General features: G+C 41.9%; 10 protein-coding genes, 4 long non-coding RNA genes, 1 other non-coding gene and 12 pseudogenes across 117 annotated transcripts, besides 71 other annotated features; 17 read left to right on the top strand and 10 right to left on the bottom strand.

The window, feature by feature from the left end:
• GCATP1 (glycine C-acetyltransferase pseudogene 1) lies at positions 768-2,223 on the bottom strand (annotated as a pseudogene).
• On the bottom strand, positions 3,955-48,787 carry WDR89 (WD repeat domain 89). 11 transcript variants are annotated; one of them, NM_001382428.1, is made up of 5 exons: positions 48,720-48,787; positions 31,844-31,949; positions 10,832-10,977; positions 9,094-9,220; positions 3,955-6,889 (listed from the first exon to the last, which is right to left on the bottom strand). In NM_001382428.1, the coding sequence occupies exon 5, from the start codon at positions 6,856-6,858 to the stop codon at positions 5,695-5,697; it is 1,164 nt and encodes a 387-aa protein (NP_001369357.1). In that variant the 5' UTR covers positions 6,859-6,889; positions 9,094-9,220; positions 10,832-10,977; positions 31,844-31,949; positions 48,720-48,787; the 3' UTR covers positions 3,955-5,694. The 11 variants fall into 11 exon arrangements, with proteins under 11 accessions (NP_001369357.1, NP_001369358.1, NP_001369353.1 ...); NM_001382429.1 differs by lacking the exon at positions 9,094-9,220 and adding an exon at positions 28,612-28,645; NM_001382424.1 differs by lacking the exon at positions 10,832-10,977 and having other exon boundaries at positions 9,094-9,223.
• On the top strand, positions 8,387-8,850 carry HSPE1P2 (heat shock protein family E (Hsp10) member 1 pseudogene 2; annotated as a pseudogene).
• Positions 24,959-25,060, top strand: RNU6-597P (RNA, U6 small nuclear 597, pseudogene; annotated as a pseudogene).
• Positions 37,594-37,697, top strand: RNU6-1162P (RNA, U6 small nuclear 1162, pseudogene; annotated as a pseudogene).
• Positions 48,375-49,034: an enhancer, noted in NCBI's record as "NANOG-H3K27ac-H3K4me1 hESC enhancer chr14:64108177-64108836 (GRCh37/hg19 assembly coordinates)". NCBI's record gives its function as "activates a minimal SCP1, AML or CMV promoter by ChIP-STARR-seq in primed H9 embryonic stem cells {active_cell/tissue: H9 hESC(primed)}" and the evidence as "EXISTENCE:reporter gene assay evidence [ECO:0000049][PMID:30033119]".
• Positions 48,589-48,688: an enhancer, noted in NCBI's record as "active region_8511". NCBI's record gives its function as "activates an Ori minimal core promoter by ATAC-STARR-seq in GM12878 lymphoblastoid cells {active_cell/tissue: GM12878}" and the evidence as "EXISTENCE:reporter gene assay evidence [ECO:0000049][PMID:35858748]".
• LOC105370532 (uncharacterized) lies at positions 48,977-72,321 on the top strand. 2 transcript variants are annotated; one of them, XR_001750790.3, is made up of 3 exons: positions 48,977-49,113; positions 58,248-58,372; positions 71,840-72,321. It is a non-coding gene; the product is annotated as an uncharacterized LOC105370532 (long non-coding RNA). The 2 variants fall into 2 exon arrangements; XR_943939.4 differs by lacking the exon at positions 71,840-72,321 and having other exon boundaries at positions 58,248-58,406.
• Positions 49,099-49,368: an enhancer, noted in NCBI's record as "active region_8512". NCBI's record gives its function as "activates an Ori minimal core promoter by ATAC-STARR-seq in GM12878 lymphoblastoid cells {active_cell/tissue: GM12878}" and the evidence as "EXISTENCE:reporter gene assay evidence [ECO:0000049][PMID:35858748]".
• Positions 57,418-57,577: an enhancer, noted in NCBI's record as "active region_8513". NCBI's record gives its function as "activates an Ori minimal core promoter by ATAC-STARR-seq in GM12878 lymphoblastoid cells {active_cell/tissue: GM12878}" and the evidence as "EXISTENCE:reporter gene assay evidence [ECO:0000049][PMID:35858748]".
• Positions 58,212-58,415, bottom strand: LOC124903437 (uncharacterized; annotated as a pseudogene).
• LOC124903439 (uncharacterized) lies at positions 66,035-66,108 on the top strand (annotated as a pseudogene).
• Positions 69,362-70,362: an enhancer, noted in NCBI's record as "H3K4me1 hESC enhancer chr14:64129164-64130164 (GRCh37/hg19 assembly coordinates)". NCBI's record gives its function as "activates a minimal SCP1, AML or CMV promoter by ChIP-STARR-seq in primed H9 embryonic stem cells {active_cell/tissue: H9 hESC(primed)}" and the evidence as "EXISTENCE:reporter gene assay evidence [ECO:0000049][PMID:30033119]".
• An 18,810-nt stretch (positions 72,322-91,131) lies between the features above and the next one.
• SGPP1 (sphingosine-1-phosphate phosphatase 1) lies at positions 91,132-134,981 on the bottom strand. The gene is made up of 3 exons (NM_030791.4): positions 134,177-134,981; positions 105,485-105,574; positions 91,132-93,572 (listed from the first exon to the last, which is right to left on the bottom strand). The coding sequence occupies exons 1-3, from the start codon at positions 134,858-134,860 to the stop codon at positions 93,021-93,023; spliced, it is 1,326 nt and encodes a 441-aa protein (NP_110418.1). The 5' UTR covers positions 134,861-134,981; the 3' UTR covers positions 91,132-93,020.
• LOC124903327 (uncharacterized) lies at positions 97,191-107,627 on the top strand. The gene is made up of 2 exons (XR_007064204.1): positions 97,191-97,448; positions 105,713-107,627. It is a non-coding gene; the product is annotated as an uncharacterized LOC124903327 (long non-coding RNA).
• Positions 112,563-112,692: an enhancer, noted in NCBI's record as "active region_8514". NCBI's record gives its function as "activates an Ori minimal core promoter by ATAC-STARR-seq in GM12878 lymphoblastoid cells {active_cell/tissue: GM12878}" and the evidence as "EXISTENCE:reporter gene assay evidence [ECO:0000049][PMID:35858748]".
• Positions 134,127-134,628: an enhancer, noted in NCBI's record as "H3K27ac hESC enhancer chr14:64193929-64194430 (GRCh37/hg19 assembly coordinates)". NCBI's record gives its function as "activates a minimal SCP1, AML or CMV promoter by ChIP-STARR-seq in naive H9 embryonic stem cells {active_cell/tissue: H9 hESC(naive)}" and the evidence as "EXISTENCE:reporter gene assay evidence [ECO:0000049][PMID:30033119]".
• Positions 134,127-134,682: a biological region, named in NCBI's record as "H3K27ac hESC enhancer GRCh37_chr14:64193929-64194430".
• Positions 134,273-134,322: an enhancer, noted in NCBI's record as "active region_8515". NCBI's record gives its function as "activates an Ori minimal core promoter by ATAC-STARR-seq in GM12878 lymphoblastoid cells {active_cell/tissue: GM12878}" and the evidence as "EXISTENCE:reporter gene assay evidence [ECO:0000049][PMID:35858748]".
• Positions 134,583-134,682: a silencer, noted in NCBI's record as "silent region_5829". NCBI's record gives its function as "represses an Ori minimal core promoter by ATAC-STARR-seq in GM12878 lymphoblastoid cells {active_cell/tissue: GM12878}" and the evidence as "EXISTENCE:reporter gene assay evidence [ECO:0000049][PMID:35858748]".
• Positions 134,973-135,072: a silencer, noted in NCBI's record as "silent region_5830". NCBI's record gives its function as "represses an Ori minimal core promoter by ATAC-STARR-seq in GM12878 lymphoblastoid cells {active_cell/tissue: GM12878}" and the evidence as "EXISTENCE:reporter gene assay evidence [ECO:0000049][PMID:35858748]".
• Positions 135,283-135,472: an enhancer, noted in NCBI's record as "active region_8516". NCBI's record gives its function as "activates an Ori minimal core promoter by ATAC-STARR-seq in GM12878 lymphoblastoid cells {active_cell/tissue: GM12878}" and the evidence as "EXISTENCE:reporter gene assay evidence [ECO:0000049][PMID:35858748]".
• EIF2S2P1 (eukaryotic translation initiation factor 2 subunit 2 beta pseudogene 1) lies at positions 141,591-143,135 on the top strand (annotated as a pseudogene).
• RNU7-116P (RNA, U7 small nuclear 116 pseudogene) lies at positions 143,360-143,421 on the top strand (annotated as a pseudogene).
• Positions 152,998-153,427: an enhancer, noted in NCBI's record as "active region_8517". NCBI's record gives its function as "activates an Ori minimal core promoter by ATAC-STARR-seq in GM12878 lymphoblastoid cells {active_cell/tissue: GM12878}" and the evidence as "EXISTENCE:reporter gene assay evidence [ECO:0000049][PMID:35858748]".
• On the top strand, positions 168,512-633,365 carry SYNE2 (spectrin repeat containing nuclear envelope protein 2). Of its 35 annotated transcripts, none has more exons than XM_047431152.1 (117): positions 168,512-168,645; positions 259,417-259,669; positions 316,014-316,143; positions 347,530-347,591; positions 348,611-348,706; positions 348,801-348,878; positions 348,967-349,059; positions 356,741-356,922; positions 361,635-361,831; positions 368,441-368,541; positions 370,815-370,916; positions 374,625-374,762; positions 383,479-383,643; positions 384,821-384,933; positions 385,768-385,930; positions 387,570-387,648; positions 387,902-388,089; positions 389,546-389,710; positions 390,653-390,802; positions 393,372-393,533; positions 397,327-397,485; positions 397,858-398,031; positions 400,751-400,885; positions 401,960-402,118; positions 403,863-404,074; positions 404,217-404,307; positions 405,135-405,244; positions 405,830-405,956; positions 407,478-407,635; positions 408,850-408,997; positions 409,636-410,246; positions 413,959-414,138; positions 416,882-417,032; positions 423,389-423,547; positions 424,511-424,672; positions 426,908-427,009; positions 428,231-428,431; positions 428,773-428,944; positions 429,667-429,779; positions 431,173-431,375; positions 431,828-431,947; positions 432,046-432,337; positions 433,495-433,646; positions 434,400-434,709; positions 436,811-436,975; positions 437,932-438,273; positions 454,916-455,071; positions 456,527-456,792; positions 458,473-460,573; positions 462,860-463,182; positions 469,667-469,811; positions 472,348-472,566; positions 477,561-477,826; positions 480,884-481,052; positions 482,861-483,016; positions 485,382-485,522; positions 487,372-487,554; positions 488,359-488,496; positions 494,587-494,772; positions 496,490-496,612; positions 497,782-497,964; positions 500,265-500,396; positions 504,865-505,062; positions 505,663-505,737; positions 508,848-508,958; positions 514,407-514,523; positions 520,257-520,487; positions 526,343-526,525; positions 527,843-527,977; positions 528,928-529,049; positions 529,202-529,343; positions 531,995-532,126; positions 533,243-533,395; positions 533,514-533,723; positions 535,368-535,469; positions 536,698-536,817; positions 536,964-537,164; positions 539,181-539,354; positions 540,985-541,116; positions 544,703-544,899; positions 546,857-546,989; positions 548,257-548,439; positions 548,858-549,004; positions 550,688-550,864; positions 552,984-553,139; positions 559,480-559,632; positions 565,541-565,711; positions 566,228-566,358; positions 568,988-569,192; positions 570,318-570,497; positions 572,201-572,326; positions 574,149-574,303; positions 574,411-574,555; positions 575,793-575,887; positions 577,144-577,378; positions 581,860-582,054; positions 584,274-584,399; positions 593,340-593,495; positions 595,466-595,624; positions 596,987-597,153; positions 609,717-609,879; positions 615,674-615,861; positions 616,344-616,494; positions 616,858-617,040; positions 618,877-619,014; positions 619,727-619,921; positions 621,110-621,386; positions 622,202-622,270; positions 623,164-623,303; positions 625,314-625,470; positions 626,124-626,326; positions 627,353-627,553; positions 628,450-628,620; positions 630,105-630,296; positions 631,377-631,463; positions 631,912-631,961; positions 632,235-633,365. In XM_047431152.1, the coding sequence occupies exons 3-117, from the start codon at positions 316,065-316,067 to the stop codon at positions 632,440-632,442; spliced, it is 20,811 nt and encodes a 6,936-aa protein (XP_047287108.1). In that variant the 5' UTR covers positions 168,512-168,645; positions 259,417-259,669; positions 316,014-316,064; the 3' UTR covers positions 632,443-633,365. The 35 variants fall into 35 exon arrangements, with proteins under 35 accessions (XP_047287108.1, XP_011534878.1, XP_047287105.1 ...); XM_011536576.3 differs by lacking the exon at positions 168,512-168,645 and adding an exon at positions 168,763-168,902; XM_047431149.1 differs by lacking the exons at positions 168,512-168,645; positions 259,417-259,669 and adding an exon at positions 259,920-260,063.
• Positions 180,619-180,678: an enhancer, noted in NCBI's record as "active region_8518". NCBI's record gives its function as "activates an Ori minimal core promoter by ATAC-STARR-seq in GM12878 lymphoblastoid cells {active_cell/tissue: GM12878}" and the evidence as "EXISTENCE:reporter gene assay evidence [ECO:0000049][PMID:35858748]".
• On the top strand, positions 199,879-200,989 carry HMGN2P14 (high mobility group nucleosomal binding domain 2 pseudogene 14; annotated as a pseudogene).
• Positions 215,351-216,232, top strand: RPS28P1 (ribosomal protein S28 pseudogene 1; annotated as a pseudogene).
• Positions 259,711-260,690: a silencer, noted in NCBI's record as "silent region_5831". NCBI's record gives its function as "represses an Ori minimal core promoter by ATAC-STARR-seq in GM12878 lymphoblastoid cells {active_cell/tissue: GM12878}" and the evidence as "EXISTENCE:reporter gene assay evidence [ECO:0000049][PMID:35858748]".
• Positions 271,288-271,347: an enhancer, noted in NCBI's record as "active region_8519". NCBI's record gives its function as "activates an Ori minimal core promoter by ATAC-STARR-seq in GM12878 lymphoblastoid cells {active_cell/tissue: GM12878}" and the evidence as "EXISTENCE:reporter gene assay evidence [ECO:0000049][PMID:35858748]".
• Positions 274,901-274,950: an enhancer, noted in NCBI's record as "active region_8520". NCBI's record gives its function as "activates an Ori minimal core promoter by ATAC-STARR-seq in GM12878 lymphoblastoid cells {active_cell/tissue: GM12878}" and the evidence as "EXISTENCE:reporter gene assay evidence [ECO:0000049][PMID:35858748]".
• Positions 275,071-275,120: an enhancer, noted in NCBI's record as "active region_8521". NCBI's record gives its function as "activates an Ori minimal core promoter by ATAC-STARR-seq in GM12878 lymphoblastoid cells {active_cell/tissue: GM12878}" and the evidence as "EXISTENCE:reporter gene assay evidence [ECO:0000049][PMID:35858748]".
• Positions 288,616-288,785: an enhancer, noted in NCBI's record as "experimental_35084 CRE fragment used in MPRA reporter constructs". NCBI's record gives its function as "activates a minimal promoter by MPRAs in K562 erythroleukemia cells, with activity observed for the non-introgressed 14:64348503 variant allele {active_cell/tissue: K562}" and the evidence as "EXISTENCE:reporter gene assay evidence [ECO:0000049][PMID:34662402]".
• Positions 297,919-298,626: an enhancer, noted in NCBI's record as "OCT4-NANOG-H3K27ac hESC enhancer chr14:64357721-64358428 (GRCh37/hg19 assembly coordinates)". NCBI's record gives its function as "activates a minimal SCP1, AML or CMV promoter by ChIP-STARR-seq in naive H9 embryonic stem cells {active_cell/tissue: H9 hESC(naive)}" and the evidence as "EXISTENCE:reporter gene assay evidence [ECO:0000049][PMID:30033119]".
• Positions 300,337-300,861: an enhancer, noted in NCBI's record as "H3K27ac-H3K4me1 hESC enhancer chr14:64360139-64360663 (GRCh37/hg19 assembly coordinates)". NCBI's record gives its function as "activates a minimal SCP1, AML or CMV promoter by ChIP-STARR-seq in primed H9 embryonic stem cells {active_cell/tissue: H9 hESC(primed)}" and the evidence as "EXISTENCE:reporter gene assay evidence [ECO:0000049][PMID:30033119]".
• Positions 340,567-340,736: an enhancer, noted in NCBI's record as "experimental_35093 CRE fragment used in MPRA reporter constructs". NCBI's record gives its function as "activates a minimal promoter by MPRAs in K562 erythroleukemia cells, with activity observed for both the introgressed and non-introgressed 14:64400454 variant alleles {active_cell/tissue: K562}" and the evidence as "EXISTENCE:reporter gene assay evidence [ECO:0000049][PMID:34662402]".
• Positions 340,942-341,111: an enhancer, noted in NCBI's record as "experimental_35095 CRE fragment used in MPRA reporter constructs". NCBI's record gives its function as "activates a minimal promoter by MPRAs in K562 erythroleukemia cells, with activity observed for both the introgressed and non-introgressed 14:64400829 variant alleles {active_cell/tissue: K562}" and the evidence as "EXISTENCE:reporter gene assay evidence [ECO:0000049][PMID:34662402]".
• Positions 357,775-358,338: an enhancer, noted in NCBI's record as "OCT4-NANOG-H3K27ac hESC enhancer chr14:64417577-64418140 (GRCh37/hg19 assembly coordinates)". NCBI's record gives its function as "activates a minimal SCP1, AML or CMV promoter by ChIP-STARR-seq in primed H9 embryonic stem cells {active_cell/tissue: H9 hESC(primed)}" and the evidence as "EXISTENCE:reporter gene assay evidence [ECO:0000049][PMID:30033119]".
• Positions 358,339-358,901: an enhancer, noted in NCBI's record as "OCT4-NANOG-H3K27ac hESC enhancer chr14:64418141-64418703 (GRCh37/hg19 assembly coordinates)". NCBI's record gives its function as "activates a minimal SCP1, AML or CMV promoter by ChIP-STARR-seq in primed H9 embryonic stem cells {active_cell/tissue: H9 hESC(primed)}" and the evidence as "EXISTENCE:reporter gene assay evidence [ECO:0000049][PMID:30033119]".
• Positions 443,972-444,666: an enhancer, noted in NCBI's record as "NANOG-H3K27ac hESC enhancer chr14:64503774-64504468 (GRCh37/hg19 assembly coordinates)". NCBI's record gives its function as "activates a minimal SCP1, AML or CMV promoter by ChIP-STARR-seq in naive H9 embryonic stem cells {active_cell/tissue: H9 hESC(naive)}" and the evidence as "EXISTENCE:reporter gene assay evidence [ECO:0000049][PMID:30033119]".
• Positions 467,187-467,782: an enhancer, noted in NCBI's record as "H3K27ac hESC enhancer chr14:64526989-64527584 (GRCh37/hg19 assembly coordinates)". NCBI's record gives its function as "activates a minimal SCP1, AML or CMV promoter by ChIP-STARR-seq in naive and primed H9 embryonic stem cells {active_cell/tissue: H9 hESC(naive and primed)}" and the evidence as "EXISTENCE:reporter gene assay evidence [ECO:0000049][PMID:30033119]".
• Positions 481,105-481,606: an enhancer, noted in NCBI's record as "H3K4me1 hESC enhancer chr14:64540907-64541408 (GRCh37/hg19 assembly coordinates)". NCBI's record gives its function as "activates a minimal SCP1, AML or CMV promoter by ChIP-STARR-seq in primed H9 embryonic stem cells {active_cell/tissue: H9 hESC(primed)}" and the evidence as "EXISTENCE:reporter gene assay evidence [ECO:0000049][PMID:30033119]".
• Positions 501,940-502,041, bottom strand: MIR548H1 (microRNA 548h-1). Its single transcript, NR_031677.1, has one exon. It is a non-coding gene; the product is annotated as a microRNA 548h-1 (primary transcript).
• Positions 522,026-522,321: a transcriptional cis regulatory region, noted in NCBI's record as "silencer region targeted for CRISPR/Cas9 deletion". NCBI's record gives its function as "negatively regulates SYNE2 gene expression in K562 erythroleukemia cells {active_cell/tissue: K562}" and the evidence as "EXISTENCE:knockout evidence [ECO:0001091][PMID:32094911]".
• Positions 522,076-522,263: a silencer, noted in NCBI's record as "fragment chr14:64581878-64582065 (GRCh37/hg19 assembly coordinates)". NCBI's record gives its function as "represses an EF-1alpha promoter that drives an FKBP-Casp9 reporter gene in an ReSE screen, or a PGK promoter in conventional reporter assays, in K562 erythroleukemia cells {active_cell/tissue: K562}" and the evidence as "EXISTENCE:reporter gene assay evidence [ECO:0000049][PMID:32094911]".
• Positions 589,229-590,090: an enhancer, noted in NCBI's record as "OCT4-NANOG-H3K27ac-H3K4me1 hESC enhancer chr14:64649031-64649892 (GRCh37/hg19 assembly coordinates)". NCBI's record gives its function as "activates a minimal SCP1, AML or CMV promoter by ChIP-STARR-seq in naive H9 embryonic stem cells {active_cell/tissue: H9 hESC(naive)}" and the evidence as "EXISTENCE:reporter gene assay evidence [ECO:0000049][PMID:30033119]".
• Positions 593,077-593,868: an enhancer, noted in NCBI's record as "NANOG-H3K27ac hESC enhancer chr14:64652879-64653670 (GRCh37/hg19 assembly coordinates)". NCBI's record gives its function as "activates a minimal SCP1, AML or CMV promoter by ChIP-STARR-seq in primed H9 embryonic stem cells {active_cell/tissue: H9 hESC(primed)}" and the evidence as "EXISTENCE:reporter gene assay evidence [ECO:0000049][PMID:30033119]".
• Positions 603,444-604,040: an enhancer, noted in NCBI's record as "H3K27ac-H3K4me1 hESC enhancer chr14:64663246-64663842 (GRCh37/hg19 assembly coordinates)". NCBI's record gives its function as "activates a minimal SCP1, AML or CMV promoter by ChIP-STARR-seq in primed H9 embryonic stem cells {active_cell/tissue: H9 hESC(primed)}" and the evidence as "EXISTENCE:reporter gene assay evidence [ECO:0000049][PMID:30033119]".
• Positions 603,444-604,166: a biological region, named in NCBI's record as "H3K27ac-H3K4me1 hESC enhancer GRCh37_chr14:64663246-64663842".
• Positions 604,017-604,166: an enhancer, noted in NCBI's record as "active region_8522". NCBI's record gives its function as "activates an Ori minimal core promoter by ATAC-STARR-seq in GM12878 lymphoblastoid cells {active_cell/tissue: GM12878}" and the evidence as "EXISTENCE:reporter gene assay evidence [ECO:0000049][PMID:35858748]".
• Positions 631,895-632,396: an enhancer, noted in NCBI's record as "H3K4me1 hESC enhancer chr14:64691697-64692198 (GRCh37/hg19 assembly coordinates)". NCBI's record gives its function as "activates a minimal SCP1, AML or CMV promoter by ChIP-STARR-seq in primed H9 embryonic stem cells {active_cell/tissue: H9 hESC(primed)}" and the evidence as "EXISTENCE:reporter gene assay evidence [ECO:0000049][PMID:30033119]".
• Positions 632,397-632,896: an enhancer, noted in NCBI's record as "H3K4me1 hESC enhancer chr14:64692199-64692698 (GRCh37/hg19 assembly coordinates)". NCBI's record gives its function as "activates a minimal SCP1, AML or CMV promoter by ChIP-STARR-seq in primed H9 embryonic stem cells {active_cell/tissue: H9 hESC(primed)}" and the evidence as "EXISTENCE:reporter gene assay evidence [ECO:0000049][PMID:30033119]".
• On the bottom strand, positions 633,623-745,529 carry ESR2 (estrogen receptor 2). Of its 12 annotated transcripts, NM_001291712.2 has the most exons (14): positions 744,814-745,529; positions 743,329-743,636; positions 710,392-710,575; positions 708,284-708,496; positions 705,307-705,400; positions 704,449-704,634; positions 689,540-689,991; positions 686,897-687,069; positions 675,711-675,827; positions 667,365-667,664; positions 664,142-664,280; positions 656,462-656,595; positions 641,886-642,066; positions 633,623-634,530 (listed from the first exon to the last, which is right to left on the bottom strand). In NM_001291712.2, exons 7-14 carry the CDS (start codon positions 689,899-689,901, stop codon positions 634,449-634,451), a joined length of 1,488 nt encoding a protein of 495 aa, NP_001278641.1. In that variant the 5' UTR covers positions 689,902-689,991; positions 704,449-704,634; positions 705,307-705,400; positions 708,284-708,496; positions 710,392-710,575; positions 743,329-743,636; positions 744,814-745,529; the 3' UTR covers positions 633,623-634,448. The 12 variants fall into 12 exon arrangements, 10 of the variants coding, with proteins under 10 accessions (NP_001278641.1, XP_047287032.1, NP_001278652.1 ...); XM_047431076.1 differs by lacking the exons at positions 704,449-704,634; positions 705,307-705,400; positions 708,284-708,496; positions 710,392-710,575 and having other exon boundaries at positions 633,949-634,845; XM_047431077.1 differs by lacking the exons at positions 633,623-634,530; positions 704,449-704,634; positions 705,307-705,400; positions 708,284-708,496; positions 710,392-710,575 and adding an exon at positions 634,734-634,961.
• LOC124903328 (uncharacterized) lies at positions 634,415-642,103 on the top strand. Its single transcript, XR_007064205.1, has 2 exons — positions 634,415-634,503; positions 641,778-642,103. It is a non-coding gene; the product is annotated as an uncharacterized LOC124903328 (long non-coding RNA).
• Positions 639,327-639,396: an enhancer, noted in NCBI's record as "active region_8523". NCBI's record gives its function as "activates an Ori minimal core promoter by ATAC-STARR-seq in GM12878 lymphoblastoid cells {active_cell/tissue: GM12878}" and the evidence as "EXISTENCE:reporter gene assay evidence [ECO:0000049][PMID:35858748]".
• Positions 642,060-642,119: an enhancer, noted in NCBI's record as "active region_8524". NCBI's record gives its function as "activates an Ori minimal core promoter by ATAC-STARR-seq in GM12878 lymphoblastoid cells {active_cell/tissue: GM12878}" and the evidence as "EXISTENCE:reporter gene assay evidence [ECO:0000049][PMID:35858748]".
• Positions 642,760-643,029: an enhancer, noted in NCBI's record as "active region_8525". NCBI's record gives its function as "activates an Ori minimal core promoter by ATAC-STARR-seq in GM12878 lymphoblastoid cells {active_cell/tissue: GM12878}" and the evidence as "EXISTENCE:reporter gene assay evidence [ECO:0000049][PMID:35858748]".
• Positions 745,494-745,623: a silencer, noted in NCBI's record as "silent region_5832". NCBI's record gives its function as "represses an Ori minimal core promoter by ATAC-STARR-seq in GM12878 lymphoblastoid cells {active_cell/tissue: GM12878}" and the evidence as "EXISTENCE:reporter gene assay evidence [ECO:0000049][PMID:35858748]".
• Positions 745,784-745,833: an enhancer, noted in NCBI's record as "active region_8526". NCBI's record gives its function as "activates an Ori minimal core promoter by ATAC-STARR-seq in GM12878 lymphoblastoid cells {active_cell/tissue: GM12878}" and the evidence as "EXISTENCE:reporter gene assay evidence [ECO:0000049][PMID:35858748]".
• Positions 745,892-746,574: an enhancer, noted in NCBI's record as "H3K27ac hESC enhancer chr14:64805694-64806376 (GRCh37/hg19 assembly coordinates)". NCBI's record gives its function as "activates a minimal SCP1, AML or CMV promoter by ChIP-STARR-seq in primed H9 embryonic stem cells {active_cell/tissue: H9 hESC(primed)}" and the evidence as "EXISTENCE:reporter gene assay evidence [ECO:0000049][PMID:30033119]".
• Positions 746,074-746,123: an enhancer, noted in NCBI's record as "active region_8527". NCBI's record gives its function as "activates an Ori minimal core promoter by ATAC-STARR-seq in GM12878 lymphoblastoid cells {active_cell/tissue: GM12878}" and the evidence as "EXISTENCE:reporter gene assay evidence [ECO:0000049][PMID:35858748]".
• Positions 746,194-746,253: an enhancer, noted in NCBI's record as "active region_8528". NCBI's record gives its function as "activates an Ori minimal core promoter by ATAC-STARR-seq in GM12878 lymphoblastoid cells {active_cell/tissue: GM12878}" and the evidence as "EXISTENCE:reporter gene assay evidence [ECO:0000049][PMID:35858748]".
• On the bottom strand, positions 752,389-754,527 carry TEX21P (testis expressed 21, pseudogene; annotated as a pseudogene). Its single transcript, NR_033777.1, has 2 exons — positions 754,439-754,527; positions 752,389-753,344 (listed from the first exon to the last, which is right to left on the bottom strand). The product of NR_033777.1 is annotated as a testis expressed 21, pseudogene (transcript).
• Positions 794,332-794,431: an enhancer, noted in NCBI's record as "active region_8529". NCBI's record gives its function as "activates an Ori minimal core promoter by ATAC-STARR-seq in GM12878 lymphoblastoid cells {active_cell/tissue: GM12878}" and the evidence as "EXISTENCE:reporter gene assay evidence [ECO:0000049][PMID:35858748]".
• Positions 794,452-794,511: an enhancer, noted in NCBI's record as "active region_8530". NCBI's record gives its function as "activates an Ori minimal core promoter by ATAC-STARR-seq in GM12878 lymphoblastoid cells {active_cell/tissue: GM12878}" and the evidence as "EXISTENCE:reporter gene assay evidence [ECO:0000049][PMID:35858748]".
• Positions 795,032-795,121: an enhancer, noted in NCBI's record as "active region_8531". NCBI's record gives its function as "activates an Ori minimal core promoter by ATAC-STARR-seq in GM12878 lymphoblastoid cells {active_cell/tissue: GM12878}" and the evidence as "EXISTENCE:reporter gene assay evidence [ECO:0000049][PMID:35858748]".
• MTHFD1 (methylenetetrahydrofolate dehydrogenase, cyclohydrolase and formyltetrahydrofolate synthetase 1) lies at positions 795,269-866,941 on the top strand. Of its 2 annotated transcripts, NM_005956.4 has the most exons (28): positions 795,269-795,384; positions 807,709-807,793; positions 818,006-818,065; positions 819,388-819,441; positions 822,274-822,410; positions 822,555-822,655; positions 824,804-824,940; positions 826,730-826,841; positions 831,720-831,847; positions 832,646-832,743; positions 832,935-833,108; positions 834,253-834,389; positions 837,100-837,146; positions 838,448-838,555; positions 838,703-838,777; positions 842,485-842,587; positions 846,012-846,088; positions 847,042-847,182; positions 848,301-848,369; positions 848,970-849,081; positions 849,179-849,318; positions 851,609-851,650; positions 855,133-855,233; positions 856,361-856,538; positions 860,670-860,777; positions 861,639-861,791; positions 865,130-865,223; positions 866,675-866,941. In NM_005956.4, exons 1-27 carry the CDS (start codon positions 795,344-795,346, stop codon positions 865,217-865,219), a joined length of 2,808 nt encoding a protein of 935 aa, NP_005947.3. In that variant the 5' UTR covers positions 795,269-795,343; the 3' UTR covers positions 865,220-865,223; positions 866,675-866,941. The 2 variants fall into 2 exon arrangements, with proteins under 2 accessions (NP_005947.3, NP_001351766.1); NM_001364837.1 differs by lacking the exon at positions 865,130-865,223.
• Positions 798,219-798,952: an enhancer, noted in NCBI's record as "OCT4-NANOG-H3K27ac hESC enhancer chr14:64858021-64858754 (GRCh37/hg19 assembly coordinates)". NCBI's record gives its function as "activates a minimal SCP1, AML or CMV promoter by ChIP-STARR-seq in primed H9 embryonic stem cells {active_cell/tissue: H9 hESC(primed)}" and the evidence as "EXISTENCE:reporter gene assay evidence [ECO:0000049][PMID:30033119]".
• Positions 798,953-799,686: an enhancer, noted in NCBI's record as "H3K27ac hESC enhancer chr14:64858755-64859488 (GRCh37/hg19 assembly coordinates)". NCBI's record gives its function as "activates a minimal SCP1, AML or CMV promoter by ChIP-STARR-seq in naive and primed H9 embryonic stem cells {active_cell/tissue: H9 hESC(naive and primed)}" and the evidence as "EXISTENCE:reporter gene assay evidence [ECO:0000049][PMID:30033119]".
• Positions 799,995-800,772: an enhancer, noted in NCBI's record as "H3K4me1 hESC enhancer chr14:64859797-64860574 (GRCh37/hg19 assembly coordinates)". NCBI's record gives its function as "activates a minimal SCP1, AML or CMV promoter by ChIP-STARR-seq in primed H9 embryonic stem cells {active_cell/tissue: H9 hESC(primed)}" and the evidence as "EXISTENCE:reporter gene assay evidence [ECO:0000049][PMID:30033119]".
• Positions 836,967-837,261: an enhancer, noted in NCBI's record as "tiled region #9441; HepG2 Activating DNase unmatched - State 12:CtcfO, and K562 Activating DNase unmatched - State 12:CtcfO". NCBI's record gives its function as "activates a minimal TATA promoter and a strong SV40 promoter by Sharpr-MPRA in HepG2 and K562 cells {active_cell/tissue: HepG2 | K562}" and the evidence as "EXISTENCE:reporter gene assay evidence [ECO:0000049][PMID:27701403]".
• Positions 852,504-852,553: an enhancer, noted in NCBI's record as "active region_8532". NCBI's record gives its function as "activates an Ori minimal core promoter by ATAC-STARR-seq in GM12878 lymphoblastoid cells {active_cell/tissue: GM12878}" and the evidence as "EXISTENCE:reporter gene assay evidence [ECO:0000049][PMID:35858748]".
• Positions 856,022-912,129, bottom strand: ZBTB25 (zinc finger and BTB domain containing 25). 11 transcript variants are annotated; one of them, NM_001354686.2, is made up of 6 exons: positions 910,473-910,880; positions 909,817-910,043; positions 909,569-909,731; positions 906,357-906,479; positions 897,277-897,456; positions 884,967-894,973 (listed from the first exon to the last, which is right to left on the bottom strand). In NM_001354686.2, exons 5-6 carry the CDS (start codon positions 897,447-897,449, stop codon positions 893,839-893,841), a joined length of 1,308 nt encoding a protein of 435 aa, NP_001341615.1. In that variant the 5' UTR covers positions 897,450-897,456; positions 906,357-906,479; positions 909,569-909,731; positions 909,817-910,043; positions 910,473-910,880; the 3' UTR covers positions 884,967-893,838. The 11 variants fall into 11 exon arrangements, 10 of the variants coding, with proteins under 10 accessions (NP_001291437.1, NP_001341615.1, NP_001341614.1 ...); NM_001304507.1 differs by lacking the exon at positions 910,473-910,880 and adding an exon at positions 911,403-912,129 and having other exon boundaries at positions 893,154-894,973; positions 909,485-909,731; NM_001354685.2 differs by lacking the exons at positions 906,357-906,479; positions 909,569-909,731 and adding an exon at positions 902,159-902,475 and having other exon boundaries at positions 910,577-910,754.
• Positions 872,210-872,609: a silencer, noted in NCBI's record as "silent region_5833". NCBI's record gives its function as "represses an Ori minimal core promoter by ATAC-STARR-seq in GM12878 lymphoblastoid cells {active_cell/tissue: GM12878}" and the evidence as "EXISTENCE:reporter gene assay evidence [ECO:0000049][PMID:35858748]".
• On the top strand, positions 872,415-881,419 carry AKAP5 (A-kinase anchoring protein 5). The gene is made up of 2 exons (NM_004857.3): positions 872,415-872,529; positions 875,048-881,419. Exon 2 carries the CDS (start codon positions 875,311-875,313, stop codon positions 876,592-876,594), a length of 1,284 nt encoding a protein of 427 aa, NP_004848.3. The 5' UTR covers positions 872,415-872,529; positions 875,048-875,310; the 3' UTR covers positions 876,595-881,419.
• Positions 872,620-872,689: a silencer, noted in NCBI's record as "silent region_5834". NCBI's record gives its function as "represses an Ori minimal core promoter by ATAC-STARR-seq in GM12878 lymphoblastoid cells {active_cell/tissue: GM12878}" and the evidence as "EXISTENCE:reporter gene assay evidence [ECO:0000049][PMID:35858748]".
• Positions 909,886-910,005: an enhancer, noted in NCBI's record as "active region_8533". NCBI's record gives its function as "activates an Ori minimal core promoter by ATAC-STARR-seq in GM12878 lymphoblastoid cells {active_cell/tissue: GM12878}" and the evidence as "EXISTENCE:reporter gene assay evidence [ECO:0000049][PMID:35858748]".
• Positions 910,066-910,165: an enhancer, noted in NCBI's record as "active region_8534". NCBI's record gives its function as "activates an Ori minimal core promoter by ATAC-STARR-seq in GM12878 lymphoblastoid cells {active_cell/tissue: GM12878}" and the evidence as "EXISTENCE:reporter gene assay evidence [ECO:0000049][PMID:35858748]".
• Positions 910,486-910,915: a silencer, noted in NCBI's record as "silent region_5835". NCBI's record gives its function as "represses an Ori minimal core promoter by ATAC-STARR-seq in GM12878 lymphoblastoid cells {active_cell/tissue: GM12878}" and the evidence as "EXISTENCE:reporter gene assay evidence [ECO:0000049][PMID:35858748]".
• Positions 910,632-940,609, top strand: ZBTB1 (zinc finger and BTB domain containing 1). 28 transcript variants are annotated; one of them, XM_047431107.1, is made up of 6 exons: positions 910,803-911,007; positions 911,693-911,862; positions 918,165-918,300; positions 923,516-923,667; positions 928,403-930,318; positions 938,777-940,609. In XM_047431107.1, exons 5-6 carry the CDS (start codon positions 928,421-928,423, stop codon positions 938,811-938,813), a joined length of 1,935 nt encoding a protein of 644 aa, XP_047287063.1. In that variant the 5' UTR covers positions 910,803-911,007; positions 911,693-911,862; positions 918,165-918,300; positions 923,516-923,667; positions 928,403-928,420; the 3' UTR covers positions 938,814-940,609. The 28 variants fall into 28 exon arrangements, with proteins under 28 accessions (XP_047287054.1, XP_047287067.1, XP_047287049.1 ...); XM_047431092.1 differs by lacking the exon at positions 938,777-940,609 and adding an exon at positions 918,569-918,716 and having other exon boundaries at positions 928,403-931,867; XM_047431096.1 differs by lacking the exon at positions 938,777-940,609 and adding an exon at positions 918,569-918,716 and having other exon boundaries at positions 910,803-910,966; positions 928,403-931,867.
• Positions 910,936-911,025: an enhancer, noted in NCBI's record as "active region_8535". NCBI's record gives its function as "activates an Ori minimal core promoter by ATAC-STARR-seq in GM12878 lymphoblastoid cells {active_cell/tissue: GM12878}" and the evidence as "EXISTENCE:reporter gene assay evidence [ECO:0000049][PMID:35858748]".
• Positions 911,126-911,796: an enhancer, noted in NCBI's record as "NANOG-H3K27ac-H3K4me1 hESC enhancer chr14:64970928-64971598 (GRCh37/hg19 assembly coordinates)". NCBI's record gives its function as "activates a minimal SCP1, AML or CMV promoter by ChIP-STARR-seq in primed H9 embryonic stem cells {active_cell/tissue: H9 hESC(primed)}" and the evidence as "EXISTENCE:reporter gene assay evidence [ECO:0000049][PMID:30033119]".
• Positions 911,516-911,775: a silencer, noted in NCBI's record as "silent region_5836". NCBI's record gives its function as "represses an Ori minimal core promoter by ATAC-STARR-seq in GM12878 lymphoblastoid cells {active_cell/tissue: GM12878}" and the evidence as "EXISTENCE:reporter gene assay evidence [ECO:0000049][PMID:35858748]".
• Positions 911,886-911,995: a silencer, noted in NCBI's record as "silent region_5837". NCBI's record gives its function as "represses an Ori minimal core promoter by ATAC-STARR-seq in GM12878 lymphoblastoid cells {active_cell/tissue: GM12878}" and the evidence as "EXISTENCE:reporter gene assay evidence [ECO:0000049][PMID:35858748]".
• On the bottom strand, positions 921,067-947,284 carry HSPA2-AS1 (HSPA2 and ZBTB1 antisense RNA 1). The gene is made up of 4 exons (NR_110550.1): positions 947,233-947,284; positions 939,390-939,485; positions 925,273-925,454; positions 921,067-921,297 (listed from the first exon to the last, which is right to left on the bottom strand). It is a non-coding gene; the product is annotated as an HSPA2 and ZBTB1 antisense RNA 1 (long non-coding RNA).
• On the top strand, positions 942,821-950,153 carry HSPA2 (heat shock protein family A (Hsp70) member 2). Of its 2 annotated transcripts, NM_001387931.1 has the most exons (2): positions 942,821-942,891; positions 947,761-950,153. In NM_001387931.1, the coding sequence occupies exon 2, from the start codon at positions 947,766-947,768 to the stop codon at positions 949,683-949,685; it is 1,920 nt and encodes a 639-aa protein (NP_001374860.1). In that variant the 5' UTR covers positions 942,821-942,891; positions 947,761-947,765; the 3' UTR covers positions 949,686-950,153. The 2 variants fall into 2 exon arrangements, with proteins under 2 accessions (NP_001374860.1, NP_068814.2); NM_021979.4 differs by lacking the exon at positions 942,821-942,891 and having other exon boundaries at positions 947,657-950,153.
• Positions 947,432-947,521: a silencer, noted in NCBI's record as "silent region_5838". NCBI's record gives its function as "represses an Ori minimal core promoter by ATAC-STARR-seq in GM12878 lymphoblastoid cells {active_cell/tissue: GM12878}" and the evidence as "EXISTENCE:reporter gene assay evidence [ECO:0000049][PMID:35858748]".
• Positions 947,692-947,801: an enhancer, noted in NCBI's record as "active region_8536". NCBI's record gives its function as "activates an Ori minimal core promoter by ATAC-STARR-seq in GM12878 lymphoblastoid cells {active_cell/tissue: GM12878}" and the evidence as "EXISTENCE:reporter gene assay evidence [ECO:0000049][PMID:35858748]".
• Positions 956,743-957,032: a silencer, noted in NCBI's record as "silent region_5839". NCBI's record gives its function as "represses an Ori minimal core promoter by ATAC-STARR-seq in GM12878 lymphoblastoid cells {active_cell/tissue: GM12878}" and the evidence as "EXISTENCE:reporter gene assay evidence [ECO:0000049][PMID:35858748]".
• Positions 956,877-996,297, top strand: PPP1R36 (protein phosphatase 1 regulatory subunit 36). 7 transcript variants are annotated; one of them, XM_047430998.1, is made up of 13 exons: positions 956,877-956,982; positions 957,837-957,901; positions 958,550-958,603; positions 959,730-959,777; positions 971,667-971,753; positions 972,273-972,370; positions 972,542-972,608; positions 975,265-975,363; positions 981,371-981,505; positions 993,753-993,795; positions 994,110-994,288; positions 995,020-995,211; positions 996,068-996,297. In XM_047430998.1, the coding sequence occupies exons 7-13, from the start codon at positions 972,574-972,576 to the stop codon at positions 996,252-996,254; spliced, it is 870 nt and encodes a 289-aa protein (XP_047286954.1). In that variant the 5' UTR covers positions 956,877-956,982; positions 957,837-957,901; positions 958,550-958,603; positions 959,730-959,777; positions 971,667-971,753; positions 972,273-972,370; positions 972,542-972,573; the 3' UTR covers positions 996,255-996,297. The 7 variants fall into 7 exon arrangements, with proteins under 7 accessions (XP_047286954.1, NP_758953.1, XP_047286955.1 ...); NM_172365.3 differs by lacking the exon at positions 958,550-958,603; XM_047430999.1 differs by lacking the exon at positions 957,837-957,901.
• Positions 980,062-980,598: an enhancer, noted in NCBI's record as "NANOG-H3K27ac hESC enhancer chr14:65039864-65040400 (GRCh37/hg19 assembly coordinates)". NCBI's record gives its function as "activates a minimal SCP1, AML or CMV promoter by ChIP-STARR-seq in naive H9 embryonic stem cells {active_cell/tissue: H9 hESC(naive)}" and the evidence as "EXISTENCE:reporter gene assay evidence [ECO:0000049][PMID:30033119]".
• Positions 980,087-980,381: a silencer, noted in NCBI's record as "tiled region #828; HepG2 Repressive non-DNase unmatched - State 23:Low". NCBI's record gives its function as "represses a minimal TATA promoter and a strong SV40 promoter by Sharpr-MPRA in HepG2 cells {active_cell/tissue: HepG2}" and the evidence as "EXISTENCE:reporter gene assay evidence [ECO:0000049][PMID:27701403]".
• On the bottom strand, positions 1,003,808-1,008,867 carry NUP50P1 (nucleoporin 50 pseudogene 1; annotated as a pseudogene).
• Positions 1,040,034-1,040,536: an enhancer, noted in NCBI's record as "H3K27ac-H3K4me1 hESC enhancer chr14:65099836-65100338 (GRCh37/hg19 assembly coordinates)". NCBI's record gives its function as "activates a minimal SCP1, AML or CMV promoter by ChIP-STARR-seq in primed H9 embryonic stem cells {active_cell/tissue: H9 hESC(primed)}" and the evidence as "EXISTENCE:reporter gene assay evidence [ECO:0000049][PMID:30033119]".
• Positions 1,082,302-1,082,802: an enhancer, noted in NCBI's record as "H3K4me1 hESC enhancer chr14:65142104-65142604 (GRCh37/hg19 assembly coordinates)". NCBI's record gives its function as "activates a minimal SCP1, AML or CMV promoter by ChIP-STARR-seq in primed H9 embryonic stem cells {active_cell/tissue: H9 hESC(primed)}" and the evidence as "EXISTENCE:reporter gene assay evidence [ECO:0000049][PMID:30033119]".
• Positions 1,082,803-1,083,303: an enhancer, noted in NCBI's record as "H3K4me1 hESC enhancer chr14:65142605-65143105 (GRCh37/hg19 assembly coordinates)". NCBI's record gives its function as "activates a minimal SCP1, AML or CMV promoter by ChIP-STARR-seq in primed H9 embryonic stem cells {active_cell/tissue: H9 hESC(primed)}" and the evidence as "EXISTENCE:reporter gene assay evidence [ECO:0000049][PMID:30033119]".
• Positions 1,086,880-1,087,424: an enhancer, noted in NCBI's record as "H3K27ac-H3K4me1 hESC enhancer chr14:65146682-65147226 (GRCh37/hg19 assembly coordinates)". NCBI's record gives its function as "activates a minimal SCP1, AML or CMV promoter by ChIP-STARR-seq in primed H9 embryonic stem cells {active_cell/tissue: H9 hESC(primed)}" and the evidence as "EXISTENCE:reporter gene assay evidence [ECO:0000049][PMID:30033119]".

Below are 1,101,943 nucleotides of genomic sequence, written 5' to 3' on the forward strand. Positions count from 1 at the left end.
GTAGATATCATTTGCAAAGGAGAGGTTTTCTCTTCTCTTCCAATCCTTACATGCTGTAATCGTTTATCTTTCCTTATAGTATTAATTAGGATCCATACTACTATAAGCCTCCCCAGTGAGTCGTGGTCTCAAAAGGAAGGCATTTAATCTAACATTTCTCCACTAAATATAATGTTTACTGTAGGTTTTGGTGTTTGTTTTGAGACACAGTCTCACTCTGTCACCCAGGCTGGAGTGCAGTGGTGAGATCATGGCTCACTGTAGCCTCCCACCTGAGCCTCCCAAGTAACTGGGACTACAGGAACATGCCACCACACCTGGCTAACTTTTTGTATATCTATTTTTAATTTTTGTAGTGATGGGATTTTGCCACGTTGCCTAGGCTGGTCTCAAATTCCTGGGCTGAAGCACTCTGCCTGCCTCGGCCTTCTAAAGGGCTGGGATTACAGGTGTGAGCCAGCACACCCGGTCCCTACTGTAGGTTTTTATTATATAAACTTTCACCAAGTTTAAGTACTGTATTGCTAACTTAGCCAGGCATGGTGGTGCACACCTGTAGTCCCAGCTACTTGGGAGATGAGGCAGGAGAATCGCTTGAACCCGGGAGGCAGAGGTTGCAGTGAGCTGAGATCGCACCACTGCACTGCAGCCTGGGTGACAGAGTGAGACTCTGTCTCAAAAAAAAAAAAATTCATTCATTTTTATGGCTGAATAATATTCCACTGAATGGATATACCATGTTGTTTGTTTTGTTCTGTTTTGTTTTTTCACAGCCAATTTTCATACTGTTGTTTCACATTCTCACAGCCCTCAGCACAGGCCACGTCCCAGCCCAGCTCTGGGACTCTGGTTCAGGGCTCAGAGCCTCTGGTCTGGGCTGATCGAAAACCTCCTTTGACCTTATGGCAGTAGGTGGACCTTGGCTCTGCTTGTCCCTACTCAGAGCTCAGGGCAGTGCCCTGTACAGCCGCCCCACTTCCACGAAGGCCTCCACGTGGTAGTCAATGTCTTCCTCATTGTGCAATGCTGAGATCTGTATCCGGATCTGGGCCTTGCCCTTGGAGACCACAGGGTAGCTGAACCCAATAACAAAGATGCCTCTCTTCAGCATGTCATCCGCCATGCAAGGTCAGCTGGGCATCACCCAGCATCACAGGACGGATGGGGTGACTGGCTCCTGAGACAGTGAATCCAGCAGCTTCCATCTTACTACAGAACCACTGGGTCCTGGCAGCCATAGACTGGACGATGGTGTTGCTCTCCATGAGCAGATCTAGGGCCTTAGAGGTGCAGCCAACAACAGCAGGTGGCAGACTGTTGGAGAAGAGATAGGGCTGGGCAGCAGCAGTGACACCAGGGGCCCAGGCCCTGTCGTGTAGCCCCCTGATGCACCACCCAGGGCCTTCCCCAGGGTGGAGTTGATGATGGTGACCTGGCCCATCACACCCAGCAGCTCATCTGTGCCCTGTCCTGTGAGTCCCAGGAAACCAGTGGCATGGCATTCATCCACAAAGACCAGGGCGCCATATCTAGAGGCGAGGCGGCAGATCTTCTGCAGGGGCACGATGTCGCCATCCATGGAAAAGGCCCCATCGGTGGCCACCAGGAACAGCCGATGCTTCTGGGCCTCCTGAAGCTTGGTTTCTAGGTAGGCCACGTCCAGGTGGCAATAGTGGTACTTGTGGGCCTTGCACAGGCAGATGCCGTGGATGATGGAGGCACAGTTCAGCTCGTCCGACAGGACTGCGTCCTCGGGTCTCAGCAGGACCTCAAAGAGGCCGGCGTTGGCGTCACAACAGCTGGGATAGAGGATGGCATCCTCCCGCTGGTGGAAGCGGGCTATTTTTGCTTCTAGATTCTTGTGGATGCTTTGGGTTCCACGGATGAAGCGGACCGAGCTAAGGCCAGCTCCAAAGAGCCTGCAGACCTGCCTGAATCACCTCAGGGTGGCTGCTCAGGCCCAGGTAGTTGTTGGCACGTTAAGTTGAGGATTCCTCCGGAGACGCCGTCCACGTGGATGTGCGGCCCCTGACGGGACGTGATGACCCGCTCACTCTTCCAGGTGCCAGCTCCGCGGATCCCTTCCAGCTCCCCCTCCAGAATGCCGCGCAGCTGGGCCAGTACTGACTGCGCGCTGCGGCCGCACGGCACCCCGGAAAGCGCGGCGCGCCAGGCGTTTCCAGCCCACATTGCTCCTACCTCGCCAGAGCGCACCTTCCTGCCCGAAAGCCGTGCGCACCGCCCACATTGTTTATCTACTGATGAACGCTTGGATTCTTTCCACCTTTTGGCTAGTATGAATGTTACTATGAACACTCATGTACAAGTTCCTGTGTGGACATATGTTCTCAATTCTTCTGGGCATACACCTAGGAGTGGAATTGCCAGGTCAAATGGCAACTGTACAACTCCCTGAGGAACTTCTGGACTGTTTTCCAAAGCAGCTCCACCATTTTACATTCCCACCAGCAGTGTATAAAGGTTCTGATTTCTCCAGATCTTCAGAAGATACAATTTTTATTAATATTATAGCCATCCTAATGGGTGTAAAGTGTTCTGGTTTGCATTTCTCTGCTAATGATATTGAGTATCTTTGCATGTGCATACTGGCCATTTGTATATCTTCTTTGGAGAAATGTCTATCCAGATCCTTTGATCAATTTAAAAATTGGGTTGTCTTTTCAATATCGAGTTGTAAGATTTCTCCGTATGTTCTGGACACAAGTTCCTTATCTATGATTTGCCAACATTTTCTCTCATTCTATGCGTTAGTATTCTATGGGTTGGTGCAATTACTTTTGCACCAACCTTTTTAAGGGTCTCTTTTAATTGGTGGGTTAAATCCACTTATACTATTTACAATGTTCTCCACATGGTCAAATGCATTGGGTAACCTATACGTTCAATTTTCTCCCTGGACATCTCCCTCCTGATATCCTCTGTCCTGCTCCAGTCTGGACTGAATATAGTGCTGCAAAGCTGTTATCTTGCCACAATGCTAGGTTGGTTCCCTGATTTTTGCTATCTCTGCTCTTCCTTGATTTACTTCCTTAATTTCTGTGGAGTGTATCCTTCAGCAGCCTTTGAAAAAAACGGCATGAAGAGTGAAGTTTGAGATTTTGTATGCCTGCAATGTTTTGTTTTGAGATAGAGTCTCACTCTTGTTGTCTAGGCTGGAGTGCAATGGTGCACAATTTTGGCTCACTGCAACCTCTGCCTCCCAGGCTCAAGCAATTCTCCTGCCTCAGCCTCCCAAGTAGCTGAGATTACAGGCGTGTGCCACCATGCCTAGCTCATTTTTGTATTTTTGGTAGAGACAGGGTTTCACCATGTTGGCCAGGCTGGTCTTGAACTCCTGACCTCAGGTAATCCGCCTGCCTCGGCCTCCCAAAGTGCTGGGATTACAGGCGTGAGCCACCACACCCAGCCAACCTGCAATGTTTTTAACTTCACACGTGAAGACAGCCTGACTGGTCATAGAATTACTATTTCCTGGGTTTAGTCAATGAGAGTTTGGTTACAAATGGATACTTTGTTAGCTGTATCAATTTGGTTCCTGAGGTTCAGAGAACAACTAGGAAATATTCATTTGACAAGGGATATCTCAAAAAATTTATCATCTATTTGCTGCATGAGTTTGGAGAGCTGTAAATTCAAATAGGTAGGAATCTGTCCTCAGAACTCTGAAGGCATTGATCCACCATCTTTTGTCATCCAGATTTGCTAATGAGTCTAACACAACTGTAAATCTGTTCCTAAGTGATTTTTTTTTTCCGGACACTTGCAGGATTTTCTATTTACTCTGAAACTTCACAGTGCTATGCCTTGATGTGGATCTTTTTCATTCATTACACTTGACACTCTGCTGTGCCTTTCAATCTAAAGATTGAAGTTCTGGAATAGCCACTATATTAGTCCATTTTCACACTCTATAAATAACTGCCCAAGACTGGGTAATTTATAAAGGAAAGTGTTTAATTGACTGAAGAGTTCAGCATGGCCAGGGAGGCCTCAAGAAACTTACAATCATGGGGGAACGCAAAGGGGAAGCAAAGCACCTTCTTCACAAGGCTTCAGGAGAAAGAGTGAGGAGTTAAAGGGGCAGAGCCCTTTATAAAACCATCAGATCTTGTGAGAACTCACCCACTATCAGGAGAACATCGTAGGGGAAACCACCCCCATGATCCAATCACCTCCCACCAGGTCTCTCCCTAGACACATGGGGATTATGGGGATTACAATTCGAGATGAAATTTGGGTGAGGACACAGACAAACCATACCAGCCATTTATGTTATTTCTAATAACCCACTGCCCCCATTTCTTTTTTAACTTTTTTCACTTTCTAAAACTGTTAGTCTGGTTTTGACCCCTGTATTTATCTTCTGTGGCTTTCATCTTTTCTCTTTGTCTCTTTCAGTTCTACTTTCAGGAATATTTTCTCACCTACATCTTCCAACACTATTAATTACTTTTGAATTTTAAATATTTTTAATTTTAAAAAGCCCTATTGTTTTAATAGTTTCACTTCCAATTGTTTTATGAATGCGATTTCTCCAGATATCTTTCAAACTAATTTTTTTATTCACTAGATAGCACTGTCTTATATTTTAAAGATTCTGAAAAACACAATTTTTAACGCTTATGTAGTCCGCCATCAAAACATCAATGTACTGAAGATTTTAAGCAGCATGAGGCACCATCACGTTTTTGTTTCTTCCCCCTCATTTCCCCGCCCCTACCAGATCTGTTTTTGATGTTTAGCCTAGAAGTAGCAAGAAGGATGAACTGAAGCAGATTAGAGATCGAGCTGGTAATCCAGATGAGAAATAATGAAAGTCTTCTCTAGGGTAATAGTGGTGAGGTAAAGGCAAAAGGATAGCTGACAGACGTTAGGAGGTGAAATGGCACAGGACTTGGTGAAAAACTGGTTAGGAGAAGAGGAAAGAGAAAAGCCCAGGTTATCCTCAGATTTATGGTTTGGACAACAGGAAGAATAGCAATTTCTCCAAGTCGAGTCCTATTATAAATATTTTCATTTTTGTATTTCACTTTGAGTCTCAATTTACCAAGATAACTTCCTTTCAATCAGCAAAACACCTGTTTACTACTTACTAACAATATTAAAGATGCAAATATTTACGAAACATATTTTTCTCACTTTACATAGATGCCTATCATTTCATTTGTAAAAAAGGTTAATTCTATTTACTCATTAAAATACTTACATTTAAATACTCCAGCATAATACATTAGGTGTATTAAACATATAGATGCTCCTCAGATGAAGAATATAGTCTAATCTGGTTTTATACACAATAAAGACAATTTAAAATGTAAAAAACTGGGCTTAAAAAATGCAGCCAACCACCTGTTTTATTAAGTTTTACCAAGTATTTCCTTCTAAAAAGTCCTTATCGGAGCTATTTCTTTAAAGCCAACATTTACTACATTAACAGATGGGTTCTTTAAATAAGAAATTTTACTTTCAACTCACTGATTTTATACTTAGAGGCTTTAAAATTTTTTAGAATATGTGAAGACCGGAATTAAACCATTCTCACCATATTTTTCCAGGACTGTTTGCTAACTGGCTTGTTTTTACATAAAGCTTTAAACATGTCTACCATGGGTAGTAAACAAGAAGGACTATTTGAAACTATAAAACCTACCAAACAAAGTGCCAAATGCATTATCACTGCTTTTTCCTTCTTTTATAAGAATCATTACTATGAACTCGTACTCGTTGGTGCACAGAGGATGCTATTTTCATACTCTCTTTCTTTGTAAAGGTCTTCTCTATAGCTCCAGGTTTCCAAAGTAACAACTGTGCATCTTCTCCTCCAGTCAACAAAGAATCATCTTGCACATTCCAACAGAAAGAACGGACTGTAGCAGCATGCCCTCCCTGAAGGCTAGTCACATGGGTCAGTCCTGACATGCTGCAGTTCATCAAATGAATCCTTCCTTTGTTTGTTCCTCCAATAACATGCAATGTGTCTGTCTTTTCATGATATAGGCCACCAATCAAATAGTCCAAAGCATCTTCTTTCATGTTAACTACTTCTCTGACATCCTGGATGTTCAAACGTGTAACTGGTTCATCAGTGTCCAGATGATTAAGATCCCACCAATAAAATCCTTCATCATGTGTCATGCAGTAAATCTGTTTATAACCTTTCCCAGACCAACCAATACAGCTTACTGATGAAATTGAGTTACAGGTTGTAACCAGTGCATCCTCCTCATTATCAATATTAATATCAAATACATTTACCAGGCCATCAGATGAACCTGAGACTACCATGTTGGGATTGCTGGGATGGAAACGTACTTGAGTGACATCATCACTATGTGTCTCTGAATATGCACCAAGTGAGTCTTTAGTTGTAGATAAATTCTGAGAATTCATCCTTGCATCCCAAAACACCAACAATGCATCATCATCAACTTTTTCTGTACCAGCACAAATAATATGATCATTACAATTAATATCAAAACTGATAAAAATATTGGAAGGGTAACCCTTGAAGAGCTGAACAGGTTTTTCTCTGGCTACTCGAGCATCCCAGCATTTCACAGTGCCATCAGTACATGCTGAATATACACTGTCACAGGAATTTGCAAATCTGACTCCATTAAGAAGTCCAGGATATCCACTAAATTCTCGTAGTACATTTAACCTTTCTTTATCATATATTCTGATTGATCCATTAGAACATAAAACAGCAACCAAGTTTTCCTTTCCTGCTTGGACAGTCTTTGATGTGTCTATACCAAGAAGGTAAGTGGGCTCTTTGGTTCCTAAGGAACATTTAACAATGTGCAGATTAGCAAATTGTTCCTCAATCTTTTCCATGTCAACAGCAGCATCCAAGGGTAGTAAAACTCTGTAAAAAATAATAATAATAAAAATAAAAATTAATGCTTAACAAGGGAGACACATAAAAAAATTTAACTTGAAGTTTCTCTAAAATTGCAATTAAATCAAGAACATTTTCCTCTGAGGGCTGGCATGAATCAATCAATCAACAGAAATGTATTCTAATACTATAATCATTTCCTTCCTATGATGTAACTAAAACTCAGTTGCCTTCTAATTCAATCACTCTTTAATACTGAATTCACTACCAGGAGTGGTGGCTCACACCTGTAATCTCAGCACTTTGGGAGGCTGAGGTAGGAGGACTGCTTGAGGCCAGGCATTAGAGACCAGCCTGAGCAACATGGGGAGACCCCCCCGCCGTCTCTTCAAAAAATAAATTAGCAGGGCATGGTGGCCTATGCCTGTAGTCCTAGCTACTCAGGAGGCTGAGGTAGGAGGACTGCTTGAGACCAGAAGTTGAGACTACAGTGATCCATGATCATGTCACTGTCATACAGCCTGGGGAATAAAGTGAGATCCTGCCTCAAAAAAGAAAAAAAAAATGCTGAATTTACTATATATATTTTATGCTAGTAAGAGAATAAAAAACATGTACATACGCCACCCAGTAGTTCCTTTTAGCTCAAACCCAATTACTGGTTCTACTCAAGTCATCTTCAGGATTGGCAAGGATCTCCACTTTGGAATAATCTTCTCCTGGCCCCAGCTGCCTTACACAACTTTAGAATTTAAACATAGATATGTAGGCAAAAAAAAAAAAAAAAAAAAAAAAAAAAAAAAAAAAAGGTTTCCCAAAAATATTCATGCCTTAATCCCTGGAATCTGTGAATATGTTAGGTTACAAAGGAAAACTGAAGTTGTACATGGAATTAAGGTTGCTTATCAGCCTAATATAAGGCTAACCTTAAAATAGGGAGATTATCCTAGATTATCTGTTATCACCGTGGCCCAATATGGTAACAACTGTCTTCAAAAGTGGAAGAGGGAGGCAGAAGAGTCAGAGGAAGAGGTTCCCATAGAAGAAAGGCAAAGACACAGAGAGATACAATGTTGCTGGTTTTGAAGACAGAGGCTGAGAGTGGCCTCTAGAAACTAAAAAGCAAGAAAAGATTGTCCTCTAAGCCTCCAAATGGAAATGCAGCCCTGTTGACATCTTAATTTTAGCCCAGTGACATCCATTTTGGACTTCAGACCTCCAGAACCGTTAAGATAATAAACTTAATGTTATTTCAAACAACTAAGTTTGCAGTAATTTGTTATAGCAGCAATAGGAAACGAATACAACAGAGGTTCCCAGTATAGAATCCTGGAGAAGTCCTTCTAAGGCAGTAGCAGCTTGTGATAGTAGAACTGGGATTTGAACCTAGGCATTCTGGCTTCAGGCTTCACGGACTGTGCTCTAAACCACCATACTAGATTGCCTCTCCAGGGTGGGCTGTATGTAGGACAAGTTCAAGGCCAGAAAAACATGCATGCCTAGTAACACTATAATAAATTCTTGACACTAGAGCAGAGTACGAGTCTGAGGTGGAGGGAGTCATGGCAGGACAAGCGTTTAAGTTTCTTCCACTCTTTGACCGAGTATTGGTTGAAAGGAGTGCTGTTGAAACTGTAACCAAAGGAGGCATTATGCTTCCAGAAAAATCTCAAGGAAAAGTATTGCAAGCAACAGTAGTCGCTGTTGGATCGGGTTCTAAAGGAAAGGGTGGAGAGATTCAACCAGTTCGTGTGAAAGTTGGAGATAAAGTTCTTCTCCCATAACATGGAGGCACCAAAGTAGTTCTAGATGACAAGGATTATTTCCTATTTAGAGATGGTGACGTTCTTGGAAAGTACGTAAACTGAAATAAGTCACTATTGAAATGGCATCAACATGAAGCTGCCCATTCCACCGAAGTTCTGAAATCTTTCATCATGTAAATAATTTCCATATTTCTCTTTTATAATAAACTAAATAACTAATGAAAAAAATAAAATAAATTCTTCTATTGTGCTTTCTCATCAGTGAATATTCTTTCTAGCCTGTCTAACAAATTCATTTTCATTCTTAAGATGAAATGTTTTTTCTGTTGCTTTAGTGATATCTTCTTAAGCATCTGTCTTTTCATCTTTAAAAGGGGAAATGAGTACTAACTCAAGAACTGTTAGGAGGATTAACTAATGCATGCCATGTGTTCTGCACAATGTATGGCATATCATAGTACCTACACAATAGATGTAATAGGTCAGGCATGGTGGCTCATGCCTGTAATCCCAACACTTCTGGAGGCCGAGGCAGCGATCACTGAGGTCAGGAGTTCGAGACCAGTCTGGTCAACATGGTAAAACCCCGTCTCTACTAAAAATACAAAAATTAGTTTGGTGTTGTGGTGCACACCTGTAATCCAGCTACTCGGGAGGCTGAGGCAGGAGAACTGCTTGAGGTAGAGGTTGCAATGAGCCAAGGTCTTGCCACTGCACTCCAGCCTGAACAACAGAGTGAGATTCCTACTCAAAAAAAAAAAAAAAAAAAAAAAAAGATGGCTGGACATGGTAGCTCACGCCTGTAATCCCAGCACTTTGGGAGGCCAAGGCGGGCAGATCACCTGAGGTCGGGAGATTGAGACCAGTCTGACCGACATGGAAAAACCCCGTCTCTATTAAAAATACAAAATTAGCCAGGCGTGGTGGCACATGCCTGTAATCCCAGCTACTCGGGAGGCTGAGGCAGGAGAATCGCTTGAACCCAGGAGGAGGAGGTTGCGGTGAGCCGAGATCGCGCCGTTGCACTCCATCCTGGGCAACAAGAGTGAAACTCCATCTCAAAAAAAAAAAAAAAGATGTAATATAAAAATTACCAGTATCACCATATAAGGGAGAATTTGGATCTATCAGAGAGCTCCAAATAGCACAATTACATCAAACAGCAAAAAATATTAGTAAGTTGGATTTGGGTTTTTTAAAATTTATTTTATTTTTTTGTATTTTTAGTGGAGATGGGGTTTCACCGTGTTAGCCAGGATGGTCTCGACCTCCTGACCTCGTGATCCGCCTGCCTCGGCCTCCCAAAGTGCTGGGATTACAGGCGTGAGCCACCACGCCCAGCCTGGATTTGGGTTTAAAATAGAAATAAGCATTCCCTCCAACTTTTAATTTTCAACATTTATTTTTACTTATTTTTCCTTTGGAGATGGCATCACAGCTCATTAATTTTCAACATTTATAAGTGCGCACACACAAAAAGTTCTAATGCACACACACAGTTCACCTTCTAGGTTCACTGTTAACTTCTTGCCACATTTGCTTTCTCTCTCTACACACACACACACACACACACCCCACTGCTTTTTAAAAATGAACCTTTTGATGAGAGTTAGCTGCAGACAAAGTATCACTCCATTCCTAAATACTTCACTATAACAGCATCTCTCCAACCTTCTGTTTTTCATGTCATGGAATTTTTTGAATATCCTATTCTTCAACAACTTTCATCCAAAGAGTTCAGGATCTATTAATTGTCCTTGCCTAAATCAATGATTATGCTAGAATCTGTAAAACAGTCCTTTTCTATCATTCTTTCTACCTTAGCAGGCATTCTTCTATAAACAAGAGCTTTTTTCCTTTCTCTGCTTCTTTGACTAGGAAATCACAATTCTTAAAAACTGTGTATCATAATCTATCGCTTTGTTGCTTTTTGATGCTCAAAGTGTCTGGACTTGGCCATTAAGACCCTTTAAGCCAGCTTCTGAAGCCTTCTGATAGGACCCCATCAGTCTGTAAGCCCCACATGAGAAACTCCGTGGAAGCATTAGGTAGCTCTAAAAATGGTGTTCTTCCTTCAACTTAAGTATTCAGACATGAAATGACCATTTTCCAGTAACGCTGGGGTAGTCACCTCCACAGCTGCTGAGGTAGCTAGCACAGTACAACTGTTCTGTGGTTTTCCCGCCAGACAAAATAGCCTTACCTTGAACACGTCAGGCTTGCTCCTGCCTCAGGACTGCAGCAACAGCTGTTTGCCTGGAGTATTCTTTCCCTGCATGTCTGCATGAGTGACTCCTTCCTGTTATTCAGGTCTCAGCATATGTCACCTGCCCAGAGAGAGTCTCTCCACTGCCAATCAACGTGAAAAAGCCCCTGTCATTTCCTATCACATCCTTACCCTGTTTCACTAATTTAAAAATTAAAAATGATGGCCAGGTGCAGTGGCTCATTCTTGTAATCCCAGCATGTTGAGAAGCCAGGGCAGGCAGATTGCTTGAGCCCAGGGGTTCGAGACCAGCCTGGGCAACAAGGCTAAACCCCACCTCTACAAAAAAATGCAAAAATGAGGCAGGTGTGGTAGTGCACGCCTGTAGTCCCAGCTACTTGGGAGGACTGCTTGAGCTCGGGAGGTGGAGGTTGCAATGAGCCAAGATCATGCCACTGCACTCCAGCCAGGACAACAGGGCAAGACCCTGTCTCAAAAAAAAACTGACACAAAATTTAAAATGTTTAATTATGAAGTATTTCAAATGTACAAAGGTGTAGAAAAAAATATAAGACACCCAAACATGTACCACCTATACTTAACAAATATTAACATTTTTTACTGTATCTGCCTCAGTTTAACAAAATGGAACATTACAGACACAAGTAAAACTTCACTCCAATAATTAAGAATTTAGAATAATGGCACCATATTTATATGTATCTTTCTTGCAATTTGCTCTTTTCACTCAATATAATTTTTAAAAAGTCCTGTTTTAGTGGTGAACTTATTACCTAACTCTTTCTTGCTTATTTGTTAATAAGTGGTTGCTGAATACATTAATGCCTAACTGATTCAACTTTCACACATTAAAATCACCACGTAAGGACGCTGCGGTCAATGACAGACCACATTTATGATAGTTAAGATTATAATGGAGGCCAGGTGTGGTAACCCATGTGTGTGATCCCAGCACTTTGGGAGGCCAAGCCGGGCAGCCAGGCAGATCACTTTAGCCTAGGAGTTTGAAACCAGCCTGAGCAACATAAAGAAACCCCTTCTCTACACAAAAAATACAAAAATTAGCCAGGCATGGTGGTGCACGCCTATAGTCCCATCTACTGGGGAGGCTGAGGCAGGGGAATGCTTGAGCCCGGGAGGCTGAGGCTGCAGGGAGCTGTGATTGCACCACTGCACTTCAGCCTCGGCGACAGAGCAAGACACGTGCTGTCTGTCTCTCTCTCTCTCTATATATATATATATACACACACACACACATATATACATACACATACACACACACACACACACACACACACACACACGAGCTGGGAAAGTTCCATCATCTAATTGTGGTCCCTGCAAATTCATGGCACAATGCATTACTCATGTGTCTGTGGTGATGCGTGTATAAACAAACCTATTGCACTGCCAGTCATATAAAAGTATAGTGCATACAATTATGTACAGTACATAATACTTCATAAAGACAATAAAGGACTATGTTACGGGTTTATGTTACTCGTTTAAAAGTCCAATACTATACTTTTTTTTTTTTTGAGACGGAGTTTCGCTTTGTCACCCAGGCTGTAATGCAGTGGCACCATCTCAGCTCACTGCGACCTCTGCCTCCCGGGTTCAAGAAATTCTCCTGCCTCAGCCCCCGAAGCAGCTGGGATTACAGGCATATGCCACAATGCCCAGCTAATTTTTGTGTTTTTAGTAGAGACAGGGTTTCACCACGTTGGCCAGGCTGATCTCGAACTCCTGACCTCAGGTGATCCACACACCTCGGTCTCCCAAAGTGCTGGGATTACAGGCATGAGCCACCATGCCCGGCAAGACTATACTTTTAATCGTTATTTTAGAGTGGACTTTCTCTACTTATTGAAAGGAAGTTAACTGTGAACAGCCTCAGGCAAGTCCTTCAAAGCGTATTCCAGAATGCACTGTTCTCATAGAAGATGACAACTCCATGTGTTATTGCTCCTAAAAACCTTCCAGTGGGATAAGACATGGAGTAGAAGACCACAAAATTGATGATCCTGACCGTGTGTGGGCCTAGGCTAATGTGTGTGTCTTTTTTCTTCTTTTTTTTTTTGGAGGCAGGGTCTTGTTCCATCACTCAGCAAAGTAGCGCCATCATGGCTCACTGCAGCCTCAACCTCCCAGGCTCAGGCCACCACATCCAGCTAATTTTTGTATTTTTGGTAGAGACAGGGTCTCACTATTTTGACCAAGCTGGTCTCAAACTTCTGGGCTCAAGCAATCTTCTTGCCTCAGCCTCCCAAAGTGGTGAGATTACAGGCATGAGCCACTGTCCCCAGCCTGTGTCTCAATTTTTAACAAAAGAGTTTTAGAAGTAAAATTAGAAAATAATAAAATAAAAATTAAAGTAGAAATAGGCTTATGGAATAAGGATATATGAAGAAAATATTTTTGTACAGCTGTACAATGTGTTTGTGTTTTAAGCTAAGTATTATTACAAAAGAGGAAAAAAGTATCACGCCAAGTGCTCTCTACAGGTATACCATTTGTTATCATTTATACCATAATTTTATTATACCTTTTTATGTTTAGATCTACAAGTATTTACCATTGTGTTACAACTGCTTAAAGTATTCAGTAGAGTAAAATGCTGTACAGTGTAGTGTAGGTCATACCGTACAGCTCAAGTATGTAGTAGGCTATACTATCTAGGTTGGGTAAGTACAGTATACTCCATGATGTTCCCAGGATGAAACTGCCTAATGACCCATTTCTCATTGTTAGGCAATGAATGACTGTAATCATAACTGGAGTTCACCAAATGCTAGGCTATGTGCTCGAAACTTCTATCCAGTTTTTAAATCCTCATCATTTAACCCTATGAGGCAGATATTATTATCACTATTTTACAAAGGAAATTGAAGCTCAGAGAGACTAATTTGCCCTTGCTCTCATAGCTACTAAGTGAACATATTGGAGGAGTCTGGTTTGAAATTCAAGTTGTAACTTCAAAACCTGTGAATCTGTGTTCATTCCAATGTTAAGCTATTGATCTTCTATGTAAGTATTAAAGTACTGCTGTCAACTTTAATCCAGGGATATGCCCATGAGGCTTTAGAGGAGGAATTACATGTAAATTCTATGTATCAGAAGAGAAAGGAAGCAGTGTATGATTGTAAAAACATGTAATAACCCAGAAAAGAGTTACAATAAGCAATCATCCTTTACTTTTAATTTTTCATGTGATCTACTTTTCTCTTTAAAACTTTTTTTTGAGACGGAGTCTTGCTCTGTTGCCCAGGCTGGACTGCAGTGACACCATCTCGGTTCACTGCAAGCTCTGCCTCCCGGGTTCACGCCATTCTCCTGCCTCAGCCTCCCAAGTAGCTGGGACTACAGGTGCCCACCACCATGCCCGGCTAATTGTTTTGTATTTTTAGTAGAGACGGGGTTTCACCATATTAGCCAGGATGGTCTCCATCTCCTGACCTCGTGATCTGTCCGCCTCCGCCTCTCAAAGTGCTGGGATTACAGGCATGATAAAACTTTTTATTATGGAATGTGCATGGAGTAGAGAACAGTAACAGAAATCCCCACATGCGCATTATCCAGCACAATTATATTCCCCAAAAGTTATCAGGGATGGAGAAGTCAGTTATACATATTTTACTGAAGGGCAATTAAGAAACCCCAGGCCAGGCATGGTGGCTCACATCTGTAATCCCAGCACTTTGGGAGGCCGAGGCAGGCAGATCACCTGAGGTCAGGAGTTCGAGACCAGCCTGACCAACATGGAGAAAACCCATCTCTACTAAAAATACAAAATTAGCCAGGTGTGGTGGCACATGCCAGTAATCCCAGCTACTTGGGAGGCTGAGGCAGGAGAATCGCTTGAACCCAGGAGGCGGAGTTTGCAGTGAGCCAAGATGGCGCCATTACACTCCAGCCTGGGCAACAAGAGCGAAAGTCTGACTCAAAAAAAAAAAAAAAAGAAAAGAAAAAGGAAAGAAACCCCAGGCCGGGCGCAGCAGTGGCTCATGCCTGTAATCCCAACACTTTGGGAGGCCAAGGCGGGCAGATCACGAGGTCAGGAGTTTGAGACCAGCCTGGCCAACATGGTGAAACCCCATCTCTACTAAGAATACAAAAATAAGCTGGGTGTGGTGGTGCATGCCTGTAATCCCAGCTACTCGGGAGGCTGAGGCAGAAGAATCACTTGAACCTGGGAGGCGGAGGTTGCAGTGAGCTGAGATTGTACCGTTGAACTCCAGCCTGAGCAATAGAGTGAGACTCTGCCTCAAAAACAAAACAAAACAAACAAACAAACAAAAAACAACTTAATATAGAATTGCCTCTGGCTGGGCATGGTGACTTACACCTGTAATCCCAGTACTTTGGGAGACTGAGGCAGGAGGATCACTTGCAGCCAGGAGTTCAAGACAAGCCTGGGCAACAGAGTAAGTCTCTTTCTCAAAAAAAATAAATAAATCAATAAAAAATAAAAAAATCTGTCTAGTAAGTTTCTGTATGTTTTAATAATGTATTTATATTTTTGAATATACAACATAGTCAATGGTCCAAAATTAAAAAGGTCCCCAAACTATCTTAGAACATCTCTGTCCTCAAGTCCCTTTCCTGTCCCAGGAGGCAATGTTACTAGTTTCTTATAAATATTAATATTTTCAGAGATTGTCAATTTGGAGTACAGTGTAAATACTGCAGTGAAGTATCTCAACAAAAACCAGCCAGTGTGGTGCATGCACACACACACACACACACACACACACACACAAATAGGTTTAAGAAGCAAAACCCCTAGTGCTGGCAATTTGGATGAAGACCATGCCTTCTGCCTTTAAGAAGTTGAGAAACAGAAAAGTAAACAATTACAATATAGGAAGACAGGTGGCTGGGTGCGGTGCCTCGGTGGCTCACGCCTATAATCTCAGTGCTTTGGGAGGCTGAGGTGGGAGATCACGAGGTTGGGAGATCTAGGCCATCCTGGCCAACATGGTGAAACCCCATCTCTACTAAAATACAAAAAATTGGCTGGGTGTGGTGGTGCACTTGTAGTCCCAGCTACTCAGGAGGCTGAGGCAGGGGAATGAGGCAAGGGAATCGCTTGAAGCCGGGAGGCAGAGGCTGCAGTGAGCCGAGATGGCGCCACTGCACTCCAGCCTGGCAACAGAGCAAAACTCCATCTCAAAAAAAAAAACCCAAAAAAACAAAAACGAAGACTGGTACTAGGACAGAGGTGATAGAAACACAAAGCAGAAGTAAGCAGAAGGTACAATGCTTGGCATAAAGAAAATATGCAACAAATATTAATTTCCTTCCTAATTTTCATTTCATTTGATTTAGTCATTTAAATTCATTTCACATTTTAAAAGCTACGATTCTTACAGCTGTTCAGAAACTTAACACAGTTTAGTTACTTTTATATTAACTATTTAAAAAAACAACATGCAACCTTCATGAACACAATATCAAATAAACAACTCTCAAATCTGAATAAACTACAGCCACACCAAATTGAGCCGGTGCTTTCTTAGATTTTATTTTTCATTTTATAATGAAAAATACACCTCTAAAGAGCATATGGCCGGGCGTGGTAGTTCACGCCTGTAATCCCAGCACTTCGGGAAGCCGAGGCGGGCGGATCACCTGAGCCTCAGGAGTTGGAGACCAGCCTGGCCAACATGGTGAAATCCTCTCTCTACCAAAAATACAAAAATTAGCCAAGGGTGGTGGCGCCCACCTATAATCCCAGCTACATGGGAGGCTGAGGCAGGAGAATTGCTTATACCTGGAAGGTGGAGGTTACAGTGAGCCAAGATCGCGCCACTGCACTCCAGGCTGGAGACAGAGAGAAACTGTCTCAACAAAAAAATAAAATAAAATAAAATAAAATAAAACAAAACCAAAAAAGCATATGAACTTCAATATGTTTCAAAAAATGACTGTGTTTCACTGCCCAAGGTTCTCAGTGAACTCTCCCAAGATTCTTATCTTGGATACCAATCAAAATGTTTAGGATTTAAACTATTAAAAACGCCCTTGAGTTCCTTGGAGAAAGAAGAGTTTAAAAGGAAAAACAAAAAGACATAGGAGCCAAGAACTCCATTGGCCAATCTAAAACAATCTTAACAACAAAATAACAATACTCATCTGAGTGCAGTGGCTCACGCCTGTAATCCCAGCTACTTGGGAGGCTGAGGCAGGAGAATCACTTGAACCTGGGAGGTGAAGGCTGCAGTGAGCCAAAGTCGCACCACTGCACTCTGGCCGGGGCGACAGAGTAAGACTCTGTCTTAAAAAAAAAAAAAAAAAAAAAAAAACTCTTGGATTACAATCCAAAGAATAAAATAAATATCCATGAGTCCATACTGATAAAAATGAATCAGTAAATAAATAAATGAGGGAGAAGGAACAAATCTTCCTTACAGAACTCAAGTATAACATATGTAGATATACCCCCTGTAGAAAGTAGAGCTGAATTCTCCTCCCCTTGAATGTAGGCTGGACTTAGTTACCCGCATCCAAAGAATAGAGAAGAATAGAGTACAGAAAAGGTAAAAGATAGTAACCTAATTGTGGAGAAGCTCAGATGACATCACTGTGACCAACTGATCAAGGGTAACATCATCAGCAATATGTCATGTTCCTATCATGAACCCCCGGTATGATGTGATAAGAAAGGCATTTCATTCACCTCTGTTATGTTATTCCCCACAGTCTAATCATGAGAAAACCTCAAACTAACCCAATTTGAGGAATATTCTTTTCTTTTCTTTTCTTTTTTTTTTTTTTTTTTGAGAGGGAGTCTCACTCTGTCACCCAGGCTGGAGTGCAGTGGTGCAATCTCGGCTCACTGCAACCTCCACCTCCTGGTTCAATCAATTCTCTTGCCTTAGCCTCCTGAGTAGCTAAGATTACAGGTATGCACCACCACACCTGGCTAATTTTTGTATTTCTAGTACAGATGGGGTTTCACCATGTTGGCCAGGCTGGTCTCGAACTCCTGACCTTGTAATTCGCCCGCCTTGGCCTCCCAAAGTGCTGGGGTTATAGGCATGAGCCACTGTGCCTGGCTAATTTGAGGGATATTCTACAAATACTTGGCCAGTACTCTTCAAAAGTTTCAAGATCATACCAGGCACAGTGGCTCATGCCTGCAATCCTAGCACTCGGGGAGGCTGAGACAGGCAGATCTTGAGGCCAAGAGTTTGAGACCAGCCTGGCCAACGTGCTGAAACCCCATCTCTACTAAAAACACAAAAATTAGCCGGGAGTGGTGGCACACACTTGTAGTCCCAGCTACTAAGAAGGCTGAGGCATGAGAATCACTTGAACCCAGGAGGCGGAGGTTGCGGTAGACAAGATTGCGTCACTGCACTCCAGCTTGGGCAACAGAGCCAGGCCCTGTCGCAAAAAAAAAAAAAAAAAAAAAAAAGCTTTAAGATCATGAAAAAGAAAGAAAGACCAACAAATCATCACAGATTGGGGGAGATCATGATGATGTGATGATGAAATTCAATATGGTATCCTTGATTAGATCCTGGACTAGTAAAAGGACATTCATGGAAGACCTGGTGAAATCCAAATAAAGTCTGTCATTTAGTTAATAGTATTATTCCAATGTTAATTTCTTAGTTAATAGTATTATTCCAATGTTAATTTCTTAGTTTTGACAAATGTTCCATGGTTATGTTAACATTAGGGAGGCTGGGTGAAGGGTATACAGGAACTCTGTACTATTTTTGCAACTTTTCTGTAAACCTAACATTATCCCCCCCAAAAAAAAATTTTTTTTAAATTTTTATTTATTTTTATTTTTTGAGACAGGGTCTGGCTCTGTCCCCCAGGCTAGAGTGCTGTGGTGCAATCTCGGCTCACTGCAACCTCTGCCTCCTGGGTTCAAGCAACTCTCCTGACTCAGCCTCCCGAGTAGCTGGGATTATAGACGTGCACCACCACGTCAGGCTAATTTTTTGTATTTTTAGTAGAGATGGGGTTTCACCATGTTGCCCAGGCTGGTCTCGAACTCTTGAGCTCAAGTGATCCGCCCACCTCAGCCTCCCAAAGTGCTGGGATTACAGACATGAGCCACCGTGCCTGGCCAACAAAAAATTTTTAACATATCATTGATGTTTATAGTTCTAGACAGAAAAATATTTCTGGTACTAACACACTAGGAATGTCCCAATGCTGAAAAGCCCTTCGGTCAAACTCATCTCTAGACCTGAGATGATTCTAGCAGGCCAATCAGGACTACCACCAACAATCTCTGCCCTAGTCACGTCCCTAATCTAGCTTCATAATAAACTGGAAATTATACAGCAGAGCCAACAGAATCTCTTTCCATATGCCAATATCCCCTTCCCCAAAGCAGTACTAAGGAAAGGTAAAAATAAAATTTCAAGTTTTTTTTTTTTTTTGAGACGGAATCTCCTCTGTCGCCCGGGCTAGAGTGTAGTGGTGGGATCTCTGCTCACTGCAACCTCTGCCTCCCGGGCTAGAGTGTAGTGGTGGGATCTCTGCTCACTGCAACCTCTGCCTCCCGGGTTCAAGCGATTATCCTGCTTCAGCCTCCTAAGTAGCTGGGATTACAGGGGTGCACCACCATGCCCGACTAATTTTGTATTTTTTGTAGAGACCGGGTTTCGCCATGTTGGCCAGGCTAGTCTCAAACTCCTGACCTCAGGTGATCCATCCGCCTCGGCCTCCCAAAGTGCCCCAAAGTGTTGTAATCCCAACAAGCAAGAGCCACCATGCCTAGCCAAGTTTCAAGAATTCTCACGAATACTCCCAAATTTGGAAAGAAGCAAACTGAGGGAGTTGGTAGGCAACCTCAAAAAATCTCTCGAAAGTAGTAAGTACTCCTACTTACTACTGCAGGAGCTCAGCAAAGGAATGAAGAGTTGGTAGGGCTATTTTCTAATGTCTCCAGGCTCAGTTTGGGAAATGAGAAGCAGCCCGTAAGAGTGGAATATACCTGGGACTTGTTGGAATGGGATTTGGTATAGGACATTCAATGGGATCTCAGATGAAAGGACAGATTCCAGGTCCCCCAGCAAGGACTGTGTCAGCCCCAGTATGTCATTAGTTTTTGCCAGTGGAAGCAATTTATGCTACAGTTAGGGTAGGATTAAGAGGTAATGGGTTTTCTCCACCTTTTCTTTGCTCATCTGCTGGCTCGATGGAGAAGACTCCTTGGTCCTACAGGATGGTATAGCCATAAAATGAAAGGAGTCGCAGCCTACCAATCACCAGATGAAAGGCTATCTGCTGATCAGGAAAACCTACATTTGGCTGCATCAGTCAATCAGCGGTGAACAGATCTGAAACATGTAGTTTTAAAACTCCAAATCTGCTTGCAGAGGTGGCATCCTGTAACTTCTTAGGGGACAAGTGAGAAAAAAACCCAAAAAACTCCAAAACACAATGATTCCAACCTCTTAATGTTATTCATTGTTTTAAAAAACTTAAAGTAAATTTCAAGAGCCAGAAGCTCTTGTATTAAAATACCTAAATTTTAGTCATTTCTTTCATACTATTTATTTTTTGTGTATTCCAGCTCTTTTTTATACTGCTGAATTTTTTTTTTTTTTTTTGAGACAAGAGTCTCACTCCGTTGCCCAGACTGGAGTGCAGTGGCGTGATCTCGGCTCACTGCAACCTCCACCTCCTGGATTCAAGCAATTCTCTGCCTCAGCCTCCCGAGTGGCTAGGATTGCAGGTGCCCACCACCATCCCAGCTAATTTTTGTATTTTTAGTAGAGATGGGGTTTCAACATCTTGGCCAGGCTGGTTTTGAACTCATGACCTTGTGATCCACCCACCTTGGCCTCCCAAAGTGCTGGGATTAGAGGTGTGAGCCACTGCACTCGGCCACTGCTGAAATTTTTAAACATCTTTTTTTTTTTTTTTTTTTTTTAATACAAACACGGTCTCACATACTTGAACTCCTGTATGTAAGCAATCCTCCTGCTTTGGCCTCCCAAAGCGCTGGGATTATAGGCATGAACCACCACGCCCAGCCTATTACTGAAATTTTAATGATGATGACAACCTCATGACAATCCCAAAGTACTAGTATATCCATTTTACTGATGAGAAAAGCACAGCTAATATGCAGTAAATCTAGTTTCTGAATTCAGGCATTCTTATTCCAGAGCCCATGCTATTAATTCCTATACTATACTGTCTCTATATAAGCATGTAGCATATTAATCTTTTTAAGGGGGGAGTATTAGCAGAGCCACATGGAAGCAGTAGCTGCTAATGTGTAAAGTGACAAGGCCAGGGGCAAACCTGAAAAATCTACTGGCAGCCACAAAAGCTTTATACGAGACATTCAAGTAGCTTAATATTTATCAGGCATATCCTTTCTTTTCTTTTTTTCTTTTTTTTTTTTTTGAGACAGGGTCTCACTCTGTGGCCCAGGCTGGAGTGCAGTGGTGCAATCACAGCTCACGGCAGCCTTGACCTCCCTGGCTCAAGCAATTCTCCCACCTACCTCAGCCTCCCAAGCAGATGGGACCACAGGCACATGTCACCACACCTGGCTATATTACACATATCTGATGTCAGCTTATCTAAAGCAAAACTGCACAGGAGAATCTTAACAATCTGGTTATTAACATTTCAGAGAAAGAGGGAAGAGTAAAATAGGAACAATCACACATATGCGTTACCAGTATGTCCTAGAGGAAACAATACCTTGGGATAAAAAGCATACACTGGTTTAATTTCAGGAGAATCGTTTCCAGAAAACATTTATAATTTAGAGAAATGTATGTGTATGTTTTAAACTAACACAGAATTAGCTCTAAGACAATTTGCCAAAGAGCCATTTGTTTTAAATTCAGAAGAACTGCTGAATATTTAGTGGAAGGTATGCTAAACTGACATCTGCTACAACTCTAATATAATTTTAAATTTCACATTCATTAATGACTAAGACAATGTCTCTGTAAATTAATCCTGCTTAGCTAGTCTGAATATGGTATTCTTATTCACATAAACGTCCAAGATAGTGGTTGCAGCAACATATGGCATCCCATGCATTAAATACATTAAAATTCTCAGGAAAAGCACAATTTTTAAAGTACAGGAATCTGTTACTAAGGAAAAGGGGGAGGACTGGGAGGAAATGACACATACTTTCTCATGCAGTGTGAGATTATGCTGCAGGTTCCAGATATAACATTCAAAGCATCTTTTTAAAAACAAAAACATTTTCCTCAATAACATCCTGAGATGTCCAGTTTTGCATGTAAATCTTGCATCCAAACGTCACCCTTTACGGTAATTCCACAAATGCCCAGAATCTTTCAACAAGAACAATTAACTGCCTTTTTCCTTTCCAGAACAACCAGCTGGTTAACCAAACAGAGAAACCAAATTTCCCTAAGTCACCAGATGTCTTAATTTGGAACAGTTAGAAGCAATTCGGAATAATCTAATTCTTGAATTGGTACTACATGTTTACTATTTCTTCATTTTCTAATTTTGAAAAGACGCTTTTAAGAATTAAGCAAATGCTATCTTTAATAACTGCAAAAAAAATGAGGAAAAACAAAAAGAACCATATCCTGTTACAGAATGATGTTAACATTATCTAAGAGCCAGCTACTTAAATCTTGGATACATTATAGTTAGAAACTGATAAGCTCTAACAACATTAAATCTGCTCTAAAGTTCTTAAGAATTACCCTACTCAAGAATTCAAAAACAGCCGGGCCCAGTGGCTCATGCCTGTAGTCCCAGCACTTTGGCAGGCCGAGGCAGGCAGATCATGAGGACAGGAGTTCAAGACCAGCCTGGCCAACATGGCGAAACCTGTCCCTACTAAAAATACAAAAATTAGCCAGGTGTGGTAGTGTGTGTCTGTACTCCCAGCTACTCAGGCGGCTGAGGCAGGAGAATCACTTGAACCTCAGAGGCAGAGGTTGCAGTGAGCTGAGATGGTGCCACTGCACTCCAGCCTTGGCGACAGAGCAAGACCCTGTCTTTAAAAAAAAAAAAAAAAAGAATACAAAAACAATTCTTGGCCAGGTGCAGTGGCTCACACCTATAATGCTAGCACTTTGGGAGCCTGAGGAGGGTGGATTGTTTGAGCCCAGGAGTTTGAGACCAGCTTAGGCAACATGGCTAAACTCCGTCTCTACAAAATTTAGCTAATTTTTGTATTTTAGAGCTAAATGTACAGGGCGTGGTGGCCTGGTGGTAGTCTCAGCTACTTGAGATGCTGAGGCGGGAGAAGCACCTGAGCCCAGGGAGGTTGCAGCTGCAAGTTGAGCTGTGATTGCGCCACTGCACTCCCGCCTGGGTGACAGTGAGACTCTGTCTCAATACCAAAACCAAACCAAAGAAAAAAAACAATTCTGGAAAGGTTATGACATGACAGGCCTAGAACATAACAAATTCAGCAAAGAACAGTCATGAAGTCCCTTTCTTCATGCAGGACAGGATAGAAGGAGATAGGTGGAAATACAGCCCAATAACTAATTATAATAATAAAAATAGTGAGGAGTGTTATAAAAAATAACAACATAGGGTAAGGCAAGAAAAATGAGGCAGGAAAAGCCATTTCTATTCAATCATTAAAGGAAACTTCCCCCATGAGGTGACATTTGAGCTGAGACCAGGACAAAATGAGGGAGGCAAGGGAGTGGATTACATGGAGCAAGAGCTGCCTAGGCAGAGAGAAACAACAAGTAGGCCAGTGCAGCTAAAGTCAGAGAAAGAAAGAAGGGTGTAGAAAATGAGGCTAAAGAGGTAACTGGAGCCAGAGGAGAGCTCCATCGGTCATGGTAAGAACTTTGAATTTTATTCTCAAGTGAGAAAGAAAGCCACTGTAGGCTGAGAGCAGGTAAGAGACACTGAGAATGGGTTCCTTGGGCTGCTGCCTGGAGAACAGACTAAAGGGCAAGAGTATAAGTAGTTAGTTTAGAGGTTTGTGCAAAGTTCTGAGAAAGAGTTCTAACAGAAGTGGCTGGATGTAGGTCACAAATATGAAAGAATTTTCTGGTAAAACTGCAAGTGGTGTGAGAGAAGGGCAGTCAAAAATGATTCTTGTCTCAAAAAAAAAAAGATTCCTAGGTTTCTGGCTTAAGCAGCAAGGTAAATATGTTGTTGGTATATTATTAATACTTTAATTACAAGCTTTTTTTTTTTTTTTTTTTTGAGACAGAGTTTTGCTCTTGTTGCCCAGGCTGGAGCACAATGGCGCGATCTCGGCTCACTACAACCTCCACCTCCCAGGTACAAGCGATTCTGTCTCAAGCCTCCCAAGGAGCTCGGATTACAGGCATGCACCACCATGTCTGGCTATATATTTTTTGTATTTAGTAGAGATGGGGTTTCACCATGTTAGTCAGGCTGGTTGCAAACTCCTGACCTCAGGTGATCTACCAACCTCAGCCTCCCAAAGTGCTGGGATTATGGGAATGCGCCACTGTGCCTGGCCTAATTACAAGCTTTTAAGATAAGATGATTAACTGGACAATTTGATAATTATCCAGTTGCTTATACAGGCCTTACTGATAAACTGTGGTATGTTAATACAATAGAATTCTCTTTTTTTGTTGTTTTTTTGAGACCAAGTTTTGCATTGTAACCCAGGCTGCAGTGCAGTGGAATGATCTCGGCTCACTGTAACCTCCCAGGTTCAAGCGATACTCCTGCCTCAGCCTCACAAACTGCTGGAGTTACAGGCACCCACCACCACGCCCAGCTAATTTTTGTAGTTTTAGTCGAGACGAGGTTTCACTATGTTGGCCAGGCTGGTCTCAAACCCCTGGCATCAAGTGATCCGCCCACTTCGGCCTCCCAAAATGCTGGTATTGCAGGCATGAGCCACTGCGCCTGGCCTAGAATTCTACATAGCAATAAAAAACATGCAACTGGTACATGCAACAATGTGGATGAATCTCAGAATTGGTTAGATGCCTGACACAAAAAGGTACTACAGGATTTCATTTATACAAAGTTTTAAAAAAGGCAAAACAAATCTATAATGGTAGAAGTAAGAATACTACTTATTTTGGGGGGAGATAGAAACTGAGAAACAGAACAAGAATTCTAGGTGGTGATTATGCTCAGATGCATACATTTAAAAATAAAACCATGGTGCTCGCTTCTGCAGCATATATACTAAAATTGGTACGATACAGATTAGCATGACCCCTGCACAAGAATGACATACCAGTTTGTGAAACATTCCATATTTTTAGAGGGGTGTGTGTGTGTGTTAGAGAGAGACAGGGTCTCACTCTCTGTCACCCAGGCTGGAGTACAATGGCACAATCTTGCCTCACTACAATGTCAGCATCCCAGGATCAAATGATCCTCTGGCCTCAGCCTACCAAGTAGCTGAGACTACAGGTATGTGCCACCATGCCTGGCTAATTTTTGTATTTCTATAAGAGATGGGGTTTTGCCATGTTGCCCAGGCTGGTCTCAAACTCCTGGACTCAAGCAATCTGCCTGCCTCAGCCTCCCAAAGTGCTGGGATTATAAGCAGGAGGCAGTGTGCCTGGCTTGTAGGCGTATTTTAACAAAGAAGAACATTCAGACAACAGGAAAGAATTCTTGGAAATTAAGAATAAGAAAGCAGAAATACAAAATACACAGAAGAGCTAAAAGATATGGTTAAGGAATACTCCCAACTAAAGTAGAAGAAGAAAGAGAAAGAATGAAATCAGAGGATTGATCAATCAATCTAAGTCAAACATCCTAAAAATGAAAAGTCCAGAAAGAAAAATAGAAAAGAAAAAAACAAACAAACAAACAAAAAAAACCTGAGTCTTCAGCAAAAAGGATAGCAAAAGAAAGCCATACCAAGCCACATTATCTTGAAATGTCATAATGCTGGGGATAAAGGAAAGATTCTACAAGTGTCCACGGAGAAAAGGGGTCTCATAAAAAATCTGAAGAATCTTAACGGCATCAGACTTCTCAATAGCAACCCTCGGGGAAAAAAGGAATAATGCCTTGAAAATTCTGAGTCAAAATTATCCCTAACCTGGAGTCTTTTTAGCCAGTCAAGTTAACAATGAAATGTGGGTCTAGGTCAAGTTAACAATGAAATGTGGGTCTAGAACAGAGATATTTTATGTGTGCGTATTTTTAAAAATCATGGAGCGAATGCCTCCCTACTTCTGCCAAGCCTTACGCTGTGGAAAGAGCACCAACGGTCGGCAGGTGGTGGGGAAGAGCATGGAGAGAAACCTCCTGTTGGGGCCTGCTGGGACTGAGTGGAGCAGCAACAAGGAGAAAACTCTCCAGCATCCCAGGCCTGACGCTAAGCACAAGATAGTAACAGCTCATAGCTGAAGGAATTTGAAGTTTTTGGTATATAAATGTTAACTATAGTAACACCAAAACCCAAACCAGGCTAGACTGTTCAAGCCCCAACACTCACAGTCTGATAGAAGCACAGGTATCCATTTCCAAGGCTAAATGCTATTTAGCTTAGTCTCTACTATTCTTCTATACATGATGTACAGAATGCAATTTTAAAGAGACAGAGAAATACCAACAAGTTATCAAGAAATGAGGCAAAAAACAGAAAAAAACCCAGAGAACACTCAGATATATACTATACACCTACTAATAGTGTAAGTACACACTCCCACTGCTTCACTTGACAAGGCTTAAAAGCAAACAAAAAAACTAAAATAATTATGAATTGGTTATTTTTAAGCACCCCTCAAAACAGAAGACAACAAGTATTGGCAAAAATGTAAAGAAACTATAGTACAGCCAAAATGGAAACCAGTATGAAGGTTCCTAAAAAAATTAAAAATAGGCTGGGCACCGTGGCTTACGGCTGTATTCCCAGCACTCTGGGAGGCCAAGGCAGGAGGATCACTTGAGGTCAGGAGTTTGAGATCAGCCTGGCCAACATAGTGAAACCCCATCTCTAGTGAAAATACAAAAATTAGCTGGACATGGTAGCACGTGCCTATAATCCAAGCTACTCAGGAAGCTGAGGCAGGAGAATCACTTGAACCTGGGAGGCGGAGCTTGCAGTGAGCCAAGATCGTGCCACTGCACTCCAGGCTGGGTGACAGAGCGAGACTCCATCTCAAAAAAAAAAAAAAAAAAAAGAAAAAGAAGAAATCAGTATGTCAAAGAGATATCTGTACTCCCAGGTTCACTGCAGCATTTTTTCACAACAGCTAAGATATAGAATCAATCTAAGTGTTCATCAGTTGATGAATAAAGAAAATGTGGTATAAAAATACAAAAATTAGCCGAGCGTGGTGGTGTGCACCTGTCATCCCAGCTACTCGGGTACACATTTGTGTACATACACAATAGAATACTACCTCAGCCTTAAAAAAGAACAAAATCCTGTCATTTGTGAAACAGGGATAAATTTGCAGGACATTATATTATAAACTAAAGCCAGATATAGAAAGCCAAATACCACATGATCTCATCTAGATGTGTGTATATATACAAACGTACATATCTATATGTGAAATCTAAAACAGTCAAACCCATGGAAGCAGACAGTAGATAGGTAGTTAATCAGGGCTGGGGAGGAGGGAGAATCAGGGAGATGTCGATCAAAGGGTATAAAATTTCACTTGGAAAGAGGAGTAAGTTCAAGAGCTCTACTGTATAATATGGTGACTACAGTTAGTAACAATGTACTGTACATTTGAAAATTGCTAAGAGGGGGCAGGCACAGTGGCTCATGCCTGTAATCTCAACACTTTGGGAGGCCAAGGCAGGCGGACTGCTTGAAGTCAGAAGTTTGAGACCAACCTGGCCAATATGGTGAAGCCCCATCTCTACTAAAAATAAAAAATAAAAATAAAAAAATTAGCTGGGCATGGTGGCAAGTACCTGTAGTCTCAGCTACTCAGGAGGCTAAGGCATGAAAATTACTTGAACCTGGGAGGTGGAGGTTGCAGTGAGCTGAGACTGTGCCACTGCACTCCAGCCTGGGTGACACAGCGAGACTCCATCTCAAAAAAAAAAAAAAAAATTGCCAAGAGTTGCTAGGAGAGTAGATTTTCAATGTTCTCACCACACCCAAAAAAATGTATGTAAGGCAGTGGGTATGTTAATTGGCTTGATCTAGTCATTCCGCAATGTATACACATATCAAAACATCTTGCTGTACTCCATAAATATATACAACTTTTATTTGTTAATTAAAAAATACATTTTTTTAAAAAGAATGTGAAGAAACTGGAACCCTTCTATATTGCTGGTGGGAATGTAAAATGTAGCAGCCTCTGTGGAAAACACTTTGGCAGTTTCTCATAAAGCTAAACATATGTTCGTGCAAAAAAACTTATACATAAATTTCATAGTAGCATTATTATTATTGGAGACAGAGTCTCACTCTGTTGCCCAGGCTGGGGTGCAGTGGCACAATCTCGCAATCTCGGCTGGCTACAACCTCTGCCTTTTGCAGCACTTTGGGAGGCTGAGGCAGGTGGATCACCTGAGGTCAGGAGTTCGAGACCAGCCTGACCAACATGGTGAAACCCCATCTCTACTAAAAATACATAAATTAGCTGGGTATGGTGGCAGGCACCTGTAATCCCAGCTACTAGGGAGGCTAAAGCAGGAGAATCGCCTGAACCCAGGAGGTGTAGGTTGCAGTGAGATGAGATCACACGATTGCACTGCAGCCTGAGTGGCAGAGCAAGACTCTGTCTCAAAAAAAAAGAATTACTACAGTCTTCGCATCAAAAACTATGCAAGCCAGAGGACAAAGGAATGATAATTTTAAACACCAAAAGGACAGAAAAACCTACCAACACAAAGCTCTGTACCCAGCAAAAATGCCTTCTGAAAAAGAGTATAAAAGAAAGACTATCAGTCTGGTCCAAAGGCAGTGAGTTATCCCAACTGATTGCTCACAGTCAGTTACAGGTCAAACTCCCTGTTCCACTCTTCCCCTCTTCTCACTACTGCACTTGACTAGTCTTCAAAAAGACAAACAAGAAATACGATCAGAAAAACACAAACTGAGAAGATTCACTGCCAGCAAAACTGTTGCTGTTAAACTGTTATTCAGGCAGAAACAGTATGATAACAAATTGAAATCCGGATTGACATAAAGAAATAAAGAGCACTGGGAATGGTAAACATGAGGGTAAATATAAGACATTTTTTCCTTTTAAATTTTTCCTTGAAAGATAATTGCTGTCTAAAGTAAAAACTAGTAATAACAAACCAAGGGATTTATGACAGGTCAAAGTAAAGTGCACCAGTCAGATGCGGTGGCTCATGCCTGTAATCCCAGCACTTTGGAAGGCCGAGGTGGGTGGATCACCTGAGGTCAGGAGTTCAAGACTAGCCTGGCCAACAAGGTGAAACCACGTCTCTACTAAAAATACAAAAAAAGTAGCCAGGCAGCCGGGCGTGGTGGCTCATGCCTGTAATCCCAGGACTTTGGGAGGCTGAGGCGGGTGGATCACCTGAGGTCAGGAGTTCGAGACCAGCCAGGCCAACATGGTGAAAGCCCTTCTCTACAAAAATACAAAAAAATTAACTGGGCGTGGTGGCACATGCCTATAATCCCAGCTACTTGGGAGGCTGAGACAGGAGAATCGCTTGAACCCAGGGGGTGGAGGTTGCAGTGAGCCGAGACCATGCCATTGCACTCCAGCCTGGGCAACAGAGCGAGACTTCATCTCAAAAAAACAAACAATCAAACAAACAAAAAAACCAAAAGTAGCCAGGCATGGTGGCAGGTGCCTGTAATCCCAGCTACTCGGGAGGCTGAGGCACAAGAATTGCTTGAACCTGGGAGGCAGAGGCTGCAGTGAGCTGAGATTAGCTCACAGCACTCCACCCTGGGCAACAGATCAAGACTCCATCTCTAAATAAATAAGTAAATAAATAAAATGCATGACAATAATAGTGACAGGATGAGAGGAGGGAAGTGGAAGGATAATGTTGTACAATTCTTACACCATAAAATGGTATCACATTATTCGAAGCTAGATTTTAACAAGTCAAAAAGGATATAATGGGCCAGGCACAGTGGCTCACGCTGTAATCCCAGCACTTTGGGTGGCCAAGGTGGGTGGGTCACTTCGACCTAGGAGTTCGAGACCAGCTGGGCAAAATGGCAAAACTCCATCTCTACAAAAAATATAAAAATTAGCCAGGCACAGTGGCAGGTGCCTGTAGTCCCAGCTACTCAGGAGCTTAGGTGGGAGGATAACTTGAGCGTGGGAGACAGAGGTTGCAGTGAACCCAGATCGCCCTATTGCACTCCAGTCTGGGTGACACAGAAAAACCAGGTCTCAAAAAAAAAAAAAAAAAAAATGCATATAGTAAACCCTAGACTAACCACTTCAAACAAACAAACACACAAAATATTAAACAGTAAATTCACAAACCAAAACCAATCATAGAGAAAAAGTACCCAATCAAAAAGAAAAAGATGAAAAAAGAAATAAAGAACTGATGAGAAAAACAGAAAATATAAAAACAACTGGTAAGAAGGTAGATTTAAATCCAACTATACCTGGCCGGGCATGGTGGTTCACGCCTGTAATCCCAGCACTTTGGGAGGCTGAGGTGGGTGGATCACTTGAGGTCAGGAGTCCAAGACCAGCCTGGCCAACGTGGTGAAACCCTGTCTCCACTAAAATTACAAAAATTAGCCGAGTGTGGTGGCATGTGCCTGTCATCTCAGCTACTTGGGAGGTTGGGGCAGGAGAATCTCTTGAACCCAGGAGGCGGAGGTTGCAGTGAGCTGAGCTCACACCACTGCACTCCAGCCTGGGAGACAGAGTGAGACTCTGTCTCAAAAAAAAAAAAAAAAAAAAAAAAAAAATCCAACCACACCAACAATTACATTAAATAAAAATAATATGACACCTTATTTAAAAGACAGAGATTGTCAGGATGGGGGTGGTGGGGAGAGAGAAGCAAGACCCAACTATATGCTATCTGAAAGAAACCCATTTTAAACATAAAGCCATAGATAGGTTAAAAGGAAATGGATAGAAAAAAGATATACCATGCAAATATTAATAAAAAGAAAGCTGCAATGTTTTACTAATATGAGACAAATGAGAAGTCAGAACAGAGAATATTAACTCAAAATGGATCATAGACCTAAATGTAAAAGCAAGAACTACAAAACTTATAAGAGAAAAAAGGGAATCTATGACCTTTGGTTAGGCAAAGATCTCTTAAAACACAAAAAGTACAAACCACAAAAGAAAATTTTGACTTAATTAAAATGTAAAACCTGCTTTTGAACAGTCAAGAAAATGCAAACTACAGGCCAAGCATGGTGGCTCACGCCTATAATCCCAGCACTTTGGGAGGCCTGGGAGGTGGATGGCTTGAGTCCAGGAGTTCAAGATCAGCCTGGGTGACATGGCAAAACCCCATCTCCATCAAAAATACAAAAATTAGCCAGGCATGGTGGCGCATGCCTATAGTCCCAGCTACTCAGGAGGCTGAGATGAAGAGGTCACTTTAGCCCGGGAGGTGGAGCTTGTAGTGAGCCGAGATTGCATCACTGCCACTTCAGCCTGGGTCACAGAGTGAGACCCTGTCAAAAAAAAAAAAACCACAACAAAACAAAAAACAAAAAGAAATATTTAAAAAAAAAAAAAGAAAATGCCAACTACAGACTGGGAGACCATATTTGCAAATCACCATCTGATAAAGTTGCTATATCCAGAATATATAAAGAATTCTTGCAACCAAATTATAAGACAAATAATTCAATTAAAACATGGGAAAATATTTGAACAGACACTTCACCAAAGAAGATATATGAATGACAAATAAGCACGAGGAGCCCAATAATATTAGTCATCAGGGATATGCAAATTATATTAATAATTACCTATTATTACACATTTGCTAAAATGCCTACAATTAAAAAGAACTAACAATACCAAGTTCTGGCAAAAATGCAAAAGCAACAGGAACTTTCATACACTGATGGTAAAATGTTACAGCCACTTTGGAAACTGGTTTGGCAGTTTGTTTAAAAGTTAAATACATACTTACCCAGCAAGCCCACTTTTAGGTATTTACTCAAGAGAAATGACAACTTATGTCCGTACAAACACCTGTACACGTGTTCATCACTATTTTATTTATAATAGCCAAATACCTAGAAAAAAACAGAAATACGGGTAAGCTTAAGCACAAAAAAATAAACAACAAAGACTCTCCCTCCCCGAGAAATATCTGTCATCTGCTGAAGGGAAAAACAAATTGTGGCATACATATATAATGGAATCTGACTCTGCAAGAAAAAAGGAACTAGAGATATATGTAACATAAAAGCGTATATATTGTATGATTCCATTTAAATAACATTCTGGAAAAAGCAAAATTATAGGAACTGGTTGTTAGGGGCTGAGGTTGTGGGGAGGCCATTGATTATTAAGGGGCACAAGGAAACTTTTTGGGTGATGAAAATATTCTGTATCTTAATCAGGGTGCTGGTTACACAACTGTGTATTCATCAAACTACATACTTACAATTCATCAAACTACATACTTACATGTCAATTCATCAAACTACATACTTACAAAGTTTAAAAAGGTAAATTTTATGGAATGTAAATTACACTTTAACAAACCTGATCTCCCATGCCCAAAGGCAAACAAAACATAAAAAGTCATAGGCAAAACTAATGTATGATGATGGAAATTAGAATGGTGGTTATCTTTAGTGGGAATGACTGGGAAGGGGCATCCAAGAGGTTTCTTGGGTGCTGGTACCGATTTGAGTGTTGGTGGCACAGATGTCTTCTGTTTGTAAAAGTTCACTGAGCTCTACCCTAGATTTGTAGACCTTACAGTAGTTATATTTTAATAAATAAGTACAAATAAATAATTAGTGCTATTTTAACTGCTCATTGTAGAAAATGTGGAAAATCACATTTTAAACACAAAGAAGCAAAACATACAATTTTGGAGTAGAAGAGGACTTTTTTTTTTTTTTTGAGACAGTCTAGCTCTGTCACCAGGCTCGAGAGCAGCAGCGTGATCTCAGCTCACTGCAACCTCTGCCTCCCGGGTTCAAGCGATTCTCCTTCCTCAGCCTCCCAAGTAGCTGGGATTACAGGCATGCACTGCCACACCCAGCTAATTTTTGTATCTTTAGTAGAGATGGGGTTTCACCATGTTGGCCAGGATGGTCTCAATCTCCTGACCTCGTGATCCGCCCACCTTGGCCTCCCAAAGTGCTAGGATCACAGGTGTGAGCCACCACACCCACCCATGAAGGTAAAAAGTGAGAGACCTGATTAGACAAAAACATAACTAAAATAAGGTAAAACGTATTAAAAATATAGTTAAAATTGAAATTGGAAGAAAATTTTCATAACACACTATCAAAGGTTAATACCCTTACTATGCAAGAAATTTATCCAAACAAAAAATAATAGCTAAAAGAAGCAGTAAGTCATAAAAGGGAAAATTCTAATGAACAAGAAACGTAAAAAGATGTTCAACCTCAGCCGGGCGTGGTGCCTAATGCCTGTAATCCCAGCGCTTTGGGAGGCCAAGGTGGGCAGAACACGATCACATGAGCTCAAGAGTTTGAGACCAGCCTGGCCAACATGGCAAAATCCCATCTCTACTAAAAATACAAAAATGAGCTAGGTGTGGTGGTGCACGCCTGTAATCCCAGCTGCTTAGGAGGCTGAGAGGCATGAAAATGGCTTGAGCCCGGGAGGCAGAGGTTGCAGTGAGCCAAGATCACACCACTGCATTCCAGCCTGGGCTACAGAGTGAGACTGTCTCAAAAAAAAAAAAAAAAAAAAAAAAAAAAAAAAAAGTTCCGTCTTACTAACAGTTGAGGAAATAAGATGCATTTTCACCTATCAGGTTGGCAAAAATTAAAAACACTGATAACATCAAGGCTGATGGGGTGTCAGGAAATGGGCATCTGTAAACATTCTAGGTTGGGCACAGTGGCTCACACCTGTAATCCCAGCACTTTGGGAGGCCAAGGCAGGAGGATCACTTTGAGACCAGGAGTCTGAGACCAGCCTGGGTATCACAAAGAGAACCCGTCCTTACAAAAAAAATACAAAAATTAGCTCGGTGTAATGGCGTATACCTGTAGTCCCAGCCACCCAAGAAACTGAGGTCAGAGGATCACTTGAGGCTAGGAGTTCCAGGCTGCAGTGAGCAATGACTGTGTCAACGCACTCTAGCTTAGGTGACAGAATAAGACTTTGTCTCTAAACACACACACACACACACACACACACACTCTCTCTCTCTCTCTCTCTCTCTCTCTCTCTCCTCTCTAAATGTTAAACTTTTTGACAAGTATTCTGGTACTATATAATAAAACTAGAAGTATGTGTCTCCTTGAATCCAACAATCTCCCATAAGCATCTATCCAAAATTAAATATATGCGTATGTAAGGAAGGATATTTATTAAAGAATTGTAATAACAAAAAAACCTAACAGCCTGAATATCCATTAATTGGGAAGTGGTCAAATTAGAGTATTGCCACATAAAACAACATTAAGTAGCTTTTATAAAAAAATTAAAGTCCATAGTTTACCTTAGGGTTCACTTTTTGTTTTGTACAGTTCTATAGGTTTTGACAAATACATGTAATGAATCCATCATTATATAACTGTTTCACCACCCTAAAAATCCTGTGTTCTGCCTATTCATCCCTCTGCTCATCCTGAACCTTTATCAACCATTTATCTTTTTACTCTCTCTCTAGTTTTGCCTTTTCCAGAATGTCAAATGGTTAGAATCATAAAGCAAGTGGCTTTTTCTGGTTTCCTTCACGAAGGAATAAACACATGGAGTTCCTCTATGTCTTTCAGTGTCTTAAAAGCTCATTTCTTCTTATAAGTGAGTATCACTGAATTAAATTTCACTGTATGAAAAAAAAAAAATTCAGCTGGGTATGGTGGTACATGCCTGCAGTCCCAGCTACCAGAAAGGTGAGGTAGGAGGATCGCTTGAGCCCAGGAGGTCGAGTAGAGAAAGTTATTTCAATACTTGACTGGAAATTTTAGTAACTTTTTTGATTAAATTTCTCTAATAGGCTGAGCACAGTGGCTCACGCCTGTAAGCCCAGCACCTTGGGAGGCTGAAGTGGGAGGCTCCCTTGAGCCCAGGAGTTTGAGACCAGGCCAGGCAACATAGCGAGATTCCATTCTCTACAAAAAGTTTAAAAATCAGCCGAACGTGGTGGTGTGCACCTGCAATCTCAGCTACTTGGGGGAGCTGAAGAGGGAGGATTGCTTAAGCCTGGGAGGTCGAGGCTATGCGATCAATCAGGTGAACCATGATCACTCCAGTCCAGGCAACAGAGCAAGACCTTGTCTCAAAAAAAATCTAAAATAGTTTAAAAACTTAGTTTCTTTTTTAGAATTTATAACTGTACTCATAAAATATCTGATGAGAATTTTCGCTGACCAAAGAAATGCTGTAATTTTGTTCTAACAGTTTTACTGAGTTGACTGTTATTCTTAGGCTGCAACATTCATTCATCATTTCAACTCAGCTATAAAGAAATATATAACAAGAAAATTGGCAAGCTCTATGAAGAAAAATAAACCAGAATTTAAGGTATGTAACGTGATGATAATAGATGAGATGGGGTCAAGATCTTTTAGATAAGATGGCTAGGACAGACCCTAGAGATGTAACATTTGGGGAGACAACCTAATTTAAAAAGTGAGCAATGCAAATCTCTGGAGAAGTAGCTGTGATCCTAGCAATTTGATGTCAACCTTAAGAAAAAGAAAAAAATAATAATAAAGGCCACTGGCCGGGTGCGGTGGCTCACGCCTGTGATCCCAACACTTTGGGAGGCCAAGGCAGGACTGCCTCAGCCTAGGAGTTTGAGACCAGCCTGGGCAACATGGTGAAACCCTATCCCTATCAAAAGTACAAAAAATTAGCCAGGCATGGTGACGTGCATGCCTGTGGTCCCAGCAACTTGGGAGGCTAAGGTGGGAGGATTGCTTGAGTCTGGGGGCACCTATACTCCAGCAGCCTGGGTGACAATGTGAGACCCTGTCTCAAAAAAAAAACAAAAAACAAAAAACGATGTTTGCCTGTAGTAAGGACTTTACACAAACTCTTATTAGTCAAAGTTTGAAATACCAACTCTCCATCCCTGGTGATGTCCTAAAATGTTCTTCCCTTCATCACTTTCTTGGGTTGCCTTCTCCTTGAATCCCACTGCAACCCAAGCTTAGTAGAATGTTTAATAATTAAACATCAGTGTTAGGCACTCTTCTAGGTGCTAGAGGGACAGTGATAACTAGAACTTGATTCTGCCCTCAAAGCATTAGTGGATTTAAGCAGAACATTTGTCCCTTTCCATTTTCAAATATTAATTTTGCATATACCAGATCAAGTCTTTAGTATAATCACTTCCAGATCTTTAACTCCAAACTTCATCTCTTTATTCTCTTTCTGAAGCTCTTGTATTCTTAAATGCTTGCTACATGTGCTGCCAGAACTTAAAATTCAGATTATCCAAAATTTACTTCATTAGTTTCTCTCTTCAACCCATGCTCCCAATTTCCATGAATGATAGCAAAGTCTGACAATCAGTGGTTCTTCCTTTCTCCCTCAGGAACAGTTTACTTTCTTGACTTAGCGTTCAGGATCTTCCACAGTCCACAATGTCTGTTACTCATGTCTGGTCACTGAACATTTTCATATGCTGACTATGAGGACAGACAAGCATGAAAAGTACTGGAAGCAAGGGAAGAAGAGAAAGTTTAGTATTGCTGATCATAATGTGTGATGTTGGATGGGAAAGGAGACGACATTGAAGCAAGCAGCAGGGCAGGTCTTAGAGTTGTCTATCTTGTATACCCAACTAAAACGTCAAACTTTATTTTTTTTATTTCTTCTCACAGAACCAATTCGGTAAGAAAGGAGTTAGAACATTCAGTGTGTTACAGGGAATGACTAAAGCAGTATCTTATTTTTACCTACAGCAGCTACGTTAAACTATTTGAATAAATAAATGAATTGGAAGGGGTCGGTAGCAAAAATATTACATATTCAGAGTCATAAACACATTTTTTTTTCTTGAGATGGAGTCTCGCCTTGTCACCCAGGCTGGAGTGCAATGGCGTGATCTTGGCTCACTGCAACTGCTGCCTCCCAGGTTCAAGCGATTTTCCTGTCTCAACCTCCCAAGTAGCTGGGACTATAGGCATATGCCACCATGCCCGGCTAATTTTTGTATTTTTGGTAGAGACGGGGTTTCCCCATGTTGGCCAGGCTGGTCTCGAACTCCTGACATCAGGTGGTCCACCTGCCTCGGCCTCCCAAAGTGCTGGGATTACAGGCGTGAGCCACTGCACCCAACCCAGAGTCACATATTAAATTGCTCACATTTACAATGTAGAAGATGGATTTAAATAGGGAGAGGTAAGGCTGAAGGTTGGGAGACCATAGAGGCCATTAAAAAGTCCAGACAAGGGGCTGGGCGCGGTAGCTCACGCCTGTAATCACAGCACTTTGGGAGGCCAAGGCGGGAGGATCACCTGAGGTCAGGAGTTCGAGACCAGCCTGGCCAACATGGTGAAACCCCGTCTCTACTAAAAATTACAAAAATTAGCCGGGATGGTGGCCCACGCCTGTAATCCCAACTACTCGGGACGCTGAGGCAGGAGAATTGCTTGAGCCCAGGAGGTGGAGGTTGCAGTGAGCCAAGATTGTGTCATTGCACTCCAGCCTGGCCGACAGGGCGAGACTCTGTCTCACAAAAAAAAAAAAAAGTCCAGACAAGGATACGGAGTGCTTGCTTTGGCAGCACACATACTAAAATCAGAAGGCCACAGAGATGAGCATGGCCCTTGCACACGGATGACATGAAAATTCATGAAGTATTCCATATTTTTAAATGTATTGTCCTTTTTTTTTTTTTTTGTGAGACACAGTCTTGCACTGTTGTCCAGGATGCAGTGTAGTGGCACAAACACAGCTCATTGCAGTCTCAATCCTCCCACCCCAGCCTCCTGAGTACCTGGGACTACAGGTGATGCCACCATGCCCCAGCTAATTTTTTAATATTTTTTTTGTAGACACAAGGTCTCACTATGTTGCCAGACCTGGTCTTAAAAAATCCTCTGGCCTTAGCCTCCCAAGTGCTGGGATTATAGGTGGGAACCACTGGGCCCAGCCTGTACTGTCTATTTCAAAATAGATAGGAGAGGACTGTTGCATGTTCTCACCACAAAGTGATCAACATGTGAGATGACGGAGACACTAATTAACTTGATTTGATCATTACACGAAGTATACGTATATCAAAACATCACACTATATCCCAGAAATATGTACATTATGTGTCAACTAAAAATCAAACTAAAAGAGATAATGGAGTTCCCAACAGTAGGAATGGAGAAAAAAGGCGAATTTGAGAAATATTTTTCTTTTCTTTCTTTTTGCTTCTATTCACTGTGAATACTGTATTATAGTTTGACTATTTATTTATTTATTTGCACAGAGTCTTAACTCTGTGGCCCAGGCTGGAGTGCAGTGGTGCAACTGCCACTCACTGCAGGCTCAATCTCCCAGGCTCAAGCAATCGTGCCACCTCAGCCTTCCAAGTAGCTGAAAATACAGGTGCACACAACCACGCCTGGCCAATTAAAAAAAAAAATTTTTTTTTAATTTTTAGTAGAGATGAGGTCTTGCTATGTTGCTCAGGCTGTTCCTGAACTCCTGAGCTCAAGTGATTCTCTTGCCTCAACCTCCCAGTCTCTTGTACCTGGGATTACAAATGTGAGCCACCACACCTGGCCAGAGAAATATTCAGCAAGTTAACATTAGTGAAGCTTGGCACTGACTCGATTTGGAAGCACGGGGGAGGAACAGGTGCAGAAGGAATCCAGGCTGATTCTTGCATTGGATGACCAAGCGGAGTTGAGTCAGAAAGTAAATCCAGGCCAGGTGCGGTGGTTCACGCCTGTAATCCCAGCACTTTGGGAGGCCTAGGCAGGCAGATCACCTGAGGCCAGGAGTTTGAGACCAGCCTGGCCAACCTGGCGAAAACCCGTCTCTACTAAAAACAGAAAAATTAGCCGGGCGTGATGGGACACGCCTGTAATCCCAGCTACTTGGGAGGCTAAGACAGGAGAATTGCTTGAACCTGGGAGGTGAAGGCTGCAGTGAGCCGACAGTGCACCACTGCACTCCAGCCTGAGCAACAGAGGGAGACTCTGCCTCAAAAAAACAAACAAACAAAAAAAAAACTAAAAACAAAAAAAAGTAAATCCAAAAATCAAGAAAATGGGGGGAAAAAAAACAAAGAAATGCCCTTAGTTTTACTCATATAAGCCTGAGGGACTTCTGGGGATGGCCAAGGACAAACATTTGTATACATCAGTCTACAACTCAGAGGGAAAGTACGGGATTCTGTTATCAGACTATAGGAAGTAGCAGCACTTAAAAACTAGGAAAGTAGGCCGGGCGTGATGGCTCCTGCCCCTTATCCCAGCACCTTGGGAGGCTGAGGTGGATGGATCATCTGAGGCCAGGAGTTCAAGACCAGCCTGGCCAACATGGTGAAACCCGTCTCTACTTAAAAAAATACAAAAATTAGCCAGGCATGGTGGCGCAAACCTGTAGTCTCAGCTACTAGGGAGGCTAAGGCACGAGAATCAATTGAACCCGGGAGGTGGAGGTTGCAGTGAGCCGTGATCACACCACTGCACTCCAGCATGGATGATAGAGCAAGACTCCGTCTCAAACAAACAAAAACCCAAACTAGGAAACTGGATGAATTATACAGATGAATTATACAGAATGATAGCAGATGAATTATACAGAATGATGGCAAGCAGCAGGCCAAGCACCCTATAATAGAGAAAAATGAAAAAAGAATGGGAAGAAAACCAGAAAAGTAGCCAAATGACAGCTAATATTAACTGATCATTACCATTCTCGGTTACCATGTCAGCCTCTGCACATGAATTGCTTCAATGAACCCTCCCAATAATCCTAAAAGATAGTCCTTTTATTACAGTGTTTTAGATGAGGAAGCTGAGACAGGTATTGCATGATAGCTGAGAATGGGTATAGAGTCAGACTGCCAGAGCACAAATCCTGGCTTTACTAACTATATGTTTCAGTTTCCTGTAGTTTAAACAGGAGATAGCAATATCAATGCCATAGGGTTTCATAAATTAATTACCATGTTAAATGGTGCCTGGCACAAAAGCAGCACTCATATACCACTAGGTGGGAGTATAGAGAATGTTAAAGAAATGCAATATGTAATGTCAAATGATAACCTGCAGAATAAACTAGTATTTGACAGGATTTCCACCCCTTTTATGTATAAATATGTGTGTAAGTATATATATATATTTATGTATGTATATAGACTAGATGCTTCTAAGGTGAATTCACAATACAAATGTTCCCCTAAAAATGCTACCCTAATTCATCAAGCAGAAAGACACTTTAACATATTAATGATTTTTAAAATTTCCACTGTTAATTGGTAGATGAAATAAGATTAAGCCAGAATGAGGCTTTTCCTGACACTGGATAGTTTATAATCATGTAAACATATCTCTCAGACAATAAAGCAATATTTTATAAATATTTATTGACAGCTACAGACTTTGTTTTGCATTTTGAGGTTGATTCACTATTTAATTTTCCAAATTAGGAGACCATTCAAAAGGACTACGTTGAAATAGAAATCAAAACACATCCCTAAATGTAAATATTTATAGCTTGTATAATATTCATGTAAAGATATAGCAGAACTAGTTCTTTTAACCACTTTGGTGTTATAATGAGGGAAGATCAGAATCTACTAAGTTCTAAACTCATTTCCTCTCTACTGAACACAGTAAAAGACCCTGATATCAGAGAAATAACAAACAAAAGGCATAATTATTGAACTATCCAGAAAAAAACGGATATTAAGAGGATAAAAAGTTCACATGTGCTTTGTAGATCAGATGTGAAGGATAAAAAGAACTGAAAATCATGTACGGTCAGTTGCAACTTCACTAAACATAAGAATTAGACTTAAGCTATCAAACCGTTTTAAAAGTTTCCTTCCTGGCCCTTGGCATTGATTACTACTGCCATCTAGCAGGAGGTCCAAAAATTAAAATTACGAGAACTGTAAAAAATCATCAGGACATAATTCCAATCTCCAAATAGAAAGATGTTTACCATATTAATAATTACTTAAATTTCAGGCCGGGCACAGTGGCTCACACCTATAAACCCAACACTTTGGGAGGCCGAGGCAGGTGTATCACTTCAGTCCAGGAGTTCGAGACCAGCTTGGCCAACATGGCGAAACCCTGTCTCTACTAAAAACACAAAAACTGGCCAGGTGTGGTGGCTCACACTTGTAATCCCAGCACTTTGGGAGCCCAAGGCGGGTGGATCACCTGATGTCAGGAGCTCGTTACCAGCCTGACCAACATGGTGAAACCCCTTCTCTACTAAAAATACAAAAATTAGCTGGGCCTGGTGGTGGGTGCCTGTAATCCCAGCTACTCTGAGGGATGAGACAGGGAGAACTACTTGAACCAGGAGGCAGAGGTTGCAGAGAGCCAAGATCGTGCCACTGCACTCCAGCCTGGGCGACAGAGCGAGACTCCCTCTCAAAAAAAAAAAAAGAGAAGTGAAGGGAGAAATATTCAGGGAAATAGATAGCTTAAAGAAAAAACAAGGCTGAGCACAGTGGCTCACGCCTGTAATCCCAACACTTTCGGAGGCTGAGGCAGGCAGATCACCTAAGATCAGGAGTTTGAGACCAGCCTGGTCAATATGGTGAAACCCCATCTCTACTAAAAATACAAAATTAGCCAGGCATGGTGGCACATGCCTATAATCCCAGCTACTTGGGAAGGCTGAGGCAGGAGAATCGCTTGAACCCAGGAGGCGGAGGTTGCGGTGAGCCAAGATCGCACCATTGCACTGCAGTCTGGGCAACAAAAGCGAAACTACATCTCAAAAAAAAAAAAAAAAAATTAGCTGGGCATGGTGGTGCGTGCCTGTAGTCCCAGCTACTTCGAAGGCTGAGGCAGGAGAATCGCTTGAACCTAGAGGCAGAGGTTGCAGTGAGCTGAGATTGTGCCACTACACTCTGTCTCCAAAAAAAAAAAAAATGGATTCACAGCAGAATTCTACCAGACATTCAAAGAATTGGTACCAATCCTTTTGACACTATTCCACAAGATAACAAAGGAACTCTCCCTAATTCATTCTATGAAGCCAGCATCACCCTAATACCAAAACCAGGAAAGGACATAACCAAAAAACAAAACTATAGACCAATATCCTTGATGAACATAAATGCTAAGATCCTTAACAAAATACTAGCTAACTGAATCCAACAACATATCAAGAAGATAATCCTCCATGATCAAGTAGGTTTCATACCAGGAATGCAGGGATGGTTTAACATACACAAGTCAATAAATGTGATGTACCACATAAACAGAATTAACAACAAAAATCACATGATCATCTCAATAGATACAGAAAAAGCATTTGACAAAATCCAGCATCCCTTTATGATTAAAACTCTCAGCAAAATCAGCATATAAGGGACATACCTTAATGTAATAAAAACCATCTATGACAAACCACAGCCAACATAATACTGAATGGGGAAAAGCTGAAAGCATTCCCTCTGAGAACTGGAACAAGACAAGGATGCCCACTCTCACCACTCCTCCTCAATGTACTACTGGAAGTCCTAGCCAGAGGAATTAGACAACAGAAAGAAATAAAGGGCATCCAAATCAATAAAGAGGAAGTCAAACTGTCACTGTTTGCTGAAGACATGGTCAATTACCTTGAAAACTGTAAGGACTCCTCCAGAAAGCTCCTAGAACTGATAAAAGAATCCAGCAAAACTTTTGGATACAAGATTAATGTACACAAATCAGTAGCTCTTCTATACATCAACAGCGACCAAGCAGAGAATCAAATCAAGAACTCAACCCCTTTTACAATAGCTGCAAAAACAAACAAACAAACAAAACTTAGGAATATACCTAACAGGCTGGGTAGTGGCTCAAGCCTATAATCCCAGCACTTTGGAAGGCCGGGGCAGGTGGATCACTTGAGGTCAGGAGTTCGAGACCAGCCTGGCCAACATGGTGAAACCCCATCTCTATCAAAAATACAAAAAAATCAGTCAGGCGTGGTAGTGCACACCTGTAGTCCCAGCTACTTGGGAGGCTCAGGCAGGAGAACTGCTCAAACTCGGGAGGTGGAGGTTGCAGTGAGCCAGAGCAAGGCTCTATCTCAAAAAAGAAAGAAGAAAAAAAGAATATACCTAACAAAGGAGTCAAAAGACCTCTACAAGGAAAACTACAAAACACTGCTGAAAGAAATCATAGACAACACAAATGGAAACACATCCCATGTTCATGGACGGGTAGAATCAGTATTGTGAAAATGACCATGCTGCCAAAAGCAATGTGCAAATTCAATGCAATCCCCATCAAAATACCACGATCATTCTTCACAGAACTAGAAAAAACAATCCTAAAATTCATATGGAACCAAAAAGGAGCCCGCATAGCCAAAGCATGACTAAGCAAAAATAACAAATCTGGAGGCATCACACTAACTGATTTCAAACTATACCATAAGGCCATAGTCACCAAAACAGCATGGTACTGGTATAAAAATAGGCACACAGACCAATGGAACAGAATAGAGAACCCAGAAATAAACCCAAATACTTACAGCCAACTGATCTTCGACAAAGCAAACAAAAACATAAAGTGGGGAAAGGACACCCTTTTCAACAAATGGTGCTGGGATAATTGGCTAGCCACATGGAGGAAAAATGAAACTGGATCCTCATCTCTCACCTTATACAAAAATAAACTCAAGATGGATTAAGGACTTAAACCTAAGACCTGAAACTAACAATTCTAGAAGACAACATTGGAAAAACCCTTCTAGACATTGGCTTAGGCAAGGATTTCATGACCAAGAACCCAAAAGCAAATGCAATAAAAACAAAGATAAATAGCTGGGACATAATTAAACTAAAGAGCTTTTGCACAGCAAAAGGAATTGTCAACAGAGTCAATAGACAACAACAGAGTGGGAGAAAATCTTCACAATCTATACATCTGACAAAGGACTAATATCCAGCATCTACAACGAACTCAAATCAGTAAGAAAAAAAACAAACAAGCCCATCACAATGTGGGCTAAGGACATGAAGAGACAATTCTCAAAAGAAGATATACAAATGGCCAACAAACCTATGAAAAAATGCTCAACATCACTAATGATCAGGGAAATGCAAATCGAAACCACAATGTGATACCACCACACTCCTGCAAGAATGGCCATAAGTGAAGAATAAAAAAACAAGAGATGCTGGCGTGGATGTGGTAAACAGGGAACACTTCCGCACTGCTGGTGGGAATGTAAACTAGTGCAACCACTATGGAAAACAGTGTGGAGATTCCTTAAAGAATTAAAAAGCAGAACTAACATTTGATCCAGCAATCCCACTACTGGGTTATCTACCCAGAGGAAAAGTCATTATTTGAAAAAGATACTTGCACACGCATGTTTATAGCAGCACAATTCACAACTGCATAATCGTGGAACCAATCCAAATGCCCATCAATCAACAAGTGGATAAAGACACTGTGGTGGGTGTGTGTGTGTGTATATATATGTGTGTGTATATATATGTGTATATATATAATGGAATACTACACAGCCATAAAAAGAAATGAATTAACAGCATTTGCCATGACCTGGATGAGACTGGAGACTATTATTCTAAGTGAAGTAACTCAGGAATAGAAAACCAAACATCATATATTCTCACTGATATGTGGGAGCTAAGCTATGAGGACACAAAGGCATAAGAATGATACAATGGACTTTGGGGACTTGGCCGGGGGAGGGGGGGCAAGGGATTAAAAGACTACAAATATGGTGTAGTGTATACTACTCAGGTGATACGTGCACCAAAATCTCACAAATCATCACTAAAGAACTTACTCATATAACCAAATACCACCTGTACCCCAATAACTTACGGAAAAATTTTTTTTTTTTCAAAACAGCCTCGCTCTGTTACCCAGGCTGGAGTGCAGTGGCACGATCTTGGCTCACTGCAACCTCCGCCTCCCAGGTTCAAGTGATCCTCCTGCTTCAGCCCCCCAGTAGCTGGGACTACAGGCACGCACCATCATCCCCGGCTAATTTTTGTATTTTTAGTAGAGACAGGGTTTTGCCATGTTAGCCAGGCTGGTCTCAAACTCCTGACCTCAGGTAATCCACCCGCCTCGGCCTCCCAAAGTGCTGGGATTACAGGCATGAGCCACCGTTCTTGGCCAAAAAGTAAGTTTTAAAAAAAAGTCACTGCCCCCCCAAAAAAGAAAATTACAAGAAGCTACATTAGCTGGGCACTGGGTTGCATGCCCATAGTCCCAGCTAGGAGGCTTACGTGGGAACATCAGTTGAGCCCAAGAGTTTGAGTCCACCATAGGCAACATAGTGAGAACCCTATCTCTAAAAATAAATTTAAAAGTAAAACAATAATGAAACTACAGAATAAACAGTCTTTTCTCTAGAACAGCAATGCTTAAATATAATTCAAAACAGCATCAACCATGAACATATAAAACTGAATGCAAAAGTCACATAAAATTTTAAATTATAAGATTAGAATTCAAAGAAATTTTACTCTTCTAAAGCATTAATTCAGGCTTTGTTTCCAAATATCACAGGAATATTCATTTACCTTTGCTATTAAAGATATTCCAGTGGAAAAATTGGCGAAGCTCCAACCTGTGGTGACTTAGGTTATTTTCACAGTAATAAGAAAGTCTAACTCAGCAACCATTTACTGTGAATTTGTTTTTCTCTTATAGTCCCTGTGAGACTTTATGGGATAGGATGTTTTACTCTTCTTTATACCTTCCTGTGGTAGGCTGAACACTGGCCCTCAAAGATACAAAGGTCTTAATTCCTGGAATCTATGACTGTTTCATTATATGACAAAAGGGACTTTACAAAGTATGTTGAGATGGAGAGAGTATCCTTGTTTATCTGGGGGGGTCCTTAATATAATCACAAATGTCCTCATAAGAGAGGCAGAGGGAGATGTGACTACAGATGAGAAAGTGGTATGATGATAGCATGATGTCCTGTGCAGAAAAGAGCCACAAGCCAAGGAAGACAGGCAGCCACTACAAGCTGAAAAAGGTAAGGAAATGGATTTTCTTCTCACAGCCTCCAGAAGGAATTGGGCCTGCAACACTTTGACTTTAGTCCAGTGAAACTGATTTCATACTTCTGACCTCCAGAACTAAAAGACAATAAATGAGGCTGAGCATGGTGGCTCATGCCAGTAATGCCAGAACTTTGGGAGGCCAAGGTGGGAGGACTGCTTGAGCCCAGGAGTTTGAGACCCACCTGGGCAACATAGCGAGACCTCATCTCTACCAAAAAAAAAAAAAAAAAAAAGGAAGAGGTGACTCTCTTGAGTACATCTGCACTCCCCTTTCTTAAGTGTGTACTTTTCACCAAAGGAAAAAAAAAAAAGAAAGAAACAAAGGCAGAAAGAATAAATGTGTGTTATTCGAAGTCACTAAATCTGTTGTAATTTGTTACAGTAGCTATATGAACAAAATACACCCTTTTGACAGTTTGGCGATAATCTGTACATAATCTGCCCTAAAATATTGAACAGAATTAACATAAAGACCATTCCAGTTCAGATTTATCAAAATTCTCTTGTATTTTCTACCAAGTAAATGAAAATATCTTAAACACATGGAAATCACTGAAAATGTAGTTCTTTAAAGCACATAGGGAAAAAGTAAAAAAGCAGTAGCATCTTCAGTCGTATTTGCAGCTCATAGTGTCAGTTGCAGAAAAAGTAGTCATGACTTTAGTACAAAAGTACAACTCAAAAACTTCACGGGTTTGGCACAGTGGCTCGTGTGTAATCCCTGCCACTTGGGAGGCTGAGGCAGGAGGATCACTTGAGCTCAGAAGTTCGAGGCTGCAGTGAGCTAAGACTGTGCCACCGCACTCCCGTCTGGAAAAACACCCTGTATTTACAAAGTGAGAGAAAAGAACCCAAAAAGTAGTTACATGGGCTTGATCTTACTTTTGCTTTACAATAGCTACAACAATCTAAGGTAAGAATACAAACCAGGTAAGTAACATAGCTGCATTCACAGGAAAGTATTCCTGAATACTGAACAAGGAGATAAGCAGTCCATAGACGTTTCAGAGGATTTCTCACTTAAATGGTACTTGACTGCAAGTTACCACTGTTTTACTCGGCCATAGGTTGCAGTGCAGTCCAGGCTCCACAAGAAAGAATTTGAAAAGCAGAAACAGTCACGTGGCTTTCATCGGTAACATATTTTGTATCTATTAAATTATTTAATCCTCAGAACTCTAAGTAGTCAAGTTTGGTATTTATTTCAATTATACAGGTGAAAAAGCTGATGCTGACTTGTCCAGTCAAAGGTCAGTAACTGGTGCCTACTGCGATGTCTTTCCTCTAGATCATTTTACCTTGGTAACAATCGATTAATTCACTTCTAGGTGTGTTTTATTGACTTTTTTTTTTCTCTTTTTTGAGACGTTGTCTCACTCTGTCGCCCAGGCTGGAGTACAGTAGCACGATCTTGGCTCACTGCAACCTCTGCCTCCCGGGTTCAAGCGATTCTCCTGCCTCAGCCTCCCGAGTAGCTGGGACTACAGGCGCCCGCCACATTTTTGCATTCGTAGTAGAGACGGGGGTTTCACCATGTTGACCAGGCTGGTCTCGAACTCCTGACCTCGTGATCCGCCCGCCTCGGCCTCCCAAAGTGCTGGGATTACTGGCGTGAGCCACCGCGCCCAGGCTTTTATTGACTTTAAATAATTTCAAATTAATAAAGAAAACGGCCGGGCACGGTGGCTCACGCCTGTAATCCCAGCACTTTGGGAGGCAGAGGCGAGTGGATCACCTGAAGTCAGGAGTTCGAGACCGGCCTGACCAGTATGGTGAAATCCCGTCTCTACTAAAAATACAAAAATTAGCCGGGCGTGGTGCCAGGCGCCTATAATCCCGGCTACTCGGGAGGCTGAGGCTGGAGAATCGCTTGAACCCGGGGGGCGGAGGTTGCAGTAAGCCGAGATCGCCCCACTGCACTCCAGCCTGCGCGACAGCCTGAGACTCCATCTCAAAAAAAAAAAAAAAAAAGAAAAAGAAAAAGAAAAACAAAAAAGAAAACAGGAGCAACATTTTACAAATTATACCATCTTTTAATTTTACATCCATGGAAGCTGAATGCCACAATTTGTCAGAGACAAGCTAAAGAAAACACAAGAATGAGTAATGTCTAACACTGCTTCGCGTGAAAATGAGAACACTCACAGTACCTACCTCTTTAGATAGCCATGTGGTTTAAATGATATAATAGACCAGTTGCTGGTATCATACCACATCCCATACTACGGGTCGTCTCTTCCCAAGTGAAAATCTGCTTTCTGGCCTACAAAAGGATTATACTAAACCCTTTTAGTGGTGGGGAGAGTATCCGTGGAGAGGAAAGAGCAGGAGGAAACAGGTCTTTCCCTGAAAATGAGCAAGGGCGTTTGGCTTTTATTGAAAAACGCCCCAGAGGAAGTACTGGGAACTGCACCGGCAACAGCAGCCTGACCCGCAGAAGTTTCTTTGGCCAGGGCCAGCACAGGTTTGACCTGGTGGCTCCGACGGCGGAGCGAGACTGCCAACACGTGCACACTCCGTCCAGACCTCCCACTTCCCTCCGCGCTCCCGCGATAGCTGTCCAGCAACTCTAGCTTTCTAGACTCAACCACGGCGTCGCCGCTCGTCGAGAGGGCTGCCCATCCCGGGGACCCGCCCAGCCTGGCCCAGCAAAATGTACCTTAGTAGCCTCAACCTGTACCGGAGAAAACGCAGGCTGCGCGGCGGCTTAGAGCGGTCAAGTGGAACCCCGCCTCGACCTCTCTGATTGGGTAATGCGCACAAGAAAATCAAGAGGATTGGTCGGCTGCAGAGAGGCGGCCCGTAACGCGACGCGAAAGAAGTGGGGCATAGCGGCCCGGGGAATTCTTGCTAGCTTCCGATTGGACGAAAGCAGAACGCCTGCCCCTTCGTAGACCCAGCGTACGTACAACGCTCACACCACCACGCCGTACGCTGCGTTAGCGGAAGTTTAATGGCCCCATTGGTGGGATGCGTGGCCAATAAAGGGCAAGAATAAGGCGGATTCCGCCTTCCTCGTGGCTGACTGGATGCATCCGCTGGTACTGATTTACGTGAGTTTCAGCATTTAGACGTTCCGAGTTTCCACCGAGCCAGAGTTGGGTAGAGAGTTATTAAGATGACTAGGAGACTAATGCGGGGAGAAATAATTTAGTAGTTAGACTCAGGCCCTGAAACTACCACTCGTGTTCAGAAAGTCTACGTAATACCTTATTGTTTTCACGCGAAGAAACCAGCCCTTCAGGCCGGGCTGAATGTGGTTTAGGGATTCTCTGGCTGTCATTGGGTGAAAAAGCGATCAGTTTGAAGGTAGCTCCGCCTGGGCTCTAGGGAACTCTGGGATTTGTAGTCCGGAACTTTCGAGTCCTGTAGCTTTAAATGTGGTTGTTGCTACTGAGTTCTTTCATGTTGTTAATAACACCCATTGACATTTATTGTGGTTTGTTGGACTTTTTATCCTTTCGTTTATCAGCAGCATTAAAGACAACATTTAAGAAATGTGTAAACACTGCATGTATGTTCGTAAACAATAAATGTTAGTGTTTCCAACAATTTACTGCTGTGCCTAGCTGTATACTATATGTTCATGCTTACTGTACTAAGTAGATACTAAAATTATTTGTTTCTAAAACTTTTGCTGTTACAACAAAACAGTCTGATTTTCATATTAGTGTCCATTTACGATTATTTGAACCCTACATTTAGCAATTATGTGTACTGTGATGGCATAGGTAGCAGCTGCTTACATGAATCAAGTGTTGTTATGACATGAAGCAGAACTGGCTGCTATCTTCACAGGAAAATAGGGCTATGCTTAAAATGTCAAGCAAGACCACCATCAGGAGGAATACACATTGTATATTATTAAAGACTGTATTATAGTGTCTATTTTCAGCCTTTATTAAAACAGTTTTAGGACAGGCTTTTCCTGAGTCTATAGAATCCTGAACTCTTCTGTGAGCTAATTTAGCGGTATTTCATTTTTGTGTCTAGCAAAAGTAAAACCATTAATAAATACCAAAAACTTGCTGAGTAGACTTTTCGCTTTCGAAAAATTTTAATATTTTTTTCCTATTTTACATGTAATACAAACTTTCGACTGTAGAAGAAAAAAACATGATTTCGGATGTATGTAATACTTCTACACTTCTAGATTAAAATTAAGTACACTTTACAGAATTAAAGCTAAGCAAAAACTGCGTTCATTACTGATGCTTGTAATTATTGCATTTTTGTTTAAAATATCGAATTATTTTTGTCATTTTTGTATCTTATTTCTAAATGATTAGAGAAGGTTTCAGGTTGTTTGTAAAGGAAACATTACCGATTTAGCTCTTTGTTTTGTTTTGTTTTGGAGACAGGGTCTCGCTCTGTCATCCAGGCTGGAGTGCACTGGCAGGAGGTGGGATCATGGTTCACTGCAGCCTCGACGTCCTGGGCTCAAGTGAGCCTGCCACCTCAGCCTCCTGAATTGCTGAGACTACTGGCACACGCCACCAAGCCCAGATTTTTTTTTTTTTTTTTTTTTTTTGAGATGGAGTCTCGCTCTGTCGCCCAGGCTGGAGTGCAGTGGCGCGATCTCAGCTCACTACAACCTCCGCCTCCCGGGTTCAAGAGATTCTCCTGCCTCAGCCTCCCAAGTAGCTGGGACTACAGGCACATGCCACCATGCCCGGCTAATCTTTTGTATTTTTAGTAGAGACGGGGTTTCACTGTGTTAGCCAGGATGGTCTCAAACTCCTGAGCTTGTGATCCACCTGCCTCGGCCTCCCAAAGTGCTAGGATTACAGGCGTGAGCCACTGCGCCCGGCCATATTTTTTGTGTAGACAGAGATTCGCTATGTTGCCCAGGCTGGTCTCGAACTCCTGAGTTCAAACGAGGCTCCTGCCTCGGCTTCCCAAAGTGCTGGGATTACAAGCTTATGCTCGTTTTTATTCCCAATAAATGAAGAGCGAAATTGGGTGTAAATCATCGATATATTTATCCTTGTAATATTCTATGTGATGTAGTAGGTGAAACATATGGATGGGTGAAGATGACTCTGGCAAAAATGCAGAATTATATTTTTAATGCTTTTCATTAGCTAGCATTTTAATGGTATTTTCCTTTTGCCTCTTATTTTAAATCAGTAGTTCATTTAACATGTTAATTAAATGTCATATAACTAAGAATAAACACCATTAAAAACTGAATCAAGGCTACTGTGGTTAGCGCTGTTTAGCTGAATGATAGATCAGCTGAGTGACTAAACTGTGGCCACATTTGGCTGATTTAAATTCTAAGTGTTCTCTCAGCACTTTTGGAAGCTTCTAAAATGTTTCATTTGTTTATTTTTGAGACAGAGTCTCCCTCTGTCACCCAGGCTGGAGTGCAGTGGCACAATCTCGGCTTATTGCAACCTCCACCTCCCAGGTTCAAGCAATTCTCATGCTTCAGCCTCCCGAATAGCAGGGATTACAGGCGCGTGCCACCACACCCAGCTAATTTTTTCTATTTTCAGCAGACACTGGGTTTTGCTATGTTGGCCAGGCTGGTCTTGAGCTCCTGGCCTCAAGAGATCCACCTGTCTTGGCCTCCCAAAGTGCTGGGATTACAGGTGTGAACCACTGAGCCGGCCAAAATGTTCTATTTTAAAGAAAAAAATTATTATTTTGAGAATTTAAAAAACATATTTAAACAGGCACCATTACTACCTTTAACAGTGTGAACCTGTGAATCATCTTTGTACTCTGTTGGGAAATAGTTTAAGAAGTGAACTCAGGCTGGGTATGGTAGTGCACACCTGTAATCCCAGCAGTTTGGGAGGCTGAAATGGGAGGATTGCTTCAGCCCAGGAGACAGAGGTTACAATGAATCATCATCTCAACACTGCACTCCAGCCTGGATGACAGAGTGAGACCCTGTCTAAAACAAAACTAAACAAAAAAAAGAACCAAGTAAACTCAAAGTGAGATGAATGAAACGACTCTTGAGATGCAGGAAGAGAATATTAGAACCCTTATTTGTATGTCCTTTTTATTCTCAACATTTTTCTTTACATTTCTGTGTTTTTAAATTTTTTACATATAACAATATAAGCTTTTTTAAAAATCTTTTTTTGTTTGTTTGTTTTTTGTTTTGTTTTGAGACAGAGTTTCGCTGTTGTTGCCAAGGCTGGAGTGCAGTGGTGTGATCTGGCTCACCACAACCTCTGCCTCCCGGATTCAAGCGATTCTCCTGCCTCAGCCTCCCCAGTAGCTGGGATTACAGGCATTCACCACTATGCCTGGCTAATTGTATTTTGAGTAGAGATGGAGTTTCTCTATGTTGGTCAGGCTGGTCTCGAAGTCCCGATCTCAGGTGAGCCACCATGCCTGGCCCTTTTTTTTTTTCTTTAATAGGGGCAGGGTCTCACTATGTTGGCCAGGCTGGTCTCAAACTCCTGGCCTCAAGTGGATCCTTCCACCTCGGCCTCCAAAGAGCCAAGATTACAGACATGAGCCACTAAGCCTGGCCATTTTTGCAATGTATATGTAAAAATATATATGTATTGAGTAAGTGGTAAAATTTTTTTGAGAAATATGTGATCAAAACCATATTTGGAGTTGGGACATGACAACTGCAATTTGAAGATCTTGTGGGGAGAGAAGTCAAAGAAAAAAACACAAATGTTTTAGTTAGTATCTAATATGAAAGAATGGTATTGGCCAGTTAGCTCAGGTGGTTAGAACTGTGAAAAGAAAATAATCTCAGGACCCCAAAATCACTAAGCCAAAAGGAAAAGTCAAGCTGGGAACTGTGTCGGGCAAACCTGCCTCCCATTCTATTCCTCAATGAGATAGCTGCAAGGATAAAACAACTGCTTACCTCCTTCATCACAATTTGCCACAAGGAAATTCCTTGTGGACTTCCTCCCTACTTCAAGTTATTCCACCTTTCCAGACTGAACCAATGTACATTACATATATTAATTGATGTCTCGTCTCCCTAAAATGTATACAACCCAGCTGTGCCCTGAACACCTTGGGCACATGTCCTCAGGACCTCTGGAGGCTGCCGTGGGCACATCCTTGACCTTGGCAAAGTAAACTTCCTAAATTGATGAGGCTTGTCTCAGATACTCTTTGGTTTGCAGAATGTATTGCTGATATGAAGGAAAACTTGAGTTCTTATATCTAAAGTAGAAAAAAAAATAGGCTGAATGCTATTCTTTAATTTGTCACTTAAGAGCTACTTAGAAAAAAAAAAAAAACTTTTTATCTGAAGAATGCAAGCCCTGGCCGGGCATGATGGCTCACGCCTGTAATCCCAGCACTTTGGGAGGCCGAGGTGGGTGGATCATGAGGTCAGCAGTTCGAGACCAGCCTGACCAACATGGTGAAATCCTGTCTGTACTAAAAATACAAAAATTAGCCAGGTGTGGTGGCGGGTGCCTGTATTCCCAGCTACTGGGGAGGCTGAGGCAGGAGAATCGCTTGAACTTGGGAGGCAGAGGTTGCAGTAAGCCAAGACTGTGCCATTGCACTCCAGCCTGGGCAACAGAGTGAGACTCTGTCTCAAAAGAAAAAAAAAAATAAAAACAGAATGCAAGCCCCTTTAAATTATCAGGCCCAGGGAGGCATTTGCAATGTAACAGCATTCTTGTCTCACTCTCTGTTGAACTAAATAATTACTCTTGAAGCCATTTGTTATATAGTCTCTAGACTGACGCCAAGTAGCCATACAATGCCATGCATCCTGTAGTTCAACAGTGTATAGCCAATCACTAGCCAATGTTATTTCTGTAAACCAATGAGAATTCCTAATGAACAAGTTTTTAAATTGTCCCTTCTCCTGATTCATCCTATTTTCTTCAAAAACTTGAGCCTCTCTCTGTTTTGTTCTCTGGAGCACTCAAGGCAACTTGGAAGTGTCCTGAAATGCAATCCTCAAGCTTAGCCCCCTCAAAAGTTACTTTTGCCTCAACTTCTTCCTTTTAGGTTGATACTACCATGAAAAAAAATGTAAAGAAATGGTTTTAAATTGCAGCGTTAAGGGTTTAAGTCATTAAGAAACGATTTACCATTAAAAATTATATACACCCACACATACACTCATATATATTGTTAAAATATGCCATGAAGTCCAAATTATACACAATACTTAAATAAGTAACTAATGAGCTGGGTGCAGTGGTGCACCCTTGTAATCCCAGCTACTTGGGAAGCTGAAGCAAGAGGATCACTTGAGCCCAGAAGTTCAAGACCAGCCTGAGCAATATAGCAAGACCCTCTCTTAAAAAAAAAAAATTGTATGTCATACTACTTGCAAGTTCTCACGCCCAGTCACTGTATCAGGGCTCCATCAGGAAAATAAAATCAATAGGAGACATATATTAAGGGTTTTTTTGGCAAGGAGTTGACATACAGTTGTGGCAGCTCCCTAGGTAAGTGTAAAATCGGCAGAGCAAGCCATCAGGAAAGGCAGGCTGGAACTCAGGCATGAGCTGAAGCTGCAGTCTAAAGCAGAATTTTGGCTGGACGCGGTTGCTCATGCCTGTAATCCCAGCACTTTGGGAGGCTGAGGCAGGAGCATTACTTGATCCCAGGAGTTCAAGGCTGCAGTGAGTTAACGATCACATCACTCCATCCTGGGCAACAGTGAGACTCCATCTCAAAAAAAAAGAGAAGGAACAGCAACTCAGAGCAGCCTAAGCTATGTGAAGTATGCAAAACTTGTTAGGCTTACAGAGACATGACTTTTGAGACCTCAGTCATCCCCCACCCACACCAACCCACACTGTAACTGCCCAGTGGATTCACCTTCCCCACTGCCTAGACAGAGCTGATTTATCAAGACAGGGGAATTGCATGGAGAAAGAGTAATTCACATAGAACCGGCTGTGTGGGAGACAAGTATTATTACTCAAATCAGTATCCTTGAGCTTCATCAGAGTTTTTAAAGACAATTTGACAAGTAGGGACTTGGGAAGGGGGAAGTACTGATTGGTCAGGTTGGGGATGGAATCATAGGGGGTCGAAGTGAGTTTTTCTTGCTGTCTTCTGTTCCTGGGTGGGATGGCAGAACTGGTTGAGCCAGATTACTGATCTGGGTCTGGGTGGTGTCAGCTGATCCACCGAGTGCAGGGTCTGCAAAATATCTCAAGCACTGATCTTAGGTTTTACAAAAGTGATGTTATCTCCAGGAGCAATTTGAGGAGGTTCAGAGGAGCCAGAGGTTGCATGGTTGCATGACCCGTAAACTAATTTCTAATCTCTTTTTTTTGAGACGGAGTTTTGCTCTTGTTGCCCAGGCTGGAGTACAATGGCACGATTTCAGCTCTCCGCAACCTCCGGCTCCCGGGTTCAAGCGATTCTCCTGCCTCGGCCTCCTGAGTAGTTGGGATTACAGGTGCCCACCACCAAGCCCAGCTAATTTTGTATTTTTAGTAGAGAGGGGGTTTGTCCATGTTTGTCAGGCTGGTCTCGAACTCCCAAACTCAGGTGATCCGCCCACCTTGGCCTCCCAAAGTGCTGATATTACAGGTGTGAGCCACCTTGCCCGGCCCTGTAATTTCTAATCTCATAGCTAATTTGTTAGTCCTGCAAAGGCAGACTGGTCCCCAGGCAAGAAGGGGGTCTTTATGGGAAAGGGCTGTTATCAGTTTATCAGTTTATTTTATTTGATTTTTTGAGACAGAGTCTTTCTCTGTCACTCAGGCTAGAGTGCAGTGGTGTGATCTTGGCTCACTGCAATGTCCACCTCCTGGGTTCAGGTGATTCTCCTGCCTCAGCCTCCTGAGCAGCTGGCATTACAGGTGCCTGCCACCATGCCCAGATAATTTTTGTATTTTTAGTAGAGACAGGGTTTCACCATGTTGGCCAGGCTAGTCTTGAACTCCTGACCTCAAATAATCTGCCTGCCTCATCCTTCCAAAGTGCTGGGATTACAGGCGTGAGCCACCGCGCCTGGCCATGTCATCAATTTTGTTTCATAGTCAAACCATGAACTGAATTCCTTCCCAAAGTTAGCTTGGCCTACGCGCAGGAACGAACAAGGACAGCTTAAAGGCTAGAAGCAAGATGGAGTCAATTAGGTCTGATTTATTTCACTGTCATAATTTCCTCAGGTATAATTTCATCAGTTGTAATTTTGCAAAGGCTGTTTCAATACCCAGGGGCAACTGTTTAAAGACATTTTATTCTGTCCGGGTGTGGCGGCTTACGCCTATGATCCCAGCACTCTGGGAGGCAAGGCACATGGATCACTTGAGGCCAGGAGTTCTGAGACCAGCCTGACCAACATGGTAAAACCCCATCTCTACTAAAAATACAAAAATTAGCCGTTCCTGTAATCCCAGCTACTCGGGCGGCTGAGGCAGGAGAATCCGCTTGAACCAAGGAGGCGGAGCTTGCAGTGAGTCAAGATCGCACCACTGCACTCCAGCCTGGGCAACAGAGTGAGGCTCTGTCATCGCGACGCTCTGTCACAGCGATGACAGAGTGAGGCTTGACACAGCGATATATGTATATATACATGTATATATGTATATATATCATATGTACATATGTGTATCATATGTATACATATATATGATAAAGACATTTTATTCTTTCTTTCCCTGTAGTTGCCAGACTAGCTGATAAATTACCTAAAATGTTGTTAAAGTTGCAGAGTAGGAGCCTCACCCATTATCTTCATGTTCCTGGAATTTGTTATACAAGGAACAGTGTATTGCCAATCAATAGCTTATGTTATTTGAATGAACCAATATAAGAACTGCCCCACTTTTTAAAACCCACCTGAATATATGCTGCTAATCAGAGCATATATTCAAGGCAACTTGAATCTGTCTCTCCCAGGTTGCAGTCCTCAAATTCGACCTAAATAAACTCTACTTATATTAATTTTTGCCTCACTTTCTTTAGGTTGACAGTCTTATATTTGTGGGAGTGAGTCAGTATAAGCATACAAGATGTACAAACTAATCCTATTTTCCCCTCTTTTTTTTTGTTTGTTGTTGTGGCAGGGTCTTGCTCCATAGCTCAGTCTGGAATGCAGTGGTCCAATCTTGGCTCAGTATTCCCCCTCTGTTAAAATACATTTAAAAGGAACAGCCCTAACCTCACACTCCATTCCAGCCTGGCTCTCTAACTTTCTGCCTCATTCCACTGGCTAGTCCTTAAGACCCTGACCTAATACTCTCTTTTTGAAGTCTCTGGCTCCAATCTTAAGCACCATATTCTTTTGCCCAAATCTGGAATCCCAGGGCCTCTTGAAGGTTTCCCAATACATGTAAGGCCCACTCCTAGGCATGCATGCCTGCCTCTACTACGTAAGGAGTACTTCTGGAAGCCACCAGCTCTAGAGTTTCTGAAAATGTCAACAAGACTGCCTTTGAAACCAGAGGGTGGGTGGTGGTGAGAACATCCTGTGAAGGGTGCCAGCTGGTTTATACCAGTCAGTGTGCCAAACTGCTCTTCTAAAGATAAGAGGTGGTGCTGTTTTAATTCCTTCAGTTTTAAGATGCACTTTACTATTACCCTTTTTAGTTTAGAAAGAAGAAAGTTGACGAAGAGGCAGGGCTAGCTCTGAAACCGATAATTATGTTAATCAAAAATCCCACCCACCTCCAGAAAACCTTTTCACAGAGCTGCCAAAAGTGGTGAATTGATTGGTTTAAGCAGTATGTTCTCTTCATGCCACTTTCTTTTTTTTCTTTTTTTTTTCTTCCTGCCACTTTCAAGCTAAAAGAGTGAACAAATAGTAAAATAGCTACACTAAATGGAGTTAAGAGGAGAAAAAAGGAAGGCCAGACTATCTGACAAACCAGTGTCTGGGTCTTCTATTTAAGAATTAGAGGCCAGAATTCCAGCACTTTAGGAGGCCAAGGTGGGTGGATCACCTGAGGTCAGGAGTTCAAGGCCAGCCTGGCCAACATGGTAAAAGCCTGTCTCTACTAAAAATACAAAACTTAGCCTGGCATGGTGGCAGGCACCTGTAATCCTAGCTACTTGGGAGGCTGAGGCAGGAGAATCACTTGAACCCTGGAGGCAGAGGTTGCAGTGAGCCAAGATTGCGTCATTGCACTCCAGCCTGGGCAACAAGAGAGAGACTCCGTCTCAAAAAAATAAATAAAAAATAAGAATTAGGACCATACTTTTATTTTATTTTATTATTTTTTAGACAGGAACCACTCAGACTGCATCCTTTCTTACTCTCCTGCAGGAAGAGAATGATCATGAAGGGCAAATGGCAGTGAAGCAAGAAGAGCTGGCTTCAGGCTCAGAAGAGAATGCTGTGCCTCTTCCTCATGGTTTGCGGTGCCCTGCATGTTCAGAGAAACTTCTCTAGTAATGAATGAACTATAGAAATGATCCCTGAAAATATGGTCTTGATACTTTATTTTTGTGGTGGTTTTTTTTGTTTTGTTCTGTTTTTGATGGAATTTTGCTCTTGTTGCCCAGGCTGGAGTGCAATGGCACGATCTCCACTCACTGCAACCTCCACCTCCCGGGTTCAAGCAATTCTCCTGCCTCAGCCTCCCAAGTAGCTGGGATTATAGGCATGTGCCACCATGTCCAGCTAATTTTGTATTTTTAGTAGAGACGGTTTCTCCGTGTTGGTCAGGCTGGTCTAGAACTCCCTACCTCAGGTGATCCACCCGCCTCGGCCTCCCAAAGTGCTGGGATTACAGGGGTGAGCCACTGCGCCAGGTCAGGGCCAAAAGGAGCAGCTTGGGATCCTTATTCTGTGAAAAGAAGTTCACTTCTTTCTTAATTCAGATTTTGTGCTGGGCAAGGTGGGTCACGCCTTTAATCCCAACACTTTGAGAGGCCAAGGTGGGCAGATCACTTGAGGTCAGGAGTTCGAGATCAGCCTGGCCAACATGGTGAAAACCCGTCTCTACTAAAAATACAAAAATTAGCTGGGCATGGTGGTGCACACCTGTAGTCCCAGCCACTCAGGAGGCTGAGGCACAGGAATCCCTTGAACCCAGGAGGCAGAGGTTGCAGTGAGCTGAGATTGTGCCACTGCACCCCAGCCTGGGCGACAGAGCAAGACTCCGTCTCAGACAAAAAAAAAAAAATACAAAAAAAAAAAAAAACAAAGATTTTTAAATACCTATTTGCCAATTCATATGTAGTTGATTTGGAGCATGTACTACAAGATTGGTTCTAAATATATATAAATTAAGAGCTGAGAAAGTTATTGCTAAGCTAAATTCAACCAATTACACTGTTTTTTTCTGCTCTCTCCTTGCACCTATTTTATTCTAATTCTGTTTGTCAGGCTACTTACTTTTATAATCTTTTTTAGTGTGGAAACAGTAGAAAAAAGGTAGAGAAAAATGATATCATGAACACTTGTTTTTAATTTGAAAATTTTTTTTTAAATAGAGACGAGGTCTCACTATGTTGCTCAGGTTGATCTCAAACTCTTGAGCTCAAGCGATCCTCCCTCTTTGGCCACCCAAGGTGGCGGGATTACAGATATGAGCCATCACAGCAGGCCCAAAGCAGATGTTTTAATAAGCACTATTACTCAAAGCTAGATATGTGATTTTGAGCAAGGTATTTTATTTTCCTCTAAACTCCAAATTACTCATCAAGTGACAATGTCTCTTGTTCAGGGGTTTTATGAAAATTAAGTAACAATAAAAGTAAGATAGCACAGTGTAGGCATTCAGGAATTATAAGTTGAAGTTCCAACTCTTCCTCTACCTATACCCCTTACTTTGTGAGATTACAGGAAGGATGACAAAAAAGGATATGTTGGGTTTTTTTTTGTTTTTTGTTTTTTGTTTTGAGACAGAGTTTCACTCTTGTTGCCCAGGCTGGAGTACAATGGTGTGATCTCAGCTCACTGCACCCTCCACCTCCCAGGTTCAAGTGATTCTCCTGTCTCAGCCTCCCGAGTAGCTGGGATTACAGGTGCATGCCACCACACACAGCTAATTTTTGTATTTTTAGTAGAGTTTCATCATATTGGTCAGACTGGTCTCGAACTCCTGACCTCAGGTGATTCACCTGCCTCAGCCTCCCAAAGTGCTGGGATTACAGGAATGAGCCACCACGCCTGGCCTTTGTTGTTTTTTTGAGACAGAGTCTCCCTTTGTTGCCCAGGCTGGATGGAGTGCAGTGGCACGATCTCGGCTCCCTGCAACCTCCGCCTCCCAGGTTCAAGTGATTCTCCTACCTCAGCCTCCTGAGTAGCTGGCATTACAGGTGCGCTATCACACCCAGCTCATTTTTGTATTTTTAGTAGAGACGAGGTTTCGCCATGTTGGCCAGGCTGGTCTCATACTCCTGACCTCAAGTGATCCACCCACCTCGGCCTCCCAAAGTGCTGGGATTACAGGTGTGAGTCACCGCGCCCAGCCCCAAAAAGGATATGTTTGCTGAGCCCTTTAATTGTTGAAAATGAACCTTGAAAAAAAGAAAAATTAATGATAGGACTAGGAATGTACACCATCCAGGAGGTAGAATTAAGAAAGTTTAAATGCAATATGTGAAAACTATACGCAGGCTGGGCGCAGTGGCTCACGCCTGTAATCATAACACTTAGGGAGGCCGAGGCTGATGGATCACTTGAGCTCAGGAGTTTGAGACCAGCCCGAGCAACATAGTGAAACCCCATCTCTACAAAAAAAATACAAAAATTAGCAGGGCATGGTGGCTTATGCCTTTACTCCCAGCTACTTGGGGGATGAGGCAGGAGGATTGCTTGAGCCCAGGAGGCGGAGGTTGCAGTGAGCCCAGATCTCTCCACTGCACTCCAGTCTGGGCGACAGAGTCAGATCCTGTCTCAAAACAAAAAAGAAGAAAATTATAGGCAAAGAAATGTAGATTTCTTTTATTTAATATTTAAAAGAGAGTTGTTGTGAAGTTGATATGAATTTATGTGAAATAAGACTACCAAGGCTGGGCGCTTGGCTCATGCCTGTAATCCCAGCACTTTGGGAGGCCAAGGTGGGAGGATCACCTGTGGTCAGGGGTTCGAGACTAGCCTGGCCAACATGGCGAAACCTTGTCTCTACTAAAAATACAAAAATTAACTGGGTGTGGTAGCGCACCTGTAATGCCAGCTACTCAGGAGGCTGAGGCAGAAGAATCGCTTGAAACTGGGCAGTGGAGGTTGCAGTGAACTGAGATTGCACCACTGCACTCCAGCCTGGGCAACAGAGCAAAACTCCATCTCAAAAAAAAAAAAAAAAAAAAAAGACTACCAGACTGATGTGGTATTTTTAGGATTTTTTTTTCTTTTTTTTTTTTTTTTGAGATGGCCCGACCTCTTCTTTTTTATCATATGATCTCTAACTGATGTATGTGACACAATAATACAAAACTATTTGAGCTATAAAAGAAATATGAAAGGCTTCTGTTTTCTTTTGTAGGCCTTCTGGAACTTTTGCCTCAGACTCAAATACCAATGACTCCTAATCATACCAATATCCCTACTCATTGCCTACTTATTTCTGGATTTACATATTATTTGACTCTCTCATCTCATATCCTAGAGAAGTATTTAGTAAGAGTTGGATCTGGCCAGGTAGGGTGGCTAACGCCTGTAATCCTAGCACTTTGGGAGGCTGAGGTGGGTGGATCACCTAAGGACAGGAGTTGGAGAGCAGCCTGGCCAACATGGTGTAACCCCATCTCTACTAAAAATACAAAGATTAGCTGGGTGTGGTGGTGGGCACCTGTAATCCCAGCTACTTGGGAGGCTGAGGCAGGACAATTGCTTGAACCCTGGGGGCGGAGTTTGCAGTGAGCCAAGATCGTGCCACTGCACTCCAGCCTGGGCGACAGAGTGAGACTCCGTCACAAAAAAAAAAAAAAAAAAAAAAAAAGTTGGATTTAATTTTCTAAGCATTAGGTTAAAATTTTTTTGCTAGATAACATGGTGTCCTAAGATAAGCCAAGCATTATAAAGATGGCTCTGATGATTGCCAGGAACGTATTATGTATGCAGTAATAATAACACATTGCAACAAAGCCATGTTTTCTCCCATTTTTAAAAACATGTTTTGATGATGAAGGATATAAAATACAGAGTCACAGTGAAAGCCTGCAGCTTGAGTACGTTTGTAATCAGATGATTACAGATGATTGCTATGAGGCTAATGAAGTGAAATTTACTCCTAGGTTTGAGAGTAGATCATAAAAGGAACATTAAGGAGATTATAGTCTCAATCATGAACATATTCACCTAATTAACATTTTCCTACCTTTGAATTTAAATATCAAAAGTAGATACGTGATAGTTGTTGATTTGTAATACAAAATTTACTACTTTTGATAGTCATTTCTCACTTAAGCTTGTAGCATGTAATAATTTTTTTTCCCACAAATCTTTTCCTACATTAAAAAAATATACATAAAAAACTTGGCTGGGCGTGGTGGCTCTCGCCTGTAATCCCAGCACTTTGGGAGGCCGAGGTGGGCAGATCACTTGAGGTCATGAGTTCGAGACTGGCCTGGCCAACATGGCTAAACCCCATCTCTACTAAAAATACAAAAATTAGCCAGGCGTGGTGCCACATGCCTGTAGTACTAGCTACTCAGAAGGCTGAGGCAGGCTGAGAAGGCTGAGGCAGGCTGCAGTGAGCCAAGATCGTGCCACTGCACTCCAGCCTAGGCAACAGGGCGAGACTCCGTCTTAAGGAAAAAAACAAAAAACTTATTTGGGTTGGGCACAGTGGCTCACGCCTATAATCCCAGCACGTTGGGAGGCCATGGTGGGTGGATCACTTGAGGTCAGGAGTTTGAGACCATCCTGGGCAAAATGGTGAAACCCAGTCTCAACAAAAAATACAAAAAACTAGCTAGGTGTGGTGGCGCTTGCCTGTAGTCCCAGCTACTGGGGAAGCTGAGGCATGATCACTTGAGCCTAGGAGGCAGAAGCTGCAGTGAGCAGAGATTGCAGGATTACACCACTGCACTCCAGCCTGGGCAACAGAGTGAAACTCTGTCTCTAAAACAAACAAACAAACAAAAAAACCTTATTTGACTACTTCTTGAAGCAAAATGCGCAGTGAAAAGAAAACTGTTTCTTTCAAAAAACAAAATCATAAATATATACCTAGTATAAGCGGGATAAATTATACCCTTTGTCCTCAGCCCCTGCGAGAATGCTCAGGGCAGAAGATAAATCTCCCTCTTTCCCCATACAGATGCCTTAACTACCTATTTGATCAGCTAAGATAAGGAAAAGCAAGGATTTCAAAGCCTTGCTGGGTCCTTGAGTATTAGATGATAGCCCTGCAGGTAGAAGACTCTGTAACATGAAACTATCATTATGGTTCTCATTCCTTATGTGCAAGTAGGCCTCTGGGCGTGATTAGGAAATTGGAGGATAAAAAATGAGGAACAGAAACCACTCTGCACAAATAACATAAAGTACTACATTACATGGAATGTGTTTTATTTAGAAAAATATTTCTCTTTAACGTGATTCACTCAAGAGATGTTATTCATCACCTATTATGCGCCAGGTATATTCTGAGTCCTGGAGAGACAACATTTAACAAAGTCCCTGTCCTCATGTAGTTTATTTTCTCGTGGGCAAACAGACAATATCTATTATTTTTATTAAAAACAATGTAAGGTAATTTCAGCCAATGATAAGTATGCTGCCGGGTGAGATATTCAAAATATTTAACACAGGTATGGCCAGCTTGGTGTCACATCTTCATGTTCTCTCTTGTATTTGCTGTCTCCCTTCCTGCCTCACTTCCCTTTCCTGCTCACTCCAACTTCCTTGACATTGAACTTCCCAAAAAAGTGTTAGTATATAAGCTTTAGTTTGTGATTGTGTTCCCATATACTCCCCATCTTACCCCCACATCACCCCCAATTAGAACATAGGCCAACCTTAGCCTTCTTGTGACAAGTGTTATACTTTTAGTTGCTGGATCTTGGGAAGGTCTAGGAGATGCTGGGATAGCAAGATCAGGGGATGTCTTGGGAAACACCACACCATCCTCTAATTCTCCTCCATCCCAGTTCTCTTTCAGTCCCTTTGATTCTCCTGAATGTAAGTGTCCCAAAGTCCACAAAAACTTCTGTGTTCCCTCTTTTAGTGGCTTCACCATCCCAGTCAACCACACTAAAAGACTTAACATCACTTTTGACGCTCAACCTAATCCTCTGCGCTTAGTCACACATTCATAGCACTGTGTGGGGAAGAAAAAGCGTTTTCATGCACTCTTGCTCTCCCTCTGGATAACACCCTAATTCAGCCTGTCATGATTTATTTGGATTTTGCAATAGCTTGAAACCAACTTTGCATGCCTCCATTTTCCACCTCTTCCAGCCCTTTGTATTAATAGCACCAATGTTTTAGTGCCTTAAAATATCCGGCGGATCACTTGATGTCAGGAGTTCAAGACCAGCCTGGCTAACATGGTAAAACCCCGCCTCTACTAAAAATAAAAAAATTAGCTGAGTGTGGTGGCGTGCGCCTGTAGTCCAAGTTACTCAGGAAGCTGAGGCAGGAGAATCGCTTGAACCCGGGAGGCGGAGGTTGCAGTGAGCCGAGATCACGCTAGTGCACTCCAGCCTGGATAACAAAAGTAAGAAGACTCTGTCTCAAAAAATAAATAAATAAATAATAAATAAATAAAAAGACAAAATCCTTAACTCTCCTACAATGAACTTTTGGTTTAAATAGTGGAGTACCATAAGAGCTTCTCACTTCTTTCTCCCATTTTATTTTTTCTTTTCTTTTCTTTTCTTTTTAGATGGAGTCTCACTCAATCACCCAGGCTGGAGTGCAGGGGCATGATCTTGGCTCGCTGCAGCCTCCCTCTCGGATTCAAGCAATTCTTTCACCTCAGCCTCCCGAGTAGTAGAAATAGGGTTTCACTGTGTTGGCCAGGCTGGTCTCGAACTCCTGACCTCAAGTGATCTGCCCAACTCAGCCTCCCAAAGTGCTGGGATTACAGGTGTAAGCCACTGTACCCGGCTTTTCTCCCATTTTCTTATTTATGTATTTATTTTAAATTATTTTTCATTTTTGTGAGATGGAGTCTCGCTCTTTCGCCAGGCTGGAGTGTAGTGGCGCGATCTCAGCTCACTGCAGCCTCCGCCTCCCGGGTTCAAGCAATTCTTCTGCCTCAGCCTCCTGAGTGGCTGGGACTACAGGCAAGTACCACCAGGCACAGCTAATTTTTGTATTTTTAGTAGAGATGCGGTTTTACCATGTTGGCCAGGATGGTCCCGATCTCTTGACCTCGTGATCTGCCTGCCTCGGCCTCCCAAAGTGCTGGGATTACAGGTGTGAGCCATCGCACCCAGCCTTTATTTATTTATTTATTTATTTTTGAGATGGAGTCTCATTCTGTCGCCCAGGCTGGAGTATAATGGTGCAATCTTGGTTCACTGCAACCTCTGCTTCCCAGGTTCAAGCGATTCTCCTGCCTCAGTCTTCTGAGTAGCTGGGATTACAGGTGTCCACCACTATGCCCAGCTAATTTTTGTACTTTTAGTAGAGACAGGATTTCATCATGTTGGCCAGGCTGGTCTCAAACTCCTGACCTTGTGATCTGCCCACCTGGGCTTCCCAAAGTGCTGAGAACACAGGTGTGAGCCACTGCACCCGGCCTTTTCTCCCATTTTCTAAGGTGACCATAAAAAATTTTCTTTTCTTTTTTCTTTTGAGACAGGGTCTTGCTGTGTTGCCCAGGCTGGAGTTCAGTGGCGCAATCTGGGCTCACTGCACACTCCACCTTTGGGGCTCAAGCGATCCTCCCACCTTACCTCTCAAGTAGCTGGGACTACAGGTATGCAACACCACGCCCAGCTATTTTTTCGTATTTTTAGTAGAGGCGGGGTTTCACCATGTTGGCCAGGCTGGTCTCAATCTCCTGACCTCGTGATCCGCCTGCCTTGGCCTCCCAAAGTGCTGGGATTACAGGCGTGAGCCACTGCACCCAGCCTGTATTATGTCTTTTTAAAAATTTAAACATGTATTACCTTGGGAAAAAATTAATATTAATAAGAAGAAACCTTTAGACTGTACTTTCAGGGATCATTTCTGTAATTCGTTACTAGAGAAATTTCTCTGAATGTGTAGAGCAGTTAATTTTTTTTATTATTTTAAATAAAATTAAAAAAAAAAAAACTGGCCAGGTGCAGTGGCTCATGCCTGTAATCCCAGCACTTTGGGAGGCCAAGGCAGGCAGATCACGAGGTCAAGAGATCAAGACCATCCTGGCCAACATGGTGAAACCCCGTCTCTACTAAAAATACAAAAATTAACTGGGCGTGGTGGCTCAGGCCTGTAGTCCCAGCTACTCGGGAGGCTGAAGCAGGAGAATCACCTGAACCCGGGAGGTAGAGGTTGCAGTGAGCCGAGATTGCACCACTGCACTCCAGCCTGGTGACAGAGCGAGACTCCATCTCAAAAAAAAAAAAAAGAAACTTTCTAGCTTCCCTGTTCCCTTTTGCCTACATGACAAGGCTTAAATCGCCACATCGCGCTCTTTTAAATAGGGCCTCAGCCTGCCTTCTGAGCTCATCTGACAGCCTTCTCCCCAGCTTCGCCCATGCCAGTCACACATTTCTTTAAGGAAATATATTGAGCACCTACGGTATGCTAGTGGGTATAGAAACATGAATAAGACATCCTTAGTTCCTCAATGAATTATCTAATGGCAGAAACAGATGCATAAAAAGTAAATACACTTCAGGGGATTCGATGCTGAAATAAAAGCAAAGACAATGGCCTCTTCTATGGAAAGGCAAAAAGCAACACTTTGCCCCAGTTTGTCTGTCATTTCTGGCTCCATGCCCTTGATAATGCTGGTTTGTTTGGTTGAGGTTTTGTGTGTGGGTGGCTGTACAGAAGGACAACATGACATTTTCTCTTACCAGTCCTGCCCTCTCCCGCCCGCAAGAAACAAAGGCTTTTTCTTCCTTGCTCACCAATCAGTTTGTCCATTATGCTGTGATTCTATTTCAGTCAGGATGCGTTATAAGACAGTAATTAAGAAGGCCAGGCCAGGCACAGTGGCTTACGCCTGTAATCCCAGCACTCTGGGAGACTGAGATGGGTGGATCACCTGAGGTCAGGAGTTCGAGACCAACCTGGCCAACATGGTGAAACCCCGTCTCTACTAAGAATACAAAAATTAGCTGGCCGTGGTGGTGGGTGCCTATAATCCCAGCTAGTTGGGAGGCTGAGGCAGGAGAATTGCTTGAACCCGGGAGGTGGAGATTGCAGTGAGCCGAGATTGTGCCACTGCACTCCAGCCTAGGCAATACAGTGAGACTCTGTCTCAAAAAAAAAAAAAAAAAAAAAAAGGTAATTCAAGAATATTTAATGGAGACTTTGGGACCTGAACGGGGGTTAAAGGATGGATAACAGCCAGATGGCAGGAGTGGCCAGTGCAAAAAATTTATCTCTGGGAAAGAGCACATGCATGGGGACTAGTGAAGCAGTCAGCCTGGCTGCAGAGAAGGTGTTGCTAGTTAATGGGAGATAAGGTTGGTACATGGGATAAAGTTATGGGCATGAACACAGGCACAGGTGTTTATATCTGAAGTAAACAGGGACTCTGTAGGCTCTTGAGCAAAAATAACATGATAAAATCAATACTTGAACATTAGTGTGAAAGTTAGCAGGATGCAAAATGAATTCCTGGTGTGCCTCCTTCCCAAACTCTCCACACTGGATTAGCCCCCACACTTGGCATGGAGCTAAATGAAGACTATCCCTCGAAGTTTTAGCAACGAAAGGGAAAAAAGAGTCAATGGCTGCCTATAAAGAGCAGCAGGGTTAAACAAAGATAAATTTGAAAAGAAGAGCAGATTTGGAAGAAAACAGCAATATTCAGTTTTTAATTCACCAAATATTTACTGAGCCTTTAGTACATGCAAAACACTGCTAAGTACTGTGCCGAATATACAGTTCCTCTTTTCAAGGAGAGAGTAATACAGGTACACAGCTCCCTATCATGGAATGCAAGAATGCTGGGAGAATAGGAATGAAGAAGAGAGTATTCTAGACAAGTGGCTCTCAAACTTTTTGGTCTCAGGACCCCTCAATACTCTTAAAAATTATTGAAGGCCTCAAAGAGCTTTTGTTTATGTGGGTTTTGTCTATCTATCAATATTTTCAATATTAGAAATTAAAACAAAAATCTGGCCGGGCGCGGTGGCTCATGCCTGTAATCCCAGCACTTTGGGAGGCCAAGGCAGGCAGATCATGAGGTCAAGAGATCGAGACTATCCTGGCCAACATGGTGAAACCCTGTTTCTACTAAAAATACAAAAATTAGCCGGGCATGGTGGCACGCGCCTATGGTCCCAGCTACTTGGGAGGCTGAGGCAGGAGAATCGCTTGAACCCATGAGGTGGAGGTTGCAGTGAGCCGAGATTGAGCCACTGCACTCCAGCCTGAGCAACAGACCAAGACTCTGACTCAAAAAAAAAAAAAAACCCAAAGTCTAAAAAGATGTATTTACCCATTTTTGAGTAGCGATATTAAACCCATTACATGTTATCATAAACATTTTAAGAAAAATATATTTTCTAAAACAAAGAAAAATAGGTACAACAAAGAGTTATTCTGTTTAATGTATTTGCAGATCTCCTTACTGTCTGGCATATAGAAGAAACCTGGATTCTCATATCTGACTCTGCCTTCAAACTATTGTGATTTTTTTTTTAAGTATTTGAAGCAAACCTGTCCTCATACAGACATGGAGTAGGAAAAGGGAGGAATTTTCAGACCCCTTGAAAGAGTATTAGGGACCCCCAGGAGTCTTTGGTTCACATTTTGAGAACCCCTTTTTTAAACTATAATTAGTTATATAATCCTCCAGTAGGATTTATTTGTCAAAAAAACTCCCTGCATTCCCAACACTAATGAGAGCTAATAGAATGGGAATGACACTTGTCAGTTTTTTTGTTTGTTTTTTTGCCCAGGCTGGAGTGCAATGGCGCGATCTCGGCTCAAGAGATTCTCCTGCCTCAGCCTCACGAGTAGCTGAGATTACAGGCGCATGCCATCACACCCGGCTAATTTTTGTATTTTTTGTAGAGATGGAGTTTCACCGTGTTGCCCAGGCTAGTCTCAAACTCCTGAGCTCAAGTGATCTACCTGCCTCGATCTCCCAAAATGCTGGGATTACAGGTGTGAACCACCGCGCCTGGCCTAAATTGTTTTTTTGTAATCTAAAAAGAGGAAACTAAATTTTACTAATTGTTGTGCCAAACCCCTATTAACCTCTGTAAGGAAGGCACCAGGTTCAAGAGGCCAAAGGAGAGACCCAGAACCAGCAAATAAGACCTGGGGTTTTATTAGGGGATTACATACATGGAAGAGAATCCAGTGGCAGCAGGCTGGAAAGGGGAATTGCCTTAATTAGAGAAATGGTCCAGTGGCAGTGGGATGGACAAGATATCTGTCTTACCTACAATCCAATGGTGGCAGGTTGGACAACATGACCCCCTGCCTATAGTCCGGGGCTGGTGCACTGGACATCACAGCCACATGGCCCAGTGACGACTGGCTGCGCAGAAAAACCACAATCATTTGCAAATAGTATGCAATTAATATAGCATTTTCACCTAACACCCTCCCTCTAACAACCTCCACTTGGCAAGCTGCATCCAACCCAAAACTCAGGGCCTAAATCCCCTGTATGGCCCCTGGTCCACTGTGTTATGGGATCCTTGGGGGTGTTGCTTTTCCAGCCGGAAACCTCTGTGGCCAGTGGCGCCTTTGCCTGAGTTTTGCTCAGGCCCATTGGGCCGAATCAGCCTGTCAGGCTGTGCTCAGCTCATGCTACCTGCCAAGATCCCACACCTTCTGAGATGAGTGGAGTGGAGTGGTGACAGGTGTGTGAGCAAGTGAGCACGGGGTCCAGCCACTGCAAACAGCCAGGCACATCGGCTGCAGTAGGGCAGGCAGCTCCAGGCACCACCACGGGCACTGGCTCCCTGCGAAGCTGCAGCTGAACCAGGTGTACCACAAGTAGCTTCCACAGCTGGCACTGGGGAACGTGGTGCTGCCCAGAAGCTTGGAGATGCCAGGAAATGCAGTGTCAAAGAGTATGTCACAGCCTTGGCTTGGGGAGCTTCTAGGTCTGAGCTCATCAAAGGGCCACAGCTCTTCTCTCCTTGTCTCCTGCAATGTGGCAAGCAAGGGGTGTGTTTCAGCCCTGTTTGTGTTACAGCTCTTTTAGACCCGCCATGCGGCAGGTCCTGAGTTCTCGTCCTGTGTCCAGAAAGAATGAGGTACGTGGACAAGTGGAGGGTGAGCAAGGCGAAGAAGAGCTTTACTGAGCAACAGAACAGCTCAGAGACCCACAGTGGGTAGCTCCTCTTTGAAGGGAGGGTGTCCCATCAAGTGTTCGGCTCTCAGCAGAGAGGAGACCCTGGGGTGGGTAGCTCCTCTCCATAGCTGGTCATCCTGTCATCTCCCTGAGTCTGGCTGAGTCAGGTTTTTATCAGCAAGGAAGTGCTTGCTGATTGGTCCACAGGCAGCCATGGGCGGGCCCAGAAAAAAGCACAAATTCCCACTCTGGTCTGCAGGGCTGGCAGCCTGGTCCCCAGGCTTCACGCCTTCCCCAGCTTGAAGGCGGGGCTTCACCAGGGACCTTCCCCTTTCCACCCAGGAGCCTGCCTGCCTCCTGCCACTGTTCATGGTGCCCAGGCTGCTCTTGCAGAGTGGTGCCTGCAGCCCAGCACTGAGCTGCCCTCAGACCCCACTCAGCCTCCCTCCCATGCTTGTTTGTGCCCAAAGCCCGGAGAGGGTCAAGGCGGCAGGGGGCTGGCATGTCAGCACTGCCCCAAGAATGAGCACACCTGGCTGGATTGCAACAGCACCTTGGCTTGGCCTCAACTTTGCACCAAGATCTGATTGGGCTCCAGGAGTAAGGAGAGGCTAGGCAGCGGGAGCAGGCATTTCCGACCCTGCAGCTGCAGCTTGGGCGGCTGCAGGTGCATCCAGGAGGGTGGGGATCCTGCCTGCTCCATGGAATACACAGCCCCAGCCGCGCCTCCCGGCTGCAGCCAGCATTGTCAGAGAGGCTGCTCCAGATGGGCTGCCACTGCCATGAACAGGGCAGGACAGGGGTTCAGATGTTCATCATTGATAAGGAAAAAATGTCCAGGTTGGCCACTCCCAGATTCCCTAGCTTAGAACACACATTCAGATGCATCTGCCATACAGGGTCATTCTCAGGGTAGGCTTCACTTATTGCTCTCAGGTGTGTTTATGCTACACTAAGATTAGTGTGTAGGTTGACATTTGCATCTTCACCAGTCTGAAGGCCTGATGGTCACATCAGGTAGGGAGTATCAGGGACAAGAGCATGAATTCCCTAAGTGTCACTCTCACTTGTTTGTTCATTTTCAGCTGACACATTGTACAATGGTTAAGTAAAAGATTTCCCAATTATAATATTTAGCCTTAAGTAACTTCAAAAAATGGGTGTTGGTTCCCTGCCCAGATTCTACTTACTGGTCATGGTCCCCATTCCCTACATGCTGTGACTCTTGGCTGCTACCAGTTCATACCTGTATCTTTCTGTGAAGAACTGACCATAAATGATGGATGCTACCTAATCAGGAACATCACACTCTGCCACCACCCTCCTGCACTAACTCCAGGCGGCCCATAGCCCACGACTGAATAATACAGGAATACTAAAGCTTGCTTCCTTGCCTCAAGAAGAGACAAGTCCATGGTGCCATCCACACTCCAGAGCTGCTCATGGGATCAAAATGAAGATAGATTTCAACTGAACCCATGTCTTTGCCTAGCTTCTTCCTCTGTCCTATTCTGTTTCTCTCACTCCCTTACAGGTTTCAGCTGACATCACTCTCTCAAAAGAATCGCTGGCACAGGAATCTTCATCTCAAGTTCTGCTTCTTGAGAACATAGCCTGAAACAAGCGTATGATTTTAAAACAATCATGCAAAGAGGACAAGGATTGAAAAGATCAATAATGAAGATAAAAGCAACAACAACAAAATGGCAGAACTAGTTCTTTTCCTACTTCTGGTATAATTTCTTCTTAGCCAAAATATGTGATAAAAATGACAGTTTAATAAAACCTAACAAGATGTCAGTTAAAAGAGAACTACAAAGAGGACTATTTGAAAAAAAAATTCTATCCACTTTCTTTTTTTTTTTTTTTCGAAATGGAGTCTTGCTCTGTCACCCGGCCTGGGCAACAGAGTGAGACCTTGTCTCAAGAAAATTTTTAAAAAGGCAGTATCTTCTGATATTAAGGAAGATGGGTATTTCTAGTGGAATTTCAATAAAAATTTTTCTATAAATAGGGTATAGGACTAAAAAATGAGTATCCTGATTTTTTACTACTTCTTTGAATCTTGGCATCTTTTTCAATTATGTTTCTCATCTATGATAGATATTAAAACCAATAATTAAGATAAATTGAATGTAAACCCATACCTCCTCAGCAGATCTGTAGAACTTATGTAAAAAAATAAAAATACAAAATAAATAAAACCAGACCTTCAAGCATCTTTATTTCCATGATATTAAACCAAGATTAAAAAAAAAAAATCTAACGGTGGCCGGCACAGTGGCTCACACCTGAAATCTCAGTGCTTGGGAGGTTGAGGCAGGAGGGTCACTTGAGGCCATTGGAGTTCAAGGTTGCAGTGAGCTATGATAATGCCACTGCATTCCAGCCTGGGTGACAGAGTGAGACATTGTTTCTTAAGTAAATAACTTTAATGATTACTATTTATAATTGTAGCAAAATATTTAAAAGTTATTAATAAATAAAGTAGTTGGAGTCTCCCTTACTTGCTGACTATAATAGAGAGTCAAAAGAGAAATGCCACATTGAGCCTTGGCCTTTCACATATTAATTCCACTCAAAACAGAAAGATGACTTAGTGGATGTCATATTCTCACCATTTTACCAAACACGTAAGTCATCAGGATCTATATCCTACAGCAAAAAAAAAATAAAAAAAATAAAAAATCAATAAAAACAGGTAAATCACTCTTGTACTCACAGAGGTGGGGAGAAGACAGCAGCTTCCCCCTTCAAACTTCCAAGAGGGCAGAAGTTTTGACAGATATTCCTAACTTACTAGCTGAAGCAAAAATGTACGAGAAAGAGAATGGGTTCCCTCAAAAACAAGAAAATCCCAAAGGTAGCTGGTTACATATATAATATACAAAAATCAATAGCTTTCCCATAAATAAAAAAAAGGTTAAAAATAAAATGAATACAAGAGCTCTTATATTATTACAAGAAGAAAGATTATATACCCAGGGACAAACCAAAGAAATGTGCAGAGCCTGTATGGAGCCAAATGGAGGCTATTTAAGATGACTTCAGTGTATTTTCCCAGAGTCAGCTCAGTTCTTACTTCAGGGAAGACTGCCCAGACACACCCCACCCCGCCAATTAGATAAAATCACTTATTATAAGCTCACTGTATTACCACATCTCTCTCCTCCTTAGCACTTCACAACTTTACATTTATTTGTGCAATTATTTGCTTGATCTCTATCTCCTCTTCTGGATTTCTTAAGATCCATGATTACAGATACATTACTTTAGTTACATTTATATCTCTAATGCTTAGCAGAGTTCCTGGTGTAATAAGTACTCAATAAATATTTGAGTGAATGAATGAGAGGAAAATATATGCCTGTAATCCCAGCACTTTGGAAGGCTGAGGCAGGAGGATCACCTGAGGTCGAGAGTTTGAGACCAGCCTGACCAACATGGAGAAACCCCGTCTCTACTAAAAATACAAAATTAGCTGGGCATGGTGGTGCATGCCTGTAATTCCAGTGACACGGGGAGGCTGAGGCAGGAGAATCGCTTGAACCCAGGAGGTGGAGGTTGTAGTGAGCCGAGATCATGCCATTGTACTCCAGCCTGGACAACAAAAGCAAAACTCTATCTAAAAAATAGATATATACACACAATATATATTATATATAGTATATTATATATATTATATATAGTATATATAGTATATTATAGTATATTATATATATTGTATATTATATATAGTATATTATATATATTGTATATATAATATATATATTATATACGTATATACACATGCTGTGCTTCATAGACAATATTGTAAAAGTTAAATCTACGTAAATTAATCTGTACATGGATTATAATGACAATCAGAATAGCAACACAGCAACAGCAGTTTGTTTTGTTTTGTTTCTGAGATGGAATCTTGCCTGTGGCCCAGGCTGGAGTGCAATGGCGCAATCTCGGCTCACTGCAACCTCCGCCTCTTGGGTTCAAGCAATTCTCCTGCCTCGGTCTTCCATGTAGCTGGGATTACAGGCGCCCGCCACCATGCCTGGCTACTTTTTTTGTATTTTTAGTAGAGACAGTGTTTCACCATGTTGACCAGGCTGGTTTCGAACTCCTGACCTCAAATGATCCACCCGCCTCAGCCTCCCAAAGTGCTAGGATTACAGACGTGAGCCACCGTGCCTGGCCAACAGCAGCATTTTTTGAAACTTGACAAAATGTTAGTATTAGGATTCATCTAGATTCCAGAGTTGCAAATAGTTGCACAACAATGTGAATGCACTTAATGCCACAAAACAGCATATGTAAAATAGTTAAGATGGTAAATTTTTTTTTTTTTTTTTGGACAGTCTCTCTCTGTCGCCCAACCTGGAGTGCAATGTTGCAATCTCGGCTCACTGTAACCTCCGCCTCCCAGGTTCAAGCGATTCTCCCTGCCTCAGCCTCCCGAGTAGCTGGGATTACAGGCACCCACCACCACGCCTGGCTAATTTTTGTATTTTTAGTAGAGATGGGGTTTCTCCATGTTGACTAGGCTGGTCTTGAACTCTTGACCTCAGGTGATCCACCCGCTTTGGCCTCCCAAAGTGCTGGGATTACAGGCGTGAGCCACCGCGCCTGGCCGAAGATGGTAAATTTTATGCTATATAAATTTTACCACAATAAAAAAATCTGGCTGGCAAAAAAAATTTATCTAGAAACATGAGAATAACCCAAAAAAACACTTAAAGAGAAATAAAAGATGCCTTGTTAGAAATTAAAACATATTATAAAGCTACTTGAAACACTTTGTAGCCAGATAATAAATCAATGAAGCTGAATAAAAAATCCGGAAGTAGATTAATATTTATATGGGAATTTAGTATATAATAAGGATGACACTTCAATTCAATGGGTAAAAGATGGATTATTCAACAAGTTTTGGGGAAACAAGAGCACCATTTTTAAAAGGCTGAATTTGAATTATCAATTTCTTTAGAAAACTGGAGAAACAAGTCCTCTCATATGCCACTAGTGATACTATAAATTGATATAATCCATCTAAAGGGCAATTTGACGATATTGATCAACATAAAAAAATCCACTAAAGCTTTGACTAATCAATTTCACTTCCCACAAATGCATAAAGATGTATATGCAAGGATGTCACTCTGTCGCTGTAACGTTTATTTTTAATGTATTTCTAGAAAGAGAGAGAGACAGGGTCTTGCTCTGTCACCCAGGCTAAAGTACACTGGTGTGATCTCAGCCCACGGCAGCCTTAACATCCTGGGATCAAGCAATCCTCCCACCTTAGCCTCTAAGTAGCTGGGACCACAGGGGTGGCCACCATGCGTGGCTATTTTTTTGAATTTTTTGTAGAGATAGGGTTTCACCATGTTGCCCAGGCTGATCTTGAATTCCTAGGCTCAAGTAATCCGCCTGTCTCGGCCTCCCAAAGTGTTGGGATTACAGGTTTGAGACACTGAACCTGGCCCAGAATCTATATTCTTTGACACATAAGAATTGCACATATTTATGGCGTACAATGTGGTATTTTTATAGTATATAATGCATAATAATCAAGTCAGGGTAATTAGTATATGCATCACCTCAAACCTTTACCATATCTTTATGTTGAGAACATTCAAAGTCCTCTTTTCTAGCAATTTGAAAATATGAATAAATTATTTTTAACTATATTCACTCTACGGTGCTATAGAACACTAGAATTTATTCCTCCTAACTGTAATTTTGTATCTGTTAACCAGCTTCTCTCTATTCCTCTCCTCCCCCTATCCATCCCAGCCTCTAGTTACCACTGTTCCACTCTCTACTTCTATTTGGTCAACTTTTTAGCTCACTGTAACTTTCAAAACCTTGCAATATCACTTTAAAAAACAAAGAAAAAGAAAAGAGTAAAAAAAGAAAGAAAAAACCCTTGCAGTGTCCTAAATATACAAATAGAATACTAGCTAAAATGTCTAACAAGAATACTATAATATGCTGGTTGCGGTGGCTCACGCCTGTAATCCCAACACTTTGGGAGGCCGAGGCGGGCGGATCACCAGGTCAAGCGATCAAGACCATCCTGGCCAACACGGTGAAACCCTGTCTCTACTAAACATACAAAAATTAGCCGGGCGTGGTGGCACATGCCTGTAGTCCCAGCTACTTGGGAGGCTGAGGCAGGAGAATCGCTTGAACCCGGGAGGCAGAGGCTGCAGTGAGCCAAGATTGCGCCACTGCACTCTAGCCTGGCGACACAGCGAGACACTGTCTCAAAAAGAATACAATAATATACAGCTATTAAAATTAGGTAGATCCTTCAGATACATTTCTAAGTGAGAAAAACTACAGAGCCATATACATAGCTCACTTTTATTTAAACTAGCTTTTAAAAGGACATATATGTGTATATGTGTGTATATATATACATGTGTATATGTGTATACACACACACACATATACATGTATGTATATATACATATATATACTTATATAATACATATATATGTCACTTTATGTATTTTTAAAAAGTCTACAGAAGAACTGGTTAACAGTGGTTACCTGGGAGGAGTGAGATTATTTGACTTTGGGGGGGGGGGGGGAATTCTAGTTTTCTTTTTTACCTCTCAGTTCTGTTTTAATTTTATTTAACTATGAGTAAGTTTTATTAATTTATGATAAAGTTTTAAAGTATTAATACATCAAAATGGCCACATAAAACAGCTACATGAAAATGTCATGTACCCATTCAGAAATCTTTGCTGCAGTCCCCCTTTACAAAAAAACTGCCTCTAAACTCTGAGAGCAGGGTCTCTGAACAGAATAAATACCACATAAAAACTTGTTGTTTCAGGTATCAATTGTAAGGAGAGATTAGACTCTCCATTGTCTAAAGAAAATTAAAGTCTAATTACAAAGTTGTAAAGTATTTATGTGTAAATTTAAAAAGACTTCCATCAAAAGGGGCTTCCTTTTTAATACTCAACTAATTAAAAAATAAATCAAATACTTAATCTCAAAGCATTTGGTTAATTTTAATTGATATTTAACTATATATCAATACACTTTAATGTGTAAATTAGTTTTTTTTTCCCCTGGGGAAAACTACTATTCCTCTCTTGTGTGCTTACACATATTACTATTTTTTCCAAAAATAAATGTAGGTTTCATTCTACTGAGAACACTCTTTATAAAAATATCAGATTCCTATTCTAGAAATACCATACAGAGAAATGGGACAATCTTTTTTAAAAAGTGCCAACCTCTATCAACAGAATTTGTATTGAGCATTTATTTGTGAAACATTTATATATTGAGAGCTTTGAAAAAGGCAGGTTATGTAGGTTAAGATCCATCAATATTCCTAATGATGGCTTGGGAGGTAATATTGGAAATACCTATAAAGCATTAGTCATGCCCTCTTTCAAGCAAGAAGAACTGTGGAAGTCTGGCAACAAAAGTTTCCAAGCTGGTAATATGTAATACATTTCAGACTGTTATAGTTTGCACTGGTAATTAATAATTAATACATTTCAGACTGTTATAGTTTGCACTGGTAATAATTAACAATTGGAAAGTCTTCATCCTCTTGCTATTGATTTTAGACCCAGAAAAACATTCTTCACCTCTGCTCAGTCCTTGAGCAGATGAGATTCCTCATGGGAATCTTAAGCTCCAATAGCATGAGAGTTGTGCATTTCTTTCCAGCTGTTCACTTTTATAATTATTATGGCACGAATTAGTGGGGTTTTATTCTGCAAAAAAAAGAAATGTCTTTTTTTTTTTTTTTTTTTTTTTTTGAGACAGAGTTTCGCTCTGTCACCCAGGCTGGAGTGCAGTGGTGTGATCTCGGCTCACTGCAACCTCTGCCTCCTGGGTTCAAGCGATTCTCCTGCCTCAGCCTCCCGAGTAGCTGGGAATACAGGCACACCACCACGCCTGGCTAATTTTTATATTTTTTAGTACAGATGGGGTTTCACCATGTTGGCCAGGCTGGTCTTGAACTCCTGACCTCAAGTGATCTGCCAGCCTCAGCTTCCCAAAGTGCCTCTCTCCTTTTAAACCAAATTATTTGTAAGGAGTATTTTTGAGAAAGGAGAAATTATTGTTTTATATTGGCAGTGCCTCAGTAAAACACTGTCAATTTAAATGTTGATAAACATTTAGATTATTTGGAACGTGGTAGTTTATGCTATTGTACAATTATTAATTACCATTAGTGATGTGTGATTTTTCAGCATTAATTAAAATTTGGATATAGGAAAGAAAAAGAATAATGTGCCTGCCTTTTATTGATGGCAATAAATTTAAAACACATTAGAAAATTAAAAATGAATTACAAATATGTTAAACACATGAATTTAAAACTGAATCATAAACATCAACCATTTCAAAGTTACATGATAATTCTTAAGCATGGGTCATTTAGAGAGTCATACAGTTACAAGACAAATTAAAGAAAGTAAATTTAGGAGAAGGAACTAAGATGTCACTCTTAAGAGTGTAAAAAATGCTTTGAAACTGATGGTGCAGATGTTTATTAAACCAGTACTACGATTTTCATTATAAATAAAATGTTGATTACTAAAGAGCATTTTCAATTTTTATCTTTAAAAAAAAAGAAAAATCAATGATCTTGGCCAGTTATACCAACACAAAATCACACAATTATTGATCTAAATGGTGGGGTCTTAGACCTTCCCTTGCCGATACAATGTTGACAAATGCAAAGCTGGCACTTCCAGCTTCGTGCCCATAGCACAGACTGGTGGAAATTACAAGGACCAAATCAGAGTCAGCAGAGAAGGTAAGGGAGGGCCTTGGGTAGCGAGCACAGGTTCAGCCAAGTCAGCCCTATGACATGTAAATACTGGCTAAATAGCCTGTTTTCTGACCCTGCATTGATATTATACAAAGAGGCTAGATTTTACTTACTTTAGGTTAAGACCTTAAACAGTCACAAGACTGAAAGGGAGAACTCAGCAAGCAGTAGCATGCTTTCTAGGTGAAGGGATCTTTTTAAGGGATCTGATTAGTTTGAAATGCAGTGTAATATGTAATGGAGCAATGTAAGAGATGTACAAATAAACTTCTTTTAAAAAGAGAAGATTTTTACTTATTTATTTTGCAGGGCAGGTGCTGCAAATGGGAAGTGAGCCAAAAATTAAAACTGTTCCTCACAAATATGTCATAAATTATTGTGTACAGTTTTGACATGTTAGGCATTGGCTCTGCATGCCTGAGACTTCTGAGTTCAAGTCATAGAGAGGAGGTCCTCTCACTTGTGGGGATTGCTGATTTCAAAGGGAATTTTTAGATCCTCAACGTGAAAAGATGATATTTTTTCCAGCTCAAATGTTTTTTTAATAGATCACAGCTGGCCAGTCTGGTCCTCAATACCCTTAAAAGACTGTTAGTCTACCCCGACCACTTGAAAGGGTTTAGCATTAGAGAATCTAGGTCAGGCCAACGAAGTGGATTAGTAACTTAATAACTATGTGGTTTATTTAATGAGAAACTGGTGTTACAAGACATTAACTTGCGTGTGCATCTGAATGACCTAGCGGGCTTGTTAAACAAATTGCTTGGTCTTTGGCCCCCACGTTTTTGATTCAGTAAGCCTGAGATGGGGCCCAGGAGTCTGCATTCCTAACAAGTTCCCAGGTGATGCTGATGATGCATATTAAGAATCACTGCTCCAGGTAGTTCAGCTAATTCCCTTGCCATGGTTCCCTAATATCCTTGTTGTTTGACAAATGCGAGATAAAAAGTAGATTAATGACTGGGTGCACTGGCTCATGCCTGTAATCCCAGCACCTTGGGAGGCTGAGACAGGCAGGTCGCTTTAGCCCAGGAGTTCAAGAGCAGCCTGTGCAACATGGTGAAACACTGTCTCCACTAAAAATACAAAAATTAGCTGGCCGTAGTGGCGTGCGTCTGTAATCCCAGCTACTTGGGAGGCTGAGATGGGAGGATGGCTTGAGGTGGAGGCTACAGTGAGCTGAGATTGCATCACTGCACTCCAGTCTGGGCAACAGTGACATCCTATCTCGAATGAATGAATGAATGAATGAATGAATGAATGAATGAATAAGTAGATTAATGGTACTAAAATTTATTACTTAAGATCAGGTGCTACAGTCATTTGGGAGTTACTGTTCACTTTAGGTTTTACCTTCTTCTTGATTCAAACAGTCTGATCTTAGATTCAATGAGAATTAAAAACTGTATATAATAAAATTCGTTCTAGCATGTACTATCTACCTATTTCATAAATCTTAACCTCGGATACGTACTTACCATCTCATTCCCTAATTCCTTTTTCCCTTTATTCGTTACAATCTGACTACTGCCACTACCACATACACCATTGAAATTGTTCTCTTCAAGGTAAACCAGAAACTCATGTAAGATGTCTGCCTTCAGCCTGAATCTCTTTACTAGTGTTTGATATTGTTTATTGATCACTTTGTTCTGAAAACTCTCTTCTCCCTATCAGTGTGGATTTTAGGGACCTTTTCATTGGCTCCGTCGTCTTCTATCTCCTCTCCCCCTTTCCCTAGGCAGACATCATTAACTGATCGTGGCACTCCTAGGGCTTCACAGCATAACCCAGCAGGAAAATGCTCTTAGTTGATTGGTGTTTGTCTGTGAGATGAAACGTGTTGTGAAGGCTCCAAACTATCTCCAGGCCAGGCACTGTGACTCACACCTGTAATCCCAGCACTTTGAGAGGCCAAGTGGGGGGAGATCACCTGAGGTCAGGAGTTTAAGACCAACCTGGCCTACATGGTGAAACCCCATCTCTACTAAAAATACAAAAATTGGCTGGGCCTCGTGGCACATGCCTGTAGCCTCAGCTACCAGGAAGGGAGGCTGAGGCATGAGAATTGCCTGAACCCGGGAGGTGGAAGTTGCAGTGAGCTGAGATTGTGCCACCACATTCCAGCCTGGGTGACAAGAGGGAGACTTCATCTCAGGAAAAAAAAAAAACAAAAATAAACAAGAAGTAGAGGAGAACAGCGAATGGGAGTAGAGCATGTCTGTGTGCTGTTAGGAGTGATTTAGTAGACTGGGAAAAGTTGATGTTTCAGGATAAAGATAACTCCAGGAGAGAAATCCTATATGAACTCCAAGAGATATCATTAATTAAAAAAAATGGGGGGGGGGGGAGTGTGGGGAGGGGACTTGCAGAATACGTACAATATATTTTTAAAAACCTAAACTTTATATAACACAATTATATATTTCAATATATGTAAACATATAAACACACACACACACACAGAATATATACTCCAAACTGGCAACAGTAGTTAATTCTGAGAATACAATTATTATAGTGGGCAAAGGAGGACTTTTTTTCCCAAGTATATAATATATTGCTATTAACTATAGTCATCACGAGTTAAAATAGATCTCTTGCACTTATTCCTCTTGTCTGAAATTTTCTTTCCGCTCATTCATTGATGGACACTTAGGCTACTCTAAGTAATGCTGCAATAAACTTGAGAGTGCAGATATTTCTTTGATATACTGATTTCAAATCCTTAGAATATATATTCAGCAGTGAGATTACCGGATCACATGGTAGTTCTATTCTTAGTTTTTAAATATCTCCACACTGTTTTCCATAATGGTTGTACTAAAAAGAGGATTTTTGCTGTTCTTGCCATTTGAATAATAAAAAAAAACAACCCAGCAATGTATCTATAGATATCTTGTGTAATTTTTTGTAGCAAGTAACTTCTCATTTCCATGAAATAATTTCACTATATAAGAAAACAGCTGACTGACATTCAAGAATAACCTCATGTTTTCTAGCAGAATTTCTTATGAAATTTAAAAAAGACTTTCTGCAATAGGCACTGTTACATTCTAGAAATGTTCTAATAAAGGTACTGATTTTTTTTGTTGTTGTTGTTTGTTTGTTTGTTTTTTGAGACAGAGTCTTGCTCTGTTGCCCAGGCTGGAATGCAGTGGTGTGATCTCGGCTCACCACAACCTCTGTCTCCCAGGTTCAAGCAATTCTCCTGCCTCAGCCTCCTGAGTAGCTGGGATTACAGGTATGTGCCACCACAACCGGCTAATTTCTGTATTTTTAGTAAAGACAGGGTTTCACCATGTTGTTTAGGCTGGTCTCGAACTCCTTACCTCAGGTGATCCACCCACCTCAGCCTCCCAATGTTCTGCTTATTTTTAAAAAACCTTTATGAATAATGTGATTTGCAATTTAAAAATTTATTACAAGGATCTCATTTTCCAAAATATGATTCTGTAAAGTTCATATGAGATTTATGAGGTAGTTTTACATTCTTTTTCCAGTTTCTCTTTTCTTAGTTCTGAATGAGATTTCTAAAGGAGAGATTTTCTTCTCTGTTTCCTTTACATATCCATCTCTGTAGCTGGCAAGATTTGTTGAATGAATTCTAGAATTACTGAGGTCTTTGGGGTCTAATCTGTCCCTCTCCCCCTCCCCCACTTTTTTTTTTTAAACAAAGAACTATCCGTTTAGAGCCACTTCAGCTCAGAACTACTTAGATAGTAGGTTGGATTAGGTTACTTAGGTAAAGTGACCTATTAGTTACTTTAAACCTTGAGATTTAAACAAAAGTTATGACTCTTCTAAAGCAATTACCTCACTTTCTTTGGTGAAACTTGTTAATTTCCTTAGAGGGGTGTATATACAAACTTTTTAGACAGGAAAAGAGGGGAAGGTTGCTTCAGTGACAAGACATGCTCTCCCAACTCTATTCCCTCAGTGAAGGTGCATTAAAATTCTTTTTGTTAAATTCCAGAATCCTAATAGAAACAAAAATACTCCATTTCTTTTTGCACACTTGATCTAACAGAGTTTATTAAATTTTAATAGTGAAAGGGCTCTTAGAGAACATCAAGTCTTACCTCTTCATTTTATCTGTGAGGAAATCATTTATCATTCTGGTGCTAGTACCTAGTTGAAGGAACTTACAATTATAGTTCAAGACAAAACAAAGTCAAAACAAAAATCCTGGTCCTCTGACTTCAGTTAAACACTTTTTTTTTTTGAGACAGGTTTTCACTTCTGTCACCCAGGCTGGAGGGCAGTGGTGTGATCTGGACTCACTGCAACTCTGCCTCCTGGGCGCAAGGGATTCTACTGCCTCAGTATCCCGCGTAGCTGGGACTACAGGCATGTGCCACCATGTCCGGCTAATTTTTGTATTTTTAGTACAGACAGATTTTCACTGTGTCACCCAGGCTGGCCTTGAACTCCTGGATTCAAGCGATCCATCCTCCTTGGCCTTCCAAAGTGTTGGGATTGCAGGTATGAGCCACCACACCCAGCCTCAGGAAAAAAAAAAAAAAAAAAAAGACACAGAATGGGAACATGAAAGTCAGTACAGGTTTGGCACCAGCATCTTCACAAAGAATAGAATTCAACGCAAACATTTTCACAGTAAGTCAATAAAGTGGTACGTCAGGATTTGGGAAATGCCACTGTTTGCAAGCACAAATCTAAAGTCTGTTTTATGACAGACTTGCAAGGGCAAGAATATGGTATAACATATCATGACTTGGAAAAGCTTAAAGCCTCCCAAAGACAGAAATCTGTAATCTTTCCCCCCTACTTAGGAAACTATCTCATGGAAGAGTCACCAAAGTTTTCTTTGAAATGGGAGTTTCAGGTTGATACATAAGGAATGGCTATCTTTACAGATCGGCAATGGCTAGTGACATGTTTGTGAGCCAATTATAAGGTAAATGTAAGTCAGTATGGTCATCATGTCTTTTTTTATAGGTAATAGACAAACTAATGAGGAAGCCATTAGCCTCTCTGGAATAATACCAAATCAGGAAGAAAGTAGGTGGTTATGGGTGTATTGTGGATTACCTTACAGATGCGGAACATATTCAGGGTATCTCTGTGATTCTGTTAGAAAACATTCTTCCTACACCCATGCCACAATCTTCACCAACAGTTGAGATTAGCCAGATGTGTGGTCAGGTCTGATCTCAACGCATAAAGGGAATCTCATGATCTCTTAAGTATGGTGGGATGAGAAATAAGTTCAAGAATACAGTTCCATAGTGAGCAGCAGGTATATTCAAACCTACCCCTAAAGCCCAAAGAATAAGGCTAACAAATCCAATTTCTCAGAAAGAAAATATTTCACAGAGATTTGAAAACATAAGCAGTATCTCGGACAACTGCGAGATGGTGGATCCTCACACCCGTCCTCCAGAAATTATCCTTTAGAAAGCAAGCCTTGGGCCAGGCACGGTGGCTCACGGCTGTAATCCCAGCACTTTGGGAGGCTGAGGTGGGCAGATCACTGGAGGTCAAGAGTTCGAGACCAGCCTGGCCAACATGGTGAAACCCTGTCTCTACTAAAAATACAAAAATTAGCCATGGTGGCACATGCCTGTAATCCCAGCTATTCAAGTAGGCTGAGGCATGAGAATCGCTTGAACCTGGAAGGCGGAGGTTGCAGTGAACCGAAATCATGCCACTGCACTCCACCCTTGGTGACAGAGCAAGACCCTGTCTCAAAAAAAAAAAAAAAAAGAGAAAAGGAAAAAAAGCCTTTAGGATAAAGACATGTGCAGCTGTTACTTTCTTGTGGAAACTTGTGACTACTGGGGAGGTCAGATAAGCATCTTTATGAGGGTTGTTACAGGCATTGTTTAGAGAACTTGCTGCAGAACACTTTGGCATGCAGAGTCAAACATTAGTCATTATGGAGATTTCACTTCAAGATGTTATCACTCTTGCCATGCAACAGGCTATTTTCCTACAAACACCAACTTTATTCCCAGAGCATACCTGCAAATCCTAGATGGAGTATCTTGGAAGCTCGTCTTCCTTGTAGAACACATTGTAAACTCCTGGTCTGTAATAAAAGTAGCTAGGTCTGCAGACTCTTAACCTAATGACGTCAATCCTCATGGCCTGTGCGTAGGTTTCCAGGTAAGTCATTAGTTTGTTATACAACCTTCTTGTGAGGGCTTGGAAGGTGAGGGGAGTATAGCTTCACATCCAAAGTTCTCCTAACTTCCTGGGGACTCCTCTTCTAAATAACAGCAATTATAGCAGTCATGATACCATGTCACCAAAATTCACACCTTTGGGATTTTTCATATAAAATCTAGGATTAATATAAAAATTGCCTTTTTCTCCTCTTAATAAGTAAACATGTAATTGTCTTCTGCTATCAGATTTTAAAAAAAAACCAAACACTTAATAATGAAGTATATATCAAAAAATATTTTTGATTACCTTCACATTAGGTGTAATTTCACTCATGAGCTAAGTGAGTAATAGTGCAGCCCTTCTACTGGCAAAGAAAGACACCACTTCACCACACCTATTGTTTACTGGATATTTTAACAAGCTCTTCAACTTTACTCTTACTACTCCCTTGTAGGTACCCTGATGCTCCAGACAAACTACTATTTGTTTGCCAAACATGTCTAACACATTCCCATCTCCATGCTTTGGTTCATCCAATTTCTTTTTCTTTTTTGAGATGGAGTTTTGCTCTTGTTGCCCAGGCTGCAGTGCAATGGCGTGATCTCGGCTCACTGCAACCTCTGCCTCCTGGGTCCAAGCGATTCTCCTGCCTCAGCCTCCCAACTAGCTGGGACTACAGGCACCCACCACCATGCCCGGCTAATTTTTGTATATTTAGTAGAGACGGGGTTTCACCATGTTAGCCAGGCTGGTCTCAAACTCCTGACCTTGTGATCTGCCCACCTCAGCCTCCCAAAGTGCTGGGATTACAGGAGTGAGCCACCGTGCCCGGCCAAATCAATTTGTTATTTTAAAAATTTACAACCTTTGTTCATGAATACTTTACAAAAGATTTTGAGAATATACTGCTAAGAAGCAAATATTTAAAAATTCTTATTTGTAAAGCTATTTAAAAAATTTTATGGTGACAAATGTTGCAGGATTATTATTCAGTTTTTTTACTTTTAAGATTGTTATCACAGATTTCAACCAGTGTTATTAGTCTGTTCCTGCATTGCTATTAAAAACTACCAGAGGCCAGGCGCGGTGGCTCACACCTGTAATTCCAGCACTTTGGGAGGCTGAGGTGGTTGTATCTGCTGAGGTCAGGAGTTCGGGACCAGCCTGGCCAACGTGGTGAAACCCTGTCTCTACTAAAAATACAAAAATTAGCTGGGAATGGTGGCATGCACCTGTAGTTCCAGCTGTTCAGGAGGCTGAGGCAGGAGATTCACTTGAACTTGGGAGGCAGAGGTTGCAGTGAGCCAAGATCATGCCACTGCACTCCAGCCTGGGTGATGGCAAGACTCTATCTCAAAAGAAAAAAAAAAGAACCTACTGGAGACTGGGTAATTTATTTAAGAATAAAAAAAAAAAGAGGTTTAATTGGCTCATAGTTCTACCAGTGGTACAGAAGGCCTGGCTGGGAAGCCCTCAGGAAACTTACAATCATAGCAGAAGGTAAAGGGGAAGCTGGCACATCTTACATAGCTGGAGCAGGAGGAAGAGAAGGTGAAGGGGGAGGTGCCACACACTTTTAGATAACCAGATCTTTTTTTTTTTTTTTTTTTTTTTTTTTTTTGAGACGGAGTTTCGCTCTTATTGCCCAGGCTGGAGTGCAGTGGTGCAATCTTGGCTCACTGCAATCTCCACCTCCCGGGTTCGAGTGATTCTCCTGCCTCAGCCTCCCGAGTAGCTGGGATTACAGGCATGCGCCACCATGCCCGGCTAATTTTGTATTTTCAGTAGAGACGAGGTTTCACTATGTTGGTCAGGCTGGTCTCAAATTCCTGACCTTAGGTGATCCGCCTACCTTGGCTTCCCAAAGTGCTGGGACTACAGGCGTGAGCCACCATGCCCGGTCAACAACCAGACCTTATGAAAACTCACTATCAGGAGAACAGCCAGAAAGATATCTGCTCCCATGATCCAATCACCTCCCATCAGACTCCTCCTCCAACACTGGGATTACAATTTGACATGAGATTGGGTAGGGACACAAATCCAAACCATATCAACCAAAAATGAGCAAAAATACTGTGCATTAAAATGAGTTTGGTGAATGCTTCCCCTCAAATTAACCCAGATGAAAAAGGAGAAAAACTCTTAAATAGTAGGAAAATTATAATCCATCTTATTGTCACCAACCCCACTGATCCTCTGAATTTGGGCCTGGAGACCTTTGGAGACCAGGGTAGCCTTTCACTTCACTGAAGTAAAAAAAACACTTGATATTTAAGCTCTGAATATATTTAATCTAGATTTTAATTATAAACATCACTTAACATTTTTAAATGTAGTTGGTTTTATGAAAAATTAAAGATCAATTGTAAAAAATAATATTCTCGGGAACATAATTATTTATTACTAGAAACTAAAAGTTATATCCCTGTATATACACAATATTTTCTTTTCAGATTTGATTTCAAGTTTAAAAAAAACAAAATCTTAAAACTAATTTGAGTACAAATCACATTCATACAATGGGGTACTGTAGTAATTACATACAAAACTTTCCTAGAATTAAATTATTAGCCCTTCAATATTTGCATGAAAAGTGACAAAATCCTTACTAAACTGGAAGCATTCATTTACAACCTAAACTTTTAAAACAGGTAGACTATTAAGCAATATTAAAATTTTTAGATCATTAATCTCTTTAAGAATCTGATGAATGCTGTAGAAATTTTCCCCAGAAAAATGCACATATTGAAGCCTAAGGACTGAATAATCGTGTAATTCATTCAACATATCCTAATTGAATGCCTACTGTGTCCCAGGGATCCAGAAGTAAAAAGATGCATAAGGTCTTTTTCCTCATGAAGCTTACGTCATAGGGATAATGACAGAAAATGTAAAAAGTAAATAATACATAATTATAGACTGTGATTGATATGCTTTGCCTTTGTGTCCCCACCCAAATCTCACCTTGAATTGTAATAATCCCCACAAGCAAGGGCAAGACTAGGTAGAGATACTTGAATCATGGGGGCAATTCCCCCATGCTCTTCTCGTGATAGTGAGTGAGATCTCATGAGATCTGATGGTTTTATAAGGGGCTTCCCACTTCGCTCGCCACTCACTCTTACTGCATCCTACCGCCCTGTGAAGAGGTGCCTTCTGCCATGATTTTAAGTTTCCTCAGGCCTCCCCAGCCATGCAGAACTGTGGGTCAATTAAACCTCTTTCCTTTATAAATTACTCAGTCTTGGGCAGTTCTTTATAGCAGCATGAGAATGGACTAATACAGTGGTAGATTTCACTGATAGATACAATAGATTTCAGTTATCCTTTGTCCTAATTTAGGACAAAGGATAAACCTCAACTCTGAGGAATTTTTTAAAAAATCCTTATATAGTAAGCATTTTGTCACTTTTCATGCAAATATTGAGGGGCTAATAATTTATTTCTATTGTGAGAATTTTTTTTTTAAAAAAAGAGAATCCATTTTATATCTCCTAAGAAAATGTCATCATACAAAAAATAAAATATTTAAAATTTATTTAATTTTTAGAAAACAGGAAAAAAATCTTAAAAAACAAAAATATTATCATATCCTGTTGCTTGCTGTACCAGAGAATGAGCTTTCTAGACATCCAAGGAGAATGCAACAAAACTAAAAATGATGAAAGGAAAAAAAAAATACTCTCTTAGGGGCTCTGGAGCAATGAAAGAATCTGGTTTTCATATTTATAGGCAAGAAAGCTTTCACAATCACTAAGGGTTTTTAGCATGCACAGTCAGTACAACAGTTATCAAAGTATATTTTATTCTGCTCATAGACTGCTGCTGTCAGATGTAGAATCCCATATTTGGGAGAGAAAGGAAGCAAGGGAAGGGCAAATTAGGAAAAGCCAGCTAGTTGAGATTTAAGAATTAACATTTCTAGCCTGGCACAGTGGCTCACCTCCAATACCAGCACTTTGGGTGGCTGAGGTGGGAGGACTGCTTCAGCCCAGGAGTTCAAGACCAGTCTAGGCAACATAGTGAGGCCCCATCTCTATAAAAATAGAAAAATTAGCCAGACATGGTGGTACATGCCTGTAGTCTCAGCTACTTGGGAGGTTGAGGCAGGAGGATGGATTAAGCCCAGGAGGTAGAGGCTGTAGTGAGCAGTGATCATGCCATTGCACCCCAGCCTGCATGAGAAAGCAAGACCCTATCTCTAAATAAACAAATAAACACATTTATTTCCTTAAACACTTTTATTTTTTAAAAAGTTTATTTTTCTTTGAATTTTCCCTCCTGTGTGTCTCACAAGGAAGGCTTGCTTCCTTATAAAGAGATCTGGTGGGCTTAAAATGAAGAGCTTTCTAAAAGTCCTTCAAAATTAGCATGTTAAAATTTTTATTGTGCTATGTATAACTTATTATAACCACAACCAGAATTCAAGTGTAAAAGTTTTTTCTTTTTTCTTTGAGATGGAGTCTCACTTTGTCACCCAGACTGGAGTGCAGTGGTGTGATCTCAGCTCACTGCAATCTCCACCTCCTGGGTTAAAGCAATCCTCCCATCTCAGCTTCCCGAGTAGCTGAGACTACAGACATGTGCCACCATGCTCAGCTAATGTTTTTGTCTTTTTTTTTTTAGTAGAGACTGGGTTCACCATGTTAGCCAGGCTGGTCTCAAACTCTTGACCTCAAGTGATCTGCCCGCCTCAGCCTCCCAAAGTGTTGGATTACAGGCGTGAGCCACCGCGACTGGCCAAGTTTTTTCTTTTTAACTTACATATATATTTCAAAAGGAATGGAAGAACTTGATCAAATAACGAGAAAATACCCAGCACAGTAATATCTACTAATTACTTTTTCTCAAACTGCTACCTCTTCCCTTTCTTAAAAAACCTTATCAAACAACAAAAACCCTCTTCAGAAAATCTAATGCAGCTATAAAGTAAAATGTTAAAAACTGATCCTTACTGATGTCCAGATTAAACATTTTACTGGCCGGCTGGGATTACAGGCATGAACCACCACACTTGGCCACGTTAGGTTTTAAATCTAGAATAAACATTCCTTGTTAACGAGAACAAAATTGTTTACCAATAAGAAATCTTTGTCATATAAAATTGTGTGATCATATCTTTCTCCACTCCCACTGCTTCACTTGAGTAGCCTTTAAAAATTTTTGTGATTATATATTTTAAAAAACCACTTTAGTATTTACTTATCTTTATTGAATGCTCTGTTAAAATTTGCCTTTAAGGGAATGAATGACAGGGAGGGTGAGGGAAATTTTGCTTTTAAATTCTATTCATTCCACTGAATTCATTTTTATGTTGTCCCTGAAATATATATTTAATAAACACTACTTGTAAAGAAAGCTACAAAATAAAATAAAAATAATTGTGTCAATCTTGAAGTGGCATTGTTTTATATTAGGTCATATAATTAGTTTCTGGCAGACCTGGTTTTTGCAGTTCACACATCATGGCATTTTAAAATTACAAAATAAAATGTCCATATGTTTTATTCTGCTTGAAAAAGTACCTGTTCCTAGTTTTATGATTAATCCTTGACATTCATGGAAAAGCAGTAAATTACCTACAATACTATTAGTCACATTTTACTGAAACAATTTTGTGCATAAGCTTTTTAAAAGAAATATGAAACTTTTTACTAAAAGTACAATGTTAGAAATAATCATAAATGGAACCAAAGCCAGTTTGTACCTCAAAGAACTTCTTCAATGTCTTCTATTGCCAAAACAGCACTTTGATTTTGGACAAAACGCTTCAGAGGAAATATGTGCTAGAATGAAAATCCAAGACATATTTTTAAAATCTCTACCAGATAAAACAGAAACAATTGCTCGGAAGGCAAACAAAACAAAGCAAAACCTTCTTTAATCTTCAATTTGGCTTTTATTTTAAAATACATTTAGCATAGAACTGTCATAGGACAGAAAATAATAAAACACAAATGGAACATTTTCAAATACCTTTTAAGCTAGACATAAAAATCAACAGGATAGCATAGGCCCAAATTATGGGAAACGGTCCCTAAAATTCAATTCATTAAACATACATTTTGAAAGTAAAGCTCTTTTCACATTTTCCAACGTACCAATATTTTCCTACATGCCTTGGTTTCCTTTTAACTAATAAGTAAAGGGTAAATTTAGTTGCTTTACTTAAAATTACCAGCTTCAGTTTTGGTAAAAATTACCATGCCCCTAAATTCTCAATCAGAATTATAAAAATATGAGCTCAAATAGTTATGGTGCCCAAAATAGAAACATCTGAAGTGATAGTTCTGGATAATCATACAGATATTGCACTAAAATCAGTAATTTCATACCTGGTATTTATTTATATGGAAAGTTAATCTCTTCTTTATGAAAAACTTTCTACAAATACACTTACTATTAACGTAAGTACAACCACACTTCAAAATATAAAGGTAGACAGAAAAAAGAATAGTTTAATACTATACGCAAATTTTCCACTGTGAAAATAATAGAAAGTTGAAAAAATAATAGGATCTAAAATACTGATACTAATTTTAGGTTTTATAATTTACCTTAAATAGCCAATAAATGGGTATTAAAAGTTAACGGTGCTAAATCCAATCCTTTCCAAATTATTTAGAAAAATGCTTTGTTTACATATGAAGTATGTGCATTGTCCCATCTATAAATTTCAACGTTTCCATTCACTGGAAATACCTACCTGCAGTATAAACAATCAAGACAATGTACAAAAAATATGTCCTGCTCCTATAACTTACAATGCACAGAAAAATATCTACAAAAAGGGAAGTATTTATCCATTTAGCTTTCTAATAAATTGGTGAGAAAGTTTAGCCCATTCCACATTTCTTTCTAAATAAAGGCTAAAGAGTTAAGGGTAATTTACTTTTATGCCTGTCACCCTGACATACATTTTTTAAAATATTTGCTTGATTATATGTAACTTAAGATAAAGTTAATGTCTTATTTTTACATCACAGTACACATAGCATTTCTTAATTTAGCAACGGAAAGGCACAATTAGCAAGCAATAAAATTCAGTACCTGAATTATTAAACTGACATCCAGAATAGCTGCAAATAAAGTTCATTCAAAACAGTATACAGAACTTAAAAAAAAATCCAAAAACTAATTTTTCTAAAAATTTGGTCCATTAAAAATGCCTCCCATGTTCAACATCATGGATAACATGAAAGGTAATGGCAGTGTAAAAACAGGCAGTAAATCAATGTATAGTAGCATATGCATTCTGGTCTAGTAATTACGCAATTCAATTAGGAAATGGCTCCCATAGTAAATAAATGTTAAATATATCTGTTAATAACAACATACCTGTATGTAGTTCAAATACACAGGCACAACTGTTTGCATATTATTATTGATTTTATAATACACTCCCATAGTTTAAAAAAACACTTAGGTATATTATTTTATATATAATATATATCAGATATATAATTGCATATTATGTACCTTATATATATTATATATAAGTTGAATCCATAATACAAAACTCTCCAAACATTACATGAACATTCTAAATGGATACTTATCATTTTCTCAGTAACGAAATAGCTCAGCTCACCTAAAACAGTATCTGGATGTGCAATGATAAAATGCACTGACTCTTATGAATTTACTTAAATAATTATTTAAGTTAAATTCCTGCAAAAGCCTAATTCTGACCTGGCTTTACCTGGAATATATTTTTGGGTATCAGTAACTGATACCCTCCTTTCTTATCATAAACAATACTTCTCCATCAAGAGATACCAATAAAGAAAAATATGTAAGGAACAAAAAATGTGATGGAGAAACCAACCATTCCATAGGTAATATACCGATAAGGAAGTTCAACTTCCATGTGCTGTCTTGCTTTTCGAATATCATCACACGGTATATTGAAGATTTTGCAGGCTAAAGGAATGGTGATCTTTTTCATTACATCTCTGATTATTAGTACAAATACCATCCCTATGAGGATCCGCAATATGGCTTTTCCAAACAGAGTCACAGTAATGGGGGGCCCAGCTAAAGGTAATGTATCTAGAGAAGGATCTAATACTAGACCCATGTTATAAGTAACATGAGATCCACATGCAATTCCAGCACCACTTCCTAGTATCTCGGCTGTGTCTCCTCGGGATGTGCTCCAGGTGTCAAGAGTGAAAGAAAAGATCCCCAAAGCTAAATGAAGCCCGATGATGATGAATGGAGCATATTTGTGAGTTTGGTTGAAGTTGTCAATCAGGTCCACAAATGGATAGAAGACAGCTAAGATTAAAATGGTATATAGGAATCCAGCAATAATATCCTAGGAAAAGATAAAAGTATCGTTGTTTAGTATAATACTGAATATTTTTGGCATTTAAAAAATAATTTATATTTGACATTTCAAATGTTGAATATACATAAATTTTTTAAAGTTGTCAAATTCTCAAAGTAAACTTTATTAACTGACCATATAAGAGGCACTAAAAGCTGTATTAATAATAAAAGGATTTATATTTTCATAATTCTACCCTTTTATAAATTAACTACATATATAATATCCACAAATTTACATTCAAATTCTGAACAACAAATTATGCTAAAATTGTGTAGTTTTGATTTCTGGGGAAAAGTACACTTATTATTCAAAGAAATGGTTTTCATTTTCATATGTTTATGTATGTAATTATCTCCATGACCACACAGGATATACATCCTAGGTAATTTTCTTTTCTCATTCATTCATTCATTGAACAAATATTTATGAGTGCCAACCCCTATTTTAGGGGTTGAGGATACATTGCTTTAAAAAATGACAAGAATGTGGCTGGGCAAGGTAGCTCATGTCTGTAATCCCATCCCTTTGGGAGGCTGAGGTGGGTGGTTCACTTGAGGCCAGGAGTTCAAGACCAGCCTGGGTAACATAGTGAATCCCTGTCTCTACTAAAAATGCAAAAATTAGCCAGGTATGGTGGCTCCAGCCTGTGATCCCAGCTACTTGGGGATGGAGGCATGAGAATCGCTTGAACCCAGGAAGTGGAGGTTGCAGTGAGCCAAGATCATGCCATTGCACTCCAGCCCGAGTAACAGAGCAAGACTGTTGATAACCACATAAGAAAGCAGATAAATATTACAATTTCAGATTGTTATGAATCTTATGAAGAAACTAAAACAGGACAACAGAATAGTATGATGAAGGACCCGATTAGAGTACTGATTGATTAAGGAAGCCTGTCTGAGGGTGGTGACAGTTGAGCACAGATCTGATTCTAAAGGGAGCCTATATTTAGAGGCAGAGGAAATGTGTACCAGGTAGAGGGAATATCAAGTGCAAAGGCTTTTGTAGGCTAGGTAAGAGAGTAGATTTTATTTCAAAAGTGATAGGAGCTGGGTGCAGTGGCTCATGCCTATAATCCCAACACTTTGTCGAAACTGCTTGAGCCCAGGAGTTGGAGACCAGGCTGGGCAACACAGGGAGACTTCGTCTCTTAAGAATAAAAAGTGAGGTCAGGTGCAGTGGCTCACACCTGTAATCCCAGCACTTTCAGAGGCCGAGGCGGGTGGATCACCTGAGGTCAAGAGTTCAAGACCAGCCTGGCCAACATGGTGAAACCCTGTCTCTACTAGAAATACAAAAGAAAATTAGCTGTGTGTGGTGGCACACACCGATAATCCCAACTACTTGGGAGGCTGAGACAGGAGAATCGCTTGAACCCGGGAGGCAGAGTTTGGGGTGAGTCAAGATCGCACCATTGCACTCCAGCCTGGGCAACAAGAGTGAAACTCCAACTCAAAAATAAATAAATAAATAAGTACATACATACATACAAAAATTAGCCGGGCATGGTGGTACGCGTTTGTAATCCCAGCTACTCAGGAGGCTGAGGCAGGAGAACTGCCTGAACCCGGGAGGCCGAGGTTGCAGTGAACCGAGATGGCGCCATTGCACTCCAGCCTGGGTGACAGAGCAAGACTCTGTCTCAAAAAAAAAAAAAAAAAAAAAAAAAAAATTTTAAAAGAATTGACAACTGTAACTTGATGATGGATTGAATGTGAGAAACAGCAAGAAGAAAGAGAGGAATCAGAGACGGTTCCTAGTTTTAGGTAGGAGCAATTGTGTAGACTTGATAGAAGATGGTTTACTTGAGGAAACAAAGCTATTAAATAACTTTCTGAATCATTCCTGACAACATACAAAAATGTTCCGTATTTCTACCTTACAACAAAACAAAACCCTATGATCTACTATTACTGAAAAACTTATCAATGTTTATATTCACTGTCTCCACTTCCTCACCTCTGATTTTTCTCTAAACTCACCACTACACTGAAACCACTTTTTTCATGGATACTAGAGGTCTTCAAAAACAACCGTCATTTCTTTTTTTTTTCTTTTTTTTTTTTTTGAGATGGAGTCTCGCTCTGTTGCCCAGGCTGGAATGCAGTGGCGTGATCTCAGCTCTCTGCAACCTCCGCCTCCCAGGTTCACGCCATTCTCCTGCCTCGGCCTCCCGAGTAGCTGGGACTACAGGCGCCCGCCACCATGCCCGACTAATTTTTTGTATTTTTAGTAGAGACGGGGTTTCACCGTGTTAGCCAGGATGGTCTCTATCTCCTGACCTCGTGATCCTCCCGCCTCAGTCTCCCAAAGTGCTGGGATTACAGGCGTGAGCCACTGCATCTGGCCAGGTCATTTCTTAACAATATTCAATACAGTTAAGCAACAGACTAGTTGCTTGATGTTTCTGTCTTAAAATTTTTTATTATATAGGATTTGATACATAGCAAAATACATGTACAGTATATATGAAACTATAAAATTCATATCTATGAAATCACTTCCCAACAAAAGAACTATAATATTACAAGAATTGTCAAATCTACTGTTGTGCTGTTTCTCAACCTATCACTCTGCATTCCTCCCTGGAGGCAATTTGCAAGCATGAATTTTGGCTTCATAAATACCTGGGATTTTTTGTTTGTTTGTTTTGTTTTGTTTGTAGATACCAGGTTTCACCAGGTTGCCCAGACTGGTCTTGAACTCCTGGGCTCAAGTGATCCACCTACCTTGGCCTCCCAAAGAGCTAGGATTACAGGTATCAGCCACCGGGCCTGGCCATAAATACCTATTTTTTCAAATCGTTTTACCACATATCTTCAAGCAAAATATTATCTAGTTTGGCCCGGGGGTGGTGGCTCATGCCTGTAATCCCAGCACTTTGGGAGGCCAAGGTGGGAGGATCACCTGAGGTCAGGAGTTCGAGACCGGCCTGGCCAACATGGTGAAACCCTATCTCTATTAAAAATACAAAATTAGCCGGGTGTGGTGGCACATGCCTGTAATCCCAGCTGCTCTGGAAGCTGAGGCAGGAGAATCGCTTAGAACCCCGGAGGTGGAGGTTGCAGTGAGCTGAAATTACGCCACTGCACTCTAGCCTTGGTGACAGAGCAAGACTCTGTCTCAAAAAAAAAAAAAAAAATTATCTAGTTTTGCTTCTTTCTGAGCTTTGCTAAAATGTTACAGCAGTCTCTTTTGAACTGCTTTTTACACTTAACATTAAGATTCATTCATTATATTATATGTAGTTATCGGTCATTCACTTTCACAATCATGTAATATTCTGCTGCATCATTATACAATTTATTGGTTTTCCCACTTATGGTCATTTAAGCTGTTTTTGGGTTTTGGATTAGTTAATTGATTACGGTTGAACTTGAATGCTTCTCTGTTTTTTGTTTTGTTTTGTTTGTCGCCCAGGCTGGACTTTGGTGGCACAATCTCAGCTCACTGCAACCTCCACCTCAAGTTGTCCTCCCCACTTCAGCCTCCTGAGTAACTGGGACTACAAGCGTGCATCACCATGCCCAGCTAGGCTAAGTTTTGTATTTTTTGTAGACAAGGTTTTGTCATGTTGCCAAGGCTGGTTTCCAACTTCTGAGCTCAAGCAATCCACCTGCCTCAGCCTCCCACAGTGTTGGGATTACAGCTGTGAGCCACTGTGACCGGCTGGGCTATTTCTTTTCTATGCAATAAAAATTGTGTCATGAAATGACAGGGTCCGCAGTTGCAGTGCTTGAAGCCATTGTTCTAAAAGAGATATAACTCCAAATCGGAACACTTTGGAATATAAGAATAGCTGGAGAAGAAGATACAGATAATTATGAAAAAGAATACAGTTGAACATTCAACTATAAAATGGTAGGGAAATAGACTATGTTTTGTTCAACCTCAAATATTTTTTGGATGGATGAATGAATGAATAAACAAATCCTTCACATGAATTTGTTTTGTCTAGCAGAATCTACCAAATTACTTGTAAATGAATATCTTTCCTCTCTTTAAATGATGTACTACATGATAGATATAAGAAAATATTTTATTTATTTATTTATATGAGACTGAGTGTCACTCTGTTCCCCGGGATGGAGTACAGTGGCACCATCTAAGCTCACTGCAGCCTCTACCTCCTGGCTTCAAGCAATTCTCCTGTCTCAGCCTCCCAAGTAGCTGGGGTTACAGGTGTGCGCCACCAACCACACTCAGCTAATTTTTGTATTTTTAGTACAGACAGGGTTTCACCATGTTGGGCAGGCTGGTCTCGAACTCCTGACCTCAGGTAATCTGTCCACCTTGGCCTCCCAAAGTGCTGGGGTTACAGGTGTAAGCCACCATGCCCAGCCATGAAAAACATTTTAAAAATTTTATTTAGATATAAAACATAGTTTGGCTGATAGTCTCCTATTGTACAATAGTAAGTAAATAAAGTTGCTTAAAATTATAATTGTATTCTCTTTATTTAAATAAGTGATTCCTTTTATAACAGGTCAAGGAAAGATATTACACAATCAATTAACAAAATGTTTACGCTCGATCTTAGCCAAAAGGCTGAGAGGTGATCAATTAACAAAATGTTTAGGAAAGTGTCAACTAAGGCAATAAATATCATGTGTGCATTCCAACTCTTAGAAGGACATATAAAGCATTTCATAACTGAGTTTTGTCTATCATTAAGTTTCATTTAATGCCAGATCCCAAAATGAATTTATAGACTATTTCTTCTTGTCTTAGAATTATCTTTCCTACCTATATTTCAGGCAAACTATTATATATTCTTTGAGATTCTCCTCAGGCATCTACCTCCTCCATAAACTTTCTTCTCCTACCCTGTAATAAGAAATTTTCTCTTCTTTGATTCCACTGCATCCTCCACATACCTGCTATGACTGTTTTCCATTCTTTGCTTGTCTGTTTCTCCAGGAAACCAAAAGTTCATAACCCTTGCTGTAGATTAAAATCAAGTGGAGAACTTGATAAAAATACTGATGCCTGGGACAATATTCAGAGATTATGATTGAACTGAAGTGGGGGTAGGGCATCAGTATTTTTTAAAAATCTCCCCAGTGATTCTGATGTACACCCTGGTTGAAAACAATTGCATTACACTGTTTTATTACATACTGCATATTTAGACAATGACTACTCAAAGGCAAAGACTTTACCTTATTTATACATATATTTTCAGTGCATGAAAAATAAGTAAGCAGGAAATAAATGTTTGGTTAGTTAAATTAAGACAGTTAAGGTAATTCTTTAAAAATAAAAATAAAAAACAAAAAGAGAAAGAAAAAAAAAGAAGAAAGGAAGAAAGAAAAAGAGTTAAGGTATTCTTTAGACTCATCACATTGACTACATAATCCTGCCTGACAAGAGCTCTATAAGAGAAGCAGATGATATATAATTTATTGAACCAGGCCTAAGACATTTTTGGAGAATAATAACTTTCCGTACTAAAAACACTGCTTCAATACTTTACAATTATTGTCACATTTAACCATAACAACCAATATGAAACAGCTTGCCTCGAAAAGTCCCATTTTGCTCTTGTCCCCAGGACAGGTATTAAAAGCACCTTTTTCCCTTTCAAAAGTGTGCAAATTTGATGGAAATTTATGGTTACCTTAATCAACCAGTTTTTAAATAATGAAAACTGGAGTAAGGTCACACAGCTGCTTATTTAACCTCTTACATTGAAGGTACTTGACACAGTTGTTATAAAAATTAACATTTTGAGAATCAGAAATTAAATATTGGGAGTGAAGAGAAACTAAATGTTCAACTTCCTTTTTTTTTTTTGGAGACAGGTCTTGCCGTGTCATTCAGCCTGTAGTGTAGTGGCGTGGTCATAGCTCACTGAAGCCTCAACCCCCTGGGCTCAATTGATCCTCCCACCTCAGCTTCCCAAGTAGCTGGGACTACAGGCGCAAGCCACCAGGCCTGGCTAATATTTTGTATTTTTTTGTAGAGACAGGCTTTCCCTATGTTGCTCAGGCTGGTCTTGAACTCCTGGGCTCAAGTGATTCACCCACCTCAGCTTCCCAAAGTGTTGGAATTATAGGCATTATCCACCACATCCAGCCTCAACACTTTTTTTTTGAACAGGATGTCTTCCGAGAAAACTCACTGATACATACTAAAAATTACCAAAGAATTCTGATCAACTGGATTTTATTTCAGTTACTCAAAGATTCCACAAGTGACTCAAACTCTGACCATGCATTTGGATAAGGAGATCTCAAATGATGTGACTGTCAAACCTCTATTCTTCATATTTCTTTTTTTGAGAGAGGATCTCACTGTATGGCCATGGCCTAGGCTGGAGGGGAGATCATGGCTCACCACAGCCTCGACTTCCTGGGCTCAAGCAATCCTCCCACCTCCCAAGTAGCTGGGACCACAGGCACACACCACCACACCTGGCTAACTTCTTGTATTTTTTTTTATAAAGACAGGGTTTTGCCATGTTGCCCAGGTTGATCCAGATATCCTGGGCTCAAGTGATCCACCCGCCTCGGCCTCCCGAAGTGTTGGGATTACAGGCGTAAGCCACTGCACCTGGCCAATTCTTCATATTTCAGAGCCCAAATTGCCAAAATAACTTCACCTTATGAGGTTACATTCCCTTTGTTTGCTATCTTACCCTTACTTCCCTACCTTGTAATTAAAGGCACAAGTCTTGGTAAATACCCATAGGATTTTGGCTACAAAAATAAAAGCTGTTGCTTTACTTTTTATCTTAAATTTCATGAGTGATTTAGAATTTCATGTTATATGCTAAAGTGTATATATTCTAAACTTTGTACTTTTCACATAGAATTTATATCAAGTCAGATGTTTCAGACAAATGACAACTGATAAGCTATTTATATAAAGCCATACATATTTACTCTAAGGTTAAGTGAAATGAAGGGTTAACAGCTCTGAAGTTAGCTTTTTATTAATTATTTTTATTTTTATTTTTAGATAGGATCTTGCTCTGTTGCCCAGGCTGGAGTACAGTGGCAAAATCACAGCTTATTGCAGCCTCAATCTTCCTGGCTCAAGCAATCCTCCCACCTTGACCTCGTGAGTAGCTGGGATTACAGGTACAAGCCACCATGACCAACTTATTTTTTAATTTTTTATAGAGACGAAGTCTCCCTACATTGCCCAGGTTGGTCTTGAACTCCTCCCACCTTGGCCTTGCAAATTGTTGGGATTATAGGCGTGGGCTGCTGTGCCCAGCCAGGTATTTTTTTAAATTATGTATTTTTTCATAATAGATATAAGCATATGTTCAATCCTGTAAAATGTTTCTTTTATAGTACCTTAAAAAGTGAAAAAACTGGCCAGGCACAGTGGCTCATGCCTGTAATCCCAACACATTGAGAGGTCAGGGCGAGTGGATCGCTTGAGCTCAGGAGTTCGAAAGCAGCCTGGGCAACATGGCCAAACCCTGTCTCTTCCAAAAAGAAAAAATAGAAAAATCAGCAGGGCATGGTGGTCCCAACTACTTGGGAGGCTGAAGTGGGAAGATCGCTTGAGTCCAGGAGGCAAAGGTTGCAGTGAGCAGAGATTACGCCACTGCACTCCAGCCTGGGTAACAGAAGGAGACCCTGTCTCAGAAAAGAAAAGAAAAAAAAAAAAGAAAAAATTCATTAAATGTCTTTAAATTGTTATGTTTGATCTCTTTAACATTAAGAATTCTTTAAAATAATAACTTCTCATGTATCAATTGACATAAAAAATCCATTATTTGTTGTCCTCTACTTTTTGTGTATAGCTCCACGAGTATTAAACTTAGATTGTTCCACACCTTGTCTGACCAGGAAAAAAAAACAAAACAAAACTTAGATTGCTACGAAACTAGACAAATCTGCTTCCTTTTCTGTTTGAGTTTTAAATTGTTTATATTTCCCTAGATAGGGTATATTGAACTCCTATCCAATAGAATCAGAAAAAGAAACATTCAAATTTACGACATAACCATGTTGGCTATCATTTTGATATCAATATAATGGATAACATTAAAATGTATAACTAAGTGGTTTTAAGTGTTAGAGCACAAAGTATGCAATAAAGAACATTAATGTTAAAGGTAACAAAGAGCTCAAAGTAGCAAATTTTCTAAAAGGAAATTTAGCAAATAATTTTAGCTATTTATTATTATAAATAACTCTTATACCCCAAAATTTGTTAATTACACATCTAAATGGAATACTCCAGGTTATCGTCAATTTATGGTAGATGATATTAAATACCATACATTTAATGAAGATTTATTAGGTATTAAATTTGAAAATTTTTTTCATTTATACTGATCAAACCTAGAGAGGCTAGTGATTTGCTGAGACTGAAATTCAGGTCTCCCATCTCATAATGGCTTTTTTGTTTTTATTTATTTTATTTTATTTTATTTTTTTTGAGAGGGAGTCTCGCTCTGTCGCCCAGGCTGGAGTGCAGTGGCGCGATCTCTGCTCACTGCAAGCTCCGCCTCCCGGGTTCACACCATTCTCCTGCCTCAGCCTCCCCAGTAGCTGGGACTACAGGCGCCCGCCACCACGCCTGGCTAATTTTTTGTATTTTTAGTAGAGACGGGGTTTCACCGTGTTAGCCAGGATGGTCTCGATCTTCTGACCTCATGATCCGCCCGCCTCTGCCTCCCAAAGTGCTGGGATTACAGGCGTGAGCCACCACGCCCAGCCTTTTGTTTTTATTTTAACTATAATATATTTCAGGTGCCCTGGATCCAGTTTAAATATGACAATGACAACAGTTTCTGACAACAAAATGTATTGTTATAATGCATTGTTTTTGATTATAAAAGCTATGATTAGGGATGACTTTTGAAGTATCTATCTTCTTTCATTAAAATACACATTTAATACATGCTCACTACACAAAAAGTAAAAATTATAGATAAACAATAACAAACAGTTTTTAACCTAACAATAACCATTGTTAAAACTCTTAGTGTTAGGCTGGACATAGTGGCTCACATCTGTAATCCCAGCACCTTGAGAGGTTGAGGTGGAACGATCACTTGAACCAGGAGTTTGATATCAGCCTGGGCAGCATAGCTAGACCCTATCTCTACAAAAAATTTAAAAATTAGCTGGGCATTATAGTACATGTTTGTAGTCCTAGACACCCGGGAGGGTAAGGTGGGAGGATCACTTGGGCCCAGGAGTTTGAGATTGCAGTGAGCTATGTTTGCACCATCACACTCCAGCCTGGGTGACAGAGCAAGACCTTGTCTCTAAAAAGGCAAACAAACAAAAAAGAACAGATGTTGTCCATCCTGGATATTTGACTAACCCAACTAAACATTTCATTTTTAAAAAAGAACAGTATCAGCCAGGCATGGTGGCTCACACCTGTAATCCCAGGACTTTGGGAGGCCGAGGTGGGTGGATCACTTGAGGTCAGGAGTTCGAGACCAGCCTGGCCAACATGATGAAACCCTGTTTCTACTAAAAATACAAAAATTATCAGGGCATGGTGGCATGCACCTGTAATCTCAGCTATTTGGAAGAATCCCTTGAACCTGGGAGGCAGAAGTTGCAGTGAGCTGAGATCACGCCTCTGCACTTCAGCCTGGGTGACAGAGCAAGACTCCATCTCAAAAACAAACAAGCAAGCAAACAAAACCAGTATCTTTGAGATTATATATTCAATGTGATCACATAGATTCTTTTTCTTCCTTGTATGATGATAATGAGTCAAGGGATATTATCTAATATCTTTTTCTCCAAGAAATACCAGGAATTCACTTTTTATCACTAAAGATGCATAACCATTTGGTAGTTTTTTCAGAAGTAGTGATGCTAACTTTTAGGGGTGGAACAGAATAACTCTAAAAAGACACAGAAGATAGAAAACATTTTCTTGTAACAAGTATTTGATTTTGCATAAAAATATGATACTTAATCTGATTACAAAATTAGGAGAGATTAGTCAGAAAGAAGTGTATGTAAATTCACAATTCATATTAAATACAAATAATTATAAAAAGTCAAACACAAATAATTTGTTTATTAAAATAGTGTTTAGGGCTGGGCGCAGTGGCTCACATCTGTAATCCCAGCACTTTGGGAGGCCAAGGCAGGTGGATTACCTGAGGTCAGGAGTCTGAGACCAGCCTGGCCAACATGGTGAAACCCTGTCTCTACTAAAAATACAAAAATTAGCCGGGTGTGATGGTACATGTCTGTAATCCCAGCTACTCAGGAGGTTGAGGCACAAGAATTGCTTGAACCTGGGAGGCAGAAGCTGCAGTGAGCCGAGATTGTGCCACTGCCCTCCAGCTTGGACAACAGAGCAAGACTCTGTCTCAAAAAGAAAAAAAAGTGTTTGGTAGGGACTTCAAAAGGAGAGAGGGAGAGCGGGGGGAGGAAAGGGCTGCAAAACTTCCTGTTGGGTACTATGTTCACCATCTGGGTCACAGGATCAATAGACGTCCAAATCTTGGCATCACACAATATACCTTTGCAAACAAATCTGCTTATGTACCCCTTGAATCTAAAATTAAAATTTAAAAAAACCTAGAAACAATGACCAACCCCAAAATTACAGCACACACTGCCTCCCAACAAAATAAAATAGTGTTTGGGACTTCTGGAAATTTATCTGTGAAGGAGCAGGTGCTGGAAGCAAGAAATTTGAGATAGAAACCAACATTTCTATAACTAAGAAATAAGAGAATGAAATAATATGAGAAAAAAAATTCTAAAAATGGTAACATGTTAAGGACAAGAAAAAAACTGACATGACCCATTAGAAACTAGAATTCCATGAATTCTTCCACCTTTTTTTGTGATCCTTTATCTCCATGATAATACATAATTCATTCATAGATGCCTCATGAGACACCATGTTGGATACTAAAGGTAGAGTTAAAACACACAGTTGCTGTTCTCAAGGAACTTGGAGTCTAGTATACTTGACAGATAAGGAAAAAAGCAATTGCAATTTAGGATAAGTGGGGAAGGGTCACCTCACAAGTCTTGAGAAAGAGAAGATGGGGAAGGTAATAAGGCTTTGAGGGGTTAAGAATATCTATAGTGAGTCTTGAAGAATGAATGGGATAGTTAAGGTAAAGAAAGTGAAAGGGGCATTCCAAGTAAATGTTACAGCATTTGTAAAGTTATGGAGGTAAGAAACCCTTTGCATTGGAGGAAACCTAATAATTCAGTATAGCATCGTATTTGTGTTTTGGAAAGTCTACGAAACAGCTGAATGCTAGTGGAGCAGTGTCAAACTGGAAGTTGGCTACTAATTAAGATGCTATCACAGTAATCTGGTCAAGATATGTTGCAGGCCAGAGCTAAGGGGGTGTCAATAGGGATAGCGAGGAGGGAAAGTGAATGGGTGTGGCTGCAAATAGTACAGGGTCCCTGTGCTGCTGCTTTGGGAACCGAATTGCATTCTCAAAACACAATGTCCACTGTGAGTCCTAACATACTGATGGGAAAGAAAAGAAAAGTAGAGTTTAATATGTAAACACAAATGGCCCCTGGAAAGTTTAAGTTCACATAGTTTCTAGTCACTAGTTCTTCAACAATACTTAGGAGCTCTCCTTGGTTTCTGTAGCCACATTGCTGGTTTTGACTCAGTGATAAGAGAGACACAGAAAAGACTGCAAAGGAAAATAAAAGGGAGACTGGAAGGAGGAAGAAATGTTATCTTGATTATAATACCTGGCTATTGTGATTGCTGGAAACTGTTTCTATGAAATATGTGACTACTACATTAATATTTCATAAACCATCATGTTGATATTTTCGCAAAACAAAGTTAGACGACTTACAATATTTTCTCATTTAGGCTTCAGGTAAGTTTGCAAATGATTAAAAATTATAAAATTTCCTGTCAATGTCATAAAAAATAAAGTATTAAGAAGACAACATTTTCCTTACCAGAATAGAGTGCATTCCCATGTAAATTCTACTTAGGCAAACTAGAGAACACCAGCAGGGAATAAGAATCAGTCCATATATAAGAGGGTACTAAAGGGGAAAAAAAGTAAAATTAGTTAAACAAATTTAAGTTAGATATAAACAAACAAATAAAAGACAAATCAAATCACTATTCTATAAAGTCCACTAAAACAAGAAATTTGTTTTTACTCCCCATTGTATTTCCAGCACCTAACCCTGAGTATGGCACATGGCAGACATTCAAGAAATACTTTTCCACAAATGAACAAATGAATGAAATCTCATGTGTCTAAATTCTTTATTGTGGGAACTGGCTCACTTCTGCTTCTACAATGAAGATTCAATCACTGGCATGGTATAGGAGGAGGAGGACAGGTAAGAGACATACTTTTAATATGGCCACCAAAATGAAAGGGCCTCTGGAATAGTACCTGAATCTGGTCCATGTAAATGTCTTCAGTTGTCTGGGGAGGAGGATTGGCATTATCTCCCTCTCACTTCATCAGTGACTGCTATCTCCAATTTATATTGCTATTCCCCTACCTTGCATTCAGTATTCAACACTTTGTACTTAGTTTTTCACTTCCACCCCATTGACTAAAATTTCAAATGGTCCCCTTACTGAGAAAAATTTCCGTGGAATACTAGGAGCACAAATCATAAAAGGGAAAAAGCATAAACAGAAAGTGCAGACAATTCTTGGTATCAATGGCACTAGTGGAAAAGTTGGCTGTGAATGTCCTGAGATTGGAGGGAAAGAGGAAAGGATGGATGGGCATGGTGGTAAGTTTGTAAAGGGAAGAAGGGAGGGCACATTTGGGGCTGTTTATGCCTGATGACTTCAAATTTCTCAATGAAATTGAAGCCAATGTGGTTAGGGAAGTTGGGTTGAAATAAAGGAGCAAGGGACTTAAGTAAGCTTGTAAGAAGAGTAGAAAATATTTAGTACGAAATTGTTGGTTTTTGGTGGTTTGTTTTGTTCTGTTTTTTTAGAAAGACAGGGTCTCACTATGTTGCTCAGGCTGAAGTACTGAGGCTATTCCCAGGTGTGATAATAGCATACTAACACCTTGAACTCCTGGGCCCAAGTGATCCTCCTGCCTTAGCCTCCTGAGTAGCTGGAACTACAGGCAGAGTTGTTTTTTTTTTTGGTTGTTGTTGTTTTTTTTACATATCTACTACATTTAACATGGTCCCTCACTTTCTCCTTGAAACTCTAAATACCCTCGATAGTCATAGCTTCATACTCTCCTGGTTCACCTTTCACCATTTATTTTTTGCTGCATTTCCCACACAAGAGCGTATCTTCCTCTTTTTGTTCTTTAAACATTAGTATACAGAAGGATTCTGTCCTTAGTAGTTACTGACAGTCTTACCTTTTCCTTTTTTTTGAGACAGGGTCTTACTCTGTCACCAAGGCTGATGTGCGGCAGCATAATCATGGCTCACTGCAGTCTCAACCTCCCAGGCTCAAGCAATCCTCCTGCCTCAGCCTCCCGAGCAGCTAGGACTACAGATGGGTATCTCAAACTCCTGAGTTCAAGCGATCCACACACCTTGGCCTCGCAAAGTGCTAAGATTACAGGTGCAGTGAGCCAATGCACCTGGCCCCCTTTCTTATTTTTTTAACTACTTCTAGACTAGGCATGCTGAAGACCTACCCATTTCCCCGGGTTTAAGAACCATATATCCAACTCTGCACATATTTCCACCTTGAGGTCCCTATGGCAGTAAACCCACTATACCTCAAACCAAACTCATCATCATATCACCCACACTTGTTCCTCCTCTGATATTCCCTATTTCATTTGGAAACACCAAAAACCAAGTAATCCAAATGAGAAACATGAATTATCCTTAATTCTTTCCTTAGCCGTTGTATTCAACAAATAATCAAGTTTTACTAATTTTATATTCTAAATATTCCTTGGGAGAATAATTATATTCTTTTCTGGGAGTATAAGTTCCTATTCTTGCTGGAGGAGGCATTAAACAGTAAACACAAAAGCATGCAAATGATATGATATGTAAATATGTATAAGTTATATAAAATATATAAATCATATAATAAAACCTGATAGGTAACATGGAGAAAATAAAAAGAGAACATGTGTTGAAGAAATAGTAATGCTCATTAATATTCCTTGTGCTCCTCCTACATTTTGGATTCACTTACATTAGGGTCATGCAACTAATTTTGGCCAGTGAGCTGGGGAAAAAAGTGACTTATGCCACTTTCAATCTTCCTTTGAACTCTCTCTTTCCTATAGATGTGACCCTGGGAAACTACATGTTGAGATGCATCACGAGACGGGCAAGCTTCCATCAGCCTAGGTCCTTGAGGGTCAAAGTGGACAAAGCTGTTTGCTAACGCATAATGGATTTGTAACACAAGATTTTTTTTTTTTTGAGATAGGGTCTCGCTCTGTTGCCCAGGCTGGAGTGCAGTGGCATGATCTCGGCTCACTGCAACCTCCACCTCTCAGACTCAAGCGACCCTCCTACCTCAGCCTCCAGAGTAGCTGGGACTAGAGGTGTGCCACCACATCCAGCTGATTTTTTAAAAAATATTTTGCAGAGACAGGGTCTCGCCATGTTGCCCATGACTGGTCTTAAATTCCCGGGCTCAAGCAATTCACCCGCCTTGGCCTCCCACAGTACTGAGATGAGAGGCATGAGCCACCACTCCTGGCCAAGATACAAGATTTTGTTATGTGTTAAGTCATTGCAATTTTGGGATTAAGTCATTGCCACAGTATCAACAAGTCTAACTTAATTAAAACAGATATAAAAATAGGGTCATGAGTTTCAGAGTGTAAATGGGGCAGGTTACAGTATTAAATAGAAGATAGTGTAGGCTTTATTGAGAAGTTGAGATTTGAGGCAAGACGGAATGGAGGTGAGGTGAGTATACTTGCCAAGCAGATTATCTGTGGGAATAGCATATACTAGGCAGGCGAATCAGTGAGCAAAGTTTCTGATCACCAAGTATGACTGGCAAGGAGGCTAGCTGTGGCCATAGCAGAGAGAGCAAGTAGAAGAGGTTAGGGAGGTAATGGGGGGCCAGATCAAGTAGAGCCTGGGAGGCCACCATAAGAAAACTGGCTTCTATTGTGAATCAAATGGGGAGCCACTGCAGGGTTTTGAGTAAAGCTGCTATGTAGAGATTAAATTTTAAGAGAGTAAGGCAAAAACAGGAAGACCAGTTAGAAGGCTGTTGGTATAATCTAGGTAAGAGATAACAGTGGTGTCTGTCTCTACAGCAGGGACTTGACCTTTAAAGTCTTTAAAAACCTTTAAAGTCTAATTTTTAAAAAGCTGTTGACAGCAAAAAAAAAAAAAAAAGAACCAAAAGAAGTAAAAAAAAAAAAAAAGTCAACTTTAAAAAAATCTTTCTGCACTTCCTTCTCTAACTTGGACCCTATAAGGAAGTAGAAATGTACAAAATTACTGATAAGAGTTCTTTATACACAACAAACTGAAGAAAAAATCACCTATAGAGTCTCAGAAGCTAGAGGTGAAGGTAGGACGGGGAAGGGTAGAGATTTTAAATAGGAGCAATGAAACCAAGTATGACTTAACCCACATTTATTCAATTTTACGATGTCCAAGGTGTTTAAAAAGGAGAGATGGAATGTTATCAAGCCAGATGCAGAGGCTAAAGAAGCTATGAGGCTTTCCTTTTCTCTGCTCCATGGCACCTTCAGATTTCACTGGGATGAGGTGACTAAAGAAAACAAAATAAGTCATTTTTATTGACCGACTTTTTTTGGTCATTACTCTCCACCTTTATGATATGTTCTCTAGATTTTTTTATGGAAAAAAAATATTTTGGGGCCAAGCATGGTGGCTCATGCCTGTAATCCCAGCAGCACTTTGGAAGGTCGAGGCAGGCTGATCACTTGAGATCATGAGTTTGAGACCAGCCTGGCCAACAGGATGAAACCTTGTCTCTACTAAAAATACAAAAATTAGCCAGGTGTAGTGGCACGCACCTGTAGTCCAAGCTACTTGGGAGGCTGAGGCATGAGAATCGCTTGAACCTGGGAGGCAGAGGTTGCAGTGAGCCGAGATTGCGCCACTGCACTACAGCCTGGGTGAAGAAGTGAGACTCTGTCTAAAAAAAAATTAAAAAGAAAACATTTTGGGGAACACTTGATCCAGTTCTGACTACATGATGACTTTCATATTTACTCCCCATTGAATAACAGAATTCTGAACTTCTAAGTGTCAAAGTAAAAAAGAATTTCATCAGTAAGCAGACAAAAAAGACTACAGATCTTAATGGCTAAAGGAAATAACAGATAAAGTGATATTTTTTTTTACTGTGCCTAATTTATAAATTAAACTTTATCATAGATACATATGTACAGGAAAAAAACAGTATATATAGCGTTGACTACTATCCACAGTTTCAGGCACCAATGGGGGTCGTGGAACATATCCTCTGCTGATGAGCGGGGCTACTATACCCCCATTCACAGACGAAGTGATCCTAAAGATAGAAAATCCCAAATAATCCATGAAGAAAACATATTAGAATTAATAAATGAATTCAGCAAAGTTGCAGGGTGTAAGATCAACACTCACAAATCAGCTGTGTTTCTACATACCAGCAATAAAAAAAAAACCCTAAAATGAAAGTAAGAAAAATAATTCCACTTTCAGTAGCATCCTAAAGAATAAAATACCCATACCTAGGAATAAACTTAACTAAGGAAGTGAAAGGTTTGTCCATTGAAAACTATAAAACATTACTGAAAGAAATTAAAGACCTAATTAAGGCCAGGCACAGTGGTTCATGCCTATAATCCCAGCACTTTGGGAAGCTGAGGTGGGCGGATCACAAGGTCAAGAGATCAAAACCATCCTGGCCAACATGGTGAAACCCTGTCTCCACTAAAAATACAAAAATTAGCTGGGCGTGGTGGCGCGTGCCTGTAGTCCCAGCTACTTGGGAGGCTGAAGCAAGAGAATTGCTTGAACCCGGGAGGCAGAGGTTGCAGTGAGCTGAGATTGCACCCCGGCACTCCAGCCTGGCAACGGAGCAAGAGAGACTCCATCTCAAAAAAAAAAAAAAAAAAAAAAGACCTAATTAATGAAAAGATATCCCATGTTTATGGATTAGAAGACTTAATACATTAAAACTTAATATGTTAAAATGGCACTATTATCTAAAATGATCTATAGTCAATGTAATCCCTATTTAAGTTTTTTTTTTTTTTTTTTTTTTTGGCGGCAGGTGGGGAGTGGGGTCTCGCTTTATCACCCAGGCTGGAGTGCAATCTAGCAGTGGTTCAATCATAGTTCACCATAGCCTCCAACTCCTGGACTCATGTGATCCTCCCAATGCAGCCTCCCATGTAGCTGGGACTACAGGTGTGCACCACCATACCCTGCTAATTTTTTAATGTTTTATAGAGATGGGGGTCTCGCTATGTTGCCCAGGCTGGTCTCCAACTCCTGGGCTCAAGTGATCCTCCCATTTTAGCCTCCCAAAGCACTGGAATTACAGGCCTAAGCCACCATGCCCAGCCCTTCTGTCAAAGTTCTAATTGCATTTTTGCAGATACTGAAAAGCTGATCCTCAAATTTATATGGAATTGCAAAAGGTCCTGAAGAGCCAAAACAATACTAAAAAAGAAGAACAATGTGGAAGGACTCATATTTTCCAATTTCAAAATTTACTACAGTATTCAAAACAGTGTGGTACTGACATAAGGTCAGACATATAGACCAGTGAAATAGAATCGTGGGCCCCAAACTAAACCCATATACGTATGGTTAACTGATTTTCAATAAGAATGCCAAGACCATTAAATAGGTAAAGAATAGTCTCTTTAACAAATAGTGCTAGGACGTCTGAATACCTACATGCAAAATGATGAAGTTGGACTCCTATCTCATACCATATATACACTCAAAATGGGTCAACAACTTAAATATAGCAGCTAAAAACTTTTAGAAGAAATCATAGGGGCCGGGTGTAGTGACTCACACCTGTAATTCTAGCACTTTGGGAGGCCAAGGCAGAAGGATCGCTTGAGCCCAGGTGTTCAAGACCAGCCTGGACAACACAGTAAGACCCTGTCTCAATAAAGAAAGAAAATCTTTAAAAAAATTTTTAAAAGAAAACACAGGGATAAATCTTTATGACTCTGGATTAGGCAACAGATTCTTAACTATGACACCAAAAGCATGTGTAACAAAAGAAAAACATAGGTAAACTGGAATTTCATCAAAATTTACAAATTGGCCGGGTGTGGCGGCTCAGGCCTGTAATCTCAGCACTTTGGGAAGCCTAGGCAGGAAGATCACTTGAGGTCAGGAATTTGAGACCAGCCTGGCCAACATGGTGAGACCCTGTCTCTATGAAAAATACAAAAAATTAGTCAGGCATGGTGATGTGTGCCTGTAGTCCCAGCTACTTGGGAGGCTGAGGTGGGAGACTCGCTTGAACCCGGGAGGTGGGGGTTGCAGTGAGCCGAGATCGTGCCATTGCACTCCTGCGTGGGTGACAGGGCGAGACTCTGTCTTTAAAAAAAAACAAAAAAACAAAACAAAACACTCATGTACATCAAAGGAAATTATCAAGAAAGTGAAAAGACAGTTTACTAAATGGGAGAAAGTATTTGCAAATGATATATTTAATAAGGATCTAGTATGCAGAATTTGTAAAGAACTCTTACAACTCAAAAACAAAAAGACAACACAATTGAAAAATGGGCAAAGGACCTGAATAGACATTTCTCCAAAGAAGATATACAAATGGCCAAAAAGCACATGAAAATATGCTCGCCTGGCATGGTGGCTCACACTTGTAATCCCAGCACTTTGGGGGGCCGAGGTGGGCAGATTGCTTGAGCCCAGGAGTTTGAGATGAGCCTGGGCAACAAGGCGAAACCCCATCTCTAACAAAAATACAAAAATTAGCCAGGCATGGTGACATGCACTTGTGGTCCCAGGTACTTGGGAGGCTGAGGTAGGTGGATCACTTGAGCCTGGGAGGTAAAGGTTCCCACGAGCCAAGATCATGCCATTGCGTTCTAGCCTGGGTGACAAAGTGAAACCCTGTCTCAAAAAATGGGAAATGAAAATGAAAAATGAAAATCAAAATCACAGTGAGGTACAACTTCATACTCCACTAGGATAGCTATAATAATTAACAGAAAGAAAAAAGACAGGAAAGTAACAAGTATTGGTGAGTATGTGGGGAAATTGGAAGCTTTATACATTGCTGTTGGGATGTAAAATGAAGCAGCTGCTATGAAAAGCAGTTTAGCAGTTCCTCAAAAAGTTAAACACAGAATTACCATACGACCCACACATTTCCAATTTTAACTATATCCCCCAAAGAAATGAAAACCAGTACTCAAATACATTTATACATATGTTCATACCAGTACTATTCACAATAACCAAAAGGCGGGCATAGCCCAAGTGTTCATCAACAGATGAATGGGTAAATTATTTGTGGTATATACAAACAATGGAATAGTAGTCAACACAAAAGGAATGAAGTACTGATGCATGCTACAACATGGATGAACTTAAAAAACATTATGTTAAGTGAATGAAGCCAGACACCCAAGGTCACATATTATACAATTTCATTTATATGAAATATCCAAAATAGGTAAACCTATACAGCCACAACATGGATGGTTGCCAGAAGTCAGGGGGAGAGAGAAACGGGGAGCCAAATGCTTAATGGGAAGAGGGTTCCCTTTTGGGGTGATAAAAGTGTTTTGGAACTAGATAGAAACAACGGTTGTACGACATTGTGAATGTACTAGAGCTGAATTATTCACTTCAAAATTATTAATTTTATGTAAGTTTTACCCCAAGTTAAAAAAAAATAAACCAAAAATAAACATATCCAGAATGTGACCACTTCTACCTCTACCATTATTACCTGCTGTAAGCCACCAGCAATTCTCTCCTGCCTGTATTACTATAATATGTGTCTGGCACATAGTGCGCAGTCAATTAATACTTGTTGAACAAAGTAAACATAAGCCTTCAGCCACCAGCCTTACCATATTATATTCATGAAAACATGTGTCAAACGCCATAGTATCATTCAGTTCCTGGCCTCAAACATGGGCTGTGTTAACCCTTAGTTCTAAGAGCAACTGTGAAATCCACCATAATAAATTGCAATCTGAAAATCCTTTTCAGTAAACTTAAGAAACAGAATCCCAGCACTTTGGGAGGATGAGATGGGTGGATCACCTCAGGTCAGGAGTTTGAGACCAGCCTGGCTAATGTGGCGAAACCTTGTCTCTACTAAAAATACAAAAATTAGCTGGGCCTGGTAGCATGCGCCTGTAGTCCTAGCTACTCGGGAGGCTGAGGTGGGAGAATCACTTGAACATGGAGGCAGAGGTTGCAATGAGTGAGATCATGCCACTGCACTCCAGCCTGGGAGACAGAGTGAGACTCTGTCCCAAAAAAAAAAAAAAAAAAAAACTGACCCATATATAATCATTTAATGTACACATTAAATGAGAAAAATATAATTTAAAACATTCTCAATCTACGGTTTTGACCTATTTGCATCTAATGTCAGTGTTATTACTGTTTCTCTTTTGAACTCTTAAGTTACAAAGAATCAGTTTAGCAACTGAACTCACCATATACACATTATAATTAAAAATATATTTTATATCAAAAACCACAGTAAGGGAAGTGCTATTTGCTACCATACTAGTCGATATAATCTTACGTTAAAAAAACAGGATCTGTGTTCCAGTTCCTATTAAGGAAAGAATCTGTGAAGAAAGAGTAGGGCTACATGTTATAGCTTGTAACACGTCAGAGCTACAGGCAGGCCCCAGCATTCCAGATCATGAGGAAGAAATTCCTGATTGCCTCTCCAGAAACCAATAAATATAGACGTCCAGGCAGTTTCCAAGTCATTAGTACTTCTTCATTATCTACTGATTTTTTTTTTTTTTTTTGAGATGGAGTTTCTCTCTTGTTGCCCAGGCTGGAGTGCAATGGCGCGATCTCGGCTCACCGCAACCTCCGCCTCCCGGGTTCAAGCAATTCTCCTGCTGGTCAGGCTGGTCTTGAACTGCCAACCTCATGTGATCCACCTATCTCGGCCTCCCAAAGTGCTGGGATTACAGGCATGAGCCACTGCACCAAGCCCTTATTAAGTATTTTTTTATGTCTTGGATAATCCACCCTCATCTGCTTCGAGGCTCCAGAAAACTTCTCCAGTGTCTTGTGTGGATTCTGTGCAGATTTTTTTTTTAAATCCCTATTCAAACCTCCAGGGTTGAGAACAAATCTAGTCTGTGGTGACAATAGTTGTATAGCTGCCTCGGCACTCAGGAAAAAGTGAGTGTGGTAGGCTCATTAAGTACAATAATTTTCAAAATGCAAAACGCATTACAATGGCAAACTCAAATTCTGTCTTTCCCACATTAGTAAATTTAGCAATTCTGTAAGAGCTTAGTTTCTATTTTATAAAAAGTCAGAACTAGGGGGACTATCTCTTCCCCCATTCCTCAGTCACAGCAATCTAACTGACCTTTCTCTTGTTTCTGATACATATTTGTGGTATCGTCCTCCACTCTCTCCACTTCTTTTCTATTCCTACCTAACCCAATCTTTCTTTTTTTCTTGGTACTCACTGGCTATAGCAGCAATCCTTTTTTTTTTTTTTTTTTTTTTGAGATGGAGTTTCCCTCTTGTCTCCCAGGCTGGAGTGCAATGCCCCATCTCGGTTTACTGCAACCTCCGCCTCCTGGGTTCAAATGATTCTCCTGCCTCAGCCTCCCAAGTAGCTGGGATTACAGGTGCCCACCACCATGCCCAGCTATTTTTTTTTTTTTTGTATTTTTAGTAGAGATGGGGTTTTGCCATATTGGCCAGGCTTGTCTCGAACTCCTAACCTCAGATGATCTGCTAGCCTCGGCCTCTCAAAGTGCTGGGATTACAGGCATGAGCCACTGTGCCCAGCCAGCAATCCTTTATTTCTGACCGTTAATTTGGCTAGACTTTTTTAAGCCAAAATTCAATTCTAGGCAGACATTAGGAGAAATAAATATGAATTTATTATTTACTGAGAGGTTAGTAATTTTTATTTGACATACAATTTACTACATACCAGGTGCTATTCTAAGAGCTTTTACAAATATTAACCCATGTAATCATCAGAACAACCATATGGCGTAGCTATTCTAATTCACCTCATTTTATAGATGAAACTGCGGCACAGCAGGGTCAAATTTTTGCCCTAAGTCAACCAGCTATCAGGTTATGGATCTGTGATTCAAGCACAGGAAGTCTGATTCCTGAGTCTGAGCTCTTAACTACTACACTATGCTGCCCTTCATATATAAAGTTGTTCAAAGTGTGTTGTTTAATTTCTTTTATCCTTAGGATCAAGTAGAATATCACTCAAATATATTTTAAGTTTTTCTTAGAATGAAGGCTAAATAAAAATTTCATCTAATTAGAGGTAGAAGAGAGCTTAAAGATACTAATTCTGGCTGGGCGTGGTGGGTCACACCTATAATCCCAGTACTTTGGGAGGCCAAGGTGGGTGGATCACCTGAGGTCAGGAGTTCGTGACGAGCTTGGCCAACATAGTGAAACTCCGTCTCTACTAGAAACACAAAATTAGCCGGGTGTGGTGGTGGGGGCCTGTAATCCCAGCTACTCGGGAGGCTGAGGCAGGAGAATCGCTTGAACCCAGGCGGCAGAGGTTGCAGTGAGCTGAAACTATGCCATTGCACTCCAGCCTGGGCAACAAGAGGGAGTCTCTGTCTCAAAAAAAAAAAAAAAACCATTAATTCTATCCCTCTCTCTTTACAGTTAAAGAACAGACCTATGGATGCTAAGTAACATTCAGTATTATACTCTAGTGACCTATTCTAATTCCTTTTCCAATTTATCATTGCTTCTTACTTTATATTTTTATCATTACACAAATGGGTAACAATTTTAAATTTGGCAGGGGTTTCCTGGCTTCTGTTTTCATTTTCATAGAGAATGTTGAGCTGTATCTGTGGCATTTATGTATTTCCTCTAATAAGAATGTTTTTACTGAAATTAAATCTTTAGGTCTTATAGAGTAGAAAGTAAAAATTACAAGTCCTTCACATTATTTTCAAATACATAAAAATGTAAAAATGTACCAAACCCAAAACAGATCACATGACATCCTAGATGTTTTTAATTTCATACCACTATCTAATCTTTTCACTGCACATCCTTGATCACAAGAAAATTTATCTAAACGTTTCCCTCAATTATTCTACCAAACGGCTTTTTTCTTTGTGATATACTTTCTCACTATTATACATAATAAGAATTATTTTGCATATTTTGGCATGTTCCATTTACATTCATTGAAGGTAGTAAATTAAGTCAATAAAATCACTTGCAATTAAAACAATTACAAAAACTGTCTTTAATACAATTTAAATTTTTCAGAGTAACTTAAATATGGAAGGCAGGCACAGGAAAGAATTTCTGTTCAATTCTAGGAATGAATAGTGTACATGTAAACGGATGACAATAATGGCACATTAAAGATAGACATGCCTTGTTCTCATACATTACTAGTGTAATGAAAACTGATACAACCTTTCTGGAAAGCATTTTGTCAATACACAGAAGAGCTCTAAATGTTCATATATATTGACCCAGCAATGCTAGAATTCTATACTAAGGACATAGAAATGTGGGTAAGGATTCATATTTTTAAATGTTTGTCATAAAATTATTGATAACATACAATAATTATAAACCAAATTTATTGGTTATAATGAAGTAGTTAAAAATATGAGTTTATAGAGCTACATAGACCTATCACTATTTACTTCATGCATTATATTGGAACTCCAAACATGTAAATAACAGAAACCAATTTAGATTATTTTAAGAAGAAAAAAAGGAGATGCATTAAAAGGATAGACAGCGTCTCACAGAACCCTAAGGTGGAATGAGGCTAAGCTTGGAGAAGAAACCACAACTATAAACAGAACAGTCACAGGATCATCTTTTCTTTCTATATTTCCGCTTCATTTTTCTTTTTCTACAGACCAGCTTCTCTGCCTTTCAGTCCACATGACAGACAAAGGCTTCTGAATTTACTTCCTCATTGAGAAAACCAGCCCAGACTCTGTACCTGTTCTCAAATCCTAAGGGACGAGATCATGTAAAGAAAATATAGCTTCCCTATAGGTAAGGGAGCTTTTAGAGAGTTATAAACTAGGCAGACACCCCAAAAGCTACTTCTTCAGTTGTAGGACCATGGGATAGGGCTAGCCGCATAATCTCTTTACATCTCAGTTTCCTCATCTATAAATGGGGATACTAAGACCTATAATAATCATAACCCTACAGTATAAAAACTATTTCATAGGAATATTTTTAAAATTTCATTCATTAAGATTGTTTTCTTTCTTTTTTTTTTTTTTTGAGACAGAGTTTCACTCTTGCTGCCCAGGCTGGAGTGCAATGGCGCGATCTTGGCTCACTGCAACCTCTGCCTCCCGGGTTCAAGCGATTCTCCTGCCTCAGCCTCCCAAGTAGCTGGGATTACAGGCGTCCACCACCACGCCCAGCTAATTTTTTGTAATTTTAGTAGAGACGGGATTTCCACATGTTGGCCAGGTTGGTCTTGAACTCCTGACCTCAGGTGATCCGCCCACCTCGGTCTCCCAAAGTGCTGGGATTACAGGCGTGAGCCACTGCACCTGGCCATTAAGATTGTTTTCTAGGGATTTATATTGGTGGGAAAATTCTTTACATAATGTATTACTCAGGGTTCTCCAGAGAAACAGAACCAATAGGATATGTATATCTACATATACAAAGAAAAGTTTATTTTAAGGATTGGTCATGCAGTTGTAGGGGCTGGCAAGTCCAAAATCTGCAGGGCAGGCCGACAGGCTGAAGACCCAGGGAAGAGTTAATGTGTAGCTCAAGTCTGAAACCATTCTGTTGGCAGAATTCACTCTTCTTTGGGGGAGGTCAGTCTTCTCTTAAGGCCTTCATTTAATTGGATAAGACCTACTCACATTATGGAGGATAATCTGCTTTACTCAAAGTCCACTGATTTAAATGTTAAACTTGTCTAAAAACTACTTTCAGAAAAACATCTAGATGTTTTGATCATTTTTGATCAAAAGCTGAGTACTTTTGCTGGCCATGGTGGTCAAGGCCTGTAATCCCAGGAAGGCCAAGGTGGGCAGATCACTTGAGGTCAGGAGTTCCAGACCAGCCTGGCCAACATGGCAAAACCACATCTCTACTAAAAATATAAAACTTAGCTAGGCGTGGTGGTAGGCACCTGTAATCCCAGCTACTGGGGAGGCTGAGGCAGGAGAATCGCTTGAACCTGGGAGGCGGAGGTTGCAGCGAGCCAAGATCGCACCACTGCACTCCAGCCTGGGCAACAGAGCAAGACTCCATCTCAAAAAAAAAAAAAAAAAATCTGAGTACCTTTACTCAAATAAACTGATACATAAAATTAATAATCACATATAATATTAAATAAAAAGAATAAACTCCACATATAATATGGTCCCAACTATTTTCAAATTGTAAGGAAATAAAAAATTAACATTAGCTTTTTCTTTTTTTAATTTATTTTCTAAGTCTTCTATAAATTTCAGTACTTATCTTGCTTGTTCTCTTAGCAGAATAACAATGTTAACTACTTTTCTTTTCTAGAAACACCCTCTCTCTTACTTTCACTTCTGGCTTCCCTCTGTACTACATTCATTTTATGATACTGTCCAATCTACACCCCTCTCTTCTGAAAACTTCCCCCACTTGGACCCAGCAGTGTGGCCCTGGAGACATGCTCATCCCCTGTGATCCTGCTCCCTTGACCACAGCTACTTGGATCAGGAATGAACACTTGGCACTAGGGAAGCAAAACCATTGGCTGTGCTGAGCCAGTCAGATTCTTTTTTCTAAAAGTAGCTGCAAATAAAGTCAGAAAGAGAGTCTCTACTGTGTGCTTGAATTTATAAAAATAAAACTATGAGTGAGGCAGACATGTGCGTATGAAAACAGAACATTTTTAATTTTTTTGTATTTTTTACTTATTTTTTGTTTGTTTTTTTGAGGGAGGGTCTTGCTCTGTTGCCCAGGCTGGAGTACAATGGCACCGTTACAGTTCACTGCAGCCTCAACCACCTGGACTCAAGTGATCCTCCTGAGTAGCTGGGACTATAATCCCAGCTACTTGGGAGGCTGAGGCAGGAGAATTGCTTGAGTCTGTGAGGTGGAGGTTGCAGTGAGCCGAGATCGTGCCATTGTACTCCAGCCTGGGCAACAAGAGCAAAACTCTGTCTCAAAAAAAAAAAAAAAAAAAAAATGGCATTTCACCATGTTGCCCAAGCTGGTTTCGAGCTCCTGGGCTCAAGCAATCCACCATTCTCAGCCTCCCAAAGTTCTGGGATTACAGACCTGCACCACTGTGCCCAGCAGACCCTCTCTTCTTCTGTGTGTACTCATTTTGCACCTATATGCTGATGACAAGAAACTGGTCCTGATCTTCATGTATAGAACCATCTCCTGGACAGCTCCAGATGACTTATAGACACTTCAAACTCGAAATACCTAAAACTGAAGTCATCTCCATGCCGTTGCCACTTTCCCCAAATCTGACCCACTTTCATTATTTGCTATTTCTATAAACCAAACTACTACTTCTCAGCTTGCCAAGCAGGAAACCTCAGAACAATACTTTTTTTCCTTCTTACTGATATATCCAATTAGTCACCATGTTTTGTCAATTCTACCTCTTAATATCTATCAAATTCACCCATTTCTCTCTACTGCCATTGACACTAAGTCAGGGACTGGCAAAGCTTTTTGTAAAGAGCCTGATAGCAACTATTTAGGCTCTGTGGCCTAAACGGTCTATGTCAGAACTGGTGTCAGTCATAATCCCAAAAGATACAATCCTGAATGTTGAAATCCCAAAAGATCAAAATCTCTAAAGTCTAAAATCTCTAATATCTAAAATCCTGAAAATTAAAAACCCAAAATATTAAAATCCTGGAATTTGAAAGCCAAAATCTAGGGAAGAAATTTAGCACATTTTTGGTTGTATGTGGGATAGCCATATCATGTTAGGTGAAGTATTTTCTTGCTATTGTCTTTACATGGAAATTATATACAGTTCATACATATGGGTGTGAAGTTGACAAGGTTTGAATTTGTGGACTTAATTTTAGGTGTCAGCTTGACTGGATTAAGAAATACCTAGAAATCTGGTAAAGCATCATTTTGGGTGTGTCTGTGAGCATGTTTCCAGAGGAGATTAGTGTATGAGTCAGAGTGGACTAGATGGGAAAGATCTGCCCTCAATGTTGGCATGCACCATCTAATCTGCAGGAGGCCCAGACAGAACATATCCAGAAGGTTAACTGGATTCTTTGGGAGATGGGACAGACTTTTCTTCTGCTGCCTTGGATGTTAGAACTCCAGGCTCACCAGCCTTGGGATTCCAGCACATACTTACACCAGCAACCACCCAGATCCTGAGGCTTTCAGCCTTGGACTGGGAGTTACACCATCAACTTCCCTGGTTCACAAGGTAAAAATGTAGAAACTTAATAAACGAAGTGATGTACATCTGCATTTGTGAAAGATAAAATTTCTTGAGATCTTGACTCTTTGGGTGACTGCACATGTGGTAGCTGGCCCATGTGGTTTTTGATGGATCTCATCAAAAGGCTCAGATTGTCTATCATGGTATTTCAGATGACCACAGTTAATAAAGTGGAGTGCACACAATTACCAGCCATAGTGATAAATGTTTGTACTTCACTTTTTTAACTCTTTATTTTTTTTAATTTTCATTTTTTACTAATGGAGTCTCGTTCTATCTCCCAGGCTAAGACACAGTGGCATGATTATAGTTCGCTGCAGCCTCCAACTCCTGGGCTCAAGTGATCCTCCCACCTCAGCTTCCCAAGTATCTGGGACTACAAGTACATACCACCACACCTGGCTAATGTTTAAATTTTGTGTAGAGAAAGGGTCTTGATTTGTTGCCCAGGCTGGTCTCGAACTCCTGGCCTCAAGTGATCCTCCTGCTTTGGCTTTCCAAAGTGCTGGGATTACAGGCATGTGCCACCATGCCCAGCCTTGACCTCCTTCTATTTTTATTTATTTTTTTTTTTTTGAGACAGGGTCTCACTGAGTTGCCCAAGCTGGAGTATAGTGATGTGGTTACAGCTCACTGCAGCCTCAGGTGATTTTTCCCCACCTTAGCCTCCAGAGTAGCTGGGACCACAGGCACACACCACCACGCCTGGCTAACTTTCTATATTTTTTATAGTGATGGAATTTCACCATGGTGCCCAGGCTGGTATCCTGAGCTGAAGAGATCCTCCTGCCTCAGCCTCCTAAAGTGCTGGGATTACAGGCATGAGCCACTGCTCCCAGCCGACCTTTTTTTTTTTTTTTTTTGAGATGGAGTGTTGCTCTTGTTGCTCATGCTGTGATTTTGGCTCACTGCAACCGCTGCCTCCCGAGTTCAAGTGATTCTCCGCCTCAGCCTACCAAGTAGTTGGGATTACAGGCGCCTGCCACCACGCCCAGCTAATTGTTTGTATTTTTAGTAGAGACAGGGTTTCACCACGTTGGCCAGGCTGGTCTCGAACTCCTGACCTCAGGTGATCCACCCACCTCAGCTTCCCAAAGTGCTGGGATTACAGGCATAATCCACCGCACCCAGCCAATGACCTTATGAATACAGTTCATCTGCTCATAACTGTTGTACCTGTGCAACTGTCATTAGTATACCTGAGTATGCTTATAAAAATATGTATGTTATTATTGTCTATTTTATTGTTTAAAGTGACTTATGAAGCATTCTGTTGTGTGTTTGTATGTTGTTCGAATAAAACCCCCTTTTTTTTGAGCCGGAGTTTCACTCTTGTGAAACTCAGATCCATGAGAAAAGGGAAACAAATGAGCCCTGTGATTGCATTATCCTGCTGCTAGAGGCAGTTTCCAGGCTGTAGCACAGGAGGAAGAATCAAAACTGAGTCCAGCAGTTTCCCTGAGTTAAGGGGAGAAAGACTAGTATCCTCAGAAGCCAAAGAGGCTGTAATTTGCAGGACAGAGTATTGGAGAGACAAATCTCAGAGACTGAGCCCTGGAGATATGTAGAGGGAACTCATGAAGTTGCTGGCTGAGTACTAATCTGTGCATGCATGGGGAGAAATCCACCAGACTGTAGAAAAAACCACTGTGGAGAGGAGCAGGCCAAACAATTCCCAAAGCTCATATAAGCTTGCAATTGCTTTCCCATCAAGCAGTGAAGAGGGAATTGGGTAGAATGGTTAGAAGGTTATCATGTAAGTAGTGAAGCTAAATTAGCCTTAACCTACGATTATTCTGGACCATCCTATCAAACCTAGAAGGATTTAAACTGACAAGTAATTTAACTGCACACCAGAACAAACTCCAAGACTATGTAAAGAAATACAACAAAATCCAAAACTGTAAAAATTACCAAGCAAGGAATTAGGAAAATATGATCTATAATCAGGAGAAATAATAGAAACACACAAAGATGACAAAGATGATGGAATTAGAAGATAAATACCTTAAGATTGCTATAAAACATCTTATAAATTGGCTGGGCAAGGTACTGTAATCCCAGCACTTTGGGAAACGGGGGTGAGAGGATAGTATGAGCCCAGGAGTTCAAGACCAGCCTGGCCAACATGGTGAAACCCCATCTCTACTAAAAATACAAAAATTACCTGGGTGTGGTGGCGAGCGCCTGTAATCCCAGGTACTTGGGAGGCTGAGGCAGGAGAATCGCTTGAATCCGGGGGGTGGAGGTTGCAGTGAGCCAATATCACACCTCTGCACTCTAGCCTGGGCAACAGAGCAAGACTCAGTCTCAAAAAAACAAACAAAAAAATTAAAAATATAAAATTAAAAAATTTAAAAAATTAGCCAGGCATGGTGGCACACACCTGCAGTCCTAGCTACTCTGGATGCTGAGGCAGGAGGTTCCCTTAAACCCAAGAGTTCGAGGCTCTTGGGTTTAAGATCTCACAATTGCACCCCAGCCTGGGTGACAGTGAGTCTCTGTACCCAATAATACTTTTTTTTTTTTTGAGATAGAGTCTCACGCTGTCACCCAGGCTGGAGTGCAGTGGCACAATCTCAGCTTACAGCAACCTCTGCCTCCTGGGTTCAAGCAATTCTCCTGCCTCAGCCTCCCAAGTAGCTGGGATTACAGGCGCCCACCAACATGCCAGCTAATTTTTGTATTTTTAGTAGAGAGGAGGTTTCTGCATGTTGGCCAGGCTGGTCTCAAACTCCTGACCTCAGCTGATCCACCTGCCTTGGCCTCCCAAAGTGCTGGGATTACAGGCATGAACCACCGTGCCCAGGACCCAACTGTAATTTTTAAAAATCTTCTGAACTTACTCAAGAATACAGAAATATAATGAGCTGAGAAATTGAAGATTTTTTAAAAGACCCAAATGCAATTTCTAGATATAAACTACACAGAATCTGAAATTATACCCTATCCTACTTGATAAAATTACCAGAAAATTAGAGATTGCAAAAGAACAGGTAAGTGAACTTAAAGCCATAGCAACAGAAACTGTAAAAAAGGAAGCAGGGAAAGCAAAAATGCTTAAAAAAAAAAAAAAGAATAGAGCTTCAGGGACCTGTGAATGAACAGTTTAAAACACATGAAATTGGAATTTCTCTTTTTTTTTTTTTTTGAGACGGAGTCTCACTCTGTCGCTCACGCTGGAGTGCTGTGGCATGATATCCGTTATCGGCTCACTGCAAGCTCCACCACCCAGGTTCACGCCATTCTCCTGCCTCAACCTCCCGAGTAGCTGGGACTACAGGCACCCACCATCATGCCCGGCTAATTTTTTTGCATTTTTAGTAGAGCTGGGGTTTCACCATGTTAGCCAGAATGGTCTCAATCTCCTGACCTCGTGATCCGCCAGCCTCGGCCTCCCAAAGTGCTGGGATTACAGGCATGAGCCACCACACCCGTACTGAAATTGGAATTTCCAAAGAACCGAATGGAAGTGGGGAAGGGAGAGGAAAAAAATTCTAAAAATAATGCTGAAGATCTTCCAAATATAACGAAAACTACAAACCCATGGATTCAAGCTCAATGACCTCAAAGCAGAAGAAATACAAAGAAAAAGCATGTTAAGGCACATCATTTTTAAATTGCTCAACACTAGAGAAAAAGAGAAAATTTTAAAACCAGCCAGAATAAAAAATACATATTAAGTACTGGGGATCACAAATAAGAATTTCAGCAGATATTTTGTCAAAAACTATGCAAGCCAGAAGGCAATGGTACAACATAGTACTAAAAGTGCCAAAAGTAGCCGGGCACAGTGGTTTACAACTGTAATCCCAACACTTTAGGAGGCTGAGGCAGGCAGATTACTTGAGGTTAGGAGTTTGAGACCTGCCTGGCCAACACAGTGAAACCCTATCTCTACTAAAATTACAAAAAAATTAGCCAGGCATGTTGGTGCTCGCCTGCAGTCCCAGCTACTTGGGAGGCTGAGGCAGGAGAACTGCTTGAACCCAGGAGGTGGAGGTTGCAGTGAGCCAAGATTGGGCCACTGTATGCCATCCTGGGGAACAGCGCAAGACTCCATCTCAAAAAAAAAAAAAAGAAGTGCCAAGAGAAAAAACAAAACTATCAACCTAGAATTCTGAATTCTGTATCTTTATTTTTGGATTCTGTACCTCATGAAAATATTTTTCCAAAATTAATTCAATATATTTTTCAAATAAAAGAGCTAAGGAAATGTTATCACCAGCAGATCTATAGTAGAAAAAATGTGAAAAGAGGCTCTTTAGGTAGGAGAAAAATTATACCAGTTCCAAAACCATATTGGGACATTCTATATCATACATTGGAACATTATACAAAAATAATAACGATGAATTGTGAGCCTTAGGACATATATGGATATAAATGCATGACAAAGAGAGGGCAGGGATAAGTGGAAATATACTGTTGCAAGGTTCTGATGCTATACTTGAACTAATGTAATATTATTTTAAGGTGAAGCAACCACTAAAAAAAGATACAGTTTTTAAAAATCAACATGTGCCCTATAAATATATGCCTACTAGGTACCCATAGCAATAAAAAAATTAAAAATCTGTAAAGATCAGTAAGTAAAATACCAATAATCTAAGTGAAAAAAAATAAAAGAAATGCTTTGAATAGACAGCTCACAGAAAAGGAAACATAAGTGGTCAATAAACCTATGGAAAGTTCTTCAACTTTACTGATAAGACTAATTCAAATTAAATACAATGTTAAAATTACTTTGTCATCTGTAAAATTAGGATAGTAAAAATTCATATATATGTATATACATATATATATATATATATATATATATATATATATATATTTTTTTTTTTTTTTTTTTTTTTTTTTTTTGACATGGAGTTTAGCTCCTGTCATCCAAGCTGGAGTGCAGTGGCATGATCTTGGCTCACTGCAACGTATGCCTCCCAGGTTCAAGCGATTCTCCTGCCTCAGCTCCCGAGTAGCTGGGATTACAGGTGCTTGTCACCACACCCGGCTAATTTTTGTATTTTTAGTAGAGACAGGGCTTCTCCATGTCTGACCTCGGCTGATCCGCCCACCTCAGCCTCCCAAAGTGCTATGATTACAGGTGTGAGCCACCACGCCTGGCCACATAAAAATTATTTTTTTTTAATTTAAGAAAAATTATTTTGAGGAATATCAATAAATTTGATAACATACTGCAACACTGAAAGCATAGGAAACCAGATACTCTCATACATTTCCAGGATGAATGTAAATTAGTACAATCTTTATGACAGGCAATTTTACGTTATCTGTTAAAATTTAAATGCCTATATTCTTTGACATAGTAATGTGTTCCAGTAAACAGTCACTGTGTCATTACACTAGCAAACAATTGGAAAACTAAAGGTATTGGAATATTTCTTGAGGGGAGCGCTGGGAAAATAAATAAATAAATGTATAGAAATAGTCAACTTATTAAATTATGTCATATTAATATATTGGAACAGCATGCAAATGTGAAAAAAATTAGATAGCATTTTCTCTCTCCTTCTGTTTGCCTCTCTCCCTCTCTCTCTCTATATATATATAGAATTAATTTATGTAAGGCATTTTTAAAAATCATAGACACATAATTAGTATTCATTAATTGTTGGACTTAAAAAAAAAAAGAAGGCCAGGCACGGTGGCTCATGCCTGTAATCCCAGAACTTTGGGAGGCAGAGGCGGGCGGATCACCAAAGGTCAAGAATTCGAGACCAGCCTGTCCAATACGGTGAAACCCCATCTCTACTGAAAATACAAAAAAAAAAAAAAAATTAGCTGGACATGGTGGTAGGTGCCGGTAATCCCAGCTACTCGGGAGGCTGGGGCAGGAGAATTGCTTGAACCCAGGAGGGGGAGGTTGCAGTGAGCAAAGATGGCACCACTGCACTCCAGCCGGGCGACAGAGGGAGCCTGCATCTCACAAAAAAAAAAAAAAAAACATGCTGGGCATGGTGGCTCATGCCTGTAATCCCAGCACTTTGGTAAGCTGAGGCAGGAGGATCATTTGAGCCCAGGAGATTGAGACCAACCTTGGCAACATGGTGAAACCTATGTAAAAACAAAAATGGTAAGAAAAAAAGAAGAAATAGAAAAAAAGGAAGGAAGGATGGGAAGGAAAGAGAAAAAGGAAAAGAAGGATGGATGGATGGAAGGAAGGAAGAAAGAGACGGAGGGAGGGGAAGGAAGGTCTTTGCAATATATTACTAAGTGATAAAAGCAAGATCCAGAACAGTACAGTATATTACCTTGTGTATGAATAATAAACTATATAGGCCGGGTGCGGTGGCTCATGCCTGTAATCCCAGCACTTTGGGAGGTCGAGGCGGGTGGATCACCTGAGGTCAAGAGTTCAAGACCAGCCTGGCCAACATGCTGAAACCCCATTTCTACTAAAAATTAAAAAAATTAGCCGGGCGTGATGGTGGACGCCTGTAATCCCAGCTAGTTAGGAGGCTGAGGCAGGAGAATCACTTGAACCTGGGAGCCGGAGGTTGCGGTGAGCCAAGGTCGCACCATTGCACTGCACTCCAGCCTGGGCAACAAGAGCAAAACTCCGTCTCAAAACAAACAAACAACTATATAAATGTATGTCTGCAAAAGTAGAGACTACCTCTGGGAAGCTAAACAAGAGATGTCTAACACTGAATCCTTCAGAAAAAAAGACCCTAGAAGCTGTGGGACAGAGAAAGAAATGTACTCTTCTTTTCATGTTTCTTTTTTTGAGACAGAGTCTTGTTCTGTCAGCAGGGTTCAAGCAACCTCTGCCTCCCAGGTTAAAGCAATTCTCCTGTCTCAGCCTCCCAAGTAGTTGGGACTACAGGCACCTGCCACCACACCCAGCTAATTTTTGTATTTTTAATAGACACGGGGTTTCACCATATTGGTCAGGCTGGTCTTGAACTCCTGACCTCAGGCGATCCGTTCGTCTCGGCCTTCAAAAGTGCTGGGATTACAGGCGTGAGCCACAGCACCCAGCCTAATTTCTGTATTTTTAGTAGAGACAGGCATGGTGGTGGGTGAGCCAAGATCGTGCCACTGCACTCCAGGCTGGGCAACAGAGCAAGACGCCATCTCAAAAAAAATACAAAATTAGCCGGGTGTGGTGGCACACACCTGTCATCCCAGCTACCCAGGAGGCTGAGGTAGAAGAATCACTTGAACACAGGAGGCGGAGGTTGTAGTGAGCCACGATCATGCCACTGCACTCCAGCCTGGTGACAAGAACAAGACTTCGTATCCAGAAAAAAAAAAAAGGAATTAGTAATAAGGACTTATAAACTCAGGAAAACGTGAATTTCAAACACAAGTATCGTGCTCCATAAAAAAGAGGCAAGCCAATTCAATTTTTTAATAAACTGTGTTTCTTTCCAGAATTACCATAGTGATCAATTTTTCTTGGATCTTGCAGCCTCCTCTGGTCTTTACTGTGACCTACTTTTGTAACTCTTACTTTTTGCCTTTCTTCCATTTATCTTTTCATGACCTCACAGATATCTTCTTCTATTATTTACAGTAAACAACATTTTGACAGAATATTCTTATGTGTCTTTCTTTTCCAAAGCTCTTACTATGTTTATCAAATTTTTTATTTATATTAGGTGACAAATCAGCATTTGATTTCAGTCAACATCTTCATACATGTTTAAAACACAAATATTTGTGGATGTTGCATATGTATGTACATACACAAACACAAATTATCTTCTCAAGGTATATAAAAGCTATTCTCATATTTTAAGAATACAATCATATATTTCAAAAATAATATTACTGCAAGCATACCTTAAAAATCACACACAAAGTGTGATTTAAAATGAATTTTCTATATAAGCTGCTGAGTCAGTCTGAGCCCCTGACACTTACTGGCTAGGTTACTTTGCTTAAGTTACATAATATAACCTCCCTGTACCTCAGTTTCCTCATCTGTAAACCCATGCTAGTAATAGGAACATTGGGGTATTATAGAAGAGTAAATGAGATAAAAGACATTTCAAACAATGTCTGATTCATAGTAAGTGCTTAAAAATATATATTAACAGCTGGGCGCAGTGGCTCATGCCTGTAATCCCAACACTTTAGGAGTCCAAGGTGGGCAGATCACAAGGTCAGGAGTTAGAGGCTAGCCTGACCAACATGGTGAAACCCTGTCTCTATTGAAAAAAAAAAAAAAAAAAAATTAGCCGGGCGTGGTGGGGCGTGCCTGTAATCCCAGCTACTCAGGAGGCTGAAGTAGGAGAACTACTTGAACCCAGGAGGCAGAGGTTGCAGTGAGCCAATATCGCACCACTGCACTCCAGCCTGGGCAACAGAGTGAGACTCCATCTCAAAAAATAAAAAATAAAAAATAAAAATATTAACAATGCTATAACATTATTATTATAAAATATAATTATTATAATAAAAAGTAGTAAAAGCACACAAAATGAAAGACTAGTTGGCAATGAGTTGTCTATAAAGTAAGTGCTACAGCTAATTTTTAGCAGGGCAAGGTGGCTGACGCCTGTAATACCAGCACTTTGGGAGGCCGAGGTGGGAGGATCACTTGAGCTCAGGAGTTCAAGACCAGCCTAAGCAACATGGCAAAACCCCGTCTCTATAACAAACAAACAAACAAACAAAATTAGCTGGTGGTAGTGTGTGCCTGTGGTCCCAGCTACTTGGGAGGCTGAGGTGGGAGGATCACTTAAGCCTGGGAGGTCGAGGCTGCAGTGAGCCGGAATCGTGCCACTGTACTCCAGTCTGAGCGACAGAGTAAGACCCTGTCTCAAAAAAAAAAAAAAAAAATTAATCTAAAACCTTCTAATTAAATAAAGTATACAGTTAAAACTGATTACATTCCATATTATTTAAAAATTAAATTAATTCAAGTCAAACAGAGCTTTAAAAATTAAGAAATTTTATTTTTGAAAAGAACATGCAAACATAAATGGAAAAGGAACGTCATATTGTTTATCTTATTCTTCAAAGGACTATTTATTGTCTTTATATCAGATGCTCCTTATTTCTTAATTTTTTTTCCAATTCAGGCTACAAAAAATTCCAATGAATAATATGAGAGCAATAACCATTATCCTAGGCAATGGATCTCAAGTTATTTAATCCTTGGGAAAAGGTCATAACATTTTCTATCCTCCATCACCATAAAATTTATATACAAAACTCTTTAAGTAATTACTTGGAGCTATACTATTCCAATCTCTCCTTTGTCTTATAACGTACCTTAAAAAAATTCAGGCAGGGTGCAGTGACTCACGTCTGTAATCCCAGCACTTTGGGAGGCTGAGGGGAGTGGATCACGAGGTCAAGAGATCGAGACCATCCTGGCCAACATGGTGAAACCCCGTCTCTACTAAAAATACAAACATTAGCCGGGGGTGGTGGTGTGCGCCTGTAGTCCCAGCTACTGAGGAGGCTGAGGCAGGAGAATCGCTTGAACCGGGGAGGCAGAGTTTGCAGTGAGACAAGATCACACCACCACACTCCAGCCTGGGTGACAAAGAGAGATTTCGTCTCAAAAAAAAAAAAAATTCAAAGACTGGAATTTCAAAGAAGCTGAGACAGCAATCTTGAAGAAATACAACTAACTCCTCACTCATCTAATGGGTCAGAATCTCTGGGAAACTTACCCTGGGAAATGTAGAAATCTGCATTTTTAAACAACCCCGAGTTTGTACGCTGTCTTTTTTTTTTGAGATAGGGTCTTGCCCTGTCATCTAGGCTGAAGTGCAGTGGTGCAATCACACCTCACTGCAGCCTCAACCTCCCAGGCTCAAGTGATGCTCCCACCTCAGCCTCCCTAGTAGCTAGAACTACAGGCATGCGCCACCATGCCCAGCTGATTTTTGATTTTTTTTTGCAGAGACAGGGTCTCGCTATATTGCCCAGGCTGGTCTCCAACTCCTGGGCTCAAGGGATCCTTCCGCCTCAGCCTCCCAAAGTGCTAGGTGTACAGGGATGAACCACTACACCTGGCCATATACTGTCATTTTAAGTGTAAGTGAGGAATAATGAAACAGAAAGGATTAATTTAAAATGCTCTGGGTGGTGAATCTTGAGCAAATTTCAATGAGGGCAGAAACATTAAGTAGTAGGTAGTAGTGAAGTAGTAAAGCCAAGACAAAGGAATGGTATAGAACTCAGTTTCAAGAGATGTTTCAGCACGCCAGGCATATATAAGTAACCATACCTGTCCCAAATAAGCAGCTGAGGCACAGCAGATAGGCAAGACTGCCAACCAAAACTTATTAGAAAAACACCAGGCTTTCATTATTTAATTCTTCCCCCAGTTTCTAGGGGAAAGGCTTTCTATATAAGCCTCCAATGCAGTACAATACTAATTCACAGAGTAGAGGACCCAAACAGCTGAAGCAAAGGAAGGTACTTTTGTTTTCAATAGATAACAAGGATCTTTAAAAAAAAAAAAAAAAAAAAAAAAAGGAAAAGGAAAAGGAGGCCAGGCGCGGTGGCTCACGCCTGTAATGCCAGCACTCTGGGAGGCCAGTGGTGGGGAGGCCGATGAGCGGGGGGCGGCTAATTTTTTGTATTTTTTAGTAGAGACGGGGTTTCACTGTGTTAGCCAGGATGGTCTCAATCTCCTGATTGAGATCAGGAGATTGCAGAGAGCCGAGATTGCGCCACAGCACTCCAGCCTGGGCAACAGAGCGAGACTCCGTCTTAAAAAAAAAAAAGGAAAAGCTGGCACTTGGGAGGCCAAGGAGGGAGGATAACTTGAGCCCAGGAGTTCGAGACCAGCCTAGGCAATATAGTGAGACCCCGACTCTTAGGGAAAAAAAAAAGGAAAAAGGTTAAAAAGCCATCTTGTTTTTTGTACTGGATTATTAGTCAAACATTTATAAACACAGAACTTTCATATAAAGGAGGCTTAGGCCAGGCGCAGTGGCTCACGCCTGTAATCCCAGCACTTTGGGAGGCCGAGATGGGTGGATCCCCTGAGGTCAGGAGTTCAAGACCAGCTTGGCCAAAACAGTGAAACCACATCTCTACTAAAAATCCTTAAAAAATTAGCTGGTGTGGTGGTAGGCGCCTGTAATCCCAGCTACTCGGGAGGCTGAGGCAGAGAATTGCTTGAACCTGGGAGGCAGAGGTTGCAGTGAGCCGAGACTGCACCACTGCACTCCAGCCTGGGCAACAGAGCGAGACTCCGTCAGGAGGCTTTCTTTCAGAACAACTAACCGAAAAATCATGCAAATTTAGAGTGAAAAAATGTAAAATAAGAAATTTAAAGCATTACAAGATTAATTTTAATGTAACTGGTCAGTTTGCACATCTGTAAAATGACAGTTTGAAACTAAGTGATTTCTAACATCCGGTCTACTTCAAAGTCTAAAATTCTATGATACGCAAATTTCTTAAACTTTGAGTTAAATATACTAGGTTGTTTAAAAACTAAATCTAAGCTTATTCTGATAATTCAAATAACCCTGAAATGTTAGAATATCAATATCCCATAAACGATTCAGCAGTACTGTTTTCAGACTTCCAGTTAGTATGTGTCCAGAACAAATAAAGAGCAAAAATAGCTATTTTCTCTTACTTTGACTGCTAATACTAATAGCATACAAAATAGCTACTCACTGAGAAGGCATCATAAAAGGCTCTATTGTTACAGAATCCTAAAAGTCTCACGAAAATAAGAGAAACATCATCAGCTAACATCACCAGGCCAAACACAGCTCATTGAAAATCTTAAATTCTGAAATATTTAGATTAAATGAAAACTTCGAGATATTTATCTGTTACGCAAAACAGGTAGCACTGCTTCACAATCTGAACATCACCGTATAGCTCCTTTGGTTAAACAGAAAAAAACTTCCCATGGTACTCTTTCCTCCTAATTCTGCCATTCTTACTATGCACAATGCGTATTTTCCATGTACTGTAAGAGAGATGCACTACACAGAAGTATCCATGGGGACGAAATTTTATCTACACTGAAATTTAATGTGGGATAAGTAAGCTTATCATAATGGAGTTTTACACAGAATGTGTATTTCTCAATGTAAAATGATTTTGTGAAGTAAAGGGGGAAAAAATAGAGGAAGTTTGTTTCCTTAGAATCTCCACAATTACGCACTTTATTCTTAAAATAAGGGACTGGTCTGCAGGATTAACAAATCTTACAGTTCAAAGACAGATAAACATTGGAAGGCCAAAAGAAGTAAGCAAAATAAAAACGATTACCATTAAAAACTCTTCCCTTGGCAGTTTTCAGAGAGGGTTAAAAAAAAAAAAAATTTTCCTGATTGTCAGGCTGACCCTGCTGTCATATTTGCCATTTTTATAAACCCACTAGTTTGATCAAGAGCCCTATCTTTAAGAATAACTTTTAAACCATGCATTTTTAGAGTTAATGAGGCAATAACACTATAGTATTACAGTTGTAGCTCAACAACTGTTAGATACTACAGATTAGTGATCCAGAAGATAATCAAACTTTATCAGCAAAGTAGCAACCACACCCCTTAAAAACAGAACTCACCCTGTGCTCCATTAACTTCCATAAAGGGAACTTCGATGAAAATCGATTACTTCATTGCTTGGAACTAGCATGTTTGTTTTGGAATTACACTAACGTTTTGTAAACACTGTCTCACGGTAAAGCTAATGACTTTACCTCTTTCTGAAACAGTTTTAGGGAAGAAGGCACCATATATTACGGTGAAACTGGGTCTTAGTTTACATAGCGATTATTTAAAAAATTCACTTCCACTGTGCATTACAAGAATTAAAGCCGTTTAAAAAACTCAACCAAAGCCCAATGACAATGTATTACTCTAGGAAAAGTGTGTCCTTTGGGTTCTAAGGCATTAAATTGGAATTTAATATTAAAATAGAATTCAACGGCTAAGTATCCAGTTTCCCCCAATCACTTAATTTTTCAAAACCCAGAAAGGGCCTGTTTGCGAGTATTGTGAAAACCTGTGGAAAGAGAGGCTTTGGAGGGGAACGGTCGAATTAAAATAAATGCAGAGAGCAAAGAGAACTCCGAGTTCTTTGAACTCCCCCAGGCTGAACAGGACGAGAAGGAACCCTACCTGCCAGCGGCCATAGGTGAGGAGGACCATAGAAATGGGGATGGCGGTGCCGGACATGGCATGGGTGGAGGGCATGCTGTACTCAGAGTTGTAGAAGACCTCCAACTTGACCACGGGCGGCGAGGCGGGCCTCGGCCAGCGGATGATGTCCTTGGTGCACTGGCCCAGGTACATGACCAGCACCCAGATGACCACGAGCCTCCGGCCCACCAGAGGGTCCAGGTTCCAGATCCAGAAGGGGAAGAACAGGATGTAGAAGAGTTCGTTGCCCAGCTCCGTGCCGAAGCAGAACAGGCAGTAGAGCGGCCAGTTGCTCACGCGGGCCAGCTGGCCCTCCTCGCCCGTCAGCGAGTTGCGGCGCAGAGCGCCCGCGCGCCGCGGCGAGGCCGGGCCCAGCTCGGCCGCCAGCCCGTTCCGCACGCCGTTGGGGGCGCCGCCGCCGTCCGGCTTGGCCGGGCACTGATTGCGGTCGCTCCCGGGAGGCTGGGGGCCTCCAGGCGCCCCTGGCTGCCGCCCTCGCAGTCGAGGGTCTCCGGCGAGAGGCGCCTCCGCTTTCTCATCCTCCCTCCGGTCTGCTGAGCGGCGCGGCGGCGCTTCCACCCCGCACAGCCGCTGGAAACGGGCCACTTTCTGCGGGTCCTGCAGACGGCCAACCAGCTGGGCCAGGCGCTGCCTCAGCGACATGATAACGGAACCCCCGGGAAGGCGGGCCGGCCTCCGGCGCAGCCCCGAACTGTCCCCGCGCTCCTGGCCAGCGGCAGCGGAACCGGCACAGCGCTCTACCCTCCGGAGTCTGCCGGGTGACGGCGCCACAGGCCGCGCGCCCCCGCCCCGCGCGCGCCGCGCCCCGCCCCGCCCAGCCCCGCCCCCACCCGGGCTCCCTGAGGGGCCGGGCCGCGCGGGTCCGCCCTGAGCGCATCCGGCCGTGGCTTGGCGCTGAGGATCGGCGGGCGGCCGCTTTGAGGTCCCGGGTAATATCCACCAGCAGGCGTCGCGGCGTACGTCTGGTGGGACGCGGCGTGTCCCCCTGCTCCACCTTCAGCCCTTCTTCTCCGCGGGCTAGTGTCGCCGGATTCCCTCAGCCAGAAGTTGACTTAAAGAGGCCACGATCCCGGTGCCAGCTTGCGCAATGCCTGTGACCAAGCAGCCGGGCATCCTGCTGGCACAGAACCAAATGGTGAATGATCAATGAAGGCGAAGCAACTACCATGAGTTCGGAATCATTCGACTCAAGTAATTAACAAGTAATTACAGAGCTGTCCCAGGCGACTGATGTTCGGAAAACCATGTGCCAATTGACCAGTGGTGACAAGACTACATGTAGATCCCAAGACAGGGCCAGGTGATATTAACAGGTGTGGTCTGCAAAAGAAAAGCCAGCCACCTACAAATTCAAAATACTGTGTCATTTATCAAATATTTTGGTATATGTTAAGGGAGCACAGGTGTTCTTAAGTGTAAAATTTCCTTTTCCTAGATTCTAATACCTAGAGGGCTTGCACAGAATAAATGTAGAGAATGAATGCAGTGTATAGATTTTTGAGTTTGGTAACGTTAATTTAGACGCTTAACTTCCGTGTCTCACAAGTTACCAACTTGACTTCTAGCTAGAGCAGTTTATAAGGTCTCTGAACTCCTCAGGTCAGGTGAATGTCTTTTATATATACCTAGAGAGAGAGAGATGAGACAGGGTCTCGCTATATTGCCCAGGCTGGTCTCCAACTCCTGGGCTGAAGTGATTCTCCTGCCTTGGCCTCTCAAAGTGCTGTGTTTACAGGCGTGAGCCACCACACCCGCCATGATCAGGTGAATGTCTGTAATTAAAGAATGTGAACTACTTCCAAGAAACAGGCTTGAAATTGTCCCATGCCCTTAAAACAGTAGAAATACTTTCCTTCAGGCGTGGTAGTTCATGCCTATAATCTCAGCACTTTGGGAGGTCGAGGAGGGAGGATGGCTTGAGTCCAGGAGTTTGACAACAGCCTGGGCAACATAGGGAGATCCCACCTCTACAAAAAATGAACAAAATTAGCCGGGCAGGGCTGGGCACAGTGGCTCACGCCTGTAACCCCAACACTTTGGGAGGCCAAGGCGGGCGGATCACCTGAGGTCGGGAGTTCAAGACCGGCCTGACCCACATGGAGAAACCCCGTCTCCACTAAAAATACAAAATTAGCCGGGCGGGGTGGTGCATGCCTGTAATCCCAGCTACTCGGAGGCTGAGGCAGGAGAATTGCTTGAACCAGGGAGGCAGAGGTTGCGGTGAGCCGAGATCGCGCCATTGCACTCCAGCCTGGGCAACAAGAGTGAAACTCTGTCTCAAAAAAAAAAAAAGAAAATTAACCGGGCATGGTGGCCCACACCTGTAGTCCCAGATAACTGGGGGACTGAGGCGGGAGGATTATTTAAGCCCGGGAGGTCAAGGCTGCGGTGAGCCCTGATTGTGCCATTGCAATTCCAGCCTGGGTAACAGAGTAAGACCCTATCTTAAAAAAAAAAAAAAAAAAAAAATTTCATTTCGCAGGGACAGGTACTCTCCTCCTCCCACTCCACTTGCTAGGCTGTGGCCATAGAAAGAGGAATAAATCATCACCCATGCTCTCAAGTTGTTCACAGTTTAGGGGAGATAAAGAAAGACAGGACTACTTCTAGAGTATAGAGAAGATGGCAAGTGTAAAACAGACATAAACAGCATGCCTCAGAAAGGAGGACAAGTTTGACTAGGAACAGGAAGAAAGGTGTTAGGAGGTGATCCTGTAGAGCTGGATTGTTTTACAGAGCAAAATATGAATAGGTGAAGAAGCCCATTTTAGGAAGAGAAAGTGAAGGAAGATAGGGATATGCAAAAATGTATTTGGTAAACAATAGTCCATAGAGACCAGGTGCAGTGGCTCACTCCTTTGATCCCAGCACTTTGGGAAGCTGAGGTGGGAGGATCACTTGAGGTCAGTAGTTTGACACCAGCCTAGGCAACATGGCAAGACCCTGACTCTACAAAAATATTTTCTAAAAAATTAGGTGGGGGGCTGGTGCAGTGGCTCATGCCTGTAATCCCAGCACTTTGGGAGGCCAAGGCTGGTGGATCACTTGAGGTCAGGAGTTTGAGACCAGCCTGGCCAACATGGTGAAACCCCATCTCTACTGAAAATACAAAAATTAGCCAGGCATGGTGGCAGGTGCCTGTAATCCCAGCTACACGGGAGGCTGAGGCAGGAGAATGGCTTGAACCTGGGAGGTGGCAGTTGCAGTGAGCCAACATTGTGCCTCTGCACTCCAGCCTGGGCAATAGAGCTAGACTCAGACTAAAAATAAAGAAAAATAAAAAAATTAGCTGAGTGTGATGGCACATGCCTGTAGCCCTAGCTACTTTTAAGGCTGAGGTGGGAGGATTGCTTGAGCCCAGGAGTTAGAGGTTACGGGGTGCTACGATTGTACCACTGCACTCCAGCCTGAGCAGCAGAGTAAGACCTTGTCTCAAACAGTAAAAATTAAAAAATGAAAAAAAAAACCAAAAAACAATAGCATATAGCATAGAGTAGCAAGGGTGATTGGAAATGGGATTACAAAGGGAGGATAGGATTAGGTTGTAAATCCTTGAATACCAAAGGGATTTAATTTTGTAGGCAGTGGGAGCCATGGAAGGCTTTTAGGCTAGGGAGTGACACCATCAGAACTGTGTTTTAGAAAGATAACTGGGAAAGAAATCAAAGACGATTGTCAGAGGTCAGAGAGTGAAGGCTAGGTAAATAATTAGAAGATTATTGCAGTCATCAGGTGAGAAACAATGACAGCCTGAACTAGGACCTTGGTTCTGGGGGATTGGAAGCGGGGGATAGATTTGAATGAAATTTTGGAACTAGGAAAAAATTAAAATGTTTCATTTGAATTCATAGGACTGCAGGCAAATATTAGTCTGTTCCTGGTTAGAACAAACTTGTGTCTAATTTCTTTTTTTTTTTTTCTTTTTTGAGACGGAGCCTTGCTCTGTCACCAGGCTGGAGCATGGTGGTGTGATCTCAGCTCACTGCAACCTCTGCCTCCTGGGTTCAAGCGATTCTCCTGCCTCAGCCTCCTGAGTAGCTGGGACTACAGATGCCTGCCACCACACCCAGCTAATTTTTTGTATTTTTAGTACAGACAGGGTTTCACTGTGTTAGCCAGGATGGTCTCAATCTCTTGACCTCGTGATCCGCCTGCCTTGGCCTCCCAAAGTGCTGGGATTACAGGCATGAGCCACCGAGCCTGGCCAACCCTTGTATCTAATATTGAAGCATTAGCAATGTAGTGAAGGAGAGAAAACATGAGAAAAAGATACAAATATATTCAAAGAAGGTGTAAAGCCAGGTATACTAAACAGCTCTGGAAAAATGAGACATAAAGTAATCACTCTGTGGAGTAAGCAGAGAGGTGGCATTGGATTCTCTATGAATGGTTCTGTGAAACAGATGATTCGTTGGCATTTGAAGACAAGGAGCATCTTGGTTTATAGAGAGAAGGGGAGAACAGCATCAGGCTGAGGGATTGTGTATGTGCTTTTCTGTCAAAATAATTTGATTACAAGGGAATTATTCAGATTCATCTGAGGAATTTCCTGGTCTAGGGTCTGTTTATCCCAGAGATGGCAGAGGAAGAGGAAAGTATGTAAAACAAAGTAGAGGTGATCATTAGATCCCATGGCTGCATTATGAGTCCTTTAGCGCTGGTATATTTTGTCAGAATGCAATATCCCCTTTAACAGTAATGGGAACAAAGGTGATGGAGAAATGGAAATTTGACCTATAACTGCACTAAACAGGAAAAATAATACAAGCTGACAAAACTTGAAGGAGCTGACACTGGTGCAATAAATCATTGTTAATGAGAGGGACAAGGTCTTACCTACATACCAAAGAGCCATGGTATAAAGAATAGTAGTTTTGGTGGTTTCTACCCACATTCCCTCTGAAATTTTCCTAATAGAATATCTTAAAATTTAATAGAAATTTAACTATAGGCCAGGCACAGTGGGTCATGCCTGTAATCCCAAAATTTTGGGAGGCCAAGGCAGGAGGATTGCTTGAGGCCAGGAGGTCAAGACCAGCCTGGGCAATGTGGTGAGACCCTGCCTCTAAGAAAAAGAAAAAAGTAAAAAGAAAACAAAAAAATTTAACTATATTAAAAGATTCAAATATAAACATTCTATGGCAAGTATTTTTATCACAAAGCATACAATTTTAATTTTTTAAATTTTTGTTTATTTTCTGCATTCTCTCAGAATGTGAATAAACATTTTTTTGAAGAAAAAATATTGCTGCCAAGTAGGGATATACTACCTGGGTATGATTCAGTGTCTTTCCTGCAAAGCCAAATAAAGATATCGTGTGATATGAGAACTGTATCATATCCATGCTTCATAATTAACATGTTGATTTTCTTATATCCTTCTCTGTACTTGACTTTATTTTTATTTTTATTTTTATTTGAGATGGAGTCTTGCTCTTTCGCCCAGGCTGGAGTGCAGTGGCGTGATCTCGGCTCACTGCAACCTCTACCTCCTGGGTTCAAGCAATTCTCCTGCCTCAGCCTCCCGAGTAGCTGGGATTACAGGCATGTGCCACCACGCCTGGCTAATTTTTGTATTTTTAGCAGAGACGGGGTTTCACCATGTTGGCCAGGCTGGTCTTGAACTCCTGACCTCATGATCCACCCACCTTGGCCTCCCAAAGTACTGGGATTTTAGGTGTGAGCCACCTGGCCCAGCCCTGAGTTTAATTTTATACATTACTAAAATATTTTTTTGACACAGATATTCTATAAAGGTAAAATGTTGCTGTCATTTCTAATGGAACTTTCATAAAAGTAGTAAGGAAACAATATGCAGTCTTAGCCTTGGACATTTTACCTTCCATAGGCAAATTAAGTTTGTACTTTATTATATTGGATTGAGATAAATCACTGATTCAGCTACTTTTACAATGAGGTCAAAGAACTTTATCTTTAGAAATATACATTCTAAGTAATTTACGTTCACAACTATTTTACTTAAAATTATAATATTCATTTTAAACTGAATATTTATTGCCATTAACTTGTTTTCTTTTGCCTATCTGGAACCTAGTTTAATTTTTTATTGTTAAATGATAAAATGTATATATATTGCAAACTATTTGCCATAAATTGTTAACATTATAGAATTTTTTTTTCTTTGAGACAGAGTCTTGCTCTGTCACCAGGTTGGAGTGCAGTGGTGCAATCTTGGCTCACTGCAATCTCCACCTCCTGGGTTCAACCGATTCTCCTGCCTCAGCTTCCCAAGTAGCTGGGATTACAGGCATGCGCCATCACACCCAGCTAATTTTTGTATTTTTAGTACAGATGGGGTTTCACTGTGTTGGCCAGAATGGTCTCGATCTCCTGACCTCATGATCCACCCACCTTGGCCTCCCAAAGTGTTGGGATTACAGGCATGAGCTACCGTGCCCGGCCCATTATAGAATTTTTTTATTTTTATTTTTTTAGGGACCAGGTCTCACTATGTTGCCCAGGCTGGTCTTGAACTCCTGGCCTCAAGCAATCCTCCTGCCTCACCCTCCCAAGTAGCTGGGATTACAGGTGCAAGCCATGGTACTCGGCTATTACTAGAATATTTGTGATATGTTGATATCAGTAACAGTACATTATGGGCATCAATAAATATTCATTATGAGTATGTTATTTTTGAAAAATTAAACCTATGTTAATTAAATTCTTTATATATACACCTAATGATTTTATCCTGCATCTTTGATTAGTTTTATTGTATTTCTCAAAAATAGGATTTCTTCTGAATTCTCAAAAATCTCTGTGATAGCACAAATGTAAATAAAATGTGTGATGTATATTAATAAAATTTTATCATTAATGGTTAACGAGTTTTCTGCCTTCTAAGGTTTTTATGCCTCAACGTTTGAATCACCTTCTCCCAAGGTAAAATTCTAAGGGAAACTTACACAGAAATTGTCTAAAAGTATCCCAGGCAAAAAGCAAAATTAGAACAAAATAAATGAATGATAATAAATGGCCCATCACCCACTTTATTTCTAGCCCACATAGGCTGAGCTGACCGTGGAATTCTTCCTTATCGTAGAGACCATTTATACTCAGTTTTCCTTTCCCCGAACTCTGTAATATTTTTTTTAAATTACTCCCTAAGACTTTTTTCCTCTTTCTTTGTTAACAATTCTCTTCTCAGTCCTACTTTTCTTGCTCTTAAAATCTGATTGGGCTGGGCATGGCAGCTCACACTTGTAATTCCAGCACTTTGGGAGGCCGAGGTGGGCGGATCACCTGAGATCGGGAGTTCAAGACCAGCCTAACATGGAGAAACCCCCGTCTCTACTAAAAATACAAAATTAGCCGGACGTGGTGCCACATGCCTGTAATCCCAGCTACTCGGGAGACAGAAGAAAAAGGAGAAGAAGTCTTTTATGTTAGGTGAGGAAGGGGATACCCAAACAGAGGAAACTCAGCCTTCAGAAACAAAAGAAGTGGAGCCAGAGCCAACTGAGGACAAAGACTTGGAAGCTGAAGAAGAGGACAGCAGGAAAAAATATGCTCCTGATGATCGAGATGACTTGAACTTCTTTAATCAAAAGAAAAAAGAAAAAAACTGAAAAGATATTTGATATTGATGAAGCTGAAGAAGGTGTAAAGGATCTTCAGATTGAAAGTAATGTTCGAGAATCAGCTGAACCAGAGGATGACCTTGACATTATGCTTGGCAATAAAAAGTAGAAAAAGAGGATCAAGTTCTCAGATGAGGATGAAATACTAGAGAAAGATGAAGCTCTAGAAGATGAAGACAGAAAAAATCATGATGGTGTCTCATTCAGTAATCAGGCCCTGCTTGGGCAGGCTCAGAAAGAGACTACACATATAAGGAGCTAATGAATCGAGTGTTCAACATCATGACGGAAAAGAATCTAGATATGGTTGCTGGGGAGAAAAGGAAATTTGTCATGAAACCTCCACAGGTCGTACAAGTAGGAACCAAGAAAACTTCCTTATTTTTTTGAGACGGAGTCTGGCTCTGCCGCCCAGGCAGGAGTGCAGTGGCGCGATCTCGGCTCACTGCAAGCTCCGCCTCCCGGGTTCACACCATTCTCCTGCCTCAGCCTCCCGAGTAGCTGGGACTACAGGCACCCGCCACTACCCCCGGCTAATTTTTTGTATTTTTAGCAGAGACGGGGTTTCATCGTGTTAGCCAGGATGGTCTTGATCTCCTGACCTCGTGATCTGCCCGCCTCGGCCTCCCAAAGTGCTGGGATTACAGACGTGAGCCACCATGCTCAGCAGAAAACTTCTTTTGTCAACTTTACAGATACCTATTAACTATTACATCGTCAGCCCAAACATCTTGCATTTTCGTTGGCTGAATTGGGTACAAGTGGTTCTATAGATGGTAATAATCAACTTGTAATCAAAAAAAGATTCCAACAGAAATAGAGAAAATGTCTTGAGAAGATATATCAAGGAATATGTCACTTGTCACACATGTCAATCACCAGACACAATCCTACAGAAGGACACACGACTCTATTTCCTACAGTGCAAAACTTGTCATTCTAGATGTTCTGTTGCCAGTATCAAAACCCGCTTCCAGGTTGTCACTGGCAAGCGAGCACAGCTCCGTGCCAAAGCTAACTAATTTGCTAATCACTGACTTTGCAAAGCATGTTGTGGAGATGTGGCTGGACAGGTTTGCCATTAGAGTGGATATACCATTGTATTAAAAACAAGATAAAAAAGCTGCCAAGTTGTTTGGAGAGTGGTTGGTTGGTCTGAAATCCTTGCAAGACGCTGATGCTGAAGCTGTTGACATACTCCTTGCCTACTTTAACAACTATCAGAGAAACGTGCTATGGGATAAGGAGGTGCTTTTTTAAAATTGTTCATAGACTTCTGTAAAATGCAAGATAAATTAAAGTTATTATAACAGTGAAAAAAATCTGATTGATGCCTTTTTCCCCCCAACAATGATTGGAAATATAGATGTCGTACTGGTTCGAAATATTTTTTTTTTAAGTTCTCAGGTCTTGAAATCTCCAATCCCATCTGCACATTCACCATTTAGACATCTTGGTAAGTGTTGACTTGCCCCTAATATTTTGATGTTTATAGTAATGAATATACTAGTGTAAATTCTCAATCAGAATGGAATATTCTAAGTGCTACAACTCTTTTAGAATTTGCCCATCAGACTTTACGGTGCTTACCAGAAAGCTCCCCTGGCCACCCTGCAAAAAAGAGAATGGAATATTCTAGTTAATTAAATTTCCTGAAGAATGTAAACTTTTAATACACTTTAGTCCTTGGTGAAAATCATTTATAAAATGTGTTTAATATATTTTTGAATACCTATTTTCATAAGTATACTAGAATTTGCAGCCCTTTTGCATATTTTTTGTTTTATTTGTGTATTTATTTATTTATTTATTTTTATAGAGACAGCGTTTCACCATGTTACCCAGGCTGGTCTCCAACTCCTGAGCTCAAGCCATCCACCAGCCTCTGCCTCCCAAAGTGGTGGGATTACAGGCGTGAGCCACCAAACACGACCCATCTTAACCTTTTTAACAACCTATCATTTTTGTGTGTAGATATTTGAGGACTTTCATGACTTTTAAGATCAAGATGAGAAATAGACTCAAAGATTTGTGGAGCTGGAAGGGGCTTAGAGGCCATCTTCTTAATTTCCTCATTTTATGAGAGTCACTCAGTTTATTATGTGGTATTTGCTGACTGTGCTACGTTCTTGGAGATGCAATGTTAATAAGACATAGCTCCTGCTTTCAAGATGCTTGTGTCAAATAGTCTTTGAGAGTGCTATCCTTCTTCTAGGTTCCAGATTAGATTGGGTGTTGTGTTTTTAGCTTTCCTTCTCTGAATTCTCTCACCCATTCTTCATTCCTACTGCTACCCTAACCTAAGTTCAATTAAGAAAAGGAAGGAGTATTCTAGGAAGTGATTCAAGATTTCTTTGTTATAAAGTGAGATTTCAGAAGTCATAGTTGAATCTGTACAAGAAACCTATAATGGCTGCTTCAAGTAGAACAAATTCTATGTTTAGCTTTTTGGTCCATCATAATCACTTCCTACCCTAGCAATTCATGCTTATTTCCTATGGGAACAAGGACCCAGCCTTGTCCTCCAGTCAGACTTGTCTTTTCATTCATAGACTAACAACATCACTAACTCAAGGCGCCTTTCCTCTACCTGGAATAATGGCTTTCTATCCTACCTAACTTTATCATCCCCCGTATTTAAGATTTATATTTTTCATATAATACTGAAGAAAATTGGCACCTGTGATGATCTTGCTAGAACTCTCTGGAATGCATTCCTCTGGTAACCACAGATTGGGTTCCCACCCTCTGCTGGGCCAGGGAGTGGGTTCCCTGAGATTTTTGTACTTTCAGACAGTGAGAGATTGAGGTGGTTTCTCTCCAATGGTTAAACCTTTTAAATCTAAACTTAGAAACACAGCAGACATATGTCCTACCTTTAGAGAAAGCTGGTTAGTGATGAGAGAAAGTGAAACTGCCATACCGAAAACAACAGAAACAAGACTTGGAAAGACTCCTAACAAGGTTTGGGCCCCTTGTTTCACCTCTGCAGCCCTGCCTTTTGTTTGTTTGTTTTTTGTTTTGTTTTGTTTTGTTTTGTTTTTGAGACAAGGTCTCACTCTGTCACCCAGGCTGGGGTGCAGTGGCTTGATCATGGCTCACTGTAGCATCAACCTTCCAGGCTCAATGGATCCTCCCATTAGGCACACACCATCATACCCAGCTAAGTTTTGTATTTTTCATGGAGACAGGGTTTCATCATATTGCCCAAGCTGGTCTCAAACTCCTGGGCAAGTGCTGGAATTACAGCCTTCCCACCTCAGCCTCCTCAGGTGCTGGAATGACAGACGTGAGCCACCATGCCCAGGCTAGCCGTGCCTTTTTGAGATGGAGTCTGACTCTGTTGCCCAGGCTGGAGTGCAGTGTTGTGATCTCGGCTCACTGCAACCTCCATCTCATGGGTTCAAGTGATTCTCCTGCCTCAGCCTCCCCAGTAGCTGGGATTACAGGTGCCCAACACCTCGCCTGGCTAATTTTTGTGTTTTTAGTAGAGATGGGGTTTCTCCATGTTGGCCAGGCTGGTCTTGAACTCCTGACCTCAGGTGATCCGCCCGCCTCGGCCTCCCAAAGTGCTGGGATTACAGGCGTGAGCTGCCGTGCCAGCAGCCCTGCCATTTTTGACACCTGCTTGTTCAATCCTTCCTTGGATTTCATGAGCCAATAAATCCCCCTCTCAATTTAGATTTGTTTGAGTTGAGTTTCTGTTATTTTCTTTTTTTTTTTTTTGAGATGGAGTCTCAGTCTGTCACCCAGACTGGAGTACAAAGGCGTGATCTCGGCTCACCACAACCTCTGCCTCCAGGGCTCAAGCAATTCTCCTGCCTCAGCCTCCGGAGTAGCTGGGATTACAGGCATGTGCCACCATGCCCAGCTAATTTTGTATTTTTAGTAGAGACGGGGTTTCTCCATGTTGGTCAGACTAGTCTCGAACTCCCGACCTCGGGTGATCGGCCCACCTTGGCCTCCCAAAGTGCTGGGATTACAGGCGTGAGCCACAGTGCCCGGCTGAGTTTCTGTTATTTTCTAATAAAATGTAATCACACAAGTGGTTAGAGGCAGAATTAGAACCAGAAGCCAGATCTGATTGTCAGTGTACAGTGTTGTCAAAAAACTATACTGCTCTGTGTGTGTGTGTGTGTGTGTGTGTGTGTGTGTGTGTGTGTGTGTGTGACGGGGTCTCTCTCACTCTGTCACCCAGGCTGGAGTGCAGTGGTGCTATCTCGGTCCATTGCAACCTCCACCTCCCAGGTTCAAGGGATCCTCCCACCTCACCCTCCCAAATAGCTGAGACCACAGGCACCTGCCACCATTCCTAGCTGATTTTTTGTGTTTTTTGGTAGAGACAGGGTTTCACCATGTTGCCTAGGCTGGTCTCAAACTCCTGTCTCAGGTGATCCACTGGCCTTAGCCTCCCAAAGTACTGGGATTACAGGTGTGAGCCATGGTGCCCGGCCAATACTGCTATGTCTCAGAGGCAAGGGCCCGACCTGATGTTCTAATTTTTAAAAAGTTTTTACTAACATAGTGCTGGGAGCAAAACAGACACTGATGGGTTATACTACAAGTGTATATAGTACACTGGTATGTACTATATACAAACACTATCTTGAATCAGAAAAGCTAGGTTTGTAGCCAGACATGGTGGCTCACACCTGTAATCCCAGCTACTGAGGCTGAGGCAGGAGAATCACTTGAACCCAGGAGACAGAGGTTGCAGTGAGCTGAGAGCATGCCACTGCACCCCATTCCTCTATGATCTTAGGCAAATAAATCATGTACAGTCTCAGAGGTATTATATAACTCTTCACTGCAAAATAGGAAGAATAATTGTCCTCTCTGCCTTGTAGGATTATGGAAAAAGGCTAAAATGACATTATCTATGTTAAAACTTCTTAGACTATAATGTGAATTAACAACCACACACATATAATCATAGTAGTTGTAGGAAATTGGACTGAGAGTATGCTAAGAACAGAATATACCTTGGAAACTGTATTTGAAGTACTGAATCTGATGTCTTACTGTGATCTTAACATCTTAACCATTCAAATGTCCACCACTACCTCAAGCTCAACATCTCCAGACAGAATGCGTTCTCTTCTGCATACCTCTGCCTCTGTTTGCCACCCCTCAAATATCTTTTCCACACTGCTTTCAAAACTGCTTTCTGAAAAGCAAACTTGCTCACAGTTCTACCCTGCTTAATACCCTTCCATGTTTCCCCTCGCCTTAAAGATGAAATTCTGATTTTTTTTGGCTTTCATGAAGGACTAAATTTAGGTTTCTCAAGATACCTGAGGAACAGCAGGTACTTGGGGTCTAATTTACAAAGAACATTGATTTCACAGAGGCTGTTTGGCTACCCACCTCACTTTTAAATATGTATATACAGGGTTTTGCCTTGTTGCCAAGGCCAGAGTGTAGTGGCTATTCATAGGCCAATCACAGGGCACTGAAGCCTCAAACTCCTGGACCCAAGCAATCCTTCTGCCTAGGCCTCCTGAGCAGCTGGGTGACAGGTGCACACAACAGTGCCTGGCTTTCACCTGTATTTTTGTACTTTTTGTTTTCCTGACCAAAGCCATGAGGTATGCAAGCTGAGGGAAGCCAGGTGATAACGAGGCCTCACATGTGAGGTCTTCATCATCCTGCTCCCACCTGCCTTTCTTACCACTGTGCTGTATCCAGTTATTCTCACCCGATGTTCAATTATTCTGAAATGAAGTTCCCTGAATATTCCATGCTCTGTGTGTTCAGACTATTTCTCTGTATATATATACGTGTGTGTGTGTGTGTGTGTGTGTATACACACATACACACACACACACACATATGTATAATTTGGAGGGTAGATGTTCAGATTTGCTACATGGGTATACTATACTGCATGATGCTGAGATTTGGGGTACAACTGATCCCATCACCCAGGTAGTGAGCATAGTACTCATTAGTTTTCAGCCCTTCCTCTTCACCTTTTGGGGTCCCCAGTGTCTGTTGTTTCCATCTTTATGTCCATGTGTACTCAAAGTTTAGCTCCTACTTATAAGTGAGAACATGCAGTATTTGTGTTTTTCTGTGTTAATTTGCTTAGGTAATGGCCTCCAGCTGCATCCGTGTTGCCTCAAAGGACATTATTTCATTCTTTTTTATGGCTGCGATTTCTCTGTCTTGAACTCGCTTCCTTCCATTTCTCACCTGGGTGAGTCCTTCAAGACTGTCTTCTATATTAGTTCATGAGTTAGTCGAAGACAGGAACTGTGTCCTTGATTTCTATATTTCTGACCCAGAAATTTTTGTTTTTGTTGTTTGTTTGTTTTGAGATGGAGTTTCACTCTTGTTGCCCAGGCTGGAGTGCAATGGCGCCATCTCGGCTTACCGCAACCTCCGCCTCCCGGGTTCAAGAGATTCTCCTGCCTCACCCTCCCAAGTAGCTGGGAGTACAGGCATGCACTACCACACCTGGCTAATTTTGTATTTTTAGTAGAGACAGGGTTTCTCCATGTTGGTCAGGCTGATCTCGAACTCCCGACCTCAGATGTTCCGCCTGCCTCGGCCTCCCAAAGTGCTGGGATTACAGGCATGAGCCACCACGCCCGGCCCAGAAATGTTTATTGAATAAACATCAGTGAATAAACTTTAGAAGTCCATTCTCATACAACTCCCCTGCAAAGATATTGAAGCCTGAAGGATGATTAAAACTTGTTTGAACCTGATTATTTGACACTGCTCTTTCCCAGGACAGCTCTTCTCTGGTCCTTATATGAATCTTTGAGGAGATCTGATGATCCTAGAGATGCCACAGGTTCTGGTCAAACCAGTATGTTCAGTAGCTGTTTGATAATCAATTCTTTGGAATTATTTCACTTAAATGATCGCTAGAAAACAACAAGAAAGTGAAGCTTTCTCTTTTTGGATAGCCAATTTTAATAATGAAGGTAACTTTATTGGTATTTATGTGACATGTACTATCTGATGTGCCTTGCAGAGAGTAACCAACTTAATCCTCACAACTATGTGGTAGATTTTCTTTCTATCCTCATCCCACATATGAAAATTTGAGGTACAGAAACATTAAAGAATATATTCAAGGTCATCTAGTAGCTAGTAGAGCCAGAACTCAGAAACTAGAGTCCACACTCATATGTAGTATGCTGTGTTGACTCCCAAGAACTCTTTCTTTAAAAAATATATATATTTTATATTTATAACTTATAATTTATATATATTTTATATTTATATTGTTAAATTATATTATGTATTTCTTTCTTTTTTTTTTTTTTTTGAGATGGAGTCTCGCTCTGTCACCCAGGCTGGAGTGCAGTGGCACGATCTCAGCTCACTGCCTCCTCCGCCTTCCGGGTTCAAGGGATTCTCCTGCCTCAGCCTCCTGAGTAGCTGGGACTACAGGCACACCCCATCACGCCTGGCTACTTTTTTGTATTTTTAGTAGAGACAGGGTTTTACCATGTTAGGCAGGATGGTCTCAATCTCTTGACCTCGTGGTCCACCCGCCTTGGCCTCCCAAAGTGCTGGGATTATAGGCGTGAGCCACCACGCCTCGCCCTTATAATTTTATAAAAATAGACAGGGTCTCACTATGCTGCCCAGGCTGGTCTCAAACCCTTGGGTTCAAGTGATACACCCGCCTTGGCCTCCCAAAGTGCTGGGATTATAGGCGTAAGCCACCACGCCTGGCCCTTATAATTTTATAAAAATAGACAGGGTCTCACTATGCTGCCCAGGCTGGTCTCAAACCCTTGGGTTCAAGTGATACACCCACCTTGGCCTCCCAAAGTGCTGGGATTGCAGGCATGAGTCACCAAGCTTGGCCAACTCCCGAGAACTCTTAAGAGTACCTGTTCGATATTTTCTATTCACTTGTAACCATTATTTTAGGAAATTCCATCTTCTGCCTTACAGCAAACAACATTCAACTGACTTCTGAGTCCTGAACTATCACATTATATTTAGTTTAGATATAATAAACATATGACATATGTTACACAAAATGTTATGTGAGGCCAAAAAGGAAATTGTTTTCCATTCATTTTAATGAAAAGAACAAATATTGGCCGGGCGTGGTGACTCACACCTGTAATCCCAGCACTTTGGGAGGCTGAGGAGGGCGGATCACAAGGTCAAGAGATCAAGACCATCCTGGCTAACACGGTGAAACCCCATCTCTACTAAAAATACAAAAAAAATTAGCCGGGCATGGTGGCGGGTGCCTATAGTCCCAGCTACTTGGGAGGCTGAGGCAGGAGAATGGCGTGAACCGGGGAGGCAGAGCTTGCAGTGAGCCGAGATTGCACCACTGCACTCCAGCCTGGGTGACAGAGAGACTCCGTCTCAAAAAAAAAAAAAAAAAAAAAAAGAACAAATATTGAATGCTTACCAAATGCAAGGTGTTAGGGTAAGGGCTAGAGAAGACACAGAGAGGAATAAGACACTGTCTTGCCCTCAAGAAGCTCATAATCAGAAGGGCAGATTAAAAATACATACGGCATACTGTAATGAAAAACAATTGTGTTAAAACTTTAAGGGAATGGGCCAGGTGCAGTGGCTCATGCCTGTAATTCCAGCATTTTGGGAGGCTGAGGTGGGAGGATCGCTTGAGCCCAGGAGTTTGAGACCAGCCTGAACAACATAGTGAGACCCTGTCTCAAAAAAAGAAAAAAAAAAAAAAGAGAGAGAGAAAGAAAAAAGCTTTAATGGAAGTACAGCCACAGTATCAGAATAATAATAGAATAATCAAAGAGATTATTTCCCAAACAGGGAAGAAATAGCATTTGTGTTGAATAGAAATTCAAAGGGGTAAATTTGGGGTGTTTTTATTGTTGTTGTTGTTTTTTGAGACAGAGTCTCACTCTGTCGCCGAGGCTGGAATGCAGTGGCACGATCTCGGCTCACTGCAACCTTCGCCTCCTGGGTTCAAGCAATTATCTTGCCTCAGCCTCCCTGTTAGCTGAGATTACAGGCACTCACCACCAAGCCCAGCTAATTTTTGTATTTCAGTAGAAACGGGGTTTCACCATGTTGGCCAGGCTGGTCTCGAACTCCTGATCTCAAGCAAACTACCCGCCTCCACCTCCCAAAGTGCTGGGATTAAAGGCATGAGCTACGGTGCCTGGCCCAGAGGGGGAAATTTTGGAAGCAAACCATTCAAGACACAGAAAAGGAGAATGAGCGAACATAGTGTTGAAGTCGTTAGAATCATTATGGGATCACTTGTCTTAAAAAACAAAACAGGCCAGGCGCGGTGGCTTAGCCTGGCCAACAGGGCAAAACCCCATCTCTACTAAAAATACAAAAATTAGCCGGGTATAGTGGCACATGCCTGTGATCCCAGCTACTTAAGAGGCTGAGGCAGGAGAATCACTTGAACCCAGGAGACAGAGGTTGCAGTGAGCTGAGATTATGCCATTGCACTCCAGCCTGGGCGACAGAGTGAGACTCTGTCTCAAAATAAAATAAATCAAAACAAAACAGCCAGGCATGATGGCTCATGCCTGTAATCCCAGCATTTTGCGGAGCCGAGGCAAATGGATGGCTTGAGCTCAGGAGTTCGAGACCAGTCTGGGCAACATGGTGAAACCCCATCTCTACCAAAATACAAAAAAATTAGCCAGACATGGTGGTGAGCATCTGTGGTCTCAGTTACTCAAGAGGCTGAGATGGGAGAATTGCTTGAGCTCAGGAGGCAGAGGTTGCAGGGAGGCGAGATCACACCACTACGCTCCAGCCTGGGTGACAGAGTGGCACCCCATCTCAAAATAAAATAAATTTAAAAAATTAAGAACAAAAACCTTTTCCAAGCACAGCTGTGTTAAAAACAAAACAAAACAAACAAACAAACAAAAAGTTTGTCTTCCTTTACCTCCTTGAATATGCATCATTTACTATGGCACATTGCAATGTCCTATTCCCAAATAAATATAATTTTTGTTTAGAGAGCCTCTGTTAATTAGGGTAACAATGGTGAGACTAGAAATAGCTAGGTAGGTTTGTAGGTTTTTAAAACAGCTGAAAGTGTTCATTAGAGAATGAAGAGATGAGGTTAAACCTCACTGTGGAAAAATTTAAAATCGATGCTACAAAATTGTACTTTATTCTTTGGCAACAGAGAGCTACAAAAAGGAACAAAAAGAGGACAAAAGAATGCTGGGATTGGAATAGTAATCTTTAGGAAGACTAATTTGCTAGTAATAAGAAAAATTAGGCCAGGTGCGGTGGCTCACCCCTGTAATCCCAACACTTTGGGAGGCCGAGGAGGGAGGATCACCTGAGGTTAGGAGTTCCAGACCAGCCTGGCCAATATGGTGAAACCCCATCTCTACTAAAAATACAAAAATTAGCCAGGCGTGGTGGCAGACGTCTGTAATCTCAGCTACTTGGGAGGCTGAGGCAGGAGAATTGCTTGAACTCAGTAGGTGAAGGTTGCAGTGAGCCGAGATCGCACCATTGCACTGTAGCCTGAGCAACAAGAAAAAAAAAGAAAGAAAGAGAAGAGAGAGAGGAGAGAGAAGAGAGAGAGAAAGAAAAAGAGAGAAAGAAAGAAAGAGAGAGGAAGGAAGGAAGGAAGGAGGGAGGGAGGAAGGGAGGAAGGAAGGAGAAATTAACTAAGATGGGAGCTGAGGAATCTAGATAGTAATGTAATGGGGAAAGATGAGGTTATTAAGGTCCTGAACAAGAGGAGTGGCAAGGGATAGGAGAGGCAGAGGTAGGGTATTCAGAAAATATCTCCTGTTAGAATAAAATAATATAAAATCAATTTTTAGAATTCTACATACAAAGATAGACTATGCCAACTAAAAACCAAATCCAACAGAATTATTATGGTGGGGAGAGGACTGCTGCAGTCCTCCCTCAGTATCCATGGGGGATTGGTTCCAGTACCCCCTCCCAACTGCCCTCATACCTTGTAATCGCCCACTGCACAGACAAAATCAATTCACTGAGACTGCAGCAGTGCAGTAGAGAAAGAATATAATTGACACAAGGCTGACCCATATGGGAAAAAACTGGAGTTACCACTCAAATCAGTCAGTCTCTCAGAAGGCTCAGAGGCTGTGGTTTTTATGGACAATTTGGTGGGCAGTGGGGGCTAGGGAATGGGTGCTGCTGACTTGTTGTGGATGAAATCATAGGTGTAAGGAACACTGTCCTCATGCACTGAGTCCACCTCTGGATAGGGCCACAGGAGCAGTTGAGTCATGAGTCACAAGTACAGGTGGGGTCCGTCTGAAAAACATCTAAAAATAAAACCAATCTGAGGTTCTACAGTAGTGATGTTATCTATAGGAGCAATTGGGGAAGTCACAAATCTTGTGACCTCTGGCCACGTGACTCCTGAGCAGCAGGGGGTTGGAAACTACGCCTACATTTTAGCAGAGTTCAAGCATAGCAGAGTTCAAGCCCCTCCCATGATCCTATTCTTGTGGCCTTTCATTAGTCTTACAAAGGTAGGTTTTGGTCCCTGAGCAAGGAGGGCGTTAGTTTTAGGGGAAGGATTACTACTGTCCTTGCTTTCAAGTTAAAGTATAAACCAAATTCTTCTCGAAGTTAGCTTGGCCCATGTCCAGGAGGCGACCTTGGTGTCAGAAGCAAGATTGAGTCGACTATGTCAGATTTCTCTTACTGTCATAGTTTTGAAAAAGTTGGTTTCACACTAAAAGCTGCAGATGCTGAAGTCTGTGATATAAAATGGTGTAGTATTCACATATAACTTACACACATCCTCATGTACTTTAAACCATTGCTCGTTTACTATAATGCCGAATACAATGGAAATGCTATGAAAATAGCTGTTAGTTTTTTGTTTGTTTGCTTGTTTATTTGTTTTTGAGATGGAGTCTTGCTTTTTTGCCCAGGCTGGAGGGCAGTGGCATGGTCTTGGCTCACTGCAACCTCCACCTCCTGGGTTCAAGTGATTCTCCTGCCTCAGCCTCCTGAGTAGCTGGGATTACAGGCGTGCCACCACACCCAGCTAATTTTTTTGTATTTTTAGTTAGAGACGGGGTTTCACCATGTTGGCCAGGCTGGTCTCAAACTCCTGACCTCAGGTGATCTGCCCACCTCAGTCTCCCAAAGGGCTGGGATTACAGATGTGAGCCACTGCACCCGGGCTTGGTTTTTAAATTTGCATTATTTTTATCGCTGCATTGTTATTTTGTATTTTTTAAACATTTCTGATCCGTGTTTGGTTCAATCCCCGAATGCAGAACTCGCGGATACAAAGGGCCAACAGCATTGCAATAGAAACATGTGACCTTAAGACAGGTAAGTTTTCAAAAGTTAGGCAAAAAGGGTTTTTCTTTTAGAGAAAGAACTAGGCTAGAAAGAACCAGGTATGGGAAGGTGGGATAAAGGGTGGACTGATGGGAGAGTAGGTCAGATAATGCTTTACCCTGAAGGCCTCCTATCCTCAGCGAGTGCCTTTAAGGAGTGGCTTTCTGCTGGTCAGGGTCCTGGGGGAAGGAAAAAAAGAACCTTAACCAAAGTGTGGTTAAAAAACCTTTTTTTTTTTTTTTTTTTTTTTTGAGCCGGAGTCTTGCAATGTTGCTCATGCTGGAGTGCAGTGGCACAATCTTGGCTCACTGCAGCCTCCACCTCCCAGGTTCAAGTGATTCTCCTGTCTCAGCCTCCAGAGTAGCTGAGATTACAGGCGTGCCATCATGCCTGGCTAATTTTTGTATTTTTAGGAGAGACGGGGGGGTTCACCATGTTGGCCAGGCTGAAATAAACACTTTTTGTTTCTGTTGATACAGTGAGGACAAAACATTTCAGCTAGTTATTTGTGAGGAGAGGAATGGAGATTTGGACAGCCTGTGTCTGGCACTGTCATAGCTAAACAAGGTAGGCATCCCTGAGTCTTATCTAACTCATATGGGGGAGTAGCTATTTTTTTAGAACACAAAAAGATGAAGGGATTTCCTAACCTTCAGGTTAAGTTCAACATTATCAAATAAAATGGCATTATTTTCTACTCAGATTCCCATTAAGGAATAAAAGTGTTAGTATTCTTTGGGTGTCAATGGCAACACTATTTGAGTTTCATTTCAACACCCAGGTGTCATCATTCACTCTGACACACCCACATTCAGTGATAGGACAAGGACTCTAGTATTTTTACGTTTATGGAACAGAAGTGGTTGCCATATGCTAAAATTGTTGCTGAAAAGTATACCGCAAGTAGAAGAACTTAGGTTATGCAAACGGAAGATATGCTTCAAATCAGCAGTTTGAAAACTGTAGTTTTAATGTTACTAACTTAGGATAACAAGGGGAAGCAACCTTAGAGGTTTCTCAACTTAAGACTAGAAAAAGATGTTATTTTTTTCTTCTTCTTCTTTTTTTTGTTTTTTTTTTTTTTTTGAGACAGAGTCTCAGCTGCAGCCATGAGCTCTTGGGCCCAAGTAATCCTCCTACCTCAGCCTCCCAAGTAATTGGAACCACAGGTGTGCACCACTGATGCAGGAGTTAAAAAGGAATTATTTAGGCAGATAATGGGGGTAAGGAAGTCCTCCGTAAGGTTTTCCTTTTAATGAAAAGCAGCCCTGCCGGGCGCGGTGGCTCACACTTGTAATCCCAGCACTCTGGGAGGCCGAGGCGGGCGGATCATCTGAGGTCGGGGGTTTGAGACCAGCCTGACCAATGTGGAGAAAACCCGTCTCTACTAAAAATACAAAAACTTGGCCAGGCTTGGTGGCACATGCCTGTAATCCCAGCTACTCCGGAGGCTGAGGTAGGAGAATCGCTTGAACCCGGGAGGCTGAGGTTGAAGTGAGACGAGATTGCACCACTGCACTCCAGCCCAGGCAATAAGGGCAAAACTCCATCTCAAAAAAAAAAAAAAAAAAAAAAAAGGCAGCCCCAAAATAATTTTCTTTTCTAACAAACAGCAGCCTGTAAAATTGAGCTGCAGACATAGACAAGCAAGCTAGAAGCTTGCACAGGTGAATGCCAGCAGCTGTGCCAATAGGAAAAGGCTACCGGGGACTAGGCATGTTCAGAACAGTGGCTCCATGTTCCCTTCTCTTTGCCAGTCACGTGTGCAGCAAGGAGCGGACAACACGGCGCCGGCCAAGTGGAAAGTCCATTTGCATAATAAGATTAGGGTGCATTGGCCAGCCTTCCCCATGCTCTATGTAAACATCACACCTGGTATAACCAATCTGTGGTTATGTAAATCGGACACTGCCTCCTTCAGCCTGCCTATAAAATCCGGTGCACTCCCATTCCAGCCCAGAATTCCCATTCGGGGGCTCCTGTCTCTTGCAAGAGACAGAGCTGTTCTCCTTTCTCTTTCTTTATCTATTTATTTATTTATTTATTTTTATTTTTGAGACGGAGTCTCGCTCTGCCGCCCAGGCTGGAGGGCAGTGGTGCGATCTCGGCTCACTGCAAGCTCCGCCTCCCGGGTTCAGGCCATTCTCCTGCCTCAGCCTCCGGAGTAGCTGGGACTACAGGCGCCTGCCACCACGCCCGGCTAAAATTTTGTATTTTTAGTAGAGACGGGGTTTCACCATGTTAGCCAGGATGGTCTCGATCTCCCGACCTCGTGATCCACACCTCGGCCTCCCAAAGTGCTGGGATTACAGGCGTGAGCCACTGCTCCCGGCCTTTCTTTGCCTATTAAACCTCTGCTCCTAAACTCCTTGTGTGTGTTCATGTCCTTAATCTTCTTGACGCAAGACGAGTAACAGCGGGTATTTGCCCCAGATAAGGATGCCACTTCACCACCACACATGGCTAATTTTATTTATTTTATTGAATAACTTTTAGTAAGAAACCTCACCTGGATTTTTAAAACAAAATTTTGTTTAATATCTTTTTTTTTTTTTTTTTTTTTTTGAGACGGAGTTTCGCTCTTGTTGCCCAGGCTGGAGTGCAATGGCATGATCTCTATCATGGCTCACTGCCACCTCCACCTCCCGGGTTCAAGCAGTTCTCCTGCCTCAGCCTCCTGAGTAGCTGGGATTACAGGTGCCCGCCACCACGCCTGGCTAATTTTGTATTTTTAGTAGAGATGAGGTTTCTCCATATTGGTCAGGCTGTTCTCCAACTCCTGACATCAGGTGATCTGCCCACCTCAGCCTCCTAAAGTGCTGGGATTACAGGCATAAGCCACCATGCCTGGCCCTTTAATATCTTTTAGTAAGAACATTTTTAATTTTTTTGTATTTTTTACTTATTTTTTTGTTTGTTTTTTTGAGGGAGGGTCTTGCTCTGTTGCCCAGGCTGGAGTACAATGGCACCGTTACAGCTCACTGCTGCCTCAACCACCTGGACTCAAGTGATCCTCCTGAGTAGCTGGGACTATAGGTATGTGCCACCATGCCTGGCTAATTTTCTTTTTGTATTTTTAAATAGAAACAGGGTTTGGCCATATTGCCCAGGCTGGTCTCAAACTCCTGAGCTCAAGGGATCTTCCTGCCTTGGTCTCCCAAAGTGCTGGGATTACAGGCATGCTCCACTGTGCCCAGCCTATTTTTCTTATTTGTAGGGATGGGGTCCCGCTATGTTGCCCAGACTGATCACAAACTCCTGAGCTCAAGTGATTCTCCCACCTCAGCCTCCCAACGTGCTGGGATTACAGGCGTGAGCCACTACACCTGGCCAAAAGCTGATTATTTTAACCATCAAATCAAGAGACAGACATCATATCCACAAGCAAGAATATGTACATATCGAGAAGTGTGATATTACTTCAATAACAGGTTACTATTGTTTTTTTTCTTCTTTTTCGTATTGTTTTGATTTGGTAAACTTGATTATTTATTTTCATGTATAAATTATGAGTGCTATAAATTCATACCATTTCTACTTACTATCCACAATGACCAGAATAATCTCTTAACTTCATAATTCCAATTGTTTCTATCGTTTTACTTTACCACTAATTTCAGCCACTTTAGATTTTTCTTTTTTTTTTTTTTCTGACTTCTCTATCCTTTCCCCACCCTTTCCCCCTTTTCTATTCCACAAAACTGCCATCGTCATCATGGCCCGTTCTCAATGAGCTGTTGGGCACACCTCCCAGACGGGGTGGTGGCCGGGCAGAGGGGCTCCTCACTTCCCAGAAGGGGCCGCCGGGCAGAGGGGCCCCCCCACCTCCCGGACGGGGCGGCGGCCGGGCAGAGGCGGGCCCCCCACCTCCCTCCCGGACGGGGCGGCTGGCCGGGCGGGGACTGACCCCCACCTCCCTCCCGGACGGGGCGGCTGGCCGGGCGGGGGCTGACCCCCCACCTCCCTCCCGGACGGAGCGGCTGGCCGGGCGGGGCCTGACCCCCCACCTCCCTCCCGGACGGGGCGGCTGGCCGGGCGGGGGCTGACCCCCCACCTCCCTCCCGGATGAGGTGGCTGCCGGGCGGAGGGGCTCCTCACTTCCCAGACGGGGTGGCTGCCGGGCGGAGGGGCTCCTCACTTCCCAGACGGGGTGGCTGCCGGGCGGAGGGGCTCCTTACTTCTCAGACGGGGCGGCTGCCGGGCGGAGGGGCTCCTCACTTCTCAGACGGGGTCGCGGCCGGGCAGAGGCGCTCCTCACATCCTAGACGGGGCGGCGGGGCAGAGGCGCTCCCCGCATCTCAGACGATGGGCGGCCGGGCTGAGACGCTCCTCACTTCCTAGATGGGATGGCGGCCGGGAAGAGGCACTCCTCACTTCCCAGACTGGGCAGCCGGGCAGAGGGGCTCCTCACATCCCAGACGATGGGCGGCCAGGCAGAGACGCTCCTCACTTCCCAGACGGGGTGGCGGCCGGGCAGAGGATGCAATCTCGGCACTCTGGGAGGCCAAGTCAGGCGGCTGGGAGGTGGAGGTTGTAGCGAGCCGAGATCACGCCACTGCACTCCAGCCTGGGCAACATTGAGCACTGAGTGAACCAGACTCCGTCTGCAATCCCGGCACCTCGGGAGGCCGAGGCTGGCAGATCACTCGCGGTTAGGAGCTGGAGACCAGCCCGGCCAACACAGCGAAACCCGGTCTCCACCAAAAAAATACGAAAACCAGTCAGGCGTGGCGGCACGCGCCTGCAATCGCAGGCACTCGGCAGGCTGAGGCAGGAGAATCAGGCAGGGAGGTTGCAGTGAGCCGAGATGGCAGCAGTACAGTCCAGCTTTGGCTCAGCATCAGAGGGAGACCGTGGAAAGAGAGGGAGAGGGAGACCGTGGGGAGAGGGAGAGGGAGAGGGAGAGGGAGAGCTAGATTTTTAAAAGTGGGTGCTTTATAATACATTTGCTTCAAAAAATATATTTAACTGAAAAAGTTAAATGAAATACATTTATACATTGAATTACCAAGAATACCAGTAATACATTTTCATAAATGTAATACATAGTAATACATTTTCATAAATGTAATACATAGTAATACATTTTCATAAATGTAATACATAGTAATACATTTTCATAAATGTAATACATAGTAATACATTTTCATAAATGTAATACATAGTAATACATTTTCATAAATGTAATACATAGTAATACATTTTCATAAAATCGAATACATTATTTCATGTGATCTTTACAATGTTTCTGAAATAAATTATCACCATTTTATAGTTGAGGCAAGTTAGTGGCAGAGCTGGAATGAGATTTAAGTACTGATTGATTTACTTACGTTGCCCTATATACTACATAATCAGAACATTTTATGTAGGATAGTAAAAAGATTAAAATATCCAATAAGAATGATAGCGTAAGGCCGGTCACAGTGACTCATACCTGTAATCCCAGGGCTTTAGGGCATTGGGGCAGGAGGATCACCTGATCTCAGGAGTTTGAGACAAGCCTGGGTAACATAGCAAGATCCATCTCTACAAAAAATAAAGATTAGCTGGGCATGGAGGCACCTGCCTGTAGTCCCAGCTACATGGGAGGCTGAGGCAAGAGAATTGCTTGAGCCTAGAAATTTGAGGCTGCAGTGAGTCCGATGGGTTCACCTTGCCCACTGCCTAGACAGAGCTGATTTATCAAGATAGGGGAATTGCAATTGAGAAAGAGTGATTCATGAACAGCTGGCTATGCAGCAGACCAGAGTTTTATTATTTACTCAAATCAGTCTCGCTGAGCATTCAGGAAGCAGAGTTTTTAAGGAGAACTTGGTGGTTTGGGGGGGGAAGCCAGTGAGCCAGGAGTGCCCATTGGTCAGGGATGAAGTCATAGGGAGTCGAAGCTGTCTTCTTGGACTGAATCAGTTCCTGGGTGGGAGCCACAAGATCAGAAGAGCCAGTTTATTGATCTGGGTGGTGCCAGCTGACCAAGCGCAGGGTCTTGCAAAATATCTCAAGCACTGATCTGAGGAGCATTTTAGCGAGGGTAAGAATCTTGTAGCTTCCAGCTGTAAGACTCCTAAAACCATAATTTCTAATCTTATGGCTAATGTTAGCCCTACAAAGGCAGTCTAGTCCCCAGGCAAGAAGAAGGTCTGCTTTGGGAAAGGGCTGTTATCATCTTTGCTTTAAACTATAAACTAACTTTCTCCCAAAGTTAGTTCAGCCTATGCCTAGGAATGAACAGGACAACTTGGAGGTTAGAAGCAAGATGGAGTCAATTAAGTTAGATCTCTTTCACCGTCTCAGTCATAATTTTGCAAAGGCAGTTTCAGCACCACTGCACTCCAGGCGGGGCAACAAAGTGAGACCCTGTCTCTAAAACAAAGAATGGTAGTATAAGTGAAAACCATGGTCGGGTGCGGTGGCTCACGCTTGTAATCCCAGCACTTTGGGAAGCTGAGGTGGGTGGATCACCTGAGGTCGGGAGTTCGACCAGCCTGACCAACATGGAGAAACCCCATCTCTACTAAAAATACAAAATTAGCCAGGCGTGGTGGCACATGCCTGTAATCCCAGCTAGTTGGGAGGCTGAGGCAGGAGAATCGCTTGAACCCGGAAGGCAGAGGTTGTGGTGAGCCAAGATAGTGCCATTGCAGTCCAGCCTGGACAACAAGAGCAAAACTCTGACTCAAAAAAAAAAAAAAAGAAAAGAAAACCTTTACCTTAACTTTGAATATATATGTATCTGTCCTACATGAACTCTTTAACTGGTTCATCTTCGACATAATTAAAAAATCTCCATAAACAGAGGAATAGTGTTTGTACATAAAAATGGATAAATTTTTCTTCCATGATGAAATAACACTCTTGGACAATTTTTAAGTTTATTAATGGAGATAGGTTGAATTAATGTTTGGGGGAAAATACTGTAACTTGGCCTGGGGCAGTGGCACATACCTGTAATCCCAGCACTTCCAGAGGCCGAGGCGGGTGGGTCACTTGCGGCCAGGATTTTGAGACCAGCCTGGCCCACATGGCAAAACCCCATCTCTAATAAAAATACAAAAAAATTAGCTAGGTGTGGTGGCACGCACCTCTAATTCCAGCTACTTGGGAGGCTGAGGCAGAAGAATCGCTTAAACCTGAGTGGAGGAGGTTGCAGTGAGCTGAGATCACACCCATGCACTCCAGCCTGGGCGACTCCGTTTCAAACAAACAAACAAACAAAAGTATAACTTGATATACTATTCTATTATTTTGGGAACTCCAGAGCTGATATAGCTGAATTTCTAGAGGTACCTTTCCATAGGGTAATATTTAATTAATTAATCCATTACTCTTTGTTTAAATTTCAATTTCAGAACTATCACAAGCAGAGGGGATAAATTTTCTTTCTAAAAGGATCAAAATTTAAGAAATTAACATTGCGATTGAGTTATATTTTGGTTGACCATTTATTTTATTTTTTTAAATTTTTAATTTTTTTTTCCTTTTTTGTTTTTCCTTTAATTTTTAAATTTTTTTAAAAAGTAGAGACAGTGTCTCACTATGTTGCCCAGGCTTGTCTTGAACTCCTGGGTTCAAGCAATCCTCCCATCTTGGCCTTCCAAAGTGCTGGAATTATAGGCATGAGCCACCACACCCAGCCATGGTTGACCATTTTAAATTTATTTTCAGTCCATAAAAATAGGCCGGGCACTGTGGCTCACGCCTGTAATCCCAGCACTTTGGGAGGCCGAGGCAGATGGATTGCCTGAGGTCAGCAGTTGGAGACCAGCCTGGCCAACATGGTGAAACCCCATCTCTACTAAAAATACAAAAAATTAGCTGGGCGTGGTGACAGGCGCCTGTAATTCCAGCTACTCGGGAGGCTGAGGCAGGAGAATCGCTTGAACCTGGGAGGCGGAGGTTACAGTAAGCTAAGATCCTGCCATTGTACTCCAGCATGGGTGACAGAGTGAGACTCTATCTTAAAAAAAACAACAACAAAAAAATATATATATATATTTGTGGGCATGGTGGCATGAACCTGTAGTCCAAGCTACTCAGGAGGTTGAGGTAAGAGGATCTCCTGAGTCTAGGAGTTCAAGACTGTAGTGCACAATAATTGTGCCTGTGAATAGCCACTGCACTCCAGCCTGGACCACATAGCAAGATCCCCATCTCAAAAATAAAATAAAAATAAATAAAATTACTTAATTTAGAAAATTTTGGAATGGTAAATTATTATTATGCAATATGTGTGAACATAGATATATAAAGGTAACATTATAATCTTTAAATGATTCATGAACTCAATATGGTGACAATAAAAAAAGTGAGTTTAATTAATTGAGATTGATAGCCACATTCTACTAAATCAATAAAACAATTGGAACAGTTTTAAAATTTACAAGATATCATACCTATTAAAGATATGGAATGAAGGAAAATGCATGGATGACAGCTAGATAATTTTACTTGGAGTCGGAATTTTAAATTGGCAGTTATGAAGTACATGATACATAAAGAGACAACCTATGGACTAGGCACGGTGACTCACGCCTGTAATCCTAGCACTTTGGGAGGCCGAGGCACGTGGATCTCACTTGAGGTCAGGAGTTCGAGATCGGCCTGTTCAACATGGTGAAACCCCGCCTCTACTAAAAATACAAAAAACAATTAGCCAGGCATGGTGGTGGGCACCTGTAATGCTAGCTACTCGGGAGGCTGAGGCAAGAGAATCACTTGAACTTGGGAGGTGGAGGTTGCAGTGAGCCAAGATCACGCCACTGCACTCTAGCCTGGGTGACAGAGTGACACTCTGTCTCAGAAAAAACAACAACAACAAAAAAAGAGACAACCAATGAAATACATAGATGACCATAATTTTGAAGTTTTAGAAACTTACAACCCACAGGGACCTCAGGTTAGATTCCCTAATTATTGTTGCACGGTATCTCTCATGACATTTTTGTGAAAAAGAAAAAAGGTGAAAAAAGGGATATTATGAAAGTAAACATAAAAATTAAAAAATTTCCTTGCCACACTTAAGAATGAATACTGTTTTTAGTTGGTGTGCATGGGTGTGGTACCTGTGTGATAATATTCTGCATTGAGTTAGATAAATGCTTTTAATTTGAGAAGTATGGCTTAAAGTCTGTATTATGTTACATTTACACATTTTTGGCCAGTAAATTTAAATAGATACACAGTTAAAGGTACCAACTACTATTGCAATATTCTTACCATCCTGAGTCTATTATTAAAAGAGTTATTAAAAACATTCCTGATGCAGTTAACAAAGAACCTTGGCAAGTGAAGACCTCCTTTTACTTTTATCCGTTTTGTTATATATACAGTTACATTTGAGTGAAAGTAAGCCATAATTTTAAAGATTTTCTAATAGTATTTCACATTTATTGAACATTATGAATTGGAAAGTTTTGGATATTGTTGAACTATACAAACATTGGAAATGCTGGAAATTTTATAAAGGATAAAAATTTTAGTCATGTGTCTGAACAGTGAGTTTTACTGCTAGTGGATTAAAAGAAACACTTTTTTAGTCATGCTTGTTCAGAGAACTTAACTTTTATTGGAGTAAGATTGTATCCTCATGCATATGAAAAATAATGAGGAGGCTGGGTACGGTGGCTCATGCCCATAATCCCAGCACTTTGGGAGGCCGAGGCGAGTGGATCACTTGATGTCAGGAGTTTGAGACCAGCCTGACCAACATGGTGAAACCCCATCTCTACTAAAAATACAAAAATTAGTCAGGCATGGTGGCACACGCCTGTAGTCCCAGCTACTCGGGAGGCTGAGGCAAGGGAATTGCTTGAATCCGGGAGGAGGAGGTTGCAGCGAGCTGAGATTGCACCACTGCATTCCAGCCTGGGCAACAGAGTGAGACTCCACCTTAAAAATAATAATAATAATAATAATAATAATAATAATTAGGCTCAGATATTAATTGAACCCTAAACCTATTCAAAGATTTGTCCACTAAATGCTGTTAAATGGACTAGCCTCCTCTTAGTTTAACCTAAAGCTAAAAAGGATTAATTCTCTTCAGTTAGCTGTCTCTTGTCAAATATTTGTTTTCAGTAATTTAGGGCAAATGACCAAAGAAAGGAATACATGGATTGAAGAAGGATTAGAGTAGTGAAAATAGTTGTTTCATGTTTCAAAGAATGCTTTCAGTCTCTTTTATTCTTTATAGCATAAGCTGATTATTTTGTTTGACATGTTTTTACAGTGACTGCTATTGATAGCACCTCTTTGTTTTGGATGTTTTCTTTTATTTTCTTTTACTGACTTTGTTGGTTTAGTTTAGCTTATAATTCCAGCCTTTCCTTACTCTGCACCCCTACCTGGCTTTTGATGTATCCCTCTTTCTGTTGCTTACACAGAAAGGCTAACTTTTTTTCTATAAATAGAAATTCTAGACAACAGCTTAAGGGCACTGGTGGAAATGATATAGTTGTAGTAACTCCATGGTTTTATTCATTGTGCCTTCAGACCTTCTGGAAAGAGGATCCTTTGGCAAAAAAAAAAAAAGACTAGAAGAAGATACATAAAATGATAACAGTTGTCTCGCTTTTTTTTTTTTTTTTTTTTTTTAGACAGAATCTGGCTCTGTCACCCAGGCTGCAGTACAGTGTTTCAATTACAGCTCACTGCAGCCTCGAACTCCCAGGCTCAAGATATCCTCCCACCTCAGCCCCCTAAGTAGCTGGGACCACAAGCACATTCCACCACGTCCAGCCAATTTTTGTATTTTTTGTAGAGATGGGGTTTCACCATGTTGCCCAGGCTGGTCTCGAACTCCCAAGCTCAAGTGATCCGCCTGCCTCGCCCTCGCAAAATGCTGGGATTACAAGTGTGAGCCACCATGCCTGGCAGTCCCATGATATTTTGCCTTTATTTTATATTTATGTCATTTTCAAATTCTCTTAATTATTTTTACAATCTATAAAAATTAAACAAGACTTTATTTTAACTTGATTTTTAGTATACAATGAGTATTGCAAAGGTCAACAGTCCAAATGCAATAATTAAACAACTTATATCTAGCTATGCATTTCAGTTTGTTCCCTTTGAAAATTTATCCTACAGCCTTCTCAAAATATGAACAAAACATATGAAATCAAAGGGTACCAATTTTAAATGAGTGGTATTCAAACTTTTTTTTGCATGTTATTTATTTATACATTATATATGTATTTACTGTATTAATATATAACATACATTATGCAATATATAGACATTTTTAAGGATGAAATAAAAATATAAAGAGGCTTTTTTTTTCTTTTGAGACAGAGTCTCCCTCTGTCACCCAGGCTGGAGTGCAGTGGCGTGACCTTGGCATGGTGATGTGTGCCTTTATTCCCAGCTACTCAAGAGGCTGAGGTGGGAAGATCCCTTGAGCCCAGGAGTTTGAGGTTGCAGTGAGCTATGATTGCATCACTGCACTCTAGCCTGGGTGGCAGAGTGAGATCTTGCCTCCAAAAAATCTGTAGGTCTAGATTTTTTTTTTTTTTAATTTTAGCATATGTGCTGCAGAAGCGAGCACAGATTTTTTTTTTTTTTTTTTTTAAGAATATTTTAGGCTGGGCATAGTGGCTCACGCCTGTAATCCCAGCACTTTGGGAGGCTGCAGTGGGCAAATCACGAGGTCAGGAGGTCAAGACTAGCCTGGCCAACATGGTGAAACCCCTTCTCTACTAAAAATACAAAAAATTGGCCAGGCCTGGTGATGGGCACCTGTAATCCCAGCTACTGGGGAGGCTGAGGCAGGAGAATCACTTGAATCCAGGACAAGGAGGTTGCAGTGAGCCGAGACTGTGCCACTGCACTCCAGCCTGGGCAACAAAGCGAGACTCAGTCTCAAAAAAAAAAAAAGAATATTTTAAATTTATTTACATGCAGGCTGGGCACGGTGGCTCACGCCTGTAATCCCACCACTTTGGGAGGCCAAGGCTGGTCAGGAGTTCGAGACCAGCCTGGCCAACTAGGTGAAACTCCATCTTACTAAAAATACAAAAATTAGCCGAGTGTGGTGGCACACACCAGTAGTCCCAGCTACTCGGGAGGCTGAGGCAGGATAATCGCTTGAACCCAGGAGGCAGAGGTTGCAGTGAGCCGAGATCGCGCCACTGCACTCCAGCCTGGGTGACAGAGTAAGACTCTGTCTAAAAAAAAAAAAAAATGTTTACATGTTGTATTTCCATTATTTAAAAAAAAGATTTGAGAGTAAATAGCAGAAAAAGTAAGAACCAAATTTTTGCATGCCTTCGTGCTATACTTTGCATTCATTTTTTTGAGGATTGGATTTATCTACTAGTCAGGTTCAAAATTTGGCATCCCTGCTCGAAATCGTGTTTTCTAGAATTTTATAGGAATGGTTGAAAGCAAAAATGAAACTGTCAGGCACAGTCCATGAAGCAGAGGATGTGGGCAGAGCAAGGACAGAGTATGTCTAAGACTTACTTTACCATGTGATCTAGGAAGCCGTCACTGTACAAAGACAACCACTGCTGGTTTGAATTAAAATAATTTTTGGCTGCTTCTCTTCACCTTCTTGGAGATCCTTCCTCAGGAATAAGGAAATAATTCAGGAAATTCACGCAGGAGCTCAGAATGTATTTCCAATCTCTGTAGTCTCCATTTTTGGCAGGCACACAGATAAGGGGATGGGAAATTAATATTGAGCCACACACAGGGGGAAGAAAATCTAATGTTCCTGAAGAAAAGGAACCTTGTTCACTGAAACAAGAAAATATTAAGGAGTAAGGCTTATCAAGTATTAAATTTATATTTACTAAGCCACTCAGTGTTAGGTCAATATCCTAAGCAGAAAAGATCAAGGAGGTAATAAACTGAAAGAAATTTTTTTTTTTTACAAAGTTCTGAATCTCCATCTGCAATAGAGATTTGTTTTTGCATTTTGCTTCTCTTTTAGAGATTGAAAGTTAGAGATAGGATTGACACACTTCTACTTGTTTTTTAAGACTCAGCACAAATATTACTTCTGATGTGAAACTTTTGAGGCTACCCTGTAGTTTCCCTCCTATGCTTCCTCATAGCATATTGTATTTTTTTTTTTTTGAGACAGAGTCTTGCTCTGTTGCCCAGGCTGGAGTGTAGTGGCATGATACCAGCTCATTGAAACCTCAGGTGATCCTCCCACCTTAGCTTTCTGAGTAGCTGGGACCACAGGAGTGTGCCACCATGTCCGGCTAATTTTTTGGTAGTTTTTGTAGAGACAGGGTTTCGCCTTGTTGCCCAGGCTGGTCTCGAACTCCTCACCTCAAGTGATCCACCTGCCTTGGCCTCCTAAAGTGCTGGGATTACAGGCATGAGCCACTGCGCCAGGCCTGTACCTCTATTTTTATTTATTTATTTATTTATTTTGTGACAGAGTCTCGCTTTTCTGCCAGGCTGGAGTGCAGCAGCATGATCTCAGCTCACCGCAACCTCCGTCTCCCGGATTCAAGTGATTCTCCTGCCTCAGCCTCCCGAGTAGCTGGGACTATAGGCGTGCACCACCACGCCCAGCTAATTTTTGTATTTTTAGTAGAGACGGGGTTTCACCATGTTGGCCAGGATAGTCTTGATCTCCTGACCTCGTGATCCACCCTCCTCAGCCTCCTAAAGTGCTGGGTTTACAGGCGTGAGCCACCACGCCTGGCCTTGTACCTCTATTTTTGAAAAGCATTATGATATAATTGTTCCTTTAAAATAAAATGTGACTGAGGCCGGGCACCATGGCTCACGCCTGTAATCCCAGCACTTTGGGAGGCTGAGATGGGTAGATCATGTGAGGTCAGGAACTAGAGACCAGCCTGGCCAACATGGTGCAACCCTGTCTCTACTAAAAATACAAAAATTAGCTGGGTGTGGTGGTGGACGCCTGTAGTCCCAGCTACTTGGGAGGCTGAGGCAGGAGAATCGCTTGAACCTGGGAGGCGGAGGTTGCAGTGAGCCAAGATCGTGCCATTGCACTCCAGCCTGGGGGACAAGAGCAAAACTCCGTCTCAAAACAAACAAACAAACAAAAACAAATAAAACATGACTGAGACTATGTGTGTGTGTTTTTTTTCTTTTTGATCCACGGTACTGCAGGGTGAAAGAACTATTTTCCTTCCTACCTAAGGTTCATGACTGAGACCCCGTAACAAAAAATAGATTAACAAGAGAAAAGCATACACATTTATTTAACGTAAGTTTTACGTGATGCGGAGCCTTCATAAGGAAATGAAGAACCGAAGCAACAGTTAAACAGAAATGTTTTTATGCTAGATCTGATGAAGAAGTGGATAGTTATGGAGAAGTATGGCCGGAAAAAGGAGGTATGATCTAATGGCAGGAAGCTGGAGGGCATTTTGCAAGGCCTGTTTGTTCAGATTCTTCTCTGAGTTCCTGTGTCTTCATAGATAAGGATGTTCCTTTTCTTCAGGTATAGGGAGAATACTTCTCTAATGAGGGACTTATGACCTGCTTCAGAGAAAGGCAGAAATGTCCTTTTCGGCTTTATGACCTGCTTCTGGAGAAAAAAGGGGAAAGGTGAGAATGAGCCTCCTCCTTCTGCTATCTTCTCAAATGCCAAGGTGTTGTATTTTGGGATAGCACGTCATGAATTCCATCAGCATCTACTACAGTGAAAGTGTTCAGGACATTGCCAAACCTCTCCCAGAGTCAGGCGTGTAAACCAGCCCGAGCGGCGGCGGCAGCTGCAGGACCGCCGTGACGACCAGAGTAGCGACCCGCGGGGAGCGGCACGGGGTGACGCTGGCTGCGGGGACCCAGTGACAGCGTGAGAGGTAATAGGTTTTGACAAGTTTGCATCATGTGTGAATATAAGCTAGTCGTTCTTGACTCAGGAGGCGTTGGAAAGTCTGCTTTGACTGTACAATTTGTTCAATGAATTTTTGTTGAAAAATATGATCCTACGATAGAAGATTCCTATAGAAAGCAAGTTAAAGTGGCCAGGCGCGGTGGCTCACGCCTGTAATCCCAGCACTTTTGGGAGACCGAGGCAGGCGAATCACCTGAGGTTGGGAGTTTCAGACCAGCCTTGACCAACATGGAGAAACCCCGTCTCTACTAAAAACACAAAAAATTAGCCGGGCGTGGTGGTACATGCCTGTAATCCCAGTTACTTGGGAGGCTGAGGCAGGAGAATAGCTTGAACCTGGGAAGCAGAGGTTGCAGTGAGCTGAGACCGTGCCATTGCACTCCAGCCTGGGCAACAGGAGTGAAACTCCATCTCAAAAAAAAAAAAAAAAAAGTTTATTGGGACAAAAAGAAAAGAAAAAACTATCAAGAACTTTTTTTTTTTTGGACAATTCAGGAAACTAGAATGGACTGGATCATTAAATGCCTTGGCCATAAATATGGTATTGTGGTTATGTAGGATAATTTTTTCTTTCTTTTTTTTTTTTTTTTAATAAATTGAGACAGGGTGTTGCTATGTTTCCCAGGCTAGTCTCAAACTCCTGGGCTCAAACAATCCACCCGCCTTAGCTCCCAAAGTGCTGGGATTACAGATGTGAGCTACCATGCATGGCCAGGAGAATGTTCTTGTTCTTAGGACAAACACGCTGAACTATTTAGTGGTGAAATGTCATGATGCCTGCAACTTACTTTCAAATGGTTCAGAAAGAGAGAGAAAAAAAATGCAAATTTGTAGAATGCTAACAAATGGTGAATCCAGGCAAAGATTATATGAGGATGTATTATGCTGTAATTTTCTTTACTTTTTCTAATTTGAAATTAAAATAGAACATAATTTAAAACAAGTTTTTCGTTTTGTTTTGTTTTGAGACAGAGTCTCACCTGTGGCCCAGCCTGTAGTGCTACGGCACAATCTTGGCTCACTGCAACCTCTGCCTCCCAGGTTCAAGAAATTCTCCTGTCTCAGCCTCTCCAGTAGCTGGGACTACAGGCGCCCACCACCACACCTGGCTAATTTTTGCATTTTTAGTAGAGACAGGGTTTCACCATATTGGTCAGGCTGGTCTCAAACTCCTGACCTCAGGTGATCCGCCTGCCTCGGCCTCCCAAAGTGCTGGGATTATAGGCATGAGCCACCACGCCTGGCCAACAAAAAAGTTTTTAAAGCCTTAAAAGAGTTTTCCTCCTGGAAGCCTACTGTAAAGAAGTAATGCCCATGGTTTTTAGATGCAAAATAAAGCACATTTTAACTCCTGAATCATTTATACTTTATTTTGTTTACTTTTTTTTTTCAAGAGACAGAGTCTCTGCCTGGTTTGGTGGGTCAGGCTTGTAATCTCAGGACTTTGGAAAGCCAAGGCAGGAGGATTGCTTGGGGCCAGGGGTTTGAGACTAGACAGGGTAACATGGCGAGACCCTGTCTCTATAAAAAATAAAAATAAAAAGGCCAGCCATCATGATGGCTCAGGCCTGTAATCTCAGCACTTTGGGAGGCTGAGGCGGGAGGATTGCTTGATACCAGGAGTTCAAGCCCAGCCTGGGCAACATAGCAAGACCTAAAAAAAGACAAGGTCTTGTTCTGTCCCCCAGGCAGGAGTGCAATGGCATGATTATAGCTCAGTACAGCCTCAAACTCCCAGGCTCAAGTAATTCTCCCACCTCTGCCTCCCCAGTAGCTGGAACCACAAGAGCGCATGCCCTCATGCCCAGCTAATTTATTTTTTATTTTTTGTAGAGATGGGGACTTGCCCTATGTTGCCCAGGCTGGTCTCCCCTCAAGGGTTCACCTGAAGCGATCCTCCTGCCTCTGCCTTCCAAAGTGCTAGGATTACAGGAGTGAACCACTGCACCTGGCCCTGAATCATATTTTAATTTACAACTGAGTTCTAAACTTTTGTCTTCCCAAGAAATTTTAAAAGGAAGGCAATATAGATAACTCAAAACAAATTTGTAAAATGGAATTCACTGGCATCAGTCCAGGAGAATTAAAATTTGGGGGCTAGCTGTTAGGCATAAGTAGAAAATATGACTTAATCTGGGAATGTCTGGTCACAGATAAAACTGACATACATGTGAGTCTACAGACTGGATTAATGACATATACCTGAAAGCTTAGAAGAGTGTTTTGCAAAGAGCCCCACTGTTTGTATCCGTGAAAGTCCAGTCAGAAACATAGAAGCCACTGTTTGAAAGAGAGAAACTAGTTCAGGGAATTGTTTACACGAGGGATGAACAGCTGAGGCTAAGAAGTTCAAAGTGGACAGTGAGGGCCAGCTGCAATGGCTCACGCCTATAATCCCAGCACTTTGAGAGGCCATAGCGGGAGGACTGCTTGGGCCCAGGAGTTCGAGACCAGGCTGGGCAACATAGTGGGACCACCCCCTGCCCCCCGCCCCCGCCTCCATCTCTTAAAAAAAAAAATCTGTTCTTTTGACTCTTTTTTTTTTTTTTTTGATTTATTTTACTTTAAGTTCTAGGATACATGTGCAGAACGTACAGGTTTGTTACATAGGTATACATGTGCCATGGTGGTTTGCTGTACCCATCAACCTGTCATCTAGGTTTTAAGCACTGCATGCCTTAGGTATTTGTCCTAATGCTCTCCTTCCCTTTGTGCCCCACCCCACAACAGGCCCCAGTGTGTGATGTTCCCCTCCCTATGTCCAAAAAATTTAAAAATTAGCTGGGCGTGGTGGCGCACACCTGTGGCCCCAGCTACTTGGGAGGCTGAGGTGGGCAGACTGCTTGAGCTGGAGAGGTCGAGGTTACAGTGAGCTGTGATTGTGTCACTGCATTCCGGAGTGGGCAACAGAGTAAGACCTTGTCTCAAAACAAAACAAAACAAAGTGGACAGTGAAGCAACTCAGAGTTAACATCAGCAGAAAGCCACAACCACCCCTACGTGTCATCATCCTCAGGAGCTACAGCCAGGGGGTCAAGGAGGAGCAGGAGCCCCTGAGGAAGGGGCTGTTCTAAGGGTACGGGAGAGAGGGGGAGAAATCCCACCTTTCCTCTTCCTTCCATCCTCTAACTTTTCACCATGACTAAGCCCAGGGGTAGGTCAAGGGCAAGGGAGTTTGGGGAAAATAGTTTCTTGTGATAAAGAGCAGAGTAGCAGAAGGGCAAGGGATGGATCTGAAAACAAGTAGCTAGAGAAGAGGCATATACACTATTCCATCTTTTTTGCTTTTTGCTAAGATTTCTCAAATTCATACTCATATGCGATAGACTTGTTTTTTGTTTTTTGTTTTGAGATGGAGCCTCACTCTGTCACCCAGGCTGGAGTGCAGTGGTGCGATCTCGGCTCACTGCAAGCTCCGCCTCCTGGGTTCACACCATTCTCCCACCTCAGCCTCCCGAGTAGCTGAGACTACAGGTGCCCGCCACCATGCCCGGCTAATTTTGTTTTTGTATTTTTTAGTAGAGACAGGGTTTCACTGTGTTAACCAGGATGGTCTCGATCTCCTGACCTCATGATCCGCCTGCCTCGGCCTCCCAGAGTGCTGGGATTACAGGTGTGAGCCACCACACCCAGCCCATATGTCATCGACTTTTAAAAAACAACAAGAAATATGAAACTCTAGTAATAATGGTTGAGTTAAGACTAATGAAAAGACAGAATTTGAAAAATAATGTCTTCTGACCATATCTGGACTTACATAGGATTGCTGCGAAACATTAAGTTTCATTTTGCATCTTCAATAAATAATCTATTTTGTAAAAAAATTATATCTGCCCTGGCCAGGTGTGTTGGTGCACGCCTGTAGTCCCAGCTACTCAAGAGGCTAAGGCAGGAGGATTGCTTGAGCCAAGAGATTGAGGCTGCAGTGAACCATGATTGTGCCACTGCACTGCCACCTGGGTGACAGAGCAAGACCCTGTCTCAATAAATAAGTAAACATATATATCTGCCATTGGTACCACCTAACTACTCTTGCATGGATAAAAATCTCTTGAGTGGATTTTTTTTTTTTTTTTTAAGAGAGTCTTGCTCTGTCACCCAGACTGGAGTGCAGTGGCATGATCTCGGCTCACTGCAACCTCCGCCTCCTGGGCTCAGGCAATTCTCCTGCCTCAGCCTCCCGAGTAGTTGGGATTACAGGTTCCTGCTATCACACCTGGCTAATTTTTTGTATTTTTAGTGGAGACAGGGTTTCACCATGTTGGCCAGGCTGGTCTTGAACCCCTGACCTCAAGTGATCCGCCCGCCTCAGCATCCCAAAGTGCTGGGATTGCAGGCATGAGCCACTGCTCCCAGCCAATAGTGGAATTCTTTTTCCAGGAGTATGTATAATGCTAAATGTTGAATACTTGTTTGCCTGAAAGTAAAGCATCATCCCTGTGATACTAAAAAAAGCTCCTGGAACAGCTGGTGTCACCTGGGGAGCAGTTTCTTTGTTGTTGTGTGGTTAAGTATTGTACCATATACAGTTATCCAGTGGCAGGGAGCTGTGCAATGTGACAAGACTCCAGAAGTGCAGGTTTAGCAGTGGCAAAGAGCTCCATTAATTATTCTTCTAGGTGTACTGTTCTCCAGACAGGAAGGAAATTCTGGGACAACGTTGTTTAAACTTTTCAGTCTGTAGACCACTTCAGGGGAAGAAAAGAAAACCTTGTATTTCACCTCTCCCACTCACTCCCCTTCCCTCTAAAGAAAACCTCTCTGGGGAGAGAGGGACAAAAGGCCTTAGATCTCCTTCTTTGTTAGCGGAATCACTTAATGATACTGGAAGCCAGTGAATGACGTTGGGATTGAAGGTAGGTAGTACAGAGGAGACAGGGATGAGTAAAACACCAGAGGAAACAAGATGCAATGGGCAGAAGTTGGTGAGTCCATGATTAGAAAGTTATCATAAAATTTAGAGTCTAAATTAAATACACCATATCAAGCAGAGTCAATAAAATAAAAAATAAAAATAAGAAAATAAATTAAATATGCCAAAATGGCAGGGGCGTTTTGTTCAGCCTGCACAATCTTTTATTTTTTTTATCTTTTTTTTTTTTTGAGATGGAGTCTGGCTCTGTCGCCCAGGCTGGAGTGCAGTGGCGCAATCTCGGCTCACTGCAATCTCCACCTCCCAGTTCAAGCAATTCTCCTGCCTTAGCCTCCCAAGTAGCTGGGATTTCAGGCGCCAGCCAACACGCCCAGTTAATTTTTGTATTTTTTTTTAGTAGGGATGGGGTTTCACCATGTTGTCTAGGCTGGTCTTGAACTCCTGACCTCAAGTAATCCGCCCACGTCTGCCTCCCAAAGTGCTGGGATTACAGGCATGAGCCACTGTGACCGGCCAATTTTTTATTTTTTAAATTTTTCTTAGTTTTTTAAAATTGTGCATGTATCTCATCTTATGCAAAATCATTTAAATTAAGTTATTTGACATTAAAAATAGAGAATTTCATATAAAAATCGAAATTCTAGCTTCTCTTATAGATTGGGATGCCGTGGCCACACTGGGCCCTGATTCCTACATGGCAGTCACTTGAACCCTCTCTGGTCCACCATGTCCCAGCCTTACCTGGTTCAGTCATGTATGTTACTTGCCTGGCCCCTGTGTGCAAGTAATCCTTTTTCCTTTCTTCTGCCTGCATTCTAAATTGCCTAAGCGTTTGCACTATCACCCTCATATTCTATCTTTTTGTATTGAATCAGCTTCTGTAGTGATTAGTGTCCATTTGTTAAGCCACTATTTGAATTAATAAAAACTCATCTCAGAAATTGCAATGAATATCCCCCATGATACATCATTTCACATTTTTTTGTGAAAGGAGGGATATATGAAAGCCATTGTGTAAGCTGGGCACAGTAGCTCACGCCTGTAATCCCAGCACTTTGGGAAGTCAAGGTGGGCAGATTGCTTGAGCGCAGGAGTTCAGGACCAGCCTAGGCAGCATGGTGAAACCCCGTCTTAACAAAAAATACAAAAAATCAGCTGGGCTTTGGTGGCACCTCTGTAGTCCCAGCTACTTGGGAGGCTGAGGTGGGATCGCTTGAGCCTAGGAGGTCGAGACTGCAGTAGCCATGATCATGCCACTGCAATCCAGCCTGGGTGATGAAGTGAGACCATGTCTCAAAAAAAAAAAAATTGTATGATTACACACGCAAACACATCTCTGCCTACAACTGAAAGAATTTGAGTTGACTTGAAGTAAAATTAAATTATAACAACAAAACAAGTGACAAACCACCCCACAATTAAAGGCAAAAATCCAGTAAAAAACGTCAGTTAGCTGAGATTAAGCCTTCATGTTGTAAACCTCCTTTGGGTCATTCCCTTTTTTAGTACTTACCCAGTTAAAACTTGTTTGATGCCTTAAACCCCTGCTAGACTATAAACTCTTAATGGCAGGGACTTTGTCAATCTTATATATTACCATATTCCAAAGTGCATAGCATAGAGCCTCATTAGTTCAATAAATAGATGAAAATGTATCAGGAAACTTTTTTGCTCAGTTGCTGCTAAAGAAAATCTATAGCAATCAAACATAAAATTGTTTTTCAAACTCTTAGCAGCCAGGACAAAGAAAGAAGCAGCCAAAGGTCTTGGCCTGTAGCCTGTCCGTATTGTAGGATTAGCCCCTGTCCCAGAAACAGTGTGGATAAAACAAACAAACAAACTAAACCTCCAGCTAAGAAAGTTGCTCTGGATTCCTATTTGTTGGTGCCTTGAGGAGCAAGGTACAAGGTGCATATCACTAGTCTGGCTTCCAGGACAAGACTGTGATCACTTGGAGATCACAGTCATAGAGGAACTGGTTTTCAGACAGGCACCTAGATGATGAAGAACAAAACACAAGACATATTAATTGCAATGAGGATTTAGGAGGTGGCAGAATCCTATTACTAGGTCTAGCCAATAAGATTAGAAGAGGACAGGTTGAGCATGGTGGCTTACACCTTTAAGCCCAGCACTTTGGAAAGCCAGGGCAAGAGGATGGCTTGAGCCCAGGAGTTTGAGACCAGCCTGGGCAATACAGTGAGACCTCATCTCTAAAAAAATGTTTTAAAAAAGATTAGAATAAAACAAGCTTAACTTGTAGGAAGTAACCAGAGCGATGAAGTAAACTTCCACTTTCAGAATTGGTTCCAGCATCTAGAGATAGGTCAAGACTGTAGTGCCTGGGGAACAATCTAAGAATAGAGAATCAGGAAGGCCATTAAATATTACAGGGGTAGGCCAGGCATGTTGGCTCATGCCTGTAATCCCAGCACTTTGGGAGGCCAAGGCAGGCAAATTGCTTGAGCTCAGGAGTTCAAGACTCACCTGGAGACCAGGCACAGTGGCTCACGCCTGTAATCCCGCACTTTGGGAGGCCGAGACAGGCAGATCATGAGGTCAGGAGATCGAGACCATCTTGGCTAACATGGTGAAACCCCGTCTCTACTAAAAATACAAAAAAATTAGCTGGGCGTGGTGGCGGGCGCCGGTAGTCCCAGCTACTTCGGGAGGCTGAGACAGGTGAATGGCGTGAACCCGGGAGGTGGAGTTTGCAGTGAGTCGAGATCGCGCCACTGCACTCCAGCCTGGGCAACAGAGCGAGACTCCATCTCAAAAAAAAAAAAAAAGACTCACCTGGGCAACAAGGTGAAACCCTGTCTCTAAAAAAAAAAAAAAAGAAAGAAAAAGAAAAATCAGCTGAGTGTGGTGGCATGCACCTGTGGTCCCAGTTACTCAGGAGGCTGAGGCGGGAGGATCACTTAAGCCCAGGAGGTGGAGGTTGCAGTGAGCCAAGATTGTGTCACTGCACTCTAGCCTGGGCAACAGAGCCAGATCCTGTCTCAAAAAAAAATTCTAGGGGCAACATATATATATATTTGAGATGGTCTTGCTCTGTTGTCCTGACTGGAGTGCAGTGGCACAATCACAGCTCACTGCAGCCTTGACCTCCGCGGACAAGCAATCCTCCTGCCTCAGCCTCCCAAGTAGCTGGGACCACAGGTGTGCCATCATGCCTGGCTAATTATTTTTTATTTTTATCTTTTGTAGAGACAGTGTCTTATCATGTTGCCCAGGCTTATGTATAATATTGAACTAGTTATTTCATCTCATGATGTCTTATTGTACATAGTCATATGGAAAAACAAAATTAAAATAATGAAATACCGGGGGAAAGATGTGACATACTGCAAAAATACATTAAAACTCCAAGATCTTGATGTAAGCAATAGTGAAAAATACCCATAAAAATGTTAAGTAAAGCTAAACTCCCCTATCCTGTGTGGACTTGAATGCTACTATGCCACATTCATCGACCTCTTTGGGCTCCCTCTGGTGGCACATTAGTCCTCAGTGATAACTGAGTATTTTGGAGAATTTCTTGTAAATTCCTGTGGATGAAAGCTTCATTGAATAGTTTTTTAGCTAACCAGTCATAAATATTCAAATAAGTATAAAATGATGGCTGGGCACAGTGGCTTATGTCTGTAATCCCAGCACTTTGGGAGGCTAAAGCAGGAGGATCACTTGAGCCAGGGAGTTTGGGACCAGCCTGGACAACATAGTGAGACACTGTTTTTACCGAAATAAAGAAAAGGGGTGGCACATACCTGTGGTCCCAGCTATTCAGGAGGCTGAGCTGGGAGGATCATTTGAGCTCAGGAGATTGAGCCTGCAGTGAGCTGTGATTGTGCCACTGCACTCCAGCCTGGGTGACAGAGCAAGATCCCATATCCACTGTGTGAGCCACTGTGCCCAACCAAACATTTTTCAATAAAAAAAAATTTTAAATTCATCAACCCTGGCTTACAGAAGTCAATTTAAAAAAAAATTGAGAGACAGGGTCTCACTATATTGCCCAGGTTGGTCTTCATCTCCTGGCCTCAAGTGTTCCTCCTGCCTGGGCCTCCAAAAATGCTGGGATTCCAGGGATAAGTCATCATGCCCGACCTAAAATCAGTCAATTTTTGATGTTGGTGAGGAAATAGAGTCACAGAAACCCTTATACACTCTTTTTTTTTTTTTTTTTTTTTGAGACGGAGTCTCGCTCTGTGGCCCAGGCGGGAGCGCAGTGGCGCAATCTCGGCTCACTGCAAGCTCCGCCTCCCGGGTTCACGCCATTCTCCTGCCTCAGCCTCCCGAGTAGCTGGGACTACAGGCGCCCACCATCACGCCCGGCTATTTTTTTTGTATTTTTAGTAGAGACGGGGTTTCACCGTGTTAGCCAGGATGGTCTCGATCTCTTGACCTCGTGATCCGCCCGCCTCGGCCTCCCAAAGTGCTGGGATTACAAGCGTGAGCCACCGCGCCCGGCCCCTTATACACTCTTGATGTGACTGAAATTTTGCTAATGACTTTGGATAAAAATTTGGTATTGTCTTAAAAATTGAAAATGTCATTTCTAATCCAGCAATTTCACTCCTATGTATTTACCTTAGAGAAACTTTGGCACAAACACCAACAAACATATGTGGGAATTTCTTGGCTAAAGTGTTCATAATAGCAAAACCTGGAAACGTCATAGAAGGATAAAACTGTAGTGTATTAAAAACACTAAACACAGGCCGGGCATGGTGGCTTACGCCTGTAATCCCAGTATTTTGGGAGGCTGAGGTGGGTGGATCACCTGAGGTCAGGAGTTCGAGACCAGCTGGCCAACAGGGTGAAACCCTGTCTCTACTAAAAAAATAACGAAAATTAGCTGGGTGTGTGTGTGCCTGTAATTCCAGCTATTCAGGGGGCTGAGGCATGAGAATCACTTGAACCCAAGAGGCGGAGGTTGCAGTGAACCGAGATCACGTCACTGCACTTCAGCCTGGGCGATAGAGTGAGACTCTGTCTCAAAAAGCAAAAACAAAAACAAAAACTAAAATTGAAACACTATACAGCAGTGAAAATGGGTAAACCATAGCGGTAGGCATGAATATGGATGAGAACCTCAAAAATGCTAAATGGGGAAAAAACTATCACAGAAAAATATATAGAGCATGATTCCATTATGTAAAGGTCAAAGACAGGCTGGGTGTGGTGGCTCATGCCTGTAATCCCAGCACTTTGGGAGGCCAAGATGCATGCATCCCTTGAGCCCAGGCATTTGAGACCAAGTGTGGGCAGCATGGTGAAACCCTGTCTCTACAAAAAATACAAAAATTAGCAGGGTGTGGTGGTGTGCACCTGTGGTACCAGCTACTTGGGGGGCTGAGGTGGGAGGATTGCTTGAGGCCAGGAGGTTGAGGCTGCAGTGAGCTGTGGTCATGCCACTGTACTCCAGCCTGGGCGGCAGAATGAGACTCCATCTCAAAAACAAAAAAACAAACAAACAAAAAACCTCAGCAAACAGTACTTCTTTTCTCCATCAAGCTACCTATTAGCAATACATCTTTTACTTTTAAGAAATCTAAGCTATAGGTCAGGCGCGGTGACTCACACCTGTAATCCCAGCATTTTGGGAGGCAAAGGTGGATGGATTACTTGAGCAGGAGTTTGAGACCAGCCTGGCCAACACGGTGAAACCCCATCTCCACCAAAAATTACAAAATTTAGCTGAGTGCGGTGGTGTGCACCTATAATCCCAGCTATTCGGGAGGCTGAGGCAGGAGAATCACTTGAACCCGGGAGACAGAGGTTTCAGGGAGCCGAGACCATTCCACTGTACTCTAGCCTGGGCGGCAGAGCAAGATTCTGTCTCAAAAACAGAACAGAACAAAACAAAAATCTAAGCTACATTACTTTTTTTTTTGGAGATGGAGTTTTGCCCTTGTTGCCCAAGCCATAGTGAAATGAAGCCATCTCGACTCACTGCAACCTCCACCTCCCAGGTTCAAGTGATCCTCCTGCCTCAGCCTCCCGAGTAGCTTGGATTACAGGTGCACACCACCACACCTGGCTAATTTTTTGTATTTTTAGTAAAATGGGGTTTCACCATTTTAGCCAGGCTGGTCTCGAACTCCTGACCTCAGATGATCTGCACGCCTCGGCCTCCGAAAGTGCTGGGATTACAGGCATGAGCCACTGCGCCCAGCCTATATTACATTTTAAAAGAAGTTATTTGCCATTTTATTGTTGTTTATTATTCATATAATAAATTTTACTGTTTAAACTCCATTTTGTTATTATAAATTTATTTAAATGCTATTTATTTTATTGCTTAAAAAAATTTTTTTTGGACAGGGTCTCACTCTGTCACCCAGGCTGGAATGCAGTGGCTCAATCACGGCTCACTGCAGTCTCAACCACCCGGGCTCAAACAATCCTCCCACCTCAGGCCCCTAAGTAGCTGGTACCACGGGTGCACACGACCATGCCCTGAGAATTTTTGTATATTTTGTAGAGACAGGGGTCTTCCCATGTTGCCCAGGCTGGTCTCAAACTCCTGGGCTCAAGCAATCCACCCGCCTCACCCTTCTAAAGTGCTGGGATTACAGGTGTGAGCCACTGCTCCTGGCTAATACGCTACATTTTTTAAAGCCTATTTTTAAAATAAGTTTTTTCTTTGTTTGTTTTTACTTTTTTAGAGATGGGGGTCTCACTATGCTGCCCGTGCTAGAATATAGTGATTATTTACAAGTGCAATCATACCATGCTATAGACTGAAACTCCTCGGTTCAAACAATCTTCCTGTCTCAGCCTCCTGAGTAACTGGGACTACAGGCATGCACCAACATGCCCAGCAAAAAGAAGCTATGTTTAATATGGTTATTATGAGCAAGACTGTCATGTCTAAAGCAACAGACTTCAGTTTTACATGAAAAGTGCAGATACCAATGCATTTGCCTCTGATGATCTGTGATTATCCTTCTGATAGAATAATCTCTTGTTTGAGCTAAGCACATCTTGTTTGAAATACGATTATATATTTAGCAATCCTGACCTCTCATAGGACTTTTACACCTATAATAAAATTATTAATGCTTTGCATTTGTAAGGCATTTCATGGATTTTCAAGTGTCACTAGAAGACGTTTCCCTCATTGTACAGTTCAGAAAACTGAAGACAAGAGGCTGGGTGCGGTGGCTCATGCCTGTAATCCTGGCACTTTGGGAGGCTGAGGCGGGCAGATCACGAGGTCAGGAGATCGAGACCAGCCTGGCCAACATGGTAAAATCCCATCTCTACTAAAAATACAAAAAATTGGGCAGGCGCAGTGGCTCACGCCTGTAATCCCAGCACTTTGGGAGGCTGAGGCGGGCAGATCACCTGAGCTCAGGAGTTTGAGAGCAGCCTGGCCAACATGGTGAAACCCCATGTCTACTAAAGATAGAAAAATTAGCCAGATGTAGTTGTGGGCGACTGTAATCCCAGATACTTGGGAGGCTGTGGCAAGAGAATTGCTTGAACCCGGGAGGTGGAGGCTGCAGTGAGCCGAGATCGAGCCATTGCACTCCAGCCTGGGTAACAGAGTGAGACTCCGTCTCAAAAAAAAAAAAAAAAAAGAAAAAAAGAAACAAAAAAAGAAAACTGAAGACAAGAGAGAAGTTTTTTTCTTTTTTTTCTTTTTTGAGACAGGGTCTCGCTCTGTCACCCAGGATGTAGTGCAGTGGTGTGATCACGGCTCACTGCAGCCCCCATGTCCCAGGATCAAGCAATCCTCCTGCCTCAGCCTCCCAGGTAGATGGGACTACAGATGTGCATTACTACACTTGGCTAAAGAGAGGTTTTAATAAATAAAATAGCTATAATTTGGTAGGTAGAATTTAAATTATTGTATTAATAATTGTCTTCATATGCTATAACAAAATGCCATAAATTGCATGGCTTAAACAACAGTTTAAGCCATTTAATGAAATGCAAGGCAGCATGTTAGGCACTGACAGAATTACAGCATTAATAATATGACATGATCTGTGTCTCCAAGAAGCTTACAATGTAGGAAGGGCAATCTGCCAGTATTTTAATTTAATTTTATTTATTTATTTATTTACTTTATTATTTATCATTTTGAGATGGAGTTTCACTCTTGCCGCCCAAGCTGGAGTGCAATGGCATGATCTTGGCTCTCTGCAACCTCCACCTCTTGGGTTCAAGTGATTCTCCTGCCTCAACCTCCCAAGTAGCTGGGATTACAGGTGCCCACCACCATGCCCAGCTAATTTTGTATTTTTAGTAGAGATGGGGTTTCGCCATGTTGGTCTGGCTGGACTCAAACTCCTGACCTTGGGTGATCCACCACCTCGGCCTCCCAAAGTGCTGGGTTTACAGACATGAGCCACCACTCTTGGCCTTTATTTACTTATTTTTTGAGATGGAGTCTCACTCTGTTGCCCAGGCTGGAATGCAGTGGTGTGATCTCGGCTCACTGCAACCCCTGCCTCCCAGTTTCAAGTGATTCTCCTCCCTCAGCCTCCAAAAGTATCTGGGATTACAGGTGCCTGCCACAGTGCCCAGCTAATTTTTGTATTTTTAGTAGAGACTGGGTTTTGCCATGTTGGCCAGGCTGGTCTTGAGCTCCTGACTTCAGGTGATCTACCTGCCTCGGCCTCCCAAAGTGTTGGGATTACAGGCGTGAGCCACTATGCCAGACCTATTTTATTTATTACTATTTTTTGAGACAGGGTCTCACTCTGTTATGCAGGCTGGAATGTAGTGATGTTACCACGGCTCACTGCAGCCTCAACCTCCTTGCCTCAAGTGATCCTCCCGCCTCAGCCTCCAAAAGTAGCTGGGACTACAGGTGCGTGCCACCGCCCCTGGCTAATTTTGTTTGTTTGTTTGTTTGTTTGTTTTGTAGACATGGGGTCCCACTATGTTGCCTTGGCTGATCTGCCAGTATTTTAGGGGAGATATAGTAATAGCTTTTGTTAATGGGCTAAAAAAACTAGGCTTCTTCTCAGTTAACACATTAAAAAGAGCCCCTAGTACTTTTCCTTTACCATTAGACGCATACAGAGTGCATTTGGTAAATTAGTAAGCACACCAAGGGAGAGGCAACACACTGACCTATATCAATGTATTGTTTTTCATTTAAATAGCATCTTAATTCACTGGAGACTTTAAATGAATGTTTATTAGAATATTTACACCTATTGATTACCATGGTAGCAGATGATTAGTGAGTTCGATGCCACAATTAAAATGAAAATTCCTACTGCTCTGATGAACAGGAATGTCCAGATGATGGCAAGTCTGAAACTTGCAACAATCAGATAAATTATTGCATGAACCCTTAAGCAATGACAATCTTTTGCAAATATGTCTGATTCTAGAAGGTTCACACAATTATAGCTTTGGACTATTGAGAGGGTCTTAGTCCAATCCAGCTGCACACGTGCCTTTGAACTTAAGTAATATCTACTGTGAATAGCACACATTTCTCAGCACAAATCTCTTTGCCTTTTAGTTTTACTACCATAATGAAAATGTTAAATAGTACAGAATAATAATATTTATGTCAAAAATAGTAAGAGAGTTTTGCATTATAGATCCTTGGATGAATTCAAATAGAAAGAAATCAGAGGAGTATTTTACTGACAAATGATCCCACCTGCTGTCAAGTGGGCAGAGCTTTGAAGATCACCCAAGACTGGGAATTTCTTTTTTTCTTTCTTTCTTTTTTTTTTTTTTTTTCAGACAGAGTCTCACTCTGTTGCCCAGGCTGGAGTGCAGTGGTATGATCTCAGCTCACTGCAACCTCCGCTTCCTGGGTTCTAGTGATTCTCCTGCCTCAGCCTCCCAGGTAGCTGAGACTACAAGTGTGCGCCACCACCACCCAGCTAATTTTTGTATTTTTCGTAGAGATGGGGTTTCACCATCTCGGCCAGGCTGGTCTCAAACTCCTGACCTCAAGTGATCCGCCCACCTTGGCCTCCCAGAGTGCTGGGATTACAGGTGTGAATCACCATGCCCAGCCAAAACTGGAAATTTCTAAGCCAAAGATTATTTTTGTACACATTCACCATTCTTCTATAGGCAAACAAACTAAAATACATTGTTATTTAATTTTAGAGACTCCTAGAGATTTTCTAAACTAGGATTTGCAATTGTTTTTAAAAAACAGTGGCACACTACCTTTAAACAAAATCACATACAGCAGCCCAACATATTAAACTACTGTCTGGGAGGAGGTAGGAAATTCTTTATCTAACAAATGGGGAAAATCAGTAAGCTATATTATGAGGCTTTTAATGAGTAAGATGACTCACAGCTGAAAGAATTTGCCCTTGACTGCTATGACAGAATACTTTGTTAAAACAGAGGACAGTCTTGCAATTCAGAGCAAGAACAGTGGGAAACCATCTTTTCTATTCCATTCCCAGCAACTAAATTATTATGAATGGAAATATGTCCAAATGTGGTTAATATCTTCTACTTATACTTCTCATACAAACTGGTATACAGGCCAGGTGCAGTGCCTCATGTCTGTAATCCCAGAACTTTGAGAGGCTGAGGTGGGAGGATTGCTTGTGCTCAGGAGTTCAAGGCTGCAGTGAGCAGCCTAGGTGACAGAGCAAGACCCTGCCTCAAACAAAACAAAACAAAAACAAATTGGTGTATGAAACCAGTCTGAGACCTTCAGCTTTGAAGACTCACAGAAGATAATTATTATAATTTAAAATTTTCCACGTTACAGTTCTGTAATAGTGGAGTAGTTTGTATTGGATCAACATTCCCACATACAATAATAATATATATTTTAAAGACAGGGTCTCGCTCTGTCACCCAGGCTGGAGTGCAGTGGCTCAATCATAGCTCACTGTAACCCGGAACTCCTGGGCCTAAGGGATCCTCCAGCCTCAGCCTCCTAAGTAGCTAGGACAACAGGCACAGGCCATCATGCCTGGCTAGTTTTTAAATTTTTGGTAGAGGCAGGGTCTTGCTATGTTGCTCAGGCTGGTCTCAAACTCCTGGCCTCTATTGATCCTCCCATCTCAGCCTCCCAAATGCTGGGATTACAGGCATGAATCACCATGCCTGACCGAGAGTAGATCTTGAATGTTCTAACTACACATGAAAAAACAGTAACTATGTGAGGCAATGGATATATGATATGATATGGTTAGGCTTTATGTCACCACCCAAATCTCATCTTGTATTGTAATCCCCAGGTGTTGAGGGAGGAGGCTGGTGGGCGGTGACTGGATCATGGGGGCATTTCCCCGCATCCTGTTCTCCTGATAGTGAGTGAGTTCTCACGAGATCTGGTGGGTTTATAAGGCAGTTTTCCCTGCTCTTGCTCATGCCCTCTCACCTGCCCCGTTGTAAGATGTGCCTGCTTCCCCTTCCTCTGCAATTGTAAGTTTCCTGAGGCCTCCCCAGCCATGCAGAACCGTGAGTCAATTAAACCTCTTTTTTTTAATAAATGACCCAGTCTTGGGTTTGTCTTTACAGCAGTGTGAAAATGGATGAATACATGCTAATTAGCTTGATTGTGGTATTCATTTAACACTATATGCATATGTGAAAACATCATGTTGTACACCATCAATATATACAACTTTTAATTTTATTATTTTATTTATTTATTATTCTTAAAATTTTTCCTGAGACCGGGTCTTACTCTGTCACCCAGCCTATAGTGCAGTGGCATGATTATAGCTCACTGCAGCTTCAACCTCCTGGGTTTAAGTGATCCTCCCACATCAGACTCCTGAGTAGCTGGGACTACAGGCATGCACCACCATGCCAAGCTAATTTTTGTCATTTTTGTAGAGACAGGGTTTCACTCTGTTGCCCAGGCTGGTCTCAAACTGCTGGCCTCAAGTAATCCACCCACACTGGCCTCCCAAAGTGCCAAAATTACAGATTTGAGCCACCGCACCTGGCCCATTATTATTTTTTTGGAATGGGGTCTCACTATGTGGCCCAGGCTGGTGTTGAACTCCTGGCCTTAGTGATCCTCCTGCCTCAGTCTCCCAAAGTGTTGGGAGTCTCCCAAAGTAGCTCATGGCTATGAGCCACTGTGCCCAGCCTATAAGCACATACAATTTTATTTCATCAATGTTACCTCAGTAAAGCTGGGAGGGAAGAAAGAAAGAAATTAATCAACAGGCCAGACGCAGTGGCTCAATCCTGTAATCCTAGCACATTGGGAGGTTGAGGTGGGTAGATCACCTGAGGTCAGGAGTTCGAGATCAGCCTGGCAAACATGGTGAAACCCCATTTCTACTAAAAATACAAAAAAAAAAATAGCCTGACATGGTGGCATGTGCCTGTAATCCCAGCTACTCAGGAGGCTGAGGCAGGAGCATCACTTGAACCTGGGAGGCTAAGGTTGCAGTGAGCTGAGATCATGCCACTGCACAACAGCCTGGGCAACACGAGCAAAACTCCGTCTCAAATAAATAAATAAATAAATAAATAAATAAATAAAATCAGTAATCTAAATTTCCACTTTAAGAAGCTAGAAAAATACTCTGTTCCCCTTCTCACTACTGCGCTTGACTGGTCTCAAAAAAAAAAAAAAAAAGCTAGAAAACGAGGATCAGCTGCAAAAACCTCAGAGCTAACCTCACACAATCAGTGAAATATTGAATTATTTTTTGTAAGATCAGGAACAAGCCAAGACGTCCCCTCTCAACATTTCAACTCAACATTGTATTAGAAATCTTAGCGAATGCAAATAAATAAATAAATAAAAGGAACCGGGCACAGTGGCCCACACTTGTAATACCAGCACTTTGGGAGGCTAAGGTGAGCGGATTACTTGAGGTCAGGAGTTCGAGACCAACCTGGCCAACATGGCAAAACCCCATCTCTATTGCAAATACAAAATTAGCCAGGCGTGGTGCCACGTGCCTGTAATCCCAGCTACTCAGGAGGCTGAGGCAGGAGAATCGCTTGAACTGGGGCTTGAACTGGGGCGGGGTGAGCAGGGGCGGAGATGGGCAGAGTTTGCAGTTAAGAGAGCAAGACTCCATCTCAAAAAATAAATAAACAATAAAATAAACGGAATACAGATGGGAAATGAATAAGTAAAACTTTCAGTGTTCACACATATCATGATCATTAATTTTGGAAATCCAGGAATCTATAATAACTCTAGAATTAATAATCCCAAGATCATAGGACACATGGTCAATATTTTAAAATCAATGACATTGGAAATACAACTGGAAAATGAAATGAAAACAATTCTATTTACAATAGCATAAAAATACTTAGGAATAAATCTCACAAAAGCTGTGTAAGACTTCCACCCTGAACACTACAAAACAAACTGTACTATATTTATACAATGGAATACTACTCAGTAATAAAAAGGGGCCAGGCATTGTGGCTCATGCCTGTAATCCCAGCACTTTGGGAGGCCGAGGCGGGCAGACGATTTGAGGTCAGGAGTTCAAGACCAGCCTGGCAAACATGGCGAAACCTCATCTCTACTAAAAATACAAAACTTAGCTGGGCATGGTGGCAGGTGCCTGTAATCCCAGCTGCTTGGGAGGCTGAGGCAGGAGAATCGCTTGAACCAGGGAGGTAGAGGTTGTGGTGAGCCGAGATCATGCCACTGTATTCCAGCCCGGGCAACAGAGCAAGACCCTGTCTCTAAATAAATAAACAAATAGGATCAAACTATACAGTTTCTACTCTCTGCAAGTGAATAGGCTGAGAAAATTGTAAGGGACTCTGAATGGACATAAAAATTCTGCTTGTTAAGAACAAGTCTGGCTCTGGTAACTGACCTTCATAACTAAAATATAAAACTGTTTGAGAAGTATTAAAAAAAATGAACAAACTACTGAAGCCTACATCAACTTGCCTGAATCTTATTACATTGAACCAAAGAATCAAAAAAAGAATACATAATCTATGCTTCATTTGCATGTTGTTCTAGAACAGGGAACACTTATCTGTAGTGAAAAAATCAGGACAGAGTTTGTGGATGGCATTGGGATGGGGATCAACTGAGAAAGAAGAACAAAGGAGCTTTCTGGGGTGATGGGAATGTTTATCGGGAGGTTAAATGGGTATATTTAGTTGTTAAATGATACCCTTAAGATTCTTGGACACCAGGCACGGTGGCTCACGCCTGTAATCCCAGCCCTTTGGGAGGCCGAGGTGGGCGGATTACCTGAGGTCAGGAATTCGAGACCAGCCTGATCAACATGGAGAAACCTTGTCTCTACTAAAAATACAAAAAATTAGCCAGGCGTGGTGGTGCATACCTGTAATCCCAGCTACTCAGGAGGTGGAGGCAGGAGAATCGCTTGAACCCAGGAGGCAGAGGTTGCGGTGAGCCGAGATCGCGCCATTGTACTCCAGCCTGTGCAACAAGAGTGAAACTCCAACTCAAAAAAAAAAAAAAAGAAAGATTTGTGGACATCGCTGTATGGAAATTTTACCTGAAAAAATGGAAAAGAAGTATAAATAAATATTGAAATTCATGAGATTTGCTTTCCACAGTAGTATGAATTAGCAATCCTAAAAGTACCTCATTTGCATTCTAGGTTTGCGCAAATAAATAAGTATATAGGAAGATAATGAAAGCCACTTTTTTTTTCTTTTTTTTTTCTTGGAGACGGAGTCTCGCTCTGTCGCCCAGGCTGGAGTGCAGTGGCGCAATCTTGGAAAGCCACTGTTTTCTCACTGTTGGAAATGGAAGTTACACATATGGAGAAGAGGAGGGCTAGCATGAACCCCAGAGGTAGAGAGAGAGATGGACCTTAGGCCTTCTCTCTCTCTATATATATATAAAGTTATATTTATATACTTTTTTTCTAGCATTTTCTCCAGTGTGGGACTAGAAACAATGACACACCAATAGCAGTGAGCACACCTAGCACCCAGATTTGATTCCTTTATTTTCCTCTTGGGCTTGCAAAAGAATAAGGTAGTATAGAATATCCTGTGTCAAATTGGAAAAGTGTTTAAAAGGTCAGGAGCAGTGACTCATACCTGTAATCCCAGCACTTTGAAAGGCCGAGGCAGGAGAATCACTTGAGTCCAGAAGCTGGAGACCAACCTGGGCAACAGAGCGAGACCCTGTCTAAGAAGAAAAGTAGCCAGGCGTGGTGGCACACAGCTGTAGTCCCAACTACTTGGGAGGCTGAGGCAGGAGAATGGCTTGAGGCCAGGAGTTTGAGGCTGTTGTAAGCCATGTTCATGCCACTGCACTTTAAGCTTGTGCTACAGAGCAAGACCCCATCTCAAAAAAAAAAAACCAAAAACAAAAAATGAAAGAAAAGGGCTTAAAGAATGATTGGGGGCCAGGCACAGTGGCTCACGCCTGTAATCCCAGCACTTTAGGAGGCCGAGGTGGGTGGATCACCTGAGGTCAGGAGTTCGAGACCAGCCTGGCTAAAATGGTGAAACCCTGTTGAAAATACAAAAATTAGTCGGGCCTGTTTGCATGTGCCTGTAATCCCAGCTACTCAGGAGGTTGAGGCTGGAGAATCACCTGAACCCAGGAGGCAGAGGTTGCAGTGAGCTGAGATCACACCATTGAACACCAGCCTGCCAACAAGAGTGAAACTCCATCTCAAAAAAAAAAAAAAAAAAAAAAGAGTGACTGGAACACATCAAAAGGGACAAAAGATCTAACTTGAAAGTCTCTTACCAGCCAAATTCCAGGCAATTTGATCATCAAAATAAATAATGATAGAAATGGAGTATTACCCATTGAATAAAATAAGACTCTGTGAGCCCGTATTGATAAGAATTAATGAATAAATAAATAAGAAAGAAGAGAAAACTTTTACTTGTAAGAGAATGCCAACTACAAAGTGTAGAAGAAATGGTAAAGTGAAATATTATTAGCAGATGCCAAAACTAGTGGGTAAAACATGACAGAATATTCACATAGTATAAAAGTACTTTCCCATGAATTACTTAATATTAAAATTACAAATATATAAAATCAATTATTTGTAAATTAAATTGAAATAATTAAATTTTGTTTAATTAATATCCTCAAATATTAATTAATATAAAATATTAATTTTAAAATGGAGAAGTCTGGTGGCCATCATCTTCACCTGGTGATTATAGTTAACATTAGCGATATTGGGACAATCTGACATATGTCTCCTGATAAAATGCTTTAAGAAGGATATTGATATGGTTTGGCTGTGTCACCACTCAAAATCTCATCTTTGATTGTAATCCCCATAATCCTCTTGTGTCAAGGGAGAGACCGGGTGGAGGTAATTGAATCATGGGAGCAGTTCTCCCATGCTATTCTCATGATAGTGAATGAGTTCTCGCGAGATCTGATCGTTTTATAAGTGTTTGGTAGTTCCTCCTGCGCTAATTCTCCTTTTTGCGGCCTTGTGAAGAGGGTATCTTGCTTTCCCTTTGCCTTCCGCCATGATTATAAGTTTCCTGAGGTATCTCCAGCCATGGGAAACTGTGAGTCAATCCCTTTATAAATTACCCAGTCTCGGGCACTTCTTCTTCTTCTTTTTTTTCTGAGACTGAGTCTTGCTCTGTTGCCCAGGCCGGAGTGCAGTGGCGCGATCTTGGCTCACTGCAACCTCCGCCTCCCGGGTTCAAGGAATTCTCCTGCCTCAGCCTCCTGAGTAGCTGGGACTACAGGCGCACGCCACGACGGTCTCGGAGACTTCTTTATAGCAGTGTTAAAACGGACTAAACAGATATAGTATCACTTTTGTGGTATTCCTGCCAAAAATGCATAACCTGAATCTAATTATGATGAAACATAAGACACATCCAAATTGAATAACATTCTACAAAATATCTGGCCAGAGGAGCAGTTCCAGACTAAAAGAGACCAAAGATTGCCTTTATAACTGCCAGAAAAGAAAAAGAGAGATCAAAGACTCATTACAACTAAATGTAAATATGTAATCCTGGCTTGGATCCTGGACAAGGAAAAAAGAAATAGCTGTGGAGGACTCTATTTGAACAATTTATGAAATTTGAACAGGGACTGTAGATTCAATAGTATGGTATCAACGCTAAACTTTCTGATTTAGGTCATTGTACTGGTTATTTAAGAGAATGTCTTTGTATTTAGAAAATACACGCAAATGTATCAAGGGGTAAAGAACACAGTTGCCCTCTATACCTGGTAACAACTTAACTTTAAGTGGTTCAAAAAATATACATGTGCATATATGTGCATGCATGCATACAAATAAATGTGTGTCATAGAGAATGATGAAGCAAGTGGTGCAAGACAGAAACCATTTGTGGGTCTAGTGGGTAGATAGGAATTCCCTATACTATTCTTGCAAGTTTTTTTGGTAAATTTGTAATTTTTTGGGCCAGGTGCGGTGGCTCATGCCTGTAATCCCAGCACTTTGGGAGGTTGAGGCGGGTGGATCACGAGGTCAGGAGTTCGAGACCAGCGTGTCCAATATGGTGAAACCCTGTCTCTACTAAAAAAAAAAATACAAAAATTAGTTGGGCATGGTGGTGCACGCCTGTAGTCCCAGCTGGTCGGGAGGCTGAGGCAGGAAAATCTCTTGAACCTGGGAGGTAGAGGTTGCAGTGAGCTGAGATCGTGCCACTGCGCTCCAGCCTGGGCAACAGAGTGATACTCCATCTCAAAAACAAACAAACAAACAAACAAACAAACAATTTTTGTTTGTTTGTAGAGATGGGTCTCTCTATGTTGCGCAGACTGGTCTCAAAGTCCTGGGCTCCAGTGATCTTCCCACCTGGGCCTCCCAAAGTGCTGGGATTACAGGAATGAGCCATGGAGCCCAGCTATAAATTTGTAATTATATAAAAATAGTTTATGCTGAGTGAAGTGGCTCATGCCTGCAATCCCAGCATTTTGGGAGGCAGAGGCAGGAGTATCACTTATACCCAGGAGTTCGAGACCAGCCTGGGAAACATAGAGACCCTGTCTCCTATAAAAATAAAAATATATAAATAAATAAGTATAGTTTTAAAAGTTATTTGCACCACCTATATATCATATGTATAAGTGTACCTGCACACATATGTGTTTGTTTATGTGTGTACATCTACTAAATTCAGTGGTGGACTGTTATTTTTTTGGGGGGGTGAGGGGTGTTGTATTTGTGAATGTAGGAAAAACACAAGCTCTTTGTGTTAAGTTTGAAGTGGTGATCCTCATTCTTAAGGAAAACAAACCCTCTTGTATTGATAAGTCCCACTATTCACTATTCCTCAAATGTTTTATTTTTGTTTTGGAAATATTGAAGAGTTGGGAAAATATATCCCACCTTACTTTCACCCTTAATCGGAATTGGCACACTTCAGGCCAGGCACGGTGGCTCACACCTGTAATCCCAGCACTTGGGAGGTCAAGCGGGCAGATCATCTGAGCTCAGGAGTTCGAGACCAGCCTGAGAAACATGGCAAAACCCCGTCTCTACCAAAAATACAAAATGTAGTTAGGTAGGTGGTGCACACCTGTGGTCCTAGCTACTTGGGAGGCTGAGGTGGGAGGATTGCTGGAACCTGGGAAGTTGAGGCTGCAGTGAGCCATAATTGTGCCACTGCACTCCAGTCTGGGTGACAGAGTGAGACCCCATCTCAAAAACAAAACAAAACAAACAAACAAAAAAAACACCTGGCACACTTCATATCCAGAATCTATTAGGATTAACTCCCAGTTACAATTTCAAACCTGTTCATGAAGTAATTATGGTCTATTTACCTGCTTCTAGGGATGAATTGCTTGAAGGAATTGGCATGATCCAAAAAAGAACCATGTGCGACAAGTGTGGATATCTGTCCACAAAACGTACAAGATTCTGTACTATCTTTTGATATGTGGCTATGTCTCATAAAACCAAAGAAATATGAAGCTTTAGTGAAGCTTTTTTTAAATCATTATTGACATTATACACACACTTGGTTTAAAGACTCAAGTGATTTAACAAGTTTTGTTAAGAAAAACAGCACAGGCATGGTGGCTCACACCTGTAGGTCCAGCATTTTGGGAGGCCAAGGCAGGAGGACCAATCGAGCCCAGGAGTTCAAGACCAGCCTGGGCATCATAGCCATACCCCATCTATACAACCAAAATTTAAAAATTAGCTGGGCAGCCGGGCGCAGTGGCTCACGCCTGTAATCCCAGCACTTTGGGAGGCTGAGATGGGCGGATCATCTGAGGTCAGGAGTTCAAGACCAGCCTGGCCAACATGGTGAATCCCGTCTCTACTAAAAATAAAAAAAATAGCTGGGCATGGTGGTGTGTGCCTGTAATCCCAGCTACTAGGGAGGCTGAGGCAGGAGACTCTCTTGAACCCAGGAGGCGGAGTTTGCAGTGAACTGAGATCACACCACTGCACTCCAGTCTGGGCAACACAGCAAGACTGTCTCAAAAAAAAAAAATAGCTGGGCATGGTGGCATGAGCCTGTGGTCCCAGCTACTCAGGAGGCTGAGGCAAGAGGGTCACTTGAGCCCAAGAGGTCTAGGCTGCAGTCAGCAGTGATCATGCCACTGCACTCCAGTCTGGGTGATAGAGCGAGATTGTCTCAAAAAGAAAAAAGAAAAACAGCACTGCCCTTCCCTTCTTCCACCCATTACTTTCCCTTCTCTTCAGACATAACTACTTTCATCATTTATAACTGATTGTTTTGATGTTTACTGCCATGTCTTTAAACAACATGCTTAATTGTTATTTCTTGGGTCTTCAGTTTTGTAAACTATCTGTTGGTTTCCTATTGCAGATGAGGACCCAACTCTATTTGCTCTTCCTTCACCAACATTAAGTACGTAATTATGATTATGTAAACATTATTCATAGCTGAGAGAAGTAGTATATGCTATGATTATCTTCTTATCCTGAATAAATCTTTATTTTGCCTAGATTTAATAATTGTGCTTTTTCTCTCTTTTTAAAAAAAGTTTTTTAGACAGGGTCTCGCTCTGTTACCCAGGCTGGAGTGCAGTGGTGCAAACATGGCTCACTGCAGCCTGGACATCCTGGGCTCAAGTGATCCTCCCACCTCAGCCTCCCAAGCAGTGGGACTACAGGCATGTTCCACCATGCCTGTCTAGCTTTTGTATTTTTTGTAGAGACAGGGTTTCGCCATGTTGCCCAGCTTAGTCTTGAACTCCTGGGCTCAAGCAATCCACCTGCCTTGGCCTCCCAAAGTGCTAGGATTACAGGCATGAGCTACTGTGCCCAGCCTTCTTTTTTCTTTCTTTCCGTTATTTTTGAGCCCGGGTATACATACATGCATACAATATATGATGATCAAAGCTGGGTAATTGGGATATCGACAATCTCAAATATTTATCATTTCTTTGTGTTGGCAACATTCCAAATCTTCTCTTCTAGCTATTTTGAAATGTATGATTAATTATTGTTAACTATAGTCACCTCATTGGGCTGTTGAAATCTAGATCTTATTCCTTCTACGCAACAAAATTTTTGTACCCATTAACTGACTCATCTTCTTCCCCACCTCCCCACTACTCTTCCCAGTCTCTGGTAACCCCAATCAACTCTCTACCTCCATGAGATCAATTTTTTTAGTTCCCACATAGGAGTGAAAACATGTATTGTCACTCTTTTGGCCAGAAACCTCTGTGGCCGGTGATGCCTTTGCCTGAGTTCTTATCCTGCATCCAGGAAGAATGAGGTATGCAGACAAGTGGACGATGAGCAAGATGAAGAGGAACTTCATTGAGTGTTAGAACAGCTCAGAGGAGACCTGCAGTGGGTAGCTCCCCTCTGTAGCCAGGTTGTCCCAGCAGGCCCTGGAGTGGGTGGCTCCTCTCTGCAACTGGTAGTCCCATGATCTCTCCATCCTCTGCCCTGCTCTGGCTGAGTTGGGGGCTTTTATGGACCTCGGAGAGGACAAAGTGCTCTGGGTCCATAGGCAGCCATGGGCTGGCTGGAAAAGGCACCACAAGTGCCCACTTGGACCCACAGGGACTGGCACCTGACCTGCAGCCTTCAGGCCCTCCCTGCCCTGAAGGTGGGGTCTTACAGGGACCGCTCCCTTTGCCCAGGAGCCTGTCTGCATCCCACTGTGCCACCAGCATCCATGGCACCCAGGCTGTTCTCACCAAGGGGCTTCTGCAGGCCAGTGCCAAGCCGCCCTCAGCCCCCACTTGGCTTCCACTCTCAGCGCCCCCTTGGCTTCCCCTCTCACGCTCGTGGGTGCCCAAATTCTGGAGGCAGCAGAGGCGGCAGAGGGCTGGCGTATAAGCACTGCCGCAAGCTTGAGCACACCCAGCTGGACTGCGACAGCATCCCTGCTCATCCCCAATCCCTGCTTTGATATTGGAGCCATGCTGGGAGAGGAGAGAGGCCAGGCAGAGGGAGAAGAAACCCGCGAGCCTGCTGGGACAGGGATGAGGAAGCCTTCCAGGGTCCCCAAGGGTGCAGACTGTAGAGACAGCTGCCTGGGTCCTGCACCTGGGAGGGCAGCTGCAGCTGCAGCTGCACCAGGGAGTTCTCGCCCTGCCAACTCAGAAGGGGCAGAGCTTCTGCTTATCACCGGCTCCTTGGAGCAGGAGGCCTGGGTCTGCAGCAGTGGGTCAGGCAGCTGCAGCTGCACCCGGGAGGGCAGGGCAGGGATCCTGCCTGCTCCCGGCCCACACAAGAGCACAGGGAGGCTCGGATCTGCAGCCACAACTTGGGTGGCTACAGCCTGTCCAGGAGAGCGGGGCTCCTGCCTGCTCCATGGAGCAGGAGGCCCAGGTCTACAGGCACGGTTTGGACGGCTGCAGCGGCACCCAGGAAGCTCCCGCCTTAACTCAGAAGGAGGGGGGTTCCTGCCTGTCCCGGCGTCCCGCTGCCTCCACGGAGCATGCAGCCCCAGCCGCACCTCCCCACTGCCTGGCTTATTTCACTTAACATAATGTTCGTACACTGATGAGGAATGTAAATTAGTACAGCCACTATGTAAAACAATATGGAGTTTCCCCCAGAACTAAAAATAGAACTAGCATATGATCCAGCAATTCCGCTGCTGCGTATATACCCAAAAGAAAGGAAATAAGTGTATCAAAGAGATATCTGCACTCCCATGTTTATTGCAGCACTGTTCACAGTAGCCAAGATGTGTAGTCAACCCAAGTGTCCATCAACAGATAAATAGATAAAGAAAATGTGGTGTATATATACACAATGGAATATTATTTAGCTATAAGAAAGAATGGATTTCTGTTATTTGCAGCAACATGGATAAAACTAGAGAACATTATGTTAATTTTCTTAGTTTTCATTACCCCAAACCCTTTGCCAATTTGTCTAAATCTCCTTTCAAGAGGTTCTGATGCATCAAATATTTCACTGGTTTCATCATCTAAAGAAATCCCTCTTGGTGCCTATGATCTGCTCCAACTGAACAGGTTTGCTCTCAGTGCCTGGTGACAGCTGTCAACTGGGGAACTCCCTTCACTATCCTGGTGCTTATCCTAGATCTCCTGTTTCCTGTGTCCTATGTCATTTTCATTTTTTGGTTATATTTTTGTTTCAGAAGAGCATATCTCTAGTAAATTCCTAGTAAAGATACGAAGGAATTTTGTTTCATTTTGTTTGCTTTTTCATTCTTTGCACGCCTGAAAATATTCCCATTTCCCATCTTGTATTTGATTTATCAGAAGTAGAATCTGGCCGGGCGCAGTGGCTCAGACCTGCCATCCTAGCACTTTGGGAGGCCAAGGCAGGCAGATCACCTGAGGTCAGGAGTTCAAGACTAGCCTTACCAACATGGCGAAATCCTGTCTCTTAACTAAAAATACAAAAATTAACCAGGTTGGTGGCACTGTAATCCCAGCTACTCTGGAGGCCAAGGCAGGAGAATCGCTTGAACCAGGGAAGTGGAGGTTGCAATGAGCTGAGATCGTGCCACTGCACTCCAGCCTGGGCGACAGTGAGACTTGTCTCAAAAAAAAAAAAAGAAGAAGAAGTAGAACCTAAACTAAGGAGACCTCACCAAAGACAGATTGGGAATATAAAAAGTGAGTGTAGAGATGAAAAAATTGTAGGGGAGTTTGAAAATTCAGGAGTGGATCCTGGAGGACTGCCTGAATACATTCACCTGAAATGAGACATTGAACTAGAAAGAAACTGAGATACCTTTAATTGGCTGCATTACATTCCTATTCCACTTCCACCCTCCCTCTGTAGAATGAGAGCTCAAGAGGAAGTTTAAGTCAGTGGTAGAAATTAAGGGATTGGCCGGAAATTGCTCAGCAATTTGGAAGCCCAAGGTGGGCCAATTAATTGAGCCCAGGAGTTCCAGACCAGCCTCGGGCAACATGGCAAAACCCCATCCCTACAAAAAAATACAAAACAGCTGGGTATGGTGGCATGCACCTGTAGTCCCAGCTACTCAGGAGGTTCAGGTGGGGGGATCACCTGAGCCTGGGGAGGAGGAGGAGGCTACAGGGAGCTGTGATTGTACCACTGCAATGCAGCCTGGGTGACAGAGCAAGACCCTGTCTCAAAAAAAGAAAAAGGAAGGAAAGAAGAAAAGAAAGAAGGAAGGAAAGAAAGAAAAAGAAAGAAAGAAGGAGTGCTGTATGTTTTGTATATCTGAGTTTGTTGTGGGCTCAAAGTTTACCCCTCCGCCATGTATATTTCTGACTTCCATTACTGTTTTTTTCCATAAAGAATACCTTTTACTTTTGTAATCAGAAAAAACAATACAGCTGTCTCCATTTGGTGGCAAAGTTTGAGAGAAACTGAAGAACACCTTGTAGAGGAGCATTTCCAAGGTATACAGTAGTTTCTTATCAATGAGTGATGAGGGAGTGGTGTGAATAGGAGAGGCTGTTGGATAAATGAAAGGTCAGTAGAAGGATCACACAGTTCTATTGAATATTATTCAACATTTTGCAGAGGTGTCTGGCTCTGTGCAGAAAGAATTGCCACAATTTTTCAAAGAACAACACAAAGATATAATAACTTTATTATGCCACTTATTTTCCTCCTAATGGAAACTTCATTCTCACTGGGTTCTTTGCAAACTCTCCTGTCTAGAGACAGGAGAAAATCATGTATAGAAACACAGTACAGAACAGAAATAATAACTACCCCTGATTCCTATGTCTGAAGATTATAGCTACCAGAAGAATTTTTTTTTTTTAGACAGAGTCTCGCTGTCGCCCAGGCTGGAGTGCAATGGCATTATCTGGGCTCACTGCAAACTCTGCCTCCCAGGTTCAAGTGATTCTCATGCCTCAGCCTCCCAAGTAAGTGGGATTACAAATGCCTGCCACCACACCCAGCTAGCTAATTTTTGTATTTTTAGTAGAGTCAGGGTTTCACCATGTTGTCCAGGCTGGTCTTGAACTTCTGACCTCAGGTGATCTGCCTGTCTCGGCCTCCCAAAGTGTTAGGATTACAGGCATGAACCAGTGTCCAGCCAGAGTGATTCTGATTGGCCCAATCCCGCCTCCTTGAAATTGATCCTCCTCATTACTGTTAGAAAGGTCTAACTGAAATGCAAATGTAACAACATTTCCTTATAATTTAAAATAATTTACTGTCCTGTCAACTCCCTCCTCCATTGACTTAGCATGGTATATAAAGTCCTTTATGATCTGGTGCTTGTTGTCTCTTCTGTCACTTCCCTATTACATTTTATGCCTATAAATATCTCAATTTTTCTCTTTACTTTAGAAGAGATGAGAAAATGGAAGTATATCATAGCAAATTTGCTATATTTTTACCAGAACTAGTTAGCATTAGCCTGAAGTAACTGTGATAAAGAAGCATACTGCAATCCCTATAGCAATTGGTAAGAAAATTACTCAAATAAAAACTTAAGGCTGGACGTGGTGGCTCATACCTGTAATCCCAGCACTTTGGGAGGCTGAGGTGGGAGGATCATGAGGTCAGGAGATTGAGACCATCCTGGCTAACATGGTGAAACATCGTCTCTACTAAAAAATACAAAAAAATTAGCCGGGCGTGGTGGCAGGTGCCTGTAGTCCCAGCTACTCAGGAGGCTGAGGCAGGGGAATGGTGTGAACCCAGGAGGCGGAGCTTGTAGTGAGTGAGATCGCGCCACCGCACTCCAGCCTGGGTGAAAGAGCGAGACTCCGTCTCAAAAAAAAAAACAAAAACAAAACTTAAAAATGAACAAAGGAATTAAAAGAATACATTGAAAGATATTTGTTTAATGCAAAAGAAGGCAGTAACATTGGCACAGAGGAACAAAAATGACATGAAACACAATAGAAACAAATAGGAAAATGACAGGCATAAATCCAACCATACGAGTAATTACATTAAATGTACATGAATTAAACACTCCAATTAAAAGCAGAGATTATCAGATAAATAAATAGGGTTCAATTACATGCTGTCCATAAGAGATACTCTTTAGATTCAAAGATATAATGTAAATGTAAAACTATGGGAAAAATCATCTTAAGAGCTGGAGTCACCTGTAATCCCAACAATTTGGGATGCTGAGACAGGTGGATCACTTGGGGTCAGGAGTTCAAGACCAGCTTGGCCAACATGATGAACATGGCGAAACCCCATCTCTACTAAAAATACAAAACATTAGGCTGGCGTGGTGATGTGCACCTGCAATCCCAGCTACTCGGGAGGCTGAGGCATAAGAATCACTTGAACCCAGGAGGTGGAGGTTGCAGTGAGTGAAGATTGTGCCACTGCACTTCAGCCTGGGTGACAGAGCAAAACTCTGTCTCCAAAGAAAAAAAGAGCTGGAATAACTATATTTATATCAGATAAAATAGACTTTAAGATTTTTTTAGAAGTTACTATTGAAGAGAGGGATGTTTTATTTATTTGTTTGTTTGTTTGTTTGTTTGTTTTTTAGAGACAGGGTCTTGCTCTCTCGCCAAGGTTGGAGTGAGTGGCACAATCAGAGCTCACTGCAGCCTCAACCTCCCAGGCTCAAGTGATCGTGATCACCTGATCGTCCCACCTCAGCCTCCCAAGTAGCTAGGACTACAAGTGCGTGCTACCATGCCCAGATAATTTTTTATTTTTTGTAGAGATGGGGTCTCACTATGTTGCCCAGGCTGGTCTTGAACTCCTGGGCTCAAGGGATCCTCTCGCATCCACCTCCCAAGTGCTGGATTACAGGCTGAGCCACTGCACCAGCCTGAAATATTATTTTTTATCAAGTTTCACAAAAATGTAGAATATTATCATACTTTTTTTAAAGCTATATTATTAGCACACAGAACACTTCATTGTTGTTTTTTGGAGAAGAGGCACATTATGTCACTAATAGAATGTCCCCAAAGCTGGATTGATGTGGGCAAAACAGCTTTCTCTTTTAGATTTGAGAGACTTCCTCTTGGCTCCCAGGAGGAGGAATTTCCTGATGTTGACACACACAGCCACCTTGGCACAAATGTCTTAAGGTATGGAAAAACAAATTCATCTTTATGTCCACTTCTGCCTTCCCACCTTCTGAACAGACTTAACTCCCTTAAGCCCAGACAACTTTTGAGACCTGACCTCCAATAATTGATTACCTGTGTGTCAGGCAATCTGCAATCTGAACTTTCCAGTGATGCCACTAAGAAGGTGCACCTCAAAAGAGCAGCAGTTCCATTTCTACTGTCGATAAATTTCTACTGCAGATAAATTCTGCCATTTTCATTTTACTTCTTGAAAGTCGAGTTAGCTCTTGAAAAGTTGTCAAGCAACATGCTAAACGTGAAATGTCAACTCTCAACTTTCCCTATTCAGAGCATCAAACAAAGACTTCATTGAGTTTTTTAGGGGCTTTCTGATTTGGGTAGTCCATTGAAGAGGGGAGTTTGAAAGTTGTTGGGCTGGGCACAGTTGGCTCATGCCTATAATCCCAGGGCTTCCGGAGGCCAGAGCATGAGGATTGTTTGAGCCCAGGAATTCAAGACCAGCCTGGGCAACAAAATGAGGCCCCCCCCCAACTAAAAAATTAAAAAATTAGGCAGGCATGGTGGCACATGCCTTTGGTCTCAGCTACTTGAGAGGCTGAGGTTGGGAGGATCACTTGAGCCCAGGAGTTCAAAGCTGCAGTGAGCCATGATCATGCCACTGCACTCCAGCCTGGGCAACAGAATGAGACCCTGTCTTAAAAAAAAAAAAGAAAAAAGAAAGTTGTTGTAAACTGTTAAGAATTGTCTGCACATGTCCTGCCTGAAATACCATGGTACCAGGGTTGTTTGTGGAAAGTATCTTTAATAAAGCTGGATACAGATTTGCTTAGAAAAAAATTATAAACATATATCCTTCTAACAACAGAGCCCCAAATATATGAAGCAAAACTTGACAGAATTGAAGTGAGAAATACAATTCAACAATAACTGGAAACTTTATTTATTTTTGTTGTTGTTACAGAAACTTTATTTTTACTTTTTATTTTATTTTATTTTTGAGATGGAGTTTCATTCTCGTGCCCCAGGCTGGAGTGCAATGGTGCGATCTTGGCTCACCACAACCTCCGCCTCCTGAGTAGCTGGGATTACAGGCACGTGCCACCATGCGTGGCTAATTTTTATATTTTTAGTAGAGACAGGGTTTCACCATGTTGGCTAGGCTGGTCTCAAACTCCTGGCCTCAAATGATCCTCCCGCCTTGGCCTCCTAAAGTGCTGGGATTACAGATGTGAGCCACCGTGCCCAGCCATGTTATAGAAACTTTAAATATCCTATTCTCAAAAACGGAAGTAACAACTACACAGAAAATCTTACAACTCATTAAAAAGAATATAAACAATCAACTATAAAATGGATAGAATAGACATTTCACTAAAGAAAATATATAAATGTTTAATAAACTCATGAAAATGTGCTCAATTAATATCATGAACTATTAGAGAAATGCAAATTACAACCACAATAAAAATATAACTACACACTCACTGAAATGTGCTATGATCAAAGAGACAGCACATACCAGTATAAGTGAGCATATAAAGAAAGGGAACCCATACATTGCTGGTGGAATGTAAAATGGAATAGCCACTTTGGAAAACAATTTGGCAGTTACTTAAAAAGTTAAACGTAAGTTTATCATATGACCCAATAATTCTACTCCTAGATACTACCCAAAATAACTGAAAACATCTGCCTACACAAACACTTGTATGTGAACCGTTTTTATTTGTTTGTGACGGGGTCTTACTCTGCCTCCCAGGCTCAGGTGATCCTCCTACCTCAGCCTCCTGAGTAGCTAGGATCACAGCCATGTGCCACCACACCTGCCTAATTTTTTTATTTTTTATTTTTTGGCAAAGATGGTGTGATGGTTAATACTGAGTGTCAACTTGATTGGATTGAAGGATGCAAAGTATTGATCCTGGGTGCATCTGTGAGGGTGTTGCCAAAGGAGATTAACATTTGACTCAATGGGCTGGGGAAGGCAGACCCACCCTTAATCTGGGTGGGCACCATCTAATCAGCTGCCAGCGTGGATAGAATATAAAGCAGGCAGAAAAATGTGAAAAGCCTAGACTGGCCTCGCCTCCCAGCCTACATCTTTCTCCTGTACTAGATGTTTCCTGCCCTCAAATATCAGACTCCAGGTTCTTCAGTTTTGGGACTCGGACTGGCTCTTCTTGCTCCTCAGCTTGCAGATGGCCTATTGTGGGACCTTGTGGTCGTGTGAGTTAATACTTAATAGTTAATACTTAATAAACTCCCCTTTATATATATACATATATACACATACATACACACCCTATTAGTTCTGTCCCTCTAGAGAACTAATACAGATGGGGGTCTCACTTTGTTGCCCAGGGTGGTCTCAAACTCCTGGATTACAAAGTAAGTAATCCTCTCACTTTGGCCTCCCAAAATGCTGAGATTACAAGCATGAGCCACTGTGCCCAGCAACGTGAATGTTCACAGCAGTGTGATTCATAATAGCCAAGAAGTGGAAACAACCCAAAAGTCCATCCGATGGTGAATGGGTCATACAATACTGCATGTCTACAGAATACAATTAAAGAGAACAAACTATTAACACAATGTGGATGAACATCAAACACCTCATGCTCTGTGGAAGAAATCAAACAGAAAGACTACTTATTTTATAATTGCATTACATTAAATGTTTAGAAAAGGCAAATTTATAGAAACAGAAAGCAGATCTGTGGCAGTCTAGGGTGAGGATAGGAGTGGGGATTAACCATAAATGAGTACAGAGGAAATTGTTAGAATGTTGGAAATGTTCTAAACATTTTAGTAAATATCAAAATCTGTCCAAGGTTGTGCAGCTAATAAGTAGCAAGCCAGGATTCAAATCCAGGCATTTGGTTCCAGTGGCCATTCTCTTACCTCTCTGCTAATATAAATCAAATGTTGATGATATTTGGCCAGGCACAATTGCTCACACCTGTAATCTGAGCACTTTGGGAGTCCACTGCAGGCAGATCACAAGGTCAAGAATTTGAGACCAGCCTGGTCAACATGGTGAAACCCCATCTCTACTAAAAATACAAATATTAGCTGGGCATGGTGGCACACACCTGTTCCCAGCTACTTGGGAGGCTGAGGCAGGAGAATCGCTTGAACCCGGGAAGCAGAGGTTACAGTAAGACGAGATCTCGCCGCTGCACTCCAGCCTGGGCAACAGAGCAAGACTCTGCCTCAAAAAAAATTTTTGTTTTGATGAGATTTTAAAAGGTTTGATAAAGAAGAATCATTCAGAATCTCTCCTGAAGTTGAAAATGTATAACGTATTAAATTTGGTAGTACAAAGCATGGGAAGATATATGTTTTCCAATTTTAAGAAAATAATAAAAATGCTTTATCAGTCTTCTAGACACAAATAAGGAAGAGTACCTTGCCTTTTTTTTTCTTCTAGTTGTACGGCAGGAGGCAATATATATACAAAAAAGATAATGGGCCTTAGAAAAGATATAACTCAGATTTCAAGGCTGCAGAGCACTATGATTACAGCTGTAAATTGGCATTATGCTCCAGCCTGGGCAACATAGCGAGACCCATTTTAAAAAAGAAATAGGCACTTTGGGAGGCCGAGGAAGGCAGATCACGAGGTCAGGAGTTGGAGACCAGCATGGCCAATATGGTGAAACCCTATCTCTACTAAAGATACAAAAAATTAGCCGGGTGTGGTGGCGTGCGCCTCTAGTCCCAGCTACTCGGGAGGCTGAGGCAGAAGAATCGCTTGAACCCAGGAGGTGGAGGTTGCAGTGAGCCAACCTCGTGCCACTGCACTCCAGCCTAGGTAACAGAGTAAGACTTCATCTCAAAAAAAAAAAAAAAAGAAAAGAAAAGAAAAGAAAAAGGAAAAGAAATAGGCTGGACGTGGTGGCTCATGCACTTTGAGAGGCTGAGGTGGGCAGATCACCTGAGGCCAGGAGTTTGAGACCAGCCTGGTCAACATGGTGAAACCCTGTAAAAATACAAAAAATTAGCTGGGCATGGTGGCGTGTGCCCGTAAAGCCAGCTACTAGGGAGGCTGAGGCAGGAGAATTGCTTGAACCCAGGAGGCGGAGGTTGCAGTGAGCCAAGATCACACCACTGCACTCCAGCTTGGGTGACAGAGTGAGACTCAGTCTCAAAAAAATAATAATAATAATTGAGATTTGGTCTCTGACTCTGCTACTTAACCATTTGATGTTGACAAGTTATTCAACTTGTTTGGAGCCTAATTTCTTATCTATAAAAACAGATGCAACCTGCTCACTGCAACCTCCACCTCTTGGGTTCAAGCAATTCTCCTGTCTCAGCCTTCTGAGTAGCTGGGATTACAGGCATGCGCCACCACACCCGGCTAATTTTTGTATTTTCAGTAGAGACGGGGTTTCGCCATGTTGGCCAGCCTGGTCTCGAACTCCTGACCACAAGTGATCCACCCGCCTTGGCCTCCCAAAGCGATGGGATTACAGGTGTGAGCCACCACGCCCAGCCAGATGTAATAATTTCTACACATCAGGATTGTATGTGTGAAACACAGTATGAATTAATGCATGCAAAATCTTAGCACAATACCTTGCTCATAGTAGACACTGAAGAAGTGAGAGATTTTTCTAGCCATCAGGATTCTTCTAAACATTAGAACCAGTCATGTATTCCACAGAGGGACAGGGCAATTTGCTAGGACTTCTTAGCAAAACTAAACTTGAAAAAGAACAAAGAACAATTCAGAACTTATTCAGTGGCTAGATATATTCAATATATTTGTTTTATTTGATCTAGGTTAGCATATTAAACACCTCTTTTCTTGCATCTATATTTTTTGAGGCAAGGTCTTGCTCTGTCACCCAGGATAAAGTGCAGCTCACTGCAGCCTCCATCTCCTGGGCTCAAGCAGTCATCCCATCTCAGCCTCCTAAGTATCTGTGACTATGGGTGCACACCACCACGCTCAGCTGTTTTTTTGGTTGTTTGTTTTTTCAACTAGAGATAAGGTCTCACTATGTTGCCCAGGATCGTCTCAAACTCCTAAACTCAAACAATCTTCCCACCCTGTCCTCCCAAAGTGCAAGAATTACAGGTGTGACCCTCTGCATCTAGCTTTCTTGCATACGTCTTATCTAGAAACCTTAACTTGTTTTTTTTTTTTTCTTTTTTTTTTTTGAGACAGTATTTCTCTCCTGTCTCCCAGGCTGGAATGCAGTGGTATGGTCTCGGCTCACTACAACCTCCGCCTCCTAGGCTCAAGCAACCCTCCTGCCTCAGCCTCTCGAGTAGCTAGTACTACAGGCATGTACCACCATACCCAGCTAATTTTTGTATTTTTAGTAGACACGGGGTTTCACCATGTTGGCCAGCCTAGTCTCAAACTCCTGACCTCAAGTGATCCACCTGCCTTGGTCTCCCAAAGTGCTGAGATTACAGGCATGAGCCACCACGCCTGGCCTGAAAACCTTACTTTAATCTCCTTCTCCTATTTTCTGGACTCTACCCTGGGGTCTAAGAGATATTATTTCACTATTATCTCCAAGCATGTTTAAGAGGTATGATTAGAGCAACACCCATCTGTATGGCTACTGTCAAAACAATTCATGAGAGTTCTAATGGAGGGAAAAAAGGTGGGTAGGAACAGGCCTTGTTCGCTTGTCCAAATGGGTTCTGTGGATGCCAGAGATGACCCGATATCCTGCTGAACAACTCTTCATGGGTCCCAGGGTCCTGCTCACACAAGTCACCAAGAACATTTTCTAAATATAGATGCTGGAAACCTTTTCTATCAATGGCACTGACCTGTATTTAGGAAACAAACACTTAAAGGACAAATGTGCTTTGTTTTGTTTTGTTTTTATGAGACAGACTTTCGCTCTGTCATCCAGCCTGGAGTGCAGTGGCGCAATCTCTGCTCACTGCAACCTCCACCTCCCGGGTTCAAGCAATTCTTCTGTCTCAGCCTCCCAAGTAGCTGGGATTACAGGCATGCACCACCATGCCTGGCTAATTTTCGTATTTTTAGTAGAGACGGGGTTTTGCCATGTTGGCCAGGCTGATCTTGAACTCCTGACCTCAAGTGATCTGCCCGCCTAAGTCTCTCAAAGTGCTGGGATTACAGGCATGAGCCACAGCACCCTGCCAATAAATGTTTTAAAACTTTTTTTTTTTTTTTTTTGGCCGGGCGCGGTGGCTCATGCCTATAATCCCAGCACTTTGGGAGGCTGAGGCAAGTGGATCACGAGGTCAGATCGAGACCATCCTGGGCAACACAGTGAAACCCCGTCTCTACTAAAAAAACAAAACAAAACAAAAAAATTTAGCCGGGCGTGGTGGCGGGCGCCTGTAGTCCCAGCTACTCTGGAGGTTGAGGCAGGAGAATGGCGTGAACCTGGGAGGCAGAGCTGGCAGTGAGCCACTGCACTCCAGCCTGGGCGACAGAGAGAGACTCTGTCTCAAAAACAAACAAACAAAAAAGACTTTTTGTTTTTCTAATTGACAAAAACAAAAATGTTTCGTTTATTTGGTAAATTACTCAAGTATTTCTTCCAGTAGATGTCAGTGTCGCACTTGAAAAATGAACTTTCACTTTTATAATATGAAAGTTAAATTCTTTTAGCCCTGGGATGGCATCTTTCTTTCGCTCTAATAGAAGATACTGCCAGATGATCCAGACTGATCTTATCCTCAGATAATTTCCTTCAACGGGACATCAGGAAGGAATTTGTTGTACAGAATTGAAGATTTGGCAAGAAGATCTAGACGCATCCAAAGTCTCCTAGAGAATGACACTTTTAAAATAAGAACTCTAGTTAAAAAACAAACAAACAAAAACTCTTAATTTTCCTGTTAGCCTGTTCATTTGAGGTTCTTTTGGTGAGCCCTTTAACTCTGTGACCTGTGTTATGTTTCCATCCTAGAACAAGCTTTCTTCTGAGGATGAAAGGCAATTAGTCTCTGATTTTCTTACAGAAAGTATAATAATAGGTTTTTTGGTTTTTTTTTTGAGACGGAGTCTCCTTCTGTTGCCCAGGCTGGAGTACAGTGGTGCTCCAGCTCACTGCAACCTCTGCCTCCCACGTTCAAGTGATTCTTCAGCCTCAGCCTCCTGAGTAGCTGGAATTACAGGCATCTGCCACCCAAAGTGGTGGGATCACAGGTGTGAGCCTCCCAAAGAGCTGGGATCTTTTGTATTTTTAGTACAGATGGGGTTTCTCTCTAATTTTGTATTTTAGTAGAGACTAGGTTTCACCATGTCTGCCAGGCTAGTCTCAAAACTCCTGACCTCAACTGATCCGCCTGCCTTGGCCTCTGAAAGTGCTGGGATTATAGGCATGAGCCACCGCACCCAGCCATAATAATACTTCAGTTCAAAAACTAGAATGTTTTGTAGCCATAAAAAAGAAAAAGATCATGTATTTTGTGGGAACATGGATGGAGCTGGAGGCCATTATTCCTAGCAAACTAATGCAGGAACAGAAAACCAAATACCACATTTTCTCACTTGTAAGTGGGAGCTAAATGATGAGAACTTATGAACACAAAGAAGGAAGCAGACACTGTGATCTACTTGAGGGTGGAATCTGGGAGGAGGGAGAGGAGCAGAAAAGATAAGCATTGGGTACTGGGCTTAATACCCGAGTGATGAAACAATCTGTACAACAAACCCCTGTGACATGAGTTTACCTATGTAACAAACCTTCACAGGGACCCCCAAACCTAAAAAGTTAAAAAATAAAATAAATGATAATGTTAAACATTTCTCTATTCAAGGAATTATGAAGATAAGTAAGCATATTCTTTTTCTTTCCCTGTTGTATTTATTAACAAAATAGAAATAAAAATCTCTTTAGAAAATTGTTTTTGAGCTCTATGCCTGAAGTTATATGGAAGTATAACAGATGGGAGCACAGTGGGATTCTTGCAGAGTGCCTGCCAGATATGACACATGCTACACAGAGAGCAGAAAGGGTTTCTTAATGCAGAGTCAAAAGGTTACTCATAAAAAAGACAACAAATACGGTGCAGTGTATACTGCTTGGGTGATGGGTGCACCAGATTCTCACAAATCTCCACTAAAGAACTTACTCATGTAACCAAATACCACCTGTACCCCAATAACTTACGGAGAAATAAAATTTAAAAAAAAAGATAAACTGGGCGTGGTGGCTCACGCCTGTAATCCCAGCACTTCAGAAGGCTGAGGCAGGCAGATCACCTGAGGTCGGGAGTTCGAGACCTCGAGACCAGCCTGACCAACATGGAGAAGCCCCATCTCTACTAAAAATACAAAATTAGCTGGGCATGGTGGCGCATGCCTGTAATCCCAGCTACTCAGGAGGCTGAGCCAGAAGAATCACTTGAACCCGGGAGGCAGAGGTTGTGGTGAGATTGCGCCATTGCACTCCAACCTGGGCAACAACAGTGAAACTCCATCTCGAAAAAAAAAGTAGTATAAAGAAATAAAACCCTAGAAATAGAAGAAAAGGATAATTCTATTTAAAATTTAGGTTAGCCTTAATTTATTCGTCTTAAGAAGGTCTTTTTAAACAATACATGAAAGGCAAAAGCAATAAAATACTGAAAATTTTTAATTCATCTAAATATAAAAACTTAAAAACATTTAAGTTTTTATAAGTATAAAGAAATAAAACCCTAGAAATAGAAGAAAAGGATAATTCTATTTAAAATTTAGGTTAACCTTAATTTATTCATCTTAAGAAGGTCTTTTTAAACAATACATGAAAGGCAAAAGCAATAAAATACTGAAAATTTTTAATTCATCTAAATATAAAAACTTAAAAACTTTTTTTATAAGTATAAAGAAATAATACCCTAAAAATAGAAGGAAAGGATAATTCTATGTTGTTGTTACTATTATTATTATTTGAGATGAAGTCTTGCTCTGTCACCCAGGCTGGAATGCAGTGGCATAATCTTGGCTTACTGCAACCTCCGCCTCTCAGGTTCAAGTGATTCTCCTGCCTCAGCCTCCTGAGTAGCTGGGATTACAGGCATGTGCCACCACACCCAGCTAATTTTTGTATTTTTAGTAGAGACGGGGTTTCACTATGTTGGCCAGGCTGGTCTTGAACTCCAGCTCTCAGGTGATCTGCTCGCCTCGGCCTCCCCAGGTTCTGGGATTACAGGCATGAGCCACTACATCCGGCCACAGACTTGTTTTTGATTTTACAGGCTCACAGGCAGAAAGAACTTCCCTTATGTCAGATGAGACATTGGACTTGTACTTTTGAGTTAATGATAAAATTAGCTAAGGCTTTGGTTGACTGTTGGGAAGGCATGATTATGTTTTAAAATGTGAGAAGAACATGATATTTGGAAGGGGCCAGGAGTGGAATGATATGGTTTGATTCTGTGCCCGGAATTGGTGGGTTCTTGGTCTCACTGACTTCAAGAATGAAGCCGCAGACCCTCGCGGTGAGAATTACATCTCTTAACGTGGCGCGTCTGGAGTCTGTCCCTTCTGATGTTCAGATGTGTTCGGAGTTTCTTCCTTATGGTGGGTTCGTGGTCTCGCTGGCTCAGGAGTGAAGCTGCAGACCTTCGCGGTGAGTGTTACAGCTCTTAAGTCAGCGTGTCTGGAGTTGTTCGTTCCTCCTGGTGGGCTCGTGGTCTCCCTGGGCTCAGGAGTGAAACTGCAGATCTTCGCGGTGAGTGTTACAGCTCATAAAAGCAGCGTGAACCCAAAGAGTGAGCAGTAGGAAGATTTATTGCAAAGAGCGAAAGAACAAAACTTCCACAGTGTGGAAGGGCACCTGAGCAGGTTGCCAATAATGGCTCAGGCAGCCTGCTTTTATTCTCTTATCTGGCCCCACCCACATCCTGCTGATTGGTAGAGCCGAGTGGCCTGTTTTGTCAGGGTGCTGATTGGTGCGTTTACAATCCCTGCGCTAGATACTAAGGTTCTCCACCTCCCCACCAGACTCAGGACCCCAGCTGGCTTCACCTAGTGGATCCCCCACCGGGGCTGCAGGTGGAGCTGCCTGCCAGTCCAGCGCGGTGCGCTCGCACTCCTCAGCCTTTGGGTGGTCGATGGGACTGGGCGCCATGGAGCAGGGGGTGGTGCTAGTCGGGGAGGCTCGGGCGGCACAGGAGCCCATGGAGTGGGTGGGAGGCTCAGGCATGGCGGGCTGCAGGTCCCGAGCCCTGCCCCGCAGAAAGGCAGCTAAGGCTCGGTGAGAAATCGAGCGCAGTGCCGGTGGGCTGGCACTGCTGGGGGACCCAGTACACCCTCCGCAGCCACTGGTCCGGGTGCTAAGTCCCTCATTGCCCGGGGCAGCAGGGCTGGCCGGCTGCTCCGAGTGCGGGGCCCGCCAAGCCCATGCCCGCCCGGAACTCCAGCTGGCCTGCAAGCACGCACGCAGCCCCGGTTCCTGCTCGCGCCTCTCCCTCCACACCTTCCTGCAAGCTGAGGGAGTGGGCTCAAGCCTTGGCCAGCCCAGAAAGGGGCTCCCATAGTGCAGCGGTAGGCTGAAGGGCTCCTCAAGTGCCGCCAAAGTGGGAGCCCAGGCAGAGGAGGTGCCGAGAGCGAGCGAGGACTGTGAGGACTGCCAGCATGCTGTCACCTCTCAGTTCTATGTCCCTGCCAAAATCTCATGTTGAATTGTAATCCTTTGTGTTGAGGGAGAGATCTGGTAGGAGGTCATTCGATCATCAGGGCAGATTTCCTCCTTGCTGTTTTCATGATGGTGAGTAAGTTCTCACAAGATCAAGTTGTTTGAAAGTGTGTGGCACTTCCCCCTTCACTCTCTGTCTCCTGCTCCGCCATGGGAACTTGTTCTTGCTTCCCATTCACCTTCTGCCATGATTATAAGTTTCCTGAGGCATCCCAGCCATGCTTCCTGTACAGCCTGTGGAACTGTGAGTCAATTAAACCTCTTTTCTTCATAAATTACCCAGTCTCAGGTAGTTCTTTACAGGAGTGTGAGAATGAACTAATACACCCATTTTTTAATCAGTTTAATTTGGTTTTTGTTTTTCGAATTAAGTTCCCTATAGGTTCTGGATATTAGAACTTTGTCAGATCATGGTTTGCATTTTTTTTTCCTTCCGTGGGTTGTCCGTTTACTCTGTTGATAGTTTCTTTTGCTGTGCAGAAGCTCTTTAGTTTAATTAAGTCCCATTTGTCAATTTCTGTTTCTATTGCAATTGCTTTTGGAGTCTTTGTCTTGAAATCGACGATGACCTATATCCAGAATGGTATTTCCTAGGTTTTCTTTTCTTTTCTTTTCTTTTCCTTTCTTTTCCTTTTTTTGAGTTGAAGTTTCGCTCTTGTTGCCCAGGCTGGAGTGCAATGGCGCGATCTTGGCTCACCACAACCTTTGCCTCCCGGGTGCAAGCAATTCTCCTGCCTCAGCCTCTTGAATAGCTGTGATTACAGGCATGTGCCACCATGCCCAGCTAACTTTGTATTCTTAGTAGAGATGGGCGTTTCTCCATGTTGGTCAGGCTGATCTCGAACTCTCGAACTCAGGTGATCCGCCCGCCTTGGCCTCCCAAAGTGCTGTGATTACGGGTGTGAGCCACTGTGCCCAGCCTTCCTAGGTTTTCTTCTAGGGTTTTTATAGTTTCATTAGGTTGGTGCAAAAGTAACTGTGGTTTTGCCATTACTTTGAATGGTTTTACATTTAAGCCTTTAATCTATCTTGAGTTGATTTTTGTGTATGATAAAAGGAAGGGATCCAGGTTCAATCTTCTGTATAAGGCAGCCAGTTATCCCTGCACCATTTATTGAATAAGGAGTCCTTTTCCTGTTGCTTGTTCTTGTCAGCTTTGTCAAAGATCAAATGATTGTAGGTGTGCAACTTTATTTCTGGGTCCTCAAACCTGTTTCATTGGTCTGTGTGTCTCTTTTTGTACCGATACCGTACTAGCCTTGTAGGATAGTTTGAAGTTGGATAGTGTGATGCCTCTGGCTTTGTTCTTTTTGCTTAGAATTGCTTTGGCTATTTGTGTTCTTTTTTGAATTTTAGAATAGGTTTTCTAATTATGTGAAAAATGTCATTGGTAGTTTGATAGCAATAGCATTGAATCTGTAAATTACTTTGGGCAGTATGACCACTTTAACAATATTGATTCTTCCTATCCATGAGCATGGAATATTTTTTTCACTTGTCTGTGTCACCTCTGATTTCTTTCAGCAGTGTTTTGTAATTCTCTTCACCCTGTCGCTCAGGCTGTAGTGCAGTGGCGCAATCCCGGCTCACTGCAAGCTCCGCCTCCCGGGTTCACGCCATTCTCCTGCCTCAGCCTCTCCGAGTAGCTGGGACTACAGGCGCCCGCCACCACGCCCGGCTAATTTTTTGTATTTTTGGTAGAGACGGGGTTTCACTGTGGTCTCTATCTCCTGACCTCGTGATCCGCCCGCCTCGGCCTTCCAAAGTGCTGATTACAAGCGTGAGCCACCGCGCCCGGCCATCACTGTAGAGATCTTTCACTGCCCGGTTAGCTGAATTCCTAGGTATTTTGTACGTGTGTGTGTGGCTATTGTGAATGGGATTGCATTATTGATTTGGCTCTCAGCTTGGACGTTGTTTGTATATAGAAATGCTACTGATTTTTGTATATTGATTTTGTATCCTGAAACTTTGTTGAAGTTGTCGATCAGATCTAGAAACTTTTGGGCAGAGGCCATGGGGTTTTCTAAGTATAAAATCATATCATCTGTGAAGAGAGATAGTTTGACTTCCTCTCTTCCTATTTGGGTACCTTTTATTTCTTTCTCTTGTCTAATGGCTCTGTCTAGGACTTCCAGTACTATGCTGAATAGGATGATGAGAGTGGGCATCTTTTGCTTGTTCCAGTTCTCAAGGGGAATGCTTCCAGCTTTTGCCAGTTCAGTATGATGTTGGCTGTGGGTTTGTCATAGATGGCTCTTATTATTTTGATGTATGTTTCTCTAATGCCAAGTTTGTTGAGGGTTTTTAACATGAAGAGATGTTGAATTTTATTGAAAGCCTTTTCTGTGTCTGTTGAGATGATCGTGTGGTTTTTGTATTTAGCTCTGTTTACGTCACAAATTACATTTGTTGATTTGTGTGTGTTGAAACAACTTTGCATTCCAGGAATAAAGGCTACTTGATTATGGTGGATTAACTTTTTGATGTGCTGCTGGATTCAGTTTGCTAGTATTTTGTTGAGGATTTTTGTTCATCAGTGATTTTGGCCTAAAGTTTTCTTTTTTTGCTGTGTCTCTGCCAAGTTTTGGTATCAGAGTGATGCTGGTCTCAAAGAATGAGTTAGAGAGGAGTCCCTCCTCCTCTCTTTTTTGGGATAGTTTCAGTAGGATAGGTACCAGCTCTTCTTTGTTGGTTTGTTAAGGGTTTCAGTTTCTTCCTAGTTCAATCTTGGGAAATTGTATGTTTCAAGGAATGCATCCATTTCTTCTAGGTTTTCTAGTTTGTGTGCAAAGTTGTTCATAATAGTTTTTGAGGGCTTTTTGTATTGCTTTCTTTTTTTAAAATTTAACAAATCTGGCTGTTCCGAAGTTCTTTTGTTTTTCGTAGGGTAAATGTTAATGTCTCCGTTGTCATTTCTGTGTTTATTTGGATCTTCTCTCTCTTTTTTTATTAGTCTAACTAGTGATCTATCAATCCTATTTTTCCTTTTTAAACTTAAAATTTTTTTTTTTTTTTCAAAAAAGAATAGAACATATCGCTATGTTGCCCAGGCTGGTTCCAAACTCCTGGCCTCAAGTGATCCTCTTGCCTTGGCCCCTCAAACTGCTAGGATTACAGGTGTGAGCCACTGAAGCCCATCCACATTTCTCTTTTTAATGTAACTCTGGGCCAGGCACAGTGGCTCATGCCTGTAATCCCACCACTTTGGGAGTCCAAGGTGGGCAATTGCTTGAGCCCAGGATCCAAGACCAGCCTGGACAACATGGTGAAATGTAGTCTCTACAAAAAGTACCAAAAAATAAAAAAGTAAAGATTAGCTGGGCATGGTGGCATGTGCCTGTAGTCCCAGCTAGCTACTCAGAAGGCTGAGGCAGGTAGATAGATTGAGCACAGGAAGTCAAGGTTGCAGTGAGCTCTGACTGTGCCACTACATTTCAGCCTGGATGACAGAACAAGACCCTGTCTCAAAAAAAAAAAAAAAAAAGTAGGTCTGTACTAAAGTGGAATGACAGGTTGTTTCAGAATGAAAAAGGAGACTAAAGGACAAAAACTGAATACGTTATAAAAATTATGTAAGGTTTGCAGAAAAGGAATCTTGGAAAAGGATATCTTGTGTGGTCAAAGCTGTCTGAGATTAGATGGATTTATTTATAAGGATTTATTAAAATCAGCTTTGTTATTAATAGTACACTTGTATAAAACTAGAAATTGGTTTTTTCTCTCTGCGCAATGACAAAGTTTTCTTAGAGAGTTGGTCTGCTCTTGGTAAGTGATCATGAAAGGTTTTTCCTTACCATTTTTTTTTTTGAAACAAGGTGTCACTCTGTTTCCCAGGCTGGAGTGCAGTGGCAGGATCATGGCCTCCACCTCCTGGGCTCAATGGATCCACCAGCCTCAGCCTTCTGAGTAGCTAGGACTACAGGCATGAACTACTACTCCAGGCTTATATATATATATATATATATATATATATATATATATATATATATAATTTCAATAGTTTTTGGGAACAAGTGGTGTTTGGTTACATGGATAAGTTCTTCTGTGGTGATTTCTGAGATTTTGGTGCACCCATTACCTGAACAGTGTACCATGCCCAGTGTGTAGTTTTATTATCCCTCACCCCCATCCCACCCTCCCACCCTTCCTCCTAGTCCCCAAAGTCCATTACATCATTCTTATGCCTTTGCGTCCTCATAGCTTAGCTTCCACAGGCTAATTTTTAAAATTTTTATAGAGATGAGGTTTTGCTATGTTGCCCATACTGGTCTCAAAGTCCTGGGCTCAAGCGATTCCCCTGCCTTGGCCTCCTAAAGTGTTGAGATTACAGGTGTGAGCCACTGCACCCAGCCAGTTTTTCCTTATCTTTTAAGAAATCTGCCTCGGGTGGATCACCTGAGGTCAGGAGTTCGAGATCAGCCAGACCAACATGGTGAAACCCTGTCTCTACTAAAAATACAAAAATTTGCTGGGTGTGTTGGCAGGCACTTGTAGTCCCAGCTACTCCAGAGGCTGAGGCAAGAGAATTGCTTGAACCCAGGAGGTAGAGGTTGCAGTGAGCTGAGATCATGCCACTGTACTCCAGCCTGGGTGACAGAGCGAGACTCTGTCTCAAAAACAAACAACCAAAAAGAGATCTGCCTCCACCCAACCCCTGCTGCGCCACCATCATGGACACCAGCCATGTGCGGCATATCAAGCGAGCCTGGGGCACCATGGTACTGGGCATGACCAGCTCTCAGGGACAGTGTATGGGGATGGACATGGAATTTGTGGACAACAGGAGCCACTCCATTATCCACAATGTCAAAGGCCCTGTGTGCAAGAATGACGTGCTCACCCTGTTGGAGTCAAAGTGAAGAGGTGGCTGGGCGTGGTGGCTCACGCCTGTAATGCCAGCATTTGGGGAGGCCGAGGTGGGCGGATCGCCTGAGGTCAGGAGTTTGAGACACGCCTGGCCAACAGGGTGAAACCCCATCTCTGCTAAAAATACAAAAATTAGCCAGGCATGGTGGCACATGCCTGTAATCCCAGCTTCTCGGGAGGCTGAGGCAGGAGAATTGCTTGAACCCAGATGGCAGAGGTTGCAGTGAGCTGAGATCGCACCACTGCACTCCAGCCTGGGTGACAACAGTGAGACTCTGTCTCAAAAATGAACAAACAAACGAGAAAGTGGAGAGGCCCGGAGGTCACACTGAACTTGGCTGCTTTGCTGGGTTTTGGATGTTTGGGTGGACCACTTGGCTCACAGGAATGATGTGCCACGATCTGCTCCTTTATTTTATTTTTTTTGCTTACCAAAGAGGAATTAAGATGCACCTTTAAATAAAGCGTTTGTGTTCTACGTTTAAAAAAAAAAAAGTAAATTTGCCTAGGAAACATCCTGTATTTTATCAAAATAATGCCATGTGCCTCATGTTGTTTTTCTAAGGTCTTTGATTACTTAAGAAAACTGAATTTTCTCAATATTAAGAGTTATGTTTTGTTCACAAATGTGTAAGCTTCTGTATTTGCCTTGAAAATCTTTTATTGTTCTTTTGGTTAAATAGATAACCAGGTATTGCCTCATTGTGGTCTATGATCCTATAATCAAGTGGGGTTTTTGTTTGTTTGTTTAAAGAGACAGGGCCTCTCCCTGTTACCAAGGCTGCTGGAGTGCGGGGGCATGATCATAGCTCTCTGCATCCTCCACTCCTGGGCTCCAGGCCCAGCACTCCAGGCTCCAGCGATGCTCCTGCCTCATCCTCCCAAGTAGCTGGGACTCTAGGCACATGCCACCATGATCGGCTAATTTTTTTTATTTTTTGGAGAGATAGGGTCTCTCTATGATGTCCAGGCTGGTCTTGAACTCCAGGCCTCAAGTGATCCTCTTCCCTCAGGCTCTCAAAGTGCTGGGATTACAGACATGAGCCACCGCGCCTGGCTAATTAAGTATTTTAAATCTTATTGATAATTTCCTGAAATCAAATGGAGGTCTTTTGACCTCAAACTAACTTTGAGGATTCCCAGAGGGCTCCTAAAAAAATCTCAAAAGAATCCATTCTCTCTCCTTATCAAGGCAAGAAGGCCAGGTGTGGTGGCCCATGCCTATAATCCCAGCACTTTGGGAGGCCAAGGCAGGAGGATATCTTAAGGCCAGGGTTCAAAATCAGCCTGGGCAACTTAGCCAGACACTGTCTCTACAAAAAATTATTTTAAAACTAGCCAGGTGGGATGGTACATGCCTTTAGTTCTAGCTACTAGGAGGCTGAAGCAAGAGGATCCCTTGAGCCCTGGAGTTTGAGGCTGCAGTGAGCTAAGATTGCACAATGCACTCTAGGCTGTGCAACAGAGTAAGACTCTTTCTCAAAAAAAAAAAAAGAGAGAGAGAGAGAAAGAAAAAAGAAAGATGTTTAACTGATTAGCAGTATCTGATACATTAAATTGCATGGAAGCATGTTGAATAAGTGATGATAAACCCATATATATAATAAGTGTGTCAAAAATGTATAAAGTTTGGTTATTGTTTTACTCTGATGCTTTCCTGGAAGCTTTTGTAAGGAGCTGAGATATAATAAGATTACTTCATCTTCAAAGATAATTTATGAAAAAGACTCTGGAAAGTACTCTAAAATACAAACAAACTTTTGAAAACTTGGGATCATACCACTGGCCTGGGTAAGAATTTCTGTAGCACTAATGAAGAAACTGATGGGTTCATGAAACTTAACCCAAGATCAAGCAGAACAAGAGTTAATTACATGGGACAGAAAAAACTGATAAGGATGATTATAGTTTTTTTGATTTTCTATTTGAAACATTGCCTGTTCTTTAATATTTTGTTTTCCAGATTTAAGGAAGCCTTTTTCTCTTAACCTGTCTATAGCTTATAGCAATTTAGTAAAGTACTTTTGTAAACGGAATTGAAATACTTGCTTTTCTCTCTGACTGATTCCTCCAGAATTCAGAAAGTATTAGTGAGTATCCTTTTTTTATTTAAGACAGAGTCTTGCTCTGTTGCCCATGCTGGAGTGCAGTGGCACAATGTCAGCTCACTGCAACCTCTGCCTCCTGGGTTCAAGCGATTCTCCTGCCTCAGCCTCCTGAGTAGCTGGGACTACAGGTGCCCGCCACCACCTCCAGCTAATTTTTTGGTATTTTTAGTAGAGATGGGGTTTCACCGTGTTAGACAGGATGTTCTTGATCTCCTGACCTCGTGATCCGCCCACCTTGGCCTCCCAAAGTGCTGGGATTACAGACGTGAGCCACCATGCCTGGCCTATAGTGAATATTCTTATTTTCATGGCAATATACTTATTTGCATGAGTTTAATAAGAATCTGTTCTCCTCGTAACAAGACAAAATTGGAAACATTAGTTATCTTACCAAGGCTTTGACTGTATTATTATTATTTTTTTTGATTCAGGGTCTTGCTCTGTCACCCAGGCTGGAGTGCAGTGGTGTGATCTTTGCTCACTGCAGCCTTGACCACCTGGGCTCAAGTGATCCCTCTGCCTAAGCCTCCTGAGTAGCTGGCCCACAGGTGTGCATCACCATGCCTGGCTAAATTTTTTTTGTACTTTTCTTTTGTAGAGATGGTGTTTTGCCACATTGCCCAGGCTGTTCTTGAATTCCTAGGCTCAAGTAATCCTCCAGCCTTGGCCTCCCAAAGTGCTGGAATTACAGGAATGAGCCACTGCACCCAGCCTTGAGTGGAATATTATATTTTCAGATATGACCAGTTTTAAAGAACTAAAGTTGACTATCTGGGGAACTCGCCCCCAATATTTCAACGTAGGTTCTTTCTATTTTCCCTAAGCATTGGCTGGCTGAGAAAAAGAAAGAGTACAAAGAGAGGAATTTTACAGCTAGGCTTCCGGGGGTGACATCACATATCAGTAGGACCATAATGCCCCCCTGAGCCACAAAACCAGCAGGTTTTATTAAGGATTTTAAAAGGGGAGGGGTTGTACAAACAGGGAGTAGGTCACAAAGATCACATGCTTCAAAGGGCAAAAAGAGAACAAAGATCATAAGCTTCTAAGGCCAATAAAGATCACAAGTCAAAGGGCAAAGCAAGATCACAAGGCAAAGGGTGAAATAAAAAACTCCTGATAAGGGTCTATGTTCAGCTATACACGTGTTGTCTTGATAAACATCTTAAACAACAGAAAACAGGGTTTGAGAGCAGAGAACCGGTCTGACCTCAAATTTACCAGGGTGGGGTTTCTTCCCCAACCTAATAAGCCTGAGGGTACTGCAGGAGACCAGGGTGTATTTCAGTCCTTATCTCAACCTCATAAGACAGACACTCCCAGAGCGGCCGTTTATAGACCTCCCCCCAGGAATGCATTCCTTTCCCAGGGTCTTAATTATTAATATTCCTTGCTAGGAAAAGAATTCAGTGATATCTTCTCTACTTTCACATCCATTTATAGGCTCTCTGCAAGAAGAAAAATATGGCTCTATTCTGCCCAACCCTGCAGGCAGTCAGACCTTATGGTTGTCTTCCCTTCTTCCCTGAAAATCACTGTTATTCTGTTCTTTTTCAAGATGCACTGATTTCATATTGTTCAAACACACGTTTTACAATCAATTTTTACAGTTTAACACAATAGTGGTCCTGAGGTGATGTACATTCTCAGTTTATGAATATAACAGGATTAAGAGATTAAAGACAGGCATAAGAAATTATAAAAATATTAATTTTGGGAACTGATAAATGTCCATATTAAAATGAAATCTTCACAATTTATGTTCAGGGATTGCAGTAAAGACAAGAGTAAGAAATTATAAAAGTTTTAATTTTGGGAACTGATAAATATCCATGAAATCTTCACAATTTATGTTCCTCTGCTGTGGCTCCAGCTGGTCCCTCCATTTGGGGTCCCTGACTTCCTGCAACAGTTGACTTTAAGGAACTAATGTTTATAAAGCCCCTTAGAAAAACTAGCTTCTAGGTGCAGCAAACCACCATGGCACATGTATACCTATGTAACAAACCTGCACATTCTGCACATGTATCCTGGAACTTAATGTAAATTTTAAAAAAATTAAAAAAAGAAAAACCAGCCTGATAAATGGCTTTCAATGGTTTCTGGCCCTACAGGTGAGTAAAAATGGTCACTTCCTGGTAGGCTAAGGAAACTGCAGATACTTTGGGGACCTCAAGAAGAGAGGAATTCACTCAAATATATAAGTACTGCAGTCAAATTCTGATGGCCAGTCATTTGCTTGGCTTCCTAGCCTTCAGAGGTTTTTAAAAGTGTAAAATTTTTAGAGTTTCAACAAAGCAGACCTAAGGAAAGCCTATAAAATCAACCACTATTCTTGCTGCACTTATGTAAACAATCAAGCAAGTTTAATGAGACTAAACTTATTTTGGAAAGAAATTAGTCTTATTGTCATTGTCTTTGGCAGAAATGAGAGTGAATGTAGAGAGAAAAATCGTGTTTCAGTAGAAAACTATAGCACGTGTGGATATCAAATACTAGCCCTGTTCATTGTCTTTGAGGTTTTATTATCTACTTGTAAACTGGATGTGTAAACCTGAATTAATCTACTTTCCTCCAATGTCTAGCTATGATTCTCCAAACAAACATGTCCAATTTTCCACCCTTGTGACTTGAAATCACTAATAACACTAACTGCCTGTATTGGCTGGGCATGGTGGCTCACACCTGTAATCCCAACACTTTGGGAGGCCCAGGGGGGTGGATCACGAGGTCAGGAGTTCAAGACTAGCCTGGACAAAATGGTGAAACCCCATCTCTACTAAAAAAAATTAGACTGGGTGTGGTGGCTCATGCCTGTAATCCCAACACTTTGGGAGGCCCAGGGGAGTGGATCACGAGGTCAGAAATTCAACACCAGCCTGGACAAAATGGTGAAACTCCGTCTCTACTAAAAAAGTATTAGACCGGGTGTGGTGGCTCATGCCTGTAATCCCAGTACTTTGGGAGGCCAAGGCAGGTGGATCATGAGGTCAGGAGTTTGAGACCAGCCTGGCCAATATGGTGAAACCACGCCTCTACTAAAAATACAAAAAATATTAGCCAGGTGTGGTGGCACGTACCTGTAGTAGTCCCAGCTACTCAGGAGGCTGAGGCAGAAGAATTGCTTGAACCCAGGAGGCAGAGGTTGCAGTAAGCCGAGATCACACCACTGCACTCCAGCCTGGGCAACACAGCGAGACTCTGTCTCAAAAACAACAACAACAACAACAACAACAACAACAGCAACAACAATAACAAAAAACTAAAAAAATTAGCCAGGCACAGTGGCAGGCACCTGTAATCCCAGCTACTCGGGAGGCTGAGGCAGGAGAATCACTTGAACCCAGGCAGCAGAGGTTGCAGTGAGCTGAGATCATGCCACTGCACTCCAGTCTGGGCCACAGAGCGAGGCTCTGTCTTAAAAAAAAACAAAAACAAACAAACAAACAAAGAACAGAACAAAACAAAACAAAACAAAAAACTGCCTGTATTAGTCAGGGTTCTCTAGAGAGAAAGAACTAATAGGATATATATTATATATATATCCATAAACATATCCATATATATAATATATATCCTTATATATATCCATATATATAATATATATCCTTATATATCATATATAATATATATCCTTATATATATCCATATATATAATATATATATCCATTATATATATCCATATATAATATATATATCCATTATATATAATATATATCCTTATATGTATCCATATATATAATATAGATCCTTATATAGATCCATATATAATATATATCCTTATATATCCATATATTATATATAATCCTTATATATATCCATATATATCCATATATATCCATATATATATCCATATATATCCATATATATCCATATATATATCCATATATATATCCATATATATCCATATATATATCCATATATATATCCATATATATCCATATATATCCATATATATCCATATATATATCCATATATATCCATATACATATCTCCATATATATCCATATATATCTCTCCATATATATCCATATATATATCCATATATATATCCATATATATCCATATATCTATCCATATATCTATCCATATATATCTATCCATATATATCCATATATATCTATCCATATATATCCATATATACATCCATATATATCCATATATACATCCATATATATCCATATATACATCCACATATATATATCCATATATACATCCACATATATATATCCATATATATGCACATATATATCCACACATATATCCATATATATCCACATATATATCCATATATATACACATATATATCCATATATATCCACATATATATCCATATATATATCCATATATATATCCATATATATATCCATATATATATCCATATATATATGGATATATATATATATATAAGGGAGTTTATTAAGGTGTATTAAACTCACAGGATCACAAGTTCCCATATAGGCCGTCTGCAAGCTGAGGAGCAAGGAAGCCAGTCTGAGTTCCAAAGCTGAAGACCTTGAAGTCCAATGTTTGAGGGCAGGAAGCATCCAGCATGAAAGAAAGATATAGGCTAGGAGGCTAGGCCAGTCTAGTGTTTTCATGTTTTTCTGCCTGCTTTATATGCTAGTTGTGCTGCCAGCTGATTAGATGGTGCCCACCCAGATTAAGGGTGAGTCTGCCTTTCACAGCCCACTGACTCCAATGTTAATCTCCTTTGGTAACACCCTCATAGACACACCCAGGATCAATACTTTGCATCCTTCAATCCAATCAAGTTGACACTCAGTATTAACCATCACACTGCCCTTTTCCCAAAGCTCTGCAAGTTTATATCAAGTGGAAAACTTGATATAAACTTTAGAGACATCACCATAACAACTCAGGTATGGACAACCTTCGTGCCTAATGCTGTATGGGCCACTCAGAAAATTCACTATGATACCACCACAACACTCAAATTACAAGATATGCTTCAAGCCTCAAATCTATAAATCTCCACTGTCTGCTCTCCAGACTCAGAAACTGAGTTTATAATTTGCTCCAACCATTAACCTTTGTTTTTCTTTTGTTTCCATAGAAATGTTCTTATTAAATTATTCTTTTTTTTTTTTTTTTTTTGAGATGGGAGTCTTGCTCTGTCACAGGCTGAAGTGCAGTGGTGCAATTTTGGCTCACTGCAACCTCTGCCTCCTGGGTTCAAGCAATTCTCCTGCCTCAGACTCCCAAGTAGATGGGATTACAGGCAGGTGCCACCACGCCCAGCTAATTTTTGTATTTTTAGTAGATACGGGGTTTCACCATGTTGGCCAGGATAGTCTTGGTCACCTGACCTCATGATATGCCCGCCTCGGCCTCCCAAAGTGCTGGGATTACAGGCGTGAGCCACCATGCCTGGCCTAAATTATTATTATTACCATATAGAGGCCTAATTTTGGTGGGAGCCCACCTGCCACATTCAAATGGACAGAGTCATTTAAGTGGACTGAACTATTCCCCAAACTGAGAGACTAGTTCAATGGATTATGGAACAATCTATCAACTCAGCTTTTGGACTGTGAAATTTCTTGGGGAAGTGTCATAAGAGGGAATGCTGGGGTTCAAGACATGCTACCCAAAATATGCTACCTTGGTATACTGAATAACAGCAGGAGCAGAAAGGTCACTCTCACCCTCCTCCCACCCTTCTTCCCTGAAGCAGGTCATAAAATCTAGGAAGAATTTTCTGACCTCCCCCTAAAGCTCGTCATAAGACCCTCATATAAGAGGTGTCTTTTCTGTAGCTTTAGGGAAGGAATATTCTTCTCTCTGAAGATGAAGTGTGACAGAGAAAAGTCTGAACAAACAGGTCTTTTTAATTTTAATTTTAATTTTAATTTTAATTTTTAGAGATGAGATCTTGCTATATCACTCAGGCTAGAGTACAGTGGCATGATCATAGCTCACTGCAGCCGTGAACTCCTGAGCTCAAGAGATCCTCGTGTCTCAGCGTCCTGGGTAGCTGAGACCACAAGTGACTCATTACCATACCTGGCTATTCTTTATTATTATTTTAAGAAACAGGGTCTTGCTATATTGGCTAGGCTAATCACAGGCATGATCATAGTGTACTTCAGCCTTGAACTCCTGACCTCAAGCAACCCTCCTGCCTCAGCCTTCTGAATAGCTGGGACTACAAGTGCACACCACCATGCCTGACTTGATGATTCTTTATTTCAGATCCTGCCTTTTCTTTCTGCCCTTGGATTCGACAATTCCAGACTATCCCAGTTCTCTTGCAAAGCCTTAGACTCTGGTTCCTGATTGTTCCTATGTCCATACAACACAGGTCAGCCAGGTGAGGTGATTCATGCTTGTAATCCCAGCACTTTAGGAGTCCGAGGCAGGTGGATTGCTTGAGCTCAGGAGTTTAGAGACCAACCTGGGCAACATGGAAAAATCCTGTCTCTACAAAAAAACACACACACAAAATTAGCTGGGCACGGTGGCATGTGCCTGTAGTCCTGGCTACTCAGGAGGCTGTGATGGGAGGATAGCTTGAGCCTGGGAGGCAGAGGTTGCAGTAACCTGTGATCACTCCACTGTACTCCAGCCTGGGTGACAGAGCCAGACCCTGTCTCAAAAAACATAAACAAAAACAAACAAACAAACAAACAAAAAAAGACGTAGGTCATCATTCTCCACCCACTTCTTTTTCCAGCCTCATCTTGCATGAGATACTGAGCCCTTAAAATGGAGCTAGTTCAAGTTGAGATATCCTTTAAATTATAGTCAATAAACCAATGTAACATATTAACAAGACTAAAAAAGAAAAACTGTATGGTAATCTCTCAATACATGCAGAAAAAGCATGTAACAAAGTCCAATATCCATTTCAGACCTAAAACAAATGTCAGGCCAGGCGTGGTGGCTCATGTCTATGATCCCAGCACTTTGGGAGGCCAAGGCAGGAGGATTGCTTGAGCCCAGGAGTTCAAGATCAGCTTGGGCAACACAGGGAGACCCTGTCTCTAGAAACAAATTAAAACATTAGTCGAGCATGGTGGTGCATACCTGTGGTCCCAGCTAGTTGGGAGGCTAAGGTGGGAGGATCACTAGAGCCTAGAAGGCCGAGGCTACAGTGAGCCATGATAGCACCACTGCACTGCAGCCTGGGCTACCAAGTGAGACCCTTTCTCAAAAAAAAAAAAAAAAAAAAAACAAATAAATAAAAATTAGACCAGGCCAAGTGGCTCACGCCTGTGATCCCAGCACTTTGGGAGGCCGAGGTGGGCACATCACAAGGTCAGGAGATCCTGGCCAACATGGTGAAACCCTATCTCTACTAAAAATACAAAAATTAGCTGGGCATGGTGGCACATGCCTGTAGTCCCAGCTACTCGGGAATCTGAGGCAGGAGAATTGTTTGAACCTGGGAGGTGGAGGTTGCAGTGAGCTGAGATTGCACCACTGCACTCCAGCCTGGTGACAGAGTGAGACTCTGTCAAGACTCCGTCTCAAAAAAAAAAAAAAAAAAAAAAAATTAGTTGGGCATGGTGACACAAGTCTGTAGTCCCAGCTACTCGAGAGGCTGAGGTGGGAGGATCCTTTGAGGCCAGGAGTTAAAAGTTGCAGTGAGCTATGATTGCTCCCCTGCACTCCAGCTGGGCAACAGAACGAGACCCTGTCTCGAAATATATAAATAAATAAGTAAACGTATGTCAGTGAATTAGAAATAAAATGGATTTTCTCAATGTGATATAAAGCATCTACATAAAACATACAGATAATATCATGAATGGTAAAAGATTAAAGGTTTTTCCCTAAGTATAGGAACAAGGCAAAGATATCCATTCTCATACATTTTTTTCTTTTCTTTTTTTTTTTTTTTGAGATGGAGTCTTGCTCTGTCACCCAGGCTGGAGTGCAGTGGCTCGATCTCGGCTCACTGCAAGCTCTGCCTCCCAGGTTCACGCCATTCTCCTGCCTCAGCCTCCCAAGCAGCTGGTAATACAGGCACCCGCCACCATGCCCAGCTAATTTTTTGTATTTTTAGTCGAGACTGGGTTTCACCATGTTAGCCAGGATGGTCTCGATCTCCTGACTTCGTGATCCGCCAGCCTCAGCCTCCCAGAGTGCTGGGATTACAGGCGTGAGCCACTGCACCTGGCCCAAATTTTTTTTTTCAATATTGTACTAGGAGTTCTAGCCAGTGCAATAAGGCAAGAAAAAAAAAACTGGAAAGATTCAAATTGTGAAGGAAGTGGTAAAACTGCTTATATCTGATTGCTCAAACAGAAAATCCTTTGACATTAAAAAAAAGAAAGTTACTAGAACTGGAAAATAAATTTGGAAAGTCACCAGGATACAAGATTAACATACAAAAATCAATTTCTTTCTTTTCTTTTCTTTTCTTTTTTTTTGAGACAGAGTTTTGCTCTTGTTGGCCAGGCCACAGTGCAATGGCATAATCTTGGCTCACTGCATCCTCTGCTTCTCGGTTTCAAGCAATTCTCCTGCCTCAGCCTCCTGAGTAACTGGGATTACAGGTGTCCGTCACTATGCCTGGCTAATTTTTGTATTTTTAGTAGAGATGGGGTTTCACCATGTTGGCTGGGCTGGTCTCGAACTCCTGACCTCAGGTGATCTACCTGCCTTGGCCTCCAAAGTGCTGGGATTACAGATGTGAGCCACCATGCCTGGCCAATTTTATTTCTTTTTTTTTTTTTGAGACAGAGTCTTGCTGTGTAGCCCAGGCTGGAGTGCAGTGGTGCAATCTCAGCTCACTGCAAGCTCCGCCTCCTGGGTTCATGCCATTCTCCTGCCTCAGCCTCCCAAGTAGCTGGGACTACAGGCGCCCGCCACCATGCCTGGCTAATTTTTTATATTTTTAGTAGAGACGGGGTTTCACCGTGTTAGCCAGGATGGTCTCGATCTCCTGACCTCGTGATCCACCCGCCTCGGCCTCCCAAAGTGCTGGGATTACAGGCGTGAGCACCGCATCCTGCCCCAATTTTATTTCTTTATGCTAGTAATAAACAATCAAAAACTGAAACTAGAAATCCAGTTACAATAATATATTTTAAAAATACATCAAAACATATAAAATGCTTAGGGAATATTCTGGTAAAAGATTTGCAAGACATATCTAGTAAAATGCTACAAAACATTGATAGAAGGAATTAAAAGTCTTTTTTTAATTTATTTTTTCATTGTAAAATCATGAGCCAAAAAAAGACCATAACTAAATAACTGAAGACCATAACATTTATATGGAAATGCAAATAACCTAGATTAGGAAAAATGACTCTGAAAAAGGGCAAAGTTGGAGAACTGATACTATCTGACTTAAGATTCATTACAAATTCATGGAAGTCAAGATAATGTGATTATAGATAGCATCAATATAGGCAAATAGGGCAAGTAGAAATAAACCCATACATATATGGTCTCTTGATTGTGAACAAAAGGTCAAGTACAAGTCAGTGTCTTTTTAACAAATGGAACTAGAAAAATTGAATATCCATGTGCAAAAAAAAAGTTTCAATGCATACTTGGTGCCATGTACAAACATTAATTAAGAATGGATCAGAGACATAAATTTGAACCTAAAACTATAAACATTTAGAAGAAAACATAGGAAAAATATTGTAGTCTTGGACTAGGCATAGTTCTTACATATGATATAAACAATTCATAAAGAAAATTTTAAAAATTTGATTTTTTCAAAAAATTTAGAACTCTTTCTCTTCAAAAAACACTGCTAAGGAATGAAAAGACTAGCCAGACACTGAGAAGTGTATTTGCTAATCACATATCTGATAAAGCACTTATATCCAGAAAGGAAATTATTTCAGAGAAGAAATCAGTGCTTGTTTTGGGATGGATGAGCTAGGTGGGGAATTGCAAAGGAGCACAGGAGAACTTTTTTTTTTTTTTTTTGAGATGGAGTCTCACTCTTTCACCCAGGCTGTAGTGCAGCAGCACAGTCTCCTCTTACTGCAACCTCTGCCTCCTGGGTTCAAGTGATTCTCATGCCTCAGCCTTCTGAGTAGCTTGCATTACAGGTGAGCACCACAACACCCAGCTAATTTTTTGTATTTTTAGTAGAGACGGGGTTTCACCATGTTGGCCAGGCTGGTTTCGAATTTCTAACCTCAGGTGATCCACCCACCTCAGCCTTTGGGATTACAGGTGTGAGCCACTGCACCCGGCCAGGAGAACTTTTGAGGTAAATATAGGATATTTTCATTACTTGATTGTACTGATGTGGTTTCATGGATATATAAAACTTATTAAATTGTATACTTTATATTATATATGGTTTATTGTATACCAGGTAAACTCAGTAAAACATAAAAATATAAAAACTTACTACATTTCAAAGACAATATTATAAAAATCTTCACAATAATTTTTATACTGATTACAGCCTGAAATAACATTTTGGATCTATTAAAGTTAATTTCACCTGCTTCTTTTCAACTTACTAATCTAGCTTCTACAATTTAAAATTTGGTACATAAGCAAACTGCAATTAAGTGAGAAATCAATAATAAAATATAGCACCCCAAACATCCTATATAAATAAGGAAACTTCAAAATGTATTTGTGTAGAAGCACTTCTAGAATAATGGAGTAATTGAGGCTGGGCACAGTGGCTCATGCCTGTAATCCCAGCGCTTTAGGAGGTTGAGGTGGATGGATCACTTGAGGTTAGGAGTTCGAGACCAGCCTGGCCAACATGGTGAAATCCCATCTCTATTAAAAAAAAAAAAATTAGCTGGGCATGGCAGTGCACGCCTGTAGTCCAGCTACTTGGGAGGCTGAGGCAGGAGACTCACTTGAACCTGGGAGGCAGAGGTTGCAGTGAGCCAAGATCGTGCCACTGCACTCCAGCCTAGGTGACAGAGCAAGACTCCATCTTGAAAAAAAAAAGAATAATGGAGTAAGGACCTATGAAAATCTGTTCATTCATAAAAGGAACTTGTCTAAAAATTGTCCAAATCAAATTGTTCAAAACATTAGAAATTAACCAAAAACTTGCAGTATCTTAGAAGCATTTATTCAAGAAAAACTGATGGACTGGGCACAGTGGCTCATGCCTGTAATCCCAGCACTTTGGGAGGCTGAGGCAGGCACATCACTTGAGGTTAGGAGCTCAAGACCAGCCTGGCCAACATGGCGAAACCCCGTCTCTACTAAAAACACAAAAATTAGCTGGGCATTGTGGCACGTGCCTGTATTCCCAGCTATTTAGGAGGCCGAGGCAGGAGAATTGCTTGAACCTGGGAGGCAGAGGTTGCTGTGAGCCGAGATCACACCATTTCACTCCAGCCCGGGTGACAGAGGGAGACTCTGTCTCAAAACAAAACAAAGCAAAAACAAAAAAAGCAAAAAACAAACAAAAAAAAAAACCCTGCTGAATATCAGAAAGAACAGTGAGTTTTGTAGCTTTTAAGTTACACTATTTCCATTCTATGCTCTTTAGTTTCAGGGTAGGCTTAACTTTTATCCCCAGAGAATTGTCACTATTTAACCTGTGGCAGCTCCCTGAAAATCTCCATTCCCAAGGCCTGTCTTTATTTGACCTGAGTAGGCTCACTATGTGTGACTAGCTTTATCCCTAGGGCATTTGTTGAAAACAATCAGTGGCAATCATTTAACACTGCAGATGCCTGAGGCAGTGATACCAGTTAGAGCTAACAAGGTGACCCACCTTGTTACCCACCAAAAAACAATTAAAAAGGAAAACTGTGGAATGAGATGTTCATGTGAAAATTTGCAAAGGTTAAACATATTACTGGAAACCTAAAAGGCCATGTGCAAGTCCAATGCTCTGCTCATGTCTAGAATGAATCTTGAGGGTTCTGCATAAGCAGGAAGTGAAGGCTAAGGCACAGGGCTGGAGCTTTGAAAACATTCCAACACACGCACAGAGCAGTGCTTAATTTGAAATTTATAACGGTAGACACCTATATTTAAAAAGAAGAAAGGGCTGGGTACAGTGGCTCATACCTGTAATCCTAGAACATTGAGAGGCTGAGGCAGAAGGATCACTTGATGCCAGGAGTTTGAGACCAGCGTGGGCAACATAGTGAGACCCCATCTCTATAAAATTTTTAAAAATTAGCTGGACATGGTGGCATGCACCTGTAGTCCCAGCTACTTAGGAGGCTGAGGCAGGAAGATCCCTTGGGCCTAGGAGTTCGAGGTTGCAGTGAGCTATGACCATGCTACTGCACTCCAGCCAGGGAGGCAGAGCGAGATCCTGTCTCTGCAAAAAATAAAAAAGAAAGAAATCTCATAATTGAAAATCCAGGCCCACTTGACTTCTCAGCTGAAGTCTACCAAATCTTTTTTTTTTTTTGAGACGGAGTTTCATTTTTGTGGTCCAGGCTGGAGTGCAGTGGCGCAATCTCGGCTCACTGCAACCTCCACCTCCCAGGTTCAAGTGATTCTCCTATCTCAGCCTCCCAAGTAGCTGGGACTACAGACATGCACCATCATGCCTAGCGCATTCGTATTTTTAGTAGAGACGGGTTTTCATCATGTTGGCCAGGCTGGTCTTGAACTCCTGATCTCAGGTGATTCACCCACCTCAGCCTCCCAAAGTGCTGGGATTACAAGTGTGAGCCACCACACCCAGCCCAAGTCTACCAAATTTTTGAAGAAGAATTAACACCTGTACTTCACAAACTCTCAAAAAATAAAAGAGGAGGGAACACTCCCTAAAACATTCTTTGCCAGTATTATACTGTTATCAAGACCAGACAAAAACACCACATGGAAGGAACATTTTTTTTTTTTTTTGTCTGAGACAGGTTCTCATTCTGTCTCAGAATGCACTCTCAGGCTAGAGTGCAATGGCCCTATCTCAACTCAATGCAGCCTCAACATACCAGACTCAAGCAATCGTCCCACCTCAGCCTTCCCAGTAGCTGGTACTACAGGTGCTTGTCACCATAGCCAGCTAATATTTTTTATTCTTTGTAGAAACAGAGTCTCCCTATGTTGTCCAGTCTGGTCTCAAATTCCTGGGCTCAAGCAATACTCCCTCCTTGGCTTCCCAAAGTGCTGAGATTACAGGCATGAGCCACCACACCTGGCCCAGGTTAATGGTTAGTGGATACAAAAAAATAGAAAGAGTAAATAAGACCTACTATTTGCTAGCACAACAGGGTGATTATGGTAAAAAATTAATTTAATTGTCCATTTAAAAATAACTAAAAGAGGAGTGCAGTGACTCATACCTGTAATCCCAACACTTTGTGAGGCCAAGGCAGGCAGATCACTTGAGCTCAGAAGTTAGAGATCAGCCTGGGCAACATAATCAAACCCCATCTCTACAAAAAATACCAAAGTTAGCCGAGCATGGTAGTGTGCATCTGTAGTCCCAGCTACTTGGGAGGCTGAGGCAGGAGGCTCAAGCTCTACTTGAGCTCCAGGGCTCAAGGCTACAGTGAGCTGTGACTGTGCCATTGCACTCCAGCCTGGGCAACACAGTGAGATTTTAAAAAATGCATAACTAGGCCGAGTGCGGTGGCTCACCTCTGTAATACCAGCACTTTGGGAGGCCGAGGTGGGTGGATCACCTAAGGTCAGGAGTTCAAGACCAGCCTGGCCAACAGGGCAAAACCCTATCTCTATTAAAAACACAAAAATCAGCTGGGTGTGGTGGCAGGTGCCTGTAATCCCAGCTAGTTGGGAGGCTGAGGCAGGAGAATTGCTTGAACCTGGGAGGCAGAGGTTGCAGTGAGCTGAGATGGCACCACTGCACTCCGACCTGGGTGACAGAGCGAGAATCTGTCTCAAAAAAAAAAAAAAGCGTAATTAAAAGAGTGTAATTGGATTGTTTGAAACACAAAGGATAAGGGCTGGAGGTGATGCATACCCCATTTACCCTGATGTGATTATTACACATTGCATGCCTGTATCAACATATCTCATGTAAGCCGTAAATATACACACCCACTATGCACCCACAAAAATTAAAAATTAATTTTTTTTTAAGAGTTAGGGACAGATGCCTGGGCGCAGACTCACACTTGTAAACCCAGCACTTTGGGAGGCCAAGGTGGGCGGATCGCGAGGTCAGGAGTTTGAGACCAGCCTGGCCAACACAGTGAAACCCCATCTCTACTAAAAATACAAAAATTAGCTGGGCAGGAGGCTGAGGCAGGAGAATTGCTTGAGCCTGGGAGGTGGAGGTTACAGTGACCTGAGATCATGCCACTGCACTCCAGCCTGGGTGACAGAGGTAGACTGTTTCAAAAAAAAAAGTTAGGGACAGACAAAAACTTTATTAACTGATAAAGGACATTGATGAAGAAAATTACACTAACATACTGTATGATGAAAAACTAAATGCTTTTTTTCAAGTATCAGGAACAAAGCAAGGAGGTATATTTTCATCACTTCCACTCAACGTAGCACTGGAGTGAGATCAAAAAAATTACCAAGGTTGGAAGGAAAGAAGTTAAATTGTCTTTAATGGCAATAACATAAACTTTTATGTAAAAAAACCTATTGTATCTACAAAAAAACACCAAAACTAATGTGTTTACCAAGGTTGCAAGATATAAGAGCAATACACAAAAATCAATTGTATTTCTATATACTGTCAATGAAAAAAATCAAGAAATTACAATTGGAAAATATCATTCACAACAGCATCAAACAGAATAAACTAATTACCAATAGATTTACTGAAAGAAGTGCAAGACTTATTCAATGGAAACTACAAAACATTATTGAAAGAAATGTAGCCAGGTGCAGTGGCTCACATCTGTAATCCCAGCACTTTGGGAGGCCGAGGCAGATGGATCACCTGAGGTCAGGAGTTCGAAACCAGCCTGGTCAACATGGCAAAACCCCGTCTCTACTAAAAAATACAAAAATTAGCTGGGAATGGTGGCGGGCGCCTGTAATCCCAGCTACTCGGGAGCCTGAGGCAGGGAGAATTGCTTGAACCCAGGAGGCAAAGGCAGGGAGCCAAGATCACTCCACTGCACTCCAGCCTGGGCAACAAAGTGAGACTCTGTCTCAAAAAAAAGAGAAAGAAATGTAAAGACCTAAGTAAATGAAAAGATAGCCCATACTCATGGACTGGAATACTTAACATTGTTTAGATAGCAGTACTTTCCAACTTGATCTACAGACTGAATCCAATAGCTGTAAAACCTCAGCTGCCATTTTTAAAGAATTGGACAAGCTAATCCTAAAATTCATATGGAAATGCAAGGAACCCAGAATAGTGAAAGCAATCTTGAAAAAAAGTAACTAAGTTGGAGTTACTTACACACTTCCCAATTTCAAAACTTACTAAAAGCTACAGTAATCAAGATAGTGTGGTATTGGCATAAAGGCAGATACATAGATCAATGGAATAGCACTGAGAATCTACAAGTAAATTCTTCCACTTATGGTCAATTGATTTTTGACAAGCATGCCAAAAAAATCAGTAGAAAAACAATAGTCTTTTCTTTTTTTTGAGACCGAGTCTCGCTCTGTTGCCAGTCAGGAGTTGAGTGGCACAATCTCAGCTCACTGCAACCTCCACCTCCCAGGTTCAAGCGATTCTCCTGCCTCAGCTTCCCGAGTAGCTGGGACTACAGGCATGTGCCACCACACCCAGCTAATTTTTTTGTATTTTTAGTAGAGATGGGGTATCACCATGTTGGCCGGGATGGTCTTGATCTCTTGACCTCATGATCTGCCTGCCTTGGCCTCCCTAAGTGCTGGGATTACAGGCGTGAGTCACCGCGCCTGGCCAACAATAGTTTTTTCAATGTATGTTCCTGGGACAACATGATATCCACATGCGCAAGAATGACACCTACAAACATGAAATTGAATCTCACACCACTTACAAAAATTAACCAAAAACAGATAATCAATTTATAAGAGTTAAAACATAAATCTCTTAGAAAAAAATCTAGGGGGATATCTTTGTGACCTTGTGTTAGGCAATGATTTCTTAGAGAGGACACCATAAGCACAAGCTATAAAATAGGAAAGAGATAATTAAACTTCATCAAAAGTAAAAACTTTTGAGCTTTAAAAACTCCCCAAGAAAGTGAAAAGACAACCCACTTGAGTGGGAGAAAATATTTGCAAATTATATACCTGATAAATGTTTAGTATCCTTAATATATAAAGAATTCTTGCAGCTGGGCACGGTAGCTCACGGCTGTAATCCCAGCACTTTGGGAGGCTGAGGCGGGTGGATCACCTGAGGTTAGGAGTTTGAGACTAGCCAGGCCAACATGGTGAAACCCTATCTTTACTAAAAATACAAAAATTAGCTGGGCATGGTGGCACATACCTGGAATCCCAGCTACTTGGGAAGGTGACACAGGAGAATCACTTGAACCCAGGAGGCAGAGGTTGCAGTGAGCCGAGATTGTGCCACTGCATGCCAGCCTGGGTGACAGAGCAAGACTCTGTCTCAAAAAAAAAAAAAAATTATTGCAACTCAACTACAACAAAAAGATGGCCCAATTAAGAAATGTGCAGGCCGGGCGCGGTGGCTCACGCCTGTAATCCCAGCACTTTGGGAGACCGAGGCAGGTGGATCACCTAAGGTTGGGAGTTCGAGACCAGCCTAACCAACACAGAGAAACCCTGTCTCTACTAAAAATACAAAAATTAGCCGGGTGTGGTGGCGCATGCCTGTAATCCCAGCTACTTGGGAGGCTGATGCAAGAGAATTGCTTGAACTTGGGAGGCGGAAGTTGTGGTGAGTCGAGATCGTGTCATTGCACTCCAGCCTGGGCAACAAGATTGAAACTCTGTCTCAAAAAAAAAAAAAAAAAAAAAAAAAAAAAAAGAAAGAAAAAGAAAAAAAGAAAAGAAATGGGCAAAGGATTTTTTTTTACAGCAAAGAAAGCAGCAAAAGTTTATTAAGCACAGTATTACACTCTCACAGGGGGAGAGCGGACTGATCTCAGCAAGATGAGATCAGCCAAGAAATTGGCAAAGGATTTAAATAGTCATGACTACAAACAACATATACAGTAAGCCCTTCATATCCATGGGTTCTACATTTGCAGTTTCAATTAACAGCAGATTGAAAATATTTGGGGCTGGGCACAGTGGCTCATGCCTGTAATCTCAGCACTTTGGGAGGTTGAGGCAGGTGGATCACTTGAGCTCAAGTGTTTGAGACCAGCCTGGGCAACAAGGCGAGTCTTCGTCTTTCAAAAAAAAAAAAAAAAAAATTAGCCAGGTGTGGTGGTGCATGCCTGTAACCCCAGCTGCTCCAGAGGCTGTGGTGGGAGGATTCCTTGAGCCCAGGAGGTTGAGGCTGCCATGAGCCATGATCATGCCACTGCACTTCAGCCTGGGTGACAGAGTGAGACCCTGTCTCAAGGGAAAAAATACATATTTGGGAAAAAATAAAATAAAGATAACATACAACAATAAAAAATAATACAAATTAAAAAATACAGTACAACACCTAGTTAGACCATATTTACATTATGTTAGGTATTGTAAGTAATCTAGAGATAATCTAAAGTATATGGGATGGGCCTGGTGAGGTGGTTCACACCTGTAATCCCAGCACTTTGGGAGGCTGAGGCGGGTGGATCACCTGAGGTGAGGAGTTCAAGACCAGCCTGGCCAACATGGTAAAACCTGTCTCTACTAAAAATATAAAAATTAGCCAGGCATGGTGGCAGGTGCCTGTAATCCCAGCACTTTGGGAGGCTGAGGTGGGAGGATTACTTGAGCCCAGGAGTTCAAGATCAGCCTGGGGAACAAAGTGAGACCCCCGTCTACCTCAAAAATCAAAACTGAGGCTTAGGCAGGAGAATTACTTGAACTTGGGAGGCAGAGGTTGCAGTGAGCCAAGATCATGACACTGCACTCCAGCCTCGGCAACAGAGTGAGACTCCATCTCAAAAAATAAATAAATAAATAAATAAATAAAAATAAAGTGTATGGGAGGATGTTCATAGGCTATATGCAAATACTATGCCATTCTGTATAAGTGAGACGAGCATCCTTGCATTTTGGTATCATCGTGTGTTTCTGAAACCAATCTTTTGCAGATACCAAGGGAAGACTATGTAAGTAGCCAATAAATACAAAAAAAGATGTTCAATATCAGTGGGCATTAGAAAAACTCAACTGAAACTCCAATGAGATGCCACTTACGATAGTACCACAATGAGATATTAGAATGGCTATAATAAAAAAAGACCAACAATAAATATTGGATAGCATGTGTAGAAATTAGAACCCTCATATATTGCTGATGGACATGTAAAATGGTGCTGCCCCTTCAAAAAAAAGTCTGGGGCCAGGCATGGTAGCTCACACTTGTAATTTCAACAGTTTAGGAGGTCGAGGTGGGAGGATCGTTTGAGGCCAGGAGTTCAAGACTAGCCTGAGCAACATAATGAGACCCCATCTCTACGAAAAAAGTTTTAAAAAACGAGCTGGTTGTTGTGGCACGCACCTGTGGTACCAGCTACTCGGGAGGCTGAGGCGAGAGGATTGCTTGAGCCCAAGTGGTCAAGGTTGCAGTGAGCCATGGTCATGTCACTGCACTCCAGCCTGGACAACAGAGGAAGATCCTGTGTCAAAAACAAACAAACAAAAAAAAACAAAAAAAGTCTAGCGTTTCTTCTTCAAATAGTTAATCACAGAGTTACCATATGCTCCAGCAATTCCACTCCTAGATACACATACTCAAGATGAATGATTAAAACGTATCTACACAAAAACTTATGCCCAAATTCTCATATTTTTATTTTTTATTTATTTTTACTTTATTAACATTATTTTTATTTATTATTTTAAAGACAGCTCTTGCTCTGTTGCCCAGGCTGGGGTGTAGTGGTGGGAATACAGCTCACTGCAGCCTCAACCCTCCTGGGATGAAGCTATCCTACCTCCTCAGCCTGCCTCCCAAATAGCTGGGACTACAGACATGCACTGCCCCAGATAATTTTTTTTATTTTTGGGGTAGACGGGGGTCTCACTTTGTTCCCCAGGCTGATCTTGAACTCCTGGGCTCAAGTAATCCTCCCACCTCAGCCTCCCAAAGTGCTGGGATTACAGGCATGAGGCACTGTGCCCAGACAACAACATTATTTTAATAGCCCAAAGGTGTAAAAAAAGCAAATGCCTATCAACCAATTAATCTGGAATGTTATTTGAAATATAATAAGTGGCATATATTCTATACGGGATATTATTTGGCCATAAAAAGGAATGAAGTGCTGATACATAGAACAAGATGGGTGAAACTTGAAAACGTTATGCCAAGTGAAAGAAGCCAGTCACAAAGGACCATCCATATATTATATCATTCCATTTATATGCAATGTCCAGATTAGGGAAATCTTTAGAGATGGAAAGTAGATTAGTAGTGGCCTAGGACAGGGAGTGGGGTAGTGGTGATGGGGTGAAGGCTAAACAGTGTGAGGTTTTTTTTTTTTTTGAGGGTAACAAAATATTCTAAAATGGGTTGTATTAATGGATACATCATTGTGAATATATTAGTAGCTATTAAATTGTATACTTCAAAAAAATTAAAAATGGGCCAGACATGGTGGCTCATGCCTGTAATCCCAGCATTTTGAGAAGCAGATAGGAGAATCCCTTTTGTCCAGGAGTTTGAGGCTAGCCTGGGCAACATAGCAAGACCTTGTCTCTACAAATAATTTTTAAAAATTAACTGGGAGTGGTGGCGTGTACCTATGGTCCCAGCTACTCGTGAGGCTGAGGAGGGAGGATTGCATGAGCCCAGGTGTTCAAGGCTGCAGTGAACCATGATCATGCCACTGCACTCCAGCCTCAGCAATGGAGCAAGACTTCATCTCAAAAAAAAATTTTAATTAATTAATTAAAATTAAAAGTTATTAGGACATTTGAATTTTTCGAATACTTATTAATAACAGTTTGACTTGTTTCGTGATTGTTCATAATTATTATAATACTATTCTATTATTAAATGGGAGCCTATTTCTCACCACCAATCTTTCAATACAGTGATCCCATTCTTTTTTTTTTTTTTTTTTTTGTGAGAGTCTCATTCTGTCACCCAGGCTGGAGTGCAGTGGTGTGATCTCAGCTCACTGCAACCTCCACCTTCCGGGTTCAAGTGATTCTCTTTCTTCAGCCTCCCGAGTATCTGGGATTACAGGCACCTGCCACCCTGCCCGGCTAATTTTTGTATTTTTAGCAGAGACAGGGTTTCACCAGTTTAGCCAGGCTGGTCTGGAACTCCTGACCTCAGGTGATCCACCCGCTTCGGCCTCCTAAAAGTGCTGGGGTTACAGGAGTGAGCCACAGCACCCAGCCGATCTCTTTATTTTTGAATCTCTATTTTGGCGATGCTCTTGATTAGCTAGAATCTTTGAGTGTTTTTTCAGGAAGAGTTATGGGTGGTACGTATCTTCAGACCCCTTGCATATCTGAATTTTGTTTGTGTTGTCTTCACATATGAAGTGACACCTTGACTAAATATAGAAGTCCTGGGACTCTACCTCTTTCTATCAAAATACAAGGATTTTGTTTTTTTACTTTCCAGTATCTAATGTTGTAGAAGAAAAAGTCTGAACATGATTTGATTCTTTTTGTTGTTCTTGACATTTGCTCTTGATTTTTGTTTTAGCTTGTGTATTTGTCTGATTCTTCTATTTTTTTCTTGACACATTCATTTCTCATTGACTTCTGGAAATAGATAATATTAGAATATAATGTTCATTCTTTTTTTTTTTTTTTTTTTTTTTTGAGATGGGATCTCACTCTGTCTCCCAGGCAGGAGTGCAGTGGCACAATCTCGGCTCACTGAAACCTCCACCTCCTGGGTTCAAGTGATTCTCCTGTCTCAGCCTCCTGAGTAGCTGATACTACAGGCATGCACCACCACACCTGGCTAATTTTTGTATTTTACTTTCGCCATGTTGGCCAGGCTGGTTTTGAACTCCTGACCTCAGATGATCCGCCCACCTCAGCCTCCCAAAGTGCTGGGATTACAGGTGTGAGCCACTGCACCCAGCATGAATATAATGTTCATTCTTCTAAGAATCTTAATGATTATTGAAGTCACTAAAATATCACATTATTTTAAAAACTAACTAGAAAACATATTTTTTTTAAATTTCAATATTCAAGAGACATTTTTATAGACACTGTGTTTAGATTTTTCAGTATTTTATTCTTGTATCCCACAAAAAATTATTATTTTGATTTGTAATAGTCTATTAGTGGCAAAGAGGTTTATTGATAAATGTTCAAAATAAACATGCTAGATTAAAAAATAATGCTACTAAATTATGATTTTCAAATTAATCATGCTCATTTTTGTCTGAGCTCTAAAGATAAATTTAGCTTGGTTGTCAACTAAGGCAATGAGAAGCAGAAATAAAAGGAGGCCAGCTGAGTGTGGTGGCCCACACTTGTAATCCCAGCATTTTGGGAGGCTGGGATGGGACGATCTCTTGAATCCAGGAGTTCAACACCAGCCATGGGCAACATAGTGGAGATGGGGTTTTACCATGTTGCCCAGGCTGGTCTGGAACTCCTGGGCTCAAGTGATCCTCCCACCTCGGCCTCCCAAAGTGCTGGGATTACAGGCGTGAGCCACCATTCCCGGCCTTAGCCAGTATTTCTAATTCTGTAATTCCTCTAATCTCTGAGGTCTGAGAAATTCTCTTCTGAATTTGAAAATCATAATAATTCACCAGAGAAAAATTATTATTTTAGGTTCAGCTGAGGAGTGTAGAACACAGTTATGACAGAAGTGCATGATTTGGTGGATTCTCTACCTCTCTGTTTTACAGTGTTTATTGTCATAGAAGAAGAAATCGTCAGAAGAAAGCCATAATTTTTAATAAGCCAGAGTTTAACAATTTACTTAAAATATACCAAAGTAGGATAATTTTACTGGTAAATAATAATGCAGACCGGGTGCCATGGCTCACACCTGTAATCTCAACACTTTGGGAGGCAGAGGCGGGAGGTTAGCTTGAACCCAGGAGTTCAAGACCAGCCTGGGCAACATGGCGAGAACCTGTCTCTACCAAAAAAAAAAAAAAAAAAAAAAAATTAGTCCGGTATGGTGGCACGTGCCTATAGTCCCAGCTCTCGGGAGGCCCTGGGAGGTCAAGGCTGCAGTGAGCTGAGATCACTCCACTGCACTCCAGCCTGGGTGACAGAGGCTTTTGATATAGACCCTGTATAAAAAAAGTAAAAATAAAAAATAATAATGCATATATTGGCTGGGTGCAGTAGCTCACACCTGTAATCCTAGCACTTTGGGAAGCAGAAACAGAAAGATCCCTGGATCCCAGGATTTCAAGGCTGCAGTGCACTATGATCATGCCACTGTGCTCCAGCCTGGGTGACAAAGCAAGGCCCTGTCCAAAAAAAAAGAAAAGAAAAGAAATGTTCTTTTTCTGAATCAAATTCTATGTTACATACTGCTCTTTCATTAGTATTAAAATATTTATTAAATATCCACATACATGTTCTGCCATACCAAATATGAGAGGAGGTAGAATACAAATCTATAGTGCTTATCTTCTTGTACTTTTCTTTCTCAAATAGATAATATATGTGACGACAGATTCTTAGCAGTGGATCAAAAAAAGAAAAAAACATACATATAAGTGAAGCCAGACATATAACAGACCAACTGGCACTTAACAAGCAGACCGCTGATTAACAAAAGAACTACCTATGTTTGTCTATGATAAACCCCCAGCTAAGTTCTAGCACCTCTTCTCTAATATACTGTTTATCCGTTCCTTGAATCATTGTCTATGGATCATTTGGAAGTAGCATGTGTCTAGATTCCCAATTCTGTTTCCAAATCTAATTCAATTAATAACTCCCTATTAATGGCATACAATGTGCTTTGTACCCTTCCTTATACTTTTAACCTAATATTTCTAAAACTTAATAATTTTTGCAATATCATGCTAACTGTGCGATTATTTAAAAAATAATTTTAAGTTGATTCATACTCCTTTCATTGTAATGCTTTTTTTAACCTAGTCCTAATCACTAATATCCATGGAAATGCAGATTTTTTTTTAATGTGTCTGTATTTCATCAACTAAAATAATCATGTGTCCCCCCTAGTGGTATGATAACCACACTTGAGTAACTACTGTGTTGAGTCTGCTTTGCTATCACCTAGTAAGAATGATAAATGTACCAACATAGAATCCTGTCCTATGGAACAGAAGCTGCTCTATCTTCCATCTCAAAAGGCAGTCTCATTTTTTTGGTAATCTCCTTTGAGTAGGCACATTCCAAAATACATATAGCAAAGAATATTTAAGGAACTCTTCTGAGTTTCTTAATTTAATATGTTCATATATTTCACAGATTAAAATATCTCTTTCAGAAAATTCAATACAAATATTAACCAGGTGTGGGGGCACATACCTGTAATCCTAGCTACTTGAGAGGTTGAGGCATAAAAATTGCTTGATTCCGGGAGGCAGAGGTTGCAGTGAGCTGAGATTGTACCCCTGCCCTCCAGCCTGGGTGACACAGTGAGACTCCATCTCAGAAAAAATTTAAAAAAAGAAAAGAAAATTCATCCTTGGGTTATTTTGTTTGTTTGTTTAAAGTTCTTCAGACTGATTTAGTAATGAATGAAATTTACTCTGATAATAACAACACAACTATGTCAGTCTCTTAATTCTTTTTTCCTGTAGAAATTAGGTCTTGCTATGTTGCCCAGGCTGGTCTCGAACTCCTGGCCTTAAGTGATCCTCCTGCCTTGGCCTCCCAAAGTGCTGGGATTACAGGTGTGAGCAACTGCATTTGTCCAATTTCTTTTTCTTTCTTTTTTTTTTTTTTTTGAGATAGAGTCTCACTCTGTTGCCAGGCTGGAGTGCAGTGGCGTGATCTCAGTTCACTGCAAACTCCACCTCCTGGGTTCCAGTGATTCTCCTGCCTCAGCTTCCCAAGTAGCTGAGACTACAGGCACACGTCATCACACCCAGCTAATTTTTGTATTTTTAGTAGAGACAGAGTTTCACCATGTTGGCCAGATGGTCTCGATCTCTTGACCTCGTGATCCACCTGCCTCGGCCTCCCAAAGTGCTGGGATTACAGGCATGAGTCACCACGCCTGGCCACATTTGTCCAATTTCTTAATTCTTATTGTGCAGAATAGTGTAAGTCAAATGTAGCATTTGTGGAGTTCAGATAACAAGTAAATAAAATAAAATAAATAAAGCTTCTTTTATTTATTCATTAATTCAACAACTATCTATTGACGGCATATTATGTGCCTGCTGTTTTCCTAGGTGCTAAAGATGCATCCATGAAGAGTTTTTTAAAGTAGATAAAACCAGTTATCATGGATATGTAATTATTGTAATACAGGATTTTATAAAAAGTTTGAAAGTACATATTGATATTTTTATTTTTTATTTCTGTTTTTATTTTTTGAGGCAGTTTCTCCCTGTTGCCCAGGCTGGAGTACAGTGGTCCAATCTCAGCTCACTGCAACCTCTGCCTCTGGGGTTCAAGAAATTCTCCAGCATCAGCCTCCTGAGTAGCTGGGATTAAGGTGCCCGCCTCCACACCCGCCTAATTTTTGTATTTTTAGTAGAGACGGGGTTTCACCACATTGGCCAGGCTGGTCTCAAACTCCTGACCTCAAGTGATCCGCCCTCTTTGGCTTCCCAAACTGCTGGGATTACAGGCATGAACCCTCATGCCTGGCCTTACGTATGTACATATCTTAATGTAGATATTTGCGTGTGTGTGTGTGTGTGTGTGTGTGTGTATTTCCAGCCCTGAAAGTACATGTTAATCTTTGAGATATTCCCATTAGCATCAGTGTTTTCTAGTACCTCATTTCTTAAATATTATTCTTATTTTGAAAATATCCAAGGCCGGGCGTGGTGGCTAACGCCTGTAATCCCAGTATTTTGGGAGGCTGAGGTGGGCAGATCACCTGAGGTCACAAGTTCAAGATCAGCCTCACCAACATGGAGAAACCCCGTCTCTACTAAAAATACGAAATTAGCTGGGCATGGTGGCACATGCCTGTAATCCCAGCTATTCAGGAGGCTGAGGCAGGAGAATCACTTAAACCTGGGAGGCAGAGGTTGCAGTGAGCTGAGATCGTGCCGTTGCACTCCAGCCTGGGAAACAAGAGCAAAACTCTGTCTCAAAAAAAAAAAAAAAGGTGAAAATATCCAAATATTTCAATTAATATTTTAATTTGCATTTCTAGTTCCTTTTGACAGGGTCGCACTGTGTCACTCAGGCTGGAGTGCAGTGCAATGCAGCCTCGACTTCCTTGGCTCAGGTGATCCTCCCACCTCAGACTCTCAAGTAGCTGGAACTACAGGCATGTGCCACTATGCCTGGCTAATTTTTTGGTATTTTTTGTAGAGATGGGGTTTCACCATGTTCCCCATTCTGGTCTCGAACTCCTGGGCTCATGCAATCTGCCCATCTTGACTTCCCAAAGTGCTGGGATTATGGGCATTAGTCACCACACCCAGGCTTGTTTTTAGAAGTTATGTATTCTCACCATTTATGTATTATAAAATACTTCAAAAATATAGAAAAGTGCAGACAACAATATAAGACTGTTTCTTCATTTGTTCAGACTATAAACATTGGGGTCACTGACTCCTTTCACTTACCATTCTTCAGTTTTTGTAATATCATTATGCCAACTAAGCTATTATTTTGAAAAATAAAGGTTACTTATTTTCTTTTCATTCTAATACCTATAGCACCTACTTGATTCCTTTCCTTCACTGACACCCTAAAGTTTTGTTGGTTGTGCCTTCAAAATATAGCCAGAGTTCTGTCATTTACCGTTCCCACTACCACCACCTTGGTCCAAGACACCATCATCTCTTGCCTGAATTATTGCAATGGCCTCACAGTGGATCTGCCAACATCTGTCTTTGCCTCTCCTTTCTCCCCCGACAGTCTGTGCTCAACACAGCAGCCAAATTAATCCTGTAAGAATGTAAGTTAGATAATATTCTTCCTCTGCTACAAAACATTACAGCGAATTCTCATCTCACAGAGAACAAAAGCCAGGGTTGTTAATATTCTGTTTCTAAGTGGTGTCTGTGCTTTTGTATGTAGTTATAGTAGATTCATTTTCATTGTTAGATGATATTCCATTGTAAGAAAATAACTCATTTTATCAATCCATTCTTTCATCTTTGGACACTGGGGAGCTTTTAATTTGTGTTACTATTATAAGTAATGCTGCCACAACAAGAAATGCTAAGGGAAACTCTTAAGGATGCAGGAAATTATATAAGATGTAAATTCAGAAGTACAGGAAGGAATGAATAACTCTTATATTATGGTCAATTGATTTTTAACACGAGTGCCAAGAAAATTCAATGGGAAAAAATAGTCTTTTCAATGAATGGTGTTGGGACAATTGAATATTCAGATGCAAAAGACTGAAGCTGGACCCCTACATCACACAATACACAAAAATTAACTGAAAGTGGATCATTGACCTAAAAAGGAAGAGCTAAAACTATGAAACTCTTAGAAGAAAGCCTATGTGTATATCTTTGTGACTTTGGGTCAGGTGATGGTTTCTTAATAGAATACCAAAATTATAGCAACAAAAGAAAAAAATAGATAAATTGGACTTTATCAAAATGAAAAACTTTTGTACTTCAAAGGACATCATCAATACAATGAAGACAACACACAGAATTGGAGAAAATATTTGCTAGTCATATGTCAGGTATGGGACTTGTATCCAGAATAATTAAAGAATTTTTGCAACTCCACAGTAAAAACAAACAATTCAATTTAAAAAATGAGGAAAGTGCCAGATGCAGTGGCTCATGCCTGTAATCCCAGCACTTTAAGAGGCCAAGGCAGGTGGATTGCTGGAGCCCAGGAGTTTGAGACCAGCCTGGGCAATATAGTAAGACCCCCCTGTCTCTACAAAAAAATGTAAAAATTAGCTCAGTATATTGCCATGGGCCTGTAGTCCCAGCTGCTTGGGAGGCTGAGGTAGAAGGATTGCTTGAGCTCAGGAGGCAGAGGTTTCAGTGAGCTGAGATTGTGCCACTGCACTCCAGGCTGGATGACAAAGTGAGACTCTGTTTCAAAAAAAAAAAAAAAAAAAAAAAAGAGCAAAGTATCTGAATAGACTAGACATTTTTCCAAAAAAATGCAAATGTCCAATAAGCACATAAAAGATGCTCAACATCAGTAGTCATTAGGGAAATGCAAATCAAGATGACAATGAAATGGCGAAAATTAAAAAGACTATAAGGGCTGGGCACAGTGGCTGACGCCTGTAATCCCAGCGCTTTGGGAGGCCAAGGCGGGTAGATCATCTGGGGTCAGGAGTTTGAGACCAGCCTGGTGAACATGGGGAAACCTGTCTCTACTAAAAATACAAAAATTAGCTGGGCATGGTGGCATGCTCCTGTAGTCCCAGCTACTCTGGGAGGTGGAGGTTGTAGTGAGCGAGATTATGCCATTGCACTCTGGCCTGGGTGTCAGAGCAAGACTTCATTTCAAAAAACAAAACAAAACAAAAAAACTTTGATTGTGAAGCTGGTAGCACTCATTGAACTGTACATTTAAAATTTGTGCATTTTATTATAAGTAAATTATTCATTAATATTTTATTTAGAAAAATAATGTTGCTGGAAATATATATATGAGTCATTTTTATCCATGTACATTATTTATGTATTTACTGTTGTTTTTTTTTAACAGGGTCTTGCTGTGTCACCGAGGCTGGAATGCAGTGGCGCAATCATAGCTCACTGCAGCCTCTAATTCCTTGGCTCCAGCAATCCTCCCAGCCTCCGTAGTAGCCAGACTATAGGCACGCATAACTGAGCTTGGCTAATTTTAAAATTTTTTGTAGAGATGGGATCTCACTATGTTTCCCCAGCTTGCCTTGAACTCCTGGGCTCAAGTGATCCTCTCTCCTCAGCCTCCCAAAGTGCTGGGATTACAGGTGTGAGCCACCAGGTTTCCTAGCCTACGTGTACATTTTGCAAATGCTCTAGCTATACATAGCATATGCCTAGGAGTAGAAATTCTCTGTCTTAAGGTTTGCAAATTTTCAAATTTTATAAGATAATGTGAAATTGATGTTTAAAATTGTTTTACCAACTTCCACTTCCACTTATGGTTCCAGTAGAGGCATGTGAAAAGTTCCTAGTGATTCATATCCTCACCAATGCTTAGTATTTTCAAATTTCTTCTTCTTTTTTTTTTAGACGGGGTCTCATTCTGTTGCCCAGGCTGGAATCAGTGGCGTGATCTTGGCTCACTGCAACCTCCAACTCCCAGATTCAAGTGATTCTCCTGCCTCAGCCTCCCGAGTAGCTGGGACTACAGTCATGTGCCACCATGCCCGGCTAATTTTTTGTATTTTTGGTAGAGATGGGGTTTCACCGTGTTAGCCAGGATGTTCTCCATCTCCTGACCTCGTGATCCGCCTACCTTGGCCTCCCAAAGTGCTGGGATTACAGGTGTGAGCCACCGCGCCCGGCCTAAGATTTCTTAATTTTGCCAGTCTAACGGGTAAAAACGTTACCTCACTATGGCCCTCATTTAAATTTTTCTGATTACTAATAAGATTGAGCATTACCACCCCCCACGCCCATTTACTGACCATTTGGAATTTTTTCTTCTCTAAAGTTGCAGTTCAGCTATTCTAGTCATTTGTTTATTTTTTTGTACTGATTTATAAAAGTTCTAGATATATTCTGAGGCCTTGTGCAGTGGCTTATGCCTGTAATCCCAGCTACTTGAGAGACTGAGGTGGGAGGACCCTTTGAGACTGGGAGGTCGAGGCTGCAGTGAGCCAAGATCACACAATTGCACTCTGGCCTGGGCAACAGAGCAAGACCTTGTCTCAAGAAAAATAAATAAAGATAGATAGATAAATAAAGATTTTAAAAAATAGATATTTTCTGGATTCTAGGTCTTTATTATGTGCGGAAAAGATCTTCTTTCTGTGATTTGTCTTATGTCTTAAGACATTATTCCACACCCTGAAGCTAAAAAGATAATTTTATCTTCTGAAAGTGTTAACATTTTGGTTATCACGTTTAAATTTTTAATCCAATGTCTTAGTATGGGTTTAGCTTAAGCTTGCTGAAGAAAAGATAACCCCAAATAGAGGGACTTAAAGAATATAGACTTTTGGGGCCGGGCACGGTGGCTCACGCCTATAATCCCAGCACTTTGGGAGGCCTAGGTGGGTGGATCACCCGAGTTCAGGAGTTCAAGACCAGCCTGGCCAACATGGTGAAACCTCCTCTCTACCAGAAATAGAAAAAATTAGCCGGGCGTGGTGTCACATGAATGTAATCCCAGCTACTTGGGAGGCTAAGGCAGGAGAATCACTTGAACCTGGGAGGTTGGAGGTTGCAGTGAGCTGAGACAGCGTCATTGCACTCCAGCCTGGGGGACAGAGCAAGACCCTGTCTCAAAAAAAAAAGTAGGCTTTTGTCTTTTTCAAGTAACTGCTCCAAAATAAGCATTTTAGCATGGGAACTGGTTTTGCTTTATAGGGTCATTCAGGGAACCCAGTTTTTTGTATTTCTTCCTTTCTTTCCTTTCCTTCCTTCCTTCCTTCCTTCCTTCCTTCCTTCCTTCCTTCCTTCCTTCCTCCCTCCCTCCCTCCTTCCTTCCTTTTCCCTCCCTCCCTTCCCTCCTCCTTCCTTCCTTCCTTTTTTTTTTTTTTGAAAGGGGTCTCACTATATTGCCAGGCTGGCCTTGAATTCCTGGGTTTAAGGGATCATCCCACCTCAGCCTCCCCAGTAGCAGGGATTACAGGCAGGAACTCCAATTTTAAATGTCTCTGCCAAAGGCATTCTGTTCATCGCCATTACATGAACAAGATATATCCCTTCACTTCTTTAGGTCTCCTTTAACTAATAACTGTAGAGGCTGTGCGCAGTGGCTCATGCCTGTAATCTCAGCACTTTGGGAGGCCGAGGCAGGCGGATCCCCTGAGGTCGGGAGTTTGAGACCAGCCTGACCAACATGGAGAAACCCCATCTCTATTAAAAAGACAAAAATTAGGCCGGGTGTGGTGGTGCATGCCTGTAATCCCAGCTACTCAGGAGGCTGAGGCAGGAGAATCGCTTGAACCCGGGAGGCAGAGGTTTCAGTGAACCGAGATTGCGCCATTGCACTCCAGCCTGGGCAACAGGAGCAAAACTCTGTCTCAAAAACAAAACAAAACAAAACAAAACAAAAAACTGTGGAAAGGAGACATCACCCCTAGGGCAGGGGAAACAAAATGAGAAGTAGCATTAATAGAATCTAGGGGCTTAGAGGGGGGGCCCCAAGTGGCTGTGCTCAGTCCTTGAGAGCAGATACTCCACAGCTGAAACCTCTGGGGGGCGCCATGGGACTGGTTCTCTGGTGCACCACAGATGTTGCTCAGTTGGGTGCATTCTGAGATTGATGTTGGAACTTCTGGAAAGAAGGGGCCAAGTAGTTGAAGCTGTGAGCCCCTAAAAAAGCAAAAGGCTGGATGTATAGCTGTCCTCATGCTGCTTGGGGGACCTGACTGGAACTGGAAACAGGAAGCACATCTCTTCCCTTCTTCCGCCTTCCATTCTCTGCCTCCATTTGCAAACCCTAAGATAAATCATCTGTCAATGAAACAAATGGTGCTGCAATGGACAACCTTGTGCATATGTTGTTTCTGTTTTTCTTTAGGTATCTCCTCAGGGCAAGTTCTTGTAAGGTTATATGTAGTTTTGCTAGATATTACCAAAATTTTCTCCATTTGGAGCTGAACCATTTTGCACTCTCAGCAACAACTTGAGAATGTTTTTCCACAGAGCCACATGAACAGAGTACATTGTCAAGCTTTTGAATCTTTGCCAAACTAATAGATAGTAAATGATATTTCTGTTTGGTTTTTATTCAGATTTCTCTTATGAAGTTGAATGTCTCGTAAGGGTTTGAGACATATATTTTTCTGTGAATTGTCTGTTCATGTTTTTTGCCCATTTTTCTTTTTCTTTCTTTCTTTCTTTTTTTTTTTTTTTTTTGAGACATTGTCTCATTCTGTCGCCCAGGCTGGAGTGCAGTGGTGCGATCTCAGCTCACTGCAAGCTCCACCTCCTAAGTTCACACTATTTTCCTGCCTCAGCCTTCCGAGTAGCTGGGACTACAGGCACCCACCACCATGCCCGGCTAATTTTTTTTGTATTTTTGGTAGAGACAGGGTTTCACCATGTTAGCCAGGGTGGTCTCAATCTCCTGACCTCATGATCCGCTTGCCTCAGCCTCCCAAAGTGCTGGGATTACAGGCGTAAGCACCGCGCCTGGCCTTTTTTTGCCCATTTTTCTTCTTCTTTTTGTTTGTTTGTTTGTTGTTGTTGTCGTTTTGAGACAGAGTCTCACTCTGTCACCCAGGCCGAGTGCAGTGGCACCATATCAGCTGGCTGCAACCTGCGCCTGCCAGGCTCAAGCAATTCTTGTGACCCAGACTCACGAGTAGCTGGGATCACAGGCTAATTTTGTATTTTTAGTAGAGACAGGGTTTTGCCATGTTGTCCAGGCTGGTCTCAAACTCCTGGCCTCAAGTGATTTGCCCACCTCAGCCTCCCAAAGTGCTGGGATTACAGCACTCGGCCCTTTTGCCCATTTTTCTTTTTCTCCTTTTTTTTTTTATTGATACAGAGTCTTGCTCTTGTTGCCCAGGCTGGAGCACAATGATGTGATCTCAGCTCACTGCAACCACTGCCTCCCGGGTTCAAGTGATTCTCCTGCCTCAGCCTTCTGAGTAGCTGGGATTACAGGCACTTGACCACACCCAGCGAATTTTTGTATTTTTAGTAGAGATGGGGGTTTCACCATGTTGGCCAGGCTGGTCTGGAACTCCTGACCTCAAATGACCCGCCGGCCTCGGCCTCCCAAAGTGCTGGGATTATAGGCGTGAGCCACTGTGCTGGCCTATACATATATGAATTTTGGAGAAAATTGACATCTTTATGATTATATTTGCCTTATCCAAGAACAAAGGATCCTTTTTGTTTGTTCAGGGTTACCATTGTGTCTTTCAAGGGTGTTTTCAGGTTTTTCTCATATAAGTCTGCATACTTTCTGTTACGTTTACTCTTAGATATTTTACCTTTTTTGTTGCTTTTGTCAATGGGGTTTGCTTTTACTTTAAATCTTCTATCTTGTTGTTTGATATGTATGAAGGGTATTGTTTTTTGTATGTTAATTTAATTTTTTTTTGAGATAGGGTCTCATTCTGTCACCCAGGCTGGAGTACAGGTGGAGTGCAGACGAGATCACAGCTCACTGCAACCTCTACCTCCCAGGCTCAAGTGATCCTCCCACCTTAGCCTTTGGAGTAGCTGGGGCTATAGGTGTGCCCCACCATACCAGGCTAATTTTTATGCCCGTGTGTGTGTGTGTGTTTTGTAGAGAGGGGGTTTTGCAATGTTGCCGAGGCTGGTCTCAAACTCCAAGCGATCCACCTGCCTAGGGCTCTCAAAGTGCTGGGATTACAGGTGTGATCCACTGTGCCCAGCTTGTGTGTTAATTTTAAATCTAGCTACATCAATGAATTCCTTAATGTTTAAGATGAATTATCTTGGGTTTTCTAGGTATATTCTCATAATATCAGTAGATGTAATTAAACTTCTTTGCTATATTTTAAACCTTTATTTGAATTGTTTTGTCTTATTATGTTGGCTAATCTCCATTCAAATATTAAATTACAGTGGAGATAGTGAGCATCCTTGCTTTTTTCCTGACTTTGGTAAGAATGCCTCTAATGACTAAGTGATTAAGGTGCTGAGATATATTTTATCATGTTAAGGAAGTACCCAACAATTCCTATTTTATTCAGAATTTTTAAAAAACAGAAATAGATACTGAATTGTATCAAAGGCCTTTTCAGCACCTGTGGAAATAATCTGATTTTCCTCTTTATTGATTTATTCCACTATTGATATAGTGAATTATATTAATGGTTTTCTTAATAGGAACCATCTTTACAATCTTTGAATAGATTCACCTGGGTCATAAAGTATTTTTTAAAATGTCGACAATTTATGTTTTTAAGCAATTTTAGATTTACAGCAAAATTGAGTGGAAAGTACAGAGCATTCCCATATACTGCCCTCCTTCCACACACACACTCATGCACACAGCTTTCCCCGCTATCAGCATCCGGCACCAGAGTTTACAATCCATGAAACTACATTGACACATTATCATGCAAAGTCTATAGTTTACATTAGGGATTACTCTTCTTGTCATATACTCTTTGGATTTTGACAAATGTATGATGACATGTATTCACCATTGTAGAATTACACAGAATAGTTTCATTGCCCTAAAAATCCTCTGTGCTCCATCTATTGATCCCTCCATCCCCCCAATCCTGACAATCACTGATCTTTTCACTCTCTCCATAGTTTTGTCTTTTCTGGAGTATCATATACTTGGAGTCATACAGTACGTGGAGATTGACTTCTCCTATTTAGTAACATGCACTTAAGTTTCTTCCTTGTCTTTTCATGGTTTGGTAGCTCATTTCTTTTTAGCACTGAATAATATTCAATTGTCTGGGTTTAACACAATTTATTTATCCATTTACTTACTGAAGGACATCTTGGTTGCTACCAAGTTTTGGCAATGTGAATAAAGCTGCTATAAACATTCACTTACAGGTTTTTGTGTGAATGTAAGTATTTAACTCATTTGGGTAAATACCAAGGAGCAAGATTACATAAAGTATTTTTAAAATGTGCTTTTGGATTCTGCTGTTAATACTTGACTTGGAATTTTTTTTTACATTCATATTCATAAATGAGAGTAGTTTATAGACTTTTTTGTACAGTCTTTGTCAGATTGTGGAATCAATATTATATTGATTGGCTTCATAAAATGTCACTGGCTTCATAAAACAATTGGGAAGTTTTTCTTATTTTAAAATGGTCCAAGCCGGGTGTGGTGGCTCATGCTTGTAATCTTAGCATTTTATGAGGCCAAGGCGAGAGAATCTCTTGAGGCTGGGAGTTCAGGACCACCCTGAGCAACATAGCAAGACCCTGTCTCTATTTTAAATAAAAAGAAAAAGAAATAAAAGGAAAAAGCTGCAAAACAATTTATGTAGCAGCATCTAAGTATCAGATCTTTGGAAATTTAGAATAATTCCTCATGAAGCCATCTGGGCCTCATACTTTTTTGTGTGGATAGTTATTTTATATCTTTATTTTTTCTAGTAAAATAGGTTTGTCTAGGCTATCTATCTCTACTGAAATTAATTTTGGCATATTGCAAGTTCCATTAAATCTAGGCTTTCAAATGTATTTTTGAGCACAGTGTCTCATGTCTGTAATCCCAGCACTTTGGGAGGCCGAGGCAGGTGGATCACCTGAGGTCAGGAGTTCAAAACCAGCCTGGCCAAAATGGTGAAACCTCGTCTCTACTAAAATTACAAAAATTAGCCAGGCATGGTGGTGGGCACCTGTAATCCCAGCTACTTGGGAGGCTGAGGCAGGAGAATCACTTGAACCCAGGAGGCAGAGGTTGCAGTGAGCCGAGATCATGCCATTGCACTCCAGCCTGGGTGACAACAGCAAAACTCTGTCTCAAAAAAAAAAAAAAAGTCAAATGTATTTTCATAATACTATGTAATTTTCTGTTTCAATGGCTATACTTCTCTTATTTTTTAAAATTTAGTGTTATACTTTCTTCTTCTTGTTTTGATTAATTAGTGGTCTGTCATTAAATTGTTTCCTCAAATAATTGGCATGGTAATTTATACATTGGTTCTCTGTATTTGACATAATTGATTTCTGCTTTATCTTTATTTTACTTTCGCTTTTCTTTTTCTTTCTTTGTTTTTAATACCTTGAACTATTAAGGGGTAATCTGCTTTTCTTTGATTTACTTTGATTTAGGTTTCTTTTTTCTTTTCTTTTTTTTTTTTTTTGAGACATAGTTTCACTATGTCGCCCAGGCTGCAGTGCAGTGGTTTGATCTCAACTCACTGCAACCTTCACCTCCCAGGTTCAGGTGATTCTCCTGCCTCAGCCTCCTGAGAAGTTGGAATTACAGGCATGCACCACCATGCCCAGCTAGCTTTTTTTGTATTATTAGTAAAGAGGAGGTTTCACCATGTTGGCCAGGCTGGTCTCAAACTCTTGACCCCAGGTGATCCACCCACCTTGGCCTCCCAAAGTGCTGGGATTACAGGCGTGAGCCACCGTACCTGCCCTTTTTTTTTTTTTTTTTCCTCTTGAGACAAGGTTCTGGCTCTGTTGCCCAGGCTGGAGTGCAGTGGTGCTATTATGGCTCACCAGAGCCTCAACTCCTGGGCCCAAGCAATCCTCTCACCACAGCTTCCTGAGGAGCTGGGACCTCAGGCACGCACCATTATGCTGGCTAATTTTTGTACTTTTTGGAGAGACAGGGGCTCACCATGTTGCCCAGGTTGGTCTCAAACTCCTGGGCTCAAGCCATCTGCCTGCCTCGGCCTCCCAAAGTGCTAGGATTATAGGTGAGAGCCATCGTGTGTGTAGCTGGTTTAGGTGCATCAGTGAGAAATCAAATTCATTTTTGGCCGTTCTTTCATTTTTAGCAATAGAAATATTTAAAACTATAAATTTTTCTTTAGTCACCGATTTTTTTACAGACTTTGATATGTATTGTTTTCATTATTATTTTTTAGAAATTATTCAAGCTCAATTTTAATTCTGTTTTCCATTTCATCCAACAGTTGTTTAGTAGGGCACTTTATTTATTCAGGTTTTTTTTTCTGTTTTTTGTTTGTTTGTTTGTTTGTTTTGAGATGGAGTCTCCCTCTGTTGCCCAAGCTGGAGTGTAGCGGCACAATCTCAGCTCACTGCAACCTCTGCATCCTGGGTTCCAGGTGATTCTCCTGCCTCAGCCTCCTGAGTAGCTGGGACTACAGGCATGTGCCACCATGCCTGGCTAATTTTTGTATTTTTAGTAGAGACGAGGTTTCACCATGTTGGCTAGGCTGGTCTCCAACTCCTGACCTCAACTTATCTGCCTGCCTCTGCCTCTCGAAGTGTTGGGATTATAGGTGTGAACCATGTACCTGGCCTAATAGGGCACTTTAAAATTTCCAGGTGGAAAGAACTACTTGTCTTCTGTTTTTGTTACTGATTTCTAGTTTTATTATATTGTTTATTTATTTAAAATTAAAAAAAAATAGAGACAAAGTCTTGCCGTGTTGCCCAGGTTGGTCTTGAATTCCCCGGCTCAAGCGATCCTCCTGTCTTGGCCTCTCAAAGTACTGGGATTACAGGCGTGAGCCACAGCACCCAGCTTATTATATTATTTACTCACTAATTATTGTTTAACTAAAATGAGCCTGATGATGTGGCTCACGCCTATAGTACCAGTACTTTGAGAGGCCAAGGTAGGAGGATTGCTTGAGCCTAGCACTTCAAGGCCAACCTGGGTAACATATAGAGACCCTGCTTTTACAAAATAATAATAATAATAATAAATTAGTTGGGTGTGGTGGCATGTGCCTGCTGTAGTCCCAGCTACTCAGGAGGCTGAGGTGGGAGGATCACTTGAGCCCAGGAGGTCGAGGCTGCAATAAGCCATGATCATACCATTGCACTCCAGCATGAGTGACAGCATGAGACCTTATCTCAAATAAAATAAAAGGAAATAAAATAAAATTTGCTTTATTTGCTTTATTCTACTATTGAAAATTTCCTTATGATATAGCCAATTTTCATTGCTGACTCCATATGTGCTTGGGAAGAAAGTATGTTCTGTATTTTTTTTTTTTTTTTTTGAGACGGAGTCTCGCTCTGTCGCCCAGGCTGGAGTGCAGTGGCGGGATCTCGGCTCACAGCAACCTCTGCCTCCTGGGTTCAAGTGATTCTCTTGCCTCAGCCTCCCAAGTAGCTGGGATTACAGGTGTGGGCCACCACACCTGGCTAATTTTTGTATTTTTAGTAGAGATGGGGTTTCACCGTGTTGGCCAGGCTGGTCTTGAACTCGTGACCTCAGGTGATCCACCCACCTTGGCCACCCAAAGTGCTGGGATTACAGGCATGAGCCACCATGCCCCGCCTATTTTTTTGTTTTTCTTGAGATGGAGTTTCACTCTTGTCGCCCAGGCTGGAGTGCAGTGGTGCAATCTCAACTCACTGCAACCTCTGCCTCTGGAGTTCAAGCGATTCTCCTGCCTCAGCCTCCTAAGTAGCTGGGATTACAGGCGCTCACCACCATGCCTGGCTAATTTTCATATTTTTAGTAGAGACTGGGTTTCACCATGCTGTCCAGGATGGTCTCGAACTCCTCACCTCAGGTGATCCACCTGTCTAAACCTCCCAAATTGCTGGGATTACAGGCATCAGCCACCTCGTCTGGCCCTTTCTGTATTTTTGAAGTGTAAACTTTACCATATATCATATCCAGCAGGTCTATGTTATTATTTATTTATTTTTAAAGGCTTATCAAGTGAAGCAGTGGGAGTGAAGAAGGAACAAAGAAATCTGTAGCTGGTTGTGATCAATTAGTTGTAAACACCACTGCACTCAGACCAGCCAAGGTCTATCTTATTTATTATTAATATATTGTTTAAGGTTTTTATATCCTTGCTTAATTTGGCTGGTTAGACCTATCTTAGCCTGACAGAGAAATGTTAATGTCTCTTATTTTTATTGTTTTTATTGTGAGCTGAGCAATATGATTAATGCATCACTTTGCATTTGAGGGTAAAACAAACAAGACATACAACAGGATTTCTTTAAATGATGCATTTATTTCTGTTAAAAACATGTCCAGGTTCTAATTCAGGGACGGACACTACCAGTTTTATTAGGCAAATACTTTAAGCCTTTAGTCTTCTCCTGTGTAAACTGACGTCGGTTATGGAATTTTTAAAATCTAATACTTTAATTGACCTATTCAATAAAGTGCTTTTGAAATGATACTCTTCCAAGCCCCGCAGTTACTGACTGAAATAATTGCAATAATGACAGCTATCATTTGTTTAGTGCTCACTGCCCACCAGGCTCCACGCTTGGCACTTCACGTACACAGCTCCACTGAATCATGGCATCTTCCTTTTAATTTTTCCTCAATCTCTAGGATGTTGGACTATGGTTCAACTGGCAATACACAACTTGCATCTTGTTGGATGCAACTTTCTACTTTTATTAGGACAATGGTCAGAAAGAACCATTAGTCAAGGGAGCAATTAGCCAACATTTATTTCTGTTAGTTTCCAAGTTTGACAGGAAACAAGACCAGAATGAGATAAGGAGCTCTGGCCTTTACAGGGTGTGATCCAACTCTTGGAAAAACAGAGCTGTTTTCTTGGCTAGCTATTTTCATCCAGGTTTATACAAGTGCTCCCAAAGTGGTAAAAAATATTGTAGCCAAAGATTGTTCCTTGAGTTAGACAGAGATAGCATAACAAGGAGTGTTTAGCACTAAGTTAATCTCCTTTTTTTTTTTTTTTTTTTGCAGTAACATAGTAATGCAATAGGAATAAGTAATGAGATGGTCTCACCTTGCCTCAGATTAATGAATATTATACCTGCTTCTTCAGATGAAGAGACTTTGTGTTGTTTTTAAATTCACTTACCCATCTGGTGAATCACTTAACATTATTATCTCCTATTACCACCAGGGTTGATAAATACATGATAGCATTGTCACACTACCACCTTCTGTGCCCATGACAGAGAATCAGTCATTAATCAACTTGTATACTTCCTTGCCAAATCTAGATGGAACCCCACAATTTTTTAAAACATGGCACCCAAGTATAAGACTGGAATTAGCTCCTAAGATAAAATCTGTTGCCATCCTTGTTTAGGCACTCAGGATGCAAGTATAAACACATGAGGGTGGGATGCAGAAATATAAATAGCAACTCTTGTGCCATGAGATCGGGCGACAGGGAGGAGTTGCTGCCTAACTTAGAGTGGTGAATTTAGCATTTCTTTAATGGCATGAGGATGGCCAACTCTCTTGAGTTCCTTAGACCATGATTTTTGTTAGTGACTCTTGGTTCACCTGCTCAGTACGCTGTGCAAGTATATGCGGAATGTCTACTTCTGTGGTTCTCACCCATGTGTCACAGTATGTTTGTGTACCAAGTCACAGATGTGCTTTCATTTTGATCAACTTGCAAAACTTATGCTTATTGCAATTGGAGTTAGCAAAGTCTCTCAGGCAGGCTGTTGAGCCCAACGGATCATTTGTTATAAAATACAGAGGATTGATGGGGCATGGGGCATAATATGACAACATACTTTTTTTTTTTTTTTTTTTGAGATGGAGTTTCGCTCTTGTTGCCCAGGCTGGAGTGCAACGGCATGATCTCGGCTTACTGCAATCTCTGCCTCCTGGGTTCAAGCGATTCTCCTGCCTCAGCCTCCCAAGTAGCTAGGATTACAGGCATGAGCCACCACACCTAGCTTTTTTTTTTTTTTTTTTTTTTAGTAGAGACGGGGTTTCACCATGTTGGCCAGGCTGGTCTCGAACTCCTGACCTCAGGTGATCCACCTGCCTCAGCCGCCCAAAGTGCTGGGATTACAGGTGGGAGTCACTGCACCTGGCCGACAACATACTATGTTATCACACTACATTTGTATTTCGGTACATGGAAGAGTGTACGCATGGCCAGGTTCATGGCAACCCTTACTGTTTCCTAGTCAGAGATGTAACCATATGAGCCATCCATTTATAGGCCCAGGGTTGTGTTTTAAAAGAACTAGGTATGTCTCAGTTTGGCTTAACATTAACATTTGATTATCACTTCAAAGTACAGAGGATCTGTTTCATTGCACTTGTCATTAGTTTAATCTGCTGATTTAAAAGTATGTATTAATTTAATATCCAAACTAGGATGGCTAAGAGACACCACAGGTAATTAGAAGGGTCTAATTAGAGACACCTAAAAATATTTTGAGACATTGTATTCTGGACTCTTTAAGGTGTACTAGACAACATGGAGCAACAGTTCTTTCACTTCAACAAGGGCTTGTAACATAGATGCCTGGAAGGAAACAATGACTAGGAAATTGTAACATTTTCTCCAGAGACTGTTACCATTATGATTTTGCAGGATTTACTGTAAAGAAAGCAATAGACATAGAATGGAAATGAATAGAACCGAGAAGAGAAAAATAGCAGACAATGCTTTGTATACAGCTCCACAAATCCTAGAGCCCAACTTCTCCCTAAAATTGGCTCTCCAGCTTGCAACTCTCCAACCCATCAAGCAAAGTGGTTTTAGGAAAAGACAGCATATGGCCGGATGCGGTGGCTCATGCCTGTAATCCCAGCGCTTGGGGAGGCCGAGGTGGATGGATCACGAGGTCAGGAGTTCAAGACCAGCCTGGCCAAGATGGTGAAACCCCATCTCTACTAAAAATACAAAAATTAGCCAGGCATGGTGGCGGGCGCCTGTAATCCCAGCTACTTGGGAAGGTGAGGCAGGAGAATCACTTGAACCCAGGAGGCAGAGTTTGCAGTAAGCCAAGATTGCACCAGTGCACTCCAGCCTGGGCAACAGAGCAAGACTCTGTCTCAAAAAACAAACGAACGAACAAACAAAAAAACCCAGAAAGTTCTTTTTGGTTTATAGAGCTTTGTTGTGACTCAAGCCATTGTTAATAAATCATGCAAAGCTAGGTAGTCTGAGAAGTGATACCATTGGAAGGATAATCTAGGAATACAAGGAACTCTGCATTTGTGAAGAGTTGAGCTACTGACCATTAATAAAATGTGCATTTCAAATAATTTGCCTGAATCATCCTGGTAGTCACAGAGGTAAACGTTTTTGAAACAATTGTTCCAAATTGTGGGTACAACTTACAACTAATTTTTCCCATTAATATATGTTTGCTGAATGCATTATCAAACGTCTAATCTCTGCTCTTTGCCATCTAGTTTGAGTCACTTAAATAATTCAGGCAAGATTCTGTAGCCACAGACATATATATGAACTTGGAGTTTTAAGAAAAGTTAAGGCCGGTTGCAGTGGCTCATGCCTGTAATCCTAGCACTTTGGGAGGCTGAGGTGGGAGGATCACTTGAGGCCAGGAGTTTGAGACTAGCTTGGGCAACACAGCCAAACCCCGACTCTAAAAAAATGCAAAAATTACCGGTGTGGTGTCGTGCGCCTGTGGTCCCAGCTACTAAGCGGGGGGGGGGGGGGGGGGAATGAAATGGATGAAATGGGGGGGGGGGGTTGAGGCTGGAGGATATCTTGAGACCAGGAGGTAGAGGCTGCAGTGAGTTTAGATCGCGCCACTGTACTCCAGCCTGGGCGACAGAGTGAGACCCTGTCTAAAAAATGAAAAAGTTAAATTTGATTGTGATAGAAACTCAATAGAGAAATATTGAAAATCCGCTGCTTTTTAATGTAATAATAGTGAGGTGCGCCTTTTATTTGGAACTTCAAGTGCCTTAGTAATACGGTAATCACAGCGCTAGAGGTAAGTGGGTGTCAAGTGGCATCATCCTGGGTCCAAAGGGACTGATTATGGGCTGGAAAATCAAACTGGCACCTGCAAGACGCAGTTCCAAGGATGCAGTTCGCAGTGAGTTTTCAGACCTGGATGATGTATGTCAGGTCGGACGACTGAGACAGCTCTCCACTTCCCCTCATCCAAGGGGAAGGAGGAACCCAGTTATCTGCATTAACAAACGCCTCCCCTTCTCTCCAGGTGACCCCAAGATCCGGACCACACTACGAAATACGGATCCAGATTTTAAAGGCCTTCGAATCCAAAGTCCTCGTTTTACAAAGAGCCCGCGGGGTGAAATGACTTGCTCATGGTCTGGTAGCTAATCGCAGATCTGCTCTCTAACTCCTACTTCCAAGACCCAGGAATCTACGGGTGTTGGAGAAGACCCCTCCTGAAATCCTCCAGAAGAGCTTTTTGAGGGAGCTTGTGGCTCCTGTTCACCCAGCCCCGGGTAAGAAAAGGGTCGCGAACCTGCATTGCGAGGTGGTCTCTCCCTCACACCACCTCTGATGTCCCAAAAGACGGGGAGAAAGTTGCCCGCCCCGGGCTGCGGCGGGGCCTGCTGCTCCGCCCCGGCGCTGGCGGGCGCGCTCTACACTGGCCGCCGAGGGGCGAGCGCGGGACCCGGAGGCGGGCGGCGGGCGGGGAAGGCGCGGGGCGTGGTTTGCCGCTTTCCGAGCGCCAAGGAGCGGAGCGCGCTCAGCTGCGCCCAGAGCCTTCGGCCGGACCTGAAAAAGCGAGAGGGAGAGCGAGCAAAAGGCGCGATCCAGAGAGCCAGGCAAGCGGGGCGCCGACCTCGGGCGGCCCCGGCCCGCGCCCTTGCCCCTCGGCCGGGCGGACGGTGGGTGAGCGCGGCCGCGGGGCCCCAGCACCCCGGTGCGCCCCGGAGAGAGTGGGAGGGAGGGGAAGGGGCGGGGGCGAGAGAGGGAAAGGTCTCTGAGCCGGGGGCGGGGGCGGCGGGAGACGGGAACCGACCCGATGCCGGGGTCCGAGCCGGGCCACAGGAAACTTTGCTCGGGTGGGGAGAGCGGGGTGCGCGGAGGGCGCCGTAAACTTGTCAGCGGGCGGGGCGCTCCGGGGATTGGAGCGAGCGCCAGCGGGTGGCGTTTGTCTCTCTGGGTTCTTTGTGTCACCTCCGGGCCCCAGCCCGCCGGTCCGCCCGGCTCGGGCAGGCGCTGCGCGGGAGGCTGTGCCCGGGTGCCCCGGCCGCCCCCTCCCGGGCCCAGGCCCCGGCCCTCGGGGGCCGCTGATTGTTTTCATTCCTCGCGTCACGCCTGGGCGGGAAAGATTTTGAACGCCGCGTGAGCTGGAAGGCGGACAGCCGCGGCGCAGAGATTGCAGGATCGTGAGCGGTGCGGTGCTCGCCCCGGGGACCCGGGAACCCGCGGGTCGGGGCGCACCGGGGCTGGAGAGGGCGCGGGGACGGGCGGCCCGGGCACTGGAGGGGCGGCGGCGGGTGCGGCAGCCTAGCGCCTCCGCGGGGGCGGGGGGGCGCTCCGACGGCCGGGATTATAATTCCATTTTGATTGCTTGGGGTCTTTGTTGTCTGAAATTGCCTTTAGGGTCTGACGGTGGCACCTTCTCCTCCTTAGGTTATTTTTCTTCTGTTGAAAAGGGCGGGGCGGGGGCTGTGTATGGAATCAGTGCTGCTGGGAACATTAGCGCCTTATTTGATTGAGGCTGAGAAGTCCTGTGTAGCATTCGCGTTTGTGGAAGCCTGCTGTTTCCGAAAGTTATTTCCCCCTCCCTCCGTGAAAGGGAGCGTCTGAGCTGGACGCCGCAGGCACGGTTGTGTACAAGCACCAGCAAGTCGGAGCCAACCCGTGAGGGTTCTTTCAAGCCGCTCCACACTTGGCATCACTTTTTTTTTTTTTTTTGAGTTTGTTTTATTTGAAGCAACTTTTGTGTGCTTTTCTAGAAGTCCGAAGGCTTCGTTGCAGATACTATTTGGCTATGCTAGGATGGGTTCGATCATTTTTAGAGTTGGGGAATACAATTAAACCATGCCGGGCTACACCTGGCCTTCTCACCACTCCAGTACCTGCCACTGAGACATCGTAAACATGTTCAGAGGAGAGTGTTCAGCTTTTATGGGATGAATATTTGGTGTGTTTTCATGCTTTAATGCATGACTCCTTCTCCAAGTTGTCTTTCTGGAAAGCTGTGGAGACTCTTAAGGGCTTTTCCTGAGATAATTACTGAACGGCTTTAGCCCGGCCAGCCCCCTGGGGCGGTGGGAACAGGTGTAATCCTCATTAAGTTTTTTCGTGGTGAAGAATGGAGATGTCAAAATAAGTAAAAAGTGGAAATGTTTAGGTCTTTGTCCACATGTTTGAATTAACAAAGCTTATCTGAATTTTTAAAAAATCAAACTCAAACCACTTTTGGTCAGCTAGCCTTAAAATTGTTTGAAAAATCATGTGAATAAATTTACCTAATTAGAAATTTTTTAGCATTTCAGTGGATTCGTGTTAATTGTGTTGTAGGATATTACAGAATGTTTAGAGAACTGAGTCACAATGAGGTTATTCTGAGTAGTGCTCTCACTAGCATAAGGTGAGAGTTAATGTAAAATTTAAAAACTGAATGAATCACATTTTAATAAGGGAACGGGTGAAAAGCAATTGGTTCATTTTTCATTATTATATTTTTCATTACTTATATGTTTTAAATATATATTTTCAATAATTTCACAAAGTTATTTATTCATTTACTCAAACTCCTACATATACCAGCCACTGTGCTGGCTTCTGGAGATCTGAATAATAATAGTTACTCCTTATAGAATGCTTATTTTATACCAGTAGATATTTTACATAGATTACCTTTTTACCTTTTTCATCTATAAGTATTTATTGAGTACCTACAATGTATTGTGCTGGGTGTTGGGGCGATAGTGGTGCACAAGACAGTCGTGATTCCTGCCCTTATCTAGGTGGGGAATCTAGGCAGGAAATAAAATATATTGCTAAACTAATAGCAGCTTTTGAAAGGTAAATCATATCACATCATTCTTCTGTTCAAAACCCTCCATTGGCTTCCTATGTCTCTCTGAGTGAATGGCAAAGACCTGACAGTGGCTCCCAGAACAACCTCTTTTGGCTTCCCTGCCTCTCCATGCTGTGACTTTCCTATCTTATCTGTTGCTCTCCTCCCTACTCGAGTGTCTACAGCCAAACCAGCTTTCTTGCTGCATGAGGGCCTTTGGACTTGTTGTGCGCTGCCTGGAATGACCCCCTGTCCCTAGCTCCCATATCTCTAATGGCTCTTGTTGATCTGACCCCCTTCACTTCTTTACTTGATGTTATTTTGTCAGTGAGCCTTCACTAACCTCCAAATTTAAAATCACAGCCATCCTCGCGACTCCCATTCCTCCTTTCATAAGTTGTTATTTTTCCTCCGTAGCACTTATGGCTATATCATATGTTGCTTGTTTATTGTCTGTCTTTTTCGGGAGATTTTATATCCTTCAGAACTGTATCACAGCTGTTTTATTCACTGTTACACCTTCAGAATCTGGAACGGTAACTGGCGTATAGCAGGTCCTCAATAACTTGAATGAGTGTTGAGTGGAAAGAAGGGTATAACAGAGTGCTGGGACATGGAATAACCAAGGCCTCCTAGAATACTGGTGAGAAGGCCTCTAGGTGGAAGTGACATTTAACTGAGACTTGAAGATGAGAAGGAGCTAGCCATGTTGTTGTGGCATAAGAGGTTGTAGAGAGGAGACAGGCATGGAAGAAGATCCGGCCGAGAGATAGGATGCTCAAAGGCCTCCAGGCAGGAAAGAGCTAGGTGGTGTGTGGATTTATTGGAACTGAGAGGTCATTGTGGCTGAGCACTGTCAAGTTAAGGGAGGGTAGGACTAAATGACAGGGTGGAAATCAGGTGTCAGATCATGCAGGGCCTTTCTGGAGAAATTAACATGGAATCCTCATATGTAGCCTATTAGCCCTTTTTATGGTTTAAGAAACTGGGCATCAGGGAGATTGAATAACTTTCTGAGATTATGCAGTAGGTGAGTGGCAGCGCCTAGAATACAAAGCCAGGCTCGCAGACTCTAACGAACCTGTATCTGACCACTATGTCAAAATCAAAAGACAGTCCCTGTCCTGGTGAAGCTGTTAGTCTAGTGGGAAGACAAGCTATTGCAGTATACACATGTGCTCCTGGGGGCTGTGGGAGGAGGGAAGCCCCTAGTTCTGCCTGGGAGTGGGACAGGCCAAATTGGAAACATACAATCATTTTTCCTTTTTTATTATTGTGAAATATTTCAGATTGGCAACATCTTAATTAAGAAATAATATTAAATACAATAGCCTATTCTCTGAGTCTTCACTGTATGTTCCCCTCCTTTTTTTCTTTTTAAAGACAAAATGCTTGCTTTCACATGTACAAAGGATCTGTGTCATAATGCCCCCTTTCCTACTTTCATCAAATAAAAGATTATGTCTGGAGTAGTGTAAATTCACTTATTTTATTTTTTTGAGACAAGGTCTCGTTCTATCACCCAGGCTGGAGTACAGTGGTGCGATCATGGCTCACTGTAGCCTCTACCTCCTGGGCCCAAGTGATTCTCCCACCCCGGCCTCCCAAGTAACTGACTACAGGTGCACACTACCATGCCTGGCCAACTGTGAATTTTTTTGTAGAGAAGAGGTCTCACCATGTTGCCTAGGCTGGTCTCCAACTCCTGGCCTCAAGTGATCCTCCCACCTCAGCCTCCCAAAGTGCTGGATTACAGGCATGAGTCTGCCCTTGGCCTCGTGTTTACATTTGAGAAGTTTTTGACTTATGTATAGACCTGTGGAACTGTCTCCCTGTAGCTCCTTGCTATACCCTGAATCCCTCTTCCTCATCCAGCCAATGATAGCTTTCTGTCTCTGTGGATTAGTTTGCGTTTTTTAGAATGTTATGTAAATGGAATCATGTAGTAAGTTCTCTTCTTTGCCTGGCTTTTGCTTAGCATAATTATTTTGAGACTCATCCACATTGTATCAATAGCTGATTTCTTTTTATTGTTAAGTAATACTCCATTGTACTGATAGACGCCAGTTCATGTATCTTTTCACCCATTGATAGACATTTAGGTTGTTTCTGGTTTTGGGCTATTAAAAATAAAGCTGCCATGAACATTATACACAGTCTTTGTATGCATATCTTTCATTTCCCCTGGGTAGATGTCTAGGAGTAGAATGACTAGATCCTATGGTAGGCATATGTTTAATTTTTCAAAGAACTACTATACTTTTCCAAAGTGGTTATATAATATAACCAAAATAGTCTATGAGGGTTCCAGTTGCCCCAGATCCTTGCCAACAGTTGGGGTGGTTAGGCTTTTATAGCCATTCTGTTGGGTGTGTAGTGACACCTCATTGTGGTTTTAATTTCCATTTCCCTGATGACTAATGATGTTGAGCATCATTTCATATGCTTATTTACCATCCATTTATCTTCTTTGTTGAAGTGTCTACTCAAATTTTTTGCCCGTTTTCTTGCATTGTTTTCCTTCTTATTGAGTTTTGAGAGTTCTTTGTGTATTCTGGATGCAAGTCATTTGTCACGTGTAAGATTTGCAAATATTTCCATTCAGTCTTATCTTAGTCCATTTTGTGCTGCCATTACAGAATACCATAGATTGGGTAATTTATAATGAACAGAAATTTATTGGCTCATGGTTCTAGAATCTGGGAAGTCTAAGATTGATGGGGCGACATCTGGTGAGAGCATTTTTGCTGTATCATTACATGACAGAAGGGCAAAGAGAGGGTGAGAAAGAAGCAAAATGGAGCTGTTTTATTATTTTTATTTTATTATTTATTTATTTATTTAAGACACAGTCTCACTCTGTCACCCAGGCTGGAGTGCAGTGACACAGTCTCAGCTCACTGCAACCTCTGCCTCCTGGGTTCTAGTGATTGTGGTACCTGGGATTACAGGTGTGCGTCTCCACACCGGCCTTTTTTTTTTTTTTTTTTTTTTTTTTTTTTTTGATTTTTAGTAGAGACAGGGTTTCACTGTGTTGGCCAGGATGGTCTTGAACTCCTGGCCTCAAGTGATCTGCCCACCTTGGCCTCCCAAAGTGCTGGGATTACAGGCATGAGCCACTGCACCCAGCCTATTTTTTTTTTTGAGACAGTATCTCGCTGTGTTGCCCAGGCTGGAGTGCAGTGGCTTGATCTCAGCTCACTGCAACCTCTGCCTCCCAGGTTCAAGCGATTCTCCTGCCTTAGCCTCCTGAGTAGCTGGGACTCCAGGTGCGTGCCACCACTCTCAGCCTGATTTATTCCTTTATAAGGAACCCACTCCTGCGATGATGGCATTAATCCATTAATGACAGCAGAGCCCTTATAACCTATCACCTGATAAAAGTTCCATCTCTTAATACTGTAATATTGTAACAGTATTGCCTCTTAATAATGTTACGATGGCGATTAAATTTCACCAGAGTTTTGGAGGGGACATTTAAACCATAGCAAATTTATTACATTCTCTTAACAATATCTTTTGAAGATACTGTTCTTAATTTTGATGAAGTACAATTTGTCAATTTATTCTTTATGGATTGTACTTTTGGTATTATTATCTAAGAAATCTGCCTAATTCAAAGTCAAAAAGGCTTTCTCCTATGATTTTTTTCTAAAATTTTTATAGGTTTTGGTTTAACATTTAGGTTCATGTACTTTAATTTTTGTTTATGGTGTGAATATGGGTGGAAGTTTACCCCACCTATGCCAGGAACATTTGGTAATTTTTGGAGACAGTGTCTGGAAACCATGTCTGGTGTAGGGACGAGGGGCATTTGTTCCCAGCCATCTACTGGGCAGAAGTCTAGGATGCTGCTAGATACCCTACAGTGGATAGGTGAGATCCTCTCAATAGAGAATTATTCAGCCAAAGTGTTAGTAGTGCCAGGGTTGAGACACTCTAGGCTTGAGGTTTATTAATTTTATTGAACTCCATGAACCAGCTGTTGGTTTCATTGATATTGTTTAATATTTTTCTATTTTCCCTTTGATTGATTTTCACTCAGATCTTTATTTTTCCCTTCTACTTTTGGGTTTAATTTGTTCTTATTCCAGTTTCCTTAGGTCATTGATTTGTGACTTTTCTTCTTTTCTGATATAGGTGTTTAGTCTTTTAAATTTATTCCTCAGTACTACTTTAGTGACATCTCACAAATTTTGATATGGTGTGATTTTATTTGTATTTAGTTAAAAATACTTTTAAAATTGGCTGGGCGTGGTGGCTCACACCTGTAATCCCAGCAGTTTGGGAGGCCAAGGCAGGCGGATCACGAGGTCAAGAGCTGGAGACCAGCCTGGCCAACATAGTGAAATCCCATCTCTACTAAAAATACAAAATTAGCTGGGTGTGGTGGCACATGCCTGTAATTCCAGCTACTTGGGAGGCTGAGGCAGGAGAATTGCTTGAACTCAGGGGGTGGAGGTTACAGTGAGCTGAGATCATGACGCTGCAGTCCAGCCTGGGCAACAGAGCAAGACTCTGCCTCGGGAAAAAGAGAAAACAAAGAAAGAAGCAAGTCACTATGTGCAGCCTGCACTAAAGGAGTGGACTCCACTCCTTTCCTCCCTCCTTTCTCTCTTTTCTTTCTCTCTCTCTTTCTCCCTTCTCCCCTTCCTTCCCTCCCTCCCTCCCTCCCTCCCTCCCTTCCTCCCTTCCTTCCTTCGTTCCTACCATCTGTCTGTCTGTCTAGCTTTGTTGCCCAGCTGGCTGGAGTGCAGTGGCACCATCTTGGCTCACTGCAACCTCTGCCTCTCTGGCCCAAGTGATCTGCCTGCTTTGGCCTCCCAAAGTACTAGGATTATAGGTGTGAGCCTCTGTGCCTGGCCTAGAAACTAATTTTCTTAAACTAAATCCACTAAATTATCATAGAGCAGACCATTGCTGTTATAGAAACATATTTTAGAATACTGCAGAGTATTACAATATTCAGAGCACCTGCACTTGGAGAACCCTCCCCTCCAGACAGGTTCTGCAGGGTGCACTGCCTCCTTTTCTTTCCTCTGGGCTGCATTAGGAGGAGGGAGGTGAATGGGGAGAAGGAATCAATCTTCCTGTGTTGACATTTTCCAGACCCTGAGAAACGTTGAGTTGAAAGATAAGTGTGAAAGCATCTCTTTCTTTTGATGGTGTGTGAGATGAAAAGCACTTGCTAATAGCCCCTCAGGTCAAAGTAACACATTTGACAAAAAGGAGCCTCAAGCTTTTGCTTGTCAGTGTCCATATTTGATTGGAAATTTCAATCTGAGATTTGGTGCTTGGATTTTCCTAGAATTTGCCAATTACTTGTTGCTCTGGTTCCAGCTGACTTTTAGTCTTCCTTTGGGTACTACCACTGGGTGCAGTTTGTTATCAGTGAGTAGCTCTTCTCTATCGGGCTGTGTAAATGTACCCCTATTTAATTCATTCAACAAATTATTTTTTAAATACTTATTGAATCTGGGCTCTGACACACAGGTAAAAGTCAATGTCTCTTGCCACTTGTAAGCTGTCTAGAAGCAGAAAGGCCCATAAGCAGAGGAACATGCAATCAGTGGGGTAATTGGTAGTCACTGCAGTGGAAACATGAGCAGGGCAAAGCATGGTCAGCTGGAGCAGTGGTTCTCAAAGTAGGGTCCAGGGACCAGGAGCAGCCAACCTATTGAGTATAACCTTGACAGTGGGGCCCAGCAATCTGTGTTTAATAAGCCTTCTAAGTGATTCTGATGCATGCTCCAGACTGTGAACCATGGGCATAGAGGATTAGACAATCTTTGAGATTTTTTCCAGCTCTTCAAGTCTATGCATATGGTTAAGAAATGTGATATTTACCACATTGTTTTTTTTTTTTTTTTTTGAGACGGAGTCTTACTCTGTTGCCCAGGCTGGAGTGCGGCGGCACAATCTCAGCTCACTGCAACCTTCGCCTCCTGGGTTCAAGCGATTATCCTACCTCAGACTCCTGAGTAGCTGGGATTACAGGTGCGCACCACCACGCCCAGCTAATTTTTGTATTTTTAGTAGAGACGGGGTTTCACCATGTTGGTCATGCTGGTCTCGAACTCCTGACCTCGTGATCCGCCCACCTCAGCCTCCCAAAGTGCTGGGATTACAGGCATGAGCCACCGTGCCTGGCCCTACCCCGTTGTATTTTAAGAGCATTAGTTGGCACTAATATCATATAAAACATTAATTGCAGTGTAGGCTGGGCACTGTAGCATATGCCTGTAATCCCAGCATTTTGGGAGGCTGAGGCGAGAGGATCACATGAGCCCAGGAGTTTGAGACCAGCCTGGGCAACATAGTGAGACCCCAATCTCAAAAAAAAAAATTAGCTGGGCTATGGTGGTGCATGTCTATAGTCCCAGGTACTAGGGAGGCTGAGGTGGGAGGATCGCCTGAGCCTGGGGGATTGAGGCTGCAGTGAGCCGTGAGAGACACAGTGAGACCCCGACTAAAAAGAAAAAAAGGAATGTAGGTAAAACAAATTCAATTTTACTATGTGTGTTGTTGAAGTGAGCACATAAAACAAATTCAAAATGATACAGTTATGTTTGACAGTGGAGCAATAGTAAATTGGACTTAAAAAACTTTATTATGAAAAATTTCAAATATATTCAAAAGCAGAGATAATAGTAAAATGTACTATTGCATAACGATTACCCAGAATGAATATTATTAAATCCTGTCAATCTGGTTTTACCCAGGTCCTCACATATCCCACCCGTGCTGGATTATTTTGAAGCAAATTTTATACATCATATCATTTTATCCTTAAATAATTGGATTTTAAATTATTTGAGATATTAAAGTGCTAGAAATGAATTTGAAACCAAATCATGTGTAGCCATTTCCTGGTTTCCCTTACATTATAGATAAAACTTATCTAGAGCTAATTTACACAAAAGTTGGATAAAACAAAACAACAGTTGGACACATGTACATATATTCGTATTTGCATAACATCTACTAAAAGTATACTTTTTTTGTTGTTGAGGCGAAGTCTCGCTCTGTCACCCAGGTGGGAGTGCAGCGTGGTGTGATTATGGCTTATTGCAGCCCTGACCTCCTTGGCTCAAGTGATCCTCCAGCCTCGTGTTTTGATATTTTGTAGAGACCGAGATCTCACTGTGTTGCCCAGGCTGGTCTCAAACTTCTGGGCTCAAGAAATCCTCCTGCTTTAGCCTCCTAAGGGGCTGGGATTAGAGGCGTGAACCACTGTGCCTGGCAAAAATAAGTATACTTGTCACTACCGTGAATACATTTTATTAAAACATTTTATTTACTGTCATTATGTTAGCAATATGTGCATTATACTTATAGATAATATTCTAGAATAGTAAGAAAGACTATACACGCATGCCCTGCCAAAATTGAATTGTTGCACTTGAAGGGGAAATTTTAATTTGAAAGGCAGGTTTTTAGGAAGGTAGATATTAGGTTTTGGGGCAGTTTTTATTAGAAGGTTTTGGGGCAGTTTTGTTTTTTTTTTGTTTTGTTTTGTTTTTTTGGAGACAGAGTCTCACTCTGTTGCCAGGCTGGAGTGCAGTGGCGTGATCTTGGCTCACTGCAGCCTCTGCCTCCTGGGTTCAAGTGATTCTACTGCCTCAGCCTCCTGAGTAGCTGGAGCTATAGGCATGCACCACCACACCTGGCTAATTTTTGTATTTTTAGTAGAGGTGGAATTTCACCATGTTGGCCAGGCTGATCTCAAACTCTTGGCCTCAAGTGACCTGCCCGCCTCAGCCTCCGAAAATGCTGGGATTATGGGCCTGAGCCACCGTGCCTGGCCTTGGGGCAGATTTTTAATATATGTAAATTAAGAATTCTCAGTACTCATTTCAGCAGTTATGTTGCCTCATTTGGAAAGAAAAGGTATTCAGCATGTGGGGATGCATAATACATTTTAAAAATCCGTTCGTCTTAGTCAATGTGCTCCATGGTGTCTTTTTTTCAAGGTTCGAGATGACACATTTAGTAGGAGATCAGGTTATGGGATAGTTCATGTTTGGAGAGGGGACAGAATTGATTTACAGACATACCACCTGTTTTCTCCTACTTTGGCTTTGGAGGACAAGTTGTAGTATCCTGAGGAAAAGCTGATTGTATCACTTATGACTGAGATTTTCATCTTTAGCCGCTTCTGTGTGATACATGAATTAATGGGTCATAACATAGGAGTTAGCTAATTTTCATTTTAAAATATTACTCAGAAGATATTTTTATCTTAATTGTACATTTCAACAACATAAATAAGCTGTTCAAGACTGTCTCCCATGCCTCCAAAACAAATAAAAACCCCCCACAACTCAAATGCATATAAGCTGTTACTATAGTATAATGGTGAGTTATAGCCAGTGTATGATGGGATTGTTGATAGAATAATGCATATTAGAGCTTTTAGTTCAAAAATTTGAGATAGTGATTCAGAAAGAAAAAAAGGAATGATTATCATGAATTCTGTTTATTAGAATTCTGTTTATTAAAGAGTTAAAGATATGTTTTATTTTTTTATCTTTATTATCATTATTTTTTCGAGATGGAGTTTCGCCCTTGTTGCCAGCGCTGGAGTGCAGTGGTGTGATCTTGGCTCACTGCAACCTCCACCTCCCGGGTTCAAGCAATTCTGCCTCAGCCTCCTGAATAGCTGGGATTACAGGCGCACGGCACCACGCTTGACTAATTTTTTGTATTTTTCGTAGAAACGGGGTTAGCCAGGCTGGTCTCGAACTCCTGACCTCAGGTGATCCACCCGCCTCAGCCTCCCAAAGTGCTGGGATTACAGGTGTGAGCCACGGCGCCTGGCCAAGATGTGTTTTATTATTTGCACTTGTGTAATGGCAAAGAAAATAGGTTACTAAGCTTGCTCTTGTTAGAATATCCTTTGTAGTCACTCATTTGATGATGTTGAGTAAGAATCTTTCCTCTGTTAATACGTCTTTGTTTAAAAGAAAATAAGTTACCTTTGTAGTCTTTGTACATTTTTCTTTGCAGAAAGTTTCCCCTCTGCTGGATAATAATTAATTTTATAAAAGTGTTTAATCCAGTACTGATTATATTCCCTTGTGAGCTGGATGAAAAGAAACTTCTGAATGTTTGTAACCACAGATTGATGATTTGGTTACAAAGACTCTCTGTTGGTGATGGTTTCTGAGAACTGGAAGGTAAGCTTGTTCCTTGGGTGAGTCATCATGTTGTCTTGCAGTCGGTCATGTGTTTTCTTAGCAACTGCTGTTGATTTCAGGTTTGAGCAGGGTGAGCATGTTTTGAAGTGATCCAACAGATTCTTTTAGGTTATATATGGCTGCTAAATCTTATACACTTACTGTTACTATTATGTGTCTTACAAGGAGTGAAAGATTGAATTCTTTTTTTATCTCTACCTTCCAAATCATTTCTTTTCTAATTTGTTTTTCAGGGGTAGTGAGGACTGGGAGTGGGGGTAAAAAAGGAGAAAAATAAATGAATCTGGGATATCATGAGTCTGCCTGTTTATGCCCCTGGACTAGAGCAGAACCAAAAGGACCTCCATGTGCTGATAGGGTTAAATATGATTTCCTGGGGTGTTGATCTTGAGTAATACTCCGTGTGCATACATTCTATAGGAACAAGTGAATTTTAGAAATGTCTGTGGTATAGTGTAGTGGTTAAAAGCTTGGGTTCTGAAATCAGTCTGACCCCTGGTTCAAATTCTAGCTTTGCCATATACTAGAGGTGTTATTTTGGGCAAATTACTTAACCTCTCTGAGTAGAGTTTCCTCATCTGTAAAAGTGAAACTAAAATCCCACGTACTTATATTACTGAGATAATACAGGTAACAGAAAGCATAGTACCTATAGAACACATGGTAACAAATGCTAGTTATTACATTCAGTTCAAGGGTGCAGTACACAAGGGGCTAGGTATCAGGTGTTTAGGGGACAGTCAGAAATGAATCATATATGAGCCCTAATTCTTCAGGAACTGGGGGAGATGGCCTTGTAAACAAGTCACTGTAGTATTATCTAGAATGGAAGAAGTGCCAACTGAAGTACAAGCAAGGTGCTGTGGGTGCATAAAGCAAGTGATGCCAACTTTGGGGAAGTTAGGGCTAATTTTGTAAAGCATTTGCCATTTGAGCTGAGGGTGTATTGCCAGGCCTAGAATGATGAGTAGGGCTTTTATGGGTGGAGAGTGGAGGAGAGTGATTCTCCTGCCTTAGCCTCCCAAGTAGCTGGAGGCTACTCCCAAGTGGAGGAGAGTAGATTTTGTATTTTTAGTAGAGATGGGGTTTCACCATGTTGAGCAGGCTGGTCTTGAACTCCTGACCTCAGGAGAATCACGTGAACCCAGGAGGTGGAAGTTGCAGTGAGCCGAGATCACGCCACTGCACTCCAGCCTGGGCAACAAGAGCAAAACTCTGTACCCACCCCCCCCCCAAAAAAAAAGAAAAGAAAAAAGAAATTTATCTGGCCTTTAAAAAAAAGAACACCAGGCTGGGCAACCAAGCAAGACCTTGTTTTTACAAATCAAAAACAAAAAACCTGTTTCCATCTACTTCTGAGATTCCTTTTTCTTTAGCATATCTTCTAGCTCATTAAAAAAGGATTTATGGATCTTCTTGGAAGATAACACTTCCAACAACAAAAATGTTCCTTCTGACCCTTTATCTCCAATGACTTGGATTACAAAATTCTTCAATTTTCTTTTCATGGAATTTCAGACTATAGTTTTGAGATTTCTAAGAAATATTTTTTTCCTTATCTCAAATCCTTCCCTGTAGAAATATCCCTGATATGTCCTCAGCCCCCAAAATACATATAATATGTTCTCAACCAACAAGAAACACCACTTAAGTTGTTTCCTCTCCGCTGGTGAACAATTAGAACACTGCTTTAAAAATGTCTTATGCATTCCACAACATTTTCCTGAGTAGAAACAAAACTCGAAACACCAAAGGAACTTGAGATGTCAGACTACTAAAACAAAAGAAAATCTCTGTGGTATTCTTTGGGTGAACTCTTTCAATTTACTTAAAAAGCTGGCCAACTAAGAGAGGTACTAAGATTTGCATCTGTTTTAAAACACTTATTTTGGCCAGGCATAGTTGCTCACACCTGTAATCCCACCACTCTGGAAGGCAAAGGTGGGAAAATCGCTTGAGCCCAGGAGTTCAAGACCAGCCTCAGCAACACAGCTAGACCCCATCTCTATTCTTTTTTTTAAAAAGCTTATCTCAGTATTTCTATATTCCTTTGGACAACCTACAGTGCAAAAAAAGTGAAATATCAGTGACACCTACTTTGTTATAGCTTAAAAGTGAGAACAGGTAAATTCTCTAACATACATGATCAAAATTGTAAGTTCTGTATTTGAAAATAATGATAAAACAGCAATAAGAATCACTGGCTGGGCGTGGTAGCTCATGTTGAAATCCCAGCACTTGGAGGCCAAGGCAGGAGAATCACTCGAGCCCAGGAATTCAAGACCAACCTAGGCAACATAGTGAGATCCCGTCTCTACAAAAAATTTAAAAATTAGCCAGGTGTGGTGGCACACAACTGTAGTTCCAGCTCCTCAGGAGACTGAGATGGGAGAATTGCTTGAGCCCAGAAGATGGAGATTGTGCCACTACACTTCAGCCTTGGCAATAGAGCGAGACCCTCTCTCCAACAAAAAAAGAAAAAATTGTTAATATTTATTTAGTACTCAATTGGTGCCAGACACTTTACATGCACCATCTCTTTGATCCTATGTTATAAGCCTATAACACAGAAACCATCTACCTCATTTAAGGAAACAGAGAGGTTAAATAACTTGTCCAAACCATACAGCAAGTTACTGGCAAGACTGGCTTGAACACAAGTCTGTTGGGCTCCAAAGCCCATGTCCTTAAACAGTACCATGAGAGAACTCTTAATGGACAAGATATATCCAGTCTACTCATTTACCCCATGATTCTGTACAGAAACTTAGCACAGCACATTTATATGAGCATTCAACATATGAAGTAGTTAACAGATTAATATAGTTACCAAACTAAAATTGGCCTATGTTAATTTCTATTCTCAGTTCTTCTGTGCCCTTCCTCCTCTTAAAAAAAAAAAAAAAAAGAGAGAGAGAGAGAAAGGGCCAGGTGTGGTGGCTCACGCCTGTAATCCCAGCACTTTGGGAGGCCGAGGCAGCTGGATCACCTGAGGTCAGGAATTCGACACCAGCCCGGCCAACAAGGCTAAACCTTGTCTCTACTAAAAATACAAAAATTAGCCAGGTGTGGTGGCACATACCTGTAGTCCCAGCTACTGAGGAGGCTGAGGCAGGAGAATCGCTTGAACCCAGGAGGTGAAGGTTGCAGTAAGCCGAGGTCACACCACTGCACTCCAGCCTGGATGACAGAGCGAGACTCTGTCTCAAAAAAAGAATAAAAAGAATAAAAAGAATGAAAGAATGAAAGAAAGAGAGAGAAAGAAAGCAAGCCAGCCAGCCAGCCAGCCAGCCAAGGTGGTTCATGCCTATAATCCCAGCCCTTTGGGAGGTTGTGGCAGGAGGATCACTTAAATCTGGGAGTTCAAAACCCACCTGGACAATATAGCAAGACCCCAACTCTTGAAAAAAAATTGCTTTAATTAGCTAGACGTGGTGGCATGAACCTGTGTTGGGAGACTAAGGTGGGAAGATCGCTCGAGCCCAGGAGTTTGAGGCTGCAGTAAGCTATAATCATGCCACTGCACTCTAGCATGGACTACAGAGTAAGACTGTCTAAAAAAAGAAAAAAAAGAAAAAGAAGCTTTTTGCCCACTGTTGCAGTTAACTGGCAAACTTGTGTAATAAATTAACTAACAGAACTGGTTTAGCAACAAATGAGATGCACAAGGTCTTTAAATTATAACCCTAGGTATGTTGGTGATTTGAAAGGTGACCTAACAGCATTTAAAGTAAGTTATATTTTATATTTATGGGGCTTTCAAAACCACAGTCAAAAATAAGAACCCAAGCCTGAGTAACATGGCAAAACCCCATCTGTACAGAAAACACAAAAATTAGCCAGGCGTGGTGGTGCACACCTGTAGTCCCAGCTGCTAAGGAAGCTGATGTGAGAGGATTGTTTCAGCTCAGGAGGCAGAAGGTACAGTGAGCCGAGATCATGCCACTGCACTCGAGCCTGGACAGCAGAGTGAGACCCTGCCTTAAAAAAAAAAAAAAGGAAGAACCCATATTGATGAAATCTTAGTAATAAACCCTGATATCAAATACCTAGGTGAAAAGGAAAAAGGTCAAATTCTAGCTACTTTGCCTAATTATTCCCAAGGTCCCAGGTGTCAGAAACATTTAAATAAGATAAACATAAAATTGTCCATAGCAATTATCTCTAGGAAGAGAGACTGCAAGAATGGAAAATGAAAGTAATATGGGGAAGGGCTTTTGCCTATGTGTGCATGTGTGCGTGTGTGTGTATGTGTGTGTGCTGGGGTTTTTGTAATAACAAAAATTCCTTAAAAGGCATTCAAAGTCTGATCAGACTTAATTTTTATCTGCATCCATGAGCTTGGCATAAGGATTACACATTTCATTATCTAATAAAGGGGACACCATTAAGGAAAAGAGCAACATTCTCTCTGCCCCTTTGGCCTCTCCAATTGAACTAAAACAAGACTTATTAAGTTTTTACCCACTCCAAAACAAATGTTTCCATTTCATCAGAAGCAAGAGAGAAAAATCTTAAAGGACATTAACCTTCAAGCAGCTCCGAAGGGAAAGGAATATTAGAACTTGAGAAATAAAATGGAGAATGAAACTCCCTTGACACTCTTCAGGTAACAAGGAGAACCACACAGTTAAAGAGCTATTCCCTCCTCATAGTGAAACCCTGAGGTGGAAACTGATGAAAAGTGTCCCAGAGAGCAGCCTGCTCGCTGCCTCTGGTACTCACTCATTTATCCATTCTTCTGAGCTTAAAGAGAAAAGATAAAAATGAGAAGTGCTTTAAAATTAAAGTTGATGTTTAAATATCACGTCTCTTCTGAGCCCCTACTTTTTCATCTTAAAAATACTATTTCCAGCCAGGCATGGTGGCTCATGTCTGTAATCCCAGCACTTTGGGAGGCCGAGGTGGATCTCCTGAAGTCAGGAGTTTGAGACCAGCCTGGTCAACATGGTGAAACCCCATCTCTACTAAAAATACAAAAATTAGCCGGGCGTGGTGGCGGGCACCTGTAATCCCAGCTACTCGGGAGGCTGAGGCAGGAGAATCGCTTGAAACGGAGGTGGTGGGGGAAGGGGGCAGAGGTTGCAGTGAGCTGAGATCGCGCCACTGCACTTGAGCCTGGGCAACAAGAGCGAAACTTTGTCTCAAAAAAAAAAAAAAAAAAAAAAACTGCTCCCAATAAATAATTTGCAAAGGTGCTTAGCATAAAACCTGAGACACAGTGGGTACACAATAAAATGTTAGCTTCCTTCTTTCAGAACTGAATTTCCAACTGCCGGATAGATCTCGCACTAATCTTTGAGTTCACAAGACCCATTAGCCCACCCCATTGCTGGAATATCCAATTTATCCCATACCTTCTCCTCCTGTATTTTCTCTCTCTCAAGTAATAGCATGAACATTGTCTTTGGCACCTAGTTTCGAATTGTCTGTCTTCTATCTCCTTTTAATCCCCTCTGACTCTGTTCTCCAAATGTCTTCATCACTCACCTGAATTTCTGAAACATCCTTGTAATTGGACTCCTGCCTCTCTAATACATCTTTCAAAACATTATTGCGAAACACAGCTCACACCAAACACCTGCTTTGGTTCCCCATTGGCCATGAGAATATAGTCTGAACACTTGTGTGTGAAAAACCCTCCAAAATATAACCACAAATCATCTATCCAGCCTTCTCTCCCACCACACCCTGCCATTAACCCTGTGCTTTTCTTCAGCCCACAATCTACTCTCCTCCACTCTCCACCCATAAAAGCCCTACTCATCATTCTAGGCCTGGCAATACACCCTCAGCTCAAATGGCAAATGCTTTACAAAATTAGCCCTAACTTCCCCAAAGTTGGCATCACTTGCTTTATGCACCCACAGCACCTTGCTTGTACTTCAGTTGGCACTTCTTCCATTCTAGATAATACTACAGTGACTTGTTTACAAGGCCATCTCCCCCAGTTCCTGAAGAATTAGGGCTCATATATGATTCATTTCTGACTGTCCCCTAAACACCTGATACCTAGCCCCTTGTGTACTGCACCCTTGAACTGAATGTAATAACTAGCATTTGTTACCATGTGTTCTATAGGTACTATGCTTTCTGTTACCTGTATTATCTCAGTAATATAAGTACGTGGGATTTTAGTTTCACTTTTACAGATGAGGAAACTCTACTCAGAGAGGTTAAGTAATTTGCCCAAAATAACACCTCTAGTATATGGCAAAGCTAGAATTTGAACCAGGGGTCAGACTGATTTCAGAACCCAAGCTTTTAACCACTACACTATACCACAGACATTTCTAAAATTCACTTGTTCCTTTAGAATGTATGCACACGGAGTATTACTCAAGATCAACACCCCAGGAAATCATATTTAACCCTATCAGCACATGGAGGTCCTTTTGGTTCTGCTCTAGTCCAGGGGCATAAACAGGCAGACTCATGATATCCCAGATTCATTTATTTTCCAGCTGTTTTTTTCTCATCTACTGTCATTTTACTTTTTTAAATTTAAATTTAAATTTTTAATTTTACTTTTTTGTCTTTAACCAGTTAGAATGCTAAGATTTGATGGTTAAATAAGACCAAGTATCAAATATTTAGTACGAACTCTCCATTTATCAATGCGGTTGCACAGAAATGGATGGTTCTTTGGAGGCAGAGTTAAAGAGTAATACAAACTCAAGAAGGACAGAAAGGAACTAATTTTGGGGAGATTTGAATTTTTTTTTTTTTTTTGAGACAGAGTTTCACTTTTGTTGCCCAGGCTGGAGTGCAATGGCTGGATCTCAGCTCACTGCAACCTCTGCCTCCTGGGTTCAAGCGATTCTCCTGCCTCAGCCTCCTGAGTAGCTGGGATTACAAGCATGGGCTGCCATGCCCGGCTAATTTTTTTGTATTTTTAGTAGAGACGGGGTTTCTCCATGTTGGTCAGGCTGGTCTCGAACTCCCAACCTCAGATGATCCGCCTGCCTCAGCCTCCCAAAGTGCTGGGATTACAGGCATGAGCCACCGTGCCTGGCGAGATTTGAATTTTTTAAAAAAATTCCACTAGAACAAGTATTTCCTTAACATTCTAGTATGAAAACCATTATCTAAAGTGGTTTTAAAAGAGATGTCATTTTTTTTTTTTTTAATCTTTCAGAGACAGGGTCTCACTGTGAGAACCCCAGCTAACTTTTATGTTTTTTGTAGAGATGGGGTTTCGCCATGTTGCCCAGGCTGGTCTCAAACTCCTGAGCTTAAGCTGCCTGCCTGCCTCAGCCTCCCAAAGTGTTAGGATTACAGGTGTGAGCCACTGCACCTGGCCAACTTAAATTATATCTATATATAGATATTGTTTAAAAATTACATAATATTTAGGACCTATGAAAAGGTATAAATGATTATACAGTAAGTATATACCTGCTTTAGCATCCTAGTTCAGAAATAAAATATTGCTAATTTGGTTGTGACCTCTTCCTCCTCCCCAGAGGAAGCTGCTGTACTGAATTTGGTATTTATCATGCTTATGTGTTGCTTAACAATTTTGTTGCATATGAATGTTAAGGTTGATTTTCAAAGTATTTGACAGCTGGTAGTGTGTGGGCCCGGCCGTGTCAAGTTGTACCAGCCTAATATTAGTCCTATCATGGATCCCTGGGAGATACTTTAAGATTCTATCCAGCTTGGTGCGGTGGCTCATGCCCGTAATCCAAGCACTTTGGGAGGCTGAGGCGGATGGATCTTGAGGTCAGGAGTTCGAGACCATCTTGGCTAACATGGTGAAACCCTGTCTCTACTAAAAATAAAAAAAATTAGCCAGGCATGGTGGCACACGCCTGTAATCCGAGCCACTTGGGAGGCTGAGGCAGGAGAATCACTTGAACCTGGGAGGTGGAGGTTGCAGTGAGCCAAGATGGTTTGTCACTGCACTCCACACCCTGGTGACAAAGCGAGACACCATCTCAAAAAAAAAAAAGACAAGAAAAATCCAACAAGAGTCTAATTGGCTGGGCATGGTGGCTCACACCTATAATCCCAGCACTTTGGGAGGCCGAGGCGAGTGGATCACCTGAGGTCAGGAGTTTGAGACCAGCCTGGCCAATATGGTGAAATCCCATCTCTACTAAAAATACAAAAATTAGCCGCACGTGGTGGTGGTGACGGGTGCCTGTAATCCCGGTTACTTGGGAATCTGAGGCAGGAGAATCGCTTGAAACCGGGAGGCAGAGGCTGCAGTGGCCTAAGATCACACCACTGTACTCCAGCCTGGGCAACAGAGTGAGACTCTGCCTCAAAAAAAAAAAAAAAAAAAAGATGATATGTAATTAATATTACAGTTTTACTGTATGTTGCACATTCTTCTGCAAGTTGCTATCTTTCCTCTCAACTGTGAGATTCATCCGTCTTGGTATATATGTAACTCTGATTCATTGATTTTCATTGTTTAATATTCCATTGTATTAGTATGTCTCAGTTTATCCATTCACTTATTGGTTGATATTTAGTTTTTTATGTCTCCTTCTAGGACCCACCTGTTCACGTCTTTTGCTTATTTTCCTGTTGGGTTGTTTGTCTTTTTCGTTTTGATTTGTAGGTGTATTGTTTTTGTAGTTTTCTGGAAACAGTTACTCATTAACATGCACATAAACCACATAATGACAGCTTTGCCTTTCCGATATTATTGGAGCTACATATAGCTACTCATATTTGAAAATGGGTATACTCTAATCAGACTGATGTGAAGTACATAAGTAGAATTGTCTGAGTGTTAATATGCCAGTGACTGTAGATATAAACATATTTCTTTATTTAGAATGGATATGACTTACTTTTTTTTTTGATAAAGATTAATTTCCCCATATTTCCATAGTCATGCAGGTGAAGGTGTGGACTCTACAGTACTCTAAAGTGTGAGTACTTACCTTTTTTGTTTTTTGTTTTTTTTTAGATGGAGTCTAGCTCTGTTGCCCAGGCTGGAGTATAATGGCACGATCTCGGCTCACTGTAACCTCCGCCTCCCGGGTTCAAGCGATTCTTTTGCCTCAGCCTCCCAAGTAGCTGGGAGTACAGGCGCCCAACACCACGCCTAGCCAATTTTTGTATTATAGAGATGGGGTTTCACTGTGTTAACCAGAATGGTCTTGATCTCCTGACCTCGTGATCCACCTGCCTCGGCCTCCCAAAGTGCTGGGATTACAGGCGTGAGCCACTGCACCCGGCCAAGTACTTACCTTTGTAAGAAATCATAAGATTCTCATTTTTTTCTCCATTAACTACATAAAGCAGGACAATGGTTGGCACCATTGCTTCCTCACTGAACTGTGGATGGGTCTCAGCATGCAAAGGAAGTAGAAAGTGAATGGGAGGACGGCGGCTGTTGCTCAGAAGTTCCTTCCATAATTTGATTTATTAACACTATTTGGGTTGTTCATGGCTTGGTTTTCCCTCCCTTTTTCCTCCAGTGAACGGTGACTTGACAGAGGTACATAGGAGGCTACTTGTTCTCTTGTTGGCTGCTTGTATTTGCTTTCTGGAAGGTTATTGTTTTCAAGGATCTTAAGCACCTGGATTAGGACAGTTAAAAACCATTTGTTAGCTTGGAAAATGTCATCTTCCTCTTTATCCTGCTGTCCTGGCTGTGTGCTTCCTTCTCTCCCTTCCTGTATCTCTCTTCCTTACAGATTGCTTGCATTACGTATCTATGAGATGTCCGTCTGTCAGAGTGTTTAACGTGTTGTTCATTGTAGTTCTTTAAAACCTTCTTATAGTTGCACAAAAAGACGTAAACATTTAAAAATACTTTTGGTACTGGAGGTTGCCTTTTCCTGGAGCATTGCATCTGATTTCCTTGTTATTTGTAGACTAAATCCTACTGAACGCTGTGGCTCTCCCTGCCTGCCCTCTGCTCCACTGTCTCTGCTTCTCACCTCCTGGCTCTGCAGGCCTCTTTTGTTGTTGGGAGCTAACAAAGTACCATAATTTGCTAGATGTCGCAGGAAGATGACAGGCCAAGGGGTTCCAGGAAGGATATCTATGTAACCTGCCTGAGCTCTCTTATCTTTAAAATTGCCACTAACTAGCCTTGTCTCTCTTGGGAATAGCCAGAACTTTAGAGTTAAGAATGTTGTTCAAAAGAAAGATGTTTATTTTTAGAGGCAGAAAATATTTTGAGCCTATTTGCCATAACTGCTTTTTTTTAAGAAACAAAAACTAATGGACTTTACAAGTGGGTAACCTCAAAGGGAAAACAAAAATCTTGCAAGAAGATTTAGCAATGTTTAAAAGTTTGGAAAACAAGCTTCATTAAGTAACTTTTTATGTTTGCTTAGTCAAAATTAATATTACTATAATTATTCTGAAATTCTCTTTTTCCTTGCATTTCTTGCCAAATAACCTGATTTAATGACATAGAAAATAAAAAATGTCAAAGGGGAAAAGTATTTAAAGACATTTTGTTGTTGGTACAAAGGGTGTGGTGTTATCACTAGGAGACAAGCAGAGTTCTCAGAGATGGTGTCATCTAAATTAATTTTATCTTCTTCATGATCACATGGATAAAAAAATTCAAACCTCTGATTTTTTTTTTTTAAATGGGGTGTTGCTATGTTGTCCAGGCTGGAGTGCAGTGGCTACTCACAGGTGTGATCATGGTGCACTAAGCTTTAAACCATTGGGCTCAAGTGATCCTCCTGCCTCAGCCTCCCAAGTATCTGGGACTACAGGTGTGCATCACTTTGCCAAACTTTCAAGTCTTTGATTTTTAAGGAATCCTGATTTTATTTTAGCAGGATAATTTTTACTTTATGAGGCCCAGTTTCATGTAATAATGCAGCATGTGATATAGATAAAAATCAAAGACCAGAGCTAACAGAATGGCCCTTCCTTCTCATAGCATCTTTATGAACAGTTGTGAGTAAAGGTGATTCCCAAAACCCTTTACAGATACTAAGTTCTATTTAAAGATTCACAATAACAATGACAACATTTTAGGGCTCTCTTCCAACACCATCACTTCCTCCTTCTCCTGGGAAGTTAAGCTTGGGGTGGAGGAGGTGCAGTGGTATTCCTGGACTAGCACGCCCATGCTGTTGCCTGCGTTTGTGGAAACAGAGACCTTTATGGGACACTGAGCAAGGGGATTGGTGATGTAGAAATATGTTGTTGGAGACTAACAGAATAGAAAAAAAAAATGAAGTGAGTAACACTTGTCAACCTCAGCCAGTCATGGGGGGAAATACCTTCACATATTAAACAATAACAAATAAAATGTTTGAAATGCCGATATTTATAGTAAATTGCTTTTTCTGTCTTTTGGCACGAATCTTAAGAGGTACATTTGAGGGACAACAGTGTATGGGCCGAAGGGAGGCGTCACTGCCCAGGTGGAAGAGCCTGCTCTTGCCCTCTGCAGTTCTTCAAGGTTCCCAGACCGGTGACTTGATGCGAGAAACCCCAGGGCAGAAGGGAGACTGGCCAAAGTGCATGTTGCAAGGGGTGCATCTTAAAGACCCCTCTGATTGACTTGGCTGTACTCTAGGGAGGTCTGTGGACCAGGATCACCCCAGCGATTCCAGTTTAAACTATGATGGACCTGTTTTATGAAGGTACAGGTATGAGTTTGGTGACTATGGATTGAGCTAGTTGTTTAAAACTTATTTAATCGGCTGGACGTGGTGGCTCACACTTGTAATCCTAGCACTTTGGAAGGCTGAGATGGGAGGATTGCTTGAGCCAAGGGGTTTGAGACCAGCCTGGGCAACACAGCGAGACTCTATCTCTACAAAAAAAAAAAAAAAAAGTTAGCGGGGTGTGTTGGCACACGCCTGTAATTCCAGCTACTTGGGAGGCTGAGGTGGAGCCAGAAGTTCAAGGCTGTAGTAAGCTATGATCATACTGCTAAACTCCAGCCTGGGTGACAGAGCAAGACCCTGTCTCAAAAAACAAACAAAATCTTATTTAATTGCAGTAGTGGATACCATTATATTTTTTTTAATTAAAAAAAACAAGCAACAAGCAAATATGTTCCTTTTTTTTTTTGAGACCGAGTCTCGCTCTGTTGCCCAGGCTGGAGTGCAGTGGCGTGATTTCCGCTCACTGCAAGCTCCGCCTCCCAGGTTCATGCCATTCTCCTGCCTCAGGCTCCCGAGTAGCTGGGACTACAGGCGCCCACCACCACGCCCGGCTAATTTTTGTGTTTTTAGTAGAGACGGGGTTTCACCGTGTTAGCCAGGATGGTCTCGATCTCCTGACCTTGTGATCCGCCCACCTCAGCCTCCCAAAGTGCTGGGATTACAGGCATGAGCCACTGCGCCTGGCCCCCAAATATGTTTCTTTTAACTGCATTGCTAATCGTATCAAATAAACCGAGAGAATACAGTGAGTTGTTCAGAGCCTCCCAGTGAGTCAGGGAACAAATAAGACAGATCAGAAACCACTGTCCGTGGATACTCAGCCTGTTACTTAGTCCAACAGACCTGTTATTGAGGATTAACATCCACTCAGAGCCAGAAATAGACCAATTGAGACTAAATCAGTTTTGATTGTTGGTCTCTAAGGATGAAAGGATGAGGGATACATTAATTTGCTGGGCAATTGATTTTCCCTTGGGATAAGAGAGAAACAAGACCAAAATTGTCAGTCATCAAAAATGGCACAGCCACTTTCGTTAATAAATTATGTTTGGGTTTGGAAAACTTCCAGCCCTATAAATAGATTATGGGAAGCCTTCAGGGAGAGACAAAAAGGTGCACCATGACTGCTTTCATATAAAAAAAATAGCAGGCCCATTGAACTTGGAGAAAAAAATGAGAGGCCTATAACCTAGAACTTTGGTCAAAATAGGAACTATGATTCATAGCTAAAACTTTACTTTCTAAGTTTGTTACCACTCACTTCCAAGTTTAGGAGGAATAGGTCAAAAGTTTGGCAGGAGGATTTTTGGGAACAATTTGTACCAACAGGAGATTTCTGAGCAGTTCCATTTTTCCTGCTGAGAGGTGGTTAATTTGGTTACTTACATTCTCATATTTTGCCGTAGTAGAGATTAAGAAAACCACTGGAGTGGAAATGAGAACCATCTCTACATTTTAATACTGTGATTGAAATAGAATTATGGAATGCTTCTGAAGATCTACACTGTTGTAAAGTGACACCATTCTGATTTTCTGGGCTTCTCATAGGAATGTTGAAAGTCAGCAAGTGGAGCTTGATATTTAACAGTGGAGTTGGGGATCAAAGCGGCGTTATCTTTCATGAGTAGATGTGTTCCCTATGTGTGTGTTCTTTGCTTTCTTAATCTCTGTGTCTGTGTCTTTTTTCCTGTGTTTCCCTGACAGTTCTACTTTATGACTGTCTATAAGGTGTGGCGTTCTGTATTTTATAGCCAAGGTCATTTGCATTAGCTACACTTTTTTTTTTTTAAGTTAAAACTTTTTTTTGAGACAGGGTCTCATTCTGTTGCCCAGGCTGGAGTGCAGTAGTATCATCATGGCTCATTGCAGCCTTGACCTCCTGGGCTCAAGTGATCCTCCCACCTTAGCCTCCCTTGAGTAGCTGGGACTACAGGTGTGTGCCACCACACCTGGTTAATTTTTTTCTTGGTAGAGATGAGGTCTTACTGTGTTACCCAGGCTGGTCTTGAACTCCTGGCCTTAAGTGATCCACCTGCCTTGGCCTCCCAAAGTGCTAGGATTACAGGCTTGAGCCATCACACCCAGCCTAACATGGTGTTCTTTGGATGGTGAGTGGGTGGGTGAATAAGAAATGGCACCTGTGGCAACGTGATCGTGATCTCCACCCTGTGGGACTGGCATGTCTAGATCTCCCTGGCCTGTACTTGGTACACCCACACAACCCAATAAAGCCTGTAGCCCTGGTAAGAGGCTTTCCTGTGGAGGCAGTGAACACCTTTACAGGGAGCTGGGGAGGATTGGTTGATTGTCTAGAGAAGTCGGTTAATATCTCATATTTGGGGCCACACAAGAATCAAGACAATCATTTGCTGACAGGCATTCTCCCTAGATTCTGGTCATTTTGTTTCTGCTGCTGAAGCCCCCTTTTATTTTTTTCTTTATTTTTATTTTTATTTTTTGTTTGAGACAGAGTCTCACTCTTACCCAGGCTGGAGTGCAGTGGTGCGATCTCAACTCACTGCAGCTTTCACCTCCCAGGTTGAAGCAATTCTCCTGCCTCAGCCTCCTGAGTAGCTGGGATTACAGGCATCTGCCATCAGGCCTGGCTAAATTTTGTATTTTTAGTAGAGATGAGGTTTCATCATGTTGGTTAGCCTGGTCTCGAACTCTCCTGATCTCAGGTGATCCACCCACCTTGGCCTCCCAAAGTGTTGGAATTACAGGTGTGAGCCACTGCGCTCGGCTTGAAGCCCGTTTTAAAAGTAGTGATCAAAAAAGAAAAAAATCTAGGCATAACTCTTAAATATCTGTCTGAAGCCATTAAATGATACAGTTTGGACAGGTGTGGTGGCTCATGCCTTGATCCCAGTGCTTTGCGAGGCTGAGGTGGGAGGCTTGCTTGAGGCCAAGACCAGACTGGGCAACATAGCAAGACCCTGTCTTTACCAAAAAAAGCTCAGTTGGGTGTGCTGGTATGTGCTAAGGAGTTTACAGGAGCACAAACTGCCTCATAAGCCAAGAAGACTGTAATGGGAGAAACTGAAGAACCATACCATGACCTACCCCAACCTTGAGTTGGGCTAATTTATCTCAATAACAAAAGGCATTGAAAAGTCTCCTTTTGTGCAAGTTTTATCAGAAGATTGATTTAAAAATCTTTTTTTGTTTTTGTAGAGAATGACTCCTCTAGCAAGGCAGGAAAAGAAGACTTGACCCTCTGAAAATTAACCTCTGTGTATTCTTCAGTAGAATCAGCCCCAGTGAACTTGAACTGTGGGTAGACTAAGGACTCAGGCAGAGATCCAGGAGGCCATGAATCCTTGGGAGAAGCAGTCGGAGCCCACAAAGGGTCTCCATCCCTTGAATTCTGACCGTTACCATAAATAGTGTGTAGCTGTTCATTTCTTCCAGGAAAGGCCCAGGTGGCTGGTGTATCCTATGAAGGAAGCTGGGAGGGTGGGAAAGCCGATCTGGCTGACTGTTAATTGTGCACAGATAGGAAAGAGAGAGTGGTAATATGTAACTTTAGTAAGGAACAAAGGGGCTTCCAAAAGTTCACTTGCCCCAGCCTGAGACAAAGGAGGAAAAGTAAATCTATTCAGATAAATAAGCAACAGAGGACAAAAGTATTTTTGCGTTTTCCCTTTGGTATCCACAGATAGCATATTTTACAAATACCGCAAGATTAAATTCTTCAATTAGTCTGAAAAAGCACACAAGAGCATTCAACAAATGAGCCAAGGTTATAGTGGGGATACTTGGGTTTATAGCACCAACCAGCAAAGGATATCGCAGTTGCGTAGAAATTAAATCTCTAAAGTTAGGTTTAGTCTTTTCATTAACCACAAGTCACATTCTTAAGAAAACATTTTCTTCTCTGGTTATGTTTTATTTTATGAATGAGAACTTTATAAATTTTATTTTATTTATTTTCTTATTTCACTTGATAGAAGGGTTGACATTAAGTGGTTTTATTTTATTTTATTTTATTCATTTATTTAATTTTTTTGAGACAGGATCTTACTCTGTTGCCCAGACTGGAGTGCAGTAGCACGATCTTGGCTCACTGCAACCTCCGCTTCCTAGGCTCAGGTGAGTCTCCTGCCTCAGCCTCCCAAGTAGCTGCGATTACACGTGTGTGCTGCTACCACCTGGCTAATGTTTGTATTTTTAGTAGAGACAGGGTTTCGCCATGTTGGCCAGGGTGGTCTTGAACTCCTGACCTCAAATGATCCACTCACCTCGGCCTCCCAAAGTGCTGGGATTACAGGCGTGAGCCACCATGCCTGGCTGAAGTAGTTTTAAAAAAATATGTGTGGGTTACATATTTTTCATTTAGAAGATGAGGTAGCAATAATGCTGTAAGACTTTGAATAAGAATTCTATGTTAAGAAAAAAAGAATTCTATGTTATATCAACTACCACAACTATTTTTATTTTTATTTTTGTACTTTATCTTTTAATGCTTGTTTATATGCATATATATTTATATGGTTACATTCCTATTGAATATCAACATCGGATTCTGTTGATCTTAGTATTTTCTTATTTAATATTTTCTATTGTCTTTAATTTTTTTTTTTTTTTTTTTAAGACAGGGTCTCACTCTGGTGCCCAGGCTGGAGTACAGTGGTGTAATCATGGCTCCCTGCAGCCTTGGCTTCCTGGTCTTAAGCAGTCCTCTAGGCTAAGCTTCCCAAGTAGTTGGGACTACAGGCATGTGCCACTGTGACTGGCTAATTTAAAAAAAATTTTTTTTTTTTTTGAGACGGAGTCTTGCTCTGTCGCCCAGGCTGGAGTGCAGTGGTGCGATGTCGGCTCACTGCAACCTCTCTCTCCCGAGTTCAAGCAATTTGTTGTGCCTCAGCCTCTCGAGTAGCTGGGATTACAGGAATGTACCACCACATCCGGCTAATTTTTTTGTATTTTGGGTAGAGATAGGGTTTCACCATATTGGCCAGGCTGGTCTCGAACCCCTGACCTTGTGATCTGCCCGCCTCGGCCTCCCAAAGTGCTGGGATTACAGGTGTGAGCCACTGTGCCCGGCAATTTTTTTTTTTGTAGAGACAGGTTTTCTGTGTGTTGGCTAGGCTGGTCCTGAACTCCTGGGCTCAAGCAGTCTGCCCGCCTTGGCTTCCCAGAATGTTGGGTTTGTAGGTGTGAGCCACCATACCCAGCCAAAGGAAACTTTTATGTTTTTGAATTACCTATGAAGCTATTACCAGGATGATTGTTTGTCTTCAGTTACTTTGTGGAATATTGCTATAGAATAAAAATTTGGGCCAGGCACAGTGGCTTACGGCTGTAATCCCAGCACTTTGGGAGGATCGTTTGAAGACAGGAGTTTGAGACCAGCCTAGGCAGCATAGTGAGACCCTGTCTCTACAATAAATAAACAAAACAAAACAATCTGATCTTTTGAGTTAGAGTTATAATACAGATTAATTTGTGTGTCATATATTTTTATATATACTTATATATTTATGGAAAATTTTATGTTTATATAAATATATAATTATAATTATATATATATTTCTAAAGAATTAGAAAAAAAACCCAAATTAATTTCTCCCTTAGTTAATTAATCTGCCACATCAGGAATCTGTTGCTTCATTTCATGCGGATGTCAGTGGATAAGATGTTGCTTATTCAACACCACTCGAAGAAACACAAGCTTTGCATAGCCTTAGTACTATGGCATTGCAGAAACCGTTAGAACAATGGCACTATTACTGATGTTTGTTATTGGAACCTGTAACATATTTCTGATTGACCAGCCAGATAGACTATTGAATTATGGAGACTGTTAGCCTTATGGGAATTTTATTACTCTTTAGAATAGTGTTTGAAAGGAAGAGTTTAAAATCCAAGCATTTCACTGAGGAGAGATAATAAGGCCTACAACCCTGCTGCAGTTTCCAGTTTATTGGTCGTGCTTTGTGTGAATTATTTGAGCCTTCTAGCAAGCTCTGTGATGCAGGTGGAGCCGTAGATCCTTGTGTAATAGCAGAGGAAGTGGAAAGTGGAAGCTCAGCCGCCTGCTTGTGGTCATGGTATGGGAACACGGAAAGGGGGATGAGAAGCAGTCAGCTCTTTCCATCCTGACAAATGTCAACTTGAATAATGTCATCATTAGGATGAATTGGTGAGCAGCTAAAATTCCATTTATGGTTTTAATTAGAGATGAGTATAGTAATTGATATTAATAATGGTGTTAAGTCGCCAAAGAAAACTTAAAACATATTCCATATGTTGTATTTATCAGGTCAAGGAATTTCTATCACTCTTGATTAAAAACAAGTAGTAATGTTACTGAATGAGTAACATGTGGAGGCCGGGTGAGCGGTGGCTCACACCAGTAATCCCAGCACTTTGAGAGGCCAAGGTGAAAGGATCACTTCAGTCCAGGAGTTCGAGACCAGCATGGATAACATAGGGAGAACTCATCTCTACACAAAGTAAAAAAAAAAAAAAAATTAGCTGGGTGTGGTGTCACACGCCTGTGGTCCCAGCTACTTGGGAGGCTGAGGTGGGAGGATTGGTTGCGTCTGGGATATGATGGTGCCACTGCACTCCAGTGTGTGTGACAGAGTGGGCCCCTATCTCAGAAAAACAAACAAACAAACAAAAACAAAAAAACAGTTACTTGTGGAAAGGTTACTTATCTTGATCATCCCATTTTGGTATTATATGAAATAGAGGTTGAGACTTTGGACTCAGGATGGAGCTCAGAGACACAGTGGCTGAGCCACTTAGGATAAAGCACTTCACTTCCATGAGCCTTGGTTTCATCTATAAATTGTTGATATGGTTATTATCCATGTCAGAGAAGTTTTATGAGGATTAAATGACATAATGTATATAAATGCTTAGTGCATAGTAAGCACTCTGTTTTTTTTTTTTTTAATGAATTAGGTGGTATTTATTGGCAAATATGCTTCAGTTCTTTCTTTTACATTTTATTTATTTATTTTTTTGAGATGGAACCTTGCTCTGTCGCCCAGGCTGGAGTGCAGTAGCATGATCTCAGCTGTCTGCAACCTCTGCCTCCCAGGTTCAAGTGATTCTCCTACCTCAGCCTCCTGAGTAGCTGGGACTACAGGCACATGCCACCACGCTTGGCTAATTTTTGTATTTTTAGTAGAGACGTGGTTTTGCCATGTTGACCAGGCTGGTCTTGAACTCCTGATGTCAAGTGATCCACCTGCCTTGGCCTCCCAAAGTGCTAGGATTACAGGCGTGACCCACGATGCTCGGCCTATTTATTCATTTATTAAAGTCAGGGTCTCGCTCTGTTACCCAGGCTAGAGTGCAGTGGTACAATCATGGCTCACTGCAGCCTTGATCACCAGGCTCAGATGATCCTACCTCAGCCTCCCAGGGATCTGGGACTACGTGCACCTCCACGCCTGGCTAACTTTTTTTGGTATTTTTTTTGTAGAGATGGGGTTTTGTTATGTTGTCCAGGCTGGTCTTGAACTCCTGGGCTCAAGCAATCCTCCCACCTTGGCCTCCCAAAGTGCTGAGATTACAGGCGTGCGCCACTGCGCCTGGCCTTTATTGTACTGTTGATGTGAGGAAATGCCTGTAAATCAAGGCTAAAAATACAAGAAAAATTACATTGGATGATAAGTTCCCTCCTCTACAGGGCTATTTTGAATTTGAATTTGGGAAAAATTGTTCCAGACACAAGCTTGAAGTTTTCTGAACTAAAATATAAATGTAGCCTTGGTTATATTGCTTATAATACAGAAGCTGGTGAATTTTTTTTTTTTTTTTTTTGCATGGGTGTGAGGGGAGTTGGGGAAGTGTGAACTCCTTTTGAAAGGAAAAAATATATTGTGCCCTCAGGAAGAAATTTTTTTTGTTCAGAGTCATTGGGTGGTGATGGGTGACCCAGGGAGAGCTGAGAAGCGGGCCCTTGGTGTGGCCCAGGAGATGAAGGAAAGCCGCTCAGGGCGAAGCTTAGAGAGGAGCCACAGCCTGGATGTCAGGGCCAGAGGGGCGCCCTAAGCTTCTTTTCCCTCCTGGAGTATCGAGGGTAAGTAAAATGGAGAAAGCAGGCCCTGTGGTAGACCACAGTGGAGAAGGTGGAATTTCTAGACTTAGCAGGCCAGCGCTGCTACAGAAGCCTTCCGGGGGCACTTGGAGCAGTTTCACTGGCATGACCTGAGTGCTGTAGGAAAGGCTTTTCTTCTGAAGACAGAAAAACTAAGAAAAGAGTAAAGGTAGGAGTTACTCGTTGAGAGTGCTTAATGATTCTATCCGTCCATCTGTCCAGTAACTCCTTGCACGTCTGCTTGGTACCTACTTTGCATCAGACTTGATGTTTGGAACTGGATACAAAGAAGAAAGCGGTACTGTAAGGAGCTTAGGTTGCAGTAAGGTGTCAGACATGGAGATGTGTCTGAGACAAGTGTGGTAGATACACTGAGATTGTGGCACGGGGTGTGTAGTGGGCACCAAGGCCAATCACCTCACTCTCCCTGGGTCAGTTGGAGTTGTCCACGTGGATGGAATAGGTGAGAGAGTGTGTGCAAAGACGGGAAGGTGAGAGAGAACCTGGGGCCTTAAGGAGAGCTTCGATTCTTTGGCCGTGTTTGTAGGCTTAGGGCCTATGTGAGAGTGTCAAAAGACAGTGATGAAGTAGGAAGGCCCCAGATGTTGAATTTTAAATGCAGTTGATAGGAAGCCTTTGAAACATATATATATATATATTTTTAGTAGAGATGGGGTTTCACCGGGTTAGCCAGGATGGTCTCGATCTCCTGACCTTGTGATCCGCCCGCCTCGGCCTCCCAAAGTGCTGGGATTACAGGCAGGAGCCACCGCACCCGGCCGCCTTTGAAATATTTTAAGCAGAGAAGTAGCCAGAGCAATAGTTTTCAGAGCTTAATGTGGTGGATGCTGTGTTTACTGTCAAGATTCGCTTCAAAGAAAGACTCGGTGCCCAGCCTCTTGGGAGTGACCGCTTTAGCCATTGCCTCAGCTGCAGTGAACCACCTTACTCAAAGGATGGAGATGGAGGGTCCCACATCCAGGGACTAATGAGGTGGGAATAGGAAGATTGAGCCATCTAGGCCCAACTTAGGACAACTCTGAGAGCCATGTTACCTCCAGAGCTCACCATGGGGTTAGTAGAGGCGATTATTGAGCCTGCTTTGCAACTCAACTTTCTCCTCTGCTCACTCCTGCTTCCTTCTCTACTCTGCAATCTGGGCCTTTCTCACTGTCTCTCTGTGAAGTTGGCGAGGCTCTATTTGGTGTCCCTTGATGTGCTTAGGTCTGGAAATTGTTTCCAGGTGGGGAGCACAGGCAATCATGGGGCTCACGTTGTCCATTTCCCTTCTCTGAAGGATGGCACTCTTGCATTGCCTGTTGCAGCCTCAACATAATTGTTTCCTATGTTTTTTCCAATTTTCTATTGTTTACAGAAGAACATTAATTCTGGACCATTTAACTCCCAAATGGCCAGAGCTGAAGTTACTTGTTCTATTTTTAATTTCGATATATTTTTTTTGAGACAGGGTTTTGCTCTGTCACCTAGGCTGGACTGCAGTGGCGTGATCATAGCTCACTGCAGCCTCAAACTCCTGGGCTCAAGCAATCCTGCCTCAGCATCCTGAGTAAACCTGTTTTATTTTGAATATGTTCAAGTGGGAGATGTTGAGGTAGTTATGCTGCTAGCTATATACGCATTCAACAATATTCAGCTTGCATTTATTGACTACTCGCTGTGTGCCAGGTTTTCGGTTAGGTACCAGGGTCATCGAGATGAAGGACAGTAGTCCTTTCCCATGGGGAGATAATAGTCTAATGAATTCTTAATTGAAGCTGAGGGAGACAGCTCGAGAATATGTGAGCTAAATAGATGCTGATTTTCTTAATTGGACCCGGCCTTCCTCCCTCCCTCTTTTGCCAGTATGGGATCTTGTTGTTTTATAGTAGAATGATTGAGCCCTACCCCACCTGTGTTGTGCTAACACAGATAATGATACCATTTCACAGAATGAAAGTAGTTTTAACATCCTTACTGCTTGTTTTTCAAACAGCATTCAAAATGCACTGTTGGGTGGACTCACTACCTACAAAAACATACATACAGGGAAACACACAAACTTATCACCTCTGATTACTATTCTTGGCCCAGGAGTGAGGACCCTAATGTACCAACAGGAAGATGTGTGCTTAGGTAATTGAGAGCTAATGGTCCTCTTTTGGCTTTATGATCTTCAGCTAGGTAATGACTTTTTATTAGAATAATTGATTATAATTTATATAAGACAGGGTGAAATGCATGCTTTGTTGTCCACTTGTTTATTATGTGGAATTTTCTTCCTTTTTTTAAATAATAGACTTTGATTTTAAGAGGTAGGTAAAACAATGTAATTTTAAGATACATTGTGTGATTATTAAGTGCAGAGTCAATTATTAGGTGCAAAGTTTATTTACTGGATGTATATCAATTTTATATTTTGTAATTAGATGTCTCAACTGACAGAATTTATCTTGTACTTATTGGAGTAGTAGCCTTATTAATTTTGTGTTTTAAATGATATGGACTATTCATTCTCTTTTGAGATGGAGTCTTGCACTGTTGCCCAGGCTGGAGTGTGGTGGTCAAATCTCGGCTCTCTGCAACCTCTTCCTTCTGGGTTCAAGTGATTCTCCTGCCTCAGCCTCCCGAGTAGCTGGGACTACAGGTGTGCTCCATCATGCCTGGCTAATTTTTGTATTTTTAGTAGTGACAGAGTTTCACCATGTTGGCCAGGCTGGTCTCAAACTCCTGGCACCAAGTGATCTGCCTGCCTTGGCTTCCTAAAGTGTTGGGATTATAGATGTGAGCCACTGGCCATCATTCTTTAATTAGTAATGAATTTATAAAGAAAAAAAGAATTTGTGACCAGGCATGGTGGCTCATGCCTGTAATCCCAGGACTTTGGGAGGCCAAGGTGGCTAGATCACGAGGTCAAGAGATCAAGACCGTCCTGGTCAACGTGGTGAAACCCCGTCTCTACTAAAAATACAAAAATTAGCTGGGCGTAGTGGCCTGTGCCTGTAGTCCCAGCTATTGGGGAGGCTGAGGCAGGAGAGTTGCTTGAACTGGGGAGGCGGAGGTTGCAGTGAGCCGAGATCGCACCACTGCATTCCAGCTGGGCAACAGAGTGAGACTCCATCTCAAAAAAAAAAATAGAATTTGTAAAGAAACCCTAAATGTATGGAAATAATAATCATTTGGAGAAAGAAATGATGTTTTTCAATACTAAAGAGAATTTTCCCTCTAGTTTCCATACCGTCAGAGAACATCACTTAACTTTTCCGGTAGGAAGCCAGGTTTGAACTGATCCTACACCCTCTGTGGGTCCCTGGGGAAGGTGTTCAGCCTGTGGCTGTGGAAGAGAGAGCCCAGCTGATTGTCCTTCAGGAGGATCCAGAGAGGCAACCCTCACCCTGGCCTTACTGACATTGCCAGCCAGACTGAAGATTTAGCACAACCCAGAAGAGCTTAGTAACTGAACTGGAAGATATGTAACTTCTAGAGCAGCAAGGAACTGGTTTTTTTTCCCCCCCATTCCTAGTATTTGAAATATGCTTTAATATTGGTGAGATGATTGGACTTGGTGCTTTTGTGGACTACTGTGAGTCCTGCTTTTTTTTTTTTTTTTTTTTTGAGATGGAGTCTTGCTCTGTCATCTAGGCTGGAGTGCATTGGTGCCATCTTGGCTCACTACAGCTTCCGCCTCCTGGGTTCAAGTGATTCTCCTGCCTCAGCCTCCTGAGTAGCTGGGATTACAGGAATGTGCCACCATGCCCGGCTAACTTTTATATTTTTTGCAGAGATGGAATTTCACCATGTTGGCCAGGCTTGTCTTGGGTTCTTGACCTCAAGTGATCTGCCCGCCTTGGCCTCCCAAAGTACTGGGATTACAGGCATGAGCCACCGTACCTGGCCGAGTCTTGGTTTTTATAGTGTCATAAAATTACACTTATTTAGCTGGAAGGGCTTGTAGTGTCTAGCTCCACCCTTATGTTATGGATGAGAAAACTAGGGACCAAGTATGTTCAGTACGTTCTGTACAAGCTTGGGACAGAATGAGGGCCCAAACTCGGGCCTGCTAAGCCACCAGTCCAGGAGTGATTCTACGACATGGTATTGCCCCCTCATAAGACTGTTCAGCTTCCCAGACTGCACTTGGTGTGGCTTTGGGTATCCCAGGCCTGGGTGGGGGGCACCGTCCTTCACTGGCTAGCCAGCCAGCAGCTGTGTGTGCTGGTCCCTGCTTCTCTCACCATGAGCTGGGATCTTGAGGCCAGGCTTGGTTATATTCTAGCCTGGATGAGCCTGGGTCCTTGTTACTGCTGCCTATTCACCATTCCTACCCTCCTGGAAATTAGCCTCATAGTATCACTTGCCTAATTATTTTATTTAATTTGCACAGCACAGAGCTAAAGCACAGTGGTGACAATGGCCGGGAATCAAGTAAGGTGAGGTACCCTATATCCCATCTTGCTGACTACCCAGTGTAGTGCCTGGAACATACAAACTGCACATTCATACTTTTTGGGTAAATTATTGACAAGTAAAAATGAATGAAAGCTAAACAGTAACAGAACATTTTCTACCCTTTGTCTTCTTGAGATGTTTTAGGAGACTAATCCTTGTTGTTCTTTTCCAATGTAAATTTTTATGAACCATCAAGATGTAATGCAGGCATTAAGATTATTTCTGTAGAGATTAAGAACATGAAAATACTGATGCTTAATATTTAGCAGAACCAAAAAAATTGTGGTATAATTACAACTCTGTAAAAACAAAGTAGGCCGGGCGCGGTGGCACACGCCTGTAATCCCAGCACTTTGGGAGGCCGAGGTGGGTGGATTGCTTGAGCTCAGGAGTTCAACACCACCCTGGGCAACATGGTGAAAACTTGTCTCTACTAAAATACAAAAAAAAAAAAAAAAAAAAAAAAAAGGGTAAAGACCTATGATACAGACAAAAATTATCTAAAAATTCACTGGTGGCATTTGGATGGTGAAGCTATGGGTATAGTTTTTTTTTTTGTAGTTTTCTGGAACATTAAAAATTACTTTTATAAGCTCCTCTTTTATTATAGTACAAAAATCCTCTTAAATACAATGTATATTCCATTTTGTAGAAAATAAATTGAATGACAGTTCGACTTTCTGTCCTTACAGTATATCTAACTTACAGTATTTTTAAAAATCCTCTAAAAATAGCTGGATACATTTCTTAACCACTGGCTCTGTTGTGGTGGTGGTGTAGGGGAGGAAAGGGGTTAACTAGAGAGAAGCATACTAAGCATTATTATTAAAGTATAATTAATAATTCTCCTATTAAAGTATTATTTTTATTTTAAAATATTTATATTTTGGAGTTAGGGTCTTGTTCTGTTGCCCAGGCTGGAGTGCAGTGGCACAATCGTAGCTCACTTTAGCCTCAAACTCCTGAGCTCAAGGGATTCTTTTTTTTTCAGCCTCTTGAGCAGCTGGAACCACAGATGCAGGCCATGACACCAGGCTAATTATTTCTATTTTTTGTAGAGAGAGGGTCTCCCTATGTTGCCTGGGCTGGTGTGAAACCCCTGGGCTCAAGTGATCCTCCCACCTTGGCCTCCTAAAATGCTGGGATTACGGATGTGAGCCACTGTGCCCGGCCCGTACTGCAGTATTTAGTCACAGTTTTACATGACATGAGAGTCTTCAGAATGAAGGCCCAAAGACTCAGGGTGAAGTATCCATTTTTATGCTGTGGTTTGATGCATGGACAACCGTGTATTAATATGATCAGACAAAAAGGATAGAATCTAGAAGAGATAGACTGAGGGGGAAATTCATTCAAATTCTTCTTGGCCTCTCTGTGTAGTATTCCTTCCATCCAGGTATGGGGCAGGGCCCCTTTCTGGAGTGGTTGGGTCTTGTCTTTCTTTCTTTCTTTTTTTTTTTTTTTTTTTTTGAGATAGGGTCTCGCTCTGTCACCTCGGCTGTATGGAGTCCAGTGGTGTGATCTTGGCTTACTGCAGCTTCGTCCTGCTGTGCTCTGGGGTGATCCTCCCACCTCAGGCTCCCAAGTAGCTGGGACTACAGGCGTGGGCCACCATGCCTGGCTAATTTTTATATTTTTAGTAGAGACAGGGTTTCACCATGTTGGCCAGGCTGATCTCGAACTCCTGAGCTCAAGTGATCCACCTGCCTCAGCCTCCCAAAGTGCTGGGATTACAGGTGTGAGCTACTGCGCTCGGCTATTAAGGGGTTTTAGGACTCACAATCAAACAAAGTAGGCCAGAGAATGTCTTTATGGCCAGTTCTTACACAGAAAAGCAAGGGGAAGTTTGTTGTAATGTTTTTAGGTTTTATTTCTGGCTTTAGGGAAATGGGGTTCTGATTTCTATGACCCACCTTGATGAAGAGGGATTCCAGTTTCCATGGCTTGCCTCTGGAGAGAATGAGGGGAGGGAGACAGGAGGGCAGGTGGTCAGAGAGAAACTTTGCTTCTGAGGCCTTCACTTGGGAGTACAGTTTTTTGAGCCCCAACAGTAGATTAGAGGAATGGACTTGTTTTTGTGCTTGTTAATGATTTCTAATTTGACTAGGCTCACTTATCCTGGCAGCCTTCCCATCCCCAAACTACATTTGCTAGGTCCTGTCTGCCTTAATGGGGAAATCTTGAGGTTAGGAAGATTGAAATTGCTCCTTTTCCTTTTATGCCTGTTATGACAAGCTTTGCTTTTTTGGACTTCTCCAGGCAGTTAGTTATTGCTGTTCATGCTCCTCTCTGTTCCTGTCTCTAGAAAGCATTTCCCGCTTATTCATCTTTGCACCCCAGTGCCTGATATAGTGCCTGGCAAGTCGTAAGCACTCAACTGGTATTTGTTAAATGAGAATGACTGATTGCTGTCACCCCTGGAACTCTCAGCTTTTCATGAATTTGGTTTATATTTTTATAATATTTATCTCACGCCCTCATGTTAGAATAAAATTGGGATGGAAAGCCTCTAAATTAAGCAAGAAGCTCAGCAATTGTAGGGGAGGAAAAACTTCTTTCCTGTACCCTCCTAGGTTCAGTGGCTGGAGGCCCTGCCAATTAAACTGTCAAAAGAGATTAACAAGAAAAAAAACAGTTTTAATTACTTACGTAGGCATGAAAGTTCACAAAGAAATGTGGCACGAGGAGGCGGTCAGAACTTGAAGGCTTATATACCAAAGGATGACGAAGTGTAGAGAAGAGGCCAGCCATAGGAAAAGGGGAGTCACTTATGGGAAGGTGACTAGGAAATGTGTGATATACAGGGGTTGTTAGTAAGGTTTGTCTTGGAGATTAAAGTGCCTTCTTCATTGATGGGAATTGTTAAGAGACATCCCCCTTTTCCTGGTGCAGCAGAGGGGGACACTTTACAAATGGAAATTTCCTTTATACATGTAAATTTCCTTTACAAAGAGAAAAAAGGTCTGTTTTTAGAGCTTGCTTGCTGTTCTCGGTTGTCTTCAGCTCAAAATAACCTTTATGTCAAAGAGGAATATTTTGGGGTGACATTCTGGCCCCCTTTACAATCATATATGTATATATATGATTCGGGGCTGTAGTGAGACTTGGACATGACAAGACAAAACAGACCTTATCTGAAAAAGATTGCTTTTGCTAATTTCCTCTGTAAGGGAACACAGTTAAAGAGAAAGAATGGGTCCCGGCCAAGCAGCAGCTGGTGCCTCTGTTGATAAAAGCACGTGTAATTTGGGTCGGTTATAGTAGTGTGGGCCAAAAGGAAAAAGCAAATCACTCTGCCTTTGCCCATTTGTAATAATAAATTAATTTCTGCATGTGAAAGCATCCCTGCAGCTGCCACGAAAATTGGCAAATATTTTTCTCAAGAAATAGTTTGTTTCAGAAACAAACTTCTGATTTTAACAGCTAACATATTTTTGGCTGTCATAAGTGTTTGCTGCCAAACATTTCAAATTTAGAGATATTTCTTTTAAATATCTTGGGGAGACTAGTGTTTGGAATTTTAAAATAACAATCCTTCATCAGTGGGAAAATGCTACACAACAGAAACGTGTAAAAATGCTCGTGCAGTTATATTATTCAAACGCTTGACAAACATACTGTTATAATTACAGTGAGATCCTGCATGATTTTCCCCGAGCATTTCTTATCTTCTCAGAATTTTGCCAGCTGTACTTGAAACCATTTTGACCACAGCTCAGAAGGACTAGTTCAACTTTGTAAATTTCACAGTTCCTCCATTCCCCCCAACCTTTTTTTTTCCCTCAGAGCAGTTTTTTCCAGAGTAGTTTCATGTTCTTCTTGAAAACCCAAGGAAAAAAAAACATTACAAGCAGAAATTGGCATTTTTACCTTAAAATACATCCAGGAAGATATTTGAAGTCAATTCAGTTTTCCATGGCTAAGAATTCCGGTCATTTGGGGAGAAAAAAAAAATGTCAAAAATGGAAGAAAGAGAAGCAATTCAAGTGAAGATATCCAAGGAAGGAATTGCAACTTCTTTTTTGTATTCTGTGACTCATGAAGACCCGAGGTTAAAAATTATTTTTAGTATTATTTCTGTTTTTATTTGTGTGTGTGTAAAAAATAAATCCTTGGTGTACTTTCTTTTTTTTTTTTTTTTTGTTGTAGAGACAGGGGTCTCACTATGTTGCACAGGCTGGCCTTGAACTCTGGGGCTTAAGCAGTCCTCCTGCCTCAGCCTCCCAAGTAGCTGGCCTATAGGCTAGGGCTACCATGCCTGGCTGTTTTATTTATTTAGTTTTTAAATTTATTCATTCTCTTTTATTCACAAAGGATTTAAGATGATCACAACAAATACATATAAGATCAGATATTATATGTCAGTCAAGAGTAAAAACAAAACATAATACAAAGGCCAGAGAAAAACAAATACAGTGAGGGTCTACACAGTTACTAGAGTTAGACCTCAAAGTTAGCCCTGTGTTTTGGGGCAGCCAAAGTGAAAAAGGAACATTAATTATATGATTCTTATTTTTAGAAAAGAAAACAACAACAGACACCCATTCTTCATTTCTCAAAGGAAATGAAGTATTTTCTAGCACTAAATTCTTTAAAAAAAAAGAAAAAGAAAAAAATTTAATAGAAGGGCTTCCTACACGGAGAAGCTGAAGGTTATAGAAATGGTGTCCTTGGCCAGGTGCGGTGGCTCGCACTTTTAATCGTAGCCGTTTGGGAGGCCAAAGCAGTCGGATCACTTGAGTCCGGGAGCTCGAGACCAGCCTGGGCAACATTGTGAGACCTATTTTTTTGTCACTACAAAAAAAATTAAGAAATTAGCTGGGCGTGGTGGCACACGCCTGTAGTCCCATCTACTCAGGAGGCTGAGGTGGATCACTTGAGCCTGGGAGGTTGAGGCTGCAGTAAGGTAAGATCGTGCCACTGTACTCCAGCCTGGGCAATAGAGCAAGTCCCTGTCTCAAAAAAAGAGAAACTTTCTTCAACAACATTGCTCAAGTTATTAATTTATTCTTTTTAAAAATCTTTTCTCAAACATCTATTATGTAGCAACTATATGGCATACACTATGCTACATAATAAAGATAAAACAGCAAGCAAAACAGCCCTTCTCACAGGACTAGAATCTGGAATCTGAAGAATCTGTTTCACAGGGCCAGGGTAGGCTCAGTGTGGAGAGTCTAAGGAGTGTGTTTCTCCTTGTTAGCTGGCCAAGCTAAACATTCAGGATGTACAGCCTCTAAGTGATGCAAGGATGTCCGTAGTATACTCCAGCTTAAAATGCCTGGAAGGGTCTAACGAGCTAGGCGATGGGAGTCAAGGCTCCAGCCAGCTTGGCTGGGATGCAGGGCTGAGATTATTCCTGGAGTAGGGAGCAGAGATGAGTGATCTGTTAGTTACTCAGTTACTTCTTTGGGGAAAAAGGCCAGTTCACCTCGAGCCAAGTTACCCAATGACAGACTGACCTAATTATTTGTTTCTTTTCAGTTCTATTTTAAAAGTTTAAACAGTTTGTATAAGATAAGATGGTTTTAACAGCTTTTTGAAGATGCATGTGATGTTTAAGATGGACTTTTTCTTTTTAATGTGCTGGCATTTTATGGATTTTTTTTTTTTTTTTGAGACAGGGCATTGTTCCTGTGCCCAGGCTGGAATGCAGTGGATGTGATCATAGGATCATAGCTCACTGCAGCCCTAATTAAGCTCCTGGGCTCAAACTGTCCTCCTGCCTCAGCGTCTTGAGCAGCTAGGACTATAGGCATGCTCCACCATGCCCTGCTAATTAAAAACAATTTTTTTTTCTAGAAATGGCATTTTGCTATGTTGCCCAGGCTGGTCTTGAACTCCTGGCCTCAGGGGATCCTCCTGCCGTGGCCTCCAAAGTGCTGGGATTGCAGGTGTGAGCCACTGCATCCGGCCATTATAAAATAACATGTGTTTGCATTGCTGGAACGGGAGTGTGCTGGGGCAGAGGTAGATAAAAATACACTGCAGAGCCTGGACTGCTGTTCTCCCAGAGAGGAGATTGAGGGGCAGAATGAGGGAATGGAGGGAAGGCAGAATAAGTATATTCACCAGGAGTATAATCATTACAAATATATTCTTTGATGTAAAGTGTCCTTAGGAATATATTTTTATTATGAATAATAATTCATTATGGCCCTCACTACGTTCTCTCTCTCCATTACTCTGTTCCATACTACCCTAGAAACATTGTTAATCTGTTGCTTGTAGGCAAGACTCTGTTGATTCAGGCTTTCTATGGGACTCCGGCTATTGGTGATACACGTTTAGTTCAAGAGTGATGGGACATAAATCTGGCAGAAATGATAGTAGGTCACAAAGTCATTCCTGTGTTTTCCGTAGGGATGCTTTAGCATGTTGTCTACAAATTAGGCCTCTTCCTAGAGCTTACAGCTGGGATCTAGCTGTCTTCAAGTGATATGGCATTGAGAAATATTAAGATAATCTCATTTATTGAAAGCACATAAATTTCCATTTTCTTTTCTTTTTTTTTTTTTTGAGATGAAGTCTCTCTCTGTTGCCTAGGTGGTGTGCAGTGGCATGATCTTGGCTCACTGCAACCTCCGCCTCCTGGGTTCAAGTGATTCTCCTGCCTCAGCCTCCAGAGTAGCTGGGACTACAGGCGCCCGCCACCACCCCTGGCTAATTTTTTTTTTTTTATTTTTAGTAGAGACAGGGTTTCACCATATTGGCCAGGCTGGTCTTGAACTCCTGACCTTGTGATCTGCCTGCCTTGGCCTCCCAAAGTGCTGGGATTACAGGCGTGAGCCACTGCACCTGGCCAAATTTCCATTTTCTACTACCAATTTTTTCTTTCTCACCAATGAATAACAATTTACATTTGTGGCCCAGGAAGGGTGGTTCACACCTGTAATCCTAGCACTTTGGAGGCCAAAGTGCATGGGTCACTTAAGCCTGGGAGTTTGAGACCAGCCTGGGCAACATGGCAAGATCCTGTCTCTATCAAAAAAAAAAAAAAAAAAAAATTCAGAAATTAGCTGGGCAGGTGGTGTGTGCCTATTGTCCCAGGTACTCAAGAGGCTGAGGTGGGAGGATGGCTTGAGTCCAGGAGGCAAAGGTGGCAGTGAGTTGAAATTGTGCACTGTACTCCAGCCTGGGTGACAGAGTGAGACCCTGTCTCCAAATCTCCAAAAAAAAAAAAAAAAAAAACCTAGAAAAAATTTACATTTTTGTAATTTCATTACAAAATTTCATTACAATTTTGTAATTTCAACATGCTACATACTAAATGAGATAATCATCTTGTCCTTACAGAAAGTCTGTGACTTAATTTATTTATATCCTCTCTTATTCCAGGGAAAAGTTTGAAGCACTTTATAGAGAAACATAAAATTCTATAGAAGAAAAAATAGATGAGGACATTGGAATGAAGGAAAAATAGGGATAGGTGGATGTAGACAGTGGTAAAGCAACTTATTTTCTATAAAGTCATTTGTAGTTGCTAGAGATCGGCTGTAGCAGCCAAAAAAGGGAGGGAAACCTTGTTTATAAAAATAACATGTTCATTAAATTAAAAGAATAGATGCCTAGGATCACAGTTTTTCTTGGTACTGAGACCTGAGAGAATTTTCCATAGCATGTTCTCATAAAAGGAACACTGGTTTATGGGCTGTGTACTCCCGAACTCCTGTAGAAAGAGTACAATGGTAGGTTTCTCTTGACTTTTTCCTATCATATCCTGCATAGTAAGGCTTGTGGGATCACACTGAAATACATTTTAATAAAAGCAGTTCTCTGAAGGGGTAGAACAATGCAGTTCAGGTTCATGGCTCCCTGGCAGCTGGACAGGATCCAAAGACAACATCCAGGAATGGGTGGACTCTGTTTCAGGCATTCCTCTATGAATATTGTTTCTTGTAATCCAGTGTTTGTAAATGCGTGGCGGAGAACTTTGGGTTAGATTCCTTGGCAGGAATCTGAAAGTCTGAATGTTGGCCTGGACAAAATCATTACCCTCATTTAACAGATGAAGAAACAGGACCTTGGAGAAGCTGATGATTGCCCAAGGCCGAGTGGTCAGTGGAGAAGCTGGGACTACAGCCGAGTTCTCCTGACTCTAAGTCTAGTGCTCTTTCAGCCATTTCCTCTCATTTCTCTAACTTACATAGAATTCTGTTAAAATTTTAAAGAGTTAATAATGACTATTTTAAACATTGATAATGGACTCCCTACTTAGATGTTTAACTAAGTAAACTATATAGCTGAAGTCTGTCCTCCCAGTCCTTTGCCCTCCACTCTGTGAAGTGGTGGGTATCCTGCCTTAGCATGTTTTTGTTCTTTTACTGTATATGTGTTCATGCGTGTGTTTAAAATGTATATAAATGGCCTGGCGCAGTGGCTCACACCTGTAATTCCAGCACTTTGGGAGGCCAAGGCAGGCAGATCACCTGTCATCAGGAGTTTGAGACCAGCCTGGCCAACATGGTGAAACCTTGTCTCTACCAAAAAATACAAAATTTAGCCAGGCATGGTGGTGCATACCTGTAATTTCAGCTACTTGGGAGGCTGAGGCAGGAGAATTGCTTGAACCCGGGAGGTGGAGATTGCAGTGAGCTGAGCTTGTGCCACTGCACTCCAGCCTGGGCGACAGAGTGAGACCCTATCTCTAAATAAATAAATAAATAAATAAATAAATTTACATAAAGGACATATGACTTCATAGCATGTCTATCCTTTGTGCTGGCTCGTTTCCCCACCTTTGTAGTTCTGATATCTATCCATGCTGATATTGGCTGTTCATTCATTTTAGCTGTGAATAGTCTTCACTTCTGCATGAATCAGCGACAGTTTATCTGTTTCTCTGCTGACAGTATTAGATTATTTCCACTTTTTTCCTTACAAACAGTTCTACCCTGATTATTCTTGAATGTGTCTCCTTGTGTATACATGCACTTTTACAGGATTTTTTAGTTGGCAGAAATGAGCATCAGGCAGATGTGAGAACATCTTTGCTGAGCCCTCCTGGGCCAACCTTGGACCCAGCATGCCATTTGGGTTCATTCGCAGCCGGTGCTGTTCTGGCCTCAGTGGGCCTTCAGCTGCCCTCACAATCCTTGTATGCTTCTTTGGTTGGTTGGTTTGTGTTCTTAACTGGCCTGTTCCAAGCATTGTTTATTCCTCAAGGACCCCACACCACCCATGCTCCCCCTGCTCCTGCTCCCAGGAGATGACCTCAGCTCTTATTTTCCTGAGAAAAATGAAGTCAGATGATGAGAGCTCCGTTCATTCTTCTCTACTTCAAAATTTCTCAGCATTCCTACCCAGAGGAACAGCGAGCATGTTTTGCAAACCACAAATTCTTCATGGAATGCATGGAGGAATACATTTTTTAAAAAAGTTTCTGAGATCCCAAATTGGAACTTTGTCTTATCATGAGCTGCTTTATGTTCAAAGCCACTCATTGAAATCTCTCTGAACACAGCCGCCAGCTCTTCTAGTGTATTTCCTAATGTATGCAAACCGTAATCATTCTTCAGCCTCACTGAGACAGCAGTCTGTACACTCTCTCATTTCATGGGTTCACTCCTGCCTGTAGTCACATCCCTCCTTCCCATGTAATCTTCCCCACAGCTTGCACCCCAAACCTCCCTCTCAGAGCCCTCCCTTTTCCTGCCTCAATCTGCTGCATCACTATCGTCCTGGGAACGTCCCTTTATTTCTTCTGTATTCAATGCCCAGTCCCTGTTTTTCTCACTTTTAGTTTAGTGTTCTATTTTGTTGGCATACTTTCGTTCATCTTGTTTTACCTTATTTTGTTGGTATAGTTTTATTTTTTTTTGAGACAGAGTTTCGCCATTGCCCAGGCTGGAGTGCTGTGTTGCCATCTTGGCCCACTGCAGTCTCTGCCTCCCTGGCTCAAGCGATCCACCCGCCACAGCCACCCGAGTAGCTGGGACTACAGGCGCATGCCACCGCACCTGGTTAATTTTTGTTTTTTTTTGTAGAGACGGGGTTTTGCTAGTTGCCCAGGCTGGTCTCGAACTCCTGGCCTCAAGCGATTCGCCCACCTTGGCCTCCCAGAGTGCTGAGATTACAGGCATGAATCACTGCACCTGGCCCTCACCAGTAGCTTTCTAAGAACAAGTGTTTAGGACATACATTTTTTTTGAGCTTTGTGTGTGAGGAAATTACTTTTTTCTACCCTAACACTTGATTCGTACTTTAGCTGGATATAAATTATAGGTTGAAAAGTTTTCTTTTAAAACTTTGTTCAATATACATATAACATAAAGTTTATCATCCTAACCATTTTTAAGTGGTATTAATTGCTGCTGGTGGATTCACATTGTTGTGTAACCATCACCACCATCCATTTCCAGAACTCTTTTCATTTTGTGAAACTGAAACTATATATTCATTAAACAATTAAAAGTTAATTAAAATAGTTAACTCTCCATTCCCTGGCAGCACCATTCTACTGTCTGTCTCTATAAAGTTTGATGACTGTAGGTACCTTATGTAAGTGGAATCAGACAGCATTTGTGGAAAATTTTCTGATTATGTGTTGATTTCACATTTGTGAATGTCAGGTTTTTTAGCTTTGGAAGTTTTCATCCTTAAGTTTTTTTTTTTTGAGATGGTGTCTTGCTCCGTGTGTGTAAGTGGAGTGCAGTGTCACGATCTCAGCTTACTGCAACCTCCGCCTCCTGGGTTCAAGCAATTCTTCTGTCTCAACCTCCCAAGTAGCTGGGACTATAGGCGCCTGCCACCACACCCAGCTAATTTTTGTATTTTTAGTAGAGACAGGGTTTCACCTTGTTGGCCAGGCTGGTCTTGAACTCCTGACCTCAGGTGATCCACCTGCCTTGGCCTCCCAAAGTGCTGGGATTACAGGCATGAGTCACTGTGCCTGGCCCTGTTTGTTAGTTTTTTTGAGACAGGGTCTTGCTCTGTCACCCAGGCTGGAGTGCCGTGGCGCAATCATGGCTTATTGCAGCCTTGACCTCCTGGGCTCGGGTGATCCTCCTGCCTCAGCCTCCCAAGTAGCTGGGACTACAGGCACACACCACCATGCCTAGCTAATTTTTGTATTTTTTGTAAAGATGGGGTTTTACCATGTTGCCTAGGCTGGTCTAGAACACCTGGTCTCAAGTGATCCTCTTGCCTTGGCTTCCCACAGTGCTGGGATTACAGGCGTGAGCCACTGTGCCTGAGTGTTTTCACTCTTTGTTCTAGTATGGTGACTAGCTTTTAATTTTTACTGCTGATTAAGAAATAGGATAATCCCTATAAATGTATTTCACAGATTATAATAAATACCATTTATATACTGTGTAGTATATTTCTTAATAGTATTTAATAAATGTTAATTGTTGTCATTTTTAGTTTCATGAGTGTTTTCCTTGAATTCCAGCAACCACCTTAAACAAGAAGTATTATTCCCATTCTACAGCAGTGGATACTGAAGTTCAGAGCATCTGGGACTAGGTCAGGGCCAGCGGAAGGCTCTTTTAGGGAAGTGGCTACATTTCCTCAGGATGTTCTGATCATGGGTTAAGTGGGTGGTTTCTCACCACAGTTGGTATTGGTTGGTGACACTGCTTTGTTGTGAGATTGCAAGCCCAGTGGCATCATGATTTGAGAATTGCTACATTTTTGTTTTCCAAAAGTGTAATGCATAGATAGGTGTATTAGTTTGTTTTCACGCTGCTGATAAAGACATACTTGAGACTGGGAAGAAAAAGAGGTTTAATGAACTTAAACTTCCACATGGCTGGGGAGGCCTCACAATCATGATGGAAGGGAAGGAGGAGCAAGTCACGACTTACATGGATGGCAGCAGGCAAAAAGAGAGCTTGTGCAGGAAAACTCCCCCAATAGTAACCATCAGATCTCATGAGACTCATTCACAATCATGAGAACAGTGCAGGAAAGACCCACCGCCATAATTCAATCACCCCCCACTAGGTTCCTCCCATGACACGTGGGAATTGTGGGAGTTAAAATTCAGGATGAGATTTGGGTGGGGACACAGCCAGACCATATCATAGGATTGGTTGTTCTGGCATTTGTGTGGTGTCATTAGAAGAATAAAGTGCCCAGGAGGAGGGAATAGAGTGGATCTTACAAATCACCTGACCTGGAAATATGCACCAGTTGCTTCTAGTCAAATGATGATTACAGGATAAATAATAAGGGGAAAAGTTAATGGGAAAAAGATGAACAAATTTATTGCAGTGTTTCACCAACTTTCTGCTGTGAGCTTGTAAGTGGACTGTCAATTGCTAGGAATAGCTCTACAATTTAACTGATAAAGGAGAAGATCCTTCCACATTCCTAGGTGGACTATAAATAACAGAGTACAGCTGAAGAATGGAAAAAGAACAGGAGAGACACCCCAGGGAAAATGCTGGCTTTAAAATCACTCTGTTAAAGAAATAACGTGAATGCTACATCTGTTATGATATACCTTCTGGTCAACCTTTAAAGATAGGACAGATGCTTCTTCCTCACCATTGACAGAGTGGTTTTTCAGTTAGACTGGCAGGGCTTGTTAACAAACTGTCTACTAATGAGAAAACGGAAAGCTGTTGAGCTACCAAAAAGACTTTGGGAGTAGTTTTTAGAAATTTCTGACACACTCAGAGAATTTAAAAAATATTTCATTTTTGTCAAGAGAGTATTTTTCTCCTTGTTATGAAGACATAGATGTACAGGTTCTATTGAATATGGAATGAAGAACTGAACCTGAACTAATAATACCTTATTCTCATTTTGCTGTCATTTCATTAAAATAAAAGCCAAATTGTTATTTCAGTAGAAATATGCATCTGTCATTTAAAATTTTAAAAACGCAGATAAAAAGAAAATAAAAATCACCCATAATCCCTTTCATTTCGGATACTCTCTATTAAAATTTCATCTTTTAGTTGAAAAAAACCAGAGTAAATGCCAAGATTTCTTTAAAAAAGGGAAACTCACTAGTGTTTTGAGGTTTTAATTGACACCACAGGATTATTGCATAAGCAAACCACAGTCATTTCAAAATAGTTTGTCAGCTGGCTGCAATTGCTCACATCTGTAATCCCAGGACTTTGGGAGGTGAGGCAGGAGGATGGCTTCAGTTCAGGAGTTTGAGACCAGCATGGGGAATATAGGGAGACCCTGCCTCTACAGAAAATTTAAAAATTAGCCAAGCGTGGTGGCGTGTGCCTGTAGTTCTAGCTACTTGGGAGGACGAGGTGGGAGGATGACTTGAGCCCAGGGAAGTTGAGGTTTCAGTGAGCCATGATAGCACCACTGTACTCCAGCCTGGGTGACAGAATGAAAACTTGTCTTCAACAACAACAAACCAAACAAAACCAAAACCCCCAAATAGCTTATGTCATTGGTAAAAGCATGTATATTAATTTACATGTATTTTAAAAACAATCCCACATTATTCCACTTCATTTTAGAAGCTTTAATGCCACTACATTCTTCACCCAACCTTTGGTTATGTTTCTGAAGATTTTATTCACTTTTAAGAGTAGTTTCATTTAAGGTCAGGCGTGGTGGCTCATGCCTGTAATCCCAGCACTTTGGGTGGCTGAGGCGGGCTGATTATCTGAGGTCAGGAGTTCAAGACCAGCCTGGCCAACATGGCAAAACTCCATCTCTACTAAAAGTACAAAAATTAGCCGTGTGTGGTGGTACGTGCCTGTAATCCCAGCTACTAGGGAGGCTGAGGCACAAGAATCACTGGAACCCGGGAAGCAGAGGTTGCAGTGAGCCGAGATTGCACCACTGCACTCCAGCCTGGGTGACAGAACGAGACTCCTCAAAAAAAAAAAAAAAAAAAAAAAGAATAGTTTTATTTATTTTAGTACTAAACCCTGGCTTTGTTACATAATTGTGGTAACTTTTATTTGAAAAGAAAAAGTAAGGCCAGAAGGAGTACCCAGGAAAGCTCTTCTGGGCTGGAATTTACCTGGGCACAGCCGCTGTGTTCTCCTTAGAGGAGTCAAAACACAGTGATAGATTTCGGTTGCTAGAGACCCGGGAGACTCAATCTAGCCCTTAGCTAAATCTAGCCCTTAGCCCTCACTCCTCTTTCTTTCCTTTTTGTTTTTTTCTTTTTTTTTTGGAGACAAGGTCTTGCTTTGTCACCCAGGCTGGAGTGCAGCGGCATGAACACGACTCACTGCAGCCTTGACCTCCTGGCCTCAAGTGAGGTGGGAACCTCAGCCTCTGGAGTAGCTAGGACTACAGGTGTATGCCACTATGCCCAGCTAATTTTTTTGATTTTTTTGTTGAGATGAAGGCTGGTTTCGAAGTCCTGGTCTCAAGCAGTCCTCCTGCCTCTGGCTTCCTAAGTGCTGGGATTACAGGTATGAGCCACTGCACCTGGCCTTTGACTCTTTCTTCTGCCTTCCTTTTTCAAAGCCTTTCTAGCTTCTGAATTCAAATCCTGAGAAGTTCCTTGGAACTTTTCTTTTCTACTCTGTTCCAGTTTTTCATGGGTCCTATTTGGTAAGTAAATTCCTCCCTAGAAATGTCAGCAGTTTCTCACCAAAAACAATTGTGTTGGAAATGTCATCAATAAGTCTCTTCAATTATATCCTCATGGCCTCTGTAGCATGTTTTGACAAATAATTGTGCTATGACAGTATTTGGGTTAATAATCTAACACTTCGAATTGATTCAGTCTTCAAAGTTTGGTTTTACTTTTGATAGACATTTCTAGAAGCTCTAAGAAATTGTCAAGGAAGTAAAAAATTATGAATATATCTTTTGCCTTGTTTGATAATAAATTTTCATGGTTAAAAACAGAAACTTCTTAGACATCCAGCTATTTTAAGGTCTTAATTGGTTTTTTTTGGGTGCTATGTTATCTAATTTTTTTCTGACACCTTTGTTATTTATTTATTTTTATTTATTTACTTTTTAGAGGTAGTCTGTCTATGTTGCCCAGGCTTGCCTCAAACTTCTGGGTTTGAACAATCCTCCCACCTCAGACTCCTGGGTAGCTAGGACTATAGGCATGTGCCTGGTCTTTTCCTACATCTTTAATATACAATACAGTGAATTCCACATGCCGGTTGAGGACAGGAATACTTCTTGGTTCTCCAGTTAACAACTTGTCTTTATTGTTTTGTTTTTATTTTTAATGTAAATACAACAAATGATTCTTTCCCCTACATTTGATACCTTATATTTGATTAATATTCAATGAAATGGCCATTCTTTTTTTTTTTTAATTTCAGAGACATTCTATATATTTTTTTAAATTTCAACTTTTATTTTAGATACAGAGGGCACATGTGCAGGTTTGTAACATGGGTATATTGTAACCAGGTGGTGAGCATAGTACCCAATAGGTTGTTTTTCAACCCATGCTCCCTTCCCTCCCTTCACCCCTCTGGAAGTCTGCAGTGTCTTTTGTTCCCATGTTTATGTCTATGTGTTCTCAATGTTTAGCTCCCACTTTTAAGTGAAAACATATATTATTGGTTTTCTGTTCCTGTGTTAATTCGCTTAGGATTATGGCCTCCAGCTCCATCCATGTTGCTGCAAAGGCTATGATTTTATTCTTTTTTATGGCTTGTAGTATTCCATGGTGTGTATGCACTACCTTTTCTTTATCAAATCCACTGTTGATGGGAACCCAGGCTGAATCCATGTCTTTGTTATTGTGAGTAACCTGGCAATAAACTTATGAGTGCATGTGTCTTTTTGGTAGCATGATCTGTTTTCCTTTGGGTATATATGCAGTAATAGGATTGCTGGGTTGAATGTTAACTCTGTTTTAAGTTCTTTGAGACATCTGCAAACTGCTTTCCACAGTGGCTGCACTAATTTACTTTCCCACTGACAGTTTATAAGCGCTCTTTTCTCTGCAGCCTCACCAGCATCTGCTGTTTTTTGACTTTTAGTAGTAGCCATTCTGACTGGTGTGAGATGGTGTATCTTGGTGGTTTTGATTTGTATTTCTCTGATAATTAGTGATGATAAGCATTTTTTCATGTTAGTTGGCCACTTCTAAGTCTCCTTTTAAGAAGTGTCTATTCATGTCCTTTGCCCATTTTTTAATGGGGTTGTCTTTTGCTTGTTGATTTCTTTAAGATCCTTATAGATTCTGAATATTAGGCCTTTGTCAGTGCATAGTTTGCAAATGTTTTCTTCCATTCTGTAGGTTGTTTACTTTGTTGATAGTTTCTTTTGCTGCGCAGGAACTCTTTAATTAGATCCCATTTGTCAATTTTTGTTTTTTGTTGCTTTTGCTTTTGGAGACTTAGCCAAAAGTTCTTTGTCACGGCTTATGTTGAGAAGGGTATTTCCTAGGTTTTCTTCCAGGATTTTTATAGTTTGAGGTCTTACATTTAAATCTTTTATCTATGTTGAGTTAATTTTTGTTTATGGTGAAAGATAAGGAAGGATTCAGTTTCATTCTTCAGCATATGGCTATACAGTTATCCCAGCATCATTTATTGAATAGGGAGTCATTTCCCCATTGCTTACTTTTGTCAGTCTTGTTAATATCAGATGGTTGGAAATGTGCAGCTTTATTTCTGAGTTTTCTATTTTGTTCTATTGGTCTTTGTGTCTGTTTTTGTATCAGTACCATACTGTTTTGGTTACTGTAGCCATAGAGTATATTTTGAAATTGGGTAGTGTGATGGCTCTGGCTTTGTTCTTTTTTCTTAGGATTGCTTTGACTATTTGGGCTCTTTTTTGGTTTTATATGAATTTTAGAGTTGTTTTTTCTAATTCTGTGAAGAATGTTCATAGTTTGATAGCAATGGCATTGAATTTGTAAATTGCTTTGATAGTATGGTCATTTCAATGATATTGATGCTCCTAATCCATGGGCATGGAACGTTTTTCCCTTTATTTGTCTCATCTCTGATTTCTTTCAGCAGTGTTTTATAATTCTCCTTGAGATCTTTCACCTCTTTGGTTAGCTGTGTTCCTAGATATTTCATCATCTTTGTGGCTATTGTAAACGGGATTATGTTCTTGACTCTCAGCCTGGATGTTACTGGTGTATAGAAATGTTACTAATTTTTGTACATTGATTTTACATCCTGAAACCCTTCTAAAATCACATATCAGTTCTAGTAGCCTTTTGGCAGAGTCTTTAGGGTTTTCTAGGTATAGAATCATATCATCAGCAAAGAGAGATTGTTTGACCTCTTCTTTTCCTATTTGGATGCCTTTTATTTCTTTCTCTTGCCTGATTGCTCTGGCGGGGGCTTCCAGTGCTATGTTGAATAGGAGTGGTGAGAGTGGACATCCTTGTCTTGTTCTGACTCTCAGGGGGAATTGTTCCAGCTTTTGCCCGTTGAATATGATGTTGGCTGTGGGTTTTTTCATAGATGGCTCTTATTATTTTGAGGTATGTTCCTTCAATGCCTAGTCTGTTGAGGGTTTTTTTAAATCATAAAGGGAAATGTTGGATTATATAAAAAGTTTTTCTGTGTCTATTGAGATGACATATGGTTTTTGCTTTTAATTCTGTTTATGTGGTGAATCACATTTATTGATTTGCATATGTTAGAACCAACCTTGCATCCCAGGAATAAAGCCTAATTGATCGTGATGAATTAACTTTTTTATGTGCTGCTGGATTCAGTTTGCTAGTATTTTGTTGAGAATTTTTGCATCTATGTTCATCAGGGATATTGGCCTGAAGTTTTCTTTTTTAGTTGTGTCTTTGCCAAATTTTGGTATTAGGCTGATGCTGGCTTCATAGTATGAGTTAGGGAGGAGTCCCTCCTCCTTGATTTTTTGGAATTGTTTCAGTAGGATTTGTACCAGTTCCTCTTTACACTTCTGGTAGAATTCAGCTGTGAATCCATCTGGTCCAGAGCTTTTTTTGGTTGGTAGGTTTTAAAAAAAATTATTATTGGTTCAACTTCGGAGTTTGATATTGGTCTACTCAAGATTTCAATCTCTTCCCAATTCAATCTTGGGAAATTGTGTTTCCAGGAATTTATCCATTTCCTCTAGATTTTCTAAGTTGTGTGCATAGAGTTGTTGTAGTGGATCTTTTGTATTTCTGAGGGATCAGCTGTAATATCTTTGTCATTTCTGATTATACTGATTTGGATCTTCTCAGAGACATTCTTACCAAATTCAAGGTACTGTCCAAATAATGCTAATTCTAATAGGACTATTTTGCATGAAATGCTATTTTGTAAAAAGTACACTCTTGTCTTGTTGAGTTGCTATAACAAAATACCATAAAATGGGTAGTTTGTAAATGACAGAAATCTAATCCAAGATCAAGTCCAGAAGATTCAATGTCTGATGAGGGCCTGTTTCCTCATAGATGGCCATCCTCTCAGTCTATCCTCACATGGTAGAACGGGTAAGGAGTCTCTCTTGGGCCTCTTTTATAAGGGGACTAATCCCATTAATGAGGATCACCTCCCAAAGGCCCCACCTCCTAATACCGTGACATTGGGGATTAGATTTCAACATATGGACTTTGGGGGACGTAAGAACTCAGTCCACTGCAGCTCCTGACAGTCACATCCATCTCCAGCTTTAAGTGATGGGGCATGCAGTCTCCTTTGCTCTCAGAGTACCTTCTGTACTTATTAGAGGATTTTGCTTAATATTCTGTTCATTTATCATTCTCAGAGGATTGAATCTCTTGAGAGTGGCATCCAGCTTATATAATTATTTGTTGTGCAAATGAATGAAAACAAAAATAAATGACATATGGCAAACTCTCACTCACCTTAGGAGACACCATCATGTGTTGGTTTAGAGCATGAACTCTGAAGCCCAAACCACCTGGATTCAAGTCTTGGCTCCATCATTTATTACCTGTGTGTCCTTAGACAATTGTGAATCATACTGGTGCATCTAAGCTTTGTCTTTTCAAATGTGGAGATAACTGTAGTTCCTAACTCTTACCATTGTTATAAAGATTAAATGAGGTTGTATATACAAAGTGCTTGTAACAGTGCCTGTATACAGTAAGTACTGTATAATATTGCTATTATCCTTTTTTTTTTTAAATAGCGATGACATGGAATAGTGTGTGCCCTTAGAAAATTCATTCTGGAATTCAAATCTTAGGGTGCCAAAATGAAGAAGTGCTTTATCTCCACTTTGGGTTCAGGAGCCCCAGAGTATGGGAAGGGGTGGTGGAGGTCCTCAGTATATCGCAAAGCTGAGGATGTTTGTATCTTTGTCACTCATCAGGCTGCCAAGGCTCATGGTGAACTAATAAACAGCCTTTCTTTTTGGTTAGAATCTCTCAATTCCATATAGCAACTCTTTTACCTCAGGCTGGTTGTGATTCATCTTAATTTGGAGGATAAACAAATTAATCATTAATTAGTCAAGTTAATTTGGTAGCTGAAATCTTTAACAACAGTGATCCATGCAAGAGCTAATAAAAGGGATATGGATGATAAACAGAGGGGGCAGGCAGGATTGAAAGATTTTTGAACTAGCAGGGACTGTTTAATGATTCTTATTCTTTGTATTTTTTGAAGTGTTCTGTTTAATATTTAATATGATTGACCGTATCTAGCTGTTGGCCTCATACTTATCTTTTAGTTCCACGCCGCCCCCTCCCCCAGCATTTTATTATGCAAAATTTCTAGTATACAGCAAAGTTAAAGGAATTTAAAAGTGAATACCTATAGGGTCAACACATAGATTCTAACATTAATATTTTGCAATGCTTGCTTGATCACAAAGCTGTACAATTATCCATCCCTATGTACACCCCCAATCTACTTTATATTTTTATATGCTTGGTTAGGTTTATTATTTGATCATCCATATGGGAGAAGTCGGTGTTTTATACTTATCCTCCAGAAACTAATAGTGGTAAATAAATACATGAAGCAATGCTTTTAAAGAGGTATGAAGTAAAAACTGCTCTCACTGGAAGGATTCTTTAAGAATCAAGGTGGGGCGAGGGGAAGAAATGTGTAGGTGAAAAAATAAGCCTTTGGGAAAATAATTCAATATATTAGATAACTCATTAAAATATTCTTTTTGATATATTAGATTTTTAGTTTCACTTTGCAAGCTATGCAGGCTCAGCTCTTATTGTTTCCAGTAAATGGCAACATAACTGGGGCAGAAAAGGAACTAAGTTCAAAAAAAGTTTTAAAGAAAATCCTTGAAGGTTGAAGGCTAACAATCACATAACACTAATGCCTAAGATATCAGTTTGTGTCAACTTTCCTTCCTCTAGACAAGTTATTACATCGAATTGCCTGGCCTTCCTTTTCACCACTGGTATAGAATCCACAATGCTAGTTCTTCTGGAGTTCTGAAAGCAGCTCCAAAGGGCATGAATAAGTCATAGGGCAAAATCTTGATTATGATTCAAAAAGAAGGCATAGTTACTTTGTTCTTCATGAACCATGGAAGCACATAGTAGAAAGCCATACTTGTTTTGGAGGACAGTTTTTGGTTGCTGCTGTTTTCTGGCAATGCATGTTTACTAGAAACAGAGCTGCAAAGTTACTAATGAACATTTATCCATTTCACTTTCAGTTCACTTCTTCAACTGAGATGGACATGATATAATCTCCATTGAGTCAAAGAATGGCATCTAGTCCTGAGCTTCCCACCGAAGATGAACAGGGTTCCTGGGGCATCGACGATCTCCATATTTCATTGCAAGGTAATTAAGATTGGGTGGGGGTAACACCCACAGAAACTGGGGAAACCTTACTTTTATCTAGTTGCAAGTCACACTGATTTTCGTCTCTCTTATGGAGATAAATATATCTGTATTTTTCCAACTGTAGAAACCTTTTAATATATTTAAATGTCTTTATTTCTGCCTTAGCTCTCTGGGAAAGTAAGGAATACCTGCAAGGAATTTGCTATCTCCAGTTTCTTACTGAGTGTATGCATTTTATTTGCAGTGAAAATTAAATAGTAAACTGTAGTTTGCTTGGCATTGTTTTTACTTCTTATCTTTTTGTGTAGCTTCTTTTAAATGCACATCCTTGCCAGGCACGGTGGCTCATGCCTGTAATCCCAGCACTATGGGAGGCCGAGGCGGGCGGATCACCCAAGGTCAGGAGTTCGAGACCAGCCTGACCAACATGGGGAAACCCTGTCTCTACTAAAAATACAAAATTAGCCAGGTGTTGTGGCACATGTCTGTAATCCCAGCTACTTGGGAGGCTGAAGCAGGAGAATTGTTTGAACCCGGGAGGCGGAGGTTGCAGTGAGCTGAGATTGTGCCATTGCATTCCAGCCTGGGCAACAAGAGCGAAACTCCATCTCAAATAAATGAATGAATGAATGCACATCCTTATTTTGTCCTGATAGGAAGAGAGGTAATATTATAAATGAATGACCTTTCAGTCATGTGAATCATGTGTGCATGTATATAAGTGCTGTCATTTTTTTAAAAGTGCTTCTTGTGGAGTTTGGCAATATTTTTGTTGTATTTTGAAAATTCACTAGCCACTAGACCTTCTACCTTTGTTGATAAAGCAAATTTTGGAGTTGAGTAAAGTAAGCTAGTATAAAAGAAATAAGGCTATAGCAGGCCTTTGAAAATATTTATGGAACTATGTGTTTTAAAGTAACTTTAAGATTATGGGCAGTATTATGCAGCATTTTTAGAATGTTACTCAAAGTCATAGATTCTGAGTCATTTATGGTAAAGATGCCAAAATTACTTTTTTTCTGATATTTTCCTTTAAATTAAAGATCTGTTTTGATGCCATATTGAGTGATTTGGCAAAATAAAATCTGTTTTGAATGATTTGCTTCTATATTTTGAGCTGAGATGGAAATCAATAGCTGTTAGAATAGACAGTATCTGTATATATCAGCCTTTTCAAAGTAATTATTGTATACTTTGTGTAGAGTAAGAAACATTTAAATTGTTGAGAGGTTATACTTGAGGTAAGAATTTTTAAAATTTTCAGTAAGGACTTAAAAATAATGTCTGAATATTCAGATGTAGATGGAATCAAGCTTTCATTTAACTGGAAAAAAATTATTGTTTTTCTATGATGTTTTGGTTGCATGTAACGTTTTGGCTGCAATAAGTAGGTAAATCAGATTTGTAATGCTGGCTCTGCCAGTCACTGATTCTTTGAACTTGGAGGAGAGATTTCATCTTTTGAGTCTCAGTTTCCTTATTTGTAAAATGTGAATCAGAGTTCCCACACTGCAGCTGCATTTTGAAGATGAACAGTAAGGGAGACAAAGGGGCTTAGCACAGTGCCTAACACAGACTAGGGACTCAGTATGTACATCACACTTTCTTTTTCTAGGTTTATGGCCAAAATCTTACTCTCAAAGTATTTCTTGTCCAAGAGCACATGGCTGGAGTAGAAACTTCATGATCTATAGGAAAAAATTGTAAACCAGATGTCTGGTTTTTTTCTGCTTTTTCTTTTGTTTGTTTTGTTTTAACATTTCTGTTCAATGGCTCCCTATCACATGTGGGATGAAGTCCAGACTTCTTGGCGTGGTTCAGGCTTTTACTGGTCCAGTGCTTGCCTTTCTCTCTGCTCTTATCTCCCACCATGCCCCATAAGCACTCTGTGCTCCAACCCCATGGTTCCTTAAGGGGCCATATTCTCCCTGGTCCGCCAGCCTGTGTGCTTTCATTCAGATTGTTTCCCTTGTAGCTCCCCCGGCCCCTCCTCCAGCAGCAGAAGTCATCCTCTCATCCATCCTTCATACATCCTTTATCCATCCCCAGGACGATTAGAATCAGTTTCCTGTGAGCTCTGCTCTCTCTTAGGCTGAGATAACGTGCTCCCTCCTCTGTTCTCCCGTAGTATCTCTTTGAGCACTTGGTAGTATTATTATTATTATACATATCAAGTAATATTTTCTTCCCCACAGCAGGGGACATTTTGACTTTTATGTAGCATGCTGTAACTTATGTAGCACTTTTGCATACATTATCTCATTTGATCCTCACAACCACATGATGAAGTAGATTTAAAAAAAATCTTTGACAATTGAGAAAGAGGCTGCAGCTCAGAAAGAATGAATTACTTGCCCAGAGTCCCGCAGCTAGTGAGCAGTGGAGCTGTGTTTTGACTAGGACAGTTTTCTTTGTATTGTACCATACCCTCTTTGTTACACTTCAAAGAACAGTTTGAAAGAGGGAGTTTCCTTAACAACTTTCACTGGAAAATTCATTAAATCTTAGCCTTAACCTATTCAATCCATAGCAAGTTTTCACATCCAGAATATGGAGGGCATCTTTAAGTAATATTAGTGATCTCAGGCTTATAAGTAGCTCAAAATAATTAGCAAATTACTGAGAAATGAGTGGTTTCTTATAGCATGTTTTGAATTATCGTAGGTTATACAATCTGTTTTACAATTGGAGAGTAGTATGGACTGTTTTGCAATGTAAATGTGATATACGTGCACTGGTCAGTCTGAATGATTTCCTTTAATGATGTATTTAGAGGAATCGTGGTGCTGGACACACTGCTGTCTTAGGGGGACTGGTAGAAAGCCAATACTATAATGTCAAGGTGACGCTGGGCAGTCTGTTCACATTAGCCAGGTACCCTCAAGAGATACCAACCAAGAAGTTCCCATACCTATAAGATGAAGGCTTTACGGCGAAATGAATAGATTTCCCAAAGTTAAGCTCCATATTGTTATCAGTGAATTTGTAATGATTCTTTCAGCCTAAGTTGTTGAAGGAAAGAAGGAAAGGAGGGAGGAAGGAAGAAAAGAAGGCAGACACTTGTATATATTTCTAAAGGCACCTTTGCTTTCATAGCAGGATTATTAGCTATTTGAGAAAAAAAAAAGATGGACAATATTATCTGCATGAAGTACTACTGAACCAAAGGCTGTTGGTGGTAGTCTTAAAGGCACTTGGCATTGTACACACAGCAAGCAGACTCGTATTTCACAGAATTCACATGTGCTTAATGATCCCTGGGGTAATATGAGAAAGAGATTTCATGTAATATAAGAGGCTCAGGATCCCTGCTCATAAGAAAGTTTTTATTTTTCTTTGTTTCAGAACCTTTTTTTAGAGGCAGATAGAGACAGTAGAATGGCCTAATTAACTTATAAAGCCTGCTTTATTTTAGCAAAAACTTAATCTAAGGTGAGACAATTGTGGCAACACCCTGACTCAGAATAACACACGCAAGAAAAGATTAAAATGTCTCAGTTGAAATGTAGTGCTTCATCATTAATATGCTATGAAAGCATATAGCCCGTATGTACAGGGCCTAAAAGGAATCAGCCCTGAAGATCAGGCAGTGCTTTGCCGAAATTCATAGAGCAGGACGATAAGCAAGTGACTTTATCTTTCTTTTCATTGATTTTTTTGTGTGCTCTTTGAGAAAATATCTTTGTAAAGCCAATTTGAGGGTACCCTCCCTCTTTTTTTTGAGAGAGGGTCTTGCTCTGTCACCCAGGCTGGAGTGCAGTGGCATGAACACGACTCACTGCAGCCTCAAACTCCTGGGCTCAAGTGATCTTCCCACCTCGGCCTCCCAAGTAGCTGGTACTACAGGTGCACATCACTGCGCCTGGCTAACGTTTTTATTTTTTGTAGAGATGGGAGTCTTGCTATGATACCCAGGCTGGTTTTGAACTCCTGGACTCAAGTGATCCTCCTACCTCAGCCTCCCAAAGTGCTGGGATTACAGGCGTAAGCCACCATACCTGGCCCTGAGAGTACCCTTTATGGGTAGATATTTATGTTTTCTGCATTTAGTGAAGAGGATGGTGTTGGACTGTTTGAATGGTTAGGAAGAGAAAGGAATGGTATTTATGAATTTGAGTGGGTTTCTATAAAACTGGAATTCATTTTAGTTTAGTGCATTCTATATTACTCTGGGCAGTACACATTTTATTTATTCATATATATATGTATTTTTTTCTTTTTCTTTTTCTTTCTTTCTTTTTTTTTTTTCTGAGACAGAATCTTGCTCTGTCACCCGGGCTGGAGTGCAGTGGTGTGACCTCGGTTCACTGCAACCTCCGCCTCCAGAGTTCAAGTGATTCTCCTGCCTTAGCCTCCTGAGTGGCTGGGATTACAGGTGCCTGCCACCACGTCTGGCTAATTTTTGTATTTTTAGTAGAGAGGGGATTTCACCATGTTGGCCAGGTTGGTCTCTAACTCCTGACCTCAAGTGATTTGCCTGCCTTGGCTCCCAAAGTGCTGGGATTATAGGCGTGAGCCACAACACCTGGCCAGCAGTCCATATTTTAAATGATTTTGCGATATGGAAATTCAGGCTATTAAAATGATAATAAATGGCTGTTTAAAATTTTTTAAATTTAATTTAATTTTAAATTTTTAAAATTAAAAAAATATATACGGGGGAAGTCTTGCTATTTTGCCCAGGCTGGTCTTGAACTCCTGGCCTCGAGCTATCCTCCCACCTTTGCCTCCCAGAGTGCTGGGATTACAGGCATGAGCCACTGTGCCTGGCCATAAATGGCTTCTTTAAAAATTATTTGCTTTACCAAAATGCCCATTATAGAATTCCTTTAATTCTTTCCATTTGGATTTCTTCCTTGGCAAAGTAATAGGTGCTTCCTTTTATTTGATCCTAAAAAAATAATAACCACATACTTTGTCAGAAACAACATCTGTGCTGAGCCCTTCGGGTGGGAAAGGTGTGCCCAGGGAACACTTTTTTGAAGTATTGGATAGATATGATTATGAAAGCAGTAGGGGTAATGTTGGATAAGTATCACAGGACTTTAAAGTTAAATGGGATTTTCTTTGCAATTCAGTGTAATTTGAGACCAAAGTAGGAATCCCTTCCGAAGTATTTCTGAGATTAAGATCCTTCATGGAGTTGAATTGAAACCCAAGGGTTTGGGGTTTTTGCTTTTAGGCAGTGCCTACCTATTGTGTCTTAAGAGTGACAGTTACATGGTCACATGTCAGGGTTGTGCCTTAAGGGATTAATCTGGCTTTGAGGTACAGGAAGGCTGGAAAAGGGTGGAAAGTAGTTGGAGAAACCTATTAGGAAGTATTAGCAAATATCTGGGTGTTGGGTACTGTTTGCCTGGGCCTGGGTTATAGCAGTGAGTGTGAAAGTATGGACAGATAAGAAAATCTTTAAGGTGGGAGACACTAGGAATTTGCAACTGTAAATATGGGTAAGGTAGAAAGGCTCCAAGGTTTTGAAGTTGAGCTGCTTGGGAAAATAGTAGTAGCATATTTAATGCCCACATTACTAACTTTATTTAGTGTGTTTTGTTTTGTTTTGTTTTGAAACAGAAGTCTTGCTCAGTTGCCCAGGCTGGAGTGCAGTGGTGCGATCTTGGCCCACTGCAGCCTCCACCTCCTGGGTTCAAGCAGTTCTTGTGTCTTAGCCACCTGAGTAGCTGGGATTACAGGCATGTGCCACCACGCCAAGCTATTTTTTACATTTTTAGTAGAGATGGGGTTTTGCCATGTTGCCCAGGCTTGTCTCAAAACTCCTGGGCTCCATAGATCCTCCCACCTTGGCCTTCCAAAGTGCTGGGATTACTGGCATGAGCCACTGTGCCTGGCCTATTTAGTGTGTTTTTATGAGGCAAGATAGCATCAAATATGAAGGCCATTAAATATTATTTATATCAATGTGCTTAAAATAAATTTTTATAGATAAAAGGTACTTTACAAAGAAACTCTTGAGAACTTCTCAGGTATAGAAAGATTAAAAGCATGATGCAGGTGGAGGATCTATTTGAAAGTCATAGTAACAAGCGAAATTGGCTGTGTAGGTGGACTCATCTTGAGAAATTTTAAATGGCAACTGTAGGCAATTTTGAACTGTTTTGGATACTTTATTTTAGATTTAAGTTATTTTTTAACAAGTAAGTATAACTTGTTGGTCATAAAGGACATATGAATTTCTGTAACAGGAGCAATTTACTTGGCTTTCAAAAACAACATAGGCCAATGCTCTAGAAAAACAGCATCCAGATACAGAATATTATCATTAATTAGGCACTGAACTAGGAATGAGTGTGGATTCTATTACCTTTGCCACCACACAGGAGTTAACTTGCAAGCAGTCCTACCAAGATGCTGATGAATGCTTAACCATCTGCACGAACCTCTATAAAATCATTCAGCCCAGTTACTGTGTCATTTCAAACAAGGCTCATATGTTTTATTTAATGCTGTTATTGTCTAGATGACATATTTTAAAAGATTAAAAAACCCTCTGTGTCTTCTCGGTAGGTATCCTTACTTCGTAGGGTTCAGTAGTGAAACGTGAGTCTCTGTAGTTAGGTTATTACTCCATTTAAATTTATTTATTATATACTGAGTATCCATCTGAAGGGAGGCTTTCAGTTTTTGTATTATTTTTAGAAGCATTAAAAATTATCCAAGCTTAGTGGGTTAGGTTACAAACATCGTAATGGAGATGCAATGTTTAATTTTATTCATTTACTCTGTAAATGGTGAACCCCAATCATGCACAGTGGTCTAGGTGTTAGGAGTACAAAGAAATAAATTGGGCACCTTCAAGAAGCATGTAGTCTAGATGTGCTTTTGCTTGTTGATGTCATGTGGAAGTGAAAAAATAGCCTGGGCCGCAAATATAATCATTCTTAGGAGATGAGTTGAAGTCTTTAACTTTAAAGGGTTATGTTTCTAATTGTGGTATCCATTGTACAAATTCAACCAAAATATGACCAAAAATGTTGTCTGGAATATCTTTTTATGTTTCATTTTTATGGAGGTGAAGAATAAAAAACGTACTGTATATAGCATTATTTGCAATGTGAGTTATAAATTCCTCTCACTGTAAAAATGAAACAGTTTGGTCAGAACTTCACTGGAGATTGTTGTCTTCTTACTGTTCTTACTCTTGAATTTCTTCTCATCTTTGGATATCACTTCCTGCAATAATCTTTCGGAGTTCCTCGAAGTATGTTGTAGGTACATATGATATTCCTGAGTTGTTATTGCCAATCAAGTTTCTGAATATTTTAGGTTTTCAATAAACAATTTTATTATGAGTGAGTGGCCATTTTCTATATTAAAAAAAGTTCTATGAAGTACCCCAAATTAGAAGAACTTTTGAATGTTCATGAAAATTGTCAGATAGGATGGAAACATGATTTCTTTAGGCTTCAGGCAGTGAAGTGTGTCTATGATGTTTAGGGGCTCAATAGTGCTTTCGTATTCTGTTTATGAGAGAAGACTCTGTTCTACCTTATAACTGTGAGTGAATGAAGCCATGTGAAGTCTTAGGAAGAGGAACACTATTAATAAAAGCTTCTCGGCTGGTGCAGTGGCTCACACCTGTAATCCCAGCACTTTGGGAGGCTGAAATGGGAGTACTGCTTGAGCCCAGGAGTTTGAGACCAGCCTGGGCAATGTAGTGAGACCCCTCTGGCTCCACAAAAAATAAAAAAAAAATTAGCTGGGCATGGCAACATTCCCCTGTACGTCCAGCTGCTTGGGAGGCTGAGGTGGGAGGACCTCTTGAGCCCAAGAGTTGAGCCTGCAGTAAGCTATGATCGTACCACTGTGCTCTAGGCTGGATGACAGAGTGAGACCCTGTCTTTAAAATAAATAATTAATTAATTTTTTAATAAAGGCTTCTGGGTGGAATTTCTACCCTTTTGTAGTAAAGTCCCCAGTGTGGGATTTTGAGGTTAATGATTAATGAAGAGTAAGAAAAGACATGTATTAGCAGGTAATATTTTTGCTTCTCTAACCAATTCAGATTACTCAGTTATGATAAATAAAAGCAAATTATCTTTGGCTGGTTAGATGCTTATTACACCAGAGAAAGCAATCAAGCTATAGTCCCTCACTGGCTATCAGTGTTTTACTATAACAATACAAAAGCTTCTAGAAAGTTCCTGTGATAGTAACTGATATTGTCTTTTGCTGTGTTTTCTTGGAAGTTTGTTTGCTTTGATATTAAGCTTTATAATCTTTTTATTTATTTATTTTTTTTGAGACGGAATTTCACTCTTATTGCCCAGGCTGGAGTGCAATGGCACAATCTTGGCTCACTGCAACCTCTGCCTCCCAGGTTCAAGTGATTCTCCTGCCTCAGACTCCCGAGTAGTTGGGATTACAGGCATGAGCCACCATACCCAGCTAATTTTGTATTTTTAGTAGAGACGGGGTTTCTCCATGTTGGTCAGGCTGGTCTCTAACCCCCAACCTCAGGTGATCTGCCTGCCTTGGCCTCCCAAAGTGCTGGGATTACAGGCATGAGTCACCGCACCTGGCCTCAAGCTTTATAATCTTAAAAATATTCTAATTAAATGAAAAATAAAATAAGAGCTTTTGTGGTATTTGCACTGCAAAGTGTTTTTCAAATTTTTTTTTTTTTTAGCTTTTATATACAGTTTTGGCTTCTGGGAACTTTGGTTCTGTTTTTGCCAGGAATTTGGGGATAAGCTTACTTTATTCTGGGTCAGTTACATTTTGAAAACTAGGGCAAGATAAATCCAGGGTCATTTAGAGTCTTGTTAAAGTGGGTTAACAAAGATCTCATTCATTCCTTATAGAAATAAAAATCCTTTTTAATTAGCCCCATGAGATACAAGATTTTCTGAGCTTTTCTGTATCCATGTATGTCGGGTGGGGGTGTAATTATTCAGAGCTTGAAGTAGTACATTAGAAAAACAAAACTTAAAATAACATCACCTTTAAGATAGAAAAACTAAGAAGTTAATATAGTATGTTAAATTGTAACCATTTGCTGGATTTAGTGTATGGTTTAACACTCTGAATTGGAGGTCATTCTAAATGTGCCTGTTCAAAACATTATTTCCCTTATCTAATTTCAACATTGGTGATTATAGTTTCCTGGAGTAACTCCCATTTTTCTAAATAATTCAGGGAATTTTGGTAAAAGGTAACTGCATTTCTGTTTCTCAATATGTATGAGAGCCACAGTTTACTACCACCAGGTATTTTTATAATCATTTAAAAGTGGCGGATAAAAGGATATGAATGATTTATCAGAGATGGAATGTCTGAAGTTCTGAATATGTGTCTCTTTGGGAGAGAGACGTCAGATGCCGGATGAATAATTTACTGTCGTTGAAGGTCTGTGCGGTGATGCATGTTGGGCGAGCATGGGAGGGAAAAGGCAGAAAGAGTAGCCACGCGCTTTTGCTGCTGTCTTGTCGGGTGGAGCAGCATTCACTGGTCGGGCACTGGATTTTTCCATCTTTACTGCACAGGGGATTTCATCAGTGGTGTTGTGTTTTCCATCTTTACTGCACAATTTCATCAGTGGTGTCGTGTTATAAGGTAAAGGGCACCTGGCTCAAAGGTGGAGCACAAAGAGCCCTTCTCAAATTTGAGAAACACTTAATATCTTTCCAAAACATTGGAATCGTTTGCCTTTTCTTCAGTTAAATAGGATTTTTCATAGTGGGAACTAGGTTTGCTGTATATCTCCGTCTGCCTCCATCTGAATGCTTTGTCGGCAAACTTCCAGGGGGTTTTGATGTCTTCAAAATAGCATATTTCAAAAGTCCAGGTGAATTCACATTTCCCACTTCATCACATAATTATAATTTTTATGAGCACAGGTAAAACTGCTCTCTGATTCATTCATGCAGCAAATGTTTCCTGTGACCCTACCTTGTATCAGGCACTATTTTGGGTAAGAGAATATTGAGGTAAATAACTTCAATAAGCTTCATGTGCCCATGGTGCTTATATTTAAGCCAGACTAGATTATAATCAAGAAGTACATCAGCGTATGGTAAAGGCTGTGCAGAAGATTTAAGTGAGTTTATATCATAGAGCTTGGGTGACTTCTTTAGATCAGAGAAGGCCTCTTTGAGAAGGGACAGTTTAGGAGCGATCGAATAACAAGGAACTGCCTGCAAAGTGCAGCATGGAAGCGGGTCCAATCTGAGGTAGCAGGGCAAAGAAAAGCTCTAGGATAGAAGCAAGGTTGTTGAATTCATGGAGCCAAAGAAGTCTAGTGTGGCTGGATTGTGGTGGGCAAGGGGTGGCCTGACCTGGTGGTGGACTGAATGAGATCACCTTTGGAGCGTGTAGCAAGAGCAGACCTTTGGGTCTTTCCGTGTTTAGAGGTCAAGTGGAAGAGGAGGAACAAGGAAAGGACACTGAGAAGGAGTAGCCAGTGACAAGGAAGGAAAAGCAGGTGAACGCAATGGCATGGAAACCCCTAGATGAACGTGTTTCAGGAAGGTGGTATGGTAAAGCATAATAAATGCCACACAGCAGTCAAGTAAGGTCAGTACAGAGAGGAGCCCACTGGATTGCGCTCCTAAGATTTGTTGTGATGGCTCTGACAAGCTTAGCCACTGTCAAGAGGTGGAAATGGAAGCCTGACTCTGCATTGAGGAGAGAATAGGAGAACGAGGAAGTGGAGAGAGTCACTTGATTTATACTTTCAAGAAACTTTGCTGTAAAACAGAGATATCAGGCACATGATAAAAGGTAAGTTTTTTTTTTTTTTTTTTTAAGGTAAGAGGTACTATTTCATTTCTTGTTACGCTTTTCTTAGGTATAGGTCGGTTTACTCTGAAAGCCCCATTCATTTATTTGTTCATTCATTATTCAACAAATATTTTTGAACACTTACTGTGTATAAGGACTGTGCTGAGCACACGGGTTAGTACATGGCACATCCTCTTCTAAAATGTATCCTCTGATTACAGAGATACACACAAGCGCGTAAACTATCACAGTATCATGGGGTATGTGCTCCAAGTGAGGCAAGACTTGGTACTACGGAAGTATGGAGTGGGAGTACCTAACCCAGACCTGAGGAAGGCTCCCCAGAGAAAATGATTCCTAAGCTGTTACCTAAAAGATGGTAGCACATGAGCAGTGTGAAGATGAGAAGATGCTGCGGGCAGGAGAGGCCAGAAGATGAGCTGAATGTGGTACATTCAACGAAATGGATGTTCAGTGAGACTGAGGATTTAAAGGAGAATTAAAATTTGAAGGAGAATGTGAAGAGATGAGGGGTCATATAAACATATAGGGGTCTGGAATTTTTCCTAAGACCAAGCAGAAGCAATGGAGAGATTGTGAGCAGTCACAAAACTTGTTTTAGAAATTCCCCCAGGCTTCAGTGTGGCGTCTAGTCTTTAAGGGAGTGAGGGTGGAGGCAGAAAGACCAGCATAAGTCTGTTAGGGTGGTCCACCCGAGAAAGAATGGTGTCCTGATGTAGAGGTGGCCGTGGAGATGGAGAGAAATAGGTGTTCAAGAGATATCATCTAATTGGTATCAGGGCTTTTTGATTGACTTGGTATGGGAGAAGGAGAGGGAAGGATGTATCAAAGATGATAGGTTTTGGCCGGGTATGGTGGCTCATGCCTGTAATTCCAGCACTTTGGGAGGCAGAGGCGGGTGGATCACTTGAGGCCAGGAGTTCGAGACCAGCCTGGCCAACATGGCAAAACCCTGTCTCTACTAAAAAATACAAAAATTAGCTGGGCGTGTTGGCATGCACCTGTAATCTCAGCTACTCTGGAGGCCGAGACAGGAGAATAGCTTGAACCTGGGAGGTGGAAGCTGCAGTGAGCTGAGATCATGCCATTGCATACCAGCCTGGGGGACAGAGCGAGACTCTGTCTCAAAAATAAATAAATAGAAAAAATGATAGATTTATTCTTGGGCAAATCAGTAGATGATAGAACCATTTACTGAAAAAAAAAAAGTGCAGGAGAACAACTTTGGTTGGGAAGGGAGTTGGTTAGACATGATGACTCAGTTCTGGAAATGTTGAGTTCGAGATGTCTATGGAATAACCACATGGAAATATCCAGACAACAATGGGATATATAGGAGAGATGACAACTGGGCTGAAGGTAAATACTTGGGAGTCCTTAGTGTGTAAATGGCAATTTGTTCCATTGGAGTAGATGAAAATATCTAGAAAAAGAGAAGGGTCTAGGCAGAACATCACACAGATAGAAAAAGCAACACAAGCCCGTAGCAGAGCTTGAGAAGGGATGTCCAGAGAAGTAGGAAGAGACCCAACTGAGTGTGGTATCATGGACCCCAGAGAAGGAGAGTATTTAAAAAAGGAGAGGGTAGGAAACAGTGTCAGAAGTTTTAAGATATCCTATAAGTACCAAGAAGTATCCATTAGGTTCAACAATGGAAATACGTAAGTGGCCTAGGTGAGAATTAGGTAGTGTTTGGGGCAGCCCGAAATATATAAGTGGCCTAGGTGAGAATTAGGTAGTGTTTGGGGCAGCCCAGTTTATAGTGGGTTGAGACATGAGTGGTAGGTAAGGAAGTAAAAATAGCCAGTGTAGACAACTCTTTCAAGAAGTTTGGATTTGAAGGGGAGGTGAGAGATAGGGTAGTAGCCATGGATTTGGCATTTCAGCTGATTTTGAACTATAATGAAAAGAACATGGATTTTGAATCAGACACATCTGGATTTGAATTTCTCCTCCACCAGATGTGAGATCCAGAGCATATTATCCAAGACATAGTAGGCTTTCAATAGATGTTTTGTTTTATTTTATTTTTTGAGACAGGGTCTCACTTTGTCTTCCAGGCTAGAGTACAGTGGCACGATCACGGCTCACTGTGGCCTTGACCTCCCAGGTTCAGGTGCTTCTCCTACCTCAGTCTCTTGAATAGTTGGGACTATAGCTGTGCGCCACCATGCCTGGCTAAATTTTTGTGCTCTTTTTAGAGACAGGGTCTCACCTGGTTGCCCAGGCTGGTATCGAACTCCTGGGCTCAAGTGAACCTCCCACCTCAGCCTCCCAAAGTGCTGAGATTACAGGCACAAGCCCCCAGACCCAGCTTAGATGTTTTATTGAATGAGCAAATAAAATATCCTCCATCTTCTGGGAGGAAGTTTTCTCGTTTATAAAATGCTTACCTGACTACTTTATTGGTAGCCCTTAATGAAATAGTGTCATAGTTCCTTACCTGTGACATTCCACTTATTCCCGGGCCTGACTTGCTTCAGCAAGCCGTCTGAGCCCCTCCAAGTGTTTCTTAAGATAGCCATGTGTTAGGGCTAGGTGCAGTGGCTCACGTGTATAATCCTAGCACTGTGGGAGGATAGCTTGAGCTCAGGAGTTTGAGACTAGCCTGGGCAACATGGCAAGACCCCATCTCTATAAAAAATACTCATGTGTTATAATATTTATTTTGAGATATATTAATATCTCAGAGTTTATCATTTCATCGCTATTTTTTGCCAGGCCCTTCTTATTCCCTGTTGTTTCAAGAGTAAGTCATACATGTAAATTGTCCGATCTATTTAGACAAGTATTTCACAAAGTGAGATATGTGAAGCCCTGAATCAGAATCTCTGGGAGTTGGGATCCAGAAACCTGCACTTAAACAATAACCCTGAGTAATTTGCTGGCATTCCAAAATGTAAGAACCCTGGATTTATAATCACAGCACAGCTCTGTTTAGTGCAGTCTGGTTCTTTTGCACTCAGAAGTCAGAGGTGCTTGGACTGCTGCCCCAGTAGAAAGTGTTCAGGCTCACATACCTTGATTTTTCAAAAGAAAAGTGTTCAGTTTTATGTGGTAGTTAAAAGGTAGCAAGGAGTAACAAATATGTGTTAAAATAAATGTAGTCATTTCTTTATTTCTTCATTCCGTAGATATTTATTGAGCAACTTAGATGAATCAGAAGAGTGTGAGAAGGAGGAGAGACAAATAGCACCCAACTTCTAGACTTTTATCAGTATTGTGGGCTTATTTTCATGTGCTAAAAATACAAGACTTGCTTACGCAGAGAGCCGGGAGCTATGTTCCAGTGAGGGTGGAAACAAAAGCCTCAGTATAAGACTGTCAGGTGTTTACACAAGGGTGTGGTTTGCTCATGTGGCAACACGAGGTTGCTGGACTCCACATGCTGAGGCTCAAAGTAGAAATCACTGATCTTATGTCACATATTTTCCCAACAAACTAAGTACTTAAATCTGTATGTTGATTGAGGAAAAATAACAAACTCCTGCTCCCTCCTTCCCTAGCCATTTAATCATTAATTCAATAAATGTTTTCTAAATTCCTATAGCATGAAAGCTCTGGGGTAGGTGCTGCAGGCAAAATGAGGAGCAAACTCAGACATGGGTCATGTACTGTTGGAGCCCATAAGCTAATGAGGAGGCAGAAGTTGATCAAATAATCTTATAGATATTAGCTAATATTTTATTAAGCTTTATTAAGATATAATTTGACATCAAATTCACATACAATGCAATTCACCCATTTAAAGCATATGATTTAGTAGTTTTCAGTATACTCACAGAGTTGAGCAGTCATCACATTGGATTTTAGAACTTTTTTTTTTTTTTGAGACAGTGTCTCACTGTCACCCAGGCTGGAGTGCAGTGGTGCCATTTCAGCTCACTGCAATCTCTGCCTCCTGGGCTCAAGCAATCCTTTCACTTCAGCTTCCTGAGTAGCCGGGACTACAGGTGTGTGCCACCACACCTGGTTAATTTTTTGTTTTTTTTTATTTTTGTAGAGACACGGTTTCACCATGTTGTCCAGGCTGGTCTTGAACTCCTGGGCTCAAGCAATCCACTCACCTCAGCCTCCCAAATGTTGGGATTACAGGCATCAGCCACTGTGCCTGGTCAAAAAAAGTATTCTTTTCCTACTGACTTTTCTTGGCATGCCTGTCAGAAATCAATTGCCCATAAGTGGAAGAATTTACTTCTAGATTTTCAGTGCTATTCCATTCTTCTATTATATAGATCAACCCATGTGCCAATATTGCACTATCTTGATTACTGTAGCTTTTAGTAAATTTTGAAATTCGAATTGTGTGTCTTCCAACTTAATTCTTTTCAACATTGCTTTAGCTATCCTGAGTCACTTGCATTTCCATATGAATTTTAGGATTAGCTTGTCCAATTCTGAAAAAAAAAATGGCAGCTAAGATTTGATAGGAATTGCATTGAGTCTGTAGATCAAGTTGGAAAGTATTGCCATCTTAACAATATTAAGTATTCTAGTCCATGAATATAGGCTATCTTTATATTTACCTAGATCTTTAAATTTCTTTCAACAATGTTTTGTAGTTTTCATTGAATAAGTCTTGCAGTTCTTTTGTTAAATCTATTGGTAAGTAGTTTATTTGTTTTGATGCCATTATGAATGATATTTTCAAATAGCAATTTCTTGATTTTTTCATTGGCAGTATATAGAAGTACAATTAATTTTTGTATATTTAGCTTGTATCTTGCAGCCTTGCTAAACACATTAGTTTTGGTATATTTTTTGTAGATACAGTAGGATATTCTGCATAAAAGTTCATGTCATTGCCATTAAAGACAATTTAACTTTTTTCCTTCCAGCCTTGGTGTTTTTTTTTTTTTTTTTTTTTTTTTTTTTGCCTTACTCCAGTGCAATGTTGAATGGAAGTGATGGAAGTATACATCCTTGCTTTGTTCCTGATCTTAGAGAGAAAGCATTTAGTTTCTTGTTATTAAATATGTTATTAGTATTTTTTTCTTCATCAGTGTTCTTCATCACATTAAGAAAGTTTTCGGCCAGGTGCAGTGGCTCATGCCCATGATCCCAGCACTTTGGGAGGCTGAGGCTGGTGGATCGCTTGAGCCCAGGAGTTCAAGACCAGCTTGGGCGACATGGTAAAAACCTGTCTCTAAAAATAAATAGATAGATAGATAGACAGATAGCCAGCCAGCCAGGTGTGGTGGCTCATGCCTGTAGTCCCAGCTACTTGGGAAGCTGAGGTGGGAGGATTGCTTGAGCCCAGGAGGCAGAGGTTGCACTGAGCTGAGATCATGCCACTGCACTCCAGCCTGGGTGACGAGTGAGACCCTGTCTCAAACAAAACAAAACTAAACTAAACTAAAAAGTTTTCATCATTCCCTTTTTATTTTTTATTTTTGTGAATACGTAGTAGTTGTATATATTTATGAGTTACATGAGATATTTTGAGATAGACATGCAATGCATAATAATCATATCTGTATCCATTACCCCAAGCATTTATCCTTTGTGTTTCAAACAATCCAGTTATACTCTGTAAGTTATTTTAAACTGAGCAATTGCATTGTTTTTTTTACCATAGTCACCCTGTTGTGCTAGCAAATACTAGGTCTTCTTTATTCTTTGTAACCATTTTTGCACCCATTAACTATCTACTCTTCCCCTCTACCTGCACCTCCAACTACCCTTCCCAGCCGCTGGTAACCATTCTTCTACTCTCTATCTCTATGAGTTCAGTTGTTTTAATTTTTAGCTTCCACAGATAAGTGAAATCATGTGACGTTCTTTCTGTGCCTAGGTTATTTCACTTAACGTAATTACCTTCAGTTCCATCCATGTTGTTACAAATGACAGACTCTCATCCTTTTTTTTCTTTCCTTCTTTTTTGGGATAGGGTCTCACTTTGTCACCCAGGCTGGAGTGCAGTGATGTGATCTCGGCTCACTGCATCCTCTGCCTCCTGGGCTCAAGCGATCCTCCCACCTCAGCCCCCCAAACAGGTGCGCGCCATGACACCTGGCTAATTTTTCATATTTTTTTGTGGAGACCTGGTTTCACCATGTTGCCCAGACTGGTCTTGAACTCCTGAGCTCAAGCGATCTGCCCACCTCAGCCTCCCAAAGTGTTAGGATTACAGGTGTGAGCCACCGCACCTGGCTAGGATTTTAGAACATTTTTGTCACCCCAAAAAGAAACCCCATACCTTTTAACTGTCACCCCTCCCCAATCCCACCCCCATCTCCACCTCCAATCTCACCCCCAGCCCTAGGCAATCAATTAATCTACTTTCTGTCTCTACGAATTTCCCTATTTTGGGCATGTCACATAAATGGACTCATATAATATGTGGTGTTTTGTGACTGGTTTCTTTGACTTAGGATAATGTTTTCAAGATTCAGCCATATTTATTTGTGTAGACTAAACGTAGTCTATGCCAGGGATTGACAAACTTTTTCTGTAAAGGGCCAGGTAGTAAATATTTCAGTCTGTGAATGCCATGTGGTCTCTCTTACAACTACTAACTCTGCCATTGTAGCATGAAAGCACCCACAGGCAATGCACAATCAAGCATGTGGCTGTTCCAATAAAACTGTATTTACAAAAGCAAGCAGCAGGTCAAATTTGGCTTGTGGGCAATAGTTTGCTGACCTCTGGTCTAAGTCAGTAGGGGTACTTAATCCTCCTAGTAACCCGATGAAGTAGATACTATTGTCCCCATTTTCAAATAAGACTGAGGCACACAGCTAGTAAGTGGGAGATAAGGGGGTCCCACACAAGTAGTCTGTCTCCACAGCCAGTGTTCTTAACCTTGTCATTGATTACAGATTGAGCTAAGTGCTAAATAGTGGGGAAATCCCCCCATGACTCTATGAAAGCAAATGAAAGACTTAGATTGACTTAGGTTTTCTTCTGGATGCAACACTTGAGCTCAGACCTAAGCATGACTAGAAGTTAACTGGTGAAGTGAATAGGGGTGGGGTGCTACAAATGCCTGTGGCAGGTGGGAACATAGCTTGTAAAGGTCCTGAAAGAAGGCGGGAGTGGCTGGAGCCAGGGGTGTAGGAGAGAGTAAGATGCCTGAGGCTAGAGAGGTGCTCTGGGGCCCACACAGCGCCTCCTAGGCTCTGTTAAGGATTTTGCTCATGTTGCTAAGAGCAGAGAGAAACCATCTAACAATCGAGTAATTCGGGTAAGTTTGGGACAGATTGGAATGGCGCAGGCAGACTTGGTTGGCCATGGAAGCATTCCAGGGTAGAGTTGATGGTAGATTGAAGAGGAGAGGCCAGATGCAGTGGCTCATGCCTGTAATCCCAGCACTGTGGATGGCTGAGGCAGGAGGATAACTTGAACCCAGGAGTTGGAGACTAGCCTGGGCAACAAAGTGAGACCCCATCTGATATGGTTTGGCCATGTCCCCACCCAAATCTCATCTTGAATTGCGCTCCCGTAATTCCCACGTGTTGTGGGAGGGACCCAGTGGGAGATAATTGAATTGTAGGTGCAGCTTCCCCCATACTATTCTCGTGATAATGAATAAGTCTCATGAGATCTGATGTTTTTATAAGGAGTTTCACTTTTGCTTGTCTCTCATTCTCTCTTGTCTGCCACCATATAAGACATGCCTTTCGGCCGGCGCTGTGGCTCATGCCTGTAATCATAGCGCTTTGGGAGGCCGAGGAGGACGGATCACGAGGTCAGGAGATTGAGACCAGCCTGGCCAACATGGTGAAACCCCGCCTCTACTAAAAATACAAAAATTAGCCAGGTGTGGGGTCGCGCGCCTGCAGTCCCAGCTACTCGGGAGCCTGAGGCAGGAGAATTGCTTGAACCTGGGAGGCAGAGGTTGCAGTGAGCCGAGATCACACCACTGCACTCCAGCCTGGGCGACAGAGCGAGACTCCATCTGAAAAAAAAAAACATGCCTTTCGCCTTCTGCCATGATTGTTAGGCCTCCTCAGCCATGTGGAACTGTGAGTCCATTAAACCTCTTTTTCTTTATAAATTACCTAGTCTTAGGCATGTCTTTATCAGCAGCATGAGAATGGACTAATATACCATCTCTATAAAAAGTAGGAAAAAAAAAAAGACTCAGCAGTAGGGCTGGGGGGCCAAGATGTATAGAGAAGGAAGTAGATACCAGAGCTATGAGGGGGCAAATTTGGCAGGATTTGGTGGTAGGTTATATTTGAGAATGATAAAGGTTGGGGGTGTCCAACCCATGTGATGGGAACATGGGCAAGGACTGGACTGGGGAGAGATAGGGCGGTAGAGTATGATTTTAGTCTTGGAATGCTGAAGTTGACAGGCACGTACTTTTTTCCCATAGTGATAACGTAAATTCTTCAGAGGGGGACATGTGTGACATAAAGTAATTGTGAGGTTGAGAAATGGTTGCTCACTGTGTTTATCAGTTATGTTAGCCAGGAGTTACCTCCTAAACTCATTCTATTGATTCAATAAGTGAGAGCTTAGTCTTGGTACTATTTGTTTTTGTTTCTTACTGTTTGTCTGTTTATGGTTGGTTGCAAGAAAATTGTGTTGTAAATTATCCCTTGCTTTCTCTATTAGTTAATAGCCTTCCCCTTCTGTAGTAAAGTAACAGGCTTTTTCCTGTTCAAATATTTTAGGCTTGTTTTTTGTTTTGATTGTACATGCCTGTGTGTTTTTATTCCTTAATTTGTTTCTTTATTTATTTCTGTTTGTTATCTCCAAGAGAAACAATAGAAGAGGTGGCTTTATATTTTTAGTTCTCTTTCTGTCAGATGACAGCTTGATTAAGATTTTTTGGGTGGGCTGTTGGAACACATGGCTAAAATATGTTGCATTATTGTCTGAATTTAATTATCATCCTTACCGTGTCCGTCCTAGCTAACAGTGAGTTGGCAGTATTGTTGTGGGGAATGGCAACAGGGTCTCATTAGCACATGCCTGTGACATAATAAGAAATATATATTTGGTCTCTGCCCCTGGTTCCTGGCACAGAGCTCCTAAAACCCTTGTAATTTCCTGAACCACAGGGATGTTAGGAACATCTTTTGTTCTAATATTTGATCTTGGCTCTGGTTCCTGACACAGAGCTCCGAAAGCCCTTGGAATTTCCTGGGTGATAGGACCATCTTTTGTTCTAATGAGGCCACTCTTGATGGGCTCCTAGATAGCTTCAGGATGGAGTCTGGTTACCAGAAAGACCAAGCCATGATTAGAAATTTGGAACTCTTCCCACCTCCATCTTCTAGAGGGGTGAGAAGAGCTGGAGATTGAATTAATAATTCATTATGTTTATGTGATGAAGCCTCCATAAAAATCTCTAAAGTGCAGAGCTAAAAAAATCTGTATCCTATGGAAATTCTAGTGGGAAAGCCATACAATATACCAATAACAAATAAGTAATATAGTATCATTTACACATTGTAAATCTAAAGAAGAAAGTAAATAGGATAATATGATAAAGAGTAATTGGATGGAGGGTATTTTGGATAATGTGTCTGAAAAATTTTCTCTGAGGCCAGCCGCTGTGGCTCATGCCTATAATCCCAGCACTTTGGGAGGCCAAGGCGGGTGGATCACCTGAGGTCAGGAGTTCAAGACCATCCTGGCCAACATGGTGAAACCCCGTCTCTACTAAAAATCCAAAAATTAGCTGGGCGTGGGGGTGGGCGCCTGTAATCCCAGCTACTCGGGAGGCTGAAGCAGGAGAATTGCATGAACACGGGAGGCGGAGGTTGCAGTGAGCCGAGATCGCGCCGTTGCACTCTGGCCTGGGCGACAAGAGTGAAACTGTCTCAAAAAAAAAAAAAAATTTTTTTTTTCTCTGTAGAGATATTCGACTGAAGGCATCAGGATGAGCCAGCCATATGAAATGCAAGTAGAAAATGTATTCCAGAATTCCAGGTTAAGGAAACAGCAATTACAGAGGCAAACATGTCATGAAATGAAGTTTTAGAGGTAGGCAGGAGCCAGATTACATAAAGCTATGGGCCATGATTATGGTTTGGATTTTAAAATACAATGAGATGGGGTCAGACATGGTGGCTCATGTCTGTAATCCTAGTGCTTTGAGAGGCTAAGTTGGGAAGATTGCTTGAGGCCAGGATTTCGAGACCAGCCTGGATGACATAGGTAGAACCCTGTCTCTACAAAAAATGAAACAAGTTAGCTGGGCATGGTGGCATTTGCCTATGGTCCAGCTACTCAGGAGGCTGAGGTGGGAGGATCACTTGAGCCTCGGAGGTTGAGGCTGCAGTGAGCCATGGTCGCACCACTGCATTCCAGCCTGGGCCATACGGTGAGACCCTGTCTCAAAAAAAAAAAAAAAAGCAATGAGATGGTTGTACAGCTTTGTGAATTATACACTTTAAAAAGTGAATTTTATGGTACATGAGTTATATTTCAATAAAACAGTTGTTAATTTTTAAAAAAAATTCTCCAAAGTGTAGTTTGGAGACCTTCTGGGTTTGTGAACACATTCATGTGCTGGGACCCTTCCAGACCTTGCCCTCTGTACACCTTCATCTGGCTGCTCATCACTATCCTTTATCATTATCCTTCTTTTTTTTTTTTTTTTTAAAGACAGAGTCCTGCTCTCCTGCCCAGGCTGGAGCGTAGTGGTGCAATCATAGCTCACTGCAAACCTTCGCCTCCCAAGTTCAAGTGATTCTCCTTCTTCAGCCTCCCAAGTAGCTGGGATTACAGGTGCCCACCACCACGCCTGGCTAACTTTTTGTATTTTTAGTAGAGACAGGGTTTCACCATGTTGACCAGGCTGGTCTCAAACTCCTGACCTCAGGTGATCTGCCCACCTTGGCCTCCCAAAGTGTTGGGATTACAGGCGTGAGCCACCACACCATATAATAAACAAGCAAACATAAGTGTTTCCTTGAGTTCTGTGAGAGCCATTATAGCAAATTATTGAACCTGAGGAGGGGATCCGGGGAACCCCTGATTTATAGCCAAGTCAAACAGAAATTTGGGTAACCTGGAGATCAACTACCTGTGATTGGCATCTGAAGTAGGGGAGAGTCTTGTGGGACTGAGCCCTTAACGTGTGGGGTCTGCACTAACTCCAGGCAGTCATTGTCATCATAGAATAGAGGACACCCACTTGGTATCTGGAGAGCTGGAGAATTGCTTAGCGTTAGGGAAAAACTCACACATTTGGTATCATAAGTGAAGTATTAAGAGTTGTAATACAGAAAAAGAGTGCTTTTCTTCCATAATGCCTTTTGTTCAAGACGTTTTATTAGTAGAAGAAACAAATTGCCTAGGGGTTATTAAAATAAGGATTGGCCAGGCGCAGTGGCTCACGCCTGTAATCCCAGCACTTTGGGAGACCGAGGCAGGTGGATCATGAGGTCAGGAGTTTGAGACCAGCCTGGCCAACATGGTGAAACCCCGTCTGTACTAAAAATACAAAAATTAGCCGGGCGTGGTGGAGGGCACCTGTAATCCCAGCTACTCAGGAGGCTGCGGCAGGAGAATCACTTGAACCTGGGAGGCGGAGGTTGCAGTGAGCCGAAATCATACCATTACACTCCAGCCTGGGCTACAAAGCGAGACTCTGTCTCAAAAAAAAAAAAAAAGAAAGAAAGAAAGAAACAAAAAGAGAAGACATAGGCCTAGTATAACTGTTGCCAATAAATTCTTTTCCTCCATCTAATAAGTAAGTTTTATCCTTAATACCTTTAGTATTTCGTAAGTCTTTCAATCAGCAAATATTTATTGAGGATGTTTTTTTCTACATTACACTGCTGAGGGGAAGCAAAAACACAAAAGCACAAAGGTTTAACTCCAAGTTCTCATGTTGAGTAGGAGGGAAACCTATAACTTATGTACCAGAAGTTCAAGTTATAGTCTTGAACTCCTCCTGGACTCCACTGATCCTCCCACTTCAGTTTCCAGAGTAGCTGGGTCTATAGGCATTTACCACCATGCCTGGCTCTAAGATTAGCTTTTAATTTCTATCTTATATCCCTTTTACTGTTTGAAAAATTTTTGTAAGCATTACAGATTACTTTGTAATAGTAATAAGCGGAAAAGATTCAACAAAGTATTGTCAGAGGCCAGAGCCAGAGTGGATTATTTCTATTAATTTTAAGAAAGGGGATTTTGGGGCCAGTTGCAGTGGCACACACCTGTAATCCCAGCACTTGGGAGGCCAAGGCAGGTGGAGCACCTCACCTGAGGTCAGGAGTTCAAGACCAGCCTGGCCAACGTAGTGAAACCCCCGTCTCTACTAAAAATACAAAAATTAGCTGGGCGTGGTGATGAGTGCCTGTAATCCCAGCTACTTGGGAAGCTGAGGCAGGAGAATCACTTAAACCCGGAAGGCGGAGGTTGCAGTGAGCCGAGATCGTGCCATTGCACTCCAGCCTGGGTGACAAGAGTGAAACTCCATCTCAAAGAAAAAAACAAAACAAAACAAAAAAGAAAGGGGACTTTTGGCTGTCTGCAGTGGCTCATGCCTGTAATCCCAACACTTTGGGAGCCTCAGGTGGGTGGATCGCCTGAGCCCAGGAGTTCAAGACCAGCCTGGGCAACATGGCAAAACCCCGCCTCCATAAAAAAATACGAAAATTAGGTGTGGTGGCACACACCTGTAGTCCCAGCTACTGGGGAGGCTGAGATGGGAGGATCACTTGAGCCGTGGAGTTCCAGGCTGCAGTGAGCTGTGATTGTGCCACTGCACACTCCAGCCTTGGTGACAGAGTTGAGACCCTATCTCCAAAGCAAAAAAGGGGTGTGGAACTTTTAAACTGGTTATGTCCAATTATAATAAATGATGATAGAATGCCCACATGTGCTGGGTGCCGGCGTTTCTATGAACGCAGAGAGATGGGGAAGAGTGGCCATTCCATAGAGTATGTAGAGTGGCGATGCAGAAAAGGGTGAAACGTCGTTGGCGAATTGTAGCTATCCTAGTTTAGCCAGAGAAATAGGATATGGGTAGAGAAGTCGTGGAGCCAAGTTACAAATGACCTGGAATGTTAGGCTAAGAATTGATCATTTTTTCAGTAAGGAATTAGGGAATGATCAAACAATTTTCATAAGGAGAGTGAAAGATCAAAGTAATGAATCTAGGGCCACATGCAGTAAACCTGTTATTAATAATCCAATCATAGGAGGAGAAGAAGAGAAATTCTTTGATGAGAAGAGGTCGCAAGGCTTCCTCATAGAGTAGAGAACACTCTTGGAGATGCCACATTTTAATCCTGCATCGCTCTGCATTTAAGTGAAACTGAAAGCTAGTGATTCTTAGCCTCAGGTAACTGCTTCTGAACTCTTACTACCAGGGAGGACTCCTGGAGTCAGCATTTTAAACCAACTTTTGGGAAATGACCTTGCTGAGACTTAGTAGCCATGGTAGTTTCATAATGAGCTTTAAAATGAAAATCCACACCCTTTAATTAGCTTAACTCACTTTGCTTTCAGTTTAGTTCCCTTCTGGCTAAGGATATGAGTTGCCCGCTCACAAAAGCAGACTGAATCAGAACAAACTCAGGGATTAAATGTATTTTTATGGTAATGACACCTAGAGAAAAATCTTTGCCTTCTGTGCCTCATTTCTCAAATTCAGGCAAATATTTTTCAAGGATGATAATTAAGGATACTCATATGGGCCTGAATAAAATTCACTGACCACATTTTCCTACATTATGTATATATATTTGCCTGAAAAATCAAGATAGAGAATTTCTTATTCTCTATTCCCTTAGCTTTTTTACAGAATTCATCATTGTAGTAGATTGTATTATTCTCTTTATTTCTTTGCTTTTTCTATCCCTAACATCTGCTGATTAAAAGGTCCTATTCTCTACATGCCATTCTAAGAAGAGTTTTATTAAGTTGCTATAAGCACGTGGCTCTCAATTACTTTTTCCCCAATGGGTCAGCCTTTGAAAAGAACAAAAGGTTCCTTATCCTGCCATAGGGTGAGCTATTTGGCGCTGGTTCCCATTGAATACTGCCATTCAGGGATAAAGCAGTATGAAAACGTGAGAAAAGTGTGTCAGGGGATAAATGGAATGGCACATATGAAACCATTTAATTGAGCTGCTATAAAGGTGTTTAATTGCACCTGGGATGTCTTTGTTTGCCATTAAGCAAAGGTTCTTTATTGCATTTAGAGGGTTCTGATTTCCAGGATGAAGAGGCATTCTCTAAGTTCGGACAATGAGTTTAAAAGCCATGCAGATTTCTTTCCAAATCTTTTTTTCTGAAGATTTCATTTGTGCACTGTCTCCTTTGCTAACTGGAGAATACCTGTGGGGATTTGTTCTGGCTGCTCCTCTTAGTGTTTTTTCCCTTGTTTTATTAGAGTTTAATCAGATTAGGACAGAGGTAACTTCTACTTTTCCTTAGAAAAGTTTTGATTATTTTAAATTCAAGTTTATGTCTCTGTCAGGGGATGTTCCTCAGTTTACTCTCCGATTATGTGCTCCATTTGAACAATCCAGTTAGAGCCCTGATTTTGCTGCCACTTTTCTCAGCTAGGAAAGCTCATAGTCACAGGTTGCTTAGTATAAGACCCCTTTTATCTAGTATCATGTGCAAATGAAATGACCCCTCATCTTATTTGGAAATAGCTCAAAATGGCCGAGGTTTCCAGGTGGGCATGGATTGGGAAGACTCCGTGGGCACACAGTGGTCTTATTCACTCAGTTTCACGCTGCATTTCACCTCCTCTGAGGTTGTTGAGTTGTGCTCCTCCTTCCTGCCATAACTCCCCTCAAGTCAGTGCATACTCTGTCTCTTGGACCTGATACTATTGCTGATTAGTTTCTTTTTTACACCTTATCATCTAGATGGAAAAATCTCTCTTGGTCCCTTAAAAATAAGGAAGAGAGTAATCTTTGTTTTTGTTGTTGTTTGTTTTCATTTTGAATGTCTGCTCTATTGCTAGGAATGGATAGGGCCCTCTCTGCTTTTACATGTGACCCCGATTAGTGTACAGTGTGTGCATATAACTTGATCTTGGAATCACAAAAACTTGTTCTCTGGTTTTTTTCTATTAAGATATAAAATTAGCCTTTGATGCTTTTTTTTTTTGGGAAGTGGCAATACATGTTTAAAAGTTATTCTCTTCTCATGCTAGGGGACAAAACAATGAAAACATTGCTCAGAGATTCTAGGAGATTTAGTATAGTTTTGAATTATAGGACAAAATTGTGGTGCTCTGGAATTACTTCGTTGAGAGAAATTTATATAAGACAGGAATAACTCTCAAAAGCCTGAATTATCCAGTTGGCTAATCAGAACTCAATTTAGTTCAGTTAGCAATTATTGAGCACCCTATAAAGTGTATATCAGTAGTCTATAACTAATTTAAACTGGTAATGCATAAAAAATGGAATGGATTAAAAAGGAAAAAAATTCCAGTGAGGCTTGGTGCATCTTTAATCTCTAATCAGTTGCAATATTTACTAGGCAGTTGGAAACACCACAAAATTCCATTTATGCTGCTAGGCCTTTTAATTCTTCAACCAGAGCTCTTGTCTACTTCAAAATTTTTCTAGAACTTAAATTAGATGTCATACTTTTGCACATATTGCAGGCCAAATACCAACAATTTCAATTCACTATGACTATTAGATAGAGATTAATAAGGTAGAGAAAAGTCCAAGGAAAACAATGTAGTAGAAGGTAGAACAGACAACCTTAAGAGAAAGGACTGTGAACTCATAAAGGTAGATTTGCTTCAATATAGTAAAATATAACAACCACAGTGATAATTAAAAACATTATTATTAGGTTGAGTGTGGTGGCTCACACTTGTAATTCCAGCGCTTCGGGAGGCCAACGTGGGAAGATCACTTCAGTCCAGGAGTTCAAGACCAGCCTGGGCAACGTAGTCAGACCTCATCTCTACTAAATTAAAAAAAGAAAACAAAACATTATTATTATTATTATTGAGACGGAGTCTCGCTCTGTCACCCGGGCTGGAGTGCAGTGGCACAATCTTGGCTCACTGCAACCTCTCCCTGCCACATTCAAGCGATTCTCCTGCTTCAGCCTCCTGAGTAGCTGGGATTACAGGTGCCCACCACCATGCCTGGCTAATTTTTGTATTTTTAATAGAGATGGGGTTTCACCATGTTGGCCACGCTGGTCTCGAACTTCTGACCTTGTGATCCGCCCACCTTGGCCTCCCAAAGTGCTGGGATTACAGGCGTGAGCCACCGTGCCCAGCCCAAAATATTCTTATTATTTCAGAAAATATTTATTTAGGGCCTACACTGGGCCAAGCTTTTCTAGGCACTTGGGACATAGCACAGACAAAGCATCTTTGCCTGTGTTGTGGTGCGTAAATTCTGTTGAGAGGAGAGTGAGACATTAACAATAAACTTACTGCATAAGTAATTTATCTGGAGTGTTAAAAGAGATAAGTACCCTAGGGAAAGAGAATAGAGCAGGACAAGAGGGATCGGGAGTTGGGGGTGTTACAATTTTAGATCGGACAGTCAGGGTAGACCTCTTAGATGAGGTGTTGTCTGAGCCAGGATTTGAAGGAGGTGAGGGAATTCACCTGTGGATAACAGTAGAAAGAACATTCCTAGAAGAAAGAACAGCTGGTGCCAAAGCCTAAGGTGGGAATGGGCCTGGGGAGTTTGAGGAATACAGGAGGCCAGAGTGGTTGGAGCAGAAGCAGCAGGTGGGAAGCAGGGAAGGGCAGATGGTGCTGGGGCTTGTAGCCATCATGAGGAGTGAAGGGAGGAGCCCTTGCAGGGTTTTGAGCAAAGGAGTTTCCTGATCTGAGTGAACATTTTAGCAACATCACTGCCTGCTGTGCTGAGCATAGTATTTTGGGGCAAAGCTGGAGGGAAGATCTGTTAGGAATCTGTCGCAGTAACCCAGGTGGAGGTGATGGTGACTTGGGCCAGGGTGGTGGTGATGGAGGTGGTGAGAAGTGGTCATATCCTGAATATATTGTGAGGGTGGACCTAACAGGATATCTGGAGGCATTAGATATGAAACGTGAGAGAAAGGGAGGAGGCAACCTTGATGAAGGAGGAAAATCAGGAGTCTGGTTCCTGGAAGCAGGAGAGGAGAATGATCATCTATATCAGATGCTGCTGATGGGTCCAGCAGGATGAAGGTTGAGAATAGACCATTGGTTTTCATGAGAGTGTGTCATCGAGGACCTTGATTCAAGTGACCATGATGAGAAGCTGTTTCAGTCGAATGGCAGGGACCTAATCGGTATGGGTTCAGTTAAGAGTGAGGGAGGAGAAGACCTGGAGACAGTAAACACAAACTATTTGAGGCATTTTGCCGCAAAGGAGCAGACAAATGAAGCGATGGCTGGTTGGGAACTGGCGTCAAGAGGTTTGTTTTTGGATGGGAGAATTAACAGTATGGCTGTATACTCATGGGAATTGTTTAAGAGAGTGGGGGAAGACGATGATACGGAAGAGGTAGGAACAGAATGTTCTTGCGTTGGAGCACAGGGATGGGATATAGTGTACAAGTGAAAGGATTGGCTTTAGTTCTGAGCAAGGCTAGTTCATCTGTGCTGATAGGTTGGAAGCAGAGCACTTTTGCAGGTTGTTAGATGAGTGGGTGGGAAGCAAGGTTTCAGCTGAGTTTAATGATGAGGGAGGAGGTATTGGATGTTTGTGGAAGAAGAAAAGGGGTTAAGTTGCCATCTGGGGACAGGGAGAGGGCCATATAGTGTGAGATTACTGGGCAGCTTTTAGGGCCCACTGGGGCTGCTGGTGAGACCAGTGAGCACTGTTGAGTGGGTTTCTCCAGCCACATTCAGCAACCTGTTTGTAGGATGAAGTGCACAGAGTAGTCATGAAGTGTCAAAGCAAATAGAACAAAATAGGTGAAATGCAAGGAGTGTTGGTAATAATTGATCATGGAACTTAAAATGGATAAGAATGAAAGGTAGGATATCCTGGGGGTGAGGGACACTGAAAAACTGGCAGAGTCAATGGCTTGGAGTTGTTGATGAACTGAAATGATTGCTGGAGTTGGGGCACTAGAGTGAGTGAACTGAATGGAGATGCATGAACTTGAGATCATGGAGGAGTTGTTATTAGTAATGACAAAGTCTGGAGTATGACCACGACAGCAAGGTGATTGACGCAGGGCAGAAGACAAGTGTATTGGAGAGGAGGAATTCGAGAAACTGAGGGGCCAGGACATTGGAAAGTTCATTGCTGTGTATATTGAAATTGCCAAGAATAAGGCCAGGTGTGATGGCTCACGCCTGTAATCCCAGCACTTTGGGAGGTGAGTTGGGAGGATTGCTTGAGCCTAGGAGTTTGAGACCAGCCTGGGTAACGTGGTGACACCCATCTCTACAAAAAATTTAAAAAATTAGCTGGACATGGCAGTACACGCCTGTAGTCCCAGCTACTTGGGAGCCTGGGAGGTCAAGGCTGCAGTGAGTCATGATCACACCCCTGCACTCCAGCTTGAGCAACAGAGTGAGACCTTGTCTATAAATAAGTAAATTAGAAAGTACTAAGAATTAGACTATTGGACAGAGTGACAGTGGAGAAGGAGCAGAAAGGGTGGGAAATGATAGAGGTAGGTAACAATTGTGATAGCAAGGATAGTCTAATGACGTGAGATTCAAAGCTAGGGGATTTCAGGGACAAAGAGGGTAGAGGATGAACTGGAGGTGGCCATGAGGAGGGAGGAAATAGTGGTACGAGGGCTGCAAGAGAAAGCAAAGCTGCCACTTGAGAGGGCTGCAGGGGAAGTGGTATTCTCAGAGGAGAGCCAGGTTTCCATGAAAGCAGGAAGGGAAAGCCTCAACACCAGAGAGGGTATTGGGCATGGAGGGGATTTTGCTGATGGCACACCACGGGTTTCATCATCCGTGGAAGCACTTTAGGACTTAAGGAGAGGTGGGAGATGAGAAAAGTTGGGGGGATATGCAGAGTCTTAACAGGAATTAGAAAGAAATGAGAGAGACCTGAGAGTCTAGAGTGCATGTGCGTGTGTGTGCGTGTGTGCATGTGTGCGCTTGCATGTGTGCATGTGAGTGTCTGCATGTGTGCATGCACTGGCTGATATAAGCAAGGATAAAGGGTATAGTGAGATGAGGCCTGGTGAACTGGAGGTTGATGGTGGCAAGGCCGTAAGCATTGGGCACAGGGTGCCATGGGTGTCTGGGCCTGTGCTTATCTCTGCCCATCCAGGTGAGGAGATGTGGGGAGATGGAAGCTCAGTTGTTGAGTGCAGGGCTAACCCTTAACCCTGGTGTTGAGAATGTCTGCTGAAAATCAGGGGGTAGAGGGCTAAGGGAGGCATGGTGTCAGTGTGGGGCCCACTCCTGCTCAGAGGGGCAAGAAGGGCTGTACTCTGAGGGTTCAGGTCTTCCCCTTGACTCCTACCTGGATTTTTTTTTTCTTTTTTTTTTTTTTTTTTGAGACGAAGTCTCGCATTGTCACCCAGGCTGGAGTGCAGTGTCACAATCTCAGCTCACTGCAACCTCCGCCTCCTCGGTTCAAATGATTCTCCGGCCTCAGCCTCCCAAGTAGCTGGGACTACAGGCGTGTGCCACCACGCCTGGCTAATTTTCACATTTTTAGTAGAAATGGGGTTTCCCCATGTTGTCCAGGCTGGTCTTGAACTCTTGACCTCAGGTGATCCACCGGCCTCAGCCTCCCAAAGTGCTGAGATTACAGGCGTGAACCACCACATCCGACCCCTACCTGTTTAATAAGAGTAATAGCCAACACTTCTTATGTGCCAGAGTCTATGCTAATCACTTTAAGTGAATCATTAGATTCTTATAATAATCTCTAGAGACAAATGCGTATTACTTTTTTATTAAACAAGGACACTGCTCAAGGTCACACAGCTACCCCATAACAGAAACAGGATTTGAACACAGTTCTCTCTGACTAATTACAGCCCATTTACAGTTAATTCAGTGGCGATATATTCTCCATGATAAATGTTAAGACTAAACCTTAATGATTTCATGTGCCATTTAAAACATCTTCTTATGTTCTGGGGTCATCTTTACTAAACGGTTTGGGCTTAAACTTAAAGTCTAGGTTAGGAACTCCTGTTGCTGCTCACAGTTCTTTGTACAGTACTGTCAAGGTGGTATAGGGTCTCAGTTCATTTTTTTTTTTTTTTTTTCTTTCATGAAACAGAGTCTTGCCGTGTTGACCAGGCTGCAGTGCAGGGGCATGATCACGACTCACTGCAGCCTTGACTTCCTGGGCTCAAGCCATCTTCCCCCCTCACAGGTTCATGCCACCATGCCTAGCTAATTTTTGTATTTTTTGTAAAGATGGGATTTCTGTATGTTGTCCAGGCTGGTCTCAAACTCCTGAGCTCACACGATCTGCTTACCTCGGCCTCCCAAGTGCTGGGATTACAGGTGTGAACCACAGCACCGTGGTCCTAATTCTTTTATCAGTAAAAAATATTAAAAACCATTGTCTCGTCAACAAACCCATGGTTTTAAAAAAATATCGTATCAACATGGTTTTTCTAAAACACTACTTGGACAAACATCTACAGTTTAGACTAAATCCTGGAAAGTTTGTAAGCTTGTGAAACAGGCACACACCTAGCGTGACAGACCTTTGAAGCTCTGATATGTGCAGGAGGTTTCTGAGGCTTCTGGTTTTATAACTGCTGTTGTTCTTTCTTTGATAGCTGAACAGGAAGACACCCAGAAGAAAGCCTTCACGTGCTGGATAAACTCACAGTTGGCCAGGGTAAGCAAATGAAGACCAAATTAGTTTATAAATCTATTTATTACTCCCCCTACTCCTTCTGTTTTGACCCCAAGGAGGCCATTAAAAAATGGTACTGGTGATGACAGGGAAAAGGTTGTGGAATGTCTTTTCTTGAAAGAATGTGCTAAAAGTTGTCTTGATCTTGTTTTGATGTATTTGTTACTCTTTCTCACACAGAAAAAAAGGGACTTTTGTTGAGGATATGGGACAGTGCTATAAAAATATTTAATCACATCTCTTTCATCAAGTGAAGTAATAGTAATACTGATTTGCATATAATAAATGTTATATATTAGAAACTGTCCTAAACTCTTTAAGTGTAATGATTATGACAACTCCTGACAAATAATTTCACGACATCCCTATGAAATAGATAGTAATATACCTTTTTAAAGGTCAAGGAAACTTCAGTACAGAGAAGTTTTGTGACTTGCATGTGGTCACACAGCTTAAAAGTGATAGTGCTGGGATATGAACCCAGACAGTCTGGACTCAGTGGCCTTGATCATAATCACTGTGCCATCCTACCACACTGATGCTGAGTGTCTAGAGTAACCTAGATACACAATGAATGAGCCTCTTCTCACAGACCACACACTGTTTTTTTCTCTGTCCATTTCAACACGATGCTTGTAATTCTAAGAAAGGGTAAATACATAAGCAGGTTACTCCAGAAATGTAATCTGCTTTCCAGATGGGTCACTAGCGACTGATTCTAAAAGTCTTTAATGCCACTTGTGTGCACAGGTTTTAAGCTCTCAGTGAAAGCTCCACGCAGAAAGGGTGTTGTGTTACAGGAAATTAGCCATAAGATAAATTAAATTCGCTACTTTTCTTACGTTTTGATATGAATCTTTGCATGTTCTCTCTCATTCTCTTAATTAAGAAGAAAGTCATTACTGAATTTTAGTTTTTCACAAAGCACATTTATGAGATTCTTAAAGGTATTCTTTTTGGACCAAAGTTTGAATGATTATTTTTCTTGTGACCTTCTGCAGCACACTTCTCCCTCAGTTATATCCGACCTATTCACAGACATTAAAAAGGGGCATGTCCTCCTGGATCTGCTAGAAGTACTTTCTGGGCAACAGTTGGTAAGATTTTTAAATGACACTGAGAAACTTTCTGTTGACTTAAAAAATATGTATTTCATTTTTTCTGAGTAATATATTTGCTTGAATTTCACAGCCTCGGGATAAAGGATCTAATACCTTCCAGTGTAGAATCAATATAGAACATGCCTTGACATTCCTAAGAAACCGATCAGTAAGTATAAATTTTTCTTAAAAATTCACAGGAGAGATTAATGCTCTGGGATATTTCCTCCTTTTAACCTGCACTTTTTGTTTTCCAGATTAAGCTAATAAATATTCATGTTACTGATATCATTGATGGAAACCCATCCATTATCCTTGGCCTAATTTGGACAATTATCCTGCACTTTCATGTAAGTAGTTTGATGATATAAAAATTATTTCTACCCTACCACAGTATAAAATAAATGTAATGCAATAAGTGTGAGTGGACTAGATTCAGTCCTGAGCTTCTCCTATAAATAGGACCTCTGAAAATCTTGAAGAGGTAGAAAATAATAGCAGACTTTTTGCCATTTCTGTTATTGGTTTTTTTCTCTTCTTTTTGAGATGGAGTCTCGCTCTGTCGGCCAGGCTGGAGTGCCGTGGCGCAGTCTTAACTCACAGTAACCTCCACTTCCTGAGTTCAAGTGATTCTTCTGTCTCAGCCTCCTGAGTGGTTGGGACTACAGATGCGCGCCACCATGCCTGGCTAATTTTCGTATTTTTTTTTTCTTTTTTTTGAGGTGGAGTTTTGCTCTCGTTGCCCAGGCTGGAGTGCAGTGGTGCAGTCTTGGCTCACTGCAACTTCCACCTCCCAGGTTCGAGTGATTCTTCTGCCTCAGCCTCCCGAGTAGCTGGGATTACAGACATGCACCATCACGCCCAGCCAATTTTGTATTTTTAGTAGAGATGAGGTTTCTCCATGTTGGTCAGGCTGGACTTGAACTCCTGACCTCAGGTGATCCGTCCACCTCTGCCTCCCAAAGTGCTGAGATTACAGGTGTGAGCCACCATGCCCGGCCTAATTTTTGTATATTTTGTAGAGATGGGGTTTCATCATGTTGGCCAGGGTGGTCTCACATTCCTGACCTCAGGTGATCTGCCTGCCTCGACCTCCCAAAGTGCAGGGATTACAGGCATGAGCCACCGTGCCTGTCCTGTTGCTATTTTTCAATTGAAAGTTGAATGCTGAATTATCATGATATCCTGCATTATCCATAATATCAGCACCAGTCTGAACAGAACCTGCCATGGTAAATGTTTGCTTCTTATTGTTTACTATGGCAGGGGAGAGGGTAGGAAGCTTCTGGAGTAAATGCTTGAAATCTAACCACTAAAGTTTGTAAAGCCTCCCCATTTTGGGGGACTCCTGTCCTATCTGACTGTGAATAATCCCACAACATCCAGTTCTATCCCAAGACTGAGTTGTGGATGCATTTCGTTTCACAGATATTTTTGAACACTTACTGTATGCTAGCTCTTATGCGAGGACATCAAGATTTAGTGATGGTTATAGTTCTGACTTTATAAAACATATGATTGATATGTTTTTTCAGGCCTGGAATTCTGACATAGTGCAGGGTTTCTGCACTACCTAAAATGTTGCATTTTCTGTATCTCCATAATTATTTTAAAAATAACTTAGGAAAAATATTTATTTTAGAAAAACTAGAAAAATAGCATAACTAACATATAAAATTTAAAACATGCAGAGACAGACTATATATTATTTCTGGATACGTGCATTTGTAATTACAATGGAATAATATGCATGAGATTATGAAAACTAAATTTAAGTTGTGTGTTTTTTTTCTGGGAAAGGATAAAATGGGATTGGAGAGAGAAAGAGGCTTAAATTGTATCTGTGTTTTATTTATTTTTATTTTTTTATTACTTATTATTATTATTTTTTTTTTGAGACAGAGTCTTGCTCTGTCGCCCAGGCTGGAGTGCAGTGGCACGATCTCGGCTCACTGCAACCTCCGCCTCCTGGGTTCAAGAGGTTCTCCTGCCTCAGCCTCCTGAGTAGCTGGGATTACAGGTGCGCGCCACCACGCCCAGCTAATTTTTGTATTTTTAGTAGAGACAGGGTTTTTCCATGTTGCTCAGGCTGGTATTGAACTCCTGACCTTGTGATCCACCTGCCTCAGCCTCCAAAAGTGCTGGGATTACAGGTGTGAGCCAGCACGCCTGGCCTGTGTTTTATTTCTTTAAGAAAATCTAAACCAAATATGGTAAAATGTTAAAATTTGATAGTTCATGGTCATTTATTATTTTTTCCTATAGTTTTCTGGTATTTGAAATATAATTAAAAATTTTAATATAGATAATAAAATTATCTGTAATCTACCACTCACTATAACTGCTATAAATAATTTAGTGTATAGTCTTTATGATATTTACATCAATAATTAATGTATGTTCATATGTATATATTTTAACAAAATGGGGGTCATGTTATCCATACTGTTTTCAGCATGCTCTGATGAACAGCTTTCTGAATTTTTATATATATATATATATATATATATATATAAATAAATAAATGGAGGCATGATGTTTGTTGTAAAGTACTATATTTCACTAATGGATAGTCAGAAAGCTCATGATCATTTGTAATTATAGGTAATTTCAGATAAGAATGCCCTTAAGGTAAAACCTTTGCGATACAATCTTAATTATTTCCACAGGTCAAATTCTTAGAAGTGGCATTGTGCCATAGGGTTTGCAAACTTAAAGCCTTTCTTTTTTTTTTTTTTTTTTTTTTTTGAGACAGAGTCTCGCTCTGTTGCCCAGGCTGGAGTGCAGTGGCAGGATCTTGGCTCACTGCAACCTCCACCTCCTGGGTGCAACTGATTCTGCCTTAGCCTCCCAAGTAGCTGGGACTACAGGTGTGCACCACCACATCTGCCTAATTTTTGTATTTTTAGAAGAGATGGGGTTTCACCATATTGGCCAGGCTGGTCTCGAACTCCTGACCTCATGATCTTCCTGCCTTGGCCTCCCAAAGTGCTGGGATTACAGGCGTGAGCCACCGTGCTGGGCTTAAAGCTTTTTTTTTTTTTTTTTTTTTTTTTGAAACTTCTGTATTGCTGAGGCTGGAGTGCAGTGGCGTGATTTTGGCTCCTGAATTCAAGTGATTCTCATGCCTCAGCCCCCTGAGTAGCTGGGATTACAGGTGCCCACCACCATGCCTGGCTAATTTTTGTAGTTTTAGTAGAGACTGAGTTTCACCATGTTGGCCAGGCTAGCCTTGAACTCCTGACCTCAAATCCACGCACCTCGGCCTCCCAAAATATTGGGTTTATAGGCATGAGCCACCACACCTGGCCTTTTTTTTTTTTTTTTTTTTTTAATTAAAAAATTTTAAGTAAACTTTTGTTGATGTATATGTAATACACACAGATAAAAATGAACAGGTCTTAAGTATAGAGTTTGATGAATATTTATAAATGAAACACACCCATATAATCACCCTGCCAGATAAAAATATAGAACTTTGCCAGCATCCCTAAGTGCCCCAGGTCCTTCTCCCAATCACTGCCCTCCTTTCCTAAAGGTGAGCACCGCTTTGAGCTCTGTGGATAAGTGTAGAGTCTTTAACACCATACAAATGGAATTATAAATGTCTTCTCTTATGTACACTATGTACTCTTTCGTGTTTGACTTATTTCATTTTATATCATGTCTGTGAGATTTACCTTATTGTAGCAAGTATCAGTAAGTCTTTCTTGTTCATTGCTCTGCATGAATATCCAATTGTATGAATATACCGTAACATATTTACCATTGTATTGTTGGTGCACATTTCTTTTGCTGCCAGTTTTTTTATTTGTTTGTTTTTTATTTTGTTCTGTTTTGTTTTTTTGAGACAGAGTCTCGCTCTGTCGCCCAGGCTGGAGTGCAGTGGGGCACGATCTTGGCTCACTGTAACCTCTGCCTCCTGGGTTCAAGTGATTCTCCGACCTCAGCCTCCTGAGTAGCTGGAATTACAGGTGTGTGTCACTATGCCCAGCTAATTCTGTATTTTTACTAGAGATGGGGTTTCACAGTGTTGGCCAGGCTGGTCAAGCTGTTGCCAGTTTTTAGCTGCTATGAGTAAAGCTGCTCAGAACGTTCTTGTATATACCTTGTATAAATCCTGATTTCCATCCTGCATGTACCTAGGAATGGAACTGATGGTGTCAGAACATATGATCTTTAGCTTTAGTATATACTGCCAAACAGTTAATCAAAGTGGTTGTTCCAATTTATACTCACCAGAGTTTCTTGCTCCAATCCCTGTTGCTAATACTTGGCATTTAAAATTTATTATTTAAGCCTTGATGTTATGTGTAATGATTTATAGACTTTTAAAATATATTCTAGGCTGGGTGCAGCGGCTCATGGCTGTAATCCCAGCACTTTGATAGGCTGAGGCAGGAGGATTGCTTGAGCCCAGCAATATAATACTAGCCTGGGCAACATAAGGAGACCCCATCTCTGCAAAAATAAAAATAAAAATAATTAGCTGGGAATGGTGGTACCTGCCTGTGGTCCCAGCTTCTCTGGAGACTGAGGTGGGAGAAGCACTTGAGTCTGGGAGGTTGAGACTGCAGTGAGCCGTGACTGGGCTACTGCACTCTAGCCTGGGCAACAGAGCAAGACCCTGTCTCCAAAAAACATACACATACACATATATACTGGAGATATAGATATAGATACACAGACATACACATATATACTGGAGATCATATATATGTATATATATGATCTCCAGTATATACATTATATATATTTATATATATTCTACAAAGAACTTTTGTCCAGTATATATTATATATATACTGTAATATATAACTTTTGTCCAGTATATATTATATACTGTAATATATATGATATAATATATATACTATAATATAACATATATTACAGTATAACATAATATATACTGGACAAAAGTCCTTTGTAGAATATATATATAAATTGCAAATAATTCTGACTCTGTGGCTTGCTTTTTCAATCTTTTAATGAAGAAGCATTCATAATTTTAATATAGTTTGAATTTATCAACTTCTTTTGTGGCTTATACTTTTATATTCCTTTTTTTTTTATTGAGACAGAATCCTGCTCTGTTGCCCAGGCTGGAGTGCAGTGGCACAATCTTGACTCACTGCAATGTCTGTCTCCTGGGTTCAAGTGATTCTTCTGCCTCAGCCTCCTGAGTATCTGGGGCTACAGGTGTACACCACCATGTCTAGCTAATTTTTGTGTTTTTAGTAGAGATGGGGTTTCGCCATGTTGGTCAGGCTGGTCTTGAATTCTTGACCTCAGGTGATTCACCTGCCTTGGCCTCCCAAAGTGCTGGGATTGCAGGTGTGAGCCACCATGCCTGGCCTGTTATATTCTTTAACGACCTCTTTTTACTATGAAGGTATTCTCTTACATTATTTTCCAGAAAAATTTTGTCCAATAGGATTTTCTGCAGTGATGGAACTGTTCCATAGCTACATTGTACAAAACAGTGACCACTAGCCACTTGTGCTATTGAACACTTGAGATGTGGCTAGTATGGCAGAGGAAATAAATTATTCAATTAATTTGAATTTAAATCTCACATGTGCCTAGTGGCTGTCATACTGAACAGCCCAGTTCTGAAAATGTAGTTGTTTTAAATTTTATATTTAGATCTACCGTCTTTCAAGAATGAATCAATTTTGTATGTTATGTTGAAACAATCAAAATTTACTTTTTTCATATGGCTATCCAGTTGACTCAATAGTTTATTGAAAAGCTCACCATGGCCCAGCACAGTGGCTCATGCCTGTAATCCCAGCACTTTGGGAGGCCGAGGCAGGTGGACCACCTGAGGTTGGGAGTTCGAGACCAACCTGACCAACATGGAGAAACCCCGTCTCCACTAAAAATACAAAAAATTAGCCGGGCATGGTGGTGCATGCCTGTAATTCCAGCTACTCGAGAGGCTGAGGCAGGAGAATCGCTTGAACCTGGGAGGCGGAGGTTGCGGTGAGCCGAGATCGTGCCATTGCCCTCCAGACGGGGCAACAAGAGTGAAACTCTGTCTAAAAAAAAAAGAAAGAAAAGCTCACCATGTTCCTACTGTGCTGTAGTGTCACCTTCACACGTGAAGTCGACATGAAGTCGCCCTATATGTGAAGCTCCATTTTCAAATGACCTATTTTGTTTCATCACTTCTCTTTGCACCAGTACTATACTTTGTAATTTTGGTAACTATATAGTAAGTCTTGATATCCGACAGTGTAAGTTGTCCAACTTATTCTTTAAGAAAGTCTTCATTATTATTTGCTTTTTGCATTTTTATATAAATTTTATGAATAACTTGTCAGTTTTCACACGTGTGCGTGCGCGCACATACACACACAGACACACACATACACACACACACACACACACACACACACACACTCCTGCTGGAATTTTTATTAGGATTGCATGGCATATATGAAACATTTTAGAAAAAAATTGACATTTAAAAAATATTGCATCTTTCAATCTATGAGTATAACATTTTAATCTGTTCAAAATATTTTCTAATTTTTATTACTATTTCTCATTTGACCCATGGGCCATATAAAAATATATTGCTTAGGCCGGGTGCGGTGGCTCACGCCTGTAATCCCAGCATTTTGGGAGGCTGAGGCAGGCAGATCACAAGGTGAGGAGTTCGAGACCAACCTGACCGACATGGTGGAACCCTGTCTCTACTAAAAATACAAAAATTAGCCGGGAGTGGTGGCGTGCGCCTGTAATCCGAGCTACTCAGGAGGCTGAGGCAGGAGAATCACTTGAACCGGGAGGCGGAGGTTGCAGTGAGCCGAGATTGCACCACTGCCCTCCAGCGTGGGCGACGGAGCGAGACTCCATCTCAAAAAAAAAAAAATTATATATATATGTGTGTATATATATATATATGTATATATATATGTGTGTATATATATGTGTATAGATATGTGTGTGTATATATATGTATATATATGTATGTGTGTGTGTATATATATATATATATATATATATATATATATATATATATGTAGCTTAATTTCCGAATATTTGGAGATTTTGTCTGTTATATCTTTGCTGCTGACTAGAATTTCAGTGTGGTCAGAGAGCATACTCTGAATGATTTCAGTCTTTCACAATTGCTGCAGCTTGATTTATGGTGCAGCATGGTCAGTGTCAGTAAATGTTCTGTACGCTCGTGAAAGGAATGTTGGTAGTGCTTGCCAGATCAGTGCTAATCAGATCAAGTTTGTTAATTGTGTTGTTGACATCTGTTATTATGGATTGTCTGATTAGTCTGTCATTTGTTGAGAGAAATGTATTAAATACTTTTACGTTTATGGATTTATCTTTTAATGTTTTGGGTAGATACCATATCGCCCTCCAAAAAAATTGAGCCAATTTGTACATTTACTAGCAATATAAGAATATCTAGTTTCTCATACTTTCACCATCACTGGGTATTGCCTTTACATTTACTTTGCCTGTATAATATAATAAAAGCTATTCTTTTGCTGTATACATTTAAATTTCTTAAATTATTAATGCAATTGTTTTTCATAGATTTAATGGCAATTTTATTTGTTTCCTCTGGACTTGTCTATCCATGTGTTTGACTATCTTTTTTTCTATGTGTACATTTGTTCATAATGGATGCATTTCACTTGATCCAGTCTCTAAAGATACTCTAGGAGCTCAATTTGGTTCAGTTCGATTTATTTGACAGGTGTTAAACTACAGTGAAGTGCTCCATAAGCACTTCAGGTGGATGAATTGGTGAGGGACATCCCTCAATGTGGGACAGCATGCCTGGGTGAGGGTAAGGAATGACCCAAGTCATTCCTTAGGAAGCAAAAGTGCAGCCCCCATGGCAGATGCTGTTATTCAAGGATTTGCCCAGTATTCATTTCACCAGGAGTAAACTATGACTGTCACAGGATGCTTTTTAGGTCTCTATTTTGACTGGAAATTTTGGCCCAATGCTGGTAACTTATGCTTTTATAAACGTTAAGTCTACTTTGCCTTCCTTAGATTGAGAAGCTTGCCCAGACTCTTTCTTGCAATTACAATCAGCCTTCCCTGGATGATGTGAGTGTGGTTGACTCATCTCCTGCCTCAAGTCCTCCAGCTAAGAAATGCTCTAAAGTGCAAGCAAGATGGCAAATGTCTGCAAGAAAGGCCCTTCTTTTGTGGGCTCAGGAACAATGCGCCACGTAAGTAGTTTGCTATGACCCTAAGAGACACACAGGGCAGCTGTATCAACCAACACCACCTCACCACCCAAACACCTCCCTCACTTAACATGAAAATTCTCACTATCCCCCTTCCTCTCTGTGCTTCTTCCATACGTGGAAGCCCAAGAGCTCAGCCACGTTTGGTTTCAAAGTCTGGAAGGTGGTATCACCTGGGTAAACGAACTCATCCCACCTGCTGTGTTTAGGTGGCATATTATTACATGGAAATAAAGTGGTATTTAAATGCCAGGCAAGATGGCTCACTCCTATAATCCCAGCACTTTGGGAGGCTGAGGCGGGTAGATCACTTGAGGTCAGGAGTTCGAGACCAGCCTGGCTAACATGGTGAAACCCCGTCTCTATGAAAAATACAAAAAATTAGCCTGGCGTGGTGGCATGTGCCTGTAATCCCAGCTACTTGGGAGGCTGAGGCAGGAGAATCGCTTGAACCTGGGAGGCGGAGGTTGCGGTGAGCTGAGATCAAGCTATTTCACTCCAGCCTGGGCAACAAGAGCGAAACTCTTGTCACACACACACACATACAACAAAACTTATCTCTTGAATATGTATATGAGTATATTAAGAGACCTCAGAGTTTAGAAACGTAGCTCAATTAGGAAGCACAGAGACCAGACAGTATGCATTCTGAGACAGGGTCTCACTTTGTCACCCAGGCTGGAGTGCAGTGGTGCGATTGTGGCTCACTACAGCCTTGACCTCCCAGGCTCAATTGATCCTTCCACCTTAGCCTCCTGAGTAGCTGGGACTACAGGTGCACACCACCATGTCTGGCTAATTTTTGTATTTTTTGTAGAGATGGGGTTTTGCCGTGTTGCCCAGGCTGGTCTCAAATTCCTGAGCTCAAGCAATTCACCTGCCTCCGTCTTCGAAAGTGCTGGGATTACAGGTGTGAGCTACCACACCAGCCTGGAGAATGCCCAATTAAAAATTGGGGATAATGAAGGAAAGTTAGTGCTCATATCTTTTTTTTTTTTTAAACAAAGAAAAATGTTTTTTGCTCTTGGTAGACAATTTACTTTTCCATTTTAAGCAGTGTCTGAGATGGAGCTTAGGAAAAATAAGGACTGTAGATTCAGGAGATCTCTCTACTAGAACAGCTGTCGAGTTCAAAAGGCATTTCTTGTCACATCATAGCATTGTTAGGTAAATAGGGTCATAAATATGTTGCTAAGCCCTTTCAAATGCAGGACTTCAGAGTAAGTCCTTTCTGCTGAAAGGCCAAGATAGAGCTGAAGTTCTGCTTTCAGCCTTACTTTTCTTTTCTTTTTTTTGAGAGAGAGTTTCGCTCTTGTCGCCCAGGCTGGAGTGCAGTGGCACGATCTCAACTCACTGCAACCTGCACCTCCTGGGTTCAAGCAATTCTCCTGCCTCAGCCTCCCCTGTAGCTGGCATTACAGCTGTGCACCACCATGCCCAGCTAATTTTGTATTTTTAGTAGAGATGAGGTTTCATCAGGTTGGCCCAGGCTGGTCTCAAACTCCTGACCTCAGGTGATCTGCCCACCTCGGCCTCCCAAAGTGCTGTGATTACAGGGGTGAGCCGCTGCTCCCGGCCCAGCCTTACTTTTCTTTAATTGTCATTCGTTCTCTATATTTTATGAGAGCCATAAACATACATAACCTTATATAGAGGTTTAAAGTACATTAAATGAACTGTTTCTTGAATCTCCTAGAGATAATTTGTACTCCAGTTTTCTATATTTTAAAAATCCCAAACAGTATTTGTGAAAAGCATTATTATGTCATACTCAGATTTATTTCATTTATGCATAAATAACCTTAAAGTCCTTTCAAAGCCCCATATATTTTACAACAGTTTATCTTTTCTTCACGTCTCCCCATCTTTCTTAGTTTTCAACTGTAGAGCTTATGCTAAGCTTATGAAAATGTAGCACATCTTCTTAAGTAATTCATCATGGGTTTATCCTAGTTTTGGCCATCATTGGTGGTATTATTAGATAACTTTTATTTCAATATCCTGTGTTTTATTGTTTCAATATTTGTGTTTCATTTCAATAAGACTGTTTTGTAAGTAATATGTTGTATTTTCTCATTTGTGAAACAGATGAATCAGGCCCCGTTCTCCACATCTAAATGAGTGTAGGTTCTGCCAACCAGGAGCCTAATTCCACCCTCTAAGGTCTGGCAGCACCGTCTTTGTGGTATTGGCTTTGGCTCATCAGTGCAGAGCTGACCTACACAGTATTAAGTACAGTGCCTGCCAGTCAGTGCAGTGCTGGTTCAACACTCAAGGTGCTGAGGTCTGGCCCTGCCCTCAGCTGCAGCCGCCATCCTTTAGTTATTATTAGGTTGGTGCAAAAGTGATTGCAGCTTTTGCCATTACTTTTAATTACTTAAAAGTAATTGCATTACTTTTGCCATTGCATTACAATTTGCCATTACTTTTAATGGTAAAAGCCACAATTACTTTTGCACCCACCTAATGGTTTACCTTAGTCTTACACACTCTAAAGTCAGAGTACCCGGATTTGAAGTGCTGGCGCCCTGTACTTTCTAACTGGTGACTTTGAACACTTAATCTCTTTGTGTTCCAATTTCTTCAGTCATAAAATGTGAACAGTAATATGTCATAGGTTGTTATATGCATAAGAATTTTTTTTAAAGCATTTAGAACAGTTTCTGGATGAAGTAGATACCACAAACATATTTGTTAGACAACACAAAAATCACTGACTGCTATGTAGTTTATTACAGTCATAGTTTTAAGCTTTTTTTCCCGTAAGTAAACAGGAAAACCCAGGTCATCTGGAGCAGACTATTTCCTGAGTAGCTTTTATCATTTGATTCAGACCTTAAAATAGTCTCTTGAATTTTTTCATGCTTTTTGTGGGATATGAAAGGACACTATAGTTGTTCTAGAATATATCCCAAGTGTTGCAGACAACTGTACTCTTTTGCAAGACTTTCCCTGATCCCTTATGAAGCACAGAATAGTGATGGAGTGATTTTTTTAAAAATATGTGTCTTAAGCCCTGGTGATATGCCAGGCATTGTTTGGGGAATGAGTCTACAGTGGTGAACAAGAAGGGCAAAGCCCTTGCTCTCAAAGGCTTGCATCCTGATGGGGAAAGCAGGAATTATCATGAAGAAATATGATAATTACAGTTGGCAAGCAGATTAGGAAGGACTTTTTTTATGGTCAAGAAGGTTGAGGGCAGGGAGAGTGTCTCCTTTAGTGCAGGTGGTAAGGCAGGGCTTTGCTGCGGAGAGACTTTAAGCTGACTCCTCAAGTGGGAGGCTTTATGAAGATCTGTGAGAAGGAGCGTCCAAGGACAGTGACTAGGAGGGTGGCTTTGAGAAACAGGAACAAGGCTGGTGTGACTGCAACTCTGTAAGAGAGGGGAGATACAAAGATGAGAGAAGCAGGCAGGGGCCAAATCACTTAGGGTCTGTGGACCAGGGTGAGAGATGTTATTCTAAATACAATGGCTAGCTAATGATGTTGATTGATAAATAGATAGATAGAGAGAGAGAGAGATAGATAGATAGATAGATAGATAGATGTAGATATTATTGTGATAAAATATACATAACTTAAAATCTGCCACTTTGACCATTTTTAAGTGTACAGTTCAGTGGCACTAACTACATTCATATTGTTGTGTAACCATCACCACTCTCTGTCACCAGAACTTTTTTCCTTTTGCGAAACTGTACCTGTTAAACTAGAACTCCCCATCATCCCCCAAACCCTGGCCTCTGGCAATGACCATTCTACTTCTCTATGAATTTGACTACTCTACATACCTCATATGAGTGGAGTCATGTGGTATTTGTCCTTTTGTGACTGGCTTATTTCACTTGGCATGGTTTTTAAGGTTCCTTCATGTTGTAGCATGTGTCAGAATTTCCCTCCTTTTTTTTTGAGGCAGTCTCATTCTGTCACCCAGGCTGGAGTGCAGTGGTGCGATTGTAGCTCACTGCAGCTTCAATCTCCCATTGTCAAGTGATCCTCCCGCCTCAGCCTCCCAAAGTGCTGGGATTGCAGGCATGTGCCAACGTCCCCAGCCAGAATTTCCCTTCTTTTTAAGGATGAATAATATTCATTGTATGTATATACCACATTTTGTTTATCCATTCATCTGTCATGATGGGTTTTAAGCAGAGGAGTGACAAGGTCTATCTATCTAGTGAGCTACTGGCCATTAATTACACACAATGTATCATTTAATTTGTCCCACTGAAAAAGGAAATCATTTCCTCTAGTTAGGAACCTTGACCTTCCCTGTATGTAGAAGTTTAAAGGCAGACTTAAGCCAACAGATTTGGTAATGAAGGGCATCAATCTTGAGTGAATATCATTATCTCCTGGAGGGCTTTTAAAGGCACAGATTTCAGGCCCACCTCCAGAGTTTGATTCAGTAGGTATGGGATTCGGCCTGAGAATTTACATTTCTAACACCTGCACCCCATGTGATACTGATGCTGCTGGCTCAGGAAACAAATTTTGAGAATCAGTGTTCTGTGGTATTTTGAGTTTCATCAAACTTGGCATTTTCCTTTAATTTGGTCACAAGATAAAAAATTTTATCTAGCATGATGTATCTAATTTACTTGATTTGCCAAATTTTAATTACTATTGAATATAGTGGAGGGGGGTGTTACGTTCTTTTTAATGGTATTTGTCATGTTTTTGTCTTTTTATGATAGCTATGAGTCTGTCAATGTGACCGATTTTAAGTCAAGTTGGAGAAATGGGATGGCTTTTTTGGCCATCATTCATGCCTTGCGACCAGACCTAATTGACATGAAGAGTGTGAAGCATAGATCCAACAAAGACAATCTGAGAGAGGCCTTCAGAATTGCAGAACAAGAATTAAAAATCCCCAGATTGCTGGAACCAGAAGGTAAAGAAGCTTCTTTGTTTTTAAAACAATCTTTAAGGCTTAGCATGAAGTTGATTTCAAAATAGTATCTATACATGAATAAACATAGTGGCACTCTATTTTAGTCCTGGAGGGTTTAACTTAAGCTCTTTATCGAATTTGATGCAATCAAACAATTCCTACCAATTTGTTAACTTCAGTAATTATAGGGGAAGCCACAGCTGAAAGCAAACAGTGCTGTTATTGGGAATAATTTGAGCCTGTCTTGATTTTCTTCTATTATGTTCTGTGTTTTTTTCTTCTTGATTCTGTTATTCTATTCTAAATCTCTTTTGTAAGATGTTTCTCTGAGTCTTGAATTAAAGTTGTTTATATGTCTCTCCTTCCTCCCTCCCTCTGAGTTAAAGCTGAACCTCTGTGAGAACAGAAACTGCTGCCTTCCCGTCTGTCCCTATGTGGTTGGTCATTGATTCTGCTCAGTCATGTTGGATTGTTAACAACAACATCCTAAGTACTGGGTAGTTTTAGAGATCATCATCAAATTATAATTTAACTTTATAAAATTAAGATTTAAAAATTTTACTTCTTTCTCAAAAGCACTTTACTTTGAATTGTAATGTTTCATAATGTAACCAAAGCTATTAAAAAAACATTAAGGTCATAATAGAGGTATATGGGATTAGTGAAAATTATGATGAACGAATAGGTCAAGCACGTATGAATTCTAGTCTCAGCTCTATTACTGGGGTGTGTATACAAATGTTTAGTGACTGGCTCTCCCAAACAATGGGAAATGTACACACATTTACACTATTATAGATTTTACTGATATTAAGGAATATGTATTATTTTATAAATAATTATAACGTTTATGATACGCTTTCTTATAGATTTCATATAGCTCCAAAATGCTTCTGTTCATTTTTGCCAAACTCTGTATCCATCTGTAACTAACTTAGGGTTGTATTTGCTGAAGAAGTATAGTTCTGACATGAATGTTAGTTTAGAATTTCCTTTATGTTAATAAGTAAGTGTAATAAGAGGTATATCAGAACTTCATATGTTCTTCAATGACATGAATGACTTCTTTGCTGAATTGAATACTAGAAGAATATTTTCTCAACTTTTTGTGCTATTCGCAATGCAACTAACAGCTTTAGACAGAACATATTTTTAAGATTTACCTGCATTATTAACAATTTCTTCATCTCTTTTTTAGCAGTTAACAGAACAACAGTCAAGCCTTCATTTGCAGACTTCTGTGTGATAAATGCTACTGCTATGACTGATTTCAAGTTACCAATGTGCAGTCACTGAACACAGAATTAGAAAAAGATGTGCAGTACCCACACCATTATATGTTGTTTCCATCATACAGATACAATAGACAGATAGCCTCAGGAGCATATAGTTAATAGTAAAATGTAATACAGTAATTGGGAAGTGATAAGTTTTGAGTATTTATTACCTATGCTTTTAATATAATTTGTGCATTTATATGATTTAATTTTTATTGATGATTTTTTCACAACCAGCTTACAAAAACTTCTGAACATTTAGCAGTCAACTCTCTTCAGCTGATGTGAGTCAGCTAGTTCCAGCACACTCACTGACCAGGTGACTGTGGATTTGTCACTTAATCTTTTTGGTTTTAAGCAGCTTTATTAAGAGATAATTCACATACCATATGATGTATCATTTAAGTATACAAATTAGTGGTTTCTAGTATACAGCCTGCCCTTCATGTCTGGGTTCCATATCCATGGAGTCAGCCAACACTGGATTGAAAATATTTGGAAAAAAAAAAGCATTTGTCCTGAGCATGTACAGACTTTTTTCTTGTCATTATTCCCTAAACAATACATGTTACACAATTGTATAACAACTATTTACATAGCATTTACGTTGTATTGGATATTAAAAGCAATCTAGAGATGAGTCCTGGAACCAATTCCCGTGTATACCAAGGAGAACTGTATTCACAAAATTGTTCACTCATCACCACAGTTCATTTTAGAACATTTTTGTCATCCCCAAAGGAACTCCTGTGACCATTAGCAGTTACTCTCCATTTACCCCTAACCCCCCCATGCCCCAGTACTTGCTAATTACATTTCACATAAATGGAATTATACAATATATGGTCTTTGTGACTGGCTTCTTTAACTTAGCAAAATGTCTGCAAGGTCATCCATGTTGTGGCATGTATCAATACTTCATTCCTTTTTTTTTTTTTGGAGTCAGAGTCTTCGCTGTGTTGCCCAACAATCTTGGCTCGCTGCAACCTCCACCTCCTGGGTTAAAGCGATTCTTGTGCCTCAGCCTCCCCAGTAGCTGGGACTACAGGTGTGCGCCACCATGCCCAGCTAATTTTTTTTTTTTTTTTTTTTTTGAGACAGGGTCTCGCTCAGTCTCCCAAGCTGGAGTGCAGTGGCGTGATCTTGGCTCACCGCAGCTTCCATCTCCTTGGTTCAAGTGATTCTCCTGCCTCAGCCTCCTGAGTAGCTGGGTCTACTGGTGTGTGCCACTGTGCCTGGCTAATTTTTGTATTTTTAGTAGAGATGGGGTTTTGCTATGTTGTCCAGGCTGGTCTTGAACTCCTGGCCTCAAGTGTTTGCCCACCTCAGCCTCCCAAAATGCTGGGATTACAGATGTGAGCCACCACTCCTGGCCCCTTTTTGTATTTTTAAATAAACTTCAGCGGGGCACTGTAGCTCATGCCCCAGCACTTTGGGAGTCTGAGGCGGGCGGATCATGAGGGAAGGAGTTCAAGACCTAGCCTGGCCAACATGGTGAAACCCTATCTCTACTAAAAATACAAAATTAGCCGGGTGTGGTGGTGCATGCCTGTAATCCCAGTTACTGCCTCACCTGGCCGAGCTAGTGCTGATCAAGGTTGTCATGGTGAAGTTACTCTTTTTTTCCCCCTTCTTTCCATACTGTGCTCTTTGGAGGGAAATCACTGCATAGCTCAGACTTGGGAGAGTTATGCTCACTCTTCTTGATGGCAGATTATACATATAAAGTATTTGAAGTTCTGCCCAGGCTGAGGAAGGAGAATCGCTCGAACCCGGGAGGTGGAGGTTGCAGTGAGCGGAGATCGTGCCACTGCACTGTAGCCTTGGCAACAGAGTGAGACTCCATCTCAAAAAAAACAAAAAAAAAGCCTTTTCAGTTTTAGAACAATTTTAGATTTATGGAAAAATTGAGAAGATAGTGCAGTAAATTCCCATAAACCCTGCACCCAGTTTCCCCTATTAACATCTTACATTAGTATAGTACATTTGTTATAATTAATGAACCAATATGGATATGTTATTTTAAATTAAGGTAATACTTTATTCATATTTTCTTAGTGTTTACCTAATGACTTTTTTCTCTTTCAATATCCCAGCCAGGATACCACATTATATTTAGCTGTCATATCTCCTGTGACTCCTCTTGACTGTGACGGTTTCCCAGACTTTTAAATAAATGACCTTGACAGTTTTAGAGATTACTGGTTAGGTATTTTGTAGGATGCCCCTTTATTGGAATTTACATTATGTTTTTTTCTCGTGATTATACTGGGTTTTTGTGTTCTTGCAAGGAAGAACTCAGCAGTAGAATGTCATTCTCATCACATCCTTTCAAGGGTATATATTGTCAACATGATTTATTACTGTCAATGCTTACCTTGATCACCTGGCTGAGCTAGTGCTGATCAGGGTTCTCATGGTAAAGTTACTCTTTTCTCCCCCTTCTCTCCATACTGTGCTCTTTGGAGGGAAATCACTGCATAGCCCACACTTGGGAGAGTTAAGGCTCACTCTCCTTGATGGCAGATTATCTGTGTAAAGTATTTGAAGTTCTTCTGCACAGAGATTTGTCTGTTCTCCCCCATTTACTTATTTATTCAGTCATTTATTTCTATCAGTATGGACTTATTGATATTTTACACTCTTAGTTGTAATGCAATACTACTTCGTTTATTTTAATGGTCAATTTTTTAAAAAGTCCTCTTTACGCTCAAAGTTTTGTCCACTAGGAGCTCTTTCAGTTGGCTCTTATGCTCCTTTGATTTATCCCCATCAGTATGAAGTTTGCTTGTTTGTTTTTGAGCATTTTCTTACTTTCTGGCCTGACAAGACGCTGCAGGCTCATCTTGTATATTTCCTGCCCCAGTCTTAGGATCAGTCATTTCTCCAAGGAGCCCTGGCTCTTTTTATTGGAGAATGGTATTAGAAACCAAGATCTGGTGTGGTAGCTGTGCTCTTTACTACTGGTATTTAGCCTCTTTGGACTTCAGGTTTTGGTAAGAGTTGAATTAGGTTATATTTGTAAGCTCACAGCCAATGTGAACTTAGAACTTATATGTGAGCTTACAGCCATATTCTTTTTTCTTTTCTTCTTCTTTTTTTTTTTTTTTTTTTTTTTTTTGAGATGGAGTCTCTTGTTCTGTCTCCCAGGCTGGAGTGCAGCGGCTCAATCTCAGCTCACTGCAACCTTCGCTTCCTGGGTTCAAGCAATTCTCCTGCCTCAGCCTCCTGAGTAGCTGGGATTACAGGCATGTGCAACCACGCATGGCTAATTTTTGTATTTTTAGTAGAGAGGGGGTTTCGCCGTGTTGGCCAGGATGGTCTAGAACTCCTGACCTCAGGTGATTCGCCGCCTTGACCTCACAAAGTGCTAGGATTACAGGCTTAAGCCACCGTACGTGGCCTGCCTACAGCCGTATTTCTACAGTTTGGACATTGGTCTGGCTTCATGTTGGTTGTTACTAATTCTTGTTAACTTTTTACCCCTATCTTTTTTTACCCCCTTCCTTTTTTACCTTCTTTTCTCCCTTTCTTTGTCTTTTGGCTTTTCTTTTTCCTTCATTTTTCCTCATGCTTTTGTTCTCATTTCCTGTTTCTGATGACTGTTTTAAATACTTTTCTTATATTATGATTCTCCAAATCTTTATTATTAGTATAAAATATTTTCTCCATTTTTGTATGTACAAATAACCAGGCAACTAATGAAATAGACACTATAGTAAAAACAAATTTCCTCCGCATAATTGCCCATAATTCATTATAAATGGCTTAAATAATAGCTCAAAAATGTGAAATGCATCATGATTATTTATGCAAACCAAATACCATAGTCATATTTGAATAAGGGAACTATTTTGACGTAATATTGTTAACACATTTAATCTTCACGTGTGGCTTCGTATATAATAAGTTTTTATAAAGCAATATCTAAATAAGCCAATATCATTATTTTACGTATCTCTTGGTGCTTATATCTTTTTCAGTTAAAGACAGAATAACTTAATTCTTAGAAATTCTTCCTATATTGAGACCCTACCCTCAGCTTTTTATTGCTGGCTTTTATATGCTTACTGCCTTGAATTACATTGTTTGCAAATGAATTGGATTTATTTTCTACTTCAGGTGACTTAGAGCACTCATTGAACCTAGTAAATATGTTCACTAAAGCACGCATGGTGTGTTGTATTTGTTTATTTGTTTTTCTCCTAACCTTAAACTCCTTGAGGGGCAGATAATGTTTTAAGGCATCTAGCATCTACTAGCTGAATGAATAGAGGGTTGAAATGTAAGATCTCCAAAGGCATGGACCATACCTTATGTATCCTTGTAGCCCCTGCCTGTGACCCACATTTATTGGCTCTCTGTAAATATTTGTTGCTTTAAGTTTAACTTAATTAATAAATAAACAGTGAAGTGTTTTTTTTTTTCCAATAATCTTCATTGCTTGTTTAGGTCAAGAAACACCTCCAAATTAGGTGTTCATTTTGTCTGTGACATATTGCATTCACCCTTTTGTGATTTTATGATCTCCTTCACTTATTAGATGCCTGGAGAAGTTCTGCACTTTACAGAATTTATATGCCTGGCACAGTGTCTTGTGCCAGCTACTTGTGAGGCTGAGATTGGAGGACTGTTTGAGGCCAGGAGTTTGAGACCAGACTGGACAACATAGAGAGACCCTGTCTAAAAAAAATAAAAAATAAGATAAATAAGATTTTGTAGTCTTTAAAATTTTGTTTAATTCAGCATTTTACAAACTTATTTCACCATGGACTCTTAATGCAACACAAAGCCTGGCCTGTAGAAGGCTTTCAGTAGATTTACTTGTTCCATGAATGAATGAACAAACTCTGTGGATGTCTTAGATAAGCCTTCCGTACAATATATGCTTTTGGAGATGCTTTACTGCACACATGCCAAGACCAACATGTCAGGAATGCATTCTAATTGCTGTATGTTCCTGCATTCCTGGAGGAATTTCTGCACTATGTGTCTAGAAAGAGGAATGCTTTATTTTCTCCTCTTCATCCTCTCTGACTACTTATGCCTTCAGACATACCCCATAGTGATACTTTATTATTAGAAAACGGAGACTGTGCACATACTAGTGCCAGGATTTAACCCAGATCTCTCTGAGTATAGATCTAAACTCTTAGCCACTGCACAGTCTTGCAGCAAGGCTGAGTAAACAGAGATTGGATGGCTGGGTGACTACTTTGGTGCATTTCCAGAGCCTGTGAACCAAATGGCAGAGGCTATGGCATAGCCCATTCTTGAGTATTCATTATAGTAAATGTGTAACAGCTAATTGATAGTGTGGTGTATCTTGCAGATGTGGATGTTGTTGATCCTGATGAAAAGTCCATCATGACCTATGTGGCACAGTTTCTGCAGTATTCCAAAGATGCCCCTGGGACTGGAGAGGAGGCTCAGGTATGTTTTCATATGCATAAATCAAGCTCATTTTAGTTGTATCCTGCTAATGGTTTAATTTTTAAAATCAAGATATAATTTGCATACAGAACTTAAATGTACAGTTTAATGAGCATACACCCCTGTAAATCATACTTCAATCATGATGTAAAACATTTCTAGTACCCAAAATATTCCACTGGGCACCTTTTCTGTCTCTGCTCCCCATCCCAGGCAACCAGCATTCTAATTTCTTTTACTGTAGATTAGTGTTGAATGTTCTTTTTTTTTTTTAGGTTCAAAGGGATAATTTATTAAACTTTGCTGAATTATCTGAAACAACTTTTAGATGGGCACTATATAAGACAAATGAAGTTAAGCTTTTAAAAATCTAAAGATATCAAATTTTTATTATAATATTCTATTTTTTATTTTTATTTTTATTTTTGTTTATTTATTTATTTATTTTTGAGATGGAGTCTTGCCCTGTCGCCCAGGCTGTAGTGCAGTGGCGCGATCTTGGCTTACAGCAACCTCTGTCTCCCCGTTCAAGTGATTCTCGTGCCTCAGCCTCCCAAGTAGCTGGAATTACAGGCATGTGCCACCATACCCGGCTGATTTTTGTATATTTGGTAGAGACTGGGTTTCACCATGTTGGCCAGGCTGGTCTCGAACCCCTGACTTCAAGTGATCCACCCACCTCGGCCTCCCAAAGTGCTGGGATTACAGGAGTGAGCCACTGCGGCCGGCCTGTCAAATTTTTTTGTATTATAATATTTATTTCCTTTATTGAGATATAGTTTATATACCATAAAATTCATCTATTTAATATGTTCATTTCAATGGTTGTTAGTGTATTTACATGATCAGGCAACCCTCACCATCATCTAATTTGAGCACATTTCCGGTTTGCCTATTCTTTAGCTTCATGTAAATGAAATTGTGTGATTCATATAAATGAAAGTGTTGTGTTCTACTCTTAATCCCTATTTGTTGATATACTCTTGAATTACTATTTTCTCTGCCTCACAGGCTTAAATGATTCTCGTGCCTCAGCCTCCTGATAGCTGGAATTATAGGCATGGACCATCCTGCCTGGCTAATTTTTTGTATTTTTAGTAGAGGCAGGGTTTCACCATGTTGGCCAGGCTGGTCTCGAACTCCTGGCCTCAAGTGATCTGCCTGCCTTGGCCTCCCAAAGTGCTGGATTATAGGCGAGCCACTGTGCCCAGCCTTGAATTACTATTAGATTGCCATTTGATTATTCAGTTTTTCTCCTTTACTTTCAGTGAATTACACAAAATATTGTGGGTAGAAACTTCATAAAAATTGCTGAGCTGAAAAGAAACTCTTATTCTGCTTCTAAGATGATAAATGAGTGCTGTGAATTTAGCAAAATGTTCGATATTACTTAAAAATGTATTTTAAACCACATGTTTGCATGCATTTTCAGACATGTTTACATGCATTTTATTTGACAAATTGGGCCTGTGTTTTTCCAGCTGTTAAGTTTGAGGCAATAAGCCAGATTGTTGCTGACTCTGGAAGAGAGTCTCAAGCTGAGATGCAGGCTTATAATTCGGTTCACTTATTTCTGGCCTGCTGAGGAGCTATTCTTTTCTAACTAATTTTCATATTAAAAAAATAAAATGAAAGATTCAACTGTCCATGAAATTGAGTGCAAAAATATTAGAAAACTTTTACTTAATAGGAAAAAACAAAGTAAATGAAGGTTAAGGAAGAGTGGAAATAAGATATAACTTCTTTGTCCTATAGTAGTAAAATTGGCTTCCAAATGTAAGCAAGCAAGTTTACCACCTAAGCAAGAATCTACGGAAAAAGTAATTGTTGTTCACATCTTAATGATAGCATAGCTAAAACCTTTGGTAGTGTTATTTTTAGGCTCTCGAAAGTGTTTGAGTTATTTTTGATGTCAGTGTTTTTGCAGGGTGTGAACATCTCTTGAATTACCCCATATTTCGATTTATTGGAAGGCAGTCTTCTGAAATGCCTGCTATAAAGAAGTGATTTAGAATAATGTTCTCCAAGCCAAAATGGGGGAGGGGGTGTGTTGCTTGCCCATTTCTTTAGCACATTGTCATGTTCAGATGCTAGTTTCAATCTGGTTTAAAATTTAAGGTGTTATGTGAACAAGTGAAATTACTCTTTGGCATAATGAATCATTGGTGTGTAATGATGGCATTATTTCACTGATGTTTCAAGTTGCTAATTTTTTTGTTAAAAAAACCAAGCCCGTTTAAAATATAGTTTAATTTTGTGTGTGTAAAATACAGGGAAAGGTGAAAGATGCTATGGGCTGGTTAACTCTGCAAAAGGAAAAACTACAGAAGTTGCTAAAGGATTCAGAGAATGATACCTACTTTAAAAAGTATAATGTAAGTATGATTTTAAACAGCTGTTTGTAATTTACCTTTTAAGAGTTGAGCGTAAGTATGTTTTTAGAAAACTCTTTCAGGCTTAAGTATTTTAAGTATTAAATTCACTGAAAGTTTTAAGGCTGAATTCTAGGACTGTACTTCCGAAACTTTAAGGTGCATGTGATTCACTGGGTAGTCCTGTTAAAATGCACATTCTGGTTCAGTAGTTCTGGGGCAGGGCCCAAGTTTTTGTGTTTCTAACAAGGTCTCAGGTGATGTTGATTCAGCTGGTTTTTGGAGTACTTTGAGCAGCATGGTTTTAGAGCAGGGGTTGGCCCATTTTGTAAATAAAATGTTGTTGGAACAGAGCCACACCCATTTAAGTATTGCCAGTCACTACTTTCACACTATAACCCCAGAGTTGAGTAGTCGTGATAGAGACCATATGGCCTGAGATATTTACTGTCTTGCCCCTTACAGTAAAAGTTTTCCAATCCCTGGTTTAAAGCAGAACATGCTTTTTATTTTATTTTTATTTTTATTTTTATTTTTATTTTTCGAGACGGAGTTTTGCTCTCGTTGCCTAGTCTGGAGTGCAATGGTGCGATCTTGGCTCACCGCAGCCGCCACCTCCCAGGTTCAAGCAATTCTCCTGCCTCAGCTTTCCGAGTAGCTGAGATTACAGGCATGTACCGCCATGCCCAGCTAATTTTGTGTTTTTAGTAGAGACAGGGTTTCTCCATGTTGGTCAGGCTGGTCTCGAACTCCTGACCTCAGGTGATTCACCTGCCTCGGCCTCCCAAAGTGCTGGGATTACAGGCGTGAGCCACAGTGCCCGGCCCCAGAACATGCTTTTTAGAATGAATATTGAATGAAAGAAAAATCAGGAATAGGGATCCTAGAATTACAATACAGGGCTCAACCGAGAGTCCTTTGGCAAATAATGACAACTGTGATTATTACCACATATTGAACATTTCTTTTTTTTTTTTTTTTTTGAGGCGGAATCTTGCTCTGTGGCCCAGGCTAGAGTACAGTGGTGTGACCTTGGCTCACTACAACCTCTGCCTCCTGGGTTCAAGCAATTCTCATGCCTCAGTCTCCCGAGTAGCTGGGTTTACAGGCATCCGCCACCAGGCCCGGCTAATTTTTATATTTTTAGTGGAGATGGGTTTTCACTATGTTGGCCAGGCTGGTCTTGAACCCCTGACTTCAAGTGATTCGCCCACCTCAGCCTCCTAAAGTGCTGTGATTTCAGGTGTGAGCCACCACATCTGACCATGTTGAACATTTTCTATGTAGCAGATACCTTGCTGGTTTGCATTTCACATGTTAAAATATCTTGCTGAGCTTGGTATTATCCCAGTTTTACAGATGAAGATAATAAGTGGCTTATTTAAGGTTACATGGCTACTGAAAGGGTAGACATGGGATTTGAATGGAAGTGTAGCTTTAAAGCCCAGCTGTTTTTACGTTGTGATGCTTCTCTGGGGTAAGTAGTTATTCCCTGTACAGTCTTGAAAGAGACTTAATAGGAAACAAAGCAAAGGTTCCTCAGTCCCGTTTCTTAGAGCCTGTTGTCTATACAGCACTGTGCTTCTCCCCAGTGCTTTGTCCTGAACAAGCTGCAGATACTGTCAGGTACCCCACACAGCACTTAGCACCTCTAGGTCTCCATCTCCCTGTCTGTTAAGTCAAAGAGTTGGATAAGTCCAGCCTTTTCAACTGTAACATTCAGTGGGTTGTGCAACTTGCTGGCCATACTTTCCTTTTTTGCTTTGGAAGCATCAGGGAAGGAAGGGATCAAACATCTTTTTCTTCCTTTGGTCTGAACTGCATAGGCTTCTTGACCTTCTTCCCTTAGCTCTGATCTAAGATTTTTTTCTCGACAAAGTGCTCATCATTTACTGAAAGTGTATTGTTCTCACATATGTCTTTGATTTAATAATGTATCACAGATTTGGGTTTCCTAAATAGGAAGAAGGCTTTATGAAGTCATTAATTATCAGAATTAAAGTAAATTAATTATCCTTTGACTTTCTCATAACATTTCATTTAAAATGCTGTCAATAATTCTGGATAATGTTTTAAGTGACATTTAAAACATTAATGCTGATCCTTGGAGTAGTTTGAGCAGCATGGTTCTAAAGCAGAGGTTGGCCCATTTTGTGAATAAAACGTTATTGGAACAGAGCCATACCTGTCAGTAGCTACTTTCACACTACAACCCCAGAGCTGAGTAGTTATCTATGGCCAGTTGTGGTGGCTCATGTCTGTAATCTCAGCACTTTGGGAGGTGAGGCACGTGGATCATTTGAACCCGGGAGCTCAAAACCAGCCTGGACAACATGGTGAAACCTTGTATCTACAAAAAATACAAAAAAAAAAAAATTAGCTGGACGTGGTGGTGCACTCCTGTAGTGCCAGCTGCTCGGAAGACTGAGGTGGGAGGTTCACTTGAGCCCAGGAGGCAGAGGTTGCATTGAGCCAAGATCATGCCACTGAACTTCAGCCTGGGCGATAGAGCCAGATCCTGTCTCCAAAAAAAGAAAAAAAAAATCTGTGTAATCAGTAACTCTTTTTTTTCCCCCCCCGAGACAGGATCTCTCTCTTTCTCCCAGGCTGTAGTGCAGTGGCCCGATCACAGTTCACTGCAACCTCTGCCTCCTGGGCTCAAGCCACTCTCCCACTTCTGCCTCTTGAGTAGCTGGGACTACAGGTGTGTGTCACCATGCCTAGCTAATTTTTTGTATTTTTGATCGATATGGGGTTTTGCCATGTTGCTCAGGCTAGTTTTGAACTCCTGGGCTCAAGTGATGCACCTGCCTCAGCCTCCCAAATTGCTAGGATTACAGTCATGAGCCTCAGTGCCTGGCCAGTTGATAACTCTTTTTTTTGTTTTTTTTGAGACGGAGTCTCTGTCACCAGGCTGGAGTGCAGTGGCGTGATCTCGGCTCACTGCAACCTCTGCCTCCCTGGTTCAAGCGATTCTCCTGCCTCAGCCTCCCGAGTAGCTGGGACCACAGGCAGGTGCCACCACGCCCAGCTAATTTCCGTATTTTTAGTAGAGACGGGGTTTCATCATGTTGGCCAGGATGGTCTCAATCTCTTGACCTCGTGATCCACCCACCTCTGCCTCCCAAAGTGCTGGGATTACAGGCATGAGCCACCGCGCCTGGCCTGATAACTCTTAAATACCCATATTTCACACAAATGTGAACCAAGAAAAAGCTTTACTTACTAAATATTTGAAGGCAAAGTGTTTCTCAAAGTTTATATAAAATGAATTGGGAAGAATAAGCTGAAGCTCAGTTATTCATGAACACTTTGAAAATCGCTTATATATGACTACTGCCGTCATATAATTTTCACATTCATTCATTCTTATTCTGTTGTGAGTGCATACTTGCGGAGAACAAACAAACTCATATTTTCCATGTAGCATCATGATCTGTCCTGTAGCCCAGTGACCTTGCTGCTCCATTCCAGTATAAATCCAACAATACACAAAGCACAGAGTGAGACCTATGACATTATGCTGGTGCCCAGTTATCACAGTGCACTGAAGAAGGAAACCAGAGCAGAGAGAGGATACTGGATTCAGGGGATTTTACCTTTAAGTAAAAACTTAAATATATCCTATACCTATAGACCTCAAAATAACAGATTATATGATATAAATGGAATTAAACATTTTCAATCTTTAAAATACTCTTCTAATTGCAGAGCCTGCTGTCCTTTATGGAGTCATTCAATGAAGAAAAAAAGTCCTTTTTGGATGTCCTGTCAATAAAACGGGATCTGGATGAGCTGGACAAGGATCATTTACAGTTGAGAGAAGCCTGGGATGGCCTCGATCACCAGGTGACTGTTTGTGTTGATTAGAAGAATATTTTCAGGCCAAAAGCAGTGGCTCACACCTGTAATCCCAGCACTTTGGGAGACCAAGGCGGGTGGATCACTTGAGGTCAGGAGTTTGATAGCAGCCTGGCCAACATGGCGAAACCCTGTCTCTACTAAAAATACAGAAATTAGCAGGGTGTGTTGGTGAGCACCTGTAATCCCAGCTACTCCAGAGGCTGAGGCAGGAGAATCACTTGAACCTGGGAGGCAGAGGTTGCAGTGAGCCGGGATCGTACCACTGCTCTCCAGCCTGGGTGACAGAATGAGACTCCGTCTCAAAAAAAAAAGAACATTTTCAAAGGGCAGCTTTGTTTTTTTGGATGAGGGCTTTATTTTAAACTTCCATGAGAAATTATGTAAAAGACAGTGTAGATGCTTCATCAGAAAATGGGATTGTGTTTTTATATTTTCTCCATGGCATCATTTGGGTAGTGGTCCTCTTTTAAGTAGGGATTTTTTGCATTCTGCTTAGAGAAAACGCAAGCTTATCCAAGCTTGATATATTTGCTATCAGTTCTTGGTTTGCCACAGTAGATTATCTATATTTTGATTGACCTGTGGCGGCTTCTCTACTATCATGTATCAATATCAGTAGATGCTTGAAAGAAGTAGGAACAAACCCACAGAGAGTAAGGATGAATTTGTGCATGTGTGTCTGAATATATCTGTATAATTTCAGTCCTTTTCAATTTATTGAGACATGGTTTATGGCCCAGCATATGGTACATAACTTTGTGCACTTGAAAAGAACACATATTCTGCAGTCATTGGGTATAATATTCTATAAATGTTAACTTTTAAAAAAATTCAATTTTTAATTTTTATGGGTACATAGTAGGTGTATATATTTATGGGGTACCTGAGATATTTTGGTACAGGCATGCAATGTGAAATAAACACATCTTGGAGAATGGGATATCCATTTCCTCCAGCATTTATCCTTTGATGTACAAACAATCCAGTTACACTCTTCAAGTTATTTTAAAATGTACAATTAAGTTATTATTGACTGTAGTCACCGTGTTGTGCTATCAAATAGTAGGTCTTATTTGTTCTTTCTATTTTTTTGTACCCATTAACCATCTCCATTTCCCCTTACTGCCCTTCCCAGCCTCTGGTAATCATCCTTCTACTGTCTGTCTCCATGAGTTAAACTGTTTTGATTTTTAGATTCCACAAATAAGTAAGAACATGTGATATTTGTCTTTCTGTGCCTAGCTTATTTCACTTGACATAGTGACTTCCACTTCCATCCACATTGTTGCAAATGACAGAATCTCATTCTTTTTTTTTTTTTTTTTTGAGATGGAGTCTTGCTCCGTTGCCCAGGCTAGAGTGCAATGGTGTGATCTCAGCTCATTGCAAACTCTGACTCCTGAGTTCAAGAGATTCTTCTGCCTCAGCTCCTGAATAGCTGGGATTACAGGTGCATGCCACCATGCCTGGCTAATTTTTTTTTTTTTTTTTTTTTTTTGAGATGGGGTCTTGTTCTGTCGCCATGCTGGAGTGCAGGGGTGCAATCTCGGCTCACTGCAACCCCTCCACCTCCTGGATTCAAGTGATTCTTTGCCTCAGCCTCCCGAGTAGCTGGGACTACAGGTGCATCCCACCACGCCCAGCTAATTTTTTGTATTTTTAATAGAGACGGAGTTTCACTGTTTTAGCCATGATGATCTCAATCTCCTGACCTCGTGATCCACCCGCCTCGGCCTCCCAAAGTGCTAGGATTACAGGCATGAGCCACTGTGCCCGGCCCTTATTTTTTTTATGGCTGAATAGTACTCCATTGTGTATATGTACCACGTTTTCTTTATCCATTCATCTGTTGATGGGCGATTACGTTGCTTCCAAATTACAAATATTAATTAATATAAGGTGGTTGATAATTTTCACATATAATGTTCACATTATCTGTGTCTTGACTGATGTTTTGTCCAATTCTATTATATTTTGCTGAGAGAGGAGTATTAAAATCTGTGGGAATCTGTCTTCAATGCTGTCAAATTTTGCTTCGTGTATTTTAAAACATTGTCATTGTGTGTACATGCTTATGATTACTTTGTCTTCCTGAGGACTTCTACCATTATGAAATATTCCTGCTTATCTTTAATAATACTGTTTTTCTTGACATCTAGTAATATTATACTTAATCTTATACCAGTATAGTCATTCCAGTCTTCTATGCTGACTGTATAGTACATCTTTTTCCTTCATGTACTTTTCATCTATTTGGAGTCTTTATATTCAAAGTGTATCTCTATAAATGACACCGTTGTATCTTGCTTTCTTACCTACTCTGCCAATCCCTGTCTTTTTTTTTTGAGATCGAATCTCACTCTGTTGTCCAGACTAGAGTGCACCAGCACAATCATGGCTTACTGCAGCCTCAGCCTCCTAGGCTCAAGCCATCCGCCTGTCTCAGCCTCCCAAGTAGCTGAGACAACTGGTGTGTGCCATCACACCTTTCAAAGTTTTAAATTTTTTGTAGAGATGGAGTTTTGCCATGTTGCCCATACTGGTCATGAACTCCTGGCTTCAAGCAATGCCCCTGAATTAGAATTTTGGGCCTCCCAAAGTGTTGGGATTACAGGCATGAACCACTGTGCCTAGCCTATCCCCTCTCTTTTAATTGTAGTGCTTAGTCCACTTAGTATAATTGTTGAAATAGTTCAATTTAGGTATATCATTTAACTCTTTGTTTTGTTTATTCTCTCTGCTTTTTCTATCTCTGTTTCTTCCTTTCTGTCTTTTTTCTTTTCTTTTTTCTTTTTTTTTTTTTTTTTTTTGAGATATAGTCTCTCTCTGTCTCCTGGGCTGGAGTGCAATGGTATGATCATGGCTCATTACAACCTCTGCCTCCGGGTTCGAGCGATTCTCCTGCCTCAGCCTACCGAGTAGCTGGGATTATAGGCATCCGCCACCATGCCTGGCTAATTTTTGTATTTTTATTAGAGACAGAGTTTCACCATGTTGGCCAGGCTGGTCTCGAACTCCTGACCTCAAGTGATCTGCCTGCCTTGACCTCCCAAAGTGCTGGTATTACAGACATGAGCCACTGTGCCTGGCCCCCGTTTCTCCCTTTTTTGCCTGGTTTTGGATCATACGTTTTTTAAGAATTCCATTTTAATTTGTTTATTGACTTGGCTCTACTTCTTCCTATCATGTTTTTAGTGGTTGCTCTAGGGATTATAATATACATTATAAAATTTTTACAGTCTACTTAGAGGTTTTTTGGTTTTTTTTTTTTTGAGACAGGGTCTTTGTCGTCCAGGCTGGAGTGCAGTGGCTTGATCACGGCTAACTGCAACCTCTGCTTCCCGAGCTCAGTCAATCCTCCCACCTCAGCTTTCTGAGTAGCTGGGACAACAGGCATGCATCACCATGCACACTTAATTTCTTTTGTATTTTTTTGCAGAGAAGGGGTTTCACTATGTTGCCCAGGCTGGTCTTGAACTCCTGGGCTCAAGGTATCCACTCGCCTTGGCCTACTGAAGTGCTGGGATTACAGATGTGAGCCACCACACCCACCCTTAGAGTTGTACAATATCTAAGTTATTGTACAACTTTTTGTAACATGTAGAAATCCTGCAAGCAAATTGATCCATCTCCCATTATTTATGCTATAGTGGTTTTATATATAAATATACATGACACATGTAATGTATGTCTTAAAATCCTCAGGACCATGTTATCATTTTTTTTTTTTTTGCTCTAAACAACCATATATTTTAAGGAAATTAAATGAAAAAATTAATCTTTTATATTTATCTAGGTATTTCCCATGTTCTTAATTTCTTTCTAGAGATCTGAGTTTCTATTGAGCTCAGTTCCCTTCAGCCTGAAAACTTCCTTTCACTTACTTTACAATACAGGGCTGTGAGTGACAAATTCACCTAGTTTTCTTTGATCTCTACATATGTCTTTATTTTGCCTTCATTAAAAAAATGACTTTATTGAGGAATAATTTATGTAACATCTCATTTTTAAATGGATAATGAAATGATTTTTAATACATTTATAGAGTTATGACAGGAACTGTGTGGTCCACAAGTCAAAGATACTTAATCTGGCTCTTCACAGGAAAAGTTTGCTGACCCTTTGCTTGGCTGTCAGGAGTGGCAGCCTGTTTTCAGAATACATTTTCCACACCATTTACTAAGTGTATTAAATAGCAGTCCAGTGGCTTAAAAGAGCCACTCTTTTAGACAACCTAATTTTGAAGAACTTGGAGCTCCTAGAATCTTCCCATCAGTGTGGTGCTTATTGCATTGTCAGTTTCTATTCTGATCACCGCTTTGAAACGGACTCTTGTGAAGGATAAGACCTGTCCGTGACAGGTCCTCACAAAGTGGAAGGCAATGAAGAAGATATTGTCTATATAGCTCAGGCTGTTCCAGGCCACAGAGACCTGGCCTGATTTTGTGAAATATGGAAAAATTGCCCAAATAATGAGAAAAACCATAAAAAGAACTATTTTACAAGATTAAGTACTGTAAATTTGGTAATAGCTTGAAAATCCATTCCTCAGTCAGGTAAACTGCAGCTCAGTTTCTTGGTGTGGCAAAATGAGACATTGCTAATTTTAAAGTCATTGAGGACATAAAAGTTGAAACCATGTATGCAGTTTCTGGTTCAATAGTTTGAGAACAGAGATTTCTCAGAGTATCATAGTAAATGGTTTCATACTGAGCCTACTGTAGAAAATAGCAACATTATGTTATTTTGACCTGTTAAGATCTTACATAAATTTTCAGCCAAATCAAAAAGTAATTACTGCAGAAGGGAAGTGTTAAGTGAGAAAGAAGAGGAACGAAAGGTAAACATTGCCTTCTGTTCTTCGTCTTCTGCCTGCTGTATAAATATTGAGTGTAGCCCTCAGTCGGAAAAAACAGGTTTGGTTTAATTCAAAATATATGCAGCTGTCTTTTGGTTGTGCAAAGAATAATAGTTGAACTAGAGGTATTGCTCTTAGCCTCTCTTTAACTCAATTATTTATCAAATTTCTGTTTTATCTTTTGGCAAATGTACAAGTAATTAGACACACTAAAAGTACATGCTAACTTGTTTATTTGAAAAGTCACAAAAATGGCTGGGCGCAGTGGCTCGTGACTGTAATCCCAGCACTTTGGGAGGCTGAGGCAGGCAGATCAGTTGACGTCAGGAGTTCAAGACTAGCCCTGGCCAACATGGCACATCCCTGTCTCTACTAAAAATACAAAAATTAGCCAAGCATGGTGGCACACACCTGTAATCCCAGCTACTCAGGAGGCTGTCAGGAGAATCGCTTGCACCTGGTAGGCGGAGGTTTCAGTGAGCCGAGATATGTATCTAGCCTGGGAGACAGAGTGAGACTCCGTCTCAAAACAAAAAGAAAAAAAATTTACGATAAAGAAATAACTTTTTTCATTTTTCTTTTATCTGGAGACATAATGGCAAATAGTTAATGATTTACGATTGTAGAATTGGCCAGGTGCAGTGGCTCACGCCTGTAATCCCAGCACTTTGGGAGGCCGAGGCGGGCGGATCACCTGAGGTCAGGAGTTCGAGACCAGCCTGGTCAACATGGTGAAACCTCGTCTCTACTAAAAACACAAAAATTAGCCAGGTGTGGTGGTGTGTGCCTGTAATCCCAGCAACTGGAGAGGCTGAGGCAGGAGAATTGCTTGAACCTGGGAGGTGGAGGTTGCAGTGAGCCAAGATTGCAGCACTACACTCCAGCCTGGGTAACACACCGAGAGTCCATCTCAAAAAAAAAAAAAAAAAAAAAAGGTTGTAGAATTATCTTTGCCATATGCCTTTTGAGAAAATTAAACTTGCAAGATAAAAACAAGCAAAACAAAATGGAAAAACTGTAACATCTAATGCTTTCATTTTATGCACAGTTCCATTTGACTGCCTTAAAGGAACCCAGCTTTGTCCTCATTTTGTATACCTGGGTACTTGGTTAAATATCTTTTAGATATTTGCTTTTGCATATGATGGGTACCCCATAAATGTTTTTGAATGAATTAATGTTGAAGTAATCTCTCTAATATACAAATTTTTGCCTGTTTAAAAAACAATAGAACTCAACTGGGCTCATGCCTGCAATCCCAGCAGTTTGGGAGGCCAAGGCAGGAGGATTGCTTGAGGCCAGGAGTTCAAGACCAGCCTGGGCAACATAGTGAGACCTTGTCTCTACAATAAAATAATAATTTTAAAAACCTCAAACAATAAAAACAGTGCATTTAGTAGAATTAGACTGGGTAACAGAAAGATAAAATACAGACTTAAGACCAGGACTTTTCATTAGAGAAAGTTGAGTGAAACAAATTTTAATTTGTGATTGATCTTCATATGAGTATCAAATAAATGAAAAGAGGCTTATTTGGCTCACGTTTCTGCTTCTGTACAAGAAGCGTGGCACCAGCATCTGCTTCTGGTGAGGGCCTTAGGCTACTTCCATTCATAGTGGAAGGCAAAGGGGAGCTTTTGTATAGAAATCACATGGCAAGAGAGGAAGCGAGAGCGAGAGAGACAGAGAGAGAAAGGAGGTGCCAGACTCTTTTCAGCAACCAGCACTCATGGGAACTCAGCTCCTGTTAGGCCCAGCCCCGATACTGGGTATCAAACTTAAACATGAGATTCAGAGGAGATAAACATTCAAACTGTACAGCAGTAAGTTTGTGTAAAAAGTCACATTCTTTTTTTTGAGATGGAGTCTCGCTCTGTTGCCCAGGCTGGAGTGCACTGGTGTGATCTTGGCTCACTGCAGCCTCCACCTCCTGGGTTCCAGCGATTCTCCTATTTCAGCCTCCTAGGTAGCTGGGACTACAGACATGATCCACCATGCCAGCATACATATATATACATATACATATATATATGTATATACGTGTGTGTGTATATATATATGTGTGTATATATATGTGTATATATGTGTATATATGTATATACATATGTATATAGACGTGTGTGTGTGTGTACATGTGTGTGTGTGTGTGTGTGTGTGTGTGTGTGTGTGTGTGTATATATATATATATATATATATATGTATCTTGAGACAGGGTCTCACTCTGTCGCCCAGGCTGGAGTACAGTGGTGCGATCTTGGCTCACTGCAACCTCCGCCTGCCTGGCTCTGTGACGTCACTTAACACACTTTCCTGTAACCATGTTCTTGGCTGCTTCTCTGGATAGGTGGTTCAGGCAAGAGCTGTGGCTTTTATTTATCTGGTTTACACTCTGACATAGGGGGTTGTATTAAATTGCTCTTCCATTCATACACGACACATGGAGCTGGGCAGGGCCCTGCTCTTGTTTTTATTCATTTGCTTAATTGTGTGTTGATTTCCTTTTATACTCACCTTCTTTCCATTCTCCTTTCTCCTTGAGCCACAATTTTGATATCTTTAATGTGTTTCTTTTCGTTTTATGTTTTTGCATAATATAGATTGAATTTATGTGTATTATTTTGTTTTGTTTTTGAGACAGGGTCTTACTCTGTCATCCAGGCTGGAGTGCAGTGGCATGATCATGGCTCACTGTAGCCTTGACCTCCTGGGCTCAAGTGATCCTCCCACCTCAGTCTCTTGAGTAGCTGAGACTATAGGTGTGCACCACCACTCCTGGCTAATTTTTGTATTTTTAGTAGAGATGGGGTTTTTCCCATGTTGCCCAAGCTGGTCTTGAACTCCTGTGCTCAACTGATCCGCCTGCCTTGGCTTCTTGAGGTGCTGGGTTTATAGTTGTGAGCTACTGCACCCAACCTGTACATGTATTTTTAAGTTGTGTACCCTTCAGATTATATGTTGTTTCTTTTTATTTTTGAACACAGTGTATTTTAAGGTGCTTCCATGTTGGCATTTGAGCATCTAATTTTCGCCTAACTGCTGCATAGCATTAAATGATGGGTAACCATCACATGGTCCTTCTCCACACCAGAAGCTTTCTGTATCTTTATCTCCAGCTCTTAGCACAATAGGTTGTTCATAAATGTTTGGCCAATGAGTAAATGAATGAACGTGTGAGTGAGTTTTGTCAGCGCTTGCCGGGGGGACATCCAGGTAGCAGGGGCAGTGAGAATGAAGACACAAGAGTACAGCGAGTATTTGGAGAAGCAAGCAGTCAGAGTGTGTTTCTCACATGCTTGTGCATGCAGGGAGTGGTGGGAGGCTGAAGAAGGAGGAGATGTACTTGGATTTGGGGATGGGTGGTGCTTTCGTGAAGGACAGATATTCGGGAGATATGGTAGAGATATGTCATGTGGATATACAGTTAGGGCTAGAGAGGGAAGAAGTTATAAATCTGTATGAAAGATGTAGTGTCAGAGCACACAAGGACATACGGCATTTCAAATGATGGTCATTCAGTAGGTTAGTCTATCCTTGCTTAGAGGTGTGCTTTTAATCTTTTGAATTTCCTCCATATCTTATTGTGGATTTATCAAAACGTTTGTTTTTTCTTATGCCTTCTTTTCCTACAGCTTTTGAACAAATTATATTCCTGGTGAGCAAGTAGCTAAGTGATATTTAAAACTAAGAAATTTACCCATTGATGAAGATTTCCATGATAATTGATCACATTTATCAGACTTGGCTTCCAGAGAAACTTCAAAGAATCAAACATACTGTATGTGAAGAAATAAACTAGAAAAGTTCTACTGAAGAATATGTTCTTTTTTTTTTTTTTTTTTTCAGATTAATGCATGGAAAATAAAGCTAAATTATGCCTTGCCCCCACCCCTCCATCAAACTGAAGCTTGGCTCCAGGAGGTAGAAGAGCTTATGGATGAAGATTTGTCAGCCTCCCAGGATCACTCTCAAGCCGTGACTCTGATACAAGAGAAAATGACTTTATTCAAGGTTGGAAAAGAAAAAAAAGAGATGTAGGAAAATACATATTTTGTTAGGGATTGTTCTTGAGGAAGACTTTGTCCTAAAAAGAAGAGAAGGATAATAGTGGATATTTGAGGATGGTTTAGAATGATTCCTCTGGGGATTTTTGGGACCTAGAATGTAACTTTACCTTCATGACCATTGTGTTAGTTTAAGATTGAAACAATTAGGATAGAATCTAAATAAGGATAGAGTTCTAAAGCAACTATAAATAAAGTCTTACCAAAAAAAAAAGGTCAAGGGGTGGGAGGGTGGAGAAGGGGGAGCCTGATTTAAAATTTGAGGGTCTGGGTTCTCACTAAAATGGCATGAAAAAAATTATGTGAGATTTATGGTATTTGAGCCTACAAAGGAATGGAAAATACACCAATAAATAAAAGATTGTAATAATGGTTTTACTAAAGAAACTACGGTCTGCCTCTCTGTAAAATGTTCAGATTTAAAACATTTATGATGAAAATTTTTTTTTTGAGACAGAGTCTTGCTCTGTCGTCCAGGCTGGAGTGCAGTGGCGCGATCTTGGCTCACTGCAAGCACCGCCTCCTGGGTTCACACCATTCTCCTGCCTCAGCCTCCCGAGTAGCTGGGACTACAGGTGCCCACTACCACACCCGGCTAATTTTTTGTATTTTTAGTAGAGATGGGGTTTCACCGTGTCAGCCAGGATGGTCTCAAGCTCCTGACCTTGTGATCTGCCCACCTCGGCCTCCCATAGTGCTGGGATTACAGGCGTGAGCCACCACGCCCAGCCAAAAATATTTATTCACAAAATCTTAGTTAAAGGGGGTAGTTTCATCCTAGGCAATATAGCAAGACCCCACCTCTACAGAAATTTTTTTAAAAAACAAAATTAGCTGGGTATTGTGCTCTGCATCTGTAGACCCAGCTACTCAGGAAGCTGAGGTGAGAGGATCCCTTGAATCCAGGAATTCCAGGCTGCAGTGAGCTATGATCATGCCACTGCACTCCAGCCTGGGTAACAGAGCGAGACCCTGTGTCTTAAAACAATAAAAAAAAGGTGGGTTGTGGGGAGGGTTTTATGATTTTTTTTTGAAAAAAGATGTAATGCAAGTGAGATTGACAAACCCTTAATTACAGTGTTTGGCAATAAGTATCGTTTATGTCATGCTGAATTTCTTTTCAGAGCCTGATGGATAGATTTGAGCATCATTCGAACATTCTCCTTACCTTTGAAAATAAGGATGAAAATCACTTGCCATTGGTACCACCTAACAAATTGGAGGAAATGAAAAGACGGTGTGTAACACTACCATTTCACAGCTGCTGTCACTATTCACGTTTGAGTAACAACTGATACTACAGGGACCACAAAATACAGATTTTTAGATAATTTTTACCAAGTATTCTCCTTTAAATCTTGATAACAGTATCTTCACGTTTTATGTAGTAGTAACATTATAGGTAGTATGCCAACATACCTCCTTTTTTATTGAATGGTAGAATATGGTGATGGAAAACATTCAGAAACTGAGCTCTGTATCTTGGTTTTGGGTAAGTTACTCTCTTTTTGAGCATGTTTCCACCTTTGTAAATTTAGGTTAATGATAATTGCCCTGTCCAGGTCTCACCAGGAAACTGGATCAAATGGGAGGAGGGATATGAAAGCACTTTACAAACTGTAAAATACTACAAATATTGAGATTATTTAATTCATTATCTTTTCTTATTACTCAAAAACAACTTATTAGAATAATAAGAGGGTGTTAGCATTAATAATGAAAACTTTTAATATATAAACTTAGATTATAGTTTTATTAAGTTATGTGGAAGTTTTCAGATTTAGTAAACTATTTCATAGATCAGCATTTTATTACAGGATTTGTCAGTCGGAGAATAGTTTATTCAGAAAATGTTCTGTTTTTGATGTTTTTACCTTAGAAATGGTTGTTGTATACCTAGTCACAGTATTCGTTTTACAATGTTTAAAAAAGAAAAAGACAATGATACATCTGAGTTCCATGTGCTTAAAAGAAAAAGTTAAAGCCTCAATATTTTTTAAAATGCTGAACAGATTTCTCACATTTGGTCAATAATATTAAGTTAAATTCCAAAACCTGCACTGTTTTCCAGAATCAACAACATTTTGGAGAAAAAATTTATTCTACTTCTAGAATTTCATTACTACAAGTGCTTAGTTCTTGGTTTGGTAGATGAAGTGAAATCAAAATTGGATATTTGGAACATTAAATATGGGAGCAGAGAATCTGTGGAATTATTGCTGGAAGACTGGCATGTAAGCTTTTCAATTTTGTGTCTTAGGCAACTCCTCCATCTCTGGGTGCTGTGTTTGCATTTTTCCTTGGCATGATTTCCCATTAACTCTTCGGGTTTTGAGATGGGTTTTCTTGGTAGATTTCATTAGCTTAAATATTGCATGGAGAAAAGAATTACAGGGAGTCAACCAGCAGCACAGGAAAGAGTAAAAATATAGAAAATATCACTACTTACTACCCAAGGGGAGATTAAGAGTTAACCAGGTCTATTAATGTAATATAAAAGGTTTCCATGCTTTTTTTCATTAAAAATTCCGCTTTCACTTACTTGAAATGTTAATTTTTGTTTCCTTTTCAGATTCATAGTTTCATGCAGTAATTACATTTTTCTTATAACATTTTGATCTTAGCTTACTAAATTTTACTAACTAGGATAAACAATACATTTTCTCTTTTGTCATGAGGCTTTCCTTTTGGGTTTAGCTCTTCTAATTTATAGGAAAAAATGTTTGAAGTGACTTGCATGTAAGTGTGTTCACATCTAAGTTAAAACTACAGCATCACAGAAATGTCAATTCTACATTTAGACTTTGTCCTTCTTTTTGTTTCCCTCCTTTTAGAGATGAGGTGGGGTGGGGCTGGGCGCGGTGGCGCACACCTGTAATCCCAACACATTGGGAGGCCAAGGCAGGTGGATTGCCTGAGGTCAGGAGTTCGAGACATGGCGAAACCCTGTCTCTACTAAAAATACAAAAATTAGCTGGGCGTGGTTGTAGGCACCTGTAATACCAGCTACTTGGGAGGCTGAGGCAGGAGCATCACTTGAACCCTGGGAGGTGGAGGTTGCAGTTAGCCAAGATTGTGGCACTGCACTGCACTCCAGCCTGGGCGACAGAGCAAGACTTTGTCTTAAAAAAGAAAAATAGAAATGAGGGGGGGAAGGAAAAATCCAAGATTGTAAATTTTATTGTAAAAATTTAAAAAAATGATAAAGAGAAATTTACTTCCAGTTTATGACTTAAACACTCTAAGTTTCCAAACAGGAAGCATCATTCTAAACTAGGCTAGATTTTGAGTATTTCTATTTCTTTTTCCTTGCTTGAATTTTCATTTTTCTATTTAAATATTCATACTATTGGCACACATAAGTATACAGTAAATAGGAATTTTGAATTAGCTTAGTATTTTTTCCATAACAGAATTTGGTTAATGGTAGTTTCTGAAATGTTTTTGTGTGATGGATATCTTTTTGTAACGTACGCTAATATATCTAAAAAGATTACTCAGTATTAATAAAGCATGTGAAATAAGAGCAGCTGACACAATTATGTAATATTAAGGAAATGTGCAAAGTAGGAGATCCTGAAATTAAATACCTAACTTGCCTTTTTTCCACAAGAGGAAAACTACTATAGCACCATGTCACCACATTAAGATCAATTTTATCAGATGTCAGACCTATTTAATGTTCACACTCAGCTTATGTCTCCTAGATTTTCACCATCCTTCTTCCTGTTTTCCTACCAAATATGTAGTATTAAAGCCCTAAAGAAATTTGGTAACTCTGTCCTTCGTTGAATGGCTGTATCTCACTATCTGGATTTCTTGGCACAATTTTAAAAGTAAAAACTGTCAATATGTTTTTTGTTTTCTTCCCAGAAATTTATTGAAGAAAAAGAATTCCTAGCTCGACTTGATACTTCTTTTCAAAAATGTGGAGAAATTTATAAGAATTTGGGTAAAGTGGTTCAGTTACTTTCTGATGGAATGACTGTCACTTAACAGTGATGTTTTATCTGTTGTGCTTTCTATATAATGTTTTAGAAATTAGTTTTATGTGCATGTTTTCCTGGGAAAATTCTTGCTTTCACTTTTAATATTGTCAGAGTACATATTATTTTGCCGCTGTCAATTAATATGCAAATATTTTTAAATAGTATTAATAAAAAATTGTTTTCTAAGATTACTTTTTTGTTTTGTTAATATTGTAGCTGGAGAATGTCAGAATATTAATAAACAGTATATGATGGTGAAATCTGATGTTTGTATGTATAGAAAAAATATATATAATGTGAAGTCCACTCTACAAAAAGTGCTGGCATGTTGGGCTACTTATGTGGAAAACCTTCGCTTACTAAGGGCTTGCTTTGAGGAGACAAAGAAGGAAGAAATTAAAGAGGTATTTGCAGTCTAATAGCATCTGCTCAATTTTATTTTTTAATTGTTTTATTTTGTGACCCTCATTTTCAATCCAAAGATGAGAAAACAGAGAAGAGTACACCAGTGTTTTGGAAAATTCTTCAAGGTCTTGGAAAGAATTTAGTTTCTTCCTGATATAATTGCCAAGAGGTAGTTTTCTCCACTGGTTTATATATACATGGTCAAACACGCACATACACGCCCCCCTCTTCCCACACATAGAGCTTTCTTAAGGTATAATTTACATACAGAGTAATAGCTTTTGGGAGATGTTTTGCTAAGCTCTTTGGAGAGGAAATAAGACTTAATGTACTGGCTAGCTTATAGACACAGTTAAAATAAACTACTGTTCAGAAAGTTTTATTTTTCCATTTGGTTGAAACCTTTCAGCTCTAAAATCTTCCTGAGTTTCTATAGGAGGAAAATCAAGATACCGTAACTTATGTGTAGAGGTGTGGAAGAACTGTCAATGTAATTCATTATTGTTTTCATGTGTTATTTATGTAATAATCTGTTCTATGATTATCTGAGGTGGTTTTTCTTTCTTTCATTTGTTTTTCTCTGTTGCAGATGGCTATAGATAGCCTTTCAGATTAAACATTTCCAAAATAGAAACTAAAATTAATAGAAAATAGATTATTTGTGTTAATGTAAAATTTGTGATAACGGTAAGAGTGCAAAAAAGAGCATTTTACGGGTTGAGTCATCACTTCTGTTACCTGTATTAGCACTAGAAATTCAAATCTTCGTCTTCCAACAGTCTTTCTGTCTTTAAAGATCTTCTATAAAAATGTACATAACTCAGAGAAAAACACGCTAAGGTTGTAATACCCAAAACTGCTAAGAAACCCTGAGCTACCAGAGAGAACTAAGAGAACTTACAGAACACTCTAAAATTTGAAGGAGACACAACAACATCCATCTGTTGGACACCATGCTGCTACTAAGTTGTTGAACCTGACTACTAAAAATGGGAACTGTTAGATAATATTTCTGGTCTAGGGACTCTCCGAAAAAATTAATGAGACAGTTAAGGCTCCATGAACTAAACAAGTTTGGAAACCACTGCTGTAAGTTCATCAGCCATGTAGAAAGAGATAAGATGCATCATAAAAGTTCAGGACCAGGAGTGATGACAGACAGCTGGCATTTGCCAGTTAGCACTTAAGAGGGAAGAGCTAGACCAACAGGGATGGCAGACTCCTCTAAGGGGAAAGTCAGTCTCTGCAAAGAATGTTGCTTAGAATTAGTCTTGGTGCGGAGGTTGCAATGACCTTGATTGCGCCACTGCACTCCAGCCTGGGCAACAGAGCAAGACTCCATCTCAAAAAAAAAAAAAAAAAAGAAAAGAAAAAAGCCTTGGTGAACATTGATTATACATAATAGAAAGACAATATCGTGTCATTAAGATAGTGTGTTGCTTGTGTATCATGTAGGTACCCTTTGAGACACTAGCCCAGTGGAATCTAGAACACGCTACTTTAAATGAAGCAGGAAATTTCTTAGTCGAAGTCAGCAATGATGTGGTTGGATCATCTATTTCTAAAGAACTGAGAAGGCTGAATAAAAGATGGAGAAAGTTGGTTTCAAAAACTCAACTTGTAAGTTCTTTTGATTGGTTGCAGCTTTATTTAGATATGATTCATGTACCACACAATTTACTCATTGTAAGTTCATAACCAATTGATTTCTGGTATATGCACAGTTACGTAGCCATTACCATAAAAAATTTAGAACATTTTTATTACTTCATAAGGAAACCCTAGCAGTCACTCCCTATTTTCTTCCAACCCCCACCCCCTAAGCCCTACACAACCATGAATCCACTGTCTTTCTATAGATTAGCCTATTCTGGACATTTCACATAATGAAATCATATAATATGTGATGTCTTGTGACTGGCTTTTGTTACTTGGCATAATATTTTTAAGGTTCATCTGTATTATAGAATGTAATCGTACTTCATTCCTTTTTATTGGCAAATAATAATTCATTGTATGGATATACCACATTTTGTTTATCCGTTCTCTAGTTTATACACATTTGAGTTCTTTTAACTTTTTGGGTTTTTATGAACAATGCAGCTGTGGACATTCATATGGACACATGTTTTCTTTGAGTGTATGCTCAAGAGAGCTTTCAGTTCTTGAATCTTTCTTGAGTATATGCCTGAGAGATCTTTTAATTCTTGAACCCTTTTTACTGTAGAGCTTTCTAGTTGAAATTCACTTACCATGAAGGAAAAACAAGCATTGTTTTGCCTACTAGATTTTCAGCTCATTGAGAACATACACTGAGCCTTATGTATCTTTATATGTAGCATAGTGCCTCATAAAAGCAGACTTTTTATAAAATATTTTTTCAACTGATTCTTAACAATTTGAGATGTAGGTGTTTTATGTGAAATGCTCATATTTTATAACACTGTTGTAGTTTAATCCTAAACATATATTTGAATATATTACATCCACTTACTGTTTGTAATGTATATTAGCATAAAATAAAAATATGAGTATTACATTTCATGAAATTATTTTGTATAGGAAATGAACCTGCCACTGATGATAAAAAAACAGGATCAGCCCACTTTTGACAATTCTGGAAATATTCTATCTAAAGAAGAGAAAGCAACTGTTGAGTTTTCAACAGATATGTCAGTAGAACTTCCTGAAAATTATAATCAAAATATAAAGGTAAAATAATCATACTTTGTATATTTCACTTGCAAATAGAAATAATTTAACTTTGCTATTAAAAAAAAGATATTGCCGGGCACGGTGGCTCATGCCTGTAATCCCAGCACTTTGGGAGGACAAAACAGGTGGATGGCTTGAACTCAGGAGTTCGAAATCAGCCTGGGTAACGTGGCAAAACCCTGTCTATACCAAAAATACGAAAGATTAGCTGGACGTGTGTTTGTGCGCCTGTGGTTCTAGCTACTTGGCAGGCTGAGGTGGGAGGATTGCTTGAGCCTGGGAGCTGGAAGTTGAAAGTGAGGCGAGATCGTGCCACTGCACTCCAGCCTGGGTGACAGAGTAAGACTCCCGTCTCAAAAAAAGAAAGAAAAGATATTGTTGAGTTGGTGGTAAATGTGTGGATTGCTAGATAACATTTAAAGTATGGTCATTTCCTAGGAAAATGCTTAAATGTTTTCCCTTATGAAGTCTTTAGCATGAAAGTCTTACTTATTACACTTACTGTGCTCTCACAGACACACAGAGCAGTCCTGATTCTGAGCAGTGTAAATTGAGTTGTTATTTTCTTGAGATTACTTCTGACTAGTGCACAGAAATTGGCTACCTTTAGGCTAGCCCCTGGCCTCTGTGTGTCTTGCTTCCTTTCTGTAAAATGGGGGAAAATATTCTATTTCTTCCTTGTTTTGTTGGGTAATTTGGAGGATGACTTTAGAGTCATCCTACCAAGTATGGGAAAAGAACAAAAAATAAATTAAAAATCATATACTTGTAAGATATAATACCTATGGCTTTGGAAATGCTCCACCTTCATGATAACTTACACAGCTTTACTTAAACTACTTTTAAACTGGCTCAGACCTACTGGCATGATGGAGTGCCAGCATTTTCCTACTGTAAGAATACCTACTTAGAAAATCTGGAAAGATCTGAATTTTTGCAGTGTGCTTAAAATACTAGAGTCTTCTGATACATTTAAAATGTAATCTGACCAGGCAAGGTGGCTTATGCCTTCAATTCTAGCACTTTGGGAGGCTGAGGCAAGAGGATTGCTTGAGCTCAAGTTCGAGACCAACCTGGGCAACGTAGTGAAACCCTATCTCTATTTAAAATAAATAAAATAAATAAAACAGTGATCTGATTAAAAACAACTTTCAGAATGTATCTTTCGGCTGGGAGCGGTGGCTCATGCCAGCACTTTGGAAGGCCAAGGCAGGCAGATCATTTGAGGTCAGGAGTTTGAGACCAGCCTGGCCAACGTGGTGAAACCCCGTATTTACTAAAAATACAAAAATTAGCTGGGAGTGGTGGCGGGTGCTTGTAATCCCAGCTTCTTGGGAGGCTGAGGCAGGAGACTTGCTTGAACCCGGGAGGCGGAGGTTGCCGTGAGCCAAGATTGCACCACCGCACTCCAGCCTGGGTGACAGACCGAGGCTCCATCTCAAAAAAAAAAAAAAAAAAAGAGTGTATCTGTGTACTCCATAAATATAAGCCATTATAATTTGTCAATATATAGTTTAAGAAATAATGTATCTATCATGTAAAGCTATAGTATGTCAACCTATAGATTATTAATGGGAAAAAGATTTAATTTTGTTGAAATTTGATTTGAGTTTCTTCTTGATATTTTACAACTACCATTACTAAGAGCTATATTTGTTTAAATCGCATATGAGTTTTAGAAATGTGTTTATAGTCACCCTAATTTACTAAACTTTAATCTTCTTACATGTAAAATGTATAAAATATTATCTGATAGGAATGATATTATAATTAAGTAAGAAACCGTGAACAAACTTTTTAAAAATTTGCAAAGTGATATATACTATTTTGAAGTGTTATCATTGGCCAGGCATAGTGTCTCATACCTGTAATCCCAGCTCTTTGGGAGGTTGAGATGGGACTTAAGCCCAGGAGTTCAAGATCAGCCTGGGCAACACAGTGAGACCCCATCTCTACAAAATATAAAAACTTAGCTAGACGTAGTGGCATACACCTGTAATTCCAGCCACTCAGGAGGCTGAGGTAGGAGGATCACTTGAGCCTGGGAGGTTGAGGCTGCAATGAGCTGTGATTGTGCCACTGTACTCCAGCCTGGGCAATAAAGCGAGACCTCATATAGAAGAAAAAAGTTATTATTGTCAAAGAACTACATCTTATGTCATTAAAATATGTTTAATTAGCACTCTTCAGGAAAGAAAGTGGTGTAACTTTTTTATCTTTTATTTTTGAAGACAGGGTCTTGCTTTGTTGCCCAGGCTGGAATGCAGTGGCATGATCATAGCTCACTGTAGCCCCAAACTCCTGGGTTTAGGCAATTCGCTTGCCTCAGCCTCCTGAGTAGCTAGAACTACAGGCATGCACCATTATGCCCAGCTAACTTTAAAATTTTTTGTAGAGATGAGGTCCCGCTTTGTTGCCCAGACTGGTCACAAACTCCTAGCCTCAAGCAATCCTCCTGCCCTGGCCTCCTAAAGAGCTGGGATTACAGGTGTAACTTTTTGAAAAGGAAAATTATTTTGTTATGTACATGCTGACATTTTCTCAGTGGTACTTTTGAATGTTGTAGGCTGGAGAGAAACATGAAAAAGAAAATGAAGAATTCACAGGGCAACTAAAAGTGGCTAAAGATGTTGAAAAACTCATTGGACAAGTGGAAATCTGGGAGGCAGAAGCCAAATCTGTTTTGGATCAAGATGATGTGGACACCTCAATGGAAGAATCTTTGAAGGTATGTGTGTAAAAGTATTAAGAGGGTACTTTCATGGTTGTGCATTTATGTTTTAAGTTAAATAAGAAGTTTTAAAGTAAGTAGTAATAAGCCTACAGTTTTAATTTTCTTTGTTGGGAGTTTTAAAAATGAATGGATTTTATCCCTGGATCATTTGCTGTTATTTTGCTTGAAAGCAGAGGATAGATTAGGAGACCACTGATAATACCTATGAATGTTAAGCTCTTGGACTTATTTTCTTAGCTATAACATGGGGGTTAAAATATTTTCTTGCACCAGAGGACAATGAGGAGACGAGTGAGTTCAGTCTCATTATAGCTCAGTGCAGAGTACACGTAAGAGATAATATAATCAGGCTGGGCGCGGTGGCTCACACCTGCAATCCCAGCACTTTGGGCGGTTGAAGTGGGTGGATCACAAGGTCAAGAGATAGAGACCATCCTGGCCAATATGGTGAAATCCCGTCTCTACTGAAAATACAAAAAATTAGCTGGACGTGGTGGCGCGCACGCCTGTAGTCCCAGCTCCTCGGGAGGCTGAGGCAGGAGAAATTGCTTGAACCCAGGAGGCGGAGGTTGCAGTGAGCCGAGATTGCACCACCGCACTCCAGCCTGGCGACAGGGTGAGACTCCTTCTGGGAAAAAAAAAAAAAGAAATCATACAATCTATGCTTTGAAAGTTCACCCTCTGATGAAGCCACTCTCCTTTCCTTACTCAATGCAGGGAGAGTGACTCATGTTGTTAGATCTCCATTCTGTCTTTATTCTCAGGCAGTCAACTCATTGAAAGGCAGTGAGGCAAGAGTGTGTCTTAATATCACTTAGTTCTCCTGGGAGTTATCATTGAGGTTTTTACTGAGTTCCAGCTCAGCTGTAAAACCTACAGAGCATAAGTTACAACAAGATGGGAAGTTCCTGGAATAAAAAGGAACATTTATATAATTTTTTAAGCCTACATTTCTGAAAGGTGTATATTTCAGCATTTTGTGTTTTCATTGTGTGATAGTTTTTATTGCTTTGAAAATATTATATAAATCTATCATGCCATCTCATCTGCCAGTGCTTTTCTGATTTTATTTTTAGTATTTATTTACTCTATCTGGAATTTATTTTCTTGAAAAAAATGAGGTAGAAATTAAATATTTAAAAATTTTTTAAATAATTTAAAAATTTTAGTGAACATACAAGCACACTGAAATATATTTCTATTAAGAAAGAATTAAGTAGATATTCATTGGATCAAAATATTGGATCAAGATGTATTCTAAAGTAAGAAATGAAAGTTCCTAAACTGTGTGGATAATGAGATAATGTAATCTCATTTGTGGTTTTTAAACAGAGTTGTATTTTTATATGTAATACATTTATATTCATAGAAAAATATCTGTAAAGATATACCTGTAACTGAGTCTATCTTAATCCTGTGTTATGCTCAGCTCCTAGTACATGGTAGACATAAAATAAATATTTTCTTTCCTTTTTTTTGAGACAGGGTTCTGCTCTGTCACCCAGGCTGGAGTACAGTGGCACAACCATGGCTCACTCGACCTCCCCAGGTTCAAGTGATCCTTCCACTTCAGCCTCCCAAGTAGCTGGGATTACAGGCATGCGCCATCACGCCCAGCTAATTCTTATATTTTTAGTAGAGATAGGGTTTTGCTGTATTGCCCAGGCAGGCCTTGAACTCCTGGGCTCAAGTGATTTGCCCGCCTCAGCCCCTCAAAGTGCTGGGATTGTAGGCGTGAGCCACCGTGCCCAGCTATAAATATTTTCTCTACATGCTGTACCTTTCTATTGTTTTTCAGTTTTTTTTAATTACATGAGCTTTTTTGTTGGTTTTATAATTTAAAAGAGGGAAAAACTGAAATGATAAATGAACATGCTAATTTCAAAAAAATTGAAATCACTGTGATTCCACTGCCCCAAGACAAATAAGATCAACATTTACATAGTTGATATCACATACTATAACTTCTATTTTATCATACCCATGTATATTAGTTTGTTTTCACCCTGCTGTTAAAGATATACCTGAGACTGGGCAATTGACAAAAGAAAGAGTTTTAATGGACTTACAGTTCCACGTGTGTGGGAAGGCCTCACAATCATGGTGGAGGGTGAAAGTCATGTCTATGTGGTGGCAGACAAGAGCAGAGGGCTTGTGCAGGGAAACTCCCCTTTATATAATCATCAGATCTCGTGAAACTTATTCACTATTTTGAGAACAGCACAGGAAAGATCTGCCCTCATGATTCAATTACCTCTCACCGGGTGTCTCTCACAACTCGTGGGAATTCAAGATGAGATTTGGGTGGGGACACAGCCAAACCATATCACCATGCCACTGTGAGTTGTAATTAAAAAATTATTTTTTGCTAACTTGAGAAGTGAAAAGTGGTATCTCACTTATTGTTTTAATGGGTACTTATTTGACTACATGTAATATTGAACTATCATATTTATTAGACATCTGTTTCTATGAATTATCTGTTCTTAGATTTTCAAAATTTTCTTTGGGATCTTGGCATTTTTAAAATTGAATTATACAAGCTCTTTGAATTGTGATCCATTTTCATTTCTGTGTCAAATATTTTTGCTGAGTTGTTGACTTTGTTTATTTTATTTTGCATTGCAGGTTTTTTATATTTATGCAGTCATGTCTATCCCTACTCTTAGGCTTCGAAAGACCCTCTGCAGCGAGATAGCAGATCAGATTTTATTTTATTTTATTATTTTTTTGAGACAGAGTCTCGTTCTGTTGCCCAGGCTGGAGTGCAGTGGTGCAGTCTTGGCTCACTACAATCTCTACCTCCCAGGTTCAAGAGATTCTTCTACCTCAGCCTGCCAAGTAGCTGGGACTATAGGCGCCCGCCACCACACCTGGCTAATTTTTGTATTTTTAGTAGAGGCTGGGTTTCACCATGTTGGCCAGGCTGACCTCAAACTCCTGACCTCAACTGATCTACCCACCTCAGCCTCCCAAAGTGCTGGTATTACAGGCATGAGCCACCGGCAGTTTTATTTTATTTCATTTATTTTATTGTATTTTTTGAGATGGAGTTTCACTCTTGTCACCCAGGCTGGAGTTCAGGAGCACAGTCTTGGCTCACTGCAACCTCTGCCTCCTGGGTTCAAGCAGTTCTCCTGCCTCAGTCTCCCGAGTAACTGGGACTACAGGCGTGTGCCACCATGACCAGCTAATTTTGTATTTTTAGTAGAGATGGGGTTTCACCATGTTGGCCAGGGTGGTCTCGAACTCCTGACCTCAGGTGATCAGCCCACTTCAGCCTCCCAAAGTGCTAGGATTACAGGCGTGAGCCACTGTGCCTGGCCGCAGCTTGGTTTTTATGGATAATGTCTTCTTTTTGTGGTTTCATATTTCTGACCCATTTGAAATTTATTTTTGTTATGATATATAAAGATTATTTTCCAACAGCTATTTTCCCCAGTAACATTTATTGAATTCTCCTCTCCACTACTTTGACATAGAACAAGATCATTTTAATATTTATTACCATTGTCTCAAGTTTCTTTCTATTGTCATTGTATTACTTTCATTCTTTATTTTATTGAAGTGCTTACTGTATAAAGAATGATCCATAAAACATGTTCAGAATCTGATTGTATCAATATGAAATTTCAAAATGACTCCTTAAAATATCATTTTTCAGAATGCAAATTTGCCTGATTTTGGATTAATAATGAACTTTTTTGGTTTCCTGAGATTGTTTTGATTAATGTTTAGCATATAATCAGAATGTTTATTGTGATCTCACTTCAATTTGTTTTAATAGCATCTTATTGCCAAAGGCTCTATGTTTGATGAGCTTATGGCAAGAAGTGAAGATATGTTACAAATGGATATACAAAATATTTCAAGCCAGGAGTCCTTTCAACATGTTCTCACAACTGGGCTTCAGGCAAAGATTCAAGAAGCTAAAGAGAAAGTCCAGGTCTCTCTTTAATATTCCCTATTTAGTAATTCTGTTCTCTAAAACTGAGGGGTCACTGAGTGGGCAGTGAAGGGGGGTGATAGCCCTGTAGCTTGGAAATGTTTTGTAAAATATTACTTTTGCATTATGTTTTATTTCTTTATAATTTAAAGCGTATCAGAAAATATAAGTATCATAAGTATCATAGTATATAAGTATCAATTTGGATAGATATCTAAATTTAGATAGATTTATAATTTAGATAGATTTATCATAATTTAGATAGATATCTAAATATCTTTGTCTAGTGGGAAAATAACAAAGTATTTGTTAACTTAAGAATTTATTAAGAATTGGTCCCCGTGTTAATTTGAGAATTTTTTTGTCTTCAAGATCAATGTGGTAAAACTCATTGCAGCGTTGAAGAACTTAACTGACGTTTCACCAGATTTGGACATCAGGCTGAAGATGGAAGAATCCCAGAAGGAACTTGAATCATATATGATGAGGGCTCAGCAGTTACTGGGGCAAAGAGAGAGCCCCGGTGAACTCATTTCAAAACACAAGGTGGGAATCTTTTCAACCATCAAATGTAGGACATTATTGTTAACTGCCTATCTTGTTTGAAATCAAGATGTTTCCTTCACTGTAATTATATACTGAGTTACTGTAACTTAAAAAGAATTTCCCAGTATTCTATATTGTTCCCCTGAGGTTATTAAACGTAAGTATTCAAGTATAGAATTTTTTTATTCAAATTTTATTGTGGATCTGCTGAATGTACTCAGTGATACGGTGTAAAGAGTGCAGCCGACTCTATGACATTGAACAAGAATTTAATTTCTCTGGCTTTTTAATTTGTAAAATTGGCATAATAATTCCAGCCCTATCCAGCTGTCGGATTTGTTGTGAGGCTTTAAGTGAAAATAAGGTACGTGAAGTTACTTTGCATACATTCTCTGAATGTAAAAAAAACCATTATTATTAAAATACTTTGATAAAAGTTATTCATGGAAGCATACTTTTCTATAGTTAAAGACCCAATAATGTTTTGTATGGAGACAGTTTCAGGTTGATTTTTATGGTTTGATAGGCTGAGGTTGCAGCTTAAGATGTCACCAAACCAGAGACTCACTATTAATTAACATGGTGGGAGGTGCTTGGGGGATTAGAAGCAAAGCTAAATGCCTCTACCTTGGAGCAAATTGGAGAGGTAGAGTAATACTTTTTTTCATTCATATTCAGCATTTAGCACACTTTATTGAACACTTATAATGAGCTGGGCATTTAGGGGAAATAAAGATGCAGGAAGGCATTGCCCCATTCCTGCGCCTACTCTTTATGAAAGGGCGCCCTATAGGAGTCTCTCTTCATTCTCATCACGGCCTCTGTCTGTCTTCTGGGCCTCAACCCTGTTTTGGCCTACTGGATTTGCTAACCACGCTGGGGCCCTGTTGTCAGTCATTTCAGCATTGCTTTTCCTATGACCTTAGTAGCCCTTGTCTGCTTGATCTCACGCCGTTTGAATTTTGCTAGCTGCCACCTTCAACCACTTCCCTCTGTTTTTTATTTTCACTTTTACTCCTAGGTTCCTGAAAGTACTAAATTGACCTTAAGAATGAATGCTTGTTTTAAACGATGGTGAGGCTGGATTCTAGGTGGGTAGAGATGGTCTGGTCAGGAAAAAGAGAAGGAAAAAAAAAATAGAGGGTCCTAGTCTCCCTCTTTGAATTTTTATTTTTCTTAGAGACAGGGTCTCACTCTGTCACCCAGGCTGGAGTTCAGTGGTGCTGTCTCAGCTCACTGCAGCCTCCAACTCCTGGGCTCAAGCTATCCTCCTGCCTCAGCCTCCAAGTAGCTGGTACTACAGGCAAACACCACTACGCCCAGCTAATTTAAAAAAATTTTTTTTATAGAGAAAGGGTCTCACTCTGTTGGTCAAGGCTGGTCTCAAACTCCTGGCCTCAAGTGATCCTCCCATGTCGGTCTCCCAAAGTGCTGGGATTATGGACGTGAGCCACTGTGCCCAGCTTCTTGGCTCCTTTACCAGAGAAGGGCTGGAGGTGTCAGTTTTCACACCATTTTCCTCTCCCTGACCTTCTTCCTTTTGGTTTTCCCCCATTTTGCCAATGGCATTTAGTCAAGTGGATACACTCTCACAACAGAAGCAAGATCCCTGCCCTGGTAGGCATGCACACATGGGCAGTGGGAGCTCCCAGCTATGAATAGCATACAGGGTAAAAGTGTGTCCCCAGGTCATAAATCTAGCAGTCCTCAAGGAGGCCTTGGAGGAGAGCCCTGGAGCTCAGCATTGTGCCTTACCTGCAGCCGGTCCATAAAAATGTGTAATGAGTGAATGAGCGAATTCCCACCCTGCTTAGCTTCTCCCGGAGTTATTCATCTTCTCTCTCCTGTAGGTTTTCTGCCTTTTTCACACACAGGCCCCGACCTGTTTTTTTGTTCTGTCATTCGCTAGTTACCTAGGCCAGGTTTCTGTTCCTGTAGAGTATGTCAGGTTAGGAGCAGACACATACCTGTCAGGGCTGTTCCCATTCTTGTGTACTGCTGGGGAGGAACTGCCAACATGAGTGGCCCTGGGCAAAACTTTGAAGTTGATGGTGAAACAAATTGGCCTCCTTTCAGCATAACTGCTTATGCACGATAGTTAACCTTTCTATAAATTTTGTCTTGGCCAGGCATGTGGCTCACACCTATAATCCCAGCATTTTGGGAGGTTGAGGTGGGAGGCTTGCTTGATCCCAGGAGTTTGAGGTTTCAGTGAATTGTGATTGTGCCACTGCACTTCAGCCTAGGTGACAGATCGCGATCCTATCTCAAAACAAAAAACAAAACGAAACAAAACTGTGATATACTCTTCATATTATATTGCTTCTGAAGTATGGTTGTCTGCTCAATACTTAAGAACTTTAGAGGAAACTTAGCCAGGGGCTCATTAACCCTGTACAGTGAACTTTATAATTACTTATCAATGGGGTAACAAAAATCATTTTGAATATCATAAAGGTATCTTAATCTGGGCCTTATGTGTAACTACATTTGAATAATAAATATTTTGGCACTCTTTTGAAAAGAATTTAAGAGATTTCAAAGGGCTAGCAACCTCGATTTACAAAGAGAAGTCTCCTATAAATCTTCAGATATTCTTCAGAGAGCACCTTCCCACTTTACCAGTTAAAGACATACCAAAATTAGCTTAGAGGATTTTGAGGATTTGGCAGTAGAATGAGGCTTTTATGATTTTGTTTGCAATTTTTTTTTTTTTTAGGAAGCACTAATAATTTCTAATACAAAAAGTCTGGCCAAGTATTTGAAAGCTGTTGAAGAACTAAAAAATAATGTAACTGAGGACATAAAGATGTCTTTAGAAGAAAAGAGTAGAGATGTCTGTGCCAAATGGGAGGTAAGAACATGCATATGTTTCTGAACTTACGTTTTTATATGTCTGATCCTGGGCTGTTGGTTGTCAGAGCCATTCCTGGGGTTTTCCTGTCTACGTTGTATCACCAGTGGGCTGGTCCCTGCAGGCTGAAGTCCCAGGGTTCATACAGAGTTTCATAGCGGAATAGGTCTAGGCTTTGGTGGCAGACAAACCTGGATTCAGCAGCTATGACCCTGGGCAAGGTACTTAACTTTTAGGAGCCTCCCTGATAAAAATGGGGTAACACCACCTACTGGGCAGAATTGATGCAAGGATTTATAGAAAGCATCTACCACTGAGATTATGTTCTGGTAATTAATGGCAATTAATATTAAATGATAATATTGAAATGTGTAATTAATGTGATAATTAAAATGTGTGTGTCTATATATCTATGTCTATGTAAGTGGATTGAATATGTACTGTTAAGGATCCTCCTAAAACTCATTTTAAAATAAACTTTATTACTTTAGAATAGTTTTAGATTTACGGAATTACTGTAAAGATGGTGCAGAGAGTTCCAGTGTACCCCACGCCCAGATTCCTCTGTTATCAGCATCTTACCTTAGTATAGTATCGTTGATACGATTACTGGGTCAATGTTAATACATTATTTTTTCTAGCAGTTTACCCTGACAGAGTGATACATTAGTATTAACTAAAGTTTGCACTTTATTTACCTTTTCACAGTTTTCCTCAGATGTTCTTTCTGTCTGTTCCAGAATCTTATCCAGGATATACATTACATTTACTTATGTCTCCTTGGGCTCAGTTATCTGTTTTGCATAGTTTCCCTCAGTCTGTAGCTTGTCTTTTCATTTTCTTAACAGTGCCTTTCACAGCTAAAATACATTTTTATTTGTTAGAAAAAAAAACCATGTTTATGAGCCTGGGATGTTTTAAAACATCTCCCCCCAAAATACATGGATGAATCAGAATGGCACTTAAGCTTTGTTTCTGTCCTTTTGTCACTACACATATATTTATTGTTACTATAAATACTTTTTTGTATATTTTGTTCTCATGGTTAATATATTCCTTTGATTTTTTTTGTAGTCTCTTCATCATGAACTGTCTTTATATGTTCAACAACTAAAAATAGATATTGAAAAAGGAAAGCTTAGTGACAATATTTTAAAACTTGAAAAGCAAATAAATAAAGAAAAGAAACTTATCCGTAGAGGAAGGACCAAGGGTCTCATCAAAGAACATGAGGTACAATAAAGTGTTTCCACTTAAATTTTGTCATCATTTTGGGGTTTATCTTAAATGGTTGTGTGTATCTTTAGCCTAGGATGAAAACTGTTCTGAAAATTACCCTAGCCCTCCTCTCCCCGGGGATGATCACTTCTTTGCTTCACACTCGCAGCAGAGCCTGTACTTCTTACTTTTTAGAAGTGAGAAAATTCGGCACTGAGTTAATATTTTATGATTTCCCTTGATGTGTCTCAGTGGCCCCTGTCCTCAGACTCTGGTCACAAATGTGTCAACTGTTACTAAAGTACCCACAGTTGGCTTTTGTCAGGACACAGTGTCCTCAGAAGCACAGCTTTTGAGAAAACGAGCAAATCAGGGTACAAAGCAGCTGGGGCAAATCTCATGATCTTTTTTTGGTCTCTATCCTATTTGATTGCTTTTATGTATTTGACATTCCTGACCCTTTTTTCATTTCTTTTTAAGTTTCTACTGTTGTGGCTCTCCCACTGTCAGTCTCTCTTGCTTTATATAATTCTATATCTATCCATCTATCTATCTATCTATCTATCTATCTATCTATCTAGATATATATAAACAGATATAGATGTAGATATGTAAATATATAGCGATATATAATTTGCAGTGAGTACTTTTTAGTGTCTTCACAAATATTCCTTTTTATTCTATTAATGTTTTGCTTTTGAAGAAGGGGTCTCCACCTCCACTTTTGGCTAATTCCGTGCTTCCCTTAGGCGATTTTATGCACTCTGGGGTTTGACCTGCCTTCTCTGCAATGATAGTGCGTCAATTTTTCTCTCCAGCTGAGTCCTTTCACCTGAATTCTATGTTCTATTTCTCACTGACTAGTAGATATCACCAGTGTTTTTCGGAGAACTCAAATTCAGCAAGCTCAAAACTGAACGAATAATATCTCCTCTCAAAGGTTCATTTTATATTCTGCCTACTGGTAATGAATGGCATTGCTGTCTCATGACGCCCTTCCTCTCCTTCCTCCCTTCCTTTCCACTCAGCCTTAATTAAATCTGTTGCCAAGCCCCATCTGGGATTCTTCAGAACAGCTTCTTCCTTCCCAGTGGTGTTGCCAGTTACCTAAGCCAGGGTTCTTTTCTCAGAATGATGATGGTTGCTTCATCTCATCTTCCGTACCAGCACCAGAGTTGTCCTTTTGAGCCACAAATCCTATGTCACCAGTTCCCCATACCCCCAGGACAATTCCAGGCATCTTAGAAGGCCACTTAGTTCCTTCACTGCCTGGTCCAGGAAACCCCTTTAGCATCCCTCCTGCTGTGCCGTGTACTCCAGCCCCACTGGAGTTCTGGTCCTTTGAGACACCTGGTGCTTTTCATTATCTTCGTGCTTTTCGTCCTCTTGGTGGTCCTTCTGCTAGAAATAACCTCTCTCCCCTTTTACTTGGAGAACTTGTCCTTATTTCTTCCACATATAGCTCAGATGCTTCCCTCTTGTGAGGCAAGCTTTCTCTGACTCCTTCAGGCGGGTAGGCTCTATCATAACACTTAGCACACTCTGTGCTGGTTCTTTGTCTGTCTAGGTTACTGAACCGGAAATTCCTTTAGAGCTGACTCTCTCATCTTTTTTTCTCTAGCGCCTATTGTCATAGCATGTAGATGGCCTATACAAGAACACATTGTTAAAACTACACACATCTGTTAGTTTCTAGTCCTTATGGAATAATCATGTAAACTCACCAGAAGCACATTTCCTGCTTTATTTCTTCAATTAGGCCTGCTTTTCTGAGGAAGGCTGCCTGTACCAGCTTAATCACCACATGGAAGTCCTGAGGGAGCTGTGTGAAGAGCTGCCTTCACAGAAGAGTCAACAAGAAGTGAAGAGACTACTCAAAGATTATGAACAAAAGATAGAAAGACTTCTGAAATGTGCTTCCGAGATTCATATGACACTGCAGCCCACAGCGGGAGGCACGTCGAAAAACGAGTTAGTACTTCATAAGAATAGCTACCCTTCAGGATAAAACGAAGCCTTTTGCACGATCAAATGACATTAAGCGTTAGTCATGCTTGTTTAGGTTTCATTTTTCTTACCCTCTTTTAAACATGCAATTTTGATTCCTTTCTAGGGGGACCATCACCACATCTGAGAATAGAGGAGGGGATCCCCACAGTGAGGCACCATTTGCAAAATCAGATAATCAGCCATCAACTGAAAAGGTGTTAAATGTGGATAATGTATTTTAGAAGTAAACCCAAAGTAAAAGACCAAGTGTACAATAATTCACTTCTCATTAATTAGGTGTTGGTTTTAATTATTCGATTGTTTTTATCAATGGAGAATTTCCACTTACACAATGCAAAAGACTGATTTTCAAAGGAGAATGCAACTAACCAAAGCTACAGTGAGCATAACCTAATCTTCTTCTGAGTATACAAATAGTTCTTTCAAGCAGAGACCCTTTTGAACCATTATGAATACTGATTATCTGTGTATATTGTTATTGAGGGTAGAAGAGGTTGAGCTTGATCTGTACAGATGTTTCCATTTCATTGAGATGAACAAGTTCATTTATCATTTGCCTTTTCTTCTGCTGCATTATAATGTATTTCATTTTCTGTGGGAATTGAATTTTCTAAATTCCTGAAGTCTAGATAATTTGGTATTTACTGTGTGTTACAGTCCAGACTGTCAATCAGATCATGTGGAGGAAGGAATGAGATGAGGTGGATTTGTTTTTAGAGGTCTGCTCCTGCATGGTAGGCTTCTGTCTACTTTTGACTATGGGTATGGAGTCTCAGGCAGAAATAGCATTTTGGGGCTGGGAGTCTTCCTTTACCATGCTGCCATACCAGTTAGAAGGTGAGACTCTCCTCTGTCCTACGGAAAGACTTTTCTCTGAGCTGAGACATCTCAAAGAAATTGTATTATCTCCTGGTTTGAGGTATAAAGAATCAATGATACATTTTTGAACATAAGCATTTATCTTTTCCAGATAAAAAGTATGTTTAAGATATTTCGTTTACTATTTTGCATATTCCCTTAGGCAATGGAACCCACTATGAAGTTTAGCCTGGCATCAGTGTTAAGGCCTCTGCAAGAAGAAAGCATTATGGAAAAGGATTACAGTGCATCTATAAATAGTTTACTAGAGAGGTAAACTCTTTTTAAAAACAACTGGAAAATCCACCAGAAGTCTTTCATCGATGCAAACATGTTAGACTTTTTAAAAGTTTTATTTTCATTTAGTCGTCATTTTGCATATGATCCAGTAACTTAGAAATTCTATGGTATTTTCTCACACGCAGTTGACAGTAATTTTAAAATATTTCTTTGTGTTATTTTATTTTTCTTATTTTTTTGTTTGTTTTTTGTTTATCTTTGTGTTATTTTATTTTTAATATTTTAGGACAGAGTGTCGTTCTGTCGCCCAGGCTGGAGTGCAGTGGCGCCATCTTGGCTTGCTGCAGCCTCCGCCTCCCAGGATCAAGTGATTCTCCTGCCTCAGCCTCCTGAGTAGCTGAGATTATAGACACCCGCCACCATGCCCAGCTAATTTTTTGTAGTTTTAGTAGAGATGAGGTTTCGCCATGTTGGCCAGGCTGGTCTCAAACTCCTGACCTCAGGCAATCCACCCGCCTTGGCCTCCCAAAGTGCTAGGATTACAGGTGTGAGCCACTGCGCTTGGCCTGTGTTATTTTAAAAATTAACTATTGTGATGTTGCATTTCATTTTGCCCAGGTATGATACATACAGAGATATTCTTGAACACCACCTGCAAAACAACAAATTCAGGATTACTTCTGATTTCTCTAGTGAAGAGGACAGGAGTAGTTCTTGTCTGCAGGCTAAACTGACAGATCTACAGGTAATTACCAAAAATATTATTTCTCTGATTATCTTGTTTATTAGAAAATAGTACCACTGTGAGTCTGGACATCCCCTTTTCTGTTGAGGTCACATATGCTAAATGTTTCCAAAGAACTCTCTTTGCTGGATTGCATTTCTAGTGTCACCCTAGTCCATAAAGTGATTTTCTTTCAGGTACCAACCCCAGGAAAGGCTTTGGTTTAGGGTCTTAATTTACTGCTTATACTCTAATCTGGTACTCCAGATATTGTGGCTTGAATAGTTTTTGTTTATTTCTTTCTTTTTATGCTTCAGGCTTCAAGGGAATTGATCAAAAACAATGTGTTTGAAGGGAATTTCATCCTGCTCCTGGGTTGCTCCAAAGTCAACCAGCCAGTGACTCTGAATGTTTGTTTCAGTCCTTCATCATCTTTACCAAATTATCACATTGTCTAAAATTGCTGTACAGTGATTGCTGACTGTCTGATGTTGGGCATTTAGGGCACTGGAGGGAGTTTTCACTCTAAATGATGGATTCTCCTCCTAAAAAGCCTTCAGTGGAAGTTATTGCAGTTGACTCAGAAACAACAGAAAGAAGCAATCTATTAGTGGTTGGCACACAAATCACAACTTCTACAAATAATATCTTTCCTATTAAAGATGATCTGTGCATTGCAGTGCATCATTCTTGATGCACGCCCTGAGTGCATTAGAGGGAACCCTCACAGATGGAGGGCCATAGGTAGTTCCTACAACATCCTTCCATGTTTTCTAGTTTCTTTTATCTTATTATACCAGGTCTCAGTCACTCCACCATCTGGCTGCTCTCCATTTTTCATCTGAATAAGCAAAATTTATATGTTAAAATCCCTGTTGCTCAAGTGATGGATTTAGCATGTTTTCATCACAATTAAGCAACTGTCTTGAGACGTTTCTCCAGTGACCGAATAATGAGTTGGTTAGAAAAACTATACTAATCTTTGGGTAAAGTGAAGAACAAATTATACTGCTGATTGCTGATCTGTCAGTAGTATTGTATAGCAGTGCCTTACCAAAAAAAGCATCAAGATAAGGAGCTGGAATAGTATAGAATTATAGATGTTAATTATAAACCATAAATTAATTTAAGTTACTTCTTATTTATGTAGAAACAGTTTTGGTTCACTTCAGTTTTCTTTTAGTTTAGAAGGTAAGAAAGATTTCCTATCCAGAGAAAACAGAATATCTGTTCTTACATGTATGTATTTTTCTGAATTGTATTCTATGTAATTACCTTAGGGGAAGGGAGTTTGGGTACCTTTGAAAGCTGCCTTGTCGACTCCCTTGACTTTACTGAATGGGTCCTCTGAGAGCACAGTTAATGTCCTTGTTCCCTAAAGGATAGTTCACTTGTAGGTGGTTGGAAAGTATTTTTAAACACATTTACATATGAAACATTGTGTTTGCTTCCACAGTTGGTGAATGTCTCATGTTTTAAGAACAGAATAATTGTGTCTATTAACCCCATTAGTTGATAAATTAATTTATGTGTTCCATCTAGGTCATAAAAAATGAAACTGATGCTCGCTGGAAAGAGTTTGAAATTATTTCATTGAAGTTAGAAAATCATGTGAATGACATAAAAAAGCCTTTTGTAATTAAGGAAAGAGACACACTAAAGGAAAGAGAAAGAGAGCTTCAGATGACTCTTAATACCAGGTAAAATTCTGAGATCTATTAACTATGAATCTAATAAACTCACTAAATCCTGTAATGCCATTTTAAGCAAGATTCTTGCTATACTAAGTATGTTATTTTATTTGGATGTCACAACAACAGTAAGAGAGGCTACCATTATGATTGCATTTTGCTGATAAGGAAACTGATACTCAGAGAGGTTAAATATTAATAATATAACCAGGCCACACTGCTAGCTAGAAACTTAGTAGAACTTAAGGTCTGCCAAAGTTCAGAGGCCACACAGTCTTTCCACTGTCTCTTTTGGGCATGAATTCGACCAAGTCACATAAACTCTATGGGCATTGATCTCTTCATTTCTGAAATGAGAGTGTTATTAGGACCTTGTATACATAGGTTGTGTATCCCCAGCATATATTCCTATATTGATAGGAAAAAACTGAGGCTCAGAGTCTATATATTACTTACCTATGGTCACACATTTCAATTTATTATCAGTAGTGCCTATTCTTTGGACCCCATTATATTTGTAATATGGAAATATAACAAATTATTCAATAATTAAAATAATTATGAGGTTTCTTAGTTGTCAAGGTGAAGTTAAGTTACAATTCTGTTTTTATTTCAAAAGAGAAAGGCTTAGTATGTTTTACAACAATTTTCCATTCAGTGTGGTATATATTACACTGCTAAGAATACTTTGGGGCCAGGCACTGTGGCTCCTGCCCATAATCCCAGCACTTTGGGAGGCCAAGGCAGGCGGATCACTTGAGGTCAGGAGTTCGAGACCAGCCTGGTCAACATGGTGAAACACTGTCTGTACTAAAAATACAAAAAGAAGAAAAAAAGAATACTTGGATATTGGGATGCTTTTTGGAGTGAAAGGAGAAATCATTAATGATACCAAAACAGCTGGAGTTGTCTGGCCCAGTGGGTCATGGTTAACCTAGCTCTGCTGCCTCTTACTAAATAAATGTATGTTGAATGAATGAATGAATAAATGGATAGATGGATGAACAAATAAAAGAATACTTGGATATAGCAACCAATTCATTCTTTGGCATTTTGAATCGATGGGTTTAGGTATTAATGTGATAATGTGTATGTATATATCATTGTATGTCTGTTTATTGGATAATTATTTTCTGTTCTTAGTTCAGTAATTGTGTTAATCAGTTTCATAGGATATCTTTCTGCTGTGTTTTCCCCTCATGTCTGATTTACCTTGCACCCAGAATGGAATCTTTAGAGACAGCACTGCGGCTTGTGTTACCTGTAGAGAAGGCATCACTTCTTCTCTGTGGCTCGGACCTGCCTCTCCATAAAATGGCCATCCAGGGATTTCATCTCATTGATGCTGATCGCATCTATCAACACCTAAGGGTAAGTATATAAGTTCTCACAGTGTATTTACAGAATAATCGAGTCTTTTGAGATTTATAAATCCTTATGGATTTTTAATTATTCATGATAGCATAGATTAAGAGTATAAGCCATGACAGTTTTTTTTTCAGTAATTTAGACTTGTTTTTTATTTCTTAACTCTTTAATTCCTTGCAAATTTGGAGGTGGGCACCGTGGAGTGCATAGTGAGGTATTTTCTTTGAATTCAAAATGAAGCCTTGTTTATGAATGCCTTCTTCAGTGACTGAATTCCTAAATATACGAGACTCATGCTTAAATGCCGTATTCTACCGTTTTCTTATTCTAAATCCCATCTTAACTAAAAATATTTGTTCATTTTTCAGATTATAAAATTGTTCTCTGAACAGTTTAACATCTAATTATGTACTTTGAAGCAATAGATTTATGTGCTTGTTTTCTTTTTGGGATTGAAACATGAGCTGGCACATTGATCATTTGTAATTAAAATGTTTCCTTAGGTAGAAACTGTCACCTTTTGTTAAACTCAAAAGCATTTTTCTAGATCAAATCTAGTCATGCAGTTTGGGGCTAGTTTCTCACATGTAGCCTTTCTTTTTTCCACCTCAGTGTTTTAGCTTTTCTTATCTTTATTTTAGAATATCCAAGATTCCATAGCAAAACAGATTGAAATATGTAACCGCTTAGAAGAGCCAGGCAACTTTGTATTAAAGGAGTTACACCCATTTGATCTACACGCAATGCAGAATATTATACTGAAATACAAAACACAATTTGAAGGAATGAACCACAGGGTGCAGAGGAGTGAAGATACTCTCAAAGCTCTGGAAGACTTTTTGGCGTCTCTCAGAACAGCTAAACTCTCTGCTGAGCCCGTTACAGACCTTTCAGCCTCAGATACACAGGTGGCACAAGAAAATACGTTGACAGTAAAAAATAAAGAGGGAGAAATTCATCTGATGAAAGACAAGGCCAAACATTTGGATAAATGTTTGAAGATGCTCGATATGAGCTTTAAAGATGCTGAACGGGGTGATGACACCTCCTGTGAAAACCTGCTTGATGCTTTTTCAATAAAGTTATCTGAGACACATGGCTATGGGGTACAGGAGGAATTCACTGAGGAAAACAAATTACTAGAGGCTTGTATTTTCAAAAATAATGAACTCCTTAAAAATATTCAAGATGTGCAGAGTCAAATCAGTAAAATTGGTCTTAAGGATCCTACTGTTCCAGCTGTGAAACATCGGTAAGTATTGTCCATCCATTTCCATCCAAGGTGACTGACATCTTTCTGTATTTTCACTTCTGTTAGGTGAAAGAAATTCTTCCTATGTCTTTCTGCTTCTATTCCATCCCACTCTATTCAGTGTTCAGCATTCTTTTCTGTAGACTTTTCAAGCAAACTTCCTTTTTGTTGGTATTGTACCTGTACAAAACGTTGCATAATTTTTTTCCTCTTTAAAGTGTATCTTATGGATGAAGGAGTGGTGAAGTCAGATGTACATAAAGTACTGTACATGAGTTACTTCCGATTCCCTTGTCCTTCTGTGTGTTTACTGTGGAGTTCTCCTCAGGACAGATGACTGGCAGACTCCACGCTGTGATATTAATGAAACCAGTGGTGGAAGATGCATATGCCACATCTTGTCCCTGCTTCTTCCTTAGTTATTTGGTCCCCTCCTCCTCCCAGCAGGATTAGGGTAGGAACTGAGTGGAAGGGCAGGAGACTGAATTTAAGAGGCAATCTAAAGTTAGTGTTGATTCTGGAGATGGAACAGAGTTGCAGTAGACTGAGGTTGGCAGCCTTCTGTATACCTGCTGCCATTTTAATTCCAGCATTTGGAATAGGGCCTTCAGATTCCAAAAGCTAAAATGTTAGCAACAGTCGCTTTTGTGGAATTCTTTCCCCCTCACCTCCCCTCCCTTCTCCTCCCCTGTCCTCTCCTCTTTTCCTTCCTTTCGACAGAGTCTTGCTCTGTCAACAGGCTGGAGTTCAGTGGTGCGATCTTGGCTCACTGCAACCTCCGCCTCCTGGGTTCAAGCGATTCCCCTGCCTCAGCTTCCCGAGTAGCTGGGACTACAGGCGCATGCCACCATGCCTGGCTAATTTTTTTTTTTTTTTTTGTATTTTAGTAGAGACGGGTTTTCACCATATTGGCCAGGATGGTCTTAATCTCTCGACCTCGTGATCCACCTGCCTTGGCCTCCTAAAGTGCTGGGATTACAGGTGTGAGCCACCGTTGTTTTTTTGTTTGTTTGTTTTTGAGACAGAGTCTTGCTCTGTTGCCCAGGCTTGGGTGCAGTGGCATGATCTCGGCTCGCTGCAACCTCTGCCTCCCAGGTTTAGGCGATTCTTCTACCTCAGCCCCCCAGTAGCTGGGATTACAGGCACGCGCCACCACGCCTGGCTAATTTTTGTATTTCTAGTAGAGACGGGGTTTCACCATGTTGACCAGGCTGGTCTTGAACTCCTCACCTCAGGTCATCCACCCGCTTTAACCTCCCAAAGTGTTGGGATTACAGGCGTGAGCCACCGCGCCTGGCCTCTTCCCCCCTTTCTAAATCTGTCTCACTTTCTGTCTCCTTCTCTGCCCACCTTGAGTTCCGCAGGCTCAGTGGTCTCTTGAGGGTCTTTAGATGACCAAGCCCTCAGTGTAGCCAAGTGTGCCTTTCCCTCTGAAATGCTCACACCCTCAGGCTCAATGATACTTTCATTCTTAGGGTATCCCACCACGGCATGCGATTGCACCACTGCCCTCCATCCTGGATGACACAGCAAGACCCTCTCTCAAAGAAGAGAAAGAAAGAAAAAGAAATTCTATGTAAGGAAGGAGGAGGGGATTGCTATTGAACAGGGTAATCAGGGAAGGCCTCACTGAGAAGGTGGCCTTGGCATCAGATGAGAGGCAAGAGCAAGCCACTTGAACCTGGAGAAATAGCCTTCTAGGCAGAGGCAGCAGTAGGTACAAGGGTCGGGTGTGTTTGAGGAAAGGCAAGGAGGTGAGAAGGTGCAGCAGTGAGGGGGAGATGTAGCTTAGCTCATGCAGGAACTTTTAGGCTGTTTGATGACTTTGGCTTGTTCTTCAAGTGACATGGGAAGTCATTGCAGGGTTCTAAGCAGAGGGAAATGTCTTGGTTTTCATCATAACCTTTTGTCTCTGACTAATGTGTTGAAAATAGACTGTAGGAGTTGAGAGAAGACATGGGAAGTCTGGTTTGACCTATTGTAGTAATCCCTGGTAGGGATGAAGCTGGCATGGACCAGTGGTAATGTGGTAGAAAGTGTTGAGATTCTGTATATAGTTTGAAGATAGAGACCAGATGATTTATTGACACATGGACATGGGGTGTAAAAGAGATATTGGGGTCAAGAATGCTTCCAAGCATTGGAACCTTCCTCTGGGTTCAAGTGCTCTTGGCTTTCATTGTCCATTGTGTCAGTGGTAACTTGAACAGTGAGTAAGAACCGAGTTACCATTAACTGAGATGAAAAAGACTAAAGTTTATCAGTGTTGGATGAAATGTATCAGTATTGAATGAAAGATTAGGTGTGCTCAGTTTTAGAAATGATATATTCAAGATACTTATTAGACATTCAAGCAGCAATATCAATAAGACACTTAAAAATACATGGCATTAGGAATCAGGAGAGAGGTCTGGGCTTGAGGTATATATTTGAGAGTTTTCATCATTTTACAAGGCTGTTTAAAGCTATGAGACTGGATGAAATTTCTGAGGAGAGTGAGTTTAGATAAACAAGAGAAGAGGTCCAAGTTGGATCCATACTCAGGGGCACTCCTTATTGAGAGATCAGGAAGATGAGGGGGAACTAGCCGAAGAAACTGAGAAGGGAGAGGCCAGTACAGTAGGATGAAAATCAAGAGACTTCTGGGGTTACCTGAAGAAGGCATCTCAACAAAGAGGAAGTGACCAAATGTGCTGACTAGTGAAGCGAAGTGAAGATTGAGAGTGGAACAGGGATTTTGCAATGTGGAGGCCAGCTGTTTCAGTAGGCAGTAGAGAATGAAAACCTTATGGGAGTGAATTGAAGAGAAAATTGGAGGCTAGGAAGTAGAGGCTGTGAGCAGTTTAGCAATTTAGATTTAGGTGAATGGTGTTAATCCTTCCAGTATTACTTTATCCTTAAATAACTCCTTTTTGATAGGGAGAGCTTTTTGTACATAACGGAGAAATGAAAGATTTCCTTTGTCTTTTCCTTCCTCCTTGGCCGCCCCATCCCTCCTTAGGATCCTGCAGTTCTTGGTCATTCACCTTCTCCTCTTCTCCTATATCATGCTGTCTTCCCCCTACATAAGCACACGTATGCGCTTTGTCTCTCTCTCTTTTCTCTCGTGTGTATACACCTTTTACAAGTGTGTTCATCATAGACATATGTTAATGCTAATGTTTTTGTATATTTATTATATTTATTTAAAGCACCAAATTAATATTCTGGAAATGCAGCCAGGCACGGTAGCTCACACCTGTAATCCCAGCACTTTGGGAAGCTGAGCCAGGGAGATTGCTTGAGTCCAGGAGTTTGAGACAAGTCTGGGCAACATAGTGAGACCCCATCTCTACAAAAAAAGAAAAATTAGCCAGGCGTGGTGGTTCGCACGTGTGGTACCAGCTGTTCGGGAGACTGAGGTGGGAGGATCACTTGAGCCTGGGAGGTTGAGGCTGCAGTGAGCTGAGATTGCGCCACTGCACTCAGCGTAGGTGACAGAGTGAGACCCTGTTTCCAGCAAAACAAAATAAGACAAAACAAAACAAAACAAAAATCAGAAAAATTCTGGAAATGCAAAGAGCCTCCTGAACTCTGTAACAGGAATGTGTAATTTTGGCATTAACCACATGAGGACAAATTAAAGTTAGTGTGCCTCCCCAAGTTACCCATATTTGTGTTGAATCAATGGTTAACAGTTGGCTATCAAACTTTTTTCTCATTCATAATCAAGGAAAAAATCATTAATCAGACTGGATAAGGTTCTAGATGAATATGAAGAAGAGAAGAGACATTTACAAGAAATGGCTAATTCTCTTCCACACTTCAAAGATGGCAGAGAAAAAACCGTGAATCAACAGTGCCAAAATACAGTAGTCTTGTGGGAGAATACCAAAGCCTTGGTCACCGAATGGTAAGGAAAAAAAAGAATCCCTCTTGAATCTGAAAAATTGTCTGTAGCACAATTAACTTTTTCAAACTTCTGGGTTGAAAACACATCTCCGTGGACCCAAAGGAGGGACAAACATAAGGATTTCCTGCTGGAGTTCACAGGGCCAGTGTCTGGGACAAGACCTAGAATTGTAGATTATAGCCAGAATGCAGCAAAGAGGTTCTCCACGAAGCATAACACATACACAGTACAGTCCGTTTATGCTCATTACCATCCCAACTGGGGTGGTTTCCTATTGCTGTAAATCACCAAGCAAATCACCACGAACTTAGTGGCTTAAAAAGAACACGGATTTATTACCTTATGCTTCTGGAGGTCAGAAGTGGTAAAATAGGCTGCGTGAGGTGGCTCACACCTGTAATCCCAGCACTTTGTGAGGCTGAAGTGAGAGGATTGCTTGAGCCTATGTGTTTGAGACCAGCCTGGCCAACATGGTGAAACCCCATCTCTACAAAATATAAAAAAATTGGCCGGACACAGTTCTCATGCCTGTAATCCCAGCACTTTGGGAGGCTGGGGTGGCCGGATCACCTGAGGTCAGGAGTTCGAGACCAGCCTGGCCAACATGGCAAAACCCCATCTCTAAAAAACATAAAAAAAGTAACCTGCATGCTGGCATGTGCCTATAGTCCCAGCTACTCAGGAGGCTGAGGTGGGAACATCACTTGAGCCTGGGAGGTTGAGGTTTCAGTGAACCGAGATAGCACCACCGTACTTCAGAGTGAGACCCTGTCTCGAAAAAAAAAGAAAATCAAGCTGTGTTCCTTCTGGAGGCTCTAGGCAAGATTCATTTCCTTGCCTTTTCCAATTCTAGAGGCCTCCTGCTACATTCCTTTGCCTGTGTCACCCTCCTCCATTTTTAAAGTAGCAGCACAGGATCTTCAGATCTCTCTCTGCCCTCTGTTCTGTCATCATGTCTCCTTTGACACCTCTCCCTGCCTCCCTCTCAAGAGGACCCTTATGATTACACCAGGCCCACACGGGCAATCCTGGATAATCTCTGTAGTTTAAGATCCTTAGCTTAATCACCTCTGCAAAGTCCCTTTTGCCTTGTGAGGTAACATGTAAGGTAACATTCACAAGATCCAGGGATTAGGCCCAGGACATCTTTGGGAATTGGGAGCATTACTTTACCACACGCCCCTACCTGAATGGGAGATGTTGCCTGTCAATAACGGCTGCGTTTCCTGCAGAGTTGGGGCTAGTTGCAAAAATTTTTGAAACTGTGAAGACCATTACCTATCAGTCCCAGTTGGCAATTCTTATTTTTTAAAAATATTTGATATTATTTATTAATTTGCCAGACTGCTTTGGAGGGATTCAGTTTTTTATATATGATTGCTTGTGTGTCCAGTTGTCCATTCCATGGAATATCCTCTGTCCATCCCTCTTACTATCTACATGAGGGTGGGGAGTGGTGGAATGGGTTATCCCTACAGGCTGAACTGCCCAGGCTGAGGGTTCCAGCAGGGTTAGGCAGTGGGGGGTATTAGAGGGGAAGAAGAGAGGCCAGGGTGGTCTCACCATCCCGCTTTGTTTCCGCATGTGGTTCTGACACCACCTGACGGCACCATCCTGTGTGGCTTGGGGCATCTCCCCAGCTTTCTCCTAGAGGCTGAGTGGCATGACCTATTTGCGGGGGTTAATCCCTGTGTGCCTCGGCCTCCCTGGCAGTTTCCCCTGATTCTGCTCTCAGAATTCTGATTCTCTCTTCAGAATTCCATTTGGGTACACCTCCTGTTTCCTACCGGAACCTGAGTGTACAGGAGTCAAGATGAACCCTGTATGTGGTATTTGATCTAGTCTACCCTCTGATTTTACTGAGGAAAGAATTGAGATTCAAAGAGGCTAAAGTAACTTATCCAGAGTCTCAGACTAAGCAGTGCCCACATGTAGTAGAAACCAGGTGTCCTAACTGCCACATTGTCTCACTACCTTAACGTTTTAAAAAAGACTAAATCCAGAATGAATAGAATAGATATATAAAAGGCCAGGCACAGTGGCTCACACCTATATATAATCCCAGCACTTTGGGAGGCCAAGGCAGGTGGATCACCTGAGGTCAGGAGTTCACGACCAGCCCGGCCAACATGATGAAACCCCTTCTCTACTAAAAATACAAAAATTAGCCAGGCATGGTGGCACTTGCCTGTAATCCTAGCTACTTGGGAGGCTGAAGCAGGAGAATTGCTTGAATCCAGGAGGCGGACGTTGCAGTGAGCCAGGATCACACCACTGCACTCTAGCTTGGGTGACAGAGCTAGACTCTGTCTCAAAAAAAAAAAAAAAAAAAAAAAAGAGAATAGATATATAAACACCCTGTGACTTGCTGAATTAATATTGAAATAATCTGCCAGAGTTATGTTAAAGGGGCTCTGTTTTCTGAGATGTCTTTTGGTTAATGATGAAATTGAGATGCTGATTCCTTAGGGTGATGAATCTTGTGTTTCTTTCTAGACCTTACATCTGGTAACTTTTTAATGTTCACCTAGTGACAGTACTAATCTAGAGATTATGCCATCTATTTGCCAGATATATTGATGTGCCATCATTCTTAGGTTAAATTGGTAAAAAGTATTAAGAACCACATCAAGAGGAAAAGTCCTTTACACCTTATTCATCATTTATGTGGGATACTTGCAAAGAGAAAGAACGGTTTTGCTATTTTTGGACATTTAGCTATTGTATATTTTTCTATTCTTAGTCTTGAACAATGTGGGAGAGTTTTGGAGCTCTTAAAACAATATCAGAATTTTAAAAGCATCTTGACAACTTTGATTCAAAAAGAAGAGAGTGTCATCTCCCTGCAGGCTTCGTACATGGGAAAGGAGAACCTGAAGAAAAGGATAGCAGAGGTGAGTCCAGGTTCCATTAGAAAAAACTGCCCAGTGACCTCACTGACAGGCCTGGTAGTAAAGAGATATTATAGATTAAGTCTTTTTTGAAACTTCGTTTAAAAGAAGTTACTAGTGACCCTATTTTACCAGGTATCTAAAAATTTGTTGTATTCATCACCAGGGCTGGAAAAAAGAAACAGTCACCAAGTTGATGGTGGGTCACTTCTGTTTGGGTTTTGATGCTGGGGCTGTGTTTCTGCTCACCCCTGCTGCCACCTCTGTGAGGTTGTAACAGCCTTTGCACTGACTTTCTGTTTACAAGGAACCTGACCCTTCATTGCAGGCTTGACAGAAGGAAGACGGTGGGAAAATCCTCTCTGTTGTTAGTAGAGTGAGGAAAAATTAGCTTTTATTTACTGATTTTCTGTGAAGATGTGCAAGCTTATTACCACTTTGCTCCATCTATGTTTATATTCTAAGAAGAGTAATATTTTTGGACACTAGGTGTCATTATTTTCTATGGTTTTATGTGGTTATCAACCAGAGTGGCAGAAGAATGGAATAGTTAGAAAAGAATATACTATACTGCACTATATGACTCTACACCAGAAAGTTTCTTTCTTCCCTCCCCTCCCCTCTCTGTGATTCTCCTGCCTCAGCCTTTCAAGTAGCTGGGAATACAGGTGCGCAACAACACGCCCAGCTAATTTTTGTATTTTTAGTAGAGACAGGGTTTCGCCGTGTTGGCCAGGCTGGTCTCAAACTCCTAACCTGAGGTGATCTGCCTGCCTCTGCTTCCCAAATTGCTGGGTTTATAGGCATGAGTCACCACGCCTGGCCTTTTTCTATTGATTTTACGAGTACTAAGCTAAAGTGCTGTCAGGGTGTTAAAAGTATGTGAAATGTAGTTTGCTTGATATACTTGGAGGTTGGAAAGCAATTTTATTAAACTTTCCAGTTGTCAAGAGCAGCATCAGTGAAAGCTTAAATAGGACAATTTAGTCCTTATCTAGAACTATTAACCCTGAAGCTCAAATGACACCCAGAGTGTCAGGAATGGCCCTTGTCTGGGACCCACTTTCTCAGACTTAGTTTCTTAGAGCTGGCCAGTCGGAAGCAGCCCTGTTTAGATACCAGCTGTACAGTATGTGACTGTGTAGCTGATTTCTTGTCAGACTTAATCAAAGTTGTCAAGACCATGAGCAGATAGTCACAGTTGCTTAGATGTAACCTGTCTGGTTCCCTCTGGTGGAGGCAGCTTTTGGATTTGGCTCATCTTGGGATCTAGAAGGGTCCTGTCCTCTTTCAGTAGATTTAAAGAGCTCTGGTTTCCTAGGTTCTTAGAGAATCCAGCATGTTCAGCCTTACCAGATCCTCTCGGGCTTGTGTCCCAGTTCGCATAGCCACCCTTCTGCCGTGTCCCCGATAGCAGTCTCCTACCTTGTACTCTTGTTTTAGGATCAAAGTCTCTGCCTTATTCAACAGACCTTGAGACCCTTCCTTGTATGCTGCCCAGATATCTAGTCCCTCTTGACTTGCAGCTTTTCTTGTTCATGCAAATCCTCCTCACTTCTGGCACCTTTCCTTAGCCCTGTTTTGATAAGTGTCAGTTATGATGCCCCATGCTGCGTGTGGCCTGTCTGCTGCTCTTCCCACTACCCCATAACTGTATAACCTTATAACTATAAACTATACTTTCTAGATAAGTTACTTATCTGACTAATAAACTTCTTCTTGTCACCTCCAGGGAGCTGACTCCATTCCTGGGTGAGTCTCCCTAATCGGAATCTAGGCCCAGGTCTTGGTCTTTCTGCCATCGTTAGCTCCTCTGTGGCTATCATAACTGGACCTCACCTCTGTCCTCAGCTGTATTTGGCAGCCCCAAGTCCAGAGCCTCCCCAGAAAGTCAATCTCTGTGGGTATGGAGGGATTCCATTCAATCGGGTGGAGGAGGGCCTGAGAGTCTAAATATGTTTCTCTTAAAAAATGTCATCCAGTCTTTCTGTTTGTGGCTGTGTTTCTGCCTTAATGATTACCTTGAAGTCATTTCTAGCCTTTTGAGTTTCTATGGCACAAATGGCCTTGCTTCTTATTGGCTTCTCTGCACCCTCCCCGCTACCTCGTCTCCTCCTAGACCAAGGTTTCAGCTTTAGTTTTGGTGAGTCAGTTACCACTCATTTTTCAGCTTTCCAGCTTCCCAACTTCTCACCTTCTACCTGAGAGTATTCTTATCCTCTATTCTCTGTGTGCTTGTTGGTTTGTACCATTTTAAATTCTTTTCTGTTATTAAAGTAGCATGTGGGGAGAAAACAGAGACAAACATATATATTTAATCCACCATGTTAAACTTGTTATTTAACTGTTTCAATCACTGCGTAAAACTGCCTGCCCTGAAGACATATTTGAAGTGTGTATATAGTAGAAATAAAAATTAATTAAAACTCTGCTTTGTCTGTACTCCTTACTCAACTGCAAAAGGTATTTTTAAAATTAATAAAATAATTATAACTACCTTTAAGAAGCAACAGTCCCAGCTTTCCTTATTTTATTAAAATGAGAATTGTACCTCTAGTATATGGGTACTTCATATGTTTCTTGAAATAATCTATTATTTTGTATGAAAGATATAGAAGTTTTAATACACTATTGTTTAATTCTTTGGTCAGGTTTTTAAAAAACTGTCTAAAAAAGCAGATTTTAGTACTAATTGTTAACATAACTTTCAGTTAATTTTGTGATGACATAGGTACTATCTTCACAAACAGTCCATTTCTGTAGCATGGATCTTTATCCTGCTTTGCAGCAGTGCCTGGAATATGATACCACTGAGAACTTTTGTCCTTCAAAACTGTAGTAACCTGGATGTTTATCTAGGATATGGTGACAAAGTTCTACTCTCTTTAATGAAAGACAGAAGTGCAAAAAGTTAGACTAGAAGGCTGGAATGTCAGGAGACTATTAAAGTTTGGAAATATCAAAGTGGGCCTAGTTCCCTTTATTTTACTCCTTCCATTCGCTGTAAAACAAAACCCATAGTTCTGCCAATGCTAAAAGTATACTCTCTTTTCTCATCATCCGGTGGAAGCTTGTGCTAGTTTAACAAGAAAGTTCTTTGCAGGCAAAAAAATTTAGTTTGTTCAAATAAATGAAGTATATCAATTAAATGAAAATTTTTAAATTTAATTGAACAAACATTTTTGCTTAAAAATTTTTTTCCTCATTAAATTTTTTTTTTTTTTTTGTATATTTAGGGAGTTACAAGTGCAAATTTCTTATATGCGTATATTGTGTAATGGTGGAGTCTGGGCTTTTAGTGGAACCTATCACCCAAATAGTGGACATTGTACCCAATAGGTAAATTTTCAGCCCTCACCCCACTCCCACTGTCTCACCTTTTATAGTCCCCAAGGCCTATTATTCCACTCCATGCGTCCGTGTGCCCCCATTGTTTAGCTCCCACTTATAAGTGAGACCATGCGGCATTTGACTTTCTGAGTTATTTCTCTTAGGATAATGGCTTCTAGTTCCACCTGTGTGGACAAACATTTATTGTGTTCCAGTGCAGAGTTCTGAACCAGGAGAACGAAGACCTGGGTTTTGATCTCAGCTCTGCCGATGTATCAGTCAGCATCTAGTTAGAAGACAAACCTCCCCAGTTATTGATTTTTCATTTTAAATATTTTATTTAATATTAATGTTTAAATTAGCCTTTATTTTGAGATAATGGTAAACTCACATATAAAAATAATACAAACAAATCCCAGGTATCCTGTATTGAGTTTCCCCAATGGTAAAACTATAGAATATTGCAATCAGGATGTTGACATCAATGCAGTCAAGATAAAGAACATTTTTGTCACCACAAGGATTCTTGTTATTGCCATTTTCTAGCCCCATCCACTTCCCTCCTCCTCCCACCCCTTCTAATCCCAGACAGCCACTAATATAGTCTCTATTTCTATAATTTTATTATTTTAAAAATGTTAAAAAATATTTTAAAAATTTTATAAATGAAATTATATAGTATGTAACTTTTTGGGATTGGCTATTTTCACATAGCATTATTCTGTGGAGATTCATTCAGGTTCTTCCATATATTGATAGTTTGTTCCTCTTTGTTGCTGAGCAGTATTCCATGGTATAAATGTGTCACAGTTTAACTATTCACCCACTGAAGGACATCTGGGTTCTTTCCAATTTTGGACTATTATGAATAAAGCTGCTGTAAACATTTGTAAAGGAGTCTTTGGTGAATATAAGTTTTTATTTCTCAGGGATGTGTCCAGGAGTGTGCTTGCTGGGTCATATGTTAATTGCATGGGTTTTTTTTGTTTGTTTGTTTGTTTTTGATGGAGTCTTGCTCTGTTGCCCAGGTTGGAGTGCCATGGCACGATCTCGGCTCACTGCAGCCTCCACCTCCTGGATTCAAGCAATTCTCCTATCTCAGACTCCTGAGTAGCTGGGACTACAGGTGCACGCCACTACACCCAACTAATTTGTTTGTATTTTTAGTAGAGACGGGATTTCACCATATTGGTCAGGCTGGTCTCGAACTCCTGACCTTGTGATCCACCTCGGCCTCCCAAAGTGCTGGGATTACAGGCGTGAGCCACCATGCCAGGCCTGCATGTTTATTTTTTAAGGAAACTGTCAAAATGTTTTTCAGAGCGGTTTTACCATTTTATATGCTTTTTCTGCATTAACTGACATGATTATATAATTTATTTCCATTAGCTTGTTAAAATGGTGGGTTACATTGATTGATTTTTGGATGTTAAACTAGCCTTGCATTCCTGGAATAAACCTTATTTGGTCATGGTGTATAATTCCTTATATATATATATATATATATATATATATATATATATATATATATACACACACACACACACACATATATAAATATATATATGTGTATATATGTATATAAATATATATGTATATATGTATATATATAAATATATATGTGTATATATGTATATATATATAACGTGTATATATATATATGTAGCTGAATTATATTTGCTAATATTTTATTAAGGATTTCTGTGTAAATATCCTTGAGAGATATTGTAGTTTCTTTTTTGGTACTGTAAAACTGGCTTTCATAAAATTAATTGGGAGTGTTTCTTTCTCTTCAGTTTTCCAGGAGAGATTGTACATAATTGCTGTTAAATCTCCTTTAGATGTTTGGTCAAATTCTCTAGTGAAACCATCTGGACCTGTAGATTTCTTTTTGGGGAGTTTCTACATTATTCATTCAATTTCTTTAGTATTAATAGGGCAATTCCCATTATGTATTTAATATTGGATGAGTTGCAGTAGTGTTTTTCAAAGTATCTGTCCATTTCCTCTAAGTTTTCAAATTTGTGTGTGTAAAGTTATTTGTAGCATTAACTTATTATCTGCTTGATGTCTGTAGTGTCTGTAGTGGTATCCCTATTTCATTCCTAGGACTGTATTGCTTTCTTCTGTCTTTGCTTTTGTCCGTCTTTCTAGAAGTTTATCAATTTTACTGATCTTTTAAAAGAACTAGCTCTTTATTTTATTGGTTTTTTTCCCCTAATGTTCTTGTATTTTCAACTTGATTGATTTCTGTTTTAATTTTTATTATTTCCTTCCTTTTGCTTGCTTTGGGTTTATTTTGTTCTTTTCTTAGATTCTTGAAGTGGTCATTTAGATTATCGATTTCAGACTTTTCCTCATTTTTAATGTATGCATTTAGTGCTATAAATTTCCCTCTCAGCAATACTTTGACTGTGCTATACAAGTTTTCATGTTTTATTTTCATTCTGTTTGATGTATTTAAAAATTTCTCTTGAGACTTCCTCTTTGACTGGTATTTAGAAGTATGTTGCTCAGTTTCCCAGTGATTGGAGATTTTCGTTTTGATAAAGTAGCATTTTTGCCTTTTATGTTAGAAATGATAAAGTTAGAATCCAAGATGTCTTAGAGTTCTGTTTATTTTATTCAGATAAGTGCTTAGGTTCTTTGATATTAAAAAGATGATTCTTATTAGGCAGATGTAGGGACTTTTTTTTTTAATGCCATTGAATGCAGATGCTTTTTTTGGCAGATAGAATCTTATTTCACATGGACAAGAAATATGGTTTTAGACCACTATAAAAATTTCATCATGCAGAGTGGGATGAAATTTGAGTATAGGGTTAACATTGAACCAATGGTTAGGATGCTAAAAACTTTTTATTGAGAAAGTGGGACGATAAAAACGTACTTTAAAAAAGAACAATGTAAGAAGGTATTATGCTTTGTTGGGTATTGTTTTTAAGCTCAATATCCAACAATAGAATTGTGATTCTTAGCTGTTTGTCTATATCAAAATATCAGAAATAACTTTCATATCTTTTTTACAGATTGAAATTGTCAAAGAAGAATTTAATGAGCATTTAGAAGTTGTAGACAAGATAAACCAGGTCTGCAAAAATCTACAATTTTATCTAAATAAAATGAAAACTTTTGAAGAGCCCCCTTTTGAAAAAGAGGCTAATATTATTGTGGATAGATGGCTTGATGTAAGTGATAATTTCATTGATTGCAAATTTAATTTTGTTTCCAATATTTTGGTGTATCTTTAGTATTTTTATTTAATTCAAGATTCAAAAATACTCATTGTAAAAATGTTCAAATTATATAAAACTTAGGAATTAATTTTAACCCCAGAGTTGGGACTACTAACAGATGGGTTCATCATCTTGTACATATAGAAATACATACTTGGCTTTTTAAAAATAAGTTCTTTAATATATTGCCTGTTCATGCAGTATACTGATGTTTAACTACATATTTAATATAATTTTGGTTGAGTAGTAATGATATTACTAGTTTTTATTAATTAGAAACTAAGAACTCATCTGCATTATATTTTCATCTGGGTTTTTAAAAGTACCATTTAACAAAAAAAAATGTGGTTTAGAAATGAAGAAGACTAGACCCAGCATGGTGGCTCACATCTATAATCCTAGCACTTTGGGAGGCTGAGACGGGTGAATCACCTGAGGTCAGGGGTTTGAGACCAGCCTGGCCAACATGGTGAATCCTGTCTCTACTAAAAATACAAATATTAGCCGGGCATGGTGGTGCATGCCTGTAATCTCAACTACACGGGAGGCTGAGGCAGGAGAATGGCGTGAACTCGGGAGGCGGAGCTTGCAGTGAGCCGAGTTCGCACCACTGCACTCCAGCCTGGGCGACAGAGCAAGACTCCATCTCAAAAAAAAAAAAAAAAAAAAAAAAAGAAATTAGGAAGACTATTGATTTCAATTGCATATAAGCTACAGCAAATCAGGTAAGTTTTATTTTTATTTTTTAAGAGAAAGAACTACATGATATGTTAAAGCAAATTTTTGTTGATGAATAAAGCAGATTATCCAGTAATAGTAAACTAAAATTTTATTTTAAAACAGTGTTTGGCTGAAACAGTGGTTTTCAGACTTTTCACTGCTACATATGTTGTTTCTCTTTTTAAATTATGGTAGATAAATGAGAAGACAGAAGATTACTATGAAAATCTTGGTCGAGCTCTAGCTTTGTGGGACAAACTTTTTAACTTAAAAAATGTCATTGATGAGTGGACAGAAAAGGCCCTTCAAAAAATGGAATTACATCAATTGACTGAAGAGGACAGAGAAAGGCTGAAGGTAATTTAACAGATAAAATACATGCTTTTCTTGGTACACAATTGACATTTTTTATTTTTTATGAATATAGTCAACAAACATTAGGATGCTCATATGTGACTTTGTTATCAAGAAAATCACAGACATTTTTGGATCATTATTCAGTTGTTGAATCTATTACCCTTACCAATACTTTGAAAGTATGGGATTTAGTAAGTCTATTGCTAGATCTTGTTATATAATGGGGAAACGTGCTAGTATTACGTATCACAAATTGTTTTTAATATTTTGATAACTATCATGTAATTGTTTTCCTTTGTAATTCTACCTTATTTAGTTTATGCTTTATTTTAAAATTGCTATTACGCAAGGGGTCTGTAGGCTTCACCAGATTGCCAGAGGGATTGGTAGTATGAAAAAGATGAAGAATTCCTAGCAAAAGCGCCAACAAAATGCATAATTGCTCCCGGGTAGCAATACAGACCCCAGGGGTTACCAGACTTTTTCTTTTCTCTTTTTTTTGAGGCAGAGTCTCGTTCTGTCACCCAGGCTGGAGTGCAGTGGCACGATCTCGGCTCACTGCAACCTCCGCCTCCTAGGTTCACATGATTCTCCTGCCTCAGCCTCCTGAGTACACTGGGATTACAGGCGCACACCACCACACCTGGCTAATTTTTTGTGTATTTTTAGTAGAGACGGGGTTTCACTATGTTGGCCAGACTGGTCTTGAGCTCCTGACCTCGTGATCCGCCCACCTCGGCCTCCCAAAATGCTGGGATTACAGGCGTGAGCCATCATGCCCAGCCAGCAGACTTTTTCTTAAAGGGCCATATAGTAAATATTTTAGCCTTGTGGATCATTTGTTTCTGCCACAACTGTTCAACCCTGCTGTTGGAGAATTGAAAACAGCGAGAGACAATATAAATGCTTGAAAGCAGCTGGTTTCCAATAAAAACTTTATTTATAAAAACAGGCTATCAGCTCTCCGGCTATAGTTAACCTCCGATCTAGACCATGATTTTAGACGGCCTTCTTCATATTTGAATTAAACAATGCCTTATAAAGATCAGAAAAAATACATGGCTGAGTATCACCATCTTTATAGAGCTTCAAGAAAAGCTACTTTTTAAAACAACAGTCTCAGGTTGTGGCATCTGGAAAGAATCAAAGTTATTTCTCTTTCAACTCTAGGAAGAATTCTTCCTAATTGCTTGTTTACATATTATTTGTTTGTATCATATAAATTTGTTGTCAGCTGAGTGTGGTGGCTGACACCTGTAATCCCAGCATTTTGGGAGGCTGAAGCAGGTGGATCACTTGAGGTCAGGAGTTTGAGACCAGCCTGGCCAACATGGTGAAGCCCTGTCTATACTAAAAATACAAAAATATTAGCTGGGTGTGGTGGTGTGTGCCTTTAATCCCAGCTATATGGGAGGCTGAGGCAGGAGAATAGCTTGAACTGGGGAGGCAGAGGTTACAGTGAGCAGAGATTGCACCACTGTACTCCATCCTGAACGACAAAGGGAGACTCCGTCTCAAAAAAAAAAAAAAATTTGTTCTCTTGCTAGGTCAGAAAACAGCCAACTGTTGCCAGTTATATGTGGTTCAACGTAACATAAAAATGTATGCTAATGCCTCAGATCTCGTTTTGTCTCTAACTATTTTATTTACTTTTTAATTCATGTATTTATTTTTACATATTTGGAAAAAGTTTTTGAACTGTTTGGAGATTTCAAGTTTCCTGGATAAATGATAATAGGTATTAAGTGAAACTATGATTTTCTAAGTATAAATGAATCATTTCTAAGAGTCCTTTAAATTTGTCTTGGATTACAGGTTGTTTAAAAATCTGAAGTTAAGAATTGTAAACTGACAGCTGTGGGCCAAAATCTGCTAAAATTGTGTGTCCGTGTGTGTGTGTGTATGTGTGTGCATGCGTGCAGATGCGCACACACGGGGTATGCAATTTATAAATATATTTATGAAATTGAATGCTTTAAGGCAGACCGTGCATTCTCTTGTGGCACAGGCCTAGCCTTTCTCTTGTCTTATACCTAGAAAGACGCTTGGTTGTAGCATTTGCCTGACCCCTGAAGGCACTTGGATTTGTAACTTCTAGGACTCTGACAAAACACACATGATTATGGGAAATTCAAGGGCTCTCTCAGTTTCTATATATAAACAGTAGTAATTATGGGTATCAGAAAATAAGGTATGAAATAAAAAGACACTATCCTTTAAAATTACATGTTTTAGGAAGAATTACAAGTCCATGAACAAAAAACTTCAGAATTTTCTAGAAGAGTGGCTGAAATACAGTTTTTGCTCCAAAGCAGTGAAATACCTCTTGAATTGCAGGTAAGAATTTTTATTTAAAAGTTTCAGTTATTGAGGCTTCAGTAAGCCATAATCATATCACTGCACTCCAGCCTGGGCGACAGAGCAAAACCCTGTCTCTAAAAGAAGAAAAAAACGGCCCAATTAAAGATTCTCTATAACAGGGGTGTCCTGTCTTTTGGCTTCCCTGGGCCATATTGGAAGAAGAATTGTCTTGGGCCACACATGAAATACACTAACAATAGCAAAAAAATTTCATAATGTTTTAAGAAAATTTAGGAATTTATGTTGGGTCGTGGATTGGACAAGCTTGCCCTATGGCCTCTAAAATAATGCTTAAAAATCATGCATTCTAAACATAAAGCCTAAAATAAAATTAGGATCATTTATTCAATTCCTATGTTAAGTCCCACCAAATTTCTAATAGTTGGTATAGTTAAATATATTTATTCCATATTTAGCGTCAATGATATTATATTTTTGTAGTCCTTTATTTTCCCCTCACCTATTTCACAGGCCTCACTCAGGTATGGAGGGCAAATGTTGCCTGTGCATCTGTGTAAAGTAATGATTATTTTCTATGTGTTTCTTGGGTATAGGAAGGAGAATTTCACTCAAGTCATCCTAGGTTTATTATTTGCTAGATGGAGAAAGAGAGAGATTGCCCCAAGTATGGTTTTCTGTTGTGTGAAGAGATTTGTTTTTGTTTTTCTTAGATCTAGGTACATAGTGGTTGAATATGAGTGCTGGAGTTAAGACCTTCTGGGTGAGGTTCCGGCTGTACTACCTACTAGCTTTATAATCTTGGACAAGTTACTTAACATTCTTAAGCCTGTATTTTGTACACAAAGTGCTTACCACAATGCTGTGTACATCATAAATACTCAATAAAAAGCAGGCTGTTTAATTTTTTTCCATATATTTTTCTTTATATTTTATGTCATGAGCACCATGAGACAGCACCTTAGTTGGTATGCTAGATTAAACTTGTGTTGAGGGGAAGGATCAAGTTTGTCTCTTAGAAAAAAATCAGAATATCCATTTCAGTTTTTTTTATGTTATGCTTTATCCTTTAAAGGCAAAATTCAAATTGTATCAGTGACATAGAAAAACGTAGAGCAATGAAAAGAATGCATTTCACATTGAAATGAAGTAATCTCAACCCATTCTCTAGCAATGCAGTTGTCTTAAATCTAGTTAAATAATGACTGTTATACAACTTCATATATTTCATGATTTCAGGTCATGGAGTCCTCTATTTTGAACAAGATGGAACATGTACAGAAGTGCTTAACAGGAGAATCCAACTGCCATGCACTCAGTGGCAGCACTGCTGAGCTAAGGGAGGATCTCGACCAAGCCAAGACCCAGATCGGGATGACTGAATCCCTCTTAAAAGCCCTGTCTCCTTCTGACAGCTTGGAGATCTTCACTAAACTAGAGGTGCTACCGAGCTGCTTGTCTTCTGTGGTTCAGATTTATTTTCACACTATTTGCAGTTGTCTTGAGCTCTTAGAGTTAATAAAAATAGAAAAAAAAAGTCGAAGAAGAAAACTCAGAAAAACCGCTTTTGTATATTTAGCATTTTCATCTTTGAATTGCTTTGTGCATGATAATTATTTGATATTAACTTGCATTGTATCATACATTTACTAGCAAAGAGAAAGTGAATCCACTCAACAGAGAGTCATTGAGATTTTTACAAAACAATTGAGATCTAATATGCTTTGTGTAATTTGAGCCTGTTTTAAGATTTAATGGTTGTTGTTTGTTTATGCATTTAGGAGATACAACAGCAGATTCTACAGCAAAAACACAGTATGATATTACTTGAGAATCAAATAGGTTGTCTGACTCCTGAACTCTCTGAATTGAAAAAGCAATATGAAAGTGTCAGTGATTTATTTAATACCAAAAAAAGTGTTTTGCAAGATCACTTTTCTAAGTTATTGAATGGTGAGTGCAACATTTCTCTTATTTTGTTTCTGGGACTCTTGAAGTATGAATGTAGTACTGTGAACACAAAAGCTAATCTAAGCCTGACTTAGAGATGGTTTGCACAGACTACATTCAAGGAAATAATAATCAGATAAATCTTTTGGGAGCAAAGACTGATTTATGCTTGACATAAATAACACCTAGTTCTTGCAAGCTCCAAACCTTTATTTCTTTCTTGAAGGTAAGTCACTAAGGTCCTAGTGTTTGACCTGCTCATTGTGGTTGGTGAGTCTGGGGAAATACTGGTGCACAAGCGGTCCAGGCAGTGTCTTTGAGTGTCCTGTATGCTTGGACGTTTGGTATAGAAAATACACTACAATTATTTGATGAATTGTAGTAAAAATACTGGAGGCATAGAACTGTATCTAAATAAATAGGGAGGCCGGGCGCGGTAGCTCACGCCTGTAATTCTAGCACTTTGGGAGGCCAAGGCGGGTGGATTGCTTGAGCTCAAGAGTTTGAGACCAGCCTGGGTCTCAAACCTTGGTGAAAGGTTCACCAAATTTATGGTGAAACCTTGTCTAGGCTTTATTAGCCCTCAAAATTGGGTTTCAGAGGTTATTACCACTTTCACAACGATGTATATCTATGGCATGGGAAACAAGTTTCAAAATCTCTCACTTTAACAAGATGTATGAAGTCTTCCTTGAATGAATAGAGCTTTTTTTTTCCCCCTGCAGATCAATGCAAGAACTTTAATGACTGGTTCAGCAACATTAAAGTGAACCTTAAGGAGTGTTTTGAATCATCAGAAACAAAAAAGAGTGTGGAACAAAAGCTACAAAAACTTTCTGTAAGAGATATATGTGTATTTTTAATAAAAATTTTCAATACTAAAATACTGGAGGCATAGAACTGTATCAAAATAAATAGGGAGGCTGGGCATGGTAACTCACACCTGTAATCCTAGCATTTTCGAAGGCTGAGGCTGGTGGATCACTTGAGCTCAAGAGTTCGAGACCAGCCTGGGTCTCGAACTTTGGTAAAAGGTTCACCAAGCTCATGGTGAAACCTTATCTCTACAAAAAATACAAAAATTAGCTGGGTGTGGCAGCAAGTACCTGTAGTCCCAGGTGAGAGGATCGCTTGAGCCTGGGAGGAGGAAGGTGTAGTGAGCTGAGATCATGCCACTGCACTCCAGCACTCCATCCTGGGCGACAGAGTGAGACCCTGTCTCAAATAAAAAAGAAATAGAGTAATAAGTACTTTGACTTACTGATATTTTCACATGAGAGATAATATTCCCAAATAACTTGGCCTTTTTCCAAATATTTAAGACTCTATTTATTGGGTGTGTGTACAAATGGCTTACAGAATCTCTACTTTTACATATATTCTAAGATGCTGTTTAATTTAGTGTCCACTGGGGAATTCAGTTGTGTTGAAATCATATTTGATAAAAAATAAAGACCTAATTTGGACTTTAAAATCCCCTTTCTTGAAAGAGGTATTTTAACTTGTTTATACATCTTTTTCCAGTTATATTTCTTTTAAAAATTGCCGCTGAACTTCAGTACATTTCTGGTTGGAACGTAGTGGAGGATATCCTGAAATGAAAGGCAGAGTTCACGGGGGCGTATGAAAGGCCTGTGGTACCCTAAAATCTTGATCACTTTAGGGTAGACTATCTATTACTTTAATGTTTTGATGATAAGTTATGTTTTTAAGCTTATCAATGGCACTAAATGTTCACTGTTTAATTCCTTGCTTTGATGGTACCATTCTTTACTGATAGAATCACCCCTCTTCTAACAATTTGAAGTCTCATCTTTTTTTGTTTGCTTGTTTGCCTTTAATTTTGCCCATTGCATGGGCCTTAACAATTGATGCCCAAACCTTGAAACGTAAACATTGAGATAAAATTCTTATTTGGGCAACGTTAAATAGAGAATAGTCTGTGGAGAAGTTGGACGTAGCCAGGATAGGAAAATGTAGCTGTCCTGGTCTTGCTCCTGCTGATCTTCCTGGTGGCTCTGTGTTACTTTGCTTGATGTAATTCCCAAGAAGTCAGAACTATTATAAATCATCTGCCATTGGAGATAGCCACATCTCCATCACCCTTCTTTCGTATAGGATCTTAAGAAGGTGGTATGTCTGTGTACTGGTTTGGAAAAGTGTCGTGAGGGTGGCAGAGACCACATTCAGACTTGCCAGGAGATTGTAATGGACTTTTTGTCTTTCTGAAGGATTTCTTGACTCTTGAAGGAAGAAACAGTAAAATAAAGCAGGTGGACAGCGTACTGAAGCATGTGAAGAAGCATCTGCCCAAAGCACATGTGAAGGAGCTTATCAGTTGGCTCGTGGGTCAGGAATTCGAATTAGAAAAAATGGAGTCCATATGCCAGGCTCGAGCAAAGGAGCTTGAAGACTCCTTGCAGCAGCTACTGAGGTAGGAAATAAAGATGATATCTAAATAACATGTTTTCTAACCATATCTTTATTTGTACTCTGCCTCAGCGCAGAGAGCACTGGGATACGCAGTACACACAAATTTCACACACAAAAGGCGTACTTTTCAATCCAGGTTTGGTGCTAGAAATATAAAAATTCGGGAAAAATCTTCACATTGTCTAATGTAGCAAAGGTTCATGGGATAGTCTGAAAAAAGTTTTCTGTTTCCTGTTCTCTATGAGACATTTGTGTGGTTTTCTTTAATACTATAGAACCCCGCTATCATACAGGCTGTTAATTAGATTTTTTATATTACAAATTAAATTCTCTCTAAATTATAACAAACATATTATAAAAACCTGGTTGAGTCACAAGGTTTGTGCCATCCTTTTCTTTGGTATAAACACTTTTTGCTTATTTTGTATTTAAACATGTGTAATGCTCTTTTAGACTCCAGGATGACCATAGAAACCTGAGGAAGTGGTTGACTAATCAAGAAGAGAAATGGAAAGGAATGGAAGAACCAGGGGAGAAAACTGAGCTGTTCTGCCAAGCTTTAGCTAGAAAGAGGTATAGCTGATCTTGTATGAAATACATTACCTGAGATTATGGTTTCTTCCATGGTGTGGTTACTCCTATAAACTTTAAGTGGTATTTGGAATTTACAGGGAACAGTTTGAATCTGTGGCCCAATTGAACAACTCTTTGAAGGAATATGGGTTTACTGAAGAAGAAGAAATAATAATGGAAGCAACATGTTTGATGGATAGATACCAGACATTACTGAGACAACTAAGTGAAATCGAGGAAGAGGATAAGTTACTACCCACAGAGGACCAGAGCTTTAATGATCTTGCACATGATGTAATTCATTGGATAAAAGAGATTAAAGAGTCCCTTATGGTTTTGAATTCATCCGAAGGCAAAATGCCACTTGAGGAAAGAATCCAAAAAATCAAGGTATAACTATGGAAACTAAATTTCAGAAGTCTGAGTGAACTCTAGTTTTGAAAAGATTTAGAGGAAAACTGTAAAGATGTGCTTCTTAATGGAAAATCAGATCACTGTGGAATGGTTGAAGAAATTCAGATCACTGAGCTTACAAAAAAGAAGGGTTGTGACGGATCTAAAATTACTTGGATGCACATGAAAGACAGAAAGCATGTCCTGTCTTAGAGAGAGCAGTGTGCCTATTGTCCGTCTTCAATGAGTGCAGAAGAATTGAAATAAAGACAATGAATCAGAGCTGCTAGTGGGAGGGAGTTTGCTAGGATGTCAAAAGAACATATGTCAGTATAGCAGAAGCATCAGCAATGTCGAGGCAGGGGAGTTCTTCAGAGTGGATGTGTATGGTTCATAAAAGTTTATTAGATAGTGGGAGGGGAAAGCAAGGAAGTCTCAAGCTCCCTTGGGCTCCCTTTTTATCTAAGGGGAGATTCAGTAAACATTTTTAAAAATTAAAATTTAATTATAATAAATTTAAAAATTCAATCACTAGATAAAAATACAGGGGACAGAAGCACTTGTGTTTAAAAGGAACTGTAGGAGAACTGAAATCACATTCATTGAAGCATTCTTAGAGGAAGAAATGGCCAAAAATCATGAGCTCTTAAGGTTGGTGAGACTTAGTAAATAATCAGAATCATTTGGGATTATATCCAGACGTTTTCCCAGAGAAAGTGAGAACGAGAATTAATTATGTCATGGTAGAGAAACAAGAGTTGACATGAGGGACACTGTATTTTCCTATGGGAAGTCATAAGTCTATGCTTAGGTTATAAAAATGTCTTGTCAGATTGTTATCATAACTCTCCATCCATAAATAATAGAGTGGATAGGAAGAGGTTTTGCCAGGGTTTTGGGGGCATAAAGGAAGTATTGAAAATCTAGAGAAGAGCAGGAATGCAGTCAGCTCAAACTGACAAATATTTATGGAGAACTATATATAATGTGAAGAGAGATATCTTTGTCTTTCGGGTACATATAAAAATGAAAAGATTATGTTGAAATATACCCTACAGATAGAATCTCTATATAAAGCTTACAAATAAAGAGATAGCATGTAGTATCTCTAAGTAATGCAAATGACATTATAAAATCTCTTTTATTTAATTCAGGAAATCATTTTGCTGAAGCCTGAAGGGGATGCCAGAATAGAGACCATCATGAAGCAGGCTGAGAGCAGCGAGGCCCCGCTGGTTCAGAAGACCCTCACTGACATCAGCAACCAGTGGGACAACACACTCCATTTAGCTAGCACCTACCTAAGGTAAAGGGCATGCCTGCACCACTTGCATCATATCCCATTGCCCAGTGAAGCCATAACAAGTATGTTTTGTCTGCCCCCTGGGTTTGGATATAATATCTGCTAGAGAGAAAGTTGGTAATGTCAGGGACATCCACAGTGTCAAGAGACAGAAACCAAAACCAGATAACCTCATTATCTGCATGGTATCACTGTAGAATAATTAATGCTCTTAAATATTTATTTTAAGAAATTCTTAAATATGTGAACATTGATAAATGTTGGCTGAATCCAATGGATGTAATTCTAGTGAAAATTCTTAATTCATATCATGTCTACAATGGTACATTTAATATTTAGAAATGTGAATTTTATGTTTGAAGAGCCAATCAGATCTTAATTTTAAGCTATAAAAGCATAAACTAGTTAGTTGGTTAATATACGGAATGTTTGTTTTACTTTATGAAGAAGTAAAGTATGGGAAAATATAATTAGTAGAAACTGTTGGGACTTGTTTGAAATCTAAATTATTAAATATTCTCTGGTCAAATTATGTAACAGAAAACAATTATTTTTTAGTAATACTCAAATAATTTCTGTCTTGGTTTCTGAGCTAAACAGTGTTATTTACAGTGTTCTAATATCAAAAGAGTCTCTGGGAACAATGTATATTAGTGTTATTTTAATGTTTATTAGGATGTGTGTTACATAATATGCAAAATGCTAGTCCATTTTGCTAAATATCATTTAATTTATAAAATATTTTGTGAAATTTAGCCATCAAGAAAAGCTTCTACTAGAAGGAGAGAAATATTTACAAAGTAAGGAGGATCTGAGATTAATGCTCATAGAACTAAAGAAGAAACAGGAAGCAGGCTTTGCTCTACAACATGGTCTGCAGGAGAAGAAAGCTCAGTTAAAGATTTATAAGAAATTCCTCAAGAAAGCCCAAGATTTGACATCCTTGCTAAAGGAGTTAAAATCTCAGGGAAACTACCTCTTGGAGTGCACTAAAAATCCCAGCTTCAGTGAAGAGCCTTGGCTGGAAATAAAGCATCTACACGAAAGTCTTCTTCAACAACTGCAGGTGAGGTGGTCAAAATAATGCTTTAAATGATTGTTCTAATTATACATAAGTATGCAAGACATATGTGGAACTATCTGTTGTTGTTGTTCATTTTGTTTTGTTTTATTTTATTTTATTTTATTTTATTTTTTTGAGACAGGGTCTCACTCTTTGCCCAGGCTGGAGTGCAGTGGCATGATCTCAGCTCACTGCAGTGTCAACCTTTGAGGGCTCAGGTGATCCTCCTGCTTCAGCCTCCCGGGTTGGGACTACAGGCATGTGCCACTACACCTGGCTCATTTTTGTATTTTTTTTAGAGATGGGGTTTTGCCATGTTGCCCAGGCTGGTCTTGAACTCCTGGGCTCAAGTGATCCTCCCGCCTTGGCCTCCCAAAGTGCTGGGACTACAGACGTGAGCCACACCTGGCCTGTTGTTGTTCTTTTGGTAAACTAAGAGCTTTCTAATTTGATTGATCCTGTTTATTTATTTATTTATTTTTAGAGACAGTGTCTTTCTCTGTCACCCAAGCTAGAGTGCAGTGTTGCAATCATAGTTCACTGCAGCCTCGAACTCCTAGGCTCAAGCGATCCTCCCACCTCAGCCTACCTAGTAGCTAGGACTACAGGCATGCGCCACTACACCCAGCTAATTTTTTTATTTTTGTAGAAATAAGGTCTCGCTTTGTTGCCCAAGCTGGTCTAGACCTCCTGGCCTTATATAATCCTCCTGCCTCAGCCTCTGGAATAGCTTGGATGACCTGCGCGAGCCACTGCACCCAGCTCCTAATTTATCATTTTTAGATGAAAATCCTAACTCTCAAGGATGGAGGAATAAATCCAGCTCATTTTGCTATTGTATTATTTGATGATGATATTATATTCTCTCATCAAAATTCCCCTCTTTAGGGGTAGAATGGGTTAAGATTTTTCAGGCATCTCTGTGAAGGTAACAGTGTCAATATTATCCATCCATCCATCATCTATTGTTAGTAGTTTATGTCAGTTATCTTATATCCACCTTCTTATCAGTGCCCCTCCCTCAGATCTTCCTGCCTGATCTTCAGTAAAATAATTACGAGGCAGGCTGGGCACGGTGGCTCAACGCCTGTAATCCCAGCACGTTGGGAGGCTGAGGTGGGTGGATCACAAGGTCAGAAGATTGAGATCATCCTGGCCAACATGGTGAAACCATGTCTCTACTAAAAATACAAAAATTAGCCGGGCATGGTGGCACGCGCCTGTAGTCCCACCTACTGGGGAGGCTGAGGCAGGAGAGTTGCTTGAACCCAGGAGGTAGAGGTTGCAGTGAGCCGAGATTGCACCGCCGCACTCCAGCCTGGCAACAGAGTGAGACTCCATCTCAAAAAAAATAATAATTAAGAGGTAAAATGTCAGCTTGTCATGAGGGAGTATATTCTTTTAATAGAAGTGTTTATAATTCTTTGTACACTGAAAGCCAGATTCCATGTAAACATTGCCTGGGTAAGAAATCCTGCTTGAACAGATAGCAGAAGTTGGGCAGGGGTTAAGATAGACCTGTTCTTCTGTAAATTGTTTAATTTAGTAGTTGCTGCTTTTTGATCAGCTGTGGTCATTGTATTTTCCTATCCCAGGGAGAGAAACTAAAGGTGGTTTTACTTTTGAGTTAAGATTACATTTTCCTAACACACAGGTTTGGAGTTTGATTCTTAAGACATGAATCTGAGGTTAGTTTGATCTCATATGGTCTCATTTCCAAGTGTGGAAATTGGTAGTTGGTTTTATTGCAAAGGATAATTAAGGAAGCTGCTTTATCATGAATGTTTGGGATTTAATGATACAATTTGTAGCTATTTCATTTTATAAACATCTTGACAAATAAATTATCTTCATGAAGGGGAAATGAAGGCAAAGAAGCATGGAAAAAACATTGTTTTCAATAAGAGTCATTTTTTTGCGGGGGAGATGGAGACTTTGCAGTGAAATATCTCCAACTCTAAAATCTTTAGAACTCTAATTTATAGCCGTATTCCTGTTTCAAGATGAAACTGGTAAACAAGTATTTATTAGTCATTTAATTATTTTGTGAGTGAAAACAATCAGAGAGAAATAATTTGTAAATTGTCTGTGGCTTTATTTTTAGGATTCTGTGCAAAACTTGGACGGTCACGTTCGAGAACATGATTCATACCAGGTTTGCGTCACAGACCTGAATACTACATTGGACAATTTCTCCAAGGAATTTGTCAGTTTTTCTGATAAGCCTGTGGATCAAATAGCGGTTGAGGAAAAATTGCAGAAACTGCAGGTACTAAACGGTGTCCAGACATGATAGACATTTAAAAAAAAAAATCAGTGTTAATTACAGTGTGATTAATCAGTGTCCTCTGTCAGAAATTCCAGTGGTATTCAGATGACTCTTAGGTAATTAAAGCTCTGACCAGTCATAATAAATGAGAATGTCCTTCTTTAGTGGACAAATCCATTTATAATTGGAATTGACCCTCACTTGGTGGGCCCTCAGGGACAGTTTTACCCACTAGACTGTAGCACCTTGAAAGGCCTGTATGTTACTTCTTTATGTAACTTCAAAATCTATCCTAGTACTTGGCTGTTAGTTGGATGAATGAATGATTGAGTGAATGCTTCTTGTGTAGCCCATTAGGATAACGACTGATAAACTGTACATCGTTCACCTAGATTTATTCTAGTTCAAAGTAGCTACTGCAGTACATCAAATTCCTTTTCAGTCTAGAGTTTTAAAATTAGTCATATTTGTTTACGCATTTACTATTGATTTTCTGCTATATTTAAGATAGTACACTAGGTGAATTTCTCATCAACACAAAGTTTTGCTCTGAATTTTAAATATTAGCATTAGATTCATTGGGTACATTCTAAATGATTCTTCTATTCTTTTTAATACTTCACACATAATAGGCACCTATTATTCAGTGTTTTGATTGTGTGACAAAGACGTATCTTGAACAAAACATATATATTCAACGAATATCTGTTGATTGCCTCCTGTGTTGTTCTAAATTACTTGTTGCAAACATTTTAGTATCTTAAAATACGTATTTGAGAATTTGATCCAAGATGCAGCATTGGTTTAAATTTTGCCAAAGTTTCTTCTATGTGATATGAGTTGTTAAGTTTTTAAATATTTCTACTGGTGAAGCAAGAGTACTCTGTGATTTACAAAAGTCAATTAACTTTTGTGGCAATTGAATGGAGATATAACAATCTTTTCTCCACTCGTAGGAACTAGAGAATAGACTCAGTTTACAAGATGGCACATTAAAGAAGATTTTAGCTTTAGCAAAATCCGTCAAGCAAAATACATCTTCAGTGGGGCAGAAGATTATTAAAGATGATATAAAATCACTTCAGTGTAAACAAAAAGATTTGGAAAACAGGCTTGCATCTGCTAAGCAGGAGATGGAATGTTGTCTCAACAGCATTCTCAAATCAAAACGCTCAACAGAAAAGAAAGGAAAGTTTACTCTGCCAGGCAGAGAGAAGCAGGCCACTTCTGATGTGCAGGAGTCTACTCAGGAATCAGCTGCAGTGGAAAAGTTGGAGGAAGACTGGGAAATAAACAAGGTAAGTGCTTGTGATTGCACTTTCAAGACAGTGAGTCTGAGAATGAAGAGGTATTTGGCTCTGAAAAGAGGGTCGTGAATCAAGCATTCTGATTTCATAATTAAATCCTCAATGTCCTGGCTATTTATGAAGCCTACTTGTAAAAAGAGCTCTTAGAAAATTGTCCAGGATTTCAGTGGTGAAATATTGCTGTTCAGTCTGTTAAAATGTCAGTCATCAATTTAGGTTTATTATTCTCTCTGATAGGTAATCAGATACCGTTTCTTGGGTCAAGAGCACAAAGGCAAATTAGAAAAGGCGAAAGAAAAGAAAATGTTCTTTACCTATTTTCTCAGGAAAAAAATCCAAGATCCCAATTTTTGGGGGGTTGATTTCATAATAAAATCAGAGACTGTCGGAAAGGATAGTTTCTTATCTTTTTCTTCTTGTGTTAACCCTCTGTTGTTAGATCATTTAGTGTGAGGATAGCAACATTTAGGCTCCTAGCTTTCCCTAGGGAGAAGAAAGAAGAATGTTTTCTTGTTTTCACTGTGAACAATCACATGAGTACATTTCTTGTGGCTCTTAAAGTGCGTTTTCATAGGTTACAGATTGAAATGGGAATCGCACAAAGAGAGATCCAGTAAACTGTATTTGAGAGGATCTCCCTGACACGCAGCTTCTCACAGTCAGGGTCCGGTGGGACAGTAGTGGAGGTTGGAACATTCAGGTATGAGTTCCCATCAGGTTTTTAGGGAGTAAGTAATCAACAGGAATAAAGAGAACATGCACTTTTATTGTCTCCGTAGAATAGAAATGCATGGAAGATTAAAGGAACCAGGCAGGATTTTCTAAAAATATGTAAAACAATGTGAAATGCCTATGGAGCATCTCTCTGTGAGGAAAGGTTTTTAAACAAATCCCACAGTGTTAGATATTGCTAAGGAAATGTGTCAGGCCGGGCATGGTGGCTCACATCTGTAATCCTAGCACTTTGAGAGGCCTTGGAGGATCCCTTGAGACCAGGCTGGGCAACATAGCAAGAACCCTGTCTCTACCAAAAAATAATAATATTAATAACCGGGCATGACAGTGCACATCTGTTATCCCAGCTCCTTGGGAGGCTGAGATGGGGGAATCATTTGAGCCTAGGAATTTGAGGTTACAGTGAGCTGTGATTGCACCACTGTACTCCACCCTCGGCGACAGAGTGAGACCCTATCTCTAATTTTGTTGTTGTTGTTGTTGTTGTTGAGACGGAGTTTCACTCTTGTTGCCCTGGCTGGAGTGCAATGGTGCAATCTTGGCTCACCGCAACCTCTGCCTCCCAGGTTCAAGCGATTCTCCTGCCTCAGCCTCCTGAGTAGCTGGGATTACAGGCATGTGCCACCACGCCTGGCTAATTTTGTATTTTTAGTAGAAGATGGGGTTTCTCTAATTTTTTAAAAAAGGTGATATGTCTTAGAGGATTAAGAGATCAGTGAGTGAGGCTCTTGATGTTGTATGTGTAAAAGAAACTTTTAAAACAGTATTTAAATAGCAATAGATAATCAAGACTTAGTGGCTCACACCACTAATCTCGGCACTTTGTGGGGCTGAAGTGGGAATATCCCTTGAGCCCAGGAGTTTGAGATCAGTCTGGGCAACATAGGGAGATTTCATCTCTACAAAAAAATTAAAAATTAGCTGGGCATGGTGGCTTGTGCCTGTGTTCCCAACTATTTGGGAGGCTGAGGTGGGAGGATCACATGAGCCCCGAAGGTTGAGGTTGCAGTGAGCCATGATTGTGTCACTGTGCTTCAGCCTGGGCAATAGCACAACACCTTGGTCTCTAAATAAATAAGTGATAAAGTTAAAAAGGAAAAATAACTCAGTGCTTTCTATGAGATAGGCTGTACAAAAGGGCACAGTCCTAACACATGAGCTTGCTAAAGGGAGTTACTTGCCTAACAACTTTTAAACTAACTTCCCAGATCCATTTTGACTGTGAACCCCCAAAACTCAATAGAGTATGTTGAGAACTATATAAAGATCATAATCTAAAAATAAGAATTGTTTTTGGCCAGGTGCAGTGGCTCACAGCTGTAATCTCAGCACGTGAGGAGGCCGAGGTGGATAGATTGCTTGAGCCCAGGAGTTCAAGACCAGCCTGGGCAACATGGTGAAACCCAGTCTCTACAAAAAAAAAAAAATACAAAAATTAGCCAGAGGTGGTGGCACATGCCTATAGTCCCAGCTACTTGGGAGATTGAGGTGGGAGAATTGCTTGAGCCCAGGAGGTCGAGACTGTAGTGAGCCGAGATTGTGCCACTGCACTCAAGCCTGGGTGACAGAGCAAGACCCTGTCTCAAGAAAAAAGAAAAAAAAAGGTTTAAAAAATTTATTATGCTTTTAATTAATCTTGAATGATAAGAGTTATTGATAGTTTATGATACAAATTTAAGGGTTATTGATAGTTTATGATACTTCATTTAAATGTTTTTTTCAGGGCAAATGGAGGAATTGATGTCCTCAAATAATTTTCATAAGTTTGGATACAGATAACTAGTTTTTATTCTCTAGCAACATTTTGTTGCTTTATTCTTTTGTAACATGGCTATTTTTCTGTATCTGTATGGCTTATTTTCTCTGAGTACTGGCTGTATTTTCTTGTATGTAATATTAGAGTATGTAATATTATATAACATTAGTCTATTAAGGTCAAGAGCAGTTTTAAAGTTGAACAGCAACTAGCAAAAGAGATCAGATTTATGCTTAGACTAATAAAGTACATGTATAATGTGACAAATGACATAACTGTGTTAATGACTGAAGCTGGATTCTCAATATAATGAATACGTAGGACACATAAAGGCACAGTTTACTGAATTATAAATTTGATTAATATAAAATCATTGTGATAGTGAAAATAAGCACTTTAGTCATTAAAAACACTACTTGAGACTTATTTTGTGCTAGTCATTCTGCTAGAATGTGAGGATATAGTTGTCACAGCTTAAAATCTAACACTAATTAAATTGCTAATTAATACTCACTTCACATGCCTTTTTGGAATCCAGAGAGGCTTTTATCAGATTATTTTAAATAGACCCCAGAAGAATTTTTAGAAAGTTTTTATTTCTTTTACTTTTTCTTTAGTAAATGTCATTAATCTTAGAATTTTGTTGAAAATGTGATGGCAGTTTCCAAAAATTGCCATCATAGCATGTATATATTTGAATCCATTGTCAAGAATTTCATTTCAGATGAAATGCAGGTGATTTTGTAGATCTGGACCTTTGGTTGACCTTTTCTTTAATATTGGAAATGTTCAGGCAGACCTAGAAACAAAAGAAGTTGCAAAATTCAGTATGACAGGTATTTGTGCTTATGATTCAATACCATACTGCATATTTTTATAGATGCGTATTTCTGAATTTTTACATATGGGTAGGCAGAAGTACCTTCCATCTCCTCCTTTCTATATAGGTTAAGTGAAGCAGCAGATTAGGATATGGTAAAAAGTGAAGACTGTCTAATCTCTTAGGATTTTATGTGCCCATAAAGAGAAACGATAAAGAGGAAAAACAGGGAAACTCATACATTTTCTAATTTATTATTTTTTTTCTAAAAAATCATAATACAACATTACAGCTTATCTAGTATGGAATGATCTTTCTTGCCCCATCCTTCCGAAATAGCAGCCTACATGACATAATTGCTTTTTAAAAACTGAAAACCTTTGGTCTGTAATTACTTCTTTGATTTCCTTATCATTGACGTAATTGTTAGCATTTCTGAATTGATTTTGTTCTTTTCAGAAGTTTCTGAGCATTTCTAATTTGATGTTTAAGAAGGCATTTGTAGATAAATCTTGGAAGGTACAGGCAAAATGTGCAAAGCTCTAGCTGTGGGTGAGTGACCCGGAACAAAGCCTGGAGTCAGAATTTGAATGAGAAGGAAACTACTTACTGGAGAGTTTTCAATCCTGGGGTAAATTATGTCTATTTCTGGTGTTGTTTATCCTGTTAACTCAGTAGAAAAAAAAAAGTTATAACAGAGCACATAGTTGGGCCATGTGTCAACTACAGTGTCCTACTTGCCCTTTCTGGCCAGTATGCAAATCTTGCATCTTACTGTAGAGGTATTTTCACAATCCAAAATTTATGCCTTAATGGGATAACCAACTTACATGGTACATTTTTTTTTTTTTTTTTTTTGCCATCTATAAACAACGTGCATTTGAGAACATGCTCCAAAGTTGTAAAATCTCAGGCTGAAAAAGACCTTAGAAATTGTCTAACGTAACCCTTTTATTTCAGGTGAGGGAATTGAAGTCCAGCAGAGCTGGGACTAGAACTTAGGCATCCTTTATTTATTTTTTATGAATTTTAGAGACAGGGTCTGGCTCTGTCACTCAGGCTGGAGTGTAGTCATAGTGCAGTCATAGCTCACTGCAGCCTTGAGTTCCTAACCCTAAGCCATCCTCCTGCCTTAGCCTCCTGAGTAGTAGGACTCCAGGCATGTATCACAATGCCCAGCTAATTTTTGTATTTTTTTTTTTTTTTTGTAGAGACCCAGTCTCACTAAGTTGCCCAGGGTAGTCTTGAAGTTATCTTATCTGTACTCAGTCTGATGCTCAGAACTTTTTCATTTTACAAAATGTGGTATATGGGTGGAAAATTCAGATCCAAAAAAGTTTGAGGAATGTAGGATTAAACACATTCAAATAGGTTTTCTTTACTGTGTGACCTTTTAAATCCTTTAAGAGGCTAACGTGCTGACTGACCTCAATGGACTCTTTATTGAGTTCTCATGGATACCTTGTCATATAATCCTGGCATTTGTTTCAAAGTTTCTTTTTCCTCTTTTTCTTTTTTACTTAAAAAAAAAAAAAATCACCTCCCCTATTCTAAGAATGTTTTGAACTTTCTCCACTCTTTCAGTCAAACCAAACCTGTTCTATCGTTCTTTTTGTTTGTTTGTTTGGAGAAAGGGTCTCACTCTGTCACCCAGGCTGGAGTGCAGTGGCGCGATCTTGGCTCACTGCAACCTCTGCCTCTGGACTCAAGCGATCCTCCCACCTCTGCCTCCTGAGTCGCTGGGATCACAGGTGTGCACCACCACACCGGCTAATTTTTGTATTTTTGGTAGAGACGGGGTTTCACCATGTTGCCCGGGCAGGTCTCAAACTCCTGGGCTAAGGCAATACTCCCTCCCACCTTGGCCTCCTAAAATGCTGGGATTACAGGCATGAGCCACCACCCCTGGCCACCCTGTTTCTATTGTTCTTGACAGATGTTTGGTCAACAACTGCTACATTGACAGGCCCTCAGTTTCTTTCCATTTTACTCTATAACCCACACATTAAAAAAAATTTTTTTTTAATTTTTCCCCAATCACTTACAGGCCAAAGACAAATATACTATTAATATTGGAAATGGAAGACTAAATAAAATTCTTATTCTGGTTTACATTCTCTGGTTTGAATTCATCTGTACATCTACTCAGTTTAAATTCATTGACTAGGCAGTGAGGATCCCCACATAAACATGGTCTCTGTTCTCAAAGAGCTTCTAGTCTAGCTGGGTGGATACACATTAATCAACTAATTATAGCAATGAGAATCTAATTACAGGAACCAAAGGAAGGAACCTAGTTCCATGATAGTCTTTAACCAAGGAATCTGACCTACACTGTAGTGTCAGAGAGAGCTCCCAGGAAGCAGCATTGGAACAGAGACTGGAAGTGTCAGTTGGAGTTAACAGAGCTCAGGGCTGGGTGTGGGGAGCATTTTTGACAGAAATACTGTCTCCTCTTTTTTTTTTTTTTTTAATTGATCATTCTTGGGTGTTTCTCGCAGAGGGGGATTTGGCGGGGTCATAGGACAATAGTGGAGGGAAGGTCAGCAGATAAACAAGTGAACAAAGGTCTCTGGTTTTCCTAGGCGGAGGACCCTGCGGCCTTCCGCAGTGTTTGTGTCCCTGGGTACTTGAGATTAGGGAGTGGTGATGACTCTTAACGAGCATGCTGCCTTCAAGTATCTGTTTAACAAAGCACATCTTGCACCGCCCTTAATCCATTTAACCCTGAGTGGACACAGCACATGTTTCAGAGAGCACAGGGTTGGGGGTAAGGTCACAGATCTACAGGATCCCAAGGCAAAAGAATTTTTCTTAGTACAGAACAAACTGAAAAGTCTCCCATGTCTACTTCTTTCTACACAGACACGGCAACCATCCGATTTCTCAATCTTTTCCCCACCTTTCCCCCCTTTCTATTCCACAAAACCGCCATTGTCATCATGGCCCGTTCTCAATGAGCTGTTGGGTACACCTCCCAGACAGGGTGGTGGCCGGGCAGAGGGGCCCCTCACTTCCCAGTAGGGGCGGCCGGGCAGAGGCGCCCCGCACCTCCCTCCCGGACGGGGCGGCTGGCCGGGCAGAGGGGCCTCTCACTTCCCAGTAGGGGCGGCCGGGCAGAGGCGCCCCTCACCTCCCGGACGGGGCGGCTGGCTGGGCGGGGGGCTGACACCCCCACCTCCCTCCCGGACGGGGCGGCTGGCCGGGCGGGGGGCTGACCCCCAACCTCCCTCCCGGACCGGGCGGCTGGCCGGGCGGGGGGCTGACCCCCCCACCTCCCTCCCGGACGGGGCGGCTGCCGGGCGGAGACGCTCCTCACTTCCCAGACGGGGTGGCTGCCAGGCGGAGGGGCTCCTCACTTCTCAGACGGGGCAGTTGCCAGGCGGAGGGTCTCCTCACTTCTCAGACGGGGCGGCCGGGCAGAGATGCTCCTCATCTCCCAGACGGGGTCCCGGCCGGGCAGAGGCGCTCCTCACATCCCAGACGGGGCGGCGGGGCAGAGACGCTCCCCACATCTCAGACGATGGGCGGCCGGGCAGAGACGCTCCTCACTTCCTAGACAGGATGGCGGCCGGGAAGAGGCGCTCCTCACTTCCTAGATGGGATGGGGGCCGGGAAGAGGCGCTCCTCACTTCCTAGATGAGATGGCGGCCGGGCAGAGACGCTCCTCACTTTCCAGACTGGGCAGCCAGGCAGAGGGGCTCCTCACCTCCCAGACGATGGGCGGCCCGGCAGAGACACTCCTCACTTCCCAGACGGGGTGGCGGCTTGGCAGAGGCTGCAATCTTGGCACTTTGGGAGGCCAAGGCAGGCGGCTGGGAGGTGGAGGTTGTAGCGAGCCGAGATCACGCCACTGCACTCCAGCCTGGGCACCATTGAGCACCGAGTGAACTAGACTCCGTCTGCAATCCCGGCACCTCGGGAGGCCGAGGCTGGTGGATCACTCGGCGGTTAGGAGCTGGAGACCAGCCCGGCCAACACAGCGAAACCCGGTCTCCATCAAAAAAATACGAAAACCAGTCAGGCGTGGCGGCGGGCGCCTGCAATCGCAGGCATTCAGCAGGCTGAGGCAGGAGAATCAGGCAGGGAGGTTGCAGTGAGCCCAGATGGCAGCAGTACAGTCCAGCTTCGGCTCGGCATCAGAGGGAGACCGTGGAAAGAGAGGGAGAGGGAGACCGTGGGGAGAGGGAGAGGGAGAGGGAGAGGGAGAGCACTGTCTCCTCTTTTGATGGGAGAGAGCGTGAGGAATTTCAGAAGCTGACTGGGGCACGGTGGCTGCAACATAGGAGGCAGATGGCAGAGGAGAGTGACAGAGATGAGGCCTGAGAGGTAGGTGTGGCTGGCTGTGCCTTACGAGTCACATTAACATTTTAGATGTTATACTAAGAAATTGGCAGCCTCTGAGACTGTGTTGATCTGGCTTTTGGTTTTGTCTCTAATGGTGATGATGTATGCTTATGCAAGAGTTGTTTTTCACTGCTTTATATTGTAAAGCTTTAGAGAAAAAAGAAATACATCCTTTAGAGCTGGTATGACACTCTGCCCCATTGTTGCCAGGTTACAAGTATTGGATTTAGGTTTCTGCCTGTCACAAAGTTACCATAGCCATGGGCCATAGCCCCTGAATGGGAAAAGGGATAGTGAAGGTTACTGACTTGCCTCTTGTGACTGTGCTAACATGTTGGCCAAGCTGGAGACCATGCTCAGTCATTTAGAGCTCAGTGTTTTCAATGCTGAAGTGGAATGTTCACTTTGTGAGTCAGGGGATGTAAAGATCAAAATGTCGTGGTCCTGCCCTTAGGAGGAGTTCATGATATTCTTCTCACCTCCTATTCTTTTCCAAACAGACCCAAATGAAAGGAAAGATACATGTTTGAGAAAAAGCAACATTTTAAAAAAAGAGTAGACGTTGTTGGCCATGTAGCCCAACCATGCTTTGATAGAATGGTCATTTTCCACTTTAAATTTATTATTAACTTTGAACATTTTATTTATGCTCAGAAGCTCAATATGTAGGCTTTAGTACACTCTTTAAAATTATACTTTGTCTTGAGTTTATGCTAAGTATAATTTCTGTTTTAAGTAGGGAAATTTTAGGAGCATGGGAGAAGGGAAAGAATGAGATATCCAGGGGCTTAGAATTTATAAGGGCTCAAAGAGAGGCTGTTCATTGATAGATACTCCAGAATAGACACGGGCCCTTGAAAAGCTTGTACCTTTGGGGAAAAGTAGACCAGGAAAATCTCAAGCCAGAGAAGGACTATGAAGCTTCTTTTTCCAGTTACACATGGAAATAAGAGGTCTTGCATGAGAAACCTAAATCAACCCTATGTCTTAAGCAGGTTTTGAGTCTAAATTTATACTAATTGCATTGTGGAGCAGGTCTAGCCAAGAAATTAACATGACAATCAGTCTCTAATCTGTCTGTCTATCTACTTACTTACCTACCAGTCAGGCCAAAGAGATTCCCACAAGTAGGTTAAAAAAAGTAAAGTCTGATAACAAATAATTAGTAAGAATGAATGAATAAATAAATAGCACAAAGGAACACTCTACCACAAGGAGGAGTACTCATCACATCAAATGAGAGAATACCCTAAGAAAGTGAGATAATGCAGCAATCTGAAAGATATTTTACCATAACGTGTTTAAAATGATTAGTAATTAAAAAAAGAAGAAATTGAAATCATAAGGAAAGAATACAGTACTTTGAGAACAAAAGGACGGATTTGAAAAATAATCATAAGGGACTTCAACAAACAACAAAAAAAGTCATTAAATGTAGATTGCTTTGGCCAAATTAAGCAGCAAATTTGACATAGTCTGAAGAGACTTAGTTAGAATATATGACTGAGAAAATTATCACAAAATCCAACATCTATAAAGAGACATATCCCCTACTGTAGAAGTGAGGTTAAAAATATATATATATATATATGTATATACATATATATGTATATATTTTCTGAAATATTTTCAGAAATATATATATGTGTATATATTTCTGCCATATATATATATATGGCAGAAAATAGGAGGGAGTTTTAAGAGAGCCAGAGGCTATACTGCAATGATTGAACACATTTCTGATAAGAGCTTTAGGAGGAGAGAATAGAGAGATTGGAGGAAAGGCAAAACTTAGAATTTTCCAAAATTGAGGAAAAATATGAATCTTGTTTCAAGAAGAACAGAGAGCCTTGAACAGACTAAATAAAAATAAATTCTTATCTAAATGCATTGTACTTAAAATAGTAAAACACCAGAGCCAAAAAGAAGAATCTTAAAGGCAACTAGAGAAAAAAGATTACCTCTAATAAAACAAGTATGTCAATAATAAATTTCTCAACATGGAAAGTCAGAAGGCAGTGCAAATAAGTTCTTCAAGGAACTGTCAACCTAAGAGAAAATAGCTGTCAACCTAGCTGAATTATCATTCTAGAATGAGGCAAAATACATTTTGAGACAAAGACTGAAAGTTTATCTATCTCAAACTTCAAACAAAAATATATTAAAGAAAAGCTTAAATGTGAAGAGAAAATATTTAAATCTTTACAAGAGAATATAAGGGAACATTTTTGTGATCTTGGGGCATAGAAGACTTTGTTAAACAGGCCCTAAAACCACAAGCCTAAACAGGAAAAGAGAGACAAATTTTGACTAGATTAAAACAGTATGCTTTTGTTCAACAAAAGACATCATACACAAAATTTAAAGACAATCTACTGAAAGATAATGACAATGCATGTAACTATTAGAAGATTAATATCCAGAATACAAAAAAATAGCCCCAAATCACTAACAACACAATAAAAAATGGACAGTGGATATGCAAAAGCAGTTCGCAGAAGGCAGGACTCGTATGTCCAATGAACATATGAAGAGTAGCTCAGGCCAGGTGCTCTGGCTCATGCCTGTAATCTCAGCACTTTGGGAGGCTGAGGCAGGAGGATTGCTTGAGCCCAGGAGTTCCAGACCAGCCTGAGCAGCATAGAAGACCCGATCTCTAGAAAAAAATTTTTTAAATTAGTTGGGTGTGGTGGTGTGTGCCTGTGGTCCCACCAACTTGGGAGGCTGAAACAGGAGAATCAGTTGAACCCAGGAGATTGAGGCTGCAGTGAACCATGTTCACACCACTGCACTCCAGCCTGGGTGACAGAGCAAGACCCTTTCTTAAAAAAAAAAAAAGAAAAAAGAAAAGAAAATAGTGAAAATATCACTATGCTGGTAGGAATATAAACAGTAATTCAATGTGGAGGATAAATCAATAACTATCTATTGAGAATCAAAGGAAGCACACTACTACCAGTAATTTTTACTCTACATAGATATCTTAAGGAACTCCACACATGCACAAGAAGAATCATACAAGGGTATATATCACAGCACTATCTATTATATGAAAAGTTGGAAACAATATTGTTTTCCACAGTAGTCTAACAGATGAAAAATTCATTTTCATTCATTCAGTATAATGAACTAGATGTATAATCTGTTAACATGGATAAACCTCCAAACCTACTGCTGAGTGGAAAAAAACAAGTTATGACATGATACATCCATGATTCTATTTCAGTAAGAATTAAAAACCCATAAAGCAATGTTATATGAATACTAACATATGTAGTGAAAGTATAAAAGTGTGTGTATAGACTTTAGAACAGTGGTTCTGGAGAGGAAGAGATGAAAAGGGATAGAGGTTGGGCTTTAAATTATTTTCTTAATACAGAAAATTATATCACTTTAAATCTGTGTGGTCAGTAATGTGTGTCTGTTATTGATATGGTTTGGCTGTGTCCCCACCCAAATCTCATCCTGAATTGTAACTCCCACAATTCCGACATGTCATGGGAGGAACCCAGTGGGAGGTGATTGAATTATGGGGGCAGGTCTTTCCTGCCCTGTTCTCATGATAGTGAATGAGTCTCATGAGATCTGATGGTTTTAAAAAATGGGAGTTTGCCTGCACAGCCTCTCTCTTTTTGCCTGCTGCCATCCACCTAAGATGTGATTTATTCCTCCTTGCCTTACACCATGATTGTGAGGCTTCCCCAGCCACGTGGAACTGTAAATCCATTAAACCTCTTTCTTTTTTAAATTGCCCTGTCTTGGGTATGTCTTTATCAGCACCATGAGAACAAACTAATACCGTAAATAGGTACCAGTAAAGTGGGGCATTGCTGAAAAGATACCTGAAAATGTGGAAGTGACTTAGGAACTGGGTAACAGGTAGAGGTTGGAACAGTTTGGAGGGCTCAGAAGAAGACAGGAAAATGTGGGAAAGTTTGGAACTTCCTAGAGACTTGTTGAATGGCTTTGACCAAAAACCTCATAGTGAAATGTATAATAAGGTCCAGGCTGAGGTAGTTTCAGATGGAGATGAGGAACTTGTTGGGAACTGGAGCAAAGGTGACTCTTGTTATGTTTCAGCAAAGGGATTGGTGGCATTTTGCCCCTGCCCTAGAGATTTGCGGAACCGAACTTGAGAGAGATGATTTAGGGTATCTGGTGGAAGAAATGTCTAAGCAACAAAGCATTCAAGAGGAAATTTCTAAGCAACAAAGCATTCAAGAGGTGACTTGGGTGCTGTTAAAGGCATTCAGTTTTATAAAGGAAGCAGAGCATAAAAGTTAGGAAATGTTTCAGTCTGACAATACGATAGAAAAGAAAAACCCATTTTCTGAGGAGAAATTCAAGCAGGCTGAAGAAATGTGCACAAGTAACAAGCCGAATGTTAATCCCCAAGACAATGGGGGAAATGTCTCTAGGGCATGTCAGAGGTCTTCACAGCAGCCCCTCCCATCACAGGCCCAGAGGCCTATGTAAAAAAAAAAAATGGTTTTGTGGGCTGGGCCCAGAGTCCTTTTGCTGTGTACAGTCTAGCGACCGAGTGCCCTGTGTCTCAGCCGCTCCAGCCTTGACTAAAAGGAGCCAAGGAACAGCTCGGGCTGTGGCTTCAGAGTGTGCAAGCCCCAAGCCTTGGCAGCTTCCATGTGGTGTTGAGCCTGTGGGTACACAGAAGTCAAGAAATGAGGTTTGTGAACCTCTGCCTAGATTTCTGAATATGTGTGGAAACACCTGGATGCCAAGACAGAAGTTTGCTACGGGGGCGGGGCCCTCACAGAGAACCTCTGCTAAGGCAGTGCAGAAGGGAAATGTGGGATCAGAGCCCCCACACAGAGTGCCTACTGGGGCACCACCTAGTGGAGTGGTCTCACTGTCACCTAGCCTGGAGTGCAGTGGCACAGTCACAGCTCACTGTAGCCTCAGCTTCCTAGGTTCAAGTGATCCTCCCACCTCAGCCTCCTGAGTAGCTGGGACTACAGACACATGCCACCACACCGAGCAAATGCCACTGTCCTCCAGACCCCAGAATGGTAGATCCACTGACAGCTTGCACTATTTGCCTGGAAAAGCTGCAAACATTCAATGCCAGCCTATGAAAGCAGCTGGGAGGGAGGCTGTACCCTGCAAAGCCACAGGTGCAGAGCTGCCCAAGACCGTGGGAACCTACCCCTTGCATCAGCATGACCTAGATATGAGACCTAGAGTCAAACGAGATCATTTTGGAGCTTTAAAATTTGACTGCCACACTTAATTTCAGACTTGCATGGGCCCTGTAACCCCTTTGTTTTGGCCAATTTATCCCATTTGGAACAGCTGAATTTATCCAATACCTGTACCCCCATTGTATCTAAGAAGTAACTAGCTTGCTTTTGATTTTACAGGCTCATAGGCAAAGGGACTTGCTTTGTCTCAGATTACACTTTTGACTGTGGACTTTTGGGTTAATATTGAAATGGGTTAATATTTTGGGGGACTGTTGGGAAGGCATGATTGGTTTTGAAATGTGAGGACATGAGATTTGGAGGGGCCAGATGCAAAATGGTATGGTTTGGCTGTGTCCCCACCCAAATCTCATCTTGAATTGTAACTCCCACAATTCCCATGTGTCATGGGAGGAACCTGGTGGGAGGTGATTGAATTATGGGGGTGGATCTTTCCTGTGCTGTTCTCATGATAGTGAATGAGTCTCATGAGATCTGATTGTTTTAAGAAACGGGAGTTTGCCCACACAACCTCTTTCTTTCTGCCTGCCGCCATTCATGTAAGATATGACTTACTCCTTGCCTTCCGCCATGATTGTGAGGCTTCCCCACCCACATGGAACTGTAAGTCCAATGAAACCTCTTTCTTTTTTAAATTGCCCAGTCTCAGGTATGTCTTTACCAGCAACATGCAAACGGCCTGATACAGTTATATTTTATTCAAGTTCATATGAAATATTTTATATTTTAAAATAAAATGTTTAAAATGAATGTGCAGAGTAAAAATAAAATGGAGGAAAGGGTGGTGAGCCAAGGACGCCTGCTGATGAAAGAATCTTCCATTCCAGGAGCTTATCAGGACCTGGAGTCTGTGTTCTAACCTCCCTGCCACAAGCAAAGGACCTTTTACATTTGAAATGTTAGTTCAAGGGATTCTGTTGGCTTTTCTGCCAAGCTAGAAACGTGGCTTTGGGAGTTGGTAAACAATTAAACTTTTGGGGGTAATTTCAGGTTTTCAAGAATCCTTTTTCTGACTACTAAAGGCAGTTGTTAGAAATAATGCTTTACTGTTGTGTAACAGTAGTCCTCAGGTACTGGATCATCAGATAAGAGAGACTAAGGGTTCTGCAATCTTAGTAGATGATGAATAACAGATAAAGTGTTCCTCAGGTCCAGTGTCTAGGCCTTCAGTGCAGGTTCTCTTGGGCTGGGGGTGTATTTCGGGGGGTGGGGGTCCTCTAGGAAATAGTAACCATCAGATAGAAAGGAGACAGCTATCTAGCTCATAGGACTGGCTCATAGGCAGAAAGCACCTACTGGCCAGTGAAACCTGAAGTGTGGCACCTCTCTTTCTTCTTACAGCCTTCCTGGATCTTTCCCCTGTGAGATGCTGCTGCCCTAGGTGTAGATTTTCGCCACAGTGTGCCTGAATACATTGTTGGAACCTGAGGAAGTTTACAAAATTATTTCAGTAATTTGCAGCCTTTTAGAAGAAGTGACTTGTGCTAAATGCCAATTAAGTACTTCAAAACCAGTAACCCTGGACAGTTGAATTCTCTTTCCAGTTAAAACTGGTGAAGCTCCAGACAGTATTTGTTTTATTTAAATGAACTTTTAATTTTAGAATAGTTTTACAGTTACAGAGAAGTTGCAGAGATAATACAAAAAGTTCCTTCACACCCCTGCACCCAGTTTCCCCTATTGTTAACATCTTACATTACTATCTAGACAGTATTTTTAAGACATCAATTTCTACCTTGTTGGGGATGTGGACATGTTTTATTCACAAATTTGATACCTCAAAGATTCTATGGACATGAAGGTATATAGCACAATTAAATGATTTTTCATATATAAAGTAACCTGAAAATAAAAACGAGTGCCTTAGCAAAATAATGGACATCTTTTAAAATTACTGCCGTGGTGCTTCATACATCTCAGGGCTCCACAAATATTTATTGAAAGAAAGAGCAAGTGAATGCAGATGCATTGTCTCTCTGTGTCCTATAGAGAACCTCAAGTTCTTAAAGCTTTCAGAAAAGGTCAAATTACCTCGTATATAACTTGTTCTGCCTTACCTAGGTTTGAATTCTTACTACTGATTGGCTTAAGACATAATTTATCCTTTCTTTGTTTTTGAAATCAAAATGATTTTGAGCAGGGTCTGTCACCCAGCCTGGAGTGCAGTGGCACAATCATGGCTCACTGTAGCCTCAGCCTCCTGGACACAAGTGATCCTCCCACCTCAGCCTCCTGAGTAGCTGGGACTACAGATGCATGCCACCATGTTGAGCTAATTTTTGTATTTTTTGTACAGATGGGGTTTCACCGTGTTACCCATGGTGAACTCCTTGAACTTCTGGGATCAAGCAATCCACCTACCTCGGCCTCCCAAAGTGCTGGAATTACAGGCATGAGCCACTGTGCCTGGCCAATTTATCCTTAATGATACAGGATTTTTCTCAGCCCCTTCACCAGACTCATAAAAGAGGCACCTCGTCTACTTGGTCCACTGTGCTCAACCCCTTGCTGGAGGGAGCACATGAGCAAGTGAGCATAGAATCTGGCAAGCTGCTCTGGGTGCCGAGACAGGAGCAAGCGCTGTGTGGGGCCCACAGCCAGACTAGGCATGTCACCTTGAGGGGAATGCAGTGGCACCTGGGTGAGGGTGCTTGTGATCCTGAAGCCCTAGAAAGGGGTATTACAGCGCTCCTTTAGTTCTGCTGTCTGCAGATGGTGGTATGTTAGTAGCTCAGTTGGCCCCTTGCCTCGTCATGTGGAGCAGTTGCCCTCCACCAGCAAAGGCAAAGGGCTGGTGTAACAGCCTTTCTGGGTACCCACACTTGGTGGGTCCCAAGCTCTTGTCCAGCATCCAAGAAGAATGAAGTCATATGGATGATTGAAAGATGGTGAAGGCAAAGAATTTTACTGAGTGATGAAAATGGCTCTCAGTGGAGAGGGAAGCTGGAGGGGGGATGGGAAGGGCAGGTGGTCTTCCCTGAAGTCAGGCCGTCTCCTCCTCTACCGACTGAGTCTGGTGTCTTTATAGGCACAGGATAGGGAGTGTGTGCTGACTGGTTTGGAATTACGCAAAAAAGGTTAAAGCGAAGACACCACTCAAAGGAGAGCATAACAGTGTAGAAAACCAATTAGGAAAGGGTGGGTATATGTAAAATAGGGGAAGGGTGGGGATCAATCAGAGGAAAGTGTGCCAAACAGGAGGACAAGTTCTCAGTCCGGTCCTAGGAATTAACTTGTAGCTTGGCTTTCAGGCTTTAAACTGTCTTTGGCATGGAGGTGGGGTTTCACTGGGGGCTTGCCCCTATCTGTCTAGGCATTTGGCTGCCTCCTGTTGCTATAATTAATATCACAAATCCTTGGTGTTACCTCCATATGGCCACTTACTTTAAACTACCAGTAGGTAACAATAAATGCCTATTATTTGCCCTGCCCACTGTATCCTGGTGAACACTAAAGCATACACTTTTGGGGTTTTTTTAAATACTTTTTTCTGTCTTTAAGACTATAGATTTTGCTTCAGTATACAATTGACCAATGCTATATCCTATACTACTTTGTCAAAGAAGGTTTCATCTTGGGGTAATACCAACATAGGCATTATTATATGGAAAAATCATCTTTCGTAGTGCCCAAATATACTTTTTAAGTCTATAATCCAAGTAAACAGAAGAAACTGGAATGTTTTCATCAAGAAAAATAAAAAGGATTTATTTGGAAAGTAGACTATTCAGCAATTAATCTTTTTATGTATTTCAGGATTCAGCTGTGGAAATGGCTATGTCAAAACAACTTTCTCTTAATGCTCAAGAAAGCATGAAAAACACTGAAGATGAGCGGAAAGTCAATGAGCTGCAAAATCAACCTTTAGAATTAGATACTATGTTAAGAAATGAACAATTAGAAGAGATAGAGGTATGGAAACATAAAAACACTGACAACATGATTGCATCATTTATCCAGTGCAATACAATATATTTTAATTGCCAAAAACTTGCTTGTACAGAGTGAAAAGTCTTATTTAACCTTTGCCTGATGATCAATTTGGTAACTGTATAATTATGTACTAAGTAAGTTGTATAAATCTTTCCATTTAGAAAGTAGAAGAGTTAAAGGGACATTAGTCTTCTTTCTATTTCACAAAGTTCCTAAAGACTTAGTGAGAAAATTTGGAGATTTTGACTTGCCATCATTCCTTTTCTTACAAGTATATATTCTTCTGATTCTGACAAATGTATTTTTCCTAACAATCAGTTCTATGAGGTTCTTCCCCCTTTGTTTTTACATCTGTGTTTACATAGTTATGTTTATGTATTTATGTGCTTCCAGCTTGTAAAGTAATCTAAAAATCCAATACATGGCCATATTTTAAAAAGTGAAACAGCAGCCAGACATGGTGGCTCATGTCTGTTATCCCAGCACTTTGGGAGGCCGAGGCGGGAGGACTGCCTGAGTCCAGGAGTTGGAGACCAGCCTGGGCAGCATTGCGAGACCCCATCTCTACCAAAAAATACAAAAATTATTTAGGCAAGATGATGTGTGCCTGTAGTTTCAGCTACTCAGGAGACTGAGACAGGAGGATTGCTTGAACCCAGAAGTTCAAGGTTGCAGTGAGGTGAGATTGTGGCACTGCATTCCAGCCTAGATGATGGAGCGAGATCCTGTCTCTAAAAAAAAAAAAAAAAAGCAAACTATAAACAACCCATGCAATTTTAGCTAAGTTTCCACAACAATAAACACGCATCTAAAATAGGAAAGATGGGTGATGTATGTAAATAATAAAATTAAGATGAATTTCCCTTTAGATATTGCAGAACTCTTTAAGATAATAGAGTGATCTGACTGACATTAAATGCTGGACCAATGGTGAATTTTAGACTGGATTTTAACATGATTCTTGGGAAGAAAAACCTTTTAAATATTAGGGATGTGGTAGCTCATGGCTGTCATCCCAGTCCTTTGGGAGGCTGAGGTAGGAAGACTGTTTGAGGCCAGGAGTTCAAGACCAGCCTGGGCAATATAGCAAGACTCTCGGCTCTACAAAAATAAAAATAAAAAAAATTATCTGGGTGTGGTGACATGCACCTGTAGTCCTAGCTACTTGGGAGGCTGAGATGGGAGACCTGAGCCCAGGAATCTTAGGTTACAGTGAGCTATGATTGCACCCTGCACTCCAGCCTGGGTGACAAAATAATAATAATAATAATAATAATAATAATTTTTAAAGGTTACAACTTTAGTTACCCTGTGTGCAAATGAGTTACCCTCTTCCTGAGATAGAGTGTGTTATCTCAAAGAGGAAAGAAGATGAATGAATTAATGCATAAATAAGTGAGTGTTTATTGACTGATCTGTGTGACTTATTTTTAGAAATTATATACCCAGTTGGAAGCAAAGAAAGCAGCCATTAAGCCACTGGAACAAACAGAATGTCTTAACAAAACAGAAACTGGGGCCTTGGTTCTCCACAATATAGGATATTCGGCACAGCATTTGGACAATTTGCTTCAGGCACTTATTACTTTGAAGAAAAACAAAGAAAGCCAATATTGTGTCCTCAGAGATTTTCAGGAATACCTTGCTGCAGTTGAATCTTCAATGAAAGCCTTGTTGACAGACAAGGAAAGTCTTAAAGTGTAAGTGTAAGAATTTAGGACTTGCATTCTTTTTATTCAAGCACAACCATCTGCCACCTTGGACAGGCCCAGGGTTTTAAGAGTTTATATTGTGAAAGGAAATTATGATTTTAAAACCACAGGATGGAATGTTATTTCATATGGATGCTGTCTTTGTTTGGGCTGCTATAACAAAATACTGCAGACTAAGAGGCTGATAAAAAACAAAATTATTTCTTACTGCCTTGGAGGGTGGGAAGTCCAAGATCAAGGCAGCAGAAGATTCAGCATCTGACGAGGACCTGCTCTCCAGTTCACAGATGGCACATCTTAGCTGTGTCCTCATGTGGTAGCAGGAGAAGTGCAGCTCTCTGGAGTCTCTTTTATAAGGGCTCTACTCCTATCCTTAGGGGCTCCACCCTCATGACCTAATCACTCCTCAAAGTTCCTAACTCTTAGTGCTATTACATTGGTGATTAGGTTTCAAAATATGAATTTTAAGGGACACACATTCAGACCATAGCATTTAAGGAAACTGTTGGTTTCATGCAAAAAATAATTTATATAATTGAATATGTTTTACAGAGTAATTTATGAAACAATTCGCACTATAAATATCTACAAAATAGGTTTATGTTCTATGGAATTCAGTATTATTTTTGTCAAGAATTCTAAACTATGTGGGCAGGGGAGACAAGCATATGTAATTGTTTAGTACCAGCATAATTAGTTAAATAGTTTGGTATATATTGAATATATATGTATTGGAATGGTTCTTTTAAAATATATGCACTTCTTTTGGCTTTGAAAATGATGGCAAATGGTATTAAATTTAGTCTTCATATGTAAATATTTTCTCATTATCAAAAAAGTTTATTTTAGGCCAGACGTGGTTGCTCACACCTGTAATCCCAGCACTTTGGGAGGCTGAGGCAGGTGGATCACTTAAGGTCAGGAATTCGAGACCAGCTTGGCCAACATGGTGAAACCCTGTTTCTCTAAAAATACAAAAAAAATTAGCCAGGCATCATGGCATACGTCTGTTATTCTAGCTACTTGGGAGGCTGAGGCAGGAGAATGGCTTGAACCTGGGAAGTAGAGGTTGCAGTGAGCTGAGATCACACCACTGCATTCCAGCCTGGGTGACAGAGTGAGACTCTGCCTCAAAAAAAAAAAAAAAGATTTGTTTTATACTTTTATCTAAATGGGGTTTACTTTCAGTAACAGCCCTTGAGGAAACAATTTTAGATTAGCTTGATGATTACAGCTTTTTAGTCAATATTTTTCCCTTTGTTGAAAAGATGACAAGGGGGTTGGATATTATGGCAATATCTCTCATTCCTAGACTAACCTTTATACAAGTACTTTACAATTTACAAAATATTTTTATGTACATTCTTCCCTTCACTTCATTTTTTTCCTGTGGTTATTCATTTTTGGGATACTCATTTTCTTTGCTTTTTTTTTTTCACTCAAAGTAAAAGCCAAGATACTCATTTTATAGGAGAGTTTTCTACACCAATTGAAAGCCACAGTAAACAAGATTCTGATTTTTATTTTAAGGATAGATTATTTTTACAGACAGCCTAATTTTTTCTGTGAATTTAGAGCAGAATTAATTTCTTCTAATGATATTTATCCACATTTTAATGTAGAATAAGCATTAAATATTAACAAGCTCTATTTTTATTCTTTTTCTAGAGGACCACTGGACAGTGTAACGTATCTGGACAAAATTAAAAAATTCATAGCATCCATAGAAAAAGAGAAAGATTCTTTAGGCAACTTGAAAATCAAATGGGAGAATTTATCAAACCACGTGACTGACATGGATAAGAAATTGTTGGAAAGCCAGATTAAGCAACTTGAACATGGTTGGGAACAAGTGGAACAGCAGATTCAAAAGAAGTATTCTCAGCAGGTAGTGGAATATGATGAATTTACAACCCTCATGAATAAGGTACAGGACACTGAGATTTCTCTGCAACAGCAGCAGCAACATCTACAGTTAAGGCTGAAGTCTCCAGAAGAACGGGCAGGGAACCAAAGCATGATTGCCTTGACCACTGACCTCCAGGCTACCAAGCATGGATTTTCTGTTTTAAAGGGGCAAGCTGAACTTCAGATGAAGAGGATTTGGGGAGAAAAAGAAAAGAAGAATTTGGAGGATGGAATAAATAACTTGAAGAAACAATGGGAAACATTGGAGCCATTACACTTAGAAGCAGAAAATCAGATTAAGAAGTGTGACATAAGGAACAAGATGAAAGAGACTATCTTATGGGCCAAGAATTTGTTGGGTGAACTTAATCCCTCCATTCCCCTTCTCCCAGATGACATTCTTTCACAGATCAGAAAGTGCAAAGTGACACATGATGGCATTCTAGCTAGGCAGCAGTCTGTGGAATCGTTGGCTGAAGAGGTCAAAGATAAGGTTCCTAGCCTTACAACCTATGAGGGCAGTGATTTAAATAATACCCTAGAGGACTTACGGAATCAATACCAAATGCTGGTTTTAAAATCAACTCAAAGATCACAGCAATTAGAATTTAAGTTGGAAGAAAGAAGCAATTTTTTTGCTATAATAAGGAAGTTTCAACTTATGGTTCAAGAAAGTGAAACACTGATAATTCCCAGGGTGGAGACAGCTGCCACGGAAGCTGAACTAAAACATCACCATGTTACTTTGGAGGCATCTCAGAAGGAATTGCAAGAAATTGACAGTGGAATCTCAACACATCTTCAGGAGCTAACAAACATCTATGAGGAGCTGAATGTGTTTGAAAGATTATTTCTGGAAGATCAGTTGAAAAATCTTAAGATTAGGACCAACAGAATACAAAGATTCATTCAGAATACATGTAATGAAGTGGAACACAAGATAAAGTTTTGCAGACAATTCCATGAAAAAACATCAGCGCTTCAGGAGGAGGCTGACAGTATACAGCGCAATGAACTATTACTTAATCAAGAAGTAAATAAAGGTGTTAAAGAGGAGATCTATAATCTTAAAGACAGACTCACCGCTATTAAGTGTTGCATCTTACAGGTATTGAAACTTAAAAAAGTGTTTGACTATATTGGACTAAACTGGGATTTTTCACAACTTGACCAATTACAAACCCAAGTATTTGAAAAAGAAAAGGAACTTGAAGAAAAAATTAAGCAGTTGGACACATTTGAGGAAGAACATGGCAAATATCAGGCATTATTAAGTAAAATGAGAGCTATTGATTTGCAAATTAAGAAAATGACTGAAGTAGTACTAAAAGCTCCTGATAGCTCTCCGGAAAGCAGACGGCTCAATGCCCAAATTTTAAGTCAGAGAATTGAGAAAGCCAAGTGTTTATGTGATGAGATAATAAAGAAATTAAATGAAAATAAGACCTTTGATGACTCATTCAAGGAGAAAGAAATACTACAAATAAAGCTGAATGCAGAAGAAAATGATAAGTTATACAAAGTTCTCCAAAACATGGTATTAGAACTCTCACCAAAAGAATTGGATGAAAAGAATTGTCAGGACAAACTAGAAACTTCCTTACATGTTTTAAATCAGATAAAATCTCAATTACAGCAGCCATTACTTATAAATTTGGAAATTAAACATATTCAAAATGAAAAGGACAATTGTGAAGCATTTCAGGAGCAAGTTTGGGCAGAAATGTGTAGTATTAAAGCTGTGACTGCTATTGAGAAACAAAGAGAAGAAAACTCTTCTGAAGCGAGTGATGTGGAGACAAAACTACGTGAGTTTGAAGATCTTCAGATGCAGCTTAACACAAGCATTGATTTGCGCACAGTAAGTTTTAAAAATTATGCAGTTAGTGGCTGGGTGCGGGGGCTCACGCCTGTAATCCCAGCATTTTGGGAGGCCAAGGCTGGCGGATCACTTGAGGCCAAGTAGAGACCAGCCTGGCCAACATGGCAAAACTGCATGTATACTAAAAATACAAAAAAAAAATTAGCTGGGTATGGTGGCACATGGTTGTAATCCCAGCTACTCAGGAGGCTGAGGTACAAGAATCACTTGAACCAGGGTGGCGCAAGTTGTAATGAGTCAACATCCCGGCACTGCTCTCCAGCCTGGGTGACCAAGTGAGACTCTGTCTCAAAAAAATAAATAAGTAAAATAAAATAAAATTGGGCAGTTAGTGCATCTATTTTTATTTTGTGATTTTCTGTTTTGCTAATGTCTGTAATTCCAAAGAAGCTATAGGTTCTACGTAGAAATTCTCTACAGAAAGATAGCCATTTTCAAAAATTACAGTGAACTGGTTTGTAATCGTGACTCATACTGCATCTACATGCAGTGCCTTCTAGTTTAGAAAAGGACAAATCTGACTCTTATTTCTGTTTTCCTCGTAGTCTCTGTTGAGCTCAGAACATTTTTAAAAATTTGTTTTCTGTTTTGTTTTTAGAGGTAGTAAGATATAATGGAAGAATTATGGTGTAGAGGGAAGAACACCAAATAATAACTAACATTTATGTAGAACTTACAGTGTTGGAGACACTGTGCTAAAAATTTCATGTTGAATTTTTATAGCAACTCTGTGAGATGAGTGCTATTATTAGCCCCGTTTAAAAATAAGGAAATTGAAGTTTAGAAACATGAAGATTTTTCTCAGAGTCCTGAGAACAGTAACAGAACCAGAGCAGGGAGCATCACATGCTCATGGTCCATGGGCCAAATCCTTCCCGCAGTGCCTGTTTTTTATAAATAAAGTTTTATTGGAATATAGCCATACCCATTTGTTTTTGTATTGACTGTATCTGTTTTCATGCTATAGCAGCAGAGTTGAGTAAGTTGTGATTATTTCCTCACCTCTGTTGGAAAGTGACGCCAACACACTCCCTTCCCTTCCTTTTGGTAGAGTGGATATCTTAGGCATCATTGAAATTCACGCTGTGCTGAATGTAATGCCATACATAGTGTTTTCAGATTGATCACATTAAATTTTTAGAAGTGGAAGTTAACTCCCTTTTCTAATTCAAAGAGTTATTATGAGATACTATATCTGGAATATTTTGATAGGTGTAAATGCTATGGCAATGTAAAGTATTATGAACCTATATTCCTTAAATAGTTTTGTAATAAATGAGTAATTTGAGTATTTCTCCACTTGAATTTTAATACAGTTTCAGGAAACAATGTGCATAAATCCCAAAAATAATAGGATTAGAACTGAACTGGAAGGGACCTTTATTTATTTCAACTATTTGTTATTTCAATGAGATGACTCAAGTCTGGAGACATTCATTCAATGATGTACCTAAACTAAAGTTAGTGCAGAGAAATTAGTTTAAAAACATAAAAGGTCTAGAGATTTTGTTTTCTTTTCATTTGTTCACAAATACTGATTAAGGTTATATACATTAAATGTAATCCATTGTTTTATTTAATTTGTAGTCTAGTACAAGAGTTCCAAAGCAGGAAGATACATTAATAGACATTATTCTTGAGATGTTATTTTGAATTTAGATTATTTTTCTTATTAAATCTGAAAATAACTTTTTTTTTTTTTTTTTTTGAGATGGACTCTCACTCTGTCACCCAGGCTGGAGTGCAGTGGCGCGATCTCGGCTCACTGCAACCTCCGCCTCCCGGGTTCACACGATTCTTCTGCCTCAGCCTCCTGAGTAGCTGGGACTACAGGCGCGCGCCACCACACCCAACTAATTTTTGTATTTTTAGTAGAGATGGGGTTTCACCATACTGGCCAGGCTGGTCTTGAACTCTGGACCTCGTGATCCACCCACCTCGGCCTCCCAAAGTGCTGGGATTACAGTTGTGAGCCACCACGCCGGGCCTGGAAACAACTTTTTTAATACAATGTTATTTGCTTAAAAATAATAGTGTAATATTGTCAAACTGTAAAATGAGAATGCTAACTCTTATAAGACTCAGAGACATGTATACATATGTAACAAACCTGCACATTGTGCACATGTACCCTAAAACTTAAAGTATAATAATAATAAAAAAAGACTCAGAGACATATTATCTATGTACCACGAAAACTTAAGAATGACAGGAATTCCAAAAGTTTGACAATTTTGTCACAGCATTTAATCTCCTATTCACTAGAATGTCTTGAATGATGCTTATGAAAATCTAACACGCTATAAAGAAGCAGTCACCAGGGCAGTGGAGAGCATCACTTCCCTCGAAGCCATCATTATACCCTACAGAGTAGATGTTGGTAATCCAGAAGAATCTTTAGAGATGCCTCTTCGAAAACAAGAGGAATTGGAATCCACAGTAGCACACATCCAGGACCTCACTGAGAAACTGGGAATGATATCCAGCCCCGAAGCCAAACTACAACTTCAGTATACTTTACAGGAACTAGTTTCTAAGAACTCAGCAATGAAGGAAGCTTTCAAAGCACAGGAAACTGAGGCAGAAAGGTAGGTCCTCTTCCAAAGGTAATCTTTAAGAACATAAAATATTGTTTCAAGATATAATTAAACTATATTTTAATAGTTTTAAGAACATAAAATATAGGTTTTTTTCTCTGTCATTAACACCTATGCATTAGAGATAATTTGGAAAATATGGTTAAGTAGAAAAAAATTACAATGTAAAGAAAACTCTGGTAAATATTGTATTTCTTCTTTTTTTTTTTTCCTATTTAATATTGGGTACACACAACAGATTGTTTATAAAAGTATATGCATGGTATAAGTAATAATGATAAAACTAATATCTTTGTACCCAAAAGGACATCGAGTTCTCTTGTGTGCTCCTCCTCTCTCTTCTCAGAAATAACCATTCTCCCAAATTTTGTTTACCATTTTCCTGACTTTTGTTGTACTTTTTTTTTTTTTTGAGACAAAGTTTCGCTTTTGTTGCCCAGGCTGGAGTGCAGTGGCACGATCTTGGCTCACTGCAACCTCCGCCTCCCGAGTTCAAGTAATTCTCCTGCCTCAGCCTCCCGAGTAGCTGGGATTACAGGCATATGCCACCACGCCTGGCTAATTTTTTGTATTTTTAGTAGAGACAGGATTTCTCCATGTTGGTCAGGCTGGTCTTGAACTCCCTGTTGTACTTTTACTATGTGTTTGTGTGTCCTGTTTTCACAATTTCAAACTAATACCTAGTGTGTGCATTCTTCTGTTATTTCTTTTTTTTAATTTTTAATTTTTGTGAGTTTATAGGTATATATATTTATGACATATATGGAATATTTTGATACGGGTAATCAGTGTAATAATTGCATCAGGGTAGATGAGATATTCATTTCAAGCATTTATCTTTTGTGTTACAAACAATCCAACTGTACTCTTAGTTATTTTTAAATGTACAGTTAAATTATTATTGAACGTAGTCACTCTGTGGTGCTATCAATACTAGATCTTATTCATTCTTTCTATTATTTTGTACCCATTTACCATCTCCCTTCCACCTCCCCCACTACTCTTCCCAGTCTCTGGTAACCATCCTACTACTCTCTATGTTCATGAATTCAATTGTTTTGATTATTAGATCCCACCAATAAGTGGGAATATGTGATGTTTGTCTTTCTGTGCCTGGCTTATTTCACTTAACATAATGACCTCCAGTTCCATTTATGTTGTTGCAAATGACAGGATTTCATTTTTTTTTAATGGCTAAATAATACTCCTTTGTGTGTATATACCACATTTTCTTCATCCACTCATCTGTTGATGGACACTTGGCTTGCTTCCAAATCTTGACTATTGTGAATAATACTTCAATAAACATGGGAGTGCAGCTATCTCTTCAATATACTGATTTCTTTTGGGTATATGCACAGCAGTGGGATTCCGGGATCATATGGTAGCTCTATTTTTAGTTTTTTTGAGGACCCTCCAAACAGTTCTCCATAGTGGTTGTACTAATTTGCATTACCACCAACAGCATATGAAGATGCTGTTTTCTCCACATCCTTGCCAGCATTTATTATTGCCTGTCTTTTGGCTAAAAGCCATTTTAACTGGATGAGATGATGTCTCATTGTAGTTTTGATTTGCATTTCTCTGATGGTCAGTGATGCTGAACACCTCTTCATATCTGTTTGCCATTTGTATGTCTTCTTTTGAGAAATGTCTATTCAGATCTTTTGCCCATTTTTAATTGGATTATTAATTTTTTTCCTATAGAGTTATTTGAGCTCCCTATACATTCTGGTTATTAATCCCTTGTCAGATGGGTAGCTTGCAAATATTTTCTCTCATTCTGTGGGTTGTCTCTTCACTTTGTTGATTATTTCCTTTGCTGTGCAAAAGCTTTTTAACTTGATGCTATCCCATTTGTAAATTTTTACTTTGGTTGTCTGTGCCTATGGGGTATTATTACCAAAGAAATCTTTGCCCAGTCTGGTGTCCTAGAGAGTTTTCCCCAATGTTTTCTTTTAGTAGTTTCATAGGTCTTAGATTTAAATCTTTAATCCATTTTGATTTGAGTTTTGTATATGATGAGAGATAGGGGGTCTAGTTTCATTTTTCTGGATGAAGATATAGATAGATAATCCAGTTTTCCCGGAACCGTTTATTGGTATCTTTCTATAGGTTTGGGAAGTTCTCTGTTATGATCTCTTTGAGTAAACTCTTTGAGTAAACTTTCGACCCATTATCTCTCCCTCTACCTCCTCTTTAAGGCCAATAACTCTTTTTTTCTTTTTTGAGACAGAATCTCACTCTGTCACCCAAGCTGGAGTGCAGTGGCACAGTCTTGCTCACTGCAACCTCCCAGGTTCAAGCAATTCTCTTGCCTCAGCCTCCCAGGTAACTGAGATTACAGGCACAAGCCACCACACTGGCTAATATTTTGTATTTTTTAGTAGAGACAGGGTTTCCCCATGTCGGCCAGGCTGGTCTCGAATTCCTGACCTCAAGTAATCCGCCCTCCTCTGCCACCCAAAGTGTTGGGATTACAAGTGTGAGCCACCACATCCAGCCTAATAACTCTTAGATTTACCTTTTTGAGGCTATTTTCTAGATTTTGTAGGCATGCTTTATTTTTTTCTATTCTTTTTTCTTTTATCTCCTCTGACTGTGTATTTTCAAATTGCTTGTCTTCAAGCTTAGTAATTCTTTCTTCTGCTTGATCAATTCTGCTGGTAAGAGACTCTGATGCATTCCTCAGTATGTCCATTGCAGTTTTCAACCCCAGCATTTCTACTTGATTCTTTCTAATTATTTCAATCACGTTGTTAAACGTATCTGATAGGATTTTTAATTCCTTCTCTGTTATCTTGAATTTCTTTGATTTTCCTCAAAACAGCTATTTTGAATTCTCTGTCTGAAAGGTCACATATTTCTCTCTCTGAAATTGGTTCCTGGTGACTTATTTAGTTTGTTTGGTGAAGTCATGTTTTCATGGATGGTCTTGATGCTTGTGGATGTTTGTCAGTGTCTGGGCATTGAAGTGTCAGGTATTTATTTAAGTCACAATCTGGGATTGCTTGTACCTGTCCTTCTTGGGCAGGCTTTCCAGGTATTCTAAGAGACTTGAGTGTTGCGATCTAAGTTTTTGGTCGCGGTAGTCATATCTGCTTACAGGATACCCCAAGCCTAATAATGTTGTGGTTTTTGCAGAGTCATAGAGCTACCACCTTGGTGGTCTTGTATAAGATCTGGAGTAATTCTCTGGATTAAGAGGCAGAGACTCTTGTTGTTTTCCCTCACTTTCTCCCAAACAAACAGAATCTCTGTGTTGAGCTGCCTAGAGCTGGGGTAGGGGTGACACAAGCACCCTTGTGGCAACCACTACAGAGAGTGTACTGAATCAGACCTGAAGTCAGCACAGCATCAGCACTGGGCCTTGCCCAAGGCCCTCTGTAAACAGTATCTGGCTATTGCCTACGTTTGCTCAAGGCCCTTGGGCTCTACAATCAACAGGAGATGAAGCCAGCCAGGCTTGTGTCCTTCCCTTAAGGGTGGCGAGTTGCCCCGCACCTAGGTGAGTTCAGATATGCTGTCTGGGAGCCATTGCCTAGAGTTGGAAACCTTAGGAATCTACCTGGTGCTGTGTGCTACTGTGGCTGAGCTGGCACCCAAACCACAAGACAGAGTCCTTCACATCTTGTCTCCCCTTTCCCCATGTCCACCACCACTACAGGCCCACAGAAAGTACTGCCAGGGTACTACTCATGTTCACTAAAGGCTCAAGGGGTCTTCAGTCGGCTTGTGGTGAATGCTGCCAGGCCTGAGACTCACCATTCAGGACAGTGGGCTCGCTCCTCTGGCCCAGGGTGGGTCCAGAGATACTGTACAAGAGCTAATACCTAGACGCCAAGAGCTCACTTAGTACTCTTCCCCACTGTGGCTTAGCTGGTACCTAAGCTCAAGACAGTCTCCTTTACTCTTTCCTCTGCTTTCTGAAGCAGAAATGGCCTCTCCTGGTAGCCACCACAGCTGTGAATGTGCTGAGTCCCACCTGAAGCCAGCATGTCTCAGTCTCACCCAAGGCCCACAGTGTGTACTACCTGGTTGCCACTGTTGATTATTCAGGGCCCTAGGGCTCTTTAGTCAGCAGGCAATGAATCCTGCCAGGGCTGGGTCCTTCCCTTCGAGGAAGTGGGTTCCCTTCTGGCCCAGGGTGTGTCTGGAAATGTCACCTAGGAGCTAGGGCCTGGAATGGGGGCCTCATGACTCTGCCCAGTACCCAGTCCTACTTAGCTGGTATCCAAGTTGCAAGGCAAAGTCCTCTTTACTCTTCCCTCCCCTCTCCTCAAGTAGAAAGAAGGGGTCTCTTTTGGAACTGTGAGCTGTGGTTCATGAGGTTGGAGGAGGGGTAATTCCAAGGACTCCCTTAGCTGCCTTGGCTGGTGTCTCACTTGGTCACATGCCCCAACAAGTCCACTGGCTCTGATTGTAGCACAGCACTAGGACTTACCTAGGAGTTGCAGTCTCTGTGGTCTCGACAACCTTTCAAGTTTATTTAGAACCCCAGAGTACTTTAGCCCAAGGTGGCGAGGCTTGCTGCAATTCTAGTTTCAACCACTGGGATGGGCAGTTGCCCTCTGGCTAGGGCTAGTCTAAATGCTTCATGGGTGCTGGCTGAGTTTTGTCCTATGTTGGCAGCACTGCATTCCAATGCAAAGCTCCCCAGTTGCTGCGCTTTCCCTCCCCCACGTGCACGGATTCTTTCTCCCTGCCATGCTGCTGCTGCTGGGGGATGGGTGAGGAGTGGCATCAGCAATTCAAGACTGCCTTTTTTATCCTCTTCCATGCCTCTTTCAGAGATATGAACTAAAAACTAGTTACTGTGATTGCTCTCGTAATTTTTGGTTTTTATGAAGTTGCTTTTGTATGGAGATAGGTGTCAAATTCGGTGTTCCTGTGGGGAGGATGATCAGTAGAGGCTTCTATTCAGCCATCTTGCTCCTCCTGCATACCTCACTTCATTTTTTCAAACCCATCATTATGACTCTGAGGTTTATTCATGTTCTTAGTAAAATTTATTTACTTAGCTATTGATGGACATTTGGATTGCTCCCAGTTTTTGCATTCAGAAACAGTGCTACTTGGGAAAATTTTTAAGTGTAATAACTTCCCTTGGGTAAATATCTAGGAGTGTGATCATTCAGAACAAAAGGTTATGTACATCTTACATTTTTAATGCCAAATGATTTTGCCAATTTCCACTCAAACCAGCAGCATATAAGTATTCCAATTGTCCCATATCCTTGCCAACATTTGATATTGTGAGACTCAATTTTTGCCAATCTGATGAGTAAGAAGAGGTATTTCATCGTGGTTTTAATTTGCACTTCTGTTACTGCTAATTAGTTTGATCTCTTTTTTTGAATGCTTATTGGTCATTCATGTTTTCTCTTCTGTAAAATGCTTATTTAAGCCTTAACCCAATTTTATTGGTGGTTTTTTCTTACTGATTTCTAGGAATTCTATATTTTAGAGAGTGGTCCTTTATAGTTATATGTGTTACAAATATTCTTGCAGAGGGAGTTTTCTATTAGACACCCATCCTGGGATTGGCTCCCAGCTTTATGGTCTGTCCCCCACCTTTCAGTAGGAATCAAAGAAAATTGAAACTCAAGTGCCCTCAAGGCAAAAAACTGGTCCTACAACTTTGCCTATTTCTGTATATTTCCATTTTACAGTTTGACTCCCTAATTCCTTGTCAATTTATTCATGCGTTTTAAGAGTTGTTTTTTAAGAATAATTTGATATAGAGTTTTTAGTTACATTCAATGGGGGATTTAGGCTGTGTCTGTTTTTGTATGCATAATTTTAGTGTTTTAAAATATATATGCTATATATAAAATATCAAATATCCAGCTTTATTTTAAAATTTTATAACAGTTCTTTTCTTGATTGTAACAAATACTTTCTAAAAGTAATGTAATTACTCTATAATATTGTATACGATGAATTGTTTTAATTTCTTAATCATACCTTTGTTAGATAAGGGTATTCCAATGTGTGATGTTTTAATTAATAGTCTAGTGAGTAAAGATGTTTTACTGTGCAAAAGATTTAGGATAAGCTCTATATGTTTAGGATACAGTTCTTAAGGTAAATTGCAGAAGCTGCATTAATGGGTCAAAGATGGGAATAGTTTTAAGACTAAGTGGTTTTCCACAAGAATTGTACCAATTTACAGCTCATCAGTGTGTTTGAGAATGCAGTTTTCATTTTACTGAAGTGAACTTTAAAAAAAAAAAATCTTCATTTTAGAGGACGGCCCTTGCTTCCTTTTCAAGTTTGCATTTAAACCCATATGCAGGTCCCTTTGGGAATAAAAACTTCTTGGAAAACATTTTAAAATGCATTGCCTAGCAAAAACGAAAGTTGTCATATCTTTTCTTAAAAATTAAGTGTGGAATATTTATTCTGGGAAATTTTGAATTTATTGTGTTAAATAAAATTTAATACCACTTTTTTTCTAACTGTGACTCACTAGGTATCTTGAGAATTACAAATGCTATAGAAAAATGGAAGAGGATATTTACACTAACCTCAGCAAAATGGAGACAGTTCTTGGACAGTCCATGTCCTCGTTGCCACTGTCTTACAGAGAAGCTTTAGAGCGCTTGGAACAGAGCAAGGTAATAGTATTGGCAATTAGCCAGTAAGTCTGTGTGCAAAAAATTGCAGAACAAACTGGCAGAGGCAGCAGAGAATGTGGTCCTGTTAAGACGCGTAGAAATCTTCACAGTGAGTTAAATATCCATGAATATTCCTCAAATCGAAAGCCAGAGAGTAATGTTTTATATATATTTGAGACACAGTCTTGCCCAGGCTGGAGTGCAGTCATGCAGTCTTGGCTCACTGCAGCTTCTACCTCCCGGCTTCAAGTGATTTGATTCTCCTGCCTCGGCCTCCTGAGTAGCTGGGATTACAGTGCCCGCCACCATGCCCAGCTGATTTTTGTATTTTTAGTAGAGACGGGGTTTCACAATGTTGACCAGGCTGCTCTTGAACTCCTGACTTCAAGCCATCCTCCAGCCTCGGCCTTTCAAAGTGCTGGGATTATAGGCGCGAGCCACTGCGCCTGGCCTTATGTAATATATTGAAGCTTAAAAAGCCAGAAGGAAGGAAATGAAGCAGTGGTACTGAGAGATTTAATTAATCAGGTTCACAGACAGTCATCCCCCAATAGCATCCTGTCCTCACTGATGGCTTTTCTAAAGCATCACCTCTCATGTGACTTTGAGGGATACTGCTGGATCAGTGACAGAGCCTTGTTGTCCACTGATCGCTTACTGCAACTGTCATAAGCTCTGAATTCTGGTTACTTCTTAGACTGTTACAAAGCAATTTGAGCTTTTGCTTATTTTTATCTGTTAGAATCTGTGGTATTATGTTATTAGGATTTGGATGAGGACTTTCTAAATCATCTGTAGTTAACATTCCCCAAAAACAAAAGCGAACCAAGAAAAACCTTTCAATATTGTGTTGGTGGTTGATATAGGAAGTATTGTGCAAAGGAACTACTTAGTAAAATGTGAGACTTAAAAATAACAAAATGTACAGTAGTCCCCCTTTATCCACAGGGGATATGTTCCAAGACACCCAGTGGATGCTTGAGACTGTGAATAACACTGAACTCTATGTATATAATTTTTTTCCTGTACACGCCTATGATAAAGTTTAATTTATAAATTAAAGTGCAGTCAGAGGTCAACAACAATAACAGAGAAATTATAACAATATGCTGTAATAAAAGTTGGGTGAATGTGGTCTCTTTCTCTCAAAATATGTCATTGTACTGTTTTCACCCTTCTTGTAATGACATGAGACTATACAATGCCTGGGTGATGAAATGAAGTGAGGTGATGAAATGAAGTGAGGTAATGAAATGAAGTGATGAAATGAAATGATATAGCCATGGTGAGGTAGCGTTGGGCTACTATTCATCTGGAGCACAAGCATTTGATACCACAACAGTTGATCTGATCACCAAGAAGGCTACCAAATGACGCGTAGGTGGGGAACATATACAGCATGATGTGCTGGACAAAGGGAAGATTCGTATCCCAGGTGGGATGGAGAGAGATGGCTTGAGATTTCATCACACTAGTCAGAATAGCACTTATATATTTATATACAAATAAAACATACATTTTATACAAATAAATCTTACACATTTTTTCCTTCTGGAATTTTTTAGTATTTTTGGACCGTTGTTAATCACAAGTAACTGAAACCTTGAAAGGAGAAACCCAGATAATGAGGGCTGTTGTACTTTTAGATTTTTTTTTTTTTTTTTTTTTTTTTAAATAAGACAGGGTCTTGTTCTGTCACCCAGGCTGGAGTACAATGGTGCAATCATGGCTTATCACAGCCTTGAGCTCCTGGCCTCAAGGGATCCTCCCATCCCAGCCCGCTGAGTAGCTGGGGCTACAGGCATACACCACCATGCCTGGTTAATTTTTTAATTTTTTGTAGAGACAGGGTCTTGCTATGTTGCCTTGCTATGTCTTGAATTCCTAGCCTCAAGCAATCCTCCTGCCTCAGTCTCCCAAAGTGCTGCATGAGCCACTGTGCCCAGCCACTTATAGACTTTTTTTTTTTTTTTTTTATACGGAGTCTCACTCTGTTGCCCAGGCTGGAGTGCAGTGAGTGGCACAATTTCAGCTCACTGCAACCCTGCAACCTGTGCCTCCCAGGTTCAGTCAATTCTCCTGCTTCAGCCTCCTGAGTAGCTGGGACTACAGGCGCATGCCACCACGCCCAGCTAAATTTTGTGTTTTTAATAGAGATAGGGTTTCAACATGTTGGCCAGGATGGTCTCGATCTCCTGATCTCATGATCCACCCACCTTGGCCTCCCAAAGTGCTGGGATCACAGGCATGAGCCACTGCGTCTGGCAAATATTTGCTTTTGAAAGTATGTTCTTTCTTGGAAAAAAATGGTTTATGGGTCATTATTTGTCCCTGTAATCCCAAATTCATGCAGAATACAATAATACATAGATAATTCTCATCTGGTCTATATTGACTTCTAAAAGGATAAGAGGTGGATCATGCAATACTTATGGAAGATTGAAATAATTAATTGTTCAGGATTTAAAAGAGTTAGTAAGTTTCAGGAAAACCATAATAGTATGTCCCTCTTATTTTTTTTCTTTTCTTTCTTAAGGCCTTGGTGTCAAATCTTATATCAACCAAAGAAGAGTTAATGAAACTACGACAGATCCTTAGACTCTTGAGACTCAGGTGCACAGAAAATGATGGCATATGTTTGCTCAAGATTGTGTCGGCTCTGTGGGAGAAATGGCTGAGTTTGCTGGAAGCTGCTAAAGAGTGGGAGATGTGGTGCGAAGAACTGAAGCAGGAATGGAAATTTGTCAGTGAAGAAGTGAGTGCTTCATTTTCAACAAACCATGTAGTTTCTAACATGTTATTTAAATTGTTTTATTACTTTCACCTTGTTTTTCTATAAAACGAGTCCTTAGCCTATACCATTTGTGCACATCACTTATACATGATACATAAATGTTTATAGATGTCAGGCCTTATTAAGATAACCTGCAAGAACTTATTCAGATTATTTTATAGTAGTGCCTTTATTGATAGCAGATAATTCTTATTAATAAGTGACTACTAGCTGGTTTGAGTTTTACAATCTTTATTGTGAAAATAACCCCTCTCAGAAATAACTGTCTCTACATTATACTAAAGGTTTAGAATTAGGTAATATGTGTAATCACCAAATAATTTTGAAATTATCTATAATTTTCAACTATGGAAATTAACTGTAATTGTTAAATGTGGACCTAAAAATATATGAGGTTATGATGTTCTTTTTGAAAATAGTCTCAAAACCTGCATGATATATATCAATCACAAATGTTAATTTAACCTTGGTTCAGGATTTAGGTATGAACTATATTTAGAAAGAAAATTAATTTAGAAAGTTAAAGATAGCCGGGTGCAGTGGTTCACCTATGTAATCCCAGCACTTTGGGAGGCTGAGACAGGAGAATCGCTTGAGCCCAGGAGTTCTAGAACAGACCAGGCAATGGAGTGAACCCCATCTCTACAAAAAATAAAAAAAAATCTGGGCATGGTGGCACATGCCTGTAGTCCCAGCTTCTTGGGAGGCTGAGGTGGGAGGATCTCTTGATGAGAGGTCAAGACTGCAGTGAGCCATGATCATGCCACTGTATTCTAGCATTCCAGCCTGGGCAACAGAGTGAGACACTGTCTCAAAAACAAACAAACAAAAACACAACGTAAAATTATCTTAGGATGAAATGCTTAGCACTATTGTATTATCTTGCTTATAACTATTATCCTTAAAAATGAATTTTATGTCAGTGGTCCTGGTGAGGCCTGACTAGTGAATAGTCTCTTGAAATGTTAAAATAAACTTTGTAAATTACACTTTTGGTTGGGGCTGCTGGCACCAGTGCTTGCCTGTCCATAGTGGTACCATTTATTGAGTTACTATGCTGTGCTGAGAAGGCAGTTCACACCTGTTCTCACTGAATCTTTGCATTGTCCCTGGGAAGTAAATTTTATCACCATTTTATCGATGGGGAAACTGAAGCACTGATAGATTGAGTAGTGGCACAAGGTCCCCAGGTAGAGATTGATTAAGCTGTAAACCCCTGTAGGCTGGGGCTGGGGCTGTCCTGCTCACTGCTGTAACCTTGGAACCTGGCTAGGGCCCTGCGCTTAGTGGGCACTTAGTAAATATTTGTTGAGGGACATCTCTTATTCAAATTCAGGTCTGGGCTAATTCTAAGATTTTGCTCCTTTTATTTTATCACATTATTGCTATATACCCATTTACAATTATGTGTTATTAATTCAGACTCCATTCATATAGAACTTTCTAATTATTCACATAAGCATTTGACAAAATCTGCTAACAAAATATTTTTCAAAGAGTAGCACAAGCAAAAAAAAAATGCTTCCCTGTAATAACAATAATAAAAACAACTACTAAATTGAGCAATTATTGTGTGACAGGATAGTTCAGAGCACTATTCAAGAATTCTGTGAGGATATTTTTATTATCCTTACTTTGTAGATGAGGAAAGTGAGACACAGTGAGACTGAGTAACTTGCTCAAATTCACAAGGGGTAGAAGAGGATTCAAACTTAGACGCTGGTGCTTAGTCATTAATCTGTCAACTTACATGATATTTACATACATCAAATTGATATAAGATTTTAGTGTAGCTTTTATCCATTCAATAAAAAGTATATCATCTAACAGCCCATACATGTAAGCTTCTGTTAGCATGATTGGTGCTTTTATATATGACAAAGTGAATTTCTGCTTTAAACCTGTCATCTATAGTAACATAATAATCCAGTGTTTATGAAATAAAGTTTATATTAGCAGACTTTTTTAAAAATTAAATGCCTGTTTGTAAGTTTACAAATTAAAAACTAAATTTAAATTTTGATAGAACTTGTGTCCCCCTAAAATTTTACCTCCCTGTTTTCTTAAACAGAATCTCTTTACTATAACTATTCACTTGTGTTATTCAGAATCATCATTTTATGCTTCAATGATCATAATGTGCTAGAAGAACGTCACATTGTCAAAGATAATTGGAGATGTGAGGCCGGCTTCTTCCACTTGCACCAACAGTCATTTCTTTGTTGGGTCTCTTTTCTGCTGGTTCTGGGTTTTTTGGTCTCCTTCATTGGATTTGCTTATGATGCAACTATGGGTCCTTCTCCCTCTCTAGACCGGACTTTACAATTGACCGTGAACCTGAAAGTTTTATAACCAATTTGATTAGGATCCCATGTCTAAGGAAAATCATCAAGGTATTGCAAAGCCTCTTCTAGGTGGAAAAGTGAATGCACAGGCTTTTTGGCAACTATTTTACTGATGCTAGGGCTGTCTTCACACTTTTTAGTGTAAAATATGTTGTTCTGACAAGTGCACACGGTCACATGATCACCAGCAAAATCAAGGTTTAAGACAATTCTGTCACCCTAGAAGTTTCCCTCGTTCCTCTTTGTGGTCAGTGCCTTCCATAACCTCCAGCCCCTGGAACCATTAATCTGTTTCTGTTCTCATAGTATTTCCATTTCCAGAATGTCATATCCATGGACTCCTTACAGTTTGTGGCCTTTTGAGTTTACTTTTTTTCACTAAGCATAATGCACTTGAAATTCTTGCTGCTGCTTGTATTAGTAGTTCATTTCTCTTTATTCCTGAGTAGTATTGCTTTGGGTGGGTGAATTCAGTTTGTTTATTCATTCCCAAGTTGAAGAATTGCCTGGCTTTGGGGTAAAATTATTGTCCTAATAAAAATTGTGGCCAGGAGCAGTGGCTCACGCCTGTAATCCCAGCACTTTGGGTGGCCTAGACAGGTGGATCACGAGGTCAGGAGTTCAAGATCAGCCTGGCCAAGATGGTGAAACCCTGTCTCTACTAAAAATACAAAAAAAATAGCCAGGCATGGTGGCAGGTGCCTGTAATCCCAGCTGCTCGGGAGGCTGAGGCAGAGGATTGCTTGAACCTAGGGCGTGGGAGGTTACAGTGAGCCGAGATCATGCCACTGCACTCCAGCCTGGGTGACAGAGAGAGACTCCGTCTCAAAAAAAAAAAAAAAAAAAAAAAGAGATTGTTCTCCCTCTTGTATTCCCCCTTCTCAATCACTTACCAACTTCACAGTGGACACCAGAGCTTGGGACTGAGGCTTGCAAATGGTAGTTTATTTTGGAAAGTGATCCCAGGGAACAGGAGTGGTAGATGAGGGGAGCCGAAACAGGAAAGGTCTGAGCCTTTATTCTTTTTACTCTTACTGGATTGTGCTTGCTACAGCTGCCCATTTCTGGTTATTATCAAGTCAAATCTGCCAGTTTCTGGTGTGTAAGCACCAAGAGGTGCCCCATTAAATCCTGGATTACAGACACAGTTTTTTCAACCCTGATGCACATTGGAAACCCTAGATGTACAATTCCCCCATCTATGTAACAATTTCTTTATTTGCATGCTAGTTTCCAGCAGGGGGACAGAAAATGATACAATGGAAACCCTTATCTCATTTCCTGGTGTAAGTGTAGCTGTCTGGCAAAGAACTAGGACTTCTAATTCAACTGAATTTAGGTTTGAGGTGATGAGAAGCACCCATTGCGCACACCTAGGTCTCTTGGACAGTGGCCAGTCTACATCTGCATCCGTGTATTCTAGTTATTGGGTACCCAACTGGGTCATACAGCCCAAACAGCAGGGCAGCTTATACCACAGCCCAACCCTGCTGCGGTGCTTTTTCCCCAGGCCCCTCTCGACATTGGCAGCATTCTGATAAATGCATCTGAGCAGTAATCCCAAGGATAGCATATACTGCCTCCTAGACCCCAAAAGGTCCGTTCAGTGCTGTGTCTCTTTTTTAGTGGTAGAGTTGTAAGATTGAACAACTTGACCTTTATCTTAGAGGAGAAGTCCTGGCATGCCCCAGGCCACTAGACCCCTGATACTGGGGCTCCTGAATTTTCACAGGCTTTGTTTCTCAGCCTCTGGCATGTCTGACTGGACATTCAGGTCCTCACCATTTCAGTTAGCATGATATCATAAACATAGATGACTGGAGTGATATCCTGTAATGTCATGACTGCAAGATCCATGAATGAGTTTGAACGTGGAGCAGGAGAGTTAACCATCACTGAGGCAGGATTTGATAAATGAGTACTGCAGCCGAGGGGTGGGCCAGGGGATTCGAGGGGAGGCGTAAGAATGACCTGATTCAGGGGCCTTTGAGACTTTTTTCTACATCTTAGTTGAGTTCAGGGCTGGTGGAACTCCCAGTTTCTAGATATGTGATGTAATAGGTTATGTATTTCTGAGTTCTGTGTACACCACTATTGATAAATACTTCACTGGTTTGGTAATTCTGGCTGCTTTACCTTTGTTGTGTGTCAGGGTAATGAGAACCTGCTGGCCTTACTTTTTTAGCATACAGGGATTGGAAGTGAAAGAAAAGAGACCAGCAGAAAAATTTTCCATATCCAATAGTTGCCCAACCTCTTATACTTAGTGAAAGCAGTTTGGTGGAGCTCATGTGCTTATCTCAGGAGAAATGTTGCTTTATCCATCTGAAATCTGAAGGAGAAATACATTATTTATGAAGATATTCAACAGCATTTCCTTCAGCCCACCACAGCAGTACTCCATTTCAGTCACACATCTACATGAGCAATAGCTGGGCATTATGGGATTCTGATAGTAGAGGATTAATATTCCCAGCTATAGGAAAACAGACTAGGATATGGCACTAGGAACCCTTTGAAGAGAGAGCATACAAAAATTATGTCTACTTCAGGTCCTGAAATGTAATTGTATATTTTACTTATTTTAGTTCTTTTTGTTTTTTGAATTAGATTGAACGAGAGGCAATTATTTTAGATAATCTTCAGGAAGAACTCCCTGAAATTTCCAAAACAAAAGAGGCAGCCACCACAGAGGAACTCTCTGAGCTGCTAGACTGTTTATGCCAATATGGAGAGAACGTGGAGAAGCAACAGCTGTTACTGACTCTACTTCTTCAGCGCATCAGAAGTATCCAGAATGTTCCTGAAAGCTCAGGGGCTGTGGAAACTGTTCCAGCATTTCAAGAAATTACTTCTATGAAAGAACGATGCAACAAGTAAGATTTATGAAAAACTATTAAGGACGTGTGCTTGACAATTATGGCTCAAAATTTAGAAAATCTAAAAGTATAGAATAATGGCAAATGATACAATAGAATTGAGGTGAGACAACACTGATAGGTATAAAAAGGGATGGAACAGATTAGTAACTATAATTAAGCACACATTTTCCATCCTGGTATTAATGAGGGTGAATGTCCTTCCAATTTCCTTTTTTATCATTTGTGGGTTTTTTGTTTGTTTGTTTGTTTTTGCCCTTTTTCTAGTTTAGTAATGCATATTCATTATAGGAAATTCAGGCCGAGCGCGGTGGCTCACTCCTGTAATCCCAGCACTTTGGGAGGCTGAGGCGGGCAGATCACGAGGTCAGGAGATCAAGACCATCCTGGCTAACGTGGTGAAACCCCGTCTCTACTAAAAATACAAAAAATCAGCCGGGTGTGGTGGCAGGAGCTTGTAGTCCCAGCTACTCGGGAGGCTGAGGCAGGAGAATGGCGTGAACCCAGAAGGCAGAGCTTGCAGTGAGCCGAGATCGCGCCACTGCACTCCAGCCTGGGTGACAGAGTGAGACTCTGTCTCAAAAAAAAGGAAATTCAGAAAATGTGAAAATTACAAAAATTAATATAAAAATCTACCTTAATGTCACCACTCAGCAATAACCACTGCCAATCATTTTTTCTCCTTTTTTACTATGATTTTGTTTTTAAATAAATAGAGATCAAAATACTTGTACTGTTTTGTATTCTGCTGAGTAATTTACCAGCAAATCATGTTTGTCTTCCTATGCCATTAAATGTTCTTTTAAAATGTAACTAGCTGTGGCCGGGCATGGTGGCTCACGCCTGTAATCCCAGCACTTTGGGAGGCCAAGGTGGATGGATCACCTGAGGTCAGGAGTTCGAGACTGGCCTGGTCAACATGGTAAAACCCCGTCTCTACTAAAAATACAAAAAATTAGCCGGGCATGGTGGCGCACGCCTATAATCCCAGCTACTCAGGAGGCTGAGGGAAGAGAATCACTTGAACCCAAGAGGTAGAGGTTGCAGTGAGCTGAGATCATGCCATTGCACTCCAGCCTGAAACGTCCATCTCAAAAAATAAAAATAAAAAATGTAACTAGCTGTATAATATTCTACCATGAAGATATGCCATAATGTGTTAAACCAAGCCCCTAATAAGGAATCTTTAAATTACTTTTTTTTAATTTTCATAACAACACTGCAGTGAATATTCTTATGCCAGAATCTATATTTTCATCTGTGACTAATTCATTGAGAAAGATAGTGAGAAGTAGAATCACTGGGTCAAAGAATATAGTAGTTTTATGGCTAGAGGTGCTCTGAAGAAAAAGCAAACTTGTTTTTTCTCTCTACCCTTACACACCATGCAACAAAGCACTTCTGACACCATGTTGGTTATGGGGGTTCCCCACACATCAGGCAGTTCTCCAGCAGACACCAATTCATTTCTCACACTATCCACCCGGAGACAGCATCAGATCACACAGGCTGGGGGCTCAATCCATCCCACAAGAGGACCTCTACTTCAGATGCCAATCATCAGTAGTAGGTTGCTACCTATACTTCTCCTTTTTTTTTTTTTTGAGACAGAGTCTTGCTCTGTCGCCTAGGCTGGAGTACAATAGCATGATCTCGGCTCACTGCAAACTCGGCTTCCTGAGTTCAAGCGATTCTCCTGCCTCAGCCTCCTGAGTAGCTGGGATTACACGCATGTGCCACCACACCCGGCTAATTCTTTGTATTTTTAGTAGAGGAGGGGTTTCACCATGTTGCCCAGGGTGGTCTCGAACGCCTGACTTCAGGTCATCTGCCCGCCTCGGCCTCCCACAGTGCTGGGATTACAGGCGTGAGCCACTGCGCCCCGCTGGTACACTTCTGGCTGATAGGCTATAAATCAAGGGATCCTTTGATACCTTTCTTGGGTTCAATTAATTTGCTAGAGTGGCTCACAGAACTCAAGAAAACACTTTACTCATGTTTACCAGTTTATTAATAAAGGATATAATGAAGGATACAGATAAACAGCCAGATGGAAGAGGTGCCTAAGGCATGGTATAGGAAGGGGCCTGGGGCTTCCCTGCTCTCTCTAGGTGGTGGAACCCCCAGGCTTTCAGCAATCCAGAAGCTCTCTGAGCCCTGTCTTTTGGGTTTTTTTATGGAGACTTCATTATGTAGTCATGATTGATTATGTAATTGGCCATTGGCGATCAACTCAACCTTCAGCTTCTGTCCCCTCCCCCAGAGGTTGGGGGTGTGTGTTGGAGGTAGGGGTGGTACTGAAAGTTCCAACCTTTTAATCACATAGTTGGTTCCCCTGGCAACCAGCCCTCATCCTGAGGCTACTCAGGATCCCACCTAGAGTTGCCTTCTTAGAACTAAAGATGCTCCTATCACTCAGGAAATTACAAAGGGCTTAGGAGCTCTGTGTCAGGAACTGGTCAAAAATCAAGTATTAGAACAAAAGACTCTCCTAGCTAGCACTCCTATCTACAAGGGTATTAAGAGCTCTGTCTCAGGAACTACAGCAGAGATCAAGTATATATTTATTATATCACAATATCATAGATACTTACCAAATAACCCTCAGGAAAGATTTTACCCACTTCAGTGCCTCTTCTGATATTTGCTGCATCCATAGCAAAATGGGTCAGCTTAAGAGAAGAAGCCCAGTGGGATTGTCTGTCCCCAAGAGCCCACCTGTGATTCCATTCACACCTCTAAGTCATTTTCATGTGAGCTCAAGGATTACGTGGAGAAAAAGAGAGGACAGAAATGTCAGTTACAGTGTAAAGTGTGAAAAGAGAGTATTTGAGGCGAAAGATTTGGAGAGGTTTTTGATTAAGTGGTAGATTTTGTACCTGTTTTTATATGTGGTACATCCATTATTGAAAATTGTTACTTTTTTTCTTAGAGGAAATAACCATCCTTTAGTAGCTATTCAGGCATTTCATTAATTGTTGCAATAAAACTGTTTCATTTTATTCATAGAAGAGCAGGATAAAGAAACAATTATATTTTGACGTTCTCTTTTAGGCTTCTTCAGAAAGTTCAGAAAAATAAAGAATTGGTGCAGACTGAAATCCAAGAAAGACATTCCTTCACAAAAGAGATAATTGCTTTGAAGAATTTCTTTCAACAGACCACAACTTCATTCCAAAATATGGCATTCCAGGATCACCCAGAAAAGTCAGAACAATTTGAGGTAAGTGAGGAATGAATTAGTGAATGTGGCAGGTACAGGCCCACAGTCTTGTATCCAAAGTCCTTGGGGTAGAGATAACTCAGTGGCTGGGTTTGGGGGAGCGGTCTGGGGAGAGAGAGAGAGGCATAGGCAAAGGCCCTGTGGCATGGTATGGGCAGAACCAAGGGAGAAGATCAGTGTGGCTGGAGAGCAGAGAACAGAGTTGAAACAAGGCTGGAAGGTAGGCCAGTCTGGACCAAGCAGCCTTCTTTCAACTATGTTTCCAGTGTGTTTGGTGAACAAGGGCCTCAGACCACTCTTAAGTAGTATGTTACATTACTCCTTTAGTAGGACATGGCGCCTTGTCTCTGACAGGGTCTATGTACACCCTACAGGTCATCTGGAATCTCATTTCTTCAGAAGAATCTCCTCTTTCATTCCAGTCCAATAGTGACAGCCCAAAAGTATGTTTGGAAGTTTATTCAAAAGTCACGTGTTGGCCGGACATGGTGGCTCACACCTATAATCCCAGCACTTTGAGAGGTCCAGGCAGGCAGATCACTTGGGGTCAGGAGGTCAAGACCAGCCTGGCCAACATGGGGAAACTCCGTCTCTACTAAAAATACAAAAATTAGCCAGGCATGGTAGCGTGTGCCTATAATCCCAGCTACTGGGATGCTGAGGCAGGAGAATCACTTGGACCCAGTAGGTGGTGGTTGTAGTAAGCCGAGATCGTGCCGCTGCAATCCAGCCTGGCTCCATCTCAAAAAAAAAAAAGTCACATGCTGTCTAAACAGAACTTTTGGTTATTATATTGGAAAGTAAAGAAGCAGTCTTCATGGGGAAGCCTTCTAAGTGTACCTCTGAATGAAAGCCTGTACTCCTGGACTAGGTGTAGATAAAACGGGATGACACTTACTTATTAAACCCCATCTTTGAATGGCATTGTTCTCTAACTTTCTCTCTCTAGATTTGTCCTCTGCTGAGGATTAAGAAAAGGAAAACAATGACACATTACAGAGTCATTTAAAATTGTAATCATTCTTCAGTACAGTGACTCAATCCATGAACACAAATAATGCTACTGAACAGCTACTGTAAAAACAAAACAAACAACAAAAAAGCCACAGTCAAGTCAAGAAGTATTTTTCCACTTGATCTTTGGGAAACTTTCCCATACAAATGAGTTTCTCCTTTATAATTACTGCAGGAGAAGGTAGATCAGATTTGGTTTCTAGGCCACAACCAATAGACTATTTGTTCAGGTTTCTTTTATCTCCTAAAAACCTACATTCTTTGTATGGAACTGGAACCTTCCCTTTTGAAAGCAGTTGAGCTCTGCAGGGCTGTCTAATTACATGAAAGTAGACACTTCTGCTCCAAGTGTGGGGCTTTTAGTGGCCTTAAATCATTGTGATGATAATGGAGGAAGAAGTAGAAATAGCAACACGTTAAAACAACAACAAAAAACTTCTTTGAAACTTTTTTTTTTTTTTTTTTGCTGCTTGCAGCTTTTTAGATCAGGACTGCAATGGAGATACAATTAAATCCTAAAGGTACTTTAGAAGCAGGGGGTGTTGTAATGTCTTTTCTAGATAATGGTGTGACACTATGAAGAGATATCAAGTTTAATTCTTACAAATTAGAAAGCATCATCTGACTAAACTGAGTGTCTCTGGGGCTTAATCAGCTTGTATCACTAGTGGGGTTTTGTCATGCAAACTGCACTCCTTTAAATCATAAGGATGTGCTGGAAGGCTGCTTTCACTTTTTAGAATTAAACTTTTCCCCCAGTCTCGTGAGTATTGCAACTCTCTTAATGCTTTTAGGAGCTTCAAAGCATCCTTAAGAAAGGGAAACTAACTTTTGAGAATATTATGGAAAAACTGCGAATCAAGTATTCCGAAATGTACACCATAGTCCCTGCAGAGATTGAATCCCAGGTGGAAGAATGCAGAAAAGCTTTAGAAGACATAGATGAGAAGGTAATAATAATGTCTGTACTACTGTTATTATTTACGGAGCTGAATGACTATCAGGAGGAAAATATCATTTAATGTCAAATTCCATTTGCCAGGATTTCAGCTATAACTTCTTTTAAGAGTTAAGTGACCATCGTGTCTATTGAATGCTAAGATAAAGATGCTCTAAATATGTGACATAAGATAACAGAATTAGATGATTTATATGTATTTAATTGTCAAAATGCTTATTCTTCTCTTGCATTTTATAATACAGTTATATAATATTTTTTACTGGTTTTGTTTGCTTTTGTACAACCACTGTACAACCACTTGAACATTTTGGATGTTAATACTTTGCTTTAAAATACATTCTTTGAAACATTTTGACATTACAACTAAGGCAATAAGAATACAAATTTCACAACTCACTAGGAATAGCACTTAGTATGTAGTGTCTGTCTAACGATGATGTTAACAGAATTCTCATGAAAAGTACCTGAGCAAATCTTTATACCTGAAAGTCCAGATTTAAAGAAAAGGTGGAAAATATTTTATAATACTAGAAACATAGGAGCTTAGCAAGATATTTTGATTAGATTGTAGAAAGACAGCCCATATCAAACAGAAGAAAATTCTGTTTGGTCTGGTATCCACAGAAGGATTTTTTTTTTTTTTTTTTGTCTAGAATACTTACAACTTGATAAATAAAATAGATCTTAAACACAAAAAATTCAGATTTCAAACTTAGTTGCTAGAATATGTCATTAATTCTATGACAGATTTCTCAGGAAAATCTCACATGTAAAAAACATGTAAACTCTTAACGTATATTTATAACAAATCTTTTTTAGTTAACACACAAGAAAACCTATTTCGTACTTTCTCAAGGATCTCGTTACTATTGATTTTATTTCAGGAAAATACTAAATATTTTGAGAGAAACTAAATGTTATGCTCATGAATACTTATGAAAATCCCTAGCAGAGTAAATTAATAATCAAAATCAGTCGTTCAAATTCAAGGTAGAAAATTTCCGCTATGACCCTCTATATTTGTAACAAACAGCAACTAATTTTTATTGTGTGATACAGCTAAAGGAAGTTCAAGGATCCCGGGGGACAGACATAGTAACATTGTGTATAATTCAAATGGCTACATATGTTTCCTAAATCATGATCTGTCCTAATGTATCTCAATGGTATACATTTCTGCCAGGAGAATAAGTGCTCAAAATATCAGAAAACTTTTCTTGTGGTAATTTGTGACACAGCCAGCCATGAAAAGCTAATATGGAACCAAAGTGGGATTTTTTTTTTTTCTAATAATATTGACTGCAGTATGGTCTGGGGAATAAAGACATGATATAAAAGTATCAAGGCCTGATATTGTGAATAGAGCCTGGGACTCAATCTAGGGACTTGGGCGCTTCTTGGGACAAGTTCAGCTACTTCCTTGACATATGACTGTAGCAAGTCATTTAGTCTGTGTTACAGTTTCAGCATCTGTATACTGTCTGCACAGGATGATTTTAGTCTCAATGGTTATACAGATAGAGTTGTTTTTTTTTTTAATTTACAAAACAAAGGATTATACAAAAGCATAAAGTATTATTTGGTTATTTAGTAGCTGCTTGGAGAAAGCCTTATCAAATAGCAAAACAAGAACACACATCAGTCAGGTATTTGGAAAGTGATACATTCAACATTCATTTATTATCTTTCCTAGCTCAAGGTTTTTTTTGTTTCTTTTTAAGAGAATCGTTTAGATAAAAAAAAATTACGCTGTTCAGTAGCTAAGTTTCTGATGGCTGGGAAAACATCTACAAATGGTTACACAGAGAATAATTAAGCTCTGTGCATCCTCAAGAAATAGCAATTTTAGAAGGTTGTTTCACCCAAATGAATACTATGATTGGAATTACATTTTTTTAAAAAAGTCAGCTTGAGAGTAAGTTTGGTTTTACTGAAAACAGATCTATGCAGATAGATTCTCATAAAATGGAAAGATTGTATAAAAATAATTTATCCCCCAGGAATTCATTTATATCATTTGATCCATATGGAAATGTTTCACACAATCCACTCAGTAATTTTGCCCAACACAGCATATATCTGTAATACATGTTACAATACATGTATTACAGTACAAATAAAAAACCAATTTTTATTTTATTTAAGATGAGATTTAAAAGGTGAAGTAAACACACCTGCCATTTATTAGTCTTCCTATCCACCTTCTCATTAATGCATTTGCCAGAATTTCTTCCCCCAGCCCTTAAAAAATTTTTACAAGTTAAAACAGAGTGACTACCACTTTTGTTGTTCGAACCTATGAATAAAGTGCAGACAACCTCTCTAAGCCAAATGCGTCTTTGTCTCTTTCACAGATTAGCAATGAAGTCTTAAAAAGCTCACCATCATATGCAATGAGGAGAAAAATAGAAGAAATTAACAATGGGCTTCATAATGTTGAAAAGATGTTGCAGCAGAAAAGCAAAAATATTGAGAAAGCTCAAGAAATTCAAAAGGTAAAATCCTCCTTTAACTCCCTTCAGCATTTGGTACTTCTGACCCACTCCTGCCTTGTTCATCAGTCACCACAGGGTGAGTTCTTTGAATTAATCTGAAGCACAGAAATTGTAAACCAAATCCACAGGGGCATCACCTAGAGAGGCTTGATAGGGAAAGTTGCATTTAAAAATTATTCTCTTGGCCAGGTGCGGTGACCCACGCCTGTAATCCCAGCACTTTGGGAGGCCAAGGTGGGATGATCACTTGAGCCTAGGAGTTTGAGACCAGCCTGGCCAACATGGCAAAACCCCATCTCTACTAAAAATACAAATATTAGCTGGGTGTGGTGGCACAAGACTGCAATTCTAGCTACTCGGGAGGCTGAGGCACGAAAATCACTTGAACCCAGGAGATGGAGGTTGCAATGAGCCGAGATCATGTCACTGCACTCCAGTGTGGGTGACAGAGTGAGACTCTGTCTCAAAAAAATAATTCTGTTTTTCCATGGTGGGCATATACCCAAACTTCTGAGAGCCTGTGATTGTGAACTAGCATTTTCACAAGTAAAGGAAAGTAAGGATCTTATCTTGGGGATACTGATACTAAAAATCATTCAATAGAATATGAAAAATATTAAAGCTCTTTTTTAGACTGCAAAGGTTAAATAAAAATAAAAATTCCAAATTTATTTCCCTTGTAAAATATCTTACAAAATAAAATCTTAGGCAAAACTGTACATAAACACTATTCTCCTTCTTAATTCGCAAGTAAACTCCAGCATAGGGAAAGGATTCTTGTTCTAATCTATGTCTTAAGGAAATGTTTTAATAATTTGGGGCTTTTAAAATAGGTCAGAGTATGGCTCACTATTGGACAAATCTTAAGCAGAGGAACCTAATTTAACAAGTTAGATTTTCCTAGTCCTCAAGATAGGGAAAAAAATGTTCTTAAGCAAACATTAAGAATTGAATATTTTACCTTTGAAATTTTCCTCTGCCCAGCGAAGTTCAGATTTGAATCCAACCTATTGGTTTCTTGAGTCAAAAGCAGTTGCTCCTAATACATGTTTCTAGAGCTTTCTGCCTCTGCATTCATCCCAAGTCAGCAGATAATTTTCTTTTCTTTTTTTAAATTTTTGAGATAGGGTCTCACCCTGTCACCCAAGCTGGAGTGCAGTGGTGTGATCAAAACTCACTTCAGCCTTGACCTCCCTGGCTCAATTGATCCTCCCACCTCAGTCTCCCAAGTAGATGAGACTGCAGGTGTGCGCCACTACACCTGGCTAAGTTTTGTAGAGACGGTGTTTCCCTGTGTTGTCCAGGCTGGTCTTGAACTCCTGGCCTCAAGCAGCCCACACACCTTGGCCTCCAAAATTGTGTGAGCCACTGCACCCAGCCCAGATATTTTTCTTTGTTTTATTTTTTCACTTGAAATTATTTTGTAGATTAAGAGAGCGTGTGTGTGTGTGTGTGTGTGCGCGTGCGTGTGTGTGTATGAACTAGTGTAAATAGGTTCAAGTCTTTCCCCAAGCCCTTTTTAAACAGAATGTTTTGCTTGTCACTCTTGAGAGATGAGGGCTATATTGACCTTGTTTGTGTCAGTCATCTCTAAAAATGTCCAGGTCTTTCTGTTCCCCTACAGCTAATTTGTAGTGAAATGAATACAGTTGTAGTTAGGAGAGCTCAGGAAAAGTGTTTTTCAGTTTAGATCACAAATTGCTGGGTATAAATTAACAACTGTTCATGTGATGTTGTTTCTGTGATGTTTTAGTAGCATTTATAAATGTAAATACTGTGTGAAAACCAGGCATTGCCTCCATAAACTATGACCTCTTCATTCAAGTTGACTTACGATTTCCTTCTCCAGAAAATGTGGGACGAGTTAGATCTATGGCATTCCAAACTAAATGAGCTGGATTCTGAAGTTCAGGACATTGTTGAACAGGACCCAGGACAGGCTCAAGAATGGATGGATAACTTGATGATTCCTTTCCAGCAGTATCAGCAAGTATCACAGAGAGCAGAGTGTAGAACCTCACAGTTGAATAAGGTATGGCTGTGACTCGTAATAGCTTCATATCATGTGGTGGTATTGAGATGGTGTTAAAGCAAAACAATATATTCAGAAACAGTCAGTTTCTGTTGAATTATCAGTTTTGGACTTGAAGCTGGGGCCATGGTAGGCTTGTGTGGGTGCTGAGGAGACAGATTTCAATGCTAGTGCAGGCAGGAAGTCTGATTGGGCAGACAGAACCAAGAATCCAGAAGTTGACCACAGCAAGAGCCAGGCAAACTGTTGGGAAGTCCAGGCTCCCCAACAGGTGGATAAAGACCAGTAATGGGAATTTAGGGCAGGTGGTCTCAGGAGTCTAGTAAGGGAGACAACAATGAGAAAGACTGTCATTCGGGGAAAAGATACCCTCTCTACCCTCCTTCCAAATAGGAGCTGTGGTTGGCTGAGTTGTGTCTGTGATTTAGCAAGAGTGAGGCAGCATCCTAGTCTTAGAAGAACTGTAGGGCAAGGTCCTGAACAGGAGGACAAAGTACAGTCCAGTTTTTAAAATGAAGCATAAAATGAGAACCAGAATACTTGCAAGGCTAACCCAGAACTTTGCTGAGGCCCATAACGTTGGAGTAGAACTGATTAAATCCTTTCCACCTATGGTCAGAGTTAGTCTTAAAAGTCAGAAGTGTCATAGCCTAGAGCAGGTGAATAAGTAGCCCCAGCCATGGGGAGCAGACATCTGCAAGGCCTGACACACCCCTGACTAACAGCTATTGACTCTTCATCTAGGAGTCATTCAGCTCCAGTAAAAGGCATCTGACTAAGTTTGGTCCTGCATCTCTTTCCCAGGCCACAGTTAAGATGGAGGAATATAGTGACCTTCTGAAGAGCACTGAGGCTTGGATAGAAAATACCAGTCATTTGCTGGCCAATCCTGCTGACTATGACTCTTTGAGGACACTGAGTCACCATGCTAGCACTGTGCAGGTAAGTGTTCTTCCAGGTTTTCTGCCACTCATAGCATCTACATAAAGATTCGTGGCTTAGCTGATTGTCTTGGTGCTTTTTTCCTCCTTTCCTGAAATACAACCTTACCGCTAACCATGTCAGTGGCAGAAGGAAGCTTGAGAGAGTGGCAAGCAGTAGACATGGATTTTGGAGACCAGGATTCAGCTCTTACTGTCCTGATAACTACTTTATGACTTTTTGGATAATTTAGTATATCTTCTATGGACCTCAGTTTCTCCCCATGAAATAAGAATGTGGGCGGATCACAAGGTTAGGAGATCGAGACCATCCTGGCTAACACGGTGAAACCCTGTCTCTACTAAAAATACAAAAAATTAGCTGGGCACGGTGGCGGGCGCCTGTAGTCCCAGCTACTCGGGAGGCTGAGGCAGGAGAATGGCGTGAACCCAGGAGGCGGAGCTTGCAGTGAGCCGAGATCGCACCACTGCACTCCAGCCTGGGCGACAAAGCAAGACTCCGTCTCAAAAAAAAAAAAGAATGTGCATAGGATAGTGCTGATGGTTTTGGTTGTTAGAATTCTAAGATGCCCCCCAATATTCCCATCCTCTGGTGTATATGACCTGAAAGAATAATACTTGAATGTGGGCAGGAATATGAATATGATGGGATAGTCCCTTCATTGACTAGGTTACGTTATATGATTAAGGTAATGGGGTAGTCACTCCCATAAGTACTTGATTAACATGATTATAAGGCTCTCTAATATGGGATTTTGGGATTTGGAATGCTCCACCGGTAAGTATAATACTTACATTCCAAAATTTGAAAAAGTCCAAAATCTGAAATGCTTCTGGTCTCAAGCATTTCAGATAAGGGCTACTCAGCCTGCAGCAGAGTGCAGAGAGATTCTTCTTGAGAAAGCGGCTATATTGTCAGAGGGCCATGGAGCTAGGGCCCAAAGGCTTTTTCTAGAAGCTGAGAGTCAATGAGAGCCAGCAAGGAAACAGGGAACCCAGTCCTACAGCTGAATTTTGCCAACAACCTGAATGATCTTCAAAGAGAACCCCAAGCTCCAGATGGCACCGGACTGCATCCTTGTGGCTCCCTGTAAGGAGGACTCACCTCAGCTATGCCTGGACTCCTTACCCTTGGACACTGTGAGATAACTTTGTTTTGTTTTAAGCCATTAAGTTTGTGGTAATTAGTTACACAGCAATAGAAAACGAACCCATGGTTCCTTCCACTTCTAACACACCATGATTCCAAATTTCCTGTCCTTGCTGGTACTCCACACATGCCCCACGTGTCCATGCTGGCTTACAAAGTCAAAACAAATGAAAGTGTTTTCCCACTTGAGGCCTCGGCTGCAAAACATCTTCCGGATGCTGAGTACTAGGGAAGTTGCATTGCGCAGGTGTGTTTCCCTTCTCTTATTCTGCCATGAGAAGGAATCCCTTAGAGAAAAGCTTATTTGGTAACAGTGTTTACAGAATCAGACTTCCAAGGTGATTCAGCTCCTTTTTTTATCTTTGGAATGGCACAGTGTGTTCCTAAGTGAGCTGCTGACCTCAGACCTCCCTGACGTTTGAGAATCGTTGGCATATTTTTTTCTTACGGTAACAGTTGTAAAGATGCTGCATTTCTACCCATTTTTTTTTCTTTTCTTCCCCTTGCTTGTGATTTTTTTTGCCTTCCCCCACTTGGATTAACTTTCCACATCCCCAAAGTTTGTCATTTTTAAACTCTTTATCACCTCCCTGATTCACTATTTTTGAGGACTTTACCAAGACAAGAGAGAGGAATGATGCTTTTTTTTTTTCCTTCAAATGCTTATTATGAGTTAAAAAAAAAAACTGTACAAAAGTGAGCTCAGGCAAAAGCAGCTGGGATTTTGCTACCTTCTACTGATACACATGTAAAAATGTAAAAGCATCTCTCAAACTTCAGGACATTCTAAATTGCTAGACTTTCTTTCTGAGCTAGAACTGAGGAAAGGAAGTAGGGACAAGGAAGGCTCGGGTTTATTTCTATGTGTCCCGATGTGTCCTAATCTCCTCCTGGGAAGTAAGTCCCAAATAACTAGTCCTATGTGAAATCCTCATTTGTGCAATAATCTTACTTTTAGGATGCCCTTTTCCATTTTCTAGCATATTCAGGTATTAGTTTTTATATTGACTTTTAAAGAAGTGTCAGAACTCTCAACTAAGCTTTAAATGTTTGTTTTAATTGCACTATACCCTTCTACCTGGATTGCATTTGTTAAAACAGGTCTTTGTAACCTAAAGATAATTCCACAAATACTACTGTTGTAAGAATAACTGAAACATACATTCATAAAATGACATTATAAAAATAGAAAACTAATTTTTTTTTTTTTTTGAGACGGAGTTTCACTCTTTTTGCCCAGCCTGGAGTGCAATGGTGCGATCTTGGCTCACCGCAACCTCCACCTCCCAGGTTCAAGTGATTCTTCTGCCTCAGCTTCCCCAGTAGCTGAGATTACAGGCGTGTGCCACCACGCTGACCTTATTTTGTATTTTTAGTAGAGACAGGATTTCACCATGTTGGCCAGGCTGGTCTTGAACTCCTGACCTCAGCTGATCTGCCCACCTCGACCTCCCAAAGTGCTGGGAGTACAGGCGTGAGCCACCACACCCGGCCTGTTTTTTAAATCAAATTTATTGAGGTATAATTTACATACAGTAAAAATATTAATACACCTATTTTAAGTAGCAGTTAGGTAAGTTTTGATAAAAGTGCAGTTGTGTAACCACCACCGCCATCAATATAAGGAACATCTCCATCTCCCAAGACGTTTCCTCCTGCCTCTTTGCAGTCAATCCCCTTTCACCTGTCTTCAACCCTAGGTGATCACTCACTGTTTCCTATTACTATAGTTTTGCCTTTTCTAGAATATCATATAGAGGGAATCAAACAGTATGTAGTCTTACGTGGCTCACTTGTTTCACTTAACATAATGCCTTTGAGATTCATCCAGGTTGTTACACTTAATGCATAGTTAATTATTTGATTGCCAAGTAGTGTTCCAGTTTTGGAAATAAGTTTGGAAATGAGTAGTTTGTTTATCTACCAGTTAATAGATATTTGGGTTGCTTCCAGTTTTGAGCTATATATTAGCTATTTTTGTGTAACATATTACTCCATAAGTTAGCAGCTTGAAACAACAAACTTATTATCACAGTTTCTGTGGGTCAGGAGTCCATGGGCATGGCTTAGCTAAGTATCTCTGGCTCAAGGTCTCTCATGAGAATGCGGTCAAGGTGTCGACAAAGGCTGCAGGCTCATCTGAAGGCTCGACTTGTGTGAGGGAGGAGGTGGGATCTGCTTCCAAGCTCATTCCCGTGGCTGTTGACAGGCCTCAAAAGATCTGCTTCTACTTACAGACACGTGGGCTCCTCCAGGAGTCTGCCTCACACCATGGCAGCTGGCTTCCCTCAGCATAAACAATCTCCAAGAGAGTGAGAGAGAGCTGTCAAGACAGAAGCCACATTTTTTTTTTTTCTTTTAGAGACAGGGTCTTGCTCTGTCACCCAGGCTGGAGTGCAGTGGCACAATGTCGGCTCACTGCAGCCTCCACCTTCTGAGTTCAAATGTTCCTCCCACCTTAGCCTCCCAGGTAGTTGGGACTACAGGCGCACACAACCATGCCTGGCTAATTTCTAAATTTTTGCAAAAAGGTTTCACTTTGTTGCCCAGGCTGGGCCACAGTCTTTGTAATCTAACCTTGGAAGTGACATCTCATCATTTCTGCCACATTTTATTAGAATTAAATTAGTAAGTCTGGCCTGCATTCAAGGAAGCTGATATAAGGGTATGAATACCAGGAGGTAGGGGTCATTCAGGGCTACCTTAGAGGCTGCTACCATAGGCTATTATGAGCAAAGCTGCTGTGAATGTTTATATATAAATCTTTGTGTAGACAAATGTTTTCATTTTATTTCAATGAATAAATACCTAAAAGTAGGATCTCTGACTTTTACGATGTGTTTAAATAAATAATAAACTGAGAAATTGTTTTCCAAAATGGCTGTATCATTTTTCTTTCCCACCAGCAACATCAGTTCTAATTGCTTCATGTTTTCAACAGCGCTTAATATTGTCTGCCTTTTAAATTTTAGCCATTTTAGTGACTTGCAGTGGTATTTCATTGTGGTTTAAACAGGTTTTCTCTAATGACTAATAATTTTGAGCATTTATTTATGTCTTTATTGGTCATTTGTACACTTCCTTTGTGAAGTATCTGTTCAATTTTTTTTGCCCATTTAAAAAATTGCATTGTCTTCTTGTTGAGTTGTAAGTTTTTTGTAAAATATTCTGAAAACCATTCTTTTGACATATATGTCATTTACAAATATTTTCTTCCAGTCTGCGGCTTGTCTTTTCATTCTTTTAACACTGTCTTTCAGAGAGCAAATGTTATTAATTTGATGAGGTCCAATGTATCAATATTTTCTTTTATGGATTATTCTTTTGTGTTGCATTCTAAGAAATCCTTACCTAACCCAGGGTTACAAAGATTTCTTCCTGTGTTTTCTTCCAGTAACTTGATAGTTTTAACTCTTACTCTCTTAGATCTATGATTCATTTCATGTTAATTGTTGCATAAGGTGTGATTGAAGGATCAAAGTTCTTTTTTTCCATGGGGATATCCAATTGTTTCTGCATCATTTATTGATAACAATCACCATTAAATTACTTCGGCACTTTGTTGGAAATCAATTGACCTTATACATGTGCATCTATTTCTGGGCTCTCCCTTCTGTTCAATTAATTTATATGTCTATACTTTCACCAATATGACAGTCTTCATTACTATAGCTTTACAGTAAGTCTTGAAATCAGGTAGCATCAATTCTACAACTTTGTCCTTTTTCAGATTTGTTTTGGCTAAATCAAGGCCTTTGTATTTCGATATAAATCTTAGAATCTGCTTGTTAATTTCTAAATAAAGGTCTGTGGGAATTTTGAGTGGGATTGCATTAGATTTGTAGATCAATTTGGAAGAGAATTAACATCTCAACCATAGTGACTATTCAATCCAGGAACATGGTATATCTCTTTATTTCTCTAGGGATTTAATTTTTCTCAACAATGTTTTGTGATTTTCAGTATGCAGGTCTTTTTTTTTTTTTTTTTTTTTTTTTGAGATGGTGTCTTGCTCTGTCACCCAGGCTGGAGTGCAGGGGTGCAATAATGGCTCACTGCAGCCTCCGCCTCCTGGGTTCAAGCGATTCTCCTGCCTCAGCCTCCTGAGTAGCTGGGATTACAGGCTTCCGCCACCACACCTGGCTAATTTTTGTATTTTTAGTAGAGACAGGGTTTTGCCATGTTGGCCAGGCTGGTCTCGAACTCCTGACCTCAGGTGATCCACCCACCTCAGCCTCCCAAAGTGCTGGAATTATAGGCAGGAGCCACCACACCCGGCCCAGTATACATTTCTTGCATGTATACTGTTAAATTTATTCCTAAGTATTTTATGGTTTTTGATGCTGTTGTCAGTGATAATTGGTAAAAAAAAAAAAAAAAAAAGCATTGGTTTTAAGTTTTGTTTTCCTAAAAGTTTTCTCCTATAAGGATTTTGAATAAGATTAATATAAAATTCTGAATAACCCACTTAGTTTTAGTGACTTGTGACTGAAATTCTAGTTGTGTAAGTGAATGTTCTTTCTCCTATCAGTTATTTTTTATGGAATTACCTGAAGAGTACATTATCAAGCTGAACATTTTCATTAGGTGGCTGAGCTATTTTGACATCTTAAATTTGAAAGTTATTACATGTATGAAAGGGCTTATTATGTATAATAAAAGACACTTCTCTCTCCCCTATTATTAAAGGATTCCAAGTGTTTTAGAAGTGGACCAAGACCAAATATTTATGTTTCTTATTATGTTACAGTTATACAGGTAGATACTCTGAAGTCTTTCACTGTCATTGACAATAGAGGGTGTTCTGTTTTCATTATCGAACTAGAAATGACTAGTTTAAAATGTTGAGATAACTTTCAATTTTCTCTGATTTAAATATTAATCAGCTTATATCAGGATCTTGATGTTTCTCTCTATTTTTCCCATTCTGTGTTTATCTAGATGGCTTTGGAAGATTCAGAACAGAAGCACAATCTTTTACATTCAATCTTTATGGATCTAGAAGACCTGTCAATAATTTTTGAAACAGATGAATTAACCCAATCCATACAAGAGTTAAGTAATCAAGTAACAGCTTTACAACAAAAAATAATGGAAAGCCTTCCACAGATTCAGCGAATGGCTGATGTAAGTTTGCACCATTCATTTAATCATTCAGGATTAAATTAGAGGCTGGGCAATGGTGGCTCATCCCTATAATTCCAGCACTTTGGGAGGCCAAGGCGGGTGGATCACTTGAGGTCAGGAGTTCAAGACAAGCCTGGCCAACATGGTGAAACCCTGTCTCTACTAAAAATACAAAATTTAGCTGGGCATCGTGGTGCACACCTGTAATCCCAGCAACTTGGAAGGCTGAGGCAGGAGAATCGCTTGAACCTGGGAGGCAGAGGTTGCAGTGAGCCAAGATTGCGCCACTGCACTCCAGCCTGGGTGACAGAGCAGGATTCTGTCAAATAAATTAGAGTTATACTACTAACCAAGCACTATACAACTAATCAATGTGAAGGCACATTGATCTGGTAAAATGTCATGTATGTTCTCATTTGTGGAATTATATTTTACTTTACTTTGCAACCTGTAGTGTAACTATAACAAAAAGCATCTCCTTATTTTCAATCCAGAAGTGGTCTGTTTTAAAGAGTAAAGAATCCCGATAAAATAAGCTCAGTGTTTTCTCTTTGTCAAAGAGAAATACTACTGATTTTTAAATGCTGGATAGGAAAGAGGGAATTAAAAGAGATAGTTCTGGCTGGGCGTGGTGCCCAGCACGGTGGCTCACGCCTGTAATCCCAGCATTTACGGAGGCAGAGGCAGAAGGATAATGTGAGCACAGGAGTTTGAGACCTGCCTGGGTACTACAGTAAGACCCCCTTCTCCACAAAAAGGAATTAAAAACAAGTGTAAAACAGGTAGTCCCAAGTCTTTATTTACCAATAGCAAATATTTATTGAGGGGTTGTTATTTGCCAGCCTCTGGATTTTTATTTTGGCTTGAAACATCAGAAGCATTTATTTAAAGATAGAGTCACATAGTAGAGGCAATTAAAGTTCTTCATTATTTACATTTGTTACTCAGTTACATTCCCTACACCACACTCATGTATCTTCAGGGAATAGTAAGTGTTAAAGTAATTATTTTTGGTTACTGAAGCTCATTTCAAAATTTTTAAATGCTTCTATAATGTTTGATGAAAATTACCCTAAAATACATTGTATAATTCTATATACCTTCTTAAATAGTAGGTGCACAGAATAATGTCCATGTAATTTAACTTTTCCTCATAATTTGAAGATATCACTATAAACAGCTATTGTACATACTGCTTCATTTTCTTATAAAGTTTTGTTGGTCCCTGGCCAGGAACGATGGCTCACACCTGTAATCCCAGCACTTTGGGAGGCCGAGGCGGGTGGATCACCTGCGGTCAGGAGTTGGAGACCAGCCTGGCCAACATGGCGAAACTCCGTCTCTACTAAAAATATAAAAATTAACTGGGCATGGTGGCACGTGCCTGTAATCCCAGCTATTCAGGAGGCTGAGGCAGGAGAATCGCTTGAACCTGGGAGGCGGAGGTTACAGTGAGCAGAGATCGCGACATTGCACTCCAGCCTGGGCAACAAGAGCGAAACTCCGTCTCAGGAAAAAAAAAAAAAAAAAAAAAAAAAAAAGGAAAGAAAATGGTGAACATTATTTATTTATCTATAGTGCTTGGTTAGTTTTTCAGAGGTATAGATGGCAGACATTATTTGGCTAAATAAGAGAATAAAATTAATGCCAATAAACTGTTTTATAGATGATTAATATACAATATATATTGCATCAGTGTGTTCTTCTGAAATTCTAGGATGTGGTTGCTATTGAATCTGAAGTAAAATCAATGGAAAAAAGAGTTTCAAAAATCAAAACTATCCTATTATCAAAAGAAATATTTGATTTTTCACCTGAAGAACATCTCAAACATGGGGAGGTAAGCATAGATTATTATTTAAAGTATTTTCTTATGATACTTATTATGTCTTTTTCAAAATATAATATAATGTGATTTAAAAAAGCATTTAGTCTTACCAGAGTAATAGCAAAATAAGGTTGGGAAATTGATGGGAATAACTATAACTGTATATTTAAATCGTAGTTGTAGTACCACCTATGTAAAGATAATTTTCCTATAGGTTATTTTTTCATTTAAATCAAACTCAAGGGCTTGAGCACCTAATTCAGGCTGAACTGGGTTCCAGCCCCAGCTAGACTGCTCACTGGCTGCATGACTGAGTAATTAATGGTTTTTGGATTCTCTTTCATATCCGTGCACTGGTACTGAGGAGATTACATTGGCCAATTGTAATGTAAATAGAGCCCCTGACAGAGGAGCTGGGACATGACTAAACAGCAGGCAAATGTTGATCCCCTGCTCAGCCTAGTGATTGAGAGCATGTGGTTTAGGACTAGGGAGGCCTGGATTCTGTTCCCAGCTCTGCCTCTTACAGACTAAGCTTACCTGGATCTTCTAACTTCTGTGAGCCCAATTTCCTCACCTGTGAAATGGAGGTTAGGATACTTACCTCTCGAGGGGTTGTGAGGATTAAATGAAATGATATTATATGAGATATGACTTAGTACGGTGAGTAATCTCTTCTAATGTATTGGTTACATAAATCCAGATTTCTATGGATCAGATGTTATTAAAGCAAAATATAATTATACTCCTGGGACTCATGCAGCACAGTTCTGTTCAAGTCAGTAAGCACTTTTGAGGGCCTACTATACGGGAAGTCCTGTGCTAGGTGTAGTTGCTACGAAAGTGAGAGGCAGTACCTGCCCTTACATTGCTCACTGCCTAGTGACAATATACACAGCAGAACGCCAGTTCTACACAGAAAGTGGAGGGAGAAAAGGAAGAAAAAGTTGTCCAAATGCGTAATTTAGTATTGGTAGGTTACTCTTGCCCCAGTTATTCTTTCCTGAGACTTTCAACTCCCGGATCATGAGTGATATAATAGTTCTTTTCAATCTGAGCTAAGAAATTATTTTAAAAATGCAAACTATAAAAACTATACTGTATTTTAATTTTGAATAATTAAATTTAACAGTGGCCATTGTCTTTTCATTTCTGTAACATGCTCCTCTTATATAATTAAGGTCATACTTGAAAATATACGTCCCATGAAGAAAACCATTGCTGAGATAGTGTCTTACCAAGTGGAACTGAGGTTGCCCCAAACAGGAATGAAACCTCTGCCTGTGTTTCAGCGGACAAATCAGCTTTTACAAGATATAAAACTATTGGAAAATGTGACTCAAGAACAAAATGAGTTATTAAAGGTAAGCAGTTTCTGATGACATCCAACTTACTGGATGAAAATGTTCACCAAAAGCTGGTTTGGTTTTCACTTCTAATTGAAATTCATTATTATCCTATTATTGTAGGAGGTGGCATTTGATATAAAAGCATATCTTCATGCTCAAATGGAGCTAAGGTTATTTTTCTCAGTTCTTATCCTTTAAGACATTAAAGCATAGTTATGGTCTATTTAATTTCATTCCACAGTTGTTGACCTACATGGGCAAAATGCTGTGGGAAGAGAGTCAAACCTGAACAAGGCATTTGCAGCCTCTGAGGCCAACAGATCTGTAAAGTAATCATCACCATAGTAATCTCTGTGTTCATCTCAGTGACTCTCCTATTGATTTTCTCATTACCAAACGTGATGTAGGTAGAGTAGGCACTTTATCTTTATTTTTACAGATAAGGAAATTGGCATCAGGGTTAAGTGACTTGCTGAAAGACCACAGAGTTAACTTGTGTAGAGGTTAATTTATGTACACATGGAACAAGAATTTGAGTTTCTAAACTCCTGGTGTCATTTCTGCATATTGAGAGCTGATATTCTTCATCTTCTCCCCAGAGGGGTTTTGTGTTGTGGTGGCGGTGGTGGTGGTTGGGTTTTGTTAAATCACTACTCTCCATCAGGAATCATCATTAGTTAGGAATAATCTTTAGTTTGTATTCCTGGATCAATAATCACTCCCACAAGAACAGAAAGTTGCAGAAAGTCTGCACAGACTTCCAACCGTCTCCGTCAACCTCCTGCATGCTGCCTTTCCTGATTAGATGGGTCACTGTAAGGGTTATTTTTCATTTTTCATGACCGCCTTCTGGTTGTAAGAAGAAAAATGACTATATGTTTTTCCCTCTTAAATTTCATGCACATTTTGGTGGCCACTCTGTTCTCCTAAGGTTTGAGGAGACTGTAATCTCTGGTTTGAGTCTTAACTCAGTTTCTCTGGTCTGGCTGCTGGTCAACTGATGTCATTCTGTAACACCTACAGAGAGAAAAAAGATCTAGCACTCAATGTACTACCTTGTAATAATATAAAGAGAAAAAAATATAAAATTTGATCCATTATTTTCATCCTTTTGTGCTTTATTAGTCTCCTGGTCAGAAAAAGAAAGCCACGGTCCTAACTATGCTTTCAAGTGGCTTCTTCACAGACGAAATGGGTGAAATAGAAGAGGCAGTTCTGTTTTGTGCCAAGTTAGGTATCAAACTATGCTGCTCAAATTTTCCATCTCATTGTGCTGGTGGCAATCAGATGTCCCCTCATATATTTCAAAGCTAAGGAAGACAGTGGTGAAGACAATCATTAGAATATGGTACATTTCCTTTGATTTCTACTTTAGATATTGTAAGTACCCTCGTTGTAGAAAATAAGACAAATTCCTTTTGTGGAGAGAACGGGATGTAGTTCATTATTGAGGGCTGGGGAACAGATGTGCACAGTGAACATAGTTATTCATTTCCAGCCTATGGCTAAAATTATAGTTAAATATTAAAGAAAATACAAGGAAGAATTTCGTGTTGGCTAGAAACTTTGTAGTTTTAAAAGGCATTTTGCTTCATTATGTAGCATACCAAAGAAGTATCTAGTTTTTCTTTTGAAGTCTGTTTCTTTGTTTTTCATCGTGCTTAATCATATTATTTAGTCCACAGATAGGTCTGAGCTTTCCTGCTCCCCTAGCACTAGATGCCAGGTATTGTTCTGGTTAGTTCTTATTCTGCAAATTTAGACTGTTCTTGAACCCTCAGCCTCTTACTCGTAAAACACACATCACTGATCCCAAGGGGTACCAGGTGAAGATGAGTCTGGACCGGGAAAACCCATCATCACTGACCTCACATGCTCTGTTCAGTCTGAATTGTTATGTCACCTTTCTATGCGGAAAGCCCCCCCGCTCCCCCGGCCATGGAATATGTATTAAAATGGTGTATGTGACTTGTCAGTAACTTCTCAAAAGTTAGCAACTTTATGTTAACACGCCATAAAATGCTTTCCAGAATAAACCCACTGGACCAGAAATACTTAAGAGCAAAGGTGTGTCCAGTGAGACTTGTACTTTAAGCACTGCCCAAGGTGCCCTGGCATCTAGTAGAGCAAGAAGATCAGGTGTCAGCTTTGCAAACATTCTTCTCTCTGTTTAGGCTACCACGTCCTATTGAAATCTCAATGGGTGCATATTTGCTGTGAGTGATTAAAACTTCCATGGGGCTAGACAATGAAAATAGTCCATTAATCTGCTTAGATTATGACAAAGATTCTTTTTTGTGGGGGTTATTTTATAGGTAGTCATAAAACAGACCAATGAATGGGATGAAGAAATAGAAAATTTGAAACAGATCTTAAATAATTATTCAGCTCAGTTCTCCCTTGAACATATGTCACCAGACCAAGCTGACAAGCTGCCACAACTACAGGTATGTTTCTTTCATTCATAAAGGTATGTTTCATTTGTCCATCAGTGCATTTATTTAATACTTACTAAGCCTTTGGTGTCTAGGAGCCTTTCTAGTGGTGCAGTGTAACACCTGTTTCTCTGTAACAATTGAAGGTATTTCTGTGTGTGTTTACTTTCCATCCCTATTTCATAAAATAGATGATTATATAATTATCATTACTAAAAAGTGACAAAATTATAGCCCCTGATGTTTGATCAAGAGAAGCCTTATCTGTTTGTAGCCTGGGCAGTCCTAATCCCAGAAACTGAGCCAGGGCTGCCGCATCTCCTTCTTTAATGGAGGGCTTTTTAAGTGCCCATGGCCTCAGCTTGAAGCATTTTGATGTGAATTTGCTCTGGTACCAAAGAACCTGATATAACACACAGGATATTTGGACAACCTGACTTTCTGGGATAGAGTCAGGCAGTGTAGGCAGGCTGGGCTTCAGCAGTGAAGACCCTGAATACTATTGTAATGAAGAATTCCATATTCTAAGCAGTATTGCCATACTGACATATTGCCATATGTCAGAATTAACAGTGTCCTGTGGGCCGGGCGCGGTGGCTCACGCCTGTAATCCCAGCACTTTGGGAGGCCGAGGCGGGCAGATCACAAGGTCAGGAGATCGAGACCATCCTGGCTAACACGGTGAAACCCTGTCTCTACTAAAAATACAAAAAAAATTAGCTGGGTGTGTTGGTGGGCGCCTGTAGTCCCAGCTAGTCGGGAGGCTGAGGCAGGAGAATGGAGTGAACCTGGGAGGCAGAGCTTGCAGTGAGCCGAGATCGCGCCACTGCACTCCAGCCTGGGTGACAGAGTGAGACTCCGTCTCAAAAAAATTAAAAAAAATAAAAAATAAAAAAACAGTGTCCTGTGGATTCAGTTACAATGGTTTGCATGTTAACCATCTGTTGCTAGGTTTTTTCAGTCTTTGTTTTTGAAGTAGCATTTCTATAATAAAAAACAACAACAACAAAAAAACGTGATTGTATGCTAAGGGTAATAGAGAGCTGCTTTTTTTTCTTGCCATCAAATTGATACAGGCAAGCAATTAATATGGTACTCAAAAGAAGATTACACTACTCGCCAGCTGTGAGACCTGGGGCAAGTGATTTGACATCTACAGTGAAGTACAGGAGAGTGCAAGATGACACAGCTGTTAAATGGTGGATCAATAATTCCCACTCAGTAATGAAGACTCAGTATTGTAAAAATATTAGATTTCCCCTTATGCTAAAAAATCAAGGACCCCAGAGAGCTTTTGTTTATATGAATTATATCCATTGATAACTAAATTAAAACTCAGAAATGTAAAAACATTCATTTAGTTTTTAAGCAACAATAATAAACCCACTACATATTAATAGGAATAACTATTTTTATTTTCTTTTTTTTAGAGATGAGGTCTCACTGTGTTACCCAGGCTGTAGTAGAAGTAACATTTTTTTAAAGTAGTTATATTTTCTAAAACAAATAGTAATGAGAAGAGTGACATTGTTTTATGTATTTGTAATCTCTTTAATATCTGGCTTAATATTAGGTCAGTGCAAAAGTAATTCCAGTTTTTACCATTAAAAGTAATGACAAAAACCGCGATTACTTTTGCACCCACCTAATGGACAGATGTGGGTGCTGCAAATGTTTCTGCATTTGATCTGCTGAAGCATGTAGTTTTGTTTTAAGTATAGGAAGACAATCCAGCCTCTCAAAGACATGCACTTGGAAGATGGAGGAATATTTTAATAGTCCTTTTGAATAATTGTGGACATTTTTCTTTGAAACTATACTAAAACCCAACAAGTGCAAAGTATGTATTAATTGTAAAACGGAATCTAAACCCATGTCAATGAACTTTATACGTTTTTACATTAAAATTTACTGGCCTACTTTGTACTTCGAATGGATCTTCTAACAATGCATGATTTTATAACATCACGCTCGATCACTTGGAAAATCCTGATTAGCTGAGTTAGGCCGATCTTCCAAATGTTGACACATTGTCAATATTTCTTTAAATCATAGTTGTTAATATTAACACTTATCTCTTCAGAAAAAATCTTTTAGTATTTAAGGAAAGCAATACAGTTTATCAGCTGGCTTTTTTTCACGTAAAAATAGTGTTCTGTGAATAAAAAGGATAGTTCAGCTTACAACTCAAACAGTAGCATAAGTGCTTTTTCTCAACCATTGGCCCTTGGTATGCAGCAGAAGTGCCATATGCATACTTTCCATTTTTTCACAAAGAATACTAAAAATACATACTGCTGTGGTTTGAATGTTTTTTCCTCCCAAAAAATGTTGCCTCCCCTCCCCCCAACATTTTTGTTCATGTTGAAACTTAATCACCAACACAGCAGTATCGGGAGGTGTGGCCTTTGGGAGGTGATTGAGTCATGAGGGCTCTTCCCTCATGAATGGGATTAGGTGCCCTCAGAAAAGGGCTTGAGGGAGGGAGTCCACCCATTTTTGCCCTTCTGCTTTGTGCCGTGTGAGAACACGACAAATCTCCCTTTAGGAAGATGTAGTCTTCAATGCGCCATCTTGGAAACAGAGAACAGCCCTCACCAGACACCAAACGTACCAATACTTTGATCCTGGACTTCCCAGTCTCCAGAACTGTGAGAAATAAATTTCTGTTCTTTATAAGTTACCCAGTCACAGATATTCTGTTACGGCAGCACAAATAAACTAAGACACATATTTTTATCAAGGACATTCTTAAGGAAAATGGAATTTTTTTTACTATAAATACATCAAAGTGAAGAACCCAGTAACAACGAATATACTTGGTGTTCCTGCCTTGATTCATATTAGGTGCCGGTAGTTTTACCCACCATTGCTTTCATGCCATCAGTGCAAATGTCAGTATGGTGTAAAAGGCAAATAACATTTTAGTATTATGAAAATGATCTGGACCTCATGGACTGTGGCCAGGGGTCTGCAGATGCTGCTTTGAGAGCAGCTGCTCCATGTAGGACTGTGCCTCTACTCTGTTTGTGTTATCCTAGTGGCTGTAGTATTGCTCTTGTCAGGAGGCAGTGTACCTCTGAAGTTTAGTGTTTATTGAAAGTGGAACACAAAATGCAGCCAACTCAGATTTAAGTCAAACAGTTGTTATTTCCCAAAAGCAATCACAGAAATTTTGACTTCAGACAGAATAGGGGTATTGGCATAGAAATGTGTGCAGTACAGCCAGGAGAAAGCCCAGGCCTGTGCTCTGCTGTGTGCTAGTTGCAGCTTTGGACAAATCACCTTCTTTCTCTGGCCTTTAGAACTCTCTCTTGCAGGTGGAGACAGATTACGTTTCTCTGTTTTGTAAGAAAATTATTGCTTCTATGACTATCTGTAGGATGGGTGGATGGATGAACTGACAGCAAGAAAGGAAGACATAACAAGGAAAGAATAGGGGTCTAAGGAATATATTAGGAACAAATTTCAAACACATGAAGGTTTTCTAAAAAGGAGCAGGCTGCTTCTGATGCAGTACTCACTTCAGGAGCTCAGGCAAGTTGAATGACATCTCTCAGAGGTGCTAGAGAGGAGGATGTTAGTGTATTTGTCACCTGCTGTTTCTTCCAAAGCTAAGAATCTATAATCCTATAGTCATCTCAGACATACAGTGGGCATCTGCATATCTGCCATGAATAAGAAATTTGATCTGCACATATCAATAATATAAATGTTAAAAGTAACATCACGAAGCTTGAGATCATCTGTCCATCATTCCCATAATAAGATATACTACATGGTACCTTTATTTGTTTACCTATTCCTATTTAGTAGGAAGATTTTACTGTAGAAAAAGTAAATGATTGAGCAGGATAGACTCTGCTTAAAAAAAAAGTAAATGAATTTAGTAATACCAAAGAAGCCTTCAAAGATGATAATAAAAGAATGAGATTTCTGTCTTCATTTTCTCTCAGTGGTTCCCAAATGTTAGTCTGCTTAAGAATTTCCTGGAGAGACATGGGAACATGTCTCCTGGGGACATGCATTTTTAATATGCTTTGGGACACAATGGAAAGTCTGCATAAGGCACTTATGCAGTGTTGGTTAGTGTGCAGACTCCGGGGCCCTGCCCCGTGGATCCTGGTTCTCTCAGTCCTGTAGCTGGCCACTAGAGCGGTAGCTCCCAACCCTGGCCGCACACCACAGTCACGTGTGGAGCATGTTACAAGTTTCCATGCTTTGGCTCAACCCGCAGAGATTCTGATTCACAAGGTCTCTGGTAAGGCTGAGGCATCCTATAGCTTATAAACCCTACACAGGACCTTTGGAATTGTATCCAGGATGGAAAGGAGCTATACCGTACCAGAGACTAGCTTCTGGCTTTGTAAACCAAATAGCAAAGAAAAATCTTCAGCCCTTGTACCAAAGGAAGCAGGCTGCTCTGGGCCTGCAGAGGCCTCAGACTTCTCAAACCTATGCAAACACTCTTTCTACACAGGGAGAAATCGAACGTATGGAGAAACAGATTCTGAGTTTGAACCAGAGAAAAGAAGACCTGTTGGTGGACTTGAAGGCCACCGTACTAAACCTTCACCAGCATTTGAAGCAAGAACAAGAAGGAGTAGAAAGAGATAGGCTGCCAGCTGTAACATCAGAGGAAGGTGGAGTGGCAGAGAGGGATGCTTCTGAGCGGAAGGTGGGTATGACTTTAGGTTAATGCTGGCCCCACACTCCACAAGAGCATTAATGGGTAGTGTTTTCCACCTGAACGACCTGTGGCATCTATGTCTATGGCCTGTAGTAAAGGAATTTTTTAAAGTGGAAATACTCAACCTGAGGTTGTTTACTAGTGAATATAAATCCTCAGGGTGTGCCTGTTCTGGACTCCACCCAGAATTCTTAACACCTGAATTACTTTAGGACATGCTTATAAAATTTCACAGGCAGGTGGATCAAGCCTCCCTTTGAAGTATCTTCGTACAGAAAAGTCAGCCCTTTGCAGACTCAAGAAGGGCCCAGTGCCTAAGTCTTCTCTGCATTCACATCAATGAATCACATTCTTTAATCGTTTATGAAGGGGCACAGGGGGCCATGAAAATAACAAGACCTAAGGTTTGACTGACTCCGGATATCTGGCTGGAGGAGCTGAACGGACCAGGAGACAGGCTTCTTGTGGGGGTGGGCATCTTGGATAAAGTAAGTAAAAAATTAGCTACATAAAAATGCAGCTGGACTGGGATCTTGGTGATGTTGACTGGCAAGCAGACTGCAGGTATTCTTGTGCTGTGCCTTTCAGTTGAACAGAAGAGGCTCCATGTCTTACCTGGCAGCAGTCGAGGAAGAGGTGGAAGAAAGTTCCGTGAAGAGCGATGTAAGGGAAATGATTTTCTTGTTAAAGTTTGTTAGAACCAGATCTCTAAAAGAAGTCAATGAAAAGATCTTAAAGTGAATGGAAACCTAAGAATTTTTAAAATTAATGTTGATATTTTAAAAGTATGATTGAAGTAGTTCTCTTATGTTATTAATGTTTAAGTGTATGGAAACCTACTTCACTGTGTAAGAGTGAGATGAATGTAATTCAGACACTCTTGTTGGCATACGGGAGAAGGTGAAGAAGTTCTCTGTAGTATCCTGATTTCTGAGGACTTTCTCTGAAGTTTTGAGAGCATGCTGTTTGGCACTCCTGGTCTCATTTTTAGAACTGTATTTTTCCGCATTTCAATTACTCTTTTGCTCTAAAACAGTATTTCCAATGACATGAAGAGTTGTGTTAGCAAGTAATACTAAGAATTTGTACTACTTGATTATAACTGGTTGAATGAGACATTTTCAGTTGTCTTTTCTGACGTCAGTTTCCATTTCATACTTGAAAAAATAAGTTGCAATGGGTCTTAAGACAAAAGGAAGAAAATTGAAGCAACTTACAATTTTTGTGACTTACATGTAACCACCAGACACTTTTTGGGCTCATTTTATAGATGGTTAAATAGCTCCACTCTCACACAGAGCAGACCTCTTGTCCTAGAGTGTGTCGCTGGGACATGGTGGAACTGTGACAAGGAAGAGTACAACTTTACTGTGTGCTCTGTGACCATCAAACAACTTTGCAATCTGATTATACCCCTTCATGGCAGAGAGAACTACGAAAATAATGGAGGGACCAGGGGCCAAAAAGAGTGACTTCAGTACGATGTTAATTTGAGACATGTATTTCCTTCTGAGCTGATGTTTATAGTGTTGTTTGTCTTTGACAGCAACAAAAAAGTACATGTTCATCAAGCTGTGATTTTTTTTTCTTTTTTTTAATTATTATTATACTTTAAGTTTTAGGGTACATGTGCACAATGTGCAGGTTAGTTACATATGCATACATGTGCCATGCTGGTGCACCGTACCCACTAACTCGTCATCTAGCATTAGGTATATCTCCCAATGCTATCCCTTCCCCCTCCCCCTAACCCACAACACTCCCCAGAGTGTGATGATCTAGAACTAGAAATACCATTTGACCCAGCCATCCCATTACTGGGTATATACCCAAAGGACTATAAATCATGCTGCTATAAAGACACATGCACACATATGTTTACTGCGGCATTATTCACAATAGCAAAGACTTGGAACCAACCCAAATGTCCAACAATGATAGACTGGATTAAGAAAATGTGGCACATATACACCATGGAATACTATGCAGCCATAAAAAATGATGAGTTCATGTCCTTTGTAGGGACATGGATGAAATTGAAAATCATCATTCTCAGTAAACTATCGCAAGAACAAAAAACCAAACACCGCATATTCTCACTCATAGGTGGGAATTGAACAATGAGAACACATGGACACATGAAGGGGAACATCAAGCTGTGATTTTTTTAAAAAAATTGACAAGTAAAAATTGTATGCATTCAAAAAATTTGCCAGGTGTGGTGGCAGGTTCCTGTAGTCCCAGCTACTTGGGAGGCTGAGGCAGGAGAATTGCTTGAACCCAGGAGGCAGAGGTTGCAGTGAGCCGAGATCACGCTGTTGCACTCCAGCCTGGGTGACAAGAGCAAAACTGTCTCAAAAAAAAAAAAAAAAAATATATATATATATATATATATATATATATATATATATATTTATGACATGTATGATGTTTTGATACAGTACATGTATATATGCATTGTGGAATGGCTAAATTGAGCTAATTAACATACATGTTACCTCACATACCATTTTTTTTTGTAATGAGAAAACTTAAAATCTACTCTCTTCATGATTTTCAAACATATATTAACTATAGTCACCATGATATACAAAAGATCCCTTGAACTTATTCCTCCTGTGCCCTTTTTTTAATGTCCTTTGACAGACATTTTTGTAATCCCTGGTCGCTGGTAACCATTGTTTTATTTTCTGCTTCTATGAGTTTTTTTTTTTTACATTCCACATTAAAGGGAGATGATGTGGTATGTGTCCTTCTGTGCCTGGATTATTTCACTTAACAGAAGATCCTCTAATTTACCCATGTTGTTGCAAATGACAGAATTTCCTTATTTTTTAAGGCCAGATAGTATTTCAGTATGTGTATATAACCACATTTTCTTTATCCATTCATTTGTTGGTGGACACTTAGGTTAATTCCGTATCTTGGTTGTTGTGAACAGTGCTGCATTGAACATGGGAGTGCAGACATCTCTTTGACATACTGAGTTTTTTCCTTTGGATATGTACTCAGTAGTGGGATTGCTGGTTCTATTTTTAGTTTTTTGAGGAACTTTGATACTGTACCAATTTACATTCCCACCGACAGTATTCAGGGGTTCTGTTGTCTCCACATCCTCATGACCACTTGTCATTTTTATCTTTTTTATATAAGCCATTCTAACAGGTGTAAAGTAGTATCTCACTGTGGTTTTAATTTGCATTTCCCTGGTGATTAGTGAGGTTGAACATTTTTTCTTATACTCGTGGCTGTAATTTTAAAGATAGCATTTTAATTTTTCTAACTTTTACGTATTTTTAAATATTTATTTAGAGATGGGATCTCACTCTGTTGCCTAGGCTAGAGTGCAGTGGTTCTCACTGCAACCTCCAACTCCTGGCCTCAAGTGATCCTCCCACTTCAGCCTCCCAAAGGGCTGGGTTTATGGGTGTGAGTCACAGTGCCTGGCCTCAAAGATACCATTTAAGGTTACATTTACCAAAGCAGATTAAATTCCTAAAAGCACCATTTTAAAGATTTCCGTTGTGTGACGTGAGCCGAGCCCCTACTTTTAAAAGTATTTTCTAGGCTTTAGGAAGAGCAGCCACATTTGTAAACATGATATAGTTAGTAAAAAAAATACAGATAAAAAAATGGGGGAGGACTGCAATAAAGGGCTGTGGTTACACTGCCTGATAAGTTGAGTCTGGTATAAAAGACGTGAGTGAGTAGGGCACCGGTTATGACAGTAAGGGAAGCTCTTCCCTTTGCTAACCAATCGTTTACTGTGATAGAATGGAGATGAGAAGGCAGAGCCATCGCCTCAGTCTTGGTCTTCACTTTGGAAGCATGACAAGGACATGGAAGAAGACAGAGCTTCCTCATCCTCTGGAACAATTGTTCAGGTAATGCTGGGCGTATCAGCCACGCTTAGGGGTTACGAGGGCCCAGGGGGGAGCAGGGATCTCTTTCTGCACGACTTTCTTTCCCTACACCCCTGAGACGGACTCGCTCTGTCGCCCAGACTGGAGTGCAGTCGTATGATCTCAGCTCACTGCAACCTCCGCCTCTTAGGTTCAAGCAATTCTCCTGCTTCAGCCTCCCAAGTAGCTGGGATTACAGGCACACGTCACCACGCCCAGCTAATTTTTGTATTTGTAGTAGAGACGGGGTTTCGCCATGTTGCCTGACTTTCTATGTTAGCTTTGCTTCCTCTCTTCCCTCTTTCCTTTGTTTGGTTTTCAGCAAGCACTGCCTAAACCTTTAAAATGCCCATTTGTAGCTCAGACAGGAATAAAAATAAGGATAGTAAAGAACTATTTTGTTTAAAGGAATGCTTAGGGAGGGAACCTGCATGGGCTGAATTTTTTTTTTTTTTTTTTTTTTTTTTAGCTGACAACCATTGTATATATTTATGGTATACAACATGTTTTGAAATGTGTATACGTTGGAAATGGCTGTATCAAGCTAATTAACATATGCATTACCTCACATATTTGTCATCTTTTCAGTAATTAGAACACCTAAAATCTAGTCGCTTAGCAACTTTTAAGTATACAATACATTATTATTAACTATAATTGCCATGTTATACATAGATTCTCTTGAACTTATTCCTGCTGTTCAACTGAAATTTTGTGTCCTTTGACCAACATCTCCCCAGGCCCTCTCTCAGCCCCCAACAGCCCTGGTAACCACCATCCTATTCTCTGCTTCTATGCAGTCCATATTTTTTAGATTACACATGTAAGTGAGATCATACAGTATTTATCATTCTGTGCCTGGCTTATTTCATTTAACATAATGTCTTCCGGTTCATCCATATTGTCACAAATGACAGAACCTCCTTCTTTTTGAAGGCTGGCTAGTACTCTGTTGTGTATATATGCCACATGTTCTTTCTCCATTCATCAGTTGATGGACACTTCGGTTGCTTCTCTATCTTGGCTACCGTGAATCTTTGAAAGCTTCTCACATTACCTTTGCACAAATGCAAAGACAGCCTTAATGAGCACCTGCTTGGTTCTATTTCTATTGTGTACTTAATAACAGGAGAGTACTTTTTTTGAGGAAAACTCCATATATGTGAAAATCCAAACTGACCAAACAGATACCTCAAAGGAGCAGCTAAAAGCTTCACTGCACTGTTTTACCAAAGCATGTAAATTAACATGCCACTCTTTTGGGAGTTTTGGGTGGAGGGTCTCTCCATAATCTTTTTTTTTTTTTTTTGTGGAACAAAGTAGTATGTAAGATAAATTAGATGCGCTAAGTCTTTTTACTCCTTATGACATTCTAAATATTTTCCAGTCTCTCAAATGGTCTCACTTTAGAAAATCATTGTAAGGCTATGTGAAAACTACGTGCTTCCTTTGCTCCCGGAAGATCTCTGCATCCTCGTGATCCATAAACCTCTCACTCCTGCCTCCTGTCCAGGGCTGACCCCTCCCCCTGCTCTCAGGCCAACTCTTTCCTTAATCATTGGCGCCATTCTCTGCCTATACCTGCCTTGTCAGTCTCTGCCTCTGGCTAGGTTCCTTCCTTCTCTACCTCAGTACTCAGGCTTCCCCTCCCTAACATGTTCTCTTCCTTGTGGCCCCACTACTTCAAACAGAGAGATAGTTCCAGAACCAGCCTGCATCTTCAGTAGCTCCACAGAAGGCTTTGGTCCCTGGGATGCCCTTTCTCCATGCCTCTCTGTAGACTTCCTTCCCATCCACAAAGACCCATCTCAACTTCCCCTGCTCCAAGAAACCTCCTGACATCCTGCAAAGGAAATTGCTGTCTCTTTCCCTGTTTTCCAATAGGATTCTGAACCTCAATTATGACTTAGCACATTTTTATGAATACACCTGATACGATTTCATGAGTGGAAAGAAGCTTATCGTTTATATCCTATACTCAGCTCAGTATGGTACTTTAATGAACTGAATTTCTGGATCCTGCTTCCCATGTCAATTACTACACTTCGTCTTTCATTTGCTACTGAAGGTCTTTCCTTGGTGTTCTACTCCCTCGGCCCCTTTTGTAATCTTGTTTCAGCCTCTGGCTATGCTTAAACTGCCATTGACTTCTGGAGTACAAATTCAATACCCTTTTATTAGTCCTAATCCTTATTGACCTCTCTGGGAGTGACCACCTCTTCCTTCTTTAACTGCGGTGTTCCTTTAACTTTCTTAATTCTGTTCTTCCCTGTCCCTTCTACCTCTAGTCCCTCCTCCATCTCCTTTTCTTGCCCCTCTTTCTCTTTCGTCTGTGATGGTAGGCATTCCCCCAATGTTCTGTCCTCTTCCTTCTCCCTGTTTTCTCTTTTTTTTTTTTTTTTTTTTTGAGACAGAGTCTCGATCTGTCGCCCAGGCTGGAGTGCAGTGGTGCGATCTCAGCTCACTGCAACCTCTGCCTCCTGGGTTCAAGCGATTCTCCTGCTTCAGCCTCCCGAGCAGCTGGGATTACAGGTGCCCGCCACCATGCCTGGCTCATTTTTTTTGTTTTTAGTAGAGACAGAGTTTTGCCATGTTGGCCAGGCTAGTCTTGAACTCCTGACCTCAGATGATCCACCTGCCTTGGCCTCCCAAAGTGCTGGGATTACAGGTGTGAGCCACTGCGCCCGGCCTCTCTGTTTTCTTTCAGGGCAATTTTATTTCCTCTGAGAGCTTGTGGTCACCTCTATGCCAGTGATTACCAAACTAAATCTCTAGTCTTGGCTTTTCTCTTAAATCTATAAATCTATTCCACATTTCTATCCTCGTGATAGACTTTTTTGGGATGGAGTTTCTCCAACTCAAACCTATTTTACCACCTTTCCTTCAAAGCTTGCTCCTCTTACTAATTTCTCAGTGTCTGCTGTTGGTGCCACTATTTTCTCAGAGATAAACTTTGGAGTTCTACTAGGTGCCTCATTTCTCTCACCTGTCACATCCTGTCAGTGGCCAATGATGTCCATTCACTGTGTACAGCCTCTCCTCCCATTATTTTTGCCATCGTCTTATTTCAAGCAATTCTTATTACTTCCCTGGACTTTTGGAGTAGCCCTCTAATTGGTTTACAGTCTCCAATTGTTTTTCCTAATACATCTTATAAAATACTGATGACTTTTCCTAAAACCAATCATGCGAAACCTCAGCCTAAAATTCTTCATGGAGTTTGATTATCTACTGAAGAAAATGCAAACTTAGCGTGACATTCCAGATTTTCCTGGTCCCCGCCTACCTTTCTAATTTTATCTAATCTCTACCTTTAATTCTTGGTTTATACCTTTCTGATAACAGTCACTGTTTTCAGTAGAAGCTGAAAAGACACTAACATTTTGTTAGGAAATGCTAAATGCCTTATATATGTCACTTAATTGCAAGCATAGGTAAGATAGGTTTTATTCCCATTTTAAAGGTGAAGTAACTGAGGTTTCAGAGAGTTCAGGTTAATTTGTCCAAGATCATACAACTTGCAAGTAGAGCAATCAAGGTTGGTTGATTATAATATCCACATGCTTTCTGTCACGTTGTGTTAATTCTTTGTGTACATGTCATTTTCCCATTGCTTAACTTTGGTTAATCTTAAAAGAAGGATTGCTGAATCAAAGTATATATCCATTTAAAATGTGACACACATTTTCAAACTGCCTTCTAGAAAGGTTATACCAGGCTAGGTGCAGTTGTCTCATGCCTGTAATCCTAGCACTTTGGGAGGCTGAGGTGGGCGGACAGCTTGAGCTCAGGAGTTCAAGACCAGCCTGGGCAACATAGTGAAACCCTGTCTCTGTAAAAAATACAAAATTAGCCGGTCGTGGTGGTGCATGCCTATAGTCCCAGAGATTGAGGTGGGAGGATCACTTGAGCCTGGGAGATGAAGGTTGCAGTGAAGCTAAGATTGCACCACTGCACCACAGCCTGGTGACAGAGTGAGGCCCTGTCTCAAAAAAAAAAAAAAGAAAGAAAGAAAAAGAAAGGCTATACCAACAATATTTCTCCTAGGTATACATGGAATTGCATTTCCAGACCCCCCCCCCCAACCAACACACAAGCTGATTTTTGATATTGTCAGTCTTAGCCAAACTTAGCCAGTGGTTTAAATTAATTTATGTTCTAAGAATGTTGAATATCTCTTTAGATGCCTATTGGCTTTTGTAACTCTTCTTTTGCGACTTGCTTGTTCCTACCATTTGACTGTTTTTCTATGTAGGGGTTGATGTTTTCCTTATTATTTATAGAGTAATTAATATATTAAGAATATTGGCCGGGCATGGTGGCTCACGCCTGTAATCCCAGCACTTTGGGAGGCCGAGGCGAGTGGATCACGAGGTCAGGAGATCAAGATCATCCTGGCTAAAACGGTGAAACCCCATCTCTACTAAAAATACAAAAAATTAGCTGGGCGTGGTGGCGGGTGCCTGTAGTCCCAGCTACTCGGGAGGCTGAGGCAGGAGAAGGGCGTGAACCCAGGAGGCGGAGCTTGTGGTGAGCCGAGATCGTGCCACTGCCCTCCAGCCTGGGCGACAGAGCGAGACTCCGTCTCAAAAAAAAATATTAACACTATGTGTAATAGTTATCCCAGTCTGTCATTTCTCTTTAACTTAGATTATGGTATCTTTTGTGGTGCATATTATTTTATTTTTTTATGTAGTCAATACTAATATTATTTTCCTTTCTTGTCATGCTTCCCCACACCTAGAATTTTTATGGCATAACTTTGAGAATACAATGAGAATTTATTGTTAGGGGTGATACAAGGATTCTAGTTATATTTTTCATAACTAGAATTTATTGTTAGGAGTAATACAAGAATTCTACTTATATTTTTCATAAAATGCCTTGGTAGTTGTTCCTAAATGGAATAAATTCACCTTTTCCCCACTCTTTGAAATGTGGCCTTTATCATATAATTAATTGATTAATTATTTTGATAGAGACAGGGTCTTACCATGTTGCTCAGGCTGGTCTCAAACTCCTGAGCACAAGCAATTCTTCTGCCTTGGTCTTCCAAAGTGCTGGGATTATAGGTGTGAGACATCACACCTGGCCATGTAATTTAAATTTTCATAAGGACATACTTTTAAAGAATACTTCAACAAGACAAAGCATACTTCTGGAAGAATTTACTTAAGTACGTAATTCTCTAGATTGTTTATGTGCTCATTAAGAAGAGAAGTGTGGAGAATGCAAGTCTTTCAAATAAAGACAGTCTTGGGGAAGCTGATTTTTTCCCTAATGAACAAACTTTTTTCTAATCGTATCTGACTTCTCCATATCTGACTTTTTTGCAAGCAGGTAGTTTGTAAAATGAGCATGCGCAGAAAGAAGAATTCATGTGGCACCAGGGCAGGACCCTTTCTGGAGCTCTGATTCTTTTCTTTACAGGAAGCATATGGGAAAATAAGCACCTCTGATAATTCCATGGCACAAATCCTCACACCAGACTCACTAAACACTGAGCAAGGCCCAGAATGTTCCCTAAGGCCCAACCAAACAGAAGAGGTAAGTCCTGGTTGGTAATAAGTAAACTGCTCAGATAGCTGGACTAGCACCTAGAGATGACCAGTGTTCTGTGTCCTGCAATACCTTGTACGTCAAGCTAAGTGTTCCTTGTGAACTTTAACATATGAAGATATGTGCTGTCAAGCTGTAGAACTGGAAGACTTGTCATCAGATATTTACAAAGAAAATAGGCATGGCATAGAGAATTAGACGCTTTTCACTCATTTACCATTTGTCATCATGAAATAGTCTTTCTGTTGATGACTACTTCTTTAATCTGTAGATAGAACTTATGGGGGCAAAGAAAGTAGAGAAGGGTTAATATTGATTAATAGCCTGTTACATAAAAGGCATTTATAGTTATCTGTTTAACCCTCAGACTGTATAAGGTAGGTTCATACCTACCATATGTTTACAAATTAAGAAATCAAAATTCAGGGAGTAAAAATATAGTTAGTGGGCCAGGCATGGTGGCTCAAGCCTATAATCACAGCACTTTGGGAGGCCAATGCAGGTGGATCACCTGATGTCAGGAGTTTGAGACCAGCCTGACCAACAGGCTGGTGAAACCCCGTCTCTACTAAAAATACAAAAATTAGCCGGGCGTGGTGGCACATGCCTGTAATCCCAACTACTCAAGAGGCTGAGACAGGAGAATCGCTTGAACCTGGGAGGAGGAGATTTCAGTGAGCCAAGATTGCGCCACTGCACTCCAGCCTGCCTGGGCGATTGAGCAAGACTCTGTCTTTTAAAAAAATGTATATATATATATATGGCTTGTGAATGGAGGAATAAGGAATCAAACCCAGAATATTCTAATCTGGCTTCCTAATTTGGAATCTTGTACCTCAGTTGTTCTCAATAAGGCCTTACAGCAGGGTGTGGGGGATGGGTACTATTTCCCAAGTTAATTTTGGTGTTTAGCTGGACCTAAAGCTCCAAGGGTCTCATCAAATAGCTCCTATAAAAGATATTGGCATGTTTTTGCTGTTTTTATTGTTTAATTATTGCATCTCTTTTCTTCTTTTATACTGAGTTCTATTTATGTTTTTTTCTCCCAATCTTTTGTCTAGTCTTACAAAAATATCTCTTAGTTCTCAAATTGTTACTCCTTTCTCTTCTTTCTTTCCCTCCCTTTCATTCTCTGTCTCTCTTAACAATATATGTCTAGGAAGGTGGACAAATGTCAGAGGTTTACACCCAGTGGCAATGCTTAGGTCTAAGGAAGTTGCTGACCTAGTCAGTATGTTTTTTTGCTGTTCAGAATTAATCTGGGTTTTGTTCTGGGGACATGGTCTCACTCTTCACCCAGGCTGGAGTGCAGTGGCCACAATCATGGCTCACTGGAGCCTCAACCTCCTGGGCTCAGGTGATCCTCCCACCTTAGCCTCCCGGATGGCTAGGACCACAGGCACACACCATCACGCCTGGCTAATTTTTGTATTTTTTCAGACACACAGTTCTGCCATGTTGCCCAGGCTGGTCTCGAACTCCTGGTCTCAAACCATCTGCCCACCGTAATGTTATTTTTGACATCTAATTAAAAATCAGATGTAGCTTCAATGGTGTTTTAGCTACAGTAGCCATTCTGCTTAATATTGTTTCTGCTGGTGTGGATAACCTCTAGGGTCTTTTCCCTGGCCATGTGGATACTAGATAATGATGACAATAAAGAGAAGGAGGAAGAAAAAGGAGGATAACAAAATACTTACTGAACATTTAATATGGGCCAGGTACTGGGATTTTACATATACTATCTCTTTTAATCATTAACAACAGCTCTATGAGATAAATATTACTGTTACCCCACTTTACAGATGGAGAAACTGAGGCTCAGAGAAGTAAGATGCCCAAGGTCATTTAGCTAGTAAGTGGCAAAGCTAGGATTCAAACCCAGATCTTTCTGACTCTGAGTTTAAAACCTGAGCTTTGAACTATTAGGCTCCAGTGACTCTCTTTTGAACTAATTTATGTATGTGTGTATTTGTATTTTCTTCTTAACTCAGAACTTTTGCTGGGGAGGAATTCTTGGAGCAGGAAAAATAGATGTTACCCTTTACTACAGGAGGAATTTGTCCACTTCTGATTATTCAGGGACACCTTTACTGGCTCCAAGTTCCATACCTCTTGGTGACTGTCTTCCTGCCTTTTAGTGATTTCTGTCTCATTGGCACAGCACATCACTAATGAGAAGGAAAGTGGGGACTTTGCAGAAACCAGGCAGCCAATGTCATCAGCCTTCTATCAGCCTCAACAAACCTTTTGTTTCAGAGGTTAAGTGTATTGACCAAATGATAATTGCATAATTTTTAGTAAAATTCTGAGTCATTCTTGACCCGTATTACAACCAAGGATAAATATTTAGTATGGAAAAATGTGAAAATGTGAAATCAAGCTAGGCATGACCTCAGAGTAAACCACCACCATGCCATTCTAGGGGCATGCTTTTCATTTATTCATGTGCAGTTAGGTACTGTACTTTAGGTATGCAGTTTTACATTTCATAAGCAGTGGGGGAGATATGCAGGTATAAGCAGTGGGGGAGATATGCAGGTATTTGTAGAATTGACTGAAATATTAAGGAGAAAATGTAAAGGTTTGCTATTTTGGCATGAAATGTAGCAATAGCCAGAAAATCAACTTGCATTTTAACTGCAGTTTTTTTTACTGATTACTGATTACTTCACTGATTACTTAGATCAGTGTTGTGTTGATGCAGAAGTGAAGCAATGTGATTCACCAACTGAAAAGTTAACTTGGATACTAAAAGGTTGGTGAAATTATATCAAGAATGTGGACTTGTAGATTCCAAAGTGTAGTGAAAGCAGGAATTGCTTTTGATTCTGTTTACTAGTTGTGTGACCATACAGTGCCTGCTCATGGTAAGAGCCCAATAAAGGCTAGCTATTATTAATTTACAGTTATGCTTTAGAGAAGACATATTTATTTAATAAGAAATACTTATAGTAATACTTTTTACACCCCCCCCCCCCCGCCAAAGTGTACAATTATAAAACATCCATTTAAATAAGTTTTGCTTTTAGAATTTGGGGCTATCATATAGAGAAGGTATTTTACAGGGATGCTACTGTGTAAAAAACAAGGGAACTCTGAATTAAAAGATCACAGAGCTGTGTGACCTTGGGTTAGTAACTTGGGTGCTTCTCAGAAGCAACATGGTAAAAAGGGAGGCATGTGGGCTGATTGAACATTCTGTGCACTTGGATTTCTTAGACTTTAAAAAGAGGTGGGTGAACTGATCTCTAGTGGGTTCCTCAGGCCACCCTCAGCTCTTGAAGCTGTATGGTTGGAAATATTCTTTTTGTCTTCTCTTCCCCTTTGGATTCTTTTCAGGTTCAAATAACTAGCAAAAAAAACCCAGATTAGTCATGCAGCTTGCTTATTTCCTCATTAATTTGGTGAGTTCATGAGAAAGCAGAGAAACTCAATACTGTCATTAAAAAAAGTGTGTGGAGGGCTGGGTGTGGTGGCTCATGCCTGTAATCCCAGCACTTTGAGAGGCCGAGGCAGGAGGATCACCTGAGCCCAGAAGTTAGAGACCCACTTGGGCAACATGGCAAGACCCCATCTCAAAAAAAAAAAAATGTGCGTGGCATATAACAGGTGCTCAAATAAAATTTTTGAATAAATAATGAAGGCAGGTGGTAAATCTGTGATTACAGATTAATATTAATAGATTGTCTTAGATTAATTAATATTAATAGATTGTTCTCTCAAGTGGCAAAAAAAGGAAAGGGAATTCCAAAATCTTTGTCTGTAGCAATATCTGAAAACTAGATATAGCAATATCTGAAAACTAGAAGGGAATTAATCAGATGACTAGAAATTGATATCTGGAAGTCTGGAAGCAAAATCACACAACTGTTGCTTTTTTTAAAAAAAAATCAGGGCCAGGCGCTGTGGCTTATGCCTGTAATCCCAGCACTTTGGGAGGTCTAGGCGGGTGGATCACTTGAGGCCAGGAGTTCAAGACCAGCCTGGCCAACATGACAAAACCCTGCCTCTACTAAAAATACAAAATTAGCCAGGTATGGTGGTGTGTGCTTGTAATCCCAGTTCCTTGGGAGGCCAAGACAGGAGAATCACTTGAACCTGGGAGGCGGAGGTTGCAGTGAGCCGAGATCATGCCACTGTACTCCAGCCTGGGTGACAGAGGGAAACTCTTCCCAAGAAGAAAAAAAAAGGTCAGGATTAAAAAAGAAAATTAAAACAGTTGAATCCAAGCATAGACTTGACTATATATGAAGTTCAGAAAAAGCACAACACAAGGAAAAGTTTCCTTGAGAAGGTTTTCAAGATTCTTGAAGAAAATTATAATAATAGATTAATGAAGGCAGGGAAGAAATGGCATTTTGGCAGAAAACAGCACATGTATGTGAAGATAATAGATGGTGAAAGGTAAAAAGTACAACCCAAGACACTTGTGCCAGACCAGCTTTCATAATACTCATCAGTGTGCATGAAAATGAACAGCATTCTCATGCCTGACACGTGTTTGTTACCACCTACCAATTTTGTTCGCTCTTTTACACTGAAAGTTCTATGTCTAAACAAAATTCCGTAAACATTGAAGAATGTGCATTTGAGTTAGGGTATATATTTGCAATCGATTCCCATTCAAAGTTTGTCACTTGGCTAGAATTACATTTTATTATTAGATGCTAACACGTTAACAAACTCTTATAGAAAACATTGTATTTTATCATAATCAATAAAATATTTTTTGAGAGCAAAAGGTTTATACAGCAAAACACAAATCCTTATTCCTAAAGGAATTTCTCTAGAAGTATCGATACTACTTTTTCCATATTCTGAGGAAGGATAGATAATACAGTGGGAGGTAAATACATCTCTCTATCCAATTATCTTTTGCCTCCAGGTTGAACATATCTAATATATAATTACTGGAATACTTTCATTTGGTATCTGGGAGAAAATTTTCCAATCAGTTGATAAACAACCCAGTTATTTCAATGTAAAAAGAACACACCACACTTTCTTTATACTGTGAGCATCTAGTCCTTAACTCAATCATATTCGAGTATGCAGAAGGGGAAGGAAGGTATTTTAGGGATTCCTTCTGAGGAATAGGAAAAAAGTTTCCAGGTTACCCCACTGAAGTTCATTACTTGACTCAAGCTGTTTTTATTAGGGAAAAATTTAGATAAGTAATACCATGTATGTTTTTAAAAAGCTAAAATTTTTATAATCTAACTATTTGAGAAGATGTCAAGTTAAAATTATGTGGTATATTTTATTGTATCCCTGCTGGGAGGTAAAGATCGTGTTCTGTTTTGTTTTGTTTTTCTGTTGGAATAGAGTGTGCAGCAATGTAAGCATTGCTTAATCATGTGTCACGTAACGCTAAACACTGGCCAATTCCCTTAAATGTTTCGGACACACACACACCCTGTCACTCACATTCTCACCTGTCTCCTGGGGCTCACCGGGTAGTGAACTGTGAGCCTGTTTGCGTCCTCTGTGCCCGGGAATACTGTACCTGCTTACTCGCAGATCGGCTGCTTGGAAACCTGTGGCACCAGGTCACGTGATTGTTGCTATGAGTGTGGAGGTGCATTTCTCTTTTCTTTCTTCCTTCTTCTGTCCTGATTTTGTTTCTTTTAACTGGGGAAATGTTGCAGGTTCCCAGGTCTTTGCAGGCCCAAGTCTGAAAACTTTGGACTCCCTGGCTTATCTTTGGATTTCTCTTAGGGCACCACACCTCCTATTGAGGCTGACACTCTGGACTCTTCTGACGCGCAAGGAGGTTTGGAGCCCAGGGTGGAGAAAACTAGGCCGGAGCCCACAGAAGTCCTGCATGCCTGCAAGACCCAGGTGGCCGAGCTGGAGCTGTGGCTGCAACAAGCCAACGTGGCAGTTGAGCCGGAAACATTAAACGCAGACATGCAGCAGGTGCTGGAACAGCAGCTGGTAGGGTGCCAGGTAAGACTGAGAAGTCAGAGTTCATGGTTTGCCTCTCCACCAATCATCTGCCAAGATTGGGTGAATTTCTCTTAAAGCAACACTGTTTTTCTTTCTGTTACTCTGACCCTTACATTTATCTTGGCCTCAGCTTTTAGTTCTCAGGGTAATTCTTTGAAATGCTTTATGGAACTATCTTATTTGAGGGGACAGTAGTGTTCAGAATCTAGGAGTCTAAATCCAGCTCTGTCACATTAGCTGTGAACTTCGGGAAGTGAACTTCTCAGCCTCATTTTCCTTATATAGTAGGTTATCTTATAGGATTTTTGTCAGGATTAAATAAGGTATTTAAAGTAGTGTCGCAGGATTTAAATAAGGTATTTAAAGCAGTGTCATAGGATATAAAGTTATCTCATAGGATTTTTGTCAGGATTAAATAGGTATATAAAGTATATAACAAGTGCTCAGTAAATGCTATTATTTTATTCAATTTTAGTAAGTAATTAGAATATTCATTCATCATAAATGAAACCAAAAGTATTAATTTGCAAAATTGAAGATACAGCATAAAAGGGCTTTGCAACCATTTTACTAGGAATGCCCTGGGTTTTGCTTGGGAGGGGCAGGGATATAAACTTCCTTGCCGCTAGTCGCTCTGAGTAAAGCTTGCCGGCTCAGCCCGAAGGTTGGGGTTTCTAATCCCTCCAGGGAGAGGCTAGAATGATGACATTGCAACAGCATAATCGAGTGTCACAAGAGCAGGGGCACGCGAGCTGCTTGCAAAGGCCTCTCTCCCAGCTGCACTTAGGAGACCAGACTTGTCTTTATCATATGGGCTTGTCTGCCAGGATGAAGACATCCTCTTGTCTCAGAGTTCGCATATCACTAGCCCTGCCACAGGGAGCGTTTCCTGCTGTAGCCTGTTATGTTGTTGTGGGAAGCCTGCCTTTGATCCACAGTTGTGCATTCTCCCCTTCTATGTAAGCCCATAGTCTTAACAACATCCAGGAACCAGACAGACAGGCCAGCCTCCTTTTCTGTGCATCTCGGCACCTCTGATCTCAAAAGTCAGTTCTTTTTTTTTTTTTTCGGGGTCTCACCCTGTCACCCAAGCTGGAGTGCAGTGGAGCAATCATAGCTCATTGCAGCCTCGACTTCCTGGGCTCAGGTGATCCTCCCACCTCAGCTTCCTGGGTAGCTGGGACTACAGCCCTGCACCACCACACCCGGCTACTTTTTGTATTTTTTTGTAGAGATGAGAGGTCTCACTATATTGCCCAGGCTGGTCTCGAACTCCTGGGCTCAAGCGATCCACCCAAGTCAGCCTCCCAAAGTGCTGGATTACAGGCGTGAGCTATCATGCCCAGCCCAAAAGTCAGTTCTAAAGGGATAGGTTCACTCAGATACTGGCACTGCCGCTTGGCCTGGCTGATGAGGCCCAGGGGAGCCTGTGAATGCCATAGAGCGTCATACAGCACAGAGCAATGCTATGCTAAACTCAACTCGAGGCAGTCCAGATTTTGAGTCCCACCCACTTAAGGCCATTCAGGATTGATTTGCCAACTGATTATCTACTGACTGGGTAGACCCTATGCCAACTCGTTGATTATCACCAGAATCCCATCTTCATTGCCACTTGTAGTGAGTTCAAGGATTTCCAGGCTGCTCAAGGAAAAGACATGACTACCAGGTGGCAGTTGCACCCAACAAGCTTTATTTGGGCAGCATTTTGGCAAGATTATGATCGTGAGAGACAGGGAAGCTCTTTACTGCAGGAGACCTTCCAGAGGCTAAGGCATAGACTGGGGGTCAGGCCACCACCCAGAGGGGGAGGAAGGCAAGGGAACTCCCAGGGGAGAGGAGAAACGGAGAGGGAACTTATGTGTCTAGCGATGTCTCAGCACAGTGGAGGGTCTCTGGGTCAGAGAGCGCCGAAGGGCAGCAGAGGCTTGGGATTTTTTTATAGCCCAGGGTTAGTCTTATCCGTGGCTGGCAGATGTTGGGTGCAGTTTTCAGGGGTATGCAAAGCAGACAGGCTCTAAATGGATTAAAATATGCTTATTTGGGCTGCATTTAAAGCCGTCAAATGTGTAAAAATTTGAGTCTGGTGCTGGCACTTTTTGAACTTACTGCTTCTGACCTGCTTTGAAGAAAAACCACATGGGGCCAACATACAAAGGCATCTTTGGCTCATTTATATAACATAACACAATAAAGTTATTATTGAAACATATAAAAACCTTAAAGTGGTCTGTAAAAACACAAAATTCCAGTGGAAAAATGGCCAAAGGACAGGAGCAAACAGTTCAGTGAAGATTATGGACCAGGAGTGGTGGCTCACGCCTGTAATCCCAGCACTTTGGGAGGCCAAGGCGGGTGGATTGCTTGAGGCCAGGAGTTTGAGACCAGCCTGGGCAACATAGTTACACCTTGTCTCTACAAAATAATTTAAAAAAAAATTAAAAAATAAACTAGCTGGGCATGGTGGTGTGTATCTGTAGTCCCAGCTACCTGGGAGGCTGAGGCACTAATATCTCTTAAGCCCAAGAATTCAAGGCTGCAGTGAGCTATGATTGCACCACTGCATTCCAGCCTGGGCAAGAGAGTAAGACACTGTCAAAAAAAAGAAAGAGAAAGGAAAGAAGGGAGGGAGGGAGGGAGGGAGGATTATGCTTAGTAATGTAATATTTGAGAATTGTTTAATTTTGATTATTAAAGACATAAATTAAAACAGCTGTCACATTACATTAAAAAAATATCATTCTGGAAAAATAGATACTCTAATGTCTGGTAGTTCTATCTAATTGGCTCAATGTTTTGGGAGGTCAGTTGTCAACATATAAGCTGTTCATCTTCTTTGAGTTAAAAGTACCATTACTTTTTTTTTGAGGTGAAGTCTCGCTCTCACCCAGGCTGGAGTGCAGTGGCACAGTCTCGGCACACTGCAACTTCTGCCTCCTGGGTTCAAGTGATTCTCCTGCCTCAGCCTCCCAAGTAGCTGGGATTACAGGCATGCACCACAGCATCTGGCTAATTTTTGTATTTTTAGTAGAAACGGTTTCCCCATGTTGGCCAGGGTGATCTCGAACTCCTGACCTCAGGTGATCCACCTGCCTTGGCCTCCCAAAGTGCCGAGATTACAGGCATGAGCCACCGTGCCCGGCCAGTACCATTACTTTTAATTTACCTTCTGAAAATAATCCCAAATGAGAAAAATAATTATAGAAGCATTGATTACAAAAGTGAAGAACTAGAAACAAAGGGGTAACAAGAGGGAAATTGGTAAGTGAATCATGGGATATCAACTTGTAGCTGTTAAAATGAAAATCATGAAACGTGTGGAGACAGATGAAAAAGTATGTAATAGTTAAGTGGGAAAAACAGAGCATAAAATTATGCTACATTTTGTTTATAGCCACTGTACAGTCTATGGGTACATATTGTTTAAACTTAGAAGAATCTATAGAGGACATAAGTAGAGTAGTCCCACCTTTGTCTGTGGGGGTTGTGTTACAAGACCCCCAATGGATGCCTGAAACCGTGGATAGTACCAAACTCTGTGTGTATTATGTTTTTTCGATCTGACAACTGAGATGGCTACAGAGTGAGTATCCCTTATCCCCAAATGCTTGGAACTAGAAGTATTTTGCATTTGGTTTTTTGGGAGGGATTTTGGAATATTTGCAAATACATAATGAGATATCTTAGAGAGAGGACCCAAGTCTAAACACTAAATTAATTAATTAATTTCTTTATTTATATTAGAGTTAACAGGGTCTTGCTCTGTTACCCAGGCTGGAGTGCAGTAGCATGATCATGGCTCACTGCAGCCTTGACCTGACGGGCTCAGGCAATCCTCCTGCCCCAGTCTCCGGAATAGCTGGGACTACAGGCGTACACCACCATGCCTGGCTAATTTTATTTTTTGTAGACTCAGGGTCTCACTGTGTTGCCCAGGCTGGTCTCAAACTCCTGGCCTCAAGTGAGCCTCCTGCCTCAGCCTCCCGAAGTGCTGGGATTACAGGTATGAGCCACCATGCTAGGCCTCAATTTATGTTTTATCTATACCTCATATACATATCCTGAAGGTTATTTTATATAATAACTTTAATAATTTTATACATGAAACAGAGTTCAACTGTGACCCATCACATGAGGTTGGGTGTGGAATTTTCCACTTCTGGCATGGTGCATAAAAAGTTTCAGGTTTTGGAGCATTTTGGGATTTTGGATTTTCAGATTAGGTATACTCAACCTCTACTAAGTAACTAATGAGCCGAGTGCTGGAGTATGAATATGCTGGACAAAGGGATGATTCACATCCTGGGCGGGATGGAGCAGGATGGTGTGCAATTTTATCACGCTACTCAGGTGGTGCAAAATTTAAAATGTATGAATTATTTATTTCTGGAATTTTCCATTTAATATTTTTGAGCCCTGATTGACTGCAGGTAACTGAAACCACAGAAAGTAAAAGCATAGATAAAGGGGCCTGTTACAGCTTGCTTGGATGAAGGAGTTATAGGATAAATTATTTGCAATTTTGTTTTAAGAATAGAGTTCGTCCTTAAGGAAAATTTTTAATTCCTTAAATTCGCTCAATGAATGGAACTTGTTCTTAGTCACGCACCGAGTTTTAGTACAAATGATCATGGTGCTGGAATGTGAGTTTGTCTGTTGCTGCTGACGTGAGTGCCCAGCCAGCTGGCATGACCGAGCAGGCTGCTGAGCCCCAGGAGAGGGCAAACTTGATCTGTTGAGCAGGAATACAATGACCGAGACTTACTGGGAAACTTACTTCATCCAGCTGATATATTTTTAGATTTGTGTGAATTGGCCGGTTGTATCAATAACTAAATATTTCAGGTTCCAAATTATTTCTTCTATGGTGTTGTGAGAGTTTGGAGGCTTATTTGTCTTGAGAAAGAGAAGGAAAAGAGCAAGGGAAATAATTTTCAAACAGTTACGTGGAATTCTTTTTTAAATTCCTACTCCACACTTGGATTGCAACATAAAAGATTAGGAAGGTAGGCGAGGCATGGTGGTTCATGCCTGTAATCCCAGCACTTTGGGAGGCCTAGGTGGGCAGATCACGAGGTCAGGAGTTTGAGACCAGCCTGGCCAAAATGGCGAAACGCCATCTCTACTAAAAATACAAAAATTAGCTGGGCGTGGTGGCGCACTCTTGTAATCCCAGCTACTCGGGAGGCTGAGGCAGGAGAATTACTTGAACCTGGGAGGTGGAGGTTGCAGTGAGCCGAGATCACACCACTGCACTCTATCCTGGGCAACAGAGTGAGACTCCGTCTCAGAAAAAAAAAAAAAAAAAGATTAGGAAGGTAGGGGGAAAATAAGAATATCTGCACTTTTTAAGCACAGATGTATCAAGCACTGGCCAAAGTACATGGATTTAATTCATTCACTCCTGATAATGACCTTAGGAGGTGAGTTCGGTTATTATCTTCATTTTACAGACTACTAGAGGCACACTCCTCTAAAGTAAGGTGCCTGTGTTTACACATCTACTAAGTGGTAGGACTGGGATCTGAAACCAGATAGTCTAGTTCCAAGATCTGTGTTCTTAACCACTATCCTCTGCTGGATACATTCTGCTATGTTTTGTAAGGCGACTATAGAGTCATTTACTTAAATTATTTTACAGAGTGACATGTGTAATTGGGATTGGTTTGGTTGCATCCCTACTGAAAAGTACAAGAATTCTGTGGAAGTTTTTGTTTTTCCAGGGTTTCTTCCATCCTGTGTTTCTGGGACTTCTTGTATACACTTAAGTAAAAAGAGTAAGTCTTAACTTGTTTGCAGGCACAATACTTCTTCAAGAACAACATTATGAATAATTAAATGCTTTTATTTCCTAGGCTATGCTAACAGAGATTGAGCACAAGGTTGCCTTTCTGTTAGAGACTTGCAAAGATCAGGGCCTGGGAGATAATGGAGCCACTCAACATGAGGCTGAAGCGCTTTCCCTGAAACTGAAAACAGTGAAGTGCAATTTAGAAAAAGTCCAGATGATGCTTCAGGAGAAGCACAGTGAAGATCAGGTAAAAAATGACTATCTATGGACATTCATCTTGATACACATATGTGGCAGACCTGCCAGAAGAGAACTCTGGTTGGAAGTGATGAACCAGCTACAGAGAAACTGTACTAAGTGTGAAAGAATTTCACACATTAACACCATAGATGAGTACACTGGCTTGTTATTTTTATTTCATTCTACTTTGCAGTTTTCCTGTCTAGGTTGTTGTTGGTGATGGCGGTGGTTTGGTTTGTGTTGGTTTAATGTAGCTGAGTGTTCTTGTTGGCAGTGAGGTCTAGTGTAAGGCTTCTTCGTAAAAGAAGGATGTATTATAAAGGAATTTTGTGACTCTAATTGACTGGAAAACAAAGCTTTCATAGATGTGACTAAAATTTGACATCAGAAACATAAACCTGTTTCCAGGATACTTTGTTATTCATTTGCAAGTATTTATATATATAATCAAAGTATCATATAAAGTGTTCTCATGATTTTTAAAAGCACTCTGTGTTTATAAATGCAAATGTGCATCTTATGAGTAGATCTTACTATAAAAGATTTGCATGTGCTTATGAGTGGTTCCTACTTAGAGATTTATGTTCACAGAAATAAGACTGGCTGCAGATACATAGGCCATATGGTTCCCCTTTCATCCTAATATGTTCTCTCTTTTTAAAAAAAATGTATTTTAGCCATAGGGGAAATTTGAATTTATAATACTGTTTCTCTTTTTGGTACTTTTTTATTTGGTATTTGTTTTTAAGAAAAAAGGCAATACATTTTCTTGCTTTTAGTAATTCATTGGATGAATTAGCTTGAAGAAGTAAGATGATCACTTCACCAAATGTAGTAGTTTTTGAAGTTGTTATGAAATAGGTACATTAAATCATAGTAGGCTGGGTGTGGTGGCTCACGCCTGTAATCCCAGCCCTTTGGGAGGCTGAGGCAGGCAGATCACCTGAGGTCAGGAGTTTGAGACCAGTCTGGCCAACATGGTGAAACCCCGTCTCCACTAAAAATACAAAAATTAGCTGGGTGTGGTGGGCACAACTGCAATCACAGCTACTTGGGGGGCTGAGGCAGGAGAATCCCTTGAACCCAAGAGGTGGAGGTTGCAGTGAGCCAAGATCATGCCCTTGCACTCCAGCCTGGGCAACAAGTGCGAAACTCCATCTCAAAAAACAAAAACAAAAAATTATAGTATATAATTATAGCAAATAACAAAATACCATCATTTATTTCATGTAAAATTTTTCTATGTAGTCCCATTATTAGAATTGAGATAAAGTGGAGTTTATTTTTAAAAATAAATAGCCTGCCATTATGAAATGTTTTGCAGCATCCTACCATTCTAAAGAAATCCTCAGAGCCAGAGCATCAAGAAGCTCTCCAACCAGTTAACCTTTCTGAATTGGAATCCATTGTAACTGAAAGGCCACAATTCAGCAGACAAAAAGATTTCCAGCAGCAACAGGTAATTCTAGCCCCCAACAGTTGTAGGGACTAGAATATAACTTTTTAACCAGGCAAGGTGGTGCAAACCTACAGTCCTAGCTACTTGGGAGGCTGAGGTGGGAGGATCACCTGTGGCCAGGTGTTCGAGGCCAGCCTGGGCAACATAGCGAGACCCTGTTTCAAAAACCAAAAAAAAGGCCAGGCACAGTAGCTCATGCCTGTAATCCCAGCACTTTGGGAGGCTGAGGCAGGCAGATCATTTGAGGTCAGGAGTTCGAAACCAGCCTGGACAACATGGTGAAACCCTAGCTCTACTAAAAATACAAAAAAATGAGCCAGGCATGGTGGTGCAAGCCTGTAATCCCAGCTACTCAGGAGGCTGAGGCACAAGAATCACTTGAATCCAGGAGGCAGAGGTTGCAGCGAGCTAAGATCACACCACTCTACTCTAACCTGGGGTGATAGCGTGAGACCATGTCTCCAAAAACAAAAACAAACAAACAAAAAAAAGCTTTCTATATGGAATTTCTGCAAAGTGTGGCATGTGGGTGTTTGTGTGTGTGCAGAAACTCTGAGAGTTTTCAGCATTTACCATAGCATCTGCTTTGCTTTCAGCTGCTAACACTGGGGACACCATAACTTTGCTCCTTTATTAACTTACATCTTATATCAGCTGTCTTCAGGGTGAACTTCTGTAGTTGCGACTCTGCTTTGCCTGTCTTTTCAAAATGTGTTTGTATGTCTTTGATGATTTTCCATGTATGCGGTTTAAATAACAGTTATTGTGTGAATATTTTAAATAGGTTTTTGGGAAGTGAGAGTTTACAAGAACAGGAATGCAAGAAAGAGAAATAGTAATTAATGATTTAGGAACTGGCTCAAAATTAGATTTATCTCAGCAGAGGAAACTAGTGGGTACTAATCGAAAAGCTTGATGGATTGGACCATTTGAATCTCATTCAATTACAGGTTCTGGAGTTAAAACCAATGGAACAGAAAGATTTCATCAAATTCATAGAATTTAATGCTAAGAAAATGTGGCCCCAGTATTGCCAACATGATAACGATACAACTCAGGAATCATCTGCAAGGTAAAACATTTAAAAATAGAGTTGGTCATTCAGTGGTTTTATGACTGGGAGAATTAAGAGTGTTTCTTTTAAAAATTGCTCATAGAACTGTGAATGTAATACAAAATGTTTAGTGTTGATTATTCTCTTCACCTTTTGTTCTTCTTCAAAAGCAACCAGGCATCCAGCCCTGAAAATGACGTTCCAGACTCGATCTTGTCACCCCAGGGCCAAAATGGAGATAAGTGGCAATATCTGCATCATGAACTCTCATCAAAAATAAAGCTCCCACTCCCTCAGCTTGTGGAGCCTCAGGTCAGTCTGTATCTACATGGTGCAAATAGCCTGTTTATCTTTGAAAATCCAACAAGCATTCATTAAATAAACATGTATATTCTCCAGAAAGCAAAGTTGCCAAGTGAGTTTTTTACTTGGCTGATACATTTTCTTGATCTTGGAAACCTGCATTAGGAACCCTTCCTTTGTGCTTCTGTAGCACCCAGGGCTTCCCTCATCAGAGCTGTTATTTATAACAACTATCCGCCTGTTTGTTTATAGTCTGTATTCCCCATTAGATGGGGAAGAAAGACAGATCATGTCTGCCTGGTTTGCATTTGAGTGCCAAGCACCGTACCTAGGACATCACAGACTCTCAGTTACTGTTTGTTGAATGAATAAAGGAATGAATATGTATTTTAAGAAACACTTGGCCAGGCGCGGTGGCTCACGCCTGTAATCCCAGCACTTTGGGAGGCTGAGGCAGGTGGATCACCTGAGGTCAGGAGTTCAAGACCAGCCTCAACATGGAGAAACCCTGTCTCTACTAAAAATACAAAATTAGCTGGCCGTGGTGGTGCATGCCTGTAATCCCAGCTACTCAGGAGGCTGAGGCAGGAGAATTGCTTGAACCTGGGAGGCGGAGGTTATGGTGAGCTGAGATCGCGCCATTGCACTCCAGCCAGGGCAACGAGAGTGAAACTGCGTCTCAAAAAAAAAAAAAACACTTTAAAAACTATACAGCGCTACAATGAGTGTCATTCATTCATCAGAAAATTCTTTGGAATCTACCATGTGCCAACGCCTGTGCCGATGGCACTGGCCAATCGGTGTTCCCTGTGATTGGCCCTCCTTATCACTGCCGTCACAGGCTCTATCAGGCTGGCTTGCTGTGTCAGTCACTACTGTCTCTCTCCAGACAGGGAGCAGGTGAGCAAAACAGCCCCACTGCGCACAAGGCAGGCTTCTGCCTTCCACCACATACTCACATTGCCTGGGCAAAGGTTACCCGTGATTTCCCAATTTCCCAGTCTGATAGGACTTCTCAGCTGTCCTCTTTCCCGCTAAGGACCTTATTTGACCAATTAAAGTTCAATCAAACTCATCAGTTGGCCCTTAACCTTGGTTTCTCCATATTACACTGTAACGTGTACATAGGTCTCTTGCAAACAGGAGAACTCCACTCATTATTAGTTCTTTCCCCAAGCAGAGTCATCTACCACCTCACCCTGTTTCATTTTATTTGTCAGCTTTCCAGTTTGAGAAAGGAGCTAATTCTGAATCATTCACCCTTCTGAAATCACAGCTCATTTTCAGTACTTATTTAGCTTTTCAATAACAAATCAAGATGCAAACCCATCCCTTAGAAGAGACTTGAATTCTATTCTAATAGTTGGCTGTGTCAAAAGTAAACTGGTAAATAAGCAGCTAGCCCTGTAGCGTGAATGTTGTTATTACTAAACTGAAAGATTAATGATTTCACACACACACACACACACCACCTTTTTTTTTTTTTTTTAAGAGACAGGGTCTCAGCTAGGTGCAGTGGCTCACGCCTATAATCCCAGCACTTCAGGAGCCTGAGGCGTGTGGATCACCTGAGGTCAGGAGTTCAAGACCAGCCTAGTCAACATGGTGAAACCCCATCTCTACTAAAAATACGAAAATTAGCTGGCCGTGGTGGTGGGCACCTGTAATCTCAGCTACTTGGGAGGCTGAGGCAGGAAAATTGCTGGAACCCAGGTGGCAGAGGTTGCAGTGAGCTGAGATTGTGCCATTGCACTCCAGCCCTGGTGACAACAGCGAGACTCCGTCTCAAAAAAAGAGACGGGTTCTCGCTGTTACCCAGGGTGGAGTGCAGTGGCATGACCAAAACTCATTATAGCTTTGAACTCCTGGGCTCAAACGATCTCCTGCCTCAGCCTTCCGAGTAGCTAGGACTACAGGTGTGCAGCACCATGACCAGCTACTTTAAAAATTTTTGTATAATTTTTTTTTTTTTTTTTTGCAGAGAATGTATCTTGTTATGTTGTACAGGCTGGTCTTGAACTCCCTTGCACTCCTGGCCTCTAGGAATCCTCCCACCTCTACTTGCAAAGTACTAGGATTATAGGCATAAGCCACTAAGCCCAGCCTTTCCTCTCATTTTGATATCTAAATGAAACCTCAAGTATCTAAATATAACTAGTCATGACTTTTCAAAGCTGTCCAAAATATTAAAACTTAATTGTTTTTTCTTATAAATGGCAAGATAGACAAAAATGTTCACCAAGAAAGTGGCTCAGAAGACAGCATGCTAAGGCATCTTTTTCTATTTAAATTAATATCAGCAGGCTGGACATGTTGGCTCATGCCTGTAATCCCAGCACTTTGGGAGGCTGAGGCAGGTGGATCACCTGAGGTCACGAGTTCAAGAATAGCCTAGCTAACATGGCAAAGCCCCGTCGCTACTAAAAATACAAAAATTAGCCGGGCATGGTGGCAGGCACCTGTTATCCCAGCTACTCGGGAGGCTGAGGTAGGAGAATCTCTTGAACATGGGAGACAGAGGTTTCAGTGAGAGGAGATCATGCCACTGCACTCCAGCCTGGGCGACAGAGCAAGACTCCATCTCGAAAATAAAAAAATAAATTAATTAACATCAGCAGGGTCTAAAACTGTCAGTAATAGGGTTTTCCTTTGTCAAATAGGTTTCCACAAATATGGGTATTCTACCCAGCGTGACTATGTATAACTTTAGATACCCAACAACTGAAGAACTGAAAACCTATACCACCCAACTTGAAGACCTGCGCCAAGAAGCAAGTAACCTTCAGACACAGGTAGAAGCTGCACACAATGTGTTTTCCTCATTGTAATAACATAAACAAAGGAGATATCATCATTGTGACTTGGTCATAATTGTCGTCACTGAACAAGTCATGGAACACATAATGGAATGGGTCCTAGGATTGCAAATTGAATTGATCTTGCTTGCCAACTCTAATATATTTTGTAGTGGTTCCCTAGGGACTGTGTGCAAAGGATTCTGAGTCCAGGATCAGCAGGAAAGAGGATCATGATTGATGAGTGCCGTCTGCAGTGGTGATCTGGGATTGGAAGGGTGAAGAGGAGAGTAGGGAGGGAGTATAGGCATGGTTTTCAACCCTGAGCAGACTTAATACTGAGGTAATTAATGCTAGGTTATGTGAGGTGTCTATCAGAGAAGATAGTAGGAGACAGGGCCCAAGTTGGAGTGATGACTAGCTATGGCATGCTCCTAAACTACTTATAACTGTTCAAGAATTCAGGGTAACTGTGGGTAAAGAAAAAGAGGTGGCCCCAGCAGCTTATGCTAAAACAGATCTGTGGCTCCCAGACTCACCAGGCGCAATGCATGACACTGGGGACGTGCTTGGAGTCATACACCTAAGCCTTGATTCTCACAATCGGCTCATAAATGACACTTTCCCCCTCCTCTGCAGCCTGCTCCTGTTTTTAAGACACTGTACCTCCTCTTTGTAATCAACCCCTTCAAGCTTCTCTTTTGTGACTTCTTTTCCTTCTCCCAGCTATACTTGATTTCATTAACCGCTTTCTCCTACATTAGAATGTGGAGGGTGGGAAACAGTGGTAAAGGAGACAGTGTAATTTATCTGGGACCACACTTTCACCTGGATCGCCCTGCTAAGGGATCCTTCATCTCATGATTTACCTTTTAGTTCCATGCAGTACTCAAATAACTACCTAACGTTGAGCTTCTTAAACTCATTTTTCTCCAAGTTTAACATCGTAAGTTTATTTATTTGTTCTGCTACCTAGTTCACAAAGCGTTTGAAGCAACTTATTACAAAAGAAGCATAACATAAATCATAAACTATAATGGAAACTAGGCAAAATATAGGTCTAGGAAGGCAAAGGTATCTTAATTTTCTTTTTCTTTTTTCCTCTTGATTCAGGAAAATATGACAGAAGAAGCATATATCAATTTGGATAAAAAATTGTTTGAACTATTCCTGACCCTCAGTCAGTGCCTCAGCAGTGTGGAGGAGATGCTGGAGATGCCCAGACTTTACAGGGAGGATGGTTCTGGCCAGCAGGTGCACTACGAGGTAGGGCACTTCTCACGAGCCCATGTGTTGGCCATTACAGCAGCCCCGTGAGTTAAGCCCACGTGGAAGCCTCTTGAGGTCAGAGCTCATTCATTGTCTTCCTTCCTCTCCACTCCAGACGCTGGCTCTTGAGTTGAAGAAACTTTATTTAGCGCTAAGTGACAAGAAGGGTGATCTTTTGAAAGCCATGACTTGGCCTGGCGAGAACACCAACTTGCTCCTTGAATGTTTTGACAACCTTCAAGTCTGCCTGGAGCACACTCAGGCTGCAGCTGTCTGTAGAAGCAAGTCCCTGAAAGCTGGCCTCGATTACAACCGCAGTTACCAGGTATGATTCCGAGCACACAGCCTATTTTGGCACTGTTTTAAGTTACAGCATGAACCCCTAATGCCTATTCCTATTCCTGGTGACATTTGTTAATAAGAATTGCTAAGGGAAATGATGAGACTCTTCTGTTTGTTGCTCATGGTTGGAGATCATTTGAAAGTGAAGCCCTGGCCGAGTGCAGTGGCTCACGCCTGTAATCCTAGCACTTTGGGAGAGGCCAAGGCAGGCGGATCACCTGAGGTCAGGAGATTGAGACCATCCTGGCCAACATGGTGAAACCCCATCTCTACTAAAAATACAAAAATTAGCCGGACATGGTGGTGTGTGCCTGTAATCCCAGCTACCTGGGAGGCTGAGGCAGGAGAATTGCTTGAACCTGGGAGGCAGAAGTTGCAGTGAGCTGAGATCACACGACTGCACTCCAGCCTGAGCGGCAGAGCAAGACTCCATCTCAAAAAAAAAAAGGTGAAGCCCTTTAAAGTCTTGACCGAGCGTAGTAGCTCATGCCTGTAATCCCAGCACTTTGGGAGGCCTAGGTAGGTGGATTGCTTGAGCCCAGGAGTTCAAGACCAGCCTGGGCAACATAGATCCCATCTCAAAAAAAGAAAAAAGTAAAAAAATAAAAAATAAAAAAAGTAGAGTCTTGAGTAAGAATTTGTTAGGATGAGCTAAAATAATGTTTCATTTCTTGTATTACATTTAGCCATTTAACAATTAAAATGGTGGGGCGGGGGAGGCATTTGTTTTTGTTTTTCTAGCTAGAGGGAGCCATTAAGGTTTTTGAGCTAAGGAATGACAATCCGTGTATGTTTCAGGTAGATTCCTCCAGCAGTTGTCTAAAGTGAATTGGAGAGGCAGAGACTCCAGGCAGGTAGAAGAGTTAGGAAGCTACTAAAATTATCTAATGAAAAAGAAATGAAACCCAATACTATTTATGAATGAGGCTTGCCCATAAAAATCAAGCCTGAATCTGACCAAGCTGCTAGAATCCAAGTAAAACAGACACAAGAAAAGAAGAACAGGTTAAACAGCACACTGGGAGTGCAGTCTGCCAAATCCAGCCTGTGGGAAACTGTACTGAACAAATGACCCATTTTTTCACATACACACATTCAAGAAACAAAAAAAGTGGTCAGGGATTCTGCAGGTTAAGAGAGATCTAAGATGTATTTATCCATCATGACATGTGGACCTCATTTGGATCATCATTGAAACAAATCAAAAAGAAAAATTATAGGCAATTAGGGATATGTGAATTCTGTCTGGATAGTTAAATCATATTAAGGAATTATTATTGATGGCAGGGGAGGAGTATGTTGGAGTAAAGAGAAGGATCTTTATCTTTTAGAAATATATACTGAAACGTATACTGATGAAATGACTTGAGACCTGGGATTTGCTTCAAAATAGCCTGAAGGAAAGGAGATTAGGTACAGTTGAGAGCTGGAGGGAGGATGTAGAGGGAAGAAGGTCAGCCATGAATCAATAATTGTTGAAGTTTAATGATGATAAAATGGGGATTTCTCTATTTTTGTATTTGTTTGAAATTTCTAGTGTCACAAAAATTATAAAAACCAACTAAATATAAAAAAAGATAATGAAGGCCTAAATGAGATTGCTCAGTTTCCGACATTTATCTTACAGAATGAAATAAAGAGATTATATCATCAGCTCATTAAGAGTAAGACATCTTTACAACAGTCTTTGAATGAAATCAGTGGGCAGAGTGTTGCTGAACAGCTTCAGGTAATCAAGTCAAAATAATTCAGACTGACTTAACTTTGAACCACAGAGCTTTGCATATAAGCCGTGCTTCTGAACTACTTTCCTTTGTGAGCAGCAGCAAGGCTTAAGTAAATAAATAAAAAATGAGAACTATTTATGTTGACTTTTTAAAAACATCTCCTAATTTTCTGAAGCACAATGTATTAAAACAAAAGGAGGCCATTTTCACTTATCAACCATGACAAAATGTGTATGTCCAGTGTTGGTAAGGGTATTGGAAAATGAGACCCTCATCCTCTTGCCAGGGGAGCCCTGGGGATCCTTTGTCTGTATATCAGAATTTTAAACATGAATACTCTCTCTTCCAGCAATAATTTGACTTCATGTATTTAGCAAATATTAATTGAGGATCCACTATGTTCCAGCACTGTTTGAAGTGCTGAACTTGTACTCCTCCTAAGGATATAAGACAAGTGCATAAAGATAAATATTTTGGCCAGGTTGGTGGCTCACGCCTGTAATCCCAGCACCTTGGGAGACTGAGGCAGGTGGATCACTTGAAGCCAGGAATTTAAGACCAGCCTGGCCAGCATGGCAAACCCCATCTCTATCGAAAATACAAAAATTAGCCAGGTGCAGTGGCACACGGCTGTAGTCCCACCTACTCCGGAGGCTGAGGTGTGATAATTGCTTGAGCTTGGGGGGCGGAGGTTGCAGTGAACTGAGATTGTGCCACTGCACTCCAGCTTGGGTGACAGAGCCAGACTTTTGTCTCTAAATAAATAAATAAATAAGTCATAAATATTTAAGGATGGACCCAGCAGCTCTGCTTGAATTAAAAACTGTATATAGCCCAAAAGTCCATTGAGAGCTGACTGATAACAAAAGCAGGGTACACCCTTACAATAGCATGCTGTGTGTCTGTTTCGAAGGAGCTAGATATGTGTATACCAATGTGAAGAGATGCTGAAGAGCTGGTGAGTGAGGAATGCTAACCGCAGGACAGAATGCTGTGGTGCAGTTCATTGAGTTTAGGGATATGCATGTCTACCCCTACTGGTATGGAGCATGTTAGGAACTTGGGACCTCTGGCAAGATTGTTAAGGAGAGCAGGAGGTGAGGGAGCGGGAGCTGGGATTTTTGCTTTTCCCTTCATCCCTTTCTGTACTATTTAATTCTTTTTAGATAACTATGTGTACTTCTCTGACTTACTGAAGGGTTTTCTTTTCTTGTATTGTCTCTCACTTAGAAAGCAGATGCATATACAGTGGAGCTGGAGAACGCCGAGAGCCGAGTGGCCAAACTAAGAGATGAAGGGGAGAGGCTTCATTTACCTTATGCTTTACTCCAGGAGGTTTACAAATTAGAGGTATGCCTGAGCAGAAAACATTGACTCAGCACTGTGATTGTGAGGAGCCAGATCCTTTTCTTCCACCAGCAGAGTTTAGATTTGTCTTTCAGTTATTGCCCCGGTTGGATGAAAATGCATGTGTGCACCTGCTCTTCTCTTTTCAGGATGTACTTGACAGTATGTGGGGAATGCTAAGAGCCAGGTACACAGAACTCAGCAGCCCTTTCGTCACTGAGAGCCAGCAAGATGCTTTGTTGCAAGGCATGGTGGAACTGGTGAAGATTGGGAAGGAAAAGCTTGCTCATGGCCACTTAAAACAAACCAAAAGTAAAGTGGCGTTACAGGCTCAAATAGAAAATCACAAGGTGAGACAGACACATGGGTCGGGTGACCCCTTCATAGACTAAAATCTTAAGGTATTTCTGAATGTGAACAGAAAGGATCCATTTTTCTTCTTTGTTGAAATTTAAGCTATTCATTCTTTTAATAAACATCTATTAGAATGCTTAATGTGTACCAGGAACCCTGGTACATGCTAGGAATTTGGGTTATGAGTAAAAACAGACACAGTTCCTTACATTCACAGAGCTTTCACCTGATTGAGAAGATAGATATTTATCAACAAGTCTTCAAACAAATTTAAAATTAAAATGAGGATACATTCTATGAGAGCATTTAATAGCAGAAGGTGACTTAGGAAAGTTAGAAAAGGCTTTCCTGGCCATGCGCAGTGGCTTATGCTTGTAATCCCAGCACTTTGGGAGGCTGAGGCGGGTGGATCACCTGAGGTCAGGAGTTCGAGACCAGCCTGGCCAACATGGTGAAACCCTGTCTCTACCAAAAATACAAAAATTAGCTGGGTATGGTGGCAGGCACCTGTAATCCCAGCTACCTGGGAGGCTGAGGCAGGAGAATTGCTTAAACTCAGGAGGCGGAGGTTGCAGTAAGCTGAGATCACGCCCCTGCACTCCAGCCTGGCGACACAGCAAGACTCTATCTCAAAAAAAAAAAAAAAAGAAGAAAAGGCTTTCCTGAGAACTAGAATCAAAAGGAAAGTGTGTTATTATGTAGTATAAGACTATAGTAAATCCTTTGATTTTTAAAATTCATTTCATTAAACAAAAACTTCTTGATCACCAACTAAAGATAAAGAGTAATCTAGGTGCTGATAATTAAAAATGTGTAGGACGGTTCCTACCTGAGGTAAGCTTATGGTCTAGCATTTGGAAGGTAGAGCTTAGTCTAAGAAAAATTGAAAGGTAAATATTGTATGAAGGATGGAGGGGAAGAGGAGAAAATAATATTGATTATCTGCAGTGTGCTAGGCCCCTTGCTAGATGCTTTTATAAACGTCTCTATGTATATGTCCTTTTCAAGGCTTAGGAGAAGGGATTCACATAATATGGAGGGATCCCTCCAGACAACTGTAAATGGAGAAGAACCATGTGAAATAAAGCCTTCCTCTTGAAAGGTTCTTGAAGTTCAAATACAAATACAGGAAGCTTTATGTCCAGGATTCCTATAAAGCAGCAAATTCCCTTTATTTAGTCATTCTCTTGAGTAGAAGTTAAAGCCAGGGTTAAGGAGACCTGTCTTTCGAATATGTGGGTTGCTTGAGTTTGCACATCTGTCCATCCAACTTGTCTTGAAATTCATCAGCCACAGTGACATCTGTTTTTTGTTTGTTTGTTTTTGTTTTTGTTTTTGTTTTTTTAAGAGACACGGTCTCACTCTGTATTCCAGGCTGGAGTGCAGTGGTGTAATCATAGCTCATTGTAGCCTCGAGATCCTGGTCTCAAACAATCCTCTCACTTCAGCCTCCTGAGTAGCTGGGACTATAGATGTGTGCCACCACACCTAGCTGGCATCTATCTTTTTGTAGCATTTAGACTCAAAACAACTGATTTAGAAAGATCTATCTGGAAATTGAAATTGACAAAAATGTTTGTCATTTAAAATGGATTATTTAGTGGAAAATAACACCTAAGGGTAATACTTTATAATTTGTTGAAGTTCCACTAGTGTTCAAAGACTGAGTTTTTTTGTTTTTTGTTTTTTTTTCCTTTTTGAGAGGGAGTCTTGCTCTGTCACCTAGGCTGGAGTCCAGTGGCACAATCTCGGCTCACTGCAACCTCCGCCTCCCGGGTTCAAATGATTCTCCTGCCTCAGTCTCTCAAATGACTGGGATTACGGGCATTCACCACCATGCCTAGCTAATTTTTGTATTGCCATCTTGGCCAGGCTGGTCAATTTGACTCTACACGGATGTCCTGGGATTTTGGATTTAAAACAAAAATAACTGGATATAAAGTTGAAGTAACTTGGTTTTTAAGAGTTTTCACAATTTCAAAGTAAATATTAAAACTTTCTCCATCTCATAGGTTTTTTTCCAGAAGCTTGTTGCTGACATGTTGTTGATCCAAGCATACTCTGCCAAAATACTTCCTTCTTTATTGCAAAACAGAGAGACATTTTGGGCAGAACAAGTAACAGAAGTTAAAATACTAGAAGAAAAGTCACGCCAATGTGGTATGAAGCTGCAGAGTTTGTTGCAGGTATTTGGGTTATGTAAACGTTGTACTGAAGCTGGGAATTGCTGATTTTCCATCACCACCCCAGGTGTTGAGAAGAAGTATCTAGTTATCATTAAGCTATAGTTAAATGGAAGCCTGACAGTGAGGAATGTGGACCCCTGCTCAGGTTCTGAGGCCGCTCCCTGAAGGAAAAGTTGGCTGGGATTTCTCATACATAGATTGGGGATGGTACTGCGTCTCTCTGCCTTTTAGGTTCATGTATGAATAAGCAAAACGATAAGCACTTTGAGACCTTGAATGAGATCATTTGGGTGAAACAGTTATTGGTTTAAAAACTGTACTTCTTCAAGAGAACAGGCCCAGATGTCCTAAAATGGATGACAATCTTGTCTAAACTCAAAGAAAAAAATAAGCATGCATAAAGCTCCTTCTCAGTTTTGAGGCATTCCCCTCACACCTTTCATAGCCAATGTTAGTACTTAAAGGAAATAAAATAGGAAGGAGGCCGGGCGCAGTGGCTCACGCCTGTAATCCCAGCACTTTGGGAGGCGGAGGGGGGCAGATCACGAGGTCAGGAGATCGAGACCATCCTGGCTAACACAGTGAAACCCCGTCTCTACTAAAAATACAAAAAAAAAATTAGCTGGGCGTGGTGGTGGGCGCCTGTAGTCCCAGCTACTCAGGAGGCTGAGGCAGGAGAATGGCGTGAACCCGGGAGGCAGACCTTGCAGTGAGCCTAGATTGCACCACTGCACTCCAGCCTGGGCGACAGAGCGAGACTCTGTCTCAAAAAAAAAAAGAAAAAAGGAAGGAAATGTTTAACTTGATAGTGTAATATGGTGTTATTTTTTTTGCTAACAAAATTTATTTTCTAGTTAGTGTGTCAAGTTGATATTTATAATATGTCATGGTATTTTTTAAAAAAGACTCCATGGACCCAGTGAGTGTTCTATAAAAGCCAAGTGAGCCACTATGTGAATAGATATGGAAAAGAGTGAGGTGGTTCTTTTCCTAACAGACAATGTTTGGAGTCAATAACTCAGCTCTGTGGTGTGTTGGGGTCCTCGGGGTGGGCATCCATGGAAACGGGGCAAGCTAAAAGATGACAAGACTAGGGCTAAGGCAGTTGTCCTCCCCTGATGAAGTGTAAGCCTATACTCCTCAAAGACACCTTGAGCAGACCTATGCTGCAAGTGGCATGGGGGTTTGGTGGGCTTGGGCGTGGGCTTGGAGAGCAGGAGCAGCCTAATAGCTTCTGTTGAGTAAGGGTCTAAAAGTTAGCTCTTTCCCTTTCCTAATAAGAGAAAGGCTCTCTTGTGGCTCCAAGGTCTCTACGGAGTTGCTAAGAGTATCATTTTAACTTCATTGTATTACTCCTTTAGTCATGTTACCCAGTTTGACAAGACAAGCATAAAACACTAAATGCCAACTCAGATTCTTTTTAAACCTTGTCCTCAAAGGTGATGGAATTCTTTTCCATTAGATGCTGAGCGCTTACCAGGGTGGGGTTACGTCTCTCGAACACACCTGGAATCTGTGCTTTAATTTTGTATGGTCTTGGTGTTCATTTTTGTTTTGTGATTAATTATGTTGTTATCTGGAACCAATCTGGTAAAGGGCTTCCACTAATTTTATGTCCTTGATTCTCTAGAAATGGGAAGAATTTGATGAAAACTATGCATCTCTTGAAAAGGACCTGGAAATTCTTATATCTACATTGCCCTCTGTGAGTTTGGTGGAAGAAACAGAGGAAAGATTAGTGGAAAGGATTTCATTTTACCAGGTATTTGTCTTCCATTTAAGTTATCAAAGGCGTGTCCATAGCACTTTGTGTTTTACATTTGTTTTGACTAAGTGGCTTGATTTGGAAGGTTTGAATTGAAACAAAATGTTCATCATACAACTCACTGTTGAATGTATTCAGGGAGACTACAGATTTGAATGTGAACTCCTTAGCATAACCACATGTCTGGCTTGGGGGAGAGGACCTTGCTTGAGTCGTGGCTCCATCACTTATCACTTCTGTGACCTTGCTGTCCCTAAGCCTCAATTTCTTTATCTGTGGAATGCAGATAATCGAGCCAATTCTACCTGTCTCTGGAAGTGAATGCCAGTGAGCTACTAGTATGGAAATGAGCTGAAGAATGGAAAGAACTTTGTCAGCCTTCGGCCTCTAAACATATATTTCGTTTTATTCCTACAGTGAAGTCCTGACTAGACGTAGCCCATAAGACAGACAATAATCTTACCTGTCACCAGCATTATAAAAACATCTCAGGCCGGACACGATGGCTCACACCTGTAATCCTAGCACTTTGGGAGGCCAAGGCAGGTGGATTGCCTGGGCTCAGGAGTTTGAGACCAGCCTGGGCAAAATGGTGAAACCCTGTCTCTACTAAAATACAAAAAAAAAAAAAAAATTAGCTGGGCATGGCGGCATGTGCCTGTAATCCCAGTTACTTGGGAGGCTGAGGCAGGAGAATTGCTTAAACCTGGGAGGTGGAGGTTGCAGTGAGCCAAGATCATGCCATTGCGCTCCAGCCTGGGTGACAGAGCGAGACTCCATCTCAAAACAAAAAAACAAAAACCCTCAAACTTTTAAACTTTTTTGTGTAACTTTTTGCGTTGTTATCATCTGTCTCTGTGTCTCTAATTTTGGTGCGAAAGAAAAGATAAAACCTCAAAATAGTTTTCAAGTGACATTGAGAACATGACCAACAAGATAAAAACAAGTTTTAAGTCTTCTCACCAGGAACTTAAAATTCCTAGTTTTAACTTTAGGATATATGCCGTCAGAATCTGAGTTGTGCGGCTAGAGGCAGTTATGAAATATCAACTTTAAAACCTCAAAAGCACATTTATTGCCTGAATGAACTAGTTGGAAAATGAAAGCAGGAAATAATTCCAGGGTTCTCTTTTCCATGGAGGTATTTTAACCTCTATAAGGAACATTTTCCAGAGGCTGGGACACTGTATTTATACTCCCTAGATGCCTGGAAAGCTACAGTTGGTCTCATTGCCGCCTTATTAATTATATTGAGCCTAACTCTAAGGTAAATCTGAGTCCTCTGGGGTGGGTGGGAGTGGGGGTGATGAGAGTACTGTTTAGCTCTTTGTTAGTCTAGGGATACAGAAGGTATCATCTAAACAGCTGAAAGAATGCAGATGAGAACAGTATTTTAAGGCTTATTATTTTAAGCAACAGTCTAATATTAGCCAACCTAATATGAGTGTGATTGTTTTCTCCAAAAGTGACCATATCTGTTAAAATGTGTGATTCTATTACATTTGAAATATTAAAAAGAAAAAAATTGTTCTAAGACTTTTAAATAAATTTGCCAGACTAAAGAAGACATATCCTGTAAAGCCCATCTCACATATGGACTTCATAGGCCATTCTCAGTTCAGAATCAAGGAAAGGTTTGTGTGAGTCTGACAGATGTTGTCATCTTGATCAGCCGTCGTCTGTGGGGCATGGAACCTAGGAGTCAGTTGTCTGGCCTTTGAAGTCAACAAACCTGTGTTCAAATGCTGGCTCAGCCTAGTTACTCGTGCACAGACTGTATCCCATGCATACAATCGGTGAATTAGGCTGGGCGTGGTGGCTCATGCCTGTAATCCTAGCACCTTAGGAGGCCGAGGTGGGTGGATAACCTGAGGTCAGGAGTTTGAGACCAGCCTAGCCAATATGGTAAAACCCCATCTCTACTAAAAATACAAAAATTAGCTGGGTGTGGTGGCACGTGCCTATAATCCCAGCTACTTGGGAGACTTAGGCAGGAGAATCGCTGGAACCCGGGAGTCGGAGGCTGCAGTGAGCTGAGATAGCGCCACTGTACTCCAGCCTGGGTGACAGAGCGAGACTTCATCTCAAAAAAAAAAAAAAAAAAAAAAAATTGGGGGGTGAATTAAGACTTTTCAGAGATGTTTTAAAGGTGAAGAATCTAGCACTTCACTTAGAAAATTAGACTGATTTTTTTTTCTTTTAATACAGATGCTCAGACACGGGGGGGAGGGGATTACAAATGGGAGTGGTGGAAAGGGCTATGGACGTGGAATTTTTTGGTAATGATTTAAAAGGCTTAACTTAATTTGAAAATAGCAAACCTTCTGTTTTGTTAATAATTTATTTTTTAAGATTAAACAGGTGTCAGGATAAATGGCATTAGCTGAATCCAGCTGTGTTAGATAATTACCTTTAGACAGACTTCTCTTCAAAGAATTTCATTTTTCTTTCCGTGAAGTTGGATTAATGATACGCTGTTTTAATTTATTTTTCTAAAGTTTTCTTCCTTTCTCTCTACTGAATCTTTATATTCAGTAGAAGACCCTGGAAATGAATTTTTCTGCCTAGTATTCGCATCTCATGGATAATAGAGAAATACTATTTTATTTATCCTCTTCATATCTAAGTCACCATCTGAAGTGCTTTCGGGGGCAGAATAGAAATAAGGAAACCCTACTGGCTCTGCAATCAGAGGGGTGGTGGGGACTGAGCCAAGGGAAAAGGAGAGGGAGTAGGCTCTCCTAGAGCCAGCAGCTGCTGCTCAGTTACAGCCGCCCTTTGCCACATGAGATGCAGACCAACAATTGCTAGGTCTTCCAGTTTTCCCACAGACACTGGCAATCCTGATTATTAGGTAAGATTTCCTGATTTTTCAAACTGATCTTAAGGTCACACAAAACCTATCTGTGAGCTCAGCATGGCCTAATGACTGCCAGCTTGTTTTTTGTTTGTATGCAATAAGTCTATAAAGTTGATTTGGGTTGGTTGGTTGGTTTGTTTTGTTTTGTTTTGTTTTGACACAGTCTCGCTCTGTCGCTCAGGCTGGAGTGCAGTGGCACAATCTCAGCTCACTGCAGCCTCTACCTCCTGGGTTCCAGCAATTCTCCTGCCTCAGCCTCCTGGCTAGCTGGGATTACAGGTGTGCGCCACCAAGTCCCGCCTCAGCCTCCCAAGTAGCTGGGATTACAGGCATGCGCCACCACACCTAGCTAATTTTTTGTATTTTTAGTAGAGAGGAGGTTTCACCATGTTGGTCAGCCTGGTCTCGAACTGCAGACCTCAGGTGATCTGCCTGCCTCAGCCTCCCAAAGTGCTGGGATTACAGGTATGAGCCACTGCATCCAGCCAGTAAGTCTACAAAGTTGAATCTGTGCTCTAGAAATGCAAGATTGGACACCTATCATGAAAGGTAACCAATAAACCATTAATCATGCATCCAGTCAGACTATATAGTCTTGAATGTTGGGAAAGTGTTACTGTTTTATCAGTGGACACAAATGTCAGTTTTAAATGCAGTATTTGTGAATAGCTTGGCAGACTTTATTTTCTAAATAATTCATTCTATGACTTTACTTTTTATTAGCAAATAAAAAGAAACATTGGTGGAAAACACGCCCGGCTTTACCAAACTCTGAACGAAGGCAAACAGTTGGTGGCGTCTGTGAGCTGTCCTGAATTAGAGGGCCAGATCGCAAAACTGGAAGAGCAGTGGTTGTCCCTGAACAAGAAAATTGACCATGAGCTCCACAGGCTGCAAGCTCTTCTCAAGCATCTGCTCAGGTCAGCCTTTTTGGGGGTGGATTGGCTTCATATTGTGCTGTGAAGAAAGACCTCGGGGATTCTGTAGTCAACTAAATTTTACCTGCAACCCACCTTATGCTGTTTTTTCTTGGGCAGTCTAAAGCAGTTGGGTCCCTCTTCTGGGCTAAACGCGATGTAGAATCTCTGATGGTTTGCTAGACACAGTATAACATGTAATCAGTTTGCTGTGATCGTTTTTTCTTTTCTTTTCTTTTCTTTTCTTTTTTGTTTTTAAGGAGGCAAGGTCTTGCACTGTCACCCAGGCTGGAGTGCATGGAGTGCAGCAGCACTATCATAGCTCACTGCAACCTTGAACTCCTGGACTCAAGCGATCCTCCTGCCTCAGCCTCCCAAGTTGGTGTGACTACAGGCATAGGCCACCGTGCATGGCTAATTTTATAAAATTTTTTGTAGAGATGGGGTCTCACATTGTTGCCCAGGGTGGTCTCAAGCTCCTAGCCTCAAGCAGTCCTCCTGCCTCAGCTTCCCAAAGTGCTGGGATTACAGGTGTAAGCCACTGCACCCAGCTAGTTTACACATTTCTATAGAAGCTAGGAATTATGTTATAAAATAATATATAGGTTACCTTTATACCATGATATTGCTCTTTCCAAAAGTTTTAAAATTAAAAAAATTAAATGATTTTAGCTAACAGAATAGTTTGAAATAGGCTTTTGAGTTCTTTGGAGAATTTGTTGTGCTTAGTTGGTATAATCTTGAACCGTGTGAGGAAGGAGGAGAACATAGAACATTTAAACATCATTCTCATCCCTGCATCTTAATCTAAGGCAGTTTAAAAGTTACAAGAAGGGCAGAATATTGTTTGAATATTTTCACTACCTCGGGCAAATACGTTGGGTGTTCAGCCAGCAGCAGTTTGTTGTTATACAGCTTATACAAATGCTGGTTGTGTGTGTGTGTGTGTGTGTGTGTGTATGTATGGTGTGTGTGTGTGTGTGTGTGTGTGTGTGTGTGTATGTAATTTTATTTATTTTTTGAGACAGGGTCTCACTGTGTCACCCAGGCTGGAGTGCAGTGGCGTGATCGTGGCTCACTGCAGCCTTGACCTCCTGGGCTCAAGTAATCTTCCCACCTCAGCCTCCCAAGTACCTGGAACCACAGCACATGCCACCACGCCCTGCTAATTTTTGTATTTTTTGTAGAAATGGGGTTTTTCCATGTTGCCCAGGCTGGTCTCAAATTCCTGGGCTCAAGCCATCCTCCCACCTTGTTACCCCAAAGTGCTGGGATTACAGAAGTGAGCCACTGTGCCTGACCTATATTTTTAATATAAACAAATTTATAGAAGACATTTGATGGATAAAAATCTCTGTTCCTTCATTGGGTATACTTTTGTGTAGCTGTAATAAGAAATAAAGAATGCTTTAGACTTCCTCATTATTATTATTATTTTTTTTTTTATTTGAGACAGAGTCTTGCTCTGTCGCCCAGGCTGGAGTACAGTGGCGCAATCTCGGCTCACTGCAACCTCCACCTCTTGGGTTCAGGCGATTCTCCTGCCTCAGCCTCCTGAGTAGCTGGGACTACAGGCGCCTGCCACCATGCCTGGGTATTTTCTGTATTTTTTAGTAGAGACAGGGTTTTACCATGTTTTTCAGGCTGGTCTCGAACTCCTGACCTCAGGCAATCCACCTTTTTCGGCCTCCCAAAGTGCTGGGATTACAGGCATGAGCCACCACATCTGGCCTAAAATCCTCACTGTTCTTGCTGAGCTGTAATGAAGAGAGTCCTAGAAAATGCCAGGAGCATCATGGTATAAAACATGATATAATCCTTATTAACGTCATGATATTCTGAATGTTAGGACTGATCAACATAGGAGGACATACAATAAAATAAGAAAATTTGCTGGTGATGCATATCATTATCAGAATATGTTTCTAATCTGCCTTCTCTCTCACTTTGCTCCTGTTAGTTATAACAGAGATTCGGATCAGTTAACCAAGTGGTTGGAATCTTCCCAGCATACTCTGAATTACTGGAAAGAACAGTCCCTCAATGTGTCTCAGGACTTGGATACAATCAGAAGCAACATCAACAATTTTTTTGTAAGTTGTAATAGCATATGTTCAGTTAATTACTGGTCAGAAATAAATATCAAGGAAAAAGCATCAGGGTTGATGTGATAGTCTTCGTATTTATTTGTGGATAAGGGGTAAGACTTGGGCGAATGGCAGCTGTGTTCTTCAAACCTAGAACTGTTTATACTGTTCATTCGTTTATAATAAAATATGTTTTTAATTGACCCCATAAAATATATCTGAATTTAAAACTTGCGCCAGGTGCAGTGGCTCACGCCTGTAATCCCAGCACTTTGGGAGGCTGAGGCAGTGGATCAGCTGAGATCGGGATTTCGATACCAGCCTGACAAACATGGAGAAACCCTGTCTCTACTAAAAATACAGAATTAGCCGAGCATGGTGGTGCATGCCTGTAATCCCAGCTCCTCGGGAGGCTGAGGCAGGAGAATCACTTGAACCGCGGTGGGTGGAGGTTGCAATGAGCTGAGATGGCGCCATTGCACTCCAGCCTGGGCATCAAGAGTGAAACTCAGTCTCAAAAAACTTGCACTGACATAGGTCATGTTTTACAAATACAAAAAATACAAGACCCAAAAACAACTTTATAAGGTTATTAACTTATAAATGTTAACATTAATAAATGCATAGTTTTAAATTATTGTAAACAAAATTGATATTTCTACTAAAAAGCTTTTGTTCCATTGTTTTGAGGTGTTTTTTGGAAAAAAATTCAAAAATATCCCCCAAATTTTGGGGGAAATAAAAATGTATTACTCTTGTAATATAATTACAAAATGATTATTGGTCAATGCATTTATGAAACGTAGTCTTTTCTGTTAGACTTTTCCTGTTTTTTTTTTATTTTTCATACTTCGTAGCTATGATTACTAACTTTGCTATTAAAATGTAAATTTTTTCAACATACTTGAAAGAATTTCTACATAGGAAAGATTTAAACATTTTAATTACAAACTTGTTGCAAGTAATTCATTTAATGTGCACTTTGTGTTGGGTTCCATAGTTTATTGTAAAACTTACCCCATTTAAATAATGACTTATTTTTAAAAATGTTAACCCACTGGGTGATAAGCTTCTTGAGGGGTATGCATTCCATCTCTTTTGTTCCCCATCGTGTATGTAATGCCCAACAGTAGGAAAAAGGGGTGTGTGTGTGTGTGTGTATACACATTCGTATATTTACTATGTTTATTTGTTGACTCTAGCCAGTTATTCCGACTCTTACTTTCTGCTATATTTAAATTTTAAGTTTCTAAATTTTAAAACTCTCCTTTAGGAGTTTTCAAAAGAAGTTGATGAAAAATCCTCCTTGAAGACTGCCGTTATCAGTATCGGGAACCAGCTTCTTCACCTGAAAGAAACTGATACAGCTACACTGAGAGCTTCTTTAGCACAGTTTGAACAAAAATGGACAATGCTCATAACTCAACTTCCAGATATTCAAGAAAAACTTCACCAGGTAAGTCTTTAGAGCCTCAGCATTTGAATTAGCATTCACTTGTTAGCTCATAACTCTTTTAAAATTATTTCTCTGACTCAATAATTTTCATTGACACTACCTATTTTTCTCTGGCACCACTGAATATAAGTCTTAATTACTGGACCCTCCTCCAATGGGATTTTTCTTAAGAGAGAAATCAGGCTTAATTACTTTATTTCTCAGTTTATCTTTGCCACTGTGTTAGTTTATGTGAAGGTCATTGTCATTGTTTTGGGGTCGCTTATTCTAAGTTTGAATGCTGGGTTTGTTTTTTTTTTGAGTAACCTGCATAATTATATAGCAAGACCTTTTATCAAACCAGATATCATCTTTAGTGATGCTCTGATTCATTTTGTTAACTGCAGGCAATTAAATGGAAATCATTTTGTTCTTACAGCTTCAAATGGAGAAATTGCCGTCTCGTAAAGCAATCACAGAAATGATTAGCTGGATGAACAATGTGGAGCATCAAACTTCAGATGAAGACTCCGTGCATTCACCAAGTTCTGCATCTCAAGTTAAACATCTTCTTCAGAAGCACAAGGTAATTATGCAAAAGGAGCAGAAGTCTTTTCATTGAAACAAGAAGGCTAATCAGAGGGGTAATGCTGGACAAAGGGACACATAGGATATAATTTCAAAAAACTAATTCTAGGGGTAGGAAACTGGGGTGGTGGATGATTCTGGAGAGATGTTAGTAGACTTGCTTTTGTTCCACTTAAATTCCTTTTGCCAGCCCCCATCACCACAGGACAATCCAAGCAAGCTTTTAACAGACTGTGGTCTCACCTTTTTATCCCCATCCCACCACCCCCAATAACCACAGACTCTGCCTGACAGAGTGATTTTGATTCCTTAACTGTTCTTGGTGCTCTCCCTTATCATCCTGTGTACATGCTGCACCCTCTACCTGGAATGCCAGGGCCCACGTTTAACTGTATACGTCCTCTTAGTCATCTTCCATAGTCAGCTCGAGTTGTCCTTGTTTGCAAATCCACCCCTGACTCTCCCAGCCAGACTAGGTGACTTTCCTGGATTAGATGTCTCCATGATGCTATTAGTAGCTCCTATCATGCATTATTATAATTATTGGTTTATTTGCCTGTCTCCCCACCTTGACTGAGCTTCTCGAGACCAGGGGCCATCCTTCACCTTGCTAAAATATAGCACGCCTATCCCAATACCTGCCTTCCTCTAACAGGTGTTAATGAAATGTTCTTTGAGTAAGAGAATGAGTAAGAAAATATTGAGATCCTTCTACAAATAGATATAAATGTGGCCTTCTCTGTGATATTTAATTTCAAGTAGATTTAATTAACATTTCATGAGCCACATGCAAACGTGTATTGTGTGCTCAGCACTATGCTGGCCACTGGGAATACAAAGATGAGTGACAAGTGTGGTCATTGCTTTAAGACCATGCAGGCTGATGGAACTAGCTTCTGGTAGGCAGAAGATGAATGGCTTAATCACCAAGCAAGATATTAGCAGAGAATTTTGTTTTTATGTACCATCACATCCTAACTTCAGTGTGTAGTAAAATCTTCGAAAAGTCTACACGTGTATATTCTCACAGGCTCTAGCAACCTAGCACATACCACATGACTGTCACCCCCGGGTGTCTCCAAAAGAGGTGCTAGAACTTGCAGAGATAAAATCAGTAAGTGACAGGTTTGGCAGAAATGTTGTTGGCCCTGGGTGGGTTTAGGATTGCTGTACAACTTAAAGCCACCCAAACTTTCTAAAGCCACCTGAGAGGCCTTAACTATCCCCGAAGGAACAGGGAAGCTGCCTAAATGACAGAGTTCCTTAAGGTGTCCTGGGTTTTCTGAAAGAGACTTTACTTCCTATTTCCCATCTGGTTGTTTCCGTGAGCCCTCAGGATGGCCCAGAATTCCAGCACAGCTGACAGGCAGCCTCCCCCAGGAAGCTTTGTCATATCCTGGGTCGTGGTCAGGGTTCAGATGATAGCAACTGCCATACATAGTGCCCCTTTGACTTTTCAGCCTATTTGAAAGCAGTGCATCTCTGTGTAATTCCCCAAAAGAATCCCTACTCCAATAAAGCCAACTCCTGGTGTAGGTTGGGGAGGGTAGAACAGAACTCCTGACAGGTGCCCCTTGATTAATGGACGGGAGCTTGGTGCCCCCTCGAGCACATAAAGGGAAATCCATTTGATCTGACCAACATTCATGACTGCTTTGGTGTTTAACTTTGCTTATTTTAGGAGTTTAGAATGGAAATGGACTATAAACAGTGGATAGTTGACTTCGTTAACCAGTCATTACTTCAGCTAAGCACCTGTGATGTAGAAAGCAAGCGCTATGAAAGAACGGAGTTTGCAGAGCACCTGGGGGAGATGAACCGCCAGTGGCACCGTGTACATGGAATGCTGAATAGAAAGGTGTGTTCCTGCGTCACAACTGGATGTGTGGTTTGACCTTTATGAAACACACTTTCTGAAAAATCAAAAAAGACGTTCAATTAGTTGACTGATTATTAAGCCTAATAATCATCTCAACTATAGCCCTTTTATAAATCCTATGTTTTAGCATTCTCCATTGGTACCTATAAGAGAATATAAAAATAGTTCTTATATTTGAGATTTCTTAGTGGGAAATTGAGCTAGGCAAGTGAAGATGAGGAATTTTATTTAGGAACATGTCAAGTATTATGTCAGACTCCTAAATGATCAGAGATTTTACATTTTCTATGAAAGCAGATGTTCAAAAGGGGCAAAGCTATTTCAGCTTTGAAAAGGTTATAAAAAGAAAGAAAAATGCACTTGGCTTTTTGGTAGATTTTTCACTCCATGACTCTTGAAAAGATTCGGAAAACTTATTCCTGAAAAAATACTTTACATATAATCATGATGATAATTGGTGTGTTTACTGTGTAGAGAATGCATACAAATGGATTTACACAATTAAGATACAAGTACATGAATGGACAAAGGACATGAACAGACAATTCACAAAAGAGGAAATTATAGTTAGCAAATAAACATGGAAAGATATCATTAGCAGATACTCAAAATAAACACTGTGTAACATAATGCACTTAATTAGAAAAAAAATTAATCAGATAAGGACAAAAACCCAAAGCTGTCACGTTCATACATTGCTGATAATGGCTTAAGTACTTTCTTGGAAAGCATTTGGAAAATGTAAAGAACCGTAATAATAATCTTATCACTTAACCAAGCAAGTCACCTCTTACACATTTAAGTAGATAGTCCTTCAAAAAAGTAAATGATGTGCACAGAGTGTTCAATTCAGCATCGTTTACAGCTGTGAAAATGTACCATGCCTTAATTCTCACTCTAGGGGAATAGTTCATCGAATTATACTGTATTAATTTGATGAAACATTGGGGCAGCTTTTTTTTTTTTTTTTTTTTTGAGACAGAGTCTCGCCCTGTTGCCCAGGCTGGAGTGCAGTGGCGCGATCTCGGCTCACTGCAACTTCCACCTCCCAGATTCATGCAATTCTCCTGCCTCAGCCTCCCAAATAGCTGATATTACACATGCCTGCCGCCACGCCTAGCTAATTTTTGTATTTTTAGTAGAGTCAGGGTTTCACCATGTTGGTCAGGATGGTCTCGAACTCCTGACCTCCAGTGATACACCCACCTCTGCCTCCCAAAATGCTGGGATTACAGGTAAGAGCCACCACGCCTGGCCGGGCAGCCTTTTAAAATTATGTCATGACAGGCTGGGCGTGGTGGCTTATGCCTGTAATCCCAGCACTTTGGGAGGCCGAGGCGGGCAGATCACAAGGTCAGGTGTTTTCTTGACCTACTAAAAATACAGAAATTAGCTGGGCATGGCGGCACGTGCCTGTAATCCCTGCTACTAGGGAGGCTGAGGCAGGAGGATTGCTTGAACCCGGGAGGTGGAGGTTGCAGTGAGCCGAGATTGCACCATTGCACTCCAGCCTGGGTGACAGAGCGAGACTCCGTCTCAAAAAAAAAAAAAAAAAAATTATGTCATGACACAGTAGTTATAATGTATGTAAAAAAGAATATAAAAATGTGTGTATATTATGATTATGACCTAATAAAAAATTTATTATGAATGAGAATCACAGACATTAAAGACAATGATTATTTTATTGAATTGATAAATTATTTTTTATTGATATTGGTAGAAATTTTAAGCAACTCTAATGCAGAAAGTCTGAGGAAAGAAATTTTTCTTATACTTTACATATATTAATAGATGACACAATGAAAAAATATCGAATGTTGGGAACATTTTATTTTGTATACATCTGAAACTCCACAACAGCTACCTTTCTCAGCAGATTAGCTTTCACCTTAAATATGATATTTTTTTCCTAAGAGGAGCTTTAACTCTGTTTTCTGATTTTTGAATCTTTATTCAAAAGTTATCAGAGCATCTTATTACATGAAATATTAGAAATTTGAAAAGAAGCAAAATTGTTTTTTAAAAAATAACGTCATGGCATTTACCTTTTAAAACATACATTTTAACATTTTTTGTAATCTTTACATTCACTTAGATACAACATTTAGAACAACTTCTAGAAAGTATCACTGAGAGTGAAAATAAAATACAGATCTTGAACAACTGGCTGGAAGCACAAGAAGAGAGACTGAAAACTTTACAAAAACCTGAAAGTGTGATCTCAGTGCAGAAGCTGCTCCTGGACTGTCAGGTGAGGAGGGGAACAGCATCCCACCCAACCCGCGAGCTGGGGTGATTCGGTCACCTCTCTTGCCCCGAGGATAAGTTGCTGTAGTTTGTGGAAACTCTCTTCCAGCTCCCCTCTATTTACTTATTTTCTTATGTCAATTAGATAATGACCCATGGGTTTTACAAAATTGCAAAGTGCCGTTTTTTATGATAAACAGAAGAATGTACTTTCACCGTTACAGTATTGCTGCTCTTAAGAGGTTTGAGTAGTACTCTTGGGGAAAAATGTTCAAAGGGAATTTTGATTTAAATGCTTTCCAATTTTCCATTTGTTTAATCATTTTGCCTAATGTTACAAAATTACTCTAAAGGTTTCATTATTTTTAGCATTTCATTCTGTGTTTTTTCGAGGAAAATGATTTTCTTCTACCTATTGTGTATTATGCTTTAAAAAGTTCACTTGTCCCTTGGAACCTCTGCTGAATCACATTTGGGCTTGAGGGTGTTGTCCGTGGTTCAGCTATGCTTTGCCGCATCACTCAGTCTTTGCACACTGATCCTGCTTTAGCACTGCCCTTGTGGCTGCTGCCCATTCAGAGGACCTCTGCCATCGCCATCACGGCAGGCGGCACACGCTGTGCTGTTTCTGCACTTCCTGCGTGACGGCCTTACAATAGTCACTGTCAGGACTGGAAAGTCTGGCCGGACCCCATTTCTACTGAGGAGGTCACGGGATAGCACTGGACATAAATGTGAGCAGCAGCACCACCGTAAGCGGCCCTTTTCACCTGCTCGTATACTGTTCCCACCTCCCAATGAGCCATCTCCACTTTAGCCTTCTGACAGCCACCTTGGAGTCATGTGCTTCCTTACTGGAAGCCTACATTCCGCAGCCTGGTGCTGGCCTGTCCCCTAGTAGGTGGTTCTTTCCAGAGCCCAGGAGGTGTTTTCATGCGTGTCGCTACATACAGTTTCTCATTAGGTGCTCTTGACTTACTCCTTACTGTCTGGCCAGTCTGTCTCGGTCAGGCCGGCTTCCTTCAGACCACCCTCAGTGCAGGCCTGTCTCATGCAGCTGCTTCCAGCCCACTTGCCAGCCTCCTCCCTCATTTCCTTCTGATTCATTCTCCACATTGCTGCAGAGGGATATTTCTGAAATGCAAAGGGTCACAACACTCTCCACTGGAAAATCCTCCAGTGGCTCCAGATGGACCACAGAATGAAGTTCACATGTTTTAGAATGACATTCTGGTCCCTCACCTACAAAGAGTTGCAAATAGACCTAAGTCAAGTGAGTCTTACACAGTTGTTTCTCTTTTTGATAGATAATGGTAGCCACGGAACAAGGTCGAAATGGATTAAGTTTAGCTATTCTTCCCACAACCTCACTACCAAGCTGTAAATAAAATAAATTCCAGACACAATGCCACCATCTGTAGAAACATAGATTAGCAAGCAAGCACTAAAAATAGTTTATATAACTAAGTTCAGCAAAGCCTCTCTGCCCTCTTTAGCACACCAACCACCGCTTTGCATGAAAGGCAGACATAGTAATATTCCAGAAGCAAGAGTCCATTATTTCTATGGCCAACATTAGGCAACCAGAATCCTTGGAGTTTAAACTGGATACAAAAACCACATAAGGACTTACCTTAGGGATTATTGCACTAGTTGAAGGCAACAGGCTATGCCCAGTTCTTATAGCCGTTCAAGTAGGGGTGGAAATTATATCTACGGTAGTTTAGCCAATCCATGGATCTTGAGTACATGAAATTTACTAGTGAGAACCCATTTCTAATACTCATTATGTTATTTAATAAGCCATTAAGGCCGGGCGCAGTGGCTCATGTGTATAATCCCAGCACTTTGGGAGGCTGAGGTGGGAGAATTGCTTGAGTCCAGGAGCTCGAGACCAGCCTGAGCAAGACGGTGAGACCCCGTCTCTACAAAAAACTATTTAAAAATTAGCCGGGCATGGTGGTGCATGCCTGTAGTCCCAGCTACTCAAGAGGCTAAGGGAAGAATATCCTTTGAGCCCAGGAATTCAAGGTGACAGTAAACTATGATCATGCCACTGTAGTTCAGCCTGGGTGACAAAGCAAGACCCCATCTCTAATAACAATAATAATCCATTAATTTTACCAATAGAAAACCATTTCTCACATTTGCTCTGCTCATTAGAAAAATGACTAGTGTTGACTGAGACAAGGGGCTTTAAAAGAAATTTACAGACATGCCTGGCCGGCATCATCCCTCGTCAGTCCCCATTTGCCTCTGTGCCATTACATTTGCAGCTGATTGCAGAATTATTTCTACTTCCCTCCCCTCGCCCCCACCATCCACACACAGGTTCTCCTCTATGTTTGTCAGAACTCAATCAAAGCACCCTGACCCCCTCCCTCACCACGTGCCCACTGACTGTGCCTTCCTACCTACTCCCACATTTCCATTAGCTCATTTCTTCCTATTTTAATTTTTTATGCTGCTGCTTGGATGCCTCTTTGTAAAAGGCCATAAACAAGGCCAAGATGGAAGCAAATAAATAAAACAGGCTTCCCTAGCACCCCATGTAGCATCATGTGTCAGAGACTGTACTGGGCTCATCTGTCCACGGGTCTGTCGTCTACCAGATTGTGGGATTCTCAAGGCAGGCTGGCACATCAGCATGCCTGTTATACCTGTCACTGCCTGTGAAATTCATAGGTGCTTAATAGTTGCCTGAATATATCTATTAATAGACCTAAAAGGCTGCTTTTCTATAAATGTTAATTTCTCTTTTTTTTTTTTTTTTTCCACTATTCTTTGCATACAAGAACTAAAATGAGGCCAGGTGCAGTTGCTCACACCTGTAATCCCAGAAATTTGGGAGGCTAAGGCAGAAGGATCACTTGAGGCCAGGAGTTCAAAACCAGCCAGGGCAACATAAGACCCAGTCTCTACCAAAAAAAAAAAAGTTATCTGGGCATAGTGTTGCACACCTGTAATCCTAGCTACTCGGGAGCTGAGGCAGGAGGATCACTTGAGCCAGGAGTTCAAGGTTCAAGCAGTAAGCCATGATCATGCCACTGCACTCCATCCTGGATAAGACCCCATCTCTAAAAAAACAAAACAGAAAGAAAAAAAGAAAAGAAAATGATGAAAATGATTGATGTATACTTTAATGACTTATCCCAGGGCAGAATGCTTCAGTTCAGGTAAGCTTGCTAAAGTGGCTTTACTCTAGAAAAGTTAAGGACTGGAGTTGATGAAGCATGAAGACATTAGGATTGAAATATTCCGAAGGGCTTCTAAAAGCCATTGATGACTGGAAAAAGGCCACGTTTGACATATTATAATTATCAAGGAAAATTGTATAGTTGAATAGAGTGGGGAGGTTTGAGATGAGATTATTAATCCCTCAAGTTTGATGCCTCTATACTATAAGCAAGCACAGCTTCTTAAAGAAGTATGTTCGTGATAAAGTCAGAGGAATTTAGATATTTTAAAAATATTTAATGCTGGTTCTCACAGAATGGAAAAATAGGACTTGCAAATTCTACTGAATCTCCATAATTAGCAAAAGATTATTTTTAATTCCACCCTGATTTATGTGTAGCAAATTGGAAGTTAAAGTAAGACAAATTAATTTGCCGGTGAAGTGGGAGTTGGGAAACTTGAAGGGTACTGTTAGGCCTCAGTGAAGCAAGGTCAGATGACAGGACTACTGGGCTAAATCCGTATTATTCTGCAGAGCAAAAGAAACGAGCAACCCCACCGTGTGTGGTTGTTCGTGTGCTGCTATTGCCATGGCTTTTTTTTTTCTTTTCTTTTTTTTTTTTTTTTTTTTTTGATACAGGGTCTCACTCTGTCACCCAGGCTGGAGTGCAGTGTTGCAATCATAACTCACTTCAGCCTTGAGCTCCTAGGCTTAAGAGATCCTCCCACTCTGGGCGCGGTGGCTCAAAATTAGCTGGGCATGGTGGCACATGCCTGTAGCCTCAGCTACTTGGGAGACTGAGGCAGGAAAATGACTTGAATCCCGGAGGCGGAGTTTTCAGTGAGCCGAGATCATGCCTACTGCAGCATGGGTGACAGAGCAAGATTCTCTCTCAAAAAAAAAAAAAAAAAAAAAAAAAAAAAAGGATCCTCCCGCCTCAGCCTCTCAAGTAGCTGGGACTGTAGGCGTGTGCCACCACACCCAGCTAACTTTTGTATTTTTTTGTAACGGCAGAGTTTTGTCATGTTTCCCAGGCTGGTGTCAAACTCCTGGGCTCAAGTGATCCACCTGCCTTGGCCTCCCAAAGTGCTGGGATTACAGGCGTGAGCCACTGTGCCCGGCATGGCTGTTGTTTATGCTGCCATTTTTGAAGGGTGTGTGTGTGTGTGTGTGTTGTTACTTCCTTTTGTCTGCTTTGTAGTCATTTCTTACCAGTTTTCTTTACATTATAGGGGAATTATGACAGCTTATTAGTAAATAAGTGTTTTTAGAAATCTAGTTAGTCAAGCCTTTAGGAGAGACTGTTTTATAAATTCAAAGAAGGAAAGTGATTTAATATTAAAGTGTTTTCATTTATAACTTTGCAGATGAAAAAAGTTAAACCTATGATAAAAGAAACATGCTAATAAATAAGGCTGTCAGGGTGTGAGGGAGCGAGTTAGGGTGGCAGAGATGGACAGAGGTAGCAGCTGACTAAATCTCATTGGCAAAGGCTATTTCAGAGAAGTCGTTTTGTTTCCTGGGTGCCTTTGTAACCAGTCCAGAAGAATAATATTTCATAAATTCACCCACATGTTAGTATGGGTGGATTGTTACGACAGTGAGAGGTTTTCTGTTCATACGCTATATATTCATGTGGCTCTAAATTCTAAAAGCATAGAGGGTCATACAGTGGAAGATTCCTCCAGCTCCATTCTCTCATCATCCGTTCTTACTCCCAAACCTAGCTATCAGTTTCTTATGGAACAGATTTTTTTCCCTTTTTCTACTTTCCAGTCCAGAAGACCCCTGACATTCATTGGTTTAGAGTTTGTGATTTCCACCTTCCAAGAGTGACCTGAGGGCTCCTCACGTGGTAATCTGGCAGTTTTGCGGGACTGGATTTCAGTGCTCCTCTGTGAGGCTAGCACAAGGGAGCTTGTCCCTCCCAGGGTACAAGCCACCTGCTCAGCTACCCCATGCCCACGAGGCACTCATGTTTCTCTTTCCTTATGGACCATGCAGTGATTCTTACAAAGGATTTAAAAAAAAAAAAAAAAAAAAAAAAAAGCTGGGATCCTTAGGCAAAGCAATTTTCAAAAAAAAAGCTGGGATCCTTAGGCAAAGCAATTTTCAAAAAAAAAAAAAAAAGGCTGGGATCCTTAGGCAAAGCAATTTTCAAAAAATAAAAATAAAAAAAGCTGGGATCCTTATGCAAAGCAATTTTCAAGAGAGAAATAGAACATGAGCTAAGGGTCGTTATCTTGAGGCCATGCATTCAGAACACATGCATCTGGATGGGAATGTAATGCTAAAGAAAGTATGCAGAAGCGCGTCCCAAATTTGTGAATTGGGAGACTTGAGGGGAATTCAAAATGAATCCCTCTGAATGCCAAAGATCTCTTGTGTTTTCCAGTTTCTTTGTAATGAGCATGTAATGCTTTAATAATTTTTAAAAAGTTTAAACTTTTTCCAAGTTGGATTTCAACTGCAATCCTGAGAAGGACAAATAAGCAGCTCCGACCGTCCTTCCTCTGAGTAGAGTGGCACCATTGCTGCTGGCCTCATTCATCTCTGTTTTCAGACTGCTGGCCCCATGGTGTCCTTTGTAGTAGAGGGATCCTGTAGGTTTTTAAAAATGTATCTATAAAGAGTAGACCAGGTCAGGGTGCCTCTTATGAGTGAATTAATAAACTAAGAGGTAGAAAATGATTAAAGTTATTACTGAACTACCAACAGTTATATCGTCTGTCATTTATATGATGCTATATGGTTTAAAGGCACCTTCTTGCTCGTGATTTTATTTGAGTTCTTAGCTTGGCACACATGCTGTGGGTATCATCACTTTTTCCAAATGAGAAAATGGAGACTGAAAGGTTCGATGACTTATGCCTGGTCAAACAGCCAGTGCAGGGCAGACGTGGAATGGGGACCAGATCTCGGACCAGCATCCTTTCTGCTCTGCCATGATGGTTCAGACGTGTTGCCTAGATTCTCCTAAAATACAGAGTTGTGTCATATGTAATTGAACTAAGAGTATTATGATTTAAATTTCTTTGATGTAATGCTATTTAATTATATAATCTAATGACATTTTTACTTGAAAAGAGTGAACTCCTGTCTCTGACACCTTATTAATTGTTTTGTAATATTGTGCATTGAAAACCTTTTCCTCTTACTCTTCCAGGATATAGAAAATCAACTTGCAATTAAATCCAAAGCACTAGATGAGTTGAAACAAAGTTATCTGACTTTGGAGAGTGGGGCAGTGCCATTGTTAGAAGATACAGCATCCCGAATTGATGAGTTATTTCAAAAGAGAAGCAGTGTTCTCACTCAGGTACTAGAATTCATTTGAAATGTGCTATTTCTCTTCACATATTCTTTTACCTTATTTGTCGTTGTAGTTGTTTTCGTCCTTTACTCATGGAGACTCTCTATACCAAACACTGAAAAGTTGCTGAGAAAAATTGAAGTAAATTAGAAGCATTTCAAGTCCCATTTTATGCACTCAATAATTAGAGGCAAAGCCACCAATTCCAACGTCATTGACAGGCTGCAAATCCACTTGGTTATCTTTGTTTTGTCTAATGTACTCACTCAGACATAAATATCTCCATACCCCAAACCCAACAGAGTATCTGGCATTGTTTCCTGGCAAGATATACAGAAACAGTGATGAAGCAGTGTCTCCATGTACAGGGAGATGCCTCAGGGAGGAAGTGATCCTGTATCATGTAGCCTCTATGAGCTAGGAGCATAGTCAGCTCCAGGAGGACTCTAAAGTTTGGAAGAAACACTACATGGTGTTGAAGAGAGAGTATAAAGGAAGAAAGGGTGCAAGACATCTAATAATCTTACAAAAGGCATGTCAATGTCAGCATTTTACCCCTTCCAGGAGGAGAGCACCAAAAGAGAGCGAGCTCAGGCATCTCTAGACATTGCAACCTTGACATTTTCCCACAACAGAGGAAGAGAACTAAAAATACTAACCAATTATACCAATCAATTGGTATAATCTATCAATGGTATAATCTATACCATCAATTATAGATATGTCCATGTTTCCTAGAGAACCTTCATTGTGGGTTGTCACCTACTAAAATCTACTTTCAACCATTTGTACCAAGAGGGAATAGGGAATAACCTGCATGAAATCCATAGGCAACACTCAGCCTCATTCCTCAGTCCTCATTCCCCCAGGAATGTAGCAGAAAAATAGAGATGAGCTTATTCAGTCATTTGTTAAGCATACATTGTGTGAGGTACTGTGCTCACTGCCAGGGTTACAAAGGTAAACAAGAAAATAAATGAATCCTACCCTCAAAGAACTCATAGGCTAGTGGAAGAAACACATGTAAACAGATAATTACAATATAATAAAAATATAAAGAGAAAATTAAATGAAATAATGCATGTGAAAACATGCAGATAGTACTGTCATAAGGATAGACATATATATACTTGGAATGGAATTGAGAGTCCAGAAATAAGCCCTCACATTTGTAGTCAATTGATTTTCAACAAGGATCCTCAGACAATTTAATGAGGGAAAACACTTTCTTGAAAAATGGTGCTGGGACAACCATGTATCCACATGTAAAATAATGAAGTTAGACCTCTGCATTCATACAATATACAAAAATTAAAATAGATCAAAGACATAAATGCAGGCCAGACATGGTGGCTTATGCCTGTAATCCCAACACTTTGGGAGACTGAGGTGGGAGATCATTTGAGGCAAGGAATTCAAGACCAGCCTGGGCAACATAGCAAGACCCCCATTTGTATTAAAAAAAAAAAAAAAGACACAAGTATTAGAGCTAAAAGTATAAAACTTAGAAGAAAACACAGGTGTAAATCTTCATGACTTCATGGATTAGGCAGGGGTTACCTAGAATGACACCAAAATCGTAAGCTATCAAAGAAAAAAATAGATACATTGGACTTCATCAAAACTAAACACCTTGATGTTTTAAAGCACAGCATCAAAAAAGTAAAGGCAAACCACAAATTGTTAAAAAAAGTATTTATAAATCATATATTTGATAAGGGACTTACACCTAGAATATATGAAGATTTATCACAACTTGATAATAAAAGGAAAAATGACCAAATGGAAAAAATGGATACAAGCCAGGCTCAGTGGCTCACGCCTGTAATCCCAGCACTTTGGGAGGCCAAGGTGGGCAGATCGCTTGAATTCAGCAGTTTAAGACCAGCCTGGCCAACATGGCAAAACCCTATCTCTACCAAAAATAGAAAAAATTAGCTGGGTGTGGTGGTGTGTGCCTGTAGTCCAGCTACTTAGGAGGCTGAGGCACGAGGATCACCTGAGCCTGGGAGGTGGAAGGAGCAGTAAGGCAAGACTATGCCACTGCACTCCAGCCTGGGCAACACAGTGAGACCCTGTCTCAAAAAAAAAAAAAAAAAAAAGACAAATGATCTGAATAAACATTTCTGTAAAGAAGACAATACAAATGGCCGAAAAGTGCATTGAAAAGATATTCCATGTCATTAACCATCAAGGAAATGAAAATCAACACCACAAAGAAGTACCACTTCCCACCCACTAGGATAGCTGTAACAAAAAGACAGACAGTAACAAGTGTTAATGTGGATGTGGAGACGTAACCCTCACAAACTGCTGGCCGGGTTCCATGGAGTTGGAAAAGAGTCTGGCAGTTCCTCAAATGGTTAAACATAAAGTTACCATGCAACTTAGCAGTTCTACTCCTCCATAGATAGCCCAAGAGAAATGAAAACGTGTCCACGCCAAAAACTTATACGTGAATATTCATAGCATGATTCATGATAGCCAGAAAGTGTAAACAACCCAACTGTCCATCTACTAATGAATGTATAAAGAAAACGTGGTCTATCCATACAAAAGGAATGAAGTAGTACATACATATATATATATATACTACAACACTGATGATCTTGGAAACATTATGGTGAGTGAAAGACGCCAGTCACAAAAGGTCACATATTGTTTGATTCTGTTTACGTGGAATAACCAGAATGGACAATTCTATAAAGACAGAAGGCAGATTAGTGGCTGGGGAGAACGAGGAGTGACTGCTAATAGTTATGCAGTTTCTTTTCAGAGTCATGAAAATGTTCTAAAATTGATTATGGAGATTACACATTTTAAATAGATGAATCGTATGGTACATGAATTATATTTCAATAAAGTAAAAAAAAAAAAAACGCAGAAGGCGTGAGGCACAGATCATCCATCTATAAGCTGTCAAGAGTCAATGTAGGCCTGGCCCAGTGGCTCAAACCTGTAATGTCAGCACTTTGGGTGGCTGAGGTAGGAGGATCGCTTGAGGCCAGGAGTTCAAGAACAGCCTGTGCAACAGAGTGAGATCCCATCTCCACAAAAAGTAAATAAAGTTAGCCGGATGTGGTGGCATGCACCTGTAATCCCAGCTATTCGGGAGGCCGAGATGGGAGGATTACTTGAGCCCAGGGGTAAACAAGAGTCAATACAACCTAGTGTTTAAGAGCAAGGGCTTTGCAGTTTCTGCCTAAATAAGGATCCTGGCGGCACCATTTTTGATCTGTATCTTCGGTCAGGTTACTTAACCTCTCTAAGCCTCGATTTTCTGGTCTATAAAATGGGGATGATAACACCTAGTCATTTATTTCTATCTTAATACTGATGCCTATACAATGCTCAATAAATGCTGCCCTGCTGATGACCCCAGTTGGAACATTTTGAAAATATTCCTCCCGCTTGTTTTTAGTATAGTGAATTTTACTTGATGATTTTCTCATCCTTTCCCTCAAACCTCATGTACTGTGTCTTTTCCATGAAGCTTTATTATAAGGCCAGAAGGCCTTTAAGGTGCTAGAAGTTCCACCACCTTTATCTGTGGAAGCTGCAAAGGCCTTGTGCAACATGAGCCATGGCAGTTCTTGTGTTGACATGTATATATGGGCTCTGGGATGATGCGGTACTTTGTGCCAGAATTATCCCTGCCACCCAGATAGATGTGAGATCATTTCTAGCAAAAATGTACATCGATGAGGAATTCCTTCCTTGCCTTTCTTCTTTATTTTCTTTTTTCTTTCCTTTTTTTTTTTTGTGGAGACAGAGTTTTGCTCTTGTTGCCCAGGCTGGAGGGCAGTGGCATGATCTCAGCTCACTGCAACTTCCACCTTCCAGGTTCAAAAGATTCTCCTGCCTCAGCCTCCCTAGTAGCTGGGATTACAGGCGTGTGCCACCACTCCCGGCTAATTTTTGTATTATTAGTAGAGACAGGGTTTCACCATGTTGACCAGGCTGGTCTTGAACTCCTGACCTTAGGTGATCCAACCACCTTGGCCTCCCAAAGTGCTGGGATTACAGGCGTGAGCCACCACACCTGGCCGCCTTCTTTATTTTCTTAACTAAATAACTTGGTTTCTTTTCCTTAGCCATCCTGCCCTTGTAAAGACATTCAGTCCACATAGTTGCCAACATGAGACTCACATTTTAGCGTCCCACTTTGGTTTTTTATCCAGCCCTGTTTGGGGCAGAGATTGAGGAGCCTCCCTGTCACTGTGGATGTGCCAGCATTCCTTGTAGTTATTAAACAGAAAACAGGGTCTGAGTGCAGAGCTGTGTGATTGTACCCAAAACTCACATCACACTACCCATAAAGATGGCCTGTGGAGCCACTATAGTGATCACATTCCATTTCAACCCAGATCCTTTTTAAAAATTGAGATATAATTCACATACCATAAAATTCACCTTCTAAGGTATAGTTCAGTGATGTTTAGTATATTAACAGAGATACACAGCCATCACCACTATCTCATTACAGAACATTTTCATTACCTCAAAAAGAAACCTCCATACCCATTGGCAGTCACTCCCCACTTTTCCCCTTCTCCAGTCCCTGGCAGCCACTAGTCTACCTTCTTATGGATTTACCTATTCTGGACGTTTTATATAAATAGAATCATATGCTATATAGCCTTTTGGGTCTGGCTTCCTTCACTAAGCATAATGTTTTCAAGATCATCGGTGTTGTAGTATTTACAGTACTTCATTTATTTTTATGGCTAATATTCCATTGTATGGATATACCATATTTAGTTTACCTCTCCATCAGTTGATGAACATGTGGGTTGTTTCCATTTTTAGGCTCTCATGAATCGTGCTGCTATGAACATTTGTGTCAGGTTTTTATGTGAACATACGCTTTTAATTCTCTTGTGTGTATAAGAGTACAATTGTTAGGTCATATGGCAACTCTATTTAATTTTTTGAGGAACTATCTAGCTGTTTTCCACAGTGACTGTACCATTTTACATTCCCACCAGCAATGTATGAGGATTCCAGTTTTTCCACATCGTCACCAACACATTATTATCTGACTTTTTGATTATGGCCATCAAAGTGGATGTGAAATAATATCTCATTGTGGTTTTGATTTAGGTTTCCTTAATGACTGTATATGTTCAGTGTCTTTTCATATGTTTATTGACCATTATATATGTTCTTTGGGGAAATGTTTAGTCACTTCCTTTGCCCAGTTTTTAGTTAGTTTATCTGTCTTTAATATTGATTTGTAAGTTTTCTTTACATACTCTTGATTGTATCTGAGATCATTTTGGATATGCAACAGAATGCTTGGACTTTTTTCATCATTATCAGAACATACCAGTGGACAAAATACATTCACCATTGCTTGCCTCCTGCTTTGCACTTGCCCATCATTTTGGTAGAGCATGTTCCTCTCCAATTGGTGCTTGCTCTGTAGTAATAATCAGACTTAAGTGCCAGGTAACATCTTACATTTATAATGTTGTGCTGTTGTCAGAGCATTTTCACAGACACTATTTTATTTGTGTTTTCAATTATTATCTCTGTTTTGTGGATGAGGAAACTGACTCTAGGGTCCAATAAGTTGCCCAAGGTCAGAAAGCTAATAGAATATAACTGAACCTTGCACTCACAAATTCTAATACTCACCCAGTGTTCTTTCCCTGGGCTGTCTCTTCCTAGTCTGAACTCCTTCAGTGCTGATCCTTCTGATCTTTGGGCTCTTTTTCATTCACTCATTATAAAACAGCCTTCTCTGATATGTTCTTATGCATTGACCTACCCTTTCCACCTTCAGTTAATCACTGGTGATCCTTCAATACTCTCAAATTGAAATGCCTAAATTGGACACAATGGTAGATCTGTTGGAGAGCATGTCTTCTCAGTGATTTTCTAAATCAGTACGTTTCCACTTTTTGTCTAGGTCAATCAGCTCAAAACCTCCATGCAGTCAGTTTTACAGGAGTGGAAGATTTATGATCAACTCTATGATGAAGTGAATATGATGACAATCCGATTCTGGTACTGCATGGAACACAGCAAGCCTGTGGTGTTATCATTGGAGACCTTGAGATGCCAGGTGGAGAACCTTCAGGTAAATTAACCAGAGCTTGGCATGGTGCATTATTGGCAGGAAATTACAAATGGGAGGAAGCACAGTAACGGGCATAACTGTGTTTGTGCCCTCCCACAGAGAAGCACAAAGCATGTTAAATAGCAGTTTCAAAAGAATAACTGGAAATTCCAAAATAAGTCACATGAGCCAAATCAGTAAAACATTGTAAAATGTTTGAATTTTGAGTTGAAAATGTTGAATCTTCCTTTATTTTCCATGTCCATATTATTTCACAATTTAAGGTTTTGGTTTTTGAGTGGCCTTTTTTTTTTCAGTATGCCTAAGTGCTAAGTACTTTATATTACTTAGTACTTAAAAGTTCAGCCTCAAATAAAGAATGCCTTCTCCATTGTTTTCTTCACATTCCTAATAGTTTATCAGAGCTGTAAGATTTGAGTGTTATTGCTACATAGTAGCAAGTGTTGAGAAGCTGCCACCTTCTTTGGAAGTAGCCAGGCCATTCTGAAACTTAAATTTCTTGTTTGTGTCTCTTAGTCTCTGCAAGATGAAGCTGAGAGCAGTGAAGGGAGTTGGGAGAAACTCCAGGAGGTTATCGGCAAACTCAAAGGTCTCTGCCCCTCTGTTGCTGAAATAATCGAAGAGAAATGCCAAAATACTCATAAAAGGTATGCTTTCAGATATAATTTGAATGATAGATATCTTTATCTTAATGACTTGTGAAGAATGAGGGGGCATAGGCATTGTAAAGTCTTCTTCCTCCTCTGAGATGACTGGTTTCCTACTGTTCTGGTCTCTTCTGCTTTGATGAATCTAGTCTATGTAAGATTCTATGTCATGAGGGCTGTGACATCCCTTGTACAAGTGTTTGGTATAATTAGTCTAGAAATGGCCTAATAACAACCCCAGTGTACTCACTTACAGACAGTATAGACCAAATGTCAAGTTCGATCTCGGAAACACCAAAGTCAGAGGCAGAAACAGACAAAGGAGTGGGCCAGATGGGCATCCTGCAGGGGGTGTTCAAACATCACTGGAAACATTATAAGGTGGAAGAAAGGGGATGTTAGAGTATCTGTTGCGGAGGGCATTTGTGGGTTTGGAAGGAATTCTTTGATGAACTACTTATGGTGGGATATGAAAGCTCCCTTTAAGGAGTGTGGCCCTAGTTAATTGCAGGGCTTTTATTTTGATGAGTGGGATATAAAAGTTGGCCTCCAACCAATTGATTAGAGATAGGGATGAAGAGTTATGCTATCTTAAGTGTCCTTCCTGATTATTCCTGTATGCAGTTTCAGCCTCTCTTGTAAATCAACTTCGAACAAGTAATGAACAAGGGACCCCAAATTATATACCCTGCAGTGGTGCCCTTAGCTCTTGATCCAGTCTTTATTGGAAGACGGGGAGGAGACAGACTAAGAGGAACCTGCAAATGCATCTGACTCCACATACAATATCAGGGCTACCGTCAAAACGTATGGCAGGGCAGTCTGTTGGTAAAGGAACTCAGTTGTTACGCTGCACGTACACATTCACTTGTTGGCACAAGAATATGTTGGAAGGCATGTTGAAAAACATGCATAACAAAAAGACTGAAGAGAAGAACACTAAAATGCTAATAGTAGTTACCTCTAGATAAATGAGATGTCAAGCATTTTTTAACTTCCTCATGGATTGGTAAGTAGGTAGGATAGATAGATAAAAAGAAAAATATCTGGAGGGATTTTGTTTGCTTTTTGACAGTGAATATATGTTGTATTTATAATTAGGGAAAATCTTATTTTAAAAGACAGTTCTGATAAGATTTTTGAAATGCATAAAAGTAAAGCAGTGTGCTATTTTCCACCTTTGATTCTTTAATCAGCAGGGTCGAGGATATTGTTGAGGATATTGTGGAGCAAACATTCTCATGTATTTCATGTTAGAATGTAAATATAATGCTTTCAGAAAGGAGATTGACCATTTATTCCCAAAGCCTTACAAATATTTACATCTTTATATTCTTTGACTCTGTAATTCTCCCAGAAATCTAGTCTAAGACTAATATCTTGAAATACAGAAAAAAAGCCTTTTGAATAAAACTGTATCTGAGCATTATCATAATAGCAAAAATTACAAATATCTTAACTATCCATACTAAACAGGAATTAAACTAAGGAATTTAGCAATTAAACTAAGGAAACAAAGAAAAAAAAACCCACAGACCATTTGTACAGCCACTTAAAATGAGGTTTACTTATTTTCTTTTATTACTAACGTGGGGAAAATATTTTTTAAAAGTTAAATGGGCCAGGCATAGTGGCTCATGCCTGTAATCCCAGCACTTTGGGAGGCCGAGGTGGGTAGATCACTTGAGTCCAGGAGTTCAAGACCAGCCTGGGTAGCATGGTGAAACCCCATCTCTACAAAAAAACAAAAATTAGCCAGGCGTGGTGGCATGCACCTGTGGTCCTAGCTACTTGTGGGGGCTGAGATGGGAGGATCACTTAAGCCCAGGAGGTCAAGGCTACAGTGAGCTGAGATTGCACCACTGCACTCCAGCCTGGGCAACAGAGCAAGACCCTGTTTCAGAAAAAAAAAAAAAGTAGGGAAGAAAGGCAAGATACTAGAGTCTGTATATGGAATAATAAAACAATTTCCTTTATTTCCACTTCTATGTAAGGAACATTTGTGTAAACAGATAATAAATTTTATTTGATATAAATACAAAGTTAAAACCTGTTTAAAGATAGCATATCTCTATAAACTGGGAGCCTCTTCATGTGGAGTCATTTTATCAGGCATACAGTTCAGTGTTTTCTCCATCTTTGCCAAAGAGACATTCATAGGCGGGGCGCACCATGGCTCACACCTATAATCCCAACACTTTGGGAGGCTGAGGCAGGAGGATTGCTTGAGGTTGGAGGATTACTTGAGCTGCAGAGTTTGAGACCATCCTGGGCAACATATCAAGGCCCTGTCTCTACAAAAAAAAAAAAAAAAAAGTTTGAGCTCCCTTCATCACTCCCCTCTCTTAAAAAAAGAGAGTGAAACATTCATAACATCATAGGTATTTGTTGCCAATCATACATTTTGTAGTTTTTGTGCAATATTATAAAGTCAAGTAAATAGCCTAATTTGGATTTATTTTTATATAATGGTTTCTATAATGGTGATGCCACTAATTTTAAAAACCATTTAACAGTGTCTTCTTAATGATCCATCTGCTAGTAACTTACCAGTAGAGTGTGTGCATTGTACTTTCGCTACAAGAGAAAGGAGAGAATGAGGGTTATGTTATTTGCGTTGCACTGACAGGTGGACTCAGGTGAACCAAGCCATTGCAGACCAGTTGCAGAAGGCCCAGAGTCTGCTCCAGCTCTGGAAGGCCTATAGCAATGCTCATGGTGAAGCTGCCGCAAGGCTGAAGCAGCAGGAAGCAAAGTTTCAACAGCTCGCAAACATCAGCATGTCTGGAAACAACCTGGCAGAGATCCTGCCCCCAGCCCTGCAGGACATAAAGGTGGGTACAAAGCCCATTTGGAAAACCAAGGCCAAGTCAGCCCAACAGATGGGGTAAGGGACAGCCATGACCTGGGGACCAGACAGACCACAGGGACAGAGTAGTCAGGACAGGTGCTGTGAACTTGCCATGTAGGACATAGGCAAGGCTGGGAGGACCAGGTGGTGGCTCAGAGGTGACGTCTAGGCAGCAAATAGCTGGATCAGGGGGACTCGATATCACCTCGTTCCAAGTCTGTGCTTTCTCTCTAGTGTTACATCTCTAAGGCAAAAGCTTCATATGAAATCTGAAGTAAAAGCAAGTGTCTCAACTGAGTGTGACCCTGTAAGAATAATACATGTTGTATCTCTTGTTTTAGCAGTAATCATGGACTTGGTGCCATGTTGCTAGGCCTTTTCTGTGGGTATAGTAAATTTCAGACTACATTAAAGACTTGCTTAGTTTCCTCTATGGTGTTTTTTCTATTATTGTTAATGAACGCTCAGAAAGTGAATACTCTTTAGTTCTGAACTGAGTGAACAGATGCATTTTGTATCTTCTGCTACTGTAGGTCAAATCAAAACGTGGCAACCAATTTAATTAGGTGAGAATCCAACAGATAATGCTCTGTACATCTGATTAACTTCTACCTGAGCTGATAATTTAAAAATAAAAAAACAAATTTTATGTACACAATATTTCCAGAATAGCCTTAAAATCAGCCTGATTAATAAAATTCTATAGTTTCTGCACGTGAATCCATTTATATCAGAAAGTCTCAGGCAGGGGTCAGAGTTGCATTGATTCTTGAAACAGCATGAAAGCAGATACCTAAACTGTTTGACAACTGAAATATAAAGTACATGAGTACTCAGGTTGTCTCCAGTTTCTATACACTAGAAGCCTCGACTCTATTAGTCAGTGGTCACTTTTAGTTTTGAACTGACAAATTTCGGAAAAGCGCCAGTGATATACATCATTTCAAGAAAGCCCAGCCTTTTCAGCTATTTAAAATAAATAATAACAAAAGATCATGCCTACGTTTTCAGGGCAAATATTCTCCTAGATTTTGATGGAGCAGCAGCGGGTAGGGAATTGTGGTTTGAAAGGAGGAAGAGGTGTTTGCCATCCCTTTTTCTTCTGCAGGAGCTGCAGCATGATGTGCAGAAAACAAAAGAAGCCTTTCTCCAAAATTCCAGTGTCCTGGATCGACTCCCACAACCCGCAGAGTCCAGCACCCACATGCTCCTCCCGGGCCCCCTGCACTCTCTCCAGAGGGCTGCTTATTTGGAAAAGATGCTGCTTGTGAAAGCAAATGAATTTGAGGTTCATCTTTTCTTTCCATTCAAGTTTTAGTCTTAGACATTTGCATTCCATCCTCAATCCCTTGTATCCTTTGAAGCAGTAGTGCTTTACGGGCTGCTCCTTAGCAAAATTACAGACTGAAGCTGCTCCCAAATGTATACGATTCTAGCTTCAATCACATGGGCAGATCTTAAGCAATCATTTCTTCCTTATTGAAGATGTTAGTTCTAGAAGTCATATATGTATTATATTGCATACATTGTTCAGATCTCACAGTTATTTGGATTTCTGAGTCAAGTAATTGAGCCATAGAAGTAGCTGCTTAAAGCATGATGATTTGTCATATCTTCGTGTCTTCATTCACTTTTTTTTATTTTGAGACAGACTCTTGACCTGACACCCAGGCTAGAGTGCAGTGGCATAATCTTGGCTCACTGCAACCTCCACCTCCCGGGTTCAAGCGATTCTCCTGCCTCAGCCTCCCGGATAGCTGGGACTACAGGCACCCACCACCACGCCTGGCTTGCTTATTTATTTATTTATTTATTTATTTATTTATTTATTTATTTTGAGATGTCTCGTTCTGTCGCCCAGGCTGGAGTACAGTGGTGTGATCTCAGCTCACTGCAAGCTCCGCCTCCTGGGTTTATGCCATTCTCCTGCCTCAGCCTCCCGAGTAGCTGGGACTACAGGTGCCTGCCACCATGCCTGGCTAATTTTTTTGTATTTTTAGTAGAGACAGGGTTTCACCATGTTAGCCAGGATGGTCTCAATCTCCTGACCTCGTGATCCACCTGCCTTGGCCTCCCAAAATGCTGGGATTACAGACGTGAGCCACTGTGTCTGGCCGGCTAATTTTTGTATAATTAGTAGAGATGGGGTTTCGCCACATTGGCCAGGCTGGTCTTGAACTCCTGGCCTCAAGTGATCTACCCACCTTGGCCTCCCAAAGTGCTGGGATTACAAGCATGAGCCACTGCTCTCAGCCTTCATTCACTTTTTATAAAGCCTTTAGTGCAGGAGCTGTCAACAAGCTACACAGAAGGCCATGGAGTTGCAGTATCACATCTCAGTACCAGCAGGAAAACAAACAAACAAAAAAGCACATTTAACTAGTGGGACTGAGAGAACGGAGTGCTCACTGACTCTCTATGTGGTCTCCTCAGGCGGGTGATCTGTCCATTTGGGAAGGCTCAAAGGCACGAGTGAAAAATCAGGGGGCTTCTGAATATTTATCTATGATTCTTGAGATAATAGTGAACTTCTGGGTGTTGAAAACAACTTGAATTTACTTTTTTTTATTTTTTGTTTTTTTTTGTTTGTTTGTTTGTTTGTTTGAGACAGGGAGACAGGGTCTTATTCTGTCACCCAGGCTGGCGTGCAGTGGCATAATTACAGCTTACTGCAGCCTTGACCTCCCAGGTTCAGTTGATCCTCCTGCCTCAGCCTCCCAAAAAGCTGGGACCACAGGCTCACACCACTATGCCCAGCTAATTTTTTATTTTTTGCAGAGATGGAGTCTGCCTATGTTGCTCAGGCTGGTCTTGAACTCCTGGGCTCAAGCAATCTTCCCACCTCGGCCTCCCAAAGTGCTGGGATTACAGCCATGAGCCACCGTGCCTAGCCAAAAACATCTTGAATTTTTAGCAGCTCCCAAGCCTGTGTTTAATTCTGTTTTATATGTACATGAAAATAGTTTCTAATGAAAATTTCTCTTGTTCTAGTTTGTTCTCTCACAGTTTAAGGATTTTGGAGTCCGGCTGGAATCTTTAAAAGGTCTTATTATGCATGAAGAAGAGAATTTGGATAGACTTCACCAACAGGAAAAAGAAAATCCTGACTCATTCCTGGTATTGCCAATATTTGTCTTTTCTAAGGGCTTAGACTCACCATAAGGTTAAAAAAAATAAGCTGATTACTGTGAACTTATGGAATGCTTGCATCCTAACTCACTCTTATTTTTTTTTTTTGAGACGGACTCTCGCTCTGTCACCCAGGCTGGAGTGCAGTGGCACGATCTCGGCTCACTGCAACCTCCACCTCCCGGGTTCAAGCCATTCTCCTGCCTCAGCCTCCCAAGTAGCTGGGACTACAGACATGTGCCACCATGTCCGGCTAATTTTTGTATTTTTTAGTAGAGATGAAGTTTTACCATATTGGCCAAGCTGGTCTTGAACTCTTGACGTCAGGTGATCCGCCTGCCTCGGCCTCCCAAAGTGCTGGGATTACAGGCCTGAGCCACTGCGCCTGGCCTAACTCACCCTTGAGCACAGTCATTTTTATGCCATTCATTACTGTCCTATTTTCCCTCAGGCCTAGAAAAAGTAGGATGACATAGGGATCTCTTTTAGTAATACGTCAGAGTAATTTGTAGTAGATGTTTTTTCATAATTACCGTCAGTGAACTGAAATAATCTAGAAATTGGCTGTTGTGATTAATTGAATTTTTCTGGTTAGTTTAATATAAAAAAAATTCTATTATGCATTTTTCTTTACCTTCGTAAGTTTAGTTTAGTAAACATAAATGACTGAAAGAATTAGATCTGGTCTTGTAACTCTCCTAGGAATCAATATTCATAACTTAGATCAGCAGTCAACAAACTGTGGTGCACTGTCCATCACTGATTTTTTTTTAAATAAAATTTTGATGGAACACAGCCATGCCCTTTCATTTACATATTGTCTATTATAGTTTTCACGCTACAAGGGCAGAGTTGACTAGTTGCTACAGAGACCATATGGCCCACAAATGCCTAAAATATTTATGATCTGCCCTTTTACAGAAAAAGTTTGCTTATCCTGACCTAGAATATTACAGCAGAGTTCTGTAGTGGTAACTTCAATATTGTTAAGGATGTTTGCTTGTCAGCTTAGAAGCTGTCGCTGGAATATCTTTTTAAAAATGAAATTTTGATAAGTTTGCTTTCTTGCAATGTCATGTTCTATCAAAATATGGGTGTTTAAGTCCCTTGCTCTGCTAGAGTTATTTTAAGAATCAAATTTTCATCACTCTGTGCTTGACCTGTTTGTTGAAGGCCAGGTTATTGGCAGACTAAATGGGACTTAAAAGCCCAGAATTGGTCCTTTTTTAAAAAGCATGTTAGGCTGGGTGCAGTGGCTCACGCCTGTAATCCCAGCACTTTGGGAGGCCGAGGCAGGTGGATCATCCAAGGTCAGAGTTTTAGACCAGCTGGCCAACATGGTGAAACTAAAAATACAAAAATTAGCCAGGTGTGGTGGCAGGCACTTGTAATTCCACCTACTTGGGAGGCTGAAGCAGGAGAATCGTTTGAACCCAGGAGGCGGAGGTTGCAGTGAGCCGAGATCATGATACTGCAGTCCAGCCTGGGCGACAGAATGAGACTCCATTCCGAAAAATAAAAAATAAAAAAGCCTATTTTCTGTATTCTTCGGTGACAAAATCTGAGATAACTTTCTATTTCCTGGGCTGTTTGGGTGCTGGCCGTGTTGCAGGTTGGTATTCTAGAAGGCACAGCATTGAGATAGCTGAATTCAGGTCCCACTCTAACATTAGCAAGCTGTTTGACTGTGGGCAAGTCATTTGCCTGTTCAGGCCCCAGTTTTCCTTTATCTTTGAGGTAAGGAGGGTTTTTTGTCATCTAGATATCTTATTGGCATCCAAAAACCTGTACTTCAATTTTTTAAAAATAGAATCATGTGCTGGCACTGACAGCCCAATCACCTGATATTGAACATTTGAATGAAGTGAGCCTCAAGCTCCCACTTAGTGACGTAGCTGTGAAGACGTTACAAAATATGAACCGGCAATGGATTCGGGCCACGGCCACGGCACTGGAGCGCTGCAGGTTAGAACATCCCTTCTCTGTCGTTGTTTCAATTAAGGTAAAATTAACGGCTTCAGCTCGGGAATGGCATTGTTAACATGGGTGTGTTTTGTTTTAAACCTTTGTAGTGAGCTTCAGGGAATTGGATTGAATGAAAAGTTTCTTTATTGCTGTGAAAAGTGGATCCAACTTTTGGAGAAGATAGAAGAAGCACTCAAAGTGGATGTGGCTAACAGCCTTCCTGAGCTCCTGGAGCAGCAGAAAACCTATAAGGTAAACCTGTGTTCTCTGCCACCCTTGAACCGCTCATCTGGGGCAGGAGTCAGGGAAAGATAGCTTTAAATAAAACACAGGGAGTGTACCTATCAGTCCCTAAACACAGAATGTATACCTTTAAGCAAATTCAGTTGTCAATTGGTCATTTGTAAAATTCTTGTACGTTTCATAAATTTCAACATTTACTGCTCTATTTTATTAGGGAGAGGACTCCTAGATTTTCTGCAGTACATGGAAGCTTCTAGTACAACTTTGCTTCCACAAAATGCAAACATTATACCATTCTATCAAGAGTATAATAAAATACTTCGACTCATGTTTGTATTTTCACTCAATAATTCTCCATAGTATTAAAGCACCTGGTATAATTATAACTGTAGCGTTAATAATTTCACAGGAGTTTCCTCAGTGCTTATGCTGACATGTATTTGAAAATACTCCTGGTGGTTATAGGCAGATCCTGCTTTTTTTGGTGGGGGGAGACAGAGTCTTCCTCTGTCACCCAGGCTGGAGTGCAGTGGCGCAATCTCGGCTCACTGAAACTTCCACCCCCCAGGCTCAAGCAATTCTCGTGCCTTACCCTTCCGAGTAGCTGGGACTATAGGCATGTGCCACTGCACCTGGCTAATTTTTGTATTTTTAGTAGAGATGGGGTTCACCATGTTGGCCAGGCTGGTCTCGAACTTCTGACCTCAAGTGATCCGCCTGCCTCGGCCTCCCAAAGTGCTGGGATTACAAAGGACACATTTCAAAAGTGTGCAGAATTACTTCACTGCAACTTTTTAATGTAACTGATTGAAGTCTACATTGCTACATTAAGATCATCCAATTAAAATGAAATCACCCCTGCCAAAAAGCTGAGTGGCCTTAAGTAAGTTACTGAACCTCTTTATACCTTAGATTCCTCCTCTTCAAATGGATGTAATAATAGTGCTTAAATCCTAAGGCTGAGAAATAAATGAGACAATGCATGTTTTACAGTGCCTACCAAATCGTAAATGCCCAACAAATGGGTATTAGATGTAATTATTATTAGACCTGTTTGCTTTTAAGAATATATTCGTAGGTGATGTTGATATGATAGTTGAACATTTTTTGCAGTAGGTTCAAATAATATGAAAATTAATTATCCCTCATATCCTTTGTAAGCTTAGATTTTAATAGGAAATGTAGGTTCCGAGATTCATAAAATGAATTTTACTAGCTGATATTTTCTGCTTGGACTCATATACAGATGTTAGAAGCTGAAGTTTCTATAAACCAGACAATTGCTGATTCCTATGTCACCCAGTCCTTACAACTCCTGGACACAACAGAAATAGAGAACAGGTGAGCTGTCTGGGCCTCATGAAGGTTGTGGGCGGATGGAAGGTAATGCATTCAGTCAGGGCAGGCTTTCCACCATGTGAACCTTGACCATGTTGGTGCCCTGTGCCCTGTTGGTTGACAGATCACCATAGGACCAGGCTTCTAACTATGTAGTGGGACTAGATCTTGCTGGGTGACCATAAAAACATCTGTGACAGACACCTTTTCCGTATGGTAGGTGGATGGGGTTAGCAGCCCAGAAGCTTTGGAAAATGCCCACTTCTCAAGTATAGTTAACTAAGTTTGTGCCCCCAAATGATTCTTCTGTACTGTTTCCTTCTCTACCATCATCCTCATGATGTTTTGCGACTTAAAAAATAATTTCTAAAAAATGATTATTCCTAATGTTCCCAGTAGGTAGCTAAATCCTATAAGTCTGAAAGAAGGGCTTTCTCTCCATGCTACATATGTGGGCTTAGGGTCACTGGGCAGTGCCAATCAGGCTGAACAGAGCACCTTTGGCCAGTCTGCTAATGCTGAGTGAGTCTGCTCATGCAGCTGTACACATGGCAGATAGCCTGGAAATGGCCTGGCCATTTAAATACTTCTCTAAATGTCCTAATGGGTATGATTTTTCTTCCACATCACCACCCATACACCTCTGAATCTTCTTTCAGCATAACTAAGAAATGTAAAGCCCTTTTCTCCCTAGCTCTGAAGCAGTAAATGCAAGCCAGTTCCAGGATGATAAGCTAATTTCTATTTGATCTGTACAGAAAAACATGACTTTCCCATAATAAACAAGAGGCCTTATTTCTCGTGTGAAGGATATTATTTATCCAGAAAAGAACTGTTGAGTAGCTGCAATAAAGCATGCTCTTTATTGCTAAAATTATGTAAAGTACACTCAAGTAATCCATAGTGTTACAAAGTACCTGCCTGTTCATCTGTTTCCCTTTGATCCAGTTTCTAGTTTTCCTTTCCACGTTTGGCCTAATGTATATTAAAACAGCTTCAGTTTGTTTAAGGGAATGGTTATGCATGCTGGCAAAATACCAGGTTACGTGCAGATACCTTCTGCTAAACTCAGTCTGCATGCTGCCCTTCCCAAAGCCTTAATCATGTTTAAATTGAATAGCACTCAGGTGTTTAGAAGTTGGGATTTTTTTCATGTAAATTGTACTTATAAAAACTGAATCTGAGCTGCTATTACCCACTGATAGTTATTTTTTCTACATGTCGATGTCTGGATTCTATAACCATTTGTTTTTCCCCAGACCAGAATTTATTACAGAATTCTCAAAGCTGACGGATCGGTGGCAGAATGCTGTCCAGGGTGTTCGGCAGAGGAAGGGTGACGTTGATGGGCTGGTGAGGCAGTGGCAAGATTTCACTACTTCTGTGGAGAACTTGTTTCGCTTCCTCACTGACACCAGCCACCTGCTATCTGCAGTGAAGGGCCAGGAGCGCTTCAGCCTCTACCAAACCAGAAGTCTGATCCATGAGCTGAAGGTAGTGTATGCATCGTAGCAGTGTGAGAACCACAGGGTGGTCATTGTTTGCAAGATGTTCATTCACCTTTGGTTTAATGTTTTTGATGATGATGTGATCCAAGTGGGCTCTCTGCAGTGTGAGGCCAGCAAGGTGCAGTCACCACCCCCCACAGCCCAGTCCCTAGCATTGTGGGGTTGGAAACCCGATATTACCCATTCATCCAGAAATACTAGGGTTCTCTTGGGCCATGAGAGGAGGCATGGAGTGGAGATGGGTGAATAAATTGGGGGAGGTTTAGGGCAACAGACTCAAACCACCCAGATTCTTAAGCCACTGACTAATGTATAAATTGACCATTAGTGTAGTAATGTACAGTGATGGCATTGTTTACTCTTGAAGGGCAAATTCAATGGGTACAAAAAAAATAGAATGAATAAGACCTACTATTTGATAGCACAGTAGGGTGACTATAGTCGATAATAATTTAATTATATATTTTTAAATAACTTAAGGAGTGTAATTGGATTATTTGTAACTCAAAGGATAAATGCTTGAGGGGATGGAAACCCCGTTCTCCATGATGTGCTTATTGGACATTGCATGCCTATATTTAAAAACCTCATGCACTCACAAAATTTTAAAAACTGATTTAAAAAAAATAAAAATAAAGGGGCAAATTCATTCAGCCAACAAAGCTTTCCAAAAGAAACTTGCCTGATGAGCACAGGATTAGCATAGGTGGTTGGCATGTCCCATGGAGCTGTAGAGCTACTCTCCACCTTAGAGAAGCCTCTCAACAAACACCACCCTCCTGAAATCCTGTACAGCCCTCACTCATTATGCAATCATCGCATATTAATTGAGTACCTTCTCTGTGCCAATCACTGTCCTAAGTGCTGGGTGTATTCTGTGGATGGAGAGAAGACCTTCGCTCTCATAAGGGCAGACAAAGTAGTAAACCAGAATAATTAATCAGATAAATTAATAAATAATAAAATATCAGATTGTAATAAGACTTACGTAGATCATTAAAACAGGGCCAGTAGAGATGGGGATGTGTGGCTCCTTTAGATTGGGTTGTCTCTGGCCATGTGACATTTAACCTGGGACTGAATGATGAGAAGGAGCCAGCCATGCAAGATCTAAGGAAAGAGCCTTTCAGACTGAAGGAGAGGCTTACTCCAAGTCCCCAAGATGAGAACAAGCTCAGCACAGAGGAACGGCAAAAAGGCCAGTGTGACTGGCGCAGAGCTGGCAAGGCAGTAGTGGCAGGAGGTGAACTAGAAAGGCGGGTAGGGAGGAGTGTTTTGCAGGTTGGGTGTGGCAGCTGGATTACCTGGTCTGGCTGGAACCAGGGAGCCTTTGAAGCATTTCAGCTGAGGGAGAGGGCAGCATGACACTGTTTGCTTGTTTTTCTTTTTTTTGGGACGGAGTCTCACTCTGTCGCCCAGGCTGGAGTGCAGTGTTGCGATCTTGGCTCACTGCAACCTCTGCCTCCCAGGTTGAAGCAATTCTCGTGTCTCAGCCTCCCAAGTAGCTGGGATTACAGGCGCCCGCCACCATGCCCAGCTAATTTTTGTGTTTTTAGTAGAGACAAGGTTTCACCCTGTTGGCCAGGCTGGTCTCGAACTCCTGACCTCAGGTGATCCACCCACCTCAGCTTCCCAAAGTGCTGGGATTACAGGCGTGAGCCACTGTGCCCAGCCCCATATTTTTTAAAGATCACTCTGGCTGTTCCTGATTGTAGGGGAGCTAAAGGAAAAGTAGGAATCCTAACATCTCACTTACCTATCGCTGCATAATGACACTCATCATTCTGTCTCGTCATTCTTGGGGTTGACAGGAGTTGGTGGTTCCTGCTTGGGGTCTCTCAGGCAGTTGCAGTCAGATGGTGGCTGGGGCTGGTGTCATCTGAAGCTCACTCACATGACTGATGCTTAGGCTGGAACAACTGGAGCAGCAAGGAGCTGGGACAGTGGAGCTCCTCTCCTTGGGCATCATTCTCTGTTGTGTTACCACGTGAGGGCTTCCAGTGGCCAGACTTCTTATATGGTACCCCAATGGTTTCAAAGATTCTTATCCCGAGAACAAGCTGTATTGCCCTATAAACCCAACCTCAGAAGTCACATATATCGCTTCTGCCACACTCTAACAATGAAGGCTATCATATGTGTCCACATGAGTTTGAGAGGAGGGGACAGAGGTGCCACAGTTTGATGAGAATTGGCTGAAATCCCAACACTTTGGGAGGCCGAGGTGGGAGGATCCCTTGAGCCCAGTTTGAGACCAGCCTGTGTACAACATAGTGAGACCCCTGTCTCTACAAAAAAATTCAAAATTTAGCCAGGTGTGGTGGTGCACGCCTGTACTCCCAGCTGCTCAGGAGGCTGAGGCAGGAGGGTCACACTTGAGCCCGGGAGGTTGAGGCTGCAACGAGCCATGGTCACACCACTGCACTCCAGCCTGGGTAACAGAGCAAGACCTGTCTGGAAAAAAAAAAAAAGGTTATCTTTGGAATTTCAGTGATCGCTGGAGGCAGTCATCTTGAAAGAGCCTATTTGGGTGTGGTTACATCTGGGTCTTCTTTTCTGCAATAAGATAATGAGGTAACAGGGAGGGAAAGAAAAAACAATCATTCTCCTTGGTGAGTCCGGGTCTTAGGCAGATAAAGGACTTCAGCTTCTGTAGGAGACGCAGTGCGTTAGGGTAGAGAGACCCTGAGACTTCTTCAGTTCAGCGTGTCAAAACACCGTATTTTGGAGTGTCGGTTTGTGAGTCTGGTAAAGGAAAAGCTAGATGAAGGACGACTCTGGGTTGAAGCTCAAGCATCTTGGTGAATAGTGTGCTGTTGACAGAGTTAGGGAAGACTAAGGGAGGAGCAGGTCTAATACGAGTGGCTCATTTGCGCAGCACAATATGTTGGAGAGATGCACGTGGAGTGCCTGTGGTCCAGTTGCTGTTTCTCTTATTTGTGTGCTGCTCCTGAGGGTGCATTTGGCTTTCCTCCTTTGGGTATGGGTGATCTTCAGGCTTCTCAGAAATGCCTTTGTAAATTAGTGATGCTCTGTTGATGTTTATCAGCTCCCATTTTGGAAAAATGCCCACACTTTGTCTCCTTCAAGAAATTTCAAGGTGAAGGAAATAATATTTATGTATTATTTATTTATTTACTTATTTTTTTAGAGATAGGTACTCACTCTGTCTCCCAGGCTGGAGTGCAGTGGCGTGATCATAGCTCACTGTAACCTCAAACTTCTGGTGAGGCTACCTCGGCCACCCGAGTAGCTGGGACCACAGGCACTCACCAGAATGCCCAGCCAGGAAAACATATTTAGAACAGACAAAAACTATTTAATTTTTCCTCTAAAACCAAATGCCTTTGGGAGTATGGATCAATTTTAAAGTTTTTACTTTATTTTTGTATTATAAATACCTAGTTTCAATCTCTTTAAAGAACGCCCATGTAGCCAGGTGTGGTGGCGCATCTCTTAAAAAACAGGACCTTCGCTACTCTCTGCACACTGCCTGCGGAGCGGCCCTGCTCTGCAGGAGCAGTCACGGAGCTGTAACACCGCCACTAAAATATAGAAAAAAATAAAAATAAACAAGACCTTGTCTCTTAAATTTTTTTTTTTTTTTTTCCTTGAGACAAAGCGTCACTCTGTCACCCAGGCTGGAGTGCAGTGGTGTGATCTTGGCTCACTGCAATCTCTGCCTCCCAGGTTAAAGTGATTCTTGGGACTCAGCCTCCCAAGTAGCTGGAATTACAGGCATCCACCACCATGCCTGGCTAATTTTTGTATTTTTAGTAGAGTCAGGGTTTCTCCATGTTGGCCAGGCTGGTCTCGAACCCCTGAGCTCAACTGATCTGCCTGTCTTGGCCTCCCAAAGTGCTGGGATTACAGGCATGAGCCATCACTTCGGGTCTAAAACTATTGTTTTTAAATTGTTTTTAATTTTCAGAAAGCCTACATGATATTCGGATGAAATTTTTTAAAGCTGCGCCTTTGGGGCACACATCAATGTACATGTTTATGTGCTCATAAAAAGCTTAAGAAATGTATATTTTTTGTATTTTACCCTTTCTCGCGTTCTTTCCTTTTACATTTGTTTAGCGTAATATAAGGTCTGTTACTTGATTTCAGGTCTGTTACTCCATTCACTTTCTTAATACTCTTAGATCCATTTACCTTGCAGGCTATTATTCTATGATGTATATTTTTTTATTTCTCTGTGCTGCTAATCATTACACTGAGAATCTTATCTCACCAATCTTTGGAAATTATTTTAAGAACACCTCACTTAGTGGTATGCTTATCTACTCAGTGTAAAACATTAGCTTTTGATGTGTGTGTGTATGTACATTCTGACCCAATTTGTCTAATTTATATCTAGTTTAACTCTTAAGAAAAGCTCTGAAGGAAATATACACAGGCACACACAATCACATTTTGAACACATCAGAAACCTAAGCAAATTACTTCTCTTTTTTTTCTTAGAATAAAGAAATTCATTTTCAAAGGAGGCGAACTACCTGTGCCCTAACCTTGGAAGCTGGAGAAAAGTTACTGCTCACAACTGACCTGAAAACTAAAGAGTCTGTGGGTAGGAGAATCAGTCAACTTCAGGACAGCTGGAAAGACATGGAGCCCCAGCTGGCAGAGATGATTAAGCAGTTCCAGAGCACTGTAGAGGTAAACTCACCACTTACTTTTCCATTCATGATATTCAAATTCAGTACATAGATTTTCATTTGTGGTGTGAAAATGGAAATGGTTTTAGGAAACTATAGTATCATGAGTTTCCAACTCAAGCTGTAATCTGTAAGTCATGCCAGTTACTTAATGTGAAATGATGATATAGCATTGCAAGAGCTCAATGTTTAGTATTTAAATACTTGAGATTCTATTAAGATACTTACTTTTATGAAACAGGAAACATATTCAATGAAAGTTCAATACATAAAACTAATGTTCCATGTATGGAACAGACAGAAACACTTCATTTTTCTGCTATCATCAGAGAATGCACTTTTCCATATAAGTGAATTTTCCAAATAATGTATGATTATACCTTTAAGAACTACAGTGTTATATTTTGAGTCACTGTTAGGAAAATCATTATTGTTTTGTTATGCTAAGATACCAAGTTGTTCTCAAGGCCTCTGAATTACTTTGAACCTGTGGCCCTCCCTGAACTACTGTGCTCTTTGAGTTCTGATATGGTTTTTATCATTTTTCTTTCTCTCCTCTTAATGTCAAACTGTCTATTTTTACTTTGTCTTTCTCCAAGCTCACTTACTTCTTATAGCCCACTCTCTCTAGTCTGTCGTGTGTGCCAAAACTAGATAACCAAACTTACCAGACATATTTTTCTGAATTAAGAGTAAATATATGCTGAGTTAGGGCTTGAAAATTTCTCCTGTGAATAAAGTATCTGAATTTTATTTGATATATGGACTATATGGAATTCATTAACTAGCAAACATTTGTTAAGCATCTGCCATGTTTGTGAAGCATAATGATAATTGCAAATAACAGTTTGAAGAACTCATGGTTTTGCTTCTCCTTTGCTTTCTTTTGAGTTGAGTTCCAGATAGTTAATATTGCTACACAAGTGGCCTCCCTTCAGTGAGAGGTTACCATAGACTGAGGCCAACCCAAGTATGTTTAGGTATCAGCTGTACTGAATAATAGTGTTTCATTGTAGGTTTGTATAGTTTTAGTAACTTCAGGAAAGAAGTTTATCCTAATGAATCGAATATAAATACCCTATAGTTGAAAATGCAGGCACCTATTTTGTTCAACAGTTAAAATTTGAAGAAAAGAGATGGTTGACCCTTGACTTGGCTTTTAACCCCAGATCCACGGGCTAGTCATTTTTCTCTGAGCCTTAGTTTTCCCATTTTAAATATGATAATACTTGTTTTAAATATGATAATACTTTCCTTGTCTATCTCCTAAGGTTATTATAATTACAATGAGTTAATAAAGTTGAAAATGCTTTGTAAACAGGAAAGTGCTTTAAGCAGAAGGTGGTAGTCAGCACAGTGGTGAGAAGTGGAAAGTGAAGGTTGAATGTGAAAAGGTCACTAAAGCCAGGCTGTAGAAAGGAGAAGACAGCCAGCAGAGGAGAGGGGTGACGGTGGAAAAGAAGACAAGGAAGGTGGCTGAGTGCTTGTGTTCTGTGGTGCTGTCATAGCATATACCAAAGACTGTCAATGCTAACAGTTACTCCGTACAGTAGCCTTTTAGGTGTGAACTTTTCCAAAATTAAAGTAGAAATCACATTGGTTAGATGAGAGGGATTGGGGAGAGAGGAAGAACTTTTTTATTTTTATTTATTTATTTATTTATTTATTTATTTATTTTAAGATGGAGTCTTGCTCTGTCACCCAGGCTGGAGTGCAGTGGTGCAATCTTGGCTCACTGCAGCCTCCACCTCCCAGGTTCAAGCAATTCTCCTGTCTCAGCCTCCCAAGTAGCTGGGATTACAGGCACATACCACCACACCCAGCTAATTTTTGTATTTTTAGTGGAGACGGAGTTTCGCCATGTTGGCCAGGCTGGTCTCAAACTCCTGACCTCAGGTGATCCACCCGCCTCAGCCTCCCAAAGTGCTGGGATTACAGGCTTGAGCCACCATGCCCAGCCCGGAAGAACTATTTTCAAGCAAAGCCTAGCCTGGTGGTTGAAATGAGCCACAGGTAAAGCTGCAAGGAGGGTCGAGTCATATTGGTGTTCCTTCTGCTTTTGGAGACCATAGTCTGCTTAAGACAGGGAACTGGGTGTCTGTGTGATTTATTAAAAACAAACTTAATAGAAAGATTATGTGGATTAAATGAGCTATTCTATTTCTACAATTCATTCTAAAGAGCAAAATACTTACCAGTTTTAATCTTGTTTTCAAATAGACCTGGGACCAGTGTGAAAAGAAAATCAAGGAGTTGAAAAGCAGGCTGCAAGTTTTAAAGGCACAAAGTGAAGATCCTCTTCCAGAGCTTCACGAGGACCTCCATAACGAAAAAGAGCTGATTAAGGTATTGAAATCCAAACAAGTGGCCAAGATAATCACTTAGCTGTTTTCTGAGTACTTTGAAGTGCTTCTTTGCCTCTTTCTGTATTGAAACTGAGTTTTCATTTTCAATCAGAAAATATTTTCCCGATCTGTCTAACATAACATGCTCGTCTCTTAAGGAATTAGAATTGATGCTTTTTACGATTGTTGTTTGAAGACGAGAAAGACTTTTGCAAAAACTCACTTCTTAGGATCTTAGGGGTTTTCTCCTTCAGGTCTTCTTTCTGTCTGCTCCTCCTCTGTAATATAAGATGTGGCCTCTGAGATTCCTGTAAAAGCTGTTCCCTTATCAAATGTCCTCTTCTTTGAAACAAGAGTAAAATATGACTAAAGAATTCATTTTTGAAAGCCAGTAGGTTGGAGTTTGCTCCAGTATAGCATTTTTATAAAACCATCCAAACTATATATTCTTCCTAATGAATACCACACTAGCAAAACTTCCTGGATATTTTAGGCCTTTGCTGGAGACAAGGCAAACTTATGGATAGGAATTGGGGCCAGGAAAATTCCCAGGTCAGCAACTCCCTGCATCTCTTTTCTGTCTGCAGCTTTGATGTTTAAAAGACATTGAGAGACTGTTGGAGTGGTATTTTAATTTTTTTCTTCCTTCAGTGACTTTCGGGGATCAAATTGAAAAAATTAGGAAGAAATGAATAGTGTTATACTTCAAATTAGGCCAGAAATTAGTGTCTTTCTCCCTACATCTTTTTTCTTTGTTGTAAAAATGTCTGATGTGCTAAAAGGCATAACAAATAATATGACAAACTGCCATGACACCATCACCTAGCTAAAAAATTAAAAAGTATACACACAGTTCAAGTGTCCTGTATGATCTAACTTCTCCTTAGAGGTGTCAGTAACCCTGGATTTGGTGTTCATCATTCTTACACATGTCCTAATAATTTTAATACATGTGTTTGTAGGTGTCAGTGTTGTTTGTTCGTTTGTTTTTAAGAGACAGGGTCTGGCTCTGTCTTCCAGGCTAGAGTGCAGTGGCACAGTCTCAGCTCACTACAACCTCCAACTTCCAAGCTCAAGCGATCCTCCTACCTCAGCCCCCCCGAGTAGCCCAGAGTACAGGCATGCACCGCCATGCCCGGCTAATTTTTCTATTTTTTGTAGAGACAGGGTTTTGCCATGTTGCCCAGACTGGTCTCCAACTCCTGGGCTCAAGCAATTCTCCTGCCTTGGCCTCCCAAAGTGACAGCAGGCGCCCAGCCTGCTGTCAATGAGATGTAGAATTGCTTTCTGTTTTTAAACGTTATATGGCTAGGCATGGTGGCTCACAACTATAATCCCAGCACTTTGGGAGGCTGCAGCGGGAGGATCCCTTGAGTCCAGCAGTTTGAAAGTAGCCTGAGCAACAAAGTGAGATCCCCATATGTACAGCAAAAAATTTTTTTTAATTAGCTGGATGTGGTGGCACTTGACTGTGATCCTAGCCACTGGGGAGGCTGAGGTGGGAGGATCCTTTGAGCCCAGTAGGTCGAGGATACAGTGACTCATGAATGCACCACTATGCTCCACCCTAGATGACAGAGTAAGACTGTCTCTAAAAAGTAAACAAAATACATAAATTTTAAAACTTTATATAAGCAGTACTATATATAATGTAATTTTTTTTTCTTTTTTTAAGACAGAGTCTCCTTCTGTCACCCAGGCTGGAATACAGTGGCGCAATCTTGGCTCACTGTAACCTCCACCATTCGGGTTCCAGCAATTCTCGTGCCTCAGCCTCCCAAGTAGCTGGGATTACAGGCATGTGCCATCAGGCCTGGCTAATTTTTTTGTATTTTTAGTAGAGATGGTGTTTCGCCACGTTGGCCAGGCTGGTCTTGAACTCCTGGGGCCTCAAGCGATCCACCTGCCTCGGCCTCCCAAAGTGCTGGGATTACAGGCGTGAGCCACAGCGCCTGGCCTACAATGTAACTTTTTTCCCTCATTGTGATTTGGAGTCATAGATGTTGGCACCTAATGCACATTCATTCTCACTGCTGTATAGTATGCATTATAAGAATATACAACAATTTATATATCCCTTCTGTAGTCACTTGGTATTGTCAGATTTTTTTTTAAACTTTTGCTAATCCAGCAGCTGTGAGATAGTATCTCTTTATAGTTTATTAGTCAGTTGCACATTTTTTTCATATTTGCCCTTTTGTGAATTGCCTATTTGTGCCTTTTACTGATTTTTTTCCATTGGGCTATTTGTCTTTTTCTTATTGAGTTGAAGGAGCTGCTTATTTATTCTAAATATTCCTCTTCTACTGAGTATATACATTGCAAATGTCTTTTCCCATCTGAGAGCCTGTTTTTCTGCGTTTTCCTTGGTATTGCTGGCTGAACAAAAGATATTTTGTTAATGTGGATGAATTGGTCAGTATTTTCCTATATGATTTGTATTTTCCGCTTCCTTTGCAAAATCTTCATACTAAAGTCATAAAATACGTGCTTACATTCTCTTCAAAAAGTTTTTAGTTTTTGATTTTCACATTCACATCTTTATTCATTGAGGAATTGATTTTTGCATACGTTTTAAGGCAGAGATCCATTTTCTAATTTTATTCGTATGGATAGCCAGTTGTCTTGGTGCCTATTTATTGTCTAATGTCAAATACCAAATTTCCATAAACGCAGGATTTGTTTCTCAGTTCTCTGTTCCACTGGTCTGTGTATGTCAGCTTTAATATCAAACTGTCTTGATTACTGCACTTTATTGTAACACATCTTTATTTCAGGTGTGATGTATACCCACACCTTGTTCTCTCACATTACTTTGGATGTCCCTGGGTCTTTGATCTTCCGTAACTTTGAGGAACAGCTTGTTAAACCATGAAAAGTTCTGATAAGAGTTTTAATTGAATTGCATTGAATTTTAGATTAACTTGGATAATTATTTTTAGTATTCCTGCTCATGCTCATGACTGTGGTATATATTTCCCTTTGGTCATATTATTTAGTTGTTTTCACTAATGGTTTATAACTTTTTTTTTTTTTTTTGAGATGGAGCTTCGTTCTTGTCACCCAGGCTGGCGTGCAGTGGCACGATCTTGGCTCACTGAAACCTCTGCCTCCGGGTTCAAGGGATTCCCCTGCCTCAGCCTCCCAAGTAGCTGGGATTATAGGCACCCGCCACCACGCCCAGCTAATTTTTGTATTTTTAGTAGAGACGGGGTTTCACCATGTTGGCCAGGCTGGTCTCTAACTCCCAACCTCAGGTGATCCACCTGCTTTGGCCTCCCAAAGTGCTGGGATTACAGGCCTGAGCCACCACACCTGGCTTATTCTTGTTATAATTTTCCTAATCACAAAAGATATATCTTTTGTTAGATTTATTTCTTGGTGCAATATTTTTGAAGCTATTGAAAATACTGCCTTTTTCTAATTATATTTCCTAACTGATTATTGCTGATGCCTAGAAATGTAATTGGTCTTTGCATATTTATGTTTAACCATCTTGTTAAACTCTTATGTTAATTCCAATAATTCGTTTATGTATTTTTTTGGGTGTCTATGAGACCATCATCATCTGTCAATAATGACAAGGTTATTTTTGTTTGTTTCTTCTTTTTAATATACTTTTTTTTTTCCTATTTTTCCTACACGGGTCAATACCTTCAGAACATTGTTAAGCAGAAGTATTAATAGCTGAGTCTTCCATTGTTGATTTTAGAAGAAAATGATTCTAACATTTCACTGTTAAATGTGATATTTGGTGGTGATGTGTCAGTCAGTGGCTTTATTAGGTTAACAAGATTTCTATGCCAAATTTTCAAAGTTTTTATCATCCCTACCTCATTAGGCTTAGAGCAAGACTTTGGTAACAACGGAAATAATTTGGAGTCATGCTCTCAGCTGAAACACAGAGTTTCCTTCCATAAGGTCTAGAAACCTGTGCAGAACATGAAATGTAAACCCTTGAGCAGCCATAATTTTTCTCAAGTATCACACTTCTCAGTTTCCAGTGGGATCTTTTCAGCTTTCACGGTCTCAGCATCCTATTTATCAGTGGAAAGTAATCAGGGAAAGGCAAAAAGCATTGAGTTCGTTCAACCCGTGACCATATTCTGAAAAGATCCCAAGTAACCCAAAGCTTGTCCAGGTCAGTGTGTTTCATCCCTGATTCACCTGGGGGAAATACGCTAGCCACTTGACCAATTTGAGCTTGACTTTCCTCCTCATAAAATTATATTCCCTTCTAAGCACAGCTGCAAAAAGAAAAAGATAAAAGATAAAAAAGAAAAATTATATTCCCACTACAGCCACGTTGAGGAATGGAATAATTTCCTTACATATATGTTTTACATATATTCTAACTTCACTATTATGAAAATTGCTACAATGGACATCTGTGTTTCATAACACTTGTCCAAAGATTGAGTCCTTGGAACAGTTTGGTTTTTAAATAATTTTTGTATAAGTAAAATTTTTCTCTTATCAGTTCCTCTCCACAGAAGCAATCAATGTTACAAGTTTGTTGTATTTTCTTCCAAAGATAGAGTATGCATATGCAGGTCAAATTTTATTTATATACCCGTTCTTTTTTGGTCCTCCTTTACCCAAATGGTAGTACAGAGAAATGGGACTTGACAGTTCCACTGGTAATTGAGTCCACAGGCAAGGCTTAGATGCTGTCCTGATACTGCAGAGTCCAGTCAAATCCTGTGCAACACACCGCTTTTCGCAGCCAAACAACTTGAAATTTTACATCCCATGTTACGTAAAAAATTGGAAATTTTCAGGTATTCTTGTGGTATAGATAATTTATCTGGTTGAATGAAGATGGTGGAAACTTATCTCTTTGACAGTTTGGTTGCAAGTCTGGGGCAATTTAATTTATTTATTTATTTTTTATTTTTATTTTTATTTATTTGTTTATTTATTTATATTGATCATTCTTGGGTGTTTCTCGCAGAGGGGGATTTGGCACGGTCATAGGACAATAGTGGAGGGAAGGTCAGCAGATAAACAAGTGAACAAAGGTCTCTGGTTTTCCTAGGCAGAGGACCCTGCGGCCTTCCTCAGTGTTTGTGTCCCTGGGTACTTGAGATTAGGGAGTGGTGATGACTCTTAACGAGCATGCTGCCTTCAAGCATCTGTTTAACAAAGCACATCTTGCACCGCCCTTAATCCATTTAATCCTGAGTGGACACAGCACATGTTTCAGAGAGCATGGGGTTGGGGGTAAGGTCATAGATTAACAGCATCCCAAGGCAGAATTTTTCTTAGTACAGAACAAAATGGAGTCTCCTATGTCTACTTCTTTCTACACAGACACAGCAACAATTTGATTTCTCTATCTTTTCCCCACATTTCCCCCTTTTCTATTTGACAAAACCGCCATAGTCATCATGGCCCGTTCTTAATGAGCTGTTGGGTACACCTCCTAGACGGGGTGACGGCTGGGCAGAGGGGCTCCTCACTTCCCAGAAGGGGCGGCCGGGCAGAGGCGCCCCCCACCTCCCTCCCGGACGGGGCGACTGGCCAGGCGGGGGCTGCCCCCGCCTCCCTCCCGGACGGGGCGGCTGCTGGGCGGAGACGCTCCTCACTTCCCGGACGGGGCGGCTGCCGGGCGGAGGGGCTCCTCACTTCTCGGACGGGGCGGCTGCCGGGCGGAGGGGCTCCTCACTTCTCGGACGGGGCGACTGCCGGGCAGAGACGCTCCTCACTTCCCGGACGTGGCAGCTGCCGGGCGGAGGGGCTCCTCACTTCTCAGACGGGGCGGCCGGGCAGAGACTCCCCTCACCTCCCAGACAGGGTGGCGGCCGGGCAGAGGCGCTCCTCCCATCCCAGACGGGGCGGCAGGGCAGAGGCGCTCCCCACATCTCAGACGATGGGCGGCCGGGCAGAGATGCTCCTCACTTCCTAGACGGGATGGCAGCCAGGAAGAGGCGCTCCTCACTTCCCAGACTGGGCAGCCAGGCAGAGGGGCTCCTCACATCCCAGACGATGGGCGGCCAGGCAGAGACGCTCCTCACTTCCCAGACAGGGTGGCGGCCGGGCAGAGGCTGCAGTCTCGGCACTTTGGGAGGCCAAGGCAGGCGGCTGGGAGGTGGAGGTTGTAGCGAGCCGAGATCACGCCACTGCACTCCAGCCTGGGCAACATTGAGCACTGAGTGAACGAGACTCCGTCTGCAATCCCGGCACCTCGGGAGGCCGAGGCTGGCAGATCACTCGTGGTTAGGAGCTGGAGACCAGCCTGGCCAACACAGCGAAACTCCGTCTCCACCAAAAAAATACGAAAACCAGACAGACGTGGTGGCGTGCGCCTGCAATCCCAGGCACTCGGCAGGCTGAGGCAGGAGAATCAGGCAGGGAGGTTGCAGTGAGGCCAGATGGCAGCAGTACAGTCCAGCTTTGGCTCAGCATCAGAGGGAGACCGTGGAAAGAAGGGAGAGGGGGCTCGGCATCAGAGGGAGACGTGGAAAGAAGGGAGAGGGAGGGGGTGGGGAGGGGGAGGGGAGGGGGAGAGGGAGAGGGAGCAATTTAATTTAAAGACAGGCATGATTGTTGACATTTTTATACAAACTGATCGTCAGCTCTAGTAAACTTCCACAAGAGACCTCATTCTATATATTGTTTGACTCCCTGCTTTTTTCATTTAGTCTTTATGAACATTTTAAAGCTCTCGAGACATACAGCCAAATTGCTTTCCTTTCAGCCGTACATTTTGGTATCTGAAAACTTGCTGTGCAGCAGCACCATGGCAGGTTCTGGGCACTGAATCCGTGAGCAGTGTTGTCATGGTCCCTGCCATGTGTGGAGCTAATGGTCCAGTCTGCCAGAGAGCCACACTGTATGCATAGGGGTGTGTGTGTGTGTGTGTGTGTGTGTGTGTGTGTATGTGTATGAACATGGTGAGTGTTAGAGGGGAAAAGGGCAGGGCAGTGAGAGTAAAACAGGAGTCTCAACCTTATCCAGTGACTGTACACTTTCCGATTGTCAATATTGTAAGTATTCAAACCAAACTGATTGAAACCTGGCCGGGCATAACTCGGTGGCCGAGCCAGCACCTCTGAGCAGGGCACTGGACAGGCTGAGCTTCCTGCCACCTGACTGGGAAACTCTGTTTGAAGCTCAGAGGTTTCCAGATCTCCAATTTCAAGTCAGTAAGTGGTACACCTCAGCTGGCAGGTGGCCCCCTTTATGTTATGTAGCTTTCCAAAGTGTTCCACTGTGGAATCTGCTGTCATCTACTGGAACCAATCGTGAGACCAAAAGTAGGTAATAAAAATGTTAAATACCTAATGATTTATCTTCTGAGAAAGGTGTTAATTCCTCAATCTTCATGCAACCTTTAAAAAGAATTCTCTGGGCCATTTTATTAAACATAAATTCTTGTTGGTAAGTTATGAAATCATGCCAGTGTAGCTTTTAGAACTCTGAAAATCAATCAGAATTAACATATTGTTAGGGCCTTTCACACTTATCCCTGATTTTAGGCATAGTATCAGCAGGGCATGGTGGCTCGCCCTTGTCATCCCCACACTTCAGGGGGCTGAGGCAAGGGGATCACTTGAGCTGGGGAGTTTGAGACCAGCCTGGGCAAAATGGTGAGACTTCCATCTCTACAAAAAGATATAAAAATTAGCCAGTTGTGGTGGTGCGTGCCTATAGTCTCAGCTACTCTGGAGGCTGAAGCATGAGGATCACTTGAGCCCAAGAGGTCAGTCGAGGCTGCAGTAAGCCATGATCATGCCACTGTAGTCTAGCATGGGAAACAGGGTGAGACCCTGTCTCTTAAAAAAAAAATAAAAATTAAAAAGGCATAGTATCTTATTTCAGATTTCATTTGACAGATAGGAGTGAAGACCCTTAAAATGTGCCAAGTCATGAAGAATTGTAAGCACAATAAAAATCTGGTAGACTCTTGAGTGTTCTGGTTGTTTCCTTTTACCTTCCCTGCTGTGAAAGTAAATCTCTTGAGTAAATCCTAGATTTCAGAAGGTTTCAATTTGACAGATGCTTCTTTTTTTTTTCTTTTTCTTTTTCTTTTTCTTTTTTTTTTTTTTTTTTTGAGGTGGAGTCTCACTCTGTCAGCCAGGCTAGAATGCAGTGGTGCGATCTTGTCTCACTGCAACCTCCGCCTCCTGGGTTCAAGCAATTCTCCTGCCTCAGCCTCCCAAGTAGCTAGGATTACAGGCGCGCGCCACCGCACCCAGCTAATTTTTGTATTTTTAGTAGAGATGGGGTTTCATCATGTTGGCCAGGCTGGTCTTGAACTCCTGACCTCAGGTGATCCGTCCACCTTGGGCTTCCAAAGTGCTGGGATTACAGGTGTGAGCCACTGAGCCCAGCCAATGCTGCATTTTAAAAGATAGATGTTTCCATGGCCAGAAAAATATCTGCTAACTAATCTTTGCCAATTAGAAAAGTTTATTTTTTCTTCCGTTATACTTACTCATTATTTTCAAAAGTTAACCAAAAATAATTCCCTGTGAACAGAAGTTGTTGCTGTTACGTGATTGCCACAATAGCAGCAATGCATTTCTTAGGGTTTTTTTAAATGGAAAATCACACTTTATCTGAAATGTAGTTTCAGGATTAAAAATTGTATGTGTGCATGTGTGTGTGTGTGTAAAGATTATTAGACTCCAAATACACTTTCCTCTAAATGAAGACCTATGTGACTTTAAAATAGAATAAATTCTATCAAAATCAGAGCTACCTGAGGAAATGAAAATAAAGGTAGAACAGAGTTTTCCTTTGATAAGAAGGTGGTGGAGAACTGGCCAACCACAACTGCAGGCGCTCGTCTTGGGCTGTTTCCCATTCAGAAGGTCCCTCCCTCTCTCCTGGCCTCCCCTCCCCCAGAGTCTAATCAAAGGATTAGCCTACAGGTTTGGAAACAACAGCCGCTTGAGTTGAAGGCTTTTTACCCCCTTCTTGTGATTAAATGCAGGAACTAGAACAGTCTTTGGCTAGCTGGACTCAGAACTTGAAAGAACTTCAAACTATGAAGGCGGACTTAACCCGGCACGTTCTCGTGGAAGATGTGATGGTTTTGAAGGAGCAAATAGAGCATTTGCACAGACAATGGGAGGACCTCTGCTTAAGGGTAAGTCAGCTCACTGCAGGGCACGGCTGTTTGGGAGTGGATTGAAATGTCTCTGAAGGCCAGACAAAGTAGAAAGGAGCTTAATTTCATTGAACCGGAGGCCCTTTTCAGTGGGACCCCTGGCCCGGCCGCTGCTCCTTTAGAAGGCAGCAACAGGTTTAACAGATTTGACCCTTTTGTTTCTCCAGCACTAAATGCTAGAACTTTGCACGCTTTTAATGAGCTTTTTTAAAAAGTCACTTTAAGTGGAGACAGAAATTGCAATTCTGATCAGATGTGTAGACTGCTCTCTGGCTTGTGTAGGTGGCAAGTCCTAATCAGTGTATCAGAAGCTGGACCCAGTGAAGAGGTCCTTTACTGGGGAGTCTCTTCTGGGCCTAACAGCAGGAGTCTTACTTCATGCCCACCAGGCATGGGAGCATTTCATATGAGTACTCTGCATTCACAGGAACCTGATGTTTATTTCAAGTAGCTGGTTTCTAAAATCCTGTAAGAGAAATGATCAACTGCTATGTTGTCTCAATGGATCACTTCAACTTATTAAGAATGGGATTGTATTAATAGAGTATTACACGGTATAGGCTTGTGACAGGATCAGTATTGAATTAAGGGGTTCAAATAGTCTTAAAGATCTTTGTTTTAAGAACAGAGAATTCCAACGAAAATAAATTCCTTAATCTCATTTTTGTGAATTAAGAGATGTATTTAAAAAGTTGAAATTCAGACACGTTCTCCTTGATTTTAGTATTTAATATTCACAATGTACCCTAATTTTAAATGTTCTTTTAGAACTTTTCAATTTTTATACAAAAGAAAATGTTTAGAATATATGAAAAGTGTTCTGAAAGTTAAGGTAGACAGGAAGACTGGGGCCCAGATGTTCCTAATTGTTACTATTATGAAATCAATCAGAATGACAATGTGCAAAATGCCAGGATTTTTAAAAGATAAACAGATGCCCCGAGGAATGGAAACACAACACTTGTTTTTCTAGGATAGTTTTTCAAGCCTTTTTAACACGTTTGGCTGGCTAGGATATATAAGCATTCAGTATTTTCTCCTCCGAAAAGAGCAGAGGTTTCTTTATACACAGCAGGAAAATCTCAGAGAATTCACCCTTGGTTTCCTGGTCCATATAGTGGGGTGTCAAAACTTTACCAAAAGAACTCTTAGCCACCCCTTTTAACGCTAAGATTCTGAAGATTCTTAAAACCTGGGAATACTTTTGTACATCTAGTTAGGCTGATTTGCATTATTTAAATTTATATTTAGTGAAATTTAAACCTTTAAGGAGGAGGACCCTTAGCTGATGTCAGTTTAGGGGTTACTTATGCATAATGGGGTATTGGGTATTTTGGGGTCAGCCTGCTTGCTGCAGACCAGCTGTTGATGATACTTTTATGGTTTCCATCCAAAATCCAGTGCATAACGGGCAAGTGGGTTAAATGAGTGATGTACATTGTTTTTGGTTTTGCTTTGTTTTGAAGCATAACACTAAGGACATTTAAACGGCTGTAGTTTTCCTGGTCCATTTGCATTATAAATGTTTGATTGACATTCTATCTGGATTAATAGTTTTTAAGTTAAATAGGACATTGTCCTTATGTTGGTATAAGGATTTGATTCGTTGTTATAAGGGCAAGGATTTGGGTTATATCTTCATCTAGCCTTTCCTGTTTCTAATTTTTACTATAACCAGATAGTAACACACGAGTATTGGATAAAAACAATCCTTCCAATCAGCTACATTTCAGGTACAGTATTTATTTTGTTATTTTTTATGACATTTATCACAGGTGTAAGGAACTTCTGTTGATGCTAAACCCTAGGTTTAGAAGAGGCAAAACCAGACAAGGTTGAGTGCGGAGAGCTACTGATTAAAATGAATGAAACTCAGTTTTTTTGAGGGAGAGAAGGGGGTGCTTTCCTTCCTGGCTATACTCAGCTGCCAAATGTATTTTCATTTGCAGGTGGCCATACGTAAACAGGAGATTGAAGACAGACTCAATACATGGGTTGTATTCAATGAAAAAAATAAAGAGTTGTGTGCCTGGCTGGTGCAGATGGAAAACAAAGTTCTACAGACAGCGGACATTAGTATTGAAGAAATGATTGAAAAGTTACAGAAGGTAAGGGAGGACACCCAGGTGGATGTAGTTATGACTACCATGGAATTGTCGGCCCTCCTCACTCCTAAGCCCAAACAGGGGCAATGTTACGGGTGTTTCCAGTAGCATTTTAGAAATTTGAAGGGACTTCACTATTTTCGATCCTTTTGAGAGAACAGTTGGAAGAGAGGAGGTTCCAGAGAGATGGGAGTGTGAGACCATTGTCAGTGGGCATGGTACCGAGGAGAGTTGCTTTCTCTCCATTAGAAAGTTTCACCAGGGAAGGGGCTTACATATCCTTACATGTCAGCTGATACCCCAAGTGAGTTAGGGTTTCTCTAGTTGTTATTAAGAAGCTCCCCTTGGCCTGGCGTGGTGGCTCATTGCTGTAATCCTAGCACTTTGGGAGGCCAAGGCGGGTGGATCACCTGAGGTCAAGAGTTCAAGACCAGCCTGGCTGACATGGTGAAACCTCGTCTCTACTAAAAATACAAAAATTAGCCTGGTGTGGTGGTGGGCACCTGTAATCCCAGCTACTTGGGAGGCTGAGGCAGGAGGATTGCTTGAACCTGGGAGGTGGAGGTTGCAGTGAGCCGAGATGGTGCCATTGCACACCAGCCTGGGCAACAGAGCAAAAATTCCATCTCAAAAAAAAAAAAGAAGCTCCCCTTGTTAAAGGGGAGAGGCCAACAGCAGTGAGGCTCATAATTTTGAAATGATCAGTGGTCTCCACAGGGAAAAGTAATAACATTCTTGCTGTAGTCACCTAAAACACCACCCAGTCAAACCTCTGGAAAACTGTAACTGATAGCAGCCTAATTAGTTATGCTCAGTTGTCCTCAGCTCCCACGTAGGTTAGAAGAAATCTGTGAGAGGAAACAGAGGGCTTTTGAATTAAATAACTATTAAAAATAATTATTGCCTTACATATTTTGCTTTTGCCTGATGCGCGTTGCCTGACTTTTTAGCTGCTCACTGAAAAGTTAGCTTCATTAGAAGGTATGAGGTTTTGAGACAGTGTCTCACTGTGCTGGAGTGCAGTGGCGAGATCATAGCTCACTGCAGCCTCAACCTTCTTGGCTCAAGGGGTCCTCCCACCTCAGCCACCTGAGTAGCTGGGACTACAGACATGTGCCAGCATACCTTGCTAGTGTTTTTAGAAGTGGGGTCTTGCTGTGTTGCACAGGCTAGTCTTGAACTCCTGGACTAGAGTGATCCTCTTGCCTCGGCTTCCCAAACTGCTGGGATTATTGGTATGAGCCACTATGCCTGGCCAATTTTTTTTTTTTTTTTTAATTTCAAGAGGTAACTCTATGTCTGTGGCTGGAGAAGAAATGAGTTTGGGCTAATTAGCCAGGCTTTATGTTTTGGTGCCTTTGCCAGGACTGCATGGAAGAAATAAACTTGTTTAGTGAAAACAAGTTACAGTTAAAGCAGATGGGTGACCAGTTGATCAAGGCCAGCAACAAATCAAGAGCAGCTGAGATCGATGACAAGCTCAACAAAATTAACGATCGTTGGCAACATCTTTTTGATGTCATCGGATCAAGGTAAGAAATGGGCTAAAAATGATTACTCTCCAGGAACAGTAATTACTTTACAGATCTAGTAAACTGAACCCAGTCTTCCTCTAAGATGATCCAGCAATTTTATAAGTTTACAGATTAAGGCAAAGTTTGATAAAAATGAGTGGAAATTCTTTCAGTGTTACAAAAAGAATTATATGCTAGTATATCCCACCTTAATATTTTTTCTTTAGCTTACAACTTTACATGAATTAGAGTAGTTTTAATGAAGAGTTGGAAACTGATTTGGAAAGGGATCCTTGGGAGGGGGTATTGTTTAGAAATTCTGCCTCTGTGTTAGCATTTGTGTGTCCCCACAGTGGAGCCATGCCCGTTGCTCCTGCCTCAGTATGGCAGATCAGGTAAGGGCACAGGCCTGGCTTCTGGATGCTGGGGGCCCATGACTGCCCCACTACTTGCACTCAAGGCAGGGGCAGGAGTCTACTCTTAAAGTGTGTGGGCTCAGAGTGCCAGGTCTCCCATGGGTGTCTTGTCCTAGGATGTGGATTTGGGCGCAGCCCAGTCCTAAATCAAAGGACCACAAATCAAAGCTATATTGGCCAGTGCAATCTTATCAGAAATAGCGCTGATAATTTTATCTCTCCTCCCAAAATGATGATGATGCCCAAAATTTTTAAATGTCTTCAAATTCCCTCTCTAAAGACAAACTCCAGGTGGATGTTTTTTCAGTGGCCACGTGGCATACAGCGAACCGTCACTTGGCCTTGGGACCACTTGTGCAGCTGTGCTTCCACTGGCCACACGGGTCCTTTCCATAGCAGTGTGCTCAGATGTTTTGAACAACACATAGAATTTGGAATATACAGGAGAACCTATAAGGTGAATAAAGAATTGGGAGGTGATAAAAGTAAGATACTTTTATCTTATTATTTAAATTTATTATTTAAATTAAATTTATTATTTAAATTATTATTTAAATTTAATAATTTAAATTATTAAGTTTGGCATCTTCTTTACCTCATTGTTTACTGGAAACCACAAGTGAACCTGAGTCAATCAACAGAGGCACTGAGCTAAATGCTATGAGAATTACAGGCAGGAAGTAAGTTGAGTCAGTTACATTAGTGGGAGTAGGTATCTGAGCATCTGTAAAACCAAGTGGTTTGAGAGCTCAGATCCCATCTTCCTGGGATTAGGAAGAGCCTTACAGAGGGGCTGCGTTCCCAGATGGTCCTGAATGAGGGATTGCGGTTACTGGTGGCAGAGAGAGAGACACATACATTGAGAGCAAACAGGTACAGAATAGAGCAGCATCGAAGCCGTTCAGGAAGTGATGAGAAGCCCCACTGGCCCCAAGCATAGGAGATGAGCTAGAAAGATGGGCTGGGGCTAAATCTTAGAAGACTTTAAATCTCTGCTAAATACTTGGCCTTCTGAAAAAATATCTGAGTCATGCCTGGTTCCTTAGCAGTGGAGGGTTTGCTGAAGACAAATATTAGGGGGATTTGGCTGGCAACATAGACTGGCCCAAATTCAACTTCTCTCCACAGCCAGTTGGGGGAAAAAAAACAAACCTACAGAAATGCATGATGGAAACCTAAGTAAGGATTAAGAGCACAAGTTTTGAACCATTCTTGACTTTCCCACTTATTCACTGTGGAAACTTGAGTATGTGATTTAACCTTTCTAGGCCTCAGTTGCTAAATCTGTAAAATGGGTCTAATTGGCTTACATCAGAGGCCGCTGGTGCTGTCTGCTGTGAGGATATGTGTCATGCCTTTGGTATGGGGCCAGCACATATGAGCCAGCATTTATGGAGTGGTTGTTTTCATTACTTTTCCATGAGAAGACTCTTAGGTCGTGTGTTTATTGAGTGGAAGATGATTCTGTTGGTTATGTCTAGTGATGAGAGGTCTTTCCCTAGTGAGGCCTGCAACTGGACTACCTAATTCTCAGAGCTTAGAATAGCGCGTCAGATGTTTGTTGAAATGAGTAAATGTTTCAGTGCATTCGTTAAGAATAAGATAATTTCTGTGGGATAAATTGTGTCTTTGTGGTCGCCTTTATAGCCTAAGTCTTCTCGGGCCCTTGGCACTAGTCGAGGGTATGATGGCATCAAACCCATTCATGGATCATACAGGATCAAGATCTAGCTAATGTTTCCTGAAGGTTAGAATGACAGTCCATTTTTAATCGTTCATGCTCTGCTTGTATCACTTTGGAGTTTAACAGGCTATTTGCTTTCCTCGCTCACTCTTTGCCTGTCTTCAGCCAACCTTTTGGTGGGAAAGAGATAAAACAGTGGGTAAAATTTTATTGATCTTTTTGGAAAGAACAGCTGGGGGAAAAGGAGTTGAAATAATAGCAAATATATTGCCAGCTGCCTATATTCTTAACAATATGCCTTTTATGTGTGATTTCACTTAAACTTCACTGTGATTCTGTAAAGTAGATACCATTGTCCCATTTTACATACCAAGAAGGAAACTGAGGACTGAAGCTAAGCAGCTTACCCACAGTTACATAGCCAGCATGTGACGTAACCAGGATTTCAACTTAGGCAGTGTCACTTCCCTGACAGCCCAGACCCTCTCATTTGAAACACTGAAATGAGCAGTACGTGCTGAGTGCTAATCCCTTCAGCACTAAGGAATTTGGGAGGGAATCATTTTTCTTATTTTAAAGCAAGGGCCAGGCTGAGACAGACAGCTAGAATCTAAGAAGCTCTTAGCTGAGTTTATTGTTCAGGTGAATCTGTGGGTTGAGGCAGCAAACTTGGACCTGTCATAATCAGCCTTACATAGAATCAGCCTTACATAGAATCCCTGATGCTGACTTCACCCTGGGCCTTGTACAAAGGAAGGGAAGGGTTGGAAGCACAGGCTGCAAACTTTACATTTGAACAGTGGCGACAAGAACCTGCTCTGCGGGATGCCCTGATGGCTTCATTTGCCCACAGGATCCAGGACACCATGTAGCCTCTTCCATCCTTCCCACAGTATTCTGCTTTGGCCCTGTGGGCAGGGAACAGCAGCTCTTGTTAAAAATAAGATCGGCCAGGCATAGCGGCTCATGCCTGTAATCCCAGCACTTTGGGAGGCTGAAGCCAGTGGATCACCTGCAGTCGGGAGTTTGAGACCAGCCTGGCTTACATGGCGAAACCCCATCTCTACCAAAAATACAAAAACTACCTGGGCGTGGTGGTGCGCACCTGTAGTCCCAGCTACTCAGGAGGCTGAGGCAGGAGAATGACTTGAACCTGGGAGGTGGAGGTTGCAATGAGCCTTGATCACACCACTGCTCTCCAACCTGGGTGACAGAGCGAACTCCGTCTCAAAAAAAAAAAAGATTGGAAGGTGATCCTACATAGGTACCCGGCCTTGTTACTGCAAGATCTTAACTATAAAACTAACTTCAAGGTTAAGAATGGTTTTCAGAAGTCCAAGGCCTCAATAAATCAGTTTTAATTCACTGGAGGAAAAAATGGGATTTAGGATAGGCTTCCTTAAAAACCACATTAGATTTCTGATCATTTCAGGTGGTAGCCTCCATTGTTGGATAGATAGGAGAGGAAACCAACATTGCTTATTTTTTAAGTGCCAGGCTCCTCACATAGATTATTTCATTTGAATTCTTAAAACAACACTGCAAAGTCAGTGTGATTCTTCATTTTACGGAGAGGGAAACTGCAGCTCAGAGAAGGTAAATAATTTAGCCAAGGACAATGGGAATTCTGCCCGGGACAGGAATGTGCACATAAGATTACTTGGGCCCTGGTGTGGGTATAAAGAGGCCTGTGATTGGCTGTCCCTCCTTGTTGCTCTGGGAGCTTTTAAAAGTCCTCATGGGCCCTCAGGCAGCTTCTTACAGTGGTGACATCTACACTCTTATGAAACATGCAGGTAATTTCATCAACACAGGTCATTTAAAGCACTATATATATGTTTGGTGATTGTAACTATGTAGAACCCAAGTTGATTTGATGACAAGAAATATTATATGCTACTACGTTCATTTGTCAAATTAAAGGAAGAGTTAAACTTTTTTTATCTGTGTCTATTAGCCCCTCTCCCTCCTCTTTTCTTCTTTTTTTTTTTGAGACAAGGTCTGGCTGTATGGCCCAGGCTGGAATACAGTGGCACAGTCACAGCTCACTGCAGCCTCTACCTTTCAGGCTCAAACAATTCTCCTACCTCAGCCTCCCAGGTAGCTGGGACTACAAGCACACACCACCATGCCCGGATAGTTGTTTGCTTTTGTTGTTTGTTTTTTGTAGAGATGGGGTTTCACCATATTGCCCAAGCTGGTCTTGAGCTCCTGGGCTCAAGTTATCCTCCCACCTCTGCCTCCCAAAGTGCTGGAATTACAGGCATGAGCCACCTGCACCCAGCCTTTGATAACGTCTTTGAAAAGTGACTCAGCAAAACTTCTGAATGCAAGACAGACAACTAAATTACAGAAGGTGTCCTTCAGAACTGCCAATATGTGTGTTCCTCTGTTTTGGAGGAATCTGGATTACCTAAGAACAGTTGAGATACAAATTGTTGGGTGATAGACAGAAAGATGCAAGGTTAACGTTCACAGCCAGCACGGGCCAAAGCTCTGAAAAGACGGTCCTTGGATCTCATCCCCTCAATAGGACTGATGCCAGAGAAGGAGTTGACCTGCCACCTGATCTCACCTATGCCTCCCCTTATTTTTAAAAACCCAGTAGTTGAACTCCTTAAAAATTCATCTACTTTTGTTTCCCAGAACTCCCTCCCCATTTCCTTAATGAGAGAACTCTGCTTGTCCTATGAACCAGAGCTCTGTAGACACAGGTGGGGCTGTGTCTTCAGTGAGTCCCTCTGGCAGGTTGCACATCTTGATGAATTCTTTTAGAGACTTGGGATCAGGGTGAGGAACTCTTTAAAGACTCTTTCTAGCAGCATGTGTGAATAATCTGATGAAAGCGTTCAGTATCTGATACAGGTTGGACAGCGAAGTGGAAAAGCATACCCTCCCAGAAAGTTTACATTGGTTTTTCTCTTGGTTGGAATCATTTTAATGAAAATGATTGTAATTTTCTTTTTGCTTATCTGTACTTTCTAAATGTTCATTATGGAAGATGTCATGTTATAACATGTCATGAACAAATGTCATCAATTTTATGTTCTCTCCTGAATTTCTCTCTGATGGTAGCACCACTAGCAAGGCCTGTCGTCCTTATTAAGCCACTGACAAGGAGGGACTTTCCTAGTACCGTATGACCTTGAAGATTAGCTCCTTCCTGTTTACACTGAATTGCTCTCACTATCAGAAATATCAAATCCATAAAAGGAACTTTTTAAACCAAGCATAACTTCTAAATTTTGCCTACCAACCTGAAAAGCTCACCTACTTTATAGTAGTGGCAATTAAAATGTTACCGTTAAACTCAGAAGTTACGACCGTGGCAGTTGTGTGTTAAGATTGTTTTCCATGCCTTGCAGAATGGGCAGGAATACGTGTGCCTTTTTAAACTGATAAAGCTTTTCATTGCTCTCCTTTTATCTGTATTTTCTCAAGGTTTTCTGGAACACCAAACAATGCTGCTAGTCACGAAGTTGACTTGCGTTGGTCTTAGCAGGTTGCCTGATCCAGTGGGACTGGAAGGATTTAGGGATTATTTTAGCACAGGGAGAGCCAGATGTGAGGCTCCTCACTTCCATTTTCCTTCCCATCAGCCTGATCCTTCTGCCTCTAGAATGGGTGGCCGCTGTTCCCAGACCCTGCAGAAATGCCTTCCTGAGGGTTGGGGAGCTCCCCAAAGGAAAGAGGATAATGAGCAAGCGGCCTGATGGCCAGCATCAGGCAGGTCCAGTGTACTGAGCCTCAGAGGTTCACGTTCAGCAGGTTGCAGGAACAGCCAACCACGTGGGCCTGAGTTAGATGCAGCATTTTGGGAGAACTATTGCCAGATCTGCACTTCTGATTCCACTGGTATAGCACGTGTTTGCTACGTTTCAAGGTGGGGATATAATAATGACTAAATGTTGGTCTTTAGGGACTCCTGAAAAATGATATCAAGTCTCAGAATAAGGCTGGGAATGAGTCTAAGGTAGACTAGACACAAACCAAGCACTGCCACTCAGGATTGTCCGAAGAAACTGAGGCTATAAATAAGGAGGAATTTTCAGACACATTATGGTAAACCCTGGGAGGAGCTAGCAAGGAAAATTACAGAATTTCTTCCTCTGCAATAAATTCCCTTTATACTGCAAAATAGAATTTTTTTGCACAAAGCAGATAAACTAAATGACCCTCCTAAACCAGGATGTTCAGGACCAAAAGGGCAGAGCAGAAAACCCCCACAGGGATATTTCTTCTTTAAGAGGACAAGAGGAAGGCATTCCTATTGGACTCAGGGGCTTCAGATTTTGCTGTTTCTTTTAAACCTGAAACAGAGAAATTTAATTTGAGGAGGACAGAAATCCTCTTTTGCATGCCCCAAATCTAAATGTTTCTTCTCTCTGTTTATAGCACTTCATAAATAACCCATAGCCAAGATAACAGTGTGACTTTCTTCCCCCAGCGTTGCAATCCTGTAGCGTCAGAACAAAGACTGTGTGTGTGAGGAAAAAGCTGGAGATATTTGTTTACTGGAAGGAAGAAAACTGAGATTAAAAATTGCAGTTAGCAGGGGAGAAGGTGTCTTCCTTCCCGCTGGCATTGCCCTGTGCCTGCGAGCCAGCCAGCCGTGCTCACAAGGAGCCTTGGAGAGGGCTGCGTCCGCCTCTGTGCAAGATGCTGAACCAGTGAAGAGGGCACGCTGGGCAGGGGGAGGGGCTGCCTCGGCCCTGGGAGGTGGAGGTGCAGCCGGGAACTTGGAGCTTTCGCTTAAACATAAGGAATGATTTTTTCTCATCAACAGTAAGTGCCATTTTCGTCATCAGCTCTGCATTGGGCCGAGGCGCCAGCTGCTGTCCCTTGTGTCTTGCTCTCTGGCTGTGTCGCTTTGGTTACAATAGAAATCACCGATGAGATGGTGGCTGCGGAGTGTTTGTGCTCAGCCATCGGGGGATGGGTTCTTTCCCAGCGTCAGCATGCGTGTGGTGTCTGCAGTCTGCCTCTGACAAGCAGGGCAGAGGAGTGATTATGCCGTGTGGAAAATGGAAGTCCTCTGGTGACAAAAATGCTTTAAAGAGGCAATGAGCTCAGACGTGTATTGTAATGCCTCTGCCCCTAAATCAGGGCTTCAGGATCTTGGAGTAATGCATTATTTTGCCATAAGGATGTTTAGTCATGTGAAAAGATACAATTGTACAGGATTTGTACAGTGTTTTTTGCAACTGACAGCTGCCCGCAGGTTTGACTATTTGTTTATTTCAGTACAAATTCAGATACTTGAACCATCTCAGTTTTCCTTAGTATTTTTTAAATTAGGCATAGGAATTTTTTTGTTCACTTAGACTGATTTAGGGCTTTTATAATTTAACTGTAGACTCCTGAGCACAGAGGATAGGACTAAATGGTAAATTATTCCATATGTATAAATTTGACATGTAAAGCCTTCATCATACATTGTTAAGGCTTAGGCTTGGTATATAGAATGTTGCTAACCTGACTTGATTTTGTTTGTTTGGAAGGAGAGCAGTGTTCATCAATGTTATATTCTCATCCATTGCTAGTTAAAAGAAAAACTTTATTTGCCTTGATTGTTTTCTGCATTTTTACCCATAATCACTGCAAAAGAACTCTTCTAATTTAAAGCGGCTCTTAGGCATAATTCTTTTGTTTGGTTTCATAGAAAACATTTTGCTTTTGTTCAGGTCTCCCAATAAAGAGCCTATGCAGGTGGAAGACTTCGCTTTTGTACCTAAAAATTTTGTTTTTCTGATTCTCATAACTGGAATTTAATTCAGGAAATCATGCTGCTTTTTCCTGGAGAAAGGTTATTTGTTGAAATGTCTATGTGAGAAATGTTAAGAGCACCTGGGTCAAAACCTGGGCAAGTGCAGAGATGGTGGCCACGGCAGCAAAGCGCTCAGGTGGTTGATGTCAGGCAGTGTTGTGGTTGCTTCTGTGTGCCAGCAGTCTGGTTTCTGAATAGGTTTTCTCATTTCCAGATATTAACTTGAGATTTTAAATTTTTCAAGAGTAGTGTTAACAAGGCCCAACAATGTGGAGGTCAGTTGCCTGGGTTGGCAAAAGACAAATACTTCCTGACCTGGGACAGGTGATAATTAGATTACAGTGTCTGTACAGAACAGAACGATACACGCTCAGCAGTGCACCTGATGAGTCCCAGGGTAAGTTGTTACCTGATGATCAGAGGAACAACATTTAGATTCCCAGGCATTTGGAGGTATTAGGCCTCTGGATGGAGTTTGGGATATACCGGCTAAATCCTGGCTGGATGAGTGCTTTGTCACTTGGTGACCTTCTTTTCCTTCCCTCCCACCTTCCCCCCCTCTTTAACTTGCACTAAGTATGCCTGTGATGTGAATGTCCGTCACTGCTTCATTGGCCCTGTGTGAAACCAGGGCTGAGGAGCACGAGTGGCTCCTAGGCTGGCAGCACACTGCTTTGTGGCAGAAGGGCTCTGATATGCTCTGGTCTTTACCTCTTTTCTTTAAAAATCTAATTTGGCCACCTCTTTATGAAGAAGACAAATCAGACAAATTGGAAGGTATGAGTGAACATCATTTACTCCTTCAACAGCTATTATTGAGCAACTCCTATGTTGTATTACAGTGTCAACATTACATCTAAATTAGGTGATGACCTCTCTGGGAAGAAGTCCTATCTTCCAGCTATCTCTGAATCCTCAGGGTCTGTGCAGGATCCAAGACAAGGCAAATGGTTAAGTGTTTACTGAAAGAAAATCATGGAGGGGAAACGTGGGCAGCATGTATTGAGCCTTCCAGCCTCCTCCCCAGGCACCTGCTAAGAGCCCAGGTTGTAGCATCTACTATATCAGCTCCTACCCCTCAGTGTATCCTGAGCTATGAGTCCAGACTTCTGGTCATGTTCTCTGACTGCAGCAAAATGATCCTGTATCTCCAGTATGTGCATGTTAGTGTGTGTGGGATTATGTGAGAGGATGGGTAGTGCTTAAGAACAGCAGCTCCAGACCAGACTACCCAGGTTAGAATCCTGCTTCCGCTATTGACCATGTGACTTGGGCAAGCTCTTTACTCTCTGTGCCTCGGTTTCCTCATCTGTCAAGTAGGGATAATAATACTACCTATCTCCTAGCATTGTTATGAAGAGGAAATGATGCCTGTAATCCTAGCGCTTTGGGAGGTTGAGGCAGGTGGATCACTTGAGGTCAGGAGTTCGAGACCAGCCTGGCCAACATGGGGAAACCCTGTCTCTAGTAAAAATACAAAAATTAGCTGAGCATGGTGGCAGGTGCCTGTAATCCCAGCTACTCAGGAGTCTGAGGCAGGAGAATCACTTGAACCTGGGAGGCGGAGGTTGCAGCGAGCCCATGTCGCAGCACTGCACTCCAGCGTAGGCGATAGAGACTCTGTCTCAAAAAAAAAAAAAAAAAAAAAAAGTACATGAGTTGCTAACATGGAGCACAACAGGCCTAGCACATGTGGCCATCAGCGTGGGATATAGATGTTTTATTTTAATAATTAAGTTTATAATTTTAAAGCATACACATTGTAGAAATTTTAAAAGAATGGGATGACAGTAGACAGTCTCATATTTTATTCCTACACCCCATTGGTTTGTTCTGAGCACCCCATTTTGGATACCACAGCCCTGGGGAAACCAAGCAAATTATTCCCCCACCTTCTCCATACCCCCTCTGCGTGTTGCACACCTAACCCCCAGGGTTAACAGTTCAAGATCACCACAGTCCTGTGGATCTGTACCCAGGCTGTTGTGTTGCTAGTTAGCTCCTTTCATTTAACCAGTTGAATTCTTCCGGTGTGTTAATTGCTTTAAGTTAGAAGAGAGGAAACAAGGAAAAAGAAAAATATATATAAATAAATACTTGGATTCTAGCCCTCTTCTTTTCAAAATAAGAAAGAGGCTGAGATTCTTAGGGTGGAATAGGGTCAGGGGCTAGATGAAGGCCGTGGGAGATTTCATTCTGGGAAGAGGGAGAAGTGGGGAGGGCAGGAGAGCTGTGCAGAGGTCACGAGCCTGAGCCCTTCCCCCACCCCCGGGAAGCTCTCGTGGCTGGGCCTCTTCTCCAGCAGAGCCTTCCAGGAGGGCAGTCCCTCAGGAACTGCCTGGAGGACTCCTTGTCCCACAGTGCCAGGGGTTCTCAGCTACCCTGGTAGTTGTCTGGAGTGTTCTTTTTGGAACCAGGGCAATCAAGGTGGCAAGATACTGGGGTGAGGAGGGTGTACCTCTGAAGCCATAGGAATGAAGGCAGGATCTAGGTTACAGCTGTATCCAGGCCTGGTCCTGGATTCTGTTACTTTCTTTTTAATAAATCATCTGTGGCTTTGAAGGGAACGTATCCTTGTGGTGTTTGCAGTAAGAATGTAATTTGGAAAACATGGCTCCTTGAAACTTATCACAACTGTAAGTTGCTGGGCATTTATCTCCGAGGCATTCTGCCTTTCACATGTTATATCTCATTCAGTCCCCTCAGCTACCCAGTGAAGGAAGGTACTACTGTTAACACCATTTTATAGATGGCATTAAACATGGCCAGGACGCAAACCCAGGCCCTGACCACAGAGTCTGTGTTCTTCCACCTCCAGACCACATGTCCTTCTTCCAAGCTTGCCCTTGAGAATAAAACACTGATGAAAGAACTTTGTGAGGTCCAATGCCTTGTAAATAAAGCGTGATTGTAGCATCATGTGGTCCAGCATTCACTCTGTGCAGCTGACTTTACATGCAGCCTCTTATTTCAAGCTCACCGCCACCTGCAAGGTGGATAATTTTACAGATCATGAAGAAACTCAGAGTCAGCGGTTAGGTACATTGCAGGGTGCAGAGCTCTTAGATGGGAGAATGGAACTTGGGCCCAGGTCTGCTTGCCTCTGGAGTTCCGGCCCTCACCTCACCCGATGCTACCACTTCCCTGAAGCTTAAGCAGCTTTGCGGGTGTACTTGAAATAAGGGGGCTGAGGTGAAAGGACTTTCACTAAATCTTAAAAGTAGCTGGTAATGGAACTAGAAGTCAGTCCCATGGAAGTGCCTGTCCGTATTTGTCCATTCACCAAGCATTTGTGGAGAGCTTCCTGCCCACCAGGCCCTGTGGGAGGTGCTGTGAGTGCGGCGGAAACTGGCCGGCTGCAGCCTGGCCATGGCACTCCCTGTCCTGGTGGGTGCACAGTGTCTGAGAGAGTGCAAGGTTAGAGGCAGAGTGGCCCCTGAATGCTTGAGGTACAGAGATCAAGGGGCTGAACCGGTTTTTCAGGGTAGGGCAGGGACTATTGAAGGCTTTGAGCGTGGATCAGACTTGCCTTCTAGAACTTACTTACACTTTGGCTACAGAACCAAAGGTGGGCAGGAAGTCTAGGGGGCTGAGAGGAGGTTGTTCGGTCAAGTAAGAGGTGATGGTGGCATGGAGCACAATGCTTCCTGAGAGTTAGGGTCAGTGCACCCATTTATCTCTCTAGTGCTCCCAGCTATGGGGTGCAGTTCTGACAGCATCTCCCAACGTAAGTATTGATAAGTGGGAACTTTCCATTGGAGCCATTACTTTTAAATGTCTGAAATTAACTACAAATCCCACAGAACGCCAGGACAGATCCTGGCTCACCTCGCTCTGCTTTAGGACTTTAAGGAAAGCGGTTTATTGGAGCATTTTATTTTAGTATATATGTCAGAAAAAGATTGTTTTCCCCCAACAGCTACATCACGTCCCCTTGACAGCATGTGGACGTGCACGCCAAGTTGTACTCATGCCATGCGTGTGCTTTCAAATCTGCTCCACGCCGAGTTGGGCCGGATGGGAGCTGAGGCAGACTGGCGAGGGAGATCACATTTAGAACTGCGCTTGCGTGCAGATTTCCTTTGCCCCCTCCCTTTTAGACGGACAGAGATGCCCCATAATCTACCCGCATGGGCTGGTTCAATGTATACGGCTGGGTGAACCCCTCATACTGAAGCGGTAGGGCTTGGCACATGTTCTCTGCTTACTCAGAGAGGAGGGTCCCATGAGAGGCCTTGTGGACCAAATACCACCAAGTGAACCAGGCGTGTAACATCTTTAATCTCCCAGGGTAGATCACCGGCTGCTGCAGTCTCAGGCATACCCACGGCAGAAACTGGGCAGAAGTCAGGAGTGGTTATTTTCACTTAGGAAAAAATGGCATATCTTCTCACCTCTGGAGCCCCAGGAAGATGAACTGGGTCTCAGGGGCTCTCACTCTGGGAATGATAGGACTTCCATTTGCATGGGTGGATTAACTCTCAGTCCTTTTGAAAATCAACAGAGGCAACAGCCTTGCAAAGCTTCACATATTCTCTGAGAACTCGTATCTGGTGACATGAGAGTTGTTCTGATATAAAATCAAAGCAAAATAGATTCTTTTTTACCCTGCAATGCTCTTACTGGCACATTCTTCCACCACTAAGTATTGGGCTTTTGTTTTCCATCACTGGTTTTTTTTTGTTTCGTTTTGTTTTTCTGCAAATATGTGTAGGGTGAAGAAGCTGAAGGAGACCTTTGCTTTTATTCAGCAGTTGGACAAAAACATGAGCAACCTTCGCACCTGGTTGGCTCGAATTGAGTCTGAGCTTTCCAAGCCTGTTGTTTATGATGTCTGCGATGATCAAGAGATCCAGAAGAGGCTCGCTGAGCAGCAGGTGGGACAATCAGAAATGAGCTCTTGCAAGAGTACGGTGTCCGCGATATGCACTGACTGAGGCCTTCCCCGTATATCTATGTGTTTTCACGTGCTCACATTCCATAACATTGGTTTGCTTTTTCCAGAGAAAACTGACCACCTTTCCATGTTCTTATATCTGTCTCTTGAGTGCTCCCTCCCACATTCATGTAGCTTTTTGTGAAACTGTGTGAATACTGTTTAAGATGCAAACCTTAATCTTGGTGGTTAATGAGATTTTTTTAATTATGTCTTTTTTTAACTGATCTTTGTTGTGTTTTGTTAATATAGTTTTGAAAGGCAATGAATTGAAAGAAAAGCAACTTTTCTAACCAAGGAAGGTTTTTATGGGATTATATTCTGTGTGTCTGGTACAGCTTTTTTAAAAAATTAAAACAAGAAAAGGTGTGATAAGGAACATGCTTGGACCAATAGTTTAGGAAGCCTCTTAAGAGCTGCAATGCTCTGTGCATTTTTGTTATCAGATATGCATGCTCTGAGCCAACCCTGGAAATTGGGCAGTTTGAAAGCTGCTGAGTTCTGCCAGTGTTTCTCATTGTACCCACCTGACAGGTGCTCTTTGATGTCACTGGTTTATCGAATCCACTTTCCTGCCTTCCCTGGTCTCATGGCCACATGCTCATTCTCACTTGTAATGCCTGGATATGTCTTTACTTTTTTTTTAAATAGCTAAGTTTATCTTATTCTTTCTTTAGCTTTTGTTCACCTGTTTTTCTCAGACCTATGGGCAGATTCTGTTTCAACCATAGAAGCAGTATGATTCTCAGACTTGAATCTGTTTTCTTCATGTTAAGCCTCCACCACACACCACATACCACAGGTGCTTGGAGACCGGATTGGGGGTGAACCTTTTTCACCAGATTTAATATTTGATACTACTGTTGACATTTTTTTAAGAGATGGAGTCTCACTATATTGCCCCGGCTGGTCTTTAACTTCTGGGCTCAAGTGATCCTCCCACCCCAGCCTCCTGAGTAGATGGCACTGCAGGCAGGCGCCACCATGCCTGGCCCTCCCTGCTCTTGACTTTTCTAAGTGCTATTACAATTACTGTTTAAAAGATACCTGTTATCTGGCTTTCAAAGTGATATGATTTAGTAATGCTACAAATTAAAAATACTGGTTTTTCCACTTAGCCTTGGAACTTTAAGCATGTCTTTTTCATGGAGGTCATCTAGGCTCTGTCTTTGCTTTGTGCAGAAAAGAATATTGATATAAGTATTATGGAATTTTAATGGACATTACAGAGATTTTAATGCGTCTCTCATTGGAGTCACAGCTACTGAACACATCAGTTTTACTTACAAGTGTGATCCACTAGGATGAATGTCTTTGAACAGACTGTGAAAAGGCAAGGCCTTGCAAATAACAATTTACCCTGAGTGGTGAGTTTTTTCAGGTAGATTATATGGAAGCTGTCAGTATCTTTCCCCTTAAAGAATGGCTGGCTAAATTTTGCAGGGGCTGTTGATTGTGTGTTAATTTTTTATAAATCCGAAGTGTGACAGAACATTAAATTGCAGAGAATTTGTTCCCAAAAGCATACAGTTTGGAGCCACTGCTATTCTCTTAGCCTTATTTCTTCCCATCCTACAATGGCACATAATTTCAATCTGGTTGATTTGAAAATTCTGTCTTTATAGAATTCAGCATCACCTTAGTGACATTTCTATCCCTTGGTTACTTAAAAAAAAAAAATTAATGGAATTGGTGTTCAGGACTACCATTATTGTAAAGAAGTTAAATGCTGTGTTAGTTTTCTACTACTGCTGTAACAAATTACAGATTTAGCAGCTTAAAAACGCAAATTTACTATATATCTGGAGGTTAGAGATCTGAAATGGATCTCACTGGGCTAAGATCAGGGTGTCATCAGGATTACGCTCCTTTCTGGAAGCTCTGGGGAGAATCCATTTTTTTGCTTTTCCTGGTTTTTAGAGGCCACCCACATTGCTTGGCTCACATGCGCCTTCTTCTGCCTTCAACGCCGTCAACATTGCATCTCTCTGTGTCTGTCTTCCTAGTCACATCTCCCTCTAGCTGACTCCTCTTCTGCTGTTAAGGACCCTTAGGATTACAGTGGGCCCACCCTGATAATCCAGGATAATCTCCCTATTTCAAGGTCAGCTGATTAGCAACCGTAATTCTCCTTTGCCGTGTAATCTAACATATTCACAGATTCCAGGATTAGGATCTGGATGTCTTTGTTGGGGGGTTGGGGGGTGTCATTGTCATTATTCTGCCTACCACAGATGATCTCAGGATACTTTCAGTATTTTTGTTAAAAAGAATAAGTTACAGTGTGTTTATATTATGCTAAACTCAGACCTTAAGTACCCCATCCAAAACACTGGAAACAAATGTGTCACACAAAAGAATTATGTATGGGCCACTTTTTAAAACCTTACCTAGTGACCATTTTTGGTCTGGGTTAAAAAAACAACCACCTTACCTATGTTTACTTTTCAAACTAAATATAATAAATTAATTGCTTCCAAAAATAAGACCTAAAAACATGGCATCACCTAGTATTGCCTTCTGCAAAAGCCCTCAGCCCCCAAAAGTAGCTAAGAGCCATGATGTCCCCGGATCCTCACTGTAATATACCTGGTTGGGGAGGGGTCAGACCCTATAGGAGTCCTTTCTGTTTCACCTTTCTTATATAGAACACCTTTAAGTATAAGGTAATGGGGGTTATTCCTACGGAATATATCATCTTTAAAATGCACAGGAAGTAGTGGCAATTTTGTGACACTTAAATCACGAACCACTTTCATTGAATCTTTAAGATCCCTGTCCTAGTTTGTTCATTGGTTGGTTGCTTGTTTCTCTGTGGGGTGCCAGATGGTGGCTTGGAGTTGTTGTTAGTTACCCTTCCACTGGCTAATTAATAGCCCCTGCCGTGGGCCAGTTGAGCTTCACCTCAAACCCCCTGAACCATCCCAATACCATCCTGTCCCACTTGCTACCCAAGCCCCTCCCACAGACACATTCAGGAGCTGGCACTGGGGGCTTCACGCTATATGATTTTCTGTCTTTTCAGCCTGTTTTTCTTCTCCTCAGCCACCCTTACCTTCTGTTTTTGGTTCCTTTTTATTCTCATTCTTCTGGCTGCATTCTCTTCTCCAGTTTCATGTCTCCCCTTCTCCTCTTGCTCTGTACCCCCTGGCCCCCAAGTTCCTCCCCAACCTCAGGGTTATGTGTCACCTGCCCAGGGGCAGAAAAACGAAATGAACAGGAGCCTGTTAGAACTGTTGGCAAAAGTCTTTCTCATTGTTTTATGTTGTTTCTTAAATCCACTTTTTCTCTAGGTTTGGACAGTTTCTAAAACCTGATTCTTGTGCAGACTTAGGTCTCCGTGGTTACTAGCGGTAGGATTATTTCAGCTTGCAAAATGTTCTTGTCTAGCACTTAAATGGTCTGCATTTTAAAATGTAGTCTATCACTTTATTTATTTTTTTTTTGTACAAGGTAACTAGTAGGCCATTGTGTGGTGTTTTACATGGTTTTTAAAAATTTTTTGAAAATGTTTTTTGAAAAGTTTTGAAAATGTTTGGGCTTTTTTTTTTTTAACCAAGATGTTGATGGTCTTTTATAAATTATTGTAGAGTTCATTTCTTACGGCCATTTACCCTAAATATTAATCAGTTTTCTTTAGCCATTTGATTCAATGTAAGCTGAATAAATAATGTAGGATAATTGCAGAGTTTATTAAAATACAGAGCATTCATATTGTCCATAAACTAGAACTTCTCTCGGCTTTTCAACTAGACCTTACCCACCTGGAGCCAGATGAGGTCATGGGCATTTTTCAGTTATTAATGATTAGTATTATTTATTTTAATACCAGTATTAGGGTTCCTAATTTATTATTTTAGTATTTACATGGGATATGTATCTTCTAATTTTAGAAGGGCCCATGACAGTTCTGTGAACCGGTAAGAGTTCTTAAAACTGGAATTTTATTTAGATGTAATAACTTTAAAGTTAGTCCTCAAATTGACTCCAGGGAGACTCCCACCATTCGAGCATATCAGGCATTCTACCCACACTGCAGAGCTTTAAAGAAATCACCCTGCACATTCTTCACAGTGCACACAGGGTGGCCAAGTGGAAAACACATCTCTTCTGAATATAACCTGGTGGTGTTCATTTGTACTCGGGATCAGTGTTAGGAACTGCCTGATTTAAAATTCAGTTGGCGGGTTAGCATTTTATTTTCTTATATCAACCTAAACACTCAATGATCGGAATTGTGTATTTATATGAAGAAAAGTAAGAGAATAGGGGCTGGGCGTGGTGGCTCACCCCTGTAATCCCAGCACTTTGGGAGGCCAAGGAGGGTGGATCACTTGAGCTCAGAAGTTTGAGGCCAGCCTGGACAACATGGTAAAACCCCATCTCTACCAAAAATACAAAAAATTAGCTGAGTATGGTGGCCAGCTGCTTGGGAGGCTGATGTGGGAGGATCACTTGAGCCCGGAGGTAGAGGTTTCCGTGAGCCAAGATCGCACCACTATAACAGAGTGAAACCCTTGTCTCAAAAAAAAAAAAAAAGAGAGTATGAAAATAGTGGTCCCATCTAGTAATATAGTAGTAATCTCAAGTTATTTAAATATGAAAGTGACCTGGAATGAAGCTTATATTGCCTTTCTGTAGATGGTGACAGCTACCATTTATAGTACAGTCCTCTTATTAACTGAAATTTGTTGAGTCCTGGGAACTGGATTTAGTCTAGTTAATAGTGGTTAAAGTAGTGTAGATTTTAGAAATTGGTATATTATCAAATAATTAAAATAGAATTTAACTTAGTGTTTGCTTTCTCACAATGTAATTTGGATATTAAAATTAATGCTGTGGTCTCATGTCACTTGTCACACAATTTGGACATCAGGGATGCCTAACTCTTCCAGAATGGCAAAACAGGTTCCTTATCTCTCTCCCTCCCCGCAGCCCACCCATGGGGTACAGCAGAAATATTATCTGATGATGACTAAAAATGCCATGTTTATTCGTGAAGAGGTTTTCCAGTTTTTTCCTATGACCATGCATTTTCTCTTCATAAATGTTATTTTTCCCAAATTGGGGAACTGCATCACTATCATCATCAAAGGACAAGACTCCAGAGACCCCACCTCTCTCCAAGCCACCACAGCTTTGGCTGGACTTTATCAGTTGGGGAGGCAAGGTCTGTCTGCCAGAATTTCTCCCTTGGGCTCATGAAGCCCTTGAATGGGCTCACGGGGAAGCTGTGGGCATCCACACTGCTGCATGCACAATTTGGTGTGTGTTTGAAGAGTTCGGTAGCTGATAAAAGATTGAGAGTTCCTGCTGAAGAGACTCAGTTTCTAAAGACCTCCCTGAAACCAAGTCTAAACTGGAGCCCTTTGGGGTTGGGTGGTATGGAGTAGATCCCATGCATACCCGAAGTCTGTGGGGCGATGGGCTCTCAACAGTAATGGCGCCACCTGTCAGTGCGTAGAGGACACCCATCACCGTGGCACCCCTCACATGGTTCAGCGCATAAGTCCTAGATGTTTCCAGTGTTTAAACTTTGTGTCAGGTGCTGACAGCACAAGGGTAGCACAAAGATGAGAGGGATTCCATGTGTACTGCCAAGTTCATGGTGGAAATCCACCCAGGGAAGTATCCCCTGAGCTGGGAGAAGGGAGGGAGGAACGGAGGTCCTTTGATGCTGACCCTCCTGCTGCCACCAACATCTCAAGAGGTTTCTTACTCTGTTGTAATCACAGGATCTACAGCGAGATATTGAACAACACAGCGCAGGGGTGGAGTCCGTGTTTAACATCTGTGACGTCCTACTGCACGACTCCGATGCCTGTGCAAATGAGACCGAGTGTGACTCGATCCAGCAGACCACCAGGAGCCTGGACAGACGCTGGAGGAACATTTGTGCCATGTCCATGGAGCGGCGCATGAAGTAAGAACTAAGCTCCCCCAAATGCCTTCAGCGTGGTCAGCCGAACTCAATACACCCTTCTGACCTCATTCACAGTAACTATTCTGTTCATTTCACTTAGAAATGCGCCAGGTATTGGCAGAGAAGGCCCAACGCTTATCAAAGGATTTATTCAAGAAAAATGTAACCGGAGTAATGTCTCTCCCCAGCTGTCCTGTGTGGGGTGTGGCTGTGGACTGGCCGCTGTGCTTCCGTTGACCTAGCTGGGCAGTAGTGGAGGCAGCCCTGTCTCCTGGTTTTTTAACCTCTGTGAAGCAGGAGCTCTGAGCTGCTTGGCGCTCCCAGGCAGGAGGAGCACAGACAAGAAGTGGCGTCCCTCTTATTTCCCAGAAGGGGTAACAGGGTCTCCCCCACTAAACCGTGCGGGTGTCAGGGGATAAAAGAAGTGCAAAAGCACAGGCTTGGAGGGGATGGCTTGTGTTAAGTTGCTTTGCTCCCATCAGAATCGAGGAGACGTGGCGCCTGTGGCAGAAGTTTTTAGACGACTATTCTCGCTTTGAGGACTGGCTCAAGTCAGCTGAGAGGACGGCAGCCTGCCCAAATTCCTCAGAGGTGTTGTACACGAGTGCCAAAGAGGAACTGAAGAGGTTTGAGGTAAACACCTTCTCCATCCCGGTCTCCTGATCATAACCAAGCCTGCAGCGAGCCTGGGGGCTGCTGAAATGACTTCCTCTAAGTAGCCAGCTTCCCCTCACCTCTGGCAAGGGCTGCCTAAACCACAGCCTGCCCCCAGCTGCTGAGACAGCTTTGCAAGACATTGCTGATGTACTCCAGCTGCTATGTAATGAACTTGAAAGCCTGTTCTGTAGCTGGCATCAGGACTGGTGAATTAGGCCCTCTGCTGCCATTGCAGTTTGGGGATGAACCCCTGGCAGCAGGTCGCTTGGGATGTAGAAGGGAAGGAGGGCGTCCTGGCACTCTGCATGCTTTGGCTCTGACCCCTCCCATGTGATGCAGGCCTTTCAGCGGCAGATTCATGAGCGGCTCACTCAGCTGGAGCTCATCAACAAGCAGTACCGGCGGCTGGCCCGGGAGAACCGCACAGACACGGCCAGCAGGCTGAAGCAGATGGTCCACGAGGGCAACCAGCGCTGGGACAACCTTCAGAGGCGGGTCACAGCCGTCCTGCGGAGACTCAGGGTGAGCTCCTCTGCACCTGGCTCGGGTGTAGATTTTCCAGGAGACATAACGCACGATACGCAATGGCAGGCTTGTGGCACAAAGCAGCAGGTAGAAGGTTTCACTTCAGGCCTGAGCTGTTTTAACAGTCCTCCAACACAAAGAAGCCCAAAGCTGCCAACGTTCGTTTTTTAAAAGGGGGATTTGCATGTGGGGCTTCTTAGGCAGGGCCTGTTGATGAGATTTGCGTTACCAACGCACAGCTCTTTTTACAACTTCTGTAACCCGTGGTGGTGTGCATGTTAGCTCAGAGTCCAGGGCGCCGCTTCGCTGGGTCTGGAAAAGGCAACACGTGGGCCCCTGGAAGGAGCCCCGCTTTGCCCATCTGTCTGTTTTTATGGGACCCCCCCCAGCTCTCGCACTGAGGAGGATGGACAAGGCACGTGAATGCAAGAGCCCCTGTCTGCACTGGGGGGTTGGGGACTGTGATTATTCTCTGAATTTCAGAGCACACAAAGGTTTGGTTTTTGAAGGTAAATATTCACCTTAGATTTCTGTCATTCAGAAGATGTGCTGTGTAAACCTGTGTGAATCCAGTTATAAACTGAAAGGACTGTCACAGGCAGGGACTACAGGACACAATTTTAATTTCTGCGTCTGTTCTCAGGGCAGAGCATGGTTGAACCCATTCTAGAAAGATGTAAATCTGGGCTTTCTTTCTTTTCTTCCTTTCTTTTCTCTCTCTCTCCCCCTCCCTCCTTCTCAGGAAGACATTGGCTTTTCTAGTAACCTAGACAACTCCCTTGCATTTCTTTCTGTCTCTCTCTCCCTTCCTGTCTCTCTCTCCTTTCCTGTCTCTCCGTCTTTCTTTCTCTCTCTTCTCTCTTTCTTCTTTCTTGACAGGGTCTCACTCTGTTGCCCAGGCTGGAGTGCAGTGGTGAGATCATAGCTCACTGCAGCCTCAAACTCCTAGGCTCAAGGGATCCTCCTGCCTCAGCCTCCTGAGTAACTAGGATTACCGGCGTGCATCACTGTGCCTGGCTGATTTTAATTTTTGTGGAAATGGGGTCTCACTATGTTGCCCAGGCTGGTCTCAAACTCCTGGCCTCAAGTAATCTTCCACCTTGGCCTCCCAAAGTGCTGGGATCGTGGGTGTGAGCCACCATGCCCGGCCTCTTGCATTAATTATCTCCTGCCGATCTGGCTGTGGCTAATCTGCCTTCGTTTGGCACTGAAGCTATACTGATCTGAACATCAGCTGCCTATCTGTGAAGCAGTAACCTGAGAGGCATCCTTAATTGGAGATGATACAACTGCTCTGAGTCTTCTTTCTCTGGGAAGACACATTCAGAATTCTATCAGTGAAGGCAGAAGGGGGCACCAGGCTGGCCTCAATCCTGATATCAAGGCTTTTCCATCTTGAAGCTACTAAATCCTTCCGTCAAGCAAAAGCTGCAGAAGGCCAATGTGTAAAACAGGCAGAAGGCCTGGCCTGGCCCCTCAGGGGGCTCTTCAAAGGACAGAGGAAAATCACTGATTTGGACTAGAGAATTTTAGAATTTCAAATGCTTAAGGACCTCAGAGACCATAATCAACATTCCCACTCTCTCCCCGACTTGCCAGCGTAGAAGCTGGGGCTCAGAGAAGTTGAGGGGGCTTGTTTGGTCTCACAAAGCCAGAACCAGACCCCAGCCTCTGAACAACATAGTGCTTCTGGGGCTTTCTGGGTACCCTAGAGGCAGATTTCTCCCTGAGTATTCTGGGTACCCTTTTCTTGTGGCCGAAGGTGGCCTTGCTGTCTGTCTGAACTCTTGTTCCGTGGTCAGTAGAAATGTGATTTCCTCCCCACTTTTGCAGCATTTCACCAACCAGAGGGAAGAATTTGAGGGCACCAGGGAGAGCATTCTGGTGTGGCTCACAGAGATGGACCTGCAGCTGACCAACGTGGAGCACTTCTCAGAGAGTGACGCCGATGACAAGATGCGCCAACTGAATGTGAGGGCTGCTGCTTCCCTAGCTCTTCTCAAAAGAACACACCTTTGCGTGGGAGAGCTGGCCAAGTGCAAATTTCACACGATACTCTGAGAGCAAATTTCAGAATTCTTAAAGCAGCCAGGCTACATCCCACCTGTGTACTACCAGATTATCACGTGCAAGGATACTGTTCTTTACGGTCCAGGAGTATGGGTGTCACCAGTGGGGCCAAGAACAGAGGTCCGCTCTCCCATTGTTTCTGATATCTGTATGACAGGCTAATCTCACTGTAATTCTCTCCTTGGCCAGATTTTGGAAGAGGTTGAGAAATGGAAATTTGCCTTCCCTAGTATAACAGCACCAGTGAATATTATTGTGTCAGCAAAAGCAAATGCCCATTCGTGGCTTATTATGGGAAATGTTCTGTTCCCAACAAGTTTTGCCATGGCAAGTTCTTTCTCTCACACCTAATAACAGTAAATGTCCACCCGTGTCAAACTTTTAGAATTATTTTAATTGGAAAAGCCAGTGCCCGTGAGGGGGAATATAGACAATCACTTAAAATTCTTAAAATGTCATTGTCACTTAGTTAAAAACTAAAGCTAGAGTAGTAGGTGAAGGAAAACAACAATAATGACATTTGGATGCTTTTCTATGGCCCTGTTAGAAGAAACAGGCAGTGGAAGCTCAGGGTAACTTTCTTTGAAATCCTTTCTTTCTCCTCTCTCAACAGGGCTTCCAACAGGAAATTACATTAAATACCAACAAGATTGATCAGCTCATTGTGTTTGGGGAGCAGCTGATTCAGAAGAGCGAGCCCCTGGATGCTGTGCTGATTGAGGATGAGCTGGAGGAACTCCACCGCTACTGCCAGGAGGTGTTTGGAAGGGTCTCCCGGTTCCACCGGCGGCTCACCTCCTGCACTCCGGTACGGGCACTGCTGCCTAGAAATGGCACCTGGGCTGCTCAGAGTTTACGTGAGACCAAATTTTTAAAGAATTAGGGGACCTGTCTTATAATGGTTAATTATGGTTTATTTTTTGGTTGAAAAGAAAGGGCTATATCAAAACATTTTAATTTCCACTTTTATTAATATAGAGCCACAGTAACTTACAAGTTCCCATTCCCCAGTGGAAAGCATGGCACTTCTGAGGCGCATGCTCCACGAGTCGCTTTTAAGTATTCCTCAGGGCTGGGCTTGTCTGGCATGCGTCACTACCCCTAGAATTCTTGAAGAACTCTTCTGGCTTTTATTACATTAGTAACTTAGGAATGTATTTGCCCTTCCCTCTTTCTTAGAGGCTGGAAGCTTTTAGTATTTGTGCCTTTCTGATGCTTTGTTCTCACCTTGGAAGAGAAAACACAAGAGTTTCAAAAGCAACTTTGATGTTTCCCCAGACGAAAGGCCCTTTTGGGAAGTTCAGGTGGAGTTAAGGCCACTGTTCAAAGCGTACTGCCTTTGTGTGCCTGAAGCTTGAATGACAACCATTGACCGATACGACTGGCCACTCTTTCTTTTTTTGTGTCTCCAACTGGCCACATTCAAATGTAGTTATTTCATCAGACACAGCCTCAAAAATTACCCCACAATTTCTCATTTTTAAGTACAGCCACTTAGAGTCATTTTTCTTAGACTGAAAGAGACGTTATGACACAAGCAGAATACAGACACTGAGCAATTAAGTTGGAGGATAAGAAAGAAAGAACCTGGTGCATCTGGTTGAAGTTTGAGTCTTACCCAGAACATTCAAATGTCCTTTTCAAAAATAGTCTGATTCTTGGAGGAACCTGCCATTAACCATCAATGAAACTTTGGCCACCATTTCCTTATCTCCTAGATAAAGTTGTTTAACTTAGATTATCAAACTTCAGCTTTTTTTTCCTAAGAAAAAATAGCTGGAGGTTTGGGAAAATAACAGATTTTAGGCCCCACTCCAGATTGTCTAAACTGGAATAACCAGAAACAGGACCTGGGAACCTGATCTTTTTAAAGCTGCCTTAGAAATACTATTGGCAGTTATTTTTGGAAACTGCTAGATAGGCAGACTTCTCATGCTCTTCTAATTGCAGAAGCCTATGAGTTGATTAATTCTAACAACTGGATACTGTGGTTTAGGGCTTGGAAGATGAAAAGGAGGCCTCTGAGAATGAAACAGACATGGAAGACCCCAGAGAAATCCAGACTGATTCTTGGCGTAAACGGGGAGAGAGCGAGGAACCGTCATCTCCTCAGTCCCTGTGTCATCTAGTGGCCCCAGGGCACGAGCGGTCTGGCTGCGAGACCCCTGTCAGCGTGGACTCCATCCCCCTGGAGTGGGACCACACAGGCGACGTGGGGGGCTCCTCCTCTCACGAAGAGGACGAGGAGGGCCCATACTACAGCGCACTGTCAGGTAACAGCTGGGTTCCCAGCACCCTGGAAAGTGACCCGTTTGGCTATGTTTTTAGCCCCTTAGCAACACGGCCAGCTCTCAATGACCAAGAGTCCATCTTGTGGCCGACCCTGACTTCTGTGGTTTCCTGTGCTCTATCCTGCCCATCTCTTAACTTACCTGAGAATTGGCTCACTCTCATCACAGGTGGAATGAAAGGGGGAAAAAAAATGAAATTCACATTCAGACACTAAGGTTACTCAGTGATGGCTCTGGCTGTCTGGGAGACTCATCAGTGATTTTTTTTTGATACAGGGTCTCACACTGTCACCCAGGCTGAGGTGCAGTGGTGCGACCACGGCTCATTGCAGCCTCAACCTCCAGGGCTCAAGCAATCCTTCCACCTCAGCCTCCTGAGTAGCTGGGACTATAGGTACACGCCACCACACCCAGCTAGTTTTTAAATTTTTTGTAGAAACAAGGTCTTGCTATGTTGCCAGAGCTGGTCTTGAACTCCTGGGCTCAAGAAGTCCTCCCGCCTCAGCCTCCCAAAGTACTGAGATTGCAGACATGAGCCACTGTGCCTACCCTCCCTTTCAGTTGAGTTTCTCAGAGTGTCTGCAGACTGAGCTTCTCCCTTTGATACCCAGTGTCCTGCTTTGGACAGTCAGGAGTTGGCTGGAAAAAAAAATCTTTCTGGTTTTCAAAATCCTTTTAATTAAAAAAATAAAGGGTAGTTTTCTCCTTCCAGCTGACAATGTTTCTACTGTGTGTTAATACTTGGGCATTAATCTTCAGGCACCTCCAGTGAGGCAAATGACATTGTTCTTTTTCAGATGTAGAAATCCCTGAAAATCCTGAGGCATATCTTAAAATGACCACAAAAACTTTGAAAGCGTCTTCTGGTAGGCCCCCGCCCATGCATGTGTCAACATGGCAGCATCCTGTGGCGCACACTGCATCCTCAACCTCGCTCCCATGTCGTGTCTACCTCTGCCTTCTGTGGACACCATGCGCCTTGGTCCTTGTGTCATGGTGTATTTACACTGCCGTACTCACCCATAACTGCGTGCTCCTTACAAAACCCCATCCAAGCCAGAGCCGTCTCGATGCCAACCCCCTCTCCTCCCTTCAGGCCTGTGCAGAGGGAATTTTTCATGGTGCCTGTTTTGATGATTTTTTTCTCCATCTAACTGAAGTCCTTTGGCATGGGCCAAGCTTTCTTCATGGTGGCTTGGTTTGGAACTGTTTCCTTGCTTTACTGGGATCCCCTGGTGGAAAGGGGTGGGGGGTTGGGGCGGTAAAGGGTGCTGATGATTTGCCACAGGAGGGAAAAAACCTTCCTTTCCTTGATTTGCAGCTCTAATCCTCATCCTTAGCCCCATCCCTATCTGCCATGGTGGGTCGGGGAGAGCCCTGAGGAGCCTTTTGGTTCCCAAGTCCATCTTGATGTTCACTCTTCCCCTCACTCCTGAGAGGCCTTCTGCCATCTTGGTCCCCAGACCCGGCCTTGCCACTCAGTGTCCCTACCACTCGAGACCCTGGCTCCAAAACGCCACTCATCCCACAGCAAATCATGTTGGTCGTGCTCCGTTGTGTACCCATCTAGTGAAGGCACAGTGTTGCTGAGTTGCATGACTCATCTCATTCTCTTCTGGGACATACTGACATTTTGCAAACATGCATGCTTTGCAAGGAAAGCTGCAGAACTCATTTTCATACTGTAACCTGATGCCATGTCACCCGTGACCCGTTCAGTAGGAGAGAATAGACTGTCGCTTGCTGTCTTTCGTTTCAGGTAAATCCATTTCGGATGGCCACTCGTGGCATGTTCCCGACAGCCCTTCCTGTCCCGAGCATCACTACAAGCAAATGGAAGGTGACAGGAATGTTCCACCTGTTCCCCCTGCGTCCAGCACCCCTTATAAACCACCCTATGTAAGTCTTAACTTCACTGGGAGTACAGCCTATGTCTGTGAGTCATACTTACATTTGCAAGAGAGAGAGATTTTGGTGTAAACTGCGTGTATTCATTCCCCAGGCATATTTTGAGTTGGTTTTCTTATGGTGACAGTGTCTCTGTTGAGCTGTCCATACTTCATTAGAACCCCGGCAAAACCGATTAGACTTAGAGATAGGTTCTGGCCAAAAACCATCTTTCTGTATGTTGGTGTGGTGTAACAGTCATTATTACTGTCGAGTCAGGTGTCTGTGCAAATAGTGAGCAAGCAAGGTGCTGGCTTTCCTGACTGCTCCTGAGCTCTCAAGCCTTTGTCTTTTTGTTGTTGTTGTGGAGACGGAGTCTCATTCTGTCACCCAGGCTGGAGTGCACTGGCACGATCTTGACTTACTGCAATCTCTGCCTCCTGGGTTCAAGTGATTTTCCTGCCTCAGCCTCCCAAGTAGCTGCGATTACAGGTGTGCACCACCATGCCTGGCTAATTTTTGTATTTTTAGTAGAGATGGGGGTTTCACCATGTTGGCCAGGCTGGTCTTGAACTCCTGACCTCAAGTGATCCACCTGCCTCAGCCTCCCAAAGCGCTGGGATTACAGGCATGGTCCACTGCATCCAACCTTCAAGCCTTTGTTATGTTAACCTTTTGTCCATACATCCTATTCCAAAAAATCATTGATGGTGTGCTGCAGTGGACACGGATTTGATTCCTAGCCCTGCCAATCCATTGCCATGGTACCTGAGGCACTTCGCCTTGCTTCTGTAAGCCTTTCTCACCTGAGGCTAAAGCTATTTCACCTAGTAGTTGTTAAGATTATTGTGTATAAAGGTAAAAGAAGGTCCTCAGAAGTAATGGTCGTGATTATTATTCCTGTATTGGTCGTGATTATTATTCCTGTATTGGTTTGTTGTTTATAGCAATGGCTGTTTCTTCTTAGTTACATTTCCCTCAGCTGCCTTGAGTTCTTGGCATGCTCTGGCTAGGCAGCTCCTGGGAGGGCAGCCTAGGGCAGCAGCGAGAGAAATTAAGGAGAGAATATTGTTACATCATTGGAGGAGATTCTGCCTTTGCATGCTCAAATCCAAGTCAGCTGATAATGGGCTGTTTGTGTCCAATTCAGAAACACTTCCTCTTGCTTAACAAGCAGGTGTCATTTTTAAAAAGAATAATAAGACAGGGGAAAGACCGCAGTCCCTGACCTCTGCTTTACATCCTTGGCTCATGTGGCTTGGCTATCCCTTCCTGTGATGACGCCTGTGTTCCTCACCTGGCCGGTTTCAAAATCTCAACCCTTTTGTTGTGTCTGAAGCCAGATGTATCACCACAAATCTGAAGGTTTTTTTTTTATTATTTTCATTCTGCACAAATAGGCCATACAGACAGAAGAAAGACAAAGAAAGCAGGGCTTTTCTAAAAGGGACACATTTATTTTTGGAGAGGCCCGAGATAACAGCCCAATCGGCTGTGTGATAACAGAAGAGTCAGTATGTGCGGTGAAAGATAAACACTTGGTAACGAATGCCCCTGGGAGGCAGATTCATCCTCTGTGCATTTCTGATTCTGTGATAATGATGCCAACCACCTCTACAGAGTGACAGGGATAACTAAAATTCTGTAAAACACTATGAAAATTCAAAGTGCTAACGCAGTAACCGTCTGGTAAGCTCAACAAATTGTTCTGATTTGTTTCGTGTGGATCATTTGAGGGGTGTTTGGAAGCATGCCAATTGAAACAGACCCTTTTCTTCCCATCACTGACATCTCATCTGCTTCCCTCTCCCTGGGCCTTAGCTGAGGCTTTATTTCTGCCATCAGCTTTGCCAGCTTATAAATGCTACCTAGACACTAAAGCACCACTGTATTCCTAGCAAGATACCCTTCAAAGGAAAGGGGCCCATCTCATTTCTTCACTGTTAATATGAAATGAATCCAGTTGTTCTTCAGATATCCTTCATATCTACAGATGGTAACTTAAAAACTGGCTCATTCTAGGGAAAGCTACTATTACCTCCAGGCACGGATGGTGGCAAAGAAGGCCCGCGAGTCCTGAATGGCAACCCACAGCAGGAAGACGGGGGACTGGCCGGTATCACAGAGCAGCAGTCAGGTACTGCCTGTAACTGGCAGTCGTCCAGAGAGGCAGAGTATGGTATTTAAGTCCTTGCTCAAGAGAACATTCATTAGATATTAACCAACTATACGATTCGCCAGAACTGGGGGACTTACCCTACAACAACCAATGTTATTTTTAAATCAGCGATTGGCATTCACGAACAAATTCCTAGGCTGTTCAGTGTAATTTGAAAACTATTCTTTAAATGTTGGTAAAATAAGCCTCCTGAGGAAGTGCAGGTTTTCACTTTCTATATTTGTGTGTAAAGATCAGACTTGAGGATGATGATCAGTGTTATCTCAAGTGTCTCTTCATTCGACCAGCCCAGTAATTATAAAAGTAATTACTCAACTAAATCTAAAGCTGACAGCATCGACCTGGTCATTTGTGGACCAAAGGAGAAAACTGAAAAAATTCAGCAGGAACTGAACTGTTGAGCTTGAAACTGTAGCACATAGACCTTCCACTTCATTCCAGCCTCTGTGGGAGTGTACGCCTCAGATCATGTGCTATTCCACATTCCAGGAGAAGAGAGAACTCCCAAAACCAGACCCTTCTGTCAGGGGAATCCCCTACAGTTTTTTTGTTTTTTTTTTTTTTTTTTTTAACCACCCTGACCCCTAATTAGCTGGAGGCAGAGAAATCTGTTGCATTATTGCTTTTTTTAATTGGCGATTTTTTAATTCCAGGTGCCTTCGACAGATGGGAGATGATTCAAGCACAGGAGCTTCACAATAAGCTCAAAATAAAACAAAATTTGCAACAGCTGAACTCTGATATCAGCGCCATCACTACTTGGCTGAAAAAAACTGAAGCAGAGCTGGAAATGTTAAAGATGGCAAAGCCTCCCTCTGATATCCAGGAAATAGAACTGAGAGTGAAGAGACTGCAGGTGAGTTAGAGGTGTGGTGGGGAAGAGGGATTCAGAATGTGCATGTGAACGCATTGCTATGCTGGACGAGCAGATCCCATGTATTCGTGGCATAGGCGCAGCTTGCAGATGGTGTATGTAGAGGTCACTCTCTTCCATTTCAGTTCCATAGTTGGCAAGGACATAGATGCAGATTTTTGTTTTCACATGGAAGAGTATCTGCAAATGATCCTGATCCCAGAGTACTGGGGAGGTGTGGCTCAGATCTCCAGAGATGGAAAAATCTGACATCCGAGGCATTTCTAGACTTTTCTGGAGGTGCTAGTGGACACTGTCAGGCAGTGTAAAACCACTCTTCCAAACTGTATGCTGCACAGTTACACGAAAGACTAGTGGTGGAATCTTCCTTGAAAGGGCTTGGGAAAGGACCGGCTCACCTACTGATGAATCCCGTGGCCTGACCTCATTACCCTTTTATGCAATTAGGATGTGTCACTTACATAAGTCCTGACCCCACTGGAACTAGCCCAGGGAGCTGCAAAGGGACAGTTTGAGCCCTGCGCTTTAAGGGTGCCATGAGCAGTAGCCTGAGACCCAGGGCAGGGGTTTTGGAGGATCCAGGTACCTTTCATATTTGTACTTTTATTTTACTATCTGTGTTAATATATTAGGGGTTACCATTCCTCCTAAGGAATAACATTTCTGGCATTTCTAGGAGCAAATGCAGAATAACCACATATACTTTATCTGGAAGACCTTTAGTCGGTCCAGAAACATTAAGCCAGTTGCAGAGCGGGGCCTGTAGAGGTCAGCAGGGTCTCCTCCCTCCAGCAGGCCTCTACTTTGGGGCCCTGTTGGCCAAGTTCACAGACCTTAAGGCAGCTCCCTCACCTGATGCTTTCCAGCCAGTCCCAGGCGAGGTCACTCTCATTTCTGTGGCCGCAGCTTGGAAAAGTGTGTGGAAAATTTGTTCCCTACTGAGGTTCAAAATGAGCCCCTCCTCCCTACTTTCAGAGCTCCTAACCTCATCTTTTCTCTCTCTGGTAGGAGATACTGAAAGCCTTTGACACTTACAAGGCATTAGTGGTCTCTGTCAACGTGAGCAGCAAGGAATTTCTGCAAACCGAGAGCCCCGAATCCACAGAGCTCCAAAGTAGACTCCGCCAGCTGAGCCTGCTCTGGGAAGCAGCACAGGGCGCAGTGGACAGCTGGAGAGGGGGCTTACGACAGTCGCTCATGCAGTGCCAGGTACGCTGACTCAGCAGCCCGCCTCCCAGAGCCGGTACCCAGGCCCACGTGGTAGGAGCAGCAGATATTTTTATCATCATCAGGCTGCTTCCGTGCAGCCAAATGTGGCTGGTGTCAGGAAACATGTGCTTTACCATTTGTTTCCACAGAGGCTCACCGGCCATCTCAGAGACCTACTCCCTGTCCCAGGTCTCGTCTCTGTTGCCCAGGCCCAGAGCCACTCCTGGAGTCAGGGTTCCTGCAGGCGACCTGTAGGTTAGAGATGCCACCCCACAACTCCTCTTTTTGTCCTTTTGCCAGAGTGATTAAGAGACCTGGCCTTGAAGCAGAGGAGCAGTTACTGCTTAATAGCCATGTGACTTTGAGCAAAGCATTGAACCTCCTAGACCTCAGTGTTCTCATCTGAAAATGGGAATCATTCCCATTTTCTTTTTAGAAAGAACCTTAAAAAGGTTCTTTTTAGGAGTAAATGAGGCAGTATGTATAATCCTAGCCCAGTACCTGACACAGTAAATGCACAGCGGGTGTGAGCTCTGCACCACTGCCTAGCTCTGGCTGTGTCTCAGGGAACGTGAGCCCACCCCAGCCTGTCCTGTTGGGTTGTTTCCCTCTGCCACTGGAACCCAGCAGAGAACCCAGCAGATTGGCTGAGGAATGCGTGTGGCCTTCATATATAAAATCAGCTGGGCATCCCAAAGCCCTACCTTCATAGTGGCACTTTTATTCGCGGCCTCCTGGCACTGTGCTGAGTGTCTTCCTTCTTTCCTCTTCCTCATTTTGGGGCCCTGGCATTTAGTTTAAAGCTGGTCCTCGTATTCAGTGGGTAAGGCCAGAAAAGCAAATGACTGTGATGGATTGGAAGCAGTAAGCCATGTTCCTGGCACACCCTCTTCCAGGGCTCTAAGACACGGCCGCGCTCTGATGTGTTGTTTTTTAAGGACTTCCACCAGTTGAGTCAAAATCTGCTGCTGTGGTTAGCGAGTGCCAAGAACCGGAGGCAGAAGGCTCATGTCACCGATCCAAAGGCAGACCCCCGGGCTCTCCTAGAGTGTCGGAGGGAACTAATGGTAAGTTTCCTCCCAAGGGCTCTGTACTGCCACCAGCCTCTGTCAGCCCCAGAGAGGCAGCACACTCAGGTAGCCTCGCCTAGTATTTCAGGAACTGTGCCAGTGGTGTTTGCCTGTAAATGCACGAGTTCAGCCCTAGTGTTCCTCCAGTTGGTGTTTACCGAGCTGCCCTTTGTAGTTCTGAAGCCAAATGACTTGCAGGAATGGAGAGCCACAGTCCACAGAACTGAGGACATAGGTGCTCTCGATATCCTGAGGAACTTAAGGCCATTTGAGTGGAAGTATTTTTCTCTCGTGAATCCTGCTCATTGGGGAGAAATATGGTGCTCATTTGCTTCACACCTGTGATGAGCTGAATGGGTTTTCTGTATCCACTATGGAAAAATCTTTCTTCTTGGAGGAGAGTCGTGTCCTGGTGTATTTGTCACTAACACACCAAGATGAGATTTCTGTATTCTCACTGGTGCTCAAGGTGACATTTTCATCCATAAATCTGTATGTGGTTTAAATATTTTAAATTTTAATCAGAGTGCTAGCCATTGTTTAAAAATACAGCTTCCTAAAATGTTTGCAAAGCAAAGCAGTGGCGTCCAGTAGAACTTTCTGAAGTGATAGAGATGACCTGTGTCTGCACTGTCTAATAACCTCATGTGGCTTAAAGCACCTGAAATGTGGCTATTATGACTGAAACTGAATTTTTAATTTTAGTTAATTTAAATAGCCACATGTAGGCCGGGCACGGTGGCTCCCAGCACTTTGGGAGCCTGAGACGGGCGGATCGCCTGAGGTCAGGAGTTCAAGACCAGTCTGGCCAACATGGTGAAACCCTGTCTCTACTAAAAATACAAAATAAAATAAAAATACAAGAAAAATTAGCTGGGCATGGTGGCAGGCGCCTGTAATCCCAGCTACCTGGGAGGCTGAGGCACGAGAATCGCTTGAACCCAGGAGGCGGAGGTTGCAGTGAGCCCAGATCGTGCCACTGTACTCCACCCTGGGCGACAGAGTGAGACTCCACCTCAAAAAAATAAATAAATGAATAGCCACATGTGTCTAGTGGCCATATTGCAAGCAAGATAACCACCCTTAACAATTAAAGCCCGTTTGCCTGGTATGAACCTCTATGGTTACGCTGCTGTTTCTCGGTTGATTGACTTTAGAGTTTCCCTTTACTTCCTTCCGTGGTGGATGAGGGACCTGGTCTTCCCACACCACTTGCCTCACTTCTTTCTTCTAATTTCTCCAGCATCACAATTGTCTTCAGAGTGAAAAGAAATTAAAAATAGGGGCAGGGCATAATACACTTGCTATCTAAATAGTGCTGGGCTGGAGGACACAGGCAGATATGAGAAATAGAGGATTCTCGAGTTGAGTACTACCCATCATTCATTCTGGAATTTTTCTGGTACTGAGAAAAACCTCCTGTGTCCACACTCGCTTCCCTTTGGACAGGTCACTGTTTCACACACTTTATCTGTTTTCAGCAACTGGAAAAGGAGCTGGTAGAACGTCAACCTCAAGTGGACATGTTACAGGAGATTTCAAACAGCCTTCTCATTAAGGGACATGGAGAAGACTGTATTGAAGCTGAAGAAAAGGTGCATGTTATTGAGAAGAAACTCAAACAGTTACGGGAGCAAGTGTCCCAAGATTTAATGGCCTTGCAGGGAACCCAGGTGAGTCTACTTGTAGCTTTTAACTGTAAAGATTGCCGTATTACATGCAGACAGGACAGCAGTGTTGTAGCAATGCTCTAAGACAGAGGCCAGAAGCAAGGGCCAGGTGGTCCGAGTGGGGCCTCATGTCGTGCCCTTTTTCTAGCTGTGTGGACTTAAAGAGCTGCATGAGCTCTTTGAATCTGTTTTGTCATTTTTAAAAGGGAGTGGCGGGATGACAATTTTTAAACTTTTTTTAAAGGAAGTGGCTAATTTTTGTATTTTTTGTAGAGAAGGGTTCTTGCCATGCTGCCCAGGCTGGTCTTGAACTCCTGACCTCAAGCAATGCAAAGTTCTGGCATTACAGGCATGAGCCACCATAGCTGGCCTACTTTAAAATGGGATCCAACTCAAAACAAAGGGAATACCCAGACTGTGGCCTCACCAGACTTAGGGCAGGTCTGTTTTCTCCTAAGCAGCCAAAACTAGACTCTCTTGATGGCCACATGATCTCATCACCGACCTGTGATGAGCTCACCATCTACTCAAACTGCTGCTGCTAAACTCAGTCTCCCCAGCTCTGTGCTATGGGTTGGTTTTTAATATGGGTTGGCTTTTCCTTGTTTACATTCCTTTTTGTCCGAAAAAGTCTGTTGTTGTTGGGAGTGAGAGCAATAGAAGAGCCCCTTCAGGAAAGATTTAAGGCTGGGCACAGTGGCTAATGCCTATAATCCCAGCACTTGGGGAGGCCAAGGCAGGTGGATCACTTAAGTCCAGGAGTTTGAGACCAGCCTGGGCAACATGGTGAAATCCCGTCTCTGCAAAAAAAAAAAAAAAAAAAAATACAAAACCAGGTGTGGTGGTGCATGCCTATAGTTCCAGCTACTCAGGAGGCTGAGGTAGAAGGATTGAGTTTGGGAGGTTGAGGCTGCAGTGACCTGTGATTGTGCCACTGCACTCCAGCCTGGGTGACACAGTGAGACTGTCTAAAACAAAACAAAACAAAAAAAGATTGATTTAAGGTAGGGGAGGGTGAGCTATATCATGAAGAATATGCATGAAACACATTTCTGTGCTCAACCTTTGGGGTCTGAATTTCAGAACCCAGCCTCACCCCTGCCCAGCTTCGACGAGGTAGACTCGGGGGACCAGCCTCCTGCAACATCCGTGCCAGCTCCCCGAGCAAAGGTAAGAAGCCCCTTCCTTCTGTGAGAACCTCACTGGTTATTTTTTAAAGTCACTAAGATGAGGGAAGCTTGGGATTCCAAGAGCCCATTAGCCATTTCAGGACAGCACAGGTCTCTGCTGACCCATAGAGAGGCTTACAGTCTGCCTCTAGTCACTCTTCTTTGGGATCACAGTAGGTTGTGAATGAGAGCTCTTATAGTGTCGCTAAAGGGGTTCCCTGATTTTGCCATTAAAAACTTCAACACACTTGACCCTGAAACTGAGTAGATTAACCTAATTATTTCCTACTTCAGGTGACGTTTAATCTCAATTGTATTACTCTAGTCTCCAAAGTTTGGCTGTAACACAACATAAAGGTGGTATATAATTTAAGGGAGGATTTTTTTTTTTTTTATCATTGATAGGACTAAACTGTCTTCAACTTACTAACTGGAGTTTCTTTACCCAGCAGTTCAGAGCAGTGAGAACTACAGAAGGCGAGGAGGAGACAGAGAGCAGGTAACGGGGCTTTACCGTGACAGCAGTGCGTTCCCCTGCTCCACACTCCCACTGACTCAGTCTTGCCAATGCCACTATCAAGGTCCTTGCAAAAATCTGGTTTTCTTTTGTCTGGAAAGGGCTGGTTTTCTCCTCTGAAACTGAACCCCAACTGTTGGCCCTATTTAAATCTCAGGTCTTGGATTTCTTACTTACATAAGCAGGGGCTTAGGTAATAGAGTGGGTTGTGCCTGTGGAGCCTCCCAATCAGCTCTCAACCTCCTCTGTTGGCAGGGTCCCCGGCAGCACACGGCCACAGCGCTCCTTCCTCTCAAGGGTGGTCCGGGCAGCCCTACCCCTGCAGCTGCTCCTCCTGCTGCTGCTGCTCCTGGCCTGCCTGCTGCCCTCCTCCGAAGAAGACTACAGCTGCACTCAGGCCAACAACTTTGCCCGGTCCTTTTACCCCATGCTGAGGTACACCAATGGGCCACCCCCCACATAGAGGGCATAGCTGGCCACAGTGCTACACCACCTGCCTGATTGCCAAGGGTGCCCAGCACGTGGCCCCAGACCAATCTGAGTGACTTAGTGTTGGCAAGGTCCCGGGACCTGTGCAGACTTCTTCTGGGCTTACCCAGCACGGGCTCCCTGGAGCCCAGGGCAGCTTTCAGATTGTGTTCCTCCCCAGGAGCAGGGAACCTGTGTGGCAGGTGCCCCGGGTATTTTGGCAGAACTAGTTGATTAGTTTAGGGATCTCTGGAAATGTCAGTTTCCTGAAGAGCCAAGCACTTTGTGAATTCTGGTTTGTTTGTAAAACAGCATTATTATAATGTAGGTATGGTCAATGAGCAGTGGTGTCCATCACATATATTATAGAAGCAAGCGAGGACATTCCACCCTAGAAATGGTTCAGAAACTCATAGGCACCCTTAGCTGATGGAAACAATCAATCATATTTAATACGCTTAGAATCAGTTTTACTCCAATCAGCTGGCAATTTTGAGCTGCCGGTTATACACCAAAATGTTCTGTTCAGTACCTAGCTCTGCTCTTTTATATTGCTTTAAATTTTTAAAGAAATTGTATTGCATGGATGTGGTTATTTGTGCATATTTTTTAACAATGCCCAATCTGTATGAATAATGTAAACTTCGATTTTTTTTTAAAAAAATTAGATTTTAGCTGGAGCTTTTGACTAATGTAAAGTAAATGCCAAACTACCGACTTGATAGGGATGTTTTTGTAAGTTAATTTTCTAAGACTTTTTCACATCCAAAGTGATGCTTTGCTTTGGGTTTTAACTGTTTGGCCACGGCGGGGGTGGGGGCGGGGGGTTGGTACAGAAACTTGAAGCTGTTTGTGATATGTACAACTCAGATGTTTCTCATTAAAAAACAAAATTAGCCAGACTTCTGTTGTACTGAATTCTGTAACAAAGCAGTTCAGTGGTATGCTTAATCTTCCAAAAAACAAAAATTATTATTTTTAAAATATTTGGAGAGGGCCTTTTATTCTAAGTCTTATTTACAGAATTAACTTAGCTCTGGACCCTCGTGTATGTGTAAATTAAATTATTCAGCGTGTGACCCTCAGCTATTGTAGGGAATGGCAAAGGCAGCATGGCATGAGAGGTGGACGCAAAGGGAAGGATCTTATACCCAGTTTACTCTACTCTTTTTTTTGACAGAGTCTCACTCTGTCAGTCACCCAGGCTGGAGTGCGGTGGCCCAATCTCGGCTCACTGCAACCTTTGCCTTCCAGGTTCAAGCCATTCTCATGCCTCAGCCTCCTGAGTAGCTGGGATTACAAGCACACACCACCATGCCTGGCTAATTATTATATTTTTAATAGAGACGGGGTTTCGCCATGTTGGCCAGGCTGGTTTCAAACTCCTGACCTCAACTGATCTGCCCACCTCGGCCTCCCAAAGTGTTGGGATTACAGGTGTGAGCCACCGCACCTGGATTCCCAGCCCTCTCCATGGCAAATGAACAGGCAAAGCCCCTTGTTGCCCATTTAAGTCCAGTAGCATTTTACTTTCTACCTAAACAAAGAGGATAGGCATCGGCATTTCCCCTTTCTTATTGGAAGATACTGAACACAGTTCCTAACCTGCATCTGTTGGCAGGCACAGCTGACCACACAATCCCAGTCCCCTCCTCCCCTTCTCTGCCAAAGCACAAACCTCAGGGGAAACCAGTGAAGCTCATCAGTAGATGAAGCCTCAGCTTTCTACATTGGTGCCCCTCATGGGTGAGACATCTGCAAGCCCTGGGCAGTTAAGGAGACCATCTGAAGAGAATCCGTCTTCACTTTAGCGTTTACAGTTATCAAATTGTTGGATTGATAATAGAAAGGAAGGTGGTTTTTAACCACATAACTAACTTCAAAGTATTTTAACTCTTTCTTTAAAATTATTTTTTTCATGGATTACAATGATCCCAGAGGGAAACTGAAGTGAAAATGTTACCCAAGATTTTTCTTTAGGCCACCGAGTTGATTAGAGGGTCACTGCTCCATCGTTGCTTCAGGCAAAAGAGTCTCCATCTTCATTCCAAATGAGGTGAGTGTTTGAGAGGCCTTTTCTGCCCTTAAGTAGAGATGCGGGACAAGTCAAAGTTGCAGTGAAAGGAAGTGTGGTCTGCATTTCAAAGCTTAATATTGTGCATGTCAATTTTTGTCTCTTCCTCAGGATAAGGGCCTTTAAGCTGGTTTGCTCCCCATCTCCAGGGAGGCCACTGCAGCTTCTTTCACTCAAAGCTCAGTGTATTCCCAAAACTCTTTTATGAGGTAGTCTGGGTTTTATATCGTCTGCAAATCTTTCATTGCCCACATGCAAGGGACATTTTCACATGACTCTTGGCACTAAGATAACTTCAAATGAATGAATTGCTTTTCTCCCCATCTGTAAAGGATATAATTCTAATCAAACTCAGAATGATTACAGAAAATCTATCCAAATAATCGATGCACTGGATACCAGGACTTTTGTGAGCTGCATTTTACTTGTATACACAGGACCTGTGGTCATAAATCAATCACAAGTGTGAGATTAGCTGACTAAAGATGAAATTGTTCTTTTTAAGAAGATACATTAAAGCAGAGCTTCTTAACTCTTCTGAAATTGTACTCAAGCATTTGTGTTCAGGTGCCCTTTCCCAGGAAGACTAGCCCTGGTTTTCATCAAATTCTCAAAGGACTCTCTAACCCCACAATAAGAATTCAGAATAGAATGTAGACACTACTTAGCCTAATTACTGTAAGTTCTTACACTCAACCCCCAACAAATACATTTTTAAAGCCAAAATAATGAAACACTTTATTTATATCATGTTAAACTCTCTACGACAGTGCCATAGACATTAAAGGGACACAGTAAGGAAAACACTCCCTGGAGGAAGGGAAAGCAGGTCTCAAAATCTGCTTTCACAGAGCAGCAAACATTCATTTCTACAAGGCCCAAATGTAAAGCCTGCAAATGAAGTCAACAAATTAGTGTAATGATACAAAGCATTCGTCTGAGAAAATGGCAAATTATAGCCAACCAACAGGCTCTGAAGTACACATTGAATGACAAAAGGTATAGGACCAACAGTTAAGGCATTTAGACACCCAACAGAGGAAACAAATGCAAAAACATCCATTGTACAGTTAACAGGAACTGTTCGCGGCTGGTATCACCACTCCTTATGTGCTTCCCATAGAGGAAACCCACCACCAGTTTACCAGTGGCTGGCCCTACAAGTGAATAGGATCCTCGGAATTAAAAAACAAACAAACAAACAAACAAAAAACCTCCCTGACTCCAAAGCAACAAAAATGGCACTACGATCATACATCACAGACAATGCACATCTTAAGAGCTGCCACTGGAGCCAAAATTCCAGCAAGTTTGAGAGCTATAAAGAATAAGTGGCACGTGTTTTCACACTGTAGTATATCACACTCCACAGGGAAGCAGCAGTGCCTAAAAGATGTGAATTTTACATGAGTACACTTCCAAGGAACATATTCCACGTGTTTGGGGAAAGCAGTCACAGACAGGAGGTGATCACAGTACCCACTAGAGCTCATGAACCTGAGATGGGACAATGGGAATAACAGATTATGCATCTTATTTTTCCATCTGTCATTGCTGCTGTTGTGTAAAGGCTCATGCAGACCCATCTAAGCTGAGGAGATGGGATCTAAAGGTACAGCAGAAGACAACCCTAACTTCACCGCCCCTCCATTCTGCTGCGACTCAGCTCACAAAGCAGATTCTCACAGAAGCAAGTCCTGGGGCAGGAGCAATACTGGCCCGCTAGGCAAGCAGAAGACTTGCGTGCCAGTCCAAGCTTTGCCATGAGTAGTTTTATGACCTTGAATAGGTGAATTTGCCCCCGTGGGCTTTAATTTACACAGATATGAAAGGTGGAGTTGAACTTTGATGTGAGAGGTTTACAAACTTACTGTGTCTGTAGGGGTGTTCTGGACATTGTGGTGGGAGGTAAGGGGGTATCACAAGGGGGCCCCATTTAAATCACAGCAGCCGTGCATGTCAGGTTGCACCTGATAGATTCTGCAGTTTTAAAATATTTTTCTTTAAATTTTTAAACTGTTTGAAGTGCATGGTCACTGTCAGCACTGGACTTGGACTGCCTGTGTTCAGCTCAATCACCTACTCCCCACGTGACCTTCAGCAAGTTTGCTTAGACCGTGTCTAGTTCCACAACCAGAAAATAAGGAAATAGCAGTTATTATAATAAGGATTAAATGTGAATGTCTGAGGCACTGAGAACTGTGTCTGGCACAGATATTATCTTTAGATACTAAATAATGTGTTTTTATCTTTTTAAAAGATTTTCAGCAACTTAAAAAAAAATGTGGCGGGGCTGGGCACAGTGGCTCATGCCTGTAATCTCAGCACTTTGGGAGGCCTTGGCAGGCAGATCGCTGGAGCCCAGGAGTTCAGGACCAGCCTGGGGAGCATAGTAAAACCCCATCTCTACAAATATTAAAAGAATTAGCCAGGAGTGGTGGTGTGCACCCCAGCTACTCGGCGAGGGCGGGAATGGGGTGGGATGGGGCACTGTGGTGGGAGGATCGCTTGAGCCCAGGAGGTCGAGGCTGCAGTGAGCCATGATGGCGCCACTGCACTCTAGCCTGAGCAACAGGAGTCAGACCCTGTCTCAAAAAAAAAAAAAAAAAGGTGTCAAATCTTATTAAGTGAGGATACTTTGTTTCAAAATAGGCCTATAAACAGAAGGTTCACTTTGAATTTGAAAAGTCCCTTAGCAGACGTAAATAAGAACTAAACCCTGCTTTCACATGCTAGAAAATTCTAGAATTGCTTCAATTCCACTTATATACATAAATATATATGGATATATAATATGGCTCTGCCAAGTATTGGTAACTGATTTTTCTTCCTTACTGAAATCTAAGATAGTTGCCCTTCCAGCTGAGTTAGCAGGGGGAGTATTCCAGACCAAGACTCGCACTGTACAGCTCCTGCCGATTTTGCACTATTTTTAATGCAGTTGAGTCTTCAGATTTGTGACTAGGCTGACAGCTTTGTCTTGTGTTCCCGCCTTAATTTTTTGAGAAAAATCCCTTCAAGACTATTTTAGGGTCAAGTCTTTTGTAGTCAGTCCTGGTGGGCAGTCACTATGAGACAGGCCTGACAGAGGGGTGCTGTGAGAACAGAGCGAGATTCGGTGAGAATAGCTCAGCTGGAAACTCACTGTGCGGCGCTCCTGATACTGCCCACTCGAGGCTCTAAAGGGATTGCCATTGCCAGTTCACTCCCAGGAGTAGAAGTGATCTCTGTCTTAAGATCTACTCTCAAAAAAAAAAAATTATATATATATATATATATATATTTCGTGGCAATTTTTTTTTTTTTTTTTTTGAGACAGGGTCTCCCTCTGTCACCCAGGCTGGAGTGCAATGGACTGCAGCCTTGATCTCCCCAGGCTCAGGTGATCCTCCCACCTCAGCCTCCCAGGTAGCTGGAACTACAGGCCTGCACCACCACGCCTGGCTAATTTTTGTATCTTTTGTAGGACAGGGTTTCCATGTTGCCCAGCCTGGAGTCAAACTCATGGGCTCAAGTGGTTCGCCCACCTCGGCCTCCCAAAGTGCTGGGATTACAGGCGTGAGCCACCACATCTGGCCTTGTTTTGGTTTTTTATGTTTTTGTTACCTGGTAATCTCTTTTAAAAATACATTTAATAGAATTTCACTGGCAGATAATGAGTTGCTGAAGGCTGCCTTCTTTGCCTCTTACTTCCTACTCTCCAGCTTCCAAACCCCTCTATTGGGAGTGGGGGATTCTAGGCTGACCAGGAGGAAAGAAGCTGACACTAACACTGGTTCCCTGGTTCCTATGAAACCAAGCTTATCCTGCCTGTACTAAATCTTACTAAAGCTGTAACTGAGTCTCTAAGAATAACTTCAGACTGCCTCAGAACACAGACATCAGTGTGTTCTCTAGGTACTTGTCCAAGCATTTCTGAAACAGCTAAGCTCAACTTATAGTAAAATTGCACCAATATCAAAATTATGGATTATTCGAGGTCTTACTAGCAAAAACCAGTCTTGGTAACACTGAATGCAGTCTTCCTAATGACTTAGTAAATACAGGATGTGCTACCCAAAGTGAACATATTTTCAAAAAGAAAATATATTTAATATCATATCACAAGGTAATTGTTTAAAACGTTACTGCAATAATGAAACATGATTATTTAATTGCTGGCTTCCATAGTATGCTGTTACTCATTTTACATATTCACCGTGTATCCAAAACTGGAAATTTCACATCTTTTAAAAGGTGAGTTAAAGTTGTCATTTCAGAGGTGCCCTTCTTCATGTCCTATTTATGTTCCACTTGGAATAAGAACTAATATTTTTACTGTTTCTTTTTCACCCTGCCCACCATATAAATTTTCCAATAAGAAAATATTTTTAAAAGAGCTCTCAAGTGTAAAAGAATTCTTTCTTGCTATAAATAATTATCCCTAAATATTTCTCTTTAAGGAGAGTTCACAAACTGGGTCTTGTTCAAGGGGCGTACTCATCAAGGCTATACAGTGTGGCCCCAGAGCTGACACACTGGGGTGCATAGCTACTCATCCATCCATAAAACAGCACACTGCACACATCCACAGCCCAAAGTATCCCTGACTACTTGTGGTGACTGATGGGGCAATTGTGGCTGCTACTTATGAGGTTGTACAAGATGGAAACTGCATCCACATTGCCCCAGGGAAACACTGTGGCTGTCACCCACACCCACAGGAGAGAACCCCATTCCTGCAAACACGGCCTTTCTCCAGCACCCACGCTGGCCCCATGGGACAACAGGTTTAAGGAAGAGCAGCTCCAGAAGCAGCGAGATTTGTATCTCCCACAGTCCTGCATGAAAATGATCACACGCTCATACACACATACCCCAAATTATTGGCAGGCTCTGTGAATACAAATCGAGAGGGACAAATCTGTGTGCAGCTGGCAGCAAGGTCAGGGAGAGAACATGACTCACATCCCAGCTTAACCACAGTCCCTCTGGCCTTTGACAGAATAAGCATCATATGATATGATCAGTCCCCACAGGCCTGGGAGGTAAGTACGCAATTGCCACAGGGGTTTTCAATCTTACAATGGAGTGGTCCGGAAAACAGCAAAGGTCAACTCTCAGAGGGAAGGGTAGTGTGTGCCACACAAGAAGGGTTAGCCCACTTCTGTAAGCGTGTCACTTCCTCTCCCCTTTCTGATTCGCAGCCCTTCCAAGTCAGATTTCCACCATTCATTCCAAAACCTTTAAGATGTTTCACAAAGGGGAGGAAGGAAGAAGGAAAGTAAGAAAGACCACACTGAGATCCTATGAGGCCATTGAGTGTGGAAACGCTGCATTCAAATGTGCCCTCTGCTAACAAGGGAAACTATGGCTTCCTCACACCGACTCCTGAGAGTTGGGAAGGTGGAGGGAAGGATGGTACATGACCAAGCCTGCCATCACCAAATGAGGGACCACACAGCAGAAAGATGAAGCCCAGGCTCCTGACACACTGGAGTTCACGCTTCAGCCTGTGACCTCTGTGGGCCAGTTCACCTCAGGGCCAGGCGTCACTGAGACTGTGGGTTCTGGGAGCCCTCTTTGCTTTTACTGTCCTCTGCCGGGCTGCACTCGGACCCCGTGATGGAGGACTTGCACCCGCGAAGCACGTGGGCATTCAGCATCTCCAGCAGCAGGTCATACACTGGGACCACATTTTTGCACTTCATGTTGAGCAGATGTTCCATGCCCTTGTTACTATGGGGACAAAAAGGTGCTGAGATTCCCTCCTCCGAGGCAGCCACAGGAACCCCGAAGCCTTCCCCGGCTCTCTTTGCTCAGAGCCAGTCTACCCCACCCCTAAACCCACTCTTCCCCCAGCCCATTTATCCATGGCTCGTGCATCCAGCTCCCCCTGATAATTTAGGCTCAAGGGCAAGGACGATGTCTTGTCAGCCTCTGTGTCCCACCACACACCTACAATGGCCTGACACATAGGACAATCAATCCTCATTGTTTGCGGTAATTATGTTCCGTAAAGTCACTGTGAACACTGAATCCTCACTCATAGGGGAAATACAGGGTTAGGTTCCTGCAAGCCTCTGGCCACATCTTCATCAGCTGATCAATACAAAACCTTGTTTTATGTGTGTTTCTTTCTAAAGATGCCTTATGTGATAAATACCATTGACTCATTAACATTGAACTCATGGCCAGCAGCACTATAACTCACACCCGAGCAAAGCTTAACACATACTTTCTCCATAAGGCACATCACAGCTTTTTCACACCGAGGAACACTAGACAGGTCTTCAGCACCACACCAGGGGGGCATTTTAAACAGTGAAGTCACCAAAAGCACAAAAATGTAAAACCATGGCACTAAGTAGACCAAGTAAAGGACACTTGTTGACAGTATGAGAGCAGCTGCTTGTTCCATCTCAGCTGGGACTGTACATAAAGGGCAACTCAAAATTTCTGCCACTCTGTTCATGACCTCAAAAACACCACAAATATTGATTTTGGGGTTACAAATAAATTTTAGCAAGCAGATAAATTCACAATGAAGGAATCTACAAACACAGGATCTGTTCTGCAAATGGCTATGTGCTGAGCAATCATTAAAGGGGAAAGGCAGAGGTCTTCATCTCACTTAAGATTCTCGAGGTGTATATTGTCCTTCTCCACAGCCTCTAGACTTGCCTCCTCAGTGACCAGTTAATTACCTTCCACCCTCCCCTCCCCTCCTCCAGCTCCAGGGCAAGGCTACCCTCATCGTGGGTGACACCAAGCACTGAGCATCATTGTACCAACAGTAGCCACCACTGCACACCCTCTTCATCAGCACACACAATTACGTTTCCTGATCAGAAACATGCCCTACCTACAGCCCTGCCTTCCTAAATCTGCTGGGTCCACCACTTCTCTTAAGTCTTATCCTTAATTTCCTGATGCCACCGAAAGAACAACTCTTAGGGAAGCATTTGTGCACTTCTTCGCATCACCAGCTCGAGGGGCCATCTAGGGGAGCGGGTCTTAGCCTCTCCACAAAAAGTGGCCTCAGGGCCTCAGCCCTGGGTGGTGTAAACAGGGGTGGCAGTTCGTGTTAGGGGAGGAACTGCCCCTTTTAGGACTCCATAAACAGGCTATAAACCCCAGCAATTGAAAAACCCATGAGCCACCACTGGCTGCCATGCAGAGCCTGTAAGATACCACATGACATTCCTTCCATGCCCACTCTGTGCCCATCTTTGCTTACAGGTGTGTGAACTGACAAATTCCCCATTCCCTTTCAGGCATTCATTTTCCTTAACTTGCAGACACTTTTCCCAAATCACTTCACCCTCCGTGGAGCACATAATCCCATCCCAAGCCCAAGCAGAGCAGCTCCTTAGGGCGCGTACCTCGCATGCCTGACGTGGGACAGGAGCATCAGGAGGTTAGCCAGGCGCATGGATTGCTGCTGGGAGGAGATGCCGCTCTTGGCAATCACCCAAACCAAAGCATCGGTCACGGCGTTCAGCAAGTGAGCCAGCTTCCGGCTGCTGTCAGCATCCTGGGTCGCTGTGACCAGAGGGTACATACCTGGACAAAGAATAAAAGCCAGAAGTCATTGCTCTGAGCAAAGGAGCAGAAGTCGTGTGCTCAGCTGTTCCGTGCGCCTGCTCCGAGGTGATCTGGGTTGCTTTGACAGCTGCATGTGTGGCAGGAGCTTATAAGCATGGTCTTACCTCCCCCAGGGGATCTTCCCTGAGAGCCAGCCCCGTCACAGAGCTAGAAGAGAAGCCTGGCCTAATGCAGACAGACTAAATTGCCACCTGAAGTGTCCACCAGGCCCATAATTGTGGCCTTGCCGTGGCGAGTATATCTAGTCTCCCGAAATCATTACGTGGTGTTTCTCATCTGCAGCAACAGATACAGAGATGGTCAGAAAGTGAGATTAATTCTACTTTTAGCCCCACGGAGGGCTCCCCATCTAAAGGGAGTTTAATAAACAAAGGAATGGCCAATGTGATGAAGCCTCCTCTGCCACCTCCTTGTGTGTACCACGTGCCGCAGCCAGCCATGGCAGGGCCCCTGCTACCACCTCTGCATCTCGCTTGAGTGGCACCTGGCTGGGGCAGGAAGACCACTGATTTGGAGTCAGACAGACCTACTTTCTAGCCACCATCTGGAGCTCTCTGAGCCTCAGTTCCTCACTGAGCAACGCATGCAGGAACACATCTGCTTAGGTCCCCACAGCCACGTCCTGGGTAGGCTGCCTCCCCCATCCTGCCCTGCCCTGTGTTTAACTCCCCTCCAACTCTAGGATTGAGATACTGTGGCATCCCAATGGCAGCAAAGTAACAGCTCAGATAAATCTCCTCCCCCCGACCCCTGCCTGACTCCTTGATTCCCTTTAATAATTAGCTTCTCTTCCAGGCTTTCCATTTCAAAGCAAGAATAAATATGTGAAATCAACCAGGGAGCTGCTGAGTCTTGGCTGTCATGAGACTGATGATGGCTGGTGCTCCAGCAACCACAGAATTTGTTTTGGCAGTTTTTGTTCTCTATTTTTATTGGCACTTTCAGTTCAATTAAGGCAGCTCAATTCAACTAAGTTTAACTCAGGTAAGGCAAGGGACATTCTGAAGCACAATTACGTAAGTGTAGTGCTTTGCCACATCCCTAGGGACCTCCATAATGTCTGATGATACGAATTTAAAATATTCATCTTTTCAATAGCCCTGAAGCTGCTTCTCCAATCCCTGTGCTCACTTTGTTCTCCACATTGGTTCTTCCAGAATCCCCCCACAGCCTCAAACCTCCCACTGTCGCCCCAGAGATGACTTGCCCTCCCACCGCAGGGGAAACAAGACCCCACCCTTGGCCCCGTGTGTCCCCTTCTGAGAGGCCAAAAAGCAGATCTGCTCATGGGGCTCCGTTTAATGACTTCCCAGCTCATAGGATAGAGTCCAAACCACCTGGTGCAGCTATCAGAGGTACCAGGGCCCTCCCCGCTTCTCTCATCTGCAGTTCCCACCACACCTCGCCTTGAGTCCCCCTCTCAACTCCCTGAATGTGTGGTGCTCCGAACATGCTCAACTTGCTGCTTGGAAACTCTCTCCTTCCTCTTTCTCTACCCTGATTCTTTTGCTCATTTATACCCATTCCTCCTGTAGATTCCAACCTGGTCAGAAATTCCTTCTGGAAGCTTCCCCCAACCTCCCTACCATCCCACCCTAAGTCTGGTCTGAGGTGTCCCCTGATACTCTGACAGTGCCCTGTTCATCCTCAGCAGAGACACCATGTTGCCCCACATGCTGGATGTCTGCCTTGTCCCCACACACACCCCACAGCCACCCTTCTGCCCTCAGCAAGACTGGACATGAGTGCTTTGAGGGCACAGACCTTTTTTTTTTTTTCTTTTCTTGAGACAGAGTCTCACTCTGTCACCCAGCCTGGAGTGCAGTGGTACAATCTCAGCTCACTGCAACCTCCGCCTCCCGGTTTCAAGCAATTCTCCTGCCTCAGCCTCCTTAGTAGCTGGGATTACAGGCATGCGCCACCATGCCCAGCAAATTTTTTGTATTTTCAGTAGAGACAGTGTTTCACCATGCTGGCCAGGCTGGTCTCAAACTCCTGACCTCGCAATCCGCCTGCCTCAGCCTCCCAAAGTGCTGGGATTACAAGCGTGAGCCACTGTGCCCGGCCAGACCCTTATTTTTTTTAGCCAAACACACATCATATTTGAAATGGTAAATATGCATGCTAATGTATGTTTTAGGTACACACAGAAAATTATCAAAAGTACAGAGAAAATTATTTCAAGCTTACTTTCCCTAAAATTAACCCCATCTGCATAAACAAGTACTTCCTTTTAACTACCCCGTAGTGTGTTCAGCTGCATGACATGTGCTCCATGGACTTCCGCTGCCATCAAGCAATACTATGTCTGGGAATTCCAAAAGGAGCCAAAATTGTGTGCCTGTACATGTCTCAGTTCAAAGTGACAAAGATTGAAAATATAAAAACAAATCCTCAGATTATAAACAAATGTTCATAGCAGCATAACTCAGCCTAAAAGTGGAATGTCCACTAACTGACGAATGGCTCAACAAAATGTGGTCTATCCATACAGTGGAATAGTATTCAGCTACGAAAAGGAATGAGGTACTGATACAGATGAACCTTGAAAACATCAGGCTAAGCAAAATAAGCCAGACACAAAGGACCACATGTTGTATGATTCCATTTATAATAAAATGTCTAGAATAGGCAAATCCATAGAGTCAGAAAAGCAAATTAGTGGTTGCCTAGGGCTGTGGGTGGGATAGGGAGTGGGAAATGATGGCTAAGAAGCATGGGGTTTCTTTTCAGGTGATGAAAATGTTCTAAAATTGATGGTGGTGATGGTTGCACCACATACCGTGAATAAACTAAAAACATTGAACTGTATACTTAATATGGATAAATTATATGGTAAATGAATTATATCACAATAAAGCTGTTACTAAAAATAATAGTAATAATAATAATAAAAGAACGCCTCAGAACCAAAGTTACAATAACATAAATTCCCTGGGCTGTGTGCAACGAAGTTTCCCCTCAGAGAACACGTATGTGTCATTGTGTTACCCACTTCACGAACCACAGTCATTGCCAAGGCCAGACCCTGGGCCTTCTGCAGGCTGTAGGGGCAGCACAGCTCCACCTGGGGCCCAGAGTCCATCAGCCACAGCGGTTTGGGGAGGTGAGGCACTGCAGTTGTGGAAAGGCATATGCGAAATCCATTTTACATATGGTGGGGTAGGGGGGCAGTGTATATACAAAAAGACTGACTTACATAAAATTATCCTGGAGACTCCTGTTCTCATTGATCACATAGAAAAGAAATACCCTCCCAGAAAAGAACTGTGCTGAAGAATACCCATGCTGCTGCCTGGCTCTCCAGTCAGCAGTGCGTGCCTGCACCTCAGACATCCATGCTCAGGCCCTTGCTCATCAAATACATATCTACAGAGTACTTGCTAAGTGGCAGGCCCTGGGCAGCATGGGGCAAGGGACAAGATCCAAAGCTCTGCCCAGTCAGGCACAGAAAACCACAAAAATATAGCACCCTCTCCATCCCCCAAAAGTAAAAACATCAGTTAGGATTCACTGTAAAACAAAATTAAATTACTTTTGATGAAACGGAAGAAGTATAGTTTAAAAAAAAAAAACAAAAAAAACCAAGATCTTGGCACCATGCCTCACACATACCAAAGAAAGTGAAATAAAATCAAGGACACAATCTTCTCTCCCCTTTATCAGCTGGGAACAGCTGTGTGCTCCTCTCACCAGCCCACCTGGTGACATTCTGAGCAGCACAGTGGTGGGGGACAGCCACCTCTCCTTCAAGATTTGCCACGTCTGATTTGTTCAAAGGATGAAAACATAAGCTTTCCTTGACTGAAGGCAAATAAATGAGAAAAATCTAATGTGCTAATAGAAGTCCCAGAATACTGACCAAAGGGAAGAAGTCCTGGCTTTGGGGAGCCGTATGTGGCGTTTGCTTGTTTGCTTTGAGGAAAGGAACCTCTGGCCATGACCCACGCCCTCTGTCACCACCTCCTGCCCCCAGCACATGAGGGCAGATGGGACTCAAAAGGTGCCATGGTGTGAGGCTGCAGGCTGCTGTTCAACTGTGCTTTGCCCCAGTGTTCTTGGTCAACAGAAAAGGACCCCCGCATCTTTCCTCATCAGCATCCATCTATGTCTTTGTCTTCTCCACCCACCCACTCCATGGGAACTCTCCCTATAAACTCAGAGGGAACTAGGGTTTAAGCCAGTGTCTCTTAATAATTTTCTTAATGTAAAATAGGATTTCCTGGCTTAACCCCTCTATTTCTTTCATTTAATGAAAAGTTTCATCCTTTGTAAATCTTAAAACTGTTTAAATAGACTTGTTTCTAATTTAAAATATTTTAAAGACTATGGATAATCAATGTAATTAATTACACTCTAATTCCTAAATTCCATACCCCCTCTAATTCTATCCAAGGGAGGATTTGGGTGGCAAGATGGCCAGTCTGTCTGTTGGGTGTTGGGTAGGCTATTTTATTAACTATGACACTTGCATAACACCTTAGAGTTTATAAAAACACTCTAACAAGCATTGTAACAGGTTGTTAAATGCAACATTTTTCTGTTGTCTCTTACTCTCAAGAGCCATATCAAAGGCTAAGTATGATACAGGAATTCCAAGTACCACACAACCTATATATGCATAGTGGAAGAGGATTGGCTGAGAGAGTTAGAATGTTGTGGTCCTTTCCCTTGCCTCCCCAAGAGAGAAATATGTGCCTCTCCACTTAAGCCCACCATGGATCAGACCTTTGATTAACTATTTGAGTATATATCCCATTCTAGACCAAAAGCATTATATCTAAATCATTTTGACATCCTTAGTATTTAGAAGTCATTAATATACATACCAGAAACTGAGCTGAAATTTAGCTGGATGACACAGTTAATTTCCATTCCATATTATAGCCATTATTAGTAGATATGCATAACCCAGAAATGGGCAGCTTTTAAAACATGACTACTGACAAACCGCGACCTGGCCAGCTAGCGTGCTGTACCACTGCAGATGTGATTGAGTGACATAATCCTAACTTAAGCATGTCACATACACAGGAAAACAGGAGACCAAACTATGCAGGAGACCATCGTCAGACAGCCCAATGCTTATCTAGCCTGGCAAGGCCATCTAGCAGCAACCAAATGCAGCGCTTGGAAACTCTGCTATCCTAACATGGAATAGAGAAGTTCGCAGCCTTTTGACTTAAGAGACCTACCCCCATTTCTCCTCTCCTGACCCTTATCCTCCAGGGCCTCCACCCTGTGATTTGGTTCCCCGCTTGGTGGTATTTCTTTTCCATTTAGCCTACAAACTTTGCTCTCTTAATCTTTTTGTTTTGCTTTCATTACATTGTTTACAGATTCATCCAGGTATACCTGACATGCAATAACCTGCACATATTTTGCGTGTACGATTTGATGTACTTTGACATACATATACATGGTGGAGCCATCACCACAACCAAGATAATGAACACACTCAGCTGCAAGTTTTTGCATTCAGTAGAAACTGTACTTCCAGTACACATACAACCATTGTGTTTTTTCGTTTTTCAGTACAGTAACTTTCAGTATTCCATAAATTACATGAAATGTTCATTACTGTATTATAAAATAGGCTTTATATTAGATGATTTTGCCCAACTGCAGGGTAATGTAAGTATTCTGAACACATTTAAGATAGGCTAGGCTGGCCGGGCGCGGTGGCTCACGCTTGTAATCCCAGCACTTTGGGAGGCCGAGGCGGGCGGATCACGAGATCAGGAGATCGAGACCATCCTGGCTAACACGGTGAAACCCCGTCTCTACTAAAAATACAAAAAAAATTAGCCGGGCGTGATGGTGGGCGCCTGTAGTCCCAGCTACTGGGGAGGCTGAGGCAGGAGAATGGCGTGAACCCTGGAGGCGGAGCTTGCAGTGAGCCGAGATTGCGCCACTGCACTCCCGCCTGGGCCACAGAGCGAGACTCCGTCTCAAAAAAAAAAAAAAAAAAAAAAAAAGATAGGCTAGGCTAAGCTATGATGTTCAGTAGGTTAGGTGTGTTAAGTATATTTTTGACTAGCAATATTTTCAACTTAAGATGGGTTTTTTGGGAAATCACCCCATCATAAATTGAGGAACATCTGTAGTTGTATAGATTATTTCTGGACTCTCTGTTCCATTGATCTATTTGTTTCTGTTGACATCAATACCACATTATCTTCTAAATCAGGTAGTGTAAGTCCTCCCAGTTTGTTCTTTTTCAAAGTTGTTTTGACTATTCTATGTCCATTGCATTTTCACATGATTTTAAGAATCAGCTTATCAATTTCTACCAAAAAGCCTCCTGGGATTTTTATCAGTTTGAATCTATAGATTGAAAACAATACTGAATCTTATGATCCATTAACATCTCTCTCCATTTATTCAGGATTTCTTTAATTTCCTTCAGCTATATTTTGCAGTGTTTAGTGTGCAGGTTTCATGTCTTTTGCAAGTTTATTCCCAAGGTTTCACAATGTTTGATGCTATTGTAAATGGTAGTGGTTTTTCATTTCAATTTCCAATTGCTCACTGGTGCCACACAGAAATACAATTGATTTATATATATTGCCCTTACACCTTACAAACTTGCTAAATTCACATTTTTTAGACTCCTTAGGACTTTCTACATAGATTCTCATGTTTTTAAATAAAGACTTTCACTTCTACCTTTCCAATATTGATGCCTTTTACCTCTTTTCTTGCCTTAATGCACTGGGTAGAACTTACAGTAAAATGTTGAATAGAATTAAGGACAGTGGACATACTTGCCTTGTTCCTGATTGTGATTAAGTATAATATTAAATGTAGGATTTTCATAGGTGCCCTTTAATGGATTGAGGAAGTTTCCTTCTATTCCTTGTTTGTACAGTGTTTTTAGCAGGAGTGGATGTTGGATTTTGTCAAATGCTGTGTGCATCTATTAAGATAATCATGGCTAGGTGCAGTGGCTCACACCTGTAATCCTAGCACTTTGGGAGGCCAAGGCGGGTGGATCACCTGAGGTCAGCAGTTTGAGACCATCCTGGCCAACATGGTGAAACCTCATCTCTACTAAAAACACAAAAATTAGCTAGGCATGGTGGCAGGCACCTATAATCCCAGCTACTCAGGAGGTTGAGACAGAATTGATTGAACCCAGCAGGCAGAGGTTGCGGTGAGCCCTGAGATAGCACCAATGCACTCCAGCCTGGGCGGAGAGTGAGACTGTCTCAAAAAAAAAAAACAAAAAAAACAAAACAAACAAACAAACAAAAAAAATATATATATATATATAAAATCATATGGTTTTTCATTATTATTCTGTTAATATGAATTTTGATTGATTTTCAAATGTTAAAGAAACCTTGTATTCCCAAAAATTCTGCTTGTTCATGATGTGCTATTCTTTTAATACAGTTTTGGATTCTAGTTACCAAAAAAAAAAAAATTTAGAGAACTTTTGCTTATACATGCATGAGGGAAATTGGTCTGTTGTCTTCTTTTCTTCTAGTGTGTTAGTCTGAGTGTTCTATCAGAGTAATGCTGGCCTCACAGAATGAATTGGAAAACATTCCATGCTGTTCAATTTTCTGTAAGAGTATGTGTAAACTTGGTGTATTAGTCCATTTTCACACTGCTGATAGACATACCCAAGACTGGGCAATATACAAAAGAAAGGTTTATTGGACTTACAGTTCCACATGGCTGGGGAAGCCTCACAATCATGGCAGAAGGTGAAAGGCACATCTCATGTGGCGGCAGACAAGAGAAGAGGGCTTGTGCAGGGAAACTCCCATTTTTATATAACCATCAAATCTCGTGAGATTTATTCACTATCATGAGAACAGCACAGTAAAGACCTGCTCCCATGATTCAATCATCTCCCACCAGGTCCCTCCCACAACATGTGGGAATTATGGGCACTACAAGATGAGATTTGGGTGGGGACACAGAGCCAAACCATATCACTTGGTATTATTCCTTCCTCAAATGCATGGTAGAATTCTCCCAGAATTCCAGATGGTGGTGGGGCCACCAGTTGGTGGAGCAGTCAGAACACACAAATTTATAGGTTAAGTTTGCCAGCTTATATGGGCATAGTTTGTGGCACCCCAAAACAATTACAATAGTAACATCAAAAATCACTGATTACAGATCACTGTAATAGATATAATGAAAAAGTTAGAAATATTGCAAAGTGTTATCAAAATTTGACACAGACATAAAGTGAGCACATGCTGTTGGAAAAAATGGTACTAACAGACTTGTTCAATGCAGCATTGCCACAAACCTTCGATTTGTAAAAACATGCAGTATCTGTGATGCACAATAAAGCAACATGTAATGAAATGGGATGTGTCTCTACTCTTGAGCTTTGTGCTGGGATGCAGTTAAATCACTTAGCAATTGTTTGATCCTCCAGGCTTGCTTTTTTGTTTGGTAGGATCATAATGGCTTTTAGTCTAGGCCCACTACTGAGGCAATACCCTTCTGAATACTATAGGAAGGCTGAGAAGTGCCCAATACCCAGTGAACTGCAAGGTTTTTCCCACTGGCTGGTGAGAATGTGAACTGTTCCTGGCCCTGTGTGAACTCTAGGGATTGTTTCGCCCGCTCCTTTCTGATGGTTCTTTCCCTGTCCTTGGTATCCTCATAAGCATGGGCAGATTAGCACTCAGCTGAAGACTTGAAGAGGACTCTCCATAGATCTCCAAAATTCTTTGTGCAGCTCTTTCCCACTCAGTACTCTCCCCTCCAAGTCCTAGCTGCCTTGCTACCAAGGGAGACCACTGGTGTCTATTTGGGTTACCCTTTGTGATGGTTAGTCTTAGGTGTCAACTTGACTGGATAAAGGGATACCCAGATAGCAGATAAAGCATTATTTCTGGGTATGTCTGTGAGAGTGTTCCAGGAAGAGACTGGCATTAGAGTCAGTGGACTAAGGCCAGGCACAGTGGCTCACACCTGTAATCCCTGCACTTTCGGAGGCCAAAGTGGGTGGATCACTTGAGGTCAGGAGTTCGAGACCAGCCTGTCTAATGTGGTGAAACCCCATCTCTACTAAAAATACAAAAAATTAGCCAGGCGTGGTGGCAGATGCCTGTAATCTCAGCTACTCTGGAAGCTGAGGCAGGAGAATCGCTTGAACCCAGAAGGTGGAGGTTGCAGTGAGCCAAGATGGCACCACTGCACTCCAGCCTGAGTAACAAAGCAAGACTTCATCTCAAAAAAAAAAAAAAAGAAAGAACAGTGGACTAAGTAAGGAAGATCTGCCCTTAGCCAATGTTGGCAGGCACCGTCCAATTGGCTGAGTGCCCAGATAGAACGAAATGGCAGAGGAAGAGAATTCTCTCTCTCGGAGCTGGAACACCCATTTTCTCCTGCCCTTGGACATCAGAACTCCAGGTTCTCCAGCCTCCAGACCCTGGGACTCACACCAGTGGCCTCCCAGTTTCTCAGGCCTTCAATCTCAAACTGAGGGTTACACCACCAGCTCCCTAGTTCTCAGGTCTTTCCATTTACACTGAGCCATGCTACTGGCTTCCCTGGTTCACTAGCATGCAGACGCATATCATGTGACTTCTCAGCCTTCATAATTGTTCAAGTCAGTTTTCATAATAAATCCCCTCTCATTTATCTGCCTACCTACCTATCCATCCTATTGGTTCTGTTTCTCTGGAGAAACCTAACACACCCATCCCTGCTTTGCAACCTGGAAACTGGCTCCAGGCAGTAAACTGGACAATCAAAGGGCTCTCCTCGTTTGTGTCCCTCCTCCTGGGGATCACTGTTGTCCAATGTCCAATATCTGTTTTATATATTCTGTCAGGGTTTTAAATTTTAAGGCGGGGAGGCAGATTCCATCCCTATTTTTTTTTAAATTTAAATACCACAAATAATCCAGAAGAAAAAAGCCTGTACTTACAAATCCTTAAAACCTAGCATAGAAAAGACTCACTTAACCTAGCAGTGAAAATTGTCCCATTTTCGCCATAGCAATGCTGAACAGGATCAATTTATTTTGACAATTGTTATGACTACCAAGAAAGGAACTTCCTTAAAAGAAGATCTCTGGCCAGGCGAGGGCCCAGCACTTTGGGAGGCCGAGGCAAGCGGATCACGAGGTCAGGAGTTCGAGACCAGCCTGGCCAACATGGTGAAACCCCATCTCTACTAAAAATACAAAAATTAGCCAGGCGTGGTGGTGGGTGCCTGTAATCCCAGCTACTCAGGAGGCTGAGGCAGGAGAACTGTTTTAAGCCAGGAGGTAGAGGTTGCAGTGAGCCAAGATCGCACCATTGCACTCCAGCCTGGGCGACAGGGCAAGACTCTGTCAAAAAAAAAAAAAAAAAAAAAAAAAAAGATTTCTTAAACTTGGATTTACAGTAAACAAATTTTACTCGTTTACTGCCACAAGTGGTAATTACATCACATGTCTCCCTCGCCTTCTGTAATTATCTCAATGTGGCAGTTCTGTCATGCTGCAGGGGAATGCTGTAGCCTTCATCTTTCCCATTTGCACAGATGCTGCGTCTAGCTTTGACAACAACACAATATGATGTCTGGGAGGCTAAAATGCCTATAAGGAGCCTTGCCAAACAGAAGGCTTTATACTGTAAAGTGTTGTAACAACAAGCAAACAGTGCTTTCCGAGAAGCACTTTCCTGCACAGAAAAGAGATCTAAATTATTTCTGAAAGTGAGAGAAGCCCCATCATCTGGCATTTGATGATCTTCCATTGCCAAGATGGGAAGGTACTCTTCAAGCAGATCCTCCCTTTGACAGAAATGGCAGCACCTATGTGAGGTAATGTTGGTAGGTGGTTTGGAAAAGGTCAGAAAGGGTTGATCTTATTCCATGATCAATTTCAAATATCCTGGCTGGTGGGCCGGATGTGGTGGCTCACACCTGTAATCACGGCACTTTGGGAGGCCAAGGTGGGCAGATCACTCGAAGCCAGGAGTTCAAGACCAGCCTGGACAACATGGTGAAACCCTGTCTGACATGGTTAGGCTTTGTGTCCCCACCCAAATCTCATCTTGAATTGTAATCTCCATAATCCCCATGTGTCAAGAGAGAGACCAGGTGGAGGTAATTGAATCATGGGGGCAGTTTCCCCCATGCTGTTCTCATGACAGTGAGTGAGCTCTCCCAAGATGTGATGGTTATATAAGGGGCTCTTCTGCCTTTGCTTGGGACTTCTCCTTCCTGGCACCTTGTGAAGAAGGTATCTTGCTTCCTCTTCACTTTCCGCCATTATTGTAAGTCTCCTGAGGCCTCCCCAGCCATACTGAACTGTGAGTCAATTAAATCTCTTTCCTTTATAAATTACCCAGTCTCAGGTATTTCTTCATAATAGTGTGAGAACAGACTAATATATCATCTCTACTAAAAATACAAAAATTAGCCAGGCATGGTGGCATGCACCTGTAATCCCAGCTACTTGGGATGCTGAGGCATCGCTTGAGAATCACTTGAACCTGGGAGGCGGAGGTTTCAGTGAGCCAAGATTCCACCACTGCACTCCACTCTAGCCTGGCCAACACAGGAAGACTCTGTCAAAAAAAAAAAAAAAAAAAAAAAAAAAAAAAAACACACCTGGCTGGACTTTCCTTATATGCACATCAACATAATCATCAGTATAAGCTGGGCCCTCATGTTATTCTGTAAAAGGTGAATGGTAACAATAAACAGGGAAGGGTGTGTTGGGTGCAGGGGAAATGACCTGTTAGGCAGGTAAGGCCAGATTGAGACTTAACTAGGAAATGCTCAAAGGTTGTCTTCCAGGTCTCTGTACCTTCACATGGCCTTCAGATTCCTTCTTCATTCTCCCTCACCCAGTTCTTCAGGGGCTAACCCCACCCTCCACCCTAGATCCAAGCAACTCTTGGACAGTATCCTGTGCTCTCTCCAGAGCTAATGTATGGTCTGTTGCCCATTTACAAAGAGATGGGTAGAAATTGAGTGTAAGCATTTAGGAACATTTTTAGCAATCGACAGAGTAATTTTAAATCAGTTGAATGTGATAACTAATAATATTATAAACTAGGACTTGTATTTTACACTTTTATTTTTCTCATAATTCATTTTTGTTATATTTTGCAAAAGTAACTATCCTTAACACTCCAGCCTGGTCAACAGAGTGAGGCTCTGTCTCAAAACAAACAAACAAACAAAAAAACTAGTGCCAATATCCAAGAGTCTGTGAGAGAAGACACGTATGAAGGTCAGCTGGCCCCAGATCAAGAGGCAGCTGGAAACATGTGACCACAGTGAATTCTGCATTGAATCTTGGCTTCAGGAACTGCTACTTTGGCTGATTTAAAGACCGTAGTATAATATGATCTGATATATCCCTGTTGTTTCAAGTATCGAACTCTAAGATTGGATAAATAAGGCCCAATATGTTGTCTAAATAGAGATATCTGTAAGTCTTCAGGTGAACATTAAAACCTGGATATACAGTGTTTGAGGAAGAAAAAAAGTCAATAACCTAAAGGCTCGACAAGAGTAAATGGCTAAGCAAAGCCATCAATATCTGCTAGAGCGGCTGGCTTAGACACCAGGTAGATCGTGAAATGACCAGTCTTGACAACCATCCAGAAACTTAGAAATTCATACAAAATAACACATCTCTATTTATTGCAGTAATGTTTATAATGGTTAAAAAGGAAGAGGAACTGGATATTTAATAACAGAGAAATGGTTGAACAATTTAGTATAATGCCCTCATATCAAAGATTGTGTTAGATCTCTCCTAGTTGACCCAGAATGGTTTCACAGCATTTTGAAAAGAAAAACAAAAATACAGGAGTTTGAGACCAGCTTGGCCAACACAGGGATACCTCACCTCTACAAAAAATACAAAAATTATTCGGGTGTGGTGGCAGGTGCTTGTGGTCTCAGCTACTCAGGTGGCTGAGGTGGGAGAATCACTTGAGCCCAGGAGGTCGGAACTGCAGTAAACCATGATCGTGCCACTGCATTCCAGCCTGGGCAACAGAGTGACACCCTGTCTCAAAAAGAAAAGTGAAAAAACAAGATACAGACTGTGCACAGTGGCTCACGCTTGTAAATTCCAGAACTTTGGGAGGCTGAGGTGGGAGGACTGCTTGAGGCCAGGAGTTCAAGGCCACCTCTGGCAACACAGCAAGATTCTGTCTCTACAAAAAAAAATTGTTTTAATTAACCAGGTCTGGTGGTATGCACCTGTATTCCAAGCTACTTGTGAGGCCAAGGTGGGAGGATCACTTGAGCTCAGTACTAGGTTACAGTGAGCTATGATCATGCCACTGCCCTCCAGCCTGGGCAGCAGAGCAAGATCCTGTCTCAAAAAAAAAAAAAAAAAGAAAAAAAAAAAGAAAGAAAGGAATGGTCACCAAAGTTATGGTGGTTATTTTGAGGGCAGGTATTCCTGATGATTTTATTTTCTTCCTTGTATGTTTTTCTCATTTGAATGTTTATTAACAATAATCAGATATTTATATAAGATAAAACCAACAAAACGAAACCATCTGCATATCCTAGACACCTTATTTCCCTCCTCTACCTCCCACTTTTCCTTCAAGTCAAGTCCTTTGCTCCCTGACCTCACGCCATAATGTCAGTTCAGGCTCTCATTGCCTCTAATGGGCCCCCGGCTTCAGTCTCTGCCCTTTCTAGTCCTCCACATGGAAGCCAGAGTGACCTTTCTATATCGCATATCTGTGCATGACACTCCCCTGCCTGAACCTCTTCTAAGCTGCCCAAAGCCTGGGCAGCAGTTTCTAATCTTCAGCACTGCATTTTAAAGTCATACCTACTTCCCTCTGCTCTTTCCTGAAGATTTGTTCAATCATTCCCTTCTGCAACAACTCCAGCATCTCTCCTCCTATTTTCCCGTAGTATTTTGTGTAGACTTTATCATAGCACAGAAATCATTATTTTTAATGATTTGTTTTCTCTCTCTCCCTGCCTAAACTATGAGCCATTTGAGGGTAGGATTGTATCTTTACTGAACGAATGAATCTGTAAAAAAGGAGGACCCCAGACATAAGTATAAATGCATGCCAACCATGTAAAGTGTCTGTGTGAGCACTGAAAAAAGTTTAAAAGATAAACAATTTAAAGTTCCTTTTTTTTTCTTTTCCAGCAAGTGGCTTGAGCTACTTTTAAATTGATTGCCAGTCATTCACTTAATGAGTAATTTATGTCCAAGTTACCAAAAGTTACCTACAGTTTAAATCGCTATCAAAATAAAAACGAAGTCCAAAAGGAAACCATTTTACCCTTTCAAATAAAATAGAAGTTCAACATTCTTCTTAATATCACGCTAGTTGTAGAAACAGCATCTCTCCCCGATAAAACATGGCCCAGCTGTGTGATTACTTACTGGAATTGAGCAGGATCATGGCCTTGACACAGAGATATTCTTTGTGTTGGAGTTTTAACTCTCGAAACCTTGAAGTAGTTGCCAGGAGCATGTCAAAGATTTCCAGAATTCCTTCTACGCATTTCCCCTCATCCCTACAAAAGTTCGTTTGGAAATTTAAGGAACATAGCTTCAGGAAACCATCAAAAAAACAATAAGGAATGTTTTATTTTTAATCTCAAGTTTCATCTTGTAACATGTTCATCTGATAATATCATTTTAACTACAACAGGGTGTTAATGAGACCACACCCAGCAATATGAAATTACTAGAATTGTCTTCATATAAAGAAGATAGGCCATTTCCTATAAATCCCTGAAGTAAATATATGAATAAATATTATTTAGGCAAAAATGTGCATTGGAATATTTTCCTTCTACATTTTCACCAAATGTTTTCTTACAGCAATACCACTCCTATTGATTGTTTTCAATCAAAACCATATCAGTCAACCAGCCCCAGATATGACACGTATTTCAAAATGAGACACTTCATGTTCCCATCGGGAAGTATTAATGAGGAAGACCGTGTGTCACAGAAGCAAATATCCCAAGAATAAAACTCCATATCTAGGGCTTAACTCTCACTTCCTGGTGGTCACTTAGAAACTTGTGTAGCAACTAAGACATTTACCTGTAATTTGAAAAAGCTGACTATGAGAAAGAAATCGCAATTAGAGAAGATGGATTAGAATCAGGAAAAGAAGGTATACATGGAGGTGGGGAAAAATTTTTGACTTGCCAAGGATTATCTTCAAGCAAGGATTATCTTTAAACTTTGAGCCATCTAATCAAAATTCTTTGGAGCACTCCTTGTAGAAATAAATGTTTAAATATACTTTGGAAGTAAATTACTTGAACTTTATCTGGAAAATACCAGCTTCTATTCACTCCAGCCAGACACACATTATTCCACCTCACTGCTCCCCCAAAACACTCTATTATTGTCAGTCACAGGGTTATTGGAAGTCCTTGACAAGCAGTTAGATGATTTTGTCACAAAACCACCCTTTGCTCCCAAAAGCCTGCAGCACACAGAAAGGGCAGTGGGTTTATGCGAGTTCCATTTTTAGTCTCTAGCAGCCCCTGAAGGGGCCTTGAGGTCTTCAAAGAGCTGGCTGCTCCCCTCCTCCTTCCCCGAACTCAGGGCATTTCCAGCGATGGCAGTATTTCAGGGAAGAGCCTCTGACACCACTGGATACACCAGTCCTGCAGAAGTCTTTCCCATTACCTGCCGTACATGGCACTCACCGGGATCCTGCATTCCGAAGCACTCACACTCTCCCACCCAGACTCGCTCACACAGAGCTACAAGCATGCAAATTGCTCACTTTGGTATATGAGCATTACTGAGTTACTAAATTTACTAAATCATAAATTCTGTAAACACCTGCAATTTTCTATAAGTACACAGGTTAAGTGACAAAACACCAGTGCCCCCTGGAAGTCACTCATAGGAAAAGGCCGTCTTAGAGAATCCAGAGCACTGGGCAAAGAGTGCCAAATCTACAGGAAGCCTCATCTTTCCACCTCCCCAGCTCTAGGCTCTCCCAGGCAACCTGATGCAGGCATCCAGTAAGGACAACACAAGCCCTGCACAGAGATAACACAAAAAACACCTGAATCACCTTGCCTGCGGACAATTAATTATTGGAAATTGTAACTGTTGGACTTGGGGACATTTGATACTAAGGAAAGCTAGTTTGAAAATATCTCTATGGGGCAAAAAAAAAAAAAAACAAAAAAACCCACCAACTCCTGCATTGATATTTGATTATCTCTTTATTCTTCTGTGCTGATGTGGGATTATACACACATGCACAATACATACACACACACACACACACTCACACACACCCCTCCCCAAGTGGTATGGTAAGGGAACCCACCTGAAATCAATCCTATTTTCCAGAAGTACCTGTGCCTTAGTTCCTCAATATTGAAATTGGTATCATTTCCTCATTAAAATATATGCCATTTTCACTGCAAATTTATGTTCCAAAAATGGGAGGAGGGTTGGCATACTGAGGTATTTTAAACCCTGATAAAGGCTGTCCCTCACAGTAATCAGACCATACATAACTCATGGAGAAAGTTAATTTCTAAACAAAGTCTAAAGAACTAGGTCTGATTGCTTTCTTTTTAAGCAGGTGTGACAGTCAACCATTTCATTCAAGGGGTGGCAAAGTTAGAATATTTTTATTCACTCCACAGTCTGCAGAAACCAAATACATTTCAACAAAATAAATGAGAAATGAAGAGGCAATAAAGTATAAGACATCGTAAATGACAGCCCAGTAAAGGTCTTTCAGATGAGTTACACAGAACAAAGTTAGTAAAGACTCTAAATTAATGACATCTATTTTATTTATTTTATAATTTTAGATTGAAACTGAATTATGAGTAAGAAATTAGGACAGGGTTAAAAGAGTTGAATTAAAGACAGGGCTGGCTGGGTAAAGTGGCCCATGTCTGTAATCCTCGTGCTTTGGGGAGGCCAAAGTGGGAGGATCACTTGAGGCCAAGAGTTCTAGACCAGCCTGGGCGATGTAGCAAGACCTTGTCTCTACAAAATAATAATAAACCAGGCATGGTAGCATACACCTATAGTCCCAGTTCCTCAGGGGGCTGAAGCAAAAGATCACTTGAGGCCAGGAGCCCAAGGTTGCAGTGAGCCGTGATGGCACCACTGCACTCCAGCCTGGGCCACAGAGCGGGACCGTCTCTAAAAAAAAAAAAACAAAAACAAAAACAGGGCATATGATTTGAATGTTAAAATATTGAAACAATGTATCAACCAAACTGACCTACTCAGGAAATTTATTTTTGCACACTATCTGTCCATAAACTACTAAATAAAATCAGTAATAACATGGAATATCTTTGTATTAGTCCATTTTCACATTGCTATAAAGCACTATCTGAGACTGGGTAATCTATGAAGAAAAAAGGTTTAACTGACTCACAGTTCTGCATGGCTGGGGAGGCCTCAGGAAACTTACAATCATGGCAGAGAGCAAAGGGAAACCAAGGCACATCTTACATGGAGGCAGGAGAGCGAGTGACTGAGCAAGACAGCCGGGAGCTGCCAAACACTTTTAAAGCATAAGCTCCTGTGAGAACTCACTCACTCTCATGAGAACAGCATGGGGGAAACCATCCCCATGATCCAATCACTCCCACCAGATCCCTCCCTTGACACGTGGAGATTACAATTTCAGATGAGATTTGCTGGGGACACAGAGCCAAACCATATCAAATTTATTACTTGACAATCACTTTTTTTTTTTGAGACAGGGTCTCACCCCGATGCCCAGACTGGAGTGCAGTGGCATGATCTCTGCTCTCTGCAACCTCCTCCTCCTAGGTTCAAGTGATTCTCCTGCCTCAGCCTCCCATGTAGCTGGGATTACAGGCACACACCACTATGCCTGGCTAATTTTTGCATTTTTAGTAGAGAAGGGGTTTCACCATGTTGGCCAGGCTGGTCTTGAACTCCTGACCTCAAGTGATCCACTCACCTCAGCCTCCCAAAGTGCTGGGACTACAGGTGTGAGCAACCGAGCCCGGCCAATAATCACTCTTTATAAAATAAGAATATTGCTTTTTATTTTTTATTTTTTTTAAGATGGAGTCTTGCTCTGTCGCCCCAGCTGGAGTGCAATGACGTGATCTTGGCTCACTGCAACCTCCACTTCCTGGGTTCAAGCAATTCTCCTGCCTCAGCTTCCCAAGTAGCTGGGATTACAGGCGCCTGCCACCACACCCAGCTAATTTTTGTATTTTTAGTAAAGAAGGGGTTTCATCATGTTGCTCAGGCTTGTCTCGAACTCCTGACCTCAGGTGATCCACCCATCTCAGTCTCCCCAAGTGCTGGGATTACAGGCGTGAGCCACCGTGCCTGGCCTAAAGAAGAATATTGTTTAATACAACAACAAAATGTTGAATGAGTGGGCCTCCCTTAGGGGTACACTATTTGTGTGTGTGTGTGTGTGTGTGTGTGTGTGTGTGTGTGTGTGTGTATGTATGTGTGTGTATATATATATATATATCTCTGCTCGCAGCACACACCTGGGTACAGACCATGGTTTACCTCTGTGTGTATGGCAATGGCAGGGAGTGTTTAAGGCTTAGAATTGGGAATTGAAAATTCGGTGGTTATCTTGAAGGAATTTAGCATACAAATAACTAATGTGAATGTAAACTCAAGACATTTATACATATACAATTCCACGGACCTATCTGCAAATGTCCACAATGGGATCCAAGCCAGATACAAACTTCCTCTGACTAATAATTTAACATTAGTCAGTTGCCTGTTGATACTAAGGACACAAAAATGTCTTTGCATATGTGACTTTTTTTTGAGCAATTAGACAGTCAGGTTCTTTAGATCTTCACGTGAATTTATGATGAATTTAGTGGTTAGTAAAAGAAAAACTAAATGCTTAGAAATAAGCTGAAGTAATGAGATTTTCCTCTCATCCTCAGTAGACACAAGTTTTCTTGTTGTGGACACCTCAACAAGAATAAAGGGAAACAGAAATTATAGTTTCAGTATCCACAAATGGGCAACTGTTAGTTGTATTCACTGTTTATTCAGCCATATTACCACTTGAAGAAGCTCTGCTAGGACAATCCAGCAGAAGACAGTTATTTTCAAATGGTGTGAAGATTCCCTTCACTTTGCAAAAAAGAGTCGTAATAGAAGTCTTTATGGAGCATGACTCCTGACTTTTTGAATGAGCAACTCCTCTACAAATATACCTATTACATAAAAGTATATTCATTTGTATAAGAGAGGACTAAGTAACTGAACTATCTTAGACTTCAAGTTCCAGACTTCAGAAAGTTAATGTGTTAAAAATACTAGAGACTGTAGGCTGGGCGTGGTGACTCACGTCTGTAATCCCAACAATTTGGGAGGCTGAGGCTGGGGGATCACTTGAAGTCAGGACCTCGAGACCAGCTTGGCCAACATGGTAAAACCCCGTCTCCACTAAAAAAAAAAAAAAAATACAAAAATTGGCCAGCCGTAGTGGCACATGCCTGTAATCCCACCTACTCAGGAGGCTGAGGCACAAGAATCACTTGAGCTTGGGAGGCGGAGATTGCAGTGAGCTGAGATCATGCCATCGTATTCCAGCCTGGGTGACAGAGCGAGACTCCATCTCAAAAACAAAAAACAAACAAACAAAAACTACTAGAAATTGCAACAACAAATAAACACCAGTAGTCATTCCAAAAAAAAAAAAAAATGCCTGCTCAACATGAATGCATTTACAATTCCCAAGAATTCCTCTTCTATACTCAATCAAATATACTAGATTTATGTTTTACAACATAATACTTTCACTTAAGTTATAAAGGCAGTGTAAGTCTATTAGAAATAATTTGTAAGAAAAATAACTTTTCTTCTATTAACTAAAAGGTAGGCCTAATATTTTTCCAGGATTTGTGTCCACTTATAGTAATGTATACACACAATTACAGGAATTAAAGAACGCATACAGAGAAATGGGAGAGTGGAGAGTTAATTGTACTAAAAACCAGGAATGAAATAGTCACCAAAAATAAACACTAAATTTGGCATCAATTTAGAAATCAAGACAAAAGATAAAATAATCCTAAAGTCTGCAAATTATTTGTCAAGGGATGGAATGTGTTCCTAGGACTAACTTCAAGGAAAATTATATGTGTATATTTATACATATGTATATTTGGCCCCAGTTAAAACACCAAGCAGAATACAATGAATGAATGAGAGCAATGGCTTGGCTAGGTGCTTGGCTTTTCAGCCTGCCTTGCGACATGGTACCCTGAGATGACAGTGGGGAGAGTGGGTTTCTGCAGTGTGTTACAAGTAAAACAGGGCTGTTCTCTACCAAAACATCTCTGTTCTGCAGAATGTGCTCTTTGTCAACATTGTCACCCATAACAACAGGTAGAATAAAGTAGAGAGTTAGTTTGCCATTTGGCAACCCCCCAAGTCCAGCTCCACCACCTATTATCCTACCTGTAAGCAGGTTTCTCAATCTCCCATTTCCAATATCTGAATGATAGAGATAATAATGGATCCTACTCCCTCAAAGGGGGCAGGAAGATTGTGAAGATTAAATGTGTTGACATAAGTTAAATGCATAAGGTGCTGCCAAGCACATACAAGCCAATAGGTTAACTATTTTGTTTGTTACTGAAGGGTCTTGTGCCCTGAACTTCTCTGGTCTTCCAGAGCCTCCCTCCATGGTTTACCACCTGGGCTTGCTCCTGTTCAAGTCACATCAGTCCTCCAGCTCTTCTCAGAGGATCTGTTCTCTATCAAAACACCATTATGCAGAACAGTGCTCTTTTAATAACATTGTCAACCATGACAAAAGGCAGAATGGGGACTGATACCTTGGGGCATCACTCTTCATCTGTGTAACACAGGGTCTTCTGATGATCTAAAGTGGTAACAGGATTATAATGCAAGAGTTGGGGTAGACACTAGGCATCCTCCCACGCTATGCAGAGTCAGATGTGGCTGAACATTCAACCTAGCACTTTTTCCATAAAAGAGATGTGGAAATCAATTTCCAAGAAGATTTCGAACTGCTCGAATTTACACCAAGAGGGTGTTCTACTTTCCTGCTAAAAAGCTTGAGTATTTTTATACAGTCCAGCTTTCCCTCCATAAACAGTTCACCTAAGTCAATTAAAAATTGTTTCCTTTTCTGTGTCATCTTTAAAAGAAAATCAAACACAACCAAGATACAGCATCATGTCCCATTTTCTGTTAAGTTTCATATAGTTTTAGTAACCCTTCCTTCCACCGCTATTGCCAAAAATGCTATATAGTACATGCATTAGAATGTGTTAAAGCAGATCGGGCATGGTGGCTCACGCCTGTAATCCCAGCGCTTTGGGAAGCTGAGGTGGGCAGATCGCCTGAGGTCAGGAGTTCAAGACCAGCCTGGCCAACATGGTGAAACCACTTCTCTACTAAAAATAGAAAAATTAGCCTGGCATGGTGGTGGACACCTGTGATCCCAACTACTTGAGAGGCTGAGGCAGCAGGATCACTTGAATCCGGTAGGCGGAGGTTGCAGTGAGCCAAGATTGCACCTCTGCACTCCAGCCTGAGCAACAGAGAGAGACTCCATCTCAGAAAAAAAACAAAAAACAAAACAAAACAAAACAAAAAAAAACAAAAGAGTGAGTTAAAGCATGTGAAAATAAACTTGGCACATTTCTAAGAATTTTATCACCTGTCCAGAAAGCTCCAGATATAATTGGTCACTATAGGTACAAAAAACAGCAGGACAACTTAAGATTATAACCTGAAAATGGAATTTTTAATGGAGAAAAATCTGTGTCGACTTATACACATAGTGGCCACATACCTACGGGATACAGTCCCCTATTAAAGCGCTGGCCTGTAAATGCTGCTGCACCACAGATTAAAAATGAGTCACAGGACCCTGAATCCTTGGACCCAACTCTCTCCTTCTCTGGTTCTTGACCCAGTGAAGGAGCTGATGATGCTATCATCCTCTGCCCTGCAAGTGTGAGATTTTAATTGCAGCACCCAGGACTTTGTTCCCACTCACTAAGCACCTTACTCAAACAAGTCAGAGAAGAAACACAATGTATTTTTTCTCACCTGTCCAGAACAAGATCTGGAGCAAAGATGAGCTTGCCGGGGTGGTCAATTGAGCGCCACATCAGCCCCATCATTAACACCTCCATCCAACAGCTCTCCAAGAGCCGCACTTGGTCGAACAGGCTGAGCTCCACAAAGCCTGGGGAAAGCAAGAGGCGGTGAGACACCCCCACCCCTCCTCCTCAGCTCCCTGTGTGTGTAGAGACAGAATGGCAAGTGTTAAAACACTAAGAAAACACAAACCATTAGGGAGTTGATATTTTATAGATGTGATTAACTGCTCATTAAAGGAAGAAAACTTTGAAGTTAAGCTGCGCAACTTAGTTTCCAGTCTTGGACCCCTTCTAGAGACAAATATACTTCATTTAGAGTTTGTCAAGCACTACGACCTCGGCTCAGAACTGATCTTTGTTAGCTGTGTCCTGATAATTCCTCTGCACTACTGAGAATGTTGATGCTTGGCTGCCAGTCAGAAGACCTGCCTGTCTGACCCAATCCTTGACTGGGATCAGAAGGGGTGGGGGATGGGGTAGGTGGGGGATGGGGTAGGTGGAGGTTGGGGTTGGAGGCTTGCAGAGAGCAGTGCCAGCCCTCACAGAAAACCAAGGCCTCAACTGCAAGGATTTCTCTGATTGATTAAAATTTCCTATCCAGTGTTAAGATCCTTCTTCTGGGTAGAAGCACTGTTTCTGGGTGATTCTATCCTAAACAGCAAATATAGCCAAGCACACCTGTAATCCCAGCACTTTGGGAGGTCAAGGTGGGTGGATTGCCTGCACCCAGGAGTTTGAGACCAGCCTGGCCAACATGGAGAAACCCCATCTCTACAGAAAATTATCTGGTCATGGTGGCAGGTGCCTGTAGTCCCAGATACTCTGGAGGCTGAAGTGGGATGATCGCCTGAGCCCAGGAGGTCGAGGCTGTAGTGAGCTGAGATCACGCCACTGCACTCCAGCCTGGGCAACAGAGCGAGACCCTGTCTCAAAAATAAATAAATAAATAAATAAATAAAGAGCAAATATAATAACGAAGCAGGTCCTGACAACCTAATAACCCATGTTGGTCACAGTACTGTTTGCAAACAGGTAATCTCTGGGGAGGGAAGCACTTCAAAAGCAAAGCAGAGAACACCGGGGCTTCCTTCACAAGCCATGATAAAAAGAGAGGGCCATGTAATATAAATATGATAACAAAAGACACCGCCTTGGAGTGAAATGGACTCTGGTTCGAACCCCAGCTCAGCCTCTTTCTAGCTGTTCACTTAATCTCCCATTAAGTCTTTGTTTTTCTTATAGGAAAATGGGGGTAACAATGCCTATCTCTGAGAATGTCTTATAGGCAGGATCTCTTATCATTCTTGTTTTACAGATGAGGAAACTACAGCAGAGAGAACACACATGGTTCAAGTCTTTGAACAATTATAACGCAAATCTGCCTCAAGGAGAATGTAATGGTGTTATGAATGTAAAGATGGATAAATACTTTCTAAATCCACATGCTTTGCTCAGTTTAGGTTCCTAATGTGTATATACCTTCCCAGTCTCACCCATAGTGATTGACAATAAGCCTACCCAAGAGAGATCACGGTTCTTAATCTTGTAGATATTCAACAAGATCAAGGCTAGATGATATTTTAATATATATTTTTTGGTTTGGACAATGACTATGCCAGCTAAGAGAGGAGAAAAAAAATCACGCCTTCAGATTATGTCTACGTTTCCTGAAAACTTTTCAAAACACCAGGCTTGAATAAGGAATAATGCAGTTTAAGAGTTCAGATTTCTTATGGCACAAAGAAGGTGCACAGCTTTCAGCAATAATTAATTTCACCACTGCTCTCCATGTGTGGTCCTGCAAAATCGTGTTTGGAATACATTTAAAGCAAAAACTAGAGGAAAGTGCATCAGTATTGCCTCCCCTGGGAAAAAGCAGAGAAAATAAAATAATTCTGGCAAAGGTGAAGATGCTAGACAAAACAAAATACAACTAGAAACCAAAAATCCTCAGGAAGCTCAGAAGAAATGGGCCCAGGCCAACAAAAGTCCCCAAATGATACTGTCACCATAGGCCTCAGTTCCCCAGGCTCTTTACCCAAAACTTCTCTTCCCCCAGCTTCTCACCCCTCCTCATCTTTACAGCTTGCCCAGTGCAGTCGCTGCCCTCCAGGCCATGGGAATGCCCCCAGTGGCTCAGAACTTATAAGAGACTTCATTTCTTCAAGGACTGTAAAGAACAGCATGGAGAAGCTGTCACAGGGGGATCGTGGGGTGTTGCCACTCTAGGTTAGAATCCTAGATTCACTCCTCCACAGAAACACCAAGTCAAATGATAATTAGCTGGTAATTTTAGCATCATACAGCACTTCAGATATATATTACAAATGGGCTTGAGAGAAGTGATCACTTTGGAGGATGGAAAACGCAGGTTCCAAGTGACAACTCATGAGTAACTAAGCTCATTTTTAACTTGATGGCATTCCAGGTTTATGGGCCCATTGATGATTCGTGTAACTTCAACCACTGATTTACTCTGTTTGTCCATACATATTCATTTATGTACATAATATTGATTCTCTACTGGAACAATAATTTACAAAATTCTATTTAGCATCTGACAAACCTTTCACTTTCAAACTAGTCATACTGTACTCTACCCCACCCCTCCTTTCAAGGTGAGGAATCCACAGCCAAGAAATGGGTCAATGTGGAGTCTATCATTTTAACCACGTTCCAGGTTCCAGGACTCTAGGATTCTTGCCCAAATGACCCCAAGCCCAATTCCAGAGCCTAGGTAGGTTCCCTGGGTCCATCCTCCCAGACCACCTCTAGGCATGAGAGGTGGCCAACAGGTGAGTGTCTGTAGCAGATGTGGACACACAGGATAGGGTTTGTGCAAGGTGGTATGGGATGCATCTAGCCATGGGAAAAGAAGGCAGTCAAGAATAGAAATGGCTGGGCCACGCACAACTCTTTCTGCACTACCATGTTGGGTACAGAACTCAGAAGAGTCTCAGAATTCTAAATCAGAACACGGCCTTGTTGAAGGTAGGTATGCCAAGACAGAAGGAAGGAACATATTGCACTTAAAAGTTACAAATCCAGCTGAGGACCTGTTAAATATCTAGGCACAGCTCATGGACCTCTACTTTGTACTCTTGCCCCTTAAATATTAGCGGCCGGCCTTTCTACAAGTACATGGAAAACTGATAGCCAGAAAGCCCTACCGGGAATCTTCTTGGCCCAGCTGATCATGTGTACCAACTCCTTGTCGGCCAACTTGGTCAGGGACATCATCATGGAGGCCTCGGTGAAGGGCGCACTGGGGCGGCTGATCAGCACATGGGGCGGCTCAGCCTCCAGGAGGGTGAGCACTAGCTGCTCGGGGCTCAGGGCGTCCAGCAGCAGCTCCCGCACTCGGGGCGCGTGGCCGCCACTTCTCTTGGCCTTGCCGGCACAGTGCAGCTGCTCGTCGGCACTTCTCTGTCTCCGCACAAGGCGGTACCCACATCTCTCTCTCCGGGAGCCTGAAGAGGAAAGCAGAGTCATTCGAATTGCCAGGGTAAAACCGCAGTCAAGCAAAAGCAGCTTGACTTTTATTTTCTGGAGCCTGTGGGGCACGTACCAAAGATTACTATGGTCGTGACCGTACTAGCAAAACCAACGACATAACTTTTCAGAAACTTTTTAGGTCTCCATTTCCAGGTCATCTATAGATACTAACACCGTTTCTCTATAAAGAGTGCTCATAAACCTGTTTCCAAACCATGAAATTAGGAATTTTCTTCAGGTAGAAAAATGGGGATATTTCCAAAGGTATCAAATAATATACTTTTATTATAACACATTCTTAAAATGTTTATATGCATGTGTGCATATGTATATATTTCCTTATACTTACACAAAACAAGTATATTTCAAATAACAAATTAAGTGAAAAAATCTGAAAAATATAGAAGAGAATAAATTTTGGCATAAACTCTTTCAGTCTTTTTAATGCTTTTATTTTTCTTTTTTCTTTTTTTTTTTTTTTTGAGACGGAGCCTTGCTCTGTGGCCTAGACTGGAGTGCAGTGGTGTGATCTCGGCTCACTGCAAGCTCCGCCTACCGGGTTCACGCCATTCTCCTGCCTCAGCCTCCCGAGTAGCTAGGACTATGGGTGCCTGCCACCATATTTTTCCACGTTTTATACACAAAATTATTTATTTATTTTTGAGACGGAGTCTCACTCTGTCACCCAGGCTGCAGTTCAGTGGCACATTCTTGGCTCACTGCAACTTCAGCCTCCCGGGTTCAAGCGATTCTCCTGCCTTAGCCTCCCAAGTAGCTGGGATTACAGGAGCCCGCCACCATGCCTGGCTAATTTTTATATTTTTAGTAGAGATGTGATTTCACCATGTTGGCCAGGCTGCTCTCAAATTCCTGATTCTCAAGTGATCTGCCCATCTTGGCCTCCCAAAGTGCTGGGATTACAGGCGTGAGCCACTGCACCCAGCCTTTATACACAAAATTAGATTGTAGTATCTACACTATTTTAATTGTATTTTTGAGACAGAGTCCTGCTCTGTTGCCCAAGCTGGAGTGTAATGATGCAATCATAGCTCACTGCAGCCTTCATCTCCTGGACTCAAGCAATCCTCCTGCCTCAGCCTCCTGAGTAGCTGGGACTACAGGAATATGCCACCATGCCCAGCTAACTTTTAAATTTTTTTGTAGAACTAGGGTCTTACTATGTTACCCAGTCCTCAATAGTTTGACTGTTTTCTCAGAACCCATTGGGCATTAAAAATCATTTTTAATGTTTGCTAATCTAACTAAACCATCTCGCTTTACTTTGTATGTTTTAATTACTAGCAAAGTTGATTTATATGCTTGTTCTTTGGATTTACTTTTTTTTTTTTTTTTTTAAGAGACAAGGTCTCTGTCACCCAGGCTGAAGTATGGTGGTACAGTCATGATCACAGCTCACTGCAGCCTCAACCTCCCAGGCTCAAGAGATCCTCCCACCTCAGCCTCCTGGATAGCTGGGACTACAAGTGTGCACCACCACATCTGACTAATTTTTGTATTTTTTGTAAAGACAGGGTCTCACCATGTTGCCCAGGCTGGTCTCGAATTCCTGGGCTCAAGTGATCCTCCTGCCTTGGCCTCTGAAAGTGCTGGGATTACAGGCATAAGCCACCACATCCGGCCCAAGAATTAAGTTTTAGTGATATAGAAACAAGGTGGAACCAAAATAACAAACAATAACATGCAAAATCAGAGAGGAATGATTTTGGTTAGAATTTCTAAGATTCTTTTTTGGGAAGATAGAAGCTTAAATTCTCAAATTAATCAAGAACACGTTACAAAACATAAACGTCATTAAAGGAATTGAAACATGGCCAAACATGGTGGCTCACACTTGTAATCCCAGAACTTTAGGAGGCCAAAGGTGGTTTCGGCGGGTGGGGCGGGAGGGGACGGATCACTTGAGGCCAGGAGTTCAAGACCAACCTGGGCAGCATGGTGAAACCCCATCTCTACTAATAATACAAAAATTAGCTGGGCATGGTGGCAAATGCCTGTAATCCTAGCTGTTTAGGAAGGTGAGGCAGGAGAATCACTTGAACCTGGGAGGCAGAGGCTGCAGTGAGCCAAGATCACACCACTGCACTCCAGCCTGGGTGACACAGCGAGACTCTGTCTCAAAAGATAAAAGGGAATTGAAACAGAATGTATGACTTTTAAACTAGCAAAAGAAGAAAAAGAAAACATAAAAATGTGATCAACTCCTAAAAGGGAAGAAGTAGAAAATACATAATAAAATTTTTTAAATCAAAAAATAAGATGATAGAAATGAACCCAAATATCAGTTATCACAATAAACAAAAAATACCAAATTGACCATTTAAGAGTGACTCTGAAATTATACATATTTTTAAATCTAGACATAGATTAGGTGTAAGAGATATACCTAACATATAGAAAAACAAAGTAGACAGATAGAAAAATATTTAACAGGCAAAATTAACCAAATAAATTGACATTACTCTATTGATACCAGACAAATAAACTTTAAGGCAAAAATTATTATTATAGATAAGGAGACTCATCGCTAGAATATTTTAAAAAGATAAATAATTCTAAACTCATATACTTCAAAACAACAAAGGCCAGGTGCGCTGGCTCATGCCTGTAATCCCAGCAATTTGGGAGGCCAAGGTGGGCGGATCACCTGAGGTCAGGAGTTTGAGACCAGCCTGGCCAAAATGGAAAAACCCCATCTCTACTACAAATACAAAAATTACCCAGGCATGGTGGTGCATTCCTGTAGTCCCAGCTACTCAAGAGGCTGAGGCAGGAGAGTCGCACAAACCCAGGAGGCACAGTGAACCGAGACCGTGCCATGCACTCCAGCCTGGGTGACAGAGCAAGACTTGGGTTGAAAAAATAAATAAATAAATAAATAAATAGACAAACAATAAAACACAGCCTCCAAACACAATACAAAAAGTAACTGAAAGAAAAAGAGAAACTGACAGATGCAGTATTATAACGGGCTATTTAAATCTCTCTCTCAACAGCTGAAAGAGCAAAAAGTCAGAATGCAGAATATTTGAACCACATAATTAACAAGCTTGATCTACAAAGGCCATAGATATTTTGCAAAAATTATCACATGCTAGGCAATGAAGAAAATCTTAAAATAGGTATTATTCAGATCATATTCTCTGACGATAAGAAAAATGGAAATCAACAACAAAAATATAACTTCCAAATCCCTATACATTTGAGCACCAACATCTTTATAAGTTTTCATCGGTTAAAGACAAAAAATGTAAAATGGAAATTAAGAAAGACATGTTGTAAGTAAGGATGTCATTAGCATGGTTATAACTTTTATATGAATTTCCCTTAAAAAAAGAAACCCTAAAAGTTGAAATCTGCAAAATGCTTGGTTTTATACACCCATCATTATGTTTATTCACTAAATCAATTGTTTACATTTTTAAAAATAAATATTAGTTAGAAAATGTGAGCAAATTTAAATTATTGGCTCCCAGGAAAATTTGTCAGAATTTCCTCTTAACATTGACTAGTTATAGTAGAAGAAAGGGCTCTATTTATTCAGAAAATTTGAACCAAATTTACTGCTAAAAGAATTAAAGGCCTAAAATACAATTCATTTTATTAGTAATCAAGCAGAATGCTAAGGTCAATTATACACCCAGGATAAAATGGAGCAAAATGTATGTTTTTCTTAATTTTTTTAATATACTTTAGGTTCTGGGATACATGTGCAGAACATGCAGGTTTGTTACATAGGTATGCACATGCCATGGCGGTTTGCTGCAAAATGTATAGTTTTAAAAAGCACCTTTCTGCTAGGCAAGGTGGCTCATGCCTGTAATCCCCCAGCACTTTGAGAGGCTGAGGCAAGGGGATCACTTGAGCCCAGGAGTTGAAGACTAGCCTGGGCAACATAGTGAAATCCTGTCTCTACAAAAAATACAAAAATTAGCCAGGCATGGTGGTGCACACACCTGTAGTCCCAGCTACTCGGGAGGCTGAGGTGGGAGAATCAATTGAGCCCGAGGAGGTAAAAGTTGCAGTAAGCCAAGATTGCACCACTGCACTCCAGCCTGGGCTGCAGCAGAGTGATACCCTGTCTCAAAAAAAAAAAAAGAAAAAAAAAAAAGCACCTTTCTGATCATACATTTCTCTTTTGTAGAGTATAGAGTATATAAGGATAAGGAATTTACAAAACAGATTTATATACCCTTTACATACCCAAAGTGAGAGATTTTGAATTCATACGTTCAAATTTACTTGACAAATTTTCACTGACAAAGTCTAACATTCTAGGTCCTGTAGTGAATTCTGGGGGTTCTAGACTCAATAAAGCCCTTGACAAGGAGCTCATTTTTCTATCAAGGATGTTTCTAGTGTTGTGGCTTTGACACTGTAACCTAGGCAGCTGCCTCTGAGTGAGCTTAATGAGCAGCTCCACCAAATCGAGTGCTCCATATTAGGCAGTGGTAAATAGCCCCAGCCAAAGATGATGATGATCGTAGTGATAAATGACACTAAATGGCAGCTAATGTCTACTGGAAGCTTCTATGCACCAGGCATTGCATATTGCACATGTCCTGACAGCTACCCTACAGTACAGGAACTATTACTGTCTCCAATGTACAGAAGAGGAACCAAACATAAGCTCAAATAACTTGTCTAAGATGGCACAGCTAGAAAATAGCAGAAGCAGGATCTAAACCCAAGCAGTAGCCTAAATCCAGAGCTGGTGCTTTTAACCACTATTTTATACTACCCACCTATCAAATCCCTTTCACAGAAGAGTATACAGCAGGTATATAAAGATATGGCACCCAAAATATGTTGAGCTATTGTCCCAATATGGGGATATAGGCCAAATACATGGCTATTCAGAGGGATTTCCTGGCTCCTTACATTTCAGTATATCCTTATAATGAAGTTTCATCCATAAAGTTAGTCTAGGTGGGTGTTGTCCTACCATTATATGACCACATCCATACTTCAGTAGAAAAGACAAGATCAGAAATTCAGAAGAAAAGGGTGATAACAGACTACATGGTTTCAAAATAAAAGAAGCAGGATGGTGCAGGAGGATCCAACAAGCAGGTAGAATCTCTAGTCCTCCAAACCTGATAGAAGAAAAAGCATGCATAGAGGGTTTTGGGGAAGGCAGATAAGAAGAGTGATGGGAAAGGAGAGAGACAGAGTTAAGAAAGTTCATCTCTAATGATCTTTCTCTATGGTCAGTGAAGGGCAAAATATCCCATTGTATATGTGCAACAACCCATCTCATTTCTTCCATAATCTCCAAAGAGAATACAGTCTTTTCTTAGACTTTCTGGCTAAATACAACAACCTTTCTCTCATTCCCTTTTCTATGAAAGCTTCTTTAACTATCCCTCTGTACTCTGTCTCATGAAACAGTGTTGTATCAAAGCTCATATGAGTTTTTCAGGGAAGGAGAGAGAATGGAAGGAAAACTAAAATTGAGTGTCAGATATTGTGCTAAGTCTTCATATATGTTTTCATACTTATTGTTCACAAAACCAAGTGAAGCAGATATCTCTGTTCAGAGACATGAAAACCAAGGGCCAAAGAGGTGATTCAGTAGTTTGAGCACAGTTACAGTCAGCAGGAAGTGATGAAACGAAAATGAAACATAGACTCTATGGGATCCAACCTCCATGCTCTTCCCTGCATACACTGCCTTGAGCCATGAGGGCAATAGCTGTGCAACGGATCCTAGTATAATAAAAGCATTCTTAAGACTAACTTGGAAATCATTTTTTAAACACACACACATACTCACTTTAAAATAGTTTAACTTAAAACTTAAAACATTTATTTGCAATCTTTTGTCAGAGTGCCAAGGCTTTCTCTTTAAGCATCTGGGCCAATTAGACAAAGTCACTTTTCTGCATAAACATACACATAAGATATTATCTCTGGATTTTCAGTTTCAGCCTCTTTAAAACAAAAACAGAGCAAGAACCTAGATACTTCTAAAGAATTCTGAATTCAGGATCTCCCAAGGTTTATGGGTTTTTTTCCCCCAGTCTCACCCATACCTATCTCAATAGCTATTAGTCCTTTAAGATTTTATTCAAAACTTTCAACTAAACTTCCTCCTCCCCCCGCCCCCAGACAGAGTCTCACTCTGTCACCAGGCTGGAGTGTAGTGGCGCGATCTCGGCTCACTGCAAGCTCCACCTCCCAGGTTCAAACTATTCTCCTTCCTCAGCCTCCCAAGTAGCTGGGACTACAGGCACATGCCACCACGCCCGGCTAATTTTTGTATTTTTAGTGGAGACAAGGTTTCACCCTGTTGACCAGGATGGTCTTGATCTCTTGACCTCATGATTTGCATGCCTTGGCCTCCCAAAGTGCTGGGATTACAGGCGTGAGCCACCGCACCCGGCCTTAACTAAACTTTCACAGAAAAAAACCAAACTTGTCTTTTCCTATTCATAATATGTTTGAGTAAATTTTAATTAAATTTTATAATGTAACAATTACAGTGAGTAGAAACAGGTTTGAAAAGAAGCCCACCGGTTTCTGACAAGGATAATGTGAAGCGGTGGGAATGGAAATGTTTAGGTGTTTGAGAGAATAACCAATAATACACGCTGTGAGGCTATGGGCACTGGCAGGATGTTCTACAGAGGAAATGAAGATCATCAGTGACTCTAGGAAGCCAGAGAAGCATGATCAGATGAAGAGAACTTCTGCTGTAACTGAACTATAATAGCTGAGGGTTCTAATCTGTTACATACACAGAGAAAAGAAAAGGGCAGAGAATGCTCACAAGGCAAAGCTACTAAGAAATTGTCAGGGAGGGCTGGGTACAGTGGCTCACACCTGTAATCCCAGCACTCTGGGAGGCCAAGGCAGGCAGATCACGAGGTCAGGAGATCGAGACCATCCTGGCTAACATGATGAAACCCCATCTCTACTAAAAATACAAAAAAAAAAAAAATTAGCCAGGCGTGGTGGTGGGTGCCTGTAGTCCCAGCTACTTGGGAGGCTGAGGCAGGAGAATGATGTGAACCCGGGAGGCAGAGCTTGTAGTGGGCTGAGAATGGGCCACTGCACTCCAGTCTGGGTGACAGAGCGAGACTCCATCTCAAAAAAAAAAAAAAAAAGAAATTGTCAGAGAGTAAAGTGATGGATTTTTGTTTTAAATTTTCAAATAATTACACAGAGAAATTACAATTAACCACAGGTAAAATACTGGCTAGCAGAAGAATAAGTGCAGGCAGAACTGCTCTGAGTACATATAAACAAGCAAGTGAGTACAGACAAGTGAACCAAAATCTAGCCAGGTGGAGAGAGCTGGGTGTTGGCATCTTTGTCAGTTATATACCAAAGTGCTCACTTTTCTTTGTGCATAAAATATATGCGAATGTATGTGAGTGTACAAAATACATGTGAATATATGTATGTGAATATGTTAAATACACATATGTATACACCTATGACTGTCATAGAACAAAATCTATGCTGTATGTACTTTTCATAGTTCCATTATGTTTCTGACTCCTACATATTTTTCTACTTCTAGAAAGCTAGACGAGGGGATAGGTGTGAGCCTCCCCATGGCTACCCCAGTAACCCACAAGATATCCTACTTTTTTGTCACGAGTTTTAACCATGGACATTTACCACGACTTCATCCTTAGAACTGGACTTTTCAAGATCACAGACAGACGGCCACCCAGCCCTGTTTGAGGATTCCAGTGGCTAGAAGTCCCCTAACCCATCTGGTGGCCTATTCTGTGGTCAGACCACTTGAACTCTAGAAAGCTCTTCTCTACCTGGGGCCAAAATCTGCCTCCCATAATCTGTTCCCATTCACCCCAGCTCTGTCCTCTGCAGTTACTGTGGATAAGTCAATGCCCCCTCCAATGTGACAACACGCAAATACTTAATTACTATGTCCCAAATCTTCTCTTTTCCCGGCTACCTGTCCCCAGTTCCTCAGAGGACAGGGCTTTTAGCAAGGCCCATATTCAATAAGAAGGGAAGCAAGCACTCACCACACTTCACCATTCCCACTTCGTAACACTTCCGAAGTCGGCAGGCCTGGCAGCTCTTGCGCCGGTTTTTATCGATTGTACACTGATTTGTAGCTGGACAAATATAATCATTATGTCCTATAGCAGAGTGGGAGGGAAAAAAAGATTATTGCTATGATCTCTTAGTTAAATCTCTTCCTGGTCAACAACACTGATAACACTTTCCAGCTGAGAGATAGGGGACATCTTCTTAATGACCAGTACAGGTACAAAGCCAAAGTCAAGCTACATTGTCACCTTGTTAATGAGTAAAGGAGACCTAGGAACATTTCAATATCCTGGTTTTTTACTAATATGTTATTCTCTGCATATTCTTAGAATTCTCAAAAGAGAGATATAAAAATATATCCTTTGGATGTGGAAAATAAGACTAACATTAAATTGATTTGCTCCAAGTCACAGAACTCAAGAGTTGTAAATCAAGTCATCAAATTCAACTTCTTATATTCTTTTACATATATCCCTCTTTCGGGTTTAATACAATATTTTTATGGGAATTCATAGTCAAATAAAATAACAAAAGGAACAAATAAAGAAATTAGCAATCTAAATAATGACAGAAAGTACTGCTATTGACAAGAGTTGTGGTGGATTACCGTTCTCAATTCTTCATTCTCTCCCTCAGCCTTGCGACCCTGCAGTGTACTAGAGTGCGCAGAGAGCAAACACTTCCCTACCAGTTGATGTTGGGCTTGACCACAGGACTTTTTATAGCCAATGATATATCAATAGATGTGCTGCTCCAACAGTTTGGCTTGGCCTCTTGAGCTCCTGTGAGGTAGCCACTGGTCCAAGAAGAACGTGGGGACATGTGGAACAGACCTGACCTCCCACAAAAGCCCAGAACCAAGTTTATGAAGTAGAGCTACTCTAAACAACTCAAAGACACAGAAGTACAGAAAATAAGGCCCATTGTAGTAAAATCCTAAGAGTTTGAACTTGTTAGTTATATAGCAATCTCTAAGACAATGGTACTTTTAATTCTCTTATGCAAGGAAGAGCTAAGAATATTTATATTTCAAAAATTATTTCAGATGCAGTACGAAGAACCAATCAGAGGCAGCAAAACTGATGAGGCCAGGAGACCAGATGACAGCCTGCTGTAGTTGTGCAAATGAGAGATGTCTGGATGGGGTGTTGGTAGGGAGGATGAGGACAGCTACATGGGTTTGAGAAAGGGTTAAGAAATAGAAATTATAATAAAATAGATGAGAAGCAAAAGTGAAAGTGAATAGGGCATTTTAGTGCCTTTCTAATAAACAATATGGCCTCAACATCTTACATTAAGCCTATAATGAACCAGAATTTCAGTGCGGAGAATAAATGAATCTCAATGATAAATGAAATGAGCAAGTCATAAAAGAAAAAAGTCACAAAATATATGTAGAAGACATGAACACATAAAGTTCAAAAACAGAGAAAATCAACCTGCATCGTTTAGGGATGCACGTGTAGGTGGTAAAACCATACACAGCAAGGAAGGCAGAAAGGAGGACTGTCCCACCTCTGCAGGGAGGGAAGTAGGTGTGGCAGGAGGGACCACCCAAAGGGATTCTGGGCTGCCATTATATTCTATTTCATTGTTTGAGCGCTGGTTACACAGGGATTTGCTCTATAATCATTCTTTAAACTGGACATGTTACATGCAGAATTCTACACATTAGCAAACAATGAAAAGGTAATTTTTTTTTTTTTGAGACAGAACCTTCCTCTGTTGCCTAGGTTAGAGCGCAGTGGCACGATCTCGACTCACTGCAACCTCTGCCCCCCGGGTTCAAGTGATACTCCTGCCTCAGCCTCCCAAATAGCTGGGATTCAGGCACCCACCACCACGCCCAGCTAATTTTTGTATTTTTAGTAGAGACGGGGTTTGGCCGTGTTGGCCAGTCTGGTCTCGAATTCCTGACCTCAGGTGATCCACCCGCCTTGGTCTCCCAAAGTGCTGGGATTACAGGCGTGAGCCACCACAGCTGGCCAGAAGAGGTAATTAAAAAGCTAATTGTAACTCCAATATTGAAACAGTCTTCACAGTCTCTTAGATCTACATGAATCTCTCATGTTGCAAAGAGATATCTGCACTTCCATGTTTGTTGCAGCATTGTCCATTATAATGTAAGCAAAGAAGATGTATATGAAGTACAACGATGTTTTTCAAGCTTTCTAAGGCTCCTTTTCTTCTATTACACTTATATTATTAACTATACTTCATATATTTGATTTCAAACAATAACATCTCTAGTATGGCCCAATTTTATTAAAATACTTTGATTTATCATCTTTTTTTTTTTCCGAGACAGGGTCTCCCTCTGTTGCCCAGGCTGGAGTTGCAGTGGTGTGATCTCAACTCACTGCAACCTCCACCTCCTGAGCTTAAGCAATCCTCCCATCTCAGCCTCCCATGTAGCTGGGACTCCCACTTTCCCCACTCCCACTACCCTTCCTAGCCTCTGGCAACCAACCTGCTACTTTATCCCCACAAGTTCAATTGTTTTCTTTCTTTTTCTTTTTTGGAGACGGAGTCTCTCTCTGTCACCCAGGCTGGAGTTCAGTGGCATGATCTCGACTCACTGCAACCTCCACCTCCCGGGTTCAAGCAATTCTCCTGCCTCAGCCTCCCGAGTAGCTGGGACTACAGGCGCATGCCGCCACACCCAGCTAATTTTTTGTATTTTAGTAGAGACAGGGTTTCACCGTGTTGCCCAAGCTGGTCTCGAACTCCTGAGCTCAGGCAATCTGCCTGCCTCGACCTCCCAAAGTGCTAGGATTACAGGCATGAGGCACTGCAATTGTTTTTATTTTTAGCTCCCACAAATAAGTGAGAACATGGGAGGTTTGTCTTTGTGTGTCTGGTTATTTCACTTAACATGACCTCCAGTTGCATCTGTGTTGTTGCAAGTGACAGGATCTCATTCATTTTATGGCCGAATAGTGGTGTATATGTTCCACATTTTCTTTATCTATATTCACCTGTGGATGGACACTTAGGTTGCTTCCAAATCTTGGCTATTGTGAACAGCGCTGCAACAAACATGGGACTGCAGACATCTCTTCGATATACTGATTTCCTTTCTTTTGGGTGCATACCCAGCAGTGGGATTGCTGGATCATATGGTAGCTCTATTTGTAGTTTTTTGAGGAAACTTCAAACTGTTCTCCATAGTAGTTGTACTAATTTACAATCTGACCAACAGTATACCAGGGTTCCCTTTTCTCTACATCCTCACTAGCATTTGTTATTGCCCATCTTTTGGATATAAGCTACTTTGGGGTAAGATGGTATCTCATTGTAGTTTTGATTTGCATTTCTCTGATAATTAATGATGTTGAACTCCTTTTCATATACCCATTTGCCATTTGTACATCTTCTTTTGAGAAATGTTTACTCAGCTCTTTTGCCCATTTTTAAATTGGATTTTTAAGTTTTTTTGTAGAGTTGTTTGAGCTCCTTCTATATTCTGATTGTTAATACCTTGTCAGATGTTTGCAGATATTTTCTCCCATTCTGTGTGTTGTCTCTTCACTTCATTGATTGTTCCTTTGCCATGCAAGCAGTTTTTTAACTTGATGTGATTCCATTTGTCCACTTTTACTTTGGTTGCCTGTGCTTGTGTGGTATTATTACTCAAGAAATATTTGCCCCACCCAATGTCCTGGAGAGTTTCCCCGTGTTTTCTTTTAGTAGTTTCATAGTTTGAGGCCTTAGATTTAAGTCACTGATCCATCTGGACTTGATTTTTGTATATGGTGAGAGATAGGGATCTAGTTTTATTCTTCTGTACATGGATATCCAGTTTTCCCAGCACCATTTATTGAAGAGACTATTTTCAAAAATGAGTTAACTGTAGATGTATGGATTTGTTTCTGGGTTCTCTATTCTGTTCCATTGATCCCTATGTCTGTTTTAGGCTAGTACCACGTTGTTTTGGTTGCTATAGCTCTATGGTATAATTTATAGTCAGGTAATGTGATTCTTCCACAGTTTTGATATTTTTGCTCAGAATAGCTTTGGTTATTCTGGATCTTTTGTGGTTCCATACAAATTTTAGGGTTGTTTTTTCTATTTCTGTGAAAATATCATTGGTATTTTGATAAAATTGCACTGAATCTGTAGATTGCTTTGGGTAGTATGGACATATTAATTCCTCCATTCCATGAACATGGAATATCTTTCCATTTTTTTTGTCCTCTTCAATTTCTTTCACCAGTGTTTTATAGTTTTCATTGTAGAGAACTTTCACTTATTTGGTTAATTCCCAGGTATTTTATTTGTAGCTACTGTAAATGAGATCACTTTAGATTTTTTTTTCAGATTGTTTGCTGTTGGCATATAGAAATGCTACTGATCCTGCAACTTTACTGAATTTATTAGATCTAATAGTTTTTTGGTGGAATTTTTCAATTTTTCCAAATATAAGATCATCAGCAAACTAGGATAATTAGACTTCTTCCTTTCCAATTTAGATGCCCTTTATTTCTCTTTTCTGATTGCTCTAGCTAGGACTTCCAGTACTATGTTGAATAACAGTGGTGAAAGTGGGCATCCTCGTCATGTTCCATATAGAGGAAAGGCTTTCAGTTTTTCTCCATTAAGTGTGATACTAGCTGTGGGTCTGTTATATGTCTGTTATTGGGCTGAGGTATATTCTGTCTATACCCAGTTTTTTAAGGGTTTTTATCATGAAGGGATGTTGAATTTTATCAAATGCCTTTTCAGCATCAATTGAAATTATATGGTTTTCCACCTTCATTCTGTCGATATGGTGCATCAAATTAATTTGCATATGTTGAACCATCCTTGCATCCCTGGGATAAATTCCACCTGGTTATGATGAATAATCTTTTTAACGTGTTGTTGCATTTGGTTTGTATTTTATTGAGGATTTTTACATCAATATTCATTGGGGATATTGGTCTGTCATATTCTTTTGATGTTTCTTTGGTTCTGGTATCACGGTAATACTGGTCTCACGGAATGATTTTGAAATTATTCCCTCCTCCTTCTCTATTTTTCAGAATTGTTTGAATAGGATTGGCATTAGTTCTTCTTTAAATGTTTGGTAAAATTCTGGATGAAGCCATCAGTCCTGGCTTTTCTTTGCTGAGAGACTTTTTTTTTTTTTTTTTGAGACCTGATCACACTCCATCACCCAGGCTAGAATGCAGTGGTGCAATCTTGTCTTACCACAGTCTTGACTTCCCGGTCCCAAGCTATCCTCCCACCTCAGCCTCCTGAAGAGCTGGGACTACAGATGCATACCACCACACCTGGCTAATTTGTAATTTTTTTTTTTTTTGTAGAGATAGGGATCTCTGTGTGTTGTCCAGGCTAATCTTGAACTCCTGGGTTAAGGTGATCCTCCTGCCTTGGCTTCCCAAAGTGCTGGGATTATAGGTATGAGCCATTGTGCCCAGCTTGCTGGGAGGCTTTTTATAACAGCTTCAATCTTGTTACTTGTTACTGGTATGTTCAGGTTTCGGATTTCTTCATAGTTCAATCTTAACAGTATGTATGTGGTCTAGGAATTTATCCATTTCTTCTAGGTTTTCCAAATTATTATCATATAGTTGCTTATAATAGCCTATAATGATCCTTTAGATTTCTGCGGTATCAGTTGTAACATCTCCTTTTTCATCTGATTTTATTCGACTCTTCTATCTTTTTTTTAAAAAAATTAGTCTGGCTAAAGATCTGTCAGGTTTATTTTCTCAAAAAAACCTTCATATTTTGTCAATCTTTTGTGTTGTTTTCTTGGTTTCAATTTCATTTATTTCTGCTTTGATCTTTTTATGAATATTTCTTTTCTTCTATTAATTTTGGGTTTGGCTTGCTCTTGCTTTTCTAGTTCTTTAAGATACATCATTAAGTTGTTTACTTCAAGATTTTCTACTTTTTAGATGTAGGCACTTAAGCTATAAACTTTCCTCTTAGTACTGCTTTCACTGTATCCTATAGGTTTTGGTATGTTGTTTCCATTACCATTTGTTTCAAGAAATTTTTAATTTCCTTCTTAATTTCTTCATTGACACACTGGTTGTTCAGGAGTATATGGTTTAATTTCCATGTTTGTATAGTTTCCAAAATTCTTTATTGATTTCTAGTTTTATTCCATTGTGGTCAAAGAAGGTGCTTGATTTGATTCCAGTTTTTTTGAATGTTTTAACACTTGTCTTGTGGCCTAATATATGGTATATCCTTCAGAATGATCCATGTGCTGAGGAAAAGAATGTGTATGTTGCAGCCACTGGATGAAATATTCTGTAAATATCTATTAGGTCCATTTGGTCTTTAGTGCAGATTAAATCTGACATTTCTTTGTTGATTTTGTGTCTGGATGATCTGTTCGATGCTGAAAGTGGAGTGTTAAAGTGTCCAGCTATTACCATATCAGTCTGTCTCTCTCTTTAGCTCTAATAATATTTGCTTTATATATCTGTGTGCTCCAGACATATTTACAATTGTTATATTCTCTTGCTGAATTGACATCTTTATTATTAGTGACCTTTTTTGTCTCTTTTTATAGTTTTTGTCTTGAACTCTATTTGGTCTGGTCTAAGTATAGCCACTCCTGCTCTTTTTTGGTTTCCATTTGCATGAAATATTTTTCCATCCCTTTATTTTCAATCTACATGTGTCTGAGGTGGGCTGATCTCCTGAGGTCAGGAGTTCGAGACCAGCCTGGCCAATATGGTGAAACCCCATCTCTACTAAAAATACAAAAATTAGCCAGGCGTGGTGGTGGGTGTCTGTAATCCCAGCTACTTGGGAGGCTGAGGCAGGAGAATCCCTTGAACCTGGGAGTCGGAGGTTTCAGTGAGCCGAGATTGCACCATTACACTCCAGCCTGGATGACAGAGTGAGACTCTGTCTCAAAAAAAAAGAAAAAAAAAGTTGTAGTTATTGTTTTTCATTGGTTCTTCCTTTAGACTTTCTACTCAAAATATGAGGTTACAAACCACAATTAACAGTGTTATATTATTCTGTGGTTTTCTATGTACTTACTATTACCAGTAATGAAAATAGGTAAATTTTATTGTATGCATATTATATCTCAAACTCAACTTTTAAAAATTGGCTCCCATATTTTAAATCAATGAAAAATGAATGGATTTATTAAGTAAAATGATGTGGAGAAAATTAACGAGAGATAAATACATTTGGTTATTTCATTCAGTATGCCAAAATAAATTTCTTTTGAATTAAATAATAAAATGTAAAAACAAACTATTAAATAACAAAATATGCGCAAAAGTTTATATAATGCCTGGGTATGAAAGGACTTTTTTTAGGCTTAAAAACTATACACAAAACTATCAAAGTTGGTAATATTTGACTATTTAAAGATTAACTATTTCTGCATATCAAAATCAGAGTCAAGTGGAAAAAATATTTGTCATACATGTAATAATAGGTTAATATATAAAGCACACAATAAATTTATCAAGCAAATGCCAGAACCCAATATAAAAACGGGCAAAATCTCTGAATAAAGAAGATAAAAGAGAAAATACAAATGGCAGATAGATTTATGAGAAAACATTTACCTCACTAATAAAGAGAAGCAAATTGAAACCAAAAGATACTATACATCACGTATCAATGTAGCAAGGTTTTTTTCTTTTTGATAAGAGTCAATGCTACCAAGAGGTTGGAAAAAGCGACACTCACACTGCTGGTAAAAGAGCAAGTCTGTACAACCTTCTTAAGACTTGAACACTTGAAAACATCTGTCAAGAACTTTAAACATTAATGCACTCTGACCCCACAGATTTGTTCTAAAAACATATCCAGAGAAACTTATTTTTTTCAAAACTTCATGAACAAATAAAGTAACCATAGCATTAAAACAATGAAAATAATTGATAGGGCCTTCAATAATAAAGAGTTAAATAAATTAAATCTGATCATAAGATAGAATATTACACAGTTGTGCAGTTGTGAAAAGGGTCTCTGGAAATTTAACAACAGAAATGCTTATACGACAATATTAAGTGAAAAATGATACAGAACTCTGTGTATAAGCCCAATTAATTTTGAAAAATCATATTCAAGGAATTGGTAAGTGCCACTAGTGAACAAAATGGACAAAAATCCTTGCCCTCATGGAATCTATAATCTATTGTCTTGTTCACCACTGCATCCGTAGAGCCTGGTACAATGCTCAATAAATATTTGTTAAATGAACACCAATAGGAAAGAGAACAAAAAGTAAAGGATAAGCTCAAAAAATAAGCCATGCTGTCATCTGGACCAGATGAAGTGATGAGGTCCTTCTCCCTATGTCCTCCTTCCTCTGTGCTCCATAACCCAGTAGAGAAACAACAGCACTTATCACTCTGATGGCAACTCATTGTGTGAAGAAGCCAACAAAGTATCAATGGAAAAGCAAGCACAACACAGCTTCCAGTGCATTTGTACAGTGAAGGGGACAGGTACATGACTAAGATATGGTCAATTAGCTTATAAATCAAGTTAGCAAGACAAGTTTAAAATTATAAAAAACATAAGAATGGGCCAGGTGCGGTGGCTCACACCTGTAATCCCAGCACTTTGGGAGGCCGAGGCGGGCGGATCACAAGGTCAGGAGATCGAGACCATCCTGGCTAACATGCCGAAACCCTGTCTCTACTAAAAATACAAAAAATTAGCAGGGTGTGGTGGCCAGCTCCTGTAATCCCAGCTACTTGGGAGTCTGAGGCAGGAGAATGGTGTGAATCTGGGAGGCAGAGCTTGCAGTGAGCCGAGATTGTGCCACTGCACTCCAGCCTGGGTGACAGAATGAGACTCCATCTCCAAAAAAAAAAAAAAAAAAAAAAAAGTTACATGCAAGGAATTTCTCAATACTGTACCATCCTGGCCTATTTGAGACAATTTTAAAAATAAGTGGCCACTTTCAGTTACTGTAATGCACTTATATCAAAGACAGGAAGCATGCAAAGAAAGGATCATTTAGGCACTACAACTGTACAACTGTAACAGCTTTAACTCTTTCCTCTTTGCACATTTAGAATTTGACATTCCTGTCTGATGCAGCAGGAAGGAAGAAACAACATAGAGAAGCAAAGGAAATTTACTTTCAATTGTTATTAGCTGTAGTCTCAGGGGTCAAAGATGTTTCAAGCAGACCAATGTTTCCCCAAAAGCAAAAAAAAAAAAGAAGGATCTCTTTTTAAAAGATATGGTTAGTAGTAATAGGTCCAAACGTTCTTAAGGGGTAAAATCCTAGAAACTCAGCAAGATACAAAATAGTCATCGTATCAAGAATTCAGTTCAGAATTTCAGAAAATCAATATTGTTCTTATCATATAGCCAGGAAATGGACTTGGCCTTATAATCTACTGTTAAGATTGTCACAAATAAAATATTTGAGCACTGAATATGTTTTCATATAATCAACCTTATTTCATCTTTAGAAAATCCCTATGAGTATCTCCATTTCACAGAGGAGGAAACAGGCTAGGAGGTGAAGTCGCAGAGCTAGTAATTATAAAATCCAGGACAAAGAGGCTGCCATTCATACAGGGTGAATTTCAGGGGACAGGTAGGAAGGTGACTACCAACATTTCACTCCTCACCATATCCTGGATTCTATCAGTATTTCTCTGCTTAAGGTAAAACATCCTCTTAGAGTTATCAATGGGTGAGTTAATTTAGTAAATTGCTATTTGCCATTTACACACTATGAATTCTCTCAACGTTGCTTTTCTTAACTGGCAAAGAACAAAGCATTGGGGCTTTGATAGAAAAAGGAAGGGAGCTTTCAGATGGAAACATAGGGTGTTGCCTGGGAGGGAGCAGTTGAGGGACAGGTTATGGGGCAAATAGAGAAAACAAGAGTAAGCAAGAAAGTGACTTCAGCAAATCAGGGCTGGTACGAGAGAAGGAGTGTAGCAAAGACACATGCAGGGAGATGAGCTGACCAGCCTTGAAATCAGGGGTGCACAACTTGAAGTTTATAAACCAAAAAATAAAATTCTAAGGCCCCTCAACCATCTGAATGGGTCCCTCCTCTTGGCCAAGGGCATTACAAAGTTAACCTGAAAAATAAGTTTAGGCCATGATGGAACAAGGGAGACAGACATGGTTCATTATACCCTCCCTCCCCTTTTGGAATCACTGATAGAACAGACCCTTTAAGACCCCTAAGAAATATTTACAATCTATTCTCTCTGAAGCCTGCTACCTGGAGGCTTCATCTGCATGATAAAACCTTGGTCTCCACAATCCCTTATTGTAACCCAATCATTGCTTCCTACTGATAATAATTCTTTCAATCAATTGCCAATCAGAAAATCTTTGAACTGCCTGTGACTTGGAAGCCCCTGCTTTCAGGTGTCCTGCCTTTTCAGGCTGAATCAATGTACATCTTACATGCATTGATTAATGCCTTATGTCTCCCTAAAATGTATAAGACCAAGTTGTGGCCTGACCACCTTGGGCACATGTTCTCAGATCTCCTGAGGGCTATGTCACAGGCCATTTGTCACTCATATTTGGCTCAGAATAAATCTCTTCAAATATTTTACAGAGTTTGATTCTTTTCATCAACAAGTTGATTTAAAAAAAAAAATCCAGAAGGCGTTTAGAGAAAGTTAGGGAAATAATCTAAACACAGCCCAGAAAACAAGGGGATTGTGAACTGAGACCCTCCTAGCCTAGGGGAAGAAATGTGTCTAGATCAATTCTCAAAGTCCACTGTAGCTGAATTCCTGATTTCTGACCATTTCCAAAAAATGTGTTTATTCTTTCTTCCTCAGGAGCCAGCCCACCATCATGACTGTTAAGCATGCTATATATTAAATTTAAGTAAAAGAAAGAAACAATCTTTGCAACTCCTTGTGAGCACATTTTTTCCAAGAGACATCTTCACAAGGTTGTAACTCGATGTCTTCTATCCAACACCCATGTGGGTGAACGAGGGGTAAGACCCATTCGAGTTGGCTGTATAATCTTGGGGTTCTGGGGTAGAAATCTGCAATTCCACCCCACCACCCAACCCACTTCCAAACACACATGATCCTCTGAACTGCTCATCAAATACTTTGTGTGCCAAACAGGCCAGTAGTGACATTTCTGCCAAGTCATCTCTGCAAAATTGTTTGAAATCAAAAGTAGGAAACTAAAGAAGCAGTTAACAATTCTCTTGTACCTTGAATGCTTCTTTTAAAAAAGGCCTTACATCCTTCACACGACCAGACTCCATAGTGATATCCCGATGCGTAATCGCTGCAGACAGCGCAGAAGTGAGCATCCCTCTTTGAACCTGGACCAGTAACAGGGCTGGCGCAACGGTTCCCACTAACCTTCCTTTTCAGTGTCTCTCTAGGGAGCAAAGAAAATATCCATTGAACAGAGCATAAAAGGGAAAGGAAGGGCTTTCTAGGAAAAAAAAATAGCATGAACATTGCCTAATTTAATCTCTTTTTCCTCCAGGGTTCCTGGTAAATATATTCCCGGAAATCTGATACAGCAAAGCTTTTGATACTGATATCATATCTACAAAGAGCCACGCTGTGGGGAATGACTAATGTTTGAAAGTGGGTAGGTGAGTTTATGCCCATCCACGTGATGCTGATGAGCATTTGTCACTGCCGAAGACCAGTCATAGCCATGGGGTGGGAGCTACATCTCTAAGTGTAATGAAAGGAGTGGCCAGATCAAATCTTACCCACAGGTCTGAACCACAGGCAGGATATGCATTGGTCTTCTGTAGTTACTAGAGTTCACGAATGCTGCATGGATGGGTGTGAAGGCATTCAACCACTTCCAAACATCAGTCATTCCCAACAGCATTGCTAAGCAGCCCTTCAGACATTTGAAGTTCCCATTTAAATGGAGAACAAACATCTCACACTCTGCAATTTCAGATAAAGGTCTAGATTTAAAATAACTTTCAGGTTGGGCGCAATGGTTCATGCCTGTAATCCTAGCACATTGGGGAGCCAAGGTGGGCGTATCACCTGAGGCCAGAAGTTCGAGACCAGCTTGGCCAACAAGGTGAAACCCTATCTCTACTAAAAATACAAAAATTAGCCAGACATGGTGGTGCACACCTGTAATCCCAGCTACTTTGGAGGATGAAGCAGGAGATTGCTTGAACCCGGGAGGCAGAGGTTGCAGTGAGCCAAGACTGTGCCACTGCACTCCAGCCTGGGCAACAGAGTGAGACTCCATCTCAAAAAAATAAAATAAAAATAACTTTAAGAGGAATAACAAATGGACTTTAAGTTACCTTGAGATGAATGTGAGACAAGAAAAAGGGGGAAGAGAAGAGAAAGGGAGAGAGAAAAAAGAAGAGAGAAGAGAAGAGAGAGAACAAGCAAGTGCCTGGCCTGGAAAGGCTTGGAAGGAAGCAGAGGCTCAATGCTGGACCACAGGCAAGAGGTTCATAAAGGAACGAAAAGTCTAACAAGGGATCCCCAGGCAGCCTCCAAAACACATCTGGCTAGTTCCTGATGTTGCCAGGCATGGTTCTTTTGGAAAGGGAATGGTAAAGGTATTATTGATTTATAAATGAAGGTAATTATATAATGGATTAATTTGCCCAAAAATTAGCAGAACTTTGATTATAATTCATGCTCAGAAACAAAATATGTCTTCCTTTAAAGGAGGAAGGAGAAAAAAAAAACAAACCATTACTTTAAAAAAGTTATCCACAATGTTTATATTCTCTTTACCAATGAGTAAAATGTTTTTAAAAGAAGAAAAATAATGGTGCAATGTTACTGTCTCAAAGTTTTATGATAATATTTGAAAGTAGTGAATTTCAATATCCAACATGCCCTTAGTACTTTTAGATTTTTATCTCCCCCTCTCCTTTCTCATTATACTATCCATTCCCTTCATACCTATGATTATCATTAGAAATATTAATAATTAGATGGAAATAATCCATTATGTTACCTTGCATTTAAAGAGTACACATATCCTTTTTAACTTCAGGGAATGTCAACTGAAGCCTAAACTTCAATAGTTTCCACCAATCTTTATATAATGTTATTATTTTAGTTCATGGTTAAAAAGCTTATACCAATCATCTATCTTTTCATGCTTCGCATGTCTAGAATTTCATTTAAGTTGTAATACTATCACAGTTACTTTTATCCTGGAAACAATTTGTCATGAACATTAAATTGTGGTTTCACTATAAGAAGACTTTGAAACTGAAAGTAAAGTAAAAATTCATTTTTCAAATCCAAATAACTCCATTAAGAGTGACTTAAGTTCAGACCAGGCACAGTGTTCATCACGTCTGTAATCCCAGCACTTTGGGAGGCCAAGGCAGGTGGATCATTTGAGGTCAGGAGTTCAAGACCAGCCTAGCCAACATGGTGAAACCCTGTCTCTACTAAAAATTTAAAAAATGAGCTGGGCGTGGTGGCACGCGCCTGTAATCCCAGCTACTCGGGAGACTAAGGCACGAGAATTGCTTGAACCCAGGAGGTGAAGGTTGCAGTGAGCCGCAATCGTGCCATTATACTCCAGTCTGAGTGACAGAGCGAGACCCTGTCTCAAAAAAAGAAAAGGAGTGACTTAAGTTCAGTATTTACTGTATAAAGACAATAGTCATGATAGCAAATTCTCCCCACAACACTGATGTACACATACCAGTTTTTAATGAGAACTAAAATATCAGAATAGAACAGGGCATCCTGTGTTTTGGGTGCTGTAAGTAAACTATGTAATTAATACAATAAAGACCTTGTCTAACATATTATTTCCTTCTCACTCAACCATAAAGTGATTTGAGAAATGGCTAGCAACTATAATTCAGAATGAAGACTGGACTTACCTGTTTACAGGTAAGGTGTGTTCTAGCGATCTTGCTTCACACCAGGGACTCTTTTGAGGTTCCGCATACAGATGTGATAACTGGCGATGGACCACTAAAGGAGAAAGGTGCCCAGGTGTTGGCCACAACACATTTGGGCTTGTGGTCTGCCGACCAGGCCCACCTTCCAAGTTAGTGACATTGCTGGGAATGCTGTAATTCATCACAGCAGGGCTATAGAATGTCATGGCTGGATATTCATGGTGGCTGTCTACATAGGAGGAAGGTATGTATATGGAGCCGTGCTCCAGGGGTAAGATGGATTGACTGCAGTTGTAGGAGGAAGGAGAATTAAGGCTAGATGGTGAGTTTTTTATATCCATGTCTTGAGATAACAGCTGAGAAAACACCTTGCAAGAAGAGGCACAAAGGTCATTATAATGTTCTCAAAGATTCGTGGGCAAGTATAATGGCTGTAAAGAAACACAGAAGATATTGCCAAGTTAGAGCTACAGCTGTTAACTATGAAAATTTAAATATTTTCATTAAAAAAATACATACGTTTGTATGAGATTACAAATACATCCTGAAAAATATACATGAAAATATTAACCTCAGAGGAGTGGGAATGTGAGGCATGAAACTCACATTTTCTGCTTCATTCATCTCTTCATTGCTTGTTTGTTTAATCAAGAGTTTAAGCACAAGAGTTTAATCACGAAAATTTATTATAAAATAGTCTTTAAAACCAAAAAACACAGGATTAAATAAAAATGAAAGTTCTTATGGAAAAATAAGCAAGAATAACCAAGTAAACGCTAAGAGAAGATCAATGAGCAAGGCTAGTCTCAACCAATATTAAAATACGCTATGAGGCCAAGCGTAGTGGCTCACGCCTGTAATCCCAATACTTTGGGAGGCTGAGGTGGGCAGATTACTTGAGGTCAGGAGTTCGAGACCAGCCTGGGCAACATGGTGAAACCCCGTCTCTACTAAAAATTAGCCAGGAATGGTGGCATGTGCCTGTTGTCCCAGCTACTCAAGAGGCTGAGGTGTGATTGCTCAAGCCCAGGAGGCAGAGGTTGTAGTGAGCAGAGATTGTGCCACCGCGCTCCAGCCTGGGTGATAGAGTGAGACCCTGTCTCAAAAAAAAAAAAAAAAAAAAAAAAAGAGAGAAATTACCATTTCCGAAAAAAGTTTTTAAAAGAAAGAAAACACATTATGAATCTCCAATAATAAAAAACAATGGGTATTAGCTGAAGAGACTGACCAGTGTAACTGTGTCACTTATCAATCTGTTGCTTCTCAGTTTTGTTTTGTTTTGGTTTTGTCTTTGTTTTTGAGACAAGGTCTCACTCTGTCACCCAGGCTGGAGTGCAGTGGCATGATCTCGGCTCACTGCAACCTCCTGCCTCCCAGGTTCTAGTGATTCTCCTGCCTCAGCCTCACGAGTAGCTGAGACTATGGGTGCGCACCACTGTGACTGGCTAATTTGTTGTATTTTTTAGTAGGGATGGGGTTTCACCACGTTGGCCAGGCTGGTCTCAAACTCCTGATCTCGAGTGATCCACCTGCCTCGGTCTCCCAAAGTGCTGGGATTACAGGCATAAGTCACCATGCCTGGCCTACGTATCAGTTTTGAATGTGCCCTTCAATTTATGCTCTAAAAAACAGAATTTTTGTATGTAAAGTGAGCACAAGGCTGGGGGTGCTGGCTGATTACAGGCAAATCTTTTTTTTTGAGATGGAGTTTCACTCTTGTTGCCTAGGCTGGAGTGCAATGGCGCCATATCAGCTCACTGCAATCTCTGCCTCCCAGGTTCAAGCAATTATCATGTCTCAGCCTCCTGAGTAGCTGGGATTACAGGCATACACCACCACACTAATTTTTGTATTTTTAGTAGAGACAGGGTTTCACCGTGTTGGCCAGGCTGGTCTCGAACTCCTGACCTCAAGTGATCTGCCTGTTTCGGCCTCCCAAAGTGCTGGGATTACAGGCATGAGCTACCATGCCCGGCCACAGTAATAGACAATTAATACAATATCTGAGGGGTAATTCATCACTTTCTTTCCCAAAACCACTCATTTCCTATTTGTGTTAATAGAAAAAGCCCATCATAGTTACCTTTGACTTCTCCCCTTGACTCAGTTAACTTTACTCATCAAGGCACATTGGCTTTTTTTCCCAATGCCTTTTTTCCACTGTCTTTTGCTGCCATCTTGAAGTAAGCTCTCATTATCGCATTACTTTTTTTTTTTTTTTTTGAGACGGAGTCTCGCACTGTCACCCAGGCTGGAGTGCAGTGGCGCAATCTCGGCTCACTGCAACCTCCACCTTCCAGGTTCAAGCGATTCTTCTGCCTCAGCATCCCGAGTAGCTGGGATTATAGGCGCCCGCCACCACGCCCAGCTAACTTTTTGTATTTTTAGTAGAGACGGCGTTTCACCATGTTGGCCAGGCTCGTCTTGAAATCCTGACCTTGTGATTTGCCCGCCTCGGCCTCCCAAAGTGCTGGGATTACAGGCGTGAGCCACTGTGCCCGGCCAGCTCTCATTACTTCTTATCAGTGCATCTGTAACAGGCTTCTTACTGCTCCTCGTCCCCAGTTAGCTTCTCCTCCAGATCCATAGAGTTGTCAGATTCATGTTCTTAAAACCCAGCTCTCTGCTTCCCACCAAACTCTAAGTCACATTCTTCGAGCATTCAAGGGATGCCACTATGTTGCCTCAACCCATCATTCCACACGAATCTCCTGCTGTTTTCTTACAGAAAACCTGCTATGTCCATTAAGAAACATGCAAACTGCATTGTGAGGTGGTTGGCTTGTTATACCTTCACACTTTTTTTGCTCATAGCACCCCTTTAATCACTTACATACAAACCTAATCCTGCTTATCAGAACTACCTTGAACCCTTCTTCAAAATGATAGAGGTGCATAGGAGAGTAAGAAGTAAAGTCAATGCCTGTAATCTCAGCACTTTGGGAGGCCGAGGTGGGTGGATCACATGAGGTCAAGAGTTTGAGGCCAGCCTGGCCAAGATGGTGAAACACCATCTTCACTAAAAATACAAAAGTTAGCCAGGCGTGGTGGTGCATGCCTGTAGTCCCAGCTACTCGAGAGGCTAAGACATGAGAATCACTGAATCTGGGAGGCGGAGGCTGCATTAAGCTGAGATCGTGCCACTGCACTCCAGCCCAGGTGACAGAGTGAGACTCTGTCTCAAAAAAAAAAAAAAAAGAAAAAGAAAAAGAAAAAAAAAAGGAAATTCAGATTTTTAGCTCCTTGAAAGCAAGTACCATTTCTTACTCACCTTGCACTGAAACTCAATCAATATTTGTCATAAGGAAGTGAGGAAATGTGTTCAAAATGTAATATTTCACCAAGTCAAGGACATTAAAGATGGGGGGTGCTGCAGTAGGCATGGTAGTATGCTGAGAAAAGGGACTTCAAGGAGTTCTGGGACATACACCCTGCCTTCAGGGAGCTAATGTACCAGGAAGAGGCAGGACAGACCAGGTAAAATGATAAGGAACTAACACCAAAGTGGTACCACTTCCAACCAACATTGTAAATCAAAAATTTGGACCAAGGAGAGGAGAGAGAATGGTAGCTGGAGAAGGATATAGGATCAAGGAAGGTTTGGTGTTTGGGTTTTATTTTAATACTATATGTAATTAATAATGAGTATGGAATTTTATATTTCATTTTTTTTTTACATGGAGTTTCGCTGTGTCACCCAGGCTGGAGTGCAGTGGTACAATCTTGGCTCACTGCAACCTCCGCCTCTTGACTTCAAGTGCTTCTCCTGCCTCAGCCTCCCTAGTAGCTGGGATTACAGGTGCCTACCACCATGCCCAGCTAATTTTTTGTACTTTTAGTAGAGATGGGGTTTCACCATGTTGACCAGCCTGGTCTTGAACTTCCGACCTCAAATGATCCACCCGCCTTGGCCTCCCAAAGTGCTGGGATTACAAGCGAGAGCCACCAGCCAGAATTTTGTATTTTAATTACTTAGATTCCTGATCAACATAAACAATTCCTTATTCTTAACAGAAAATATGCAGGATAAAACATATAGTGATAACTATTGCCAAAACTAGCAGTTTCTAAAGTGGTTTTTTGTTTTGAAATGAAATCTCACTCTGTCACCCAGGCTGGAGAGTGCAGTGGTGTGATCTCGGCTCATTGCAACCTCCACCTCCAGGGTTTGAGGCGATTCCCCTGCCTCAGCCTCACAATTAGCTGGGATTATAAGCATGCACAATTAGGCCAGGCTAATTTTTGTATTTTTAGTAGAGATGGGGTTTCACCATGTTGGCCAGGCTGGTCTTGAACTCCTGACCTCAAGTGATCTGCCCGCCTTAGCCTCCCAAAGTGCTGGGATTACAGGTGTGAGTCACCGTGCCTGGCCTGAAGTTGTTTTTTTTTTTTTCTTTTTTAATTGTGTTAAAATACATGTAACATAAAACTTACCATCTTAGCCATTTCTAAGTATAAAGTTCAGTAGTGTTAAGGATATTCACATTATTGTGCAACCAATCTCTAGAACTCATTTCATCTTGCAAAACTAAAACTCTCTGTTAAACAAATTCCCCACTCCTCCCTTCCCCCAGCCCCTGGCAACCACCAGCCTACATTCTGTCTCTATGGATGTGATGACTCTGGGTACCCAGCAGTGGTGAAACCAACTATCAGACCCCACCAACAAATGACAAATGCCAGGATACACCTAGCCAATCAATCAGGTGCATGGCAACTTTGCTTAGAAAATACAGATCTCACATCTCAACATATCACCAATCAACTTCTGTAGAATTTCCACATATCCCCAGAAGGATGATAATTAAAGTTAGAGAACTGACTTCTGGAGAGTCATTAAAAGGCTAGGTGCTTTTTGTTTGGATATATTTCAGATATATCAGATTCACATGATTCACAGATTAACTCTTTGTCAGTGGCATCTTGAATAGTTAGGTACTTGGTAGCCAATGCAAAGAGTTTTTCTTCCTAAGCAGAGCCATAATAAGGGGAAGAAATGATGAACTTACACCATTGTAATAGTTCTCTGAGACAGGAGAACAGGTAGCAAAAAAAGACCTCCTTTCTACCAGAGGTCTGTAAAAATAAGTCAACAAACCCATTCTGGTTGAGAAGCCCTCCTCTAAAACAGAGATATAAACTGGTCAAAGGAAAGACTCCCCAAAAGATTTAATTTCTTTAACATTGTAGGGCAGAGTTTTCCCAACACATCGATTGAATGTTCAAACATGGCCTCAGTACAATGTTCTGGTACAACAGGAAAAAATTGTCTCTAAAGAGTTTAATTGTTGGGCCTGGCATGGAATTTCACCTGGCCAACCAAAGAACCAGTACCCAGACATCCTGATTCTAAGAATTATTCATTTATTTGCATGTCAATTTTCTTTAGTCACCATAACCTAAAATAGTTGGTCCATATCCTGGGTGGTGAACAGGCTTTGTTTTCTGTCCAGAGACCTCTCTCTCTCTCCCAGCACACACCCCTGTATTTGGCCCTCTCAGGTCACATCTGAATTCAGCCAGAAAGCTTTTTGTACACATGGGATCGTGCATGGTGTTCTAATGTACTGGCTGGGAAACATACTATGGCTTTTGAATTAAAAGAAAAAAGTAGTATTTAAAATTCCCAATTTTGACAATGATTCATGGACAAGAAAAAGTTTGGCCCTAGAAATGGCAGAAAAACACTCCAAAAAGACTACACTTTTTTTTTTTTTTTTTTGAGATGGAGTCTTGCTCTGTTGCCCAGGCTGGAGTGCAGTGGTGCAATCTTGGCTCACTGCAAGCTCCACCTCCCGGGTTCAGCCATTCTCCTGCCTCAGCCTCTCAAGTAGCTGGGACTACAGGTGCCCGCCACCATGCCCAGCTAATTTTTTCTATTTTTTAGTAGAGACGGGGTTTCACCATGTTAGCCAGGATGGTCTTGATCTCTTGACCTCGTGACCCGCCCGCCTTGGGCTCCCAAAGTGCTGGGATTACAGGCATGAGCCACCGTGCCAGCCAAGACTAGACTGGTTTTTATCAAAGCACCTGTAAATCTAGTTAATAAGAAATCAGTCACCCGGGCGCGGGTGGCTCATGCCTGTAATCCCAGCACTTTGAGAGGCCAAGGTGGGCAGATCACCTGAAATCAGGAGTTCGGGACCAGCCTGGCCAACATGGAGAAACCCAGTCTCTACTAAAAATACAAAATTAGCCGGGTGTGGCAGCGCTTGCCTGTAAACCCAGCTACTCAGAAGGCTGAGGCAGGAGAATCGCTTGAACCCAGGAGGTGGAGGTTGCGGTGAGCCGAGATCACGCCACTGCACTCCAACCTAGGTGACAAGAGCAAAACTCTGTCTCAAAAAAAAAAAAAAAAAAAAGGTCAGCCACCATCAAGCCTGTTCTTATGTATATTCTATCAATGGATAGAGCAGAACATTCATTCTAGCCCCAGCTCTGCCTGAAAGCCAGGCAATCTTAGACAAATCCACAAACTCCCTGAGCTGCCACATCTTCTTCAGTAGAATCAGGTACCTATTTGGTGCTGTACCTTTTCACGGTGCTCTGAGGGTGAAATGAGATGATGTCTGTGAAAGGATTCTGAGGCCGGGCGCAGTGGCTCACGCCTGTAACCCCAGCACTTTGGGAGGCCAAGGTGGGCAGATCACCTGAGGTCGGGAGTTTGAGACCAGCCTAACCAACATGGAGAAACCCCGTCTCTACTAAAAATACAAAATTAGCCGGGCATGGTGGCACATGCCTGTAATCCCAGCTACTCGGGAGGATGAGGCAGGACAATCGCTTGAACCTGGGAGGTGGAGGTTGCAGTGAGCTGAGATTGTGCCATTACACTCCAGCCTGGGCAACAAGAGCAAAACTTCATTTCAAAAAAAATAAAGAAAAAGAAAAAGAAAAAAAAAAAGAAAGCATTCTGTAAGGTATTATTACACATCCAAGAAGATGAAGCCAGTCTATTGGTATATCACTGGATACACATTTAGTGTTGGTTGGAATTTCCAGACAAGTTACAATGTCTTTATGGCCACCCTGAAGATTTTTGCCTCCTAATTTTACTTTTTGACTTCTGTCCACAGAAATCCATCACCCCTAGTCCAGATAGCTGGGCTGCTGGTAGCCTGCCAACACTGTGTGTGTGGACAAAATGCCACATATTCCTGATGCCATATTCTCAAGCTTGCAGACTAGGAGGATAAGTCTAGGAGGATAAGAATAGAGGATAAGTCCTCATCCCTATTCTTCTTCCACCTGCCCATCACACTTTCCCAAGCATTCAGTTCAAATGCTCCACATTTGTGTGTCCTGCAGAAGTAAAAAATTCACGCTCACAAAGCAGCAACTAGAAGGAATTTCATGGAAAAGATTTAAAAAGATTTCTTAAGCAACAAGCATCCTTGATGTGCATAAGTAGCTGTTTGACAATTATTAGCTTTTTTGGGGGGTGGGGGTTATACTCTAGCTCTGTAACTCAGGCTAGAGTGTAGTGGCAAGATCATGGCCTACTGCAGCCTTGATCTCCTGGGCTCAAGGGATCCTCCAAACTCAGCCCCCCAAGTAGCTGGGACTAAAGGCATGCACCATCATGCCCAGCTGATTTTTAAATTTTTGTAGAGATAGGGTCTCACTGTGTTGCCCAGATTGATCTTGAACTCCTTGCCTCAAGCAATCCTCCCACCTCGGCCTCCCAAAGTGCTGTGATCACAGGCATGAACCACCACACCTGGCCAATTATTATCTTTAAATGTATTCTTATTTATTTATTTATTTATTTATTTAGAGATAGAGTTTTGCTTTGTTGCCCAGGCTGGAATGCAGTGGCATGATCGCGGCTCACTGTAAACTCGGCCTCCCAGGTTCAAGCAATTCTCATGCCTCAGCCTCCTGAGTAGCTGGGACTACAGGCTTGAGCCACCATGGCCAGCTAATTTTTTGTATTCTTAACAGAGACAAGGTTTCATTATTTGGCCAGGCTGGTCTTGAACTCCTGCCCTCAAGTGATCCAGCCACCTAGGCCTCCCAAAGTGCTGAGATTACAGGCGTGAGCCACCACACCCAGCCTTTTTAAATATATTCTTTCAAAACAAAATATTAAGGCCCTCAATTAATTTAATATTAGGAAGATAAAACACTCCAAAATCACCAGAGAACTCATCATTAATAACTGATTTGCATGTAATTCTTAAGAACATGTACATAAGGAAACCCTGTTTCCTTCTAAAATGAGGAAAAGCTAATTCTCCTAGTAACCAATTGGCGCTTATTTAGTTGGATAGGAAAGAGTTTCAAGGGTTTGAATAGGGTAGGAGGACCAAGCCTCGAAGGCAGGGGTGGGAGAGAGTTCATCAGTCTTCTCAAGTGTCTTCTCTCTCAACAGCAAGTTTCTGCTCTTCCCTAACACCAACAACAGCCACAGACCATGCTCTGTAGGAACTGGACCAAATTCAAATATTCATTTGGGACAGGGTCAGAGAGAATTCCGAGTGAAGGGATTCAAGATGACACAGCCAATCCAGAAGTTAGGCTGAATGCACTCAACTCCCCTTCCAGGCCTGGGTTTGACAGTAGAACACACAACAATTTACTAACAAAATGCTGCAGTCTGGCTTTGAGGAAACATATACAAGTCCAGCAATCTATCTTTCTAGGTCACCCTAACTCTCCTGCCCTCTCTCAAGTACACCCACACAAAGATTCTCCACTAAAAGCCCTTCATTTTCAAGACCTGTCATAATTCCAGCTAGGAAGGCCAACTATCCAGTTTGCTAGCTCCTCATAAACTTGCCACTCTGCATATCCTAGTTACTACCACTGTAACTGGGTATGCAAGGTAAGTTACATATTTAAAATACAGGCTGTTTTTCATAGAACAAAGGAAAAAGGAAAAAGACATCAATTTTATATATATATATGTTAGCAGTACCTACCAATAACAGGCTCCTAACTGTATACTGAATTGAATACTGTGTTAAACAGTGAAAAATATTAGTTTACAAAAGGTTATACATCTCCACCCTGCAGGAAAATCTAGACTTCAAGACATGAGCACAGAAATTTAAAAATCCTGACATCTACAAATAAGTTGGACACAGACCTAAGCCCCTATGAAGATAAATATTTTACCTTCAGCAATTGTAATCACTCTGCATTTTAAATGTCTTCAATTTGTCATTTTCAATCCCTGTTTTGCTTCTCACTATTTGATAATATGCAATTTCAGGTAGCTTTCTTAATCTCAGGTATAATGAAAAGTAGTTTTTTTTTTAATAAAGAAGTTTTAAAATTCAAAGATTATAAAAGAATGATGCATTCTATTAATATGATATAAATAACTTTTAATGGCCTTGTATTTCAATTCAGGATAACTAATGATATATGCCATAACCAAAGGCTTAAACCACAATAGAATCTAAATCTGCTAAGAACTAAATCTATTAGCCCTATATGAATTTAACACTTAGTCCAAGTCTCAAGTTTCCCATTTGCAAATAGCATTGTCTTTGCCTTGATTTATCCCAAGGTACTAGAATTAAAAATAGCACAAACTGACTCATCCTATAAAAAGGGAAAAACAGGTTTTTCTTTCAAAAGAAGTAAAGGAAAATATGTCTAAGTAAAAACGTACTAAAGAGCAAAACCACATAATCATTATGTAGTTTTGATCAGTGATTTTCAGGGGCAGTGGGGTAGGTAGAGGTACAAAGGGGACTTTTGGGGTAATGGAACTGTTCTGTGTCATGTGTGCGGTGCTGGTTACATGACTGTGCATCTGTCAGAATTCATAGAGGTACATTTACAGAGGCTAAATTTTACTGTATGTAAATTATACTGCTGTAGCCTAATTTTTTTAAAGTGCTATTGCATATAAAACAATGTGCTAGACACTGAATTATGAAATCTAACGTTCAAGCATACAATTCTCAAGGTTTCTAGATGTATTATCAAAAACTTATCATTAAACACTTTGAGTTCAGCCTTCAGTATTTTATATTTTATCCATATTTATATTCTATAAAACGACTCAAAGCATCACCTAAAATTATCACATGAATTTTGAATTATTATGTGTTCAACATACACTTATAGAAAATTTCCTTCTTATTCTTAAAAGTGAACATATCAATATCTATTAAATGTTAATTATATGGTTATGAGTTGAATTTACTACTAAATTCTACCTTTTCTGAATTATAAATACATTAAGAAATGTAAACTGTGATTAGATTTATTCACATCCCTCAGAACACTACGAAATGTGTCCTAAACATGTTAATTGATTTCAGAAACTTCTATGTCTTGAGCAAGACTTAAGTGTTAACAAGCATCTGATGGCTTTTAAAATAAGAATGTTTCAGAAATTCATCTAAAAAAATGCTTGAACGTAAAATGCAATCCTACGGTGTATACTCTAATGCCTGTTGATGAACAGATCCTTATAGTTTCCTTCTTCTAGAACTCATATCAAAATACATTTTCTTCAGAAAAAATAGGAGTCAAAGATGTTAATCATGTTCTTTTCATAGTCACGTTACATTTGTTTTACAACACTCTCAGAAAAGCCTTTCCTTTCACATGTTCACTTTTTAAATTACAAACATGTTTCCCCTCACTAGACACCGAGTTACGAAACTTAGAGCAAAAGTAAAACTTTCTAATGGAATGCCCATGTAAATACTAGAAATATAACAAAATAAGGCAAAGTCTGTCCTCCAAAATGTTGCCTACCACACCAAAACACAATCCTGCTTTTTAAACAGCGAGTAAAATTAAATCAACCTTATCTTCCTAAATAGAAGTCCACTCAAAGTTTTTTCACAAAAATGACATTCACTTGACTTAATATTGTCCTTCCAATAAGAATAACACGCAGGGTGTTAGAGGGCAGTTGTTGGACTCCTCTTCAGCAAATAAAGGAGACCAGTTAGAGCTTAGCTTGGTCTGCCCAGGAAAGGAGGAACGCAGCTTGCTGACATGGCTAAGGAATGCCAATTAATACATTTTAAAACCCCTATCATCTTGCCTGAGACGTGTACATCTTCCCAGGCCCTCAAAGTTCAATCAGAAAGTGTATTCAACTCCATTGTCATTTCACCCATAGTGGGGAAGTCCATCGAGGAAAACCATAGGGAAATAAAATGTTTTTCAGTTATTCATATTAGCACAATCAACCCAGAGCTCACGGCACAAACTAAATAAGTTAACTTGCCAGTGTCTTGAATGAAGACATTTAATCAAAGCATGCATTTTCCAACTTTCCAGTAGCTTTCAGGACAGTTGGTTTTGGTGATCGTTTTTTGGTCTTTTATTGTTCTCAACACGACTGGTTTCTCACCGCAGGATTTCAAACAAAATGAGACAATTAAACCACACCTCGAGCGAAGGGGCGCTTACCTTGCAGATAAACACACCGGCCTTGCCTTCTCTAAAATGCGGACACGTGCTTTTCCCGCATTAGGGGGGGTCTCCCGGCGCGCGCCCCGCCGCCACCTGTTGAGGAAAGCGAGCGCACCTCCTGCAGCTCAGGCTCCGGGCGCCAGCCCTGCCCCGCAGCCCCAGAGCCCGTCGCAGCTCGGGTGGTCCCTCCCCGGCCCAGCGCTCGCCGCCTGCTCTTCGCCCTGCAAGTTTCAAGAGGCAGTTATTTCTCGCAGCCTCCGCGCTTGCAACTGCCTCCTGGCGGGGGAGTGGGTGTCCAAAAAGCCAGCAGCTGGAGAAACTGAAAAGATCACAAGCGACTTAACGATAAGCCCCTTCTTCCTTTTAAAGACCGAGAGGAGGGTAGAGGGGAGTAGTGCCTGAGCCCACGTGACCGAGCCAGGGAGCCCGACGGTCTCAGGAACGCCCGACGCCGCGCGTGACCTCTAAGTGGGAGCACCCTCGAACCGACTCCTGGTCCACCCACAAGGATAGTGGCGCACAGATGGCGCTCCCCGCAGCCCCAGTCTCAGATTTAAGAGGTCTGGAGTAGGGCCTGAGAATATGCATTTCCAACCAGGTCCTGGGGGATGCCGACACTGATACAGCCAGTCTGGGGACCACACTTCGAGGATCACGTCCTCAGCCCCTGACTCACATAAGTGTCATTCAGAACAGATGTCTGATTCTAAGGAGCCAGTGGTGAAACCAGAGAGGCTTTGGGTTTGTCAAATCCCCAGCAGCAAACGTAACCTCGGGCCCTGGAGTGGCAAAGCCGTGGACTAGAGGTGGAGGGAGTGGGTTCTCAGCTCTCAAGAGGTCACTGGGAAGGCCTTTCGCGTTAGATCAAAGATCCCAGGTACTTCCTCGAACTCACTTGAAGTGGCACCGGGGAGACCTGTGCCTCCGGCCACGGCGCCCTTCTCCGCTGGAGGCACCTGCCCACCCCTCTTCTCGGGCGAAGGCCCCTCGCGCCCCCTGGTGGCAGCCCCAGTTCCCCCAGCTTAATGGGGTGTTCCCCTCACCCACCCCAGCAGGAGCCCCAGGGTGCGAGACTAGGACCACAGTCTTAACTGGCTTTAAGGCAGCTGTTGCTGATGAAAATGAAAAGGAAAGTAGCATGTGACCCACAGGCCATTGTGAGAACCCCCCAGTGTCACATCTGTGCCTAATTAATCATCAAACCATCTACTCAGGTGGCATAAGGGACATGGTTTTTGAGGGTTGTGATCCAGATCTCTAATAGAGGAAGACGAGGGGGGGCATTTGGAGGGAAAGTTTTACAGTACCAGCCTCAGCTGTTTGGTGTTTAGCCAAAATAGAGAGACGCAAGTGTGCTCTGGGTTGATAAAGATGAGGTCCACAGGTAATGAAGACAGGCTCCAAAGATGGAGAAGCATCTGCTTCATCAGCTAAACAATAGCTGTGAAAAGTCTCCACTGCCCCACCCTAAGTCCAATTTTCATTAAAGCTGAGAGTCCTGGTTTCTCTCAGGTTGAAAGGCAGAGTCTCCCTGTCCTTGAGGCAGAGAAGTTAGTTTGGACGGGAAGAGTGTGTCGCTGGCAAATAACTGCAGCAGACAACATGCCAATCTCAGCCTCCCTGTCTCCTGTCCTGGGGTCTCTCAAAGTACCCAGTCCCCATATGCTCTTCCTCCTTGCCACCTTATGGAGAAAATGTTAAATGATGGTTTAAAAAAATCAGCTTCATGGCCAGGCATGGTGGCTCACACCTATAATCTCAGCACTTTGGGAGGCCGAGGCAGGTGGATCACGAGGTCAGGAGTTTGAGACCAGCCTGACCAACATGGTGAAACCTCGTCTCTACTAAAAATACAAAAATTGGCTGGACGTGGTGGCACATGCCAGTAATCCCAGCTACTCAGGAGGCTGAGGCAGGAGAATCGCTTGAACATGGGAGGCGGAGGTTGCAGTGAGCCAAGATCGCGCCACTGCATTCCAGCCTGGGCGACAGAGCGAGACTCTGTCTCAAAAAAAAAAAAAAAAAAAAAAATCAGCTTCATTTGGTGGTATATACTTGTTAACAAGATATCTCTGGAAATGGAAACCGTCATGAAGGAATTTCAACCATAAGCCAACAGGCAGAAAAAGATAGGTGAGGGTGAAGAAAATGCATCTATCAATATTAACATCATACCTGACGCTGTGCTAAGCACCTGCACAGCATCTCATTTAATCCTCACACCAGCTCAGTGAGATATTGACTCCACTTTTCCAGTGAGGAAATTGAGGCTCACAGAGCTTCTGTCAGCTACCTGAAGCCACCTAGTGAGAAAGGAACCCAGTAACAACAGTGGCTTCATAGACAGCTACCGCTTATTGGACATTTATGCCCCGCTTTCTCTCAATAATTCTTATTTTATACGCAAGCCTATAAGGCAAATTCTATTACCCCCATTTTATACTTGAGAAAATGAATGTTCAGGAAGGTTAAACAACCTCCCTATGGTCACATGACCTATCAGTGGCTAAGAAGGACTTGAATCCAGGAGAGAGGCCAAGGACCCATTTACCTCCATACCATGCCTCCAATCAATCAGAATGAAAATGGCTTGACTCTCTGCTCTATGCAGAACACTGCAGACAAACTTCTGCCACCTGTGTGCCAAGCTTCTGCTCTGTGTTCACTGTGATGCTTCCTTCAGAAGGCATTCTACACACAGGAACAGCATGTTCTCTTTTCAGAGCAGCTCAAACACCCACAGAAGCTGTTTATTATACAAGGAAACCTCACTGCAGGAAATAATAAGCAGAAAATGAATGGGAGTGAGTAAGTTTCCTTCTGACTCACCCTGTCCATCAAGAAAGACAATGGTACCCAGAGATGGAAACTTTGCCTGGTTTAATGCAGAGTGGAGAGGATGATTATTCCAATTCTACCTGAATTGTGACCACAATGATGAAGGGATTATTCTTGAGGCAGTTCATACCAATGGCTAGACCAAAAAGCCCCCTGAAGCCTGGTATTGAGAACGATGCCTGCTATATAAGTGAGCAGGGTCCCAGCCTCATTTCCACCTCACCCCTGACCTGCCTAAGGAAGCACCCACATATGACATTGAAAGGACTGCCTGTCTCCAAAATATCCTACAATGGGGATTGAAATTGTCACCATTAAGTCATCTTTTGGGGATAAAGCATTGAATTGTTAAAATTAAGTCATGTTATATATGATGGGTAATATTAACTTACTAGCATTTATGATTAACAAGATGAGCTTGCAGCATGAGCTAGATGTCACCTGGGAAAGCAAAGGAAGTCAATGTAGTACAGGTATGGTTTGCTGTGAAGAGGAAGGAAAGCCTCTCCATAAAAGGTGCACCTTCCTCATCTTCTCACCCCACCCCTTCTCTGTCTAGCAAAGTCTTACACATCCCAAAGCCAAGAGCCTAAATAAGGTGAAGAGCACATTAGCCCAGTGGAACGTGCACATTGGCTCCCCCACAGCCCTCATCTTACCTGTCAACACAACCTGCGCTGCGATTGGACAGCGCATGTCTTACATCTCTAGCATTCTCCATGGTCCATAACACCCACCTAGCACAATCCACGCGTTCAACAAATGTTTGCTGAAGCCTTTGACTTGGAAAGATCAGAGGGAGAATTTTCCGTAGGAAAGAAACTACCAAGAGGCAAAACAAAACCCTGTAAAAGGCAAGAAAGCAAAAGCTAATAGGAAAAGTGGAGGGAAAGGAGGAATGCTACAGATGTCTAGAAGGGTGTCATGCCAAAGGGTGCCTTTGGATTGTTGCTTTATTCTCTGAGCTTGAAGCCAAGTAGGAGGATTTGGGTTCTGGGATAGTTATCTGCTCCAGAGTGTTATAGGAACAAGCTTATTTATATTATGTGGGTATAAATTGGTCTGTTTTAAGAGAATCTGAGAGATAAAACCCTACACTTATGGAATTAATAAAGGGGAAAGATTAATTGAACGTGCAATAACACCTTTTTTTGGTGGTGATGAATGAAAAAGATAGGATTACTAATTAATATGTCAGAGATCATCTCAACTGAACATAAAGTTCACAAAATGTGATTTGACATTTGAAACTTGAATTTGGATAGAGCTCTTTAGGATCACATCTTTTGTAGAAATAAAAACAAACCTAATATTTATTGAGCATTTTTCTAGCCTGGACACCACAGTAGGCAGGCTTGCATAGGTTGATTCACTTTTATTTCATTTAATCCTTGAAAATTCCCTGGGACTGTCTATTTTACAGATGGGAAAACTGAGGCTCAGAGAGCTAACATTTATTTTATAAAGTCACCCATGTGCATTTGGTAGGGTGAAAGTTTCCACCCAACTTTACCTACCTACCTGCACATCCCATGTTTTCTCCACTGTCATGAGATGCTGTTCTTATTTGTTGCATAAATGGAGGCATGTCTGTCCTGTAGAGCCCAGATACTGTTGAATGAAATGTTGTCAATTTCTTGTCTAGGAATGACCACCTATGAGCATATTTATGTAACTTATTCTTTATTGATCTGCGTTGGACTGGGGCCCTCAGAGGGTAACAAGGACATAAGCAGCAAGACAGACCCAACCTGATACCTGGGCACCAGGACCATGAGACAAGGTTGCTCTGACCTGCAGTTTAAATGAACCACCTGAGCAAGCAGCACCTGCAGCCAACTCTTTCTAAATCACACTCATGTGTTTCAGTCTTGATCTTTGCTATTTGTAAACAAACAGGTAAAAAATAACTTTTTGTCCTGTCCACTGCCCCTCAAAGGTACTTAAATTCCACACAAATCCCTTGCATACCTTAAGTTTCTAATTTTCTATGCATTTGAAATCAAACATGAAGCATACACATTTTTGTCCTTACTTCCAACTCTGCAGCAATTCTCTTGAGCTAGAAGAGAAACTAGCCCCTAGAGGTCATTGGCATGAATGTGAACACCCAGTTAAGAAAAAAAAAAAAAAAAGTTATAGGACTGTTAGAAATGGCGGCAAATTGTAATATGCAATTTCACAAATGACTCAAATGCAATTCTGAAAATGCAGCTTCCTTACATTTTCTGGCTCAGAAGATATTAATAAGTCAGCCAGTGTAATATTCCCTGAAATGAGATAAAAAAAAAAAAGGTACAGACAGACATGGCTTGAGACCATAGATAAGACTGTCTGATTTCATAGTTTAATATTTCAAAAAATATTTCAAAAATTTTGACTAAAGTTTTTTCTACATCTTCTTGTAAATGTATCTAACATTTTCAATTTCTTTGTTCATATCATGGAAAGTTACTATAACTGCCTCATATTGTCCTTTAGACCCATAGCAACTAACTCTCCAGTGATGCTCATTACAGAAATAGCTTTTTTTTTTTTTTTTTTTGAGACGGAGTCTCGCTCTGTCGCCCAGGCTAGAGTGCAGTGGCACAATCTTCCGCCTCAGCCCCCCAAGTAGCTGAGACTACAGGCACCCACCACCACACCCGGCTAATTTTTTTGTATTTTTTTAGTAGAGACAGGGTTTCACCGTGGTAGCCAGGATGGTCTCGATCTCCTGGCCTCCTGATCCACCCGCCTCCGCCTCCCAAAGTGCTGGGATTACAGGCGTCAGCCACCGCGCCCAGCCCAGAAATGGCTTTTATAAAAATACAGACTTGATTTTTTGTGCACAGAGCGTGCTTCTTTCACATATGTCACCGTTTGATCTGATGAACCTAACCAGAGAAAGGAATCGTTTTCTTCTCTCTTATTCAGTCCTCTCCTTTGCTGGGAATTATAAACAGAAAATGAACTTCTCCAAGTAGTTCATGCAGCTACTTAAGGATCACCAATGCTGTTCCATGGGCCAGGATCTCTGCATTCTCCTCTCCCCTCACATTGTTTCTCTTCCTTTTACATTCTCACATATTATTTTTCTACTGTCCAGGCAGTTTAGCTAACTAGCTTCTTAATGGTTCTGCTCATAGTCAAGTCAAGTGCTTCCTCAGCCTGCTCCACGTATTCTACCACGCCACCAGCCACAGCTTACTAGGAGGACTGCTGTCCTGGCATGACACTGGCTTCTAGTTAACAAAGAACTTGCATGGCCACATCATGCTGCATGTTCACACCAACCCTACAATGTTGATTTTATCACCAATTTGCTGACAAGGAAACTTGAGGGTGTTTTCCAGATTTGCACTCATAGGAACACAGGTCATCTGACTTCCATACAGATGCACACCTGCCTCCTTGCAAGAGATTCAGTTTCTGTGTTCCTAGCACTGAGGCTGTCAACATCTGCCATATTGCACTGCTACTATCTCACAGGCCTTTCAACCGGACCCCATCCCTTCCTTCTCATCCTACCTCTACCCTCCCTCATCTCAGTCTAAAATACCACTCAAGGGAGAAAATTCTTAACAACTTCTTTAGTTATTTTCACCTTAAAATTTTTCTGACAGGCTGGGTGTGGTGGCTCATGCCTGCAATCCCAGCACTTTGGGAGGCCAAGATGAGAGGATCGCTCGAGCCCAGGAGTTCAAGACCAGCCTGGACAACATGGCGAAAACCCATCTCTACAAAAAATACAACAATTAACCAGGTGTGGTGGCACCTGTAGTCCCAGCTACTCGGGAGGCTGAGGCTGGAGGATCACTTGAGCCTGGGAGGTTGAGGCTTCAGTGAGCTAAGATCACACCACTGCACTTCAGCCTGGGTGATAGATACCTCATCTTTAAAAAAAAAAATTTTTTTCTGACACTCAGCATTACATTTATTCTTTCATAAAACACTCTTCTTTGAGACTGCATCTTGCCCTCATGCATTTATCTCTTTGTGACAATGCTCCCTTAATGCTTGCAATACCTTAAGTGTCTACCTGAGACACAAGGAAATATGAGGGTGTTTGCTCACAGATGATGAGGAGGAGGCTATAACTACCATTCATTCAGCAGTTGCTTGTAAATCCTTTGCCTGCACTATTTAATTTTATCCTTAAAACAATCCAATGAGGTGGGTACTCCTTATGTCTCCATTTTACAGATGAGAAGATTAAGACTCAGAGAATTTAAGGAACTTGCCCAACAGCTAGTAAGTAGCAGAGGGTTCAAACCAGATCTGTTTCACACCAAAGCCCATTCTCTCTGAACTGCTGGTCTCCCTAAGACTTTATACACTAGCTGAAGGGAGAAGACAAATGCATAAGACAACCTACAATGCCTGTTGCAAATGATAAGTGACAAATTAATGGTGGCAATCAGGAATTTTGTGGACTTTCAGAAGGTAAGAAGTCACGTTCCCGCATGTTTGGGTTCTTCTGAGAGAGTTACAGTAACTCCCAGAGCTCCTTACCAGGGCTAATTAGAGGGCGCTGATCTCCTCTGGGGTCTCTTCTGAATTACACAGGTGCATGGGCCCAGCCTTGAATCCTTCCCTTGGAGTCCCTCGTTCTTCCACTTTAGCACTGTGGAAGCTTCATTCAGGGCACCTGTAGGCTACAAACTACCTCCATCTGCTCTGTTTTTCAACCTAACCTTGTGGCTGGGAGAAGAGAGCCCAGGATTTCTACGGAGAGAACAGAGAACACAAGGAAACTAGCGCACATAGATCAGAATTGCCCAGTGCAGGGATGGAACCCAGGCTTGGAGTTCCAAGGCTTGGGCCTAGGGTGGGTTTTCAGCACAAACACTTCCTAGTTGTGTGCCCTTCGACATTTTCCCAACTTCTTTGATTTTTCTCTGTAAAATGGGAATAGCACAAGAAGCTATTTCATAGAAATGACAAATTGCTGTAACGTGCCTGACACTTTGTAAATTCTCAATAAATAGTAGCTTGAAAACAACCCAGAGATCCTCAGATTGAAGGACTTCCCAGGTGTACAGAAGCCTTGGCCTAAGAGATGGCAAGGAGCAGGTTTTCCTCTTTGGGAAGTTTGGGCTCTGAGGGTAGAGAAGACAGTGAACGGATTAAATGCCTGCCTGGAGTGTGTTGTGGAACTCTGCACACATCTCTTCAAGCAGGCCCAATTGTGAAGTTAGAGAAAGACCCCTGACACCTGACCCAATTATAAGAGTAATTTGCAGCAGTGTTTCTCCCATTTCACAGGGTCATAAGAGTCACCTGGGTCACTTTTTTATTTTTTATTTTTATTTATTTATTTATTTATTTATTTATTTATTTATTTATTTTTTGAGACAGTCTCGCTCTGTCGCCCAGGCTGGAGTGCAGTGGCGCAATCTCGGCTCACTGCAAGCTCTGTCTCCCGGGTTCATGCCATTCTCCTGCCTCGGCCTCCCAAATAGCTGGGACTACAGGCTCCTGCCACCATGCCCGGCTAATTTTTTTGTATTTTTAGTAGAGATGGAATTTCACCGTGTTAGCCAGGATGGTCTCAATCTCTTGATCTCGTGATCCACCCGCCTCGGCCTCCCAAAGTGCTGGGATTACAGGTGTGAGGCACCGCGCCCGGCCTCACCTGGGTTGCTTATTTAAAATACAGATTCCCAGCCCCCTCCCCCAAAATGTTCTAACCCAGGTGCTCTAGGGCAGGTCCTGGGAATGTTTATTTTACACAAGCCACTGGGTGATTTCATGACCAAAGAAGTTTAGGAAACATTGCTTTAAGCATTCAAAGAACTTATGTGTCCTCTATGTAATAGAATCTACATAATGAGCAGATTTATCATCCCCACTTTACAGGAAAAGTAACTAAGACCCGACAAGCTTCAGCAGCATGCAAGAGCCTGCTCAGGCTGGCTCAAGAGAGCCTACTGTTGTTGTTATTGTTGTTTTGTTTTTTTGAGATGGAGTTTCACTGTTGTCGCCCAGGCTGGAGTGCAGTGGCACAATCTCGGCTCACTGCAACCTCCGCCTCCTGGGTTCAAGCGATTCTCCTGCCTCAGCCTCCCGAGTAGCTGGGACCACAGGCACCTGCCACCACGCCCAGCTAATTTTTTGTATTTTTAGTAGAAATGGGGTTTCACTATGTTGGCCAGGCTGGTCTCCAACTCCCGACCTCAGGTAATCCTCCTGCCATGGCCTCCCAAATTGCTGGGATTACAGGCATGAGCCACCGCGCCCAGCCAAGAGAGCCTACTGTTAAATGTTCAAGGAATTTGCAATTCGGTGATTAAACCCCGAGTGGCTTGAATTTGGCCATGGTGGAATAACTACACTCCAGATTTCTCCTCGCCAGAAGGGAGCTCACAGGTGCTCAGGTCGGCTTCTTTTTTCAAACAACCCAGGGCACTGATAGAAGTGAACACTTCTTGGCTGTTCTCTTGTTTTGGGTGCATGGCTCAGTTTGAATATTGTCTTTTTCTCTACTGAAATTCATAAACATTACATACAAATCAGCAATCTAGGGCTTTTTTTTTTTTTTTAAAGAGCTGGTTTACTAGCACATCACTGAGTCAGGGTCAGTAGTTTGTCTGACTGTTAGCAAAAAAGCTGAAGTTCACCTGTGTTCTCGCTCCTTAATCCATGTGCATTCTCCTCCTGCTCCCTCTATCGTCCCTTCAACCTCCAGTCCTGGATAGCGTTAAGGGCTCAAATTCTAACAAGGATCACCTGCTAGAGAGTTGGTTCAGAATTTCTAAAGACTTTAAGTGATCATTCTTTTCCACAACAGGTTGATGTCTCCCTCTAGTGGATAGGAAAGAGTAAGACAAGTTTTTAGATCATTGTATATGTGTAACATGTTGAAATATATAGAGAGCTAATTTCCAATAGCAGCACAAAAATTTCCTTTTTATTCATTTAATATTTCATTCACTCAGCATTTATGATTTGCTTACTATGTGCCAGATATTGAGGTATAAAGATAAAAAAATGAGAAAAGTCACTATATACTGAGAAAGACTGCCAAGATACATTGAGAAGAAAATCAGAGTGCAGAACGTTATGAAAAATATACTATCATTTGTTTATAAAGGCAAAAGAAAGAATACATACATACATTCACATAGGATATATTTAGAGAGACACACAAAATACTGTTAATATTAGTTGGTTTTGGCCGGGCATGGTGGCTCACGCCTGTAATCCCAGCACTTTGGAAGGCTGAGATGGGAGGATTGCTTGAGCCCAGTTCAAAAACAGGCTGAGCAACATGGCAAAACTCCATCTCTACAAAAAATACATTTAGCTGGGCACAGTGGTGCATGCCTGTAGTCCTAGCTACTCAGAGGGCTGAGGTGGGAGGATCACCTGAGCCCGGCAGGTTCGAGGCTGCAGTGAGCTATGACTGCCACTGCCCTGCAGCCTGGGCGACAGAGCAAGACTCTTTTCATACAAGACTAGTGCATATGCCACAGCAATTTGATTGGTTACAGATTGCTAAATTCCAAGAAAGAATACTTTATTACTCTATAAGGAGGGGTAATGATCTGTGGGGGTCTTTGGTGCTGTTTGTTCTTAATTATCTAAAGGAAAAACAAGGCAAAAGTTGCAGCTGCATGCCATGTGACTCAGGCTGCACAGCCACACACCTCTCAAGGCTCAGAATAAAGTTCCAACAGCTTTAAGTTTGAATTATTTAATTTCACATACTTATTCAAAAGTAAATTAAAACCTGCGCATAGTAGCTGATGCCTGTAACCTCCAACGCTTTGGGAGGCTGAAGCAGGAGGATCACTTGAAGTCAGGAGTTTGAGATCAGCCTGGGCAACATAGTGAGACCATGTCTCTGCAAAAAAAAAATCTTTTAAAAATTAGCTGGGTGTGGTGACTCATGCCTCTAGTCCTAGCTACTTGGGAGGCTGAGGTGGGAGGATGGCTTGAGCCCAGGAGTTTGAGGCTGCAGTGAGCTGTGATTGTTCCACTGCACTCTAGCCTGGGCAACAGAGCGAGACATTCTGTCAAACAAACAAACAAACAATAAATAAATAAATAAAGTATTAAAATTTAAAAAGTTAAAACTGGTTTTAAATGTATTCAAAGAGCTATTTTCTTCTAAAATATTAAAAGCAAACTGCTTATAAAAATTAATAGGCGGCCAGGCGTGGTGGCTCACGCCTGTAATCCCAGCTCTTTGGGAGGCTGAGGTGGGTGGATCACAAGGTCAGGAGATCGAGACCAACCTGGCTAACACGGTGAAACCCCGTCTCTACTAAAAATACAAAAAAATTAGCCGGGCGTGGTGGCGGGCGCCTGTAGTCCCAGCTACTCTGGAGGCTGAGGCAGGAGAATGGCGTGAACCCAGGAGGCAGAGCTTGCACTGAGCCGAGATCGTGCCACTGCACTCCAGCCTGGGCGACAGAGCGAGACTCCGTCTCAAAAAAAAAAAAAAAAAATTAATTAATAGGCAACATTTTAAAATATCAAGATTTTAACTCAAAAATATTTAAAGCTAATTTTAAAAATTATTATACTAGGCCGGGCGCAGTGGCTCACGCCTGTAATCCCAGCACTTTGGGAGGCCAAGGCGGGCGGATCACGAGGTCAGGAGATCGAGACCATCCTGGCTAACACAGTGAAACCCCATCTCTACTAAAAATACAAAAAAATTAGGCGGGCGTGGTAGCGGACACCTGTAGTCTCAGCTACTTGGGAGGCTGAGGCAGGAGAATGGTGTGAACCAGGGCAGCGGAGCTTGCAGTGAGCCAAGATCGCACCACTGCACTCCAGCCTGGGCAACACAGCGAGACTCTGTCTCAATAAATAAATAAATAAATAAAATATATATACTATATAAAATGCTTTATACAAATTAGTCATAATTCTACCATTTAATGTCCATCTGGTTGATGCAGTAAAGAAGCATAGTATATCTAGAACTACCTATGTACAGATTTAAGTCAATGTTAGGTATTTAACACTACCAAATGTTCCTCAGCTTCTGTGCATAGCAATTGTAGTACCGTGCTAACTCCTGAATAACTCTGAAGCAAGAAAATGGGACTACAGAAAAATAGGCCGGGCACGGTGGCTCACGCCTGTAATCCCAGCACTTTGGGAGGCCGAGGCAGGCGGATCACAAGGTCAAGAGATTGAGATCATCCTGACCAACATGGTGAAACCCCGTCCCTAGTAAAAATACAAAAATTAGCTGGGCATGGTGGCGCATGCCTGTAATACCAGCTACTCGGGAGGCTGAGGTAGGAGAATCACTTGAACCCGGGAGGCAGAAGTGAGCTGAGATCCGCCATTGCACTCCAGCCTGGGTGACAAGAGCGAAACTCCATCTCAAAAAAAAAGAAAAAAAAAAAGAAAGTAAAAAGAAAAAGAATACTACATTGTGCAAGAAACACCTGCATTTTGGCTCTTAAGAAGAATTAAACAAGTTAATTTGTCTTTTTTCTCATCTAAATGCTTCTGCTACTCCACTCCGTCCTGTCCTTAAAAGTAATGTTTATCTCTGACATCAGCAGCAACACAAACCTTCATGGCATTTGGACATAGTTGGATTTTGTTTCAAGGACTTGGAAACCAGAAAAAGACAAACAAAGGGCCCCTATACCTAGTTTGCTGAGTTTTTATTAGGAACGGATGTTAGATTTTGTCAAACACTTTTGGTGGATCTGTTGGGGTAATCATATGGTTTAATTTTATGTTAATGTAGTGAATTATATTGATTGGGCTTTGAAATGAAGACTTATATGCCTGAAATAAACTCCGGTTGGTCTTAATGCATTGTCCTTTTTACATATTGTTAGGTTAGATTTGCTAAAATTTCCTTGAGAATTTTTGCACCTGTGTTCCTGAAGACTACTGATCTGTAGTTTTCTAAGAATGTCTTTGTCAGGTTTTGGTATCAGGGTAATGCTGTTATCCTAGGATGAATTGGGAAGTATTCCATTGGCTTCCATTTTCTGAAAGAGGTGGTAGAGAACTGCTGTTATTTCTCCTTAATCATTTGGTATAATTCACCACTGAAGCCATCTGGGCTTGGAGTTTTCCTTGTAGGAAGGTTTTAAACTACAAATTCAATTTTAAAAAATAGATATAGGACTACTCAGGTCAGCTCTTCTTGTACAATTTTTGGTAATTTGGTTTTTTTCAAGGGGTTTGTCCATTTTATATATGTTGAATTTTTTGTTAAAAAGTTTTTCATAATATTCTCTAATTATTATTTTAATAGCTGTAGAATCTGTAGGTTATCTCCTTCATTCCTGATATTTGCAATTTGTGTTTCCTTTCACTTTTTTTCTGTTCAGTCTGGCTAGAGGTTTATTAATTTAATTTAATTTATTTATTTATTTATTTATTTATTTTAAGACAGAGTCTTGCTCTGTCACCCAGGCTGGAGTGCAGTGGCACGATCTCGGCTCACTGCAACCTCTGCCTCCTGGGTTCAAGTGATCCTCCTGCCTCAGCCTCCTGAGTACCTGGGATTACAGGCATGTGCCACCATGCCCAGCTAATTTTTTTTGTATTTTTAGTAGAGATGGGGTTTCACTATGTTGGTCAGGGTGGTCTCGAACTCCTGACCTCGTGATCCGCCCACCTCAGCCTTCCAAAGTGCTGGAATTACAGGCATGAGCCACCACACCGGTCTTTTAACCTGTTTTTTGTTTTGTTTTGTTTTGTTTATTTTTGAGACAGAGTCTCATTCTGTCGCCCAGGCTGGAGTGCAGTGGCACGATCTCAGCTCACTGCAATCTCCGCCTCCTGGGTTCACGCCATTCTCCTGCCTCAGCCTCCTGAGTAGGTGGGACTACAGGCGCCCACCACCACGCCCGGCTAATTTTTTTGTATTTTTGGTAGAGACTGGGTTACACTGTGTTAGCCAGGTTGGTCTCACCTTCTGACCTCGTGATCCACCCGCCTCGGCCTCCAAAAATGCTGGGATTACAGGCGTGAGCCACCATGCCCGGCCTAGGGATTTATTAATTTTATTGATCTTCTCAAAGAACCAGCTTTAGGCTTTATTGATTTCCTGCTATTTTTGTTTTCTATTTCATAAGTTTCTGCTCCAATCTTAATTATTTCCTGTCTTCATTTTATTCTGTGTTTAACTTACTCTTTTTCTAATTTCGTTTTTTGTTTGTTTGTTTGTTGTTTTTGTTGTTGTTGTTGAGACGGGGTCTTGCTTTGTCACACAGACTGGAGTGCAGTGGCATGAACATGCCTCAGTGCAGCCTCAACCTCCCAGGCTCAAGCCACCCTCCCACCTCAGCCTCCTGAGGAGCGGAGACCACAAGTGCATGACACCCTGCCCAGCTAATTTTTGTATTTTTTGTAGAGAGGCGGTCTCACCATGTTGCCCAGGTTGGTCTTGAACTCCTGAGCTCAAGCCATCACCTGCCTCGGCCTCCCAAAGTGCTAGGATTATAGGCATGAGACACCGCGCCGGGCCCCTATTTTCTAATATAGGCATTTAGTGCTACAAGACTCCCTCTAGCACTATTTTATTGTATCTCACAAGTTTTATTATCTTGTGTTTTAATTTTCAGACAGTTCAAAACACTTTCCAATTTCTTTTTTTGAAACTAATGTGTGATATAGAAGTTTTATTTTCCAAACATTTGGAGATTTTCTAGATATCCTTTTTATTGATTTCTAATTTAATTATATTGTGGCCAGAAAGTATATTTTATGACAGAAATAATTTTAAATTTATTGAGAAAAATAGTATGGCCTATTTTGATAAATGTTCTACAGGTACTTTTAAAAATGTGTATTCTGCTATTGTTAAGAGTGTTCTATAAATATCAGGTCACATTGGCTGTTTTTTTTATTAATTATTTTTTATGATTGTATGTCATAAACTTTATACTACATGTTGTTTGTTTAAAAGGTCATTTATCTTTTGAACAGATGTAAATTTATTTATTTTTTAGAGACAGAGTCTCACCTGTCACCCAGGCTGGAGTGCAGTGGTGCTAGCATAGCTCATTGTAACCTCAAATTCTTGACCTTAAGTGATCCTCCAACCTCAGCTTCCCAAAATGCTGGGACTACACACCTGAGCCACCACACCCAGCCCCCTCAGTTTCTTTCTTTGTTAAAAAGAAAGAAAATAAAAAAGAAAAGAGAAAAGAAAGAAAAGAAAATGAAAAGAAAAGAAAAGAGGAATAATACCTAGGCATTTGGTGAGGATCAAATAACATACCTAAAGCATATGACACAGTGCTTAATGTGCAGTTGTTGTTCAGTAAACGGTAGCTATTATTGCCAGATTCTTCTGTCACCACAAAAGTGGAATTATCTGGCATTTCTAGAGTCCCTAAAGAACAAAAGGAGAGCCCCTGTAACTCATACTCATTTACTGCTTAAGAGAGTATGTTATCTAAGCAGATGTTACATAGGCCAAGCACACTGTGGTATAATATTTTAACAGGTTGTTTTATTCTCAAGTAATAGAGAATCTTAGGCCGGGTGCAGTGGCTTATGCCTATAATCTCAACACTTTGGGAGGCCGAGGTGGGTGGATCACCTGAGATCAGGAGTTTGAGACCAGCCTGGCCAACATAGTGAAACCCTATCTCTACTAAAAATACAAAAAAGTATTGTATTGGTGGCAGGCGCCTGTAATCCCAGCTACTCTGGAGGCTGAGGCAGGAGAATTGCTCGAACCTGGGAGGCAGAGGTTGCAATGAGCCAAGATTGTGCCACTACAACCCTGGGCAACAAGAGTGAAACTCCATCTCAAAAAAAAAAATAGAGAATCTTGCGTCAAGTGAACTAAACAGAGGGAGATGTAACATCTCACTTAACAAGACTGGGTATAAACTGGGCATGGTAGCTCACACCTGTAATCCCAGCACTTTGAGAGGCCGAGGTGGGTGGATGGCTTGAGGCCAGGAGTTCGAGGACAGCTTGACTAACATGGTGAAAGCTCGTCTCTGGCCAGGCGCGGTGGCTCACGCCTGTAATCCCAGCACTTTGGGAGGCTGAGGCGGGCGGATCACAAGGTCAGGAGATCGAGACCATCCTGGCTAACACGGCAAAACGCCGTCTCTAATAAAAATACAAAAAATTAGCCGGGCATGGTGGCGGGCGCCTGTAGTCCCAGCTACTCGGGAGGCTGAGACAGGAGAATGGCGTGAACCCGGGAAGCAGAGTTTGCAGTGAGCCGAGATCACGCCACTGTACTGCAGCCTGGGCGACAGAGCGAGACTCCGTCTTAAAAAAAAGAAAGCTCGTCTCTACTAAAAATACAAAACTTAGCCGAGCACGCTGGCAGGTGCCTGTAATCCCAGCTACTCGGAAGGCTGAGGCAGGAGAATCGCTTGAATCTGGGAGGCGGAGGTTGCAGTGAGCCAAGATCGCGCCACTGCATTCCAGCCTGGGCGACAAAGTGAGACAAAGTAAGACGTCGTCTCAAAAAATAATAATAATAATAATAATAATAATAATAATTCTGGGTGTAGAGCAGCTTCAAATTTGATTAATTCATAAGCTCAATATTGTCATCAAATCTGTTCTTTCCATTGATTATGTAACTATAAAGATTCTGTTCCAAAGGTAAAATTTTATGAGTGCAGTTTGCCTTTTTCAAAAAATGCCGGAGAACTTTTTTTTTTTTTTTTAGACGGAGTTTCTCTCTTGTTGCCCAGGCTGGAGTGCAGTAGTACGATCTTGGCTCACTGCAACCTCTGCCTTCCGGTTTCAAGCAATTCTCCTGCCTCTGCCTCCCAAGCAGCTGGAATTACAGGTGCACACCACCACGCCCAACTAATTTTTGTATTTTTAGTAGAGACGAGGTTTCATTATGTTGGCCAGGCTGGTCTGGAACTCCTGACCTCGTGATCTGCCCGCCTCGGCCTCCCAAAGTGCTGGGATTACAGGCATGAGCCACCGCGCCAGAGAACTTTTACGTACAGTACTTTCCTTTGCTTTAGTAAGGCTAAACACAGTAATATTGCATCTCTCCTTCTTGACTGTATCCTTAAAAGTCCTTATTAGATACAACAAAAATTGCATATTGATTTCAAAATATCATTTATATCTCATTTATAGTATATTCAAAATACTTAACAATTCAATCTGTCTGACCTACTCCTATTTCCATGTTCCTGGTCATTTTCTGTCAATTACCAGTACATCCTTCCCCGCAAAATGGAGCCATTTTATCATATTAGATTTTTACTCACAGTTCTCTAAAATCATTTCAACTTATAGCTGTGCTTAGAAGATTTAAGGATGCTGAAATTACAGTGAAAGAATATTAACTTAGGAGTTGGTTCCAAAATAATTATGGAGCCCTAGTGACTTACAGGGGGTTAAGCAATACTAAAGAAAATTATTAATATTTTAAAATGCATTTAAAGGAGAACTTATATTACTTTACAAAACTCTAACTTAAATTTGTGTTTGGGCTTCTTGACGTTTCAAAACCTACTGTTTGATTCACTGCTGGTAGAACAATTTTGCTTTACATTTTAAAAGCCTACAACACACTGGGGATGGTGGTTCACGCCTGTAATCCCAGCACTTTGGGAGGCTGAGGCAGGCGGATCACTAGAGGTCAGGAGTTTGAGACCAGCCTGGCCAACATGGTGATACCCTGTCTCTACTAAAAATACAAAAATGAGCCAGGTGTGGTGGTGTGTGCCTGTAGTCCCAGCTACTCAGGAGGCAGAGATGAGAGAATAATTGCTTGAACCTGGGAGGCAGAGGTTGCAGTGAGCTGAGATCACGCCATTGCACTCCAGCCTGGGTGACAGAGGGAGACTCCATCTCAGAAAAAAAAAAAAAAAAAAAATTAGCCAGGCATGGTGGTGCATGCCTGTAGTACCAGCTATTTGGTAGGCTGAGCAGGGGGATTGCTTGAGCTCAAGAGTTCAAGGCTGCAGTGAGCTATGATCACACTACTGCACTCCAGCCTAGGTGACAGCAATACCCCATCTCTAAAAAAAAACAAAAACAAAAACAAAAAGACTTACTAAATAATGAAGTTCTCCAAACAGAAAGAAAATGATTTTTAAAAATGAAGGAATCTTGGAACATCAGGAGACAGAAAATATAATGAGCAAAACTGTGGGTAAATACAATAGGCTTTCCTTCTCTTGAGTTTTCTAAAATATGTTTGATGGTTAAAGCAAAAACTATAACACTGTATGATGTGGTTCTAAATGTATGAAGAGGAAATAGCTAAGATAATTATATAAACAGGGAAAAGTAGAGACATAATGGAAGCTAAGAGTTCTATACTTTACTCAAACTGGTAAAATGACATCAATACACTGTATTAAGTCATATATACAAAATGTAATACCTGGAGCAACCACTAAAAAAGCTATACCAAATATATATGTTTATCATCAAAAACTATAAATAATTCAAAATGGAATTCTAAAAAATGTTTCAGGAACAAGCATGAAATTAGGAAAAAGAAAACAGAAATTTAAAAAACAGAGAAAACAAAATGAAAAGGAAGACTTAAGCCCTAATATAGCAATAATTACATTAAATGTAAATGGTCTAGATACACCAGTTAGGCCGGGCGCAGTGTCTCACACCTGTAATCCCAGCACTTTGGGAGGCCGAAGCAAGCAGATCACTTGAAGTCAGTGTAGGAATTAAAGAAAGAGGAGAGAAAAGAAAGGTGGCTTGCCAGTCAAGACAGGTTTATTTTAGAAAAAACAAACCTGAGAGGGGCGTCTGGCTGAGTTAGGTCAGAGGCACATCCTCTTACAGACTAAGCATTTTTAAGGATTCAGGATGGGAGAGTTTATCAGAGGCTTGGACTGCTTCTGTGTCTCTTTGTTGTGCTTATTTGGGAGAGTTGTGTGTCTGTTCCCATACAGTCAAAAGTTCAAGACCAGCCTGGCCAGTCTCTACTAAAAATACAAAAAAATTATCCAGGCATGGTGGTGCACATCTGCAATTCCAGCTACTTGGGAGGCCAAGGCAGGAGAATCACTTGAACCCGGGAGGCAGAGGTTGCAGTGAGCCAAGTGAGCATCACTACACTACAGCCTGGGGAACAGAGTGAGACTCCATCACAAAAAGAAAAAAATAAATAAAAATAAATACCCCAGTTAAAAGACAGAGTTAGCAGAGGGGATTTAAAAGATGTTTAACTATATGGTATCTATAAGAAACTCTTCAAATAAAAATATAAGGAATTTGACAGTAAGAGGATGGAAAAAATATGTTATGCAAATATTAAAGGAAAGTGTCAAACAAAGTAGACTTCAGAGCAAATAAAATTACCAGACACAGGGAGGGACATTATATAATAACAAAAGGATCAATCAACCAAGAAGACACAGTAATCTTAAATGCCCCCAAACAACAAAGTTATAAGATATGTGAAGCAAAAACTGATAGAAATGAAAGAAAAAAGGTCAGGCATGATAGCTCATGCCTATAATCCCAGCATTTTGGGAGGCCAAGGCGGGTGTATCACCTGAGGTCAGGAGATTGAAAGCAGCCTGGCCAACATGGCAAAACCCCATCTCTAATAAAAAATACAAAAATCAGCCAGATGTGGTGGTGCACACCTGTAGTCTCAGCTACTCTGGAGGCTGAGGCAAGAGAATCACTTGAACCTGGGAGGCGGAGGTTCCAGTGAGCCGAGATCAGGCCACTGCACTCCAGCCTGGGGCAACAGTGAGGCTCTGTCAAAAAAAAAAAAAAAGAAAAGAAAAGGAAAGAGAGAGAGAAAGAGAAAGAAAGAAAGAAAAGAAAAAAGAAAGAAGAGGCCAGGCGCGGTGGCTCACGCCTGTAATCCCAACACTTTGGAAGGCTGAGGCGGGTGGATCACAAGGTCAGGAGATCGAGACCATCCTGGCACCCCACCTCTACCAAAAATACAAAAAAAATTAGCCAGGCGTGGTGGCGGGTGCCTGTAGTCCCAGCTACTCGGGAGGCTGAGGTAGGAGAATGGCATGAACCCAGGAGGTGGAGCTTGCAGTGAGTGGAGATCTCGCCACTTCACTCCAGCCAGGGCAACACAGGGAGACTCTGTCTCAAAAAAAAAAAAAAGAAAGAAAGAAAGAAAGAAGAAAGAGAAAAATCCACTATTGTTGGAGGATTCAGCTCCTCTCTCAGTTGATAGAATGAGATAGATAATCAGCACGAACATAGAAAAACTCAACCACACCAGCATCAACAAAATCCAATTGACATTTGTAGAATACTCCACCCTACAAGAGCAGGCTACACAACCTTTTGAGGGTCTATGCAAGAAATAGTAAGATAGACCATATCCTGAGCATTAAAACAAACATCAAAATATTTACAAGAATTGAAATCGTATAGAATGTGATTTCTGACCACAGTGGAATCAAACTAGAAACCAATAACAGATAACAGGAAAATCTCCAATCACATGGAAATGAAACAAGTACTCCTAAATAAAACATAGGTCAAGGGAAATTTTAAAAATACATGGAACTGAATGAAAATGAAAATAAAACATATCAACACTTGAGGGACACAGCTAAAGCACCACCAAGAGGGAAATTTATAGCACTAAATGTGTGTATTAGAAAAGAGGGAAGATCTCAAATTAATAATCTATGCTCCCACACCAAGAACCTAGGAAAATAAGAACAAAATAAATCCAAAGCAAGCAGAAGGAAGGAAATAATAAAAATAAGAACAAAATTGATTAAATGTAAAACAGGAAAAAAATAGAAAAACCAATGAAACAAAGAACTGGTTCTTTTGAAAAATTAATAAAATCGGCTGGGCACGGTGGCTCACACCTGTAATCCCAGCACTTTGAGAGCCTGAGGCAGGCAGATCACCTGAGGTCAGGAGTTCAAGACCAGCCTGGCCAACATGGCGAAACTCCATCTCTACTAAAAATACAAAAATTAGCTGGGCCTGGTGGTGCAAGCCTGTAGTTCCAGCTACTCGGGAGGCTGATGCAGGAGAATCACTTGAACCTGGGAGGCGGAGGTTGCAGTGAGCCGAGATCACACTACTGCACTCTGGCCTGGGTAACAGAGCAAGACTCCGTCTCAAAAAAAAAAAAAAAAAAAAAAAAAGAAAAATTAATAAAATTGACAAACTTCTATCAAGACTAACAAAGCACAAATGAGAGAAGACTGGATGGACGCGGTGGCTCATGCCTGTAATCCCAGCACTCTGGGAGGCCAAGGCGGGCAGATCTCAAGGTTAGGAGTTCAAGACCAGCCTGGCAACATAGTGAAACCCCATCTCTACTAAAAATACAAAAATTAGCTGGGCATGGTGGTGTGTGCCTGTAGTCCCAGCTACTCGGGAGGCTGAGGCAGGAAAATCACTTGAACCTGGGAGGTGGAGGTTGTGGTAAGCCAAGATCGCACCACTGCACTCCAGCTTGGGCAACAGAGCGAGAGTCTGTCTCAAAAAAAAAAAAAAAAAAAAAAAGGAGAGAGAGAGAAGACGCTAGTTACCAGTATTCAGAATGCAAGGTCTATTACTACAGACTATACAGATGTCTAAAAAATAATAAGGAATTATTATAAACAACTCTACACACATAAACTGGACAATTTACATTAAATGAACCAATTCTTTGAAAAACACAAACTACTACAATCATCCAATATTAAGTAGGTTATCTTTTTTTAATGTTTTATTTATTTATTTTTTTGAGACAGAGTCTCGCTCTGTTGCCCAGGCTGGAGTGCAGTGGCGCCATCTTGACTCACTGCAACCTCTGCCTCCCAGGTTCAAGCGATTCTCCTGTCTCAGCCTCCTGAGTAGCTGGGACTACAGGCACGCACCACCACACCTGGCTAATTTTTTGTATTTTTTGTATTTTTTTTTTTTTTGAGATGGAGTCTTGCTCTGTTGACAGGCTGGAGTGCAGTGGCATGATCTCAGCTCACTGCAACCTCTGCCTCCCAGGTTCAAGCAATTCTCCTTCCTCAGCCTCCTGAGTAGCTAGAACTACAGGTGCGTGCCACCACGCCCAGCTAATTTTTGTATTTTTAGTAGAGAGAGTGTTTCACCATGTTGGCCAGGATGGTCTCCATCTCTTGACCTCGTGATCCACCCGCCTCAGCCTCCCAGAGTGCTGGGATTACAGGCATGTGCCACCACGCCTGGCCTTAAGCAGATAATCTTAATTGCCCTTAACTATTAAAGAGATTGAATTTATAATTTATTTTTACTTTTTTATTTTTTAGAGGCAGTGTCTCACTGTCACCCAGGCTGGAGTGCAGCAGCATGATCATAGCTCATTGTAGCTTTGAACTCCTAGGCTCAAGACATCTTCCCACCTCAGCTTCTCGAGTAGCTAAGACTATAGGCACATGCCACCATGCCCAGCTAATTTTTTTTTTTTTTCTGTAGAGACAGGGTCTCACTCTATTGCCCAGGCTGGTCTCAAACTCCTGGGCTCAAGTGATCCTCCTGCCTCAGCCTCCCAACGTGCTGGGATTACTGCATGAGCCACAGTGCCCAGCCAGAATTTATAATTTTAAAACTTCCCATAACAGAAATCTCCATATCCGGATGGTCTCACTGGAGAATTCTATCAAATCTTAAAAGAAGAGTTAACACTAATCCTACACAATATCTTCCAAAAAATAGACACAGAGAATACTTCTAAATTCATTTTATGAAACTAATATTACCCTGATATAAAAACCAAACAAAGACAATCCAAAAAAATATAACTGTGGCCAGGCACGGTGGCTCTTGCCTGTAATCCCAGCACTTTGGGAGGCCAAGGTGGGTGGATCACTTGAGGTCAGGAGTTTGAGACCAGCCTGGCCAACATGGTGAAACCCTGTCTCTACTAAAAATACAAAAATTAGTCAGGCATGGTGGCACGCACCTGTGGTACCAGCTACTTTGTAGGCTGAGGCAAGAGAATCACTTGAACCCAGAAGGTGGAAGTTACAGTGAGCCCAGATCCCACGACTGCACTCCAGCCTGGGCAATGGACTAAGACTCCATCTCAAAAAATAAAAATAAAATAAAATAACTACAGACTAATATACCACATGAATATATACAAAAATCCTTAACAAAATATTATCAAATCAAATTCAGCAATACATACAAGGAATTATATACCATGATAAAGTGGGGTTGTATTTGGCCATTCTTTCATTGCTATAAAGAAATACTTGAGGCCAACTGTGGTGGCTCATGCTGGTAATCCCAGCACTTTGGGAGGCCAAGGCAGGCTGATCACTTGAGGTCAGGAGTTCAAGACCAACCTGACCAACATGGTGAAACCCCATGTCTACCAAAAAATACAAAAATTAGCCGGGTGTGGTGGCACACACCTGTAGTTCCAGCTACTCAGGAGGCTGAGGTGGGAGAACCACTTGAACCCAGAGGCAGAGGTTGCAGTGGGCCCAGGTCGCACCACTGCACTACAGCCTAGGCGACAGAGTGAGACCCTATCTCACAACACAAACAAACAAAAAATACTTGAGACTGGATAATTTACAAAGAAAATAGGTTTAATTGTCTCATAGTTCTACAGGCTGTACAGGAAGCATGGTGCGGGGCATCTGCTCAGCTTCCAGTGAGGCCTCAGGAAGCTCACAATCATGGCAGAAGGTGAAGGGGGAGCCCAGCACCTGACAGCATATCACATAACTAGAGCAGAAGCAAGATAGAGAGACAGGGAGGGAGCCACACACTTTTAAATTAACCAGATCTCGTGAGAACTCACTCACTATCGTGAGGACAGCACCAAGCCATGAGGGATCTGCCCCCATAACCCAAACACCTCTCACCAGGCCACACTTCCAACAATGGAGATTACATTTCACCATGAGAATTGGGTAGCATAAATATCCAAACAATATCAGGCCTTAATTCCAGAGATGCAAGGGTGGTTCAACCTTCAAAAATCAATGTAACTCACTATGTTAACAGGCTAGAAAAGAAAAACATATGATCATATCAATAGACACAGAAAAAGCATGACAAAATTCAACACCACTCATAAAAATAAACTCAGAAAAACAGGAATACAGGGGAGCTTTCTCAACTTGATAACAAGCATCTATAAAAAAATCTATATTTAACATTACATTTAATGGTGAAAGACTGAATGCTTTCCCTCTAAGATTGAAAACAGGATATCCATGCTTATTGTTCTTATTCAGTACAATGCTAGAAGATCTAGCCAGTGCAATGAGGCAAGAAAAGAAAAGAAAATTAATACAGATTGAAAAGGAAGAAATGAAACTGTTTTTGTTCACAGATTACATGATTCTCTATGTAGAGAATCCCAAAGAATTGACTTTTAAAATTTCTGGAACTAATAAACAATTACAGCAAGGTTGCAAAATACAAAGTTAATATACAAAGTCAATTGCTTTCCTAATATACCAAATATGAACAATTAGAAATTGAAATTAAAAGCACAATAACATTTAAAGTATCGGCCGGGTGCGGTGGTTCATGCCTGTAATCCCAGCACTTTGGGAGGCCAAGGCAGGTGGATCACTTGAGGTTAGGAGTTCGAGACCAGCCTGACCAACATAGTAAAACCCTGTCTCTACTAAAAATACAAAAATTAGCCAGGCATGGTGGCACATGCCTGTAATCCCAGCTACTTGGGAGGCTTAGGCAGGAGCATCCTTTGAATCTGGGATGCAAAAGTTGCAGTGAGCCAAGATCGTGCCACCACACTCTAGCCTGGGCGACAAGAACGAAACTCCATCTCAAAAAAAAAAAAAAAAAAAAAAAAAAAAAAATTTAAATTATCAAGCAAGTTAAATACTTAGGTATAAATCTAACAAAATATGCTGGGTGTGGTGGCTCACATCTGTAATCCCAGCACCCCAGGAGGCCATGGTGGGAGGATCATTTGAGGCCAGGAATTAGAAACTAGCCAGGTCAACACAGCAAGATTCCATCTCTACAAAAGAAAAAATTTTAAATTAGCTAGCCAGGTGTTGTGGTTCATGCCTGTAATCCCAGCACTTTGGCAGGCCAAGGCAGGCAGATTGCTTAAGCCCAAGAGTTCAAGGCCAGCCTGGGCAACATGGTGCAATCCTATCTCTACAAAAAATACAATTAGCCAGGCGTGGTTGGCATGTGCCTGTAATCCCAGCTACTAGGGAGGCTGAGATGGGAGGATCACTTGAGCCCAGGAGGTCAAGGCTGCAGTGAGCTGTGATTGCATCACTGCACTCCAGCCCTCCAGCCCTGGTGAAAGAGAGAGACCCAGTCTCAAAAAAAAAAAAAGTCTAAATGAGGACTATTTTAAAACTTGGATGAAAGAAATTAAAGAAATAGACTCATCCAAAGTCTGATCTTTAACAAAGGAACAAGGCAATTCAATCAAGAAAGGATAGTCTTTTCAACACATGGTACTAGAACAACTACATACAACTACATATCCACATTAACAAAAAATGAATCCAGACACAGACCTCATACCACCTTCACAAAAACTAACTCAAAATACATCACAGACCTAAATGTAAAGTACAAAACTATAAAACTCCTAGAAGACAACGTAGGAGAAAATGTAAGTGACCTAGGTTTAGAGATGATTTTTTGGATACAATAGAAAAGCAAGATTCATGAAAAAAAAAACTGACAAGTTGGACTTCATTAAAACTAAAAAGTATGCCCTGTGATAGAGACTATTAAGAAAATAAAAAAGACAAGCCACAGACTGGGAGATAATTGTTGCAAAAGATATATCTGATAAAGGATTGTTATCCCAAAATATACAAATAAAATTTAAAATTCAACAACTAGAAAATAAAGAACTCAATTTAAAAATGGCAAAAGTTCTGAACAAAAGTTCTCATCAAAGAAGATATACAGATGGCAAATAAGCATATGAAAAGATGTTCAACATCATATGTCATTAGGGAACTGCAATTAAAACAATGATGAGATACCACTACACACCTATTCAAATGGCTAAAATCCAGAACACTGACAACACCAAATGCTGGTGAGGATGTGAGAGTGACAGCAATAGCTCTCATTCATTGCTGATGGAAATGCAAAATGGAACAGCCATTTTGTAAAACAGTTTGGCAGTTTCTAACAAAACTAAACATATTCTTACAATAAGACTCAGAAATAGTACTCCTTGGTTTTTACCCAGGTGAAGTGAAAATTTATGTCCACATAAAAACCTGCACTTGAATGCTTATAGCAGCTTTATTTATAATTGTCAAAAATTGGAAGCAACGAAGATTTACCATTAGGTAAATGGAAAGCTAAAATGTAGTAAGTCTGCACAACAGAATATTATTTGCAAAAAAAAAATGCTTTTTATTCACATTGCAATAAAAAGCAATGAGCTATTAAGCCACCAAAAGACATGGAGAAAACTTTAATGCATATTACTAAGTGAAAGAAGCCAATCTGAAAAGGTTATATCTGTATGATTCCAAATACACGACATTCTGGAAAAGACAAAACTACGGAGGTAGTAAAAAGATCAAGCCGGGCATGGTGGCATACACCTGTAGTCCCAGCTACTCAGGAGGCTAAGGCAGGAGAATTGCTTTAGCCCAGGAGTTTGAGATAAGCCTGGGCAACATAGCGAGACATCCATCTCAAAAAAAAAAAGTTGTGGTTGCCAGAGGTTTGCAGGAGGAGGAAGGAATGAACAGATGGAACACAGGACATTTTTAGGGCAGTGAAACCATTCTGTATGATGATGTAATGATGGATACTTGTAATTATACACTTTTCAAAACCCATAGAATGTACATTACAGAATGAATCCTAATGTAAACCCCGGACTTTAGTTAATAATAATGTATCAGGCTGGGCGCAGTGACTCATGCCTGTAATCCCAACACTTTGGGAGGCTGAGGCAGGCGGATCACCTGAGGTCAGCAGTTCAAGACCAGCCTGACCAACATGGTGAAATCCTGTCTCTACTAAAAAAAGTACAAAATTAGTCGGGTGTGGTGGTGCATGTGTGTAATCCCAGCTACTCAGGAGGCTGAGGCAGGAGAATCTTTTGAACCCAGGAGGCGGAGGTTGCAGTGAGCTGAGATCATGCCATTGCACTCCAGCCTAGGTAACAAGAGCGAAACTCCGCCTCAATAATAATAATAATAATAATGTATTAATGTTAACTCAATTGTAACAAATTTACCACACTAATGCAATTTGTTACTGTGAAGATGGGGAAGGAAGTTTATGGGATCTCTGTACTTTATAGTCAATTTTTCTGTAACCCTATAATTGCTTCCAAAAATAAAGTATTATTTTTTAATGTGGCATATCCACACAATAGAATACCATTAAATAATAAAAAGAACACAATACTGATGAATGCTACAACATAGATGGACCTCAAAAACAATGCTAATTTTAAAAACTAGATGCAAAAGACTACATATTAAAGTTATTTATTTCTATGAAATGTCCAAAAAAAGGAAAATGTATACACACAGAAAGCAGATTGGTGGTTGCCCGGCACTAGTGATGGAAGAGGGCATTAATTGTCTAGAAGCAAAAAAAAAAAAAAATCTTTTTTGGGTGATGGAAATGTTCTAAACCTGGATTGTGGTGGCATTTGCACAACTTTATTAACTTACTAAAAATCATTGAATTGTAGACTTTAAATGAGTGAATTTTATGGCATGTAAATATCCCAATAATGATTTTTTAATCACATAAACAAAATGATAGACATAAACACATTTAAGTGAGGCTACCTATGGGCATAAGGAATGGAAGTGGGGAATGGAACCAAAAACAATAAAATTAAATAGAGATGGACCATTATGTCCCCAATGACAAGACACTATTTAAGAAATTTGATTAGCACAATCTTCTGCACCTAAGATCCAAATTATGGGAAGAAGGAGGCAATTTGTAGAAAAGAAAAGCCCAGTGGTCAACAGGCATATATGAAGATGCTTACCAGCCATTAAAAAGAATGAGATCACATCCTTTGCAGCAACATAGATGGAACTGGCAGCCATTATCCTAAGCAGATTAACACAAGAACAGAAAGCCAAATACCACATGTTCTCACTTATAAGTGGGAGCTAAACATTGAATACACATAAACATAAAGGTGGGAACAATAGACACTGGGGACTACCAGACATGGGAGAGAGGGGACATGGGATGCAAAATCACCTATTGGGTACTAAGCTCATTACCTGGTGACGTAACCCAAACCTCAGCATCACGCATTATGCCCATGTAACAAACCTGCACATGTACCCCTTAATCTATAATAAAAATAAAAATTATTATTATTATTATTTGAGACAGAGTTTTGCTCTTGTCACCCAGGCTGGAGTGCAATAGCATGATCTCAGCTCACTGCAACCTCCGCCTCCTGGGTTCAAGCCATTCTCCTGCCTCATGCTCCCGAGTAGCTGGGATTACAGGTACCCACCACCATGCCCAGCTAATTTTTGTATTTTTGGTAGAGACAGGGTTTTGCCATCTTGGCCAGGCTGGTCTCGAACTCCTGACCTCAGGTGATCCACCCACCTTGACCTCCCAAAGTGCTGGGATTACAGGCATGTGCCACTGCACCTGGCCTGAAATTATTTTTTTAAAGAAGAGGGATGCTTACTGGCTAAGTGCAATGACTCACACCTGTAATTTCAGCCCTTTGGGAGGCTGAGAAAGGAGGATAGCTTGATCCAGGGGTTTGAGACCAGTCTGGGTAACATAGTAAGACCTTATCTCCACAGAAAGGAAAAAAAAAAAAAAAAAAAGATCCTTATCTTCACTAGTAGTCAAGAAAATGTAAATTACAATAATAATGAGGTACCTTGTTTTTTGTTTCTTTTTTTACCCAACTAACAACAAAAAAGAATGACAGCATTCAATGCTAGCTGGATGTAAAGGAGAATGATTTACTCTTAAATGAACTGCTTCTATCCTTTTGCAAATAGTAATCTGACAATGGCTATTAGAATTTAAAATACGCACTGTGACCCTATCAGCTCATATTTGTCAATTAATCCCCTAGCAACAAAAGCACCAGTGTGGAAGGATATAAGTTGAAAGATACTTATTTTCACATTATTTGTAGTGACCAAAAGAAGGAAATAATTATATCATCCCTCAAAAGAGAAATGGTTGAATAAATTAAGATACATGCATACTATAGAATATTATACAGTTATTAAAGGAAGAGCTATATCTTTTAACTTAAGATACAACCATGAGGCACTACTAAGTAGAGGAAGTTGCAGAATATTTTTATTAGAATGATCTTAGTTTTGTGAAGACACCATTACCCTTTATATATGTTTACATATTTCCATAACTATGGGAATGGTTAACATTGGTTACTGAGGTGACATGGGCAGAGAGAAAATTATTATTTCCTTTAAACTGTTTAGCATAGCTTTAAGTGTTGGGGTAGGCACATGTTATTTTGTTTTTTGTTTGTTTTTTGAGACAGGGTCTCACTCTGTTGCCCAGGCTGGAGTGCAGTGGTGCAATCTTGGCTCACTGCAACCTCTGCCTCCCAGTTTCAAATGATTCTCCCACCTCAGCCTCCCAGGTAGCTGGGACCACAGGCATGTGCTACCGTGCCCAGGTAATTTTTGTGTTTTTAGTAGAGACAGAGCTTCACCATGTTGGCCAGGCTGGTCTTAAAACTCCTGACCTCGAGTGATCCCACCTCGGCCTCACAGAGTGTTGAGATTACAGGTGTGAGCCACCATGCCTGGCCAAGCACACGTTATTTTGTACAATCTTAAGAAAACTTAATAAAGGATTATTTTTATTTGCATGGATTAACCATTCAATGTATTATTTCCATACACATATTCAAAGGCAGAGGTGGAGGCTAGATGAGATGATATATTTATCTTTAAACTCTATATGGTCTACTGTTGACCTTACTTCATTAAGTCCTATTTTGTTTGTTTGTTTTGAGATGGAGTCTTGCTCTGTCGCCTAAGCTGGAGTGCAGTGGCACGATCTCAGCTCACTGCAACCTCCACTTCCCAGGTTCAATCGATTCTCCTGCTTCAACCTCCCAAGTAGTTGGGATTACAAATGTGAGCCACTACACCTGGCTAATTTTTGTGTTTTTAGTAGAGACAGGGTTTCTCCATGTTGGCCAGGCTGGTCTTGAACTCCCGACCTCAGGTGATCAGCCCACCTCAGCCTCCCAAAGTGCTGGGATTACAGGCGTGAGCCACTGCCCCCAGCCAGTCCTATATGTTTGTAAAATCTGTGGTTGTTCAATAAGTATTGAATAAATGAATGAATAAGCAAATCATTCAGTTTGTGAGTAAAAGAAATGAGTGCGGTAGCCAGACTTTTAAGATGACCACCAATGATCTGCACCGCGCCGCCTGGTACCCTTATAGTCTCGAACAACATTGTATCAGGTTGGTCTGTTTGACTGATAGAATATGGCAGAAGTGATGTTATGTAACTTACAAGAAGAGATTATAAAAGACACTAAACTTTCCATATTATATTGATGGTTTTATCTGTCAAATATGTACACAGTGAAAAAACTGAAGATATGGGAAAGGGCATGTTTTTTGATAAAATTAGAAGCATAACTCTAAGGATTTTTCCCCCTCACTTTTCCAATGTTAAGTGAAATATAAATAGTTTTTATCAGCTTTCTACACCAAATAAAGTTAAAGTTATTAATATTAGAATAATAAATAGTTAATTTCATTGCCCAAAATAACATCTATAATTCAGGAAAGTCTTTTTTCATAGTCTAATCTTTTAAAACATCATTAAAAGCAATTTTTCCTTCCAGGTATTTCAAGGATCTTTTGTTGTTCCCTATACTTTTCTTCAAGTTGGAATGATTCACAAACAGCTGTTCATAAAGATGATACAGCTGTTCCATTTGCTGAGTAAGCATCTGAATTTCCTGCTGAAGATCTTCTGTTCTCTATAGAAAAAGAAGGAAATACTTCCTGATAGTTAACAGTTACGTTTAGAGTGACATTGTGGGGACAATAAATTAGTAAATAGAGGCTAAAGGAAGACTATTAAGACTTGACATTTAAAAATTAATTTAAAAAGAAGTGGATCTGATACACAATAGTAAGACATTTTAGTTTGTAGAGTAATAAAGTCATAAAATAAGTTTTCAGAGATCAGAGGTTAAAAAATTATAGACTTCTGTTAATAGATGTAGCAGATGTCACTAGCATATTGAAACCTGATAGCCATATTCATTACATTCCACTGTTGATGGAGTGGAATTGCTGAGTCACAGGGTAGGATATATTCTGGTTTTAGGGATACACTTTGGTTTTAGGAGATATTGACAAATGCATTTCCAAATGGGTTGTACCAATTTAATCTCCTATCAGGAATGTAGGAGAATCCCGTTTCCTTGCCTAGCTCTGACATCATTTTAACCACATGCAAAATCCTCAATTATTTAACAAAAGAATGTAATACCTTCTGTTTCCAACCCACACATCATCCAAGATCTCCTGTCCTTTTATGCAGCTCTGGGATCTGAGTAAGCAAGTTTAGTTTCTGGACTTTTGTTGAGTAAAAGTAGGAAATAAGAGGAGAGAAAATTATTCATGAAATGATGAATTTGCATTAGAAAGAAGGTAGGAAAAAGAGGAAGGGAAGAGAAATTATGAGCAGCATAGACTGGATCTGGGAGAGTTTTTTAAGAGAATGGAGAGTTAGGCACAGGAGAAAAAGGTTTAGGATGTGATGTGAGAGATATAGTGAGAAAAGTTAAGAAAATGAAGGTGTTATTGTAAATTATGAATATTCCACCTTTTATTAAGAAAATTAGTTAAGGCAAATAATTAAGATTGGAATTACAGTTGACCCTTGAAGACCGATTTGAATTGCATGGGTCCACTGATAACGTGGATTTTCTTCTACTTCTGCTACCCCGGAGACAGCAAGACCAACCCCTCCTTTCCTTCCTCCTTCTCAGACTACTCAAAGTGAAGACGATGAGAATGAAGACCTTTATGATGATCCACTTCCACTTAATGATTAGTAAATATATTTTTTCTTCTTTATGATTTTCTTAATAACATTTTCTTTTCTCTAGCTTTACTGTAAGAATACAGTGTATAATACATACAACATACAAAATATGTGTTAGTCAACTGTTTATATTACTGGTAAGTCTTCCAGTCAACAACAGGTTATTAGTAGTTAAGTTTGGGAGGAGTCAACAATTATACACAGATTTTTTTTTTTTTTGCATGATGGCCATATCCCCTAACCCCAGATTATTAAAGGATTAACTGTACTGTCAACTAGTTTTGACAACTGAAATATTCTTTTATAAATGGAGCCAACACATAAATTGGATCATGTAGACCCTTGCTTTACATACAGATTACATTAAAAAGTGGTTATAGTCGAAGGAATTTGAAGAACACTTCCTCAGTACTATTTTACTTCCTCAGCAATATTTTACCCCCAACAGACTTCTATAAAATCTTCTCTTTTTATTCTTTTCTACTGACTACTCCTCAACCCTCCTTCACTCAATGAAGATTTGGGGCCTCACATTCTTCTTCTATACCAACTCATACCATAATTCAAGATTTCAGGGGTCACAGTAGATGATCGATCCAATAATACAGCTTTGTGATTCATGTGTGTACTTAATTCCAATGCCCTACACCTACACTCATTTATTATTTAATTATTTATTATTCTAATATTAATAACATTAACTTTTTTTGATGTAGAAAGTGGTTGTTAAAGCCAGATCATTCCAGCTCCCAAGAGTTGATTATTCATATCTCTTTCTAATTCTATGCTCAATGACATGTTGGTATCAAAAGTCAATGAATGCTCAAATTGGGTGCTTTTTCTCAAGAGCCAGTTTACCAGCACATGACTGCCTTTATACCCTACTTCAACCACCTACACCTAGATCCAAAAACAACCCTGGATTTTGTCATCAGCAGGAATTGCCCCATACCAGAAATATGAAACTCCGCTATCTTATTCTGTAACATGATCTCAGCTTTCAGCTTTCTCACAGCCCTATTACCCCTATACCTTTCTCTTCAGTATCACAGAGACCTTTAGGCCCCCCTTGCATTTTCTCTTAATATATCAGAAAGGCATAAAGGCTCCCAGTCAACCACGGTATAAAGGAACCATGGCTTCCTTCTACCCTCCCTTTGGGAGAGAACCAACAAACAACTCAACATTTCTCGATTACCTCCTAGAGTTAAACAAGATAACAAAAATTGTTTTTCTTCAAAAATCAATCAAAACTTATTCTCACCTTCATCATGAAAATATTCATGGTTCCTTGTCCTTTCATATTCATATGGGAGTGAATCTGTTGGCATCTACCAATTGATCTAGAATGGGTTTTTTTTGTTCCACCTTTTCTCTTTAAACCAGATATACCTTGTGTCAATAGACTGAAAGATATGAGTAGACTAAAGTAATTCAAACAATTTTCAAATGTCCATTCCAAAATTAAAAAGAAATGTCCCCTTTTAAAATATATATATAGTTGGCCAGGCACAGTGGCAAACGCCTGTAATCCCAGCACTTTGGGAGGCTGAGGCAGGTGAATCACCTGAGCTCAGGAATTCGAGACCAGCCTGGCCAACATGGTGAAACCCCATCTCTACTAAAAATACAAAATTAGGCCAGGCACAGTGGCTCACGCCTGTCATCCCAGCACTTTGGGAGGCCAAAGTGGGCAGATCACCTGATGTCAGGAGTTCGAGATCAGCCTGGCCAACATGGTGAAACCCCGTCTCTACTAAAACTACAAAAATTAGCCGGGTGTGGTGACGGGCTCCTGTAATCCCAGCTACTCGGGAGACTGAGGCAGGAGAATTGCTTGAACCCAGGAGGCGGAGGTTGCAGTGAGCCAAGATAATGCCACACACTCCAGCCTGGGCGACAGAGCAAGACCCCACCTCAAAAATACAAATACAAACACAAAAATTAGCTGGGTATGGTGGCATGTGCCCATAATTCCAGCTACTTCAGAGGCTGAGGGAGGAGAGTCACTTGAACCCAGGAGGCAGAGGTTGCAGTGAGCTGAGATCACACCACTGCACTCCAGCCTGGGCAACAGAGCAAGCCTCCATCTCAAAAAAATAAAAATAAATAAAAACAAAATATATGTATAGTCAAAATATATTTCTAAGGCCGGGCACAGTGGCTCAAGCCTATAATCCCAGCACTTTGGAAGGGCAAAGCGGGTGGATCTCCTGAGATCAGGAGTTTGAGACCAGCCTGGCTAACATGGTGAAACCTGTCTCTACTAAAAATACAAAAAAAAAAAAAAAAAAAAATTAGCCAGGCATAGTGGTGTGCACCTGTAGTCCCAGTTACTCAGGAGGCTGAGGCAGGAGAATCACTTGAACCTGGGAGGTGGAGGTTGCAGTGAGCCGAGATCACGCCACTGCACTCCAGCTTGGGTGACACAACGAGACTTCGTCTCAAAAAAATAAATAAATAATGAAACCCATCTCTACTAAAAACACAAAAATTAGCTGGGTGTGGTGTTGCACACCTGTAGTCCCAGGTACTCAGGAGGCCAAGACAGGAGAATCACTTGAACCTGGGAGGCAGAGGTTGCAGTGAGCTGAAATTGCACCACTGCACTCCAGCATGGGCGACAGAGCAAGACCCTGTCTCAAAAAAAAAAAAAGATTTCTAATGAAAACAGCTGTTCAGTAATTCCAATAGTCCCAAGAGGGTGTCATTTCAGAAACCATCCTTTTTAAGAAGACATTTGGAGAGCAATATCTGCCTGGGTAGTAGGATAATATTATAAGGATTAGGACATCACACACGGTATCTCAGTCCATTTGTGTTGCTATAAGGGAATACTTGAGGCTGAGTAATTTATAAAGAAAAGAGGTTTATTTGGCTCACAGTTCTGCAGACTGTACTAGAAGCATGGCACCAACATCTGTTTTGGATGAGGGCCTCAGGAAGCTTCTACTCAAGGCAGACAGCAAAGGGAAGCTAATTTTTCCATTTTGTAGATGAGAAAACTGGGACAAGAAATATTTAGCAATTTGTCTAAACCTACAATATAAGAGGTAGATCCCAGATTGAAACATACACAGTCTGACTCTAAAGACTCTTTGTATTTCAAAGAAAGTAGCCCCTTGGCTCTGATATTAGTTGCAGATATTTTAAATTCTTATTTAAAAATAAAATTTAAATAAAATAAAGTAACCCCTTTAGTATTAGTTGTAGATATTTTAAAATATTATTTATATTGTAATTCTACTTTAAGTACGCCTACAATTATTGTAGGAGAAAAATGGAAGTAAATAAAGAAATTTGAGAAATTTGAAGGCAAATATTAAAGGTACTGGAGAGTGAACACTAAAGGATCAGAAAGATGCCTTATGATACTGTGTGTGTAGATCACATGGTGAAAGAGAAGGCAAGAGAGAGAGGAGGGGTAAGTACAAGGATCTTTACAACAACGAGATCTTGTGGGAACCAAGAGTGAGAACGAACTTACTCCCTCTAGAAGGGCACCACACCATTCATAAGGGATCTGCCTTAACAACCCAAACACTTCCCACCAGGCTCCACCTTCAACATTAGTGATCAAATTCCAACATGAGACTTGGCAAACAAACAGTATCCAAACCGTAGCACACAGACTAAAGCACTTCTACTACAACAATTCCTGAGTGGAATTCTTTAATTGGGATGTGAGAAGGGGGAAAGGAATTGGAAATAACTACAATAATTTGGGCCAGGCACTGTGGCTCATGCCTGTAATCTCAGCACTTTGGGAGGCCAAGGCAGATGGATCACTTGAGCTCAAGACCAGCCTGGGCAATGTCGTGAAACCCTGCCTCTATCAAAAAAAAAGAAAGAAAGAAAGAAAGAAGAAATTTGTATGTGAAAACTTGTATCATACATACAAACAGCTTAGATACATAAATGACTAATTACATATTTGGATCTTGCTTTGAATACTAATTGCTAGGGAATGATAACATCTCTTTATTCTAAGGCTAATTTAAAGTTTTTTATGTCCTTTTCTATCGTAGAATTGCAGCCAAAAGGATTGGTGAGCCTGAAGTCAAGTCAAGATAAACTACCCGGCTAGGCATGGTGGCTCACGCCTGTAATCCCAGCACTTTGGGAGGCCAAGGCGGGCAGATCACGTAATTTCAGGAGTTTGAGACCAGCCTGGCCAACATGGTGAAACCCCATCTCTACTAAAAATACAAAAATTAGCTGGGCGTGGTGGCAGGCGCCTGTAATCCCAGCTACTAGAGAGGCCAGGAGGTGGAGGTTGCAGTGAGCCAACATCCTGCCACATTGCACTCCTTTCTGGTCAAAAAGAGCAAAACTCTGTCTCAAAAAAAGAAAGAAAGAAAGAAAGAAATTAGGCTGGGCACTGTGGCTCACACCTGTAATCCCAGCACTTTGGGAGGCCAAGGCGGGTGGATCACCTGAGTTTGGGAATTTGAGACCAGCCTGACCAATATGGAGAAACCCCATCTCTACTAAAAATACAAAAGTAGCCAGGCGTGGTGGCACATGCCTGTAATCCCAGCTACTCAGGAGGCTGAGGCAGAAGAATCACTTGAACCTGGGAGGCAGAGGTTACGGTGAGCTGAGATCGCACCACTGCACTCCAGCCTGGACAACAAGAGCGAAACTCCATCTCAAAAAAAAAAAAAAGAAAGAAATTGCCTCACTAGATTTCAGACACTTACTGGCAAGTCCAAAATTTGCAGGGTGGGCCAATAGACTGAAGAGTCAATGTTGAAGTTCAAGTCCAATGGCTGTCTGTTGGCAGAATTTTTCTTTGCTTGCAGAAGGTCAGTCTTTTGGTCTCTTCAGATGTTCAACTGATTGGATGAGCCCCACCCAAATTATGAAAGGTAATCTGCTTTACTCAAAGTCCACCGATCTAAATGTTAACCTCATCCAAAAACATCTTCACAGAAACATCCAGAATAATGTTTAACCAACTATCTGGGCAACACAGCCCAGCTAAGTTAACACATAAAATTAATCATCATGGCAGCAGGCACCTGTAATCCCAGCTACTCGGGAGGCTGAGGCAGAAGAATTGCTTGAACCTGGCAGGCTGAGGTTGCAGTTAGCCGAGATCATACCACTGCGTTCCAGCCTGGGTGACAGAGGAGGACTCCATCTTGACAAAAAAAAAAAAAAATCAACAATAACAAAAAACAAACTAATTATTACAAGAACAAAGACCAGAGGAGAAAAAACACAGTAAGTAGCAGTATGGTGGACTTAAATCCAACAATATCAGAATTTAATGTAAATAGCCTAAACATTCCAATTAAAAGACAAAGATTATAAGACTAGATTAAAAAACAAAACTATATGCTGTTTACAAAAGACATACTTTAATCACATAGAAAGATTGAAAATGAAAAATGGAAAAATACATACCATGCAATCTAAGAAATATTATCTAGCTATGTTAATATCAGACAACCTAGACTATAGGGCAAAAAGTATTACATGAAATAAGTGAGATTTCATAACGATAAAAGGGGCAATTCAATAGAAAGATAAAAATCCTCAATTTGTATGCAAATAGCTTCAAAGTTAAAAAATAAATGTTGATAGAACTAAATAAACAGACAAATCCTTAATCAGTGATGGATATTTTGACACACTTTTCTCAATAACTATAGAACAAGCAAGAAGTCCTGGGCCTAAATATCTCAGTCAACTCAGTCCACACTGCACAGGAAGGATAGAAAAAGGGCTGGGAACCAGACATGGTGTAAAAAGATCCTTTGGGGCCGGGCCCAGTGGCTCACGCTGGTAATCCCAGCACTTTCGGAGGCCGAGGTGGGCAGATCACGAGGTCAGGAGTTCGAGACTGGCCTGACCAACATGGTGACATCCTTTCTCTACTAAAAATACAAGAAATTAGCCGAGCGTGGTGGCGCGCCTGTAATCCCAGCTACTAAAGAGGCTAAGGCAAGAGAATCCCTTGAACCAGGGAGGTGGAGGTTGCATGAGCCGAGATCATGCCATTGCACTCCAGCCCGGGCAACAGAGTGAGACTCCATCTCAAAAAAAAAAAAAAAAAAAAAAGAATCCTTTGCACAGTCTCCTTCAGAGAGTCCTTCTCTCCCTTTTCCAACACTGGTAGAATGATGAAATATTGAGAAAAAAAATCATGGTGTGTCACTCAGCCACCATTTTAGCACTAAAGACAAAAACTGATGGTCCCTAGAGCCTCACTCTGTAGTCTTATTTGAAACTGTGCTTAGAAGATGAAAAGGACAAAGACATAAATTTTTAAAAATGAAATTATCCTGAAGAGTTTGCTATGCCTGATCAGCTATTATACATCCAGCTATGGCTATGGTTGATGAATTGCTTTTAATTACTTTTTCACTTGAACTTTTCAGCCATCTTATTTCAGACAATATCTGCACAACCAGAAAACACACACACACCTTGATCTCTTGTTGCTGGCTACTGAGTTTAGTCTCTTAGTTTGAGTAAATATTTGTTTCCCACTTCTGTTTCAGGCTCCTATGTTTTCCTTTTAAAAGTGATCTGCGAAATGCAAACCCCAGAGGAAAATGAAAGGTATCAATTGGTCTAACGTACAGTAAATAACAGAATAAAGATGGTCTACAACAGAATGTAAATCTGGATAGAAAAGCTTTTCATATTTTGTGGCTTTCTTAAATATTACTCTTATTATAAGAGGATACATTAATGACCATCTTTTCTCCTGCTATCAAAAAGGGTACTGTAACCAGGCACGGTGGCTCACGCCTGTAATCCCAGCACTTTGGGAGGCCGAGGTGGGTGGATCACGAGGTCAGGAGATCGAGACCATCCTGGCTAACACGGTGAAACCCCGTCTCTACTAAAAACACAAAAAATTAGCCAGGTGTGCTGGTGGGCACCTGTAGTCCCAGCTACTCGGGAGGCTAAGGCAGGAGAATGACATGAACCCAGGAGGCGGAGCTTGCAGTGAGCGGAGATCGCACCACTGCACTCCAGCCTGGGGGACAGAGTGAGACTCCATCTCAAAAAAAAAAAAAAGGGTACCGTATATGATCAAACATCTCCTCTCTACACACATTGACCAGATAATCACAAATCTTTTTTTTTTTTTTTTGAGACAGAGTCTCGCTCTGTCGCCCAGGCTGGAGGGTAGGGCAGTGGCGCGATCTCAGCTCACTGCAAGCTCTGCCTCCTGGGTTCACGCCATTGTCCTGCCTCAGCCTCCCGAGTAGCTGGGACTACAGGTGCCCACCACCACGCCCAGCTAATTTTTTGTATTTTTTAGTAGAGATGGGGTTTCACCGTGTTAGCCAGGTTGGTCTTGATATCCTGACCTTGATAATCACAAGTCTTATAATGAAAAATTGTAATAATGTTATACCAGGCAATAAGTGAAATTCCATGAAATTAAACTGATCAATCAGGAGCATGGAGCTCATATGCTATATGTGAGCTTATGATGAGAGACATGTTTCAAAAATAAACTAGAATTTTCTACCTTAGTTTTATAATTCGTTCCGTTAAGTCCTGCTTGCCTCTTTTAAGACTCTGAATACTTGTTTTTCAGACTTAATTCTGGTTAAAGATACAATATGTTCCTCTAGATCCTTGACATCGTATTTCAGGGACACTATCTGGGATGGCTATTAAACATTATTTTCTTTGTAGCTTTTTAGTTCAGACTTCAACTTTTGCAATGAAATTTCTTTTATGATGTATTAGTCCATTTTCACACTGCTGATAAAGACATGCCCAAGACTGGGTAATTTATAAATAAAAAGTTTAATGGACTCACAGTTCCACATGGCTGGGGAGGCCTCACAATCATGGCAGGTGAAACATACATCTTACATGGCAACAGGCAAGGTAGAATGAGAGCCAAACAAGAGGGGAAATCCCTAATAAAACCATCCCATGAGACTTATTCACTACGACGAGAACAACAGGGAGGAAACCACCCCCCATGATTCAATTATCTCCCACTGGGTCCCTCCCACAACATGTGGGAATTATGGGAGCTACAATTCAAGATGAGATTTGGGTGGGGACACAGACAAACCATATCATATGAGAAGTTTGTTTTGAAGATTCTTTACCTAAATAGAAGGCATTTTAAAAATTATTTATAATTTTAAATTTAAAAGTTCATTATTTCAAAATCATATTTTATATATAAATATATATTAAGGTCAAATCTTTCAAATCTGTGTGTTCCAGTGTTCAATACATTTTTAAAATAAAATCAAGTTAGCACATATAGCTTGGAATACCGTATTTTATTCTGATCAACATAAAAATTATTTTTTAAAAGAGTAAATTGTACCAACAATGAATTCTGTAAATCCTAGTAGAAAAGAACATTAAGTGTATGCTACTTTGGGCCATACTTGTTTTGCTTTATGATGTGTCCTAAAGGGGAGTGTGTTCAGTCTTCTCACTCTACCACCAAACCTAGTAGATTACAAAGCAAACCTGTATTATCTGAAAGGAACCCAAAAGTGGCTTTGTTGAGGGATCCAGCTAACGGCCTCTTTTGAGACACTGATTGACTGAGGATGAAAAATACATTTCTCAGGTGGCTCATTCACATGTCACAGAAGGCTTCAGTTCTTCCCTGGCTGTTGGGAGTAGGCCTATTTCTCACCAAATGTGCCTTTCCACAGCACTGTTTGATATGTTCTCATGACAAGGCAGCTGCTTTACTTCAGAGTGAATGATCGAAGAGAGAGAACAAAAAGGAATTCATGACCTATTGACATACCTCCACATTGGCCATATTCTACACATAGAAGCAAGTCACTAAATCCAGCCTACATTCAAGAAGAGGAGAATTAGCCACCACCTTTGGAAGGAAACACTATCAAAGAAATTGTGGTCTTATTTTATTTTTTTGAGACATTTGCTCTTGTTGCCCAGACTACGGTGCAATGGTGCGATCTCAGCTCACTGCAACTTCTGCCTCCTGGGTTCAAGTGATTCTCCTGCCTTGGCCTCCCAAGTAGCTCAGATTAAAGGCGTGTGACGCCAGGCCAGGCTAACTTTTGTATTTTTAGTAGAGACGGGGTTTCACCATGTTGGCCAAGCTGGTCTCAAAACTCCTGACCTCAGGTGATCCGCCTGCCTCGGCCACCCAAAGTGCTGGGATTACAAGCATGAGCTACCACGCCCAGCCTGTTGTCTTATTTTAAAACCACTACAGGAATACTGTTTGTGTAGGGTTTTTTCCTAAAATATTTTTAATAAATAATGGTTTTTCCTAAAGTAATATATACCTAGCACTGGGGATATAAACAAGAGAGGCAAACCCCTTACAGAGCTTACCTTCTATTGTGACAAGCCAGTAAACATGTATAAAAATTAATGAAATAATTTTAGATAATAAGTGCTGTACATAGAATAATGTAACAGTGATCAGGGAAGGCACACAAAGGAGTAACTTTTGTTAGTGTGACTAGAAAGGCCTCCTGTGATACATTAAGATAAATGGGGTTATACTATGCATTCTATTAGATAACCTGACTTTATCATTTAACAAAGCTATCTGTCTTAACTTGGGCTGCTATAACAAAATATTAATACCACAGACTGAGTGGCTTTAAAAACAGACATTCATATCTCATGGCTGTGGAACCTGGAAAGACCAAGATCAAGGTGACAGCCAGTTCAGTTCCTGGTGAGGACTCTTCCTAATTTACAGATGGCTGCCTTCTCACCATGTCCTTAAATGACTGACAGAAGAAAGCTCTGGACTCCCTTCTTCTTTGTATAAGGACACTACTCCCATCGTGGGGGCCCCATCTGCGTGACCTCATCTAAATCAAACTACCTCCCAAAGGCCCTGCCTCCAAATACCACCACATTCAGGGTAAGGGCTTCAACATATGAAAGTTCAGGGGACACAATTCCGTCTATAGCAGCTATCTCCCATATCTACACATTTATATCTTCCCTTTAACAACTGCATCCATCTTGATGAAAACTTGTACCTTTTTACAAATGTAAACAATGCTGTGATAAACACCTTTTTTTTTTTTTTTTTTTTTTTTGAGATGAAGTCTCACTCTGTAACCCAGGCTAGAAGTACAGTGGCGTGATCTCGGCTTACTGCAACCTCCACCTCCCGGGTTCAAGTGATTCTCCTGCCTCAGCCTTCCAAGTAGCTGGGATTACAGGCGTCCGCCACCACGCCCAGCTAATTTGTGTGTGTGTGTGTGTGTGTGTGTGTGTGTGTGTGTGTGTGTGTGTGTGTATTTTTAATAGAGACGGGGTTTCGCCATGTTGGCCAGGCTGGGCTCGAACTCCTGACCTCAGGTGATCCATCCACCTCGGCCTCCCAGAGTGCTGGGATTACAGGCATAAGCCACTGTTCCTGGACAACACATTTATAAATATATATGTGTACAAGCTGTGATAAACACTTTTACACATATTTGTGTGCACATATTAATATTTTTGTAGGATAAACTTCCACAGGTGAAATTATCAATGGAAGCACAATTTTAAGTTGTAGATAATATCAAACTGCCCTTCAAAATGGTTGTAAAAATTTACACTTCTACAAAAAGGAGTAAACACTGTTTCCTTACTAACTTTATGTATAAATATTTCTATCATAAGATTTTATGTATTTTTATTACCTTACAAACAGGCCATTCTCAGTCTTCATTTTATTTGATCAGTCTGTAACATTTAACAGTTAATTACTCTTTCTTTCACAGAACACATTTTTCACCTGTCTTGTAAGGCAGCATGCTCTTGGGGTTTTCCTCATAACACACTGGACTCTTCTTTTCAATCTTCCCTCCTGTTTCCTTCTCATCTCCTTGAATTCTAAACACTGCAGTGTCCTAGGCATCGGTATTTGGTTGTCTCCACCTAAACCTGTTCCTTTGGTGGGATCTCATCCAATCTCATGAATTTAAATGCCATATCTCCACTTGGATGTCTAAGAGGCAAGGTATTTAAAAACATTTAAAGCCAAACTTATGATTGTACCCCCAAAACCTGGTCCTTCCAGTATCACCTTATTTCAATTCAGTAAATCACAACTCTATTTTTGCGCTTGCTCAAATCAAACCCTTGCTTTCTTTCTTATATCCTAACTTCCTCTCTTCATTCAGATTTTTCTCATCAGATTCTGCCTCCCACTGCCATTCCTTGCCCTTTTAATTTACCTATTAAAAAAATAGATGAATCTCTAAAACTATATATTTCTTTACTTGATCATTGTCCTCCCCACCAGAAGATGAGCTGAGGGCAGGAACAGTTCACTACGGTATCTGATTCAATAATATCTCTAGCACCTATAGCAGTGTTCTTGGCACAGAGTGGCACTCAATAATTATTTGCTCAGTAAATGAATGGCTTGTACTGTTCACACTCATCAGTACCATGGTTGAAAACCAAGCTGTTGAGGTAGCAAGGGTAACAAATTGAGAGATAAAGCATCTGGGTTTGGGGCCTAGCCCAGGCACAGGTATGCAGCTGTAGGCAACTTATCCTTCAAAGTCGATTTCATCATCTGTAAAATGGGGTTTATGCATTTCCTCAGCATAAAAACCAGTTGAAATGGTCAATATCTACTTGGTATTACAAGACACAAAAGTTTCACTCCCTACAACTTACCAGGAATATTTGCTTCAATTCCCTTCTTAATTTCACTTGCTCAGGTATAAAACAACTTAAGTGGACATTTTCAGAAGCTCTTATATTACACTGTACCTCTAAAATATCCGCTTGTGCAAACTTTGAGAACTGTAAAAGCAATTACCAGAAAAAAAAAATCACGATTCCTTAATTCTATTATGCTGATGGTTGCACCACTCTGTAAATATGCTAAAAATCATTGAATCCATTAAAATGGGTGAACGTTATGGTATGTACATTATACTTGATAAAACTGTTAATCAAACAAAAAAGAGATTATCTAATTCCATATGTGGGACTACTATAAAATATCCTCAGAATATAGGAATAAGAAAAAAATACTAAAAGCCCCCCAAATTTTTTTAAAAGTCTGTTTTACATGAGCTCTGCCAGTAGTTGAAACAGGCCACCGTCAGAAACGGCTTGTAAAAGAAACCCGGTATCTGGTCAAGTCCTAAGTGACCTGAACCACGCACCTTCAGAACCATATTGGGATGACTGTAACCTGAGCGCGGTTCCTCCAGCAGAGCAAGCACATTCATCGGACTCAGTAACTCAAGGGGCCAGTCCTCTCCAGCATCCCAGCTGCCGCCGCCCTGTCAGGCTTCCCAGGCAATCGCCCATCTTATTCCTTCTCCAGTGTGGACGCCTACGAGGAGGGAGCGTCCCCTCTCGACAGTTAACTGGCATCTAGCTTATGAAGCCCGCGTGGATTCTCCAACCCCAGACCTGCTGGGGGGTGGGGACGTGCGGGTGACAAAATCCAGACTACGACCCTCCCTGAGCCCTGGCAACCCCGGGGTGACCCCAACACAGAGGGGGCCACGCGCGCTCCAGCTCTGACACTCCTTCCAGCTCGGCAGGGCCTGAAACAGGGGGCTGCGCTTCACCCACTGCTGAGCGTCAGATTCAGCTGAGGAGATTCTAAAAGCGCGGTGCTGGGCCCAGACCCAGGCACTCCAGAGCAGAACGCGGAGGGGCCCGACCCCAGTCTGGCGGCGCAGGTGTGTGACAAAGTCGGAAGGCGCGCCAAGCTCTCCAGTTCCACATCTGCTGTAGAGTCCAGCGCCCGCCACGCTCCCGCGCAGGGACCCGCCCATTACTGCCTGGAAGCCGGGCGCCCTCACACTTCTGCACCGCGTCCCCAGAGCTGAGGAGCATCCGGGAGACTCGCCGCCCGAACCCGCGAAACTGTCCTCCCTCCCGCGAGGCCGCCCCGTCCCCCTCCCCGCAGACCGCCCCCCCTCCCCGCAGACCGCCCCGTCCACCCCCCGCGAGGCCGCCCCGTCCGCCCCCCCACCCGGCTCCTCTCCCTGATTGGCTCGAATCGGGCGGGTTCCGGCGTGGGTTTCAGCCCCTCTTCAGGCGGGTTTCTAGCCACATGCAAAGGTGCTTTCTGGCCCGGCTCTTTTCACCCGCCAATCATCCCCTTCAGCCAGTCATCACCGACTTCCTCCACGTTTTCCTTGTCCTCTCCGGCCGGCAGTGTAGCAGCAGCAACTCCCTACGTTGAAGTCGTCTCCCTCCGTCCCCGCCCTTACTTCCTTTTCCCTTAAGGACCTCGCGCGCGCTTCCATATTCAGAGGGGCGCAGGCGCGGTAGCGCGGCCTCCCGAGCTGTTGTAAGCACCAGGTTGCGGTGGAACGTGCACCTTCAGTTGGGCTGCACGGAAAAGTGGTCTCCGCATAAACAGTTGCACTTGCCCCTAGGGAATGTTGGACCACAGGAGGGGACCTGAAGTACGATGTACAGGCCCTAATGGTCCCTCTGTATGGAAGCGAACACTTGCAGGGGAGGGGCCCAGCGGGATAGGCCGGGAACAAGGAGGCAGATCTCAGCCTGCCACACCTGAAGACAAGTACCTTGCAGCTGAGGAATGGGGCCCCAAGCAGAATTTTACTGTTGGCTGTGCCCCTGGCTCCTGTTCTGGGGCAACAGACTCCTTTATTTGACCAGAAAACATTTCTGCCAGCCTACTTGTGGCTGCCTGAAACCCCATAATTCAGAAATCCAGGCCACGATTTCTTTCTAGTTTTGAGATAAAGAAAATTCGAGTTTAGTGAGGTGACAAGACTTGATCAAGGGTTGCAAGACTGATTAGTGACGGATGTTCAACAAGAACCAAGTTCTCCTTACAAGCCCATTGCTTTCTCCACTGTTAGTGTATTACCATTTTATTAGTGGAACTCCATGCTCTCCCCTATTTGCCATCTCCCAGTCCTGGTCCTAGAGTAGTAGTTGTTGTTGTTGTTTTGTTGTTGTTGTTGTTGTTTTGAGACAGAGTTTCACTCTTGTTGCCCAGCTGGAGTGCAATAGCACGATCTCGGCTCACGGCAACCTCCGCCTCCCAGGTTCAAGCGATTCTCCTGCCTCAGCTTCCCAGGTTGCTGAGATTTACAGGCATGCGCCACCACGCCTGGCTAATTTTGTATTTTTAGTAGAGACGGGGTTTCTCCATGTTGGTCAGGCTGGTCTCCAACTCCCGACCTCAGGTGATCTGCCCGCCTTGGCCTCCCAAAGTGCTGGGATTAACAGGCATGAGCCACCACGCCCAGCTCCTAGAGTTACTTTCTAGTTTGGCCTCAGAAAAATTCAGCACTCCAGTTGACCTCTCCCTGTCCAACCCCAAATGAGATCGAATGCTTAACTAATGGATCTGATTGCCATACTTAAGCCACCATTGTTCATTTGGGTAGTTTCCAGTTTCCGGCAATAATGAACAATGCCACCGTTAGTAATATTGTAAATGTCTTTGTATAGAATATGCACACATTTCTGGCCAGGCGAGGTAGCTCACGTCTGTAATCCCAGCACTTTGGGAGGCTGAGGCGGGCAGATCACCTGAGTTCGGGAGTTCGAGAAATCAGCCGGACCAGCATGGAGAAACCCTGTCTCTACTAAAAATACAAAAAATAAGCCAGGTGTGGTGGCGCATGCCTGTAATACCAGCTACTCTGGAGGCTGAGGCAGGAGAATCACTTGAACCCAGGGGGCAGAGGTTGCAGTAAGCCAAGATCGTGCCATTACACTCCAGCCTGGGCAACAAGAGCGAAACTCTGTCTCCAAAAAAATAATAAAATTTAAAAATTTAAAAAAGAATATGTACACATTTCTGTTATATATGTTAAAAACAAGTAGTTTAGACAGTTCCTCTTCAAAGAGTTTCACTTTGTTACAAACAAGGTATTCTTCTCCAAGAGGTCTTTACTTCCTTGTACTGTCTGTCCTGAAGTCTTATTTCTCTGTTCTTTGTCTACAGTAATCTTGCCTGCCAATCTATCAGCCCCTCCCATCCTGCTGTGCTCAGGCAAGACAGCCAAGAAATCACCCCCTCCCTGCTGTAACAGCTTTCCCAGAAAAATTGATCTTCCCACCTTCCCACTTGAAAACCGCATTCCTGCACTTTTCAAGTTAGCCAACCAGGTTCAGCTTAGATCGTGTGGTCCAACTCCAGCCAATGGAGGCAAGACGCAGTAACAGGGACAAGCTGCATTAGAGATAATAAAACCCCCTGCTTTCCTTTGTTTGTGCGTCCTCTCGTGGCAACCAGACCTACGAGGGGCACCCTCCTGAAAGAGTAAATTTGCCTTGCTGAGAAAATTTATATTCGAGTGCTATTTTCTTTTATTTTGTGGCACTGAAAAATTTGCTTCTAACATGTATGTAGAAGTGGGACTACGTCTTCATAAGGCATGCATGTATTCAATTTTAGTAGATGCTAACTACAGCAAGCAAAATAATGGGTCCCCCAAAATATCCTTGTCCTAATCCCTGGAACCTATGAGTATATTAGGTTACATGGCAAAAGAGAATTAAGTTTACAGAGTTTGCCAAGAGGTGGCCTTAAAATAGGGAGAGCATTCTGGATTGTCCAGGTGGGCCCAACTTAATCACAAGCACCCTTAAAAATAGAGAAGAGGGAGGCAAGAGAAGGAGAATCAGAGAAATTGTAGAATCAGATAAAGAACCAGAGAACAGTAGCTGTGAGAAAGACTGGATGGGCCTGATCAATTCCTACTAGTTTTAAAGATGGAGGAAGGAGGCAATGAGGCAAGAATGTGGGTAACCTCTAGAAGTTGGAAAAGGCAAACAAATGGATTTTCCCCTTTCCAGAAGGAACACACCCTGTTGACACTTTAATTTTAGCCCAATGGGACCTCTAGAACTGTAAGATAATAAATTTGTACTGTTTTAGCCACAAAGTTTATGATAATTTGTTACAGCAGCAACAGAAAACTCGTACACTGCCAGTCTTCCAAAGTAATTTTATCAATTTATATACTTAAGGAGCTTTGAAAAAAATATCCATACTTCAGCCTCATACCACAAACTGAACTGGAATCTCTGGATAGGCCTAGGAAAAAATAATTCCTTAATTAGGTCATTTCATAGCATCTTGAAGGTTGAGAATCATTTATCTAAAGCCTTAAATCTAAATCCAATTCTTATCATTAAAGAAGAGTGTGGCAGTGATTTGGACACATGATTAAAAGCTTTTCTAGGAAACAGTGTTCCAGGTCCTTGAAGGATCTCCCCTGTTTGCTCAGAGTTAACACAGCTAACGTTTTGCACTGCCCCATGATTGAACAATCAGTTCCTACTAACACAATTCATAAAGGAGCATTAACACTAAGCCCTCTTTGTTTTTACAAGAGATTTTTCTTTAATATGCTCAGAAAGTGGCTCTTTCAGAAACTGGCCCACCTTAACACCTTGGCCTTCATGGAGAGCTTGGCTGTAGGAGCTGGTAGGGCCTCCATTTCCTGAGAGAAGGGTGTCCTGGAAGGAGGAGAGGGTCTGCCTGTTTCATGCCCAGGCTCCTGTGTGCTAAGGCTGCAGCAGGCAGATGACCCTTGGGCCGTGGCTCTGGGGAAATTCTGAATAAGAAGGTGGTTCTTACAGCTTGAGCAGGCTGGGCTGCAAGTGGAGGCTCTGGTCAAGGTGTCCCTCACTTTTCCTCTTTTGCTAGGCTGGTGATATTATTGAGAGGAAGGATAAGCAAGTTTCTTACATTGCAGCCAGGGATCCTAGAATCTGGGGAAAGAGCCTCCTTCCCCAAGTTTGCAGCACAGCTTCTTTGGTAGCGATACCACTAACTACTGAAGTTCACTCGGCAACAAATTTATAAATCCTGAGAAGCCTTGGGCAGTTTCTATCACAAAGGTATGTCATCAAAAAGAATGAAGGGTGATGTAATGTTGAAGCTAGTATCCATGTACCTTCCTGACAGATGTCAAATATTACAGTGCTTCCCTTTAAAATCAAAATATTTAGGCTGGGCACGGTGGCTTATGCCTATAATCACAACACTTTGGGAGGCTGAAGTGGGTGGATCACCGGAGGTCAGGAGTTCGAGACCAGCCTGACCAACAAGGTGAAACCCCGTCTCCACTAAAAATACAAAAATTAGCCGGGCGTGGTGGCAGGCCCCTGTAGTCCCAGCTACTCAGGAGGCTGAGACAGGAGAATTGCTTGAACCTGGGAGACGGAGGTTGCAGTGAGCCGAGATTACGTCACTGCACTCCAGCCTGGGTGACACAGCAAGACTCCATCTCAATAAATATATAAATAAAATCAAAACATTCCATGGCATGCTGAGATCCTTACAGTGCACCAGTGTGCCTTGGCACACAGTTTGGGAATCATGGCTGTGGCCATTTGGAAAGTGATTCTCATTTATCCCTTGAATGAATATTCAAGATAATTATTTTGTTCCAAAATGGTACTTCTGTAAGGTCCAGTATAATCTCACCCCGCCCATGCTGAAGAGCTCTCTAAAACAGGCATCGAGTCCCACAGGCCTGTCCAGATTCTGACTTGTTCCCACAGAGGATATCTTGGGTACATCTAAAACTACCTCGGAAGGTGAGCAGTTTCCATTTTTATTTTAAATTTTAAATTTTATTCATTTATTATTTTTTGAGACAGAGTCTCACTCTGTCGCCCAGGCTGGAGTGCAGTGATCTTGGCTCACTGCAACCTCCACCTCAGCCTCCTGAGTAGCTGAGAATAGTTTCTTGAAAGTCACTAAGCTACAAACAACCATTACAGAAATCAAGATATGTTATTAGTTTGGGTCACCCAGGTATTATGTACAAAGAATTGGTACTAGAAATTTAGTCTTATTAAACATTATTAAATGTAATATATTCTACTTTCAAACAATATTTTTAAGCTAGAAAAATGGTCTCTTCTATTACAATAACTCTATTTAAAATTTCCTTTGCATTTAAATTTTTTCTTGCTTTTACACTTTTATAGAGTAAACTTAATTTTATTGCTGCTTATTTTGTTATTTTTCATCCATAAGGTAATTACGTTTTGGACTTCTGATTTGCTGAATGATAATACCAGTCCCCTAAAAACACATTTTTCTACCCATCCTCCAAAAACCATAGTGATCAACACGGAGATCAAATAAAAACTACCTATAAATCATGCCTAAAGCAAAACTAGAGAATACCACAAACTTCAATTTGCATGTTAGTGGGGAAATAAATATTCTAAACCAGCAGAGGCAGCTACAGAGGAAGGTGCAGCTAATTTTCACTGGTGTAGAACACAGACAACCTTACCCCCAGAAACAAGACAGATCATAAATGGTGAAATACCAAGAACAAATCTGAGATCTGGTGGATCAGAACACTGACAAATGAAGGAAAAGCAAGGGTCTTGGAAGCACATGAGACCAAAAATGGCAGTTGTAGAGGGCAAGGTTTCTGAGGGGAGAGGGAGGTAGTTGTGTTCCTTGGAGGCTTGGTAATAAAGGAAAAGAAAAAAGCAAACAGTGGAAATTAATATGTTTATACAAATGAGACAGTATTACAGAATCAGACATCATATAAACCCTCACTCCCAAAAAGGCTTGATCTAGTAAACTTTAGAAACTGCACTCACTGTGCCAACAGAAGAGGGTAGTATTGAGCTAAGGAACCTAGTGAGTAAGCCCTGCCTCCAGCTACCCTAAAGTAGAAACATCTGAAGACCAGAGCAATTCAAGGAATTTGAAAGTGAATACAGACAAATGGCAAATTATATTCACATAAAATTACTTTAAGAAGAAAATAGAAAGACACTATCATCTAAACTGTTCAGGCGATGAAAAAAAAAATACTCCCAAAAGACAGCCATGGGCCGGGCATGGTGGCTCACACGTGTAATCCCAACACTTTGGGAGGCCAAGGAAGTTGGATCACCTGAGGTCAGGAGTTCAAGACCAGCCTGGCCAACATGGTGAAACCCCATCTCTACTAAAAATACAAAAATTAGCCGGGCATGGTAGCACTGCCTGTAATCCCAGCTACTCAGGAGGTTGAGGCAGGAGAATTACTTGAACCCAGTAGGTGGAGGTTGCAGTGAGCCGAGATCATGCCATTGCACTCCAGCCTGGGTGACAAGAGCGAAACTCCATCTCAAAAAAAAAAAAACAAAAAACAAAAAAAAAAACACAGCCGTGAAACACAGGACAAATATTTGACACAACACCCCTGAAAAAAATTAAATATCAATTTTTAAAGGATTTGCAAAAATGGGGGGAAAAACTTTATTTTGAATCAGAAATGTAATAATTCAGAATAGTCCAAGATATCTAGATGTGAGAGTTGAACTCAGGCAAGAAAACACTAAATCATCTAAAAAGTGAAGAGTGAACTACAAGGTGACCAAAGGAAAACAGATTTGACTGAAAATAAAATAAGGGACTAGACACGGTGGCTCACACCTGTAATCCCAGCACTTTGGGAAGCCAAGGCAGGAGAATTGCTTGAGCCCAGGAGTTTGAGACCAGCCTGGGCAACATGGTGAAACCCTGTCTCTACAAAACATACAAAAATTAGGTGTGGTGGTGGCACGCCTATAGCCCCAGCTACTCGGAAGGCTGCAGTGAGAGGACTGCTTTAGCTCAGGAGGTCGAGGCTGCAGTGAGCCATGAGCATGCTACTGCACTCCAGCCTGGGCAACAGAGTGAGACTCTGTCTCAAAAAATAAAAGAGAGGAATAGAAACAATCAAGAAAGTGAACACACAGAAGTTAAAGAGAGAAAAAAGTGAAAATGCTAATATCATGACTTTATGTTTTAAGCATATCTTAAGGTATAAGTTTCATAAGCAACTAATATATGGAGAAGTGACATATAATTTAAAAATTGCCCCAGATGATCAGTTGGCCTTTAAAAAATTCTCTCGAAATATTTGCTTTATAAGTATAGTGAAAATCTAAGCAAGTTAAGAAGCACTACTATATTCTCCTAGACAGTGACACAGAAAGTGACACACATGGTTTCCCCTGAGCTTCACATGATGACACATGATGTCATAGAACTCTACACTCCTGGTCACTTGTTAGAGTATATAAAATAATCATATATCCCATCCCTAGCCACTGTGGGTTTAGCAGGGATAAGCACTTGACCTAAACTGGGTCAATAAGACCTTTTCTTGGGATTCTCTCTCCTGTCACAGAAACTCCATATAAATCTCCATGGTTGCCAGTGATCATGTTTCCTGTCATGGAGAAAACCAACCAGCAGTCAGACAGATGAGCTGACACATAGATGCCAAGAAGTGACCATGAGAAAGGGCTTGTAGGTTCCAGGTGCTGATCCTGGGGCCCAGGTGTATCTCCGCCCACCTGGAGGTTAGGTTGTTTAACTCATGATTCCATAAGCCAATATTCCCTTTTGTCAAGTTAGTTACAGTCTAAGTAGGCGTGGGTGTTTATCACTTCAACTAAATTAATTTTAATTTTACTATTTTGAAAAAACCTCTTGTTCTTGTCCTGATACTTCTTCAGGTGCGCTCTTTGCTGTTGGGGGCTCAGAAGTGACAGCATCTAACATCTGCTGGGTCTTCTCTTTGTCTGATCTTGCCTTTTGCTCTGCAGAGTCTAATGTAGTTTTCAAGTTTTCTGTTTTCACAACTGCCTTCTCTTTCATCGTTTCAACATTTGCCTTCTCTTTCATCCTTTCAACATTTGCTAAAGATTGCCTGAGCTCTTCAATTGTTTTGTCCTGTGACAGCATATAAGATGGGGGAAAGGAAGGAAATAACTAGGATTAGATCTCTTCTAAATAACAGTTATGATAACTCTTGCTTCTTTTCCTTTTCTTTCTTTTTTTATGAAGACAGAGATATATGGAAAAGAAAAACATTCCAAAATTTCTGAATTAAGAGGACATTTCTCCATGATCGTGCTCATCAATAACTATTACTTAGCACTTTTATTAACTGGCCACTTGGGATTTAAAGAGTCTTAACATGTTTTCTGCATCCTCAAAGGTCTTAAAGCCCTACATTAATCAAATACAGAAATACAGAAGATAATTGGCATTTCAGTAAGAGAAATATTGCTGATAAACTGGCATATCAGTTGATCAGTTATTTAGTGCCTGTTTGGCTTAAGGCATAATTTTTGAAATAGTATAACTGAAGTTTGATATGGAGAAGGTCCAAAGAAGAGTCCCCAAAATGACTACAACTTTTAACTATTACCCCAATAAGAGACACAAGTGAAACTAAAACAAAAAACAGACTGGGTGAGGTAGCTCACACTTGTAATCCCAGCACTTTGGGAGGCCAAGGCAGGCAGATCACTTGAGGTCGGGAGTTTGAGACCAGCCTGGCCAACATGGTGAAACCCTGTTTCTACTAAAAATACAAAAATTAACTGGGCATGGTGGCACGCGCCTGTATTCCCAGCTACTTGGGAGGCTGAGGTGGGAGGATTACTTGAACCTGGAAGGCAGAGGTTGCAGTGAGCCAAGATCACGCCACTGTACTCCAGTCTGGGTAACAGAGCAAGACTCCATCTCAAAAAGAATAATAATAATAAAACAAAAAACAAGGGATTTGTAATAATAACACTTAGAATACAAGGAGGAGGATATATGGATATATGGGGGTTTCAATTGTATTGGTAATATTTGTTTCTTAAAATGAGTGGTGAATTCCAATTTTATTCTATATGCTTAAATATATATTCTTTTGTATGTATGTAAAATAATTTTAATATTAATTTTTTTAGCTTCAATGAAAAGCATGCTGCTAAAATGGTAAAAGACCAAAGCTTTAGTGAATTTCTGAAAGCCTCACTTCCTTTACTTACTTTAAGGACATTTACTCTTGTCAGCTGAGTTTTCATATTTTTATTTGACAATTTCAAATCACTGAGCTGTCTCTGAAGTTTCTGAATTTTCTCCTCCAATCTTTGCGTAGTAGCAATCTGCAAATTCTGCCAAATATTCAATAACATTTGTTTTGTTGCATGTTGTCTTTCTCTAGCTTTTTGAACTTCTTGCTATGCTTGTCTATCTGGGAATGCTTAGTCCCTGAGTTTTCCTTTGCAGAAATCAACAGTATTGAAGTAAAAAATTGTGCTTTAAGATGTTATTATACACTAGCATAATACCACATCCACTCCAGACTAACACACTGCAGGCTTAACAATACTTCCATAAGTAAAATATTTTTCACCATAAATAAGCATTATTAAAATAATCAAGAAAATAAAATATGACAATAAAAGTGATGACTCAGGACTACCAAGAGTACAATGAAATAGATTTTATAAGCACCAAGCAGTAGCATAGATTAGTTCAACTTTTCTAGGAATGTATTATAAAGAAATAATCAAATATGTGGATAAAGATTCACACACGGGCCGGGCACTGTGGCTCAAGCCTGTAATCCCAGCATTTTGGGAGGCTGAGGAAGGCAGATCACGAGGTCAGGAGATCGAGACCATGGCCAACATGATGAAACCCGGTCTCTACTAAAAATACAAAAATTAGCTGGGCGTGGTGGCAGATGCCTGTAATCCCAGCTACTGAGGAGGCTGAGGCAAGAGAATCGCTTGAAACCGGAAGGCGGAGGCTGCAGTGAGCGGAGATTGCACCACTGCACTCCAGCCTGGGCGAAAGAGCGAAACTCCGTCTCGGGGAAAAAAAAAAAGACTCACACAAAGATATTATTTATTTTATTTTATTTTTTAAGTTAGGGTCTTGCTCTGTCGCCCATGCTGGAATGCAGTGGCGTTATCACAGCTCACTGAAGGCTTGACCTCCCAGGCTCAAGTGATCCTCCCATCTCAACATCTGGAGTAGCTGGGACTACAGGGTGTGCACACCCGGGCTTTTTTTTTTTTTTTTTTTTTTTTTTTTTCCCTCAATCTCCTGGGCTCAAGTGATCCTCCTGCGTTGCTCATCCAAGGTGCTGGTATTACAAGGGTGAGCCACTGCACCCGGCCATAAAGATATTCAGATATTCTTTTTGAATATCTGAGAGTTTCGCTCTTGTGGCCCAGGCTGGAGTGCAATGGCATAATCTTGGCTAAATGCAATCTCCGCCTCCTAGGTTCAAGTGATTCCCCAGCCTCAGCTTCCCGAGTAGCTGGAATTACAGGCGCTTGTCACCATGCCTGGCTAATTTTTTTATTTTTAGTAGAGACAGGGTTTCACCATGTTGGCCAGGCTGATCGCAAACTCCTGACCTCAGGTGATCCGCCCACCTTGGCCTCCCAAACTGCTGAGATTACAGGCATGAGCCACCGCACCTGGCCCACAAAGATATTCTTTACAACATTATTCATAATAGAAAAAACTGAAACAATGCAAATGTCAAAAAAGAAAAATTATTATATGATAGATTATTCCCTAGAAATTAAGTTTTCAAAAATATTTATTAAGAAAAATTAACAATGATGTAGTTAATGAAAAAAGCAGGATTAAGAAAAACTATGTACATCTCAATGATGATAAAAATATACATGGAAAATAATCAGAGGGAAATATACCTATATTTAATACTAGTTATCGCAAAATGGTGGGATTACTGGTGATTTCAATTTTATTTCTATTATTTTCTACTTTACAAATCTTCACTAATACACATGATTTTTTAATTTTTTGAGACAGGGTCTCACCCTGCCGCTCAGGCTGGAGTGCAGTGGTGCAATCACAGCACACTGCAGCCTCGACCTCCCGTGCTCAACCCATCCTCCCACCTAAGCCTCCCCAGTAACTGGGACTACAAGTGTGCACCATGCCTGGCTAGTTCTTAAATTTTTTGTAGAGATGGGGTGTTGCCATGTTGTCCAGGCTGATCTCAAATTCCTGGGTTCCAGCTATCCACCCACCTCAGCCTCCCTAAGTGCTGGAATTACGGACATGAGCCACTATGCCCAGCTGAATTAATTTTATTATGAGAAAAAAATTAGTTATAAAATGTTATTACAAAAAAGTTATGGTAAATGTTTTAATCCATTACAAGAAATAACATATTAAGGAACAAGAATCAGAATGGCATATTTTCCTCAATAACAACCCTAGAGATTAGAAGACAATGAAGTCCGTGTGTGAAAATAAAGTCTAAACCCAGCTATCAATTGAGTATGATGATTCAAACAAAAAAAGACATTGTCATTCACACAAGGACCTCAAAAAATGTCGCTCTCCAAGGCACCATTTCTTAGGAAGCCATTGGAGGATGTGTTCCAGTAAAATAAGAAAGGAAACCAAAAAAGAGGAAGAAATGTGATTCGGCAAACAATGAAACCTAACCAGGAGATTAGAGAAGGAAAGTCATGGCATCATGGCTGTGCTCAGGCCCACAGAGTAAAATCCAGACTGAAGCAAGGGAATGAAGGACTTTGGGAGAGAAAAAATGGGAGATTTTTAAAGACTAAAGGATCATCTGATACAGATTTAGGCAGGAAAAAAACCTTGATAAATGAACACTGAAAATTAAACGTATGAAAATATAAGGAAGGTATTAACTGTAGGAAAAATAAAATGCAATACAAGAAAGAAAATGTACCAAGAATATAGTACTTCATGCTTTTGTAAACATTTAGTATCACGGTAAAGTAAATGCTGATTATGCATTTAGCTTAAAATATCAATATAACCAGATTGGGAAGATGAAAGGAGCAGGTAGGAAAGTGGTATGAGAGATGAAATTTCATCTATCATATAACAGGAAATCAACAACATGTCTAATATAGATAACTCGAGATAAGGCAGTTTAAAATTGTTTAGGAAAATGGAAGTTACTATCAGAAACAGCTAAAAGAGTTAAAGAGTTCCCTCTGGGAAATAAGAGAGGTACAGAAGAGGGCTGCTCCTTTTCAATAAAAGACTCTTGGTATATTTGATTTTGAAAAGTGTGTGTGTGTGTGTGTGTGTGTGTGTGTATAAAGGGTTAAAAAAATTCTAGGCTGGGTGCGGTGGCTCACGCCTGTAATCCCAGCACTTTGGGAGGTCGAGGCATGGGGATCACCTGAGGTCAGGAATTCGAGACCAGCCTGGCCAAGGTGGTGAAACCCCACCTCTACTAAAAATACAAAAATTCACTGGGCATGGTGGTGCACACCTGTAATCCCAGCTACTAGGGAGGCTGAGGCAGGAGAATTGCTTGAATCTGGGAGGCAGAGGTTGCAGTGAGCCGAGATTGCACCACTTCACTCCAGCCTTGGCAACAAGAGTGAAACTCCGTCTCAAAAACAAAAAACAAACAAACAAAAATTCTGAATACCTTCAGCCAAAAAATGGAAATCAACACTAAAATTACAAAAATACATAGAACACAGTGAAAAGAAACATTTCTTATAAAAATCTATTGGACAAGCTACAGAGGAACATTCAATAGTACTTACTCTTTTTCTGATTTAAAAACAAAAGACAAAAAAAGCACATTTACTTAAGAAGGGAAAAGAGAAAGTAGGGTGCAGATTTAATAAACATACTATATATATTCATTACATATAAACCAAAATAAACTAATAAAATGTGTATTTATTTATTTATTTATTTATTTTTGAGACAGTCTCGCTCTGTTGCCCAGGCTGGAGTGCAGTGCCACAATCTCAGCTCAATGCAACCTCCACCTCCCTGGTTCAAGTGATTCTCCTGCCTCAGCCTCCCAAGTAGCTGAGATTAGAGGTGCACACCACCATGCCCAGTTAACTTTTGCATTTTTAGTAGAGACAGGGTTTTACCACGTTGGTCAGGCTGGTCTCGAATTCCTGACCTCAAGTGATCTGCCCACCTCAGCCTCCCAAAATGCTGGGATTACAGGGTGAGCCAGCGTGCCAGGCCATAAAACGTATATTTTAAAAAAAGAACTGGCCAGGCACGGTGAATCATGCCTGTAATACTAGCACTTTGGGAGGCCGAGGCGGGAGAATCACTTGAGCTCAGCAGTTTGAGACCAGCCTGGGCAACATGGCGAAACCTCATCTCTACAAAAACTTCAAAAAGCTAGCCAGGCGTGGAGGCGTGCACCTATAGTTCCAGCTATCTGGGAGGCTGAGGCAGGAGGATCACTGGAGCCCTGAAGGTTGAGGCTTCAGTGAGCCATAATCATGCCACTGCACTCCAGCCTGGACAATAGACAGAGCCAGACCCTGTCTCAAAAAGAACCACTGGTTCTTTGGAAAGATAAAATAGATGCCTCAGGCAAGCCTGGTTAAAAAGGAAAGAGAGAAAGTGAAAATACACAATATTAGAAAGGAGGAATATACAGAATATATAGATATGCATACAGAATGGATACAGAATGCAAAGATAAAAATAATTCTAAGAGAACATTTTGCAACTTAGGGGCAGTAAATTGAAAATCTAAAAGAAATAAAGGCTGTAATTCCAGTACTTTGGGAGGCAGAGATGGGCGGATCATTTGAGCCACAAGGAGTTCAAGACCAGCCTGAGCAACATGGAAAGACCCCATTTCTACAAAAATTAGCTGGGCATAGTGGTGTGCACCTGTGGTCCCAGCTACTCGGGAGTCTGAGGCAAGAGGAGCACTTGAGCCTTAGGAGGTTGAGGCTACAGTGAATCGTGATGGTAACACCACATTCCAGCCTGGGAGGCAGAGCAAGACTGTCTCAAAAAAAAAAAAAAAAAGACAGTTCTCCCATGAGCTGGTCCAAACTGTTCCACCTTTAGAATCAAATTATTTATAAAATAAATAAGTGAAATTTTAAAAATACATTATTTCCTAGGAAACAATTTGACAATATACAGTGAAATCCAGAAAACCCAAGAACTCTAGTAAAGAAAACTATTAGGCCGGGCATGGTGGCTCACACCTGTAATCCCAGCACTTTGGGAGGCCAAGGTGGGCTGGTCATCTGAGGTCGGGAGTTCGAGACCAGCCTGAACAACATGGAGAAACACTGTCACTACTAAAAATACAAAATTAGACAGGTGTGGTGGCGCATGCCTGTAATCCCAGCTACTCAGGAGACTGAGGCAGGAGAATCGCTTGAGCTCGGGAGGCAGAGATTGCAGTGAGCCAAGATCGCGCCATTGCACTCCAGCCTAGGCAACAAGGGCAAAACTCCGTCTCAAAAAAGAAAAGAAAAGAAAACTGAATGCTCAATAAATATTGGATAAACAAATGAATGAGCCAAAAGACTAAATGAAGGCTGGGCGCAGTGGCTCATGCCTATAATCCCAGCACTTTGGGAGGCTGAGGCAGGCAGATAACGAGGTCAGGAGTTCAAGACCAGCCTGGCCAACATGGTGAAACCCTGCATCTCTACTAAAAACTGCAAAAATTAGCTGGGTGTGGTGGCACACACCTATAGTCCCAGCTACTCGGGAGGCTGAGGCAGGAGAATCATTGGAACCTGGGAGGTGGAGGTTGCAGTGAGCCGAGATTGCGCCACTGCACTCCAGCCTGGGTGATGGAGTGAGACTCAGTCTCAGAAAAAAAAAAAAAAAAAAGACTAAATGAGTAAATGGTAAATGAGTGAGCAAGATTCCACTTTGGACCATAGCAATTATAGAAATACTATAACGTAATTTGGTTATGATAGGCAATTCTTTTTTTTTTTTTTTTTTCTTTTCTTGAGATGGAGTCTTGCTCTGTCACCAGGCTGCAATGTAGCGGCACTACCTTGGCTCACTGCAATTTCTGCCTCCTGAGTTCAAGCAATTCTCCTGCCTCAGCCTCCAGAGTAGCTGGGATTATAGGTGTGTGCCACCACATCCAGCTAATTATTGTATTTTTAGTAGAGACAGAGTTTCACCATGTTGGCCAGGATGGTCTCAATCTCCTGACCTCGTGATCCGCCTGTCTCAGCCTCCCAAAATGCTAGGATTATAGGTGTGAGCCACTGTGCCCGGCTATGATAGGCAATTCTATGAAGAGGTAGTAAAATAGAGAATCTCCTGAAAATAAATTGTATTGCAACCTACCTATTTCTATCCAACTTTTAGGACTGCCTTTTTCCTTACAGATTCAGGGAAGCAGAGAGTAGAGAAGAGAATGACTTATACAGTGATTATTGAGAGACATCATCAATGGCCCCTCATCAATGCTCATTATATCTGCCTGTCACAATTCCTAAAATTTCCCCATTAGAGAGTTATTCCTTTGGCCGGGCACAGTGGCTCACACATGTAATCCCAGCACTTTGGAAGGCCAAGGCAGGCAGATCACCTGCAGTCAGGAGTTTGAGACCAGACTGGCCAACATGGTGAAACCTTGTCTCTACTAAAAATACAAAAGTTAGCCGGGCGGGTGGTGAGCACCTGTAATCCCAGCTACTTGGGAGGCTGAGGCAGGAAAATCGCTTGAACCTGGGAGGCGGAGGTTGCAGTGAGCCGAGATCACACCATTGCACTCCACCCTGGGTGACAGAGTGAGACTCCATCTGAAAAAAAAGAAAAAAAGAGAGTTATTCCTTTGAGCTCCTTTTCTTCTAATCCTCTCCTTAAAGTACATTGAGATATATATGTAAACAGATGCCCTCACAACAAACATCAAATAAGTACACAAAAGAGACATGGAGATACGGAGAGAGAAGAGGCTTTTAAAAATAAAATCAGAGGCCAGGGCAGTGGCTCATGCCTGTAATCCCAGCACTTTGGGAGGCTGAGGCAGGTGGATCATAAGGTCAAGAGATTGAGACCATCCTGGCTAAAATGGTGAAACCTCGTCTCTACTAAAAATACAAAAATTAGCTGGGCATGGTGGCGCGTGCCTGTAGTCCCAGCTACTCGGGAGGCTGAGGCAGGAGAATCGCTTGAACCCAGGAGGCAGAGGTTGCAGTGAGCCAAGATAGCGTCACTGCACTCCAGTCTGGTGACAGAGCGAGACTCTCTCTCAAAAAATATAAATAAATAAATAAAATAAAATCGGAAGCTTTCAGAGTTTGTAGCAAATTTCCCCCCTTTCCCAATGTGGAGAAAAGTATTAACAGTATTAACAGCTTCAAACATTAGATAAAGTTAAAGTTATGAATAAAATGCAATCATTTTCATTATCAAAGGAATGCTTATACTTCAGGAAATTCTTACTTTCTTCCTGTCCAAGTCTAATCTCTCTTGAAAAAGTCCTTGATCTCAATTTTTCTTTCTAGACATTTCAAGGGTCTTTTTTGTTCCCAATACTTTTTTCTTCAGCTTGGGATGATTCTTGAGCACCTTCTTCTTAAAGATGATGCAGCTGCTCTAGTCACTTAGTGAGCATCTGGATTTCCTGCTGAAAGGCTTTAGTTCTCTGTAAGAAAAAGACATTAAAAACTTCCTCATGCTCTATGCTTGCTTGCCCTTCCCCCCGCCCCCCCGCCCGCTTTCTTTCTTTCTTAAGACAGAGTCTCGCTCTTTCACCCAGGCTGGAGTGCAGTGGTGCCACGTTGGCTCACGGTAACCTCCGCCTCCCAGGTTCAAGCAATTATCCTGTCTCAGCCTCCCAAGTAGCTGGCACTACAGGTGCATGCCACCATGCCAGGCTAATTTTTGTATTTTTGGTAGAGACGGGGTTTTGCCATATTGGTCAGGCTGGTCTCGAACTCCTGAATTCAGGTGATCTGCCCACCTTAGCCTCCCAAAGTGCTGGGATTACAGGCGTGAGCCTACGCACCCAGCCTCCATGCTTTCTACGTAGTTTCAAAACTATGTGCAAGTTCTATTTATATCCACATTGGAGTGGCATTAAGTTACTAAGTAGATTAATACAGGCGATTTTAGGATTTGACATGTATACATTGGTTTAAAAAATAAATAGAAAGCTTCGATATATAAAAATAAGACATTTTAGTCAGTACTGAGAAATAAGGCTGTATAATGAATTTTAAAAAAGCAGAGTATTTTTAAAAATGGGGAACTCTAAACAGGCTACTGTGTAGCAGGTTTCACTAACACACTGAATCTAAGCCATATACAGGCGTCCCTAGCGTCCCTGGGAGACTGGTGTCAGAACCTCCTAGAGATGCCAAAATTTATGAATACTCAAGTCTTTGATACAAAATGGTATTGTGCTTGTATCTAACCTATTCACATCCTCCTGTACACTTTAAATCATCTCAATTTTTTTTTTTTTTTTTTTTGAGAGGAAGACTCGCTCTGGTCCCCCGGGCTGGAGTGCAATGGCGCGATCTCGGCTCACTGCAACCTCTGTCTCTCGGGAGACTTTTATAATACCTAATATAACGTAAATGTTATGTAAATAGTTGTACTCTGTTGTTTAGAGAATAATGAAAAGGAAGAATGTCTGTACATGTTCAGTACAGATGCAATTTTTTTTTTTTTTTGAGACAGTCTTGGCCGGGCACGGTGGCTCACGCTTGTAATCCCAGCACTTTGGGAGGCCGAGACGGGCGGATCACGAGGTCAGGAGATCGAGACCATCCTGGCTAACACGGTGAAACCCCGTCTCTACTAAAAATACAAAAAATTAGCCAGGCGTGGTGGTGGGCGCCTGTAGTCCCAGCTACTTGGGAGGCTGAGGCAGGAGAATGGCGTGAACCTGGGAGGCGGAGCTTGCAGTGAGCCGAGATTGCGCCACTGCGCTCTAGCCTGGGCGACTGAGCGAGACTTCGTCTCAAAAAAAAAAAAAAAAAGAGACAGTCTTGATTTGTTGCCCGGGCTAGAGTGTAGTGGTGAGATGTCGGCCCATTGCAACCTCCACCTCCTGGGTTCAAGCAATTCTCATCCCTCAGCCTCCCGAGTAGCTGGGACTACAAGTGCAAGCCACCACCACCCAGCTGATTTTTGTATTTTTAGTAGAGATGGGTTTTTGTCATGTTGGCCAGGCTGGTCTCAAACTCCTGGCCTCAAGCGGTCCACCCGCCTCAGCCTCCCAAAGTGCTGGGACTACAGATGTGAGCCACCATGCCTTGTTGTGATGCAATTTTTTATTTTTACTTGGTTGAATCCACAGATATGGAGGACTAACTGTACCTATTATCATTTGAATTTTAAAGTGAGGAGTCATGAATATACTAAAATGATCTGGACATAAATGAGATATATCCACTTAAACATGCTGATTCAATCATTTGATAGACTTGACCAGTAAATTAAAACAAACTGGCAATTAATTTTAGGTTATCATGTAAACACTATCTTTAACATACCACTATTTTGATATTTATTGAACTTACACTAAACTAAGCATTTATCATGTATTAACCCATTTGGTCCTTGCAACCACTCTGTGAGGTGGGAACTACACACCGTCCCCTACTTCACAAATGAAAATGAGGCACAGAGAGGATAAGTAGTCTGCCCAAGAGCACACACAGCTGGCAAATGGCAGAGCTAGGCTTCATGCTGGGGCTCTGCACTCTTAATAAACATGCTACACTACTTCCAATATAATAATGAACAGCCTCTTCTCTTCTTTCACTGTAATAGTAAAACTAGAATTATAACTATAATTCAGAGCCACAGAGTTTCCTAAATTGACGGATATTAAAATCTACATCATAAAAGAATCAAACTGGAAAGAATAACTTTTATATCTATATACTTACAGATTTCCAAGATTTCTCATTTGCACCAATTTCCCAAATCCTCTCTCTCACAGCCTCCTCTGTGGCTGGTAAGGAGACAATACTGTCATGCAGAAGAATGCTGTCCCGCAATAACCAACTGACCAAGGAAATTCTGATGTTGGGACTGCAGTTTTATTTTCCCAGTTGAATGAATATGGACGTCTGTCTAACTCGATGCTTGCTTTTCTTTAGGGTTCAAATCTTGTTGACATTTATCCCAAATTTTCTGCTCATTTTTTGGTCCTTCAGAGTGAATAGTATTGTCCTGTCAAAGTTCTTGTCCAGGATAGCTTCACTCTTACCCTAAATAAGCCAATATACAGGTTAAACTTCCCGTTTGAAATTTAATACTGAGACATCTATTTCCCTTCTTTTGAAATATCAAGTCATAGCACAAAACTTCAGGAGAAAAGACCCTCAATGGAATGAGTTAGTCATGGCCAGGCACTGTGGCTCACGCCTGGAATCCCAGCACTTTGTGGGGCCAAGGCGGGTGGATCCTCTGAGGTCAGGAGTTCAAGACCAGCCTGACCAGCATGGTGAAACCCCGTCTCTACTAAAAATACAAAAATTATCTGGGTGTGGTGGCAGGTGCCTGTAATCCCAGTTATTCGGGAAGCTGAGGTAGGAGAATTGCTTGAACTTGGGAGGCGGAGGTTGCAGTGAGCAGAGATGGTGCCATTGCACTCCAGCCTGGGCGACGAGAGAGAAACTCCATCTCAAAAAAAAAGTCAATCACATAAGTAAGACAAGGACATACTCAAAACAGCAAACTAGAACAGCAAGAGGTATTGAAATGATAGTATGGAGAAACTGCTTTGAGAATACAAGAAAAATTAGCTTAGAGGAGCAGCTAACCAAAGAGTCCCACTTGATAAGGGTAAACTCATTACAGAAAAATGTGAGCTAATAAGTGTATAAGAAATGATAGAAATTTTAAAAATCAGCATTTTTGAAATGCCTTGCCTTTTGAAATAAGATTCAGGCAAAGACCATCAATGAATGCTAAGATCATTAAGTGAAAAGTTTATGAAGATTTAATTATGGTTATAGAATACAATTTAAATAACAATTTCAATAATGTAAAAGTGAAAGAAGTCACATTTCTTTTCCCCAACCTTTCCCCTGCACTCTTGTAATCATCCTGTTTCCATTAGAAATATGACAGGAAAAAAACAATAATAATGTTCTACTTCTTTCTCCAAACTCCCACAGGAGAATTCTACCAAATCTTCTTTGTTTTGTTTTGTTTTGTTTTGTTTTGTTTTGAGACAGAGTCTCACTGTGTCGCCCAGGTTGGAGTGTGGTGCCATCATTGCTCACTGTAGCCTCCACCTCCTGGGCTCAAGCAATCCTCCCAACTTGGCCTCCTGAGTAGCTGGGACCACAGGTGTGCACTACCACACCCAGCTAATTTTTTCTTTTTTTTTTTTGTAGAGACAGGGTCTCACTATGTTCCCCAGGCTAGTCTCGAACTCCTGGCCTCAAGCGATCCTCCTGCCTTGGCCTCCCAAATTGTTAGGATTATAGGCGTGAGCCACCAGGCCTAGCCTGTCTAGGATTCTTACCACCTTCTTGCCACCTTCAACCTCGGGAGCTGAGTAAGCAAGTTCAGTTTCTGGGCTTCTTGTCGTGTAAAACCAAGACATAGAAGGAAAGCTGGAATTGTTAAAGTAATGATAAGTTTGCATCACTAAAAGCCTTGGAAAAACAAGCAGCATAAAAGAAGAAAAGATCAGAGCTGTATGGACTCTAATTCTGAGAGAGTTATTCAGAGATCTTAGAGATTAGTGACTTTTTTTTTTTTTTTTTTTTGAGATGGAGTCTTGCTCTGTCTCCCAGGCTGGAGTGCAATGGCACAACCTCAGCTCACTGCAACCTCCGTCTCCCAGGTTCAAGCGATTCCCCTGCTTCAGCTTCCCTAGTAGATGAGATTACAGGCACCTGCCACCGTGCCCAGCTAATTTTTTTGTATTTTTAGTAGAGGTGGGGTTTTGCCATGTTGGCCAGGCTGGTCTCAAACTCCTGACTTCAGGTGATCCACCTGCCTCTGCCTCCCAAAGTGCTGGGATTACAGGTGTGAGCCACCATGCCCGGTCTGTTTTTTTTTTTTTTTTTTTTTTTTTTTTGAGACAGTTTTGCTCTTGTTGCCCAGGCTGGAGTGCAATGGTGCCATCTCGGCTCAATGCAACCTCCACCTCCCGGGGTTCAAGCGATTCTCCTTCCTCAGCCTCCTAAGTAGCTGGAATTACAGGTGCCCACCACCATACCTGGCTAATTTTTGTATTTAGTAGAGACAGGGTTTCACCGTGTTGGTCAGGCTGGTCTCGAACTCCTGACCTCAGGTGATCCACCCGCCTCGGCTTCCCAAAGTGCTGGGATTACAGATGTGAGCCACCGCACCCAGCCTAGTGACAGCATTTTTTTTTTAAAGAAAGTGTTATCATTAATTACTTGAGAGAGGCAAATAAAGATTGGGATTACTTTAAACAAATTTGAAAGTCATTGGCCAGGTGTGGTGGCTCACGCCTGTAATCCTAGCACTTTGGGAGATCAAGGCAGGAGGATCACTTGAGCCCAGGAGTTTGAGACAAGCCTGGGCAACATGGTGAAACCCCGTCTCTCCACAAAATACAGGAAAATTAGCCGGGCATGGTGGCGCACGCCAGTAGTCCCAACTAAATTACCGAGGATGCTGAGGTGAGAAGATGGCTTGAGCCCAGGAGGCAGAGGTTTCAGTGAGCCAAGATTGCACCAACCCACTCCAGCCTGGGTGACAGAGTGAGACTCCATCTCAAAAAAAAAAAAAGGAAAGTAGTTGCTGAACTTTTTAAAGGGAACCCTGCACATTATTTGAGTCATATAGGACCTTGTTTTACATGCAGATTATATAACAAACTTATAGTCTAAGGATTTCTTTCTTTTTTTTGAGATGGAGTTTCGCCCTTATTGCCCAGGCAGGAGTGCAATGGCGCGATCTTGGCTCACCACAACCTCCGCCTCCCAGATTCAAGTGATTCTCCTGCCTCAGCCTCCCAAGTAGCTGGGATTACAGGCATGCACCACCACGCCTGGCTAATTTTGTATTTTTAATAAAGACCGAGTTTCTTCATGTTGGTCAGGCTGGTCTCGAACTCCTGACCTCAGGTGATCCGCCCGCCTCGGCCTCCCAAAGTGCTGGGATTACAGGTGTGACCCACTGAGCCCGGCATAGTCTAAGGATTTCAAAATAAACTTTTACTATCTCCTTGACAATAATCTGTCTCCCATCCTCCTCTACCAGACTTCTGTAACACTTTCTGCTTATCATATGAATCACTGTCTATTGGAGACCAGCCTCATTTCCTTCTTCTAAACCCAACTCATACCCTAATTCTAGATGTCAATGGCCAATGTAGATAACCCACTAAACAATTTATCTATCACAGAGATGATACTGAAGACCCTTCAGCCAGGTGCGGTGGCTCATGCCTGTAATCCCAGCACTTTGGGAGGCCGAGGTGGGTGGATCATTTAAGGTCAGGAGTTTGAGACCAGCCTGGCTAACATGGTGAAACCCCGTCTCTACTAGAAATGTAAAAATTAGCCGGGCGTGGTGGCACATGCCTGTAATCCCAGATACTTTGGAGGCTGAGGCAGGAGAATCACTTGAACCCAGGAGGCGGAGCTTGCAGTGAGCAGAGATCACTCCACTGCACTCCAGCCTCGGCAACAGAGCGAGACTTCATCTCAAACAAAACAAAACAAAAAAACAGAAATGCTTCTAGTCTGCCATGCTGTACTGCTTCTCTTGATCCTCCTTTAAGAAGAAGACCAACAAACTACTCAACATTTATCAATTATCTCCTGGAATAACCCAAGGTAATAAAAATCATGTTTCTTCAAAAAGCAATAAAAATTTCTCCTCACCTTTGCCATGAAAATATCCAAGAAATCTTATTGTCCATTCATATGCATATAAGGGATGAATCTGTTAGTGCCTGAGAACAACAACTCCAAAAAGTCTGCTTTTCTCTCTGCCTTTTCTCTTTCAACCAGATGTACTCGTACTCTGTGTAAGATATCAGTAGGCAACAATATCATGAAACCAACTCAGCCAATCTTCAAATTTCAACTTAAAATAACAAAAAGAGCCAACGACTCCAATATGGTGTATTGAGCAAGTCCTATGCAGAGCCCAAAGGTGCTACTATGGCTTCCAGCGGGGTCCCCATTGGCACTGCCAACTGGGCAAATGAAGCTCCCAAAATTCCAGACAATGTGGGAGATTGGCTTCAGGGAATCTACTGCTTTGCCACCCATAGCAATGATTTCTGGAGGAACTTGATCCTCAATTTGGGACTCCTTGCTTTCAGAGTTTGGCTGGCCAGGAACTTGAGTGACGTTGACCTCATGGTGTTAGAGGAACCTCTCCTTACCAGACCTCTGGTTTGGTAAAACATGGCCAGAGTGACTCCACCTTGAAATGAGTAGCTAGGCACTCTGTAAGGTTAATGCTTGTGGTCTGAAAATAGCCACATCCCAAGCTGACCACCAATTATAATTACAGAATATTGGTGGCCATACAGAACATCTCCCACCAATCCTGCAGAATGTCCAGATGTCCTAAGAGTGTAGCCCACTTTATTAAAGATGCCATTAATGAGCAGGCTTAGGTTGAAAGATTAATGGTCATCTATAACACCAATAGCCCCTACCTTTAGTGAGCACATCTGCATGTTCCAAGTTTAATTATAGCTTCTCATAAGTTTCTTATAAATAGAGACACTAACAAGGATGGCGTGTTCCTCCTCCTGCTTTCTGGCGATAACTTACTCAGTAACATTGTATGAACTTGCTTTTTCTCTGTGCTGTGTGACTTCCCTTGAATTATTTCCTGTGCAAGATCCAGTAACCTGCTCTTGGGGTCTGGATTGGGACCCTCTTTTCTGGCAACAGTGTACCTCAGGCAGAGGTGTAGCCAAGTAGACAAATGGAATCCTGCGCTATACCCAAACCTTCCAAAAACAGAGCCTACAACTTGTGACCACCACAAGATATCCTGATGGCCGCTGAAGTTTGCTTCAGATGGGCGCCTTCCCTTTCCCTGCCTAGTTTTCTTTTATTCCTTGAGCCCTCTCAGAATTCCATTCTCTGGTCAGTAGTCAGCCTTCAGTTAAAGCATCGCCCCTGTTCTGTAAAGTTCTGTGCATAGTTCCTAAGCTTCTGCAGGGGATGATCTTTGCTCTTACTCTGAGGAATAACAATGATTTTTTGTTTGTTTGTTCATTTGTTTATTTGTTTTTTGAGACAAAGTTTCACTCTTGTTGCTCAGACTGGCATGCAATGGCGCAATGTTGGGTCACTGCAACCTCCGCCTCCTGGGTTCAGGTGATTCTCCTGCCTCAGCCTCCTGAGTAGCTGGGATTACAGGCATGCACCACCACTCCTGACTAATTTTTTGTATTTTTAGTGGAGATGGGGTTTCACCATCTTGGCCAGGCTGGTCTTGAACTCCTGACCTCGGTTGATCCACCTGCCGCGGCCTCCCAAAGTGCTGAGATTACAGGCATAAGCCACCACACCCGGCCCTAAAATATATTTCTTATGAAAGGAGCTGTGCAGTTATCCAAGTGTTTCTAGAGAGAGATCAGAAATGGTAGAGAAATGGGCCTGGTGCAGTGGCTCACTCCTGTAATCCCAGCACTTCAGGAGGCTGAGGCCAGTGGATCGCTTGAGCCCAGGAGTTAGAAACCAGCCTGGGCAACACAGCAAGACCCTGTCCCAAAAAGAAATGGTAGGCTGGGTGCAGTGGCTCACGCCTGTAATCCCAGCACTTTGGGAGGCCGAGGTGGGCGGGTCACCTGAGGTTGCAACATGGAGAAACACCGTCTCTACTAAAAATACAAAATTAGCCTGGCGTGGTGGCGCATGCCTGTAATCCCAGCTACTCGGGAGGCTGAGGCAGGAGAATTGCTTGAACCCAGGAGACAGAGGTTGTGGTGAGCCAAGATTGCACCAGTGCACTCCAGCCTGGGCAAAAAGAGAGAAACTCCACCTCGGAAAAAAGGAAAAAAAAAGAAAGAAAGAAATCGTAGAGAAATGAAGAGAAAAACAATTCTGTGTTAAGTCCTGCAATATTTCCCATGGGGGAGGTCAATTTTGAAGCCATTCTTTTTAAGGTGAAATTTGGGTGTGAATAGCTGCCTGCTGCTACTGGTAATATTGTGACAATCAGGAGGTTCTGTCAGAGGCATTAGAACCAGAGCAACTCCATCTTGAATAGGGGCTGGGTAAAGTAAGGCTCAGAACTACTGGCTGCATTCCCAGGAGCTTAGGCATTCTTAGTCACAGGATGAGATAGGAGGTCAGCACAAGATACAGACCACAAAGACCCTGCTGATGAAACAGAATGCGATAAAGATAGCCCAAACCTACCAAAACCAAGATGGTGACAAAGGTGACCTCTGGTTGTCCTCAGTGCTCATTATACACTAATTATAATGCATTAGCATGTTAAAAGACTCTCCCACTAGGGCCATGACAGTTTATAAATACCATGGCAACATCAGGAAGTTACCCTATACAGTCTAAAAAAAGAAGGAACCCTCAGTTCCGAGAAATGCCTGCCCCTTTTCCAGAAAACTGATGAATAATCCACCCCTTGTTTAGCATATAATCAAGAAATAACTGAGTATACTCAGTTAAGCAGCCCATACTGTGACTCTACCTATGGAGTAGCCATTCTTTATTCCTTTACTTTCCCAATAAACTTGCTTTCACTTTATGGATTTGCCCCTAATTCTTTCTTGCGTGAGGTCCAAGAACCCTCTCTTGGGGTCTAGATTGGGACCCATTCCCGGTAACAGTTCCACATAGATGCAGCTTTCTTTAGGGTAATATTCACATTACCCAAATGTCATTTTTTTATTTTTAATAACATCTTTCTGTGTTCTTATATGTAAAATATATCTCTTTTTAAACATTTTTAAATTTTGGAGACAGGGTCTTGCTATGTTGCTCAGGCTGGTCTCAAACTGGTCCCAAGCTATCCTCCTGCCTCAGCCTCCCAAGTATCTGGGACTATAGGTGGCGTCTGGCTACAGTATGTTTCCTTCTTTTTTTTTATTTGAGACAGAGTCTCGCTCTGTCACCCAGGCTGGAGTGCAGTGGCAGGATCTTGGCTCACTGCAAGCTCTGCCTCCTGGGTTGACCCATTCTCCTGCCTCAGCCTCCCGAGTAGCTGGGACTACAGGTGCCCACCACCACACCCGGCTAATTTTTTTGTGTTTTTAGTAGAGACGGGGTTTCACCATGTTAGCCAGGATGGTCTCGATCTCCTGACCTCGTGATCCGCCCGCCTCAGCCTCCCAAGGTGCTGGAATTACAGGCGTGAGCCACTGCACCCGGCCTACAGTATGTTTCTTGAAAAATGCTTAGCATTAGTTTTCTTTTTTAAAATCTTGTCTTGTACTGAAATGATTATACTGAAACCGCCTGTGCAAAATTATGCCTGAGACAGTGAAAGAGATCTAACTTAACTGACCCCATCTTGTTTCTAACCTCCAAACTGTCCTTGTGCATTCCTGGGTGTAGGCTGAACTAACTTTGGGAGAAACTTACTTTATAGTTTATAGTTTAAAACAAAGATGACAGCCCTTTCCCAAAGCAGCCCTCCTTCTTGCCTGGAGACTAGATTGCCTTGGTAGGACTAACATTAACCACAAGATTAGAAATTATGGTTTAGGAGTCTTGCAGCTGGAGGCTACAAGATTCTGACCCTCCCTAAACTGCTCCTAAGATCAGTGCTTGAGATATTTTGCAGACCCTGCATTTGATGGGTCAGCTGGCACCACGTAGATTGATAACCTGACTCATCTGATCTTGCAGTCCCCACCCAGGAATTGACTCAGCTCAAGAAGACAGCTTCCATTCCCTATGATTTCAGCTCTGACCAATCAGCACTCCCAGCTTACTGGCTTCCTCCCACCCAACATGTTGTCCTTAAAAATTCTGAAGGCGGAATGCTTGTGGATACTGATTTGAGTAATAATAAAACTCTGGTCTCCCATACAGCCAGCTCTGCGTGAATTTATCTTTCTCTATTGCAATTCCCCTGTCTTGAGAAATCGTCTCTGTCTAGGCAGCGGGCAAGGTGAACCCATTGGGCAGTTACAATACCATCTATCTTTAAAGTTATTATTGAAATTGTCGGGTTTATCATGTTATTTATTGTTTTTACCATCTATTCTCTGTTCCTTTACTACTACTCTACCATTTTAATTTGGATTAATAAAGTTTTTGTTTGTTTGTTTGTTTGTTTTTTGAGAGGGAGTCTCACTCTGTCGCCCAGGCTGGAATGCAGTGGTGTGATCGCTGCTCACTGCACCTCCGCCGCCCTGGGTTCAAGTGATTCTCGTGTCTCAGCCTCCTGAGTAGCTCAGATTATAGGCATGCTCTAATTTTTTTTTTTTTTTTTGAGACAGAATCTCGCTCTGTCGCCAGATTGCAATGCAGTGGCATGATCTCAGCTCACTGCAACCTGATTCCCTGGTTCAAGCAATTCTCCTGCCTCAGCTTCCAGAGTAGCTGGAATTACAGGCATGTGCCACCATGCCCAGTTAATTCTTGTATTTTTAGTAGAGACAGGGTTTCACCATGTTGGCCAGGATGGTCTCGATCTCCTGACCTCATGATCCACCTGTCTCAGCCTCCCAAAGTGCTGGGATTACAGGCATGAGCCACTGCGCCCGGCCAGGCATGCTCTACTTTGCCCAGGTATTTTTAGTAGAGACGGGGTTTCATCATGTTGGCCAGGCTGGTCTGGAACTCCTGGCCTCAAGTGGTCCACCCGCCTCGGCCTCCCAAAGTGCTGGGATTACAGGCATGAGCCACCGCGCCCGGCCTTGGATTAATAAAGTTTTTTATTTCATTTTTCTTCCATATTAAGTTTTTAATATCTTTTAAATTATTATTTAGTTGTTAAGCTGGATTTTGTGATTACATAATGCATATTTGATTTATTACGTGCTTTTTTTTTTTTTTTTTTTGAGAGTCTCGCTTTGTCGCCCAGGCTGGAGTGCAGTGACAGGATCTCGGCTCACTGCAACCTCCGCCTCCCACGTGCAAGCTATTCTCATGCTTCAGCCTCCCAAGTAGCTGGGATTACAGACGTGTGCCACCACACCTGGCTAATTTTTGTATTTTTAGTAGAGGTGGGGTTTCACCATGTTGGCCAGGCTGATCTCGAACTCTTGACCTCAAGTGATCCGCCCTCCTTAGCCTCCCAAGGTACTCGGATTACAGGTGTGAGCTACCCCGCCCGGCCTATTACATTCTACTTTAATACTTTTGTGATACTCCCTAAATAAAACACTTATGATAGCTTAACTCCATTTACCATTTCTTGCCCTTGTACTACTGATATGTTTTACTTTTTCATATATTATAAATTGTATAGGATTTTTAAAAATTAATTGTCAGTATTAATTTCTATTTACCCTTTCTTTACTCCTTATTCTACCCTACATTTCTCTGTAGCCACCAAGGATCATTTTCCTTCATCCTGAAAAATTGCCTGGTGTGTTTCTTAATAGTGTAGTTCTTCTGACAATAAATGATTTCTTTTTTTTTCTTCTGAAACCATGTTTATTTCATCTTCAATTTTTTTTTTTTTTTTTTTTTTTTTTTGAGACGGAGTCTCACTCTCGCCCAGGCTGGAGTGCAGTGGCGCGATCTCGGCTCACTGCAAGCTCCGCCTCCTGGGTTCACGCCATTCTCCCGCCTCAGCCTCCCGAGTAGCTGGGACTACAGGCACCCGTTACCATGCCCGGCTAATTTTTTTTGTATTTTTAGTACTGACGGGGTTTCACCATGTTAGCCAGGATGATCTCGATCTCCTGACCTCGTGATCCGCCCGCCTCGGCCTCCCAAAGTGCTAGGATTACAGGCGTGAGCCACCGCGCCCGGCCTCATCTTCAATTTTGAAGGATAATTTCACTGAGTATAGATTCTGGGTTGTCAGTATTTTTTCTTTCAGCACTTTAAGATGCCATTCAATTATCTTCTGACTTTTGGCTGGGCACAGTGGCTCATGCCTATAATCCCAGCACCTTGGGAGGCTGAGGTGGAAGGATAGCTTGAGCCCAGCAGTTCAAGACCAGCCTGGGCAACAAAGTGAGACCTTGTATCTACAAAAAATTTTTAAAAAATTAGCTGGGCATGGTGGCATGTGCCTGTGGTCCCTGCTACTCAGGAGGCTGAGTCAGGAGCATCACTTATGCCCAGGTGTTTGAGGTTGCAGTAAGCCATGATCGTACCACTACACTCCAGTGTGGGTGACAGAGGAAGATCCCATCTCAAAAAAAGGAACTGCCTCAGCAATTATGAAGGCTGGCAATTCCCAAGATCTGCTGGGATCTGGGAGACCCAGGGGAGCCAATAATGTAGTTTGAGTCTAAGTTTGAAGGCCTGAAAATCAAGAGAGCTAATAGTGTAGCTCCAGTCCAAAGGCCAGCAGGCTCAAGACCCAGGAAGAGCCAATGGTTTGAGTCCAAAGGCAGGAAAAAGAGCTGATGTCCCATTTTGAAGGCCATCAGGCAGGAAGAATTCGCTCTTACCTGGGGGAGGGTTAATCTTTTTGTTCTATTCAGGCCTTTAACTCAGTGGATGAGGCCTACTCACAATAGGGAGTATCATCTGCTTTACTCAGTATACCAATTTAAATGTTAAAATTATCCAAAACACTCTCACAGAAACACCTAAAATAATGTTTGACCATATATTGGGCACCCTATGGCCCAGTCAAGTAGACATATAAAATTAATCCTCATAGTATGCCATATAGCCATTGTTTCTCTTTAGCTCTGAGGACAAAAACAAAAAGTCTGTAGTATACTATGTTACGTTCAAAACTGAGTTGAAGAGTTTACCTGATTAGCTGTTAAGGGTCGAGCTATAGCTAACTTCATGTGCTTGCTTAACACTGAGAAGATATTTGGATGATGAATTTCTTTTAATCAGTCTTTCACTTGAACTTTGTGAGTTCTTTTTATTCATACACTCTCTGCACAACCAGAAAAAAGCAAACCCCATTTTCCTTGTTTCAGGCCCTTAAGTTTAACTAATATCTCAATCTGAGTAAAGGTTTGTTTCTTTTTTCAATTTTAGTCTCCTATATAATTTCTTTTAAAAAGTAGTCTGGGCGCAGTGGTTTACGCCTGTAATCCCAGCACTTTGAAAGTCTGAGGTGGGTGGCTTGCCTGAGGTCAGGAGTTCGAGACCAGCCTGGCCAACATGGTGAAACCCCATCTCTACTAAAAATACAAAAATTAGCTGGGCAGAGTGGCGTGCACCTGTCGTCCCAGCTACTTGGGAGGCTGAGGCAGGAGAATCGCTTGAACCTGGGAGGCAGAGGTTGCAGTGAGCCAAGATCACTCTACTGCACTCCAGCCTCGGCAACAGAGTGAGATTCCGACTCCAACCAACCAACCAACCAACCAACCAACCAACCAACCAACAAACAAACAAAAAGTGACTTGGTATAAATACAGCAAAAGAAAAAAAAGTGTTTTGAGAAATGCAAGACTCAGAAGAGCCCCAACCTATGAGATGACCTGATACATACTAACCAATACAAAATAGAAATAGGCTACAGTAGTGTGCACATCTGAATAGAATAGCTTTTCATATTGTGTGAGTTTCTCAAATATTATTCTTATTATAAGAGGAAAAATTAATGACTTTGTTTCTCCTGTCAACTGAGGGCACATTATCAAATATCTCCTCTCTCTGTATACCAACTAATACAATAAGTCTAACAATAACAAATTCTATAGAGGATAAAATCACATGATTATTTCAGTAAGATGCAAAAAAAAAAAAAGCATTGGACAAAAAATCCAACACACTTTTGTGATTAAAAACACTCAACAATATTTGGGTGTGGTGGCTCACGCCTATAATTCCAGCACTTTGGGAGGCCAAGGCAAGTGGGTAGCCTGAACCCAGGAGTTTGAGACAAGCCTAGGCAACATGGCAAAACCCCATCTCTACTAAAAATGCAAAAATTAGTCAGGCATGGTGGTTCACTCCTGTAATCTCAGCTACAGGAGGCTGAGGCAGGGGAATTGCTTGAGCCTGGGAGGCAGAAGTTGTTGTGAGCTGTGATCGTGCCACTGCACTCCAGCCTGGATGACAGAGTATGACTCCATCTCAAAAATAATAATAATAGTAAATTTTTAAAAACCCACATATTTGCAGATTCATAGTCTTGTATGGAGAAAATCCCAAGGAAACCACACACACATACCAAAAAAACCCTAGAGCTAATAAGTGAGTTCAGCAAGCTTGCAGGACAAAGACTGATATACACGAATCAATTGTATTTCTACTCTCTAAAAATAAACAATCAAAAAATGAAATATGGAAACAGTTTCATTTACAATGCATAAAAGGAATAAAATATTAGTAATAAATTTAACAAAAGAAATGTAACACACATACACTGAAAACTACAAAACATTGTTAAAACAATTTAAAGAGGCTGGGTGTGGTGGTGCATGCCTGTAATCTCAGTGCTTTGGAAGGCCAAGGCAGTAAGATTGATTGAGGCCAGGAGTTTGAGACCAGCCTGGGTAACACAGCAAGACCCCAAATCTATATAAAAAAAAAATTAAAAATTAGCCAAGCATGGAGGCATGCATCTGTAGTCCTATCTACTTGGGAAGCTGAGGCAGGAGGATTGCTTGAGCCCAGGAATTCAAGATTACACTGAACTATGATTGTGCCACTGCACTGCAGCCTGGGTAACAGAGTGAGACCCTGTCTCTAAGAAAAAGAAAAAGAAGGCCAGGCGCGGTGCTCACGCCTGTAATCCCAGCACTTTGGGAGGCCAAGGCGGGTGGATCACAAGGTCAGGAGTTCAAGACCAGTCTGGCTAACATGGTGAAACCCTGTCTCTACTAAAAATACAAAAATTAGCTGGGCATGGTGGTGAGCATCTGTAATCCTAGCAATTCAGGAGGCTGAGGCAGGAGAATTGCTTGAACCCAGGAGGCAGAGGTTGCAGTGAGCCGAGATCGTGCCACTGCACTCCAGCCTGGACGACAGAGCATGACGCCATCTCGGGGAAAAAAAAAAAAAGAAATTAAAGAAGACTTAAATAAATGGAAAAATATTCCATGTTCATGGAAAAGCTGATCTTAAAATACATATGGAAAAGCAAGGGACCCAAAATAGCCAGAATGATCTTGAAAAAAATGAGATTAAGTTGGAATTTTTCACACTTACCCATTTCAAAACTTACTACAAAGCTACATTAATCAAGACAGTGTGGTGCTGGTATAAGGACAGACATACAGACCAATGAAATAGAATTGGGTGCCCAAAGATAAACCCATACATTTATGGTCAATTGATTCTTGGCAAGAATGCCAAGATAGTTCCACAGAGGTGCTAAGGACAACTGGATATTTATATGAAAAACAATGAATCTGGACTCCTACCTCACATCATACATAAAAATTTGCCAAAAGAAGTCAAAGACATAAATGTAAGTGCTAAAACTATAACTTTATAGTTATATTTTATAACTAAAACTATAGTTAATTATAAACTAACTATAGTTTTAGAAAGACTATGGCTTTTTTTTTGTTTTTGTTTTTGTTTTTTTTTTTGAGACGGAGTCTCGCTCTGCCGCCCAGGCTGGAGGTGCATTGGTGCGATCTCGGCTCACTGCAAGCCCCGCCTCCCGGGTTCACGCCATTCTCCTGCCTCAGCCTCCCGACTAGCTGGGACCACAGGCGCCCGCCACCACGCCCGCCTAATTTTTTGTATTTTTTAGTAGAGACGGGGTTTCACCTTGTTAGCCAGGATGGTCTCGATCTCCTTATTCTCGTGATCCGCCCGCCTCGGCCTCCCAAAGTGCTGGGATTACAGGCGTGAGCCACCGCGCCTGGCTCAAACTAACTATAGTTTTAACTAAAAACTATATATAAACTAACTGTAGTTTTAGTTAGTTAGTTAGTTAGTTGCTCTGTCACCCAGGCTGGAGTGCAGTGTCACCCAGGCTGGGGTGCAGTCACCCAGTCTGGAGTACACCTGTCTTGCTCTGTCACCCAGGCTGGAGTGCAGTGGCACAATCTTGGCTCACTGCAACCTCCACCTTCTGGGTTCAAGCAATTCTCCTGCTTCAGCCTTCCACGTAGCTGGGACTACAGGTGTGCACCACCATGTCCAGCTATTATTATTATTATTATTATTATTATTGTTATTTTGAGACAGAGTCTCGTTCTATCACCCGGGCTGAAGTGTAGTGGCATGATCTCAATTCACTGCCACCTCTGCCTCCTGGGTTCAAGCAATTCTCCCGCCTCAGCCTCCCGAGTAGCTGAAATTACAGGTGCGTGCCACCACGCCCAGCTGATTTTTGTATTTTTAGTAGAGACAGGGTTTTACCATGTTGGCCAGGCTGGTCTCCAATGCCTGGCCTCAAATTATCTGCCCATCTCGGCCTCCCAGAGTGCTGGGATTACAGGCATGAGTCACTGTGCCCAGCCTAAGTTTTGTACTTTTAGTAGAGATCAGGTTTTGTTATGTCAGCCCGGCTGGTCTCAAACTCCTGGCCTAAAGTTATCCACCTGCCTTGGCCTCCCAAAATGCTGGGATTATAGGCATGAGCCACCACGCCCAGCCAAAACTATAAATCTTTTTTTTTTTTTGAGACAGAGTCTGTCGGCCAGGCTGGAGTGCCGTGGCATGATTTTGGCCCACTGCAACCTCTGTCTCCCGGGCTCAAGCTATTCTTCTGCCTCAGCCTCACGAGCAGCTGGGATTACAGGCGTGTGCCACCATGCTCAGCTAATTTTTGTATTTTTAGTAGGGACGGAGTTTCACCATGTTGGCCAGGCTGGTCTCGAACTCCACCTGCCTTGGCCTCCCAAAGTGCTGGAATTACAGGCATGAGCCACCACGCCCGGCCAAAACTATAACTCTTAAAAGAAAATATAGATGTAAATCTTTCATGATCCTGGATTTGACAATAATTTCTCAGCTATGACACCAAAGACACACATACACATACACACACACACACACACACAACTCCATCAAAATTAAAATTTTTGCTTGAAATGACACTTTTAGGAAAGTGGAAAGATGACCCACAAATTGGGAGAAAATATTTACAAATTATACACTTAATAAAAGTCCAGTATCCAGAAAATATAAAGAACACTTACAACTCAGCAATAAAAAGCCAACCCAATTTTAAAAGGGACAACAAATATGAATAGGTATTTCTACAAAGAAGATATACACATGGCCAATAAGCACATGAAGAGATGTTCAATGTATTAGTCTGTTCTTGCACTTCTGTAAAGAAATGCTTCAGACTAGGTAATTTACAAAGAAAAGAGGTTTAATTGGCTCACAGTTCCACAGGCTGCATGGGAAGCATGGCTAGGGAAGCCTCAGGAAACTTACAATCATGGCAGAAGGTGAAGGGGAAGCAGGCACATCTTACATGGCCAGAGCAGAAGGAATAGAGTGAGGTGAGAGGTGCTACACACTTTTAAACAACCAGATCTCATGGTAACTCACTCACTATCATGAGAACAGCACCAAAGGGGAAATACACCCCCATGATCCAATCAGCTCCCACCAGGCCCTAACACTGGGGATTATACTTTGACATCAGATTTGGGCAGGGACACAGACTCAAGCCTTATCCCATTCTCCCACTGGGCCCTCTCAAATCTCATGTCCTTCTCACATTTCAAAATACAATCTGCCTTCCCAACAGTTCCCCCAAAGTTCTAACTCATTCCAGCATTAACTCAAAAGCCCAAAGAACAAAGTCTCATCTGAGACAAGGCAAGTCCCTTCTGCCTGTGAGCCCGTAAAATCCAAAACAAGTTAGTAACTTCGGGCTGGGCACGGTGGCTCATGCCTGTAATCCCAGCACTTTGGGAGGCCAAGGCCGGTGGATCACCTGAAGTCAGGAGTTGGAGACTAGCCTGGCCAACATGGTGAAACCCCCATCTCTGCTAAAAATACAAAAATTAGCCGGGGGTGGTGGTGCATGCCTGTGATCTCAGCTACTTGGGAGGCCGAGGCAGGAGAATCACTTGAACCCGGGAGGCAGAGGTTGCAGTGAGCCGAGATTGTGCCATTGCATTCCAGCCTGGGCAACAGAGCAAGACTCTGTCTCAAACAACAACAACAACAACAACAACAAAACAAGTTAGTGACTTCCGAAATATAATGGGAATTGCAGGCATTGGGTAAATACTCTCATTCCAAAAGGGAGAATTTGGCCAAAAGAAAGAGGCTATAGGCCCCATGCAAGTTCAAAATCCAGCAGGTCAATCATTAAATCTTTTTTTTTTTTTTTTTTTTTTTTTTGAGACAGAGTTTCACTCTTGCTGCTCAGGCTGGAGTGCAATGGCATGATCTCAGCTCACCACAACCTCCGCCTCCTGGATTTAAGCTATTCTCCTGCCTCAGCCTCCTGAGTAGCTGGGATTACAGGCACCTGCCTGTAGTTAGTAGAGATGGGGTTTCGCCATGTTGGCCAGGCTGGTCTCGAACTCCTGACCTTGTGATCCGCCTGTCTCGGCCTCCCAAAGTGCTGGGATCTCAGGCATGAGCCACCGTGCCCAGCCGGGCATGGGTTTTTTTTTGCAGTGGGGGGTGGGGAGGTGTGATGAAATTGTTCTGAAATTAGACAGTGGTGATGATTGTACAACCATTGAATTGTACACTTTAACTGAATCTTGAGGTATGTAAGTTATATCTCAAATTGGATTTTTTTTTTTTAGACAGAGTCTCGCACCTCCTGGATTCAAGTGATTCTTCTACCTCAGCCTCCTGAGTAGCTGGGATTACAGGTGCATGCCACCATGCCCAGCTAATTTTTTGTATTTTTAGTAGAGACAGGGTTTTGTCATGTTGGCCAGGCTGGTTTTGAACTCCTGACCTCAAGTGATTCACCAGCCCTGGCCTCCCAAAGTGCTGGGATTATAGGCATGAGCCACCACACCTGGCCCGAGGTATTTAAGTTATATCTCAATACAAAATATAATAATGTTGGGTCAGGTATTAAGTGAAATTCTGCAGATTTAAATTCTATGATCAATCAGGAGTATGGAGTTCATATGCTATTTGCAAGCTTACAACAAAAGACATGTTTGAAAACAAACTGGAAAAATCCCTACCTTAGACAGTTTCTAGCTCAATAATTCATTTAGTTAAATTCCAGTTGCCTCTTTGAAGCCTCTGAATATTGGTGTTTCTCAAATATTTAATTCTGGTTAGAGAAGCAGTAAGTTTCTGTAGGTCCTTGATATTATCTTTCAGGGACATTATCTGGAACGACTGTCGTACATTATTTTCTTTGTAACTTTCTAGCTCAGGCTTCAACTCTTGCAGTGAAGTTTCTTTTATGAAAAGTTTGTTCTGAAGATTTCTTAGCTAATGAGAAAGTGTTAAAATCATTTATAATTTTGTTTTTAAAAACTTCATAATGTTAGGTCACATTTAAATTATACATTTATTATTATTATTTTTGAGGCATGGTCTCACTCTTGTCACCCAGTTTGGAGTACAATGGCGATCACAGCTCACTGCAGCCTTGACCTCCCAGGCCCAGGTGATCCTCCCATCTCAGCCTCCCCAGTAGCTGGGACTACAGGTAGGTGCCACTACGCCCGGCTAATTTTTTTAATGATTATTTGTAGAGATGGAGTCTTACTATGTTGTCAGGCTGGTCTTGAACTCCTAAGCTCAAGAGATCCTCCCGCCTCAGACTCCCATAGTGTTGGGATTACAGGCATGAGCCACTGTGCTCTGCTGCTACTAACATTTTTTTTTTTTTTCAGACAGGGTCTAGCTCTGTCACCCAGGCTGGAGTGCAGTGCTATGATCCTGGCTCCCCGCAGCCTCTGCCTCCTGGGTTCAAGCGATTCTCATGCCTCAGCCTCCCAAATAGCTAGGATTACAGGTATGCACCACCACACCTGGCAAATTTTTTTTTTTTTTAGTAGAGATGTGGTTTCACCTTGTTGGCCAGGCTGCTCTCAAACTCCTGACCTCAAGTGATCCACCTGCCTCAGCTTCCCAAAGTGCTGGGATTATAGGTGTGAGCCACAGCGCCCGTCCTGCTACTTTAACTTGTTAGTTCACATTTCTTAATAGCCTGCATGTGATCTGGAGAACTAGTAAGAGAGTAGAAAAAAAAATTGAGGACACTGTGAAAGATTACCAGCTTGATAACCAGAAACGTTCAGAAGCATTTTGTATTTGACAAAAAATTACATTAATTAGAAACTATATTTCCTAGCAGCAAAGGCTGTATGAAGACCATTTTATTTATTTATTTATTTATTTTTGAAACAGAGTCTCACTCTGTTGCCCAGGCTGGAGTGAAGTGGCACACTCTCGGCTCACTGCAAGCTCTGCCTCCTGGGTTCAAGCAATTCTCCTGCCTCAGCTTCCCAAGCACCTGGGATTACAGGTGTGCACAACCACTCCCAGCTAATTTTTGTATTTTTAGTAGAGACCGTATATCCAAAGTGCTGGGATTACAGGCATGAGCCACCGCCCCCAGCCAAGTATGTAACATTTTTGAAATCACATTTTAGAAATGGAAAAGGGATTAGTGGTTGTCAATAGTTGGGGATGAGAAGGAAGTGGATGTGGATACAAAAGGGCTACCTGAAGGATACTTGTGATGTTAGAACTGTTCAGTATATTGACTAGTTATATCGAACTTAATACACAAACACACAATTGAATACAAGTAAAACTGGGGAAATCTGAATAAACTCAGTGGATTGTATTAATGTCAATATTCACGCTGTTACATTAGACTATAATTTTGCAAAATTTTACCTTTGGGGGACACTGGGCTAAGTATACAAGTGATATCTCTGAATTATTTCTTATAATGGCAAGTGAATCTACAATTATCTCAGTAAAATTTTCAATTAAAAATGATAACAGGCCATGAGCAGTGGCTCATGCCTGTAATACCAGCATTTGGGAGACTGAGGCGGGTGGATCATTTGAGGTCAGGAGTTCGAGCCCGTCTACATTTGCTTTGACAAACAGATTCAAAAAATTACAATGAGCAAATAATTTATCGACATGTACAGAGCTGCTTTTAAAAAATATTTTGGAATTCTTGAAACTAGCTTATATATTTTCTTTAAACAAGGTACCTACAATCTTTTTTGACAATTTGGTTTAAAAAGTTTTTAATGAATTATGCATAGACATAAATCTTAATCTAATCCAAATCTGAATTATCAAAAATTATAAACTTCTTAGCATTAGTAGTAAGTTAATACTATAGTAAGTACAGGGAAAGAAGAATGCTACCCATAATTAAATTGCTACACATTTCAGGGACTGGCATCACATTTTGCTGAAAGAAAAGACAAATGTAAGACATCTCTCAAAGGTATCATCAGATATATTGTGTTTATACAAGTTCCATTTAAGTTTAAGCTTTATTAGCTTTTCTATGCCAAAAGAGGGAAAGCATTAACATAAGTAAAATGGAAATATATATATATATATATATATATATATATATATATATAAAATCCCAGCACTTTGGGAGGCCAAGGTAGGAGGATCACTTGAGCCCAGGAATTCAATATCAGCCTGGGCAAGATAGTGAGACACATCTTTACAAAAAAACAAAGAAAAAAAAATAGCTGGGCATGGTGGCAAGCACCTGTGGTCCCAGCTACTCAGGAAGCTGAGGCAGGAGAATCACTTGAGGCTAAGAGATCAAGGCTGCAGAGATCCGTGATTGTGCCACTGGATTTCTTTTTTTAGGATCAGAGAATGGAAAAAAAAGCGGGGGGGCATTTAGAAACTGTGCAATGGAGGGGTTGCATGTAAGTGCGGTGTGTTTCTGCTGGGTGGTGTCTCCCAAAAAATCAAACAGGCCCAAAATGAGAGGAATTTTCATACGAAGAGGAAAAAATCAGGATTATGTGATTTGAGGAATGTAGAACAGGAGGCATAGGGCTTGACTTTCTTTTACTAATCCTGAAATCTGTTTTCAAATTCTTCTAATTCATTCTAGGTGTATTGGTATTGCAGGCAGCTATTAAAGTATAAATATCTCTAGGCTGGACGTGGTGGCTCATGCCTGTAATCTCAGCGCTTTAGGAGGCTGAGGTGGACAGATCTCTTGAGCCCAGGAGTTTGAGACCAGCCTGGGCAACATGGCGAAATCTCATCTTTATACACGAAAAAGCACAAAAATTAGCCAGGCATGGTGGCATGCACCTGTAGTCCCAGCTGCTCGGGATGCTGAGGTGGGAGGATTGCTTGGGCCCCTGAGTTCAAGGCTGCAGGGAACCATAATGGAGCCACTACACTCCAGCCTGGGTGACAGAGCGAGACCTTGTCTCAAATAAAATAAAATAAGAATAAAAAAAAAAATCTATAATGAGACTAGTCTCTTTTCTCATTTTCATTACTTGATACCTAAGAAAATTACTCTATTAATTCTTTTTCCAAGACCTAAAGAAGAAAATCAAAGAACTTAAATTTTAGTAGACGAAAATGAAGAATGAACTGTTTCTCAGTCCTAGAACAAGAATGATACTGGAGACAAAGTTCTTTATTTTTCAAGATGGAGTTTTTTGCTCTTGGCACCCAGGCTGGAGTGGAATGATGTGATCTCGGCTCACTGCAACCTCCGCCTCCTGGGTTCAAGCGATTCTCCTGCCTCAGCCTCCCGAGTAGCTGGGATTATAGGCACCCGCCAGCATGCCCAGCTAATTTTTGTATTTTTAGAGAGACAGGGTTTTGCCATGTTGGCCAGGCTGGTCTCAAACTCCTGACCTCAGGTGATCCACCCACCTCGGCCTCCCAAAGTGCTGGGATTACAGGCATGAGCCACCACGCCTGGCCTGACAAAGTTCTTAAGAATTTCATCCTTTACTTTTATTTCTATTTCTTTACCATTTTATGAAACTTGTGCTGTATTGACTTTACTTAATGAGTTTCACTCACACTGTCTCTAAGAAACAAGCTACTAGGGAGGCTGAGGCAGGAGAATCGCTTGAACCCAGGAGGTGGAGGTTGCAGTGAGCCGAGATCGCGCCACTGCACTCTAGCCTGGGCAACAGAGCAAAACTCTGCCTCAAAAAAAAAAAAAGAAAAAGAAAAAAAAGAAAAAAGAAACAAGCTACCGTGTGGGACAAAATATAAACCAAGAAGGATGAACATATAAATCCTCCAGTATAAGTTCAAGTACCATCTCCTCCAGGGAGTTTTCTTGATTCCTAAAAGGTAAGGGTAATCTCTTCTCTTATAGTATGTGATTTTCTTTTGACTGTTGTCTCATTCAATATTATACTATGTAAAAATCTCATCTCCTCTACTACATTAAATGTATCTAGGCCAGGGCAGTGGTTCATGCCTGCAATCCTAGTACTTCAGGAGGCTGGGGTGGGAGGATCACTTGAGACCAGGAGTTTGAGATCAGTCTGGCCAACCAAGTGAGATCCTGTCTCTATGAAAATTTTAATAATTAGCCAGAGGTGGTGGTGTGCACCTGTAATCTCAGTTACTTGGGAGGCTGAGGTGGAGGATGGCTTGAGCCAGGAGTTAGTCTGTAGTAAGCTATGATTGTGCCACCAGCCTGGGTGACAGAGTAAGACCCTGTCTCCAAACAAACAAACAAATAAAGGTACCTAAAAACAGGAGCTATTTCTGTTATCTTTATCATCCCATACCAGGCACAAAAAATATGGATCGTAAAATGAAAGAACCAAACAGGGGAAAAACCTTAATGAAAAACCTTAATGCAAAGTTAACTAATATAGATGATGATAGTGCTATTCTCCCAAACTAACCTTATAAAGATACAATAAAAATGTATTAGGAATCTAAAGTAAAAATAAAATATAGCACCGTTACATGATTATTCTGTGATTTTAGGTTTGTACATGACTACTTTATTTTTTACACACTCAAAAGATGTAGTATGCTATGCTGCATTTAGTAAGAAGTGAAAAGTATAAATTTTTACCACATCAGACTCTGGAGAAAATTCCAAATACAAGGCCAGTTTCCAGAAGAGACCTGAATTGTCCAACATGAGTAGCTGCTCTGAGCAATTTGCCTGTAGAATGTTTGCATATCAAAGAAGCTGTTGCTAGGTGAACACATCACAGAGGTACAAAGAAAAAGGACCTTCTAAAGTGTTACAGTAAAACCTGTAGCTCTGGCTGGGCGCAGTGGCTCACGCCTGTAATCCCAGCACTTTGGGAGGCCAAGGCGGGTGGATCACAAGGTCAAGAGATTGAGACCATCCTGGCCAATATGGTGAAACCCTGTCTCTATTAAAAGTATAAAAATTAGCTGGGCGTGGTGGCAGGCGCCTGTAGTCCCAGCTACTCAGGAGGCTGAGGCAGGAGAATCGCTTGAACCCGGGAGGCGGAGGTTGCAGTGAGCTGAGATCACGCCATTGCACTCCAGCCTGGGAGACAGAGCAAGACACCATCTCAAAACAACAACAACAACAACAAAAACATGTAGCTCTTTCTCCAATTAATGAAGTGAAAACACAAATGATTTTCATCAAGCATTAGTACTTTAAGTAATCTTAAGAAAGTGATCCCACCAAAAGTGAACAGTCCAGTAAACGTGAAAATCATATTTTGGGCTTCTTTTGTGAAATTCTTGGCTAGGTCAAATATTGTACTCCAATACATACATCTCATCAAGGTAGAAGTACTTCGAAAGAAGGGGAAATGATGTTTCCATTTACTATTCCTAAAGCATTAGATGTGTTAAAAAACTGGGATTCTGGCCAGGCGCGGTGGCTCACGCCTGTAATCCCAACACTTTGGAAGGCTGAGGCGGGCGGATCACGAAGTCAGGAGCTCGAGACTAACCTGACCAACATAGTGAAACCCTGTCTCTACTAAAAATACAAAAATTAGCCAGGCGTGGTGGTGCACGCCTGTAATCCCAGCTACTCAGGGGGCTGAGGCAGGAGAATTGCTTGAACCTGGGAGGTGGAGGTTGCAGTGAGCCGAGATCATGCCATTGCACTCCAGCTTGGGCAACAGAGCAAGACTTCATCTCAAAAATAAATAAATAAATAAAGGCCGAGTGCAGTGGCTCATGCTTGTAATTCCAGCACTTTGGGAGAATGAGCTGGGTGGATCACCTGACGTCAGGAGTTCGAGACCAGCTTGGCCAACATGGTAAAACCCAGTCTCTACTAAAAATACAAAAATTAGCTGGGCATGGTGGCAGGTGCCTGTAATCCCAGCTATTCGGGAGGCTGAGGCAGGAGGATTGCTTGAACTCAGGAGGCAGAGGTTGCAATGAGCCGAGATCATGGCATTGCACTCCAGCCTGGGCGACAGGAGTGAAACTCTGTCTCAAAAACAAACAAACAAACAAACAAACAAAACAAAAAAAACCCCTGCGATTCTAATTCTAGGAAATTCTTTTTTTTTTTTTTTTTTTTTCTGAGACAGAGTTTTGATCTGTCACCCAGGCTGGAGTGCAGTGCTGCAATATCGGCTCACTGCAACCTCTGCCTCCCGGGTTCAAAGGATTCTCCTGCCTCAGCCTCTTGAGTAGCTGGGACTACAGGCACGTGCCACCATGCCTGGCTAATTTTTTCTATTTTTAGTAGAGACTGGGTTTCACCATGTTGGCCAGACTGGTCTTGAACTCCTGGCCTCAAGTGATCCGCCGCCTCCGTCTCCCAAAGTGCTAGGATTACAGGCGTGAGCCACTGCGCCTGGCCTTAGGAAAATATTTTTACAGCAGAAAAAGTATGTCCCAAATTTGTATTTTTGATACCAGAATCACCAGGAATTTTATTCAAACATCATCTTATCTTCAAAGAATAATGAACCTTGAACCCACCCAAGTTCTGACTTAGTTGGTCAAGGGTGGAACCTAGACATAAATATATTTTTTAAAGCTATACAAGTTGGTCTAATGTGAATTTACTGCTAAATTCACTATAATTGAAGACAGTGCCCACTGTCTACAATTATGTATGATAAAAATTAAGTGGGGAGAAACAAGTTATGTTCATAGGAATGAGAGTAATAGATAATAACTAAACAAAGAGAAGAAGAAATAGGCCGGGCGCAGTGGCTCACACCTGTAATCCCAGCACTTTGGGAGGCCGAGGTGGGCAGATCACAAGGTCAGGAGTTCGAGACCAGCCTGGCCAACATAGTGAAACCCCATCTGCACTAAAAATACAAAAATTAGCAGGGCATGGTGGCTCACGCCTATAGTTCCAACTACTCGGGAGGCTGAGGCAGGAGAATTGCTTGAACCCGGGAGGCTGAGGTTGCGGTGAGCCAAGATTGTGCCACTGTACTCCAGCCTGGGCAATAGAGTGAGAATCCATCTAATAAAAAAAAAAAAAGAAATACTCTGTTTTTCCTCTAAAACAAGATTTTTAAAAATATGTTTCTGGCCTGGCGTGGTGGCTCACGCCTGTAATCCCAGCATTTGAGAGACTGAGGCAGGTGGATCACCTGAGGTCAGGAGTTTATAATTATAATATATAAAAATATATATATAATGTATGTAATATATACATATAAACATATATATGTTTCCAAGCTGCAGGTATTTAAGTATAAACAGACAGGAAATCTCTTATAAAGCTTAAATTCTGGCAGGGCACAGTGACTCATGCTTGTAATCCCAGCACTTTGTGAGGCCGAGGCAGGCAGACTACCTGAGGTCAAGAGCTCGAGACCAGCCTGACCAACATGGAGAAACTCTGTCTCTACTAAAAATACAAAATTAGCCAGGCATGGTGGCACGTGCCTGTAATTCCAACTACTCTGGAGGCTGAGGCAGGAGAATTGCTTGAACCCGGGGGGCAGAGGTTGTGGTGAGCCGAGATCACGCCATTGCACTCCAGTCTGGGCAACAAGAGTGAAACTCCATCTCTCTATATATAATTTAAAATATATCTATTATATATATTAAACATATATATATGTTTCGAAGCTGCAGGTATATAAGTATGAACAAGACAGGAAATCTCTTATAAAGTTTAAATTCTGGCTGGGTGCTGTGGCTCACGCCTGTAATCCCAACACTTTGGGAGGCCAAGGCTGACGGATCTCCTGAGGTCAGGAGTTTGAGACCAGCTTGACCAACATGGTGAAACCCTGCTGTACTAAAAATGCAAAAATTAGCTGGGCATGGTGGCACATGCCTGTAATCCCAGCTACTTGGGAGGCTGAGGCAGGAGGATTGATTGAACCCAGGAGGCAGAGGTTGCAGTGAGCTGAGATCGCACCACTGCACTCCAGTCTGGGCAACAGAGCAAGACTCCATCTCAAAACAAACAAACAAACAAACAAAAAAAGCTTAAAAATTAAATTCTGGTGTAAAAGACAGGTAGCAAACAAAAATATAAAGAAATAAAGTCATTTTAGATGGTAGTAAGTGCTATGAATAAAACAGGTTAATGAGATAGTAATGGGGATGTAGATGGAGAGGTAACTTTTGATAGTGTAATCAAAGAAGGCCTTTTTTTGGATATAGCAACATAATATTATACATTTTATTAACCTGTCTTTATCATTTAAAAATGTATAAAAGCTGGTCACGCGTGGTGGGTGATGCCTGTAATCCCAACACTTTTGGAGGTGGGTGGATCACCTGAGGTCAGGAGTTTGAGACAAGCCTCGCCAATATGGCGAAACCCTGTCTCTACTAAACATACAAAAATTACCTGGGCGTGGTGGCGGGCGCCTGTATTCCCAGCTTACTCAGGAGGCTGAGGCAGGAGAATCACTTGAACCTGAGAAGCGGAGCCTAGATCTCACCATTGCATTCCAGCCTGGGTGACAAGAACGAAATTCCATCTCAAAAAAAAAAGTATGAAAGCTATCTTACATGTCTATACATATGTATCTGCTGTTCCTTTAACAACTGCATCCATCCTGACAGAAATTTTGTTTTTTGCTATTGAAATCAGTGTTGTGATTAACAGTTTTACACATGGTTTTTTTGTTTTGTTTAGTTTTAGTTTTTGTTTTTTTGAGATGGAGTTTCGCTTTTGTTGCTCAGGCTGGAGTGCAATGGTGTAATCTTGGCTCACTGCAACCTTCGTCTCCTGGGTTTAAGCTATCCTCCTGCCTCAGCCTCCCGAGTAGCTGGGATTACAGGGGCTGGCCACCACGCCCAGCTAATTTTTGTATTTTTAGTAGAGATGGGGTTTCGCCATGTTAGCCAGGTTGGTCTTGAACTCCTGACCTCAGTTGATCCACCAGCCTCGGCCTTCCAAAGTGCTGGGATTACAGGCGTGAACCACTGCACCCAGCCTATACATCTTTCTTTATATGTAAATATTACTTTAAGATAAATTCCTAAACTGGGAGAGGTGGCTCACGCCTGTAATCCCAACGTTTTGGAAGGTCAAGGTGGGAGGATGGTTTGAGGCCAGGAGCTGGAGACCAGTCTGGGCAACATAGCAAGACTATCTCTACAGGAAAATTTTTTAATTAATCAGGGGTGGTGGCATGTGCCTATAGTCCCAACTACTCAGAAGGATCACTTTAGCCCAGGAGTTCAGGGTTGCAGTGAGCTGATTGTGTTACTGCACTCCAGCCTGGGTGACAGAGTAAAATCCTGTCCAAAAAAAAAAAATCCTGGAAGTGGAATTACAATGTCAAAGAAAATACAAATTTAAAATTTTCGGGCCAGGTATGGTGGTTCACACCTGTACCAATCCCAGCACTTTGGGAGGCCAAGGAAGGCAGATCACGAGGTCAAGATTGAGACCATCCTGGCCAACATGGTGAAACCCCGTCTCTACTAAAAATACAAAAATTAGCTGGGTGTGGTGGCGCCCACCTGTAGTCCCAGCTACTTGGGAGGCTGAGGCAGAAGAATTGCTTGAACCTGGGAGGCGGAGGTTTCAGTGAGCCGAGATCATGCCACTGCACTCCAGCCTGGTGACAGAGCGACTCAAAAAAAAAAACATTTTTTTTCCCGTAGATATTATCATATCAAATTACCCCTGAAAAAGGTTGTAAAAACGGGGCCTCTGCAAAAAGTAAACATTTTTTCTAGCAACTGCCTTTATAAGCATTTAAATAAAAATATTTTTTCCTTCTATTTGCTGTGAAAGGTTGATTTTCATTCTTTATTTGACCAATTTGCAACACTTGACAGAATTAATTACCTCTTTTTCCATGAAACACATTCTTCACTTGTCTTGTTTTTTTTTTTGTTTGTTTACTTGTTTGTTTTTGAGACAGAGTCTCACTCTGTTGCTCAGGCTGGAGTGCAGTGGCACTATCTCGGCTCACTGCAAACTCTGCCCCCTGAGTTCAAGCAGTTCTCCTGCCTCAGCCTCCCTAGTAGCTGGGATTACAGGCACGCGCTACCACACCTGGCTAATTTTTGTATTTTTATAGAGACGGAGGTTTCGCCATGTTTGTCAGGCTGGTCTAGAACTCCTGACCTCAAGTGATCCACCCACCTTGGCCTCCCAAAGTGCTGGGATTACAGGCATGAGACACCATGCCAGGCCTCCTCACTTGTATTCTAAGGTGGGATGCTCTTGGGGTTTTCCTTAGAACACACTGGACTCTCCTTTCCTTTTAAGAGACAGGGTCTTGCTCTGTTGCCTAGGTTGGAGTGCAGTGTGATGATTATAGCTTACTGAAGTTTCCAACTCCTAGGCTCACAGGATCCTCCCACCTCAGCCTTCTGAGTAACTGGGACTACAGGTACATGCCACCACGCCCAGCTAACTTTTTAAATTTTTATTTATTTATTTATTTTGAGATGGAGTCTCGCTCTGTCTCCCAGGCTGGAGTGCAGTGGCGTGATCTCGGCTCACTGCAACCTCTGCCTCCTAGGTTCAAGGGATTCTCCTGCCTCGGCCTCCCGAGTAGCTGGGATTACAGGTGCCAGCCATCACGCCCAGCTAATTTTTGTATTTTTAGTAGAGACGGGGTTTCACTGTGTTGGCCAAGTTGGTCTCAAACTCCTGACCTCAGCTGATCCACCCACCTCGGCCTCCAAAATGCTCGGATTACAGGCAAATTTTTTAATTTTTATTTTTGTAGAGACAGGGTCTTGCTATGTTGCTAAGGCTGTTCTACAAACTCCTGGATTCAAGTGATCTTCCTGTATTTGGTCTCCCAAAGTGCTGGGATTAGTAAAGGTGTAGCCACAGCTCCCAGCTGGACTCTCCTTTTCAATCTTCCCTCTTGGTTCCTCCTGTCTCCTTGCATTCTGAACACTGAAAGGTTCTAGGTGTCAGTCTTTGGTCCTCTCTCTACCTACAATACCCTTGGTTGGATCTCATTCAATCCCATGGATTTAAATATCTTCTCTCCATTTGGATGTCTAAGAGAAATCTAAAAATGTCTAAAGCCGAATTCATAATCTTAACCCCAAAACCTAGTCCTACATTTTACTTTATTTCAACTCAGCGAATGGCAATTCCATCTTTCCAGTTGCTCAGAGCAAATCCCTGCTTTCTTTCTTTTACATTCCAAGTTCCTCTCTTCATTAAGGTTTCTGCTGAAGTCAGATGCCCAAAGAAATCTCTTACCACATTTCTGAGACAAAACTTTCCCACCTCCCAGCATCACTGCCTATCCTCTTAGCTTGCCTATTTTTAAAATATAGCATGTCATAATCTCTAAAATTAGCCTATGTATTTCTTTAACTTGATCGTTGTCTCCTCCACCAGAATATGAGCTGAGAGCAGAAACTTTGCTGGTTCACTAGGGTATCTCTAGCATCTATAGCAGTGCTGTTGGCATAGTGGCCACTCAATAATTATTTGCTCCATGAATGAACGATTTATGCAACTCATACATAGATAACTGTCAAAAACCAGGCTGTTGAGATGGCAAAGGCAGTAGATTTAGAGAAGAAACATCAGGTTTGGGGCCTATACCAGCCACAGCTATGCAGCTTTGGGTATTATCCTTCAAAGTCTATCCCTCTGTAAAACGGGATTTCTGCCATCTTCCTCAACAAATAAGAAAGCTGGAATAGTCAATACCTATTTGATAGTATAAGACAAAAGATTCACTATCTGCAATTTACCAGAAACATTTCCTTCAATTTTCTTCTTAATTTCACTTGTTTAGGTACAACACAATATGAGACAATGTGTTTTAGGGTTATTATTATAATGACATTATATTACTAAGTCTGTGCCTTTAACATATCACTTGTGCAAACTTTAAGAATAGTAACTTTAAGGCCACGCACGGTGGCTCATGCCCATTATCCCAGCATTTTGGGAGGCCAAGGGAGACTAATCCCTTGAGATCTAGACCAGTCTGGTCAACATAGTGAAACCCCAACTCTACCAAAAATAGAAAAATTAGCCGGCGTGGTGGCATGCACCTGTGGTCCAAGCTACTCGGGGGGCTGAGGTGGGAGGATCATTTGAACCCGGGAGGCAGAGGCTACAAAGAGCGGAGATCATGCCACTGCACTCCACCCTGAGCGACATAGCGAGACTCCGTCTCAAAAACAAAAAAACATATATTAGAAATAATTACCAGAAATAGAAAATCACAAGAGATTATCTAATCCCGTATATGGGGCTACTATAAATAACCTCAGAATTTAGAAATAAGAAAAAAATATTAAAAGCCCCAAAATTAATAAAAAATCAGTTTTAGGCCAGGTGCGGTGGCTCACGCCTGTAATCCCAGCACTCTGGGAGGCCGAGGCGGGTGGATCACGAGGTCAGGAGTTCAAGACCAGCCTAGCCAAGATGGTGAAACCCCGTCTCTACTAAAAATACAAAAATTAGCCGGGCGTGGTGGCGGGCTAATTAGGTGGTGCCTGTAATCCCAGCTACTCGGGAGGCTGAGGCAGAGAACTGCTTGAACCCGGGAAGCGGAGGTTGCAGTGAGCCAAAATCGTGCCACTGCACTCCAGCCTGGGCGACAGAATGAGACTCCGTCTCAAACAAACAAACAAAAAAAGTTTTAGATGAGCTCTGCCAGTAGTAAACGGCTTGTAAAAGAAACCCGGTATCTGGTCAAGTCCTAAGTGACCTGAACCACGCATCTTCAGGACTCTACTGGGATGACTGTAACCTGAACGCGGTTCCTAGAGCAGAGCAAGCATATTCCTTGGACTCAGTAACACAAGGGGCCAGTCCTCTCCAGCATCCCAGCTGCCACCGCCCTGTCAGGCTCCCCAGGCAATTGTCCATCTTACTCCTTCTCCAGCGTGGACGCTTAAGGGGAGGGAGCATCCCTCCTCGAGGGTCAACTGGCATGTAGCTTACGAAGACCGCGTGAGTTCTCCAACCCCAGACTTGCTGCGGGGCGGGGACGTGGGGGTGACAAAATCCAGACTACGACCCTCCATGAGCCCTGGCAACCCCGGGGTGACCCCAACACCGATGAGGCCACGCGCGCTCCAGCTCTGACACTCCTTCCAGATCGGCGGGGCCTGAAACAGCGGGCTAAGCTTCACCTACGGCTGAGCGTCAGATTCAGCTGAGGAGATTCTAAAAGCGCTATGCTGGGCCCAGACCCAGGCCCTCCAGAGCAGAACGCGGAGGGGCCCGACCCCAGTCTGGTGGCGTAGGTGTGTGACAAAGTATGAGGGCGCGCCAAGCTCTCCAGTTCCACATCTGCTGTCGAGTCCAGCGCCTGCCACGCTCCCGTGCGGGGACCCGCCCAAAACTCCCTGGAAGCCAGGCGATTCAGACCCCGCCACCGCGTCCCCAGAGACTGGGCGGAAACCGGAGACTCGCCTCCCGAACCCGCGAAACTATCTCCCGCGAGACTGCCCCGCCCCAACCCCGCCCCGCAACTCTACTCCCTGATTGGCTGGAATTACGGCCGGATTCCGGAGTCCTTTCCAGCTCCCTCTTCGGCCGGGTTTCCCGCCGAATACAAAGGCGCACTGTGAACTGGCTCTTTCTTTCCGCCAATCATTTCCGCCAGCCATTCATCACCGATTTTCTTCATCTTCCCCTCCCTCTTCCGTCCCGCAGTCCCCGACCTGTTAGCTCTCGGTTAGTTAAGGGACTCGGGTCCTTCCGAACTGCGCATGCGCCACCGCGTCTGCAGGGGGAGAAGCGGGCAGGGGCGCAGGCGCAGTAGTGTGATCCCCTGGCCAGTCCCTAAGCACGTGGGTTGGGTTGTCCTGCTTGGCTGCGGAGGGAGTGGAACCTCGATATTGGTGGTGTCCATCGTGGGCAGCGGACTAATAAAGGCCATGGCGCCAGCAGAAATCCTGAACGGGAAGGAGATCTCCGCGTAAGCACCTGACATTGTTGTTGAGTGTGGGGCTGTGGACGAGGGCTCTGAGGGTGTGCAGGTCCCCCGGACCCATTTTTTGCGGGAGGGACACTTGTAGCGGAAGAGTTAGGCCCATAACACCTGAAGACCTGCAGCCAAAGAAAGAGAACCCGGGCACAACCTGCGTTTGCAAGTGGACTGCCTAGTGGCTGTAGCCGCTGGCTCCTGTGCTTCGGGGAAAAGTCCTGTGCCGACTATGCTCCCAAACGCGCAGCTGCTGGTGACTTTCTGCCGGGAGAGTGGGTAGTTGCGGCTTCCTGGAGCCCCCCTAGTCAGAACTCAGAAATCCAATCTACTTAATTCCCGTTAATTTGGAGGTGAGTAGATGGAGACTAGTGAGGTGACAAGGCTTGACAAGACTACAAGGCTGATAATGACAGAGGGTCCTTCCAGCTCATAGCTTTTCCCACTATACCATAGTCTTATCATACGCTAAGTGAAATCTAATACATTTTTCCTTTCTCTTCAATCTCGTGCTTCTCTCTAACAGCCATCTCTCTGCCCTGGTCCTAGAGTTACTTGAAACGTAATTTGGCTCCTGAGTCCTGAGAATATTCTGCATTCCACTTGACCTCTGCCTGTTCTACCCTTGCGGGACATCTGAATGCTTAATTAGTGGGTATCGTTGCCAGCTTTACTCCCAGGAAGTAACACTGGCTGCTTTTTGTCTGGGAGGTGACTGGTGAGGAAAAATGAGAGTAGAAGGAAGAGGGAAAAATATATTCCCTCTAGTAGATGAAGGAGGGAAAGATATATTCTGTGTGACCTTACTGAGTTTGCTCTTGGGACCTTTCACATCACCCGTTATGTAAGTAACTGTTGCCAGCCACAGCAGTTACTAAATTGTAATTGTCCTGTAACTCCTAACTTTGTAATAGGTTTTTGAGTGAATTACAAAGTCATCGGTGGTGAAAAGTCCGGGCCCAGTGGCTCATGCCTGTAATCCCAGCACTTTGGGAGGCCGAGGTGGGTGGATCACCTGAGGTCTGGAGTTCAAGACCAGCCTATCCAAAATGGTGAAACCCCATCTCTACTAAAAATACAAAAAATTAGCCGAGTGTGGTGGCAGGCATCTGTAATCCCAGCTACTTGGGAGGCTGAGGCAGGAGAATCACTTGAACCTGGGGGGCAGAGGTTGCAGTGAGCTGAGATGCGCCATTGCACTCCAGCCTGGGCAACAAGAGCGAAACTCCGTCTAAGAAAAAAAAAAAAAGAAATCACAATACTTACTGCTTAGTGCTTTTCAACATGTGGCTTGCTAAACTGTATTTCTGCTTTACTTTCTGTTTTTGTTTGCTTGTATTCAAACTTACTTCCTTTTCCAGTGGCTTTTTGTTTTAATATAAAAATCTTCCTTTTAGAAAGACTGATTGTGAAGAGATAATTTAGTGCATAATAATAGTGCAGATAATTTAGTACAATAATAATGCATCTGGGCCAGTACTGAGAATAGGTGCTCACTGAATATACTTTCGTTAATTGGAGAGCAAATTAAATATGTTTATCAACTCCATAAGGGCAAATACATGTATTGTCTTATTTTTGTCTATATCCTAAACACCTGGAAACCCTGTTTCCTGCCTTACTACTTGTGTGGTTTTAAGCAAATTAATTAACCTTTCTGTGCCAAAGTTTCCTCAAATGTTAAGTAAAAGTAATGTCTAGGTCATTGGGATGTTAGTAGAATTAAATGGGTTCCTAACAGATGATCATTTATAATTCTTCCTGGCACATAATAAGTATTCGATATATGTTGTATTAATAATCAGTAATTAGTTAATGTATATATGAATGATTCATTATCTTTTTTTTTTTTTACATGGTAGCTGCTGCCTTGAGATCTATTTTTTTTTTTGAGATGAAGTCTTGCTGTGTCCAATCTTGGCTCACTGCAACCTCTGCCTCCTGCATACAAGCAATTCTCTCATATCAGCCTCCTGAGTACCTGGGATTACAGGTGCCCGCCATCACGCCTAGCTAATTTTTTTTTTTGAGATGGAGTTTCACTCGTCGCCCAGACTGGAGTACAATGGCGTGATCTCGGCTCACTGCAACCTCTGCCTCCTGGGTTCAAGCGATTCTCCTGCCTCAGCCTCCCAAGTAGCTGGGATTACAGGCGTCCGCCACCATGTCCAGCTAGTTTGTTTGTTTGTTTGAGACAGAGTTTCACTCTTGTTGCCCAGGCTGGAGTGCAATGGCATGATCTTGGCTCACTGCAACCTCCACCTCCCAGGTTCAAGCGATTCTCCTGCCTCAGCCTCCCGAGTAGCTGAGACTACAGGTGTGTGCCACCCCGTCCGGCTAATTTTTGTATTTTTAGTAGAGACGGGCTTTCACCATGTTGGTCAGGCTGGTCTGTAACTCCTGACCCCATGTGATCCACCCACCTCGGCCTCCCAAAGTGCTGGGATTACAGGCATGAGCCACTGCACCGGTCCTAGAATTTCTTAAAAATCCAGCCCACTTCCCACATTCCATCCTGCGGATTAGGAAATCATTTGAGGCCAGAAAAGTGATGTGATTTGTCCAAGGGTGAATGGCAATGGCTCAACTAAAACTAAGGTCTTCACCCAGTATATGATGTTTTTCATTCTAACCAGCACTTACTACTTGCTAAAAGGAATTTCGTAAGCTTTTCTTTTTCTTTTCTTTCTTTCTTTCTTTTTATTTTTCAGACAAGGTCTTGCTCTGTTGCTCAGGCTGGAGTGCAATGGCACGATGTTGTCTCACTGTAACCTCCACTTCCTGGGTTCAAACGATTCTCCTGCCTCAGCCTCCCAGGTAGCTGGGACTACGGGCATGCACTACTATGCCCGGCTAATTTTTGAATTTTTAGTAGAGATGGGGTTTCGCCATGTTGGTCAAGCTGGTCTTGAACTCCTGACCTCAAGTGATCTGTCCACCTCCACCTCCTAAAGTGCTAGGATTACAGGTGTGAGCCACTGCGCCCCCGCTGGCGCTTTGCTTTTTCTTTACAGTCTTCCTCTCATTAGCATGTTTCCCACCCTGCTGAGAATGCTATCCCTGACTCGTCCTCTTCTATTATTATTCTCCTTTTATGCCTTCCTGGGAGCTCGGACATCAACAAAGTTCAGCATTCCAGATTCCTTCTCTACCTGCTCTACTCTGTGGGAAACTGGGTACTTACATGATGGATTTAGTTGCCAAATTATCTTTCTTTGGAAGTAACAGCCCCTTTTCTCCCTCACGGGGAATTCTAAGTTTGCAGCCTGAATTTGACAACCGGGGGAAGGTCTGAGAGTTAGAGACAAGTATCTGTTCTTTGTGGGTATTTATTCACTTACTCAACAAGTAGCTGTATGTGTCCCCTAAGCCAGGCAATCTTCAAAGCTCTGAGAGTCTAATAGTGAACAAAACAGCCCAAATCCCTACCCTCATGAAACTTGCATACTGATGGGTAGAGACAGACATTTAAATAGGTGAAACACATTGTGAGCTGGTGGGAAGCACAAAGAGAACACCAGAGCAGAAAAGAGGGACAGGAGTTTCTGTGGTATGGTGGCTGCAATTTTAAATATGGGAGTCATAGTCTTTGTAAAAGTGACTTACGGGCAAAGACTTGAAGGAGGTGGAGCCTTAAGCCTGCCAATGTTGTGAGGGAAATAGCTCCTGACCAAAAACACAGCCTGTGCCATAGACCTTTGTCCTCACCAGTTACTAACTTACTGCTTTGGGGGGTCAATGGCAATGGCCCTGTGAGAAGCTGACCGAGTGGAGGCTCCTGAGTAGAGGAACCTGACCCTGCCCTGGGCAGAAGGGTGGTGTCTTTTAAAAGATTATGCAAAGTGGGAGAAGGATGTGCATTAGTGTTGGAAGACCCACCTTGCTTTGTAGGCAAGAAAGCATAGTTGTTCTATAAGTGGGCCTTTCAAAGGGGGGCTTACTACATTTATATGATTTGTTTGGTTTTTCCTTCCCTTAGTTTGCTATAATTAAGCCTGCTCTCTCCATTGGTGGCATTTTTCTTGATTAAGTCTCCTTTCTAAAGAGACTGGTTGTGAAGAGGCAGATGGTTTGAGTAGGTGCTGCGAGTGTTTGCTGGCCAAGTGCAGGGCAAGTTGGGTATATTTGTAAGCTCGCTGTGGATGGTAGCTCCAGAGCCTAAGCACGGTGCTGCCTCCTCTGTGCATCACTGGGTCATGCAATTTACCTCTGTGCCTTAGCTTCTGTATATTGGGGTAGTAATGTCACCTAACTCATAAGGTTGTTAGAATTAAATGAGTTTAATACCTATAAAGCATTTAGAGAAGTTGTTGGTACATGGTAAGTTTTAATAAATAGGTACTTAGAAAGTACTCATTGAATAAAAAAGTGATGTTTGTGTTTATCCAGGCTGTACCTTTGGGAGCTGGCTTATAATCTTGAGACTTAAAATTAGAATTTATCCTAGTGATCAAAGATAAAAGTTTGGAACCTTGGCTGTACATTTAGCTACAGGGCTAGAAGAACTGTTTTTGTGAAAATAATTTGCTTACCATAGTGAAGGGCAGGTCTTCTTGGTTACTAAGTTAACATGGATAAGACTTTTACTTTGTCCTGTAGATTAAATACATGTAGGCCCTTTTGTGCTTAAAAAGATTTGTCTGGGCAGGGCGTGGTGGCTCATGCCTGTAATCCTAGGACTTTGGGAGGCCCAGGCAGGAGGATCACCTGAGATCAGGAGTTGGAGACCAGCCTGACTAACATGGTGAAACCCCATCTCTACTAAAAATACAAAATTAGCTGGGCATGGTGGCCCATGCCTGTAATCCCAGCTACTCCAGAGGCTGAGACAGGAGAATGGCTTGAACCTGGGAGGAGGAGGTTGCAGTGAGCCAGTGAGCCAAGATGGCGCCATTGCACTCCAGCCTGGGCAACAAGAGCAAAACTTCATCTCAGAAAGAAAAAAAAAAAAAATTTGCCTGTAATGAACTCCAAAGTGCAGGTTGCTCAAAAGTTACATGGAAACTTGACTGTCATAGCTGGATTGATTCTGGAAGCCTGTGCAGGAGAGGTCGGAGTTCCAGAGAGGCTGGGACCTTCAGCTAGGACCCCAGCCAGGCTGTTGGGCAGGTTGCAGCGATAGTGCAGCAGAGCCCAGAGCTGGCAGCCAACTACTATGGTCATGGCACCTGATTGGGGATGTGGTTTGCAAATAAGTGTCTGTCCTTGTCCATCAGGGGAGTTGGGATCAGGCAGTTTGGGATTTGGGTAGTGGGGTTTTGAGCAGAGGTCTGTGGTTCCCTGTTACATCCCCTATTTGCATGAAGAATCTTCTAGAAGGAAAGCTGGCCTAGTACAGAGGAGGGTCCTTGGAGTGGAAGCAAATGGCTCCCTTCTCCTCTAATTGACTCAGTAGAGGTTGGTAGAATAGAGGTTAAGGGGCAGGGATGCTTGTGTGGCCTTGGAAAAGTTAGCTTCACTTTCCTTTCTGTGCAGTAGGGATGATGAGAACTGTCTACTTCCTGACGTTGCCCCAAGGATTAAAAGAATGTAAGACTCTCAAAACAAGCTTCTTTGACGTCCCATCCACAGTGCAGAAGGCCCCCATTACCCCTGCACTGTGCGGTTGGCTCTCCTTTGCACCCCTTAATTGACCAAAAAGCAGCTTCTGTCACCCTGTAAATCCTTGACCTTGAAGAAGTGGGTGGCTAAAGGTGCCACAGTCAAGATTCCTCAGCCACTCGGCTACTACCCTTACCCTCAATTTTGCAGTTTATGACACTTTAGCCAGAAGCTAAGTGACTTGCCCAGGTGTTCCAAGGTAGGTGGCAGAGGCTCGATGGTGCATTTCTTTCCCTACCATGGGCTTGTCATTGGCTTGCTAGAAGGAATTGCAAACTTCTACCCTCCAGCAGGAGACACCCTGGGTTTGGTTCTCCCTGAGGCCTTTCCATTGTGAGGAAATCATTCCACCCATCAGTCTGGTTGGGAAGCACCCAAACAGATTCTCTTCAAAAAGTCATTTTTGAAGTTATAGTCCAATTTTGACTGGTTAGAGACAGGTCAGACCTACTTACTTTGCTGGCTAAGCTTTTTTTTTTTCTTTGCCCCTCACCACAAGCCTGGACGGGAGACGTACTGCTTGGTATCTGGTGCTTGAGAGGTCCCAGGAGATAAGGGAGCATTTCTGTGAAAGGTTTTGCCAGAGCCTGTCAGGAACTTAATCTTGACTGCAATGAATGACTTAACATTATAAGTGATCTTTGGGTTTAGGTGCCCAAATACCAGTCCCTCCTTAGTAAGCAGCCTTTTAGACCTAACCTTTTCTACCTAAGGTTTTGTTCAGTCTTTTTGAAAAGCAGGAAGGCCAGGTCCTTGTGAGGCTTTTCTCATTACAAGCTCTTGGCAGGTTCTTCCCTCCAAGTGGAGAACCCTTACCTTCCCCATTCTTTCTACCTTCCCCTCTGATGATCCAGAGGGCTGCAAGGGACCTAGAGCTGTTCATTGGAGCCCTAGTCAGCTCTAGCGGCCAGATCTATGGTTAGGTAATCCTCCAATAGTGAGACTAATTCTCAGTGTTAGAATTAGGGGTCTGCCTGTTCTCACCAGCAGACCCACTGGCATCAACTCTCCTTTGTTGACATATAGTTAAGCACCGCTTCTTACAGATCCTCATACTCAGAGCCAACCTTGTCTTGTCTCATAACTCTTGCTACTGGCAGAAGGTGATAAAATTGTGGCCTAGAGGCCAAATGTTTTTTGTTTGGCTTACAGAATTAGATTACTTCTCAACACATTTATTACTTTACAACATTAGATTACTTCTTAACACACTTATGCCTGTAGTTACACATAAAAATCTGGATGCTTGACTTTTTGAAAGATGTGAACAGTTTAGCAATACTGTACTGTCTATCTTCATGCCATCAATTTGTTGGATCTGAGTAGATGCTGCCTACCCCCTCATCCTTGAGTGGGTGGGGGTGGGGGAGGTGGGACCTCATTGTTCAGGAATCCTACCACACTTGGTTGCCTGTACCAGGACTCCGAAGGTTCTTTCCTCTTTGAGACCTTTTTCTGAATGAACTTATGGTCCACTTTTAAAATCCTAAATTTTATAAAGCCTTAACCAGTCCAACCTAGTCCGTTTATTGCATTAGATCAGAGGTTGTCAAATGGGGCAGTTTTTTCCTCCCTCTACCTCAGGGCATTGGGCATGCCTGGAGTCTTTTGGGTTGTCATATGGGGAAGGGGTATGCTATTGGCATCTAGCAGTAGAGGCCAGGACTGGTGCCGAGCATCCTGCAGTGCACAGGATAGTCCCCATAACAAAGGATGATCTGGTCCAAATGTCAGTGGTGCTGAGATCGAAAAACCCTGATCAAGAAGCTTAATGTGAGTTATTGTGTCATTGTGTGTGTGGATTAATGATGGACTTTACCCTCACTAAGAATTATAGGATTCATTAAAATTTTACACTATTCTGACTTATTTTCATGTCATAAATATCAAGCAGTTTACCTTTGCTTTCTTAGGGCTTTGAGTTAGAGACAATTGGATGGAAGAACTTTACATTATAAACTTTCAATGAAGCATAAAATAGCTTCCTCACATTAAGCTTTCAAATACGTATTTGAGGTAACTGTCAAATTTGGTAAATGTCTGGGTTAAATTATAATAATTTTTTTAGTAAATATTCTTATGTAATAATAGTACTATTGTCAGTTGACTGTCTTGTATACTGATATAGCTTTTGCTATATTAGTGATAGGTGAAAATCAGTTTTCTTTCAACAAGAAGGTAATTTAGTGTTTTAATTTGACTTAAATGACTAGCAATTTGAAATATATGTATTTCTTGGAACACTAGGTGGCCTTACAATCACAATTATTTTTACAAGGAACTACATATTAAGTTTTTAAAAATTTTTTGAAGGTTTTTTTTTTTTTTTTTTTGAGATGGAGTTTCACTCTTGTTGCCTAGGCTGGAGTGCAATGGCGCGATCTCGGCTCACCGCAACCTCTGCCTCCCGGGTTCAAGCGATTCCCGTGCCTCAGCCTCCCGAGTAGCTGGGATTACAGGCATGCGCCACCGCTCCCAGTTAATTTTTTTTTTTTTTTTTTGTATTTTTAGTAGAGACGGGGTTTCACCGCTCAGGCTGTGTCAAACCCCCCAGCTCAGGTGATCCACCCACCTCAGCCTCCCAAAGTGCTGGGATTATAGGCGTGAGCCACCGTGCCCAGCCGAAGTATTTTTTAGTAGTATAAAAATTGTTAATGAACAAATGAAATAAATCAACAAATGAACAAAATGGGAATAAAACATATTAAATAAAACATTTGTGTTCTGCATTTTAAAAATCTTATAATAGCTGGGCGCCGTGGCTCACTCCTGTAATCCCAGCACTTTGGGAGGCCGAGGAGGGCAGATCACGAGGTCAGGAGATCGAGACCATCTTGGCTAACACGGTGAAACCCCGTCTCTACTAAAAAATACAAAAAATTAGCTGGGCGTGGTGGCGGGCGCCTGTAGTCCCAGCTACTTGGGAGGCTGAGGCAGGAGAATGGCTTGAACCCGGGAGGCGGAGCTTGCAGTGAGCCGAGATCGCGCCACTGCACTCCAGCCTGGGAGACGGAGGGAGACTGCGTCTCAAAAAAAAAAAAAAAAAAAAAAAAAAAAAAAAAAATATATATATATATATATATATATATATATATATATATATATATATATATATAAAAAACAGTAATCTATTGGGGCAGGGGATAAATTGTGTCCTTGTTTAGAAGAAGACTTTTTTTTTTTTAGAAGAAGCCCTGTTGTTTTTGTTGTTGTTATTTGTTTGTTTGTTTGTTTTGAGACGGAGTCTCAGTGGGTCGCCCAGGCTGGAGTGCAGTGGCGCGATCTCTGCTCACTGCAACCTCTGCCTCCCGGGTTCAAGCGATTCTCCTGCCTCAGCCTCCTGAGTAGCTGAGACTACAGGCGCGTGCCACCACGCCTGGCTGATTTTTCGTATTTTTTAGTGGAGACGGGGTTTCACCATATTGGCCAGGCTGGTCTCGAACTCCTGACCTCGTGATCTGCCTGCCTTGGCCTCCCAAAGTGCTGGGATTGCAGGCGTGAGCCATCATGCCCGGCCCGAAGCCCTGTATTTTGAAGGTGAATGTTTTTGCTTCTTCTCTGATCAGTTACTAAAAGTGTTTTCCCTGTGCCATTTGAGAATTATTTGAGAACTACTCTAAGCTTATGGCACATTTCAGCATTTTTGTTGTCTAAAGGCAGCTGTATTTTAATCATGTAAATTTCATGCTGCCTCCTTTGCCTACCATATAGCTTCTGTTGAAATGTCCATGTTATATTTTATTTTATTTACTCATTTTTCTATATCCATAATAAGAGTTAAAGGTTATATTTTAGCAATGTGTTTTTTTCTCTGTCATAACATGTTAAATATTTTAAATTCAGCCATGATGTTAAACAGAGTGAATTGGAATTTCTAACGGATTTCGGCAGGAATGATTATATAAGACTTAGGGCCAAAGAGAGCCTGGGTGACTGTGTAGGGGTATTAGGCTATGCCCAGCACCACATCTGGTTGTCATTCAGGGGAGCAGCTAGGGCTGGAACTGCTGGGGAGTGCAAACTGCAGTATTCCCTGTTCCCTTGTCTCAGAGCAGAATTGTGGCCTCTATCCAGGTCCAATCCCAGTTAAAAAAAAAAATTCCAATGGTCTATTCTTCTTTTGAGCTATATTATTGTAGAGAATACTGACTTGAAAAAACAAAGTCACTAACTAGAAATAAAATTTGAACTGGGTGCAGTGGCTTATAACTGTAATCCCAGCACTTTTGGGAGGCCAAGGTGGGAGGATCACTTGAGCTCAGGAGTTCAAGATCAGCCTGGGCAACATGGCAAAATCCCATCTCTACAAAAAATACAAAAATTAGCTGAAGTGTGGTGGTGTGCACCTGTAGTTCCAGCTACTTGGGAGGCTGAAGTGGGAGGATGGCTTGAGCCCAGGAGGTGGAGGTTGCAGTGAGCTGTGATTGCATCACTGCACTCCAGCCTGGGTGATAGAGCCAGACCCTGTCTCAAAAAATAAAATAAATAAATAAAAATCAAAATAAATAAAATTTGAAAATCTTGGGTATGACTTCTTTCTTGTACCATTCAACATTCTTGATGTTTACTAGGCCAGTCCAAATAATCTATTTCTTGTGTGCCTGTTTATGTCAGTTTTTTGTGACGTGTGGAGAAGTGGAACTGGGAGTAACCAAATCAGAATGAAGGAAGAGCTGTTTGTGAATGTCCATATGACAAATGACAAAACTGGTTTTCCAAGAGGGACAGAGCATGTTCAAGTTGAACATTGTATCATATATCATAACTGGGCAAGGTTGAGCTATTCAGATATGTATTTATGGATGTAATTTCATTTACTTGACATCCTAGTGTATTGTTGAGAAGTTGTATGTTGGTAAATTGATCATCTTAGTTTTGCAAGAGGTTATACTTTCTTTCACTCTAATAAGGAGACTGCAGGAGGTTATACTTTTAGCCTTGTGTTAAATTCTTTGTAAAGAAAATTCTTTTGTGAATTAGAATATAATTTGTAAGTTTATACTGAATTTGGAGTGGGATTCATTGATTTATCATTCAACCTTATGTGGATACGCTGTGGTCATCTTACTAGTGCAGGTTGAGCAAAAGGTGTGTGCTTGAGTTTGTTCCTGTAAAATTTTTCATGACAGCACCTGGAGAGTGGAAATGTGAAAAAAGATGAGCATCAGCACTTTCTAGAAGTGTTGGTCTAAGTTTTCATTTATTTACTATATGATTTTGAATGCCATCAACTAATACATTTTCAATTATCCCTGAACCCTGTGGCTCAGTTAGTGTCAGTGGGAGTAAGAAAAGATCCACGTGTCCGGGAACAGTGGCTCACGCCTGTAATCCCAGCACTTTGGGAGGTTGAGATGGGTGGATCACGAAGTCAGGAGTTCGAGACCAGCCTGACCAACATGGTGAAACCCCATCTCTACTAAAAATACAAAAATTAGCCGGGCGTGGTGGCACGTGCCTGTAATCTCAGCTACTCAGGAGACTGAGGCAGCAGAATCGCTTGAACCCAGGAGGTGGAGGTTGCAGTGAGCAGATATCGCACCATTGCACTCCAGCCTGGGCAAAAGCGAGTCCCCATCTCAAAAAAAAAAAAAAAAAAAAGAAAAAAGAAAAAGATTCACATCTACTTGAGGCCTGGAAAATTGTTGGGAAGTTCCTGTACATATTAAACCAGATAATGTCCATTCAGTGGTGTTTTTATTTTATTTTATTTTATTTTGGAGACAGTCTTGCTCTATCGTCCAGGCTGGAGTGCAATGGCACCATCATAGCTCACTGCAGCCTCAACCTCCTGGGCTCCAGCCATCCTCCTGCCGCAGCCTCCTGAGTAGCTGGGACTACAGGGGCCTGCCACCACTCCCAACTAATTTTTTATTCTTTGTAGAGATGGGGTCTCACTATGTTGCCCAGGATAGTCTTAAACTCCTGTTCTAAAGCAATCCTCTTGCCTTAGGTTCCCAAAGTACTGAGATTACAGGCATGAACCATTGCCTGCTCCTGGCCAGTGTTTTTGATTTAAAAGAGAAATACAGGCCGGGTGCAGTGGCTCACGCCTGTAATCCCAGCACTTTGGGAAGCTGAGGTGGGGGGATCACCTGAGGTCGGGAGTTCGAGACCAGCCTGACCAACATAGAGAATCTCCACGTTTACTAGAAATACAAAATTAGCCAGGCTTGGTGGCGCATGCCTGTAATCCTAGCTACTCGGGAGGCTGAGGCAGGAGAATCGATTGAACCTGGGAGGTGGAGGTTGTGGTAAGCTGAGATCGCACCATTGCACTCCAGCCTGGGCAATGAGAGCAAAACTTGGTCTCAAAAAAAAAGAGAAATACAGGCCGGGTGCAGTGGCTCACGCCTGTAATCCCAGCACTTTGGGAGGCCGAGGTCCTAGATCGCTTGAGCCCAGGAATTCAAGACCAGCTTGGGCAATGGTGAAACCCATCTCTACCAAAAGTACAAAAATTAGCCAGGTGTGGTGGCACAGACCTGTAAAGTCCCAGCTACTCAGGAGGCTGGGGCGAAAGGATCGCTTGAGCCCAGGAGGTCGAGGCTGCAGTGAGCTTTGATTGTGCCACTGTACTCCCAGCCTGGGTGACAGAGCGAGACCCTGTGTTAATAAACAAACAAACAAATAAAAGAGAAATACATCTAATAATCTGCATCACTTATTTGTGCTTGAAACATTCAGTGTTAACCCCACCCTTTCCTTTTTCTCTAGGCAAATAAGGGCGAGACTGAAAAATCAAGTCACTCAGTTGAAGGAGCAAGTACCTGGTTTCACACCACGCCTGGCAATATTACAGGTATTATGATAGTGTATTTTCATTAATGTTGTCTTTGCTTGATTTCTCAGTATCATTTCAGACCTCTCCCTCTACTTTCCTCCTTTTTTTTTGGCTGTTGTGTAATCTCATGCCTTTTCAGTCTCTCTTGGCAGGCTCCCCCCTTTGGCTCAGCTTCTAAATGTTGGCATATCCTGGCCCTCTGCTCTTCTCTGTGGATACCCTTTCTCTAGGCCAGTGTCTCTTAACCTTTGGTCTTAGTAGGGCCCCTTTACAATCTTTTTTTTCTTTAATTTAATGTATTTATTTATTTATTTACTTTTGAGAGACAAGGTCTTACTCTGTTGCCAGGCTGGAATGTAGTAGTGCAATCATAGCTCACTGTAGCGTTGAACTCCTGGCTTCAAGCAGTCCTCCTGCCTCTGCCTGCCAAAGCATGGGTATTACAGGCGTGAGCCACTGTACCTGGCCCCGTTTACACTCTTAAAGATGTAAGACCTCAAGAAGCTATTGTTTATACAGATTTATCCATTAATGTTTACTATATTAGAAATTAGGAAGTTTTGGCCGGACACGGTGGCTCCTGCCTGTAATCCAGCACTTTGGGAGGCCGAGGTGGGCAGATCACCTGAGGTCAGGAGTTTGAGACCAGCCTGGCCAACATGGTGAAACCCCATCTTTATTAAAAACACAAAAATTAGCTGGGCGTGGTGGTGGGCGCCTGTAATCCCAGCTACTCTGGAGGCTGAGGCAGGAGAATCACTTGAACCCGGGAGGTGGAGGTTGCAGTGAGCCAAGATTGTGCCACTGCACTCCAGCCTGGGCGACAGAGAGATTCCGTCTCAAAAAAAAAAAAAAGAGAAATTAGGAAGTTTTAAAAATGTTTATTCATTTAAAAATGCCAATAGTGAGCTCATTTATTATATGTTAACATAAATAACATTTTATGGAACAAAAACTTTTTTAAAAAGAAAATTTAGTGAAAAGAGGGGCATTATTTTATATTTGTGCACACCTCTTTCCTGTATGGCTTAGTAGAAGAGAGCTGGAGTCCTATCTGCCTCTGCATTCAGTCTTTTGCTGTGTGCTGGTTTGATTGAAATATATGGAGAAAATTTGGCTTCATACAGATGTGTAGCTATAAAAGGGAAGAATTTTTTTAACAGTCCTTCCAGGTAATTGTGGGTATTTTTCTTTGATGTTGTACCAGGACTCAGTAAGTAAATTTTAAAAGATTAGTTGCAATGTAGAATCTGAAACTCTATCAGTGAACTTTGATACTTTGTTACATCTTCTCAGACTTGCACACTTTGTTACATCAAAATGTTACATTTGGAATGAATATTTACCCCATGCATGGTTTTGTAACATCCTTTGTTCCTCATTTGGAAAATAATAGTTCCCGGAATTATGCAGATCTTCCAAATGTTAACATTTCATTATGCAATATGAAAGAATTGGAATCATTAACATCACCAACAAGCTCATCAGAGAAGTTTTCAAGTATTGAGAAGCTGTCAAGCTCACAGGGGTGGATAAAAAATTTTAATTTTCACCCAAAAACTCACATTTTATCATTGGCAACAAATACAATTAATTGTTTCCCTTGAAATACCAGTTTCACTTTATTCATTTTTGAGAAAATATTTGTCAAATACTCAAGCCTGAATAATCATTGCTTGTCAGTTGTTATTTCAAGTAGGTGTTTCATATAAAAATGCATCTGTTTCAGCTAACAAGGCAAAAAAGCACAAGTGCAGCCTGGACAACAAAGTGAGATCCCATCTCCACAAAAAAATTAAAAAATGAGCCAGGAGTGGTCGTATAGAGGTGTGGTCCCAACTACATGAGAGGGAGACAGGAGATCACTTGAGCCCAGGAAGTCGAGGCTGCAGGGAGTTGTGTTCATGCCACTGTACTCCAGCTTAGGTGACAGTGAGATCCTGTCTCAAAAAAAAATAAAAATAAAAATAAAAAAGCACTAATGCTTTAGTAACAACCACAACCACTGTACTTCTGTATATAGCAGAAGTGCATTATGAGTGCTTCCCAATTCCTTACATAGACTATTAAAAACACATGCACTCAAGAGTTGAGGTTTATTTATATATATATATTTTTTACTTTTTTGGGACAGAGTTTTACTGTTACTCAGTGCAGTGGCACAATCTTGGTTCACTGCAACCTTCATCTCCCAGGCTCAAGTGATCCTCCCACTCAGCCTCCAGAGTAGCTGGGATTACAGGCATGCGCCACCATGCCTAATTTTTTTTTTTGAGACGGAGTCTTGCTCTGTCGCCCAGGCTGGAGTGCAGTGGTGCAATCTTGGCTTACTGCAGCCTCCGCTCCCAGATTCATGCAATTCTCCTGCCTTGGCCTCCTGAGTAGCTGGGATTACAGGCACCTGCCATTGCACCCTGCTAATTTTTTTTTTTTGAAACAGAATCTCGCTCTATCCCCCAGGCTGGAATGTAATGACATAATCTCAGCTCACTGCAACCTTTGCCTCCTGGGTTCAAGTGATTCTCATGCCTCAGCCTCTGGAGTAGCTGGGATTACAGGTGCCACGCCCAGCTAATTTTTGTAATTTTAGTAGAGATAGGGTTTCACCATTTTGGCCAGGCTGGTCTCGAACTCTTGACCTCAGGTGATCCACCTGCCTCAGCTTCCCAAAGTGCTGAGATTACAGGTGTAAGCCACTGCGCCCAGCCTTAATTTTTTGTATTTTTTTGTAGAGTTTTTTTTTGCCTTGTTGCCCTAGCTGGTCTTGAACTCTGGGACCCAAAGTGATCCTCCCATTTTAGCCTCCCAAAGTGCTGGGATTACAGGCATGAGCTACTGCGCTTGGCCTTAATTTTTTGTATTTTTTTGTAGAGACGGTTTTTTGCCTTGTTGCCCAGGCTAGTCTCCAACTCCTGGGCTCAAAGTGATCCTCCCGCCTTGGCCTCCCAAAGTCCTGAGATTACAGGCATGAGCCACTGTGCTCGGCCAAGTTGAAGTTTAAGAAAATTAATAATGTATATTTCTTCATCAAGGGTGGTCCTAGTGAAACTGGCATTTAGTTTTACTGGGAGTGTGTGGTAGTGAAGGATACCTTGACTACTAGTCCAAAGCCATTGTCTTGATTTGTGCTGGTTCACTAGTAGTCTTACACACCATTGCTTTTGCACCATCGGTACAGACGTTAACACAATGAAAAAGGCAAACAACATTGTAGTGGTATTATTATGAAGCTAGTCTGGCCCTCATAAATCTTTGAAAAGGTCTTGGGGTCCCTCAAGAGTGTGTGGGCCACATTATCAGAACCATTATTTTAGGCAGTTTCATCTATCAGGCCAGTGACTTCTAAATCTAGATTTCTTCTGAGCTCCAGGCTCTTGGTCTGGGACACCACTGGTTTCCTTCCCACCTTCAAGTCTCCTTTGCTTGTTGTTGCTCATCACCCTAATACCTAAACCATTTGAATGCCTTGGGCTCACCCTTGAGATCTCTTCCCCATCTTATTCTTTCCCTAAGTAACCTCACCCAGTCCCATAGCTTCATGAGGGAATGCTTCCAAATTTAGGTCTCTATCCAGTATTTCTTCCCTGAGCTCCAGATTCACCCAGTAGGGAGATATTCAATACATATTTTTACGGACAAATGTATGAAGGAATGTTTGCAATCTTGATTTGGATGACAGGAAACTCACGGCTTTCATTTGAAACTCCCATCAGAGTTTCACCCAAGTTGGACATAGTCTCCTTCTCAATCTCTTTATTTGTATGTCTCCAATAGATCATTTAATCCCTTGCTAAATTTCTATCCCTTGTTCATCAAGAATGTCAAGGTGGGCATGGTGCGGTGGCTCATGCCTATAATCCCAGCACTTTGGGAGGCTAAGGCGGGTAGATCACTTAAGGTCAGGAGTTTGAGACTAGCCTGGCCAACATGGTGAGAACTCATCTCTACTCAAAATACAAAAATTAGCCAGGTGTGGTGGTGCACACCTGTGATCACAGCTACTCAGGAGGCTGAGGCAGGAGAATCGCTTGAACCTGGGGGACAGAGGTTGCAGTGAGCTGAGATTGTGCCACTGCACTCCAGCCTAAGACTCCGTCTCAATTTAAAAAAAAAAAAGTCAAAGTGAATAGTACTTAAATATTCCCCTCTCCTCCTCTGCTGTTTGTCTAAGAGGGCTTAGCTGAGAAGAAAAGCACAGAAGGCCTGTCACTCTCTGCCTGGCATGTTCTCTGCTGTGGTGGATTTTCCCTTTTTTGCAAATTACTAAGAATCAAAAGTATATATTGTGGGTGTATACTGGTACATTTGGTGGCTGGTTATTTCTTGGCTTATTTTTGCAAATTGTTTGTTGTAGAAAGAGTAAATGTCATAGGCAAGAAGTATACCCTTTTTAAAGCAACATTGGGGGTGTTTTTTTTCCTCCATTTTAAAAACTGACTTCCAACCTTGTTTTTTAAATTTATTGATTACAAATGTTTTTATTACATAAACACTGTTCTACAGCTCGTCTCCTACGTCCTTGCTGATAAAACAGTGGTAGAATCTTTTAATTTTGTACTTTAGCACCAGAGTCAACAGCTTTCTGTGATACAAGGTTTATATAATATGTTGTAATCACATCTCCCTGCCTCAGACCTCTAGTCTTTTTCGCTGTGGTGCTGGCACCACCATCTTCCCACATTCCCTGAGCTAGAAGCCTGAGGCCGTCTCCTTAGGAGCTCTCTTCCTCACTCCCTGCATCCAGTTAGGGGCTATTGTCCTATTGATTGTGCCTCTCATCAACTCTTGGAATCTGTTGCCTCCCCTTGATTCCTATTTCTCCCAACCCTGGGGCCACTATAGTTACCTGCTTAATGATTTGGGGTTCTATCTATATACCTCCTGTCTGTCCTCCTGACTGCAATTGCAATCCTTGTTAAAATGCAAGTCTGATCACAATCTATCCAGCCACACTCACTCTCCATCCTTTACCAGAATGATAGTACAAGTTGAGTATCCCTTATCCGAAATGCTTGGGACAAGAGTGTTTTAGATGTTGGAATCTGTATATACATAGGGATGAGATCCAATTCTAAAGCAAAATTTATTTGTGTTTCATTATATACCTTATACTTGTAGACTGAAGGTAATTTTATATATATGTGTGTGTGTGTATATATATATATAATAATAATTATTATTATTATTATTTTTTTTGAGACTGAGTTTTGCTCTTGTCACCCAGGCTGGAGTGCAATGGCACGATCTCGGCGCACTGCAACCTCCACCTCCTGGGTTCAAGTGATTCTCCTGCCTCAGCCTCCTGAGTAGCTGGGATTACAGGTGTGTTCCACCACGCCTGGCTAATTTTTGTATTTTTAGTTGAGATGAGATTTCACCATGTTGGTCAGGCTGGTCTTGAACTCCTGACCTCAGGTGATCCGCCTGCCTCGGCCTCTCAAAGTGCTAGGATTACGGACATGAGCCACTGCTCCCGGCCAATTTTATATATTTTTAATAATATTTTGCATGAAATGCACTTTTAACTGTGTTTTGACTGTAAGCCATCACATGAGGCCAGGTGTGGAATTTTCTACTTTTGGCGTTGTCAGTGCTCAAAGTTTCTGATTTTGGAGCATTTTTTATTTGTGGTTTTTTTTTTTTTTTTTTTTGAGACAGGGTCTCACTCTGTTGTCCAGGCTGGAGTGCAGGGGTGTGATCACAGTTCATTGCAGCCTGGATCTCCCAGGCTCAAGCTATCCTCCCATCTCAGCCTCCTGAGTAGCTGGGACTACAGGCATCCAGCTAATTTTAGTATTTGAGACAGAATTTCTCCATATTGCCCAGGCTAGTCTCAGACTGAGCTCAAGTGATCCACCTGCCTTGGCCTCCCAAAGTGCCGAGTCACCGCACCTGACTGATTTTGGATTTTTGAGTTAGGGATCTTCAACCTGTACTACTTATATAGAGTGTCTACAATAATTCAAATTGTTTGTTTATATTTCTAATCGTTCTATGTTTTATACTACCCTACGATGTAGGAGATGTCCCCTTATAGCCATAGTAACTCATGCTCAAAGATCTTGGGTAGCTTGCCCAAAGCCAGTCAGGAAGGGACTGAGTCTGGGAAATGAACCCAGATCTGTCTCTAAAACCCATTTGTTCTTCCCCTTTGTTTTCCTAATTCCTTAGCAATGCATTCAAGAACATTCATGATCTGGCCCAAGTATATATTTAAAAGTTGAGTTTTCATTTTTTTTTAATAAAGTGGATGAGTAACTTCCCAAATAACTGAATATTTATAGGAAATTAAGACTTGACTTTTCATTATAAGAGATACTAATGGGCTAGGCATGGTGGCTCACGCCTGTAATCCCACCACTTTAGGAGGCCAAGGCGAGTGGATTGCTTGAGCCCAGGAGTTCAAGACCAGCCTGGGAAATATAGAGAGACTTTGTCTCCAAAAAAATACAAAAATTAGCTGGTTGTGGTGGTGCTTGCCTGTAGTCCCCACTACTGAGGAGGCTGAGCTGGGAGGATTGCTCACGCCTGGGAGGTTGAGGCTGCAGTGAGCTGTAATCGTGTCATTGCACTCCAGCCTGGGTGACAGAGCAAGACTTTGTCTCAAAAAAAAAAAAAAGTTTCTGGTAAGGTGATAGAAATACAGCCTCAGCCCCATAGCCTCATTAGTATCTCTCACTCTCTCTCTTTTTTTTTTTTTTTTGAGTCAGAATCTTGTTCTGTCATGCAGGCTGGAGTGCAGTGATGTGATCTCTGCTCACTGAAACCTCTGCCCTCCCCTGTCCCCCAGGGGATCCTCCCACCTTAGCCTCCCAAATGAGCTGGGACTACAGGCACACCACCATGCCCAGATAATTTTTGTATTTTTTGTAGAGATGGGGTTTCGATATGTTGCCCAGGCTGGTCTTTAACTCCTGGGCTCAAGCAATCCACACACCTTGACCTCCCAAAGTGCTGGGAGTATAGGCATGAGCCACTGCACCTGGCCAAAAAACTGATTTTTAACAGTATTCGGGAACTATTCAGAGTGCTTTATGTATAGTAACTCATTCAGTCCTCACAAAATACATGGACAGAATACAGTTAATAAACTCAACTAGCCTGTATCTTCATAAGGTTTTCTGAAACAGAAAGAAAAATGAACCAGTAGACCAATACCCAAGATATCTTACGGTGTAGAACACAGATTAGTAAACTGTGGCCCGTATCCAAATGCTGCCCAGTTTATAAAGAGTTAAAAAAGCAATAGCAGCAGCTGCTGTGACACGGTATGTGTCCCACAAAGCCTAAAATATACACCGTCTGCCCCTCTACAGAAAGTTTGCAGACTCCTGGTATAAAAAAAAAGTGTCCCTAACCTGTTCTGGAATAGGATCTTTTTTGGATGATGTAGTACTCAGCCACCTTCAAGGAGAAATCAGCATTCTTTTTTTTTTTTTTTTTTTTGAGATGGAGTTTCACTCTTGTCGCCCAGGCTGGAGTGCAATGGCACGATCTTGGCTCACTGCAACTTCTGCCCCCGGGGTTCAAGGGATTCTCCTGCCTCAGCTTCCCAAGTAGCTGGGATTACAGGTGCACACCATCATGACTGGCTAATATTTGTATTTTTAGTATAGATGGGGTTTCACCATCTTGGCCAGGCTAGTCTCGAACTCCTGACCTTAGGTGATCTGCCCGCCTTAGCCTCCCAAAGTGCTGGGATTACAGGCGTGAGCCACCATGCCCGGCCAGAATACACGTTCTTTAAACATTCTTTTTGCATCTAGTCTATCAATGGTTCTATAACCACTTTCCCCTATAAAATGCCTATACTGGCCAAGTGTGGTGGCTCACACCTACCTAGCACTTTGGCAGGCTGAGGCAGGAGGATTGCTTAAGCCCAGGTGTTTGAGACCAGCCTGGGCAATAGAGAAACTCCATTTCTACAAAAAATACAAAAATTGGCTGTTTGTGGCAGCGTGTACTGGTAGTCCTAGCTTCTTGGGAAGCTGAGGTGGGAGGATTGCTTGAGCCTAGGAGTTGCAGGCTGCAGTGAGCCATGATCATGCTACTGTACTCTAGGCTGGGTGGCAGAGTAAGACCCTGTCTCAAAAATAATAAATAAATAAATAAAACCTATACTAAGAGTGACTCTTTGAATTGGCTTTTAGATGTCTTTTCCAATAAAACTTTGACATACGCTCATAACTATAACTATTAAGTTTTCTTTCTGGAACTGGTTGTAGTTTTAGTGTTTTAGACAAACTCCTTCAGAAATATTCAGGCCGAAAATAGTTACATGTAAAGGAACAACAACAGCGAGAGACTTCAGACTTCTCCTGTGTGACATTAGATGCCAAAGACAACATCTCCGAAGGAAAATGCTGTCACTCCAAATCAGGCAAGGCCAGTCAAGTGCAAGGGACAGCAGAAAAATATTTTCAGTTATACAGACTTAGAAACATGTCCACCTACCTTTCCTGGAAAACTGACTTATAAGTTACATTTCACTTACTTGAAACATGAATGAAGATAAATTCTAGAACAGAGAAGTTGTGGCTTCCTTACTGGCAGCAAGTGATAAAACAATTTAATCTCAGAGTTAAGACTAAATAACTAGTGGTAGGTATAAATATGAATGAAATTGTAAAAAAATAATACTTTTGTATTTAGAACCACCTCCTTTCCTACTTTGATCTAAAAATTCCGGAATGTATCAAATCTGGTAACTGAACCAGTGAGGGTTGGGTGGTGGGGCAAAGAACATACATAGAAAGTGACCAAAGAGGAAACATGAGAGGCACGAAAAGTCTAGGGAAGCCCCTACGAGAAGCATCTAATGTACTTAGATACAAATAACCCATTAAAAAAAAAGGTAGAATTCCCCTCAAAGGACTCTTCTGGCTCTTGCAATTCAAATTAGCACCACAAAACTGAGAACTGTCTGTATAAGGGACAACTGAAGCTAAGATTCAGGCCATGTCCTGAGATCTGAGGAGAGCGTCCAGTAATAGCACCAATATGACAAGCTCAGAAAATCCTGTGTTACAAAAGCCGGCTTCTTTCTCTGCCATGGTCCTGTTAAAAGGAGCTGTGCTTCAGTTGTCTTTGATATGAAGGGACCACCACCTTTCCCTCTGTGATACCCTCTGCAATTCTGGGAGAAACACAACTTATGGTAGCATGTATCAACCTTGAGAAGGAGAAATACCAACCACTGGAGCATGAAACAATATTAGTACAATAAAATTTTACAAATAAATGGTTATAATGATAAACTATAAATATGTTCATGGTCAAAGAAACAGAGGGAACATAGTGAGACACTGCATGGTGGTTCAAAGGATTTAGCCTCTGCACTACAAGTTTCTCCCTGTCTCTCTCTTTTTTTTTTAAGAGACAAGGTCTCTCTCTGTTGCCCAGGCTGCCCAGGCATAGTACCATGACTCACTGTGCACTGGTGCAATCATGGAAAAACTCTTGACCTCAAGTAATCCTCCCACCTTGGCCTCCTGAGTGCTGGGACTACAGGCAGGCACCACTATGCCTGGCTAATTTTTTGTAAAGATGGGGGGGGGGGTCTCACTATGTTGCCCAGGCTGGTCTCGAACTCCTGGGCTCAAACGATCCTCCTCCCTTGGCCTCCCAAAGTGCAGGGATTATAGACCTGAGTTGCTGCACCCGGCCTCCTCTCTGTGTTGGGGCCAGCAGATTGCCCTTTGTCTTGCCTGGCTGTTTATTCTGTGTAAACTAGAGGGAGGTCCTTCCACCCTCCTTTCTATTGTCTGTGTGGCGGGGCCAGGGAGCTTTCCATTGCCCCTGCGGGTGGGGGAGAGGGTGTGGAATGTGCCCTCTGGGTGCTCCTGCCTCTCAGGCATTTTTCTTGCCTGATGACAGTTTCTCAGCCCTCCATACTCTGTTTTTCTGGTATGGCAGCAGAAATCCCACATGTTTCTAGTAGGCCTGCAGCATCCTTGCTTAGTTTCCAGTGCAGATGCAGATATCCTCTACTTTCTGTTTGGGGTTTGGCAGTGGGAACCAGGTGGGCCTTGTTTAGGGGAGGGGCTGTAACACCATCTGTGTTCACATAATCCCTCCTGCCCCCACAGCCTCCCTATACTCCTGTAAAAGTTCTCTGCAACAAGAGTCGCATGATTAAACATTTCTTTTATTAAAACTAAAATTGTAGAAGCTTTTCTGTGCACTTTGCCTTTCCCTAATCATCTGATTTGCATGCATTTATTATTCTAGGTTGGCAACAGAGATGATTCCAATCTTTATATAAATGTGAAGCTGAAGGCTGCTGAAGAGGTAACGCCAGAAGAGCTGTGCCATCACCCTCCCCAACCTCCACCTGGGTCCTATCGATTACCCCTTGCCCTTTTTGGTCCTCCCTGTGAAAACTTTTATCACCCACAGGAGACATTAGTTTATCTATTTTGTAAGTCAGAAATGGGTGGGTTAGATCTGTGGCCTCTGGTTTGCCCGTGAGTTTTTGTTTTCTCATTAATGATTTTCTTCCCAAAGAGCAGGATGTCAATTGAGGAAAGTGACAAGTCTCGATCATTTTAGGAGATTTATTTGCCAAAATTAAGGACACACCTGGGAGACAGGTCTATACCTTTCTCCGAAGATGATTTCGAGTTCTCCAAATTTAAAGAGGAAAGGGTGGGTTATTGAAAAGTACACGTTTTCATGTAAGAGGTGGGTAGGGAAAAATAGTCATTCATGACCTTCTCTGGCTCAGTGAATCTGCATTTTTTACATAAGATGACAGATGGCCGGACGCGGTGGCTCACGCCAGTAATCCCAGCACTTTGGGAGGCCGAGGCGGGCGGATCACCTGAGGTCGGGAGTTTTAGACCAGCCTAAGAAACATGGAGAAACCCCATCTCTACTAAAAATACAAAAAATTAGCTGGGTGTGGTGGCGCATGCCTGTAATCCCAGCTACTCGGGAGGCTGAGGCAGGAGAATCGCTTGAACCTGGGAGGCGGAGGTTGTGGTGAGCCAAGATAGTGCCATTGCACTCCAGCCTGGGCAATAAGAGTGAAGCTCCAACCAGAAAAAAAAAAGACGATATAGACAAGTGGGGCAGAGGAAAAATGCAGGCAATCTGCATTTTACATAAGATAACATAGACAGAATTGGGCAGGGGAAAAATCAGATATACATTTGTGTCTGGTGGGCTGGGGGGATTTACATTGCCATGGTGAAATTTTAACAGAAACATCATAAAGATGTTGCAGCTCACTACGAATTTCTTTGTGGGCAAAATATGGGGGAGGCATGTAGCTTTTCATCTTGTAACATCTTATTTAGGAACCAAAAAGGGGGAGGCAGATTTGCATGACCCAGTTCCCAGCTTGGCTTTTCCCTTTGACTTAATGAATTTGGGGTCCCAAGATTTAATTTCCTTTCTCAAGAAATAGCAAGCATGACATTGCTGAAGTGCAGTGGTGGCAATTAACAAGTGAATGATGAATGGGTTGAAGTGAGGGACTCATTCTTCAGAACATATAAGGGTGAAATGATGACCAACACCTCCTTGCTTGTTAGTCATGTCTGTAAAAGAAATGGTTCAATATCTCAAGTTGTCTTGCCATTTACCTGCTTTTAATGTCTGTTTTGCAGATTGGGATCAAAGCCACTCACATTAAGTTACCAAGAACAACCACAGAATCTGAGGTGAGCTTTTATGAGTTGATTGTGAAGAGGGAAGGTGAAGTGGTTTCCTCTCTGGTTTTGGTTTACGGGGGCTTTGGGGACTGACACATTTAGCCAAGACCTCCAGGTATTTTTTTTTTTTTTTTTTTTGAGACACAGTTTTGCTCATGTCACCCAGGCTGGAGAGCAATGATGCGATCTCGACTCTCTGCAACCTCCGCCTCCCAGGTTCAAGCAATTCTCCTGCCTCAGCCTCCCGAGTAGCTGGGATTACAGGCGCCCACCGCCTCACCTGGCTAATTTTTATATTTTTAATAGAGACGCGGTTTCACCACGTTGGCCAGGCTGGTCTTGAACTCCTGACCTGAGGTGATTTACCCGCCTTGGCCTCCCAAAGTGCTGGGATTACAGGCGTGAGCCACCACGCCTGGCACCTCCAGGTATTCTTTCTTCACAGACTCCCACAGAGGAGATGGTGCAGGGATGAACATTTGGTACTCAAAGTGTGACTGCAGTACTGTTTGCTTCCAAATCATCTGTTGTGTTTGTTAAAACTGATCCTTGGAGCCAGGCACGGTGGCTCATGCCTGTAATCCCAGCATTTTGGGAGGCCGAGGTGGGCAGATCACCTGAGGTCGGGAGTTCGAGACCAGCCTGGCCAACATGGAGAAACCCTGTCTCTACTAAAAAATACAAAATTTGCCAGGCGTGGTGGCGCATGCCTGTAATCCCAGCTACTTGGAAGGTTGAGGCAGGAGAATCACTTGAACCCGGGAGGCGGAGGTTGCAGTGAGCCAAGATCGTACCATTGCACTCCAACCTGGGAAAAAAGAGCAAAACTCCGTCTCAAAAAAATAGGTAAAACCGATCCTTGGCCTGTAATTATCTGCATTCTAAAAACCAAATATGTATTCCTTTTATATGAGGTTCAGGACTAGGCAGAACAAATCAGCGGTGATTAAAGTCAGAACTGTGGTTGCCTGTAGGTGGGAGATTAATGCTAAACTGTAGGAGGATAAAGCAACTTTCTTGAGGTTATGGCAATGTTCCATATATGCGCTGTCCAGTATGGGAGCCACTAGCCCCATGAGGCTATTTGAATTTAGTTAAAATGAAATAAAATTAAAAATTCACTTCCTTGGTTGTACTAGCCACTTTGCAAGGATTAAGTAGCTGCTATTGTATTGTAAGGTGCAAATTATAGAAAATTTCTGCCATCGCAGAAAAGATGATTGGACATTGCTGCTCTACATCTTGATTTGGATGATTGTAACATGGGTATTATTGCTGTAATAAGTTATTAGAGTTCTTAGCTCTTTTTATTTTATTGTATTGTATTTTTAGAGACAGGGTCTCACTCTTTTGCCTCAGCTGCAGCACAGTGGTGTGATCATAGCTCATTGTAGCCTCAACCTCCTAAGCTCAAGTGATCCTCCCACCTTAGCCTCTTGAGCAGCTGGGACTATAGGCATGAGCCACCATGCCCAGCTAATTTTATTTTATTTTTGAGGCAGAGTTTTACTCTTGTCGCCCAGGCTAGAGTGCAGTGGTGCAATATTGGCTCACTGCAACCTCCACCTCCCAGGTTCAAGCGATTCTCATGCCTCAGCCTCCTGAGTAGCTGTGACTACAGGCATGCGCCACCACGCCCAGCTAATTTTTGTATTTTTAATTGCCCATATTGCCCAGGCTGGTCTCAAACTACTGACCTCAAGTGATCTGCCCACTCAAGCCTCCCAAAGTGCTGGGATTACAGGCGTGAGCCACCGCACCTGTCCCCGCTTTTTTTTTTTTTTTTTTTTTTTTGAGACAGAGTCTTGCTCTGTTGCCCAGGCTGGATGCAGTGGCATGATCTCAGCTCACTGCAGCCTCCGCTTCCTGGGTTCAAGCGATTCTCATGCCTCAGCCTCCTGAGAGGCTGAGATTACAGGCATGCGCCACTATGCCCGGCTTATTTTTTATATTTTTGTAGAGACAGGGTTTCACCATGTTGGCCAGGCTGGTTTCAAACTCCTGGCTTCAAGTGATCCAGTAGCTGCTATTGTATTGTAAGGTGCAAATTATAGAAAATAATTTTCTATATTTTGGGAGGCCTGCCTTGGCTTCCCAAAGTGCTGGGATGACAGGTGTGAGCCACCACACCCAGCCCTAATTTTTTTTTTTTTTTTTTGAGGTGGAGTTTCACTATTGTTGCCCAGGCTGGAGTGCAATGGCACAATCTCAACTCACTGCTGGAGTGCAGTGGCACTATCTCAGCGGACTGCAACCTCCACCTCCCAGGTTCAAGCAATTCTCCTGCCTCAGCCTCCCGAGTAGCTAGGATTACAGGCATGTGCCACCACACCTGGCTAATTTTGTATTTTTAGTAGAGACAGGGTTTCACTATGTTGGCCCAGCTGGTCTCAAACTCCCAACCTCAGGTGATCCACCCACCTCAGCCTCCCAAAGTGCTGGAATTACAGTCGTGAACCACCGCACCCAGCCCCTGGCCCTAATTTTTAAAAAGTTTTTGTAGATATCACATTTCACTGTGTTGTCCAGGCTGGTCTTGAACTCCTGGGTTCAAGTAATCCTCCTGACTTGGCCTCCCAAAGTGCTGGGATTACAGGCATGAGACACCTCGCCCAGCCTCTTAGCTCTTTTATTTGATGGACTTCTTACCAGACACCTAGGGGATGCATTCTATGTTAAAGTACAGGTGCTCTCAGGATTCAAGGGGAAGGTACATTCTGAAAGGACTATAATTAAAGTGTTGGGGGGAAATAGGGCAACCTAATTTTTGCCTTAGAAAGTGTTTCTTCCTACCTTTTGATTTCTGTGTGATATACAAATTATATATGGTATTACTTTTAGGTGATGAAGTACATTACATCTTTGAATGAAGACTCTACTGTACATGGGTTCTTAGTGCAGCTACCTTTAGATTCAGAGAATTCCATTAACACTGAAGAAGTGATCAATGCTATTGCACCCGAGAAGGATGTGGATGGGTAAGTGTGGCTTGGCTTCCTATGTCTCATTGCATGCTTTCATTTATAATATGTTTCTATTTGGGGAATACAGCATAAATGTTTCTAAAGAGTAAAGACATCTAATTGCCTTTATTTCCTTCTTATTTCCATCACTTTTTTAAGATTGACTAGCATCAATGCTGGGAAACTTGCTAGAGGTGACCTCAATGACTGTTTCATTCCTTGTACGCCTAAGGGATGCTTGGAACTCATCAAAGAGACAGGTAAAAACAACAAACCAAACAACAAGAAAGCACCATTTCCTGAATCCTGGTCTTGACATGTGGTGGCATAGAGGAGGTACATTGTGGGCCATAAATAAATGGACTTGATTGGCAGAAGGGCCTGTCTACTAAGGATGTTACCTAAATTTTCTCTCAATTTTCTCAGCAACTCTGTGAAGTAGGTACTGTTATTGTTCAACTGCTAAGAAAATAGGCTCAGGCCAGGCACAGCGGCTCATGCCTGTTATCCCAGCACTTTGGGAGGCTGAAGCGGGCTGAGATCACCTGAGGTCAGGAATTCGAGACCAGCCTGGTCAACATGGTGAAACCCTGTCTCTACTAAAAATACAAAAAAATTATCCAGGCAGGGTGGCATGCACCTGTATTCCCAGCTATTCGGGAGGCAGAGGTGGGAGGATTGATTGAACCTGGGAGGCGGAGGTTGCAGTGAGCCGAGATCACCTGACTGCACTCCAGCCTGGGCAACAGAGCGAGACTCTGTCTCTAAAATAAACAAACAAACAAACAAACAAACAAAACCAGCTCAGAGAGAGCAAGTAACTTGTCTGGGAGACAACGGAACCAAGATTTGAATTCAGAGTTATCTGAGTTCAAAGCAATTTATTTTAACCTATACAGTAATAAAAATTTGGATAGTTTAAAAGGATATGAAGTGAAAAGCCCCACCTCCCCCCACCCCCAAAATGGGCACTGAATCTCCACAGTAGTTCCAGGACTCGACAGATGGCTGGAAATGGGTCTCCTGCACAGTTGGCCATATTGTCCCGTTACTAGTTAGCACCTTGCTATTTTAATTTCATTATGAATACTTTTAGCAGAGGTTATTTTTTACAAGGAAATGGGTCCTGGTAAAAAGAAGTAGGTCAGAAGTTTCAAGTGGAAAGTTTTGGCCAGCATAAATGAAAATTTTCTGTGGTTGGCAAGAAAAGGTCAAAGGTCAAGCTTTGACAGTTCATTTCTACAGTTAAATGTATATTCTTCAGCATATTTAGCAAACATTGTAGTGCCTTGCTTAAAAGAAAAAAATCCCACGAGGACAGCACCTGAAGGCCTCCCACTGCCTCTTATTGAGTGATGCTACCATTTGCCCTGATGCAGCTTTAACTCTTCTGCTGAATCCTAAAAAGTATAGAAAGTTACCTTTTAAAACTTTGAGGTCTTTACTTCTAGATGTTCATGATGTTCACATTATTATAAGAGTTTATCTTTTTCTGAAAAAAAATGATTTTATGCGAGAAGCACAATTTAAACCCTTGCTGCTTTGAGCAAGGGTCCACTGCCCTCAGCCTTGACTGCCCTGAGGACTCTGATGAAGTCGTCAACTTCTCTCTGCTTTCTTCTTTGTGGACAGCTCATTTTCGGGCTCCACTTTGTGGCCACAAACACCTACAGCCTGGTTCCATCCTCATGCCTAACAGTCATGGGATTGGATCTTATCAGCTGAGGGAAGAAATATGGTCCCCTGTCCACTACTGGGTACTCACTCAGGCTGTCTTTAGTAGAGTATGAGTCAGCCCTGAAAAGGACATTGGTATATTGCCAGAAAAATGGATGCTGTGATAGCAAAAAGAAAGCTTTGCTGCCACAGTTCAATTTCCCCTTTATCACTTCCCTGCAAGTAACCCTATGGCTCAGGCCCTAAGCCAAAAGAGAAATTTGGGTGAGGAACTGTATAAACAAACTTACCAAAGTTAGAAGGAATTACCGATACTAATCTAATTTCTTACACATCTCTCCAGCCTGTTACATACACCCTATTTGTTTTAACTTTTTTTCCCCATGTAATTTAATCTGATGTCTTCTTCCGTATGGCTGATTAGCTGTATGTCAGGGTTTCTTTTTTCTTTGAGTGTAGGTTTTCTTCCCACTCCCCTATGACTCAATGAATGATCTTGGCTTAAGCTGCTCCCAAAAACCCACGGCCAGAAGGACACAAGTACAAGTCCCAATTTATAGCTGAAACCCTAGAGTTGAGAATATTATTGCCAAAGAAGGAATGCTTTTAGGAAGGTTTCTGTTTGATGTTAAGAACCTGTTTTTGTGCACTTATTCTAATTTCTCCACGTGGCATGCGAAGGAGGGCAGCTTCTATCCTCCAACTCTGATGCAGGCTGGCTTTTCTTTCAGGGGTGCCGATTGCCGGAAGGCATGCTGTGGTGGTTGGGCGCAGTAAAATAGTTGGGGCCCCGATGCATGACTTGCTTCTGTGGAACAATGCCACAGTGACCACCTGCCACTCCAAGACTGCCCATCTGGATGAGGAGGTAGGGTGTCCAGAGGAGAGGTAAAGGTGTTACGGTGGGGAGGGTGGGTGTGCCAGAGGCTGCCATGTCCTTTACACTCATGACCTCATTTAACCCCATCATCTCATTTTTACAAGATGAAAAAACAAATTCAAATTAAAGGCTGAGTGGGGTGGCTGACACCTGTAGTCCCAACACTTTGGGAGTCTGAGGCAGGAGGATTGTTTGAGCCCAAGAGTTTTTGAGACCAGCCTGGGCAACATAGTGAGACGCTTTCTCTGCAAAAAAAATTAAAAATTAGCCAGATGGGGTGGGCACATGCCTGTAGTCCCAGCTACTCGGGAGGTTGAGGCAAGAGGATTGCTTGAGCCCAGGAGGTCGAGGCTGCAGTAAGCTACGATCACACCACTGCACTCCAGCCTGGGCTACAGAGCAAGACCCTGTCTCAAAAAAAAAAAAAAATTAATTAATTAAAAAAAACATAAAATTAAAAGCATGCTGAAGTTTATACAGAGTTTGTTCTGTGTACTTTCTCTCTTCCTTTTTCTTTTTTCTTTATTTATTTTTTTTGAGATGGAGTTTCACTCTTGTTGCCCAGGCTGGAGTGCAATGGCGCAATCTCAGCTCACCACAACCTCTGCCTCCTGGGTTCAAGTGATTCTCCTGCCTCAGCCTCCTGAGTAGCTGGGATTACAGGCATGTGCCACCACGCCTGGCTAATTTTGTATTTTTAGTAGAGACAAGGTTTCTCCATGTTGGTCAGGCCGGTCTTGAACTCCTGACCTCAGGTGATCCACCTGCCTTGGCCTCCCAAAGTACTGGGATTACAGGCATGAGCCACCATGCCCGACCTTTGTCTTTTTTCTTTTGAGACAGGGTCTTGCTCTGTTATTTAGGCTAGAGTGCAGTGGCAGTCCATGAGAGCCCACTGCAGCTTTGAACTCCTGGGCTCGAGTGATCCTCCTGCATCAACCTTCTGAGTAGCTGGGACTACAGGCATGTGCCACCATGCCTGGCTAATTTTTAAGCTTTTTGTAGCGACAGGGGTCTCACTGTGTTGCCCAGGCTGGACTCAAACTCCTGGACTCAAGCGATCCTCCTGGTTCACCTTCCTAAAGTGCTGAGATTACAGGCGTGACCCAACATGCCTGGCCTCTCACCAAGTACTTTCTACCCTAATCTGCCTCGTGGTGGACAGGGATTAGCAGTACAGGCACTCAGATTGACCTCTGGCAGCCAGATCCCATGTGTGTAAAAGTGGTGGCCTCAGAGTGAAGGTGCTCCAGAGGCAGTCGTGGGCAGTAGTCTGCTAATAGCTATGGCAGCTTGTTCTAGATCCCTGCATCAGATTCCTGAGCCCAAGAATGCGCACACACACACACGTGCCTGTTGACAGTGCAGTCTCTTAAATGTGGGGAGAGAGCAGGAGAGAGGCCTAGTACTTTCTCTTTTAATCCTCCCAAAGTAGTGCTCTACATTCTGTAGGAGAAGGAGCAGTGTCTGGACATAACACGCAGGGCCCCAAGCCTGTTTGCCCCTCTGCCTTGCAGGTTGACACTGATTTCCCTATTGGGTAAAATGGCTGGTGAAAGGGAGCTCTTTGGCATGTGTAGAAATGAGCACGGCATGTGAAGGGCTGTCAGAAACAGTGTGTGGCTTACATTTGAGGCCTTAACCCAATATCTTATGAAATAGCTTATGACACTTAAGAATTTAATACAAAGCTCAGGGATATCCTTTTCATTTCTGGGTTTTTTTTTGGTGTGTATTTCATTATTTCATTTCTGATGTCCAAATCCCCTACCCCTAGGTAAATAAAGGTGACATCCTGGTGGTTGCAACTGGTCAGCCTGAAATGGTTAAAGGGGAGTGGATCAAACCTGGGGCAATAGTCATCGACTGTGGAATCAATTATGTCCCAGGTGAGTGTTGTTGGAGGAGTAAGGTGGCTGCTGGTATTGAGGATGGTATCTAGGTCATCAAAAGAAGCCTGAGAGAGAAGCTTGTCTCATTTTATGCTTGTAGTACTAAGGTTTAGGAGACTGACTAGCCCAAGGGTGCACAGAGTTAGTAGATAGAAGAGTTGCCACTTGCAGGCAGGTCTGCCTGGTGCCAGAGCCTTTGATTTTCATCATGTGCTGTACAGCTTCCAAGATGACTTTGTCCAGGGAGAAAGTGAGAGGGAGGGCAGGAGGGATATATCACTTTATCTTCATGTAGAGATCACCCTTTATTTTAGCAAAGTTGATGGATGGATTTAAAATACAGTATAATTATTGCAAAGTGCTATGAGAGTCCAGAAGAGGGACTCATTCTGCCAAGAGGAGGGCTTTACAAAGAAGATATTTGACCTGGGTTTTTTTCTAGGCTGAGAGGATAAATCTAGCCTTTTAATCATGTCCAAAACTGTACTCGGCATCCTCATCCCCAAGTTACCCCTTACTCCCGTCTTTTGGTTAGTATCACCATTCTTCCTTCCCGCAAGTCTGAAGCCTTTTAGTTTCCCTCCCAAGCATTCCCTATATTGGACCAGTCTCTAAATATTAGGAATTGTTTTCTCTCTCCTCTGTTCTGAGTGTCACCACTGAGTGTTACCTTCTCAGCTGATGGGCTGTGATAACTTCCTTGCAGGTGTCCCTCCCTCCAGCTGCTTCCCACTCAGATCTATCCCCGTGCTCTCGCCTTGCCACGTTCACCTTCTGGCATGGAACTCTGAGCCTCTTCCTTCTTACTTGCCAGACTCCTTAGCCTCACACTAATTTCAGTGACCTCTGCAGCCTGTGATCTCACTTGCGCATGGTGAATACCTGTCTTCAACTTGTAAAGTGGACCACTTTCCCTTCCCTGCGCATGCCTCGTTTGCCCTTTGTAGTTCCCTCACCTGCATTCTTAGTGGAGTGGGCTACTCTTTCAAACAGAAAACTTCACAGAACAATAGGGCAAAACTTGCGTACGTCCTCATAGATCCAAGAAAGGAACAATCTTTAACGGAGCAACTACTGTGTATCCAGCACAATGCCAGGCCTTGGGCTACACAACTGAATAAGGTTCAACTTCACCTTCACCTTCAGCTGCTTCCTCCCCATCTCCTCTCTGTCATGTCTGTTATTCCTTCCAAACCTTGTTTGATTTCCCCTTATCAAGGGATGATCTTTCCTTCTCTCCCTCCCTCCTCTCCCATAGAACATGTGTATTGTATCTTTTGTTGCATGTGTCTCATGTACGGCGTCCTGTGCTCTCCTGCCTAGATAGCTCCTCAAGGGCAGTGGTCACTGTGGCGCCACATCCAGCTTCCTGCCATCTGACCACTGGCACTCATATCTATTGAATTGTCGAAGGGAGTTATAGCTGGAAGTCTTTTTTCTCCCTTCCCATCTCAAGTTTCAGATGTAGACGCTGAGCTGCCAGGAACATTAGTCACTGTCAAGCCTTCACCGTTTTTAACCTCCCTCCCACTCTCCCTACCGTGCTTTTAAGACAGTAGCTCATAATTGATCACTCATTTTCTTGTAGTGTAATTATCTAACAGGCGATAAAGAAATTGCTCTCCTACAACTCCTCACTTTGAATACTTGCGATATGACATTCAAGCTCAGTCTTTTTATTTATTTATTTTTTTAATTTTTTTTTTTTTTCTTGAGACGGAGTCTCGCTCTGTTGCCCAGGCTGGAGTGCTGTGGCGCGATCTCGGCTCACTGCAAGCTCCGCCTTGCGGGTTCATGCCATTCTCCCGCCTCCGCCTCCCGAGTAGCTGGGACTACAGGCGCCCGCCACCACGCCCGGCTAATTTTTTTTGTATTTTTAGTAGAGACGGGGTTTCACCATGTTAGCCAGGATGGTCTCGATCTCCTGACCTCGTGATCCGCCCACCTTTGCCTCCCAAAGTGCTGGGATTACAGGCGTGAGCCACCGCACCCAGCAAGCTCAGTCTTTTTAAAACCTCGCATCTTCTGTATCATATTTCTGCTTTTGGCATTTTTTTTTTGGATTACATGTGAGAAATGGAGAAGAAAAACCTGAGTGGGGATCTTGAGTGTTGCAGATAGGTAGGAAATGTTGACTTAAACATGAAACTTGCCATCCTTTTCACATTGATTCCTTATGTAGACAATAAAATATGAATAAAATCAAAGCAGTATCTTCCCTTCTGGTCAACAGTGTTTTTACTGATCTTGGGCATATAGGCAAATTAATGCTGATACAGCTGGATGTTATTGTGTTCCCCAAAGGATGGCAGAATCACTCAGTTACAGACCAGCAAATGGGCTGCAGGACCTAAAGACTGATATTTGCAAATGTTCACTTTAGAAGCAAACTTTTCTACCACCGAGCTACTTCTTGGTTCATATTTTGATTATTTAAATAGTTTGCATGGTCCACTCAGGGATAACATTGTAAGTCACTTGCCAAATTAAGAATGAATCAAGGTGTGTATACCTTTTACAAAGAAGTAATATTTTTAAAGATTCAAGTGCAGGGCAGAAAGTATTGGCCAGAGAAACACATAAAAGTGCTCTTCCTGCTTGGCTTACTAAAGATAAATTGAGAAGGGCCAGATCAATAGTGTTTTATTTGGAAGGGTTAAAAAGTGGGAACAGATTCCCCACCCTAATGCAATCCAGTCTCAACCTATCCAGTGTAGCTGCTTCTGGACTGGCCTCTATTATTAGGGTCCCCAAATTAAATGTAGAAGAGTCAGGGCTCAGCTGGATCTTTAGTTGATTTTTGTACATGTGATTTCCCAAAGAAAGAGAAATTCTAGGGCTGGGGGTAGATAACCAAAAGGTTTGCTCATTACTGAGGTCATATGCTTAGGCTGAGTAGTGGTCACTTTTTCCACTGACCACATCATCCTATCCACGAAGCACTGCATGTTTAGCAGTGTCTCGTCAACCCTGACAGTATTTGGTTTAGGAGCAAAACTGAACTCACCAGTGCTGCGTTTAGTCATGTAGTCAAAGATATGTGTCTCTTACCTGTGGGAAAACGAAAATGACTAACATTAACACGTAGAAATAGATGCAGCGGGTATTTCAAGCTAACTACAGTGTGAAGACGATTGAAACTTGTACAGAGGGCAAACCTCTATCTATATTTCCTTGGCATTTTGAAATGACTCTAGGGGCTGTAAGAGGAAATGTTCTGCCAGTTTGCTGCTTTATAATCTTCTAGAAACTTGAAACCATCCCAATGAGTTGTGTTGACCAGCTCCTTTTACTCCATATAAAAAATATCTTACGTATCTGTGGTGGAAAGAGAAACTCTTGCGTTTGGAGGCTGCTTTTTCAATTTCAGTAATGTACACATTTTCTCATTTTGCCCTCAGCAAATTTGTGATAGGTAGTGTTAAGCCTTCTTTGCATTTTGGACTTCAGATTAATATGGAGCCCACAGGAGCTGCAGAACTAACTTTTTTTTTTGAGACGGAGTTTCGCTCTTGTTGCCCAGGCTGGAGTGGAATGCTCACTGCAGCCTCCGCCTCCCGGGTTCAAGTGAGTCTCCTGCCTCAGCCTCTGAGCAGCTGGGATTACAGGTGCCCGCTACCAAGCCCAGCTGATTTTTTAATATTTTTAGTAGAGACGGGGTTTCACCATGCTGGCCAGGCTGGTCTCGGACTCCTGACCTCAGGTGATCCACCCGCCTTGGCCTCCCAAAGTGCTGGCATTACAGGTGTGAGCCACCACACCTGGCCCTAATTTTTAATAAAAGAGCTGATGCTACAGCTAATCTCTTTTTTTTCTGAGACAGAGTCTCGCTCTGTTGCCCAGGCTGGAGTGCAGTGACGCAATCTCCGCTCACTGCAAGCTCCGCCCCCCGGGTTCATGCCATTCTCCTGCCTCAGCCTCCCAAGTAGCTGGGACTACAGGTGCCCGCCACCATGCCCAGCTAATTTTTTTGTATTTTTAGCAGAGACGGGGTTTCACTGTGTTAGCCAGGATGGTCTTGATCTCCTGATCTGGTGATCCGCCCGCCTCGGCCTCCCAAAGTGCCTGCTAATCTCTTAATTCTGGCTTCTTGCCTCCACCTTGGAGCTTCTTCTCAGTTGTGGCGATCTGATCAGAGAGAAGTGGTGATGTCGCTAAAACTACCAGATGCAGCGCGGGAGCCTTATTGCTTCGAGGTCTAGGCCCGCCCCCAGCCCCTCCTGGAAGTGCACTGAAGCCAAGTGTAGGATGTTCTTTGTGTGAGTGAGCAATGATGCATCATTGGGTTTTGTTCTCTTGAATAGCTATTCTTTGCTGGTAAGATTTGTAGTTGTTCTTGTGTCCTTTTAAGGGAAGTGTAATTATATTCTTTGCCTTTAGCATACATTTAAGTAGCTGTGTCTTTGGAATTGGATGTTGAATTGTTCCTCCAGCTCACACATGGAGCTCACAAAATGCTGACAGTTGCTGTAGAAACGATATCTGGCAGCTGTGACAGAGTTGGATCTTTGTGCACCCAAAAAATTTCCTTTGTAGGCTTTAGCAAATTAACATTTTAAAATGGGTGCTCATTATATACTGGGTAGTTGGTTTTAAGAATAAAAAACAGTTGGTATTTTATTTGCCACCTGAGAGACTACAAAAGGATTCTCCAGGTTCTGTAAAACCACTTATGCATCTTGTGAATTTTTGCAGGTAAAATAATTTTCTCCCTAAGAAATAGCAAACATCTGTCATTCCATAGCTTTTAAGTTAAGTAGGCACTGGAGCCTGATGGGACTAACACACCCTACAATTCTGCTGAGTTTTTGTCGTAACTGATCACCAGGACTGTGATTCTGAGACTTAGTTTTGATTTCTCCCCCACTTGACCAGATGATAAAAAACCAAATGGGAGAAAAGTTGTGGGTGATGTGGCATACGACGAGGCCAAAGAGAGGGCGAGCTTCATCACTCCTGTTCCTGGCGGCGTAGGGCCCATGACAGTTGCAATGCTCATGCAGGTAATTGTGAATAAAAGTTTCTATAAGAGTTCTGAAAAGCTGATCGAGTTTTGGCTGCTTTTCTCCCCAAGTAGAAATGTCAAAAACCTACTCAGAAGTAAAGATGTGAATTTATTGAGAAAAAGGGAAGGGAAGAATAGAGAAATAAGATCAGGCACATTAATAGAGGAAAGTAGGGATGGCATAATTCCAGTCTGTTTTGGAATATAATAACTTTGAAAGAAGAAAAGTGCGATCACACTGGCTTGGCCAGGTCTGTTTTGGTTTGCCTTCCCTTTCTTTTTTTTTTTTTTTTTTTGAGACGGAGTTTTGCTCTTGCTGCCCAGGCTGGAGTGCAATGGTGTGATCTTGGCTTACCGCAACCTCCATCTCCCTGATTCAAGTGATTCTCCTGCCTCAGCCTCCTGAGTAGCTGGGATTACAGGTGTGCACCACCACGCCCGGCGAATTTTGTATTTTTAGTAGAGACAGGTTTCTCCACGTTGGTTAGGCTGGTCTGGAACTCCCGACCTCAGGTGATCCGCCCACCTTGGCCTTCCAAAGTGCTGGGATTAGAGGTGTGAGCCACCGTGCCCGGCCTGTTTTCCCTTTCTAACATGCACCAGCTGACAGGGGCCAGGCGAGCAGCCCCAAAGCATGTTAGGTGCCTCTTGACTCTTAGCTAGGATTGAAGCATGGTAATAAGTGGGTCTGAAGCAGTTCATTTTGTGATTGAACTGGAGTGACCTGGAGCTTGAAACTGAGGTGAGGATTAAAATAACCACCTCTTCTAAGTTTCATTTATTTCATTTTGCTTAGAGCACAGTAGAGAGTGCCAAGCGTTTCCTGGAGAAATTTAAGCCAGGAAAGTGGATGATTCAGTATAACAACCTTAACCTCAAGACACCTGTTCCAAGGTAAAAATAAAGTTTTACTGATTTAAAACTTTGTGAATTGTTGGTTTTTAGTTGACAGATACTGTGGGTTCACATATGCTCCCTCTGAAGGTGCCTTCAGTGGTTGGGGTTGGGTTGGGGGCTTGTTACTACTGTGGGATTAATTAAACTCAGTGGATAAACATTAATACCTATTTTCTATGTTTCCAAAGTGACATTGATATATCACGATCTTGTAAACCGAAGCCCATTGGTAAGCTGGCTCGAGAAATTGGTCTGCTGTCTGAAGAGGTAGAATTATATGGTGAAACAAAGGCCAAAGTTCTGCTGTCAGCACTAGAACGCCTGAAGCACCGGCCTGATGGGAAATACGTGGTGGTGACTGGGTATGCTTTTTATTCATGTTGCCATCCAAATCTTAGTATCAGTCCTGATACTAAGGCGTTGCATTTGCACTTGGCACATGTATGTAGAGGTGCCTTTAATTTGATTTTAGCATTTTCACCCGTATTTGATCTCATTTGATCCTTACAGCAATCCTGAGAGGTAGGTAAGAATAGATTATAATCATAGATGAGAAAATTGGTCAAGGTTATCCATCTAGTAAGTGGAAGAGTTTGGTCTTAAAACCCGGTCTTAAGATAGAATCACCTTTTGCTGTTGTTGTTGTTGTTGTTGTTTTGAGACAGAGTCTCGCTCTGTTGCCCAGGCTGGAGTGCAGTGGCACGATCTCGGCTCACCACAACCTCTGTCTCCCAAGTTCAAGCGGTTCTCCTGCCTCAGCCTCCCGAGTAGCTGGGACTACAGGTGCAAGGCACCACACCCAGCTAATTTTTGTATTTTTAGTAGAGAGTGTGTTTCACTATGTTGGCCAGGCTGGTCTCGAACTCCTGACCTTGTGATCCACCCACCTCAGCCTCCCAAAGTGCTGGGATTACAGGCGTGAGCCACCACACCCGGCCAGAATCACCTTTTTGAACCCAAAATTCATTAATTCGATGGATTTACTAAGCATTCATTTTTATTGCTGGGCTGAGGTTATATTAAAAAGCTAGTTTTTGAGAATATAAAATGAGAAATTAAAATTATAGCCGTGTCTCTACAAGATAAAGTATATTTGCTTCTTACAGCAAGAAGAGCTAAAATACAGGAATCATTTTTTTTCTTAAAGTTTTTTGGAAATTACAACTAAGACTTTTGAAAAAGATATCTTTCAGGGCTTTTGTCTTTCTTTTTCTTTGTCTTTTCTTTCTTTTTTTTTCTTTAAGAGATGGGGGTTTGCTCTGTTGCCCAGGCTGGAGTACAGTGGTGCAGTCATAGCTTACTGTAGCCTGGAACTCCTGGGCTCAAGTGATCCTCTTGCCTCAGCCTCCTATATAGCTGGGACTACAGGCATACACTGCTATGCCTGACTTTGTCTTTCTTAATCTTTAGATTACGAGTCATTCTCTAGGATCTGCTAGGTATGACTTAGTGATTCAGATACACTTAATTCTTTAAACCTTTTTCTCTTTTGCTTTCGTCTTGAAGAATAACTCCAACACCCCTGGGAGAAGGGAAAAGCACAACTACAATCGGGCTAGTGCAAGCCCTTGGTGCCCATCTCTACCAGAATGTCTTTGCGTGTGTGCGACAGCCTTCTCAGGGCCCCACCTTTGGAATAAAAGGTACTAGTGAGACTGGACCATGGGTGGTGACAGGGGACCTGCTTCTCCTTCAGTCCTCCCAGGCCCACGCAACCTATGATACTTATGGGGTCTTCAACTCATTTCAACACCAGGAATGTCATTCTCACAAACCTCTGTAGTCATGCTTTTGATGAAGGCTGTCATTGGATCTCCCCAGCTCCTGCTGTCACTGTTGGCCACTGCACAGGGATTCTCTGGGATGGGTGATATGTAGCTGGAGGTGCTTTTATTTGACCCTCATAGTCCACTGCTACAGTAACCATAAAGGTAATCATAGCTACTGATCATCTTACAGACACTCTAGAGACAATGACAAACCCCACAGATGTTTCACCTTGTTGGGAATAAGAAAAGCCTACCTTTATTGAATATATGCTTTGTGCCAGATATTGTGCTGAGCAGTTTTTGCATATTATTCTATCATCCAGTACGAGATAGTATTGTCACCATTTTAAAATAGCAGCAACTGGGACTTCAGAGGTGGCTTGGTCAAAGGCACCTGTATTAAGTACCAGAGTGATTCTTCCATGTCTATTTCAAGCTCTAAATTACTACCATACTCGCACTTTACCTTCAGATTTTTATTGCTGCGGTACTAAGAACATGTGTTTTTTTTTTTTTTTTTTTTTTTTTGAGACAGGGTCTCACTCACTCTGTCGCCCAGGCTGGAATGCAGTGGTGTGATCTCGGCTCATTGCAACCTCTCCACCTTCTGGGTTCAAGAGACTCTCCTGCCACAGCCTCCCGAGTAGCTGGGATTACAGGCACGCATGACCATGCCTGGCTAATTTTTGTATTTTTGGTAGAGACGGGGTTTCACCATTTTGGCCAGGCTGGTCTTGAACTTCTGACCTCAAGTGATCTGCCTGTCTCAGCCTTCCAAACTGGTAGGACTATAGGCATGAGCCACCGTGCCAAGCTGCTGTCTTAATTAAAATAATGTTTATTAATTATGATAGGTTCTTAGAGTTAGCTTTCTCTGCTTGGTGAGGGTATCACATTTTGCTTGTTCTAGCAATTACTACAAATGTTGACACCGGGAACACCTTCACCCTTCCACCTTTTTTTTTTTTTTTGGAGACACAGTCTCGCTCTGTTGCCTGGGCTGGAGTACAGTGGCACGATCTTGGCTCACTGCAACCTCCGCCTCCTGGTTTCAAGCAATTCTCCTGCCTCAGCCTCCCAAGTAGCTGGGACTACAGGTGCGTGCCACCATGCCTGGCTAATTTTTGTGTTTTTAGTAGAGATGGGGTTTCACTATATTGGCCAGGCTGGTCTTGAACTCCTGACCTTGTGATCTGCCCACCTTGGCCTCCCAATGTGCTGGGATAATAGGCATGAGCCACCGTGCCCAGCCCACCCTTCCACCTATTTTATAAATGTAATCACTTTGTTCTGCTCTTGAGCTTGTCTTAACCCCCTTTCAACTTCAGCACGAGCTATTCCTTGTTCTGCTTATTGAACCCATTATTTTCCTTTTACTCTTACTGCAAATTGCCTCACTGCACGGTCTCTGCCTCACAAAAACAAAATACATATTAATATATCTCTGGGCTGGGTGCAGTGGCTCATGCCTAAAATCCCAGCACTTTGGGAGGGTGAGGTGGTAGATTACTTGAGGCCAGGAGTTCGAGACCAGCCAGGCCAACATGGCAAACCCCGTCTCTATTAAAAACACAAAAATTAGCTGGGCATGGTGGTATGTGCCTGTAATCCCAGACCATTACCCTCCAGCCTGTGAGACAGTATGAGACTCTGTCTAAAAAAATATATATCTGATTTACATTTATTGCACTGATAATGTGGTAACCTGGACTTTTTTTGTTTGTTTGTTTGTTTTTTTTGAGACAGAGTCTTGCTCTGTCTGGAGTCCCAGCTCAGGCTGGAGTGCAGTGGCATGATCATAACTCACTGCAGCCTTGATCTCCCAGGCTAGGACTATAGGCATGAGCAGCCATGCTTGGTGTCCTGAACATTTTCAACTGGCTTTTGGCTAATACAGATTGAGCATCAGAAATCTAGAAACCTGAAATCTGAAAGGCTCCAAAATTCTAAACTTTTTGAGTGCTGACACGATGCTCAAAGGACATGCTCATTGGATCATTTCAGATTTTAAATCCTGGATTTGGGATGCTGGATCAGTATGATGAAAATATTCCAAAATCTGGAAAACAAAAACCCAAATCCAAAACCCAAATCCAAGCATTTTAAATAAGGGATACTCAACCTGTAATCCAAGTAGCCCAAAAAAATCTAGCAATTAGGCTGCTTTCTAACAGCCTAATCTATTTATCTCTATTTAGGAAAAATTATAGTCTTTTTGTTAGGTGTATGTATTTTAAATATTTCTGTTTTAAAAGCCAAAGTAGCTTTATGAGAGTAGGAAATTGAACAGGTTGCCTTTATGTAACTGTCAGCTGGGTGTTTTAACAAATGCCAGTAATTACAAGGAACATATTTCTAAAGATAATGAGTAGGTATATATTTGTTCATGGTTTTGTCATTTAAACTCAGATTTCAATTGAGAGACTAGTATTAGAAAACACTTGATCAAAACTGTCCAAATGATTCTAAAAAATAAATAAATAAATGTGCTTAGTAGTTACAATAATGCATTTGCATTTATTTGATTTCTAAGTCATTGGAGAAGCATGCTTAACTGAGCTTCCACCCTTGACCTGTCCCCTAGGTGGCGCTGCAGGAGGCGGCTACTCCCAGGTCATTCCTATGGAAGAGGTAAAGTATTCTGGGATTTGGCTGAATTAGATCCCCCTTTTTTTGTCGGGGGGGAGGGTGCTGAATTAGCTCCCTTTTTTTCCCCATGACGGAGTCTTGCTCTGTTGCCCAGAGCTGGAGTGCAATGGCGCAATCTCGGCTCACTGCAACCTCTGCCTCCCAGGTTCAAGCAACTCTCCTGCGTCAGCCTCCCGAGTAGCTGGGATTACAGGCATGCACCACCACGCTCAGCTAATTTTGTATTTTTAGTAGAGACGGGGTTTCACCGTGTTGGCCAAGCTGGTCTTGAACTCCTGACCTCGTGATCCGCCCACCTCGGCCTCCCAAAGTGCTGGTATTATAGGCGTGAGCCACCGCACCCAGCCTAGATTCTTTATTATAGCTTTTTCTCTCTGGAGATTAGCCTTTTTTGTAGAGCTCTTAGCGGACAAATGACTTGTTTCTCAGCAAAAGCAACACCTAGGGGGAAAACAACTTAATTTGCAGACTTGTGATACAGCTTGGTTTCAAACTTTGGCTTTCAGTGGGAATGATTATTATAAGCAAATGACCAAATGAAGCATGGTATCGGGAAGCACCAACACACAGCGATTTCAGAATTCATTTATGTAACTGCAGAAATTGGAACATTACATAGACATAGAGTCGGTGCTGCTCCCGTGCACTCCTCCTCGCTGTTTTGAGGTGTGTCCTCAGTAACCCAGTGTGGCTGTTGATCCCAGTGGTGTGGTATTTGTGGTCTCTGGACATCTCATTTTGGAAAAACTGCAAGTTCTGTATTTGGGAGGAGATTCTTCTGTGGACAGATAATTAGTCTTTTATGTTTTCTTTTTCTTTTTCTTTTTCTTTTTTTTTTTTTTTTAAGACAGAGTCTCACTCTGTCACCCAGGCTGGAGTGTAGTGGTGTGATCTTGGGTCACTGCAACCTCCACCTCCCAAGTTCTCCTGCCTCAGCCTTCCAAGTAGCTGGGATTACAGGTGCGCACTACCACACTTGGCTACTTTTTATGTTTTTAGTAGAGATGGGGTTTCGCCATGTTGCCCAGGGTGGTCTTGAACTCCTGGCCTGAAGTGATCCGCCCGCCTCGGCCTCCCAAAGTGCTGGTATTATAGTTGTGAGCTACCACACCCAGCCAGTCATTTATGTTTTCAAGAACTCCCTATATTGGGTGTTTGTCCACTAACTGGGCTGCCTTCAGTATTCCATTGGCTTTAAAATAGGGATTGAGCTTTGCAATAGAATGAAAGTTGGAAAGATACAGAGCAGCTGGGAGACTAATGTGGCTTCTGTTCTTTTGTAGTTTAATCTCCACCTCACAGGTGACATCCATGCCATCACTGCAGCTAATAACCTCGTTGCTGCGGCCATTGATGCTCGGATATTTCATGAACTGACCCAGACAGACAAGGTAGGATGCCAAAGCCCCATGAACCCCATTGAACAGTTTTGAAAGTATTGAACCATCTGAATTAGTGTTGGTGTCTTGGGTGCTGAGGATGCAGGTAGCAAAGCAGTGGGGCTCCTCTCATTTTAAAGCCCCTTTCTTTTCTTTAAGGCTCTCTTTAATCGTTTGGTGCCATCAGTAAATGGAGTGAGAAGGTTCTCTGACATCCAAATCCGAAGGTTAAAGGTAAGCTTTTTTTCTTCCACATTTTTTATATTGTATGGAATCTGGAATCTGATCATTGATTAGGACATAAAAGTCTTCTTGGAGTAGCCTATTTTAGATGAAGTTACATCAGTAATCATAGTCTTAAAGTCATGATATACATAGCAAAGATGGATGGTAGAGGTTATTTCTCATTTATCTATAGATTAGAAGTGGCTAGTGTGGAATAAATAGAACACTGACAACCTGCCCTCAGCTAAGAAAGAAACGACACTTCCTTTATAACATGAACAAGAGTCAGGATGTCACTGTGGCGGCATAGCAGCCTTTGGAGTTTGCATCATTGGGACCTTAAGCAAATTTGTTAAATGACTTGTTTCTCCGCTTACTTGTCTGTAAAATAATACTTGCCTTGCCCTGAATAGATAAGGGTCTGTGTTAAACAGTTAAAACCATAGTTATATCTATATTTTATTTGAATTTCTGTAACAAATACATAGTTAGTAAGCATACACCATACCACCTGACCCAGAAATCTCACCCAAAATAAATGAAAACTCTGTTCACATAAAAATCTGTACATTAATGTTTTTAGCAGCTCTATTAATAATTTCCAAAAACTGGGAACTAATCTAAATGTCTTTCATTGGATGAATAAATAAACAAACTGGTACATCCATCCAATAAAAATAAATGAGCTATTGATACAAGCAACAACTTGGATGAATTTCAGTGGCATTATGCTGGGTGAAAGAAGCCAGTCTCAAAAGCTTGCATATTGCATGCCTCCATTTATATGATATTCTCAATAAGAGAAAACTATAGTGCTAGGGAACAGATCAATAGATGTTAAGGGTATGGATGAAGGGAGGGTATGACCATAAAGGAACAGCAAAGGAGAGGTGTTTTGTTTTGTTTTTTGTTTTCTTTTTTGAGACAGCGTCTCTCTCTGTAACCCGGCTGGAGTGCAGAGGCACAATCACAGCTCACTATAGCTTCCACCTTCCAGGTTCAAGCAATCCTCTCATCTTAGCCTCCTGAGCACCTGGGACTATAGGTACACACACCACCACACCTGGCTAATTTTTTATTTTATTTTTTTGTAGAGACCGTGTCTCACCATATTGTCCAGGCTGGTCTCAAACTCCTGGTCTAAAGCGATGGTCCTGCCTCAGCCTCCCAAAGTGTTGGGATTACTGGCGTGAGCCACCACGTCTGGCCACAAGGGATTTTTTGTTTTTGTTTTTCTGTTTTTTAATTTTTCAAAAATTTATTGGTTGGTTGTTTGTTTGTTTGTTTAAGACAGAGTCTCACTCTATCTCCCAGGCTGGAGTGCAATGGTGTGATCTCAGCTCACTGCAACCTCCACCTCTCAGGTTCAAGCAGTTCTCCTGCCTCAGCCTGAATAGCTGGGGTTACAGGTGCCTGCCACCATGCCCAGCTAATTTTGGTATTTTTAGTAGAGAGAAGGTTTCATCATGTTGGCCAGGCTGGTCTCGAACTCCTGACCTCAGGTGACCCACCCGCCTTGGCCTCTCAAAGTGCTGGGATTACAGGCGTGAGCCACTGTACCCGGCCTGTTTGTTTATGTTTTTGAGAAAAGCTTTTACTCTGTCACCCAGGCTGGAGTGCCGTGGTGCAATCACATCTTACTACAGCCTCAACCTCCAGGACTCAAGTGATTCTCCCACCTCACCCAACTAGGTAGCTGAGACTACAGCCAGGTACCACCATGCCCAGATTTTTATATATTGTGTAGAGACCGGGTTTTGCCGTGTTGCCCAGGCTGATCTCAAGCTTCTGGGCTCAAGCAATCTGCCTACCTTGGCATACCAAAGTGCTGGGATTACTTGCATGAACCACTGAGCTCAGCATTTTTTTTTTTTTTTTTTTTTTAAGAGATGAGGAGGCCAGGCGTGGTGGCTCATACCTGTAATCCCAGAACGTTGGGAAGCTGAGGCAGGTGGATCACCTGAGGTTGGGAGTTTGAGACCAGCCTGACCAACATGGAGAAACCCCATCTCTACTAAAAATACAAAATTAGCTGGGCATGGTGGTGCACGCCTGTAGCCCCAGCTACTCGAGAGGCTGACACAAGAGAATCGCTTGAACCTGGGAGGCGGAGGTTGCAGTGAGCTGAGGATGCCCCACTGCACTCCAGCCTGGGTGACAGACAGAGACTGTCTCAAAAAAAATTGGGTTTGTGTTTTACAACACTTCTTGGTCACTATGATACTATGATTATTTAGGTCTAGGCTTAGGGAAATCTTCTGGTGCTCAGTTATAGGGACAAACATGTTAATAATACCTTTGTACATGTGTGAGTAATGTGAATTTGCAGATATCGGGATAAAATCACTTTTGTCAGACCCAGAAAAAACAGGGCTGGGAAAACATGAAGAAGAGGAGGCTTACACTTACGTGTCTGTGATAAGAACTGTTTGCAAGGCCTGTAATCCCAGCACTTTGGGAGGCCAAGGCAGGAGGATGACTTGAGCCCAGCAGTTCGAGACCAGCCTGAGCAATGAAGCAAAACCTCGTCTCTACAAAAAAATTTAAAAACGAGCCAGGTGTGGTGGCATGCACCTGTAGTTATACCCAGCTACTCGGGAGGCTAAGGCAGGAGCATCCCTTGAACCCAGAAGTTCAAGGTTGCAGTGAGCTATCATTGGGCCACTATAATCTAGCCTAAGTGACAGAATGAGACCTCATCTCAAAAAAACAAAAGCAAAAATTGTTTCCAACAACTTTATAAAACCCCAAAAGAAATCCCTTCACGTCCTTCACACATCTCCTGCTTTGCACAGCTTGCACATTTCAAATGTATACTTATGTTTCCATGACAAGACTTATCACTAGACATTCTTCAGGATGGGAGTAATTCAGATAAGATGCTCTTGAAAGTACACTTATCCAGCAACGGCAACTGCACCAATGAATTGACAACTCTGGCTTTGAGCTTCTGGGAGCGATGAATTCTGTTTTTTTTTTTTTTTTGAGACAGGGTCTTGCTCTGTCACCCAGGCTGTAGTGCAGTGGCACAATCATGGCTCACTGCAGCCTTGACCTGAACTCTCTAAGCAGACTACGTGAAGCTCTCCCTCTTTTCTTTTTTTTTTTTTTTTTTTTTTTTTTGAGATGGAGTCTCACCCAGGCTGGAGTGCAGTGGCGTGATCTTGGCTTACTGCAACCTCTACCTCCTGGGTTCAAGCAGTTCTGCTGTCTCAGCCTCCCAAGTAGCTGGGATTATAGTCACCCACCACCATGCCCAGCTAATTTTTGTATTTTTTAGTAGAGACAGGGTTTCACCGTGTTGGCCAGGCTGGTCTCAAACTCCTGACCTCAGGTGATCTGCCCATCTCAGCTTCCCATAGTGCTGGGATTACAGGCTCAGCCACAGGCTGAGCTTCACGCCTAGCTGAAGCTCTCCTTCTTTGCTAGTAAAATCTTCCCTTCCCTCACTAGGCATATTTGTGGCATCCCAGGTTATAATCCTCGTTGCTCATTCCTGAATAAACTCAACCTACTTGGAGATAATTTTTTGTAATGTCTTTCTTTAGGCTGACAGTAGGAAATAACCCCCAGCTTTCAGTTTTTCCTTCTGAATTTAAGATGGTTTGCATTTCCTAGAGGGGATCCCATTTAGAGGTAGGGGTCAAAATTTTTGTCTTACGTTTATTGTGCTTCTGTTTGTCTTATTTTATGTTTTCATTTTCCTACACTTTCAGAGACTAGGCATTGAAAAGACTGACCCTACCACACTGACAGATGAAGAGATAAACAGATTTGCAAGATTGGACATTGATCCAGAAACCATAACTTGGCAAAGAGGTACCAGAGCAGTATACAAGCCCCGTTTGTTTTGGCTATATTGCACACCCTACACCCTCCAGAAGAGTTGTTAAAATGTGAGGCTCAGAAGCTTCCATGTTGGTATTTTACCAGCTAAGGCATGACCAAGATGGTGACATTATTTCTTTTTCTTGCCACCTCTCTCAGTATCTCTCCTTATTAGCTATCATCAAATCTCTTTGTTGGATTGGTCGAACATTTTGCTGGCTATTCAGTGTTGACTGAAATTAGGGTAGTTAAACCAAAAATCACATTTTACAAATTTAATTTTATGCAAAAAGTTTTAGTGTCATGAAGTAGAGAAATTATGTTTAATCACTTCTTGAATCATGTGTGACCTTTATTCTTAGAACTCTTGTGTGGCATAAATGACTTGATTTTTTTCTGTAGTTCTCTAGCTTACCTAATCTTTTTTTTTTTGAGATGGAGTCTCGCTCTGTCGCCCAGGCTAGAGTGCAGTGGCACAGTATCGGCTCACTGCAAGCTCTGCCTCCCAGGTTCACGCCATTCTCCTGCCTCAGCCTCCCGAGTAACTGGGACTACAGGCACCCGCCATCATGCCCGGCTAATTTTTTGTATTTTTAGTAGAGACAGGGTTTCACCATGTTAGCTAGGATGGTCTCAATCTCCTGACCTCATGATCCGCCCACCTCAGGCTCCCAAAGTGCTGGGATTACAGGCATGAGCCACCGCACCCGGCCTACCTAATCATTTTTTTACCTCATTTTATTAAATTCTCTTATAGCATATTAGGTAGCCTTCAAGGTTTAAATACTTACCAGTTCAGTAAGTAGGTTTCCTGGCTTCACTGCCATATGCTACTTTTCTCAATGCACAACTAGTGTAGCTTAGATTTCACTTTGCATCAACAATGCAACCTTCTATTCTGTATCACTATTGAGAAAGAATCTTCATCCACTCATGCAGAATAGAGCTGAAGGCCAGTTTATTGACTGTTTTTGTGATTTTCCTTGACTCAATAACCGTTGCTAGCTAATGGCCTTATTTAGATGACACTCTCAATGTCTAAAACCACATTGGAATTTCTCTTCCTTTGCTTCAATAGCTTTAGACAAATGGTATAATATTTTATAAGGAATAAGCTAAAAGTCCATTTTGAAGATTTAGTATCCGATTTACTTTTCTTTTGCTTCGTGTCTCATTCATGTTTTCTAAGCAACTAGAGGCAGTCATACCTATTGACTAGCTATTTTTTACAGAAATATTAGTTACATGAAACCTGATACTTTTTTCTTTTGAAAAATAAGGGTTGGCTTTAACAACACATTACAGCAAGAGTGGGGGGTGTGTGTGTCTGATTGCTATATAAGACACTGCTTTTGGTATGAAATTATGACAGTCTTTATGGAAAATAATTTGGCATATTATCAAGTGCCTTAAAAATGCTTCTCCTCCTTGACTCATTTAGAGTATGAACTGGGTTTTTTTGTTCATTTTGTGTGTGTGTGTGTTTTTACTTTGAAATTATTTTAATTTTGAAATAGAAAACATCTTGAAAAAAAAACCCACAAAATATATAGGCAAATTTGTACTCTGTGAGCTTCTCACATCCTTACACTGCTTCACCAATCTCTAAGATGAAAAACTCTGTTCTAAAACATATTCAGCCATCAGCAATGATGTTATTAGTAGGAATATGGATCAATTTAATTTTGTGTTTCTTTGATATTGTTTGGCATTTGATACTGAAATGGCAACTCCTGTTTCCTCTCTATACTCATAGTACTCTCAGCACCTCACTTCTGACACCAGATGGGTAGTTTTTCTCTTCCACAACAATTCAGCTTTCACTTCTCCAGTGGATATTGACTGAGTATCCTATGATTTAACTCAATTCTGACACTAACTGTCTGGAGCAGATCCTACAGGTAAAGGGCTCAGTCCTAAAAGACTGCCCCACTTCAGACACGAATCGCAAGTCCAGGTTGTCACCTGTGCTTCTGACCAACTGGTTATAAACTGGAGGGTCCCCACAACCCCCTGCTCAGGTTCATTTGCTAGAATGGCTCACAGAACTCAGAGAAGCATTTCACTTGTGTTTATGGTTTATTATAAAGGATACAGCTCAGAAACAACCAGATGGAAGAGAAGCGTAGGGGGCATCACTCTCCCAGCACCTGGATGTGTTCACCAGCCCAGAGGCTCATCAAATCATGTTGTTCAAGAGTTTTTTTTTTGAGACGGAGTTTTGTTCTTGTTGCCTAGGCTAGAGTGCAATGGAGTGATCTCAGCTCACTGCAACCTCTGCTTCCCGGGTTCAAGCGATTCTCCTGCCTCAGCCTCCTGAGAAGCTGGGATTACAGGCATGCACCACCACACCCGGCTAATTTTGTATTTTTAGTAGCGACAGGGTTTTTCCATGTTGGTCAGGCTGGCCTCGAACTTTTGACCTCAGGTGATCTGCCCACCTTGGCCCCCCAAAGTGCTGGGATTTACAGGCGTGAGCCACTGTGCCCGGCCTGTTCAAGAGTTTTATACACCCCTAACACCTTACCCAGAGGTTGGTGGGTGGGACTGAAAGTTCCAGCCCTCTAATCATTTGGTCTTTTTGGTGACCATTCCTTTCCTGAGGCTGTCTAGGAGACCTACCATAAGTAACTTATTACCATAAACTCAGGTGTGATCAAAAGGAGTTTGTAATGAATAACAAGACACTCCTATCACCCTTGGAATTCCAAGAGCTCTGTGAGCCTTTTGTCAGGAACCCATGACAAAGGTCAAATATATTTCCTATTACACTACACATACCAAAAGCCAGAACTGAGGGTACACTAAAATGTTAACAGTAGTTAGTCCTGGGAGGTCGTTAGTTGGTTAGTTGCTTGGTCTTTGCCATGTTTTTTGTGGTTATATAATTGGATAGATATTCTGTCATCAGAATAAAAATTCTCTCTGCTAAGTGTGCTATGTTTCCTAAATTTCCAGACCAGGCCTGGCACCCAGCGTGTTTCAAAAGATATTTGCACTTGCCCTGATTTGATGGCTCCTGCATTTCTTACGGTGGTGGAAAGTCAATGAGTCATCATCCCACAGAACAACAACACAAACCTCAGTCTTTTGAAAAAATGTAGACTGCTCTGTTTTTCTTATATGTGGAATATGCTTTAAAATAGATTCCAGATTTCTAGTTAACTGTTTGAATTCTCTAGATGGGATAAAACCAAGCCATTCCACATTCCTTTGCTGTAAAAATAACTCCTGTGTATTTATGGTATATGAACATCATTTCTTAACTTTAACACATATTCTAGCTTTGCCATCCATTTTGAAATATTGATAGACAATCATGAAATTAGACTTATTGCTTTAAAACTCTGCTGCTTCCTTTAACTTTGTGGTCCTTTTACTCAAAATCGTTCTATATCTTGCCTGTCTGCTGTAGTGTTGGATACCAATGATAGATTCCTGAGGAAGATCACGATTGGACAGGCTCCAACGGAGAAGGGTCACACACGGACGGTAACAATTTGTCCCTTTCCAAGGAAATTAGTTCAGAGGCACTAGATCTTGCTGCTTCTCTCCTCCTCCATCCTCTCTCATACGACTGATACTGCCAGGTGTTGTTCTGCCTTCTCCCTTTTAAAATGGAAGTGAGTAGGTGTGTGGCATTGAGCACTCCTGACAGCTTTTGCAATAAATCCCATGTGTCACCTGTGTGTTTTTCCCCCGGCATTTTTTCCTGGAGGTGGAGAGCCCCAAGTGAATATCCTTGCATAGAAATTGATTAAAATTGCTTCTTTTTTGTGGCCATTTCACTGTATATCTCCTTGGTTTAAGAGGTACCATATTATTCCCTTGTATATGAAAGAAACAATAAGCGCATGATTATAAGCGGCCTTCATAGGGATAAAATCATAGCTTTTTGGTCCTACTATAACATTTATTTTAAAAAACTGACAACTCAGGGCTGGGCGTGGTGGCTCACGCCTGTAATCCCAGCACTTTGGGAGGCCGAGGCGGGCGGATCACTTGAGGTCAGGAGTTCGAGATCAGCCCGGCCAAACCCCATCTCTACTAAAAAAATACAAAAACTAGCTGGGCATGGTGGCACGCGCCTGTAATCCCAGCTACTTGGGAGGCTGAGGCGCGAAAATTGCCTGAACCCAGGAGGTGGATGTTGCATTGAGCCAAGATTGTGCCACTGCACTCCAGCCTGGGCAACAGACCGAGACTCTGTCTCCAAAAAAAAAAAAAAAAAAAAAAAATGACAACTCAGGGTCTTGGAATAATTAATTAATATATTTTTTTGCTATTAGAGGATTATTTTCATTAAGTATTTTGGGTAGTATTCTGTTATTCTATCCTTTTAAGCTATTTGTTTAAGCCTCAGATGTAAAAGAGGATCACTTTTGCAATTCACACTTCTGGTTTAACACAAAGTTTTTGCTAGTACCTCTTTTCCCTGCCCACAGGCCCAGTTTGATATCTCTGTGGCCAGTGAAATTATGGCTGTCCTGGCTCTCACCACTTCTCTAGAAGACATGAGAGAGAGACTGGGCAAAATGGTGGTGGCATCCAGTAAGAAAGGAGAGCCCGTCAGTGCCGAAGATCTGGTGGGTACCCAGACACGCCAGGCTTGGCGACATATCTGTGTCTGTTGTCCTAGGGTCTTTCAGCAGTTATTAATAACAAAATGTAATGCTGTACTTAAGACATTGCAATTAATTCATCAATTTAATCCTATTTTGCTAATTACAAGATAATTATGAAATGTTTAAAAAGTACATCAGAGTGAATAATAGCTGGTATGCTTTAGTAATAGATCACAAGTTCCAGATGATTTGAGTAACATCTTCATCCTGTGGGCATCTCTAAAAGTGGGTGTATGACTTCAATTTGCAGAGAACATCAAGAGTACCATTGCTTTATCTTTGTTGCTAGGTAGTTCAGCTACACTTTGATGGCTTAATAGAGTGACCTGATGTTAAAAGTTGGTATTGAACTCTTGCGTAATATTGCAGTTTCAGCTTTGGAAGACACATATTGAGTTTGGTATTTATAGAAATTTCTGCCCAGATACCAGAGTTACAAATAACTGAGTACTCTGGGAACGAGCATTGTCGTGCTCTAAAATAGTCTAGAATGGATTTCTCACATCAGTCAGCAGCTGAGCTTGATTAAGATGCTTGTTTCTAGAGTTACATGTTTTTCCAGATATTACATGTGAATGTCATTTGTATTCTATCTGGCAACTTTGGCCAGGCGTGGTGGCTCATGCCTGTAATCCCAGCACTTTGGGAGGCTGAGGCGGGTGGATCACAAGGTCAGGAGATTGAGACCATCCTGGCTAACACAATGAAACCCTGTCTCTACTAAAAATACAAAAAAATTAGCCGGGCATAGTGGCGGGTGCCTGTAGTCCCAGCTACTCGGGAGGCTGAGGCAGGAGAATGGCGTGAACCTGGGAGGTGGAGCTTGCAGTGAGCCGAGATTGCACCACTGCACTCCAGCCTGGGCAACACAGCCAGACTCCGTCTCAAAAAATAAATAATTTAATAATTGGCAACTTCATAGCATATCCAGAAAAAAACCATGAATGGTCCAATTCAGGTGAAAGTATCAATTGGTCCAAGATGGCTAACATGGGTAAGCCTAGAATGTCAAATATTGGTTTCAGAAGGTTGGGTTTTTTTGCTGGTGGGAGTTGATGCTGCACACATTTGTTTTGTAGGGGGTGAGTGGTGCACTGACAGTGCTTATGAAGGACGCAATCAAGCCCAATCTCATGCAGACACTGGAGGTGAGCAGAGTGACTCCTGCCTTCTTGAATTGGTTTTGGACAGTCAGAGCAGAGTGGTTATAAAGCACACTTGCAAGGCGCGGTGGCTCACACCTGTAATCCCAGCACTTTGGGAGGCCAAGGTGGGCAGATCACAAGGTCAGGAGATCGAGACCATCCTGGCTAACATGGTGAAACCCCGTCTCTACTAAAAATACAAAAAATTAGCCGGGCATGGTGGCGGGCGCCTGTAGTCCCAGCTGCTCGGAAGGTTGAGGCAGAATGGCGTGAACCTGGGAGGCAGAGCTTGCAGTGAGCCGAGATCACGCCACTGCACTCCAGACTGGGCGACAGAGCGAGACTCCGTGTCAAAAAAAAAAAAAAAAAATTAAGCACACTTAACCTGGGTAGTCAAGACCTTCTCCACTTGCTCATCTCTTTCTTCTCATTCTTCCTCACACCTGTGACTGGGACGTTACTGAAATAAAAGAGATGACTTTATATTTTCCCTCTGGGAAGTATTCTTCCTTCCGATTCCAAATCAATTCCATACCGTTGAATGTGTGATCCCACTTTGAAGCAGGATTGGCAGCTCAGCTCACGGTGTCCTGGTTTCCACAGGGCACTCCAGTGTTTGTCCATGCTGGCCCGTTTGCCAACATCGCACATGGCAATTCCTCCATCATTGCAGACCGGATCGCACTCAAGCTTGTTGGCCCAGAAGGGTTTGTAGGTTAGTGTTTTTTGCAAAACCAGTGAATAGACTGTATGTTTCTTTTAACATCAGGGGAATTGGGATGGCATTTTTACTGTTGCTTTCCTCTTTACAGTGACGGAAGCAGGATTTGGAGCAGACATTGGAATGGAAAAGTTTTTTAACATCAAATGCCGGTATTCCGGCCTCTGCCCCCACGTGGTGGTGCTTGTTGCCACTGTCAGGGCTCTCAAGATGCACGGGGGCGGCCCCACGGTGAGTGGTGGGTTGAAGTATCTGATTATCGGCAGTGTGCTGACGGCCAAAAGGAAGTTGGATGACTTCTGCCTGTTTCTTCATTGAGTTGCTCTTATCCTCGTGATTAACAGGCAGCAAAAGCAAGGGACGGGCAGACAGCCCTTGTGTTGGCTGCCTTATCACTCACAGGCACCGTCAGCGCTCAGCATTTTAAGAGGGCCAAAATCGGCTGCCTGGCCTACCTTTCGGAGGACATCTGACAATATCTAAACCCCTCCAAGGACGTGTACTCGGCTAGCCCCACAAAAAACTGTTTTACGTTCAGACTGTTCTTTTTAAATCTGCATCCCTCTGTATAGTGACACTGGCAACCAGCCAACCAAACCAGTTAGCTGAGACAGAGGTCAGCCCCTTCTTGAGTATACTGTTCATGCTGGACAGGGCCTCCACACCCTAGGGAGGGAGTGGGGGAGAGGAGAATGGCAGATCTGCCCAGGGCTGCCCTGGGTAACAGAGAAACAGGTGGAGACTGGCTCATCCTCACCTCCAGCCTGAATTTTGTATTTCTCTGAATTCCTACTGCTTAGAAATTCCTACTACTTTTTATCCTAGTATTTTAACACCTTTTCTTTAGGGCCTACATGAAAAGACATGGTGCTAGGTTTTCTGAAATCATTTGAAAAACTATTAAATTCCTGTCCACCAGGAGCTTGTATTATAACTTAGGAAATAAGGACTCCCTGGCCTACAGGATAAAAATCAAATTTGTTTTGGTCAGGGTTTGTCCTAATGTAGCAGTTCTCTGTTTTGGCCTCAGAACCTCTTTACACTCTTGACAGTTATTGAGAGCCTAAAAGAGTTTTTGTTCATATGGGTTATAGCTATTGATATTTACCATATTAGAAATTAAAACTGAGTTACATGTAAACATAAAGAACTTTGTAAACATGAAAATGCATTATCTTTTCCCAGCAAAATTTAGGCATTGTACATTTTTCAGATCTTCTCTGGGTCTGGCTTAATTGAAGACAGCACTTGATCTGTTGTGACATCACATGTCTCATAACCTTTGGAAAAGTCCATTATATGCTCAATGAGAGAATGATAATGAGAGTAAAAGGGCCATAAGATGTTACAGAATCTTATGGAAATAGTTTTGACTTCATGGACCCCTTCAAAGGATTGGGTCCCCGGAGCACACTGGGAATGCTGCCATAACAACCCCAGCACCCCTATCCAGTCTTAGTTATCCCTGAGTGCCAAAGGCACTCCCAACCCAGCACACTCCTTTCTGCTAGTAGCACAGGATAGACTCCCTTTTTTTTCCCAGTCACAACTAACATTCCTCTCTCTTACACCCCTCACTCACCCTCACACCATCACACCTCCTTTCCTTGCTTCCTCCTGACCTCACAGTCAGGATAATGTCCCATAATGCTGTGCATGGAGGGGAACATTTGCACATATGGCTCTGTCAAGAGAGTAGGCCTCCTGCTCTCATTAGCTTGCTGACGGGAAGCTACCTGTAAGGTCCTTGCTTCTTGCTCTGCCTCCACACAGCCCCTTCTGGAGTTGGAGCACATAGTCTCACTGCAATGGAAGAGGGCAGAGCTTCTTAATCACTATCCACTGCCCATGGTGGGGCCCATGAAATGGACACCTTCACCCATTTGCTCATTTCTGTGGATGCAGCAGGGCTGAGCCACGGCATAGATCAAGACTGGGGGCTGGGGGGCGGGGCGGGGAGGCACCAGACACCTCCATCCTTTAGATATACTCTACAAAAGAGAAAGAAAATCCTTCTGTATTGTTTTCCCTCTTGTTTGTATTGACCCTGCACCACGGTTCAGCTCCACCAATGCTAGGTTGGCACTGTGGACCAGTTCATGAAACCATGGCAGGGCTCATCACGGGCTCTATCGACAGACATCCCAGGGTGACTTCCGCAGGCCCGACCGCTTCCTCTTTCCCCACACTCCCCTTGACTTCCAACCCCACTGCTATGGCCTTCACTCGAGTCACTGCACCTGCTTGGTACACCCCTTTCCACCTCTCCTGCCATCGATCCGGTCCTTCTCACCTCCTTAATTCAGGTCATAGAGGTCTTCCACGCTGCCCAAAGCAGTCGATTTTGTTCTGTGCTGTGTGATTGGTCACATACCCTAAGTCCTTAGGGCAGGAAATAATCTTATACTACTGTACAGCCTGCAAGCATTGCAGCGTCTTGCCTTTAACACATGAAAAGCACCATTTTAAGCTAGGAGATTTAAATAGGAAATGCCTCTGACTCTGTTTCTTTTCCTTCCAGGTCACTGCTGGACTGCCTCTTCCCAAGGCTTACATACAGGAGGTAACCTGAGTTATTTCTCATCACGTGTCCTAGAAAGCACCACACCTTGAATCAGCATTTCTCCACCTGGCCCATGTGGAAATGAATGGGTTATTGCTGTGACCCAGGGTGCAGGGTGCCAAAAGGCCTGCAGTGTGCTGAGGAGTTATATTAAATGAGTAGATAGGGAAGATGTACCTCACAAAATAGAATTGTCCCACATAGGGTGTCAATAAGCCACTGCCCTAGACCAGTGGTTGATTCTCAACAGCTGATTTTGACCCCGGGGACATTTGGCAATGTCTAGAGACTTTTTTTATTATTACAACTGGAGGTGGGGAGTGCTACTGGAATCTAGTGGGTAGAAACTGGGGATGCTGGCTAAACATCCTTTAATGCACAGGACAGCCCCTACAACATTATCCAGCTCAAATGTCGGAGTGTGAGGCTGAGAAACCCTGTCCTAGACTAATAGCAGTTCCCTTCCATTGTCTTCCCTGCATTGGCTGGGTAAGTTCCAAATGCCATTCAGATCAGAAGCAAGTAGAGACCTTTTTTGAAATGGCTTCTCCTCTGCCGATTTAAATCCATATTAACGGGCCAAGATATATGGTCAGGATTCTGGTTGTTTTTCTAGACAAAGCTTCCTGGATATTTATAGCATCAAACAGGAGGCTAGAGAACAACTGTGAGCTCAAATCTTTTCATATTTATGTCATTTACCATCAAAGAAACATCTCTAAAGCCAGTTTGGGGTGGTTACAGGAAAGACAGGCCATCAGATAAGGTGGCAAGGTCACCTGCTGTCACTGCTAATTCAATTTTTCTGCCTTTTTGGAAGGCTTTTAAATTATCAAGCAATACAGGGTCACTGTTCAGGCCCCAAATGAAGTATTTCAAAACTGGCTAGAAAAAATTGCTGGTACCTTCAGTCTGCCTGTCTTCTGAGTTATGGTTTGCCTTTTATGGTCATTTGTCTGATTCACGCGTAGGAGGGGAATTCACAGTTCTGGCCCTCCTGCCACCCCACAGCCTTTCCTGTGTCTAATTACAGTGACTGCCCCTAGCTGGCCCAGCTGGTGTCTTCATTTAAGAAATTCTACTTATTTAAAACTGTTCTTGATCAGCGTTACATATTAATTGGTTTTCATGTGACTAGAGGTAAAGAATTAGCAGTGTTCTTTAGAAGCTCAAATAAATCATAATCTCAGTTTTCAATTATTAAAGGAAAAAAGCATAAATCACATTTATAATGAACCTAGTTGTTTTCCACCTTTTATCCTACCTATTTCTGCTTTTTTGGGATCAACAAACATTAGTGCTGGGTTTTGCTCGATGATTCAGTATATGTATTTTTATAGAAGACTCTTTTATTTTTAAAATATTTAATGTATTGTTAAGCCTACAATAGTAATATACCCTTTGTAAAAAATAATAATTAAACATTATAAGAATGTAATATATGTGAGTTGAGTCCCCTTAACAGTTCGGTGCATATTTCTCGACATTTAAAAATTTTTCATGAATTATATACATGTATTTTTGTGTTTGTCCTAAAATGGAATAATTAAGCTCTCCATGGTTTTGCACCTTTAGTACATCTTGGACAGGTTCCATGTTAACACAGATGGGTCTCACTTTCATAACATCTGCATGATAAATATTTATTGAGTGTATATGTCATAATTCATTGGCCCAGTCCCCCTTGGAGGAGGTTTATGTTTATAATTTTCCAATGCTACAAGCAGGGCTGCAGTAAACATACTTAAAGATACATTTCCTTAATTGCTTCCCTTTAGTTTGTAGTACTTGGTTTTTGGTGGGTTTTTTTGTTTTGTTTTGTTTTGAGATGGAGTCTGGCTCTATTACCCAGGCTGGAGTGCAGTGGTGTGATCTCGGCTCACTGCAAGCTCCGCCTCCTGGGTTCACACCATTCTCCTGCCTCAGCCTCCCAAGAAGCTGCGACTACAAGCACCCACCATCATGTCCGGCTAATTTTTTTGTATTTTTAGTTGAGACGGGGTTTCACCGTGTTAGCCAGGATGGTCTCGATCTCCTGACCTCGTGTTCCACCCGCCTCGGCCTCCCAAAGTGCTGGGATTACAGGCATGAGCCACCACGCCCAGCCGGTTTTTGGGGTTTTTTTTACAGACAGGGTCTCACTCTGTCACCTAGGCTGGACTGCAGAGGCGTGATCATAGCTGCAGCCTCTAACTCTTGGGCTTAAGCAGTCTCCCCGCTTCAACCTCCCAACTAGCTGGAAGAACAGGAACACGCCACCACACCAGGCTAATTTTTTAATTTTTTGTAGAGACGGGGTCTCCCTATGTTGCCCAGGCAGGCTGCTGTCGAACTCCTAGGTGCAAGTGATCCTCCGATCTCAGCCTCGCAAAGTACTGGGATTACAGGTGTGAGCTACCACATCCAGCTCAGTTCTTTTTTTTTTTTTTTTTTTTTTTTTGAGACAGAGTCTTGCTCTGTCACCAGGCTGGAGTGCAGTGGTGCAATTTCAACTCACTGCAACCTCCGCCTCTGGGGTTCAAGTGATTCTCCTCCCTCAGCCTCCCAAGCAGCTGGGACTACAGGTTCCTGCCACCACACCTAGTTAATTTTTATATTTTTAATAGATACGGGGTTTCACCATGTTGGCCAGTATAGTCTTAATCTCTTGACCTTGTGATCCACCTGCCTCGGCCCCCCAAAGTGCTGGGATGACAGGCATAAGCCACCAGGTCCGGCCCTTTTTTTTTTTTTTTTTTTAATTAACTTCTCAGTTGTAGAGATGGGGTCTTGTTATGTTTCCTAGGCTTGTCTCAAACTCCTGGGCTCAAGTGGATTCTCCTGCCTCAGCCTCCCAAAGTCCTGGGATTACAAGTGTGAGCCACTGGGCCCAGCCACTGGCCTGATTCCTAAAGATAGTATTTATCTTATTTCTTGCCCTCGTTCACGGTCGAGTTCATTAAAACCTTTGAAAACATCACTGCTTACTTCATATTTCCTGGCAGTATTTACGGCAGCCATATAACGAATACCTCTTCTGTGCCAGCCACTATGTTGTTAGGCTCTGTCTTCTGATGGAAGGGTCTGTGCTGTGCAGAGTAGAGTTAATTTGTATTATCATAACCCTATGAATACATAAAATCTATAAACACAATTGGTAAATATAATTTGGGTAAGGGTAACTAATTCCTTTCAAACAGCAAATAAGCTATAATGATGTGGCATAATGACAGGAAACATACCAGCTCTTTTTTTCTTGAAGGCTGGGAAACAAGCAGAGCTCTACTCTAGTGTCATAGGCTGGAGTGAAAGCTGCAGTTCTCCATAGCATCCACTCACCGCACTGGAAAAAATGCACCAAGGGACCTTCTCTCTTCTTTCTTGGCCTCCTTGTCCTGATAGTGAGTGGCTGCTGGCTCAAGGAGGTTGTTTGCCTTTGAAGAAGAACCTGCAGTGGTTTTCAACTCTCTGATCTCATAGGCCTTTCACTGTTGTTTTTACAGAACCTGGAGCTGGTTGAAAAAGGCTTCAGTAACTTGAAGAAACAAATTGAAAATGCCAGAATGTTTGGAATTCCAGTAGTAGTGGCCGTGAATGCATTCAAGTAAGTGTAGAGTGTAAGCGAAAAGGATGAATGTGGAAAATCTCCTGGAGCTGATTGTACAGCACTGCTTTTAGCTTTATTTTGTTTTTCAGTTACTGCTATTGGTTATAGCCTGTGGTTTTAGCCTGCACTGTGACAGGCATTGCATACGTCACTGCGGGCTCACCACCTCACCCACTGAGGGTCCCAAAGTCAGATTCAGCTCCTATGGGCCCTTTTCCTTTCCACTGGGGGAAGTAACACACAAGCCTGAAGTTCAATGTTCCTTTTTCATCTTTAGAGGCCTTTTATGCTAACAGAAGGTCATAGGCCTATAGTGTTCCATTATTTTACTAGATCTGGTGGGATGTTGTCTTGACAAAGAATTGGGCATATTACTCTGGAAGGGGTCATGCAAGAACTTGTGTGGGTTGTTTAGGTATTGCATTGGTGGTCAGGGTTTTGTTATAATGGCCTCACCGTAGTAGAATGGGAAGCAAAAAATCTTTTTTTTTTTTTGGGGGACGAAGTCTGTCTCTGTTGCCCAGGCTGGAGTGCAGTGGCACGATCTCCACTCGCTGCAAGCTCTGCCTCCCGGGTTCATGCCATTCTCCTGCCTCAGCCTCCCTAGTAGCTGGGACTACAGGTGCCTGCCACCATGCCCAGCTAATTTTTTGTATTTTTAGTAGAGACGGGGTTTCACCGTGTTAGCCAGGATGGTCTCGATCTCCTGACCTCGTGATTCTCCCACCTCGGCCTCCCAAAGTGTTGGGATTACAAGTGTGAGCCACCGCGCCCAGCCAGCAAAATTCTTAAATGCTAGTATTTACTGATTCCTTCTGGAGTGCTGGGAATTTTCCAAGTATTTTACATGGATTTACCATCTGAGTCTCATAACGTCCCAATGAAATAAGTGCTGTGATTATTCGCGTATTACCAGGGTGGAAATTGAGGCACATAAAGATTAGGTAACTGGCCAAAAGTCACCAGCTAGTAAGTTTCGGAGCTGAGATTCAAACCCAGGCCAAATTTCTTGGTTAGTGTTCGTTTATCAGTGGGTAATTCACATGAGGTTTAATGGCAAAAAGAAGACAATTCTGTCTCTCCAGCCATTTTCCATGCTTTGATATGAAATGCTTCCTTTATAGGACGGATACAGAGTCTGAGCTGGACCTCATCAGCCGCCTTTCCAGAGAACATGGGGCTTTTGATGCCGTGAAGTGCACTCACTGGGCAGAAGGGGGCAAGGGTGCCTTAGCCCTGGCTCAGGCCGTCCAGAGAGCAGCACAAGCACCCAGCAGCTTCCAGCTCCTTTATGACCTCAAGGTGGGTGATTTGCTGTCTGCAAAAAAAGAAAAAAGACGAAAAGGGCACAGTGAAGTTTCTGTGTGGCTACTTCTATTAGAGCCCCATGCTTCGCAGCTTCAGCCTTGCGGTTTGATTCCCACGTAGGTGACTTACACAACCACAGCCTGGACTCCCAGCTGTAGACAGCCTTCTTTTTATTTTTGAGACGGAGTCTTGCTCTTTTGCCCAGGCTCGAGTGCAGAGGCATGATCTCAGCTCACTGCAACCTCTGCCTCCTGGGTTCAAGTGATTCTCCTGCCTCAGCTTCCCAAGTAGCTGGGATTACAGGCGTCTGCCACCGTGCCCAGCTAATTTTTCTTATTTTTTTAGTAGAGATGGGGTTTCACCATCTTGGCCAGGCTGGTCTCGAACTCCTGACCTCGTGATCCACCTGCCTTGGCCTCCCAAAGTGCTGGAATTACAGGCGTGAGCCACTGCGTCCGCCCAGACAGCCTTCTTATAAACATATGCCACTGCTTACTTACAGAGGGGATTTAAGCAGGAATACCCCAGGGTGGAGGGGGAACCGTTGCTCATATCCTAACTTCGAAAAGGGTCAAAGTACAGGTGGCAGAAGAGAAGGTTACATATAGACCAAATATGTAATTCACTGTAGCCTTTAAAACAAGGCACCAACCATGTAGCAGATTGGTAAGGGGCTGCATCGAGCTTACAAAATTTTTCTGATGGCTTTTCAGTAATAGGGGAAAGAAGTGTGCCCCCACGTTCACTTCCTGGTAAGGTGCTGCCTCAAGTTGAGGGCCCTCACATGCAAAACCAAAGTACTCCAGGAAGCTTCATCATTTTTTCCATCACTAAGCAAATTAAATTACACCTGGTCTAAGTAGAGCCCTGCTTACTCTATGATACAATAAAGTTAGTTCAGGAAAAGGTTCTTATTATAGGGTTGTGTTTTGTTTTCATTTATCTGTCCAGTGTATTTCAGGATGTGATTTGACATTAAGTAGTATGGAAACAACAACTGGAAACTTTGTTAGGAATATGAGATATATGCTGTAGTTAATTTTTCCTATTCTCTAGGCTAGTTTCTGGCTTGATTTTTTTGTTTTGTTTTTTGTTTTAAGACAGGGTCTTGCTCTGTTGCTCAGGCTGGAGTGCAGTGGTACAATCATGGCACACTGCAGCCTCAACCTCCTGGACCCAAGTGGTCCTCCCACCTCAGCCCCCTGAGTAGGTGGGACCACAGACATGTACTACCAAGCCTGGCTAATTTGTTTTATTGGCCAGGCACAGTGGCTCACCCCTGTAACCCCAGCACTTTGGGAGGCCGAGGTGGGTGGATCACCTAAGGTCAAGAGTTGGAGACCAGCCTGGCCAACATGGTGAAACCCCATCTCTACTAAAAATACAAAAAATTAGCTGGGTGTGGTGGCAGGCACCTGTAATCCCAGCTACTTGGAAGGCTGAGGCAGGAGAATCGCTTGAACCCGGGAGGCGGACGTTGCAATGAGCTGAGATCACTGCACTCTAGCCTGGGCAACAAGTGCGAAACTTCGTCTCAAAAAAAAAATTTTGTTTTATTTTATTTTATTTTTCTTGTAGTGACTGGGTCTCCCTATATTGCTCAGGCTGGTCTCGAACTCCTGGGTTCAAGTGATCCTCCTGCCTCAGCCTCCCAAAGTGCTGGGATTATAGGCATGAGCCAATGTGCCTGGCCTGGCTTGGTTTTTAATAGATAATCATAGACTTTCAAAAACAGCCATAAAAAAGCAGAAGGAATAAACTTATTACTCTTGAGTTTTAGTGTTCTCTTATTTCTCTTTGCCCCTTGCAGATATAATACACTTACAGTTAATTAACATTGACATTGACATTCTCCTGTTGAGCTTTGATTTTATAGGCAAGTTTTAAAATCTGTTCAGCAATCATCCTTTTAGAAAAATGCCATAAACACAAATTTGCACACAAATGCAAAGCATTTATAGGCACCCTCTCCAGGCTCCAATGCATAGCACCCAAGGCTGGAAGCCCAGTCCTTGAAAACCAGCAGGAGACCTGAAAGAGCAGGGACATATGGACTTTAGAACCCATTTCTACTTGCAACTTTTATCCATTCTGGCAAACAGGAGGCTGCCACTTTTTGTCTTACTCAGCGTCTGCTAGTCTTAAATCACCCTTCAACCAAAGTGCTTTTGCTTCAGAAGTTCTAAATGTGCCTTGGCATTTATAGAGCTCCAGTTATGAGATGCATATGAAAATAATCTGTGTTTCATCTTTATAAAGTCCTTATTGAATGTTCACTTTATTCATGCCCATTATATAAAGCCCCTTCATAAATTATCATTGTTTAGTTCAAAAGGGAATTTTTGTTTTTATAGATAGATTATTGCTCCTTTTAAAAACAAAACTTGGCTGGGCGCTGTGGTCACACCTGTAATCCCAGCACTTTGGGAAGCTGAGGTGGGTGGATCACCTAAGGTCAGGAGTTCGAGACCAGCCTGACCAAGATGGTGAAACTCCGTCTCTACTAAAAATATAAAATTAGCCAAGCATGGTGGCCCATGCCTGTGATCCCAGCTACTTGGGAGGCTGAGGCAGGAGAATCTCTTGAACCCGGGAGGCGGAGGTTGCAGTGAGCTGAGATGACGCCATTGCACTCCAGCCTGGGCAACAAGTGCAAAACTCTGTCTCAAATAAATAAGAACCTGCCTAATATGTTCTTTTAGCTTTAGTTGCTATAAAGACAGATATATTGCCTAATTTTTGTAATTTGCTCATCCAAATTACCCATGAGTAGCTTTGCTTCTGATTTCCTTTAGGCAACCTCTCCGTATGCTGTTCTCTTTGAATCTTAATGCCCTGAACTAGTCTACACAGCATTTAAGAAGCCAGCTCCACTTCTCTGAAGGCTTTGCCCCGGAGGAAACAGCCCATGGGACTGAGGCCCTCACCAGTTAGACCACTGGTCTCTGTCCACTGCACTGTTTGCTTCAGGTGCCACAGAAAGTGGACATGCCCAATGCGTGTTGATCATGTAAATCACTGGGTTGTTTTTTCTAATACCTGGGTGATTTTGATTTTATGACTATTTCCTAATTCCTGGTGCTTGCACTTAATCAATTGTGTTAAGGGTGGCATCTGCCTCTCATATACAGACTGGGAGTTATGTAGATGGACATTGGTTGTCTTATTTCATAAACAGTGTCCCCAGGTCTGGTTTGACAGGACTGATCTCCAGTATTAGAATAGAACATCTACTTTTTAATTTTTATTATTATTTTAAAATTTTTATTTTTTAAAGAGACAGAGTGTTGCTATGTTGCCCAGGCTGGTTTCAAACTCCTGGGCTCAAGTGATCCTCCTGCCTTGGCCTCCTCCCAAAGTGCTGGGATTACAGGGATGAGCCACCATACCCAGCCTGAACATCTACTTTTTATTTATGAAGAAATAATTATTCTTGGGTAGTCAGCAACACTGTTTATGATGTACTTAGCGAGAGATTTTAAATATGTACTTATGTAAGTATATATTTAAAACCTTAATATATATTAATATGTGTATCTATATCTATATATATATGTATGTGTGTATATGTATATCTGCATATATAGATATAAAAACTTTACCTCTGTGGGACATTTTCACTTATAAAATCTGAGGCTTGATATTAAAAGAAAGTGTTCCTGGCTGGGTGCAGTGGCTCACACCTGTAATCCCAGCACTTTGGGAGGCCAAGGCTGGCAGATCACCTGAGGTTGGGAGTTCAAGACCAGCCTGACCAACATGGAGAAACTCCGTCTCTACTAAAAATACAGAATTAGCCGGGCTTGGTTGCGCATGCCTATAATCCCAGCTACTCGGGAGGCTGAGGCAGGAGAATCGCTTGAACCTGGGAGGCAGGGGTTACAGTGAACTGAGATCGCGCCATTGCACTCCAGCCTGGCAACAGAGCGAAACTCCGTCTCAAAAAAACAAAAAGAAAGTGTTCTTAACCCAATCATCAACCTCAAACTATTTGCTTATGTATATGTATATAAAAACCATCTTCTGCCCCTTTTAGGGACTCTGACCTAGAATGTGGCTATGTCCTGGTTAAATGTCCTCACATGTGTCCAGTCATGGTGTCCCCATCTCTTTCTTGTGCATTAGCTCCCAGTTGAGGATAAAATCAGGATCATTGCACAGAAGATCTATGGAGCAGATGACATTGAATTACTTCCCGAAGCTCAACACAAAGCTGAAGTCTACACGAAGCAGGTAGATGTTTGGTTAGTTTGTCCTTTCAACTCTTTGCAAAGCAGGACTTGGAGTCACAATCTCTGGGTCCTCCCAGCCCTGCCAAGTACCCGTTGCTTCACTTCTCTGGGTGGCAGCCTTCTCTCCTCTGAAATACTGAGTTTGGATTAGGTGGCACAGTCCCTGGTTCTTTATTTACCCATAGGCGTTATATGAATGTGTAGAAATCCATGAGGAAATACAGAATGTCTTACCAAAATATTGAGAACGTCTCCAGTTTTTGTTATTTTGAGATAGGGTCTGGCTCCATTGCCCAGGCTAGAGTGCAGTGGCACAATTTCAGCTCACTGCAGCCTCTGACTCCTAGGCTCAAGCGATCCTCCCACCTCAGCCTCCTGAGTAGCTGCGCCTACAGGCACGCACCACCACACCTGGCTAATTTTTGTGTTTTTTGTTGAGATGGGGTTTTGCCCTGTTGCCCAGGCTGGTCTTGAACTCCTGGGCTCAAGCAGTCCACCCATCTCAGTCTCCCAAAGTGCTGGAATTTATAGGCATGAACCACTGCACCTGACCCTCTCCAATTTTATTCTCATATCTACTCCAAACTATTATTTTAAATTAGTTTTATGTTATTTCCATAGATGGAAATAAAATATTCACTTGTGGACTACAGTTGTGAGTACCTAACTCCCTCACCCAACAGTTCTTTTTTTTTTTTTTTGGCTTAATAAATAAGCTGGAGGACAGCAAGATAGAGATGTATATAAAGGGAGTTGGATGTTTCGAATAAATTGAAGAATCCATGTAATCACAGGGCCCAGATGGTCATTGCTGGGTTGTCATCTTTTCATTTGTCCTCCCTCTCTTCCCTTCTTTCCCCAGGGCTTTGGGAATCTCCCCATCTGCATGGCTAAAACACACTTGTCTTTGTCTCACAACCCAGAGCAAAAAGGTGTCCCTACAGGCTTCATTCTGCCCATTCGCGACATCCGCGCCAGCGTTGGGGCTGGTTTTCTGTACCCCTTAGTAGGAACGGTAAGTGCATGCTGCAAGGGAGTAGTGGGCGCATCTGCACTTCTCGTCTGAAGTGTGTTGCCGAAACCATCAAGCAAATGCCAAGTGAGCAGAGTTCACTGCCCAGAAGAAAATTGGAATCGGGCCTATTATGATTGCTGTGGATCATAAGCTATAAAGCAGGAGCTATATAGCTCTTGCTGTGGACCATCTTGGTGTCAAATCAAGAATGATGCCAGGACTACTCATACTGAATAAAAAATTCTGTTTCCCAGGGACAGTATGCTCTTCACTGAATCTAGGATGAGCCCAGTTGATAGGCTGGGGTAGTGCTAACATAATCACAGTTAATGTTTATTGGGAGCCTTACATAGATTAACTCAGTCCCCCCACAGCCCTAGGAGGTAGGGACAGAGGTTTTACTGACAGGCCTAGAACTTACGTCTGAAATTCAGGGGGTTCATTATTTTTAAGTAAGGAATTTCCCCATTAAAAAATGCAAATGGACCCTTGAGATATGAAAGGTGAGGTTGCTTATTTACGCTTCAAGGTGAACAAGGTGTCCATTGCTTTCTTATCTTACAGATTTTATGCATATTCAAAGAAGAATATTGCCAGTTGGGAAGCAGAGGGGAGGGATGCTTAAGGACATAATCATAGTTTGGGCTGACATTGTTCCAAGGTTAACTTGGATCCTGAATCTAGGTTATCCCCTAAATCTGCCCTGTATCCTGTATCTACAGATTGTACTGCCATGCAATACAGGACTGAAATATTAAACTAAATCAACACACATGGAAAAGAAACCAACATACATCCTTTTGGATTTATGTCATTCTTTCAGTATAGTAAGAAAGTGGTAGGAGGTGGCATTATAGAGTTGAAAACGTAGGACATTAGAGCTGAATTCATTTTCACCTCTTCAGATCTTGGCCTTGGGCAAATTATGAAAGGTGAGAGCCCTGCTGCCCTCAGCTCACACTGTAGGCAACATCATCACATCACAGTGGTGCTTAGCACAAATGCCTGCATCTCACTGCCTCCTTAGCTCTCTATAGAGAGCAGAAGGCTTAGACTTGCTATGATGTACATCAGTCTCCAGGATTTGTAGAAATCCCTTGTGGTAGGAATTTTCCACCATTTTTACCCAGCACCTTGAATAGTGCAGAAATATGTGTTGTTCTTTTTGGAGAAGTTGTCAGCAGCTACCAGCTGAAAGACGGGTAGCTGTACTCTTTCTTGTCACTTTTGATCTTCACATGAAGAAAAGGGTAACAGTAGAGGTGAAAGCAAATCTGGAAGCAGTCAGGCCAGTGAGAGTCAGGCTGTAAGGTGGAGAGAGACACAGCCTGCCGAACTCAAGACTTTCTCATTTAGAACAAAGTATGTGTCAGAGGCTTTTAACTTTAAGTTGGACCAAGGCGTTTCCACACATGATCAAATGGTTTAATCACTATTCTAACACCTTCCAGTTGCCGTTGGGGCCTTAACGAGACTCAGATTATTTGAATATTTTCTATATTAATTCAAAGTGTGATGGCTTATTTTCAGAACTTTATATCTAGGTTCATACATGTGCGTACACATAATATTGTCTTTTTTTGTATTTTTTCTGATTATCAGTGACCAGTGTTTAGGAGGGAAAATCCTCTTGGGGAATGAGTGAAAATATCAAAAATCCTACTCATCACTGTTTAGGGAACCATCTTTAGGGTTTTCTGCTGACATGCACATGCCCGTCTACAACAATGGGCATGTGTCTTTTATCTTTATAATGTCATCTTCCGGTTTTTCTGCTGTGTCTAAGGACCCATCCTTTCCTCTCTCCTACTTGTCTCACACCTAGCACCTCCTTACCTCTTACACAATATAAGAATATAAACCAGTTGTCAGATCCCTATAATGTGTTTTGGGGAATATTGATTGGTACTCAGAAGTCAGTCAGAATGAGGTTTTCTAAAGTATTGATGATGTTTTGTGTTACAGAAGATGACTCTTTTTAAATAACCTTTTTATAGTTAAGTTTTAGAAGTAACCTAAGCTGTTTTCCTGTCTAGATTTGATTTGGAACTTGTGTGTATTCATTATATAGGACATTGTTACAGATAAAAATATACGGAGTTTTCACTTGCAAGCCGTACATATTTGCATCTAAGTAGAAATTTGTCAAAGCCGAGTCTTTAGAAAAGTAGTGAGTACAAATATAATTTGTAAGCATTACAAGTTTAGTTTTAGAAGGCCATTTTGGGCCAGTAAGAATGGTGATTATAAAACCATCTAGATTATGTACAAAAGTGTCTTGGCCCAAGTTAAAGGATACTAACTCCTACCATCGTGTTGCTGAAGCAAAAATCACATGGGCAGCTCAGCTAGCAAGACTGAACGAAACAAAATTTAAAAGCAGGCAAGCCCTGTACCTCCTTTTGGTCTTGCAAAGCGTGAGCTGAGGAGGCGAGTGAGCAACTCCTCTACTCCCCAGCACTCATTCTTGTAAGGTGAAGGTGGAAACACCTCCTGCTACTGCTTGTGACCACATGGAAGATGATAGTGAAGGCTGGCATTTGGTTTGCAGAAGGACATGAGGAATCAGTTTCTTTTCTTTTCCTTTTTTTTTTTTTTGAGATGGAGTCTTGCTCTGTCACCCAGGCTGGAGTGCAGTGGCAAGATCTCGGCTCACTGCAACCTCCGCCTCCCAGGTTCAAGCGATTCTCCTGCCTCAGCCTCCCAAGTAGCTGGGATTACAGGCACACGCCACCATGCCCAGCTAATTTTTGTATTTTTAGTAGAGATGGGGTTTCACCATGTTGGTCAGGCTGGTCTCAAATTCCTGACCTCAGGTGATCCATCTGCCTTGGCCTCCCAGAGTGCTAGGATTATAGGCATGAGCCACCACGCCCGGCAGGGATCAGTTTCTGAGTTTTTTAACAGGATCAGTGACTTGATTTTTAATATGTAACAAGAGTACCCACTTTATTGACAACTATAAAATGATGTTCTATCTTTATGCCTTGGGCTTTCTTTCTGAAGGAAAAGTGAAAGTAAAGATGACTTTACGTTTATTTTAGACATGGCCTTGCTCTGTCGCCCAGGCAATCGGATGATCATGGCTCACTGTGGCCTCAACCTCCTAGCCTCAAGCAATCCTCCTGCCTTAGCATCCCAAGTAGCTGGAACTACAGGCACATGCCATCATATCCAGCTAATTTTTTATTTCCTGTAGAGATGGGGGTCTCACTATGTTGCCCAGGGTGGTTTAGAACTCCTGGCCTCAAGTGATCCTCTCCACCTCAGCCTGGGATTATAGGCGTGAGCCACTGTGCCCAGCATTAGTTTATTTGTAATGCTTTTTTACATCCTAGATGAGCACAATGCCTGGACTCCCCACCCGGCCCTGTTTTTATGATATTGATTTGGACCCTGAAACAGAACAGGTGAATGGATTATTCTAAACAGGTAAGTTGTTACTGGGTAATAATTTGGCTTTTTTCCTCATGTAGCTTATTTATGAATTATAGGGCTCAAACTGACGCTATAAAAATTCACATTCTAATGCTTTCAAAACATTTCTTTTCAGACTTCCCTGAGGGGAGAGGGGATAGTAATGAGAGTTGGCAATAACCAATGAATTGAAATATTTATATTTCAACACATTTTTGGAAGAAGCGCAGCATGGCTTGTCACAGGTTGACAGTGTAGGGGAGAAAACTGCTGTCCAATAAACTACAGAGGAAACTACAGGAGAGGTTAGACTCCCTCTGCTGAAGCCCCAGGAGGCTTGGGGTTCAGAGTTGATGACACATTGCAGGTCAGGAACAGCTGACGGTCTGTATACTCTGAATAGGTAGTTAGAAGGCAAGAATTAGCAAATGTCTTAGGAAGTATAATAGAAAAGAGAAGGAAACAGGACCAATCTGGCAGTTCTTAGGGCCTTAGGTGAAAGGGCCCTGAGTACCGACTGCAATGAGTGACATTGCATTGTTTGATATTTTTGAAATTTCAACAGGACGTGTCTCTCCTTAGGCAGACCCTTGGGGCTGAAGCAGCAAGTTGCAGTGTGCACTTATATCCCTAGACACATCCTGTTGAAACTGCAAAAATATCAAACATGAAAATCCTAACATCTTTCTCCAGAGACGAAAAAAGTGGCTTGCCTATGAAAAGAATGAGAACTAGACTTAACGCCCGTCTTACTGGCAATAAGAAGCTTTTAGACAATGGAGGAGTGTCCTGTAAGGTCACAGGGAAGATGACTTTCAACATGTGCTCACACCTAGCCGAATCTATCTGGATATTTTCAGACGTGCAAGGGTTTGCCACCCCACATCTCTTCCTAAGAAGTTATTTAGCAATGTACTTAGCAAAATGAGGAATTAACCAAGAAAAAAGGAAGACGTGAGTTTTGGGAAACTGAACCCTCATTTGGACATTAGCGAAGGGGCATTCTGATAACCATGCAAATGACCTGAAGTTACAAATCCTGTGTGGAACAGGTTGGGGGAGCACCTGAGAAAAACTAGAAAAAGCTAGAAAAGACAAGGATATCAAAGGGTCATAGTATAAAACAAAAGCTCTTGCATTATTTGAGAAAGTTAAGGTCCAAGTAGAAGCAAACTGTAGTTTGATGCTAGAACACTATTCTTTGAGAGGGTATGTGTGATACTCGAAATGCAGTCATGGCTCACGGCTTGGTCTGGTCTTGAACAGTATTCACACAGTACTATGGAAATACCATGCATCATTTTCAAGTCCATTTATGGACACGCCCTAGAAGAGCTGGTGGCAGGAAAGGATGTAAATGTTAACAGCTTTGGCAATGTGAGTGGGTAATGGTGCAGTATGGAAGGAACAGGAAACATTTCAGTGCTTGCTTAGAGAAAACATTTATTTCTTGTTTTTCCTTCCAGATCACCATCCATCTTCAAGAAGCTACTTTGAAAGTCTGGCCAGTGTCTATTCAGGCCCACTGGGAGTTAGGAAGTATAAGTAAGCCAAGAGAAGTCAGCCCCTGCCCAGAAGATCTGAAACTAATAGTAGGAGTTTCCCCAGAAGTCATTTTCAGCCTTAATTCTCATCATGTATAAATTAACATAAATCATGCATGTCTGTTTACTTTAGTGACGTTCCACAGAATAAAAGGAAACAAGTTTGCCATCTTGGTGTTGCAATATGAATTACAGCCTTAACAGACTGTGCCACAGGTCTCTGCCATCCTTTGTGAGCTCATTTGTCAGGCAGACCCTTGGGCTGAAGATGCAAGTTGCAGTGTGCCCTTTATGATACTGTTGTGTTTAGAGGGAAATGTATGCATGCTTGTGTATTTCTGAGAGGACACATAATTCAGGGGACCTCCTGAGAGGGTTGGGTTGGAAGTTGATGACTTACCTTTTAATCTTATACCTTTCTATATTGTTGAATTTTGTTTTTCTACCCTGAGGAAGTATTGCTTATACAAGTTTTTGCCTGAACTTCCTTGGAATTCCCATTTCTGTCACAGCTTTAGCACTGTCTATGTTTAGAGTGCTCAAGAAGGATGGTCATGCAGCATTAGCCTTAGGTGAGCCTCTATTCTGTTGGTGCAGCAAGTATTCATTGAGTTTCTTCTAAATGCCTGGGCTCCACCCTTCCCTACAGACTTTTTATTTTTATTTTTATTTTTTTGAGACAGTGTCTCTGTCGCCCAGGCTGGAGTGCAGTGGCGCGATCTCAGCTCACTGCAACCTCCGTCTCCTGGGTTCAAGTGATTCTCCTGCCTCAGCCTCCCAAGTAGCTGGGATTATAGGCATGAGCCACCATACCTGGCCCAGACTTTCTTTTTCCTAAAACATTAGGTTGGTAAAAACCACAATTACTTTTGCACCAACCTAATATTTTTTTTCCTCCTCTTCTGGCTGGGCGTGGAGGTGGCTCATGCCTGTAATCCCAGCACTTTGGGAGGCCGAGGTGGGCGGATCACTTGAGGTCTGGGGTTCAAGACCAGCTTGGCCAACATGGTAAAACCCTGTTTCTACCAAAAATACAAAAATTAGCTGGGTGTGGTGGCAGGCACCTATAACCCCAGGTACTTGGGAGGCTGAGGTACGAGAATTGCTTGAACCCAGGAGGCAGAGGTTGCAGTGAGCCAGGATCATGCTGCTGCACTCCAGCCTGGGAGACAGAGCTAGACTCTGTCTAAAAAAATAAATCAAATATTTTTCCTTCTCTTCTTGTTCTTTATCTTCTATCTCTGTTCTTCCTCTCCCATTTGTTTCCTTCCCTTTTTCCCCTTGTCTCCCTCCACTGGATCCTTCCAGAGGATGCTGCATCCCACTGGCGCCAGTGCTAAACACTGCTGATGTTGGCAAAGCAGTATTTTTCCCAGTGACCTTGGTTTTATTATTTTTAATTCCCTAGGTCCATGTCAATGTTGTAATACAGTCAATTTTACAGTCCACAGAAATGATAGCGCTGCCTTGAGAGGCATATGGCAAAGGGGTCACAGTGCAGAGCCCCAGCTCTATGGCAGAGAGCCTCACCCACCTCCCTGCCTCCACATCCTCACCATGGAAATAGGAGCACTGTTGGTACCTACCTCGTGAGGGCGGTTCTGGAATTACTCAAACACATCATCTAAGATGCTTTGTACAGGGCCTGGCACATTGTAAGCACTTGTCAGTTCCTGTTGCACAGCATCCTCCAGGCCCTGTTTGCAGAGTTAATTGCTTCTGGTACTTTTTTTTTCCTTTTTTTTTTTTTTTTTTGGCAGGGGGGGTAGGGGGGTTGGGACAAGAGTCGTGCTCTTTTGCCCAGGCTGCAGTGTAGTGACGTGATCTCAGCTCACTGCAACCTCTGCCTCCCGGGTTCAAGCGATTCTCCCACCTCAGCCTCCCGAGTAGCTGGGATTACAGGTTCGCACCACCATGCCTGGCTAATTTTTTGTATTTTCAGTATAGATGGGGTTTTGCCATGTTGGCCAGGCTGGTCTCAAACTCCTGGCCTCAAGTGATCCTCCCACCTCGGCCTCCCAAAGTGCTGGGATTACAGGCGTGAGCCACTGTGCCCGACCGCTTTCTGGTACATTTCTTAATGTCCTGTGAAACTTCACCTGGAATGGGATTTGCTGGGAATTCATTTTGTAGACAAGGGAAGGATGCAGTCTTGTCAGATATGGTGACTTAAGGATCATCTTAAAGGATTTAGGTTTCCTAATATCGCCAACAGCCACATGGGTTTAAATCCTCAATACTGGTAGGGGCTGGGCATGGTAGCTCACACCTGTAATCCCACCACACTCAGCTGAGTTTTGAAGTTCTGTTTTTTGTAGAGATGGGGTCTCACTGTCTTGTCCAGGCTGCTGAGGCAGGAGGATCACTTGAGCCCAGGAGTTCAAGACTAACCTGGACAAGACAGACCCCATCTCTACAAAAAACAAAACCCCAAAACTCAGCTGAGTGTGTGGTGCACGCTTGTAGTCCTAGCTCCTTGGGAGTCTGATGTGAGAGGTTTGCTTGAGCCTAGGAGTTCGAGGCCGCAGTGAGCTATGACTGAGCCACCGCATTCCAGCCTGAGCAACAGAGCAAGACCCTGTGTCAAAATAAAAAAGACCTATAGAAGCATTAGTGCTTGGGGTAACTATTAGCATGTGCTGGCAGAGAAGGTCTAGTGCCTTTACCTTGGTGCTAAGAGTCCCTCCAGATTAGTGGCTTTCCCGTGCCCTTTCTCTTCTCTGGGCTGCTAATGCCTTCCTTCCCCTTATTAGTAATATTACTGATAAACAAATTGTACATTCTCTGATCTCACTTCAGAGGCTGTTTCTGTGCACTGAAGATGTACACACAGTCTTAATTCAAAAGAGATAGCATTTATGTGCTGCCACATTAAACAGATTGCAACAGTATTACTATTGAGTTTGTGTTGGCTCTGTGCAACCCTCATGGTGCCCAGGAACAGATGAAACCACCAGAGACTTGGAGCCTCAGGTTCATTCAATGGTGTCCCAGGGAACGGGGTTGGAGGGCTTATTCCCAGAAGGCCTCTGAAATGTAAGAGCTATTAACAAGGAGTTATAAGTCATTTTTGGTAGCTATAGGCCCAGGCAATGGGTAGAGATCAAGATGGGATAAATGGTAAGATCAGTAGAGTATTGCTCAGATAAATATGTAAGCTATTTTACTGGCACACTGTATCTAGTGATATTAACATGATAAGCTATAGGTAGGATAATTTCTCATCAGATTGCAGAAATACATTTATAGCCTATTTCCTGTTATATAATGAAAAGCTACTAATGGGGTAGTAGACAATGATATGGGTAATAGCTTAAACAGCCTTCGTTGTCACTTACCTGAATTCAGGAATGACAGGTTTCTTTCATGCATGAGGTACTGGATACATTAAACACACACACACACACACACACACACACACACATATGGCATTGAGTTCTAGTCATATCCTAAAGAAAAACTATGGTGCGCTATGTTATTTATAGTACTATACTCTGTGTGAGTGACTCTGTGTGTATGTGTGTTGGTGGAGGTCAGGGATGACTTGTTTGTAATATACCTTAAGGAAGTCTGTCCGAATTTGCCCTTCAAATACTAAATAAATTCATCTCTCACCTCAAACTGCCTTTCAGTTCCCTTTTACTAATTTTGTTTAAAAGAAAGGCAAGTGAAGGCCAGGCATGGGGGCTCACACCTGTAATCCTAGCACTGTAGGAGGTCAAGGCAGGAGGATCACTTGAGCTCAGGAGTTCAAGACCAGCCTGGGCAACATAGGGAGACGCCATCTCTACAAAAAAAAAAAAAAGAAGAAGAACCTGGGCATGTGGTCGCATACCTGTGGTCCCAGCTGCATGGGAGGCTGAGGTGGGAGGATTGCTTGAGCCAGGGATTGTACCACTGCACTCCAGCCTGAGCAAGACCCTGTCTCAAATAAAAATAAAAATAAGACAGCTATTTTACCCTGTCTTCACCTAAATAAGCTCATCTTATTTTTTGCCTGAAACTCTTGCAAACTCCCAGGTCTGCTAGTTTTGAGAAACCTTGGATCTCAATAAGGAATAGTTCTCAATTGCTTATAAGCATAATGGATTTCTTTTGGCTTAAAGTTCAAAACTGGCAACAAGCAGCGCTAGCAACCCATAGAGAGATACGCAGACCATTTCGATAGACGTGTTTGCTGAGTGAACAAGGCTGACTGAATTTTTTTTTTTTTTTGAGGCAGGGTCTCACTTTGTTGCCCAGGCTGGCGTGCAGTGGTGCAGTAGTGGCTCACAGCAGCCTTGACCTTCTGGGCCCAAGTGATCCTCCCTTCTCAGCCTCCTGAGCTCCTGAGTAACTGGGACCATACGTGCACCACCATGCCCAGCTAATTTTTTAGATTTTTTTGTCTCCCTATGTTGCCCAGGCTGGTCTCAAACTCTTGGACTCAAGCCATCCTCCTGCCTTGGCCTCCCAAAGTGCTGGGATTACAGGTGTGAGCTACTGCGCCCATCCCTGAATTCTTAATTACAACTAAACTAGATGCTTATGGATTTTCCTGTTTTACAACTCTTGCCTCTTTTATCTGTAATTTTAAGATCTTGACAGCTTATATTTGGCTTTGCTTTTGTGTCTCAAGAGTTCTTTCCTTGATAAGCCTCTGTGGAAACTACAGAATCTTACAAATATAAAACATTTCCGGAAAAAATACAAAAATGGACACCTGACATTTACACTCCCTAAGGTCGTGATCCTGTTGAAGAAAGGAGATGAACGCGGCTGCTTTTCAGTAGTTCTTCACTTCACCTTACCAGGTTCTTCATCTGGATGCTATGCTATGGGGGCCAGAGGAGGAGGCTGGGATTGTGATGGATCCTACTAGATTTTACAGCTGGAGCTCCCAGGAATGCCCTCATAGGGAATGTCCTGAAGGGAATCATGGGTAACTTGTAAGCTACCTCAACTTATTTTTGGAACTATGTAAGGTATAAGATGGATGGAGCTGGGTTCCTGTGCCTTTCTCACCTTGTCCGCATAGAGATGCAGCTGCTCCTGCAGGCCAAAGTTCTGCACCAATCACCTCCACCTGCTTCCCACTGGGAGACAAAGGTTTGAAAGCCTGTTTGGCGATGAACCACGATGATCTGACACTCAAGCCACTCCTGAGAAAGTCGGGTTTCTTTCTGTTTCCATTTATATATGTAATTTTCGCTTCAAACAAACATGACCTCGCTATTCTATGCACAGTTTTGAATCCTGCTTTTAAAATGCGATGTCTGCCTTGTCTTTAAATATTCTGAGGGGGAGGAGAGGAGATGTGTAATGCGACTGTCTATAATTTGAAACCGGACCTCACTATTTAGCGTCTCAGAAAACGCGGGGTTCATTGCCCTGGTCCCCCCCGCCTTCCCCCGCCCCCCGAACCTTCCGGCTGGCTCTCTTGCGGTCCCCGCCTCGGCGCTGATGTGGTCTGGCAGTGGAGATTGGCGCCCGGGCGGAGCACGATGGGCTTCCCCGCGGCAGGCAGGCAGGCTGCTGCTGCAGGTGGGTCCCGGCGCCCGCGCCGCCCCGCGCCTCCGGCGGTCGCCCCGCCCCTGCCCGCCCGCTCCGCTCCGCTCGCATTGGCGCTGCCTGCTGTCTGTCCCCGCGCGGTGGGGAGGGGGCGCACCCGGCGGCGGGCTCTGCAGAGGGCGCCTTGCTCCGGGTGCGACCGCGGCTCCCTGGAGGCCTGGGCGGCGGGCCCCGCGAGCGCGCCGCCACCTCGGGAGCAGTGTTGGCCAAGGACCCCGACGCCCTACGTAAGTAAAGGCAGGGCGGGGAGCCTGCGGGGGAGGAGGGTCGGGGGCAATGTCCGGTCCGCGGACCGCGGAGTGGGCAAGAGGTGCCCACTGGATACGGGGTATCCGAGCCCTCTGAGGTGCTGGGAGTAAGAACGCGGGAGGTCGCTTGTCCGCTGGAATCCGCGGCCAGGGCGACCCTCATCAGGTCTGCCCACCTATCCCCTTCGCGTTACAGCTTGTCTTAGAAGCATGGGTTGCCGGTGGCTTTTTTCCTTCTTTATCCCTCTTTGAGAAATGTGATTTTGGGTTTCTGGCCATTACATTATAATTCTGCAGACAGCCTGAAGCTGGGTTATCTGTTCCACGCCCCCGGCATTTTCCTTTTTGAGTACTTTATCCTGCGCTCTGTCTCCTGCCATAAGGGGCGTCAAGCCAGAATTCGAGATTCCTTCCTCCAGGAGGAAGCTTCGTGGTCCGTATCTGGTGCTGGGAAAGATGCATTGCTTTCCTCGGGTACTGGCTGCTCAAGGGAAAAAGGAAAGGGGGTGTTTTCTGTGACATGAGACTTGCAATTCCATCAGGAAATGAGCACAGGGACTTTAAGATTTCCTGAGGCGATAAAGCTACCCTTGCTGGTTAAGAGCGAATCATTTGCAGTCTGACATTCTGCAAAGTTTTATTGTCTACAGACTGCATTATTTTCCCTCGTTAGTTAAGTTTCTGTTTGGGTATTCGTTTTATTTCTAGTATGTGAGATACATTCAAGTGAGCTTCTCAAACGATTGTCTTTGCGCAATCCAGGTTAGTTTCCAATGACAGACTCCTAAACATCTCATTTCAATATTTCTATTATGTGGTAATACAGCCTCTGCTTAACAAAAATGCTCAGGTGCTGAAAACTCACAAGAGGTGAGAAGATTTAAACAGTTATCAGCTTAGGTTCTAGTGCTCACTGAAACATTGTGAGGAGAAACACTGTCAAATGTTCATATTTTAGTTCCGTCATTGTTCTAGAATGACTTTATCTTTCTGTTAGAGGCACACAGTATGAAACACCCAACCTAAGATAATATTTACTTAGATCATAAACTGATTTTCAGGGTTCCAGTTCCTTCTACAGTTCATAAAATTATGGGTTACCCAAATGAAACTTCAGTGAAGGATTTACATAAAAACAATATAAAGAATGAGTCCCTTTGCTTATTTTAGGGCATCCACCCACTAAAATTCATAGGATCTTTGTTGGATAATCACCTCCCATTTCCATTCTTTGGTGCCATCATACCATTCTAAGGATTAAATTTTCAATACACCTTTATATTATCTAAGTTTGCCAATTGCATAGTTTGCCAACTTATTTTTGGCTTTTAAATTAGTTCCTGAACCAAAAAAATAAAATATAAAGAATTTCAAAAGCTTGGTTTTCAAATGACAAGAACTCAGTCTACTCGTGGTTCAATTATGAGTTGATAAGTGCCTTATGGTTAAATGACCATTAATCAATTTTTTAATTTTTTTACTAATGAAACACTGCAGATTAGTATCCCCAAACAATTCATTTTCTGACGAAACTCTTAAAGCCCAGTTTCAGAACATAAGCTTTAAGCAACAAGCAATCTTGTGTTAATCTGAGCTCTGTTACAGCTCTGCCGTAATCTCAGCCAAATTGCTTCATCTGTACGTGGTGATACCACCATCTTTGTAATATTGTGGTGAGGATTAGAGATGTATGTAAAAGTGCATGCACTGCCTAATACCCAAGAATTGCTCAATAAATGTCAGCTATTACTACTCTTACTGACTTCCAACTATGTGCAGATTATGGTGGAAACATGTGATACAGCAGATACAGTACTTAAATGAAAATGTCAAAATTGTACAACTAATTTAAGAGTGGGAAATGACAGTAATGCTAAATTTTCCTAAGAATATGTATGAAAAATAGCACTTCCTTGATGGAACATACATTTTTAGAACAGAAACCTTATGTTATAATGGTAAAACTAGAGAGTCAAAGTCTCTAGTTCTAACTCTGGCTATGACCTTATCTAGTTGCATGGCTTTTGACAAGACAACTGCTCCCCTCTGGAGTTCAGTTTTGTCATCTGGCTGGATTTGAGTAATCTCAAATAATCTCTAAAGTCCTTTGCAGCTTTAAAATTATCTATTGAGTGTGATAAAGATTACATCAGCTTGCTTTTCATCCTGCACTTCATTTTTGGTTCTTGTTGTTTGCTTAACTTGCACTTTAGAGTCATAAGCAATTCACACAGACAACACAACTAAAGAACTGATAATATCAGACTTGCAGGGTAATCCAAAATGAAGTTTCAACAAGGAGGATAAAACAAAATAGAATCACACTGAACTCTTTAATAGGGCCAAAGTAAACCCCAATGTTTATTCTCCAGTCATTTCATTAAGTTATTATATGGAAAATATGCCTGGTAGAATCTTATACATTCACTGAAATAGTCTCCACAGAAAATAATAGGCTCATAGTGAAATAAAATACCACTTTCTTTTCTCTCATCAGGTTGATCTTTAAATAAAGCAAAAATTTATCCAAAGAAGGGCTTTCATCAAGAAATTAAAGAGAGAAATTACAAGCCATAGAGAAACTGGGCATTTCTATACTAGAGAAACCACCTAAAACAACTGTATGGAGTAAGATGAAAGGTATGAATATGCCTGGAAGAAATTTTACCTAGTGTGACATTTTTGCTCATCTTTTTGTCACAAAAGGCTGCTAAGGAAGAGAGAATACAGTTTTCTAGAGAATAAGAGTGCAGTGTAAAAATGGAAACCACAATTTCAGAAATTCATGTAGAAAACAAGGATGAGAAGAGATCAGCAGAAGGTAGTCCTGGGGCTGAAAGGCAGAAGGAAAAGGCATCCATGCTTTGCTTCAAGAGAAGAAAGAAAGCAGCCAAAGCACTGAAGCCCAAAGCTGGCTCTGAAGCTGCTGATGTGGCAAGGAAGTGTCCACAAGAAGCAGGAGCTTCTGATCAGCCAGAGCCCACACGGGGGGCCTGGGCCTCACTCAAACGTCTTGTAACACGCAGGAAAAGGTCAGAGTCTTCAAAGCAGCAAAAGCCATTGGAGGGTGAAATGCAACCTGCAATAAATGCTGAGGATGCTGATCTTTCTAAGAAAAAGGCAAAATCTAGACTTAAGATTCCCTGCATAAAATTCCCAAGAGGGCCAAAAAGGAGTAATCATTCCAAAATTATAGAAGACTCAGACTGCAGCATCAAAGTCCAGGAAGAAGCTGAAATTTTGGATATACAAACACAGACCCCATTGAATGATCAGGCAACAAAGGCTAAGTCAACCCAGGATCTAAGTGAAGGCATCTCACGGAAAGATGGTGATGAGGTCTGTGAATCAAATGTGAGCAATAGCACAACTTCTGGAGAGAAAGTGATTTCAGTAGAACTTGGATTAGATAATGGGCATTCTGCTATTCAAACGGGAACTCTAATCCTTGAAGAAATTGAAACGATCAAGGAAAAACAAGATGTTCAACCCCAGCAAGCAAGCCCACTTGAAACTTCAGAAACAGACCATCAGCAGCCAGTACTTTCTGATGTTCCTCCTTTACCTGCAATTCCAGATCAACAAATTGTGGAAGAAGCCAGTAACAGTACCCTAGAAAGTGCACCAAATGGAAAAGACTATGAAAGTACAGAGATTGTAGCTGAAGAAACTAAGCCAAAAGATACTGAATTGAGCCAAGAATCAGATTTTAAAGAAAATGGGATCACTGAAGAGAAATCCAAATCAGAAGAAAGCAAAAGAATGGAGCCAATTGCTATTATTATTACAGACACTGAAATCAGTGAATTTGATGTTACAAAATCTAAAAATGTCCCTAAGCAATTCTTAATTTCAGCTGAAAATGAGCAAGTAGGGGTTTTTGCTAATGATAATGGTTTTGAGGATAGAACTTCAGAACAATATGAAACACTCTTAATTGAAACAGCCTCTTCTCTAGTCAAGAATGCTATTCAGTTGTCAATAGAACAGCTGGTTAATGAAATGGCCTCTGATGATAATAAAATAAACAATCTTCTACAGTGACTTACTCTCCAGAGTCACGGCAGAAAAAACAAGCTTAATGAAGAATTCTTTTATACATTTGTGGCATTTCTTACTCAGTAACAAATGAGAGATTTATCATCTCTAGAACTTAAAAGGTACAATTCCAGCGCAGAAGTGCTAAAGATTAAGTCAAGTTTATAAAACTCTACCACTGAAATGCAGTCACTTCTGGATTGGAGGAAGTCAGCACAGATTGCAGTGTAAAATGACATAACATACAGGGAGTTGCTAAAATGGCATATGGAGATTGGAGTGCTTTGGGGGAGGAAGGTGTATTTATTGAGCACTTATGGTATGCCATAAGCTTTTTAATGACCTCTGATATAACAAAGTCTGGTTTCCTTTTGATAATTCAGCTCTGTGTATAGGCTAACATCACATTAAGTTTTTAAAAACTTATTTTTTACAGTGCACATATATGTTTAAAATGGTGAATAAGGTGAGCTACTTTTGTGAATGTGATTTGTAATTGTTACATTCCTAAGCAGCAGGCTTAACTCAAAAAATACATTGCATTTTCCCAATTTCAGCAGATAGTGTGCAGAATATGCATATTGATATTAAACGTGAGTGGTTTCCTAGTCTTAAGTCTCTTATAAGCGCTATTTGGCCAGGGGCAGTGGCTCACGCCTATAATCCCAGCACTTTGGGAGGCCAAGGCGGGTGGATCAGCTAAGGTCAGGAGTTCGAGACCAGCCTGGCCAATGTGGTGAAACCCCATCTCTACTGAAAATACAAAAATTAGCTGGGCGTGGTGGTGCACGCCTGTAATCCCAGCTACTTGGGAGGCTGAGGCAGGAGAATTGCTTGAACCCGAGAGGTGGAGGTTGCAGGGAGCCAAGATTGCACCACTGCACTCCAGTCTGGGCAACAGAGCGAGACTCCTTCTCAAAAAAAAAAAAAAAAAAAAAGAGAACCATTCACAAATCCTTCAATCAGGCAAATTGTTACTAAGTGCAAAAGTGTAGAAACAGGGAGAGTGGGTTTTTCCCCCGCTTTTCTTTCTGCCTCAACAGATCTGTATATATCCATTTCTGCATGGATTTATCTGTGAAAAGTTAAAAAATGAAACAGCAAAAACAAAACAAGGGGAATATTATTCTTCATCCAGGAGAAGGGAAAATTCCCAAGTAAATTATCACAGATAATATAGGATTCATCTTGCAGAATTACTTCTTTAAGAGCCATATTCATCAACTTCTCTCCAAAGAGGGGAGAGTAGATTCAAAGCCAGCCTGGTAGTAATGGTCCTGGAAAATCCTAATAATCTAGTGCAAATATTTATTCTCGGCCAAAAATGAGCCATGAATGTGGGTGAATAGAAAAGTGAAAAGTTATTGCTAAAGCACATTATAATTTAAATGTCAGTATTCCTTCATGTCTGTGTGTTGAGACCAGTAAAAAGCATTTTACATGAATATTGAAAGTTAACTTTTTCATCACTATTTTCTTTTCTTTTTTTTTTTTTTTTGAGATGGAGTCTCACTCTGTCGCCCAGGCTGGAGTGCAGTGGCGCGATCTTGGCTCACTGCAAGCTCCACCTCCTGGGTTCACACCATTCTTCTGCCTCAGCCTCCCAAGTAGCTGGGACTACAGGCGCCCACTACAACGCTCGGCTAATTTTTTGTATTTTTAGTAGAGATGGGGTTTCACCGTGTTAGCCAGGATGGTCTTGATCTCCTGACCTCATGATCCTCCCGCCTCGGCCTCCTAAAGTGCTGGGATTACAGGCATGAGCCACCGCACCCGGCCTTCATCACTATTTTCAATCCAGATATACTTTACAAAAATGAGAAGGGCTTATTTGCATTTTTATTTACATATTGAAAGGGAAGCATCTGATCTCATCAATGATTGCCATATTTTTTGAAAAAGTAATCCTATTTCAATCTTTCCTTGTGTGAAATGGCCATAATACCAGAGTGCACTTCCCTACCTCACAGGTTAGGATTCAAAGTGTGTATTCCCCCATTGTGTAAATTGAGTGATTGTGTTACTACTTGAAACAGATGAAGTAATAAAGATGAAGTATGAGATGTAAGGTATTTGTTCAAGAGCTCCACTTGGAGGAAATAATGCACATTAGATGATTTTAAATGATCTGGGTGAATTCTTGCATTGTGTATGGATTGCATATAGAAAGTATTTGCTACTTTGTCCTACAGAATCATCTTCATTTCTTTCTGTAAATACATATTGAGACCTCTAACAAAAGAAACTAATCTGACTTGGAAATTGAACCAAATCATGGATATTATTAGCAAGATTCTTTGCTGAAGTGCAAAAATATTTCCCCCAGATTTTCCTACCTTCATGCTTATAATCCGGGGAGGAGGGTGGAAATCCTGAGCAAGATGAAAAGTGTCATTCAAAACACATGACCCAAGAAGTCAATTTCTTTTAATTGTACAACTTTTAAACATTAAAAACAAAAAAGACGAGTCATCTTCTCTGAAAACACTCTTTAACTCACTATATGTGGTGCTAATGGACTTGGACAGCTACCAGCTATCATATTTAAAAGTGAACCATTTTAAAAACCTGACTAAGGTTGGTGCATTTTACAGTGTATTGAAGAATCCTGCCCTCATTTACTGCAAGGATGCCTCCAAGCCAATACACTTGCATTGTAAATGTTTAGTAATCTCATGAACAAGCAAAAAGTATAGTACTTAGCAGTTATTGGAAATATTTTGGGGGATTTTTAAAAAAACAGATAAATGGTAAATATGTGCAATGAATTTTTTGGTTAAGAAAGTAAAATTTTATCTAATACTAGGTTTTTACTTTTTTCACTGTGGTTTGATATATATTTTTGGTTAGAATGTACTGATTGTTTTTATGATAAGATGTATATTTTACTTGCATTCATTCTTAAGAGGTTTCTGTTTTTCTATTGAGAATATCTGTTGAATTAAGTAGGATTTCAGTTAGAAAAAGGAATTCCGAAATTAACTGGTCTCAATCTGATTATATGTGCTACATGGCCAAATCCTATTACAGTGAATTCTAAGGTGATTCAAATTGTTTTATTGTTATAGAAATATGCAGAAATCAGATGGCTTCAGAGTCATAAAATATTTTTCTTGTAATAGTATTTAAGCAATTTGACCTTATATGCAAACGTTAAGTGAATATAAATAAGTTCTGTTTCAATTCATGTCCATTTAACAACATTAAAATAATTATTAGGAACACCACATGAATTTTCTTTACATTTGCTGTGGTATAAATTCTGCTTTTAATGAATGTTTATTTATTTATTAGCCAAAATTCAGTTTCTCTTTGAACCCAGAATTTTGCAAAGCTGGGGGTTGGGGAGGGGGATTATTAGCTACTTGTTAACTTTTTCAGCATATTATCATTCCTCTTTTAAGACTCAAGTATTATTCACTTTGCTTCTTACAACCCAGAGAATGTGAAAATTCTCCTCTATTTTATGTAGCACTATTCACTTAACATTTTTTCAAAGCACTTTATAGGATATAAAAATAGTACCCGGTAACATTTAAGTAAAGGTAGCAGAAAACAAAAGAACTTTCAAACAGAAATTATGTTCCCTGCCACCTCCTCCACCTCAAAGAATAATAAGCATGTGGCATAAATGGAGTTGTTCAGAAAAGCTGTCTGCATAATTTTCCTTCAAGGTAATGTATTTGACAGCATGAAGTTTGTGATGATCTTACTTGGTCTACTACTCAGCGGAGTCTTAGAATCTCTTTTATTTACTTCTGAGAGATTGTTATTTCACCAGTATATGTGAACAGGCTTGCTAAAGGCATTAAAGATATGGATCATGGAGGCACCAAATTTGGCTTCTGTATGCAATCCAGCATTAACTTCATCCATACATTTCTAACTTCATCCATAAATTTCTAACTTCAAGTTACCTTATTTTTTATAGTTAAGAATGTTTTTCGAGGTTTACAACAGAATTTAAAAAATAATTGTTAGGCTTTAGAATCCCACTGTTTGAAAAGATCCTTTTAATGTCAACTTTATTGAAATATGTAGTCTACTTTCTAATTTCATCTGATAATATAGCAGGATTTGATTTTTCTGCCTGCCATTTGTGCATTTAAAAAAAAATCCTCATTTAAGATTTAGAGTTCTTTAGGTTCAAATTCCTATGATGTTTTATTGGGTAACATGAACTCTCTTATACATAATTCAAAATTTCAATCCATGGTATATTTTATGGTACATTTTGAAAAGAAAATTTGTAATGCTCCTTAGTTACAAAAATTAGAAGGAAGCTACATAAAATTCAGGTGTCCTAATTAAATTCAATTTGATTCAACACACGTATTAGGCATAACTCATACCTAACACTATTTGATAAGGGAGACAGGCTCCCTGCCATCCAAGAACTCAACCTAGGGAGCAGTGACAACAGAAACCGGGTTGGGTTAAGGCAAAGAGCCATGGATAATGCTGCAACATGAGTGGCACAGAGGGGAGTACACAGAGAGAGCAATTAATTTGGTGTGGGGAAGGTGGTGATCTGAATACAGCAGCAGTTTGAAAGTGTTCCGTTTTTAAATAAACAGTATGCTTATTTTGATTTGTGACTAGGTGTAGAAAAAAGCCTGCATAGTGTTACATATTTATAGTAGTTCTTTGTAAAAATGTTAAGTGGATGAGCTATTATGAAAGTAAAAGTTTCATTTTTTCTCATTAAAATTAGTACTAAATTACTATGGATCAGATGATAATATTAAATAGTACTCTGTAGAAAAAAGGTTTCAAGTTGAATTAATTTATGTACTGATTATTAATACAGAATAAATGTTATATTGACTCATGTTTATTCAGATCTTTTAAAAGAACTGTGGGCAAACTATGTTCATTTCCTATAACTGTAAAGATCACATTGATGGAACTACTGAGTTCGCACTACCAAAAGTTCTACTCTGCTAATTGGGAATTGGACAGAGATTTTACAACAACACTCCTAAAACAGTCCTTCAGCAAGACAAATATAAACACCTACAATGCTGAACTAATTCAGCCAAAAGGGCAGTTCTGAATTTGATGACATTTGTGAATTTGACAAAAGCACACTGTTTTCATCTCTTGATATACTCATTATTTTCTGCATTAACCTATGAATTGTTCATCTTTATGATTTTTCAAAAGACTAATCAATGTGAAAATGCTAGAATTATTCAGACGGTACATACTAAAGGTGGGTGTTTAAAAAGTTCTGTGTTTACTAAGACACTGATTTCATTTTGGTAATGTTAACACTCTATCTTTTCGTAACCACAGCCCGATGATAACAATCAGGCTCTAGGAAGGACTGTACTTTCCAAATCTTGGAACCAATTTAAAACTTGATAATACCTTAAAAGTCCTAAAACGAATCTGGCTTCAAAGCAAAATGTCTTCTTAATGTACAAACACTGTAATAGGGTAGCTAATATTTCACATTTTGCAGGATTTTTAAAAGTTTTATGGCCGGGCGCGGTGGCTCACACCTGTAATCCCAGCACGTTGGGAGGCCGAGGCGGGCGGATCACAAGGTCAGGAGATGGAAACCATCCTGGCTAACATGGTGAAACCCCGTCTCTACTAAAAATACAAAAAATTAGCCAGGCGTGGTGGCGGGTGCCTGTAGTCCCAGCTACTGGGGAGGCTGAGGCAGGAGAATGGCGTGAACCCGGGAGGCAGAGCTTGCAGTGAGCCGACATCATGCCATTGCACTCCAGCCTGGGCGACAAAGCGAGACTCTGTCTCAAAAAAAAGTTTTATTAAATCTCTTCTTGGTTTAAAAAAAAAAAAAAAGATACACTACACTTCACAAAAGTTGTCCTCACAGGCAATTCTGCTAATCCCTTTTTAGACCTACCTTTAATGCTGACGTCTGGAGTCCCCAACCCTTTTGTGAATACCTACTTTTCTTTCTTTCTTCCTTCCTGAAAGCTTAAGCTTACTGGGGGTTAAGTTCCCGAGCTTAGGAAAGAGAGTATGCGTGTCTGTGCACTACACATTCACAGAAAATCCTCTGCAAAACTGGGTGTGGGCACAATGAGCAGTGAAGGGAAACCTAGGTGAGGAGAGGATGGTGTGGCGCCGCGTCTGGGAAACTCCCAGCCTTAAAACTGTCTCCGTAAACTCCAGCCTATCATAACAATGGGAGCAGTGTCCAGCAGTTTCAGGACTTTAGCAAAACTAGATGCACTTTCCCCACCACTTGCTTTGTGGTGAAACTCAAAAAGAACTTTTGGCCTTGATATGACAGTGCTACTATGGGAGAAGGATTATACACTTTTCACAGCTATACTTGTGGTCTTAGGACCCAGGCCTTCCATTTCTGCACTCCTGGGAGATAGGAAACAAAAGGTGACACCAAAGCAGATGCAGTCATTTCTACACTTGTACCCGAACCTTTTATTCCCAAATCCCTACTCTGACAGGTCACAGGTCTGCTCAGTATGACTACAAGTGGGTTTCTGTACCACATCTGTGATAAAATCACCATCACAATGCAGCTTCAGGCATGCATGTGCTGCTAATCAAATATATATAAATTACAACGCAAAGGTTCCATATGGAATGGCCATTTGCAACATAAGAACTTTAGAATATCACTTCTGTTTAAACAGGTCTTCCAAAACTAGAGTATTTCTGTTTTTGTTTTTGAGACGAAGTCTCGTTCTGTTGCCTAGGCCGGAGTGCAGTGGAGTGATCTCGGCTCACTGCAACCTCCACATCCCAGGTTCAAGCTATTCTCTTGCCTCAGCCTGCCGCTGAGATTACAGGCGCCCACCACTATGCCCGGCTAATTTTTTTCTCTTTTTAGGAAAGACGGGGTTTCACCATGTTGGCCAGACTGGTGTCAAACACCTGACCTTGTGATTCACCTGCCTCAGCCTCCCAAAGTGCTGGGATTACAGGCGTAAGCCACCACGCCCAGCTCAAAACTAGAGTATTTCTATCCTCCTGACAGAATGACTAAGTTAGAACTGCCTCGTACTCTATATGGCTGAGATGCAGAAAATGCCAAAACAATTGGTCACGACTCAATTCAGGTAAAAAAAAAAGTCAAACTCAGTTTTTGATCTTTTATCCAAATGTTCCCTAAATAGCCTTATCAGTAATTGTCCTGATTTCAGGGTGAATTTGTTTAGAATTCTTTAAAAAACCCTCAGTATCTGGCTGTTGTGTTTTTCCTGAAGGATTAACAGTGAATAATGATAATCACTAGGGTTCATCAAACTCTAAGACTTATATTTTTCTGAGTGGTATGAATCTTTTTCTCATTAAGGTATAATTTACATACAGCAAAATCCACCCTTTTAATACAAGTTCTACCAATTTTGACCAAGCCATTAGTTGTGTCACCTCGGGGTAATTTTAAATCTTATTCTGATTTCTATACCACTTGTCTATCTTAGTTTAATCCTGACTAATCAGTGAAAACTGCTACTTGCTGCAGAAATTCAAAATAAGGGCTTCTTAAACCCAGTGTTTAAACCAGGATAAGGAAAGGCAAGGCTGTCACGCACAGCTGTGCCATTGGCACAGCACAACTCTGGGAGAAGCCTTCATTCAATCGAGGCACCCCCTAGCACTGTGTTGTGCATTGTCTGCATGGCCATCATGGTGGCTCTGAGCATAGCCACCAGTTTGAGAGAGCAGCAAAACTGGTATGTTAATAGTGAAATAGGAGATATTTAAGATTTTAAAAAAAGGACTCTTCCCTTTATATGTCTTTCCTCATAGACGTTAAAATATTGTGATAGAGGGGACAGAAACCACTGAGCTCACACCACCAGACAGCACACATGTGAAAAAAGAGCAATGTTGGGAAATGAGAAGTGGTTAGCTAGGAATACTGTTGAGATTCACTCCCCTCGAATCTTTGATCTGCATTTTAAAACCTCTTCCCTTGCCTTTGCAAATATGTTTTCACCTTCAAAAAGTAACAGGTGTGACTTCACTTTCTACAGAACCACTCCAGGTTCTTCAGGTTTTCCTCCCTATATGGTAGTTACCATAAATGCCAGTTCAAAAAAAAATTTTTTTTTAATTACCTGCATATGGTTTGGACTAAGTTTCACATGGCTTCCACTATAGAAAAAATGTGGCAGTGCTAAATACACAAGATCCCATTCCTCAAAGGCCTGCTGGATGCACATAAATCTGACACGGAACCTCCTGAAACTTGTTAATAACACAGACCAGACAAGGGATGACGACCACAGTGGGTGAGAGCCATCTTCTCCAGCCCCCTGGCACAAGCCTCTCCTGTTTCCAGGACAGTGGGAACACACCATTTGTACAGAGAATCTCTCTTGGAGGACTGTCATTCCTTCAGACGTTTGACATGAAAGGACACCATGGTGTTCCAGTAGCTTAATACTTTATTATTTTGATACAATATCACCAAATTGTTTCAATGAAAAACGTTTCAAACAGCGGAAGAGAATGTATCTGAGGGAGAGTGGGCTCATTTTCCAAGTTGGCTTATCAGCTGTAAAATAAACTTAGGAGAAGCAACTGGTGATTAGGTACAAAGTCCTAGGATGATGAGAATAATATTGTAATCAGAAATGAAGGGGGAGGCAGGCTGTATTCACTTAGTATTGGAAGGTGAGAAGAGCTGAAGGTAAGAAAACTCTTAACTTATTCAGAATGGAATGGGTTGGAAAGTATGAGAGAAGAAAGTCAGTTGTTGAACCACAGTTGGAAAAGAAAGTAAATTTCAGTAGGTAACATACCTCATAGATTGTGGATGTACAAAAAATGAACAAAAGGCAAGAAAGGAGCAAGGGAGCGTATTTACTCAAATGTCCTTCAATCTATGTCTTGACCAGGCAGAACACCAAAAACTGAGTGTGATGCCTGATTAAAAGAGCCCAAATTCCAAGGCCTCACAGTTAATGGCTTGGAAAAATCTTCAGAAATGCTCAATGTAGCACAATAATGTGATATTTTAAAAAGTTATCTGCTGAGATATGTACATGTAAATCAGAAGCATCTTGATTAAAGAGGGATGTCAAGATATTGCAGTACCTTATGAAATTTTAAGAAAATTCTCATTAGTCTTGACTCTATAAAGCATGATCCAAAAGTAGCTAAGCCCTAAATAATATTTACTATTAATAGTAATGCTGAATTCAAGTATAATGAACATTTTTTTAAAGGTACACTGGTGCCACCTTTTGGCCAGATTAAAAATTCACAGAAATTATAACCTACAATCTCAATTTCATGAAGAGACCTCTTTGGGGAGACAATTATTTAGTTCAAACATTATATGAATAGATTCAAAACTGTCTTGCTGATTAATACATCTCTGATTTTTAATAATCACATTTTTTCCTTTTATTTCTAATAATCACATTTTTATCTTTTAAAAGCTGGGATCAAGGATAATACAAATAGAATTTAATTCTGAACACATCTCATACTCCAATACTTGCTCTAAACATGACTAGAATAGAAATCCCCCAAATTGGGTTTCTTTGTATTCTTTTATTCCTGACAGCCATCACAAAACTTACTTTAAGGTCTCAGAAGGGTTGGTCAACCTCAGCTCTAATGACATTTTGAGGTACATATTCTGTATTGCGGGAGGCTGTCCTCTGCACTGAGATGTTTAGCAGCATCCCTGGCCTCCACCTACTAGATGCCAGCAGCAGCCTCCCTCATCGCCCACCCAACTGTGACAACCAAAAACATCTCCACATCGTCAAATGTCTCTATGGGGGGGGATAGCCCTGTGTAATGTTTAATTTTATGTGTCCAAATGACTGGGCCATGGGCTGCCCCAATAGTTAGTCAAACATTATTCTGGGTGTGTCCGTGAGGGTGTTCTGGAGGGAGACAAAATCTGAATCAGTAGACTGCGTAAAGAAGATCACCCTCCCTGATGTGGGTGGCTCTCATTCCATCAGTTGAAGGCCAGAATATAATAAAAAAAGAGACTTTCTCTGGCCTGACTGCTTGAGCTGCAATTATCGGTCTTTTCTTCCCTTTGGACCCAAATGGAAACATCAGCTCTTCTTGAGTTTCAAGCCTGCCAGCTTTTGGACTGGAACTTATGCCATAAGCTCTCCTGGTTCTCAGGTCTTCAAATTCAGATTGGAACATCACTGACTCCCCAGCCTCTCAGCCTCCCAACTGCAGATCTTGGGACTTCTCAGCCTCCATAATTACATGAACCTATTCCTTATAATCAATCAATCTCTTTCTCTCTCTCAGTTCTACCTGTTGTTTCTTTCTTTTTCTGGAGAATCCTGACTAATATACCTCAGTTGAGAACTACTATTGTGGATCATGTTACTGGGGGCAAAAGGCGATACAGTAGACTGTAAATAGAGAAGAAAGAAGCAGCTGGGCGCGGTGGCTCACGCCTGTAATCCCAGCACTTTGGGAGGCTGAGGCAGGTGAATCACAAGGTCAGGAGTTCGAGACCAGCCTGGCCAACATGGTGAAACTCCGTCTCTACTAGAAATACAAAAAATTAGCCGAGTGTAGTGGTGGGAACCTGTAATCTCAGCTACTCGGGAGGCTGAGGCAGGAGAATAGCTTGAACCTGGGATGTGAAGGTTGCAGTGAGCCGAGATCACTCCACTGTACTCCAGCCTGGGCAACAGAGCAAGACTCCATCTCAAAAAAAAAAAAAAAAAAAAAAAAGAAGAAGCAAAGCAAGAAACTTCTGGGAAATGACGAAATACTACCTTTCTTTCCAGAGACAGCAGTTGGAAAGCATTTGATTAGGACGTCAATTTTCGATTAACACAGATTATGGTCGGTAAGAATTAGGTCCACAAATGCATTTTTGCATCACACCTCCAAAATGTTACCCAGTACAAAGACTACTTGCCTCAACACTAGGAACACAACATTTGGCAAACACTGATGTAAAATAAGAACACATTCTATAAGCTAAGCTAATAAACTTGTTTTTGATTAAGTCACATTAATTTGTCTTGATAAAATATATGAAATTCATTGTTTCTTGCTCTGTCGCCAGGCTGGAGTGCAGTGGCGCAATCTCGGCTCACTGCAACCTCCGCCTCCCGGGTTCAAGCAATTCCTCTGCCTCTGCCCCCCTAGTAGCTGGGACTGCAGGCACGTGCCACCACACCCAGCTAATTTTTTGTGTTTTACTAGAGACAGGGTTTCACCATGTTGTCCAGGATGGTCTCGATCTCCTAACTTCATAATCCGCCCGCCTTGGCCTCCCAAAGTGCTGGGATTACAGGTGTGAGCCACCACACCCTGCCTTTTTTTTTTTGAGACGGAGTCTCACTCTGTCGCCCAGGCTGGAGTGCAATGGCGCAATCTCGGCTCACTGCAACCTCCATCTCCCGGGTTCAAATGATTCTGTCTCAGCCTCCCAAGTAGCTGGGACTACAGACGCGCACCACCACACCTGGCTTATTTTTGTATTTTTAGTAGAGACAGGGTTTCGCCATGTTAGCCAGGCTGATCTTGAACTCCTGACCTCTGGTGATCCGCCCACCTCGACCTCCCAAAGTGCTGGGATTACAGGCGTGAGCCACTGCCCCTGGCCAAAATTTTTGGCAGAGATGAGGTCTCACTATATTGCCCAGGCTGGTCTCGGACTCCTGGGCCTTGGCCTCCCAAAGTGCTGGGATTACAGGCATGAGGCACCATGCCCGGCAGATACACAACTTTCTAAAAGAATGTTTCTGAAGCAAATTCACAGTACATTAGGTGGATGAGTTTAGCCACACAATGTATTATTGATTTTGGTCTCCTGTATTAGCTATGTGTTACATGTACTTTGAAGATTTTTCAGTGGGTCTTTTTTATTGAACAAGTTTTTATAATCTAAGTTTATTTTAAAGTATAAGTTTATATTTGATCCATTCTGACTAAATGACTTTATTTAGCACAAAATAGAGGAGTTGATGACAGTTAATGTCAATTGCACCAGACCAATACTTAACTAATTAATCAAGTGCAGTACAAATACATACTGAAGCACAATGAATTCTTCCAGGTCTTCAAGACAAAAATCACAGTTTGTAATTCCTTGTATTTAAGACATCCAGGTTTGGGACTGTGCAATCTCACCAGTTTTCAAAATGTCCAACCATACAAACACAGAAGTACAGCAGAGAGAAATCATTTACAGACTTCACTCTTAAGAAATCAAAAATTAATAATTTAAGTGCCACAAATCTATATGTAGTTCAAAATATACAAAGACACAAATTACATTATGAAAATTCTTCACATGGCCCATTTTTACATCAATTACTACAAAAAATGGACATTTATCAAGTATCTGACTCACAACATCAAGAATGTGCCTGTACAAATAAATGTTAACGAAATTACACATTTTTCACACTATCTTTTTCCACGATTAATATGTATTTCCTTCAATTTTCAGTGAAGACTTTTCTAATAATACTATTATTACCTTCACCCCATTTCCTGTCCTCATCTACTATTTAGATCACCTACATCAAAGAAATAAAAATAGGCTGGGCCCAGTGGCCCATACCTGTAATCCCAGCACTTTGGGAGGCTGAGATAGGCAGATCACAAGGTCAGGAGTTCGAAACCAGCCTTGCCAACATGATGAAACCCCATCTCTACTAAAAATACAAAAATTAGCTGGGTGTGGTGGTGCGTGCCTATAGTTCCAGCTACTCGGGAGGCTGAGGAAGAAGAATCGCTTGAACCTGGGAGGCGGAGGTTGCAGTGAGCCGAGATCGCACCACTGCACTCCAGCCTGGGCAACAGAGCGAGACTCCGTCTCAAAAAAGAAAAAAAAACAAAGGTATTTATTTATTGTTTTTGTTCCTTTTCCTTTGTGTAAACAAAAACAATATATTTGGGAGAACTTTCAATAAAGCTGAAATTGACAAAGTTTTATTCCCAATAATGCCAAAGAACTAGTATCCTCCTTACTGAAGGCTAAAAAGAAACAGTGATGATTAAATTACAGTAGAACAGGAATTCTAGCAACAGTATTGTTTCTAGTTATTTGTAAAAAATAACAATGAGTTCTGTCAATTAGTTATTGAATATTAGATAGTACATTACTGCTTTTAAGAACATTTTAGAATTTATAGGCTGAAATACTAAAGTTAATAGGTCTAGCTACAGAATAAATGTCGTTTATATGGTTGATTTTAATCAATAATACTGAGAGAACTTAACACGTTTAATATAAATCCTCACAACACCCCTGTGAGGTAAGTATTGCTTACACCCACTTTACGGATGGGAAATCAGAAAGAGCAAGAAGTAACAATCTCAAGAGTTATAAATAAAAAAATTTTTTGTTTTCTTATAAGGCAGACTGTGCTGAGTTCTGATGATACGCTAATAAGAACAAATACTAAAACAGTCTCTATTTTTCTCCAGAAAACAACTGCGTGAGATTTCAAAAGAAGGAAAAATTTTAAGCTGACTCAAGGGGAAAATGTTTAGTATCTGCCTGATACACACGAAAGTGCATATGACATTTCCAGTTTCAAGCTTGGTAATCATTATGCAAACTGCACTATACTATTAGGATACTGGCTAACAGTATAGCTCCATTTTGTGGAGATGTAGTCAAAAAATAAAGGTTTTAGCTGGAAGAACTTTTTTTTTTTTGAGATGGAGTCTCGCTCTGTCACCCAGGCTGGAGTGCAGTGGTGCGATCTCCGCTCACTGCAACCTCTGCCTCCCGGGTTCAAGCTATTCCACTGCCTCAGCCTCTCGAGTAGCTGGGATTACAGGTGTGTGCCACCACACCCGGCTAATTTTTTGTATTTTTAGTAGAGACGCGGTTTCACTGTGTTAGCCAGGATGGTCTGGATCTTCTGACCTCGTGACCCGCCCGCCTCGGCCTCCCAAAGTGCTGGGATTACAAGCATGAGCCACCACGCCTGGCCTAGCTGGAAGAACTTTTAAAATACAAAGCAAATTTTCTCAGTGAGCAATCATGTCTTTAAAAAATAATACTCAGGGCACAGTGTTAGGCATATGACAGTTACTTTAAAAAATGCCTGCAGACCCGGGCGCGGTGGCTCATGCCTGTAATCTGAGGCAGGCAGATCATGAGGTCAGGAGCTCGAGACCATCCTGGCCAACATGGTGAAACCCTGTCTCTACTAAAAATACAAAAATTAGCTGGGCATGGTGGCACATGCTCAGGAGGCTGAGGCAGGAGAATCACTTGAATTCGAGAGGCGGAGGTTGCAGTGAGCTGAGATTGCACCACTGCACTCCAGCCTGGCGACACAGCACGACTGTCTCAAAAAAAAAAAAAAAAAAAAAAAAAAAAGCCTGCAGAATAAATGAAAACAACAATAACAAAAACTGGGGGTCAGTCCCACACCACTATTCACTGCATCTCTGGAATTCAGCTTTTGGGATTTTTTTTCTATAAAATGAAGTTGATATTTTCCCACTTCCTAAACAGAATGAATGTTTTAAGGAACAAGGAAAGAGCATTTGCTTTGAATTTCTAATATTAAAAGGAACTATAAGAATAGAAATACAGTTAACCACTATTTTCTTAACTCTCAACGAACAGATATATTTCTGCTTTAAATGAGTGTTGTCTATCACGGCCAATCAGCTGCTAGCAAACTCTTACCATTTATCCAAACTCTGCCCTGAGGCACTTGCTGTCTTATCCAACCAACCATGTACAACTCTACCTCCACCCTTTAGCTATATACAAGGATTTCCTGTGTCAAAGAATAATGAGTGGGCCTGGCACGGTGGCTCACACCTGTAATCCCAGCACTATGGGAGGCCGAGGCTGGTGCATGACCTGAGGTCAGGAGTTCCAGACCAGCCTGACCAAGATGGTGAAACCCTGTCTCTGCTAAAAACACAAAATTAGCTGGGTATGGTGGTGCATGCCTGTAATCCCAAGCTACTTGGGAGGCTAAGGCAGGAGAATCGCTTGAACCCAGGCAGCAGAGATTGCAGTGAGCCGAGATCACGCCATTGCACTCCAGCCTGGGCAACAAGGGTGAAACTCCATCTTAAAAAAAAATTAAATTAAAAAAATAATAATAATGAGTAGGCAAACAGGGAAGAATATAGAGGAGAAAAATTATCTTAATAAGAACAATAGAATTTGAATTGAAGAAGGCTAGGAAATATATCTTAACTAGCCTAAAATACAAAAAATCAATGTTAATACTTGTGTTCTTCCAATGAGATGATATTTTTGAGGGCAGTACAAATTTCAATAGTTGCTTAAGTGAATTGGTAGAAAAAAGTTTAAGATTAGACAAAGTTCTGACCCCAAAGAACATACATTTGTTTTAATTACTCCCAATACAATTGATCTTATCAAGTTAGATGTGCTCTCAACACACATCAGTCTTAACCATAGGAGCCTTTACTCACTTGTTTAAGGCAGAAACTCAACTGCCTTACACAATATCCAGTAGCTTTCTTCATTCAATCCTCAAGAAAAACTTACCACTTTGTAATTTACCTAAACTGTTTACCTAGAGAAAACCTTTGTGTCCTTAGAATTAGCTGGATTACTCTTTGAGCTCCCTCCTGATTGGACGCTGATGCTGTTGAATGTGTCAGGAAACGTCCTCAGAAGTGGAGGGAGCTCAAGAGTTTTGTAAGTGGTTAAATTCTAAGGCTCACAAACCAAATTTTTTAGATGTATTCAAATGCCCGTGAAGCTTAGAATTTAACAAGAGGGCAAAAAAAGATGAGTCTGTTTTATTATCCTTGACTATGCGGGGTTTGAAATTTAAACATTTCAGAAACAATTTAGATCTATCCTTTGTGGTGAAGCTTAACCAGCTATTTCCCAGGTATATAGAGCCGGGGAATCTGTTATTTCTTTCATCAACTTTAATTTTCCTGGGGTTTTAGCTTTGTAAGTGTCACCATTATAAAAGAGAGTTAAGTTGATTTATAGAGGAAAAGCTAACATCATGGATCTTAAATGTAGTTATAGAACACTGAATGTATCCACTTTGCTGGTTTTATGGATCAGGAAAAAAGTGAAAACTGTGCCACTGAAAAATTACTTTTTCAGTGATTTTTAGAAAATTAAAATCAACCCAGGAAGCCCCAAAAATCCTGACGCTGAGGGTAGAAACATGATTTATATTTTATCATCATTCTCTTTCAACTCATGTAAACCTCTGGTCATAAAATCTCAAATTACTTTTTAAGGTGTCTAAGAAAACACTCTAGACCAAGTTAACAACCCTGGGGTTTTTAGTCAATGCAGTTCTAGCTCAGTCTCTGTCTCTGCATGCTTATTTATCTATGTGTGTATATCTTACTGTTTCTTAAATATTTTTTAATGTCTCTCTGACTCTTCTCCCTTTAACTGTTTTTTTTATTAAAAATGAGATATACCACATCTGTAATCCCAGCACTTTGGGAGGCCAAGGCGGGCAGATGACGAGGTCAGGAGATCGAGACCATCCTGGCTAACACGGTGAAACCCCGTCTCTACTAAAAAAATACAAAAAAATTAGCTGGGCGTGGTGGCGGGCGCCTGTAGTCCCAGCTGCTCAGGAGGCTGAGGCAGGAGAATGGCGTGAACCCGGGAGGCGGAGCTTGCAGTCAGCCGAGATCGCGCCACTGCGCCCCAGCCTGGGCGACACAGAGAGACTCTGTCTCAAAAAAAAAAAGAGGTATACTCAATGTTAAAAAGTAAAGAGAAGCCATGTAGGTAAGATGTTGTGGAGCTAGTAGTTAAAAAATAAAACTACTCATGATTTGGTATATCTTAAAATAAATTTTTATACATTATAACATATGTATAACATACAGTTATGCATTAAAGTAACTATTAATTTCCTATATGGAAGAAAATATTTAAAAATAATCCTGGTAGGAGTGAATTCATGTGAAATGTAGGCAGAAGTGATAGTTTAGAATATGCTTTAAAACAGATTTCATTTACTTTATATTCAATTTGATTTTACTGATTCTATAACTGGAAAAACTTAGAATTCTATAAATAACTATTTAAGGTTTCCATATTTCTACATTGATTTCTGATTTCTAAATTGTTATTTCGTTTGTGAAAAGTTCACAGTAGTAATTGAATGTTACATTTTAATAGCCACATATTAATATGTCTTATGAGAAGATCTAATATATACAACCTTAAAACCATGGATAAGCTGTGAAGAAAAAAAGTCAATGAAACTTGAGGAGGAAAATAATTTATGAATTAAAAATGCCACGCAAATTTTCTTTTTCAGAATTGGTATAAAAATTCTGAAAGAGAAGCTGCTACTCAACTAGGATAGTATCCACATTTTCTTGTGTGAGCTCTGACTCTAAGGCACAAGGCAAGTCTAAGTGTTCTTGTGACAAGCGAGAACTTTTCAGGGAGACATCAGACCAGCTGTCACAGTATGGCTGAAATCTCTGGGCCAATGCATTACCAAACCTTTGGCATCGGTTATATCTGTAAGATTTACCTTTGTGTGTATACATGTGTTCCAACAATTGGCTCTTTCGAGGGAATTTATGACCACAGATGGTACAGCTCATTTTTCTTTTCCTTGAAAAAGAAAAATTACAGTTTAATTCTACTGGCTCTGTGTCTTTGGAGATCAAAGATACTTGACTGATCTGCAAAGGCTCTGTGGTACCCCGGTTGGTGTGGTCTGGCTGCTGTTCATTCTCCTTAACAATGAAGGAGCTGAGCCTGCGGCATTCAAGGGCCTCGCTGTTTTCATTAAGGGGATGCACTTCACCAAGGTCATTACTTTCCAGAATGGAAGCAGGGACACCGAATGGCAGGGATCCAGACACATGTGTATGGAGATGTTGCCTTAGGTTACTACGGGAATCAAAACGTTCCCCACAGTAATGGCATAAGTGTATTTTGACACTGTTTTCAGTAAAAGTGGGGCCTGTCACCTCTGATGAGGGTGAGGGGTGGCTCTGGGAGATCACAGATTCTGGGTCACATCTCTCCTGCTTGATGGAAACTGGGGGCTTCTGGTGCTCCTCCAGGGCCTGGGTGGCAGGACAGGCCCTCTGCTGGTCTGCAGTGCCATCATCCAGACCAATAGCAAGAGACAACTGCAACTGGGGGTGGTCACCCTGGACAGCAGCTCTGTTTCCACTGTTACTGGAAGGAGCTTCTTTGACCTCCAGTCCTTGTTTGACAACTGTTTTTTGGGTTGTTGAGATCTGAATGCCATATAAATTTGAGGACTGCACAGTCTCTGGTGAGAACACTTGATTCATTTCAGTTGCAATGTGAGAAAGGTAGTCGGCGTGAAGAAATCGAATCCCTTCCTCCAAACGACTATGATCCACAATCTGTTTTGGCCCTTTCCCCGTGTACATAATGTGCAACAAATAGCTGAATATGTCAGGTTGGATGTCAGTTGGTTGTATTTTTATGCATTCACTGTTAAAAACAAAAACAGACCCACAAGAAATGAAACACAACCTAGCTGGCCTTTCAGTTAACAGTATAGTCTGAGACTAAAGCAATTTCTTCCTAAGAAGTTCGAACCTAGCAATCTGCCTTAATAAAACATGGCAACAAAGGCTTAAACTTTCATTTTATACCAACTTTATGGCCTAGCAAAAAGTCTTCATGTATTCAATCTACTGCCTAAAGTTAGGAAACACAGACATACATTCTGAATAGTTCAACATTAATCAAGTGACTCCTAAGTGATATGCACTATACTAGATGCCAGCGGTAGAAAACTGATGAATAAAATAGGTACCTGCTCTTAAGGAATTTAACAGTCTATCAAGTAAACGATCAAAAGAACTAAAAACAGGGACTCAAACAGATACCTGTATGCCAATGTTCACTGCAACATTACTTACAGTAGCCAAAAGGTAGAAAGAAGCTGAGTGTTCACCAAAAGATGAGTGGATAAACACAAGATGGCTTACACACACAATGGAATATTATTCAACCATAAAAAGAAGGAAGTTCTGATACATGCTACAACATGGAGAACCCAGAAAATATCATGCTAAGTAAAATAAGCCAGACACAAAAGGACAAGTATTATATAAAATATCTAGAATAGGCAAATTCATAGAGATAGAAAGTAAATTAGCGGTTTCTGGGGGTTGAGAGGGTGAGATGGGGAGTTATTGCTTAATGGGTACAAAGTTTCTGTTTGGGGTGATAAAAAAGTTTTGGAAATAGACAGTGGTAATGGTTGTACAACATTGCGAATGTGATTATCACCACTGCATTGTATAATTAAAAATGGTTAAAATGGCAAATTTTATATGTTTATAGCCACAATAAAGATATCTTAAAACTTCTGAAAGAACCTATTGAAATCAGCAGGGTGCGGTGGCTCACGCCTGTAATTCCAGCACTTTGGGAGGCCGAGGCAGGTGGATCATCTGAGGTCAGGAGTTCAAGAGGAGCCTAACCAACATGGTGAAACCCTGTCTCTACTAAAATTACAAAAAATTAGCCGGGTGTGGTGGCGCACACCTGTGGTCCTAGCTACTAGGGAGACTGAAGCAAGAGAATTGCTTGAACCTGGGAGGCGGAGGTTGCAGTGAGCTGAGATCATGCCACTGCACTTCAGCCTGGGCACCACTGCACTCCAGCCTGGGTGACAGAGCTAGACTCCGTCTCAAAAAAAATAAAAATAAAAAATAAAAAAAACAAAAGTGTTATATGAAACAAAAATTAACAGCTTAGTGACTAAAAGCATAGACATAGCTTCAGACAAATCTGCATCTAACTTATTAGCTGTATAATCCTGCATGGGCATGTTACTTAACTCAGTCTCAGTTTTCTTTTTCCTGAAATAGGGACAGCAGTAGAATTTACATTATAGGGCAAATACTTAGTGCTTGGGTATGGGATAAGCCTTCAATAAATTTTAGCTATTCTTTCCTTTTTCTTTTTTTTTTTTTGAGACAGAGTCTCGCTCTGTCACCCAGGCTGGAATGCAGTGGCGCGATCTCGGCTCACTGCAACCTTCACCTCATAGGTACACGCAATTCTCCTCCCTCAGCCTCCCGAGTAGCTGGGACTACAGGCGCCCACCACCATGCCTGGCTAATTTTTGTATTTTTAGTAGAGACGGGGTTTCACCATATTGGCCAGGCTGGTCTCGAACTCCTGACCTTGTGATCCGCCCACCTTGGCCTCCCAAAGTGCTGGGATTACAGGCGTGAGCCATGGCGCCCAGCCAATTTTAGCTATTCTTATTTTCATTCTTATTTTCCATTATGGATCCTACACACTGAGTTTAATTACTAATGTATAAAAAATTATTATAATTTGGCCAGGCATGGTGGCTCATGCCTGTAATCCCAGCACTTTGGGAGGCTGAGGCAGGCGGATCACCTGAGGTCAGGAGTTTGAGATCAGCCTGGCCAACATGGTGAAACCCTGCCTCTACTAAAAATACAAAAATTAACCGGGCGTGGTGGCAGGCGCCTGTAATCCCAGGTACTCGGGAGGCTGAGGCAGGAGAATCGCTTGTACCTGGGAGGCAGAGGTTGCAGTGAGCCGACACTGAACCATTGCACTCCAGCCTGGGTGACAGAGCAAGACTCTGTCGCCAAAAAAAAAAAAAAAAAAAAAAAAAAAAAAAAAAAATTATAATTTTACTTCTTAGTGTGACTCCGTAACAAAGAATTTCCAAAATGATACTATAATAAAGCTTATATAAATCACAATATTAAAAATTCTTATTTACAAAAACACATCCTTACCTTGTTTGGTGAATAAATATCATCTTGAAATAGTTAGAAAAAGCAGCAAGCACTGCTCTGTGGGCTTTGAAGTAAACATCTCCAATTGCAACTGTGCAATCACACAGAAAACCAAATTCTCGCTGCATGTTCAGCTGCTGGAGAAGAACAAGGCTATGGCTGGCAGTGTCCATTGTGGTTCTGAAAAAAAGGACAAGATAAATGTAGATAGGTGTGTATGTATATACGCATTATTTTTTATTAATACAAAATTGTCTACAGTTCACACAAACCTACAGAGTAACAAGGAGATCTAAATTTAAATGAAATTATTCAAGTTTTCAATCCTATTACTTTCACTGCAAACACGGCTAACACTAAATTCCTCCATTATGACAACTGATATAAACTCTGCTGAACCATAAAATATGACCCTTTTTCATCTGGTAAGAAGATAGCTTGGTATGAGTGACACATGAAGACAGACCTGTCCTTTTCCATCTATGTGAACACAATGTTTCTAATCTTGTTTCCTCATTAGAAAAATGAAAATGAGATACTGATTCCTGCCTCAGAGTTAAATAACTTATGTGAAAATCATGTTGTAATGGAAACTGCTATTCGATGTTAGCTATAAATGTTAATAACATAACACGGTATCCTGGCTGAGCTAGAGATGTCACTCCTCCTCAGGGATCCTCTGGTGCTCAGGGGATACTGGCTTCCCAACTCTCATCAAATGTTTGGGGGACTTATCATCACAGTAGCTCAGGAACTCTTAAAATAGATGTCAAGCCACATCCCCAATTTACTTGTGGCCCAAGAGCCTCCTGAGAAAGAACTTAAGCTGGCGCAGTGGCTCATGCCTGTAATCCCAGCACCTTGGGAGGATGAGGCAGGAGGGTTGCTTGAGCCCAGGTATTGGAGACCAACCTGAGCAATATAGTGAAACGTCATCTCCACAAAAAATAAAACAATTAGCTAGGTATGGTGGCATGCACCTGTACTCCCAACTACTTGAGGGGCTGAGGCAGGAGGATCACTTAAGACTGGGAGGTCAAGGCTGCAGTGAGCTGTGATCACACCACTGCACTCCAGCCTGGGCAACAGTGAGACTCTGTCTCAAAAACACACACACACACACAAAAGAAAGAACTGATCTCAACTGGATTCAGACGCATATTATAATGTAGGTTCCCAAAGGAAGTAAAAGGCAAGGTGGAACAACTGCGGGGAAGCCTATATGAGGAAGAACATGCAGAATTCTGGCCAAGAAGCCGAGTATAAGCAGCAAAAACATTCAGAAGTGCCCTGGTTTCAGGCAGGTGGCAGACTGTACATCATCTTCTCTACCCTACTGTGGAGAGAGCCCTGGTACTTTAGGCAGAAGGTAGCTGTAGTATAAAGGGCATCATTGGGTGGCCAGGAGAACATCCTTTGAAAGAGCAGACACTGAAAAAGAGAATGAGGTTTCCACACCAGCCAGCCAGACCAAGGTCTAAGGAGGTCAGTGATGTAATGCAGGGTTAGCCGTCTAAAGATTGGCAGTGGCTTGGGCAGCAGACAGCTAAGTGATCAGTAATATAATAAATATAGCTAACATTTTATAGTGCTTCCTATGTGTCAAAAATTAGCCAGGCACGGTGGTGCATGCTTTAGTCCCAGCTACTTGGGTGGATGTGACAGGAGGATAGCTTTAGCCAGGAAGATTGAGGCTACAGTAAGCCATGATCATGCCACTGCACTTCACCCTGGGTGACAGAGCAAGACCCTATCTCAAAAAAAAAAAAAAAAAAAAAAGGCAGACTCTATTAAAACTACATATTTAATGTACTGATGTGGAATAATCCCCAAGTTATATTATTATTATTATTATTATTATTTGAGACGGAGTTTTGCTCTTGTTGACCAGGCTGGAGTGCAACGGCTCCATCTCGGCTTACTGCAACCTCCGCCTCCTGGGTTTAAGCGATTCTCCTGCCTCAGCCTCCCAAGTAGCTGGCATTACAGGTGCCCGCCACCATGCCCAGCTAATTTTTGTATTTTTAGTAGAGACGGGAGTTCACCATGTTGGCCAGGCTGGTCTCAAACTCCTGACCTCAGGTGATCTGCCCACCTCAGCCTCCTAAAGGCATGAGCCACCGTGCCCGGCCTAACAAACTAAAAATCTGTATTGACAATTTCAGCATGTGAAAAACGTGTCTTAGAATCAATGAAATGGTTCATATTGAAGCATCTTAAACTAGCCTGATAAGTTGTCTCAAAAAAAAAAAACAAAACCAAACCCTCGGATCATAAACATTTTCACCAGTTCTTCCCATTATATTGAACTACTGAACCATAGGGAAATGAGACATAGCACACTAATAAGCCACCCATACAGGAATCTTATGGTTAATGGTCTGTTGGTAACAGTTAAATTCTTCACTTATTCAACAGATATTTTTGAAGAGCAATTTAATAAAGAAAAAATGTGTAAAAGCCTGCATTGTACAAGGCGTGGAGACAGAAAAAAATGACAAGATGCTACACTCAAGATTACAGGCTCACAGGAAAGATAAAACATCAAACCATAATTATAATATGAAATAAATGCATTCAGTAGCACAGAGCAGTTAGAGAACATGCTATCAGAGGGAGATAAACACAGGCAACTTGATGGGAAACAAGGCCAGGCAGAAAAAATAAAATGAATAAAATTACTGGGAAGAATATGAATAGTTAGATAACAGAAGGATTCAGCTTGGCATAGAAAAAAAAAGTAACAGAAATAATGAAATGTGGTCAGTTCAAAAAGCATACAGAATATAAGACTAAAAAGTAGTGTCGTGTTTGAAGTGAACTATGTAAGATGTTTGAGTAAGAACAGCATGATCAGTTAACTTACTCTGTGGGAGGGAGAACAGAGCGTGGTAGTTAAAGCTTGAACTAAAATCAGACAGCTTAAAATTTTAGCTCTGCCATTTACTAGCTGCGTGGTCTTGGCAAGACACTTAACTCTCTGGGCCTCCATTTCACTTATAAAATATGGACAATGACAGTATCTAACTTATAGGTTATTTGAATTTAATGATATAATGCACTTAGAAACAGTGGGCCCACAGTTAGTGCCTAATAAATACTAGGCATTATCATCATCACCATCATTAGGCGTGAGTAAAGACTGCTCTAACAGCAACATATAAAAAATATTAGCAAGGGAAAAGGCATGGAGAAAGACTGGCTAGGAGCCTACTATGGTATCAAAGTAATCGCAGTGGGAATGAAGGAAGGAATACAAGAGATACATCAGACACAAAACTGACATGACTTGTCACCACAGAGATCAAATCAAAGGTGAGTCTCAGAATTCCAGCTTGGGTAATTGGAAGAATTCATCCATTCCTTCAGATTACATTTTCAGAGTAACTGCCATGTGCTAGGTGTTGATATAAAGGCAGAGTCCCAGAACATTAGAGAAGAAGTACAGAAACCGTCTTGATAAGAGGTTCTGAGACCCCACCTCAAAAAAAAAAAAAAGAAGAAGAAGAATAGGGGTTTCACTTCAGACACTCTGAGCTCCAAGTGTCTACCAGGTATCTAAGTAGAAATGTTTAGTGATCAGCGGGGACAAGAAGCAGGACAGGGCTCTAGAGAGAGCAGAGCCAGAGAGGGAGAAGAGGCCTCTGAAACGACAAGGCTGAAGTAACCAAGTATGAAAATAATAAAGTAGACTAAAAAGTAGAATGAAATAAGAGGGAAAAAAGCTAAGAATGAATCTTTGGAAAACAGAAAAGACAAAATAAGACAGAGGAGGAGAAAAAAGAAAACATCGTCATTGAGGAAAGGCAATGACCTTGCAGAAAGGAGATGGCAATGGTGCAAAACACTGAAGAGAAACATGGGGGTGAGGCCCATTACAAACATGTCGAGTGTACTGACCAAAAGATTCCTGGTAACCTCTGACAATAGTACAGGAAAGCAGCAAGGGCCAAATATCTGACTGCAGGGGATATTAGAAACCAGAGGCTAGGCCAAGCGCAGTGGCCCACGCCTGTAATCCCAGCCCTTTGGGAGGACAAGGTGAGTGGACCACTTGAGGCCAGGAGTTTGAGACCAACCTGAACAACATGGTGAGACCCCGTCTCTACTCAAAATACAAAAATTAGCCAGGTGTGGTAGCACATGCCTGTAATCCCAGCTACTTGGGAGGTTGAGGCAGAAGAATCACTTGAACCCAGGAGGCAGAGGTTGCAGTGAGCTGAGATCCACTGCACTCCAGCCTGGGCAACAGAGCGAGACTCTGTCTCAAAAAAAAATAAAAAAATAAAAATAAAGAAACCAGAGGGTATAAAGCTTAGACACAGACATGACAGGACAGGACATTAAGGAAGCTGCAGATCAGAAGACCCAAACATACCTCTTCCCTTTACATATGAAAGAAACCTGGAGTAATAAACTCTGAAACTTACATAGAGCACTGAAGTTTACAGAGAACTTTCATATACAATAACTTATTTCTCTACTTCAGATTAGATAATTTCTATTAATCTATCCTCAAATTAAATGACTTATCTGTCATATCTGATCTGTTAAATCTATTCAAGATTGTTTCAGATATTGTATTTTCAGATGTAAAATTTTCATTTCATTCTTTTTTAAAGTTTCTAATTCTCTGCTGAGATTTCCTATTTGTTCACATATACAACATTTTGCTTTACATCCTTGAGCATAGTTATAATAGCTGCTGCTTTAAATCTTCTCTGCTAAATCCAACCTTTGGCTAATTATGGGGTCAGTCTCCACTGATTAGGGTGATTGTTTCTGGATTATAGTCTAGGTATTGTGATTAATACAATTCACTCTAGATTCTGTAATATTCTTCCAAAGAGTGTTTGTGTTTTTGTTTTTTGCAGACAATTACCTTAGCTGGACTTAAACTCCAAGTTCTGCCTCCCCTATGGTGGACAGCAGCTGAAATCTCTGCTCCTTTAGCCTTAAGTGTGCTGTTTGGAGGCTGCTCCACACATGTACAGTTGAGGGGTTTGCAAGAAATTCAAGCAGAGTTTATAAACAGTGTTTGGGGTTCTGCCACTCCAACATTCTTTCTAGGATTTTCTCCTGCACTTTCCAGCTGCATGATCACTGTGAGCTCTGTCCTCTTTTCTTCAAGAGAGATTACAGGTTGTTATTACAGTTGTAGCCACCTCTTCATATCACCAGCTGGGACCTTATGCCAGTCTAAAAGCCATAAAAACAGAAGCTTATTCATTGCTGTTCTCCTCTTCCAGTTGCAGACCTCAATCTAGTTTTTGTAATTCTCAAATGCCATCTATTAATTTTTAAAACTTTTATCAGCTGGGCGTAGTGGCTCATGCCTGTAATCCCAGAACTTTGGGAGGCAGAGGCGGGCAGATCACCTGAGGTCGGGAGTTCGAGACCAGCCTGGCCAACATGGAGAAACCCCATCTCTACTAAAAATACAAAATTAGCGGGTGTGGTGGCACATGCCTGTAATCCCAGCTACTCTGGAGGCTGAGGCAGGTGAACTGCTTGAACCTGGGAGGCAGAGGTTGCGGTAAGCTGAGATCACGCTACTGCACTCCAACCTGGGCAACAAGAGCGAAACTCCATCTCAAAAGGAAAAAAAAAAAAAGTGTATCAAGTTTATAGTTATCTGCAGGAAACTGTCCTGATAGGAACTATTCAACCATTACCCCCTCCCCCAACATTGTGTTCTTTTTAAACGAAAGCAATTTATTAGAAAATAAATAAAAGAATGGCTACTCCATAGGCAGAGCAGCCCTACTCAACCATTACTGTTTATCAGCAGTTCTAAAAAGCTGTGGTCTCAAGATCCACTCACACTCTAAAAAGTATTACAGACCAGTCACGGTGGCTCACGCCTGTAATCCCAGCACTTTGGGAGGCCAAGGCAGGCGGATCACAAGGTCAGGAGTTCAAGACCAGCCTGGCCAACATGGTGAAACCCCGTCTCTACTAAAAATACAAAAAAAAAAGCTGGGCACAGTGGCGTGTGCCTGTAATCCCAGCTACTCGGGAGGCTGAGGCAGGAGAACTGTTTGAACCGGGACCTGGGAGGAAGAGGTTGCAGTGAGCCGAGATCACACCACTGCATTCCAGCCTGGGCTACAGAGCGAGACTCCATCTCAAAAAAAAAGTATTAGAGATTGTGAAGAGCTGTTGTTTATATAGGTTATATTTATCAATATTTACTATATTCAAAATTAAAAGAAATTTTAAAATATTTAAAATAGCAATAAACCCATTACATATTAACATATTTTTTCCTAAAAAATTTTTCAAAAACAAGTGAGAAGGGTGATATTAATTTACATTTTGCAATCCTCTTTAATATCTGGCTTTAACAGATACAGCTGGACTCTCTTATCTGATTCTGCATTCAATCTGTTGTCATCTCTTGTTTTGGTTCAAGTATATTGAGAATCTGTTCTTACATAAGGGAGATCCTTATTGACCCATGAAACCTCCAGTGGCTCCTTGGACTACACTTTGAGAACCACTGCCCTACACTATCTTTTTTTCTTTTAAATCTTGTGAGGTAGTAGAGCAGGTACTATCAGCTCTATTTTATGGCTGAGAAACCACAGGCTCAGAGAAGGCAGGAAACATACCTGAAGTCAAACAACTAGCTATTAAATGGTGCTGATAATACATCAAGACTGAGTTTAAACCCAGGGCCCTTTCTTCAAAACCCCATCTAGAACTTTCAACATTTACACTGTTGGCAGATTTTGCAAATATGTTGAATCAAATAAGGGAGTAAACTTTTCAAGTGTATAAAATGAAACAAATTAAAATCTATTAAAAAAAAAACACCAAGTACACATGAGGTGCATTCAAACTTGTTTTGCATAATAGGAGATCTTTGATGTTGTAATATACCAGATTTTACTTCAAATCAATAGCCCCATTCCATTGAGTTATTAGAACATTTTCTAATACAACCTACTCTGCAAATTATTAGCTAGACTTTTTGTATAGCCTTTGCTCATCATTCTTTGACTGTCTATTTTATTTTCTCTAGTATGTGAAATAGCTAAAGTTTCCCATGAATACAGAAAGAGCTTAGAAGTTACATTTGAGAATTTCTGGTGAGAATTTTAAGATGTGAGAGAAATTATGGAAAAATAAAGTATTTTATTATACTTATAAATACCAGAATCAAAATATGAGTGCTACATTTTTAAAAGTTTTATCTGTTATCAAAGTGATACATTATCATAATAGTTTTAGCATTGATATTTAAGAGATTACAAAAACCTTCTTTACCTTCTAGATTGTAGTAACTCTGGATTACTTCAAATTAAGATGGAACAACTTTATACTAGTATCTATGTTTGTTTAAAGCTGGCTTGATATTCAATACATATCTTTGATTCTTATGTATTTAGAAAAATCTACTGTACTAGACTGGACTCTCAGATCTATGGTAGCCAGCCGGATATCCTGGACTACACAGCTCTTCATTCTCTCAGGCTGTAAGAATCCTTAATAAAAAAGGAACAAAAAGAGCAAGACGACTGTTTCTGTAGGAAAACAGTCTTAGGTATTTTCTCTGTCAATGCTTACCACTGAGACTTTATGATGAATTTTCATTCAGACAAGGAGACAGGAAAGTTGGCAGAGGAATATGTACATCTTTTTTGAGCTACTTACTCATGGCTATAAATACAAAGGCAAAAGCAAAATATTTCAAGTGCCATATGATAAAAGACTTTATATAGCGACTAACTTTTTAATGGAACTTTCACATGACTGTAGAGGTGTGACATTTAATTATGTAGAGAATGAAACAATGTTTGTAGAAATCATTTTATCCTGAAACAGAGGTTCTTATTGCTGACTATACTGTAAAACCTTCTATGCAGAGCTGTATTGATGTCTGAGTCCCAACCCAGGCTTAGCCCAAACAGAATTGAATTGCTAGGGGTGAGGCACAGATTCTTTTTTTTTTTTTTTTGAGACAGAGTCTCGCTCTGTCGCCCAGGCTGCAGGCTGGAGTGCAATGGCGCGATCTCGGCTCAATGCAACCTCCGCCTCCTGGGTTCAAGTGCTTCTCCCGGACTCAGCCTCCTGAGTAGCTGGGATTACAGGTGCCCATCACGCCTGGCTAATTTTTATATTTTTAGTAGAGATGGGGTTTCGCCACGTTGGCCAGGCTGGTCTTGAACTCCTGACCTCAGGCGATCCGCCTGCCTTGGCCTCCCAAAGTGCTGGGATTACAGGCGTAGGCCACTGTTCCCGGCCAGATTGTTTATTTGTTTATTTATTTTTATTTTTATTTTTTTGAGACAGAGTCTCACTCTGTTGCCCAGGCTGGAGTGCAGTGGCACGATCTCGGCTCACTGCAAGCTCCGCCTCCCGGGTTCGCGCCATTCTCCTGCCTCAGCCTCCCGAGTAGCTGGGACTACAGGCGCCCACCACCACACCCAGCTAATTTTTTTGTATTTTTAGTCGAGACGGGGTTTCACTGTGTTAGCCAGGATGGTCTCGATTTCCTGACCTCATGATCCACCCGCCTCGGCCTCCCAAAGTGCTGTGATTACAGGCGTGAGCCACCGCGCCCAGCCCAGATTCTTTTTTTAAAAAGCTTCCCAGGTGATTCTAACGTGACTGCTCAGTTAAGAACCACTGCCTCAGAAGAACACGGGACCAAGGAAACCCAAGAAATTATTTCACACTCTACAATTACATTGATATTTAAGAGACAATAAAAACTTTCTTTACTTTCTAGATTGTATAACTCTGGATTAGTTCAAACTAAGTAAGATAGAACAACTTTATACTAGTCTCTATAAATAAACAATTCCGTAAGAGTGTTCAAAGTATGGAAATTATGTTGACTACATTAAATGAACAAATATAAACAACTGTAATTCTAATTGTAACCTTAAAATATTGGCCAGATTAAGAAACAAAAGTGCTCCATGGCCAGGCATGGTGGCTCGCTCCCAGCACTTTGGGAGGCCGAGGCAGGTGGATTACCTGAGGTCGGGAGTTCGAGACCAGCCTGACCAACATGAAGAAACCCCGTCTCTACTAAAAATACAAAATTAGCCAGGTGTGGTGGCACATACCTATAATCCCGGCTACTCGGGAGGCTGAGGCGGGAGAATCGCTTGAACCCAGGAGGCAGAGGTTGTGGTGAGCTGAGATTGTGTCATTGCACTCCAGTCTGGGCAACAAGAGTGAAACTCCATCTCAAAAAAAAAAAGAAAAAGAAAAAAAAGAATCAAAAGTGCTCCTAAACTGGCAGGATGGGCATGGGTGGGGGGGTGGAGGAACACACTATTTTCAGACTTCTTTTCAAATAGTATTTAGGAAAAAGAAATATTTACTCTCTTACTCCATTACACCTAGATTGGATTTCATAACACCTAAAAATGATACAGAAATTCTAAATCTGAAAATACTGTTTGAGGTAAAATCTGCTGTAATTCCAGACATCTGCTTATTAAGATCTACTGAGAATGTTAGCAAAGAGGGTATGGAGGGGGTAGATGAAACAGGAAGAGTAGTTATGCTCTAGAAACCTTTAATGGAACTGGGAAACGTTAGTTTGGGGCCTCCTGCCTGTTGGCAGACATAGCCAACCTCCAAGCACCTCTAATTCCCATCTAACCAACATTACATTGTAGGATGCCTGATAAAGCCAAGCACACAAGAATACTAACAACAGTAAGCACAAATTGTTAATAGACCTTTAAAAAAAATCAGAACCCGGAGAAAGAAAGGAAAAGATTCCTCTCAGTCCATTAAAGACAAACCAAATTTCTAAAAGAAAAAATAAGGTACTCAAAGGACAGGAGAAAGATGGAAAATTATAATGCTAGTACAGACCTAGAATACAGTACAGGCAAGAGTAACTAAAACTTCTGGATACAAGTAAACCAATACTTCTTTCGCAATGGAAGTATACTCCCATGAACACACTACTCAAGTGGGCTAATAAAAACCTTTGCTTAAAGTGCTTGGAGATTTCAGAAAAAATAAAACATCCATGCATGACTGATTTGTAACCAGAGAAGAAATGAATTAGAAAAATATAAAAAATAACTGAACACTCTAAGCACTTTTTCTCCCAATAAAGCAAAAAAAAAAAAAAAAAAAAAAGAGAGAGAGAGAGAAAGAAAATTCCTGCTAGCAAAGGGAAAGCAGAACGGTAAATAAATGCCTATAATCCCAGCACTTTAGGAGGCCGAGGAGGGTGGATCACCTGAGGTCAGAGTTCAAGACCAGCCTGGCCAATATGGTGAAACCGTCTCTACTAAAAATACAAAAATTAGTTGGGCGTGGTGGCAGACGTCTGTAATCCCAGCTACTTGGGAGGCTGAGGCAGAAGAATTGCCAATAAGGGGGAAAAACTCAAATGTCCATGGATAGTCAAATGGATAAAGAAAACATGGACCAGGCACAGTGGCTCACACCTATAATCCCAGCACTTTGGGAGGCCAAGGTGGGCGGATCACTTGAGGTCAGGAGTTCAAGACCCGCCTGGCCAACATGGCGAAACCCTGTCTCTACTAAAAATACAAAAATTAGCCAGGTGTGGTGGCAGGCGCCTGTAATCCCAGCTACTCGGGAGGCTGAAGCCAGAGAATCGCTTGAATGCAGGAGGCGGAGGCTGCAGTGAGCTGAAATTACACCACTGCACTCCAGCCTGGGTGACAGAGGTAGACTCTGTCTCAAAAAACAAACAAACAAAAAAAACCCCAGAAGTATAAAAAAATTTAATCAATAATCCTGAAACTGATGTTTGTTACAAACACTTTCTTCTTCCTCCTCTATCCCTAAGCAGGTTCAAGTAGCAATATCTTTCCTTTTTAGGGAGAATACTATTCTGGTTATTTTCAAAACCTATTATTATAATAAATACTATATGCGAGGCCTTGTGCTAAGTGCTCTATATACACTATCTCTTAAAATCGTCACTGTGATGACTAATGTATTATTTTCATTTCCATTTTACAAATGAGGAAAAATCCTAAGCTTAGGACACACAATCAGCAAATGGTATAAAGTGGAGATAAAAAGCCAGGTCTGTCTCCATAGCCTGTGCTAATAAACTGGAGCAATATTTTCTTAGCTTTCTCTTCTTAAAAGACTGAAGTTCACATGCTATTTGGAATAAATACACAGAAAAGGGGCACAGGAAGTGGTGCAGAAAGAAGCACTTTATAACTTATCAAGATAAGAGCACCTGCACTGCTTTTTTAAAACAAGGAAAAACCCTGCAATAATATAAAACCCCCAACTCTTTTCTGGCCCTGTTATTGCTAAAATGGACAAGTTGGTCAGGCACCACCTACGGACCATAGCAAATAAATCACTTTGGTTCAGTGGTGGGGAGGACATTATGCAACACTTCCCAGCACAGCCCTGGCCAGGATATTTTACGGCCAAGGCACCTCCTCCCCAGCTAGACAGCCTGGCTCCTTCACATTCCCCTCAGGAGATAGGGTGGAAGCTCACAGCTCCACTTTGTAAGGCATAGAGGGCAGCTGAAAGTCCTGCTTGGCCTCTCTGGGCAACCACAGGCGCCAATAAATCAGCCACAGGCGATTCTCTCATTCCCTTCCCGGCTGAAACAGGAGCAAGATATAATGCAAAACAGCACTGATTGGACTTGAGAGATAAGCGATCTAGGCTTAAATTCTACTGCGAATGACTGTATTACCACAGCCCAGGTAATGAGCCTGTTTCCTCAGGCTTGTAACATGAAGACAGTACCATCTCCTTTTTGGTAAAGACACAAAGTTCATCTACGAAAGCAGCTAGTATGATACTTGGCCCACTGCAAGTACTCAGTAAACAGCGGCCAACTTGAGCAGAATCCATCTCTACTACATGCAAATAAGACATTCAAGGTAGGACTGGACAAAAAAGGTGTTAGCAGGTTACGTGGGTTCCTTTCTGTTTTCTTCCTGACCACACCTTGATATTTCACTGACTGCCAGCTCTCAGAATTAATCTGTTCCATGTCATATCCCATCAGTGTTCTGTTCCCTATTAAGGAGTTGATGTCCGATAACGGATTCACGATTTACCCTTAACTAAAATATATCCAGATTGTTAAAGAAGACTTTGATGCCTTAACATAAGGAAGCAACCAATGCTGCAAATAATAGAGAACAGCAATGAAACTTTCAGGGGTGGCTGGGGGGTGTAGGCTTTTAGTTCCAAAAATACACCATAGGCGGCCTACCTCACCTAGAAATACCATCAAACCCACACAGTGGCCATGCCTGACTTCTCCATAACCTGAATCAAGCCAAGTATATATAATGACCTCCGCCGGATACATTCTCTACAGGTGAGTGGGGTAAACTGGCACTGCGGTCCTGGCATGGTGGAGAGTGCAATCACCAAGGTGTCTGGAGCCTTGGAGTCTTAGCTATCAAGAGGTGTAGCTAGCTCCAGCTACATCACGCTCTTCAGGCCTGGTGTCTTCTCTGTAAAACGAGAGGGATGAAACAGATTTTCTATAAGGCACCTCTCGGCTCTAAAATTTAAGATTCCAAAGTGTACTTTACATACATGACAGAATCTTGTGAGAGGATCAACAGCTCTGCCAGGACTTGAGTCTCAAGAGAAAGAATGCCAAATTTAATCCCTTGGGGTGATGCGGGCGCTAACTGTTGAAACATGCTAGGTGCCGTCAGGTTCCAGGTACTACGTTGTGCTATGCGCTGCCTCCGCAACTGGTAACAACTGATTACTCCAAATACTGAGTGCCAGAGAAGACGGTGATAAGATGGGTCAAGCTTCAAAAAGAAAAACCGGATATGCTTAGAACAAGATAAACATAATTTGAAGATAGAAAAGGGGGGGATGTCTTCTTGCCCTAGAAACGAGGTAATCACAAGCTGGGAGTGGAAACAGTAGCCGCAGCGTCCTCCCAGCATCTGGAAAGTCGCCCGCTCGTAAGAGGGGTCGGCGCTACCCGAGGGAGGCCGCAGGCCTACTGGGGTTTCCTGCTGGGGGTCGCACCCGGACCCGCGGCCGGGACGGCTCTGCACCTTCGCGGCACCCCGTGTGCCACCCTGAATCAGGCCCCGGCAGCCGCTCCTACGAGCAGCAAAGGGTGGTTCTGGGTATTGTCGGCCCAGCGCTCACTCGCGGATGTATTTTCCTCCTGTGCCCTGCCTGACATCTCAATCGGACCAAAAACACCCCTCTCCCCAGCTACTTGCATCTGTCCCGCGACTGGTGCAGCTGCAGGCCGCCGCCCTGGGTGGCTCGCGGCAGGAGGGACTGAGCCCGGGGCAGCCCACAGGGGCAGGACCGCGTCGCTTACCCAGATGCCGCCGCGGCGGCAGGCCGACTCCTCCGTGCAGGAGGGGCGGGCTCCCAAGCCGCGCACTGCAAGCAGTGGCGCCGGCTCACGCACCCCTCGGCCGCCTCTCGCGCGGCTTCCCGCGCCGGCAGCCCGCGATGGCCCCACGTGACCGCGTGTCTGGTAGCAGGGGAAAGAGGGGCGCCAGGGCCGGGGTGTGCGTGCGTGCGTGCGTGCGTACGTGCGCGCCCTCCCGCCCGCCCGCCTCAGTGGCCGGGCGGGGGTCGGCCCGCGCTCTGAGTGCCGCCGCCACAGTTCGCAGTTGTGACTCTGTAGGCGGAAGCATAGGGACAAGCCTGAGCGTCACAGGCTCCCCACAAACAACCGCGTGACCCGGGGACTTTCCCCAGGGTGTGCAAAAGCACAGGCACCCCCTCAGTTCTGGGGTGAAGGTGGGGGTGGGGAAGGATGCGCCCGCGTGTTCGCTGGGGAAGGGATGAGGGCGCGGGGCCAGGGAGGCCGAGCCGCGGGAGCCTGGGTGGAGAGGCGGACTGGGCGAGGTGGGGCATGGCGGGGGAAGTGACTCAGGGCCAGAGGCAGCAGGCCCACGGAAGGTGGGGTCGGGGGGGCGCGGGGACTGGGCGACCCTGAACCGACGGGGCAGGGCGAGGTTGCCGGAGCACTCGAGGCGGACCGCGAGTGACGGCCCAGCTGCTGGGCCCAACGGGCAGGGGTCTGACATCTGGACGGAGTGGGAAAGCAGCCTCGCATCCTGCCCTGGGGAGTCGGGAGGAGCCCAGTTCCATCCAGCTGTGCAAACAGGAGGAGGAGGAGGTCCCAAGCCTACCCTTGAGAGGGGCAAGAGGGGTGGTCAAGCCGCCGCCGCCGCGACGGCCCCCGCGGTGCGGGTTGCGCCAGCCTCCTCGGAGCTCGACGCAGAAACTTGTTGCAACAAACAGGCGACCGCGGGTGCCCCTAGCAGCCAGCGGCAGAGTGGGTGGGCGGGCGAGAGGGAGGGGAAGGCTGGCGGACGCCGCAGCGAACTGGTGGGCAGACCCGGAGTCGCCGCGTAAGCGGGGCCGGCTCAGTGCGGTGCGGCAGGCGCGGCTGTGCGGCAGCGGAAGTCCTTTGTTGCAGCACAGTCCCTGGCAGAGCCAGAGCCTCTCCGCGCAGCCCAGCCCGAGCGCCGAGCGCCGCGCGCCGCCGCCACTGCAGCTCGCGGCCCCTTCGCCTTCGCCCGCCTTTCCCGCGGCTGATTTGCCTTAAACTCCCTAAAATCTCCGCAGCTCTGGTTCCTGTTGCGGCCGGTAAGTATTTGCCAGTTGTGGGGCTATTTGCGCAACTTTGGCCCAGGCCGGAGGGCGACGGGCCGCGGGCCTGGCGGAGTGCGGGGCCGGAGGGGCGCCGATCCGTGCGGGGAGCCGGAGCGCGGCGGACGCGCTGCGAGGACCCGGTGACGGGCGGCTGCCAGGCCGCCTGCTTGTTGCCGGCGCGTCAGGTCCCGGGCGTGCGGCCTCCCTGAGTCGGAGGCGAAGCCCCTACGGAGACTAGTTCCCAAATTAGTTACCTTCTTTTCTTTCTTTCTCTGCCTTTATTTTTTTCGAGGGGGGAGGGGAGGTGTAGACGGGAGGCGGGAGAACCCGGTTGATTGACGTGCCTAGAGCCCGCTTCTCTCAACTTACAGCTGCGGCTCGGCGGCGGGTGGGAGGGGAAGTGTCCCGGAGCCCGAGGCTGCAGACTTGGGCGCGCTCCGAGGGAGGAGGCGTAAGATCCGTGCAAATTCTTGTTACGCTGTTTCCCACCCCCTCTCGCCGGCACACACGCTTTTTGTTCAGTAAAAAGTGGAAGGTCTGAGTTTGGGAATTTTAAGTGGAAAAGATCTGTTTCTTGGGAAGGGAGTGCTTTCGCTTGCAGCGGTGGGCGCTTACTAGAAGTTCGGTAAATGTGTTGGATGCAGATCGGGAGTCGTTACTACTAAAGTATGTAGGCAGGGTCTGAGCTCAGCCACCCCACCCAGTCTCCCTTTCTACCTAAGCAACGCGTGTACATGATCTGAAGGGTTGACATGACATTTTCTAAATTGGGCGAATCAGGAAGAGGTTGATGAAAATCCTTGACGTTTTCTGGGGATAGGACATTTGTGTGTGATAACGTTCTTAAGTCGAATTTCAGTGTGGCAGTGCACGCAGATTCTTCATTGGTGTTAGTGTATTTCCATACGGTATGTATCAGTACAAGAAATAGTGTTCCCTTTGACACTCGAACCCAAGGAGTGGTCCGAGGCTTTTTGAGGCAACGTAGGATCAATGTCTCTGAAGCAGATTTGGTGAAGGATGCAGGTCTCATAATTTACAGAGCAATCACAGCCTTCTTTGAAACGGAGAAATTAGATTCTATGAAATTTTGTCAGTGCAGATAGATATGATGTGGAGAAACGGGGAAAATTGAGTACAAAAAGATGAGGCTTGAATGATGGCTGGCCAACATTTGCTCAGAACCTCAAAACTTTGCTTTTGAATCACTTGCTGGATATCTAATAAAGTCTCAATAATAACTGGATGACTTTGGGAGCTAGAAAGGGGGTTCCTCCTCTTAAAGAAACAGGAAACTGGGCCGGGCGCAGTGGCTCACGCCTGTAATCCCAACACTTTGGGAGGCCGAGGCGGGTGGATCACCCGAGGTCAGGAGTTCGAGACCAGCCTGGCCAACATGGCGAAACCCCATCTCTACTAAAAGTACAAAAATTAGCCTGGCGTGGTGGCGGGCGCCTGTAATCCCAGCTACTCAGGAGGCTGAGGCAGGAGAATCGCTTGAACCTGGGAGGCGGAGGTTGCAGTGAGCCGAAATGGCGCCACTGCACTCCAGCCTGGGCAACAAGAGCGAGACTCTGTCTCAAAAAAACAAACAACAACAACAACAAAAACAGGAAACTGAAGCATAGTAGAGGTGAAATGCTTTTCCAAAGGTTAATAAACATAACGTCTACAGTAGAGTCTTCAGTTAACCTCTTACATTCGTTTTATGAGCAAGCAGGCTTTCTCCATTAATACCACATTTTCATGGTATTGAATAACTCAGGTTGAACAGTCTTTCCTGAAGCCTTTCTATTCTTCCCACTCCTAATACGATGGCCTACTTTTTTGGGGTTTTTGTGGGGAAGGGACTGGTGTATCATTGTCAGAGAAAAGAGAAACCATATTTAACCAGGGCCTTAGCAGGGCATGAGCACAGTCACAGCCACTTGCTCTTGACCTTGTGCTTTGATTTCAGTTTAACACTTCTAAATTTTTGTACTGCTTCCTCATTCTCCTCTTTTGCCAGGCTCTGGGGAAGATATAGTTCATCGACCTTTTTAAGAGTATCTCGTTTTCTTTGTAGCATCATTTCCCTTTCTAATGTGCAGGAGAAAAGAAGTACCTGCTTTCAGACTTGCCCTCTAGCCAGGAAAAGCACTAAGCCTTTGGTGCAAAGGAGAGGAAACTATTTGGTATAGAAATACAGAAAAATTTCCATAGATTTTTGTTAATAAGCTGCAATCTGTTGTCTTCCCAAAAAAAATGAGGTATATTTGAGAAACATCTTCTTGAGAGGTCACTTTGGTCTCTATAGAATGTTTTCTCCTGACATTTTCTTCTGTGCTAGTATCTCATGCTAAAATGGTGAAATTATTTTTTCTCATATTCTTATGTGAACCAAATTAAGGGTTACTCGTGTCTATTTTTTCTCAAAATGGAAATGTTTTTTATTATAAAATCCATGCTCTTTGAAAAATTCAGCCTGTATTGAAGTACATAAAATACAAAAATGAAAGTCATTTTGACTCCCACTCCCCAGAGATAATCACCATGTACAGTTAATTCCTTGTTTAAAACGAGAGAAGGCAACATTTGATCACAGCTGTGTGTGCCTCACTCTGCCTGGGGATGGCCTGTGGTGATTCATGGACTCATGTTCTCTGTTCACATTACTCAGGTTGGTAAGAATTGCCAGGTAGAGGAAAGGGGAGTGTTTTGCATTGGGCTGATTTAAAATTATTTGATTAACTGGGCTGCTATTTTAGGTTTGTCCTTATTAAATACTTACTGTATCATGGTGGGCTATTTTTCATACTTTGTTCATGTTAATGTTGTTGCCCAGCCTCTGATGGATTGATTTACAGCAGCCAAACACATGAAAACAAAAGCAAACCCTCACCTTTATAGAGAGTTTCATAATTTATAATTAGGAAGGAGTGGGTATACTTGCCATGAAGACCACTGCCAATATATCCCTGTGCTGATATGGGATGGGGTTCCTCTTGATCAGCACCAAAGATTGCATGCTGAACATATGGAAAGGAAATTGGACGAAAGAAGGGTCAATGACCGCTGTTTTCAGATGTGGCATGGAAGAGACTGATACTGGGGAGGAAGCGGCAGGGTCTCACTCCTTAGCCATGTGTATTTAAGAAGAATGAACTGTGAAGAAGTTGATGATGATCTAAAAACAGAGCCCCAAAATAGTACATAGAAAGTTAATTACAACATTGGTTATTTGAGAGTGTTGGGGACGTGGGTGGTTTTTATACTACTCTGTCTTTGAATTTAAAATAGTTTTCAAAATAAAATTTGAAGATTAAAGAATTAACCAGATTTTCTTTTGTCTATATGAGATGCATGCAGTCGTTTTTAGAGATGAGTTCCATCCCCACTTTGAATCTGAAGTATTAGAAGAGGCATGCTCTGGTGGACAGTGGGGAGTTAGCAGATGGAAGGGGATTTAGGGAAGGGACTGGACATTCTTCCTGCAAGATGGAGCAGTAAGAGAATGATGAGAGCTTTTAGATTCATGAAAAAGGTGACTCTAGGAGGCTTAGAATGTTCCAAAGGGGCACTTCAGCTAATAGTCATATTCAGAAGAGTGTTGTCTGGTTTACACAAACTGAAACTTAGGGCTTTGAATCAAGAGTCTCAGCTTCTACTTACAAGATAAGCAGTTTTGGGGAAGTCAGCCACTGAACCTGTTTCTTCATTTGCAAAATGAGGATAATAAAAATACCTATCTCAGGGTGGTTGTGAGATCAGTTGTATAATGTATGGGAAAATGCTTTAAATTTTAATTTTAATTTTAATTTCCAACCACTATATAAAAGTTGCCATGATTGAAATAAACAAAAAATTGATAAGCAAAATAAAACTTACCTGTTTAAACATTTATTCATTCAAAAACTCATCAAGTATCAACTAAATGTCAGACATTCAGTAATGACTGAGATACTGCCCTGATGTCAAGGAGCTTGCAGTAAAGCAGGGGAGCCAAATAATTGCAATATCTGCCTTAAGTGTGGTAACAGAGCATCACAGTTGGGATGATGCATTATTGGTACCATATTGTTGTATGTATAGGCTGTTTTGGCAGCACAGAAGAGGCATCTGCCTCACCCTAAGATCAGAAAAAACTTCCCAAAGAGGCCAGGCACAATGTCTCTCACCTGTAATCCCAGCACCTTGGGAGGCCTAGGCAGGCGGATTGTTTGATCTCAGGAGTTTGAGACCAGCCTGGCCAACATGGCGAAACCCTGTCTCTACAAACAATACAAAAGTTAGCTGGGCGTGGTGCCGCATGCCTGTAGTCCCAGCTATTCGAGAGACTGAGGTGGGAGGAACGCTTGAGCCTGGAAGGGCGGAGGTTGCAGTGAGCCGAAATTGCCCCATTGCACTCCAGCCTGGATGACAGAGCCAGACCCTGTCTCAAAAAAAAGAAAAGAAAAAAGAAGTCCCAAACAGAGTGAGCTAGACATTGAAAAGGTTCTAAGCAAAGGAACAGCATGTGTGAAATGGCAAGGCTTTTGGTGTGTTAGGTTATTTGGGATCGGGGGAATCTTAAAGCTTAAAAATGGAGTTAAGTTTCTTAGAATGAACATGCATTTTATGATTTTTTAAAATTGGTTTCATTTTGTTGAATTTCAATTATATGATTGTGATGTTTTCAGGATTTTGGTTTGAATTAAACAAAACTGGAGCCACAAAATTGGAAACAATACAATTTTTTTTAAAATGTGTAGGATCTGGCCGGGTGTGTGGTGGCTCACGCTTGTAATCCCAGCACTTTGGGAGGCCAAGGCAGGCGGATCACGAGGTCAGGAGATTGAGACCATCCTGGCTAACATGGTGAAACCCCGTCTCTACTAAAAATACAAAAAAAAAAAATTGGCCGGGCGTGGTGGTGGGCGCCTGTAGTCCCAGCTACTCTGGAGGCTGAGGCAGGAGAATGGCGTGAACCTGGGAGGCGGAGCTTGCAGTGAGCCGAGATTGTGCCACTGCACTCCAGCCTGGGTGACAGAGCGAGACTCCGTCTCAATTAAAAAAAAAAAAAAAAGTGTAGGATCTGCTCAAAGAAGGAAACTGGGTAATCCCTCCCATCATCATAGAGCTGTCTCACCAGTTATTCATTCAGTAACACTTACTGAATACTTAATATTCCAGAGAAATGAAAAAGCCAAAGTCCTCGCCTTAAAGTTGCTCACAATCTCATGGGGGAGACCAACACATAATTATAACCAATTCTTATTTAGCACTTACTCCATGAGAGATATACTTAACAATAATTCTTCAGAGGTAGAAAGGATTACCATCCCTTCTTAGAGAATTGAAGCACAAATTGACTAAGCAACCTTCTCAAGGTCACACACTTAATAAGTGGCAGAGCCAGAATTTAAACCCAGGCAGTCTGGTTAGTTTGTGCTTTAACACCTACTTTATGTAGCTGTTCTGATTATTAAAATACAGTGTAAAAAGTGCAAAATAAAGAGGTAATACACAATGAGATCAAAACCTAAAATAGTGGGAGAGGAAGGTGTTACAGAGGCTTTCTGCAGGAGGTGATAAACTGATTTTTAAATGATATCTGGGAGGTTCAGACCCAAAGAACCAATCGGCATGAGTAAAACTGCAGGGGAAGTAAGAAATTTATGAAGTATACTGGATGTGTGTGGAGGAGGGTGAAGGTGGTGATGAGCAGTTTTATGTTGCTTGAACATGAAGTTTGAAGCAGGCAGTAACTAAACATGTAAGACTAGATGGGTGGGCATGGAGGGCTTTGTATGCCTCAATAATGATTTTATACTTTAGTCTGAAGATATGTGAGGGGAACCATGGTAGAATAGTGTGATATGATTTTTCTTCTTCATGAATCATCTTCAAAACAGCATTGCTCTGGGAAGAAAAAGATTACCTGAGAGTGAAGGATTTGAGAGACTGGTTGAGCCTATTTTAATAACTCAGGAGTGATAACAGAGGCCTTGCAAGAGCAGGAAAGGTAGGGATGGAGTAGATGGGCAGATTTGAGAAATATTTAATGGGAAAATTGGCAACACTTAATGGTTGATTATGAGGGAGAAGTTATAGGTAGCTCCCAAGTAGTCTAGGTGATTGGTACATAGTGGTGGCAGCTGAGACAAAATACAGGGAGGGGCATTTTTAAGTGGGTTCCAGACAAAATCTGAGTCCACAGAATTAGTACTTTGAAATAGAAGTCCTACAAAACGAACCCTAAGAATATGAATGCCATGTGCAATAAGGGATTTCCTGGTGAAGCGTTTTTAGCTGAGAAAAGCCTACTGTTTACACAGTGCCCTCTGGTGGTCAGAAGATGCTGTGCTGTCTCGTTAGGATGAATGGATTAAAATGTACTTTTCCTCCTCTGCTTCTGGAGAGGGAGAGAGGAATATTCCAGAAGCCACTGTGTTCCTTCTGCTTTCTGTGTGGGTAAGTTCATTTCTTAGAATATAATGCAACTGAACTACAGGAACATCTCACTTATTTGTAAGTTATTTGGTTGGCAACCTCAGCTATCCAGTGCCTTGGCCTGATGCAAAAGAGGAAGGAAATATGATCGCCTGTCAGCAAAATTCAGGAATTAAAACTTTACATCTTATGAGCATTTCCCTAGATCTTCAGAAGATGTTGTGCTCCCTCTTTAGGATGAATGGATATGTAGATTCAATTTTCAATGAGTTTTTGTCTAATTTCACAGCCAAGAAGAGATTGAAATGGTGGGCCACAGGAGATCAGCACACCTTTCAGAAGTGACAGTTGTTGGCTTGCAAGTAAAGAGACAGAAAAATACTAACTAGCCAACAAAGCCCAATCTCCAAAAGCATAACAGTCTGAGGCCATTTTGTGTAGGTGCAAACCCTTGCAAATTTGAACAACTACTATGTTTCAGCAAAACATAATTGTTTCAGAGGAGAAAACAGCCAGCCGGGTGATGCTATATGTGTAGGCTGCAGTTAGAGTAGTATGAAGAGCCCTAGACCAGGATTGAGGAGACCAAGGTCTTATCCTGACAGCCACTAAAACTAAATGTGACTTTGAACATACCACTTAACCTCTTAGGGCCTCAGTTTGCTTTTTGATCTATAAAGCAGTGGGTTGAACTTGATCATTTCATAAAATTCTATAAACTGTAATTATGACATTAATTTTTTTTAAATTGTACTGTGCTTGGATTGAAAAGGCAAAGGAACATTTGTCATCTCTAATTTATTTAAGAGTCCTCTGAGAAGTATGATTATCCCAATTTTATAGATGAGAAAATTGGGCTTAAAGAAGTTCCCGCATAGCTAAACTAGTGGTAGAGTTTGTATTCAAACAAACAGTATATGCTCTCTGGCTTCTTTTTTAATTCCTTCACTTGACAAGCACATATTAAGTGTCAACTATGTGGGAAGAGTGTGCTAGGCACAAGGAAAACAAAGGCCATTAAGCCTTGTCCCTGTCTTTGAGGCTTCAGTACAGTAGGCATTGCTGTATCACACTGCTCCTTGGATCTCTTGTCAGTGCTAATGATACAAGTAATACTACTGCACTGTTAGGCTTAATATATAGCTCCATTATGTCTTTAGGGTGTGGGTATAAAACTAAGCCACCATTTATATTATTGTTTCTATGGGAATATGTGTTTCAAGTTCCAAATAAATTAAAAATAAAGTTTTAGGATATAACCCAGTTATAATTGCAGAACTTCCTGTACTAAGTACTGAATTTGGAGTCTAATGCACAGCCACCAGTGCAGATAGTGCATAAAATTTTCTAAACTTGATCGTGTTTGTCACTTAAGTGCGTTGAAATAAAACCTCTTATCTTTGGGAGCCTCTACAACTGGTTATTCCTGGAAGTTTCAAGGAGAAACCTAGAGAATGTAATAGAGATTGGACCCTATACCCTGCAAGATGGTATTCTAGGAAAGAATTTTGCCAATGTGACATTATTTTTATAGATGGCAGAATCTTTAAGGTCATGATCTTGGGCTTAGAGTCATATTGCCTGTGTTCTAATCCCATGAAGTCCTCTCTTTGTGATATTACAAAGGTTATATAACACTGTATGCCTCTGTTATTTAATCTTGAAAATGAGTCTTATAGCAGCATCTACTTTGTAGGGTTTGTTACGAGGATTAAATGCTAAAATGATACTTATATATGCATACATACACATAAAATGATACCTATATATGGATACATACACAGATATGCACACATACACACATACATGTATATACATACATGTATATATGCAATATATGTGTGCATATCTCACACATATATATTGCATATATCCATATATATCCATATGTGTATATGTGTAATGTATCTGTGAGAGATATATATACATCTCCCTATACATCTGCCTGGAATAGAGCCTGGCATATAGTGAGACATAACAAATGTTAGCTATTCATATTATTATTGTATTACAGTTGTCATTTACTCTACTTTGATAACCTTCATCTACCAGTCCAGTAAAGCAAATCTACCTTCTGTCCTGTTACATTTCCAGCCAAGCTGCTGTGTACCCTCCTCAATTATTTACATACACATCTATATAAATACTCGAAATGCCTCACCCTTGCTTTCTGTTTATCCTACTCATTCATCAAGGCTTTACTCAAATCCTACATCCTTCCTAAAGCCTACTATTTTGGTATAATTAACGCTTTTCTTCTAAACTCTTGCTGAACTTTATTCAATATAGTTTATTTTTATTTTTATTTTTATGTTTGAGATGGAGTCTTGCTCTGTTGCCCAGGCTGGAGTGCAGTGGCTCAATCTCAGTTCACTGCAACCTCTGCCTCCAGGTTCAAGCGATTCTCCTGCCTCAGCCCCCCAAGTAGCTGGGATTACAGGCATCCACTATCATGCCCGGCTGATTTTTGTATTTTTGTAGAGACAGAGTTTCACCATGTTGGTCAGGCTGGTCTTGAACTCCTGACCTCAGGTGATCCACCCACCTCAGCCTCCCAAAGTGCTGGGATTACAGGTATGAGCCACCGCACCGGCCTCAATATAGTTTATTAAACTCCTCAAATTGTTTCTTGGTTTCAAATTTAATCCCTCATATACAGTTATCTCTATTGTACACCATCCTTCTCCACCCTCCATTTCAATGCTCTATCCAGTGTTAGGAACATTATGAGTATTCAATAGATTCTGATATTCTGATGTTAAAATGTAAGAATCCTTTCATTACATTTTAGACTTTTAAAATACTCTGTAATCCTCAAATCCATATGCATACATACATTCAACCTATAAGACATAGAAATAGGTAAAAGGAAACATATATACATAAATCTTCCTTGAGATCCAGAGGTAATTGTAAGTCAGAGATTGGGGTGCTGAATTGGGACTGTGATGCTAGGCTCTCTAGACTTTCACTGAGGCTAAGCGAATCATCTTCAAATGCCTCATTGGTGCTGCAAGTCTGTGACACAATTTAGAGGGTGATTATTTGCCTCACAGAAACACTTTAAAATTCCTTTAAGTTACTTCTTTATTCATTGGATATGCTTATTTATAGACCCTTAAATTATCATTTACCAAGGCTGGAGCAAGAGAAACTTCCAGCAAAACTGTTATTTCCAATTTGAGAGATCTAGCAATGGAGGAAAAATATTTCTGAAATCTTACTATGTCAGTGAGAAATTTACTGAAATAGCTTACACAGTATAACTTAGGGAACACATCTATTGAATAAGACTAGATTGACATGTATGGATAAAGCCACATTACAGATAAAGAATTCAGATTGGGGTAATCACTTGCTCAATAGCATCCAACCAACAAACCCTGTATTAAGGACTCATGCCCTGTCCTTGTTTAGTGTTCTTTCCGGAAGACCATACTGTATAGTACCAAGGAAGTGCCATATATAGAGGTTATTACTATCTGGGTGGTCAGGAGTCCTTAGTCCTAGTATGTGCTTCAGCACAGTTAACTATACCCTGATACATTAAAAACCATGTATCTTTGCCTTCTATGGAATAAGAATGTTAGACTAGATTAGATCTCTCTAAGCTCTAAAAATGTATGATTAAATTACTTAATATGCTTAATGTGCTTGGTGACTGTTTTTAAACTTGAGATGAGCCGTTAAACTTTTTCAGACTAAAATTTTAAAAATCCAGTATAAAACTTTTTGGATCACCTAACTCCTTAATTCTTGCTAGAGTTCTGCACAGTGGGTATCCTTCTAGCCTTAGTGTAACTCTTGGCATTATATAGCTTGTTTTCCTTATCCAAATGACATTAAGTCCTTTGAGTCACATTGGAGGTTCTGCTCTCAGACCTGAGCCCTTGACTTCTAGTTGTGCTAAACTTGTCCTACCAGTGATGCAGCTAGTAGTACAAACAAAAGCAATCACAGATTTCAGTCGTAAAAACAAGAACAGCTGAAATACAAGCTGTCCATTTACTTAAAACCTTTTATAGGCTTTACTAGAACATAAAGTTCATTAACTTTTTTTGGCAGCATTAATAAAGAGGTCAAAAAAATGAAAAAAGAGCAAACTCCTCTTGGAATTTGAGTGAAATTATAATTTAATGAAAGTGAATGCCTCATAATTTTTTTTTTTTTTTTTTGAGATGGAGTCTTGCTCTGTCGCCCAGGCTGGAGTGCAGTGGCACAGTCTTGGCTCACTGTAAGCTCCGCCTCCCGAGTTCCCGCCATTCTCCCGCCTCAGCCTCCCAAGTAGCTGGGAATACAGGTGCCTGCCACCACGCCCGGCTAATTTTTTGTATTTTTAGTAGAGACAGGGTTTCACTGTGTTAGCCAGGATGGCTCGATTTCCTGACCTTGTGATCCACCCGCCTCCGCCTCCCAAAGTGCTGGGATTACAGGCGTGAGCCACGGTGCCCGGCCTCAAAAATTTTTAATGAAAAAATTATCTTCAAGAGATAAGCTAAAAGTCTCACAGGAATTTAGATCCCTCCTCCCCTGCCGCATACTCCTCTACCTGTTTTTGGTGTAGTAATCCTTCTTAAAGCTTTTCTGGGCTAGGCACAGTGGTTTATACCTGTAATCTCAGCACTTTGGGAGGCTGAGGTGGGAGGATTGCTTGAGCCCAGGAATTCGAGACCAGCCTGGGCAACATAGCAAGACCTCATCACTACAAAAAATATACAAAAATTAGCCAGTCATGGTGGCGTATGCCTGTAGTGCTAGCTATTCAGAAGGTGTGAGGTGGAAGGATTGCTTGGAGAATGAGTACCCATATTAAAGCAGGAACAGAATGCTATTGAGGACATTCTGAGCTATGATGGCATGCCAGCCTGGGTAACAGAGTAAGACCCTGTCTCAAAAAAATAATAATTAAAATTTAAGAAAAAAGCTTTTCTGAATGAGGTGTAACAAGGACAGAGTTTCTGGTACTAATGTGTCAATGATTGCTATTATAAGTTACTGTGCCTAAAATCAGTTTTACTCAGAACTTGGACATTTGCATAATAATGTTACTTAAACTACAATTCTAGGTCAGCCTAAAAACTGTTGTGTTAGGATTAAAAATTAGACACAGCATTTGTTCAGCTTCCATTTGTTCAGCTTCCAGCTCTATAGGGGGAATATAGGAGTATAAACATGGATGCAGTGGGATTCACACTGTGATCCGTCTGACTGAGAGCACTTGTTCTTTCTACTACAGCATGATGCCTTCTTCTGTAGAGTGGGCGCTTTGCAGAATACGTGTTGAATGAAATCACTGATCTAGGAAAAGTAAAAATTCCTCAAATGAATACAGAATACTTGTGCTACTGCTGATGATCAACACTTTATACAGTGCCTGGTATACCAAAGGTAGTCAGTAAATGTTTGTTGAATGAATAAATGTGCATTAAAATGCTATAAGTGCTCTTATTTAAATGTTTTAGTGTTTTATGTTAATAAAAGAATATGTATTTTTACTCAGTTGAATTGTGACTATAGCTATAGATGTGCCTATCATATTGATCTTCTATGTAGTTGTATTAATTTTGGTTGCTGATGATAAAACTGCTGCTCATCTAGATAAGAAAGGGTCTTTGGAACTTCTGTGCTCTTTATATCATTATTTCAAGCCTGGACTATTTAATACTTGAAAGTTTTTATAGATTAACTACTGGCTTTCTAATGGACTGTTATTTGGAAGGAAATTTTAAGGTTATCAACTCAAACTTACCTGATGCTTAAATAAGCATCACCACCATTACAACATCCACTATTACTTTCATTATTACATGCCAAGCACGATGCATTTTACACATTGCCTCTGTGAATCCTCATATATGATACTGTATTTGAGGTATTATCCCTACCTTTTCAGTTCAGGAAACTTAGGGTCAATGAGGATAAGCAAGTTCCCAAAAGTGGCAAAGCTAGATAAGAAGCCAGGTCTGTCTGATCCTAGGCCCATGCTCTTTTCACTTATTATACTGTCCTCAATAGCATTCTGTTCCTGCTTTAATATGGGTACTCATTCTCCAAACAAGTTTGTTTCATTCTTGAATTACTCTTATTAATAGAAAGTTTGGTTTTTTAGAAATAATACCTATCCCTCTGCCTCTTACTCTATAGTTTATTATTTATTAAATGTCTCTCTGAATCCTAGAAAAATGACTATAGACATAGAAATTTCATCCTACTTAAAACGGGCTTGGGTCAACATTTTTGTGTATTTTTTTCATCTTTTTTCCCCCCACCTTTTGAATAAGGTTGTGGCGTGGATTTGTTTTATATAATTCTAACATAATTATGTATCCTGTGTTTATTTATTTGGCTCTCCATCTTGAACATTTTTCCCACTTCTGTAGTTGCCATTTAGAAATATATATATATATATATATATATATTTTTTTTTTTTTTTTTTTTTTGAGACAGTCTTGCTCTGTCAGCCAGGCTGGAGTACAGTGGCATGATCTCGACTCACTGCAACCTCCCTCAGCCAGGCTGGAGTACAGTGGCATGATCTCGGCTCACTGCAACCTCCCTCTCCCAGGCGCAAGCAATTCTCTTGCCTCAGCCTCCCGAGTAGCTGGGTTTACAGGCATGTGCCACCACGCCCGGCTAATTTTTATATATTTTTTAGTAGAGATGGGGTTTCACCATGTTGGCCAGGCTGATCTTGAACTCCTGACCTCAGGTAATCCGCCCACCTTGGCCTCCCAAAGTGCTGGGATTACAGGCATGAGCCACTGCGCCTGGCCCAGAAATACAATTTTTAATTCACTGCCACATGACAGTGAATTCTGGGGCGTAGATTTACCTTAAGACTCCTTTTTTTACTAGGCATTCAAATGAGAAGTAACTCATTAATGACTATCTTTGTGCATACATTGCTTTTTGTATTTAGATACATACTGAACATGATTCCTCACAGCTTTTTACAGATACCTGAGTTACAGAGGTTTGAAATATTGTACTTACTTGAAACTTGATCTGGCTTCCAGAAAAGGTGCAGTGGTTGCAATTTTAAGAAGGCAGCAGGTTTCATCATAAGCCATCTTCATTTCACCAGTCCTGTATCTCTGGCTATGGAACTTTATGTCTTAGAGGTGGCAGGATGGGCATATAGGTAGTAAAAGGGGCGTATGACCCATATGTGATCGCTGAGGAATGGATAAAAAGCAAATAGAAGTACGTAAACGTAGATACCCTTAATTACTACTACAGAGCTTGAAGAGTGAACATTTTATTTCTCTAAACAGCTTGTTACATGTTCTTTTTAAGTTCAGTCAAATTGCATAGGAACTTATTTTTAAGTAGAAGATAGATTCTGAAGCTTTATGTATACGGATTAAAAATTGAGGCTAAAATTTGATCTTATTTTAACTTTATAATATGATAGGATTTCTAGTGCTTTTAATACTTCCTCTCCTTTCTTCCTTATCCAAAGTCAGCTCCCTACACTAAAAATACTTAAATGCCCACTAATATTGTCTAATGTTAAATGAAGAAAACTAGTTGCAGAGAGGTATATATATATATATATATATATATATATATAGTATGATACCATTTAGGTTAAAAAACACAACAAAAGCAAAACTATGTGCCTGGCATCTCATAGGTACTCAATATGCTAACTATGTACATGTGCATCTCAACAAATCTGAAGGTATATAATCCAGAGTGTTTGGAGGGGTTACCTCTGAAAAGAGGTGTGTGATCTGAGGTGTGTTTTTATTCTATATGCCTCTATGTTTGAATTTTTTGCTACTTTTTTTTTTTTTTTTGAGATGGAGTCTCGTTCTTGTCACCCAGGCTGGAGTGTAGTGGCACAATCTCTGCTCCCTGCAACCTCCGCCTTCTGGGTTCAAGCGATTCTCCCGCCTCAGCCTCCCGAGTAGCTGGGATTACAGGCGCCCGCTATCACGACTGGCTAACTTTTTTTATTTTTAGTAGAGACAGGTTTTCACCGTGTTGGCCAGGCTGGTCTCGAACTCCTGACCTCAGCCTCACCCTTCCAAAGTGCTGGGATTACAGGCATGAGCCACCGCGCTCAGCCTTACTTTTTTCTTTTAACAATTAAAAAAAAAAAAAAATAGAAGAGGCCAGGTGCAGTGGCTCACACCCACAATCCCAGCACTTTGGAAGCCCGAGGCAGGAGGATCGCTTGAACTCAGGAGTTCAAGACCAGCCTGGACAACATAGCAAGACCTTGTCTTTACTAAAATATTAAAAAAAAAAAAACAAAAAAAAACTGAATGTGGTGGCATGTGCCTACAGTCCCAGCTACTCTGGATGCTGTGGCGGGAGGATTGCTTGAGCATGGGAGATTGAGGCTGCAGTTAGCTATGATCATGCCACTGCACTCCAGCCTAGGTAACAGAGCGAGACCCTGCCTCAAAAAAAAAAAAAGGAAGAAAACTTTACACTCTAAGGATAAATAAAATACCTTCTCAAATAAACCCACTGCTTCTTTATACCCTGAAATGCATGTTGAGCAACATGAGACACATTCTAACTCTATAGAATTATTGCTTCTTTGATAATTCAAGAAAAGACAAAGGCACTGATCAAACTTGTTTGGTGCCATTTCTATATAATCTAATAAGGTTGTTGTTGTTGTTGTTGTTGTTGTTGTTTTGAAACGGAGTCTCGCTCTGTCGCCCAGGCTGGAGTGCAGTGGTGCGATCTCGGCTCACTGCAAGCTCCGCCTCCCAGGTTCATGCCAGTCTCCCGCCTCAGCCTCCTGAGTAGCTGGGAATACAGGCGCCCACCACCACGCCTGGCTAATTTTTTTTGTATTTTTAGTAGAGACAAGGTTTCACTGTGTTAGCCAGGATGGTTTCGATCTCCTGACCTCGTGATCCGCCCGCCTCGGCCTCCCAAAGTGCTGGGATTACAGGTGTGAGCCACCACACCCAGCCCTAATAAGGTTTTTTTAAATTTTTATTTTTGGGATAGAGTCTCACTCTGTCACACAAGCTAGAGTACAGTGGCGTGATCATGGCTCACCACAACCTCAAAATCCTGGGCTCAAGCCATCCTCCTGCATCAGTCTCCCGAGTAGTTGGGACTGCAGGTGCATCATCATGCCTGGCTAATGTTTTTTTGTTTTGTTTTGTTTTGTTTTTAAGGCGAGATCTTGCTATGTTGCCCAGGCTTAATAGGGTTTTTAAAATAGATTATTTTAACAACACATGGCCAATCTTGTATCATCTATTGCTCCCCACACCCACCCCATTTATTTTTAAGCATATCTCAGATGTATCATTTCATCTGTAAATACTAAAGTATATATATCCAAAAGATAAGGATTCTTTTTAACACAATCAAAATACCTTTCTCACACTTAAAAAATGAGCAATAGCTCCTTAGTATTAATCATTTAATAAGTTTTTCATACTTTACAATCTAATTGTTAACTTTCAGTTTAAGTTGCTGTTTTATTTACTTTCATTACTCATATCCTTCAAGAGTTGTTTTCTTTTTTTTTTTTTCTTTTGAGACAGAGTCTTGCTCTGTCATCCAGACTGGAGTGCAGTGGCGTGACGCAACTCACTACAGCCTCTACCTGTCGGGCTCAAGTGATCCACCCACTTTAGCCTCCCAAGTAACTGGGACTACAGGTGATGCCACCACACCTGGTTAATTTTTTAAACTTTTTTGTAGAGAAGAGGTCTCACACTATTGCCCAGGCTGGTCTCAAACTCCCGAGCTCAAGCAATCCTCCTGCCTCGGTCTCCCAAAGTGTTAGGATTACAGGCGTGAGCCACTGCACTCGGCCTCCTTCAAGTATTTTTAAATTAATGTCTTTTTTTCTGTTCAAATTTAGTGTACATGTTCCCCCCAAGAGTTGTAATGAAACTAAAACTGTCTTTTGCTTTTGATGCCTTTGTTCAATATGAAAAGCCTGAATAAATGGCTGGATGTCTTCATCTTCAAATTTAAAAAATGATTCAAGTATATATTATTGAGTTTTATTAGAATGGAAAGCTCTTAATTTCTTGATTGTAATAGCAGTCATGCAAGTCACAAATCATGATAAAAGTTAATTTTGTCAAGTGCTTTTCTATATCTTGTTTGACTTTAATATTTTTGTTTTACATAGGTCTCTAATTAACAGAAGATGGCAAAGCCCAGCCACAGCAGCTATGTCCTTCAGCAGCTAAACAACCAAAGAGAATGGGGTTTTCTCTGTGACTGCTGTATTGCAATTGATGACATTTACTTTCAAGCACACAAGGCAGTTCTAGCTGCCTGTAGCTCCTATTTTAGAATGTTTTTCATGAACCATCAGCATAGTACTGCACAACTGAATCTCAGCAACATGAAAATTAGTGCAGAATGTTTTGATCTCATTTTGCAGTTTATGTATTTAGGAAAAATTATGACAGCTCCCTCCAGTTTTGAGCAGTTTAAAGTGGCAATGAACTACCTACAGCTATACAATGTTCCTGACTGTTTAGAAGACATCCAGGATGCAGATTGTTCTAGTTCAAAATGTTCCTCTTCTGCTTCCAGCAAACAGAACAGCAAAATGATATTTGGGGTAAGAATGTATGAAGATACTGTGGCTCGAAATGGCAATGAAGCCAACAGGTGGTGTGCAGAGCCAAGTTCAACGGTAAATACACCACATAATAGAGAGGCTGATGAAGAGTCTTTACAATTAGGTAATTTTCCTGAGCCACTATTTGATGTATGTAAAAAAAGTTCCGTGTCCAAATTATCTACTCCAAAAGAACGTGTGTCAAGACGCTTTGGGCGGAGTTTTACCTGTGATAGCTGTGGATTTGGCTTTAGCTGTGAAAAATTATTAGATGAGCATGTGCTAACCTGTACTAACAGACATTTATACCAAAACACAAGATCTTACCATAGAATAGTAGATATTAGAGATGGAAAAGACAGTAACATCAAAGCTGAATTTGGTGAAAAAGATTCTTCCAAAACATTTTCTGCACAGACGGACAAATACAGAGGAGACACAAGCCAGGCTGCTGATGATTCAGCTTCAACCACTGGAAGCAGAAAAAGTAGCACAGTGGAGTCTGAAATAGCAAGCGAAGAGAAAAGCAGAGCTGCTGAGAGGAAAAGGATTATTATTAAGATGGAGCCAGAAGATATTCCTACAGATGAACTGAAAGACTTTAACATTATTAAAGTTACTGATAAAGACTGTAATGAATCCACTGACAATGATGAATTAGAAGATGAACCTGAAGAGCCATTTTATAGATACTATGTTGAAGAAGATGTCAGCATAAAAAAAAGTGGTAGGAAAACTCTAAAACCTCGAATGTCAGTAAGTGCTGATGAAAGAGGTGGTTTAGAGAATATGAGGCCCCCTAACAACAGCAGTCCAGTACAAGAGGATGCTGAAAATGCATCTTGTGAGCTGTGTGGACTTACAATAACCGAGGAGGACCTGTCATCTCATTACTTAGCCAAACACATTGAAAATATCTGTGCATGTGGTAAATGTGGACAAATACTTGTAAAGGGTAGGCAGCTTCAGGAACATGCTCAACGATGTGGCGAGCCCCAAGATCTGACCATGAATGGGTTAGGAAATACTGAGGAGAAAATGGACTTGGAAGAGAATCCTGATGAGCAGTCCGAAATAAGAGATATGTTTGTTGAAATGCTGGATGATTTTAGGGACAATCATTACCAGATAAACAGTATCCAAAAAAAGCAGTTATTTAAACATTCTGCCTGCCCTTTTCGATGTCCTAATTGTGGCCAGCGTTTTGAAACTGAAAATCTAGTGGTTGAACATATGTCTAGCTGCTTAGATCAAGATATGTTTAAGAGTGCCATCATGGAAGAAAATGAAAGAGATCACAGACGAAAGCATTTTTGTAATCTGTGTGGAAAAGGATTTTATCAGCGGTGTCACTTAAGAGAACACTATACTGTTCATACTAAGGAAAAACAGTTTGTTTGTCAAACATGTGGAAAGCAGTTTTTAAGAGAGCGTCAGTTGCGACTGCACAATGATATGCACAAAGGCATGGCCAGGTATGTCTGTTCCATTTGTGATCAAGGAAACTTCAGAAAACATGACCATGTACGGCATATGATTTCTCATTTATCTGCTGGTGAGACTATATGCCAGGTCTGCTTTCAGATATTCCCAAATAATGAACAGTTGGAGCAGCACATGGATGTTCATCTGTATACATGTGGAATATGTGGAGCAAAATTTAATTTGAGGAAAGATATGAGATCACATTATAATGCCAAGCATTTGAAAAGAACCTGAGTGATTTTCTACTGTACTAATGTTTAGATGATAGCAGATAAAACACCAAAGCAAAGGATATGAGCTATTTAGGAATTGATTATATAAGATGATTTGTTAGAAACAAATTTCAAGGCCCTTTTAACTTTAATATTTTTGTTTAGGATTTTAAGTATCTACATTTAGGTATTAAATGTTTATCATTTTTGTTGTTTCTTAATAGAATTATTTGTTTTTAGTTTTTCTTAGCTATGATTAAAATTTTTAAATGTAGACTACAAGTGGTTGTTACCCATTCAATGACTATTAAACTTTAGTTTTTCATCAATAAGGTGATGACTTCACTATTTCTATGTGTTTTTTTTTTTTTAAGGTTATCCTGTGAAATTTTAAACCCAGAATCATTGGCCATTTCTGTTTAAATTTTAAAAATTCCTTAAGTAATTATTTGAAACTATCCCGTTTGCTTTTAGTGAGTTAACTACTCTTTATTCCCCCTTATTAATGAAATTCATATTCTTAAATTGACAAGCTTATTAGGCAAGTTAGGTGCACTGAATCTAACCTTTAAGGTTGACATGGGCTCAAACTTGGCCTAAAAAGATTGATGAACCTGAGGAAATTTTTATAAATGAATATTTCCTATAATTGATAAAATATTATCATTTAATTATCACATTTAAAACTTATATTAAGTGTAAATTCCAGTGGCTTTACCTCACTTGAAAAATTAGTGGGGATAAGCCATTTTGTTTTGTGATATTAAATTTAACTATGATAGTTAATTAAAAAGACATATCTTGTATTCATTAAAAATATTTTAATTTAAAATATTCTGATTTCTAAAGTGTGTTAGCTTATCAATTATTTTTGTTTATAAATAGACTTTAATAGCTCTCTAAGAATATGACCTCTAAAGGAAAAGATGATTTTTTACAATACATACTTCTGGAACTTTGAGATTTGAGAAAGCTTCCATGTATATTGATAAATCTAATAAAATAAAGAGATCAATTATAAACCTGGTTGTTCTATAAAAGTAGAGTGCACAAAAAAATGTCTTGTGTTTTATACTGTCTAAGATTTGGAGGAAATGTGGCAAATTGCAGTTTATCGCCATATTTTATTATCATTTTTTTCTGTAAAAGACTATAAAACTTGAGGATTATAAAATAATCACAGAGTATATCAATGGAAACAGTTTATCATTTTTTCAGTTAAAGTAGTAGTATTGTTAGTTGTTGCTGACACAGGGTCTACATAATTACATGTGAATTAAAACATTGGCAAAACTGACCCACCAATAAACACATCTATTGAATAGAATGCCTTTTAATGTGAATTACTTGCAATGTAGTACCCTTTTCATAATGAAAGGGATTTTAATTAACTCCTAATTTTAAAAATATAAATTTGTGATTCTGAACACTAATAGCATTGCTCTTTTTGTTCACATCATATTTAAAATATGCAAATCATATTTTGTATACAATTTACATAAAAGAACAAGTTGCCAAAAGAACTGAGAGACATACTGGTGAGTACAGATTTAGTTGAAAGCATTAGAGCACCATGTGAGCTCAGATTTGTGGGGATATGTTGAAGTGTTAAGTAAGGATAGGAACAGCACAGGAACCAAGTGCAGAATTCAAATAACGGGAAGTAGGCAGGGGACGGGTAGAATACACACAAAAATTAAAAATTTAACAGCAAAAGCAGGAAAAGTGATTCATCTTACCCTTACTTAGATACAATAGTTTATCAAGTAATTAAATTTGAAATCCAACTTAAAATGAAATGTGGTATGTATATTACTGATAGGAACCAGATAAAAGTTCTCTAACCCAGAGACCATCAGAGAGTGGTATAAAGAGATCAGATAAACCAAGTTTCCAAACTACAGTATATAGTATCATAATGGACATAATTTATTTGAGATCACTTTTTTCGTGACTCATCAAAATTTTTCTTGCAGTGGCTTTCCCCATTGTTAAAGAATAGGGCTTTTTCTAAATACTACCACTTTTTGAAGAAACGATTATCTATTCCATTAGGAAGGGGGCTTAATTTAGTCTTTTGATATGTACTAACAGCTAACAATTAGCAAGCAAATATATAAACTTTACTCTCTAATTTTACATGACTGAGATGTTTATAGTTTTAGAAAGCCATACCTCAACTTATTTTTTATTTTATTTATTTATTTTTCTTTTTTGAGACGGAGTCTTACTCTTGCCCAGGCTGGAGTGCAGTGGTACAATCTTGGCTCACTGCAACCTCCACCTCCCAGAATCAAGCAGTTGTCTGCCTCAGCCTCCTCAGTAGCTGGGATTACAGGCGCATGCCACCACGCCCGGCTAATTTTTGTATTTTTAGTGGAGACAGGGTTTCACCGTCTTGGCCAGGCTGGTGTTGAACTCCTGACCTCGTGATCCACCGGCTTCAGCCTCCCAAAGTGCTGGGATTACAGGCATGAGCCACCGTGCCCGGCCACCTCAATTTTTTTTTCTGAGTTTCATGTTACACAGAACATACCTTTTTGTTTTGGAGCTAGCTACAGGGAAGCACAGGCTTCTCTAGAGTGGAATGTACAATTCTTATCAAGGCAAAAAGTTAAAGACTACTTGCTTTTTAAAATTAGGGAGAATGAAAAATATCCAGCACTTTTCCCCAGCCCAGTTCCCTAATATCTCCTTCCTCTCCTGGGGCAGAGCTGCAGAGCTGTCATTCCTTGCTGTTGCTTCTTGCCCTCCCTGGGTGTGAAGGTAATGAAACAAGTGTGTTGAAGCTGCCAGATCTTCTGCCTTTGTAACTTAGGTGTTCAGGTTCCAAATCTAAAAATGAAAGGAGAATCTACACAGATATATAGTGGAATCAAATTCTCTTTCTGTCTCATGAACACCATGAGACTCTTTTGCTTTGGCCCTTTTATTCTACACAGCAAGAAAACCCAGAGGAATGGTTAGCAAGCTTGCCATCAACTATAGTACAATACAACTTGCATGTTCTACGATTCCTTAGTAAACAGGACTAAGAATCTCAGAAATTAATAGAGCACAACCAAGGCAGCAGTAGATTAGGACTCAGAAATGCGTCTTCATCTCCCCCATGTTTTTAAGGTAAAAATATTCAGAGGCCAGGTGTGGTGGTTTGCATCTGTAGTTCCGGCTACTCGGGAGGCTGAGGCAAGAGGATTGCTTGAGTCCAGGAGTTCCAGACCAGCCTGGGCAACATAACAAGACCCTATCTCTAAAAAAAAAATTTGTTTAATTAGCAGGGCATGGTGGCATGCAGCTGTAGTCCCCAGCTACTCAGGAGGCTGAGGTGGGAGGATCAATAGAGCCTAGGAGTTCAAGGGAGCAGTGAGCTATGATCATGCCATTACACTCCAGCCTGGGTGACAGAGTGAGACTCCATCTCTGAAAAAAATTAGAAATGACGCACATGGGTTAAATGGTATATGGCAAACTAACAGTTTGAGTATGGACAAAAATTCAATTAGAAGAAAGGATCCCAGAGGGGCTAATAATTTAAAAAAAAAAAAAGTTTGCTAGAGCAGTCAGGACACTAATTAAAAGGAAAAGTAGAGGCTGGGCACCAGCACCTTGGGAGGCCAAGGTGGGTGGATCACCTGAGGTCAAGAGTTCGAGACCAGCCTGGCCAACATGGCAAAACCCCACCTCTACTAAAAATACAAAAGTTAGGCCAGGCGCAGTGGCTCAAGCCTGTAATCCCAGCACTTTGGGAGGCTGAGGTGGGTGGATTGCGAGGTCAGGAGTTCAAGACCAGCCTGGCCAACATGGTGAAACCCCATCTCTACTAAAAATACAAAAAAATTAGCCAGGCATGTTGGCACAAGCCTGTAATCCCAGCTACTTAGGAGGCTGAGGCAGGAGAATTGCTTGAACCCAGGAGATGGAGGTTGCAGTGAGCCAAGATCACACCACTGCGCTCCAGCCTGAGTGACAGAGCGAGACTCCATCTCAAAAAAAAAAAATTAGCCAGGCGTGGTGGCGCGCACCTGTAATCCCAGCTACTTGGGAGGCCAAGGCAGGAGAATCTCTTGAACTTGGAAGGTGGAGGTTGCAGTGAACTGAGATCATGCCACAGCACTCCAGCCTGGGCAACAGAGCAAGACTCCATCTCAAAAAAAGATAATAATACACACGAAAAATCATGTTTTACTGTAGCTGAAAAATATATGAACAGGATATAAAAATTGAATAAAAAACATTTGAAAATTATAGGTGAGATGAGTAGGGATTAAAAATAATATGACTATAATTATAGAATGCCTATGGAACAATTTTATGAACATGCCAAGGATATGCCTAAATAATTGAGATTTTTGTAAGTAATGATGAGAGAGGAAAAAGTAATTGAGATATTATCTTTTATATTCTAAAAAAAAGTAGGAAGAGAAGCTGGTGGTGGTTGACAACTTTTTCCCTGGTTAAACAATACTCATTTCTCTAAGTCAGTAGTTAAGGAACTTTGTATTTAATAAATTTCTGGAAAATCTTCCCCAAAACCAGTTTAGCCATTGTAATATTTAAATTAAACATAAAACTTGTGTCGTTGTTAACAAAAAGCCAAATCACTACCAAAAGAAAAAAATCTGAGTGTATGTGCACACATGGTTAAGAATAAAGAAATCTGGTATACCTAATTTTAACTGGGTTTTTATCATGAATTAAAAGTTAAAACATTTTTCTTTTCTTTTTTTTTTTTTTTTTTTTGCCATTCATCTATTTTGATCAGTTAGTTCCTCAACTTTCCTTACTACTCCCATCTCCTTTGTAACATATACTTCTCAGTAATAAATGGCCAGTGCTCTCCAGACATCCTAGCATCAACAACTTCTGGGATTGCAGGGTACCAAAAAGCTCTGGGGGAACATACCCTTGTAGAATCCCTCCCACATCCTTGATAACCTGAGGTGCAGTAAACTGGGGATGATAGGATGAATGCCAGGAAACTAAAACAAGTAGGGTTATATTTGGTGTTAAGAACTTGAAATTGCATCCCATATTTGGAAACCCATGATCCATCCATCCTAGGGCTCTCACTTAATAACCCCAGCATCCATTTATTTAGCACTCTCTATACTCTGCAAAGTGCTCTACATACATAATTTTAATTAATCCCCACAGCCTTATGAGGTAAGTATCATACTAATTTTCCAGATGGGGGACTGAGGTTCAGAGAGATTATTTTTCCTAAATCACACAGAAACTATGTATCTTAGAACTGGAGTTTGAACCTAGGTTTCTGACTTCTACATTCCTGTACTCCACCTATCAAGAAGTACAAAGAAGGGCCTTTTCAGCCTAGAAACACATGTGATAAAGCTCCTATGAGATTGTGCTCCTTGTTCATCTGTCATCTGCTGTGCTGGTAAGGTGGCTAGTAATAGTGGGTACCCAATTAACATGCTGAATAATGTGAAAACGTGAGTGGAAAACAAAACTTTATTTAAATGGTTGATTCAGAATGATGTTTTAGAAATAAATATTAAATGCTGTTATGTTTTGATTTTCCTTCATTTAAACTTAAAACAGTTAGTGGTACTGTCAGCCTTTTTGAGGGGCCCATAGTAGGTGGGCTCAATTAAAAATTAATTTGAATTCAACTTCCACATTTCTATGTCTGTGACCTTTTCTTCCTTTATTTCCCCTATTCCTGTCCTTTATGTTTTAATCTCTCCCGCCAATCTCCATTTCCTTTTATTGGTTATAAGACTGTTGAGTTGAAGGACTCAAATCATTTGAAAATAAATATTCCCAAGAAAAAGCAGGATAACAGAATAACCAGTTTCCTCTTTTTGCCTTAACAGATTATGTGGATAAGAAATTCATCATCTTAGCCAGGCACAGTAGCTCATACCCATAATCCCAGCACTTTGAGAGACTGAGTTGGGAGGATTGCTTGAGCCCAGGAGTTTGAGACTAGCCCTGGCAACACAGCGAAACCCCATCTCTACAAAAATTTAAAAATTAGCCGGGCATGGTGGTGCATGCCTGTAGTCCCAGTTACTTGGGAGGCTGTGGTCAGAGAATTGCTTGAGCCTGAGAGGTCAAGGCTGCAGTGAGCCGTGGTTGTGTCACTGCACTCCAGCCTGGGCAACAGAGCGAGACCCTGTCGCAAAAAATAAAAACAAATAAATTCATCATATCTTTGACTAATAAACAGAAGAACCCCCTTCCCCAGTTACCATAGGTGATTGATTTGATTAAGATTTATAGAGCAATCTAAGTTTGCCTAAAAACAAATGTTGGTTAGTCTAGCCACTTATAATTCAATTTCCCAAAATACCTATGGATTTTTAGGGTAAACTTATAGAGACAGTTTTACTCATAAAACAAATGAAAGATAATTTCAGGAAATGACACATAGCTGCATAACCACCCTAACCTAGCAGCAAACTTTAAAAAAGGTTATTTAATGGTTTAAGTGAAACAATCTCCCTCAATCTAATATTATTTTAACTTTATGCGTCTATTACCTTATTTCTATACTACTATGTTAAACCTACTACTTTAATGATCTGGCTACCGTCTGCCAAATGTCACTTTTCAAGTGAGAACAGAAGAATGAGATTGTGAAGATTCTGTGGACAATGTCTATATAATCATTTAAGTGTTAAATATAAACTAAATGACAATAGCAGCTTGTAAATTAATGCTAATTCTGGCTGGGAGCAGTGGCTCAGGTGGCTCATGCCTGTAATCCCAGCACTTTGAGAGGCCGAGGCAGGTGAATCAGCTGAGGTCAGGAGTTCGAGACCAGCCTGGCTAACATGATGAAACCTCTCTACTAAAAATACAAAAAATTAGCCGGGAGTGGTGGCACATGCCTGTAGTCTCAGCTACTCTGGAGGCTGAGGCGGGAGAACCGCTTGAACCTGGGAGATGGAGGTTGCACTGAGCTGATATCGTGCCACTGTACTCCAGCCTGGGAGACAGACTCCGTCTCAAAAAAAAAAAAAATTAATGTTAATTTTGAACAAACTTAATATCACTTACATTTATATGCACACAATTGGTTGAATTTAGCATTAAGAAGTTTAAATCTTACTTAAGTTGTTCTCTTATTCAGGAGAACCAAATCACTGAAGTCAATTAGTAGTGTCAAAATTGCTCATTCTTTCCATCAAAATCTACCACAGATCACTAAGGGACAGAAAGCCATTATAATTTCTCATTATCCATCTCAATTGCTGACCAAAAAAGATAGTATGAAGATTACAATTAAATACTTGGCTCTGAACTGAACATATCAATGTACTAATCATTATTGTATTAAGTGAAAACACAGGAATGTCTAGGGCCAAGGGATGACCAAAATTTAAAAGATTATTTCATATCAGAGTCAGGGATATTAATAATTTTATGTGAGAAAATTTGCAGTTTGTTTTCTCCTATTTGAGGAAGGAACAGTTAATTATACAGCTTAAAAAGCCCCTACTTACTTAAAAAGTTAACATGTTTTTATTCTCCTTAAACTAACTGCTCATATCAAACACAATCAGGAGAGCTCATTTTTAGATGATAGAAACATTAATTCTAAGCATCCAGATTATGAACCATCTTTTTTTTCAAATGCTTATGTTTAAAAAATTTTAAAAAAATTAAGGATCTTATTATGAGGGAAAAGCACTGTTGCCAAAAATATAATTTTACTCAGAATCACTAGGGCAGATTAGGAGGCTTATAAGCCTAGGAATTTGCAGGAAAACCCCTCCTCTTCTTTTGTGCGTGTATGTGTGTGTGCGTGTATGCTTCATTTTCATTTGCAGAGTGGCTGAAGACAGTAAAAAGAATATGAACTTTAAAAAAATTGTTAGATTTATGTTTCAATCAGAGATTTGTCATTAACAAGTTAAAGTACATTGTAAAATCATTTTATTTGAAGGAAAACACTTCTTAACTGCTTCCTTCCTCCCTACTTTCCTCTATTTGTCTGACCCCTATCTTTTTTTATGTTATATATTTATATGTCCTGCTGATAGATTAATAAGAACATCTTATATTTGAATGGTACGAGTTACATTCGGGAAATAATTAAATTTAAATTCTAGGGGCTATGCTTGTGTTTCTATTCTCTGTTCTGTTAACAGTGTGTTGGCCTAGTGCCAAAGCCAAGAAATTCTGATCTAAGAATTATGTTGTATCTTGTAGAGCAGTCAACTTGTAATATTATTTTTCTTGAGTTTTGTCTTTTTCTGTGTGGCAGTGGTGAAATAGGGCCTTCTAAACCTGTGGAGAAGTGAGAGATCTGAATTTGGAGAGGACATGGGGAAGAATCAATCTTCAACAGATAATCTTTAAGTACAGACCCAGGAATATCAGATCTGAAGTGGCACCATCTTTTCTGTCTTCCTGACAAACTTCCATCAACCCAAAAAGTTCCAGTTGCAAAGATCCAAGAAAACTCAGTAAAGATCACTTTGGAATCACTTTGTTGTAACAAAATTGATTCATGGTGACTCTAATATTTGTGTAAATCTGCTGAAGAAAAGTAACTAGAAAATTCATACAACATCAGTGGTTACAGCTATACTAAAATAAAACTTTATATGCTAATTATCTTCAAGGGTCTTTCTAAAATAAAAGGGGTTGTTAGGCTACTGCAAATATAAAGAGACATAATCACAAATCTATTTATATAGATATAAATAATTCTAAACTTAAAATCACTAGAATTATAGCTTAAATATTATGAAATGTACTTAGTCAACTTAAAAACTTACACCAAAAATCTGTAGTTTAGAGTGTAAGAAGTAATGGGTACAGAGAAAAAAAATTTAAGACCAATATTTTAACAGGATAATTTGGTTATTACTCACTATAGTAAAACACTTGCCCTTCTTCCTTTTCCACTGTATATGCCAGTCACAATCTTGATCATTTATATGAATGAAACTCCCTTTTAAACCTGTTAACTTGAAGGAGAACAGAAATGGTATTACTTCAATAGTGGTAGATTTCCACAAATCAGACACATTATTTTCTTCTGAACTTGGCAATATAACCTAATAAGGCAGAATAAGTTTCTGTTAAAATACTTATTCTCAATATTTATGTATAAACCATGCTTCTCAGCTTTCAAATTTCAAGATAAAATTTAAGTATTCAGTAAAATGATGGTTAACATGTTTTAAAAAATCTTTAATGGAGAAGTTAAATATTTGGTGAGATTTTAGTCTGGCTATAAATGCTTTGTTTGATATATATATGTGCACATATATATATTACTTAACCATATGAATTTTATTTCCTTATTCTGAATATACTTGTAGTTTTACTTCTTTCTGTTTATGTACCCAATTCCTTATGATTATTTTGTTTCTTCTGCAATATCAAGATGTTATTTATTTTGAGAAATGCTTATTTTTATGACTATTTATTCCAATGTTTTAACAAGAAGCACAGAGATTTATAGTATTCTTAATAGTATGTGCAGAAGTTACATCATTTAAAAAACCCTTGCTGTAAAGTAGGATAACTTGAATATTCATTCTAATAATTAGACTAAGTGAAAATCTGAGAAAGAGTTAATTGCAATGTGATAGTGGGTAGAAAGGAGAGAAAAACCCACTGAAGGGTTCAAATACATGTGAATTCTACTGCTTTAAGAGAAATAAAACAAATAAGCCTAGGGAAATATTAGAGTCTAAAAAACCCTAGAGTTAATCTCTTTTGGGAACATAAGGAGGTATACAGAACTGCAGACCTCTAAACATAAGTAGGAAAAAGAAAAATAAAAGAATATTACCAATAATTAAAGGTGCCAGATCAAAATAGTAATAAATCAACAAATAATTTTTGATTGACTGGTGGAATTAGATTTACTAAATAAAAATGGCTTAAATTTTGACTGTACTAACTATAAATGTAATGAATTATAATAATTATAAATGGTATAAATGCATTCTACAATGTGATTATTTTCTGTATTTTAGTATATAGTATAAAATGGAATTATTGGGTTAAAGTACTTTTATTACATTTCTTAATCCATTGTTTTTACCTAATAAAATTTCCTCCTCTATATTCCAAAGTTAAATTGTCTGTATATTACTTTTATTTATACTGTATTTTTTCCAATCTGGCCATTTAAAAAAATTATTAGTTTGAAAATTATTAACTCCTTCCATCCTCTAATACCACAATAATAAAGTATCTGATATAGCTAATTATGATGTTCTCAGGTAGCTTAAGATGTGCACAAAGAGAATTAGCTAAAATTCTTATTGCCAGATCCTGATTTCTTTCAATATAGAAGAATGATCTGTTACTCAGCCTGGAAAGTAGTGCCAAGATTATAGCTCACTGTAACCTCAGACTTCTGGGCTCAAGGGATCCTCCCACCTTAGCCACCCTAGTAGCTAGGACTATAGATTCCCACCACGATGCCTGCTAATTTTTAAAATTTTTTGTAGAGATGGGGTCTCCCTGTGTTGCCCAGGTTAGTCTTGAACTCCTGGGCTCGAGTGATCCTCCTGCCTTTGTCTCCCAAGTGCTGGGATTACAGGTATGAGCCACTGCATCTGGCCTGGATTTCCTTCTTAATACACAAAGAAATAATTATTTATAAATATCCATTGATAAAGTGTTTAGCTCTTTCAGAGGCTTAATTCATTTTTCAAGTAAACACAATTTACTGTCAGAGAAATAACTACTTTGCCAGTATAATTCATTTTTTTTTCAGTTTAAGAATTAAATAAGTATTAACAATAATTGCATATTGAATCTGATTCTCCAAGTATAGGACAGCCTCACTTCTTCCAGATTATTTCAATCTATTCCACAAGGGTCTATAAGGTTAGCACTAAAAGTTGAAGTAGGTATAATTTGTCTGCTGTTGTCATAGATTAACTTCTCTTTTGGAAAAAGCCTTCCAGGTTCAGGTCTCTTACCCTTCCATACCAGGCATGGAAATGTCTTACCCCAGCCTACTGTGTATCTACAGCTTAAGTGTAACTTCAAGACTGAATTTTTTAAGACTCAAAGAAACAAATGGCAAGTTTTTTCCTGTAGTGATAGGTGAAGAAATATTTTAGGACACAGCACTTTGTAAGAATTATAAAATGGCAGTATTTATAGAGATCTTAAAGATAATCATTAGTTGAATTTCAGTTTGCTCAAGGGCCCTCAAATTAGAGGCTGTTATTCCATCTTTTCTTCAGGCCAACATTATCTCCTTAAGATAATCTACAACCCTTGTGAAGGTTGTTCCTGGGTAGAGACTGAGAGGATTTTAGGAAAATTCACGAGTTGGGGTTTTTTTCCCTAGTAATTCTGCAAAAATGTATTATTGCTCAGTCTCCTTAGGGCAGGTCTAACACCCAGGCACATAGTTTTAGGCCGTATCTTATTCACCTTTGTATCTCTAGTACAAATATTTTCAGATATGAATTTGTTTCAACTTTTGGTCTCTGCAGTGTCATTTAGTACAGAAATATAAGAGGTAGGCAGTGTATCTTCCTACTATAAAGAAAAAAACTAAATTTTTTTTTTGTTAAATAATGTGTCTCAGGTCACTTTTAATAAATACTAAGCTAGTGATTTACTACTGCTTTCCAGGCACTCTTCTGGGTGCTAGGAATTAATTACAGAGGATTTGACATATGTTAAAGCTCTTGTTTTTTCCACCATTTAATCTGTGGAGCCTTAGTCTTTGGATTTTAAAAATACTTTGAAACACCCTAGTATTTATAATCTGCCAAAGAGAGAGTTCACTTGTTGAAAATCAGCAATAATTTCTATGTAAGACTAATAGACTTTGTTTCAACTGTTGATATGGTTTGGCTGTGTCCCCACCCAAATCTCACCTTGAATTGTAGCTCCCATAATTCCCATGTGTTGTGGTGAAAGATAATTGAATCATGGGGGCGGTTTCTCCCATACTATTCTCGTGGTAGTAAGAGCTGATGGTTTTATAAGGGGAAACCCCTTTTGCTTGGTTCTCATTCTCTCTTGCCTGCTGCCATGTAACTGGTGGTAGTGAGTAAGATCTGATTTTTTTTTCAGCATCCAAAATCTTTTTATTAAGAGGGTAGGATCCAAGGTTAGTTTTTGTAGCCTCGGCTGGCCTGTCGGCCTCTGATGCACTCGAACTTCCAGCCCTTGGAGCAGACATAGGGTTTGGTGTGGCTGTGCGGGGTTCCCGGGCCTTGCTGAAATGCTGGTACACCTTTCGGCCCTTGCAAATACTGGAGAGCAGGACAGTACCGCAGCCCTCGGGGGAGTCCACCCCTTTTGCTTGGTTCTCATTCTCTCTTGCCTGCCGCCATGTGCCTTTCGCCTTCTGCCGTGATTGTGAGGCCTCCCCAGCCATATGGAAGTGTGAGTCCACTAAACCTTTTTTTCCCTTATAGATTACCCAGTCTCGGGTGTCTTTATCAGCGGCGTGAAAATGGACTAATGTAGCTGTTAATAGTCAAGTTCTCAAAATCAATTGTAAAAGCACAGTAAGGAAACTTAGAAAAATTACTGATAATTCTACCTTCTAGATAACCAATTTTGATGCATTTTAAATCTATATTAGATTATCCTACATATAAGAAGATACAAGTTTCATATATTTTATTCACTTAATTATACCAAGAACATTTTTCCGTGTCATTAAAAATCTTGTAAACCATTTTTACGGCTGCGTAAGAATTCATCATATGCATGTACTATAATTTAGGTAATCTCTTATTTTTGGATATTTAAACCATTTCCTTTCTATTATCATTAACATAAATAATACTACCTGCATTTTCTATTATTTCCTTAGAATAAATCCCACAATGAGTAATGCTAAATAAAAGGCATGATCATATTTAATGTAAAGAAAAAATATTGGCCAGGTGTGGTGGCTCACTACTGTAATCCCAGCACTTTGGGAGGCTGAGACTGGTGGAGAGCTTGAGCTAAGGAGTTCGAGACCAGACTGACCAACATGGCAAAACTCCATCTCTACAAAAATACAAAAATTAGCCGGGCTTGGTGGTGCATGCCTGTAGTCCTAACTACTCCGGAGGCTGAAGTGGGAGGATCGCTTGTGCAAGCTGTGAGCCTGCCACTGCATTCCAGCCTGGGTGACACAGCAAGTCCCTGTCTCTTAAAACAAACAAACAAATTTTTAAAAACCCAAAATACAAATACAGTGTCTTTTTTGGGAAAAGCTTAGGATGCCTCTTAAACTATGGAACATACAAAACACAAGTTAGGGCAGAAAAAAATATACATGGCTAATGAAAATGTGGGTATAATTGCTACTGTGGTTTCAGAAACCTGTGTTAAAGATGAATGTGGTGGTCAGATTGCAAGATGTGTTTGTAATATCTGGGCACAGAGGTAGCACAGTTATTGTGCAAAAGAAACTATTCCTCTGAAGCTCTAATTTTAGTGATTCTATGTGAGAACTCTGGCCTGCTTGCTCTTTTGCAATCTTGGTTTGCTTGAGGTGTGTTGAGGGCTGACTGAATGCAAGAGATTTAAAGAATTTGTGTTTCTCACATTCTTTGTTTCAGTTGTAGCTGAGACTGTATCTCTAAGTCATATATCATCAGTTCTACAAAGAATATGCATTGCTTCCAGCCCACTAATTCCCTTTTCTAAAAAAACAAAGAAAAGAAAAGAAAGAAAGAAAGAAAAAGAAGGAAAGAAAGAAAGAAAGAGAAAGAAAAGAAAAGAGAGAAGAAAAACTCAGGCCTGTAATCCCAGCACGTTGGGAGGCCAAGATGGGCAGACAATTTGAAGTCAGGGGTTCGAGAACAGCCTGGCAAACATGGTGAAACCCTGTCTCTACCAAAAATATAAAAATTAGATGGACGTGCTGGTGCACATAAGTAACCCAGCTATCTGGAAGGCTGAGGCACGACAATCTCTTGGACCAAGGAGGCAGAGGTTGCAGTGAGCCACTGCACTCCAGCCTGGCGACAGAACAAGACTCTGTCTCAAAAAAAACCAAACAAATACCCCCCACCCCCAAACTACACAAAAGACAAGAATTTCCAAGAATAAAATCAAGAGATCTGTACTCACAATTTATGACAGTTTCAATTAGAAAAGTCTGGGTTTTATCCTTGTTTTCCTAATATTTTCTTTTCTTTTTCTTTTTTTTTTTAGACAGAGTCTTGCTCTGTCGCCCAGGCTGGAGTGCAGTGGCGTGATCTCAGCTCACTGCAACCTCTGCCTCCCGGATTCAAGCAATCCTCTGCCTCAGCCTCCCAAGTAGCTGGGATTACAGGCGCCCACCACCAGGCCCGGCTAATTTTTGTATTTTTAGTAGAGACAGGGTTTCACCATCTTGGCCAGGCTGGTCTTGAACTTCTGACCTCGTGATCCACGCGCCTCGGCCTCCCAAAGTGCTGGGATTACAGGCATGAGCCACCGCGTCCAGCCTTTCTAATATTTTCTTTAAAACGTCCCCTTTTTCAAAATTTTTTCAAATTCATGGAAAAGAGGATAGGAATTATGGTTAAAATTAGTACTAACTGATGACATTAACCGATTAATAACCAATTATGTTCTTAAAAACTGGAAATGATATACACCACTAGATAAAATAATCTTAAATGTTCATTGACTTTATAGAATTCTCTCAACATTACTTTTTGGTCACAGATAACTTCTGGGTTGACAAAAGCTTTTCTCCAGCGCCATTTCATACAGCTTTTACATGGCTGCACATCACTAGCCTGCTTTAAAGGACGGTGCTCCCAGCCCAAAGCCTCAGGAAAAAGACCATGGCTCAAAAAGCTCTGAGATGTATCCTATCCACCTGAAGAGCCTATTGCTTGCCTGTATCCCTCCCTTCTAGTGACACTAATCTTCTGTACAGAAATCCTAGTCCAGCAAACATTGCTCTCATCTTCGCCCATACACAACCTATGTAAAGAATGGCTTTCCTACTCTTTGCTGGCGAACTTCAGCTCCCGGATTAGGCATGCCACCTCTTCCAGGTAGCTCTCAGCAACGCACTTTTCCATCAGCCTGGGTGTGCCCCTCTGTGTTCCCATGGCGCTTTGCTTTCAGCGCTTCTCCCAAATTATGTTTACCTGTTTATTAGACTCTCCACCTCTGAAGACCAGGCCATTTCATTTGGCTTTTTACTGCCACGTAGTAGGTACCTGTTCAAGCTTGATGGAAGGACTTCCCCAGCCTCCCCACACATATTATGTAAAGTGATCGCTGTCTTTGCTTCCTCCTGGAGACCATTTATTTTATTTTTTTGAGACGGAGTCTCGTTCTGTCGCCCAGGCTGGAGTGCAGTGTCGCAATCTCGACTGACTGCAACCTCTGCCTCTCGAGTAGCTGGGACTACAGGCGCGCGCCACCACGCCCGGCTAATTTTTGTATTTTTAGTAGAGACGGGGTTTCACCATGTTGGCCAGGCTGGCCTCGAACTTCTGACAGCAAGTGATCCACCTACCGCGGCCTTTCAAAGTGCTGAAACTACAGGCATGAGCCTCCACACCCGTCCAGGAGCCCATTTATATGGGAGCCTGCTTCTAAAGATTATTACCTGGTGCCAGGGTATTTTCCAGACCTGTCCTCACATTCCTGTTAAACAGGAGGAAGTGAATCGCGCTCCTTTTCATCTACCTTCTCGGAGGGTTTATGCCTCCAATATTAACCTCAGCACAGCCAAAGAAAATCATTCCATTCCATTGAGCGGAGTCAGAAACATGACTAGGTCACGATCACAACCCCGTGTGTGCCAGGGTGACCGAGACTGGGTGACTTTATGGTGTTTCAACGTGTGGGTTTTGACTGATTATATTATGGGTTTTCCAGTCAAAAACTCAAAGCAGTGGATAAAGCACTTGCGACCTAAAATAAGCAATGGAATGAACAGGAAGGCGAAACCAGAGTTTAAAGCGGCAGGACAAACAGGAAAAAGGAAGAGTGAGGCAGGAAGGGTTTAAATGCAGGCTCCTCGGAGGACAAGTCGCCGCCACACCCCTGTCTGCCGTCCCGCCAGCCGCCCTCACGCGGCGCGGGAAAACGGTCGGCCTCGCCCTGGGCTCAGGTTCTCTCCGCCCGCCAGGCAGTGGGGTTTTTTTTTGTTTTTTTTGAGACGGAGTCTCGCTCAGTCGCCCAGGCTGGAGTGTAGTGGCGTGATCTCGGCTCACTGCAACCTCCACCTCCCGGGTTCAAGCGATTCTCCTGCCTCAGCCTCCCGAGTAGCTGAGACTACAGGCACGCGCCACCACGCCCAGCTAATTTTTGTATCTTTAGTAGAGACGGGCTTTCACCATGTTGGCCAGGATGGTCTCGATGTCTTAACGTCGTGATCCGGCCGCCTCGGCCTCCCAAGTGCTGGGATTACAGGCGTTAGCCACTGCGCCCGGCCCCAGCCAGGCAGTTTTAATCGAGCGCTCACAACCACTGAGACGCAGTGAAGCACCCACCATAAAATCCCAGGAGGCCGACCGCCGGTTCAGACTTTTTCTTTTCTTTAATCCCCGTCCAAGGGATCCGCCCTCACCCCCCACCCCAGCCACCCCAATTCCCTATTCCCTCCCCTTGGACGGCGCCGGGGAAAACAAGCTGCTCGAGCTTTATTTCTTCGGTGCAACCAACTCAGAATGAATTCCTCCGCCCCTGCGTGCTCAGTGAGTCGGCACCCTAGCAGTGAACTGCATTTAAAACCTCAGGAATTGAGCGAACTCTCCCAGTGGCTCTCCTCACCGGGATCCCCTTCCACGCCTCCTCCCCGTGCCGCGCCTCAGTCCGCACTGCTCATTGGCCGCGTGCCCTGCCAATCCGATGCACGTCGGCTAGGGCAAAGACCGCGAAAAAGCGCGTACACCTGGCTCTGGGAGCGCGCGCCTAACGCCAGCCAGCAGCAGGAGGCGCGCGAGGCACCACGGCCTGGCGGCCGAGAGTCAGGGAGGAACCTCATTTACATAACGGCCGCCCCTCTGTCTCCTGGCGGGGGCCGGAGTCCCGCCCCTCGTCCAACTTGAAATCTGTTGGGTCACGGGCCAGTCACTCCGACCTAGGCAAGCCTGTGGTGGAGCTGGAAGAGTTTGTGAGGGCGGTCCCGGGAGCGGATTGGGTCTGGGAGTTCCCAGAGGCGGCTATAAGAACCGGGAACTGGGCGCGGGGAGCTGAGTTGCTGGTAGTGCCCGTGGTGCTTGGTTCGAGGTGGCCGTTAGTTGACTCCGCGGAGTTCATCTCCCTGGTTTTCCCGTCCTAACGTCGCTCGCCTTTCAGTCAGGATGTCTGCCCGTGGCCCGGCTATCGGCATCGACCTGGGCACCACCTATTCGTGCGTCGGGGTCTTCCAACATGGCAAGGTGGAGATCATCGCCAACGACCAGGGCAATCGCACCACCCCCAGCTACGTGGCCTTCACGGACACCGAGCGCCTCATCGGCGACGCCGCCAAGAACCAGGTGGCCATGAACCCCACCAACACCATCTTCGACGCCAAGAGGCTGATTGGACGGAAATTCGAGGATGCCACAGTGCAGTCGGATATGAAACACTGGCCGTTCCGGGTGGTGAGCGAGGGAGGCAAGCCCAAAGTGCAAGTAGAGTACAAGGGGGAGACCAAGACCTTCTTCCCAGAGGAGATATCCTCCATGGTCCTCACGAAGATGAAGGAGATCGCGGAAGCCTACCTGGGGGGCAAGGTGCACAGCGCGGTCATAACGGTCCCGGCCTATTTCAACGACTCGCAGCGCCAGGCCACCAAGGACGCAGGCACCATCACGGGGCTCAATGTGCTGCGCATCATCAACGAGCCCACGGCGGCGGCCATCGCCTACGGCCTGGACAAGAAGGGCTGCGCGGGCGGCGAGAAGAACGTGCTCATCTTTGACCTGGGCGGTGGCACTTTCGACGTGTCCATCCTGACCATCGAGGATGGCATCTTCGAGGTGAAGTCCACGGCCGGCGACACCCACCTGGGCGGTGAGGACTTCGACAACCGCATGGTGAGCCACCTGGCGGAGGAGTTCAAGCGCAAGCACAAGAAGGACATTGGGCCCAACAAGCGCGCCGTGAGGCGGCTGCGCACCGCTTGCGAGCGCGCCAAGCGCACCCTGAGCTCGTCCACGCAGGCGAGCATCGAGATCGACTCGCTCTACGAGGGCGTGGACTTCTATACGTCCATCACGCGCGCCCGCTTCGAGGAGCTCAATGCCGACCTCTTTCGCGGGACCCTGGAGCCGGTGGAGAAGGCGCTGCGCGACGCCAAGCTGGACAAGGGCCAGATCCAGGAGATCGTGCTGGTGGGCGGCTCCACTCGTATCCCCAAGATCCAGAAGCTGCTGCAGGATTTCTTCAACGGCAAGGAGCTGAACAAGAGCATCAACCCCGACGAGGCGGTGGCCTATGGCGCCGCGGTGCAGGCGGCCATCCTCATCGGCGACAAATCAGAGAATGTGCAGGACCTGCTGCTACTCGACGTGACCCCGTTGTCGCTGGGCATCGAGACAGCTGGCGGTGTCATGACCCCACTCATCAAGAGGAACACCACGATCCCCACCAAGCAGACGCAGACCTTCACCACCTACTCGGACAACCAGAGCAGCGTACTGGTGCAGGTATACGAGGGCGAACGGGCCATGACCAAGGACAATAACCTGCTGGGCAAGTTCGACCTGACCGGGATTCCCCCTGCGCCTCGCGGGGTCCCCCAAATCGAGGTTACCTTCGACATTGACGCCAATGGCATCCTTAACGTTACCGCCGCCGACAAGAGCACCGGTAAGGAAAACAAAATCACCATCACCAATGACAAAGGTCGTCTGAGCAAGGACGACATTGACCGGATGGTGCAGGAGGCGGAGCGGTACAAATCGGAAGATGAGGCGAATCGCGACCGAGTCGCGGCCAAAAACGCCCTGGAGTCCTATACCTACAACATCAAGCAGACGGTGGAAGACGAGAAACTGAGGGGCAAGATTAGCGAGCAGGACAAAAACAAGATCCTCGACAAGTGTCAGGAGGTGATCAACTGGCTCGACCGAAACCAGATGGCAGAGAAAGATGAGTATGAACACAAGCAGAAAGAGCTCGAAAGAGTTTGCAACCCCATCATCAGCAAACTTTACCAAGGTGGTCCTGGCGGCGGCAGCGGCGGCGGCGGTTCAGGAGCCTCCGGGGGACCCACCATCGAAGAAGTGGACTAAGCTTGCACTCAAGTCAGCGTAAACCTCTTTGCCTTTCTCTCTCTCTCTTTTTTTTTGTTTGTTTCTTTGAAATGTCCTTGTGCCAAGTACGAGATCTATTGTTGGAAGTCTTTGGTATATGCAAATGAAAGGAGAGGTGCAACAACTTAGTTTAATTATAAAAGTTCCAAAGTTTGTTTTTTAAAAACATTATTCGAGGTTTCTCTTTAATGCATTTTGCGTGTTTGCTGACTTGAGCATTTTTGATTAGTTCGTGCATGGAGATTTGTTTGAGATGAGAAACCTTAAGTTTGCACACCTGTTCTGTAGAAGCTTGGAAACAGTAAAATATATAGGAGCTTAAATTGTTTATTTTTATGTACTACTTTAAAACTAAACTGAACATTGCAGTAATGTTAAGGACAGGTATACTTTTTGCAAACAAATGCATAAATGCAAATGTAAAGTAAAGCTGAAATTGATCTCAAAGTTACTGTCTTGGAGTTTTCAATTTTCCTTCCTTTATATTTTACCCATATTCGTCTTTTAAGATGTTAGTATGATGTGAAATTTATCTAACCAATCTTGTTTAATTCCCAGATGAGGGTGCTGCCTTGAATTCCAACAACTTAAGGGGAGAAGAATCTGGGTAAACTTCACCCACCCTTAAATACAGAAACCTGACTTGGGGTCTTCCTAGTGTACTCACACTCCTACAACTTAAGTGTCCAAATGAAAATTCACCTGAATATTCCAGGAAAATATGAGCTATATTCTGGGGTTAAATGTAAAATGAGCCTTTAACAAAAGCTGGGCAGAAGTTGTCTTATAATTGCCAAAGGAAATATGGAAACAAATTAATTTTGTGACATACAGGAGCCTGAAACAAGAGACAGCAGGCAAGCTTTCAAGTGACTTAATAGTGAGTATAAATTTAGTCAAACTTGTTTAATTTTCTAGTAAAACAGCTCAACTTCTGAGCTTATGGCAAATTCTAATAACATGTTTCCCGCAGTTAGAATTACTTGGGTAGGGAAACATAATTATTATTATTTTTTTCTGGTTTGGGGATCATAACGTTTTTGCAATACTTGCCTTAAATCACTACGATAGATTTCTTTTTTAAAAGGCAAACTGTACTAGATAGTCTTGTATTTTGTTAATATACAACTTGTCCATTTTCCTCCATATCCAATTTGAGATTGTTATAGATAAGAATATTGCAACCCTTTGGTGATCCACTATCCTGGACTTAATCTTTAAAATTCACATCCTTCAGAGAAAGGAATTCATTTTTATTTTTTAGTGAAATGACATGACTACTCTTTTCTTACTCTCTTTAAGGAGAACTTGAGAGAAATTCAGTAAAACCAATAGGAAAATGCATAGTTAACCTAATGTTTTTACTGCACATAGACGTTTTGATATCTTTCCACATGATGCAGGTTTGCTTCATGCTGCTCATAAGACAATAGTTATGAAAGCTTTATCTTCAATTTAGTAGTGGACCCATCTGTGTCATTCAGAGAGATTAATTTTATGAATAATGGAATGAGTAATAATTTTAAAACTAGCTAAGAAGTTAGCCTAAGAATACTGGCCTTTGGTAATGACCCTTTCATACAAGAGTTGACTCTTAAGTACACATAAGGTGTTTTTTTTTTTTTCCTTTTTAGCAAGCCTCATTTGGGTAGGGGGGAGGAAGATAAATAGCCAACAGTGAAATTGCTTCAACATAAAAACCTTTTTTTTTTTTTAAAGGAAACTGCTTTTTATACTCTGAAAAGCTAAAGATAACTCCAATTTATCAGTGCTGGTGTCACATTGGTGGAAATTTTTCAGCAATGAGCATTTAAGGGTGTTTCATGGACTACAGGCATAAATATGTGACAAACTACTATGGTACTACAAAATCAGGTTAATTGTAGCTTTAGAGTGACGTTTACTGTGAGTTTTACCAAGATAATACCCATTCTGTTACCCTTTTATTAGTCCTTTATTTGTTGAAAGTGTTCATTCCTTGCTCTAACTTCAAAATATAATGGAGTCCTTCTGTAAATGCAGTTTGGTATGACTCATTTTAGACCTCACTTAAGAGATTAGTTTCTAAAGTATCAGAAAATGACCATTGGTAGTTTTTGATCCTACGGCCTGACCTCCGGTAGCTTGCTATAATACTAACATCAATCTGGGCAGATACTTCATTTTCTATTTTGAAAAGTAATTTGTAAAACTCAAATTCTTGAGTTTTACATTCTTGAGCATTCTTGAGAGTGTTTCTTATTTAATTCTCTCTTTTCAAATTTACCAAGATTTGCATATTACCAAGATAAAGCCACCAAAGTAGCCATTCACTTTCCAGGGGTCAGTTGAAACTTGTAACCTGATAACTCCTGGGAACTCCTTAGCAGATGTTAGATCAGCCATAGTCAAATAACAGTGGAAAAAGTACTTGATGTTAGGATGGGGCTAAATTACAGTTTAAGGATTCTCCGACAGGCACTTATCTGAAATTCTTTTTTTTTTTTTTTTTTTGAGACGGAATTTCACTCTTGTTGCCCAGGCTGGAGTGCAATGGCTTGATCTCGGCTCACTTCAACCTCCGCCTCCTGGGTTCAAGCGATTCTCCTGCCTCAGCCTACCGAGTAGCTGGGATTACAGGCATGCACCACCACACCTGGCTAATTTTGTATTTTTAGTAGAGATGGGGTTTCTCCATGTTTGTCAGGCTGGTCTGGAACTCCCGACCTCAGGTGATCCGCCCGCCTTGGCCTCCCCAAGTGCTGGGATTACAGGCGTGAGCCACGCGCCAGCCCACTTACCTGAAATTCTTATCTGAATGTTTGATTAACATAGTTGTCCCTGTTTTGAGGGAACAAATATAGACACCTGTCAAACGAAGACATAACTAGTTGTTTACAGTATTTGAGATGTGTGAAATTTCAAAACAAACTCACTTTAAATTTTTTATAGTATTGATTTGATATGTATAATGAAAATGCATTAAAACTTGTACATTAGGAGATCTTAGTACAATTTACAACTGTTAATTTAACATGTATGTGTAATATTATGTTACCCATTCAATATGTAATGGAGACTTAATGAGTATTTCTTTTTTATGTATAATCTTAAACAGTAATACAACCTGGCTATCTAGATGAAATCAGAAAATCTATTTTTATGATTTTCCAATAGTGGACCTATAACATATTCTTACTTTTAACTGAATGTAGTTTATAAAGGTTGTGTTGTGAGGCATGCTCCTCTTGCTTTTGAACACGATTTAAATTGAAGTTTAAAAATATCTCACATCCGTATGTCTCAACTGTTAAGGGAATATATATGTTTGGATTCAGAAGCAGGAATATTCAATTGTGTAATGTATAAATAGGTGTGAATAAACTTCTGAATTAGTTACAGAATTAGGAGCAGAATTTAATTCCTCGAGGAAAATTTTGGATCTTTAGAAAAAGCCCAGTTTTGTTTTGTTTTCTGAGACAGAGTCTCACTCTGTTGCTCAGGCTAGAGTGCAGTGGGGCCTCCTCAGCTCCCTGCAACCTCTGCAATTCTCCTGCCTCAGCCTTCCGAGTAGCTGGGATTACAGGCGCATGCCACCACACCCGGCTAATTTTTGTATTTTTAGTAGAGAGGGTTTCACCGTGTTGGCCAGGCTGGACTTGAACTCCTGAGCTCAGCTGATCTGCCCGCCTCGGCCTCCCAAAGTGCTGGGATTGCAGGCGTGAGCCACTGCGCTTGGCAAAAGCCCAGTATTTATTATTTTTTTTGAGACAGAGTCTTGCTCTGTTGCCCAGGCTGGAGTGCAATGGCACGATGGCTCACTGCGACCTCTGCCTCCTGAGTTCAAGTGATTCTCCCACCTCAGCCTCCTGAATGGCTGGGACTATGTAGTAGAGACAAGAGTTTCACCATGTTGACCAGGCTGGTCTGGAACTCCTGACCTCAAGTGATCTGCCCGCCTTGGCTTCCCAAAGTACTGGGATTACAGGCCTGACCCACTATGCCTGGCCCCAGTGTTTATTCTTGATATAGCTTTTTATTTTTATTTTTGAGTTGGAGTCTCCTTCTGTCGCCCAGGCTGGAGTGCAGTGGAGCAATCTCGGTTACTGCAACCTCCGCCTCCTGGGTTCACGCAATTCTCCCGCCTCAGCCTCCAGAGTTGCTGGAATTATAGGCACCCACCACCACGACTGGCTAATTTTTGTATTTTTAGTAGAGACGGAGTTTCACCATGTTGGCCAGGCTGGTCTTGAATTCCTGACCTCAGGTCATCAGCCCGCCTCGGCCTCCCAAAGTGCTGGGATTACAGGCCTGAGCCACCGCACCCGGCCTTGATGTAGCTTTTGAAATGGAAATATTTTAGGGTATATGCAGTTCTGAAATTTAATAGGGTGATGCTTAATGTTAAAATGTCTTTCCCTTAGAACATACCAAGATGTCATAGGCCCTTTCTTCCCCTTCTTTCAGTGTAGATTAGGTTGTCTGTGAATTGAAGGTTTAGTAAATAAGCAATCAAAAATGGAGCTGCTGGCGCGGTGGCTCACGCCTATAATCCCAGCACTTTGGGAGGCCGAAACGGGCAGATCACTTGAAGTCAGGAGTTCGAGACCAGCCTGGCCAACATGGTGAAACCCTGTCTCTACTAAAAATACAAAAATCAGCCAGGCATGGTGGCGTGCCCCTGTAGTCCCAGCTACTCAAGAGGCTGAGGTGGGAGAATCGCTTGAGCCCGGGAGGCGGAGGTTGCAGTGAGCGGAGATCGCACTACCGTATTCCAGCCCGGGCGACAGAGTGAGACCCTGTCTCAAAACAAAACAAATGAACAAACAAAAAAACAGGAGCTGCCATCTGCAGATGTATAGTGTCAGAAAAAAAAATAATTTTTCAAAAATGGAGTTGTTAATTCAAAATTTTGCATTGCTGTTTTCTTCTGTGGAAAGTTAATTTTTTAAGGTAGAATTACAACACTATAAAAACCTGTCCATTGGCCGGGCGCGGTGGCTCACGCCTGTAATCCCAGCACTTTGGGAGGCCGAGGCGGGCGGATCATGAGGTCAGTAGATCGAGACCATCCTGGCTAACACGGTGAAACCCCGTCTCTACTAAAAAATAAGCCGGGCGTGGTGGGGGCTCCTGTAGTCCCAGCTACTCAGGAGACTGAGGCAGAATGGCGTGAACCCGGGAGGCGGAGTTTGCAGTGAGCCGAGATCATGCCACTGCACTCCAGCCGGGGCGACAGAGCGAGACTCCGTCTCAAAACAAACAAACAAAAAAACAAACCTGTCCATTATCTTTTTTATAGAATTAGCATGAATTATATTCAGTTAATGTCTTGGACCTAAAATCTGGGACCAGCAATTTAGTTATATATTATATGCTCTTAGATAGTTATATGACCTTAAGTTTCTCTTAATTAGGAAAAAAAAAAATTCCCTCACAGGACACTTGGAGTTATCAAATATTTAGAAGTTACCTTCATCCCTACTAAATATCATCAATTGTGTTTATTCTTCTTTACAGGGACAATCATATTTCCAGTTTTGGTTGTGAGTTTCTAATGTCATTTAAAAAGAAACCTAACTGGTGAAAAATGTACCTTAGGAAATCGGTGGGTCACTTTTTAAAATAAGTACTGTAATGATTAAGAGATGTAAAAACAATCTTTTCTTCCTCCTTTTGTTTGGGGTAAAGTGATAGAGAAGTATAAGATTGTCCCTTCAGAGTTACTGAAACTTTCCTTTAAATATTATGTCCCTCTATCACATGCGAAATAACTTCTCCTTTAATTTTTAAGTAGTTATTGTTTTGGGCTCTCAACTTTTATTTTTACCTAAGTTTTGTACATTAGACAGCCTAAGTTTATTCTGTGATAAGATATATAGATCTTAAGTTTTCTATCAGCACTTCTCCACACATTATTGGGATGAACTGAAGAGGTTTACTGACCACTAGTGTGGTCTTCCCGGTAATGATTATGTAGTGATTGGATGCCATCCAGATTCCTTGGTCTGTCTGCATCTTTTCTTGAGCTTTACCTCATTATTTCCCTGTCCTGTCCACCCCAAGTTATGTTCGCTACTTGGTGAAAAGCTCTTGGCATATGGGATAGTCTCCTTTTCAAGCGTGTCATCTTGTAGTAAGAAAGCCTTGCCTGCGGCCAGTATATAAGTGGGTTTCCATATACCTGGACCAACTGAACAGCTGCCAGAATGGACTCAAGTGAGCAGAACATGAATCTAGATGATTACTATTTAATCACTGTAGCCAGTGATTGTGTATTACCAAGTAGTGAGACTGGGAGGGTGGGAATAGAAGAAGCAGTGGGATGACTACTGACATAACTTAAAAGTTAATGGGAGTATATATCCACTACTTATGAGCCTCTCATACCAATTAAGCTGTGGTGATACAAAAGAATATACTAGGCATTCCCAATCATGTTGCATCATCTAGCATTGCTCACTTAGAGCTGGGAGGAAAAAAATCAGCCAGAATCAGCATTATCAACTCCGTTGCAAGAAGGAATTACAAGACACATGATTTGAAAAGTGTAAATGTAAAAATATCAATTGAATACCCATTGACACTAAGCAAGTTTCTTTGTTTTTGAGCAACACTAATTTTGAGTACTTAAGACTGGTGCTTTACACACACCACTCCAAAAATCCACATAACCCCTGATTTGGTGTTTTCAGAAGAAAGATCAGAATAGTCTTGTCCTAGATTCCACAGCTTGTTAAGCAGCACAACTGTTATGAAAACCTTATTTCCGTACCCATGTTCTCTTCCACGAGGCTACCCTGCTTCCCCACCTCAACCCTGCTCTCCCCATCAACCTAGGTTCATCCTGGATTTGAACTTAATAATAGTGCTAATCATGAAAGTTAGGAAGAAATGGATCTTTCTTCCCTATAGGACTGAATGTAGTTACTCCAATTAAAACAGTAAAGTGAATAACTTCATGAAGTTCAAGGTTGGAATGCCATGAAGAATTATGCCCTGGGCGGCTTTACAATGGATAGGCCAATACGTCGCCACGGCTTTTAAGACTGGGAAACGGGGCACCAGGCTGGGCTTTAGAAATCGCTGGAGAAGCCTGGGTGCGGCCGCAGCCCGCGCGGCCTAGGACGGAAGCGACGCCCCGCCCCGCTCCGCGCCCCGGGCAGCCGTGTGCAGGCGCCTGCGGGCGGTATCCTCGGCGACGCCGTATGGCTTCCAGGGCGAGGCCATGTACCGGGTGCCCGAGTTTTATGCGAGGAGGAAGCGGTTAGGTGGGCAGACCCCTTACTTGATGGATGTAAGTGCAGCCTTGGTCGCCCCCATACCCGGGCTGGGCGCAAGGCGGGCCCTGCTGCCCCCAACCGGCGCCGCGCCCCTCGCCCTCCTCCAGAGGCGGGTCGTCGCCTTCGCCCCGGGCTGGCGGTTCTCAAAGACACCTGGCCATATTTGCCTAGAAAAAAAAAAAACTCTGGTGTATTTGACAGATGGTCAGAATTGAATTCTGGCTCCCTGCGCAGGTAGTTAGATATTTACGAAATCCCACCTCACCACCTCTAATTGGTTGGTTGCAAAATAGGGAGACCTACTGCGGGGGAAGCAGCCCCGCTCTGGATAGAAAGGCTGGTGGGTGCTAGCTTCCACGGTGAAAAGGGTGTACTTAACTTTTTGCCACTGCCTGTAAAGGGCAGGCTCAGTGTTGGAGCCCGGAAGTCTCCAGAACCAGACAGCTGAGGCTGTCCTGGGTATCAGTTTATTGTCTGAATTTCAATTAATTGGTAGATTGCTATGATGAGCTATATGTAGTCCCAATTTCCTTCCTATCTTTCGCCCTTCCCTTCCTCCGCTGCTTCTTTCCTCTTTTCCTACTTTCCTCCCTTCCTTTCTCCCTCTCCCTCCTTCCTGCCGTTCTACTGAAGCCACACCTAAAATCAATCAAAGCGATAAAATCCTAGCTTCAAGTTTAACGCTTTAGGATTCTACACTCTTACTGAAAGTGTAAAGAGGGACTAGTAGGAACCATTGTTTTTTGTTTCCTTCTTATTACTTAAAAGATGTGTTAGTAAGTAGGAATTATTGTTAAAGGTTTATTGTGGCATATGGATTGTAAATTGAGCTTTTAATTATTTTTGCTGCAATCATTTCGTTTTACAGCAGTTGGGATTACGATTAGGGATGTGGTACTGGAAAGATGAAACCAGAACTCTTGAATTCAGAAGGTAAAATTTAACAACACTTTATTAGAGTTTTTATAAAAATTACATGTGCCTGGGGGAAAAAAAAGCAACAGAAGAGTATAGAGAATAAATACCCACTGAACCTTTGCCATCTGGAAGGAAACAATCATTTCAGTGAACAGCCTTTCTCTGAACGCTTACCAGCTGCTTCACATGGACCAGACACTGTGCTAATGTTTACCAACTCTTTGAAACAGCTGCATGTTAACCAATTTACAGATGAAGAAACTGAGGTTTCAAAGGGTTCAGCGACTTGAGGAAAATTAAGTGACTTAGCCCAATCACACAGCTCAGAGGTGACTAAGATTATTTAAATGTAGGTCTGTTTGATTTACAGAGTCCATGTTTTTAATTATAAAATTGCCTTTTTGAGTTAGAGAAATATAGTTAACATTAATGGGAACATATTATATCTGCTGCAATAGATGGTGAATCTCACAAGGTAAAATTACTAAATTAGAAAAAACTGATTCTAATCTCTATGAAAAAAGACACTGACTCTTACAAGTGTATAGCTAAATTAATACTAGACACTATCTGTTGTGCACTGATTGTGTGCCAGATATTTGCATATTTTTCCAATTCTTAAAACAACTGTGGAAAGTGAACATTAATGTCCTCATTTTATAGATGAAGAAACAAGGCTCAGGGAGATTAAGCAACTGAACCAAAGTCATACAGCCAGTAAGTAGCAGAACTGATAGTTTGAACCAAGATTTGTCTAATGCTAAAGCCCTTTTCATGTACTCGCTGTCTCCCTCAACTAGACAGTAAGCTCCTCAGTGGCAGGAACTATCTTATTCATCCTCAGGTCTCTGGAGCCAGCTACAGAACTTCTTCAGTAGGTACTCAACAAATATTTATTGAGCATGTTCAAAGAATCTGCTAGATTCAAGCAGAGGAAGAATAGATGCAGGTGATCCATTAGAAGACTAGTTGTAGGATTACAGATAATTATACAAGTAAGCAATAGCGAGAGTTAGAATTAACTCCAGGTTGGTAAAAATAGAAAGGCAAAGGACTAAGAAATACTTAAGAGAGGATTGACAGGATGTTTGGATAGGATTGATAGGATGTGGGGATTGGATGTGAAGGGAGAGGGAAAAGCAGTTGTTTAGATTGGCTCCTAGGTGTCTGACTTGGGTGATCAGGTGGCTGGGATTGCCCTTCACCCATATACAGCATTGAAGTGACAAAACTGGTGGCTGGGTGTGGTGGCTCAAGCCTGTAATCCCAGCACTTTGGGAGGCTGAGGCGGGCAGATCACCTGAGGTCGGGAGTTTGAGACCAGCCTGGCCAACATGGTGAAATCCTATCTCTAATAAAAATACAAAAATTAGCCGGGCGTGATGGCGGGCACCTGTAATCCCAGCTACTTGGGAGGCTGAGACAGGAGAATTGCTGGAATCTGGAAAGCAGAGGTTGCAGTGAGCCAAGATTGAGCCACTGCGCTCCAGCCTGGGCGACAGAGAGAGACTCCATCTCAAAAATAAATAAATAAATAACATGACAAAACTGGCCATGTTTCAGGTTGCTATGACTTGTTCACATTAATACGTCTTGGGCTGTTGGACAAATGGGGGCTGGAGGTCAGGAAAGGAGTTGGCTAAGCAGACATACATAGTTACACTAGATGTTTATAGTTACATTATAAATATAATGACATGTTTCATGATAATTAAACAAATAATTCAAAGGCTTAACATTTTATTAGAGTCAAAATCAAAAGTTTACATTTTATAGAATATGTATTTCAGTATTTCTGAGTAACCCGTCACTTCAAAGCAGTAATTTCAGTTTTCTTTCTCAGGTTTGCCGCAGAAGATTCTGTCCAGTGGCTCCTGAAACATCACCCTCAGTGAGTGTGAGACAGACAGTGAGATAGCTTTGGGATTAGACAGACAAGATAGTTACAGAAGTCAAAATACATGTTAAAGCACAAGAGAATGTGTGTATAAATATTAAGTGCCAATTTTTTTTTTTTTGAGATAGAGTCTCACTCCTGTTGCCCAGGCTGGTGGACAGTGGCATGATCTTGGCTCACTACAGCCTTGACTTCCCAGGCTTAGGTGATTCTCCCATCTCAGCCTAGTACTCACACCACCATGCCCAGCTTGTTTTTTGTATTTTTAGTAGAGACAGTTTTTCACCATGTTGCCCAGGCTGGTCTCGAACTCCTGGGCCCAAGTGATCCACCCTCCTAAGCCTCCCAAAGTGCTGGGACTACAGGTGTGAGCCACCGCATCTGGCTGACAGTATTTTTCAAACTAATTTTCAGTGCTAATCTAACGACCCACCCCAAATGGTGCTATTTCATGTTTGAGCCTACTAATAAGTTCGCAGCTATCAGTTTCATATCATCTTTCATATTCGTGAAATATTCATATTCATAAACTAGAGTTTCTTTTTGTTTGTTCCCAAATTGTTCTTAAACTGTGGTTTGATTTGATTTCCACTAATTTTGGAGAATAGCTACGTGATGGTATGATTTAAAATGTAGGTTATATGACATAATACAAAAACATGAGCAAAAGAGGCCAGACACAAAAATGTAAATACTGCATGATTACATTTGTATAAAAGTTTTGACAAATAGGCAAAAAATAACTTCAATGATAAGAGGAAATAAAAAATAGTGGTCACCTTCAGGGGGTTATCAACTGGTAGCAGTGGGAGACAGTATAAGGAAACCTTCGGAGGTGGTAGAAATGGTCTATATGTTGATCTGGGTGGTAGCTTTATGTGTATATACATATTAAAAAAATTCATCACGCTGCACACTTTAAGATTTATGCACCTTACTACGTGTAAGTTATAACTAAAAAAAAAAAAAAAAAACAACAACTCCAAACCCCGGACTACGTGGAGTACACAAACTGGGGGGCCGTTAAGGGAGTTGGAAAAGGAATTATTATGAAGAGCAGATCGGGGTGAGCCAGCCTGTTTTTGGTAGAGCTGCTCTGTGTTTAAGTAACTCAATGTGGTGAGCCTTATAGTATCAGGATTACCTTGGGCATCTACCTGCTCAGGTAGAGGAAGGCAGACCCTTGTATATTTTAGGTCAGAGCTGGTATTTGGATTCATTGGAAATATAGGTATTGGTTCCCTGTTAAAGTCTGAGCAAATCCCATCACAATTGTTTTTTTTTTTTTTTTTTTTTTTTTTGAGACGGAGTCCCTTTCTTGTGGCTCAGGCTGGAGTGCAGTGGAGCGGTCCTGGCTCACGGCAACCTCCCCCTCCCGGGTTCAAGCGATTCTCTTGCCTCAGCCTCCCGAGTAGCTGGGATTACTGGCATGTGCCACCACACCCAGCTAATTTTGTATTTTTAGTAGAGACAGGGTTTCTCCATGTTGGTCAGGCTGGTCTCTATCTCCCGACCTCAGGTGATCCACCCACCTCGGCCTCCCAAAGTGCTGGGATTACAGGCGTGAGCCACCACACCTGGCTTCATCACAAATTTTAACAGATAGTTCAAACCTATCTGTTACAGATAGTTAGTTCAAACCTATCTGTTCAAACCTAAGTCAGAGAGGACTCTTGAGCTGGAACATGCTTTTTCTGTCAGAGACAGTGCTACTGGAGACTTTTGTTACTCCAGTTGGTGGTGAAGAGGCCAGGCTGAGGCAGAGGTGGTTGAGAGTAGACAGTGGTAGGGATGGAAGCTGCAGAGGTAGCAGGCGTGTTCAGTGACTGCTCTCATACCTAGCAGGGCGAGATTAGAACTAGCCAGACAAGACAATTATGCAGCAATCCAAGAGGCAGGTGACTAGGACCCAGATGAGCTCTGGCAGGAGAATGGAAAGATAAGCAGGGGTGGGGAGAGCCAGTAAGTGTGTGGAGTGGGTAAAGGGCAACAAGCTTATTTTTTTAAACGCATACTATTCGAGGTGCCCTGTAGGACCCCCAGGTTAAGAATCCAGTAGGCAGGAGTTTGGCCCTTAGGAGAAAGGCAAGTGCAAAATTAGGGTGGGAAGTGGAATGATTGAGGCCAGAACCCTAGGAAATACCTACTTAAAAAAATTATGAAATATATTATTTAAAATCATACTATTTAACCGTTTTCTTGTTTGCCTAGAGAATACTCGCCAGTGGCGCTTGCAGCTACAGCGTTTACCCCGAGATAACTTTGCCATGAAATGTCTCACTTTCCTTATTATTTTCTCATCATTCTAGTATATTGACTTTGGAAACAAAAGACATTCTGTTTATAGCATTCGGTTTTTAGTGGTATTTCCATTTACAAAATACAGTAATTGTCTATCGCTGAAAATTTCAAATCCTGGAAAATATAGCATTCCTACACATGATGTTAACATCGTTCTCGAACAGTTGTTAGCCGAAGATTCAATTGATAAATAAGATTTTTCCGAAATAGACGATTCTGATGATTGAGATGATTCTGATGTTAGTTCTGTTGAGAAATAACTCTAAGAATAGTTTTGTATTTTATTTTCATGTGGAAAAGCAGTCAGATTTGCTTCAGCCTCAAAGAGGGTGTTTATGTAAAATTAAATGAATGTTGGCAGTGAGCTACACTTTTCTTTTTTCTAAATAGGAAAAGGATTAAAAACATCAGTGAGTACCTGTAGTCCCAGTAAGTCGGGAGGTTGAGGGGACAGGATTGCTTGAGACTAGGAATTTGAGGCTATATTATGCCATGATCACACCTGGGAATAGCACCAGCCGCTGTACTGCAGTCTGAACAACATAGCAAGACCCCGTCTCTTAAAAAAAAATTGCAAAATACTAATAAGCAAAAACAAAGCACAGTCCCACCCAGCAAGTAACTGTTAACATCTTGTGGTATACATGTATAGCTTTCCAAATCTTCTTCTGATTTTCCCCTCTCTCTCTCTACACACACCACTCTCTTAACATTTTGCATTTCCATCATTTCATATCTTTTTCCTCATTAAAAAATTGTACATATATACTGAAAAACAAGTATATAAATGTACAAAGCAGAAAGTGAAGATTCCACCACAGTTGTATACCCAAAGACCACCAGTGCACCAATGTTAAGAGTTACCAAGTTATTTTTATTTTGTGTTTTCAACATACTGGTTACATTTACTTTACATTTTGTGACTGATAATTCCAAAATCTGAAGTCTTTGTAGATTGATTTTTTTTTTTTTTTTTTTTGAGACAGCGTTTCACTCCCATTGCCCAGGCTCACTGCAGCCTCTGCCTCCCAGGCTCAAGCAATTCTCCCTTAGCCTCCCAAGTAGCTGGGACTACAGGCAGATGCCACCGCGTCTGGCTAATTTTTTGTATTTTTGTAGAGACAGGGTTTTACCATGTTGCCCAGGCTGGTCTCAAACTCCTGAGCTCAAGCAATCTGCCTGCCTCAGCCTTCCAAAGTGCTGGGATTATAGGCATGAGCCACTGTACCCTGCCTTGCAGGTTTGATTTTGTTGCCAGTTTTACTTTTCTTGCAGCATTATTTTAAAAACTTAAAAAAATAAGTATAAATAGGCTGGGTGTGGTGGCTCACACCTGCGATCTTAGCATTTTGGTAAGCTGAAGTGGGAGGATTGCTTGAACCCAGTAGTTTGAGACCAGCCTGGGCAACATAGTGAGACTTCTGTTCCCACAATTTTTTTTTTTTTTTTTTTTTAATTAGCTGGGCCTGGTGGTATGCGCCTGTAGTCCCAGCTACTTGGGATGCTGAGGTGGGAGGATTGAGGCTGTGGTGAGTCATGATTGCGCCACTGTGCTCTAGCCTGGGTGGTAGAGTGAGACCCAATCTCCAAAAAATGTGTGTGTGTGTGTGTGTGTGTGTGTGTGTGTAAACATTTAAAACTTTTTATGTTATTTTAGAATTTTAGAGACAGGGTCTCACTTTGTCACCTAGGCTGGAGTGCCGTGGCATGATCTTAGCTCGGTGCAGCCTTGACCTCCTGGGCTTAAGCGATCCTCCCACTTCAGCCCCCACTGCGCCCACCCGCCGCCCCCCAGCAAAGAGCTGAAACTACAGGGACATGCCACCATGCCCAGCTAATTTTTCTGTAGAGATGGGGTTTTGCCATGTGCCCAGGCTGGTCTGGAACTTCTGAGCTCAAGCAATCTGCCTGCCTCAGCCTCCCAAAGTACTAGGATTACAGGTGTGAGCCACCATGCCTGGCCCATTATAACTTTTTATATTAGAAGATTTCAAATATATAAAGGTAGGGAAGATGGTGTAATGAACCCCAACAAACCCTTAACAGCATCAAGAAGTACCAAATTAAAGTCAATTTCATATCTATACCTCTGTCTACCCTGCTCCTCAATTATTTTGAAGCAAATCCCAGGCATCATATCATCTGTAAATATTTCAGTATGTATCTCAAAGAATAAGCACTATCTTAGAAAACACAACTGATGTAGGTTGGGAGTCCCAATATATAAAATAAGAAGAAGAAGGGGAAAGAGAAGGAGAAGGGGGACAAACAGGGGAGGAGGATACAACTGAATTACTATTTATATACCTAAAAATACAAATGGTAATTCCTTAATATCATATATTCAGTTATAGTCATTTGGTATTCAAATGTCCCCTGTTGTCTGCTATTTTTTAAGTTTGTTTCAATCAGTCTTTAAAATAAGGTTTGTACATTACAATTGGCTTGATATGTCTTAATTATTGTACACATTTTAAGCCTTTGATAGATATCTTCATACTGCTCTCAAGAATAGGAGACAGGCAAAGAAAGAGGAATTGGCCAAAGACAGAGAAAGAATGGGCTGGGGGCAGTGGCTCACGCCTGTAATCCTAGCATTTTGGGAGGCCTAGGTGGTGGATCATGAAGTCAGGAGTTCAAGACTAGCCTGGCCAAGATGGTAAAACCCCGTCTCTACTAAAAATATAAAAAATAGCCAGGTGCAGTGGCAGGCGCCTGTAATCCCAGCTACTCAGGAGGCTGAGGCAGGAGAATCGCTTGAACCCAGGCGGCAGAGGTTGCAGTGAGCTGAGATTGTGCCACTGCACTCCAGCCTGGGTGAAAGAAAAAAAATAGAGAAAGAATGATTAGAAAGGTCAGAGGAAAAACCCTGATACAGATAGGCCTCAGGGGCAAAAGAAGGTTCTCCAAGAAAGAGGATTGGGCAGGGAGGGGTCAGCAGTGTCACAGGCTGGAGAGTTCTGAGGAGGGCAAACACTGCAAAAAGGCCTGTGGATTTAACAAATTACGGATCCATAGGGACTAGGTGAGAAGCAGCTTCAGGAAGGCTGTAGGGTATACATCAGATGACAGTGGTTACAGGTGAGAATCTGAGATAAAGATGAAAAAGTAGCAAAAATAGAGTACTCAGCTGGGTGTGGTGGCTCACTCCTGTAATCTCAGCACTTCGAAAGCCTGAGGTTGAGGGTCGCTTGAACCCAGGAGTTTGAGACCAGCCTGGGCAACATAGCAAGACCCTGTCTTTACCAAAAATGGACAAAATTAGCTGAGCATGGTAGTGTGTGCCTGTGGTTCCAGATACTTGGGAGGCTGAGGTGGGAGGATCACTTGAGCCCAGAAAGTTGAGGCTGTGGTGAGCCATGATCCTGCCACTGCACTCCAGTCTGGGCAACAGAGTGAGACCCTGCCTCAAAAAACAAATAAACAAAACCCCCAAAATAGAGTACTCTTGCTTTTTTGGTTTGTTTTGTCTTTTTTTTTTTTTGAAATGGAGTCTCGCTCTGTTGCCCCAGGCTAGAGTGCAGTGGTGTAATCTCGGCTCACTGCAACCTCCCCATCCTGGGTTCAAGGGGTTCTCTTGCCTCAGCCTCTTGAGTAGCTAGAATTATAGGCACGCGGCACCACAGCTGGCTAATTTTTGTATTTTTAGTACAGACGGGTTTTCACAATGTTGGCTAGGTTGGCCTCAAACTCCTGACCTCAGGTGATCTGCCCGCCTCGGCCTCCCAAAGTGCTGGGATTACAGGTGTGAGCCACTGTGCCCAGCCCAAAATAGAGTACTCTTATCAGTAGGTTTACCAGTGAATGAAGGAAAGACATAGTAGCCTTTAGTGGATCTGGGACTAAGGGAAGGTTTTGGGGATTTTTGTTAGTTTTGATTTAAAGGTAGGAAAATCTTGAGTGACTTTGTTATGGCAGAAAAAATAAATAAACAGAGAAAGGAAGGTGGGACTGGGATCAAGATCAGAGGTCGGGGTTGGAAGAGAGAGCCGCGGCTTTTCCACTGGGTGGTGGGAAGGAGGTAATGCAGACAGCTTGGGCATTTGGAGGTACAGGCAGGGATATCCATGCTGCCCTGCTTACTGAAAAGAAACCAGACCCTTCCAGGCTACTATCGAAAGGAGAGTCTGTTGTTAGTGGTGCTGTGGAACCGAACTCTTTCCCTGGGATTGCTGCTCTGCTTTGGGCTCGCTTACCAGGAACTGCTGCCACTGCTACACTGGGCTGGGCACCAGGGCTGAGGAAAGTTGCATTCACCAGAGCGGCCTGATCCAGATATGGGACCTGGATTTCCTGAAGTCCAGTGGACAGAGGAGACAGAGAAGGCTTCCCAAGGAAGGTGATATCTAAGCTACGACCTGAGGAAAAATAGGAATTGGCAAGGTAAAAGGCCATTTGATTTGGGGAGGAAGAGAGTGCATTCTAGGGAGAAGGAACATGGGCAAAGCCCAGACCTGCAAGGGCATGGGCCATAATGTGGGGACTGCAGGTGGTTCATTAGGCTGGGTATATGGTCCCAGACAAAGTAGATTTAAACCAGGGCCAGATTATAAAAGATCTTGCATACTGTGGTGAGGAATTGGAACTTTATTTAGATGGCACAGGGGAGTCATCAAAGCAGAGAAGTCACCTGTGATTAGAATTGCATCTTAGGCCCGGGTGTGGTGGCTCACGCCTGTAATCCCAGCACTTTGGGAGGCCAAGGCGAGGAAATACCTGAGGTCAGGAGTTCAAGACCAGCCTGGCCAAAATGGCAAAACCCCATCTCTAATGAAAATACAAAAATTAGCTGGGCATGGTGGTACGTGCCTGCAGTCCCAACTACTTGGAAGGCCTGAGGCAGGAGAATTGCTTGAACCCAGGAGGCGGAGGTTGCAGTGAGCTGAAATCACGCCATTGTACTCCAGCCTGGGCAACAAAACTAGAATCTGTCACAAAAAAAAAAAAAAAAAAAAAAAAAAAAAAGAACCGCATCTTAGAAAAGTGGCTGGGCCAGGCACAGTGGCTCACGCTTGTAATCCCAGCGCTTTGGGAGACTGAGGCAGGCAGATGGCCTAAGCTCAAGAGTTTGAGACCAGCCTGGGCAACATGGCAAAACCCTATCTCTACCAAAAAATACAAAAATTAGCCAGGCATGGTGGTGCACACCTGTAGTCCCAGCTATTTGAGAGGCTGAAGTGGGAGAATCATCTGGGCCCTTGAGGTAGAGGCTGTAGTGACCATGATGGCACCACTGCACTCCAGCCTAAGCAACAGTGAGACCCTATCTCAAGAAAAAAAAAAAAAAAAGAAAGATGACTGGCTCAAAGATGGAAAATTGTTTGCGGGGAGATAAGACTGGAGGCAAGGAGATCAGTTAAGAAGCAGTTACAGAAACTCAGTTGACAGATGGCTAAAATTAGGATGGTGGCAGTGGAAAGAGAGGGAAGTAGCTTAAAAAGATTAAGAATTTAGTGATTAGTGAGCCATGAGGAGTGAGGGTGATGGAGGAATCAAGGAAGACACCATTTTCCAGCGTGAGCACCTGGTTTGATGGTGGTACTTATTTACTGAGATGGAGGAAACAGGAGGTGGGAATACACAGTAAAGGGGGAATGTGTTTATTTTGGACAGACTGAGTTTGAGATGCCTCTAAGACAGCTGATTGACAGTGTTCAATAGACTGATGTGTCACTTTATAAGTCTGCAGAGAGATCTGAGCCTTGAATATAAATTTGTGTGTTATTGGTGCTAGTGAAGTAGATGGAATTATTCAGAGGGAATGAGAAGAATGACCATATGAAGCTCTGAGAGGGCCCTCATTTAGGGAAGGAACATGCCTCAGAAAAGGAGCTTTAGAAGGAGACCAATAAATTGTAGCCAGAGAGAGGGGAGGAAAATAGAGTGTCCTGAATCCAGACAATCTGTTTCATAAAGTAACATCTTGATCTCAGGGGCATCAAGTTTTATCCCATCAACTTAAGACCCTGAAAGTTCTGAGGTTTCAGTCCTCTTCCACCTGGGGTAGGCCAACTTTTATACCCACTAGCCAAGAGGAGTGCTAGACTTCTAGGTATTCTGAAGCTCAGATCAAGAAAAGATGATCCCTTTCCCCTCCCCCAGCTTGAACTTCCTGACTTCTCTCCTGGTCAAATGAAACAGGAAATCTTACCCTCAGAGACAACCTAGCTCCCTACTCATAGGCAACTCTTGCCTTACTTTTGCAGATTGTACCCTGATGGGGATGACTATTAGAATACAACAGGATACCCTAACCTCCATGCAAGAAATGCCAGGGAAAGGGTGGCCATTATTTATTAATAGGTAGTTAAGGAAGAGCAGTGGAGAATGGTTTGAAGGGAGACCTGGGTTCACATCCTAGCTCTGCCCCTGACTAGATGGTTATCAGTTGTCAAGTTACTTAGCCTCAATAATTCTCAGCTCCTTAATCTATAAAATGAAATAATAATGCCTCGTGAGAAGTAAATGAGGGTGCTGGTATAGTTCATCAGCATGCATGCCCATTTCTTATTTGGTAAAGAGATAATACCTTTACTCACAGGCATCATCTAGGTTGGCCCATGAGGCAGACTTTTCTCTCTGACATAGTACCTGCTATCCTTTCTCTTCTTGCTTCAAGTGCCCCTATTCCAAAGCTGGCAGAGAACCAGCAGTCTGCCTGAATGTTTGCCAAGGTCATGGACTCCCCTGAGGACATAAAACCAAGGAAACCCTACTCTTTCGTCATGGCCTGAGAGAAGACTCTCTGAGAACCATCAAAGAGGTCTAACTTGTGTGGAAGCCAAGAGTGGTCCAGCCCTCTGCATTTACGTGATGGATTCTAGAGAGAAAATATGAATTTCTTTCCTGTTTACTTCAAGGCAAGGGGAATGACATGATTATATTGTAATATTAGGGAACTACATCTACCTTGTACTCTGGGAGATAGTAGGAGGGTATAGGCTAGCTAGCCCAGACCGTGGTTTGGGCACCAATCAGAGGTTCAATTCACAGCACAATTTTCAATTATTGGCTGGGCGCGGTGGCCCACACCTGTAATCCTAGCACTTTGGGAGGCCGAGGTGGATGGATCACTTGAGGTCAGGAGTTTGAGACCAGCCTGGCCAACATGGTGAAACCCCATCTCTACTAAAAATACAAAAATTAGCAGGATGTGGTGGCAGGCACCTGTAATCCCAGCTACTTTGGAGGCTGAGGCAGGAGAATCGCTTGAACCCGGGATGAAGAGGTTGCAGTGAGCTGAGATCACGCCACTCCAGCCTAGGTGACAGAGTGAGACTCAGTCTCAAAAAAAAAAATTTCAGTTATTACTAGTGTTGCTTGTTGGTGATTCCAAATGCATTGTGAGCATAGGCTGCTTTCAGGGCTATGGCAGAGCACTCACTCACAAAGTGGAACCTGTCTTACCAGCCAAGCTAGAGAATGACTTCAGTGAAGTGAAAGCCATTCAGACAAGTGTGAAGTAGAGAAGGTGTGTCCAGAGGTCAGAGCATAAAGACTAAAAGCTTAGCAGTAAATGCCAGACTATTGGCTAAGGGCAGGCACTATCTACCAGTTTCTAACACTGGGACATGGGTCAGCCTCTCCAAGCCCTAGTTCTCCATCAGTAAAATGACAGCATTATACTAGATGATATTTTTTTACTTCCAATAACCCCCAAATTCTATGATTTTATGATTTTATTTTTTATTTTATTTTATTACTATTATTTTTTTGAGATGGAGTTTCACTCTTGTTGCCCAGGCTGGAGTGAAATGGCATGATCTCGGCTCACTGCAACCTCCGCCTCCCGGGTTCAAGCAATTCTCCTGCCTCAGCCTCCCAGGTAGCTGGGATTACAGGCATGGGCCACCACGCCTGGCTAATTTTGTATTTTTAGTAGAGATGGGATTTCTCCATGTTGGTCAGGCTGGTCTCAAACTCCCGACCTCAGGTGATCTGCCTACCTCGGCCTCCCAAAGTGTTGGGATTGCAGGCGAGAGCCACCGTGCCCGGCCTCACTTTTTTATTTTATTTTTAGACAGGGTCTCACTCTGTCACCTAGGCTGGCTAGAGTGCAGTGGTGTGATCTCAGCTCACTGCAGTCTCCACTTTCTGGGCTCAGGCAATCCTCCCATCAACATTTGGTATTTTTCCATTTCTTTTTCCCTGTACACCTCCATCCCCAGTATTTTAGCACACCCTTCCCCATGAATACCCAATTCTTGGAGACCAGTGATAAGAGCAGCACCAGAAAGAATGAAAAGCTTAGAAATCATCACTGGCCAACTTGGTGCCAGTCATCTTAAAAAAAAAAAAAGAAAGAAAAGAACAGTGGAAAAATTGTAAAAAATCATTCCCTTGAGGTAATATTATGTACATGCTTTTGGTAGCTAACCTACAACATGAATATTGCCAGGCAGTTGGAGAAACTCCTGGAAGAAGAAGAAAGTACCAAGCTGACTTTATTACTGTCATGGGGAGGTATTTAACAAAATTTCTTTGTGGGATTTACCAAGGAAATAATAAAGTTCTCATTATTGATATCCATATTTAGAGAATGAATAAAGTTGAGGGGAAGTGCTTCTATTACTGCATCTGCACCTCAGCTTAACAGAGGGACACATAACTTTGGGCAGAGGGTAAACTTCGGCATTGTGTTATCAATGTGGCATTGTTATAACCCACAATGGGTTTGGCAGACACCACAGTTCTCCCAGAAAATGTACTATTTATAAGGCAGGAACCTCGTCCTGTTAGTCTTCAAAACACTTTTCTCTGTTTTTCTGTTAGCATTTGCTGAGACTCTCGAGAGTCTGTTCAATGGCTCTGATCAGAAACCATCTTATTTTCAATGTCATAGCAATTCCTAACACATAGCAGATCGTCGGTATAGATTTGTTTGTTGTTTAATTGGGTTCCTTTGTTAGTCAAACTCATTACGGCTTAGTAGTGCTTGTACAACATGCTAAGAAACTCTGAGTTAAGTAAAAGGTCCTGAAACCTACCTGGAGATGGAGATGGCTGAGGCCTTTAGAAGAGTCCACAGCAGTGAATACTGAGATTGCTGTTTGGGAGGCAGGATTGCCTGGTGGCTCAGTACTTGGCTCTGTGGCTAAAAACCTGGGCACCGCTCATGACTTTGCCAGTTGCTGTTATTTTAGTCAAGTCACTTAATTTCTTTTTAAGTTTCCATTTTTCTTGTATGTAAAGATGGTGATCATATTTTGTGTTAGAGTTTCCATGAGGGTTAAATGAGATTGTGCCTAAAAGCACTTGTCATATAACAAGTGCCTCAATAAATAATCTTTTCAAACTTACCAAGAGCTTTCTGTTTCTTATGAAGTTACTACAATATTTTTCAGATATTCTGTGTGTGGTGGTATTCTGGAGATTGCTGATGGTTAGAGGCTGAATGTAAAGTCTGAAGTTTTAATTTTTTCTCTAGATAAGTGTTCCATATATAAATAGATGAATTGAACACTGCTGTGTCTCAGATCTGCTGATAATATATGCTAGTCCAAAGATTATGAGCTATGATATGATTTGACTTGTTTTCCCCTGGAAAAGGTGAAGTCCCTAATTATCTCATTTTTATTGCAGTTTTACACCTGCAGCAGAAGTCAAGGAAAAAGGAAAGAAAGGCAAAGCAGTTCACTTTGCAGAAACTGATGGTCCAGCTTCAGACAGGTAGATTAACTTCCCAATCATGCCAGAGTTGCTGATAGCATCTCTCAGTGGAATGGCTTCAGCCTTTACAAACTACGAAAATACCATTCCCATTATTCTAGGTCGCAATGCGAATACCCATCAAAGAAAGAACATGTGCTGTTTCAGCATTATGGTGGGAATTACGATAGTCCCGATAAATGTATCCTGTTAACTTGGCTGTTAGCACATCTTCAACTTTTTACAGTTTTTTAAAATTTGAAAATGATAGGTACACCAGAACAGATGATTTAAATGATCTATTTTGGATGGTATTTGTACTTACATTTTATATCAGGCAGTGAACATCCCTCTTGCCTTAATATAGTAAATAAAATGTTTAATAAAAAGCATTCCAAAATGATCGTACATCAAACAAAACCCATGTATGACACTCAGGCTCTTATTACTTTTTAATAAATGCTTCCTGCACCTCAGGATAGATTAAATACAACTAAAATATATTAAAACACTACTAGAAACTGTTATATTCCAAAACAGGTTGACAGATAAAAGACTTGCTGCAAAAGATGATAAGTCAGCTAAAGCTGTAGAGAAACGAGGTCAACAGGGCACCATTACACTGGATGATGTTAAATGTGAGTAACTGTTTCTTTATGCATACATAAACATACATCTGTACATACATACACATATCCATACATAAACATCCGCCCATCTACATATAACATCCATACATAAACGTATCTTGTGTGACTCTCTAAGGTAGCTCTTTGTCCCTCTCTCAATTGTTCATTTTCTCTTTTCAGTTGTTACTTTGCTTTTGCTACAAGATACTGAGATGCAGCGGATCTGTTCTTTTACAACATTTATGAGGTATCTATTGCTTATGAGTCATTTTAGATCTTTTATCCTTTATTTTTCAGTAACTTCATCTGATAAGTGATGACAAATCTGATTTTTAGAGGAAGAGCGTGAGGCTGGCTCTATGCAAGCCATCCTCTCAGGACCTAGTCACAAAGACTGCGACCAAAGAGTCAGGGAGAGGAAGCCAGAAGTCATGGGAACCCCAGATAAAATCCCAGGGCAAGTAGTATGGAGAGCATGCTGTCAGAGTCTCACATGGACTGTGCTATTTTTATATAATAGTTAAAGGATATACCCATTTACTGGCCAGGTGCGGTGGCTCACGCCTGTAATCCCAACATTTTGGGAGGCCGAGGCAGGTGGATCACAAGGTCAGGAGTTTGAGACCAGACTGGCCAACGTGGTGAAACCCCGTCTCTACTAAAAATACAAAAATTAGCTGGGCGTGGTGGTGGGCGCCTGTAATCCCAGCTACTTGGGAGGCTGAGGCAGGAGAATTACTTGAACCTGGGTGGCGGAGGTTGCAGTGAGCTGAGATTGTGCCAATGCGCTCCAGCCTGGGTGACAGAGCAAGACTCTCTCAGACCAAAAAAAAAGAAAAATACAAACATTAGCCAGGCGTGGTGGCAGATGCCTGTAATCCCAGATACTTTGGCGGCTGAGGCAGGAGAATCGCTTGAACCTGGGAGGCAGAGGTTGCAGTGAGCCAAGATCATGCCATTGCACTTCAGCCTGGGCGACAGAGCAAGACTCCCTCTCAAAAAAAAAAAAAAAAAGATATACCCATTTACTGAAGATCACTTTTCTCTACTAGTTATGTTTGGCAGCCCCAGGATGTGCTAGGTGTGTGACTCTGGGTAAGTTTCTTGACCTTTGTAAGCCTCAGTCTCCTCAGCTACAAAATTGGGAAGTAATTGTGTAATTGTGGGCCCTTTGTATGGCTATGCGTGGCTGTGCCTCACGTGGCCTCAGCACCGCGAACGCTCAGTGAGAGTTGGGTGCCCGATGCCATTTGCACCCCTCCCCATTCCCTCTGCACACACATACAGGCTGCTTGTGGCAACTGCCTGAGACTCGGCCTGAAGGGCTCATTCCACCACAGGCACACACTCAGCCTGACTGCAGGGCAAGTTCAGAGCTAGGGAATCAGTGCCCTAGAAGCAGCCCTCATTCAGTGCCCTGCTGGTGGAGGAGTTGATAGGTAAACTCTTGAGATGTTTTCTACACTGTCTCCCAGAGTCACTGCAGGACTGAACTCCACTTAATTGTTAACAGCCTCTTTGTTGGCTTCCTTTCCTTTCCTGTCTCATTTCCCCACTTTCTTACTGATGTTTCCTGAGATCACTCCCAACTAAACTGTTCACTTTCAAGTATTTGGCCCAGTGTCTGTTGCTGGGGGAACCCAGCCTGAGACAGGGAGTTATTAATATCTTGAAAAGAAAATCTGTAATGCTCACCCTCATCCTGCTCTTTAGGTATAGTTCAGTAAAGCAATGCCAGAGAAAGAATTTCCATCTGGGGCCACAAAGAAGGCAGCAAAAGTCTTGAAAAATATTTAGAAAGAAAACAGTGACTTCTAGTTAAAAACAAATGAGAGAACATTGTAAATCAGTGCAGCCTTTTTGGAGAGCAAGGCACATACACTCTGTGGTAGCAATTTCACTTCTGTCTATAATATTTTTAAAAAAACCAAATACCCACAATAGAAAACTAGGTAAATATGAGGTATAGAATATTCTATTCAGCTCTTTAAAAGAAAGACGGAAATCTACATATAATATCATAGAAAGAGGTCTATGCTACGCAGAAAAGTGACAAAAGCAAGTTGCAAAGAATTGTATGTATAGTATTACGCCACTTATTACCAAAAAACATTTTGAAGGCATATATTCATGTACATGTGTATATGTTGGTGGAGGAGGATGTTACATGTGATTGTCTATGTTTTCGAAAGTTTAGAAAGGATTCATACCAAACTCTTTTTTTTTCTTTTTTTGAGATGGAGTCTCGCTCTTTTGCCCAGGCTGGAGTGCAGTGGCACAATCTCAGCTCATTGCAACCTCCACCTCCTGGGTTCAAGCGATTCTCCTGCCTCAGCCTCCCAACTAGCTGGGATTACAGGGATGCACCACCACGCCCGGCTAATTTTTGTAATTTTTAGTAGAGATGGGGTTTCGCCAGGCTGGTCTCGAACTCCTGACATCAAGTTATCCACCCACCTTGGCCTCCCAAAGTGCTGGGATTACAGGCATGAGCCACTGTGCCTGGCCCATACCAAACTCTTAATAGTGGTTACCACTAGGGAGTAGGATGGTGACAGAGGTAGGAGGAGAGAATTTTTACTTGATACATTTCTCTACATTTTTTAAACAATGGAAATATATTGTATAATAACTTTTTAAAAATTAAAATTAATTAGTAAGCACAACTATAAGAATTTAGTGTTTGACCTCTCCAAAAGTTTTACTTACAAAAACCAGATTTCTTAAATTTTTAAATATATAGTAGATATAATTTTAAGTGGTAAATTAGTTCTTTGATAGGCATGATAACATAGTTTTCTACTTATTCTTGTGTTGTGTGCTCATATATTTTTTATGAGAAATCTTACATTTGAAATAGGTTAGCATTGACTCTTTTTTTGTTGTTTCAAATCTCCCCATAGGAATAAGAATCTTGATAATTTCCTCATGGCATTATTGTACTACTTATCCCATTACTTGGAAAAAAACTCACTGGAAAAGAAACCCAAAAGCTATATGGTGTAAGTAAGATTTTATAGTGTGCTTTAGAGTTTTATCACTGCCAGTATTAAAAGTAACTTTTGTCTAGGATAAAGAGATGATGGAAATTTTTAAATCTTTGAGATGTACTAAGACATTTTACATGGGAAGAGTGTGTCAGTTTTTAAAGCTCACTGGATAATTTATATGTGTAGTCCAGCAACAAAATATTCCAACTGATACAGACTAGCATTGCACAGTAATGAGATAATGAAAGCCATGTATGTAATTTTAAATTTCTGGTAAACATATCTTAAAAATGTAATAAGATACATGTGAAATTAATTTTAATAGTGTCTTTTATTTAACCCAGTGATGCAAAAAATATTATCATGCAACAGTAGTTGATATATCAAGTTATTAATGAGATGTGTTACTTTTTTGTAGTAAGTCTGGTGTCTATTTTATACCTATAATATATCTCAATTCATACTAGACACATTCTCAGTAGCCACATGTGGCTAGTGGCAACCATCTTGAAGGTGCAGATATAGTTGTTGTTTGTGTGCTTTTTATGCTTACAAAGTTCTTGCTAAAGGGCTTGTAAGCATCCAATTAAAAAAAATCTAAGAATTAAAAAAATTAATATATTTGGCCAAAGTGGCATTCCACATCACAGGAAAAAAAATTCAAGGTTTCTTAGGCTACTTATAAAGAATTTAAATGCTTTAGCTTTAGGCAGAAGTGGCGCAGAGGTGTACACCAGGGCAAGAATCTGGGAACTCAGAATACAGAGCAGAACAATGCCTCTCAGCCTTGGTGACCTTTTGCAAGCCATGGAACTTTCCACACGCCAGGCTGCCCTCCCCAGTACGTGTGGAACCAACCCAATGATTTAGCTGTTAGGAATGCTGGGTAGAGTAATTAAGTTGTTGCTGCAGGATGTTTTCAAAATGCAAAACCCTGTATACAATCAAGCAGTTGGAAAAACATCTTATGGATAGAATAAATGTATCTGGATAGTTTTGTAAAGAACCAAATAAATAATTTAAAAACTCTTGTTCCTGTAAAGCCATCATAATATACAATATCAGTGTTATTTTGGGACTGTATTTCACAACAGGGCAGCCAGAGCATGAAATGTTTCTATGGTAGCAAGCAAAAGGGTTTAAAGCCAGCTGTGGACTTAGAAGGTTTGAAGATTCTTACTATTTCCAAATGAAACGTAATTAGACATTTTTGGCACTTTGGCTTATTACATTTTTTTATCGTATTTCCTCTTCTGAGGCTTATTGCTAATCTGGCAAAAAGATTTGTTTAATTTCTTTTTTCTTTTCTTTTTTTTTTTTTGAGTTGGAGTCTGGCTCTGTCACCCAGGCTGGGGTGCAGTGGTGCAATCTCGGCTCACTGCAACGTCCACCGCTCAGGTTCAAGTGATTTTCCCACCTCAGCCTCCTGAGTAGCTGGGATTACAGGAGCCCACAACCACGCCCAGCTAATTTTTATATTTTTAGTAGAGATGGGGTTTCACCATGTTGGCCAATCTGGTCTCGAACTCCTGACCTCAGGTGATCTGCCTGCCCCAACCTCCCAAAGTGCTAGGATTACAGGTGTGAGTAACCGTGCCTGGCCTACTTTCTTAATTGATAAGAATAGATAATAAGACAGGTTTTCTAGTTGAAGATGCACTAAACATACTAGAACACAGTGGTATAAGGTAGACTGTTCCTTAGAAGGAATCAGTTACTCAGATTGACAAAAACAAACCAATTGAAGCCTTAAAAGTATGGATTTTGGCCGGGCACGGTGGCTCATGCCTGTAATCCCAACACTTTGGGAGGCCAAGGCGAGTGGATCACGAGGTCAGGAGTTCGAGACCAGCCTGACCAACATGGTGAAACCCCATCTCTACTAAAAATACAAAAATTAGCCAGGCGTGGTGGCACACTCCTGTAATCCCAGCTCCTCAGGAGGCTGAGGCAAGAGAATCACTTGAACCTGGGAGGCAGAGGTTGCAGTGAGCCGAGATGGCACCATTGCACTCCAGCCTGGGCGACAGAGCGAGACTCCGCCTTAAAAAAAAAAAGTATGGAGTTTATGGTGTGATTCTAAAAATAAAAATTACAACTTTTTATTTTCAGGCTTCCTGTGGTCAGTTGGTTTACTTACTATAATAGAATTAAATATTGATTGCATTGAGGTATCTGCACAGAAGAAAAAAACTGATTTCAAATACCAAGATAGAGCATAGGGATAGTAATAGCATTTAATTCACAGAGTTATTATACAGAAGTAGATGAGACAGTGTATCTTAACCCAGTGCATGGCACTTGGGAGGAAAGCCTACAGCCGTGAGAGGAAAGCAGAAAAGGGTGAAGATGGATGGCAACGGTACACTTAATTGATGTCAGGTGATTAAAAGCCCTACTTCCAAAAGAAGAAGCCTTATCCCTATTTTACAGATGAAGAAATTAAGGCTCACAGAGGTTAAATAGTTTGTTGGGGATTACGTACCATACCTAGGAGATGACATTACAGTTCCTAGGTGGAACTGATATTAGAACCCAGGTCTGTTTAACTCCAAGGCTTGTGCCTTAATCACTGTACAACATGCCCAGCACTTCCCACCAATCAACTGCACTGTTTTCCAGAGTTTATCTGTCCGTAATTAGAATTTTTAGCTTCTGAACAATTATGTATGTACTGTTTGTTTGTTTGTTTGTTTGTTTGTTTGTTTGAAACGGAGTCTTGCTCCATCAACCAAGCTGGAGTGCAGTGGCACAATCTCGGCTCACTGTAACCTCTGCCTCCCGGGTTCAAGTGATTCTCCTGCCTCAGCCTCCTGAGTAGCTGACACTACAGGCATGTGCTACCATGCCTGGCTAATTTTTTATATTTTTGGTAGGGATAGAGTTTCACCATGTTGGCCAGGCTGACCTTGAACTCCTGACCTCAGGTGATCCACCCACCTCAGCCTCCCAAAGTGCTGGGATTATAAGCCTGAGCCACCGTGCCCAGCCTGTATGTACTTTTAAACATAATATCATATGTACTTTCAAGTTACTATAATCTTCATAATTATAATTTTTAATGGTAGCATAGTTTTCCATCAAGCCAATGTGTGTGAATTGACTTACCTACTAAGAGGCAGTATATTATAGTGGTTAAGGGTACAGATTTTGATGCTTGGGTTACATCTCGTGGAAGACTCACTCATAAGTTAGGTTAATAAGCATCAAGTCCTTAAACAATACCTGACCGTATTGCTGCTCCCTTTATCCTTCTGTATTAGTCTGTTCTCATGTTTCTAATAAAGACATACCCAACTGGGTAATTTATAAAGGAAAGAGGCTTAATGGACTCACAGTTCCACATGGCTGCGGAGGCCTCACAATCATGGTGGAAGGCGAATGAGGAGCAACAGCATGTCTTACATGGTGGCAGGCAAGAAAGCATGCGCAGGGGAACACCCCTCATAAAACTATCAGATCTCATGAAACTTATTCACTATCATGAAACAGCATGGGAAAGACCCGCCACGATGATTCAGTTACCTCCCATTGGGTCCCTCCCATGACACATGGGAATTATGGGAGCTACAATTTAAGATGAGATTTGGGTGGGGACACAGCCAAACCATATCACCTTCTATTTTATATATTTTGGCAGTTTCTAATTTTTCTGATATATAAATAATGATTGCATTGAATATCCTCATGCATAAAAGTTTCCTCCTAATTTTGGATGATTTTTTTAAAAGAATAAATTTCCAGGAGAGATGATATTGGATCAAAATTTATGATAATTTCTATGGCTCTTGAAATTATTTTCAGTTTTTTTCCCCAAAGGATTATGCCAATTTTCTGTTACAAGCAATGCATAAGCGCATCCGTTTCAACAAAATTTTGTCAGCATTATTGTTTGCACTTTTAAAGAATGTGCTTTAAAAGTGAACCACTAACTGGCTTTGTATTTAAGGCAGTTTTACAAAATTAGATGAAAACAGTATGGGGGAATGGTTTCCAGACACAGAAATGTGGTGCAAACAGGCCACCTCTGCCTGGAGTTTTGTATATAGGTTAGCTTCTCTTGAGTATTTTTTTTTCATAGCTTTTTCCTTTTTTTTCCATTTCAACACATCAGTTCTTTATGTATATGTGCATATGGGGTCTAGGGACCACTTGCCTTGGAATCATTTGGGAAGATTGTTTTAAATTTCCTGGGCTAGACCCAGACTCCTGAGCCAGAATCTTGGAGAGAGGGTTGCACTGGGAATTTGCACTGTTAGCAAGTATCCCCAGTGATTCTTTCATAATTCATAGGTTTATTAAAACTTGAGAAGCATTGGCCTAAAAGCTTCAAGGCATTCCTTGGTGGCTGTAGTTTGATTTGGTTGTTTTCTACAGCAAAAGAAGAATATTAGCTACTGGCAGCTCTGGCAGAGTAGGGTGACCAGTGAGGGTGGAGCTGCTGAAGGAAACAGGCACAGGGGTGTGGCCACTGGGGTGCATCTGGAGGGGTGTGTTTGGGTTATATCCTCCATGCCATGAGGGGAAGGGGGTGTATTAAGGATAATACAGTTTGTCTTTGTATTAAGGATAATAATAACTGTTCTTGCTGACTTCATGGAGTCAGTCCAATGGTTATATCAGAAGGGGCAGTCATTTGTCCCTGTTTAGAGTAAATATCATTTGGTGTCTAGTGACACCTCACTTTTCCATAAGAGTACAACTCACTTTTCAATAACAGTACATTGGAATGTATCATCAGCAATATTTCCTACTGTATTGTATAGCAGAAACTTAAAATTTGGCTTCAGACATGCTGTAACCTAAGAACAGTTTGTCTTTGTGAAAGTTCATTTGCAATTCAATTGGAACTGCAGCTGGTTTCACAGGGAAGCAGTGTTATTGTAACTGATGCCAAAGTTCCCAGAGTAGTAGTTCACAGATGCCTTCTTAGCAAACACAGCTACACTCAAAATGGAGAGTTGGTCCTTGTTCACATGTTGAGCCCCCAAGCTCAGTAGTGACATAGGGAACGCAGGGGAAGCTGAGGTACGTAGCCTCCACGGTTGTTTTAGGAAAATAGCAGGAAAGTAGGCTGCTAACCGCCTGAGCAACCAGTATAGATAATTTGTTAATTGAGCTGTTCTATATAAATTAGGACTACCTGCATATAAAATTGAGGATACATAACATAATCTATTAAAAAAGCGAAAATAGGCCGGGTGTGGTGGTTCATGCCTGTAATCCCAGCACTTTGGGAGGCCAAGGTGGGTGGATCACTTGAGGTCGGGAGTTCAAGACCAGCCTGGCCAACATGGTGAAACCCTGTCTCTACTAAAAATACAAAAATTAGCCAGGCATGGTGGTAGGCACCTGTAATCCCAGTTACTCGGGAGGCTGAGGCAGGAGAATTCCTTGAACCCGGGAGGTGGAGGTCTCAGTGAGCCGAGTTCATGCCACTTGCACTCCAGCTTGGGCGACACAGCGAGACTCTGTCTCAAAAAAAAAAAAAAAAAAAAAAAAAAAAAAAGCAAAAATACACCATAAGCTTGAGATGCTGATTCCAATGATTAAATATGAAGGGACTTTAAGGATTTTCCTATACCATTGCTTAAATAACATAAACTCATTGGTAAGTGAAGTCTGTTGACTCACTTGTATTTCTTTCAGAATAGTTTATGGCTGGGCACACTGGCTCACGCCTGCCATCCCAACACTTTGGGAGGCCAAGGGGAGGATCACTTGAGTCCAGGAGTTCAAGATTAGCCTGGACAACAGAGTGAGACCCTGCCTCTACACAAAATAAAAAAAGATTAGCCAGGCATGGTGGCATGCGCCTATGAGGCAGGAGGATTGCTTGAGCCCTGGAGGTTGAGGCTGCAGTGAGCTGTGATCGCACCACTGCACTCCAGCCTAGGTAGCAGAGCAAGACTCTGTCTTAAAGAAAAGAAGAAAAGTTTATAATTCTGACTTTTTGCTAGTTAATATAGGCACTTATGACAATTAACCCAAATTCTCTTTTTTTTGTCCTCCCCATCAGAGGCCTTGTAGAGAAAAAAGAAATGGAATTGGTTTTAAGTGAATTAGAAGCAGCACAGAGGTACTTGGCGCAGAAGTACTGTATCCTTGTGCTGGGCTTGGCCGTGCCGGATAAGCATCACATGTGCTGTGGAAAGTAAGCAGATACTTACACTTCATTAGATCATCACTCCATCATAGACTCACATCCTTAAGATGCTTCCGTTTGACTTTTGTTACCTTGAGAAAATGTTCCTTTTTCTGTTGTCCAGAGTAATTGGGCTCAGGTGAGAATCTGTCCCAAACCCTTGTAATGTCTCCTTTGAGAGACCAAAGTGCATGTGGAAGAAATCTCAGAATCTCAGCGGATATTTTTAAAACTTTCCACTGCTTGAGATTGAATGACATGGTCTCTCAGTGAAATCTTGCTCTCAACCAGGAAGGGCTCTTGCTGCCAGACTTGGCTCCCTTGGGCAGGAGGTCTGGTGGGGCCGGTAGTGCAGGGGGATTAGGTGTCTCCCTATCCTTTTACTGCTTATTTTGCAGCAGCAACAATTGTGAGTAGGAGCTGCTGAGGTGTGGATTCTAAGATGGTTCTTTGTGGGAAGATCATTTTTACCTTAGGATGACTATTTTTACACCACTGTAATTAAAACTTAAAGAGGAGTCTCATCACAGGTTTGGGATCACAAGGTCGAACACATCAACCCTTAACTCAGAATCTCCTTCTCTGAGTTTCACAACAGGCCCCAGATCTACCTCATGGTCATAGCCAGAACAGTTTTTTTCCCCCATAGGAAAATAATTATTCCCCCCATAGGAAAAGAACCTAGTACATGATGTGTCTCTTTCTACATTCTCCACATTTTCAAAGACCAGCTTTGTCAATGAGCATACTTACACAGTTGTTGGTATATACATTTTTGTATTCTGTATTTCCTGGGTACTTTCTCTTATTATTCTGACTATGTGATTTCACTTACCACTTTGAATAGGATTCTGTTATGTAACATACATATTTGCTTAACCATTCTTTTTGTGTACATTTGCATAATTTTAGTTTTTGTGTGTTATAATATTTCTGCATTGAATATTCTTTGTTCATTTGGACTATTTCCTTATGGCTTATTTTCCACAGTATATTTACCTAGAAAGCCACAGTTTTGTAGCTCTTGATACATACTGCTAGATTGTTCTCTATAAAGGTTAAGACATTTTGGGGTTTTTTTTTTTTTTGAGACATAGTCTTGCTCTGTTGCCCAGGCTGGACTGCAGTGGCACGATCTTGGCTCACTGCAAGCCCCGCCTCCTGGGTTCACGCCATTCTCCTGTCTCAGCCTCCCAAGTAGCTGGGACTACAGGCGCCCGCCACCACGCCCAGCTAATTTTTTGTATTTTTAGTAGAGACAGGGTTTCACCATGTTAGCCAGGATGGTCTCGATCTCCTGACCTCGTGATCCACCCGCCTCGGCCTCCCAAAGTGCTGGGATTACAGGTGTGAGCCACTGCGCCTGGCCTAGTTTAAGACATTTTGTATTACCATCAGCAGTAAGTATATCTGGTTGCATTGGGTTTTATTACTTTAATATTTTTGATAGTTTAAAGGTGTATAAAAAGCTTAAAGATGTTTTATTTGACTGAGTATCTTTTTTTTTTTTTTTTTTTTGACAAAGTCTCGCTCTTGTCCCCATAGGCTGGAGTGCAATGGTGTGATCTCGGCTCACTGCAACCTCTGCCTCCCAGGTTCAAGTGATTCTCCTGTCTCGGCCTCCCGAGTAGCTGGGATTACAGGCACACACCACCATGCCTGATTAATTTTTGTATTTTTAGTAGAGATGGGGTTTCACCATATTGGTCAGGCTGGTCTCAAACTCCTGACCTCAGGTGATCCACCCACCTCAGCCTCCCAAAGTGCTGGGATTACGGGCATGAGCCACGGCACTCCGCCCTAATTCGTTCTTTAGTTGGGTAGATTTTTTCCAAGTTACCCAGGGTCTGAGAGGCACAGGCATATGTTCTCTAATTTCTTCTTGGCTATTCATAAGGATCGTATATTAGTTTATAAAGTTAAAAAACAGATATACATATGAAGTTTCTCTCAGATGGAACTTGATATTTATTGATGTTTGCATCGATATACTTTCAGTTCAGGCTCACTTTCTTTGTTTTGTTGGTTGTATCTTGGCGTTGTCGGCCATTTCTCTTCTCTTGCACCCCTGTTTCTATAGTGGTGGATGTCCTCGATCCACTTCCAAGGCCCAGCATCTCTGTGATTTGATTCACCATGTGTGTGTGATTTTTCATGATTTGGGAATACACTCTTAATGTGTATTCCTGACAACACCCATTCTTTATTCTACTACATCCGTTCTGCAGCTTTCAAGTTTTTGTTGCTGCAGTTCTGTTATGGAGTTGACAAGTTTGGTTCTGCTTTCCAGCATGGGACGATGAAAATGTGGCACTCAGGGAGCGTAACTGAGCAGTGGCCCCAGCTGTTGCACCTGAATCCACCACCAGGTCTGCACTGAGGCCACATGTTTTAGCCTGTTTGGGTTGCTATAGCAAAGTACCATAGACAGGGTGGCTTATAAACAACAGAAATGTATTTCTCAGAGTTCTACAGGCTGCAGGTCTAAGATCAGTATACCAGCATGGTCAGGCTCTGGTGAGGGCCCTCTTCTAGGTTGCAGACTGCCAGCTTCTCATTGTATCCTCACCATGGCAGAAAGAGGATGACAGAGCTTTCTGGGGTCTCTTTTCTAGAACACTAATTCACACAATGCATACGGGCTCTATGTCCGTGACTTAATTACTTCCAAAGGCCTCACATCCTGAGACCATCACACTGGGAGTTAGTATTTCAACATATGAATTTTGGGGGAACACAAACATTCAGCTCATTGCACCATGCCTCCCACAGGCTGCCTCCTGCCAGTGTCTGGGTGCAGCAAGCCCATTCCCCACAGTTGCGGGACTTCTCTGACTGACAGCGTCAGCTTGAGGACTCCCCTTTGGCCTGGTCAAAACTTTCCTAGAGCTGTGCCTCTGTCTGAGTTCCTTCCTACCCAGACCCTCCTGCCTTTCCTCTCTCACAGGGTCAGACATGCATTGAGGTGTGACGGCACTCCTTGCCTTCTCCAGTTCTCTCCTCATTTTCTGTCACCATAATTTTCTCCAATAAATCTTGTCTTTCTCCAATAAATCTCATGTCTAGTCCTGTCTTGGTGTCTGCTTCTGATAACATATCCAACATCATAGCATTTTTAAGCTTTGCTGCCATGATTACTTTTTTTTTTTTTTTTTTTTTTTTTGAGATGGAATCTCACTCTGTCACCCAGGCTGGAGTGCAGTGGTGCGATCTTGGCTCACTGCAAACTCTGCCTTCCGGGTTCACGCTGTTCTCCTGCCTCAGCCTCCCGAGTAGCTGGGACTACAGGCGCCCGCCACCACGCCCGGCTAATTTTTTGTATTTTTAGTAGAGACAGGGTTTCACCATGTTAGCCAGAATGGTCTCGATCTCCTGACCTTGTGATCCGCCTGCCTCGGCCTCCCAAAGTGCTGGGATTACAGGCGTGAACCACTGCACCTGGCCTTTTTTTTTTGAGATGGAGTTTCACTCTTGTTGCCCAGGCTGGAGTGCAATGGCGCGATCTCGGCCCACCACAAACTCTGCTACCACGCCTGGCTAATTTTTTGTATTTAGTAGAGATGGGGTTTCACCATGTTAGTCAGGCTGGTCTTGAATTCCTGACCTCAGGTGATCCACCTGCCTCGGCCTCCCAAAGTGCTGGAATTATAGGTATGTGCCACCATGCTTGGCACTTTTTGTGTCTTTCAAAAGTACAGTCAGTCCTCATCTTTTATGCATTCAGCTTTCTACAGCCTGTTGTTCTTTCTTACAGTAACGCTCCTAAACCAGTGTTTTTCAGAGTACAACACATTAATGGATCTTGAAATCAATTTAGTAAGTCTTGAAGAGAGTAGACTAGAACTTTAAAAATCAGAGTACATCATAAAAAGTAAAAGTAAGTATTGTTTTAGGAGACTTGTTTCAGTGTGTACTGGGGACTCTATTAAATATATTTCTTTCTGTGGGTTACAGTAAAAAATAAAAACCACAATGAGATACTATTTCACATCAGTCAGAATGGCCATTATTAAAAAGTCAAAAAATAACAGATGCTGGCTAGGTTGCAGAGAAAAGGGAACGCTTATACACTGTTGGTGGGATGTAAATTAGTTCAACCATTGTGGAAAGCAGTATGGTGATTCCTCAAAGAGCTAAAAGCAGAACTACCATTCAACCCAGCATTCCCATTACTGGGTATATACCCAGAGGAATGTGAAGCATTCTGTCATAAAGACACATGCATGCAAATGTTCACTGCAGCACTGTTCACAATAGCAAAGACATGGAATCAACCTAAATGCCCAACAGTGACACACTGGATAAAGAAAAGGTGGTACGTTTACACCTTGGAATACTCTGCAGCTATAAAAAAGAATGAGATCATGCCTTCTGTGGGAACATGGATAGAGCTGGAGGCTATTATCCTTAGCAAACTAGCACAGGAGCAGAAAACGAAATACTGCATGTTCTCATTTATTTATAAGTCGGAGCTAAATGATAAGAACTTATGAACACAAAGAAAGAAGCAACAGACACTGGGGTCCACTTGAGGTGGGAATGGTAGGAGGAGGGAGAGGAGCAGAAAAGATAAGTATTGTCTACTGAGCTTAATACCTGAGCGATGTGATAATACGTACAACAAACCCCCGTGACTCGTGTTTATCTATTTAACAAACCTTCACATGTACCCCCAAACCTAAAATAAAAATTAAAAGAAAAAAGAAACCCAAAAGGACAAGAGCATATATAAACTAATGGAATTATTACATTTAATCTCTCTGATGAGTGAGGTATAGTAGTAGATTTAATATAGAGATACTTAAAAGTTGGGGATGTTTCAGCATCAAAAATACCTTCCTGTGATCCAAAAACAGGAAGCTTTTACAGGTGTTTAGGGCTGTTGGTGGAGGTTCAGCTTGCTATAGACTTCATTGTTTAGAAAGAAGTAGTGTTTTCTCTTGACAAAGTTTTTAGGAAAAGCATTATGATAAAATTACAGTCATCTTTACAGTTTCCTACTCAATCATTTATAACATCACTATTAATATTGACACTAATTTCTTTTGTCTTTAAAGTGTCACTTCTAGTTAGAAAACTAGGATTTAAGGTTAAAAAACCTGCTCTTGGGCCAGGCGCGGTGGCTCACGCCTGTAATCCCAGCACTTTGGGAGGCCGAGGTGAGCAGATCACGAGGTCAGGAGATCGAGACCATCCTGGCTAACACGGCGAAACCCCATCTCTACTAAAAATACAAAAAATTAGCCGGGCGTGGTGGCGGGCGCCTGTAGTCCCAGCTACTAGGGAGGCTGAGGCAGGAGAATAGCGTGAACCTGGGAGGCGCAGCTTGCAGTGAGCTGAGATCGCGCCACTGCACTCCAGCCTGGGCGACAGAGCGAGACTCCGTCTCAAAAAACAAAAAAAACAAAACAAAAACATGCTCTTAAGAAATGATTTTGGCCAGGCACAGTGGCTCATGCCTGTAATCCCAGCACTTTGGGAGACTGAGGCAGGAAAGTCACTTGAGCCCAGGAGTTCGAGACCAGCCCGGGCAACACAGTGAGAGCCTCTCTCCAGAAAAAAATTAAAGAATTAGCTGGGCATGGTGGTGCATGCCTGTAGTTCCAGCCACCTGGGAGGCTGAGGTGGGAGAACTGCTTGAGCCAGGGAGGTTGAGGCTGCAATGTGTCATGATTGTGCTACTTACTGCACTCCAACCTGGTGACAGAACAACACCCTGCCTCAAAAAAATTTTTTTTAAATTTCTCATACTTAATGTTTAATCTTTAAAAACACATATACATTGCAAACCAATGTTGGGATAAAAAGCAAACTATAAACAATTATACCATAATTAGAGAATTTATAATATTTTTTAGTTCTCGGCATAGAGCCTCCACTGAAGTAATTATACTTTTTCCAAGGCAATTTTTACACAAACCTTTAAAGGAACACATATGTTTGAAAGTAGATGATGGCCTCTGGTTAGCACTAGCTCATTTCCAGATGGTGCTGGTCATTTTTCCACTGTATGCGACATAACCCATGTTTCCTCTGCCTGCTGGATAGCAGTTTATAGAAGAATGAGCGCAGATCTCACCACCCACGTAACAAATTCCATACAGGTCAAACGCTGAACAAAGGACATAAAAGACAGACTGGAACAGGTTTTTGCCATGATTCGGAAGTTTATATTGTTCTTTTGGTGGCTTTTATGCAGGAGAAGATGAGGACAATGTTTTTGCCGGTTATAAGTGATTAACTCATTTTAACATTCCACTTCTTTCCGATTTCAGTAAGCTAATATTTTCATGTGTATTTTCTGACTTTTCTCTTTCATATATGTGTTACCGAAGTGAACTGGGGTCCGCTTGCCTGATGCAGTCAGGTGAAACATCCACACCGTGGTTTGTAATATCAGGAGAAAGGAGGGTATTTATTTGCAGGTTGGCAAGCAAGTAGAATCAGGCAGCTCTCACTTAAGACCTGACCTCTCTGATGGCTTGTAAGCAAGGGTTTTTAAAGGCAGGAGTACATTTCAGGAAAGCAGAAGTTACAGGCAAAGTTGTAAATCAATACATAGAGGTTATATATTGGTTTGGACTAAAAAGGCAGGATATTTTGAAGCGGGGCCTTACAGGTCATAAGCAGATTCCAAGATTTTCTGATTTGGTTAAGGTAGAGCAGCTTTGTTTTAAAAACTTGGGGTCTGCAGAAAGATGTGTTAGGTCTGGCTCATGTACATGACTTCTAGGCCTCTCAGGAAGAACTTTAGAACAATGAATGCAGTTAGAGTTCAGTCCTCAGTCTCCCCTTATCTGAGGTCTACATGCCAGTGGACCCATTTGGTGGGGGTCTGAGTTTCTGAAAAACAACGCAGGGACATATGTTAAAATGTTATTTTTACTTTATATAGGGAACCAAACATCTTGTGACTCTAACTTCCTTGGCTGTCTTTTAAGCTACTGTTATCTTCTTATCAAGTTGCTCATTTACTTCTCAGGGCTAGCTAGGTGCCTGGAATTTCCCTTACAAGAACTCAAGGCTTCCCTTTATTTCCATGTTTGGGGGTGGGGGTGGGGTGGCAGATCCCTAAGTGTGGGGGGTGGTCCCTGTTTTGTCTCATGTGCACACTTAATATTTGACTACAACACATTATGCTGCGTATCTCTATGATTAAAGATTTTAGTAGAACCAGCAGTTTGGGTGCTGTTAATTTAGTGCTTTCATGTCTCTTGAGAAGTAGAAGGATGTGCCTTTAAATGTCTGAGGAACCCTGACATCCTGAAAGCTTTGGCAGAATTTTGATGAACACGTTCAGTAAAAGTTCTCTGTGTTTTCCAAGTTAGATATGAAAACCTCCTTGGTGGCAGGCACATGCCATAGTTAGATCTCTTTGGTGATGGCCAATGCTGGCTCCACCCCCGCCTCTACGCTAGTATTTATACCTTCTTCCACTGTTCTCAGTGCAGCTGTCACTTGATGGGCAACCAGAGAGGCTAGCGGTGGGGCTGACGGGGAAAAAGGGAGTCTTTTTGAAACTCAGGTGTGTAAATTATCCCTAAGCCCTATTCCTCTACCCTTACCCCCAGTCACATGCACCAAAGCCTCTTTCCCCTCCCCTAAAATACATCCCTTTGACACTCTTGTATAGAGCAGGCCTTGACCTTCTTTTAAACCTGATTTCACCTAGAGCAGCAGGGGGCAAGTGGGGGAGCACAACTTTTTTTCTCCCTAGCCCAGAACCCTGGGTCTAGACTTTGTTTCCCTTTAGGAATGACAAATCATAAAATATACTTTCCTCATTTTGATTTGGAGCCAAGAGTCTAAGGTAGCAAGAAGGAATAAGAGAGCATCATAACAGGCCACTAAAATTCTCTAGATTTACTACCAGGCTGGCTTTCCCCTCTTTCCTTTGGGTTGTGTCCTCAAACATGGAATGCATGGTGTCTGTGCTGACCAGCATGGTGGCCACTTGCCACACGCGGCTGTTGAGCACTTTGAAATGTAGTAGTCCAAATTGAAACATACTATAAGTGAAAAATAAGCACTGTACACAGAAAGTCTAAATATGAATAAAACATCTCAATACTTTAGAAATATTGCTTCTATATTGAAATGATAATATTTTGGGGGTTTGGATAAAATTTATTATTAAAATTAGCTTCACTTGTTTCTCTTCACTGTGGCTACTAGAAAATTTAAAATTAATTTATGGCTTGCATTATATTTCCACGGATTGTATTGTTTAAACCCCATTTCTATTTGCAGACGATTCTGGGAGGCTTAAATTTTGTTATTTTAATTTTTTAAAATTTAATTTAATTTATTTTTATTTTTTATTTTTTTTGAGATAGGGTCTCACTTTGCCACCCAGGCTAGAGTGCAGTGGCACTATCTTGGCTCACTGCAGCCTCAACTTCCTGTTCTCAAGCGATCCTCCCACCTGGCCCCATAAGTAGCTGGGACTACAAGGCGTGTGCCACCACTCCCAGCTATATATATATATATATATATTTTTTTTTTGTATTTTTGTAGAGATCGCGTTTTGCCATCTTGCCCAGGCTGGTCTTGAACTCCTGAGCTCAAGCGATCTGCCTGCCTTGGCTTTCCAAAGCGCTAGAATTACAGGTGTGAGCCACCATGCCAGGCCAATTTTGTTATTTTATAATCAATAAATTTTTAAATTTATAATCAATTTATTTTAAGTATATGTACTTAATATAAAAATTATAAAATACCAAAATAGACAGGAAAACGACTCAAAATATACCAGCCAGAAGTAAATTTGTAGAGCTTTTAACTATGAAGTCCCCAGATGTATTCACTGTATGCACCCATTTCCTGGACGCATTTCTATTTCATATGCAGGGCTAAATCAGAATGGCAAGAAGAAACCCATGACATTCTGTACTTAATTTTTGCAGTATGGGTTACATCAGTTTGCTTTGGGCATTAAGAGAGAAAGAGTTAGGCCGGGCGCTGTGGCTCACGCCTGTAACCCCAGCACTTCAGGAGGCCGAGACAGGCGGATCACCTGAGGTCAGGAGTTTGAGACAGCCATGACCAACACAGAGAAACCCCATCTCTACTAAAAATACAAAATTAGCCAGGCGTGGTTGCGCATGTCTGTAATCCCAGCTACTTGGGAGGCTGAGGCAGGAGAATCGTTTGAACCCGGGAGGCAGAGGTTGCGGTGAGCCAAGATCGTGCCATTGCACTCCAGCCTAGACAAGAGTGAAACTCCATCTCAAAAAAAAAAAAAAAAAAAAAAGAGAGAAAGAGTTCCAGTGTGTATGGCAACTCGAGGGAAAGTGGAAAGAGGTTCATGTTACCTCCTCTTTTTTTTTTTTTTTTTTGAGATGGAATCTTGCTCTGTCGCCCAGGCTGGAGTGCAGTGACGTGATCTTGGCTCACTGCAACCTCCGCCTCCTGGGTTCAAGCAATTCTCCCTGACTCAGCCTCCCGAGTAGCTGGGATTACAGGCACCTGCCACCACGCCCGGCTAATTTTTGTATTTTTAGTAGAGATGGTGTTTCGCCATGTTGGCCAGGCTGGTCTTGAACTCCTGACCTCAGGTGATCCGCCTGCCTTAGCATCCCAAAGTGCTGGGATTACAGGCGTGAGCCACTGTGCCCAGCCTTACCTTCTCTTCTAATGTCTAAAAAAAGAACCCAGAAAGAAAAGGAAAGAAAGTGTGTTTCCTGGGCAATCACTCTCATTTCAAAACCATGCTAAGATGGTGCTGGTTTGCCTTGTGCTGATGTGAGCTCTGCTCTAGATCTCCCAGAATACAAGCTGACTTTATTCCCAAAACAGACTTTGGCTAGTTTTCTTGCTTCAGCTTGGCAGGTGTTCATGGTCTCTGGTTTCAGCTGGCAGAAGATTTACAGTTAGTTATGGAAGAGGAGCTTTGAAAGGGTGGAAATTTCACATCAGCACACCCCTCAGGTGGAGGCCTCAGGTGGCACAGAGAAGAAATGCTGAGGCTTGCTCTGAAAAGTTTCCGCTGAGCTCTGTTGTTCAGTACGTTTATCTGCAAACTATTTTAAAGAAAAAAGCTTATTCTCCTCACAGTCCAGTTATGAGGACAGACGTGGGTATCTGACAGGCCCGAGTTTTAGTACAGGATCTGTCCCTAATTAGATATATGTCTTTGGACTTAAGTCTCAACTTTAGTTTCCTCAGTTGAGAAGTGGGAATAATAATGTTGACTATACCATAGGGATGTTATGAAGACCAGATATGATAATACATGTAAAGGGCTTAGCGTGGTGCAGGATGTTATAAAGACTAGATAGGATCATACATGTAAAGGGCTTAGTGCAGTACCCGGCACATAGTCCATACTTAGTCCATGTTCACTCTAATTGCTATTGCCGTAGTTCTTTATTGAAGACTTGCACATGAAGAAACCAATATATAATGAAGAGAGTCTGTAGGAGGGGAGGGGCAGGCCCCAGTAACCACCTCTTTGGCCTCATTCCCCAAGTGGAGGGCTAGTTTGGGCCCATTCAGACCAGGAAGTCCCTGTGAGAAGGCCGAAGGTCCTGTGAGGTTTGGGTCATCTTTCCCAGACTGTGGGAGTTCAGGATGGTTCTGGAGAGCCTGGTACCAAGGCCAATCCTCAGAGTCACAGTTCCTCCAAGGAAGGCCCCAACAAAAGCAGAAGCAGGCCGGGCACCTTGGCTCACGCCTGTCATCCCATCACTTTGGGAGGGTGAGGTAGGTGGATAGCTTGAGCTCAGGAGTTCGAGACCAGCCTGGCCAACATGGTGAAACCCCATCTCTACAAAAAATACAAAAATTAGCTGGTCATGTTGGTGTGTGCCTGTAGTCTCAGCTACTTGGGAGGCTGAGGTGGGAGGATCACCTAAGCCTGGGGAGGTCAGGGCTGCCGTGAGCCATGATCATGCTACTGTGCTCCAGCCTGGATGACAGAATGAGACCCTGTCTCAAAAAAAAAAAAAAAAAAAAAAAATTAGCCAGTGTGGTGGTGTATACTTGTGGTCCCAGCTTCTTGTGAGGCTGAGGTGGGTACCAGGCTCTCCAGAACCATCCTGAACTCCTACAGTCTGGTGGGAGGATTGGGAGGTGGGAGGATTGCTTGAGCCCAGAAGGTCAAGGCTATAGTGAGCTATGATCACACTACTGCACTCCAGCTCTGTCTTAAAAAAGAAGCAAAACCAGGATCAGCCTTGAAGTGTCCAGGGTCTGGCCTTGGCCGCTGTGACTGATCAAGTGACTGCAGGTGCATAACCCCCTCAGTCAACTCTCAAGGGCTCCCCAGACCAGGCCTGGTTTCCTAGGCTGGGAGTCAGAATCAGAATTGTTAGGAGGGGAGGCCATGTTCACTAATTGCGCCCATGCCAGTATAGTATTCTTTTTTTTTCTTTTTGAGATGGAGTCTTGCTCTGTTGCCCAGGCTGGAGTGCAGTGGCACAATCTCGGCTTACTGCAACTTCTACCTCCCGGGTTCAAGCAATTCTCCTGCCTCAGCCTCCCGAGTAGCTGGGATTAGAGGCGCCCGCCACCACACCCAGCTAATTTTTGTACTTTTAGTAGAGCTAATTTTTGTACTTTTAGTACTTTTAGTACTTTAACAGCGTCACCATGTTGGCCAGGCTGGTCTGAAACTCCTGGCCTCAAGTGATCCACGCACCTCGGCCTCCCAAAGTGCTAATTACAGGCGTAAGCCACTGCATCTTGCCAAGTATAGTATTCTTAACATTGAATTTGTGTTGCAAGGACTCCTGGGAAGAGAGAAGACTCAGGTTTGTCCATGCCCATCAGAAGGAGGAGCACACTGCCGTTCTCAGTCTATTGGTTGTTTTGGCATAGATCTTTGTGGATTTTGTTTCTGTTTCTTTTTGTACCCAATAGCCATAACTATTGTTTGCTAATTCTTTTCCTTTTCTTTATTGCAGACTTACCCTCTAGTTCTCTGCTTCCTCTTTACCACCTTTCCACTCTCCTTACCTCCCCAACACTCAAATTACCAGAAGCCTTTGGAAGAATACATTTCCTCACTGGTTTGTTTACCCCAAATTTATATTGATTAACTTTTTACCATTCTAGGAGTTTTGATCTGGGTAACGTAGGAGGTTGAATAAGAAAGTATTGAGACTCTTTATCAATGCCTTTTGATAGCATTTGTGTAGCTGAAAATAATCTTGGGGCCAAGATAATGACCCTAACTTTAGAGAAAGATAAGGACTAGTACCCTGAAAGATTGAACTTCCCTCTCAACCTATAGTTGTGACTTGTTATATTACAGGGAGAAAATATCAGATACACAGAAAGACTGGAAGTTCTTTGAGGTGAGTCACTTATGTTTTGGTGCTTTTTGATATGAAACAATATATACCAACAACCAATGGCCATTTGTCAGGCACTTATTTTTAGTGAATATCCTTTCTAAAAGACGGTGCTAACAAGCTATATGCTATACCTTAAATTGTTGGTCTGATTTTCCTCATGCAAAAGTGAGTATGTGTATAATTTTTCATTGTTTCAGGAATATTGGGAAATTGGGTCATCTGGGTTTGTGTCTGCTTAGCTGTGTTATACAGACAGGTAAGAGTTTTCCATTTCACAGCTAAGGATCGTGATTCTTGTCTATTTTTTGTTGTAGTCCTTTTATACTTTCTGTACATATGTGGCTTGGATTGTCTTCCGACGTCAACACTTGACAGAGATTGAAGAAGAAGTAGGGAGACTCTTTCGTACCAATATGTTCAACATTCCTCGCAGGAGGCGTGAAGATGAGGAATCAGGAGGGGAAAAGAAACGCATGACTTTTGTTCAGTTCAGGTATGACCTTTTGACTTTCCTATGCTCAGGGGTATTTCTTTTCTTCCTTTCCTTTCTTTTCTTTTCTTTTTTCTCCTTTTTTTTTTTTTTTTTTTTTTTTTTTTTTGAGACAGAGTCTTGCTCTATTGCTGAGGCTGGAGTGCAGTGGCACAAGCTTGGCTTACTGCAACGTCCGACTCCTGGGTTCAAGCAATTCTCCTGTCTCAGCCTCCCGAGTAGCTAGGATTACAGACATGCGCCACCACGCCTGGCTAATTTTTTGTATTTTTAGTAGAGACGGAGTTTCACCATGTTGGTCAAGCTGATCTCGAACTCCTAACCTCAGCTGATTCACACGCCTCAGCCTCCCAAAGTGCTGGGATTACAGGCGTGAGCCACCATGCCCAGCCTCCTCTTTTTTTTTTCAGACAGGATCTCATTCCGTCACCTAGGCTGGAAGGCAGTGGCATGATCACAGCTCACTGCAGCCTCAACCTCCCAGGCTCAAGTGATCCTCCTGTAGCTAGGACTGCAGGCATGCTGTCTCACCTGGCTACTTTTTAAAATTTTTTGTAGAGACGGGGGTCTTGCTATGTTGCCCAGGCTGGTCTCGAACTCCTGGGCTCAAGTGATCCTCCCGCCTTGATCTCCCAAAGGGTTGGGATTACAGGCATGAGCCACTGCACCTGGCCTCAAGAACATTTCTAGAAAACAGGGTGATATGACCTAAATGTCACCTTCCTCCCCGACAGGAGAATGATGGCAAAACGCCCAGCAATTAAAAAAGCTATCAACATGCGTTCTCCAGTCATGTCTACTCTGCTGCCATCTCTCAGAGAAAAAGCTCAAAACGTCTTTGAGAAAAAGTATCATCAAGTAGACGTCAGATTCCCAGCCGAGATGCAAAAGCATGTGGGAACTCTGGACTCTGTGCCCATGCCGGTGTAAGTGGCTTGGCAAGAGAAGCATGAGTGCCTTGAGGTGGCATCCCAGGTGGGGCTGGAAGGGGCAGGGGCCCAGGCACCATGCCTCTGCCAGGGAATCGAGCCATGATGACAGCCCCCATTTTCTTACTTCTGCCCTGCTCCCCTCCTAGTTTCCTTTCTAGAGAATCTTGAGGTACACCCATCTAGACCAGAAAAACAATTGCTAGAAAGTGGTGCTAGACTCCAAATAGTTCTAGTTTGGAGGAGTGAGTAACTGATTTTTTTTTTTTTTTTTTTTTTGAGACGGAGTCCCTCTCTTGTTGCCCAGGCTGGAGTGCAATGGCACAATCTCGGCTCACTTCAACCTCTGCCTCCCGAGTTTAAGTGATTCTCCTGCCTCAGCCTCCTGAGTAGCTGGGATTATAGGCATGAGCCACCACGCCCGGCTAGTTTTGTATTTTTAGTAGAGATGGGGTTTCTCCATGTTGGTCAGGCTGGTCTCAAACTCCCAGCCTCAGGTGATCTGCCCGCCTCGGCCTCCCAAAGTGCTGGGATTACAGGTGTGAGCCACCGCGCCCAGCCTGTAACTGAATTTTTTTAAGGCTGAGGTTTTTCTATTAGTAGAATCACCTTTGAGAAATGTGGGAAGCGCTAGTACAAAATCTTGCTAAGGATTTACTTTTGGACTCATATATAAGACTACAGTGGTAGTTCATGGAAACAGGGAAAGTTTTTAAAAAGAGAGAAAGAGTATATCTTAGCTTTAGTGTACATACACACACACATACATACACACAACCACAATCACAGTCTCAACCCTGCACGTCAGTCTTTGGCCTCATCACTTCAGCTATCCCAATAATTCTTTTCACAGAGTTGGCATCTTGGGGGAGCCTCGATGTCTATTCAACCCACATACGCTTCACCCCCTTGATCCAGAAGAAAACACAAAATCATTTGGGAGATATCCTTCCTTGATGGAAAACAATAACATGAGGATTCAGGATACACTGGACTTGGTCATGAAAACACTGTCCTCTCATACATCATGCCCTAAGTAACCTGGTACATTCCATATCTCAAGTAAACTACTTTGACTTTATAGAAGATGGTTATTCGTTGTTATTATTATTAAGCTTTTAAAATTTTTCAAATTATCTGGTTAAAAGTTGAACAGCAGACAAAGAATTCCTGAAAGCTCTTGAAAAGCTCATTTTCCTATTTTTAGTAGTTTGCTTTGTTTATGTATTTATTTGAGCTCTATGTGACTACTAAGAGTAATGTATTAGAACATTTAGTCAGTGCTGTAGTTTACTAGTGAAGAACCATGCTGTTTATTCATTTCTCGAATTTTTTTTTTTTTTTGAGACAGAGTCTTACTCTATAGCCCAGGCTGGAGAGCAGTGATGTGATCTCGGCTCACTGCAGCCTCCACCTTGGTCAAGCAATTTTCCTGCTTTAGCCTGAGTAGCTGTGATTACAGGCGTGCGCCACCACGCCTGGCTAATTTTTTTGTATTTTTAGTAGAGATGGGGTTTCACGATGTTGGCCAGGCTGGTCTCCAACTCCTGACCTCAAACGTTCCGCCTACCTTGGCCTCCCAAAGTGCTGGGGTTACAGGTGTGAGCCACTGCACCCGGCCTTGTTTATTCATTTCTAAGTTCATTTTTGCCTTATGAGATGTCTTCTTTGGTACATGTGAAAACAGAACTTCATAATCAAAAAAGGCACATTAAGACTTTTTAACTTTAATCTCTTTCTATGACTATATTATTATTGTTATTACCGGCCTTGGGATATAAAGTATATCAGATTCATTTAGAAGCCTTTTAACATTCATTCTTTCATTTATTCATTTAACAACAAATATATATTAAGCCCCTATTCCATCCAGAGCCGTGTACTAGGTTATGCAGAAAAAAAAGATGAAGACAAAGACAATATCCTCCAGGTCTATGTAGCAGAGAAGATAAATGAAATACACCACCACAATATAATATTAAATATGTTATTGGCCACAGAAGTGATAAACACACAAAGTGCTCAAGAGGACAGAGCCATGGAGCAGTCAGTTCTGAGGGCAGCAGGAGAGTTCTGATTTGAACTTAGCTTTGGAGGGATTCAGTGGTACTGAAAGGGAACTTGCAGTCAGAGGAAGAGTGCTTGCAAAGGCACAGAGATGGGAAAGTGGACCCTGTGACTGCGGAATGCCAAGAGCATGGTGTCTGCAGCAGGCAGCCTGAGAAGGTCAGGCCTGAAAGGTCAGCTGAGTCCTGGACATCCAGCTAGGGAGTGAGTTGGATGTTATCTGGTAGGCAGTGAAGATAAAGAATCACTAATAAAACCAATTCACTAGATGGAATACAGAGCTGTTGATTATATAATATTATCATTTTAAAAGTCCTGTAAGGGTATAGAGTTTAGTCACCTAAAACAACTGGACTAAATTTGCCAGGCCACAGGTTTGTCCTCAGACTTCAACATCCTCCTTTGGCATTCAGCTTCATAAAAAACTGGACACCTTTCCCAGATTCAATATCCAGGGCAGAGGAACATCAATTCCAGCCTATTGGTATTGGGGCATCTTCTTAAACATGCACTCTGTCTTCATCCTCTCATCCTTTATTACCCACATCAACTCCTGGACTATCAGCTAACCCTGGTTGGCCTTTTTTTTAAAGTGGAGAATTAGATTATAATGCACTCTGTTATAACAAATTTTTAACTAGAATATGTTGACATGGTTTTTTTGTTTGTTTGTTTTTTGAGGTAGGGTATCGCTCTGTCAACCAGGCTCCCAGACTCGAGTACAGTGGCACATTCATGGCTCCCTGTAGCCTCCACCTCCTGGGCTCAGGTAACCCTCCCACCTCAGCCTCCCGAGTAGCTGGGACCACAGACACATGCCACCATGCCCAGCTAATTTTTGTATTTTTTGCAGAGACAGTCTTACCACGTTTCCCAGGCTGGTCTCGAACTCCTGAGCTCAAGCAGTCTGCCTGCCTCGGCCTCCCAAAGTGCTAGGATTATAGGTGTGAGCCACTGCACCTGGCTGTTTTGTTTAAAAAGTTTTTTTTTTTTTTTTAAATGGAGTCTCGCTCTGTCACCCAGGCTGGAGTGCAATGGTGCCATCTCGGCTCACTGCAAGCTCCACCTCCCAGGTTTATGCCATTCTCCTGCCTCAGCCTCCCGAGTAGCTGGGACTACAGGTGCCCGCCACCACGCCTGGCTAATTTTTTGTATTTTTAGTAGAGACGGGGTTTCACCATGTTAGCCAGGATGGTCTCGATCTCCTGACCTCGTGATCTCCCTACCTCAGCCTCCCAAAGTGCTGGGATTACAGGTGTGAGCCACTGCGCCCGGCCTGTTTAATAAGTATTTTTCAAAAAGAAAACCTTGGAATTATGAGACGTTTGTAACTATCTTTACTAGGCTTTTCTCTTGCTCCTTTCTGAACTATGAGGCTTAGATATATTTCATTTATTCATTCTTAAGTTTACATTTTTTATTCTACAATTACTATATCCCCACTCTGTGCTAGGCACCACATTAGGTGCTGGGAATTCAGTGTGGATGAAATAAATATAGCCTGCTCAGTTATGGAACTGACAGTCTTGAGGGAAGACAGGCATGAAACAAATACTCAGATTATGAACAAATTGCCATGGTGATGAGTGCCGCAAAAGAGAAGAAGAGGATGCTGTTAAAATGTATCATCAGAGGCCTGCTGGTATGGGGGAGATTGTCAGGGAAAGGGAAAGTCGTCCCTGAGGAATCGACATTTAAATCTGAGAACTGATGACTCATAGGATTTGGAGAGGTGGGAAGTTAGGAGGGGAATATTCCTGGTTGTCTTCATTATCTACTGCTGTATAACATTACCTCAAAACATGGTAGCTTAAAACAGCAACATTTATTGTCTCATAGTTTTGGTAGGTCAGGAATATGGTGGCAGTTAGCTGACTACTTTCACTCAGGGTCTCTCAAAAGGCTTCAAAGTGGCAACCAGGGCTAAAGTGAAGTCATTTAAAGGCTCAGTTGGGGATTGACCCCACTGAAGACTGCAAAAGATCACTGAAATAAATTAAAGAAAACCTAAATAAATATGAAGACATGTCGGTGGATTGGAAGACAATATTGTTATGATGGCAGTAATCCCCATGTTAATCTACATATTCTGTGCAATCCCTATCAAAACCCTAGCTCACTCTTTTGCAGAAATGGACAAGATGATTCTAACATTCATATAAAATTTTAAGGGATCCAGAATAGCCCAAATAATCTTGAAAAAGAAGAACCAAGTTGGAGGACTAACACTTTCTGATTTCAAACTTACTACAAGCTTTAGAAATCAAGACCATGTGGTACTGGTGTAAGAACAAATACTTAGATCAATGAAATAGAATCAAAAATCTAGAAATAAATGCATGTATTATGGGCCATTGATTTTTGATAAGGGTGCCAAGACAATTCAATGGGGAAAATAATATTTTCAACAAATGGTTCTGAGACAACTAGATATTCACAAGCAAAAGAATGAAGTTGGATCCATACCTCACACCATATGCAAAATTGAACTCAACATGGATCATAGACCTAAATATAAGAGGTAAAACTAGAACACTATTAGAAAAAAAATAGGAGTAAATCCTTATGTTGTTGGGTTAGGCACTAGTTTCTTGAATACGACACCAAAAGCACAAGCAACCAGAGAAAAATTGGTAAATTGGACCTCATCAAAATTAATAACTTCTGTGCTTCAAAGGACATTATCAAGAAAATGATGGTGATGGTTGTATAACTCTGAAAATACTAAAAACAACCAAATTGTTACATTTTAATGAGTGAATTGCATGGCATGTGGATTATATTTCAGTAAAGCCATTATAAAGAAAAATAAGAAAGTACAAACACAACCCCCCAAAATGAGAGAAAATATTTGTAAATCACGTATGTGAAGAGTCTAGTATTCAGAATATAAAAAGAACTTTGATTTCACAATTAAAAAGACACAATATTTAAATGGGCAAAGGATTTGAACAGACGTTTATCCAAAGAAGTTGTATAGCTAACCAATAAGCTCATGAGAAAATGCTTAACATCAGTAGTCATTTAAAAAATGCAAATCAAAACTACAAGGAGATACCACTTCACACCTAGTAGGATGGCTGTAAGCAAAACAACAAGAGCAAGTGTCAGTGAGGATGTGGAAAAATTGGAACCCTCCTAGCATTGCTGGTGGGAATGTAAAATGATGCAGCCACTTGGAAAACTAGCATTTCCTCCAAAAGTTAAGCACAGAGTTACCATATGACCCAGCAATTCCACTCTTAAGTATGTCCAAGAGAAATGAAAACATTACATTCATGCAAAAACTTGCCCACAAATGTCATAGCAGTATTATTCATTACAGCCCCAAAATGGAGCAACCTAAATGTCCTTCAGTTGATGAATGGATAAACAAAATGCAGTTTATCCATATAGTGAAACATTATGCATCCGTAAAAAGGAATGAAGTACTAATTCATGCTACAAGGTGAATGAAATTTGAAAATATTATGCTAAGTGAAAGAAGCCAGACACAAAAGGACACATAATGTATGATTCCAATTGTATGAAATGTCCAGCATAGGCAAATCCATAAAGACAAGGTATTATTAGTGGTGCCAGAAGCTGCTGGGAGGAGGGAATGGGGAGTGACTGCTAACAGGTGGAGTTACTTTTAGGGGAGATGAAAATGTCCTAGAATTAGATAATGCTACTGGTTGTACAGCTTTGTGAATATAGTAAAAAATCACAGAGTTGTACATTTTAAAAGGGTGGATTTTATGGTATGTGAATTCTATCTCAAACAAGCAAAGTCTGAGAAACTGCAACATGATTGCTAAATGTAATACAGTATCCTGGATGGGCTTCTAAAAAAGGAAGGTAGAAATTAAGAAAATTCTAATAAAGTATAGGTTTTAGTTAATAATACTTATTATTATTATTACTTTTTTAATTTTTAGAGACAAGATCTCCCTATATTGCCCAGGCTGTTCTCGAACTCCTGGGCTCAAGTGATCCTCCTGCCTCAGCTTCTCAAAGTGTTGGGATTGTAGGCATGAGCCACCACACCTGGCCAATTTTAGTTTATAATAATGTTCAATATTGGTTCATTAACTGGGCAGATGTACTGTACTCATATAAGATGTTAAGAATAGGGGAAACTGGGTGTGGGGTATACAGGAACTCTCTATACTGTCTTCCCAATTTTTCTGTAAATCCAAAACTATTCTAAAAGAAAACGTTGACTTTAAAAAATGTTCAGCAAATATTTACATAGTACCTGCTATGTGGATGTAGAGGACAATGTGCAGTCCTTTACTCAAGTTGCTCTCTGGGCAGAAGGGTGAGGATAAGACAAATACATACTCAAAAAGAGGCCAAAAGTCAGAAATAAAGAGACATAATGCCTAGGGCTTAAAGGAGAGAGCCTATCGGGGGGATGGAGGGATGGGCATAAGGTTGGTTCTTGAAGATGTGTGGGGCCTGGCTAGGCAGAGTTGGGGTGGGGATCAGGGAATGCTTCATGAGGTCCTTACAGGGTTTGAAACCGGGTGGCCATGTTCTTTGGAGCTGGACTGTGGGGTTGGTTAGAAGGTAGTGAGGACTTCTCCCTTAAATAGGAAAGATAGGGTCTTACTGCTTAACCTTTTGCCAGTGGCTGCAGAGGTCTCTTTGTTTTAAGGCCGTCTACTCCAGGCTCCTATCACACTTGAACCATCACCCTCTTCTGAGATTCAGCCTGCCCCACTATGTCAGCATTTCCATCTTCACATCTGTTTGGGGCTTCAATATCATCACAGATACAAACCATCCTATTTAGGACTTGACATATAGCATTCTGATCTCTTAGGTAATTATTTTACTATATTAAGAAGGAAAAGTAAATTGGAGTCCTCCAGGCCCCATTACCATTCATCTCTCCTCCCTCTGAACAAGTTTCAGATTGCAGAAAGAAGTTTCAGGGAACCAAAACCATGGGATGGACTCCCACCCCTTGTTTTATTTGCAGATCTCTCTGCTTTCATCTCTAGAGCAGTCTGTGCCTGGCAGCAGGTTCATAAAGTTGTTCTGTGTCTGAGTTTGGGGACATGCTGGTGGCTGTCCCTGTGGGGTGATGTCTCAGGCAGTCTAGGTGAGCCATGCCAAGAGGCTTGGTGTCTGGGACCACTTCCTTTGCACCTTGGTCTCCCTCCTCCTTGTGCAGAATAATTTGTTCTCATTTCCTTTACCTCTCCTACCTCTAACCCAGAGGCTCATGCAGAACACAAAGAAAATGCCCTGGGACTGAGGGCCTGGGCCCTCTCCCTGAGAGGTCAGGTCACACTGAAACCTGGTACAATAGTGGTAACCCAAGCCTAAGACCTTGGTTGGGGGATGTCACTTCTCCCACTTCCACTGGCCAGTGTCAGAACATTGGCTCTATTTAGAATCAAATTCTTCAGTCTATTTGTGGTTGCCCCATATCAACCAGTACTTCTACTGGAAACCATTTTTAATGACATCTTCCCCACTACTTCCCACAAGTGATACTTGTTCAGTGTAAAAAACCTTAGAAAACACAAAAACCTTAGAAAACACAAAGAAAAAATTAAACACTCATAATCTCATGACCCAGAAAAACTTATTGTTAATATTTTCAGTCATTTGTGTGCATATATGTACAAGCAAAATGGGGTCATACCATGTACCCTTTTGGCAACCTCCCTCTTTCACATGGTAGTACATCATGAACATTCTCCTACATCAGCCAATATTCTCTTAAAACATGATTTTAATTGCCCCACAGTGTTCTATGGTTTGATATGCCACAGTGTACTTGCCCACTCCTCTACCTTTTTTGTTTTTGTTTTTTAAAGAGACTGGATCTCGCTATGTTTCTCAAGCTGGACTTGAACTCTTGGGCTCAGGAGATGCCCTGGCCTAAGCCTCCTGAGCAGCTGGGACTGCAGTGTGCACCACTGCACCTGGCTTTCAATCCCCTACTTTCTTTTACACACATGTTGCCGCTCAAATTACTGGTCATTTCCTTAGGATAAGCTCCTGCAAGTGATACTGCTGCATCAAAGGGCAGATTCATTCTCAAGAACTTACTAGTGTCAAATTTTCTCCCAAAATGCTAGCTCCAAAGCATATTACCTGCATCTGTGTATGAGAATGCTCACTTTCTCGCCACTTGCAAACTCTGGGCATTATGATTTCTTGGAATCCTTGCCAAGTCTATAATAGTAAAAAATGGAATCATATGTTTGTTTAACTTACATTTCCAATTAACAGTAAGGCTGAGTACCTCTTCACATTGGCCATTTGTGCCTCTCCTTTTGTGAATAATCACCTATTCATACTCTTTGCTTATTTTTCTATTAACAAACTATCATTCTCTTACTGATTTGTCATTCTTTGAAGAGATTGCAAAGATTCTTATGAGGAAAACAGGTTACAGAAAAGCTGAATAGAATAAGATCCCGTATGTGTGAAAAACACCTACACTTACATATTTAGAAGATCTGGAAGGAAATAACTATTAACAATGGTTCTGAGAAGTAAGATTAAAAGTTATTTTTCTTTTTTTTGTTTACTTTTCATTTATTCACATTTCATGGATTGTTACACTTCCTCGATGGGAGCATTCAAAAACTAATACAAGCTGAGATTATATTGTCTGGACAATTCAAGTATTTTAGTTTTAGAAAACAATTTCCTATTTAAAGTAAAAAGCAAACAATTTATCCATCTGATTGCTAAGAAGTTTTACATCTCCATTACAATTGTGTCTGCATCAAACGGAGAGTCCTTCATCCTCAATATGATTGTTACTGGTTGAGAACATAGAGTGGCCTGTGTTCTGAGTGCCTGATTGGAAAAGACCTCCCCGTCATCTACCATACTACGGGACAAATCAGTATCTACTCAAATTCCCACTTCCAGAATGAGAGGACTCATCAGGGGTTTAGGAGTTTGCAAAGCCTTCAAAATGTATTGTGCTTGAATTTTGACTCTTCTGAAATAGAATAACTGACAAATGCTCAAAAAACAAACTTATTTAACTTTTACTGAAAAGGCTCTCAGTGAAAACTTGTTTTGAACTCTACCAGAAGGTAGAATATTAGTTTTTCTTCCTCTCCACACCAGAAAAGGTAGTTTTTTCTTTTTTCTTTTTTTGACATGCAGCATATATAAAATGATCTAGAATTGAAATTGTAAAATAGAATAATCCTCTTAAAGAAAATCAGCCCATGAACAGTCAGACTTGTCCTTCCATGGAAAACATAATCTAAACTTCTTTAAAAACTGGCCATATTTTCAGTCTGTAATTCAAATAATGAATATGGCATAACAAATTTTTTTGCTTACTAGGAATGCGCAAAAGGATGAGATGGATACACAGGTTTAAAAAAAAAAGGCCACTGGGATACTTAGTATTTGTCCAGATGCAAAACAATTTCAGAATAACAAAATACACACCTTGCTTTAGGCCACGTATATGATACACTTCATAGATTCTCAAACAAAAGATGAAAATTTCAGTCCACATTAAACATTTTAAAGCATAATTTCTAATATTTTGTTAAAAATAAGTCAAACTAAAATAACGCATAAATCAGAATTACCTGTTAACATAGTGGGGAAAATAGGTAAGCCCTCCGGGGCCCCCGTGCCCCAAGTAAAAGACAAGGAGTTAAATTTTACAATTAAATCCACGTATACTCAGGCACTTTACACTAATAATCAAAGTGGAGACCAACCAGTTCCTAAAGCATAAAAGAGTGATTTTAAGAAAATATCACATTTTGAGTTATGGTATATTCATCACATTTTTCCCTGTAATTTTCACTTTAACAGTGATAGTCTTAGCAGCAAAAATTTGCTGGGAATGTTAGGAAAAAAGGAAGCCACACATACCCACTAATTTAAAAATATATGAACTATTTTTTTACAGAAGGGGCAGGTTTAAAAGAAAACCCAATCATGATCTTTTCATGCCATTTTTTGTGAACTTTCCATACACACGCAGACGCTAACAAAGTACTGTGTCATATACACTGAAGTGTCCTAAAGATGCTTGTGAGCTGCTGATTGCAGCTGACACCAGGGAAGCATGTATGGCTAAGTTGCAACAAACTTAAATTTGTTCCCCTTAGTTCTTCATCTTTTTAAAAGTTGAATAAACTTAATGTCAATCAGGCAGGGCCGGTATTAACAGCATCAACCACTTGCTTACTATGAATCATCTGCAACAGAAACTCACGTGCATTCTCAATTCTAAAAAGTCAGTGTAAAAATAATGGCCACTTCCTCCCTAGGTGCCTACTATAGCTATGTCTGACAGCATCCTGTAACAGTACAAGCACACCTCTCTCTGCACGGATTCATCCAAAGCCACACACTAGGGCCAAATTCTCCCAGTGGAATCAAAACACTGAAAGTAGAGCAAGAATCTTATGACAACGTTGGCCCAATCACACCTCAGGTACTTAGAAGTTCATCATATTTGATCATAAAATTGCTCCTGGCTCCAAACCTTACACTTAAAGACTGTAGTTTTAAAAAAGCCACTGTACAGTCCACAATTATTCTGACTATTCTTTTCTAAATGAGAATGCGCTACGCACTGAAGATCAGAACACACACACGTGAGCCCTTGGGCACTGACCCTGCCTGTACACAAGATCAGCTGGTACTAGTCTCAAATGATTCATGAGGAATCAAAGTAGAAATTTAAACATTCAATTCTGTATCTCATTCATGTGCCCAGAGTCTTCAAAGAATGCTCGTGTTAGTTACCTGACGGCTCTGGAGAAGTGACATGGATATTCGTGTGCATAACCATGGCTCCCTTCCAAACAGACAAATGGAATCTTACTCTTAAAAAAGTAAAGATATTTCAGATATCAAATGTATAATATACTGCTGTCTAAAGTTAAAGGCAAAATGTACACACGATTTTCTCTTCCATTACCTTATTACGTGTTTCCTAGTGAATTCACATGGCTTGTGTGTCAAAGCTCCCAGGCACGTCACTTGGTCATAGTTTTCATATGCGTGGGGTTGATCATGGTACAAATGCCTATGAGCATCTTCTTTTTCTAGGATGGTCTCATTTGACTGTCATTTCGTAAGGGTTCACTCTCCATGGTGTAGATGATAAGCTACCAAATTTGTGCTTTTAAACCCATTCCTGGCAATCCCCCTTTATCTTCATTTTGTCTTTAGGGGGATAAAGAAGTAACACTACCTCATGAATAGAAACTACAAAGCCAAAAAACTCCTTCACAAGCTGTTCATTTCTTTTTAGAATGAAAATGCAGGTCCTGAATTCTTGTGAAGCAGCCCACAGGGTTACAGGCCAATGATTCGAACGCTGAGGTGAACACTTAGTACTCACATTTTAGCTTCAAAATAAAAATAAAGCAGAGGACAAACGCCTGTCACAGCGTGGCAGCCTGGTTCATTTGATAACACAAGTCTCACACGTCGGCTGAGCCCACTGGAGAGAAGCACACAGGCCAGCTTCCTTCTGAACACAGCCGGGCACGTGTTCAAAAGCCTCTTTCATGGTGGCGATGGACCCCAAAACCCACGGGTTGGAAGAGCCTTTGGGAAAGCGAATCGATACCCTGATTGCAGTCCTTGAAGAAATCACTTAGGGTTAGTTTAATAAACAAACGAACATTTAAAAAATCTTCCAAAAATTGCATTCAAATGTATTTTACACTTGAGGCAGTTCTTAAGAAGTGAGAGTGCGGTTTCTTGACACATTTAAAGGTTTTACTGGCCACATTAATCTTCCTCACAAAAGTTTTAAGTTATCTATAAGTTCTTAGAATGTCAAAGAAGAGAAGAAAAACTGACTAAGTTTAAGGGGCGGTGGAAGAAGCAGCAACTTGGCAATAATTCCGCAGCCGACTTCGCGTGTTCAGGCATCCTTTTTCTCCAGTAAAATTTTGTGCAACTCGTCTGCATCCTCGCTGGTTTTTACCCGAATCAACATGGTGACTGGCATGGTGGCATTCTTCTCGTCGATTGGTGGATTTGGAACACAGACGATAAGAACGTTATTTTTCCCTGTTCGCGTACATGGCATATTGGGTGGAATCAGAACATTCAGCAATATGTTGCCTAAATTGGTGTCTGCCCGCACCAAAAGCTATGTCTTCTGATTTGCCGTAGGTTTTAAATGCAGAGTACCTATGCCTTTCTCTTTAAACTCATTGTCTTTCTTGTAAAATAGTTTACACTTTTTGGAGTAAAAAGCATCTTCTTTTACTTCGGTAACTACTACTTTGGGTGGCTCATCATTCTCTTCTTAATCTCCACCTTTGCATTCACCACTGTCACCTTCCGCTTGGCCCTCCAATGGTTTAGTGGGAAATGGTGAAGAGACTGGTTTACTCTGGATAATATCTTTGCCAAATAAACTAGAGTTTCCAGGGGAGAATGAAAATCCAGTCGGGGGACAGAGCTTAATGAGCCCAAAACAGAGCTATCAACTTTCTCGCCGAAATTAAATGAGGCACTTGTCGCTCCTAGTGATGATGGGTCCGTTTTCTTTTCAGATGCCACCTCCACCTTCTTGTCAGGTGTATCTTCAGTTTTGCTGCCATGAAACAAAAACGTTGACTCTTGCTGTAATTTTGTTGAGCTAAAAAGGGAAGGAGACTGTGTTTCAGCCGCCGCTTTGTTAGATTCACTTTCAGAATTCCTGCCATTGTTCCCTTGTTGCTGTTCAATGTTTGCTAAATATTTCTCATAGTCTTTAAAGATAGGTGTCAGATCACAGAGGGAGTTTGTATTCGCGTGCTTCACCATCCAATCCCGCACGGAGCAGTCCAAGGCGGCCAACTGCTTGTGATAGGCATTTCCGACACAAGCTTTACTGGAAGCAAGGCCAGAGGAGGAGGGCTGCTGACTGTCCCCATTAGTTTTGGGATTTGAAACATTTTTATCAACCAAGGCGGTAGGGCCATTTGCAGCAAGAGAACCAAAGGCTACCTTGGGCTCTGCCACTGCCTTTGCACTGGTGAAGGGAGGGGCACTGGTTATGTTGTTTCCATTCGACAGTCCTTCCAAAGGCTTCCCTCCAGCGCCACTACCAAATCCAGGAAACCGTCCTCCTCCAAAAGGTACCACCAAACCTTTAAAACCTTTAAAGTCTCCTCTACTGTCAGATTCGAATCCACCATTTCTGCGCTTTGCTTTCTTTATGGCTCTATTCTTCAAGACTTCCTCACTGGCCACGGAGAATGTTCCCACCTCTTCAGCTTCATCTTCTTGATCCCAATTCCTATCTGTCAGTTCCTTCTCGGCATTTCTTTTGGCCATGTTTTCGAACCTCCTCGGCGGCCGCCGCTGCACTCGCTGGGTCTTGGGTGCGGCGAAACCTGGCGCGAGGCGGCGCAGGGGTCTGGAGCGGCTGGTGGTCGCCGGGCTGAGCGCGCTCGGCCGCTTCCGGTGCTGCCCTGCGGTCCTCAGAGGACTTGGTGCTCGGCAAGCCCAGAGACTCAAACACCATGTCCCCAGGGGGCTCCTCACGCTGTGTTCGGCGGGGAGGCGAGAGCGCCGGTTCAGCCGGAGACCGCTGGGGGGAACCGCGCGGAACACGCTCCGGGCGGCCATTTTGTAAGTCGACAAAAGTTATTTTTCTTTAAGCATTTTTTACATACATGTATTTTCTTCTTCTTCTTCTTCTTTTTTTTTTTTTTTCCTGAGACAAAGCCTCACTCTGTTGCCTAGGCTGGAGTGCAATGGCATGATCCCGGCTCACTACAACTTCTGCCTCCCAGGCTCAAGCCATTCTCCTGTCTCAGCTGCCCGAGAAGCTGGGACTACAGACACATGCCATGGTACCTGGCTAATTTTTGTATTTTTAGTAGAAACCGGGTTTCACTATCAAACCAGGCTGGTCTTGAACTCCTGACCTCAGGTGATCCACCTGCCTCGGCCTCCCAAAGTGCTGGGATTACAGTAGTGAGCCACTGCACCTGGCCGTATTTTCTTCTTTTTAAAAAACAGTAGATATTTGTTTTGAAAGTGTCCTGGACTTCATGCATCGTGGCATTTAGCACCCAGTCCCACCCAGCAGTACACAGGGACCTCAATGCAGATGAGCAAGAGACATGAATAGGTAATCAGCCACAAAAGGAGGAACACAAATGGCCAATGGGAAGAGGGGTTAGTTCTTGCTACTAACTGAAGTATAAACTAGAACATATAATGGGCCGGGTGTGGTGGCTCGTGCTTGTAATCCCAGCACTTTGGGAGGCCGAGGTGGGAGGATCACCTGAGGCCAGGAGTTCGAGACCAGCCTGGCCAACATGATGAAACCCCATCTCTACTAAAAATACAAAATAATTAGCCAGGCATGGTGGCGGGCGCCTGTAATTTCAGCTACTCCTGAGGCTGAGGCAGGAGAATCTCTTGAACCCAGGAGGTGGAGGTTGCAGTGAGCTGAGATCGCGCCACTGGATTCCAGCCTGGGCAACAAGAGCGAAACTCCGTCTCAAAAAAAAAAAGAGAGAGAGAACATATGATTCCATTTTTTTACCTATAGAATTGGCAAAGATTTGAAGAAATGATAATGACTGTTGGCAAGTGGGTGGGAATGTGAGCATCCTCATACACAGAAGGCAGGACAGGAGCATGCTTTGGTGTGAGCGTCTGGCAGGCAATCTGGCAGTAACATATTACCTTTGGAACATTTGTGTGTTTTGCGTATTTATTTAAGACTGATTCAAATATCTGGCTCCTTCATGTTGATCTGGGACAGTGTTGTTCATTATTGATTTAAGACTTATTGAGGGGTGGAACTATGTCATTCCATCCAGCCCTGTGACCAGATAGACACTTCAGAAGTGCTTGTGAGAATTATTATAAAATAAATAATTCATCACCTTGAATTTACAAGCAGTCATTCATTGATAGGTGACTCAGTGCTCAGTGCCTTGCTAGGGCTATGAGGGACTCAAGAAGTATAAGGTGGGGTTCTGCCCTCAGAGCTGAATCTAGGAGTAAGGACAAAGCTCAGTAACAGAGCAAGGGGCAGGCAGGTGAGGAATCGTGGAGACTAAGAGCTCAGCAGTCAGCCAACTCATAATTATCCATGCAGGAATAATGAGGACCCACAGATTAGACGATCTCAAATCTCATTTCCATTAGTCGTTCCCTCCTCCTCCTGTACCAATGCCTTGAGGAACACTCTTACCAAGTAGCCCAGAGGGTTCTTCTGAGTTTTGCCTCTTTTCCCTGGCTTTTTCTACCCCACAAGTCTGAAAATGGCACGTAGTCATTTCCCTTCCAAATTGTACCTCAGAGCGACCCAAATAATTGATGAGGGGAAATTTCTCTTTATAGAAATATTCCAGGTAATAAATTAAAAAGGAATTATATAGCTGGACTGTCAGCATTTTGAGAACACTTAGTGCAATAATGGATCTAGGTACTGATTATCAGTGGCAGCTGACATCTCAAGAGACACCTGGGCATCAGGTGCCCCCTGATGGGACTTTACAACACACCTGGGCATCTGTGAGTTGCCCTGTGTATGCACTGGGAATACCTAGGAAATGTTCTTGCCAAAAAACAAAACCTGCATCAGACTGAGCTGCTAAATCTAACATCAAATCTATAGGAAATTCAGGGACAGAAAAAGTTACCCAGTTTCTTCAACAAATAGCAAGGGGATAAAGGGCTAGAAGGAGAACCTTTAGGTAAAAAAAGAAACAAGAGACATATTGGTCAGGCATGGTGGCTCATGCCTGTAATCCCAGAACTTTGGGAGACTGAGGTGGGAGGATTGCCTAAGGCCAGGTAGTTCAAGACCCACCTGGTCAACATAGCAAAACCCTGTCCCTACAAAAAAAAGCTAAAAATTTAGCTGCAGTGAGTCATGATTACTCCAGTGCACTTCAGTCTGGTTGACGGAGCAAGATCCTGTCTCAAAAAAAAAAAAAAAGCCCTATCAGTCAAATATAATGGGTAGGCCTTGTTTGGATCCTGAGTTGAATAAACCAACTATTTAAACATATGTAATTAAGGAAATTTAATACTAAGGGGATATTTGATATGAAGGAATGATTAAAAATTTTTTTTATTATTTATTTATTTTTTGAGATGGAGTCTCACTCTGTTGCCAATGCTGGAGTGCAGTAGCATGATGTTGGCTCACTGCAACCTCCGGCTCCCAGGTTCAAGCAATTCTCTCTCCTCAGCTTCCCAAGTAGCTGGGATTACAGGTGCGCACCACCATGCCCAGCTAATTTTTGTATTTTTAGTAGAGACGGGGTTTCACCATGTTGAGCAGGCTGGTCTTGAACTCCTGACCTCAGGTGATCCGCCCACCTCAGCCTCCCAAAGTGCTGGGATTACAGGCGTGAGCCACCGTGCCCAGTAATTTTTAGATGTAATAATATTATTGTGGTTTTCTAAGCCATCCCTCCTTTTTTCAGAGGAACAAACTTAAATATTTACAGATGGAAAAAAAAGGCAGACAATGGAAAAGAGAATGGGAAAAAATGAGTGGATATCAACTCTCCATAAACTACCAGGATGTGGTTGCAGGTTGACTGATGAGCATTTCATTCCCTTCTCCAATTCTTTCACTTTGCAACAAGCACAGACCAATGCATGTGTGAGAATGTTAAAAAAAAAAAAAAAAAGGAACAAAACACACCCTCAAGAAAAAAAAGAATGAACATGTAAATCCGCTACATGCTCAGACAACTCAAATCAGCGTCAGCTCGTGCCTGCAGCAGGGCAAAGAGGCCTCACGTGGATGTGGCAGTGGCTTCACTGCATGCTTTTTAATTCAGGGAAGCGTGTTCCTTTGTGTGGTTTTTCTGAGCCACTGACTCTATTTAAATGTGCTAGTTGCTACCTGAATACAGTCGCTTCACCTGGAAATAATTATCTCCTCTGCTACACTCTTTCCCTTCACACACATCCTTCAATGTGTACTGATAATCCCACACTGACTCAGACCTGAAAGGTATAAATTGAGCATTTGCTGGAGGACTCCAGAGTCTTGTATCATTGCCTACAAAGAATAAAATGAGGAGGATAATAATGTCATCAGGGGACTCAAACTGTAGCACGTACCCATTAAAGAATTATTGTGTGGATTTTTAAAACCAGGCCATTTTTTCCCACTACTTCTCATAGCAAACCAGAAATCATGGTGGTTATAGATGCTGGCTCTTCAAGTCAGGACCCTGAGGTACAGAGCTGTTATTACCAATGTAGAATTTTAAGTTTCTCTTACTAAGTCATTGATTCATTGATTGACAAACAAATATTTATTGTGCACCTGCTGCACTAACCCTAAGAATGCCCCCCATGACTATACAGACATGCTCCATGCCATTCTGGATGAATGAGGGAGTTGGTGGGAACCAGATGATTTATGCTTCACAGGTGTGTAGGGTGTTGGGCTTTTACACTAATTGGGTTGGGAAGCAGATGGAGGGTTTTAGGCAAAGAAGTGATGTGATCCAGTTAATGTTTTAAAGGATGACTCTGGCTTCTGTGTGGAATATGGGCCGGGGGCAAGGGGAGTAGACAGTGGAGAGTGGAGGCTGGGAGATCAGTTAGAGGCTACAGAGAAGATCCAGGAGAGGGAAGATGGGGATGGATCCTGGATAAGGTGGAGTTGATAAGAGTGACAGATCGGAAACACGGGATGAGAAAAGAGAAAGCAAGGATAACTCCAAACTTTCTGGCCCAAGCAGTTAAGCATACCATGCTTCCATAGGGGAAAGTGCATGAGGAACAGCCTGAGGGAGGAAATCTTCAGTTCTGTTTTGACGGGTAAGCTTGATATGCCGATTAGTCACCCAAGTACAGATGTGTGCGTCTAGGGAGAGATGAGAGCTGGAAATACAGATTTGGAAATAGCTGGCCATGGGACCAGATACAATTACCTAAGAAGAGAATGCAGATAGGGAAAAAGGTAAAGGACCCAGCTTTCAGGTCTTCTACGTGTTAGAATGGGCAGAGGAGGAGCAAATAAAATGCATTAAGTTCCTTGTGGTCTCCAACAACCCAAATCAGCTTCAGAATGTGCTAACAGCCAGCAAGATATCAGGAAAACCCAGAGCATGGGGAGTCATGGGACAAAAAACTGTGTCATCAAGTAGACAATGGGAAGCTGAGTAGAAATGCTGCAGAGAGAACCAGTAAGGTGAGAACAGAGAAGCGGCTCTCAGACTTGGGAATGTGGCGGTCAACCATGCAGGCTCAGAGGTGTGCAGCCTTCCTGAAATGGGCTGAGTAGAGAAAGGCAGGTGAGAAAGCAGAGACCAAGACTATGGACAAATCAGTTCCATAGTCCTTGGATTTGCCGAGCAGGGAAGGAAAGAAATAGCACAGTAGCTAGAAGGCGTTGTGGGTCAAGGAGGTGAGGAGTTTGGGGGGTTATTTTGGCTTTTGGCTTCTCAGAGACAGGAGATACTAGAACACATTTGTATGCTGATGCACATGACCTAGTGGAGGGGGTGGGTGGGGGAGAACTGCTGATGCAAGAGAGAGGGGATGCTTGGAGGAAACGAGACCTTGAGGAGGTGAGGTTTGGGATGGAAAGCACAGGGTGGGGTTGCCTTGAATGGGAAAGCAGAGCAGGTGACGCTGTTTCTCCAGTTCTCCTGAGGCTCTTAGATGCCCAGGGGACCCCTTTATGTGCATCACTTGAGCAACACACAGTCCTTGAATTTTCAGTAGAAGAATCCCAGGTAGCAAAAATTCTTAACCCAAAGAAGTATGTCCCTAATGGTGGACTTTCAGAGACTGCATAACGAAGACATAGCTGGGCTGTGAAGTATCTTTTTTATTTTCTTGAAGCCATATTTTCTGGATGATCATCTATTACACTTATGTGTAAGACTAGCCCTGAAAGTTGTATCACTATTTTCCTAGGATCCCATAACCAAGTCATGGATTGTTTTTTTTTTTTTCTTTTTTGAGACAGAGTCTTGCTCTGTCGCTCAGGCTGGAGTGCAATGGCGCGATCTTGGCTCACTGCAACCTCCGTCTCCTAGGTTCAAGTGATTCTCCTGCCTCAGCCTCCCGAGTAGCTGGGATTACAGGCGCCTGCCACCATGCCTGGCTAATTTTTGTATTTTTAGTAGAGACAGGGTTTCACCATGTTGGCCAGGCTAGTCTCGAACTCCTGACCTAAAATGATCTGCCCACCTCGGCCTCCCAAAGTGCTGGGATTACAGGCATGAGCCACCGCGCCTGTCCAGTCATGGACTATTAAGCATTAAAATGAACAGCATCTGAGCTCTTAGCCTGCTTAGCCTCTGTAGACCTTATTTTGTGCTCTGCAGGTTATATTTTAAGACTAAGTTCATCACCCTTTCAGAATTGACTTCCAGGGGAAAGATTGTCTCACCTAAAAATATACCATGATTATTTTGATCAGAGAACAAGAACATATAACCTATCATGTTTTCTTCTTTTTATTTTGCAGCAAGGAACCACAGAAACAAATTTAATACTTAATCATAAGAGCTTAGTGTTTTGGTTGCTTAGATTTTTAGATTTTTATTTTTTTGTTTGTTTTTGAGATGGAGTTTCACTTTTGTTGCCCAGGCTGGAGTGCAATGGTACGATTTCGGCTCACTGCAAACTCCGCCTCCCAGGTTCAAGCGATTCTCCTGCCTCGGCCTCTGGAGTAGCTGGGATTACAAGCACGTGCCACCACACCCAGCTAATTTTGTATTTTTAGTAGAGACAGAGTTTCACCATGTTGGTCAGGCTGGTCTTGAACTCCCAACCCCAGATGATCCACCCGCCTCGGCCTCCCAAACTATTGGGATTACAGGCATGAGCCACCACACCCAGCGCCCCCTTTTTTTTTTTTTTTTTAAGACAGAGTCTTGTTCTGTTGCCCAGGCTGGAGTGCAGTGGAGCGATCTCGGCTCACTGCAGCCTTGACCTCCTGGGCTCAGGTGATTCTCCCACCTCAGCCTCCCTATGAGCTGGGACTAGAGGCATACACCATCACACCCAGCTTTTTTTTTTTTTAATTTTAGTAGAGACGAGGTCTCACTGTGTTTCCCAGGCTGTTGTCAAACTCCTGAGCTCAAGCGATCCTCCTGCCTCAGCCTCTCAAAGCATTTATTTCCTTTTTTTTTTGTTTGAGACAGAGTCTCACTCTGTCGCCCAGGCTGGAGTGCAATGGTGTGATCTCGGCTCACTGCAATCTCTGCCTCATGGGTTCACGCCATTCTCCTGCCTCAGCCTCCCGAGTAGCTGGGACTACAGGCGCCCGCCACCATGCCTGGCTAATTTTTTTGTATTTTTAGTAGAGATGGGGTTTCACCGTGTTAGCCAGGATGGTCTCGATCTCCTGACCTTGTGATCCGCCCGACTCGGCCTCCCAAAGTGCTGGGATTACAGGCATGAGCCACTGCGCCCGGCCTTGTTTCCTATTTTTACAGCTTTATCTTGCTTATACATTTTCATTTGTTTCTTTTTTAAATTAAACTTTTTTTGAGATAATTACTGATTCATATGCAGTTGTAAGAAATAATACACAGAGATCCCGTGAAAGCTTTACCCAGTTTCTCCCAATGGTAGCATCTTGCAAAATTATAGTGCAATTTTACAGTGGATATTGATATTGAACCAGTCAAGACATAGGACATGGCAGGGCATGGTGGCTCATGCCTATAATCCCAGCATTTTGGGAGGCCAAGGCGGGAGGATTGCTTGAGCCCAGGAGCTTGAGACCACCCTGGGCAACATACTGAGACCCCACCTCTACTAAAAAAAAAAAAAAAAAAAAATAGCCGGGCGTAGTGGTGCACACCTGTGGTCCCAGCTACTTGGGAGGCTGAGATGGGAAGATCACTTGAACCCAGGAGGTTGAGGCTGCAGGGAGCTGTGATCATGCCACTGCACTCCAGCCTGGGTGATGCAGCAAGACCCTGTCTAAAACCACCACCACCACCATCAACAACAACAACAAAAACCAAGAGTCCCTCATGTTTTATAGCCACATACACTTCTTATTTCAAGAATGTTGTATGCATGGATTCATTTAGCATGTAATTTACTGGGATTGACTTTTTTACTCAGCATGATTCTCTGGAAATTCCACCCAGGTTGTTGCATTTATCAATAGTTTACTTTTATCGCTAACTAGTATTCTATTATGTGAATGTACCATAGTTTGTTTAATTTGTCCTTTGTAAGTCATCTGTGTTATTTCCAGTTTGGGGCTATTACAAATAAAGCTGCAAACATTCATCTACAGGTTTTTTTGTGTGTGAACGTTAAGTTTTCATTTCTCTGAGCTTATACCTTTTATAGTGAATTGTATTAGGTAGATGTATATAATCATAAATAAGGACTGCCTACTTTCTTTGTATCATGATTGTTATGAGCATGCTATTATCCTTTGTCCTCAGAGCCTCCCACTCTCTAACTCCTCTGTGGTCTAGAAGAAGCAGGTGAAACTTGCAAGGGTTACATGGTTTGTTTGTGGTTCCAGCAAAGCCAGAATTCTGATTTATATCCCTGATTCCTGGCTGAGTATGAAAATGACTGCAATTATTAATATATAGTTGCTATTTGCTTTTTCTCTCCAGAACCCTGGTCAATATGAGCCATGTTTGGTTTCAAGTTGCTTGCTTAGGAAAGGTTCAGAGATGTGATTGGACATTCTTTGATGTGACAAAACAAACATTTCAATAGAGATGGAAGTTCAATTGACTCCTAGTCCCACTTTATCTGGACCTAACATTTGAAGTTAAGATGATAACTTCATGGAATTATAGCTTTATAAAAATCTCTGCTAAAAAGAATGCTCAATTTAGAGAAAGGGACAGAACTAGTCTACCGTGAAACCCAAGCCATGCATTTTTTTTGAAGCCACATCTGACAAGCCTTCAATGGAAGAATAGAGAATGAGAAAGCATGTGCACCTTTTCATTTTTGAGGTTTGAAAGTGACACATACAGCTAAATGCCGCTTTCACTCTCTCTGCCTACATTGATGTAATATCTAGCAATTAAATTATGTTTGCTCATTTATTTCTTTTAGTATTCTGCTCACTCTGTGCCAGGGACTGGGTTGGAGGCTGGAAATCCAGAGATTAATAAGGTGCTCTTCCTATGCTTAAGAGGCTCACAGTCCAGAGGGAAGAACAGGTGCATATCTAAATGGTTACAAGAGGATGTGCTAAGTGCTACTGCAAAGTCCTCAAGTGGCTGTGGTACCAGAAGCAGCATCTAGTGACCACGGGTGGTAGCAGCAGGGGGTTCATTGGACTGGCCAGTCGTGCGGCCTTGCTTGTGGCTGTGGCTAGTTGTCCACCCTCCCTTTATTCTTGTCTGTTTTCTTAGCCATTCTGGAGACTGAACCCAATATTCTTTTTACCCAGTAATTTATCTTTCTGTTTAAATCAGCCAATCTTGATTGATAGGCTGTTAGTATCAGTCTCTTGGGAATACTTCCAGAATTATTTTCTGCATGTAAGGACTAAGCTTCATCTACTTGTGAATATCTTCAAATATTTCCATATAAGCTGGTAAATAGACACTGCTCCAGGCCCCTGAGACCCAGCCACTCTGGCCCCTTTTCTGGGACCCCCTTCTTTACAATCATCTAAAGGGTTATGCCATGCACAGATGTTCTGGCACTACAGGTGGCATTCTTTCTGATTGGTGCCTGTCGTGAGTTACTACACACAACACACACGCACACACACACGATATATATGTGTTACATGTATGTGTGTATAGTATAGTAAGTATATATAAGTATGTATACATAACAAATTTATGTCAAATGGAAACTTACTACACATTCTGTATGGCTAATGTGAGATCTTTCCATATTAACATGTTTAGATTTAATTAATTTTAAAGAAGATTGCTTGGTATTCTATTACATGGATTTAATCATAATCAATTTAAACAATTTGGGGGAGGTTTTAACTAATAGAGATGCCCTGCCTCCACCTCTCAATACCACCATAATGGTGGAGATTAGAGAGGGGTTGACCATACACATTTACCAAATGCTCCTCAGGTGGTTTTACTCATCAGCTAGGCCTGGGATTTATTGGCATAAACAGTACATCCTACAAATAGGAAAGCAAACAAGAAGGCCTAGAACTTCCTTTTTTAAAAAAAGCCTGTCTTTACTTTTCTAGGAGACAACATCTAAAATAAATAGTACAATAACCTGTGTTTAAAGACTTCCAGTACTTCAGTTTATAGTTGCCCTGGCTTGCTACCAGATTGTAATTTTTTCACTGCTAGGCAGTAATTAAAAGGAACAGCAGCCTAGGAGCAGACTTGGGGTAGGGCCCTCTCAGTAGGTTCCAGATATCCAGGCCAAACTTTTTGCTTCCAAAGAACATTGCTGTCCCTCCTGTATTTAGGGTAAATTCAGCTTTGGTTGTCCTCCAGGAACTGAAGCCAAACAGCAGCATTTCTTCAGACTTGGAAATGAGTTTTGATTGTTTCTTCATAAAACGGCATAAAGCTCAGATAACCAACTGCAGTTCTTGGAAATAATTAAAATGTGTACTCAGCTCATCACTCCCATGGTATCTGGAAGCCAGGAAAGTATATTTATGGGAAAAGATGTTTATATAAATAGCTTCCTCAGTGACCCACATGATAGAATTGAGAAAAAGCATCTTGTGTTTGATGAATGATACCAAATTAGGTGGAGTTGCTAACATCCCAGACAGTGAGAACTAAACTCAATATGTCCCTTTCAGATTGGCCTTGGCAAACTAAAAAAACAAAACAGGAAAAGAAAAAAGATCCATACCACAAATTCAAGATGAAAAATGACTTATAAGAGCTACTGTTTAAAAAAATATTATGGAGTTTTCAAAGTTAGCAGTTGTATCACAAGTACAAAATGACTCAGCAATAGAGAATCACTAGGAATGCTGGAATGTTAATGAGGAAAAGATAAGCCAACCTCCTGAATCCTCTTCCCATGTATGGCATTGGTCAGGCCCTAACTGGAGAACACCCCCATGCCATTTTGAACTTTATCATTTAGAAAGTCTACCCCCGAAAATAAAGTGTATCCCAAAAACTATAGGTGACTTAAGAGATGGGGTGAGAGGATCTCTTGGAGAAATTTTAAGCTAATTGGAATTGTTTAAACTACAGAAGGAAAACTCAGAAACAACTTAAAAACTGGTCTTCAAATACTCATGGTGAGATTATAAAGAGAGTGCTGAATATCTTTTTCTGTCTTCCACAGCGGACGCAACTGGAAATCAAGAGCTAACTATGTGATCATTCAGATTACACTAGATGTAAGGACATGTTCGCTTGAGGCAGATTGACTGGGCGACTTAGAGTATAGTCCATGGTGCTAAACAGAGCATGGACTCTGGGGCCTGGGTTCAGATCCCAGCTCCACCACTCACCACCTCTGAGGCCTTGGGTAGGTTCCTTAATCTCAAGCTGCCTCAGTTTCCCCATCCAAGAAGTTGGGAGGGCAATAGTCTCTGCCTCCTACGTGTGTGGGAAGGATGGCATGAGATGATAGATACAAAGCCCCAAGGAGTGTGTGATTATTGGCTGATCACTAAGGATCTAGAACAGACCCCTGGAGAGGATCCTTGACTCTATTCCCAGCCGTTTAAAAGACTGTCTCAAACTTATCGTTAAATTTATAGTTCTGCTTTGAGTCAACTCTGTCAACAACACATGGTGTCTATGTTAAACATCTCACTGACACAATATTTTAGGCATAATGTGAAAATTGCCTCATTCTATCACATTTTTATATCACAAAATTATATATCTTATACACCAGCTGTGGCTGCCTTGCACACAATACACATATTCAATCACATGGTTTGCAAACCCGGATGTGGCTTATGAGAATATTTGGTTCTTGGCCTTTTGATTACCAAATGCTCCTTATCACATACCCCAGAGCATATCTGTGCCTAAATTTTGTGTTACTGTGCCAGTTTAATTCAATTCAAATAAATTGCATTCCATTGAACTGAACATTATTAAGGACCTGTGCTAGGCCTCTAGAGAGACAAATAACTCTTGTTCCCTGCCTTTAGAGATTTCACAGACTAACAAGGAAAGGAAGAAACAAAAATAGCTCCTTTTACTATCAAGTGATAGATGCCATATTTCAGGTGCAAATTGCTATGGAAGCACACACTTTGATTGATGGTTTTTGCCTGGGGAAATCACTAAAGGCTCACAGAAGCCCACTTACATGAGCTTGCAGAAAGTCAGGGAGAGAAGAGGGCATTTCTCAAGGTGAAGCTGAGAGGGGGGTCTAGGGAGTGAGAGTTTCTGCCAAGTCCAGGGACAGGCACTCGTGGCTGGAGCACAGAGCATGATGGTACAGGCAAAAGTCACCTGCCAATGGTACATGGGTCATTCATTCCAGGGGCTGGTTGCAGCGGGTGATACTCCCTGGCTCTGCTAGAGCCCTGTTCTGCCTTGGTGTTGGTCAGTAAGCAATCTGGGAATGGAATAAGTTATCTCTTCCAGTTCCTCTCCTGCCCTGTGTGTTGAGAAGTTATTCATGTTAAGTCACATGGACTCCATTGTCTAATAGAGAAAAAAAATCCACATTTCATGATTGTGGTCTTAGGGAAGTAATGCACCTTTTATGGATCAAGAATAGTTGAACAAGCACTGGATTTAGAATCAGCTTCTAGGCCTGTGTTCAAATCTCAGCTCTGCCTCTTAGTGGTGCATTACCCTGGGTAGGCTGTTATTAGTACCCAAGTTTTCTGAATAATGACTTGATCATGCCCAGAGGACTGCGTTAAGGTTGGAATGAGAGATTGCATGTGAAAGCAGATGGCATAAAGTAGAAGCTTTCTTCATGTTTGAGGGATTTTTGTACTGTTACTATTGTATTTTACCTAAGCAGTGTTGGTATAGTGCTATGACATCCCAAATGAAAACTAACATAAAGCAGTATTCAAAGGAAACAAGAAGTCAGAGGCCATGGGCTTAAGCTGTACCTCTGCCTTACAGAGGATTTCAGAGTAAGAATCCTGCTGTGTGTGTGTGTGTGTGTGTGTGTGTGTGTGTTTACAACCATTCTTACGCATTTGGACCAAGACCATTTTCTAAATAGCAGAACACCAAATGCCAACACAAGATGTCCTGTCTCTGATGAAACGAGTGGGAGGAAACTCTTTCCTTAAACCCTGTTTCTAAGGGTTCTGGTAATACCACCTCAAACCCACAGAAGCATGTTAGAAGTAGGTACTCATTCCAGTTTATTCTATGTCCCAAATAGATGAAAGTATAGAATACAAGTAATGTGGAAGAATTCAAGAAGCTCCAACCCCCTGAATGTTGTTACTAAGTTTTTCATGACCAGAACGATAGGGAGAAATCGTAGAACAAGGAGGGCATGGAGGAGGAAAACTGCAGGCTGAGGACACCAGGTGCCCCTGCAGATTCAGGCTGAGCAGTGGTTAGGGGAGCTCCTTAAATTTCCCTTCAGGCAGCGTATTTGTTCTCTCTCAGATATTTTCATAAATAATAAGCGAATCCTGTGATAAATCAGCCTCTCCTGGGGTTGCAAGAAGGGTAGTGGCTGTGCCACTGACGAGGCCGGTCCCAGCCCAGCAGGCTCAGGACCCTGAAGGGACAAAGCTGCATGTATGTTCTCAGGCACCAGCAAGACTAGAAATGGCAGACAGCTCCAGCATGATTAACAGGAAATCATTCTTTTCAGAGCTGGGCTGGGAAGAGGCAGCTGAAGGAAGAGTGTTCAGTGCTTTCCTAGGACACAAGGTCAAGGTTTTTTTCAAAGTAAATGACAGATTGTCCTTTGTCCATCCGTGGCTAAATGATACCCGAAGCCCCAGGAGGAATAGTTGGTACCTGTCACGAGACTCCATGCCCTTGTCACATGCTCATGTCAGTTCCTAAAATGAGAATGTGATGAGGCAGCCCTGTGTCCCCGCCCCTGACCTCTGGCTTACTCCCCAACTTTCACCCCCTTCTCTTCTCTGGTGTCTGGTTTCACAGATGCCAAATAAAAATCTCATTGATGCTGCTTTTGGGATCATTGGAGCTGAATAAACTGAAGTTTTCCTTTGTGATACCTTTAGAGAAGAGTTTGCTAAATAAATGAACAAAGTAAAATGTTGTCAGAGGAAGGGAGGATTTAACCCATTTAAAATAATAAATGTACCAAAAAGACTTTAATGCAGGTTGATGTGTTAGTCCTTGGTGATACATGGGTTTTTCTGTTTTTTAAAATTATGGCTAATCTCTGACAGACACAATGCTGAGAAAGATTATGCATTAAAAAATAGGAAGGAAGGAAAAGAAAAAAGGTTGTATCTTGAGTTTATTTAGAAACAGTACTGTGATTGATTAGCAATGTCTGCCCTGGGCTTAATAGGCCAGGTAGGTATTTGCTTCCTTGATAGTGCTCAAATCCCTTTTAGAAACAGAGCTATATAGAAAATAAATAGTCCGGGTGCAGTGGCTCATACCTGTAATCCCAGCACTTTGGGAAGCCAAGGTGGGCGGATCACCTGAGGTCAGGAGTTCAAGACCAGCCTGGCCAACGTGGCAAAACCGCATGTCTACTAAAAATACAAAAATTAGCCAGGCGTGGTGGTGGGCACCTGTAATCACAGCTACTTGGGAGTCTGAGGCAGGGAGAAGCGCTTGAACCCAGGAGGCGGAGGCTGCATTGAGCCGAGATCGCGCCATTGCACTCCAGCCTGGGAATCAGAGCAAGACTCTGTCTCACAAAGAAAAATAAATAAATAAATAAATAAATAAATAAATAAAAAGAATGTAAGCAAATAGCATTAAGTAAGCATTTATTATGTTCTGGACCTATGCTAGGTACTTTAAATAAATTTTTCATTTGATTCTTTTTTCTTTTTTTTGAGACAGGGTCTCACTCTGTTGCCCAGGCTGTGGCGTGCAGTGGTGAGGTCACAGCCCACTGTAGCCTTGACCTCCCGGGCTCAAGTGATCCTCCCACCTCAGCCTCCTCATTAGTTGGGACCACAGGTGCATGCCACCATGCCCAGCTAATTTTTCTATTTTTTGTAGAGATGAGTTTTTGCCATGGTGTCCAGGCTGGTCTCAAATTCCTGGGCTCCACCCACCTCAGCTTCCCAAAGTGCTAGGATGGTAGGCATAAGCCTCTGTGATTCTTATGGTAAGAAGAATGGTAAGCCTGATTCTTGTGGTACTTTGAAAAGTCAGAATGATCATCCCAATTTACAAATGAAGAAATAAATTCTATAGAGGTTACACTGAGAAAGGCCACGCAGCCAGTTAGTGGTAGAGTCAAGTTTCAAATACAGGTTTCGTTGGCTCCAAAGTCCACACTCTTTTGATGAAAATAATATGAAACTCTACTGGCAAGACATAAAAAGAATCATTAATTTGGGTTCAGTATGCATGGGAACACTTTCAATTAACATAGTTTAAGTGGAGATAAAGTGGAATAACAAAAAATGTTAATACTCAATTCACAAGAAGACAAGAGAAAAAAATAACAAGGATGTAACAAATGGAAAACAACTAGTAAGTTGGTAGCTTTAAATCCAACATATCCATAATTACATTATATTACACAGTCTGAATCATCCTAGTTCGAAGGAAGAAGTTGTCAGATTGAATATAAAAAGGTAGATCCAACTCAAGCTGCCTATGAAGAGAAACAGATTAAAAGTAAAAGGATGGAGAGGGATAAAACATGCTGGCCTTAATCAAAAGAATGACGGAGTAGATTTCAAAACAAGGAATATTGACAGGGTTAAGAGGTATATTACCCTATGATAGAGGAGTAGATTTCTCAAGAAGGTCTAACAATCCTAAATGTGTATGTACCTAACAACAGAGTCTCAAAGCACATAAAACAAAAACTGATAGTAATGGAGGAAACAGAAAAATCCATAATTACAGATGGAGATATCAAAAGAACAAATACACAAAGCAGACAGAAAAATAGTAAGAATAGAGAAGACCTAAAGAGCCCTATCAACCAACTTAACCTAATTGACATTTATTTACAGTACATTCTACCCAACTACAGTAGATACTGATTCTTTTCAAATGCACACAAAATATGTCCCACTATAATTTGGGCCATAAACGAATGTTAGCGAATTTAAAAGAACTGAAATCAAAGTATGTTCTCTGACCACTACGGAATTAAACCAGAAATCAACAAGAGAAAGATACTGGAAAATCCCTTAGTATTTGGAAATTAAACAATATACTTCCAAATACCCTATGGACCAAAGAATAAATCACAAGGGAAATTAGAAAATATTTTGAATTGAATAAAATAGCCTAAAATACTGACACTTTACAAAGCCCACCTGGTCTTAATTAGTACGGTTTGCCTGCAGGTTAAAAGCAATGTGCGATTGTGGCAATTTTATTAAAATAGGAGCAAGGAACTGAGCTCTCAGTCTCTAAAATAAAGAGCAGATGGGCCAGGTGCAGTGGCTCACGTCTGTAATCTCAGCACTTTGGGAGGCTGAGGCGGGTGGATCACCTGAGGTCGGGAGTTCAAGACCAGCCTAAGCAACATGGAGAAACTCCGTCTCTACTAAAAATACAAAATTAGCCGGGCATGGTGGCCCATGCCTGTAGTCCCAGCTACTTGGGAGGCTGAGGTAGGAGAATCGCTTGATCCCGGCAGGCGGAGGTTGCAGTGAGCCGAGATCAAGCCATTACACTCCAGCCTGGGCAACAAGAGCGAAACTCTGTCTCAAAAAATAAATAAATAAATAAATAAATAAATAAATAAATAAATAAATAAAGAGCAGATAATGCCTGTAGGACACCCTCCCCTTCAACTTCCCCTCTTCCTGCATCACTGGTTCTGTCCAGGTTTCAGATCATAAGTGCATTTTTGTGAACACACACAATGGAATCTCACTCCAGACATCATACCAGTGTTAGGTATTTCTGGGAAAGCTTGTTGCCCACAGTAAAATCGATTTGCAATAAACCAAGAGGCAGAAGGGTCTCTTCTCAATGAGCAGGAGTCAGCTGTCACACTGGCTCTGAGCAAACTTCTGTAGACAGCCAGAGGCCTGCAGGAAATTGATTCCATCACCATGGGTGAGACAGCCAGAACCGGGCTTAGACAACAGGAAAAACGAACCTAGATATGAGAATGTATAGATTACATGTTGTTAACAGTAATAACAACACTTATGTACTGCTTACGCTGTTCCAGGCATTATCTCTTTAATCTTTACAGCAACCTACGAGATAGGTCCATTCTGCAGAGGGGAGATTGAGGCAAAGCGAGTTAAAAAAATTACTTAGGCTTTCACAGCCAGCAGGGCAGGGATTCCACTTAGGCAGGCTGTTCTAGCAGCTGAGTGGCTTTAGTGGTTCTATGTTTAAATACACGGTCTCAACGAATCTCACCAGAGGGAGGCCTTATGATTGAATGGGGGTAATGGATGCTAAAGAGTTGCCAGTGCCTGCACAGGTGAGCTCAGGCAGAGGCCCAGGGAGGTTAAGTGACTTGCCCATGGTCATAAGGCTGTTCATGGGAGATTTCAAGCTAGAACTCAGCCCTTATAAACTCCAGTCTGGTGTCCTTTTCCCCACACGACACTGCCTTCCTCAGTTGGGTGCCCCAGGAGAGTCACTCATATTCCTTGTGACCTGGTGTACACAACTTCCAAAGCACCAGTGTGATCAGCTATAGGTGCAGGTGTGGATATAATAAGCAGAGCAGAGGTATTATTAGTGGGGCACAGTATTAGCACAATTATGAGAGCTGTTTGGCATGGGGGAGGGGGAGGGCACAAGGAATGACTGGAGTATGTGGTTCCACATCATATGGATCTGGTCAGAGAGGCTCCAGTCACACACGTGAGCTGTGTGACCTCAAGTAAGTTATTTAACCCCTCTACGCCTCTATTTCCTCATCTGCAAAACTGGGATAATAATAAGCCTCATAGGGTCACTCCAAATATTAAAGTGGCTACTGCACATAAAGCACCTAATCTAGTGCCTGGCACATAGGAAGCGCAAAAGCAATGTTGGCTCACATTTTCCAGGAGTTGCTTCCTGGGTCTGCCTAGGAAGTAATTGCTTAAGTGTACGCTCTTCTGACTATAACCTCTGGATTGATAATGAAACCAAGTTTTTCTCTTCTCTCCATTACCTTCTTGAGTGGTGGTTTCTACCCTGTGTCTTCACCAGGTGCTCACCAGCTTCAGCTTAGAGACATTTGCCTGTGGGAGCCTGTCCCTACAGTCTAGCTTTGTGCTTTCAGTACACACCCAGGGTCTAGGGAATTCCTCTTTGGATCCAGAAAGGGTGTGTCTTGCAATGCATTCTTTCCAAAGCTCGGAAGTGGGAGGACTCCAAGGAATGCTCTATAGAATATACATGTACGATATATGTATTTGGCAGAGGGGAGAAAGAAGCCGCTTGTTTTTTGCTTCCTAGTTTTGTACATTCAGCTTCTTCTAGAGCGAGGTGGGACTTCATTTGAAGTTTTTAGAGAGAGTGTCTCTAGAGTCTTCCTTGAGATCTGCAGGGGATTTCCCTTAATATTCTGGCCCCTCCCATTGGAAGCATCCAAAGCTGCCTACTGGACCGACTGAAATGCTGGAATCTGGCCGGGCGCGGTGGCTCACGCCTGTAATCCCAGCACTTTGGGAGGCCGAGGTGGGCGGATCACGAGGTCAGGACTTCGAGACCAGCCTGACCAACATGGTGAAACCCCGTCTCTACTAAAAGTACAAAAATTAGCCAGGTGTGGTGGCACGCACCTGTAATCCCAGCTACTCAGGAGGCTGAGGCAGGAGAATCGCTTGAACTCGGGAGGCGGAGGTTGCAGTGCCGAGATCACATCACTGTGCTCCAGCCTGGGGGACAGAGCGAAATTCCCTCTCAAAAAAAAAAAAAAAAAAAAAAAGAAAGAAAGAAAGAAAAGAAATGAAGTGCTGGAATCTTTCTCCTTGAACCAAAATGCCAAGAATGAACTCTTGGTAACACGTATCAAGAGCCTTAGAGAGATTCACATTCCACTTCGTGTGTGTGATGCTTTGTGTGTGTGAAGATAGCTTAAGTATATATACATACTTTATTTTGAGATACAGTTTACCATAGTGAACAAAGAACATGATGGCTAGCTAGTTAGCTAGTTATAAGGTTATACCCAAAATGTTAATGATGGTTTTGTCTAGGTGATGAAATTATAGATGATTTTTCTTTTCATGTATCTAAACTTTTCTACCAAAAGAATCACTTGGGTAATTTATCCTAAGAAAATAGCCACTTATACTGACAAAGATATTTTAACAGCATAATTTATGGAGAAAACTATGACTGAAATATTTGCCAATAGGAAATTACTTAACTATGGTATGTATGGTTCATCCATATAATGACATATAGTGCATACATAAAAAATGACAATTACAAAGAATATTTAGTATTGTGGGGAACATTCATAATCTAATGTTAAGTAAACACAGAATTTAGAACTATATATAATGATACATTCAACAGAATGGCTAAAATTTAAAAGTCTGGCCATCTCAAGTTTTGGTGAGGATGTGAAGGAACTGGAATGCTCATATATGACTGATGGGATGGTACAATGGTACGAACACTTTGAAAGACACTTTGACTTTATATATATATAAGTTTAAACATATACATACCTTATGATTCAGAAACTCCACTGCCAGGTATTTACTCAAGAGAGATGAAGACATGTCCACACAATGACTTGTTCATAGTAGCTTTATTCATAATTGCCCCAAACTGGAAACAACCCAAATGTCTATCAACAGGTGGATGAATAAACTGTGGTGTGACCATACAATGGAACATTACTGAGTAATCAAGAGGAATGAACTACTTAGACCTGAAACAACATGGATAAACCTCAGAAACATTATGCAGAGTGACAGAAGCAGACACAAAAGGAATGCATGCTGTATGATTCCATTTATATGAAATATTAGGAAAACAAATATAATCTATGGTGCCAGAAAGCTGATCAGTGGCTGCCTGGAGCTGGGGATTGAGGGAATTGACTGAGAAAGGCCACATGGGAACTTTTTGGGGTAATGGAAGTATTCTATATATCTTGATTATGGTAGTGGTTCTGTGAGTGCATAAAGAGGTATTTGTTGCCACTATTTACAATATGGCTAAGTAAAAGATATTTAGTATATGTGCATGTATAGCTATATGCTACAGTTTGGATGTTTGTTCCCCGCAAGACTCATGTTGAAATTTGATCCCCAGTGTTGGAGGTGGGGCCTCATGGGAGGTGTTTGGGCACAGGGAGTGGATCCCTCATGAATGTCTTGGTGCCATCTTTGTCCTTGAGGTCATAAGTGAGATCTTGCTCTATTAGTGCCTATGAGAGCCTGGTACTCCCCCACCATAACCCCTTTGCTTCCTTTCTGGCTATGTGATCTCTGCACATGCCAGCTCCCCTTTGCCTTCCACCATGATTGGAAGTTTCCTGAAGCCCTCACCAGAAGCAGATAATGGCTCCATGTTTCTTGTACAGCCTGAAGAACTATGAGCCAAATAAAGCTCTTTTCTTTATCAATTGCGCAGCCTCTGGTCTTCCTTTATAACAACACACAACAGACTAAGACAATAAACATGTATACATATACACATATACATAGGACATGAGATCTCAATTTTGAAAATATAAAGGGAAGCAGAAAAAGAACAGCAGGGGCATACTTACCGAAAGGCCTCTAGCTCATGCAGTTACAAGAGATTAAACAATTAGTTTAATACTTTTATTTTTTTCTAGATTTTCTTCCATGAACAAATATTTAATATGTAAGTAAAACAATCTTAAAATAATTAAATTCTTATTTAAAAATTTTCATCTAAAAATATTTAAGGACTATTTGGTGATACATGTCATAGAGAAGGGTAAAAAAGAAGCAGGGCTGGGCGGCTCATGCTCGTAATCCCAGTGCTTTGGGAGGCTGAGGTGGGAGGATTCCTTGAGCCCAGGAGTTTGAGACCAGCCTGGGCAATATAGTAAGATCCCCCCCGCTACAAAACATTTAAAAATTACCTAGACATAGTGGCACACGCCTGTAGTCCCAGCTACTCAAGAGGCTGAGGTGGGAGAATCACCTGAGCCCAGGAGATTGAGGCTGCAGTGAGCTATGATCACAAGACTGCACTCCAGCCTGGGCAACAGAGAAAGACCCTGTCTCAAAAAAAGGCAGGGTTGGGGAGGCAGGGGGTACCTTGTTCCCTAGTTAACTGACTGTATCTCTTTACCAAGGCAGTGAACTCCCTGCCAGTCAAAGCATGTGAGAAAAGAACCCCACAATGCTGAGTAATGCATTGCAGCAAGTGGGTGCCTCCTAAAAATTTAGAGGGTGTAGATGAGGTAAGCACATTTTGCCCAAGTATCGTGCTGAGATCACTGAGCCCTCAGTATGGGCAGAGCCCTATCCCAGGACCTTCAGGGAGGTGGAGCTAAAGGGACTTCTGGGCGGACCCTCTGGGAATCCTGACCTAAAGGACCTCTGTGAGGACCACCTCCTCACTCCAGGGTGTGTACCACCCAGTCACATGGGCATAAGGAGACAGACACCCTGGAGTATCACTCCATGGGGTGGATGATACTGGGAAGGACTCATTTTCAGAGGGACACTCCCAAAGCTGGCACCCCCGATGGCCATCACCCTCCTTGAACTCCAACATGGTGAGAGCCACAGCTTCTTCTTTGGTACCTCCCACTCCCATAGCTCCTGTATATGAAGGTAGCCAATGACTAATTTTGCTGAATTAGGTCATTTTTTTTTAAGTTGACTTTGTGGGACAAAGGGAAATGAGCCATTTCTCTTGACAGAGGGTGCTGATGCCAAAGCCATGGCTGAGGGCAGGAACCATGATCCAAACTTCTCCCAGAGGTTAGCAATTCCTGAATGTTCTCGTGCAGTCCTTGGGAAAGATCGAGAAGTCAGCCAAACCCGTTCTTTGTCCGAAATACGCAGTTGCTTCTTCACTCACTTCCCGCCCTTGGTCTTCTTCCTCCAAATCATTTTCACCCAGACTAGTTCCACCACCAGAGCATGTCCCCGGCTCGGCCAACCGATCACAGAGAACGAGCCATTCTGGTTGAAACCTGGCTCGTCTTGCTCAAATGATCTTCTCAGTGGCTTGCTTTGTATCTTCAAGCCACACTCTCTGGCTTTATTCTAACTTCCCTGCACTGAAAAGAAAGCTGAGGAAATTTGGCATTGCCGTTCCCTGTAGACCTGCCACGCACCACAGGAAGTGGATGTGGCACTGAGAAACCAGGCTGGCCCTGCCCACAACACATAATTATTGGTTTTACTATTTGGATGGTTTAATCCAGTGCCAGGTCTCTTGTTCTTGAAGGCGCAAGGACATAATCCCCTGTCCTTTCTTCCAAAGCAAACCCAGGGAGCCTTTATTCTCTAGGCTGATTTCCTTTGACGAGGTTTTCCTGGCTTTCTTCACTCACCTCGGGCACTAATTATGGCCCACACCCGCTTCCATCTGTTGTGGTTTCTGAGCTAGGAATGGAAGTGTAGTTGGATGTTTTATCATCACTTTGGAACATGGGCCTAAAAAAGCACAACCTTCCCTGTAATTTCCACCCCTCTAGGCTTCTGTTCAGCCTTGGTTTTTGCTGAAACAGCACATTAAGCAAAGAATAGACAAGATATGGGTCATTTTCAGAAGTGCCACCCACCTCCCTATCTTATTAGAAAAGCCAATCAAATGACGGAGCCAGTTTCCATCTTTAATCATCCATCCATCAACAAGGAAGCAGATATTTACCCCATACCTGCCAAGATGCCAAGAGGCCGTGGGAGATTCACAAAGGTAGAGGTCTGCCCTCTGCCCCAAGTAGTTCACCACCTAGACTGTGCAGTCAGAACATAGTCTCAGCATAGACCCATGAAGCTGATCAAGAACAGATCAATACTCAACCCAGGAGAAGACGCACAGCAATATGGAGTTACATTTGTTGCATATGCGGTGGACAGCTTTACAAACTCAGAGCAGTTTGAGGTCACTGTGGCCTGGAGGGCTCATGGAAGGAGAATCAGAAGAGCTCTTTGAACTGAGTCTTAAAAATCAAGGAAGAGAGGCCGGTCGCAGTGGCTCACGCCTGTAATCCCAGCACTTTGGGAGGCTGAGGAGGGAGGATCATGAGGTCAGGAGATTGAGACCATGCTGGCTAACATGGTGAAACCCCGTCTCTACTAAAAATACAAAAAAAATTAGCCGGGTGTGGTGGTGGGTGCCTGTAGTCCCAGCTACTCAGGAGGCTGAGGCAGGAGAATGGCATGAACTCGGGAGGCGGAGCTTGCAGTGAGCCCAGATTGTGCCACTGCACTCCAGCCTGGGCAACAGAGTGAGACTCCATCTCAAAAAAAAAGAAAGAAAAAAATCAAGCAAGAGGCTGAGCGTGGTGGTTCACGCCTGGAATCCCAGCACTTTGGGAGGCCAAGGCAGGAGGATAACTTGTAATGAGGAGTTTGAGACCAGCCTGGGCAACATAGTGAGACCTTGTCTCTACAAAAAATTTTTAAAAAATGAGCCAGGCATGGTGGCATGCACCTGTCGTCCTGGCTACTTGGGAGGCTGAGGTGGGAGGATCACTTGAGCCCAGGAGTTCAAGGTTGCAGTGAGCTATGATCACGCCACTGCACTCCAGCCTGGGGGACAGAACTTATCTCTGGGAAAAAAAATTAAGGAAGAGTTATTCAAGAAAGGAAGGAAAACAATCAAGCTATTCTACACTGTGTGAAAGTGAGGGTGAGCTGAGCCCTTCCAGGGGCTGACGCTGTGGCCCCTTCCTTTACTTTGAAATGCTTCCTTTCTGCTTCAACTGGTTTAACCAAATAACAGAACCCTGTTAGGCTGCAGGCCTACCCCTAAATCAAATGACGATTTGAACTCCTGAAGGTGAAGGAGCCCCTAAATCCCAGCTCCCCCACGCTGGCCCCAAGTGACCCAATACATGCATATATAGTCTCAGAAATAAGAATAGCTCATTTCAGAAGCTGGGGTCAGGTGTGGGGTTGGACAGAGGGTGAGCCAAAGGCTAGCCGGGGTGGAAGGTGAGGGGCAGGAAGATACCCCAGAAAGAGCTGCCGAAGAATGGTGAAGATTTGTGCAGAGACTCTTATAGGCTTGAGGAGGTCAGACAACAGGCTGCTCTGTTTGTCTTGTAGGTAGGGGCAGAAAGGCAAATAGAAGGAAAGAATCCAGAGCTGATCTGCCCCACCCTCTGAGTTCCATATTGAGCCTTTGTAATCCAATAGTAAGATTCTCCCTGAGGCAACAGACTCTTATGTCTCCCCGCTTTCACAGCTACAGGGATTTCATACTTTAAACTCTGCACATGGAGGGAAAATAACAGGAAGGACATGCGCGGTGAGCTCTGTGACCTTGGGTCTCTTGTCGGTCTCAGTGCCTCTGCGCTGTTTCCTTGCACTTGACCTGGGTGTCCTGGCTGCTGCCAACTCCGGAGCCAGCTCTTGCCTCGGCTCACCAGCTTCTCCCCGCACCCCCTGGCTGCACTTTCTCTTTTTGATCTCTATGCTAACAACAGCCCAGGCAAGTCAGGAGTACCACGGGGCCTGCCCAGGCCCTTCTTCTGGATCTGGAGCAGGAGGGAGGAAGAGGCAGGAGCCCAGCATGTGTGAGGGGTGAAGCCAGAGGAGAACACTGGGAGTGCCCCCCGACTTGCTCCGTGAGGGCCTCTGCCGGGTCTGAAGGGCTGCTCAGGAAAACATGCACCTGAGCCAGTGGCCCTGGGGCTCTCAGCCTGCCTGGGAGCTGGGAGCCGGGAGCCACTGTAGTTTGGTTTTTGTGTGGGAGTTGCCTTTTATTTTTACCTGTGTATTTATTCATCTGGATTGTATGATAACTCTAAGAGGACAGGTCTAGTCTTCACCACTGATACAGTTTGGCTGTGTCCCTACCCAAATCTCATCTTGAATTGTAGCTCCCATAATCCCCACATGTTGTGAGAGGGACCTGGTGGGAGGTAATTGAATCATGGGGACGGTTACCCCCATGCTGCTGTTCCTGTGATAGTGAGTGAGTTCTCATGAGATCTGATGGTTTTTAAGGGCTTTTTTCCCCCCTTTTGCTTGGCACTTCTTGCTACCACCATGTGAAGAAGGACATGTTTGCTTCCCTTTCTGCCATGACTGTTAAGTTTCTGGAGGCCTCCCGAGCCCTGCTGAACTACGAGTCAATTAAACCTCTTTTCTTTATAAATTACCCAGTCTTGGGTATGTCTTTATTAGCAGCATGAGAATGGACTAATACAAACACTATCAGCAAGAAGTGTCATAATGGCACTGCCAAGGGGAGGTGCCCAGTGAGGCTTTCTTCAAATGAAAAGACAATATAAGCTTCAAGAGGGTGAGGTGGAGGGGTTTGCTGTTTTATTTATTGCTGTAACCTCTAGTCTGGGGGTGGGGATCCACTGTGCTATGTTAGAAGCATGATAAGGGAAAGAGAATCACCATCTTTACTGTTCCCATAGGTGTAAAAACCACTTACAGTTCCTTTGTCAGGAGTATTGGAGACCTATGTGCTTGTCACATAGTAGGTACTAAGTAAATATATACTTTTTATTGAATTAAGTAAGCATTTACCCTGATATAGGCTAGAAGCCTTTTTAAAAGGTTATGACCTGGAGAAAGTCATGGCAAAATTTTTGCAGAGCCCAAATTCCAGATCACTCCATCCATTTAACATTTACTGAGTGCCTACTATATGCTGGGCACAATAATAGATGTTTGGGATACAAAAATGAATCAGATATGAACCTGTCTTCAAGAGGGCCACAGGAGGTTTTTTAACTAAGGGGAAAAAAAGCATTGCAGGAGTTGGGCAGAATCAGAGAGGTTGTTTAGAGAAGTGGATAAAAGCATGGGTCCTGGCCTCAGGCAGATGAAGTTTTAAATATTTATCTAAGCCTAAATTTTCTTATCTGTAATGAAGGATAATCATCATTTCTGTTTATTGTAAAGGTTGTTGTGAGAATTAAATGAGCTAATGCATGAGGCTCACTTTGCACACGGCATGGCTTGCACTAAACACAGTAAACACAAAGGGTCCTGATATGGTTTGGCTCTGTTTCTCCACCCAAATCTCATCTTGAATTGTAATCCTCACATGTCGAGGGAGGGACCTGTAATCCCCATGTGTCAAGGGAGGATGATGATTGGATCTTGGGGGTGGTTCCCCCATGCTGTTCTTGTGAGTTCTCACGAGTTCTGATGGTTTTATAAGTGATTGGAAGTTCCTCCTTCACTCTTCTCTGTCCTACCACCTTGTGAAGAAGGTACCTGCTTCCCCTTCCACCATGATTGTAAGTTTCCTGAGGCCTCCCCAGCCATGTGGAACTGTGAGTCAATTAAACCTTTTTCCTTTATAAATTACCCAGTCTCGGCTGGGCAAGGTGGCTCACACCTATAATCCCAGCACTTTGGGAGGCCAAGGTGGGTGGATCACCTGAGGTCAGGAGCAACATGGTGAAACCCTGTCTCTACTAAAAATACAAAAATTAGCCAGGTGTGGTGGCTCATGCCTGTAATCCCAGCTAATTGGGAGGCTGAGGCAGGAGAATAGCTTGAACCCAGGAGGTGGAGGTTGCAGTGAGCCAAGATTGCACCATCGCACTCCAGCCTGGGCAACAAGAGCAAAACTCCATCTCAACAAACAAACAAACAAACAAAAATTACTCAGTCTTGGGCAGTTCTTTAGAGCAGTATGAGAACAGATTAATACAAGTCCCATAGAAAGAGCAGTGTGTTTCACATGGGGAGGCAGTGGTCACAAAAGACTCCTCAGTGGGGGACTCAAGCGAAGTCTCCAAGGATGAGTGGAGGTTCAAGTAGGCAGAGAGGAGGGTGTGTTAGATGGGACGATGTCGAGGAGAACGATACACAGTTCTTCTAGGTCCAGCAGATGAAGGAGCCCCAGGAAGCCACTGGGGGAGGGCTCAGTGCAGAAGCTGCCATGACTACTCCCTACCCAACACACAGCCTTTGGCAGTTTCCGCTCCCCTCCATGGGATCTCTGTAGTGTCACCTATGCATTTAGAGCACCCTGAACCACCACACTGACCCCTAGGATGTGCTTCAGCTACATCCCCAAGCACATGGAAGATATGCACACAGCAATGGGGTGACCATTTGTGAGTTGTCAGACTTCAGCAGGGCGGGGCCAAACACCACCTGAAACTGCCTTGGTGCCAGGCTCTAAGCATTTCACCTATATTAACTCCTTTAACCCTCACAATGAGCCAAGAAGGTAGGTACTATTATTTGTCCCATTTTATAATTGGGAAAACAAAGGCACAGAGAGGTGATGCACTTTGCTTGAGGTCACATAGCTAGGAAATGGTGGAGGAAGGCTTAAAGACAAGGCAGTCTAGTCCAGAGGTGGGGCTTCTAGCCACCATCCTATGCTGAAAGCATGATAAGGGGTAGAGAATCACAGTCTTTACTGTTTCTATGGGTGTAAATACCACTTCAAGTTGCCTTTTGAGGAGAGTTGGAGACCTATGTACAGCTCACTGAAAATCTAAAGACTATCTGCACACTCTTCCCAGAAAACACAAGGTTGCAAATGTAATTCTAGTGGGTTGTGGGTCCCCTGAAGACTATCTGTGGACGCTACAGGCCTGTGAACTTGAGGTTAATGGGTGTGAGATTTCCAGTGTGGCCTGGAGACAGGGGTGGGGGAGGGAAGTGCGTTTGCTGGAGAGTGCCAAGCAGGGGGCAGACTGGTTCTGAGGCCATGGCCAGGCCCAGCTGAGCGCAGATGATGTGCTAGCCAGGCTGGCCGTGACTGCGTGCTGCCCAGCTCACTGCTTAGCTCTTTGGAGATGAAAGTGCTCGCCTCAAACTCTGAATCATCCCTTGCTATTTCTTTACATATTTTTGCAAGAAGGAAGTCTTTATTTGGAATGATTCACGAACATCTTATAAATCAAGAGATACACAAAACAGACTTCAAGGAGCTATAGAAACCTACAGAGACACAGAAGCTATAAAAACAAACTGTTTCCAAGGGCCCTGTGCTGTGGCAAAGCATGTCTCACATGCAGGGAAAAGAAAATTAAAATCAACCCTGTAAGAGATAGATTAGAAATCTAGTTAATATAATGCACAGCTATTTTCTTTTTTAATAAAGGGAGTCAAGGTAATACATACACATGATTAAAAAGTAAGAAATTTGGCTGGGGGCGGTGGCTCAGGTCTGTAATCCCAGCACTTTGGGAGGCCAAGGCGGGTGGATCACCTGAGGTCAGGAGTTTGAGACCAGCCTGACCCACATGGAGAAACCCCATCTCTACTAAAAATACCAAAAATTAGCTGGGCGTGGTGGGCGCCTGTAATCCCAGCTACTTGGGAGGCTGAGGTAGGAGAATCGCTTGAACCCAGCGGGTGGAGGTTGTGGTGAGCCGAGATCATGCCATTGCACTCCAGCCTGGGCAACAAGAGTGAAACTCCGTCTCAAAAAAAAAGAAAAAGGTAAGAAATTTGGAAAGTCCAGCAATAAAATCCAACAGCTGCATCTCTCCCCAGCTGAAGTCCCAAACTCTAAACGTAACTACTTTTACTTTTTCTGCTTTTGCTGCTTCTGGGAGCTACCTTTTTCCCTCTAAATAATATGCTTACCTTCTGTTGTTCTGCTCCGACAGACTAGGATTTAGATATGTCACCACCCTGTGACCCCACCATTTCTTTAGAGCTAAATTCCTATTTTTCACTCTATTGCATTGGTTAAGAATGTAACTTTGAAATGCAGTTGGCCCTCTGTACCTGTGTGTCCTGAATTCTTGGGCTCAATCAATCACAGATCAAAAGCATTTGAGAAAAAAAATGACATCTGTACTGAACATGTACAGACTTCTTGTCATTATCCCCTAAACAACAGAGTATAACAACTATTTACATAGCATTTACATTGTATTAGGTATCATAAGTAACCTAGAGATGATTTATATGGGAGGATTTATGATTTATAGTGGAGGATTGCATGGGTTATATGCAAATACTACACCATTTATATCAGGGACTTGAGTATCTGCAGATTTTGGTGGAGGGTCCTGGAACCAATCCCCCATGGGTACCGAAGAACAACTGTATATATACTTAAGTCTCTATCTCTCATTCATTCCACTTTTGCGAATCTGTCTTGTTTCCCTACTGTACAGATGAGAAAAGGAGGTTTGGAAAGATCATCCCTTGCCCAAGACCACATAGTTGGTAAATGGTAGAGCTGGATACAAGCCCAGGTCAGCCCCTACCATCCCCAGACTACAACTACTGTGGTCCCCGAGACATTTTTGCCTGACACCTATCCCTGAAGGGGTCAGCTGCTATTTTTACACCTGTTACTATGCAGAAAGAGAAGTCTCCCCCAGGACTCAGCTCTGCTGTGGATACCACATTAGCAGGTGGAAGAGGGGGGTTTACAGAATGGATTGCAGAGGACAGCAGTTCAGTCCTGGAAGTCTTGGACCCATTTGAATTCCGTCATTCTCTTGTTGCCAGAAGCAGGATTAAGAGTTACTCCAGGTTATTTTAAACCAATAAAGGTTGTCAGGTGGCAGTCTGCTCAGAGGTTCCCTGTTCAGCACTGTCACTCAATAGTAGCAAAAGACAACAAAGGTGTGGAAGTGAGTAGCTCTTTGCCTAGTGTCCTGCCCCAAGTCTGGAAAGACAGTAGAGGTCTCACTGGTGTCACCCTCACTGGGAGTCTCCCTCCTCTATGGAATGGTGGAAGACTGTTCTCATCACTCTTTGATAATTTAAATCCCAGATCAGACCTGGGTACAGCTGATAATAATTGTTTCTCAAGCTTTTTCAGTTGATCTACTAGTAGATCTGAATACAGAGCCCAACCTGTAATCCCAGCACTTTGGGAGGCTGAGGTGGATGGATCACTTGAACTCAGGAGTTTGAGACCAACCTGAGCAATGTGGCAAAACCCTGACTCCACTAAAAATACAAAAATTAACTGGGCATGGTGGCATGCACCTGTAGTCTCAGCTACTCAGGAGGCTGAGGCAGGAGGATCACCTGAACGTGGGAGGTCAAGGTTGCAGTGAGCTGTGATCCTGTCATTGCACTCCAGCCTGGGTGACAGAGTAAGACCTCATCTCAAAAAAGAATGCAGAACTCAAGGCCCATGGCAGCATCTATGTAGTGATGGGCTGGTATATTTTTTTTTTTTTTTGAGACGGAGTCTTGCTCTTGTTGCTCAGACTAGAGTACAATGGCACAATCTCAGCTCACCGCAACCTCTGCCTCTTGGGTTCAAGTTATTCTATGGCCTTAGCCTCCCAAGTAGTTGGGATTACAGACATGTGCCACCACGCCTGGCTAATTTTGTATTTTTAGTAGAGATGGGGTTTCTCCATGTTGGTCAGGCTGGTCTGAACTCCTGACCTCAGGTGATCCGCCCACCTTGGCCTCCCAAAGTGCTGGGATTACAGGCATGAGCCACTGCGCCCAGCCTATGCTAGTAAATTTTTAACAACTGGCTCTCCTTGAGGTGGGGGCTGATATGTAGCATTTACCAATTTCCATAGTGTAAATACTCCCACTATAGTTGATTTTGAGCTACCTGAATTTACTGAACATGAAATTGGGAAGAAACACACAGTAACAATTCATTACAAAGTATTTCCATCATACAAATGTAACAGATATAATAACCCAGAAAACATAATAGTAAAATATAAGAAAATAATTAGAAAATGATGATTTTTGAGTATTCAATACTTTTTAAAAATTTTGGTCATATTTATAATTTGATCTTTAATAATGGCCGTGTTTAACTGGCTCACAAAATTCCTGAAAATTTAACAGCCAGCTCTTGGGAGCTGGTACAAACCCACGTCAGCATGCCACTGCTCTTGTGGCCAGCTTAGGAATTTGCCACTGGAACTATGGCAACGAGTCAGGAAGCTGGTATCAATGAGAAGAAAGTGGCCAGTCTAGAAATCATAAAATGCCCAGGAGGATGGGTTCTGGTCACACCGAGAGAGCAGGCCAGGATAGGCTATATCTCTGAGATTCGAATACAGCTGGAATTTTATTCAGTGTACTCAGATGTGCAAAAAAGGACAGGCTTCTTTGTGATTATTCTTATCTTCCTCTAAGGCTTCTATTGCCTCTGGTGGGGGCAGAGGACTTCACTTGTCTATGAAAGGTAACTCAGGAGAACTAATTTTCTTTCCATTTAGTACAGTCTCTTCCAGATGATCTCGGCCCCTCTTGAATAATGGTCTAGTCTTTCCAATCTCTCCCCACCCCCTTGCTTGTTTAGCAAAGCTGGTGCGATATTTGCTAACACTGCCGTAATAAAGTGCCACAGATGGAATGGTTTACACAATAGGAATTTATTGTCTCTCACTTCTGGAGGCTGGAAATCTGAGTTTAAGGTGTTGGCAGGGTTGGTCCCTTCTGAGGGAAGGATCTGTCCCAGGCCTTTGTCCTTGGCTTGTAGCTGGCTGTCTTCCTCCTGTGTCTCTTCACATGGTGTCCTTCCTGTGTGCATCTGTCTCTGACTTCCCTTTTTTTTTTTTTTTTTTTTTTTTTTTTGAGACAGAGTCTCGCTCTGTCGCCCAGGCCGGACTGCGGACTGCAGTGGCGCAATCTCGGCTCACAGCAAGCTCCGCTTCCCGGGTTCACGCCATTCTCCTGCCTCAGCCTCCCGAGTAGCTGGGACTACAGGCGCCCGCCACCGCGCCCGGCTAATTTTTTGTATTTTTAGTAGAGACGGGGTTTCACCTTGTTAGCCAGGATGGTCTCGATCTCCTGACCTCATGATCCACCCGCCTCGGCCTCCCAAAGTGCTGGGATTACAGGCGTGAGCCACCGCGCCCGGCCGACTTCCCCTTTTTATAAGGACACAAATTATGTTGGATCAGGGGCTCACCCTACTTCAGTATGACCTCATCTTAACTAATTATATCTGCAACCACTCTGTTTCCACATAAGGTCACCTTCTGAGGCACTGGAGGTTAGGATTTCAACATAGGAATGGGGCTGGGCACAGTTCAGCCCATAGCAGATGGTATGCGGCTACAGAAGCATCAGGATGGGAAGGCATGTGCTCGTGTCCTTGTGGGGGTGGAGGCCCGGAGGCCGTCTGCCACATCCTTCCCTGTCTTCACTGTAGGGTGGCTGGGCCGGGCTGGGCCCCCACCATCCTATGCCTGCCACTGGCTTGCTCAAGTGAAGCTGGTCCCACCTGGCCCTTTTAGCCCCTACATCTGTGTTTCCTCTGGTCATTTGGTTTTTGCATTTTGTGGCGTCTCATTCTCCCCCAACCTTCTGGAATCCACTGGTTCTAAGGACTCAACCCCTTAGGGCTTTGGGCCCCCCAGCTGCCTCTACATTCACCTTGCAGGGCTCAGGGCTCTGTGAGGCTGTCCGGCAGCCCACCTTCAGCCTGGGGGGCCCATGTTGGACCCGGACCTTCCCTAAGACACTTGAGGAAAGAAAAAACAGCCCCACTGTTCTGGAGTTTCCTAAACTTACCCAACAGGAGCCTTCTAAACCTACCCAAGTGGGGAGTGGGACCTGCTCCCCTTCCCTGCCCCACATACACTATTTGCCTTCTACCTTCTCTCTCCCTCAGCTTCCCACACTGGAGATACAGTCTATTTTCCCCCAGATGAGTGGGTGCTTAAGTTATCTCTACCTAAGGCTCGTAGTAGAAGTCAACATAGAACTCTAAGCTATACTTTTGATCGTTAAAGTGAACTTTTTAGAATTTAGAAAAAAAATTATCTACTCAAAACCAAGTCTTCCTTTCAAGAGTAGTGGCCTTAATTTTTTGATCATGCATTCCTAACAACAAAAAAAACTTAAGCACATACATAAATGTATATTTAATATATTTGTGTATGCCATATATATTAATATATACTTGGTTATATATGTATATATGGTAACATGTATATCTGTATATGGTAGATATACATGTAACACTGTATTAATATATTACATGCGTTATAACACATACATCCCAAAATGGACATTTTAAAAGATAAGGTAAAAAATGAAAATAACAATTCTAATATTTGCTTTCTGTCCCCATTGTGCTGTCTTGGGCACACCCCACTTTAGAGACAATTTTTCACTACTATTGTCTTGCAAGGGATTAAAAAAAATGAATTTGGCAACCAAAACTAAGCAGTGAACTGGTTGTTCCCAACAGTATCTCTCTTTCCCTGAAGCATAGAAACCTGTTGATTAAATGAGTGGAGAGCCACAGAGCATCATGATTTAAGTGGAAAGAAAAATATACCCCTTCAATATATTCAAGAATATAAATTCCATTCCATGGAAACCAAATACAATGGGCTGGCCCTGATTGCTAAGGCCTGAGAGCAAAACAGACTTTCTCAGGAAGGAGAGCGGGAAGGAAGAGCCACCAGGAGGTGCACAGGGAACAGGGCAAAGAGTACTGAGTTCTGTGTGTTGGGAATAAAAAAGGACATGCAGTCGGAATCAGGGCTTCACTGTGTTTCCCATGGGCTGAGCAAATCCCCCTTTTGAATAGCATATGGCATTGCTAGTCCACATGGAAGTCCCCATGTCTGAACACCAGTCCTGATTGTAGGTACAGTCATAGGACATCCTTGTACGTATAGCATTTCCCACATGGGAGCATTTGAGAACCCAGGAAGTCAGAGGAATTAACTATAATTCTGTCCTTGCATTTCAATAAAGACCTCGGACAAAGACTGGGGGATTTCCAGCAACTAGTCACTTACCTTAGATTTGTTATGTTGGTTATGTTGCAGTGTGGTCAAGTAGAAAAGCAGAAAGTTCTTGAATCCTGGCTACTGCTTGTAAGTTAGCTGACTTTGGACAAGTTGACTGTGCTAAGCCTTGGTTTCCTGTCCATAAAATGGCCCAATACTAAATAATACAATCTATACATAGTGTCTATCATATCGCATGGCACACAGTAGGCATTTAGCAATCCCCATTAAAGTTAGCCAATAGGCAAAGGACAGACTTAATAAAAGTTTCCCCTCAAATTTCCTAGCATCTCCTACCTGCCTGATGCCTGCCCCTCCAACCAAATCTTGGAGGGGTTAAAGTGGTCTGTTTAAAAAAAAAAAACTTTTTAGGAATGTTTGACTTTTTAATTAACTTTAAAATTAATACAATTTTTGCATAAGAAACGACAATCATTAGGAAAATTACCAATGAGTTTTTTTGTGTTTTGTTTTGAGATGGAGTCTCACTCTGTCACCCAGGCTGGAGTGCAATGGCACAACCTTGGCTCACTGCAACCTCCACCTCCCAGGTTCAAGTGATTCTCTACTTCAGCCTCCAGAGTTGCTGGGATTACAGGCGCCCACCACTATGCCCGGCTAATTTTTGTATTTTTAGTAGAGACGGGGGTTTCACCATGTTGTCCAGGCTGGTCTCAAACTCTTGACCTCAAGCGATCCACCTGCCGCGGTCTCCCAAAGTTCTGGGATTACAGATCTGAGCCACCGTGCCCAGCACCAATGAGCTTCTTACCATGTTTATTTTGAACCATCTCCCCTCCACTTCCATAGTATTTGCATCTGGATTTGATGCGAACTCCCCAATCATGATACATTCACGTTTTTTATATGAAGCTCTTGAAAATCTGACCATCCTCAAAATCAAAAGGAGTGTATGAGGCCAGGTGTGGTGGCTCAGGCCTATAATCCCAGCACTTGGGGAGGCCAGGGTGGGAGATGGCTTGAGTCCAGGAGCCTGAGCAACATAGACCCTGTCTCCACAAAGAAACAAAAACAAAAAAAATTTTTTTTAACTTGAAAAGATGTGTGTCACCCATCCCCAAACCTGGGACTTCAGGCTGTACGGCAGATGGTAGAAGTACTTATGTGAAGGCTGTGGGTGGGAGGAGACACTTCTCACTGCTGCTTGCAGCTGAACCTGCAGTAGCTCCCTACTGGAGGTGCAGGCATAAACCTGGCAAAGCCTCTATTGGGCCTGAAATGTCAGCAAACAGCCGCCACCTGTAGTTACTCGTGTGGGTACCAGCGCTATCCTCAGATGGCCTCTCTCACGGTCTCCCTGGAGGTGTGCTGGGTTCCGGGGGAATCACAGCTGAGCTGAGCCACTGGAGTCGGCTCACCAGATTTGCACAGAGCTGGCCTTCCAGGAAGTGGGGCAGCAAACTGGCAGGTGGGTGACGAGGGTGGCAGGACAGGCGGTTGAAGCTGGGGATTGGAAATAATCCTCCTGGAGGTGTTTCTGGAAGGACAGATCTGTGGTAAGCATCACAGTGAGGGGCTTGGGCAGCCGAGAGCAGCTGGTGATGCGCAGGGAAGGAGGTGCCTGCTCCTATTTCTACTAAAGCCTACTCTGTTTATTTTTACTAAAATGTTTTAAAAATAAAATGTATAAAAAGACGAAGTTTTGAAAATTACAACACAGGCATGGTCTTTCTGCCCCCACGTTTGTCTTCACGTCTCTAGGGCGACCTGTTGGAGGCCCTCGTGGGCTCTGGCGGAGTGAGAAACACTGCCACCTGCTGGGCCTTTTGAGAATGTCAGTGAACTCCGCCCGCCAAACCCAGTTCCAAACCTTCCCCTCAGTTGCAGGTTCCGAGATCTGTGGCAGGCTTTGCCACTGGCCCCAGGAAGGAGTTACTCAGCTGACCAGAATATAGAGATAATCAGCTAGACCTTGTTTTTTACCTTGAAGAGAACTGGATTAAGTGAAAATTTCAATACTTGCCTCCTGAAATAATCTATTTTGTCCTACAATTTTATTGCCTCCATAGAAATGAATACAGCCAAATAGCACTAGATTAGATAAGCAGAACTGTCCTTTAATAGCTTCAGCCTTATCAGCTACGGGACATGGGGCAACCTTCAATTTAGTAGTTATATCTACCACACAGAATTATTTTAAGGATCCAAAAATCTTGGCACATAGTAAATGCTCAATAAATATTAATAGTAGCTCTTATTCTTTTTTATTTTTTGACACGGTCTCATTCTGTTGCCCAGGCTGGAGTGCAGTGGCACAATTATAGCTCACTGGAGTCTTGAATTCCCAGGCTCAATTAATCCTCCCACTTTAGCCTCTTGAGTAGCTGGGACTAAATCGTGCCTCGCTAATTTTTGTATTTTTTGTAAAAACGGGGTGTCGCCATGTTGCCCAGGCTGGTCTCCAACTCCTGGGTTCAAGCTATCATCTGCCTTGCCCTCCCAAAGTGCTGGGATTACAGACATGAGCCATGGCACCTGGTTTTATTATTCTTAATTTGGTTCTAAAATACTATATAATCTAAGAAGATGGTAATATTAACCCATTATTAACCTAATATTTGGTCAGGGAGTGTATTTTAGATAAGCCTCTTTGTTCTCTTTGGCTAGGGTTCGGTCCTAAGTGAGGCATAGATCATGGGAATATTCTATGATGATGGAAATGGGCTATGCCAGCCCTACCCACTCTGTTATGCAGGGTCATCCTGCTCTACCATTCTCATTTTCTCGAAAAACAAAAAAAGAAACCAAAAAAGCACACACACATTGCAACATACACCAAGAACTCTGACCAGAATGTGCTGACCAGAAAAACTACAGCTGACACGTGGAGGAGAGGAGATAAAGGCTGTGAGGATTTCTTTTTTTCTTGAACCCCGGAAGGCCAATGTGTCTGGGCACGTTTACTTCTGGCCTTAGAATTTTAATGTAAGCCACTAATTAAAGTTCAGATGTGATTCACCAGCACATTAAAACAAAACAAAACAAAAACCCCTAATATATTGAAACAAGTGAGAGGAGGGTGGATGATGAGAAATTACTTAATGGGCACGATATACATTATTCTGGTGATGAATGCATTGAAGCCCAGACTTCACCACTAACAAGATACCCATGTAAGAAAATTGCATTTGTCACAGCCATAAAAAAGAACGAAGTCATTTCCTTTGCAGCAACATGGCTGCAGCTGGAGGCCATTATCCTAACGCATAGGAATTAATGCAGGAAGAGAAGAGCAAATACTGCATGTTCTCACTTATAAATGGGAGCTAAACATTCCACTCTCATGGACATAGAGATGGCAAAAATAGACACTGGGGGCTGGGTGCGGTGGCTCATGCCTGTAATCCCGGCATTTTGGGAGACTGAGGCAGGCAGATCACCTGAGGTCAGGAGTTCAAGACCACCCTGGCCAACATGGTGAAACCCATCTCTACAAAAATTAGCCGCGCATGATGGCGGGTGCCTGTAATCCCAGCTACTTGGGAGGCTGAGGCAGGAGAATAGCTTGAACCCAGGAGGCAGAGGTTGCAGTGAGCCGAGATCATGCCATTGCACTCCAGCCTAGGCAACAGAGCAAGATTCCGTCTCAAAAAAAACAAAAAACCCCCCCAATCCAAAAAAAGAAAAAAAAAATAGACAATGCAGACTGCTAGTGTGGGAGGGAGGGAGAAGGGCAAGGGTTGAGAAACTATTGGGTACTATGCTCACTGCCTGGGTGACAGGATTGATCATATCCCCAACCTGAGCACCATGCAATGTGCCTGGGGAACAAACCTGCACATGTACCCCCTGCATCTAAAATAAAACTTGAAATTATTTTTTAAAAGAGAAAAGAAAATTGCATTTGTGCCCCTTAAATTTATGCAAATAAAAAAGAAACATATTGAAACAAAGCAAAACAAAAATTAGAGAGGCCATCTAACGGCAAAGCCCTGTGTGCTGGGGAGTGCAGGGGGTGGGGGAATGGAGGAGAAGATGTTACAGGAAAGGGGTCCCCATCTAGACTCCAAGAGAGGGTTCTTGGATCTCATGCAAGAAAGAATTCAGGGCCAGCCCACAGTGCAAAGCAAAAACAAATTTATTAAGAAAGTAAAGGAATAAAAAGATGACTACTCCATAGACAGAGCAGCCCCGAGGGCTGCTGGCTGCCCATTTTTATAGTTATTTCTTGATGATATGCTAAACAAGGGGTGGATTATTCATGCCTCCCCTTTTTAGACCATATAGGGTAACTTCCTGACGTTGCCATGGCATTTGTAAACTGTCATGGCACTAATGAGAGTGTAGCAGTGAGGATGACCAGAGGTCACTCTTGTGGCTATCTTGGTTTTGGTGTGTTTTGGCCAGCTTTTTTACTGCAACCTGTTTTATCAGCAAAGTCTCTATGACCTGTATTTTGTGCCGCCCTTTTACCTTATCCTGTCATTTAGAATGTCTTAACCGTCTGGGAATGCAGCCCAGTAGGTTTCAGCCTCATTTTACCCAGCTCCTGTTCAGAGTTGCTCTGGTTCACAGGCCTCTGACAGGACCACAATAGGAAACTCACTTAGCTAAACATCTGCCAAGACAGTGAGAGAGAAAAGAGGAGGGGAGGGAGAGGGAAGGTAAGAGAAAGTGAGAACAAGGTTCTGTAGAGCCAGGAAACCACCCCCTGAGCAGCTCCCTTTCTCTGCAAGACTTGCAGTGGAGGGCATGAAGCATAACCAGATGCAGCTCCTCTGTGAGGAGACTCAGGGCCTAGGACTGTTCCTTGGCGTTCAAACTGTTGCAGGATTGTACCTGAGCCTCAGCCCTTGATAGTTTTCATCAGATACCCTCCTGGCCTGATGTGAAACCAGGCAGCACTCCATTCATACACAAGTTTCCCCTTTGTTCACAGAGGTGCAATCTACACAAAACGCGCAGTGAAAATGTGCACATGTTTTTAGGGGGAGACTTTGTGTTGGCATATCCCAACTTAGGAATCCATTGAACTGAGCATTGCAGGTATGTACTCATATAAATTATGTCCTGTGAAAAATAGGAAAGAAGAGCACATCTGATCACTGTAAAAGCAGTTAATTCGGGCCAGGCGCGGTGGCTCACGCCTGTAATCCCAGCACTTTGGGAGGCCGAGGCGGACGGCTCACGGCTCATGGAGTCAGGAGTTTGAGACCAGCTTGGCCAATATAGTGAACCCCCGTCTCTACTAAAAATACAAAAATTAGCCGGGCACGGTGGCATGCGCCTGTGGTCCCAGCTACTCGGGAGGCTGAGGCAGAAGAATCACCTGAACCCGGGAGGTGGAGGTTGCAGTGAGCAAAGATTGCGCCACTGCACTCCAGCTTGGGCAACAGAGACTTCATCTCAAGGAAAAAAAAAAAAGCAGTTAATTCTTAATTTTTTTTTTTTAAACAGGGTCTCACTGCAACCTCTGCCTCCTGGGTTCAAGTGATTCTTGTGCCTCAGCCTCCCAAGTAGCTTGGACTACAGGTGCCCGCCACCATGTCTGGCTAATTTTTGTATTTTTTGCTAGAGACAAGGTTTCACCATGTTGGCCAGGCTGGTCTCAAACTCCTGACCTCAAGTGATTTGTCCACCTTGTCCTCCTAAAGTGCTGGGATTACAGGCATAAGCCACTGCACCCAGCTGTAAAAGCAGTTAATTCTATCTTGTAGTCTCATGAATGGGCATTGTTGACAGACGAAAGACCACCCTCAAATTCAACCAATCATAACTCAGCAATGCCCAACACCTGTCATTGGGGTTTAGTGACTGAACCTGGGCTTAGCTGCTTTGTTATAAGCAAATTAGATGAATTGAAAGAGTTGAATCATTTGTGCTTGTTAACAGCAATTAAACAAAACAAGAGATTGCAGTAAGAGAAAAAAATTGAACCAGGTCATTCACAAGGTAAAGAAGCCAGCTTTGGCAGGTTATAGCTTGTTTATGTGTGACTTCAGCCTTAGGTAGTTGTAATATAATCAAGGGATGGAGTAGGGTCAGGAGTATAGCCTGCAAGTTCTTTAGGAAGTGTATGACATGCATTTTATTTCAATGCTAATCTAAAATCATAGCAACGTGAGCATAATTTGGTTCATTTTTATGTCCACTCTGAATTTATGACAGATTTCTACCATGTGACTTCAAAGTGATGCTTTGCATATATGTTTATGATTACCTTGGGGCCATATGATTATCCAAAGTGACAAACTTTAAATTTTCCAAAATAGACTTTTTTTTGAGACAGAGTCTTGCTCTCCTGCCCAGGCTGGAGTGCAGTGGCGCAATCTTGGCTCACACAACCTCCGCCTCCCGGGTTCAAGTGATTCTCCTGCCTCAGCCTCCCGAGTAGCTGGGACTACAGGCGTGCACCACGATGTCTGGCTAATTTTTGTATTTTTAGTAGAGATGTGGTTTTGCTATGTTGGCCAGGCTGGTCTCGAACTCCTGACCTCATGATCTGCCTGCCTCAGCCTTCCAAAGTGCTGGGATTACAGGTGTGAGCCACTGTGCCTGGGCTTTTTTTTTCTTTTTTGAGACAGGCTCTCACTCTCTCACCCAGACTGGAGTGCAGTGGTGCGATCTTGGCTCACTGTAGCCTCAAACTCCTGGGCTCAGGGGATTCTCCTTCCTTGGCCTCCGAAATAGCTGAGACTACAGGCACACACCACCACACCTGGCTAATTTTTAATTTTTATTTTGTAGAGTTGGGATCTCTCTATGTTGCCCAGGCTGATCTCAAACTCCTGGGTTCAAGTGATCCTCCCACCTTGACCTCCCAAATTGCTAGGATTACAGGCATGAGTCACCATGCCTGCCTGACTTCATTTTTTAGAGCAGTTTTACATTCACAGTAAAATTGAGCAGAAGGTACATAGTGCACATATGCCTCCTCCCACGACGTGCAAAGCCTCCACCACCACCCACATCCCACACCAGAGTGGTACTTTTGTTATAATCAATGAACCTATCACACATCACTACCACCCAAAGTCCATTGTTTACATTTGGATTCACTCTTGCTGTTATACATTCTACGGGTTTTAGCAAATGTGTAATGACATGTGTCCACCATTATAGTATCATATGGAGTAGTTTCACTGCCCTAAAAATCCTCTGTGCTCTGCCTATTCATCCTTCTCCATCCCTTAGCTCCTGGCAACCACTGATCTTTTTATTGTCTCCATAGTTTTGCCTCTTTCAGAGTATCATGTAATTGGAGTCATACAGTATATAGCATTCTCAGATTGGCTTCTTTTGATTAGTAATATGCACTTAAGTTTCCTCCATGTCTTCATGGCTTGATAGATCATTTCTTCTTAGTGCTGAATCATATTCCATCAAATGGATGTACCACAGTTTATAAGAGTTTAACTTTTAATGCAATCTTTTTCAAATTAAAGTATTCTAAAGGACTCCTCAAGTTATAAATTGGCTGAACACTTGGTTTAAGTTCCTGGAGAGCTTTATAAAGCTTTATAACTCCTTGCAGCATAATGAGGTCACAGGGTAAACCCATGGATGTTCAAATCTCAACATAGAGTGTAGAAGCATCTTCTATGTTCACTGAAATTCCTTTCCGTTTCTTCCTAGGTACTCAGGTAGGCTCACTGTCCCAGCCTCCCTTGCATTTAGATGTAGCCAGTTCATTCTGGCTAATGAACTGTGAGTGGGAGTGGTCAAAATGGTTAAGAAATTAATGTGTCAAGATAACCAGACAGGTCAGTATAGAAAAGTCAATTGTATGTCTTTGGAAAGTGAAATTGCAAAAATAGTTCCCTTGTCAATAACATCAAAAAACACTAGCTAGGAATAAACAACAAAAGATATGTAAGACTTCTATACCAAAAACTACAAAAAAAGAGGCATATACTACTATGTCCATGGATTGAAAGAATATTATAAAGCTGTTAACTTCCCCAAATTTATTTATAGATTCAATTCAATTCCAATCAAAATCCCAGCAGACTTATATGTGTACATGTAAAAACTGATAAGCAAATTTTGAAATGCAAAGTGCTAAGCACAGCAAAGACAATCTTGAGGAAGAACAAAGATAGAAGATATAAAGCACTGATTTTTAAGCTACCATAACTAAAAGTGCATGATAGCAGAGAGAGCATAAACAAATAGACCAATATAATAAAATAGAGTCCCCAAATGGACCCACACATAAACAGTCACCTAATTTGCAACAAAGTTCCCACTGCAATGAAGTGGGAGGAAGAATGGTGTTATTCAACCAGGAAAAAACAAACCTTGATCTCTACATCATATCAAACGCAAAAATAAATTACAGATAAATCATAGACCTACATGTGAAAGGCAAAATAATAAAGCTTCTAAAAGATAACATAGAATATCTTCATGACCTTGAGGTAGACAAAGATTTCTTGAATGGTTCACAAAAAAATACTAACCATAAAAGAAAAGATTGACATTTCATAATTTTGTTAACGTTCAAAACTTCTGTTTATCAAGAATACCATGTAGAGAGTGAAAAGGAAAGCTCCAGAGTATGAGAGTATATCTGCAATACATATACTTGACAAAGAATTCATATCCAGAATATATAAATAACTTCTTCAAACCAATAAGAAAAGAACAGACTTCCCAATAGAAAAGTAGGCCAAAGCCTTGGACAGGAAATTCCCAAAACAGAATATCAAAATGGCTAATGAACCTATTAAAAGAGTCCTCAATAACATTAGTCATTAGGAAAATGCAAGTTAAAACCACAAGGAGACATCACTGCAGCCATACCAGCATAGCTAAATGAAAAAGAGACAATACCAAGTGTCAGCAAGGAGGTGGAGCAACTGGAAGTCTCATGCAATGCTGACGGGCATGTGGATTTGTCTAATCACTTTGGAAAACTATTTGCCAACATATACCAAATCTTTGCATATGTATGCCCTATGACCCAGGAATTCTACTTCTAGGTACATGCCCAACAGAAATGTACACGTACGTGCACCAAAAGACACATTCATAATAGCTTTATTGATAATAGCTTAAAACGGAAAACAACCTAATGCCCATTAGTAGTAGAATGAATGAATAAATCATGGTATGTTCATGCAATGGAATATTATACAGCAATGAAAGAGAATGAACTGTTGCTTCACGTCACAGTATGGATGAATCTCCCAAAGTGTTTTACGAAAGAAATGAGTGTACCTTCCTCATGCTGTCTTTTTTCATCTGCCAACTAAACGGCCAAGACTCCAAGGACCTAGAAAAGGATGGAGCCACAAAGTAGAGAGAGCTTGGGGGACCCTGAATGACTATGTGGGAGGCTTACCTGGCCAGGAACAGTCACCTTGTATTGTGACGAGTGAAAATAACTTTTATTGTGTTAATCGACTGAGAATTTGGATCATCTGTTACAGCAGCCAGCATTCATTCTCCTAGGTGGTAAATAGGGCAAAACACATTATGTGATAACAGATGGTACCATCAGAATGTGCTGGAGAAGCTCATGAGAAGAGAGCCTACCAGGAGCTGGCATGGACAGGAAAGGTCTCTTACCTTCAACAAGAGCTAGAACTCAGATGGAACGCTGAGCTTAGATAAGTGACTAGAGAGAGCAAGATCCTACTGTCAGAGGCATGCGAACGAGAACAACTCCATCTTGAATAGGGGCTGGGTAAAATAAGGCTGAAACCTACTAGGCTGCATTCCCAGAAGGTTAGGCATTCTAGTCACAGGATGAGATAGGAGGTCGGCACAAGACACAGGTCATGAAGACCTTGCTGATAAAACAGGTTGCAGTAAAGAAGCCGGCTAAATCTCACCAGAACCAAGATGGCCACGAGACTGGCCTCTGGTCATCCTCACTGCTACACTCCCACCAGCGCCATGATGGTTTACAAATGCCATGGCAATGACAGGAAGTTATCCTATATGGTCTAAAAAGGGAGGCGTGAATAATCCACCCCTTGTTTAGCATGTAATCAAGAAATAAACACAAAAAATGGGCAACCAGCAGCCCTCGGGGCTGCTCTGTCCATGAAGTAGCCATTCTTTTGTTCCTTTACTTTCCTAATAAACTTGCTTCACTTTACTCTATGGACTTGCCCTGAATTCTTTCTTGTGTGAGATCCAAGAACCCTCTCTTGGGGTCTGGATTGGGTCCCCTTTCCTGTACCACTGCCAGGCGGGGGCAGAGGCACATGCTAAGGACAGGTAGAGAGCACCCAGTTCCTGCACGGGGAAGACAGGGTAGGGCCAGCTTTTGCAGAGGCCCCGTCATGCCCTGAAGGATCTTGGAAAAGAAGGGTTAAAGGCTGTTCTTTCCTTAGTAGAGCTGCCACCCACAATTTGAAATGACATATGTGCTCCGCCTACGCATTCAGGGCAGTTTCATGGGAGATGTGCGTAATTCCTTTAACCTGACAACATGACCTAGTGTCTCCTCTTTATTTTATAATGATCTACTTTTAAGAGAATTTATGGAGTCTGATGAATAGCTTCACATTTTTTCCTTTGAACTCCCAGATGCTGACCATATTCCAAATTCCAGCTGAAGTTCCCAGCCCTTCACCAGAGCCGTCTGGTAAATTTCTAACACTCCCCAGGACATTCCTGTTTCCTGCTGAGAAAGAAGAAAACAACAGTGCTTCCCTGAGGGCGGTTTGCTTCAGCCCCCAGGACTGGAAACTCCATTTTAGGAAAAGTGTTTACAAGGGTATAAAACTCGGAGAGGAAATGGCCTGGGAGTCTCTTGGGAAACCATCTGCGACCCCATCCTAAGGGTTTGCTGCAGAATTCTGTGGCATTCCTCAGCAGTGGGGCTGCCTAGGACATTCACTCTGATTTTGAAAATACATTGAAGTGCAAGTGTGTGTGCCAGTGGGCATCTGAAACAGCCCTGAGAAAATGACAGGCAAAGGTAAAAGAAGTGGGGGAGATAAAGAGAGAAGGAGGGAGGTGAAAGGCCTTTTTCTGCAAAAAGATCTCTTCCATGCATTTGAATATTTTTTAGGTACGGAAATATTCAAACATACAAAAATAGAGAAGATAGTGAAATGAACTACCATGTATTAAGTCATCCGGCTTCAACAAATATCGACATTTTGTACATCTTTTTCACCTATCTGCCCCCTCCTTTTTTTTTGCGGTAGAGCTGGGATTGGTAAATGACAATCCCATGGGCCAAATCCAGCCTGCCTCCTGTTCTTGTAAACAAAGTTTTATTGCAACACGGCCATGCCATTCACTTATGTATTTTCCATAGCTGCTTTTGCAACACAACAGCAAGGCTGAGCAGTCATGATAGAGACCATATGGCCCTCAAAAGCTAAAATATTTGCTATCCGGTCCTTTACAGAAAAAATTTGCTGGCCCCTACACTAGAGTCATTGCTGGGACCATAGGTGTGCACCACCACACCTGGCTAATTTTTATTATTATTATTAGTAGTAGTAGTAGTAGTAGAGTCAGAGTCTTGCTATATTGCTGAGGCTGGTCTTCAATTCCTGGGCTCAAGCGATCCTCCCACCTCAGCCTCCCAAAGTGCCATGATTACAGGTGTGAGCCACTGCACTAGGCTTAGAGTCCTAAAGCAAATACTAGACATCATATTATTTCATCTGGCTTCAAGTTTCCATCTCTAGCAGGTAAGAACTTTATAACTACCATACCAATAATGAAATGACCATGCCTAACAAAATTAGTAATTCCATCACCTCATCTCATTTATAATCTGTGTTGCAAATTACCCTAATATCTTGTGTTTTTTTTTTTTTTAAATAGAAACAGGGTCTCGCTATGTTGCCCAGGTTAGTCTTGAACTCCTGGGCTGAAGTGGTCCTCTCGTCTCGGTCTCCCAAAGTGCTGGGATTACAGGCGTGAGCCACCACGCCCAGCGCCCCCCAATATCTTTAAAAATATCTTTTTACAGTTATTTTTTTTACATCCTGATCTAAATAAAGTTCTCACATTGCATTTGGTTGATATATCTCTTAAGTATTTCTTAATCCGTTGTCATTTCTCCCTTACCCCCTTGCCTTCTTTCAATTACATTTATGTGTTAAAGAAACCAGGTCGTTTGTCCTCTGCAATCCCCACATGCTGGATATGGCTGGTTGAATCCTCACTGCATCATTTATCTCGACCGCAGTGCTTTTTTTTTTTTTTTTTTTGGGATGGAGTCTTGCTCTGTCGCCCAGGCTGGAGTGTAGTGGTGCTATCTCCACTCACTGCAAGCTCTGCCTCCTGGGTTCACACCATTCTCCTGCCTCAGCCTCCCAAGTAGCTGGGACTACAGGCTCCTGCCAACACGCCCGGCAAATTTTTTTTGTATTTTTAGTAGAGACAGGGTTTTACTGTGTTAGCCAGGATGGTCTCGATCTCCTGACCTCGTGATCTGCTCGCCTCGGCCTCCCAAAGTGCTGGGATTACAGGTGTGAGCCACCGTGCCCGGCCAACTGCAGTGCATTTTTAAGTGTCTGGGCCACATGAGGTGAAGTGGGAAAGGCCCCATTGCCCTTTCCAAGGGAGATGGGTGGAAAGATGTAGAATGAGAAGTCAATCGAATCAGACTGAGCATTGCCCCTTCAGGATGTGGAGGAGAGTATCAATTATAGTGACTTCTAAGGCTCGTGTAATGTAAACTGGTCCAGAAAGAATAAAATGTTATTTAACCTAACAAATGTCAGAGCTTATGGTACACAAGGAGTGGGAATAAAATCATATTAACATGAGGAACATCAATAGAATGATACAGGTGAGACACATACCATCTAGAACACTACACTATTTATATAAATTACAAGTACAAACAAAAAACCTCTATCTACTTGACAAGGACCTGCAGCAAACCCCAGAGTGGGTGCCTTTGGAAGGAGGCAGGGTTGGGAGAGACGATTGATGAGGAAAGGAAAAGACCAAGCAGAAGAGGAGGTAGGCCGGGCATGGTGGCTTATGCCTGTAATCCCAGCACTTTGGGAGGCTGAGGCGAATGGATCACCTGAGGTCAGGAGTTCAAGACCAGCCTGGCCAACGTGGTGAAACCCTGGCTCTATTAAAGATACAAAAAATTAGGCGGGCATGGTGGTGCATGCCTGTAATCCCAGCACTTTGGAAGGCCAAGGCGGGCAGATCACCTGAGATCAGGAGTTTAACACTAGCCTGGCCAACACGGCAAAACCCCGTCTCTACTAAACAAAATACAAAAATTAGCTGGGCATGTTTGTGGGCACCTGTAATCTCAGTTACTCAGAAGGCTGAGGCAGGAGAATCGTTTGAACCTGGGAGGTGGAGGTTGCAGTGAGCCAAGATCCTGCCACTGCACTCCAGCCTGGGCGACAGAGTGAGACTCTGTCTCGAAAAAAAAAAAAAAAAAAAAAAAAAAAAAAAAAAAAAGAAGAGGAGGTAGCGATGACCCTTGATGGAAATTCCCTTGAACTGGAGAGAATGATTAACTCAACTCTGCACCAAACAAACAAGCCAACAAGCACTGAGACTGGTCAGTGCTTATCTTGGAATGGTTTGTCACGTTTTTGGGAAAAGCGGTGAACACATCTGTCGCTCCTCTGGCTGGTGAGAAGACTGAACTCCATAGTGATCCCCAACCATACAGTCACCTCGCACTGCAGCATCACAATGGCTCAGCACAGGGGCCTCCACTGGCAGAAGAAAGAATCCCACAAGAGACCTCCTGCTGTAGCCAAGGAGGGGCTAAGGAACCCTGGACCAGGGGATATGGAAAAGTCAGTTGCCTGGAAAGAGGAAAACTTGGAGTACAGAAGAGAAGTTAAAAGAGAAAGACAGAAAGCAGCCTACAGCCCCACCACCTTATTTTGAAGGCCCAGGATTGCAGTTCTTATGGGTTGAATTGTGTTTCTTCCACAGAGGATAGGCTGGAATCCTCACCACCAGCACTTCATGATGTGACCCTATCTGGAGACAGGGTCTTTTTGTATTGTTTGTTTTTGGAGATAGGGTTAAACAAGTTAAAATGAGATCATTAGTGTGAACTCTAATTGACTATGACTGGTGTCCTTCTAAGAAGGGGAAATTGGCCGGGTGTGGTGGCTCACACCTATAATCCCAGCACTTTGGGAGGCTGAGGTGGGCGGATCACTTGAGGTCAGGAGTTCAAGACCAGACTGACCAATATGGTCAAACTCTCTCTTTAGTAAAAATACAAAAATTAGCTGGGCATGGTGGTGGGCACCTGTAATCCCAGCTACTCAGGAGGCTGAGGCAGGAGAATCACTTGAACCCGGGAGGCAGAGGTTGCAGTGAGCCCAGATTGTGCCATTGCACTCCAGCCTGGGCGACAAGAGTGAAACTTTGTATCAAAAAAAAAAAAGGGTAGGGTGGTGGGGGAATTTGCACACAGACATGTCCACAGGAGAACACCACGTGCAGATGGGAGTGATGTTGCCACACACCAAGGAACTAGAGCCAAGGAAGAGAGGCTTGGAACAGATCCCTCCCGAGCACCTTCCGAGTGAGTGAGCATGGCCCCGCTGGGACCTTGAGTGTGGACTTCCTGTCTCTAGAACTGTGAGACAGTAAATGTCTGTTGTAAGCCACCCAGTTTGTGGTACTTTGTTATTGCAGCCCTGGGCAGCTTGTGCAGCAACTCTCTCCCCTTATGTTGCTTTTGAGGCGATGACAGCGTTGTGTAGTTGAAACTCCTGCTCCTCCCACGGCACCGGATCTTCGAAGAACCACCTGGCCATCCACAAAGGATGGCTGACATCACCTCAGCCCCCTGGGGAGGATAGCAAGGCAGGTTCACAGAGAAAACCCCGTCAGGCATCCTAAAGGGACACTGGTGAAATGTCACAGCCCCTGTGTCATCGGGGGTGGTGGCAGCACAGGACTGATAGTTTGCGGTCAGCAGAGAAGATGTCCCTGGTCAGGAAAGAGCAATTCTCTGCTCACCTCAAAGGGACAAGGGATGAGGTGGGAAGGGGGAGGCTGCCACACCTGCGTTACGTGAACTGATAACACCTGGGCTCCAGAGCGCCCCGACCTAAAATGACCACAGCTGATTGAGAAAGCTGAGGACTGGGCTGGAGATTATGCATCTGCGCATGCTTTTTTAGTTCATTCTGTGGGAGCAACTTTTGGAGAATTGGAACAGATCGGGGGCGAATCAGGGGAAGGCAACTCTGAGGGGAACGTTCAGGGGAATTTAGAAGAAGGATGATAATGTAGGTGCAGAAGTCATTGCAGCCCGCCCCTTGAACTCGTCTCAGGAAGGTGTGCACTGGACGAGTCAAACAAGGTGCTGCACTTGAGCCTGAGTCTGGGTGCAGCAAGCTCCGCAGAGGCAGCGACTGTATCCTTGAATGGCTGGGATTGCTGGGGCCACTGCTGCCTAAGCAGGTCTGGAAATGGGGGTACAGCAAAAAGCTGTTTTATTGGGGTGTGTGTGTGTTTTGAGACAGGATCTTGCTCTGTTGCCCAGGCTGGAGTGCAGTGCCATGATCATAGCTCACTGCAGCCTTGAACTCCTGGGCTCAGGTGATCCTCCTGCCTCAGCCTCCCAAGTAGCTGGGACTACAGTTGCACCACCACACCCAGCTAATTTTTTTATTTTTATTTTTATTTTTGTAGAGATAGGGGTCTCATTATGTTGCCCAGTCTGGTCTCCAACTCCTGGCCTCTGGTCTCCAACTCCTGGCCTCAAGCAATCCTCCCACCTTGGCCTCCGAAGTGTTGGAATTACAGGCATGAGCCACTGCTCCTAGCCTGAAAGCTGTTGTTTTTATCCACCAGCTTCTCCCCCTCCCTTGCTACCTACCCACATTTGAGGGTTAGTGCAGGCCTCCTTCCCTTGGGGAAGGTGATCCTGATGAGGCTGCCAATCACAGTTCCCTTTCTTCCCCCTCACTTCAGCCCAAGAGGCAGGCATGAGACCCAAGCCTAGCCAATCAGAGCTCTTTATTGGGAGTTACGTCTTCTAAAGCAAGAAGTCCTCTCCCTCCTTAGGATGGCCAAACTGACATGATATGAGCCTAGAGCTGCCTGTAGCCATGTTGAGCCTAGCCCAGTCACAAATTCTGGGTCACTAAAGGTTAGTGAGAATCCTGATGACAACATATAAATATTTTTATTCTGTCCCTGCCCAACCTGTGGACACATGTCTGAGACCTAAGGAGAGAGATGGCTGTGAGTAAAAAGTGAGATCTCAGTAAAATCTCTACAGACCTCCAGGGCAAGGGCAGTGCATTGGAGAGGAGAGAAGCATCTTGCTACCACTTCAACATAGAGCAGCTCCAGCTTTGGTCCAGTGAGTTCTGCAGGGTGAATAGCTGGAAAGTGGGCCATGGCCCATGGGAGACTTTGGTGCTTGGCAGGGGCACGAGTTCCAGTGGCAACACCATCTCCTGGCAGGAGATGGTGGTATCTTGAAAACCATAGGAAGTACTGGGTGAGAGAGCAAAACAGCACTCAGGGAGAACAGTCTTGTACACACACACACACACACACACATACACGTGAGACTGGTCCCTCTTCTCATGATTCACAAACATACTTCTTATTTTTCTATGGGGGTGGGATGTGTGGGATGGTTGATTAACAGAAGATTGCAGGTATAGGTCTGGCTTCAGCAGATAAGGCAAGAGCCAGTGAAATCTGAGTTTTGGGGTTTTGTATGAGACAGGGTCTCACTCTGTCACCCAGGCTGGAGTGCAGTGGTACACTCACTGCTCACTGCAGTCTTGACCTCTTGGGCTCAAGTCAGTCATCCTCCTGCCTCAGCCTCCTGAGTAGCTGGGATTACAAGTGTGTGCCACCACACCCAGTTAATTTTTAATTTTTTTTGTAGATCTGGGGTTTTGCTCTGTTGCCCAGGCTGATCTTGAACTCCTGTGTTCAAGCAATCTTCCTGCCTCAGCCTCCCAAAGTGCTGAGATTAAGGGCATGAGACATCGTGCCCAGCCATGGAATCTGAGTGTTATTCTTGCTGTGTCCCCTATTGTTCCCATAGGCTGAGGTGGCCTGGGAAACTCAGGTTATATTTGGGTAACCTCAGTAAAGTTGGCCAACTAATGGCCAGTGTTTTGCTTATCTACTGCTGTGTAACAAATTACTCCAAAACATGGAGATTTAAGTAACAGTGAATATTTTTTATCTCTCACAGGTTGGGGATTTGGAAATGACTTAGCTGAGTGGTTCTGACTCAGGGGTCTCATGAAGCCATAGCACAATGTTGGTCAGGGCTGTAGGATCCACTTCTAAGTAGCCTCACTCACATCGCTGGCAAATTATGCTTGCTCAGGGAGTGGGGGTGGGAGCTCAGTTCTTCCCCAAGTGGACTTCTCCATGGGAAGGCTTGAGTATCCTCACAACATGGCAGCTGACTTACCAGAGAGCAAGTGATCCAACTGAGCAAGATGGAAGCCACAGTGAGGGTTATAGCATTGGAAGTTCAACTCTTTCTTTTCTGCAATATCCTATTATTACATAATTCATCCCAACTCAGTGTGGGAGGGGAAGACACAAGAGCATGAACATCAGGAGGCAAGGCTCACTGAGGGCTTTCTCAGAAGCCGGCTGCTACAGCATGGCATCATATTCAAAAGCAGCACCAGTTTGACATCCAAAAGCACTGAAAAGCCATTGAAGTCTCTACCGAAGAAGTATGGGAAGAAGGAAAGACATTGCAGAATGCCCAGTAGAAGTTCAAAAGTTCCTCTTCACTCTTCAATTTTCCCAGTTTTCTCATCACAGCAATTGCTTCCCCAAATCTCTTCTTTCAAACTAACTGAAATTTTCACATCTCTCCTGTTACCCCCTCGCCACCTCCGTTATATAGATCGAATCAACCTCTCCTGACTCTCCACCCTCCCACTTACCCTGAAGCCCCAAGAACCAGGTAGGCAATCACAGGCACTCCTGAGTGAGGCCTAGGAAGTGTAGGAAGAGGGAAGGCAGTGAAGAATGATATACTAACATTTTGTGTCAGTATCACATGTATATCCTAAGTGCCTAGTATGGTGCCTAGAATACAGCAGGTGCTCAATACATGTTGGTGAATTAATGGATAGAGACATTTAACAAATTCTAGATGAAAATGCTGGTATTCAGTGGTAATAATATAGCAACAAGTTTCCATATGAAACACAAAAATGCTATGCTACTATCTTCTTTTAAAATGTCCATGATAGGCTGGGCATGGTGGCTCACGCCTGTAATCCTAGGACTTTGGGAGGCCGAGGCAGGTGGATCATTTGAGGTCAGGAGTTCGAGACTAGCCTGGCCAACATGGTGAAACCCTGTCTTTACTAAAAATAAAATTAAAAAAAAATTAGCCAGGTATGGTGGCACATGCCTGTAGTCCTAGTTACTTGGGAGGCTGAGGCAGGAGAATCGCTTGAACCCGGGAGGCAGAGGTTGCAGTGAGCTGAGATTGCACCACTGCGCTCTAGCCTGGGTGACACAGCAAGACTCCCACCTCCAAAAAAATCAAGAAATAAAAGTCCATGATAAGAATATGTAATGTTGCCATACACACGTGCATGCACACACACACGCACATACACGTGTGTGTGTGCGTGTGTGTGTGTGTGTGTGTGTATAGAGAGAGAGAAAGAGAGAGAGAGAGAGAGAGGGTCTTACTCTGTTGCCCAGGCTGGAGTGCAGTGGTGCAATCATGGCTTATTGAAGCCTTGGCCTCCCAGGCTCAAGTGATCCTCCCACCTCAGCCCCCTGAGAAGCCAGGACTACAGGCGTGTGCCACCATGCTTGGCTAATTTGTAAATTTTTTGTAGGGACAGGGTCTTGCTTGTTGCCCAGGCTGGTCTCAAACACCTGGGTTCAACCAATCCTTCCACCTCGACCTCTCAAAGTGTTGGGATTACAGGCGTAAGTCACCGTGCCTGGACTGTATATTTTGTGTGTGTGTGTGTTCTCTGAACAAGCTTCTTGAAAGCAGGATCTGTGTTTTATTCACCCTTATATCCCCAAAGCCTGGCAATGCCTGACTTGGAGTAGGCAGGAATTTTGTCAGTAATGTACTGAGCATTCACAACATGTGTCAGACACTCTTCCAGGGCTGATACGCATAGTAACTCTTAATTCTCATAATCACCTAATGCGGTTGGTTATATTATCATTTCCATTTTTTAGATTACAAAATGGGGCATGAAGAGGTTGAGTAACTTGCTGGAGGTTATGAAGTAAGAGCTGAGATTTAGACCAGGGCTGTTTTGTTCTAGAGCCCACGACCATCCTCTACCACATCTGCAGTGTTTGTAGAACTGAATTAAAGATGAGTGAGTAGATCTGTCAAACTTGTGCCAGGGAAAGCCCATAAGCTTACACCAGACACAGCTAGAAAGACATTGAGGAAGTCCTGGAAACCACCAGTGTGTTTTTAGGTGACTCATGGAGGCAAGAGAGCAAGTTGCAATGTCTCCGAGGGTAGTTGGTTTAGGAAAGGATGAAATATGTCAGAAAAATCTATGTACATAAATAAAACCAAGCAGCTGTGTTCACATTAAGATCCAAACGGAAACCCAGCTGAAGTAGGAGCCGTTGGATCTGTCCCACCAACCTGTTGTGAGCATGAGCTAGGTAAATATTTGGCTGATACAAGGTCCATCACAGGTTAATAGCTCTGGTCATTACCAAGCCTGGTTATGCTGGAATTGCATGTAGTCTCAACTGGACACTCATGTTTAAGCACAATTTAAAAAATCACCAAGGGAAACCAGGAAGCAACACTTCTATTTGGGAAGTCAACTAATGGAAAGTTTTCTAAAATAAGTAACACAGCTTCAGCTTCAGCAATGGGATTTGTGACATCCCTCCCGTGTCACAGTTAATGTCTACCTTGTTTAATACCACATAATAGTACTTTTAGCCTTCAGAACCTTGAAACTGCATAACTACTGGAACAGTTTAAAAAGAATGAGAACATAATGATTTCATACAGCCCATACGTTTCCCAAATAAGTAAAGGGAAGCTGACTTACGGCAATGAGAGGCGGTGTGGTAACCCGGAGAAACTAGGCTGTCGGTGGGACACATGGGTGTGAATCAGCTCTGCTACTTACATGCTCTGTGTGTCTCCGCAGGACACTTAACCTCTTTGAGCCTTACTTTCGTCATCTGGAAATCAAGAGGGTTGCCCTAGATAATTCTAAGGACCGGCCCAGCTGAAGGTTTGTGAGTGCATGAGAAGCCTGCGGTGGGTAAGGTTATGGTGTCAGCTTCCACGTGGTCTGCGTATACAGTGAAGCCCACGTGCCCTGCTCCATTTGGAGAGGCAGCTTGGCCAAGGTGTAGAATTGGAATCATCTGCATTGGAAGCTGCCTTTTGAAAGTGCTAGCAGTGTGCCCCAAGCGCTTGTTTTCTGATGGAGCTGATCTGCCCTGCCCAAGCACTAACTGGGAAGCTCTTACCCTTATTTTCCCTTTGCCCCAATTCCTTTAACTTTTTTTTTTTCTTTTTTTTGAGATAGAGTCTTGCTCTGTTGCCCAGGCTGGAGTGCAGTGGCATGATCTCGGCTCACTGCAAGCTCCGCCTCCCAGGTTCACACCATTCTCCTGCCTCAGCTTCCTGAGTAGCTGGGACTACAGGCGCCCGCCACCACGCCCGGCTAATTTTTTGTATTTTTAGTAGAGACGGGGTTTCACCGTGTTAGCCAGGATGGTCTTGATCTCCTGACGTCGTGATCTGCTCGCCTCGGCCTCCCAAAGTGATGGGATTACGGGCTTGAGCCACCGCGCCCGGCCCCTTTAACTCTTTATCTCTTTTTATGGTGTGTATTTTTCTAAGCACCTCAAAAAGATTTCATAAGATATGAAATAAAGTGAGAGTATAAAGCTATTCTTTTTTTTAATCCTCCAAAGTGAGTTGTTTTTGTAGGCTAATCATAGAACTATTGTATGACCTGGCAATCCCACTTCTTGGTATATACCCAAGAGAACTGAAAGCAGGGACCTGAACAGATATTTGTACACAATGTTCATAGCAGCATTATTCACAATAGCCAAAAGGCAGAAACCACCCAAATGTCCCTCAACAGATGAATAAACAAAATGTGCTATATTCATACAATGAAATAGTATTCAGCCATAAAAAAGAAATGCAATATTGATATATGCTAAAATATTGATAGACATTGAAAACATTATGCTTAGTGAAATAATCCAGACAAAGAAAAACAAATATTATATGATTCCCACTTATATCAGGTACCCAGAATAGGCCAATTCGTAAGGCAGAAAATAAGATAGAAGGCCGGGTGCTGTGGCTTACACCTGTAATCCCAACACTTTGGGAGGCCGAGGCAGGTGGATAACTTGAGGTCAGGAGTTCCAGACCAGCCTGGCCAATATGGTGAAACCCTATCTCTACAAAAAATACAAAAAATTAGCTGTGCATGGTGGCACGTGCCTGTAATCACAGCTACTTGGGAGGCTGAGGCAGGAGAATTGCTTGAACCCAGGAGGTGGAGGTTGTAGTGAGCTGAGATCGTGCCATTGCACTCCAGCATGGGCAACAAGAACAAAATCCCGTCTCAAAAAAAAAAAGAAAAGAAAAGAAAAAAGGAAAAGAAAAGAAAAGAAGATAGAAAGTGGGACGTGGTGGCTCATCCCTGTAATCCCAGCACCTTGGGAGACCGAGGCAGGCAGATGGCTTGAGCCCAGGAATTTGAGACCAGCCTGGGCAACATGGCGAAACCCTGTCTCTACAAAAATACAAAAAATTAGGCAGACGTAGTGGCGTCTGCTTGTAGAAAAAAAAATAGAATAGAGGTTACCATGGGCTGGAGGAAGGGCCAAAAGAGAAGTTATTATTTAATGGGTACAGAATTTTTGTTAAAAATAATGAAAAAGGTTTTGGTATACATAGTGGTGATGGTTATACAACATTGTGAATGTATTTAATGCCATTGAATTGTGAAGGTTAAAATGATAAATATTATGTATGTTACCACAATAAAACATTTAAGTAGGCTGTTTTTTGTGCTTCTGTCGAAAGCTTTTGTGTGTGTGTGTAAATTGGCTCTCTGTAATGTGAAAGAGAAAGGTGAGAAAATGAGCAAGGAAATAGTTGCTTAATAACGAAATCTGACTGGAAATCATGAAGGGCTGAATTGCACGTGTTTGCATCTGTGTGTCAGCAGTTGGGCGAGTTTGGGAAGACTCCAGGAGGCTTTGGATTTATGAAAGAGGCAGAGACAGCCAGAAAGGCAAGAGGGAACCAAATACCAAATGCAGGGAGTAACTTTTCCCCTAACAGATTTTCTATCTCCAGGCTCCTGAAATTAATCAGAAACTCAGTTTGCTCCTGAGAGGCTGTGGCTCTATGTTTTTGTGTGGTTTTTTTTTTTTTTGAGACAGAGTCTCACTCTGTCGCCCAGGCTGGAGTACAGTGGCGCCATCTTGGCTCCTCCGCTAGCGCCCCCCGCCCCCGCACCCCTCAACTCCCGCCCCCCGCACCCCCTTGCACCCCCCTCCCCGTTCAAGCATCTCTCCTGCCTCAGCCTCCTGAGTAGTTGCGACTACAGGTGCCCGCCCTACCACAACCGGCTAATTTTTCTATTTTTAGTAGAGATGGGAGTTCACCATGTTGGCCAGGCTGGTCTCGAACTCCTTACCTCAAGCGATCCGCCCACTTCAGCCTTCCAAAGTGCTGGGATTACAGGAGTGAGCCACCATGCCCGACCCTGTGACTCTATTTCAATCCATGTCTTACCTTTTTTCAAATCAGAAAAACGATTATTCTAATAATAAATGTTAATTTAAAAATATTCACACAGTACAAAAGAGTGAAAGTTCACCTGTAATCCTTCCCCCAGAGAAGTCCGGTGAATATTCTTCCGGGGCTTTCTGCTCTTATCGGTCAAGGTAGTTTCCGAATGGGCACATTTCTTCCAGAATTAGATGTCCTCCTCTCTCTTCTTACTGTTACTGAGAGGTGACAGCGTGCTGGCAGTCCTCACAGCCCTTGCTCACTCTCAGCGCCTCCTCTGCCTTGGCTCCCACTTTGGCGGCACTTGAGGAGCCCTTCAGCCCACCGCTGCACTGTGGGAGCCCCTTTCTGGGCTGGCCAAGGCCGGAGCCGGCTCCCTCAGCTTGTGGGGAGGTGTGGAGGGAGAGGCGCGGGCGGGAACCGGGGCTGCGCGCGGTGCTTGCGGGCCAGCGCGAGTTCCTGGTGGGCGTGGGCTCGGGCGGGCCCCGCACTTGGAGCCGCCGGCCCGGGGCAGTGAGGGGCTTAGCACCTGGGCCAGCAGCTGCTGTGCTCAATTTCTCGCCAGACCTTAGCTGCCTTCCCGCGGGGCGGCGCTCAGGACCTGCAGCCCGCCATGCCTGAGCCTTCCCCCGCTCCGTAGGCTCCTGTGCGACCTGAGACCCGAGACTCTCCGACGAGCGCCGCCCCCTGCTCCACCACGCCCAGTCCCATCGACCACCCAAGGGCTGAGGAGTGCCGGCGCACGGCGCGACTGGCAGGCAGCTCCACCTGTAGCCCCTGTGCGGTATCCACTGGGTGAAGCCAGCTGGGTTCCTGAGTCTGGTGGGGACTTGGAGAACCTTTATGTCTAGCTAAGGGATTGTAAATACACCAATCGGCACTCTGTATCTAGCTCAAGGTTTGTAAACACACCAATCAGCACCCTGTGTCTAGCTCAGGGTTTGTGAATGCACCAATCGACACTCTGTATCTAGCTACTCTGGTGGGGACTAGGAGAACCTTTGTGTCAACACTCTGTATCTAGCTAATCTGGTGGGGACGTGGAGAACCTTTGTGTCTAGCTCAGGGATTGTAAACACACCAATCAGCGCCCTGCCAAAACAGACCACTTGGCTCTACCAATCAGCAGGATGTGGGTGGGGCAGATAAGAGAATAAAAGCAGGCTGCCCCAGCCAGCAACGGCAACCTGCTGGGGTCTCCTTCCACATTGTGGAAGCTTTGTTCTTTCACTCTGCAGTAAATCTTGCTACTGCTTACTCTTTGGGTCCACACTGTCTTTATCAGCTGTAACACCCACTGCGAAAGTCTGCAGCTTCACTTCTGAAACCAGCGAGACCACGAACCCACCAGGAGGAAGGAACAACTCCAGACGCGCCGCCTTAAGAGCTGTAACACTCACTGCAAAGGTCCGCAGCTTCACTTCTGAGCCAGCGAGACAACAAACCCCACCAGAAGGAAGAAACTCCGAACACATCCAGACATCAGAAGGAACAAACTCCTGACACGGCCGCCTTTAAGAACTGTAACACCCGCCGTGAGGGTCCGCGGCTTAATTCTTGAAGTCAGTGAGACCAAGAACCCACCAATTCCGGACACACTACCATTGTAACCTCTGTGACTTAGTTTCCCCATCTGTTTTACACGGGTCACTCTCACCATTACCTTTGAATAGAGTAATTTCTTAAATGTGCACAGTGCTTGACAGCTCAGAGAATAGTCTGGTAGGCTGCCCCACCAGATGTGGGCCTCATCGGGGCAGGGATTCTTTTCCGTTTTGTCATCTGCTGTATCCCCAGCATGAGGAACAGTGGTGCCATGCAGTAGACATGCAATCTGTGTTAGCTGACTATATGACTAGATGTCTCATGGAGTTCTTAGAGTCATTTTGCAAGGGATTTCTCTCCTTTTCTTTTAAATTTCTTGTAGAGACAAGGTCTTGCTACGTTGCCCAGCCTGATCTCAAACTCCAAGGCTCAAATGATCCTCCCACCTCAGCCTCCCAAAACGCTGAGATTACAGGCATGAGCCACCATATCCTGCTTTTTCTCCTTTTTTTTTTTTTAAACAGGTAAGAAAACTGAATCTCAGCAAGACTGATTAATTTACCCGGTTATCTAGGATTAAGATAGGCTATTTGGCTCCAAGTCCAGTGGATAAGAAGTATATTGTACATAAACTTTTTCTCTTAAAAAAAATTTTTTTTAAACAGGATCTCACTCCATCGCCTAGGCTGGAGTGGAGTGGCACGATCATGGCTCACTACAACCTCGACCTCCTGGGCTCAAGCAATCCTCCAGCCTCAGCCTCCTGAGTAGCTGGGACTACAGATGCACACCAGCACACCCAGATAATTTTTAAATTTTTGTAGAAACAGGGTCTCATTGTGTTGCCCACACTGGTCTTAAACTCCTGATCTCAAATGACCATCCCACCTCAGACTCTCAAAATGCTGGGATTACAGGAGTGAGCCCCTGCGCCCAGCTCACACTTCTTTTATAAACCCCTGTGAAGTGAATGAAGCAGAAACTTTGAAGTCTTTGGATGCTGCTGGTTTCTTCCATTGTTCTCTTGTCCTCCAGCCCATTTTTCCTGGCTTCCCTGTTTTCCTCTTCCCTTTCATGTCAGCTGCCTTTTGTTCTTACCCTGCATCCACCTCCTTACTCTCTCACCTATTTGAGAATGCCCTGTGGGGTCCTACCCTCTTCTTCAGGTGGCTTGTTGAAGAATTCCTTCTAAGCACTCAGGTTCTCTCCCTGGGAGAAGTTCTGTCCTACTACCCTTCCAGTGACAACGTTACTCCTCTGTGGACCGGGCTTTGGCCACTGCTAGGTGGCCCATTGCTCATGGTGTATTATTAGAGGGTTTGTTGCACAGAATTCCCAGTTGTTGTTTTTTTCCCCATATATGATTCCAAGTCTTTTGTGAAAAGCCCCTCTGTGTCTACAAGCAAGAGACAAATCGATGTTGTGAGCCTCCTAATGTGATGCACTGAAAAGAGCACAGCATCACTGCTGTGGTGTTCCTGCCAAAAATATATACAGCGTGAGGAAGCAATCGGATGAATCCAAAGTGAGGGACATCCCTGCGCTCTTCAAAATGTCAAGGTCATGCAAGATAAGAAAAGTCTGAGGAACTGTTCTAGATTGAGGGAGGCGAATGAGACGTGACAACTAAATCCAACCTGTGATACTAGTCTGGATGCTGGACCCATAAAGTGGGGTCTGTGGATTCGATGGTATTATCGAATCAGTGTCAATTTCCTAATTGTTATGGTCGTGCTGTGGTTATAAGTAGGAACATGTAACACTCAAATATTAGATATATAAAAGTCCTGTGGGGCATGGGACAATTCTTGTGAAACTTTTCTGCCTATTGCAGGAGGACTTCTGGCCGTCCTGGTCTCTGCCCACTAAAGCCAATAATGCCCTCTCCATCACCGAAACAACTAAAAAAAAAGCCCCTACAGCCAGGTGCTGTGGCTCACACCTGTAATCCTAGCACTTTGGGAGGCCGAGGCGGGCAGATCATGAGGTCAAGAGATCAAGACCATCCTGGCCAACATGGTGAAACCCCATCTCTACTAAAAATACAAAAATTAGCTGGGTGTGGTGGCACATGCCTGTAGTCCCAGCTACTCGGGAGGCTGAGGCAGGAGAATCACTTGAACCCGGGAGGTGGAGGTTGCAGTGAGCCGAGATCGCGCCACTGCATTCCAGGCTGGTGACAGAACAAGACTCCATCTCAAAAAAGAAAAAAAAAAGAAAAAGAAAAAAAAAAACACCTACAAATTTCTAAAACACATCCCAGTGGGCAGTAGTCTATCTGGCGAGAACCACTGCTGTAATGGAGGAGAGCAGAGAAATTCCAAAGATTCCTGTGGAGAAAACAGAGAAGGTCTGACGAGTATAGAAATGAATTAACCAACGACGAAATGATGTGTGCAAGACAAAAAGCCCATGCTACCTGTAATAGGTAGGATCGCTGTGTGTGGAGGAGAAAGGGGGTCTACCACCCCAAAGACCTCAGCTGAGGCCCCAGTTCCTCTAGGAATCCAGCACCTGTCAGGGTCAGTCAAAGGTGAGCCCTTTTTAACACGTCTGTAGTCATCTGCATCACGGGGCTCTCAGCTGCTAGGGTGTTTCCCACGCCAAAGGTGATGCATGGAAAAAGGAACTTGAGTGCCCTATGGTGTTCCCATTTTAATCATTGCACCCCAATAGTTGGGCCTCTCCTTAGAGATGAAAGATAAATCTCAGGCTTTACTGGGGCTATTCAATAAAAACTAGAACCTTCAAGGTGCTCTTTCTCTCTTTTTTTTTTTTTTTTTTTGAGACAGAGTCTCGCTCTGTTGCCCAGGTTGGAGTGCAGTGGCGTGATCTCGGCTCATTGTAGTCTCCGCCTCCCAGGTTCAAGCAATTCTCGTGACTCAGCCTCCTGAGTAGCTGGGACTACAGGCGCACACTGCCATGCCTGGCTAATTTTCCGTATTTTTAGTAGAGACAGGGTTTCACCATGCTGGCCAGGATGGTCTTGATCTTCTGACCTCGTGATCCACCTGCCTCGGCCTCCCAAAGTGCTGGAATTACAGGTGTGAGCCACTGTGCCCAGCTGCTTTTTTTTTTTCTTTTAAACAAAGCCTTATTCAGGAACCTGAATTTCAGACCCAATATATCTTTTATTTTATTTATTTATTTATTTTATTTTATTTAATTTTTTTGAGACGGGGTCTTGTTCTGTCACCCAGGCTGGAGTGCAGTGGTGCGATCTCGGCTCACTGCAACCTCTGCCTCCTGGGTTCAAGTAATTCTCCCATCTTAGCCTCCTGAGTAGCTAGGACTACAGGCGCATGCCACCATGCCTGGCTAATTTTTGTATTTTTAGTAGAGATGGGGTTTCACCGTATTTGTCAGGCTGCCTCAAACTCCTGACCTTAGGTGATCCACCCACCTCGGCTTCCCAAAGTGCTGGGATTAGAGGCATGACCCACTGGGCCCAGCCCAGACCCACTATATCTTTTAAAGTCCTGCCCCTGGGCCTTTGCATCTGTCACCTGCCCTGTCTAGAATGCCATCCCCGCTGCTGGAAGCCTGTCTAAAGCCTGCCCATCCTCAGCCCCTCTTCCATCATGAAGCCTGGAGCACCCAGCCCGGCCTAAGGAGAATTCTCTTCTCCCCAACATAACTCTGTCCCTTATGCTGGGACACAGACCCTTGAGTGCTGCAGGTCCCACAGGCTACCTTTGTGCAATATTCTTCTCCTCCCTTGATGTTTTCTTAAGGACAGGGATGGATGGGGCTGGATGCCTTTGTGTTTCTACGTACCTCCCCACAGCACCCAGCCTGGTGCCTTAATCAAAGTAGAAGTACTTTAGATTAATTCAACAGGAATGAAACTTTACAAAATCTGCCATTTGAAATATGGCAGTTGTAACCTCCTGAGGTCAAAGTGAACCTTCCCATCACTGGGCATTAATGACTAACATTTTCAGAGCTTCCCTCCTTCCCATGAGAGGCTGAACAATTAATTGCCACTTTAAACAATAGCGCATTCTTTTTTTTTTTTTTTACAGTAAACGTTGGGAACAGCTGCAAGGGAGGGAAGGCTGCAAAGGTCTGAGTCAGGAAGGCAAGAGGGCAGGTGGGGAAGGGAGTCAATTCTCCTTGGTCTTAAAGAGGCATGGCCCCGAATCCCTTTCAAGAAGGAAGAAGCCAGCCTGAGAGTTTCTTCAACTATGGTCATGTGTCGCTTAACAACGGGGATACATTCTGAGAAATGTGTCCCCCAAAAGGCGATTTTGTCCTTGTGTGAATATCATAGAGTGCACTTGCACAAACCTAGATGGCATAGCCTACTACTCACCTAGGCTCTATGGTGTAGCCTATTGCTCCTAGGCTCTAAACCTGCACAGCATGTTACTGTACTAAATACTGTAGGCCAGTGTAACACATTGGTAAGTATTTGTATATCTAAAAAAATCTAAACCGGCCTGGGCCCCATGGCTCACACCTGTAATCCCAGCACTTTGGGAGGCTGAGGCGGGCAGATCACCTGAGGTCAGGAGTTCAAGGCCAGCTTGGCCAACACGGTGAAACCCCGTCTCTACTAAAAATACAAAAATTAGCTGGGCGTAAGGCGCGCGCCTGTAATTGCAGCTTCTAGGGAGGCTGAGGCAGGAGAATTTCTTGAACCCAGGAGGCAGAGGTTGCAGTGAGCTGAGATCACGCCACTGCACCCCAGCCTGGGCAACAGAGTGAGACTCTGTCTCAAAAAAAAAAAAAATCCAAACCTAGAAAAGGTATAGGAAAATACAGCATGAAAGATAAAAAATGGTACACCTATATAGGGCACTTACCATAAATGGAGCTTGCAGGACTGGAGTTGCTATGGGTGAGTCAGTGAGTGCGTGGTGAGTGAATGTGAAGGCCCAGGACATTCCACTACTATAGACTTTTAAACACTGTACACTTAGGCTATACTAAATTTATATTAAAAATTTATTTCTTCAATAATAAATTAACCTTAGCATTCTGTGACTTTTTTACTTTATAAACTTTTTAATTTTTAAAAACTTTTGACTTTTGTAATAACAGCTTAAAATATGAACATATTGTACAGCTGCTTTTTTCTTTATATCTTAATTATAAAAATAGCTTTTTTCTATTTTTATAATTTTTTTTTACTTTAAAAATTTTTTGTTAAAAACAAAGACACACTCACCCACATAAGCCTAGGCCTGCCTAGGGTCAGGATCATCAGTATCACCATCTTCCACCTCCACATGTACCACTGGAAGGTCTTTAGGGGCAATAACATGCATGGAGCTGTCATCTCCTGTGATAACAGTGCCTTATTCTGGAATAGCTCCTGAAAAACCTGCCTGAGGCTATTTCAAAGTTAACTGGATTTTTTTTTTTTTTTTTTTTTGGAGCCGGAGTCTCATTCTGTTGCCCAGGCTGGAGTGCAGTGGTGTGATCTCGGCTCACTGCAACCTCTGCCTCCCAGGTTCAAGCAATTCTCCTGCCTCAGCCGAGTAGCTGGGACTACAGGCACCTGCCACCATGCCTGGCTAATTTTTGTAATTTTTTAGTAGAGATGGGGGTTTCACCAAGTTGGCCAGGCTGGTCTCGAACTCCTGATCTCGTGATCCGCCTGCCTCAGCCTCCTAAAGTGCTGGGATTACAGGCGTGAGCCACCATGCCCGGCCAAAATATGTTTTTTATAAGTAGGAGTACACTTTAAAATAATGATAAAAAGTATGGAATAATAAATACATTAACCGGTACCATAGCTGTTTATCATTACCCAGTAGTATGTACTGTAAATAATTGCATGTGCTGTACTTTCATACGACTGGCAGTGCAATAGGTTCGTTTATGCCAGCATCACCACAAATATAAGCAACGTGTTGCACTAAGATGTTATGATGTCGCTAGGCAATAGAAATTCTTTGGCTCCATCATAATACTGTCATGTAGGCGGTCCATTATTGACCAAAATGTTGCTATTTGGCCCATGACTGTACTTAAAGAGAGTCATCCAAAATTATTATTTTCCTCAAACTTTATGACCTACTCACATTTCCATGCCTAAATTGTCAGTAAATTATTTCAAAGACCACCAGAGCCCCTGTATGTAGTTTCTCTGCCCATAAATGGTAAGAACTTTCAGAAATCCACTAAATTACCAGTACTTCATTTTAGTTTATTGGAGTGTGTGTTTTTATACCACAGGGCCTGGATTCTGTGCTTTCAGAGTATCTTTGCTCTTGTTCTGTGACCTTGTCTATACCCTCAGCAAACCCAGAAGCTCCATAAGACCCAGCAATTGCACTTCTAGGTGTATATCCGGAAGAATTGAAAGCACGTGTTCACTCAAAAATATGCACGTGAATATTCATCTTAGCATTGCTCATAATAGCCCCAAATGGAAACAACCCAAAGTGTCCATCAACTCATGAATGGATAAATAAAATGTTATATATCCATACAATGGAATATTATTTGACAACAAAAAGGAATGAAGTGCTGACACGTGCAACAACATGGATGAACCTTGAAGACTTTAAGTGAGATAAGCCAGACACTATAGGTCACTTATCAGCCAGGTGCAGTGGCTCATGCCTGTAATCCCAACACTTTGGGAGGCGGAAGCAGGTGGATCACCTGAGGTCAGGAGTTCGAGACCAGCCTGGCCAACATGGTGAAACCCCATGTCTACTAAAAATACAAAAATTAGTCAGGCGTGGTGGCAGGTGCCTGTGATCCCAGCTACTCAGGAGGCTGAGGCAGGAGAATTGCTTGAACCCAGGAGGCGGAGATTGCAGTGAGCCAAGATTGTGCCACTGCACTCCAGCCTGGGCAACAGAGCCAGACTCCATCTCAAAAAAATAAAATAAAATAAAGGTAACTTATCACATGATTCCATTTACATGAAATGTTCAGAAAAGGCAAATCCATAAAGACAGAAAGTAGATTGATGGTTTACCAGAGACTAAGGGCAGGAGGTAATAGGGAGTAACTATAGTGGGTATGGGGTTTTGTTTTGTGATAACAGATATGCTTTGATATTAGAGAGTGGGGATGGTTGCACAAGACAGTGAATATATTAAAACACATAGGCCAGGTGCAGTGGCTCATGCCTGTAATCCCAGCACTTTGGGAGACCAAGGCAGGATGATTGCTTGAGCCCAGGTGTTGGAGACTAACCTAAGTAACAAAAAGTACCAGTCCATACAAAAAAACACACAAAAAAGTTAGCCAGGGGTGGTGGCATGCACCTATAGTCCCAGCTACTCAGGAGGCTGAAGTGGGAGAATCATCTGAGCCTGGGAAGTTGAGGCTGCAGTGAGCCATGATTGCATCACTGCACTACAGCCTGGAAGATAGAGTGAGACCCTGTCTAAACACACACACACACACACACACACACACACACACACACACACACATGCACGCACACACACAGAGAGAAAACTAATTGTAAACTTTAAAATGGTGACTTTTATGTTATGTATATTATACCTCAATTTTTAAAATACTGCCTTAAAAATATATTTATCGAGTGAGTGATTCATCACTGAAAAAGACAGAAACTCTGGGAGCTCTGGATCAACTCTGTAATTCTTCCTGGATGTTCCTGCTGGTTACAGTTCATGAAAAAAGATTGCATCTAAAGGTTGCAATGTTGGCACCCCGTGTGAGAAAAGGGTGTAGCTGTGATTTATCTGTGACTGGGTGTTGGTTGCCAGCACTCTGGCTGGATTGTGTCCATCATCCATTTTTATTAACTTCAAGAGAGGAAGTCTGTGTTAGTTCCTTTGTGTTGGCATAAAGGAATACCTGGGACTGTGTTATTTGTAAAGAAAAGAGGTAGCTGGGTATGGTGGCTCACACCTGTAATCCCAGCACTTTGGGAGGCTGAGGCAGGCAGATCACAAGGTCAGGAGTTCGAGACCAGCCCGGGCAATATGGTGAAACCGGTTTCTACTAAAAAATACAAAAATTAGCCAGGCATGGTGGTGGATGCCTGTAGTCCCAGCTACTCGGGAGGCTGAGGCAGGAGAATCTCTTGCACCCGGGAGGCGGAAGTTGCAGTGAGCCAAAACCATGCCACTGCACTCCAGCCTGGGCAATAGAGTGAGACTCTGTCTCAAAAAAAAAAAGAAAAGAGGTTTCTTTTGGCTCACGGTTTTGCAGGCTGTACAGGAAGCATGATGCTGGCATCTGCTTCTAGGGAGGGCCTCAAAAAGCTTACAGTCATGGATGGAAGGCAAAGGGGGAGGAGGCCTGTCACATGGTGAGAGAGGGAGCAAGGTGCGGGGCAGGTGCCACATTGTCTTAAACAATCACATCTTCTACAAACTCATAGAGTGAGGACTCATTACCATGGGGAGGGCACCAAGCCATTCATAAGGGATCTGCCCCCATGACCCAAACACCTCCTACTAGGCCCCACCTTCATCACTGGGATCACATTTCAATATGAGATTTGGAGGAGCCAAATATCCAAACCATATCCAAGCCAGAGAGGGAAACTGTGAACCTTTTGTGACAGGCTAACAGAAAAGTTCTGTATTTCAAGGCTAAGTACATCATCTTAATTATATGGTGATGGGGCAGATGGTGAATGCTTGGGTTAGAATTTTGATTTATTTTATCATAGGCTTTGGAAGTTTACATAAGAGGTAAAAGAAAACTTGTTGGTATTCTCTGGGACATGGTGTAGAACAGTCAAGAATCCCTCCCCCCAGGAAAGTGCTGTCTGTGGTTCATACCCTGCTAAGATGGGTGTAGAGCTGGTGCCAGGCACTCCTCTTGTGGATATACTCAGGGGCCCTGTCAGTTTGGTTGGACCAGCAACATTTTCAGGGTTTGTCCTTGCAATGCGTCTCTTCCGTGGGTGAATGAGAAGGTGAGGACTGATCTTTACCTCTTATGGAGAAGTAAAGAGATTCTGATAAAAACCTGTTTGGACTAGGGAGCAACCACTTCTGCAGGAGAGACAGTTACATCCAGGGCTGCCCTGATTCTTCACTCCCATCCCCAGGTCTGTGCCAGGGCCTCTCAGAAGACAAGAGTGACCCACAGTTACTTCCATTTTTTTGAGGTTCCTAGTATATTAAAATATGAAGAAATGCCAACACCCCCCACCAAAAGATGGTGAGAGCGGTGGTGTTTTTTGTTTGTGTGTTTGTTTGTTTGTTTGTTTTGAGACAGAATCTCACTCTGTCACCCAGGCTGGAGTGCAGTAGCGCGATCATGGTTCACTGAAGCCTCAACCTCCTGGGCTCAAGCAATCCTCCCACCTCAGCCTCCCAAGTAGCTGGAACCACAGGTGCATGCTACTGTGGTGTATTTTAAATGTTTACATTTGACAAATTAATACTTCTATCACAGAAAAAAATAGTAAAGGTAATGTGTTTTTGCATGATAATTCCAGGGTACATTTTAAATATTTTACAGTGCTCTACAGGCAGTGAGGAACACAAGTTGAGAGTTCTATCCTGAACATTGCTTCTTTCAGACCTGTCATCTGGAGCTAATGTCAAAAGCCAGAATGTGGGGCCCTTTGTTAATTGTGAGATGAGAGCCTGTGCCCCTCTATACCTTACCCTCACCCCTAAATAGGCCCACAGGCTCCCTTACACCTAACAGCTGCTGCTATTCTCTTGGGTTGGAGTGAGATGGTGGAGAATCAAAAGCTGTGTTTTAGTGCTGAAGCCAGTTCTTATTACAACTTTTCTCTGCAGTTTATAAACAATTTGCTCTTAAGATCTTAGCAGTCTTTCTGAACAATCCAGTATGTTTGTTTGCTGCTGCCCAGCAATGCCTGCATGTTTTTGTGGATTTTATTTTGTTTTTAAATTTTCTTCAAAAGCTGTAGTTTATTATAAGGGCAAAGGCAGCAATTATTGGCTCTCCAAATGCAGTCAATCTGAGTGTCAAGTAGATCCTTATTTCAGTCCTCATGGGTCTTGCTTGTTGACCTTGCTCCTGCAAGGAGTGTCTATGAGCTTGCCTTGGCCCTGGTCCTAGGCCCCTCTCTTTTTCTGTAACCTCAAACCCAGATGGCCATGCCCCTTGGATGATGTGGTAGTGGTACTATAAGCCCAAGGATCCACTAAAGGACTCATTTTGAGAAATTTGGCAAAAGAAGTTTGGCTCTATTAGGACATCTTTAAACAAGAGTGAGAGGACATGTGGCATCCTGGATGACTGCCAAGGTCGAGCTGGAGTTCTCTGGAGTGATTTGGGTGCTAAATCCTTGGGTGGGGTCCTGACTATGAACTGTTTCTTTATTTTCCAATTGTAACAGTCTCTGAAGGTAAAACTAGCATCAGCAGTATTAATCGTAATAACAATAGGAAATAGGCTGGGCGCAGTGGCTCATGCCCGTAATCCCAGCACTTTGGGAGGCCGAGGCAGGCGGATCACGAGGTCAGGAGATCGAGACCATCCTGGCTAACATGGTGAAACCCCGTATCTACTAAAAAATACAAAAAAATTAGCCGAGCGTGGTGGTAGGCGCCTGTAATCCCAGCTACTCGGGAGGCTGAGGCAGGAGAATGGCGTGAACCCAGGAGGTGGAGCTTGCAGTGAGCCGAGATCGCGCCACGACACTCTAGCCTGGGTGACAGGGCGAGACTCCGTCTCAAAAAAAAAAAAAAAAAAAAAAGGAAATATTTCAGCATACCTATTATGCACCAGGTATTAGTCTAGTCTCATTTAATCTTCACCATGACTCAGTGAGATACAAACTATTCTATTATACCTATATATTTTTAGAGATGAGGTCTCACTATGTTGCCCAAGCCGGAATGCAGTGGCAATTCATAGGCATGATTGTAGTGCACTACGGCCTCAAATTCCTGGGCTCAAGTCACCTTCCTCCCTCAGCCTCTTGCCAAGTCACTGAGAACACAGGTGCATGCCACCACACCCAGCTTTGGGTACTCTTTTTATGTCCATTCCACAGATGAAGAGACCAAGTTTAAAATGGATGACTTGCCTCAAATCACACAGCTATTGAGTAACAGAGCTAGGATTTAAAGGCTGGTTCATCTGACTCCACATTTCAGGAAGTCTTATTTGGGGGTTTCTAGAAATAAGAAGCCTTATTTGGGTTTCTAGAGAAATTTCTTTTTCCAAATCAACTTTATTTTCCCCAGACCCTTTTTGTGAACAGAGTTTACATCAATGAAAAGAAGGCTCCTACAGTGTGGCGTGAATGCCAGTGACGGGAACACCAAAAGCTCTGAACCTCAGGATCAGGGAGACCACAGCCTGCTCCTGGGATTGTCATGAGCCATTTGGCAGGAGGTGGATCTGCACAGTCATGGAGACCAGACTCCTAAGCAGGTCACCTAAGTAAGGTTTCCCTGTACGCTCTCCACAGGGCCTGGGAACTTCAGAATCTTGCCACAGGAGGAAGCTTGATGAGTATTCACCCTCTGATGTTGTAGACAAGGAAACTGAGGTCCAAGGAGATTAAGTAAAGTGCACCCTGTCTGCACGTCCAACATGGGTCTCCTGGCTCTCACACCATTTAGAGATGAGCCATTTTCTCAATAACAAAGGCAAGGCCCTGAGAGATAGTGTAATTGACCAAGCTTCTTCAGGACAGGGATGTGGACTCCACTCCCTTGGGGTCCAGCAAATGCCTTAGTAACAGTGGCTTGTGGATGGAAGGTGTTATTCAAGCCCTTGCTGGATGAATAAATTATATGCACCTGTTTCTCAAAGTTGCCTTAGTGAAAGAATCATTTGGGGCACATGTTAAAGATGAAAGTTCTAGTCTGAATACTAGACTAGAATGAGTCTATTCAGGACCCTGATAGAACAGTGTATATATATATATATATATATATATATATATATATATATATATACTTGTAAATATATATATATATATTTGCAAGCTGTATATATATATATATATATGCAAGCTGTATATATATATATATATATATGCAAGCTGTATATATATATATATGCAAGCTGTATATATATATATATATATGCAAGCTGTATATATATATATATGCAAGCTGTATATATATATATATGCAAGCTGTATATATATATGCAAGCTGTATATATATATGCAAGCTGTATATATATATATGCAAGCTGTATATATATATATGCAAGCTGTATATATATACACACACACACACACACACACACACACACACACACTATATATATATATATATCTCCACACACACTATATATATATATATATCCAGTATATATCCAGGCAGGACCCTGATACACTGTTCTCACTCTTGATCCAGATAATCCCTAACCCATTATCACCTCCCTTTCATGAACTGAAAGTAGTTTGTTTTTAGGTTTGGCTCTATTGCAGGGCTGGATCTATTGCGATTCTGAACACTCATTTTAACCATGACCTTCCTTACCTCCTCTAGGGGGCAGAAATGAACCACTTGTTCATTCTTTGGGGCTGAACTTTGCGACTTTCTCAGACTTTCATAAGAAAACAAATACCCAGAGGAGATCAGAAAGAAAGCAGATCTTATACATGCTTTTCTTACTAGGTTGAAATGCAGTTGCAATCTAGACTCCTCTAAGAGACAAAATACTGTTAGGCACTCTGGCGTTGAATTCAAGCTGACCCAAGTTCAAATCCAGAATCAAACAAGGGTTGGAGAATGCCTCCCATCTTTATGATCCTAGCAGGCTATTTAAATTAATGAAGCCTTAGTTTCTTGTTCTATAAAATTCTAATACAGTCAGCTTTCCATATCCACAGTTTCCACATCTGTGGATTCAACCAACCACAGATAGAAAATATTGAAAAAAACCCAACAATAAAAACAACAATACAACAAAAATAATACAGATAAAAACAATATAGTATAACAACCATTTGCATGGAATTTACATTGTATTAATATTTGACATGATAAGTTATCTAGAGATGATTTAAAGTATAGGAAAGTTGGCCAGGCACAGTGTCTCATATCTGTAATAACGGTACTTTGGGAGGCCAAGGCAGGAGGATCGCCTAAGGCCCCAGGAGTTTGAGATCAGCCTCGTAAACATTAGTAAGACCCTGTCTCTATAAGAACTTAAAAAAAAAATCAGCCTGGTGCTGTGGTGCACCTGTAGTCTCAGCTACTCAGGAGGCTGAGGCAGGAGGATTGCTTTAGCACAGGAGTTTGAGGCTGCAGTGAGCTATGATCATGACACTGCACTCCAGCCTGGGCGAAGGAGTAAGACTCTGTTACAAACAAACAAAGAAACAAAAAAGTATATGGAAGGATGTGCCTAGGTTATATGCAAATACTATACCATTTTATATCAGAAACTTGAGTATCCGTGGATTTTGGTATCCAAGGGGGTGCTGGAGCCAATCCCAGCAAGATACTGAGTGATGACTATAAATAATACCATCTTAACAGGATGGTTATGAACCTTATACTGCAACTGCTAAGAGAAAAAGTCAGCTGTTATTATTACCACAACTATTACTACTGCTTCCTATAAAGGCATGTGATTATTAACTCTGTTAGGAAGGTAGACTCCACTTTTTTAAATAGTTGGCTAAAGCTCTCTAAAGAGACATTCAGCCCACTCTTTTCTGGGTTCTGTACTAGGATGACATTTCACATCCTGGGAGCCAACAATGTGAATAACACAGAGGCTACATTAGACAGAAGGAAACGTGTTGGTTTCCTTAATAAAATCGAACTCATATTTCCTGAGATTGGCTCTGGCTGGCAGGAGACTCTCCACATGGGAAAAGCGGTTAGATCTCTTGGCTGTGTTTTGCCCTCCAAGGCTCACCTTTCCTGGGAGATTTCTCCCTCGTCTCACTGGTACCACCAATGGGTAAGGAAAGCCACACCTCACTCCACCCCACCCCTGGGGGGACTTCCCCTTCACTACCAACATCACGGAATCTGGCTTTGATTTGATTGAGGGTGGCAGTGAGTTTCTTTACCCAGAGACTTGGGGATTATCTTCTTTTTAGCTTCACCTGGAATAGCTTGCAATGTCGGGATCCTTGTTTCCTAAATTGAGATAATAAGAATGAAAATGATAGCAGTGGTTTCCATTTGTTGAGCACGTCTTCTGCGCGACGGCTTGCTCTCATTCCATCTGTACTACAACCCAGTGAATTTGTCCCCATGACGACTGTCATTGTAAAGATGGGGAAACAGAAGCACGAGGAGGAGGTTAGGTCACTTGCTCAAGGCCTCAGGGGTAGTCGGTGAAAGAGTTTAGGACGAGAACCCAGCAGTCTGAACTCACTTGGCTCTGAATGGAGGTGGATAACCACAGACACTGCCTTCCCACCCCTAGAGACACAGAGAGAGCTTCAGTTCCCTGGGTGTGACCCTTTGCTAAGGCACATGGTGGATGAAGAAGGTGTGTACAGCTCCTTTAGGGCAGTCAGCTTGCAAATGTCTGGCCTAGGTGAGAAGAGAGACACCTTTGAGGTCCTCCCACATCAGACAAATTGAGCCCTGCCCCTAAGCACAGATGCTGCTCCCTCTTGTCTTACCTTTTCACCTCCTTATTTATTTACCACTGTGAGGACAACACTCCACAGGGCATGTGAAGACACAGCCCCCGCCCTGGAGCCTCAGAATTTGTCACCGTCACTGGGAGTTGAGGAAATTGCAGTGTTGAGGTTTCTTGCTTCTTCCTCACTGAGAGAGAAAAACCCCAACTGTCAACAAACCTCAAACCCATCGATCAAATGATGCCTGCGGGCAGGAGCTGGGCAGCAGGGTGTATCTGTGGCAAATGAGATCACGAGAGGGCCTGGGCACAGAAAACAAGGTGATAGAAGACAGACGATGAGAAGAGAGGAGGAAGATTGTGCAGAAGGGGAGGAGTGCATGGAAGGGAGGGAGGCCCTTGTGCATGGATTCCCTGGGGAACCAGGCTGCCAGGGCAGAGGGCCAACAGGTGAGGAGGAGAGGAGGGGGCTATAAGTGGGGGGGATCTGAAGAAAGAGCTTCTGTGTCCTAAGAGGTGGGGGAAAAAAAAGAGAGAAATAACCCAAAGAAAGTGTTGCAGAGAACCAATAAGATTAGAATGTCAACGATCCAGACCCATGACCCTGGGGACTGTTGTCACACAAGGGTCTGGTGGTGGGGTTGGGGCAGCTGTGGAGGTTGCTGCTGGTCCCAGTTTTGTCCATATAAAGCAATTCGCAGAGAAGGCTGAGTGGAGGAGGAGGAAGCTGAGATAGTAAAGGAAATAACGTTTAAAAGTTTAGCACAAGCTGGGCGCGGTGGCTCAAGCCTGAAATCCTAGCGTTTTGAGAGGTTCATGTAGGTGGATTGCTTGAGCCTAGTTCAAGACCAGCCTGGGCAACATGACAAAACTCTGTCTCTATAAAAATACAGAATGTTAGCTGGGTGTGGCGGTTGTGCCTGTAGTCCCAACTACTCGGGAGGCTGAAGTGGGAGGATCACAAGAACCTGGGAAGTCAAGGTTGCAGTGAGCTGAAATCTTGCCACTACACTCCAGCCTGGGCAACAGGAGTGAGACCTTGTCTCAAAAAAAAGAAAAAAAAAAGCTACATTTTACATGATTTTATTCATATAAAATTCTGGAAAAGGCCAAATTACTGAGATGGACATCAGGTCGGTGAGGGGGTAAGGGGAGCATGACTGACTACACAAAGGTATGAAGAACCTTTTCGGGGTGATGGAATTGTCCTTATCTTAACTGAGGTGATAGTTACGCAATTGTACACATTTGCCAAAACTCATTGAAAGTTACGTTTTTTTTTCAGACAGTTTCGCTCTTGTTGCCCAGGCTGGTGTGCAACGTCGTGATCTCGGCTCACTGCAACCTCCGCCTCTCAGGTTTGGGAGGCCGAGGTGGGTAGATCACCTGAGGTTGGGAGTTCAAGACCAGCCTGACCAACATGCAGAAACCCTGTCTCTACTAAAAATACAAAAATTAGCTGGGCATGGTGGCGCATGCCTGTAATCCCAGCCACTCAGGAGGCTGAGGCAGGAGAATCGCTTTATTAAGTTTTATTTAGTTAGTTTTATTAAGTTAGTTCAGCCTCTTCTTGGATAAAATTTCAGCCAAGTCCCTGCCTGGACTGTCACCTCCTCTCTGGGTGTGTCCCCTTCCTGCCTCTCCCGCTCCCAGCCCCACCCTGTGGATAACTCTGGGTGCAGGGCTCTGTGTTGCCCTCTGGTCCTCAGTGGCCTTTACATCTGCTGACATCCACAGTCAGGGGTCTGGCTGGGAGGACCTGGTGGTTTACCCGGCTTGTGGGTCCTGTGCCAGCTTTGCTGGTCCTGTAGATACAAACCGGAACCCCTCCCATGTCCCCAGTGCTTTCCATTTATCTCTGGGCTTCAGCCTGAGGCAGGTCCACAGGCTCTCAGCTCTCAATCACCTGTGCATTCCCTAGGGCCTCCTAGGGACTTCTGGGTTTCTCCCAGCCGCACTCAAGCCAAGGGGAACTGAGGTGGGGCAGTGTGAAAGGGGTGGAACACCTAAGGTCCCTGTCCCAGCTTCAACACACCTTGCTGTTGTCTCTACTTTGCTGGAGCCACTCCAGGTGGACATAAGGACATGCTGGAAGGCGACTGACTGCTCCAGGGCTCCAATCAAAAAGTGGGGCACGGCCGGGTGCGCCTGTAATCCCAGCACTTTGGGAGGCCGAGGCGGGTGGATCCCTTGAGGTCAGGAGTTTGAGACCAGCCTGGCCAACATGGTGAAACCCTGTCTCTACTAAAAATACAAAAATTAGCTGGGCGTGATGGCACACGCCTGTAATCCCAGCTACTCAGGAGGCTGAGGCAGGAGAATTGCTTGAACCTGGGAGGTGGAGGTTGCAGTGAGCCGAGATCATGCCACTGCACTCTAGCTGGGGTGACAGAGTGAGCGAGACTCCAACTCAAAAAAAAAAGTGGGGCACACATGGTTTTTTGGAGTGGGGAGGGACAGGGTCTCACTCTGTTACACAGTCTGGAGTGCAGTGGCACAATCATGGCTCACTGCAGCCTCAACTTCTGGGCTCAGGCAATCCTTCAGGCTCAGCCTCCCAAGTAGCTGAGACCACAGGTATAAGCCACCACACCCAGCTAATTTTTTTATTCCTAGTAGAGATGAGGTCTCACTATGTTGCCCAGACTGGTCTTGAACTCCTGGGCTCAAGCAGTCCTCCTACCTTGGCCTCCCAAATTGCTGGGATTACAGGCCTGAGCCACCACACCTAGCAACATATGTCATTTTTGTCTCTGACATGCTCTTGACCTCTGTGGAGTTTTTCTACTGTTGTACATGCCACCGACAAGGTTTGACAAGGGTGAGAGAGCACTGGCATCTGATGTCCATCCCCACTTACCCGCTTTCAAGCTCCAGAGGGTTCACACTTCCTCTTTCTGTTTTTCAGAGACTTCCTTTCCCTCATATTTTCCCTCTTCCCTGCCCTGTGGATTTTTCTAGAAAGGTATCTACCTTTCTCCTTCCCTAGGACACAAGCCCTGTGGTGCAATGACAGCATATGGCTTACTGATAATGAAAATGGTTTTGAAAGTGGTTCAAAACAGTATCTCCATTACTGTAGGGTTTTAAGAATAAGATAGTCATGTTTTTGTTTTGCCTTTTTTTTTTTCCTTAAGACAGGGTCTTGCTCTGTCGCCCAGGCTGGAATGCAATGGTGCAATCATGGCTCACTGTAGCCTCAACCTCCTGGGCTCAAATAATCCTCCCACCTAGCCTCCTGAGTAGCTGGGACTACAGGCATGTGCCACCATGCCAGGCTAATTTTTCTATTTTTTGTAGAGATGGGGTTTCACCATGTTGCCCAGGCTGGTGTCCAACCCCTGGGCTCAAACAATCCTCCCACATCGGCCTCTTGAATTGCTGGGATTACAGGTGTGAGCCACCACACCTAGCCAAGGTAATCATTTCTAAATGCCCTTTAAAATAATACAAGTTTTCTAAACTAGAGGAGTTTCATCCATTCAGACATACAACACACATTTGATTATCTTTTCCCCCAAGCCTTTCATCCTTTTGTGTTTCTAATCCACCCAGGCACCACTGTCAGAAATTGGGACCCCTTGTTTTATTTGACTTCTGCCCCCACTCTGTCACTGTACATTCTTCCTCTTTAAATGAGAACAATTTTTATCTCTGCATTCTCTCCCATGCCCACTGCTACTGCCTTAGTGGAGTCCCTCAGTCTTTCTGGCTTTTGGAATGATTTTCTGATTGACCCCCGAAGTTGCCACTGCTCATCCTTCTTGCCACTGGTGTGGTTTCCAAACATGTCAGACTGCCGATCCTCTGTAGGTCCCTGTGCCGGTGTGATGTGGCCCCTGCCCATCTCTGAAGACTTGACTCCTTCTCCTTTACATGCAGCCTCTGCCCCAGCCACACCACATGACTTGCAGGGGCCTAGTGTGCTGTGCTGGTCCACAGCTCTGTGCCTTTGTGCATGCTGTTCCTCCTGTTCCAATGTCCCTCATCACCTTCTTATAATTTGACATACAGCACAGAGATCTCCTTCTCCCTGGGGCCTTTCTGATCCCTCCCAGCAAGAATGCTGTGCTTTGGGTTAGCATGGTCTCAGCTTGCCTCCATTAGGATGCTTGTCACATGGAATTGTGTCACAGTGCTAGGCTGTGAGCTCCTCGGAGCCAGCGATAGGCACTAGTAACCTCAGTTTCCCCAGCATTTAGCACAATGCCTGACTCAAGCCAGCCCATTGAATGAATAACGACAAGCACTAGCCCTGGAGCTAGTCAAGACCTTGAAGATCACTGGGTTCCAACTTTCCAGAGAGTCTCAGAGAAGTTAAGTGACTCACTCAACCTCACACAGCTAATTGGTGACAAAACTAGATCTGGGCCAGGCACGGCGGCTCATGCCTGTAATCCCAGCACTTTGGGAGGTCGAGGTGGAAAGATCCCCAGAGGTCAGGAGCTTGAGACCAGCGTGGCCAACATGGTGAAACCCCATCTCTACTAAAACTACAAGAATTAGCCGGGCGTGGTGGCGAGCGCCTGTAGTCCCAGCTACTTGGGAGGCTGAGGCAGGAGAATCACTTGAACCTAGGAGGTGCAGGTTGCAGTGGGCTGAGATAGCACCAGTGCTCTCCAGCCTGGGCAACAGAATGAGGCTCTGTTTCAAAACAAACAGGCCAGGCATGGTGGCTCACGCCTGTAATCCCAGCACTTTGGGAGGCCGAGGCGGGTGGATCACCTGAGGTTGTGAGTTCGTGACCAGCCTGACCAATATGGAGAAACCCCGTCTCTACTAAAAATACAAAAGTAGCCCGGCGTGGTGGCACATGCCTGTAATCCCAGCTATTCGGGAGGCTGAGGCAGGAGAATCACTTGAACCTGGGAGGCGGAGGTTGTGGTGAGCCAAGATTGAGCCATTGCACTCCAGCCTGGGCAACAAGAGCAAAACTCCGTCTTAAAAAACAAAACAAAACAAAACAAACAAACATACAAAAAACCACACACACACACAAACTAGACCTGGTCCTTTGACTCGAAGTGCACAGCTCTTTCTACCACTCTGACCTCTAGACACAAGAGAGGGATGAGGTAGGTAGGGGGAGTGGTGGGGAACCAGGCTGTGGGCAGGGGATGATGAGAAGACACCAGAGGCAGAAACTTAACTCAGAGCTGATTGAACTTTTTCTCAAGCTGGAAAATGGGTCAACTCCACAAAGGATTCTTTTTGTCAAACCCTGTTCCTCTCACCTATGCCATTGGGATGATGCAGTCTATGTCAACAGCAGCTGACACCTGAAGTTACAATAACAATGGCGTGGAATCAATTTCAATAAAAGCCTTGCTTCTTTTTACTGCTGATTTGTTTGAAGCCCAGACAATTCATCTAGCCTGATTACACGAGGGTTCTCACAGAGATTTTATTGCTTCATTTCCTTTTCTTTTCTTTCCTTTTCTTTTCTTTCTTTTTCTTTCTCTCTCTCTCTCTTTTTTTTTTTTTTTGACAGAGTCCCACTCTGTCACCCAGACTGGAGTGCAGTGGAGCGATCTAGGCTGACTGCAACCTCCACCTCCCAGGTTCAAGCAATTCTCCTGCCTCAGCCTCCCGAGCAGCCAGGACTACAGGCACGTGCCACCATGCCCAGCTAATTTTTGTATTTTTAGTAGAGACGGGGTTTCGCTATGTTGGCCAGGCTGGTCTTGAACTCCTGACCTCAGGGGATCTCCCACCTTGGCCTCCCAAAGTGTTGGGATTACAGGCGTGAGCCACCACACCCAGCCACTTTGTTTCTTTAAAAACAAAATTTGTATGTTGTGACTTTAAAAGTAGCTGTGCTAAATAAATCCTCATCTCATTCCCTCCTGGAGACTCAGTGTGGGGTGGCAGAAAGAGCACTGGGGTCACACGGACCCAGGGCTGAATCTTGGCTCTGAGGCTGGCTAATGGCACAACCGAGGGCAAGTCATTTAACTGCGCTGAGCCTGAGCTTTGCGTTTTTAAGAATGGAGGTCGTGATACTCTTCCCGGTGGTTGTTCTGGAAATGAAGATGGGCCCTAGAGAAGTAGCCAGCAGAGCGGGGAAAGCCTGGTTCTGGAGCCAGAATACCTGGGCACCTGGGTTTGAATTCCACTCCTTGCCAGATGAGTGACCTCAGACAGGTTACAAACCCTCTCTGTGTCGTAGCTTCCTTCACTAGTGTGTGGGGTACTTGGACAATGCCTGGCACATAGTCAACATCACCTTAGTGTAAGCTGGAGAAAACATGCAACATGGTGCCAGGCACTAAACACACACGAGTTCCTTTCTTCTTCCCCTCCCAGAGGAGCCCAATTCTGTGCGTCCCTCTGGTGGATACACAGGACCTTAGCCTAGGCTCTTCAGCCTAACCCTGTAGCAATTTATGATACTTCTGAAGAAATCAAGTCCTCCCTTTTCTCTGTACATCCAATGATGAGTAAACTCTCACTTGTCACTGTAGTCACCACGTTTTCACTCTCTCTGGCCCCTTAAATGGAGCCACAGTCCTAGCAGGCCTGTGCTTATACCTCCAGCCCTCATGCTTATATCCCAGGAAGCATGAGTGAAAGCCTAGCCCAGGGACAGGGCAGCGTGATCTCCTGCCCGGCTTGACTCACGGTGATTTGTTCAGCTCTGTGGCCTGGGCCCTGGCTCCCGAAGCCTCCCTGGGGCCTGTTTGGACCTGTTCTTTCTCAGGTTCATTAGTCCCAGCTCACTAGCTAGACTCTCAACTCTGCATGCCAGCCCCAGTCACTTTCCCCATTCTGACACGCCCGTTTGCTCTCAGAGGCCCCAGCCCCCAGCCCTGGAACTGGTAGAGGGAGGCAGCCTGGGCCAGAGGCCAGGGGCCAGACTCTGAATCTAGAAAAGGAGCCAGAGTCTTGTGATGCTGAAAACCAAGACAGCGAAAATCTGTGGGTCCTGCTTCTGTGTCTTATAGAAACCCTTCTGGCTGTAGCAGTTCCAGGCCCAGGATCTGGATCTCAGAAATAAAAGAGACATTAGAACTCATCTGGGCTGGCTCTTCCCTTATCTGAAGCAAGAGGCCACACTGTAGCATCCCAGGCAGGGTGTCCTCCAGGCCCTGAGTGAAGTGCCCTGTAATGGAGAACTCACTGCCTTTCCACCCCGCCCACACCATGGCTATACCCGTGTCTAGAAATTCGGCTTCTGGAACTCTGACCCAGTGCTAGCTGAGGCAGGAGGATTGCTTGAGCTCAGGAGTTTGAGATCAGCATGGGCAACCTAGTGAAATCCTGTCTCTTTTTTTTTTTTTTTCTTTTTTTGTGAGACAGGGTCTCATTCTGTCGCCCGGGCTAGGGTGCAGTGGCCCGCTCACTACTCACTGCAACCTCCCCTTCCTGGGCTCAAGTGGTCCTATCGCCTCAGCCTCTGGAGTAGCTGGGACCACAGGCATGCACCACCATGCCCAGCTAATTTTTGTATTATTTAGTAGAGATGGGGTTTCGTCATGTTGCCCAGGCTGATCTTGAACTCCTGGGCTCAAGTGATCTGCCTGCCTTGGCCTCCCAAAGTGCTGGAATTACAGGCGTGAGCCTCCGTGCCTGGCCAGGAACTGGATTTTTTTATTTAAAAATTTGTAATTGAGTAACATGTAAATTTAAATTGCCACATGTGTAAAGTACTATCTTGAGTAGAAAAAAAGCCAGCACAGTGGCTCATGCCCGTAATCCCTGCACTTTGTGAGGCTGAGGCAGGAGGATCACCTCAGCTCAGGAGTTTGAGACCAGGCAGGGCAACATAGTGAGACCCTACATCCACCAAAAGAATAGGAGAAATTAGCCAGGTGTGGTGGTATGTGCCTGTAGTCCCAGCTACTCAGGAGGCTGAGGTGGGAGAATCACTTAAGCTGGGGAAGTCGAGGCTTCAGTGAGCCGTGATCTCGCCACTGCACTCCAGCCTGGACAACAGAGTAAGACTCTCAAAATAAATAAATAAATAAAAATAAAGAATAAATTACCAAATGTGGCTAGTGGCTGCCGTATTAGACAGCACAGGTCTGGAAGGCGGGGGAGGCTCAAATGGACACGCCCTGTTGGCTCTGCTGACTTCATCCCAAGAGGAAGAGGGAGGCTGGGGGAGGACCAGAGTGGGGCTCCCAGGGCCTAAGGAAGATACTAGAGAGGGAAATGAGCCTGTCTCAGAAGGACACTGCCATATAAGGCTTTGTTCCTGGTGGGAGGAGCCCTCCAGATGTCTGAGGAGAGGGAAGCTGAGGGCCGGGGGCAGGGGGAGGGGGAATGATTTAAGGGCACCCCCAAAGAAGTCCTCCTGAGATTTCTTTTGAGACGGCGTCTCACTCTGTTGCCCAGGCTGGAGTGCAATGGCACGACCTCCTGAGATTTTTACAGGGACCCGTTTCACATAAGAGGTCTGCTTTGGTAGTTCAGGCCTGCAAGGACTGTGGGTCTTGGCAGAGAGAGGAGGCACTGTTATTTTTTCTTCTGAGGCCATGTGAACGGGGCAGGCCGTGTGCATAGTTTCCATGGCATAATCTGACTATAAAGCCCTGTGTGTCTGTGGGGGAGGGACAAGGAGAGGCCCTCGGCCCAGCCTCAGTCAGAGCTGGGCATGGGCCCAGGAGGCACATTCCCTCCCAATTCCTGCAAGGTCCCGAGCCGTGGGCAGGGCAGGGCTGGCCGGAGCTCTGGAAGCTCATTTGGTTGCTGACTGGGGTGAGGGTGTTAGCTCTTCCAGATGCCAGGACATGAGACAAAGGAAAGGTAATCTCCCAAGAACTGGGCCAGGCTGAGGCTCAGGCAGAACACAGGATGTGAATTCACTGGGAGGCACAGCAAAGGCAGGCGAAGGAAGGCCTCCTTGTCTGCACCTGGCTACTGCCTCCTACCTGCAAAACAGAAGCTACTGCCAGGCTGGCCGGGGCCCAGCCCTGAGGAGGAAACTGAACAGGATCATTCGCCTAGAGTGATTGTCAGCGGGTTCACCAGACACCTTTCTCTGCTGGAGAAAGGATGCCTCTAAAGAAAAGAGGCCACTCTGTTAGCCTCTCCAAAACTGCGGCTTCCTGGACAGAAGTCAGGGATGCAGAGCACAGGCTAGTATTTATTAGGCAGCTACTAGGTACCAGGCTCTGTGCTAAACATTTTGCTTTTCTAATTTATTTGGAACAATATAGATTAATAATCATTATGACAGCTAATATTTCTTGAGTGTCTACCAGGGATCTGACATCAATTCCTTTAATCCTCCCAAACCTCCCTATCTATGGGTTGAGGGAAACTATGCCTTATCTGCAATTTTGCTATAAATCACCCAGCCAGCGAATGCCCCAGTGGGGATTTGAACTACACACCATCTCCTCATAACCACTGATTTTCCTGACAAATCCTGGCTGTAGATTCTGTGACGCCCTATGCCAGGGTCTTTGAAAAAGTTCCTACCGCTCCGAATTACCCATTTTGTCCCAAAGCCCCCACCTCGGCCTGCTTCCCGTTTCTGCCCTGGCTCCTTGGGGCCTCTAAGACTGGAGTCTCAAAGCGGCTCTGTCCCTAGAGGGTGGTTGTCCCTTCGCCCGCTCTGGGTTTGTTATGACGTACTGGTCGGCAGCCCCAGGCCGCAGAGGTTGCCCAAGACAATCATGCTTTTCTGAGAGGCAGGCTGTGCTGCGAGTCTCAGGCCGCAGCCGCACACACAATGCCCTCTGTCTCCGCTGGGGCAGAAAGGCGCATTATTGCGGGTCAGGTGACTCTGGCTCCACTGGCCGTGATGTTTGTGCTCCACATCTCCCACGAGGCACCTCCCCACGATGGCAAGCATGGCCAGGGGCTGGGCAGGGAGGGGGCACAGGGGCACTCAGGGCCTGGGTGTCCCTTCCCCTGGAGGTCCCTGCCTCACTTCCCCTATCAGACCTGTCCCTCACCCTCCATCCCCACCTGTAGGTCCTTCCCCTGGGTCCCAGGTCTCCCTCTCCTAAGCCTTTTGAGTGCTAGAATTTATTTATTTACTTGTGACAAGGTCTCACTCTATCGCCCAGGCTGGAGGGCAGTGGCATGATCTCAGCTCACTGCAACCTCTGTCTCCTGGGTTCAAGCGATTCTCGTGCTCAGCCTCCCCAGTAGCTGGGACTACAGGCATGTGCCACCACGCTCAGCTAATTTTTGTATTTTTAGTAGAGACAGGGTTTCACCATGTTGGCCACGCTGGTCTCAAAGTCCTGACCTCAAGTGATCCGCCTGCTTTGGCCTCCCAAAGTGCTGGGATTACAGGTGTGAACCACTGCGCCCGGCCTAGAATTTAAATTCCTCTGGGAAAGCACACAGCACCGTGCCTGGCACAGTATGCCCTCCACAACATGGCTTTCTCTTCTGTTTTCCTCTTCCAGTTTCTCATGTTTGGACTTTGTGCAGGTTGGAGATAATTTTGTCATCAGGAATTTTGACAGAGACCCTGAAAACAGCTGTGTTCTTAATAACAATAACAGCCACAGTTTACTAAGCCCTTAGCATGTGGCTGGCAGTGGGCCAAACCCATGGAATCCTCACAACAGGCCTGGGAAGGCGATGCTCTTCCCAGTCCCACTTTAAGAAACAGAGGCTCCTAGCACTTGAGTGACTTGCCCAGGGCGGTGACGCTGGGTGGTGGAGCTGGATTCAGACTCAGTTCCATGCTCCTGACCGGTGTGCTATCGTGCCTGTGTTACTTTCTCAGGGACGTTCTAACAAGCCACCAACATTGGGTGGCTTAGAACATTTACTGTCCCATAGTATGGGAGGCTTGAAGTCTGAGATCAAGGTGTTGGCAGGGTTAGTTCCTTCTGAGGGCTGTGAAGGAGAATCTGACCCAGGCTGCGGGTACACATTCACATGTTTTATTTCACATAGCCACACACATACATGTTTACACACAGTTGTACACATGTGCTTACACAACCACACATACATGCTCTGACCCAGCTTTGGGCGCTTGCTGGCCATCTTTGCTGCTCCGTGGCTTGCAGATGCATCACCCCATATCTGCCCTTATCTTCATAAGGTGTCCTCCCTATGTGTGTGTCTCGAAGTCTAAATTTCCCCCTAAAATTAGGACATCAATCGTACTGGATCAGGGCCCACCCTAACAACCCCATTTTAACTTGATCATCAGCAAAGTCCCTATTTTCAAATAAAGTCACACTCACAGGTACTGGGAGTTAGGACTTCAGTATCTTTTGGGGGGATACAATTCAACCCACAACAGGGCCCTTCCCTGCTTTGTACCTTTGTGGCTTGGGCTTTCTTAGGAGCATTAAAAGGAAGTGGTGCGGCCGGGTGCTGTGGCTCATGCTTGTAATCCCAGCACTTTGGGAGGCTGAGGAAGGCAGATCACAAGGTCGGGAGTTTAAGACCAGCCTAGCCAACATGGTGAAACCCCATCTCCACTAAAAATATAAAAAATTAGCTGGGCGTGGTGGCATGTGCCTCTAATCCCAGCTACTCAGGAGGCGGAGGCAGGAGAATTGCTTGAACCCGAGAGGTGGAGGTTGCAGTGAGCTGAGATCAAGCCACTGTGCTCCAGCCTGGGCAACAGAGCAAGACTCTGTCTCAGAGGGAAAAAAAAAAAAAAAAAGAAGTGATGCTACCCTCAGCTCCAAGGGCAAGATAAGCCCCTTTCCAGGACTCCTTGCACTTGTTCACACAGTATACACACACACACACACACTCACATGCACTCACACACAGAGGTTCAGTAGCCTGGCAAGAACATCAATGCTCAGGATAGATGCTGAACTGCCACATTAACATCTGCATTCCATGGAGACAGTGGAACATCTGGCCAACATGAGGCATGGAGGGTGCCAGGTGCTCCAGCAGGATGAAGAGGAAACTGCCAGCAGTATAGACACTCGCCTTCCCAGCACAGCAGTTTGCACCAGACCACAACAAACCCACTCAAAATATTCTCCACGTCCCCTCCAATCCCCATACCTTCCCTCTATGCCTGCCCACTCCACCATCCCTTCCCTAGGCCTGGGCCCTCCCCACTCTCTGAGGTGGGAGAGGCTGGGGGCTGTGTCTCTGCAGCTCTAGCGTTTGTGTAGGAGTTACTACTTGTGGAGCATGCAGCGCAGAGGGAAACAGCTTGCCAGTGAGACGCAGACACTTCCATCTCCACCTCCAGCTGCACCGAATCAGCTTACATGGTTAATGACTGTTCCTGCTGGGGCTCACCGGACCAGCCCCTACTGTCTGCTGTGGGTGGGTCCAGGAAAGGCCTCCTCCAGGGGTAGCAATGCTGTACCCGAGCTCTGGGCCTGGTGGGTACTTGCCCTGAGGACTTCAGACCCAGGCATGGTGGTGCTCCTCAAGCGACCAGCACCTTGGGCCTTCTCTCCAAGCTCCAGGCCCAGCTGCACTCCAGGCCTGCCCCTGCCTCCTCTCCTCCCCCTGCTCCTGCTCCCACGGCTTTTTGTCTCCTCAGGGGCTCCTCCACCTCTGCAATTGGTTTCTTCCAGGCCAGGCCTCCCAGGCCTCAGGTGCACATCCACACATGCTTTATTTCACATGGTCTCACACATACATGTTCACACGCATTCATACACATGTGCCTTACACAACCACACATGCATGCTCATACACACGCACACACACTTTACACAGTCATACACGGTGTTGACACACTCACATGTGTGCTTTACATAGTCACACATTCACACACATGCTGTATAGTCTTACACGTGCATATTCACACACACGTGTGTTACACAGTCACACACAGTCACATGCTCACACACACTCACACAGGCCTGCATTCTCGCACATGTGCACACATGCACTTAGGTACTTACGTTATTTCTCTAAGTCTGCTTTCTTAGTTGGAACATGAGGATAATTTATTTTCCCATACCCATTTCACAGAGTTGCTAAACTGAAAAAGAGAGTTGAAAGATATCGACTGGCATAAATGAGGCATTTGTTATTATTTATTACAAAATTCAATTTTATTTACATTTAAAAATATGGCCGGGTGCAGTGGCTCATGCCTGTAATCCCAGCACTTTGGGAGGCCGAGGTGGGCGGATCACCTGAGGTCAGGAGTTTGAGACCAGCCTGGCCAACACGGTGAAAGCCTGTCTCTACTAAAAATACAAAACAATCAGCCGGGCATGGTGGTGTGCGCCTCTGTCCTAGCTACTCGGGGGCTGAGACGGGAGAATCGCTTGAACCCGCGAAGCAGAGGTTGCAGTGAGCTGAGATCATACCACTGCACTCCAGCTTGGGTGACAGAGTGGGACTCCGTCTCAAAAAAATAAAAAATAAAATCAATCAATCAATCAATCACACAGTCACATGATTCAAAATTCAAAAGGTAGGGTCAGTCGTGGTGGCACGTGCCTGTAGTCCCAGCTACTCAGGAGGCTGTGGTGGGAGGATTGCTTGAGCCCAGGAGTCTGAGGCTGCAGTGAGCTATGATAGCAACACTGCACTCCAGCCTGGGTGGCAGAGCAAGACCCTGTCTCAAAAAAAAAAAAAGTAGAAAAGTGGTTTCCCTACTATGTGTCTCCAAATCACGTGGTTTTCTTCCCCACAATTAGTGTTACCAGATTCTTCTATTTCTATCAGGAGAGAATTTTACATGTACAAATAACTACATATGTATGTACTCTTCTTCCTTTTTTTTTTTCACAAATGTACACAACATACTGTGTGTGCCTTACTTTTCTCACTTAACAGTACATCTTGGCTGGGCGTGGTGTCTCACACCTGTAATCCCAGCACTTTGGGAGGCCGAGGCGGGCGGATCCCTTGAGGCCAGGAGTTCGAGACCAGCCTGGCCAACATGGTGAAACCCCGTTCTCTACTAAAACATGCAAAAATTAACTGGGCATGGTGGCACAGGCCTGTAATCCCAGCTACTCAGGTGGCTGAGGCATGAGAATCACTTTAACCCGGAAGGTGGAGGTTGCAGTGGGCCGAGATCATGCCACTGCACTCCAGCCTAGGCGACAGAGCAAGACTCCATCTCAAAAAAAAAAAAGAAAACAGACAAAAAAAACAAAAAACAAAAAACAGTACATCTGGAGAGTGTTCTGCATCAGCACATAAAGGGCTTCTGCATTGTTTTATGGCCATAGTAAATTCCATTATATGTAAGTACCATCATTTATTTAACCCAATACTCAATAAACAGGACATTTAGGTTGTTTCCAACATTTTGCTATTTCAAACAAAGCTGGAGTGAAAACCCCTGGATAGACATCCTTTCTCACAGATGTGAGTGTATCCACTAATATTTGAATATATAAAATGGACACCAAAAGCTGCTTTTCTTGGTGTCTGAGTCTCTTTTCCTCCTTAATAGGCACTCACTTGTACAACTTCAGACGGCAAGAAGTCTGGTGGGCATTACTAGGTTGATGCCAAAGTAACTGTGGTTTTTGCCCTTATTTAAAAAAAAAAAAGACAAAAACCACAATTACTTTTGCAACAACCTAATACATACACTGGAGGGCCCTGGGTTGTCCTAGTTCCCTAAACCAACCCAAGAGGACCTTGCTTTGGCTGAAGAGACTGAAGAGACAATCCTTTCCTTTGATTCTCAGCATTTCAGTTGGATTTAGTCTAAATGTAATGAGCTGACGCTGCTTGCATGCAGAAGGACAGAGGTGAGTAAGTTACAGACCTGCTGAGGAGAAGGGCGTTTGCAAACCAAAGAGCATATCAATTCTGCATGTGCCTAGTGCTTCATTCAGTCACCTGCGGTCTTCCAGGCACGGTGCTGGGCATGAAGATGCAGTGGAGACAAGACAAGGTAGGTTCTCCCCTCATAGAGCCTGCAGTCATATATATGATGGAGACAGGCACAGAGCAGACATGATATGAGCTATGACGGAAAAGCAGGAGGAGAAAGAACATTCCTCAGCTTAGGTCAACCCAGCATTTGGAGGCAGAAGGTGGCACCCCTCGGCTCTCTTTCCCGAAGCTCCTTCAGGTTTTCCCTAGAGCCTATGGCTCTTTCCCTAGGGTCTTTTGCCCTGGTTTTCTTTTGACCTCCTGACATCCTTTTTCTCGATTGCTCTGGACAAGTGGAAGCCTGCAAGGCTGTGTTGGGGAGGCGGCTGCTGCCAGCCTGGCACTTCTGGAGCTGCAGCGGCATCTCAGCCTTTTAGCAGTGTTGCCAACATCAGCCTCCGCACACCTTAGTCAGCAGTGAGAGTGGGAGCTGGAAGCGAGGAAAACTTCAGCTGCTACCCACTGCCCTTCCCAGCGGGGCTGGCTGGCGACTGGGAAGTCAGGGAAGAGCTGCCTTCCCCTTCTGCCATGCAGCAGCTCCACCTGCTTGGCGTCCTGTGCTTATAGGAGCTGGCTCACCCTTCCTGACATACAGGAAGGCAGCAATCTGATAAAATGGGTTGCACCAAGGTGTCAGCTGCTTAATGTGGTGGCCCTCCCAGGAAGATATTTGTGGAGAGATTTGCTTAACTGCAAAGGTGTGAATTACTGATTACAGAGGCAAGTCAGGCAGGTGGGAAGAATTTATTTGGGTGGATCACAGGGGACCTTCCCATACTGGCAACGATTGACTTCATTTAGGATGATATTCTCCATAATCTGTGCCCTGATATTATTGTTGTTTTAATTGTGAGAAATTTGTAGAAATTAAACATTTGCATAAGTGTGGGAGATTCTGAGCCCTCGTATTCATCAAACACCTTTGTAACCAGGTATTCTCCACAGCTGATCAAAGGTCGTCTCCCTTATGACAGTGGACCCATAGAGAGGGAACTGTGGTGCTGTCACACTGAGTGAACAATATTGACAAAGTCATAATCATGTAAACATAGTGTATAGGTTTTCAACCTCTAAAATCAATCTATGGTAAAATAAGAAAGACTGAATTAAATGTTATCAACCACAATGATATAAATATAGAAGTAAAACTAACAGAAGTTGGGGATAGGAGGGGACGTCTTGGTAGAAAGACAGATAAGAGTTCAAGTTAACTTATTTTACAAGAGGAGACTATTGAAATTTGACCCAACCAGAAATCAAGCGAGCTTTAAGTACATAGTTAAATGTTACAAAGATAACCAATAGAATAACTGAAAATTGTAAAGTATTAAAAACAAGAGGATTAGAAAGAAAGGTGGGGGTTGGGTGACTGATCTAAAACCTCATTTTAGGCTAGGCACAGGGGCTCATGCCTGTAATGCCAACACTTTGGAGGCTGAGGTGGGTGGATTGCTTTGAGGCCAGGAGTTTGAGACCAGCCTGGGTAATATAGTGAGACCTTGTGTCTACAAAAAAAATTTTTTTTAATTAGCTGATTGTGGTGGTATGTACCTGTAGTCCCAGCTACTTGAGAGGCTGAGGTGGGAGGATCGCTTGAGCCCAGCAGGTAGAGGTTGCAATGAGCAGAGATATCACCACTCTACTCTAGCCTGGGTGATACAGTGAGACCCTATCTCAAAAATAAAATAAAATTAAATTAAATTAAATTAAATTAAATTTTAAAAACACCCTCATCTGCCCCGGTGCGGTGGCTCACGCCTGTAGTCCCAGCACTTTGGGAGGCCGAGGCGGGTGGATTACGAGGTCAGGAGATCGAGACCATCCTGGCTAACATGGTGAAACCCCATCTCTACTAAAAATACAAAAAAAAAATGAGCTGGGCGTGGTGGCGGGCGCCTGTAGTCCCAGCTACTCGGGAGGCTGAGGCAGGAGAATGGCGTGAACCCGGGAGGTGGAGCTTGCAGTGAGCCGAGATTGCGCCACTGCACTCCAGCCTGGGCAACAGAGCGAGACTCCATCTCAAAAACAAACAAAACAAAACAAAACACCCTCATCTTTCTTAGGCAGGAGTCGTAGATATCTGAAGTTGACAGATAAAAATTTAGTAGCAAATTACTTGGTGTTAGGGTAATGATGATCTAAAAGTAGAAAAATCATTTGTCCAGAGACAAATGATTGTCTCTGGAGAGGAGGCCCAGAGTAGGGCGGAGAATTATGGCTTTTTTCTATTCTTATTATATCATGTTTAAATGATGGGCAGGTTATATATTCATAAAACTTGCAGGCTGGGCGCGGTGGCTCACACCTGTAATCCCAGCACTTTAGGAAGTTGAAGTGGGCGGATCACAAGGTCAGGAGTTCGAGACCATCCTGGCCAACATGGTGTAACCCCGTCTCTACTAAACATACAAAAAATTAGCTGGGCATGGTGGCAGGTGCCTGTAATCCCAGATACTTGGGAGGCTGAGGCAGGAGAATTGCTTGAACCCAGGAGACGGAGGTTGCAGGGAGCCAAGATTGTGCCACTGCACTCCAGCCTGGGCGACAGAGTGAGACTCCGTCTCAAAAAACAAACAAACAAACAAACAAAAAAAAGTGCAAGAAGTACTTTTCCAATTTTCCACATTTTTCATAATGGGCATGTATGATAAGAGAATATATGAAAAGCTTGATGATTTTTTTTTTTGAGAGGGTCTCACTCTGTCATCCAGGCTGGAGTGCGGTGGTACCATGAAGGCTCACTGCAACCTCTGCCTCTCCGGCTCAAGCCATTCTCTCACCTCAGTCTCCCGAGTAGCTGGGACTATGGGTGAGCACCATCATGCCCAGCCAATTTTTGTGTTCTTTGTACAGACAGGGTTTCACCGTGTTGCCCAGGCTGGATTTTTTATTTAAAAAAACTTAAATTGTGATAAAACATAAAACTTACCATCTTATCAGTTTTTAAGTCTCTAGTTCAGTAGTGTTAACCATATGCACATTGTTATGTAATAGATTTCTGGAATTTTTTCATCTGGTAAAACTGAAACTCTGTATCCACCAAAGACTAACTCCCTGTTTCCCCTTCCCCTCAGCCTCTGGAAACCACCATTCTACTTTCTGTTTCTATGAGTTTGACTACTTTAGATACCTTATGTAGATGGAATACTGCAATATTTGTCTTTTGTGACTGGCTTATTTCATGTAGCATATTATCCTCAAATGTCATCCGTGTTGTAGCATTGACAGGATTTTTCTTCCTGAATAATGTTTCAGGAATATTCTTCTCAAATAATATTGCTGAATAATATTTCATTGTATACATATATCATATTTTCTTTTAATTTTTAAATTAAATTTTTTTTTTGAGACAGAGTCTTGTTCTGTCGCCCAGGCTGGAGTGCAGTGGCATGATCTCAGCTCACTGCAACCTCCACATCCCAGGTTCAAGTGATTCTCCTGCCTCAGCCTCCTTAGTAGCTGGGACTACAGGTGTGCGCCACCACACCCAACTAATTTTGTATTTTTAGTAGAGACGAGGTTTTACCGTGTTGGCCAGGCTGGTCTCAAATTCCTGACCTTGTGATCTGCCCACCTCGGCCTCCCAAAGTGCTAGGATTACAGGCATGAGCCACTGCGCCTGGCCCATATTTTCTTTATCCATCCAACCATCCATGGACATTTGAGTTTTTCCCCCTTATTGGCTATCGTGAATAATGCTGCAATGAATATGGCTGTGAAAGCTTAATTTATTTTTTTAAAAAGGACACCTCCAAATAGATGTGGAAGCTATGGTCAGAGAAAGCTCAGAACTTGTGTAAGTCCCTCCTGTGCCAGTGCAAGCCCGGGCATGAGCTCAGGTCCTGCCTTCACCCTCCTCACAGCTGGGAGTTGGTCAAGGTCCTACCTCTTGGGATGGTTCACCCTGTAAGCTAGAGGAAGAGTGAGACAGGGAAGGTGCACAGAAAGGAGCCAAGTTGACATCAGCCTGGCACATGGTCCTCTTTGTCATCCATCAGCCTCTGCAGTATTTCCCACAGTCGGGTTCTCCCAGCCCTGTCCCCACCAGCCCAGTGCCCTGGTCTGGCTTCTGGTGGCTGTGAGCAGCTGGGATCTGAGTTTAATGGAAGTAACCATCTTATTTTCTTATAAATTCACTGTTTCTTTTAGTCTTTTCAGGACTAGTTTAGGTCTCTCTTGGGTTAGCAGAACCCATCCATCTAGTCACTGGCTGTCCTGATAGAGCAGGTCCCTTTCTAGGCTGGAGGCTGTGGGTGGGGCCCAGCATCACTCCTACTATCTAGCTTGGATGGTTTCCCACTGTGTTAGGTGGCAGCTTGTTCCTGGACAGGAAATTATTTAAGTTCAGCTTTTCCTCTGCTGATCTGGGAGGCACTCAGTTAACACACACATAACTGAAATCCTGGAGGGACTGGACTATTGATGGACATGGACGTGTGACTTTGGGTCCTCAGGCACAGCGTGAGATACTTTCCATAGAAGAGGAAGAGTATGGGATGTGGGGTCTCCAAAATCATGGGGGAGATTTCCTGTGGGGCTATTGGAAGGTGTGGAAGGTATTTCCTTCCTCACTGGACCATGGTTTTGGGGCCACCTGGTAGCCTCAGATGACCTTTTTTGAAGTCCTTTTCCGAGGCAGTGACTCTCAGAATTCTGAACACTTGCCAGAGTTCAGGCAGCTGGTGTCTGTGTCTAGGAAGAAGGTTGACACTATGGTCTCCCCTGTTTCCCATTCTACACCATCTGCTTTTCCTGGCTTGATCACCGATTGGGATGTTCTGTTCTAATTTATCCTGTCTTTTTCTCTTCCAAGCCCTGGAGGTAGGTAAAGGAAGGATGTTCACTGAGGCTTAGTGTGTAACATACAGTCACTAGCTGCATTTGGCTATTGAAATTTTAAACCAGTTTCAGTTAAATAGAATAAAAAATTCAGTTCCTCAGTTGCACCCAGTTGCCACAGTGCTCAATAGTCACATGTGGCAATGGGCATTGCAGATGTAGAACATTTCACCATCGTGGAAAATTCTGTAGGACATTGCTGCCCTGAGCCTCTGCTCCCTTTTCTCCTCTATTATTCTGACCTGGAGAATTGGAAGCTGCTACTCCATTAGGCTGTGGGGCCCGGAACTCACTGCCTATTGAGAATTCAAAAGCAGAGAATGAGCAGGGTGGAAATGCCTTCAATATCCACTTAATATTCAGTCCAGGGCAGCGTTAGGCTCTGAAGTCTTCTGAGTGTGACATCTATAGTTTAAAAGCTGCCCCCCAAGCCCTTTGAGTTCTGGCCTGCAGCAGGGATTTCTGTTCTGCTTACCTGCTCATCACCAAATCCATTTAAGGCACCTTCTCGGCTGTGAGCATGTGCCAGCCTAACCTGGTCTTCTGATCTCGGTTCCTTTCCTAAAACACCACATGACCTTGGATGTTTATGCTGGTGCCACCCCTGCTGCAGTGCCTTGTGGTAGGCAGCTGTCTGTACACAGGCTCTCCTGGGAATTCTTTTTACTCTGTGAAAAGATTCTGGCCACTGGGGTTGGCAGGAAGCAGGGACCTGTGTCTTTCTGGGGAGTTTGTAACAGGGATGAGGTTTTCCAGAACAAGATATCATAGCCTTGCTTTCTTCCCCAGACCAGCCAGAGGTTGTCCTTTTAGTCTTTTGGGTCCACTCCCATGGCACCATTTATTTCCTATGTGACAGCCAACTTCAGGCCTCCCCAGGGAACCCATTTCACCTGCTTTGTCTAGGATATCAAGAAGGAGCTAAGAAGAGAGGCCAGAGAGAAACTTCCTCTCTTTCTACTGGGTTGCTAAGCTCAGAGACTATGAGTGTAGGGTTGCCAGAAGCCATCCTCCTTGCCTTACCAGGAGAGCCAGCCTGTGAAGTAGATCTCAGTAGAGTAGCAAAAGGGAGAGAAAAGGGAGCCCTGAAATATTATCAGGGCTCCTAGAACGAACTGTGTTGTAATACTTTGCAAATGAATAGACCTCTATGCCTAGACTTTGCAGTTATGAGACCATCAATGCCCTTTCTGTTTAAGTTAGTTTGAGTTGAGTCTCTGTCATTTGCTGCGAAAGTATTAGGGTCACCAGGCCAGAAAATTTTTGGGGAGGATGCCTCTGTTTGAAGACCAAGTTCAGGTTGTGGCCAGACTGAAATTACAAGTGACCCAGAGGCCAATCTTATTCACGGGTTTGCCTTCCTGAAACTCTTCTGCTCTGGATATTTCCTTCTCTTCAGCTCCCCAAATCCTCCCCATCAGTCAAGACCCTGGTTAGACTCCTCCCCGTCCAAAGCCTTCTCTGACCATCTCTGCCTGCACTGAACTCTCTACCTTTTGCCTTCTATTACCAATTATGATTATCAAGGAATTGTGAACTGTCTTATAGGATGTCTGCTTTCATTGTGTAGCATGGCACTTTAATAATTTTACTGTTTACAGTTTGCTACCTTCTCCCACCAGGTCAATGTCAGAGACAGGGTCTGATGCTTTTGTGTTCCTGGCA

Source organism: Homo sapiens, chromosome 14 (genome assembly GCF_000001405.40).
Source record: "Homo sapiens chromosome 14, GRCh38.p14 Primary Assembly".
Classification (NCBI taxonomy): domain Eukaryota; kingdom Metazoa; phylum Chordata; class Mammalia; order Primates; family Hominidae; genus Homo; species Homo sapiens.

What these genes read in the sequence shown, in the direction of transcription:
- WDR89 (XM_011536383.3), bottom strand. Translation starts at nt 10,914, where the DNA reads ATGCAGACATGCAGGGAAAGAATACTCCAGGCAAACAGCTGTTGCTGC. An exon ending in GCAAGCCTGACGTGTTCAAG is followed by an intron (nt 6,890 to 10,831) that starts GTAAGGCTATTT and finishes TATTTTTTACAG; the next exon opens with AGTTTTACTACCCTTGGATG.
- SGPP1 (NM_030791.4), bottom strand. Translation starts at nt 134,860, where the DNA reads ATGTCGCTGAGGCAGCGCCTGGCCCAGCTGGTTGGCCGTCTGCAGGAC. An exon ending in TCACCTATGGCCGCTGGCAG is followed by an intron (nt 105,575 to 134,176) that starts GTAGGGTTCCTT and finishes TTTCCCCTTTAG; the next exon opens with TACCCTCTTATATATGGACT. An exon ending in TGGGAATGCACTCTATTCTG is followed by an intron (nt 93,573 to 105,484) that starts GTAAGGAAAATG and finishes ATCTTTTCCTAG; the next exon opens with GATATTATTGCTGGATTCCT.
- SYNE2 (XM_047431152.1), top strand. Translation starts at nt 316,065, where the DNA reads ATGGCATCTAGTCCTGAGCTTCCCACCGAAGATGAACAGGGTTCCTGG. An exon ending in AGAAAATGACTTTATTCAAG is followed by an intron (nt 383,644 to 384,820) that starts GTTGGAAAAGAA and finishes ATTTCTTTTCAG; the next exon opens with AGCCTGATGGATAGATTTGA. An exon ending in GGCCCAACCAAACAGAAGAG is followed by an intron (nt 514,524 to 520,256) that starts GTAAGTCCTGGT and finishes GATTTCTCTTAG; the next exon opens with GGCACCACACCTCCTATTGA.
- ESR2 (NM_001437.3), bottom strand. Translation starts at nt 689,901, where the DNA reads ATGGATATAAAAAACTCACCATCTAGCCTTAATTCTCCTTCCTCCTAC. An exon ending in TTTTAAAAGAAGCATTCAAG is followed by an intron (nt 675,828 to 686,896) that starts GTACAAGAGAAT and finishes ACTCTGCTATAG; the next exon opens with GACATAATGATTATATTTGT. An exon ending in CCAGATCTTGTTCTGGACAG is followed by an intron (nt 656,596 to 664,141) that starts GTGAGAAAAAAT and finishes GAACTTTTGTAG; the next exon opens with GGATGAGGGGAAATGCGTAG.
- MTHFD1 (NM_001364837.1), top strand. Translation starts at nt 795,344, where the DNA reads ATGGCGCCAGCAGAAATCCTGAACGGGAAGGAGATCTCCGC. An exon ending in CACGCCTGGCAATATTACAG is followed by an intron (nt 807,794 to 818,005) that starts GTATTATGATAG and finishes TTATTATTCTAG; the next exon opens with GTTGGCAACAGAGATGATTC. An exon ending in CAGTTGCAATGCTCATGCAG is followed by an intron (nt 831,848 to 832,645) that starts GTAATTGTGAAT and finishes CATTTTGCTTAG; the next exon opens with AGCACAGTAGAGAGTGCCAA.
- AKAP5 (NM_004857.3), top strand. Translation starts at nt 875,311, where the DNA reads ATGGAAACCACAATTTCAGAAATTCATGTAGAAAACAAGGATGAGAAG.
- ZBTB25 (NM_001354682.2), bottom strand. Translation starts at nt 909,926, where the DNA reads ATGTTTCAACAGTTAGCGCCCGCATCACCCCAAGGGATTAAATTTGGC. An exon ending in CTCTCACAAGATTCTGTCAT is followed by an intron (nt 897,457 to 909,816) that starts GTATGTAAAGTA and finishes CCTTTTTTTCAG; the next exon opens with AACCACAATGGACACTGCCA. An exon ending in ATATTTATTCACCAAACAAG is followed by an intron (nt 894,974 to 897,276) that starts GTAAGGATGTGT and finishes TGTTTTTAACAG; the next exon opens with TGAATGCATAAAAATACAAC.
- ZBTB1 (XM_047431093.1), top strand. Translation starts at nt 928,421, where the DNA reads ATGGCAAAGCCCAGCCACAGCAGCTATGTCCTTCAGCAGCTAAACAAC.
- HSPA2 (NM_001387931.1), top strand. Translation starts at nt 947,766, where the DNA reads ATGTCTGCCCGTGGCCCGGCTATCGGCATCGACCTGGGCACCACCTAT.
- PPP1R36 (NM_172365.3), top strand. Translation starts at nt 956,914, where the DNA reads ATGTACCGGGTGCCCGAGTTTTATGCGAGGAGGAAGCGGTTAGGTGGG. An exon ending in CTCCTGAAACATCACCCTCA is followed by an intron (nt 959,778 to 971,666) that starts GTGAGTGTGAGA and finishes TTTTTATTGCAG; the next exon opens with TTTTACACCTGCAGCAGAAG. An exon ending in TACACTGGATGATGTTAAAT is followed by an intron (nt 972,371 to 972,541) that starts GTGAGTAACTGT and finishes TTCTCTTTTCAG; the next exon opens with TTGTTACTTTGCTTTTGCTA.